This window comes from Sus scrofa, chromosome 16 (assembly GCF_054392235.1).
Source record: "Sus scrofa isolate SSC_HxYL_T2T_F1_AM1 chromosome 16, Sscrofa_HxYL_maternal_Yorkshire_Landrace_v2.0, whole genome shotgun sequence".
In the NCBI taxonomy this organism is placed as follows: Eukaryota; Metazoa; Chordata; class Mammalia; order Artiodactyla; family Suidae; genus Sus; species Sus scrofa.
This window is the reverse complement of record NC_139398.1, coordinates 54,578,919-55,629,639: the sequence shown is the minus strand read 5'-3', so window position 1 is coordinate 55,629,639 and position 1,050,721 is coordinate 54,578,919. Positions and strand designations below refer to the sequence as shown.

The 1,050,721-nt window shown below is 37.1% G+C and overlaps 5 protein-coding genes, 6 long non-coding RNA genes, 1 other non-coding gene and 1 pseudogene across 35 annotated transcripts; 6 read left to right on the top strand and 7 right to left on the bottom strand.

Annotated features, from left to right (window-relative positions):
- Nucleotides 1–19,700: 19,700 nt before the first annotated feature.
- On the top strand, nt 19,701–63,024 carry LOC146395584 (uncharacterized). 8 transcript variants are annotated; one of them, XR_014831463.1, is made up of 6 exons: nt 21,196–21,516; nt 30,495–30,670; nt 32,631–32,897; nt 33,462–33,603; nt 48,581–48,699; nt 49,478–54,844. It is a non-coding gene; the product is annotated as an uncharacterized LOC146395584 (long non-coding RNA). The 8 variants fall into 8 exon arrangements; XR_014831469.1 differs by lacking the exons at nt 33,462–33,603; nt 48,581–48,699 and adding an exon at nt 19,701–19,862 and having other exon boundaries at nt 20,928–21,516; nt 49,478–51,486; XR_014831465.1 differs by lacking the exon at nt 48,581–48,699 and having other exon boundaries at nt 49,478–51,486.
- A 16,630-nt stretch (nt 63,025–79,654) lies between these two features.
- Nucleotides 79,655–87,841, bottom strand: LOC106506514 (uncharacterized). 2 transcript variants are annotated; one of them, XR_014831462.1, is made up of 3 exons: nt 87,689–87,841; nt 86,390–86,483; nt 79,655–82,891 (listed from the first exon to the last, which is right to left on the bottom strand). It is a non-coding gene; the product is annotated as an uncharacterized LOC106506514 (long non-coding RNA). The 2 variants fall into 2 exon arrangements; XR_001301846.3 differs by lacking the exon at nt 79,655–82,891 and adding an exon at nt 85,594–85,883.
- A 12,068-nt stretch (nt 87,842–99,909) lies between these two features.
- Nucleotides 99,910–346,242, bottom strand: CWC27 (CWC27 spliceosome associated cyclophilin). Its single transcript, NM_001243923.1, is given in 14 exon segments — nt 99,910–100,332; nt 165,296–165,399; nt 171,111–171,220; nt 229,732–229,832; nt 306,090–306,247; nt 309,182–309,215; nt 310,168–310,247; nt 322,670–322,739; nt 324,135–324,238; nt 324,873–324,971; nt 326,373–326,516; nt 329,226–329,338; nt 336,821–336,917; nt 346,008–346,242. Coding segments are annotated over 14 exon segments (1,419 nt in total). The 5' UTR covers nt 346,050–346,242; the 3' UTR covers nt 99,910–100,169.
- LOC110257245 (uncharacterized) lies at nt 105,091–139,992 on the top strand. Its single transcript, XR_014831476.1, has 4 exons — nt 105,091–105,244; nt 130,269–130,355; nt 131,143–131,377; nt 137,822–139,992. It is a non-coding gene; the product is annotated as an uncharacterized LOC110257245 (long non-coding RNA).
- LOC146395582 (uncharacterized) lies at nt 182,729–206,599 on the top strand. Its single transcript, XR_014831479.1, has 5 exons — nt 182,729–182,763; nt 191,623–194,107; nt 196,172–196,291; nt 199,071–199,141; nt 206,356–206,599. It is a non-coding gene; the product is annotated as an uncharacterized LOC146395582 (long non-coding RNA).
- LOC146395583 (U6 spliceosomal RNA) lies at nt 201,033–201,141 on the bottom strand. The gene has a single exon (XR_014831662.1). It is a non-coding gene; the product is annotated as a U6 spliceosomal RNA (small nuclear RNA).
- Nucleotides 214,612–218,938, top strand: LOC146395581 (uncharacterized). Its single transcript, XR_014831485.1, has 2 exons — nt 214,612–214,914; nt 215,179–218,938. It is a non-coding gene; the product is annotated as an uncharacterized LOC146395581 (long non-coding RNA).
- Nucleotides 279,358–283,946, bottom strand: LOC146395580 (uncharacterized). Of its 2 annotated transcripts, none has more exons than XR_014831480.1 (2): nt 283,776–283,946; nt 279,358–283,443 (listed from the first exon to the last, which is right to left on the bottom strand). It is a non-coding gene; the product is annotated as an uncharacterized LOC146395580 (long non-coding RNA). The 2 variants fall into 2 exon arrangements; XR_014831481.1 differs by having other exon boundaries at nt 283,807–283,944.
- Nucleotides 346,243–346,519: 277 nt separating the features above from the next.
- SREK1IP1 (SREK1 interacting protein 1) lies at nt 346,520–815,577 on the top strand. Of its 7 annotated transcripts, XR_014831456.1 has the most exons (10): nt 346,520–346,685; nt 358,935–358,982; nt 373,633–373,776; nt 581,318–581,370; nt 608,043–608,129; nt 624,398–624,558; nt 679,979–680,145; nt 750,635–750,711; nt 772,913–773,091; nt 813,022–815,577. XR_014831456.1 is itself a non-coding variant. In XM_021076777.2 (5 exons), the coding sequence occupies exons 1-4, from the start codon at nt 346,673–346,675 to the stop codon at nt 581,344–581,346; spliced, it is 234 nt and encodes a 77-aa protein (XP_020932436.1). In that variant the 5' UTR covers nt 346,520–346,672; the 3' UTR covers nt 581,347–581,370; nt 624,398–627,485. The 7 variants fall into 7 exon arrangements, 4 of the variants coding, with proteins under 4 accessions (XP_020932436.1, XP_003359837.1, XP_084858542.1 ...); XR_014831455.1 differs by lacking the exons at nt 608,043–608,129; nt 813,022–815,577 and having other exon boundaries at nt 772,913–774,626; XR_014831454.1 differs by lacking the exons at nt 772,913–773,091; nt 813,022–815,577 and having other exon boundaries at nt 750,635–751,911.
- LOC106506513 (isocitrate dehydrogenase [NADP] cytoplasmic pseudogene) lies at nt 371,098–372,529 on the top strand (annotated as a pseudogene).
- SHISAL2B (shisa like 2B) lies at nt 394,086–419,102 on the bottom strand. 2 transcript variants are annotated; one of them, XM_003359794.5, is made up of 3 exons: nt 418,796–419,102; nt 414,420–414,577; nt 394,086–395,632 (listed from the first exon to the last, which is right to left on the bottom strand). In XM_003359794.5, exons 1-3 carry the CDS (start codon nt 418,984–418,986, stop codon nt 395,496–395,498), a joined length of 486 nt encoding a protein of 161 aa, XP_003359842.2. In that variant the 5' UTR covers nt 418,987–419,102; the 3' UTR covers nt 394,086–395,495. The 2 variants fall into 2 exon arrangements, with proteins under 2 accessions (XP_003359842.2, XP_084858541.1); XM_085002415.1 differs by lacking the exon at nt 418,796–419,102 and adding an exon at nt 417,120–417,220.
- Nucleotides 502,591–606,343, bottom strand: RGS7BP (regulator of G protein signaling 7 binding protein). Of its 3 annotated transcripts, XR_002339496.2 has the most exons (7): nt 605,573–606,343; nt 604,505–604,671; nt 537,766–537,896; nt 521,200–521,347; nt 519,178–519,248; nt 507,951–509,333; nt 502,591–502,992 (listed from the first exon to the last, which is right to left on the bottom strand). XR_002339496.2 is itself a non-coding variant. In NM_001243809.1 (6 exon segments), coding segments are annotated over 6 exon segments (774 nt in total). In that variant the 5' UTR covers nt 605,738–606,337; the 3' UTR covers nt 509,044–509,241.
- RNF180 (ring finger protein 180) lies at nt 734,561–1,000,391 on the bottom strand. Of its 6 annotated transcripts, XR_014831443.1 has the most exons (9): nt 1,000,164–1,000,391; nt 964,167–964,301; nt 963,239–963,353; nt 940,792–940,887; nt 938,103–939,059; nt 815,202–815,545; nt 796,824–797,049; nt 781,727–781,852; nt 734,561–735,568 (listed from the first exon to the last, which is right to left on the bottom strand). XR_014831443.1 is itself a non-coding variant. In XM_085002406.1 (8 exons), the coding sequence occupies exons 3-8, from the start codon at nt 963,239–963,241 to the stop codon at nt 735,369–735,371; spliced, it is 1,608 nt and encodes a 535-aa protein (XP_084858532.1). In that variant the 5' UTR covers nt 963,242–963,353; nt 964,167–964,301; nt 1,000,164–1,000,391; the 3' UTR covers nt 734,561–735,368. The 6 variants fall into 6 exon arrangements, 3 of the variants coding, with proteins under 3 accessions (XP_084858532.1, XP_013840264.1, XP_013840263.1); XR_014831441.1 differs by lacking the exon at nt 963,239–963,353; XR_014831442.1 differs by lacking the exon at nt 963,239–963,353 and having other exon boundaries at nt 999,907–1,000,269.
- Between the last annotated feature and the right edge of the window lie 50,330 nt (nt 1,000,392–1,050,721).

Here is a 1,050,721-nt window from a genome sequence, read left to right as displayed (position 1 = left end):
GAAAGCCTTGTCTAGGAGCTGAAGCCTGATATGTGGGAGCTATTCACTTAGAGCTTCCCATGCTGAGGCCTCCAGTGCCTGCTGAGTATATATCCACCATCTAAGAAATGCTTTATTTAGTTTCATCCAAGTTGAGAGCAGAGATTTATGTAAATAACTCTCAAAGTCTTCCTGCATTGCAAGGGAGCCTGAAGAAACCTGGCCAAATGATATCATAGTTCTGCTGAGAAAAGCTTGAATAATCTCCCATCATTTCGCCCCCAATTGCTTGTGAACAATTACTCATCTTTATTAACTGCCTGGCTGAATTATTCATGAAAGCAAAGGTATTCAGACCCACAGAACTGGCTTTCCTCTGCTGCATAAAGGAAATTGTAACAGCTCCTAGTGAGAATTGTTAGTGTAATTAAAATGAGCTTTTTTACTCTCCAGACAAGCTATGGAAAATGTGATAACCCACAGATAATTTTAAAACAACATTTTAACCTGGAGCTTCAGACCCTTTCAAGACATGTACCATCACTGAGACTGCATAAAAGGTAAATTACAGTTTTAAGAAAAACTAAAGAAAGTTTTCTAGGATAAAATGACAGACCATAACAATAATACAGACCTTCTGTCAATAATAATATAGATATTCTGTCAATCTAATAAAAGAATTTTTTAAAGGACCAAAAAAAAAAAAAAAAGATCACCAGCAACAAACAAGAGAGGCAGAATAATTTTTTACTGTCAGTATTGAAAAAAGGAAATTTTTATGCAGTCCACACGTAGACAAAGCTCCAACTTTGCACCTGCCTGTCAATAACTGATATTCAGAAAAGAAGGTGAGTCAACAAAATCCTAAAAATTCTCACTAATATTCTCAAACATGGGAAGAAGCAGTTCGAGGGACTGAGTAAGTGGCTCTGGGAAAAACAGAGATAAGTTATCAAGAGCACAAGTCTCTGCTTACCAGAACCTCAGAGATAAGAAAGGCTGCAATATATGAGAACCAATATGGGCATTCCTCAAAAAAAATTAAACATAGAACTATATGTTTTCTAGCAGATTCACATCTGGGTTATATACCCCAAAGAACTGAAAGCAGAAACTCAAGATGTTTATACACCCATGTTCAACCTAAGTGTCAATTAACAGAAAAACAAAATGTGATACATACATACAAAGGAATATTATCAACCTTAAAAAGGAAGGAAATTGTGACACCTGCTGCAACATGGGTGAGGCTTGAGGACATTATGCTCAGTGAAACAGGCCAGTCACAAGAAGACAAATACCATATGACTCTACTTGAATGAGGTACCTAGAAGGGTCAAATCCATACAGACAGAAAGTAGAAAGGTGGTTGTCAGGGAGGGAGAGTAAGAGTTTTAGTTGGAGAAAATGAAAAAGTTCTAGAGATGGGTGATGGTGATGGATGATGATGGATGATGGTGGTTGGCCCTTTCTTTTTGCTTTCTGCCATTAGATTGGCTTGTCCACTGGGCATTGCTTGGATGGTTTCTGATTTGGAGGGTCATTTGAGTACACTGGCAGCACACGCCCACACCAAGAACAAGAAGAAAATGTTGACATATTAGCACAAATGATCCTGTTTCCCTACCTTCTCTTCTCTCTATAACCCTTTCCCCTTCTTCCCCCTAGTAGGGAGGATGCTTCCTGAAAACAGTACCCTAGATAGAATGATCTTCCCTGCCGCATGCCTGGCTGCCCAATCTTGTGAGCCTGGTCCTAGCTGAGGGTGACTATTCTGAAATTCCTTTGTGAAATCTGTCTTTTTCCAAATTTATCTAGAGAAATGAAAACAGCCCATCCCAATGAGCGCATGGGAAAATCCTGCCACTCTTGCCAGAGCATCAGAAGGGAAAGGCCATTGCTTCAGACAGACAGGGGTGTCCAAACCTGGAGTGGAGAGAATGTGCTTCACCATAGCCCCATCCCTCAACTTTCCTCCTCAGCTCATATAATTATACCTCCATTGTTCTTTGCTGTCTTCTTTCTTCCAGTATTCAGACTTTTTCTCCTCTTACTTGAGATGTGCAAGTTGCTAAATCCAGAGCAGATCCTTTCTTTCCCAATCTGACTCTACAGGAATTCTTGCCTGTTCCCTCAGTGTCTGCCCAAAATAGGTACAGTTATGAGAGCGGCTGCCGCCCACAAAAGTGCAGGCTGCTGTCCCCTGGGCTGCAGAGCAGACAGAGGGAATGAGAGAGGGTTTTTGCTGAAAAGGCCTGTGGCAGAAGCCTGTATGCACACACTTGCCAGACAGAAAATAGCCCAAGAGGATGACCTCAACTTATTCTTGATTGCTGCTAATTTCTAGTTGCTGTACTGAACACAGAGTTAGAAACAGTCTGTGCTTGGAGGGTTTGCAGTCTAAGCTGCCAGTAGTGTGCCCTGTGCATGAGGCTGGTCAATAAATATCATTTGATGAGCCAGAGGTCCTTCAGGGGAAGTGGGGGCGGGGGTGGACAAACTGGCTCCCTGAAGAGTTCACGCACTCAGTCCAAGAGGAGGGAAATGGGATTCCGCCAGAAATCAAAGCCTGGCCTGGTTGTGAAGTAGTAACAAATGATAAATAATCATTCCTGTTTATGAGCAGGGAGCTTTTATGCCACAAGGCTCAGGTACTTCTGAACACAGCTCCTGCCACTGCGCAGTGGTCTCAGGAAGATTTGAGGAACAGCATCATCCCCATTTTTGAGAAGGAGAAGTTGAGTTATGGAGGTATGAATCAGCTTTTCTGTGGTCGTATGGTACAAATAGCCCCAGAGTTTGTTTCCTGCCTCCCAGCCAAGAGTGGCATTTTTCAGACCTCTTGCCTCCTTCTCAGGAGTCTTCTGATACAATGTCACCTGTCAAACATCCAAAACTTTCTACAGCACAACATGGTTTGGCTTTAAATTCAAGTTGGCAGCAGTTGGCTATGTGAAACGGAGAGCTTTCCTCAAAGGGGTAGCAATGAAAATGGCCCCAGGCGGTGTTCTCAGCTGGAGGAAAGCAGACAGACACCAGACACCTCTGTTCTCCTGATGTGTGGTCTGCACAGGTGACAAACAGGACAGACCTCATCCCCCCCCACCCCAGTGCCCAGATCATCATCTGACATGCTGGATTACAGCTGGCAGAGAACAGACTCCACACCTGGCTGGCCCAGCTCAGACCTCTCTGAAAATGAGCACGTGGCTCCAAACCCCTGTAAGTGCCTCCATTCAGTGAGTCTGGGACAGTTTGAAATATCTTGAACCAACTCAAAACAGGGAGAAAACTAAATAGCTTCCCCACAGGCATGGCTGCCAAGTCGATCATCAACACAGAGAAAATCAATACTCTGAATTATCCTGAAGAAAAGAAATGGAAACCAACTAGTTTAACCAAAGAGGCAAGATCCTTAGTTCTTTAAAAAAATTCATCAAACACCGAAAAGGATAAAGTACAAAGCCAAGGGTTGCCAGTCGATGGAGACTTGGCATGTTGAGAATGGTGGACCAGCTGTCCGAGATGACAGGATTGTTGTTGATGGGTACAGGCCTCCAGGGAGATGGGCTTTGGATGGTGTTGCCATGGCCCCATCACAGTTGTTTACATCTGTTCCTTGGAATACTAAAACAGCATTGTACTCCAAGCCCCATGCCTCAGAAACTAGCTGCTGCCCCCCTGGAAGCACAGAGAGCCATATCTTAAGAACAATCCTCCAGGCACAGGTTAACTAAAGGGCGCAAGAGGACACTGTGGCGGGAAAAAGCCACGAGATAAACGGTCAGAAGAGCTGTTTTCCACCTCTCCCTCTGTCACCTGTCTGACATTGCTGCTTCAGTTTCCTCCGGGTAAAGTGCTACTTGTACTCCCTACCTGATGTGCTGATATGAGGTTCAGTGATATCTTGTGAAAAATGCCAGGTCTCAAGCTTGTTGTCCCAGGGCTATTCCATTGCCTTGGCTTGTGGTGGATCTCAAGGTGGTGTTGTGCTGTCATCTCAGTCACAGGTAGGGGCTTGGCCTACTACTCCCCCCTCAAGTTTTGGAGTGTAAGTGTGTCTTTGGATGTTCCTGTGCATCATCACGCCTATTGGATGATGGCCAGCTAGGGGCTATCGTGATACCCCAGCCTACGCCCTGTTCCTGAGCATGTTTGCTAGAATCTAATATTTACTCCAAGCCAAGATCCTAATGATTCTGGCAAGACATATACTGTCTCCTAAACCTGCTGCCAAGAATCAGTCCTACAGAACATTATTTGACAAATCCTGAGAATCCGCATGTTTTCTCTATGTTAGAGGAGGGAACTGAGAAGCCAGATTAAAAATGAAGATGTAGCACTTAATGATATGAAAAACTCGAGATGATCACAGTGAATGCATGAAAACAAATAAGCACATGCAACTCATGAATTGAAATCAGATTGTGAAGGATTGGGTGTGTTTTGGGGTGCCTACTCAGCTCCTCTTCTCTGAAAAAGGCCTTCTCCTCCATCAGGTGAGATCCTTGCAACCGTATTTGTGGGATGTGCTCCTACTTGCTCAGCCACAGCTGATCTGGTGGGGCTTTGGTGTGGATGGGCTGATAGAATGTGGAGTTGGGATGTAGCCAGTCTTGGGACATGGGTAGAACTGCGGAACATATAAACTTGTCCTCTGTGGAGCAATCTTCTGCCAAGCGCATGGTGGTGCAGGAAAGAGGACTTCGATAGAGCAGAGAAGCAGCAGACACAGAGACAGCCTGAAGTGCTATCCCATACAGCCCAAGCAGAGTGGCTGCCTTAGTTCCTGACAGCCACCCAGGGCCTGAATCCAGTCCTTTGTGAAAGAAGCTCCTTCCCTGCTGTTCCATGAGACACTTCTCAATCCTTATACCACATCCTTCTTTTCTCATTTACACTAGATTGAGTTCTTTTCTGTTATTTGCAATTCTATAATATAATGTAATTATGCATTACAATCGTAAAGAACTTGATGATCAAGTGAAGATGTTTAGGCTTTATTCTATAAGCAGTAGAGACAGTGCTCGGCCAGGATTTTAGCAGCTCCTCAAACAACCACTTTGAAAAAAATGTGGAAATGTACCTGACACAACATTTTTTTTTTTTTTTGTCTTTTTGTCTTTTTTGTTGTTGTTGTTGTTGTTGCTATTTCTTGGGCCGCTCCTGCGGCATATGGAGGTTCCCAGGCTAGGGGTCTAATCCGAGCTGTAGCCACCGGCCTACGCCAGAGCCACAGCAACGCGGGATCCGAGCCGCGTCTGCAACCTACACCACAGCTCACAGCAACGCCGGATCGTTAACCCACTGAGCAAGGGCAGGGACCGAACCCGCAACCTCATGGTTCCTAGTCGGATTCGTTAACCACTGCACCACAACGGGAACTCCGTGACACAACATTTTCACATAACAGCCACTCAATTACTTTTCTTGAATTATAAAGTCATGCTCAGTCTTCTATACTGTATTTTAGTAAAGGAAAGGAAGACAATGAGAGAAAACTGCTGACAGGTCTTATTAATCATCATGATACTTGAATGATCTGTCACTTAGGAAATGATACCTCCATCTGCTCTAAGTAGTATATTTTCAGAATATGTCCATATATTCTGGCACCTCATGGTGCTTAGATGGTACAAGAAAGGCAATATTTATGGAGGCTTCTTTTATGTATGGTGATTACAAAGAGATGGATTAACAAAATACTTTCAACTAAAGATGTTTCCCCAATACATTTAATATTTGACAAATAATAAGGGAGAAACTTACTCAGTTCCTTTCCAGTGATGCGGGGCTTCTCATCCCCCTCCCATTGTTGTTGTGCTTAGGACCAAAGAGGAATAGACACGGACAAACTAGAGATTGAACACATAACTTACCACATGAGTGGGCTTTACATTAAAGAATGAGGTCTTGGACCAGAGAATACTTGGCATGGAGATGAATTCTTAGTCTTTACACCTGTCTTTGAATGTTGTAAAGATTTTCAAATTGCAGAGAAATTAGACTTGTCATAGGCTTTTCCAGAAGAGAAAACTACAGGGACGTATTTTTCATCCAAAAAAAGCAATATTGTCCCAATATTATGTAGTTGGTATGGTTTTAATACTTCTTCTTATAGCATCTACTATGTTTGGCCTCACAATGGGCCAGTCATGGATCCTGTTACTTGGCTTTACCCATTGTTTGGCACATGAATCAGGAATTTCCCTTTCCATTGGTGTCTTTGCTTATTCCGGCTACTACAATAAAATACCACAGACTGGGTGGCCTATAAACAACAGAGGTCTATTTCTCTGAGACTGGGAAGTCCAAGGTCGAGGTGCCCACATGTTCACATTCTAGTGAGCACACTCTTCTTGGCTCATTGCTAGTGCCTCTTGCTGTGTCACATGGTGGAAGGGGCAAAGGAACTCTGTGGAATCCCTTTCTTAAGAGCACTAATCCCATTCATGAGTCTCCACCCTCATAACCTGAGCGCTTCCCAAGGGCTTCACCTCCCAATACCATCATTGGGGTTAGGATTTCAACATAAGGATTTGGGGAGACACAAATATTCAGGCTCTAGCAACTGGGCTCATGTTACAAGCAACTGAGAGAGTCCTTCCTGGGAACTGTAAGAGCTGCCTGATAAGATGCAGGCTGTCCCTCAGCAGACACTTCCTGTGAGGAGGCTTGCCTCCAGGAGGGCTAGAATCTGCTTAAAGGGATGTTAGGGGAAGTTAACAGTAAAATTCCTTCACAAATGATTCACTGGCAAGCAGAAAATAATTCATGGCACATGTCACGTAAAAAATAAAGATAGAAAATGCTATAAATAAATTATTATACTCAATTAAAATTTACATTTATTATGCAACTCATCTTCATGAATATCTACCTCTCTTGCTTGCCTATAGGTTCCTTGAGATCAGGGTTTATGTCTTTTGGGAGTTTGGGAGGTTTTGGTTTGGGGTTATTTCTGTATCCTAGGATCTGGAACAAACATTTTTTAAATAATTGAATATAGGTGGCTCTTTGTTTTTGGTTCGTTTGTTTTTCAGCCATGCCCACAGCATGAGGAAATTCCTTGGCCAGGGATCGAACCTGTGCCACAGCAGTGACAATGCCAGATCCTTAAACCACTAGGCTACCAGGGAACTCCAATCTTTGTTTTCAATAGTTTTCAGCTTTTAAAGGAAAAGATTTACTTGAATTCAGGGATTAACTTAAACTGGCAAGTGTACTATCTTAGCTTGGGCTACTATAACAAAATACCGTAGACTGGGTGGCTTAAGTAACAGATGTTTGTTTTTCATAGTTCTGAAGGCTGGGAAGTCCAAGATCAAAGTACTGGCAGATTCAGTTCCTGCTGAGCCCCCTCTTCTTGGCTTGTAATGTCCACCTTCTCACTGTGTGCTCACCTGGCAGAAAGACACCTTTGGTGTCTCTTACAATGACGCTAATCCCATCGTGGGGGCCCCCACCTCGTGATTTCATATAAACCTAATTACCTCTCAAAGTCCCCACCACCAAATACCACTACACTGAGGCTTGAATATATATATTTTGGGATGTCCATAACACACACTTATTAGGAAAAGAAATGCTCCCCAATTTCATCCAGGGTCCAGACTTCCTCTTGGAGTAAGAAAAGAATGCTCGTTAAGGCTGGGCACTGGGCTGAGTTCTGATTCCCACTTTCTCAAGGGCAGCCCATTATATGGGGGTATACGAACAGGCTCTTTCATATCCCAGGATGGGACTGGCTCTCGTGGCAGGTTGTCCTGCTACTGCGAGATTTTATATTAGCATCAGATTTCTTAACTTAGCCCTAGACTTGACAAGACATGGATGCTTCCCTCCAGATATCAGTTATGATGAAATTAGCCCCATCAAACTCCAAACAGAGAGCACCACAACTCTGCAGGCTGTACCTCTGTAGGCTGATCAGGGGCAGCAGAAACTGTTAGAATGTTTAAGCCAGATTTCTTGTGGCTTTAGCCATTGTTGTTCCACTCTAACCCAGCTGCCTATCCGCACGGCCTCTCAGATCACCAAAAGACAAAGGCCTCAGATCTCCCTCCCATACACAGGTGTCAGTCACCACTCAGTGGCATCCATTGGACACTGGAATCACTGAACAAATGGAAGCACTGGGGGGATCTGGAGGGTTGCAACCTTTTTAAAAAATACTTCAGGCCTTTACAGGTGGGGGGTGACCAGACAGAACTGTGATCTCTGTTCCTGGAGAGAGAGAAAACTTAAAAGTCATTTAATTATGACATTTGGGCTTAATATTAACAAGCTCAAAAGTTTCCCAACAGCCTTCCACAAAGTTTCTCAGCCTCCAAATGACTTCAGCTCAGCTGCTCCGAGACATTTCACTCTACGTCTGGGGCATCAGTTTGATTTACAGAGCACTTCAAAATATTTATATATTTTTTAGGGTTTCCATCACAGCCTCAGCCAGTAACCTGCTGTGTTTGAAAATGTCTGGGCAGTAATTGTCATTGTTTGCAACAGCTATTTTGGATTCCAGCGAGTGCTGTGGCATTTTGTAGAATCTAGGAATGCAATTACCAAAATTGTATACATAATCCAAGTGACCTCCTGGCTTCAGAAGCTCAACCCCTAGGAAAAAAAAGATAACAACAGCAAAACGTTTGTTTAATTTTTCTTCTGTAGTTGGTCAGGGGTAGGTGGATTATGTTATGGCCAATTTGGCAGAAAGATGATTAGTGTAACAATTCCTTATAAGTACAAAACAATGTTGAATTAAACATACAAGAAAGAATATGATTGAGATGATGGGCTCTTCTGACCCACTTTCTTACCTAACGTGTCTGTGGAGGAAACTCGATACTGTGGGGACATCTGGGTTCTGTAATGACTCATCTTTTTTGATACAAGAAATTTTTTTTAACCAATTAAAAATGGGCACTCTAACGTCATTTAAAAGCAAGTTGCTAACAATCAAGACGTTTATGTAAAACAACAACAATAACAACAACAACAAAAAAAACACTTACTCAATAAGAAAGAGACCATTTTGGAGTCAGTAAATGAATTTACATGTTGCCCCGAGTGTCATTAGGGGGAATTTAGGTTTCTTGGAGCTTATCAGTTTCTGAGAGGCTCAGGTTACTCCCAAATTATTTTCTTCTCTCCTGTTGTTTTTCTGCTTTCTGATACTATCTGGAAACTGCACTGTGAAAACCCTCACTTAGTGTGAAACAGAGCTGCTAGACCTAAGTAAGGAATTGATAAACACAATCTCTTGATTTCTGAGCAGATCAGTGATTTGCTGGAAATAGAGAATTGCCAAGAACAGTCTCAAAACTTCCAGGCTTCCCTCAAGAAAAAACCAGTAATTTGTCATAGAAACACCCGGGATGGAGTTCCCGTCGTGGCGCAGTGGTTAACGAATCCGACTAGGAACCATGAGGCTGCGGGTTCAATCCCTGGCCTTGCCCAGTGGGCTAAGGATCCGGCATTGCCGTGAGCTGTGGTGTAGGTTGCAGACGCGGCTCAGAGCCCGTGTTGCTGTGGCTCTGGTGTAGGCCGGTGGCTACAGCTCGGATTAGACCCCTAGCCTGGGAACCGCCATATGCCGAGGGAGCAGCCCTAGAAAAGGCAAAAAGACAAAAAGAAACACCCAGGATCGTTTTGCTAATACATTTCAGGCTTACGCAACAGCTCCTCATTCCTGTCTGTCTATAGTTGTCTACCAGTACCTGCAGATTTGGACCCGGTGCATTTCAAGCCACAGACAGAGCTTTCCCTCGGATCTAGTGCTAGGTGAGTGACCTTGCTCTGCGTGCTACCCAGGGCCTTTGCTTGATAGTGGTCTTCGCTTTCCATCCTATTCACAAGGCATTAGGAAACTAAAATGATAGTGGCCTGAAGCGGGTCCTCTGAAACCCCATGAGGGCCTGGATCTCTCTGAAGTGACTCAAGACCTAAAAATGGGACCCAGCTGATCTTGGGCCCTCTCAGGATTTGGGGTTCATTTTTATTTATTCCACTTCTTTACTAACCCCTTCACTTCATCTGCTGTTTCCTCACTCCTGCATGGAATTATGCTAAGTATAGACAACACGGTTTAGCCCTCACACCCTCCAAAAGGATGCGTTCCTTCGGAAGTGCTGCTCTAAACCCCCAGTGGTCCATGAGAGCAGCAACCAGCGCACCAGGAGCACACACAGGAAAGCACTGCCAGCGAATCTCAGATGGGAAAAGCTTTGTCCAGACAGGCTAATCACTCCCAGAGAGCTGGGTGCTGTAGGACTGTGTGCAGACAGCTGTCGGCCATGGTTACAGAGGAGGCAGTGGGCCCAGAGAGGCCAGGGAGGGGGTCCTGAGCCCGGATTCGGGAGGCACTCAGATCAGAGTAATAATAATTATATCTAAAGTGTCTGCCACCTAAAGAGGTGACCTCATGCTCAGTCTCTTGATAAATCATCCAGAAAGCTCCAGCGGGAAGCTGTCCTCTAGGAGGATCTCCAGTTTTTTCTTTTCAGATTATGCACATGACCAGATAAAATATCTCAGTGGCTACCGTTTACATAAATTATAGGGCTCTGAAATGCCAATTTTGTATCCAAACAGGCAAATCTTTCGGCCAAAGGAGCTTTTATAATGTAAGCTTTACTAGGTACTTCCTCCCGCTTTCATGCATACTCAGTTACCCCGGTTTGTCTTTTATTACTGTAAGCATGGCTTTTGATTAAAGGAAATGAAAGCATTGACATTTTTGTTCATTCATTCATTCATTTTAAAAGGAGGCTGATGCTTTTGTGATGTAAAGATGTTCCCTGGGAAGCAATGACAGCTCTGCTGGAAGAGCGGATTTAACAACAAATACATTATTCTCACAGAATTTTTCCTGGTGCCAGGAAAGCATAGTGCTGTGAGCTTCTTGGGGGAATGTTGCCTTGTCCATGTGAATTCAAGGCAGTAGAAAGGGCTCCAGGCCCTCTGGTGTTCACTGGGGCTATCAGCTAAAATGCCCACAGCAAGAGCCAGCAAATTAACCCTTTAGCGTGTCTTTAACTCTGTTAAAGTCTAGACAGCAGGGGAGTGGGGAGGCTACAAATTTATCATCGCTCATGTGTGCCTGAATCTGAATGAACTGTTTGAGAGTAGATTTTGACAGAAGGGGACCACAGAACGTTAGAGTGTAATGCATCTCTAGAGAAGATCAAACTCAAGATCCCAGGCCTACACTCTACATTCTAAGTGTCTCTGGATGGTGTCAAACTATGGGACAGATTTGTGAGTGAGTGGTTCTTTGGAAATCTATCACCAAGTGCTAATATTGTTATTTGGAGCAAAATATAAGATGTTCTCTCTTCCACCTACAGGCCTTCAAATATTTGAGGATACCCAAGGTGTTTCCACTCAGTCTTCTATTCTCTGGGTTTCTATTCCTACAGCCCCAGTACATACATGTCCTTCTACTAGTATAACGTCCTGATTGACCGATAGTGGAGCTTTTGACAATTGAACTTCCGCCTCGTGCAGAGGGCTGTTTGTGCTCTCCCTACCACGAAATATGCTATAAGTGAATCAGCTCTAAACCCAACCTTACCATCTGTGCTCCCAGACTACATCTGATGCCAACTTCTCTAAGGAGCAGGTTGAGACAGAACTTAACATACAGCTTGCTTATTAGGGGGTACCCTTGCCATAGACCTGAATATGACCCCCAAATGCAAATCAACTGTTATAAGGCTTGATCAAGAGATAGTAATGTGTTTGAACTCTGGAGGGAGAACTGGCTGTGGTAAACTTACTAACAGATGATGACTTTTTGTCTTGACATAGCATTTTCTTGAAGAAATGTCTAGGAAATTTTGACTTCATATGAATTTCATATTAGGCCTAGGAAACTAAGCCTCAAGTGAGCTATGCTCCACTGCTTTGTATAGTTTTTCTAGACTCTTAAGGTCACTTGTCCTCAATTCTTCTCTCTAGTTTCCCACCATTCCTGAGGGTGGAAAGCAAATGTGAGGGCACTGACTGAGGAACTGAGGGGAAACTTGCCTACATCACAGTTTTGTCCATATTTGGAGATGAATAAGCCACAGAATATCTCCCTTCTCACCGTACATTCACTGATACACTCATTCATTCAACAAATATTCACGACTGACTGCTCTATTCCACGCACCAGGAATCAGACATAAAAAACCATGGGCCTGCTCTTGTTACTCCCTCATAGGACAGACAGAAATAGAACAAAGTGATGTATTTAGTGACAAAATAAAACATGTGGAATAACAGAGGTACAGAAAGTAACATGGCATAATGGACCTGAGCACAGGCCTTGAGGCCATGAGACCTGGGTTTGAATCCTGACATTGAAAACGTATTAAGCATGAAGACTTGGGCAAGTCACTTAACCTCTCCTTACCTCAAGTTCCAAATTTATGTTCGTTTGTTTGTTTGATTTTTAGGGCCACACCCATGGCATATGGAGGTTCCCAGGCTAGGGGTCAAATCAGAGCTACAGCTGCCAGCCTACACCATAACCACAACAATGCAGGATCTGAGCCGTGTCTGTGACCTACACCACAGCTAATGGCAACACCAGATCCTTAGCCCACTAGCAAGGCCAGGGATTGAACCTGCAATCTCATGGTTCCTAGTCAGATTCATTTCTGCTGCACCACAATGGGAATTCCTCAAGTTCCAAATTTTTTATTGGACATAATTGTTTTTTAATTGGACAGAATAATGGCTAGTAGCAGAGAAACTAGTATTTGTATGATCTATATGATATATTACTATCATTATCATTAACATAGATTGGCCACCATGGGAAGACAAAGCAAGACTACTCTTAAGACTACTCTCTTAAGAAAGTTATGGCAAGCTTTCCAGATCTCAGCTGTCTTAAGCTGGCCAAGTTGACACGGGAGAAAGCACAGTTTAAGCAAAGGGAATTACATATGCAAGGGTATAGAGTCATGAAAGATAATGACAAGTATCAGGAACAACATTGAAATAATCAAGGTGATGCTGTCCAGAAGGGGCAGGAAATGAAGTGGGAAATGTCAACTTTGGTCAGATCATAAAAGAAAAGAATCCTACCTTGGGCATGACATATAAGAAATTTAAGAACAGCATCACAATTGGCTTTGTGTTTTTATAAAGATATCTCTGGCTGTGATGGTGAGAATAGGTTGAAGTGAATGAGCAGTTAATCAATGAGACTAGTTAGAAGGCTACCACCTCTACCAGGCAGGGTTGGCAAAGACAGCAGAAAGGATAATAAATAAGCTTTGTTGATTGAAAGGATATTGGAGAAGAGAGAAGGAGGAGTAAGGAGGTGCCTCCCAGGCTTTTGGATTGTTCTCCTAGGAGGATATGGACCATGGGAAGTGGACCAGATTGGGATGTAGTTGGAAATACGCATCTGGAACCCAAGGGAGAGATTCTAGAAATTACACATGGAAGCCATCAATGACTAGTGGCAGCTGGTGTAATTAATTCATCATGTTCACCACTGTAACAGGTTCTGGAGATGCTATGACATGGACTTGCTCTCAGGGGCTTATAGACTAGTGGGAAAGATGAGACATTTAATAAATAATGTTTGTAAGAAGTATGATGGGCAGTGTTATGATCAAGAAAATACAGGAGTTCCCATAGTGGTGCAGCAGAAATGAATCCAACTAGGAACCATGAGGTTGCAGATTTGATCCCTGGCCTTGCTCAGTGGGTTAAGGATCTGGCATTGCCGTGAGCTGTGGTGTAGGTTGCAGACGTGGCTCGGATCGTGTGTTGCTGTGGCTCTGGTGTAGGCTGGCAGCTGTAGCTCCGATTAGACCCCTAGCCTGGGAATCTCCATTTTCCATGCGTGCAGCCCTAAAAAGCAAAAAATAAATAAATAAAAAACAAAAAAAAAAAAAAAGAAAAAAGAAAACACAGAATACCTAACCCAGTTCAGGGTTCAGTCTCTCTGACAGAGTGATTTGTTTTTTTTGTTTTTTTTGTTTTTCTTTTTAGGGCTGCACTCGCAGCATATGGAGGTTCCCAGGCTAGGGGTCAAATCGAAGCTACAGTTGCTGACCTATGCCACAGGCACAGCAACGCACGATCTGAGCCATGTCTGCAACCTACACCACAGCTCACAGCAACGCCAGATCCTTAACCTACTGAGCAAGGCCAGGGATCAAACCTGCAACCTCTTGGTTCCTAGTTGGATTCTTTACCTCTGCACCATGACAGGAACTCCTGACAGAGTGATATTTTACACTTTGATTTTAAGTATGAGTCAAAATTAGTCGAAGAAGGACAATTCAGGCAGAGTGAATACTATGTACAAGGCCGAGAAGTGGGAGAGAGAGAGAGCATTGCTAGTTGGGGTGCACTGCCCGTGCAGAGATGGGACAAGAAGTGAGCAGGGCCTGGTAAGCCCTGGAAAGGAATTTGGACTTTTAATCAGGAGTATCTTGATAAGCCCCGAGTTCTAGAAAAGTCATGGTGGCTGCCAGTGAAGAAAGACATAGAAGGGAGTGAGACCATTTGCAGAAGTCATTTACAAGTCTTTCAGTGGCCTGGATGAGACTGACAGTGGTACACACAGAATGAGCAGAGGACAGACTGATGTGCTAATCAGAACTCTCAAGGAGACAGAGACAACCTCTAAGAAAATCTGCTAAAGGTAGGGAAACTTTTTGCTTCCTGTAACCAAGTCACAGAAAGGCAAGGGAGCTGCCAGCCTTGCCACAGCTGGGTGGGGGAATAGAATCCGGCAATCTTTGCCTATTTTTGTTCTTATCTCTGAGAGTTAGCTGTTCACTCTTTCAGGCCTGGGTACATGACCTGTTGGTGGCTCTGAAATCATGTCTTGACAGCTTCTGATGAAAGAAGGCGTCCTGCTCTCTCTGATTCAGAATAGATTCAGAAGGTAGGATTACAGAAAAAGCTGTAATTGGCCAGGCTTGGATCATGTGCTCATGCTTATGGCTGGACTCGTCTCTGGATACAGGAGAGAGAGACTTTGTGTAAGGGCCATGCTCTTGTCAGTGGTCAAGGAGGTAAGTAATGTCACCAATAAGCAGAGGGGAGATTCAGGCAGTCCTTGGCAGATACAAGGGCACTGCAAAATTAACTGAACTTAGGAGTTCCTGTCGTGGCTCAGTGGTTAACAAATCTGACTAGGAACCATGAGGTTGCGGGTTCGATCCCTGACATTGCTCAGTGGGTCAAGGATCTGGCGTTGCCATGAGCTGTGGTGTGTAGGCTGCAGACGTGGCTCAGATCCCACATTGCTGTAGCTGTAGCTCTGATTTGACCCCGGCCTGGGAACCTCCATATGCTGCAGCAGCCCTAGAAAAGACAAAAACAAAAAAACAAAAAAAAAGAAAGAAAAAAATTAACTGAACTTAGTGATTGATTGAGACTGAGTGATTGATTAATTGTGGAGGAGGGGCAGGAATGAACCAAGGACCACACTTTGATTTCTCACTGGGTAATAAGAAGGAGGCCGGCACCATTCACTTAGGAAATGAAGTAGAAGCAAGTCTGAAGGCGAAAATGATGAGTCTAGATTTGTGCCTGGGGAGAACTGAAGAGCACATGGACCCTCCAACTGGAGATGCCCAGAAAGAAACCTGGTACTCAGGAGGAACAGCTGAGCTGAACAAAGCTATGCAAATCATCATTGTTGAGGGGTCCTGGAAGCCCCAGTCCTGGAAGTGATCTCCCAGGGAGAATGCAGAGTGAGAAAATGAGTAATTGAAGAGGAATTCTGGGGAGTGCCCGCATCTAAAGGAGACACAAATACAACTAAGGAGCAGGAGGGAGGAGAAAACTAGGAGGGGACTCCAGGGTTATGTGAGTTCTGGTTCATGACAGTTGGAAGAGGCGGCAAAGTAGAAGAGAGAAGCATACTCCCCAGTCTCTTAGAAGCTCACAATGTCTCTAACGAGATAGGAATATATCAGCTGACAAAGCTGGGAGTGTGTCATAGCCGCCAAAATAATTTCTAGAAGGAAGGGCAAGAGAAGGAACCCTGTGATCCATGGGGGTAGCCAGAGGAAGCAGGATTTAGGTAGACCCTAAACATGGAGTAAAATATGAATAGCTGGGCAGTGGTGGAAGAATTCTACATTGGAGGATTTCATAAAGGAGGCATCACATCAGGAATATTCAGGAGACATGCTTACATAATGAGAAATGTTGAGGATTGATGAGAGTTCATTTTAAGAGGGCGAGTTCAGGCTGGGAGGAGAGGGCCTTAAATGCCAAGCTAAGAATCTGATAATCAATTCTGGTTACTAGGAAGCCTTCAAACATTTTGAATATGCCCTAAAAGAAAGAGTCTTGTGTTATTATTTTTTTCCTTTCAGAGCATCTTTGTCAGACCAGTCCTTGTTATGTAAACTTATTTCTCTCCTATCATGCTGTCTCCCCCTTTGTTGATCTTGTTGTAAAGAACATCAGGTGTGACTCCGACACTTCTTGAGTGTCAAAGTTGATCTGGGGCTGTTCGGAAGCTTTCTCCAACAGGTAGTTAAGTTTTCTTTTCTTCCATCCTATTACTTCCAGTTACATCCCTCAGGGACCATGTGAAACAATTCCATGTTCTCCTCGTGTTTATGTTCTGGGGATGCTTATAGAGTTTCCACATTCCCTCTGCTTTGAGCTTAGCCAAGGTATACATGTTTAATTCTTTTAATCTCTCCCCCCAAGTCACTCCCTCTGGCCTCTTAATCATCCTAATTGCTCTTCTCTGAATGGCGGCCAACTCAGTGTGTGCATCTTCCTTGTGAGGCCATGAGGAACATAGTATTCCACGTGTGGTCTCACTAGACCCATATATTACCTCGCAGTTTTATCATCTGATGGCTGGACGTGTGGGGCTGCACTGTGCCTGCTCTGCCCCCTCCGCACAGTGCACCCTGGCCGTGGTAAATCCCTTATCTCAACAGGTTATCTTTCCATTTCCAGGTGGCCTGTTTCGGAGCTTGGAATTTGTGTTCACCACATGTTCTCCCCCAAGCTCCCATCCCTGGAGTTTTCTTCCTGGGGAAGGTGGCTGGAAACCAGGCCTAGTATCTGTGGAAAATTGCAGCTAAGCTTGTATAAGTAAACCTTGGAAGAGGGAGGCTGAGGCCTGCCCTCAGCTCTCTGGCCCGCTGAACTGTGAGCCTTCAAGAAGGTGCAACTTGGAGGCTGCTCTTCTGTTTCCAATTATCCTCTTTATCTCTGCTCTGGCCCCTCTCCTTACCTAAGTGTTTTCATAGCTCTCAGCCATTACTGTTTAGCTTTGGGAGGATAAACGTGAAACCAAACAAATTATAAATATCCCGTTTCAAGATGTGTTATCACTCTGTGGATAGAAATCCCCAGAAGCCTGAGTCTTCTGAAAGCTCAAGCCTTTTTTTTAAGCCTTGGGAAAAAAAAAAAAAAAAAAAAATCCTCTGCCACGCTAAGGATGTGGTGGCAGAGGTTAAACTGCCTTTGAGAAAGTCAAATGTTTGGATTTCAGTGAAGGTTGACATGGAAACCCACCTGAGGCTTCCTTGGGAGTCTCGGGAGGAAATAAAACCCGAGATGGACATTCTTGCTGCAAGAGGAAGACCAGCTCCATGGAGCCGGGGACCAAAAGCCAAAAAGGGCACACGTGGTGTGTGCGGGACCCCTGGGGTTGGGGGCGGGGGGTGGGGGGAAGAGTCCACCGTCCTGGAACTTTGCAGGGCTGCAACTAGGAAGTTGAGTTGTTTTTTTAATTCAAAGCCCTTTCTGCAAGCAGCTTAATAATCAGATGCGTGGATCGGTGGAGGGCAGCCACCAAGGGCACTTTTCTCCCCTTAAGGCCCCAGTCCCGCTGCCCTGCTCGCCCTGCCTCACCGCCTGACTGGTGGCTGCAAATCCTAATGAAGCTTCACTCACACCTCATGGTTAATTGCTTCAGCCACATCTACACTTTACACAAGTGAAAATCACACAGAAAAAAAGCTTTCTGGTTATTTGGCTTTGGGGGATACTAGGGTGAGGGGAAGAGATAACCGAGGGGGAAAGGGGGGAGAAAGCAAGCAAGAGCCAGGACCTGTAGGGAGGGGAGGGGGCGCGCGTCCACGGGCTTCCACCCTTCTGATTCCTTGCTCATGGCCAGCAGGTGGACCAGACTTGGGGGGCGGGGCGGGGGCTAGCCCTCGCCCTGCAGGCCGCCTCAGACTCTCCACATCTGCTCTGGGTACTTGAGGATGCCCTAGAGAAAGAAATCTTGAGATCCTTTCTCTTTGGAATTTTGAGGGCTTCAGTCTTTCACAACCCACGTTTCCTCCGAGTCCTGGTTGTCCATTCAACAGAGGGTTGTGATGGCGCTCATTCAACCTGAGCATCAGATAAACAGGGACTACTTTTCAGCATGTGTGTCCCCTACCGTATTTTTTGTTTGTTTTGCTAAATCTGGCAACCCTAACTCAGTATGTATTTATGATTCTTCTAGTTCAATTCCTGTCCAGACAGCACCGCTTTAAAGCCGGAAAGGGACATGCTCTCACCATGCCAGCCGCCAGACACAATTTCCTGTCTTCCCCTTTGTCCCTTCTAAAATTGGTGCAGGTTCATCTTTAGGCTAAACCCACAGGTGTTTTCTGGGGCAGTTGGGAGAAAGAGTTGAGGGGGGAGTGGAGTGCTAAGGGGCAGTAATTTAGGTCACCTGAGTCAGCACTTGGAATTTCCAGTGTGAGATAACATTACTAGTAAGTGCTGTTTTCTCATTTATTGGAAGCATTTACAAGATGTGCTGTGAACATAAGAGTTAAATAGTAATCGCCTTTTGTAAGCGGCAACTCTTAACTGGGGTTTACATTTGGGATTAATAGTAAACTCCCCAGGCCTTACTGAGCGAAGAATGTAGTTGCCCAAATAAACAGTATTTTCGATCAGGAGGCAGGACCAGTCCTCAGAGCACGCAGCCCCTTCCTAGCAAAGAGCATTTCCCAACTCTGAAGTAATTTGTAATGTGCTAGGAAAACATTTTCAAAAAATGGATATCTTAGATACCATAAAAGGGAAAATGGTTCTCTCTTTCGAAGTAATAAATACCACTTGTAGCAGAATTCCTTCAGTTTGTATTTCTGAATTATTTCCTGATAGTGCTAGGCTTACAGTGCCTGCGTGGTGCCTACTGCCTACTAAGGAAGAGTCTAATGGAACAATATGGGTCTGGGGTTTATTGCCCTCTAAATGTCACACATTCTTCTTGGGACATAAAACTAAGAACTCCCCCCACCATACACACTCGTTGGATGACTGTCGACTTCATGGGGCTGGCTGTTCCGACATGGAGTGGAAGGCTCCTGAGACGGTGGAATTCTGTTACAAGGTCTCCAAGCAGCTACTATTCCTTCAGCCTTCCCAACCAAAGAATGAATTGTCAACATTCCCCGAGGAACACAGGTTTCCAGCTTACTGCCTTCCTCTCCTTCCCATCCTGCCCCAGACATCACACGCTAGATTTCAGAGATACTGCATTTTGACTAGAAACACGAATGTGCCGAGAAGCACAGAAAATATGTTGTTGTTCTACTGGGAGGTCTCAAACGGCTCCAGGAGGACTCTCTTAAAAAATCACCAGCTCTCAGTCAACTCCAAAAATGCTGCTCACTCTGCCCCCTGGTGCATGTGTGTGCGGCTCCTTCAATAAGAAATTCAGTCCTCCCCACTTCCAGGTGATGCTGTGAGCAAATTTGCAGGCTCCTGCCTCCCACGGGCCCAGTGAAAGTTTCTCACTCTGTGTGTCCTGTGCTCGAGGTGTGGGGAAACCAAAGACTTGGATTCCTTTCCAATTCATTCCTTCAACAAATATTTGTTGATTTCCTACTGTGCCCACATCACTCTTCACCAAGCTGTCAAGGGAGGCAGGCTTGTGGATGAATGTAGGGTTCTGAGTCATCGTGGGGAGTGGTGAGGGCTTGGGGGTGGCAAGGAGAGAGGGTGGGTGTGTGGGAGGTTAGCCACAGTAGAGCTGTTCTGTGCCTAGTGTCTAGCCCTGTACCTGGCACCAAGCAGATGCTTGGAAAATAATTATTGAATCTATTTGAGAATGAAATATTCTGGATGATTTTTTTTTTTGTTATCCTTTAACCCCTCTTTTCTTTTGATTAAAAATCTCTTGTTAGTACCACCTTCATGATGTTGTGTACTCAACAGTGCAGGTTTTTCTTTTCTTCTTGGATGGTTAGAAACCTGGTAACATGTCAGACACGTTCTGATCTTGAATTGTGTCTACCTGGTAGTGAGTGAATCTTCAGCCAGAGGTGTTGTAGGGGATGGGGTGGGGGTGCCCTGACCCAGGGACAGGTCTGCCTTTTCTGAAGGAACCCCTCATGTGAATTTCTTTGTGGAGCTTCAGCATGTGATGTTGGGGATGAGGATAGGAAGGAGAGGAACATAGCTAGAAAGTTGGTACCACTTGGGGGCCCTGCTAAGTAATGTGGTGTGTTACCCATGGCAACAGGCAGGTGTTTTAGATTTGCCCGAGTAAAGTGGAAGGGCCTCTCATTGTCTTTAGCTCCTAAGAACATTATGGGAGACCCCTATCAATTTCACCTGACTGGCTGCTCAGACCCTGCATGAAATTTTGAGAAAAAGTTTACCTAAGAGTTGACATGAGAAACCATGCTACTGGTTTTTCAACTAAATAATATTTTCAAGCAATTGGCCACTTACATCTATAATGTGAGAACATTCCACAGTGCTCAGTGTGGTGGGAGAGCTTGTAGTGTGGTTGAGCGTTCACGGCTAACACACGCAAAACCACCACATGCCACTTAAACGAAGAATGGAGAAGGCGGAGCAGGGGTCTTCGGAGTCAGAGAAAGTTGGAAGCTGAGGAGGGACTTGAGCTGAGAGCATCAGCAGCAAAGCCCATTCACAATTCCTGGGAAATGAAAATACAAACTGGGTAATAAAGTCTAAATTTTTTTTCCCTATATGCTTAGTCTAGTTTCACTTGCTCATCAGAGGCCCGAGGGCAGAGGCTTCACACCTGACCCTTCAGACCAGAGTTCCAGACGCAAAACAGCTGCTGTGGCTCCTGGGCTCCTGTGCTTCTGCGCATGACACTCAATGCAAGATGGCGGCGGCGGGCCGGACAGAGATGCTGCGTCCCACTCTGGGCTGGAGCCCCAGCAGCGCGCCTGCGCATGACTCTGGCGAACCCCCTCCCCTCCCCACCGATCCTATAAAGCAGCCCTGCCCACGGCTTGTGAGCAGCATGTGTTCTAGAGCTGAGCTCCTGCCTCTTCATTCTCTGGTCAAAAAAGAAAGCTTCCCTTGGCTGGACTTGGTCTACCTTGCTCAAAGGACCCCCGGCAGGAGGACCCTGTGACAGGGTCAGTTATGATAGGATGCTTGTAATGGGCTAGGCACCCTGCTAAAAGGACTGTGTGTAGACAGTTTCCATGATCCTCACCGCAGCTCCGTGGTTGTTGTAAGGTTGGTGCTCCCATTTTCCACGTGAGAAAACTGAGAGTTAAGTGACCTGCCCCATGTCACTCAGCAAGTGGAAGCGAAACTTTTGTACAGAAGGTAAGAAGGGTGAATGAAACCTGCGGTGTAGTGGGAAAAACACCGTTTCCTCCTCCTCTTCTCTCTTTACAGTGCCCACCTTTATAAGAATGCCTACCTTTCAGGATTGTTAGGCGGGATAAATGGGAGTGCTTGTGAATGTCCTGAGCTGCCTGGTGCTCAGCGGGAGGTCAGACCGCATTAGGGAAAGGGCTGCGAGGACAGACGTGGCGTAGAGGGAACTGGGACATGACTGATGGCTGCAGTGGGAAATAAACTTGGAAGGGAAAGGGATCCGGTTCACAGAGGACCTTAACAACCTGCAAGAGAGGGTGGGGATTGATGGAGCCCTAGGTGCTTTCACAGAAATGATTGTTCTCTTATTTTGAAAATCCTACACACTCATGACTATTTGGGGGGAAAACTCCAGGAAAGTATAAAGATGAAAATAAAATAATTCCACCACTTAGAGATAAGCACTTCGAATCTTTTGTATTACTTAATTTTGATCCTAACTTAATGAAAGGTGTTATAAAATAGGCCATTAAGGTGTTAACTTTGAGTTTCTATGCGTAATATGTATAGAAATACTTAGTGTCCTTTATGATTATACTCTATAAGAAGCCCTGTTTTTTTCACTGTTTGTTGTGAACATTTTCCTCATCACTAGATAATATTTTTTAAAGTTTTTTTAAGGTTACAGAATATTAATAAACTAGAACTGTAACATACTTGACTATTTCTCTATTATTGGCTATTTAGATTGTTTCCAGTTTTTCACTCTGAGAAATAGTACTGTGATGAATATCCTTATACATAAAAACTTTCATTGCACTAAAAATTATTTCTTTAGGCTGAATTCCTAGAAATAGAGACACTAGGTCAAAGAGTATAGTGTTTTTAAGGCTCTTGATTCGTAGTGCCAAACGGCTTTCAAGAAAGGTTGAATTCATTTATACTCCCATCAGCAGTGCATTAGAGTTTCCATTTTTTTATGGAACATTTGCCAACAATGAGAGCATTTTTTTTTAACTTTGTCAATTTCAAAGAAAAAATAGTGTCTTGTTTAAATTTGTATTTCTTGGATTATAGGTGAGATACAAACAATTTTTCTGGAGTTCCCATCTTGGCTCAACAGTTAATGAACCCAACTAGTATCCATGAGGACTCGGGTTCAGTCTCTGGTCTCGCTCGGTGGGTTAAGGATCTGGTGTTACCATGAGCTGGGGTGTGGGTCACAGATGCAGCTCAGATCCTGCGTTGCTGTGGCATAGGGCAGCAGCTGTAGCTCTAGTTTGACCCCTAGCCTGAGAACCTCCATGTGCCGCGCAGGTGCAGCCCTAAAGAGGACCAAAAAAGAAACCAACAATTTTTCCATAGTTTACTGGCCATTTGTATTTCTTCTTTTGTAAATTTTCTTTTTGTTTTCTTAACAATTAGTCTAAAACAACACTTTCCCATAGAGACCTAATGTGAACCCAGTATGTAATTTAAAATTCTCTAGTAGCCACATGAAACAATAGAAAGAAACACGTAAAATAAATTTTAATGAAAAGGTATTTTAATAATAAAGTCTTTTTTTGTTGTTTTTGGGCGGCACCCGCAGCATATGGAGTTTCCCAGGTCAGGGGTCGTATTGGAGCTGTAGCTGTTGGCCTATGCCACAGCAACCCCAGATCCGAGCCATGTCTGTGACACATGGCCACAGCTCACGGCAACGCAGGATCCTTAACCCACTGAGCGAGGCCTGGGATCAAACCTCTGTCCTCATGGATGCTAGTCAGATTTGTTTCCACTGAGCCACGGCGGGAACTCCCAATAATAAAGTCTTAATAAAAAATTTATTTAGCCAAATGTATCCCAAATATTATCATTTTAACATCGGCACTCATCATATTTCAGGTATTCTTGTGGCTGGTGGCTACCATATTAGTGCAGATTTAGAGCATTTTCATCATCACAAGAAGGTCAGTTAGCTAGAACTAGCATAGAATGTTTCTTTGATATTTATTTCTAAGAGACCTTTCTGTATCCGGAATATTGCCTTTTGTCTGTCATACTTGTAACTTTTTCTAGTATGTCATTTGCCTTTTAATTTTGTTTATTCTTTTGATTTACATATTTTAAAATTAGATAGCCAAACCTATCATTTCTTTCTTCTGCTGTTTCTTCCGTTGTTTCTAGACTTACCCATTCCCAAATCAGTTTTCACCCATATCCCCAACCACAATTTCGTTCAATATAGTTTCATTTTAATGTAATCATTTAATTTTAGAATTTGTTGCATTTATTTTTAAAGGCTTTTCATCAAAAAGATCTCTCTGGTTGTATTTCTGTTGATTTCTCCCTGTAATTTTTAATTGTTTCGGCTTATGCATTTTGATGCTGTGTTATTTAGTGCATAACAGATCATGATTGTTGATACTTGTAAAGCAATATGATCCTCCTTGTCCTTTCTAATGTCTTTGCTTTAACTCTACTTTGTTGAAAATTAGCACTGTGCCTCCTGGTTTGGGTGTATGCATTTGCTTAAGAAATCATTGCCCAGTCTTCAATTTTTAACCTTTAAATTTTAATTTACACATAGTTTTGTGATCATTTTTACGACTGTCATTTAATCTTAGCTGTTAAATGGATCCTGGTTCTTATTACTGGTCCTTTTATATAGTGATTTCTCTAATTTTTGAGTTGTTATTTTTATCAGTCAACCATCTGAAGTATGCCTTCAAATATCTTCTAGTGCCTATTTTGTAGTAAGTGCTCGATAATATTTTCTGCAAAAAAGGAATATATGAACAAATGAAAGTTGTTAGGCTTTTGCATGTCATAGAATGTCTTTTTGTTATTGTCATTCATCGATGACAATCTATTTAAAATGAGATTTTTGCCTCTAAATTCTATAAACATTGCAGAATTATCATTTAGTAGAACAGCAGGAGGGAAATGGAGACCAGCATGAATATTTGTTTTGTGATAAATCTGCTTTTCACCCCTGAAGGATGGTCTTATGTCTCTATCCCTCCTTTCTAAGAGACTTTTAATTTTTGAACTTTATATATATCTTTTTTATATTTAAATATTTTGCCATAATATGTCTATGTTTTGGTTTCCTTTCATTGAGTTTTGCCTGGAACATCATGAGACCCTTTTATTGGAAAATTTAAGTCTTTTTTAATTTCAGGAAAGTTTTGTTCTGATATATATTTGTTTAGTATAGTTTTTCTGGGTCCATTTTTCAGGAACATGACTAATTTTGAGATGAGATCCCAAGTTTTATCCCTCCTATCTGTCATTAATTTTTGACTGTCCATTTTATGTGTGCTTTAAAAACAATTCCTATGATTATCCTGATAGTTTTCATATGTCCATTTCAGCAAGGTGCTCTTTCTCTTATTCTTCAGTAATCTTTCTCTTTATTTTTGAAAATTTTTATTGACTAATAATGTACATGAAAGTACATAAATTATAAACAGACCACTCCATAATTTTTTTCAAAATGAACACCCCTGTTTAAGCACAACCCAAATCAAGAAAGGTTAACAGTATGTGTATCAGAGAAGCACTTCTCATATCACTTTCTAGTTACTAGCCCCAAAGGTAACCACTGTCCTGACTAATGTCACCATTTATTAGTTTTGTCTGGTTTTAAACTTTATATAAACAGATCCCAGTGATTCTTTTATTTCACCTTTTTAGTTATCCTGTAACAAGAAGAAATAGACTCAGATCTAGTGTTGGCCAAAATGGTGATTCCCTTGTCCCTTTGACTATAGTCTTGAGTAGATGGATTCTCCTTTGCATAATCACAGCACCAGGGAAGTCAGCAAAATATCCTTTCTGGTCCAGTTTCCTAGAAGGTGGAATTGTTACACTCTTCTCCCCCAACTCTCCAATTCCTTGATACTCTGATCCTATGGGCATGAAAAATATAAGTTCCAGCACACACTATGTCTTAACTAGGATTTGGTTCTGTATATACAATAGAGAAAAAAAAAATTACTGCTGCTTATAAGAGCTAGAAATGTACTTCCCTCTCAGATAGGAGTCCAAAGACATGCAGTCCAAGGCAGGTATGAGAGTACTGTTCCACCAAGTCCTTGACGATCCAGGGTCTTTCCAGATTTCTGCTTCTCCCTACCTAAGGTTTGGTACTCATTCTCAGGGCCCAAGGCAACCATTAGAATGCTGGGCAGTAGGATGAAAAAGGGATGAAGCAAAGGTGGGGCAAAGAGGAAGCACCAGCTGTGTCTTAGATTCACGCATCTTTGTCTTAAATGCCACTGGTTAGAACTTCACTCATGGGAATACTTAGGTGAAAGGGAAGCTGGGATATAAAGTCTTCATTCTTGGAAGCCATCATCTTAGCTATACATTCTTATCAGAGAAGAGGGAAGAATATATATGGAGGGATTACTAGAAGTTTCTGCCACACTGAGAGCAGAATTCTCTCTGCCTCCTGCTCCATAGTACATTGCATCATGGGAGGCATGGTCTCCACACCCATTTTCCTGTCTTTCTACCCTATTGTCTGGAAGTGACAGTCCTAAAAGGATGATGGGGGGGGTGGCGTACAGTTATGAGGACACTCATGAGGACATGAGGGGAATTGTCATGTACTGCTCCAAAAAGCAGTACCCACACAGTGCAGTGACAGGGGCCTGATTTTCTAAAGTACATACCAGAATGTCGGGCATGACGTGGGAAAGAAACGGTGTCTTTGACTTCTTTTAGGCTTTAGATTGTTCAATTTTAAGTGGCAAAAATATGGCACCTTCTGTAGAATTTCTCAATTCAATTCCAAAGCTTTTGTAATAAATATCCTCATATATTTTAAAAATGAAGTGACTGTCAGGCTTGGCTTTAGTTTTTCTCTGTTCATAGATATACAAGCATCAGGAACACTTAATCAAACACTCTGTTTTCCTCTGTGTTGATAATTATACTTTGACCAGAAGTTGAGATCAGGAGAGCCATGTGTTAGAAGGATGCCTGATAATACGGAAGATATTTTGGAAGAGTTTGAGCTTGGAGGCGTGTACAGAGGCTCAGAGGCAACTGCAACAATCTTAGGCTGAGGCAGTGAGACTCTTGGTGGGATCAGCACACTAGGAATGGAGTGGAAAGTGTGTGTCCACAGATAATTCCTCTTCAAGGAAACACTGAGTCTTTGTAAAAGTTATACATAGCTGATGAAAAGAGTTGACCTAAATGTGTTTTTTTTTTTTTTTTTTTTTTTTTGGTTTGGTGAACAGAAATTCTGTGTGGTATTGCCTCGGCAAAAAAGGGAGGATTCAAAGTCTGATTTATAGGGAAATGTTATTTTGGGGTATGCTAGATTGGAGGGGCAAGCGGTCTGTTTGTGGAAGAAACTGAAGCTTCGCTTATTTGACGTTCATATACTCTGCCTTCTGGCTTGTCCTCTGTCAGGCTCTAGAAAGCTAACCAAACATAGCTCTTTCTCTCAATCTCCTCGACAGGTAGGCTGTAAGCTCGTGACCTAGATCCTACCATTAATTGCACCTTGAGAGATTTAATTGCAGAACTGAGCAATTAAATTCCACGTGCTTGTGGAAGAAGAACTATTTGAGTAATTATGTTCTGAGAGTAAAGGAGTGGTAGGAGGTTGGCTACTCAAAGAGAAGAATAAACACGCTGGTCTCATGAGTGGAGCTTGTGTAAAGGAGCTACTTTGAAAAGCGTAAAAGGATTGATTAGATGCAGTTGTGGGCCTTGTTGAAGCTAAAGGGCATGAAACTGTAAGGGCTCTATCAGTTCAGTTTTATATCTTTTTCCTTTGGCAGCCAAACCAGTGCCTTGCAGAGTAACATGATCTGTATTTGACTTTGTGACCTTCAGGAAGTTGCTTATAGTCTCTGAAATTCAGCTTCCTCATCTGTAAGATGTTCATCTTACATATATAGCGGAGTTTTGGCCAGGACTGAAGCACCCTCCAAAGTGAATCTTCAAGAGCAATTCCTGGCCCCTATGAATCAAACAATGGGCTAGGCAATTAAGATACAGAGATGACCATGACAAGGTTCCTGCCCTTAAGAGCTCACGTTCTGTTGGGGCAAACAGACACGCAAACAATAATTACAGTACAAATCAAGCTGGTGATAAAGGTGCATTTCTGCTTAAGTAAGGCTGGGGAATTGCAGGGGAAATCACGGAGGGATTCTCAGAGGAGCAGACATTTGCTCTGGATCAGAAGGGTGAGTATCAATGTAAGATAGACAAAGCAGGTCGAATCATTCCTTGCTGCTAGAACAGCATCAACAATGGCATAGAGGTGTGAAAACTCTTGGCCAGCTTGGGGGCAGGACTGGGGGTATGTCTAGGTGCATGGGGCATGGGGGTAACCGTGAGAGACCCTTCTGTTGCCTCTATTAGCTGACTCCTTCCTTACCAGGATCTTAGCAATTCCTCTACCTTGGCTGCTGCCCTTCGCCTCAAACCTATAATGGCAAGGTTTCTCAGATCTGAACTAGTTTTCCTTGTTTGGCTGTTTTTCAGTCTACTGTCCTGTGTCTCTCCTTCCTTTCCTTTCATTCTTAGCCTCGTTTCCTTCCCTTTTTAACTCACTACTCAGTCCCCTGTGCTCTGGGTTCTCTGTCCATTCCTGTCCTGAAGTCTTCTTACAGGTCACCAATGGCCCCTTGGTGGCCAGAATCTGTTGCCCCCTTTTCTAGTCCCTTCATATTTACCTCTGTGATATTTGGCCTTTTGCTACCTCTTCCTGAGTTTTCTATCTCACTATTTTCTCAGATCCCATTGAAGCTTATGTCACTTTTATCAGTTCTCTTCTGGTGCCCAACTTGAAAGCTTGATGTTTCATAGCCTTTTCTGAGCTCTTTCTTACAGGCAACATCTCTCTCTGAACAGACTCATGGTTACTGAGCAGCAGTGGGGGAGGGATGGATTGGGAGTTTGGGACTAGCAGATGCAAACTGTTATGTATGGAAGGGATAAACAGCAAGGTCCTATTGTATTGCACAGGGAACTATATTCAATATCCTGTGATAAGTTATAATAGAAAAGAATGTGAAAAACATATATATGTAAACATATACATAGCTGAATCACTGTGGTATACAGAAGAATTTAATACAACATCGTAAATCAACCGTACTTCAATAAAATGTAAAGATTGTCTTTGGGTAGTATCATTCACACCTGAGGTTTCAGTTTCCCCTCCTAATTGTTCTAGTGATTTCCGATCCTTTATCTGTGGCTTCTGCCTCTTCCCTGGGGGTCCAACTCACATTTCCTATCTCCTAGCAAGGATTCCACTTCTCTGTCCCTCATGCACCTTCAACTGAATAGATCCCAAATCAAACTTATTATCCTTTCCAACAATCCTTTTTCCTGTTTCCATTCCCATTTCACAGTCCAAACTTGAAACCTGAGAGTGATCCTTACTCCCTTCTTTTTTTAAATTTCCTCCATGTCTGATCTGTTAACAAACCTTTTTTTCTACTTCTTACGTATTTCATGAGATTATTCTTCCTCTGTCCCTCCCTGTCACTGTCAAAGATCGTAATCATTGTTCAACTTGACCAGCTTTCTAAATGATGTCCTTACTTTTCCTTTCACCCCAGAGTTCATCCTTGAATATCTTTTAGAATGGTCATTCCAAGATACATTCATTCCCACAGTAAATGATTTAAATCATGCCACAGTCTTAAAGCCATCATTACCAAAAACAGTAGTTCCCAATCCTTTTTTGCATAGAGCCTTTTTTCCTTTTCTTTCTTTCTTTTTTTTTTTTGGTAGCATGGAGCCTTTTTCATGTCAAAAAACATAGTGGGTGTGCCCATGATAGCTGTACTCTTATTACCTGGTAATTGAGAGGTTATATAAACTAAAAGCTACTTCAAATTCAGCAACAGTTTACAATTTATTTTTGTATTAATAAAGCATTGACATACATTTGATTGATAGTAATATCTATCCAGAAACATAGATGTATTCAATCAGTAGACAATGAGTGGTAGTTTTTTGGCTCCTTGAAATAACTACTTACCACCAGTCAAGAACCACTACTTAAAGATAACATCCAAATTAATTAATGAGCTATATAACCTACTTTAACCTCTTGAAACTAAAGTTTCCATTCTTATCTCCAGTCACTTGCTGTCCTTCTTAGCTCACTTTAGCCACCTGAGTGCTCCTGATCCTTCTGCTCCTCACTCATCACTTTTCTCAGGAATGTCCTTTCTTTCTTTTCTTTGCCTCACCTTGTCCCACAAGATTTTTTGCCCTTTCACGCAACTGATAACATTTCATGCATCATCTCTAGTGAAGTACTTATTATGCTGTACTGGGTTGGTTTTTAACCTTTGTCTCCTTCATCAGATTTCTGGGCTCCTACTAGTAGAGTTTGGGCTCCTAGGAGAGTGCCTGGTACATAGTAGGTGCTCACGTGGTGGAAGTGGATTCAGAGTGACTATTAGAATATCTTGTACAACCTCAGAAATACCAGTTTCCTGGCAGAAGAAGACAAACAAAATAGCCCTGCCCTGAGTGCCCAGGTCTTTCCTTGTAATTACCACTCTATACAGGAACAAATAATAATCAATCTTACCCTTAGCCATAAAAATGTAGAAATTAAGCTAGGAAGAACCACAGCTGTCATTCAATATGACTCCTTCATATTGCAGATCAAGAAACAGCACTGAGCCTTTCCTTTTCCAGATTCAGCAACAGTTTTCAACTTTCTCCATATTCAGGTTCTTGATTTTTTTTTTTTTTCTTGTTTTGGCTCTTGACTTGTCTACATTCCTCCTAGTTTGTTGGAGTAGTAAGTTGCTCATTTACAAAAGTTGTAAAATTTGTTTTCGTCTGTAACATGAATGCTTGCAACTCATAGATGATTTATATTTTTGCATGATTTAGACATGTTAGCCTTCTTCTTGGCCAAGTCTTTTACCAGGAAGTATCTAAGAAGGAACAAAACTGGCAGATTCAAATTTCTAACTTCATTTACTTCTCTTGCCCAGGCTCTGGTAGATGTGTGAATGGACAGCAAAATGCCAAAGGCAAGTGGCCAGAGGAAGAGCAGCAACCTGGACATTTAGCCTCTGGAAAAATGAAAAGTCACTGGAGTCTCCTTTCATTTTTGAGAGCAGAAGCTGCCTGGCTTCTAAACTTCTGAGTGCCGAGCCTCAAATGCCAGGTATCAAGTAGGAGATGAGTGCTTATGTGGCAGCATGGATGAATTTGGGTGGGGGGATGATTCGTAGGAGCTGTGGAGTAAGTAGATTGGGGAAAATATAGGGGAACATCTGTCTTTGGCAAAACGCTAAGCCACTGAGGTATCTTCAGGGCACTGCATTCAACATGGAAAAAATTAAATTCTGTTGCATCCAAATGACTGCCTGGTCACTTTGAGAACAGCAAAGTGGTAGTTATTCTTGAAGAAGTGTGTGGAAGAAAAATTAGCAAAAGGAGGTTATAACCTAGGACTTCTGAGAAGCCTCCCTAAGATCTAAGGGAGATTGTTGCTTCTCCACAGAGGAAAAGCTGGGCATTGCTCTGAATTTCAATGAAGTGTTACTGCTAGCCATTAAAAATGAAAATTTTCCTACATCCAGTAGCCTGTAGGTGTGTAAGTGTCCTTACCAATCTGTGTTCCATCTTTTGGCAAATTAATAGGACATGAACTTATCTGTTTAAACTTTATACAAAATTCCTAACTCCAAGGGGTAAAAATTGTCAGGCTCCCAAATTCAAATCTAGAGAAGTTAGAATCCTTATTGTTTACAAAGCTTGCCCATCAGATGGAGCTGGTGTTAATTAACTCTGGCGTCCCTACATTCACTTTGCATATTCAGTGGTTGCTATGAAAATCTGGGTCTGAATAACAAATGCACAGCCGGCACCATTAAGCAGAGTGCTGCCATCACATATTTTTCCTCGGGTTGCTTCTGTTACCAATCAAACTTGCAGACGTGAGACTAGAGCGTTTCTGACAGTGAGTCCCACAATAAGATGCTGTTCATTTATTTTGGCAGTGGGTCATCCAATTCTAAGAAGGCAGCTGTGCGTGGCATAGCCCAGCATTATAACTCAAAATCTGTCCTTAACACTTGCAGGACATGGGGTTATGGCATTTTAGAGGGAGACCGAACAGATAGAAGGCTGCATTAAGAAACAGCAGTTAAAATGCCATCTCTGCCTTGTAAAATCCCTTATGCACAGTACAATGTTTTCAGTTATTAAACGAGCATAATTTAAAGGGCAATTTACTTTTCATCATTTGTACTATTGTATTCCTACCATATTGGCCAGTTTTTTTTTTTCTTTGTAGACAATTTTCAACTTGAGCTGTTTAATAGTAGCTCACAAGTATATTTGTCTCAAGCCAAGAGGCTTGCATTGTTATTTTAGGAATTATAGTGGGCATTTTTCAAGTTGTATTAAGTTCTTCAAATGCCCTATTAAAAAAATATTCTCGACATAAAGCAAGCCAACAAGACAATAACTGCGAAATGAGCCTTTATTTTTTTTACCGATACTTTTTTGGACAACAAAATTGTGAGCTCACTTTGAGGGAATTCTGAGCACATGGGGAAACACCCATGTATGTAGCCCAGGATCATGCTGACCTACCGTGATGCACACGGCTTGGGGCTCACATGACCAGAAAACCCACAGACGCTCTAATGATAGACACATCTTTTTCCTTTTGGCGTTGGCAGGATGCTCACTATAAACTGACAGCAGTTTAACTGGGTTGCTAAGCAGGGCTGGGGGTGAGAAGGAAAGGAGGAGATAACAAAGGGGTCCCAAGCAGTTTTTCTCTTTTCCCCAGCACGAAAAGTACACAATGTGTGTGTGTTTCCTCTGTAAATTATGAGGCAAATATCTAACTATGAATACTCAAATCAAGTTTTTTTGGGTCAATGCTTCTAGAATAAAATACTATGAGCATCCAGGGCCATGGACATACATGAGATACTACTGCTTTGCACGTATGCTAGAGTCTACCGACTTCGGTTCACTCCGTTGTGTAAATCTGCATTGTTTGATGTTGGAATAGAGATTTGGGTTTGGAACTGAGATCTATTCGTATACTTTTTTGTAATTCTTCCTTCTCTGATGATTTCCTTTTATTCTACTTTGCTTTAAACCAGACAGTCCTAAAATAATCTGTACCTTGAACAGACTGGCATTGTCAGGGAATACGTGCTGCTGTTCCATGGAAACCATCTCCATGAGTCAGAAAGAAAACGCCAATCCTGTTGTCCTGATACTGTGATGTACGTTGCTAATGTAACACCTGATATGCGTAAACTGGGCAAGAGTTGCTTCCCAAGAGCTGCTGTGCAGAATGCAGGGAGAGATGGAGCCATTTGGAAGTAGAACCCGTGTTTAGGGAAGGCAGTCACACCATCTCAGAGGTAGGCCTTCCCATCTGCCTCTTGGTGGGGCTCCTCTCTCCTGAATAGTGTGCACGGCTTTAGGGCAGTGAGTGGAAGACACTCATGGTGGTCCTGAGACCCTGATGTTCATCAGGGGGGCGGGCCACACAAGCCTTGCTCCTGAATTCTTAGCGCTCAAACAAATCAGCTACCTGCAAGAATCCAATTAATCAGACTCTGTGGTAGGAAGAGGTGAGAATAGAAAACTCAGATGTCTTCAAAGTATTAAGCAAAACAAATTGCCTATCTGTTTCTGTCTGTGGCATCAGGGGTCTGCTTTAAGCCAGGGGTTGGCAAGCTGTGACCTTCAGCCTACTTTTGTACAGTCCAAATCTAAAAATGATTGTTTATATTTTTAAAGCATTGTTAAAAAAAAAAAAAAAAAGCCACTGAAAGCAAAGGAGATAGAGACTGCATGTGGCCCATGAAACCTAAAATATTTACTGTCTGGCCTTCTACAGAAAAAATATCTAAGTTAGCAGGCTGAGATGATGAAAAAGTTCTCATTTCTCATTGCCACATCATTTCTCTTTGCCTCTCAAGTCCATCTGTCCCCTCTCCCCAGGAGAGGACTTTAGCTTTGACTCAAGGGACCAGATGAGACCCATGCGTAGCTGGGATTTCCTGCACCTCCTCCAGGAAGGCCTTACCATAGTCCAATGCTGCCTTACCTTGTGTTCAGTAGGTGAGTGGATGCAGAACCAAGGGCTTACAAAAAGTGAGATTGAACACAAATTAGAACAATCCCCTCTAACTCCCCAGACATGACAGGGTGTCCAGAGCAGTCCAACCTCTCAGAGAGCACACATGTTTATCAGATCTGCTGAGCCATTTGATACTTGGGTGTTTTTCTTCCAATACCTTTCTTTAAGAGCTGGCTTACCTCCAAGGTTTGGGGAAGATAAGATTCTGAATTAATTCCTAAAGTTTCTGGTTAGATAGAGACTGCCCTTCAATCCAGGTTCTTCCTCTTTGTTCTTTGATCTGAATCCCAGGAGAGTCTTGAGTGTTTCTCCTGCTGCTGCTTTGTCTGAATTTTGCCAGTCAGCTCTGTAGGTTGGTTTCCAGGGGTTGGTGTAGAGGGGAAGTGCCCCCTTTGTCTTGCTCTCTTTTTGGACCAGACTTTCTGTCCTTGAAGGAACACAACCCCCAAGGCTAATGTGCTCCCCCTGAGGTAGGTATTTCCCCACATAAGTGGACTGAGCAACAAGCCTAGGATTTAAACAAGCTCCAGGGTTGGCATCTGTCATCATTTTCTTGTGACTCTCATTTCCTCCACCCTTAGTCATCCTTACTCAGGCTCTCATTATCTCCCACTGAGACCAAGGTAGTGGCCTCTTAACTGGTGACTTGGCTCCAAAGCCAACTCAGGCTACTCTACATCTTGCTTCTCGGGAGCTGAAAACCTGACCATGTCACCAAAGGCCGGAAGCTTTCTTTTGGTTCCCCATCGCCTATAGAATAAAAGTTCAACTCTGTTGCAGCATTTTGAGATCTCCCTACTTTTTTAGTAGCTCTTCCTACTTCCTTACTTTTCCTTATTCTTCAACCATGGTTACTGAGAAGCATGTTGTTCCTTAAGCAGATTGTGTCACACACCCATGCCTGAAATTCCTGGTTTGCTTCACTAATAACTAATCATTTTCAAGTTGACAGGTCAAGGGTTGTATTAAGGATTGAATTGTGTCCCTCCCCTAAAAAGATGAAGTCCTAACCCTGTGTCCCTGTGAATGTGACCTTACTTGGAAATACAGTTTTTGTAGATGATCAAGTTAAGATGGGGTCACTAGAGTGGGCCTTAACCCGAAACAACTGGTGTCCTTATAAAAAGGGTACATTTGGAGGTATATAGACTTGTAGAGAGGAAAGACAACATGAAGACCCAGGGAGAACATCACATACAAGCCTAGGAATGACTGAGGCTGCCAGAAGCAAGGAGAGAGGCATGGAACTGATTCTCCTTCACAGCCCTCAGAAGCAACCAAGGCTTCTGACACTTTGATCTTGGATTTCTAGCCTCCAGAACTGTGAGAAAGTAAATCCTTTCTTTTTTTTTAATTGAAGTGTAGTTGATTTATAATATATATCATGTTTCAGGAGTAAAACACAGTGGTTTAGTTATACAGATATATTCTTTTTCAAATTCTTTTCCATTATAAGTTATTATAAAATATTGAGTATAGTTTTCTATCCTGCAGAGTAGGTCTTTGTTGGTTATCTATTTTATATATATCCCAAACTCCTAATTTGCATTTCCTCCCACCAGTGTTTTCCCTTTGGTAATCATAAGTTTGTTTTCTATGTCTATGAATCTTTTTCCGTTTTGGACATAAGTTCATTTGCATCTTTTTTTTTAAGATTTCACATATAAGTGATATCATATGATGTTTGTCTTTCTCTGACTTACTTCACTTAGTGTGATAATCCCTAGGTCTATGCATGTTGCTGCAAATGATATTTCATTCTTTTATGGCTGAGTAATATTCCATTTCATTCCTTTATGGCTGAGTAATATACCATATCTTCTTTATTCATTCATCTGTTGATGGACATTTAGGTCGCTCCCATGTCTTGGGTATTGTAAATAGTGCTTTGAATATTGGGGTGCATCTATCTTTTCAAATTAGAGTTTTTGTCTTTCCAGATCTATACCTAGGAGTGATATTGCTGGATCATGTGGTAGGTCTATTTTTACTTTTTTTAGGTGCTTCCATACCGTTCTCCACAGTGGTTGTACCAATTTACATTCCCACCAACAGTGAAGGAGGGTTCTTTTTTTCCATACCCTCTACAGCATTTAATGACATTTTATTGATAACTGTTCTGACTGGTATAAAGTGGGTAACTCGTAGTTTTGATTTGCATTTCTCTGATAATTAGTGATGTTTATAAAGCATTTTTCATGTATTTTTTTGCCATCTGCATGTTTTCTTTGGAGAAATGTCTACTTAGGTCTCCTGCCCATTTTTTGATTGGGTTTTATGTTTTTTGGATATTGAGCTGCATGAAGTGTTTGTGTATTTTGGAAATTAATCTCTTGTTGGTTGCATCATTTGCAAATATTTTCTCCCACTCTGTAGGTTGTCTTTTCATTTCATTTATGGTTTCCTTCTCTGTGCAAAAGCTTTTAAGTCTAATTGGGCCCCATTTGTTTATGTTTGCTTTTATTTCCATTACTCTAGAAGATGGATGCTAATATAGTGCTACAATTTATGTCAAAGAGTGTTCCACCTTTGTTTTTCTCTAGTTCTTTTAAAGTGATCTTACATTTAGGTCTTTAATGCACTTTGAGTTTATTTTTATATATGGTGTTAAAGAATATTCTAATTTTATCCTTTTACATGTAGTTGCCCAGTTTTCCTAGCACTACTTTTTGAAGAGACTGTCTTTTCTCCATTGTATATTTGCCTCCTTTGTCATAGGTTAGCTGTCCTTGGGTGTGTGGGTTTATTTCTGGACTTTCTATCCTGTTTGATAGATCTGTATTTCTGTTTTTGTGCAGATCTGTATTTCTGGTTTTTTGTGTGGTATAATGCTGTTTTGATGATAGTAGCATTGTAATATAGCCCAAAGTCAGGGAGCCTGATTTTTCCAGCTCCATTTTGATACTTGGGGTCTTTTGTGTTTCCATACAAATTAAAATTTTTTTTTGTTCTAGTTCTGGTCAAAAATGCCATTAGTAGTTTGATAGAGATTGTATGGAATCTGTAGATTGCCTTGGGTAGTATAAACATTTTGACAATATTGATTCTTCCCATCCAAGAACACAGTATATCTTTACATCTGTCCACTTTCACCACTTTTATTCAACATAGTTTTGGAAGTCCTAGCTATAGCAATCAGAGAAGAGAAAGAAATAAAAAGTCCAAATTGGAAAAGAAGTAAAACTACTATACTGTATATAGAAAATCCTAAAGATACTACCAGAAAACTACTGGAGCTCATCACTGAATTTGGTAAAGTTACAGGATACAAAATTAGTACACAGACTGGAGTTCCTGTTGTGGCCCAGCAGGTTAAGAATCTGACATAGGCTCCATGAGGATGTGTGTTTGATCCCTGGCCTCACTCAGTGGGTTAATGATCCAGTGTTGCCACAAGCTGTGGTGTAGTTCCCAGATGTGGCTGGGATCAGGCGTGGCTATGGTGTAGGCTGGCAGCTGCTGCTCTGATTCACCCCTAGCCCAGGAACTTTCATATGCTGCAGGTGCAGCCCTAAATAGAAAAAATGAAAAAAAAATAGTACACAGAAATGTGTTGCACTTCTATACACTTGACAATGAAAGATCAGAAAGGGTAATTAAGAAAACAGTCCCATTTACCACTGCATCAAAAAGAATAAAATACCTAGGAATAAACCTACCCAAGGAGGCAAAAGACCTGTACTCCCAAAACTATAAGATGCTGATGAAAGAAATGGAAGAAAACACAAAGAGAGAAAATAGATTTTTGTTGTTTAAGCCACCCAATTTATATAATTTTGTTATGGCAGTCTTTCTTAGCAAACTGGTATTGGTTATTTTTAGTGTATACCTTTTTGGATCCACATGAAGTCAAAATGACTGGGTATATCCCACAATCCCAGCAGCCTAACACAGTGAGGTAGTACTTTTTAAGTTACAGTGTGTGTATGAATCACCTGTAACCTTGTTAAAATGCAGATTTGGATTCATTAGGCCTAGAATGGTACCGGAGATGCTGAATTTCTAACAAGCTCCCAGGTGATGCTGATGTTGCTGGTCCACAGGCCACAGTTTGCGTGCCAAGACTTAAGGGCACTTGTTTATATGACTGTCCATGATACTGTAACGTGCCTGAAGGAAAGAACTTTGTCTTTGAATACCCATTGCTTGATGCAGCACTGGGAATATGACAGGTGCATAATAAATTTTGATTAAATAGTTCATGAATGAATGAATGCATCTGATTTATTAGGCTCATGCCTTGGTATCAAAGGGTTCATGGCCATTCCCAAAATCTTTTGGGCATATAATAATTGCTCTGCCAGATATCTCTTAGCTTTCCTACCCTTTAATATTTTTACTCATTCAAAACTCTTCTTGGAGAGGAAAAGAAGCTCGAATTACACACTTGAGGAAAAACCTCCTGGAATGCCACTTTGACGGTAGGGAGGCCTATCACTAATCTTTCACCTGTATTGGAATAACTCTAACACCAGTCGGCAAAATCCTCCATCCTACCTCCACATCTACCCTTTGGTTAACTTCCCAGAATCTGGTCACTTAGAGCCCGAGAATAGGCAAGAAATGTACAGAATTAATCTCATTCATGGTAGAAGTCCGGCACTGTACACTTAAAGCAGCTCTCTGGGGTAGATACTCTTATCCCTATTTATAGATAGAAAGTTGAGGCTTGAATAAGTAGCTTGTCCAAAGCTATCAAACTGCTGCATGACAAAACCAGGGGTCAAACAGATTTAACTTAAAAGTTTGTGTTTTTCATTGTACTGTGATAAAAAGATCTCATGGTCTAACTGGCCACATATTATAGTATCTATGCTGCCTTCTTTCCTGCCAATGGAAAGTTAGAAGCAGCAGGTGCTACTCTGTAGCTCAGAGGGAATTTCTCACTGTTTTCTAGAGTATTCCAATTCTAGTAGTTACAGAGACGCCTCATTTTTTTGGCATCTTCAAGAAACATGATGTTTCTTCCTTTAAATAATTCCTTCCTTTAAATTAAGAAAATTATTTTAACAATTTTTGGATAGAATAATTCTGATGTATAGTACACTTGTTTAGTCTTCTTAAATAAGATATGTCTTTTCTTAATGCTTCAGGGCCATTGCTTTTTTTTTTTTTTTTTTTGTCTTTTTGCCTTTTCTAGGGTTGCACTTGCGGCACGTGGAGGTTCCCAGGCTAGGGGTCTAATTGGAGCTGTAGCCGCCGGCCACAGCCACAGCAACACGGGATCCGAGCCACGTCTGCAACCTACACCACAGCTCACGGCAACGCCTGATTCTTAACCTGCTGAGCAAGGCCAGGGATCAAACGCGCACCCTCATGGTTCTTAGTCGGATTTGTTAACCACTGAGCCATGATGGGAACTCCAAGGGCCATTGTTAAGGAGTGTCAGTCCAAGCACTATGCTGACATTCATTCATATTGTCAAGTGTTACTTTAATGAACTGTTTGCCCCCACATTAAATGGTCTTAGACTTGATATTTTGAGACAATATTTCTGCTTTTATGTTTATTTCCTATTCCTTCCTCATTCTAAAGACTTGTTTTTTGTTTGTTTGTTTTTTGTTTTTAGAGCCACACCCCTGACACATGGAGGTTCCCAGGCTAGGAGTCAGATCAGAGCTACAGCTGTTGGCCTAAGCCACAGCCACAGTAACGCAGGATCCAAGCCATGCCTGCAACCCACACCACAGCTCATGACAATGCCAGATTCTTAATCCACTGAGCAAGGCCAGGTGTTGAATCCACATCCTCCTGGACCCTACTTGGGTTCATTAACCACTGAGCCACAAAGGGAACTCCCAAGATTTGCAGTTAATTCTTTTTGCTGCTGTCAATGAATCTGCTTCAAACATTGTCTTGTTTCTAATTCACTTATTTCTCAAGGATAAATAAAACTGATATGCAGGCTTGTTAGATATATGTGCAAAGTAGAAGAGAGTAGGACATGAAATGAACATGTAAAAGTTTTCATTTTGAAGTAACATGTGATTTGGAGCCTTTAAACAGTTGTTTTTGATTCACTTGAGGTTTCCGTTCATTTCTTGGTTCTGAGTTTTATTTTCAAGTTAAGGTCACCTGAAAAATAATATCTATTAATATGCAGTAGTACTCTACAATATAGCGGCTTTAGATTCCATGTTGCCTATAGAACAGCTAATTACAGTAAAAACTCACTAATCTGGAACAAAACTAATGGGAAGACATCCTAAGCTGAATTATTAAAATCTGATTTAAAGGAGTTCCCATCGTGGCGCAGTGGAAACAAATCCGACTAGGAACCATGAGGTTGTGGGTTAGATCTCTGGCCTCGCTCAGTGGGTTAAGGATCTCGCATTGCCATGAGCTGTGCAAGCTATAGATGGGGCTCGGATCTGGTGTTGCTGTGGCTGTAGCATAGGCCAGCAGCTGTAGCTCTGATTAGACCCCTAGCCTGGGAAACTCCATGTGCTGTGGGTTCGGCCCTAAAAAAATTAATAAAAAAATCTGGGAGTTCCCGTCGTGGTGCAGTGGTTACCAAATCTGACTAGGAACCATGAGGTTGTGGGTTCGATCCTTGGCCTTACTCAGTGGGTTGGGGTTCTGGCGTTGCCGTGAGCTGTGGTGTGGGTTGCAGACACGGCTCAGGTCCCGTGTTGCTGTGGCTCTGGCATAGGCCGGCGGCTACAGCTCTGATTAAACCCCTAGCCTGGGAACCTCCACATGCTGTGGGAAGTGGCCCTAGAAAAGGCAAAAAAAAAAAAAAAAAACAACCAAAAACAAAAAACAAAACCTGATTTAAAGTAATTTTCAAAAGTTATGTAGGTCTCTTGCTTTCACAAAGAGTGACTCATAATAGCTACTAAGACAAGTTTCCCACGACTTCTTGCTGGATACTTTCTATTGAATAGACAACAATATTCATTTGGCTTTAAGCATTAACTCCAAACACTTTATTGTCCTAAGTAATTTAAACTTAATGCCATTATCTTTTATGGTATTGATCCCCAGTAAAATCATTTCCAAAGAGTAAAAAGATAAACTCTAGTCTCAGGTTAAATTATTATAAATTCCCAATGAAGATGATCTAATTTTACTATAGATATGTTTTGGGAAGCAGTTTTAAAGGTGAAAGTTAATTTTATTTATAGGTATTTGTCAAATTATACATTCCAGCTTTTCATTTAGAAAAATGAGAACAAAGGAAGAACAAGCAAAGATGAAGAGGGGAAATTGGCCAAAATTAAGTGTGATATGTACATAAGGCTGGTTAGGGGCCAGAGGAGAGACCCGGCTCTGGTTGACTGAAACGTTTGTGTGAGAATAAAAGAAGGCACAGCCACTGGAGGCAGCCTATTCCTTGTTACAGACAAATGACCCTTGGGTTCTTTTAAAATAAAAACAGCATTTGAAAAGTCAGTGTGGTTTATTTAAGAAGAAATCAGTACCAGCAAATTAAGTTCCTTTTAAAAATATGGACAAACCATAAGGGCTATTTTCTAGACTGGGTTTTTTATTCCAAATAGCTTTTGAATAAAGAAGTTCATGACAAAATAAAAGTACATTCAGCTCAGATAACGTAACAAGTTTGAGTTCTAACAGGATTTCCTGGTTTAACGGAAGCTTTATGTAACAAAATAATTGTAGTCTAGCACAAACAAAGAAACCATGCTTTAAAATGTCTCTTTTCTTGCCTTTTATTCTTTTGAAATGACAACAGTTTTTTCTTGTTTCAAAAAGTTTTAGAATTAATGAGATAAGCTAATATGTTGGAGTTTAGAACTAAATACCAGGCAAACATGCAGTTTAAGGAAATTTACAGCTCACTAGCCAGAGACACATTTGATGGGCAAAAAAACCTTCATAAAATAATTATGAATATATATAGTTAACTTTGTTGGTCATTTATGGAAAAATTAAGGGCCATTTTGCTGGCAGCAATAGTACTCTCCAAAGAAAGAAAGAAAGAAAGAAAAAATAATATAGAAGGACATTTTCATAAGATGTATGTTCACACAATCTAAATAGATTCTTAAAGAAATGCAGCCACCTATATGCAAATTAAATAGTCCCCTAAACTTTTTCAACCCCTGATTTAACAACCTTATTTTTTAAACTTATTTTGAGTTAATGGCAAAGCTATTTCCACCTAGTGCTTCAAAGAGCAGGGAAGTCTCTGTCAGTAATTACCTCTAAACTTTCTTTGTCAAAGGCTTTAGGTTTCTATTGGTCCCCCAGATATGGCCTTCTTTCTCCATTCCAAAAGGATCTAGACTGCTTCCTAACTGTGAGAGGGAAATCTGCATTCTCCTAGGGAAAGTGTTTGTTGTACTTGCTGATACTTAAAACTCTTGAATCTTTCCTTTTACAAGTTGAAAATTTCTAAATCGATCAGAAACCAAAGGGGGGGAGGGAGGAAAGAGGAAGATCCAGATGTCAGCAAGATTAGCCCCAGTTTATGGAAACTCCATGATGGTCTCTTTCTAACTAGAAAAGATTTCTTAAGAAAAGTCACTCATTTAAAAAAAACAAACAAACCTTCCTCTTCTCTCTGTATCATTGAAGCTCAAGTTTACATGCAAAATAATTTGCATTGAATTGCCAAGCCCCTCGTTGTTTTCAAAACTGGTTCTCAGAAAATCTTAGATCTTTTTCAGAACATTTAAAAATCAATTTTAACAGGGAGTTGCCGTCGTGGTGCGGTGGAAACAAATCTGACTAGTTGTCCATGAGGATGCAGGTTTGATCCCTGGCCTTGCTCAGTGGGTCAGCAATCCAGTGTTGCCGTGAGCTGTGATGTAGATTGCAGACGTGGCTCAGATCCCCTGTTGCTGTGGCTCTGGCATAGGCTGCCAGTTGCAGCTCCGATTTGATCCCTAGCCTGGGAATTTCCATATGCCACCAGATGCAGCCCTAAAAAAAACAAATAAATAAAAATAGATTTAAACAGAAGTTTTAATAATTAAAAAAAAGCCAGTATAGAGGAAAGTAGTATTATCACAGAGTCTATTTTGCAAATGGGCAATGAGGACAGTTTGTTAGCAACAAGAATTACTAGCAGTTCTACGATCCAGCTACAAGCATGCTCCTGTCCAGTTACTCAGTCACTCACACAATTGCTTTCCCTGTGTTCCATATCACTGATTATCCATATCCAGGATAAATTAACGGACGTGGTTCGTTGACATTATACGTTTTGGTTACCTACTTTTCCAGCCGTTAAAAAAAAAATCCATATATGTGCTCAACTTGTGTTTTATTATGAAAAATGAACTTTAAATGCTTTTTGGCCAAGAGAAAGTATGTTTGGCTTCAGTAACATGCCAGATATTTCTTTTTTATTAAGTTTGTAAGACCTTGGTAGACTTGTACTTCTTGGACTCCACAGTCTTTTGTATGTATGTGTGTTTGTGCACGCGCGCGCGCGCGTGTGTGTGTGTGTGTATTGTTTTTAGGTAAATGCTGAGACATTTAAGTAAATGTTTTTAAGTAAATCTGATTCTTTATGTTAAACAATCTCAATTTCCCTCTTAAAATTGTGGTTATGGGTGAGAAACTCATGGTTTCTGTTTCAGTGATCAACTTTCCAGTTACTTAGCTTGCGCCTCCATTTGAAAACCCTAGTGTCTTCCCTCAAGAGAGACTGCTCCAACAAATTCTTTTTTTTTTTTTTTTTTTTTTTTTTTGTCTTATTGCCTTTTTTCTAGAGCCGCTCCTGCGGCATATGGAGGTTCCCAGGCTAGGGGTCTAATCGGAGCTGTAGCTGCCGGCAGCAACGCGGGATCCGAGCTGCATCTGTGACCTATACCACAGCTCACGGCAACGCCGGATCCCTAACCCACTGAGCAAGGCCAGGGATCGAACCCGCAACCTCATTGTTCCTAGTCAGATTCGTTAACCATTGCGCCACGATGGGAACTCCTGCTCCAACAAATTCTTTTTTTTTTTTTAACCTTTTTGCTATTTCTTTGGGCCTCACCCGTGGCATATGGAGGTTCCCAGGCTAGGGGTCGAATCGGAGCTGAAGCCACTGGCCTACGCCAGAGCCACAGCAATGCCGGATCCGAGCCACGTCTGCAACCTACACCATAGCTCACGGCAACGCCAGATCCTTAACCCACTGAGCAAGGGCAGGGCTCGAACCCGCAACCTCATGGTTCCTAGTCGGATTCGTTAACCACTGTGCCATGACGGGAACTCCCCAACAAATTCTAATGTCCTCATTGACCTTCCTCCATCCATGAGTTGAGAGACGATTCACATAGGGCCGGGGAAGACAGCCTCTTTTCCTTCCACCCTTAAGTATTTAAGCCATGTCCACTATACATGTGGATTTTGTCTTTCTGAGAGAATCCTGTTCATTTGAATTGGGTGTTCTGTTAGCTTTCGGTGGTGAGGGAAAAATATTTCAACAATTCCCTACCCTTCTGCTGGAAAATATGTCTCACCTTGGTCTGTTATCTTCTTTTTGTGTAGAGTGAGGTAAAGAAATGATTTATCCTCTCAACTTCATGCTCTGCATTGTCTCGCTAACTTCCCTTCCAGGCTCTCCATGGGATTTGAGAATTTATATTTCCTTGCTTTTGTTTGCTGATTGTATAAAGGATTTTTATCTTCTTGTTTCAAGTTAAGTCTCACAAGCTAGGATTTCCTTTCTTTAGTAACACTTTGTCCCTTATGCTTTTGTTCTTGAGTTTGTTCACACTCCATTTCACTCTTATTTTGTTTCTTTTTTTATGTATACTTTAAGAAGCCATTGCTTTTCATCTCTGTTGTCTTTGTCTTTTTCTTTATTTCCCTGGAATGGCAAACTATTGCCTCTCTCTCTCCTGTCTTTCTTTCACTATTATTTAAAATGACCTAAAAGGTGAAGTCCAGTGTCCACCCCATGGGCTCCTATATTTTTGTTTCTGAAAGCACCACCAATCAGAATTTACACCCACCCTGAATAGCTATTCTCAAATTAGAATCACCTATTATCATCCACCTAGTGTCATTTGTCCTTGGGGTGTAAGTTTAGCTCTACACAGGTGAAACAGAATATGCACCAGAGGGCACAAAAGAACAAAGACCATCATTCTCTAGGCTCCCACCTACCTAATCACCAGCAGTCAAGGACTCAGCACAACAAACACGTTAGGTCTAGGACTTCAGTGTTTCACACCAGGGGGTAGGTGTAAGATATATATTAATTTCTGTAAGAACAAAAAATGGATGAATTTCATATGATTTTATTAAATGTTTTTGTCTTTTAGGGCTCACCAGCGGCATATGGAGGTTCCCACGCTAGGGGTCAAGTCAGAGCTGTAGCCACTGGCCTATGCCAGAGCCACAGCAATGCGGGATCTGAGCCTCATCTTCGACCTACACCACAGCTCACAGCAACTCCAGGTCCTTAACCCACAGAATGAGGCCAGGGATCAAACCCGTGTCCTCATGGATGCTAGCTGGGTTCGCTAACCACTGAGCCACTCTGGGAACTCCCCTCATATGAATTTCATAGACGACAAAAGAAATAACATTGCAAGTTAAATTTAATTTGTAGAAGACAATTACAACAGAAGCTATATTTGTAAAATATTTTCCAAGGTGCAATTGATGGCTCACATTTTTAAAAGATGACATTCCATATAATAAAATGCCAAGTCAAAGAAACTGAAATGTGCCTCAGAATTTGCTATAGCCAAATTTGGTTTTTGTTTAGTTAATTCAATTTTCTTTTGTAAATTCTTAATACTTAAAAAAAAAAAACTTATAAGTTTGATTTAGGCATTTTTTTGCTGTTGTTGTTGTTTTTCTGCTTTTTAGGGCCATACCTGTGGCATGTGGCAGTTCCTAGGCCTGGGGATCGAATCAGAACTATAGCTGCCAGCCTATACCACAGCCATAGCAACCTGGAATCCAAGCTGTGTCTGTGACCTACACCACAGCTCACGGCAACGCCAGATTCTTAATCCACTGAGCAAGGCCAGGGAATGAACCTGCATCCTCATGGGTACTAGTTGGGTTCACTCCTGCTGAGCCACAAAGGGAACTCCAATTTGATTCAAGTTTTTCATAAAGGATAAAGTAAAAGACCTAATAAATTGTATGGTTTTAGGCAGCAATGAAAAAACCTGGCTCTAAAAATTTCATGTTAGCAAAAGCAGCAAAAAGGACTCCCATCATCAGCATTTTTGAATATTCATTAACTCTACTGTCTTAGAGAATCAACAGCAGCAGCAAAACATCATTACCCTCAGATGTTTAGGACATCATCTTATGAGAAGTCTCCTGCGATATAGTAAGGAGAAAAGTTCAGAACTGGCCAACTGAAAAGCAAGAGTTAAATAGTACAGCAAAGGTTTCCCTGACTTCCTCTGTCCCCTGTTTCAGAATCAATAGGTTTCATGATTCTGTTGGGGTGTTTTCTATGTATGCGCTATTGAGGCCTTTTGTCACAGTCTAAATATACCTATAACAGATGTGCAAGGGGATTTTTAGGGCAGTGAAACTAAAGACTCTGCATGAAACTATAATGGTGGATACATGTCATTTATGATACATTTGTCCAAACCCATAGGATGTGCTCCACCAAGAGAGAACCCTGATGTAAACTGCGGTCTTTCGGTGATCACCATGTGTCAGTGTAGGTTCAGTTGTCACAAACGTACCACTCTGGTGGGGGGAGCTGATCATAAGGGAGAGGGGACGGGCGTCACGCGGGAAATCTTTGTACCTTCTTCTCAATTTTGCTGTGGACCTAAACTGCTCTAAAAAAGAAGTCAGTTTTTAAAAATGTACACAGTAAAGACCTCTCCTTCTCTCCTGCCCCCTCTCTCCAGGCAATTTCAGTTCAGTTTTCCAAATGCTTTGGAGTAACTGAGAAAGCACATAAATAGCCTCCAGACATGTCCTATATCTAATATGACCATAGAATTTATCAACTCCATAAGGCATTTTGGGGAGTGAAGGGACCACTATTAATAATTGTGTAGGGACAACAGGCACTTGAGACTATTTCAGCCAAACAGGGTGTGTGATTACTCTACCTAATATTCCACTGTTTATTAGCATTTTTAGACTGTGAAAGTAATATAGCAACATAATGGAAAGTTTGCAAACTAGGGGGAAAAACATAATCTTATCATCCTAAAACAACCACTCAGTTGATAATTTTGGATTTGCAACCAAAATTTTTGATTTTCCGTATATATACATTTTTTACAGTTGCAGTCCTGATGTGATTTTGTATCCTGTGTTTTTCTCTTAATGTTATATCATAAATGGTTTTTCGTGTTGCTAGTTTTCAAATCATTTTAACATCCATTTCAGTGTTCAGGGGAGATGTACCTCCCGTTTATTTAGTCATTTAAGTGTTTTTAAGTCATTAAGACTTTTTTTTTTTAAGATGCATATTCAGTAAGACCCTTACTACTCAGAGTGTGGCCTGCAGGCCAGTAGCACAGATTATCACCTGAGAGGTTGCTATAATTGCAGAGTTGAAAGCCCCACCCAGACCTCCTGAATCCTCCCTTAAATGGATACATATCAGAGTCTGAGAAACACTGAGTTTCCCAAACTACTTATAAATAATGCTACTGTGAACATCTTCATGCACGCGTATTTCTCCTGCTTGTGGGTAGTTTAGTTGTATCTGATTCTCAGAAGTGAGATTATGAGTTGAAAGGATTTACAGATTGTTATGCTTGCAGAATCGCCAGAGGGTGCTTTTTAAGAGCCAGAGGGGCCGGTGTAATTGAGCGCTATAACCTGAAGAGCTATAACCTGAGGGTCCCCTTAGTGCCCTCTGTTTGCTGGGGGATTATGATCCACCCGTTGGGGCCCTCTGGTGTTAAAACTTCTACAAATGTAAAGAACAAGCCTCATATTTCCACCTGGAGGCAGGGTCAGAGAGAAAAATAACTTTCTGTTCCATCTTCCTGCCCCATAGGCTCAGAGAGTTTTTTGCAGTGCCCATCAGATTGCAAGGCTGACAAGTCCTAAATATTCCAGATACAGGCCAGAAACCTCCTTAAATTTCATGTCCAGGGAATTCATTCCTGACTTTCTCTGAGTCATGAAGAAAAAGAAATGCTTCTTTCGGGGGCCTTTAGATTCACCTTCCAAGCCACAGTAATTCTAGATTTGCTCTGGCAGCTATAACCCAAAGGATCACTGTGCTGCCTCCTTGGTGGCTCCCCAAGTCTCTCTTCCTCCCTAGGAACTGAAGATATTTTCTTTTACAGATCATCTCAGCCCTTCAGGGGTCTGTAATTCCAGTGCCTATGCCATTCTCATTGGGTTTCAACATACTGTCCAGACTTTGCTCACCACTGCTTGCATATCTGACCTGCGTTTGTACTCCAGCGTTTCTGATTTTTTAGCTAGCCTCTAGGTTGCTGTTTTTCTTGGGCCAATGTCACATTCTAAGGTTTATGATATACTTTCCTGATAGTGATATTGTCCAGATCCTCAGTTTGTTTCTTAGTGTTCTTAAGCTTGCCCGTCAAAACTGCCACACATCAGGCCTATTTATCTGTGTGAATGTCTGGGGTAGAGTCTGGTAACTTCATCCTGCTGATTCACCTTCCTTTAAGGATGATCTCCAGAGAACATCTGGATTTGTCTTAGGATAACCGGGACATCAGCATCCATCCTGGCAGCCTTGACTGGATCCCTAACTTGCCTTTACCATTTCTTCTGAAGATATGCTCCCTAGTTAAGTTGCTTGCCCTTTTCCATCAATGACAGAGCTTAACATTATCCCCGAAGGAAATGGAAGCATGCTTTCTGCAACCTACTCTCCTTTATGGGATTCCGCCTACAAGTCCCACTTTATGTAATCGTCTTTGGTTTTCAAGCGTGGTAGTACAACGAGCATCATTTGGAACTGTTTGTTTAAAAGAGTGTATGTGTGAGAGAGACAGAGAGAAGGGAAGGAGGGAGAAATATTGAGAATGTAATGGACCTTTACCTGTAGTTCATTTTGCTCCGAAATAGGCGAAGCGGAGTAACTCATCCCCAAGATGACCCCCATCCATTCCTTCCTGTTTTCACAAACCGTTCTCCCATTGAGAATCTGGGCGGATCCGTGACTGCTGTGACCACTAGATTATAGAGTAAGTGAGGCCAGGTCATATGAAGACTGATAGTTTCTGCCTGGCTCTCTTGAAATGCTCACTCCTGGGGGAATCTAGCCATGCTATGAGAAATCTGACTATCCCAAGGTAGCCACATGGAAAAGCCACATGGACAGAGATAGGACCCAGAGGCCCACAGTTATTTCAGCCCAAATTCCAGGCATGTGAATGGAGAAACCTTTAGAAGACTTCAGCCTCTGTCTCTATCCCACTGAAATTACATAAGAGAACCACCCAGCTGAGTCCTTAAAGCCTCAAAATCATGAAAGATGTAGTAAATATCTGTCACCCACTGTTTTTGGGGTGATTTGTTAGGCAGCAATAGATAAGTAACTATTATACCAAGTACCTATTTTTTGTAACGATTTTTTTTTTTTTTTTTTTGGTAGGAAAAACTCTCAGATCCAAGGTAGTGAAACAACTGCCTCTGTAACGATGCCATAGGGCTTGAAGTTCTGCCTTAGTTTGTCTTTAAAAGCTGAATTACCCTGGAAGGGGTCAAGTGTTATGGTTCCTTTAATTTGTAATTCAGCATGGCTCAGATGGGCTCCTCTCCAGTGGTAGGTGATGAAGAACGTCAGGTCATTGTTGATGGACTAACTGGCTGTGTTCTAGGACTTTATTCTCGGAGAGTCCGACATTAGGAATATTAAGGACAGTCTGAAAATAGGCAAGAGTCACAGAAAATTAGAGGAAGAAGGGGCCGTATATATTACAAATCACCTAGTCCAGTCATCTATTTTTTTTTTTTTTTAAGATTAGGTAAACAGAGGTGCACAAGGGTAAAGTGTCTGGTCCAAATCACAGAACCAGTTGGTTTTGATGTCAAGACAAGAATTCACATCTCCTGGCCCAGGATCAGCTCCTTTCACCATATTGCTCTGCCTCTTGGATGCGGAAGAAACACTGAGGAAATTAGTATGCTCTGTGGCTTTATCTTTTTTCCGTTTATTGTGTACATCCTGTGTGCTCTTGATCTGCACGATGGGGCTACTCCCAACCTTATGTGATTATTATGAGAGTTAAAGATACAGCTTTATGGAAATTATCTGGCGCTTACCATGTACTCAATAAACGGTAAGTACCGTCTTCAAGAGCCTCCTAAGACAAATTCTCTGGATAACCATCTCAAGGGCCTTTCAATTGAAAGAATTTCCGCCACAAACAATACCCTAGGTATGAGAAATTCGTCACTGTAGAAGGGAATTTAGTATCCACCCAAGTTCCAACCCAGACGAGAAGACATTTAAACGACCTGTGAGAAAAGAAAGGAGCAGGACGTGGATAATTAGCACGAGCATGGAATAACTCACCATCCTGCAAAGGGAAACAGAGGGGGCTGAGTCAGCTCTGGACCAAAGAATGAGAGGGGAGCAGGCCTGGATGTCTGGAGTTATTTCTGTCAACTTTTTATAAAAATAAGTACCTCTAGCTGTCTGTCTGTCTGCTGAGGAGACGATCCATCACCCGGTCTGTGAAAGTAGCTTTTCTGGGCCCATCTCGCCAGACTTCTGTTGTGGTTACTTGTCTCACTGTGGTTATCCCCACGTCTGCTCTCTGTCTCCCTTGTATCATATGTGCTGCGCGTGTGTAAAACTCTTTATGTGGAGTCTGGGAATGGTTTTTAATACATGCAGAGCAATAAGCCAGAACCTCTACCTTTAATACCTGCTTCTGCCATTTCTCATCAGCGGGGCTGTGAGCACATGTGAGGAGCAGCCGCCCATGACGGATCGGGGCCTCACTGTGCAAGGAGAAGCAGATGGGGAGAGAAGGGAGCTATTGTACTGAACACCTGTCTGGCATTTGAGACCAGAAAAAAAGAGGGGTTATAGCAGCCATAGGAAGAGTGGGCAGAGCCCAGTTGTGGACAGAGTATCTACGGGTGCCGCAGGTTAACCATCACAGCCATCTCATGTGATAAGTCAGCAAAATGATTCTCACTCGTTTTTCGCTTCCCTCATGGCAAGGTGAAGTTGTTTCAGAGCTGTTGGCACATGCCTTTGGAGTTAGACTGATGGGTTCAAATTCCAGGTCTGCTGCTGGTTGGCTTTATGGTTTGTGGTAAGCTATTTAATTTCTTTGAGCTACAATTTCCTCACCCCGCCCCCCCCGCCAAATAGGGATGATAATTATGCCTGCTTTATAGGCAGGTTGTAAAGAAGATTACATGGAAATAGTGTAAGAAAAGTGCCTATCACTGCCCTGGAATATTGCAGATGTTCTATGAATTATAGCCATTATTATGTTGATAATGGTTTTCAAAATAAGAATGAAGAAATGCTGTACAGTGAATACAATTAGCTTATTCATTTGGGCTAAATCTTCAACCTAACACTTAAAATATCACTCACCCTCCCAGGACCTGTTAAAGGAGGATCATTTTGTTTGACCTATTCATAGATTTGGTGACTCTTGATCTTAAGTCTAGCTGGGCTTCCTTTTCTCTGCGACATCAAGATGTCTAGCTCCAGCAGATGTGAGGGGCCACAGAGTTTTAATCTGGGGTTAAGATTGCTCTGAATCTGTTTATAAGTTTCAGGGATTTTTTTTGGTTTGTTTTATTTGATGGGAATTTGTTGGAGCTCCTCCTCAAAAGGGCACATCATAAACATTGGCTACTATTTATGCTTTTAAAGTGTTAATATTCTGTATAAAGAGTGAAAAAGGAACTTCTAGTCCTATGTGTTTTGCTAACAGTTTTGTGATACATAAAACAGAGACTTGTGTTTATAGACTCAACTAATAATTAAAAATAGAAAAACAGCCATTTATTGAGTGTCTGCTGCATATACAGTCCTCCTCTGAGGATTGTCACATTCCCATTTTACAGAGGCGAAACCTGAGGCTCTGAGAGGTTTAGTCCTTGCCGAAATCTCTGCTGGCAATTGGTGGAGTTGGGGTTTTTTTTGCAGATCTGATTCCAAAGCCTTTGCTCTAGAAAGAGCCCCACAGTTTTCTTAGGCTATTGAGATTCTATGAACCATCCTTGCTGTCATCTCTGGAGTGGCTCTGCTGCTTCCGCTCTGGGTCCAGACGATAGAAACTCTCCGCATATGTCAGTTATTTTAAGATGCTGAGTGTGAACCGTTTAATCAAGTGTTTCAGGGGACGGCTGTGTCTGGAAACAGTTATCCAGATGTTATAAACCACGCTGGCCAGTGGTTCCCAGACTGCTGTCCAGGTGATGAGCACAGGACTGCTCCATATGTGGAAGATATCCTGGAGGGGCTGAAAGCCGAAAGTTTGTTAGCTATTGGGCTGCATTCCTCCTTGGAAGTGTTGTCAGGGACTTGTGTCCTCAAGACCAAGGGGTGTCCTGATGACTCAGAAAAGTCTCTGTTTTCCTCATGATCCCTAGCACTGCGGATTCCGTGCTAGCACCTGCTCCCGACAGCTTGAATTTGGGACTTTGTTTATGGGTTGCTTTCTTTTTTCCCAACCGTGTACCGAGGAAGCTCTGAGTCCCTGAGCTGCCTCGGAGAGAAAAACTGTGGAATTACAGAGTTACTGCTCCTGGGAGACAGAGGCATGGAGCAGATCCTCTGCTATGAGGTCCAGATTTTTAAAGAACTCAAATCACCATCCACATGTGGGAGGGCTCCCTGTGGTTCGCACAGCTCTATTAGACAAAAATGACACAGGTAACTGAGTTCTCATCAAAGTTTATGGTGTATTCAATATCACACAGCCTTTTGATTTTAATCCCATTGTTCATGGCTGCTATTGTCAGCTGAAGTCAGCCTTCTCATACTTCTCATAAGGAAGCAATACAGGGTCAGGCAAAAAGGGTGGAAAGCATAGATGCCAAAGTTAAACTGTCTTCATTTAAATCTCTTGCTTCCTACCAGTGTGACCCGGGATGAGTTGACTTTAATCTCACAAAGCTTGTTTCCCTCCCTGAAAAATGGTAACATGACAATAATGTCAAATTTCATAGGGCCGTTATGAGGATCTGAGGAGATGATTCATGTAAAGCACTTCACACAATGTCAGTACTCAGTGAACCTCATTATGGTGGTGGTGGCTGCTAATGACCATTTATTCTAAGAAAACTCAATGTCTTCCTCTTAGCTGAAAGGTCAGTGGCAGGTGTTGGGGTCACTTGTGTTTAAAATCAGTTGGCAATGATTTGGGCTCCCAAGAAGGGAAAGGCTGATGGGAGAGGCTGAGATCCAGCTGATGCTATTCACATTCACCTAGCAGACTCGGTTTATAATCTTGTCCAGCCAGCTTGATTCAAAAGCAGTCTCTCCACAGGAATTTCACACATGTAAATGAGAATTTTGATTTTAACCTCCAGTTTCATCTGCACAGCCCTGCCCTTTGAGAGCCAAAGTCCCCAAGGTGGGCCACATTCATTGCACAATTGCTCTAGTCTGATCCAGCCTGGGGACCTGCAGAGGCAAGTTTTCTATCTTCCAGTCCTGGAGGGTGCTCTCAGCATTGCTGATGAGCGAGTGAGTCTTGTGGTTATTTCTGAGCAGGAGGAGCCAGGCAACACTTAGGCTAGGAAACAAAAATGAACCCTCATTAGCCTCCCTCATTTAGTAATATGTGCAAGCAAAAATGTCAAAACTTAACCTTTAAGGATGAGAACCATTGGTTTATAAAGCCAGTAGGACCCTTTCAAGGTTGACCTATTTACCAACTTTTCTTGATAGTTTGAACATTTCAAATGAGGATTATATGCCTGTAATTATTCACTTACTTTCTGAAAACCTCTACTTATTTTTAATTTTTTTTAGAAGAGTAATAGTTGAGCTCTTGGAAATATTTAAGTATAACTTTGCTTTGCTTTCTCTGATGCATCTGGATTAATTTAGCCCAGGCAAAGATCCATTAGCATCAAGCAAAACAAAACTGCTCCTTCAAACCATATTTTTGGTTAAAAGTTTCCACCTTAAAGCAAATGATGTTTATATAGTTCCATACAGAGGAGACTCATTCATACTTTTACTTCTTGGATGATCCCTTTGTATTTACTTCTCTCCTCCTCTCCCTCAGATGTAGACCTGTCCCAATAGTCTGTCCTTGGTCCTTATCCCATCTTAGGATGCTCCTGAGCACAGGGATCTTAGTCACCCCTATTGCTTTACCTGCTCCCTCTATTCAGGTGCCATCCAAATAGTGACATTAAGGAAAAAAAAATAGAATGATCCCTGCTTCAAAAGCATCAGACCCATAAGATATTCAAATAGAAAAGTCCAGCAGATGCATGCAGAGACATTCTTGAGTAAAGCTTTATTCAACTTTCTTTTGCCTATAACCATGCCTTGAAAAACTCCTGTTGGAATAAATCATAGCCATATCTGTTTGCCAGAGAGGCTGATGAAGCAGGTCTATTTTTCTAACTTCTTTTTTCCCCTAGTCTGTGGGGTCTCCCATTTCATGCTTCTGTTTATCCAAGTTTTATTTACAGTATCCTAATAAATCTCTGTGCTTTAGGATCATGTGGACATGAAGACAGCTTCAAGGGTTACCCATGAGTGTTGTAATGTTACAAACCATATGGCAATGCTTTACTGTTGAGGACACAGGGATCTCACTGTGTGAGACTAAAGTCAGGTTTCTTTTTCTTGATGTAAGGAAAGCGATTCAGCCAGAGGACTAGCTGGAGTCTTACGCAGGCCCTGTCCAAACCACCACTGGCCTAGGAACAGTGAGAAATGCCCATGCTATTCCTTCTTCACTTGGATGATGACAGGTGGGAAACAAATTACTTCCATAATAAAAGTGTAGGTAGAAATTCTTATTGTCCAAATGTCCCCAAGTCTCACCTGCCTGCAGAAATAAAGTGAAGTCACATCAGTGTCACTTCCGCAGCCTCCTTCTAAAACTCCACTCACATCATTTTCGGGAGTCTCCAGACCTGTCCTGCATGGGTTAATATTTTGATACGAGTCCATCTGGACGTACATTTGGTATATATTGTTTTGTCACCTCCTTTTTCACTTAGTGTACTATGAACTTTCTCCTATGGGTAGGTGTTTTTCTATGACATGATTCTTTACGTAATATTCCATCCTATGGCCATTTTGTTTAACCAGTCCTTTATTGTTGTATGTTTATACCAATAATAAAATCTGTGGTAATTGTGTTTCCACAGACATCTTTGCACACATTTTTAATTATTGTCCTGAAATTATTGCTGGGCATGGAATTGTTTGGCCAAGACTTGCTCATCATAGAGAGTTAAATTCTATTATTATTAATAAATCGTGACATCAAGTACTACTAAACACTGGACTAATGGGAGGTAATTCCTCTGGAGAGAGCTCTTGAAAACTAAAATCAACACTTACAGTCTCTAAAAAATGCATTTTAAGAAACAAGAACTATTCCAAGTCGATAATAAAAAGGAATAATTTTGAATTTTTGAAACCACTGATACTTTTGTTTCTTAAAATTGAAATTATTTTTATGTAAGAGTAGTAAACATCTATTTAAAAGACAATGTTTAAATTATTATTTTATTATATTTATCATCAGTAAATAATGCAAATCTGGACAGATATTTTCACTTTATGTGAGAGCTCAGCATCCTAAAGTTTGTTAATCCTCTACTAGAGAGATTTTAAAGTTCCAGGGATCTCTAAGGGTTAAATGAAATATATGAATTGTATCCCTAACTGGATTTTAAAAGAAAGGAGTTGTCACCAATATATTTTGACCAAATATATCTTTTTAAAGACACCACCAAGAATGAAGCTTGGAAGCAGAGGCTGCCCAGACACCCCTGGCAGCTCCATCATTCTGTACTTTAATAACTCACTGGCAACAGGATGAAGTAGTTTATGTTCCAGACTTTGCCTCCTGGTATCTAGATTTTTATAGGTGTTTTGACTGAGGTGTAGGGGAGGCATTTTTTTGGCCGCTGATTTCTATTCCAGATTGTGGGATGTGAATAATTTGGTAAATTAACATCAATGGGTTAGACTGTTCTTTGTTACCAAATGCCCCTGGGCTGCCTGTTCCACTGGATGGTCACATTAATTTGCAACCACAGGAGGATGGCTGCTGGGCACACATACCCAAGTTAAATTTCCTTTTGCAGGTTTTCCCCCTATTTTGGATATTCAGGTAGCCACTGAAGTCTGAGGCAGCTTTCTCTTGTGCATTCATAATTCTGGCTAAACCTGGGGCTTCCAAAACTAATACCAGAGAGGAAAGATCCAAACCTTAGTACTTTTGTGGCTTCTCCCCCTCCCCACCCCCAGGGCCAGCTTTCGGCCATGATTGCAATGATCAGTCTGTACTCCTAGTTATATACTAAATGCATAAACTATGTGTGCTACAAATGATGTTTTTCTAGCCTGTCCGTATAGCCAATTAAACCAGAGTTGGCAGTTTTCCATCTCTTAGGAGAAGCATTTGGCATAAATAATATTGTCATTTGGGAAGGCTAGACATGGTTTGAAGAAGTGACCTTGTATAAATATTGTCTGAGGTATAACAGGCTAAATTATATGACAAGGAGCTAGTATAGTCTGGGCTTTAGGCCCTCCTGGTAATGAAGTAGCTTCTTGTAGTAATGGAATCGTTTGAATTGAAAACGTAATCAAATACATCAGAGACTCTTAAAAACACAGGAACCAGGCTATTTGTGAACCCCCAGAGTCCAGAGAATGGCAAGAAGGTACTGGAATTTCTTTGTCATTCAAATGGCTTTGTCCTTCTAAGAGAAAAGATGTCCTAGAAAGTGCTTTTTGTCCTTGCCATGAAGCTTCCCTCAGTGTTGAGTCTCCCGAATATGCCAGATGCTTATTGATCCTCTGCCCACATTTGGGGTGAGCTGTGGGCCCTGAGCACAGTGTTGCCTGCTGTTCGTGGGTGACCTGGGGTATCAGCACAGCACAGTCCCTCAAGACAGTTACTGTCCATTCCCTTCACAACATCTCACTTTAGGATTTTGTTCCTCTTTCCTGGCTTGTGTTACTCTAATGGCCTTCTAATTATGTGGAACTTCCCTTGACTTTCTCTTCCTTCTGTTAATTGATTTGCCAGATCTGTCTTTCAAAGGCATGATTTTATTTTCATCAATCCGTAAATTTATCCATTCATTCAACAAATATTTATTGAGTGCCAACAGTTTACCAAGCACTTTGCTTTCTGCTATCCTAAGATTTATGGTCTAATGAAGGAGAGAGATCTTTGACAAAGAATTCCGCTACTGGATATACAATTATAAATTAGTGTGAGCATCCTGTAGGAAAGAAGGAGGATTCTTTGATAGTACATATTAAACAAAACTTTGGGAGTTCCCACTGAGGCTCAGCAGGTTAAGGACCCGACATTGTCTCTGTGAGGTTGCGGGTTTGGCCTCAATCAGGGGGTAAAGGATCTGGTGTTGCCACAAGCTGTGGTGCAGTTCGCAGATTCAGCTAAGATCCATGGCTGTGGTGTAGGCTGGCAGCTGCAGCTCTAACTGGACCCCTAGCTTGGGAACTTCCATGTGCCTCAGGTGCAACCATAAAAAAGGAAAAAAACACACAACTCCCCCCCCCCCCCAAAAAAAATCTCATCCGAACTGAGGAGTCAAGAGGCCTCTCTGAGGAAGTTATGATTAGGTTGCAGGATGAGCGTGTATAGGCAAAGGAGGGGGGTCAGGATGCAGGTTGGGGTGCACAGTGTTTTCCAAACAGAGGGGCAGACCAGGACAGGGGGAAGCATGATGCCATGGGAGAGATGGGCCGAAGGTCACTGTGCCCAGACTATGGAGAGCAGGGACCACACAAGGAAGCATACGTAAGCTCTGTTAAGAGTTGTGGTCTCTCTCTACCAGCAGTGCGAAGCCATTAAAGAGCCTTTGAACAGGCTGTGATTTAGTCAGCTTTGGGTGGTAGTGGGGAGAATTCGTTGGCAGTGGCCAAAAAACTCAGGAGGGAGACATAGCAAATGTGGGTGGATGAGAGACAGATTTGAGCATTGTTTATGTTGGGAAAAAATGCCCCCAGGGTTTGGTGGTGGATTGGGCATGAGGGGAAGGGAGTCATCAAGGATGATTCTGAGGCTGCAATTTGTGTACCTGGATTGGTTGAGCTGCCATTTACTGAGTAAGGGAATCACTGAAAGAGAGGACGGAAATCATAATGAAGGTGGCCTCGAATTGGGAGAAGGCCTGATGACTTTCAAGGAACGGCAGCTGGGAGAGCAGTGGGGATGACATCAGAGAGGTGTGACTGGGGAGGGTAGCACACGCAGGCCACCAGAAAGGGACTTTACCGTGCAATTGAGGGGTAGGGGAAACTGGTACAGGGTTTTGAGCAGAGGAATTACATGTTCTGACTTACCATTTTGAGAGATTACTGTGGCTTCTGTATAGAGACAAGATTCTAAGACAAGACCAATATCAAGGAGATGGGTTGGGTGCCCGTCACAGTAATCCAATTGGAAGGTGGTGGTGGTGACTTACTTCAGGGCAGTAGCTGAGAAGGTGGTGAGAAGTGGTTAGAACCTGGACAGATTTTTAATACCAAGCCAGCAGCACTTTCTGATGGGTTGGATGTAGTGAGCAAGAAAGAAAGGAATGAAAGAATACCACCAAGATTTGTGGTTTGAGCTATTAAAAAGATGGATTGCCATTCACTAAGATGTAAAAGACTACTGGAGATTTAAGGAGTTTAGTTTTAAATATTAGGTTTGAGATCCTTATTAGATAACCAACTTGAAAGTTGGACGTACGGGTTCCAGTTTAAAAGAGAGATCCAAAATAAACACATAAATTTTGTTATGTTTGGGGTATATAGGTGATATTCAAACCAGTGAGAAAGGATAAGTTCACCAAAAGAATTAGGATAGAGAAGAGGAACAGTTATGTTTAGAAATTAAGCATAAGGAGGATAATTGTAGTCAGTAATCAAGATTGACATCAGCAGTAATAAGACATATCGACATCATACACCCCTGGATATGATGCATCGAGTGTGACATCACTTTTGTGGCATTTTTGTCAAAAAGTACATAATCTCAGTCTACCCATGAGAAAACACTAGACAAATCCCAAACTGAGAGACATTCTACAAAGTAACTGACCGATACTCTTCAAAAGTAAAAGACAATGCATGACTGACAAATTGTCACAGATTAAACTAAAAAGTCACATCAACAAAACATAATGTGGGATCTCAGATTGGATCCTGGAACAGAAAAGGATGTTAGTGGCAAACTCATTGAAATTCAAATATAGGCTGTAGTTTAGTTAGGAGTATGGTACCATTGTGATTTTCCTAGTTTTGATCATTGGACTATGGTTATATAAGGTGTTAATATTAAGGGAAGCTGGTATAACGCAATGGAAGAACTCTTGTTTTATTTTTACAACGTGTCCATAAGTCTAAAATTATTCCAAAAGAAAAAAATGAAAGAAAATTAAGTTTAAAGCCTTTAGGCACATATTTCACCACCACCCCCGCCCCCATCCCCCACGGATGTGGCTGCCTTCACATCCAGCAATAGAGATACCAGGGAAATAGGCAGGGCCATCCTACAGGGTCTTCAGACTATGTTAAAGACTTTGAACTTTCCTCTAAGAGCCAGTGAAGGATTAGGCAGGGAATGCAGAGGAAGATGGGAAACTAGACATGTTTGTTTTAGGCAAAAAGAGACAAGAAAACAGAATAAATACTGGGTTAGGCCCACATTCAGGCAAACACCCAGTTACTCTCAATTATTCATCCTGTTCTCCAAACAGAATTGACCATGAGTTAGTTCATGACTCACAAGGGTGTTAGCACATTGTAACGTCTGGCTGGGAAGATTGCTTAAATCCCGAAGGATTATCCTTGAGGAGCCTTGCAGCGTCCTGTTTTCTCCTGGCACTCCTGCAGTTCAAGGCACAACTGTGGAGGGGATTTTTAGCTCGTAGGCCTGAGAGGTGAACTGTGTGTGCATTACAGCTGAGCCTCCCTGTCCGGAATGATTCCAGAACAAAGACTGTAGTTGGATTGAGATATCATCCACTGCAGTGAGTGAGGAAATGACCCTCTAGGAATGAGGAGACAGCTCCTTCTGTGCCCTTCTCAGCTGGCTCTGCTGGGGGGAGGGGGTTGTGGCAAAGTGGGGTGGGGTGGGGAGTATTAAAGCTTTTATCACATCACATTTCCCAAGGGGGTTGTAGAGCAGTTGGAGATGGTGACTGGGAAGTGCTAATTATAAAATTATGTATTCAGTATTAGCCTAGGAAAAATAGTAAAAAATGTCTCATAGAGAAGACAGAAGGGTTTCCTGAATCTGGAGAGTCTGTGCCTTTGCCCAAAGAAAGGGTGAACCGAGGAAAAAAGTGTGCCTTTAACCTCCCTGCTGTCTTATGGGGAGCAGAGAAACAGGAGAGTCTCAGGAGTTTTGTGGGGTATTGCCACTACCTTCCCCAACACCAGCCTGCTGTCATTGCTGGGCTGGCAAGAAACTGCAGGTCAGCCTCAATGGCTGGCTGTGCTCTAGAAACTCTGAAATCATGCAGCCCAATACCCTGAGGCTTGAATCCTACAAAATGTGATTATTAACAGTTACTGTTGATTTCTGAATACTTGCTACATGCTAGGCTCTTTATATAACCGTGGTTAATCCTTTCAACCACCCTTCAAAGTAGTCACTCTCATCTTCATTTTACAGGGAATATTCCTGGTGAGGACTGGAGGCTTAGCTTGTCTGAGGTCACACAATGGCGTGTGGCTGAACCAGGATTTGAATCTAGGTCTGGCTTCCCAGTTTGGAATGAGCCCGCAGTGCCAGGAGTGAGGACTCCTCCGGGAAGTGACATGACTTGCCCTGACTGTCACCCCCCCCCGTGGCCCAACTTTATAGACACACCAATGTACACAATTTCAGGAAATCTCACTAGGGATGTGAACTCAGCAGCTCATGACTCATGGGGCTGAATTCAGGGGAGGCTGCCTTATGTTGCTGCTGCAGCCAGTTTACAGTAACTGAGGTCTGTGAAGAGGTAGAAGGAGGGGTGCGAGGAGCCACGACTGGCACACCTGAGCTCCTGATGCTGGAAGAGCTTGAGGACGCTCTGTCAGTGTTGGCCAGCGGCTACATTTCTGGCTTAAATTTGGGGTGGCTTTACCAAGCCTCAAAAGTGGAAAGAACATATCATATTGAGAGTCTGACAGTGAGTGAGGTCCAGGGCCTAGCTGGCTCTTCGCCACAACTTGACATGTGAAGAGGAGCAGAGAGGCTTTCTCCTTACCGTCAGTCTGTCATCTGCTCTGAGCGTCCCACAGAGGAAAGGTCGCCGGACCTCAACCCCACACCCTAGAGGTCACCCCTTTGATGCAGAATTAGAGAGGTGACCCAGCCCACAAAAGACACTGTGTAACGACCTCCCACATCAGTAACTGGATCTGCTATGAACTATTTCTGTAACTGCAAGCAATGGGGCAAGAGCATGTTGCGTGTTGGGTACATTTTATGAAATCAGCATTTCCCAGAAAACATAAAGTTTTCTTACGTTTTTCTCAAAGGAAGTTCATCTCTCATGGTAGGTGTTGAGAAGAGGGAGTTGAGAAGGACTCCACTGCACTGGTTAGTAGGCCAGAGCCCTGACTTGTCCTTGTTTTATCTCCTACTGTTGCCCTCTTCAGCCTTCCTCCCATTATTTTGTTATCTTGTTGCTCTGCTTTTGAGCATTTTCTCCCTCTCCGGAATAGCCCCTGCCGTATTCCTCTTCCTGCTCCCCGTCGTCTGAGTAGCTCCTACTTGTCCTTCACAGCTTGGCTCAGTATCTTCCCAGGATGTCTCCCTGCCTGCCTAAGTTTAGGTGGGAGCCATCCTGGTGCGTCTTGTGGGTTTTTCTAGCAAAACACTCACCACTTTGTTTTGTTAGCTCCTCCAAAGCAGGAACTGAATCATTGTTCCCGCCTCTTCATGTCCTAGTCTTCAGGGATTCCCAAGAATAAGAAAGTAAGGATGTCCCGCTGTAGACCAGACAGGAATGTCCCACTGGCTCCTCTGCTGGGTTCCTTGGTGCTTCAACCTCCATCAACTGTCTTTGACTCCTCCTTCCCCTACTCCTTTTATTCAGTCACCTACAAAGTCCTGTCCATTCAAGTAACAGTAAGATTAAGCCCTTCATATACATTAGGTGTCCCCAACAGTACTATACAATGTGGTCATTAAGCCTCACAACGACTTTATATAAGAAGGATGCTATCATACTATTGCTTTCCAGATGAGGAAACTGAGGCAAAAGAGATTAATTTGCCTTAAGTTACACAGATAAAAAGTTTTGGAACCAGGATTAGAACCCAGGCAGTCTAGCTTCAAAGCCTGAAATCCTAAATCTGTCTCAGTCCTAGCGGGCCATGATGTCCTTTCCCCCTGGGTTCCTTTCCCTATAATACAGCCAGGGAAGTTGCTCTAAAAGAACTCACTTTAACCCCACCCCACCCCCCTACTCCAGAGCTTCCTATTTTCCTCCAAAGTCCAAACTTCTTAAGCACCAGACAAGACCTTTTCCTTAGCTGCCCCTGCCCACCTTCCAAACTCTTCTCTTGCTTCTCCTCACTTCATCTCCTGAGTCCAGGACTTTTTGTGTGTGTAACACTGTGGCCTCTTCCTCTCTTTTGCCTGGCTAACCCTTGCTTGCTCTCAGGTCTCAGCTTAGATGCCACTTCTTCCAGGAAGCACTCTGTGACCCCCTGTCTCATTAGTGCTGCCACAGCATTACACTCCTTACCCCTTTGCAGCAACTATCCTACCTTGAGAAAGTCTGGTTCATGCCTACGTCTCCTCTACCAGCCCTTAGTTCCATAAATGCAAATACTGGGTCTTGTTTTTCGTGAGTCCCCTAGGAATTGCGCAGTATTCAAAAACATTTGTCACGTGAAGGAGTGTAGTGATGACTTCTAAATCAAAGTTCCGACCTTGGCTGATTCTAGGAAGGTCCCTGTCCCTGCTTCTTCGTACCTTATATAACATAAAAAATTGCCAGATTCATGAGCAGAGTTGGTATTAGGGGGCTGATGACAGGGAAGAGAGGACCACAAAGGGAAGCAGCCACTCTCCCCATGACTCACTGTTAACTTCTACTTCTCAGAGGGTACAGAAGCCTTCCTGGGACTTTTGGCTTGAGAAACTCTGGCTTTGAATGAAATTCCCTGCACCTGTCCAGCCAGAGAGCTGTGTGAGAGGTCAGGCTACCTTTGGCTCCTTCTAGGTGTCAGCACTACTTACTTACTGGCTTTTGTACATACATACAGCTTTATTAAACCTCATTTCATGCATTTGGAAAAAAACACCTGGGTTTTAGTTTCTGTCAGTATAACAGAGTAGATACATTGAAGGACACTTCCAACCAAAGCAACTAAAATATAAGAAGGAAAAAAATGTCTTTTTTCTTAAAGCGTACTGTTAAAGTGTCTTGAAAGCACAGCATCTATGACTTTCAAAAGGAAAGTAGTAGGAGTTCCTGTCGTGGCTCAGTGGTAATGAACTCAACTAGTAACCATGAGGATGTGGGTTCTATCCCTGGGCTTCCTCAGTAGGTTAAGGATCCCGTGTTGCCTTGAGCTGTAGTATAGGTTGCAGCCACAGGGTTTGGCATTGCTGTGGCTGTGGTATAGGTTGGCAGCTGCAGCTCCGATTTGACTCCTAGCCTGGGAACTTCCATATGCAGTGGGTGTGGCCCTAAAAAGACAAAAAAAGAAAAAGGAAAAAAAAGGGAAGTAACAGTAGGAATCATCCTGAGGAAAAGCAGGGTGATTTTTACCCTGAGGTTTTCTGCCTGGGCCAGGGAACTTCTACTTTGCTGGATGTACAGGAATCAAGATGTAGGAGATAAAGCCTAGAACTTGGTCAGCATGGAGGTTGAATAAGACACCCTGGCACTAGCTGCCACACAGAAAAGAGAGAGCAAGAAGTCTGGCCTGGACTGACCTGGTCACTGGCTGGAGGGACTGACAGCTCTTCCCCCAAAGATTATATAACCACAACTGAGCCTTCAGCAAGGCTGATTTCATGTACCTTCGAGGTCAAAAACAACGTTGGGTAAGAATTCAACTTCGGATAGTACCAGATTAATGCCCTCAGGAGACTGGCAGAAGCAATTTGAATCTTCTGAAGAGGAACTCACCTTCAATCCAAGCCTTAAAGGATTTTTTCAGATAAAGTTACAAGAAAAATGAGCAACTCACAATAAAATAAAGCCCCCCAAACACACTAGGAAAACGACACTATGAATGAGGGGGAAAAAAAAAAGCAGAAACAAGACATCAATTATGAAAAAAAATTCTTAAAAAGATGACATTATAAACAACTTTATATCAATAAGAAAATTTAGAGGAAATGAATTGAATCCTAGAAAAACATAACAGGAAAACTGATTAAAAAGTAAAGAATCTCGTGGGGGAAAAAACTGTAATAGCAATGTATACATGTAAGGATAACCTGACCCCCTTGCTGTACAGTGGGAAAATAAAAAAAAAAAGTAAAGAATCTGAATAGTTCTACAATAGTTTTAAAAAATAGTAATTTAAAATCTGTCCACATATAAAAACAAAGCAAAAGAGCCTCCAGGCTCATATGACTCAAAAAGTATTCGATCAAATTATACATCTATTCATGATTTTAAAGAAAATGCAGACATGAAAAGGAGATTTACCTAATCTGGTGTCTATACAAATTTCTACGGAAAATATTATAATTTGTAAGGAAATATTGAAAATATTCTATTTAAGATCCAAAAAAAGGAGTCGCATTAGATATTCAGTATTTTACAAGAATAGTCTGTCACATTCAGTATATCATCCATGATCAGTTAAAAAAATTAAAAATAATAATAATTTATGGAAATGCCAAAATATGTGTAGGAAGAAATCTGAGAAGAAAATGTAAAAGTGCTTTGTGGAGAAAATTGTAGAACTTTACTGAAGAATATTAAAGACCTAAATAAATGGAGCCATCCAGCAGATTTTTCAAAAGGAAGTTTCAATAGTGTTCTAATTGATCAATACAGACATGCAATAGAGTTATAGTCAATATTCTCTCAGGGATTTTCCTGGAACTTGACGAATTGATACTAGAATTTTTATGGAAGAACAGAGGGCCTACCATAGCCAGTGTTCTCTGAAAGAAGAAATGCTGAGGAACATGGCCTACCAGATAGCTAGCTCTACCTGACAGAGCTACAGGAATTAAATCAATGGAATATTTGGAGTTCCCGTCATGGCTCAGCGGAAACTAATCTGACTAGTATCCATGACGATGCAGGTTTGATTCCTGGCCTTGCTCAGTGGGTTAAAGATCCATTGTTGCTATTAGCTGTGGTGTAGGTGGCAGACATGGCTTGGATCCTGCATTGCTGTGGCTGTGGTGTAGGCTGGCAGCTACAGCTCTGATTTGACCCCTAGCCTGGGAACCTCCATATGCTAGGGGTGTGCCCCCCCCAAAAAAAAGTCAACAGGATATGTGTGCAGGGACAGATAAACAGACCAGGGGAACAGAATGGAGGGCTCCAAACAAACAGGTACATATGGAAACTTGAAATAAGGCAAAGGAAACATTGTGAAGAGTGTGAAAGGAAACAAATGGTGTTGGGACAATTGGTTACCCACATGGAAGGACCTGAGTCGATCCCAGCCTACACCCTACACAAACGTCAGGTGCAAATGGAATAAAGACTTAAATAGGAAAGGTAAAGGCATAAAACTTTGAGAAGGCAAATTAGGAGAACATCTTCATGATATTTGCAGAGTAAAGAAGGATTTCTCTAAGTGAGATACGAAAACATAAACCGTAGAGAAAAACTGGAAAATTCAATTCTGTTAAATATCTGTCAAAAGACATCATATAGAGAGTAAAAAGAGGTCATAAAAATGGAGACGTTTCAACATATGCACTCAGTAATCAAAAAGAACCAGTATCCAGAGTATATTAAAAATTCCTATGTATTAGTAAGAAGACATGGTCCGATAGAAAAAAATGGACGAAATAGGCATTTCATGAGAGAAACTCCACCTCATTAGTGCTCATCCATTTTAGCAATCATGGAAATGTATATTAAAATTACAATGTAATATACTAAATATAAATATATACATAAATTATAAATATATATACACACACATACACATGTATTTTTTTTTTATTTTTAGGGCTGCACCCATGGCCTACGGAAGTTCCCAGGCTAGGGGTTGAATTGGAGCTACAGCTGCAGGTCTACACCACAGCCACAGCAATGTCAGATCCGAGCTGTGTCTGTGATCTACACCACAGCTCACGGCAATGCTGGATCCTTAACCCAATGAATGAGGCCAGGGATCCAGCCTACATCCTCATGGAGCCTAGACAGGTTCATTAACTGGTGAGCCATGAAGGCAACTCTGTAAATATAGATATATTTAAATATATGTATAGAAGTATATATTTATGTTAAATATATAATATATATATTTGTATAAATACATAACAAATATATTAAAATTCTTACTGGATGGACAAAAATTTTAATTCTGATAAATCCCTATGGCAAGTCTGTAGAGTAGTGAGACCCTCTAATCCACTGTTAGTAGAATGTGACTTGGTATAAACATTCTGAAAACACTTTGGCATTACCTAGTAAAGTTTAAATGTGCATATCCTGAACCCATCTGTTCTACTTCTGAGTATGTAACCTAGAGAAACTCCGCCTATGTGCAGTAAAAGACACGTAGAAGAATGTCCTAGCACAGGTTGCACACAATAGCTCTGGTCGGCAATACGCCAAATGTCCATAAATAGCAGAATAAATAGATTGTAGTTTATTTATACAACGGAAAATTACGCAGCAGAGAAAGCTACTATGACGTGTATCAACATGGATGAATCTCAAAAAACATAATTATGGGCTTTCCCTGGTGGCCTACTGGTTAAGGACTCAGCATTGTTACTGCTGTGGTTCTGTTTAAAAAACAAAAACAAAACCAAAAAATCCAAAATATAATGATAATGACAAATGGAAAAACATAAAGAAGAACATAACAAAATAACCTACTAAGATTACAAACAAACTGATTTATAAAGAACACAATTTGGCAGAGCTAAGTATTATACTCTAAGTGATGCATAGATAGTTGGCGAATTATAAAGGAAAAGAGGGCTGTGATTAATGCAAAATTGAGATGGTGTTTCTCTTGCAGGGAGAGAAGGCAGTTTAACTGGAGAGAGGTGTACAGAAGCCTTTGAGATACTAGTAATGCGTATCTTATCCTGGGCAGTTGTTACACATTTCATTATTATTTTTAAAATTCTACAAATGTATTCCTTTTCATATATGATACATACTGCATTAAATGGAGACTCTGTTTTGTGGTTTTATGGCAAAGATCAAACGACATAAGACATAAAGTGCTATGCATCTGAGAAGTACTCAATATAGTATGTTTGTAAATTAAAAAATAGAATAATTCTTCGCTGCGGCCTGACAAGGGCGGAACAAGAAGGCACAGAAGAGTGGGTTGTGGACAGCAGGACAGAGTCTCATGGGCCCCAAGTAAGGGTGCAGAGACTCGAACATTGGCTGGAGCTCATCCAGTCTTTGAGGAATCTGCCAAGCAAAGCAGGCAGACACATTCCAGAGGATGGCATGTTTACAACCTCTTGGCCCAACACCACTGCTATAAAAGCAGCCAGCCCAAATCCCTTTCTTCTTATCTACAAATGAGCCCCAGGACATTATACTCTTCCTGGGAGAAAATACAGTTTTCTAGAAGATGACCTGCATTCTCTATGGCTCCTCTCCACCCACCAGCCCTGCAGAGATTTCGCAGAGAATGATGGGACCACCAGACAATACTTATCCACCTCACCCTTGCCCATGGGCGGAGGGTCTCAAACACACTGGCTGGGGACCCTCAAGGTCTTTTAGCAAACCTTCACTGAGCATCTGAGAACTACAAGGCACTTTGCTTGATGCATGGGTGTTATGGGTTGCCTTGTATCCCTTAGAATATGGCTTAACCCCAGTAGCTGTGAATGTGACCTTATTTGAAAATAGGGTCTTTGCATGTAATCATGTTAAGATGAGGTCATTAGGGAGGGCCCTAGTCCAAAGAGACTGGCTCCTTATAAAAGGGATCTTTGGACACGGAGACCAGGCATACGGGGAGAATGCCATGTGAAGATCAGTGTTTTCTGCCATAAACCAAAAAACTACCAGAAGCTAGGAGGCCTGGCACAGATCCTCCCTTAGTCTCTGCGGAAGAAGCGTGGCTCTGCCCACACCTTGAGCTCAGACTTCTCTAGCCTCCAGAACAGTGAGACAATGAAGTTCTGTTGTTTAAGACAGCCAATGTGTGGTACAGTATTTTGGCAACTCTGAGAAACAAATACGAAAGGGCAGATACAGAAATGAAAAAGCACGACATTGTAAATCAACTATAATTGAAAAAAATGAAAAAGAGCATATCCTGCCCTCACGGAGTTTCCAAGGGCATGGAAAGAGACAGCTGTATTTCAAGCAGAATGAAATAAGTAAGTAAGCAAGGAAACCATCCTAGCCATGAGAGTACTTCCAAATGGAGAATGTAGTACAGAGCTTCACACTTCCATTTGTTTATTCTTTCTTTCATTTAGTCTCAGGGGGCTGTTGAGTATATTGATCACAAGTATAGGCTCAGGAATCAAATAAATCCAAGTTCAAATTTCAGCTCAGCTGCTTTTTAGTCAGGAGATACTGGAAAAGTTTGGTATCTTCACTAAGTCTCATTTCCCCCATCTGTAAAACGAGGATAACCACACCTACCTTGTGGAGTTTTTATCTGTATTAAATAGCATGATATGGAGTTCCAGTGGTGGTGCCGCAGAAATGAGTCTGACAAGGAACTGTGAGGTTGCGGGTTCGATCCTTGGCCTCGCTCAGTGGGTTAAGGATCCTGCGTTGCCGTGAACTGTGGTATAGGTCACAGATGCGGCTCAGATCCCATGTTGCTGTGGCTGTGGTGTAGGCCGGCAGCAACAACTCCGATTCGACCCCTAGCCTGGGAACCTCCATATGCTGCAGGTGTGGCTCTAAAAAGACAAATAAATAGCATAATATACAGGAATACACATATATCTGGTATATAAAAATATCTTGATTTGGGACCTGGTCTGACACACAGGACATGTTCCATAGCTGCAGCTGACTAACTGCAGCAGGAGCAGCAGCATTACTATTCATCCAACAAAGGTTTGCCATGTCTACTATGGGTCAGATCGTATGTTCAGGATACAAAAACAAGGTAGTGATTCCTGCCTTCAAAGAGTTCACAGTCAAGCCCCTTCCTGTCACAGAGACAGACATGGAAGCAAGCAATCACGAAATAGAAGAATAAGCACTGATAGATGTAGGTGTCAAAGGAGTGTCTGCCAAATTGGGAGTGTCTCATCCTGCATGAGGGATCCAAGTAGAAGCAGAGAAAGGTGATTCCTGAGATGAGTTGTGGAGAACAAGTAAGAGTTTCTTGGGGAGAAGGCCATTCCAAGTAACAGGAAGGAGTGTGTACAAAGAAATGGAAGCAGGAAAGAACAGGGTTTGGAGAAAGGCAAGTAGTTTGGTGCAGCTGAAGCACAGGATCCTGAGCGAGGAGGGGGTATTGGAAAGATGGGCAAGGACTGCATGGCAGAAAGCTCTATCTGCCAATCCGAGTATGGACTTCATCTCCAGGCAATGAGAACTTTGGAAGGACTTTGGGTTTTTTAATAGCAGATGGGAAGTAAGGGTAAGCTTTGCTTGTACCATTGGTATAGAGGTGAGAAAAGAGGCAGGCGAAACCAGTTAGGAGGTGATCCCATTAGTCAAGACCACAAAGTATGAAGACTAGTGCTGAGTCAGTGGTGGCGGGTGGGCTGAGGCAATAGGAGACAGTGTTGACTGACATCTGGGCTGCCTTGTGGTTACCCTGAATTTCTTAAACACTCATCCTATGCTTGGGGAATTTCCCAAGAAGCTAGAAACTCACTTTCCCAGCCTTCCTATCGGATGAGGCACAGGCATGTGATCTGGGCTCTGCCCATGAGGACCTGGTTTTAGAAAAGAGGTATGTGAAGGAAGGAGATAGCACGCGGGATCCATTCTGGAAAGGAGAGTAGGGGGGACACTGAGTTTTGAGAGACAGTGTTCTTAGCAGTCGTTTTTTGCCCTGGACTTGGTTGTGATCTGTGGGGCCTGTGCCTGCAGTGGCAGTGGTGGGATTTCCATTGGACAGCCTGGCAGGGTGACTGGGGCATTGTTCCCATCTGCAAATCCTCCAGGTTGGGCCCTCGGGCCCTCCTGAAGGTTTTGTGTGCTATCTAATAGTTTAATAAATGTTTTTTCTTAAGCTAGCTAGAGTGGCTTTTGTTGTTTGTAAGCAAGAACACAATCTGATAGAAATGACAGGATTTTGTGACAGATCAGTAGCGAGAGACAGGGTGAAATCTGGAATGATGCCCAGAGCTCTGTGTTAGTGACTTGGGAATGACAGGGGATGGGTGGCTCAAGGAAGGAAATGGGAAAGAATAGTGAGCTCAGTTTCCGAGATGCTAAGTTTGTTTCCTTTGGGATGTGTGGGTCGTAGACAGGGAGATATATGAATATGAATATCAGCAGAGAAGTCTAAAAACAGATCTTGGACTTTTTAGAATACATTCATTTACTAAATTAAGTTCATTCATTAAAGGAAATTCAATAAATCATTTGAACACTTACAAGTTGCCAGGCACTGGGAAAACAACTGTGAATAAGATTTCTGCTTTCATCAAATTTATAATCTAATCAGATAAATCAGAAATAAGTAAACAAGTAAATATAAACTACGATTTGGGGAGTGATAAGCACTGCAAAGAAAATGGAGCAGAATAAAGAGATGAAGAGTGACGTTTGGAGGTGAGGAACATCTGTTTCAGAAAGGGTGTCCACAGAGTCATCTCTGAGGAGGTGGCGTTTGGAAGGAATTAAGGAGTGGAGCCTACAAAGGTTTGGGGACAAGGAAAAGCCGTGTGAGCAAAGGAAACAGCAAGTGCAAGGAGAAGATAAGCTTAGGGTGTTTAAGGGACAGCAGGAAGGCCAATGGGAGCAAAAGGAAGGTGGTAGAAGATGCGCTTGGAGACGTGGTCAGGGGCTAATCATGTCGAGTCTACATTGTTGACCTTGATGAGGAATTTGTATTTTATTCTAAGTTTGATGAGAAGCCATTAAAGGGTTCTGAGCAGGGAGAGAAATGATGTGATTTATGCTTTTAAAGATCACTGCTGCCATAAGGAGTTAGAGTCTTTGGAGGAGCAAGAGTAAAGGAAGATAGACCAGATGGAAGGCTAGTCCAGGAATCCAAGCAGGAGATAACAGACTACAGAGGTAATGAGGATGGCAGGGTGGTGAGAAATGGTTGGAGGCTGGGTATCTTTAGAAGGTACCACAAATAGGACTCACCAATGGAATTGTTGTGGATGTTAGGGACAGAGAAATCAAATTTATGCTTTTGGTGTAAGGAATTAGGTGACCAGTAGTATAATTTAACAATATGGATGAGAGCAGGTGGTGCAAATCAAGTATTTCATTCTGGATTTAGGTTGAAGATGTCTATTAGATAGACAAAAATGAAAAGTTTGGGGCAAGACTGATCAATTTGGAAGCTGTCATGTCAGAGAGAGTTTAGCCTTCTTCCTCCCCTCCCCTCCCCCATAAATCCCTCCCCAAATCCCCTCTACAGCCTTAGGGAAGCCTCCTGTCATGGGTGAGTTATGGAAGGAATCTTCATCTTTCCTCTCTGGCACAAGTCTTTTCCCAGGAGGTCTGTGCTGAGCATACCACAAGTAAAAGAGAGAAAATAGGAAAAGCAGAAAATCAAGGTAAGAAATTTTATAGAAAGGTACATTGCATTGCATTATAAACTTAAAATTGTTAATTTGAGTAAGTACATAGCACATGTGTGCTACACATTTTAGAATTTAAGCTTTCATCAAATAGCAATTTTTGTTTTGCTGCTTGGGAAGCGGTTCAGAGAAGTAGTGTAGTGGAGATCACTGGCCTTGGAATCTCGCTCCTTGGTCCAACTTGGAAATGCATTGTCTTGGTCTACTTAGTAAAACTTTCAGTATCTTCATCTGTTAACATGGGCATTGTAATAGAACTGCAGTTTTGGGACTGTTACAGAGGTTAAATGACTGCATATGTAAAGCCCTTAGAATGGCATTCATGTTAAATGCACTCCATAACCACTAGCTGTTGGTACTAAGTATTCTGCAGGAATGTAGTCATACTATGAACCCCACAGAGGAAATGCTCAAGCAGAGGCTAAAATACTTCTATTAAAATGTTGGGGAATACAGTATTGAGAGGTGGGGGGATAAGGGTGTCTGGATCTAACCTCTCATCTTGGGTGATTTTTCATTCTATGAAATAATTCCCATGTTTTCTGGGAGCACAGTGTGATAACCGGAGGACAGAGAATGAGGCTGGTGAGCAGGGAACTTCTCAGGCTCTTTTCATTGCCACTTCCTTTCTTGAGATGCTCACTCTTATCTCAGGCGCCAGATGATTGGGTCTGCTTCCTGCTTATTTGGGTTCCTGCCTCTCCATACCTCCTATCTGGTGAAGTCCCTTTGCCACAAAATCCCCTTCCCTATCAGCCTGAAAAATAACTCATCCTGATTCCTGGTTCTTCAGGTGAGAGTCTTTGCTAGCCAGCTAACCATAATGATGAATCTTTCATTCTTCCCACTAGGCAGTATTTGTACTTTAGCAAAGGCTACTCTGACGGGGTTGCCGAGGCAGTAGTGATGGGCACATGAAGCGAGGGAGAGGACTGCAGAGCCCACACTGGAGAGCATAGCGGGATTTGGACAGGTCCCTGTAGCACATCCTGCGGGAGCCCTCAGGAGAGTTATTATAGAAAGGATTAAGTTTATCTAAACTGTAAGCTCTGAAAAATAAGATGAATTTTGCACACCAACTGAGTGTCACCATGCTTGTATGTAGCATTGGACTCTAATTTCTCTGGAGAGGGTGGATAAGATATTTAAAATTTTTTAAAAATTTTATTAGAGTATAGTTGACTTACAATGTTGTGTTAGTTTCAGGTGTACAGCAAAGTGAATCAGTTATACATATACATATATCCATTCTTTTTTGTTTCTTTGTTTTTGTTTTTTAGGACTGCACCCTCAGAATATGGAGGTTCCTAGGCTAGGGGTCTAATTGGAGCTACAGCTGCCAGCCTACGCCACAGCCACAGCAATGCCAGATCTGAGCGGTGTCTGCGACCTACAGCACAGCTCACGGCAACGCCGGATCCTGAGCCCACTGAGTGAGGCCAGGGATCAAACCTGTTACCTCATGGTTCCTAGTCGGATTCGTTTCCACTGTGCCACGATGGGAACTCCCATATATCCATTCTTTTTTAGATTCTTTTCCCATGATAAGATCGTCAAGGCTAGAAGCAAGGACAATAAAACTCCTTTGCAGCAATGTTTGAATGTTTTGCCGCTATTCTGAGGTAGGCGCCATATCCCTGTACTTGCCTCTGAAAATCCAGGTCATTGTATGTGGTTTGCGTAAAAAAGACCACAATGGGCCTAACCATTACAGTGTCTTCTCTGGGTGATCCCTTCCGTAGGCAACTGGACAAGACATGGCTCGCCTCTGCCTCTCCCTTCCTGAGAGTGTGAGGAGGGTGGTCCCTGTCCAAGAATATCACGGGGGATCTCACAAGGGGAAATGTCAACACTTGCACTGGGTCTTTGTATAACTAAGTAAGCAGCCAATAAAAAGCTCACATCCTCTGTCTAAAGGGACATGGCAGCCAAATGTAATGTATAGTTCCTGACTAGATCCTGAATCAGGGAAAAAAGAATTGTCAAAATATGTTTTACAACAATTGAAGAAAGTTGAGTATGGATTGTATATTAATTAGCTCCCTGCTATTTAGAGTGTGGGCAGCTGACCACTTATGGCAGCAGAACCTGGAAGCTTCTCAGAAATGCAGTTTCAACCCCCAGCCCAATGGTTTATAAGCACATTACAGATTGAGAAGCACTGCATTAGACGATGTTATTGTATCAACGTTCCGTTTCTTTGTTGCGATAATGGTATGGCAGGGGAATGCCTGTATGTGCGCATGCTGGGCTTTCCAAGTGGAAGAATTCAGAGGCATTTCTGCAACCTAGACCAAAGGTGAAGCCTGCAAGTTCTAGGGAACTGGACCCTCAAGTCTCTTGAAGCACTGTGGATTGTCCTGCTGGAGTCTAAAATTAGAGTCTTCTAGACAGGATGGGCCAGGCATGGACATGGGGACTGCAGGGAGAAGAGAAAAAATGATGGAGTTAAAGCAGCCTGCATGGGCAGAAGCTCCAGAGTCCCAAATGTGCCTGGGGATCTATCACCACTCTATGACCACAAGTCAACAAGGTTAGGAGTTTGGGTGTGTCCCTTAACTTGGTGAAGATTTTTTTTCCCTTTGTTGGATGACACAGCTTAAAATTCCTTCCTTTGTATGTTGTAATTCCCTTTGGTTTTCCCCAACCCCTTTCTGAGGTCTGACAACACCCCTTCAACATTGTGCACTAGTGACAGGGGAGAAGAGACCTGCCCTGTGTACACAGCCCTCAGTGGAGGCCTTTGCAGAGGCAGCAGTATCCCTCTGGGGGGTGGAGGTCCCAGGTTCTAGGCTGCATTTTCCAGAAGGAGAGTGGAGCTGCTGCCATCTCCTGAGTCTTCATTAAGTGTCTCTGTCTCCTTGGCCGGTCTGAGTCTTGTATTCGGGATTACTAGCTCTGAGACCTTTTCTCTACTTGCCAAATCACTTAAGGGAAGTGGTAAGGATGAACCTTCCCCAAGCGCCTAGCTGTAGAGGATTTGATTTATGCTGGGCATTTATTTCAAATAAAGACACACTGAAAAGATTGGAGAAATTACCTCTTCCCACTCTTTTCCAAATTCTGTTCAGGTTTGGAATTTATTTGAATAATTTTCACTTGGAAACTTGAAAAGGTGGAAGAAGCCAGCCTCCTCCTGCTAACAGGAGACAAAGATAAGCATCTTTCCACAAAGGTACAAGATTATGTTACCCTTCTGGAATCCTGGTAGCCAGTTCAAGTTGTTTTTGAAGCACAATGCTACCCATGAGGCCTAAACTAAAAGAACCAGACATTCCAGATTGACTCAAATAATTCCATTTTTTAAATGTAATGTTCTGGCACTCCTGTGATTTCCATATTTGTTCCAGTTTTCATCACACCCCGTGATACTGAATGGCAGGATCGAGAACAAAATGCTTCTTTAAATGACTCAGCTGCTTTTCTACCTTGTGGTTCAGGTGTAGGACACAGTTTGTCAGGAATTAGAAGAAAACAAAATTTCCACTTGAGAATTTAATTCTCTTTCAACAAGTATAAAGAAGGGAAAATTTGTTTTGTGGTTTTGTGGGGAGAGGAAATCTTATTTAAAAAAAAAAAACAAATAGAAACTATGAATCTTTGATGAATTTTTCATTTCTGCATGATTGATATTTATTAAGAGACAAACTGAAACCCATTTTGTTCTTCACTTTATCTTATAAGTAGAGGTGGAAATAAGTGGTAACTATTGCGCCATATGACTGAAATATATAGTAATTTGGCTTTGCAGGCAATTCACAATGTCTCTAAAATCCCAAGATAGGAAGGTTAAGTCCGTTTCATTTTCTTTGGAACTGTATGGACGCATTCACAGCTCAGAGCTGGGCTGTCCATCCTATGGTCTGTGCAGCATAGCCATGTTATTTTTGACTCCACAGAACAAGAGTTTACAACCAAACTGGAAAACAGCTCTCCTGTGCTCTGTCTAGTCAAGTCTGTGTAGGCCAGGCTTTATCAGTTTTTGGTACTCTGTGTGATAATTAGCGCTTGCCAAACATGCTTATCTGAATTATTCCATAAAACAACGTGATAAATGGACTTATCAAGACCATTAGGTCTTGAAGAACTTAAATTAGTCCCAGATGACTCTCTTTTCAGTTAAAAAATAAATTTAAATAAAATGTGAATGTAAACATATTTTCAACTCAAAGAGTTCTAGTTCAACCACTGAAGCACATTTTGGCACTAAGCACTGTATCTATTTTTGACATTTATGGCTTTTGTGCTTTTTGGAAACTAACAAGATCTCAGGTGCCTGTATCTATTTCTTTATATTTATGACTCCTTTGTATTTGCTGGAAATGAACAAGTTCTCAATTTTTTATCTGTAAAATAATACCAGCTGCTTCATAAGGATCTTGGGATGATTAAATAAGAAAGTAGACAGAAAGTGATTATCATAGTACAAGGTACATTGTTTAATAAATGTTATAATTAAATTCCTTTAGCTCATGGTAAATGTGCAAAGACTTTGGAGGTGATTTAAATATACAGGTTTCTCTCACTGACTGAAAGTAGAGCTTTCCTAAGAAACATTTCATAGCTAAAATGGTGAAAAGTGAAGAAGCAATGCCCTGAGGAAACATCTTGCAAAGGATACACAAAATAAAATAAAGCACAGAGGTTCACAGACACAGCTCATAGCAGCAGCAGCTAAGATGCTGAGGGTAGCTCCCAGGGAAGGAGCTGTGCGGTGCCACTCTCACTGCCTGGAGTGGGTGCTGCCTCTATATATATGATCACTGCAAACGAACACTGAACAGGATTTTGGCTTTTCACTTTTTTTCATAAAAGCAAAAAATCCTCTTCAGACTTCATTTGGTTAGTGAACACAGGTACTAATTAGGCCTCCTGTAAACGTCAAGTGATGTAAACTTTTGTAAAGCAAACTTTCAAAAAGCGCGGGATACCTATATTAATTGTCATCTTCTTTCAACTTAATATAGTTATCTTTCATTGTAAAGTAATGGATTTTGACAGCAATTCAGAGCTAATTTATTTTTTATTTTTTTATTTATTTTTTTATTTTTTCCTGCTGTACAGCATGGGGATCAAGTTATTCTTACATGTATACATTTTTTCCCCACCCTTTGTTCTGTTGCAATATGAGTATCTAAACATAGTTCTCAATGCTACTCAGCAGGATCTCCTTGTAAATCTATTCTAAGTTGTATCTGATAACCTCAAGCTCCCGATCCCTCCCACTCCCTCCCTCTCCCATCAGGCAGCCACAAGTCTATTCTCCAAGTCGATGATTTTCTTTTCGTGGAGATGTTCTTTTGTGCTGGATATTAGATTCCAGTTATAAGTGATATCATACGGTATTTGTCTTTGTCTTTCTGACTCATTTCACTCAGTATGAGAATCTCTAGTTCCATCCATGTTGCTGCAAATGGCATTATGTCATTCTTTTTTATGGCTGAGTAGTATTCCATTGTATATATATACCACCTCTTCTGAATCCAATCAACTGTTGATGGACATTTGGGTTGTTTCCATGTCCTGGCTATTGTGAATAGGGCTGCAATGAACATGTGGGTACATGTGTCTCTTTTAAGTAGAGTTTTGTCCAGATAGATGCCCAAGAGTGGGATTGCGGGGTCATATGGAAGTTCTATGTATAGATTTCTAAGGTATCTCCAAACTGTTCTCCATAGTGGCTGTACCAGTTGACATTCCCACCAACAGTGCAGGAGGGTTCCCTTTTCTCCACACCCCCTCCAGCACTTGTTATTTGTGGATTTATTAATGATGGCCATTCTGACTGGTGTGAGGTGGTATCTCATGGTAGTTTGATTTGCATTTCTCTTATAATCAGCGATGTTGAGCATTTTTTCATGTGTTTGCTGGCCATCTGTATATCTTCCTTGGAGAACAGTCTATTCAGGTTTTTTTGCCCATTTTTCCATTGGTTGATTGGCTTTTTTGCTGTTGAGTTGTATAAGTTGCTTATATATTCTAGAGATTAACCCCTTGTCCGTTGCATCATTTGACACTATTTTCTCCCGTTCTGTAAGTTGTCTTTTTGTTTTCTTTTGGGTTTCCTTTGCTGTGCAAAAGCTTTTCAGTTTGATGAGGTCCCATGGGTTTATTTTTGCTCTAATTTCTATTGCTTTGGGAGACTGACCTGAGACAATGTTCATGATGTTGATGTCAGAGAGTGTTTTGCCTATGTTCTCTTCTAGGCGTTTGATGGTATATTTAAGTCTTTCAGCCATTTGGAGTTTATTTTTGTGCATGGTGTGAGGGTGTGTTCTAGTCTCATTGCTTTGCATGCAGCTGTCCAGGTTTCCCAGCAATGCTTGCTGAATAGACTTTCTTTTTCCCATTTTATGTTCTTGCCTCCCTTGTCAAAGATTAATTGACCATAGATGTCAGCAGAGCTAATTTCTTAATGCATTATTGAAGTTTTTAAGTTTAAGGCTCTTCCTGATCTGTTTTTAAGGCCCTCTCCTTTTCTGGTCCCATTCCATACTGCTTCTTTCTTGCCCCAATTCACCGGTCTGCCCGAACCATATACTGGCCAGTTACACATTCCACAGCTTCTTTTCCAGCTTTCCTGAGATATAACTGACATATAACATTGTGCAGGTTTAAGGTGCATAATGTGTTGATTTGATACATGCATATATTGCATAATGTTCCCCACCATAGCATCGGGTGGATGTGACACCTCTGTCATGGCACATAATTACCTCTTCTTTTTTTGTGGTGATAACATTTAAGATGTACTCTCAGGAACTTTCAAGGATGTAATACGGTGTTATTAATCATGACTACCATGCTGTACATTAAATCCTTGGAACTTACTCATTTTATAACTAGAAGTCTGTACACTTTGACCAACATCTCTCCCCCCCCCCCTTTTTTTTGTCTTTTTTGCCTTTTCTTGGGCCGCTCCTGCAGCATATGGAGGTTCCCAGGCTAGGGGTTGAATCGGAGCTGTATCTGCCAGTCTACGCCAGAGACATAGCAACTTGGGATCAGAGCCACGTCTGCGACCTACGCCACAGCTCACGGCAACACTGGATCCCCAACCCACTGAGCAAGGCCAGGGATCAAATCCATAACCTCATGGTTCCTAGTCGGATTCGCTAACCACTGCACCATGACGGGAACTCCCAACATCTCCCTATTTTTTATTATCTCCAACCCACTGGTAACCACCATTATTTTCTATTTCTTTAACTTTGTTTTAGATTTCACATATAATTGGTAATCATACAGTGTTTGTCTTTATCTGGCTTCCTCTGACTTAATTTCATTTAGCATGATGCATTCAAGATCATTGCCAAAGAGGCAGGCTGTCCTTCCCTCTCGTGGCTCAATCTTTTATGTATTATATATATATAATTTATAAATACATATCTTCTTATCCATTCATCTGTTGATAAGCCCTTAGGTTGTTTCCATATCTTGGCTATTGACTCCACAGTTTCTTGTATCATTTTTTCACCCGTCCAGAAAACTTCTTCCCCAGTTCCCTTTATTATTGTCCCATTCTTCCTTTAAGATTCACAGTCCTTTCCTCTACAATGTTATGTGATTCCCTTAGTCCAAAAGTAATCTCTTCCTTATAGTCATTCTCATGAGCTTGCATACTTTTCAAATCTTTAAATTTGGACTTCCCGTGCAGCTCACTGCATAACTACTCGGCGTTGCTTCTACAGTGGCTGTGACTCAACCCCTAGCCTGGGAACTTCCATATGCTGCAGGTGCGGCCACTTGTTAATAATAACAAACAAACAAAAAAAAAACTTTAAATTTAGAATATAATCAGATCTGCAGACAAGCTGCAGGGATTGTATAGAGAATTCCCACATACCCTCAGCTAGTGCCCCCTAATGTTCACATCCTACATTACTACGGTACATTTGGCACAGCTAAGAATTTAGCATTGGTATACTGAGCACTTCAACTTATATTGTAGCTGCCTCCTAACTGTAAACTCCTTGAAGCCAGGCCCTGTGGCCACTTAACTTATTTCTGACATATGCACAAAGTCGATGTTTACCATTGAGCACTGAATTGCTCTAAAACTAAAACAATATATATCAAATGAAAGAATAAGTACCTTAATTGCCTGCCTCAACACATCCCCTCAGTTTTAAGCCAACCTTTTATTGAACATACATGCATAAAAATGTGATCATAAATTACAGAGCTCAATGAATTTTTGCAAGTAAACACACATGTAATTATCACCCAGATCTTCAAATAGAACATTTCCTGCATCTTTCCTTTCCCCAGGAATCACCCAATGTACCCCTTCTGGTAACTACTGCCTTCCATTTTGATGTCTTGTATTGGCCTCAGTTTTATTTTAATAATGGGTTCACAATATCCCAGTGTATATCCCACTTTCACGTTGTTATCATATCCATGCATAATGGTTTGAATCTCTCTATTAAAAAATCCACTGCTTGATTAAAGGAAGTACAGTGAAGTAGATTTTTCCAACAGTTAAACAATGTCCATTGTCTTTGTAGTTTATACAGTCTCTGCACCCAGGTCCAGCTTCTGGTTGGGTGTACCCACTCTGGGCTGAAGGGCAATTCCAGTCTGACAACATCAGTCAGGCCAGTGTAGGAAGCAGGACATAAACCATTTTGGTTTCTGTTCCCTTAGAAACACATGGAACAAAATAGAGTTTGCCAAATGGAAATATACAAAACCACTGGGGAAATAAATGTTATTTTTAAGCTTCTAAGAGGCTATCGCAAATAACTGGGAGGAGAGTGGAAAGAATTCAAAAAGCAGGTGACCTGTCACAGGCAGAACACAGCAGGGTCAGCAAGTGCCTAGAGAATGCTGTGACTTGGAGAAAGAGATGCCGAGAGCCAGACCGAGACTGAACGCACTGGACAGGACGAGTACTAGCTGTGAAGGATTGGGCTTTTCCCCAGTCTTGTGAGAGAAAGATAGCCAAATGAAAACCATCCTCCAGAAATGGGGGAGCTTCCAGAATCCCTGAGTACTAAAAAAGGAGTAGAGTTGGAGATCTGAGGGCTGGTGGGTTTGTTGCTGGCAGGCATCCAGGACTGGAGCATTGCCCTCAGAAGGCTAGATCTCCTCTCCTCTTAGAGCAAATATCACCCTGTGCAGACACCATGGTGGCCTGTCTTTTGGGTGGAAACCATAGAGACCATGCAAGAGCATTAGAAGGAGGGTATGGCTGCATAATTAGTAGAGAGTGCTGCTCTAAAACGTGGACAGGGAGAGGGGCAGGCACCCCTTCTGGCTTCAGAGGGGAAAGAAAGCTGCCATGGCCTGTCTCTGTCCTCTTGAAGTTGTATCACTGCTTCATGCCTAGTTCTCAGATGGGCCAAGAATCAGTTACTTTGCAAAGTGTACGCCAGTTACACAAATTGCCTGCTCTGTGGTGTGTATTTGAATCAAGACAGAGTGTTGCCAGTGGGTCAATCTATCTTTCCTCACAGAGATAGCATTGAGAAAACTGGCTCCGAAGGAGACAGCGTTTGTGCCACACTTTCTCTCATAACGAGAAAACCTCCCAGACCAAGCAAAGAGGAAGATGCCAAGAGCTGGCTGTTGCTGCTTTTCCCTTGGGTTACAGACAGTTAGGACTCCAAGCATGGCAGGGACCTACAGTGTTTTGTTATTCACACAGCTAATAGGGTGGCATGCCCTTTCTAAACCAGACTAACAAACCAAATGAGAGTGCATAAGATCATCTGTTTAAAAAAAAAAAAAAAAAAAAAAAAAAAAAGGCGCCAGGAGACTGAATGTATTCTCTAACCACCAGTCTTTTTCCCTCTGTCCTCTTCTCCTACTATAATTTTCAGTCAAGGTGACTTACAGGAGATAGAAGTAGGCTTATGCAGGAGCTCAGAGAGAAGTTCTGGATGGCTCATGGGCTCTGCATATCCTTGCTATCTGGAATCTTAAAAAACATGACACCAGTCTCTCATAAAGTGGGACAGAGACTTCCCAGAGGGACTGATCAGAGCAAGGCAGAACATGCAATTGTGTCACTCTTCCTTCACTTAGGCCTAGTTCTTCTGTTATTTCTCTGATTTTTTTTTTTTTCAGTAAGAGAAAGACACAGAATTTCCCCAAATAGTAAGTTGGAACTTGTGATCAACAGAATTAAAATTAAGAATGTTTGACAACAATGTTCTGAAAATGATCAGCCACTTATCTTCAGGAGAGTTTTTCCCTTAGATGCCAGATCACTCCCTTCGTCTTGGCCTCTCTTTCTCAGTAAGGCAGTATGGGAGGCACATTCTCTGAGGGTAAGGTGCATCCTTTTCTGCCACCAGCTTCCACTGCAAGGCCTGTGATCTCCACTTCACAGCCACCACAACTCACTTTGCAGTCAGCTCCAAGCCTGGTTCTCCACCATCAGCAATATGGAAAAGGCAGAATTTTTCAAGTTTCCATCCCCCTTTAACTTATACTGGGCGAAGTTCTTAGTTTGCCTTTGCGGGCTCCACCAAATAGTATCCCAAGCCAACATGGCAATGGGTGCAGGGATGATGTACCTTCCACCTATATACCAGTGGAAACTGGAAACATTCTAGGTGTCCGTCAATAGAAATAATATTCAAGTATCTGATGGTACATCCACTAAGAGTCTTTCGGAACTTTACAGAAATGGTTGCTGAAAACTCATTTCTGCTACAATATTAAGTTAAAAAGGTAGTATACAAAATTATTTTCGACATGACTGCCACTGAGCAATGCTTGAAAATCTGTCGCAAATAAAGAGAAGAAAAGACTAGAAAGAAATGCATCAAAATTAACATTAACAGAGACTAAGCCTTCAGGGTGTGGCTCTGGTTGATTAATTTTCTCTTTATAATTTTCTGCCTTTTGAAATGAGGATATCGGGGAGTTCCTGTTGTGGCTCAGAGGTAATGAACCCAACTCCTGTCCATGAGGACGAGGGTTTGATACTCGGCCTTGTTCAGTGGGTTAAGGATGGGGCCTTGCTGTGAGCTGTGGTGTAGGTCACAGACGCGGTTTGGGTCCCACGTTGGTGTGGCTGTGGTTTAGGCCAGCAGCTGCAGCTCTCATTTGACCCCTAGCCTGGGAACTTCCACAGGCAGCAGGTGTGGCCACTGAAAAAAAAAAAAAAAAAAAAAAAAAAAAAAGTCCTACTTTTATAATTATGAAAAAAGGGAAAGAAAATCTTGAACTTTCGCATTTAACCAGTGAGCCAAAGCAATAAACAGCAGGGGCTCGGTGGCGGGGCACCGGGTGCTCTGGAGCCTGCGGGACGGGGTCCGGGACAGCTTCCAGGACATAGGAGCCTGCCCTGGCAGGAGCTTTCCAAGAGAAGTCTGTTTTATCTCTGAGCAGCGATGACGTCACCCTAGGAAAACCAGAAAATGCCAATTAATCACGAAGTCAGGACTAATCCCCGAAAAGAACTTGGGTTGCGGTGAGAAGAGAGGGTGCCCCAGACCCACGGTGACGTCAGTCACCTACGTGGGGCCCACGGTCTGGGCAGTCCAGTCTCCCCGCCCTCCGTTAGCCAACCTCCCGCGGGGTGCACTGCACAGGGGCGCATGCGCAGCAGTCACAGCGCCCCCCCCCCCCCCGCTGGCTGGCCACCTGCTTGCTGCCGCCTGGCTGCTCGCACCAGCCCGGGTTCACTCTGTACTGCGACCATTCTTGACTATCACCACGGTGGTGAGACAATTATTTGGCTGAGAGCTTGTCGTAGTATCAGAGCCCAAAAGGGTGAATTAGATCCTGGACTGTAATTGGAAGACACTTGGACAGAGAAGCTGTTCTTATTTGTAAAGTATACGGTTTTATTGCCGTCTGTTTTAATGAGATCTGTATTATAGTTACACATTCATGATTTTATTTTTTTTAAATTATTTTAACGATTTCAAACCATTGTTAGCACGCTTTGTCAGCCCATTGCTGGAGGACGGCAGGGCTCTGGGAGCCAGGGCCAGGGTGTAGGCTGACGTTCTCCACAGACCCTTGCATGCAGCTACAGCAGGAAAAACAGAAATGGGCGCCTAGCAGCATTGTGAAACAGGATTGCTGATCCCTGGAGAGGCCCTCTGAGGGATAATGAACCTTGGATCAGTTTTCCTTGGAGAAGGTCCTCACGTGGGTCTTGCTAAAAGCTGTCTGTGCCCTGGAGGTGAAAAAGTGATCCAAGGACTCTGGGGGTCGGGGGTAGGGGTGGGGTCTGAGATGTCAGTAACCTGACACTGAAACATGTTGCCCTTATGAATGGCTTTGTAAAATCTTCTAAAAAGAATTCTGGATAAGGTGACACACTCTTTTTAGGCTGGTTTAGCAAAGGACCTGAAGCATTTTAAGTGGGAAACTACTGAGCTCTGCTAAGAAGGAGATGCTGGGAAGAGTGCCCAGGAGCAGAAGGATTGAGGAATGTCTCCACCTTGCCTTCACAGAATTTCCTCTTACAGAAGATTCTTACAGTAACTTGGCCTTGTGGTCAATCTTGAAGGAGCTCCTGCTGGAGTCCCTGCAGCTCAGTGCCCCAGCTCCCCCATCCTTTGCTTGTTAACTATTTTGTCAGGCAAATATTAAACAGGGAACCACAGAGGCCTGTGTTCCTGTGGGCTGGATGTAGGCAAGTAGTCAGAACCTGGAGATGAATGGAGATAGAGCTAGAATTGGGGTCCAGGTGAGCAGTACTCATTCCCTTCCAAAATACCCACAAACACAAGTTGCCCTGCTGAGTTGTTTTCATCACAGCAAGACTTGCCACAATCAATTTTCCTTCTTTTCTTTTTTTTTTCCTTTCTCTTAGAAAACAAAGGTCTCACTAGGGTTGCTTTATGAACCTCAGTAGAGTCAGTGCTGCATCACTTTAGATTGCCTTGGCAGGGAGAAGGGTGTTTATCTGCTTTTGATCACTGCTGGAGTCTCAGGCCTTTAAATCTTTTGAACTTAGATCCACTGTTCCACATTAGCTGCTACTGATTCTACAGCCCTGGTGCTCTCGATTATATTTTTTTGGCTCAAATATGATGCCTTTTCTGTCTTTGGGCCCAAAGGGCTGGAGATGTGGAGGAGGGTTCCCAAGTTATAATCAGCAGCTTGAGTTCTTTGACCTGTTTGGAGCTCATGGTAACCAGAGTCAGCAACCAACAGGGTTTAGAAGCAACAGCAGCAGGTTTATGTAGCTCGGGAAAGATAGGGATGTTTGGCGGCTGCTAAAATCGGAGTTTCTCAACCTGGGGTTATCGTCAGAGTCACCAAGAAAGTTAAAATTAGAGATTTCCAGGGTTGGGAATGGGGCAGACATCTGTGTTTTTCAAAGCTCTTGGGTAATTCTGACATCAGACAAAGCAGGGCCTGCTGGTTTATGGCCTGGGCTACTGTGAATCAGAGGCAGCACTTAGCTTAGGCAACACTGTGTGTCTGAGGGTGGAGTTGGTGATCAGAAATGATGAGCTTCTCAGATACATTTGGTCCAGCTTCCCAAAATTAAAGCCTTACTCTTGGGGATGACCTTAAAACTTGGGGCTCAGGAGTCCCCATTGTGGTTCAGCGGGTTATGAACCTGACATAGTGATTCTGAGGATGCCTGTTTGGTCGCTGGCATTGCTCAGTGGTCTCTGCGGACAGGTTGCAGTCGTGGCTTGGATCTGGCGTTGTTGTGGGCATAGCTGTGGGCTGGCAGCTGCAGCTCCAATTCACCTCCTAGCCCATGAACTTCCATATGCTGCAGGTAAGGCTGTAAAAAGTGAAAACAAAACCCAAAAAAATCTTGGGACTCAAAGCTGAAGGGATCTGGGAAGAGGAAAGAAATACGTTCTTCTTGAGTGACTAGGAGGCAGAGGTTTGGAGGTCCTTAAGCCCAGGGGCTCAGGTCTAAGAACCACCAGTGGAGGGGGTATAGTACAGGAGAATCCAAGGTGGTTGCATAGCTCTGCAGAGCATCTACCCTCCTGGTTCCCAGATGGGCCAGCATGGAGAGGCCGTAAGTAAAAGCTTACGAGGAACTTTGTTAGACAGGGGTTCCAAACTAGTTATGCTTTGACTAAGGGTGGTAATGTTTGTAATAATCATTACTAAAACAAATGCGATTGTGGTTAGCATTTATTGAGCATCATGTGAAACCCTTTACAAGTATTAGCCAATTTAATCCCTCACGACAATCTTCTGAAGTAAACTACAGATGAGGAAACCAAAGCTCAGAGAATTTAGATGAATCATTTAATGATTCCCAGCTAGTCGGTGGCAGAGACTGAACTTGAACTTAAGCCTCTTGGATTCCTACGTATGAGCTCTTTTGATGTCAGATTTCCCATTTCAGAGGCCTCTTTAATCCTACACAGGAGCTTAAGACAAGTTGAAGAGCTGAGGTACTGCTGGTGAGAGAAGTTTAGAGAATGGATGAGAGTCGATGCTGAAAGGTATAAAGAGCAATTATTTTGAAAACGCATATATTACATATTTGGGATTGTTGTTTTAATGCCATTATTCATACTCTGAGATTTCCCTAGGTCCATGACATTCAAATCCACTTGAGTATTAGGTAGGGGCATAATAAACCAAATCAGTGAAACTGGAGAATGATTTTGTGGAACTATCTGTACCTTTCCAGAATCATTTAAAATGAAGCTGGTATAATTTTGCTAATTTAACCCTCACATTTTAGCAGTGTCTCTGAAGTGCTCACTAACTTTGTTTAAGAAGGAAGTTGGCAATGACTTGGAAACAGTGTTGTCCTTGTAACATGGGCTTGAGAGTCCAGTGAGGGAAGAGTAAAGGAAATGACAAAGCACCCTTTGGAGGACGATGACAGAAATCCACGTATGAAAATAATCACACCTTGGGGATCTTGGAGGGTCTGCAAACACCACTGATTACTCACCAGTTGTAAGGTCTCCCAGCATTAATCCATCTTGGCAGTGGGAAGGACATTACCAAATCACTACGTTGCCTGCTGGCTTCTTCCAAACTCCTGGCTGGAAAAGAAAACAAGTGAATATTCACTCTGGAAGATGGAATTGTTTCCTGTATGGAGTCTACCACATGGAAGTCCTTCAGGCAAGTAAACCAGGATTTGAAGTTTTATTTTTCTGTTGACCATGTTCCAACAAATTCTGAAGCATCTAAGTCCTATCTTGGAAGCAGTTTCCTTAGGTTTAACCAGACTCAAGCCAGGCCAGTGATCACCAAAGTTATTTTTTAGCCTTATATTTTAAACACTATGAAAATCTCAAACTTTGCCCCATCATGTTGGATGACAGGGGGGAAGAAAAAAACCTTGGTTCTTGAAGATGCTCTACCATTTTTAGGTCAGCACTTGATGGGATTGTCAGGAAAAAAAAAAAAAAAAAAAGCCCCTTACTAACTAATAAACTTCGGGAAATATTGAGTGTCTTGGATATTTAAAGAAATGAAAGAGAGAGGTGGGGTAAAGTATACACATTTTCACATTATACCTACAGAGAGGGTTTGCCCAGGAGCCAGAGGCAGATTATGGACCATATCAGAATGTCATCCAGAGAAATGATCTTCCCCTAGCTCAGTAGGTCATGAAGACCTCATTCTTAAACCTGGGACTATCCCTAGCCTGCAAAGAGACACTTCTGCCACTCTTACAGTTCATAGGCCTGGGAAAGTGTCTGTTTCACATCTTGCTGGGAGCAGGAGGCCACTGAATTGTAGGCCTTGTGAAGAGCCATCTTTCTCAAAGTGATGCAGATGGCTGGGGGCCAGAGGCAGGGGGCTCTGGTCCTGGAAAGTGATGTTCAGACGTCTCTTTAGTTATAGTAGACTCTGATCTATTTCCTGAACAAGCCATGGGCCTCTGCACTTCCGATGGAACATCATATGGCACAAGTCACAGTTTACTGTCTTGTAACTAAATCTACTAGCCTGTGCCCCAAGTTTTACAGAAAGACAAGTCTTTGACTGGAGGATTTGCTGTGGGAAACAGTGAGGTGGCTCAGTCATACAGAACAGACAATACTTTTAGCCTACACATGTTAAAGGCCTTGGCTCCAAAGCCCATTTTATCTCAGGGAGTGTTGACCAGATTCCTCAGAGCAAGAGTCTAAGAACAGAGTCCACAGAAAAGATCAACAGAACTGCTGGTAGGAAAGGGAGAAAGAGAGTCAGGATTAAGAGTGGGAAGAGATAATTCCAAGAAGGTAGTGTTACTGACCTTGTCCAGCTGGGCCCGGGCATGTGTTCTCTAGCCAGATGTCTCCCAGGCTGATAGAATGAGGCTGAGTTCAGTTCAGAAGCAAGGGAAGCTTTCTTCTTGGATCATAAGCTAGTGAAGTGGGAGGTAGTGTTCTCCAGCACACTCTCTCCCGTAACACACTGTGGGCGGGGCTGCTTTATAGGGCTCTCATCAGAGGGGGCTGAGTTCCTGTGAAGTGAGTGTTGCTGTTTAGGGTACACATCTCTGGCCATGGCTGGCCGCTGCCACCATCTTCAGTTGAGGCGTTGAGAGTTTCCACGTGGCCTGCCAAGTTGGGGTGTTGGCCCAGTGGTTTTGCACTGGGAACTCTAATCTTATGTGTTAGGTGCAAGGCCTCTGCACATGACCCACTATAGGCAAGTGAAACGAGACTAAATACTGAAGAAGAAGTTAGATCTTATAACCTGGAGTCCATCCTATTTTTTTCTGGGGACCCCAGTGGGCTTTGCTGGGAGCAGTAGATTTAAGTTTGGTAGGAAGAATATCATGAGTGATCTTTGAGAGATCACTTTTAGGACTCTAAGGAGCGTTCGGGCTGGGCTTACAAATGGAGATGGCTGACAGTGAAGGGGGAGAGAGGAAGGGCTGTTCTACACGGTTGTATTGCTGAGCATTGAACAAGGGCACCATATCTTAGAGGACATGCTCATCATAAGCAACTTAGGTTTGATTTTTGCTATGGTGATTTTTCCTGCAGATGTGGTGTGTCTTATTGGAAGAAAATTAGTGTTATCACAATTTTCTGATATGTGCAAGTTAAATGTCTTGGGGAATGGGTGCCTTTTTCAAATTCACACAAATGCATTGAATGGGCTAGCAATGACCCTGAAGAAAAAAGTGCATTCCATGTCATAGAAGATATTAAAGCAGTAGAATCCATGAAATATTCTAAAGAGAATCTGTTTATTTCTTACCCTTATCAATACTGTGGTTAAAATGGAGGAATACATGTTCATTGCAGCACTATTCACAACAGCCAAGACATGGAAACAACCTAAATGTCCAATGACAGATGACTGGCTTAAGAAGATGTGGTACATATACACAGTGGAATACTACTAAGCCATAAAAAGAACAAAATAATGCCAATTGCAGCAACATGGATGGAACCAGAGACTCTCATACTAAGTGAAGTAAGTCAGAAGAAGAATGACAAATACCATATAATATCACTTATATCTGGAACTTAATATATGGCAGACATGAACCTATCTACATAAAAGAAACAAACTCATGGACTTGGGGAACAGATTTGTGGTTGCCAAGGGGGGGGGGAGGGAGTGGGATAGACTGGGAATTTGGGTTTAGTATATGCAACCTGTTGCATTTGGAGTGGATAAGCAGTAAGATTCTGTTGTATAGCTCAAGGAACGATATCTGACCACTTGTGATGGAACATGATGTGGATAATGTAAAAAAAAAAAAACAACCAACCAAGAATGTATAAATATATGTATAACTGGGTTACTTTGCTTTATAGCAGAGAATGACAGAGCATTGTAAATCAACTGTAATTAAAAAAAGATGGTGGCATTGAAGTCTAGTATTTTTATGTGTGGGGGGTACTCACTGGAAATCAATCCTTCTCTCTTTTTTAACATAGAAGGACTTTATATGTTTTTAAAATTTCTAAGCGTTTTCTTTTGCAATCCTATTTTGCCTTAAACCCCTCCCCCACTAGGGAATGAGGCCATTTCCTGTGGTTGCTAGATAAGATTTGAAAGAGGCAGGAGAATGGATAAATGGGAAAAAATTACTTCTCAAGTCAAAACCACTTGGCTTGCATGTGAAACCCTTGATTGTTTCAAAGGCATCATTCAAAGCACAATAAAAGTAAATCTGACTTTTAATTGACACCTTAGGTAATAAAGGGTCTCTAATAAAATTCTTCCAATTTATTCTATATTATATCATTGGAAAAAGATTTAGGAGAATGAGTCGAGTTTAAGGCAAATGAAGCCCTAGTATTCCACCCCCCCCGCCCCAATCCACTATTCTTTTTTGTAGTGGAGTTAGTATTGCCAAAAAAGGGGTACCTGATTATATGTAGAGAACAAACTCTAATCTTGATGTTATGATGGGGGACATTTCACTGATTAACTTTTTGAAAAACTAGTTTGCTATCTACTAACTTTGAAGTATTTCTTACAAAAAGATGTCTGTGGGAAGGTTATAGTCAAACCCACTTGGATAAATCACCCATTGTTTCGGTGAACCCAACTATTTTTTTTTTCTATCTGATAAATAACTCACTTAGCCTTGAAGCACTACAAAGACTTACTGAGATCATTAATTACGTTTTTCCTTCATGTAAACATTGTGTTCGAGAAGAGCCATAGTGGGCAGTGCAGTGAATTGAAAACAGGTGAGCTCTTCTTGTCTTCTGGGCTTCTAGGTTGACTGCATAGGTGTACTTGACTTTATGCCGCTTCTATGAAAAATTCTACATATCACAGAACACAGTGAATTTAGGAGCTTATTACATAAAGGAATAATTAAGGGATGTGTAAGAAATTTTTAGGTCTTTATTTATTTATTTATTTATTTTTACCATTTTATGTTTGCATGTCGAGTAAGTTCTTTTCATTCTCCAGCTTTCTGCTTTAGGCATGCTTTTAGCATGTAAGTCTGATTTACAGAAAACAGGCATCAGAATTCATTGGGGGAGCTTGTTAAAAATCAAACAAAATACCCCAACAGATTCTTGGGCTTCCTCCCCAGATCAACGGACTTGTCATTTCTGAGGCCTGGGAAACTGATTTTAGCAAGTTTCCTGACCCTTCCACCTCCTCCAGGGTGATTTGGAAACACATTAATACATTTATGGTCTCACATTCTGTGTTGTTTCTCTGGTAGAGGGAGGAGGAAGGGAGAGAGAGAGAGAAATAGAAAAATAGATTCTCAGTTTTCTTCCAAACCATGAACAAAGAGTAACTTCTTTTGAATGTTCTTTCCTTGTTGAAATGAATAAGGCATCAGTTGAAGAAACCTGGGTGTGTTTGTAAAGGGCACACTGCTGGTTGTGTGGGCTGATAAGCCTGGGGCTGAAAATATTTGAAACTGCAAATTTGCAAAACCATGAACTGCATGCATATTTAGAATATTTTTTTTTAATAAGCGGGAGCACGCTATCATATAACTATCATAGTCTGAATCCTAGTAAATTGGAATTTGTGACTATTTATAAATGTAACCTTGATTCTTGTCAAATAAGATGTTTGGAATTTTTTAAAAAATCTGCAAAATATTCAAACCAAGAGTCAAACATTCCAAGGTTTCATAAATTAAGGATTTTCAAAAAATATAAATTCTTGAATTCAGCCATTAATTTTGCCTGTTAACAGGCTTTTATAATGCTAATCTAGGTAATAGAGGTACTATATAATTTCTCTTAATCTCATGTAATTTATTCATACTTGTATACATCTTAGTTTATATTACATGCTGTATAAAAGCAAATGTCATTAAAATAATTGTCTTAGATTTTTTTCACTGAAGTTGTGTCTCCCTGACAACCTGAATCTAACATTCTCAACCCTCTGATGGAACTGGATCTCAACAGAAATAAGTTTTGGTGGCTCCAGAGTGAATAGGAACCTTACATGAGAGTTGATTTGTGGTCTCTGAGTTCCCTCCACCTGTGGGCCTGGCTGTGGGCTCTGGGCTCTGGATGGAGGTTGAGGGGAGAGGTCTCTCGGGGATTCCGTCTTGGTTTACTACTGTGGTGTGGCTGACGGCAGCTGCTTTCCCAAGCTTGGAGGCTTCCAGCCTTGGGGTGAAGTGCAGTTTCACTCCCTCGTATAACCCATCATGACTTCCTGTTCTTTTTCTGTAATGTTTTTCAGATCCACTCCTTCCTGTTGCTTCCCCAAGCCTGATTCTGGTCCAGGCTCTAATTACCTCACACACACCTGCACTCTCCTAACATCCTCTTTCCTGTCTACAAGTCTTCCTCTCACCAATTTTTTTTCTTCACATAGTTGTTAGAATCCTCTTCCTTAAGTATCATTTCCATCACACTCCTCCTCCAGCAGCTCCCAGTTGCATCAAATCCAAGCTACAGGTCCTGTGCTCCAAAGCCCCCTCTCATTGCCTGGACCATATCTCCTTTACAGCTGGACTCCACTCCAGCCAAGCAAATGTCCTGACACTATGTCTATACACTGCTACAACATCTGGTTAATTCAGTCAACTCTGTCAAATCTTCAGTTAATCATCTGGATGTTTTGTCTACAAGACGCCAAACATCTGGATTGACTGAAGAAATCCACTATGTTGATGGAGGTGTTTTTTAGCTGAATTGACCAGATGTTTTGGCATTAGGTGAGACACATCACTGTCTCCTACATTTGTCTTAATGGCTTGTCTGCATAACGTTCCCTCCACCTGGAACATGACCTGTCTCCTCAATGCCATGTTCTCGCTTCCTTCCAAATTATGGTCAGAATTCCCTCCACTAAAAGCAGTTCTAGATTAATGTCACAAAACCACAATCTTGGGACATTCTAGCACTCAGTTTATATATATATATATATATATATATATATATATATATATATATATATATTTTTTTTTTTTTTACAACTGAAATCAGTGTTTTTGTTTTGGGGTATTATCTTCCTCCTCTACCTACTGGATTATAATCTCTGTAAGTACATATGTGGTTTTGTAAAACAATATGGTTTGTATAGTGAGAAGCATGTTTGTCTGGTGATCAGCCGAAACTCTGGATTCAGTCTTCTTTTAAATTCCAGCTGCTCTGCTTCCTGTGTGACCTGGACAAATTATTTAACTTTGCTAAGCCTCAAGCCTTCTCCTCATTTGTAAAGTGGAGATAATAATAGAGCCTACCTCATAGAGATGTTTATAAGGATTAAGAGAGTTAATACGGATAAAGGGCTTAGAAGAGTGTCTGACATAAAGTAAGTGTCCATTAAATGTTAGTTGTATCATTATAGGCTTTGTAAAAGCTTGGCGTTCTTGTTTATTCTTTCTTTCAACCGTGACAGCTAGGTAGGTAAGGGGGCTGTTACTCTTCTGATGTGAGAGAGGAGAAGACAGTTGTTAAGCGGTTATACCATTTTCCTGTTAAATTGGTTGCAGGTCTGAAGCCTTATAGCCATAGTACATATTGGCCCTTGGTTCTTTCTTAGGAGTTAGAATATTGCTTTCTATAAAAAGCAGATCCTCAAGGAAGCCATAGGTATAAGTATGTTTTCCTATAGACCAGAGATTTCCTCAAAATGGTCTTTGGATCCATGCTTACCTGTGACAAAGTGTCTTAAGTTAGAATGAGAAAAAGATACTGTGTAGTAGAAAGTTAAATTTGTTCACATTAGAGTTGTTTCTGAACTGAGGTTATATCCTTCCTTCATTTTTAGTGTAACAGTGTCCTAACTTTATGAAATGATGGTAATATTAAGTGATAAAATATGGAGTAACCCTATATTGGATCCTTTCTTGGGGGGGGAGGGACATGGTGCTTTATGAATTCATTCAGCAAATATTTACTAAGTGTCTACTCTTTGCTAGGCTACTAGTCACAGGATCAATAGTAAACAAAACTGACAAAAATCCTTGTCCTCATGGAGGATTTTTGATGGTGGGAGAAGGATGGTAAACTATAAATGAGTAATTAACATTTCTAAGGCTCGGTTTCCTTATCTGTAAAAGGATACCAAGAGTCTATACCTACTTCATAGGGTTGTTTGTAAGAGTTAAATAAATTCATAAGGCGAGGTGCTTAGTTTACAGTGCCATTGAGTGTAACTAGGGTGGGGATGGTTTGCACTTTTAAAGTAGAGTGGTTTATGTAGGGCTTATTGAGAAATTGCCTTTTGAACAGACTTGAAGAAGCTGCAGGAGTTGGATGTTTGATCATGTGGGGAATGAATGTTCCAGGTCAAGGAACCGGCCAGTGCGGAGCACCTGAGATGGACTGCACCTAGCTCCTTTGATGGTGTGGCAGGTGCAGAGAGCAATGGGGCATGTAGTAGGGAGAAGGTCAGAGATAGCGAGGAGGGTGTGGTGATTATCCAGAGCCTTCTAGGCCATTGTAGGGATGTGGGCTTTTGTTGTGAATGAAATAGGGAGCCATTGAAGGGTTTTTTTTGTTGTTGTTCTTGTTTGTTTTTTGTTTTTGCTTTTTAGGCTGTACCCGCAGCACATGAAATTTTCCAGGCTAGGGGTCAAATTGGAGGTACAGCTGTGCCGGCATATGCCAGCCACACCAGATCAGAGCTGCGTCTGTGACCTACACCACAGCTCAGGGCAACACTGGATCCTTGACCCACTGAGCGAGGCCAGGGATCAAACCTGCATCATCATGGGTACTAGTCGGGTTCATTACTGCTGAGCCACAACAGGAACTTCCTGAAGGTTTTTTTTTTTTTAAATTTTTTAAAATTAAAGCGTAGATGATTTAGTGTTCCTTCAGTTTCTGCTGTACAGCAAAGTGACCCAGCCACCCATACACACACACGTTCTTTTTTTTTTTTTTTTTTTTTTTAATTTTTCGTCATGTTCTAACCGAGAAGACTGGACACAGGTCCCTGTGCTGTAGCAGGACCCATCACCCATCTGTTCTAAATGTAACAGTCTTCATCTACCTACTCCAAACTCCTCATCCATCCCTCTCTCCCCATCCCTCCTGGCAAACACAAGTCTGTCCTCCATGACCATGATCTGTTCATTGGAGAGTTTTGAGCAGAGAAGTATAAAATGTGATGTATGTTTTAAAAGGTTTCACTTGGCTGCTATGTTGTTAATAAATTTGGGGTTGCACAGGTGAAAGCAGGGGGTCTAGTTATTGTGATTTTATAGCAGCCCACGTGGAAGTTGATGGTCCCTTTGACTACCAGGGTGGTAGTAGTGGAAAGTGGTAAATAATGGTGAAATTCTGGGTATTTTTTGAAGGTGGAGCCAACAGATTATCATAACACACTGAATATGGGGTGTGAGATAAAGACGGGAATCCAAACTATTTGGCTTAAGCAACTGGAAAGATGGCATTGTCAGTGGTGAAGATTGCAAAATCTGTAGATGAAGCAGGTCTGTTGGAGGCAGGGCTAGGAAGTGTAAATGATTTCAATTTCGGACATGTCAGGTTTGATGGGACATGAAATCCCCATGATGGACATTAGTAAGCTTCACTCTGAAATGGACCTGGGTCCTGGGTTTCACATAATAGCAATGTGTAACTTTTCTAAATTAATTAAAAAAATCACTTTTTGAATTTTTTGGCTGCTTGGAGATAGTAGCCATTCTTTTTTTTTTTTTTTTTTGTGGCTTTTTAGGGCTGCACCTGTGGCATATGGAAGTTCCCAGACTATGGGTTGAATTGAAGACTATGGGTTGAGTTGTAGGCTGGCAGCCTACAACACAGCCACCAGCAGCTTGGCATCTAAGCTGCATCTGTGATCTACACCACAGCTCATGGCAATGCCAGATCCTTAACCCACTGAGCAAGACCAGGGATCAAACCCACATCCTTATGGATTCTAGTCGGGTTTGTTACTGCTGAGCCACAACAGGAGGTCACAGTACCCATTCATAATTAGTCTTTTCATTTATACCAATAATAGAGTTAAACTTGAGAACAGAGATAAAGTGATTACATTTCTCTTACCCTAAATAAAATATTTCCTCAAAATACTTAAAGAACAATTTATGCACATCACACAAAAACATAACTCACAAATTTTAAGTTTATTCATAACTGTTGAGAACTAGCCATAGAATATATGCTAGGCATTTATTTTCTATGCATGATGCCCTTTATTTCAAACCTGTGGTCATTAAAGCATTTGAATAATAAAACTTCAACTAATTAGAAAATAAATGGGAAAGTCACTTGAGTTTTCTGCTCTCAAAATTATTCTGGTTATTAAAAAGTGCTGGGAGTATAGCAGTCATTATAATTTTTGATTAAAATTTTTTAATTTTTGGCATCATGAGAATGAGAAAACACCAGTTTTCTTAAAGACTAACACCTTCTGTTTGACTGTGTTGTGAATAAAGCCTCCTGAAGATGATTTTGCTGATCAAGTAACATGAATTAATAGCATGATCTAACCTTAAAGGAATAATCCCCAGCAGATGTGGAAGAGAGAGACTGGATTCCTGTCTGCATTTCATTTAGAAGCCAGTCTTCCCTCCAGGTAGGATTCTCCATCCCTAATTCAAAATACCTTCCAAAAAATTAAATGATGAATTTGTACATTTTCACTTATAAGGAATAATTCAAAGAAATACAATTATATTTCTTTCCTTTCTTCCCCTTCTGTCTCTCCTCCCCCCGCCCCCCCGCCATGAGATTTGGACTAAATTGAGGCAAGAACATGAGCAGAGGGAAAAATAAGTGTGAGCCAAGTGACTTTGGAAAACGTCATTAACAGAGAATCTAAAGATACAAACTAGTCATAAAAAGCATGGGGTATATAGATGTTGCTACAACCTAGAAGTTCACCAAAATGTGAAGTTATCACCTAAAATAGAAATACTATTGAAGATTGTGATCTTGGAAAAAGTTTAAACACATTTGTGAGTTCTTTAGTACCAGTATAAGAGTTACTATGTAAACTTTTAGCTAGCAATGAAACAGAATGGGAAAAATAACCAGTTGTATCCTGGAGCTAACTTTGGTGGCTTAAAATCAGCCATGGTGAGAGTATTTACGCTACAGAAATTGGCAAATGCTGCAAATCAGGGCTTTTCTTGCTTTCCTTTTTTTTCTTTTTTAAGGGAGCCAGTTTAGTAGTGCACCACTGAAAATAACTCTACACAGGGATTAGCAGAGCCCGTAGCACCTGTGACAAAGATGTTCACATGTGGTCTGTCAAAGAAGATTTTGGGGAATAAATGAGTATTCTTTCTATAAGCAGGGGACTTCTAATATCTATCTTACTAAGATGTGGTGTTTTATCATTTCTCTAGGAATTAAAATTTCATCAAATGCTTATTAGAAAGGATATCTCTAAAATATGACTCCTTTTTCATTTTTCATTAAAAGCTGAAAGAAGAAAGATAAAATATACGTGGGAGAGGAAAACCTCCTGGTTTTAAGTAAGCAGAAGTGCTATCATCTGATAAATTGCATAGAGTTATTGGAAAAAGATTCAAAGCCATAGAGAAACCAGACTTTCTTTCTTTCCCTCTTTCCTTTCTTTTCTTTTCTTTCTTTCTTTCTTTCTTTTTTTTTGTGAATGGCTGTTAAAGAATGTAACCCCTCTTAACTTCTCTACACCCCATACATACAAATTGCTTATACTGATACAACCCTCAATGGTAACTCACTTCACACATCCATTTTCTTTCTTGTTATCGCCAAGATTAAACAGCTTGTTGGGGCAATATTCTGCATTTATCTAACCTTTTCCATTCAGGCCACAGTGATACAACAGAAAAGGTTTATGTACCTCACACGTCAGATCCTATCAAGAGACTTGGTAGTGACAGTGTGATAAGGACACCATAGCTTATTGAACTTGTTCTAAAAACAACAGCAGCAAACCACTCATCTCCTCACACTTTTTTAATGACCTTGTTCTATGGTGTCCCCATTTTTAGATGCAGCAGCTGTACGACTGCATGGCCTCAGAGCATACAGAGAGCTGAGGGCATGTGATAACGTGTGTTTTGATATTATACCATTAAAAATTCTAGTGAGATCTGCATTTCTTCAATTATCTATTGAGAAAGGAGAGGTCTAGGGTTAGTTTTAACTTTCACCTTTCTGACAGCTTCAACCAAAGTGAAAAAATGGCTTGTCGGAAAATGAGAAAGTGACATTTTCAGAAGATGTTTTCTCTTTGCTCTCCAGAATGCCCAGCATTGCCAGAGACCATGAACTAGAAGTCTAACAGACTTCACTGTTTCAGGATAAGATTGCCAAGGCAAACACATAGAGAAAAATAACCCCCCAAATACAAAATCAGAATGAACTTTATGAAAGTGAATTTTCTTACGTGTTTCCTCTCTTTTTGTCTTTGCCCTGATTTTTTTTTTTGTAATTCACATGGCCAAACACATTCCTCTAACATTTTCAAAGACTTTACTACAAGCACATTTAATACCATATGTAACAGATACTTTAACTATGTTTTTTAAAAAATTGTTATTGCTCCTATTCAGTTAAATTTAAAATGGGTTTTATTATCATGGTGAAATTCCGATAAGATTCTCATCTCTGTAGAATTTCAGATCTTTCTGCTCGTTGTAATTAAAGAAGGATAAACAGTCAGCCAACCTGTTTTAATTTTGTCATTCAGTTATTTTCTTAAACCTACCAATATTATTTTTCTGCTTGTGTCCTGGAAGCCTGCGGTTCCCTCTTTTCTTGGCATAATACCATGCTGGTTAGGGTGGTCACATTCTTGGAGGAATGGTAGAGAAACCTATGGGGTACTTCAATTCAGACAGACCCAGTGGTAATACTTTTCATAAATAACCAACTAAGACTTTGTGAGTTTTGCTTTGTGATGATCTGTAATGTGATGATATCACATTGGTCAGGGAAAGACAGGGCATATTTCCAAACACTGGCTTATCTTTTGGTGGCTGTGCATCTATTTCCCAGAAGAGCTTTATCATTTCTCTCTTCCTTTTTGAAACTTTCTCCTACTTATGAACAAAAAAGAGAAGGGGGGGGGTCCTTCTGTCTTCTCACCTGGGGTTCTAGGTATGACCATAAAGAATAAATTATGAAATAATCAGGCATACCAAAATGTACATAGAATAATATACATGAGGATTGACTACCCAACATCTATCTTAAGAAATAAAACATTGCAAACATAAGTGGAACCCTATGTATTCCTTCTGCTTCCTCAGATGTAACCACTATTTTTATATGTTTTTTTGTCTTTTTTTTTTTAGGGCCACAGCTGTGGCATATGGAAATGCCAAGGCTAGGGGTTGAATTAGAACTGTAGCTGCTGGCCTACACCACAGCCACAGCAGCACCAGATCTGAGCCACATATGTGACCTACACCACAGCTCATGGCAACACAGATCCTTAACCCACTGAGTGAGGCCAGGAATCGAACCCACGTCCTCATGGATACTAGTCGGGTTCATTACCTCAGAGCCACGATGGGAACTCCTATATGTTTTTATACCTGGAAACAATGCATGTGTATATCCTTAGGCAATATATAATGCTGAGTGGCATGTTTTAAATTTTATATAGGAGGTATCCTTTTCTTCACATAATTTTTAAGATAAACAAATACACATAGCTCTGGTTGTTTATCTTCACCACTTACAAAGTGTTCCATAGCATGGATATACAATAACTTACTTATCCACTCTTTGGTTGCTGCTTCAATGTATATTTAGTATAGGTCTCCTTGAGCAACATATGAGAATTTTCTTAGGGAGCAGACGTAGGATTAGACATACTGGATCATTGTATACGAACATCATTAACTTCACTAGCTATTGCCAGTCTCCAAAGACCTAATCGCCAGGAATCTCTTTATCAAGCCCTCTGTGATCAAAGTTTCACATTCAGTAGTCTGGATGGAGGGCAATGGTGCTGAGTGGGATGGCAAGAATTTATATTTCTAGCATGTCCCTAAGTGATGCTGCTGCCACTGTAGTGTAGTATTGGAGAGCAAGTGCTATAAAGAAAGCCTATTGGATTCCATCCCAGAAGAGCTGATGAGACGTTATCTGAAAAATCATGGCTGGTGAGGTTTTACTAGGTAACTGAAAGTTAAGCTGTGGTATAATTTTGGCATTTAGATTATATAAAAAAAAAACCTGATTAAGTAGCACAGACAATATATAGTAAATAACCAGCATGACTGATTCTCATAAAAGGCTAAATTCTTAATGAGTTCCATTGCTGGGAGGGGACCTTTGCATGTGCTCGGCTGATGTTACTTAGCGTGTCAGTGTGTGGACTGCATCAGTTAAACCCAGGCATTGGCATCGATGCAGGTGTGAATGTTCCGTAAGATTTAAGGCTATTGAGTCTTACTGATGTAGCTACTTTTAAATATTTATATGCAAAACAAAACATCAATCTTTAATTTACAATTGTATTTCAAAGTTAGCACTGTGGTAATAGAATGCCAAGGAGATTTCACTAAAATACTCTTTCTGTAAGAACTTCTTATAAAGAATCTTGAAAATGAAGCCTTCAAATATTTTAGGATAAAAAGTAAAAGCAAACTGAAAGTAAAGTGATTTTATTTCAGATTTAGCAATATAAAAGGTTAATTAGAAAAAAAAAAACACGTACCAGTGACCAAAAGCATTTGTGTATGTCATTCCATAATTTACATAACAAGATAATTGTTTTTCAAAACCAGACAACAGGTTCAAGAAGAGTTCTTTTCACACCCTTAAGTGATGCTTTTGGGAAAAATGGCTGTTATAAGGCCATTTATTGCAGGCACATTTCCAGCTAGTTCTGATTATCATTACTCCATTTTATCTTCTTTCTTTTTTCTCTCTCATCAGCTTTTTGCTTTCTTCCCTTCTTCTTTTATTCACTGGATTCCGAGGATCATAGATTTCAAATGTGTCTGAGTCTTGCATGCTTGCGTCTTTCACTTTTCTGCTTTTATCCTCAAACTGAAGTACATGCGACATCCTAAAGGAGGAGAGAGATGGTTCACTGTCTTTGGCATGAGAACTGAAAGTAGAAATTTTGTACTACATGATCCTTGGAATAATGAACCAAAAGGGTACAAAACACCAAGATGGGCTTATTGTTTACTGGTGCTTATACTGCATGGAAACCACTTAAATCTGAAAAACATGTCTGGAGTTTGTTTTGTTGGTTTGTATTTCTAGTAGTGAGTCCCTTTGTCTCAGACTTCACTTGAGGTTCCTTCCCTGATGGGAGGTTAAAAAAGTTCCACCCAGTTCAACTAAACTCAGAACACTCCGCCAGCTTCCTTTATAGAGCATACTTGCTTAGCCAGGGTGCGGAGCAAATCTGACAATAAACCAGCCCCATCTGATTTTTTTTGTTTTCAGTAGCTTTCGAGTGTAGAGAATGTGATCAGAAAATTCCTGTTCAAATGGTGCTATGTCTCCCTTTTCTGAGGAGTTGTTGCATTTAAAAACCTTTTTGTATTAAAAACAAACTAAACTTTTGGCCCAGCTCCGTGAACTGATTTCCTCCTCTTACTGTTGATTACAACAATTCGAACCACCCTGCTTTCCTACTTTATCAAATGCTTACTGGTCTTAAGGTATCAACATGTGCTTGAATCCTAAGTGGTCATAAGCTGGCTATGCTTAGCAGCAGGGAAATACGTAAGTGATTAGCTCTGCCCCTGTTAGGAAGTGTTGGGAATAAACAGAGAAGTCCAAAAACCAGACTCTAGGGCAGCTGAATGGATTTGGGAAGAGAAAAGTTCAGTTTTAATATATAAACAAACCTACTAAGTCTTTTCCCACTAGTTGTTTAAGCAATTTTTAAAATAGGCGTACCCGGCACTTTTCTTTATCGTGGCAGATAGGGCTAAATTGCCTAAAGGATTAACACTCCCTACATGCCAGTTGTAACTTTCAGAAACCCAAATATTACAGTGATTTCTTTTCGCTGTATAAAGCGGAGATTGAGCAATAGGTACCAGCAGAGACCCCCCATCCTTTCTTCCTGCACTGCCACACATGCTGAGTGATGTTTACTGAAGTTAAAAATTCCCATGGATATACTTAGACCTTGAAGAATCCTAAAAAGATTTTGGGAGGGAAATGTTCCAATATTAGTGGTACCATAGTTGTGAGGGGCTCAGTAGAGTTGATTGTTCACCAGGGTTGATAAATTACCACAATTCCCACCCCCTTCCATCCCAGAAAAGCTTATTGAATGCAGTGAGTACTAGTGGTATAATTATGTGGGTGACCTAGAGTCTACTTAATTTGCTAATTGAGCTAAAGCACATTTGCATTCCTATACTTTATTATTAATAATATTTATATCAGATTTCATAATATGCAGCATAACACATGGGAATTGCTGACTTTTTATACTTCCATGGCTTTAACCTAGGAGACAACCTTATTTAGAAAAGGCATCCTAGGATTCTTGCTTACTTGGAGTCCTCAGAGTTTGATTTTCTTGTGCTTGTCTACACTGTTTAAGTATTATCCTCAGAGAATAAAACAATCCCAAACTCCCAGCAAAAAGCTAATTATTCTCCAGCCATGGCAGCAAGTTAACCACTAAAACCAGACTGAATCAGTCAAACAGGATTTAATCAATTAATGATAACTCTCTTAGGCCAAAATGATCAGTGATAACTCACTTCAGTAAATACACCTCTGAAAGCCAACTAATCAGTGACAGCCTCATGCTTTTGAAAGTTGGCCAATCAGTGGCAGACTCACTCCACTGCACATACTTCTGAAAGACTGCCAATCACCAACTGGCTCTCCTGAATAATGGTGCTTCTGAAGCTGTTGCCAATCCCTAAACAATCCCTGATCCCCCAACTCCACATAAGATTTGCAACCTGCTTTGCTCAGAGACTGTGTCTAAAAGCAAGCTCGTCTTACTTAAGTAACAAATCAAGGTTTTTGTTTTTTGTTTTTAAGATATTGAGAGGTGGTCTTTTCTTTGATACGCCTCACAATCTGTGCAGTAGAATGCACTCTTCAGAAATTTTAAGTGTATTACCATGGATGAGGACTAAGTTTAAAAGCGTGGCAAGACTGTCCTGTTAAAAGTACACAGGTCATGGGGAGGCCAGACCCCTACACTGTATTTCGGCAGGTGCTCTGTAGCTTTCCAAATTTCTTGTGCTGATGCCTAAGCCCAAAGCAGAAAATAGCTGGGGTCATATGCTCTATAAAACAGTTTTATCCAATATTCCTATATTGACATAAAAACTATTTTAGTTAACTTATTAATAACTTTCTATATTCACCTTTTTTTTTTTTTTTTTGTCTTTTTGCCATTTCTTGGGCCGCTCCCGCGGCATATGGAGGTTCCCAGGCTAGGGGTTGAATCGAAGCTGTAGCCGCCGGCCTAAACCAGAGCCACAACAACTCAGGATCTGAGCCGAGTATGCAACCCACACCACAGCTCACGGCAACACCAGATCCTTAACCCACTGAGCAAGGCCAGGGATCGAACCTGCAACCTCAAGGTTCCTAGTCGGATTCGTTAACCACTGAGCCACGACAACGACGGGAACTACCACATTCTTCTATTTTAAAAATTATCTCTTTCTCTGCCCCAAAATACAGATAGGTTTTTTTTTCTAGTATCCATTTCTAATAGGGACTGTCCATGTTTCAAAAATGACTTTACCAGAATTTGTCAAATAATAAAAGGCGTCTTCTTCCTTTCTATGCCATGAGAGAACTTTGCAACTATTGAATTTAGTTGGTTCTGGTATAAGAGATGAAATCGATACATGTGAACAACAGCACAAAGTCCACAAAAAGAAATAGATTTTCCTACAAATCTGAAAAAACACAAAGCTGTAAATTAAAGTAGCTGTCTTTTTCAACCATTTGTTTCATATACCACTGCACTAAATAAGCCAACATTTTGATTAATAACAAGCCTAAACCCAGAGGAAAGAAGGGGCTATCAGCTTACAAAGTACTTCAGCTTTAATATCATAATACTTAGCATGGCTGGTTACTCAGTAATAACATTTAATCTTTAATCGAAATAAAAACATAATCAAAATGCTTCACCCATTTATCTTTCAACATGCTTTGGTCACTTCATTTAAAAAAGCAAAACAAAACAGTTATTATGATTTTCAGCATAATAAACTCCTGACCTGTGTGCCTCTGTAAATCACAGACTGCATGAATTGAAAGCATGCCTACATTTTATAGTCTCCTGTGAGAAAACACATGCAGAGTTATAATACAGACTTAATTCAAGTACTTATAATACAGACTTAATTCAAGGTCTGATGGTTTACAACCTTGTATGTACCAGTAACCCAGTGCTATCCATTCTATAGCTGGTCATAGCATAAATCCAGCAAGGGGAGTACAATTTTTTTTTTTTTTTGTCTTTTTGCCTTTTCTAGGGCCAATCCCGCGGCATGTGGAGGTTCCCAGGCTAGGGGTCAAATTGGAGCTGTAGCCACCGGCTAGACCAGAGCCACAGCAACTCGGGATCCAAGCAACCTACACCACAGCTCACAGCAACACCGGATCATTAACCCACTGAGCAAGGGCAGGGATGGAACCTGCAACCTCAGGGTTCCTAATCGGATTCGTTAACCACTGAGCAATGACGGGAACTCCCAAGAGAAGTAAATTTTTTGGAATTACACACTGATAGTTTACATATGAAAAACATCAGTTTCAATTGAAGGCAAAGAGGAGTTCCCTTCGTGGCGCAGTGGTTAACGAATCCGACTAGGAACCTTGAGGTTGCGGGTTCGATCCCTGGCCTTGCTCAGTGGGTTAAGGATCCATTGTTGCCGTGAGCTGTGGTGTAGGTTGCAGATGTGGCTCGGATCCTGAGTTGCTGTGGCTGTGGCGTAAGCTGGTGGTTACAACTCCGATTCAACCCCTAGCCTGGGAACCTCCATATGCCGCGGGAGTGGCCCAAGAAATAGCAAAAAGACAAAAAAAAAAAAAAAAAAAAAATTGAAGGCAAAGATAAAAATTTAATTTTGATTAGTAAAAATTTTACCTAAGATGAGATTCTCAAATAACACTGACTTTAGTGTTCATAGAAATAATGGCGGTTTAACATTTTCATAGAGGGTGTGTTTGACAGGTGTATGGTGGTTCTCTCCCTCTCCATACATCCCCTACTCAATCAGTCACTACTTCACTTGTATCCTCCTCAGATGACTGATCTTCCCTCTTTTTTTTTTCCTTCCCTTTTTTGGGCTGCACCTGTGGCATATGCAGGTTGCCAGACTAGAGCTCGAATTGAAGCTGTAGCTGCTGGCCTACACTACAGCCACAGCCACAGCTACAGCCACAGCAACAAGGGATCTGAGCCGTGACTGCAATCTACACCACAATTCACGGCAATGTCAGATCCTTAACCCACTGAGTGAGGCCAGGGATCGAACCTGTGTCCTCATGGATGCTGGTCAGGTTCATTTCCGCTGAGGCACAACGGGAACTCTTTCCCTCTTAATCACAGACTTAAATCAGTTACTGCTTAAATGTTTCCCCCTGCTCCAGCTGGTAGACCAGAAAGGCTCCAACATGCTAGGTTATGTTATTGAAGGGAAATATCTGACCCCCCCACCTGCCTGACAATTGTTAACCTGTGGGACTGTGAGGAACTTGATCCTCTTCTGGTTTCCCTGGTAACTGATGAACCAACCTGAAGTCAATTCCCTCTACAAATGGTAATCTCCTCCCCTCTGGTAGCTAAGATTGCTGCCTAGTCCTGCCTGACATTTGGTATTCGTGGGTCATAGCTCCAGGACCTTTTGCTCCTGACTTTAAGATTCCCTATCCAATAAATCTTGGATGTCTCTGTGGCCGTCTCCAGGCTCTTTCTTTGGTCTCATGGCTGAACAACTACAGAGCAGGGTGTAGCCCCCAAACAGGTAAGTTTTTTCTTTTTTATATGAGATTGTGGAGTTATACACAAAAGTAAACAAGTGATTCTTCTAAAAGGACCTGGACCTAGACTACTTTGACATCCATTTAAAAAACTTCTTATATAATTATGAAATAGATCAAGATATGACAGGAGTTAATATTAATTGGGAAAGCAAGAGCGGTACTCATTCTCAGAATTATAGTAAGTCGTGCAGTATAGATTTCTAATAACTCATTTCTGACTGAGTGCATTTAAATTAGTTATGCTTATGTAATGCAAACAGCTATCTTTTCCACTACTAATTCTATAAACCACTCTTCCCCATTTCCAAGTCTCCCTAAGGGAGGAACTTGCCACACTACCCTTAGATTGTTGTAGGCGTCTTTATTGTTTCTCCTTTTTCTGTCAAAGCTTCTAAAAAAATCTTTCTTACACATTTCCTTTATGGCATTGCTTTGACCAGGAACCATTGGCTACTGAAATACCTCAGCCTGAGCCTTAAAACCTCACCATTTTGTCATTGCCTGTTGACTTAATTGTGAACAGGCCAGTTATTTGAGACAGTTTGAGTCTTGTTCCCAACTCAGAGTTCTCAGTGCTGAGATGGTGACTGGTGCTGGTAATCAAAGCCTAGACCCTCTGTATTAGTCAGGTTCTCTGGCTGGTACTAGCTGGCTTCCTAAACCAACACTTAACCTCCTTTTGTGGGCAAGAACTATTTTTTATTTTTTATTTCTACGATAAACTTCTAAAATGTGTTAACAGACTCTGCAGAAAGTCTGGAGCTCAGCACAGGTCCACCTTTTCATGACCTGTCATTGCTAAGCACACACTGATGACTCCCTTTCCACTGCTCTCAGATCAGTGATGGCTAGTTTTTATTCCCTATAGAGTATGGTGGGAGCATGCCTTATGTTCTTTCCTGTTTCCTATGGTACCTAGTGTAGAACTAGACAGGATTTCTTTTAAAGCAGTGTTTCTCATAGTCTAATCCCAGAGCCCTGCAACAAATACAGGCTGCATATTAGAATCACCCAGGTAGTCTTTAAAACTATCAATGCCAGGACTCTATCTATAGAAGTACTGATTTAATTGTCCCAGGATGGGGTGCCAGCATCATTAAGTAAAAGTTTTTACTGGTGATTTAAAAATACAAAGTTAAGACCACAGCACTAAAGATAAAGAACTTTTACACTTTCAGATTGATTGGTTTCATCAGCCATTTGTTCTTGCCTCTTCAGAGATGAACAGCTGGTTCCTATTGACAAACCATTCACATACTTAAAGAACTTAAGTGGCTTCTGAGCCTATTTTAACTGAATAATCTCAAGTGTATTATCCATTTCTTAAATATAGTTTGAGGATAAGGCAAGGAGCTAGAATCAGTTATTCATTCAACAAACATCGAAGCCTTTTTTTTTTAATGTGCGAGATCCAATGTCAGACACCAGGGAAAGGAAGCCAAATATGATTCAGGTCTTGCTCTCCTAAAGTGCAGTTTTTTAGGGAGTTGAACACACAGACTGGCACCAGAACAAATGAACATTTTGGAACTGCCTGCGAAGTCTGAGGCAGCAATAAGAAGAGCATCCTCTGACAGAATGTTCTACAAAGAGCTCTCATGTCTGGTATTATCTTCACAATAACATCTGGGGTAGGCAAGAAAGATGTTTTATAACCCCCATTTCACAGGCAACCTGAGAGCCATGGCCAAGAAACTTGTAGCTGGCAAGCAGCTGATCAGGTACTTGATTGAATGTCTGCAGAGATAACAAACTTTCATCTTGTGAAGATGTATTTAACTTTAGGAGTAAATCAAAAGTTAACTTAGCACTAAGTCTAGTGAATAGGATAAAAAATCAGACTGGGTAGTGCTTTTTTTGGAATACAAAATATTGAAAATGCAACTATAAAGAGAAAATGCAACTATTATTTGTGTGGCTCCCAGGCTGGTCTTCAAAGCAATTACAAAAGTTTCAAAAATGTCTTGAGCCATGTGGGAGTCGCTTTGGGAAAAGGCACCTCTCTATTAGGTGAACACTTGATAAGAAAAAAAAAGCAATTAATTTTCATTGTAAATCTGTATCCCTCTACTGCCTTTAATCATTACTCTGTGGAATTAGTCCCAGTTTCTCCTTATACTTCCCAATATGAGGATGCTACCTAGGGACACTTCATTCAGCTGGAGGTCCCAGAGGGCAGAGCCAAGTGCCCACAGCCTGCCCCTGTAAGGGTGGATGTCTGGCAGTCTCTTCTCAGGCTTCAGATTACTAAAGGAGTGCTTTGTGATTGATGATGATATTCAGGTCTTTTCTGTTACATATATTTTTCAAAAATGCAGATTGAGCCATGAAGACTGTTCTGTTTTGAATCCTTCAGTGGTTCCCCATTATCTAAATAGTGAAATCTAAATTTCTTATGTAGCCTCTATGATTTGGCTTTTGTTCCTCTTTCTAAGCTCCTATGTCATTTTTTATATCTTAGGTTCTAGACATCCTGAATTGCTTGCAATTTCCTGTATAGAACCTTTCTCTCTTGCCTCTGTGCTGCCTCTTTATGTTGATACACTTCTCTCCCCTCTATTAGCTGAGGCATCTCCTCTGGGAACCCGTCTCAGATTCCTTTCCTGGCCTGCTCTGCTCTTTTTTCAGCAGGGATAAAGTCTTCTCCAGCCCATCTCTTTAGTCTCCCTCATTAGACCTCAGATGGCCCTATTTTATTGCTCTTTGTACCAGCACTGGTCACCAAGGCTTGGCAAATGCTGAGCAAACAAAATTTCTGGGTAGCTAGTAACCTCTAAAAACCTGGTTTTGTTCACCTTTGTCTTTGAATATTAATATATAATTGCAAAATACTTGGCAATTAGAGTTGACCCTTGAACACCCAAGTTGGAAATGCGTAGGCCCACTTTATACGTGGATTTTTTACAAGAGGAGGTCCTACACCACCATATGTTGGTTGGTTGTGCAGGTGTGGAACCACAGATAGGGAGGAGCCAGATATGTGGAGGGCTGACTATAGTTATAAGTGTATTTTTGACTGCATGCAGGGTGGTCTTCCTAAACCTCCTCAGTGTTCAAGTGTCAAGTGGATGTTTGTAAACCCCTTCAGTTCTCCAGGTAACTCTTCTTTCAAATTGCACAGTACCAGAGAAAAGGCTAATATTTGAAGACCTAAAGCAAAGTATTTCCACCACCACTAAATTTGTGCTATGAAATTCCAACACATCTTTCTCAACTGGCCATTTAAACTGCCTAATGATTCCCAGCCTTTGAGGTATAAAGTAGGGAAAATTGTGCATATATTGTCCTCAGCCTTCCTCTACTTGAGCTGAAATGCCTTGCCTTTCTTTGTGAAATTTTGTCATCTACATAATTTGTCTTCTGTATACTGTGTTGACAGTTTCTCATTTCTCTGTTCTGTTAGAATTCTTAGGAAATTCAACTCAATAAATTCTGCTTATTAAATTTGTCATTCTTAAGGGACTATGGATCAGCAACTTAAATTATCTGGTTTAAGGTTTTTTTTTTCTTTTTTTTTAATGTGTGTGTGAAGGAGGGGGAGGCCTTGAAAGGAGATTTGTATTTGAAAAGCAAAACCAGGCTTTTTTTGTTTTTAAAGAAAAATTTCAGCAAGACAAAACAATTTTTGAGTTTAACCCACATTTGATCCTTTGAAAGAACCACACCCTGCTCTGTATCAGAGATGGACTGCAGCATACTTGTGTCCGTGTCACTTCTCTGGAATGCCCTACCACCTCCTTCTCACTGGTTTATGTCCCCTGAGCTTTCAAAGCCCAGTTTAACTCCCATTTCCTCCTAAAAATCTGACTGCCCTAGGCCTCAGGACCTACTTTTGCTTTTGAATTTCTCTTACACTTTATGGAAGCATTTGAGGACCCAAATCAGAAGACCTGGGTTTCAGTTAAAATTTCAGTCAGTAAATGTTTCTGTAGGAAAGTCACATTGCTTTTCAGGCCTCTATTTCCACATTGGTGAAGAGGGAATGGTAATATACACTCAATTTACCTCACAGACATTACGCCTACAAAAGTGGTCCAAACAATTATCATTTTAACTTACTTTGTATTTTGTGTGTATGGGTGTTTAATAGAAACTGTGCTTGTATATATTTACATTTTTATACTTCATAGCTATTTTCAAAGTGTTTTTTTTTTATTTTTTTCCCACTGTACAGCAAGGGGATCAAGTTATCCTTACATGTATACATTTTTCCCCCCACCCTTGGTTCTGTTGCAATATGAGTATCTAGACATAGTTCTCAATGCTACTCAGCAGGATCTCCTTGCAAATCTATTCTAAGTTGTGTCTGATAAGCCCAAGCTCCCGATTCTTCCCACTCCCTCCCTCTCCCATCAGGCAGCCACAAGTCTATTTTCCAAGTCCATGATTTTCTTTTCTGTGGAGATGTTCATTTGTGCTGGATATTAGATTCCAGTTATAAGTGATATCATATGGTATTTGTCTTTGTCTTTCTGACTCATTTCACTCAGTATGAGAGTCTCTAGTTCCATCCATGTTGCTGCAAATGGCATTATGTCATTCTTTTTTTGTGGCTGAGTAGTATTCCATTGTGTATATATACCACATTTTCTGAATCCAATCATCTGTTGATGGACATTTGGGTTGTTTCCATGTCCTGGCTATTGTGAAGAGTGTTGCAATGAACATGCAGGTGCATGTGTCTCTTTTAAGTAGAGTTTTGTCTGGATAGATGCCCAAGAGTGGGATTGCGGGGTCATTCAATGTGTTTTTATGTACATTATTGTACTCATATAACTTACTTGGTCCTATTTAACTTGATTAGTTTATATGTATATTTATAATATGTCCCATCTATACTAGACCATAAGGGATTCAAAGGGCAGAAACTATTCATACATTGAAAGAATTATAGAAAATTTATTTTTAAAACTTTCATAGCATGATTAACAGAAATTCACTGTTTTTGTATGTTTTTTCCTTTGTGTAAAGTGAAGCAATCCTGAGAGGCTAAAAGGAAAGTTACTTGTAACTCCATAGCTTATCAATAACTACTGTAAAACATATAGACACACTGCTTACTGTACATTTTTCTATGCATGTCTCAATGTGTACATATAGGTACATATATTTGGGTCATAATACATAGCTTTTATAATTTGCTTTTCATATCCAACTATACCATAAGCATCTTTTAAATAATTATACTTTTGCATTATTGTATTTATCATCTAATATTGGTCCTATAGATAATTTATAATCAGCTCCAAATTACAGGACTCTGAGTCTTGCTCATATTTCCACCTTTATTATCATTACTGCAAATAATATCTATGTGAGAAGTAACTTGGATTTTCTTATTCATAGTAAATCTTTTTGGGGGGCTGGTTCAGCATTCTTTCTTTTCCTTTCAGAAATGACCCTTCCCCACTGTCAGTCCATGGGGTCAGGACCTCCTTGTTCTTGTCTGAGGAAAGGAATCCATGAGGCCTGTGCAGACTAAGGAGCGATTAGATCAGGGCATGGGCATTTGAATCTAGCAAGGTCAAACTGAACTGGCTCAGGACTTTTTCTGGAACTGCTGGGTTGGCCATAAGCCCAGAGCTTCTGGAGGCCATTTCTGCCACCCCTCACGTGGAAAGCCTGCCTGCAGAATGAGCCCTCCTGAGAGGAAAATGGAACCAGGAGACATGTTCTTGACATGGGTTGAACACTCAGACCCAGCCATGCCCCAGCTCCAGTTCTTAAGCTCCCCATGCAGATAAATTTTGCATTTTAGTTGACATTGTCATTTGTAATAATGAACCTTTACTAATGCTTAAGTTAAATTCCTGAGTAGATTTGTACATTTTTAAGGCACTTGATATAAATGATCTAAGTTCCCTTCAGAAAGGACATACCAATTTACACTCACCAGCAGAGTGCCTTATTTTGCTTTGATTAATAGACTGTTGTTCTCATCCTCACCCCTCTGATGTTTTTTGTTATTTGTATTTCTTTTGTGGTATGTATGTTTGTGTCCTTTGACCATTTAAAAAAGAGCATACTCATCTTCTCCTTACGGATTTCCGAGTATTAACTATTAAGAACATAAATCTGTGTTTATTATATAAATGCAAATAGACTTTCTAGTTTGTCATTTTTTAATTTTAAGCTTCACCTATCTCCTTTCTTTTCCCCTCTATCTAGTCCTTCCTTTTGTTTACTTCTTCCCTTCTATATAGAACTTTACATTTTTTTAATATAGTCCCAGTGAGCAGTGTCTTCCTTTAAAGTCTCTCAAGTCATACTTAAGAAGTCTTTCCTCAAATTAAGACTATGCAAATAGCCTTACCTATATTTTCTTCTAGCACTTTTATAGTTCTTTTTTTCCCTCGTTAATCTTTTATTAATTTATAAATTTCTTTTAGAACCTGGGTCAGATAAAATTGTATTTTCCTCAAATAGATACTTGTCCCAATTTCATTTCTTGAATAACTTACCCTATACAGAATCCCATTGTTTTAATTATCATAACTTTGGAATCTTACCAGGAAAGATCATTATCCTCTTACTCTTGGAAAAAAAAAATCCTTCCTATTTTTTAGAATTTTATTTTTAGAAGAGGTTTAGATTTATAGAAACACTGACCAGATAGTATAGTTCCCTTATATACCTAAGCCAATTTCCCTATTACTGTGGTGCATCTCTTAAACTTAACTGATACTGACATTTTAGTAAGTCAATTCCATAGTTCATTTAGGTTTCCTTAGTGTTATGGACTAAAACTGTATTCCCCCCAAATTCATATGCTGAAATACACTGTGACTGTATTTGGAGTCAGGTCCTTAAAGGAGGTAATTAAGATTAAATGAAGTCACAACAGTGGAGGCTTAATCCAAGAGAACTGATGTCCTTAAAAGAAGAGGAAGAAGTGTTCATTCCTCTGCAATTTTTTGGAGTAATTTCAGAAGGATAGGTGTTAACTCATCTCTAAACATCTGGTAGAATTTGCCTGTGATACCATTTAGTCCCAAACTTCTTGTTGTTGGGAGTTTTGAAATTACTGGTTCAATTTCAGTACTGGTAACTGGTCTGTTCATATTTTCTGTTTCTTCTTGGTTCAGGCTTGGGCGACTAGTTTGTCCATTCTATTAGTGTATAGTTGCTCCTAACAGTTTCTTACAGTCCTTTGTATATCTAGGTATCGGTTGTAATGTCTCCTTTTTCACTTCTGATTTTATTGATTGAGTTCTCCCCCTTTCAGTGACTCTGACTAAAGGTTTATTAATTTTGTTCCTTTTCACAGAAACAGCTTTTGGTTTCACGGACTTTCTCTCTCTCTCTCTCTTTTTTTTTTTAGTTTCTATTTCATTTCTGCTCTGATCTTTTAATGCTTCCAAACTCATTCTCTGAGGCCATTGCAATGCTCAACACCAGACAAAAAACACCACAACAAAAGAAAAACTGTAGGGCAGTATTACTGATGAGGATTTTTCAACAAAATATGAGCAAATCAAATGCAACAATACATTAAAATGATCATACACCATGACCAAGTTGGATTTATCCCATGGACGCAAGGACTTTTTAAGTCAATCAGTAAATCAATCAGTATGATATACCACATTAACAAACTGAAGAATAAAACCCATAGGATCATCTCAAGAGATGTAGAAAAAGCTTATGACAAAATTCAACATCTATGTATGATAAAAACTCTCCAGAAACTAGGCACGGAGGGAACTATCTCAACATAATAAAGGCCATATATGCCAAGCCTACAGCCAACATTATACACTCCACAGTGAAAAGCAGAAAGCATTTCCTCTAAGATAAGGAAAAAGATAAGGATACTCATTCTTGCCATTTTTATTCAACATAGTATTGGAAGTTCTAGCCACAGAAATTAAAGAAGAAAAATAAAAGGAATACAAATTGGAAAGGAAGTAGTAAAACAGTCACTGTTTGCAGGTGACATGATAGTATACATGGAAAATGCTAAGATGCTACCAGAAAACTACTAGAGCTCATCGGTGAATTCAGTAAAGCTGCAAGATATGAAATTAATGTAGAGAAATCTGTTGAATTTTTATACACTAACAATGAACTAGCAGGAAGATAAAACAATTCCATTTGCCATGGCATTAAATGAATAAAATATCTAGGAATAAACCTACCTAAGGAGGCAAAAGACCTATACGCTGAAAACTATAAGATGCTGATGAAAGAAATCGAAGATAGCCAAAGAGATAGAAAGATAGACTGTGTTCTTGGATTGGAAGACTCAGTATTGTTAAAATGATCATAGTACAGAAGGCAACCTGCAGGTTCAATTCAATCCTTATAAAATTACTAATGGCATTTTTCACAGAAGTAGAATAAAAAATTTAAAATTTGTATGGAAATACAAAATACCTCGAATAGCTAAAGCAAACTGGAGAAAGAAGAGTGGAGCTGGAGAAATCAGGCTCCCTGACTTTGGACTATACTACAAACGACAGTCTCTTCAGTAAGTGGTATTGGGAAAACTGGACAGCTATGTGTAAAAGAATGAAATTAGAAAATTCTCTTAACACCATATACAAAATAAGCTCAAAATGGATTAAAGACCTAAATGTAAGAATGGATACTATAAAACTCCTTGAGAAAAAAACCTAGGCAGGATACTCTTTGACATAAATTGCAGCAGTATCTTTTTGGATCAGTCTCCTGGAGTAATGGAAATAAAAACAAAAATAAATAAGTGAGACCTAATTAAACTTAAACTTGACTTAAAGGCTTTTGCATAGTCAAAAAAACAATAAAACAAAAAGACAACCTACTGAATGGGAGAAAATATTTGCAAACAACTGGAAGGGAACTAATTTCCAAAAGATACAAACAGCTTATACAGCTCAATAACAAAAAACAACCCAATCAAAACATGGGCAGAAGATCTAATTAGATATTTCTCCAAAGAGGATATAGAGATGGCCAATAGGCATATGAAAAGATGTTCAACATTGCTAATTACTAGAGAAATGCAAAGAAAAACTATAATGAGGTGTCACCTTACACCAGTCAGAATGGACATCATTAAAAAGTCTATAAATAGGAGTTCCTGTTATGGCATAATGGAATTGGCAGTATCTCTGAAGAGCCAGGATGCAGGTTCAATCCACGGCTGGCATGGTGGGTTAAAGGATCCAGTGTTGGCGGTGGAGGTCTGATATGATCCCTGCCCTGGGTACTCCATATGCAGCAGAGCAGCCAAGAAAGAAAAAAAAGAAAAGTCTACAAATAATAAATACTGGAGAGGGTATGGAGAAAAGGGAACCCTCCTACACTGTTGGTGGGAATGTAAATTGATGCAGTCACAATGGAGAAGAGTATGGAGGGCCCTTAAGAAACTAAAGAGTTACAGTATGATGCAACAATCCATCCTGGACATATATCTGGAAAAGACAAAAACTCTAATTTGAAAAGGTGCATGCATACCAAATTCATAGCAGCACGATTTATACTAGCCAAGACATGGAAGCAACCTAAATGTCTAGTGACTGATGAAGAAGAAGTGACTGATGTGCACACACACACACACACACACACAAAGGAATACTACTCAGTCATAAAAAGAATGAAACGTCACTTGCATCAACATGGATGGACCTAGAGATCAACATACTAAGTAAACCAGAGACAGATAAATTTCATATAATACTATTTACATGTAGAATCTAAAAAAATTGATACAAAACTTTTTTACAAAACAGAAATAGATTCATAGACATAGAAAACAAGCTTATGGCTACCAAAGGGGAAAGAGGGGGCAGAATTTAGGGGTTTGGGATTAACATATACACATTACTATGTATAAAATAAATAACAAGGACCTAGTGATTAGCACAAGGAATGATATTCATTACTGTGTAATAAGAATTGGAAAAGAATCTGAAAAAAGTATATATATAACTGAATCACTTTGCTGTATACCCCAAACTAACAAAAGGTTGTAAATAAATCACACATCAAAAAAAACATGACTCACCCCCCCCCCCCAAAAAAAGAGCAAGAAGGCAGCTGTTTGTAAGCCCTGAAGAGAGATCTCAACAGCAATCACACCTGCTGGCAAGTAAATCTATAAGACTATATATTGTTTTTTTTTGTTTGTTTGTTTGTTTTGTCTTTTTGCCATTTCTTGGGCCGCTCCCGTGGCATATGGAGGTTCCCAGGCTAGGGGTCGAATCGGAGCTGCAGCCACCGGCCTATGCCAGAGCCACAGCAATGCGGGATCCGAGCCGCATCTGTGACCCACACCACAGCTCATGGCAACGCCGGATCGTTAACCCACTGAGCAAGGGCAGGGACCGAACCCGCAACCTCATGGTTCCTAGTCGGATTCGTCGACCACTGCGCCACGACGGGAACTCCAAGACTATATATTGTTTAAGCCACTCGGTCTGTGGCATTTTGTTATGGCAGCCCTAGGAGACCAATACACTTAGCTTTTATCTTTTTACAATGTTCTATCAATTTCTGCTATACAGCAAAGTAACCCAGTTATTTATTATATGAAATATAATAAATTTTATATTTTAAAAGAATAAATAAATATATTTTTTCACATTATCCTCCGTCATCTTTCATCACAAGTGATTAGATACAGTTCCCTGTGCTATATACAGTGGAATTTCATTGCTTACCCACTCCATATGTAACAGTTTGCACCTACTAATCCCAAACTCCCAGTCCATCTCTTTTCCTCCCTTTTCCTCTTGGCAACCACGAGTCTGTTCTCCATGCCCATGAGTTTGTTTCTTTTCTGTAGATATATATTTGTGCCATATATTAAATGCCAGATATAAGTGGTATGATACTTGTCTTTCTCTTTCTGATTTACTTATGATTTTACTTAGTATGAGAGTCTCTAGTTCTATCCATGTTGCTGCAAATGACATTTTAATTCTTTTTCATGGCTGAGAAGTATTCCATTGTGTATACGTACCACATCTTCTTAATTCAGTCATTGTTGATGGACATTTGTTTCCATGTCTTGGCTATTGGGAACAGTGCTGCAGTGAACATAGGGGTGCATGTATCTTTTTCAACGAAAGTTTTGTCAGGATATATGCCCACGAGTGGGATTTCTGGATCATGTGGTAGTTTTATATTTAGTTTTCTGAGGAACCTCCATACTGTTTTCCATAGTGGTTGTACCAATTTACATCCCGTCCAACAGTGTTGGAGGGTTCTCTTTTCTTCACACCCTCTAAAGAATTTGTTATCTGTAGACTTACTAATGATGACCATTTGACTGGTGTGAAGTGGGACGTCAACATAGTTTTGATTTGCATTTCTCTAATAATTAATGATGTTGAGCATTTTTTCATGTTCCTCTTGGCTATGTGTAGGTCTTTAGAGAAATGTCTATTCAGATCTTCTGCCTGTTTTTCAACTGAGTTTTTTTTTTTTTTTTTTTTTTTTCCTATCGTATGAGTTGTTTGTTTATTTTGGAGATTAAGCCCTTGTTGGTTCCATGGATTGAAACTATTTTCTCCCATTCTGTAGGTTGTCTTTTTGTGATCTTTTATGGTTTCCTTTGCTGTGTAAAAGCTTTTAAGTTTGATTAGGTCCCATTGGTTTGTTTGTTTGTTTGTTTGTTTATTTTGTCTTTCTGCCATTTCTAGGGCCGCTCCTGCGGCATATGGAGGTTCCCAGGCTGGGGGTCCAATTGGAGCTGTAGCCACCGGCCTATGCCAGAGCCACAGCAATGCGGGATCTGAGCCGCGTCTGTGACCTACACCACAGCTCACAGCAACACTGGATCCTTAAGCAAGGGCAAGGATCGAACCCACAACTTCATGGTTCCTGGTCGGATTTGTTAACCACTGAGCCACGACGGGAACTCCCCATTGGTTTATTTTTTATTTTTATTTATATTGTGTTAGGAGACTGACCTAACAAGACATTTGTAAGGTTGATGTCAGAGAATGTTTTGCCTTGATGTCAGAGAATGTTTTGCCTCTGTTCTCTTCTAGGAGTTTTATCGTGTTTCATATTTAAGTCCTTAAGCAATTTGAGTTTATTTTTGTGCATGGTGTGAAGGTGTGTTTTAGTTTCATTGATTTACATGCAGCTGTCCAGTTTTCCCAACACCACTTGCTGAAGAGACTGTATTTTTCCCATTTTATATTCTTGCCTTCTTTGTCGAAGGTTAATTGACCATAGGTGGTCTGGGTTTTTTCTGTTTTTTTCTGTGTTATCTGTCTGTTGCATTGGTATGTATGTCAACTTTTGTATTAGTACCACATAGTCTTGTTTACTGTAGCCCTGTAATATTGCTTGACGTCTGGGAGAGTGATGCCTCCTGTTTGGTTTTTGTTCCTCAGGATTGCTTAGGCAGTTCTGGGTCTTTATGGTTCCATATAATTTTCTTTTTGAATTCCACTTGGTCATAGTGTATGATCTTTTTTATATGTTGTTGGACTTGGTTGGCTAAAATTTTGTTAAGAATTTTTACATCTATATTCATCAAAGCTATTGGCCTATAATTTTCTATTTTGGTAGTATCTTTGGTTTTGTTATTAGGGTGATGGTGGCTTCATAGAATATCTTTGGGATTACTCCTTCTTCAGTCTTTCTGAAAAGTTTTAGAAGATGGGTATAAGTTCTTCCTTGTATGTTTGGTAGAATTTGCCTGTGAAGCCATCTGGTCCTGGACTTTTGTTTGTAGGTAGTGTTTTCATGACATATTTTTACACATTCAATTTCATTTCTTATCTATCCTTGATTAAGTTTTGGCATGCTGTGTGTCTCTAGAAAGTTGTCCATTTCTTCTAGTTTGTCAAATTTGTTGGCATATAATTGTTCATGGTATTTGCTTATTATTTTTTTCATTTCTGCAGTATCTGTTGAGATTTCTCCTTTTTCATTTCTTATTTTGTTGATTTGAGTTCTTTCTCTCCTCTTCTTGGTGAGTCTGGCCAGAGGTTTGTCAATTTTGTCTACCTGTTCAAAGAACCGGCTCTTGGTTTTATTGATTTTTTTCTATGTTTTTGTGAATCTCTATTTTATTGATTTCCTCTCTGATCTTTATGATTTCCTTCCTTCTGCTGAATTTAGGTTTTGTTTGTTTGTTTTTCTAATTCATTTAGGTGGTGGGTTAAGTTGTCAATTTGAGATTTTTCTTGTTTTTTGGGGGAGGCCTGTATCACTATGAACTTCCCTCTAAAAACTGCTTTTGTGGCATCCCATAGATTTTGAATGGTTGTGTTTTCATTACCATTTGTCTTAAGTTATTTTTTAATTGTACTTTTGATTTCCTCACTGACCCATTGGTTTCTTAGTAGCATGTTGTTTAGCCTCCATGTAGTCAGTTTTATCTCATTTCCTTTCCTGTGGTTGATTTCTAGTTTCATGCCATTGTGGTCAGAGAAGATACCTGAAACAATTTCTATACTTTTGAACTTGTTGAGGTTAGTTTTGTACCCCAGTATGTGGTCAATCCTTGAGAATATTCCACCTGCACTTGCAAATAATGCATATTCTGATTTTTTTTTGGGGGGGGTGTAATGTCCTAAAAATGTCAATTAAGTCTAACTTTCTATTGTGTCATTTAGGATCTCTGTTGCCTTACTGAATTTCTGCCTAGAGGATCTGATCATTGCTAAGAGTGGACTGTTAAAGTGTCTTAGTATTATTGTATTCCCATCAATACAATAATACTAAGTATTTTATGTCTGTTAGTATTTGTTGTATGTATTTGGGTACTCCTATATTAGGGGCATATATATCGACGAGTGTAATACCCTCTTCTTGTATGGATCCCTTTATCATTAAATAGTGTCCTTTCTTTATGGCCTTCATTTTAAAGTCTATTTTGTCTGATATGATTATTGCAACTCCTGCTTTCCTGTCTTTTCTATTTGCATTTGGATGGAAATATCTTTTTCCATCTCTTCACTTTCAATTAATATGCATCCTTTGGCCTAAGGTGAGTGCCTGATAGAGAGCATATTGTAGGCTCTTGCTTTTTTATCCAGTCTGCCACTCTCTGTCTTTTGGTTGGAGCATTCAGTCCCTTGAGATTTAAGGCAGTTATTGCTAAACATGTATTTATTGCCATTTTAAACCTTGTTTTCCAGTTGATTCTATGTTTTTTTTTTTTTTTTTTTTTGTTCCTCTCATTTTTTGGTTGGTTGACTTCCTTTTATTTTTATGCTTGTGTCCTCTTCTTTTTAGTTTTTATGAATGTATTGTTTGGTTTTTATTTGTGGTTGCCCTGTTTTTCAAGTATTTTAACCCCTTTCCATATTTGCTTGTTTTGTAGCCTGATAGTCACATAGGCACAAACACATTCTAAAACAAAAAAAAAAAAAAAACAAGAGTCTAGATTTTCTTACTTTCCTTCCCCACATTTTATGATTTTGATGTCTTTTAAAGAAAAATTTCATGTTTATCCTTTTGTTGTTCCTTGTGTTTACTGTCACTTTTACAATAGGTTTTAGTGGCTTAAGTGATTGCTTTCCAATTGTGATTTCCTCCATCCTATTTCTTCTTTTTTAAAATTTTTTTATTTAGAGGAGGCTTTTCAGTATTTCTGTTAGAATGGGTTTGGTATTGCTGTACTCTTTCAGTTTTTGTTTGTTGGAGATATTCTTTATTTATCCTTCTAGTTTAAATGATATTCCTGCTGGGTAGAGTATTCTAAGGCTGCAAATTTTTTTTTTTTTTAAGCCAGCATACAGATTTAATCATGAACATGCTTCAAATAAAATAAAATTAAAAAGAAAAAAATAAAAAAGAGTCATCAAAACCATAAAATGTGGGCAAGGCATGTTAGGAAATAAATAACCCTTTTTGTTTGTTTGTTTGTATGTTTCTCGTCTTAATTTCAATATAGTAATGAAGTGTTTGAAATTACAGGACCATCAGGCTAAAACACACAATTATGGGAAGGGGTTAGCATACTTAAAAAACAGGGCAACCACAAGCCAAAAGCAAATATTGCATTTGCAAAAAATGAAAAAAAATACACTCAAGCAGATAATAACTGCAGACCATCGAACCAAAAAAAAAAAAAAAAAAAAAAAAGAGAAAGGAAGAATGGAGAAACATACATAAAATCAACTGGAACACGAGGTTCAGAATGGCAATAAATAATCATCTATCAATTATCACCTTAAATGTCAATGGACTGAATGCCCCAATCAAAAGACATAGAGTGGCTGAGTGGATAAAAAGGCAAAAACCTTCAATATGCTAAGGCTGCAAATTTTTTCCTTTTAGAACTCTGAATCTTGTCACTCTCTCTGGCCTGTAATGTTTCTGTAGAGAAATCAGCTGATAGCTTTATGGGGGCTTCCCTTATAATTCTTTTTTTTTTTTTTTTTTGCTTCCTTTAGAATCCTCTCTTTAACTTTTGCCGTTTTTATTATAATATGCCTTGGTGTGGGCCTGTTTGGGGCCCTCTGTGCTTCCTATATCTTGATATCTACTTCTTTTAGATTTGGAAAGTTTTCAGCCAGAATTTCTTCAAATATATTTTCAGTCCCCTTTTATTTTTCTTATTCTGGAGTCCTATTATGGTTAGATTGGCCTGCTTTATATTATCCCATAGATATCTTATATTGCGTTCATGTTTTATCATTTCATTTTCTGTCTGCTATCCTGATTAGGTGATTCCCATTATTCTCTCTTCCAAGTCAGTAATTCATTCCTCTGCATTACTCATTCTGCTCTTTAGGACCTTTACCTCAGTCTGAGTCTCTGCAAATGAATTTTCTATTTTTTCTTGGCTCCTCCTTATATTTTTTATTTCCTAGGGTAATCTGCATTACTGTTCATATCTGTTCTTAATTTCTTCATATTCACCCTTAATTCCTTCAGTATTTTCACTATCTCCTTTTTTAACTCGGTTACTGATAGACTGCAGAGGTCTGTATCATGTTCGCTCCTTCAGGTGAATTCTCTTGTCTTTTAACTGGTAATGGTTCCAAAGCGTCTTCATTTTGCTTATATTTTTCTTACTCTGTGAGCTTAGGGAAAATAACTACTATAGTCTTGGAAGGCTATTTATATCTGAAAGTGCCCCTGGGTATTTTGTGAGGGCTTACTATTTATTTTTGGCATGAGGGCTGCTTTTGATTTCAATGCCTGCTGTCTCCTTCCTCAGTGTGTGCAGGCTGTTATTCCCTTGATAGGGTGCTGTGCATGCTTCCAGAGAGACGGAAGCAGTGGGCAGGGCTAGTAGCCAGTGTCTGGTTGCTGGGCCCTGGGAAGTGGCAGTGACCCTCAGGTAGCTGTAGGCAGCACCCAGAGCATTCTGCAGTGGCAGTGGCAGGGTGTGTGCATTCTTAGGGGGAGTGAGAGCAGCAAAGGGTGATGCTTGGTCGCAGTGCCCTCCTCTACCAACCTTTGAGGTGACTGGGTCTGCACATGCTGCCTGTTCACAGACGCAAAGTGGTGGTGGGCCATGGCCACCTCTGGAGTCTGAGGTGACTAGTGGTTTGCCCTATCACCTATAGAGCATACAAGAGGTGCCCCATCACATTTAGCTTGTGCAAGATGCACCTCACCTCCTGTGGTCCTGCTCTCTGAGTCCATGCATACTCAGAGAAAGACATTGCCCTGGTGGTCTGCTCCTCCTCCTCTTGATGTCCCCAACAATGGCATCCTGCTCCTCCTGGGGGCCCTGCCTCCTCCTGGGTATCCTGCGCTGTGGCACTCCACTCCCTAACCCTTGGTGCACCACTCCCCAACCCCTTGGGCTGTCTGCACACTGCCAACCCTAGTCCTCTTTCTGGAACTGAACTCCCTCTCCAGATCCCAAGTCTCAGCACCCAGCCCCCTTCCAAGCATCTCAGGCTGTGGTGTTCCAGGACGTGATACTGATGGTCTATGAGGCTCTCTCTCTGCTTTGCCCACCTCATTATAGCTGCTGTGCTTTTCTCGGAGGCTTTGAAGTCGCTATGTCTTGGCTCATCAGTTAGGTGGCTTCCCAGGGCGTGGGTTCCTTTCCTCTTTCACAGCTCCCTCTCAGGAGCGCTAGCTCTGCCCTGATTCCTTTTCTCTCTCTTTTTTTCCCTTTTGTTCCGTTCAGTTATGTGCAGGGTTTGTTGCACTTTTTGGACATTTAAGATCTTCTGCCAGCATTCAGCAGATTTATGTATGAATCATTCTACATGTAGACGGTTTTTCTGATGTGTCTGTGGGAGACAGTGAGTGCCACATCTTAGTCCTCTGCCATAATGATCCCACCTCCTAAACAACTAATCCCACCTTATAAAGAACTCCACATTACATTTAGTTATCATGTCTCCTTAAGCTGTTCTTGGCTGTGTCAATTTCTGAGAATTTCTTTGCTTTTGATCACTTTGAGAATTTTGAGACGTACCTGGAGGGGAATTTTGTACGATGCCCCATTATTGGAATTTGTCTGATGTTCTTCTCATAATAAGACTGGGCTTTTGGGTCATTAGGATAAAGATCATTTTCATTACATTATATCAGGAGTATATACTATCAACATGATTTATGTTGATGTTGGCTTTGATAACCCTGCTGAGGTAATATTTGTCAAGTTTCTCTAAAGTTACTCTCTCCTCTACCCCCCTGCTTTCTATGTTGAATTTTTTTTTTTTTTTTGGTCTTTTTTAGGGCTGTACCTGTGGCACTTGGAAGTTCCCAGGCTAGGGGACGAATCAGACCTGTAGCTTCCTGCCTACACCACAGCCACAACAATGCCATATCCAAGCGGCATCTGTGATGTACACCACAGTTTATTGCAATGCCAGATCCTTAACTCACTGAGCAAAGCCAGGGATTGAACCCACATCTCATGGATACTAGTCAGGCTCATTAACTACTGAGCCATGACAGGAACTCCTACATTTAATTCTTTGGAAGGAAGTCACTGTGTGCCATCCACACTGAGGAGGGAGGAGTTATGCTTCTCTACTATTTTTATCTAAAAATTTCTTGGCTATATTTGCTTATATGGTATTTTTCTCCTTCTACTGGTATTTTTATTTGGATTATATTATATTTGTAAAATGTTGAGATAATTTTGTTTTTGTTAAAAGCTAAGCATTCTATAAACAAAGTATACCCATCTATTTATCCCTATAATATGGTGCACTTAAACTGTTTTCCAAGTGATTATTTCAGAGCAACTATTTAGTTTTGTGGATTATTTTATGTCTGGCCACAATGCTGATTGCTTAGATCTTCTGGTAGACAACTTGGGATTTTCTAGACCTGCAAGTAACTTGGTTTCATTATTCTATTTTACAAATAAGCAACTAAAGAAAAGCTATTGAAGTTATTTACTAAGCTGAGCTTGATTCTGAGTTCATGCCTAGAAATTTAGAAGTCTAAATATATCTAATACTTTTACAAGTACTTTTGCTTCTAGTGAAAAATAAAGACCCAAGCAATTTCTGGAGAATTTGGTAACTATGTTTCAAACATTTGGCACTTAATATAATTCTACAAAAGTACAACTAATGTAAAAACTATAAGCTTTTAGATTCATATCAAATGAATTAAACTAGCTATAAGGAGAATAATGAGATTATCAACCATAAATATCACAAATAGGAGTTAGGTTGCTTTGTGGTTAAGGACTAGGTATTGTCACTGGTGGTGGGGCTTGGGTTACTGTTGTGGCTTGAGTTTGTTTCCTGACCCAGGAACTTCAGCATGCTGTAGGCACAGCCAAAACAACAAAAAAAACCTATTTTTTCTTTGATTCGCAGCACACTTTAAAATATAGAAGGATGGAGTTCCCATCGTGGTGCAGTGGTTAGTGAATCTGACTAGGAACCATGAGGTTGCGGGTTCGATCCCTGGCCTTGCTCAGTGGGTTAAGGATCTGGCGTTGTGGTGAGCTGTGGTGTAGGTTGCAGGTGCGGCTCAGATCCCGCGTTGCTGTGGCTCTGGCGTAGGCTGGCAGCTATGGCTCCAATTTGACCCCTAGCCTGGGAACCTCCATATGCCGCAGGAGCGCCCCAAGAAATGGCAAAAAGACCAAAAAAAATATATATATAGAAGGAAATTTTGCTTAAAAACTGATACTTCCTTCTGACTTCTAGAGTACATTTAGAAACAGTAACTGGATGATTTCATTTATGTATTTTAACTGTGAAAACAATATTTCAGTTAAAACCTTAAGAATTTTTCATTTTTAGGACTTATGTCTATCACTGATGACCAATAAATTAGGGTTCTTGTCTCAAAATGTTTAAAGTTTCTATAGGAATTAAAAAGTTAAAGGGTTAATGTACCAGCACATATGAAAAAAGTGTGAATCTTTTTTCAACATGAAGTAGATAGGAGCCATCACAATAATTTATATGAACAGACAAACAAAACATGAATAAATCTAGAGATCAAAGTATGTATGTTTTTAAAGTCCAGGAAAACAAGGTTGCTGGCATTCTTCTTGTCCCTCAGAGCACGGTAGCACAGGGCAGAGATGTCTGAGAAACAGAAGAGCAAGAAATCAAGGAGGAAAAGATGAGAGATCAGAATAGGATGCTGAAACAGTGACTTAAAAGGAAGCATAGAAAAATGCAGACATAAATGGCCAAAACTCAGAAGAGAGATTTACAAATTGACATAGGAAGAAGTAGGAGCAAGATAAAAATATTGGAATACATAAAATATAGGAAAATAAAGCACTAGGTAAATCAAACAAAGATGAAAATAGAGACTGGCCTCTGGTAAAAGAAAACAAAGATGAAAACCAGTATATTTTCTTTTACTGTTCATTGTTCAGATGGGAAAAACCTCCTCTGCTCTGAACTTGGAAGGAATGTTAATATGGCTCCTTGAGTTTGGGATTGTGAAAAGCCAACTTAAAAAATATATTGTGTCTCCTGTAGTTAAAAAGAAAAAATTCCAAATATTATAGCCTGTCTTGAATAAATATTCCATATTATTGAAGCAAATGTGAAAGATGTAATTCTTAAAATATCTTGAGCAACAGGGGAATGTGGTTTTCTCAGCTTTCTTGCCTATCTAACCTGCTTCACACTCAGCAGGACACAGGTGGAAAGATTTAAGAGGCTTTCCAGAATAAATCTGTAATATGCATTCTCACCTGCCCCGAGATTTAGCCAACTGCTCAGCCAGTAACATTTAATCTATGGCCAATGAACTTATAAAACAACACAGAGAAGATGAAGTTCCCAATCAAAAAGGCCTGGTAAACAGCTGGGGTACATGGCTATCTGCCCATTTCAAAACATGAACAAAGCAAATGTCCCTAATGTGACAGAAATTTATTTCAGGGCAAACAGTATGAAACAGAGTCAATACAGAAGAGTTTTCTTCATCCAGAAGAAGAAGGCCGAAAAAGAGGTGACTTCAGGGATTGTACAGAGGGCTTAGAAATAAAATCATCATCTTTCCAGACTTAGCAACTCTGACAAGGACATATTTATAAAGAACCATGTTGGTCTTTTGCAGCATTATTATTGTCCTGTATAAAATGAACACTAAGTAGCGAACTTGGGCTATAATCATATTCTTTCTTCCTTCATTTTATTACTGCCTTAGAACTAGGCTAAGAGGGAGAAATGGAAGGAAAACATTAACATTGCATTGAGCTTATAATTCTATGCTCTCCCAAGTGATGATATTCTTCTGCTTTATATTTAAGTTATATTTACTATTGGTAATCTCTCCTCCACCTCACTTTTTTTTTAGTATTGGCCTCAAGGAAGAAAACCTACAATTTATTATTGAGGCATTACTTTTTCTCCCTAAAAATACCAGATTTCAATTTCATTTTATCTCTGAATATTAAGAATTATGGGAGTTCCCGTCATGGCACAGTGGAAACGAATCTGACTAGGAACCATGAGGTTGTGGGTTCAATACCTGGCCTCGCTCAGTGGGTTAAGGATCTGGCATTGCCATGAGCTATGGTGTAGGTTGCAGATGCGGCTCGGATCCTGTGTTCCTGTGGTTGTGGCGTAGGCCGGCAACTGTAGTTCCGATTTGACCCCTAGCCTGGAAACCTCCATATGCTGTCAGTGCAGCCATAAAAGGGGGAAAGAAAAAAAGAATTATGATAGAAACTTTTTACCCATGGTAACTTATGGGTTAATCAGGAAAAGGTCATAAAAATTGTCAGACATTATAGAAATGGTATAAATGACTACTGTCATCTTGATCCAACAGTAGTCAAATATAGGAAAATTCTTAAAAATATCAATGACAACACTGAAAATGACAATAAAACATTTCCTGGAGCACTGTTTGTTTCAGACATCCTGCTAAATCCTTTAAAAACAGTTTTTCATTTTATCCACAAATAAGCCTATGAGGAAAGTACTATTATTATGTCCAACTTACACTTCAACAAGAGGGTAAGAAAGATTACTTAATTTGCCCAAGATCACACAGCTAGGAAACTCACAAGTTGACATTCAAATTCAGGTTTGACTCCATATTCCATACTCAACCACTCTGTTTATATTCCTATGAAAAATTACAGGTAAACGTGGGCAGCATTTCTTATTCAAGTTATACAAGTTTCAAATAACTTTCTGAATTATAATTCTTCAAATAATACAGGGATTATAATACTGGGGCTGTGAACTTAACATCTTCCATGATTTAAAGGTGGCCAGACAACTTTTCATCAAGAATTAATATTTGGCTTTGTTACTACAGTTTTGTTACTACAAACAAAAGCACTGCTTTATTAGAAAATACAAAAAAAAAATACACTGTGGTAATACAAAATCACAACAAGAGATAATGTTTTTGAAAACAAACAGAATCAAACTATTGAGCCAAGCATGACTTGGCTGTTTATGAAATCCACCACTTCCTAGCTATGAGATCTTGACCAAAGTTACATAAACTTTCTCTGCCTCAGATTCTTCCCATATAATCTAGGCATAAGCATATCTAGCGTGGAGTTGCCATTGTGGCTCAGCAGATGGAGGACCCAACGTAGTCTCCATGAGGATATGGGTTTGATCCCTGGCCTTGCTTAGTGGGTTAAGTATCTGGTGTTGCCGCAAAATGTGGCATAGGTCGCAGATGTGGCTTGGATCTGGTATTGCCATGGCTGTAGCACAGGCCTCAGCTGCGGCTCTGATATGACCTCTAGCCTGGGAACTTCCATATGATGCAGGAGAGGCCATAAAAAGAAAAAAAAAAAAAGAATACCTAGCTTATAGGTTTAAAAAAAGTTGGTATTTTGAAAATGTTCAGTAAAAGTTACCTTCTCACTTTGACTTGGTTCTACTCAGTAAAACAGGTTAAGCCCAGTGTTTTATTTATCATGGTCAACTGAACTATCTGCACACAAAGAATAGTACATTATTATTAAATGTAAATTGATTATCTCCATTAGTGCCAGGAAGAGCAAGATTAATAATCCAAAACGGAAGGTGGTAGAAAGATTGTTAATGAATGTCTCTGGAAGAGGGTTTTGTGACTTGCATTTATACATGCCCATCCTAAATGTCCTGGGAATTCACATCATGTAAAATAAAAGTGAGATGTTGTCTACTCTATGACTTGATCCTTTGTATTGTGTTCAGTAGCAGGGAGATGGAAAAATCCTGATCAAACTTCTCATAAAAACTTTTATATACCTATACCAGAAAATGGCAATCAAATATCCTAGATTTTGTTCTTTTTTATTCCTCATGCTACTTATTTTTCCACATGCAATCTTTTCCATTACTTTGAAGGTAGGGGTTTGTCTAGGATTGATTACTTCCTTCCTGGCACTAGGGCCACAATTCAGGTAGCAGCCACCTGGTAAATAATGAGGGCTCTTTATTGATTCCATGGTCAATTGTCTAAGCTTTTTCCAGGTGTGGTTAACTAAAAGAAAATAAGAATAGCAAATTATCCAGTTGTTTAATTTTTTAAAGTAAAAATACAAATGTTGAACAATAAATGTCCAATTTGCTTACCAGATACTAAATGTTATATTGCTACAGTAATTTGATAGTGAGGTATTGACACAGGAATAGACAGAAAAATCCATGTAAAATAATGAAACTGACCTCCCCAAATATGCATAAGACCTTATTCCATTGTAAAGACATGTTTAATATGGGGGAAACACAGGACTATTCAATTGTGGTGATTAGCAATTTAGAGGAAAAAAGTTATTAAGTATAATAAATCAATTCCAGCTGGATTAAAGATGTAAATTAAAAATAAAAAACATAAAATACTAGAGTAAACTATAACAAGTATTTATATAATCCTGAGATTATGAAGACCTAAAGAATGACTGTCACTGGGCAGAAAACATGAAGAAAAAGATGGGCAGATGTGGCAATGCAAATTTAAAACTGTGTTAAAATTAAAGCAAAATGAAAACCTCAATAAGTAAATTGCAAGGCAATGGCAAAATTGGTAAAATATTAAAAAAAAATGTCCGTAATATTTAAGAACTTTGGTAAATCAACAAGAAATATATAGTCAGATTATATAATTATCATCACTAAAACAATGTGATATAACATATTTATGGAATAATGGCCAGTTAATATATTTAAAGTCTGTTTTACCAGGATACAAAGAAATACTAAACAATGCAAAGTAGAAACTGGCAAAGGATACTGTATCTTTTTTCAGGGATATGTTAAAACACATAAATACTCACTTAAGAGTAAGGAGATTCCAGCAAACTCATTCATTGCTGGAACAGGTATACCGGATACAACTTTCTCAAATGCAGTCTAGCAAAAGTACAATCAATGGCATAACTGAGCTGACAGAAAATAAAAGAGTTGGGGGAGTGGCATAAGTGAAAGAGCTGAAAAGTGGCATAAGTGAACTTTCTAGTGTGATGTAAATAGTCTGTATTTTGATTTGGTGGGATTTACATGGGTGTATAAAATTATCAAAACTTACGAAAGTGAACAGGTAAGAACTGTGCTTTTCTTTTTTGTCTTTTTAGGGCCACACCCGTGGCATATGGAGGTTCCCAGGCTAGGGGTCGAATTGGAACTGTAGCTACCAGCCTACACGACAGCCACAGCCATGCTGGATCTGAGCCGCATCTGCAACATACACCACGGCTCATGGCAATGGTGGAACCTTAACCTACTGAGCGAGGCCCGGGATCAAACCTGCAACCTTATGGTTCCTAGTTGGATTTGTTTCCACTGTGCCATGACAGGAACTCTGGATTTTCTTATTTGTAAATTATACCTGAATTAAAATTTAAAAAATTTTAATACATGGCTCAGCAGTTTAAATCCTTTACCCTAAGGAAATAACAGTGGATTTGCAAAATATTTAACTACTGCATTATTCATTGATGAAAGGCTTATAATGAAAAACTGGATGAATTTTTCCACTGTAGATGAAAACATCAATGATAATTATCTGTGGGATATGAGATTAAAGTGATTTTTTTCTTTCCCTTTTCAGTGTTTTAAATACTGAATATGGGTCACTTATGATGGAGCATGATAATGTGAGAAAAAAGAATGTATACATGTATGTGTAACTGGGTCACCATGCTTTACAGTAGAAAACTGACAGAACACTGTAAACCAGCTATAATGGAAAAAATAAAAATCATTACATAAAAAAATGATGAATATGTATTATAAACCCAAATTAGGCTATTTGAAAAAATCAGTATAGCAGAATTAATTTTATCTAATAACTTTATGAAAGAAAATGTTTTAAAAAATTTAAAAACAATTTTTTACATTGTTTAAAACTGTCTTTGGAGACATACAAACAAAACTATGTACAATTTATGTGTCTTCTTTCTTTAAATTTTGCCTGGAATATTACTGTTTGGGTTTTTCTGTCTTGTTTCAAGCATCATTTAACTTTAGATATGGTTAAAGTATCAAAATGCTTGTTGAGAATTTCTTGATTGCTTGTGTATGATGGCAGCTTTCATTCTTTCATTTTGTACTGGCTTGGTTGGTGTCTGTTACTACCCTTGTAAAAGGACTTTTTAACTACATTGAGCTACTCCCAAGAACCTTTGCTTGCTTCTTAAACTTACTTTTCAATAGAAATGAACTACTTATGCCTACACAGTTTTGTCTGTTCCAGAATGCTGTCAACTGAAAAAATAAATGAACAAAAAAGATTTTGGAGAGAGTCTGCAATCTATGAGGATATATTCCCAGCAAAGAAAAGGTAATCTTCTCCACTCTCTTGCTCTTTCTCTATGAATGCTAAATTTATATCAGCTGACCTCTGCCAGCCTCAGCATTTTATAATCTGGATTTAGCTAAAGAACTTGCTTTACTATACTTAGTGACTTTTCTCAACAGATTTAAAAACAGAATCAATGAGTGCTACTAGGAAATTTAATGAAAATATCTTCATTCTTTCTAAGTCACAGATAACATAACTGAAGTAAATTAACATATGCCTCTTTTATTATTTTTTCTTTGAAGTTATTATAACGAGAGGACTGTATAACTAACAAATTGCCAATTTAGTTTTTTTTTTTTTTTTTGTCTTTTTGCCTTTTCTAGCACCAATCTCGTGGCATATGGAGGTTCCCAGGTTAGGGGCCGAATTGAAGCTATAGCCGCCGGCCTACGCCAGAACCACAGCAACGCGGGATCCGAGTCGTGTCTGCAACACACACCACAGCTCACGGCAGCGCTGGATCCTTAACCCACTGAGCAAGGGCAGGGATCGAACCCGAAACCTTATGGTTCCTAGTTGGATTCGTTAACCACTGCGCCACGATGGGAACTGCACAAATTGCCAATTTAGTTTATTTAGTTTGTGCTGCTTGAGTAGTTGGTCAGTCTTTCCCAGTACTACCCCAGTACAATGCACCCTCCTCTGCTCTCACCTAGTATTTCCTGAGCATTTCCTAAGAGTCAGACACTGTCTTCATGACTTTACATGAATTATCTTGTTTAATACTAATAATAATTATGTAGATACTGTTATTTCCATTTTACAGGTGAAGAAATTGAAGCTTGCAAGAAAGGGTGCTTGCTCAGGCCATTCAGCAGTCATTGTCAGATGAGGGATTTGAACCAGGCATCATGTTTTAATAGCCCACTGTATAATTCAGAGATAATTCAAGATATGCAATTACAGAGAACCCCTATGATGGTACATTTCTTTAAAGGAATGTGGAAAGTAAAGATGAGAAGGGATGATATAAATAAGCTGAAACTAGCTTCAGAAAACAGGTATGATTATTATTTTTTCAATGAATTTTATATTTATAGCTGTACAACCATCATCACAACCTAATTTTACAACATTTCCATCTGAAACGCCTAGCCTATCCCTGCCCCCCAAACTGTCTCCTTTGGTAACCATAGTTTTTCAAAGTCTGTGAATCAGTTTCTGTTGTGCAAATAAATTCATTGTATCCTTTTTAGATTCCACACATAAGTGATAGCATATGACATTTGGGTCCACTGTCTTAACCTCACTTAGTGTGATAATTTCTAGGTCCATTAATGTTGCTGCATGTGCCATTATTTCACTTCTTCTTATGGCTGAGTAATATTCCATTGAATATGTGTACCACATCTTCTTTATCCACTCCTCTGTTGATGGACATTGAGGTTGTTTCCATGTCTTAGCTATTGCAAATAGTGCTGCAATGAACATTGGAGTGCATGTGTCTTTTCGAGTCATGGTTTTGTCTGGATAGAAGCCCAAGAGTGGGATTGCTGGATCAAGTGGTAACTCTATTTTTAGTTTTCTGCAGAATCTTCATACTATTTTCAACAGTGGTCACAACCAATTTACATTCCCACCAATAGTGTAAGAGGGTTTCCTTTTCTCCACACCCTCTACAGCATTTATTGTTTGTAGATTTTTTGATGATGGCCATTCTGGCAGGTATAAGGTGGTACCTCCTAGTGGTTTTGATTTGCATTTCTCTAATTAGTGATGTTGAACATCTTCCCATGTATGTTTTGGCCAACTGTATGTCTTCTTTGGAGAATTATCTGTTTAGATCTTCTGCCTATTTTTTGATGGGGTTGGTTGTTTTTTTGATATTGAGCTGCAGGAGGTGTTTATATATTTTGGAAATTAATCCCTTGTTATTGCTTGATTTACAAATATTCTCTCCTATTCTGTGGGTTGTCTTTTCGTTTTGCTTAGGGTTTCCTTTGCTGTGAAGAAACTTTTAAGTTTAATTAAGTCCCATTTGTTTATTTTTGTTTTTATTATCATTACTCCAGGAGGTGGATCTGAGAAGATACTGCTGTGGTTTTTATCAGAGAGTGTTCAGCCTATGTTTTTCTCTAAGAGATTTATAGTATCTGTCTTATACTTAGATCTTTAATCCATTTTGAGTTTATTTTTGTGTGTGGTGTTAGGGAGTGTTCTAATTTCATTCTTTTACATGTAGCTTGTCCAGTTTTCCCAGCAGCACTTATTGAAGGGACTGTCTTTTCTCCATTGTATATTCTTGCCTCCTTTGTCAAATATTAATTAACTAGGTGTGTGGGTTTAAGTCTCAGCTTTCTATCCTGTTCTGCTAATCTATGTTTCTGTTTTTGTTCCAGTACATACTGTTTTTGATGACTATAGCTTTGTAGCACAGTGTGAAGTCAGAGAGCCTGATTCCTCCAGCTCCATTTTTCTTTCTTAGGATTGTTCTGGAGATTCTGGGTCTTCCATGCTTCCAAACAAATTTTAAAATATTTTGTTCTAGTTCTGTGAAAAATGCCATTGGTAATTTGATAGGGATTGCACTGAATCTGTAGATTGCCTTGGGTAGTATTGTCACTTTGGCAATTTATTTTTCCATTTGTTTGTGTCATCTTTGATTTCTTTCATCAGTGTCTTATAGTTTTCACAGTACAGGTCTTTTGTCTCTTTAGGTTTATTCCTAGGTATTTTACTCTTTTTAATGTGATGGTAAATGGGATTGTTTCCCTAATTTCTCTTTCTAAGCTTTCGTTGTTAGTATATAGAAATACAGTCAATTTCTGTGTATTAATTTTGTATCCTGCAACTTTATCAAATTCATTGATGAACCCTAACAATTTTCAGGTAGTGTATTTAGGATTTCTAGATATAGTATCATGCCATCTGCAAACAGTGATAGTTTTACTTCTTCCTTTCCAATCTGGATTTCTTTTATTTTTCTTCTCTGATTGCCTTGACTAGGACTTTCAAAATTATATTGAATAGTAGTGGCGAGACTGGACATTCTTGTCTTGTTCATGATCTTTGTGGGAATTCTTTCAGCTTTTCACCATTGAGAATGATGTTAGCTGTGGGTTTGTCATATATGGCCTTTATTATGTTGAGATAGGTTCCCTCTATGCCCACTTTCTGGAGGGGTTTTATCAGAAATGGGTGCTGGATTTTGTCAAAAGCTTTTTCTGCATCTATTGAGAGGACCATATGGTTTTTATATTTCGGTTTGTTAATGTGGTGTATCACACTGATTGATTTACGGATATTGAAAAATCCTCACATCCCTGGGATATATCCCACTTGATCATGGTGTAAAATCCTTTTAATGTATTGCTAGATTCATTTTGCTAGTATTTTATTGAAGATTTTTTGCATCTCTATTTATCAGTGATATTGGCCTGTAATTTTCTTTTTTGTGGTGTCATTATCTGGTTTTGGTGTCAGGGTGATAGCCTCATAGAATGAGTTTGGGAGTGTTCCTTCCTCTGCAGTTTTTTTGGAATAGTTTCTGAAGGATAGGTTACCTCTTGTCTAAATTTTTGATAGAATTTGCTTGTGAAGCCATCTGGTCCTGGACTTTTGTTTGTTGTAAGTTTTTTAATCACAGTTTCAATTTTAGTATTTGTGATTGGTCTGTTCATCTTTTCTATTTTGTCTTGGTTTGGAAGATTGTGCTTTTCTAAGAATTTGTCCATTTCTTCTAAGTTGTCTGTTTTATTGGCATATACTTGCTTGTGGCAGTCTCTTATGATCCTTTGTATTTCTGTGGTGTTAGTTGTAATTTCTCCTTTTTTATTTCTGATTTTATTGATTTCTCCTTTCTTGATGAATCTGGCTAAGGATTTATCAATTTTGTTGACCTTTTTAAAGAACTAGGTTTTAGTTTCATTGACCTTTTCTATGGTTTTCTTTGTTTCTATTTCATTGATTTCTGCTTTGATCTTTATGCTTTCCTTCTGCTAACTGTTCTTTCTCTAGTTGCTTTAGGTGTAAATTTAGGTTGTTCATTAGATATTTTTCTTGTTTCCTGAGGTAGGTTTGTACTGCTATGAACTTCCTTCTTAGAACTGCTTTTGCTGCATTCCATAGGTTTTTGATTGTTGTGTCTTGTCATGTGCTTCCAGGTATTTTTAAATTTCCTTTTTGATTTCTTAAGTGATCCATTGATTGTTTAGTAGCATGTTGTTTAGTCTCCATGTATTGATGTTTTTTGTAGTTTTTTTTCTCTTGTTGATTTCCAGTCATATGGTGTTGTGGTCAGAAAAGACGTTTGATAGGATTTCAGGTTTCACAAATGTACTGAGGCTTGATTTGTGGCCCAGAATGTGACCTATCCTAAAGAATGTTCTGTGTGCATGTGAGAAGAATGTATATTCTGATGCTTTGCTATGGAATGTTCTGTAAATATCTATTAACTCCATCTGGTCTAATGCATCATTTATGCACTGTGTTTCCTTGTTGATTTTCTGTCTGGATGATGTGTCCACTGCCGTAAATTGGGTGTTAAAGTCCCCACCCCCACTATTGCGTTATTGTCAATTTCTCATTCTAAGGTTGTTATCAGTTGCCTTATATATTGAGGTGATCCTATGTTGGGTACATATATATTTATAATTGTTATATTGTCTTCTTGGATTGATCCTTTGATCATTATGTAACGTCTTTGTCTCTTATAATGTTCTTTATTTTAAGGTCTGTTTTGTCTGATATGAGTATTGCTACTCCAGCTTTCTTCTGATTTCCATTTGCATGGAAAATTTTCTTCCATCCTCTCACTTTTAATTTGTATGTTTTCCTAGAACTGAAGTGGGTCCCTTGAAGACAGCATATATATGGGTCTTGTTTTTGTATATATTCAGCTAGTCTGTGTACTTTGGTTGGGGCATTTAGTCCATTTACATGTAAGGTAATTATTGATATGTATGTTTTAATAGCCATTTTACTGTTTTGGAATTACTTTTTTTGGTCTTTTTTCTTCGCTTCCCTAGTTCTCTTCTCTTGTGGTTTGATGACTGTCTTCAGTATTGTTTGGATTGCTTTTTCTTATTTGTGCATGTACCTATTATAGATTTTTGATTTGCAGTTAAAAAATTTTGATATAGGAATACACACACACACACACACACACACACACACACACTCAAGATTGTTTTAAGCTATTGTCTCTTAATTGCAAGTGCATCTCCAGTATCCTGCATTTGGACTCTCCTCTCTGCATATTTTCTGCTTTTGGTAGCATATTTGTGTGTGGATGATTTCCTGTATTTATGATATGTATGCCTTTACTGGCGAACCTTGTTGTTTGCTATATTTTTATTTCTAGTGTGGCCTTTTCTCTTCCACCTAGAGAAGTTTCTTTAGTATTTGTTGTAAAGCTGGTTTGGTGGTGCTGAATTCTCTTAGTTTTTGCTTGGCTGTAAAGCTTCTGATTTATCCTTCAAATCTGAATGAGAGCCTTGCTGGGTAGAATAATCTTGGCTGGAGGTTTTTTCTTTTTTATCTTTTTTTTTTTTTTTTGCCATTTCTTGGGCTGCTTCCCATGGCATATGGAGGTTCCCAGGCTAGGGGTCAAATCGGAGCTGTAGCTGCTGGCCTACGCCAGAGCCACAGCAACACAGGATCTGAACTGCGTCTGCAACCTACACCACAGCTCACAGCAATGCCGGATCGTTAACCCACTGAGCAAGGCCAGGGATCAAACCCGGAACCTCATGGTTCCTAGTCGGATTCGTTAACCACTGAGCCACGACGGGAACTCCTTGAGTTTTTTTCCTTTCATCACTTTAAGTGTATTGTGCCACTCCCTTCTGGCCTACAGAGCTTCTGCTCAAAAACTGGCCCATTACCTTTTCGGGGTTCCCTTGTATGTTATTTCTTTTCCCTAGCTGCTTTAAATTATATATATTTTTTGGTCTTTGGTCAGTGTGATTAATGTGTCTCAGGCTGTTCCTTCCTGGGTTTATTTTATAGGCTACTCATTGTGCTTCTTGGATTTGAGTGAATGATTCTTTTCCCATGTTAGGAAAGTTTTTGGCTATTTTCTTGTCAAATATTTCCTGTGGCCCTTTCTCTCTTCTCCTTCTGGCATCCCTATAATATGGATGGTTCGTTTAACATTGTCCCAGAGTTTTCTTAGACTTTTCATTCCTTTTTCTCTTTTTCGTTGTGTCAGTGATATCCACCAGCCTGCCTTCCACCTTGCTTATTTGTTCTTCTGCCTCCTTCATTCTGCTCTTGGTTCCTTTTAGTTAATTTTTTATTTCGGTTACTGTATTTTGCACCTCAGCTTGCTTAATCTTTAAATCTTCTATTTATTTGCTCATTTTTTTTTTAATTTATCAGTCTTTGCCTCCAGTTTTTTTCCAAGATCTTGAGTCATTTTTACTATCATAAGTCTAAAATCTTTTTTTGTGGAGGATGGTAATCTCCAGATCTCTTAGCTGTTTTTCTGTTTTTTTTTTTTCTTATTCCCTCATCTGAGTCAGAATTCTCTGCCTTTTCACTTTGTATAGACTTTCGGTGTAGTCTCCTTTCTGCAGACAGTAGGCTTGTATCCTCTCTTGCTTCTGATGTCTGCCCCACTGGTGGCTGAAGTTGGTATGGGAGCTTGCTGCAGACTCCTTGATGGGAGGGACTGGTGCCTGCCCACTGGTAGGTGGAGCTGATTCTTATCCCTCTGATGGGTGGGGCTTTGTCTCTGGGTGTAATTAGAGGCATCTGTGTGCCTGGAGGGTCTTTAGGCAGCCTGTTTGCTGATGGGTGGGGCTGTGTTCCCACCTGGTTTATTGTTTGGCCTGGGACTTCTCAGCCCTGATGGGTGAGGCCAGATTTTTCCAAAGTGGCGACCTCAAGAGAAGTTCACACTGATGATTATTCCCAAGACATTTGCTTCCAATGCCCTTTTGTGACAACCAGACACAGTCACCCCCGTTTTCCCAGGAGATCCTCCAAGAACCACAGGCATGTATGGCCCAGATTCCTATGGAGTCTCTGCTTTGCCCTGGGACCCAGTGCACATGAAAGCCTGTGTGCGCCTTTTAAGAGGAGTCTCTGGTTACCCCAGTCCTGTGGAGCTCTCCTACCACTTGACATGGCCTCTTCTTTGTCTTCTGGAGTAGAATATTTTTTTTGATAATTTCCGGTCTATTCTATTGAAGGTTGTTTAGCAGTTAATTCTAATTTTGTTGCTTTTATGACAGAAGGTGAATTCTAGTCCAGCTACCCTGCATCTTAATCCCATCCCCAATATTATTATTTAGAATTAAAAGTTTCAGAAAGTCAAGTTGAATTTTTTTTCTCATCCTACTGTTTTTTATTTCATGTTGAAAGCACTGTTGGTAGAAGCTTCCAAAAGGTTCTGGAAGCAGCACAGGCTATCATGTGTGACCAACAGCTTCACTGTTTATTACTGTGTGACCTTTGTCAAGTAATCTAGTTAATCTGAACCTCAGTTTCCTCATTTCTAGAGTGAAAATAATACCAATTATCTGATGGAGTTAGTTATAAGAAATAAATCCACCACAGCTGGTCCCTAACCTATGAGGCTCCTGGAGGGTTGAGCAAGAGAAGATAGTATAACAGCAGATAGCAGGGTGCCTGAAATATAGCACATGTAAATACTTCCTTCAAGAATGAACTGGTGAGATCCATAATTACCTTAATCTCATACCACCAATGGAAGGACAAAAGTAAAAAAGCATAAAGAAAGAGGTATATTTACTTCAAAATCAAGTATAAGTGACTTCATCAATTATTTTGTATAATATTACTAATTAATCTGAATAATTGGCTAAAAATATACTTAACAAGAGGTTTTAAAAGAAATGATGAGATTTCACATTAAAATAACTCTGAAGACATGCCAAAACAGAAAGCCTGTGAAAATATAAACACTCCAAAAGCAAAACAAACAAACAAACAAAAAACTAAGCACAGACTTTACACCATTCACAAAATTTAACTCAAAATTCATCATATATCTAATGTAAAATGCAAAAGATTTCCTGGGAGACAACACAGGAGAAACCCTGCATGGTCTTGGACAGGGTGATGACCTTTTAGATACAACATCAAAGGTGTGACCTAAGGAAAAAAAAAAAAAGCTGGACTTCATTAAAATGAAAAAACTTCTGCTCTTTGAAAAAGAACATCAAGAGAATGAGAGGACAAACCAGAGACAAGGAGAAAAGTATCTGCCTAAGATATATCTGCTAGAGCACTATTATTTGAAGTATACAAAGAACTCTCAGAACTCAACAGTAAGAAAATGGACAGTCTAATTAAAATGTTGGCAAAAAAACCTTAGTAGACAGCTCACCAGAGTAGATATACAGATAACAAATAGTATGTGAAAAGATGATCAACACCACAGATCATTAGGGGATCTAAAATTAAAGCTACAGTACCACACCACACTTAACAGGCCAAAATTCAAAATAGAATACCAAATGCTGGTCAGGATGTAAAACATCCGAAAGTCTCTCATTCATTGCTGGTAGGAATACAAAATGACACAGCCACTCTAAAAGACAGTTTGGCAGTTTCTTCTAAAACTAAACATACTCTTACCATAAGACACAGCAATCATGCTTCTTGGTATTTATCCAAAAACTTAATGTCCATACAAAACCTACAGATAGGTGTTTATAGTAGCTTTATTCATAATGGCCAAAACTTGGAAGAAACCAGTTTGTCCTTCAGTGGGTGAAGAGATAAACTGTGCTACATTTAGATGATGCAATATTATTTAGCACTAAAAAGAAATGAGTTATAGAGCTATGAAAAAACATGGAAGAACTTTAAATACGTACTGCTAAATGAAAGAAGACAATCTGAAGAAAACCATATACTGTATGAGTCTGAATATGACATTCCAGAAAAGGTAAATTTACGGACACAGTAAAAACACCCCAGGGCTAGTGGGAGAGGGAGGATGAATAGGCAGAGCATGGAGGAGAATTTTTAGGGTGGTGATAACTATTCTGTAGGGTAATGAAATGGTGAATCCATGTCATTATACATTTGTCCAAACCCTTAGAATATATAACACCAAAAATGAACCCTAATGTAAACTGTGGACTCTGAGTGATTATGGTGCGTGAATGAAGGTTCCTCAGCTGTAACAAATGTACAAGTCTGGTGTGGGACTTCATAATTTGGGATGGCTATGTGTGTATGAACAGGGGGAATACAGGAATTCTCTGCACTTTCTACCCAATTTTGCTGTAAATCTCAAACTGCTCTAAAAAAATAAAGCCTATTAAAAATTTTTCTGAAAAAGAACTCTCAAGGTTCAGATGGTTTCACTGGCAAGTTCTACAAAATATTTAAAACTAATAAATAATATCAATTCTAGATAATTTTTTTTCCAGAAATCAGATGTGGAAACAATCCCAACTCATTTTATGAGGCCAGCATTATTCTGATGCCCCTAAAAGACAAAATATAGCATATGAGAAGGAAACTATACATTAGCATCCTTCATGAACATAGACATACTCGATGAAATATGAGCAAGTTTAATCTAGCAGAAAAGAAAGATAACATGTCCAAATAGGTTTATTATGTGAATGCAAAGCTAGTTCAAGATTTGAAAATCAATGAGTGTAATATACCCTATTATCAAAGAAGAAGAAAATCACATCATATCAACTAGTGCGGAAAAGTATTTGACGAAATTTAACATCATTCATGTTAAAACCTCTCAGAGAATTAGAAGTTGAAGGGCACTTCCTCAGATGATTAAGAGCATCTATTAACATTGTACTTAACTGAATACTTTTCCTGAAGACTGGGAACAAGGGAAGAACTCCTTCTCTGACAATTCCTAGTCACTACACTGGAAGTCCTACCCAGTATAACGGGGCAAAAAAGAAATGAAAGGCCTACAGTTTGGGAAGGAAGAAATAAAATGGCCTATATTAACAACTAGATTATCTATGTAGAAAATACAAGGAGTTTACAAAGAAAACAAAACAACCTCTCCTGGTGACCCAAAACCCCAGGCCCTAAACCTCTGAGAATTGATAACTGTGTTTAGCAAATTTGCAGGATATGAGGTAAATATTTCAACATGCAAATAAAATCATCTTTTTCTGGTGAACAATGGAAAAACAAAACAAAACAAAAAAACCCTACAAACCCCCCCAAAAAACCTAACAAAAAAAATTCCCAAAATCCAAACAAGCAAAAAGAAACCCCACATTTATAATAGCTCCATGAAAGACTCAGATATAAATCCAACAAAACATGTACAGGAAACACATGCTGAAAAATACAAAATGCTGATGAAACACAATCAAAGGAGACCTAAATAAATGGGTAGACATATGTCCTCATGATTTGGAAAACTCAACATAGTAAAAGATTTTAAGACTTCACAGAGTCATCAATAAACTTATGAAGTTCAAATAAAAATCAAACCAAAAATTTTTTGTTGATACATACAAAATACTTCTAAAATTTATATAGAACAGCAGGGAGGATCAAGATGGCAGAGGAGGAGGATGGGGAGTTCATCTTTTTCCCACAAATACATCAGGAATACATCTATAAATGGAGCAGTCCTCACAGGACACCTGCTGAACACTGGCAGAAGAACACAAACACCTCGAATTACAAGAGGGATCTCCATGTAACTGGATGGGATGAAAGGGAAAAATAAAGAGAGGAGGAAACAGTTGGGATCTGCACCCCAGGAAGTTATCTGAAAAAGAGGAAAGATTGCCACCTTGGGAAGATTCCCCTCACTGGTGTGGAGACCAACTGGGACAGGAAAAGAGCTTTAGAGGCTTGGAGGAAAGCACAACAGCTGGTCTGTGGCAGGCAGGGCAGAATGAGACATAACCAGGTGGTCCATGCAACTGCCCTGTGTGTCCCAGCCTAGAATGTGCATCTGTTGATACAGGCAGTGGCTGAGTGCTGGAGTGTGGGGCTTGGAAAACAGACCTGGTGCTATGTTGTCTGTGCAAGACAACCTGGAGGGCTGGCAGGGCAGAGCATCACAACCAGGGATGTTTGGGGAGAAGACCCAGGCCATCATGGAGACTAAGTGCCACTGTTAAGCAGCATGCAGAAGGTGAAGCTGCCATCACAGCCTCTTTCCCCACACAGTACCCTGCCTCTGGAGGCTCTGGAGAGGCTCCTCTCTGAGATGGATAATGTCCCTCTATTGCAGACCTGATCCCCTCCCACTGGGAAAGGCCCATGGGCACCTAGATGTGGCCCTAATCACAGCCTTACCTGCCTCCACATGCACCCTGATTGCTGTCCCACCACTCTCCCGCCTGAATAGGCTCCTTGCACCTGCTGCCTCAGGAGTTGTTGCTGGTGAGTGGCCCACAATTAAAGGTGGGGCTGAAACCACAGCTGAGCTTTTCAGATGTACAAACTGTGGATTTACACATCCACTGCCAGCCTTATATAAACTCAGTGCTGGTGGAACATCCAGATGGACAATGAGGGCTCTCATGGCTGAAAGGGGTCTGGATTAAGGACCTGTGTACTTTGTGGGTGTCTATATGCAGGAGTTGGACCAGGCTAGAGTCTGAGCTGCCTTCAAAGCTCACACAGTGGGCCCAGGTGCACAAATACTTCAGTCCTGGGTCCTGACCTCAGGGGATCTGTGCTGGAGGACTGGTGAAAACCTGAGAGAAACCAGGGCCAATTACTGACATACCCATGTTTAAGATGGGGCCTAGAGTGGTGCCAAAAAGTATAATTTGTAAGCCCACACAATGGGTGAAAGATGACACAACAGAGCAGAATCCTAGGTGAACAGCTCTATCAGAGGAATACTCAGTAGCTCCTGACCCACTGAGGGTGCTGTGTCCCCACCTACCTCACATCACAGATTATAAACACAGCTGAGAAACAGATCTGGGGACTTCTACCCCAGCAAATGGCAGCAGACTCTGACAACCACAGAGCAAATAGGAGGCCCTGCTCAGGCTCAGTACAGGCTCTGGTCACTACAACACAAGTCACACCTCAAATAAGGGGATAATGGCCAGAATATACTGAGGAAAGAGGTGGCAGGCATCCAAACTAAAAACAGTCCTCATACCAAAAAAATATTAAACCCAGACATGCTGAAAGTCATACTGAGCTCACAGACACCTCTAAACACAATCCTTGACACAGCCATACCCACCAGATGGACAAGACACAGCTCCACCCACCAGGAGGCAGACATCAGAAGCAAGAAAAACTAAAATCCTGCAGCCTGAGGAAAGTGGATCAAACATATAGAAAGTTAGACAAATGAGATAGAGAAATATTTCAGACAAAGGGACAAGATAAAAACCCACAAAAACAACTAAATAAAGAGATAGGCAATGTACCTAAAAAAGAATTCAGGATAATTACAGTAAGGATGATATAAGATATAAAGATGATACAAGATACAAGTGATGAAAGGGAAAAAAAACCCTTATACCTAAGAATACTTTACCCAGCAAGGCTCTCACTCAGATTCAGTGGAGAAATCAAAACCTTTACAGAGAAGCAAAAGCTAAAAAAATTCAGCACCAACAAATCCAGTTTTAAAACAACTACTAAAGGAACTTCTTTAGGTTTAAAAGAAAAGGCCACAACTAGAAAAAAACATTTTTTTGAATGGGAAATTTCACCCGTAAAGGCAAACATAAAATAAAAGTAGGAAGTTGTCCATAAACAAATCTGATATCAAAATCAGCAATCATAAAAAGAGGACTAATGCAGAATATTGGAAATGCACTTGAAATTAAGAGACCAGCAACTTAAAGCAAATTTGTATGTATATAGAATACTATATCGAAACCTGTGAAACCACAAACCAAAAAACAATAGACAAACACATTAGGAGTTCCCGTCGTGGCGCAGTGGTTAACGAATCCGACTAGGAACCATGAGGTTGTGGGTTCGGTCCCTGCCCTTGCTCAGTGGGTTAAGGATCCAGCGTTGCCGTGAGCTGTGCTGTAGGTTGCAGATGCGGCTCGGATCCCGCGTTGCTGTGGCTCTGGCGTAGGCTGGTGGCTACAGCTCCGATTCGACCCCTAGCCTGGGAACCTCCATATGCCGCGGGAGCGGCCCAAGAAATAACAACAACAACAACAAAAGACAAAAAAAAAAAAAAAAAAAAAAATTAAAAAGAAAAATCAATCCAAATACAACACTAAAGATAGTCATCAAATCACAAGACTACAAAAGAGGAAGGGAAGAAAACAGTCCAAGAATAATAAATCTAAAACAATTATGAAAATGGCAATAAGTACATACATATCAATAACAACCTTGAATATAAATGGATTAAGTGTTCCAACCAAAAGACACAGACTGGATGAATGGATACAAGGACAAGACTCATATATATGCTGTGTAGAAGACACTACTTCAGATCTAGGGACAGATAGAGTAACAGTAAGTGAATGGAAAAAGATATTCCATGAAAATGGAAATCAAACGAAAGCTGGAGTAGCAATATTTATATCAGAAAAAATAGACTTTAAAATAAAGAATGTTACAAGAAACAAAGGATACTCCCCAACATAGGAGCATCATAATATATAAGGCAACTTCTAACAGGCATAAAAGGAGAAACTGAGAGTAATTTGGGGTACTTTAATACCCCACTCACATCAATAGATAATCCAAAAAGAAAGTCAGTAAAGAAACACAGGCCTTAAATGACACTTTAGACCAGATAAACCTAATTTATATTTATAGAACATTCCAACTGAAAGCAGAAAAATACATATTCTTCTCAAGTGCCCATGGAATGTTCTCCAGGACAGATCACATCACATCCTGGGCCACAAATGAAGCCTCAGTAAATTTAAGGAAATTGAAATCATAGCAAGCATTTTATTTTTTTCTGATCACACTATGAGATTAGAACTCAACCACAAGGAAAACAACAACAACAGATGGAAGCTCAGGAATATGCTACTAAACAACCAATGGATTACTGAAGAAGTCAAAGGGGAAATAAAAAAAAGCCTAGAAACCAATGGCAATGAATATATGACAATCCAAAACCTATGGGAGCACATCAAAAAAGTAGATTTAACACAAAAGTTTACAGCAATAAAATATCACCTCAGGAAATAAGAAAAATCCCAAATAAAAAATATAACCTTACACCTACATCAAAAAGAGAAAGAAGAACAAACAAAACTCAAAGTTAGTAAAAGGAAAGAAATCATAAAGATCAGAGGAGAAATAAATGAGATAGAGACAAAATAACAGAAAAAGATCAATGGAATTAAAACTGGTTCTTTGAGAAGGTAAACAAAATAGACAAATCTTTAGCCAGATTCATCAAGACAAAAAAGGTAGAGGGCTCCAATCAATAAAATTAGAAATGAAAAAGGAGAAATTACAACTGACACCACAGAAATACAAAGGATCATGAGACTACTACATGGTGTTCCTGTTGTGTCTCAGTGGGTTAAGAACCCAGTGTAATCTCTGTGAGGATGTGGTTTGATCCCTGGCCTTGCTCAATGTGTTAAGGATCCTGTACTGCAACAAGCTATGACATAGTTAATAGATGCAGTTCAGATCCAGTGTTGCTGTAGCTGTAGTGTAGGACTGCAGCTGTGGCTCCAATTTGACACCTAGCCAGGAACTTCCATATGCGAAGGTGCATCCATAAAAATAAAATAAGAGAGACTTACTATAAGCAACTGCAAACAAAATGGACAACCTAAAAATTGCCAATAAAATGGACAACCTAGAAGAAATGGACAAATTCTTAGAAAGGTAAAACTTTCAAAGCCTGAACCAGGTAGAAAAGATGAACAGACCTACCACAATTAATGAAAGTGAAACTGTGATTTAAAAACCTGCAAAAAACAAAAGTCCAGGACCTGATGGCTTCACAGGTGAATTCTGTCATTTAGAGAAGAGGTAACACCTATCTTTCTGAAGTGCTTCCATAAAAATTACAGAGGAAGGAACACTTCCAGATTCATTCTATAAGCCACCATCACCCTGATACCAAAGCTAAAGACACCAAAAAAAAAAAAAAAAAAAAAAAAATTACAAAAAAACCCAACAACCAAAACCAGGAGTTCCTGTTGTGGTTTAGCAGTAATGAACCCAACTAGTATCCATGAGGAGGTAGGTTTGATCCCTGGTCTTGCTCAGTGGATTAAGGATCTGGCGTTGCCATGAACTATGATGTAGGTTTGCAGACACGGCTTGGATCCCACATTGCTGTGGCTGTGGCATAGGCTGGCAGCTGTAGCTCTGATTTGACCCCTAGCTTGGGAACTTCCATGTGCCACAAGTGTGGCCCCAAAAAGCAAAACAAAAACAACCCCCCAAAAAACCAGGCCAATAAGATACAGAAATTCTCAACAAAATAGCAAACCAAATGTAGCAATACATTAACAGGATCATACACAATGATAAAGTGGGATTTATTCAAATGCAATGATTCTTCAATATCCACAAATCAATCAGTGTGATATACAATAACAAATTGAAGAAAAAAACCATATAGTCATCTGCAAAATGCATATTTTGACAAAATTCAATACCTACATATGATAAAAACCCACCAGAAACTGGGCATAGAGGGAACTGACCTCAACATAATAAAGCCCGTGTATGACAAACCCACAATTAATGTTATTCTCAATGATGAAAAGCTGAAAGTATTTCTGCTAAGATCAGGAACAAGACAAGAATGTCCACTTGTAGTCAACATAGTTTTGGAAGTCTTAACTACAGTAATCAGAGAAGAAAAATAAAATAAAATGAATCCAAATTGGAAAAGAAGTAAAACTGTTACTGTTTGCAGATTACATGGTGCTATACATAGAACATCCTAAAGATGCTATCAGAAACTAGAGCTCCTCAATGAATTTGGGAAAGTTTCAGGATACAAAATTAGTACACAGAAATAGCTTGCATTCCTATACATTAACAAGAAAAGATCAGGAAGAGAAATTATGGAAACAACCCAATTACCATTGCATCAAAGGGAATAAAATACCTATATGTAAACCAACCTCAAGGGGCAAAAGACCTGTATTCTGAAAATTTTAAGACACTGATGAAAGAAATTGAGGGTGACACAGATAGACTGATATACCATGCTCTTGAATTAGAGGATTCAATATTGTCAAAATGAGTATACTATCCAAGTCAATCTACAAATTAAGTGCAATCCCTATTAAATTATGAATGGCGTTTTTCACAGAACTAGAACAAACAATTTTAAAATTTGTAGGGAAACACAAAAGTCCTCAAATAGCTTAAGCAATTTTGAGAAAGGAAAATGGAGCTGGAGGAAGAAGGCACCCTGACTTCAGACTATACTACAAAGCTACAATTATCAAAACTGTGGTACTGGCATAAAAACAGAAATATAGATCAGTAGAACAGGCTAGAAATCCCAGTAATAAACACATGTATATATAGTCAATTACTCTATGACAAAGGAGACAATATACAGTGGAGAAAATACATTCTCTTCAATAAGTGTTTTTGGGAAAACTGGACAGCTACACATACAAGAATGAAATTAGAACATTTCTTACACCATAGACAAAAATAAACTCAAAATGGATTAAAGACCTAAATGGAAAGCCAGAGCATATAAAACTCTTAGAGGAAAGCACAGGCAGGGTAGTCTTTGACATAAATAGGTACAATATCTTTTTTGATCCATGTTCTGGAGTAATGGAAATAATAACAAAAATAAATGAGACCTAATTAAACTCAAAAGCTTTTGCAAAGCAAACCATAAAAACAAAAAACATGAAAAGACAACTGACAGAAGGGGAGAAAAATTTTTGCAAATGAAGTGACTAAAAAGGGTAATCTCCAAACATACAAACATCTCATAAAGCTTTATATATATATTAAGATAAAAAGCCAGTTGAAAAATGGTCAGATCTAAAAAGACATTTCTCCAAAGAAGACCGACAGATGGTCAAAAAAACACATGAAAAGATGCTGATCAGTAAATATTAGAAAAATGAATTTTGTTTTTAAGGGCTGCATGTGTGGCATATGGAAGTTCCCAGGCTAGGGGTCGAAATGGAGTTGCAGCTGCCAGCCTACACTAAACCCACACGGCCTGCACACTGGATCCAAGCCACATCTGTGACCTACACTAGAGCTCATGGCAATGCTGGATACTTAATCTACTGATCAAGGCCAGGGATAGAACCCACATCCTCATGGATACTAATTGGGTTCCTTACCTCTGAGCCACAATGGGAACTCTGAGAAATGCAAATCAAAACTACAATGAGGTATTACTTTACACCAGTCAGAATGGCCATCATCAAAAAGTCTACCAACAATAAATGCTGGAGGCGGTGTGGAAAAAAGGGAACCCTCCTGCTTTGTTGGTGGAAGTGTAAATTGGTACAACCACCAAGGAAAGCGGTATGGAGGTTCCTTAAAAACTAAATATAGAACTCCCATATGAGCAATCCCACTTTTGGACGTATATCTGGAAAAGACAAAACTCTAATTTGAAAAGATACATGCACCCCAATGTTCATGGCACCACTATTTACAATAGCTAAGACATGGAAGCAACCTAAATGTCCATCAAGAAAGCAAAGGATAAATAAGATATTGAATATATATGCAGGGAATGTTAGCCATAAAAAAGAACAAAATAATGCCATTTGCAGCAACACTGATGTACCTAGAGATTACCAGATTAAGTGAAGTAAGTCAGTCAGAAAATGAAAAATATCATATGAGATCACTAATATGTGGAATCTGATAAAAATGACACAAAAGAACTTATTAACAAAACAGAAACAAACTCAAAGATTTTGAAACTAAACTTATGGTTAACAAAGGGGAAATGCTGGGGGGCAGGATAAATTAGGATGTTGAGATTAACATTTACACACTACTACATATGAAATAAGTAAGAAGACCCTACTGTATTGCACAGGAAAATCTACTCAGCATTGTGTAATAACCCATATGTGAAAAGAATCTGACAAAGAATGGATATATGTATATGTATACCTGACTCACTTTTCTGTACACATCAAACTAATACAACACTTTAAAAAATACGATATTTAAAAAAAACATTAAAAATTTCTATGAAAAGGCACAAGAACTAGAATAGCCAGAACAATTTTGAAAAAAGAAGAATAAAGTTGGAAGAAATATACTATCAGATTTGAAAACTTGCTATAAAACTATAGTGATCAAAATAGTGTGGTATAGGTTGGTTCCCACAGTGGCTCATGGTTAATGAACCCGACTAGTATTCATGAGGATGCAGGTTCAATCCCTGGCCTTGCTCAGTGGGTTAAGGATCCAGCATTGCCATGAGCTGTACTGTAGGTCACAGATGTGGCTTGGATCTCATGTTGCTGTGGCTGTGGTGTAGGCCAGCAGCTACAGCTCTAATTTGACCCCTAGTGTGGGAAACTTCACATGCTGCAGGTGCAGCCCTAAAAAGACAAAAGACAAAAAAAAAAAAAAAAAAAAAAAAAAAAAAAAAAAAGATACTGTGGTATAGATTAATGGAACAGAAAGAATAGACCAGGTAAAAGCCAACACAAATATAGTCAACTGAGCTTCGACAAATTTGCAAAGGCAGTTGAATGGAGAAAGGATAGTCCTTTACCAAATGGCACTGGAACAACTGGCCAGCCAACCTGAACTTCATATCTTATATAAAAATTTACTCAAAATAGATGAGATCTAAATGTAAAACTACAAGGCATTTAAAAGAAAACGTAGGAGAAAAATCTGTGTGACCTTAGGTTAGGGAAAGAGTTTTTAGACCTGACACCAAAAGCATGATCTTTAAAATGGAGCTGCAGCTGCAGGCCTGTGTCACAGCCACTGCAACACTGGATCTGAGCCACATTTGAGATCTACACTGTAGCTTGAGGCAATGCTGTATCTATAATCCACTGAGCTAGGCCAAGGATTGAACCCAAATCCTCATGGACACTATGTCAGGTTCTTAACTCACTGAGCCACAATGGGAACTCCAACATAATAAAAATTTAAAAGGCACCAGAGCATGGGAAAAATATTTATAAATCATATATCCAATAAAAGACTTGGATCTAGATTATATAGAGAACTCTCAAAACTCAACAGTGAGAAAAACATAACCTAGTTTAAAAATCAGGGGAAAACAGACATTTTCTCAAAAAGGAAATATGGAAGGCGAACACAGGATAGATTAGAAATTATTTCTTGAAGTTCTTTTTGTGGTGTAGCAGAAATGAATCTGACTAGAAAATATGAAGATACATATTCAATCCCTGGCCTCACTCAGTGGGTTAAGGATCTGGTGTTTCTGTGAGCTGTGGTAGGTCACAGATATGGCTTGGAGCCCATGTTGCTGTGGCATAGGCCAGCAGCTATAGCTCTAATCTGACCCCTAGTCTGGAAACTTCCATATGCCGCGGGTGCGGACCTAAAAGAAAAAAAAAATATTTTTGATCAGTAATTGTAATGAGTGAAACAACTGAGAAATACTTAAAGGAAAAGTTAATTATATTTTTTCCCCCATGGCCTTCTGTGCCTGCTATCCACAACCCCCATCTCCAACATCCCAATGGTAATACTATGGTGTGTATGCAAACACTCTTCCTCTGTAGAGATCTTGCTACACCTAAAATCAATAAATATTTTTTGAAGCCCTATTATACGCCAGGCACTAGATGAAGCAATACAGGGACCAAAAAGTGGACAGATTATTTAACTGTGATTTTGTTCCCTTATCTGTAAAATGAGTTTATTAATACCGACCCCACTAAGTTATTGTGCTGATCAATGTAGTTAAGGCATATAAAGTAGTTAGAACCAATAAAACAATATTATTATAACAATCTATTTGGAGAGAGAAGGCATAAATATTTGTCATGCAAGAATTTAGGAACTATAAATATGGCACAGTATCTAAACAAGATCTAACTTTTAAAAACAGGCAGAATACTCTCTGTGAGGGGATTATAGAAATGAACTATAAAAGAAGCTGGGATTTTGCTAAGTGAAAAGCAGGGCTGAAGAAAGGGGGACTAAAGGCAAAGAAAACAGTATGGGCAAATACTTATGGGTGGGAAGATATGAAGGGTGGTTAATAGACAATGCATAGACAGGAAAGGCGTCTTAGAGGAGGTGAGATCAAAGCTAAGACCCAAAGATAAATTAAGCTTTGACTAGGTAAATCAAGGAGAAGGAGAAAGAGGAAAGGACAGTCAGGCATTCCAGGTAAAGAAGACAGCATGTCCAAAGGCCCAGAAAAGAAGAAGATATATAGGTGGTTCAACATGACCTCAACATGACAAATGAAGGTAAAGAAAGAGGAAGCTCGATTTTGTAGGGCTTTGTAAACCAGGCTATAAGGATTAGATTTTATCCTGAAGGGAAGAAGAACAAGGGAAGTAGTAAGACCTAATTTGTGAGTTAGAAAAGTCAACTGCAGCCAAAGAAATCTTGAGAAAAAAGAACAAGGCTAGAAGTAACGATATCCTAACTTTATATTACAAAGCTACAGTAATCAAAATGGTATGGTACCAGCACAAAAACAGACATATAGATCAATGGAACAGAAGAGAGTCCAGAAATAAATAAATCTACAATAAAGTATACTAAGGATAGTATAAATCTACAATAAAGTATACTAAGGATAGTCTCTTAGTCACTTCCATAAATGGTGCTGTGAAAACTAGACAGCTATATGTAAATGAATGAAACTAGAACATATTCTCCACCATATTCAAAAAATAAACTAAAAAATGGGAGTTCCCATTGTGGAACAATGGTAATGAATCTGACTAGTATCCATGAGAATGTAGGTTCGATCCCTGGCCTCGCTCAGTGGGTTAAGGATCTGGTGTTGCTGTGAGCTGTGGAATAGTTTGCAGATGTGGCTTGGCTCCTGAGTTGCTGTGGCTGTGGCTGTGGCATAGGCAGGCAGCTATGGGAACTTCCATATGCTGCAAAAACAAAACAAAACTAAAACCTAAAAAATGCATTAAAGATCTAAATTTAAGAGCAGAAACCATAAAAATCCTACAAGAAAACACAGAACACTCTTTGACATAAATCATAGCGATATTATTATGGATCTGTTTCCCAAGGTGAAGGAAACAGAGGCAAAAATAAACAAATGGGACTTAATAAAATTTAAATGCTTTTTCACAGCAAAGGAAACCACTGGCAAAACAAAAAGACAACCTCCTGAATGTCAGAAAATATTTGCAAATGATATGACTGATAAGGGGTTAGTATCCAAAATATACAAACAGCCCATATAATTCAATAGCAAACACCAAACCTGACTTAAAAAATGGGAAGAAGACTTGAATAGACATTTTTTCAAAGAGAATATACAGATGGCCAAAAAACATGTGAAAAGATGCTTAATATCACTAATCATCAGAGTAATGCAACTCAAAGCCATAATGAGCTATCACCTCACACTTTCCAGAATGGCTATCATCAAAAAGACCACAAATACCAAATGCTGTCAAGGATGTGGAGAAAAGGGAACCCTAGCACATTGCTGGTGGGATGTATATTGGCACAACCACTTTGGAAAACAGTATGGAGGTTCCTCAAAAAACTAGTAACAGAATACCATATAATCCAGCAATTCCACTCCTGAGTATGTATCTGAGGAAAATGAAAACAATACTTCAAAAAGATAAATGTACCTTCACCGTTCTTAGCAGCATTATTTACAATAGCCAAGACATGAGAACAACCTAAGTGCCAACAACAATGGATAAGGATGTAGTATATATAGTGAAATACTATTCAGCCATAAAAGAATGAAATCTTGGCATTTGCAACAACATAGGTATACTTCGAGGGTATTATGCTAAGTGAAATAAGTCATATGGAGAAAGACAAATACTATATGTTATCACTTATATGTGGTATCTAAACAATAAAACAAATGAACAAATACAGCAAAACAGAAACAGATCACACAGAAAACAAACTAGTGGTTACCAGTAGGGAGAGGGAAGGGGGTAGCAGTAAGATAGGGGTAGTAGAATAGGAGGTACTATGTATAAAGTGCACAAGACACAAGGATACACTGTACAGCACAGAGAATATAGCTAATATTTTATAATAAGTTTAGAGTGTAATCTATAAAAATGCTGAATCATTATGTTGTATACCTGAAGCTAATATAAATTGACCAGAATTAAAAAAAAAATTAACTTAGCTGCACAGTTGCAAATGGACTTGAAAGGAGTATGACTGGAAGAAAGGAGATCAGTTAAGAAGCTGTTGCAGTAACCCAGGCAAGAAATAAGTGTTAGCAGTGTAGGTGGAAAGGAATGGATTGGGCAAAAATATAAGGCATAACGATGGTATTAGGTGATGGAAAAATGAGAGAGGACTTCAAGATGACATCTAGGTTTTTGGACTGAGTAACAAGTGAACTGTGGTGCATTTTAAAGAACAGAGAATGCAGGAAGTTTAGGGTTAAGTTCATATACGTGTATACTGTGTATTGTGTTTAGAATATATAAAATGCCTAAATGACATCTAAATAGAGATGCTTAGTAGGAAGCTGTATAGACAAACCTCATTTCATTGTGTTTTGCCGTGCTTCGTGGACATTTCATTTTTTACAAATTGAAGGTGTGTAGCAACCCTCTGTCAAGCAAGCCTATTGACACCATTTTTCCAACCGCATTATTTTAAAATTAAGGTTTAATGCTATCACACACTTAATAGACTACATAATGGTATAAACATAACTTATATATACATTGGAAAACCCTCAAATTTGTGATTCACTTTATTGGGATATTTGCTTTATTGTACTGGTCTGGAACCAAATCCACAATATCTCTGAGGTATGCCTGAACGTGGCTGTATGGTTTAGCAACAAAATCTGTGTTGGAGGTCCAGATTTGGCAGGAAGATGCTTCAGTGTATAGATAACTATATAGATAACTAAAAGTGGATAAGATTACTCAGTGATGGTAGACTGGGTGAGTTCACCAAAGGAAGAAGTGTGAGGTTTGAGAAAAGGAATTGAACTCAACATTTAAAGGGAAGGGAGAAGATGAGTACTCAGTACAGATCTGGGAAGATGTGGTTAGACAGATGGGGGGAAAAATCAGCTCAAGTTTGTGTCACTGAAGCCAAAGGAAGAGAATATTCTAAGGAGGAAGAGGTGATGTATCAATACGATCTCTAAACTGAACTGTGACTCGGGCCTGAGGATCATCCTCTGGATTTACTTTAGTTTTTTTCAGGGCCGTACCCATGACAATGGAGGTTCCCAGGCTAGGGGTCCAATTGGAGCTACAGCTGCCAGCCTACACCACAGCTACAGAAATGCTAGATCTGAGCCTCCAGTCCAACTCTTGGCTTCCACTGCTATGTGCCTGTGGTGAGACCCTGCAGCCATGTTAGTGCACAGTGACAGCCAAGACCCCTGCAACTACAATGTGCTGCAGGTGTGCCCAGGTCCATGCAACTGACCACTCTCTGTGTGTCTGCTACTGGCCCTAGCACTAAGTAGGCACCTGCAGCTCCACCCCACCCCCACCACAGCTGAATGTGAGCAAACCATTGGCCTCGAATACCAGTGCTGTCAGCCACAGTCCCTAGCTGCTGGACCCGGATGTGCTGCTGAGAATCTGAACAGACCTTGCAGCCACTGTGGATGTCCTACAATGCTCATCAAGGGCCAAACAATTGTCAGTGTTTTTGATCCCAGTGTCCTACACTGACAAGATATCACACCCTCTCCCTTCTGGACCTGGAGCCATCACACACTGTTGCAGCTGGTGAGCTGCACCACCAGACCTGGTGTCACAGTATATGTCAGCATGACCCCATGCACAAATAAAAACAGTTCCTTATTGAAGTCAGTCAATAAAGTGTAGAAGAGGTAACTGATTCTTCAAATGTACAGACAGTTACACAAACCTATAGGGACTACAAAGAATCAGGGAAACATGACACTACCAAAGGAACACAGTCAATGTCCAGTAACTGATTCCAGAGAAAAATTGAGGTAGGAACTGCCTGATAAAGAATCAAAATAATTTGTTCTAAGGATGTTTATATAGCCACAAGAGATATCTGATAAATAATTTAACTAAGTCAGAAAAATAATATAAGACCAAAATGAGAAATTGAACAAATATCAAACAGAAGTTTCAGAGCTAAGGAATATACTAAGTTGAATTATTCAACAGAAAGATTCAATAACAGAGTGAACACCAAGAGGAAAAATTCAGTATGCTCAAAGAAAGAGCATTTATCCAGTCAGAGGAACAAAAGAAAAAAGATTGAAAAGGAATAAAGAAAGCTTATTGGACTTATAGTACACCATTAAAGAAAAGTACAATCTATGCATCATTGGAGGCCCAAAAGGGGAGAGAAGGAGAAAGGGGCAGAAAACTTACTTAAAGAAATAATGGCTTTGAACTTTCTAAAGCTGGGGGGAGATCTGGACATCCAAGTTCATGAAGCTAATAGGTCACCCCATAATTTCAATCCAAAGCAATCTTCTCTAAGAATATTGTAATAAAACTATCTAAAATCAAAGACAAAGAATTTTAAAAGCAGTAAGAGGAAAAAAATTTCTTGTTTATACAAGGGAACCCCTATAAAGCTATCAGTGGATTTGTCAGCAGATATCTTACAGGCCAGGGAACAGTGAGATGATACATTCAAAGTACTGAAAGAAAGAAATGCCAACCAAAACTACTTTACCCAATAAGATTGCCCTTCAGAAGTGAGGGTGAGATAAAAACTTGCCCAAAAAAACAAAATGGAAGGAGTTTATCACCTCAAAACCTGCCTTACCAAAAAATGCTGAAAGGAATTCTTCAGGGGAAACAAAAAAATGCAAATTAGTAACACCAAAACATATAAAAATACACAACACATTGGTAAAGTGAGTATATAGTTAGATTCAGAATACTCTAGTACTGTAATATGGTCATGTGTTAGTGACTTAACTTTCTACAAGTTAAAGGACATTAGTACTAAAAACAGCTATAGCTAAAATAATTTGTTACTGGATATACATTATAAAATGATGTAAGTTGTAACATCAAAAACATAAAATGAACTCAGTAATGAAAAACAAAAAACCCAATCAAAGAGTCGGCAGAAGACCTAAATAGACATTTCTCTAAAGAAGACATACAGATGTCCAACAAGCACAGGAAAAAATGCTCAACATCAGTAATTATTAGAGAAATGCAAATAGAAACTACAACGAGGTACAACCTCACACTGGTCAGAATGGCCATCATGAATAGGTCTACAAATAAAAAATGATGGAGAGGGTGTGGAGAAAAGGGAGCCCTCCTGCACTGTTTGTGGGAATGTAAATTGGTGCAGCCACTATAGAGAACAGTATGGAGACGGCCCTCAAAAAAACCTAGAAATAGAGTTACCATATGATCCTACAATCCCACTCCTGGCATATATCCAGAGAAAACTCCAATTCAAAAAGATTCGTGCACCCCCAGTGTTCTTTGCAGCAGACATGGAAACAACCTAAATGTCCACTGACAGGTGAATGGATAAACTATAGTGGAGTTCCTGTTGTGGCTCAGCAGAAACAAATCTGACTAGTATCCATGAGGATGCAGATTCAATCCCTGGCCTTGCTCAGTGGGTTAAGGATCTGGCATTGCCATGAGCTGTGGTGTAGGGTGCAAATGTGGCTTGAATCTGGCATTACCATGGCTGTGGTGTAGGCCAACAGCTACAGCTCTGATTGGACCCCTAGCCTGGGAACCTCCATATGCCACAAGTGCACCCATAAAAAGACAAAAAAAAAAAAAAAAAAGAAATGTGGTAGACATACACAATGGAAAACTACTCAGCCAAAAAAGAATAAAAAAATCCCATTTGCAGCAACATGGATGGATCTAGAGATTATCATAGTAAGTGGAGTAAGTCAGACTGAGAAAGACAAATACCGTATGATATCACTTATATGTAGAATCTAAAATATGACACAAATGAACTTATCTACAAAAAAAAGAAACACGAACAGATTCAAACACAGAGAATAGACTTGTGGCTGCCAAAGAGGGGTGGGGGAAGGATTGATTGGGAGTCTGAGATTACCTATTATATCAAGAATGGATAAACAACAAAGTCCTACTGTATAGCACAGGGAACTACATTCAGTAGTTTAACCTGTGATAAACCATAATGGAAAAGAATATGAAAAAGAATATAACTAAATCACTTTTGCTGTACATTTATAACTGAATAACTTTTGCTGTACAGTAGAAATTAATACAAAATTGTAAATCAACTACATATATATATATATATATTTTTTTTTTTTTCTTCTGTCTTTTTGCCTTTTCTAGGGCTGCATTCATGGCATATATGGAGGTTCCCAGGATACGGGTCTAATTGGAGCTCTTGCTGCCGGCCTACACCACAGCCATGGCAATGCCAGATCTGAGCCACATTTTCAACCTACACCACAGCTCATGGCAATGCCGGATCCTTAACCCACTGAGCGAGGCCAGGGATTGAACCCACAACCTCATGGTTCCTCGTCAGATTTGTTAACTGCTGAGCCATGACAGGAATTCCCTCAACTATATTTTAAAAAATAAATTAAAAACAAAATGTGGGGAATAATTTTGTGTGTGATCAAAGTCGAACTGTTACCAGCTTATAACAGACTGTTAGATCTATATGATATCTCAAGTAAAACTCAAGGTAACCACACAACAGAAACCTATAGTAGATATTCACAAGATAAAGAGAAGGGAATGAAAGTATACCATATTGAAAAATCATCATTTCACACAGGAAGACAGCATGAAAGGAAGAAGAAACAAAATACAAAATAGTCAGAAAACAATAAGATTAAACATAGTAAATTCTTATCAATAATTACTTTAAACATAAATGGATTAAATGCTCTAATCAAAAGGTACAGAATGGCTGGATGGAAAAAAAAAAAACAAAAAAACTCTAACTGTATGTTGCATTCATAAGACTCACTTTAGTCTTAAGGACACACACAAGCTCTAAGTGAAGGGATGAAAAACAATACTCATTCCATATCAGTGCAAATGAAAAGAAAACAGGGTTAGCTATAATTATATCAGACAAAATAGACTTTAAGTAAAAAATGCTAACAAGAGGCTTTAAGTAAAAAATGATAAAAAGAGCTATTTTATAATGACAAAGGGATCAATTCATCAAGAGGATTTAACAAATGTAAATATATATGTACCCAACATGAGAGCACCTGAAGATATTAAGCAGATAGTAACAGATCTGAAGGGAGAAACAGAAGATAAGACAATAGTAGGGGAACTTCCATACCCTACATTTAATAATGGATAGATCATCTAGGCAGAAAAACAATAAGGAAACACTAGGCTTAAACTATACTTTAGACCAAGAGGACTTAACAGACATGTATAGAACATTACATCCAATAGCAGCAAAATACAAAATCTTCTCCAATGTACATGGAACATTCTCCAGGATAGATCATATATTAGGTCACAAAACAAGTATTAGCAAGTTTAGAAACAGTAAAATCATGCCAAATGTCTTTCCAACCACAATGGTATATAATGAAAAATCAATGATGGGAGGAGGTTAACTGGGAAATTCACAAATAGTGGAAATTAAACTACACACTCCTGAACAACCAATGTGTCAAAGATGAAATCAAAAGGGAAAATAAAAACATATCTTGAAACTAATAAAAGTGGAAACACAACATACCAAAACATGGTATGTAGGAAAAGTATGATCCATCAATCTTACTTCTGTGTATATACATAAAGGAAGCAAAATCACTATCTTATAGATTTTCACTGCCACATTCAATGTAGCATTATTCACTATAGCCAAGACATGAAAACAACCTAAGTGTACACTAAGTAAATGGAGAAGAAAAGTGATATATATATATATGTGTGTGTGTGTATATACATATATATGTGTGTGTGTATGCATATATATGTGTATGTGTGTATATATATATGTATACACACACACACACACACACATATATGTATTATGCAGGCATAGAAAAGAAGGCATAGAAAGCCTCCCATTTATGAAAACATGAATGGACCTTGAAAGCACTATGCTAAGTAAAATAAGCCAGACAGATAAAGACAAGTATTTTTATGATCTCACTTATATGTGGAATCTAAAAATTCTGAACTCATGGAAACAGAGAGTAGACTGTTGGTTGTCAGGGGCTGGGGGGTAGGGAAAATGAGGAGATATTAGTCAAAGGGTATACATTTTCAGTTATGATATGAATAAATTTTGGGGTATATGGCAACAAAATGGTAATCATGTAAGGTGAAGGATGTGTTAACTAACATTACGGTGGTAAACACTTCACAATATATATGTGTATCAAATCATTGTGTTATACTCTCTAAACTTACACAGTGTTATACATTAATATCTCAATTTAACTGAGCTGGAGAAAACAAAACCAAGTAGGAATAATAAAATCAAATGGCATACCACAGACCATTTCAAAGCAGCTAGGGGCCAATGAAGAGTTGCTGTGGGAGTGGGAAGAACTGTGTTGTAGCAGGTCAATGGTGCTGGGCACATTTAATTCAGAAAGCACTACTTTGGTACCGCTGGAGAATAAGGATCATAAACAGGATCTGGAATAAAGCTTCCCAAGACCTATAGATTGGGTTATAACCTCTGATAAATAAGGACCATCATGACACACAGATGACTACAGATGCTTAAACCAGCAGTTCTCAAAGTGTTGGGGAATCACTGTGTATGCGATTTTCAAAATTATTTCTGTATGAATTCTAAGACATTATTTGCCCTCATTATTCTCATCCTCTCACGAATGCAGTGAAAACTTTCAGAACACACATGAAGTACAAGATCAAAGTAGACTGAATGCAGAAGCAGATATGAGAATCCAGCTGCTCCTGTTATGCTAGACATTAGAGCTATGAAAAGAGTAAATCAAAACCACTCTTCTCACTAAATTTTCTGCCTTGAAAATATAATTATTCTTGATAAAAATACGTTATTTACGTTAACATGTAATAGGTTCTTTATTGTTATTTTGAAGTGATTTAGAATTTCTTAAATTAATTTCTTTTTTTTTTTTCTTTTTAGGTCTACACCCAAGGCACATGGAAGTTCCCAGGCTAGGGGTTGAATTGGAGTTATAACTGCTGGCCTACACCACAGCCACAGCAATGACAGGTCCTTAACCCAGTGAGTGGGACCAGGGATTGAACCTGTGTCCTCATGGATACTAGTCAGTTCATTGCCACTGAGCCACAATGGGAACTCCAAGATTTCTTAGTTTAAATTTCTAATAAAGTAACTATTGATAAATATATTTGACATAAACAAAAGCTCTTTGGGGTCCTCAACAATTTTTAAGAGTATAAATGGGTCCACACACCAACAGTGTGAGGCCTGCTGTCCTAGCTCTTATAAAGGATAGAGAAGACTTCTCTCACTTGGCCAACCTGGGCTTTCATTAGTTTCACAGCCTTCTTCCTTATAGCCATATTTGTGTTTGTCTACCATGTTACCTATGCCTGGCAATGTCCTGATTGAATGAAGTGGGACCTATAATTAAAATATTCATTTGTTTATATAGCGCCTTTCACTCAATACATGACCAAATCATATACAATATGTATTACATTTGTTATTACAGCATTACATATAAAAGCTGTTCAAAACTTTGCCAATATAAGCAATGAAGTGAAGTTGTGTCCCTTAATGGTATCTTATAATGAGGTCTAAATGGGCCTAACAGCTTGTAATCTTTTTTTTTTTTTACATCTGCATTATTAAATTTTCACTGTCTTGGATACTCAAGACAATTGGTACTTGTTGCTTCTATGCTATGCTAACTTCAGAGGAATGCTGAAAACATCTTTATGCTAAATCTTAGTTCTCAAAACTGCAGTCTTTAGCAGAAACAAACTATCTGGCTGATAGACAAAACTGATTTATACTGCAAGCCAAGGTTCAGTAATAAAACTGAAAAAAAAAATCTAGATCCTACAGCTCTAACCTGTAGGATTATCTTAGAAGGAGACTTTTTCAGAACCAAGAACGAGAATACTTAAGAGCTGACAATTTTAAGAAGAGAGGTTATGTTGAAATTTGTACCAGTTATATTAAAAACAGAAGCAAACCAGACTGTGTTTGTATTTTTAAAAAGTTTACAAGGGCAAAGCATTTCTTCTAAAATGTTACTCTCTTTCTCTAAGCACTGCAAAGTACCTTAATTAATTCTTACGATTCTAACGCCCCTAAAAGCAAGTCATAAAAATGATATTTACTTGGGAATATAAATTGGAATGACATTTTGGGAGGACCATTTGAAAATATTTAGCAGAGCCTAACATGCATAGCCACTGACTAAGCAGTTCCAGTTTTAGAAATTTATCCTGAGAAAATTGGCAATGACAGAGATATAAGGATGTTCATTACAGTGCCGTGTATAAAAATAAAAACTGGAAAGAGCCTAAATATCCAACAACATGGGGCTGATCAAGTAAGCTGTGATTCAGCGTATAATGAAAGAGTACCTGGCAATAATATGAAAAAGAAATTATGTCATAAAATGATGTGTGGCAAGGAAAAATATTCACTATATATTGCTGAGGGAAAAAAAGCAAGTTATAAAAGTATAGTATTATAGGATCTCGTTTTTGCTTAAAACATGTATATGCATAAAAACACGTATATGCATAACTTTTATGCATATAAAAGGATATATATATATAAAATATAAATTAATACTATTATTGAGTTTGGGATCATAGGTGATTTTATTTACTTCTTTTGAATGGTCTATATTGTTTTTTCTATAGTGAATATCTTCTTAAATATTTAAAAATTATTATATAATAAAAAATTATTATAATATTTACTTGAGGTAACCATGCAATTGTTAGTGTTTTTCTATTCTTATATAACTGAATAATGTATGTCCTATGGGAAACTGGTGGACAGGACAAAGAGAGGAAGAGAATTAGGGAAAAAGGCAGAACAGACATTTATGTTGTTTATTATTTTACCATGTATGTTTGTTATGATGTTTTATTTATTTGTTTATTTACTTATTTATTTATTTTTTGTCTTTTTGCTATTTCTTTGGGCCACTCCCGCGGCATATGGAGGTTCCCAGGCTAGGGCTCGAATCGGAGCTGTAGCCACTGGCCTATGCCAGAGCCACAGCAACGCGGGATCCAAGCCGCGTCTGCAACCTACACCACAGCTCACGGCAACGCCGGATCGTTAACCCACTGAGCAAGGGCAGGGACCGAACCCGCAACCTCATGGTTCCTAGTTGGATTCGTTAACCACTGCACCACGACGGGAACTCTTGTTATGATGTTTTAAGTTAATCTTATTTAATAATCTGGAGAGAATTTTTAATGAAACATAGTAGTAAATAGTTAATATACATAAGACTGCTCTCATAGATTTAATTTTTTTCCTCCTCTTGGAATGCCAATTTTGTTTTGTAAGGAGCAGGTGGCTTTCTTTTTTATAAGCCTCTCTACTGCCTTGTCAGATACAGCTCTCTCAAACTTTTTGGGGGATCTAACTGCCTTGTCAGATACAGCTCTCCCGAACTTTTTTTGGGATCTAACCAAAGCTTTATCTAACCAAACTCCAAATGGCATATGGACTTCATCCACATGGTCATATGAATCCTTTGGCTGATGACCTCTGTTATGTATCTGATCGGTTTTATAAAGTCCATGTTGAAGGTTTCCATAGAGATAGGAGAGTGTGTGATGCTGTGGAATGAAGGAATGTAGCAGCAAAAAGGCTACTTTAACTGCTACACTAGAATCTGGTGCCCGTCACTATCACTACAAAATATTGTCAGTGAATAGCCTATCAAAGGAAGAATGCTAATAATTTTGACTGAAAAATTTCTATCATGCAATTCAGCTTAGATCTACTAATAACACTTCTTTAAATGCCTTGTTGGACAGTGAAATCTGGGAATAATTATCAAACACCATATACAGTGTTTATGATAGAATCATATTTCTTTTCTTTCTCTCCTCCTCCCACTTTTTTTTTTTTTTTTTGCATTAAAAAGTAGAATGCTGCTGAATGGTACCCAAATGTCTGTTGTATACCATGCCAATACAGCAGCTCGGCCAAAAATGCGAATAGAATAGTTTGCCAAGTGAAAGAAAACATAACAAATTGGTAATGGTTTCTATCTTGACAGAAAATGAAAATGATCCCTCAATGTGTGGTCACTCATGCGGACACATAAAAATGTCTTAGAAGCAATCATTTTACCTCAGATAACAGACCCTGACAGTGTAGTACAGTACTGGCTGACTTTCGCTTCTTAGAAAAGCAGCAAGCGTGACCTACAAAATAGTCTGGGAACCATGTAATTTATGCATAACACACATGCACATGCCATGCACTCATAATATTTGCTATAAATCATTTTGAATACAAGACTTCTTTTCCAAGTGGGATATACTTTATGAGAGATAATCTAAATCACTAGAGACTTGATAAAGCTAAACTAGTTTATTTATGAATACAAATGATGTTCTTGCTTATCAGGTTACAAAATTTCAGAGGTCTACACTGCAACAAAAAGGCTGTATATAAAGGTCCCATGTACTCCAAGTGAATATTCAAGGTGTTTTAATTAATGTTAGATTAGACAAATACAAAAAATGTGCAGGTACACGGTCTAGAGTTCTGACTTTCTGGTTAGGAGACTGCAACCGAAAGCAGAAGGAACCCCTTGACGACCTGGTAATGGCTCTTTCACCTTATTTCCCCTTCCCTTGTTTTCCCCAGATGGGGAAACTAGACAAGATCACTGACCAGTGACTTTTTTCCCCTGCTGAGAAGTTTCCCATTTGTTTAACTTTCTAATGAGGACATTAGAACATTGATTGTATCATGAAATCACATCAAAAACAGAATGACACTTTTAAAAACACTAATTGATATCCACTGCTAATGAGGAATTCAAAATGAGAGAATACTGAACCAAGGGGCTAGGAAGAACCTTGGGAAGTTAAATGGTCTTGCCAAGTTAAGAGTAAACTTGAATCCTGTGGGTTATGAGTTTCAAATGAAACTTCTGGGTTTAAATTTGTTGGTGACTTTCCTGTTCAATAAAAAAGGACTTAAATGGCTTATAAAAAGGTTAAAAAAACTTATTGGGCATCAAACTGCTCTTACAAAACACCATCTTGATGAGTTAAGTGTAAATGAATCAGAAACACATGGATCATATTTCCTTAAAAAATGCATATGGATTCAAAAATAAGGGAAGAGGACTTGGCAAAACATTTTTGTGTGTGTGTGTGGTGGCTGAACTCAAAACATTTGAAAGATATTTTGAGACATTCAAGGAATCCAAAATAAAACTGAACCTGTCCAGTCATATAAAAACAGAAAGTTCTTCTGTGCAGTGTGCATTTATCTCTATGGGCCATTCAACACTCACTGAGCCTTCACCTTTGGCAAAAAGCTATGGGAGGAGCCAGCTTCTGCCTGAAGCAACTTCAAGTATAAACACAGATACACATAAGCAACAGAAATCTATTAAAAGAGACCTAGGGTTTTTACAAAATCATAACCCAGATCATACAGAAATTATATATGGAGAAATACACAAGTACTTTCGAGGTCTTACGTAGGTAGGATTCATCCCATTCAAATCATCATCCCCCAGCCCCTTTGATTAAAATTATATATAGTTTCAATGTCTTATTTGCTTAAATGTTTGCTTAATAAGTGTTTTTATGTCTTTTTTAATGTGTGTTCCAGCCCTCTTTCCTCCACCCTCTAGATTTGTGAGTGTTCAACAAATCTTGCTGACTGGTTTCCTGGAGGATGGGAGTGTTAAACAGAGTTTTGAAATAGGGGCGAGATGCTGTTTGGCAGAGAGAAGTGAGGCTATGATTCTGGGTTGGGGTAATGGCACATGTGACAGTTCAGAGGCTCCAGAGGGTGAGTCATGTGTGGGGGGTGACCCACTGGCTTGCTTGCAGCAATGTGCCTGAGCCAGGGTGTAGTGGGAGGTGGAGGCAGTTAGGTGTGGGGAGGCCTAATATACTACATGTGAAGTCAATTGGAGGACAGAGGAGTGTGATAAGACAAAAGCACATTCTTAGTTTTTTTTTTTTTTTTTTCTTTTTCTTCCCTTTTTGCCAGTATAGGATAAAGTGCTAAGCACAGGACACATACAAGTCATTAATCCCTTTATTTCTTATCAGCGTCTTAAAAAGTTGAAAAATATCCAAAGATAAAAATAAGTTGACTATGTATGTATTGCTGTAGGTTAACTATGTAGGATCCTGTAGGTCATAAATCTAAAGAGGAACCTAGTATAATTATGAAACAGATTAGTGAGTTCTAAAATGTTTGTGGGAAAGTACAAATAATGATTTAGAATCTTTCTCTTTTTTTTGGCTGCCCCGTGGCATATGGAGTTCCCCAGGCCAGGGATCAGATCAGAGCTGTAGTTGTGACCTAAGCTGTGTCGACGCTGGATCCTTAACCAGCTGTGCTGTGCTTGGGATCAAACCTTCGTCCAGCACTCTCAAGATGCTGACAATCTTGTGGTGCCACAGTGGGAACTCCTGATTCAGAATCTTTTAAGGCTGTTTTCTAGCTATTTAAAGAGAGCTTTATCTTTTCTACAGTAATAGAAATATTAGAAAGTCATTTAGGGTGGGGATAGTGTCATATGTTTCCTGTGTATTTTCCACTGGGTAGCACAATAGTGGAAATACACCAAGCTCTCAATAAATGCTTACTCAACTGAAATGAAGTGAAAGGGAGCTGAGGCCCTATAATGATGAGTGTATAGCTGAAGGTAAATTCTAAAGAAAAAAAAAAAAAAGGAAGAGGATATAGTAGAAATGTCCTAATAGTATCTCCACTCTGAACCCATTTGCTTGTGGTTAATATCAAGAAATCAAAGGCCTTACCATCCTTCATCATCTTCTACTTCAGTTTCAGAAATGTCATTTTCAGGAGTTTCAGCAATTGCTTGAGTGAGTTTAGATTTAAACTGGTTCAGCAATGCAAGGGTCTGAAATAACAAATGGATTACTAAGTTTTCTGATAAGGACAAATATAATTTCAGAAGAGACACTTACATTTGGTAGAAAAGAAAATACCCTACCAGGATGTAAAACACTTAAATTTTTAATTTTAAATGAAAGTAACAAAACCACCTTCAAACTGCAGCAGTGATTGACAGTCACAAACCTTGACACTGCCCTGTTTGCATTTGCACTGACATTTTCCCTCAGGAATATGTAACTATTTTCTGATTTGGGGAACATAAATTTGTTTATATAGAGGATGTTTAAACTTTAAAATGCATGCTTACTAAGAGCTAAGTTTTTAGAGTCCAGAAGATAGGGAAGTACTTCACTAAGATATGGGAAATCAAAAACAAAACGCCAACAACAAATAGTATTTTTCATTAACAAATTTCAAAAAAGGCAAAATGTCATTGCTGGGGAAGTTGAAATTAATGAACACATTAATTCTTGAAAGATGGGTAAATGGGAGTGATATCTTTGGGAAGCTGTTTATATATACCAGGAACTTTAAAATGATCATTTCCGAGAGTTCCCTTCATGGTTCAGTGGAAATGAATATGACTAGCATCCATGAGGACACAGGTTTACAGGTTCGATCCCTGGCCTTGCTCAGTGGGTTAAGGATCTGGCATTGCTGTAAGCTGTGGTGTAAGTTGCAGATGTGACTTGAATCCCACTTTGCTGTGGCTGTGGTGTAGGCTGGTAGCTACAGCTCCGAATGGACCTCTAGCCTGGGAATCTCCATATGTTGTAGGTGCGGCCCTAAAAAGACAAAAAAAAAAAAAAAAAAAAAAAAAAATCATTTCCTTTGATTGTATAATTCCAATCCTGGAAATACATGTAGAAAAACAGTCTGAAATGCTGAAAATGACTGATGCAAAAGATGTTCACTGCAGTAATATTCATACAAGTGAAAAATAGAAATATGTTAAATGTCCAGGAACTAGATAAATTTGGTAAAAAGCAATGAATATGCTATTACATTACTATTAAAAATTATATACAGAAGTATTATATTCTATTGTTAAGTAAAAGAAGTAGGATATAAATATCATATTGAGTATTTTTTTTTTTTTTTTAAAGAGACCATTCCTCTGATTTTTTGTTTGTTTGCATACCCTTTGTGGGTAAGAGGAAATAAGTGCCTCAAATTTTAATCACAGTGTTTCCTGGCTATATAACAGTTTGCTCCAGAATTTGAGCAGAAAATCAGAAATTAGAATTTTGTTTTTTATTTTCCATAGTTTTAAAAAGTTTGTAACTGTGAAATGGGATAAAGGACTACCAGTCTAAAAAATCAGTTTCTAATTAAGGTACTGGTACACTGAATTCAGTACTAAAATATAGTTGATCCTTAAACAACATAAAGGTTAGGGGCACCAATCCTCTGAGCAGTTGAAAATCCACCTGTAACTTTATAGCCACCCCTCCCTTCTGCATCTGTGGTTATGCAACCAACCATGGTTAGTCTACAACTACAGTACCCATTTATTGAAAGAAATTTGTCTATAAGTGGACACAAAATTCAAAGCTGTGTTGTTTAAGGGCCAACTGTACTTATATTTTGTAAGGAAAAAGATGTGTGACAGTTCAATATATGAATAACAGATACAATAAAGAGTCATACTAACTTGGAGGATCCAGAGTGTATTTAGGAGATATCATTCAGACCACAGTTCATGAAAAAGCTAAGTAGGTTTTAGTGGTCTAGAACCCAAGCTCAATAAAGACAGGTGGTGCCAAAATAACTACAAGAAACAAAGGCGTTATTGCTAAAAAAAAGATAGTGAAAAGTGCTTTATGGAAGTTCCCATTGTGGCTCAGTGGTAATGAGCTCAACATGAGGATGTGGGTTCAATCCCTGGCCTTGCTCAGTTAAGGATCTGGTGTTGCCTTGTGCTGTGGTGTAGGCTGCAGTTGCATGGGCTTGGATCTTGTGTTGCTGCGGCTGTGCTACAGGCCAGAAACTGTAGCTCCAATTCGATCCCTAGCCTGGAAATTTCCATATCCCTCAGGGTATGGCCCTAAAAAGCCAAAAAAAAAAAAAAAAGTGCCTTATATGATTCTGCAAAATTTAATGTCCACACAGGCAAGAGTTAAAGATATACAGATTACTATAGTTGCTGAATGAGATAAGTTTTAAGGAAAAGCTATTAATCCCTATAGAATATCATCATATGCATTCTGAAGGCTGCTAGTGTGTTAAGGGTTTAGCTGTTTTATGTTTCTAGAGTAATAATTATAGGACTCAGCTCTTCAAACAATGTTAAAGATGAAAAAACATCCTTTGTATTAAAACCTCATTCATTAAAAACTCTTTTGCTTACAAACTTTATTGTATTTGCTTTATAATAAGAGATTATGGTAGAAATATTAGAAAATAAAGAAAAGCAAAACAAAAATAACTATTATCCTAAGAATAACCACTGTGGACATTTGGTATATATTCTTCAAGGCTTCTTATGTGTTTCTGTGTGTGTATATGCGTATGTATGTATCTATATATCTCATAAATACCCATCTTCACACCTGTCTATCTATCTACCACTTAAAAGCAAACCCCATTAATTTTTTTTTTCTTTTTTGGCCACTCCCATGGCATGTGGAAGTTCCCTGGCCAGGGATGGAATCTAAGCTAGAGCTGTGACCTGTGCCACAGCTCCAGCAATACTGGATCCTTAAGCCACTGTGCCAGGCTAGGGTTGAACCTGTGCCTCTGCCAAGACACGTCGGACCACTAACCCACTGCGCCATAGTGGGAACTCCCTTGTCAATTCTTGATGGTAGACTTTCACATATTGGAAATGTCTTTTTTCAGGGCATAATGAAAAATGAAAACAAAGGAAATTTCTTGGTGGAATGAAATTTTACAATTTGCTAGAAAATTATGCTAGATCTAGATCTTATTTTTGGGAGTTGAAAGTGGTGAGACAGTGTGTTTTTTAGAGGCAATTAATGCGCTACTGGCATTTGCTCAAAGAAGGAGGACTGAGACTATGATGAAGAAAACATCCTCTTGGCTTTTCTTAACATCTCCTATATTCAAGATTGGACTCTCTCTAGCCACATTCTAAAGGCAAGAGAGGACACTAGGCAGAGAAGCAAAGACCACAAAAATAATGGGGCACAATATAGGTAGAAGAAGATGGGGTTGGCATGGAAGCAGTTCTATGTGGCATTCCTGGAGAATTAGTCTTCTAGCTTTTTGCTGAAGGGATGAAGGGCCAACCACCAACAGCAACCACCAACAGAGTGAGCCTTCTCAGCATGAAGAAGCGGTTTTTGAAGGGGCCTGCCTTGGCAGACTTTGTGCATGCCTAGCTACACATAAAAGTCTCTCCAGTGGTCTCCATGTCTCCTGTCCTGCCCTGGGTCCAGTCTACCCTCCATACTATAGCCAGGTTGGAGGGATCTTCCCAAACTGCAAGTGAGATCATATCATCTCTTTCTTTTGATGATTTTCCACTGCTTTTAGGGTAAAGCTAAACTTCTTAATATGGCTCAAAAATATCTTGTGTGAACTGGCTCCTGTTTACCTCTCTAGCCTCATCTTTTTCTTTTAGTTTAAGTTCCAGTCATACTTAGTATCTTTTAGTTCTTTGCAAAGAGGTCAGAGACTTCTAATATATTGTTCCTTTTGTCTAGTCATGTATCTCCTATTCAACCCTCAAAGCTCAGCTGAGAAGTCATTTCCTCAGGGAGGCCTTCCCAGATTCTTATGCCATGTTAGGTCCTACTGTTTGTACATTTACATACTTTCCTAAGCCTAACCCGTCATAATGCTCACTCCCTTTTATTGGTGTTACTTGTTTAACTGCCTCTTTTTCCTGTTGGCTCAGAGAGGAGAGGGATGTTTCTACCTTGTTTACCACCAAATACAGTGATTAGGATATGGGAGGTTCTTTATGATTATTTGCTAGGAGGGAAGAAAGAGGAATGCAGGAATAAGGGTGATTCTTAACATCTTTGGTAGTATATTCACTACCACAGCTGCTATTCAGAGGACTTTGTAACTCCATGAAAAAAAGTTAAAATGCCATTTTTCTTAATTTCATTTGATATGCCAATTTCTTTGGAAAATTATGCATAAGTTAATTCTCTGTAATTACAATTTCCTATACTGAATTCTTGTTTAATTTTCCCTATGATTATTTTCACACTAAGCACTGATGCATGATCTTCTTTACCAGTGATTAGGTGTCATTTATAATATAGTTTCTGATTAGATTAACAGGCTTGGGCTTTTTAATTCACTTTTATTTTGCCTGTTTATGTATATGCCTAAAAAAGCATGTTCTCATATATATACATAGCAGCACCAAATATAAGTAATCTTGGATTGCCCCCTGGCATTTCAGTACAAAAGGCTGCTCAAGAGATTCATTTTATCAAATGCTAAGTGTTACATGGCACGTACGGTTGACTCTCAAATTGTTGAGCTAGCTTCCTACCTTTTTTTATTCTTTTTTGTTTGTTTGTTTGTTTGTCTTTTTAGGGCCACCTCTGTGGCAGATAGAAGTTCCCAGGCCAGGGGTCAAATAAGAGCTGCAGCTGCCAGCCTATACCACAGCCACAGCAATGCAGGATCCAAGCCATGTCTGCGACCTACACCACAGCTCCCAGCAATGCCAGATCCTTAACCCACTGAGTGATGCCAGGAATCAAACCCACGTCCTCATGGATACTAGCTGGGTTTGTTAACTGCTGAGCCACGGGGAGGACTCCCTCTTTTTTTTTTTTTTTTTTTTTGTCTTTTTGCTATTTCTTTGGGCCGCTCCCGCAGCATATGGAGGTTCCCAGGCTAGGGGTCTAATCGGAGCTGTAGCCACCAGCCTATGCCAGAGCCACAGCAACGTGGCATCCGAGCCGCGTCTGAAACCTACACCACAGCTCATGGCAACGCCGGATCGTTAACCCACTGAGCAAGGGCAGGGACCGAACCCGCAACCTCATGGTTCCTAGTCGGATTCGTTAACCACTGCGCCACGACGGGAACTCCTCTTTTTTATTCTTGATTTCTGACAATCTTCTTATATTACTACTTAAAGATTCAGAAATTAGTTTCAGTAAGCAGAGTTTTACAGTACTATTTATGGTAGAAGTCAACTAGCAGGCCAAGTGCCTTTTTTTTTTTTTTACAGGCAGTGTACAATTTCAAGTGCAGCTGGCTGGGCAGCATGTGAGATGCTGATCCAGAAGAGATCCCTTCATCATTATAATCACCACCTCTCCATCTCATAATATTCACTGAGTTAAAAGTTCTACCTAAGGAGTTCCTTTGTGGCACAGTGGGTTAAGGATCTGGCATTGTCATGGCTGTGGCTTTGGTCATTGCTGTGGTGTGAGTTTGATCCCTGGCCCAGGAATTTCTGCATGCCAAGGGCGTGGCCAAAAAAACTATCTAAATATCTGATAATATGTGGCTTTACCAGGTTCCTGTATTTGATAAGGGAGTACCAGGTTGAAACCTGAAAGTTTTAGGCTTTATGCCTATGATGTCTGGAAAGAACTCTATCATCTGGATCTTTGCATGAATGGCCAGCGTTCTTTTACCTCACCCTATATAAATACCTTTTTCATTTTTAAAAGGTAATGTTTCCCCTCATGTATAATCAAATGTGGCTTCATTAGCAACACGTGAAGATAATTAAAAGGCAATGCATTGCATATGGATTTTGGTTTATGAAATTACCTGGTCTTCCCGGGAAGTTCCCTTCTTTGCCTGCTGCTTCCTCAAAGCTTCATACTTTTGCTTTTCTCTTCTGTATTCGGCAATAGCACCATCTGGGGCAGCCATTTCCTCTGAAGAATAATAGTGTGTTCTTAGGATAAACAGTAACAGAACTCTGTGGATTCATACTAACATCTATGAGTGTCTATCACTGAAGAGGAGGTCAGAAACTGGGATTGGTTTTCCTCCATTAAAAAAATAAAAAAACACACAAACCAGTAAATCCCACAAGCTCCACATGATTTCCTAGATTAGAAAGTGACTGATGGTATAAAAAATGCTGAATAGGATGTGGAGAAAAGGGAACCCTCTTACCTGTTGATGGGAATGTGAACTGGTATAACAACCATGGAAAACGATATGGAGTGTCCTGAGAAAACTAAAATATAGAACTACCATATGATTCAGCAATTCCACTCTTGGGCATCAATCTGGACAAAACTATAATTCAAAAAGATATATACACCCCTATCTTCATGGTAGCACACTAGCCAAGGCATGGAAGCAACTTGAAATATCCACTGACAGATGAATATATTAAGAAGATGTGGTACATGTATACAATGGAATACTACTCAACCATAAAAAAGAATGAAATAATGCCATTTGCAGCAACACGGGTGCAACTAGAGATTCTCATACTAAGTGAAGTCAGTCAGAAAGAGAAAGACAAATACCCTATGATATCATTTAAATGTGGAATCTAAAATATGACACAAATAAACCCATCTACAAAACAGAAACAGACTCACAGACAGAGTAGACTCGTGGTTGCCAAGAGGGAGAGGGGAGAGAGTGGGATGGACTGGGAGTTTGGGATTATAGATGTAAACTATTACATTTAGAATGGATAAGCAATGAGGTTCTACCATACAGCACAGGGAACTATATCCAGCATCTTGAGAGAGACCATGATAGAAGATAATATAAGAAAGTGACTGAAGTTAAGTTATCAACCAATTTTATAAACATCTTTATTATATACTGTACTGTCGTAATTGTTCTCACTTGTACTTATTTTACCATAAAATCACATATCTCACTTTTAAAATAAATAATATATACCTAAAAATTAGCAATACCATTTTACATTATTCCCTTGCCTTATAATCTTTCAATATTGGTTTATTTTCCAATTATGTGTGATTTTTACTTCCCAATTAAATAATAACAAAACCTTCAATTTAATGGCATCATAAAATATAAATATATCTAACAAAAAATCAGTTTGAACAGGTACCCAGAAGCAGACTTTTTACCAAGTGAGAAATTAGAAAAAAAATCTATGGATTTGATCCTGCAATAATTCCACACAAAGATTATTTAATATCTGGGTTCACAGAATACAGTTTTCCCTCAAAAAAATAAAGTACTAACATTTTACGATACCTTACATTTATACATATTAATGAAAATTTGTGACTTAAAGAACAACCTATCTCTTCTTATCTTTCACTGGCAAATCAAGATAAGCCAGTTGTAATCAATAATACCAGTGATCTTTCTACTCAAGCCTTGCTTTGTTGTTTGCCTCTTTATTACCTAGTTTTAGGAACATAATTAATGTATTATCACACAGCCATTTTGTTCAACAGATTTGGTTAAAAATAAGTGTGAACTAAGAACAAGTAGTCTTTTTATGGTTACCTAATATCACAATCTTGATGTTGGTTAAAAGGTACAAAGTTTCAGTTATGTGGGATATATAAGTTCTGGAGCTCTCATGTACAACATGATGACTATAGTTAATACTGTATTATATACTTAAATCTGCTGAAAAAGTTAATCAGCACACACATATAAATTATAACTATGTAGGTGATGGATACTTAGCTAGATTGTGAGATTGTGCTTATCATTTCAAAATGGTTTCTCTAGTTCTTGATCTTCTGAGATTTTTAATTGTATGATTTTAGGAGTCTTTCTTCTCCTCCTATTTTTATTTCTACAAAATGAACAGGTAAGCACCTTGAGAACAACTGTGAGGTCAGCTGGTCTTTAAGTATATACATCTGTGATACCAGCATTAAGTTTGCTAAGGTTCCATCTGGACTTCATGGAAACTGTAACCCAAACACTTAACTTCTACATAGTACACACAGCCAAATGCAATGACATCTGCTGCACCAACCTAACTGTGTGAAAAATATGGTCAACTCTTCTATTTCCTCACTGGGTATATCATATCAGTATAAAGTACATCTTTTTATAATGTGATCAAACTATAAATGTTCACAACACATTTTTCATGTTTTTATTTCTCAACAGTATAAGTAATTTCCTTAGCTTTGTATTTCAGTTTATTAATTCTCTGTTTTGTTGTATCTAATCAGTTTTTAAGATAGAAACTGAGTCATTGATTTTAATAATTATATTTAAAAATTCTAGATATTCTATTTGGTTCTTTTTCAAATTCACTTGCTTTTTTTGATAGCCTTAGTTTTTTATGATGATATTTATATGTTTAAAACCTCTTTATTTAAAACATTTGTTATGTTTTATCTTTCAGATTATTCTTGAAGATCCTTCTGTTATGTTTTCTGACTCTCTCCCTATAGTGGTCATTTCTCTATGTATTTTCTAATTTTTGATTGTGAGTATACCTACAGCTAGAGCTGTAGCTCCATCATGGTCCGTAGGAATCCTTGGCACCCAGGGTTGTGTAAAGGTTCCTACAGAGAGCTTTTGCATTTGTTTATACCAGAAAATTAATGTGCTCTATTAGTGCACAGCCATTTTTTTCCCAAGTTAATTTATTGGCTTAGAATTCCTGTACCATATAGGTAGTGTGCATTAAGACTTTATAGCCATGCCTGGTAGAGGTTTAGAGTTTTGATTTTTTATAAGCTTTTTTTTCCCTTCCACATATAGTTCAGAAACATGACCATCTTCTTTGTGGCCTTCTTGACCAGGTTGACAGTTTTTCTAGTTTCTACCTCTCATGTCCAAGACTATATCTTTGTCCCAGTGTGAGATTAAAACCCCAGCTTCTAGCTATTAGAGTCTACATCTGGTTCCAGTATCCCCCTGGGCAACTATAGTGTGAGCTTGCCCACTTAATGCTCTGGTTATGCCTCCCCTTTATTTCTGGTATATAGGAATTTTCTTTTCTTTCTTTCTTACCTTCTCTTTCTCTCTCTTTCTCTCTCTCTCTCACCTTACCTCTGTCTCTTTCAAGCTTAGCTAAGTATTTAAATTGGGCTGGATCATATTTTATCCAGCATTTCCATATATTTGGAGAAGAAGGAAGTTCTGTCTTAACTCAGTCCATGTTGCCAGGACAGGAAGTAACACATTCATTTCTCATGTGCTTGAATCCCTCTTGAACAAACCAAAACTGAATAAGTGACTGAATGATTTTAGTGACATAAAACTAACTAATAAAATATAAAAGGAGTTTGAAAAAAATCAGTTTCTTTGTACAATGTGCTCTACTACTTTTCTTAAAAATCTCAATATATGCTGGATAATTCATAAATAATGATGCAGTATGATAACTATTTGTCAGTAACTGAAATTTCTATAAAATATATGCAAAATAAATGGGATTGAAAGTGGGCTAAAAAAGCCAGGATATTTACTAAATACTGCATGTTAGGCACCATGCTAAGGTTCTTTGACTACACATGAAGAAAGTATCTATAAACCTATTTTACATTTAAGGAAACTGGAGAGGACCACAATTAGAATATACTAAAGTTCAAACATGAATTCAACTCTCTATGAAACTAAAATCCCACACTGCACACTACTGTCTTCAAATAAAACTTCAGTTGAGAAAATAAAATTTAGTTAAGTGTTCATCTTATGCCTGGCACTTGAAGAAGTGCTATGAACACTATCAAAAACATATATGATACAGGCTTTTCATTCTAGAAAATAATTTAAAGGATAAAATGGACATGTAGAAACAGGAATTCAAGCTACTGATTATAAGCATTACGTTGCTGATTCTTGGGTAGAATACTAGTCACCTAGAAGGTTTAAAGCTTACCTATGTTATGGCACTAGAATAAAAAAAATTAAAATAACAGTGATCTCTGAGATAAAATTAGGTAATATGAAAGAGTTTGAGGATGAGAATGTCTAACCATCACTTTTCTACTAGAGCACCATAACTTCGCTAGTATCCACATGTGGATTAGTTGCAGAACCTGGGCTAAAACTTGTGTTCTGACCCTTAGTTTAGGTGATGTTCTGTAGTAAGACTAAAGGTTAAATACTACACGTTTCCCCCTGTGTGTTGTAAAAGATGCCTCTAACCCTTCCCTAAGAGCTAGTCAGAAACATAATCCTTGCTCCACTTGATTCTCTTCATTACAAACCTTTTTGTTCTGAGCATAAAGGGGAGATGACTACACATTTACTGGTGACTTTAGCTAATGAACCAATAGTATTCGTCTACAAATCTCATTTTATAGATAAAAGGGCTTATACCCTCTACTTTCTCAGTACTGGAGCTCAAGTAGCTAAAAACCTCCAAGTAGCTGCACAGGAGTTCCTGTTGAGGCTCAGCAGTAATGAACACGACTAGGATCCATGAGGATGTGGTTCAATCTCTAGCCTCGCTGAGTAGTTTAAGGATCCAGCATTGCCTTGAGCTGTAGTGTAGGTCATAGACGCAGCTCGGATCCTGCGTTACTGTGGCTGTGGTGTAGGCTGGCAGATGTGGCTCGGATTCAACCCCTAGTCTGAGAACCTCCATATGCTGCATGTGCAGCCCTAAAAAGACCAAAAAAACAAAAAAACAAAAATTCAAGTAGCCACATATTCATTCCTTTTTAAAAAAGTTAAGTGATTATTATGTATCAGAAACTGAGTATAAAAGATTTTAAATAGCTTTAGATCCACTATTAAGGAAATTTTTGAAAAATTCCCATAATAAATACAAACATATAAATAAAGGTGATATGTTAATGATAATATTAACATTTGAAAACAAAAGGGGTTGGCTTTAATGGACATAGAAAAATATCAAAGCTATTGGCATCTAGTTATATTTCATCATACTTTCTGGAAGCTACAAAGCATGTTTTTATCAAATTTTTTTTTTTTTTGTCTATTTTGCTATTTCTTTGGGCTGCTCCCCTGGCATATTGAGGTTCCCAGGCTAGGGGTCGAATCAGAGCTGTAGCCACTGGCCTACACCAGAGCCACAGCAACGAGGGATCTGAGCCGCGTCTGCAACCTACACCACAGCTCACAGCAACGCCGGATCGTTAACCCACTGAGCAAGGGCAGGGACCGAACCCGCAACCTCATGGTTCCTAGTCGGATTCGTTAACCACTGCGCCACGACGGGAACTCCTATCAAATTTTATATATAACAGATCTTAAATTAATCCCAGGAAAAGTACCAGACTTGAAAATATGTAACATAATAGCTAACATTTCGAGTATTCACCATGTGCCAGATACTAGTACCTTGAGTTGCATATTTAATTCTCATAATCGACAACCTTGAGAAAGGCATATTATTAACCCCATTTTGCTGATAAGGAAACCAGGGCAGTAAGAGGTTAAATAACTTATCTCAGGGATTACGAACATGGGAATAAAAAAATACAGTGTAGCTCTGAAATACAAGCTCTTAAGCAGCTTGGTTATTTCTTCTTCATGTCTGAAACACAAGAAAACTTAGAAGGAATTATTCCAATTTGACATGAAAAGGAATCAGGATACCATACTGTATGTGTCCTGATGAAATAAAGTCCTACCAAAAAAGTCTTGAATTCCTTCCAGATCATAATAAATGGGAAGTGCAGCATACCAAACAGCAGGTTAATGAAGATAATTTCCACCTAGAAAGAATCCTTTATGGGAGTTCCCGTCATGGCTCAGGGGTCAAGAATCTGACTAGCATCCATGAGGATGTAGATTCTATCCCTTGCCTTACTCAGTGGGTTAAGGATCCTGTGTTGCTGTGGCTTGGTGAGGGCAGCAGCTGCAGCTCTGATTCAACCCCTAGCCAAGGAACCCCCATATGCTGTGGATGTGGCCCTAAAAAAGCAAAAAAAAAAAAAAAAAAAAAAAAAAACAAAAAAGTTAAAAAAATAAAACCTCTTTAAAAAAAGGAATCTTTTATGGATTTTCCTCATTCTCCTTAATTAATCATATATTTCCCTCATTTGAATTTTTAAACACTTTGTAGCACCTAAACACACTAGATCATAACTGCCTCTTTGTATTGCCCCCCTTGTCTACAAACTCACATGGCAGGAACAGTGCCCTATTTGTGAGCACTTGTGTATAGTATGTACTCAATAAATACTAGCTGAATGGACAAATGAACAGACTGAACACTTTTAGATCTTAAATTACCACAGTGTCCATGGTTGTCTTATTGATCTTGCTGGATGGTAAGGCTCCTAGCATACAAATTCTTTTTTAATAGATAGCTGCCTAATTTAGTTGAGTTGTCTTTTTTTTTTTTTCTGTCTTTTAGGGCAGCACCCGCAGCAATATGGATGTTCCCAGGCTAGGGGTTTAATTGGAGCTATAGCTGCCAGTCTATGCCACAGCCACAGCCACAGCAATGCCAGATCTGAGCTGCATCTGCGACTTACACTACACCTCACAGCAACGCCGTATCCTTAAACCACTGAGCGAGGCCAGGGATAGAATGAACCCGCAACCTCATGGTTCCTAGTCGGATTCATTTCTGCTGCGCCACAATGGGAACTCCTAATTAAGTTGAGTTGTAAGGCACCAATTTATTTCTGACACATTAAATAGAAGCAAAGAAATCTTTCCACAGAAAAGAAAATCATGGACTTGGAGAATAGACTGTGGTTGCCAAGTGGGAGGGGGAGGGAGTGGGAGGGACTGGAACTTTGGGGTAAATGGATGCAGAATGTTGCCTTTGGGATGGATTGACGACGGAATCCTGCTGTGTAGCATTGGGAACTCTGTCTAGTCACTTATGATGGAACATGTAATGTCACAAAAAGGAATGTATACATATAAGTGTAACTAGGTCACCACGCTGTACAATAGAAAAAAAATATACACATAAATAAAAGATAAAAAATAAAAAATTAAAAAAAAATCAAACAAGGAGCTCTTTAAAAAAAAAAAATGAAGAGGAGCAGAAGTTAACTTGAAGACAGTACCCCGATTAAGGCCCTAGAACCCTGAGTTTTCTGGTTAGAATCCCTATAAAAGCTGCAGCTATTCACTTAGGCTCCCTGAGGAGCTACTGGGGAAAACTATATATCCTCTACCCTAGTCAAAAAATCTGTTTTGATTTGTTTTATCAAGAAAATCCACTGTAGGAGTTCCCGTCATGGCTCAGCAGTTAACGAACCCAACTAACATCCATGAGGATGCGAGTTCAGATCCCTGGTCTCAATCAGTGGGTCAAGGATCTGGTGTTGCCATGAACTGTGGTGTAGGTCACAGACTCGGCTCGGATCTGGCGTTGCTGTGGCTCTGGGGTAGGCCAGCAGTTACAGCTCCAATTAGACTCCTAGACTGGGAACCTCCAAATGCCCAGGGTATGGCCCTAAAAAGACAAAAAGACAAAAAAGAAAAAAGAAAAAATCCACTATAGAAATGATAACAGTGGGATTATTTTGTGACATTAAAATGAAAGCCTACATGTAATATATTCACAATTATAATCCATAATATCTACTGAGTGACCAGAGGTTGAATCTGTACTAATTTTGTTTTAAAGATAACTGAAAATGCCTAGTTGATATCTTTAAAAAGCAAATAAGAAGAAAATTGGTTTCTCTACTCAATGAAACTGCTAAAATAAAGACATTCACAATAAAGAGATTATTTAATAAACATATCCATATGCACATTTATGAAGATTAGGCAGAAATTTAGGCAAAGACTGGGCTAAAAGTTTAATTGTTTTCTGTACCATGAGTTAAAGTAAGAAATCTATCATTAATTAATTTCATTTGACCAGTTTTTACTTTTAGCATATTTTAAATTCTACAAATCAAACAATGCTGGCTCCATCTGGTGGTCAAAATAAGACTATAGTGTCATGAAAATTAGGCAAAAGTGGTTAAATAATTTAGGGACTACATGAAATAGGTTTAAACACTGAACACTGAACACAGAAGTATGCTTCAACACTGACTATTAAGTGGAATTATCTACACTTACACAGATTTTTTTTTTTTCTTTCTCTGTTCATCCTAGCCTAAGCTCTTCAGGTTATTTTGAGGCTAAAAGTATTTCTCAAAATAAAGCAATAAAGAATATTTTCTTTTGTGGGTGTTTTTTATTAGCTGATTTGAGGTATGTAAAGGTAATAATACAGTTGAGTTTATCCACATTTTCAGACTGAATTACATTTTAGAATATAAACCAAAAAAATGCTGATTTTCAGTTGTATTTTCCATCAAATACTTCAAAAAGGGCTGGTTAGTGGATATATGAATTCTCATCTAGGGGGTCCTGTATATTCATATTCTGCTGGCTGCTTAATCTTAATTTTTAAATTTAGTACAAAAGTAATATGTCCAGACTCACAAGACAAAATATTATTACTAAGAAGTTCTTAGACAGTAATAACTTGCTTGTAGTACAGTTCAAAAACACTGAGGTTCAGAGAGGTTAAATGATTATGCTAAACTGGGGATATCAGAAACCAGATTTTCTGACAATCCAATGTTGTTTGTTCTCTATATATACTGCTATGGGTACTTTCTCTTTGTAGCACATAATCATTGCAGATATATTTCATTACAACCTAATAATCACTTTGAAATTATTTACAGTTGTCCCTCTGTATATGTGGGAAATTGGTTCTAGGCCCACCAATGCCTACACTAAAATCCAAGGATGCTGAAGTCCCTTATATATAATGATACAGTGTGTGTGTGTGTGTGTGTGTGTGTGTGTATGTACACACATACATACATTTATATATATACTCCCTGCACACCTTCCAGTATACTTTAAGTCATCTCTAGATGACTTATAATATCTAATACAATGTAAATGCTATGTAAATAGTTGCTGGTGTGCAGCAAATTCAAGTTTTGCTTTTTGGAACTTTCTGGAATTTTTTTTTCTTAATGCTTTCCACCCAAGTTTTGCTGAATCTGTGGATGGGGAACCTGTGGATATGGAGGGCTGATCGAACATTTTGAGTACAGTGTGACCATCTGTAAAATGGCATAACTGCCCAATATAGATTTAATTCTCTAATTAGAAGTTTTCTGAATTTCTACTTTTGTTAGTTTCTCTTATGTTATTAGTAATTTTAAAAAAACCTTGTTTTTAAAGTCCCACTTCTTTCCAAATACAAAATTTTATCTTTTTTGCTTTGTTGAGTTTATAATTCAAATAGCAGTAGTGTTGGTTATGACTTATAGTCATAACAGCACATAAATTAATTACTACAAAGTATATATTATACTAAATTAAAATAAATTTAAGTGATCTAATAAATGAAGAGATAAGAGAACTTAGATCAGTAAAGACAATTTCTGAATACTCAACATTAAATTGATTTAAATTAGGCTTGTCTTTTACTAATGAAGTTTTTAATTATATAGGCTCAATCTGATAGGCTTTGTATCAGTGTTCTTCCATTCTTATTAATAATGATCACAAGAAACAATTACAAAATGTAAATAGTTACTGAGAATTACTGAGGGACATGAATGGCTTTTCTTCCGGGGGCTCTAGCTTCCCACCTGGGGCTGTAGTCTGCTGCTCTTGTTCACTTTTACCTCATTTCCCTCACACGGACCTCAGGACCAGCACAAGGTTGATTGATTTTTGCCCCCAGGCCCGTCAACAGAGCACACTTTGTACTTCTCCAGATGGTGTGACCCACAATTCTTGTAGTTTTGTGGCCATTTTGACAATGTCCTATGTTGCCCTGTCATTCTGGATGTGGAAACTACAAATTATATACTACACATTGCAGCAGTAAGAAAAAAGCTCCAAATTCTTCTAGACAAAAAGATTTCATGAAGTCAACCAGGAAGGATACTAAAGAAAGAATGGCTGTCTAAAGTCGCCGAAGGCTATGATTACCTTAGCAAATTCAACACTGCAGAATATCGTGCTTGCTAACAGTACTTAAAGGACGGTGCTATTGTTTTGTAGTAAACTCATGAGATACTTTTCTTCAGGTAATCCTGAGAGTTTATAAACTGGTTCAGAGTCATCCTTAATACCTGCATATGTGGTATGGCAGAATATTCTTCATATCCTCTATGTCATTGAGGTAACGGAACCAATAAAGTGGCTTCTAAAATAAAAGTATGATCACTACTACCAGCACCATTACCATTTTTTAGGACCTAGCAAGTCTGAGATACAATACTATGAATTTCATGCCTGCTTTCTCACTCAGCTTAACATTGTTAACAACAGAAGGGGTATTATCATCTCTATTTTATGCACAAGGAATCAGAGGTTCAGAGAAGTTAAGTATCTTGCCCAAGGTTATATGGCTAATGATAGAGCAAGGATTTGAAATCAGGGCTGTCAGATTTCAAAGCCCATGGTTTTTCTATTTTATTATACTGTGAACAGTTATGGGGAAGGGGGAGGCACTAGTATGGATGCAGGTGAAGGAAATAAAGATAGTTCTGATGTTGAGGAGCTTATAGGCTGGAAAAGGGATAAGACATACTCTTCAACAGTGTGGAGGCACAAATGACACGAGAGGTCCTGATAAAGTACTGATGAAATTTATGCATGGAGGGAGAGGGAAAGTTGAGTGAAGAAGTGGCAGTATAACTGGGCCTTGAAGGAGACATCAGATTTAGTTATAGCAAGTAGAAGATACAACATGACTAAAGCATGAAAGGAACATAGTGCAGGATACACAAGAGGAAGAGGAAAAATGTTTTGTGAAAATGAAGGATGGGTAAATAAGATGGAGAATCAGGAACATAAGATAAAAATCTGATCATGAAAGTCCTTGAGTGTCAGATTAAGGAATTTGAACTTCACTGGAAGGAGGCAAGGAGGAGCCACTTTTATACCTTGTAGGTCATAACTGTTTGTAAACCTTTAATAAAATGAAATGAGGTGTGTTGAACCACCTTAGATCATTCATTCTTAGAACTCATTTCTAATAATGTTTTAAACTTTTTTTTTTATGGTACTAGTTTGGTGTTAGCTGATAAAATTTCAGTACCAAGTTTCCTGATAGCCGTACTTCTCTTAATGATAACGATGCATTTCTCAAGTTCAGTGAAGAAAAGAGCAAAGGCAAGTGAGAAAAAGAGAGAGAGAGAAAGAGAAACTGATTCCCAAAATCTGTTGGGATTTTTTCCCCCTAATTATTTTAGGAAGAAACCTGGAAAAATATCCTGGTAAAATAAATTTCCTACATCTATCAGAATATTCTAATTTAAATGTGAAAACAAATGCCATTATTTGAAAGGACCATACTCAGTGTTTCTGGCTCTGCTTACTGTCTCAGCATTTTTTTTTTTATTTTTAAACCTGCCTAGACTGTTGCACGAATTCTGGTTCAGATTTCACCTCTTCTTTCCCAATCCCTATCTTTAATGGTATCTCTAACAAACTACATTTTGAGCTTAAGTGAGGGTAGAAAAAGGGTCATTGCTTCACGTGAAGTTGACTGTGTCCAAATGCACTTTTTGGAACTTGGGGTTAGAGGGTGAGTTGGATGGGGATCACCTTGCTCAATATTTTAGTGTTAATGCTGTGAATTGTAGGCCAGTCCTCAGGCTGCTGATGATAGTTTCAAGCTAACAGGTCATACTGCTTGTGGCTTATTTCATTTTATTTTGAAAGGAAACAATGCTCTGCAGTTTTATAGTGGAAAGAATATTGGACAAAAGATCTGACTCTTCAACTCTGCTGTTTAAATTAGGGTGAGTACTAAATATCTTTAATACTTTGTTTTCTTCATTTGCAAAATGGACATGATAAAACTTGTTTAATCTACTTCTTAGGACTGTCAGAGAATTAAATGTAATGAGGCATGTGTCAGGACTTTGTAGACTGTTCATGTTATACAACTACAGGGTATCATTATTTGGCAGAGAATACAGGGCACCATATTTTATGTCTATAAGCTGCTTTATAGTTATGGCTCTTTTCAAACAAGATTTAATCATTTGAAGAAGGAAGAAGGAGACATAGTATTTTTCATTTTCTTAACATATTTGAATAAAAAGTATTTCCATATATTAAACCATATTTTCAAAGTACCAATTAAACTTACATTTGGAAGAAAGGTGGAAAATCCTTGCGTAAAAGTAGACTATCAAAACAAATTATATTTTTCTAAATATGAATGTTCAATGCAGCATTCTTATTATGAGGCTTACCTATAATTCTGAATTTGCTTAAGAATAAGCAGTATCTGCAAGCATACTGATAGGATGGAAAATGCTGTGCTACTCCTATATTATACCTGTAGCTAATATTTACACTAATAGTGCTTTCCATGTGCCAGTCAGTATTCTAAGTGCTTTATGCTTAATAACTCATTTAAATATATTAGGGAATAGCTGCCACTAGAAAGACCAGGGTATTCCACTTGGAAACTATCCTTTTGGAAAAAGCTGAAAACTAAAAAAGTGTAAGATGCCGAATGTTAGTAAGCTCCAACTAAGAAGGGCACCAAAGTTGGACCCAGGAACGTGAGTTCCCTGAGGGCAGAGACTTTTCTACTTTATTTGCCTTTTTACGTCTAGAGACCAGAATAGTGCTGTATGTTTCAGGCATTGGATAAATACTATTATAATGAATACAATTTTTAAAAAAGGGAAAGGGTTATTTCAGAGAAAAGTGGATTCTTAAAGTAACCGAAAGAGTGGGAAATGACAGTGTGTCGAAGCAGAGTAGACTGAAAAACTGGTCTTCTTTCTCCCAAACTGGGAAGAGCTGTAATCATAAGGTGCTCTTGTAGGTATAATGTCTCTGAACATTTCTTAGTGCTACCTACAGCCAAAAATGATCAGGAAACAAGAGAAATATAATACTCATCAAAGTGGTTTATAAACTAAAGTTAAGAGTCTCTGAACTCTACAGTACAAAAACACATTTGCTGGACAAAATAATTTTAAAAGTGCCTAAGTTTTCAAATGGCATTAATTAATCCTTTAATGAAGAAAGATTATTGTGGTTTGTTTGTCCAATTAACTTCATAAACTAAAATCGTTACCAAAGCAATCTTACACTTTTTTTCTTGGTGAAGTGGAAAATTTCTCGCCCTCTTATTTTGGATTAGAACATAATTACAGACACATTCTCACTGATTAATTTTTAAAAAATCTTTGGCTTAGTCACAAAAGAAAGCCAACACATTGAATGGACTGGGTTCAATATTTTGAGATAGCAACTTTTACATTCTATTTCCAGCTTTGTCACTGGAATAAAGGCTTGAGTCAACCTTACAATGCTTTGTCTCTCTTTTCTTAGATGGTAAACTTAGTATTAATTACTATTGCCTTAAGACTATCTAATGTAGTAAATTAATTACCTGTGATATGCTGTTAAAATACCCAGAATAATAAGAACATGAATAATAGGGAAAAAAGCCAGCCAACCTTAAGAAATATTTCTGAGAAACCAGTGGACTGGATTCTATCCCAACAGTCTGCCCGGAGTCTTCACAAGATACCACAGACTAGTGAGTCTTGGCTGTAGTAGAATAAATATAACTATTTTTCTCTTCAACCATAGCCAAATTGGTAAGAACAAACATAATTATTCTTCTGTATTTGCTTCATATGCAACTCAGCACAATATGGAATAAAGTGTAAGGGAACTCTCCAAGGGTTTTGCAGAAGTGAAAGTACAAAGGACTTATTTTTGATGTTATTTTTCTATAGCAGACTCAGCCCATCTCCTTAAGTCACAGAAAATATTGCAATTAGGATGTAAGAAATAAACCAGGAGAGTAGCAAATAGGAAATTAATGCTGCTAATTCTTGGTTGGGATTATTCGAAAGGAGCCCAACATATAGCATTGTTTCTAGAAAGTATCATAATATAGTGTCTGATAAACACTGCCAAAATAGTACAATTGATCCTTGAACAATGTGGGGATTAGAGGTGCCAACTCCTCAGCAGTTAAAAATCTGAGTATAACTTCACAGCCAGTCCTCTGTATCTGTGGTTCCATGTGCAGAGATTCAACTATTCATAGGTTGGGTAGTAGTGTAGTATGCATTTACTGACAAGAATCCACGTGTAAGTGTGCAGTTCAAACTCTTGTTGTTCAAGGGTCAATCGTAATAATAAAACTATTTAAATTGTTTCTTAAGTGTTCATACATTACATAGATGGGGAGAGGGAGAGAATAAAGATATTCTCTCATTAAACCTTAAATTATTATAGTGAAGGAGAGGGTACAAATGACTTCATGAAAATTCCTTCCCACTCTGCATTCCAGGAGTACAGCTTACAAAACAAGAAAAGGTGTCATACATAGAGAACAAACATGTCGTTGCCAGAGGGGAGGGATTTGGGTAAAGGATGCAGTGGACGGTTGGGCTTGTCAGATGTAAGCGATACTACATGAAGGGGATAAACAACAAGATCCTACTGTACAGCACAGAGAACTACATTCATTGTCCTATGATAGACCATAATGGAAAAGAATAGTTTAAAAAGGGGGTGTGTGTGTGTGTGTATGAATCACTTTGCTGTATAGCAGAAATTAACACAACATTGTAAATTAACCATATTTCAATTGAAAAAAAAAGAAAAGACATCATATTTTCTCTTATTTCTATGCATTTGCATGCACTGTATCTTCTGCCTGGAACACCTTTATTCAGCTAACTTGCCCGAACCAGTAGCCTCGAAAATTTTTAAAAGTGAGAGGTTTCTAGAATACAAATGGAATTATGAAAAAAAAGTAAGGATATTTTGTTGTATCTTTTAAACTATTATTTTGGGTTGTAGGTTATATATAGTACACAATATATTCACTTAGCAGTACCTACATATGAATCATAAACACATTTTGAAAATACATATATTAGAAGTGTTCACAGTTTTATAACCAAAATGTCCAGCAGTTGACAAATTAGGTAAACAAAATGTGGCCTAGCTATAAAATGGAATATAATTTAACCATAAAGAGGAATGAATTACTGATACATCCTAAAACATACGAACCTTGAAAACATGATGATAAGTGAAAGAAGACAGTACAGAAAGCCACATATTATATGTGTCCATTCATGTGAAATATCTAGAACAAAGAAATCTACAGAGGCAAAAATCAATTAGTGGTTGCCTAGGGCTGGGGAGGGGAGGCTGAGGCTCTAGCAGGAGAAAGTGAAGGGTACAAGGTTTCTTTTTTGGATGATGAAAATGTTCTAAAACTGTGGTGATGTTTGAAGAGATCTACCAATATACCAAAGCCATTGAACTGCACATTTAACTGGGTGAATTGTACAGCATACTAACTATATCTCAACAGAACTGTTGAAAATATAATAAACAAAAAACTTTATGCTACAGGTGTAATAAAACATTTTATTGCAGACTACTGGTCTCGATAGCTGATGATCCTATTCTTAGATATCTAGGACAAAATGCTGCCTACTGGATTTAATTGCCTTTCCTCCGCTCCCTAAAACCCTGAGAATGCTTACCGTGCTGCTCTGATAACCCCTTGTTTGTCTCTTTCACCTGCTAAACTACAAATCTTATATCCTCACTACACATCACAGATTGAAATAATTTTCAGGTGGCCTAAGGAATTAAAAGTGAAAATAAAGTAATAGAATAACTATAGGAAGATATGGATGAATATTTAAACCATTTTGACCAGATACCTGGTGGGGGGGGTGGTTCAAAAAAATACTGACACTGGGTCTTACTTCCTGAGCTGTGGAATTTCTAGGTGATTCTAATATGCAGAAAAGTTTGAGAACTATTGGTCTAGTGATGAAGGAGAGATCAGGAAAAGCATCTTAGGGAAATCATCTTAAATAACTTGAATATGGAGGTACAATCCATTACATATAGAAGTCTTGGGTGGGAAAAATGTTGTTATGCTGAAAAATGTAGCCTTCCTGGAGTATAAGATCCAAAATGAGAGATGAGACTAGTGTGGCAGCAAAGTACAATCCATGTAGGGCGTGGTATGGAATGCAAAAGATTTTATCCTGTAGGAAATGAGACCCCTTTAAAGAATTTTATGAAGGGAATTGACACATGATCAAGTTTGTGTTTAAGAAAAGCCACACACAGAATGTATTGGCAGGATCTGAGATTAGCAACGGAGATCTGTTGGCAGCCTGTTAGCAGGTTGTTAAAATAGCCCAACAAAAAAACTTGTGGCTAAAATGGTCATGGTACAACATAAGGTGCAGACTAGAAACCTGTAGTAAAAGAGGTGGCATTTGCAAGAGAAATGTACAAAGGACAGATTTATTTTGAGGATATTGCAGTATTTTGAGATCTAATTCTGTTCATTCAGAAAAATATGCAAATACTAATCCCTAATTGACACATGATAAATGATGTTTTTCTCTATAAATACCTCTAGTTAACTAAACGATGAAACAGTTTCCAAAATAATTATCCCCAAGGTCTTGGATTTCACATTCATTTTAGGAAATCTTAAACCTTTTATTTGCTAAGTAAAATAAAAAATTTCCCTGAGGTTGTAATTTCTACATTTCCTAAGTTTCTTAAGAGAAAAATCAAATCTCAGAAAGAAACAAAAAAATACCCATTAAATAAAATAAAAGCTCTTTTGTAAGGTACCATAATCTCTAAAGTGAGACTTCAAAGGTCTTCCCAAATGGTAGGTCCTTGATCACATTGAAGTTAGCGGGTTTTCAAAGTGACATTGTGTTCTGATCTTTTTTCATCAAAATGAACAAGCTATTCATGATTTCTCCCTTATGTAGTTTATTTCTTCTGTTTCTTCAAGGTTCTACAAATTATGGAACTACTGAACTCAATGCTGCAGAAATAGGCACATTACAAGAATGTGCCTCTCCTGTATCCCAGACTCTGAGATCTGGAAGGTGGCCTTTTGTCACTGGAGGAAGGACAGGAGTGCTGCAAGAGATCACCCCTCCCAAGAGATAGGTGCATAGGTCCTACCCAAGTCAACAGGAGAACAAGAGAAACCGTCCAGCAATCCAGGCCTCATAGTAATTATGAGGGAACATCACTCTACTTTTGGGGAATTTGAAGACTGTAGTACTTAGAATATACCTAGAGCAGTAATAACACCCAGGTCACCCAAAGCAGGCAGGCAGGAACCAGGAGATATACAGTAGATGGGGCAAATAGAAATTAAACAAGATGGTAGATTTAAATCCAACCATTCAATAACTACACTAAGTGTAAACAGATTCAATACACTAACAAAATTCAAGGGTTGTCAGGCTGGATCTAAAAGGACTGAACTAGGAGCTCCCTGGTGGCTCAGCGGGTTAAGGATCCAGCATCGTCACTGCTGTGACATAGGTTTGATCTCTGGCCTGGGAACTTCCTCAGGCCATGGGTATGGCAAAATAATTAATTTATAAAATGACCCAAATATATATTGTTTACAAGTAACACATAAAAACACAAATAAGTTAAATGAAAAATAATAACACTCTTTTTTAAAAAAAATTATAGTTTTTAAAAAATTATAGTTTACAATCTTGTGCCAATTTCTGCTGTACAGCAAAGTGGCCCAGGCATACATATATATACATTCTTTTTCTCATGTTATCTTCCATCATGTTCTATCCCAAGAGATTAGATATAGTTCCCTGCTATGAAGTAGGGCCTCATTGCTTATCCTTTCTAAATGTAATGTCTGCATCTACTAACCCAAATTTCCAGTCTATCCCACTTCTGCTCCCTCTCCCCTTGGCATCCACAAGTCTGTTCTCTATGTCTGTGAGTTTGTTTCTGTCTCATGGTTAGGTTCATTTGTGCCCTGTTTTAGCGTCTACATATAAGTGATATCATATGGTGTTTGTCTTTCTTTTTCTGACCTAACTTCACTTGGTATGAGCACCTCTAGTTCCATCCATGTTGCTGCAAATGGCATTAATTAGTTCCTTTTTATGGATGGGTAGGATTCCATTATATACATGTACCACATCTTCTTAATCCATTCATCTGTTGATGGATATTTAGGTTGTTTCCATGTCTTGGCTATTGTGAATAGTGCTCAATGAACACAGGGTGTATGTTTCTTCTATATATATATATATATATATATATATATAACGATTTTTATTTTTTCTTTTCATTATAGCTAGTTTACAGTGTTCTGTCAATTTTCTACTGTACAGCACGGTGACCCAGTTACACTAACAAGTATACATTCATTTTTCTCACATTATCATGCTCCATCATAAGTGACTAGACATAATTCCTAGTGCTGTATGCCCAGGAGTGGGATTGCTGGATCAATAATACATTCTTTAAACACTAAACATAAGAAAATCAGATTGACTCGCGATGCAGAAAGTTGCCCACCTGGTAACACCTTGCTACAGGAATCAACAAGCCTTTCCCTTGTGACATACTTAATTCCCTGAATAAAACAACTAAGCCTTAAAAAAAAAAAAAATGCGTCCTCTTCTCCAGACCCATTTCCTCATTTCACCTCCCTAAAAACGGAAGCTTTTTTTTTTTTTTGCTCCCGTTGAGCAAGGCTGGGGATCGAACCCATATGCTCGTGGATACTACTTGGGTTAGTAACCCACTGAGCCACAAAAGGAACTCCAGGAAGCTTTTTTGACTATAGTCTTTCTCACTATTCTGAATGTCTTTAAATCTATAGTTTATATGCATACCAAATTTAGCACTTGAAATCTCTATTAATTATGAATACTGTTTAATTGTGACTATTAGCACTACTTTCTATTAATTATAAAATACCTTTTTCTCATGAATTAATTAATCTTGTTCTATCCAGAAGAGGCTAGCAATTTTAGAACCATGGGGAAGCATTCTGTAGGGTTTTTTTTGTTGTTTTTTTGGTTTTTTTTTCCCTGGCTTAGCATAGTACTATTAGGCATTTATTCTAATCCAGTGATTTTGAACTCTCTGGGCCATGACTCAGGATAGGAAATAAACTTTTCATCTGAACTCTACACATATATGTTTGTTTTATACAACTAATATATCAAACTGTATATACAAGCTTGAACCATATGAAATTATTGATATTCTATTATTTTGTTTACCTATAAAAATGACAATTTCATATTGCACCTAAATATAATGAAAAAATTCAAATTTTAGAAAACGATATTTACACTTAACACATGTGATGTGACATACTCTGATGTCTTGCCATTCCATTAAATTTAAAATGTTGATTAAGATACACTATTGATTTCATGATCGACCAGTGAATTACTAGCTATGGTTTGAAAACCGCTGTTCTGGCCTCACCTAGTGGGTTAAAGATCTGGTGTGCCATGAGCTGTGGTGTAGGTCGAAGGTGCAGCTCAGATCCTGCATTGCTGTGGCTGTGATGTAGGCTGGCAGCTGTAGCTCTGGTTTGACCCCTAGCCTGGGAACTTCCATATGCTGTACGTGCAGCCCTAAAAAGCAAAAAAACAAAAACAAAACAAAAGAAAAAAGAAAAGAAAACCCCTGTTCTAACCTCTAACCTACTGTTTAGGCCTGCCTCTATCTTAAGACTTAAATTAACAGGATAAAAAGATTTTGAGAGACTCCCAGGTGGCCCAGGGCAGCAGGGTAAAGAGGAAGCAAGTCATAAAGGTAGTGCAACTGCCTGGAAACTCTCTGCATCCCTGAGCACTTAGCAGAGGTGGCAAGGACCATACTAACTGGAGAGAATTCAGAGATTGGAGGTTTTGATTAAATCCTTTCTTATCTGACACAACTAAACTGATTATATAACTAGAATGGGATTCAGCATGGTTGACTGGTACCATTCAGAACCAGGGTTATTCCTTGGGTCACAGTGATATGTTTTATAAGGCTCTCTCCAAAGTCCTTTCCTGAATCCAAAAAAATCTTTACATATAACACCAGATTTCTTCCACAAAGAAGGGTAGTAGCCCATAGGGAATCGTTCTGTCTGACACTTCTTTTCCTGCTTTCTAGAAGATCATCATTTTGTTGGATGAAATGAAACTTTCAAAGCTGCATATTGCTTTCTAAAAGTGAAGTTTATACAGTCCTGTTAATAACTAGTGAAACAGCTGACAAGAGAGTGCAGAAATACTGCTTATATTCTGATTAGGCTTTTAGCTTATTAAAAATGACGTTTATATAAAGATTTGTACACATGCTCAATTATTAACCATTTTGCCAACAAAAGCCAGAAAACATGAGTTCTTATCCAAATGACTCAACTACTATCAGACAGATGCTGATACATGGACAGGCAAGTGTCACTCTCAGCACCAAGGTACAGCTAAATTAGACTAGTCTTCAAGCAAAAGCACAGGCTAATGTGGAAGCAGTGAGAATGCTGGAATGCTATCAACCAGCTCTTTGGTGCATCAGTGTGTATAGTACCACCCCTTCTCATCCTTTATGTTACCAACAGCTTTATCTGATGGAACAGTGTTGACTGAACTTGAACTGGTGCCAGCTCTACTGATGAGGAACAAGGTAAAACAGTTTCTGGCTGGAGGGAATGTTTCCTTTTTTGGAAGTAGCAGTAAGATGATATATAAAAACATGGTTGGAATGGATATGGTTGCGGATATAAAAAAATTTTTAGTTTTTAGAAAACAAAGGATTGAAGAAAGTCAAATAAATGGCCAGTATGTTACAAGAAGGCACTCACAACACTGAGATGAAAATATCTAAAGGAAATAAAACTGGCCACATATATAGCAATTGAACAGAGTTCTTGCTGATGTAAGATTATGCTTGGTCCTTTTACATCAGCAGATAAAGCATGAGAAGAATAGTAAAGATAAGAACGCTAAGTCCCAGTCAACTGAGAGGCCTCTCTACTCATCAGGCCAGTCAAAAACCACAGCCCTATGATGCCAGTATAAAAATCTGATAGAAGGAGTTCCGTTGTGGCTCAGCAGGTTAAGAACCAGACATTGTCTCTGTGAGGATGTGGGTTTAATCCCTGGCCTTACTCAGTGGGTTAAAGATCCGGTGTTGCCATGGCTGTTGTGTAGGCAGCAGCTGCAGTTCCAATTTGATCCCTGGGCTGGAAACTCCCATATGTTGCAGATGTGTTCATAAAAGAAAAAAAAAAAATCAGATGTAAGAGAAACTGTTTGTCTAACTGCAGGAAAGAAGTAAAACTGGAAACAGGTAACTTTTACAACTATAAGAGCTAGTAAGAGCAAATGAAAACAGTGGTTTCATTAATAAGCATCTTAAGCTCAGCATAGGTGTATTCATTCTCAAGTCCCAGACCAAGAGAACTCATTTGCTCTCTCTGCTCCATTCTGCAATCTCACATTATGACATAAGGGCAGTCACTGTCTCTTCTTCACTGAATAATAAACCTGAATGTCCATCACTCTATTCTTCACAAGTTTTGTTAGCCTGACATCTGTTTAACCATAATGCAACGATGAATAATGTCCCTGTTGTCCACCAAAAGGAGCTACAAAATTCAGAAAAGCATTTTGAAATCTCAAAGATGGAATAAATCACACTCATGATAGTTTTATTGTTAGATATGATATGTATTTGTTTCCTTGTATGCATTATATAATGTGTACACACTTATGATATATATGTATGTATACACAGCTAGTATGCTAGTAGCTCAGCATATCTGAATACTTTAATTCCTTCTAGGTGAAAGAGTTAATAAATATCTTTTTCTTTACTGCCTAACAAAAAGGGGGTGACAGTTATGCCTGTTTACCTTACTTGACTGATTACAAAATAACAATTTTATTTAGTATTTGTAATATTTTGACTGTGTTTCTGGCTTAAATAGTTACTGGGACAGATGGTTTTTGGTAGAGAAGAAAAGGGGATGTTGTGGGAAAAAAATGGAGGAATTTGATGGCAAAGGATATTCTGGTACACACTGGCAGTAAATACTAATGTCTGAGTTATTACAAAAGTGGTTTAATCCAAAATACAGAAAAGAATAGACTCATATTAAATATTCAGTGTTTTTGTTTTTCTCCATTTTGAGACAACAGGCAAAGAAAAAGGCAGGTTCATAGTCACTTCTCTGGAGGTAAAGGTCCCCTTGGCTCACACGAAGGATTACACAGTATTTCCCCAATACTGTGCTAGATGTTAACTGTAACTACTGGGGAGAGAGGACTGTGTGGTGGTCAGGCAATTTAAGTCCTACCAGTGTGTTGGCACTCTTGGGAAAAATAAATTAACCTATCTGAGCCATAATTTCCCTGTTCAAAATACCACCTGTCCTACCTTCCTTATGGGTTCTTTTCAGAGAGAAATGAGGGGGAGGAGAAAAGGAAAAAGGCATTAAGTGACTCACAAGTATGGCCTGGTGTTCAACACAGGTGATTGCCAAACTAGTAATTCTACTTTCTTTTTAGTTAACAAAAGTCAGATTTGGTTTGGGCAACAGAATGCTTGGTATTAGAGGACAAATTGTAACATTTTAAGCCACTTAGTTAATCTCTCATTTCACTCATTTATTTTCCAAATATCTTTTCCTGAATACCTGCTACATGCCAAACATTATTCTAAGTGTTAGGGAAATAATAAGAAAACAGACAAAAATTCTAGCGGGGAAGACAGGAATCAATAAATAAGTAAAATGTATAGTTTATCAGAAGGTGATAATACAGAGAAGAATGAAGTAGGGAAGGGCAATTAGGGAGTGCCAAGCAGGGTGGTTAAGGAGTGCCTCAATGATAGTAAGACCTAATAGGTCAGGGAAACGAGTCATGTGGCTATCTAGAGGGACTGTAGTCCAGACAGGGTATAAGCCTGTACAATGGCCTGGATACAGGGAGCATGCCAAACATGTACTCAGATCAGCTTTGAAGAAATCCGTTGGTAAATTAAAAAAAAAAAAAAGAGTAACAAGATTTGACTTAAAAGGCCATTCTGGCTACTACATTGAGGTAAGACTTTCAGAGGCCATTGGTAGAAACAGATCAGTGAGGAGACATGTACAGTAATATATGTAAGAGATGACAGTGGTTCCCACCAGGATGGTAACAGTGGGAATGGTCAGATTGTAGATCCTGGATTTGCTGTTCAACTGGATGGGAGGGATGAAAGAACTGGAGAAGTCATGGGTGACTCTAAAATTAACTGAGATGGGGAGGATTTCAAGAGGTGCGGGTTTGGGAGAAAAGATCAGTAGTTCAATCTGGGACATGTCAAGTTTCAAATGCCTACTAAACACTTTGCAAATTATTAGCGCATAGATGATATTTAAATCCATGAAACTAAAAGACACCACAAAAAAGTGTAGTATAAAAGAGAAGAAACTGAAACCTAAGTAAAGACAACTGAAAGAGGAGGGTGGAATTAACAGTGCAAAATGCTGGTGACAGATCACTAAGGAAGACGGCTAAGCAGTTGCCTTGTGAGGGTGAAGTTCTAATGAGTAAATTTAAAAGGAAATGGGAGGAGAGAAATTAGAAATGGCAAGCATGTACATTCTTTCATGGAGGTTTTCTGGAAAGAGGGACAGAGCTGAAGAGCAGTAACTAGAGGGGAATGGGGGGATAAGAGTTTTTATTGTTTTTGTTTTTAAATGGAAAAAATTTTCATGCTGATGGTAAATGATCCAATAAAGAGGATGCAGGTGAGAAAGAGAACTGTTGAAGTGGTATCAGCAAGTAGGTAAGAGGCAGCAGGACCTAGCACAAAGGTGAAGGAGCTGGCCTAGGAGTATGAAGAGCTCATTTATAGTTGCTGGAGGACAGGAAAGCAAATGGCACAGATGCATGTGCCTGTGGTGGTTGTGGTGATCATTTTCTTCTGGTTGCTTATAGTTAAGAAATCCTACTCCTCTTTGCCAGTGATATGTCCAGCAGCCTCAGTTTTGGCCAATGACATGCAAAGGGAGGTCTGGTAAGGGATTCTGGAAAAGATTTTCTTTCCCATAAAGAGAAAGGTTGAAGATGAGAAAGGCCTTTTGCACCTACCTTTACTTCCTGCCATGGATGCTATTTTATGATGACACAATGCTTAGAGCTGGTATGGACATCTTATTGACTATGATGGAAAATCAACAATGTATGTGCCAGTAACTTTGCAGATGTGGATAGAAGGTAAAGTCCATTAGGGCAGAGGTCCTTTTTTTGGGTCCCTTTCCCCCAGCTTTATTGAGGTGTAACTGACAAATAAAGTTGTAAGATATTTAAAGTGTACATTGTGATGATTTGATATACCTATCCATTGTGAAAGGATTCTTCATTTTGTTACCTGGTATATCCAAAGAATATCTAGCACATGGTACACTCTTGGGAAGTATTTGTTGGATGAATGAACTATGATCAAGATGGGCCATGTTTTTCAGAAACTCACAGCATCGTGATATACACCAGCAAATAAAGTAATAATTACACTCCCATGTTCTAAGTGGTAACAGGGGTAAGCACCGGATGTTAAGAAGCTGAGGCAGATTTAGCTAGCCTTGCCTCTGAAATGCAATGAGCTTCTTTGCAGATTGTGAAAATAATCTTGCCACTGTTTGAATATTAATTATAAAATGTTCAGTCTGATATCAATATTTTGATAACTTCTTCACTTTCTTTATAAAAATAAACTGAAATATATCTTATATATTCCTTACATTTTTCCTTAGTAAGACACAACTATGGCCATGATCTAGGGTAACATTTGTTTTACTCATTAACTTCATTTTTTCCTCCGTCTCGATCTTTTTTTGACCTAGGAGTACAATCATACTGATGAAACATTTTACCACAGCTATCACCTGTTTTATTGAAAAGCATACAGGATGCCCTGTTTAAACATTTAAAGAGTTTCAATGTCTGCTTTTTTCTTTAGAAGAGTTATAGTTCTCTGTTCCATGCCAGCATGCTTTTTCCTCCTTTCATTTTAGCAGATAAACCATTATCTTTTTCTTCTAGAATCATTTTTGTATACCTGAGTACTATGAGTTGCTTTACTATACAACAGAAGATAAAGCATTTACAGTTTTATTATAGGAGCACACAGGCAGCATTATATGCACAGGAATAAAATTAAAGCTGATGTATCCGAAGCTTGGAACAAAACCATATTTATGCTGCTGAAGGCAAGAGAAATTATTTAGTCTACAGTAACAAGTAAGTAGCAGCAAAACAAATATTTGGTTGACTGTGGAAAGTCAATGTTTTCATTACTTGTTACAATCATAAAAGCTAAAAACAGGCTGACCAAGCACATTCTGAGAGCAAATAACACAGGCATTCATCAATATTTTGCTGTATAAAAAACTATAATTTCTAATTTATGTATTTATATGTAGTGAAGGTATAACTGACTCTGCCTTAAATATATATTATTATGCATATACATATATATTTGAATACACTGTCCATTTATTTTAAAAAATCTATTGCTAATTTCTTTTTTGCTAGTAGAAGATACAACACTTTCTGCCCTTAAAAGTGCTTTATTTTAGTACAGTATACTCAGCATACTATCAAACTTGTTAAAAAAGTATTTATCTACACATGTAAATAACTGTTATGATAGTCTGCAATATGGTCATGTTTGCTGAATGCTTGCTATGCTAAGAGGCCTGTAATCGGTAATTTATATATATTTATTTAGTATGTTCCATCAAATTTATTTATTTATACTCAGATCTTATACATAAGGAAAGTGAAGCTTAGAAATGACTTGCCCATACCCCAGATCAGAGTAACAAAGCCCACATCTATCTGAGAATTCTGTAAAATCATACTCCTGAAAGTATAGAAGAGGGGCTAAAATGTCTCATAAATCTAATATTTGGCATTTAGCAGTGTGATTCCCAATGCTACCTTAAAAAATGAAGCATAAACATACATTATTTCCATATTTATATACATATTTGTGCAGAGGGAAAAAAAGAATGGAAATATGTACTGCAGTGGCAATTTTAGGGTGAAAATAAAGATGTTTTCTGCTTTATGATAAAATTTTTCTTCAATATATATGTGTTAGTTTTTACACAATATATTTACCTGAATAAAGGAAATGGCAAAGGCATAAAGACTCTTGCTGTCAGAGAACAGTTACAAATATGGAAAGGGGAAGGCAAGAATGTATCCTGTTGTGCTAGATTGTAACCAGACTAGGGGTATTATCTCCCAGCTCTACCAGCTGAGAGAGCCTAGAAGCAACAGAAGAAGCACACCCAGCATTCAGATCTTGATTTCTAAATGCTATTCTCCATTACAAAACCCCCCAGAGTTCCTTAGGAAAAAGAGTAATTTCAGGGTGCAGCAAAGAAAGAACAGTCATCCCTTGGTATCTGCAGGGGATTGGTTCCAGGACCCAGGACCCACCCCCCCACCCCACACAAAATACTCAAATCCCTCATATATAAGTGGCACAGCATTTGCATATAACCTCCATACATTCTTCACTTTAAATCTCTAGATTACTAGTAATACCTAATACATTGTAAATGCTATGTGAATACAATGTAAGTACTATGTAAACAGCTGCTGGAGCATGGCAAATTCAAGCTTTGCTCTTTAGGAATTTTTTTTTCCCCTGAATATTTCTGATCCACAGCTGGTTGAATCCATGGATACGGAGGACCAACTATAAAATATGAGTCTAAAGTATCTTGCTAAATTAGAAGATAAAGAAATGCTCAAGTAATAATGGTAAATATCAAAAGAACACAGGAGCCAGCTTGAAGGGATTCCTATTGGCTATAAATAAAAGTGAAATAAAAATATTGATTTTGAGCATCAAAATAAATAATGATAAAACAGATTATAGCACATGAAATTAATTCCCATGAGTTTATATTTATAGTCATAAATAAATGGGAAGGAAAAGAAAGCTCTTTTTAAATAATGGAATGTAAACTATAAATATAAAGGCAATGACAGAGTTAGAAAATCATCAGTAAATATTAAAATTAATGTGAATATTTGATAAGGAGTGAGATACTTACATAATCTTAAAAATATCTCCCTACAACTAAATCCACTGCATCATAACTTCAATTAGTTCATGAACTAGGGAGGGAAAAAAACAGGTCTAAAGGCCATTATTAGGACAAAAGATAGGATAGGAATTTTGACTATGAATTAGGTAACAATACTGTATAAATGTCAAATTTCCTGACATGGATAATTGTGCTGGTTATAAAAGAGAAAAGTCTTTGCTTTTAGGAAATATACACTTAGTACTTCGAGGAAAGATCTGATATCACTAAGGTACAATCAAATATTTCAAGAAAAAGATATTATACATACACACATTCATCCATTCATACATACAGCACATGTAACAAAATGTAAACCACTGGCAAACCAAAGTGAAAGATGTATAAGGTTCATTGTACAGTTCTTGTTACTTTTCTATAACTTTAAACTTCTCAAAAGAAGTAACCATATCTTAAGATTTGAATGCATAGTCTTTGGGATCTTTGGAAAATCAGTTTTTCTAGGCTTTAAAAAAGAGGTTAATTCTATTCAATATCTATCCAATGTACAGCTCATTTATAATACCCTGTGCCAGGTCTGATGATTGAGTAGAACAGTGGTTCTGATGTGGGACCCAGACTGGACCTGCAGTATCAGCCTCACCAGAAAACTTGATAGAAATGGAAATTCTTCAGCTCCACCCCAGGCTATCTATGTTCTACTGATAGAACATAGGGCAGCAATAGGGAATAACTTGATAAAACTATTTGAAGGCAGGATTATGGGGAACAGAGGGAGCTGATTTTATACTGAATCTAGTATACAATAAGATACTATGGAAGGTTTGTAAGCAGAGGTATAATAATTATATTAAGAAGATCATTCTAGAAGCAGTGTATAGAATGGATTACTTCTGGGAGATTCTAGGGGAAAAGACCACTTTAAGTTTTTTTTTTGTTTTTCTTTATAATAGTGCCAAGACAGACGTTAAGAACCTGAATTAGCCTGTGGGATTATAAGAGGACAGATGAGATTCCATGATGGGTGAGTACACAGAATGTATGCATAGGGCAGGGAATCTGGGTAAGAATGGGAAGAGGTGAGGGAGAGCAATCAAAAGAGATATTAAAGTTTACTGAGATTTCATGACTAGATGGTTGAAAGAAGAGCTTGGATCCAGATGAATTCAAGAAAACTTTCTATAGCTGGGCTTGTTAAAGGCCAAGGATCCCAAACTTATAATCCTATTAAAGCATGTTCTTCTAAACAATGTCAAGTAAAGTGGTGATTCCAGCCTTGTGATTCAATAAAGCAAGTTCTTCTAAACAGTGTCACGTAAGGAAGTTGTTGCAGATCTTAGAGATCTATAAACATTCCAAACAGCGTAATGGATGAGCTGCCTTTTAATTTTATAAATTAAGAACTTTAAAAAACATTTCTATTAGAATGAAATGGGTTAAGGATCCAGTGGGGATCAATCCCTGGCCTGGGAACTTTCATATGCTGTGGGTGTAGCCAAAAAAACTCCAAAAAACATTTAAAAAAGAAACAAAACCCTAAATCACTTCTATTAGCTATTGAGAGTATAAATTGGTAAAGCCACTTTTGATTTTTGTCAATATCTAGAGGAATTGAAGATGTTCATACTCCACAGAACATGGTTTGCATACTGTGTATTTGCTAAGAACATACATCAGTTGACTTACGACTCTGACACTTCCTACCTCTTGGATTTTGGACCTATAGTTCAATAGTGTCTACCTCTTGTTTTGAGGATTAAATAAATTAATACACATAAGGCATTTAGAAAAGTTTCTGGTACTGAGCTGTGAAACATGAGGATCCCATTAAGATCATCATGATGATGACAGTCCAGACCTAACAATTCCATTTCAAGACATAATCTAGAGAAACTCTTATTTATGTGCATAAGAAATGTACAAGGGATATTTTCTGCAAAATGTTTAAAATAGAAAATACATGGAAAGAACCTCAAAGTCCATGAACAGGTATAAGCATTCAGTGAATATATAATTTAAAATGAATGAAGATGGAGTACATTTAAAAACAGAGACAAGTATGGAAAGCATAATGTTAAGTGAAACAAGGTGCAACTGAATACCACCTGATAACCCTTATTTTAAGTGGCATACTAACAATATTATTATTTTTAATGACTACAAACAAATATATGTAGTAAAAGATTAAAAACATGCACAGGAAGGAAACATATATACTTCTGGTTAGTCAGTACTTTTGGGGAGGCAGAGAAGCCAAATTGGAGAGTATACAGAAGACTTAAACAATATCTAAAGTTTACCTTAAAAAAACTAAAACAAATATAAAAAATATTATGATTATTAGGATTAAAAAGAGGTTAAGTCCCTATACTTTCCTGTGTGTTTAAAGTATTTCATATGGTAAAAAAGGGAAAAAAAGCAAGAATGACAATCCATCAATTTGCATAAATTTTAAAAACTCACTACATTTTAATGAAATGTAGAAGAATTAGAAAAGTTGAAGAATATGAAAACATATTTTTATGCAAAATCACCAATTTTGAACATTTTGCCACAGGTTTTATTATTTTCTCCATGATCCTTTGGTCCTTCATACTTCAGTTTATAATTCCTAAGAACAAGGATAGTCTCTTAGGGAATCATAGGATGCGTATCAAATTCAGGAAATATAGTATTGATGCAGTACTTTAATATACCAAACATTCTGATTTTGTGAAGTGCCTCAATAACGTCTTTTTTAGCATTATTTCTTCCTTTGTTCCAAGAGCCAGTCCAAGATCACATACTGCATTTAGTTTTAATGTTTCTTTAATCTCCTCAGCCTTTCTTTGTATTTTATAACATAGACATTTTTTGAAGAATACAGGCCGGTTATGTGATTTTTATGTTTGTTTATTTTTTTATTATTATTATTTTTTAATATGGAATGTTTCATGAGTTTGCCTGTCATCCTTGCACAGGGGCCATGCTAATCTTGTCTTTCTGTCATTCCAATTTTAGTATATGCACTGCTGAAGTGAGCACCAGCTTGTTTAAAATAAACAAGTTTGGGTTTGCTGATGCTCCCTTAGTAGAGTTCAGGTTGTGCATCCCTGGTTGTGCACCATATGGGTGATTACATCCTTCTCAGGGTATTGTTAGGAGATATGTGGTGCCCCGAATTGCTGACATTAATTCTGATCAGGCAGTCAAGGAGTTACCTGCTTTCTTTACCCTAGAGAGAAATAATGTATGTATTTCATATTGTAACTAATAAGCAGTCAGTGGGGAGATACTTTAGGATCATACAAATACACTGCTCTTCATCAAATATTTACCCTGTATTTAGTATCCATTGATAATTTTTGGCCAAACCAATCTTTACCATCCAAATAGTAATTTTCCAGTTCTACCACTCCTTTCACATCTACTGATTGGCATCTTACTATAGGGAGGAGGCTTCCCTTCTTTTCTAAGTATTCATTTATTCATTAACAGCATCATGGAGCCACAGATTTTAATTTTTTTCCTAATGGTTTAAATTTCATTGCTGTCCTAAATTATTGCTTTTTGCATTTTTTATTGATGTAAAATTCACATAACATGAAATTCACCACCTTTAAATGTGTAAGTCAGTAGTTTTTAATACAATCACAGTATTGTATAACCATTACCACTATACAATCCCAGAACATTTCCATCACCCCAAAGAGAAACTGTAGCTGTTAGCAGCAACAATCTCAGCAGTAAGTCACCATTTTTGCTTTTCTGCAACCCCTGGCAGCCACTACTCTTTCTGTCTCTATGGATTTGCCTATTTTGGACATTCCAAGTAAATGGAATCACATACTATGTCACCTTTTGTGCCTGGCTTCTTTCATTTAGCATAATGTTTTCAAGGTCATCCATGTTATAGCATGAATCAGTACTTCGTTCCTTTTTATGGCTGAATTACATTTCATTATATGAGTATACCACATTTTATTAGGTTGTTTTATTCAGGTTGTTTCTACTTTTTTGGCTATTATGAATAATGCTCCTGTGAACAACTGTGTACAAGTTTTTGTTTCAACACTTGTTTTTAACTCTTATTGATATATACCTAGGAATGAGATTGTTGGTTCACCTAGTAGTTCAATGTTTAACTATTTGAGGAACTCAAACTTTTTTGAAAGTGGCTGCACCATTTTGCAATCTCATCAGCAATGTATGAGGGTTCCAATTTTTCCATACCCTTGCCAACACTTCTCTTTCTTCCTTTCTCCCGCCCTTCCATCTTCCCTCCCTCACTCCATTCCTTCATTTCTTCCTTCCTTTAAAAAAATATAGCCATTTTCGTGGATGTGAAGGAGTATTCACTGTGGTTTTGATTTTCATTTCCGTGATATCTAGTGATGTTGAGCATTTTTCACCTTATTGGCTGCTTATATATTTTCTTAGGATAAATGTCTTTTCAAATGTTTTGTCTATTTTAAAATTGGTTGTTTATCTTTGTGTTCTTGAATTATATGTCCTCAATTATTTGAAACTCAAATTATCCCAGATTTTACCTGGGAGTCAGGGAGGAGCCCTTCAAGATGCTTTTTATGACCTCTTGACAAGAGGTCTTGCAGAGCCAAGGTTCCAGTCTTGGCAATACTCCATTTCTCCAGAAAGCACAGGTTCCTTTCAGTGGGAAATAGTATTATAAGTATGTGTATATACATATATATATATATGCATCAACCCATAATTTCATATATGTATTTCATGAGATCATGAGTTCATGCAAATCCAATCCCTCCTGAAAAGTTTTTCCTTGTCTTCCCTCATTCCATATTTTTATCTTCTTTCTTCTATAATAAGACTTTTGGCTCCCTACAACATCAACATATGTATTCATTTATGAAGTTTCATTCACAAACATAGTTTTATAATTAGTGTGTCTAGAGCACAGCAAAAACAAAACCTACCAAGAAGAGTTCAAGACTTGTTTGCTGTTCTCATTCCCCCCCCCCAGCTCAAAGATAATATAATCATAATGCTATTCTCAAAGTTTGAATTAATTTTTTCTCTTTCTTTTACCCCTCCATCAGTGTAATGTTATTCTTTTGATATATAGTTGGGTTTATTTGTTTCTGTTTATACTTAGTTTTAGGTTTTTTTTTTTTTTCCTTCCCATGCTTGTTGATTTAATTTAATTTTTAAAATACATAGAACATGAGTACATTTCCCAAAGTCAAAACCACACCAAAAGAGAAACTCAAAATGGTGTTACTGCCTCCTCATCTTTCCTACCCATTTTTACTCTCCCACTCCTTACTAATAGCCAACTACAATGTTTTCTAGTTTTTCCTTCCTGTGTGTCTTTTTGCAAAAGTAAAGGTGTGTGTGTTTATTTCTTCATTTTTCCTCATGTAAAAGGCTGTGTGTGTGTGAATGTGTGTGTGTATGGCATACATAGTATATATTTCTTTGCATTTAGTTTTTTTGTTTTTTAGGTTTTTTTTTTTGTTTTTTAAGTGTTTTTTTTTTTGTTGTTGTTTGTTTTTTGTTTTTTTAGGGCTGCACCCACAGCATATGGAGGTTCCCTGGCTAGGGGTCGAATCGGAACTGTAGCTGTTGGCTTATGCCACAGCCACAGCAACACGGGATTCAAGCCACATTTGTGACCTATACCACAGCTTATCATAATGCTGGATCCTTAACCCATTGAGCAAGGTCAGGGATCTAACCCATGTCCTCATGGATACTAGTCGGGTTCATTAACCACTGAGCCATGACAGGAACACCTATTTTGTTTTGTTTTGTTTTTTAACTTACTTTCAAAGAATAAAAAAATTTAAGCTCCTGAAAAGGTATTGTCTAGGATATCTCTGGAAAGGAAGTAGTAAATTATGAGTTTTTCCCTGCTTTTATTTGAAGAGGTCCCCTAATAATCCTTTTTCTGGTACTACCTTGCACCATGAAGATTGCTAAATGAAAAACAAAACAACTTCCTGACAATTGAAAAAATTTATATTGGCATTACCTAATACTATAATGTATATCTGAACTTTTAAATGTTTATTTTTGCTATGCAAGAGTAAAACATGTATTTCAGAGAAGCAACTGGGATTCCTGTGTTTTAAGCCTGAAGAGACAATGATGATAAGAAAAATTTCCTTGAGAACATGAGAACAAAGAAAAGGCAGGGAGTATGGGTGACTGTTGATTTTGAAAAGGACAATTTTTTGCAGTCATTGTGGAAAACAGTATGGAGCTTCCTTAAAAAACTAAACAACAGAGGTATTATATGATCCAGCAATCCCACTCCTGGGCATATATCTGGAAAAGACAAAAACTCTAATTCAAAAAGATACATGCACCCCAATGTTCAAAGCAGCACTATTTACAATAGCCAAGACATGGAACCAACCTACATGTCCATCAGCATATGAATGAATAAAGACGATGTGGTGTACACACATACACACACACACACACAGGAATATTACTTAGCCATAAAAAAGAATGAAATAATGCCATTTGCAATAACACAGATGGACCTTAGAATATCATACTAAGTGAAAAAAGTCAGACAAAGATAAATATTATATGGGAATTAGATAGATATTATATGTGGAATCTAAAAAATAATACAAATGAATCAGACAAAACAGAAACAGACTTTCAGACACAGAAAACAAACGTATGATTACCAAAGAGGAAGGGGAGGTTGGGAGGGATAAATTAGGAGTATGGGATTAGTAGATGCAAACTACTATACATAAAATATAAGGAACAAGTATTTACAGTATAGCAAAGGGAACTATATTCAATATCTTATAACAAACTATAATGGAAAATAATCTGAAAAAATATATAGCTGAATCACATTGCTATATACGTGAAACTAACACAATATTATAAATCAACTACACTTCAATAAAAATAAAAGGACAATTTTAGTACACTTGTGAAGTTAAGAACCTAGATCTCAAGAAATAATGAGAAGTTGTAAAAAGGAGAGGCAGGGATTTAAGATTGCTCTTTTCAGAAGTAGGTCAAATGTGCAAGGTAAAATTTAGAAGGGAGCACATGGAAGAAACGAAGCTAAGATATTATCTTTAAGGTCAGAGGAGAAATGAACAGATGTGAGACAAAGGGGAAAAAGTTTGTGGATATGAAGAAACTTCTGCAAAAGAACAAGCAGAAGAAGAGAAAGCTCCTGGACTGTGGGAAGCGGTAGAGGGATAGTTAGCCTTGAAAAGGATTAGGGTCACCTTGTCCTGAGACAATAGGCAGACTGGAGAAATATGTGGGGAAACAAAAATCCTGTGGTGGAAAGGGGTCAAGCTGAGGAGGCTCATAATAGATGGTCTTTTGAAGAGAGTAAAGATGAGGTAATCTGTGAAAAGTTGGGGCAGGGAGGTGGGGCTAACACTGGCGATGTGAGCACTGTGGAAAATGTTTGGCAGAGAGAGGCCATGTGGAGAACCCAGAACAGAATGAACAATATAAACATGACAATCTCTGTACTGGAATTTATTCAGCTTTGAGTTTAATAATGTAAAGTACACTTACCTACATTAAAGCTGGTGATGTCAATAACAAGTAAACTCTTTCAATTTCTCCCTATTTTAGTGGAACACTTACCAGATCCTAAACGATGTGACTATTCTGAAACTGCTTCCATCTTTTTATTATGTAGCTAATAATAAACTTTTCAGCTATCCCATAAAATCACAAACAATATATCAACTCAACTAAGAGTTGAATTTTTAAAATATAGCACTTGCTACATCTGAATTAGAAATATGCATATTTGAGATTATACGCACACATTATATTTGTATGTTATTTTAAGCTAGTAATAATATTAACTATTTAAAGAATCTGATTCACCATTATAAAAACAGAATAAACTGATTTAAAAGTTTGATGTTGAATAAACATTGTTATTACATAGTAAAATACCATTCTTTGAGAAGAGTTTTGAGGAATGCCTCTTGATTTTTAGAGAAAAAAAAATGATAGTGAATCTCAGCTCAGAAAGATAGTAAAACATAAGAAAGTTAAAGACGCTACAGGGGCATTCTCTGGGATAACTCTGGAAAGGAAGCAGCATCATATGTTCTCCTCTTTTCTTTATTTGAAGCATGCTGTCTAATAATTTCCTTTCCAACACTATTCTTACAACACAGAGATTTTAAAAACAAACAAACAAACTTTTTGGCAACTTAATATTACCAGAATTGTCATTACCTAACACTATATTTTGTATTCACCTCTTTACAGCATATCCCAACCCACACCACGCCCAACTGGAATCCAAGTCCCATGAGAATCGATACTTTATCATTTTGTTCTGCTTTATTCTCAGTGCCTTAAATGCTGAGAATACAGTAGATATTCAATAAATATGGATTAATAAACAGAAAAAACACCACTTTTATTCAAGATAGTTCTGGAAGTTCTAGCCACAGCAACCAGAGAAGAAAAGAAGTAAAAGAAATCCAAAATGGAAAAGAAAGAAATAAAACTGTCACTGTTTGCAGATGACATGGTACTATACATAGAAAATCCTAAAGATGCCACCAGAAAACTACTACAGCTCAATGAATTTGGTAAAGTCTCAGGATACAAAATGAATACACAAAAATCTGTTGTATTTCTATACACTAACGAAAGATCAGAAAGAGAAATTAAGGAAATGATCCCATTTACCATCACAGGAAAAGAGTAAAATATCTAGGAATAAATCTACCTAAGGTGGCAAAAGACTTCTACTCTGCAAACTAAGATACTGATGAAAGAAATTGAAGCTGGCAAAAATGACAAAAACAAATGAAAAGATATACTGTGTTTTCGGGTTGGAAGATTAAATATTGTCAAAGTTACTACATTAACCAAGGCAATCTACAGATTTATTGCAATCTTAATCAAATTACCAATGGCATTTTTCACAGAACTAGAGAAAAAAAATTAAAAAAAATTTGCATGGAAACACAAAGACCCTGAATAGCCAAAGAAACCTTGAAAAAGAAAAATGGAGCTGGAGGAATCAGGTTCTCTATTTCAGAGTATACAACAAAGCTATGGTCATCAAAACAATATGGTACTGGCATAAAATGAGACATATAGATCAATGGAACTGGACAAAAAAATCCAGAAATAAACCCATGCATGTATAGTCAATTAATCTACAACAAAGGAGACAAGAACATATAACAGAGAAAAGATATTCTCTTCAATAAGGGGTGCTGGGGAAAATGGACAGCTACATGTAAAAAAATGAAATTAGAACATTCCCTAATACCATACACAAAAATAAACTCAAAATTGATTAAAGACTTAAATGGAAGACCAGATACTATGAAACTCTTAGAGGAGAACATAGACAGAATACTTACTGACATAAATTGCAGCAAATCTTTTATGATCATATTCTAGAGTAACGGAAATAAAAACAAAAATAAATGAATAGGACCTAATTAAATGTAAACATTTGCACAGCAAAGGAAACCATAAATGAAACAAAAAGACAACCTACAGAATGGGAGAAAATATTTTCAAATAATGCAACCCATAAGGCACTAATTTCCAAAATATACAAGCAAGTCATATAGGTCAATATAAAAAAACATCAAAAAAAGAGCAGAAGATCTAAATAGACCTATCTCCAAATAAGACATAAGACAGCCAAAAGGCACATGAAAAGATGCTCAACATCATCAATTATTAGAGAAATGCCAGTCAAAACCATAATAAGGTCGAATGGATGTGTGCATATGGAATGGATGTATGTATATGGGTGACTAAGTCACACTGGTGTACAGCAGAAATTATTACAACATTGTAAGTCAACTATACTTCAATAAAACTTTAAAAATGAAAAAAAAAACACCTGAGATATCACCTCACATTGGTCAGAATGGCCATCATTTAAAATATCTCCAAATAGTAAATGATGCAGAGGGTATAGAGATAAAGTAACCCTCCTACCCTACTGTGGGAATGTAAATTGATACAACCAGTATGGAAAATAGTATGGAGGTTCCTGAGAAAACTAAAAATTGAACTGCCATATGATCCTGCAATCCCACTCCTGGGCATCTATCCAGAGAAAACCATAATTTGAAAAGATACATGCAATCCATTGGGCACGGAAGTACTATTTACAATAGCCAAGACATGGAAGCAACCTAAAAGTCCAATGACAGATGAATGGTAAAGAAGAAGTAGTACATGTATACAATGGGATATTTATTAATCATAAAAAAGGATGAGATAATGTTATTTACAGCAATATAGATGGACTTAGACATTCTCATACTAAGTGAAGCCAGGCAGAGAAAGACAAATATCATATGATGCGCCTTATATGTGGAATACAAAAAACAATAATACAAATGAATTTATATACAAAACAGAAGTAGACCCAATAGACAACAGAAAATAAACACATGGTTGCCAAAGGGGGAAGAGGTGGTAGGGATAAATTAGGAATTTGGGATTAATAAATACACACTACTATTCATAAAATAAATAACCAACAAGTATCTATTATACAGAAAAGGAAACTATACTGAATATTTTGTAACAGCCTATAAGGGAAAAGAATCTGAAAAAAAAAAGATGTATGTATGTATAACTGAATTATTTTGCTGTACACTTGAAACTAACACAACATTGTAAATGAGCCACATTCTAATTTAAAATATCAAATATAGAATCCTAATGTACATAAAGGAGAAAGCAAACCTAGGGCAAAAAGGTTTATATGGTATAAATAATATCAGCACCGTGGAAAATAAGGAATTAACTATATATTTGGTTTACTAGATCATTGCTAAATATCTAAGATATACTAAAGTAAGATTAAAATTTTCTCTTGAGCAAACTAAATGATTTAAAGTTCCACAAATTATGTATATTTAGTTGAAATTATGTTTAATTCAATGAAGGAAATATTTATTGTAAGCCTTCAGAATATATGCTACAGATTGATATCATAGGATTATAACAAGGCAGAATATGGTAAATATCACAAGAAATTCACTGAGAGGAGTTCCTGCTGTGGTGCAGTGGGTTAAGAATCTGACTGCAGCAGCTCAGGTTTCTGCAGAGGTGTGGATGGATCCCTGGCCCAGCACAGTAGGTTAAAGGCTACAGCACTGCTGCAGGTTACAGCTGTGGCTTGGATTCAGTCCCTGGCCTTTGAAATTCCATATGCCACAGGTGTGGCCATTTAAAAAAAAAATCACTGAGACATCCAGGGAAATGTATTTTGAAATGTGTCTAAGGTGTGGAGCTAGAAATGAAGATTGGTGAATCATCTGACAAAGGCCCCAGCAACCACATATTTTGTGAGATTTTGAAGAGTCTAGGAGAGTTTGGGAAAGGTTCATAGGATGTGGAGTGTTTAAGATGGGACATGCAGAACACAAATTCTACAGACTAAGACAACAGAAGAATTATGCAATAGAATTGCATAAGCAATATCACACAGGCAAGAAAGGGTAGGGTGTAATCAAGGATCCATAAGGCTACCTAGAAGAGAATATGGAATCTGTCTGGGGAAGAAAAGACTTCAAATCTGTTTTACAGCAGATCTGGAGAACTCTGCATACAGTTTTCTAGAGAACAGGATGGGCATAGATCAGGGTTTTTGCTTACCTTATCTAATTTAATCCTCTGGACAGTCATGTGAGGTTGGCATCACCATTGTGGGTGGATACAAAACTAACTGCAGCCCTGAGTCACCCCTGTGATTCTAGGAGTGCTGACTCTATCTGGCTTGAGAAATGGTATGTGACTTAGGACTGGTCAATTAGGCTTTAATTCTACAGCTACGGTATTCACTTCAGGATGGGCACATGACAGTATCAGCAGCAATGAGATGGTATGAGATTTTTGTTGAGATCTCTGGGAAAAAGGCAAGCATCCTTTGTCTACTGGATTAGAATCTGGGAAGATGTAAGGAGTTGGTACAACTACTTAAACCCATGAGTGATAAAGCCTGAATGGCTCAAATAAGGGTGTACACACGGGGACTCAGCTGGAGATGTGAAAGCAGAATTAAAAGATGGAGACATGGAGAAAATCAAGGTCTACCTAACATCACTTAAGCCTCTGGTATAGCTGTGCCTGAAATCAGTACTACCTACAGCTCCAGCAGGAGCTTTTTAGAGTAAGTCTGATTAACTATTTGAAACAATTAAGATTCCCAACTGAAAGAATGTCATTCCCATTTTAAAAGTGAAGAAACCGAAGGATAAAGTAACTTGTCCAAGATCACATAGGCCTTAAGTAATAGATTTATAGCTCTAACTCAAATTTGACAGCTCCAGGCCCATGTTGCTAACTACAGATTTTTTTAGTTTGTGTGTTTTCATATGTATGTGTATATGTGTATCTAAGAAAGGGAGGCAGGGAGGAAAAGAAAAATCAGGGCTTACCTTTAGTTTATTTGGGTATACTAAAAAACTACTACTCATTGAACACACTATGCTAAGCACTCAACCTAAAATTTCTGTAGCTGCCAGTCCTTATCCATATCCACTTCTAATCGAATCTTTTCTTGTTCACAACCGCTGCTCCATTAGCCTCAGAAGCTGGAGTCAGGGGTGGCATGTGAGCCATGTATGCTCATGATGGACTATGACTGCTATAGCTAGTCAAAATATAAGATAGGCCAATCAGAATCCTCTCTTGAAAATATGGTGAGATGGAGCCGGTTGGTAGTAGGCAAAAGGATGTGCATATTTGGAGTTGAAGTGGTCATTATGAAACTGCGTGCAACACAAAATTCTAAAGGAGAGTAAGAAGAGAGGATTGTATATAGAAAGCAGCGTATAGGGCAGATGTAGAAGGAAAAGCAGGGTTACAAAGAGGAAAGGACATTACATATCTTTGAAAGGAGAACAGCTTTAGTATCTGGTTACATTCTATATCGCTATTCTCTCACTTCTGTCATTGGGTATTCATGAGATTCAACTGTATGCTTATAAAAATCTCCCTTTTACTTAAGCTAGCCTGAATGATTCTTGAACAATAAAGCCAACCAAGTATAGACTAGAACAATATATCCTAGTGAATCAACTCATGTGGTAAGTTATTTTCAAGGTAAAGAAACTGAGGTTCAGAGTATTTAAGTAAATTTCCTAAGGAAAACAACTAACATGAGATGAAGCTAGGGTTAAACCTCATGTCTATATGTCTTAACTCCACAACTGTAGGACTAACTGGAATAAGGAAACATCAGAGACAAGGAAACCAATTAGGAATTAATGATGATATTTTAGAAAGAGGTAGTGAAAGACACACCTAAGAGCAATGGATGAGGTAACAGAACTGCAAAGACAGGTAAAAATGTACAGGGTTACCTATGGGGTATGGATGAAGGGTGAGTAAAGAAATGACAATACTAAGCCAAAGATGATACTAAGATTTTTTAAACTTGCCTGATTGGAAGTACAGTGGTGCCATTAATAATAGTAGTAGAGAAGTTAGGTCTGGGGCTTGTTTTTATCAGGAAGAAAATACACTTAATTTTGGTTACTATTAGTTTTAAGCAAATGTGTTTAAAAAAGGAGGTTGAAATGTGGGTCTGAAGTTCAGATAGAAAAAGGGATTAGGGAATTATTTTAAATAAGTGAATTCACTGAGGTCTTTGTAAAACTCAGTGAATCACTATACATACAGAAAAAATATTCAGTATTGCACAAGTACAGAGCTTTAAATTAAGAGATAAACACCATACTTAATCCTAAAAAGAGAATACTTTAGATTTCTAATTTTACTCCAGCTGGCATTCATGGTGACAAATTTAATATACTCACATAACAAAATGAAGCAACAAAATCAAAATTTAGCTATTTGGTTCTATATTGTCAGCAGGATACAACACACATGGCTTCAAACAAAATGTTTTTATATCTTTAAAGAATATGATAATGTTTTAAGTAGTATAGCAAAAATATAGGGATATAACATGATAAAAATGACTTGTTTTTATGCCCTGAACTTCTCCATGGAACTTAAAATCCTTTAACAGACATTATCTCATTGTTTTAAGAACTGTTGTGAAACAATCTGACATTTATATAACACCACTGATTCTCAATAATCCCAAAGGGCTTTGCACACCCTGGAAGAACGACTTTGCTCATGTTCAATATGCAACCACTAAGGGAACGAGGTGGGGTGGGTGGGAAGAAAAGTGGACAGGACTGTGGGAGATATTCTGTGGAACACAGCAGTAACATTATGCAACCATTTAAGAAAGGAAGTGAAAGACATTATTACACTGAAACCAAGAAGAAACAAGTAGAAAAGATCCAAGGTAAGATTGCATTACACTTATTAAAAGTGAGAAAAATATTAAAACCATCTGGTCTCATTTTCATTTTTTATTTCTTCTTAGGATAATATATAGATACCTCAAGATAAAAACAATGGGTATCAACTGCTAAACTGGGAACTGTTTTCTATAGTGCTTTTTGTGTGGGTAGTGATCTGTTTTCCAACTGTCGGCCAGGATGCTAAATTACTATTGATTAAATATATTTTTTAGGGGGGCTATCTTTATTTAAAGACTTCTCTCCTCCTTTCTTCCCCTTTTGGACTGAGACTAGGATGCTTGAAAAACCAACACAGAGCTGGGGAAAAAAAAAAAGTTTTTTGTTTTTGTTTTGAATTCATCATGTGTTTTAGGCTTCTCTAGAAAAACAGAACCAATAGGATCATAGGTAGAAAGTGATTTATCACAAGGAATTGGCTCAAAATACTATAGAAGTTAAGATGTCCCAAACGTGCAGTTTGCAAACTAGAGATCCACTCTGAGTATGGAGTTCTAAGAACCAAGAGAGCTGGTTTGGATGGTTTTTTTTCCCATTCCAAAGCCACAAGTTTGAAACCCAGGAAGAGCTATTGTTTCTCTTTGATTCTGAAGGCAGGAAAAGACTGGTGACCCAGCTCAAGGCAGTTAGGCAGGAGGAGTTTGAGCTCCTTCTTACTTTCAGGAAAATCAGCCTTTTTGTTCTATTTATGTCTTTTACTGATGGGTGAGAGCCTTCTACATTAGGGAGGGCATTCTGCTTTACTTGCCTAACAAATGGACTGCTAATCTCATCCAAAACTTACTCAGAATAACGTCTGACCAAATATCTGGGCACTGTGCGGCCCTGTTAAGTTGATATATAAAATTAAACATCACATCAGGTTAAGGGACTTTATCCTTCCCATGATAAAACTAACAGAATTCGATTTTCTGAAGCCTTTGAGGTCAGTATAATAATGCATATAAAGAAGACACTGTCAGATACCATACTTGGAATAAGGCAATGTGCCAACTAATGCCAAAAGGCTGTATTACCTCAGTGTCATCCCCTCTAGTCACATACATGAAGTGGACCACAGAAGATGGGTGGTGACTTGGTTCAGCACAAGGGTAGAAGTAGAGGGAACTCAGGGGAAGAGCTGAATACCACAATACACTGCAAAACTAATCTTCCAGCACCAAGTTACATGCTTAGGAGGGAACAGAGCCAATTTTCTGGAGGAATGAGAGCATACGCTTTGATTATCCCTTTAGCTAATTCATGGTAAAGAAAGGGCAGAACATTCCTAGGAACTCCTTGCAGACACCACTTGAGGTCCTGAACCTTAAGATCAATTTCCACCACAGAGCAAATCTTCTGTACCATTACTGCCACTATCACTACTGCCACCAGAGTGACCGCCAGAGATACTATAGTGTTTACGTATTTAAGCCTTACAATAAACAAATAAACATTCTCATTTCATAGATGAGGAAACTGTTAGGCTAGGAGAGGCCAAGTGTTGTAGGTGTGCTTTTCGTTTGCCTACTGTATTTCTTTCATTCTTTTTAACTTTTTAAAAAATTATAGTTGATTTACAGTGTCGTGTCAATTTCTGCTGTGCATTTTCCATCATGGTCTATCCAAGAGAGTAGATATAGTTCCCTGTGCTATACAATAGAACCTCACTGCTTATCCATCCTAAATGTAATAGTTTGCATCTACCAACCCCAAACTCCCAGTCCATCCCACTCCCTCCTCCCTTCCCCTTGGCAACCACAAGTCTGGTCTCTATGTCCGAGAGTCTGTTTCTGTTTTGTAGATAGGTTCATTTGTGCCATATTTTAGATTCCACATATAAGTGATATCATATGGTACTTTTCTTTCTCTATATGACTTACTTCATTTAGTATGAGAATCTCTAGTGTATTTCTGATCCCTTCCTCTAATAACAGATTTTGCCCCCAATGAAAGAGTGCCGCATGACCAATCAATCAGGGTCTGACATCTGTGAGGTGGGTGCTCAGGAAAGTCAGAAAGAAGATAGGGTGAACTATCTGATGATCCTGGTAAGAGTCCAAGATGTCCTGTATCCAAGGCCTTGGTCTTCCTGCCCTTTCTGAAGTTTGGCTATTCAGTTCTTTGTTCTATGTTTTGTACTATCTCAGTATCCTATTCTGTGGCTTAAATTGTGAATGAGACCAAGACCTTAAGAATTACTCAGATATGTGGAGTTCCCACCATGGCTTAGCAGTTAATGAACCCAACTAGCATTCATGAGGATGTGGGTTTGATCCCTGGCCTTGCACAGCGGGTTAAGGATCCGGCATTGCTGTGAGCTGTGGTGTAGGTAGCAGACGCGGCTTGGATCCTTCATTGCTGTGGCTCTGGCATAGGCTGGTGGCTAAAACTCTGATTCAACCCCTAGCCTGGGAACCTCCATATGCCGCAGGTGTGACCATAAGAAGCCAAAAAAAAAAAAAAAAAAAAAAAAGAAAGAAATACTCAGATATGTAATTTATCAAAGAGCAGAGTGGAAGAGCTAAGACTCAAACCTAGATTTTTCTGACTTCAAAGGCTCTGTTTTAACCATGACACCTCATTGGTTTTTTAAAATTTAGATCCTATAAATGTTATCTGTCACCAAAAGAAATAACAGCATTCTCCTGATTGTATATCTTGGTTTCTTCAGTAAATTTTTTGCAAACAGTTAAGCTAACATGGAAAATCTTGTAAAATTACCCAAAAAATATAATTTCATTGTTGAAAGGGAAAACCTTTAGTGGGCATATTTGAGTTGGGTTATTTGAATTCTATATAAAAGGGAGAGCCAAAGGTATAAGATGATGGTACTTGAGCTGCACTCTTTTTCAGTCAGTGAGAAGAAATGAGAACTAAAACTTTGAAAACCTTCCAGAGAAATGGGGGCAGGGGGCAGGGGATGGGAGAGTTTAAAAGAGCACAGATTTTCTGATGCAGGTTAATACACTAGAAAAACCCAAACATTCAGATTTTCCTAGTTCCACAACTGTGTGGCAAAATTAGCCCCTCTGAGTTTCAGTCCCCTTTTCTATAAAATGGGGATAGTAATATCCATCTATATAGGGTTGCTATGTGACAACTAAATGCAAGTGAATATTATATATACAAAGCTTCTAATAAAGAGCTGGCACATGTTAAACATCTATAAAATGGTAGTTGCTATTATTGCTGTAGTTGTCATTCAACTGTGTCAGGTGAAGATGGTTAGGAGGATGACAGGAGAAGGGTGCTGAGAAGATTCTGGGAAAAACATATAGTTGGAAACCAAAAGGAAAAAAGTATCTAATGGATAGGAATTTTTAATTTGTTGTTAGGATCTCGTGTGTGTGCATGTGTGTATAACCTTGTATTTACTGTAACATATCTTGTATTTATTGTAACACATACAGAAGAGTGTCTGGAAGTAAGGTGCTACCCTAACAAAATCCTAAAATTAAATTTATGTAAATGGGTTTGGACCCTTATAGTGGGCAGAAGCTGTTGAGGAATTTGTTAACAAAAACTTCAAAAATCCTAAAGAACCTGTTTGTAGAAGCACAGTAGCCTCTGAGGAGACTGCTGTGAAGGCTTAAAGCAAAGTGAATGTACGAGAATGTTCACAGAAATATTACTCATGACAACCAAGGAGTGGGAAAAACTCAAAGGTCCTTCAACTGATTAGTAGATAAATAAAATGCTGGTATATCTATACAATGGAACATTACATGTCAGTAAAAAGGAATGAAGTACTGATATATGATACAAAATGGATACCCTGAAAATACACTAAGTAAAAGAAGCCAGTCACCCCCCCCCACAAAAAAAAACCTAAGGCAAAATTTTCTTATATCCAGTATCTAAAACTCCATCTAAAATAAAAAAAGTTAGTTAATTAAGCTTCATTGAAATTTAAGTTTTGTTTTTTCAAAGAAATTGCCAAGAGAATGAAAAACTAAGTCACTATCTGAGAGAAAATATTGGCAAACCATATATTTGATAAAGGACTTGTATCCAGCTTATTCAAAGAACTCAAGGACCAATAACATAAAGAACACAATAAAAATGGGCAAATTATTTAAATAGACCTCACTGAAAATATCTATTGATGACAAAGAAAAGATGCTTCACATCGTTATCAATTAGAGGAATACAAATTAAACCACAAGGTAACATTACAAACCACTAGAATGACCAAAATTAAAAGTGATGATACCAGTGCTAATGAGGATGGAAAGTAACAGACTGTCTCATACACTGCTTGCAGGAATGTGAAATGGAGCGACTGGTTTGGGAAATAGTTTGGCAGTCTTTAAAAAGTTAAAGACACAAAGCATACACCTATCACATGATCTAGTCATTTTACTTATAGATATTTACCAAAGAAAGATAAAAGCATACGGCTATATAAAAACTTGTATATCTAAATCATAGATTACTATTTAGTGTAAAAGGAATAAATTACTGATATACACAATAACATGGATAAGTCTCAAAATGCTGATGCTGAGTGCAAGAAGCCACACCAAAAATGGTACAGGCAGTGCATGACTCTATTTAAATAAAATTCTTGAAAACAGAAATTATTTTATAGTGATAGGAAAAACTTTAGTGGTTGCCTGGGATTTGGTGAGGGGATTGTCAAGGGGCATGAAAACATGTTAGGCCTTGAAGAATGTGTTCACCGTCTTCTTGATTGTGGTGTAGGTTCCACAGGTGTATATGTATGTCAAAACATAAAATTGTTCACTTTAAATTATTTCTCAATAAAGCTGTTAATTTTTTTTCCTGTGTTCAAATTGCTGTTTGGGATTCTTTCTGTGACTGGGTCCTTTCTGATTCCCACACAATTAAAAGTAGCCCTCCAGCCACTATATCACATTGTCTTGTTTTATATTTTTTCTTAGCTCTTATTATCTGCAGTTACTTTATTTGTTCATCTGTGCTCTTCATTTTAACATGGATTCATGCTCAAAAAAAATTATCTTGGGTTTCCTTCATTCTTATTTTTCTCTTTCCCCTTATCTTATAAATTCTATAATTATCCATTTAAACAGAAGTCAATTTCATGCATTCCTTCAGCAAATTTATTGAATGCCTATTACTTCATCAGTCATTCTGTCAAGTACCAAAGATAAGGAGATAAATCAGCTATGACTCCTGCCTGGCAGGACACCCTTCCAACTATGGCTCTACTTACTACCTTTCATGTTACAGTGAAATCTTACTTACCTCTCAAAATCTGGCTCAGATACTTGGTCATGTTTTTCCTGACCAAATAGTCTCTTCGGTTCTTCCTAGGCCTTGGTTTATATTATGTAACAGAATACGTTAATTTTTTCCATGAATTAATTCTCTCCTTTTACTTTTTCATGATGGAATCAACACTTATCTTCCTACTCCTGACACTAATTTCTAGCCAGGCATTTGGCCACCCAACTGTAGTATAGCCTTTCTTAGAGGGAGGTATGGCCATATGATTTCAGGACAATATGATATGAGTAAAATTGCTGAGTGCAATTTTTGGGTCACCTTTAAGGTGAAGCCATTTGTCTGATAGTTAATCTTTCCCCTCCCTCTCGCTGGAATACAGCATTGAAGGTGGGCAATGTGGACAATAAAAATCCCTAATAAATGTGGACTATTGCCTTTGGAATGGATTAGCAATGAGATCCTGCTGTGTAGTACTGGAAACTATATCTAGTTACTTAGGATGGAGCATGATAATGTGAGAAAAAAGAATGTATACATGTATGTGTAACTGGGTCACCATGCTGTACAGTAGAAAATTGACAGAACACTGTAAACCAGCCATAATGGAAAAAAAATAAAAATCATTATATATATAAAAAAATACCCTAGGAAATGGCACAAAAGCAAAATGAAAGAAACTTGGGTCCTTCAGTAATCTACTAGCTCTGAAGTATTTATATCTAGATGGTTTGCATGAGAGAATGATCTCATTTTATCTAAACATTGCATTTTTGAGTTTCTGTCTGTCTGCTTCTCTCTCTTGCTCTTTTCTTTTGGCAGCAGCCGCACATATGTACATTTCCAGGTCCAGGAATTGAACCCGGGCCACGACAGTGACCCAAGCCACTGCAGTGACAACGCCAGTTCCTTAACCTGCTGTGCCATGAGAGAACTCCTCTCTGTTCTTTTTTTTAACTTCAAGATCTTTTAATCCTTTATTTTTAAAACACTGCAATAAACTTTTTCATAATTAAATGCATTTTGGTGCACACATAGGAGTTTTCTTTCTTTCTTTCTTTTTTTACATTCTTTTAAAATATTATTTTCCATCAGGTTTATCCCAGGAGATTGCAGACTCACAGACAAAAAGAACAGACTTGTTGCAGAGGGGGAGGAGGAGGGAGTGGGATGGACTGGGAGTTTGAGGTTAGTAAATGCAAATTATTACATTTAGAATAGATAAACAATAAGGTCCTACTGCATAGCACAAAAAGCTATATCCAATCTTCTGCTTTTATTAATAGCAATTGCTTTTCTAGCTAATAAAACCAGCACTGTTAAAAGAAACTTCCCCTATGGACTCTTTGCGCATAGCAAGTAGATCTTATTTTCCCTGGATTGAAAGGACATCCAATAAAGATCAAGTGACAAATGTCTAATACAACAAAATCAAATCAATTTTCTGCTTATCCACTACATGTAAGGGTCTAAGAAGTTTTACTATGGTAATTTATTATTGTAATCCCATTTTAAAAACATTTTTCTATTTTACTGATGCTTGCTCTTTATTATTTCCTTGCTTCTACTTCAGTGGGTTAATTTTGCCTGCTTTTTTTTTTCTTTAAAGCTTCTTTAAATGGGAAATGTTTATAGTAATTTCCTAAAATATAAGTATTCAAAGCTATAATTGGACTCTTAGTCTGCTATGTTGCTAGACATTGACATTTTCTACATTACAATTTTTGCCATTCATTCCAAAATTACATGCTTAGTCTTTGAAAAGACACAACAAGTATAATAATAATGTGCTCTTTAAAAGGCTCTAGGTTTGTTGAGAAAGTTTTAGAAACAATTATTCTCACTCTAACCAAAGTGGATTTTAATAAATATCCATTAGAATTTTATAGACTGTTCCTACTCAAGGTTGGATCAAATTGAAGAATAAGAGTTGTAGAAAGAGCACTAGGATAGAAGCCAGGGGACCTCAGTTCTAATCCTTTGTTGTGTGATTCTAAGGAAGCCCCTTCATTGCCTGGCCTTTGGTTTCCTATATATAATGGAGGGGTTGGGCTGGATGCTACTTTCAGGACCAAAATTCTGTGATGTTGCACAGAACTATGTAGAGTACTTTCAAGACAGAAGTTTCTGATGCTCAAGACACTGCTTAAGGCTAGCCTACTTTCACATTTTAAACATACTGCCAGATAATGTTTTAAATAAGCTCACAGTCCAGTGCAGTCATTAAAAAAAAAAAATCAATATAAACTCCTTTTGTACTTCAAAACAGATTCTTAATGATTCTTAATATTTTGACATCTTCTTAGTTCTGAGAACTTCATCATTCTCTTTATATTTTCTAGCATTTCAAAATTTTAAACAGAGATTAATATAATTTATGGATTATATTTTTTGTATGAAAAATTACTAATACTGAAAACCTGCATCTATACCATCTGCCAGGAGTTTATGTGAAGAATTCTGAAAATACAACCCTTTAAAACTGTCAGCATATTGCATTAATCATTAAAAAAAATCAGCCTAATACCACACAGATTAAATTGTCCAAAGAAAGTTTTAATGCAACATATTCACAGGTTTACACTATAAAGTTGTGAAAAGAGTATCTTTTTCAAATTTGATTAAGTGCTGCAAGATGTTGAAGAAACTCAGCACTCAAATGAATTATATGTTTGATGTCATTTTTGGCAAAGCCTCAGAAAATGTCACATCTTACTTAAAACATCTTACTTAAAATAAGGTCCTGACAGAAGTCTGGAATAGTTAACAACGCCATTCCCAAATGGGACTGCTGGTTATAATCAAACTTTTAATGACGATATGAGTTCCCCCCTTGAGACAATTTAAATACCAAAACAAAATAAAAAACAACATGTGCATGTACACATGAACAGCCCTCATCTCTATTATTTTTTAAAGTGGACAAACCTGTAATTATTTCAATTCAGGCTCCAAATATACATCTGATTATGTTTCCTTGCATATTAGTGGCCATTTGAGAAATGACAAGATGGCAGGTTACCAGGCAATGTCAGGCAGTATTTTCTTATTTTGTTTTAATTTATGAAAGGTATAAATAATTCCCATCAGTAATGATGGAGTCCCTGAGTGTCAGTGCCCTCACATCTTCTAAAGCCTAGGGATGAAAAGGGTGGAAATTTTTCACTTCTCATCTATATTTATTCAGTCTTTACATCCATCATCTTCTAAATCTTATTCTGTCTGATCTGAGAGAATTAAGAACTATCCCTAAAAGCAAGGTGTCCATTTAAGAGTTATTGGTCAATTTCACTTGGTAAGTTTGAAAAAAAGCATATTACAGAAAAGATTATAATAAAATAATTATGGGAAAACAATACACATGTGTGTTTCTGGCATGAAGATTAAAATGTCTAGACAAATAAATATCACAAAGTTAACCGTGGCTATCTTTGGAAGCAGTATTATGGGGTGATCTTTCTTTTTTAGCTTTTAGGTTTTTCTAGACTTCCGATATTTTTGCAAAGGACATATATTCCTTTTATAATTGGAAGAACTAATTCATTTTTTTTTTTAAAAAAAGAGATAGTTATGGCCAAAGGTTAATATTTACCTGTATCAATTACCAAGCCTATTTTTAATGGGTTAGGAATGGCATTGATATTAATAAAAGGAAGATAATCTGCAGTTACTAAAAATATAGCTTAGGGATCTTATCAAATTTCCCACATTGAAATTGCATCAATCACTAGGCAGAAACAATGATTATGAAAAAACGATATTAAGAACTATATTAAGGAGTTCCCGTCATGGCTCAGTGGTTAACAAACCCGACTAGTATCCGTGAGGACATGGGTTTGATCCGTGGCCTCACTCAGTGGGTTAAGGATCCGGTGTTGCCATGAGCTGTGGTGTAGGTTGCAGAGTGGCTCAGATCCTGCATTGCTGTGGCTGTGGCATAGGCCAGCAGCTATGGCTCTGATTTGATCCTTAGCCTGTCAGCCTCCATATGCTGCAGGAGTGGTCCTAAAAAGACAAAAAACAAAACAAAACAAAAGAACTATAGTAAGACAGTGAAGGGTAGCAAAAAGATACCCTATGTAACACATTTGTTCTTAAAAGTAGCAGTAGATGAGTCCTAAGTAACCACTAAGAGGTCTGCAAGATGCTACAGAATTCAAGACACATAAAAGTACAACTAAAACTAATACAACATTGTAAGTCAACTATACTCCAATAAAAAAAAATTTTTTTAAGTATATGGATTGGATAGTTTATTATTTTTTTGCACATAAAAATTAAAAATGCCCTGTATCCGGAGAAAATCATAATTTGAAAAGATACATGCATCCCAATATGCATAGAAGCACTATTTGCAATAGTCAAGACATGGAAGCAACCTAAATGTCCACTGATGGATGAATGGATAAAGAAAATGTGGTATATATACACAACGGAATATTACTCAGCCATAAAAAAGAGTGAAGTAATGCCACTTGCAGCAATATGGAGGGACCTAGGGATTATGATACTAAGTAACCCAGACAAAGAAAGATAAATATCATATGATATTACTTATATGTGAAATCTAAAAAAAAATTATACAAAGGTGCATTTTTTTATCTTTTTAGGGCTGTACCTGCAGTGTATAGAAGATCTCAGGCTAGGGGTTGAATCACAGCTATAGCTGAGGACTAAGTCATAGCTATGGTAACACCAGATCTGAGCTGCCTCTGCGACCTAAGCCACAGTTTGTGGCAATGCCAGATCCTTAACCCACTGAGTGAGACCAGGGTTCAAACCCAAATCCTCATAGAGACAGCATGGGTGTTTAACCCACTGAGTCACAATGGCAACTCCCAAGTGAACTTTTATATAAAACAGAAATAGACTCGCAGAACAGAAAACGAATTTATGGTTACCAAAGGGGAAAGGGGGGGAAGGGATACATTAGGAGTTTAGGATTAACATATACATACTACTATATATAAAACAGATAATGAACAAGGACCTATTGTATAGCATAGGGAACTATACTCAATATTTTGTAATAACCTGTAAGGGAAAAGAATCTGAAAAAAAATATATGTACGTATAATTGAACCACTTTGCTGTACACCTGAAACAAATTGTAAATGAATTATACTTCATCTATATATACTATATACACTATATACTATACTCCCGTTGTGGCTCAGTGGGTTAAGAACCTGACATAGTCTCTGTGTGAGGATGCAGGTGTGATCCCTGGCCTTGATTAGTGGGTTAAAGTTCTAACATTGCTGCAAGCTGTGTTGTAGGTTGCTGATGTGGCTTGGATATGGTGTTGCTGTGGCTCTGCTGTAGGCCTGCAGCTGCAATTCCAATTAGATCCCTGGCTTGGGAACTTCCATATGCCACAGGTGCAGGCCATAAAGGGAAAAAAAAGTTAAATATGTCCATAATGTATGGTTCTCAAAGTAACACTGAATAAGATTTGCTCATGATGACTAATGAAAAGTTTGATGGACTGTCCAAAAAGAACAGAGTACTTTATGGACTCTCAAATGAAAGATGATCATTTCTTAATTTACCAAGAGATTAAATTCTTAGTGTAATTATGAGAGTATGTACATCTTCACATTTGCTATATGCTTTTAAAAATCTTTATTGGCATTCCTGTTGTGGATGAGTGGGTTAAGAACCAGACTAGTATCCATGAGGATGCGGGTTTGATCCACGGGCTCGCTTAGTGGGTTAAGGATCCAGCATTGCCCTGAGCTGCTACATAGGTCATAATCCTGTGGCATAAGCCAGAAGCCACAGCTCTGACTCAGTCCCTAGCCCTGGAACATCCATATGCCATGGGTGCAGCTCCAAAAAGCAATGTCCTGGCTAAGAAGGAAGTTTTCTTTTTCCAGGACTTCCAGGAAATAAGGTGTTCCACACAATTAAATAATTCAGAGGAGAGACTTTTATCTTTAATTGATTAAAATAATTAAAAACAAGTTTTTTCACAAATGAGGTTAGAATCATTGCCCATTCTCTGCCTTATTAAATGATAATAAATAAAATCTAAACTTTTCTTAATCAATCAAGGTCATTACAATGAGCATCGGTAATTTTAATACTGACATGCTTTCAGAATATAATGAAGTATCATTTACAGCAAAAGGATCCATAATATCCACTACCACATTCTTGTATTTCCTTCTCTAATGTCAAGCGGTCAGGTATCACCTCTTACTGATACCTGAATGGATGTTGCTAGCCATGCCTTTCTCTCACACTTTAAAACATTTTTTAATTTTATGTTTTCGTCCAATAAAATAGTCCCTTCCCGGAATTTTCTTTTGCTTGTTTATTTATTTCTTTTCTAATTCTTGAGATAGACTTTATATACTATCAATTTGCCCTTTTAAAGAGTACTGTCTCACACTTTTATTATTTTTTAATCTTTTTTGAACTTAAAACCAGGTAATCAATTTGTTAGTACTATCCCCAGAGTAAGAATAGAGTATTATTGATGGCTGAACTGAGAGACTTTTATGAGTCAAAGACAAATATATTTTCACTTTTTCACATATATAACATTAAAAGTTAGCAATACACTCACAGTAGACTATGTGAAAAATAGATCTGATACTTCTAGTAAATAATACTCCAAGAAAATAATCATGATTGAAGCATCCCAAAGAGAGTTAACTGCTTAGGAAAAAAAGGCTGAGTTTGCTCAAAGAGAGGAATTCATACTACATGGCACTGGGCACAACATAGAGCTAACATTCCAGAAGGGTTTCTGTTTCTTATAAAAACCAAGATTAAGCTAGTTTAACATTATATGTTAGATAGATTTAAAGTAGTCAAAAATATATACTTTCACAACCTATCAAGCCTGAGGGGCCCTAGTCTGACTTAATTCAGCATTAAAAAAAATAGTTTGAAGAAACCTGAAGTGGCCCTGTGCAATCTGAGAGGTACTAAGCACCCTGGGGATATGTTTCATGAAGAGGCTTTAAAATTCTTTCTTGATTTACAAGCTCAGATTGCTCTTCCTCCTATAACTTCTGGCACTAGTCATAGAGCAGGTATTGTGTGCTTAAACTTTGAAAAGAGGATCTGACACCTTATCTCCCTAAAGCTGATTAGAGAATATGTCCAAACCTGTATCTCGATGTGACTGTGTTGAGTTTGGTACTGGTCTTGAGATGATGAAACTTAAAGAAATCTGGAAAGGACTTAAGAGACATAATTTAATGAAAAAGGTTATATAATTTATTAAAGAACCTGACAGAGCCAACACAGGAAATCAACTCTATCTCCAATTAACAATCAATCTTATTTGAAATTTATTACCCCTACAAAAATCCTACGCACAGGCCTGGATGATTTACAGAGGGACTAAAGAGACTCCCAGGCTGTAAATAGGATTGTCCTGTAGTACATCTCTTTTGACAGTGCTGGGATCTAAAGTAAAATACAACATTCCTTGTTTACCTAAACTGGGGTGTTAGAGCCTACTGCAGATTCTGTATTCAACTAAGAAATGTAACTGTTTTGAACTTTAGAGCCAAATTTCATGCTGCTCTAAAAATTCTCATTCTATGACTATAATGGCTTTTTTTTTAAAGTTTTTCTTTCATTTACTAAAGCCTCCTTTTATACGTTATCTGAGGCCTTTAAAAAGTAAATAGGTGGCAAAACAATGGCAAAAATTATGAGGTTATGTAATGCTTTTCTTGACATACAGAGGCATAATTATATATATTATTTGACAATATCTTTGTGATGTAAGGAATAGCTGACCTTGAGCTTTATTGGGACGATTGAAAAGAAAAATGGATGGTCCCACATACCTTTTTACTATATAGAGAAATTTTTTTCTACATTGGTGTTAAAAAGATTAATACACTGACTCAAGTAATAGTGTATGGTTTCATACTAGAGCAGAGATGTGAAGAGGTTTGGGGTTTTAACATTCTTTTTTGGGGGACAGCTTTGTTGAGGCATAACTGGCATACAAAAGAGTACAGGTTGATGGGTTTGGGCACGTGCATATACTCACAGCACTATCACTACAATCAGGTAATAGCAAATGGCAATGTAGTTAGGATTGCTCAATTGTATGGGACACAAAGTATTGATGTAAAGCAACAATCTTTCTTGCCAATGGCTTTTAACTATTTTATTTTCTAATGGAACTGAAAGAATTAATAAAAGTAAATGCAATAAAACATTACAAAAGTAAAACAGCAGGTCATACTTATTTTTGAATTTATAGACAGAGAAATAGATGGGTCCTGATTTTAAAGTAATTTGCCTCAGGTGACAGAACAGATTGAGAAGCAGAACTATACAGTTAGAATATAAATTCCTAATTATCTATACAAATGTGGCTAAAGATCTAGCCCAGGAAATTGAGTAAAGATTATAACATTAAAAGAGTATTATTCCTTGATCAAAGGTGATTTCCTAAGACAATAAAAGAAGAAATTATATCTGCCTAAATAGAAGATCTCCATTCATACAAGGACAAATGAGGAAAATTAATACAATAGAATACAGAGATTTCTTGTTCTTATGGATTTCTTCTTACGTGCTTTTAATCTAAGGATAATACATTAATTCTAAAATAGAGTGGCAATAGTTAGTTAGCATTAGACATGCCAGATCAATTCATAAAATCAGGAAATAATACTACTGGAAGGTTTACTTAAGAATGTATGCAGGTTCACAAACACACACCTTTCAAGGAATAATATGATTATTTAAAAAACTGTGAAAACACATTAAAGTTTTTTTTAATATTTTAATTGATGTCACTGGTAGTAACTGAAACTGAGTCTTAATACTTTCCTGTTTATTTTGTAAGAAAATATAATTTTTAAAGCATTCTATAACCATTAGTATTTTATATAATGAGTGTCTAGTATTACTGTCAAAATTACTATTAAAAATAGTAAATTCTTCTTAGAGAAGAATTCCAAGTAACAAAAGTAGCAGTAATCAGGAAAACAGTCACTAATAGAATGTCACAATAAATAACTGTATAGGCAACATCCATCAATGGATGTTAAAATTATTGGGAGGAAGCTTGAAAAGAAACAGGATATTTGTAGAGTCTCAAAGTACCTCCCCACCAACACTTATAAACTCAAAGGGAAAAAGAGTAACTTCACAGTGTAGCAACTCAGCAGAAACCACTCTAACCAAGTGATCATGGTAATACCATCAGTAAAAAGACAGTAGACATATTGTTACCTCTGTTATAATGTACTGGGAAGAACATAAGACCTAAGTGTCAATCTATAAAAAAGGCACAATCTCAAACTAATCATGAGAAAAACAGGAGATGAGCTCAAATTGAGACATTGTACAAAATATCTAACCAGGACTCTTCAAAGTTGCAAGGTCACGAAAAACACGAAAAGACTGAGGGACTGTCACAAATGAGAGGAGGCTAAGGAGACATGATCACTACATACAGTATGGAATTCTGAATGGGATCATAAAAAAGACAAAGGACGTTAGTGGGAAAACCAGTGAAAGTCTAGTAAGGTTTGTAGTTAGTTAATAGTACTGTTTAACATTTATTGGTTTGTTTTTTTTTTAATCATTGTACTATGGTTGAACAAGATCTTGAGATAAAAGGTATATGGAAACTCTCAATTTTTGCAGCTTCTCTGTAAGTCTAAAGTTATTTCAAAATAAAACAATAAAAAGAAGTAAAATGACCCATTCTGAGATTGGAAGAAAAATGATAGCAACCAAATGATCCAATTTTTTTGAAGCTAATTTTAAACGTCTCTCAGATTTAGGGAAAATACAAGTGTTTCTAAATGATGTTAAGGAATAAATTCAGAAAAGTAATTACTAATATAACTCTCTAATTCTGGCATAGAAAGATTTTTCACCTGTCTAACTTTCACATAAATGACTGAAATAAGCTCCAAAAGAATTTCTCTTTCATGTTAAGAAATCATTCTTGTGAGACTCAAACCTTTCTTTACCTAATTGTATTAATTATTTCAAAGGCAAATAAATTAACAGTATTGGTTACATCTAATATAGACCTTAACCATACAGCTCTATTTCAGTAATTATATCCTTGCAATTCTCTCACTGCCACTAGATGATGAACTATGAAGGCAAGAATCCTTCACCTAGTGCCAACCTCACACCCCTAGTCCACTATGACTCTTGAGACATGGAGTGGTGGCAGGGAGGGGGGGGAGGAGAATCATAATTATTAGCTCAAAAAGGAATAAAATTTTTAAATAAAAGATCTTTATAATTCAAAGGAACTGCTTTCATATATTTAAAATGCTCTTTAAACCTAAGAAATAACCCCCTGGTAAAACTATATATAAACTTTAAATTAATAATGCTCACTGTACTCTTTCAAATCTCAATATTATGAATATAGCTTGTTTCTGAGTTATAATTTAGCTATATGATATAGTCACATAAAGTTTATCTTTTCTTTTCTTTTTTTTTTTTTTTTTTTTGGACACACTCATGGCATGCAGAAGTTCATGGGCCAGTGGGCCAGGGATCGAAGACATACCACAGCAGCAACAATGCTAGTCCTTAACTACTAGGCTACCAGGGAGCTCCAAAGACTTTTTTTTTGGCAATTTATCCTTTCTTTAAAATTCAGTTCATAATTACATCATTCTGGTAAGTTAAATTTTTAATAATAATAATTAGTTGCACTCAAAGATATTTTGATGACTTCAAGTTCTTTACCAAGTACCTGCCTTTACTATAATAGTCACTATGGACATGATAGAAATAATCTAAGAACTATGAGCTTTAGATAGTTATTTTAAGTAGTTACTTGTGCTACTTAAAATAAGTAATGCCTATGGCCAAATGCTGTACACTGTTCTGTATTAAAATAAGTATTCCTTTTTTTCCCCCCTTTTTAGGGCCATACCTGTAGCATATGTAAGTTCCCAGTCTAGGTGTCAAATTGGAGCTGCAGCTGCCGGCCTTCACCACAGGTACAGCAACACAGGATCTGAGCCATATCTGTGACCTACACCTCAGCTTGTGGCAACGCCGGATCCTTAGTCCACTGAGCGAGGCCAGAGATCAAACCTACATCCTTATGGATGGTAGTCTGGTTCTTAACCTAAGCTACAATGGGAACTCCTAGAATATGTATTCTTTAAGGTTGGATGTTACATCTTATGCTTTGATATATCTCCAGTGACTGTCACAGAATCTACTAGATAAAAATTTTTCATGTTTTCCCAAAGCATGAGAATACACAAGATACATGCACAAAGCAAATTTGTTAAGCCAAATTTAGTATACATTATTAAAGGTAACAATCAAATTTCTGATTACATTCACTGAATCTAAAATGTATTTTATTACTGTGAAAAGAAGAGATTTGAGGGTTCCAACTGCTATTTTGGGAACTGAATATTACATGTTTTACAGCTGAAATAGTTTTAAAATAAAGATCTTCAATGGAATTGCTTTTTTGAAAATATTCTAGCTATATAAAAAGCACAGGGTAATAAAGAACATATTTAACCTGTATAAAAAGCAGGGTATATTATTTTGATCAGCTTTTGATCAGTTTTATCAATATTTTAGATTTTCTGTACCTAAACATAAGAGCAATATCAAAAAACCTCCCCAAAACAAGACTTCGTATTTAATGCTGTTCAAACCAGTGTATGAATAATGTTTACACAAGTCTCAAAAAAAGGGCCTAAACACTTCTCTTAAATGTTTTATAGGGTATGTCATATGAAAAATGAAATTCTAATCTTGTGCACTTCTAGATATGTGCTATGGCAACATTTAAGTTTTGTCTGATATTCAGTACTCTGTTAAGGAACACAAGTTATGATCATGTTTGATTGAATTTTCTTCTCAGACAAAAGTCCTGAGAGGAGTTCCCTGGTGGATTAGTGGTTAAGGACTCAGTGTTGTTACTGCTGTAGCTTGGTTTGATCCCCAGCCCAGGAATTCCTCATGCCATGAGCACAGCCAAAAAAAGAAAAAAGTCCTAACAGAAACTTTATTTTATTAGCTAACTGTCCAAAGAAAGTATTAAACAACAAAAACAACAACAAAATCAACTCAGGATGGAGAGAGGGAATAAGTACCAAGGGAAAAATATAAGCTTGATAAATGCCCTTACCTTCATTTTTTTCTGCTTGTTTTGCTGCATTTTCTAGTTTTTTTTGTTTTGCTGCCAAGAGTTCCCGCTTTAATTGTCTTGCTTCTTTTCTGAGCTCTTCACTATAAAACAAAAATAATTATATAAGTATATAATAGAGATAATGTTGCATAGCAAAAACAACTAAATCTGATTGTCAGGTACACTAAATCTCTAAGGGGAAAAAAGTGATTACTGTAATTCATTTTGTTTTTGTGTATATGTGTTTGTGGCGGAGAAACATACTTAAGGGTATTTTCAAAGTTGTGATTTTCATAATAGCAATATAATATGTATTACTATGAAACACAGCTCCTTTCAAGTATATCAAACAGAAGTAGATGAGTGATAAATGAATGATTGTTCTCCCTCTTGTTTACTTGCAAATTTAACATTCTAGTTTCAGTTTAATAATTTATGGAGATCTCAAATCAAAATGAACTTTTAAAAATATGAATACTGTGCATTAAACCCGGGCATACAGAAAATTATTTGGTTTTGAAACTTATTGAATTCCTGAGCTGGCACCAATAACTCCCATTTGTTAAGCAATTATTACATGCTAGGAGCAGTACTAAAATTTTTTTAAACTCAGTTTTTAATTCATTTAATACCACAATTTGTCAATTAATCTTCTGTGAAATCTATCAGGCTGAGGTATTTTGATAATTAATACAATCATATATTAAAGGCACATGGAGACATAATATTAGCTTCATTACAAGTCACCAGTTAAGTGACTAGTTTCTACAAGCCACTTTCAGGACAGGAGATTCAAATTCATACCTTGGAAAAAATTATTAACTGCTTCTGCCATGAACCCTAAGGGTCACTTGTGAATTGTTAAAACTATGCATTTTATATCTGTGAATGTCAGGCATCCATTCTATTTTCAAAAAGCTAGAGTGGATCACAGAGAACACCATAGTCGAAGGAGGTATCACATTTTGGAATGTTCTAAAGACCACCCAAATAAGGTTAGCAAAATCTTAAATCTAAATAGTAGCATATTGCTCTAGTCTTTAGTGCTTCCTCCTAAACACCAAATCTCATTCTTTTTTACCTCTGCCCTATGTTAGGTTAAAAAAAAAATTCTTTTTACCTTTGTTCCACAGCAAGCACACATAGCCATATCTGCTTGGCCTCCAAGGTCCTAAATTCTTACACTTCCCTCTCCAATCAAAATCTACTATTTTTAGGTTTCTCAGTCTTTGATTCCTGCTGAACCTGTGCTCACTCTTTTATTGATGAAAGCCAACTCCTTAATGGAAGTTCATGGTCCACTAGCCCTATTCTAACCCCAGCTAGCTCTCAAACCATTCTGCATGCTACGGTCAGCCATTTCAATGACATCCTCACCAGAACACTTAATTTTCTTGACTCGTTTGTCTTGATGGATACACCGTAATCACCTAGAAGTACTTGTTAAAACATGTTTGGGGAGATGCATCTGCAGAAAATGATTTATTTAGATGTGGGATGTTGCCTGGGAATTTGCTCCTGTGACAAGTTATTCAGGTGATCCTAACGTGCACTCAAGTTTGAGACCCAATGCATTAGGACTTTAGTATAGGAATTATCTTCTCTTTCTTACAACTTCAAGCACTCTTACTTCACTGATCCTTTTTTATTCAGCCAACAGCATGCTCAAATTTCGCTGTACTCTGCTCCAATCAAGTGATGCTTATCTTTACAAGAGGACTCCTTGCATGAAAGAATAGTTCATATACAGAGTCTAATTAATCAACCTCTAATTCTTAATCTCTTGCAATCTATCCTTCTTATACTCTACTTAAACTGCTTCTATATCAATCAAATTCAATAGCCTTTTCTCAGTCCTCCTCTTCCTCTTTGGCTTCTCTATCATTCAATGATATGAACTACATCCTTCTGAAATTCTATGCTAATCAGACTATGTACCACTTCAGAGGCTTACTCTTTCTCTTCTCATCCTATAATTGTTGGCTTTTTTTCTTCCATTTCTAACCCTGCATGTTGGTGTTTTTATCTAATCTTATAAGCTATTACTTTTATAATAGGTTATTTCCAAATCTAGATGTTTTGCCCTACATTTCTAACTATCTATTACAAATCTCCATGTACATTAGTGCTGCCTAACAGAAATATAAGGTAAAACATATGTGCAATTTTAGGTTCCCTAGCAGCCACATTAAAAAAAAATTTAAAAATAAAATTTATTTTTAAAAAATCATAAAAAGAAACAGGTTAAGTTAATTTTAAAAACATATTTTATTTAACTCAATAACTCAAAATATCTAAAACATTTTGATATACAACCAATATAAGAATATTAATGCAATATTTTACATTATTTTCTTCTGCTAACTCTTCTAAATGCAATGTGTATTTTACACTTACAGCACATCTCAATTCAAATGAGCCACATTTCAAGGGCTTACATCCAGATGGACAGTGCAGACTAGATGTCACAGGAATTACAAACTCTCTACGTCCAAACTTGAAGTCATCTTCTCCCTGGCCAAATCTGCTTCTTCTTGTGAAGTCCCTATTTAATCATGGAACCATTTTCCAAACATTAAACTTCCCCTGGGACTGTTCACCCTCCCTTTCACTGAATCACTGTTGAAGTATGTCATTTTCCAAGCTCTCTCACATGTAACTGCTCCTCTTGATTCTCACCATCAATGCCTAGTTTAGGCTCTAATGATATTTTTCTCCGATAAAGGTAATTACTTCCTATTTCTTAAAGTTATATGAAAACAGGGAATGGCAACCACATCTTTGTTTCATCCACTAAATATCCTTATCTTTTTAAAATATTAATTTAAAATATTTTTACTCTGGTAAATAAATAATTCAGGCAATTCATATAATATTTTCTGAAGACCAAGGTCTTTGAGGGGAATATGATTTTGAAAGTTGAAGAAGAAATGCTTCATGCTATCTGAACTAGCTATTAGCATAAGCTGAAGTATGCAAAGAATGAGAAGCAATGGAAGTATATACTATTGTAGAGTCAGCAGAGCACAGTTATTAAAAAGATTAACTTTGGATTCAGAAAGTCCTGATTTAAAAGCCAACCCTGGAGTTCCCACTGTGGCTCAGTAGATAAAGAACCTGACACAGTGTCTGTGAGGAGGCGGGTTTGTTCCCTGGCCTTGCTCAGTGGGTTAAGGATCTGGCATTGCCACAAACTGCAGCATAGGCTGCAGATGTGGCTTGGATCCCATGTTGCTGCATAGGCCAGCAGCTGCAGTTCCAATTCTACCCCTAGTCTGAAATCTTCCATACGCCGCAGGTGTGGCCATATAAAGGGGAAAAAAATGTAAAAAAAGAAAAAAAAAAAAAAGGCACTTCTATCACTTATTGTCTGAGTGGCCTAAAAACAGTTATTTAGCTTCTTTGAGACACAGTTTCCTCAGCTATAAAATCTGGGAAGAATTATGTGAAATACTGGGCACTCAATCCCTGTTCAACAAATGATGGCTACTATTACTTAGATCATATGTTCAAAATGATATAGAGTTAAGATCTGTTTGTCAAGTGGGTATACTTCCTTATTATACTATTTATTATAAATGAACAATACCTCTATTACATATGGATATCAACCCTGTTTGTAATTTTTAAAAAGGGCAATGAATAATACCAGCTGCTAAAAATTTATCCTTAAAAAGTCAATGATGTAGATACACTATCAAAACAGGTGTAATAATTTATAAATCGAACAACGATGAGTAAAAACTCAAAAAAGACAAAGTGACATAGAGAGGTTTAGGCCTATACAGATTACTGAAGTATGTTTCATTATATTTAAGTTTTCAAGTAATTAAAATTTTTACAATGCTGTCAAAACCTTTCAGGCTATTCAAACAACATTTGTTAGTACTTGTGGAATCAATAACTCTTGGAATGAAGTGCAAGCTTATAAACTAGTCTTTAGACCACAGTCTAGTTTTAGAGTTTCCAATCTTATATTCTCTGGAATATAAACTTATCCATTGGTATTAGAATATATTTGAATCTGTTAAAATGAAGAGGAAAATTTATAAGCCTGGAGTACATGTCATCTTATACCTTTTACAGATCAAGCATATAAACTATGGGCTTGCTTGAGTCCAGACAGCATCTTTTTGGCTCCCTCAGAGTCCAGTTTCTACTTGTATGGCAAAAGAAACAGCTTCTATAAGCTACTACTAACTCTAAGCTAATTAATTTCTTTCCTAATAGGTATGTTTCTAATTTGGATTCATTTGACTTTTAACATGGTTTGTATGACATTACCATTTCCATTAGATAATTCTGATTGCATATATTTTTTTATCTGATAAATCTGTAATATACTCTGCTCCAATGGGAAAAAAAAAAAAAAGAATTCCTTAAAAAAATTATCCTAATAAAATATCAGGAGCCTAGAAATTATGGTAGCGTTTACAAACTTAGTAGTAACAAAGAAATTACTAATTCATTCAGCGATTCTGAAGCATCTAATATGTGTACCCTCATTCTCAAGTGACGACACAGAAATCAAGATGAAAAAGGAAAGAAAGGAAGCTAACTTTGCTAGATTCTTTAAATCAGTTACCTTCCTACCACATAAGCTTCTCAATAACCTGTGATATAAGCATTTTACATGTAGGAAGGTTGAGGTTTAGAGATTAAACACTAAGCTTGAAGACACACAACCTACCAGAAAGTGATAGAACTAGAAATTGAAAATAAGATTGAATTCTGTCTATGCTCTTTCCATTGACGTATACTGGTACCTTGAGAAAGTCTCCAAGGAGTCTAAATCCCAAGGAGAGATATAATCATGTACATAAATAATAACAGTACATAACAAAAGCAGTAACTGCCATGACAGAGAAATAACTGAAGCATTTTGAAATTCAGAGATGGACAGAGTACTGTATGCTAAATAAGGGATGGCTTCATATAGGAGTATTTGAACTGGCTCTGAAAGATGAGCAGGAGTTGGCTAAGAGGAGGTACAATGACAAAGCATACAAGTAGGGTGTCTAAACCAAGATAGGGAGATAGGAAAACATAAGGTACGTGTTAAAACTTTAAGCCATAGCATAGATGATTTGGGGGTGGGATGGGGGCTATAGCAAAAGATAGAGCTAGGAAAAGAACTGGGGGCAAAGTCTCAGCGCTAGGCATTTGTGAGTAGCTCAGGTGAGAATATTTGCATATTTTCCTTCCATTTCTCACACCTTTGAGCTTCCTTTTTTTTTTTTTTTTTAATACAACCAATTTCTCAACAGCTTTTATTGGCTTCTTTGTATCCACTATCCACCTATTTTGAGACCTTATCAATAAACCATACATTCCTTAAATTGCTGTCTTAGAAATAATAACTTATGACCTGCTAATCACAAACTTTGAGGGCTCCCTTTTAGATCATAACTTAGACTTTCAGAAGAACCTAACTTTGTTGACCATCTCACCAATGATCTTTTGCAATCTTAGACCTAGTGCCATGGCTGATCTCTTTTACATTTTTGGTATTCCTTCTCTGTTTCCACTAGCTTTTACTCTTCCATCTCCTGCTCCTCAAATTTAGTCTCAACTCTCTTTTTTTCTCTCTTTAGAAATTTCACCCACGTTCGGGACTTCAATTCCATCTGCCTTAATGCAATTAATGTATAAAAGCAAGACTGTTAGCCAATGCTTGTTACACATTTCCACTTTCAAGCTTAAATTCACACTTTCAGCTGCTAGATGAATAGCTCAGGTGAGAATATTTGCATATGAATACTTCCATTAAAATCCCACAAATGCACTGAATTTACCATTTTAAAAGTCAGGGCTTGGTTTTTGGCTCCCTGAAAAACATACTACTACCATATTTCTATCTTTCATTTTGTTGTGGTTGTGCCCATGGCATGTGGAAATCTCCAGGCCAGGGATCAAACCCAAGCCACAGTAGTGACAACACTGGATCCTTAACCTGCTGAGCCACCAGGGAACTCTGACCTTCCCTTTTATTGATAAAGCCACTAGAATGATGATTGTCAGGTCCATCCTCTAGTATTACTATTACTTTTTACAGCTGTTTAGTAATCACAACCTTTCTCTTTGTGAAGTCTCTTCCTTTCTGTGGTTAGTGACAGATATTTGGGCTTTTGTAACTTCACTATGACCACAGTTTCCTACTTGGTCTACGTGCCTCTGGGTTGACCTTCCTTCTATTCATTTTGTACACTTAGGCCAAATTCTACAATTCTACCCTCTGATCTATGTAAATCCCTAAGTCCTATTGTGTACTAATTTCTTTCCCAAGCAGTAAGTCCCTCTCAAGAGCTATCTTCAAACTACTTTTTCAATTTTATCTTTCACATGTCAGCCAAAACATAGTAGTCATAATTACCTTGGCAAACTTTGAGCTTCAGCACATACGCCCCTTTGTTCATGCCGTTTCCATTACCTAACATGGTCTATCTTATTTCTGCCGACTAAAGTCTTTCTACCTCATTTTCCATGGCTCCATGGAGAAAGTGACACTTGAGTACAGACTTGGGGCAAGGTTATCAAGTTCAATGAACCTCAGTTTTCTCATCTATAAACTGTGACTATATTTAGCATATATGTTATAACCAGGCCAATGTAAAGATTAAGGATCAACATGAGTAAGAGCACTACTAGGCGCTTAGAAGGCAACTTTTTATCAATGACAAAATATACTACACTACAACCAACTCATGATGATTAAATTACATAAACAATGTAAAGAATTAAAACTTTAAATAAAAATCAATGATTTTAAGTACAAATTGATGATAAAATGATACTAATTACTATATCATTAAAGATATCTACTCTAACATCATTGATTTTTTTTTTTTTTTTTTGGTCTTTTTTTAGGGCTACACCCATAGCCTGTGGAGGTTCCCAGGCTACGGGCTGAATCAGAGCTGTAGCCGCTGGGCTATGCTATAGCAACATGGGATCCAAGCTGCGTCTGTGACCTTCGCCACAGCTCACAGCAATGCTGGATCCTCAACCCACTAAGCTAGGCCAGGGATCAAACCTGTGTCCTCATGGATGCTAGTCAGATTTGTTTCCACTGAGCCACGATGGGAACTCTGTTGTTGGTTTTTTTTTTATTTAAAAAAAAAAAAGTCCATAAGATTAAACAAAACCTTTGCATAAAAAAAAAGATAGATGTGTTTATCAGAAGACCTAGACCCAACATCATTATATTGCCATAAGAAAGCAATTAATCCTCTTTCTTTGCCTCAGTTTTATCTTTACCTAAGAATAATCTAAGGAAGGTATAAATTAATATTTCTGAAATGCAAAATCACAACTACAAATGTAAAAAGCGATTATACTCTGCAGGTCATTCTATTCCAACTCCTTTAGATTTAGGAATGCAGAATATAGTCTTCATCTTGGACACAAAGAAGTTGAAGTATAGAGATAGTAAGCTCTTTTCTTTTCAATATCGCCTAAGTCACTAACAATACTGTTAACATAATTAAAGACATTCTAATTCTTCATGCAGTTATTCACTTATTAGACTTAATACTCACTGAATAAAAAGTACATTTAGATTTGAATACCTTATCTTTAAGCTAAACATTTTTTTATTCTTTTTATTTTTATTTTATTTATTTATTTATTTTTGTCTTTTTGGTATTTCTTGGGCCGCTCTCACGGCATATGGAGGTTCCCAGGCTAGGGGTCGAATTGGAGCTGTAGCTGCTGGCCTACGCCAGAGCCACAGCAACGTGGGATCCGGGATCCGAGCCATGTCTGCAGCCTACACCACAGCTCACGGCAACGCCGGATCCCCAACCCACTGAGCAAGGGCAGGGACCGAACCCACAACCTCATGGTTCCTAGTCGGATTTGTTAACCACTGCGCCACGACAGGAACTCCTAAACATTTTTTTATATGACAGAAGACACTATGAGTAAGTAACTACACAGGAAAGTTTTTATAACTACAGTATGTTTACATTTTTATCAGACTGTTTATGTTATTTTAAAAGAGTAGTTTAAAAATCTTGCAATTTAAAAAATCATACAGCTTTACAACTTGAGATTGAGGATTTAAAATGGTGATGACAAGTATCTTGAATAATTTTCAGTCAGTTTTAATTTTTTCCCAGATGCTTTTATCATTTTCTCTAATTTCCAGGAGAGTGCCTTAGGAAAATTTTGAATTATATCTGTTCTTTTTTCTTACGGCATGAGAAATATTAACATAAGGGTGGTAAACTGACCTCGTCTAATATTCGCCTTCACAAAAAAAGGTAAAGCTATCAAGACCTGAGGGCTGACATGCTTTTGAGGAGAACTTTAAACTACAAAAATGAAATATACTATGCATACTTATCTTACATAAGACAATAAATGAATTTTCTTAGAGACTTCTTTAAGCAAGCTGATGGCTAAACACATGTCCATTACAGATCATTGCTTCTTAGACCATGGATGGAGTACTTGTGGTTAACTTAAGTCTGCTTTTTTCCCCAACATCTGATAAGAATTTAACACATGGAAATGATTGCAAGCCAAACAGTATAGCCTTCATGGTTTTTAGCACACTGCCTTAATCACAAAGATACTGAATGTTTGGAATGAAACAACAGCTTGGCTATTGATGAAATCATAAAATAGCCACAGTAAAAGTCCATCGTAAGTATTAAAACTACAAATGTATGGCATGATTTTTAATATGGAACAGCAGGAACAGAGACACAGGTTAAATATATATCAAAAAGTATAATATGCTGAGTATATACATTAATTTTGAAAATATGTACAGCAAATAAAAAACCAAATTAAATCATGGAACCCTTGATTTGTGTGTTCAAAGCTCTATATTATCTATTACTAGCAATATGGTCTTAGACAACTAAGTTAACCAATCTAAGTCTGTTTTCTCATCTTGAAATGAAAATAAAAGTAAGATTGTAAGAAAGAAAGAAATGTCCATTGACAGATGAATGGATTAAGATGTGGTATATATACATAATGGAATACTACTCAACCATAAAAATAACAAAATAATGCCATTTGCAGCAACATGGATGGAACTAGAGACTCTCATTCTAAGTGAAGTAAGTCAGAAAGAGAGACAAATACCATATATCACTTATATCTGGAATCTAATATAGGGCACAAATGAACCTTCCCACAGAAAAGAAATTCATGGACTTGGAGAACAGATATGTGGTTGCCAAGGGTGAGGAGGGAGTGGGATGGACTGGGAGTTTGGGGTTAACAGATGCAAACTATTGCCTTTGGAATGGAGAAGCAATGAGATCCTGCTGTATAGCACTGGGAACTGTATCTAGTCACTTATGATGGAGCATGATAATGTGAGAAAAAGAATGTATATATGTATGTGTGACTGGGTCATCTTGCTGTACTACTATAAATTGACAGAACACTGTAAACCAGCTATGATGGAAAAGATAAAAATCATTAAAAAAATAAATATGATTCCAGGAAAATTACTTAGTATACTTCACCATGGTGCTTGGTCCAGAATGTGTGCTCAATATTAGTTTGCTTCTTTTATCATTATCAGTATTGTTCTCCTCTCCAGAACCAACACTACTTCTATTTTTACTATTTATAGAATCAATTACTGACCAAATGAGACCTCAGGCTAACTAGAGATTAAAAAGGCAAATCCTCCTATTTTTCTCATGGATGCATATGTTTCAAAAGCTTACTGCTAAGTTTTTGTGTTTGATTTACTGCTTGGATTAAATATCACATGCTATGACAATGAGAAATATAGCACTGAGGTAAAAAACCCTAAAAATTACAAAATTTCCATATCCTAATTCTGGTCACTAAACACTTGGGCTGAATTGCTTTGTTTCACTTAATATAATCTATAATCTTGAGAGGGTAAGGAATAAACAAGTCAAAAAAGCAGTGTGTGTGTATACATACATACTTATAAATTCTATGAGGGAGGCTAAGATATTTTAGTCTAGGTGAACCTGGACGCATCTATCAGAAGATAAAATTTAATTTGAGAGATAATGTTCTACATGGCCTTTGCAATCTTATACCAATATGCAGGAATAGAAAGACTATCTCTCTATCCATAAGTACACTGCAATTTGAAAAGAAGGAAGAATTTAAAAGCATCTGCATCTCGCCTTTAGACTTACTATCTTACTCCTTTCATATAAAAGGTCATGTTTGTTTTTAAATAATGGAAGATAACATGAGAAAAAGAATGTGTGTGTGTGTGTGTAAGTGTGTGTATAACTGGGTCACTGCTGTATAGCAGAAATTGGCACAACACTGTAAATCAACTATAATTTAAAAAAACAATAAAGTCAGCAGAATGATGAGGGAAAATTTTTAGATATTTGATATAGACTGTCATTAATCTTTACAAGACCTTCTTCAAATTTTAGAAAATTTTATTTTTTTCCCAAAACAGACTGATCAAGATTAAATCCCACACAAAATCATAAATATCTATGATAACCACAGGTGATATTGCTATTCTGTCTAAACACCAAGTAAAAAGCTCTGAATCAAAACATGTTATTTCACAGCAAGAACTTGGCTTAGCTGATATTTCACAGAAGTGGAATAAATCTGTTGTGGCAGAAATTCGGTCTTTAGCCACATGTCTATTCTACAGTCCAACTTTGTAAATGATTATTAACTCAATATGAAAAACAAATGAGATTTCCAATTCCAGTAAGGCAGCATACCAGGTAACCTGAAAACTCTCTTAAAACACCTAGAAGTGCAGAATAAAATACATTAAAAAAAACCCCAAAACTTTAAATGCATAACTTAACAAGAAGAAGACTGAAAGCCAGAGCAAGAAACACTGGTACTATTATTGGGATACTCTGAGTTATAGGTCTCAGTAACCTAGGAAGGTGGGTTTTAACATGGGATTTTAATCATGAAGATGGATGTGTAATTGCCACACATTAAGATAAAGATTCTCCATTAGTTGGAAGGGTGGGAATAAACACATCAACTATACAATACAGGAAGATCATAAAGAAGCTTGTCTATCTCAGGTCCATGCAGGTGGGTGAGTAGGCTCTCAAGCTTATGAATATTCTCAGGGTATCTAAAGGAGTATTTTCAATTAAAATCACTGGTGATCTATACTACTCTGATGTAGCTGTTTGAAACAAGGGGAAATCCTCTCCGAAGAAAAGAATCTTTAATTTAGATTTCACAGGACTCCGAGGGAAAAAAAAGAGTTCTAAAAAAATGAGCTCCCAATAAAAAGAGTTCATAATATACAAGGAAACAGTCATTATTTGTGAGAAGCAGAGGAACAACAAATGATAGAACCCGACCCTCGAAACTTCAGATACTGCAAAAATAAAACAAGTATGTTTGTCACATGGAGAGAATGAATGGAAAAAGAATAAAAAAATTTTAGAAGTGATAAATAGAATAGCTACACTTAAAATTAATGAAAAGTTGAATAGCTGAAAAAGTGTAAGAGCAAATTAGGAGATATATCTGAAAACACACATAACATAGGATGTAAAACACACAGAGAAAAACATCAATCATGAGAGGCTGAAAGAAATGGAAAATAGAGTGAGAAGGCTGACCACATATTTAAGTGGAATTGGAGACAGAAAAAATACATAGAATGAGACTGAGACCATAATATCTGAGAATTTTCTAAAATTAATGAAGAACATCAGTCTTCAAATTCAGGAAACTCAGTGAATTCAAGCAGGCTAAATAAAAGGAAAAAGGCAAATGGAGACATATCATAATCAAAATGCAGAGTTACATAGACAAGGTGATCTTAAAACAACCAGCACAAATTAATAAGTATAAATCATTTCAAATTATTTTTACCTTTTTCTTTGACAGAGAAAATAGATTAACATTGTGAGAATAAAGTAGTCATGGACTTCTGCAACATGAGACATAAATATCTTTCATTACAGCCATTCGAGCAGAGAACAAATGATGCCTGGAGGCTTAGGCAAAAATGATTATGGGTTAGTCCTAACTGGTAGAACTATTCCAAGAAAGCTAAATAACAGGTCAAAGTTAAGTTTGATATACACTTCTACTAAGATACTGTAGACTTAACATTGTGGCATATGAGGCTGCATTGAGTATAAAGTAGAATACAAACCAATTACAGGTAGAGGGTATATGAATGGACCCAGGAGGTAGGAGGAGTAATAGCAGCAGCAAGGGAGAAAAAGACTGTGAAGCACTTAGATGATAGCACAATCTGAGTCAGCATTGTGATGTGGCTGACAAAAAATACATATGATCATACTTATCATTAGAAGTACAGTAATTCCAATATGCGTATGTTACACTTTTGTAATTGTTTCATAGTCCTTGGATATTTTCTTCTGTTTTGTCCCATCTTTGTTTTCTTTGCTTTCAGTTTTGGGAATTCTACTGATATATTCTCTAGCTTAGAGATTCTTTCCTCTGAGTCTAATCCATTAATAAGGCCATAAAAGGCATTCTTCATTACTCTTACAGTGTTTTAGATCTGTAGATTTTCTTCTTGGTTTTTTCTTAAGATTTATCATCTCTCTGCTTACAGTGCCTATCTCTTTCAGGCTGTCTACTCTATCCGTTAGAGCCCTCAGCATAGCTATCACCATTGTTTCAAAATCACAGTTGTATAATTCAAACATCCCTGCCATGTCTGATTCTGATGTTTGCTTTACCTCTCCAAATTGTATTTCTGCCTTTTGGTATGCCTTGTAAGTTTTTCTTGGTACCCAGATATCACATACCAGGTAAAAGAAACTGCTATAGGAGTTCCTCTTCGTGGCTCAGTGTTAATGACCCTGACTAGGATCCTCACTTCAGATCCCGCATTGCTGTGGCTGTGGTGTAGGCCGGCAGCTATAGCTCTGATTCGACCCCTAGCCTGGGAACTTCCATATGCCGCAAGTGCAGCTAAAAAGCGAAAAAGAAAGAAAAGAAAGAAACTGCTATAGGACTTAGGTAATGTGGTAGTGAGGTATGGAAAGGGGATGTGTCCTATGGTCCTATGATTAGGTCTTAAGTCTTTTAGTGATAGTATGCCTCTGGACTGTGAACTTCACAAGTGTCTCTCAGGTTTTTCTCTCCTCCTTTAGGTGGGGCAGGATGGTTAGAATGGGCTGGAGTTGGGTGTCCATTTCTCCTACACAAAGGATTAGAGCCAGCTGAAGTTGGCTATTTCCCTTCTCCCAGGTCCATTAAGCTCTGGTAACACCCCAACGGGGCTTGAAGGAAAATAAGGACAGAGTGCTCTGGCTTAGGTCAAAATGGTTCCTTTTCCCCTCCTCCTGGAAGAAGTAGGAGGGGATTTTTTTCTGTGATATTTACTATGAGAAGCTAGTTAAGCTCTTAGAGATAAATCTCACAATACTGTGGGACCCTCCCCCATGACTGGGTGCTCCTGGCATTTTTAACTCTCAGATTTATCCACATTGAGCCTCCAGCAATTTGTTAGTTACAGCTTAGGTTTCCTCTCCCAGCACTGGTTCCCATGCAATTCCTGCCTGTGCTCAGATAAAACTGTGCTCCCTATATTCACCTGCATGTCTCTTCAATCTGGGGGGGGGGGGAACAGCAGTTTGCCCTGTGTCCTCACTTCTCTCAGTGATCCAAGAAGAGGAGAAAAGCAAGGTTAAATGGATAATTTTATTAGAAGAGAATATTATCATGTTTCTATGTCTCAAGAGATTTCCTAGAGAAGTTCCTCCATTTTATGAAAAAATGCTATGAAAATATTAAGAGAATGGAGTCATTTTTTAAAAACTACATGATTTAATTTTAGTTTGTATTGATTAACTTCCTGCCCTAAAGGTTGAGGCAATGAGTATAAACATTTGTTTCCACTTTTTCCTTCCTCTCTTTTCCAATTTGAGTTGTTACTGTTTTTAAATTGTCAATGTTCATTGCACTTGTGCATAAAATTTTCACAGTTACGGTTTTAGTTTCTATTTAAATGGATTCACTGTTCATCATCGTCTTTTACCCCAGTACCTCCCTCTGGTCCTGAGCTCAAGAGATGTTTGGAATAAGGTTCACTTACTGTTAATGATAGCTATTTTGGATATTTTAGGTGAATTGGTTAGATTTCATACACTCCGATATACTACCTTAATTTTTTATGAGCAGGCATAAATTGTACAAAAAACTAAACTCAGAAAAAAATTAATGAGCTCCATTTATCACAGTATCTAATACCGTGAGTATGCTGTGTAGTATAAATGAATATAGGCATAAAACAAGGGAGAAATGGTATCAGAATATTAATCCTGGAAACAATCAGCATGGGAGGTGGGAAAGAGGAGAAATTTTATGAGAAGAAAGACATCTCAAATGTAGCACATAGGATTAAAAATCACCAAGAAAATAACATCAGATAAAATAATGTCTACCTAAAAATGACAAAGTCATTTTTGTGAAATGACACAGTAACAGATGAGCATTATGCACATTATTTATTAAAGATTTTTTTTCCCCACAGTATTCTTGCCTTGCTCAGTTTGCTTTCCTGACATCTAAATGATTGTAATATTATGTAAAAGAATGAAAATGTGAACAAATGATTTTTAAGACAGTACATGGTATGGATTATATAAGGAAAAGAAATTGAGGCAGACATTTTTCCGGCATTCTGCTAGATTTTTATCAGTATGATTAGAATTATACAAACTGGCTTCTAGAGAATCATAAGATTTTATACAGTGTTTCACAAATGGAGTTGCATGGAGGTGTTCCTCTCATATCACTGAAACTTCACATTTTAGGTTTGGGGACTGTTGGACCTGCCTTTCTTATCTGATGCATGCAGAGATGTTGAGGTCCCGCCTTCACCCTCAAGTTGATTCCACATGGCTCCTGAACCATTTGTGATGAAAACAAAAAGTATACTCTGAGCGTCTACTCTACTCAGGAATGAATCACTGTTTTAGGTCATAATCAAGTATACCTAAGTGCAGCCTTTCTGACAATAACTACAGGATGATGATGATGATGGTGATAATATTAATGTACCCTATTTTTCTAATTCTAATTTCAGACTCTCTTTATTGGTTGAGAGGGAGTTCCCAAGTCTTCCAGGATGTACTTTGTGTTTTTTTCAAGACAGAAGAACCATTAGATAAATGGTATTTTTGCTTAACTGACTTTAAAAGCTGCCCTTTCTTACTGCCTTGTATAACAGGAAGCTTATACTCTTCTGATAGAGATGTCTTCCCGACTCAAGCTCACCATATCCTTTTGACCTTGGGGCTGCGCTATGCTTGACTTCAAATTAATCTCCAAATTAGAGCCAGGATAATTTTTTAAAGCTCAAATTTCATCTCACTGCTTTCGTGCTCCATAGTACCCTTTAATTCTCAAAAGTCCATACTCATTAACCATATTACCAGGTTCTTCATAGTTTCAGCCCTGTTTTATTCTCCAGCTCTAGCTCTGGTGCCGCATTCCACATATTCTAAAATCCTATGATTTCTTAGAATGAATCATGGTCTTTGACATCTATTCCTCATGGCCTAAAATACTCCTCCCTTCTTCTTCCCTTCTCTACATAACTCACATGTATGTACCCTCAGATCTCAGCTTTCATGCCTCTTTCCCTACAAAGACTTCTGAACTCCTGATACTGGTACACAGGCTCCTTGTATATATCCTGACTGTCACACTTACCATATCATATTTCAGTGGGCTGCTACTTCTGTGTAAACTCCGTCAGTCCGATAAAACTGAGTAATTTCACTCTTGCAACCCTAATAACTAACACAAAATCTGACACATAGGCAGTGCTAAGTAAATATGTCAAATTTTTTACCTAAACTGCTGGTAGGGCTAATTTATCTTCTAGATTGCCTAGTGTGGCAATTTTTCTTCATTCTGGTAGGTTAAAAAAAAACGAACATTTAACACTAAAAAAAATAATTTTTATTTCTCTTAAGCACTGACCGCATGTGTCAATATTAAGTGTGTGTTTCCTTGAACTCAGCAATTCTAGGCATTCATCCTAAGGATCCCAAAGTGTTTAAGTGCAAAAAAAAAAAAAGAAAGAAAAAAATGTGCTGACTCTTCATTACAGCATTGTTAACAATGGGAAATGTCTATTTAATTAGCCTACATAATATTTTACATAATAAAGACAAAGTATCATTCAATTTACATAAAACCATGTATGTATATGTATGCATGCCAACATACAAAAACAAAAATAGAGGAAAGATTTGAAGGTAAGTTTACCAAAATGAAAACAATAATTAGCTCGTAGAGTCTAATACAATGTGACCTTATGATTTTATAAACTCTCAATTCTGGTTATAAAGATAAACCTATTTCTGTTTAATAAAGGAAAGTTTCCTTTCAGGGGGAATATTTCAAATAATTTCCCCTGACTATCCCTGGTAAGTATTATGATTTTATGTTCCTTTCATGCCCTTCTCTAAAATTAAAAAAATAAAAAATTACAACTAAGAAGTTAAATTTAATCACTTGAAACTTCTCTGAAGTCCATGACACTTAATGAATCATTTTTACCAATTTAAGAATCCAGTTTTTAAAACTTTTTGATTTCTGTAATGGTCTCACTACATAATCTCAAATATTTTATAGCTTATTATTAGAGTATATTAGTTAAGAAAAGAGAGAGTGTTGCCTATTTGAATGCTTACACAATGTTTAGGTCTTCCAATTTGCAAGACAAAGAAATTATATCATGAGGCACACAATGGCAGTATTAAGACTTTAAGACTTCTTAAAATTTCCATAGTAATTTCATCATCCATCAATATGGATAAATAAAGTATGAACTCAATAAATTATAAGCCCAAATCACTCAAAAACTTTTATTTTTTAATTTATGGCCACACTCATGGCATATGGAAGTTCCTGGTCTGGGGACTGAATCTGAGCTGCAGCTGTGATCTAGACTGCAGCTGTGACAACTCCAAATCCTTTAACCCACTGTGTTGGGCCTGGATTGAACTGCTTGCTTCCATAGCAACTTGAGCCACTGCAGCTGGATTCTTAAACTATAGCAGAAACTCCTTTATTTTTTTCATTTTATTTTATTTGTGTTTTGGCCATGCCACAGCATGTGAGGGTTCCCAAGCCAGGGATCAAATCTGAGCCACAGCAGTGACAATGTCAAGGCCATTAGGGAACTCCAATAACTTTTTGCTCAAATTTGATCTCATCTTTCAAAACTAAACATTTTGGGACTTACACTGAGATATGCTTATATTTGTGTCCACAGCCACTGTGCCACAAAGAGGGTGTTTTGGAGAATGCACACAAATTTGTACCTTTTTTTTTTTTTTTTTTGGTCCTGCCTATGTCATGCAGAAGTTCGCGGGACAGGGATTGAACCCATGCCACAGCAGTGACCCAAGCCACAGCAGGGACCTTGCTGGATCCTTAACCTGATGAGCCACCAGGGAATGCTACCTTAATATTTTTTAAAAGCTTCTTTCCTATCCTAAGAGCCATGGGGACAGAGGATTGGGAAAAAGCAAGGAGACAAGACAGTAAGGGAAGAAGAAAGATGTTATAATTTTTTCAACAGTAAATAGTACAGCTCCAAATTTAGGAAAAGAAAAAAAATTAGCTTCCTTTCCTCTCTAGCTACATAACATACAGTGTGAAAATATTATGGATATGACAGGAATTGAGCCACAGCTGGGGCTATCAATTTGTGCTTCTTGAGTTTCATAAAAGCTCTCACCTGTTGTGTGCTCTAAATTAATTTGCAGATGCTCTACTTCTAGAACATTGGCTGGTATTTAGCTGAAATCAAGTTGCATCCTCAGAGCATTAGTGACTGAATGCAAAAGCTGACTCATCCCTAGGCTACTGCTGCAGAAAAGGCCACTCTTACTTTTCCGTTAAGTCTATGTAGACCTAACCTCTCTGTGGGTTTCCTACTCTGTTACCACCTGGAAAACAAATAGGACCAAAATTTTTGCTTGAACTGTGCTAGACCAATCTTCAAGAAAATAAGCAAGAAGTGAGCCAGGAAAAGCACTTTGGAAACTACTTGCACCTAATAAAAGCATATTTTTAATTTAACTAATGCGAAATTCAAACTAGCTCAGGCCAAGTGGAAAAGATGCTTTATTTATACTTATGTCAGTTCTTAATTTAGGCTTAATTCTTGATTAATGAATAAAAGCTAGCATTTTATAGAATAATGTTCATATTGGCCTTCACGTATCCCTATTACTTTTCATTAAATCAATATGTGATATGTGGCAAGATTCAATATTTGTCCTTAATTTTGTCAATAAACTAAAATTTTCTCTTATGGAATAAATTCATTACAAATTATAATCAATAAAGTAATAAGATCTGAATCTCACACAGTTAACTATTATCTTTGCATCTACTCCAAAAATGTTCCTGTGCTAATAAATACATCTATATATACTATCTCATTTAGGCCTACATCAGACTATAAAGGAACTTTGTTTTTACAGGAGAAGATTGGACAGATGGAATGGTATATGCAAAGATAATGAGGCAAAAAACAGCAAAGCAAATGAGGTATCACTTTGGTTTACCTGGAAGATAGCACATAATAATTATAAGTATAAATATACACACATTTCACCTTCAGTACCAAAAGAGTCTGATTGGACAGATAAGCTTAAAGATAACAGTGGGGGTAGATTGAAAATGTTTTCAATGGAATATAGTTTAAACAGAGGTTGTATAAACTTTTTCACACATCAGAATCACCTAAGGGCCTGTTAAAACAGACTGCTAGTTTCTATTCCCAGCGTTTCTGCTGTTGTAGGTTTGAGGTGGGGCATGAGATTTCCATTTATAACAAGTGTTTTGGGGAAGATGCCGCTGCTGGTCTGGGTCCACATTTAGAGAACCCATGGTTCAGAGAAATGTCACATATGCAAACCTTAAATTTTACTAATATTTACGTAACTTTGAAAATAAACCTAGGCCAGCTGCTGAAGAGAATTAGTTACTTTACATTTGATCAAACTTCAATATTTATAGTCAGAAACACTAAAAACTTGAGAGGCAACTGGGAGATGGTGGAGAAGTATGTGCATGTAATTTTGCTCTCAAATAAGATCCTCAGTAAACAAACTCAGGTATTTTCTAGGGGCCAGAGGAACACAGGTATCCCTCTGCATGCTTAATGCTCTTTCATTGTTGCAGTTAACAGAATACAGAGTTTTCAGAATGACTTTTCTAAAATGTTGCTTAAAAGAGGGTAGTATGTTTGGGTGGGGAGAGCAGTCTTCTAGAGTCTTGGTAATTTCTTGATGAATTTTCAACACTGCCATTAGCTTTGTGGATGTTACTGCCCTCTGGTTTTATGATGTACATTCAGAACTGGCACATAGTACTACCACTAGTTTGAAAGGATACAGATCTGGTGTGTGACATAGCAGTGGATATTTAAAACTAATGCAAAGAACAGAACAAAGAATAACAAATGGGTACTGGAGGTATCTCTCAAAGTACTTTCCTCCTCCTCTCCCTTTGAAGAACTTCCCTAGCTCCAGAGGAGAAGAGGGTAGGGTTAGAGATAAGGCCTAATGTTCTGCATTAAAAATAACCTCCAACTCTCATTATGATATAGGAGTCTTGAGGTGGGATCACTATCATTCAGTGGACTATGATTCACACTTCACATGTCAAGTACACTTAAAAAGTGCTGGAATATTATGGCTGAGATTACTTCCTCATATCCCACTGATCTGCAGGGTAATTCCTTGTAATTCACTCTCGAGGTCTTTCCTAATGCCTAACAACGCTTTCTTACCAGGACCCTGACTTAGTCTTTAAATTTAGATTCTGCAATCTTACCACATAGTTCAGATTCTAACTCTGTTCTCCCAGCTGTTAGGAATAAGTTAATAATAAAGCCCTGACTGCTTTATTAGGAGATTTCATCTCTTCTTAATATCCACATGAAAAGTATGCTAAAATAGAAACTTATTCCTGTTGAAGTACAAATTCATACTGATTATCTTTTATATCAGGAGACTTTTTAAAATATTTATTTATAACAATAGCAATTATACCAAAAACAAGTTTCACGTATATTCCCATTTGTAAATTTTATATGTTAAGTTTACAAACTTCACAATCAGAAAGATATAAATTCAAATCCTGACTCAAAAACTCATAAGTTGTGTGACACTGGGAAATTTTACATAAAATCCCTGAGGCTGTTTACTCGTATGTAAAAAGGAGCAATCCCACAGTATTGCTGGGAATTTTCAACAAATGTTTATTCTCTTTCTTCCATTCTTCAGACTAACCCAAATTGTACCCCCCCTGGTTTTTTTTTGCTGGAAGCTACTAAATTCTAATCATAGTGTGGACTCTAAACTATAGAACACTTCACCCAACAGGACCATAGAGAATATTCAGTACAGACCATATGTTAGGCCATAATACAGGCCTCAGTGTAGTTAAATTAAAAGAGGTGAAATCATACCAAAGATGCTCTCTGAATACATGGAATGAAATTAAAAGTCAGTAACAGAGAAATTTGGGGAATTCACAAAAACAAGAAAAATAAACAACACATCTCTAAGCAACCAATGGATCAAAGAAGTCCCAGGGCAATTAAAGTACTTTGAGATTAGTGGAAATGAAAACAATACATACCCAAACTTTGGGATGCAGATAAAACAATAAGGAATAATAGGAGTTCCTGTCATGCCTCAGGAGTTGACGAATCCAACTAGCAACCATGAGGACATGGCTTCGATCCCTGGCCTCACTCCGTGGGTTAAGGATCTGGTGTTGCTGTGAGATGTGGTGTAGGTTGCAGACTCAGCTTGAATCCCACATTGCTGTGGTTCTGGCATAGGCTGGCAGCTACAGCTCCAATTCGACCCCTAGCCTGGGAATCTCCATATGCCACGGGCGCATTCCTAAAAAGGCAAAAGAAAAAAAGAATAATATAGAACTGGAAAAAGAAAAGTACACTAAAACTAATCAAGCAGAAAGAAGGAAATGATAAAGACTATAGTATAAATTGATAAAACAGAGAAACAAAAATAAAGAAAATCATCGAAGCCAAATTATGGTTCTTGAGAAGATAAACAAAACTGGCAAACCATTAGCTACACTGACCAAGGCAAAGAATAGAAAAGAATTAAACTATTAAAATCAGAAGTAAAAAAGGGAATATCACTACTGACCTTATGAATTAAAAAGGGAATGCTATGAACAACTATATATCAACATATCAGATTTAGATGAAATACACAAATTCCTAGAAAGACAAAAAGTACTGAAACCGCAATAAGAGGAAATAGAATATCTGAATAAACCTATAGCAAGTAAAGAGACTGAATTAGTAGTGGAAAAATTTCCCACAAAGAAAAACCCAGGACTAGATGGTTTCATTGGTGAATTCTTATAAATATTTGAGGAAGAATTAATACCAATTCTTTACAAATATTACCTCAAAACAGAAGAGGCAGGAACACTTTCTAACTCATTCTGTGAATCCAGTATTATTACCTTGATACCAACACCAAAGATATTGGAAGAAAAATGCACACCAAAATCTTTTGTGGATGCAGATTTTAAAATCCTCAGCAAAATACTAGCAAACAACCTAATGACAGATTAAAAAAAAAATTTTAACCATCAAGTGAGATGTATCCTAGGAATGCAAGATTAGTTTAACATCTAAAAACCAATTACTGTAACATGACATATCAATAAAATAAAGAGCAAAACCTATTTTTTTATCTTAAAAAATGCAGAAAAAGCATTTAAAAAATACAAACCATTTCATGATAAAAAAAAAAAAAAACAATTAACAGAGTTCCTGTCGTGGCAAAGCGGAAACGAATCCGACTAGGAATCATGAGGTTTTGGAGTCGATCCCTGGCCTTGCTCAGTGGGTTAAGGATCTGGCATTGCTGTGAGCTGTGGTGTAGGTCGCAGATGCGGCTCAGATCTGGCATTTCTGTGGCTCTAGCATAGGCTGGCAGCTGTAGCTCCAATTAGACCCCTAGCCTGGAAACCTCCGTATGTCACAGGTGTGGCGTAAAAGGACAAAAGACAGGAAAAAAAAAAAAAAAAAAAAAAAAAAAACAGCTAACAAATCAGAACTAGAAGAGAACTTCAACTGGATAATGCCTACATAAAACCTGCAGCTAACATCATACTTAAAAGGTGAAAGACAATGCCTTCCCCTAAGATCAGGAATAAGACTGCAATTAATATCTGATCTCACCACTTCTACTTAATATTGTATTGGAGACTTAGCTACTGCAATTAAGAAAGAAAAGATATGAGTTCCCGTCATGGCCCAGTGGTTAACGAATCCAACTAAAAACCATGAGGTTGTGGGTTCCATCCCTGGCCTCCCTCAGTGGGTTGAGGATTCGCGTTGCCGTGAGACGTGAGCTGTGGTGTAGGTTGCAGACGAAGCTCAGATTCCCATTGCTGTGGCTCTGGCATAGGCCGGCGGCTGCAGCTCTGATTGAATGACCCCTAGCCTGGGAACCTCCATATGCTATAGGTGTAGCCCTCAAAAAGACAAAAAGATGAAAGAAAGAAAGAAAGAAACTCAAACCATTGCTAGGAAATTTGGTAATGAAAGAAATAAGGATTTACCTGCTTTTTCAATAGCAGCAATATCTTTATGTAATCAAAAGCCTCAGCTAATGAGTGAAACCTCTTCTTTACAAAAGAATGCAAGCTAATAAATACAGAAGGAATGATAGAAAAAGAAAATCATTATTTTGCAACTTTGACTTAAGTATCTGATTCAGAAAAACAATCATCAATAGATGTGAAAATCTTTACATAAATGTTTTATGGACACTAGATATTCACGGGCCCCCAAAGCATCACCTCATAATATATGTGCTAGGAAAAACCTAACTTTACAATAGAGTAGACTGGCTGTAAATTCCCAAACTTATTTTATCAATCTTGAGTAAGCAAGAGATAACCAGATATCATATGCCCCCTGATATGATACTACAGGCAATTCACAGCATCACTTTTACCAGGAGTATTTAATATGAATTATAGCTTTAATTTTCAATTAGCAGAAAATGCAACGGACAGAGGAACAAGTTAAATGATACCACATGGGGAAAAAAATGTGGCAAATCTAGAAGGTGAATTTATAAGACAAGTGGCCTAGTCTCTTCAACAAGTGAATGGTATGAGAAAAAATAAAGTGTGGGAGAGACTAAAAGTAAAATTCAGCACATGAACCTTGATTGATTCCTGATGTGTACAGAGTAGCTACAAAGATATCTGGGGGACTACTGGGAAAATCTGAATATGGACTGGGCATTAGATGATTTTTAGGAAATTATTAACTTTATTAGATACAAGAATAGTGGTTTGCTTATTTTTTTGTATTTTTATTTTTTGTCTTTTTAGGGCCATACCCATGGCACATGGAGGTTCCCAGGCTAGGGGTTGAATTAGAGCTGTAGCTGCTGGCCTACACAACAGCCACAGCAATGTGGGATCTGAGCCATGTCTGCGACCTACACCACAGCTCGTGGCAATGCCAGATCCTTAACCCACTGCGCAAAGCCAGGGATTGAACCTGTGTCTTCATGGATGCCAGTCAAATTTGTTTCCGCTGAGCCACGACAGGAAGTCCGTGTTATGCTTATATAAGCCCTTTTTAAAAAGGATTCATGTTGAAATTTTTAGTGGTAAAACATCATAGACTTCTGTACTTTATTGCTTTGCTAACGTTTCTCAGTGCAAACAGGCAAACTATTAGTAATTGTTAAATTCAAGTTACAGGTACAAAGGTTTGTGCGTGGGTGGGGGAGAGGGGTACTAGTACTTCTTACTTTCTGGTGTGCCTAAAATTTTTATAATGAAAAGTTTTAAGAAGATTATTTGAGCTGGCCATAGTGGCATGGAGTTCAGTAACATAGTGGTGAACTATGGGATTATCATGGTACCTGTGGTGGCAAATACAGAATGGTAATGTTACCAGAAGGAGTGGTCTACTTGGAGGCACCTTGGCTGTCCCATGCATCCTACCTCAGCCTGGCTCTCTAGCCTTCCCATCAGTTTGCTGACACCTTTCTAACATGTTCATTTACGGCTTAAATTAATCAAAAGGGTTTCGGTTATATGTCTCTAAGAACTTAAAATAATACACCAAATCTACTTGATGCTTTACACTCTGTACTCTGCACATAAAACATTCCCCTAAGGTGGATTTTTAAACCTTCATACCAAGATGCACAGGATATTATAAGATATTATATCATAATATTGGAAGACACTGTATTAAAATCATCATGATACTTAGTCTTCAAACAGCATGACACTGAACATCCTTCTAGAAAGTAATGAGAATGATAATTTGGTTACCTAAATTCTTATAGAGATGTAAATATGGTATGGAGGTGTAACAGAAGGCAGCACAATGGCAGCCAGGACATGGTATCATCTCTGCTGGTAAATTATGCAAATAGAAGGACCTCTGTTCAAGGATATCTTTTTAAACAGTCATCTATTCAAGTCCCTCTATTTTTTTAACTTATTCATATATTAAAGGTTAATATAGCAAAGTAAAATAATTCATATAAACAATAACAGAAAAAGCACAAGCAAAAAATGTCCTTGATTTTAAAATCAATAAGTACCAAGTGCCTGATATGAACTCAGAAGTGTGCTACGCTTTTAGTAAACTGCTACACTGGTGACTCCTCGTAAACTAAGACTCCTGGTATTCATATCCTTATGTAGTCCCTTCCCACACTGACTCTAGGCTTGACCATGAGACTTAGGCCAATAAAATACTAGAAAATGTTATACAAGAGGCTTGATAATTACTAGAACTTAGGGTTTCTATTCTGGGAGATGCCCTCTTAGACAGCCCCATGTTTTAAGATAACCCAAGCTAGCATGTGGAAAGGTCATACATGGAGGAGAGCTGAAGAACTGGTCTGAGAGACAGAATCAAGGCGCCAGGCATAAGGCTCCAGTTGAGCCATCCCATGGGCTGTCCCAGGCAGTCCCTTGTCAATTAAGCAATGCCAACTAACGCCCCAGATATAGTAGAACAGAATGAATCATCCCCTTTGTACTCTGTCCAAATTCCTAACTCATAGAATTACAGTTTCATGTTTTAGACACTAAGTTTTGAGGTGGTTTTGCATAGCAATAGATAACTGAAACAGGACTACACTATGGGGCAGAGCCACATCCATGTTGACAACATACCAAGAGTACTCCTAAGTTAGCAACTAATGATGTCTTTTGAAGAAATTCACCATTATTAATCATTCCAAATGGTGCCCCAAATGAGTTGGATCAAAGTATTTACAGTTAAGAGGAAATACAAATGTTTATATTGCAACAGTTTAAAACATGTTGTTATATATGTAAAATACCCAGCCAAAAGTTTGAAGCCAGGAAGATTGATGCTATTAATATTAACAACATTAAAAACCAAAAGATCCCAGTGAGATGCTTGTGTTAAACAGATGCGTAATAAAACAGAAAAAAAAATAATCAAAGATAAAATTTGAAAATCTAACCTGAATACCTGGAGTCCAGACTAGCATTTCAGCCTTACTGATGACACCCATCACATGATGGTGGTGGGCTTCAAAGTCACTTGCAGGGCAGTTCATGGGTGATGTAGGCACTAATAATATTTTAATTCATTTAAAGATCAACAAATGAAGTGAGAATACCTGGGCTGGAAGATTGCTCTGGCACTTTTTTAGCTTTGATCATGGCTCCTCAATTCAAAAATGGGTCTAATCTTAGTGACTACCTTCTAGGGTTGTTAAGAGAGTTTAATGGATTAACATAGAAGAGTGTATATATAAGGTATGCCCAATGAACATTCATTATTATTGTTACATTTTAACTTTTCCAACAATAAAATGTTGACACTGCAATTTAAAAAGTTAAAATTAAATGAACCATCACGTTTTAAACTTTCACATTCTCTGGGAAAGGTCTCACTAAGAATAAGAAAATCAATATAAAGGACTCATTATAGTCCCTGAGACATAATCAGTACTTACATAATAATAAAATCCCAATAGGAAAGGATCTTAAGAAATCATCTAATTCTGCTTCTAGAATGTTGCCTTTTATTGCCCCAAAACATAGTAGAAGGTTTCTTAGATAAATGTTTACATGAATGGTCTGTTTTCTTTTTAACAATAGGCTCAAAACACTCTAACAACTTTACCACTCCTGACAGGTCTACTTCCTATCACTTTAGTGATGTTTGCCATTCTACTCTGAATTCTAATCAAATCTTGTTCTTTTTTTAAATTTCTTCTTTTCTTTTGGGTATAATTAGACACAGCGTAATGAACTGTATCTTAAGTGTATATAGTTCAGTAAGTTTTGAAATATGTTTATAACTGTGTAACCTAAACTCCTAGAATGCTTCCATCATCTCAGCAGGTTGCCCCGTACCCCTCTGCATATAATCTCTGCCATCCCTGCCCATAACCACTGTTCTGTTTTCTATCATCATATTATTAGATGTGCATGTTCTAACAATTCGTACAAATTAAATGACACAGTAGGTTCTTTTTGGTGTCAGGCTTCTTTCACTTAGCGCAAAGTGTTTTTTGAGATTCATGAAATTACTGTAGTCTGTATTAGTAGTTTGCTTCTCTTTTATTGCTCACTAGTATTCCACCATATGAATATTCAGTTTGTTTACCCTCTATCCTGTTGATGTAAATTTGCGTTGCTTCTAGTTTTTGGCTATTATGAATATAGTCATTATGAATGCATATGTAAGAAGTCTTTTGTGGATAAATGCTTTCATTTCTCTTTGATAAACACCTGGGCATGACAGGACACAGGGTATATGTATGGTGAACTTTATTAAAAAAAAAGCTGTTCCAGTACTTGTCATATTTTACACTCCCACCAGTGACTGGTGTTTAACAATTCCGGTTCACTGTATCTTGCTAAAATTAGGTTTGCTCAAGTTTTTTTTTTTTTTTTTAATTTTACTCTATTAAGTGTTATAGCGGTTTAATTTTACTTCCTTGGGAATGATGTCGAACATTTTTTCATCTGCTTAATGGCCATTCAATTGCCTTCCTGCAAAATGACTGTTCAAGGTCCTTCCTCTTTTTAAAAACTCACTTCTCTAAACTTATGACCACCTAGTCATTTTTTTTAATGATGTGTTTTGATATGTAGAATTTTTTTTTTTTTTTTTTGTCTTTTTGCTATTTCTTGGGCCGCTCCTGCAGCATATGGAGGTTCCCAGGCTAGGGGTCTAATCGGAGCTGTAGCCACCGGCCTATACCAGTGCCGCAGCAACGTGGGATCCGAGCCGCGTCTGCAACCTACACCGCAGTTCATGGCAACGCCGGATCATTAACCCACTGAGCAAGGGCAGGGACCGAACCCGCAACCTCATGGTTCCTAGTCGGATTCGTTAACCACTACGCCAAGACGGGTACTCCTGATATGCAGAAATTTTAAATTTGGGGAAGTCCTTTTAAAGTGCAGTTTATACTGAAATGATGTAAAGTACCATCACAATTCTAATAATAATTTATTAAATCCAGAAGAAAAGATGAGTTTTTAATAGGAGACCTAGATCTGTCACTGATCTCTGATCCATGATTTCTTCCACTACTTTGATACATCTGACCTAAGCAGCTTTCAATTTCCATTTTTCCAAAGTCTTTTTTTCTTTCTAACTTATTAAGGCTATTTTGAATGATTCCCTGACTTCTAGTATTTTATCAGTGCTACCTCATGTATGCAAATATATTTAATATTACCTTGTCTCCTTTTTTGAAAGTCTACAAATGTGTATTCACATGGAATGGGCACTTGACACACCCGCCAGGTTGCCAAAAGTTGCCAATAGGTCCTCTCTGGGTGTGATCCTGAAATTACCTAATAATAGGTCCCTGTCAAGGGTTCCACTTTTATAGGCTCGGTATTGTTGGATTTCTTAAAGCCAGTAGCCATCAGGTGAAATTTTTTTTTTTTTTTTCTTTTTTCAGGGCTGTACTCATGGCATATGTAAACTCCCAGGCTAGGGGTCAAATTGGAGCTGCAACTGCTGGCCTAGCCACAGCCACAGCAACGTGAGATCTGAGCCACGTCTGTGACTTTCACCACAGCTCACAGCAACTCCCGATCCTCAACCCACTAGGTAAGGCAAGGGATTGAACCTGCATCCTTATAGATACTAGGCAGGTTCGTTACCACTGAACCATGACAGGAACTTCCATCACGTGAAATGTTCACAGAGCATATTCTGTTCACACATAGGTATTTATCTTTTTTTTGGACAGTGGTATAATACCAGTCAATGAGTAAATGTAGGGTAAAAAGAAGTATAGTCTTTATTAGGTAGTGATGAATGAAATGAATACTGAAACTGAAAATGGTAATAAATTGTCCTGCCTAGACTTTATTCTTTACAGAGTTCCCTTCGTGGCTTAGAGTTTAACAAACCCAACTAGGATCCATGAGGATGCAGGTTAGATCCCTAGCCTCGATCAGCGGGTTAAGGAGCTGGTGTTGCCATGAGCTGTGGTGTAGGCTGCAGATGCAGCTTAGATCCCATGTTGCTGTGGCTGTGGTGTAGGCCAGCAGCTATAGCTCCGACTCAATCCCTAGCCTGGAACCTCCATATGCCAAAGGTGTGACCTTAAAAAGCAAAAAAAAATAAATAAAATTAAAAAATAAAGAATAAAACAATATATCACCCAGCTATTAACTTAAACTTAAATCAAGTAAGAGCTTACTCTATCTCTAATCTGGTAACTTCTCAGAGAACAGGCTGAAAAATGCATTATTAAATGACACTTTTTGCTACTAAAATATTACTATTCTGGTTTTTTTGGCTGTGCCTGAAACATACAAAATCTCCTAGGCCAGGGATGAAACCTGTACCACAAGAGTGACCTGAATACAGCAGTGACAATGAGAGATCCTTTACCCACTGAGCCACCAGGGAACTCCAAAAACTACTCTCTTTATAGGCTTCTATACATTTATAGATTTTTTTTTGCAGTTTTTTTCTTGTTGTTGATTTCCAGTTGTATAGCGTTGTGGTTGGAAAAGATGCTTGATATGATTTCAATTTTCTTAAAGTTACCAAGGCTTGATTTGTAGCCCAGGATGTGATCAACCTTAGAGAATGTTCCATGTGCACTTGAGAAGAACGTGTATTCTGTTGCTTTTGGATGGAATGTCCTATAAATATCTATTAAGTCCATCTGGTCCAATGCTTCATTCAGGGCCTGTGTTTCCTTATTGATTTTCTGTCTGGATGATATGTCCATTGCTGTAAGTGGGGTGTTAAAGTCCCCCACTATTACTGTGTTATTGTTGATTTGTCCTTTTAAGGTTGTTAGCAGTTGCCTTATATATTGTGGTGATCCTATGTTGGGTATGCAGATATTTAAAATTGTTTTATCTTCTTCTTGGATTGACCCTTTGATCATTATGTAGTGACCTCTGTGTCTCTTAAAATATACTTCATTTTACGGTCTATTTTGTCTGATATGGGTATTGCTACTCCAGCTTTATTTTGATTCCCATTTGCATGGAATATTTTCTTCCACCCTCTCACTTTCAATTTGTATGTGTCCCTAGAAGTGAAGTAGGTCTCTTGAAGACAGCATATATATGGATCTTGTTTTTGTATCCATTCAGCCAGTCTGTGTCTTTTGGTTGGGGCGTTTAGTCCATTAACATTTAAGGTAATTATTGTTATGTATGTTCTTATTGCCATTTTATTAATTGCTTTGGATTTGTTTTTGTTGCTCTTTTTTCTTCCCTTCTTCTCTTGTTCTCTCCTCTTGTGGTTTGATGACTATCTTTAGTGTTGTATTTGAGTTGATTTTTCTTGTTTGTGTATTAATTGTAAATTTTTGGTTTGCATTTACTCTGAAGTTTTGATATAAGAGTCTATATATATATGAGATTGTATTAAGTTGTTGGTCTCCTAATTGCAAGTGCATCTCCATTGTCCTGCATTTGAACCTTCCTTTTCTCACGATTTCTGACATAATTGTGCATGGATGATTTTGTATCTTTACTGTATATACACCTTTACTGGTGAGCTTTGTCATTTGTGATATTTTTGTTTCCTGTTGCAGCCTTTTCTTTTCTGCCTAGAGAAGTTCCTTTAGTATTTGTTGTAAAGCTGGTTTAGTGTTGCTGAATTCTCTTAGCTTTTGCATATCTGTAAAGCTTTTGATTTCTCCTTCAGATCTGAATGAGAGCCTTGCTGGGTAAAGTAATCTTGGTTGGAAGTTCTTTCCTTTCATCATGTAAAGTATATCATGACACTCCCTTCTAGACTGCAGAGTTTCTGTTGAAAAACCTGCTGATGACCTTATTGGGGTTCCCTTGTATGTTACTTGTTTTTTTTCCCTAGCTGCTTTCAGTATTTTTTGTCTTTAATTTTGGTCAGTTTGATTAATATGTGTCTCAGGGTGTTCCTCCTTGGGTTTATCTTATATGGTACTTGTTGTGCTTCCTGGATTTGAGTGAGTGGTTCCTTTCCCATGTTAAAGAAGTTTAGGGCTATTATCTCTTAGAATACTTTTTCTGTCCCTTTCTCTCTTCTCCTTCTGGCACCCCTATAATACGAATGTTGGTGCGTTTAACATTGTCCCAGAGTTCTCTGAGACTCTCTTCATTTGTTTTCAATCTTTTTTCTCTTTTCTGTTCAGCATCCGTAATTTCTACTAATCTATCCTCCACCTCACTTATTCATTCTTCTGCCTCCTGTATTCTGCTGTTGTCTGCTTCTGATGAATTTTTTATTTAGTTATTGTATTTTGCATCTCTTCTTGCTTAAGTTTTATTTCTTGTATTTCTTTTCTCAGTGTTTCCTGTAGGTTACCCGTCTTTGCCTCCAGTTTATTTCCAATGTATTGCATCATCTTTGGCATCAATAGTCTAAAGTCTTTTTCCTGCAGGCTGAGAATCTCCTGATCACTTAGCTGTTTTTCTGGATTTTTTTTGTTCTCCCTCATATGAGTTATAGTTCTCTGTCTTTTTATTTTTATAGGTTTTTGGCGTGGTGACCTTTTTGCAGACAATAGAATTGTAGCCTCTCTTACTTCTGGTGTCTGCCCCCCTTGTGGCTGAAGTCTGTATGGGGGCTTGCTGTAGGCTTCCTGATGGGAGGGGCTGATGCCTGCCCATTGGTAGGTGGAGCTGATTCTAATCCCTCTGGTGAGTGGGGCTTTGTCTCTGCATGAAATTAGAAGTGGCTGTGTGCCTGGGGGCTGTTCAGGCAGGCTGTTTACTGATGGTGGGGCTGTGATCCCACCTGGATTATTGTTTGGCTTGGGGCTTCTCAGCACTGATGGGTGGGGCCACATTTTCCCAAAATGGCCACCTCCAGAGAAAGGCACACTGAGGAATATTCCCAAGAGCTTTGCTTACAATGTTCTTCCCCCACAACAAGCCACATTCTCCCCCTGTTTTCCCAGGAGGTCCTCCAAGAACTGCAGTCAGGTTTGACCCAGATTCCCATGGAGACGTTGCTTTGCCCTGGGACCCAGTGCACATGAAAGTCTGTGTACACCTTTTAAGAATGGGGTCTCCGTTTCCCCCAGTCCCGTGGAGATCCTGTGCACAAGCCCCACTGGCCTTCAATGCCAGATGCTCCAGGGGTTCTTTCTCCCTATGCCAGATCCCCAGGCATGGGGACTTGACGTGGGGCTCAGAACTCTCACTTCTGTAGATGAGTCTCTGTGATACGTTACTTTCCAGTCTGTGGGGCTTCCCACCCGGGAGGAATGGGGTTGCTTACATCACGTAATCACCCTTCCTACGTCTTGATGTGGCCTCCTCTTTGTCTTCTGGAGTAGGATATCTTTTTGAAAGTTTCCAGTCATTTGGTTGAAGATTGCTCAGCATTTGATTGCAGTTTTTGTTGTTTTTAGGAGAGAATCTGAGCTCCAGTTCTTCTATTCTGCCATCTTAATCCCATTTCCCTATACATTTATAAATTTTTTTTAAATCAACCTACTTATATCTTCAACCTGGACTAGCTACATTAGCTAGCAGCATCTGGTCCATCACAGAGTGTTATTCTATGAAGATCATTTACATGATAATAAATAATAAAACAATGCAGATTTAATTTTCAGAATTATAAATAATGAAGTTTATTATACAGAAAGACTATAGAAAGAGAAGAATTAGTCAATTTCTGTTGCCTTCAAATATTCCTTCAGATGCTTATCTTTAACTCAGGCAATGTCTACCCCTTAAAACTACACCTGACTTAATATGATCTTTTCTTTTAATGAACATGATACCTTTGACTGATCTAATTTTCTAACTCTTCTTGGAATTAATTTTTTAACTAGAGCAATAAGGGAATTTCACAAATTTCATACTCCAAATGTTTTGTTTGGTTTCAAAAAAAGACAAGCTATTAAAAAGCCAAATTATTAAAAATTCAGATTAAAGTGTAGGAAATAGATACATATGGGTATATATGTATGTATTTACATATATATGTGTGTTTACACACACATATATATATATACTAAATTTCTTTACAATAAGTAAGAAAGTGACATAACTGCTCTCAAAATACAAATATAGGAAATAGATTTGAGGAAAAAATTTCAAAGTTAACTATGTAATTTTACAGTAAAGATTTCATAATATTTCTTCTATTTAGGAAAACTATCTTTATTTGCTTTTAAAAATATACTCTACAAAAGCTTTAATTAAAGCATATACATATATTAACATTAAAGAGCTAAAACAGAACAAACCAATTGTGTCTATTAGGTACTGATATTAAGTGGTATGTGCAAGTAATGTAATCAGCCCATCAAAGGACTCCTTTTTGCCTTTTTAAGAGAATGTGAGCTGTTTAAAAATTATTAATGTTGGAGATTGCAGTCTTCTAAAAAAAACTACAAAATCTGCATCCAAAAAGAAGAATCTGTAAGCTTTGGACAACAGGAGATGATGATGTTAACAATAATTCCCCCCGAGCCAAGCTTCCTCCTGATAGCTGAATGCATGCCTGCCCTGCTTATTTTATGTATTTCTTACAAACAGCCATTTTCTTTCTTTGCTTATCATTTGGAGGCCTAAAACAGACTGTATTAAGTCAGCAAAGAATTTTCTTCTAGAAAAGTAAGGGTGGGGGAAAATGTCTGAATAAAAAAGGTTAATCCCATATGTTCAATCTGATATTTATTTGTACTTCCATACCCTCATTTGTTTTGTCCTATTAAATAAAAAGGAGAGCCTGAAAAAGCTTTTTGAAGAATCTTTTTGTATTAACCAAATATCCTTTGTGGAGTGGTTATGGTGGAACACTACTTAAGTAGGTACATTATTACCACATTATGCCTAACTGCTCACTGCATAGGCTTGCATCAGTCATTACTCAATAAAGATTTATCCCTGTGAGGTTAAGATGTTCTACTTGTTTGAGCCTCAAAGACTTGGTTTTGATTCATAAACAGAGTATAAATACACCTTACACATTTCTTATTTGCTCTCAAAGAAACAATAAATTAACTGAAACCTCCTCATTTTAACATAGAACAGAGCCATGCTCTATGTCAACACTATCTATACAAGGTGAAAAAGCTACAAAGCACCTGTTTATTATGCCCACATGTTCAGAGAAAGATAAATATTTTCTAGTTGCAAACACACAAGTCTCTGAGACTGCTGATTTTACTCATTGCTAAAATAAAAATACTACTTAAAATATTCTTCTAAAATAATTACTTAGGAGTGAATAAAAACTTTCTGCTCTTTTACTTTCTTATTTATTGTCCAATCTTATTTTTTTTCAAATATGACAATAATAAATTTCTTTTTCAAAAGGCCAACAACATCTAATTTTACACCATTAATATTGAGGTTACCAAGCATTTATTCAAGCTAGCAAAAGTTTAAACATGACCACACTAACTATAAACTTGGCTCAGAGTGCCAGTGATCTCATATCAGCTTGTAGGTACTCCAGGGGAGGAAAGGAGAAGAGAAAAACTAAACAGCACAACTCTAAATGTAGTAAACTAGATTCTTTTCTTGATGAGACTTTTTTAAAGTAAACCAAAAAAAAAAAAAAAAAGAAAAGAAAAGAAAAACCTTAATTCCTAGCTATAGTGAATAGTTTTCTTGTAGAGGAATCAGTATGTTTGCCTTTCACAAGTGTTATTTAAAAATTGCTAGAATAGAGGAGAGAAGCAGTCTACTAAAGCCATGGATAGTTTATGACCTTAAGCCAGAATATTGATGGCTATTTACAAGAATAACACATAAAAGTCAACATCAGTGCTGAAAACTGGAATATTAATAGAGCTACAGCTAGCTCTAAGAAGAGATATTTCTAAGATGTATCTTCTTTTTTAATCTCAAAGCTCAGAATATTGACTCTATTAATAATCTTTATCTAAGATGAACTCTATAAAAATGACCACTTTTTGAAAATATAAAATTTTAGTACTTCTTAAGCATGAATTTTATAAAGCAGTTGTTAATGTATATGGTATTAAACAAGGAACTGAAGTCAAAACTAGGTCAGTACTCCTCCCACCCATCAGAATGCCTACTATAAAAAAATCCAAACCAACAGAAAATAGCAAGTGTTAGCAAGGATGTAAAGAAATCAGAACTTTGTGGACTGTTAGTGGGAATGCAAAATGGTTCAGCACTGTGGAAAACAGTAGACAATTCTTCAAAAAATTACAAGTAGAATTACCTTATGACCCATCAATCCTACTTGTGGGTATATTCCCAAAGAACTGAAAGCAGCATCTCAAAGAGCTATTTACACATTCATGTGTATACCAGCATTAGTCACAAAACAGCAACCCACGTGTTCATTCACGGACGAATGGATAAACAAAATGTGGTACATAAATACAATGTCATATTATTCAGTCTTTAGAAGAAGGAAACCCAGTACATATTATAATGTGGATGAACCTTGAGGAAATTATGCTAAATGAAACAGCCAGTCACAGAAAGACAACTGCCGTATGACATTACCTATATGAGGTATCTAGAGTAGTCAGATTCATAGAAACAGAAAGGAGAACCATGGTTGCCAGGAGCTTAGGAGGAAGGGAAAGTGGGAGCTGTTTAATGGGTATAGATTTTCAGTTTTGTAAGATGAAAAAGTTCTGAGACTGGTTATACAACATGAATATACTTAACAGTACTGAATTGTACACTTAAAATGGTTAGGATAATGGGTTAAAGTTTATGTTCTCTGTGAGCTACCACATTTAAAAAAATTAAAAAGTGAATTCCAAAGGAAGGGAGGCAGAAATTATGACAATACTTTGCATATATTAGTGCTCAGTAAATAGTAAGTCAACTAATTTCTTGATGATATGTTTAAATAAAGTCCAGAAGGTTTGTACTGCTCCTTCAGAGGAAAGCAGGGTTCATCGTTCAAGTCAAAAGGAACCTTAAAATTCATTCCTTATTCCCACAAATAAAAAGTCCTCACCTTCCCTATTCCACACTCACCCAACCCCAGCACCTCTGTCAAAGGGCCGTTCACTCCTTTTTGAATAACTGTACCACGTTATGATATGGCAGCCCCATTCTATTTTGGGCCTAGTCTACCTGTTAAAAAGTTATTTGTTGTTGAACCCAAAGCTGCCTCCCAATAACATTCATTCATTAATTCTGGTTCTATCCTTAGTAGAGAGGACAGAAATAACCTGGTTCTTTTGAACACTTTTTAATATAAAGGGGTTAGGGGCACAATGCCACAATATCATAGTTTCTAGTTCCTTTGCCAGCAAGTCCATGAGCCCAATGCCTCAAATGATGGGTAACAGAACCCAAAACTTCTAAGTCATTTTCTATCAAAAGAGAGTTCAAAATGTTCTGATTAGAAATTCAAAGGAATGCTAATTCGGAGTTCCCCTCATGGCACAGCAGAAACGAATTCGACTAGGAACCACGACATTGTGGGTTCGATTCCTGGCCTTGTTCAGTGGGTTAAGGATCCGGTGTTGCCATGAGCTATGGTGTAGGTCACAGACGTGGCTTGGAACTGGCATTGCTGTGGCTGTGGTATAGGTCAGCGGCAACAGCTCCGATTCAACCCCCAGCCTGGGAAACTCCATATGCCATGAGTGCAGCCTTAAAAAAAAAAAAAAAAAAAAAAGACAAAGGAATACTAACTCATTTGAAATCATTTATAATTTTAGGTTTTCTTTCTATTTGACAAGGCAAGCCTTTAATTAGTCACCAAAAGGGTTTTTCTTCTTGAATCACCAGCAGCTAGTCTCTGAAACTACATTTGGCTCTTTTGTCCTTCCTCCAAGTAGCTCCCAGATGCCTATAAATGCTGTCAGCAAAGAACTTTAGACTGCAGATTGTGACAATAGCATAGCATCTTATTAGTAGACATTTCTTTCATTTTCATTTGTGTTGGAAATTTTAGCACTTCAGCACTTACACAACCTAATGTGATTAAGACGTTTCTAGTCACTGAGATCCCTGTGTCCGTTTGTGCACATATAAACATGAACTAATAGTAAGCATTAGTTAGTAGCCCATCCAAATTCCTGAATCACTCTAACCAATTATTTATGTTTTCCTCTCTACGGCAATCTCCAATATCTCAATACTAGTCAAAAGTTTATTTCAGGATTTAAAAAAAGTAATTTGGGTATCAATATCATGTTCTCTAAATTATTCTAATAGGCTATGCTCTCTAAACTACATTGATAGGCTATGCCAAGCACTGAAATAACTGTTTATAAACTTATTTGAAAACTGTAGCTTCATGTACATAATTGAAATTTTTATTAGCTTCCCATAAGGTTGGAATTCACCTAAAAAGAGAAACAAAAATAATAATGATAAATTAAATATGACTAATTTTTCAACAGAGTATTGAGTAAATGAGCATCTAACTACCTTGCATTAAGTGTTCAATAAATCTTTCAATAAATAAAACCAAAAGAAGAGTTTTTAATTTAACTTTTTTAGCATTTAAATTGTCATATAATTAAGTTTGAAATATCTCAAAATTTTTCTAATAAATATTATTTAAAAGAAGAAAAATCTATACAGATACTTGAATGGCTAAAACTATATTTCCATTTTGATTTTTCAGTGATATAAAAAAATTCTATAAATGTTCAGAAAGAGACAAGCAAGAAATTTCCGTTTTGAAGCATCTGTGACCTCCTAAATCAAAATCTATCAGTTCCTTTCCTTTTCAACCTAGAAAACAAGGTTAGAATTCCTTCTACCATATGCAGATATACCCAAATATTTACATAGTACTGAATTTTATTGAGATGGAGGGTAAAAAGACGACTGATTTCTGGATATTGCCAATTCTCCTGAAATATGTCATTAATGGAGTCTGAGACTAAACTTGCAAATGAAATGCAATAGTACTTTTAACAAAAAAAAGTGTAAATATGATTTAATTAGAATTGAGATACTAAAAAAGAATATTCTTTTATGTATGTAGCAAAACTTTGATTCTATTCTCTCTTGCATGGAAAGCTATCTTTAACTTTCCCATTGTGAATTTGGAAGTCCATAAAAGGCTTTCTGATTTTCTCAATAATATGTATTAGTGGTTGTTTCAGAATCACAAAATAAATGAAAATAGCTGAAATATTAAAATTTTAACAAGGCTTAGAGTTCTTGTGGAACAAGTAAAGCTAATGTTTAGAAATAATATTTATTCTCTTCCTTTTTACCAACAACCAATGGGCGAGGGTTTTCCAAGAAAGAACGTCTCATAAAAACATAGATTCATCAAAGAATCCCTATACAAGGCCTTGAAGAACTAAACTTCATAACATTAATATTATTAATGGAGATTGTTCTCATGTAAATGTTCCCTTTAAGAGGAATCATTACAAAGGATTCGATGACTGAGATCCAGAGTTTGTTGGCAAAGGCATTTTGAGGAAGAATTGGGATTTGAGAAACTATACTAGAGCTCATCATCTGCTATGCTAAGAAGTGACAGATTTAATTCTGTTGGCTGTTGGGAGTCATTAAAGAAACATGGGCAAGAAGGGTTAACAGGAATAGAACTATGTTTTGGGAAAGTCACTCCATCAACATGGTAATGGCCAGACTGTGGAATGAAAGCAGGAAAGCCAGCTATATTACCTTGTAAGCCAGGGGCCAACAGTATTTCTGTAGAGGACCAGATAGTAAATATTTTAGGCTTTATAGGCTACATGGTCTTGATCACACTACTCAGCACTGCCCTTCTGGTGTAAAAGCAACCACAGACAAAATGTAAACAAATGAGTGTGGCTGAGTTCTATTAAAACTTCTGCCAACTCAAGAATGTTACTAGCCAGCCGCTCTACAAGGATTGAGTCACTAGCCACTGTAGGCGCTGACCTTCAACACACCCTGAAAGGAGTTCAGGGTGGAGATCAGGAATGAAGCATTCCTGGGAAAACCAGCAGAAGAGGCCTTCGGATAGACAGATATTCTTAGGAAAAAATTTTATGAACTCAATTTCTCATATCTTCCCATACTTGGAAAAGGACTAAAAGTTCCTGTGGGACATCTAATGGAGACAGCTTTAAAGTGAGGGGATGTAAGAGTAGAAACAATAAAGTGTAGCCTGCTTTTCCACCTTTCCACCTATCCATCACCACATCCTGTCAGCTGTTCCTTACAGAACTCTCAGGTTCCTTTGCTACTCCCCATTCCCAGTGCTTTGGTTAGCCCATTATGATCTGGGCTATTGGAATGGTGTCAGACTTGGCTTACAGGCATAAAGCCTTGGGCCCTGTAATACACTGTCTACATTATGGCCAAAGGAACCACTCTCAAACATAAATATGATACGGCACTCCCTGGAATAAAACTCTTTAACAGCTTCCCAATAGTGCATAAGCTCTTTTAGGATCTGACTCCCATCTACTTGTTGACAAATACTAACAAGCAATCATAGCAGTTCTCTTCACCTTTACCTTTATATAGTACACATTGTTACATTCTGCTAGAAAACCTACTCTATAAAAGGACTGGTTGAAATTACGCCAAAAATATGAATGGCTCTATGTAGACAGCAAAAATTTGCTTTTGTTTACTAAAGTGTCTTTTTTTAGAGACATGTGGAAATTTCCAGGCTAGGGGTCAAATTGGAGCTGCAGCTGCCGGCCTACACCAGAGCCACAGTAGTGCAAGATCCGAAATGCATCTGTGACCTATACCACACAGCTCATGGTAATGCCAGATCCTTAACCCACTGAGCAAGGCCAGGGATCGAACCTGCATTCTCATGGATACTCGTCGGGTTTTTAACCCGCTGAACCACAATGGCAACTCCCTACTTTTTTTTTTAAATGAAAAGGGAGAGAAAGTTGAAACACACATACAAGAATAACAATAAATTCCCTTTTCTTCCAACTCCTTCTGCTCAGTCCTTGGGAATGCCTCATCTTCCACACTTAGTATCCCTTGAGGACACTCCCCTCTCTGTCTGCTGCTGCTGGTCCTCCTGAACACCCTGTGGAGCTCAGTCCTCTGCTTAGCATACTCAGCTACTTGCTCCCACCACACCGACTCCCTGACTTAGACTTCGAAATTGGGCTCAGGAGGGGGCAAACTTGAAGGGCAATGTCCTCGGCAGGAGCTCATTTGACGTTTCCTTCCAAAGAGAGTCCTTCAAGATTAGGTCTGAGAAAGCTTATGATTTGCAGTCTTCTGGCCACAGATGGCTCTGCTCAGGCGGTTACCATGACCCTCAGAGGAAGTGTGAGGAACCCCCTTTGATTCTGTCCTCTGTAGGCACTCAGTCAGCTGCCATGTCTAGTTGCGATTTCTCTTTTCACAATCAACTTTTCCCCATCTTCTCCTTTTTATGTGCTTTGCAGGTAATTTAATCTTTCCCTTGGATATTTGTTCCAGATTCCTAACTGATCTTCTTGTCCTTTGTCTTCCACCACTGTAATCCACTTTAGGTCGTGCTCAGAAACCTTAAACAGACCTCCAAAGGAAACTGAAACAGTCTGTTTCAAGATCTCCACACTCAACCTCCATCACTTCTTTCCCCAGTACTTGCCTAAGGAGACAGTTGTGCTGTTTCAATTCCTTCACCAGTCCTCATGTTTTCCTGTTTCCAGGTACTTTCTCAAATCCCCTCCAGAAAGGAATGACCTCCTCCTATCTGTCTCCATCCTACTTAGTTTTTTAAAGCCCAGCTAAATGCTACCTACTGTTAAGCTTTCCTTGTTCACAAAGTCAACTTGAATTCTTTGAACACTGCCTATAATGTTGTTAACTCCTCAAATTCTGTCCCCTTCCCTAGGATACTTCCTTTTACTAAAGCTATTTTACCCTCATCTTCTTCATTCTTAGACTCTTCACAAAGGCCACAATAATTGAATGCATAGGAGATGAATACTGAATGAATGTTTCTTTGCAACCAATGTTTTAAGGACTAAATCTTTGTCTTCGCATCTCTAACCTCTGTACATCCAATTAAGCACACAACAAAAGAACTTAATTGATATAAGTACTTCACTTATTTGGTCATTCAATAAATGTTTCTTGAACACCTAGCATGTCAGGCACAGAGTTTAGAAGTTCACAAAGAAGACTGAATTAAAATTACGAAAAAGGTCTCTGACGTAAGAAGATCTGCCCCTTAAGCAGACTGCTGAAAATCCCTGTAATTTCCTGAAAGATGAGAGTAATACAAGTGTCTTATACAGAGCTCCATTTCCTGGGTGACAGGAGTATCTTTTGTCCTAATGAGGCAACTCTTGGAGGGATAACTGGGTTTCTTCAGGATGGAGGCGGGCACTAGAAAGACCAAACCATGATTAGAAGCTTGGAACTTTTAGGCCCATCCCCCATCCATTAGGGAGCTGAGAGGGACTGGAGATTTGAATTAATAATCAATCATGCTAATGTAATAAAGCCTCCATGAAAATATCGAAACTATGGGGCTGGAGAACTTCTGGGTTGGTAAAAGCACCCTTGTATAGGAAGGGTGATGAGCTCTAAACTCTATGGGGACAGAAGCTTCTGTGCTTGGGACCCTTCCAGATCTCCGGTTACGTACCTCTTTATCCAGAAATTCACTTGTATCCTTTATAAACACCTTTATAATAAACCAGTGAGCAAAAGTGTTTCCCTGTGTGCTGCAAACTACTGAACCTGAGAACAGGGTTGTGTAAGCCACAGATTTGTAGCCAAGGTGGAGAGAGGTCTGAGAATCTACTACTTTTGAGTAGTGTCTGAAGTAGGGGAGCAGTCTTGTGGGACTAGTGTAAAAAGGTTGTAGTATAAGAAAACATATGATTGGGCAGGGGATGAAAGCTGGGGAATAAGCATGTATGGAACCTGTGGGGTGTGTACTAACTCTATATGGTAAATATCAGAGCCTAATTAAATGGTAGGACACCTAGTTAGTGTTGGTGGAGAATTGCTTGGTGTGGAAAACCCACACATTTGGTGTAAGACGTCTTATGTGTAGAAAAAAGTTTTTTCTTTTATAGTATAATCTTAAATTGTTTTGTTTGTTTTGCTTATTTTTTAGGACCACATTTGTGGGATATGAAGGTTTCCAGGCTAGGGGTCAAATTGGAGCTGCAACTGACAGCCTATACCATAGCCACAGCAACAAAGGATCCGAACTGCATCTGTGACCAGCCTGTGACAATGCTGGAACATTAAGCACTGAAGGCAGTCTGAGATCGAACCTGCATCCTCATGGATACTAGTCAGGTTCTTAACCTGCTGAGCCACAACAAGAACTCCCTTTACATTTTTTTGAAGATTATTTTTCTATCGAAGAAGAGATAGACCAGGCAGTTATTCAGTTCCTCTTAAATGAAGTTTCCATAATATGATTCATTATTTGTCATAAATACCCTAAGCGCATATGGCCACATTCAAATCTGAGTATAAAAACCATGCTAAACCCAATCAAATGATTGTATAATTAGGTCAATTTAGATTACTGTACTTCTATGCCCTTTCTTTGATGTAAAAAATCAAGGGCTTACTAGGTTATTCAAAGACTAAAAGGTATAAATTTCAGCTTTAATACTTATGGGGAAATGGGCTTTCCAGGACACCTGTAAGTTAAGAGGCAGAGGACACCTGTATATTAACTCTGCTTTTTCCTGTGAGATGAGAAAAGGCCCTTGGTAATGCTGAGTTTGCTTCAAGAACCAGGAGTCTGGTAATTATAAACATTCCCTTAAAAGGAAGCCCACAGATTGTTAGCTCAAGTTCTTCTGGAATAGTGATGAAAATGGAATAGCTCCCAGATTGTTAGTTCTTTTGGAATACTGAATCTAAAAGGGTAATGACATAGCAAGAAATGAACTTTCCTAATTCAGGGACCCTATCTTGCATGCATATTGTTATTAGCAACTGCTAATCCCTATTATGGGCTAAGAGAAACTATGCTGAGATATGTGGCATCTGCTTCTACCCTGACTTTACTTTTGATAAAATACGGATCTTTGGTTAATCAAATTGAGACCTAAGCTAAAAAGCACACATGTGTGCATGTATGTATATATGTATATATGTTAGCCCCATATCAATCAGGGAAAAATGAAAATAGCAAAGATAATCTAACTGCTTTGATAGAATAAGTAATATTAAGTACTCAGGAATAAATCAATTATGTGACCAATACTAATCATGGAGAATGTGCATTTGATTAATTGAAGAGAGTCACTCTTAAGTAGGGAGTAGTCCTGCTCAGGAAACAAAATGTAAAATTACAATTCATTAATCTAGAGAAAAAATGTAATGTTAGTAAGATGCTTTTAAAGAGATACTTAAACTTTTAAGAAATTAAACCTCAAAAGACAGAAAATGTTAAAAATGTCCTCCGATGGAAATACTACTCAAAGTTTTCACCTTCAAAAATACTTTCAAATGAAAGGAGTTTCTAGAACCAGCAACAACTACTTCAGATTTTAAAACAAGCTTAGCAAAATTACACATTAAAGTAAGTTGTAAAGCTGTAAAACTAAATAATAAAGATCCCCGTGAACTGCTTTTGGTTTTCTTGTTTGCTTATGTTTGTGTTTAATGTCCAATATGGAAAAAAGAGTGGCAAAATGGATTTTGTTAAGCCTGGACTTCTTCCTTGTTGGCCTAAGGACAAGCCATTTTGCTATAAAGTAAAAGATAAGACTAATGCTAGACATTAAACACGACTTCACTGAAATCTTTTCTGGTTTCCTTATGAAAAAGAGACTGATTAAAATCTCCTGAGTTTTGAAACCAAATTTGGCACTTTAGTAACCAAAGTAAGCAATGGAGTCACATTAAAAACTTATCAGTGTACAAAGTTCTTTTAAAAGTTAACTAAAATAAAGTATGCTATTGAAGATTTTAACATCTTTAAATCCAAGTTCCAGCAACCAAAGATGTAATTACATATGATAAAGATTATAAGAGTGACATTTTACTCCAAAGGCATTAGAGTTTCTTTCTGAAATAAAGTGAGCCTCTGACATACCCACCATGATGCAAAAAAATAAATAAATAAATAAATAAAAGAAATAAAAAATTGTAAATCTTAAAAGCTCAACCTCATTCCAGAAGTAGAGGGAGGACAAATTTTTTGAGGGTTTCTCATCTGTACCTGGAAAAGTCTTGAGCTTGAATGACTTAAGAACCGCAATTACATACACCCACAAATGGCCCACTGCAGACATGAGTATTTGTTTGTAACATTTGGTGGGTATGAAGTAGCAAGCACAAAAGCCATCCTTTTGAAACTTTTCCTGCTGTACGGAAAATCTTAGTTTCTCATTTATGTAAACCAGTCCTGTAACTCAGATAAATACAACTCTTTTAGAATAGGAACATTACAGCAGCCTTGCTTTTCCTTGGCTAAACTTAGAGCACTCAATGATGGGCACATTTTCTGGGATCCACCTTCTGCAAACAAACTTAAAAGCACTGAAAAGCGACCAAGGCTTTACATCACAAAATAACAGGTTTAGGAACGAAGACTGGAGAAACATTACAAACAGTACCGTTACCCTTTTGGGTGATTTAAACAGTAGGATTTATTGTCTTTTTCTAGTCTAAATTTTAAATCATAGATTTTGTCAAAGGTTAGTATTAACTCACATTAAATTAGGCTTGATGTGAATGAGTGAACTAACCACATACTAAAAGTAAGAAAATGATTTGTCTTGTTTTTTTTTTTTTTAAAGGTCACATGTCTGGGACCACGGCAAACAATATTATTATTAAAGGGAAAACTCCATGTAGTTCCAAGAATAGCAAAAACATCTTCACAAAGGAAACTCTTGATTAGCAATTGAATGAAAGTAAAAACATAACAGTTTAAGTGAAATCTAAAAATAAAACACATCACATAATGCACTGCAAAACCACTGCAAACAATCAGTGCTGTTTGTGCCTGACTGCTTGAGAGTCACCTCTTTTCTCTGTACTGTCCATTGTTTTCAAGCACCACCAAGGAACATTAGATTATTTCAAGTGTAGGACTTACATTTTGAAAGAAGCTGGTACCTCAGCAATATTCAAACGTAATTGTAAGCCATTTGCTGAAGGTTCATTAGATTCCATTATTATAAATTAATAAAAATAATGTATTCAGAGTTGAATTCTTTAAATGTGATAATTAAATATTTGAAGAGACTATTCAAATATTTGCTAAACTGGATGTAGGATATAAATTATAAACTAATTTACCTCTTCATTAAATAGTTTCTTCTTGAGTTAAGCAATTTATCATTTATTTTATCATTAAAATTAAGCTAGCGAGTTTTAAATCTTTGGGTTTGATTGACCACATTTCATCAACTCCAAAAATTAAGATAGGCTCACAAAGAAACACATGATATAGAAGTAACATATATCAGGACAAAACTCAAGTCTTTTTGTTTTTGGCCACATCTGTAGCATGTGGGAGTTCCCAAGTCAGGGACTGAACTTGCACAAGAGCAGCGACCCAAGCCCCTGCAGTGACAACGCCAGGTCCTTACTAGCTGTGCCATAAAAGAACCCAAGTTTTTTTTTTTTTTTCCCCTTAGGCAAGAATACAGTGGTCTTTCTTATTAAAAAAAAAAAAAAAAAAAAAAAGGTAACACGGATATACAGTATAGCAGTATAGCACAGGGAATTATAGCCATCCTATAAAAAAAAGTCACCAGAGAAGTCTGATTAATTTTGCTAGAGGCCATAATTCCATAGAAGTTTAAAGGAAAAAATAAATTATTGAAAAACACTGGATCTTCCATGCAATGAAAAAAACACTGATATAAAATTTAGGTTATACCAAAAATTTAACCATCAATTTGTGGCAATATATTCCTTCTAAAAGAAATGAATCCATATTACCTAAATTTAGCAAGATAACATCATAGAGAAATATACAGCTATTTCCACTGCTAATTTACATAATGGAAAATGGAAAAGTTTGCTGTTTCCAAATCCTGAGCCAAAGTATATAATTACCTTTGCCAAACATTCAGCAATCTACAAAGTCTGAATGCATAAGATATCCATAGCCAGGATTACATCTATTTTATGGACATGCATGTAATGGGAAGGAGGAACAGAGTTAGCCTACAATCCTCTAAAAATGTGACTTAGACTTTTATTCTACATAGAAAATTATCATTCATATATTTAGTAACTTTTCGAAAGGTAAATTTTCCAATTACAATATTGGAAGATGTCTGCTATTTAAAAACACAATGTCTTGGGGGAGTTCCCGTCGTGGCTCAGTGGTTAACAAATCCGAATAGGAACTATGAGGTTTCAGGTTCGATCCCTGGCCTTGCTCAGTGGGTTAAAGATTCGGCGTTGCCGTGAGCTGTGGTGTAGGTTGCAGATGCGGCTCGGATATGGCGTTGCTGTGGCTGTGGTGTAGGCAAGCGGCTACAGCTCCGATTGGACCCCTAGCCTGGGAACCTCCATATGCCTCAGGAGCGGCCCAAGAAATGGCAAAAAAGACAAAAAAAAAAATAAATAAATAAAAATAAAAACACAATGTCAATATGTACTGACGAAGTTGAGTGGAAATTTCCTATTGTTAGAAAAGTTTCTTCATTCTACCATTTACATGCCTGAAAAAGCTTTTTATTTATCAAAATAAATAAAAATACTTATAAATCTAAAAACCATAAGAAAATACACATTTATTATAATGTTCTTCATTTCTATTTTGTGAATTCAGATCTTAAGAGAACGTCTCTGTACTGTTAAGAAGGGGACATATGTAGACTCCAGAAACCTTCAGTTGTTTTGGCAGTGGGAGCCAGGGTAACTCCCAGAATTGCAAACTCTTTTCCTGTTCACAACTGAATCCAAGGACAATCTTTAGAAACAAGTCTTGCCTCACCAAATATGAAGCCTGCTTTTGGAGATGGCTCAGGGGAAAGGATTAAGAGCTTAGGTGTACACAAGTTTGAAGAAACAGCATAGTATAAGCGTATGAATGGGAAACTTTTGGATCCTAGGTATAGAATACATATGTGTCCTTGGAGTTTACAAAGAAACTTTAGTTTAAATCAAAACAAATAGCAGAAAATAAACAAAAGGACATACATCAGTAAGAATAAAGTTAGGATACAAATGCTTGGAAATCGCTCCACTTTCCTTTTGAATGTGTCACTGCACTGAGCATTACCTTTGGCCAGACCTAGAAGAGTGATTATCATCTATTCTAACTTAGAGTGAAAGGGATTTCATAGAACTGCAAAAATCAAATTATAAACATGAGGTTAAAACAAAATACAAAATTATTCCAGATCTTTTGTAGGGTCCTAGAAAATTACATCAAAGTCCCCTTGGTTAAAAATAAAGTTCCTTTTTTGTTTATGCTATACAGAAGAACACTGAGATAGTATGAGGAGACGTAATAGAGCTTTACAGAAGAGTTCATTTAAAGTTCAAATCAGAAAAGAACAGAGTTTTGTTTCTCGTTAAAAAGATGACAGAAAAAAAAATTATACTTATTGCCCCTTTATGCAAACAGATGTAATTCTTAAATGCTGAAATCTTTTAAAGAAATTAATTTGATTTTACTTTCTTTAGAATTTGAATATAAATGATACAACATGATTTCCTTTTAAAAAGGCGAGGGGCAAATTTTGAAGTTGCTTCCAAAAATATTCAGTTGATTTATCCCCATCTCAGGTTTAGTGATACTATACAAATGCAGGTAATTGTTATTTACTACTCTAACAAAATAATTTCAGTTGATGTGACTGATCAATAGCATAAAGACTCCTGCAGGCCTCAAAAATATGGCTAAGCTATTACATTCAATCAGAAGTTCTGGCAAATATGTTTGAAAAAAGCAATAAATAGCTTGTGTATGTGGATAAATGATGAATTTAACTTTCACAGAGACTGATTTTGACTACATTCAGATACAACATTCTCCTCTCACACTGGCAAAGATGATAACTAGCCTCTTAGTACAAAGCTCGAGGTGAGGGTCACAGAAAAGAGAGATTCAAAACTTTGAGTATGTCACAGCTAACAACTTTCAAACAAATCCAGGTTGAAAAGAATATACAAACTGAAAGCAGGAGCCTACTGAAAGCAATACAAATGGTTGTTCAACTTTGAGACTAGCCAAGTTGTGCTATCATTTAATGCTAAGACCAAAACAATTCACCGACCCCTTTAATACAACTGAAAATACATCTTAAGGCCATTTCAACTATAGAAAGAATCAACTCAAAGGTACAGACCGATCAACTGATAAATAAGAGAATCTAGTTACAGCATACAGATGAAAGCACTTATTCCTCCATCACTGCTACCAAAACAATTCAAAGTATACTCTTCAAATTGAAGTAAACAAGAAAAACAGATGTCTCTGAGGGTCTTCAAAACTAAAATGTAACATCTATTGTGTTAGGTTTAAGTATAAGCTGATGCAAAAGCAGTGAGATAAACCTGGAGATTTCAAATATTCAGAATTAATGAAATATCGACATAAATCTGTTCAATACAAATAATAATTTGCAAACACAGAGGCTTACTCTATGCCAGGTAGTACTCTAAGAACTTTGTATATATTAACTCATACCCTCCCACAAATCCTATGACATAGAACTATTATAAACTCACTTTACAAATAAAGCTGAGGTAATTACTTGTTCCAGATCTCTAGATCTCAACATAGCTTAGCAGAACCAGGTTCATTTGGTTCTAGAAGTCTGTGATCTATGCTTTTAAGTCACTCCATAAGCAGTTCTCAAAGTATGGTTCATAGACCCTAGAAAACCCTAAAACCATTTTAATAGAGTTCATAGCCTCAAAACTATTTTTGTAATAACATTAAGATGTGATTTTCCCTTTTCAATGTTTTGACATCTGCACTGATGGTACAAAAGCAACTGTAAGTAAAATTGCTAGAACCATAGCATGAATCAAGGCAGTGGAAGCACACTATGCTAGAAGTCACTGTATATGTCACTGCCAGGTACTCATAGTAAGAGAAAAAAAATTTAAACCAATTTCACTTAAGAAAAACGTCCCTGATTATTAGAGAAATGCAAATCAAAACTACCACGAGATACCACCTCACACCAGTCAGAATGGCCATCATTAATAAGTCCACAAATAACAAATGCTGGAGAGTATGTGGAGAAAAGGGAACCCTACTGCACTGTTGGTGGGAATGTAAGCTGGTACAGCCACTATGGAGAACAGTTTGGAAATACCTTAGAAATCTACACACAGAACTACCATATGACCCACCAATCCCACTCTTGGGCATATATCCGGACCAAACTTTCCTTAAAAAAGACACATGTACCCACATGTTCATTGCAGCTCTTTTCGCAATAGCCAAGACATGGAAACAACCCAAATGTCCATCAACAGACAACTGGATTAGGAAGATGTGGTATATATACACAATGGACTACTACCCATAAAAAAGAATGAAATAATGCCATTTGCAGCAACATGGATGGAACTAGAGAAGTAAGTCGGAAAGAGAAAGACCAATACCATATGATATCACTTATATCTGGAATCTAATATAAGGCACAAGGGAACCTTTTCACAGAAAAGAAAATCATGAACTTGGAGAATAGACTTGTGGTTGCCAAGGGGGAGGGGGATGGAGTGGTGTGGTTGGGGAGCTTGGGGTTAATAGATACAAACTATTGCCTTTGGAATGGATTAGCAATGAGATCCTGCTGAGTAGCACTGGGAACTATGTCTGGTCACTTATGATGGAGCATGATAATGTGTGAAAATAGAATGTGTACATGTGTAACTGGGTCACCATGCTTTACAGTAGAAAAAAAATTGTATTGGGGAAATAACTATTAAAAAATAATAAAAAATAAAATAAAGAATATCCTTGATGAAATGGTAAAAATCATTAGCTTTATGAAACTTCAACTCTTGAGCAAAGTATTTTATGTGATGAAACTGAAGTATGCATAAAGCATATAAGCACTATTACTGCATACAGAAATATAGCTAGTTTGAGAAAAAGAGGCAATCATTTGAATTGTGAGATAAAACAATCAGGTTCATTTATTTATTTTTTAATGATACGCCATTTTTACTTGAAAGAACAACTGACACACTGGTTATTCTGATCTGGGGACAGAGTGATCCTCTCACTTAAGAAAAAAAGATTCAAAATGATAAACTTATTTACAATGGTAAAATCTTTTTTTTTTTGTTTTGTCTTTTTAGGGCTGCACCCATGGCATATGAAAGTTCCCAGGCTAGGAGTTGAATTGGAGGTACAGCTGCCAGCCTACACCACAGCCATAGCAATGTGGGATTAGAGCTGCATCTGTGAGCCTGAGTGGGCCAGGGATCAAACCCCACATCCTCATGCATACTAGCTGGGTTCATTACCACTGAGCTACAATGGGAACTCTGACAATGATAAAATCTTAGTTTTCGAGGAAAAAATAATTGAATTTTAGAAAATTTAGAACCATACTGCCACCCCACTGGGGGATTCTGGAGATCAGCAATGATATTAAATGAATAGTTTTTTAAAAAATGTATGGTAAAAATGTATCAAAATTTGGTAAATCCTCATAACTCAACAGATTAATACTTCCCAAATGGCCAATGGATAACACTACAAAAATCATGCCTGGGTAAAAGATCTAGTCATAATGTAAAATATGCCAATGGACTTTAATATATAACACTATGAAGAGTTTATTGGTTTCACATTGCATTTAACCTACAAGAAATTAGTACTTGTTGAGTTTTGGTAGACCATCAAAGAAGAATAAGCATAATTATCCGAAAAGGCTACTAAATACTCATCTCTCTCTTCAAAGTACATATCTATGTAAGGCCATATTTTCCTCCTGTAATTTAACCAAAACAACACAGTACATGCAACAGTCTAAATGAAGCAGATACAGGAATCTAGCTGCTTTCTGTTGAGCCAGTCATTAAACAGATTTGCAAAAATGTAAAACAATCCCACTTAAAAAAAAAAAAATCTTTTCAGGGCGGTACCCATGGCATATAGAAGTTCCCAGGCTAGGGGTTGAATGGAGCTATAGCCAACAGCCTACACCACAGCCACAGCAATACAAGATCCTGTAACCCACTGAGCAAGGCCAGGGGGCGAACCTACGTCCTCATGGATATGAGTCGGGTTCTCTACCGCTGAGCCACAATGGAAACTCCACAACCCCTCTTTTATAACTAAATGTTTATTTTGGGAAATGGTTATTTTGTCTAACATGTGTTATTTATGGTAAAATACAATGAAGTATATTGCTATTGTTTTAAGTTTATATTAACAAATATTTTTTAAATCTCTTCATATTAGTTTCTAGTAAGATAAATATTGATAAATACAAGCCTTGGAAACAAAAGCTCTTTGGGGTCCTCTGATTTTTAAAAGTATAAAGGTTTTTGAGATCCAAAAGTTGCAAACTGCTGCACAAAGCTATACTGTCACTCTTCTATACACGTGAGTGTATGTATCCATATTCATGTTGGGGGATGGAGGGGAGAATATATAGTCCCTGGCTGCTTCTATATTCACTACTCTGCTTCTGAAACTTTGCTTTGCTTCTGAATAGGATTCCCTACTTCCCTACTGGGAAGGGAATGTACTGACCACAAACAGGAAAATTATTTTGGCAATTATAATTCTATAACACAAGAAATAGTTATTCAGCATTTAAAAAATAGTATTCTAAGCATAAAATAATAATAGTAAACTGGAATTATTATTTGCATAATTACAGATTCAATATTCACTCATTCTTTAAAAAAGGTTGAATATTTACTATATACCAAATGGCAATGGCCACTGGTAGAAGCTGTAACTAGTTCTCTCGATGGCTACCTGGCCTGTTGTTTGCATGTACACTTTTAATTAAATAGTGAGTGGATGAAAAATAATATGAAATTGATTGCTTCTTCCAGAATTAAACATGTTGCTGTGGTTTGTAAGCTTTCAGAGGGAAGTGCATAAAAAATGTCAGATTTATATTCAGACTCTTAGACTGAGACTACTTAGATTGACATTAACAAAATGACCTTGATCAAGTCACTTAACCTCTAAAAGTTTTATCTGTGATATGAGGAAACAGAGAGACAGTTGATATGGATCTTCCAGCTTTAAACTTCCATAATTCTACTTAGGGGCTATGAACATTTGGCATAGAAAGATTAAGTGAGACAGGAGATTAACATGCTACTTTAGTGGGAAAACAAAAGTAGTATAAATGATTCATACTATTTAAAAAAAGTGCTTATTCTTGTTTTCTTAAATTAAGAAACTAAATAGTAAAATGAACAGTATTTGGAAAAAGTCACTTAAAGATTCTGAAAATACATTAGAGAATATCATTATAATACTGAAAGTAGAAAAAGAAAATATTATAACTGATATAATTTTAATAATTATGACTTAGTGAATGCCTACCAAATTATCATTAAACAAATAGGTATTTTAATTCCTACTTTAAAAATGAAGAAAGTAAAGAAAATAATTCATCCAAAAACACCAAGTTAAATAATGGTACAACTGGTATTCCAACCTGGATATGTTTGACCACAAAACAATACTCTTTCTACTACAGTAACATGATGCCTTTTGATTCTTATAAGTGAGTCTCTTTTTATAGTCAAGTTTTAATTACTAATGGTAATGGGAAAAGGAACAACATGGAAAAATCAATCCTACACAAGTATGGTATAATAGTTTATGACATGGAATAAACGTCAGTAAAATGAGTTCTGGGGCTGCGTGAGATTCTGGATCAGATGGCTTCTTAGTCCCTTTCCAAGGGGACTTTGTCCCTTTTCAAATTTAAGCAAATTCTCAATTCATTGATGCTTAAACAGGTTATCTAATCCATTTTACCACCCATTACATAAACTGATAATTTATGTTATACAAATTGCAGATTAATCACAAATAGTAAGCATATAATTTAAAGGAATAAAACTGGGAATCTTCTAAGGAAAAGATCCAAAGACTTGCTTTTTAAAAAACTTTCTATTTTCTTTCACTGAGTTTGTTAAAAGAAAAATACTGAAAACTCAAAAGGCCATTTTAACCCTGGCTATACTGCTTTCTTAAAGATGGGAAAACTTGCTCCAAAGAAGAGTCTATTCATTTGATTTTCCATTTCCATGTACTTTTTCTGTTCTTAGGGTGAGATAACAAAACTGCCACACACACAAAAAATATTCTGAAGAAAATTAAGTAGGACAAGTCCAAGAAAATTTACCAACTAAAAATTTATTTTTGTATAATCAAGAGGAAATTGAGAAAGATTTCTAAGTATTATACTAGATAAAACTGAAAGCCATGACATGAAACTAAGAGTTGTCTTATATTATGACCTACTGCAAATAAGTAACAAGAAACAAGGCTAAAAAAATTAATTTATTAACTGAAATAATGAAGTACAAAGCTAGAGCTTACTACTCAGTTTTTTAGCTTTTTTTAGAAATAGGATCTTTTCAATTAAGAAAATTTCTTATCAATTAAGAAAATTTATAAGCTACCAGGTATAATTTAAACATCAAAATGCAAGTCTAAGGTGCCATCAAAAATACTGGGGTCATTTATAGAATATTCCAAACAACCAAAGGAGGATACATATATTTTTCAACCACACATGGAACGTGCACCAAGATAAGCCATATCCTGAGCCAAAAAACAAGTCTCAATAAATGTAAAATAACTGAAGTCTTACGGAATATGTCCTCTGACCAAAATGAAATTAATTTAGACACCAGTAACAGAAAAATATGTGGGAAATTTCCAAGTATTTAGAAAACAAACAACACACTTCTAAACGAACCATGATTCAAAAAATAAATAAATAAATAAAAAGCCACAAGGGAAATTAGGAATTATTTTGAACTAAATAAAATTGAAAGCACAATTATATCAGTCCAGGTTTAACCAGAGAAACAGAACCGCAGAATTTCTTCTTCAGGGAAGCCTCAACTCTGCTCCTTAGCCTTTCAATTGACTGAAATAGACCCAGATTATTGTGGATAATATGCTTTACTTTAGGTCACTGGTTACAGACTTTAATCGTATGTATAGAATACCTTCACAGCATTACCAATATTGGTGGTTTTTTTTTTTTTTTTTAGAAAGGAAGGAAGATTGATTTTTTTTTTTTTTTTTTTTGTCTTTTTGCTATTTCTTGGGCCGCTCCCGCGGCATATGGATGTTCCCAGGCTAGGGGTCGAATCGGAGCTGTAGCCACCGGCCTACGCCAGAGCCACAGCAACGCGGGATCCGAGACGCATCTGCGACCTACACCACAGCTCACGGCAACGCCGGATCCTTAACCCACTGAGCAAGGGCAGGGACCGAACCCGCAACCTCATGGTTCCCAGTCGGATTCGTTAACCACTGCGCCACGACGGGAACTCCCAATATTGGTGTTTGATTAAACAACCAGGGTCTACAGTCTAGCCAAGTTGATAGTTGATGAAACTATTAGCAGCATGTTAAAACTGGAGATGCAGGGAGTTCCCATTGTGGCTCAGGTTATCAACCCAACTAGTATCTATGATGATGCAGGTTCAATCTCTGGCCTTGCTCAGTGGGTTAAGGACCTGGCATTGCCATGAGCTGTGGTGTAGGTCACAGACACAGTGTGGTTGCACTGGTGATTCAGATCCCACATTGGTGTGGCTATGGCACAGGCCGGCAACTGCAGAACTGCAGCTCCAATTCTACCCCCTAGCCCTGGGAACTTCCACAGGCCGCAGGCGTAGCCCTAAAAAGCAGGGGAAAAAAAAAAAAAAAAAAAAAAAAAAAAAAAAAGAAGATGCAAAGGAAGCAGTGCTTAAAGGGAAATTCAAAACTTTAGGTGCTTACACTAGAAAAAAATTTTCAAAATAATCAACTATCTAAGCTTCCAGAATAAGAAGCTAAAAAAACAAAACAGCAAAGAACAGACAAGAAGCAAAAGGAGAAGAGGAAAAGAATGAGTAGATTAAACAGACAGTAAGTAGAAAGAAAGACGCTGGAGGACTACTTGATTTCAAGACTACTATATACTACAGATCATGTAAATAGATATCTCAAAGACTTTAATGACATATGAGATGAGCCCATTGGAAAATTCTCAGCTCCAACTTCTTCTTGCTTACCATGTTCCAGATAGAACTTTCACAGAAGTTGAAAGCAGAAGAAAGTGCAGTTCCTTGGTTTTCAAAAGAACACCCAAGGTCAAACAGCTGGGAAAAAGTTATGCCAAGGACTAGCACCTTGATTTCCAAAACCCCTTCCCAGAGCTCTTCTCATTGCAACAAAGTGCCTGCAAGTTTTTGTACATGTCATTAAAAACCTGCCAAACTAAGGCCATTGTGCTATAGTAAACATTGGGAAAACATACCACCGTCTCTATCTGCTCATTTTCTTCTAGTTCTTAAATTTATCCACAGGCTGGCACAGAAAACATCATTGTGAATTAGAAAAGGGCACTCCCTCTGGGGAACCTCCTAGGAAATAAACCTTTTCTCAGCTGAATGATTAGAAAAAGGAGCCCTGGGAGTTCCTGTCCTGGCACAGTGGTTAACGAATCCGACTAGGAACCATGAGGTTGCAGGTTCGATCCCTGCCTTTGTTCAGTGGGTTAATGATCTGGCGTTGCCGTGAGCTGTGGTGTAGGTCACAGACGCGGCTCGGATCCATTGCTGTGGCTCTGACGTAGGCTGGCAGCTGCAGCTCTGACTAGACCTCTAGCCTGGGAACCTCCCATATGCTGTGGGAGGGGCCCAAGAAATGGCAAAAAGACCAAAAAACAAAACAAAACAAAACAAAAAACAAAACAAAACAAAACAAAAAGAAAAAGGAGCCCATTTCCTGGGGCTATTGCAGCTCTTACCAGTGCACAAAGCTTGGAGTGGAGCTCTAGCTAGATTCTGGCCTGTGCTAACACTTCATGGCTAAGTCCTCTTTTTCAGGTAACAATGGGCACAGTTGTCTTCAGGAGCCCTGCTTATCAAACATTTGCTATCTTGTCAACTGCAGAAAATCAATTAATGTCATTCCATAAAAATACTCCCTTCATAAATGAGACAAATGTATATAAAAACAAACTTTAAAAAACACAGCTTAAAACTATTAAGCTGTACCTTAAAACTGTTGACATACCAAGGTTCTAATATTGTACATATTCAAGGAGAATCTCCATGTTAAGAGTAGACAGAAAAATTTTATTACCAATACTTCATTTCAAAAAGTGACATTTTATGTTTGTCTTGTTTAGTAAGATTTGAAGTGTTTCTATAAGTATATCAAAAATCTCATAGAAGGAAAAAATAAAGCAGCATGTTTTCCTAAGCAATAAATGTCATCATTGACTTTTCAGCAAGGACATTTATCTTTCCAAAACAACAACAACAACAAAACCAGTTTCATACAATAGCTAAAGTTAGAATTTTATCTTTTAAATTTGTTTCCTTAAGTGAACATGTCCATAATCACATTTGTAGACATATGCTATTTTTATTTTATGAAGTTGTCATTAAGTTTTTATTCTAAGCAGGATGTTCTCAAGAATAATACTTACATTTTTTATACACATTCAAAATGAAACACATGAAATAAAAATAGTAATTAATAATTTCAGTAAAATGCATTATCTTAGAAGATTTCTTTTACTAGCACAATTACTCCTACATCTATTTACTCCAGTTTAGGTTCTCGGTATTGGCAGTATAAACCTTCTTTAAAACACACCTTCAGGAAAACTAATTAACCTCATCTGATTTAACAATATTTTACTTGGGATTTCCTATGTATTTAGAGTACTTTGTCTATGCCATTTGGTACTTTTAAATGTATTACTAGCTTAAGTAATTTCATGTGCTCATGGTTTTCAGAGCATGATTTAGGCAATAATTACATCTGATGCAGACAGAATACATTCTCTGTAGCCAAGAGAGGGAGGTGGGAGGTGGGAGAATCAGGATGTTTATGAAGAACAGAAGGGACTAATTTTCTTTCTAGGTAGGCTTGGCTTGTCTCTCCACAGTGTCCTTGCAGAGTGGGCTCATCTCTTCTACTTTATTAGTTTCTCTCCCCTTACATGCTTAACAATTAATGTTCATTATCTGACAAATTAATTTTTCATTTTATTTAAAAATATGCTGTGGTTAGGAGTACCAGAAGGTGAGCTCTCCTATGGTTGTTAAAGGGAGGGATCCTGCTGTGTAGCATTGGAAACTATATCTAGTCACTTATGATGGAGCATGATAGTGATGGAGCATGACAATGTGAGGAAAAAAATCTATACATGTATGTGTAACTGGGTCACTCTGCTGTACACTAGAAAATTGACAGAACACTGTAAACCAGCTATAATGAAAAAAAAAAAAAGAAAAAACACTATAAAATAAAAAAAAAATAAAAATAAAGAGAGGGTTGAATTACGTGGTAGCAAAGGCACTTTAAACTCTATAGGCCATCAGTGGCATCAGGTCTTAAAAGTAGTTCCATGTACCTTATTTCATCTGACCTGCCCACAATCCTATTGAGATAGGAAGGGCAAGTATTAATCACATCTTACAGATGAGAACAATTCAGAAATGTTGACTTGTTCAGATCTTATTTATTTATTTTTGCTTTTTAGGGCCGCACCTGCAACATATGGAAGTTCCCAGGCTAGAGGTCGAATAGGAGCTACAGCTGCCAGCCGGACAGCCTGTGCCACAGCCACAGCAATGCTGGATCCAAGCTGAGTCTGCAAACTATACCACAGTAATGCTGGATCCTTAACTCACTGAACAAGGCCAAGGATGGAACCTACATCCTCATGGATGCTAGTCGGGTTCGCTTCCACTGCACCACAAGGGGAAACTCCAGATCTCATTTAGAGTAAATGATGCTAGGATCACAGTCTTAGTCTTTATGGATTGCAGCTGTCATGACATTTGAGAACATTCACTACACAAATACAATGTTTAGCATAGCGCTTGAAATAAAATTTGTTTTCACCTTGCCATTAGGCAGATTCATTCCTCTCCTTTAAACTAACACCTCATTTAGCATAGGGACTTGGTATTCATTTTCAAGTTAAAAAAGTAAAATAAACAGAACTACCTGCTATAGTAATCTCACCAAACCCTCCTACTTGCAATGCTCCTTTCCAAAAATACAGAAATCCAGTATTCACCCGACTGTGAATCTTTCAAATTGATTTACTCTAGTTAAAAAAAGAAGTTGATCTATGTTTATCTGAACACCTGAATTAATACATAAATCAAGAAAAATGAGTTATATTTGCACTTTACTATTCTGAAAGCTATCTCATGATCTGGTCCCAATCTATCTTTCCAGCTTTATTTCCAACTATATCCTTTCTTCCAGTCACAACAGATTGTTCGTCAAATACACTCTGTACTTTTCTCAGTTTCCTCTGCTGGAAATTCCCCTTCCCACCCATTTCCTCTTATTCAAACTCTACTTCTTCTTCAAGGACTGGTCTTAATGCTATCTACTGTGCATACATGCAGACTTCCTGATATCTAAGGTCAAAATTAATCTCTCCCTCCTCCATGAAGCTACTGTAGTTTCTCTGAACCTCTGTTTTGCATAGAGTTCATTGTGGTCTATAGTTCAAGGCAATATATCTGGCTCAGCTGAGAGCTTTTTTGTGCCAAAAGAGGATCTTTCCTTATCTTTATATCTATGTGCATATCGTAGATGTTTGAAAAGTGTTTACTGAGTGCAAATAACATAGCAAACAGAACAACGTCTAATTCAGGTTTTCATCATATCTTATCTAGACTTGGACTAATAAAGCAGCCTCCTGGTAGGTTTCTGCAACCTCAAATTTTGGCTCTTTCCTGTTTATTTTTCATACTACTACTACAGTGATCTCTCTGTAACAAAAACCTGGTCATGTCACTTTCCAGTTTTACTTTATATTGTTCCCCACCATCTCAAGGAGAGTCCAGTTTCTAAGTATACCTAGCCCATCTTGATCTGGTCTCAGTCTACGTGTCTAATACTTGGTACCATTAACTCAGACAGATAGACATCCATGTTTTCACCCAAGTTCCCACAGTTTTCACAATATCAAACTCCTACCCACCCACTTGCATATACTCAGTCCACCATTCTAACAGCTCATCCTTTATGCCTCATCTCAGGGGAGGTATAATAGGGCAGTTGAGTCAAACATATCTGTATTTAAATCCTAAGTTGTCCATTACTTGGACCGTGATCCTGAATAAGTTAAACTTTGCAAATACAGCTGAGAGAATATTAGAAAGCTCTCTGGCTTCACCATTCTTTCCCTACACTCTGCAATACACTCTGCTCCAATGCTTAGGTGAGCAATTTCAACACTGCGTAAAATACAAACCTAGGAGCCAGAATCTAAGCCCTAGGTTCCTTGTCAGTTGAAGTAACTAATTAAAATTCCAGATTTAAAGGCAAATAAGCTGTAATCTTTGTTTTCTTCTAGCTCCTTATACACTTTACACTAAAATGTGAAATAACAATACACAGAAAATTAAAATTTTTTTTTTTGCTTATAATAGTGATCCATCTCAGCAAGAATGCACATATAGTATATTTTCAAATATTGTTTTCCTCATATATCTTTGTCTTTTGTTCATTTCTTTAATTGTTTTTCTTATTGTTGACTTGTTTTTGCTTTTTAGGGCCACACCTGCAGCATATCGAAGTTCCCAGGCTAGGGGTCCAATCGGAGCTATAGGTGCTGGCCTACGCCACAGCTGTAGCAACCCCAGATCTGAGGTGCATCTGCGACCTATACCACAGCTCATGGCAACATCGGATCCTTAACCACTGAGTGAGGCCAGGGATCTAAACTCATGAATCCTAGTCGGGTTTGTTAACCACTGAGCCATCTATTTTTTTTTTTTTTCTCTTTAAGATCTAATAGGTATGTAATTCTCTGGATTTGGTAAACAGCACATTTGAATACCCCTTCTAGCTCAAAGTATCATAACTCTATATATGGATTTCTTTCTGTCCTAAGAATCAGAAATGGAAATCAAATAACAACAAAAAAAGTTATGGTGAGCAGAAGCTGACTGATGTGAAGCAGACAACATTAAAGCATGCAATAATGTACTAAGGCTAAGCAACTGTTCTGCCTGGAAACTGAGAGTTTTTCAATCTTAAATAGTACAGAAGAGGTAAATCCCTTTGGCATAATATATTTCCATTATCAGGTTTATATCTTTGTAGGGGTTTAAATTGTGTGAACTTTGTTTTAACCTGGTTTAGGTGCCAGGTGTTCATCTATACTAAACTTCAATAGTTATAATGTTTTATTAAAACATATTCCAAAGATACATATAATCTGAACTTATATTCTTAAAATGTTACTTCAAAGACTTTTTAAAAGAACAATGCCAAATTAATTTTCTCATATGCAAATATATCTTACACGCTTTTTTGGTGTGGAATAAACAGTATTTTATCAGTGTTTTATGAAAAGCACCTTGAGTTAGTAGGAGCTTTTATATAGTAAAAGAAATTATCTTATATGGTAAAAGGCTATTACCTTAACTCCATGAATTAATTCTGGTAATTCATACATTTCTCCATATTATGACCCTCACTCCAAAGAGCCAAAGCAGTGATGCTGCAATTGAACCATCTTTAGGTTGTAGCCCTGCTCTAGAGGCCAGGGTCCTATACTTAATTTTTGTTGAAGGCTGTGTGTAGGTACTATAACAGGTGTTATGCCCCTTGCTTTCTTGTGGAAATGGTTGCTATTCACTGACACAGTTGAGAAACAAGGCTAGTTTGACTGGGAGATGGGACCCTCACACTGTCTCCTTAGAGTTAGCATGACCATTGACTTCTGCAAACATCTGAGCCTCACATTGAAAAAGACAGAAAATGTACATTTGAATTTGCTTTTTTAACCTTTTTACCTTTATTCACCTATGCTTTCAACATACAGGAAAATGGTAACGTATTTTCATCACTAACTAATTTACTACAAAAACTCTGAGCAAATACCTTTAAATATCTACTAAAATGTGAACAAGGCCAGGATAACATTGCAAATTTTGTTTCAAAATTCATTCCATACTATACAGCATAGGCTAAAACAATAAAAGGTACAAATCATAATTTTTAAAACTTTACTAGGATACCGATAAATCCTACCTGAAAGTATAAAGATGAGCATAAAGCCAAAAAATTTAAGAATGGGGTGGAGTTCCCGTCGTGGCACAGTGGTTAACGAATCCGACTAGGAACCATGAGGTTGCGGGTTCGGTCCCTGCCCTTGCTCAGTGGGTTAACGATCCGGTGTTGCTGTGACCTGTGGTGTAGGTTGCAGATGCGGCTCGGATCCCGCGTTGCTGTGGCTCTGGCGTAGGCCTGTGGCTACAGCTCCGATTGGACCCCTAGCCTGGGAACCTCCATACACTGCGGGAGTGGCCCAAGAAATAGCAAAAAGACAAAAAAAAAAAAAAAAAAAAAAATTAAGACTGGGGAATAACTTTGCAATGTTATCCTGGCCTTCAATTTTGGGGCTAATCTCCAGCATCATCAGGATTAGATAGTCTCACCTTCTACTACACTAAATATGCTTTCACAGGTCAGCTATATATCATATATATGTGTGTGTGTGTGTGTGTGTATATATATATATATATGACTAGGCACGTACATACAAACTGCACCTAAAGCTGAATCTTACCAAATAGGGAGGATATAAAATACAAGAACTGTAACACTCAAGTCTTTGTCTGAGGGCTACATGATATCTTTCTGAAGTCTTTGAAGCCAAGCCAAGGGTTTTTCTTTTTAACTCCCTTACACAAAGCCTCTCTTTAAGATATTTCAAGTTACTGTCAATATTGTGAACAAATAAGCATATCCAGAAATTTTCTATTAATTTGTAATGATTAATAAAACTTAAAAAAGTTAATGCTTATCTACAAGGAAAAAGAAACTGGCAGGAAGTCACTATATAACTTTCAAAGTTAAGAAAACATTCTTTTTCTTAGAATCAAGAAAATCAAATATACAGGAAAGAACAAATCTAACTTCCTATCTGTTGAGTACATATATACCTTTGATCTAATGAATTTTTAGAAAAAATTGAAAATACAAATTAAAAAGAAATGATTCAGTACTTAAGCTCACATGCCAATTAATAACTGCTTTTCACCATAAGAAAAGTACTTTTCAGTAGGAACAGAATACATCCATTATCATATAATAAATTTGACACTGTTTAAACATGATAATTCTTTAAAGAAGCAGCTAACTCAACACTATAGATTTTTATATGGAAAGCTGACTAAGCTGATATCACAAAAGTAGCAACTGGAAATATGAGAAAAATGTATTGAGGATCTTTAACAAAAAAAAAAGTCAAGTGAGTGGAGATAATAAATATAAGGTGAATATTCATTTCCCTGCCCACATTCCCACCTTAAAGAATCTACACTACTCACAGCCCTGGAAAAAATGGACTTACTGTATTTACTGGCTTACCAAAAAATAAATCAAGTATAAAATTACATTACACAATCTAGTAATCCACTGAAGCCGTACTTCAAAGTAACAACGGAAAACCTATTTAAAGTTTAACACTCACCTAGCTGCATTTAAATAGTACACATACTGAAATCAATACAAATGTACACTTACATGGAATGAACTGATAAACGTGGTATAGTAATATCTAAATAACAAAGACTAAGGAGGGAGGGGAGATCAAATATTACTAACGTATCAAAATTGGCAAAAAGGTAAAAAAGAACTGTAATGAATTATATGAGATTTCTCTTCAAAGTAGGCCATTATTAAATAGTTTATATTGTGTCTACTTTTAAAAAGACAAGCTTAAATAAAGGCGTAGATTCAATAACTAACAAAAAAAAACAAAATCCACTCATTTAGAAGATTAATGTTGATGAAACACTACAGAAATCATTCTTGAGAAGTTGGAAAACTTGTAGAAAAACTGATTTTAACCAGAAGGAACCCTCTAACTCTGTCTCCCTGGAACATTGACCATTGTCTTCCACAAACATCTGAGTCTGAAATGGAGATATAATCTAGTTCAAATTGCTTTTTAAAGTTATTTACCTTTATTTAACTATGCTCCCAACATATAGGAAAAGGTTAAGTAATGTGCATTTTCATCACTAATTAACTGGCTATAAAAACTATGAGCAAGTCACATGCTAGACCTACTGAACTAGATTTTTTTTTTTTTTTTTTTTTGAGGGGAATAGGTCCTACACATATGTTTTGTTAAGAGTCAAACAAATTTTAAAAATGTGTCCCCAGGTCATTCAGATATGTACCCTTGGTAGGGAGGGAGGAAGTTACTTTATTCAGTGTGGTAGCCTCTTTGATAAGATGATTCTTGAACAAGGAATTGAATGAAGAGAAGGAATGATTACTAAGAATATCTCAGAGAAGAAAGTTTCAAGCTGAGGTAACCCCAAGTGAGAGGCCTGAAAGACAAATGAGCTTCATGTGGAAGAGCAAGAAGGACAAAATGCCTGGTGGGATGTGAGCAACAGGAGTGAAGTGGATAACAGCTTGGCCAAATGTGTAAGAAAGTGAGGACCAGAGCAAAGAGTGGAGGGGTTGTCTTTGTTAGAAGAATATGGACTCTGATGCAGATGACTAGATTTGGTGGTGGGAAAATACGGAAGTTCTCTCGTTACTTCTGTTTCTGTAACAACATAAGAAAACAGCCGAAAGTGAGAAGGGGGATGGAGATGTTGGATGTCATTAATTAAAAGGCTTCTCTTCCAGGAAAAATAAGAAAACTAACTCTGAAAGCTATTTGAAGTAATGAAGCAGCTATTCATTTTCTCTCTGCCCACATTCTCATCTTAGAGCGCTATCCTACTCACAGGATAAAACAGGAAAAACAGCCTTACACTGTCAGTTAGGTTTAGGTTCCACCACACTTAACAGAAATTCACATAATGTGGCTTAAAGAACTTTAAGGTTATGTTATCTCACTTAGAAGAAGTCTGAGATAGGCAGTCCAAGTTGGAATTACGATTCTATGAAGTCTTCCAAGGACCCAGGCTCCTTCAACCAATCACTTCTGCCATCTATAGCTCCAACCTGTGTGTCAGGCTGTAGCAGGAGGAAGGGATGAAGGAGGGCAAGCCTCTTCCTTCTTCCCTTCATAAAAAGACTGCCTGAAAGTCTGACACCATTCTGTCACATTTCATCAGCCAGAACTTGGTAACAAGGCCATACTTAGCTACAAAGGAGACTGATGAATGTCTTCTAAGTAGGCAGTCATGAATCCAGATAAAAATTTGGGTTCTCATTACCAAGTAAGAAGGGAAGAATAGGTGATAGAGGGACTAGTCATTTCGGTCATACCAACGTATCTCATGGCTTTAAAACTCTGCTTCCACTATCATTATCCTCTCCAATTAAGACAACTAAATGGACAACTAACCCAAGCCAAGCCAATAACACTCTCTCTCCCAAGAATTTGGGACACAGAAATCAAGTCAATTTACTTCTGAAGAGCTAAAATATAAGAGGAAGTAGACTAGAGCCTCACACACACAAAAATATAAGATTACAGAAGATAAGGGAGCAGAAAGTAGAGTCTGCAGAGGGAGAGAGAAACTTCAAGTTTCTTACAACTTCCTGTCCTAAAAGGCTTGTGTGCAATTCTTTTATCTGGATTCTGTACAAGTCCTCTATTCCTTTACACAGAAATTCCTTTCCTTGAGCCTATGTGACTTAATTTATGATTTAATGTAATGTGCACGGTGGTATATGTTTCGGCATCTTCTATGAGACTTGTGGAAGATACTCATTGTGTTCTTCTCCACATCTGATGTAAAGACTGATAAGAATTTCCTTTAGAATTTCATACTTTTTCAGAAGTCTGAGATAATTAGGAATTGATACCTCTCTTTTTAAAATTCAGATAATGGCAATTATATAATCTTGTAATGTCTCTTTTTATCTTGCCTGCCAGAAAGATGATGATTAAATTTATCACACAGTCACAAGTATTTATAGCAATTCCTGGCTAAAGCACAGAGACTGTAGTAGATTGCATTACAGTTTCTAAGCATTCAGTGAAAGGTTTATACTTCATCAAACGGACATCAGGCTTGCTCATATCACTTGCTCTGGCCAATGAAATGGTGAAGTGATACATGCCACTTCTAAGCAGAAGCTTTAAGAGCTAGTGTGTGATTCATCACCATTTTTTTCCCTTTGTCATGACTCTCAGAAAGAGGCTGTCCCTTCATCCTCATCCCCTGAATGAAGGTGATATGAAGCAGATGCACAGATCCCATCAGGATGGAGCCAGGACAAGAAAACCAACACTAGTTTTAAGCCACTGAGACTGAGGGACTGTTTGTTACTACAATGTAGCCTAAACTAAATGATTTATAAAGGAAGCAATTAAATAAGAAAAAGTTCCAGATGTATGTTTATGTGTTAGGACACTGAGGTATAAAAGAAAGGACTAATAGGACAAAAATGTGTGAGCAAACTACTGGGAACATCTAGGGTTCCTATCTCAATGCTTATCACCACCACTCAGCCAGTTATCTAAGCCGGAAACAAAGTCGTCTGGAATACATCTTTTTACTTCAGGTCTCCTACATCCAATCTATTACTTCCTTAGTATCTCTCAAATCCATCCCCACAGATAATATCTTAGTTAACTAGATCTGTATTACCTCTCCCTTGGACTAATGTAATAATCCACTAATTTGTCTTTCTGCTTCAGTCTCCTCCCTCTAATCCCTTCCCTACATTTATAGAGAGTAATACATAATCCTAAAATGATGTTACGCCTTAAAAGCTAGAAATGTTGCACTTGAGACTCACACTTTACCTGGACACTATGAGTTGGCCCTGGCCAACTCCTCTTTAGGTTCTGCAGAGGTGTCAGTCCATTGCAGCTTCAGGTATAGGCTTTGCCACTTTTTGGCCACAAGTCACTTAATCTTTTCAAGCCTCCCCCCCCTTTTTTTTTTAATTTGTAAAACGAAAAACTGTACCTTGTAGCTTTGTTGTGGGGGTTAAATTAGAGAAAAAATTGACTCAGCAAAGTGCCTGGTCACACTGTAGAACAATAAACAATTGTCGATAATGAGAACCATTCTTCGGCTAGATCATCTATGAACACTTCACAGCCTTTTTTTGTTTATACAAATGTCTCCCTTTACTAGAAAGTAGTAGAACTTGAGAAGAGGCTAAGCCTTACTAATTTGAGCATCCTGGGACCTAGCACAGTGCCTGGTATAATTAACGTGCAAAAGCTAAGTGATATCTGAAAGGTAGTAAAGTCTCTGAATAGTTAAAGAAGGCAACAGAAAAAAAAGGCTAGAGTCAGACAAAATAAAATCACTAATGACTATAAATCTCCCTCAGGCCTTGTAACTTCATGTGCTTTTAACTCTGTGCTAAACAAGAGCTAGGCATCTTATGTGGCTCTTTTTTTCTGTTGCTTGCCCAAACTATACCTGCCAATTTAGTTTACAGGTGGATTCACACCGTACAGACAAAGAGGTAGGAAAACAATGAGTATTTCAAAACACTTCAATATAAGTCTATCTGTTCCAGGGTAGAGAACGTTTCCTCAAATACTGAAAAACTTAATGCTTTTCCACGCATAATCTCTATACTACATTTCAAATGTATAATTCCATTCCCTATAAACAACTGATACTGCAAGATCAATTGAATGTACCTCTCAAGGGTAATACGAATCCAAATCCAATTTGCAAAGAGATGCAAACACCACTTCTCCTTTTTGACAGCAGAATCTCCCACACATGTGCATTTCACTGCTTCCTGACTGCCATACAAAATCTGATTGTAAAAACAGTAGGGTTGTATTTCTGAAATATATAACTGGGAAATCCAAGGATGTTTCTGTTTTATTTTGAAGGTGATTCCTTGGATATGGATTAAAGTTCTCAATGAACTGGGCATTTTTTAAGTGGTATTTTATTTCACACAGCCCAAGATATTTGTCCAGAACATCCAAAAATTATTGTTATAAAGATCCAAAAAGAAGAAATAGGGAAGCATGCCAGAAATGCCAAATAATGGTATGGTTTATATTCTAACTGTTACTATTCTAAAATTTTAAACATTACTGGTAAGGGCAATACGACAAACTTTCTAGTCTACATTTGGAAATTATGCAACCTTAAATTTAAAGGATTTGACAATGCTAAAAAATGTGATTTCTTTTAAATAGTGTATTCCAAAAATGGTTTATCTTACTAGCATTAGGATGAAAATTATGACATTGCTGTATTTGACTATTCTTGACCTACAAAATTGGCAATTTTATGCATAGCCCTTTTTTAACCTGGTATTTTAATCTTTTCCTGAAATATACATTGCCTATTTAACATCTATAATATTTTGTATGCACTTCTACTACAGCACTTGCCATACTAAATTGCAATTAACTGTTTGTAATGCTTACTCTTGAGCTATACTGTGAACATTTATGGACAGAAACCATTTCTCCTTTGTCTTCATGTTCCTGGAGCCTGGCACTGTCTGGCACATACTAGTTCTTGTACAGTGACTAACAACAAGAGTAACAAATATTTGAGAATAGAATGACTGGTTAGGAAAGAACTTTTTCTTTAAAAGCCAAGCTCTAGTAAAAGTTAGCATGCAAACTGTATTAAAATCAGGTGTTGCAAAGCTTGATATCTGCTGTGACACCCAAATATTTCCTGAAAATACAGTATTTAGACGACCACTACTCCATACCAAAGAAAGAATACTTGCAAATTTTCAGAGATCATCTACTCAGTGTATAGATCTTACATGTCTTTCTCATCTTTTTTTTTTTTTTTAAACTGTTTCAGCATACCACCTGGGGGCAAAAGAAGGTATAAGGAATCAGAATTGTTCTAACTGGTTAATTTCATGCCTTGCTTGTAAAAGTTCTGAGGAAATCAAGAGATGATGTTGAGATCCTAGAAGGGGTTATTGGAATGCCTGTGGATTTTAATCTTTGTTACTGTATTATCCTTTAAAATGTATACTATCATTTTAAAATGTGTACTTGCTTTGAAATTTAAATACTGCACTATCTGTTTGAATGTGCTAAAGCAAGACATATCTATGTACTTAAGACAGCTATGTATTTCCTAGAGTCTGATGATAAAGTAATACAAAGCATATTGAGACTCAAAAAAATTCCCTAAGCCTAAGAGAAAGCTTATTAATATTTTTGAGAAGGTTATAAATATTGGGGGGAAAGTATTCAAAATTCTGTAAGAAATACTGGTCATATATTTCAAATCCAACAAAAGGAGACTTGAAAGACTAAAACTAGCAACAGCTCATTTGGATGTTTGCCCTGGCCTAAGGGGGTATTTCTGAGCAATTTCTGAGCAATTATACCTTGCTTTATAATTTAAAGTTCAATCTAACTGATTAGATTTCAAACTCAACTTCAACATTTATACTGAAATTTCTGCTACTGTCATATAAGATACTTCGTATTCAGTGAAACTAATGCAGCTCCTGAGTAAAACATAAATTCTACTTAACCAAAAAAAAAAGAGAACTGTTCTATGAAAAAGAAATAGTGCCACAGTCAACTAAATACAACACATATACAGAACACTGCTGATCAAACCAAAACTTGTACAAACACCAAAACGAATGCCACTCTAGTTAACTTTGCAAGATTACTATCAAAATGTTAATGATTGGGGGGTCTATATCAAGATTTCTTTATGTTTCAATTTGATGAAAATAATTTAGCAGTGGGAGTAATCCAATAAAATTAGAGATGACAGAAATGACACTATAAATTTCCATAATGATTGTAATCATCACAACAAACCACTGATTCTTGACTATCCAGTCAGCTTGTTACATCTGATTTTACTGTTTAGCTGTTCTTATAAAACAATAACACAGATGCTAAAACCAAGTAGGGCAGACCACTCAATTTGGTTTATATGATTAACTTGCAGCAAATGAGCTCCACCTACAGGCAGAAAAAGATTCTTTACAGTAAGTTATAAAATAGGCATTTCCAAAAGACAGACTGAAACTACTGCCAAACTTTGAGTTAACCTTGAGTGCCCATTAGAGTAGCCTGTGCTTTTTAAAACTTCTGGTACCATAGCAAAAATTCTTACCGACTTGATCAAGGGTGGGCTTCTTCTCAGGTGATTCAAATAAATGCAAACAACTGAGAGACTGACTTGAATCTTTACACATCTTAAAAAACTTTAGGAATGTGCAAATATCATATTTTCTTCTAAAATTATTTCATTCCCATGATACTGACCTTTTTATCTTTTTCAGAGATTAAACTAAGTTGACATAAGATTTTTATCCATGTTACATTGCAAAAAAGACCTGAAGTAACACTGTAATTTTTTAAAATCCACTTTTATATCATTCTATGCCTCAGAAATAATCAAGAGATTGAGTGTTTGGTGGGGCTTAGGATGTTCTTCACCCTAGCTGCACATTAGAATATCTGGGAAGATTTTACCCAGTATTATTGCCCTAAGTTAATGTTATGTTCTCTCTCTTTAGCTTTTTAGGGCTGTACCTGCAGCATATGAATGTTCCCAGGTTAGGGGTCTGTCTAATCGGAGTTACGGCTGCCAGCCTACGCCACAGTCACAGCAACGCCAGATCCGAGCCGTGTCTGCGACCTACACCACAGCTCATGGCAACGCCAGATCCTTAACTCACTGAGCGAGGCCAGGGATTGAACCTGCAACCTCATGGTTCCTGGTCAGATTCATTTCTGCTGCACCATGATGGGAACTCCAATGTTATGTTCTTAGAGGTTATAAAGATAGTTACTATTAGAGGATGAGGGGAGAAGTAACCAGAACAGGGCAAGAGAGAGACTACTGGGTAATGGCAATTTTCTGTTTCTGTTTCTTAATCTGGGTGATGGGTATATGGAAGTATTTGGTTTGTAAAAATTCAGCAAGTTGCATACCTGGGATATGTGCACTACAAAATATAGTTTATACATATATATTCTGTATATATGCTATACTTCAAATAAAAGTTTAAAAAGTAAAAAAAGGATGTGCCCAGGCTTCACTGCAAACCAAGTGATTCAGAATCTTTGGGAGTGGAGCCTGGGCATCAGTTTTGTTTTGTTTTGTTTTTTAAACATTCCTTCACTGAATCTAATGTGAAGTCAGAAGTGAAAACCATTCCTCTAATGAATCGCAAATGTATTCATTCATTTATTCATCTGCTCACTACACAAACTTCAATGACCAATTACCATATGTTTACCATATGAGACTCAGAGGCCATAAAGATGAGTAAGGCAGTCTCTGAAGCAGCTTATTCCAGGCAAAGGATAGTAAGCAAGCCAGTAAATCTCATGTGATAAATACAAGCAAGTTACTTACAAGATCTAGAGGAGACAGTGATTTGTCAAAGAAGGACTCACTGATTTTTTTATGTTCATTCATTAATATAAATATTTAGGTATCTATGATGTTTGACCACAGATAAATGGACACAACCTTTGCCTTCAAGAAAACTACAGTCTAAGGGTACACAAAGAAAGGGAAAAAAAAAAAAAAGTATAACCTGATGTCATACAAACTATCACAGAAGTGTGAGAAAGGTGCGATAGGAATACCCTGGGGAGTCAGAGAAGATACTACCAAGCTGCTGACACTGGAGCTAAGATAATATAAATTTGAACCAGTCCAGTAGAACCGGTGGTAAAATTTAGCATTCTGGAGAAGTGCTTCCCAAACTTTAAGGTACAAACTACCCAAGATCCTATTAAAATGCAGATTCTGGTTTAGGAAGTGGGAGGTAGGGCCTGAGACTCAGCATTTCTAAAAAGATCACAAGTGATGCTAATGGTATTTGTCCACAGGTAGCAGGTTTTTTGCTTTTTTTTTTTTTAGGGCCGCACCTGTGGCACACGGAGGTTCCCAGGCTAGGGGTCTAAGCGGAGCTATAGCTGCCAGCCTACACCACAGCCACAGCAATGCCAGATCTGAGCTGCATGTGCAACCTACACCACAGCACACAGCAACACTGGATCCTGAACGAGGCCAGGGATTGAACCTGCAACCTCATCATTCCTAAGTCAGACTTGTTTCTGCTGCACCTTGACGGGAACACCAAGTAGGAGGTTCTTTTTTTTTTTTTTTTTTTTTTTTATTATTTTCCCACTGTACAGCAAGGGGGTCAGGTCATCCTTAGATGTATACACTGCAGTTACAGTTTTTCCCCCACCCTTTCTTCTGTTGCGACATGAGTATCTAGACATAGTTCTCAAGGAGGTTCTTAAGGAAGATGGTTTTCAAGAGGGAAAAGAGAAGGAGAAGACAAGATGGTGGAGTAGAAGGACTTGAGCTCACCTCCTCTCATGAAAACACCAAAATCACAACCACTTGCTGAACAACCATGGATAAAAAAGCCTGGAACCTACCAAAAAAGATATTCTAGGAGTTCCCATTGCGCAGTGGTTAACGAATCTGACTAGGAACCATGAGGTTGCAGGTTTGATCCCTGGCCTTGTTCAGTGGGTTAAGGATCTGGTGTTGCCATGAGCTGTGGTGTAGGTCACAGATGCGGCTCAGATCCCGTGTTGCTGTGGCTCTGGCATAGGCCAGCAGCAAAAAAGCTCCTATTGGACCCCTAGCCTGGGAACCTCCATATGCCAAGGGAGCGGCCCTAGAAATGGCAAAAAGACAAAAAAAAAAAAAAAAAAATTTACATTCAAAGACAAAAAGAAGCCACAAAGAGATGGTAAGAGGGGCATTTTTGACATAATCAGACACCATACCCACCAGGTATGCAAAACCATAAACTGGAAAATAATTATATCAAAGAAGTTCTCACGTAGGAGTGAGAGTTCCAAACCTCATGTCAGGTTCCCTAGCCCGGCAGTCTGGCGTTGGGAGGGAGAGCCCCTGAAGCACTTGGCATTTAAGGCCTATGAAGCTTGAGTGCAGGAGTTCCACAAGACTATGGGAAATAGAGACTCCACTCTTGGAGGGTGCACACAAGGTTTCATGTGCACTGGGACCCAGGGCAAAGAAGTGACTCCATAGAAGCCTGGGCCAGACCTACCTGCAGGTCTTGGAGAAGGTCTCCTGGGGAGGTGACAGTTGGCTGTGACTCACTGTCAGAGCAAGGACACTGGTCACAGAGGCCCCAGGGAATATTCTTGACATGAGCTCTTCCAGAGGTCATCATTTTGGCACTAAGACCTTGTTCCACCTAATAGCCTGCCGGCTCTAGTGCTGGGACACTTCAGGCTAAATAACCAACAGGGTGAGAATACAACCCCACTCATCAATAGACAGGCTGCCTAAAGTCATACTGAGTCCACAGCCACCTCTAAACATACCCCTGGACCTGGCCCTTCTCATCAGAGGAATAAGACTCAGCTTCACCCACCAGTGGGCAGATGCCAGGCCCTCTCACCAGAAAGCCTGTGCAAGGTCCTGGATCAACCTCACCCAAGAGGGGGCAGACATTAAAAGCATGACTAACTACAATCCTGCAGTCTGAGGAAGAGGCCACAAACACAGAAAGCTGGACAAATTGGGATGGCAGAGAAATATGTGCCAGATGAAGAAACAAGATAAAAGCCCAGAAGAACAACTAAGTGATTAGAGAAAGGCAATCTGAAAAAGAACTCAGAGTAACGATAATAAAGATGACCCAAGATCTTGGACAAAGAATGGAGGCAAAGACTGAGAAGACACAAGAAATATTTAACAAAGAGCTAGAAGATTTGAAGAATAAACAGAGATGAACAATACAACAACTGAAACGAAAAACACGCTAGAAGGAATCAATAGTGAATACATGAGTCAGAAGAATGAATAACGGAGCTGGAAGACAGATTGGTGGAAACCACTGCTGTGGAAGTAAATAAAGAAAAATGAATGAAAAGAAATGAGTTCAGTCCAAGAGATCTCTAGGGCAATATTAAACACACCAACAGTTACATTATAGAGGTCCCAGAAAGAGAAGAGAGAGAAAGGTCCTGAGAAAAAATTGAAGAAATTATAGCCAAAAACTTCCCTAACATGGAAAAGGAAAAAACTCAAGTCTAGGAAGTATAGAGAGTTCCATTTAGGATAAATCCAAGGAAAAACAAGCTGAGACACACAATTTGGCAAAAATTAAAGATAAAAAGGAAATATTAAAAGCAAAACACGGGAAAAGCAACATATAACATACAAGGGGATCCTCATAATGCTATCAGCTGATTTTTCAGCAGCAACTCTGGAGGCCAGAAAGGAGGGGCATGATATATTTAAAGTGATGAAAGGGGAAAAATCTACAACCAAGAATACTCTACCCAGCAAGACTCTTGTTTAGATTTGATGGGGAAATTAAAAGCTTTTCAGGCAAGCAAAAGCTAAGAAAATTCAGCACCACCAAATCAGCTTTACAACAAATGCTAAGGGAAATTTCCTAACTAGAAAAGAAAAGCCCCAGAACGAGAAACAAGAAAATTATGAATGGGGGAGCTCGCCAGTAAAGGCAAGCATATAGTAAAACTAGGAAATCATCCACACAGAAATATAATATCAAAACAAGCAATTGTGAGAGGATGAGAGTACAAATACAGGGTACTGGAAATGCATTTGAAATTAAGAGAGCAGTAACTTAAAAGAATCTTAAAAAGAAAGACTGCTATATCAAAACCTCATAGTAAGTGCAAACCAAAACTCTGCAAATAGATACACATACACAAAAGAAAAAAAGCAATCCAAACACAACACTAAAGATAGTCATCAAATCATGAGAAGAGGGAAAAGACAAAAATGCCAAAATTTCACAGCAAAGACACCAAGAAACATAAAAACTGGAAAGTAGGCATTAGATTTGTCAAGTAGTTTCAGGGAATTGACGAGAGAAAAGCTAAAAGATGTGTATTTAGAAATAAATCGGAACTAAGGTGGTAGGGACAGGAGATAAAATGAAGTGGTTTTATTTGTTTTTATTTATAAATGCCAGGAGAGGCTTAAATCTATCCATAAGCTGAAGAAAAGGAATAAGTGAAGAGAGTACACTAGGTGTCCCTGTCATGGCTCAGCAGTAATGAACTCAGCTAGTATCTATGAGGACGCGGGGTTCAACCCCTGGCCTCACTAAGTGAATTAAGGATCCATCACTGCTGTGAGCTGTGGTGTAGGTTACAGATGCGGTTCAGATCTGACATTGCTGTAGCTGTGGTATAGGCCAGCAGCTGCAGCTCCGATTAGACCCCTAGCCTGGGAACTTCCATATGCAAAAGGGAGGAAAAGAGAGTATACTAAAGACAAAGGAAAGAGGGTGAAATCCTGAATGGGTAGAGAGATTCCTCCCTTTAAAGCAGAAGAGAAAGAGAGAAGAACTGGTCTGAAAGGGTAAAGGGAAAAGAGAAAAGAATTACTTTGTGCGTGTGCACGTGCGTGTGCATGTGTGTGTGTGTGTGTGTGTGTGTGTGTGTGTAGGTTGGCGGGGAGGGGCTGTGCCTACAGAAGTTCTGCAGATGTGCAGATATTCTTGGGCCAGGATTGAACCCATGCCACAGCAGGGGTCCAAGCTACAGCAGCGACAATACTGGATCCTCAACCCGCTAGGCTACCAGGAAACTCCCCAAAGAGAAAACAATTAGAATTGAAGAAGTTACTTCTATTTCATAGAACAGGAAACCCTTCAGGAAATCCTCAAGAAATAAGAATAAGTACAATGAAAGAAAAGAAAGGAGAGACGGTAAGAAGAGACTGCATTTCTTCCACTTGAACACCTAAGTACTTTTCAACAGAATAATTAGGGAAATAGTCTATGTAAATTTGTTAAAAATTATATTGTTAAATAACATTCCCCAACTTAAATATTCAACAAACACACTCGCAGGTTTAACATTCAAAGTGATAAATAGCTTTAACAGATTCCAGATGTTTCTTTACCAAGAGAAGCAAAACAACAATTTTTCAGTAAAATCATACTTTGAATGGCTCTTTGCCTAAAAGGCTGGTAGGCTAGTTTAGTTCCTGATCCTACTGCTTACATCAGAAAAATCATGAAGGATAATAGAATACTTCAAGCACAGCCAGATAAAAAGTTTGTAAATACCAACGGCACTGATTTTTGAATAGATAATGATTTCACATTGGCGTCCTATCTGGCTGGCAGCTACACCCGTTATAATTCAACTTATTTTGAGCAGTGATTTTTCTTTAAATATAATTTCCTTATTTTTTTAGCACATTACAATTTTTTAAGACTCTCAGAGGTTTTCTGTTTTCTTTTTTTAACATACAATTAACTTGAGATTTAAACTATAGTAAAGCTGATATAACTGACCAAAAGCACTAATGATTTTGGAAATACTTTCCCACGCAAAATTAGTGGTCATGAGACAATCATGGAAATTTCCAGATGAGAGAGAAAAACTGTATATTTTTCCTTTGAAATTCTGTACTTTCTCCCCTATCATGACTTTCATATTTTTCTTTTATTTCTCTTTGTAGGTAGGAGAGAGTGGATATGGGAGGGAAAGAGGAGGTGGCAAATATTGCAAATTTGGGGAAAGTGGGAAACAGTAATAAACAGATGTTTGGTGTTTTCGCCATTTACATAGGTAAAATTTGCCATCTAAGTTTTATTTAGCTCTTATAGAAAATTTAGCTTTACTAAATTTTAGTTATATTAATCATAGGCTACATAAGTATTTGGAATCATACTAAGGCCAACAAAACAGAGTGGGGTATGGGGCTCAAAAAGCACTTAAACATGACAAATATTTGATTCATCTACGGAAAATTCAAAATGTATTTTTTGTCCCATTAAAAATCTAATATTTTAAAAATTGCTTTTAAAAATCAGAAAATACATGTCTTGAATGAGAGAGAGAAAAAAGTATCCTTGATTATGTTCATGATTTGATTAAAAGAGCTAATGAGAAGCCCGTCAACTCCACGTATGTACAAGCATATACATGAGCACTAAAATCTTCAAGCAATAATGGTGCAAAGTTAATCTACTATGTTCAATTACTCAACAGTGATTAACTGAGCATCAGGTGAATGTTGCCAGAAAAAAGATATTTAAGGTAACTTCTAAGTGTCATTTCTGAATGTAAAAGGTTATACTAGGAGTGGAAATTTCTAGGAATTACTCTTATGGTTATATAAAGAAAAAAATTGAGGAAGCTAAGCAATGACAACATGGAAATAAATGATTTTTAAGTTTTTCTGTATGAGGATGAGCAACATAACAGAAAAAAAGAAAGTCGTTTATATGTGGTTATATCTATCTTATCCCCAAATGTAGGCCATTCAAAAGAAAGCAAATACCACTATTGTTTAAAGCAATATTATTTAAAATGTATACCCTAAAGTTCTAATAATAGAATGACAAAGGAGAGTTTTTCAATTAAGCTGAATTTCAGGAGAGTAAAATGTTGAGTAATAAACTTCAACAGCTCTTTATGATCAGACATTTGCTGCAATTTCTTTTATGACACCACTGAGATTAGCAGGTGTAGACAGTATAAATCAGACTTCAACAGATATATAAGAGCATTTTCAGGCCCACACATTTCTTAACTAGTTCTGACAAATTTTACTCACCTAAATCTGATGTCTCTTTTTTCTTCTATACGATTACTTTACAATTCTTGTTGGTTTTAAACAAATAAAACCTTCCACATCTAGCTAATATATTGCTTACCCAAAATATAAAAAAATTTAGAGGCTTTTAAAGAAGACATCAGAGAGAAATAAAGTAAAATTTGACTCATACAGCCTTGGCTGCAAATAAAACTGGTTTATTTTCTTTTAGGCCTCTGAGTGGGTTAATGTAGCACAACTGGTATATATAGCAAACACTATGAAAACAGTATGTTAGAAAGTAAGTTGAACAGAGGACTCAATCGTGATTTAAAATGAAACATAAAAAGACATAAGTTTTGAAACTGAGTACACAACACTTCACTCACCTGCGGCTAACTGATTTCTTTTCCACTTCACCCTCTTCGGAGGTCTTAACATTTGCACTTGTGTCCTTCTTTAACTTTTTTGCAATTCTTTCTCTCATCAGGCTCTTCTCATCACCATCAACGTGTCCATCATACTCTGCACTTTCATATTCTCCATCCTATAAAAATCAAAATGGAGTATTTGCCAGGCATTCCACTTTCTCCTTTCACTTCCAGAGAGCCATCTCAGACTCTCCTCATGGCATTCTAGGCAGGTTTTTTGGTTTGGTCTGTTCTGACCTAATAAGGGTTTGAAGAATCTGCTACAGGTGGGACTACCAGTTGAGGTTTGCTCTAGGCCAGCTACGTTAAGTACACCATAGCCCATACGGGTTGTTGCTCAATCCACACCCAGCCCCAGTGCACAGCAGATTGTGCCCCCTCTGGATCACCCAGGATATTGTGTCCATCTACAACCCTATTCCTTCCCAGTAGGAAACATGGTTTCTAGAAGCTGATGGCCAGCCTACTGACCTCACACAAGGATTAATGCAAGTAAAAGAAGTGGAGGTAAAGAAGCTCATATTTCTTCCTGTAATCTAAGCCATAGCAATCACTCCTCTTCTCAAAACCCTCCAATGGGTCTCCAACTCACCTAAGACCCTACACAACCTGTACCTCCCTGACATAATCTCCCACAACTCAAGGCCAGCAACACTAGCCAACTTTGTAGGTGCTGATCTCTCTAACCTGAAATGCTCTTATTTGAAGTATCTGCATTGCTAGCTTTCATCTCCTTCAGGCCTCTCCTCAAATGTTAGCCTCTCAGTGATTACTTCTCTTGACCAACGTAATACAATGGCAGAACCATCCACCCACCTCCAGTACTCTCTATTCCCCTTCTCTGTCCCCCCACTGAAACATTCATCACTCATCTGACGCAATACATATTTCAATTATTTATTTGATTACTGTCTCTCTCCCATAATTAAAGGAAGCACTCCATGTGAGCTAGAATTTTGGACTATTTTGCTTACTGCTGTATCTTCAAATTTCCAGAATAGCACCCAGCATTAACAGGGAGAGGAGTAGAGGCAGAAATGAAGAAAGAGGGAGGGAAAAGAATAGAGAAGAAGGAAGAAACCACCTGAGAATCTTTGTCTTGTGATTCGCCAACTAAGTGAGTCTTGATGAGGCAGGATTCTTAACTCGAGGTTTGTGGCCCCTAGTGCAGTGGTCCTTGAAGTCTAGTCCTCAGGCTATAAGGCAGGGATTGTTAAAAAATGTAAAATCCTAGCCCTTATATCAGTCTTATTGAACCAATTCTCTAGGGATAGAAATTTTGAGTGTTTTCAGTGAGACATGTAAGAAATTCTTTAGCCTTGAAACTTTATAACCACTGACTAGGTCTTCCATTCTTGGTCCTCAGGAGATCTAAAAAAAAATAAATTCCCTACAAATTCATAAAATTTTGTTTGCAAATGTAGTATATTTCCTGAGAAGAAGGTCCACAGTATTAGACATTGCAAAGGGTCCTGGGAGACAAAAGAGATTAAAGAGCATACACTATCCTTAGATGACCTCATCCCTGCCAAGACCATAAGAACATAATGATAATTTTACATTAGGCCTTGATCCTATCTACCAGACCCATGATGTTACACAGATGTCTCCAAGTTTTCTGAATCTTAAGATGCACAAAATCAAGCACACTACTTTTCTTTTTCTCCCCACCTTTCTCTTGTACCCATCTAACAAACTGCCCAAATCAGAAATCTTGTCATTGTCCTAGACCCCTCTTTCCCCTTTGCCTCACAGTATGGAATCAGTCACCTCTTAGACTTCTTTCAAGTCTCTCTCTCTCCCATCTCACAGCTGTGGTCTTCTATCAAGCTCTCCTCCTGCTATAGCTTCCTGATAGGTCTCCTTGACTCTAGCATATCTCTTCTAATTCATCCTCTGATATTGCCAACAATGATCTTCCTCAAATGCAAAGTTGATGACAGCACTTTTTTTTTTTTTTTTAAACTAATACTCTTCAACTGTTCTTCATTCCTTTTAGGATGAAATTCAAACTGCTCACCTTAGCCTATGAAGCTCTGTAAAATGTGGCTTCTCCTTACCTTTGCAACCTTGCTCAGCTCTCCCTCCTGTCACTACACTCCTCAGACTGGTCTGCGTTCAGCTTATGGAACATAACAAACTCTCTCCAACTTCAGCGCCTTTTGTTCATGTCGTTCCTTCCACCTTTAACTCTCTACCTCCCTGCTCTCTACAAACTTAAATTTTAGCTTTTACTTCCTAAACAGGGTATAATCTCTCCTTGTTCCCATGTGTTAGCATACACTATTCTCTGAGCTAGAGGAATCCCACCTTTCACTAGTTTCTTTTTTGATCTAGTCAACCTCTAATTCTCCTATAAGGCGCAACACAGCATCATTTCTTCGAGGAAGGTTTTCTTGACCAGGTTAAACATCATCCTTTCTATACATAATCACAGAGAACCCTCTCTTTCGACAGTGGTAATAGATGATGTTGTGTTCTTGCATGGACAGTTATATAATTCCTTCTGAATTATACAATGCGCAGATCAATGGGTTTTTTACATAAAGTGGCAAATGAAGGACTTGAAAAAGTTGATCTCATACATAAAAGACACTGCCTTCTGTTTTATCACCTTTAATAGCCAGTACAACTAGTGAAGAAAAGTCATTATAGTCTTGAAAGAGAATCTTCTGATATGTGTGTGTAAAGAAGGAAACTGTTATAAATTACTGATCAAGCATTTCCCATATATCATGTAGAATGCCCATGCATCAATAAACTTTTAACATAAGATAATAAAATCAATGACCTAAATTTTTGTATACAAAAAATGTTATGTGAGAGGGGAAAAAACAGGCTGGAAATTCACACATAAGATTCCAATTTTGTAGGGAAAATTCCAATATCAAAATAAATAATTTATTTTTGAATCTTTCATTATTTTCAAATTTTACATATGTAATTATTGGAGGTAATATATATAACCTTTTAAGGAAAAAATTTAATCTTTTGTAAAGATTTTGAATTTTCCATAAATTGTTCAATTATATATTCAAATTAATACTCACATCATCTGAATCTCCTGCTGCATCCCCTTTCTCACTACAAAAAAATAAGGAAAACAAGCCAATATTAGATTCAAAATGAAACAAAATTATTCAAATACCCAAAAAATTTAGAATATTTTGTTGGGATTAATAGTTCAAAAACAATTCAACACAGGAATTTCAGAATGGCATTGTGGAACAAATGGAAACATCATTGTAAAGGAAGTTGTTTTTATAAATAGAAAAAAAGGTACGTCCCACAGCACTTACATGAATTCATTAGAATTTTTTTTAAAAAAAAGCAAACATTCAATAGTGCTATTTTTATGAACAAAGGGCTGCAGAAAAAAATTTCTTCAACTGGCTTGATGTATTCTGGCTGAAGAAAACAAATCCTTCAAGTACAAGGATATTAAGATTCTTAATATAGAATTTTTGAAAATGAGCTGAACTCAGTACAATAGTATTTTAGCCCCCCCCAGACATTGGCCCAGTACAACATGTGCAGTTATATTTAATGTAAGACATCTCCCTTTCTCAAATAGAAGCAATAAAAATAGTAAAACAATTTTCTGATAATTCCTGAAATACATAAGTAATAATATTCAGTGAATTGGCCCAAAATGTGGCAACTTCTTCACAAAACCCTTCAAATCTGATTTGCATACTCAAAACTCTGAGACAAAAATGACTGAGAAAAAAGTTAGCAAAGCAACTTTGAATTAGACATTAAACTGTTAAAGTAGACAGTTTCCTGGTATTCAAACTATCCCAAGATTTAAGTTTAACAATTTTAAATTTAGTTCAACAGAAGGAGACAGAAAGAAAAGTGAAAGGGATAAGTGGTTCTCTCCATTATGTTAGAAGCTCTACTATCTAAATACTTCAGTTTTTTGGTTGGGTTGACAAAATTTGATTTAAGACAACCTCTGTTTACTCACAGAGGAAGCAAGAAAATTATCTGAGCCAGAAAGTATGGCAAAGGATCACACTAGCACCATACTAACCTTTCAACAGCTGGAACAGAGCTGAGATGTGGATCATCCTTAAGCAAGTCATGACTACTTTTGCTTTTTCCCTTCATGCTCTAGAAAGGAATGTATAATCATGAGTGGGGAAAAAAACAGTCTTTCTAAGGACAAATGAACAAATTTACATAAAATCTAGTATTCATATAATGCGGTTAGCAAAAGACACATGTTCGTGAAAATTTGAGTATAAACAAAAGCTTTGTAAATAACAATCTTATTCTCCTATTGACTAAAATATTATTTAAAAAACAGCTTTTCTTTCAAAAAATGACATATCTCTTTTTTTGGTTTGCCAGGCCCATCGCATGCAGAAATTCCTGGGCCAAGGATTGAATCCATGTCACAGTCAGAAACCCAATCCACAGCAGCGACAACACTGGATCCTTAACCACTAGGCCACCAGAGAACTCCAAAAGTGATATATCCTCAAAAATAAGATATATTGATTACTATTTCCAAACACTAAAACATCATGATTTACTATTATTTTTTAAAAACATTAAAACTTAGAAGACAAATCACAAGAGTAATTTGAAAGAAACACATACTATGTTATCCTTCAAATATACTGTCTATACTGCACAGAATCATTTTAAAAATGTACCCAAAATGTACCCAAACAAAAGATGAGAACATCTACAAGGTACTATTTAACATATATAGAAGACCTTTTCATGTATTACACCATTCAGCAATGACCAAATATTAAATGCTCTAATCTCAAAGTTCATATTCTCAATAAATTTACATTTGAGGAGGAAAACAAGATATAGGAAGATATAAGAAGTAGAAATATTTAAAAAAAACTATGACTGCTGTTATTCTAATTTATTAAAGATATACTTATGTTAGGCACTGTGCTACAATATAGTAGTCCTACATCTCAATTCCTCCCCTCTGAAAGTAAAAGCATCTAAGGTGGGTATTAGCCCCCATTTTATAGATGGAAAATAAAGACTTAGAGATTATGTAATTTACTAAAAGTCCCAAAGCTGGTGGTAAAGGATGCAGAATTTAAGTTCGGTCTGTCTCACAATGATATAATAAACCCATTTTTCTTTTCCCAGAAGCCCCTATGGACCCAGGACAACTGGCCTGGTTTCAGAACTGCAGACTATCCTACAGACCTACTCACCACCAGGTGCAAAAACTTCAAATATGTACCTTGTATCTTGAGGTGGGAAGCTGCTTGTCATCCTCACCCCTTGACTAATCATTTAAGAATGAACAGGGAGTTCCCACAATGGCTCAGCGGAAACAAATCTGACCAGCATCCATGAGGATGTGGGTTTGATCCCTGGCCTTGCTCAGTGGGTTAAGGATCCAGCATTGCTGTGAGCTGTGATGTAGATATTGCAGATGTGACTCGGATCTGGCGTTGCCGTGGTTGTGGTGTAGGCTGGCAGCTACAGCTCCAACATGAACCCAAGTCTGGGAACCTCCATATGCCACAAGTGTGGCCCTAAGAAGACCAAAAAAAGAAAAGTAGGAAGTTAGAGTTGACAAGAAGAAAGGATAATTCCTATTTATTTTGAAGGAAAAATTTACTTTGAAAAATTCATTACAAGATGTGTTAAATAAAATTTTAAAATATCAGATACAATGAGTGAAAATACCTCTTTCCCTCTACCCCCATTCTTTACTATTTAACAATTTTGAGAACAGGCTTCTAAATTTGATAGGCTTTACTGTGAGGCAGATGTATACTTTCTGAAATTTATTTCCATGATGAAAATAATAGATTTTAAAATTTATGTATTAACGTGGGGGTTCTCCCCATTTTAAAGACGTGATCAGTTTAAACATGTTTATAGTTTAGTTTTACAAGGCAAAATAAAAACTTTTCCCAAACAGTTAATCTAAAGATGTATTTATCTATAATTTTAAAAAGTCATAGAATCTGAGAGTTCCTGCTGTGGCACAGTGGGTTGAGAATCCCAGTGTAACAGCTCAGGTCACTGTAGAGGTGTGGGTTCAATCCCTGGCCCAGCACAGTGGATCAAAGGATCCAGTGTTGCTGTACCTGCAGCATATGCTGTATCTGTGGCTTGGAAACAGTCTTTGGCCCGGGAATTCCTTATGCCATGGCTGTAGCCATTAAAAAAAAAAAAAAAAAAAAGTCACAGAATCTGAATTATGCAATTAATACATATTTCTATTTCCATTACCTTACATAAACCCAGGAATGATTTTTTAAAAAAAGGCAAAAACCAACAAATTACTTGATAATATGCTTATCCAACAAGGAAAACTGAAAACAAAAACGAAAAACAGCTCAAAAACCAGAAAATGGTATAGTAGAAAGAACACAGGAAAAGAAGAAAGATGACAGTTGGACCAAAAGAGTTTCAGAATCTAATATTCAATAATTCTATGAGTTTTAGTCCAAAACTTGTAGCATTTGGGAAAAGCAGCCTTGCTTACTTCACACAAGAGAATTAAATGAGATACTTGTGCAAAAGTGTACTAGTGAATACAAAAGACCTCAAGTAGAACAAAAATTGAACATCTTTCATTTATGCTTTCCTTCCCTAAAATTACTTCCTCCTGTGTGTCTAGCCATCAATGTTATTTTCATTTACTCTAAAAAGTATTTCCTTATTAATTCTCCCCATGCAGCTCCCTCATAGAGTCACAATCACAGACATAACAGCCAGAGTTGGCCTCAGACCTTCTAGTCTGGCCTCTTAGGTAACATTAGAAAATGAGAGTTATATTAATAAAGAGCAAAAGTAAGATTAGAATTCAGGTCTCTAGGTTCTTGGTCCATTAATAAGCTATACTATTTCATTTACTTATAAATGTTACTTTATAACTGTTAGCTTAATTATTAAAAAATGGCTTCTTGTTTATGTCCCAAAACTTAAGTCAGCTTAAAGGGAAAAGAGGAAATGTAAAATGACTTAACAAAAGGAAGAAAGTGATAATCTGAGTAATTATTACCCTTTCAAACTTTAACTTTTAGAATTAAATTAGCATAGAAGTATATAACCAAATACAATTTTTTAGATGTCTCTTCCCACTATAGTAGACTTTGAATCTTGCAGACAGAGAAAACAAATTGTGGAAGAGCTGAAGAAATTTGGAGACAGCCTCAAAATGGGTAAAAATGAATTCAGATATTTCTCTTTCATGCCTATGCTTTCTGAATGATCTGTTTTAAGGTTCTTATTTATATCATCTGGTAACAATAATTTCAGAGGAACAAACACTTAATATACTTTAAAATGATTTTTGAAGAAATTACCTAAAAGCAGCTGTCTGATTAAAGGATTTAGGGGCTGAACAAAATACTAAACATATTTAGTGTATACAATGTAGGACACTCCATAGTTCGTTAAAAACTGTAAGCAAATCTGACAATGAACAACAAAGAGGATATGGAAAATTTATGTCATTATCTGGCACCTCATACCCAAGAATACAGAGGCAATGAAATGGTGGGAATTAAATAGAATACAAATAGAAGCAAGTAAGCAAGAGACATAGTGATACAGAGGAACTGGTCAAGAAGCTGGAAGGTCTGGGTCTCAACCTCTAACTAGATCTGTGTGATTGTTAATTTTATGCCATGGTACCCAGTTATTTGGTCGAACACCAATCTAGATGTTGCTATGAAACTATTTTTTAGATATGATTACACTTAAATTAGTAGACTTAAACTTAAATCAGAAGCCAGTTTGGCTTCAGTACAGCAACACAAAAATTATGCCTGACTTTCCAGGCTGTAGATTTTGGACTAAAGGTTGTAACATTAACTCCTCCTTGAGTCTGCAGCTTGCTGGCCTACTCTACAGATTTTAGACTTGCCAGCCCTCACAAACACATAAACCAAATTGTAAAACTCAATCTATCAATCTCAGTCTCTATTTCTCTGATGAATTCTGTGACCTTTAGTGTAGAACCAGAAAACTTAATATTTGGGGAGAAAAATAGATTTTACCGGCCACTTCATCTAGTTTCCCACACAATGTAGGAACTAGTCAACCAGTGTCACCACACTTGAAAGAAACTTAATAAACTCACAGACAATGAAAATCACCTTTTTAAATGGCTTCTATTATTGGACAATTCTCTAACTAGAGAAAAAAAAAATCTATGTGTAATTTTTAACCATCCAACCAATCCTACCTCTACCTTCTAGAATTAAAAATGAACTACAAATAATTCCTGTTATTAGGTACACACCATAGAGTTTAGATACAAATAGATTTGATAGACAGGGTAGCAGCCCCTACAGCCCATACAGATATCCATGTCCTAATCCTCAAAACCTGTGAGTATGTTACTTTTCCTGGCAAAAGGGACTTTGTAGATAAATTAGGAATTCTGAGATGAGGTCACCCTGGATTACTGAAATGGGTCCAATGTAACCAAAAGAGTCCTTACAAGAAAGAGGGAGGCAGGAGAGTCAGGTACAGAATGAGGAAGAAAAGAAGAAACCCAACCTGCTACTGCTGGCTTTGAAGATGGAGGGAGGAACCATAAGCAGTTTCTAAAAACTGGAAAAGTTGAGTTCCTGTTGTGGCTCAGCGATTAACGAACCTGACTAGCATCCATGAGGATGCAGGTTCAATCCCTGGCCTCGATCTGTGGGTTAAGGATTCGGCATTGCTATGAGCTGTGGAGTGGGTCGCAGATGCAGCTCAGATCCCACATTGCTGTGCCTGTGGCACAGGGCAGCGCTACAGCTCCAATTTGACCCCTAGCCTGGGAACCTCCATATGCCATGGGTGCAATCCTAAAAACACAAAAAGACAAAATAAAATAGAATAGAATAGAACAAAATAAAATAAAAACTGGAAAAGGTAAGGGAACAGATTCTTTCCAGAGCGTCTAGAAGGCCCCTTCAAGCCACTAAATTTATGGCAATTTGCTATAGAAGAAATATGAAACTAATACAAATATATTAATATTTTTAAAAAATTAGTTAAACATAAAAACTAATATAATTTAATGGGGCAAAAACATTTTATAAAATATACTGTTTAACACTTCCTTTGGACAAATAACCTTTGGACAAATGGCCTAGCAGCACTCTCCATACCACGCCCAACCACCTCTCAAATTCTGAGGAAACTTTAATTTCATAAGATAAATGAGAACACAAACATTCTTATTTTATTCTCAAAAGTGATGTATTTGTCTACTGATATATCTTATTCCGGGTAAGATAAAAAGCTTTTTTATAATTTTGGATTAGAGTTTAAAATCTTAACATACCTTGTAGAAAGAGAAATATCGTGTATCAGTGTGAATGTAGCATAATTTAATTACTATTTTCAAATTTAGCTATTGAGATAGGTTTATACTGGATCTACCATTTAACTTGCCTCTCAAGAAAACTACTTGTCTGATTGTAAGCTTTTACTTGAAAAATACTTTCTGACATATATATTTAATTTACGCACAGAGATTCAGGAGTAAACTTTAAACCAATAGAGACCTTTGACTGAAACCATTATTTAAGAAAGCAAAATGAAGGTAAGGATCTTCCAGACAAAAACCTTTCAAGTATTTGAAGCTTAGGTTCACATTTTCACTTAGTTTTTACCTCTCTAATGTTCCTGGCATCATCCCCATCTTTCTCACATCCCTCCCTTTCTCTGGATACATTTAGTTTGTCAGTATCCTTCTTAAATGAGTTCAGACTGAACAAAATGCTGCAAATGTGATCCCTCCCAAATGCAAAGAATGTTAAATTCCTTACTTCAGAGATTTTACTCTTAATAATTCAACTGAGGCTTATGGGCTATTAAGTCTTATACCTATTCAGCTGATTTCATTAAAGTACAATACATGTACCCTATTACATTTCAGTTTACTAGTTCAAAATAATCAGGTACAGGCTGACAACAAAGCTGACAACAAAGCACTCTTTGGGCAGAAGTACTCAATCAGCTATAAATCCATCTGACTGCACTATCTCTCAGATCACATTTCCTCATGTTGTCCACAAATGTATCATGAAAGACTCTGACAATGTACTTTCCCAAATTCAAGATACGTTATTACGGCATCCTCCTATCATGCAATCCTATCAAAAAGGAAATGAAGTCAGTCTGGCAAGTCACTTAACCAGAGTCTCAGTTTCCTCATCTATAAAGAAAGGAAGTTGGACTAGATCCCTTTGAGCTATAAAATTCTATTTTTCTAAAAGAGATTTTATCAGGTAGTAGAAAGATACTGAAATAAATAATGAAGGAAAGCTAACCCATGAGAGAGAGGCACCTTGTCATGAATAACGAGCAGGGTAAAGCAGTATCCATAATCCCACACTGATAATCCATAAACCAGAGGGGACCCTATCTTATTTCTCCCTCCTCATAAAGGAAAGCCTCAATTTAGACTTTACCAATTTATTAACTTGTGATGTGAGGTTCTGGAATAAAGCTTAAAACTGTGGAGTCACTGAAAAAAGAAACTTGATAAGCAAATGAATAATGAAACAATTATTTTCAAGCCCTCTAGAAATATTTAATTTCATGCACCCACTGAAACTGCAAATTGTTTAGTCATTGTAAAAGACACTGACTTGACTTTGGCTCTAGTTATTTACATTTAAAAACAGCAAAATTAAATTTTAAACTAAATTTTCCAATATTCAGGCTGGGCTTCTCTTTTCTTATCAAAGTTTCATTTTACCCAAATGGTAAAATGTATTTGAAGGGTGCTCATAGTCTGAAGAACAGCACAAAAGCAAAATAAAGAAACTACACTTCCATTTCTGTTCTCTCTAGAATCTATCTCATTTCCTCCAAAGAAATTTCCTTTTCTTTAAACTAATAAATTTCAACATATTTTTTGTTGTTGCTCTCTTTCCTCCAGCAAAACTTACCCATGACTCCATTACAGAAACACACAAAAAGCTAATTTTTTTTTTTCTTTTGGTCTTTTTAGGGCTGCACCCGAGGCATATGGAGGTTCCCAGGCTAGGAGTCAAACAGGAGCTGTAGCCGCTGGCCTACACCACAGCCACAGCAATACCAGATCCAAGCCGCATCTATGACCTATACCACACCTCATGGCCATGCCATATCCTTAACCCACTGAGCGAGGCCAGGGATCAATCCTGTGTCCTCACAGATGCTAGTTACATTTGCTTCCACTCAACCATGAGGGGAACTCCCTCCAAACAGCTAAATTCCTGAGGCCAAAGATTTTGCATGATGTTTTAAGACCCACTCACAAATGGAGAATAGGTTGTTGGTGGGTCGGGATATCCCAGTGTAGACCCATGCTCTCCAAGCTGCTCAAGCACCTATTCAGGACCCGGTGGGAGTGCTCAGGAAGGGCACTGAGCCAGCTGTGCTGAGCTTACAGCTTCCTACCTCAGAAAGCTCAGCTGCGGGTGAAGTTTTTCACCAGCTGTCTAGATTACTTGTGCATGAGAGCAGCAGCTTCAGCAATGATGATCATGATCATATTAAGGACTGATATTCTTTAGCTCTCTGAGAATAAAATACAACTTATAACATAGAAAATATTATTTCAAGATATGTGACTTTAAAAATGATTTTTCAAGATTGCACGAGGGATCAAAGTAAGGACAATCTGTATCCTTATTTCGCAACTCTTAATAGTACATATTATTTCCATGTGTAACTGTAGAGTTAAACAGAGGCTCAGAGAGACTAAGTTATCCAAAGTCACAGACTTTCTGTAGGAAGTGAAGTACCAATATGAGTTTGTATAATCCCAAATCCATGCTATTTCTGCTTAACACACTGCCACTCAAAGATGACACAAAATTTACCATCAAGAAGTGCACAGCTTAGGACCCTTCAAAATTAGTAAGGCAGAAAGAAAAGGGTATAATGTTTGAATAGTATACAGTGAGAACACAGTAATAAATCAAAAAGAATGTTGTGTAATAAATCAAAAAGAATGTTTTTAAAAGAGAAATATAAGTATCACAAGAAAGGAAAAAGTTATATCACGGGAAAAAAATTAAGAAAAACTAGAAAAAGGAGTTCCCACCATGGCTCAGAGATTAACGAAGTCGACTAATATCCATGAGGACGTGGGTTCAATCCCTGGCCTTGCTCAGTGGGTTAAGGATCTGGCATTGCCATGAGCTATGGTGTAGGTCATACACACAGCTCTAATCTGGTATTGCTGTGGTGTAGGCTGGCAGCTGCAGCTCTGATTCAACACCTAGCCTGGAAAGTTCCATATGCCACAGTGCAGCACCACCCCCCCACGGAAAAAAGAAAAAAAAAACTAGAAAAGAATATTTTTGTTGAAAATAAATATGATTTTGACATTCAGAAGTGAAATAAGACTCTTTAGGCAGGTAAAAGAACATGCACAAAGACACACAAAAAGGAAAATATAAAGCACATATGGAGAACAACAAACAGTTCTGCTAACACAGTGTTCCCTACATTTCCCAGAGAAGATTTCCAGTGAATTCATTAAAAGTACAGATTTCCAGGTTTATCCCTTGGAGATTCGGATTCAGTTAGTCTGAGATGCGGTTTAGGAATGTAATTTTTATAAAAAGTACTACATGTGATTTTTTTTTTTATTAGTATCAAAGTTTAAGAAGCACTAGATTAAAGGACAGAGTTGGTAAAGGGCAGTCATGAAAGCAGAAGCTTGAAATAATAGGTCAAGGAACTTGGCCTTATTTCTGTAGTCAACAGAGAGCAACTATAACATCTTAATCAGGCTTCAGGAAGGCTATTCTGATAGTAACGAGTGGAAACGAAAAAAGAGAAGGGAGATGGGAGACCAGTCTGTAGACTAGGGCAGCAGCCCAGGCTAGAGATAATGAAGGCTAGAAAAAGCATAGTAGCAAAATAAATTAAAAGGAAAACATAGATTTAAGATATATTATGGATGAAAAATTGGTAGAACAGTACAACTGGCTGTGCAAAGGGAAAAATAAGAAAAAAGAACCAATTCTTTGGGGGATACTGATAGTGGTGAAATTAGAAAGAGAAGTCACAGAACAGGGAGAAGTTTGGAAAAAAGATAATGAATTAAGCCTTGGCTTGGGTAACTAGTGAGATACTCAAATACAGAGAAATCCAGTAGCTGGAGAAGAGTAAATCAGCCTCGAGATATAGACTTGAGAGTCAGAAACAAACATTTGATAATTTTATCACACAACACCCTCAATTAAAAAGTCAGGCAAGAGAAATGTGATGACACAATACTAGGGTTATACTGCATATCTGATAACAGACTGTGGATTGCAATTACCTTGGCAAAGAGGAAAGAATTTACTTGGTCTTTACTACTGTTTCAAGTGTTTCACAGGTTTAAAAGCAAACATAAAGAGCAAGCTAGAACTATCTATGGTGGTATCTTTTACAGTTCAACCATGTAGGAAACACAGATTGCTTTTGGAATATCAAGTTCATCATACTGAGAAGCTAAACATATCATTTTTTTCTTCTTTCGTTTTTGCATTTGTGTAAAAGTAAGTAGCAAGAGGAAGATATGTTTTAAACATTTAAGACATGCTATTGTTCTGTTACCATCAGCAAAATTTAAACTAATTTCCTAATAGAGTCAATATCAAAGTAATTGTGAAAAAAACTTATTTTAGGCCATAAATGTAATTCAATAAAAAGACTGACAGAAAAAGTCCTTTTGCCTATCCTTGCTCTCAAAGGTGCTCAACCTAGTACTATCCAGGACCCTACGGAGTTAGGGAAGGGCAGTGGGCCAAGTGCATTGAGCTGCCCCAAACCAAAAAGCTGTGCTATCAATGAAGTTTCTTGCCAGCCTTTTAGATGGCATAGGCTTGAAGGAGGCAGCTTCTGTATTATTCAAAAACCACAAGAGACAGTTTAATAGCTAGGGGAACCTAAGGACAAAATTCTGATTCTATGACCTTCTAATTACATGGTCTCCAACAAGCAACTTAACATCTCGCTAATGATTTCATCATTTATAAAATAGGAATAATAACATCCATATCACAAGGTTGTTTTAAAGATTACATAAAATAAATACCTAGCACATGTAGCAGATAAGAAAATAAATCATTAGAATGTAGTATAATAAGTGTTTAGGTGGCCAAATATAAACTATCACAGAAAGAAGTTAAGCTTTAGCCTGGGTGGAAGCTAGGTAGTGGAAGGAGGCAGAGGCAGTAAGGAGTTAATAATGGAGCTAAATCTTAAAAGGAAAAACAGATGCAACTAGAGATTATCATACTAAGTGAAGTCAGTCAGAAAGAGAAGGACAAATACCAAATGACATCACTTAAATGTGGAATCTAAAATAGGGCACAAATTAACCTAACTACTAAACAGAAACAGACTCACAGACATAGAGAACAGACTTGTTGCCAAGGGGGAGGGAGGAGGAAGTGGGATGGACTGGGAGTTTGGGGTTAGTAGATGAAAACTATTACATTTAGAATGGCTAAATAACAAGGTCCTACTGTATGGCACAGGGAACTATATCCAATCTCCTAGGAGAGACCGAGGTGGAAAATAATATAGAAAAGAAAGAATGCATATATATGCATCACTGATTCACTTTGCTGTATAGCAGAAATTGGCACAACACTGTAAGTCAATTATATTTTAATTTAAAAAATTTAAAAATTTAAAAGGAAAAACAAAAATTAACCAAATAAAAGAGAGAGTACATTCTGAGCAAAAGAAAAAAACAGGGGTGAGGGGACTCTGGATAAGGTATGGATATGCAAGGAAACTTCATAATCTCAGAAAAAATCATTGAAGGGGACTCCTGGCAATTCTCAGATCTAACATTTGTGATTTTTTTTTTTTTCTTTTCTTTTTAGGGTTGCACCCATGGCATAAGGAAGTTCTCAGGCTAGGGGCTGAATTGGAGCTACAGCTGCAGCTGCAGCTGCAGCTGCCAGCCTATGCCACAGCCACAGCAATGTGGGATCCAGAGCTATGTCTGTGACCTACACCACAGCTCAGGCATTGAGTGAGGCCAGGGATCAAACCCGCATCTTCATGGATACTAGTCAAGTTGGTTACTGCTGGGCCATAGATAAGAACTCCATTTTTTTCCATTTACAAATATACTCACAGGATCACAACATATAGTGGATCTTTCATTTTGATTAGGAACAAATTTTTAATCATGAATAATGTTAAGACTAGAACATGGACATCTAAAAATGATGATTTCTGAGATATCAGGGGACAGTGATTGGTGATGTCAATAAAGAATAGGAAAAGGAGGTTTCATGTAAAGATGAATTTAATTTTGACATGTAAAATAGAGACCTCAGAATGAAGGATGAGAGCCCAGAAGAAGTATTTGGCTTTGTCTCTTAGAGTTGGGAATTTCAGTATGCAGCAATGAATCCATGGTATCAGTAATTGAATCCATGGTATCAAATAGACCAATCAAAGATACTGAAGAAAGAAAAAAAAATTATGACCCAAATATTTTATATACATGCCCATTTTAATTCAGTTTTAATGCAGGGGATATAAGTAGAGTGCTTACTATATGCCCAATATTAGCCTACCAAGACAAGGCTCAATGATGAAGGAAACACATGGATAAAAAAGTAAAGACAAGGGTAAAAAGAATGTGCTCTAAACTCAATACCAGTGCTAGTGTAAGAAATAGGGAACTGTGTAAAGCAAGTGATGCAGTACTAGGTTTCAGAGTTTTAATTACATACAATAAAGACTTTGAGTCTTATTCTTTGGATCTCAGTGTTCATTAATTTTCAAGAAAAGAAGACATACCAAAATTGGGGGTGGGGGTAAATACCCTTTTAAGATGGTTTTCTTGGGGCATATTTATCAGAGTCACTGCTCTAAACAATGGTAGGGCACTGTAGGTGCTTCAGTAATGTACATTGGGATGAAAGTGAGGACACTGAGGAAATTTTCCTCACTGTGAGGACACTGAGGAAAAATACTTAAAGGCCTATGGGAAGCATTGGTGGGGTAAAGGCCAGGAGGCAATGTATAATCCCAAGCCATGGATTGGGATGAGACATTGTAGGTTCTACTCTCAGTTCTACTTACTGACTAGCAATGAGACTTTGAGCAAATTATAACCTACTAATACCTTAATTTACCTAAAATGGAGATAATAATAGAAATCTTAAAGGGCTGTGATGAGAATTAATGAAATGAATAAATATATATAAATGATAGTAAAATGAATATAAGAGCTCTGGTCTGTTATTGTTTATTACAGTAATGATAATACCCAAATCATCTAGCAAACCAATTAAACCAATAGCAATTAAAATCTGAATCATAAATATGAAGTCATTCTTTAATTCTGGTTCTGATTTTAAAAATTCAAATTAAAAAAAAAACTATCTCAAATCATATTAAAAGTTGCAAGTATTACTGACCACAAATTACTTTATGAATCATTTCAATGAACACTTAGTGAATGTGTACCATGGAACATATGCTGTGCTATGTATAGCAGGAAATACAAAAATGAGTGAGATACAGATCCTCAACTCTTTCATAATTCAGAACACAGGGCAAATTAAGAGTTTTACCTGACTAACTCGATTTACTTCCTCCTCTTCTTCCTCGGCTTCCTCTCCAAATGAAAGTAAACTAAAATTTCTAATCAAAAATAAATAAATAAATAAATAAGGAAAAAAAGAATAGGAAGACAAAGTTAAATAAAATTTATAAATATCCCATTTTCAAAGCAATAGAAGAGAATTTATGAGAAGAAACACTCTATCAATAGACAATATGACTTAGTATTTATGGGAAATATACTAAAGATCTATGTTTTCAGCATAATATTAAGTGTTTGGCCCCAGACCACAGATGTTCCATATATTAGACTAAACTAATAACCAAAAATTCATCCTGAGTACCATCATTAAATATACTAAGTCAGGCATGATAGAAATAATTAAATCTTTTTATATTTATCAAAACTGGTTAGCAAAATGAGGATTTCTAAAAAATAAATACATAGCTTGAAAGCACTACAAATGGGAAACAGTTTATTTAGTGTCTGCCAAAACACATCTTAATGTTTTAAAATTATTGTTACAATTGTTAAATAAAAAAAGCAATAAACTTAGCTAAAAAATAGCCCATGGGAAGAGAAAATTAAGTTTGTCTTTTTTGCTTCTTCAAACTAAAAACATCACAACAAAGCTAAATAACAAGTTACTAAAACTCTCCTCTCAAATATTGGAAAAATAAAAGATTTTGCAACACAAGAGGAATTTTTATTTCAAAACTGAGATGTAATCAATGACTACCACATCATCCCTAATGTATCTGCAATGAATTAAAAACAAAAACAGAAACATCCAACTTTTGGGCTTCTTATCAAAATAGATCACAGTGATGAAATATTATATCTGAATACAGTGACAGTGACTTTTCAAATACATAGCTGTATGAGAAGTTATTTTGCCACAAGATAATCAACTGCTTATTAAAGGGTCTGATTCATATTTGACAGTTTAAAATAGCAACTTAACTAAATCTTTCCTTGATATCCCACAATGTTAATTTTTGTTTTGTTTTATTTGTCTTTTTGGGGCCACACCACAGCATATGGAGGTTCCCAGGCTAGGGGTCCAATCAGAGCTGTAGCTGCTGGCCCAGGCCACAGCTACAGCAATACAGGATCCCAGACACGTCTGTGACCTACACCACAGCTCACAGCAATGCTGGATCCTTAACCCACTGAGCAAGGCCAGGGATCGAACCCACATCCTCATGGATACTAGTCAGGTTCGCTAACCACTGAGCCAGGACGGGAACTCCAAGTTGGCTTAAGTTTTAAAATTTATATTTTGTATCCGAATATAAGAAAGGTACATTTAAAAAAAAAAACCACACACATACATACACAATGTAGATAGTATTCTCCAGTACAAGCTGGCCTCCCCTCTCAGAAGTAAATAATTGTTACAAAAGGAAATAAAGTAAACTAAATAAATCAGTGTTGCTTTTCAAGCTGAGGAAAAATCTTTCTACTCTGATTACTTTGTGCCTTTGGGTTTCAATTTCTTTACTTCTTCTTCTGGTTTCTCTTTTCTTGGCTTTTTTATTTCTCTTGGAATGATGTCATCAAAAGGATTAAACAAAACCTATGGAAAGAAATATTTTAAAAAACATTACTCAATTTTTAAAAATTTCACAAAACATTAAAGCCAATATTTAACTATGTTGCCATTAGTAGTGCCTATAATTTTTCCTCACGTAACCATTACAAGTATAGTGATATACATACTACATAAAGTGCTTCCACTTACTTGGCTCATTGGACTGTCTTGGTAATCCAATGAGCTATTAAGTAAATATGTTTTAGCCCTATTTACAAAAGGGAAAAAAATTCAAGAAAACATAATCCATAGTAAGAGAGACAAACTCAGGTATTCTGACTCCAAATCAAACACTCTAAAGGTACTTGCTTCCTCAATGGAGGATCACTCTTAAATTACCTACAAAATCACTTTATTGCGCTAAATAAGCCTAATTCATCCAGCTTTCCATTGTGAGTTGAGTTTTTCATTCATTGAATTATCAGCTAGTTTCATCGTTGTATTCAAAACCTTCAATTAAAAAAAATTCTTAATCAAGAATTATACCTAAATTACAGAGGTAAAATCTGAGTTGTGATATTAATTTATTATAAGGCTTTAATCTGATAATTTAAGAATATAATCAACTTCTCTTAAGTGATAATCTAGGTGATGTGTCTCATAACAGTCATGCTCCTACCTCACAACTTTTAATTTTGTGTGGATTACGTGGTCTTTCTTCATCATCAATGTCTACTTCTGTTAGTCGTAGCATGTTATACACTGTATCCCCTGTAACCTATCAAGTAAAAAAAAAAGATTTAATTGCAAATTGTTAAATTCATTCTTTGAAATTAGGGAGGACCTTTGAAAATACTTTTTAACTAATTGAAATCATATTGTTATATGAGAATATATGCATTAAACTATAAATAAAACAACATTATCTTAAGGGGAAAAGGGCATTGATGAATTTTAATCCCTCAATAAGATTTTTGGGCAATTTCCAACATTTACTTAATGTTAGCTTTTATTAAAAATATAATGCCAAATAACCTTCTTGCGAATGACTACTTTTTGTTCAAACATTATATAAACAAATTTAGACTCTAAAATAGGGTAGAAGCAAGTAACAATAACAATGTGGTAAATGCTTTGCAGAAATTATATCTCATTTAACCCTCATGAACATTCTAAAAGTAGGTACTATCATTATCTTCCTTCTCCAGCTAAGAAACTTGAGGTTCAAAGAAGTTATAGAGTTGACAGTGACGGCCTTTCTGACTTCTAACCACCATGCTATACTTTGTCTCTAATGTGTGAATTATGTAACATCAGCTGTAAACAATGGTGCAGAATGCAATCTAATCTCATTTTATTATATATTTATTTTTTTAAATAAAAGGAAAATCTGTGAACATCAGACAACCTGTGTTGGAGTCACTTACACGTGCTAGTATATATTTCTTTATTCATGTTGTTAAGTATTATGCAACAGGATTGTATTAAATGTTTGTGGCATGACTCCTTTCATTTAACATTTCTCAAAAGTTCTAAAATAATATCAGTTTTTCCAGTTGTGCTAAGTTTGTTTTTTTCCCTTTTCCATCATAAAATCCAGCTGCCTAGGACAAAGTGAAACCATTTTTATTGAACCAGTAGAGGGAGCCAATACACTAATGATGTCTGCATGCCTGCGACTTAAACATGTGGGAATATATTTATGAAGAAGGAGGAAAATAAAATCTTCAGAATCCCTCTTAAAGAAAGCTATTGAAAATTCTATGGAAATGACATTCTCTGATATGATGTTAAATGTGAAAAGGACTAAATAGGGTACTATTCAAAGTAATATTCCAGGTAAAAACTTTTAAAGTTAACATAACCTCCACTGGGAATCCATCATTAACAAAATAAAACTTTAACTACTAAATGTTATTACCTAGGTGTGTTTCTAAAAATGTAAAAATAGTATCAGATGAGTGACATAGGAGCTCATAATACCATTAATATGATTTTAGAAAAAAAGAAAAATTCAAAGTTAAAACGAATGACTTACTTAAAACACACAACAGAAATACATAGCATTCCATCATTTTTAGAAATAATAAATAAATATCTCAGGGAATATATTTATGAAGGCAACTTTAGATAAGTTGATCATATATATCATAGAAGCCTGAGATAACTGGACACAAACCTTTCCAAAGATGGTATGCTTATTGTTAAGTTCATCTGCTCGACCCAATGTAAAGAAAAACTGGCTGCCGTTATCATGAGGACCAGCATTTGCCATGGCAACCAGTCCTCTCCGATTAAAACGCAACCGTGAGTGGAATTCATCCTGAAGCATTTAAAAAAAAAAAAAAAGAACAAAAAAAGATTTAGTGAATGATCTTGGTTATAAGACCCTTCATATTCAGCTAACAAGCAAAGTCCCATACAACTTTTAATCACAAATGTTTAAGTTAACTGATTTTCATATATAACAAAATCTAATATCTACAGTTCCTTCAGTTCTATCAAACTTGACTTCACTAGCTTGTAAATATCTTCTAAATATACTCAGCCACAAATTTAGCCTATTTTGAAGAAAGCTTCCTCTTTACTGAAAGGGAATGGATTACTAAGACTCACTCCCCTATTCTGCCATCCCTCAAAGTCATCTAAGCTTTCAGAACCTTCTATTTCTCTCCAGAATAACTAGTTTTGAGTCACTGCAGAGTCTTCAACTATTCCCTTCCTAACCTTGATCTAAATGTCATGAAACAATTGTTTTCTTACTTTTCTCACTCAAGGAATCCAGCATGGTTGTGTTATGCATTTTACTGTGTTTGAAAATTCTAAGTTGAATCTTTGAATTGGCACAGGTTTCCATTTGTCAGTTTACAAAACAGCAGAAGCAAGTCATTCTAAGGTGGTTTTCTTGCTATAATGCTACATATTAGTCTCTTAGTTAATAACATTTCTATCAAGATCTCATACTAGACTCATGTCTAATACAGCCATGTTATGTAATCAATGTTTTTCAGAAGAGAAGTTCTTTTCCTTCATAAATTCTTCTCAAGAGATCTGAATTCAAAGGGTCTTAACTCTTGTACATTCTATTAAAAAGGAACTTATTGGGGAGTTCCCGTTGTGGCTAAGCAGTAACGAATCCAATTAGTATTCATGAGGATGTGGGTTCAACCCCTGGCCCTGCTCGGTGGGATCCGGAGATGCCTTGAGCTGTGGTGTAGACCAGAGACACAGCTCAGATTCCGCATTGCTATGGCTTAGGCTAGCAGCTGCAGCTCCAATTCAACCCCCAGCCTGGGAACTTCCATATGTCATGGCGTGGCCCTCAAAAGACCAAAAAAAATAAACTTATTGAAAAATTTACAAAGATAACTTTATTACCTAATCATAACAAGCAAAAAAATATCAATTTAGAAAGGAACTGTCACAAAGAGCTATTCTGTCACACCAAACAACAAAATAAAAGAATGTTTCCTACTGTATGGAGGCTCTATAATGAGAAATCTCAATTTTGTAAAATACAGAATACTCTAACAGTAACATTTAGGACTTTTTTTAAAAAAGCATTTCCTATATTTTTCATGCCACTATCATATGAAAATTAAAGCAAACAGTTCAAGTAGTTTTCAAGAGTCATAAAGCAACCCAGTATAAAATTAAAGGAAACTCCAGATGCTCTATCCCATTAGTATCAATGTGAAGTTTTCAAAATTTCACATATTTTATGAGGTACTGATGTTTATTCATTCAGATAATACCACTACCATCAGATTAAAAAATAACCTAGCTTTAGCTTTTACTTGAACTCACTCTTAATCTTAATATCTTAACTATGACATTAATTCTTTTTCTTTCTAGATCTATGTTGGCAGTTAACAAAGCACTGGCCTATTCTTGATTATCTCTCACACTCTTTTCTAATATTTTCTATGTTGTTTCTTCCTTCTGTTTTCCTTGTGATCTCTTGCTATGAAAGAAATGTTGTGCTACAAAGATGTACCATGTACAATTTAGAATGAATTCAGCTATGGTCTAAATTGTGTCCCCCACAAAATTCCTATGTTGAAGCTCTAACTCCCAATATGACTGAACTGGCGATAGAGCCTGTAAGTAGATGAAAAAGGTTAAGTGACTTCCTAAGGGTGAAGTCCTAATCCATTAGGGCTGCTGCCCTTATAGGAAGAGGAAGAGTCAGCAGAAATCTCTCCCTTCACCGTTTGAGACACAGCAAGGCAGCCATTTGCAAGCCAAGAAGAGAATCTTCACAGGAACTGAATGCCAGCACCTTGATCTTGGACCTCCCAAGCCTCCAGAACTGTGAGAAATAAATTCCTATTGGTTAAGCCACCCAGTCAGAGGTACTCTGTTATAGCATTTCAAGCAGATAATATGGTGTTAAATAAAATGTTTTAAAATAGTATGGCATGGCAGTTCCCATCATGGTACAGTGGAAATGAATCCAACTAGTATCCATGAGGATGAGGGTTCAATCCCTGACCTCGCTCAGTAGGTTAAGGATCCAGTGTTGCTGTGAGCTGTGGTGTAGGTTGCAGGTGCAGCTTGGATCTGGAATTGCTATGGCAATAGCGTAGGCCTGCGGCCACAGCTCCAATGTGACCTCTAGCCTGGGAACCTCCATATGCTGCAGGTGTGGCCTTAAGAACCAAAAAAATAAAAATAAAAAAAGGATGGCATGTGCAATGTTCTAAAAAATATATATATACAGAGCTACAGAGATCAGATACAGTCAAATATCAGGAAATATGTTATATGGTCTTTTGTCTGACATATTTTATTCGCTACCACCTTTAACTCCACCTGAATTTAATCTAGGGTAAAAGGTTGTGATAAGAAAACTTAGAAAGAATGCTTGATGGGGTAAGTCCCCCTCTTATACTATATAATCTTAAATATGTGATAAAATTGATTTTGTGCACGAACATGAAATGCATTTTCTTCTTGTGTGGCATAATCATTTTCAATTAAGCAACCCAGGCTGACTTAAAAATAAATAATAATAAAAATTCACTCTCACCTTGAATGGAGCCCCATAAATAGACTCTCCACCAGTCCCTGTGCCAGTAGGATCTCCCCCTTGGACTATAAAACCAGGTACAACTCTATGAAATATGGTATTGTCATAATATGCTGGAAAAAAATTAAAAGAATTAATCAATGTCTGAAACTAGGTGTAACTGAAGTTATCAGAGTTAATATAACTAGTCACAAGATTTTTCCCCCAGAATGTTAAATAGGCTTCTAAACCAAAATTTTTTTCTTCCCTTATTATAAAATATCTCCTTGCAACTCAACAACAACAACAAAATAAACATGAACCCAATTGAAAAATGGGCAAAAGACCTAAATAGACATTTCTTCAAAGAAAACATATAGATGGCCAACAGGCATATGAAAAAGTGCTCAACATCACTAATTATTAGAGAAATGCAAATCAAAACTACAATAGGTACCAACTCACACCAGTAAGAATGGCCATCATTAACAAGTCTACAAATAACAAATGCTGGAGAGGGTGTAGAGAAAAAAAAGTGTACCCTCCTTCACTGCAGATGGGAATGTAAATTGGTACAACTACTATGAAAAACAGTATGGAGGTACTTCAGAAAAGGAAATATAGAACTACCATATGATCCAGTAATCTCACTGCTGGGCATATATCCAGAGAAAACTTTCATTGAAAAAGATACATGCACCCCTATGTTCACTGCAGCACTATTCACAATATCTAAGACATGGAAACAACCTAAATGTTCACTGACAGATGAATAGATTAAGAAGACGTGGTATATATACACATTGGAATACTACTCAGCCATAAAAAAACAACAAAATATGCCATTTGCAGCAACATGGATAGAACTAGAGATTCTCACACTATGTGAAGGAAGCCAGAAAGAAAAAGACAATACCATATGATATCACTTTTTTTGTGGAATCTAAAATATGGAACAGATGATCCTATTAAAAAAAAAATAGAAACAGATCATAGCCAAGGAGAGCAGACTTGAGGTTTCCAGTGGGGGCAAAGAGGAGGGAGTGGGATGGATGGGCATTTTGGGGGTTTTCTGAATGCAAACTGTTACATTTGGAATGGATAGGTGGTGGGGCTCTATGGCACAGCCAGGGAAATGTGCATGAATGAGTCACTTCGCTATACAACAGAACTTGAAGAAACACTGTAAATCATCCACAGTTTAATAATAATAATTTAAAAAAGAAAAAATATCAACTCAAACAGGGCAATATCTGTAGAACCAAGGTAGTTGTTGTCTTGTACCTACTTCCAGGAGTCTCTCAAACCCTGGATTTAAATTTCCAAAATTACAGAGTTTGGTATAGATCTATGGTTCTCAACTGGGGGGTGGAGGGGAGCAGCAACTTTGCTCCCTAGGAGACACGCGTCAATATCTGGAAATACTCAGTTGTCATATATGGGAGATGTTACTGGCGTCTAGTAGGTAGAGGGATACTAGAAAACATCCTACACAGTATAGGAAGGATCCTCAACAAAGAATTATTGGCCCAAAGTGTCAGCAGTGCTGGAGACTGAGAAACTCTTAATAGAGGTAAATCAGTTGTTTCCTAATGGTTCCTCTTCTCCCTATAAAAAATTAATTTATAGGAGTTCCTGTCATGGCTCAGTGGTTAACGAATCCAACTAGGAACCATGAGGTTGCGGGTTCGGTCCCTGCCCTTGCTCAGTGGGTTAACGGTACGGCGTTGCCGTGAGCTGTGGTGTAGGTTGCAGATGCGGCTCGGATCCCGCGTTGCTGTGGCTCTGGTGTAGGCCGGTGGCTACAGCTCCGATTCAACCCCTAGCCTGGGAACCTCCATATGCCATGGGAGCAGCCCAAGAAATGGCAAAAAGACAAACAAACAAACAAAAAAATCCCCAAAAACAATTAATTTATACAAACAACAAGCCCAAAATATACCAAAATTACTACTTATAGGTCTAGCACAATCAATGCACGCTTCTCAAGAAATTTTCAACAAATAAAACAAATAATTAATACAATATACAACTGAGTACAATGAGAGTCTCAGTAAATTTGTTAATTGAATAAAACTATTCTACATTGTTTGGAAGCCATAAACAAACAAGAGAAATCATATATGATTTCCTAATTGGTTGAGATGGAGTCAGTTACTGAGTATAGTCATAATTCAATCACACACTGAAGACTACAAAGCAGAGAGATGGAAAGGGCATAGTTCCCTGAAGACTGTACTGAGCTGCTGAACTGCCTGATAGCAGATTTCTTATCAAAGAGGATGATAAATGATTTTATTATTTAAATAATTTTGAATTGAGTCTTCTGTTATTTGAAAGTGAATACAACCTAACTCACTCAATACTTACCCAGTGCCTACTGTGGGTCAGGAAATGTACTGACACAATTACTGATATAATTCGTAAAATACCAATTACATGGATACCTGGTGACACTTTATGAATCAAAACGTGACTGTGGTTTATCATAATTCCCCAAAGGACTTCAATATTGTGACTTTTAGGCACACTCATAATTATTTACATTTGCAAGCTATAACTGGAAATTAAATTAACATTAACTCTGAGCCAGTACAGAGGATGGACTGGAAAAAGTAGAAAGGAAGATTAACTGATATTTTTTTCGATCCCTTCTACCAGTGAAGAGCTGTTTGGCAATATTCACAAGAACTCCCCAGTACAGTCAAGTTCTTCTTGGTTACAGATAGAAACTGTAAAAACCAAGAAGTGTAAAAGTATCTCTCCCATATCCCTAAGTAACCATTTACTCAGATTAACACTGTATATAGCAATCAGGAGTTCTGAGTCCTGCCTTTTGTTAGCTGCACAAGCTTAAATTCAATTTTCATTTCTTTTCTTTGCTTTAAATTGACAATTGACATATAACATTATACTAGTTTCAGTTGTACAACATAATGATTCAATATTTGTATATACAGTGAAATGATCACAGACAATAAATCTAGTTAACATCCATCGCCATACACAGTTAACAAAATTTTTTTCTTGTGATAACTCTTAAGATCTACTCTTAGCAACTTCCAAATATGCAATACAGTATTATTAACTATAGTCACCATGCTGTATGTGTAATTTCCTCATTATAAAACTAATAATAAAAATTAACTCAGTGTTGTTCTGAAGATTAAATAAGATAATGCAGAGGCAACCTATAAATTTTCAAGTTCAACACAAATGTAAGGAAAAACTTTAATATTTTCACTTAAATTCCACAAATTCATGTTCAAATTTGAATATAAAACACACTGCAGATTTTACCAAAAAAAAAAAAAATAATCCTTTAGGCCTGTAATATGTAGTCAATCAACAGTTTTTGAGCACATGATCAGATTTATTTTTTCAAAGGATCATTTAAACTCCACTACAAAGAACTGATGGGAAGAAACAAGACTGGATAGAGAAAGAGCATCTGCTGTGCCAAGAGACAAAACATGACTATGGCTTATCTTGAGATGCAGAGATTCAAGACTTCTCTAGGAAGCATGATCTGTAAGAGTTAGAGGTCCATTAGATGTGGGAGAAGGTGGATATGAAAAGGGTCTTTCGAACTTGGGCTTTCAAGTTTTTAAATTTCCCACCTTATTTCTTTTTCCTATTTTCTATTAAGTCCTTCAATGATGTTGGTGTTTTGTTTCTTTTTTTTTTTTCCTAATGATATTCTTATTGGATGAGTGAAATATTATAATATTACATATAAAATTTTCTATAATTTCTCTACACATGATTTTGTATTCTATCAGCTGGAATTTCAAATTTCCACATAATTTCTATATCTACTATTTTTACTTCCTTTTACTTTATTAATAATCACTGTTGAACTATGCATTTATAGTTACCTTCTAGCTTACTTAGTGCTATTAAAGATTTTTCTGCTTGTAATAATGTGTGACTTCCTTCTTAAATGTTTTAGTATCATTCCCCTAAGTATTTTGAAGAGACTTTATTATTTCATTATGAGTGTTCATAATATGCTCCTGTGTTTTCTCCACTAGTGAAAAAATAAATTTGCATGTATCTCAATATGAAATAAAGTTTCTATTTGGCTGCTATACTTTTGCTATTTGTCATTAAAGTTTTATTTCTGGCTGTACAATGTTTGGCTGTTACAATATATTTTGACTGAATATATTTCTGCCCAACTACATATGGGAATTTATATTTGCATTTTAAAATCATTTATATGTTTCCTCTGGAATTCTGTGTTCTGTGTTTAATTTTGTAAATATTATTTTATTATATTATTAATAACTTTTTATTTAAAACTCCTTTGTGAGCTATTTTAGTATCAAGTTTTTTTAAACAAATATTTCAGCTTCATAAAGATAACTTCCTTTAATTTCTTACTATACACTTATTTTTGTCACTTCTAGAGACTTATTAAACTCTTGTTAAAGGAGAAAGAGGATAAATACAAGTGATGAAGCATGGACCTTGAGGAGACAGGGCTGAAGTAAAAATAAAGAGTTAATAGTCACATACAGTATAAAAAATTTGATTCTCTTATCTATTTCTCTTTTTGCTCCCAGTTTTCTTATGCAGACCTGAATTTTACTCCTTCCTCATACTTCAGAGGAACTAATAAAATTATCAAAGACAAGCTTCCCTTTCCTTCTCTTCTTTTTAACCTTTTTAAAAAAAATTTCACTCATTTCAACAGTCTTTAAAAATCTTCACCTAACTATCCTGCAAAGACCAGATATCCAAGATCAAGTTTATGTAACTGATCTTTTATTTTCCTAAACACTAAAAACTCCCCCGAGACACAGAAAGACAAATATTATTTGTTCTCAATTATATGTAGAATCTAAAAAAGTTGCACTCATAGAACCAGAGAGTAGAATGGCAGTTGCCAGAGGCTGAGGTAGGATGGGGTGGGGGAAATGGGCAAATGTTGTTCAAAAAGAGACAAATCTTAAAAGAAATAAATTCTGGAGATCCAAGGTACAGCATGGTGATTGAAGTTAATAATACAATATCATACACTAGAAATGTGTACATCTCATGTTTTCACCACATACACACAAAAAAAGGTAATTCTGTAAGATGATGGATGTGTTATTTACATCAGTGTGGTAATCATTTCTCAATGTATATGTATATTAAATCATCACATGGTATACCTTTAAAAAAATCATGCTGTAAAACCTAAATACATACAATTTTTGTCAATCGTACCTAAGTAAAGCTGAAATTAAAAAAAAAAAAGATTAAGAACTTCCCTTTAACTGTGAACACCATTTTATTGAGAGCCATGGCTGAGGCTGTGTTCCACTTGCTCATTTTTAATATTTGCTTTTTAATTGGGAAAACATGTCTTCTTTTAATATTGATGTAAATGTTACAAGATCTAGAAATAGCATGACTTCTTTAAATGATATAATCAGAGTATTAAAATGAGGCTCTCGGAATTAAATTTTTACTCAGGAGGATCTTTATTTAAATTAGTCTTCCCAGGCTTCTTGATAGCCTTTGCAAATTTAATAACTCTATTTCTCACCTTTCAATTAAGAGAATTGCTCTGGTTATTTTTTTCTTATTCTTTTCCTGTTCTTTTTTTTTTTTCTCTTTGTATTTGCATAAATAGGGAAATAATTTTTTGATGTTGTAATTAAGTTTCATCATCACCTAACTTAAGAACCTTAGTTCTTCTTTCATCATTATAGTATATCCAGATGTTTTCTGTTTCTTCCATTCACCTGGTCATGGATTATAATTTACCATTTATTCTGTCTAATGTTTTTGTACTTTCACTCCTCTGTAAAATTTGAGCTTTTGATTCTTCAAAACTTCTTTCCAGAAACAAGTCTGTCTTTTTGGGTCGACTGTGTTTCTCAGCTCTGTTGACAGTTATTCGAGGCTTCTCTGACTGAATGACCTGTCTGACTCAATTTCCTTCCTGCCTGCCATACCAATTATTAATAATGGTCTTTACAGATGTCTTCTTTTCTCTTTTTCTTTTGTGTCAATTCAATTTTTTTTGTTTGTTTGGGGAGATGTTTTTGTTTTAATTTTGTTGTTGTTTTTGTAATTAATTTTAATCTGGGTAGTTTTATTCCTTAAATCTTTCCCTGGTAATTATCTATTTGTCTAATTATCTATTTGGAGAACTCTCATTGTACCCTACCACTGGTCATTTTGTACTCTCACATCTGGCTTTTGACTCAAAATGCTGTTTTCTGATACTCTGATTAACCTTCTCTATCTCTAAAACTCAGGTATAATATAGAAGACAATGACTGGCCACCTTTGGAGATATCTGAAACTATATTCTGAAAGTCAACAAGTTATAAATACTTGGAATACTTAGCTCTATAAAGGAATATTCTGAAGGGGAAAACACTCAGGAGGATGTAATTCTGTAAAGTTTGTTAGAAAAAAAAATAGTCACTTCATTATTCAAATCTAAGTATTACTAGTGACCTTGATAATACCATCACTTTTCCATCCACTGCTGGATGGAAAACTTTGTAGAGAAAGCAGAATTTTGAATAGATATTAATTGAGTGGGTTGACTTGAACAGTGAAGAAGGGAAGAGAAAGTACTCCAAAAAGGCAAGTGAGGTATGAGAAGATTCAGGATATGAAGGAGGTCTAAGTGAAAATGGGAAGGAACTTCTCAGGAAATGAAGATAATAGTCTATTGAAACCATGAGAATATTTAGTACAATGAAAAATAAAGTTGGAAAGCTAGGAAGACAAGCTGCCTGAGGATTCAACTACCATATGAATATATGTAAGGGTAAAAAGATGAACGATAAGAGAAAGGAAGACCAGGTAAAAGGCAATTACAATCATGTAGGTGTCAAATAAGGCAGTCTGGGAAATAAACTGGCAAATGTGGTTTTATACTGGTTTAGTTTCAGCTGACAGTGGAAGATTTGAGTAGAAAAATCCACTAGGCAATCAGATATGTAAATTAGAGCTCAGAAGAGAAGAGATGGCTGGAATTCTAAATCAGTCACTTGGTTAGAAGTAGAGACAATAGAGAACTAGAGGCAACCTTAGGGAATACCTATATTTTGAGGATGAAAGAAAGAAGTGAAAATAGCAAAGAAAACCAAAAAGATCAAATTATTATTTGGTGAGATAAAGTTCTCTGTTAAAGACATACAGATTCATCTCCTCTCTCCATTTCCTGACAAATAGTTCAAGACCATTTCACTCACATCAACTCCTTTCACTTATTACAATTTAGCACCAGTCTTTCATGTTGTGGAAAAATATACTGCAGTTTATTTTTAAATTAACAAAATTTCTCCTCTAGAATAAAATTCAAGAATTATAGGGGTTCCCGTCGTGGCGCAGTGGTTAACGAATCTGACTAGGAACCATGAGGTTGCGGGTTCGGTCCCTGCCCTTGCTCAGTGGGTTAACGATCTGGCGTTGCCGTGAGCTGTGGTGTAGGTTGCAGACGTGGCTCGGATCCGGTGTTGCTGTGGCTCTGGCGTAGGCCGGTGGCTGCAGCTCCGATTAGACCCCTAGCCTGGGAACCTTCATATGCCACTCAAGCAGCCCAAGAAATAGCAAAGGGACAAAAAAAAAAAAAAAAAAAAAAAAAAAAGAATTATGATTACCTTCCAAACAAAGCTGAATGAAATTTCTGCAAGCTTTAGGAGCTTCTTTTGACCACAACTCTATGTCAATATCTCCAGCTGTAGTTTTCAATAAAACCTGTAGGAGCATATAAAATCATTAGGTTAAATTATCATTTTGCTTAATCATTAGTTGATCGGCTGCTCAACTTAGAGTATTCACTATTGAATTTTCAATTTTAAAATAAAAATTAGAAACTTTGCTTGGTTTTGGTTGTTATACTTTAAAAAGTTCAAATATTCAGTGCAAGTCATTGTACATTTATATTTTTCAAATACCATATTCAGAAATAGTTCAGGCTTTAAGAAAAAATAGGATATATGTTTGTTTAATATTTTTATGTATTTTTATTAACTGTTTTTTATCTCTTAATTGTGCAAGTGACATATGCTTTTAACAGAAAAAGTCATTCATTTAAAAATCAATAATATAAACTTATTCTAATTTTAAAAGCTTCACACAGTATTTCTTCCAACAAAATCATGTAGCAAGTTAAGAAATTAAAGAATGGGGATCCCATGAAATTGTAGCACTATAAGACAATTTTACAATTACCCTTTAACATGTAAACACTCACTTTTTCTTTCAAAAATCACACCATTCCTAATTTACAAAGGAACATTCTTAATCTAATTCTGGTGTCCTAATATTACCACCTTCCATAAATAGATCCTTTGATAGCCTCCTTTCTACAATTCATGAAGGCAATTACTCTTCGGTGCAACAAGCCATCTTGCAACAACCAAAATCCCTACTAATACAGCTTATAACTGTCTTATTAATAACCACAAATAATCAGAAAGAACATAAGGCTCTAAATTTGAACACTGTGGCACAGCTGGAATCCAACTTCTCTAGTATGACTTCCCCTACACACACCTCCACAGTGTCCCAAAGTGGATCAGAGTCAATCTGTGATCAATCGTCAATGATTTATAACCATCACAATGGCTTTTGACACAACTGCCTTTCAGTTTCTGTTTCAGAAGCCCAAATTACACTGACATAATTTATATAACATTGATGAATTTACTGTAGCTTTTTTACCTTTCACTGACTACCTAGTTCTCTTATAATTATACTTCAATGACTATGGGGGTGAAGGAAGTGAAAATAATCTATATTGTGGTAGCTTTTATAAAGGTATCCCTAACCCTTAAAGAAATATACAAGAACTAGAAATGCAAATGTACATGATTTTATCAATCCATTACACTTCCTCTACAAAATTAAAGGAACATTTGTTGAGTGTCGTTAGATGCTGTGCCAGACATTTTATATATTGTATCTTATTTAATCCTCACCTACAAGGTAGATATCATTATGTCAGTTTTACTTATGAAGAAACAGAGACTCAGATGAAGTAACTTTCTCCATGGTCTCAGAGCAAACAATGTAACCCAAAGACTATCTGTTCAAAGCCTATCTGCTGCAAAGCCTACACTTTTTCTATCCCACATACTGCCTCCATGAAGTGCCCATAAATCCCATACTATACTGGAAAAATAGTCCATCAAGTTTTAGGGTTCCACCACATGTTGCAAAAGAAATTCCCAAGTTACCCTGGTCACAACTGATTTCAATAGAGAACAGTGCCTAAGTCTAAAGCAATCATACATTGATTCGACATAAGCAAGGCCTTCTAACTTGGACTGGCATGAAACAATGCCCAAAAGAGATACTCCATGTTGGGTGGTGTCAAACAAATCCAACTGGATTTTTATTCTACTGGGAATTACACATTTGGAAGGTAAACTGAGAAGCTGAGTACCTCCTTCTGCCTCAGCTTATATCTAGAACAACACTGTGTAACTCTTTCCAATTTTCCATGAGGCATAACATACATCCAATCTTACAAGTATAGTATACCTAAAAAACATCCTGTCCTACCTCATTATCCCCATGTATACTCAAAATTAAGTGCTATTATTCAAGAGAAACTAGACGTGTCTTCTGCTTGCAACTCTAAAGCAGTGATCTCCAAGCTTTCCAATAAGTATGCCTCCCACTTAGCAAAGAAGAAAAGGAGGTGGGAAGAGACATATGGACACACACCCAGAATACGTATACTTACATACATGTAATACCACGTTATCTTTTTTTTTTTTTTTTTTTTTTGTCTTTTTTGCTATTTCTTGGGCCGCTCCTGCGGCATATGGAGATTCCCAGGCTAGGGGGCGAATCGGAGCCTTAGCCTCCGGCCTACGCCAGAGCCACAGCAACACCGGATCCGAGCCACGTCTGCAACCTACACCACAGCTCGCAGTGACGCCGGATTGTTAACCCACTGAGCAAGGGCAGGGACCGAACCCACAACCTCATGGTTCCTAGTTGGATTCGTTAACCACTGCGCCACGACGGGAACTCCATACGTTATCTTAATATTATAAAAGAGTCACATAAAATAAACATTTTAAAAGATTACTTAAAAACAATATTTTCAAGCAATTCTTAATTTTCTTTACTAGTGGTACAAAGAAACTTTTAAAATAACAGTTCTCAGTTCTATTGAATTGTAATTCACATATCAGAGTACTCACCCTTTTAAATTGGTTTTTAGTATAATCCAGAGTTTTAGCATAATGCAACCACCACCATTTCTAATTCCAAAACATTTCATTACCCCAAAGAAATCCTGTGCTCATTAACACTCATTAACAGTCACTCCATATTTCCTCCTACTCCTATCCTTTGGCAATCTGCTTTCTGTCTCTTTGGAATTTCCTACTGAACATTTCATATTCAGGCATACCTCAGAGATATTGCAGATTTGATTCCAGACCAGTACAATGAAGTGAATATTGCAATAAAGTGAGTTACATGAAGTTTTTGGTTTCTCAGGGCATACAGAAGTTATGCTTATTCTATATTGCAGTCTATTAAGTATGCAATGGTATTATGTCTAAAAAAAACAAATATGCATACCTTAATTTTAAAATACTAAAGTAATAAAATAATAATACTTTATTACTAAAAACTGTCAACCCACACATAAGCCTTTAGCAAGTCATAATCTTTTTGTGGGAGAGGGTTTGAAATGTTGCAAGAATTACCAAAATACGATACAGAGACACACACAAAGTGAACAAATGCTATTAGAAAAATGATGCCAAGAGATTTGCTTTCGTATGTATAGCTGAATTACTTTGCTGTACACCTGAAACTAAAATAACATTGTAAATCAACTATGCTTCAATTTAAAAAAGAAGAAGAATTGAACAACCAATGGATCATTGAAGAAACCAAAGGAGAAATAAAAAAAAATACCTAGACACAGAAATACTACATATCAAAAATTATGAAATGAAAAGAGAAGGTCAGGGTAATACAGGCCTACCTCAAGAAACAAGAAAATCTAAATCTAACTGCACCTAAAGGAACCAGAAAAGACAAATGAAGCTCAAAGTTAGCAGAAGGCATGAAATAGTAAAGATCAGAATGGAAATAAATGAAATAGAGACTAAAAAAACAAAAGAAAAGATCACTGAAACTAAGAGTTAGTTCTTTGAGAAGATAAACAAAACTGGCAAGCCTTTAATCAGACTCATGAAGAAAAAAGAGGGAGCTCAAATAAATAAATTCAGAAATGAAAGAGAAGTTACAATTGATATAACACAAATATAAAGGAGCATAAGAGACACTTTGAACAATTATTTGCCAACATATTGGACAACCTAAAAGAAACGGATAAATTTCTAGAAACATACAATCTTCCAAGACTGAATCATAACAAAATAGAAAATAGGAATAGACCAATTACTATTAAGGAGACTGAATCAGTAATCAAAACCTCCCAGCAAACAAAAGTACAGAACCAGATGGCTTCACTGGTGAATTCTACCAAACATGCAAGAAAGACTTAATAACTATTCTCCTCAACCTCTTCCAAAAAATTAAAGAGGAGAGAACATTTCCAAATTCATCTTACAGAGCCAGTATTACCCAGATATCACAACCACGGCCACCACAAAAAAAGAAAATTATAGGCCAATTGCCCTGATAAACACATATGCAAAAATTCCCAACAAAATATTAGCAAACCAAATGCAATGGTACATTAAAAGAATTACACATGATGATCGAGTTGGATTTATCCCAAGGATGCAAAGGTGGGTCAATATCTGCAAATCAACTAATTAACAAAGTGAAAGACAAAAATCATATGGTCATCTCAATGGATGTAGATAAAGCTTTTAACAAAATTCAACATCCATTTATAGTAAGAAGTCTCAACAAAGTGGGTACAGAAGGAATGTACCTCAACATGATCAAAGCCCTATATGACAAAAACCACAGCTAATATCATACTTAATGGTAAAAAACTGAAAGCTTCTCCAAGATCAGGAAGACAAGGATGCCCACCCTCCCTACTTTCATTCAACACAGTACCACAAGTCCTAGCCACAGCAATTAGGCAAGACAAATAATGCAAGGCATCCAAATTGGAAAGGAACAAATAAAACTGTCACTATTTGCAGCTGACATGAAACTATACAGAACTCTAAGGATTCCAGAAAGAAAAAAAAAAAAAAACTGTTAGAAGTAATTAATGAATTCAGTTAAACTGCAGGACACAAAATTAATGTACTAAAGTCTGTTGTGTTTCTATACACTAATAATGAACTAACAGAAGGAGAAATTAAGAAAAGAATCCCATTTATACCTGCACCTGAAAAACAAAAAAAAAACTAGCAATAAATTTAACCAAGAAGGTAAAAGATCTGTACACTCAAAACTATAAGACATAGAATAAGAAACCAAAGAAGACAAAATAAGTGGAAAGATATTTTGTGCTCATGGATTGGAAGAATTAATATTGTTAAAATGTCTGAACTACCAAAAACTATCGATAGATTCAATGCAATCCCTATCAAAATTACAATGGCATTTTTCACGGAATTAGAACAAATAATTCTAAAATTTGTATGGAACCACAAAAGGCTTCAAATGGCCAAGCAATCTTGGGGGTGGGAGAGGAGGGAATTATGCTTCCTGACTTAAAACTATAATACAAAGATATAGTAATCAAACAGTATGTATTGGCATAATAATAGATCAATGGAACAGAATAGAGAGCCCAGAAATAAACACACACACACATACACACACACACACACACACACAATCAATTAACTTACAACAAAGAAGGCAAGAATACACAATGGGAACAGGACAGTTTCTTCCATGAAAAAACTATGCTGGGAAAACTGGACAGCTGCATGTAAAAGAGTGAAACTGGAGCACTATCTTACACCATACATTTAAAAAAAAATAACTCAAATGGATTAAAGACTTTAAGACCTGAAACCATAACAATTCTAGAAGAAAACATAGGCAATAATCTCCCTGACATTGAATGTAGCAATTTCTTTAAAATATGATTCCAAAGGCAAGGGTAACAAAAGGACAAATAAACAAATGGGACTATATCAAACTAAAAAGCTTTTGCATAGCAAAGGAAACCATCAAAAAAATGAAAAGGCAACCTGCTGCATGGGAGAAGATATTTGCAAATTATGTATCTGATAAAGGGCTAATATTCAAAATATATAAAGAACTTAACTCAGTAACATAACAACAATCTGATTAAAAAATGGGCATAAGGATCTGAATAGACATTTTTCTAAAGACATACAGATGAGAAACAGGTACATGAAAAGATGGTCAGTATCACCAATCATCAGGTAAATGCAAATCAAATCCATGTTGAGGTATAACCCCACACCCACCAGAATGTCTATTATTAAAAAGACAAAAAAATAAATGTTGGCAAGTATGTGGAAATAAGAGACCCCTTGTGTACTGTTCCTAGGAATATAAATTAGTGCAGTCACTGTGGAAAACAGTGTGGAGGTCCTCAAAAAATTAAAATTGAACTACCATATTATCCAGCAATTCCACTTCTTGGTATTTATCCAAAGATACGAAAACAATAATTAGAAAAGATATGCACACCACTATGCTCCCTGCAACACTACTTACAAGAGCCAACACATGGAAACAACCTAAGCGTCCAATGATGAATGAATATAAAGAAGGTGTGGTGTACCACACACACTAGATTACTACTACGTTATAAAAAAGAAAGGACTATTGCCATGGATGGAGCTTGAGGGTGAGGGGATTATGCTAAATAAAATGTCAGAGAAAGATAAATAACACATGATTCCACTTATATGTGGACTCTAAAAAACAAAACAAACAAAACCCAGACTCTTAACAGTCTTAGATACAGAGAAGAGACAGATGATTGTCAAAAGTGAGACAAGGTGGCAGTAAGTTGGGGATAGAATGGGTGAAGGGAATCAAGAGGTACAAGCATCCAAGTATAAAATAAATAAGCTATGGGGATGAAATGCACAGCAATGGGAATACAGTCAATAATATTGTATAACTTTATATGCTGACAGATGGTAACTAGACTTATTTTGGTGACCATTTTGAAATGTATTCAAATGTCAAATCACTATGGTGTATACATGAAACTAATGTAAAATGTCACATATACTTCAATAAAAAATAAAAATAAAAAACAGGGATACTAATAGTCTTATGGGTTTGTTGTCAGGGCAAAATGAGTTATTATACATAGATGGCTTACAACAGTACCTGACAAATAAGAAATGTTCAAAATATGGTAGCTCTTGTAATTATTATTCTTATACAATTTTTTGGCCACAGGAAACTTACACCTAGCAAAAAAGAATGCATATATGGTTGGGTCACTTTGCCTACCAGGGTTTCTTAATACTTTCACTGAATTAAAAAAAAAGAAGGCACATGGCTCCTCCTTTGGCCATACATTCCTACTGCACATAACTACTTTGTCAGGCATCAGTGCCTCCTTTTCTTAAAGTTTACAAATAAGATAATACTTGGATAATAAAATGTTCTTAAGAATAAATATATAGGTTCAATATACAATTTAGTTTAAATCATCATAATATATGGAAATTACATCTTCAGTTGATAACTGGACTTCCCTTGTGGCTCACTTCATCTTCAGTTGATAAGGAAATTTCTCTCACGTGGTCATTTCAGTGCCTCCTCTTCAAAGGCAAAACACAGCATATTTATAGACTATTGACAGGGGTCAACCATAGGTATAATGTCAATTACTTTCTAAAATGACACTAGAGAAATTTTGTCTCATTTATTCAGAATATCTGTGAATCCATTCAGTACCTAATGTGGCATTAGACAGTATAGGCACTAAACAAACATTTCTGCTCTAAAGTCTTTCCAGGCCAAAATTCTCAACAAGCTCTGTATGTTACAAAACTTTGAAGTTTCCATATCTTCAGTCTTATGTCAGAAAAAGTCCCAAACTGGTTTTGAAGGAAAACTTGAGCCACACTTGATATTCTCCCTCAGCCCAATTCGATCAATGTATATTTAGCAAAACTGACTCTATGATAATAAGAACAACGCTGGTTTTTCTTTCTACTGCATACCTAAAACCTAGCATAGAGCCTGGCTTGTGCTATGTGCTCAATAAATATTTGTCGAATTAAAGATTGCCTGTTTAGGCATCTATCTTTGCTAAAACTTCTCATCTTATCTTTATGACCATGTTGAATCTTTCCCCAGAGTAAAACTAAGTCTGCCCTTATACAGTAGCAGTATAACCTCAAGCCCACTGATGCTAATATTTCTCATAAGTTAAGAGATACAGTATTATTTCATCCATCCATCCATTCAATACATATTTGAACTCCTCATAACATGCATGTGTCAAGCACCATTCTAGATTCCTGTCTCTGCCTTCATAATGCCTGTGTTCTATGGGGGGAATAGTAGTGGGGGAGGATACAACAATAAATAAGTACTGTAGAAAAAACTAAAGAGGATAAGGGCCAGGGCATGCTGAGGTGCAGGACATGAATGAGATTTTGCTATATTAATAGAGAGTTGATAGGAAAGGCCCTCTGCTAAAATGACATTTGAATAGGCTAAAGAGTATACTAGAGAAAAGAATGGCAAGTGTGAAGGCCCTAAAAGGATGGGCAATATACTCAATATTTACCAGTGTTTAGCAAGTGAGTGTGATACAACTCCCAAAAAACACTTGGAAATATGAAGAGATAGATACTCTGGGTTTTCACAATGATGTAGGGTAGAGGTGAGGGGTGGGGAAGAAGTTCAAACAACAGAATTGAAAGAATTGCTGTGCCCAAATTACTAAGATTTTTGCTGGAGGTATCAATTACAGCATTTTTGGTTTTGTCTTCAAATTGCCTTCATTATATTACTAAATGTAAATCAACAAAACTGCATAAATAATTTGTGATACATGCTACAGAACTGTATCTGATGCAAATTTACTTCATCTTAATACACTTACACACTTTCATTTTCACTATTTTTTCCATTATGCTGGTTCATCATATTTTGTGTCTGATAGAGACTAGGTCTCACTTCAAGAATTCAGGTGATACTTATTCCATTATTGACCCTGCTCATACTGCATATAAACACTGGATGGGAAATGACATTCTTGACCATCAAAATCAATCAGAAAATCATTCTTATATGGGAACATTTCCCATTAATAATCTGCTCACGTTTTAAGACCAGCTCCAAAAATACTTCTGCCATGAAGCTTTTCCCTAGTTTCCAGTTGCTAACTTCTCAGTACTACCATAGCAATAGGCTAGCTCCTCTCGCCATAGCCTTCCTATCAAACATATCATAAGGTTTTTCTTAACCAGCCTGCCTCTCAAACTAAACCATAAACCCCTCTTGGGCAACAACTAGCGCTTATCCATCCATTTTGGTATCCCCAGTACCTAGTACAGTGCCTGGTGCCTAGCAGACATTCAAAAAAAGGATTGTTGAACTAACAGAGAAAAAATCATCAACGAGATAACCAAAAAAAAAAAAAAAAGTCAACTTTTAAAACACGCTTGGCTTTTTACCTACGACCCTAGAAAACGCCTGCAGAGCTAAGTTAAAGCACAAATTAGGGCCAGAAGTTTAATAAAGAAATCGCCACCTGAAGACTTTTTCAATTATGTGCTGAGAAGTGCCAGTGTATGGTTCTCGATGCAATCCTATTCAGAGACAGAGGAAAGGACAAGGCTTCTTGTAATCTCTTCTAACCCTAGACCCCAGAATTGCCAGTGAAAGATAATTCTGGAGAGACCAGGTACCCTAGAGGAAGCTCACCTTCCCGTTCGTGGGAGGCTCCTGGATGTAAATGTTGCTCATGTTGGTCAGTGCTCAGGACGCTGTTCCTAATTGGGGATAAAAGCGAACGGTGAGTCACTAAAGCAGTCCACGTATCGGTACACGCTTCCTTAAATCTGGAGGTCGCGAAAAGCTCCAGTCTGTCAGTATCCCGCAAGGCAGCGGCACAGGTCCTATCTTTTTCTAAAGACAGCCGCTCCCGGACGCCGCCATGTTGCTCCCGGACCCGAGCACCGCTAATCCTGAGAAGGGGGCTTCCGATGGCCTCTAGGGAATCAATAAAATATTATTAAGCCTCCGTGGATTAATTTAACTTGTATTAAAATTTAAAAAATAAAAATTTGTAAGTCTTTGGGTTGTTTACTTTACTACACGCGTGTGTAGATCTCATTAACTACCCCTAAACTGGCAGTAATGGTTTGGACCGTGTGTGGTCTACAATACAATTCCTCCGGAAACTGCATCAGTAGCTTCTTGGTTCCTATATCGCCGCAGGCTTTTAGGGCCTTACCCGACTGTCATCTGGCTACCGCGACGCGAGTAGAAGGAAGCGGCGGCCGTCATTGTACGTTGTCCCCGCAGCCAGCGGTAAGCGAGCGCGCTCTCGAAAGCCTAGGGGTCCTGCAACCCCAATTCCCCGCGCCATGGCAGTTCCAGGTAAAGACCAAACGTAGAGCCCCTGGGTCTGGGCGAGGGAGGGAGCTGGTAGGGTAGGTAGATTGGGGGGCGCTGGCATAAGTAGTAGCGCCTTAGGGCGGAGGCGTTAAAATTAACATTGTCGTTTGGCTTACTTGGAGAAGTTTACAGTCCAAAAATAAACTCTAAAGGAAAGAAAGAAAGAAAGGAATTGTTTCCCCGCCCCAGCCTAGCACTGGATGGACTACGGGGAACTGTATACAGGGCGGAGCGGGGGAAGGGGTGCGCGGGGAGGCGGGTGGAGACGGACTAGTAACTGTAGGCCTAGGAAGCTGTTAGCCGAGAAAAACTGACTTTAACTTTAATAAGGCTTGAAAATAAAATTTGAGGAGGCAACACTTGGCGGATCCAAGTAGGCATTGTTTGTTGTGAAAGTCGCTGGGCCGAAATGGGTCTCTGCGGTTCTACTTCTTTCTTCCTGTTTTTTGTAGTTGCGTTGTGGCCCTGGACCCGATGCTTTGCCTTTCCGGGTCTCAGTTTTTGTATCAGTAAAAGGAGATTTGTTGATAAATGTATATGGGTCCTTACAGTTCTCAGATTCCATGACCAGGGGGTGTCAACCGAAAAACAATGAACCCTGTGAAATAAGTGCTTCAGAGTTTTCCCGTTCACAACTACTAGCTTACTTGGAAGTTCTGGTAGCGGAGGGCATCTCTTTAAACCTACTTTGCCAAGGTGGGTTCTGCAGAGCACTGGTTGCAGGAGATACTTTGAAAAATAAACGCTATCCCCACCCCCACCCCCACCCACCCACCGCTCATACAACTTGGAGATTCATGATGCACTGTAGTATAGCAAAGACATTGAGAATTGCTATGGTTCAGAAACTCTAACTTTGTTGTAACCTGCCCTTCCCAGTATTATTGGACCATGTTTATTCTGTGGAGGCCTGTGCTGAACTGTATTTTACTGTATGGGGAAGTTGTGAAGTTCTACCAACTTAAGTTTTGGTTGGGGGGGCGGGGGGTTGCAGTATTTTAGGAGAGGAAAGGTACATACATTCATACACATAATAACTTTTATTAAAGCTGTATTGTGTGGTAGGATACTAGGCACCAGGAACACAGCTGCCCTTCACACAGAGCTTACAGTCGAGCAGTGAGAAGAAAGTACTAGAAAGTTAGACAAACGCATTGCAGTGAAAACACAAAGCCCTGAGGAGCATGTAATAAGGGCACCTAACAGGAGACTGGAGGGACCAGAAGAACTTTGCCAAGGATGAGGCATTTAGGATGAGACCTGAAGAATTGTGGGAGGGGAACTTGTACCCAGAGGGACTGAATATGTAAAGGAAGAAGAAATGTGTGAGAAGAGGAAATGAAATGAAAGATGTGCCCTGTGGATGGAACTCAGAATACAAATGGGAGAGAATTGAGAAATTAACTAGAGAGATAACAACAGTAGCCAATATTTACCAAGCATTTACTGTGTGTCAGATTTGTCAAACACTGTGTCAAGCCTTGTATTTGATCTCATGAAACATTCACGCCCACACTGTTAGGTAGACAATACTTCTTCCATTCCACTGGCAGGATACTGAAGGACATAGAAATCAAGTAACTTGATTGAGATAGCTAGTAAGGGCAGGTCAGTCTGGCTCCTCTAGACCTTGTGTGCTTATCCATTTTGCCATGTTCTTGTTTAATTTACAAGGCAATTCTTAAGGATGTTTTAAGCCCTAACAAGGAGCTTGGATGTTTTCCTAAGGACCATGGAAAGCTATTTAAGAATTTTTAAACACACATTTTGGAAAGAGCATTCTGGCTGCACACTAGATTGGATGAGAGCTAGTTTGGAGGCAGAGTCACCAGTTAGCAATAACTCTGGTAAGTTATGATGATTGATGCCTCAGGAATGGTCTCAGTAGAAAAGGAGAAAAGCAAATAGATTAGAGATGTGTTTCTGGTGATAGAATCACTGGGAATCAGTGATTGATTCACCATAGGTGGTAAGATTTGAAATGGACCTGGGTTTCACTGTTAGGTGGTTGGGTGGGTCCATTCACTAATATAAGCAACACCTGAGAAGGAACAGTTTTTAAGGGGATGATGAATTTAGTTGGGGATTATGTCACCATGTAGACTTGGAATGGCAATGTCTAATAGTAAGAGATAGGAATGGAGATATCCAGTAGGCAGTAGAGAGATACAATGTGTAGCTTAGGAAGAAAGCCAGAGCTGAAGACATTAATTTGTTGTCATCCACATATGTGATAGGAGGTAAGGTCATGGAAATGAAAGCCTTTGCTCAGGTGGAATGCATAGAGTGTGAAGGGAAGGTCTGTGATTGGAGCCTGGAGAATATCAACATGTAATGGGCCAGCAGATAAAGTCCAGCCTGCACAATAGATTTTACCTAGGTATCATGATGGGCCAAGTTAGCCCCAGTGATCCCACAGCTCCATCCAAAGGTGTCCTGCTGTTGCTGTTGCTTTCATCATTAGACCAAGTGTTTTGAGCACCCACATAGTATAGGCACGCTGGGGGACACAATGCCACAGCCTTGGATCCTCATAAAACTTAAGTCTAGTAATGAAAATGGAATGTGCTTCTTAAGAAAGAGGACAAAAGTGGAGTTCCCATTGTGGCTCAGCAGTAAATAACCTGACTAGTACATGGGTTCGATAACTTGCCTTGCTCAGTAGGTTAAGAATCTGGTGTTGCCATGAGTGAGCTGCAGTTGCTGCTCAGATCCCGAGTTGCGGGGGCTGTGGTTTAAGCCACTAGCCACAGTTCCGATTTGACCCCTAGCCTGGCTACCATAAGTCCTAAAAAGACAAGAAAAAAAAAAAAAAGGACAAAAGTGATTTTTTTTGGTCTCTGTTGAAATTCTCAAGTTTAGAACAGCATTATAGCTATGTTAACCTTCTTTCAACTCAAAATAATGGTTCAAAGTGTAATAATACTAAATTGTGCCATTAAGCTAGATGGTAGGACATAGCTAAACTGTTTAAACCCGGCAAAGATCGAAATAATAGGCATGACAGCACTGTAAAAGTACAATGCAAGTGCCATTAGAAAATACAGAAAATGTTAAGGTAATTTCTTGGAGGATCAATCCAGACAGTGTAACATAGAAAAATAGGGCTCCATCAGAAACCTTTTGATATAATTATCAGGAAGGACAAGAAGGCTCTTTTATTTTTAGGTATAATACTCATATATATCCAATATGGCATTTTTGGGGTGGTCTTGTAGTGATTATTATAAGGAATGACTATAAAATATCAAGGTTGCATTCCAAAAATTATAATCTGTCTCATCTACTTTATATTCACCTATTTCAGCTGTTTTTCCACAGCAATGTGTGTAATCTTACACCATTATATAGTTAGCACGATGAAATGTGTACTCTTACTTAGAGAAATCATGCACTCATAGTTGTTATTACAGAAATGACACTTAAACACACTGAAATTCAAGGAGGATTACTTTTTTTAAAAACTGTTTTTCCCATTCACAGTTGTTGAAATTAGTTCTGATATTCATGTTAATGATTAACCATTCCCCATGAAAAGTTACCTGGCACAAGTGGCAATGTTAATGATGCAGTTGGCAGGAAAATGCTTTTCTCTCTCTCCCTCGCTCACCTTCAGTGAAACCTATACAGCCAAGATAGTGAATTTCCTATAGCCAAGTTACCGTTACATTTGACATATCAAAGTGAGTCAAATTCTTAGTGCTTACTATAGCATCTTAGTAATAGAAGGATTCTAAATTATACTCCATCCAATTTCTTTTCACTCCTAAGCTATGCTGTATACTCTTTCTTTTCCCTCTAGTTCTGTGCTGTACATTGCTGCTGAAATAATTTTCCTAAATTGTATATATCCAATCCTGTTATTCTTGGGAGGCAGTAACTTAATTCTTGACCCATGTCTGTGAGTTTTTTATTCCTTTTCAAGTAACTTAACTTTTCAGAGCCTCGGTTTCTTTGTCTCTATAGTAAAGGAGTTGATGACTAAGCTTTCCTTCAGGCCTCAACTATTGTAAAGCCAAAGCTCCCCATCTCTGCATGAATGGAGTGCCTGCTCCTGAATGCTGCCTAGTCACTCTTGCTGCTCTTTTCTTCCACCACTGCTGTCCTGCCTTCTACGTCTTCTGACCTGGCCAACTTTCCCAGAACCTCTCTTGTGCTTTTCTACCCACGTGCTTTTGTTGTCGCTGTCCCTGCTCTGCTGTCCATATCTACCTGTGGGAAGCTTTCCTGATCTCTCACCTCAAAGTTATGCCTGCCACTTCCTCCTGCTTCCTAATAGAGCTATATGTCTTTAAAGTGGCACAGTCTAGCATCCATTACAGCTGTGAGTGCGTTAGCCAAGATAACCTAGTATATTCTAAGTTTCCTCTGGTGTAGGAACTTCATTCATGTTTATGATTTCTCTCACATCTGTTTTAGAGTTATACCCATAATAGGGAAATAATGTTTAAAGGATTGATGATGAGAATTGATTGCTGCTGAGCAGAATCTAAACTTTGTGTTTAGAAAGTAAACAGACTAAGCTGGATAGCTGTCTTGCTTCTGCCTCACTAAATAGTAGATTAAATGTTTCCATCTTTCTTCCTTAAAATAGTAATAAGTATAGCCTTTTTCCTTTTCCTTTTTTTTTTTTTTTTTTTTTTTCCTTTTAGGGCTGCACACATGGCATATGGAGGTTCTCAGGCTAGGGGTCAAATTGAAGCTACAGCTGCCAGCCTACACCACAGCTCATGGCAATGCTGGATCCTTAACCCACTGAGCAAGGCCAGGGATGGAACCCCCAACCTCATGGTTCCTAGTCGGACTCATTTCCACTGCGCCATGACAGGAGCTCCATAGCCTTTTTTCTTTACATACTATTTGTATTTTATGAGGCAAGTGGATGAAACCATTTATACATAAATATTAGCTCTTTCATATCATTAAAGTAAATAATTCTTTGATTTATTTTTAATCTTCCTTTTTATGAAGACATTTCACCTATATTAGCTCTTTCATATCATTAAACAATTCTTTGATTTATTTTTAATCTCCCTTTTTATGAAGACATTTATAACTGAAGGTGAAGACAACTGCTCTTTTAAAATGTTTACATCAGGGAACTTATTTAACCTATTTTTTTAATGCAGAGAATTTTAAATGTCTGTTGTTCTTCCAGTTTTGCCTTTAGTATAATATTTGGGGATCCCAAAGAAAGGGTTATATCTATGAATTCTTAATATAAAGCAGTAAAAAATTTAAATATTTGCTATTTTACTTTGCATTCAGCTTTAGTAGAGTACATACATATTATATAGCACCTCTATGGTGTAAAATCTGGCCACAATTTGAATTGTTTTGTCAGTTTCTGCTGTATTACCCAGATATATATATATATCTTTTTCTTATATTATCGTCCATCATGGTGGATCACAAGTGATTGGATATAGTTCCCTGTGCTATGCAGAAGGACCTCATTGCTTATCCACTCCAAATGCAATAGTTTGCATTTCCTAACCCCAAACTCCCAATCCATCCCCCTCCCTCTCTCTCCCCCTCGACCACAAGTCTGCTCTCCATGTCTGCAAGTCTGTTTCTTCTATAGGTAGGTTCACCAGTGCCATATTTTAGATTCCACATATAAGTGACATCACATGGTATCCCTTTTCTCTTTCTGACTTCACTTAGTATGAGAATCTCTAGTTCCATCCACGTTGCTTCAAATGGCATTATTTTGTTCTTTTTTATGGCTGAGTAGTAGTCCATTTTGTATACGTACCCCATTTTCTTAATCTATTCATCTGTCAATGGACATTTAGGTTGTTTCCATATCTTGGCTATTGTGAATAGTGCTGCAGTGAATATAGAGGTGCACGTATCTTTTTGATTGAAAGTTTTGTGTGAATGGATGCCCAGGAGTGGGATTGCTAGATCACATAGTAATTATATATTTAGTTTTCTGAGGAACTCTATCCTGTTTTCCATAGTAGATGTACCAATTTACATTCCCACCAACAGTGTAGGAGCGTTCTCTTTTCTCCACACCCTCTCCAGCATTTATTTGTAGTCTTATTAATGATGGCCATTCTGACTGGTGTGAGGTGGTACCTCATTATAGTTTTGATTTGCATTTCTTTTAATTAGTGATGTTGGGTGTTTTTTCATGCGCCTGTTGGCCATACAGATGTCTTCTTTGGAGAAATGTCTGTTTAGGTCTTCTGCTAATTATTCAGGTGGGCTCTTTGTGGTTTTTTGTTTTTTTTTTTTTTTTTTACTTTTGAGTTGTATGAATTTTAAAAGCAGGAGAAATTGATGCTATCTCTAAGGGTCACCAAATAATGATAACTTAAGTTAAAATGGAGTAATCAAACATAAAACTTAAAAGTTGTACAAAACAGAAAAGCAATCTAATTTGGGTATAATCAAATTAAAAGTGAAAAGAATGGACAGAGGTGATTACAATTGATAATTACTGAATACAAAGAAAACTTATTTACTTAAGCCCTTTACTTTTAAATTTAAATGATTACAGAAAATATTTTTTTAAAAAAAGAAAATATTTTAATATAAAGAAAACTTTTACAGGCTTCCCTAAAATCTGAAAATATACTGCACAAGAGAAATATAATATTAAATTCCAAATATCACAGTTAAAGTTCCCAGTGGCAAAATTATTGATTTTGGAAACAGGTAATGTAAAATTTCAAGAGAATAAATTTAGGTCATTAGGACGGCTTGCCATACCTTTGGAGGCCACTGAACAACCTGAGGCAACTGTCGGGAACTTTGCATCCCTTTGTGTCACATTTTGTCATTCCTTTTATTTTTGTCCCTGTTTTTCCATCTTTTCTAAACTTTCTTTTTTCCATCTTTGCCCTACTCTTTCTTTTTTAAAAATTTATGCCAACTGCTAAGACATAAATCATATTCATATATGTTAAAATGCACAATGACAAATATACAGCTTGAAGAACTATATACAGATTTTGACTATTTCCATCACTCCAGAAATTTCCCTTTTGCCTATGTCATTTCCCACAATTTCTCACTTCACAGCAATCATTATTTTGATTTCTTTTGTCCTTCTGTTACTTTTCTTCTAGTACCTACATGCCTCAGGTGAACCAGTGACACTGCAAACACTACCTAGTTTCATAGCTGGCAATTGGGAGCTATAGACGTCACTGATTCCCAATTGCTGAAGTATTTTTCTGAAGTTTATAACTTCAAAGCAACAAATATTTGTTGAGGACCACCTAGCCACCCTGCACTGTGCTAAGCACCAAATTTATACAAAATGCTGCCTGGTCCCAAATATAAAGAAACTGACATTCTCTACTCCTTTAAGTTGCTGGGAGGGGAATGACCCCTATCATTCAAGTTCAAGAGAATTCTAGATTCAGAGTAAGTCTTTGTTAACATTTAACAAATACAAGAAATAAAGACTTTTGTAATTTGTTCTGAAAACCATCAATTAATAGAATTTTTTGGAAAATTTGCAGTGTAGCTTCTCTAAGGAACTTACAGTGCAGAGTTCCTGTCATGGCGCAATGGAAACAAATCCGACTAGGAACCATGAGGTTGTGGATTTGATTCCTGGCCTCGCTCAGTGGGTTAAGTAAGGATCTGGCATTGCCATGAGCTGTGGTGTAGGTCGCAGACGCAGATTGGATCTGGCATTGCAGTAGCTGTGGCGTAGGCCTGCAGCTGAAGCTTCGATTTGACCCCTAGCCTGGGAACCTCCATATGCCATGGGTGTGGCCCTAAAAGGCAAAAAAAAAAAATTACGGTGCAATCTTTGCCTTTTGTCAAAGAATAATTTCATGATAGCAGCTCTTCTTAGTGTTGGAGCTTGGTTTGTTTGAGGGAGGCTTTTGGTTTAGTTTTTGAGAAGGTAATCCATGCACACATTTCAAATTTTAGAGAGAGCAAAAGTTCTAAAGTGAAAGAGGTGTCTCTCTCCCTCCTGCCCTGGACCCAGGACTCCTTTCTTATGGTATCCAGTGGATATCTTGCAGAGATTTTTTTATGTATCTCTATATATTAATATAATCTAATATAATCTGTATTGTGTGTGTGTGTATATGTATTTTTCCTTTCATACAAATGGCAATGTACTGTAAGCACTGTTCCACATTTTGTTTTTTTTCTTTATATTTTAGAGATCATTGCATATCCTTAAGTAAAGATCATCTTTATTCTTTGATGCCATAATTGATGGCTGAATTATTTCATCTCTTTTACTATTATAAATAATGCTGACATGAATAACTTTACACATAGGACAGTATGCATTTGTGCAGGTAAATTGAGAGGATTAATTCCCAGATGTGGAAGTGCTGTATCAAAGTAGTATGTCCCTTAGTAGTTCTGATAGATTTTAATCAGCTTTCCATGGGGATGATATTAATTTATACTCCTTCCACCAATATATGGGAGTAAGTCCTCCCCCACACCCTCTTTAACCTTTTCAACTTTTGCTATTCTGATAAGTGAAAATGGAATCTCTGTATAGATTTTAATGTACATTCAATTTATTATGAATGAGACTGAGCATCTTTCTGTGTGTTCAGAGTTGTTTCTATTTTTCTGTGTTCTTTCTGTTCAGTTCCTTTGCCCTCCCCTCCCTGTTGGTTTATGGTCTTTTCTTAATGATTTGGTAGGTTTTATTTATTTTTATTTTCATTTCTTACTTTTGTCTTTTTAGGGCCTCACCTGCGCTGTATGGCGGTTCCCAGGCTAGAGGTCGAATCAGAGCTGTAGCTGCTGGCTTACGCCACAGCCATAGAATGCCAGATCTGCGCCATGTCTATGACCTATACCACAGTTCACAGCAATGTCAGGTCCTTAACCCACTGAGCGAAGCCAGGGATCAAACTTGCATCCTCATGGATACTAGTCAGATTTGTTTCCACTGAGCCACGATGGGAACTCCTGCTTTGGTAGATTTTATAGACCGGGAATCATTGCCCAAATATCCTTCTCCCCAAGTTTTCATATGTCTTTGGAGTTTGCTTTTTGTGGGCTTTGCCATTCAAATTTTTTTATGTGGTGAAATTTACCAGTTTTTATTTGAAGGCTTTTGGATTATAGATCATGATTATCTAATGGCCTTTGAATTGACAGTAGAATGAACATTTCAAAGGAAGCATGGTCTATTACTCTAGCAAACTATAAAGAGGAGTGGAACAAAATACAGCATGGGAACCTAAGGTGGGGAAATGGATAGTTTGTTGGAATAAGGACCTCCCAATATAGTCTTGCTATTCAGTTTGCCAAGGATCTCAAGTACCATTGTATCGGCAGAGTTCTTGTTCCAGACAACAGAAACTGACTAGTTACTTTAAGCATGTAGGGAAAGATAACCAGAGAGCTCACAGAATCTAAGAAAAGACTAGATGATAAAGGCTCAGAAAATAGACAAGGGCAAGGGAACCCATAGCCAAGATCTGGCACAGGCCCAGACCTGGTTGGGGCTGCAGCTGCCAGTGGCTCCACTACCCCTAGAAACTGGGTCCTAACAGCAGAATGAACTGACTCCATTTCATTGTGTCTCTTGTCCAGATTTATTGTGTCTGTTGCATCAGATCCAGAAATCCAGGTAGAAGCATTTAGTTGGCCAGTCACAAAAACTATAAACAAATGAAGCTTGAAATCCTAACTTAACCAAAAACTGATGAGGAAGTAGCTGACATGAAATTATTTAGAGTTCTGGTTATATTTCCCTTCCATGTGAAAATTACAACCTTGTTAAAGATGAACTGCTCTGAAAAACTTTCATATTTTGCTCATTCTAAAAATATGAGATACTTGAATGATGAGTTTTACCAATGTCCTTAGTCAAAAATGGCCTAATTTCTAATATATGCTGAGATGAGATCGTTTTGAATCTGTCCCTTAAAACATTTTTAGTTTGTTGTAGGAGTGGTAATGGTGCATTTAGCAGTTTTGTTCGGTGTTACTCAGTGTCTGTGGTTTCTATGGGAACAAACCTAACATTGACCAGGATTCTCTGAGTTTTTTTTTTTTTTTCCCAACATGCAGTTATTTCATAATGAAAGAGCCTGATTTTATTATGAATCCAGTTTTATTCCACAGTTGTGGTACAGTGCAACATGTGTGTTTCTACACCCTGCAATAAAACCCACAGGTTTATGAAAAAAATGAGGTTGGGGGACAACATTCAAAAACTTCATCAGTGATACATTAAAAAAAAAATCATAGGGACCTATTTGCACATGTTAGTTCATTAAAAGATACATAAATACTAGAATAAATGAGGCACTTCAACCTTTGAAAAATCTGAAGTTTGCTGTGGAAGTGGAGTTCAAAAGAATTGCAGCTTGTGAGTTATTCTGAAGTAATGTAGGAAGGTGATGATACAAAATCAGGTGGGAAGTTGTAACACCAGGTGTAGATGGGTACTGCTCACAGCACTCTGGTGAACTGAGGTCGCTAGGAAGTTTTGAGATATGTCTGTGTGTTTTGAGGCTTTGGGCAAATGGATGCAGTTTTCTGTATTCACCTTGTATGTTTCATGGACACACGGCTCAAATTGTTTCCTCTCATATATTATGTTTATGTTTTTAAAACAAACAGTGTAGCAGAATTGACTGTATTTTTACTAGAACAACTGGATAATATATTTTAGGGGAAATGACTAATATTCGACTCTATAAAATTAAAGAAATGGTTTGAAATTATCTTTCTTTTCACATTAGCTGTATTTGGAGTTCTCTTCATGGTGCAGCACAAACGAATCCAACTAGGAACCATGAGGTTGCAGGCTTGATCCCTGGCCTTGCTCAGTGGGTTAAGGATCCGGCGTTGCTATGAACTGTGGTGTAGGTTGCAGATGCAGCTTGCATCTGGCCTTGCTGTGGCTCTGGCGTAGGCTGGCAGCTACACCTCTGATTTGACCCCTAGCCTGGGAATCTCCATATGCCACTGGTGAGGCCCTAAAAGAACAAAAGACAAAAAATAAAAATAAATAAATAAATAAAATTAGCTGTATTTGCACTAAATGTACTGTATCATTAAACTAAGATATCTTAATTTGAAAGGTTTAGGAGTTAGATGCCCTTCATTAAGGAAATAGAGTAACACTGTACTGGCCCCTGAGTGGTCAATGGAAGCCCTTGTTGGAGGTTAAAGTCAGTTTCAGATATATACCTGTATCTATTTATCTATCTATACACACACATATACATAAATATACATATATACATGTGTATATATAAAGACACATATTTTCAATGGAATATTATTCAGTTATAAAAAGAATACTATTCTGGTGTATGCCACAATATGGATAAACCTTGAAAACATTATGCTAGGTTAAATAAGCCAGGCACAAAAAAAAAAACACTGTATGATTCCACTTGTATGAGGTACCCAGAATAGGCAAATGCAAAGAGATAGAAAGCAGAATAGAGATTACCAGGGCTAGAGGGAAAGGGAAACAGACAATTATTGTTTAATGGGTACAGTAACTGGGAGGTTTTGAAAATTGTGTGATATTGTATAACATTGTGACTATACTTAATGCCACTGAACTGGTTAAAATGGTAAACATTTATGTTATGTGTATCTTATCACAAAAAGTCAGCTTTAATTTATTTCATCTGTTATTTGTATCTTCAATATTACCTGCATGTACCATTAATTATATAGAGATACTATAAATACTTCTAAACATTGATCAGACTGAATGTGTGATTGGTTTATTTTCTCTTGTCAAAATGTAAGTGCCGAACTGAGATGTTTCTTTTTTTAATACCCAGCAATTAAAGTATTTTTTCTGGAATTTCACTATTTCCTTTTTAAACAAAATAGAATTTTTTTTTCCTCTAAGAGAAAGCAGAAAAACATTTGTTAACCTGAATGTTTACATATATATCTAGTCAATTATTTTGCATTTGTCAGACAGCCTAAGTAGTCTGGAATTTCTTCTGCAGTACTATGGGATTCCTGGATTGTTGATGCTTTTGACTATGTTACTGAATTCTTTTGAATTAGAGAAAAAAAAATGTGTTCTTTAAGTATTTGTCAAGGAAATAATTTGAGTAAATTGGCTTTTCCAATGATTTATAACAATTATAATAATTGAGTACTCTTCCTAAGTTAGGTCAGGGATGATTATATTTTTAAGAAGTAAATTCTACTAGAAGTGGTTTTCTTAGCTTCTCCATGTGATGAAGCATTTTTAACTTGTTTATATATCTCCTAAAATGTTACCCAATTGTATTTCAGGTTGCAACAAGGACAATGTTCGAGCAGGCTGTAAAAAATGTGGCTACCGTAAGTAAATTAAATAATAGCATTTGTGCAGTGAATCTTTACCTTTTGGGGCAATATAATTTAACATCCTGATTTTAGGGCCCTGAGTGTAGTTCTTTAGCCCTGAATAGCTCAGGTTTGTAAATAATTCAGAAATCCCTCTGTCAGCACTAAATACTCATTTTTCTCTTCTACTATAGACGTGGTCACAGGTGGCTACATTGCTGGTGACTAGCAGAGATATTGTGGAGTACAAGTAAAGTAGATTCAGAAGTCTGGAGAAGGTATATTCCCCGAAAAAATACATAGAGGAATTCGCCTATGGTGCAGTGGGTTAAAGATCCCACATTGTCACTGCAGCAGCTTGGGTCATTGCTGTGGTGCAGATTTGCTCCCTGGTCCAGGAACTTCCACCTGCCATGGGCACGCCAAAAAAAGAAGTACATAGATACTTGTTCTATTATTCCTTACCCTTGTAGGTACCAGATGAAGAGGGGAAAACAATGAAAACTATATATGAAAGGCTTCCTATTTGTGAGTTAAGTCTTGGTAAGGGTGAAATTGGCCCCAGAATTTCTTCTCACTGGCAAAAACATGATTTAAACAATCTCCACTATGATGAATGGAATGGAAAAGTAAACTTCAACATACGTGATAATGGGAGTTCCCTGGTGGCCTGGCAGTTAAGGATTCAGCATTGTCACTGCTGTGGCTCAGGTTACTGCTATGATCCCTGGCCTGGGAACTTCAGTATGCCTCATGCATAGCCAAAGAAAAAGAAATATGCAATTATGTAGTCTAAATTAGTACTTACGTAAGCAAATATGATTTCTCTAGGTAAATGTAAATTCCTAAAGCCTTGAAAACAGCTCTAATTGTAGCATTATGGTTCTTTCTAAGTTGTTCAGAGAACATGCAAATGAGCCTGCATTGTTACAACTCCAATTCATAGCAGTTATTTTGTAACAAAATAAATATAATTTGAAAAAAAAGTTTTCCATACAAGAACACATAATAAAAGAGAACTTGCAACATAAATCTCTATCAGAAGGGATAAAAATAAATGCATGCTGGGAAACCAGGTCATGTGCCTCCAAGCAAAAGCTGAAACCTGGCTCTATTGAAGCTTGCTCAGCTAGTAAAAGTGGATATATAAGTATACGTATCTTTCATATAAGTAAAAACTCCTGAAGAATGAGCTTGCATGCAAGCTCTGAGTATAATGAAATACTTTCTCTTTTTAAAATTTGCTTATATTTCTACTTGGTTTAAATTCTTTCAATCCTTGCTAATTTCATTGATTTACCCAAGATTAGGAGTACATACATAAGGAGCAAAACTACAAAGATAAGCAAAGAAGACATACATAAGTGAGGCTAGTGGTTCTCTGGGGGAGAGGCACACACAAGATTAGTTAAGGTTCTGGTTGCAGTCTGTATCTTAACCTGAGATGTGAATATGCAGATAGTTAGTAATTCTCTTTCAACTGTAAATATCCATTTTATATACACCTCTAGTGTGTATGATGCACTTAATAATAGATTGTTTGAATTTTTAACATTTAAAAAAGACAAAGTATTATATATATAAATGCTATACTCATTTCAAAATCTAGAATGGATTTCCCAGTCTGTCTACTAATATCAGTTCAGCTACTTAGACTTATTTTAACTTAAGACTTGCAGTAAAGCTGGAGTTCCCACTGTGGCACAGCTGGTTAAGAAATCAGTTGCAGTGGCTCGGGTCACTGCAGAGGCACAGGTTCGATTCCTGGCCCAGTGCAGTGGGTTAAAGGATCCTGCATTGCCACAACTTTGACAAAGTTCACAGCTGCAGCTTGGATTCAATCCCTGCCCCAGGAACTTCCATATGCTGTGGCCGTGGCCATAGAAAAAAAAAAAAAAGACGTAGTAAATCAATTAAAATTACTTTTTTAGAAATAGAGTATTTGTTGATCTAGTTTCTTCACTGCTATTTTATTTTAGATAATAATGGAAGCATCTGTAGTAATTTACTTTTTTTAGAGAAGCCAAGTAAGCAAACAGTTCTGACAGTATTGTCTTTCCAAGTATAGGGTCTTCTGCTATATTATTCAGATCGCTTTTTAAAATTAAAAATAGTTGATTTACAGTGGTGTGCCAATTTCTGCTATACAGCATAGTGACCCATTCGTACATATATATATGTATATATATTATTTTTCTCAGACTATCTTCTATCATGTTCTATCCCAAGAGAGTGGATATTGTTTTCTATGCTATACAGCAGGACTTGATTGCTTATCCAGTCTAAGTGTAATAGTTTGCAAACTATTAACATTATTCAGGGAGTTCCCATTGTGGCTCAGTGGATTAAGTTTCTGTGAGGATGTGAGTTCAGTCCCTGGCCTCACTCAGTGGGTTAAGGATCTGGCATTGCCGTAAGCTGTGGTGTAGGTTGCAGACATGGCTCGGATCTCATGTTGCTGTGGCTGTGGCACAGGCCAGCAGCTACAGCTCTGATCGACCCCTAGCCTGGGAACTTCCATATGCTGCAGATGCAGCCCTAAAACATAAAATTTTCAGGTCTTTTGATTTGATGATTAAGTTATAAATAATTTCTAACTTGTCTCCTGTGGAAAAAGTAATACTGCATTCTGCATGAAATTTACATCTTACTGTTGGTAGAGATGAAAGTCTTATTAATGTACATGTCTTTCTAATAGAAACTACATTTTAAGATTAACTGTTATTCAGAAGCCATAATCTTTGTATTGCCTGTAAAGGTAAGAGAAAGGTCAACAAAACCCTTTGAAATGTTTTTAATCCCTAAAAATTTGAGTATTTGTCAGTTTTAAAAGAGTATTGTCTCTTATTGTGAAAAGAATGGTTTAGATTGTACAATTTTTAAAATTTTAATACTTGATTGAAGAATATTTCATTGTTAGTATGTTTCAGTAGCTGTCATATAGTTTTTTTAAAGTTTCAAGCTAAACATAAATGTGTTGCTAGATAACATGGATCTTACTTTTTCATGGCAGAATTTCCTCAGCAAAATTAGAAAAATGGTTGTTTCTGTAATGAGTTTTTATTTGAAGTTTATTTGGAGTTGGCAACTTCTGAATACTTTAAAGCTACAAGGACACTAAGCCTTTGTCCATGCAATAAATGTCTCAGGTAGTTATGATAGTTCTCAGAAAACATGCTTAAAAGAGCTTCAGTATAGTAGACTCAGTAGCTGAACATTCACTTACAACAGCAGGAAATAGAACATATTTTATTTAACTTAAAAATGCTCATCTATTGATACACAGTCACGACCTTTTCTTTGCCTGTGGGTCTACTAATTGGTGTTATAGTCGTCTTCTGAGTGGATATTGTATCTGAAATCTTTTTTTCCTTTTTTATTTATTTATTTTTTTTGCCACACCCGCAGCAAGTGGAAGTTGCCTGGGCAGGATCTATAACCTGCTGTGCCACAGGGGAGCTTCCTATATTTTCTACTTTTCATAGTTTATTTCTTCAAAGATGAAAAAGAAGTTAAGATACTTGTAAAGAAATCTGAGTGCAGAATCCTTCTAACATTAGTTCTCAACTAGAGGTGATACTGCTTCCCTGGAAATTTGTGAAGATTTTGTTTGTTTGTTTGAATTTTCCCTTGCGAGCTGTCATACTGGAAAAGAGAAGTATAATATTTAATATGTAGGACCTCAGGATTATAAACATCCTTCAGTGTGTAGGGCAGTCCTAGACAATGAAGAATTATCTAACCCAGAATGCCAACAGCACCCCCTGTGAGGAAAAAGGTGCCTTTTCTCATTGTTTTAGGTTTTTTTCCCATATCTTTTCCAGCTTTCTTACCAATTTCTAATTTGAAAACTGCCTTCTAAGAGCAGTTCATCTAAATCAAGTCTTTCCAGAAGTACAGCTTTGTTTCATGGAAATGACTACTTCCCCCCCCCCCCACATTTATATTTTTTGGCCTACATGATACCATGTAAACAACTTTTGAAGCAATAAATAACACTCTTGGTGGAGTAAAATATCAACAGATAGAGTAAAATAGTCATGAGCTTAAGAAAAAGTGAGCAGGAAGGTACAGTGGAAAAGCAGAATTGGGCACATCATAGAAGCTGAAGAAGTAAATGTTTTCATGATTGAGGAAAAATTGACAGGTATCACAGATAAGATTTATAACAAATGGATTGAAAATGTTCATTGGGTTTTCTAGATAGAGTGATTTGCTTACCTTAGCAAGATAAGATTAAGTAGAATTATAGGTCATGAAACTGTGTAGATTCAGTATGCCTCATTGAATAGTGAGGGATAAAAAGGTGGAGAAGGCCTATGTTGTCTCTATTTTTCAGAAATTTTACGTGAGAAAAGCAGTGTACTGTCTTAGTCCATCTGGTGTGCTATAACAAAAGAATACAATCTGCAACAGAAATTTCTTGCTCACAGCTTTAGAAGCTGGAAGTCTGAGATAGGGTGCCAGCATGGTCAGACGAAAGCCCTTTTCCAGGTCACAGACTTATTGTATCCTCAGTTGGAGTAAGGGGCTAGGGATCTCTTTGGAGTCTCTTTTAGAAGACACTAATCCTATTCATGAGAGTACCACCCTTAGGACATGATCACCTTCCAAAGGCCCCACCTATTACTACCATCACCTTTGCAGATTAGAATTTCAACACACAAACTTTGGTAGACACAGACTTTCAGACCATAGCAGGAACATACTGAATAATTCCTAGAAGGGAATATGGGATAATGGAGTATTTTATATTTAAGATATAAGATGATTATATAGACTGAGGGGATATTAGAGATCTTGTAGATAGTGGAAACAGAGGTTATGAGAGTTTCTCATAAGAGGTATGACAAGGATACCTCTTAAGTTTGGAAGAAAATAGATGAGAAAAGGTATGGTTGTTTTCATGTGAGGAGACAGAGTAGGAGATGCTGCCTGGTAATCTTAATTTTCTTTGTAAATTAGGAGACAGGATTATCTGTTTGTGGGAGAGGCATTGAGTGGGCATTGAATGGTCCAAGAATGACTTAAGTCAGGCATTAGTTTGGAAAAGTCATTAAGGAAAGTAGGAGAGGAAGTTGACCAAGGACAAATAAAAAAGGAAATAGTTAACTTGTGTCTGTGCTCACATCCATGAAGGAGCGGTTATATTGATGCATTGCTTGGCTGCTCAAGGGTAGGGACAACCCACAAAAGGGTAGCTTTGACCCAGATTAGTTGTTTTGCAGAGAAGTACAGTAGAGGAATAAGAATATAAAAGAGTCAGTGAGGCTTATAAAAGAGTGTTCAGATGATCAAGAATGAGAGGTTTGATAGACTAAGAGAAAAATGAAAATATTAAGTGACTGAAAATCTTAGGTTAAGAGTCAGATCTATGCATGATTAAAAGGGAATAAGAAAGCTATAAAGATAAAAGTATAGTCAAAATATAATATTGGTGTTTAAAATTTCAGGCATGGAACAGTTCCAGGTGATGATGAGGAGCATGGTGTGGCTATGGCATCTAAAGGGTTAAGGAGGAGTTCCCATCATGGCGCAGTGGTAATGAATCCGACTAGGAACCATGAGGTTGCAGGTTCCATCCCTGGCCTTGCTCAGTGGGTCAAGGATCCGGCATTGCCATGAGCTGTGGTGCAGGTCGAAGACATGGCTTAGATCTGGCATTGCTGTGGCTGTGGCTGTGGCCGGCAGCTACAGCTCCGATTAGACCCCTAGCCTGGGAACCTCCACATGCTTCGGGAGCAGCCCTGGAAAAGACAAAAAAAAAAAAAGTAAAGGGTCAAGGAACTGAAAAATCCATCCCCACACACGGACTGTCCACCCAGGTTTATGGAAGGGCTTAAAGTAAAGAGCTAGTGTGAGCAGATTTCAACAATTTCAGTGGCTCGAGGCTATTACACAGCAGCAGAGGTCTGCATGAGAGAGTAGGGGACTATTTGGAACAGTGTTGAGAAGCCTGGAGGATACGGATAATACTGAGGTGAGCTGTAGAGAAGTGTCTTCAGCAAAGAACCAACTACTGCTTTAAAAAAAAAAAGGAGTTCCCGTCGTGGCGCAGTGGTTAACAAATCCGACTAGGAACCATGAGGTTTCGGGTTCGGTCCCTGCCCTTGCTCAGTGGGTTAAGGATCCGGTGCGCCGTGAGCTGTGGTGTAGGTTGCAGATGCGGCTCGGATCCCGCGTTGCTGTGGCTCTGGCGTAGGCCGGAGACTACAGCTCCGATTGGACCCCTAGCCTGGGAATCTCCATATGCCCAGGGAGCGGCCCAAGAAATGGCAAAAAGACAAAAAAAAAAAAAAAAAAAGTGGTGGAGCACTCTGAACTGGTAGCACAGTTTGTCCACCAGGGATTGCATGTTTAGAAGTAATCATAAAAAGATTGGGAGAAAGAGGAGGGATAATTGGTTAGGGCAGAGGAACAGAAAGAGCAATATGAAGGAGTTTCCATCATGGCACAGCAGAAATAAATCTGACCAAGAACCATGAAATTGCAGGTTCAATCCTTGGCCTCACTTGGTGGGTTAAGGATCCAGCATTGCTGTGGCTGTGGTGTAGGCCAGCAGCTGTAGCTCCGATTAGACTCCTAGCCTGGGAACCTCCATAAGCCACGGGCGGGCGAGGCCCTCAAAAGACAAAAAAAAAAAAAAAAAAAAAAGAGCAATATGAGGATGAGACTTCAGGGAGAAGATATAGAAACCAAAATGATAGGGAAGTGAAGTTTGAGGGAATTAACTAGATTAAGAATTCAGATGTTTATAATGCAGTTTTTATGTTCTCAAAACCAAAGATTTTATGTAGAGTCAAAGCCTGTTAAAATTAGCAATTGTTAGCCTGGTCTGTACACTGTAGGCCAAGAAAGAAATGTAATGACACCCTAATTACAAAACAAGTTCTTTGTATGTATTGACAGAATTTTAACTGCACAATCTAAATGGAACTGTAGGTTTTATTTTTACTTGACACTTAGAGTTGCCATCTTAGCCACTCCTTGAATGAGGACAAGGGAGAAGAAGACTTTGCTTTTACTGGTATGATAAATGGTAAGAACCTGGTACTGTGTATTGAATATCTAGGTGCTAGGGTCTTCACTAAGCAGTTGAAAGATATAATTCATTGCACTTAACATTCCTAAAATCTCCCTGTGAAGTAGGTTTCATAGTCTCCATTTTTATGAACCTTGAGACCATTGGTCTGGCACCTGATTGCCAAGGTATAAACCGTAACTGGCAGCTGTGTGACTGAGACAAGTTACTTAACTACTCTGTGCTTGAGTATTTAGTTTCATAGAGTTATGAAAGTTAAATTAGTACAAATTTTAGATCCTGTGGTTTGCCATAGTAATTTCTCAAAATTGTTTTTAGTGATTATTGTTATTGTTACAAATCAGAACACAGGCTGAAGAGGATTACTCTGTTATTAAGTGGGAAAACTGAAAATTGAAATGTGGTTATTTGTAAGACTTTACACTAGGCCATAGTCCTTTTTTCCCCCATTTTAAAAAATTATGGTTAAATAACATATAATTTGCTATATCAGGAGTTCTGATCAAAATGGCAAGCTGAAACAACATAGAAAGCCCTCCTTTCTGTTCTAAACACATAGAGATACTGGAGGAAAATGGAATAACAATAATAATAAAAATAATCCAGCTTAAAACAAGTAAAGGGAGAGAGTTGCCATTGTGGCTCAGGGGGTTGAGAACCCAACATAGTGTTCATGAGGATATGGGTTCCATCCCTGACCTCACTCAGTGGGTTAAGGATCTGGTGTTGCTGCAAACTGCAGCTCCGATTCAGCCCCTATCCTGGGAGCTTCCATATAATGTACCAGGGCCCTACAAAAAAAAGAAAAAAATGAGAATTAAAGGGAATTACCCAGGTATTGGAAAGGAAAAGGAGTTCAAAGCCAGAACAGGCAATGATAGTTTAAAACAGTGAGGTCCATAGGCCTACTGGGTAGAATTTTATGGGAAACAGAATGAAGCTTTAGACCCTATGGTATGGTGGCATGTCTACAATAGAGGCTCTTGGTTAAAGCCAGATTCCGCAAAAAAAAAAAAAAAAAAAAAAAGCTGTGAAGCAGAGATTAGAAAAATTCCATCTCTGTCTAAGGAAAGTGATTAGAAAATTTACTGTGCGTTTAAGTTCCTGTACAATGATAACTAGAAGAAAAAGAATACTCGAATACTCCAGAATTGGCAGCCAGCCCAAGCTTATACCACATTTGAGGCAGGAACTATTTTTCGAAGACAAGAAATTAACATGGCTCAGCAGTAATGAATCCAACTAGTATCCATGAGGCTGCGGGTTTGATCCCTGGACTCGCTCAGTAGGTTAAGGATCCAGCATTGACCTGAGCTTTGGTATAAGTTGCAGACATGGGTTTAGCTTGAACCCCACATTCCTATGGCTGTAGCCTAAGATGGCAGCTACAGCTCTGATTCAACCCCTAGCCTGGGAAATTCCATTTGCTGTGCAGGTAGCCATAAGTAGACACCTCCCCTCCAAAAAAAGAAAAAGAAAAAGAAAGAAATTAACATGAAAAATTGGGCTGGTATCAAATTAAACTTTAAAAAGTTAGTTTAGCTACATGTCATCATTAGTGAAACTATGTAAAAGGTAAAAATAACATGGAAAATTAAAAAAAAAGGCATGGGAAAAAAGAGCAGATAGGTATTCGGTTGGATATTGTTGATATTCAGCTGTTTGACTCACAAAAATGACAACTTCATATAATTTAATAATAACCAAAAGAGCACTAGTGGAATAATCATAATATCAGATTTTTGAGGCAAGAGCAGTCCTAGGGATAAAAAGATTAAAAAACCATCAACAAGAAGATAAAAGAATGATTTTTGACTGTGCTTATTAATCTCAAAAAATGTATAACAGAAACTGTACTCAGGAGAAATTGACAAATCTCTAGTGATAAAGGTACTTAAAATTATGCTATCAGAAATTATTAGACAAAAAAGTAAGATGGAGATTTGAACAAAAAAAAAGACATAGAACCCTCTTCAACAAATAGTGATACATATTCTTTTAAAATACATACCAGGAGTTCCCATCATGGTACAGTGGTTAACGAATCCGACTAGGAACCAGGAAGTTTCGGTTTCCGTCCCTGCCCAGTGGGTTAACAATCCGGCATTGCTGTGAGCTGTGGTGTAGTTTGCAGACACGGCTCCGATCCCGTGTTGCTGTGGCTCTGGCATAGGCCGGTGGCTACAGGTCCAATTCGACCCCTAGACTGGGAACCTCCATATGCCAAGGGAGCAGCCCAAGAAATAGCAAAAAGACAAAAAAAAAAAAAAAAATACCTACCAACATTTTGCATTGATTTACTACACGGTGGGTGATAAAAGAAATGTCAGCAAATACTAAATAACTGATTTCACACAGACTTAATTCTCTGACAACAGTGTAATAAATTTAGAAAACAACAAAAGTATAGTCTGAAAACTCCTTATGTTTGGAAACTAAAAAGAACACTTCTGAATGATTGATTTGGAAAGAAGTTGCAACAAAGATAACTTGTTTCCAGCAGTATGGTAGAATGTCACTCTCTGTAAACAAATATGTAATATGTATTAGATATGATAAAGAATTAAGAATACTCTGAAATCAATTTTAGGAATATTTTCTCAGGTCAGTCTCCCAAAGCAACAGAAATAAAACCAAAAATAAACCAGTGAGACCTAATCAAACTGACAAGATTTTGCATAGCAAAGGAAATCAAAAAGAGAACAAAAAGACAACTTACAGAATGGGAGAAAATAGTTTCAAATGATGCAGCTGACAAGGGCTTAATCTCTAGACTATATAAGCAACTTATACAACTCAACAGCAAAAACGCCAACAACCCAATGGAAAAATGGGCAAAAGACCTGAATAGACATTTCTCCAAGGAAGATGTAGAGATTTGCAACAAACACATGAAAAAATGCTCAACATCACTGATTATTAGAGAAATGCTAATCAAAACTGCCATGAGATACCACCTCCCACCAGTCAGAATGGCCATCATTTATAAGTCCACAAATAACAAGTGCTGGAGGGGCTGTGGAGAAAAGGGAACCCTCCTGCACTGTTGGTGGGAATGTCAACTGGTACAGCCACTATGGAGAACCGTTTGGAGATACCTTAGATATCTATACATAGAACTTCCATATGACCCAGGAACCCCACTCTTGGACATATATACGGACCAAACTTTCCTTAAAAAAGACACATGCACCCGCATGTTCATTGTAGCTCTATTCACAATAGCCAAGACATGGAAACAACCCAAATGTCCACGGCAGACAATTGGATTCGGAAGATGTGGTATATACACACAATGGACTACTACTCGGCCATAAAAAAGAACGAAATAATGCCATTTGCAGCAACATGGATGGAACTAGAGACTCTCAGACTTAGTGGAGTAAGTCAGAAAGAGAAAGACAAATACCATATGATATCACTTATATCTAGAATCTAATATACAGCACAAATGAACCTTTCCACAGAAAAGAAAATCATGAACTTGGAGAATAGACTTGTGGTTGCCTGGGGTGGGGGGAGCTAGTGGGAGGGGTCAGGAGTTTGGGGTTAACAGATGCAAACTATTGCTTTTGGAATGGGTTAGCAATGAGATCCTGCTATGTGGCACTGAGAACTATGTCTAGATACTTACATCATGACATGACAATGAGAGGAAAAATTATGTATACATGTATGTGTAACTTGGTCCCCATGCTATACCGTGGAAAAAATAAAATTTAATGACATGTTTTAATTAAAAAAAATACTTGGATGACAATAGCCAAAGGAAAGCAGAAATTGTTAAGTCTTAAGGGTGTTTGCTGAACCCAGGGTTCTTCAACTTCTATTTTCATGGATTGTTAGGGTGCATAAAATAAAGGCAAGGTGCAGATCCCTGCTCAAAATTGGTACTCTAATAGGAGATGCTCGTTTATAAATCTAGAACTTCCAAAGGACTTCATCCTCAAGGAGGAGAGAACTAGAAATAAATTCTAGCACATTAGTGAGTCTTTAGTGGTTTGGGAATTGAATTATTCATTACTATTGGTATTGGATTTTTTTCTAATATCAAATGTAATAATGCTGCATGTAATTTTTGTTTAATTTTTGTGGGCAAGTGTGTATTTGTATATGAATGTGTATGTGAGTTTTACTTGGTTATGTTGTTATTTTTTACCATCAGTCAGTCCTAGTCAAAAAATTTTGAAAGCTATTGCCTTAGAGAAGCCATGGTGGCATGTGTACTCAGAGACATGCATAGGTGCTCATTTCAGCATTACTCATAATAACAAAATACTAGGAGCAACCTAAGATCCTATCAGTAGTAGAAAGGATAAATATATTTTTATATAATGGAATATTATTCATCAGATGAAATTGGATAATTACATAATATATATATATATCACAAAACATAATATTGAATGACAGAAACAAGTTGTAGAAACACAGGTAAGTATAATTGAGTTTATGTTAAAAAAAAAAATAATGATACAGTATGATGTTTGGGAAAGATAGACACCAGCTTCAGTTATCAACTTCTGAAGACAGAAAGAATGGAATGGAATTAGATCAGGGTTCCATAGGATAGTGCAAGCTCTCCAACTTTGTGTGTGTGTTTGCGTATTGGTGCACACATGGAAGCCTTTCCCTTTAGAAAAAATGTAAGTGAATATGACAAAGTGTTAACATGTGGGTTATAGGCACTTAGGTATTATTTTCTGTACTTTTCTGGTGTTTTTAGTATTTGATCTTTTTAAAATTTCATCATGCATGAGTAGATAACTGTTGTTTTCTTATAGGGAGAATCTGTAGGGGTGAATGATGTCAGAATTTAAATTTTAGGTGTTCTTTCAGAGAACACATTAAATTGTTATTACGGCCCCTTTAATTAGATAAAAGCTATGTAATTACATGAGTATAGTAGTCAAGCTGATAAGGAAAAAGGTATGGGAGTGGAATGAAATAGAAAATCCTGAATTGGATGCCGGCTCTTTGTTTCTGCTGTGGCTGTGCAAGAAGCCGAAACAGCTGGAGTACAGCTGGGATTGCCTGAGTGTGCGCTTGTGGGGTTGAGTCTGTGAGTGGCTGTGGCTGTCCCGGGTCATCGCCAGGGTACATTCCCCTGCAGGAGGTAAACTGCCCTCAGCTGAGTCTGCAAGATTGAGAAGAGTTGGAGTGATAAGAAGTTGTAAAGGTCTATCAAAGTTAAAATGTCTCAAGAAATCCAAGGTGGTTCTGTGGTAGAGATGCAAAAAGATGAAATGACTCGAATTATTTGGGAATTGATTAAAGAGAAACTCATTTTTCCCTACATGGAATTGGACCTGCAAGCTATGACTTAAGCATAGAGAATCGTGATGCCACCAATGACCAGGTCACCAAAGATGCTGCAGAAGCTGTAAAGAAATACAGTGCTGGTGTCAAGTGTGCCACCATCACCCCCAATGAGAAGAGAGTGGAGGAGTTCAAGTTGAAACAAATGTGGAAATTACAAAATGGCACCATCTGAAATATCCTGGGTGGCACTGTCTTTTGGGAAGCTATTATCTGCAAAAATATTCCTTGGCTTGTGAGTGGCTGGGTAAAACCCATCATCATAGGTTGTCATGCTTACAGGGATCAATACAGAGCAACACATTTTGTTGCTCCTGGGCCTGGAAAAGTAGAGATATCCTACACACCAAGCAATGGATCCCCCAAAATGACATATGTGGTACATGACTTCACAGACTGTTGTGGTATTGTTATGTGGATGTACAATCAAGATAAGTCAGTCGAAGATTTTGCATACAGTTCTTTCCAGATGGATCTGTCCAAGAGTTGGCCCCTGTATCTGAGCACTAAAAATACTATCCTGAAGAAATATGATGGACATTTTAAAGACATCTTTCAGGAGATATATGACAAGCAGTAGAAGTCTCAGTTTGAAGCTCAGAAGATCTGATATGGGCACCGGCTCATTGATTACATGGTGGCCCAAGCTACAAAATCAGAGGGAAGCTTCATCTGGACCTGTAAAAACTATGATGGCAAAGTGCAGTCGGACTCCATGGCCCAAGGTTATGGCTCTCTTGGCATGATGACCAGTGTGCTGGTTTGTCCAGATGGCAGGACAGTAGAAGCTGAGGCTGCCCACGAGACTGTAACACGTCACTACCATATGTACCAGAAAGGACAGGAGATGTCCACCAATGCCATTGCTTCCAGTTTTGCCTGGACCAGAGGGCTAGCCCACAGAGCTAATTCTGATAACAATAAAGAGCTCAGCATCTTTGCAAAGGCTTTGAAAGAAGTCTGTATTGAGACTGTTGAGGCTGGCTTCATGACCAAGGACTTGGCTGCTTGTGTTAAAGGTTTACCCAACGTGCAACATTCTGACTACTTGGATACATTTGAGTTCATGGACAAACTCAGAGAAAACTTGAAAATAAAACTAGCACAGGCCAAACTCTGAGGTCATTCCTCGGCTTAGGAGGATAAGTGTGTTTTTTTGGTAACTTAGGAGGATAAGTTTGTTTTTTAGGCCACTTGGTTTACATTTTTCTTTAAAACACTCAAGGGTAAAGGCAAAATGAATTTTGTAATTTGTTAGAAGCCAGAGTTTATCTTTCCTATAAGTTTACAGCCTTTTTCTTACCCATACGCATATGCCACCTTTGTGAATGTGACAGGGGACTTTTTCAAATTTTATTTTCTACCGGTAGCCTAGGAATTGCTTTTAGTGTCCATGTGTACTCAGCTCACTGTCACTTTTTCCTCATCTCCTGATATAAATGACCAAAATGAAGAGCGCTTGAGAAGGGTAAGCTGTAGCCATGGTATTACTGTATAAAATTGTGTAAAGTAGAAATTCATTCCCTTCCCCACTTTCCATGGCCTGTGGCACTGGGTGGTTTTGACGTCACAGATGTTTCATTACGTGAGGTAGAGCTGTCCGTTAAACTTGCATAAGATTTGGAATGCAGGGCCTGGCTGTAACTAAAACATGTGAAGACACAGTCCTTTTTGTAAAGAGCTCTAGCTTAACGTTTCAAAAATACCAAATATTTTTGAGCAAACTGGAGAATCCAGAATAAATACTACCCTGGGGTTTGTCCCCTGTTTAGCTCCTCTTCCCAGCGTCCTGTGGACAAAGTATTATGCTAGCCTGAACAGCGTATTTCATCCAAGTGCAATAATACAAGCTGCACCTTTTTCCCACTTCTGCTGGCCTCTTTTATTTCCTTTATATATATATGTGATTTTTCAGAAGTTGATTGTAAACACTATTCTAGTCCTGTTCTTTATCTAGATGATCAATTTTAATTAAAATTAAGCACTAAAATAAATAAATAAAAATTTAAAAATAATAAAATAAAATCCTGAATTGAGAGTATTTTCTTTAGTGTATTGAAAGGGAAAATACCATAATTCAATATACTGAAATCCATAAGAAGTAGCTCTCCTCCAAAAAAATGCTTATTGAATTAACCTATTATAAAGAAAAGAAAAAAAGAAAAAAGCCACTTACTGAATAAAAGTTAAAACTAAACATTTATTATTAAAATTGTAACTTGTTGCTTACTATGATGTGACACAACAGAAAATATGTACCAGTAATTTTGTCATTCACCTTTTTTGTTTGTTTGTTTTATATAGCTGGTCACCTGACTTTTGAATGCCGCAATTTTCTCCGAGTAGACCCAAAAAGGGACATAGTTTTGGATGTTAGCAGCACAAGCAGTGAAGAGAGTGATGAAGAGAATGAAGAACTGAATAAATTGCAGGCATTACAAGAAAAAAGTAAGCAATACTTTTCCCCCTCTATCCTTTAAAAATGTTTCTAAATGGTTTTCTGTATCATATCATGTCTGTCGTTCTACTGGATTTTCATTAAGATAACTTTTGCATCTTAAATAAGAAGTACTGCATAGGTATGAGAATAGGCTTTGAACATTGTAAATAATTTGCCCAAAGTCAAACAGTTGGTCAGTGGTGAAACCAATAGGTAAGTCTCTTTCTGATTCCATAACCCAGGTTCTATTTTGATTTGTTTTTCCATCTCAGTAGAGTGTGTCACATGGTACAAAGAGTCTGATTTAAGATTTGGTTCCCAGCCATATTTGACTACTTTTTAGCATGTAACTTTTACCAAGTCACTTAACCATGCTGAACCTCAATTTCCTTGTGGGATAATACAAAGATCAGGTGGTTACATCATACTCATTCAAATCAGAGATCTTAGTAGTGTCAAGCTTTACTAGTCCAGTTGTTCCTTCAGCAACAGGGATTTGAACTGCATGGGTCCACTTTTCTGCAGATTTTTTTCAATAATAGAAACTATAGTACTATACAAGCTGCAGTTGGTTGAATATGCAGATGCAGAACCATGGATATGGAGGACCACATATATGGAGGGCCAGCTGTAAGTTACACTTGGATTTTGGACTGCACAGAGGGGCAGCATCCCTAACCCCTATGTTGTTCAGGGGTCAGCTGTAATTTCAAGTATACATGTAATTATAAGGAAGGGAAAAGTAATAAGAGTTCTGGGACTACCAATACCACCCCCAGGTGTCCCCTCTGGCAAAGGTTTACATAAAAGCTTTCTTTCTACATTACTTGCACAAAAGAAAGTCATTTTCATCTTGCAAGTCTCAATTTTATATCCAAACAGTTATATTTGTCAAGGAGCCATGCTTCATAAATCCCTAGATTCCAGGATTATTTACCATAAACAATTTTAAACAAACCAGGTATTTACCATAAACAATTTTAAACAAACCAATAATTTATGTTATTTAACCACCACACCTCTCCCCCCAAAAAAGGATTCTCTGGCTAGCAAACACTATTAATTTGTTTCCAAGAAGTCCGTTGTTAGCATGTTTATAAAGATATTTGACCAAGTTACCCTCTTTCTTTCCTGGGGTATCTTCCTTTCCTCTCAAAAAGAACAGATTTTAGACAAACCATTTGTTTTCCATCTTGTATATAAAATTACCTACCTTTGCAGTGTGGTTTATAGGGATAAAATGTGATGCTGTCTGTGAAAATATTTTGTAAACTACAAAATGCCATATGTAGATGTCACAAAGAAGCAAAATGCAATGTATGAGATACAGGTTTAGGCATGAGGTAAGAGAGATACAAAAAGGTTAAACTTTTTTTTTTTTTTGATCATTAGAGAACAACAAACACTTAAAAAAATTTTAAGCTTTCCATATTATGTCCAGTGAAAGTAAGTGAAAAAATCAAATGCTAGAGTACTAGGACAAGACGAGAAGGCAGAAGAGGAATAGAGCCTCAAAGAAAGCAAACGAGTAGCAGTATATATGAGTTGTGTATATAAGTATATACAACTTCCAGGTAAAGACAGCTGTTTGAATATACACATTTACTTTTGCTCCCTCCTTAAACAACATTAAAATGATAGTAGAAGTTTTTTTTAAGACAAACCCATGAGAACAAAGAAAATGAGAGTAATAAAGTTTTACTGAAAAGCATATGTGCTAGTGATAATGGACTGCACCCTTGAGGGAGCCCAATCCTTTAGCATTGTGAAAAGCTGAGGATAACCCACTTATACACTTTGAAACCCCCAAAAGTCTTGATAATGAGTATCCTCAGAAGTGAGAATGTTTGTAAGACTAAAAGCAGAGGGATTGGTTAAAAGTCTGAAACAGATGCTTTGTTCCCACTCCCTACTCTGTGAAGCCCTGTCGCTCAGCAGACTGCCACTGTTCTGTTTTCTAGACAGGCTAAAGTAAAGGGTCTTTAAACACGGACACACCAAACACAAATCAAAGTAGCAAAGTTAGAAGATTAGCTACAGGACGATGAGAACCTTCTAGCCATCCTCATCGGTTTGGTTCCCAGACATCGCCCAGGCAGAAAGAAATAAGGATACTGACATTAGGTATTCTTCAAAGACAAGTCCTCACCAAATTGCTGGTGAAGTCTAGATTTCCAAGTTTTGCTTGCTACAAGTTTCCAGTCAGCTTTTAGACAGTGAAGGAGCACTAAATTTCAGAGGAAAGATTCTCACATGTAATACCAAAACTAAAAACAAAACAAAACAAAACAAATCAACTTGAAAAATACAGTCTTCCAGGGAAAAGAAAGCAACAGAAATAGTTAATATTTAGTTTTATAGAAAGACAAGATACAGGATGCATGAAACATGAATAATATACTATAAAAAGAACAAAAACAGTAAAAGAGATTTTGGAAACTAAAAGAGAAGCAGATATTGAAAAACTTGATAGGGCAAAGATAAAGCTAGAGAAAACTAAGAGCAAAATAAGGGAAAAAAGATAAGACAATTGAGGGGTCATTCTAGGAAGTACTACATTCAAATGAGTCCCAAAAAAGAGGAAACAAAAAAAGTTTCAAGAATTGAAGAATTAGTTTCCAGATGAAAAGGTTTGCCAAGTACCAGGCACAGTGTTAAAAACAGACCCACACAAAGGCACACATTATGAAACTTCATAATAGGAAACAAGAAGATATAAACCCAGCCTTCCAGAGTTGAGGATAAAACAGGTCATGGGTGAAAGATCAAGAATCAGAATAGTTTTATACCTCTAGCAGTAGATGAGAATAGTGCTTTAAAATTTTTGAAGGAAAATTATATCCAAATTAGAATGGTATACCCAACTAAATTATCAACCAAGTGTGAAAGTAGTATAAAGACATTGTCAGTCATTCAAAAAGTCTCACAAAACACTTACCTCTCACTTAGCCTTTCTTAGAAAACCTATGGAGTGAGTAAGCTCTACCAAAGTAAGGGAGTAGACTGAAAAAAAGGAAGACAAGGAACACAAGAAATCAGAAAGATAAGAAGGGAAATTTGTAGGATCCCAGAAGAACAGCTACACCAGGCATAGAGAACAACCAGGTCACACAGAAGCACAACAAAAGATTCTAGGAGAGAAAGCCTAAGATCCTTAATTCCACAAAGACGCTTTCCTCACCATCCATCTATACTGCCCTATTTTTTGGGTTTTTTGTTTTGTTTTGTTTTGTTTTGTTTTTAAATAAGTGCATAAAACTTTAGAATGAGAAAGAATCTTTAAGACAAATAGTCCTGCTCTCCTACCTTGGAGATGACTCAGTCTCCTGGTTCCTGCCCTTTCTTTCCTCACCACAGCTGTGTTGAAGGATAAAGTACACTTCCATCTTGAATAGTGGTTCATTCCAGAGGTGATTTTCAATCAGAAGACCTGGGACAAATCCACTTTTAGAGAAAGGTGAGGGAGTTAACATAACCTCCAGGATAGGGAGTAGTTGTAAATCTCCCTTATTAGCATCAACTTTCCTGTAAGGTCACACTGAGAATGACTGCTGATGAATTTTTTTTTTTTTTTCCTTAAAAAGATACACTTGACCATAGTCACTTAAAGGCTCAGAATTTGTTTCAAAGTCTCATGACTCCCACTCAGGACAGTGCTCATTCCAGTATGTCGTACAGATTCCAGTAATAAAGTATTATAGAAGGAATCCGTATTTATATCATGGTCACCTAATGGAAGCCCAGTGACCCCTACCCAAATAAATTGTAGATTGATTCCTAAGAGGGGAAGGGGAGACTAGAGGTTGTGGTTGTTACTTCCATTGATACTTCTGTTATTGCTCAGAATCTCTGAAAGAGTGAGGATGAAATACCGGTTGGGTGTGAGTTCTTATCCTACATCCTTTAGGTAGTTCTGGGGACTCCTTCCATGGTTTTATACTGTGCTCTTGTAATATTTTATAGAGAGCTCTTGCAGCAACATTCTTGAATATGGTGGGTTTTTTTTTTTTTTAATGATAGAATAAAAATAGTGAGCCAGGAGAAAGCAAGTAATTTTTAGTGTACTTTTATAATTAGTTGTTCTGCTATTATGAAATTGAGACATGAAAGGGAAGAGGGTGAAATGTATAAGCTCTGTTTTCTATTTTGTCTCTGTGTATATTTGCTTCTATTATATTGCATATTTTAAATGATTTAATATTGTTCATTGAAAACAAGTCTAAATGACAAATATATCATTTTTTAATGTAAATCACTACATCATAATCAATTATTGACACAAATTAGAAAATGTAAGAGCAGACCTTGACATGGTGGAACAAGCACTGTTGTCTTATTTTACTGAGACCTTAGAAAATTATAACACCGGTACTATGAACTGAAAAAGATCAAACAATGCAAACAAGAATAATAAGCTCTCACTGACTCACTGTATGTGCATGTATATGTAGAACATACTTAGTGTCTAGTGGTACTATGATTTTAAGATTATTAATGTTTTATACTGTGCTTTGAACTTCCTGAAGACTTGCTTTTGGGATTGTAACTGGTAGTAGCAAATATTTCAGGAATAGTTTATGTTAGAGTATGCATATAGTCAAGCTAAAACAATCTTACTGTTTACAAAAGACCAAAGAAATTCAAGAGTATTGAATTTTTCTCATTCAGTTTATCTAGTGTTATTTAATATTAATCAGTAATTTGCCTATAACTAGAAGATAGCCCTTTCCTCATATCTCATCTCTTAATATTTAATAATATTCTTTTAGCTCAGTGCAGAAATGTTCTATTTTGACAAGTTTGAGGGATTTTTGTTTTGTTTAGGAGAGATTATGTTAAATTCATCCTTGATTTTCTGTAAAAATGGTTTACACTGAAAACTGTATAGGAGAAAATGCCCCATTCATGTATTTGCATATTGCTGTAAATCTTTCTCCATCCCTTTGGTAGCTGCTAGAACCAGACTGACTTATAAAATCAGTGCTTAAATGAATCCACAGGGTAATTGGAGGAAAGACTGTATTTGGCTCAAAATATACTTTTTAAAGGTAGCTACAAAAGATATTTGCCGAGTGAAGACGCAAGAGGAAGTAGTAAATTTAGATTAATGGCTCTAGGTTTGGAACCACCTAGTCAGGTATTTAAAAGTGGGAGTAGCTATAACCTGGTGACAGATATGCAAACAAAGATCTAGTAACTGAGCATGCTAGTACTGCAAGGATGAGTCTTCCATACCGTCCTAAAGCTGTCTCTAAACACTGAATCATAACCTCTGATTCCTGTTTGTTAACAAGGGACCACCATTCTTGTTGATCATTACAAAATTTAAGTGCTAAAGTACATAAGGACTTTCTTGCCTTCTATTTCAACACCCTGTTTCAGAAGGAGCCTCAATAAATAGAAGTGGCATAATTTTAATAGTGGGTAGTTTAGAAACACTGAACCATTGAAAGAATCTTTTGCCTCTGTGCTTGAGCCACTGTGGGAACTCCTGTGCTTGAATTCTTATATCTTCTAGTTATCACTACTTCTAGTTCCTAAGGGTAAATGACTAGGAAAAAAATCCTGAATTCTAGAACTAATTTCTCTATATAATCTAGTCAGTGGATTTATTATCTATCATTCCTAAATGGAAGAGAAAATTATTCCCAGAGCTGGTTTTATATGCTTAGTTTCTCATAACTTTTTTTTTTTACATATTTATGTAGTTGATCTGGATTTATTGTCTTTTTAAAAGACAGCTTTTCAAGCAAAAGTTTAAGTGACTATTTTAGGGAGTTCCTGCTCTGGAGCAGTTGGTTAATGATCTGGCTTGCCTTTGCAGAGGCACCAGTTCGATCCCTGGTCTAAGAGCTGTGGCATAAGTCACAGCTCTGGATCAGATTTGATCCCTGGTCTGGGAACTTCCATATGCCCCAGGTGTGGGCAAAAAAATAGTGACTATTTTAAGATCAATCAAGTAGATTTCAAAACTAAAAACTATGAGGGATAAAGAGGGTTTTGTTTGTCATATGCTAAAAGCATCAGTCAGATGGACATAAGAATGCTAAGTTTGTATGCATCTAATAACAAAATTTAAAATATATGAAGCAAAATGTTAGAACTACCAGAGAAAATACTTGTGAATAAAAAAATCTACATATTTAGTCAGAGATTTCAACACAAGTCAATAATTGATGGGAGAAGTATAAATAATACCTGAATAACACTGTTCACTAACTTGACCTATTTAACGTTTATAGAACACTTCACCCACAATAGCAGAATATGTATTTTTTCAAGCACACACAGAATATCTCCCAATACAGACATTATTCCATCCAATAAAACAAGGCTTAATAAATTTTATAGGATTTAAGTCAGGCAAAATATTTTCACTAGCCACAATGAAATTAAATTAGAATTGATAACAGCTTCCTGGAAAATTCCCAAATAATTGTAATCTAAAAAACTTCTAAATAGTCCATTGGGTCAAAGAGAAAAAAAGCCAAAGGAGATTAGAAAGTGTCTTTGGGAGTTCCCATCGTGGCACAGTGGAAACGAATCTGACTAGGAACCACGTGGTTGCGGGTTCGATCCCTGGCCTTGCTCAGTGGGTTAAGGATCCTGCATTGCAATGAGCTGTGGTGTAGGTTGCAGATGGCGGCTCGGATCCTGCATTGCTGTGACTGTGGTATAGGCCGGCAGCTTCAGCTCCAATTAGACCCCTAGCCTGGGAACTGCCATATGCTGTGTGCGGCCCCAAAAAGACAAAAGACGGAAAAAAAAAAAAAAAAAGAAAGAAAGAAAGAAAAAGAAATTGTCTTTGAACTGTATGAAAATAAAAACATTGCATAACACTTATGAGATGTCTCCTTAAAGCTGTACTTAGAGTCAAATTTACAGCACTCCATGCTTATACTGGAAGAAAAGAAATGCCTAAAATGTATAACTTCAGCATCTACCTTAACACACTGTAAAAAGAAAAGCAAATGAAACCAGAAGTAGAAGAAAGGAAAATGTAAAGATCAGAAATGAAGTCAGTGAAGTGGAAAATAGAAAAACAATAGAGAAAAATCAATGAAACCAAAAGCTGGTTCATTTAACATTTAATAATGTTCAACATTATTTTATTAGTGTTGAACATTATTAAAATAATGTTAAACATTATTTTATTAACTCTTTACATATTCTAGATACCAATCCTATGTTAGATGCCCAGTTGGCAAATATTTTCTCCCAAAATATAGCTTGTCTTTTCATCCTCTTAATAGGTTTTTCACAGAGCAGTAGTTTTTACTTTTGACAGTCTAATTTATTTTTTTCCTTTTATAGATTGTACTTTGGTTTCAAATGTAACTAACTGTTTGCCTATATCTTGGTCTCTTTTACATCTTTCTAAAGTTTTAATAGTTTTATATTAAGTCCATTTTGAGTTGATTTTTACATAAGATGTGAAACTTGGAGCACTTACTATTTTGCTTAAGGTGACCAATTGTTTCAGCACTGACTGTTGAAAGGCTGCTTTTCCTCCATTGGACTGTTTTTGTGCCTTTGCCAAAAGTCAGTCGATCCTGTTCATGTGGGTTTGTTTCTGGGTTGTCTGTATTGATCTTTGTCTATTCCTCCACCAATACCACACAGTCTTGATTAATGTAACTATATAATAAGTCTTGAAGTTGTATGGACTGATTTTTTTCCCCACTTTATTCTTCTTTTATGAAATTGTTTCAACTATTCTAGTTTCCTTAACTTTCCATATTAACTTTAGGATAATGTTTATATCTACAAAGAATCTTGCTGGGATTTTGATAGGAATTTCATTAAACATGTTTATCAGAGTTCCCTCGTAGCTCAGTGGATTAAGGATCTAGCATTGTCACTGCTGTGGCTCGGGTCACTGTTGTGGTACAGGTTTGATCCCTAGAACTTCCACATGCCACAGATATAGTCAAAAAAAAAAAAAATGTTTATCAGTTTGGGGAGAATTGATTTCTTGACTGCATTGAATATACCAATCCACAAATGCAGTATGTCTCTCCATTTACTTTGATCTTTGATTTCTTACCTCAGCCTTGTGAGGTTTTCAGAATGTAAAATCTATACATGTTTTATTATATTTGTACCTATAAATATTTCTTTTTAATTATAAATAGTTTTATTTTTAAATTTTATTACCTGCAAGTTTATTACTAGTATATAGAAATATAGTTGATTCATGTATGTTTGCCCTTTATCCTTGCTGAACTCACTTATTAGTTCTAGTTTTTGGTAGATTCCTTGGAATTTTCTATGTAAACCATCATGTCATCTGCAAATAGGAACAGTTTTATTTCTTCTCTTTTGATCTGTTAGCCTTTTATTTCCCATCCTCGTTTTATTGCTATGGCTAGAACTTACAGCACTGTGTTGAAAAAGAGCAGGGAGAGATGACATTCACCCCTGGATTCCAACTATAGGGGCCAAAAACATTCAGGCCTTAATGGTTAGTTGTAAATTATTTTGTAGCTGTTTTTAATCAAGGTAAGGAAGTTTCCCTTTATTCTATTTTTTAGGAGTTTTTATTATGAATGAGTGTCAAATGTTGCCAAATGCATTTTCTGCATCAATTGATATCATCCTATGATTTTTCTTCTTTAGTCTGTTAATGCAATGAATTACATTAATTAATTTTGGAATATTCAACCAGCCTTGCACCTTTTGAATAAGCCACACTTGATCATGGTATATAATTTTTTAAACAAATATTAAATGCTGAATTCTCTTTGCTAGAATTTTAATGATTATTTGCATCTATGTTCATGAGAAGTTCATCTGTAGTTTTCTTTTTTTTTTCCCTTTTTTTATTTCTTTATATATATATTTTTTCTATTGCACAGCATGGTGACCCAATTACACATACATGTATACATTCTTTTTTTTCACATTATGTGTTCCATCATAATTGACTAGACAGAGTTCCTGGTGCTACACAGCAGGATCCCATTGCTAATCCATCCCGAAGGCAAAATTCTGCATCTGTTTACCCCAAGCTCCCAGTCCCTTCCCATCCCTCCCTTTCCCCCCTTGGCAACCACCAGTCTATTCTCCAAGTCCATGATTTTCTTTTCTGTGGAAAGGTTCATTTGTGCCATATGTTAGATTCCAGATATAAGTGGTATCATACAGTATTTGTCTTTCTCTTTCTGACTTACTTCACTCAGGATGAGATTCTCTAGTTCCATCCATGTTGTTGTAAATGGCATTATTTTGTTCTTTTTATGGCCGAGTAGTATTCCATTGCGTATATATACCACATCTTCCTAATCCAATCATCTGTCAGTGAACATTTGGGTTGATTCCATGTCTTGGCTATTGTGAATAGTGCTGCAATGAACATGTGGGTACATGTGTCTTTTAAAGTAGAGTTTTGTATGGATATATGCCCAAGAGTAGGATTGCTGGGTCATATGGTAGTTCTACGTATAATTTTCTAAGGCCCCTCCATACTGTTCATCATTTCCTTCTTGATTTCCTCATTGACCCACTGGTTTTTTATTTATTTATTTATTTTTTGTCTTTTGTCTGTTGTTGTTGTTGTTGTTGCTATTTCTTGGGCCGCTCCCGCGGCATATGGAGGTTCCCTGGCTAGGGGTTGAATCGGAGCTGTAGCCACCGGCCTACGCCAGAGCCACAGCAACGCCAGATCTGAGCCGCGTCTGCAACCTACACCACAGCTCACGGCAACGCCGGATTGTTAACCCACTGAGCAAGGACAGGGACCGAACCCGCAACCTCATGGTTCCTAGTCGGATTCGTTAACCACTGCGCCACGACGGGAACTCCGACCCACTGGTTTTTTAGTAGCATGTTGTTTAGTCTCCATGTAGTTTTCTTATTTTGTACTATTTAGTTTGATTTTGGCATCAGGGTAACACTAGCTTCATAGAATATCGAGAAGAATTTCTCATCTACTTGGTGGATAAGATTATGTAAAATTGATGTTAATTTTTTAAATGTTTGGTAGAATTTTTCAGTGTGATTATCTGGGCCCAGAGATACCCTTTCAGGAGCTTTTTAAAATTACAAAGTCAGTTTCCTTTGTAGTTGTGTGGTTATTGAAATTCACATCATGTTAGAAGACTTGTAGCAGTTTGTGTTTTTCAAGATCTATTTATAGATCTAAGGGATCTATATTGTCTGAGTTGTCAAATTTATGTTTGTAGAGTTGTTCATAGTATTCACTTAATCTTTCCGTGTCTGCATGGTCTGTAGTGATATCCCCTGTTTCATTGCTGATATTCATTTGTGTCTTCTTTTTTTCCAGTCATTTTAGAGATTTGTCAGTTTTATTGATCCAGTTCTTCAATTCATTTTTTTTTTCTGTTTTCAGTTTCATTAATTCTTTTTTTTTCTTTTTTTAAGATTTTTATTTTTTCTATTATAGTTGATTTACAATGTTCTGTCAGTATCTATTTTATAGCAAAGTGACCCATTTATACACACGCATATATATACACATTCTTTTCCTTGCATTATCATCCATTATGTTCCATCACAAAGTGACCAGACATAATTCCCTGTGCAATACAGCAGGATCTCATTGTATGTTCTTACTGTCTTCCTTCTACTTGATTTGGGTTTATTTAAATCCTCAACTCCCTACGCTCAGGTTCTCGAGATGGAAATTATATTATTAATTTAAGAGTTTTCCTCTTTTCTGTGTAAACATTTGATGCTATAAATTTCCCTTTCACCTCTGCTTTAGCTTTGTTGCACAAAATTTGAAATGTTGTATTTTATTTTTATTCAGCTTAGTGTATTTTTTTTAATTTTCTTTGGGACTTCCTCTTTGCCCAGTGGATTATTTAAAAGTGTATTGTTTTGTTTGGCATGTTATCTTTCTATTATTGATTGCTCATTTGATTCCATTGTGGACAGAAACATAGTGTGTATGATTTCAGTTCTTTTAAGTTTGTCAAAGTATGCCTTATGGCCCATGATAATTCTATCTCGGATGATGTTATCTAAGCACTTGGGGGAAAAAAATGTATTCTACTCTTGTTAGGTGGAGTATTTTTTAAATGTTGTTTAGATTCTGTTGGTTTATGGTGTTGTTGTGTATGACTATTGCAATTTATTGTATTTTTAGTTCTAAAATTTTTGTTTTTCTCTGGATTTTTTATTTCTTTTGGGCTTTCTGTTTTTTCATTTGTTTCACATATGTTCATAAGTGGTCATTGAAAGCATTTTTATGATGGCTGCTTTAAAATATTTGTCAGATAATTCTAATATTTCTTTCTTGTGGTATTGTTACCTATTGCTAAGTTTTTCATTCAATTAGAGATCCTCTTGGTTCTTAATGATTTCAATTGAAATTTGGACATATCTAAAACTCTGGCTTTTCTTTAAACCTTTTGTTTTAATTTGATTTTCTCTGGTATCCCTCCAGAAGGGAAATTGAGGATGTCACCTTGTTACTGCCAGATGAAAATAGAAGTACACTGTCACCGCTCAACCTCTTCCAATACCCAAGATGAACATGGCTTCTTGTTACTGCTGGGTGAGGGTAGGAATTTCACTTCCCCATGTGGTATATCCTGACACCATGGTGTGGGTAGTATTCTTATCACTGGGTGATGGTGAAAGCACTGACTTTCATTAGCTCTCTCTGACAATACTTAAGCATGGAGGAGGAGAAGTGCCTTATTACTGCTAGGTGGGGGTGAAAGTCCAGGCCTCCCTGTTTGGTCTCCACTGCCACTGTTAATGGAGTTCTCATTACTAGCCAGTGGGGATGAACATTTGATTCACTACTTAGACTTTTCAGGCTGGAGAACTGGGACATCTTATCACAGCCTCGCAAGGGGGAAATCCGTGTTCTTCACTCAGCCTTTGGTGATGTGGATGGGGGTAGTGCTACATTTTTTTTCTGGGGTGTTTACCTGGAGAATGGCAGTTGTTATCTAAAAGGTTCCTGTCACTAAGCTGTCCCTTTCTTGGTCCTTTGGCTAGAGAAAGCAGGCTTTTATTGGGGTATTTTTGTCTGCACCTATTGACACTGCCAGTTTGCCAGTTTCTTCAGCTCTAAGTCTGGGCTATATAAAGCAAAAAGAAATTCCAGGGAACTCAGTACTGTGCATTTTCTGGATTTCAGGATCCCTCGCTAGTGTCTGTCTTTCCACCTTTCAGAATCTTCTTGTTTGCTTTTGTAATGTTTGGGGGTTTTAATTATACTTAATGGAAGAATGAGGAAAAGTACATCTATTTTATCTTCCTAGAAGCAAAAGTTCATTTGATTTTTGACAAAGGTCTAAAGGCAGTTCTATGTATAAAACATTATGTATGTATATTTGTATGTATGTATGTATTTTGTTTTTTAAGGCTGCATCTGTGGCATATGGAGGTTCTCAGGCTGGGGGTCAAATTGAAGCTGCAGCTGCTGGCTACACCACAGCCACAGCAGCGCAGGATCCAAGCCATGTCTGCTATCTACACCACAGCTCATGGCAATGCTGGATTGTTAACCCACTGAGCAGAGCCAGGGATCACACCCACATTCTTATGGATACTGGTCAGGTTCATTACTGCTGAGCCACAATGGGAACTCCCAGAAACAATAATCTTTTCAGCAAATGCTGTTAGAATAATTTAATATTCAAAAAAGTATTCAATGAAAGAAGTTGGAAAATACTATGTATGCCACAATCCATTTTTCAAATGAGAAAAAACTTGGGACTTAGCACGTAACAATGTTTGTATAAGTGAATTTTTGTATGTATTTGGTTGTGTGGGAAAAGCCTAGAAGAATAGATGCCAAATTGTGTGTAGTATGTGTTTGCTTCTTCCAAGATACGAGGGACATAAATATTATAGCTGTTGTTATTGTTCCATGATCCTAGGATTTCATGATCCTAATTTTTTCTGAAAAATAAAAAAGTAAAAATTATACATGACTGTATTGTTTTGTTTCTTAAGGCCTGAAATAGTACCTCCTTAACTGTTGACATTGATTTGCTTTAGGAATTAGAAGTGGAATACTTGAATTTTTTACCTGATGTACTTTTAGATTTGAAATTTTTTAACAGTATATAATACTTCTGTAAAGTCTTCAATACATAAAAATTATCAAGAAAGTGGACCTTGTTACAAAAAACAATGCAATATCCTAACCAGTGAAATTCACCAATCAGCAACCAAAATCATAGTAGTATATAAACTCATGGTGACATGATTCTTTCCCCTCAACGCACAGGAATAAGTGAAGAAGAGGAGAAGAAAAAAGCAAAAAGCAAAGAGAAAATCAAGTTGAAAAAAAAAAGAAAAAGGTATTTATTTAACATTTCTTTAAAAAGTAGGTCTGTGAATCTAGAATGGATTATAAAATTCTATTTTTCATGTTATGGTCCAGTTAATTTAATATTAAATCTTAATAAGAGTTAGATGTTCAGTTGTTTCAGTAAAATAATAAAATCCTTCATGTCAATATTCAAAATAAAGTCAGCACTCAGCCACCTTAAGTTTTCTTTCTTGGAGCAAATCAAGGTATAAATAAATAACAGCCCTACCCACTTATTTTACGTATTCTCTTTGTATTCTAGATTTTTTAAGTTTTGGAACATCAGTTAAGTTTTTAATTAGAAGCATGTCTAAATTCTTCACGTGTATATTTTTTCCTCATATTTATGAAGTTGGAGCTTAAGTATTTGTATTCTCAAAGTATCATTGCCATGGCAAAGAAATTAATTTACTAATAGGACTTATGTATTCATTTGTCAGTCTAAAAATTCCTTCAGGTCTTTCAGAATTCTCATCAGCCACATAAGAATGTTTTACTCTCAACTCTTTTTTAACAACTGGTTAAATAAATTAATCAAAAGACTTAAAAGGCAACTTCTTCCATGATTAATATATAGGTTTTCATTTATACTAGAATAAACATGTTCATATAGACACTTTTTAAGGCATTTAGCAGATGCTATAATCTAGCTTGGACCTTAGTTCTCTAACAGAATAGGTTCTGCAAATCAGGTGATGTCACTTCGTAGTTTTTATAGTGCATGTAATATATACTTTCTAATACTTCAACTGCTTTATAAATTGTAAACGTTAGCTTATTTTCAGGTGTTGGGAGTTAAATAATAATGTTTAATGTAAAAATTAATACAGGAAGGTAGAGCTCAATGTATTGTGTAGTCTGACTAATGTATTATTGAATCATTTGCACTAGCACAGCATGGGGATAGCTTACATGGAAAGTGAGATTTTTCTATTTTCTTCCAAATTCTAATATCTTGGTATTATAGTAACATCTTAATTACTCAAGCCTCTCTACCTTGGGGCACACAGACCTCTGACAGGGCTCTAAATTAAAAGCACACTTAGCAAAGATAATGCCACATAATAAGGTTGCTGTTCCAAAGTGTAACATTCTATCTTAAAAAGAGAATCCAGGTCCAAAAAAGCCAATCAAAAAAGTGCAGGCAGAGAAGCAGCTCTGGTCAGAATGTGTGGTCAAGCAGGTCTTTAGAAGAGGAAAGCAGGCAAGAGTTGAGAACAACAGAGTTGAAGAGAGTGCAGGAGAATACATGAGAAAATAAGCTCAGGAGTAGGCCAAAGTCTACTTAAGTAAACAAGTAGAAAGAAATAAAATGTTACAGAAGCAGGAGAAACTCTGAGTCCCTAACCAAAGGCAGTCACTCTTCAGACATAACCTTATCTTCTCAAGTGTTTACTTTTTCTTCTCCTGTATATCCCTGTCAGGTTTTCTTAGTTTGGATTTTAACTTCTAATGTTTAGATCACTGAACTATCTCTTGGGATGCCTTTTTTTTTTTTTTTAAATTAACTCAGTTTCTGTTTTGTCACATATACTTGGGGTTTGGGTATTGGTAGTATGTTGTACATCTTAAGAGAGAGATGGCTTTTTTGGTTCATCTTTTTCTTACTTCTTTTTCATTAGAGAGAATTCTACATTTTTCCCCTAATTTGACATTAAAGTAACTTTAGAAAAATGAAGTGTAATGATAAATCATTCTCATGCATTTGTATGGAGTATACATTTAAAAGCATCCTTTCTATAACTACTGAAAATTATTTTGGAAAGCAAGCGTTCATCTGTATCATTCTGCATTTAGAAGAATCAAATACTTTAATGTGAAAAATTCAAAAAATTAACAGGAGTGCTTTTTTGGCTAATTTTCAGCTTTCATCCATTTATAGAGAGGTATAATTATAGCCTTTTTTATATAATTGTATTCTTTGTAGCTCTTTTAAGAGAATATGCTAACAAGTTATTATATACATAAGTGAGTTGTGTATATAATGAGGCTTGGTAAATGCTACTTTCTTTGCCTTATAAGAAGGATTTTGAGGGATACAAAGAATCCTCCAGGAAAATCATAGGAAAATTATTTCCTCCTTACTGAATTTAAAACTTATAACTAGAATTGAGCAGAATAGAGATATTTATTTTGTTAGTTCCACTGGCTAAGTGGCAGAAATTCTGAATACAGTATTTTAAGAGAATGCAAATATATAAAACATATATTTTGAGTTTCTTTATATTTACACCCCAATTTGTTCCAAGAAGGACTTAAGGCAGTTCAAATCCCATTTAAATCTACCCATCAGCCATAAATACAGTTATCAATCAGTGTGTATTATTGCCCATAGGTCTTATTCATCCAGTTCCACTGAAGAGGATACTTCAAGACAAAAGAAACAAAAATATCAGAAGAAAGAAAAGAAAAAAGAGAAAAAGAATAAGTCAAAAAAGGGGAAGCATCACAAAAAGGACAAAAAGAAGAGAAAAAAGGAAAAGCATTCCTCAACTTCTAATAGTTCTGAAATCTCCAAAAAGTAACTGAGACTTTGCCCTAAGCCATTACATTTTAAAATTTGGTTTTGAAAATTAACTTTCTTTGACATTTGCTATATAATTATGCTTTGCAATAAATCACAGCCTTTTGCATATAGACATGTTTTTCACATATGGTACCATTTTTGTCTGGCAATATTTTAATGTGCTATGATTATAAAATTTTGAATCAGTCTTATTACTTGATAGCCATGGCCCAAGTATGAATATTTGTGCAGAAAAACTCATCATTTTTGATATTATGTTTCTGTGTGTATGGCAAGTATTATTACTTCATAAGTTGACTGTAAATGGCTTAACTGCAGTCAACACAGATAATTTATCTAGCAGTTAATTAGTATTAATTAAGTGTCCACCTTCCAGCGATAAAGTGAGGTAGGGGATGATGCTTTGCACTTGACACTGAAAATTTTAATAGTTTTATATCCTATGATAATGTATAAAGATAGTGAAATTCTTCACTGTTTTTAAATCTAGACTTTTTTGTTTTGTTTTGTTTGAATGTCATAGGAGATGAAGCTGCTTTATTGATCTCAACCAAAACTTAAGTGAATGGTGTCAGTAAGAAGATGATAATTAAAATATTTGTAACAAAACTTCACTGTTTTCTGAAATGCAGAGTTTCTAGTACCTGCCTCTTTCATTTTTGAAACAAAATACTTATTCCTTGTTTCAAAAGACAAGTCTAGTTCAGCCTGTTTGTAAGTCTCATAGAGATGATGCTGTGTTGGGCAGGATTTTTAGAATAGACTCCTGGGTTGTTTCACAAATATGCCATATTGGCATGTCTTAAAGAGATACCTCAAACACATGAACTTTTTATTTAGAAGAATAACAGCTAAGTCTTCATTAGGACTGATTTTTATTGTATTCAGTATGTAAATTTTATGAAGCTTGTTTCTGTGAGTAATGTGGACAATTTTTATAAATGTGAACATATATATATTTATTTGTCTGAAATAATTTGTAGTTTTAAAGCAGGTTTCCACTGAACTTAATGGTTTCATAAATGACTAGTTTGGGGTGTTTCTCTCTTTTACTTCAGTCATACACCTCAGGAGAGTAACCAAAATTTAGGATTAAGAATTTTACTCTGTACTTTTTAAAATTTAAGAGCCAGGGAGTTATATCATGAAAGCCTTTATATAATAATGAAAATTTTATATGAGTATCATTTTCAAACCCATATTAGTAGATATAAATGTTTCTACATTTTTTAATTTCACCATGAGCAATGTTACTTCGCTTATTACTTGGGTATCCTTTTTGTCCAATAAGTTAAATACTTATTAGTGTAGCAGCATCAAAAGTCAACTAGTTATCATGGCACAGCACCAAAGATTGCAAGTATCTCACAGTGGTGCAGTTACACATTTTCGCATTGGTGGCCTGTACACATGGCTGCACGTGAATTCATTATGATGAAATCAGTATGAGTACACATAACCTCACAGGCTGGAAAGATGTACTGATTCTTCCTTCACCCCTCCCTTGCATGACCTCAGTGAGACTGAGAGAGCCTCATGACTCCCCTTAACATGTGCTTACCAAGCTCAGATTCTAGGGAGGCTGTATCCACATCTCTGTCTTGGCATCATAGCCACAGAAGATCTCACTTCCAGCTTTTCTATAACCTAATTTAGTCCTATGCCTCCTTAAAAAGAAATCCTCTTGTTTATATAACTTAGTTTGTTATTTGGAGGGAAACAGAGTGTTATTGGGTTTTTAAGTGTTTGTTTTTCCCTTGCTGTAGTTTATGTATTTTAGAAAACTATATTTTGTGAAAAAACAATATTTTGGTTATTAGGATTAAAAAAATGTTAAAAAAAACTTTTAAAAATGGTTAGAAAATGCTGCGTGCAAAAATGTTCTCATCCTATTGAGACATGGCTAAAAATAATACTTATAGTGACAATTAATCCAGTTATTTTTAACTTTTATTTCTTTTAATTGTAGAGATTAAAAGAGTTGGCTCATCAGATTTGTTTTCTGAATGGGGACACAATCAGTGGCTTTGGAGAATTATATAAAATTCAGCCCTTATTAACTAACATAGTATGGAAATTAAGATTTCAATGCTTAGTAATTTTTTCTCCCAGAAAAAAACCTTGGAATTATTAAGTAAACTTCCCATAGCATGAGAGTTTTTGAAAGATCTAATCTGAATAAAATCATTTATTTTTACTAAAGTAACTTTCTTCAAAAGTGATCTCATTATTAATATTGGGGTTGAATGAAAATCTCACCAACATATTGTAGGAGAAAATCAGTGACATTTACTCTCAGGCAGTATGTAGCAGAAGGAAAACTGAACTTAATAGTAAAAATCCAAAAGTTCTAGTTGTTCTAACTACCTGTGTGACCTTCAACAAAGCCATTTACCTTCTCTGGGCCTTGGTGTCTTTCATTTACAAAATGCTGTACCAAAATATTTCTGAGATCCCTTCTAGCCCTTAATGTATATGATTATCATTATTATAGTAAAATTCAGGTAATATTATTTTATAAATTATATTCACTTAGAAATATAAATTATTATATTCATTTAGATATTATTACAGAGAAGCAGGTAGCATTCTGTAAGGGTAAATGTTGAATTTACTAAAATAACCTTTAAACACAGGTCACTTCTTTAAAAGTAGATAATTGATATTGGTTCACATCCTGAGCACCCAATGTATGTCATTTTCACTAGATGCAGACAGAATTTATGTTTAGATCTGTATCTGTAACCGGTTACCTGAACACTTTGAAGTTATTGCTTTGAGGCTGATGGATCTACTTCCTACACAGTTCCCTGTTTCTTTTCTCTATATCATCTGTTGGCTAAAATCTCTCAGAGGGATCCCAGTTCTTCTTATCCACAGATGTTTACGTCTTTGGTTCTTCGAGGCCAAAACATGAATAAGTAAAACAAATGTGTGTGTGTGTGTTTACAACTCACTCTATCTAAAATTATATAGCCTTAGGTTACCTTCAATTAAAATAGATTGAAGAGTTAACTAGTAATACTCTTGTTAAATGCCATTGAGTCCTTTCTTCAATAAGTATTTTAGTGCCTAGCATGGCAAAAACTGTGTTAAGAACTACGGATATGGAAATAAATAAGACACATTTGCTTCCCTAAAAGGAATTCACAATTTGGTTGGTAGGAGAAACAGCAGACTCATCCTTATGTATCACATGCCATAACTGGGTTTATAGAAACACAGAGAGGTACCTAACATAGTCTGGAGAAGTTAGAAGAGGTACCTAGAAAAAGTAATGCCTGAAATGCATTTCAATTGAGGCTATCAGTGGGAGTTAAGACATTTCCTTACAGAATGAGTACTGTGAACAAAGCTCACAATAGAAATGGCCTGGGAGCATGTGTCAAGAAGTATTAGTCATTTGTAAGGCAGGAAGTGGTAAGAATTGAGAACGCTATTCTAGGATCTCAGGTACAAAAGGCAGAAGGAGGTTTTATGTTCCATGTTTGGGAGCTTGGACTTTGTATGTAAGCAAGAGACACTATTAGAGATTTTTAGGGAAAGAAAAAATAACTTTTATTGAGGTTTGGTTTCATCCATTTCATAATTCAATTTTGCAGTTTCTAAAGGATGAAACTGCTGTCATTAGGAGGCCACATAATTTGAATCTTTGATCTTCTATTTTCTGGTCTCATTCTAGAGCCACTTTTCTAAGATCCGATTATTTCTATAAATTACAGTAATTTACATATTCTAAAAAGCTACTGTATTCTTTATCAGACCCACCCCATAATTACATGCATATGTACATAATTTTAAATGTGTTTTGCTTTTAATTTTAATTTTAGGGTTTTTTTTTTTTTTTTTTTTTTTTTGCTAACAAAATATATTCTGTCCCTGTGTTAGTATTTTTGGTCCAAATAAATCATTTAAAATACTATTTTCAGTGTACAGAGTGTATTGTAATTTGATAAGACTTCTTTTAATTTTTTTTGTCTCAATATTTTGAATATTATAAAGCACTACTTCTTCAGAGTTGCAGTGACACTTACCGTTTGGTCCCTGTCACTCACCCTCAGGTAACCTGGCTTGGCAGAAAGTGCTCCAGGGACCCCAGCTGACACTAGTGCTGAGATTCCATTCAGGACAATGGTTTTTTTCCTATGTCAGTTTGATGATAATTTCACTTGCAAAGCCCAAAGTCTTCAGACCTCATTTGTTGCCTCCAAACATTTTCAGGATGCCAGAGAATTCGATTGCCTCTCCTAGAGCCTAGCCCCTGGTGCACCCAGCCTTGCCCAGCCCCAGTTGGCCTGTCCCACAGGTTGGGAAGTGTCTCGGGGGCCAGGAGCATTTTGCTGGCCCTGAGTATCTTAAATTTCCTGCTTCTTATCATGACATCCGCTCTTGCCCTTGAGCAACAAAAGTAGACAGTACCAGTGCCTTAACTTTCTCAATCTAGATTTTCAGCTAAGGCAACATCCAATTAGTAATACAGTTATTAGTATCTGTGAATCAAGACAGCAAATTTTCTAGGATTTATTTTTTTAAAAATCAAAGCTGGATAAAAGATCAAGAAGTACCCACAAATGCTTCATGTGCTTTCACAAAAATAAATTACAATTCTTTGCTTTTATGACAACATAAAATGTCATTTTTGTAATAGAAATGTTTTAACTTTCAGACTTCGCAACACTGTAAGTAATTTTAATATTGACACATTCGCAAAACTGTGCTCTTTTTGAAAGTGAAATCCAACACAGGCGGTAGGGTCTTGCGGTAATGATCTGAAACTGTGCTGTCAATTTAGCCACATGTGGTTATTGAAATTTAGATTAAATGAAAATGTTTTTCTTTAGTTGCACTAGCCACATTTCAAGTGTCCAGTAGCCACATGTGTCTTCGTTGCTCCTTTGCCAGACAGCAAAAACTGTTCTTAGGCATTTCTCTGCCCACCCCACCCCTCCCAAAGACCAGAGAAGCTATATTTGGCCATTTTGAAAGGCTAGTCTTCCAACTACAGAAACTGTACAACATGGTAGATGTAGCAGAGTCAGCTTAAAATTAATCTTTTTTTCCTATTGAATTCCATTATAAAACTAGGTCTGTGTTCTCATAATAGAAATCACATTTATGAATTAAAATCTTTTAAAATAATTATAATTTGCAGAAACTGCAGTTTTATATCTAGATGTCTAAGTGGTATTACTGCAGTAGCTTTTTGTGGGACCAGAGATTATGTTTGTTTTATAACTTTCATTTTAGAAATTCCTTAGGAACTTTATCATTGAAGGATTTTTGTAATGGTTATCCATTGGTATGCAGAAAAATAGTTATCATGCAGATTTTACATGATGATATGTTTTGTTATTGAATGTTAGCTTTCATAAAGGCAATAGTACATTGCGTGCTCAGCAAATCCTCTAAAAGAGGCGTGGGTTGATTTCTAAGACGCTATTAAGAACATGCCACTTCTAATTTATAAGGCCACTCCCCTGAGATTTACCTATCCAGTACCATCTCATAAAAATAACTGTTCTAAGTATGAGAAACTTGTAAAATGCTGGTAATGTGACATAAACTTTTCATTGTTCCTCATTGACATAGGTATGCATATCTGTGTTATTGATAAATTCTATAACTTCTCCTGAAGTATTAGTATAATTTTATGTAATGCACAAACACTAATTAGTAAGTAAAAGTAAGCTTATACACATGGAAATCTATCAGAAACTTATACAAGATGGAAATCTATCAGAAACCTTAGTGGGTGTTTAATAAATTATATGACCAAAACTGCACAACTATGTCTTGCTTTGTACGTGGTGAGTTTCTGAAAACTATTATTGCAAACTGTATTGAAATGCACTCTTTATTTTTATTGCTCCATCTCTCCAGTGAGCTTTTACAACACAGGATTTTTAACAGTAAGCGATGTTGATCTGTTTCGTATCTGTTGTTTTTTCTTGAATTATATCATCAGCTTCATAGAATGTTTCATTTGTTGAATTTGATGCTGCGTTTGAAATGGGGGCTTTGGTTTTTCTATTTGAGATACCTGCAAATACATAAAACAAAATGAAATAATTATTTGAAATTATGAAATCAAATTTTACTTTACAATTTGTTCTTAAAAAATAAATGTTGCAGAAATATTGGAAATATGATGTCCTGAAAATACTGTGGATGAGTGAGCACTGAATTATTTCAAAGTGTTGTTGAGCATTTCCTCCTGAAAGTCAAAAGAGAAATATTCAGTAACAGAAATAAGGATTTTGTTTCCATGCTTAACTTTCTCCACATTTCCATGGAGGAAATTACAATTTGATCGGAAGGTAACAATTTCTGGGTTGTTTAATAAAAGTGTGACTGTCCTTATGCACAAAGTGAACAAAACTAAAGTCAATCAGAATAATATAAAACAATATTAAGGGCTTTGCCTTTATAATCAATTTAGAGATAACTTTTAAAAAGAGCATGTTTTTCTTAATCACATTCACTCATTCTATGTAAATGGGTCCAAAGTGCATAAGGGTAGAGGAACATAGATCCTTGCTCATTTGAAGTTAGACTAACAAGCTCATAGCAAAGAAACAGATTATTAATCAATGGTGTTAGAAATTTGTGTGAAAATAATATATATTTCACCAATATATACAAACTTAAACATTTAGATAACATATAAATATGTAAAAGCAGTGCAAGAAATCACAGATGTTACTAATAACCTGCTGTTGTTAAATCCACAGTCTAGTTCACAATCCACATCTCACTTTACCCATCAGCAGCATTTTCTTTCCTTGGCTTCTCAGATGCCACCCTTCCTTGACTCACTTCTGTGGTTGCCATTGTTCCTACTCCATCCCTCTTGTTGGTCCATTTTCCTCTATGAGGCATCTTAGGCTTAAGAGTGGCTGAGAACCTAGCCATTGGTTCCTGTCCCTTGCTCACTCTCTAGTTAGCCTCATTGGTCCCATAATTTTTAATACTATCTCTATGTTCATGACTCCCAGGAATTTATCTCTAACCTATACCTCTCCTGATTTCCAACCTCAGTTTCCTAGTTGCCATCTCCATTTGGATATCTAGTGGACATTTCCAACTTAGTCTAAACATATTTGGATCATTCCTGGTGGGGCAGGGGGTAGACAAAAAGCCTACTCCACTTATAGTCTTCCTCTTTTCAAATCCTGGCAACTATCTGTTGAGTTAGAGCAAAAACCTCACTCAGCCTTGGTTCCTCTTCTTTCAGCCTCACAACTAATTCACCTGCCATCCTGCTGACTACACTTTTAGAAGACATGCAGAATCAGATCACCTTCATTTTTACTACTATTCTATTTCAGCACCACACTCAGAGTGATCCTTCAAAACACACGAGTTCTGTTCAGAGCCCTCCACGTCACTCAAGTCTTTATAATGGCGTACATGTTCTTATATACACACACACGTTAGTCTCCCTGTCTTCATCTTTTTCTACTTCATCCTCTCAATTTACTCCATCCTCTTTGTTCAAGTATTTCAGGTGTGTGTGTGCCAGAGGGCCTTTACACTGGCTATTTTCCTGCCCATTGGTGAGTGGAGCTGGGTCTTGCCTCTCTGGTGAGCACGGTCATGTTAAAGGACATGTCCAGAGGTGGCTGTATGGCTGTAGGTTCAGGAAGACTTTACGCAGCTGTCTACTGATGCGGGAGGGGGGTGTGTGTTCCTGCCCTACTGGTTATTTGACCTGAGGTGTCCCAGCACTGGAGCCTACAGGCTCCTGGGCAGGACCAGGTCTTGGTGCTAAGTATCCAGGTGAGATGTCTGCCTCCATCAAGAGTTTAAGTCAATGAAAACTCTCTGATAATTCTGCCACCAGTTTTTCTGGCCCCAGGGAGGTACACAACCACTCCTATCTCTGCAGGAGACCTCCAAGACCAGCAAGTAGGTCTGGCCCAGGCTCCTATGAAGTCCCTGGGTCCCAGTGCACATGAAACCCTGTATGCGCCCTCCAACAGTGGAGTCCTTTTCCTTCAGTCCTGTGGAGCTCCTGCACTCAAGCCCCCCGGGGCCTTCAAAGCCAGATTCTCTGAGGACTCTTTCCTGATTCCAGACCCCCAGGCTGGGGAGCCCGATGAGGCTCAGAACTCATTCCTGTGGGAAAACTTTTGTGACGTAATTATTCTCCAGTTTGTCTGTCACCCACCTTGGGGGTATGGAATATGCTTACATCACAAGCGTGCCCCTATTACCATCTCATTGTGATTTCTTCTTTGCCTTTGGATGCAGAATAGTTTTTACAGTAGGTTCCAGTCTCTTTTATTGATGGTTTTCCAAGAGTTAGTTGTGATTTTGGTATTCTTGTGAGAGGAGGTGAGTTCAAGGTGCTTCAGCTCTGCCATCTTGTCTCCAACCCCAAAAGTCACTTTCTCCATGGGCTCTAAATACTGTATTTAAAATTGCAATCTACGTTCCCCCCCCCAACCTTATTCCCCTTCTCTTTGCTCTACATTTTTCCCATAGCATTTGTTTTCTAATAAACTATGTAATTTACCTTATTAAGTTTATCATTTATTGTCTACCTCCTCTCACTAAAATACAAGCGCCACATGCCAGAGATCTTTTACTATTTTATTCATCGATGATACAGAAAAATTACCTTGCGCATAACTAGTGTTCAAAAAATTTGTTGTGGTAAATAATAGGATTGAAAGTGTGACTTAGTAAAAACTTTGAAATTCTAGATTGCAAAAGCCAACTGGGAAGAAATGGTTAGAACAACTGATTCATTTCTAACATATGATGAAGTCTTACATATTAATATGTAAGACATTAACACCTCTTTGTTGGTAAAGAGATGAAGAAAAGATATGCTGAATCTCCAACCTCACCAGTCAAAAAGAAATGAAAATTCAAAAGATAATAGAACATTTTTCATGTCTTAGTTAGGAACAGATAAAAAGTAATCTTTCTTGGCCAAGGGTAATTTAAGTAACTTATTTTACTAACACAGAAATTTAGAAGAAAATTAATAAAGCCATATATTGCAGCATTCTAGCCCTACATTTTAAATTCAAGATACTTTTAATATTAGCTCAGAGAATACCATACGTTTCAGTCCTATGGCCAAGATCTAGGAGCTATAATGAGAGATCACCCTTCAAAACTTAAACAATATTTCCCTTTCAGTATTGTTCTATGAAATCAACCCATAGTAGATTGGCTGATTAGCTCTAGAAAGCAGGGTTTAGTGAGATGGCATGATGGAAATGTAAATCAATACATTTATTTTTAAGCCTGGAGTGTTCCTACCTTGTGATTTTTTAACATGAAATTCTCAAGGAACCCATCAGACTTAGGATCTAAAATTTATATTAAAAGGTATTCACTGATTATTTTCAGTACCAAAAAATGTTAAGTACCTAAAATTTAAAATAATAGGGGAATTATCATGCATTAAGTATCATGCAGCCATTCAATTTGAAAAGAATGACTTCCAAAAAATGTTTAATTACATTGAAAGTTCTCAGAATATGTTAAGTGAGGAAAGATGCAAAACTATCAGCAGTAAAATAATAATATTTATATAGCACTTCCTCACAGCACTTACCATCAGCTTCTCTCTGCTTAAAATCCTTTAGGATCAAATCTGAATTTCTTGGTTAGGCTGAGGATCAGCCCTGCTTCCCTCTCCCAGCTCAGCTCACCCCTTTCCCTTCCTTGTTCTTGGCATTTCAGACAGAGAAATACCAACTAACAGGCTCCTTAAACTTGCTCTGCTCTCTTGTGCTTTCTCTGCCACAAGCTTTGCATACTCCAATTTGGCTGGTATCCCTAACTCTGTAATTTTCTTCGCTTGAATAACTTACTTATCCTTGAGGTTTTTGCAAAATCTGTTTCAAACCTAAGGGGAAGAGGGACTCACTGGCCAAGAGGTTCTGCTATTGGAGGTAGCTTTCTTTACTTTCTGCCATCGAGTCTATCTTTATGTGATGTTTTTACTTTTTTTCTTTAGATCAGTCTAAGCCTCACTTTTAATGTGTCCATACAGCCTGTATTTGCCCATTTATAAGTAATTATATAGACTGCTGTCAATGAGGACATCCCCCACTGTGGGCTGTTTTCATAGATCAACACTCAAAGGGAAACATTCTAAGTTTTGAAGGATAATATCTCACTATAGCTCCCAGATCTTACCCATAGTACTGAAACAGGTGTGGTTTTAGACTCTGGGCTAATATTAAAACAATCATAAGTTTAAAATGTAGGGCAGAGAGTGGTACAAAATCTGGCTTTATGTCATTACTCCTCTGAAATCTTTTGGTCTTTTAAAATAATGTTCTAGTTCTAAACATCCAATCATAATGTTTTGACCATATAATTTGATTTTTAAAAGTTGATTTGTTGTAGGCACCACATTTTGTAGCCTGGCAAGTAGCCCTTTGCCAAATCAGCAAGTGAAACTGTTTGAAATAAATGTAGTAGGGAAAGCTGGCAGGAAAAATTGATGACCTGATAAACTCTTGACTTTTACTTCCAAAGTAGACTTTAAAAGATAGATGAGATTCAAATTAACTACTAAATACTTAAGCAATGGAATATATACATGGGGACCCTTGAAACTATTTTTCTTATATAACATTTAAAAACCAAAATGTTTGTAGGTTTATTTTTATTGGTTTAGCATTATTTATACTCTTTAGTAACACAGCAGGTAAAGGTAAAAGATCAAGTATTTAAGATGTAAATTAGTCTCATGTTATGTGGGCAGAATTTGTATCTTATATAAGCATTTATTTTCTTTTTGAATTGAAGTATCATTGATTTATATTACATTAATTTTAGGCATACAACATGTTGATTCAATATTTTTATAGATTATACTGCATTTAAAGTTATTATAAAATATTGGCTATATTCACTGTGCTGTAAATATATCCTTGTAGCTTAATTATTTTATACATAATAGTTTGTGCTTCCTATTTCCCTTACCCTATCTTGCCCCTCCAGCATTTCTTTAAACATCTAAAATTTTAACATTTTATTCAAATTTCTGGAAGTCTGTAGACTGTAATGTTGGTTAATTCAAGTCCTTTATTTTTCCTCAGCTTTTTATATCTCAAATTCATGACCTTCTAGTGAGATTTTCAAGGTGGTTTTTCTGTCTTTTCACATACAGGGTGTTTTGGTCTTTTCTTTAAAATGGGAATTAAACTGAGGAAGTTATTTCCTAACTTAGTCTGGGGTTTTCGCTTAAGCTGTCACCATCCTGACAGCTCTAGTTGCCATTCTGTATTTTCCTAGCAACAACTGCAGGAGTTTATATAACCTATCTATCTACTGCCCTCTGAGATTTAAAGGCTTGCAAAATACATTCTAGTATTACAGATTTTCTTTCAAGTAGAACTTGTAAAAACCCCTATTTCCCAGCCCTGATTCTTATTTCCTTGGCTACTGGATCCTTCTAACCAGCATAGGTACAGAGATCATTTCTTAGATTGGCTTCTTAAGGCAAGGCAGTTACCCTAACCAAAATGATTTGCTACAGAAATGAGAAAAGTTTTGATGTAAAGACCATACTGCCATTATTTTAAGCGGAAGCTTTTTTTAAAGCAGGTCAACACCATGGTGTTTATTCTCTTCCTGCAGCTTATAAAAGCCCAAAGGTACTTTCAATGTATATCCCTCCGGTAAGTTAGAATAATGGGGCATATTATGGAAAAGACAACTGCCATAAGTAGGACTGTGCTGTAGTAATATCAGAGTCCAGCTAACTCCATCCCTCTGGAATGATTTTAAAAGAGAAAACAGGAAAAGTCTCAGCAACCTCAGCTTTTCCTACTTTTCCTCTAATAAATAGAAACTAATTTCTTAACCAACAATGTAGAGATAAAAACAGGTGCCTCTTCTATGACAAGGCTATAACATGGATCCAGTTTTGTTTTATTATTATTATTATTATTATTTTCTTTTTAGGGCCACGCCCATGGCACGTGCAAGTTCCCAGGCTAGGGGTCCAATTGGAACTGATACCAATGGGGGATCCAAGCCGCGCCTGTGACCTACATCACAGCTCATGGCAATGCTGGATCCTTAACCCACTGAGCTAGGCCATGGATTGAACCTACAACCTCATGGTTTCCAGTTGGATTCGTTTCCTCTGCACCACGACAGGAACTCCTATATTCATTTTTAAGTAAGAAATCTGTAATACCACTGAGTTTTCAAGGTATTTGTTACGCATAAAAGGTTTTCTTATTTGATTTCTCCTTTTCTTTACAGAGTGTATACTGCAAAAATCCAACATCACTGTGCTTTTTAGGTTGTTCACATTAGTTGCTCTTGCTGCTGCTCATGTCCCACTTTTATTCTTTTTTTTTTTTTTTCAGTCTGGTCATTTTATGTAAATCTCAACCTTCCTTTAATCCTATATTTCTCAGACTGGCATTTAAATGAAAGCTTTGACCTTTGCTAAAATTTAAATCCAATTTGTCAAACAAATCAAAATCGTCATTTAAGTTAGAATTCATCAAAAAAAATCTTTCCACCCATCCTCATTACAAACTAAGCCAATATATTTTTTTTTCTGATAATAGTTAAGTTTTGCATTCATTTTCAGAACCATTCCTCAGAGATCCCCTTATTCTATAACTCTTCTATGAATTCTGCTCTTGCCTACTATTTCAAAATACCAAAAGGAGGCTGGGCTCTCTGCAGGTCTTCATCTCCTTACTCTCTGGCAGAACCGTAATTAAGCTTTTCTGCCACTATCTGCCTGTGTCTCCCTGGCTTCTGTGTTAGCAACCTGCAGTCCTTTGGCAACTTCAATGACTAATCAGTGGGCTTGATTTATTATCTAATAGAAATCTACACATCCCACTCATCCTGCATTTCCTTCTAATGGAAACAAGCAGTTTTAAATTTGCACCCTAAAAGTGTTTTTTTTTTTAATTTACGAGGGGACATTTTCCTTTCAAGTTTCATATGATGCACAAAACTGGATCTGAGGTAAATGGTGAAGTGAGCAAAACTTGCTTAGTGACCCACTGATCTGTTGATCTCTCAATGTGCTGCCTTCCTTCCCCTTGATGTCACAAAGGTATCTCGTGTAAACACAGTTAAAAATTCATTGTGAAAGTTAGAATCTTAGACTTGCCCTTTTGCTTTCTCCATCCATCAGTGAATGAAGACAGTTCTATCTGGAAATGTTTTTCTACCCTATTTTTTCCACAATTGGACTTCTTTTTTTCTTTTCTGCATTATTAAATTCTCTCAACCATGGAAGACTAACATAGCTCACAAAATAATTTAGCTGATGTTTTAAATTCTTTAAATGAATTTTCACAACAAGAGACTGGCTTCTATATGGCTTATTGGTTCCAACATCAGCCAGCATTGCCTAACCCTGCTCCCTGAGGAGGACTTAACAAATGTGAAAAGTAGCAGTAGCTCTGCTGAACAATGTGGCATTCTACAGCCTGGGAACAAAAGTTTTAGAAAATTCCAGACTCATTATTTTCAGTAGAGAGGTCCCTTTAGGAGACACAAGTGGCCTTTTCTGCTATTGAGTTCAAATTGCCGCATTTTCTACTAAGATCTCAGTGAGCTCTTAAAGCCTCTCTGAAACAAAGAATGGCATTTAAAAATAATTTGGTAGGGTAATTAATATGTGTTTTGAGCAGAATTCAGTTGAAGCAGTGTTAAGGCTATTAGTAAAAATGGCCGCTAAGTTTATCTATACCTTTGGTACAAAACCCATCTAAAGTACTATGTGAGTTTTGAATTTTTGACAATGTGATTCAAAAGTTTATCTGAAATACTGAACATTAGTCAAGAAACTTTGAAAAAGAAGCATAATGGGAAGGAAGAGAAAGTCTTGCCTAATCAGATACTAAACTATATAGCTACAGAGGAGTTCCTGTCGAGGCTTAGTGGTTAAAGAACCTGACTAGTATCCATGAGGACTTGGGTTCAAGCCCTGGCCTCGCTCAGTGGGTTAAGGGTCCAACATTGCCATGAGCTGTGGTATAGGTGGCAGATGGGCTGGGATCCCGAGTTGCTGTGGCATAGGGTGGCAGCTATAGCTCCTATTCAACCCCTGCCCTGGGAACCTCCATATGCCTCAGGTACAGCCCTAAAAACACAAAACAAAACAAAAAATAATAAATAAATTATATAGCTACAATGATTTTTAAAGTATACTATTTGCTTAAGAATATTCTTTTGTTTCTATAAGTGACAGAATATGTGGTATATATATACAATGGAATACTACTCAGTCACATAAAGAAGAAGAAAATAATGCCATTTGAAGCAACATGGATGCAACTAGAGATTCTCATACTAAGTCAAGTCAGAAAGAGAAAGACAAACACCATATATCACTTTTATGTGTCTAAAATATGGCACAAATGAACCTACCTTACAAAACAGAAACAGACTCAGACATAGAGAACAGACTTGTGGTTGCCAAACGGGAGAGGAGAGAGAGTGGACTGGTAGTTAGGGCTTAGTAGGTGCAAACTATTACATTTAGAATGGATCAACAATGAAGTCCTACTGTAAAGCACAGAGAACTACATCAAGTTTCTGGGGATAGACAATGATGAAAGATAATACAATAAAGGGAACATGGCATTTGACAAAGTCCAACATCCATTCATGATAAAAACTTACCAAAGTGGGTAGAGAGGGAACATACCTTAACATAATCAAAGCCATTTATGACAAGCCCTCAGAAACATAATACCCATTAGAGAAAAGCTGAAAGCCTTCCTGCTAAAATCTGGAACAAGAAAAGAATGCCCGCTCTCACCACTTTTATTCAACATAGAATTGGAAGTCCTAGACACAGCGATCAGACAAACAAAAGAAATAAAAGGTATACAAATTGGAAGAGAAGAGGTAACATTGTCACTCTATGCTGATGACATGATACTATACATAGAAAACCCTAAGGACTCAACCCAAAAATACTTGAACTGATCAGCAAATTCAGCAGAGTAGCAGGATATAAGATTAACATTCAGAAGTCAGTCACATTTTTGTATACTAACAATGAAATATTAGAAAAGGAATAAAAAATATAATACCTTATAAAATTGAACCCCCCCAAAATCAAATCCCTGGGAATAAACCTGACAAAGGAGGTCAAATAAAAATATGCTGAGAACTATAAAACATTAATCAAGGAAATTAAAGAGGATTCAAAGAAATGGAAAGATATTCCATACTCCTGGGTCAGAAAATTAGTATCATAAAAATGGTCATTAGCAATGAGATCCTGCTGTGTAGCACTGGGAACTATGTCTGGTCACTTATGATGGAGCATGATAGTGTGAGAAAAAAGAGTGTATACATGTATGTGTAACTGGGTCACCATGCTGTACAGTAGAAAATTGACAGAACACTGTAAACCAGCTATTATGGAAAAAAATAAAAATCATTATATAAAAACAAACAAACAAACAAAAAGGGTCATACTACCCAAAGCAGTCTACAGAATTCAATGCAATCCCTATCAAATTACCCAGGACATTTTTCACAAAACTAGAACAAACAATCCAAAAATTTATATGGAGCCACAAAAGATCCAGAATTGCCAAAAGCAATCCTGAGGAACAAAAACCAAGCAGGAGGCATCACTCTCTTAGACTTCAGGCAATATTACAAAGCTGAAGTAATCAAGACAGTGTGGTCCTGGTACAAATACTGACATACAGACCAATGGAACAGAAGAGAGAACCCAGAAATAAACCCAGACACCTATGGTTGGTCAATTAATCTTTGACAAAGGAGACAAGAATGTAAAATGGGAAAAAGAAAGTCGTTTCGTCAAGTGGTGCTGGGAAAACTGGACAGATGCATGTAAATCAATGAAACTGGAACACACCCTCATACCATGCATAAAAAGAAACTCAAAATGGCTTAAAGGCTTAAATGTGAGACACGACACCATCAAACTCCTAGAAGAGAACATAGGCACAATATTCTCTGACATCAACCTTACAAATGTTTTCTCAGGTCAGTCTTCCAAGGCAACAAAAATAAAAGCAAAAATAAGCCAATGGGACCTAATCAAACTGACAAGCTTTTGGACTGCAGATGAAACCATAAAAAAAAACCAAAAAGCCAACTTACAGAATGGCAGAAAATAGTTTCAAACAATGCAACTGACAAGGGTTTAATCTCTAAAATATACAAACAACTTATACAACTCAACAGCAAAAAATCCAACCACCCAGTTGAAAAAAAGGCAAAAGACCTGAACAGACACTTCTCCAAAGAAGATATGCAGATGGCCAACAAGCACATTAAAAAAATGTTCAACATCCCTGATTATTAGATAAATGTAAATCAAAACTGCAATGAGGTCCACCTCACACCAGTCAGAATGGCCATCTTTAATAAGTCCACAAATAACAAATTCTGGAGAGAGTGTGGAAAAAAGGGAACCCTCCTGCACTGCTGGTGGGGATGTAAACTGGTACAACCATTATGGAAAACAGTATAGAGGTACCTTAAAAAACTATACATAGAGCTACCATATGACCCAGCAATCCCACTCTTGGGCATATATCCAGACAAAACTTTCCTTGAAAAAAACACATGCACCCATATGTTCATTGCAACACTATTCACAATAGCCAAGACATGGAAACAACCTAAATGTCCTCAACAGATGAATGGATTAAGATGTGGTATGTACATATAGCACAAATGAATCTTTCCACAGAAAAGAAACTCATGGACTTGGAGAATAGACTTGTGATTGCCAGGTAGGGGTGGGGAGGGAATGGGATGGATTGGGAACTTGGGGTTAATAGATGCAAACTATTGCTTTTGGAATGGATAAACAATGAGATCCTGCTCTATAGCACTGGGAACTATATCTAGTCACTTATGATGGAGCATGATAATGTGAGAAAAAAGAATGTATACTTGTGTGTGTAACTGCGTCACCATGTTGTACAGTGGAAAATTGACAGAACACTGTAAACCAGAGTATGATAAAAAAATAAAAGTCATTATATATAAAAAAAAAGATACGGTATATATACACAATGGAATACTACTCAGCCATAAAAAAGAACAAAATGATGCCACTTGCAGCAACAGGGATGGAACTAGAGACTCTTGTACTAAGTGAAGTAAGTCAGAAAGAGAAAGACAAATAGCCATATGATATCATTTATATCTGGAATCTAATATATGGCACAAACAAACCTTTCCACAGAAAAGAAACTCATGGACTTGGAGAACAGACTTGTGGTTGCCTGGGGTGGGGGGAGGGATTGGGATGGACTGGGAATTTGGGGTTAATAGATGCAGACTATTGCTTTTGGAATGGATAAGCAATGAGTTCCTGCTCTATAGCACTGGGAACTATATCTAGTCACTTGTAATGGAGCATGATAATGTGAGAAAAAAAGAATGTATATATGTATGTGTGACTCGGTCACCTTGCTATACAGTAGAAAACGGACAGGACACTGTAAACCAGCTATACTATAAAAAATAAAAATCATTAAAAAAGAAAAAGGGAATATAGATTTATGTAATATGTATAACTGAATCACTTTGTTGTACACCTAAAACTAACACAATATTGCAAGTCAACTATACTCAAATAAAATTAAAACAAAATAAACGGGCAGATAAATTTAACACAACGGAATTCCTGATGTGGCTCAGCAGAAACGAAACTGACTAGTATCCATGAGGATGAGGGTTCAATCTCTGATCCTCACTCAGTGGGTTAAGGATCTGGCATTGCCATGAGCAGTGGCGTAGGTCAGAGATATGGCTTAGATCTGGTGTTGCTGTAGCTGTGGTGTGTAGGTTGGCAGCTGCTGCTCCAACTGGAACCCCAGCCTGGGAATTTCCATATCCCACAGGTGCAGCTGTAAAGAAGCAAACAAAACAAAACAAAACAAAATGGAAAGTCTACAAAAAGATCCCAGTATATGTAAGAAATTAGTTTATGACAAAGGAGACATTTTAAATTAGCAAGAGGAAAAGGATAGATTGTCCAATAACTATTTGGACAGTTGGGTCATTATTTGTAAAATAAAAATAAAGGCAGATCCCTTTCTCATACTTTACACAAAAATTTAAATTCTAGGATTTTTAAACATGTAAATGTAAAGAACAAATGAACGAATATATTAGAAGAAAATATAGGTGAATATCTTTATATCTTAGAATAAGGTGAGAACTTTCTAAGTATAAAAGTAAAGAGAAATCACCAAAGGAGAAACTCTATCAGTTGAAAAACTGTCACATATAAAATTAAAAGGAAATTATGAAAAACATTTGGAATATATGTGAAGAAGTCTTTACTGTATGCAAAGTTCTTCTAAAACAATGAAAAATGAACACTCCCATAGAAAAATGTTACAAGACATGAGGAACAATGTGCCACAAAAGAAATAATGGCAAACATTAAAATGTCCTCTCTCAGTCCTAATTAGATAAATTAAAAATGAAAGACTATATTATTAGCTTCAATGAATTTAGTAAAATATATATCTTTTGAAATAAAAATACCCATGAAATAGTACTTTTCTGGAGGACAGTTAGCAACTTATTTCCAAAGCCTTTTGTATCTTTGGTCAGCAATTCCACTCCTAGGAAAATATTTAGATGTTCAATGCACATATATAATAGAGAAAAACGGAAGCTAGCTCAAAGTCAATAATTTATATAAAATATGATATACCTAGACTTTGGTTTTTAAACACCATTCCCAACTAAAATGAATCAGACTTCTTGGAGAAATGGCAGATTTCAAGGCTGAGATAGGACAAGCACAGGATGCGCCAGAACATTTTGTGACAGAATGCCAAAAAAAAAAAAAGCTCAAAAAATGATGGACATATTTCAAAAGGATACAGTACCCAATTTAAAGGGTCTCCCACAGGCTAAAACTGAAATAATTTAAGGATTAGAATAAAAAAATGATAGTAATAGAGTATTTTAGAATAAAGTATCCAAATCCACATTGATATTAATATATTAATAGGTAAATGGGGAAAAGAGAAAGCTGTCCCTTGTAGTAGGAAAACAACTAATAAACACAGAAGGAATGATGAGTTTAGAAAATCACCATTTTACAACTATATAATTCTGAAATTATTTTGACATTCCAATGAAAGCATTCAATCAAAAGTTTGAGGAGGAGCAGGATATTTTCATACCTCCCAACAAATTACTCAGTAATGGTAAAGGAAAAATAGTGACTTTACCATGAATTAACCTAGCAAATACAATCTTAATTAAAGAATCCAAGTTAACATCACCATTGCTGGGACAGACCAATATGTCTACGCCTCCTGATATGATGCCCTGAGAATAAAACTTGGTATTCCCATAAAAATGTATAATCTCTCCAATAATGAGAAAACATCAAAAAAACTTAAATTAGGGGACACTGTCTAAAATAACCGGCTTTGATTTTTCAAAACTGTCAGGATCATGAAAGACAAAGGAAGGCTGAGGATTAAAGAATACCAAAGAAATATGACAACTAATTACAAGATGTAGCTCTGGACTAGCTCCCAGATAAGAAAAAATAGCTATTAAAAATATTGGCAAAATTTCAGAGTTCCTGTTGTGGTGCAATGGAAACATATCCCACTGGTATCCATAAGGATGCAGGTTCAATCCCTCACCACACTCAGTGGGTTAAGGATCTGCCGTTGCCATCTGCTGTGTTGCCAGGAGCTGTGTTGTAGGTTGCAGACAGCTCATATCTCAAGTTGCTGTGGCTGTGGCGTAGGCCATTCGGCCACAGCTCCAACTGGGCCCCTAGCCTGGGAACCTCCGTATGCCAAGAGTGTAGGCCTAAAGAAAAAAAAAATGACAAAAATATTGGCAAAATTTCAGAGTTTCTATTGTGGTACAGTGGAAATCAATCCACCTGGTATCTATGAGGACACAGGTTTGATCCCTGACCTTGTTCAGTGGGTTAAGGATCCGGTGTTACAGTGAGCTGTGGTGTAGGTCACAGACATGACACCGATCTGGCGTTGCTGTGACTGTGGCATAGGACGGCAACTGTAGCTCCAATTAGACCCCTATCCTGGGAGCTTCCATATGCCACGGGTGTGGCCCTAAAAAGAAAATAAAAAATTTTAAAAAAGGCAAAATTTCAATATGAGCTTCAGATTAGATAATATTACTGTATCGGTGATGATATATTTCCTGACTTTGATAAATGTACTGTAATTGTGTAAGGAAAAAAATCCTTGTTCTTAGGAAACATACTGAAATATTTATGGTTAAAAGGCATGATATCTGCAAATTATTTTCAAATGATTTAGAAAAATATACATCAAAAGAAAGTCAATGATGAAGAAAATAAGGCAAAATGTTAACAATTAGTAAACCTGGGAAAAGGTATACAACCTTCTCTTCACTTTTCTTGCAACTTAACTAAGTCAAAATAAAAGAATAAAAATTCATAACCCTCCATCAAGGTAATAAAATGGAATCCTTAAAAGTGGTGTTTATTTACTGGCAAACAATAACATCAATATTGTTCAGTGAAAAAAATAGCATGTTATAGTGTCTTTTTTTCCCGTTTTGTTATATACATGTTTCTACAGATATAAAAAAAATCCATAAAGGATATTCATCATGGTATTAACATCTTTATTTCTCTGCGATAGGATCATGGATGAAGTTATTTATTTTTCAACATTTTCTAATTTTCCTAAAATGAAAGTGAATTAAAAGAAAGGTTCTCTTTTCATGGGTGTGAAGGTGTCTTCTAAGAAGAAACACAGCCCCTTCTGAGCTGATCCAAGTCCCATTCAGGTCGCAGGCAGAACAAACAATTGTATATATGATCATCAAATTTGCTTGCTTTCTCTGTAGACCATATTTAATTTATGTTTTCCTCCTAGACAACTGTGCCTTACTGCTGATTTGCTTATCCTTTCTTACTTCTGTTGCCTGCCTTTGCAAAAGAGGCCACAAAATAATAGACAATTGGAGCTGTTATTCCTATACAACAGTGGCTGTTTTATTTGTGTTAAGCAGCTCTACTCTCTGCTTTTCTCATTTTCATCAAAAAGTCTGCTTCTAGGAACACTTTTCTTGATTCTCCCCACCTCTCCACCACCCTGGGGTATCATTGGATACTCAAAACCACAGGATGAATATACCTTATCTTCCTGGAGCATCAGTTGTACTCAGAAATGGAAAGGAGATGTTGTTATTATTAGAGTAAAACCAGTTATTATATTAGCTATCAAATTAAAAATTCTCATAACTTGGATTTTTGTCATGCCTCAATAGTAATGAACCTGACTAGTATCCATGAGAATGCAGGTTCAATTCCTGGCCTTGTTCAGTGGGTTAAGGATCCGGCCTTGAGGTGAGCTGTGGTGTAGGTCACAGACATGGCTCCAATCTGGCAGTGCTATGGCTCTGACATAGGCCAGCAGCTACGGCTTTGATTTGACCCCTAGCCTGGGAACTTCCATATGCCTTGGGTGTCTCCCTAAAATCACCACCACCACCAACAAATTCTCATCATTTAAAAAATGTAATGGGCAATTTCAAATAATTTAAGCTCATGAGGCAGATCTTTCCACTCTAATCCTTGCAATTATGGAGGTACAAATTCCTTTCTTATCTCCCTTTAAGGATTCTCTAATGGAAAAGTCTGAGAGGCAGGAATCTAAGATGTTCATCCTTTTAATCCCCCCCCCATCAACTCTTAAGTTTCCCACATCTTGTGAAATGAGCCCACATTCCAGGAATGTCTACTCAGAAAGATGCCCTCCACACAGCCATCTTCTGCTCAGCACTGTCTGTCCTGAGTGTAAGTTACAAACCATGGTATTCTTTTAAACATAGGCATTTAATACATGCATAACTCAAAACACAAAATTTATTTATTTATTTATTTGTCTTTTGTAGGGCCGCATTCACGGCATGCAAAGGTTTGCAGGCTAGGGGTCTAATCGGAGCTGTAGCTTCTGGCCTACACCACAGCCACAGCAACGAGGGATCTGAGCTGCATCTGCAATCTATGCCACAGCTCACGGCAACGCTGGATCCTTAACCCAATGAGCCAGCCCAGGGATCGAACCCAAAACCTCATGATTCCTATTCGGATTCATTAACCACTGAGCCATGACAGGAACCCCAAAACACAAAACTTAAAAAGGAAGAAAATTATTACCAGGCACGATTTAAAAGCCAATCAATTGCTAAAGCAATAGGACTTCTCTGTACAAAGTGAGCCCTAGAAGTAAGCCTGATTACGCTCTACAGCTGCTTCCAGGGGCCTGCTGTTTTCATGATCAATTCAAAATGCATAAAGCCTTAAACTATATACATTAAAATAATGAACCCCAATGGAATAAAGATACACATAACAAAAATCTTGGCAAAATAGTCTAAGACGATTTTAGACTTTGACTATTGTTCAAAGACAAAATTCAGACAATTAAATTTGAAGGTCTAGTTGGCTTTACCCAATGATTCATGAACCGGACAGCATAGTGCTAAATAAAAACTATTTTTCCTGAGTTTTCTCCAAAATTCTATGTCAAGTTGGCTCTGAGAGCCCAGCAATAAGTTTAGTTGGTTTGTTGACTCAAATCTTGTAGTCTTGGAGTTCCCATCGTGGGGCAGTGGTTAACGAATCTGACTAGGAACCATGAGGTTGTGGGTTCGATCCCTGGCCTTGCTCAGTGGGTTGGGGATCCGGCATTGCCGTGAGCTGTGGTATAGGTTGCAGACGTGGCTCGGATCCCACGTTGCTGTGGCTCTGGCGTAGGCTGGCAGCTATAGCTCCGATTGGACCCCTAGCCTGGGAACCTCCATATGCCGCGGGAGCAGCCCAAGAAATGGCAAAAAGAAAAAAAAAAAATCTTGTAGTCTTATGGCTGTTTAACCAAGGAGATCCATTAATGCACTTCCTATGCAATTAGATGAAGCATCTTTCTTGCAATGAAATATCTCGACTCTGCCCTTCTGAAAAGCATTATAGACCTTACTTTCTAGCTGCAGTAGAGAAATTTTGAACAATAAATAAGTAAAATATATAATAAATTAGTGGTAAGTACTTAGAGAAATAAAGCAGGAGGGGGATATGAAATGTTGAAGTTAAAAACGTAGATTGAATGACCAGGGAAGAACTCCCTAGGAAGGTCCCTGGAAGGTTTAGGCAGTTCCCATTGTGGCTCAGTGGGACCTAATGTTATCTCTGTGAGAATGAGGGTTTGATTCCTGGCCTTGCTCTGAGAGTTAAGGATCTGCTGTTGCCGTAAGCTGCAGCATAAGTTACAGGTGTGGCTCGGATCTGGTGTTGACATGGCTGTGGCATAGGCCAGCAGTTGCAGCTCTGATTCAACTCCTAGCCCAGGAACTTCCATATGCTGTAGGTGTGGCCATAAATAGGAAAAAAAAAAAAAAAAAGATTTGAAGGAAGTGAAAATAAGGGCAAAGCATTCCAGACAATGATGAGGGCAGGTGCAAAGGCCCTGAGGCAAGAATTTCAAGGAAGAGCAAAGAGACTAAGGCGGTTGGGCAGAAGATTCAAGAAATAAAGGTAGAAATGGCAGACCCCTCCAGGTACAGTTAGGACTGCCATATATATTGAAAGAGATGGGAAGCAATTAGGGTTGGCTTGACTTAGCTTTTAACAGGCTCACTCTGGAGTTTGGAGTTTGAGGTGTTAACAAGCTCCCTACGAGATTCTTACACCTAGTAAAATTTAAGAAATGATAATTTAAATTATCTACGCAATTGAGACAAAAACTGAGTTTACTATTTGGTTATTTGATAATCACTAATTCACTCTGTCATTTTGCTTGTGGAGAAGGAGAGTCTAAGCCATTGCCCTAAATTTAGCTAATAACCTGTCAATTTGGCCATGCAATCTCCAAACAGTGCTTCGAAAGAGAACTCCAGAGGGATCTTGGCCTCTTGCTTTGTGACACAGGGCACCCTCTGAGAGAGAGCTCTGCAGAGAAGAAAACTAGAGCTAAAGAAATGATGCAGTGCTGGTGTATTTGAGAAGGTCACAGAGCATGGACTCTATAAATATCGGTTTCTGGATTCAGCTAAAATAGAGCATATGGGAAGGGAATTTTATAAATTTTTAAAAAATGAAGTCTTTCATTTTCTTTAAAAATGGAAGTTAGTGAGCATCTGTGTCTTATTCTAAATATACATATTACGTATATATTCTAAATTTTTATTAGAATATAGTCAAAATATATATCAAAATAAAGTTCACTATCACTACTTTTTAGGTACACTAATAGAAATTTATATTCACCTAAAATTTTAACAATCCTTTCTGATTTCTTCACGATATGATTAGCACGTGTAGCACTTTATAATTAAGGTAACAATGAGACTCAGTTCCGAAAACCATACATAAACATTTCTAATACTTTATAGTTGCACCACACACACACACACACACACACACACACCACATACACATACTGACCACTGACTAACCAATTGAGAGCAATGCATCACTGAGAATTAATTAGACAAGCTGACTTCCCTGGCTCCATCAAAGACAAAATTTAAAAAATTCCAAGAGGATACAACCTTTATAACCGAGAGACACTAAATTAAAGTGGATTTATTGGATCGATGTGTTATTTTTCATGAGAACATTTACGTCCTGCTGCTCTTTTTTCTTGGGCACAATTTCTCTAAGGTATTTCATCATTAAGGCCTAGTTTAACATGAATTTTTATAAAGACACATAATAAACTGAATTTTTAAAAAGTGTTCCCTGTTAACAGTATGATCTGTCACCCAGGCACAGGTTATTACTTGAATAGAGTACATGCAATCGGTTACAAATAATGGATACTGATTACCTTCTTGAGTAGAAACAGCCTCCAGGTGCTGAAGTTTAAGGCCAGTGTCTAACCTTTGAGGCTTTGTATACAGAAATAGGTAGCAAAGGACACAGACGCTGATGACAAATGCAAGTAAAACAAGGGCAGCAATTCCCAGTCCAATCAGGGCACCAATGCTGAGGAAAACAAAAAATGCTGTGACTGCCACACAAACTGATTTGCATATCAACTAAAGAAAAGGTTTAAATATTATTAATTCTTGCTTCAGTCTTTCATAACCAAATTATATTATTGAGAATATTAACATTATAGTTAATTTAAAATATTGTGCCAATTTCTGCTATACAACAATTTCCATAATGGAAATATATATACACATCCCCTTTCTTATATTATCTTTCATCATGGTATATCCCAAGATATTGGATATAGTTTCTCAAATTACATTTTATTATAAACAGTATATGACTGAAATCTATAGCTCACCTTTTTTAACCATCAAATTCTTTTTTATTTTCTCTATACATTTACATGTTAATTACAGTATAGAATACCATGTAAATTCATATTAAGAGATCACATCATTCTCTAGGGATGATTCAAAAACATCTTAATCAAATAATCCTCTATTATTGATATATTTGAGGGGGAAAGATTGGGTTCACTCATAAAAGATGAATAAAAGGATATCTACTTCTGCAAAAGTAGTGAAATGAATGTTTACCAGAAATTTAAAACTTATTTTGGAGACATGTATGGGAGTTTTCATGTATTAATATACAAAACCACAGCTTTTACAAAAAAGGAGAAAAAAGTTAAAGGAAAGAAATGTTTAGGAAATTTACATAATTTCCTGTTCAATCTGAATTTTTCCTTTCTAAAAGAGCACAACAACAATGGCTTCTAACATTGCTGGCTTCTTCATTAAGGAAGAAACCCTTGTCCTTTTTTCTAAAACTGCAGTATATGTCTGATATTATTTGATTGGCACTAAATTTGTAGTAATTCCTTCTAATACTATTATCTACATGGCTAATCATTTGAGAAATAGCACAGTTTCCACAAACTTGTGAACTTTATATTTTAAATAGGAAAAGGAGCTTGGAAAAAAAGAAAATCTTGAAAGACTAACATGCAAACATATGTACTTTACTTTCATGAGCCATAGGTATGTGTGTGTAAATACATCAAATCTAATACAAAATTAGAATTAGATGTTAAGCTGCTCCAAGAGCAAATACTTCTGTTGACTTTTCCATAGTGATGTGCACACTTATTAGACGTGTTTAGTAGAGTACTTAGCTTTTAATGTTTCATAAATGGAAGTAAATCATAATTGACTGGTGATTAAGCCATTGGTAGTAATTGAAAAGCAATCATCATTGACAAGTAGCAGTCATTGAAATGACTATTGAGCAGTAATGATCTTTTTCTTCATTATCTTCCTGGCTTGCTTTTCAGCTTCTGCTATTTCCCAGAGATGACGGCCCTAACAAATTTGGCATGTACTGAAAGAGAGGGAAGGGAGAAAGTGACCCGGGTTGCTAGGTGTGTCACTGCTTTGGGAGGTGGTATAGAACTCCACCTCCAAAAGTGAGGGGCTTAGCTCATCCCACTTATCCTGGATTTTAGATAGAAAGCCCCTTTGTGATTTAAAGATGGCCTCCTGAGCCACAGACATGGAGTCAGACTTCACAAGTCTCTTGTGCTTGCTTCATTACTGTCAGCCCAGTTCCCCTAGCCCGCACACCAGGGAAGACTGGGTGATTTTCTGGCTAGAGCTGGTATATAGTTACATATTTCAATTGGGGTTTGCCCTCACTTGGCACCTTTTTTCCAAAGGGTAGACTTCCTGGCTCTGGCAGTATCTTTTTCATGCTTGTTAGCACCAGAGCTGACTTTTGTAGATCCTATATTAGGACTCTACACAAACACATGGGAACATAATCCTCTTAATTAATATTATCTGCTTCACAAGGCAGCTAGGAGTCCAGACATCTGAAAAGATTCATGACATGGGAACCTGGTTATTAAAAGCATCTTCAAAGTGAAAAATTAATTTAGTCAACTTAAAAGTGAAATCGTCAACTTAATTAAATGCAACGTACTTATTATGGGCTGTAAAGGTACACAATTTAAAAACCAGACCACATGAACTGAAGGAAAAACAAAGCATGCCACTTCTTTCTATTATAAAAGGAGGTTCTTTGTAATCTTGACAAATTTAATGTCAGAGTTCCATTTTATAGAAACGCTACTTTATGCCTGTGATACTCTAGATAAAGATGGAGCTCTGAGAATCTTCTAAAATATCCACTTCAGCAAATACTTAGTGAACTCATATTAGCCCTGTGCAACACAACATTTTTTCCCTAAGTCCTGAAGAAGGTTATCAAAGGAAACCCTTAGAGGTTAGGGGTTTATAAGAGAAAAGATGGGAGTGGGCCAAACACAGAAAAGGGAGAATTATGCTTTCCTCACTGCACTTTTGAGCAGTTTTCTTTTCAATCCCTGACAAAGGGTCTGAACCTGGAGTCACATTAAAGAATTCTCATATTTAGCAACTTCAGTTACCTGGAGATACCACACCTGTGCCTTTCTGTGGCAGCTGCAGAATTGCAGAACAAATGCTAGTGACTTCTGGGACATTTTTCACAGACCATTTTAAATTAGGAGAGAGAGTGAAGAATATGAGGGAGATGAAGGTCTAAACTTTACCTCCCCATTGTGTTCTCAGAGCTCAAAAACTAAGAAGCACCGACCGATGCCATCAGCTGTCATAATTTTCATATTTCCCAGAAACTGAGCTGCATTATCTGTGATGAATGAACACAGGAATGAATGAACACAAAGGAATGAACAGCTTGCCCCCTACAAGCTATTCATTCCTTTGTGCCCTCATAAACCATAGGAAAGTTTTGTTGCCTCTGCTGCTTGTCACTTTGGAACTATTCAGGGATCTGAGAATCCCAGGCACTTTTCCAGGTGAGTGACTTAAGAGTTACCAGTTTCTTTCAGAGGCGCTGCTGCCATTATTAACACCTCCAAAGCCTCTGAGCTGGCTTCCTATGTTATTGTCCAAAAGGCCAAAGAATATGCCAGTGCAACGCAGATTGCTTCCCTAAATACTAAGGATATGCTGTCATTTTCTGAGATGCTGTGTGTTCTGGCACAATACAATTTTGTTAGTTGAATTTGCTGGTAAGTAGACACTCCTTCTGAGATTTTTTGGAAGCTTGCAATGCCTAAAAAATGACTTTACTGCTCTAAGAAATAACATTTAAAGTCATTTGCCGTAAACTTGGCATATGTGCCAAATTCTGGACCATGCTAGGAAATTGGGAAAAATAATAATCTTCCTCTTACCAGGCCCAGCCCCTTCCCCACCCCAGGCATAAGGTAATTCATTGGTTTGTAAGGAACAGTTTCAGATGGGATGGCAGTTCTTGCCTCTAACCGCAGCACCCCGTTCATTCTCCAGGCAAAATGAAAGAATCAAGTCCTAAATTCGCAAGCTTTTGAAGTGGAGGCAGGGGAGAAGCACTTCATAATGAAAATAACTGTGTAAATGCCAATTGAAATAAGTAAAATGCCCATAATAAGGAAAAAAAAAAAAAAGGCAAGAAAGACACCACTTTAGAAAGTGTCTTCACTTTCCAGCAATGGCCAAAGAGCTCAGGTGTTGTCCTGGAAAGGTTTTATAGAGTGTAATCATAGCAATTAAAATTCTTCCTTTCTCGGGGTCAATGTGGGATCAGCTGAAACAGGTAAATTGAAAAACTCAGTCGCCTGTGCGAGCCAACTCCCACCCACCCCACACATACCTTCTTTTGATATTTTAAAGCATACAGCCAATTCCTTCTCACCTACGAAGAGACTTAAAATACTCTGGTCCTTGGCTAATGCCTTAAAATGAGTCTCAAAGAATCCCTTTCCATTTAAACGTACCAAATGCCCCAACAAATTAAAAGGAGAATTTAGCCTCCTCAAATTATCTTTCTCTTCCCTCAGAGCCGCGGGACTGGCACTGGTCCCCGGGAGAGAGTAAAGGACAGTCCACTCCCACCGGGTGGCCCTGGGTGCGCCCAGGGCGCAGAGCCCGCGCAGAGCCCGCGCGCGCGCCTTGCCCGGGATCCCCCTGCGGATTCACACCTCTGGGGCCACCGCCCGACCCTCACCGGACCCTGGCGGCACCAAGCGGACCCCAGACCTGCTCCTGGAGCGGTTTCTCAGCAGGTCCCTCACCCTCCCTCGGAGGCTCCTCTCCTCCTTGAGGGACACGATCTGAGCGGGTCGCGGGTACGTGGGCGACCTCCCTCCTTCCCGACTGGCAAGACTCGCCGCCCCCCCCGCCCCCCCCAGGCCCCGGGCCTCCAGTCCCCTGCCCTGCCCACCTGAGGCTCAACATGTAGCTGTGCTTGTAGGGGAAGTAGCTGCCCGGCTCGCTGCAGCAGTACTTGAGGTCCGCGAAGCCACAGCAGTAGAGGAGGGAGGCCCCCTCGCCTCGCCGGGGGCACTGAAAGGGCTCCACGAAGCTGTGGTTGAGGCTGTAGTAGCCGGAGCACACCCGGCTGGCCTCGCTCATCGCGAGCGGCCACTGCAGCGGCGCGCGAGGCCCCGATCTGCCCCGACTGCACGGGTCCCGCCCGCGCCCGCGCCGCCAGACCTCTCAGCCCAGACTAGCCTCTTGGCGATCCAGGGGCTGACTGCCTGGGCGCTCAGCCTTCGCGCGCCTCTCCTGCCCACTTCCCTCCCCCTGTCCACATGGTGTCTAGTCGCTTTCCTCGCGCTTCTCCCTCCCGCTACTGAGTGGTCCTTTTTTTCTGCCGATCTTTGGCCCTGTACCTCTCTCGCTTTCCCTCCATCTGCTTCTCCACGTCTTCTTGACTCCCCTCCACTTTTTCTCAATTCATGGAGCTGTTGCCACTCCATGCCAGAAAGAGATTCCACCTGAAGGAAAACTGGAGGTGTAGGACATGTTTGCCATGTGGACAGATACAGCCGAAGTTGTAATTGTTCTCCTGGGGACAGGACAGGTGGGTTTCAGGTAAATAGAGCATATCTTGGGGGGATGGTGGGTACAGTTAGGGGGATGGTGGGTACAGTTAGGGGGTTTACCCACAAAGAGCCATCTACCCAGAGAGCAGAGTCAGGGCAGAACAAAAGGCGCTGTACTACCAGCGTTGAGAACTACCCCCAAAGATAAAAACAAACATTTCTCCAAAAACTAGGCATGCATTCTGTACTCAGTGAAACAGCCTAAAAAAGGAAGGAAAGGCATGAGATTCAGGTAAAGAAACAGAGCACTTTCTGCAGAGGCAGGCAGAAAGAGGAGTAGGTGAAGGAAGTAGGGAGAGAACTTCATCCTTTTTAAAGTACTGCAGAAATTTCTTTTATTCCTTTTATGTTTGGTATTCTCATTTTAGAAATTCATTTACTCACCAAGTTTTATTTTTTTTTCAAAAATAACAATAGTAATGGATGTTTATTGTAATAAGTCAAACATTACTTTGGTGTGTAAAGAAGAAAGTATTAATAGCCTTAAGATGAGAGAGGAGGCAACTATAACATACACAGAATTTCGGATATAAAGCATTGTTCCTTCCTCTTCATTTTCTGCTTATTTTCCTCTGCTGAGTGTTGATTGAATGCCAAAATCATGACTTTTACCCTGTTGGGTGCTGGTTATTTTTCTATTCCTGTGAATATTCTTGAGCTTTGTTCTGGGATGAGCTTAGGTTACTTGGAAACAAGTTGGATTCTTTCAGCTTTAATTTTAAGCTTTGTTAGGCAGGGTCAGAGCAGACTGAATGACTAAATTGATGATTTTTTTTTCTCAATGCTCTACTGGCTACTTTGTGAATTACAAGGCTTATTACACTGACTGGTGGAAACAAATGCTTCCCAGGCCTTGTGAAGGCCCCAAGAAATATTCCCTCTAATCCTTTTACATGGCTCTTTTTCTGGCTTCCAGTAGTTTCCTTCCAGGCATCTACTGATCAGTACTTGGCTAAAGGCTAAGGAGATCGTCCCGTACTCTAGATCTTGAGCTAAATCCTGCCACCTCCAACACCTCTCCAGTTCTATTTTCTCTAGTACTCTGTCCTGCTACCTCCCTGGACTTCCAGCTCTGTCTTCTCAACTCAGGAAGCACACTGATCTCTACCTAGGTTCCCCCACCCCCTGCTGCAGCCTAGAAACTCTCTCCAGGTAGCAAGCTGGAGGAGGCATAAGGCTCACCTCATCTGTTTCCCCTCTCTCAAAGATCACTGTCCTGCACTACCTGATATTCATGTTCAGAAACCATTGCTTCTATATTTTGTGTGTTGAATCTTTTTCAGGCAGGAGGGTAAATCTAGTCCCTCTTAAACCATTTTAGCTGGACTTGGCCAGGGGATTAGACCTGATCCAAGCCAGCCAGTTGGGTTCTCACTCTTGGAACTGGGATTCTGCTATGTGGACAGGAAACCACAAGAAGGTAGTGTATAGGAAAGAGGAAAATGAAGCAAGAGGAGCAGAGAAGGGTGGAAAGAGTTTTATCAGTGAGTAGGTTCTTGTCTCATTGCAGAAAGAATTCAGAGATGAGACATGGAGGTCAAGCAGGCAAAGTGGGAATTTTTCGAGCAATAGTATGTGCTCAAGGGAAGAGTAGGCAGACTCAGGGTAGTAGCTGCCCTGAGCTTCTTGGCAAGCTGGCTATATGGGGTGTGGAAATGAATGTGCAGAATATTCATTGAGGTGGGAGGCATTTTGGGTCTTTTTCCCTGGTTTTCATCCCAGCTCCATCTGCCCAGGGAGAGGAGGGATTCTTGTCCTTATTTAGTCTTGATCAGAAATGTCATGATGTTGGTGCCTGATGGGTACTTCTTATCTGCAAGACTAATTTATTATAATGATAGCATAATAAGCAAAAGGTTACATTCAGGTGCTGGAAATTCTCACGTTTTCCCACCTTTCTTTGTCTGCCTTTGAGATCCTTGTCACCCCCAAATGTGTGGCTTCCTGTCAGTCTGGAGGTGCCTGCTTTTCTTTGCCCAAGGACCCCCCACTGTTCACAGATGCATGGCTTCCTGCCACATGGCCTGTGGCCCCTTTGCTCATATCTAGCTACCTGCCTGCTCTAACAACAGTGCTGATGGCTTCGTAATTCTTGTTCAAGTCCTTTCCTGAGACCATGGCATTCATGCCATTGGGTTTGTAGATTCCCTAGTGTAAAATTCCATTTTCTTGCTAAAGTGCACTTAAGTTGGAATCTACTACCTGCATCCAAAAAGTTCTAACTCAAACAGCACATCTGCAGGCAAAGGTGAGGAGGAGGGCAGTTGAAAGGGAGAAACTGAAGCACTTTAACCCATGCAACAAGTTCCCTTGGAAAGTGGAGCAAAAGGCAGCACAAGTGGATTTTTCTTCTTGTGCCAGAGAAAAAGACATTTTGAGATGATGAACAGCAGAGGATTTCTGGACAGTGATGTTGTTTCAATAAAACATACAAAAGTCTTGGAGCATGACTTTTGGCGACAACAAAGTGGAATTTGTGTGCTTGAAGAGAAGGGAAAAAATTGCCAGTAAACACAGGGAAATATCCTGGGTGACAGTGGAACAAAGGTTTGGGTACATCATTGAGAGCCCAGTTAATGGTTAGAAATCATAGCTTGCTGGTGGAGCCAACTTGTTGGTTCATGTAATTTTCTTTTTTTTCATTTATTTTTTATATAGATTTTATGTTTTCCATTATAGTTGACTTACTCCATTATAGTTGCATTATAGTTCCATTATAGTTGACTTAGTGCTCTGTCAAAGTCTACTGTACAGCAAAGTGACCCAGTTTTATACATATAAATATTCTTTTTCTCATATTATTCTCCATCATGTTCCAAGACAAGTAACTAGATGGAACTAGAGTTCCCGGTGCTATATAGCAGGATCTCATTGTTTATCCACTCCAAAGGCAATAGTTTGCATCTATTCACCTGAGCTCCCAGTACATCCCACTCCCTCCCCCTCCCCCTCCCCCTCCCCCTCCCCCTTGGCAACCACAAGTCTGTACTCCAAATCCATGATTTTCTTTTCTGTGGAAAGTTTCATTTGTGCCATATATTAGATTCCAGATACAAGTGATACCATGGTATTTGTCTTTCTTTTTCTGACTTACTTCACTTAGTATGAGTCTCCAGTTCCATCCATGGAGCCACAAATGGCATTATTTTGTTCCTTTTTGTGGCTGAGTAGTATTCCATTGCGTATATATACCACATTGTCTTTTTTTTTTTTTTCTTTCTACGGTCGCACCTGTGGCATATGGAGTTTCCCAGGTTAGGGGTCTAATCAGAGCTATAGCTGCTGGACTATGCTGCAGCCACAGTAGTGCAGGATCCAAGCCACGTCTGTGACCTACACCACAGCTCACAGCAATGCTGGATCCTTAAACCGCTGAGCGAGGTCAGGGATCGAACCGGAAACCTCATGGTTCCTAGTCAGATTCATTAACCACTGAGCCACGGGGGAACTCCTATACCAAGTCTTCTTAATCCATTCATCTGTCCATAGACATTTACATTGTTTTCATGTCTTGGCTACTCTGAATAGTGCTGCAATGAACATATGGGTACATGTATCTTTTTCAATGAAAGTTTTATCTGGATATATGTCCAAGAGTGGAATTTCTGGGTCATATGGTAGCTCTATATTTAGTTTTCTGAGATAACTTCATACTGTTTTTCATAGTGCTTGTTCCAATTTACATTCCTTCCAACAGTATAGGAGGGTACCCTTTTCTCTACACCATCTCCAGCATTTGTTATTTGTGGACTTATTAACAATGGTCATTCTGACTGGTGTGAGGTGGACCTCACTGCAGTTTTGATTTGCATTTCTCTAACAATTAGTAGTGTTGAGCATTTTCTTATGTGCTTGTTGGCCATCAGTATGTCTTCTTTGAAGAAATGTCTATTCGGGTCTTTTGCCCATTTTTAAATTGGGTTGTTGGCTTTTTTGCTGCCGAGTTGTATAAGTTGTTTGTATATTTTAGAGATTAAACCCTTGTCAGTTGCATTGTTTGAAACTATTTTCTCCCATTCCGTAGGTTGTCCTTTTTTTTTTTTTTTTTTTTTTTTATGGTTTCTTTTGCTGTACAAAAGCTTGTCAGGTGATTATGTCCCATTGGTTTATTTTTGCTTTTATTTCTGTTGTTTTGGGAGACTGACCTAGAAAACATTTGTACAGTTGATATCAGAGAATGTTTTACCTATGTTCTCTTCTAGGAGTTTGATAGTGTCTTGTCTCACATTTAAGTCTTTAAGCCATTTTGAGTTTCTTTTTGTGCATGGTATGAGGGTGTGTTCCAGTTTCATTGATTTACATGCATCTGTCCAGTTTTCCTAGCACCACCTGACGAAAAGACTTTCTTTTTCCCATTTCATATTCTTGCCTCCTTTGTCAAAGATTAATTAACCAACCATAGGTGTCTGGGTTATTTCTGGGTTCTCTCTTCTGTTCCATTGGTCTGTATGTCAGTATTTGTAGCAGGACCACACTGTCTTGATTACTTCAGCTTTGTAATATTGCCTGGAGTCTAGGAGAGTGATGCCTCCTGCTTGGTTTTTGTTCCTCAGGATTGCTTTTGGCAATTCTGGATCTTTTGTGGCTCCATATAAATTTTTGGATTGTTTGTTCTAGTTTTGTGAAAAATGTCCTGGGTAATTTGATAGGGATTGCATTGAATCTGTAGACTGCTTTGGGTAGTATGACCATTTTTACAATATTAATTCTTCCACCTCAGGAGCATGGAATATATTTCTGTTTCTTTGAACCCTCTTTAATTTCCTTAATTAATGTTTTATAGTTCTCAGCATGTAAGTCTTCCACCTCCTTGGTCAGGTTTATTCCTAGGCATTTAATATTTAGGTTGTGATTTTAAAAGGTATTGTATTTTTGTATTCCTTTTCTAATATTTCATTGTTAGTATATAGAAATGTGACTGATTTCTGTTTCCTGTTGCTGTCTTTTCTTTTCTGCCTAGGGAAGTTCCTTTATTATTTGTTGTAAGGCTGGTTTAGTGTTGCTGAATTCTCTCAGCTTTTGCTTATCTGTGAAGGTTTTGATTTCTCCTTTACCCAGCCTTGCTGGGTAAAGTAATCTTGGTTGGAGGTTTTTTCCTTTCATCACGTTAAGTATATCATGCCACTCCCTTCTGGCCTGCAGAGTTTCTGCTGAAAAATCTGCTGATGACCTTATTGGGGTTCCCTTGTATGTTACTTGTTTTTTTTCCCTAGCTGCTTTCAAGATTTTCTCTTTGTCTTTAATTTTGGTCAGCTTGATTAATATGTATCTCTGTGTATTCCTCCTTGGGTTTATTTTATATGGTACTCATTGTGCTTCCTGGATTTGAGTGAGTGGTTCCTTTCCCATGTTAGGGAAGTTTTTGGCTATTATCTCTTAGAATATTTTTTCTGTCCCCTTCTCTCTATCTTCTCCTTCTGACACCCCTATAGTACGGATGCTGGTGCATTTAACATTGTCCCAGAGTTCTCTGAGACTCTCTTCATTTGTTTTCAATCTTTTTTTCTCTTTACTCTTCGGCATCCGTAATTTCTACTAATACATCCTTCACCTCACTTATTCATTCTTCTGCCTCCTGTATTCTGCTGTTAGCTGCTTCTGGTGAAATTTTTGTTATTGTATTCTGCATCTCTTCTTGTTTAAGTTTTATATCTTGTATGTCTTTGCTCCTTGTTTCCTGTAAGTTATCCATTTTTGCCTCCAGTTTATGTCCAATGTCTTGCATCATCTTCAGCATCAACAATCTAAAGTCTTTTTTCCTGGATGCTGAGAATCTCCTCATTGCTTAGCTGATATTCTGGGGCTTTTCCTTTCTCCTTCATCTGAGTTATAGTTCTCTGTCTTTTCCATTTTATAGGTTTTTGGTGTGGTGACCTTTTTTACAGACAATAGAGTTGTAGCCTCTTCTTACTTCTGGTGGCTGCCCCCCTTGTGGCTGAAGTTGGTATGGGGGCTTGCTGTAGGCTTCCTGATTGGAAGGGCTGATGTCTGCCCACTGGTAGGTGGAACTGATTCTAATCCCTCTGGTGGGTGGGGCTTAGTCTCTGGATGGAATTAGCAGCGGCTGTGTGCCTGAGGGGTCGTTGGGCAGCCTGTTTACTGAGGGGCAGAGCTGTGATTCCACCTGGATTATAGTTTGCCCTGGGGCTTCTCAGCAGCTGACTGATGGCTGGGGCCAGGTTTTCCCAAAATGGCCACCTCCAGAGAAAGGCAGCTGCTGAATATTCCCAAGAGCTTTGCTTCCAATGTCCTTCCCTCACGACAAGCCATATTCGCTCCTGTTTTCCCAGGAGGTCCTCAAAAAATGCAGTCAGGTTTGACCCAGATTCCTATGGAGACTTTGCTTTGCACTGGGACCCAGTGCATGTGAAAGTCTGTGTGTACCTTTTAAGAATGGGGTCTCTGTTTCCCCCAGTCCTGTGAAGTTCCTGTGCACAAGTCCCACTGGCCTTCAATGCCAGATGCTCCAGGGGTTCTTTCTCCCAGTGCCAGATCCCCACACATGGGATTTTGATGTGGAGCTCAGAACTCTCATTTCTGTAGGTGAGTCTCTGTGAACCAATTAGTTTCCAGTCTGTGGGGCTTCCCACCTGGGAGGTATTTGGTTGTTTATATCATGTAATCGCCACTCCCACCTCTTGATGTGGCCTCCTCTTTGTCTTCTAGAGTAGGATATCTTTTTGAAGGTTTCTGGTCCATTTGGTTGAAGATTGCTCAGGCTTTAGTTATGAATTTTGTTCATTTCAGGAGAGAAGTTGAGCTCCAGTCCTTCTATTCCGCCATCTTAATCCCATCCGTAACGTGACTGGTTTCTGAATGTTATTCTTATATCCCGCTACTTTGCTGAATTTGTTGATCAGTTCAAGTAGATTTTGGGTTGAGTCCTTAGGGTTTTCTATGTATAATATCGTGTCATCTGCACACAATGATAATTTTATGTCTCCTCTTCCAATCTGGATAACTTTTATTTCTTTTGTTTGTCTGATTGCTGTGGCTAGGACTTCCAATACTATAATGAATAAAAATGGTGAGAGTGGGCATCCTTGTCTTGCTCCAGATTTTAGTGGAAAGGCTTTCAGCTTTTCTCCATTGAGTATTATATTTTCTGTGGGATTGTCATAAATGGCTTTGATTATGTTTAAGGAGTGTTCCTTCTGTACCCACTTTGGTAAGAGTTTTTATCACCAATGTATGTTGGACTTTGGCAACTGCTTTTTATGCATCTATTGAGATGATCCTGTGGTTTTTGACTTTTCTTTTGTTAATACTGTATACGACATTGATTGATTTGCTTATGTTGCTTCTGAAGCTGGGATGAATCCCACCTGGTCGTGGTGTATGATCTTTTTGATATGTTGTTGGATTTGGTTGGCTAAAATTTTGTTGCAAATTTTTGCGTCTAAATTCATCAAAGATATTGGTCGATAGTTTTCTTTTTTGGTGGTATCTTTGTCTGGTTTTGGAATTACGGTGATGGTGGCATCATAGAATGTCTTTGGGAGTGTCCCTTCTTCTTCAACCTTTTGGGAAAGTTTAAGAAGGATGGGTGTAATTTCTTCTTTGTATTTTTGGCAGACTTCACCTGAGAAGCCATCTGGTCCTGGACTTTTATTTGTAGGGAGTGTTTTATTATATATTCAATTTCATTTCTAGTAATCAGTCTGTTCAGTTGATCTATTTCTCTTTGATTTAGTTTTGGCTGGCTGTATGTGTCTAGAAAGTCGTCCATTTCTTCTAGATTTTCAAATTTGTTGGCATATAGTTGTTCACAGTATTCTCTCTTTTTTTTATTTAGGGAGTATTTTTTGAGATTTCTCCTTTTTCTTCTTTTATTTTGTTTATTTGGGTCCTTTCTCTACTCTTCTTGATGAGTTTGGCCAGAGGTTTGTCAATTTTGTTTACCTTTTCAAAGAACCAGCTCTTGGTTTTATTGAGTTTTTTCTATTGCTTTTTTGAATTCTATTTTATTGATTTCTTCTTTGATCTCCTTCCTTCTGCTGACTTGAGGTTTTCTGTTGTTGTTGTTCTTCTTTTTCTAGTTAATTTAGGTGCTGGGTTAGGTTGTCGATATGATATTTTTCTTCTTTTTTGAGGAAGGCCTGTTTAGCTCTGAACTTTCCTCTAAGCACTGCTTTTTCAGTATCCCATAAATTTAGAATGGCTTTGTTTTCATTATCATTTGTCTTGAGGTGTTTTTTAATTTCCTTTTTATTTCCTCATTGACTCATTGTTTTTTTAGTAGTATGTTGTTTAGTCTCCATGTAGTCAGTTTTTTCTCATTTCTTTTCCTGTGGTTGATTTCTAGTTTCATGCCATTGTGGTCAGAGAATATACTTGAAATAATTTCTATACTCTTAATTTTTTTGAGGTTAGCTTTGTGTCGCAGTATATGGTCAGTCCTTGAGAATGTTTTGTGTGCACTTGAAAATAATGTAAATTCTGATTTTTTGGGATGTAATGTCCTGAAAATATCAAGTAAGTCTAATTTTTCTATTGTGTTATTTAGGATCTCTTTTGCCTTACTGATTTTCTCTCTAGAGGATTTGTCCATTTATGTGAGTGGGGTGTTAAAGTCTCCTAGTATTGTTGTATTCACATGAATTTCTCTCTCTCTCTTTTTTTTTTTTTTTTTTTTTTGGTCTTTTTTTATCTTTTTATGGCTGCACCCATGGCACATGGAGGTTCCCAGGCTAGGGGTCAAATTAGAGCAGTAGCTGCTGGTCTACACTACAGCTACAGCCACTGCAGTGCAGGATCTGAGCCATGTCTTTGACCCACACCACAACCCATGGCAACACTGGATCCTTAACCCACTAAGCGAGGCCAGGGATTGAACCCACAACCTCATGGTTCCTAGTTGGACCTGTTTCTGCTGCACAATGGGAACTCCTGAATTTCTCCTTTTAAGTCTCTTAGTATTTGTTGTATGTATCTGAGTGCTCCTATATAAGGGGCATATATATTGACAATTGTAATATCCTTGATTGATCCTTTTATCATTATATAGTGTCCTTCTTTGTCTTTCTTTATGGGCTTCATGTTAAAGTCTATTTTGTCTGATATGAGTATTGAAACTCTTGCTTTCCTCTCTTGTCCATTGGTACAAAATATCTTTTCCCATCCCCTCACTTTCAATTTATATGTGCCCTTTGCCCTAAGGTGAGTCTCTTGTAGATAGCAATTTAAGGTTTTTGTTTTTTTATCCAATCTGCCACTCTATGACTTTTGATTAGAGGATTCAGTCCATTAACATTTAAGGTAATTATTGATAAATATGTATTTATTTCCATTTTAAACCTTGCTTTCCAGTTGATTCTATGCTTCTCATTTGTTCCTTTCTTTTTTTGGTTGGGTGATTCCTTTTATTTTATGCTTGTGTCCTTTTCTTTTTAGTTTTTGTGAATGCATTGTTTGGTTTCGATTTGTGGTTACCCTGTTTTTCAAGTATGGTAACCCCTTCCAGTATCTGTTCACTTTAGCCTGACAGTCATATAGGCTCAAACACATTAAAAAAAAAAGAGTCTAGATTTTCTTACTTTACTTCCCCACATTTTATGATTTTGAAGTCCTTTCTTGACGTCTTCATGTTTGTCCTTTTGTTGTTCCTTGTGTTTATTGTCACTTTTACAATTTTTTTTTTCTTTTTAGATATGTATACTGCAACTTTTTCCCTTTTAGAACTTCAAATATATCTTGCCACTCTCTCTGGCCTGTAGTGTGTCTGTAGAGAAATCAACTGATAGCCTTATGGGGTTTCCCTTATAATTAATGTTTTGTGTTTCTCTTGCTGCCTTTAGAATCCTCTTTATCTTTAACTTTTGCTATTTTTATTATAATATACCTTGGTGTGGGCCTGTTAGGGTTCACCTTGTTTGGGGCTGTCTCTGCTTCCTGTATGTTTATATCTGTTTCCTTTAGATTTGGAAAGTTTTCAGCCATAATTTATTCAAATATATTTTCAATCCCCTTTTCTTTTTCTTCTCCTTCTGTAATGTCTAATATGTGTAGATTGGCCCACTGTAAATTATCCCATAGATCTCTTATATTGCTTTCATGTTTTTTCATTTGCTTTTCTGTCTGTTGTCCTTACTGGGTGATTTCCATTATTCTATCTTCCATATCACTAATTCGTTCCTCTGCATTATTCATTCTGCTCTTTAGTGCCTTTAGCTCAGTTTGTATCTCTGCAAATGAATTTTCTATTTTTTCTTGGCTCCTCCTTATATTTTCTCTTTCCTAAGGTTCTGCATTACTGTTCATATCTGTTCTTAATTCCATCATATTCACCCTTAATTCCTCCAGTATTTTCACTGTCTCCTTTTCGAACTCAGTGTCTATTAGATTGCACAGGTCTGTTTCATTTTTTGCTGTTTCAGGTGAATTCTCCTGTTCTTTCAATTGGGAATTGTTCCCGAGCTTCTTCATTTCACTTGTATTTTGTGGGAAGTTACTGTTTATTTTTGGTTTGGAAGTTTGGATATTTGCTGTCTCTTTCTTCAGTGTTTTCTGGCTCTTGTCCCCTTGATAGAGTGCTGCATGTGTTTCTGGGAAGAAGGGGCAGTGGGTAGTGCTAGTAGTCAATGCCTGGTTGCTGGGCTCTTGACAGTAGCAAGGACCTGCAGGAAGGTGGGGCAGTCAGCTCGTTGTTGCAGGGCCCTGGGAAGTGGTAATGGGCCTCAGACAGATTAGGTGGTGCTGGAGCATTTGGCAGTGGCAGTGGCAGGGTATGTGAGTTCCCAGGGGAGTGAGAGCAACAATGGGTGGTGCTTTGCCATCATGACCTCCTCTGTGGTGCCCTCTGAGGTGATTGTGGCTACAAATGGTGCCTGTTCATGGACCCCTAGTGGTGGCAGGCTATGCCCAACTCTGGAGTGAGAACTAACTGTGCTGGTTTTCCCTTTCCATCTGTAGACCAGGTAAGAAACACCTTGTCCACTTAGGCCATGCAGGAGGTGCTGTACAGGCTGTTCCTTGTTGCAGGGTCTTGGGAAGTGACAGTGATTGGGCATGTGTGGGTGCTGCCCAGAGTGTTTTGCAATGGCAGCAGCAGGGTAGGTGTGTTCCCAGGGAAAGCAACAACAGGTGGTACTTGGTTGCAGTGCCCTCTTTTCTGCTGACCTCTGAGGTGACTGGAGCCATAGGTGGAGCCTGTTCACAGACCCCTAGTGGTGGTGGGCCACACCCCTGTCTAGTTTCTGAGATGACTACTGTGGTTTGTTCCCAGTCACTTGTAGATCATGCAGGATGCATCATGTCATGCTTAGCTCTCTGTTCCCCTTAACCCACATAAGAGGTGCTCAGCCATCTATAGCCCATACAAGGGGTGCTAGGTCTCCTGCAGCCTGCACAAGTGGTGCCTCACCATTCATAGCCTGCACTAGAGGTGACCTTCCCTCTGAGAGCCTGCACATGTGCAGGGAAAGAGATTTCTATGGTGAACCACCCCCTTCTCTTGCCCTCCCTGACAATAGCACCTTGCTTCTCCTGTGGGTCCAGACCACCTCCTGGGTTTCCTCAGCTATGGCATGCCACTCCTTAGCCTGTGACACACCACTCCCTAGCCTCTCAGACTGTCTTCATACAGCCAGCCCTAGTCCTCGCCATAGAGCTGACCTCCAGAGCCTGAGTCTCAGCACCCGGCCAGCCCACTCCAGCCCCACATCTCAGGCTCTGGTGCCTGGGGTGGTGGTACAGATGATCTGTGAGGCTCTCACTTTGCTTTGCCATCCCCAGTCCAGCTGCTGCACTTTTCTCAGTGACATTGAGGTCCCTCTGTCTTGGCTGATCTTCACAGGGTGTGGGTTCCTTTCCTCTTTAACAGCTCCCTCTCAGGAGTGCTAATCCTGTCCTGATTCCTTCTCTCTCACTCTCTCTCTCTTTTTTTCTACCCAGTTATGCGGAGGGTTTCTTGCTTTTTTTGGAGGTTTAAGTTCTTTCTTCCAGTGTTCAGTAGATGTTCTGCTTGAATTGTTCTACATATAGATGTGTGTGGGTTTTTTTATGCGTTTGTGGGAGAAGGTGAGTGTGATGTCTTATTCCTCTGCCATCTTGGTTCATGCAATTTTCAATAGTCCAGGAACAGGACCAGAGAAATGATTCTCTGGGGCTGTCCTCTGGCCCATTAGAGCTTCTGCAATCACAGCAGAACCTTAGCACTTTCTCTACCCTCCCCCAAAAGTACCAGATATACACAAAGACACACACGAAAGGCATGCCCACTGTTGCTAGTCTCTACCAAGATTAGAGTGCATTGAGGCCTCTGAAGTCAAGCAAAGGAGAACCTTAACATGGAACATTCAACGGCTGTGTCAAGACTGTAGCTCTCAGTAATACCAGTTCAAAAGGTGCATATCGCTTGCTTGCCTTGAGCTTCTGGTTAGTCCCAAGGGAACTAGTCCCCAGCTCTCTGCCTCCAGGAAGAAGGAGTGCTGGCAGGGAGTGGGGATGGGACTGACCCAACACCAGATGATAGCCATACATTACATCTTTTATTTACTTGTATCTCACTCATTCTCAACTAAGGTGGTACTCTCCTTTAGGGAGTCTTTGGGAAATATTCTGGAAATAAGGAGACATTTTCAGTTGTCCTAATGACTGCAAACCTTACTGGCCCTGAGGGCTGTGGGCCAGTGACACTAGATATCTGACAACCTGCAACATGTACAGAAAGGTGAAGAACTGGCTGCGACTTTCAAATGTTCCCCAGGACATTCATGGAGATGAAAATCCTATTTGTAATTATCTGTGCCTAGCACCTGTTCCCTTGTTACAAATAAATACCATGTATTTCTTGAATTTTCCAGGAATGAAACTACCATTTAAATTGAAGGAAGATTGTTGTTTGTTTTGTTTGGCACTTTACCAAGTGTATTTCACTCTTTCAGAAAATCATGTACCAACGGTAATATAGCTCCAAATTTTGTATTTGGCTTGCCAGTACCATGTACTGTGTCAGCTGGTGTTTGCATTGTCACACGTACAGCCATCACATACCAGGTATTATTGTAAACTTTATGCCTTTTGGTATATTTGTGCTCGAGCATTTACTAGTGCAAATCCATATTTTATTGTAAATTACATTTCATTTATTCCTTCTTTACATTACAATAACAGCATTATATGTCATTAGAGTATTAGTTTACTAGGACCATCCAAACTAAGCACCACAGACTGGAAATTTTAAACAACAGAGAAATAATTTTCTCACAGTTGTGGAGGCCAAACGTCCAAGGGCAAAATGTCCACAGGGTTGAGGGCTGTGAGGGAAGAATCTGTTCCTGTGTTTTCACATTGTCTTCCCTCTTTATGTTGCTCCCTGAAGGAGCTACAGGGTTGAAGCAGTAGCCAAACCTAGAAATCGCAATCTGATGTAGAGAGGAGTCAGATTTCATCCTAAAGCTGGTGAACATTCTGGCCCGTGAATAAGCTAAAAAGTCTCCTGACTGATGGGCCAATGGATATGACTGGATTTACTTCCTTCTTCTTTGGGCTGAGCATCAACATGTCAAGATGTTTGAAGAGTTTGTGTCCCTCACATTAAGAAAATGGCTGTTCCAGTCAGGGTTGGGATACCCAACCGGTCACCATGAAGACAAATAGCATTTCATCAGGAGGTGGTGACCGACACCAACAAATTACACAAATGTTCCATCGAGGGCATGTCACACCACAGAACATATGGGACTCGAGCTGAGAGAACTCTTTCCTGGTGTTTAGGACCCTCCACCTTCCATTGGTCCCTGGGATGGGGCAGAAATGAGGCAAAGTTACTGTATCATAACACAGCCCAGTGACTGGTTTCTGACCCTCACCCTGGAACTTTCAGTGTGTAAAGAGAAGGAAAACTGTCTCTTCCTCATGTGAGGCAGTTTAATTTGAGTTTCATTTGCCAACATGTTCGTTTCTAATGTTTGGTGCTTTCTCTTACTACAGTAACCTAAACTGAATAATTATTAACCTTCTTAATAGTCAGTGTTTAAACTGCCCTTCCCTCTCTGAGAAAAAGAAAAAGGCTTTCATTCACTGTGCATTTACTATGACTCAGGAATTGTCGCAAAGAGAAACTCATCCTTTCCTTCTAATCCAGTGTTAAAGTGGAACTTGTGATGTGTGTTCTTAGGATCTTGTGTAAGACGGGCAAGGCACTGTTTAGACTGAAGCTATTAAGTAGGGTAAGAATGGGAGGTTCAGGGGCAAGGAGGTCCAGAGAGTGGCAGAAGTGGGGCAGCCTCATCATCTACAACTTTAGCTTTGGGTCATGGAACCAGTATATATGTCCCAAGAATGAAGTTGATAGTCTACCAAGGCTCTGTTTGATACCTGTGGCTGGACCAGGTATCAGTACTAGTCTTAACCAGTATTTACTCAAAGATACTGTTGCTCTTATCTCTGCTAGAGTATGTAAGTTTGAGAATCAAGGACTGGAGATAGGCTCTGCTGGTCTGAAAGTTTAGGTCCCTTGGGGAGGGTTGCTCCTATTGGGAGAAATTACCAGGTTTTCTGAACACTGGGACCTGAGACCAGTTCTTGGCCATCTCAGATCTTTCATGCCTCCTGGGGAATATTCTTTCCTTGTTTTCCTCCTGGAGTTAAGTGTGCATGTTCTTAACTTTGGTTGTGATTTCAGGTGCTGCTATCCATATTCAGATGTCTATGGGAATCTCACAAGTCATTGTACCAGTACTGGCTATGGCCACAGAAATGATACCAACAGCTGTGTGAAGGTGGCATGGGCATCCTCAGTGGAAGCAGAGGGCCATTGTGGCAGCATAAGCTGACTTACATGGGCTCCAAGGCTTTCAGGGGCTGTAAAGTTCTTTCAGTTGATAAAGTCTAAGAGAGCTTATTTGTTTGCAAAAAGTAGCTGCCCCTCTGAACACACTTGCAAATAAATGTAGGTAATTTGGATGATTGAAAGTGACCAGAAGTACTGAAGTAGTGGGTGGAGCTGAAGCAAAGAAATGCTGTTAATTACTATTTCTACAACATCATTTTACTCCTAGCCCAGTTCAACGTGGGGAAACAGGCTGAGTCATTTTCAAGTTTGGAGAACTTTTAGTGACTACCAGGTTGGAGAGGGAAAAGATAACACTTTTAACATAGCTATGGAAGATTTTTCTGGTGGGAGAATTCTCTAGAAACTTTATCTAGAATCAGAAAATTTATGATGGATGTATTTTATAAAATTTTGAAAACTTAATCACCTCCTCTCATATTTTACCAGAAAAAAATCTAAGCATTCTTAGAAGAAAGCATATGTTTAAGCATGTAATATGTCACTCAGTTATATTATGGCAATATTATGCTATATTATAACCAATATGAATTTACATCATGCAGGCAAAAAAATCATTTTTTAAAATCAAATGAAATCGGATGCAAACACTGGTTTAGTTGGCAGGAAATTTAATCTCAGTTATATTTCAGGAAGGCATTCCCTCCTCACCTGGTGGTGCAAATGTCCTGGAGAGAGGATGTAATTCCAAACAATTTGTGGGCACCAAGAGTGGGCTGATAGGAACAGTCTGCTCCAAGTACGGCAATAAGGGGTTACATATTTCTAGGTAATTTAGAATAATAGTGCTGATTAAAAGTTTTCTTTGCCTTTTTATTATCACCATGTAGTAGCAGTTTTTTTGTTTATTTGGTTTTTTTTTTTTTTTTTTTTTTTGTCTTTTTGCCATTTCTTGGACCGCTCCCGTGGCATATGGAGGTTCCCAGGCTAGGGGTCGAATCGGAGCTGTAGCCTCCGGCCTACGCCAGAGCCACAGCAATGCGGGATCCGAGCCGCGTCTGCAACCTACACCACAGCTCACGACAGCACGCGATCGTTAACCCACTGAGCAAGGGCAGGGATCGAACCCGAAACCTCATGGTTCATAGTCGGATTCGTTAACCACTGCGCCATGATGGGAACTCCTGTAGTAGCAGTTTTAACCATCCAGTGATAGATACTCCTTCATGATAAGGAAATCTTCGTGTGCATTAATTCCAAAAATAATTGCTGTGAATGTTGTTGTATTTTAATAATATATACAGCTGCAAATTAGTGCTTTTGTACTTACTCTTAATAAATATTTCACTCTACACGGATTTCAGTTAGAAGAACTTTTAGTTACTCAGTTCTTTTCTGCTCCCTCTGCCCACTTCTGCTGTGGATCCATCAGTCATACATGTCTGCTTAGTGATAAATCCCAAAACATTAGTAGTCACTCCAGTGAATCCCTGTGATGCTGTGTATTCCTGCATTTAAACAGTAGGTTCAAGTCAAAAGAAGCAAAGATAATGCACTGATTATGCTGATGAAGAAACAGTACTTCAGATACCCCAATTCTTCCATTCTCTATGACAACTGGGAATTTTTGCGTTAAATTTTAAAACAGTGAATCAGAGGGCAAACTGTGATACATAATATTTTGCTAGTGCCTTTTATTCCTACATGAAATATTCTGACTTTGCATAATAACCCTCAAATGAAATTTTATAGTTTAAGTTATTGACTGTTTTAAAACCAAGGAATGAGACAGGAAAACCATTATTATTATGTGATTAATTCTTTAAAAATTTGGCTTATGGAGGTCAAGATATCACAGAAGTGATCAGCTCCTGGTGTCAAGTGTGCTAGTTATGCTCCTCCTCTGGCGTTCCATCCATTAGATGCCACTGCTCTTGGCAGTACAGTCTGTTGAAGGGTGATAGTTCTGCTCAGCACATTCGTGGAGATGGTTTCTGTGGCTCCCAGGCATTCATGTTCTGCCTATGAACCAAATAGCCAATTTTCTGCCTTGCTGTAGGCCACATGAGAGCCATGGGTAAATGCTGTCCCCTCCTTATTCCAGTGTTGGGGCAGGCCATTCCCCTTCCTCTTATTCCCAGATACTGCACCCTTCCTGAGTAATTCTGCTTTTTGCTTAGGTTTTTGAAAACAAAATTCTCATAGCACAGTCCAGGGGCAGAGAAAGCTCAACTGTCTTTTTTTTTTTTTTTTGCTTGGGTATCATTGAAAGGAGATGGTTCAGATGGGAACAGAAATTGGAGTCACGTATCTCATTGTTTTGTCCTGAGCCTGTAGAAATATGAAACACAGTAAATTTTTCTCTTGGGTTATCTTGCCACATTAGTCAAGAGTACCGTTAGAATAGTATTTAAGCAGCAATTCTTGTGAGTTCTATCAATTTAGAGAAGTAAAAACAATCGCATTTGTAGTACTCTTAAATCACACAAGCCAGGAAATATATTCCACTTGAGTTGCTGAGTTTGTTAATTACAATTTGGCTTCATTTCTGTGGGCTGTGGCAGTGTTCATCCCTAATTATATCATTGTCCTATGTTCTTGTCAGTATAACACTTTATTGTGTGTAATCTGGGTGATGGTGTTCCTTTGAAGATGACAAAAAAAAAAAGAAAATCACATTTTTGTAAGCCAGAATTCATCGATGAAACCACAGGGTATTAACTGAGCATCCAGTTGTGTGTAATGTTATTCAAGGTGCTTACATCACCCTATGGATTGCCGGCGATGTGTCTCAGGATGCTGTCGTCTCCAACACAGCCCTCTGTTTTCCTTCAGAACCCAGTGGCTAGTCACATTGATGGTTACTTTTTTTTTCATGCGCATGTAGAAAACAAGTTACCAAGCCTCAGAAGTTATCCCTGGAGATTCTCTTAGGTCTGCTGAGCTCAGCAAGAGAAGAAAAACCTTCTTTAAGGGTAGGACTGGGAGCCCTGGGTGGATACCCAACACAGGCCAGATGCATCCTTAGTCTCTGACTCCAGGTGGTGCCAAATTAATCATCACAACCAATTATTCTCTGTACTGACTCTAGCACCGATTCCCCAACCACTGCTGCTTTTCTTTGCAGCCTCTGTATCGTTGCCTGCTTAGCACAGAATGATTTTTCTTGAGACATTAGTTCCCTTCCTCTGCCTTTCCTTTTCCCCCTCATTGAATGAACGAATGAACAACAAATTAAGTTTGCTCTTCTGCCAGCCGGTTTTCTCTGTTCCGTGGCCTTGTGGAAGAACATGCCTGCAGAGTGTGCTTAAATTTTAGTATTTTGTTTTTGGGTATACAGAGGGCACCTCAGTCCTACTGAGCTTAAAATCAGATGCCTCAGAAGGTGAAAGGGCCATCTTTTGTCTATATATCTATCTGCGTTGTTTAGGTAGAATCTTTGAATTAGCTTGGTGGCCCCATGCTATAAAGACATGGCTGTGGATAAGGGTGAGGGGTAGGGAATAATTTCTCCAGAGGAAGTTCTGGACAGAAATCCCCACAGTTTTTACCACTCCTACATCCTTCTTGTACATAACATTGGTTCTTGTCTCAGGTTCAATACAGCAAGTCCCCCTTGCCCAGCCTAGGGCCCATTAGTTTGCCTCCCTCTACTCTATCAGTAGTCACAGATAGTGACTTTTCTAGCTCCCCTTCTCCACTAGCTGGGTTCCACCTCTTCAGCTTCTGTAGCAATAACTGAGGTTAATTTGCTTTTAACTCTTCAGTTTCTAGTGCAGCTGTCCTAAGCTCTTTGTATTCCAACAGTGCCCTTTTTTTGGGGGGGGGTCACATATGCAGAATTTCCAGGGCCAGGGATTGAACCTGTGCCACAGCAATGACCCAAAACACTGCAGTGACAACAATGAATACTTAACCCATCAAGCCACCAGGGAACTCCTCAACAGTGCCTTTTTGTTTCTGCCTTCTCTTGTTAGATACAAGTGAATTTTCCTTTTCACAAATGCTGGAGCTCAGGGGCTTGATCCTGGAACTGCTGGTTAGAATTTAAATTCCATTTCTTCACGGAAATAGTTTTTGTCAGAGTTGAAGTAATGCTTAAGTAGGACATATCTGGGGCATTTTGTTTCAAATAGACTTTTTATAGGCTGACATAAGAGTCCAAATACAATTTATAACATCAACTCTGAAATGATGGTTCCTGTAGACTTGATTATCATCTTAGAAGTAGATTTTTCTGGGGAACAAAACCCATTTGTAAATTAGAAACCCTCTGATAATTCATATACAGTTTTGGCTTTATGCTCTAGCCTATACCACTATGGGCTGTCATGTTCAGAACAAAGGTTAAAAAAAAAAGACATCAAAACAAGGCATAAATAGGCAAAGTCCTAGTTGTTCAACCAAGTACAAGCTCACTTGCAAGTATAAGAAAGCACATGCTCAGTACAAGCTTAGAGTAGGAGAATCAACAAGATGAATTTCATACCTCAGGATTTGTCAAAGAGGCATAGACACTGGCATTTGGAGTGTATATAGAAAGGACTGCAGTTGGAAGGAGGAGTGAGGGCTGTGGTATTAGACCTTTCTAGTCAGTCATGGCAAAAATTGGGGTGGGAAATGGTCACTGTCAGCCACAGACCACAGAGAATATAGGAAGCCCCCAACAGCTGGGGCACTCACGGGTGATGAATCCAGGGCAGGAATAATAGCTTGGAAGGTAGGGTTGTCATTATCAAGGCATCTGTCCCAGGCTGGGGTTATGAATGGGGGATCCTAAGCAAAATCTCAAGAATGAAGCAGGCTCTCTAATGGTGAGAAGCTTGGTCCTTGGAAATAAAATCAAGAGGGAAGAGGAGAATGTATTGGGGAGAAGAGATGTTTATTGAGTCACAAGAGCCCCATTATCAGAATGAGACATTGGACAGGGAATGGTGATGACCTGCAAACTAGGGCCCCAGGGAGAAGCCCAGATGCTAGTGCTGAATCTCCACATTTTGGGCCCACCATTCACCTGTGCGTTAAACTAGTCTCCTGAGGACAAGAAATGACTGGCAGGTCTTCTTTATTCCTAGGACCCTGCCAAGATCCAAGTACATAGCATCCTGCTTTCCCTTCTGTTGCCTAGCAACAGCCACCTCCTTGATTACTGGAGTTGTCATAGTTTTTCTGTATCCATATACTCTGAAACTAAGTACACAAAGCCTACAAGGAAGAAGGCAAAGTCCTAGTTGTTCAACCAAGTACAAGCTCACTTACAAGTATAAGAAAGCACATGCTCAGTACAAGCTCAGAGAAGGAGAATCAACAAGACGAATTTCATGCTGAATCCAAAAATGGAGCAGGAGGCAGAGGGAGAGGGGAAGAAGGACATTCTAAGGACTTTGTAAATCCTAGAATTATCAGAAACAGAGGGAGAGAGAAAAAATAAAATTCAGATAACCTTATTTTAAATAATAGATGATATATTTTAAACATACATTAAAAATATTTCTTCATCAATCATTCATTCTAGTACAGAAATTATTTAATTATTTCAAACACAAAGAAAAGCATGCAGTTTGCCATTCAAAAAGCCTAAAACTTTCCAGATTAAAATAAGTCATAGATGTTTCTCAATAATTCTAGTCATTAAATGCCAACATTTAAAACTTTTGGGAGGAGTTTTTGTTGTGGCTTATCACTAACGAATCCTACTCGCATCCATGAGGCTGCGTGTTCAATCCCTGGCATCACTCAGTGGATTAAGGATCTGGCATTACCATGAGCTGTGGTGTAGGCTGGCAGCTACAGCTTCAATTCGAACCCTAGACTGGGAACTTACAAACACTGCAGGTGCATCCCTAAAAAGTAAAATAATAATAACGATAATAATAATAATAGTAATAATAAAACTGCTGAGAAATCCAGTTTTCTGTAAAGTAGAACAAAAATGAAATGAGCTGTCAACCATATGACATAATGCATCAGACAGTTTTAGAAAGTCAAGATGGAAAACACTCTACTTTCAGTGTCAAGCCTGGGTCTAGAGTCACTGGGCTTAAGAGAAGAGCAGCAAGTTTAAAGAGTTAGTGTGTCTTTGCATTAAAGCCCTTAAACTATAATCATCTGTCAAAGCCTATTGGAAAACACACTTGCATTTTTTCTTCTTTTAAATCAGGGATGTTGAATCTTCTTTTATTATTAGGTATCACTGACACTCCCTCCCAAATCAACATTCTCATGTAGGGAAAAAATGTACATAGTTCTTTGGGTCTATGTAGCTTTTAAAAGTATAATTATTTTGTTTACACAAAGGAACTTGTACCACTTCAATCACCACTTATATATACAATGAGCTATATCTAAAAAGAGAAATCTTTCTGGCATGGTTAGTGCAGATAAAAGTTGAAGCAGGGAAGAAGGGACAGAGGAGGAAAGTGGGAGAGGGAAGGAGGGCAAAAAAGGTGGAAAGGGGTGAGTACCTCGAAACGAGAGGCTCAGCAGGAACCTGGCTTTCACGTCTACCAGGCAATCAGGGCCTCAGATACATGTCCGAGAAAATTATTGTTATTACCATCCCTTGAAGTTTTTATTTCCATCTTGCAGTAGAAATTATTGCCTGGTTCCATTTTTAAACTTCAAAGTGTATTTTCTCAAGGAATTATTACGATTTTTTTCCTCCCTGGGGGATCATCTAAGGATGTGGTTGGTTTACTTAAAAATATTAGAAGGGTGGTCCAGTTCACATAGCTATCAGCACACAAGTTCTTGCTCTCTTTCTTTGAGAACTGTAATTCAGAAAACAAACCAAGCCTGATGTGACCCCTAGTCTGGGAACTTCCATATGCAGCTGGCACAGCCATAAAAAGAAAAAAAAAAAAAAGTACAGAAAACAAACCAAGTAATGCCAATAAGATACTCTGTTTTTTTCTTTTAATTTTTATTCTTTATCAAAGTAATACCTATGGAGAGTTCAAAAATCAAATAGTACTAAAAGACTTCTAAATGGAAAATGGTAGTCCTTTATCTGATTCTTTTCTATTTGCTCCAAACTCTTATCCTAATACAATCCCACTTCCTGGAGACAGTCACTTACAATTGTGTAAGCTGTTAATTTTGGTACTGTTTGATACCTTTCTCCATATTTTAAAATAGCATATTGGTTATTTATCTGTTCATGCACTTTAGACTTTATTATTTATTTACTTTATGGTGGAGATGATTTAGCAGTTTTAAAATACATCTCTCACCTCCTCCTTCCCCCTCAATATAGTTGTCTCACTTTGTTTAGTCTACCTTTACATTGTAACAATAATATTATATATAATTATGTAATAATAAATAATAATTATTATGTTTATTCACTAATGAGGCAAACTGTCTAATATGATTATGCTTCCTGTCTTATACAATATTTTGGTCTCCTTGAAGTTCTTTTGTCCCTTATTGTACTGATCTCTTCCATTTTTCTACAAGTGGCAGATGTGTGTGTGTGTGTGTGTGTGTGTGTGTGTCTTTCATCCTAGAACAATCTTTGTTTTTAGCCACATCCATGGCACGTGGAAGAGCCCTGGGCCAAGGATCGAAACAATGCTACATCAGTGAGTCACAGCAGTGACAATACCAGACCCTAACCTGCTGAGCCATGAGGCAACTCCAGAACACTCTTTAAATGTCTAATGATCTTCGGCTCTGTTCATATTGAAATGTGAAGTTACTAAAAATCTGAATTGAAGCTCTGTGGGTTGGTGGGCTTGACAGATTTATATTGGGAAACCACTAAATGTCATTTGTAGAAGTTTCCCCCAACCCAGGGCATTCAGTTTTTCCAGAAAAATATCTGCGAATTTCTGCAGACCCTGGGTAACAGCTTCCTCAGCTTTTCTTCCAATCATCCTTGCCCTTTCCAATGAAATGATCATGTTCATGGGGAATGCTATGCAAAGAATTCATCAGGAATGAAAAATACACCTCAAAGCCATGAAATTATACACTTTAAATGGGTTAATTGTATGACACATGAATTATAGTTCAATAAAGATGTAAAAAAACATAAATAATTCTGATATCAAAAAATGGTGGAAAACAACTGAGCACTTCTTTTCTAATGAAGCAAATTGGGAAGATCTACATATGTGAATAGAATAATTTTAATTTTCCTATTGGAGATGAAAAATAAAACAGTAAAAAGGCCACAGAAAACAATCAACTTGGGAGCAATAAATAAAATAATGTAGAGGTGGGGAAAATAAAATGCAAATTGAAGAACTTACTTTATAATTTGAACTTTATAATTCACTGTAAAAGGTAAGAAAATCTAAGAAAAGGTATGGCCAGATACAACAATGAAAATAATTTTCTGAAAAATTTCCATTCTCTATAGATGTTATTCTCATAGGAATAATTCTGAAAGAAATTGAGGATCAAAACAACAGCAGCAAAAGCATTCCCCCAAAGTAAAGGCAAGTTCTATAATGAATGGTACTTGTGGCAGACACATGCACACTGGAAATAACAGACATTGCCACATTTAAATTCCTGATTCAATAAACTGTGATTTCAAGTAACTATAGACAATACATTAGAATAAGGAACCAAGCATATAAAAATGTAGTAAGAAATTAAATCTTGATTGCAGCATAATGAAAATTTCAAGCTGAGAAACGTAGTTTGATATAAGTCCATCTCTGATAAATATATGATTAAGATAAAGTTTGGAAAAGCCTTCTATCTCATCCTACACATAAATCCAGAAAATCAATAACAAAGTCTTTTCTTCATCCTCAAAAGCATTAATTAGGAGAACAGAAAGATCAGGAAAGATAAATAGCAAAAGGACACTAAAATTAGAGGATTATACATTTCAAAGGACAAAACCACAGGAATTCACATGTGAAATGATAACCTCCATGCTTATATTATACATTAAGGACTTATTTACTATTGAAGACTAATTGTAGGTAATAATAGAATGGAATTGTAATAGAATGATATAAATAATAAAATAATAGAAATGGCTAATCTTACAATTTTAAGAATAGGCAGATGGAAACCTGTGACTTTCTTCTCTCTTTTAAGAGATAATATATTTGTTTCCTCCCACAATACCTTAAGCATACACTTTTAAGGTAGGCAAATCAGATTCTCCAACCAGAGTACTCACTGCTCTTTTAGTTTGGGGGAAATGATGGAGAATTTTGCCAGTTTCTTGTAGCTGCTGTTACAAATTACAACAAGTTGGATAACTTACATAAAAATGTATTCTCTCATGGTATGCTAGAAGTCTTAACTCAAGGTGTTAGCACCTTGAATATAAGAACAAGAGATGTTCTTATCACTTAAGAATTTATAAGAATTTTAGGGAGCTTGGTGCCAGAAACTGGGGGCAGAGACCAGAATATACATTTTCTATTATTCTATGTATACCAAAATAAGTTTTAAGTCCAAGGGATCTAGAGGAAGACACCCCTCTTCATGGGTAGTCAATCTTTTCTTTCCTTTCTTTTTAAAAAATAGTTACACCCACAGCATATGGAAGTTCCAGACCAGGAATTCTGAGCTGCAGCAGCAGCAACACTGAATCCTTTAACTCAGTGCACCAGGCCTGGGATTGAATCTGTACCTCTGCAGCAACCCAAGCCTCTGTAGTCCGGTTCTTAAACCACTGCACCATAGTGGGAAATCCTGGTCAATCTTTTTCTATTGGGACCCTAACTGGTTGGATGAGATGTCCCCCATCACATTACAAAGAGTTATCTGTTTTATTCAAAGTCTGCTGATTTAAATGTTAATCTCATTAAAAAAAAACAGTTTCATGGAACATCTAGAATAAGATTTGGCCAAACATTCCAGCCCTATGGCCTAGCCAAGTTGACACTTAAAGTGAACCATCTCAGTGATCTTTCCCTCGGAGCTTCCCACTGGGCTGAGACTGTCAGACCTGCATTGCAGTCTGAGAGTCTCTCCAGCAATTCTGATTCCTTACCCCTTCTCTCATAGGTGCCAGATCAGAGTCATGGTCCAAAAACATTTTTCTGCCATTCCTGCTTCCTTCTCTTATATCTTTCCATGGTGTCGGCCTGTCCCTCCCCCAACAATTTACTCTGCTTCTGTGTGCTTTCTGGAGAGCCTACACTAACACACCACAAGGGGGCAACTTGGAAATAAATGTTTGCAGTCCCCCTTTTTAACTCCTTCCTCCCTTTATTGGCTCCTGCCTGTGAGAGAAAGTTGATGACCTGATTGATCAGCTCTGACATTTACTGGGGCCATTTTTTATTGCTGGTTAAAATCACTTTATGTCCACGATTGGTACTAAGGGTGACACATCTTTGTGTTCTATTTTCTGGATCCAGGCCACTGGCAGTTAAGAGAGTTGAGGCCTTTTCCCCTGTGAGAGGAGATGTTGGGGTTGGGATGAAGCCTGGCTGTTCTTTCTGCTCTGTCTTGTCTCACCAGGAGCCTGGCACAGGTCAGGGAGCCTGGGGAACGTGGCAGGGAGTGCCTTGAAGTGACTTTTCTTCTCACCGTTGTGGCAATATCCTGACTTTGGTTTTGTGAAGAGAAGAAGGATAAAGTAGCCGTGATGGAGGAGGAAGAGGGAGAGAGAGCCCCTCACTTAGGCCGTGTGCATTGTTTCAGTTCTACCAGAATGATCTGGGGGAGCTCAAAGGGCTTACCCAGGCATATTTTTTTTTCTTATTTAATTATTGATATAATAAGGATACTCTCTCAAAGAGAATATTTGGTGGAAGATTTCCAACTCCTAACAATATTGAGGAAGTTACTAGATCATTCTTTTAACATCCTTACCCTGTGCAGTACACTCAGCACAGCAGACACAAAGTTGAATAAGATAGAGAATGTGTCCTTAAGAAGCCCTCAGTCTTGAAAAGAGAGAGCCATGTCAGCAAACACTAGCAAAGCTCTAATAGAGACATGTACACAGTGGGGGTTGGCGGTCAAGTTTTCTAGCTCTCAGACAGGTCAGTGGCAGTTAGATGAGTGAGTGTCCAACAGAAGATGGAGTTTAAAAAGGCAGGAAGTCTTCAAGGTAAATGGGAAAAGAATTTCAGGCAAAAGGAACTCTGTTTTCCTGACAATATTGGGATGTGTATGAAATGGAAAATAACTTTGTATGAGAGACCAGGTTATAAAGTACCTCCCAAACCACCTAAGATGGCAACTTTCTTCTTTCCTTCCTCCCTCCTGCCTTTTCTCCTCCCTTTCCCTCCTTCCCTCTCTTTCCCTCCCTCCCTCCCTCTCTTTCTCTTTCTTTCAATTAAGGATCTATTGTTGCACATTTTACTTAAACACTTTATTAGGAATTTTCTCCCTCTTCCATTGCTTTTGCTGGTCTTTTGATTACTGACAACATTAGCCTTTTTTTTTTTTTTTTTTTTTTTTTTTTTTAAGAAAATTGACTTATAGAAATGACTTCCACCCAAGGCAATTCCAACAAGGACTTGTCAGTAAGTAAGAAATGAGAGTAGGATGAACCAAGGGGAGAGTTAGAGGAGGAGGTTAATTAAATATACTTCATGGTGTATGCATGGACCTTAGAACAGAAAATGAACACACTAAGACCTTAGGTACATAGTAAAATGTGAAGTGTTTCTTAGAAAAAAGTCTCCTATTAATAGTTCAACGTTTATAGTCTATATGACTAAGGGAACCTGAGGAGTATGTTTCTAGGAACATTTGATTTTTATCTGGCATGGCACATCAGTTTATACTGCCAGTCCCTGAACATCAGCTCCTACACTCATTTTTTAATTTATCAAACAGACTGCAGTCACAACCTGCAGCTCAAGATAAAAAGGGGAGAAATAAAGGAATAAGAAAGGGAACACCAAGAGGGATTTGTCTTCTCGTTCTTCAAACAACAGAACCTGCAATAACACAAAGATCCATAGGAAATCTGGTCTTTGGCCCAATGGGCCATTGCCTTCTTTTTATGTTTCTCCTTTACATTGAGCCTGATCCATTTTTAGGGCCTATGCTTGAACTGTGTGGTTAAAGTTGTAGAAGTTTCTAATGACTTCATATTGACTGCAACAACATCCATAGTGTCTCTCAAGCTGTCTGTTTCCATATATTCGGAAGCATCTACCCTTGGAAACAATTTTCTCTGAAACTGTGCATGCCCTTTTCCTATTTTAAATAAGTCAACTGTACTGAAATGTTTTGCTTGTACAAAAAAGCCAAATTTCACGTTGCTAGCAGTCTGGGCAATTGGTAGTGTATAGATTTGGCCTTGAAACGATGTTTTTCAAGGCAGAGATGCCCTGTGACTTCTAAAAGCAAAGTGCCCCTGACAATTTCTGATGAAGTGTTGGATAGACAAGTGATATCTGTAATCCTAAAATGAATTCAACTGAACAGTAATATCTACAAGTTGACAAACTGAAAAATGACTCCCAAAGATTTTGAGCCCTGTGTACCAAATTTCAGGAGAATTTAATGAATTTTACATAAATAGAAATAAAATTTAAACAAAAGTTCACATGATACATTCTTCATGCCGATGCAGCATCATAATCACCTTTTCTTTAATAATCATCATTCCCTTATCCCTTATGAAGTAGCTATTGTTATGTCATTACATTATTACAAAACAAAATTTACTCTGGGTATGTCCAATTAGGGGGTAAAATAATGTCATTCTTAGTAATTGACTTAGGTGTGTTGCCTTAGATGCTTGGTTTTCTTTTTTTCCGTAGATCCAAGTATCACTTTTTAATAATAACATTTATCTTAGTAAGTCTTACAATTATCAACAAGGCTAGCTAATTTAATTATTCATATTTTCATATGGCATATTGGTTATTTGTGGCTGCCTAACAAATTATCTCCAAACTCATCAGCTTAAGATGACACTTATTATCTCACAGTGGGTCATCACCTGGATGCAGCTTGGTCGTGTGACTCTGCCCTGGCATTTTGAAAAGCTTCCTTCAAAGTCTTGGTCAGGGCTACAGTCATCTCAAGATTCTCCTAGGCTTCTAAGCTACAACAGCCTCTCACAACATGGCAACTCGCTCTCCCCAGAATGAGAGTTGCAAGAGAAAGTATGATTCTTTTGGTAACCTAATCTCAGAATTGATATCCCTTCACTTTACCATCTTTTATCTATTAGAAAGGAATCTGTGAAATAATAGAACAAACGCATATTGAGTCTCTGTCCTTGGAATCTGTCCTGACACAGAGCTCCCACACCCCTTGGATTTCCCTGGGTGATAGGAATGACTTTTGTTCCAATGAGGTGATCTTTGGTGGGCTAACTATATAACCAGGAAGGAGGCTGGTCACCAGACAGGCAGAAGTTGTGAACTTTCAACCCCATTCCCCCATCTACTGTGGGGGAGAAGGAGGTGGAGATTGAGTTAATTATCAATCATGCCTATGTAATGAAGCCTCCAGGAAAATTCCCAAACTACGGGGTTTGGACAGCTTCTGGGCTGACAAAAACACCTGTGTCCTGGGAGGACAGTGCATTCTAAACCCCACGGGGACAGAACATCCTGGGCTGGGACCTTTCTAGATCTCATGCTAGCTATGTGTGTTTCATTTGGCAGTTCATTTATTTGTTACATTCTTTGTAACAAACCGGTAAATGTGTTTCCTGGGGTTCCATGAACCATTCTAGAAAATTATGGAACCCAAGGAGAGGTTGTGGGAACCTCAGTTTAGAGCTGATTGTTCAGAGTGCAGGTGACAACCTGGGACTAGCAATCAGTCTAAAGAGGGGACAGTTAAGATACTGAGCTTTTTTTTTTTTTTTTTTTAATTTACCCAACACATTATTTTTTTTCCCCACTGTACAGCATGGTGGTTAGTACTTGGATGGGAGACTGAGCTCTTGTGGATCTGTGCTAACTCCAGACAGTGTTAGAATTTAATTGAATTATAGGACACCCAGCTGATGTTGCAGAGAATTGCTTAATATGTGGAAAACCCACACATCTGGTTTCAGAAGTATTGTAAGTATGTGAGTAAAGGAAAACACGAGTATTTTTCCTAGGCAGAGTCATCAAGTCTCTACTCAAGGAGAGAGAATTACACAGGTATACATTTCTGGAGGTGAGGATCAGTGGGGGACAGTTTACAAATTGCTTTCTACATGTGGTAGAGTCAGTCAGCTTTACTACTCATGTTTTCAAATGGTGAGGTAAGGTGGCACCATAACAGGATTGTGGTAATAATGTTTTTAATTTGGGTTTTATATTCCATGGTAAACAGTTCTGCCAGAGCCTTTGTCCTGAGGAGATGGGGTGCTACCTTTCAGAGAAATGGAATGACAGCTCAAACTATTTTTCACAATTTGTCCTCTCCTCCATATGCTTGTCATGCTTCACTGTGGGAGAAATATCTGTTGCCACCTCCCTAGCTTTAGGCTTGGCCATGTGACTTGCTCAAACCAATGTGACATGTTGGGAAAGGGACAATGTGCCAGTTTTGAGTAAAAGTTTAAGAGCTATTGTGTGTTCCCACTCACCCTCTTATACTCCCTCCTGCCAGAAGGAAAACCACAGTATGAGAGGCATGGGGACATAGACCTCAACTAGAGCCAGGCTTAAGCCAGCTGAGCCAGTCAACCTACAGACCTAAAAATGAAACAAACAAACAAACAAACAAAAAACCCAAAAAAAACCCTCCACTTTGCCGTGGTAAGCCTTGAGAGTTTGGGGGTGTATTACTGCTGCAGCAAAAGTTGACTAATACAAGTGAGGACAGCATAGGTAGAGCAAACGTCCCAGAGTGTCTCCTTCTGTCAGTATGATTCTGTTTCCAGATCCCACTGAGATTGACTGAAGCCCTGTCCCCACTGGTGATTGTATTGGAAGATGCTATATTTTGAAAGCATTTAGTCCCCAAGACTGGCTGTATGATTTTGGAAAAATTCCTAGGACTCTCAGTAAAGTTTTGAGTGCACTAATATATATATATCATATATTATATATTTCTATATATATGCATAAATCAATGATTTCAAGCTGTTGTGTTTAAAACTTGGCAAATGTTCAGTTTTCTAAAATTTCAGATATCATATTTCATCTCTGTCCAAAACTTTTCAAATTTACTCTGTAATTGAGATAATTGCTGCTGAATCCAAATGGTGAAAGAGGCAACTTCTAAATTGAAATAATAAGCGTGCTATTATTAACTCAGCAGGATAGCCATTTAGATAGTTATGTGATTGTGCTGTATCCCTGAACACTGAGGAAAAAACATGAAAGGGCTTTGGTAAACAACATGTTGTCTCTGAATGTCTCCGGGAACACTGATGCAAATCAAACAATTATATGCCTTAAAGTTTACTGAAAAGGAAATTTTGACCGGTGTGGAATCCACTCCTTATAGAAGTTAATTTCTTCAAAATTTTATTTCATTTATTTTTTTTTAACCCTTTGCTTGTATAGTCAAAGCAAAGCCAAGAGGTGCAGAATTATTTAAGACTACCAGGATCAGATAATATCTCGAATATAACATTTGGGTTATTCAGGTATATATTCGTATGTGTGTAAACCTTCATATCCAAAGTGATTGTTAGCACTTCCAAAATTCATTTATTGATAGCTCAGCCTTTTCTTCTGTGGTCTAACAGTCTAATTATTGTATAATATGTGATTTAGGGGCAAAAAAAATACAATATGCAAAGTTACATAGAAAAAACATTACTCTAATGGTAAATTAAAACCTGTGGTGGAATTCCCATTATGGGTCAGTGGAAACAAATCTGACTAGTATCCATGAGGACTCAGGTTCCCGCCCTGGCCTCTCTCAGTGGGTTAAGGATCCAGCGTTGCTGTGAGCTGTGGTGTAGGTCGCAGAAAAATGGCTCGGATCTGTCATTGCTGTGTCTGTGGTGTAGGCCGACACCTGTAGCTCCAATTAGACTCCTAGCCTGGGAACCTCCCTGTGCCTCAAGGGCAGCCCTAAAAAGACAAAACAAAACAAACGACAAACCGCAAACCAACCTGTGGTTACCTTGTCAACGAGGCAGTGGAAAAGAGATTGTTTTTCAAACAATTTTTTACATTGGGATAATTTATGAATCACCCTTCCCCCATTGACTCCAGTTATTTCTCTGTAAACTTAAAAATTTTAATACAAAGAGAATGATTTGGATCAAATACAATTAATGTGATCTTCCATTCCTTTCCCTACCCCTCCCTGTCCTTTCCATCACCTTTCTGTCTCATTGCTGTCATTTTATTACAGCCTAGTGTATGGACCACAGCATGGATTCTTAGCCAGCCTTCCTATTCCAGGCTTGTTTCCTTTCAGTTCACCTAATCCCCTAGTGAGGTGCCCACCCCCCTCACTCCCAGAACGTGAAAATGAAGGAAGCTTTGTCCAGTAGGAAATGTCACATGAATGCTGTGTGAATAAGAGCAGAGACAGACACTGTGAGTTAAAAGGATTGCTCCAAGGTCTGCAGGAACCTCTTCTCTGAACTGTTTAGAATGGATCAATGTATGCAGAGAGTGTCTGCTACAAAACTGTGTCAAACTGACCAAGGCTGGTTATCTCTGGAGGCTTCAAAAGGGAGGTTCTGGAGGCCATTGAAGAATTGCCCCTTCGAGGCTTATCGTTAGACCAATCCAAAATGATAGTTCTAGGGAGCTCTTAGAAACTGTCACACCAGTGCCTGGGTTTTGTGGCAGAGATTCTGATTCAGTTCACCTGGGGTGGTGCACCAGCCTTGATATTTTTAAAACAGATTTATTGAGATATCTTTGACATATTATATATGTATTTAAGATGTAAAACTTAATGTTTTGTTATATGTATACATACTGCAAAAGATCACAATTGAGCTCATTAACGTATCCACCACTTGCACAGTTACCATTGTGTGTGGTATGTGAGTGTGTCAGTGTGTGCGTGTGTGTGATATCCTTGGTATATTTTAAGTGCTCTCCAGGAGACTCTAAACTGGGGTTGAGAACCTCTGATAAACACTAAATTTCAATTGTAAGACAGGTTTGTGTCTGCCGTTAGCCCCAAACCAGTTAACAATCCAACCTGGTTCCACGTTTACTGAACAAGCCCCTGATTGCCTAGAGTTCAGCTATAGGAAGTGTTCCCACTCATCAGGAAAACTAAACTTCAAGTACTATGATGGTTCTCTTGCAATTTCTAAATAAGCATCTTGTCATTGTTTCCATTCCATTCAAAGAAACAATATGCTATGTTTATTAACAAGAGAATTTCCAGCCCCTGTGACAGTTATATTTCTTATAGTAAATAAATGAATTGGAATCCCTGTGCTCATTCTGGTCTCCTATGAATTTATCATGATTTTGTCTTTCACCTTTTCGTGCAATTAAAGTCCCTGCTTAGAGCCTGCAAAGTAGAAGGTAAGATTTAGCAGTGTTTTCCTAGAGGCGCTGATATACTACTTTTACTTGCCTCTTGTGCCTATATCCTGCAGCTAAATTTAACCTCCTCAAAGTGCAGTTTTGGTTGTGTTACACTCATTAAAATTCTTCTGGGGCTTTCCTATTGCCTTCTGGTCCCAATCTACCTTTCTTTTCCCAGTTCTTTCCAACCCTCACTTTAGGCAAACTGAATCTTTTCCTGTCTCTTAATTTTAAGCTCAAACTTGTCCCTTCATCTCACACACTGTCACTTTCACTCTTATCAATCCTTACTGTCTTACCTGGTTAATTAACTTTTAATGGTTAATTTATTTTTAAATGTGATCTTAACCTTACTGCCTTCTCCCACCACCCTAACCATAAATGAAATATTTCTTCTAGACATGCCTTGATACCACCCCAACTTGTTTTCTTAGTCTAGAACTCTCTTTTGGCCCTTTCCACTAGCTAGCTAGTTCCCACCCATATTTTATTTAGGTTTGAACTTAAATCTTTTCCTTTAGGGAGGTTGTTTTCTGACTCCAAAGCCTCAGGGAGATGCCCAGTGTTTGTTCTCATAAAGCTCTTTACTTTGTTGCAACAACCATCACATTGCAATTTCTTGCTCTGAGCCTATGATCTCTGCTAGTAGGTGAGTACCATGAACATAAGGACAAGACTACATTATTCACTGCTGAATATCAATCTTCTAGCACAGAGCCTGGCACATAGTAGATGCTAAATATGTATTTGTCAAGTGGATGTTGAATGAATTCAATTTCAATTTAATAAATTTTATTAAGCACCTATGACATGCCAGACAATGTTCTAGGTGCTTGAGGTACATCAGTGAGTAAAGAAGGCAAAGATTCCCTTCCCTCATGGGGCCCAGAGTCTAGCAGACAAAAGACATGTAAGTAAGTAAATTTACTTATTTTACTAAATTACAGTATTTTAGTAAGTGCTAAGTGCTAGGAAAATATGAAAAGGTAAAGTAAAATGAAATTGAAAAGGTAAAATAATAAGGAAAAAGTAAAGTGTGAAGAAAATGGGGATGCACAATTTGCAGTATTAAATAAGGTGGTCAGAGTAGGTCCCATTGCAATGGTGGCATTTGAGAACAGTTTTGAAGGAGCTGATGGAGTTTAGTCATACTATACATCTAGGAGGAAGAGTGTTCCAGGCAAAAGGATGGTCATCGCAAAGGTCCTGAGAATTCCTGACGTGCTGGGTCAATCACAGGAGTCAGTGTGTCTAGAAAAGAGTGAGCAAGGGAGAGAATCGTGGGAGAGGCGCTAATGTCATCTGGGGCCCTTTTGGACTTTGGCTTTTATGCTGAGTGAAAAGGGGAACCCCCTGAAAAGTTCTAATCATGACCTGGCTTATGTTTCAAAATAATTGGTCCAGCAGCTAGGTTAATAATAGATTACAGAGGAGGAGGGCAAAGGTATAAGTAGAGAGACTAATTAAAAGGTAAGAGAACCAGGTTGCTTGGACCAAAGTGGTAGCAGTGGAGATCATAAAAAATGATGACATTTTGGATTTTTTTAAAAGGAAGAGCCAGTAGGATTTCCTGACAAATTATATATGGGATGTGAGAAAAAGAGAGGAAAAACAGATGACTTCAAAGTTTTTAGCCTGAGCAAATGGAAGGATAGAGTATCCAGAAGCTAAGAAGGGGAAAGTTTGGGTTAAGTAAGTTGTTTTGGGGTTTTTTGGAGGAGGAGATGTGGGTATCAGGACTTCAGTTTCAGTACATAAACATGCTGAACATAAGACATTTATGAAGTCAAATGGAGGGTGTCATAAATCCAGTTAAATATATAAATCTAAAGTTCAGAAAAGAGCTCTAGGATAGAGATACATATTTGGGAGTCATCAGCAAGAAGGTGGTATTTAGAGTTATAGTTTATTTGAGATCATCAAGATGTTAAGTGTAGGTGGAGAAAAGAGTTGACCAACAACCAAGTTCTAGGACACTGCAATCATAAAGAAATCTAAGTGAAGACGGTGAACCATCATAGACTACAGATACCAGAGAAAGAAGATAAAATCCAAGAGAGTGTGTTTTCTTAGAAACCAAGGGAAGACAGTATTTTCAGGGAGAATGATGAATTGTGACAAATGCTGCTAAGTCAGATAAGGACTTAGAACTGGCCATTCCATTTAGCAGTTGGTCATTGGTGACATTTATGAAAGCAGTTTTGGAAGAGTGGTGTGGGAAAGAGCCTTTTAAAAGTGAACTTAAGAGAAAATGGGAAGAGAGGAATTTGAGGATGAATGAATGCATGACCTTTATCTCATTCTACCTTTTGTCATCATCATGTCTTTATCTTGTTTCTTGGAGATTATGAACTTGAAGATAGGAAGAAGCTGTGTCTCTGACAACTTCATGGCTGTTATGGAACCTGGACAGTGCCAGGGCACAGCCACACCCAATAAATGTTTGTTGATTGACTGATTGACTGAATGAACATCAAGGATGAAATTAAGATTCTCCTTATCCTTTTGGTGTTCCCTCATTCCTTTTATAATTCTTCCTTACCTCCTGCCACATCCAGACTGATGCCCAGTGTCTTCCTTCCACTTTCTAACTGCCCTAGTTTTTCTCATCTTCCCTTCACCCCTTACTTGTTTGACAGTTTACCCACCTTGAATCTTTTTCCTCAGGAAGGCCATGAGGGTAGGAACAGAATAGCTAATTTAGTAAGAGAACTCCAATTTGGGAATCTACCATTTCATGGGACTTCTAATGGTAAGATCCATACAAAAAATATATTCTAATGCTGGGTAGTAAAGGCAAGTAGAAACCAGATCTCAATACAACAGAAAGAACTTGAAATATGAAAGTGTGGGGGTTTTCTTCATTAATCTGAATTACACAATCCAACAAGATATTAATAAGCTGTTTCTAATAGAATGAGAAAACGGGCCAAAGTAAATCAAAGTACAACAGAGTTGTTCTTAATTGGTTTCTTTTTATTTTATTAGTTGTAAAATAGTATTAAATATTTTCAAATGGGGCATGGACATACCTGTCTAATGGTTTAATGTACTTTCTTCAAATCATCAGTGGAATGTATTGATTTTAGGCTGTCATATAATCTGTAGTTAATTTTGGAGTATAGAATTTGAGTTGCTGAATTTCGCTCATTCATTTATTTAAAGGAAACTCATATGTGTAATACATTGTGGTATTAACAACAACAACAAAACAATGAAATACATTTAAAGCACAGGCAGATAATATCACTTTAAGAATTAGCAACTACTGTTGCCCGTGAAGGTGAATAGGCTAGAACTAATCAGAAATTTCCTCTTGTTCCTTTGCTAACCTTTCCTTTGCAATTATGAAAAACCATTCAACTGTGTCCTCAAACATTTATGCAAATATATTTTGAATAATTGAATCCTCAGTAGATAGACTTTATATGCTATTGCAAATGAAAACATTAAGGCACAAAGAAGGAAACTGACAGTCCAAGTTATTTGACAACCAATGTGCAAAAGAGCTCAAGCAACCGAATTATCCAGGCATGGAGTCTGAAAGCAGTTTGATAAACACCTTCCACCAGGTTGAAGTTAAGAACTGTGTAAATTCAATAAGGCAAATTATTTCCACAGGGAGAAAGTACACAGGAAGTGTACTGAGAACATTTCTGTCATCTGGGTATCTTATTTTTCCAGACAATTAGCAAAAAGTGGACCAAATAATTTTTCCTTGATTTACAAAGACTGACTGGAAGCCAAGATCAGCACCTGAGTTGAAAGATAGGTCTCAGTAAGGTGAAAGGAGCTGAGTGTAATCTGAAAATGACATGGTCATCAAAGGACATAAGTGTATATGTTATAAATTCACGAATATTTGAATTAAAGGAAAACAGGAAAAAATGAAGAAGTAAATCATAGGTGCTGAATTTATTCAGGAAATAAAAGGATTATCAGCTCAGCAAAGTTGATAGTTACCGTTCAGCTTATCCTCAAAGCTCCATGTGGTCCAAGCTAGGCGGCACCAGCTGTTGCAATTCAAACTTGCTCTTGTATTATTCAGGCAGTTTTTCATTAAATATAGAGTTAAAATGAGTCTTTTCCATTTCCCTTTGCAGACCTTCCCCCAACAATTGAGCTATGAGAACAACAGAATAAAACCAAACAGTATCTCAACGAGAACATTTTACGAGTTTCCTCTCTGTCATTACTCTCTTTTGGCCGAGAAATCTTTTTTTGACAACAGGGTATTTATCTTCTCTGCAATGCCTAGACTCATGGTCTTATGCCATCCACTGTGGTAATAATTTAGCTGGATAAAAGGTTTAAAGTCCATTTGGAAAGTCAATTTGTTATTTTGCATTTTCAACTGTTTTTCCTCATCCCCCAAATCCATTTTAGGTGGATTAAAAGACTAACTAACAAAATGCTAAAGTTTAAAAATTAGAATAAAATATAATTTTACAACTGAAAAGACTGTAGAGACATATTTTTAAAATTATAAGTTTAGAGGAGTTCCCATCGTGGCTCAGTGGTTAACGAATCCAACTAGGAACCATGACGTTGCGGGTTTGATCCCTGGCCTTGCTCAGTGGGTTAAAGATCCGGCATTGCTGTGAGCTGTGGTGTAGGTTGCAGACACGGCTCGGATCCCGCGTTGCTGTGGCTCGGGTGTAGGCCGGTGGCTACAGCTCCAGTTGGATCTCTAGCCTGGGAACCTCCATGTGCTGTGGGACCTGCCCAAGAAATGGCAAAAAAAAAAAAAAAAGACAAAAAAAATTATAAGCTTAGGAAAAATAGATAAAATAATAAAGAAAATATTGATCAATTTGCATGTATGCATGTAGTAATATTTGCACACAAAAAATCAAAAAAGAATTACAAAATATTTTCATAAAGAGCTCTTGAAGGAAATGCCCATCTCTGTGGTTTCATAAAAATTTCCATTATTTCTGTTATCATATTATAAAGACCTTTTATAATATACTTTAAAAAATTCCTGTGTCAGTCAAAATAAATGGATAAAGGATAACCAATCATAAAACCCCAAATAAATCATAGAAGACTAAATAAATGAAAAAAGAACCTCAAGCCTTAAAAAAGTGAATTAACAAATGCCATGAATAGCCAAATCCTCATGAGAAGAAATCCATGAACTTAATGAACAGTTGGAAAAAATTTCAACTTCATTTGTTGGACAAAGAAATGCAAATCAATCAACAAAATGTATTTTCCCATATTGAATTAGAAAAATATATATTTATTATACATATTGCTGGTGGGGATACAAAATAGTGGGCACTGTGGTACATTCTAGTGGCTGTACAAGTTGCTTCCATATTTTTGTAGTATATATTAGGTCCAAATGTTGGATCCACTAGAGATTAAGAGCTATAAAAATGTTTGTTTCTTATTTCCACCAAGATGGAAGATCAGCTTGGGTCACAGGCTTCTACCTCAAAAGCAAGTCTTGGAGTAATTGTCGAAGTTAGAGGGAGATATGGACCCCAGCAATCAATACCACTAACAATAATAATCAGTGAAGAATCCACTGAGGATCCTTGTCTCAATCAATTATTATAATGAGAGTTGCAAAATGTTGATTCCCTTTATCTATCATTTCATCTACATCTATTAGCTGCATTCTTTTATAAAGAAGAGCTTTCTTTAAGTGCAACTATGGACTTTTAGGTGTTATAATCAATTGTCATCATTCTTTTTTTTTTTTTCTTTACATAAAATTTTATTGTCAGGTTTTACATTCAAGTCTTTGATCTATTTTAAGTTAATTTTTGTGTATAGTGTAAGATAGTGATCCAGTTTTCCCAATAGCATCTATTGAAGAGACTATCCTTTCCCTATTGTGTAATCTTGGTCTCGCTGTCATAAATTAATTAGTCATATATGTGTGGACTTATTTCTTTTTTTTAATTAATTTATTTTTTTCCCACTGTACAGCAAGGGGATCAAGCCATCCTTACATGTGTACATTTTTCCCCCCACCCTTTGTTCTGTTGCAATATGAGTATCTAAACATAATTCTCAATGCTACTCAGCAGGATCTCCTTGCAAATCTATTCTAAATTGTGTCTGATAAGCCCAAGCTCCCGATCCCTCCCACTCCCTCCCTCTCCCATCAGGCAGCCACAAGTCTATTTTCCAAGTCCATGATTTTCTTTTCTGTGGAGATGTTCATTTGTGCTGGATATTAGATTCCAGTTATAAGTGATATCATATGGTATTTGTCTTTGTCTTTCTGACTCATTTCACACAGTCTGAGAGTCTCTAGTTCCATCCATGTTGCTGCAAATGGCATTATGTCATTCTTTTTTGTGGCTGAGTAGTATTCCATTGTGTATATATACCACCTCTTCCGAATCCAATCATCTGTCGACGGACATTTGGGTTGTTTCCATGTCCTGGCTATTGTGAATAGTGCTGCAATGAACATGTGGGTGCATGTGTCTCTTTTAAGTAGAGTTTTGTCCAGATAGATGCCCAAGAGTGGGATTGTGGGGTCATATGGAAGTTCTATGTATAGATTTCTAAGGTATCTCCAAACGGTTCTCCATAGTGGCTGTACCAGTTGACATTCTCACCAACAGTGCAGGAGGGTTCCCTTTCCCCACACCCCCTCCAGCACTTGTTATTTGTGGACTTAATAATGATGGCCATTCTGAATGGTGTGAGGTGGTATCTCATGGTAGTTTTGATGTGCATTTCTCTTATAATCAGCGATGTTGAGCATTTTTTCATGTGTTTGCTGGCCATTTGTATATCTTCCTTGGAGAACAGTCTATTCAGGTCTTTTGCCCATTTTTCCATTGGTTGATTGGCTTTTTTGCTGTTGAGTTGTATAAGTTGCTTATATATTCTAGAGATTAAGCCCTTGTCCGTTGCATCATTTGAAACTATTTTCTCCCATTCTGTAAGTTGTCTTTTTGTTTTCTTTTGGGTTTCCTTTGCTGTACAAAAGCTTTTCAGTTTGATGAGGTCCCATGGGTTTATTTTTGCTCTTATTTCTATTGCTTTGAGAGACTGACCTGAGAAAATATTCATGAGGTTGATGTCAGAGAGTGTTTTGCCTATGTTCTCTTCTAGGAGTTTGATGGTGTCCTGTCGTATATTTAAGTCTTTCAGCCATTTTGAGTTTATTTTTGTGCATGGTGTGAGGGTGTGTTCTAGTTTCATTGCTTTGCATGCAGCTGTCCAGGTTTCCCAGCCATGCTTGCTGAATAGACTTTCTTTTTCCCATTTTATGTTCTTGCCTCCCTTGTCAAAGATGAATTGACCATAGGTGTCAGGGTTTACTTCCAGGTTCTCTATTCTGTTCCATTGGTCTGTCTGTCTGTTTTGATACCAGCACCACACTGTTTTGATGACTGTGGCTTTGTAGTATTTCTTGAAGTCTGGGAGAGTTATGCCTCCTGCTTTGTTTTTGTTCCTCAGGATTGCTTTGGCAATTCTGGGTCTTTTGTTGTTCCATATAAATGTTTGGATTGTTTGTTCTAGTTCTGTGAATAATGTCATGGGTAATTTGATAGGGATTGCATTGACTCTGTAGATTGCTTTGGGTAGTATGGCCATTTTTACAATATTGATTTTTCCAATCCATGAACATCTTTCCATTTCTTTACATCTTCTTTGATTTCTTTGATGAAAGTTTTATAGTTCTCGGCATATAGGTCCTTTACCTCCTTGGTCAGGTGTATTCTGAGGTATTTGATTTTGTGAGGTGCAATTTTAAAAGGTATTGTATTTTTTGTATTCCCTTTCTAATATTTCATTGTTAGTATACAGAAATGCGACTGACTTCTGAATGTTAATCTTATATCCTGCTACTTTGCTGAATTTGTTAATCGGTTCAAGTAGTTTTGGGGTTTAGTCCTTAGGGTTTTCTAGGTATAGTATCATGTCATCTGCATACAGTGACAGTTTGATCTCTTTTCTTCCTATATGGATGCCTTTTATTTCTTTTGCTTGTCTAATTGCTGTGGCTAGGACTTCCAAAACTATGTTGAAGAGCAGTGGTGAGAGTGGGCATCCCTGTCTTGTTCAAGATTTGAATGAGAAGGCTTTCAGTTTTTCCCCATTGAGTATTATATTTGCTGTGGGTTTATCATAAATGGCTTTTTATTTTTATTTCAGCTATTGTATTTTGCATCTCTTCTTGTTCAAGTTTTATATCTTGTATGTCTTTGGTCAGTGTTACCTGTAAGTTATCCATCTTTGCCTCCAGCTTATTTCCAATGTCTTGCATCTTCTTCAGCATCAACAGTCTAAAGTCTTTTCCTGGAGGCTGAGAATCTCCTCATAGCTTAGCTGTTTTTCTGGGTTTTTTCTTTCTCCCTCATCTGAGTTATAGTTCTCTGTCTTTTCATTTTTATAGGTTTTTGGTGTGGTGACTTTTTACAGATAATAGATTTGTAGCCTCTCTTACTTTACCCCCCTGTGGCTAAAGTCAGTATGGGGGCTTGGTGTAGGCTTCCTGATGGGAGGGGCTGATGCCTGCCCCCTGGTAGGTGGAGCCGATTCTAATCCCTCATGGGGGTGGGGCTTAGTCTCTGGATGGGATTAGAGGCAGCTGTGTGCCTGAGGGGTCTTTAGGTAGCCTGTTTACTGAGGGGTGGGGCTGTGATCCCACCTGGGTTGTTGTTTGCCCTGGGGCTTCTCAGCGGCTGGCTGGGCTGGCTGACGTGTGGGGCCAGATTTTCCCAAAATGGCTACCTCCAGAGTAAGACACTGCTGCTGAATATTCCCGAGAGCTTTGCTTTCAATGTCCTTCCCTCGCAACAAGCCACATTCACCCCTGTTTTCCCAGGATGTCCTCCAAGAACTGCGGTCGGGCTTGACCCAGATTCCCTTGGAGACTTTGCTTTGCCCTGGGACTCAGTGCACATGAAAGTATGTGTGTACCTTTTAAGAATGAGGTCTCCATTTCCCCCAGTCCCATGGCGCTCTTGTGCACAAGCCCCACTGGCTTTCAATGCCAGATGCTCCAGGGCTCTTTCTCCCTGTGCCAGATCCCCGCATGTGAGGGTTTGATGTGGGGGTCAGAACTCTCATTTCTGTAGGTGAGTCTCTGTGAACCAGTTACTTTCCAGTCTGTGGAACTTCCCACCCAGGAGGTATGGGGTTGTTTATATCACGAAATCGCCCCTCCTACCTCTTGATGTGTCCTCCTCTTTTTCTTCTGGAGTAGGGTATCTTTTTTAAGGTTTCTGGTCCATTTTGGTGAAGTGTGCTCAGTCTTTAGTTGTGAATTTTGTTGTTTTTAGGAGAGAAGTTGAGCTCCAGTCCTTCTATTCCGCCATCTTAATCCCGTCTCCCTATCATAAATGGCTTTGATTATGTTCAGGAATGTTCCCTCTATACCCACCTTGGTGAGGGTCTTGATCATGAATGGATGTTGGATTTTGTCGAATGCTTTTTCTGCATCTATTGAGATGATCATATGATTTTTGACTTTTCTTTTGTTAATGTGGTATATGACGTTGATTAATTTGCATATTTTGAACCATCCTTGTGAACCTGGGATGAGCCCTACCTGGTCATGGTGTATGATTTTTTTGATATGTTGTTGGATTCGGTTGGCTAAGATTTTGTTGAGAATTTTTGCATCTATATTCATCAATGATATTGGCTGATAGTTTTCTTTTTTGGTGGTATCTCTGTCTGGTTTTGGAATGAGGGTGATGGTGGCATCATAGAATGTCTTTGGGAGTATTCCTTCTTCTTCAACCTTTTGAAAGAGTTTAAGGAGGATGGGCACCAATTCCTCTTTATATGTTTGATAGAATTCGCCTGTGAAGCCATCTGGTCCTGGACTTTTATTTGTAGGGAGTGTTTTTATGACCTCTTCAATTTCATTTCTAGTGATGGGTCTGTTCAGTTGGTCTGTTTCTTCTTGATTCAATTTTGGCAGGCTGTAAGATTCTAGAAAATTGTCCATTTCTTCCAGATTGTCAGACTTGTTGCCATATAGTTATTCATAGTATTCTCATATGGTTTTTTGTATTTCTGCAGTATCCATTGTGATTTCTCCTTTTTCATTTATAATTTTGGTTATTTGGGTTCTTTCTCTCCTCTTTTTAGTGAGTCTGGCCAGGGGTTTGTCAATTTTCTTTACCTTTTCAAAGAACCAGCTCTTGGTTTTATTAATTTTCTCTATTGTTTTCTGAGTCTCTATTTTATTGATTTCTTCTTTGATCTTTATAATTTCCTTCCTTCTGCTGACTTTAGGTCTTTTTTGTTCTTCTTTTTCTAATTCATTTAGGTGGAGGGTTAAGTTGTCAATTTGGGATCTTTCTTCTTTTTTGAGAAAGGCCTGGATTGCTATAAATTTCCCTCTGAGCACTGCTTTCGCAGCATCCCATAGATTTTGAGAAATTGTGTCTTCATTATCATTTGTTTCAAGGTATTTTTTAATTTCCTTCTTGATTTCCTCATTGACCCATTGGTTTTTTAGTAGCATGTTGTTTAGTCTCCATGTAGTAGGTTTTTTCTCATTTCTTTTCCCATGGTTGACTTCTAATTTCATGGCGTTGTGGTCAGAGAAGATACTTGAGACAATTTCTATGCTCCTAAATTTATTGAGGTTAGCTTTGTGTCCCAATATGTGCTCGATTCTTGAGAATGTTTGATGTGCATTTGAGAAGAATGTGTATTCTGATTTTTTTGGATGTAGTGTCCTGAAGATATCAATTAAGTCTAACTTTTCTATAGTTTCCTTTAGGATCTCTGTTGCTTTATTGGTTTTCTGTCTATAGGATCTGTCCATTGATGTGAGTGGGGTATTAAAGTCTCCTACTATGATTGTATTCCCATTGATTTCTCCCTTTAAGTCTGTTAATATTTGCTGTATGTATCTGGGTGTTCCTGTATTTGGGGCATATATGTTGACAATAGTAACATCCTCTCCTTGGATGGATGCCTTAATCATTAAATAGTGTCCTTCTTTATCTTTCTTTATGTCTTTTGTTTTAAAGTCTATTTTGTCTGATATGAGTATTGCAACTCCTGCTTTCCTGTCATGTCTATTGGCGTGAAATATTTTTTCCCACCTCTTCACTTTCAATCTATATGTATCCTTTGTCCTGAGGTGAGTTTCTTGTAGGCAGCATATTGTTGTCATTATTCTTTTTAATGCTCAAATTATTTCAAATTTGACCAGTGAAGATTCCCGTAAGTCAGGGCCTATGTCCCTTTGACAATGATTCCATTAATTTTTGAGAACACCTTTGGTTATTGAGTCAGGATGTCCCAGGTTCACCATGAACTTTTCCTCTCCCTGAGCGGAAATCATCAATTTTCCAAGATGTGCTATTCCTTTTAGTTGGTGATTGTATTTAGAAACACATCTGGGCGTAGCTAAGTCTTTAATAATGAGATTTCATGCATTGCTATCAGTTTTTTGCAAGGGGCATTTTGGAGTAATCATGTCCTTCTGAAAGCTTCTTCAATCACACCGTGTTTTGCACTACATATGACATTGTTCCTCAAAGGCATGAGAGAGCCTGTGGGCCAGACACCTTGCTGGAGCTTCAGGGCACTGGATGAGGCTGAGAAGCAGTGAGAAGAGTAGAATCTACCACCTTAATTTCAACCTCAGTGCCCTAAACAAAAAATGACTTTAGGAAAAAATTATAGGGTACCCTTGCACCCTGTGACTTTTCTACCTCATCTGGGTCACTGAATGGACACATTCCAAAGCTGAATCTTCCAGATGTCTTCTTTGTTTCCTGATTTACTCCATCTACAGAATTCACTCTGTTATAAGGTGAATTACAGAACACGCTTATTTGTTTAAGGGACTTATTAGTCTCCAAGCCTTAGACTATGCCAGAATAAATTTTTCCCTGGCCTTACCAGGAGAATGTAGAATACCCAGTTACTGAATGTGAATGTGTGTTGTTTGTGCAAATTCTATGTACCAAAAATATCAATGTATCTATCATATGCAATTTAATTTTCCACCTTAAGCTTTCTTGCTCCAGCCATGCTGATTGGACAGTAGGTAAGAAGACTCCTCTGATGCTTTCCAGAATTGACTGGTCTAGAGATATTCACCTCGCCTGATCAGATTCCTTCTCTTAAAGACTTGAAGCAAGAGACCTAGAGCAGGTTTTGGTCATCAGTAGTCTAATGTGGAGTTGGGCCAGTAGCTGTGTATAGGGAGAGGAAGTAAAGAAAGATGAGCTAGAGCCCATGACAAATGGACTAGTCTAGAGAAAGAATCAGGAATGAAGGAGACCACACCATTTTTATGAAATATAGAGCTTCTGACATTTCAGCTCTCTGTGTCATTCCTTGTCTGTGTAGTTTGTGAAGTTTCTGTATCTTGACAATTAACTTTTCTCTTTAGTAGAATTAATCCAATTGTTCTTTGCAATTGACAGTCTTGGCTCTAATAATACAATATAATTGTGCACATCTTTTTTCTGTTGTATGGAACCATTGTGTTTTGGGTTATTTTTTTTGCAGTTACCAAATGAATAGGACATTACCAAATACTTGGGGAGGAAAAAACTGCTGCAAAAATATTAAATAAACATAACTTCGGCTTCTTTTGTAAGAACTATCAAATTTTTGTGGATCTATGCCTCAATAGCTGAGATTTATATCAATCAATCTACAAGCAACCCAACAAATCAGAAACCAGTAATGTCCTGACCCCACGTAAGCCTCACACATATGTCTAGTTATATAACTGATCAGAATTTGGTGGCCCAACTGTGGTAGCATCTATTGTGGAACCAAGCAAACTTCATAGGTAAAGAACAGTAAATGTTTATGGTAACTCATAATAAAATAAAATTATGATAAAGATATGGCGGGAGTAGAAATTTTGAATTCAGGTAGGGAAGGAAGAAAATGGAAAAGTGATTGGCGGAATGCAGTTTGGTGTATATTTGATCTTCTCCTGGATCTGGCTAGCTCCAGAGCTGCGTTGGTCAATTCCACACCTGGGTGCTAGGATTATAAATTCTATGTACAATGTTGGATGGAGTAATAGATGCTATTGTTACCCCACTCCCCCAGCCTCTTAATCATGGTGCACCCATCCCCCAGCTGCATTACCTGTTTGTTGGTAACAGCTTACAGGTGCACCATTCCCCTGAGAACTGCCTTCTGCCAACAAAAATCACTTCACCTGGAAATGCTTAAGAGGTTATACCTGCCACTCAAGGGTGGCCCACAGTCAATGTCTGATATGCAGGTATAACTGTAGACACTTTATATCCAGTTAAGATAGCTCTGTGGTGTTCTTGCTCCAGAGTTCCCTGTGGTATCAGCATAGGCCTAAATTTTGACCAAACCCACATCTTTGCCTGGGTTTTCCCTGTCCCCCCAGCCCTCTTTCCTCATTCCTCTACAGTGGACTCTGAGGGCATTCTCTCAAAGAAATAATTGAATAGTAATCTCTATCTCAATTCTATTTCTAGGGAATATAAGACATTATCTAACCTGAGCAAGCAAAAATACTCTTCCACTTTGCCACTCTCTATAGATTTGCTAGCACATCAATGAGGGAATAACTATCTGGGCTAATCCTTTCATACTTGATTACAGTTTTCCTCTGTGAGGATATTCCTTTCTATCTCATCATGTATATTTACCATTATCACCTGGCACCAGAGTTGTCTTCAGAGTTATTTTCATGTCTTTATTTAGGAAAATGACTTAATGAGCATGTCAAGGGCATATATTTAAAGAGGAAGGAGAAGCAAAAAGATAGACAAATTGATCTGCATAATAATGAAAAAAGATTTTATACCAGGGTGAATCTAGGAGGATAGAAGCTTCAGGGAGAAGGAGAGAAGAGACTTAGCAGCAAGATAGGAGAAGGAAGAAAATTCCCAGCAGGGGAGTAGCCAAAAGACATTTAAGACGAAGGATATCTGATTTTCAATAAGTTGTATTGTTATGAAGTAAACTCTCCATAACCCTAGATCTTCAGCATAAATTTAATTTGCCAGTACAACCTTGTGGTTTGGTGATGTGGGAAATGAAAAGTAAATATGCCCATCCTAGAATCACCCATTTGCTGACATCTGCAGTGGGTAGAAACTTCCTTTCAAGGGGGCAACAGGCCATGGTAGCACTTAGCAGTAAAGTGGATGATGGCTCATGGGGATACTAACAGAGGCAGAGAAGGCTGTGGCATGACTCAGGGCATGTAGGAGACAAACCCTCCTTTCCCCTAAATAAACTGGAAGCTTAGAAGCAGGGAGAGGAGGCCTGGAATCTGGACTTCACACACACACACACACACACACACACACACACACACACACACACACACACACACACCCCAATGTGTACCTACCTACTATTGTGAACTCGCAGTCTTTAATGAAATTCTGACAAAGATAAACACAAAGCATTTAAATTTGTAACATGGTTACATAACCTTTATTTGTCTTTCTTTCTCTTTCTGTTTTTTTTTTTCTTTTTGTTCCAAAATAGACAACATCAGAGCCTATTAGTGCTGTCCTTGGGAAGATTAAGTGCTTTTAGAAAGTGTACCCTGTAATAAACAAAAGACAAGCACAATCAGGTAACTAAAAATGGTTTCCTAAGAGGAAATTTATGTACTTTTTCTCTCCTCCTCCTCACAGTCCTACTGATGTCCGGTCTCAATACCTACCTTCCTGCCCTCTCCCCATTCAGATAATTTCTTCCTCCTTTGAGCACTCTTTAACTTACAGTTTGAAGAATTCTGAAGTTAATAATAAATTCTGCTATGATTCATAGTATCACAACAAGTCAGGACTCATCTTGGGAAATATGAATTAAGACAGAGGCATTTAACTGGTAGAATTTCAAGAGTTCTGTTGGCCACATGGAAGTCCTCACATCAAGAAAGTCAATCCATGTGCCTGACCAAGCTGAATTCATAAAAAGAGTTTCATAATGACTAGAGAAGCTCCCAAAAGACAACAGTTAATACTTGTATAACATGTACCTTGTGTAAATTCTTTTCTCGTGTTAATTCATTTAATTTTTTTTATGATCCTATAAGGACTGCTCTTATCCTCATTTTACAGATAACTGAAGAATGGAGATGCTAAATAGCTTATCTAAGGTAATAGGACCAAGATTGAACCCAAGCAGCTTGTCCTTACCTGATAAGCTATACTACCCAATGTATAATTTTTTAAAATCCTGGTCTATAACTTCCAATCTTCTCCCAACAAAAACATAACCATTCATATGACAAAGCTGAGGAGGGTAAACAAAAGGAAACAGGATCAGGAAAACATATATTCTTTCTGTCCTAGGAAATCTCTAACTCTATAAATCCTAGAGCTCTTGGTAGTTTCTGATTTTTAACAAAAAAATTATGCATTCATAAATACTAAAGGATATAGCCTTTTGCTATATCTCTTGTGGCTCCACAGAGACCTTCAAAGATCTTAAATGTATATGAGATATGTACTGAAATAAATTACAGGTCCAAAAACATGTTTATTAAAGTAATTATTCTGACCTAGTAGGACAAAGGGTAAGGCATATATACAGCCATTCAGTCACTCTTCTTTGAAGAGCTCTTTTAGCAGCAAATGGAAAAAAGAGAAAATTTTAAAGTTTCCCTTAGTCTACCAATTATTCTATTTTAGCATTTTACATCCATCTGTGATGAATAAAATTGATGCATGTTGAATATTTGATTGCTGTAGGTCTTCTATTTTTTCCTCACGGTATTGAACAACTAAAGGGCAAGATTCAGTTTCAGTATCTCCCACATTGCCTTGCCCAGTGTCTTGTATCCTAAGGAGTTACTGAAATTGGATAGATTAAGTATGTTAGGGACATGTTGAATCTGTGGAGGTTAGAGCGGGAAATAGGAGAATAATCAAAAAGAAGAACCAAAATAGAAATAGAAGTTTAAAGGAAGGATTACTTATAAGGGTGTGGATTAAGGGAAGATAGTGAAGCATACAGGGCTTGGAAGAGCAGGAAGCTGTCACCCACCTTGGGTTTTAAGGAACAAGGAAAGGGAAAAGCTGCTGGAATCTGGCAAAGTCTGAAGCTATAGGAAAAAGGCCTGCTTAGCAAGAGCTGTGAACTTGGGTTGGGGACATAGCTGCTGCCCAAATATGTGCTAGCAGAGAGAGAAAGGAAAAAAGAAAGCGCAAACACCTGGACCTTTTACTCTTCTCATCATCAGATCTTCTGGAAGGGCTTCCCATTGGCTGAGCCAACCGGAAGCCAACAAACAGAGTGGCTACAGTTGGACTGTAATTCTGAAGGGCACATGGAGAATATGCAGTAGACATATATATCAAGGTTCATGCATTTTTTTCAACACCTGTCAATTACTTAGTGTGTGAAAAATTGTGGACTCAGTAACTTGAGAGAAATAAATATGAAAGTAAAAACAATTCCTATGAAAAGTGATTATTTACATTTGGAATATGATTTATAATAGATTGTAGCAAGAATGCTTTTACTTTTTTATTTTAATGATTTTTTTCCCATTATAGCTGGTTTATGGTGTTCTGGGAAGGGGGAGAGAGTGAGATGAACTGGGAATTTGGGATTAGTAGGTGCAAACTGTTGCCTTTGGAATGGATAAACAATAAGATCCTGCTCTATATCACTGGGAACTGTATTTAGCCACTTAAGCTTTTACTTTTTAAAGGGTTCCTGGCAGTATATGCACATGATTAAAATGGGCTTGTGATGGAAAGTGACAACTTACTTGTATTCCTCATCGCTCCTTCTCAGAGGAAAAATTTGTTTAATTCCATGGTAATCTATATATCTCTAAAAATATGCTCATACTGGAATTTTGACTAGTCAGCTATAGGCAATATTAACTTACTTCAGGAAAATAGTTTCGGAGAAAAGATTTCCATTTATTAACAGTCGCAAACATGATCTCTATAGCTGGCTCTCAACTCAGTCACTCAGGGTGAAGGTCACCAGATGAGAAGCTCCATCTAGGTCTGCAAAACCTCCAATCAGCTCCTCAGCATCATTGTTAACATTTAATTTTAATTTTTTCAAAGCGATACATAGTTTTAAAAATCAATTACTATTACGAAGCTTACAATGAAAACAAATATCCCTGTTCCCTCTCCTATTCCACCTCTATTTTCCTCTGCACAGAGGTACTATTTTCAAATCTTTTAGCCATTTCTTCTGGTATTTATCACTCTATTTCTAAATATTTAATGGCAACATTTTGATTTACATATACATCAAAAATAATCATAGTATATAGGTAGAAGCATGCTTACAAAATCTTTAAACTTTTTTTTTTAGGCTTTATTGCATTTGCTTTTCAACTCCAATTTTTCCACACCTCTGGATGAGGAGGCTCCCAAATGAAAATTTAATACCTTAAAGATTAACCAACTGCAATAGGACATAAAGAATGCATCTTAATGCCCACAAGTATTTAATAGATATATTCTTGAGATGTGTGTAAACTAACAAATTGATATTCAGTTCATTTAAGGAAATTTTAAGAAACTTACTACAGTCTTCCTTTGGTATCTGAGAGAGATTTGTTCCAGATCACCCACACGTACCCAAATCCATGGATGCTAAATTCCCTTATATAAAATGGCACAGTGCCATTGGCCCTCCATATCTGTAGGCTCTACACATGCAGATTTGTGGTGTAGATTGAATTTAAAAATAGACCTGTGTATGAACTCTTTGTCAAAAATTATTTTGTTTTCAGATCCCAGTTTAATAGTATACATGCTTAATTCATTCTACCCCAAATAATATTCACTCTAAAAATTCCTTCATATTCAATTTGTAGCTTATTGTGATATGAAGATAATTTCTTTGTTTTCTTGTATTGCATTTTTAAGTTTTTTCCCTCTTAAGTGAATTAATCTCTGCTTCTATTATCTCACTTGGATCCTAAATGTATTTTACCCCCAAAATATCCAAATACTAGATCTCTATTCTTTGTTCAACAAATTTGTAGGAATAATATGTTCCAACATTGTTTTTCAAAGAACAAATTCAGTTCCATTTCTGAATACCCTCTTTCCCCATCATTACAAAGATCTTTTTGAAAGCATTCTTTCTACTAAATGATTTGCTGTGGTGTCTATTTTGAGCATATGAGCAAGCACAATTATTTCTAAATCAGAGCACAGTGTTTAAGTTACAGTAGAAAATTCCATTCGGTTCCATAAGACTTTATTAGAGTATTTGCTGATGTCCTCATCACAGAATGAGGTGCTGAAATATCAACACAATACCTCAGTTCAAGAAATGTATGGTGTTCATAGTGACAAAAATAAGTAAAATATGAAACAAATGTAGTTTGAATGCCAAGATGGGTGATTCAGGAAAACATTCACAAAATGGAGAGATTAGTGTGGGCTGAGATGGTTGATATGAGGTTTCATGCAGTTGTTGAGATCTGAATGCCTTGAAAAGGGAGGAACTGAGCAGGAGGTAGGCATGGCGGGACAGCAGAGAATGAGACAGTTTATGGCAGAAGTGACGTAGGGCATCTGGGAGACTTTGATGGCACCTACTTGCTTGCATTGCATTGGAGCAGAGAGAGCAAGAATCAAAATGACCAGGCAGGGAGAGCTTGCCTTCCACATTGTAGAGTATAACATTGGATGATTTTAGTTGTAAGGATGTCTTACTACAGGTGCTCCTGGGGAAATAAAAGTCTCAGCTTATGCAAAGGAGACCTTGGAAAAAAATATTACTTACCATGGACCAACCTAGTTTAGCAGTGAGAGAGAATTCTGTGTGGAGTCGAATTACACAGTGGTTCAAAGTAGGAAAGATTATGGCAAAGTGAGCACAAGGCATGCAAATCCCAGCAGAGAGCTGAAAAATCTGTGAATTTTCATGGCATCAGTGCAGGTTGCTTCCTGGTTATTTTTATCATTCAACCTCCCCATCATCCTCCCCATCCCATTTCCCTTCTTTTCTCTTTTGTGTTCTAATCATGCCTAGAATTGTTCTGGAAATGCTTAGGATGGTATTGGGAGAGCAATTCACACCATATTTGTGACTAGACATGCATGGTTCATTAGATATCATGTTTATGCCAAAATAGTGAAGCTGCAGGTGCTGATATGAAAGCAATATAAATGTATCTTAAAGTGTTTTGAATGAATGCAAAATTTAAGGTAAGATAACACAGAGTCAAGATAAGCATCACAGGAATGGGGATTCTTTGTGTTTTCTTACCAGTTAGTTGAAACTGATCAATTCACTGAACAGCAGTTTATCAAAATAACCAATGTGCTGAGCACCAGTTTTCCAAACTGTGATTTATGGACTGTAATTAGCTGATTGAATAACCCGTCAAAAGACCTATTTGCTGAATTAGAAATACACTAAAAACTTCATTCTATTAACTGTTACAGTAGAATGGCATATTTATTCATTCTGTCCACAAGAGTGCAAAGAAAATGTGGCTATTTTATTTTTCAAGAAAAATCCTATTTTCCTTATGAGTAGCCTCCCCTCTTCCCACCCCCTATTTTTACCCTATTGAATAGTGTAGACCATGGGAACACAAATTAAAGATTTATCATTATATTCTGATTTCAACTATCTCCTTTTAGTTTATACCTTTTCAGTAGATGTTTATTCTTTTACAGTTCTTCACCTTCCGTCTCATTCCTGACAAAGATGGCTTCTGGAGTCATGGCCTTATATGTTCTTGTGGCAATAGGGAGAGGAGAGGGCTCTGATCCGTGAGTGGATCCTTGTCCTTATGTGGAAAGAATTTTCCTTTTCCATCTTGTCTCTGGCCCCTCTGCTGGATCCCATTTATTGCTGACATTTCAGGAAAATCCATGGTCTGGTTCCTCTTGAAGTAGTCTAGTCTTTTGCCTCAGCCCCATATCAGCTATTGTTGATGCTGCCTGACTCACTGGAGATCTGACTGTGGACTCTCGTTTGGTTCTTGACCTGGGTCATTATCCTGTGGGCATGCTTTCAGTAGGATGACCCAGAGAAGCTACAAGCCAGGAATATCAGCTTCTTTTTGTTCCCCTGCAAGCCACATGGAGGCTGCTAGAACTTTTCATGCCACCAAGAGCTGAGAAAGTTTAGACAGCCCCCAATACTATGTAATCCCAGACCTTCCAATTTTACTCTAAAGCAGCTGCCTTTAGTTACGAAGGAGGCTGTGCACATAGTTCTTCCCCTGTATTGTGCATGTAAGTGTTGTTTGGTACCTCGCTGAAGTCTGTGGCTTTCTTCCTGATCTATCTTCTCTGTGAGATCAGACCAGAAATCAGACAGCACAAATCTCAAGTCTTGCATTTCCAATTTCTGTTCTCTTCCCTTCTCCATTATCTCTTGAAGGCTGAAAGACCCCAGATCATCACTGTTTCCTGGCTTGTTGGAACTTCCATCATTCCCTTCCTCCTGAGAGGGGTTTTTTCTCCTTCTCCCTTCTTTAGGGTGATTACGACAGAGTGGCTTCCTGTCTGACAGCTTAATTTACTGGGAAGAAGAGAGAAGAAAATACGTTTTCAGCTGATATGTTAAAAATTAACATATAATAAATATTTATAGGACATTCCATCCAAAAGCAACAGAATACACATTCTTCTCAAGCACATGGAACATTCTCTAAGATTGATCACATCCTGGGCTACAAATTAAACTTTGGTAACTTTAAGAAAACTGAAATCATATAAAGCATCTTTTCCAACAACAATGCTATATGATTGGAAATCAACAACAAGAAAAAAACTGCAAAAAGCACAAACATGTAGAGACTCAACAACATGCTACTAAACAACCAATGGATCACTGAAGAAATCAAAGAAATTAAAAAATACCTAGAAGCAAATGACAACAAAGATACAACACTCCAAAACCTATGGGATGCAGCAAAAGCCATTCTAAGGGGAAAGTTTAGAGCAATACAAGCCCACCTCAGGAAACAAGAAAAAGCTCAAATAAACAAGCTAACTTTATATCTAAAGCAGCTCGAGTGAGAAGAACAGACAAGACCTAAAGTTAGTAGAAGGAAAGAAATCATAAAGATCAGAGCAGAAATCAATGATATAGAAATGAAGAAAACCACAGAAAAGATCAGTGAAACAAAAAGCTTGTTCTTTGAAAAGATCTGCAAAATTGATGAACTTTCAGCCAGACATATAAAGAAAAAAAGAGAGAGGACTCAAATCAATAAAATTAGAAATGAAAAAGGAGAAGTAACAATGGACATCACAGAAATACAAAGGATCATAAGAGACTGCTATATGCAACTCTATGCCAATAAAATGGAAAACCTAGAAGAAATGGACAGATTCTTAGAAAAGTACAATCTTCCTCCAAGACTAAACCAAGATGAAATAGAAAAGATGAACAGACCAATCACAAGTACTGAAATTGAAACTGAGATTAAAGAACTACCAACACACAAAAGTCCAGGACCAGATGGCTTCACAGTCGAATTCTATCAAATATTTAGAGAAGAGCTATCACCTCTCCGTATGAAACTATTCCAAAAAATTGCAGAGGAAAGGACACTCCCAAACTGATTCCATGAGGCCACCATCACCTTGGTACCAAAACCAGACAAAGATACCACAAAAAAAGAAAATTACAGGTCAATTTCACTGATGAACATCAATGCAAAATTCCTCAACAAAATGCTAGCAAACTGAATCTAACAGTACATCAAAAGGATTGTACATCATGATCAAGTGGGATTTATCCCAGGGATGTAAGTGTTCTTCAATATCAACAAATCCATCAGTGTGATGCACCACATTAACAAACTGAAGAATAAAAACTATATGATCCTCTCAATAGAAGCACAAAAAGCCTTTGACAAAATCCAACACCCATTTCTGATAAAAACCCTCCAGAAAGTGGGCATAGAGAGAAGCTACCTCAACATAATAAAGGCCATATATGACAAACCTATAGTTAACATCATTCTCAATGGTGAAAAGCTGAAAAAAATCCTGCTGAGATCAGGAATAAGACAAGGATGTCTGCTCTCGCCACTACTATTCAACACACATTTGGAAGTCCTAGCCATAGCAATAAGAGAAGCAAAAGAAATAAAAGGAATCCCAATTGGAAAGGAAGAAGTAAAACTATCATTATTTGCAGATGACATGATACTATACCTAGAGAATCCTAAAGCCTCTGCCGGAAAACTGTTAGAGCTCATCCATGAATTTGGCAAAGTCACAGGATACAAAAAAAAAATACGCAGAAATTGATGGCATTTCTATATACTAACAATGAAAGATCAGAAAGAGAAATTAGGGAAGCAATCCCATTTACCACTGCATCCAAAAGAATAAAATACCTAGGAGTAAACCTACCTAAAGGGACAAAAGACCTGTACTCTGAAAACTATAAGACACCTGATGAAAGAAATTAAAGATGACACAAACAGATGGAAAGACATACCATGCTCTTGGGTTGGAAGAGTCAATATTACCAAAATGACTATACTACCCAAGGCAATCTACAGATTCACTGCAATCACTATCAAATTACCAATGGCATTTTTCACAGAATTAGAACAAAATATTTTAAAGTTTGTTTGGAAGCACAAAAGACCCAGAATATCCAAAGACATCCTGAAAAAGAAAAATGGAGCTGGAGGAATCAGGTTCCCTGACCTCAGACTATACTACAAAGCTACAGTCATCAAAACCATATGGTACTGGCACAGAGATAGAAATATAGATCAGGATAGAAAGTCCAGAATTAAACTCATGCACCTACAGCCAACTAATCTATGACAAAGGAGGCAAGAATATACAATGGAGAAAAGACAGCCTGTTCAATAAATGGTGCTGGGAAAACTGGACAGCCACATGCAAAAGAATGAAATTAGAATATTCCCTAACACCATACACAAAAATAAACTCCAAATGGATTAAAGACCTAGATATAAGACCAGACACTATAAAACTCTTGGAGGAAAACAAAGGCCATACACTCTCTGACATAAATGACAGCAACATCTTCTCAGATCTACCTCTTAGAGGAATGATGGTAAAAACAAAAATAAACAAATGGGATATAATCAAACTTCAAAGTTTCTGCACAGCAAAGGAAACCCTAAACAAAATGAAAAGTCAACCCACAGAATGGGAGAAAATCTTTGCAAATGAACACCTAAGGGATTAATCTCTAAAATTTATAAACACCTTCTGCAGCTCAATACCAGAAAAACAAATAACCCCATGGAAAAATGGGTAGAAGATATGAACAGACAGTTCTCCAAAGAAGACATACAGATGGCCAAAAAACACACAAAAAGATGTTCAACATCACTCAATATTAGAGAAATGCAAATCAAAACCACTATGAGGTACCACCTTACACCAGCCAGAATGACCGTCATCAAAAAGTCTACAGACAATAAGCGCTGCAGAGGGTGTGGAGAAAAGGGAACCCTGTTACACTGTTGGTGGGATTGTAAATTGGTGCAACCACTGTGGAAAACACTATGGTGATTCCTCAGAAAACTAGAATAGATCTAGGAATCCCACTCCTGGGCATCTATCCAGAGAAAACCATGACTCAAAAAGATGCATGCACTCGGATGTTCACTGAAGCACTATTTTCAATAGCCAAGACATGGAAACAACCTAAATGTCCATCGGCAGAGGAGTGGATCAAGAAGATATGGTACATATACACAGTGGAATATTACTCAGCCATTAAAAGGAGCAAAATACCAGCATTTTTAGCAACATGGATGGACCTGGAAATTATCATGCTAAGTGAGGTCAGCCATACACTGAGACACCAACATCAAATGCTTTCACTGACATGTGGAATCTGAAAAAAGGACAGACTGTACTTCTTTGCAGAACAGATGCTGACTCACAAACATTGAAAAACTTAACGGTTTCCAAAGGAGACAGTTTGGGGGGTTGTGGGATGTGCTGGGGTTGTGGGATGGAAATCCTATAAAATTGGATTCTGATGATCATTGTACAACTATAAATGTAATAAATTCATTGAGTAACAAAAAACAAGTAAAAAAAATTCATCTTTATTACATTTCCTCTCTAATCTTCTTCCTCACCACAGTTACATGTATAGGGCTGACTGCTTTTTGTGGAGAGAAAATAGGAATTACTACTAGACTTCAGGAGGATATATGAGGGATGATTGGCCAAAATGGGGTCAAGTCAGGAGAGGGGAACATGTGGCCCCAGTCAGGCTGAGGAGAAACCCATACAAATTCATCACCTATAGACTTCATGGACCCATGGCACCAATGTGATGGGCGGGAAGGAGCACATTGCTGAGAAAGTCAGCATGGATCCCCACAAGGAAATACATCCAAATGCCATCTTGATGATGAGACTGGGGAGGGACATTTGTGAAACAGCATTTCTCTAAATGGGCTGTTAATACCAAAAAGAAATTGTTGGGGCTGAATTGATTACAGTATCTCAGGTTGGGTGAAGATTAGAAAAATAAAAAATCTACATTGGAAGTTCTCATTGCGGCTCAGTGGTAATGAGCACGACTTTAATCCATGAGGATTCGAGTTCAATTCCTGGCCTCATTCGGTGGGTTAAGAACACAGCATTGCTGTGAGCTGTGGTATAGGTCACAGATACATCTTAGATCTTGCATTGCTGTGGCTGTGGTATAGGCTGCCAGCTGAGCTCTGATTCGACCCCTAGCCTGGGAACTTCCATATGCTACAGCTGAGGCCCTAAAAAGCAAAAATAAATTAAAATAAAAATCCCTACATTTCCTTTTTTTTTTTTTTTTTGGTCTTTTTGCCATTTCTTGGGCTGCTCCCGGCATATGGAGGTTCCCAGGCTAGGGGTCGAATCGGAGCTGTAGCCACTGGCCTACGCCAGAGCCACAGCAACACAGGATCCGAGCCACCTCTGCAACCTACACCACAGCTCACGGCAGTGCTGGATCATTAACCCACTGAGCAAGGGCAGGGATCAAACCCGCAACCTCATGGTTCCCAGTCGGATTCGTTAACCACTGAGCCAGGACGGGAACTCCTACATTTACTTTTTAAATTTTATAGTGATTTTTTATTTTAGTTTGAGTAAATTTGTGGAGCTAGTTTAAACATAGCAATTCACTTTTCACAGAAGCTACTCAATGTTCCATCTGCTTTTTGGAATAACATTTTCTTGGATATTTTTAATATCGGTTATTATACAGATCACAAATTTGAAGATTTTTATTTTTTATTTTTTTTAATGATAGGGTCTGTTTTTTTGTTCAAAATATTTGCCATCCAGTTTCCTGGCTTTCCAAATCCACTTAATTTACTTTGCTTTCTGGAGTAGGACGGAATGAGGCGGAGGTGCAGGGGTGTACAGGGGCATTGTGTCCAGGACTGTTTCCCCACATTTATGTGTGTCCTATGTGAGCATGTTCACACACACACACACACACACACACACACACACACACACCCCTTTCTACTTCAACTCCCGATAGATTTGACTTTGCTTTTATTTTCTCAGGAGTGTGTTAATCTTCACATATCCAAGATCATTTTTTTTTTTTTTTGTCTTTTGTCTTTTTTTTTTGTTGTTGTTGTTGTTGCTATTTCTTGGGCCGCTCCCGCGGCATATGGAGGTTCCCAGGCTAGGGGTGGAATCGGAGCTGTAGCCACCGGCCTAGGCCAGAGCCACAGCAACGTGGGATCCGAGTCGCGTCTGCGACCTATACCACAGCTCACGGCAACGCCAGATCGTTAACCCACTGAGCAAGGCCAGGGACCGAACCCGAACCTCATGGTTCCTAGTCGGATTCGTTAACCACTGCGCCACGACGGGAACTCCCAAGATCATTTAAGGTGTAGTGAAAGACTGACCATTTGTGTGTCGTACATGCAACGTTGCTGAAGAGGTGAAATATTTGAAAGGGGAAAAATCCTTCCAGTGTGTTGAAGTAGAGGAAGGTCTTTTTCTTCCACGCGCAGTACTTTTCAGCTCCTGCACTTTACTGCCCCCTTTCACAAAGCAGCCTCTGAATAGAGTATTAAAACTTCAAGGATGTTTGAATCAAGCTGAGACTAGAAGCAACCAGAGTGGAAAATGATGCCAAAATGGGCTGAGCATCTGGAATCAACAAGAGTGACTCCAAAGATTATGTCTTATCTAGGAAACAGCAGAAAGGAAAATTTTCCAAACAAAATGCAACACTGAATTACAATTTCACAAATCCTTATGAATAGTATTAAGTGCGAGCCAGGGTTCTGGGCACCACTTCGCAGAGCTTAACAGACCTGTTGGACTGTTAATGTAACCAACAGACAAAGTGATTCAGGACATTCATCACCAACAGTCCCTGGTTTGCTTGGTATTGAGGGCGAACCTCAATGGATGAGGGACTTTCAGTCCTAAAACTGATGAAGTCCTAGGCAAGCCAGGATGAATTGGTCACTCTACTCATCAAGACAACCATAGCTCCAAATTCTATGATTTTAACCCCAAATTTCTGCTGGATGATAATTAACCTGTGACATTTAAAGTAGATTACAAACCTGTAGATGTTTATTTTTGTTAAGCAGAGGTGTGCAGGAAAGACTTCTGGCCTTTGTAAAAGGGGTTCTGCTGCTTTACTAGCTGAGTGACCTTAAATTAGCCATAAATAATCTCTGTACCTCATGACATATAAAATGAAAATAATCATCATACAGGTTTGTTGTGAGGATTCAGAGAAATAATGCATATGATGGTGTTTTCATATTTTAAAGTACTATGCAGCTGTGTGATGTGCTATTATTCATTTGGAGATCGGTACCTGTAGCAATAGTAGAATAATAGAAAACAAAAATTCTGTTTTTCCTAGTCTCTCATGATAAAATTTTTCCTTGACATCCTTTACAATTTAGCAGAGTTAAAAATATTTGAAGGTTCAGGGGAGCACAAAGTATTATTATACTGCCATCTTTGGGACATATTTTGAACTACTACTCTTGTGTAGTTCAAGTAAATTGTTTTTCAAAAAGCAATGTAGTGTTTTAACCACATCAGAAACAGTGATTATGGTCACTGGTGTAGAGCCCAAAGGCTTCTTAGCTATTAGGGCAATGATAAAGAAATGAGTCAACAATGATTATTTTTATATTATTATTTTAATTACTCAAATGAATTTATCACATCTGTAGTTGTATAATGATCATAACAATCCAATTTCACAGGATTTCCACCCCATAACCCAAGCACATCCCCCCACCCTCCAAACTCTCTCCTCCAGAGACCATATGTTTTTCAGTGTTTGTGAGTCAGCATCTGTTCTGCAAAGAAGTACAGTCTGTCCTTTTTTCAGATTCCACATGTCAGTGAAAGCATTTGATGTTGGTGTCTCATTGTATGGCTGACCTCACTTAGCATGATAATTTCCAGGTCCATCCATGTTGCTAAAAATGCTGGTATTTTGCTCCTTTTAATGGCTGAGTAATATTCCATTGTGTATAAACACATATAAACAAAGATTATTAACACCTGTCACAGAGCTAGGACTATGGATGGGGCTCCTGGAATGATTGGCTGATAAAGCTGAAAGGGCCATTAGAAGTGAGTCTTGGCAGATGGTTTCTGTTTGCTGCTCCCAAACCCAACTTGGGAATTTAGTGGCTCTGGGACTCTGCAAGGTGTCCAGGAAAAGCAGATAGGAAATCTCTGGCACAAAGGAGCGATGACATTGACGTCTGATTCTACATGTATGTATCATCTTTGCTTCTATGTGAATGAATGAATGAATGAAAAATTTTAAAATGCTCATGCCCAAATTCCACTCTCAGAGATTCTGGATTAATTAATCTGGTGTGGGACATCTTTTTTATTTTTAAAAAAATTCTCAAGGGGTTCTAACATACAAATGAGTTTAGAATCAAAAATTTAGCATGTCTGCGCTCCAATAAGGGAGCTGCTCCTCTGCTTCTAGAGTGGCGCTTATTCTTTCTTACATCTTCAAAACCTTGTTCTTTTACTTACTTCCCCATTTTCCCACATGATCAATTTTTTTCTCTCTGCTAGAAAAATCCCGTCAGCATATAGACATGTTTTAAGATCTTCTGTCTAAATGACAACTCCTCCTTGATTTCACCCTCCAGCTGCTCCCCTTATAACAAAACTCCTTCAAGTAGTTGTTTGTACTGGTGCTCTCCTTTTCATAACCTTCAATTTTCTCATTAACCTACTTTTGTTTCTATCATTCAGTGCTGAAATCATCAACATCCTACACGTTGGCAAGTACGATGATTTAATTTTCAGCTTTTGTCTTATTTCACTTTTCAGCCATATTTAGCACAACTGATTTTTCTCAAACACCCTTTCCCTAGGTGATGGGGTTCTCAGTCTCAGGTGGGTCCTTGAACACCCATCGCTCTCCTTTTCCTTCTTCCTCGCTGGCATTTTTTTCTCGGATGTCTTTGCTAGTTCCTCTTTTCCCCAAGCTTTAAACCCCAGCCAATCCTCCTGGTTCAGTCCCTGTCTCTGATCTTCTCCAGACACAGTTTCCCAGGTATCATCAAACAGTCCCCTATGTGGGCGGTTCACACATATGTGTCTTGAACTCTCATCTCTTTCCGAAAAGCCAGGCTTATACTCAGTTGCCGCCTCAACATCTCAATGTGGGTATCAAATAAACACACAGATTCTTAATTCTCGTAGTCATCCCCAGTGTGTAAAAACCTAGTCTTCTATGTCTTAATACATGGCATTGAGGAACTGAGATCAGAAATTTTAGCAGCAGCTTCTTCCTTTTTCCCTCATGCCATTTCCAACTCATAAGCAAACTCAGATACTTTCTGAGTATTGTCACTTCTCTTCATCTCCCAGGATCACCAACCTCATCCATGCCATCATGTTCTCTTCCCTCAGATGTTCTAATGATCTCATAACTTGTCTCAGCTGCCACTCTTGCTTTATAGTCTATTTTCACACTTTGAATCTTTAAAATGTAAATCAGATCTCATGTTACTCCTAAATGCAACCATTCCCCATCCCCACCCACAAGGGATGCCCATAGCATTTGGAATCACATCCCTAACACAACCTACAAAGCCTCCCATTTCCTACCGTTCCCACTATTTTCCCTTTCATTCACTTTGCTGGAACCACATGGGTTTATATCTATCCCTCGAAAGGTCAATCTTGCTTTTGCCTAAGAGTCATTACTCTTGTTTGTCCCTTTGCCTGGAAAGTTTTTCCTAAATATCTTTGTATGTCTGGCTTTTGTCACATTGTCCTGAAATCTGCCACAATGTTATCTCCTGGAGAAAGGCTTCCTTAGTCACCCATCTGAGAAGAGTGGGAGAAGATTTATTTGTGTAGTTCACTGCTGAATTCCCTAAGGCCAGGCACAAAAGTGGCTCTCAGTAAATGTTTATTGAAAAAATGAAAGTCTTGAGCTGCTTTTCACATGAAAGCCTCAGCATGTCGGTATCAACTATAGGATATAAGATACAAGGTGACTGTATCTGTAGGAAACAGATGGTTGATTTGAGGAGAGCTTAAAAAAAGGACTTATAAAGTGTGGACAGTGTAGGGGGAAACCACAAGATATAGTGTGGCCTCTCAGGGCTACTAACAGTGAGATGGTGTCACCACCCCTGTGGAGCAGGACCTGGAGAGAGAGAGTGAGCTGCACAAGGAGAGCCATCTGTTCAGTCAGGGATGTAGGCAGCCCACTGTGCCCCTGAGGGAACAGAGTCAGGGTGACATTCACCCTGTCTTCATTCTCCTTTCCCCTCCTTCCCCACTCCTGCTGAAGCTCCCCTTTGATAGAACACATTTGGAAGCCAAAGGCCAAGGGAGCCCAATGATGAAATTCACGTGAGTCATCCTCCTGGGACACAGGGTGGGTTGGAGAAGAGTGGAGAGAGATGTGGAGAGGCAGAGGAGAATACTCAACACTCAGAACACTGTAAACCAGCTATAATGGAAAAAAATCATTATTAAAAAAAAAAGCAAAAACCACCACTCATGCTAAGGGTTACAAGCTAGCATTTCCCCCCGTTAAGCAGGTTGATTCTAATTATTTGAATGCATGCTTACTGTTAAGGACACATTCTTCTCAGGGCTGCCCCTTGAACCATGAGCTGCTTGAAAGCAGGCACTGCTCAGTCAGGGATGGTACACACAAATATGTGGGGACATTATCAAAATACTCTTTAGAATGACCATGCTTTCCCCAACTGCCTGGTGAAGTTGTATCAGTGGCCTGCTACATTTGTATAGAATATTACAATTTGCCAATAGTTTAGGAGATCAGCAGGACAGATTTTATTGTTTTGAAATGACTGATAAAGAAATTATAGACAGAGCTCAACGGCTTGTTGGTGCTACATAGCAGGTGGAGCTGGGACTGAAACCCAGAACTTGTGAATTTTAGTCCAGTGCTCTCAGCTGTAATGTGCTGCTCCCCATAGGGGGTCATTTTTTGTGGATTATGGCAAGTTAACTTCAAGATTCTATTTTGTAAAATAATTTAGGGAGTGGTTCCATACCAAACCATTTCTACTTTGTAGATGGTACAAGGAAATGAAGAAAAGGCCCCCAAGAAATTGGAAATGAAGTTGCCTAAGAATTAAACTATGACATTGCTCATAATAAATTATAGCACAGAGAGCAATGTCATCTTAAAGAGGTAGAAATGTTTCCAAGTCAGCCAGACTCAATTTGGACCCAATTAAAGGTATTACTATTTATGAAGGAGAAGTTATCAGTCAGAGGTGAGGTTGGTCATACTTCATCCTTCTATAATTAAGAAAATGAGAGTCACAGAAGCCAAAAAGTTGAGCTCAGCCCTGCCTGTCCCGAGGAAAGGATGTCTCAGCCTGAACCTAGTTCTGGTGGCAGAAATACTCCTTTTTCTGGAGACGGGTGGATCAGGCTGTTTAAACCTGATGTTTTCAAGTATTCAAGTTACAACTAACATTCCTTATTCTGACTTTATGCTCATAGCTCAACTATTTGATTATAATTTTTTTCCCATGAAGTATGACTTCAGGGAGAGAACAACCTAACCAGAAAACCTAGGTTATCTATTAACATCTGCAATTCCATTTCTCATTACAAGTAAAGAAATTGGTATTCTAGTTTATGTATCAATTCTTTTAAACTAAATGTGATTCTTACTGTGTTAAAGGGATTCTTCTTTTTTTTTTTTTTTTTAAATTTTATTTTTTTATTTTCCCACTGTACAGCAAGGGGGTCAGGTTATCCTTACATGTATACATTACAATTACAGTTTTTCCCCCACCATTTCTTCTGTTGCAACATGAGTATCTAGACATAGTTCTCAATGCTATTCAGCGGGATCTCCTTGTAAATCTATTCTAGGTTGTGACTGATAAGCCCAAGCTCCCGATCCCTCCCACTCCCTCCCCTCCCATCAGGCAACCACAAGTCTCTTCTCCAAGTCCATGATTTTCTTTTCTGAGGAGATGTTCATTTGTGCTGGATATTAGATTCCAGTTATAAGTGATATCATATGGTATTTGCCTTTGTCTTTCTGGCTCATTTCACTCAGTATGAGATTCTCTAGTTCCATCCATGTTGCTGCAAATGGCATGATGTCATCCTTTTTTATGGCTGAGTAGTATTCCATCGTGTATATATACCACATCTTCCGAATCCAATCCTCTGTCGATGGACATTTGGATTGTTTCCATGTCCTGGCTATTGTGAATAGTGCTGCAATGAACATGCGGGTGCATGTGTCTCTTTTAAGTAGAGCTTTGTCCGGATAGATGCCCAGGAGTGGGATTGCAGGGTCATATGGAAGGTCTATGTATAGATTTCTAAGGTATCTCCAAACTGTTCTCCATAGTGGCTGTACCAGTTGACATTCCCACCAACAGTGCAGGAGGGTTCCCTTTTCTCCACAGGCCCTCCAGCACTTGTTATTTGTGGATTTATTAATGATAGCCATTCTGACTGGTGTGAGGTGGTATCTCATGGTAGTTTTGATTTGCATTTCTCTTATAATCAGCGATGTGGAGCATTTTTTCATGTGTTTGTTGGCCATCTGTATATCTTCCTTGGAGAAATGTCTATTCAGGTCTTTTGCCCATTTTTCCATTGATTGATTGTTTTTTTTGCTGTTGAGTTGTATAAGTTGCTTATATATTCTAGAGATTAAGCCCTTGTCCGTTGCATCATTTGAAACTATTTTCTCCCATTCTGTAAGTTGTCTTTTTGTTTTCTTTTGGGTTTCCTTTGCTGTGCAAAAGCTTTTCAGTTTGATGAGGTCCCATGGGTTTATTTTTGCTCTAATTTCTATTGCTTTGGGAGACTGACCTGAGAAAATATTCATGATGTTGATGTCAGAGAGTGTTTTGCCTATGTTTTCTTCTAGGAGTTTGATGGTGTCCTGTCGTATATTTAAGTCTTTCAGCCATTTGGAGTTTATTTTTGTGCATGGTGTGAGGGTGTGTTCTAGTTTCATTGCTTTGCATGCAGCTGTCCAGGTTTCCCAGCAATGCTTGCTGAATAGACTTTCTTTTTCCCATTTTATGTTCTTGCCTCCCTTGTCAAAGATTAATTGACCATAGGTGTCAGGGTTAATTTCGAGATTCTCTATTCTGTTCCATTGGTCTGTCTGTCTGTTTTGATACCAGTACCACACTGTTTTGATGACTGTGGCTTTGTAGTATTTCTTGAAGTCTGGGAGAGTTATGCCTCCTGCTTGGTTTTTGTTTCTCAGGATTGCTTTGGCGATTCTGGGTCTTTTGTGGTTCCATATAAATGTTTGGATTGTTTGTTCTAGTTCTGTGAACAATGTCATGGGTAATTTGATAGGGATTGCATTGAATCTGTAGATTGCTTTGGGTAGGATGGCCATTTTCACAATATTGATTTTTCCAATCCAGGAACATGGAATATCTTTCCATTTCTTTACATCTTCTTTGGTTTCTTTGATTAAGGTTTTATAGTTCTCAGCATATAGGTCCTTTACCTCTTTGGTCAGGTGTATTCCGAGGTATTTGATTTTGTGTGGTACAATTTTAAAAGGTATCGTATTTTTGTATTCCTTTTCTAATGTTTCATTGCTGGTATACAGAAATGCAACTGACTTCTGAATGTTAATCTTATATCCTGCCACTTTGCTGAATTTATTAATCAGTTCAAGGAGTTTTGGGGTTGAGTCCTTAGGGTTTTCTAGGTATAGAATCATGTCATCTGCATACAGTGACAGTTTGATCTCTTCTCTTCCTATATGGATGCCTTTGATTTCTTTTGTTTGTCTAATTGCTGTGGCTAAGACTTCCAAAACGATGTTGAAGAGCAGTGGTGAGAGTGGGCATCCCTGTCTTGTTCCAGATTTGAGTGAGAAGGCTTTCAGTTTTTCCCCATTGAGGATTATATTTGCTGTGGGTTTATCATAAATGGCTTTGATTATATTCAGGAATGTTCCCTCTATACCCACTTTGGCGAGGGTCTTGATCATGAATGGATGTTGAACTTTGTCAAATGCTTTTTCTGCATCTATTGAGAGGATCATATGATTTTTGACTTTTTTTTTGTTAATGTGGTGTATGATGTTGATTGATTTGCGTATGTTGAACCATCCTTGTGAACCTGGGATGAACCCAACCTGGTCATGGTGTATAATTTTTTTGATATGTTGTTGGATTCGGTTGGCTAAGATTTTGTTGAGAATTTTTGCATCTATATTCATCAATGATATTGGGCGATAGTTTTCTTTTTTGTTGGTATCTCTGTCTGGTTTTGGAATGAGGGTGATGGCCTCATAGAATGTCTTTGGGAGTATTCCTTCTTCTTCAACCTTTTGAAAGAGTTTAAGGAGGATGGGCACCAATTCCTCTTTATATGTTTGATAGAATTCACCTGTGAAGCCATCTGGTCCTGGACTTTTATTTGTAGGGAGTGATTTTATGACCTCTTCAATTTCATTTCTAGTGATCGGTCTGTTCAGTTGGTCTGTTTCTGCTTGATTCAGTTTTGGCAGGCTGTAAGATTCTAGAAAATTGTCCATTTCTTCCAGATTGTCAAACTTATTGCCATATAGTTGTTCATAGAGGGATTCTTCTGACACTGCTGACGGTCTGGTTTCGAAGTTATAAGCCTGAGAACTGAACCTCAGACTGAGGTAATACAGCAAAGAAATGAGTGACATTTTAGCAGGTTTTCTAAAGTTGTGACTATTGGGTAAATAAAGAGTAAAAAAAAATCCACTCTTATTTGGGTGGATATTCTAAATTTTGACATGCCATACAGAGTTACATAGCCACCACAGTTAAGATGTAGAAAATTTCATCTACTCCCAAAATCCTCTTCAAGTTCTTTCAAAAATCGGTTGTCTCCCTTTTCCTTCAGCCCTTAGCAACCGCTGATGTCTTTTTTGTCTTAGAGTTTTGCCTTCTCCACAATGTCATATAAATAGAACCATCGGGTAGCTGTTTATCTAGCTTCTTTCACTTAGCATAATGCTTTTGAGATTTATCCATATTGTTGCATGTTCCAGTCATTTTTATTTTTCATTTTTTGATATATATTTGACATATAACATCATATTAATACTAGGTATACAGTGGGCATTTATTTCCAGTTTTTGGCTATAATAGAAGAGAGCCATTATAAGTGTTAACATACAAGTTTTTGAGTGGACATATTTTTCACTTTTCTACAGTAAATGCTTCAGAACGCGGTTAATGGTAAGTATATGGTTTAACCTGATAAGAAAGTGCCATACTGTTCTTTAAAGTGGAGGGGCTGTTTTGCATTTCCATCAGCAATGCATAGAGTTCCAGGTGCTCCATATGTGATAATAAATTCTACTCCGTTGCCCCCATCTAATAGGTGTAGTATGATCTCATTATGGTTTTACATTTTCTCAATGACAGGTGATGTTGAACATTCCTTTTTGTATGTTTATTAGCCATCTGTATACTTTTTGGATGAAATGTTTCAGCAGTATTTTGCTATTTTAAAAAATTGGGTTTTTCAAGTTGAATTTCAAGAGTGCTTTATGTTCTGAATATCAACCTTTTATCGATGTGTATTTTACAAATACTTTCTCCAAGTCTGTGGCTTGATTTTTATTTTTTTCATTTTTTAACAGTGATTTTAATTTTTTCCATTATAGCTGGTTTACAGTGTTATGTCAATTTTCTGCTGTGCAGCAAGGTGACCCAGTCACACATACATGTACACATTATTTTTTCTCTCATTATCATGCTCCATCAAAAGTGACTAGGTATTGTTCCCAGTGTTATGTAGCAGGATCTCATTGGGTATATATATAACACTGGAATTGATCCATTCCAAAGGCACAAGGTGGGGGAGGGGGAGAGAGTGGGATGGACTGGGAATTTATTTTTTTTAACAGTCTTCCAAAGGGCAGAAGTTTTTAATTATGATGAATTTCAATATATCAATGTTTCTTCCAACATTTGTGCTCTGTGTCACATCTAAGAAATCTTTGCCTAACCCAAGTCACAAATATTTCCTTCTATATTTTTTTCTATAAGTTTTTATAGTTTTAGATTTTACATTTGGGTTTTAAATTTTAAGTTAATTTTGAGTATAATGTAAGGTATTTGTCATTCATTGCATTTGGGTGCAGCATCAGTTTTTGAAAGGACTTTATATTCTCCATTGAATTGGCTTTGCTTCTTTGCTGGAAATCAGGTGACTCATGATTGTGTGTGTGTGTGTGTGTGTGTGTGTGTGTGTGTGTGTGTGTGTGTGTGTGTGTGTGTGTATCTGGACTCTTCTATTCCATTTATATGTGTGTCTGTTACTTTGCCAATACTACTCATCTTTATTACTTCTGCCGGCTAATAAGTCTTTAATTATTTTGTGTGGTTCTCCAATTTTGTTTATTTTTTAATTGTATAGTTGATTTACAATATTGTGCCAATTTCTGCTGTATAGCAAAGTGACCGAGTCATACATATATATATATTCCCTTTCTTACATTATCTTCCGTCATGGTCTATCCCAAGAGATTGACTCTAGTTCCCTATGCTGTATAGTAGGACCTCAGTTGCTTATTTATTCTAAATGTATAAGTTTGCATCTACTAACCCCAACTCCCCAGTCTTTCCATTCTCTCCCCCCCTTAGCAACCACAAATCTGTACTGCAAGTCTGTGAGTCTGTTTCTGCTCTGTAGGTAGGTTGATTTGTACCACATTTTAGATTTCACATACAAGTGATATCTTATGGCATTTGTGTTTCTCTTTCTGACTTACTTCGCTTAGTATAATAATCTCTAGTTGCATCCAGGTTGCTGCAAATGGCATTATTTCATTCCTCTTTATGGCTGAGTAGTATTCCATTGTGTATATATACCACATCTCCTTAATCCATTCATCTGTTGATGGATACTTAGGCTGTTTCCATTTCTTGGCTGTAATTAATAGTGCTACCGTAAACATATGGATGCATGTATCTTTTTGATTGTAGTTTTGTCCAGATATATGCCTAGGAGTAGGATTGCTGGGTCATATGGTTGTTCTATATTTAGTTTTCTGAGGAACCTCCATAATGTTTTTCATAGTGATTGTACCAATTTACATTCTGACCAGCAGTGTAGGAGGGTTCCCTTCTCTCTATACCCTCTCCAGCATTTATTTGCAGCCCTACTGATGATAACCATTCTAACCAATGTGAGGTGGTACCTCATAGTAGTTTTGATCTGGATTTCTCTAATGCTTAATAATGTTGAGCATTTTTTCATGTGCCTGATGGCTATCTGCATGTCTTCTTTGGAGAAATTTCTATTTAGATCTTCTGCCCAATTTCAGTTGGATTGTTTTTTTGTTTGTTTGTTTGTTTTTGAGTTGTATGAGTTGTTTGTATATTTTGGAGATTAAGCCCTTGTCAGTTGCATCATTTGCAACTATTTTATCCCATTCTGTAGGTTGTCTTTTTTAAAAATGATTTCCTTTGCTGTCCAAAAGATTGTAAGTTTGATTAGGTCCCATTAGTCTGTTTTTGATTCAGTTTTGGTGAACTGTATGCTTCCAGAAAGTTGTCTATTTCTTCTAGGTTGAAAATTTGTTGGCGTATAACACAGTATTATCTTATGCTTTTTTTTTTTTTTTTTGTATTTCCACAGTATCAGTTGAGATTTCTCCTTTTTCATTTCTTACTTTATTTATTGGGTTCTCTATCCTTTATTTTTGGTGAATCTGGCCAGAAGTTTGTCAATTTTGTTTACCCTTTCAAAGAATTAATTCTTGGTTTTATTGATTATTTTTCTATTGTTTTTTAAATCTCTATTTAATTGATTTCCTCTCTGATCTTTATGATTTCCTTTCTTCTGCTGACTTTAGGTTTTGTTTTTTCCTCTTTTTAAAATTCTTTTTGGTATTAGGTTAACTTGTTGATTTGAGATTTTTCTTTTTTGAAGAAGGCCTGTATTGCTGTTATGGGCCTAAGAGCTCTCTAAGAGCTCCTTTTGTGACACACCCTGTAGATTTTGAATGGTTGTGTTTTAATTGTAATTTGTTTTAAGTTTTTTTGTTTGTTTGTTTTGTTTTTTAAGGGCTGAACCTTTTGCATATGGAAGTTCTCAGGCTAGGGACTGAATCAGAGCTGCAGCTGCTGGCCTATGCCACAGCCACAGCAACTCCAGGTCCAAGCTGCATCTGTAACGTACACCATAGCTCACAGCAGTTCCATATCCTTAACCCATGGAACAAGGCCAGGGATTGAACCCACAACCTCATGGGTACTAGTCAGGTTCATTACCGTGGAGCCACACTGGGAACTCCTCAGGGTATTTTTTAATTTTATTTTTGATTTCCTCACTTCTCGTTAGTTTTTTAGTACAATGTTGTTTAGTCTCCATGTCAGTTTTTTTTTTCTCATTTCTTTTCCTGTGGTTGATTTCTAGTTTCATGCCATCGCAGTCAGACAAGATGCTTGAAATAATTTCTATACTCTTAAATTTGTTGAGGTTAGTTTTGTGCCTCAGTATGTGGTCAATCCTTGAGAATGTTCCATGAGTACTTGAAAAGAATGTATATTCTGCTTTTTCTTAAACGTAATGACCTGAAAATATCAAGTAAGTCTAACTTTTCTATTGTGTAATTTAGGATCTCTGTTGCCTCATTGATTTTCTGTCTAGAGGATCTCTCCATTGATGTGAGTGGGGTGTTAAAGTCTCTTACTATGATTGTATTCCCATAAATTTCTCCTTTTAAGTCTGTTAGTATTTGTTGTATGTATTTGGGTGCTCCAATATTAGGAGGAATATATATTGATGAGTGCAATATCCTCTTCTTGAATTGAACCTTTTATCATTAAATAGTGTCCTTTTTTAAATCTTTCTTTATGGGCTTGTTTAAAAGTCTATTTTATCCTATGTAAGTATTGCCATTCCCACTTTCCTACCATTTCCATTCCCATGAAACATCTTTTTCCATCCTCTCACTTTCAACTTATATGTGTCCTTTGCCCTAAAGTGAGACTCTTGTAAGCAGCATGTTGTAGGCTCTTTTTCTCTTTTAATGCAGTCTGCCACTCTATGTCTTTTGATTGGAGCATTCAGTCCATTGACATTTAAGGTAATTATTGATAAATATGTATTTATTGCTTTTTTTTTTCTTTTTCAGGGCTACACCTGCAGCATATGGAAGCTAGGGGTCAAATCAGAGCTTAAGCTGCTGGTCTATGCCACAGTCATGGGATCTTAGGATCTGAGCCACGTCTGCAACCTACACCACAGCTCATGGAAATGATGGATCCTCAACCCACTGAGTGAGGCCAGGGACCAAATCCTCATCCTTATGGATACTAGTCAGGTTCATAACCCACTGAGTCACAATGGGAACTCCCTTTATTGCCATTTTAAACCTGTTTTCCTGTTGATTCTGTGTTTCTCATTTGTTCTTCTCTTTTTCTTGTTTTGGTTGGATGATTTCCTTTTATTTTATGCTTGCGTCCTCTTCTTTTTGGTTTCTGTGAATGTATTGCTTGGTTTTGATTTGCAGATGCCCTGTTTTTCAATTAAACTCTTCCTATATCTGCTTGCTTTAGACAGGTAGTCTTACTGGCTCAAAAATATTCTAAAAAAAAGGGTTATATTTTCTTACTCTTCTTCCCCACATTTTATGATTTTCATGTTCTTTTTTACATCTTCATGTTGATCCTTTTGTTGTTCTTTGTGTTTAACATCACTTTCACAAACAGGATTTTTTTCTTTTTGATCTGTATAGTGGCTTATTTAAGTGATTACTTTCCAATTGTGATTTCCTCCATTCTCTCTTTTCTTATTTGTTTCCTATTAAGTGAAGACCTTTCAATATTTCTTTTAGAATGGGTTTAGTATTGCCATATTCATTTAGTGTTCATTTGTCTGAGAAAGTCTTTATTTCTCCTTCTATTTTAAATGATATTCTTGCTGGGTAGAGTATTCCAAGTTGCAAATTTTTCCCTTTTAGAAAAGAACTTTGAATATATCTTGCCACTCTCTTTTTCCCTATAGTGTTTCTATAGAGAAATCAGCTGATACACTCAGGCAGTTACTTTATAATTAACACTTTGTTTTTCTCTTGCTGCCTTTAGAATCCTCTTTAACTTTTGCCAATTTTTATTATAATATGTCTTGGTGTAGGTCTGTTTGGGTTCAACTTGTTTGGTGCTTCCTGTATCTTGATATTTGTTTCCTTTAGATCTGGAAATTTCTCAGCCATAATTTCTTCAAATATCTTTTCAATCCTCTTTTCTTTTTCTTCTCCTTCTGGAATCCCTACTATGCATATATTGGCACACTTTATATTATCCCATAGATCTCTTATATTGCTTTCATTTATGTCTTTTCAATTTGGCTTTCTTTCTGCTCTCCTAATTGGGTAATTTCCATTATTCTCTCTTCCAAGTTACTCATTTGTTCCTCTGCATTATTCATTCTGCTATTCAATGCTTTTAACTCAGCTTTCATCTCTGCAAATGGATTTTCTAATTTTTCTCGGCTCTTCCTTATAGTTACTACTTCCTTTTAAAAGTAATCTGCATTTCTGTTGATATCTGTTTGTAATTCCTTCTGTATTTTCATTATCTCCTTTTTGAACTTGGTGTCTGTTAGACTGCAGAGATCTGTTTCATTGTTTGCTCCTTCAGGGGAATTCTCCTGTTCTGTTAACTGGGAATGGTTTCTGTGCATCTTAATTTTGCTTAAAATTTTCTTACTCTGTGAGTTTAGGGAAAACAATTATCTATAGTTGTTTTGGAGGGCTATTTTTATGCAGGAGCATCTCTGGTTAGCTGTTTTTGGTTTGGACGCTTGCTCTTTCCTCAGTGAGTGCAAGCTATCATCCTCTTGATGGGGGTGTGACGGTGTAGTGCATGCGTGTGTTTCCAGGGAGGTGGGGGCAATGGGTGGTGACCGCAGGGAGCACCTGGTCACTGTGCCCTTGGCAATGACAGTGACCCAGAAGGTGGTGGGCGTGGCAGCTGGCCCTGGTTTCAGGGCCCTTGGCAGTGGTATTGACTTTCAGGGAGGTGCAGGTGGCATTCAAAGTCCTTAATAGCAGCAGCAAGGCAGGGCCTGTGTGTTCCCAAGAAGGTGAGGGCAATGGAGGCACCTGGTTGGAGGTCTCTCTGTGGCAGCTACCCTTGAGGAGACTGGTCATGGGACACTTAGTGGTGGCATACCATGCTCACCTCTGAAGTCTGAGATGGCTGTGGTGGTTTTTACTCACCCTGTAGCCTGTTCAAGAGGTGCCTCACTGCCTGAGAACCTGCATGCTCAGAGAAAGAAGTTCCTCTGGCAGTTCCAACCCTCCACAACCCCCACACTCCCGAACAATGGCACTTTGCTTCTCTTGCAGGCCCAGCCCTTCTTCTGGGTTCACTTGACTGTGGTGTACCACTCTCTAGACCCTCAGGCTGCTTCCACACAGCCAGCCTTGGTCCTGTCCCTAGAACTGACCTCCATAGCCCTAGAATCTCAGTACCTGCTAAGGTACTCCCAGTAGTGGTACCAATGGTCTGTGCAACTGTCTGCCTTGCCCTCCTCAGACCAGCAACTGTGCTTTTCTATGAGGATTTGAGGCTCTTGCTCCATCAGTTACATGCCTCCCAGGGTGCAGATTCCTTTCCTCTTTTACAGCTGCCTCTCAGGAGTGCTGGTTCTGTCCTGATTCCCTTTTCTCTCTTTTTTTCTCCCTTTGTTCTACCCAGTTGTGTGCCCTTTTTGGAAGTCTGAGGTCTTCTGCCAGTATTCAGTAGATGTTCTGTATGAATTGTTCTACATGTAGATTTTTTTTTGATGTGTTTGTAGTAGAAGGTGAGCACCACATCCTACACCTCTGCCATCTTCCTCCCACTTCTAGTTTTCCAATTTTGTTTTTCTTTTCCAAAACTATTTTGGTAATTCTAGCTCCTATGCTGTTCCATATAAATTAGAATCAAGTTGTCAATTTATATAAAAACTTCTGGGATTTTGATTTGAATTGCATTTAATCTATAAATCAGTTTGGGAAGAGTTATCTTTTAATGATATTAAATCTTCCAATCGTAAACATGGCATATTTCTCCATTTATGTAGATCATCTTTGACTTCTTTAATCAGTTTTTGAAGTTTTCAATATATAGACATTACACATATTTTGTAATGTTTAACATATTTCTGTTTTCATGTTATTTTAAATGATACTTTTCAAAATTTTAATTTTTTTTTTTTTTTTTTTTTTTTGTCTTTTTGCTATTTTTTTGGGCCACTTCCGTGGCATATGGAGGTTCCCAGGCTAGGGGTCGAATCGGAGCTGTAGCCACCGGCCTACACCAGAGCCACAGCAACGCGGGATCCGAGCCACGTCTGCAACCTACACCACAGCTCACGGCAACGCCGGATCCTTAACCCACTGAGCAGGGGCAGGGATCGAACCCGCAACCTCATGGTTCCTAGTCGGATTCGTTAACCGCTGCGCCGCGACGGGAACTCCAAAATTTTAATTTTTAATTGTTCATTGCTAGTATATAAAAATTTACCTGGGTTAAAAAATATTTACCTTGTATCCTGTGACCTTGCTCAACTCACTTATTAGATCTAATACATTTTTATAGATTCTTTTGAATTTTCTATATAGACAACCATGTTATTTGCAAATAGAGAAGTTTTATTTCTTCCTTTTCAATCTGTATGCTTTTAGTTTTCTTCTTTGTTTCACTGACTGGAATCATCGATACATTTGAAAGAAATAAGACCTTTATTGAGATATAATTCACATGCCATAAAATTTAACCATTTAAAATAGAGGGAGAGGGGGAGGAAGTGGGATGGATTGGGAGCTTGGGCTTAATAGATTCAGACTATTGCCTTTGGAATGGACTAGCAATGAGATCCTGCTGTGTAGCACTGGGAGCTATGTTTAGTCACTTATGATGGAGCACGATAATGTGAGAAAAAAGAATGTATACATGTATGTGTAACTGGGTCACCATGCTGTACAGCAGAAAATTGACAGAACACTGTAAACCAGCTATCATGGAAAAGAATAAAAATCATTATATATAAAAATAGAATAAAAGCAAGAAAACATTTCAGGCAAAAATAAATAAATAAATAAAACTTTGAAAGTAAAAAAAAAATCAAATTTAGTGGGTTTTAGTGTATTCAAAGTTTTGCAGTCATCATCATCACAATCAATGAGGAACATTTTTGTCACTCTCAGAAGAAACCCAATAGCCATCAGTACTCACTCCCCATTTCTTTTCCAATTTGTCAGCTCTAGGCAACATCAGTCTATGTCTTTATAGATTTACCTATTCTGGACATTTCACATAAATGAAATCATGCAATATGTGGTATTCTGTGACTAAGGTCTTTCACTTACATAAATGAAATCATGCAATATGTGGTATTCTGTGACTAAGGTCTTTCACTTAGCATAATGTTTTCAAAGTTTATGTAAATTGTAGTATGTATCTATACTTGAAATTGTTTTACTGCCAAATAATGTTTCATCGTATGGCTATACATATACTTTATTCATCCATTCATCAACTGATTGATATTTTTAAAAATATACTTAGGCTATTATGAATAATGCCACTATGAATGCTGGTTTATTGATTTTTGTATGGACTTAGGTTTTCATTTCTGTTGGGTATATAACTAGGATTTAAGTTTCTGGGCCATTGGTAACACCATGTTTAACCTTCTGAGCAAGAGTCACACTGTTTTATAAAACAGCTGTACCATTTTACATTCCTACTAGCAATGTATTAGTGTTCCAGCTTCTCACATCCTAGCCAACATTTGCTATTTATTGTCTTATACCTTCAGTACAATTTTTGCAAGAGTAAGCATTCTTACCTCTTTTTTCTTCTCAAGGAGAAAGCATTCAGTCTCTTACCATTAAGAATAATGTTAGCTGTAGGTTTTTTTTTTTTTTTAAGATGCTCCTTATTCTTTTATGGGAATTTCTCTTAATTCCTAGTTTGCTGAGAGATTTTTTAAAAATCATGAGTGAATGGTGAATTTTATCACATCACCCCCTCCACGTTGAGGTTAGCAAATGGTTTTTCCTCCCTTTTTAAAGTTTTATTGAAGTATAGTTGATTTAGAAGATTGTGATAATTTCTACTGTACAAAAAATGATTAATTAATACATATACACTCATCCATTGTCTTTCAGATTCTTTTCCCACATAGGTTATCACAAAACATTTGGTTCTCTGTCCTATACAGCAGGTCCCTGATGGCCAATCATTGCATATACCTCAGTGTGAATATAGCAATTCCAAACCCCTAGTCCATCCCTCTCGACCCCATCTGTCTCCTTTGGTAACAATAAGCTTTTCAAAGTCTATGATTCTGTTTCTGTTCTGCAAATGAGTTCATTTGTGCCCTTTTTAGATTCCATGTGTCAGTGATATCATATGATATTTGTGTTTCATTTTCTAACTTCACTTAGTATGATAATTTATAGATCCATTCATGTTGATATAAATGGCATTATTTCATTCTTTTTTGTGGCTGAGTAATATTCTCTTGTATATATGTACCACATCTTCTTTATCCATTCCTCTGCCAATGGACATTTAGGTTACTTCCATGTCTTGGCTATTGTAAATAGTGCTGCGATGAACATTGGGTTGCATGTATCTTTTCAAATTATGATTTTCTCTGGATAGATGCCCAGGAATGGGATTACTGGATCATATGGTAATTCTATTTTTAGTTTTTTGAGGTACCGCCATACTGTTTTCCATAGTGGTTGTACCAATTTACATTTTCACCAGCAATCTAAGGGTGTTCTCTTTTCTCCACACCCTTTCCAGCATATATTGTACCACTTTACACCAGCTGGAATGGCCATCATCAATAAGTCTACAAATAATATCATATGGTTTTTCTTCTTTTGTTTCTGGATATGGGGAATAACATTGATTTATTCTTGAAAATTCAATCAGTCATGCATTCCTGGGATAATATCCCCTTGGTCTGGCTGTATTTTCTTTTTTATAGCTTATCTTTGATTTGTTAGTGTGTCATTAAATTTCTTTTTGAATTTTATTTTATCCATCGATTTGAATTTTCATTAGCTCCTTTTAACTCCCTAATTTTTCCTTTTTCCTCTCCAATTTTTCCTTTTTCAGGATATCCTCTATTTGTTTGATGGGGATATAATATCCTTTCAAATTTCTTTGAATGTAATTAGGACTATTTCTATTTTCTCCAGTGTCACTGTTTCTAATTTATTCCTTTGTTTTATGGCAGCCTTTATCTTTTAAGTTGTAAACTATTCTCAGTGTCTGAGGAACCTTGTCTGTCTATTTATGGCTAACAATGTGTAGTTAAACCTGGTGCTGAGTGGCAGTTTTTGACTGATGGCTTCATTCCAGGGTAAATGTATCCAGGTTCTAACTATAAGATTTTGTTGCATAAGAGTTTTTGAACAATTCACTTCTATCTCCCTTTATCGTTGTGCCAGTTTTTAGTAGAACTGCTCACTGCCATAATAATACTCTGTTATATATTCATGAAGCAAAACAACTGTGTGTTTATTAAGCACGGTCTTCCAATTTGATATTTTTAAGCCTCTTACCTTTTATTTAAAGGTGACTCTAGCTCTTTAACAAGTCATACAATATTCCCAGCTCAGTGACAGACTCATCATAACAATATGTAGCAAAAATAAAATTTCATGGGAGTTCCTGTTGTGGCTTAGTGGTAACAAATCCAGCTAGTATCCATGAGGGTGAAGATTTGATCCCTAGCCTCACTCAGTGGGTTAAGGATCCAGCATTGCCATGAGTTATGGTGTGGGTCACAGACACAGCTCAGATCTGGTGTTGCTATGGCTGTGTCATAGGCTTGCGGCTGCAGCTCTGATTCGACCCCTTGTCTGGGAACCTCATATGTTGCAGGTGCAGCCCTAAAAAGCAAAAAACAAACAAACAAAAACACATGGATCAAAATTTGGAGAGGTATGAAGTTTCATCAGCATTTTAGAAACTCATGGATGTGCAGAAATATCCCTTAAATCTGTGAGAAAATAAAACACAGAAGTGATTTCTGAATTAGGAGAGGCAAAGGGAAGGAGCTATAAGTACAGTGGGTAATGGGAGGAGGTGAAAGGGACAGCTTGGATCAGGTGCCACAATTGGGGTTCTGAACAATTGGGTCAACATGAACATTGGCCCCACTCTATCCCTAACTTGGGAGGAAGGTGCCTCTCTTTATCCATATGGAGAATAAATTTTGATAACAATAAGAGATAAATGGAACCCTCAGAGATAAACAATGCACTTTGCTAGGAGATGGATTTTTTAGGAGAGTAGAGAAAATTAAAAAAAAATGGAATTAGATTGGAACAAATCCTTTATGAGAAAACCATTCTGCATGGTTTAGTTAGTTATTTTTTCTCTCTTCTCTGTCAGATATTTAGTGCAGTGGATGGGTTTGTGATGGCTTTTCCACAGGCACAGCATTCCACTTTACAGATGAAGTGACTTGAACTCAGCGACCCAGAATGAGAAGTAAGTAAACTTCTGCAGTCATGCAAGAGCTAGAATAAAAACCATATGCTGTGAAGCCAAACTCAGAGCACTTTCCACCAAGTAGGTTTCCTACATTTAGTGGTATAATGGAGATTTCATCCTGTGGAGTTTTATAGAAATTTTTTTCTTGTAAAAGTTTCTCTTGCCGAGTCAAAAGTTAACAGCTGAGGCACAAACACTGTAATCTTGTAACTTAATAATGCTATTTCGACATCTATATTAATTTATTGCCTTGCATTATTTTATCCTAACATATATTGATGAAGACAGAGCTTAAAGAACTTAGAAGAATACATAATTAAGTTTCTCGGGCAGTCTCAACCTTACTGTCGAAATTGGTAGTTGCCAATTAGAGAGTACAATTCTCTTAGGAAAACCCAGGGTAGGGAATGAATATTTTGTTAATTGAAAAGATAGCCATTTGTTGAACACACTAGATGACCACACAGTAATATTAACAAACTACTCATTCAAAACAATTATTCAGGGATGGCTATGTGCCAGTCACTCTTCTAGGCAGTGATGAAAATCAGACAACTAAACCCTGCCAGAGTTCCCATCGTGGCACAGTGGAAACGAATCTGACTAGGAACCATGAGGATACGGGTTCGATCCCTGGCCTTTCTCACTGGGTTAAGGATGCAGCGTTGCTGTGAGCTGTAGCGTTGCTGTGAGCTGTGGCATTTCTGTGAGCTGTGATGTAGATTGCAGATGCGGTTCGGATCCCGAGTTGCTGTGGCTGTTGTGTAGGCCAGCAGCTACAGCTCTGATTAGACCCCTAGCCTGGGAACCTCCATATGCCACAGGTATAAACAAACAAAAACAAACAAACAAACAAAACCCCCAAAACCCTATCTTCATGGAGCTTACATTCTAATCAAGGGAGAGATGAGTAAAAAATAAGAAAATGTCAGATGCTGATAAACTCTCTGGAGAAAAATAAATCAATAAAGGAAGCTGGGGAGTGCTATATTTAAATAGGATGATTGTGTAAAGATCCCAGTGAAAGGGGACTATAGAAGATGCTATTGGTACCTTGCTCAGATCTTCTTCCCTGGGCCATGAAACTTCTTTCCCTGGCTGCTGACAGTTCACAGAGAACTGCCCTTGGGTAACGAGCCAATTTTCTCCAGAGGTTACTCTATGCAGTCCCTTGCCAGGTGGCCCATACCAGTGAGGATGAATACTAGGATAAGAAGCTGGACTCCTTGAATCAGGAGGCACCATTAGGCAATGCAGTTCAAGCTTTTGATCTTCATTCTCCCACCCCTGAGAGCTTAGGTTTTACCTGAGACAACATCATTATCCAACTCTTTCCTCTTTCCCATCCAGCTTCCTTACCTCTTTCCTGGTCTTTTCTGAAAGAGCATCCCTTCAAATGCTTTAGGAGTCCAGTTGTCTGGGGGATGCCGGAATGTTCTACCCTCCCAAAAAATCACATGCTCACAAGTCCTTATCTTAGGATCTACTTCTATGCAACCTACCTTAAGACACTGGGTACTAGAAATGGTCCTGGGAAGCTGACTCTAAGGATGGGGTTATTCACCAAACAGATGGCAGTGACGTTCCTAGCCCTGATGGTGGGTGGAGCACTGTGCCCTGTGATGCTATAGCAGTTCAATTGCTAAAACCTTCAAGTCTTGTGAATTTGGACAGGATTTAGGTAGGAGGGGTTCCACTGACTCATGTGGTACCGCTGGTGTGGGAGAAATAGATATTAGGAGGGCCATGGAAAAAATACAAGAAGTTTGGAGAGTATAATAGGGATTCTAGAGATGCTGTAGGTCCCCAATAAAGGTTACTACCTTTTTCTTTCAAAAAAAAATTATCCTTAAGTGTCCCTAGCAGAGGTTTTTCTTAGGGCAGGTAGAGAGGAAACCCCTAAAAGCCCAGGATGTGTTTCATAAACTATTAAGTACACAGGCAGTATTGTAAATTATGCCATGTTTTTATGGGCTTTCATATCACAATGAGAACATAGACAATAGAACCTGTTACTATATAATATTATCACTTAGCAGCAGTGAACCTGGGATATATCCCAATTCAATGTCCTCAGATGACCTTTTAGAACCACCCTTCTCTACAGGTTGAGGGTGAAGGGATGCACTGAGGGTATGGGATGGAAATGCTGTAAAATTTTGTTGTGATGATTGTTGTATACCTATAAATATAATAATTCAATAAGTAATTAAAAAAAGGACCACCCTCCTTTGTCTTTCATAAACCTCCCTTGTCTATGTCACTCTATGTCCTCATGTTACAATATTTACTTTCATCATTAAGCGTACCTGGGGCTTAGCATAAATCCTTGTCCATAGATGGTTTTTTTGAAACCAGGTTTCTTTGTCCCTTCCCTAGAAGGTCTTACCATGTCTCACAACAGCATAGTCTATTCCTATTGATCTGAGGGTTAGTTCTAGGGAACATCACATTTGCTCACTAAGTTTACACCATCATGTTACCTGGACTTTGTGAACCTAAAGTAATGAGTATTCTGAATGCCTTGGTAAGACACATGAACTCCAGAGGGTAGGAGGTAAATCTTACAAAGATGTCCAGTGGTCTGGGGCATCCTGAGACGTTCCACCCCAAGTGAAAACAAGTTATTGTCCCTTGCACCTCTTACCATTAAGAAACAAATGTGAGGGTTGGTTGGCTTCTTCAGGCTTTGGTGGCAGCATATTTCACATTTGGCAATAGACCTCTGACCCACGTATTGGGTAATGCTAAGAATTCTAGTTTTGAGTGGATTCCAGAGCAGGAAGGTGCTCTGCAGTGGGTTTAGGCTTCAGCATAAGCAGTCCTATCACTTGGGCTATATCATCTGGCAGAACCCATGATGTCACAGGTATCTGGATATAAAAGGGTGGTATGAAGACTGACACACTCCAAGAAGACTGTACGGCATGGATGCTTAGATTCTAGAGCACCATTGCTATCTGCAGCAGAGAATGATAACACTATTCAAAATGCAGTTCCTGGAAGAGATGGAGGCTCTGAATGCATTGGTTTTTTAGTGGACAGAGTAATGGTCCCCCAAATATGTTCATATCTTAATCCCTGGAATGTATACATGTTACTTTACCTGGAAAAGGGAATTTGAAGATCTAATTATGTTAAGGATCTTGAGATGAGAAAATTATCCTGGGTTATCTGGGCGAGCCTAATCTAACAAGGCTTCCACATAAGAGGGACCCAGAAGACTAAGAAATAGAAAATAAGGAAAGGAAAGAGATTCTCCCCCAGAGCCTCCAGAAGGAAGTAGACCTACCAACCCCTTGATTTTAGACCAGTGAAACTGATTTCATACTTCCAGAATTGTAAGTGATAAATTTGTGTTGATTTAAGCCACTAAGTTTGTGGTAATTTATTACAGCAGTGGCAATAAAAAACTAATACAGGCTTTTTTCACCAAGACGAATTTATTCACAGCCACTGTTGAATGTCCAGCCTGTTGGCAACAGAAGCTGACATTATGCCCTTGATATAATAGCATTCCTTACTACACCAGCCTGACTGGGGCTAACCTGATTTCTGGATGTGGGTTTGCCATTACCATCTGCAGGACCGCAGCTAGCACCAGTGTCTAGGGACTCAGAGAGTATCTGCTCTACCCAAATGGGATTCTGGTATGACATTGCCTCAGACCAAAGGCCCCATTTAATAGCAAAGCAGGTGCATCAGTGAGACACCCAGGATCCACTGTTCCTATATACGCTCCACCAAACAGAAGTTGCCACCCTACTGAAGTGACAGCATGGCCTCTTAAAGCAAAGGACACCCTTCAGCATTGGGTGTACCATACTTGGAAGCTCAATGGTCACTATTTGGTTCTGAGTCACAATTACATAGAATATAGGGGTCCAAAAATCTAAGGGTGAAAGTAGGTGTGGTTCCAGTGATCTACTGAGGAATTGGTGCTTCCTATCTGGGGTCTAAAATCTGTGTGTCTAGAAGTCCTGGGTTACAGAGCAGATGAAATAAGAATCCCACTAAACTCTAAGCTACCACTGCTACCAGGTCACTTCAAGTTCCTCATGCCAGAAAAACTCTTAGACGAATTACAGTTACTACACTGACAGAGATTATTGGCCCTAATTGATCGTCATGAGGAAGGAGGTTGACTGTGACATAATGAGGGCACAGAGGAATACGTTTGTCACTAAGGGGAATGGGTCACCTCTTGGTAAGCTCTTTTTTTCAAGTTTAACTGTAAATGAGCAAGTACAGTAACTACCGAAGGGCCTGGTGACTGGGGTCTCAGGCAACTAGGAGCGAGGATCTGGGTCATTATGCCAGGCAACTCTGAAATGCTGGACCAGGGTGAAGGGGCTCTAGAATGGGGGGTAGAGAAGAGAGATGAGATGGGATTAGCTACAGATAATCTTGAGACCAATAGTCTAACTGGGGGCTGTGCTTTGTCCACAATCCTTTTTGAGTGTGTGAATTGTGATAACAGAATCCAGAGGAAGCTATACCTGGATGGAGTAGGTCAGTATGAGAAGGGAGTGGACCTCAGCAGGGCTGGAGGGGAGTGGATCTGAGCAGGGCTGGAGGTTTAGTAGGTGTTCTGGTGCCTGCCCATGTGCATTTAACTGAACCTCAGCATCTACCTCTCAGCTATTGTTGGATGTTGGCTGCTAATGGCAGAATGTACCTGGATTTGTTTATTCAGCGCTGTCATGGTTTTATTCTTTCACCTGGTTGGATATAGCTATACTGGAGTTCATTTCTTTTTTATTGCTCTATAGTATTTGATTGTATCAATATAATACAATTTAGTTTTCAGTTATTTTGCTGAATTGTTTATGGGTTTTGGCTGTTACAGATAATGCCTCTATGGATATTTTTTACCCATCTTTGAATATAGACACATGTGTTTCTCTTGAGTCTCTACCTAGGGGTCAAAGTATTGGATCATAGAATATGATAGCAGATAACATTCAACAGTTTTCCATCCTGTTTTCTGTCTGTTAGGAACTATTTCACAACTCTGTGAGTATGAAGATACTCTCTTACGTTATCTTCTGGAAGCTTTATTGTTTTACCTTTTACATTTTGATCAATAATCAAGTTGGAGTGAGGCAAGGGTGGAGTTTAATTTTTTTTCAAATGGAAATCAACCGATCATTTGATTTACAAGCACTGTTTATTTCAAAGATTTCCCTTTGTCTGTTGTTCTGCAACATAGTATCATGCAGTGTTTGATTGGTTTGATTATTCTCATAAAAGAGCTTTGATCTAAACAAGTAATTGCACAGTCATTTGACTGAACCTTTTGTGATATAGATAAATTATTTCCATTTTAACCTCAGGAAACTTAGGCTGACAAAAGTTAATTCAGTGAGTAAATTCTGTATAAAGATTCATGCTATTAATGTCTTAAGTGAGACAGAACTTATTAATTAGTTAAACAGACACAAATATGAGGTAGGTGACCTCTCCTAAGGCGCTTCTGTCATCCTCATGTGGTGTCCATTTCTGAGTCCAAGACTGTGGTTTCAGCTTCCACCCTCATGTTCTCCTTGCAGCCTAGTGGGAAGGGAGGAAGAACACAGAAATGCATGCCTCTTATTTTAGGGATGTTACTTGGAAATCACACAATTTCATTCATATCCTATTGGCTAAAGTTCAGCTATATTGCCACATCCACAAAGGAGCCTGGGAAATGAAGTATTTATTTCCGGTGGCCAGTGTCTCGCTGAAATTTGGGACTTCTGATACTAAAGGAGAAAAGGAGAGAATGGATATCAGATATCAGATTACTAGCCACAGTGTATACTTTGTTGCAGCCCATCTGAGATTCAGAAAAAGTCTGTGTGTTAACTCCAGGCTCTGTTACATGTCCTTTACAACTAGCTAGACTCAATATTTTTCCCTTTGAAAAACTTCTTGGGATGCATTCCTGCCAGAATTTAATTCCCACATGTCTCTCCAGACATGTGTACCATCGCCTCTTATTAGAAAATAACATTATTTAACTCAATATATTTTTTGGTCATAATTAGGAAAACAGCAAAATTTTGAGACTTCGCTATTGCTAGTGAGAAAGTATCCAAAAACTGTTTTAATCCTTCTTCCACTGAGTTCACTTTTCACTTAATTCTTTCTTCTCTCCCTTCCACCCTTCCTCCGTTCCTTCCTTCTTTCCTTCCTATTTCCCTCTTTCTTTCTTCCCCACCCACTTTGTCTGTCTCTTCTGTCTTCAAAAGTTAAGGTGCCCTGGTGTTTCCTCTCCGTCTTTCCACTGCCCACATTTTGATGACAAGGAATATGTCAAGGGAGTTGGGCGAGGGCATGTGTAGGACCAGGGCACTCTTTCACTTTTTCCTTCTTTTTTTTAAAACTTTTATTATTAGTTTTTATTACACAAGTAATACATATTCATTGTAGAAAAATTAGAAAACACAGAAAAGCAAAAAGAAAAAATAATCACCCATAATCCCACTACCCATAAATAACTACTATTAACATTTTAGTGTATGTCCTTCTAGCTTTCTTATGCATATATATACATACATAGATAGATTCATATATATTTTTCTTTTTTTACAAATATTGTGTCATACTATACATACTGTTTTATAATGTGTTTTCATTGAATATATATTGTGAACATTATTATTTATTCCCTGAAAAAATTATACAGATACTACATGCTCATTGTGGAAAAATCAGAAAGTACAGATATGCAAAATAATATAATTGCTCCAAATCTCACCTCCTATAGAAAAATGCTGTTAACATTTTAGCAAATATCTTTTCAGACCCTTTAATGCGTACATGTATACGTATATTTTCAAAGTGAGATGATACAATACATATTCTTCTATAACTGTTTTCATTTAACAACATAGTTCATTTCAATAAATATATATAGGGTGTTTAGTCTTAATTGGTGAATGTTATTCCATTGAAAGGATATGCCACACTTAACTAGCCTTATACTGTGGGCTTATTTACATTTTTTCCCATTCTTACAAATAAGCATCCTTCCTTGCATAATTTTTTGAATAATGAATGAGTGTATCTTACTTCATTTTTTTCTGACCTTTTAGGCCTTTTCTGACCTTTCTGACCTTTTTTAGAGGAGAATTTCCCTATAGTGGAATTACTTGGTATAGGCGAAAAATATACTGTCAAAATATTTTCCATAAAGGTGGAGTCAATTTACATACTTGTTGGCTCTTTGAGAAGATGTTCACTTCCATACTTCCTTGCTGTTTCTGGAAACATTAATTATTTATACCCTTGACTTTCTGATACATGGAAAAAGAGTCCATCATAATAACTTGCATTTTTGATTACTAGTATATTCAGATATTTTTGTATTTATTATTAGCACACTATTTAAATTTATGGTACATTGCCAGTTTATGTGTGCTTGGCTCAATTTTCTACTGGAAAGTTTGATTCTTTTTGAGTTGTAAAATATCATTTGTTCATGCAATCATTATTCATTCATTCAATAAGTGTGTCTGGAGTATTTGCTTTTGTGTTGAGCACTATGCTGAGGATATAACAGTAAGCAAAATTGACATAGTGGCTTCCTTCTAGAACTTCCAGTTTAGTGAAGAGAGACAATTAAACAAGCAATAATGAAAAAAGTGTAAAAAGGAAAAGGAAAGAATGAAATGGGAACACCTGGCTGGGAAGGGGGTTATAGATCATGGAAACTTCACAAAGGTGGTGGAATTTAAGCTCTTGATATATAGTAGAGATCTGTACTCTTTGTTGCATATATTTAAAATTTTGCTTTCTCTTAATCTTTTTTATTACTTTTTACTGTGCGGGAGTTTTGCATTTTTAATTGGTCAAATCCACCCATCTTTTCCTTTGGGGTTTCTTCCTTTACTGTCATGTTTAGCTGTACTTCCCTCCACCCCATTAAAATTACATAAATATTCATCAGTACTAACAGTTTATTTATGTGCTTTAACATTTAAATACTCACTTCACCTAGAGTTTATTTTTTATGACAGTTATGAGGTATAGAGCTAATATTTCCCCCAACGGATGGCTAACCATTTATCCAACTATAACTTAATAATCCAACCTTTTCTCACACATTTGAAATGCCATCTTTTTAATGTATTCAATTCTTCTTGGGTTTATTTTGGAACCTTATATTTAATTTTAATGGTTTATTCTGGACCATTTCTCATCCTATCTATAGTTACTTGAAAGCTGAACATGTTGCATTTGATAATGTTCTAGAATGCAAAGGAATGGTAGACATTGCTAAGGCATGTATGTTGGGGGATAGTGAGAAATTGGTCTAGATGGATATCCTTAATCCTTTCAATCTGGGGACTTCCAGAATCCGAAATTCCATATGACATCACTGTTAACTGGCCTAATTTGTGAGCTATCTAAAGTCAATCAGATGCTTTAGGCTCTGTGTATTTGTTTTCCCCTCTAACGCTAAAGCTTAGCTTTCGGTAGGTGGCAGTATTGCCAAAGAGTAAGTATCCAAACTGATAGGAGCACCGAGGAACAAAAGGATCTGGCAGGATTTTAGAATTTCCCAAGAACTTTCATTAGAAGAAACATCAGGGCTATGGCACTTATAAAATCTTCTTTGTACCCTTGAACAATGGCAAAATCCGAACTATGCAATGAATCTCTTCCTAGATGCATGCATGTCTGTTACGGGACAGATCTTTTAAAGTGGCCCTTTGGCCTTGTGGGCATTTCTTCACATACTTTATCCAACATTGCCTTTAAGCCCAGCCAATGACTGATTTAAAACCTGGACATGTGGTTTTAAATAATGTGATTATGGTGGCATTCAGGTGATTTTTATTTTCTTTACACTTGGTGGCATTTTTCAAATTTTCCACAAAGAACATGTATTGTCTCTATAATCTGAAAAAAAAAAAAAAAAAAAAAAAAAAACCAAAAAAGATCAACCACTGGATTTTAAAAATATGGTGCTAAAATGGGTGATTATGTGCTAGAAAAACTTGACATCCTTTTTTTGTTTGTTTCAAGCATATGAGTACATGCAACAAAATGAGTTCATTGGGCTCTCCTTATCCCTAGAGATCAGCGTAATGTTATTGCTAATCTGAAAGCAAATTATCAGCAGGAAGCTGAGATAGTCCAACTCTATCTCACGGAACTACACCTGAGAAAGTCCTTTGGTAGGCGAGAGGGGAATGGGGTTAGCTCCTAACAAGGTTCATTAGTGTATTTAATAGGAGATGGTGAATTACCTATTGCAACTCTGAGCCAGGGTAGGTTACTAGCACTTTGAACACTAAATTTGATTTTAGGACCAGCCAGAGTAAGAGAAGATCTGTAAATCTTGGAGTGTGTCCACGGGAACTACAAAATTGATCAAAGGCTGGGAAACAGGCACTATGAATAAAAGATAAGGTGGCAGAATTTATTTACCTTAGATATGGAAAGCCTAGCTAGGGAATTGGACAAATCCCCATCTCCATGAATAGCTACTATAGCCCTCCCCAGACATGGAGGTGAGACCTGAATTTATTAACAGTCTTCAGTTGTACAAAGACAATTGCACGGAAGGTGTTACTTTCACACTGAGACTAAGGCAAGAGTGAGCACAAATTAACCAAGCAGAAGGGATTTGGGTCAGGCATTTAGCAGAATATGCTGGACACCAAGGCTGAGTTTATCTGTTAATAACATTGCATGGATTAATAGGAACTAGATTGATGCTAAGGGTTCAATATAGTGGAAGGGTGGGAGAGGGCATAGATGGGAGCTGAGAGCATGCCAAATTGAGCTACTTCATAATTTCTAAAACAATGGACTTGAAGTGGATTAAACTTCAGGGGATGAAAATGAACTGCACTCAGCGTTTTTACTTATGAAAATCAGGGTTTGCAGACCATGTAAATTTGGGAGTGGTTACCTGCTTTGCAAGGAAGCAGTCACCCTAGGAGTCTTTAATTAGAATCTTCCCACAACTCTTTTTATAAGTATATGATTTAAAAAATTGTGATTTTTCTTAGATAACTTTCAAGGATAAGGATATATCTTAATACGAAGGTAGTCATACATTTACCCAGGCATCAATAATTAATTGGAACACACCTCTGGACTCCAAGAATAAGGCCAACAACCAGCTGGTATGATCCAAATAGAGACCTGCATAGCCTTTTGAGTTGTCTTCCAAGTCTTTAATCCTTCATTTTCAATAAAAAAAAGTATAAGTAGAAAAACAATTCCAAGGATAACTTCTACAACATCAGATATTAGGTTGAACTATATGAAATTGCCATCTTTAAGGTTTAAACAGTCAAATATCAGCAATTTTATGTAATTCAGCCCAATACAATAATTATTCCAATAGTTTGTCTGTATCTTTATTCCTCTTCCCTAAAGCTGAAAGCTTGAATATATTTAGTTTTTAGGTCAAGATATTGGTGGACATACAAATGCCTGTGCTCATAAGTACTGAGAAATTACAGGGTTGGGATTAAAGATGCGTCTTGGATAAACCACGTATAACTCACCCTTTTCTTGTGCAGGACACTGGTGCCTGTGGTCTGACTTTAGGAATTTTCAGACTATGGAAAACAAGAAAACAAGTCCAAAGGCCTGATCTTTCAACCCATGGGAAATTCTGTCTGGGAAATGGGCCAAAGGAAGAACAAGGGAAGATATAACAAGATCTGTACCATGTTACCAGTTTAGTGGAGGAAGATCACAACAAAGCTGTGAGCAGAAAAACAAAGCTTGTGGCTTCCTCCTTTCTAAAAGAGAGTATTGCTTAATGTGTCCTGCTTTTAAGATTCTAAGCATAAGACAAGACACCAAGTACACACTGGAAAAGTCCTATCTGCATAGTCATCTAAAATGAGACAAGCTTAGCTTAACTAAAAGGATTTTTATTAACAATGTAAAATGTTAAGTATTTTTACGATCTGAGCTAATTCCAGCATGCCCTATAAGATTTAACACTATGCTGATGTGCAGACATCATGCTTCAGATTTCAATTAGAACAAAATATGATAATATTCAATTTTACATTTGAGGGTAATTGCATATGGTTACTATACCATTTCCTAACTGGATTACTTCATTCTCCAAGAAGTGAAAAAGACACCATTGGATCAAAAGGAAATTAGATGCCCATATGCATTGTATGAAGGTTTTAAGATTACTGTGTATTTACAAAACTTAAATACTTTTCATATATGTTTTTTGTTGCATTATAAATTAAGATATTTTATGTTGCAGCTCTTAGATTCTGACAGAATGGAAGACTAAATGTAAATGAGTACAGAGAAAGCAATAGGTGAGGTGATATACGTTTGATTATAATATTATTTCTAATATTGATTGGATTTTCAATAGTTTTGCAGTTTTAAATAGATTCTATGTTTAAAGACTCTCATATATGATAAACTGTTAACATGAGATCAGCAAGAGCTATAGATAGACTATTATACATGAAATAATTTTTCTCTGTATAATACACTTAAAAAAACCTTTAAATAATTTAAAAATCATAATTCTTGCATCTGTCATGGTGTGGTTTGGCATAGACATGCACAATGTCAGCTTTAAAAATCCTTTTAAAAACAGCCTGCTTTTTGAATCTGTTTTTTTTTTTTTTTTCCTTGACAGCAGCTGCTTTCAAATGTAAAATCGTTTAAAAGGGCAGCAGGAGGTGGATAAAAGTAATAAGGAAGCATAGAAAACATGGTCAAAAACGAATAACTGTGGTTCAGCTGTCTGGAGGTCCTCAGGTTCTGTGATATTTTCAGGTCTTCCCAGTGTGGGTTTCCAAGAGCAATTGTCTAGCTTGAGACGAGACAGCACAGCCCAAAGAACCTTCTCTTCCGTCTTCTAACCAGGGGGTAGGGGGTTAGATTTAGAAGGCTGCTGTCATCTGCAATGGAACAGAAAGTACACAGGAGTAAGGTACAGAGAAAATAACTTTTTTTTTTTTTTAAATGAATTGGCCTTAAATATCTACCATCCTTTGAATCAAAGTTTCTCAATCTTAGCACCATGTTAGACCAGATAATTCTTCATTGTTGGTGGCTGTTCTGAGCATTGTGGGATGTTTAGCAGCATCCCTGGCCTCTACTCACTAGATGCCAGCAGCATTCCCCTACCAGCTGGTACAACTGGAAATATCCCCAGGCATGACCAAATATTTCTGGGGTGGAGATGGGGGTGAAGCAAGTAGCCCACAGTTGAGAACCACTGCTTAGAATTAAATTTAAACTGCGTAGAGGCAGTCTTTCAGTTGGGAGATGTATGGCTTCTAAGGAAGAGCCCATACTTTAGGGTAAAGTTGGTTCCTTTTCTAAACTTGATTCTATTATTTACTAGCTCTGTGACTTTGAACATGTCACTTAAGCTTCATTTTCTCAATGAGTTTAAAATAGGGTAAATAGGGTTTAATAACACCTTAGGTGAGGATTAAATTAAATGATCTATGAAAAACATTTAACTTGTGTGGGGTCCTTGGAGCCTACCACAGAGGAAGCACTCAATAAGTACAGCCATTATTAACAATTTTCCTTACATAGGACCTTGTCTTACCTCCATTCACCTACTTTATGTCTCAGGAAGAAGTTTCAACTATTCCTCGTTGACTCTTTCCCTAGGACTTTGTATACATATCTGTACACAAGGGCATTCAGAGAAGATCATCAGTTGTTGAATTAAGTTTTGGTTTGAAATTTTTAGTCTGATGACAGGTAAAGAAAGAAATAAACCAATAAACCAAATCTGATTTAATGAGCTGGGTTTTTAGGAAATGGTGCAGTTCAACAGGGAGGGTGGGTAGAAATAGCTTGTTGGAGCAGAACTGGCCAGTGTGGGTCTCAGAGGCTGGAGAAGGATCACAAGGAAAGGACCTGGAAATTGCCAACCAGGGCAGCCTTAGGACATGGTCAGAATGGAACTGCTGGCAACAAACTGGCTGGTTGGCTCTGGCAACTCTTCTATACCAAAGCTTTGCCAAGACTAGTTGCACTACCATCCTTGAACAGAGCTAAGATGTTTCCTCCTTTCCCTATCCTAATCTTGAAGACATAGGATCTTTATTGTGCCCTACCTCAATAAAACTGGCTTGTATATGAGGGTTGGTTGTCCTGCTTGCTGAGCCTAGACACTCAGGAAACTGTCAGGGACAAAAATGAGTCCTAGCTTTCTGGTCCTCTTATAAAAATTGTCATTCAAGTGCTTTGGGCTTTCATTCCCGTCCCCCAAGGCTCTCATGTGTCATACTTATTTGTACATTAGCATTGCCTACAGAGTTGACAGTGTTCCTTGGAATGCCACACTGTGCTAGAGATGGATGAAACTGGAGGGGCAAGTCCAAGCCAGGGAGGGAAACATGTGCCCCAGCTGGGTACATCAGATTAATCAAACACAGCCTACTCTCACTGTCGCCACAGATTAAAATCCTCTCAAGACTCATACTCTGCTAACATGGAGAAAAACAGGACTCTCTTTGTCCTTTTCACAGTGACAAATAATTCACTATAATCTGGATGTCAACATTTTAAGACTAAAAATAGGACATCTCTCTCTTTTTTTAAACAGTTAAACTTGCCCCAAATAGTTAAGATGCTGAAGGCAATGTCAAACCCTATACATAAGCCTGACTTCTCAGAAGAATCTCTCAGAGATGAATCATGATGCATTTGGAGCAGAAAGAAATGGTAACCACACTTTCTCATCATTTTAAGACTCTTACTTCTTTAACCACCAAATACTCAGTGAATTTAACCTAATTGGATATGGTAAAGATACAGCAGACCCTGAAGTGTAAAGAATTTTATCTTTTGGTGTCTCTTTGAATACTGACTACACTTCCTGAAACTCAAGTTCACCTGGAATTCAGTGCTTCCTTGGAATAGAATTACCCCAACTATGAAGATATAGATAAGAATGAAATATCTTGTTTCTATTTCTTTGAGACTTGAAGATCTATTTCCTGAATTCCCTATATATACTCCCTTAGCATTTAAGAGATTTAGGAGTAACCTCGCTGGTATTTGTATATTATAAAATGCAATTCTGATGTATATAGTTCCCACTAGATGAGGAGATGTCTACATACATTGGTATGTTGTATTTACAAGGAAAGTGTGTATGTGTGTGCTATGGTATGGGTGTGCCATGCTGGTATATTCGCTCCCATTCTCTCTTTTTTTATGATATCACTTATTTGGAATCTAAAGTATGGCCCAAATAAACCTATCTACAAAATAGAAACAGACTCATGGATAGAGTAAACAGACTTGTGGTTGCCAAGGGGGAGGGGGAGGGAGTGGGATGGACTGGGAATTGGGGGTTGGTATTTGCAAACTATTACATTTGGAATGGATGAGAAATGAGGTCAGGGAGCACATAAGAATGAGCACAGGGAACTATATTCAATCTCTTGGAATAGAACATGATGGAAGATAATATGAGAAAATATATATGTATGACTGGGTCATTATGCTGTACAGCAGAAATTGGGACAACACTGCAAATCAACTATACTCTAATAATAATGAAAAAAAACCCACAGGTATTATAGACTGGTATTATGAGATTTGTATCAAGACTGACCCTTGTATCTGTGGTATTCATTACAGTGAACCAAAAAGTCTTTGTGCTATTGAAATTCTCCTCATTCAGCCTTCTTTATATATATATGACATTCACTTGTGAGTGCTATGCACACACACACACACATACACACACACACACAGCATTCACAAGTGAATAGGAAGTGTTAGAATTGATGAGAAAGTGTTCAGATGTTAAAGCAAAGGATAGGCTACCTATTATAGATGACCGCTGGTCTGGGGCATCTTTGTTGAGCATTTGTGACACCTTTGCCCAGCCCAGAGATTGTCTGATCATCACCTAGAGCTGAGGTGACACAAAAGCTCAAAAATTCTTGGCAGAAATTCAGAGCAGCTTTCTACACCATAGGAAGCTGACACCTGCAGTAAATGCTGAAATTCACCAAGCAGTAAGTATGCCTGGAATGGTTTGAAGTGAATTCAACTCCAAGGAAAGATATCATTCCACACTGACTAAAATCCTGTCTCTGAAGTGAGGGGCTGTCAACAGAATGTGAGCAAAATTGAAAGTCTGCCCATTCATTCAGGACCTAGCCACCTGAACATGTTGGGAAATCTTTGATGTTTACGCAAATGTTTGAAACATTTATGGTATCTTTTCTCCAAAGTGAATACCCTCAGATAACTACAACCAAGGGCAGTTTTAAATGAGAAAATGAAAGGTGAGAAAGGGAAGAAGAGGAAGTGAAGGAGAAAGCAAAAGAAAAGGAGAATAGGATATCCAGCCATCAGTAAGTTCAAACTCTAGTCATTCAATGTTTAAATCTCAGAGGCCACTAAAGCCAGAGATGTTGGGGTCCCCTAATGTCCAGTAATATCATTTGTCTATGGCTCAAATTTCTTTAGCTAATGAAAGATTTCTTACATAGATAATATGTTAAGAAACAGAAAGACATGAAAATGACAAGTTTTCAAATAATAAAATGAGTGAGTTTAAAGCTATGTTCTCAATGTCAAGAGAAGTGTTTACGATAGAACTACAGTTGCAAATTTCTATTCTGGAAAAAAAAAAAGCAGAGCTCGAGCTAATTCCAGGGTTCCCAGACATTAGCTGCATCAGCTTCATCTGAGGGTTTGTTAAAACACAGGTTGGTGGTCCAGCTCCAGAGTTTCTGAATCAGTAGGTCTGGGGTGGGGCCAGACAGTCTGCATTTCCGAGACCTGCTGATACTTCTGATCCTGAGACTGCACTTTGAAAATCATCAAATTAATCCAAGGCCTATGAAGAGCAAAGCTGTATATCAAGTGCTGTGGGTGATACCAGATGGGACCTAAAAGAAAGATGATCCTTGGCCTCAAAGATCTTTGTTGGAGTAAGTAGGAGGCTTCGTTAGAAATGCTGTTAGATAAAAGTACAACACTATGAGAATTCCCAGATGGGGACATTACTCCCATCTGAGGGAGAAGAAAGAAGACATTGGTAGAAGATTCCTGGGGCCTCAGTGTTTATGCCACAATGAATGGGGAGAACTCAGACATTTGGTCAAGTAGGGGGGAGGAAGCGTTCTAGATGGAGAAAGCATTGTGAACAAAGACATTCAGGTAAAAAATTTGGGTCCAAGTAAAGAGTCCAATCTGGTTGGAGTGAAGAGCATATGAAGGAAGAGACAGTACAAAACAGAACTCCTTGGAATTCCGTAAATGTGGCCATCCTTCTCTTGCCTCCTGCCTTTACACATCATCTCCTTTTCCAGAAAAGTCTTTTCTGTCTGTTCCATGCTTCTGCCTTCTGTCACGCTTCCATTCATTCTATAAACAATTGCCATAGGCCTTGGTACATTATCTGCTTCCAATCCACTATTCTATAAGCAACTTTTTATGAAAGTCTTAATAAATTTACCCTTGCTGCCCAGCTCTTCATCTCCCACTCACTCCTCAACCCTCCTTAATTAGGTTTCTATGCCCCACATTCCAAGAAAGCCACTTTTGCCAACATTAGCAGTGGCTCCGTTGTTGCTAAATCCTATGGATACTTTCAGTTTTTTTTTTTTTTTTTTTGGCTGCACACATGGCATGTGGAAGTTCCTGGACCAGGGGTGCAACCCACGCCACAGATGTGATCAGAGATACATCACTGACAGCGCTGGATCCTTAACCTGCTGAGCCACCAGGGAACCCCAGACACTTTTCAGTTCTTATCTAGTTTATCCTGCATTATTAGCCATTGCTTCCTTGCAACTTTATTATTTCATTGAGCTGATTTTCTTCTTCGTCCCCTTTGTAAGTTGCTTTTCTTTCACTTCACACCTTATGTTGGTATTTCAAGGCTCTTCTCCAGGTATTTGCCTTGGGTGGTCGCAACCATTTTTAGGGCTACAGTGACCACTATGCTGATGATGTTTACATCTGTATCTCCTGTCCTTCTAGCTGTCATGTCTCGCCTCAGCATAAGACTTGTCCATCCTCTAGAACCATTAAGTAAGCACTGCTCTTAGAGTCCTCCCACATCCAGAACTTCACCTGTCCTGCCCTCTACCTCTCCTCTTACTGCTCTGTTCTAACTTAGTGATTGACACCATCATTCATTCTGCTTTCTAAGTTTGGGTTTCATCCTTGATTCTGCCTCTGTCTTTCCATGGTTCAGCTAACTGGTCATATCCTCTTCCCTAAGCCCCTGGCTGTAGGTCAGATCATAAGCATTTCTCACCTGGTTTATTGTACTTGCCTAACTGCATCCTTCCAATGGCCTCAGGGTAAAGCCCAAACCTGTTAACATGAATTACAGGGGCCTTAATGATATACCACCCTGTCTCTCTAGTCTCTCTCTTAAGCCTGATTTCTCACCACTTTCCCAACTAAAGAAGTGCTTGTAGCTCATCTCAGTTCCCCACTCTGTCATCTCCCCATACGCCTTCACACATTCAGAATTTTCTGCCCAGACTATCTTCTTTCCATCTTTTTCTTAGGCTAATTTTGATTCCTCCTAAAAAAATCCCAGCTCAGGCACTTTCCGAAAAGCAACTCTTAATTACTCTTGTCCCCCCTCTCCCCACTTACAACTAAAATCTGGTGAGGTGAGAATTCAGTATGCCCTTGTGGCAACTTGCGTCTAGCTGTTATGGCACTGCTATATTTCAAGTGCTTTTTTCCCCCCTTTCCCATTGTGTGTGTGCTGGCTGTTTCCAAAATTCACATGCCATACCCTGAAGGCTCCATCACAATCTCTGAGAGGGGAGGCATGTGTCTTTTGAAAAAGCTTCCCAGATGATCCTCATCCCATTCTGTCCTGTTGAGATGGGGAGCCTGTGGGGGAGAGACATCCCCAGCACCTGACATGGAATGTGGCACATCATAGGTGACCATCACATGTTTGATGATGATAGGACAATGGATGCTGAGGTGAGAAGTCTGCTCTTCCTTCAGTAGACAATGCATAGACCCTTAACATTTCTCAGTAGAGGCTCAATGGATTAAGAGACTGATGTGTGACTGGCGATGAGTGGATTAGACTGGAGAAAGAGAGAAGGATTGCCAGTATCACATTGAATCCCTGGCAAAATGTTATAGAGATTGCAAAGGATATGGGGAAGCCAGTAAAACAGCCCAGAGTGACATTCAGACAAGCTTGAAGCACAGAAAGTCTTTATACGAGTCCCTGGGGAAGGACCTAAATAAAAGTTTATATCCAGGTTTTCATGTGGGATAACTGCCCAGTGTCCTTCAGCCAGATGTCACAAAACTATCCTGTCATGGCCAGGCTGGTTCCAGTTTTGGAATCCAGACTGGAGAAGATCAGGGGTGTGAGAATAGGGGAACTGGTCCTAGACCCAAGTTAGTCTGGAGTAGGGCTGTCCACAGGAGGGGACCTATTCCAGAACAGCCGTAATTCCTGACTGATCCATTTCTAACGCATGGTATCACCAACAAATTCTAGGCAAGAGTAAATGTATTGACACTCTGCAACGCATTCATTAAGTCAGAATTCTGGAAAAGGTGAAACTGTCTTTCAGGCTTAATTTATTTTTGCAATGTTTTGTTTGATTACAGCCTACATTTAGAAGATGCTTGTCCTTTACTTTCCAATCTCCTTTTAGCCTTTGTCAGGAACCTTGCGGGCTCTCCACAGGTGTTTCCATTTGTAATCCATTTGACACAGCAAGACTATCGTAATTAATGAAGCTCCCCACAGCACCGCCAGTGACCCAGAATGTAGGACAGGAGAGGCACTGAAGCAGAGGAAAGGATGGCAGGCTGAGAGCCAGGAGACCTGGATGTTGCTTGGAGGCTGCCGTGGAGCTGCGACAGAACAAGGCAGGCTCACTTTTCTTCTGTGCCCCTCTTTGTCTCCAGTCTTAAACTGGAAGCATGGGAAGGAAAAGGTCCTTGTCTCAAAAAAAGGCAAAACCACTAACCATTACAGTACCTGCTCTTGGCCACCTTCCTTTATGTGTCACTGAAAATCAATTTAAAGCATATTGTTGCTGAGTCAAGTTTTGATGGTGGTGTGAAGTGGGGAAGATAGGATGAAATCTTTAAATGCTAAAATTAACATGGAAGAGTTTCTAAGTTGAGGGAGAGGATGGGTCCTGGAGAACAGGGAAATCTGAGCAGTTCCAGTGTGAGTTCCCCCCACTGCACATGTCTGGCAGGATTTCCACTTTGTCAAGGTTTGAGTAGGAAAAAGGGGGATAAGGAGCAGTACCTTTTCCCTATTCCCTTCTGCTTCAGACATACATGTAAATGGAATAAAAAAAGAAAGAAACAGCCAGAAGGAAAACAGATGGCTTTCTATAATTCTTTCTATAATGAAAAATCATTAAGGTCTTACAGCAAAGAACTGGAATACGTTTTCTCACATTTCACCCCACACTATTTTTTGCATCAATTAGACCTGTATAATAAATTAATTTTCTGAAAAGAATTCCAGGAAGGTCATGGGGGAGCCCCTATGCTCTATCTTGGTATATGCAGCCAAAGAGAGGAATCTGGCTGATATGTTCATTAAAATGGTGCCATATGCCCCAGGCTAGTTTTAACCAAGCTTATTTCAAGGAGCAAACATGCATGCTGTGGTCAGAAGGCTCTTAGCACTGCAACATATTGTAGTAAAACACTACTTTCTTAAAACCCTGCAAGGCCTCTCAAACACTACCCACGGCTCAAGCCAGTAAGTTTGGTCCGTAGGCCTTTCAGGGAGTGCTTGCAATTATCTGATGCACCCTAGCACCTGCTTCTTGGTTTCTGACACCCGCCTCCATCACTTGCTGCTCAGGTCACACTGCACTGGGCCTCTTCTGTGTGGTGTTCGCACCTCCACCTCTCTACCTTCTGCCATGCCGCTCCCTAAGCCAAGAGGCACTCAGCTCTGCTGCCAAATCCTCTCCCTCCTCACTCCTTGCTCAGGGCCAAGCAGAACCTGGCCGCCGCCCCCCTCTCCCCCAGGCTTTGCTCAGTGGAACCAGGAGGGGTTTCTTTCTTACCTCTAAAACCCCTTTCCCCACCCTCTAAGCACCATTCTCTGAAGCAGATGCTTCACTTAAGGCTGCTCTGGCTATGTGTGCTCAATAAAAGTGATTATTATCAGTCCTTTATACCTACCTGCAGGCCCTGGGGCTGCAAAGTTGGGTGCAGTTTTAACAAACATTTATTGTTTTTGCTAGTGTTATTCTACTATGAGCCAAGCATTTTTCTAGGTACTAAAGACACAATAGTTAACAAAAGCATACAGAGGCCCTTCCCTCACAGAATTTACATTCTAGTGAATATCCCCTTTCCCTTTCTGTTAGGGTATAAACTTCCATAGGATAGTTCTGGAGACAGATGGCCTGGGGTCACATCCCAGCCTTTGTACTTACCTTCTTTCTATTTACAATTTGTGTGACCTTGTCTCAGTTTCCTGTAAATGGGGAAACATGAATTTCCTTCAAAGGTGTTATTAGAATTAAATAAGTTAACACAGTTAATACATCTAGGGTATTTAGGATAGTGGGTGTGATATTGTAATTTGTAATAAGAAATGTATATATAAAGTCTTTGATTGGACCTCATTTCTGGCACAGAGCTACTAAAACTCTTGAATCTTTCTTAGAGCACAATAAAGGTATCTTTTGTTATGTTAATGATGTGACTTTTGGGAAACACCTGAGGATGGGGCTGGTTGATCAGAGAACCAGCCACGTGATTGGAGGGTTGGTACTTTCAATCCTGCCCCCTGACCCCCAGGGAAGGGAGAGGGGCTGGAGGTTAAATCAGTTGCTAAAGGCCAATGATTCAGTCATGCCTATGTAACGAAGCTGCCACAAACCCCCAAAAGGATAGGGTCTGGAGAGCTTCTGAGTTGGTGAATGCACGGAGAGTGGGAGAGCAGTGCTCCTGAAGAGGTAAGAATCTCCACACCCTTTCCCCATACCCTGCCCTCTGCATCTCTTCCATCTGGTTGTTTCTGAGTTATGTCCTATACACCAGTGATCTGGTAAGTAAAATGTTTCTTTGAGTTCCATGAGCTGCTTCAACCACTTAATTGAATACTAGGAGTGGTTTGTTGGACCCTCCGATCTATAGCCAGATAGTCAGAAGGACAGCTGACAACCCAGACTTGTGATTGATGTCTGAAGTGGGGGGGCAGGGGGCAGGCAGTCTTACATGTCTGAACACTTAATTGTGGAATCTGATGAGATCTTGAATTAGTGTCTGAATCCAGTTAAATTGAAGGACACCCTACTGGTGACTGAGAATTTGGTGTGGTGGAAAAACCTCCACACGTTGGAATTAGAGGCAGAGTCACAGTGGCACACTGTTAGTTTTCAATGTATCTTAACTATTACCAGTATTTGTTTTAGATAACTGAACATCTAGCTGGCAGGGATCTTCCTTCAGAAGTGTTCTTAAGTCTCTTCCACTAGCTAGTAAACTTCTTAAAGGCAAGAGCCAAGTCTTCAGTCCTTTTGTGTTTGCCACACGTGGTATTGTGCTTTGCGCAGCATGCAACTGATGGGGACAGTGGAGGAGGTGTCTGTTTTCTCAGTGTCCCTCAGAACAAAACTGCATTCACCTGATAAACTATTGTCATTTTGATATCTTCTCAAGGAAAGACACATGTATGCTCAATGCCTTCTATTGCTTTAACTCCTCAAGAAACAAGACCCAAGGTTATCATGTTAAAAACATCCTCTGCCTCAGAGAGATGACAAGACTCACCTTGATTTTTCAATGGTAAAGGCATAGTTTCCCTGAGTTTGCTTAAAAGGTTTTTCATTTCTCTCATATCTCTGTAAAATTGATAAAGAAAAAAATAATCAGCTGTAAATTTTTGAAATGTAATGTCAAACTGTTCTATGAGACAACTGAAGGACAAGAGTCTGTGCCTAATTGTACCAGCTCAAGCTTCCAGTAGGCAAATACTGAATTTATTTTGCTCTTACAAGAAAAAAAAATCTGAGTTGGGTTGGCTCTGGAAGGGAATAAGAACTACTCTGACAAACATTTCCACAAGGCTTTCTGCTGCAGGAGCCCTCATCTCTACCTTCAATTGGACCTGGCTGAGGTCAGAGAAGAGTCTCTGATAATGAGGACAGAACTTCAGATTTCCAAGGGGAGGTGAAGGGCACACAGCTAGAGCAATGGGGATATCTTGGGCGAAGCTGAGGCTGGGTGGCAGCTTCTCAGGGCCCTCTGTGTGTCGGTTCACTCCCTGCCCTTGCACATTCCTACGATTGGAATGCAGAGAGAGCAACACAGGTGTTCAGCATCCCCAAGGGTCAACACTTATTAAATTGACTAGGAATGTTTTTAAAAAGCCCTCTTAGTAATTTTAATGTGCAGCTTGGTTTGAGGCCCCCAGATCTCTTAGGAAGGAATGACAGGGAGAAGCAGGAAGCTGTCCGCCCTCCCAGACCTGGGCTACCAGCCTCCTTCTCCCACTTGCTCCCATTTCCTTTGACCAGAATCTGAACTGAAATACCACCAACACTGAGGGTTATACTCTCCTGTTATTATTATCAGCACAGCTTGCTTTCTGGCAAGCTTAAAAGGCTGGGATAGAGTTTCTCTGCAAGGTTTCTGAAAAGGAAAATGGCTTTGCTGATGGATTACGCCCTGGCCATGACACTCTGGAAGATGTTTCTTCCTGGGAATAGAGCAAAGCATTTTCTACTTTATAAATGAAGATAAATCACTCCCTCATCATTTGTCTATAGTTCTATCGAACTGTGCCAAACAGCTTTATTATTTGAATTGTTGTATTTCCAAGCTTATACAAAATCCAAGTTTTATTAATAGCACATAATTACCACATGCTTCAATTTTCTATAAACACAGAAATTTGGTAATTAGCTTTAGAATTATATTATGATCTGAAAGTAGAATCACAATGGCTATAAATGCCACTGTGTGTTACATTTCTAAAAATAAAAAAATAAAATGTTCATTATCTTGTCAATGACTCAACCCTCTACACACAGCGCCCTTGGTGGAACTGCCCAGTATTCATTCAGCTGCTTTGTGTCAGCTCTGGGGACATTAGTAGCAAAGGACGAGATACCATCGTGAAGCCAGTAAACAAGAGGCTTGTCCCTCTGCCTCACAGAATGGAATTTTTAGCATCTAGATGCATTTATTATTATATTATTACTACTGCTCCCTTTCCCAAATGAAATAGAATCGCTGTAGAATCTCTTCTTCCCAAGAAAATCGCTCTAGCAATGAGCTGCTATGCTTGTTAAGAAAAATGCATTAATTCACTTAGTGGCTATCAGCTACATCCTGGGAGAGTAAGAGAAGGCAGCTCTTAGGAAAGCTGTGAACTGAACACTCAGCCACCGACTCCAGCTAGACAGTTCATTCCAAACACCTGAAATCTGAGCGTCTACTGGTGCCATCTTTGCAAGACTTTGAGTTCTTCTCCCTTAAATACATGGAAATTTTGGAATGCAGCCCGGTGGGTGAGCTGTGAAGGGTATATAGATCCAGCTTTCTCTCTTCCCAAGGAAGCACACTGATTTCATCTTCAAGGGGATGCAGAGGAGGGTAAGCAGAGGCCTGAGAGTCCACGTCTCCTGGAGGTTCTGCTTTCATTCTGCTGCTGGATTTGGACCCCTTACTGTCTCTTGTCTCAGTTTACCAAGAGCTCTGATTCTGAATCTAAAGATCTCGACTCTCTATAGCCTCCAAGTATTAACTGGAGGAGGACTGGCAATCTATTTAGGGTAACTTCCCACTTACCTTTCAGTGTTCTCAATGTCTGTGGAAACCTGCCAGGAATGTTGCTGAGTATCTATGGGGGATGATGAGGAGTCCTCTAGAGCAGGTGTTTCAGTGCTTTCCTCAATTTTGCAATCCAAATTCTTGGTTCCCCCACCAGGCTCTTTTCCTAAGGGGGTTGGTATTGGTAAAGAGAAGGGGATAAGAAATCATAAATGCAAGTTATGTGCCCAAGATATCGTTGCAAAGGTTGGCTATGCCTTGAGTCAAATGCTCCATTAACCCTAAAAACTTTCTGAATAAAAAATAACGTGTGTGTGTGTGTGTGTGTGTGTGTGTGTGTGTAGCATGTTTTCACAACAGTATGGGAAAGGTATCCTGAGTTCAATGCAACCTGAAGATCAAGATAAAAGGGCCCTGCCTTTGATGGAGTTTCAGTGCTCTGTAACCCATTCTTTGCGAGTTAGATCAGACTGACTTGGGAATGGGGATTCAGCCTGTGATATTGTGCTGCTTTTTGGTCCTCAGAAGCAGAAGCTAGTAAAAGGGTCAGGAGCAGGAGATGCTCAGCAGCAGAATGGGAGCTAGTACTGTTCTCTCTGATTCTGACACATCCCTCTGGGCCTGTGGGGAGCAATAGAGATTATGACCCTGCCTTCCATTTCCTTGGCTCTCCAATGTCCTTCAGTGTATCCTTCTATGAAGAAATAATGTGACCTCAAGATCCAACCTTACTCTGCTCGGACTACAAAGTGCCATCTACTAAAGCGTCATGTACTGGGTAGACAGCCATAGCCATTCACTACCAATGCACTAAGACCTGTATTTACCGCAACTGATCTCAACAAAATACATCAATACTTTCTGGACACAAATCTCCAAATTGGTTAGGTTGTAAATTCATACAAAATTAAATGGGAGTTATAGTCCATGGTCCAAGTATCCTCTGTTAATGTTGTTCAGTCTGCCTTGAACATCTGTGTATCTGTTAGGGGACATCTTGCTATCATGGGGATGGCTAAGAACTGGATTTTCAACCTGGCTTTGTCAGTTGTTCATTCACTCACTCATTCACTCACTGAATTACAAATATTTCCTGAGTGTCAGTTAAATTTCAGGTATTGGGCTTGATGCTAGAGAGACAGAAGTGAAAGACATAGCCTTTGTCTCATGGAACTTAAACTGCTGGAGATAGACAATTTAAAAAAATTATACAAACAATTACAAAGCTGTTACATGACATCATGTGTCTGGTAAAAACCTTACCTATATTGTTTCTTTTACTTTTTCATCCAGTTTTATTTATACTATGCAGCTACAGCTCTAGACTAGTTGTTAAATTGTTACCGTCCATATTATTGAATATTCATGAGGTACCAGTTACACCTGGTTACCTCTTAGCTCAGTTTTCCTCATTATGATATGACTGTTTTTGCATTTTTTAAAAAACAAAAAACAAAAACACTTAGGAAGAGGAAACTGTTTTTGCATTTTTTAAAAAACAAAACAAAACAAAAAAACACTTAGGAAGAGGAAGGCTCTTCACGGTAAAGTCTAATGGAAGACTTGGGTTCCCTTGGGTTCTTGGTCTGAAGAGGACTAGCCAAAAAAAAAAAAAAAAATTAATCCCTGTAATTTCTCATCCATGTGGTAGCAACACAAGGAGAAAGAGACAAGCTATTAGCTGGTAATTAACTGTATATCATTGATCAGTCTATAGTAGAAGTGGGCCTCTGAACACTCAGGCAAAGCACAAACACATGTTTACTGAAAAACTTTTGATCCTTTTGGGTGTACTTTATGCACATTGACCCTGGGTGATGGAATTGCTTTTCCAATTTTATGGTGCTGCTGCTGGGTGGAAATTAATTAAGCAACATAATTTAGCATACTACCATTTCCCAGATGGAGAGCACTGACCTCGTAAAAGCATTTGCATCGCATCTCCCGGTTGAATGCACAAACGCTGTCCATTTGGCACCCACCTCTGAGGAGTTCAGCCTTAGGATGCAAGTCTGGACAAGGGCTGCTAAGACTTGAAACAGGGACAAAAGTGGGAGTGTGTGTGTTTGTGTGTGTGTGTGTGTGGGGGGGTGTCCCAAAAAAACAGCTCTCTGCTTTTCAAAGCTCTAGAGGAGAGGGCCATCTGAGAGGGACATGACTCCTCTTCCACTCCTGTGGGGTTGAAACACCATGGAGAATGAACTATGTTTGGGACAGCAAATGGGAGATGAAGGAGATTCACACAAAGGAATTCTCTGCTTTATGGGCTCTGCTTGGTGTGGGGCCATAGTTGCCCCTGTCCTGTGGTCAGGACTGTAAAGCCCAAACTTTCATTCCGTGAGAACAGGGAAGGACACAAGGTAACGTGATGTTCTTTCTTGGGGTCCTGTCTCTACATCTCTCATATACACACCTTCTGCATGCAAAGGCATAGTCAGAGAGGCAGAGTCCAATCCATAGCCAATCTGTTTACATTTCTGCCTGTTCTAATTTGACTCCTTACATAAGACAAATGAATTCTATAACTTTTTAGAAGTAACATAACTATGCAAGTATTCCTGAAACATGCCTATGAACTTGCAATGCTAAGTACACCCTCTTTTCTCTCATGATTAGAGACTACATCTAACTCCAATAATGAGGATGAACAAGAATGAAGATCTCAGGTGTTGGACTTGCAGTTTAGTGCTCCCGGTCAGCTCACAAAATCTCTGGAGAATTTTGAACATATTATATCCTCTCTGGCTGAAACATCTTCGAACATGGGAGAGATCCATAGGAATTGCAGGGGATTTCAATTCCAGAGTATACATGGGGAGACAGCAATCACTCTCATTTACTGATAGCACTGATTATGCTGGGCATTCCCTCCCACTATAGTCCCTGTTTACTGCCTGCCTAGAACTCATCACTCTTAGAAATTATCTTATATATTTGCTAACTAGTTTATTACTTGCCCACCCCAACTCTACTCTCTGCCCCCATCTCCATACTGGATAGTCTGTAAGGCTAGGAAATTTTATCTGTTTTCTTCAATTCTTTAAGTCCAGTACCAATGACCAAGCCTTATATACTGCGGAATTTCAGTAGATATATAGCATTAAAAAAGTAATTATACTATATATTTATAATAAAACTTTCTTTGCTATGTTGTTATGGTTAGAGATATTTTCAGGTTTGTACATTTTGATTTATTTTATGCTTTTTGATGATGGGTAGTAGTCCATATTAAGGAACTGACATTGTATTTCTTTCCTTTCTCCACTATATGCCATTACTATATGGGACAGATCCTTTCAAGTGGAAAACCAGGGCAAAGCACACATATTCACATTTTATACTTTAATATATATTGCCTCATTGGTCTCCAAAGAGGCTATTCTAATGTGACATTTCACTTCCACCAACCATAAATGAGAGAATCTATTTCCCTACACCTTTGCCAGACTTTATATTATCAACATTTAATATCTGTTGATTTGATGAGGGAAAACAATCTCTTATTGAAGTTTTAGTTTTCATTTCCTTTATTACAAATGCAAGTAAGTTAATTTTCATGTGTTAATTGACTACTTGTATTTCTTCTCTACACTTTCTATTCATATAATTTGTTCCTTCTTCTTTTCCTTTTTTCTTTTTAGGACACACCAGTGGCATATGGAAGTTCTTAGGCTAAGGGTCAGATTGGAGCTGTAGATGCTAGCCTATGCCACAGCCATGGCAACATGGGATCCAAGCTGCATCTGTGACCTATACCACAGCTCACAGCAATGCCAGATCCCTGACCCACATCCTCATGGATACTAGTTGGATTCATTTCCACTGTGTCATAACAGGAACTCCCTCACTGCCCATTTAAACAACAAGGCTATCTAATTGATTTTTAAGGGTTCTTTCTGTACAATGGATACTGATCATTCCTACTGCAATTGAAACTATAAATTACTGTCATCTGAGATTTGGAACTTTACTGAAAGATGAATCATTGAGTACTTTCTCAGTACTATATAGGTTTAATGGTTTATCAAAAGATTTTGCTCTTCTTGAGTTAATTTTGGTAATTCATTTGTCCTAGAAAATCATTCACTAAATATATTTTTAATAGGATAAAGGTGACTATGGTTTTCTATTGTAACTGTTTCATATCTTTAATGCTGTGTATTTATGGCTCAGATTTCTTTGTACACTACTGTTTCTTGGATTCCAAATCTTCCTATTTTTGGATTCATTTCATTTTGCTTGGACACGTTCTTGACTAATTATTTCAGAGGAGATATGTAAATACAAAATTTCTTCGTCTTTATAGTACTCAAAATTCTTTCTAGTATTTTTCTTCTCCCCCTCTGTATCCACATTTAAGTTCTAATTGACTGGATGTAGAAATCGATGTTCAAACCAAGTTTCTCTCAGAACTTAGATAATAATGTTCCTTTTCTTCTGCCTGTGTCCAAGGATGTTATGTATGTAGCCTACTTATGGCCCTCTGAAATTTTTTTTTATCTTTAAACATTTGAGTTATGAAATTATTCCTAAATATATCTAGATATGGGTACATTATATGTTACTACTTTTGGGGGGGCATTTGCTTGGCATTTGCAATCTATTTTCTCCAGTTTTTTATTTTCAAAGTTTTTGAACCTGTAGCAAACTTGTGAGAATAATACCATGAACATCCAAACATTCTAGTTTCACTGATCGTTAATATTTAGCCATATTTTTCTTTTATCTCTCTCAGTCTTTCTCTCTGTCTAAATTATGTGTGTGTGTATATACATATACACACGTTTCATATATAGATTATATATAACTTATATAAAAATGTATAATATATAAAATTTTGATGAACTTCTTAAGAGTAAGTTATGACATTAATTACACTTTATCCTGAATTCTTCAGTATATATCTCCTAAAGAACAAGAATGTTTTCTCAAATAACTTTAAAACAATTATATGAAAAAACTTAACTTTGTTTTGTTCTTTTTTATGGCTGAGTAGTATTCCATTGTGTATATATACTACATCTTCTTAATCCAGTCATCTGTTGATGGACGTTTAGGTTGTTTCCATGTCTTGGCTATTATGAATAGTGCTGCAGTGAACACGTGTGTGCATATGTCTTTTTCAAGGAAAGTTTTGTCTGGATATGTGCCCAAGAGTGAGATTGCTGGGTCATATGGTAGTTCTACATATAGTTTTCTAAAGTACCTCACTTATATCTAGAATCTAATATGTGGCACAAATGAACCCTTCCACAGAAAAGAAAATCATGGACATGGAGAACAGACTTGTGGTTGCTGAGGGGGAGGGGAAGGGAATGGTATGGATTGGAAATTTGGGATTAATAGATGCAAACTATTGCCTTTGGAAATGGATAAGCAAGAGATTTTGCTGTATAGCACTGGGAACTATATCTAGTCACTTATGATGGAGCATGATAATGTGAGAAAAAAGAATGCATACATGTATGTGTGACCGGGTCACCATGCTGTGCAGTAGAAAATTAACACAGCACTACAAACCAGCTATAATGGAAAAAATAAAAATCATTATAAAATAAAAAAAAGTTAATTAGAAAAACCTTAACTTTGATTCAAGTCAATTTGATACAATACTATTATTTAACAAACATATCTATATTCAAATTTCCCCAATTATTCCAATAATGTCCTTTATAACTTTTTTTATGTTGAAGAATCTAATTAAGGGTTATGCAGCATTTGTCATATTTCTATTCTCTTTTAATTCTCTTGAAATATCTTTGTCTTTTATCATCTTTCATTTCATTGATATTTTTGAATAAAGAGTCCAGGCAAACTGTTTTCAAGAATGTCTTTTAATCTGGATTTGTCAGATTGTTTCCACGTATCTAGGTTCAGTTTTGGCAAGAATATTATAGGAGTGATATTGTGTCCGTATTAGTGCATTTCATCAGAAAGCACATGAATGTTTGTCCCATTCATTATTAATGATGTTACTTAAATATTGATTGCTTGGCTACGGTGGTTTCTGCCAGCTTTGACTATTGTAGATGTACCCTTTACCCTTTGTAATTATTAAGTAATCTGTGGAGTGCTTTATTGAGATGTTATAGCCTTTTCATTTTAAATATTTATTTCTTGATATAGGTTTGGGAAAAGTTTTTTTATTTTTCTTAATGGTCAATTTCTGTCTTGCCTCTCTGTTTTGGAATCCCTATTTCATGTTAACTACCCCCGATTCTCCATATTCACTGTGGGGGCTGAACTCTGGGAGAAGACCTTAACTTGATCTTTCAGGTCCCTATTTTACGTTCTCAGTGTTTCCATTATAATAATTGTTAAGGACTGTGAAGCGTCTGAGATTTTACTCTACCTGTGAAGTAGCCTGTCACAGTTTCATGGTTACTGGATAGAAAGACATAGGACTCCTGGGTTAGAGACAAAGGTGATTTAGTACTCACAAAATGAGTATCAGCATTTGTGTTAGTTTCTTGAGTTTTCATTTCCACAGGGTAATACAAACAGGGCCAGAGCATACCTCCCCCACCTCACCCCCACCTCCACACAGGAGACAGGAAAGGAACCCTGAGTTTAAGGATCTTAAGTCTTTTATAATGCATGTCTGCCTTTTGCTTCAGAGGGGAACATTTGCATTATTCTGAATCATACGCATGCCTTGCTCTGGAGAGAGACACTGTCTCTATTTTTCAAGACATTTACTAAATAAACAGCCTTAAAAAGCTAGTGTAAAACTAAGGACAGTGAGTGCCTCAGTTTGCAAGATGAACAGAAATGCATGAGACTGAAGAATCATCTCCTAATATTAACCCATCTATTAAAATTTTATTTGATGGATTACACTTTTGTTTCCAGCAAATCTGTGTGTTTCCTTTCTGCTGCAATTACTGTTTTATAGGTATGACAGACTAAAAATAAATCTCCCTGAAACTATTGATTACAGTTATACAGTTATATTTTAAATTCTTCATCTGTTTCTACTTTTAAGTTTGTTATCAAGCATTAGTTGTTTGGTGTTGCCGCTTGGTATCTCCCTTTCAGAGTGTTAGTTTCTCTTAAAAATCTGATTCTTCCTGGATGTCTGTTCAGCTTTGTCTTTTGAGTGTCTCTCTTTGCCTGTCACTCTAATGAGTATCCTCCTTCTGGTGACTAAAGAAGGGGCAAGATGTGTGGTGGGACAGTGTGTCTAAAGCTTGTCTTCTGGGTGCTTCTCATCTCCATTTATACATTTACCTGGGCACACGGTCTATTTTTTGGGTCCTGTGTTGGCTTTGTGTTTCCTGCTTACAATTCTTACTCAGCGAGATGTGTGGAATCTGGGAAAAACACTGGAGTCACGTGCACACTTTCTCATTGTTCTGTAGCTGTCCTTACAGAGGATTTGAGTTCTTTGAACCTCTGTTCCGCTATGCTGCCTGGTCCTAACACTGACACCAGGTGTCTTCCTAGGGCAAGCAATGTTGGCCTCTCTTACTCAGCATGGACCATCCCAGGTTTTCCTGAATGCAATTTCAAACATCCACTTCCCAGACAACAGTTCCAGAAATTCTTGGTGTGATTTGCGTTTGCTGACTTCTAGTTTGAAGTTCTCTGGAATTGATTTTATTTTTGGAGTAATTATCTCCCACATGATTTTCTTCTGTTTGTTCTTGAGTTTCTTATTAGCTATGGCTTCCTTTCTCCATTTATATCCACCAATCCAACCCCAATTGCTTTCTAGCTTTGAGAAATCCCCCAGTTTCTGGTTTGTTGAAATTATCCTTCCTTGTTTTTCAGGGTCAGGGAGACCGTTTTGCATCTGCCATCCTCTATGTTCTTTTCCTCTTACAATTAGTGGGGCCAGTGTAACAGATCTGGAAAATGAATTCTGAGTAAGAGTGTTGTCTGCCTCCTCTAGAGTGGCTTCTAAAAATCCTCTTATAGGAACCCCCATGCTTTCTTTTCTCCCCTGACCATTGGGTGGATGTGGGGAATGGAAAGATTAAAACAGTTCACCCCCCCCAGCTTTGGCACTTGACTATGGCCTGGGTGACTAATGAACTCTTACTGTTCTAATCCATTGAGAATTGGTGTTGTTTCATGCAGCTTTACCCTACCCTGACAAATATAAGAACTAATACAGATTTATTCTTTTCATTATATCTTTTGCTGCTATTTCAATGAATTTTTAGTAGGAGGGGAAATCTATGGATGAGTTTAGTCCAACATCTCTGGACAAGCTTCTTTTTCTCCAATTAAATTCCCTCTCTTTTAATAACAGATGCAGAATGAAAGCAATTCCTTTGCTTATTCAACAAGTATTAATTTACTCTTTTCCAGGCACTGTGCTAAATGCTGAATATATACAGTGGTGAACACATCCAATGTGTATCTACCTTCAGTGTAACAAATGCTGTAATCAGTGTCATGACATGCCTGGGGCACATGGGGTGGGCACAAGCCCAACCTTGGAGAGCCAGGAAAAGCTTTCTGCAGGAAGTCCCACATAAGTTATAAGCCAGAGAAAGCTTAGGGGTAGAACAGGTAAAAGTCATGGTTGTGGGGCTGGGTAGGGTGGGCAAATGTTTTAGGCATAGGGACCAACTGGAAAGAACTTCCAAATTGAGATTACTTGAATGTGGCTGGCAGGGTGTGGGAACAGATGAAGTGGAGTGGCTGGTGAGAGTGAGGCTGGATAGGCTAGCACAGCCAGTTCCTAGATGTTCTTCAGAGCCACATTAAAAAAGTCAGCAGAAGGACACCCCACAAACCTGGAAGGGGCTGATTTGAGTTTTGCATCCCTGCCTTCTCCCCACTTTGACTGGTCATCCTTAGAATGGAGCACCTGTTTCTAACATCAGGTGGGCTCTCTGCCCTGCTCTCAGGAAAGAGGTCAAGCTGCTTCCAGATGGTAGCTTCAAGTCAAAATTTTACTTTGCCCAAGAGTGACTATGCACTGAAAATCATTTCTTATTATGAAATGAAAAACTCTGTCCCCTGAAAAATCAATTTCAGGCCTCAGTGAACAAATATTTTCTTGGGGGAGGGGAATAGAGGCAGGGGAGAAGGAGAGCCTTTAGAACACCTTGAAATTACGCTAAGGTTAAGCTGGCTTCATCACTGTTGAGAACCAGGACATCAAAAAGTTGGCCCCTTTCCTCAGGGCCTCACAAAGCTTTTTGCCTTCAGCTCCTTCGGGATTTCCATGTATTTTTAGCTTGTTTATGGATAACATAATAGGCACATTGGAGGAAAAGCTAAGGGAAACTACCCATGAAGCACATACCAGTTTGGACAGCTGGTTATTCTTATGTTCGTGAGAAATGGTCTGTTGTTTAGGAGGAATGAAAACACATCTGATTGTGGGCAGCCTCCAGGGTCCCACAGAACTCCGTCCACCTCACAAGTCCGAGGCACTGGCCCCAGAAGATTGGGCTGGGGTCATTTACTTAGAGCGGGGGCCCTTTATCACTCTCCACTCTGAAGACCTCTTTCCTCTTTCTGATCTCATTTCTCCCATCCCCTTTCTTCTCCATTTCTCTTAGTTTTTCTTCCTTTCCCTTCCCTGCTGACTCCTTCTTGCTTCCCTGCCTATTTTCAGCCTATAGTGATGATGGGAAGCATAGCCATAGACAGTGTCTCTTTGGGGGCCCTGTGTTTGGCTGCCAGCATCCAGTGGAATCAATTGTATCCCTTTGCATAAATTTCCCTAGGAATTAAAACAAAACAAACTAATCTTCTCTGAGCTAATATTATATCACTGCACTATCACTTCCTTGATGGCAGGGGCAAACTTCCAATGTTCTTTGTACTCCTGACACATTATCTGCTATGATACTATATACAGGGAAGGCTCTTGGGATAGTTTTCATACAGACTGTGAATGACTAAATGAACACAGCTTACATGAGATGCGCCGAAGCTTTTCCATGTAGTTACTCTCACGCTCATGCATTTTCATAACTGGTAGGAGCTTTATAACTCCAGGTACTGTGAAAAGAACTAGGGGAATGTAAGCTATGCATTAAGCAATTCACCTTTACTCTTGTGTTTCAAAAGAGCATGTACTTTAAATGGAAATAAGTTGTATTAATTCAGTTATCTGTTTACCTACATTAAAGAATGGTTTTAAGGGCTTTTTTACACTATGGTAAGAAGACATCCATAGTGCTATAAAACACATCATAGAAAATAACGCTTATACCATAAACAGAGCTCCATTTTTGGAGAAATAAACAGTTCCCATCTCAGATGAGATACAGACCTATCTCCCATGCCCCCACTGCCCTACATCCTTCTCTGTGCTCCTTGTGCCATCACAGTCCTATCATTGTCCCCAGAGTGGCAGTCATCTTGGTGGTTCCACTTGCTGTATGGAGAAACACAGGTCCCCCTTGCTGCACAGAAGAGCAGTCAATGGAAAAACATTTGGAAGGGTCCCTATAAGGCTTTCACTGCTCCACTTTTAGCCCCTAAGGTAGAGGAGAACAATATAAAGGAGGTATTTATTTACCTGTAGTTAATTAATTTCAACTTTCCCAGAATAGGAGGTATCATGACAAAATCATTCTCCCTTTGGATCACATGAATGCTTTATTTTATTTTACTAAATATAATTATTTCCTAGTCAAATTTAAACTTCTTCACCCAAAGCAAACTATTTTGTAAATCATTAAGCGATCTATGGAGTTAATTTTCCCTCCCATCTTGAAAGTAATTCTCTGAACTTTTGGGGAAGAAAATTTTGGTAAGAAATACACAATGAATTTTAGACTTTAAACATGGTATTTTGAAATATGTGCACCAATCATTAGAGGAAGTCAAATCTGTGGGTAGAATTTAGCCCATTGTGCTAGTGTCTTTCATGTCTCCACCTGAGATGATCTCTTGCCTTTCTCCAATGTACCTCTGTTGGAAATGGTCTGGTGTAGTGGGACGATCACATGCTTTGCAATGGGATTAATGAGCTGGATGACCTTGGACAAGTTACCTCTTGGAGCCTCAGGTTTTTCATGTGTAAAACGGGAAAAATAACACGTGTGGATAAAATGAGATGATATGTCTAAAGGAAGTAAGAAAAAGTACTTAATAAGTGGAAGCCATTGCTATTATCCTCGCCCTCAGCTGACATCTACTTTGACAAAAGGTGATGAACATGGTGTCCTGCTCCCTGTTTGGTATGTGAGACATGGAAACAGATGTGTTGGAAGTTGGTTATGTTTATGTTCTTCAAATAGTAGAAGTTTGTTCTGGTCTTGGGTCCTGTGCATTAGATGCCAGTGTTTATGAAGCTGTTTCCTTCTTGTCAGCCAAATCTTAGATTGATTAAGTTCTGTCTCCCCAGAGGGCTTTGGCCATTCCTTCTAAAGTAGCCACCTATTGATGGTCACTTCCTATTACATTACCTATTCTCTTTTAGTTACTGACATTGTACTTATCAGTGTGCGGGATTTTTAGAACTTTTTCCCCTCTATTTCTCTACATTAGACTATATACCCACCTAGGACAGGGACCTCTTTCAGCCCTGATTGTTGCAATGTTCCAGTACCTAAAACAGTGCCTAACATATGATATTTGCTCAATAAATATTTGTTCAAAGAACAAATGTATGTGTCCACTCATAATTTGAATCACAGTCTATTTTAAGATTTATTCTGCTTTATTTCTTCTAACCTTCTGTTCTATTTTAGTATCAAATGCTTCATCACATTGGAAAGTAAGGTCTTTACTTGTGGCTTTATTCTATTTCTGTCTTTATATTGCTTGTTTCTTTTATTGGTGTGGATCACTTCCTTTACATTTTTGAAGAGGAGGCTCAATACACTGGTATCTTTACTGTTCATATTCCATTCTTCATCCTGAGTTTATCTTGTTTTTGCTGGATGGATGGTGGTTCATTAATTTCTTATTAGAGCATCTTGAGCTCTCAACTCCCACTAGATTTTGAATTAAAAATTTTTAACTTTTAACATTTCTCTCTTTTCTTTTTTGTGATTACATTTACTCTACATTTTTTTTTCTCTCTGTATATATCCTGGTGACACATTGCAGGGGAAGAACCCATATTATCTTAGATCTTAGGGGGAGGAAGGGACGATGGTATATCTCAAAGGGCCTGAGACAATTTGGCTGTAAGTGATGGCAGAGGAGTGGGCCAGAGTCAGAGAAAGCCCTTGACAGAGCAATGAGAGATGAGAATCAAGAGGGAGAGGGCAAGTCCATAGGTGAAAGGGCCTGCACTGGAGCACTCTATCATCTCTGCTTCTTTTAGAGTGAGGATGTTGTCAAAACTGATTGACTGGGGGAGAATGTGAAAGAGGAAAGCCATGGTCAAAATGGCAAGATCATCGAATTCCCTTAGAAACCTGGATCCACTTTCTGCCAATGGCGTGAACAAAACCTGAAGCCTCATTTCATATGGTGTCAGGAAACAGGTATTAATGGTCACTGTGATACAAAGATTCAGTTGTGAGAGAAGATTTCCTACCTAACTGACTGTGAAGAAGTGAGAGCAACTATTTTTCACTATAAACATAGAAATTAGACTTTGTCAAATAATGGTCCAAACTACAACTTAAAAGTGTTAGGATATGATGCTATAAAATGCCTACAATTATTCCCATCTGTCATCTTGAAATATAGCTTTTCAGAACCACACTCTGCATGGTATAATCCAATAGCCTTTATTCAATGTGGATTTTTACCTCATATTACTGTAATTTACCTTAATTTTGTTGGCCATGGAATAAAACCATCATCTTAGCACTGTTTGTCTTCATTTTTTGGCAACAGTGTGGCCTTATAAAGTATAAAAGATTTCCAAGTAGATTGTACCCATCAGACTTATGAGACAGCAAAAATTCAGAAGCATGGTGCATGGAAAAAGCATGAAGATCCACTGACGATATTGTTAAGGACCAGGAAACTTATAATTTTCTTAATTGGGAGAGAAGGACAATCTTCATTATTAAATTCAAGCTCACTGCAGGAGCTTTAAAATGATTTAAGGCTTATTTTTCCCAGAAACAAACCATACTCCTTGGCCCTGCAGTAACCTTGTGTGCCCTTTATTTTCTCCAAAGAGTAAACTAACGACTACTCAATACAATAATTAGAATAAATGAGATATACAATACTTTCTGGACTTCTTGTGGCAGTCAGGAAGGTGATTAGAAGTAAAAATAAATTAAAGGTACAGATAACTGTGAAACAATCTGACTTTAGTATCTAATCACAATAAAAAATTGACCACAGACTCTCATGTAGAGCCAAAATAATGACTCAATTACAATTCCCTTTTTTGTCCTTGATGGAAGAGAAAGAGTAAATAAGAGAGAAATGACTAACCGGTAACATTCACATGGAGGGGAGAAGAAATTAGCTAACCTAAAAGCTACCAGTTTTTACCACTGTATTAAAAGAAGTGTACCACGAAGAGATTCTACGTGTTAAGAGATTTTGAGTATTACGGATCAGAATGGGAATCACCATTCCCCTAAGACTCTGAGAACTACCCTCATTCTTCTGAACCTGCGTGTAGGGGGTGGGTGGGAGAGATGATTCCAGACCTGCCATGGACACTAAAATCCATGGATGCTCAAGTCCCATAGCTGGTCCTCTGTAGCCACAGTTCTGTATCCCTGGATTCAAACAACCATAGATGATAAGCATAGTACACAATCCACAATTGATTGAATCCAAGAGGGCCAACTGATTTCTTGAAAGGACTTAGTGAGAGCATCTAGAGAGGGCCCCTCCTAGCCCAAGGCTATGCTAGAGATACCACCATCTGGATTAAGAGTATATTACCTGGCATCTTAAGTGTTGGTAGACAGACTTCATTCTAGTGGTGAAAAAGAAGAAAAACCTACAACAATGTTGAAAGCATATACTTATGTGAGTAGAGAACAGCCAGGTAAGGGTTTGGAAGTTTCCATTTTTCTACGTATGATGGTGTGATTTCCTTTTGTTTCAAAGTTGGTGCGACAGTTATCTATCTTCACGGTGTTTCAGAATCACCTGGAGTGGCCCCAGATTCTGACTCAGTGTGTCCTGGACAGGATCCATGAATTTTCACATTTATACAGTATCCTGGATAATTTTGAAATGCATTTTCTAAGGATTTATACTTTAAGTAGTAATCATTTTAGAAAAATAACAGATATCCAAGCAGGACTTAATCCTACAAAGGGAAGAAATCAAAGATGCTGTCAGGTATTTCTTTTCAGAGTCACACATAGAAGATTAGGTGCTAGAGAAGGAAGCAGGGCTTATTGTTTTTAAAAGAAGGGGCAGGGAAGGACAAGATCAGAGACTGACAATGAAAACAGGAGGCAGTTCAGACCACATGAGCTGATAAATTAAGAGCTGATGTGTTTTTTATTTGTGTGGTCAAGACCAAATATGATAGGGAAGATATCTGCAAGAGGGAACCCCTTTTACTTTTAAACAGAGAGCTAGCAGGGAAGTTTTTCTTTCAAAAGCCATTTGTGAAAAGACGAAAAAGAGGGGAGGGTGGCAGGAGACCGGGGGAAAGCCAAGGAGTTAGAGTGAGAATGGGAGTGGAGGTTCCTGGGTGTTAAGAACAGTCATCGAGGGAGATTTCAGGGGCATGGAATATGACAACTGTGGCCAGTGCAGACCTGGGAGAAATCCACTCTTACCCAATCTATTCAACCACAGACTCAAAGACATGGTTGCCAAGAGGGAGGAGGAGACATGGGATGGATGGGGAGTTTGCGGTTGGTAGACACAAACTATTACATTTAGAATGGATAAGTAATGAAGTCCTACTGTGTAGCATAAGGAACTCTATCAAATCAATTGTGACAGAACATGATGGAAGATAATATAAGAAAAATAATTTATATGTATATGTGATTTTTTCTGTACAGCAAATTGACAGAACATTGTAAATCAACTATACTTTAATAAAAAATCCTTCTCAACCACAGTTAAAAACCAAAAATACTACTCTGTGTGTGTGAACATGTGTGAATGCATGTGTGTGTGTATGAGAACAGGACAAAGACGTTGGGCCAGTGATAAATGTTTGGAGGTCATCAGTGCATTTGAGCATTCAATTTTCTGATCAGGTCTCCAGAGGGTCAAAGGAACAATCTCTCCAAACATGAAGTAAAGTTAGAAACCTGTGAAAGTTCAGCCTTTAGAAGGAAAAAGAAGTACTACTCCTATATCAAGGAAATAGTCTCTCCAAGGAAATAGGGTAATCTTATTTTTACTTCTGCCTTCTGTATGTGTGTACACAAGATTTTGATTTTTACAGGTTTTTTATCATGTCATTTAGTTCCTTCCAAATTGCATGTTTATTTGATTTCAAATCTCTATATTAATTGCTCCTTCACCTGAAAGGTCCTTCTTTTTCCTTCCTTACCTGAACCCTACCTTCACAGCCTAGCTCAAGTTCAACCCTTTCTATCAAATTTTCCCCCAGCATTATAGGGTTTCTGACCTTTTCTATCTGTGAATTTAGTTTATAGCCAGGGATTACCTTCTGTGTATTCCCTTATTTCTTGATCTCAAAATGTTTGCATTCAGGAGGTTCCTCCCAAATTGTTGTTTGATGACAGTAAAGAAAATGTAGATTGACTCATCCAGTGACAGAAACTTGTGGCTTCCTCCCTAGCATCCATTCCATTCCACTCTCTCTTGTCATATAATAGCTACTGGCTGGATGAGTTTGACTCCTCTTCTAGCCCCAGGAATGGGCCTTGATTGCACAAAGCAATCAGTAAGATTCCATCCTTCTCATGATGCTGATTGGTTCAAGCATCAGACAGATGGTCTGACCTGGTCCAATCAGAATAAAGAACAGGACACTTACTAGTCTAGACTGGGAGAAATTCTCTCTCTGTATGCATGTGTGATGGCTAAAACTGCTGGAATCAGTTTGCTAATGTGGGGGAAAACTGCTTGAGGGTAAAGTCAACACCTAAGAAGGCACAGCATCACTCAACATGGGAGTCAGAGGTTTGATCCAATCAGGCTGAAGCCACTGCCACCTCTGGAGGTTTCAGTCCTTCTAGCCAAGGTAGTCCCTTTATAGTTTAAGTCAGGTAATGAGATTTTCCTATTACTAATATGCTTCCTATTGTTTGTTGATTTCCCTCTATTTTCAAAACTTTGGGACACAACATGCACTTTGTTATCTTGCAAGTGAATATATTTAGGGAAATGGCAGCAATCTTGAGTAGCATTTACTACTATAGTAAGATCATTATATATTTTTGATGTCCATGCTGATTCTAACCAAAGTCAACTTCACAATTGGAAAATAAATTTCTCAGTGCTGGGAATTCCCATTGTGGTGCAGCAGGAGTGAATCCAAGTAGTATCCATGAGGATGACGGTTCGATCCCTGGCCTCGTTCACAGGGTCAGGGATCTGGCATTGCTGTAAGCTGTGGTGTAGTTCACAGATGCAGCTTGGATCTGGCATGGCTGTGGCTATGGCCAGTAGCTGTAGTTCCGATTCTACCCCTAGCCTGGGAACTTCCATATGCAGCAGGTATGGCCCTAAAAAGCAAAAACCAAAACAAATCAAAAAACAATTTCTCAGTGCTTATAGCACTATATTAAATGTAGATACCTTTTCGATGAAATTGAAGAGACCCCAGCAGACATATGGATTTTAGCATCTCTGTTGTGTACATTTCTAAGCAGCATTGCAGCTGAATGTAGAGCCGACAGATTTCTGGGTGGATCTCACCATCTTCCGGGCTGCAACAGAATGAAAGAGAAAAGCTGTGAACATTGTCAAGATTTCACTCATCAGCCATTTGTCTCAGCTGTGAGAGGGTAAAATGCTCACTAAACATTCCTTACGGCCTGGGTCTAAAATATAAGACTTCCTGCTTTCAAACCAATGACAAATGTCACAGTTCTTACATAAGTGTCTTTCTGACTAACAGCTCTTAATGTTTTCTCCCTTCAGCAGCAGATTTCTGCTGGGAGCTTAAAATCATAAATGTTTTAAGTAATTGAAAATATCAGACATTTTCAATTTAACTGTTGGACAAACTTCCAAAATATATTTAAACCTTAAGACTATCTTAGCCTGCAAGAAGAGATTAAAAACTCTCATTTTTAGAGAAACTAACGAAGAGCTATTCAATTACCAGTTAAAATATAGCTCTTTAATATTAAAGCCCTAGTATAACCATCATAAGTGGTTAGAGAGCCAAGGTACAAATTATTTTTATCAAGGTCTTTTGTCTCATTCTAAAGGACATTTATTTATTGCTTGCTATGTTTAATTTATGAAAGGCTAAGTGTTTTTAATAAAAAAATGAAAAATTTATGAAAAAAGTAATAAAATTCTGGTAATTCTGCTTAACAATCTAAGCTGAAATAAATACTGAATTTATACTTTAAAATTTATCTTAAAGTCCTTGAGCCTTTCTCTATTAATTATGATAAAACATATAAATGTGAATGTGTTAAAACAGAGTGATCGGTTTTATTTTTTAAGAGGAGAGAGATTAGTTGATAGAAATCTTTATATTGTAGGCAGCTAAAATAGCATGTGTTGAATAAAGCAAACTAAACAAAAGGGATATGATTTAGAGATTAGAATGTAAGAAGTCTAAAAGTGAACTCTGTGTTATCTTTACTTCAATCTCCATTCATTTAAAATGCACTGAAGTCTGAGTAAACGATGCAGCATTTGGATTTGCTTCCTTTGTCAAGTGGATAGTGGCAAATGTCAGGGGCAATTATCAGACAAAAACATGATGGCTTCATTTTTATTTAAACTCTGGAATCACACTAAAAAGAATTTCTATTTACACAGCACTTTACAATAATAATCAGTTTTCAAGTATAGACATTATATACATGAATGAAAAAGTAAATATGTATAGAATGGCCATCTTTGGATGGTAGAATTATAGGTACCTGCTCCTTGTTTCTATTTCTCTGTATTGAACATATTTTGTTATAATAAATTTGTATCAGCTTCAAAATGAAAAAAAATTAAAATTCCTACCTAAATTATAGCATATCCACACAATAAAATGTGATGTCATGGCTATAAACAAAACAAAACACCAAAATGATAATAAGTTCTCATTTTTAATATTTATTTAGTACTGGGCCAGAGATTATCTCACTATGTGGTTTATATAACATGGGAAAATGCAAAATTCTAAGCCTGAATGTGAGTGATGCATGCAACGTTATTCTATGCCTTTCCTGTGTTAGAACAAAGTACATCAAAAGAGGATATGTGCAAAACTTGGCTTTATCTAAAAAATGAAAGATTATATTACTTCCTCATTTGTGTCTCCTGGGTCCAGCCCTAGGCTAACACTGGAAGAAAGTGTATCTTTGGTGAAAGTCCCAGATTTTCTTTCAGAGCTTCTTCCCACAGGTGCTTTCCACCCTCAAGCTGTCCTCCTGCTACCTGGATTTCTCCCCCATCCTGGACAATGCACATGCAGTGTCTCATTATTTCACATCATCTTCAGCCTTTCAAAATGTCTCTACTTGTATCCCCTCCCCTCCCCTCAGGGCCCTGCTAGACTCTGAAGGAAGAATGTGCATCAATGGTTCATGAAAGAAAAACTCATCCTGGTATATTATCTGTTAATACATTGGTTTTGGTAGAAAAATCTAAAGATAATGTCTTATCCCAAAGACAGACTAGAGGGAAAACATTTTAAGGCAGGCAGATTTTTTATGTGCTGCTTCATCATCTCAATCATAGCTGCTTATTTTCACCTACACATAACACTGGCCCTGGTGGCCCATACGCAGATTAAAAAAAAAAAAACAACAAAACCCAAATAAACCTATAATGAGTCTATGGCATGTAATGTACGTTTGATGAATAAAACAATTAGCTAGTACAGTATCGTTCCAAGCCATGGAATATTCTTATTTTTAGAAGTACAAAATCTATTCCTAGTGGTTAATTTCCAAAAATATGCAAACTTCATATATAGATGACATTTTATGCATTTAAACAAATGATTGCTGTATTAATATAACTTAAAAACCAATATTTTATTTTACAGTTGGATAGTGAGACACAAAGCAGTGTATTAAGTGCTTCTGAAAAAAAGCAAGTCAGAACAGAGATTAAGATACCAAGTCATATCATTTCCTTGGATACCAGCTTCCTAATACCTCTGTAACCAATGGAGATCCTCAAAACTGTGGAATCATTTTGCCCTTCCTAAATGTTATTGGAAGAAACCGAATAGATACTGCTAGAAATAAAAGCAGCCTAAAAATAACTGATGCTAAAGTTGCATTATTAATCTTCTGGTTAAATATTCATATATATGCTTATGGATTATCCTTTAATATCTTGGAAAATTGAAATATAGAGAAAGAAAGGAACTAGTGAAAGAGCAATTTATTTATTTCTCCTACTTTAGAATTCTATGCTGTTATTGCTACTGATTACTAAAAGTTCATTAAAAGAAAAAATGTCAAATGGGTTATAACATGACTAATGTCATGAGCAGTAGACTGAAATACATTTTTGAGAAGCATTAAGAACATCTAGGCTATTTTTATAACAAGTGAGCAAGAGTTAGAGCCTGGATAATGGAGGAAAAGTCAGGAAAACGGTAATGTAGAAGCTTGAAACTTGCTGGCGATAAATGATAAGGCTGAGGGAAGATTTCACATTAAAACAAAATTAGATGTAGAGATTTCCTTCAGGAACTTAACTTTGAGGTAACTTTATCACGTTACTGATGCTTAGTCTAAAATGACTAATTCTCATTAATCAAGTTTATGTCTGTGAGAGTCAGTCACCCCTGAGGTGATGTTCATTTAATTCAGTGAAAGAAATCTTACAGGTTAGTGACTAGGTGTGATAATTTATTTATTTTTCTCTTGAGCCTAAGTCAAGAGCTAACCTGATTGTTTTGAATAATTTGAATGCTTAAATGTTAATAGAATTCAAACACCATAAAATTTAACTTCAAGAATATTTCAGTGATTTTAGAGCTCAAGTTGAATCCAAAAGCATTGAAAATAACCACCAAAATATAAATCTTTCAATCAACTCCTTAAGGAAGAGAATCAAGATTTAAACATATTAACATTAGGACTTAAGGGACCTGGAGTGGTGTAGGAACAAGGGGATATGAACACAGATATTGCCTAAGTCACCCCTTGGTAATGGAAATGCTCTCTATTGTGGATATTCCTATTTTGCAATTCAAAAGTAATATGATGAACACCCACCAGAATGGCTAAAATTAAAAAGACTGACAATGCCAAATGTTGATGATATGTGGAACAACAGAAGCTCTCACACATTGTTGGTAGGAGTTAACATGCTACAACTTTGAAAAAAGTTCTGGAAGTTTCTTATAAAACTAAACATATACCTCCCTATGACCTGAAAATTGCAATTTCTAGGTATTTACCCAAGAAAAATGAAAATCTATTCACAAAAAGATCTTTTGAAGAGCATTCATATCAGTTTTATTTAGAATAACTAAAAACTAGAAATAGTTTGTGTGTTTGTCAAGCTTTTAAAGTGGATAAACTAGAGCATTGTTCATTGACTATACTTAAGCCAGAAAAAAAAAAAAAAAACCTAGAATATTCCTACAACAGAAAAAATACTCAGTAATTAAAAGGAATAAACCCTGTAAACCCTGATACACAAAATGACATGGATGAATCTCAAACATATAATCTTGAGTGAGAAAACTCTTATACAAAAGAGCAGCTACTATATTGACTCCATTTATGTGAAGTTCTAGAACGGATAAAACTAATCCCTAGCCCTAGTGATTAGAACATTGTTGGGGAGGAGTACTGACTGGGAAGAGGCATGAGGAGAAGGAACTTTCTAGGGGGAGGGTAATATTCCATATGTAGATAGAAATTTGAGTTACATGGGTGTATGCGTTTGGCAAAACTTACTGAATGGTGTCCTTGAGATGTGTCCATTTGATTATATGCAAATTTCACTTGAAAAAAAGAACCATGATAGGCAAATATTGAACTCCACTTAATGGTAAGCCTGCCAAACTGTTTAGGCATAAAGTTTACTAATGTTTACAACTTCAGAGAAATAATACGATGGCTGGTTGGTTAGAGGGATGAATGTACAGGTGGATACATGGTAAAGCAAGCGTAACTTAACCGTAGAATCTAGGTGATGAGTATTTATATACTTGATGTGGGGATTTACAGTTCCCCAAATAATTACATGGCATAAATTGAACAAAACACCTGGGAAGCTTTACAACTAGTAAGGTCAAGTTCAAGAGTTAGCGCACTGGGGATTTTGGTTATGAAACGCCTTGGCTGTGCATCTGTCCGCTATTTTGCCAAGGTTGCCAGATTTTGGTGTTCTGTACAGCTGCTAATAGCTTCTTAAAAATCAGCGAAATGCTTGTTATTTTGAAAGTCTGCCCCTAATGCAATGGTTTATATATTTAGAGGAAGGCAGCAAGACATAATAAAAGGAAAATGTGTTCAGGAGTCAGAAAACTTAGCTCTAAATATAGACTTTGCTGCTTAGAATTGAAACCACTTTAACCTTGCCAAGACTCAGTTTCCTCAGCTATAAAACAGACATAACAACTACTCATGATTGAAGTATCTCAAGGTTGTTGCAAGGATCAAATGAGATCATGAATGGGAAAAGAAATAAAAACTAGGAAGTATTGTTAGAAGTTGGCTGAAATTCATCCAAGCACATCAAAGTGTTTTCTTAGATTTGTGCATAGTCTTGAGTATTAAAGATTCTCTGCTGCTCTGTAATATTGGCTTACAGCTCCCAGATATGGAGGTGAAGGAGACTTTGGTGAAATAAGTATGTCATTAGGCTGAGAAAGAAAGGTGTGACTTATTAACAACCACTCTGCATTTCACAGAATTTAGTGATGACAGATAAACATTTGGGGTTTGTCAGTTAGCAGAGATGGAAACCAGAACTCCTATTACAGCAGATATATTCAAGTCTTCTTCTCAGAATCAGCTCTGTTTTTGGCTATTAAGCCAAATGGCAAGGAAAGACTTAGGAAGCCAAATGTGATGATACTCTTTGCTTTCTTTTTCAGAGCAAACAGCCATGGAGAAAGGGATTAACTGACTTATCTAAGGATGCTCATCTCCAGGCTATCTCCTCACATACCCACAGTGATTTTTCTCTCAGCTATATCCTACTTACAAGGATATAGTCTAATTCTGTGCTGAATTCAGGGATGGCTTCAGAGCCCAGCCTTCATATGGTTTCATGAAGGAGACTTCTCAAAGCAGCTCTGTGAATTTACATAGTCAATGGATAGTCAGAGGGCAAAGAGGGCACTTGTGTGTGTGTGTGTGAGATCCAGTTACTAGGTTAGGTTTCAAATTCTTCAAGGTCATTACAAGGTCTATCCAAGTTCATAAACACAGACTAGAACTCAATGACCATACTCTTTTATATCCCCAAATCAGCCCCACAATAGAAAGAGGAGCCCAGTTAACCAGAAGAACAGAAACAAGAAAATTTTCAAGGCATCTAAGTATATAATAGTTGACTCTCCCTATTGTCTCCATTTTTTTTCATGATCTTCCTTTAGTGCATTTTTATGAAACTTGTGTTTTAGGTGGCAACCTCCTATACTTTCTTAATAGAGAGTCATAGCAAGTTTGTTTCTTCCAAGAGCCTTTGAAGAAGTAATTGCAGTAATTCTCTCACTTCACAGCATGTCATTTTGTAGGAACATATGGCTCAGTGACTTCCCTGCCACTGAACACAAGTCTGGATCAAACTCTGCCCTGGAGCTATTTGGGTTCAGTCAGAAATGAAACTTGACTTTCAATAGCAAAGTGAAACCTGTGGTGCACGGAATTATCTTTTGGTGGCTACTTGGGGTACTTATGCAAAGCCAGGGGCCTCGGGGACAAGCACCTTTTAGATGTAGGGCCATATTCTGGTCTTCCTCTCCCTGTTGCTTTTGCTTTGCCCTCTGGCAGCACTTTTAACATTTCCCCATGACCTGGTTGAGAGGTTGATAAATGATGGGTAGCTTTACCAAGCATTTGATTCATTTTTTCCATTTAAAGAGTAAAAACTATATTTAAACATATTTAAACACATTAAAAAAATCAGTAGCTATCAGTCTCCAACATTATGATACTTACAATGAAATAAACTAAAAATGCTACTCTTAAATTGTATATTATCATTTATTTATCTTAAATGTTACTGTTTAAGGCATTACTGGGGAGAGCTGGGAATAGGTGGTGACTTTCATAGTGATGTTGAAAGGCGTTTCTGGCCATTGCCCAGGGCATTTAAGGTGGAAGGAGTTAATGACCTGCAGGTCATAACTGCTTTTTCTTGATACTTGAAACGCATGATCATTGATCAGGAAACTAACATTTACAAGGCACAATTCCTTCAATTTCCAAAATAAAACATCTTCATTCTGTTGTGACTTATCTTACCCTTCTATCTTTTTGGCTTGAGTCTTTTGGCCTTTTCATCTGTCTCTCTGATTCTCTCAATGTAAAAATATTTATGGCCAATAAGTTGGGAGTTCTAATGGGGTCTGCAAACAGTTCTGGAGGTCCTAACTTACCAGGTCCTGTGATTCTTATAACTTGCTGAGAGAGGCCTGTGGCTGATGGAGTCTGAGTTAGATTCTTGGATCTATGCTTAGAGGCTCTCAGCACTGCAGGTTCCGTGGCTACAGCACAGCCCTATGCCACTGACTATAGCTAGGATCGGTTTATTTTTAAATATATATGTATATACATAATTGTATGTTTTTTTTTAAATGAAAGAAGTATCTGTACGTTTCCACATTTTCATTGGAATATATTTTATTGCATAAAAAATCAAGATTTTCAACCTCTAATGCTTACTATTTTCACCTGATAGCAAAGATCTTCAAAGATCAGATATCATTCAATTATCTGTGTTACACTGTATCATTCAATAATCATGTGTTACACTGGAAAGAATTCAGCTTGTGAATTTTCATTATATTCAAACTCGGGCTCATTAGTTGCAGCAAGCAGTTAAATCCTACTTTTATCCATTGGCATTTTAGGTCTCAACGTATTAAACTCTTGGTTTACCTAAGTGGTGTTTGGCCCCTCATTCTTAATTATGTCATTAAGTTAGGTGACATTCTTTCTCTTTAGCTAGAGCTATAGGCTTCACCAGTATTGCCAGAACAATGACACAACTTTAAAACAACCTGAGATAACTGGGCTGACCAAATTTAACTCATTCAATGAATCCAAAACAGAATTTTGATTAAACAAAAAAGAAATTTCCTCATCTAACTGGAACAACACAAAATGTTGATTGATAATTTTTTTTTTGTATTTTTAGGGCCGCACCTGTGTCCTATGGAGGTTCCCAGGCTAAGGGTCTAATCAGAGCTATAGCTACCAGCCTACACCACAGCCATGGCAATGCCAGATCCTTAACCCACTGAGCGAGGCCAGGGATCGAATGCACAACCTCACGGTTCCTAGTCAGATTCCTGATTAATACTTTAATATCTAAGGATGCCACAACAGGAACTCCTGATTAATACTTTAATATCTAAGGATGACATTTCAGTGTAGTTATTTATGCTAATGTGTGCAGTTAACTAATTGTCAAGTCCATTGTGGTTGTGGCTTCCTCTTACAGGTGAGAGACTGTTTATCTAGCGTGATGGTCTGAGGGGCAACGAAAGGTCATGAGAGTCCAAAATATGGCCCCCACAGGCCTGAAATTCTTTTCTGTTTTTCCTTTTTTTTAGCGTTACAAAAAAATTACACCAGGGAGGCTCTTTGGGGAGGGTTTAGGAATAGGGTAGAAAGTTGGCATCTGTTTATCATATAAATAACGGTGGCAAATACATATAGTTCCTCCTATGCACCAGAACTTCAGTGCTGCCAGTTTAGTTCTCTGGCTTATTTTCCAATTTACATGAAGGATTTTGAGAAGAATTAGAACTTTCTTTTAGCATTTTGCAGACTACTTTCCCAACTTCAGACTCCCACCCAATGCTAGAGGTTCTTTAAATACGATCCCTAATAGGATTCTGTGGTGTTATTCTGTCATTCTATTGGCATGCGATGATAATTTTTGCATAGCTCTCAAAAGATGACACTTCATGCCAATATGGAAATGTGCATTTCTATGACAGATGTAACAGTTATTTTCTACAAAAAGGCAAAAGCTTTAGGCAAACAGAAGAGACCAGTATCTATACACAGGGAAAATATCATATTCCACCATGAGTTATTTCATTGGACTATAAATTTCTTGAGGCTGGAAAGTTTATCTTATTTATAACTTTCAGCACTTGACAGATTGTCTGGCACATAGTAGGTTCTCAATTAAACAGCTCCCCAAAGCAGCTTTAAAAAGTAGTACCTAGGAGTTCGCATCGTGGCTCAGTGGTAACGAAGCAACTAGAACTCATGAAGATGTGGGTTTGATTCCTGGCCTTGATCAGTGGGTTAAGGGTCCAGTGTTGCTGTGAGATGTGGTGTAGGTTGCAGACATGGCTTGGATCCTGCGTTGTTGTGGCTGTGGCATAGGCCAGTGGCTACAGCTCCAATTTGACCCCTAGCCTGGGAATTTCCACATGCCACAGGTATGGCCCTAAAAAAGAAAAAAAAAAAAAAAAAAAAAAAAAAAAAAAAAGTACCTAGTTGATATTAAGAAGCCCATCTCACAACTAGAGATGGTTTTTGAAGAACGACCTTTCTTAATCATGGACTTGGAGAATAGACTTATGTTTGCCAAGGAGGAAGGGCAAGGAGTGGGATGGATTGGGAGCTTGGGGTTAATACATGCAAACTGTTGCTTTTGGAATGGATTAGCAATGAGATCCTGCTGTATAGCACTGAGAACTATGTCTAGTCACTTATGATGGAGCATGATAATGGGAGAAATAAGAATGTGTACATGTATGTGTCACTGGGTCACCATGCCATGCAATAGAAAAAAAATTGTATTGGGGAAATTACTAAAAAAATTTAAAAAAAGCATTTCCTTTCTTACAGCCTTCTTTTTTTTTTTTTTAATTTAAACTCTTTTATAAAAGTAATACATATTGGAGTTCCCGTCGTGGCGCAGTGGTTAACGAATCCGACTAGGAACCATGAGGTTGTGGGTTCAGTCCCTGCCCTTGCTCAGTGGGTTAACAATCTGGTGTTGCTGTGAGCTGTGGTGTAGGTTGCAGATGCGGCTTGGATCCCGAGTTGCTGTGGCTCTGGCATAGGCCGGAGGCTACAGCTCCGACTGGACCCCTAGCCTGGGAACCTCCATATGCTGCAGGAGAGGCCCAAGAAATAGCAAAAAGACAAAAAAAAAAAAAAGTAATACATATTAATAGACATTTTATGTAGGTAAGTAAAAAAAGGAAAAAACTTATCCTAATACCAGGAGTATCAAATTTTTAAAAAAAATTTTTATGACTGCATGTGCAGCATATGGAAGTTCCTGGGCCAGGGATTGAATCTGTGACCTATGCCACAGCTGGGGCAGCGGCAGATCCTTTAGCCCACTGCACCCAGCTGGGGTTCGAACCCACACCTCTGCAGTGACCCGAGCCACTGCAATCTGATTCTTAACTCACTGTGCCACAGCGGGAACTCCCAGAAGTATCCATTATTAACATTTTGGTTTATTTCCTTCCAGATTACTATTCCCCAAATCAGAAGGTTTTGCCCATTACTTCTGTTTCCCCAGCACCTAGCAGAGTACCTGCTTGCTGAGGGCTCTCAGTACATGTTTGTTGAAATGAATCAACCCAAATGCTCAAGGCTGACCATGTATAGAATCCATATGCTATGTATAGCTTCCTCCAAGGGGCAAGGCTGGTAACTTCAGAGTGGTCAAGTCAGTGGAGGAAAGCAATGGTAATGTGAGTACAGGACGAGAGGCCACTTTACTGCAGTAGCTCTCATTTTCTCACAGAAGGAAGAAGTAGCAACACAAAGGCCACCTTCCAGCCTCCATGTGAAGCATACCCGGTCCTGTGTCAAACAGTTCTGGGTTTAGATCTTTATTTCATTACTTATAACTTTGTGACCTTGGGCAAACTTCTGAACCTCTCAGTGTCTCAAAAACCGAATTGGGATAGTAATACCTAATCCACAGCATTATTGAAAAGATTTAAGGGAAATTATATAATGGGAGTTACATGGATGTAACAAGTACAAATGAATGGGGGAAGTATTCCAGGAAGGCAGTTCTGCATATGATGCCTAGGCATCTTTGCAACGTTGTTACAGGCTTTTTTCCTACTTAATTATTAATTCAAATAATCTTTATTGATTTCCTGCTATTCGCAAAGAGTGGACCCAGAAAAATAAAAGGAAAGTGTTGCTTTTTCTGGAGTCCTTTGTGACAAATCCATGGGAACTCCCATTATTCTCCTATAATGTTTTTATTTTATGATAACATATTTTAAAGTCTCATCTAAGACCCATTAATTTTTCTGAGCAGTGACAGAAAACACGCACACTTTTATTCCTTCCTTGATGTGGTATCATTTTACTGCCATCAAATTTTCAACTAAATGCCTCAGTCATGGGGATCTACATCTAATTTTTTTTCTTAATGATGATGTGTAATGTACCATTAGGTGAGACAGAATGAAAGGTCTCTCCACCTCGGCCAGTACTTAGCTCAAGAAGAGAAATAGGTCTTCCAGGCAGACAGACATATGGGCAGGAGGAGATGGTGATTAGCGAGCTGCAGGTCAGTCTCTCCAATAGAAGCATTACTTTTGATTTTCAAAATAATATAAATTATGTAAGATCATTAGCCTTTAGCCAGGGGAACAAAACAGGGTCATGAGCTTCACTGTCACAGGACTTGAGGGTACAAACTTGCTTTATTATTTCTTGGCATTTGATTTAGCATTACCAAAGTGCAATAAAATGGAACATTTAATGGGAGTTTACTAGGTGCCAGATACCATGCTAAGCACTTATATCTTATTTAATTCTCCCGATGAGTCTATGAAGTTGTTATCATCCTTAAGTTACCGATGAAAGGAAATGAAGCTTAAGGTTAAGGAACTTGCTCAAGGTCACACAAATATTAAACATGGTAATAAAACTCAAATCTATATTTATGCTTTTAACTGCTCGTAATATTACTGGAACTGAGTACTCAGGAACTGAACTGTGTTTATATGTATGTCACTCATCTCATCTCTTAAAAGAGTTTTTAAATGTTAGACAAGTAGTTTCATACTTTGTACATCATGCATCCCTATCAATATAAAATTAATCATACATTCCTACTGTACATGTATTTGTTGACAAATCATATATAGATAATGATGTTAACATATTTGGCATATTAGAATGTAGAAACAGAAATTAGAAAAAGAGACTATAAAATATAAAGTTATAACATTTTCATGCAGATCATCTTACACACACTTTGAAGCTCACAGGCTTAGACTGGAGGTTCTCAAACTTTAATGTGCATTAGAATCATCTGAAGGGCTTATTAAACCACAGAATGCTGGGCTCCATCCCTAGAGTCTGGGCTGGGGCCTGGTCATTTGATTCCTAATAAGTTCCCAGCTAATGCACAAAACACACTTTGAGAAGCAATGGGTTAGCCTAAAACAGCCATAACCCTTCAGGAAGGTATACAACATCCAGAGGAAAGAAGCAATAATGATGGTGGCTGGTGGGAAGGCTGATATTTAAAGCAGATAGCCCTATGGGGGTACCCCCAAATCATAACACACAGTCACAGAGCTGATTCCATTAAGCCAAAGTGTAGCTTCAGTAGTAAACATCCTAGTACATTTTAGGTACATGGAGAGAAAAATATCTTCAGATAACATTCAGGATACATATTAAGGAAATCTTAGTAAAGTCTATCCAAACCCACACCTTAGCTCAAACTTCAGCAGATGGAAGGCCCTGGGAAGCTCCAGGACTGCGGTGATTCTGCATTCCACATGGCAGGACCCCTGAGAAGCCAAGCATTGCTTGGCAGCTTTTTTCCTAGTGGCCTCCTGGAGGGTGTGCATTCAAATTGTAAATCCTATTTGGTTTGGGCTCAAGGTTTTCCTAGGCAAGGTTTTATCCTAATTTAAAAAATGTCTTTGTTTAAACTTTTTTTTTTTTTTTCATTTTGGCTTCCTTTCATTTCTTGTCCTTCAACTCTCCTCTCAACACTCTTAATATGAAATGGCACCATATTGCAAATCAAAGGAAAAGCAGCACTGACTTGACAAATTAGTATATGAGTTAATGAAGAACCCCAAATAGTGAGACGACTGGAAAGTGACACTGTTCTGGGCAAGGGCAAGGATGATAACCTCTGCCTCCTGCCCTGAACAAATCACTTGCAGGTGTCTCATCCAAGTGGGGAAGGCAGAGAATGCCCAAAAGTCTGTTCTGGCTCACACTACTGATGTTCCAGAGAGCCACAACAGAAACCCAGAATGCCTACAGCTGAGGAAAACTGCTTGAAGGATGTGAGACTGCAGCACGGACTGGGGCCTGCAGTCTCGGTGCAAAGTAGAAAGACAGCTCCTGATTGTCTCTGTGAAACGTAAAAATCCTGGTTGTGTTCCCTGGACCTGCTGCAGAGAGCCCTGGGACCAGGGTGGGGAACATCCTCCAGTACAACAGGGAAACTGGAAAAGTTTGATCCAGGCAGGAAATGAAAGAATAATAGAAGCCTGGCTGACAATAAGACAGAGGGAGAGGACCCATGGGAACCAGTCTGCTTGGGTGCATGTGGGGACTTCACTGCATTTCACTGGTGGAAGATTACACATGCTGGCTTTAAAAGCTGCAGGGAAACATAGAAAACAGCCCCTCTTCCCCAGGGATTTGGGTGGACAGGAATTAATTTCTATTTAATTTTCACACTACCATGTCTATCCTGTTTTTGTTTTTTATAAACAGCACAGCTCCACTTTGTAAAGAATGTCATTCCTTTTCCAAGTTGATTACTTTGACTAGTATGTGCTTAAGTTACATTTCCAAATATGAGTATGTGAAGTTTCTGAGTGATATACACAAATTCATTTCCATCTACTATGAATTATGAAGGGCAATTTCCACTGCAATTTAAACTGTCATCTAATTAAAGATACAAATCTTAAAATGTTGATCTTCTTTCATTATTCTTTGTTTTTACACACACACACACACACACACACACACAAGCACACACAGAATTTTTTAGGTCAAGCGTGTAATGTTCTACCAGAAAGGAGCAACAACAAAAATAATAGCAAGGATAAAGGAAAATTTAATCACTCAGTCTACATGGAGCTGAGAAGACTTGGAAAACAAAGAGAAGTTGGAGGGCAGTTTTCCCAAGCATCAAGCAATATTATATTTGTTTGCTCTTTGAAAGTGAGAAAATAGTATTAAGACAACATTAATATCATTTTTAGATGAAAAGAAAATTACCCCCAAATCCAACATTTAAATGTACTAAGTTAACCCCAGTGACAAATTTTCCAAACTTACACTATCTGGGTATTTGCTTTTTACTTAGTTCAAATAATTGTAGACTCATTTTGTGTTCCTTTCTTTTCTTCAACTTAATCACACAGTTATAAATATTTTCCCATTTAATATCAGCACAGTAATGGGGAAAAAAACAGCAAACTCACAGAAAAATATGAAACGATAATAAATCCTTAAAAAACACTCGACCTCATTAATAATCAGGAAAATGCAAAGTTAAATCAATGAGAGATATTATTTCATACTCATTAGATTAGAAGAATAAAAGCCTGAGAACCCCAAGTGTTTAAGAGGAGCTGGAGCAATGTACCAATGGCAGAGTCAGTTAATGCAATCATTGGGGCACAGTTTGAAGTATCAAATACAAGGGAAGTTCAGCCTCAAGGGAATATTCAACAGCTCATCAGTTCTACTCCTATGAAGTTTCTGTTGTGGTTCAGTGGTAACGAATCTGACTAGGATCCACAAGGATACAGGGTTGATCTTTGGCCCTGCTCAGTGGGTTGAGGATCTGGCATTGCCGTGAGCTCTGCTGTAGGTCGCAGAAGCGGCTTGGATCCCGAGTTGCTGTGGTGGTGGCTGTGGATGGCAGCTGTAGCCCCAATTCTACCCCTAGCCTGGGAACTTCCATATGCTGTAGGTGCAGCCCTAAAAAGGAAAACAAAAATTCTACTCCTATGTCTGTCCTCTAAGAGCAGCATTGTTCAGTAGAACTTACTGTGATGATGGAGAGTTTTCTGCACTCAGCATTATTGCAGCCATTAGCTTCAGGTGGTTATTGAAATAGGTGGTTACGGAAATAGGCTAATGTGATTGAGGAAATGAATTTTTAATTTTAATAATGTAAATCTAAATTTCTATGCCTCCAGCAATATATAAGCATACCAATTTCACCACAGAATTATCAAAACTGGATTTATTCATTTTTTGACATTTTGCTGATTAACAGTGTGTACAATTCTATGTGTTTTTTTGCCTTTTAGCAGAGTTGAATATTTTCTTTCACGTTTGCTTATCCCAGTTGTGTGTTCATGCCCTTCCTTTGTCCATTTTTGGCTGAAGTCTTTGCTTTAAATGCCATCCAACATATTTCTTTTTTCCTGGCACTAATTCCTACCAATTTTATATGCTATTTTTTTCTTAATTTGTATCTTCAAGAATTTCAGTACAACTTTTCCACTGTATTTTTAAATAAACGTTAAACTATTTCTGCATTTTTATTTACACTTTCTTGTTTGAGGGCTGAAACAAATTTTGTGAAGATTAACAGGTTTGATTATATAAAAATTAAATTAGTATTAAAACAAAAGAAAGATGCAAACATTCATTGCATTGAGTAAAAGAAATTGTATAAAATATGGAGCTCATTCAATTCATAAGGAAACAATCCACTGAAAGATGTAGCAAGGTTTTTGCTCATTTACTGAGACTTATCTGCTACATATTTATTTCATTGGCATCTAGCCTTGATTTTTGTTGTGGAGAAACTTTTCAACGTAATTGTACTTCCTCTGAGGTAATGTCTTTTCTCCCTGTTTGTTAAGGTCTTCCTTTTCCCCTGGTATCTTGTGCTATCATTCCATTCCATTTCCTCTCTTATTAGAAGTATGTTGGACCATCTCATTCCAGCCTTTATATCTTTCTACCCCCTCTTATATTTTCTGTACTTGGCTGTGTTCTCGGCATTTTCCTCAGATCCATCTTCTAGTTAATTCTTTTCAGCTGTGTATATCTTGCCATTGGTTTTCATTTTAATGACCAAATTTTTCATTTCTGGAATGAGTTCTTTGCATATGTTTGGTCTTTTTACATACCCTCTTTTGTCCTGTGTTTTTAATTCTTCTCTTGTGCCTTCAATAATTTAAGACAGGCTTACATTAAGTCGTTATCAGGTAATGCTATTAACTAAAGTTCTCAGAGGGTTAAAATCCTACTGTTTATTTTGCACGTTCATACTCACCTTTGCTGGGTTCTTTGTGCTTTACAATTTAAGCTTGTAATCTCATTTTCAGCAGGACTTTATCTGTAGATTCCTAAGAAGTATCGCTTTGGGACTACAATAGCAATGTAAAGCGTGCTTATAATTTCTTAAGAGGCCAAGTCAAGCAAACATCCTCGTTATGTTCTTATGCTGGTGGTACATTTTCCCTGGACTACCTTTTCACTAAACATGTAGCCCTTTGAGTGTTTGGGTTTGTATCAGAATCCCAACGGGAAACACATGGATGGTTTGAGAAGCATTTATTTACATACTTTTTTTGGGGGGGGAGGGTTTGTACGTGCAGCACATGGAAATTCCCAGGCTAGGGGTTGAAACGGAGCTGCAGCTGCTGGCCTATGCCACATCAATGGCAGATCTGAGCTGTGTCTACAACCTACACCACAGCTCATGGCAACACCGGATACTTAACCCATTGAGTGAGGCCAAGGATTGAACCTGCATCCTCATGGATACTAGTTGGGTTCATTTTACCACTGTGCCACAATGGGAACTCTCTATTTACACAGGGATTGACAAAGTGTAAATGGGAACCTTGGAAAAATTAAGGCTGGCCACTTGGCCCTGTCACCACTCTGAGGTACTCAGTAAGGAGAGGAGAGGGAGGTTCCTGGGACCTAAAAGAAGAAATTTTGTAGTGCAACCTCCTTGGATAGTACAGGGAAGCCATAAGATCAGTCTATGCTGCCTACTACCCCACAATTGATTCTTTCTTCATTTTTGACTCTGGAGGTTTCTCTTACTTTCTTGTGAGCTCAGTTATACATTGGAAAGGGTATTTGTCATGTTTTATACTTCTTATCTGTTTTGTAAGTTTTAGGGTTGTCTAATCCAGTATATTGCCAGAAATAGAAGACACAAGCTATCTCACTCAATCATGTACAGACCTTCTGTCATTATGAACATTTTAAAGATGAAGAAATGAAGGCTGGGTTGCTTCCTCAGAAGTCACAGAACTATTAAGCCTGGGACCAGAACACTGCCTGCCAAATCCAGGCTCTTTCTGCTACACTAAACACTGGATGCGGACATGCTGTGTGGCTGCTATTTTGAAAGGAAGGAAGGAAGGAAGGGAGAAAGGGAAGAAAGAAAGGAGAGAGGGAGGGAGTGAAGGGAGGAAGAAAAGCCAGCCTACGGATTCATGTAATTCTAAGTTGTCTGGAAGATTAACTGTGAAGCTCAAAAAAAGAAGATAAATAGGCCAAAAAATAAGAACACCAGAGATTCATTAAATGTAAGAACTAGCACTAAAGTGTTATAGTTGCAGGTCTGAATTTGACATTGATTCTTCCATGGAAGCCATCATTAAAGGAAGAAAAAAGGTAAATTCTGATCATTTGTTTTCCTTTGGACTTGAAAAAAGTACCATTATTTCAGATTAACTGAACATCTATAACTGTACCATGACCATGTTACTTCAAAACAGAGTCAAAAGCCTCCAAATAGATTCAACGGTCAACAGACACCTCAGAAAGCAAGCAAGCAACATTTAAAAGTTCAGAAAAGCTTTCAATTTAAATTCAGACCCAGGTGTAAGAAGTTGATGTAGAGTACAGAGAAGAAATTCTGATTCCTGATTAAGTTGAATCAGGTTAAGTAACTGCTTCACATATAGAAGAATTAAAAATAAAGATGTGTTAGGCATATTGGGTCAGTTACATTTTAAAACTTTTGTTTTGCAAAAGCAAAGAAAAATTCTTTGTTGAGGAATTAGTACAAAAACAAACAAAAATGGTGAGAGGAGTGGATAAAAAAAAGAAAAAGGAAAAAAGTCCTGGAATGCAATACTATATATTCTCCTTGAAAGGCCCAAATCAAAAAAATGTCAGAAGTAGCTAATATAGGTTTAAAAAAAGAATGAATTTTGGATAAGTATGTAAAAAACATTGCTTAGGAAAAAATAATCAGAATTGATAGAAGAAAAAGGAGTTAAAAATAGGAAAAAAGAGAATTTGCCTAATATGTATATTTTAAACTATAATTTGGGCAACTGTTACTTAGGGGGCAGACTTTTTACATTAGTCCACGTTATTATCTTTTTTGTGATCATCAAAAGCATATTTTACAGAGTGTGAAGGTAGTTCGTTCAAAGATATACCTTAAAACAAAAAAAGAATTCTGTAGATAAGAAATGAAGAGATGCTTTGATTTTCCAAAAATATTTGACAAAGGTCAAATATCTAGATTCTGATGAGGAAAGGTCAGGTTTGTCAGGTATCAGACATGAAGATGGTGAGCTAATTGGACGCTGTTTGGGGTATGCTGCTAAACGGCATGAGGATATCAGGTTAACAAAAACATTTGAAAAATTATTTATGAACCAGATGATACTTAATTGGAAGAATTGAAAAATTTGTCTTCAAATTTAAAAAGTTTAAGTTAAACAATTGTTTTATTGAAATCTAGTTGGTTTACAATATTAGTTTAGGGTACAGCAAAGTGATTGTTACACACACACACACACACACACACACGTATATACTCTTTTTTATATTGTCTTCTATTATAGGTTATTACAAGATATGGAATATAGATTCCTGTGCTATATAGTAGGTCTTTTTCATCTATAGTAGTGTGTATATTTTAATTAAATAGTGAAAGATTTTGGATTAACTATAAAGAATAGTATGCTAATATGAAATGGACTAATTAACTCAGTATTAACAACTGCCACATAATGAAAGAATAGAAAGATGTCATATTTCAAAAAATGCGGCAAAAGCATACTCATTATGCTGATTTTTAAAAGGTCAGAAGCTGCATGGAAAAATCCCTGTGGTCTTGTTACCCAAGTGCTGATCTGAAATGCTTTTTCTGAATACTTGATGTCTAAAAATGAATTGAAGCACACCCTATAGTTCTGATACAGGCTGACTCCCATAAACATCATTAGGACAAAGTATGCTTCTGTAGAGAGTAATCTTTGTATATTTTAAAACTATGTTGGCAGAAGGGAGCACATTCCAGAGCAAGGGTGACAAATAAAGGGAAAGATACAGAGACTAGTTGATAATGACTGGGATTTCAATGAAATAAAATATCAGTTTAATGGACATTTGGTTTGAGAAATTGCTGATGTGATTTTATTCTGGTTTAATTGCTTTAGAAAGTACTATTTTTCTAGGTTTAGACTGTTTCACCATTATCTTTAAAAATGTGTTTCTTTTACAAAATGAGGAATGTTCTATTTATGGTCTGAATATTTATGCTCCCTCAAAATTCGTATGTTGAAGATTTAACTCACAAGGTAATGATATCTGGAGATAAGGTCTTTGAAAGATAGTTAGAGAAGGTCATGAGAGTAGGGCCCTGACCTGTGAGATTGGTGCCCTTAGAAGAAGGGTCACCAGAGAGCTTCTGTCTGTCTGTCTCTGCCGTATAAAGACAGAGTGAGAAGGGAGCCACATGCAAGCCAGGAAAACGGTTCTCAAAAGAACCTAACCATGCTGCCACTCTGATCGTGGACTTCCAGCCTCCAGAACTATGAAAAATAGATTTCTGTTTTTTCAGCAGTCTATTTATGGCACTTGCTATGTGGCAGCCTGAGGAGACTAAGACATCCTATTAAAAAGGCAGGGCTATGGAAGCACCTGTCATGGCTCAGTGGTTAATGAACCCGACTAGTGTCCATGAGTTCGAGGGTTCAATCCCTGGACTCACCTAGTGGGTTAGGGATCCAGTGTTGCCTTGAGCTGTGGCATAGTTCGCAGGCATGGCTCAGATCCCAAACTGCTGTGGCTGTGGCGTAGGCCAGCGGCTACAGCTCCAATTCAACCCCTAGCCTGGGAACCTCCATATGCCGTGGGTGCAGCTCTAAAAAGAAAAAAAAAAAAAAAGCTATATACTTTAAAAATGTCAGTATATAAAAGACCCCCAAAACAACTGTAGAAATATCCTAGATTAATGGAAGCTAAATAAACATGGCAATTAAATGCAGTATCTGACCTACAGTATCTGACCTAGAGTGAAGCCTACACTGGAAAGGGAGAAATGCTATAAAAGACAGTATTAAGTCGACTGACAAAAATGGAATAAGGGTGGTAGATTAGAAGATTATTGTTTCACTGTACATTTATGAAGCTGGTAACTATACTATAGTTATGTAAGGGAATAGCCCTACTCTTAGAAACTATACACTGAAATATTTAGGCATAAAGGGCCACGATGTATGCAACTTACCCTCTAGTGGTTCAGAAAATAATCTTAGATGTGATCTGTACATATATAAGGCTAAAGCAAATAGAGTAAAATATTTCCTTGAATAAAATATTTACAATAAGTATGCAGGTATTGTTTGCACTATTTTTATTTCTGCGACATCTTGTAAGCCCAAAATTACTTCTATGCAAAAAAATTAGTAAAAATTATTTCATCTTGAAATTCATGCAAAACAGAAATATTTAGGGTCTTTTCAAGGTGGTGTTCAGTGAATGCAATAGTCACAGTGGTTTCATGAGTCAGTTCCTGAAAATAACAAACCAGTCGCAATTGGCTTTGTTAGCAAGATGTTCTTCATATACAACTGCTTAAAAAACAACTCCTGAGACTCCATGGAAAAGTCAGGAACCCTGGTCCCGGCCTCACCATCACTCCCCTCTGGCAGAAAAGGAGGGGAGGAAAGAAGGCAGTTCAGCACTATTACCTCCTCTGTGTTTAATTATAAAAGTATGAGATCAGACTCATTTTAAATGACTTCATGGAGTTTTGGGTGAGAATATACTTCACACTTACGATACAGAGTTAGATCAGACAGAAATATAGCAGGGGCTGCAATCAAGTAGGTTTTGAACACCTTTCTATGTGGCAAAAGGAAGTAGAACACACTTTGCCCAAAAGACTGTTGGCAAAGCTACCCAACAGATCAGTCTTTTAAGGGTAACATTTTTTTTTCCTTAATAAGGAATTAATATATGCTCACCCTAGAATCTTTGGAAGATAACCTTAAAATAAGGAAGACAAAAAAAATCACCCATAATTCCATACAGCAATTTATTATGTTTTTCACATATTTTCCTAAGTGAACATATACTATATAAAATTGACAAGTTTAGAGTGAATGAGATTATAACCAGTATTCGGTAAACTGGTTTAAGAATAATGCAACATTGTGAATACTTTTCTGTGTTAATTTTACCCACAGAATTCCCTTTTTTTAAGGAAAATATCCACATATCTTTGAAAAATGAATGATCATTTCCTTGGGCTAAGTAATTACAATTAGAATTTCTTTTTTTCTTTTCCGTTTTTTTAGGGCTGCACCCACGGCATATGGTGGTTCCCAGGCTAGGGGTTGAATTGGAGCCACAGCTACAGGCCTACAACATAGCGACGGCTACGCTGGATCCTTAACCCATTATGCAAGGCTGGGAATCAAACACGCAACCTCTTGTTTACTCGTCAGATTCATTTCCACAGCTGAAAAAGGTGGGATTTTTTTTTTTTGTACAGCTTTTATTAAGGTATAATTGACCAAAACTATATATATAAGGTATGCAAGGTGCTGTTTTGACATAGATATCAGTTGTGAGATGGTTGCCACAGTTAAGCTAATCCACCATCTCACATAATTACCATTTGTGTGCACGTGTAGTGGGAGCATTTAAGATCTACTCTTAGCAAATTTCAAGGTCACAAATACAGTACTGTTAACTACAGTCATAATGCTGTACATTGGCTCTTTAGAACTTAATCTATATAACTTACACTTTGTACCCTTTGGCCAACATCTTCCCATTTCCCTTACTCCATAGCCCCTGGCAACTACCATTCTACTCTCTTTTAAGTTTGACTTTTTTCAACTTTTTTAGATTCCACAAATAAGTGAGATCTTGCAGTATTTGTCTTTCTGTCTGGCTTATTTTACTTTATAATGTCCTCTAGGTTCATCAATGTTATTGTAAATGGCAGAATTTCCTTCTTTTATGTTAAATAATATTCCATTATATAGATGTTTTATATACATAATATATATTTAGCATATGTGATAAATAAATGTCATATGTCTCATTTTCTTTATCTGTTTATCCATCCAGGATAATTAGGTTATTTCCATGTCTTGGCTATTATGAATAATGCTACAACGAACATGGGAGGCAGAGATCTCATTGAGATACTGATCTCATTTCATATATATATGAAATGTGTGTATATACATACAAACACACATATTCAGAAGTGAGATTGCTGGATCACATGGAAATTCTAAATTACTTTTTTGAGGAACAGCCATACTATTTTCCATAACTGCTGTACCTATTTCCATTCTCTTCAGTAGTGTACAAGGGTTCCCTTTTTCCACATTTTCATCAATATTCACTACCTTTTGTCTTTTGATAATAGCTATACTATCAGATGTGAGGTGATAACTCACCGTGGTTCTGATTTGCATTTCTTTAATGCAAATAATGTTGAGACATTTCTCAAAAGAAGACATACAAGTGGTCATCAGGTACTATATGAAATGTAGGAGTATTTTTAATGCTTTAAATAAATGTTGCTAAATAGACATCCATCAAGCTTAAACTAATTTATGTCCTCTACCAGCCATTTCCGATAATATATAGATTTCATATTTTTTTTTCAATCTTTGTGATCTTTTTTCATTTTTTGATTACCAAGAAGCTAGAAATTGTCTCATAAGTTTTCCAATAATTGTATTTCTTATTTTATGATTTGGGATTTCATCTCCTTTGCTTATTTTAATTTTATTTGTGAGTTATTTATCATTTTAACTAATTTTAAAAGTCTTAAAGGCAAGTTATTAACTTATTTCTGAAACATTTGTTGAACATATTTTTCTTAGTATGTTTGTCCTTCAATTGCTAAATAAATAGCCACAAAAGTTAATTGGTAAATACACTAATTATAAAATTAATACAGAATATATTCTTAATACTATTTAATATGTTTTCAAATTTTCTCAATATCTTTTAAAAAAAACTTTAAACCAGAAGTCAATCAAGGCTCACACAAGGTTAAGTCTCTTTCATCTCTTTTAAATCTAAAATAGTCCCTTGCCTTTTTCTTCCCATAAAGAGGTCAGGTCAGTTGTCCAATAAAACATTTTACATTCTGAGGTTGTCTATGTGGCATTACTTTACTTACATATAGAAATTTAAAAATTTTTATATAGTTAAATGTGTCAAACATTTTAGTTATGGTCTTGGCTTTGGTGTCATTTTTAGAAAGACCTTTCCCATTTCAGTTATATAAATGTGTATTCTATTATTTTCTAGCACTTTTATCACTTTAGGTTTTACACTTAAATCTGTAACTTATCTTTTTTGGTAAAATTGTGAACATATTTCTTAATAGATTTATCATGACACTTGTGAGAATTAAATTTTTAGGTTATGATGTAGATAACCAATTTTGTGTGCAATATTACCATGAATAAACATCTATTTAATGAAACAGAAATCTGTACAGATAATGCTATTTGAATGTCATGTATGGATTTTCTTTGTCAGGTTTCAGATACTGCATCAAACAGAAATTGTATCAAAGGCAGGGAAAGATTTTGAGTCAAACTACAAAATAAGCAGTATTCAGTTTTATGTTCATAGTTTACTCTATTTCATTATCACCCCCCAAAAGACTCGCTAGTATTCTTCAAAATAGTGGAATCTATAATTCTGATCAGAGTGAGTGATAATTTCAAATATAATTCAGTTAAATGAAAATGAGAAGAGGAAACAGATCCATTATCTCCAAACTCACTCTTACACAGAGAATGTAAATTGGAATAGATGTATCAGGTAGAATTTCTTACTAGTACATTGAATGGTAATATCTCCAACATCTTCATAATTAGGACTGAGATTCTTTCTGACAGGATTTTCCTGAACATTATGTTATAATTTAGCTAACTTCAAAGGAGAATTGAATTACCTCTTTCTTATGAAACATCCTGACTTATGTTTACATTTTTAATATTAGATTTGGATTACTAAAGGGCAGTAGCCAATGATGGGAAATACTTAAGGAAAAACGCTTTGGAAATTTTTATAAGTACAAGCTGAGAAGATGTGGTTTACAATTGCAAAAAACCTGACTTTCAAAATGTCTGCTCCCCAGGAAGTTAAAATTAAAAAGACAGGTAAGACCAAGCTTTGGCGAGAGGAATTTCTATACATTGATCTGGGGAGTGTAATTTTTTTAAAATTCAAAACAGCTTTTTTATTGCTTGGACCAATCATTTTTTCATTATTCTTTGTTATTTTATTTATTTATTTATGTATTTTGGGGGGGAGTGTAATTGTTACTATCCCTTTCAAAAAACCATGACTTTATTTACTTAAATTAAATATACACCTTTTCTATGATCTAGCATTTTACTCCTAAGTATTTCCCCAAGAAAATGGAAAATGTATCTCTGCCAAAACATCATATACAAGAATGTTCATAGCAGCTTTATTCATAATAGCCCCAAACTGGAAACAAAGTCATTTAGCAAGAAAATAGATCAATTGTAGTATATTCATACAATGAAATACTACACAAAAATTTAAAAAATTACTGCTATGTGCATCTCACAGATGTGTTGTATGATTTCATTTACATGAACTTTAAGAACTAGTAAAATTTATCTATGGTGATAGAAATCAGAACAGTGGTTATTTACCTCTTGGGGGTGAGGATCAGTGAGAAGAGGCATGAAGGAACCTTCTGGGCCACTGGGAATGTTCATCTTCATCTAGGTGGTGGTTCACAAGTGTATTCACAGGTAGATATTAAGTAAACAGTACTCTTAAGATTAGTGCATTAATTCACTGTTCTGCCTCATATGAGGAGAAAAATTCTGTTGCGGATGGTTTTAACTGTATGAAAGTTAGAATCGACATATTCAAGTTTCTTCCAGTTTTAAAGAAGTCCTTAATCCTGTGTCTCCTCCCAGTACCTGCCTAGCTGTCCTTCCCTTTACAATCAAAGTTCTTTCAAAGATGTCTATGTTCATTTTCTTTATTTCTAATCTCCCAACCACGTGCTTCAAACACTGTCTTCTTCTCTCCCCTGGAACTCTTTCTAAAGTCCATATTATTCTTGCTATCAAATCCAATGAATAGTTTTTAGTGATTTTATGACTTCTCCGGAGCATTCCACACTCTTGACTTCTTCCTCCTCCTTGAAATTCTCTTTCTTGTTTCTGTAATGCTGTCTTACTTGGTTTTACTCCTCCTCTCAGAGATTGCTTCTTAGCCTCCTGTGCTGGCTCTCTTATCTGTCTGTTCTTAATTCTGATGTTCCTCAAGGTTCTGGCCTGGCACGCTTTATCTCAACTCATAGAACATACTCCCTGACCCATCTTATCCATTCTCATTACTTCCATTAATCCTTGTAACGTTTACCTTCAGCCCAGACCACTTTACTGAAGTCCATGTACATTTATCCAATAGCCTCCCAGGTGTTTCCATTTTGATCTCATGAACAGGCACCGCGAGTTCAATGTTATTACCCCACTCCCAGATCTTTTCCTCTTGTATTCCCTACTCCCATTCAATCATAGGACCAAGCAAGGCTTTGATGGGTAATCCTTCATGTAGTCCCTCCTTCTTTCTTCAGATGCAATTAACCATAACCAATTGGATTCTACCTTCTGAATTATGCTCAATTCCCTCTGCTTCTTTCTATTTTAATGGGGTACAGATTGGCATCACCACATAAATTGCACCAGCATCCTCCTAAGTTTTGACCCTTCCAACTCATTCTCCACAGTTTAGCCAAAATAAACTTTGTACAGGTATTCTGTGAGAATTGTTCCACATGTAGAACTCTTTTGACATGTTTGTGGGAGGAGGTGAGCTCCATGTCCTCATATTCTGCCATCTTGATCTGTCCCCCCACTTCAGACTAAACTTTCTAGAATGCAAATTTGATCACATTATTCCTTTGCTTAAGACTCTTCAATGTCTTCCCATTGTCCTTAGGATAAAACCCAAGTGCTTAATATGATTTACAACATGGGTCTTGATTACCTCTCCAGCCTAATTTCTCTCTGTTGCTTGTTGATTATTGCACTACAGCCTTGTATTAAAACTACCTTCAGGAGTTCCCACTGTGGCTCAAACCCAACCAGTATCCATGATGATCCAGGTTGGATCCCTGGCCTCGCTCAGTGGGTTAAGTATCTGATGTTGCCGTGAACTGTGGTGTAGGTCACTGATGTGGCTTGGATCTTGCGTTGCTGTGACTGTGGTGTAGGCTGGCAGCTGTAGTTTGGATTTGACCCCTATCCTGGGAACTTCATATACTGCATGTGTGGCCATGAAAAGAAAATAACAACAAAAAAATCTACCTTCAGTTCTAAAATGTAGCATTATTTCTGGCATCTCAGGACCTTTGCACATACTCTTCCTCTGGTTGTCATACTTTTCTCAATTCCGTTATCCTTTCCAACTCCTATAGATTTCTTAAAGTCTCATATTAGACATAAACACCAATTTCTTTGGGAAATGCTCCCTAAAATCCCTAACCTGCATTAAGTGCCATCCCTGTGAGATACTAGTACACTGCATACTTGTCCCTTGAATGGCATATATTATACTAAATGATCTCCATCTTCTACTGCACTGTGAGCTTGATGAAGGCAGTGACTGTGATTTAATCACTTTTGTAACCCAGTGCCTAATATAGTGCCTGACACATTGACTTAGGTATTTGTTAAATGAAGAATAAGCCAACTACTTAAAAAGTACTATATACTAAACATCATTGGTATATTTACATGCATAATAGTGCTACTAACAGGAAGTAGTAAATCTGAGGTGTTTAAAGCATCATCTTTTTGGCATTTCTGGAGAGGGAATCCTAATCAAAAATTAAAAAAAAAATACTTAATGTCTATCTGTAGTGCAGAGATACCAAAGACTTTATTTTGGCCATAGAAACTAAAACTTGAGACTTATAGTTAGTGATAAAAGATCCTGGCTTCAAGGCCTCAGCCCTTCCTCTCTCTGTTCTTTATAGGAAGGACAGAGTGGATGCCCTTTGCTGTGCCCTGTACACCCTCCACATTTTTCTGAGCACAGATCCCCCAGGAACAACTCTTGCAACCTCTGCTCCACTCACACAGCCCCTACCGATCTCTCATTTTCTTTCGTGACACTGCTTCCCTAGACATGGTAATTGATAGAAGTGGATCCCTGACTTAGGATGTTTTATCATAGTACCCAATTTTTGCCCCCAACTGATTAGCCTAGAAATGGGAGCAAATCTTCTTCTCTGGGATTTTTTTTTTTTTTAAACTTTCTCTCCAGGTGGAGGGAGCTGGTCTTGAGTGAGAAGATGAACTGTCACAGAGATGACACACAGAGGCTCCTCATGGTATTGAAGTTATGGGTTCAGTTATTCTACGAGTTGCTCCTAAAAGGACAGGGACCTCTCTATACTTCCTCCATCTGATTTCCACACTTTCATAGAACTCTTGTGCCAGTTCATTCTTTTTTGACCTAAACTAGTTCAGGGTTGGTTTCTGTCCTTCATAGCTCAAAGAATTCTGTCTAATTTATAGTAAAATATAAATTTCTGTCTTCCCTGATACTACCACAAAAAAAGCTTCCCAAACATCTCACAATGTAAGTAATCAATACCCATACTCTATATTAAATGGTTTAGTTTTACCAGCAGATGTATTTCCTACTGTGAACCTCATGCTGTCCACAGACTAACTCCTCCTCCATTTTACTCGTTCAGAGAATGACTCTTCATGAAAAATTCTTGTCATTACCCTATTTATTGCTATAAAATGATGAATATTTTCAATGTGTTTTTCTGATGCATGTGAAGTCTCCTCAATTGTCTAATACTTTTATACAAATGCTTCTTATGCAAAGTGAATAGAATGGACAGGCCTTTGCTTAGAGTTCTAAAGATTTTTGAGAATTGGCCACACTCAAGTAGACTTTCTATGTTTAAGACATGCTCAGAGTTCCCATCATGGCTCAGTGGTTAATGAATCGACTAGGAACCATGAGGTTGTGGGTTCTATCTCTGGCCTTGCTCAGTGGGTTAAGGATCCTGCATTGCTGTGAGCTGTGGCGTAGGTTGCAGACGCGGCTTGGATCCCGCATTGCTGTGGCTGTGGCGTAGGCTGGAGGCTACAGCTCTGATTAGACCCCTAACCTGGGAACCTCCATATGCTGCAGGAGCAGCCCTAGAAAAGGCAAAAAGACAAAAAAAAAAAAAAAAAAAGACATGCTCAACTGGAAGAGTTCTATTTTCCTGCGTACATTATATGTATTCTAGGCATTTTCCATTTAACTACTATGAAATTTCAGTGTAGTATCACTTATAAAATGGGGTTAGGCATCCTGTCATGGTTTGAAAGACCGGAAGTATGGCATTATTGAGAATACTTCCGCATGGAAGGAAATGTCTGGAATGAAGTAAAGGAGTTGTCCACCAACACAGACATCAGAGCTGCATGGCGCCAAAAAGAGATGATGCATGTACAAATGACAAGCGTATGCTTAGTAACTTCGCATTTATTTATTCATTCATTTTTGTGATGAAAACATGGTGCCATAAAACCCTGATGAATTCTAGTCTCAGAATTCAGATTATTTAATTCATGGTGCTGGAAGGGACATGTAAGTGGGACACAAAAGAAATCATGTATATTTCCTTTAATTGGTAAATCAAGTGATGCCCACATGGGAAATAAAGTGTTAACAGCAAAGCAGAGAGGCCCTCTTTACTAGGGGAAAATGACCTCAACCAGAGCTACTTATAAACACGCTGATGGTATTTATCAGTGGAAAGATACCCAAGAGTCCCTATCTAAAATATGAATGCTTTTTGGCAACATAGACCTGGTCTGTCTAGACGGTGTATTATAAATAAACTGGCAGTTTATAGCTTGATGGGGCGTGGCTGGCTGCAGACTGGGAGGTAGTCATGTAAGCATTTTCTGTCTAACTAAAGGAGAATAAAACTGGGAACCCCAAAATCAAAATGATGGGTTTTCTGTGTGAGAACAACATGTTCACATAAACTGTTTGGAACTCGGTTATTAATCTGAAACCCAAACATTTCCTAATGCAGGAAAAAGAGACGGTGTGGGGGAAGCTGTGTCTGATGGACTCGGGTTTCTCCAGAAAGGAACAGGAATCATCTGCGATGGGTTCTTGTTAGTATCCTTTGTGTCCTTTGTAAATTTGGTGTTGGGTAAGAGGAATGATACTCCTGAGTCTACTTTTTGACTCTTTGTCTAACATACCATGTAGAGATAAGAGATAAGCTGATGAATGTGGCATGTCAGAACAGAGAAAGAGTATAAATTACTTATAAAAATAGTGCTGACAGCTGGTTTGTATTTAGCCATAAATGGATTCCTACCCTGATTTATATACTAGAACAAAAAACAAAAAGGAAAAAAATCATAAATGATAGAATGAAAGAGAAAAATGTATGAAAATATTTCCAATTTTGACTTAGGGAGGCTCTAAGCTTAAAAAAAATCAAAAGATGAACTAGCAGGGAACAGATGGATAGACAAAGAATAAATTGAGGAAATATATTTGTACCACATTTGACAAAGGTGGATTTAGTATGTTAAGAGTTAAAATCACTGAATGAAATTAATACCATCATAGGAAAAGGGCAACGGTGCTGAAGAAGAAATGACAAAATGCAAAATATAGTGTCAATGAACATAAGTACAGCTACATTATTTATCAGGAAAACTCAAAATAAATGAAAAAAATGAGATGCTATTTTCTACTACATTGACTACGCTTATGAAGAATGGATACAAAAGAAATAGCCTATTTTGATGACCTGGACCCTAGAACAGAGTTGCTCTCAGAGGCCCTGCAGGAGGAAGATGAATGTGGCAGCCATGGAGGAGGGAACGTACTGTGAGGAGTGCAGTGAGCTCATGGCCTCTGGCCTCTGCATCTTTGGGGTCTACCCAGGTGTATACGCCAATGTCACATTCTGCAGAGCTCTCAGGCAGTGACTGAGCATGTTGGGCCAGTAGAACTGGGCCACTCCTGCCCAATGCAGGGCACCCCTCAAGGGTTATCTTTGCTCAGGGGCTCCTTGTCGTCCTGGCTGAGACCTTTCAGTGCTGCACTGCATTTTGAGGCTCTGCTTAGTTTGAGGTTCTGCTTACCCATGCTTTCTTTCCACCTGTGCTTCATTCACAGGTGTCAGTCCTGTTAAAGCTTTCCCCTTGTATTTCTGCTCTCATTCCCCTTAATCCTTCACAAATGTTTCCCCCAATAAATAGCTTGCATTTCTAACCTTTTTTTTTTTTGTTTTTCCTTTTTTGGGCTGCCCTGTGGCATATGGAAGAAGTTCCCAACTTGGAGTTGAATTGGAGCTGCGGCTGCTGGCCTACACCACAGCTCATGGCAACTCCAGATCCTTAATTCACTGAGTGAGGCCAGGTTTCAAACCCATGTCCTCATGGATACTAGTCAGGTTCATTACAGCTGAGCCATGAGGGGAACTTCCCTAACTCTATTTTAGTGTCTGCTTCCCAGATTACCCAAACTGAAGAAGATCAATTAGTACAATCTTTCTGGAAGTCATTATAATAATATTCTTTGATCCACATTTCACTTCTGGAAATCGACACTAGGGAAATTAGCAGATATATTTATAAAATTTTAAGCAGGATTATTTGACAGTATTATTTACAATTGAAAAAGATGAAAATAAACTAATCATAAAAGATTAGATACATTATTATATCCTATAAGATAGTATATATGGTCTCAATTCCATTTTTTTTTAATTTTTAAATTTTCTTTTAAGGGCCACATCCATGGCATGTGAAAGTTCCCAGGCTAGGGATCAAATGGGAACTGCTGCTGCCACAGCCACAGCAATGCCAGATCCGAGCTGCATCTATGACCTAGACAGCAGCTCAGGGCGCCATGGATCCTTAACCCACTGCCAAGTCTAGGGGTTGAACCACATCCTCATGGATACTAGTTGGTTTCATTACCACTAAGCCATAATGGGAACTCCTACATGGTCTCATTTGTAAAGATATGCAATGTTACTTATGTTATTAATGAAAAGTTATGTATGGTATATACAATCTTGTTAAAGTGTGTATATATGTAGACATAAGAACGAAATATGTATTAAAAAAAGTAATTTTAGGGAGTTCCCGTCGTGGCGCAGTGGTTAACGAATCCGACTAGGAACCATGAGGTTGCGGGTTCGATCCCTGCCCTTGCTCAGTGGGTTAAGGATCCGGTGTTGCCGTGAGCTGTGGTGTGGGTTGCAGACGCGGCTTGGATCCTGTGTTGCTGTGGTTCTGGCATAGGCCGGCAGCTACAGCTCTGATTAGACTCCTAGCCTGGGAACCTCCATATGCTGTGGAAGCGGCCCAAAGAAATAGCAAAAAAAAAAAAAAAAAAGACCAAAAAAATGTAATTTTAATTTCTCCTTTGTGCTTTTTCCTATAATTTCTAAATTCTGCAATGAACAAATTATCTTATGGTAAAAATACATGTTATGTACTTATACCTACATAGGCATTTAAAAAACAGGTAGAAAAAATCAAAATATTATTAGTGATTATTCTTTGAGTGATAATATGAATAATTTTATTTCTCATTTACTCTCCTGAATTTTTCAAATTTTCTAAAATTCAAAATAATCTTCATTAAAATTAGATTTTACTGATTTTTTAAAACAGTGCAAGGCAATTTATAATATGCTTAAGGGAGTTCCTGTTGTGGCTCAGCAGGTTACAAACCTGACTAATATCCACAAGGATGCAGGTTTGATCCCTGGCTCCACTCAGTGGGTTAAGGATTTGGTGTTGCCATGAACTTTTGTGTGGGTTGCCGATGCAGCTTGGATCCTGTGATGCTATGGCTGAGGCGTAGGCTGGCAGCTGCATCTCTGATTCGACCCATAGCCTGGGAACTTCCATATGCTGCAGGTGTGGCCCCAAAACATAGAAAAAAAACAACAACAACTGTGCTTGAACAATTGGGCATCTGTATTCAAAAATATAAACTCAGTCTATTCATCATACTTTATAAAAAAAATTAGCTCAAAATGGGTCATGGACCCAAATATAAAACATAAAACAAAAAAAAAAAATTTTAGAAGAAAACATATGAGAAAGTCATTGTTGTCTTGGTTAGAGAAAGAGGTCTTAGGACACTAAAAGCATGATCCATGAAAGAAAAATTGATAAGTTGGAGTTCACCAAAAATTTTAAAAAATTGTTCAGTGAAAGACATTGTTAAGAAACTGAAAATACAAACTTCAAACTGGGAAAAATTTTGCAAATTACATATCTGACAAAGGATTTGTATTCAGGAAATACAAAGAACTCTCAAATCTCACCAGTTAGAAAACAAACAACCCACCCTCAAAAATAAGCAAAACACTTAACCAGACACTTCAGTGAAGAAGATAGGTGGATGGCAAGTAAGCACATAAAAAGATATTCAACATCACTGGTCATTAGGGAAATTCAAATTGAAAACTCAAGATACCTCTATACACTTTTAGAATGGCTTAAAAAAAAAAAAAAAGAAAAAAGCTAACAATGCTAAGTGCTGGCAAGAATGCAGAGAAACAATTCTTATATATGCTGTTGGAATCCAAAATGGTACATCACTTGAGAAAAGAGTGTGTCAGTTTCTCATAAAGTTAAATTCACGATACATAATTGTTAAATAACCCAGACAGTCCATTCCTGGTTAATTACCCCAAATAAATGAAAATTATGTTCATGCAGAAACCTGTCTATGTGAATGCTAGTAATAATTTTATTCATCATTATTCAAACTGGAAATAACTCATACATCCTTCATTTGGTGGATGGATAAACAAATGGTGGCACATCTGTATGATGAAACGCCACTGAGCAATAAAAAGGAATGAACATTTAATGATACGGACAAACCTCAAGCAGAACCTCAAGTGAGTGAAGGAAGCGAAAGAAGCCAGAGTTAGAAGGCTATGTGTTAGGTAATTCCGTCTTGACAAAGGCAAAATTAGAGGGACAAAGAACAGATCAACATGGAAACAACTAAATGTCCATCGACAGAGGAGTGGATCAAGAAGATGTGGTACATATACACAATGGAGTATTACTCAGCCATTAAAAGGAACGAAATACTGGCATCTTTAGCAACATGGATAGACCTAGAAATTATCATGCTAAGTGAAGTCAGTCAGACAATGAAACACCAACATCAAATACTATCATTGACATGTGGAATCTGAAAAAGGGACATGGTGAACTTCTTGCAGAATAGATACTGACTCACAGACTTTGAAAAACTTACGGTTTCCAAAGGAGACAGGTTGGGGGGTGGAGGGATGCACCGGGGTGTGGGATAGAAATACTATAAAACTGGGTTGTGATGATCAATGTACAACTATAAGTGTAATAAATTCATTGAGTAATAATGATAATAAAAAAAAACATTTTCCAGGGCCTCGTGATTCCCCAAAGGACTGACTACGAAGGGCAGCATGAAAGAATGTTTTGGAGTGATGGAACTCTCCTGTATTTTGATGTTGGTGCTTATACAAGTCTATGCATTTGTAAAAACTCATAGAAATTTACTAAAAGCAAAATTTACTCTGTTAGCTAAATACATTTTTATTTATTTATTTATTTATTTTTAAATACATTTTTACAAGATAAAGTAGGGTCACTACAATGGAAAAGTTTGGGAAATTTTGATTGTTGAAGCTGACAAAATTATTTTTTATCACAGCTTTGCCATAATGTTAATTAAAATTAGTTATATATATATACATATATAACTATATATGTGTGTGTGTGTATGTGTATATATATATATATATATATATATATAGTGTAGGTGAAGGGGATAAAATAATGCATGCTTACTGGGTTTATCAACTTTTAACATTTATAGATCCACAAAAAAACATGTTAAAGCAGAGGGAAAGAGGAGCTTTATAATTAATTGGTTGAGACAGTTGTGTCCAAGCCTGTGATTTCTCTCTTCTTCCTTTCCTCTTTCCCACTCTTCCCATGTGCCTGCCTTCAGGCATTTAACCCTGAGTAAAGTTTTCATGTGGCTCTTCATGTGCTAGGCTTTGAATAATATATCAGAAAAGCTTAGATAGCAGTTTGACAGACCAGGCAGAGATATTCTTCAAATGATCATATCTTTTATGGATTCTTGATATAAGTCAAGAGTCTAATATATTTCTGGGAAGGAATTTCCATCATAATCTAGAGCAAAATTGTCTGTGATGTAGCTTTCTGGGAATCTGACTAGACCCAGGGATAGACCTGAGAAAAACTCATGGCTAACATATTTGTAAGATAACTCTCTTAAATATAAATGATTTATCCAAGCTTTTGGTGAGAAGTGCAGCTTAGAGACTCCAAAATGAACATTCCTAGCAAGTATAGTAGAAACTCTCTTACCCAGTGTCACTGAGACTGGTAATAGGGTGGTTAGTAAGTCAGCTCTAACTATCTTTTTTAATTTTCTATTTTTTAAATAATTTTTATTTTTTCCATTTAGTTGGTTTACAGTATTCTGTCAATTTCTACTGTACAGCAAAGTGACCCAGTCACACATACATATACTTTTTTTTCTCACATGATCCTCTATCATCCTTCATATAGTTCCCTGTGCTATACAGCAGAATCTCATTGCTTATCCACTCCAAATGCAATAGTTTGCATCTATTTATCCCAGACTCCCAGTCCATCCCACTCCCTCCCCCTCCCCCTTGGCAACCACAAGTCTGTTCTCCAAGACCATGAGTTTCTTTTCTGTGGAAAGGTTCATTTGTGCTATATATTAGATTCCAGAAATAAGTGATATCATGTGGTATTTGTCTTTCTCTTTCTGACTTACTTCACTTAGAATGAGAGTCTCGGGTTTTATCCATGTTGCTGCAAATGGCATTACTTTGTTCTTTTTTATGGCTGAGTAGTATTCCACGTGTATATATACATACCACTTCTTCTTAATCTATTTATCTGTCAATGGACATTTAGGTTGTTTCCATGTCTTGGCTATTGTGAATAGTGCTGAAATGAACATACAGGTGCATGCATCTTGTTCAAGGAAAGTTTTGTGTGGATGTATGCCCAAGACTTGAATTTCTGGATCATACAGTAGTTTTATATTTCGTTTTCTGAGGTAGCTCCATACTGTTTTGCACAGTGGTTGTACCAGTTTACATTTCCACCAACAGCGTAGGAGAGTCCCCTTTTCTCCACACCCTCTCCAGCATTTGTTATTCGTGGACTTGTTAACAAAAGCCATCCAGATATCATGAAAAAACTCTATCTTAAACTGTTATTTTAATCTGAGACATAATTTTACAGTCATCTACCAGTTTTCCGATGAAGGGCTAAAGTCTTCTCTTTGAATGTGGATCCATTGACATGGGTTCTCTGTCTGACAAAAACAAAACAAAATAAAAAACCAAAAAAACCCCACACCTCATTAAACATTTCTAGTTTCCAGTTTCAATTTCTTTAAAGTACAGAAAGAACTTAAAGACACTTGTGATGCACACCAACTACAGGATTCCCCTAAAATTTTATGATTGTTTATGCCCTTTTACAATTCTCTTGTCCACACCTAACTGGATAATATTTTTATCTTATCGGCTCACTTTTAGGGTCACTTTCTAAAGTATTCAGCTACTCATTTTTTATACTAACAGCTCTCTTTCTGCCCTTCCTGTCTCATGAGATTACCAGTCAAAATTACAGTATAAATATGAACATGTTTGGACACCAATATAAACTGACTCTTGATAGGCATAAAACTCTACTGATGGGGGTGGTGCAGAAGTCCATGGTACATATTAGAAGATGCTTGCTAACGTGCAAGGAGGTTTTACAGAGGAAATGAAGCCCTTCCCTTAGTCTAGTGACTCAAGTAAGTGAAGGTCAGTGAACAGCATACCTATAACAGCTAAAATGTAGATATTTTGTGATTGTGATAGATAACATGTATGCTTTATTTACATTTTGTTTTGACTAGTATAGTATGTGATATATATTCCCTGCCTTGATGAGAAATCAACCCCTCTTTGAACAAAGATAAGTTGCAGGAATATGTGCAAATAGAATCAATATATTCCTCCTGCTCCTCCATTTATTTTCGGATTTTTTTTTTTCGCTTTTGTTTAGGGCTGCACCCATGGCATACAGAAGTTCCCAGGCTAGGAGTCGAATTGAAGCTATAGCTGCCAACCTAGACCACAGCCACAGTACTCAGGATCCAAGCCGCATCTGCAACCTATACCACAGTTCATGGCAGCACCAGATCCCCCTCATTGAGCGAGGCCAGGGATTGAACTCACATCCTCATGGATACTAATCAGACTCATTTTTGCTGTGCCACAATAAGAACTCCTATGTTTGGATTTTTAAAATTGTGAATCTACATGGCAGTGAATACTGGAAGGAATATAATAACTCTGGTTAACACAATTTCTTTTTCTCCACACTCTCCCCAACCAGGGTATCTGATGCTCACAAGGTCCCTCTCAGAATTATCTTATTTTTCTACCTCCTCACCATGATCATCACTTCTTGCTTCCAATTGAGCTTTGCCTGAAATCAGAAATATCTTGCTTTTACTGCTGTGACTGCAAGCTTCTAATTTCAAATGCAGCCCTGCTCCAAGATTATGAGTGACTTTTTTGGCTGCTCCTTGATATTTAATGAGGACATTACCTACCCAAAAAGACTTCTGGACTCCAGTTCTAAAAGCCTTGCTACATAGGGCAAGACTAGTTTGACTCTGAGAGTTACAAATGATCCTTTTCCACGAAATTAGAACCTTCATAGTAATTTTTTTCAATCATGACTATACCCCAAAGGCTTGTCTATATGGACACCCCAGACAACTAAGCCTCTGAGTCCTTTTTATGATATCCATCTTGATTCCCAAGATTCTTTTCCAAAAGATTAGATTTTTTTTGGCCTTTTTAAAAACTGATATTATGCTCTTCCACTGACAGTAACTTGCCAAGCACATTCACTTGTAGCCACCACCTAAAAAATTTTGGCAGGACAATTTAATTCCATAAAGGAAGATGTGTATTTTCCTATCTGCTAGAGAAGGAGGGTGAAAAATCTAGTTGAACTAAAAGTTTTATATGGAAATGAGTGAGAATTTGAGGAAGTCTTACTTTATGCTATTTGATATCTAAGCTATGTTAAACAGCCTTTTCATCATTTAATAATCAATTCTTATTCATAGTTCTTTGAGCTGACCATATGTCTTGCTCTTTTATTGTGATGGTTAGCTAGAGAGGTGATCCTGGTAGGAAGCATCTTTCCAGAAGTTATTCATGTTTGGGGTGAGAGAAGAACCAACTCTGCCCCAAGCATTAATTCAAGTGTCTTGCAGCCATTATGCTAACCAGGGAATGCGCTGAATATATGACATTCAAACCGGGGTTAGGCATTTGATGCATTCACTTGCCCTGACAACAGAAATAATGTACATAGTCATGTGCTTCTTCAGCAGTCTAAACCAGGGTGGAGATGAGTACATGCTTACGAGGCAGGAAAAAACTTCTTGGTACCTGTATCAGTACCACTGTTTCCACTTCCTCACCTCTCATTGTCTCTTCCATCATCTGGTCTGGACTTTTGTCCCCACTGCTCTGCTGGCTGCTCTCATCAAGGTCACCAAGAATCTCTCTGTGACAAAATCCACTAGTCCCTCTGTCCTTCTATTACCTGACATTTCAGCAGCATTTGGCATCACTATCATACACCCCATCTTGAGACATGTTTTCTCTTGATTTCTAGGGCCTTACAACCCTAAATTCCTGGCTCCTCCTCAATCCTCCTGTCTCCCCTTTCTTCCTAAACTTGTCAGGCCTTAGCTCTCTTCTGTTGTCCATCTACATTATCTCCTTAAAGGAAATCATCCAGTCCCAAAGTTTTAAATACCACCTCCATGCCATGACTTCCAAATTTAAATTTATAGCCCCGACCTTTCCTCTGAGCTCCAGACTTGTCCTAATGGGCATTAGCTTCTAATGGATATTAATGGTGCCTAAAGGAATCTCAAAATTATTATGTTCAAACAGAGCTTTTTATTTTTGCTCTCTCATCCCCTGAAGTGCATCTCTCCTAGACCTCCCTGTTTCATGTCATGGCACTACCATCCGGTCAGCTGCTCGGGCCAAACACCAAGGACCCATTCTTGATCCTTCCCTTTTCCCTCTCCCCCCTCCCCCACCTCACCCCCTCCAACCTTCAGTCCATCTGGAAGTCCTTCTGGCCTCAGCTCTAAAATAATACCTCTAAAATAAGCCACTCCTCTCTCCACTCTCCAGTCTGTCAGGTTCTGGAACTTGCCAAGTTTGTTTCTGCCTCAGGGTCTCAGCACTTGCTCCTCTGTCTGCCCAGAATGCTCTGCCCCAGATCTTTGCAGGGCTGGTTCCTTTTACCATTCAGGTCTCGTCTCAAATGTCACCCTCTCAGAGCGGACTTCCTTGGCCATTCAAACCAGCTGCCTTTCCCTTGCTCTGGAATCGACACACTTGTCACTTTATCTTTTTATTTTATAGTCTTTATACACATACCACTTTCGTAATTATCTTGTTTTCTTATTTATTACAAGTCTCCTCTAGCAGATATAAATTACATGAGGCTATACCATATCTGCTTTATTTCCTGAGGTATCCTCAGTGCCTGGTACATAGTAGGTGCTTAATGAATCTTTGTTGTAATAGTAACTATAGCTCAGAAATAGGCATGAGAAAAAAAGACTGGAGTAACCTCCAATATTTTCTTGAGACAGTTTTACTTCAATATGCCTAATTATAAAGATCCATAAAGCTTTGAATGGGTGTGAAATTGTTCTTAGAATGCAGGTATCTGGAAAGTATATAAGTTTATGAAAGAAAAAATATCAGGTGATGATCTCTGTATTTCTTCACCCTGCTACTCTTAAGGGCAGTAGTTCTCAACTTTCATTGCCCATTGAAATCACCCAGCTGGCTTGAGTCTCACTCCTAGAGATGCTGATGTAACTGATGTGGATTGCAGTCAGTAGTTATTAAAAGCTTTCCAGGTGATTCTAATATGCAACCAAAGTTAAAGAATTCTTATTTTATGGGATAATTTTGGACCTCACGAAATACAGCTTCAAAGTCCAGGAAATCTGGAAAGTAGAGACATTTGTCTTAGAACTGAGATTGCAGGTTTCTACGTTTTTTTATTCATGAATACAAACAGGGTAAGAAAGGCCTACTTTATCCTGGCTGAGTTTTAGTATCACCAACCACACCAGCCTCTCTAAAGCTGGGAAGGCAACAGGCTGATGACATTTCAGAAGCAATAAGAAGAATTGAATATGAGTGGGAGATGATGTTCCACTCAAGAGGTGAGAAACAAAGGGGCTATGTGTGTGGTCCAGTGGAGAAACCAGTATGATTATCTCTCTGACCACATCAACAGATGGAAGAGTTCCTCGGGGGTGACATCCAGGCGATGCTTGGGCAGGAGGAGAGAGAAGCTGGTAACAGCAGCTTTGTGTTAGATGTGTCTTGGGAAATTAAGGCACAAGAGCTGTAGTTCCAGTTTCAACAAGTATGTGTCTAGGATGAAACTGTGAGGAAAAAATCAGAGACACAAGAGCCAAGAGCAGTATTGGAGGGAGGAAGTCTGGTAACATCAGTGAGTCAGGCTTCACATAGGCTGACTCAGCAGCACGAGGAGGAGGACAAGCCCCCTGCTACCCAAAGGTACTAGCACAGAATGGCCTGGCAAGGGAGAGTGTGGGTCACAGGGAGGAGGTCAGATGAGGACAAAAGGTAAGAGTAGTCCCCCAGGGACTGAAGAATAGAGAAACGTCACTTCATTATTTATAGAGGTATTTGAGCAGCTGATGCTTTTACTTTCTCTGTGAAGTAGGAGACTAGATCATCATTCTTTTTACTCATTGTGTTTAAATGGAAATGGCCTTCAAAATACTTAGAAAAGTAAACATAGATGCTCTAACATTCAACTTCCTGAAACAAAAGGTTGTTATTCTGACACTTGAAAAAGTATTTACACAACTTCTCATAAGAGTAAATGCTTTTTATAAAGCCCATTCTGCTGCTCTCTGCTTTACAGATTAAGCCTCATTGTTCTAGGGAGCTCCTTCTGTTTTGGTTCATGGAAACAGACATTGAGCTGATACAACCCAGGTGCATCTTCAGGAAAAAAGGATATTACAACAAATTTTGGTGGTGCTTGTATTGTTCAGAAAAAGATTTAAACAATGATAACATTAAGTAAATGTACAGCTCTCCCCATTTATGGCTTCAGCTCCATTTTTATCATCTAAATTTAAGTGTAAACTTGTCTTTGGTGAGGTTCCCATTTTTTAATTTTTCTGAAAATCAGTAAGCATGTCAAAAAGTTTATGAAACAAAACCTTTCAAGACCTAAGACTCTTGCTAAAAATAATACCTACTAGTAAGGAATTTTTATTCATTAGTTGTGTGAATATGCACGTAGCAAAATGGGGGAAGAAACCTAGCAGGTAGGAAACTAGAGGGTAGAGCAGGAGGAGAATTTCCAAGATGATGCACATTTTTAACACTGTCTAAACATATTAACCTCTTTACTACTCCAATGTTATCACTACAGGGGTTTTCTAAATACCTATATCCACTACATGGATTGAAAAATGAGATTATCTCTAATTCTTGCACTGCAAAATACCTAAGACCAGGGGACTCAAATTCATATATGCAAAGATTGGTTCGTCACACACATGAACAAACAAAGTATTTTTTTCCAGGATCTATAAATTTTTAACTCTGAAATCCTAAAACTGAGTACTGGAAGCCTCAGTACCTAACACGCAGAAAAGTTTGTGATGAATATAGGTGGAATGGATGAACGAGCAAGGAGGGTATTTCCAGACTCTCGCTTAGAGCGGTTGTGACCCTGTTGTGTGGGATGACTCTTCATGCACTGGAGCTGGATTAGAAAGCTAAGGAGGCTGTAACCTCATAGGACCTCTGAGCTTGGGAGACGGCAAATAACAAAGCCCCTGGGTGCCAAGTTTTGTTTCCTTCTTATTGTGCAAGTTGATGTCTCTGATGACTTTGAGTCATGAACCACAGATTTTTTAAAATTAAAATAATGAATAAAGATCATTTTCTTTTTGTAATAGCTTGTAATATTCCTAAGAAACCACTCTTAGGAGGTTTTTTCCTGACACTGCAGGAAAACAGAAAAATAGAGCTTTTTAAACCATTGTTGTTCTTCAGGAGACATTTGTCCTCTTTGGCTATCCAATATTCAGCTCTTCTTCCTTTTGGGAGGTTCCCTGTTATCACTGGTACTGAAGGGTCACAATGTCTTGCTTCACATTATGAAAGCTGAAAGGAGGTCAGCCATTCTCCTCTTCTCCCCTGCTGCCAGGGTGCTGCACATGGCCAGCTGGGCAATCCCACCAGGGCTCTGAAGTTATATGTGTGACGCAAGAGGAAGGGATGGTTGGGACTCATTTGGGGACAACAGTGCCCATCAGTAGTATCAGCTAGGGCAACATCCAGGCTAATCCAATTCTGCTATGTAGCCTGTGCAGTCTCCTTGATTCATGTCCATTTTCCAAGCCCTACCTTATACTTCTGCATTTGATTATATGATCTCCACACAACCTCCCAAAACATCCTCCTCTTTGCTTAAGATGTCTAGAGCAAGCTGCTCTTGCTTGCCAAAAAAAAAAAACCCCAAACACCCTAATTGATATATCTCCTCAATTAATGATCAATAACAGAGCAGTTCCTGGTATTTATAAAAAAAAAAATGAAGGGGAAAGCAAGAAAGGTATAAATTACCAAATAAATCTGAACCAGATTCAGACGTTATTTGTGTTCTTCTGGTGGTGGCAAAGGGGGAGGTCTAGTGGCCTTTGAATCAAGAGGTCATGAGTTCAAGTACTAGCCTTACCATTTATTCACTATGTGATCTTGGGCAAGAATCTCTGTGATCCTCCATTTCCTCACCTAGAGCACAGGGATAAAAATATCACACAGGTAATGTTCTAAGGACAATATGGGACTATTCTTATCATGAAAGCACTTTAAAATCTTAAAGATATTTTTGTCACTCCCGGCCAACTAAGTCTCTTCTACATAATCTCATTCTGTCCATAATCCACATCTGTTGTATATTTCCTAGTTTCTTCTTTGGATATAGCCTGGGAGGCAGAATACCTGTGACTTCAAATTCTTGTTTAATAAAGAACCTTATATTACTACTTCCATTGTAAGCCATAAAACTTAAACTATGTTGAAAATATGATTAGATGACTTTCTTCTTTCTTAGTTCAAAAGCTAAGTTCAGATTTGACCCAACTTATTTCACTCCCCTACAGATACACAGGGCAGAGCTCAGACCACAGATCATTCATCCACTGATCTCCAGATCTTTCAAAGCTACTATTCAAACTTTGGCTTCTATCTAAATTCCTGGTAGAAACATGTTTCCCAGTTTATTGATGTCATTTGCTATAGAATTAAAGTCCTGCCCGCAGACAACCTTCAGTGGACATAAAAGGAAGTTTTCTGGTCAGGCGATGTAGACTCGGGTAAAGGAAAATGGTGAAACTGAGGCAGAAATTCAGAGAAAGGGAGGTGGCATGATGCTGGCCCAGCAAGTGTTACAGTCTGAAACCTGGTCATGGGTCTTGGCTGGTGTAAATTATTTCTGGGCAGTTGTCCTCTTCCAGCAGAGGGCAGGAGAGACAGGGGAGAAAAGAGGGTCCTTTGTGGGGGCTGCTCTCCACTGTCACAGCCTGGGAATATCCCCTTGAGGAAAAAGGAAGGGAGATGCCGTGGGGCCATGTTTTCTCGGTGGGTGGATACTTTGTCTGTGCCAGTGGTTCCCACACTTGTGGACACATCTGAATTACGTGAGGATGTTTTATAAATTCTGGAGCCCAGGCCATGCCCCCTCACCATAAATCAGAATCTCTGAGGGTGCTACCCAAGTCCTAATATTTTTTTAAGCTTCCTAAGAGATTCTGGTGGGCATCATGTGTGGGAACCACTAGCCTACACTGTTCTCAGATTCGTAAAGCTTAAGAATTGCAACCATCAAAGTCAAAGTATTTTTCCCCCTTCCTCTACCTAGTCCTAGTTTTCTTGAACCTTGAGTCTGACAACAAAAGCCAGCATACATTCATTATATTATATGCATATATCGTGTTGCTTTTGAAAACAGTTTTAAAGACCCAATCACTCGGATAATAGAAAATAACTTGCCTTAAACTCAAAGTCATTTTCTAGTGTAACTGCCTTTATCAGTGGCTCATCATTTCTCTAAGGCATTTTTTTCTGAAATGAAATATTCTATTCTTGGTGTCAAACCACAGAGGGATCATTCCTGAGCATTGAAATAATATTCTTTTTTTAGTACTGAAATGGCAGAAAAAAATACGTTTTTCTAATCAAAATATAATCTTCTAAATTATTTTTATCATTTCCCTCCCCAGTTGTTAAAGCTATAAACTTGTACAAGTCTCTTTTTTTCTGGATTACAGCGATAGTCTAATCAATACCACAAGGTGTTTTTGGGCTAAAGAATGCTGGAAAAAGGTGCCATAATAATAATAATAGTTGGCCCTTACGATGTGTTCGTGTGTGTTGATATTTTGTTTCGTGTTTTACCTACGTTATGTCATTTAATTCTCACAGCAGTCCTGTGAGGTTGGGGCTATTATTATTACTCTTGCTTTTTCAGGGTTGGATTCTGGGGCTTGCAGGGGATGAGGACACTGTGAAGTCACACACTTGGTAAGTAGCTAAATTATTCCCTTCACAAAGGCATGCATGAATGAATAGGAATATAGTGAGCATCTGTGTGCAGAAAAGTGTGCTAGGTCTTTGCACTGATGTCTCTCATTTCATCTTCATAACCACCAACGTAGGCAAAAAATATGACAGGATGCTCTAGGGAAGAAAAACAGATCAAAAGCCTTCTCTCTTGGCTTTCTGTCCTCTTGAATTTCTTGCTCCTGTTTCCTCCCTAATTATTCTCTCCAATGAAATGGGGGCAGTCCCGCCAGGACCCAGAACAAATACTGCAGGAGAAGTGCTTTCACCCATTCTTTTTCGCTCTACATCTGTAGTTCCAAATCGGGAAAATGAACGGATCTAAAGCAAGCACAGTTTTGAAGGTAACCTAGAGGTCAAGCAAAGCATCAGGTTTTTGCATATAGCTGCCCAGTAGTTAGAAAAGCTAGAATGCCATGTAGACAAATAAAATTATGTTTGGGATTTTTTTTACAATTGTGTTCAAGACTGATATTCAAGGTTTGACGTGTGCAAGTCAATTTTCCTCAAAATTTAATACAGAATATTTAGAAAACACAGGTATGTAAAAAAAATGAAAATCATTTATCCAGAAGAGAAGAGCTGTAAAGATCTTGATGCATATCTTTACAGTTATATCTAGCTATATAATTTTTTTAAAAAAAGTCATATTGTAACATTTTTATAATCTGTGTTTTCCACTTACCATTACTTTCAGTGTTTACCCAGTATTCCTAGTGTCTAGGTGTATTGTTATTTACTTAGTTAATCCACTATTGGATATTTAGATCATTCCTCATTCATGACCATGGCAAGTGATTCTCTGATGTACATACACACATTTTTGCAGCTTACAGGAAACTTAGAAATGATATGAAAATTACAGCCCAGAGGAGTCAGGGGATTGATCAAAATCACTCATTTGAAAGCTTGGCTGAAATTTTAAACTGATTACCAGTCTGGGCCTCATTCATCTACACCAGAGGTTCTCAACCCTGCCGAGATTTACAAATATTATGTCCAGGTTTCACCTCCAGAGATTATGATGTAATTGATCCAGGTTGTGAAATGCAGGTATCTGTATTACTAAAAACTCCTCCAGGAAGTCTAATGTGTAGCAGAGTTACAACTGTTGCTCAATGCTGTGGGGCTTCTGGAATGGAGAGCACAGAGAGGTGTCCTGGGATCCTTTCAGCATTCCCTGGGGGAACTGGAAACGTCATACCATTAATTATTCTTTCTTGAGATAATAGCACTTGAGTTTGTTACTCTGGTGACAATTTTCCTCCTATACTTGGTCTTGCAAGTTGAAAGGTGAGTGCATAGTCTTGTAGCTGCGAAGGTTTTAGAGAACTTTAAATGTTTGCTTTAGAGCTGCTATAGGGGAAGAGCTGGAGGGCAAATGAGGAGCTGCAGCTTGAGGGGAATCTGAGTGTCTCTGCCCTTTCACCACATGTACTCACAGCTGCCAAGCCCTTTAGCATTAGCCCTGAGATCTCAGAGGGAATCTCTGATTCCTTCACCTCCTTGGCTGTAGCCAGCTTCCCCAGGCATCTCTAGGAACCCTGAGGTTGCATTTTTGTAAAATACTGGTAGGTGTCTAAACAGTCCCACTAGTTGGTCACTGGCACAACAAGCCGGCCTGAGCCTTTGCTGCCCCAGGTCCCAACTGTCTCACAAAACTGCCAATTGAACTAGAACTGACCATCACAGCCATTGCCTCTTCCTGGCTGCGGTGGAGTTGGAAAATGATGGTACCCTGAGGCTGGGGAAAGTGAAGCTGTCCCATCACTCCTCCAGATTAGAGACTGAAGGTAAGAAAAAGACTGTTTGCAGAGTTCCTGTTGTGGTGCAGTGGAAACAAATCTGACTAGGAACCATGAGGTTGCGGGTTTGATCCCTGGCTTCACTCAGTGGGTTAAGGATCCGATATTGCCGTGAGCTGTGGTGTAGGTTGCAGATGCAGCTCAGATCTGATGTTCCTGTGGCTGTGTTGTAGGCCAGCAGCTGTAGGTCCAATTGGACCCCTAGCCTGGGAATCTCCACATGCCACTAGTGTGGCCCTAAAAAACCAAAAAAAAAAAAAAAGGAAAAAGACTATTTGCTATGTCTTCTATATTTTGGAGAAGCATCTGGAAGCAAAGTGAGTTGCAAAACTCTAGAATCCACAGGTTCCATCCTAGGGCCTGGGGTAGAAAGAGTTTTAGGGCCATGCTTCACCTAGAATACCACTCTCTTAGAAATTATGGCAAAGAAGGAAATTATTCCTTCTTCCTTATGGTGGATTTGTTCCTGGGGACTCTCTGCTGTTCTGTCTATGACCTGGATTCCTCAGATCTGTCTAACACACCTGAATACCAACTGAAGGTAAATGAGGGCATACAAATGCAAGAGATGCATGTCTACTTGCAACTGAGAGAAGGATCTGCATGATTTCAGCTCTCATTATTCAGAAATTCCTTAAAGACAAATAACAGGATGCTGGGGAATAGTACCTGTGGGGATGGTGAACAGGATCATGGACCAAGAGGCAGGAAACCCGGCTTGTTATCCCACCTCTGTGGCTTGTGGGCTGTGTGGCTAAAAGCAAGTCGCTTCACCTCTCAGAGCTTCAGTTTCCTCAGACATAAAATAGGGATAATAATTCCAGCACAGGGTCGTATAAAAAGGTTAAATGACTTAATATCTGTGGAAGCACTTCACATCCTGAAAAGTAGCAGCTATCCATAATGACAGTGAGTTTTATTTATTCAGTAAATGGGGAGTGCACCTCTTATTGGCCTCTACAGCTCTAAGAAATATTAGATGGCATCCACTTTAGCTCTAAAGATGTGGGCCCAAAGAACCCCTGCAATGGTGGGGAGAAGGAAGGGGCTTTATAAGAGCCATAGTAGTTGTTCTTCCAACAGTTTGAGGGAGGGAGGGAGGGGCAGGGGGAAGGGCAAGAAAAGAAAGGCTGATTCACTGGGCTACATAAAATCTTGGGTCTGGAAGGGACACATTGAGTAAAAGGAAATGTTTGATGTAGGTTCTACACTTGCAAGCAGAGAAAACTGATCACAGAATGAATGCTCTTTGCTGGGAATTCTGAAATAGCTATCTGAAAGTGGCCTTGACTCTTTGGGGCAAATTGACATTTGTCAATAATTTGTATAAAGCATCCTCTTTCAGTTAAATTCTACCAGCTCCTAAATCATATAAATAATAAGAAATCAGGTTAAGAGAGTATTTTCCCCGCCTTGGGATCTCATTTAGATAAAATAAAATAGGTATGTCCTATATTTAGCTCTCAGGTGGAACTCGGTCTCTGTAATATATCTGACAGGCTATTTGTCTTGATCTTGAGCATAAGATCAATGGCTCCTGTTTAATATCAAAGAGTAATGTGAGAGCCATATGACAATTTTAATAATTGTCTTAGCAGAAGAGAGGATTTTTCAAGCAATTTGACTTCAGGACACATGTAAAAATATCATAATTTCTTTCCTTAGTTTCACTTCCAGGACTGTTTAACATATTCCTAAGGCTAATTAAATATGTTTGGCCTTTATTAACCAACAATTTAAGGCCAAATATATTTCTCTGTTTTTTTTCTATATTTGGTAGGGTTTCTTAATATTTGTTTAATGAGGTAACAGGTATTGACAAGTTTTAATACTCTATAATGGGCCATTCTGAAAGCAACAAGAAATTAAGGTGATACAGTTACTAACACAAACACAAATGGCAAGACATCCTGGCATCTGTCTAATTGTTCATATCCAACCATCTGCAAATATTCTGAGCAGACAAGCAAGTGGTAACAAACAGAGATTGTCACTAATGTTTGAGAGCCACTTTTAGTTGGCAGATTTTTCTATCGGTTAACTCTTGAAAATCATATTTCACACAGAAACATGAATTCATGGATTCTCTTAAGAAAAAAAAAGCCACAAATATGGCACATATGGTCCACCTTCCTGCCTGGGAGTCAGTCATCAATGGAGCCTAGGTGGCAGCCTGCTTCAGATCCATAGGCATGTGCTTCTCCAGTCCACTGCTGCCCTACCTGGCCAGCTTCACTTTTTCACTTCATCTGGCCCCTGAAGGATCTGAGTTTGGAAATCTTGAATTGTACGCTGCTTTGCCTCCAACCACTAGCCCTGTGACTGTATGTTCCCCTTTCTTTTCCTGTCAGCTTCATTCCTTTATCTCTTGGCAACACTAACTCCTTAATCAGCATAGTTCCCAAATAACTAATTACGTCCTCCTTCCCTATTTTCTTTCTTCTTTTCCAGCTGAATCATTCTCTTTTCCTGCCTCTTTCCTCCTCCCATTCCACAGAATTTCTTTCTCAGAAGTTGGAGAATGCCTTTATAATGATGCGTGAAGCAAGACTTTCCCCAAATGAACTGTGATGACATGTCTTTTGGAAAGATGACACCTAGAGAGATATTTGAACTCGCTTCACATTTTCACATCAGAGCAGCAATGGTACCTGCACAATTACCTAACACTAAAATTTAGTGAATAATTTAAAGCTGCTCTGAATCCGAACAGACTTGGTAGCTTAAAACATATTTCATCCACAGAAAACAAAAGATAGAATCTATGAATATAAAAACCGTTGATAAGGCTTGTTTTGTGGAGGGAACATTTGCTGAGTGAGTTTGCATTATGGTGTATGCTGTGGCCTAAAATGATCTGAGCAGTTTCCTCATTATTCAATGATGGTACAGTACTCAAACAGATGCAGCCATTTGAGCTCCAACTTCAGATGGTAGGAAAACGTGATTTTCAGAAAAAAAAAAAAGTTCATGGAAGTCCCCCAGTTTGGGAGATACATCCATCTCCTTCAAATTCTGTTATTCTCCATAGCAAAAAATAAAAAATGGTTAGAGTTAGTGTAGGGTGAGGGTGAGGGATGATCAAGGCCTGATTCCTGACCACATGCTGACAGACAAGAGCCACCTCAGTTCTGCCCTCTCATTGAGCACAGAGAGAAGACTTCTCCAATGTCCATAGGTGGCCTCCCCACAGCTACTCTCTGAGAATTATGAATTCTAGGGCTTTCCACCATCTGTTCTGGTCAAGGGAACTGACCCAGTGTAATGATTAATTTTACATGTCAACTTGACGGGACCACAGGATGTCCAGATATGTGGTTAAACACTGTTTCTAGGTGTGCTTGCGAGATTATTTCTGGAAGAGCTTATCGTTTGAATTGATGGACTGAGTAAAGCAGGTGGCTCTCCCCATTGTGGGCAGCCACCATCAATCCTTTGAGGGCCCGAATAGAGCAAAACAAAAGGGTGAAAGAAGGTTAAATTCTCTCTCTCTGCCTGAATGTTGAGCTAGGACATCAGTTTCCTCTTGCCCTTGGACTGAGACTCACACCCTTCATTCGTTCCTCTGGTTCTTGGGTCTTTGGACTCTGAGTGAATTATACCACTGGTTTTCCTGGGTCTCCACCACACAGATGGCAAATCGTGGGACAGCTCAGCCTCCATAATTAAGTGAGCCAGTTTCTTATTTTCTGTCTCTCTCACCCCCATACACACACTCACACACACCCTGTTGTTTCTGTTTCTTTGGAGAACCCTAATATACCCAGTTTGGGAGAGATTTCCACTCCCTTCTCAGCAGGGTGTTTCTCTTCCTCAGTGAGGGCAGCTGTACTTATCCCAACTTGACATCCCCAAATCACAGCCACAGAAAGACTCTGACCATTTCCATCTGCTTCCTCCAGCTCATTGGGGAATGAAAACTCTGCTGTGGCCTCAGAGGAAAGGTCTTTCTACATCAGCCGCTGTTTTTGAGCAGGACCCAGATGGGAATGATCACAAAATCAAAACAAATAAATTTTTATAAAAGTTAATAAAGTGCTAGTAAGAACAAGAACAAGGGTCTTAAGGTGATTTATCCTTGGCTCATTTTCCCAATGTATTTCTTTTTTTTAACCACATTGCTTCTTGTTATAGAAAAACAGGAGGACAGAAAGGAATGGAATTTTTTTTTCAAATAATATCCCTTTGAACAGAAATGATGACACAAGACCCCCCATGTTTGAAGTTTATAATTCAAGAAACATGAATTATACATGAGTATACATCAGAGATAATTTTAGGAGTTAATTTCTATTTTCTACCTAAATTTTTACTACGTCAAAAATATTTCAGTGCAGGTGAGGGAGAATGGTTTTGGTTTATCTTTAATTCTAGGACAAACAGGAATTTTCAGAGTAGAATATTTCATAGTGGAATCATAGGACTATGATATTGAAGATACAGAAGTCAGAAATTATCTGTTTATTGATAGCGAAGATCTGGGAGAGAAAAAACCACCAGCTTCACATAATTCCTCAGTTCAGAGAGTGAATGACAGGAATGGAAATAAGAATTCCAAGCCAAACAGGAATGTTCTAAAATTAGATCCACTAAGGAATAAAAGAACCTAAAACTCAAGGCCTGAAGCACTAACAAACTATCATTCTGGCCCCAAAATGGAAATCCCATGAAGGGGGCAATATAGATAATTAGTACATATTATGATTTTAAACTCCACTTGAGGGGAAAGCAGGTGCTCCTGTGGGTTTACTGACAAATGATTGGGATATTTTTAAGAAGCAGTGTTTTTGAGATTGGCCTGGTAACCTCTTCCTATTCTTGTTACCGATGAGTCCTTCTCACTTTTTCATGTAGCCCCAACGTTACTTTCTTGAGTGTTCCCACCACCCAGTGGAAAGCTGTCTCTCCTTGGGGCCCCTCCAGCATGTGGCACCACTCCTCACCCTCACCTCCGTTTCTCTTCTCATCCCTGTGCTCATTGATATCTCGGAGTTGGGCTGGATGACCGGTGTCACTGCGATAATGGAGTGTCCTGCTTCTCCTGAAGTGACCTCTGCTGGGAAGAAGCAGGTGGGTTCTTGAAATGCAGAATTCAGCCTACTAGGTCTGTATCCACCATTTCTAGGATTTATGTAGACAAACAATAAAGAAGGTTTCTAGTGGTGGAGCAATTTGAAATAGTAGACATAGTATAGAGGGAGGAAGTCTGAAAAATTTGGGGGCTCAGAGAGAAGTGCTGAGGCCTCAAGAATGCAGAACTGAGATCCATTCACATTTCACTGGCAGCTTCAGCAAGGCCATAATTTTGTTATTTTTTCCCTGCCTGCTTGTTTTCCTCTCCATACTAGCTGAGGAAACCTTAAAAACCCTCAAATCAGCTGTGTGCCAGCTGAGAAGTCCTTGTGCTGTAGTGTGTCCAGGAAGGAGAGAAGCTCTGAGTGGAAATAATAGTTCATGACAGTGGAAGGGAAGAAAAGCAGGTCGGCCAATCCTGAGGCCACTCCAAGACAGAAAGGGGCTGTATGGGACAACAAGACAGCCAGGAGTAGTGTTAGGAAGAATGACTCTGGTACCAGAGGGACCAGTGTACAAATCCCAGCCTCACGCAATATCTTGACCTAATTCTTCAACCTTCTGAACTAAATGTACTACAAAATGGAAATTAAAAAACAAACAAACAAAAAAACTTAGCATTATGGGTGCTCTGGAAAGCTTCCAGATGAGGCATGTTTCATCTAGAATTAAGAATCAGCTCTTGAGTCTTATTGGCTTTGGATGGGACCACTATCTTGGAACCATAAGGAATAAGTCACAAGGACCACAAGAATCACTAGGACCACCATCCTGATATGTTCGAACTTGTGAAATAACCTCAGCTCCCATCTACTGACATAGTAGGCTTTATGATGAGGCCACTGTAGGCTAGTCTCTGTTACTTGTAGGTAAATGCATTTCTTAACCAACATTTCTTACCTTAAAGCATTATCTCACTGAGTTCTAAGTCAGTATTATTTTGGATGAACTTATTTAATCATAAAGCAGTACTTGCAAAGAGTACAGCACACAGCTGGTTCTCAGCACCTTGAAAATCCTATTTCCACTTCCCCTTGGTTTAAGAAGCACACATAGAATCCCTTAGAGTTTACTTGTGGCAGGAAGCCCAAGGTTACACAAATAAAAAAGAAAGGACATTGCTCCTTGCTAGCAAAGCTCAGTCCCACTGGCATCCTGCACTTTATGACTTTGTCTGTCCTGGCTCTGCCCACCCAAGCAAAGCTGATGGCTGCCTTCTTTGTGCCTCTTCTTATCATCTCCATATTTCTATTGTAGCAGTGATCGCAGTGTTTTGCAATGACTTGTTTACAGGTCTGTCTCTACCCAGATGCTAGGTGATAAGCTCCTCACAGGACAGGGGCTGTGTTTTATGTATCTTTATACTTACAGAGTCTATCACAGTGGCTGGCCCATAGCAGGTGTTCAATGTTTAATGACTAAATGGATGAACCAATAAATCAAGCAGGAAACAGTCAGGAAGGAGAGGTAGGTGCAGAGGGATCTCCTCCCACTTCTTTTTCCCCACTGCAGTACTCCTTTCCTCACTTCTTCACATCCAAGCTCCCTACCCTTCCTCTCTTCCTATTCATGCTCAACTTCCTATCCTACGCCTCAGGAAGCATAACTCTGGCTTACAGATTGGGTAATTTGTCCTCATTAGACAGCTAGTATGGAGAGAGATATATGTAAATCAGATCATGAACCTTGTAGCTGAGAAGACAGATGACAAGGTCCTGGCCAACAAGATATTCATCGAAGTTGCTGTGTGACTCTTCTGAGAAAGTTCTTTTAAAAGGGACATACTTAATTGTCTTATGTCTTTGCTTTTTGTTCTCTGTCCTTCCTGCTCAATGGGAACATGGACAGAATTTCCAGAGCTGAAAAAGCAATCCTGGGACCTTGAGGAAAAGGCCTGGTTATAGAAATCTCAGGCATAATATCTTTATTTTTTTATTTTTATTTTTATTTATTTATTTTTTTTGTCTTTTGTCTTTTTGTCTTTTTTTGTTGTTGTTGTTGTTGTTGCTGCTATTTCTTGGGCCGCTCCTGCGGCATATGGAGGTTCCCAGGCTAGGGGTTGAATCGGAGCTGTAGCCACCGGCCTACGCCAGAGGCACAGCAATGCAGGATCCGAGCCGCGTCTGCAACCTACACCACAGCTCAGGGCAACGCCGGATCGTTAACCCACTGAGCAAGGGCAGGGACCGAACCCGCAACCTCATGGTTCCTAGTCGGATTCGTTAACCACTGCGCCACGACGGGAACTCCTATTTTTATTTTTTGTCTTTTTTTGCTATTTCTTGGGCCGCTCCTACGGCATATGGAGGTTCCCAGGCTAGGGGTCCAATTGGAGCTGTAGCCACCGGCCTACACCAGAGCCACAGCAACGCGGGATCCGAGCCGCGTCTGCAACCTACACCACAGCTCACGGCAACGCCGGATCGTTAACCCACTGAGCAAGGGCAGGGACCGAACCCGCAACCTCATGGTTCCTAGTCAGATTCGTTAACCACTGCGCCACGACGGGAACTCCCGCATAATATCTTTAAATCATGAACCAAAACATGCTATCCTCTATTGCTGAGTTTACAATTATGTGAGAATATAAACCTTTATGTGAGTCATTGAAATATGGCCCATCCGTTACTTGCAGATGAAGACGATTCCAAGCTAATAATCTAATCTTCTTTCTTGTCCTGACACATGCCAAGGTCAGTTCATTTTAGGAACTTTACACTTGCTATTCCTTCTGCCTGAAATGTACTTCTCTCAGATCATCACATGACTGTCCCTTCTCAAAGTCAGATATCAAGTCAGAATGTCACCTTCTCACATGTCACCATACTGCATCCATCATTCTTTAATAACATCATCCTATTTTCTTCACTGCATTTATCACTATCTGAAATACTCTCTCCTCTGCTTGTTTCTTTTTGTCTTTGTTCATGCAGGCTGCTGGAACAAAGTACCACAGACTGGGTAGCTTATAAGCAACAAAAATTTATTTCTCTTGGAGGTCCAGAAGGCCATGATCAAGGCATGAGCATGGTCATGTTTGGTGAGAGCCTTCTTCCTGGTTCACAGCCTGAGCCCTCTAGCTGTATTTTCACATAGTGAAGGAGTGAGGGGTATTTCTGGAGCCTTTGTTATTAGTGCACTAATGCCATTCATAAGGGCTCCACCCTCATGACTTCTGTACCTTCCAAAGGCCCCACCTACCAATGCCATCACAGGATATTAGGATTTCAACACATAAATTTTGGAGGGACACAAACCTTCAGCCCATAGCACCTCTTGATCATCTCCACCATAAATGCAGGAACCTTCTCTATTTTTTTTTTCAGAACTGCTATGACTCCAGCACCTAGAAAAGCACGTGGCATATGGTGGGTGTTCTATGAATAGGTTTTTGAGAAAGGGAGATGACTTTCAGAATTGGAAATGAATATACTTCCCCACAGAATATACTGTCATATGTGTTAAATAGGTTTATAATATAGGAAATTATGGATTAAATACCATCTATGACCTGATTGCTATATATAACATTGTTTATATGAGAAAATGAGTTTCCAGTTCAATTTCTCTTAATGAACTCATTATAATCTTGCTCATAGATCATCATGAAGCTTATCCCCATATGCAGAAAACTCTGCCTCCCCACCTTTTGTTCCTAATATAGCTCATCAGATTTTTAACTCCTTGATGGCATTTTTTTTCTTTGATTGAAAAGACAGTTTAATTTCCTTTTTAAAGAGTCCCACTCAATCTCTGGTAGATTTTTCAAAATTGATTTCTTGAGTGCCATTACTTTTCCTCCTTGCAGGCCCTATCCTGTTTCACATCCTGCCTTGAGAAAATTATACTCAAGCCTTTTAAAAGGCACCTTGCCTAACTTCCCGTTCTCCCAAGGAGGTTCCTGAACCTCCAATCTTTTCCATGGTTCCCTTTAAATGCAGCAAAATCTTCTTAACCCCTTGGAGATTCTTCTGTCTGCTCTGGATTTCAGGAAGAGGAGCATGGCAGACAATGAAACTGCAAGTAAGACCCTGGCATGCTGGAGAGTAAATTATTTCTTTTAATAGCTAGAATATGCTTTTCTATGTAGAAACCATAGACTGGATTAACAGAATTGGGGCATCCTGTTCCACACACTTAAGCAATAAAAAGCAGACCAGTTTGAGTAAGTAAAGCATTTACAAGTAAAATGGTAAAAGTTAAGTCCAGGAATATAGGTTGGGGACAGAAATCTTGAGTTGTTTCCTATTATCTATGCTCGCTCTCCCTTTTCCTTAGTGATAAAGTCCTCTTGTATTTTAGGTGGCAGTGATAAAAGAATACATTTCCCAGTCTCCCTTGCAGTTAGGTGTGATCGTGTGATGCAGTTATGGAAGCAGTTTTGCTTGAGTCTGCTTAAAAAGAGTGGACCCAGCTGGGAAGTGTGGACTTTTCCCCCTTATCCTTTCTTCCAGTCTGGAATTTGGACTCATGTCTGGGGCTTCTATAGTAATCATGCATCCTAAAGAAAGGTTGAGGATAGAAGCTATAAACAAAGAATGGGTGACAAAAACACTGATTTCATGGAGCCAGCACGCCAGTTCTAAATACCCCATTCTAGGGCTTCTTTTTTCTGTGAGAGAATGAACCATGGTGACTTTAAGCAACTGTTACTTTGAATTTTTTTGTTAGAGGAAGCCAAATGTAATCCATTTTGATATAAATGCTCACATGGGGAGCTTTAAAAAATATTCCAGTGCCTAGGCTGTGTCCCAGATCATTTAAATCAAAAACTCCAGGGATGGAATTCAACCATCAACAATTTTTTAAAGCTTCCCAGGTGACTACACTGTGCAGCCCAGGTTGAGAATCACTGCTTTAGGCTGACAGGCCTTATATTTAGCATGTTCAAGAATCTCCTGGGGGACTGGGTGGTGCTTGTTAAAAAACTGAATTTCCAGGCCTCATTCTCTGTGATTTTGGTTCTTTCAGTCCAAGGGCACCCCAGGTGATTCTGAGACAGGCAACTCAGGGATCACATTTGAAGAAACACTGCTTAAGGCAATGGGGCATCTTTGGAAGTTTTAAAGCAAAGAAGTGACAAGATCAGAGAAGAGCTTTAGGAGGATTAGTCTGGATCTTGTGACTAAATTGAAAAGAAGTAGTGAGTGATTGATTCTGAGGAGACCAACTGGGAAGCACTACAATTGTTGATGACCTGAGAGGACATGACTCTCAACTAAGTGGGTGGCCATGGACATGGGGGGTGGGGGGAGATAGACAAAAGGTACTAAAAAGATAAAACACTACAGGACCTACTAACTGACAGAATAAGACTGAGGGGGACTTTAAGACATGTTTAGTGACCGAAGAATACACCAGAGGATTGATGACTTCTGGGTTAGTATGTATTTCCCCCTTTTTGCTCAAACTCAGTTAAATTGCTATAGATTATTAGTTTACTTAGTATCTATACCTGCAAATGTTAAGTTGATTTTGGTTAACCTGATTGTATCGAGTGTTTTTCCATGAGATTGGAAACGTTATTTGACAAAACAACTCTTCTATTTAAAGACTTAGACATGTGATCCTAACAAGAGTCTATTTCACAAATTTTAGTATTTGTTTATGAATACCATAAATACGTGTATATGAACAAGTGATATACCTATGTGTCTATATATATATAGACAAGCAATTAAATGTTTTTCATGAGGTTTTTATTTTTTGTAAAGTCATGTCTTCTAGAGCAGAGGAAATGAATGAACTGACAGGGGAGGTTAGTTCATACTGCTCTGGAGCTATGCCTTATGCTGATTTTTTTTTTTTTTTTTATTTTCCCACTGTACAGCAAGGGGGTCAGGTTATCCTTACATGTATACATTACAATTACATTTTTTCCCCCACCCTTTGTTCTGTTGCAACTTGAGTATCTAGACATAGTTCTCAATGCTATTCAGCAGGATCTCCTTGTAAATCTATTCTAAATTGTGTCTGATAAGCCCAAGCTCCCGATCCCTCCCACTCCCTCCCCCTCCCATCAGGCAGCCACAAGTCTCTTCTCCAAGTCCATGATTTTCTTTTCTGAGGATATGTTGATTTTTTTTGGATAAACACATCTAAACTTTCAAGGGGTAAAAGTTTAAAGAATGACTTTTAAAAAATGATGTCAATGGTCATTTAACTATTTACTATATAGCCACCAAGCAGATGTTATGGTGCTATTTTATCAAACAACCTCAAACATAATTACATTCTGAGTAATTCTCAAATACGAAACACACACAAATTTGTTGTAATAATAAACAAACGCCTCAGAAATTGATCTTAGGTGTGCTCTTCAAGTCGGTTCATTTAAAAACCAACATGCTGGCTTTATAGTTACAAACCAGGAAAAAATAACAGTGAAACATAGTAGAAATATCATAAAATGCAAGTTAACATATTTGCTCATTTTTACTGAAGTTTGTGTCAAGACAGTTTCTTTTTTCTTCTTTTATTGAGGTATGCTTGATTTTTAATTGACGTATATGCCACAGTGTCTTTTAAGAACAGTTTGGAGATACCTTAGAAATCTATACATAGAACTTCCATATGACCCCGCAATCCCACTCTTGGGCATCTATCCAGACAAAGCTCTACTTAAAAGAGACACATGCACCCACATGTTCATTGCAGCACTATTCACAATAGCCAGGACATGGAAACAACCCAAATGTCCATCAACAGATGACTGGATTCGGAAGAGGTGGTTTATATACACAATGGAATACTACTCAGCCATAAAAAAGAATGACATAATGCCATTTGCAGCAACATGGATGGAACTAGAGAATCTCATACTGAGTGAAATGAGCCAGAAAGACAAAGGCAAATACCATATGATATCACTTATAACTGGAATCTAATATCCAGCACAAATGAACATCTCCTCAGAAAAGAAAATCATGGACTTGGAGAAGAGACTTGTGGTTGCCTGATGGGAGGGGGAGGGAGTGGGAGGGATCGGGAGCATGGGCTTATCAGACACAACCTAGAATAGATTTACAAGGAGATCCTGCTGAATAGCATTGAGAACTATGTCTAGATACTCAAGTTGCAACAGAACAAAGGGTGGGGGAAAAAACTGTAATTGCAATGTATACATGTAAGGATAACCTGACCCCCTTGCTGTACAGTGGGAAAAAAAAAAAAAAAGAACAGATTTTAAAATACCAAGTAAACTTAATGAACAAACAAGATGCACATTTCCTTACAAGCTTGCTGTTTCATGCAAACATGAATGAAACCCAGCCTTGGTCTCTTTTACGTCACAGTATAAATAATAAAGTGATGATGAATTGTCCTAAACTTCATTTCAGATTTAATTTTCTCTCTAATTGAAACATCTATTAGAAGGCTCTAACAAGGTGAAAGTCATTAGATCTTTTGAAACCATAAAAAGGCTAAACTTCAAAGGGCAATGGGAGAGCATGTGTCTATATTCCTTATCAGTTTTGTTGCTAAGAATAGCACTCTTTTTTAACTTGGTGTGAGTCAGTCCTTTCTTTGTCACTTGCCCCAGAGTATGCTTATGGCCCTGAAGCTGCAGTGTTAGCACCACCGAGGGACCACACCCTGTTCAGTTTTAGCCAGCAGACCAGAGAGAGTGAATTCTCTCTGTGCCAACTCTCAGGTGCCTCTACCACTTCTGATAGTCTCTTCTGCAGTTAGATTTTGCTCCACCTTCAGACACCAGTAACTAACTTGGTTAGAGCAAAGCACTTATCCTCTTAGAGATTCTTGTGAAACACATCCATTTCATACAACAAACATTCTATTCTGTGTTCACAAACCCCACCCTTAATATTCGTTACAGTCTTGCCAATGATAAAACACAGAACACTGGGGAATCTTTGTGCAAAACTGTTGAGAGAGTATGTGGATAGCCTGGGGCAAAACTCCAGCCCCACTGGGCAAAAGAACTCAAGTGTGCATTCTGTTTCAGATGGGTGAAGGGGATTTGCTAAGGGTTGAATTATCTTCTCTCCATCTCCTCAATTCGTTACATGAAGTCCTAAAACTCAGTACTACAGATTGTAACCGTATTTGGAATACAGGTTGGTGAGGTGTAATTATTTAAGTTAGCATGAGGTAAAGTAGAGTTGGCCCCTAATTCAATATGGCTGGTGTCCGTATAAAAAGGGAAAATTTGGACACACACACACACACACAAATACATGGAGAAGAACATGTGAAGATGGATGTAGAGATGCTTCAACAAGCCAAGAAACGCCAAAGATTGTCAGAAAACTCCCAGAAGCTAGAGATAGGAACAGATTCTTCCCTCCAGCCCTCAGAAAGAAACAACCCTGCCTTACCTTGATCTTGGACTTCTAGCCTTCAGAATTGTGAAACAAGTACTTCCTGATGTTTAAGCTACTTAGTTTATGGACTTTGTTACTGTTGCCCTAGAAAACTAACACAAAATTGTACTCCCATCATTATCTCTGACAAGTAGCAGATTCTTTTCGTGCAGATATAACTCACCTTCACTATTTGCCCAGTGAGTTAAAAATGCTAAAACTCAAACGACCTGTAATGCGAAGAGAACTTAAAAGATACCATGGGTGACTGGACATGTCTGGGCTTCTTTTACTACACCTAAGGCCTCTTCCATCATGTAGATTAAAGAAAGCTGAGTGATTTTGATTTTTCTGGATTTCTCCAAAGAAAATATACAAATGGCCAACAAGCACATGAAAAATTGCTCAACATCACTGATTATTACAGAAATGCAAATCAAAACTACCATGAGGTACCACCTCACACCGGTCAGAATGGCCATTGCTAAAAAGTCCACAATTTACAAATGCTATTGAGGGTGTGGAGAAAAAGGAACCCTCCTTCACTGTTGGTGGGAATGTAAATTGGTACAACCACTATGGAAAACAGTATGGAGGTACCTGAGAAAACTATACATAGAACTACCACATGACCCAGAAATCCCACTCTTGGGCATATATCTGGCCAAAACTTTCCTTGAAAAAGACATGTGTACCCTTATGTCCATTGCAGCACTATTCACAATAGCCAAGACATGGAATCAACCCAAATGTCCATGGACAGATGATTGGATTAAGAAGATGTGGTGTGTGTGTATACACACACAGACACACACACACACACACACTGACACACACACACACACAGACACACACAGACACACACACACACACTGGAATACTACTCAGCCATAAAAAAGAACAAAATAATGCCATTCTCAGGAACATGGATGGAACTAGACACTCTCATACTAAGTGTAGTAAGTCAGAAAGAGAAAGAAAAATGTCATATGACATCACTTATATCTGGAATCTAACGGCACAAATGAATCTTTCCACAGAAAATAAATTCATGGACTTAGCGAACAGACTTGTGGTTGCCAAGGGGGAGGGGGAGGGAGTGGGATGGACTGGGATTCTGGGTTAAATAGATGCAAACTATTGCCTTTGGAATGGATAAGCAAAGAGACCCTGCTGTATAGCACTGGGAACTCTAGTCACTTACAATGGAGCATGATTATGTGAGAAAAAAGAATGTATACATGTATGTATGACTGGGTCACCTTGCTGTACAGTAGAAAATTGACAGAACACTCTAAACCAGCTATGATGGAAAAAAAATATTATTTAAAAAAAATAAAGCTGAGTGAGCTGCCTCCACGGTTACCCAGCACTTTTCTTGTTTGCTACCACCCCATGTAATTGCTGATATCTCAGCCCAGCTGCTGAAAGGAAGCATCACTGACTAAGTCACAGTCCTCCCTCTCCAGTCTCCTAGAATCCCAGCAAACAGCGCAAGGAATGGACAAGAAGGGGGAGTGAAAAAAAAATACAGCAAAAAAGTCAAGTAAGAATCAAACAAAACTAAAATAGACCAGAAAAAAAAAATACAAGGAGAGATACAAGGAGAAAGGAGAATAACACAGGCACAGCTGGCCAGGAAAATAACTGCTGAAAGGAAAGACCTAAAAGCTATGGGTATAGATCCCCAGGATAATCACTGTATTGTTCCAGGAAGCCATTAGGAAATTAAAATTCTGCTTGTGATCATAGTATGTTTACATCTTCACAAATTATTTCTGGAATTCAATCATCAAACTTCCTGCTTGGTGCTTATTTTTTTATGGCCAGTTCTATAAACAAAATCTCTGTGATTCCATATGAGTTAACATGGAACACTAGAAGTTCCCATTGTGGCTCAGTAGTAGTGAACCTGGCTAGTATCCATGAGAATGTGGGTTCTATAATTGGCCTTGCTCAGTGGGTTAAGGATCCGGTGTTGCTGTGAGCTATGGTGTAGGGCACACATGTGGCTTGGATCTGGCACTGCTGTGGCTGTGGCGTAGGATGGCAACTGTAGCTCTGATTCGATCCCTAGCTTGGGAACTTCCATATGCCACGGGTACGGTTCGAAAAAAAGAGTAAAAAATAAACCCTTAAAAAAAAAAAAAAAAAACTCTAGAATGATGATGCCAAAGGACTCAGAAATCATTTAATTCAATTATTAAGGTGTACAGAGAATTTAACAGTATTGTCCAATATCACACAGCCTATACCAGAGCTAGGCCAAAAGATTTTGTAAATATTATGATTTATGAAGAATTGAGGTGGATTTATGCCAAAAAAATATTTTTAAACTTAACTGCTTTTGAATCCTCCCATCTCCATAGTGTTTTTAAGATATTAAAGAAGAAGCCTTTAGATAGCCATCTGGGAAATTTCAACCTAGAAAATTCCCAGAACATAATATAAGAAACTAAGATAAGCAAAAATTTATTCTAGCTAAAATATTTATTTGAAAACTATTTCAAATATATTTTTACATAAATGTATCTTGACCACCTAAATTTTAAATATCTTATTAATAACTACAATAACACTAATCTGAAGTTAATAATAGCATTTGCTGTGTATTGCTAGGCAGGCTTCTAAGTGCTTGATGTATGTTACCTTACTCAGTCCTCAGAATACTGTATGCTTTGGTCTCATTATTTATTTACCCAATTTTTCTGATTAAGACATTGAGGCAGAAAGACAGTATCTTTGCTCAAGGTCACACTATTGATGAGGGGTAGGACCAAGATTTGAACTCGGACAGTCTAACTCCAGAACCTGTCTAGTGAGCCCTGATATCAGACCATTCACCACCTTAGGAAGCAATATGCATATCAGTGCACATTTATCCCTAATAAGTGGTAAGGGTGTGATTTTATCCAGGTCTAATATGATTTAGTCAATGCTCTTTCCTAACACAGCTATACGGCCTCTCACATTAGCATACCTTTTTTTCTTTTTTCAGCTTTTAGAACATTAAGTGGCTGTTCTTGAGTCTGAGATATACAGGGTTGAAGCTTAACTTCAAATACAACAGATTAAATTTTGAGGGTCATAACCAAAGGATGTGATTCCACAGTTGACACAGAAAGTTGTGACTCTTGTTGGTAATCTTTAAAATATCATTTAAAAACCTGCTGCAGGAGTGACGGTAGGAAAACGTCCCACAATTTGTCAACAGAAATGCCAAAAATTGATTCTTTATGCTTAGTTTGGTTGATAAAATATGTCTTTAACAAGCCATCATTACCAGCCCTGCTGTCACTCTAATTAGCAGCTGCTAACAGAAGGGAGCCGTGTGAAGTTCCAGTGCAACACAGGCACCATTGAAGCAACATAGGAAGAGGATGCTTAAGCACCAGCCCACCAGCCCTGGCATAAACTGCCAGGATTTGCTGGAGGACATTGGCTCCTTCGTCACTCCTAGCTTGTGTGCTGTACTCGTTTCTCTTCATTCCCAGGAGACTGTCTGGTTGAGGGAACAGGCACTAGACCAGGAAGCTTGAGGACTGAGTGTCAGTCTTAGAGCAGCCTTGGACTGGCAGAGGGCCCCCGACAGGGTGGGCATCACCCATCTGCCTCCCTAGATCCTCTCAACTACCCCAGAGTGAGGGCAACAACTAATTTACAGGTGAGGGAATTGAGATTCAGAGAGTGAGGTAATTCCATCAAGGTTACCAAAGATGGTATTCAGCCCAGGTGTGCCTGACTGTAAAATCGTCACGTATACTCGACCAACTTGCCTTTAAAGTCACTTTAAATCCTCCACATCTCAGATTCTTCAAATATTAAAACAAGAATATTTTGCTAAATCAGTATTCTCTGTGTCATGGAGCCCTAGGAATTCTTCAAAAGGAGCCTCAGAAGTCATTTTTGGAAGGAAGTCCAAGGAGGCAGGGCCCAGACAGCTGCCTACCCCTGATGTATGTGTCCATGTGTGTGTGTGTGTGTCTCTCTCTCTCAAACACACACACACACACACTCACACACTCACACACACACTGAGCAGTGCCCTCTCAGCTTTAACACCTATGGTCAGCATGATAAAGGTATGACTGTGGTAAATCAAATCAGTCAGAGGAGATTTTGAATTCACCTGGCTGGCTCTACCCAGAAATCATCCAGTGCCTTTGAAAGAAAAGGTGGGACCCTTCACAATTGGAAAAGCATTTGTGAAGCATCTGTGATGATGGCCTTCTTACCAAAGGCCTGGTAGTGAGAAAAAGAGTCTGTGTTTTCTTCTCTTTGTGGTCACTGTTCTTTGAGGGTTTCAGCTAGTCAGGGATGAAAGTGATGTGGCATTTGTGGTTTAATTCTAACTCTGTGTTTGTCTCATCCTCTCTATTTATTTTGCCTCATCTTCTTTTTACTCTGTATACCTCCAACCCTCCTGGCCCCAAAGCCAGGTGATGACAGGAAATGAGTGGTATGTACCCATAAGAAATGAGTGACTTCATTTACCCCTTCAAGTCCTGCCTTCCCTTCCCCCAGCCTGTATTCCTACACATCAGTGCCTTGGTGCTTAGTTGGCCACTTGCAGAGAAGCATCTTGATGAACACATGGAGAGCCAAGGTTTGCTTTTTCCTATCCCTGTAGCTCATATCCCTTTCACTAGAAGCTACATATGTGGAAAAGAATAAAGCCAAAAAAAGGCAAATATTAATCATGGTGACAGTGATCATACCTTACTTAAAACACTTATTAAGGGATCCTTTACATACCATAAAATTCACTCACTTAAAGTTTGCAATTCACTGATTTTTAGTAAAGATACAATTATACAACTGTCACCACAATTCAATTTTGTAACACCTTCATCAACCCCAAAAAGATACCTCAAGTTCATTTGCAGTCACTCCTTGTCCCCACCCCTAGCCATGGGCAGCCACTAATCTACTTCCTGTTTTTTATAGATTTGCTTTCTCTGAATATTTCATATATATGGAATCATATACTATGTGATCCTTGTGACTGGCTTCTTTTATTTTGCATACTCTTTTTTGGAGGTTCATTTCTGTTAGCATGTCTCAGTACTTCGTTCCTTTCCACCTATTTTTTCGATTTGATTTTAGGGCTGCACTCATGCCATATGGAAGTTCCCAGGCTAGGGGTTGAATTGGAGCTGTAGCTGCCGGCCTACACCACAGCCACAGCAACTCGGGATGCAAGGTACATCTGCAACTTACACCACAGCTCACAGCAGGGCCAGATCCTTAACTCACTGAGTAAGGCCAGGGTTCAAACCCATGTCCTCATGGATACTAGTCAGGTTCGTTACTTCTGAGCCATGATGGGAACTCCCCTTTCTGCCTTTTTGAATGGCAGCATTACATAGAGGAAAGATCATGGATTTCAGAAGTATGCAAACACGGGGCCAAATTAGAGTTGTACCACTTCCCAGTTGTGTGACTTTGGCAATTTCCCTAACCTCTCTAAGACCCAGGTGTAGACTGAGGTTAATAATCCCTCCCTCAGTGGATTATTCTAGCAATTAAATGGATTATGCCAGCAAACAAGGGTCACTAAAGAGATCTAGTCTTTCTGGCAACATTCCCCAGTAATCTTTGCTTTTCTCACCCCTGCATCAAATCGTAAAGTGAATCCTACAGCCTCCCTACCAGCCTTCACATAAAGCTTGAAATGGGAGCCCATGTAACTAGCAACACCATGAACAGAAATCCTCCAAGGGGAATCACATCATTCATTAATGGAGCCCAGATGGTGAGGAGCCAAAGGGATTTCCTTCAATCATATTGCTGTCATTTTTAGAAAGAAGGTTAAACTGAATTTCATTGTTATTTTAAGGAGGGAAATGTTTTGAATTCTACCTATTACATTCTATAGAGTTGGTCTTAACTTTGCAAGATTCTAAGAAGAACTTATTTTTCCACTAATTCTTATAAAATTGTCTCCAATAACATCACCCCTCGAAAAACATATACACAAGTAGTGAAGGGCTACGACTCCCTGAGGTAAATAAAAAACAAATTCATCTCAGAGCCTCAGAACTCAAATTTTATCCAATAGTTTCCTTCCTAAACCTTCAGAAGAATCTGGATTTCATGTGTAGAGAAAAATAGACTAAACTGAACTCCTTGTTCATTTCTCCGGTCCATCTTCTCTGATTAGAACATGTCATTGATCTTAAAGAAATCCTGGAATATAATCCCACCATGTAGTCTTAGACACAAAGTTTACAAAGATGTGATTCCCCAGCCCTGAGCATAAAATTCTCTGCTCTAAACCTGTTTCCTTCTGAATCATTATTTCTCTACAGTTTTTAATCCACCATGATTCCTCTTTATGTTTCTAATTGTTTTTCTCCCTTCTCTCAGATTTCTCACAGCTGCATTTCTTCCCCAAGTTTCTTTTTTTTTCTTTTTTTGTCTTTTTGCCATTTCTTGGGCAGCTCCCCCGGCATATGGAGTTTCCCAGGCTAGGGGTCTAATCCGAGCTGTAGTTGCCAGCCTACACCACAGCTCACGGCAACACCAGATCGTTAACCCACTGAGCAAGGGCAGGGATCGAACCCGCAACCTCATGGTTCCTAGTCGGATTCGTTAACCACTGCACCACGACGGGAACTCCCCCAAATTTCTTAAACACAATTCCCTTCTACCTCCTAGACTCACTCCCAGATTCACTTCCTATTAAGTCCAGTATAACAGTTAAAGCCAAAAACGGTAATATTTTTCAATAGATCTACTAAATAAAATAGGTTAGCAACATGTTTATCTCTCACTGCAAGGAGATTAGCACGCCGTATCATTTATCATAAGATGTTTGTTGTCCAATGTAAACTAATTATTGAGAGGCAAGATATGGCTTTCTTTCTAATATTTATGTACCAACAATTGTCACTGTACATTTAATGATATTAAAGATAACAAAGTGTGGTTCCTTCAAATAAGTAAATTAGATCTAATTCCTGTAAGTGATCAATCTGCAACATTATCAGGTGAGTCTAACTAGAACTTCTACTGTGATAAGACCATACTCAAAAAGACAATAGATAAAAGCTATGTCCAGACTGAAGCAAACACTTAATATATTTGCACAAAGATTCCTATGTTTCCTAGTTCTTCGTACTTATCTAGAAAACTATTAACGAAAATCCAAGACTAACTTTTCTCCCAATATTGAGAGATCAGGAAGGAGTGAATGGGCTCTCAGGAGAGAAGTTTTCACTCACTCTCTTATCACCTAAAATAGGTATGAGAATCTATAAATGTGATAAAAATAAATAAAAATAATTGGGGTGGGCACAAACAGGTTCAATTTAATTATACGTGTGAATTTCCCCAATCTTTAAAAAGCTTATGTTATAACTTCCGTTTCATACACTACAGTGAAGAGAGTAATTTATATCCAAGACTTTATTTTAGGGATTTTATTTTAAATGGTATCACAGGAATTTATGTCATGGTATAAATAGTTTAGTATATCTGGGATTTAGCAAAGATGTTTTCCCTGTTGTCTAGGCCTTCTAGGCAATAGATGTTTAGCAGCAGATGACAAAATAATCTTGAGGCATGAAGATTTAACTTCACTCTGATGCCCAAATATTCCACAAAAACATCTTAAGCCCCCAATTCCAGTATATGACAAGCATATTGAAAGTTAATTTTAAAAATCACTTAATGACCCAAATCTTCACCATATGTACAAAAATCGCACAACCATGGATTCTACTTTGCCCTATAGATTGTTGATAGCTCTCTAGAGAATCCTGATATCAGGTGACTGGTTAAAATACCACATTTGCAGAGATGACCTCTGTGGCCTTGGTCACCATAAATATCTGTCAGCATCCAAGCATCATGTATATGAATTGGCAAGCAATGCAAAGAGTCTCCTACCCTGAGATGGCAGCAAGTTTCTGGTGTGCCTGGCGGGCCATTTCACAGCCTTTGGTTCTCGTCTTGTGCATTTCTGCCCGAAGTGAGGGGCAGCTGACTGAGACGTCCCCAATAGAAATGACCAGTTCTCGGTACAGGGCCACTTGCGTGTTAAACTCTTGGACAAGCTGGAAAAGAAGCGAGTTTCTTTCATCACTTATCTTCAGAAACTTTCCTATTTTGTTGTACCTGAACAAAGGCTTTCACTGACCCCTGAGGCACCTTCCCACATCCCCTGCTGAGGAACCTACAGATTGTTAAAAATTGAGGCACAAACATGGTAAGTTCTCTCTGTCCAAGGCAAATGTTTATTTTTCATCTATAAGTCTGGTCATGGAAGCTCTATTTCCAGACCCACTTGCCTTCAGCCTTTCAGAATCAGTTTTTGAAGAGTGAGAGCATATTTGGAGAGCTACCATGACACTCCCAGCTCACTAGAGAGTGATGCTGGGAACTCTCACATAGAATACTGTCCATTAACTGCAGCTAGGATGTGGATTTGAAGTTGTCTGGAGATAAAGGCCAAAGGTGGGATGTGTTAGGCAAACCATTCTCCTCTAGCAGAGCCAATGAACTGCAACAGCTCTGGAGCCTGAAGGAAAGACCCGTCCACAGCCTCTGCCCTGGAACCTTCCTCCCCTCTGCAGCGCCCTGAGCGCTCTGTTTGGGTTTGTTTGGTACTGTCTCCCCACAAAGCAGCACCCTCAGCTACCCAAGCCCTCATTCCCTGATGAGCCAGCCAGTTTCCCCTGTATTTCTCATCTGCCATTCTCTAAGGGGGTAGAGGCATGACCTCCAACCGCTGACCCCAAGACCCTTGCCGCCGCACTTCTTTGCGGGGCCATTAGGACCCGGGTGTTACCCGGAATCTGGGGGAACTGCAGATTTAAAAATAGTGCATGTGCACGTGATCGGCATGGAGGAGCTGAGGGTGGCGGAGTGGCTGGCACTCAAGCAAACAATTAACATACACGGTTCCCCCACCTCGCCAAAAAACAAACAAAAAAAAAGAGGCGCATTTTCACCTACCATCTTGCAATCGTCCAGGGCTCGTTGGGTTTTGTGGGCGCTCTCAGAGCCGCTGCCCCTGCGCTCCCAATCCCCGCTCTGTAGCGGGGGCTTGCTGATCTGGAAGATCGAGGAGCGGGTGGACCGGCTGGGGCGCTTTTTGCGCCCATTCGGTGCAGAACTCATGCATACACATCCACCAAGCCGAAGCCGCTGGTGCAGTGCGCCCCGGCGCGGGCGGCCCGGTTGTTGCCCTGCGCGCCGCCGCCAAGCAGCCGGAGCTGGACCGTAGGCACAGCGCTCACAGGGTTGGGGCTGGTTGCGCGGGTGGGTAACCTTCAGCTTGAAGGAGAGCCGGGGAAGCGCTGGCTGTGCCGTGCAGCATCGCTTCTACTAGCAGCGAGGAAAGGGCTCGGTGAAGTTCTGCTCAGCAGCACTGCCGGCCCTGTCCCGGGAGTTGGGCGCTGGCGCGGGCTCCCACTGCCTTCCCCTCGGCATGGATCGCAAGGCTGGGCGAGAAGGAACGCGCCGCCCGGCGGTTCCGAGTTTCCATTCAGATGGGGGAGCAGCTTTCAAAGCCTGAGCTGCCAGGTGGGGGGCGGGGGGAGCGGGGGAGAGTGTCGCTCTAGCTTCAGTGTCTTCCTGCAGTGGCGCTCCGTTCGTCGATCCCCTCCCTCCCCCTTCGCCAGGCCTGGAAGGTCTGGCAGTCCCCGAAGTAGGCAATTGGTCTAATCCGCTCTCTTGATCCCTCGTCTCCACGGGGCTTGTCTGTTTGAGGATCCCAAATGAATCCGTGGCGGGACTGGCAGACGCAGGGAATCGGTCCCGCTGACGTTGTTCGCGGCCCCGCACATTGATAGGACGGGATTACTAATGTGATCCATCCATACAACCCCCTCCCCCCGCCACAGTTTATGCACTTAGCCAATCAAATCCCCGGGAACATCAATTGCAATATTACTTCATCTGCTCTATTATTAGAAGCGAAAAGTGTCATCAGAGTGGAGCACATTGCCACATGCTGGGACCTAAACATGAATTTCAGATCAACCAGTGTGGGTTTGAGGCCCTCACCATTGGAGACATTCTGGGGCTGCGATTAGCAAAGCCCAATGAGGAGGGGAGTGAGGTTTTTGCTTCAGAAGGAACATCTCTTGCTAACAGTTTGTACAAATATCTTTCTTTCCCTGAGTTTTGTTGTTACTGTTGTGTTATGCTTTTGTCTTTGTTCAGGGAAGGGAAAACAACAGATAACAGAAGGCAGGAGGCCTTAAGTCAAATTGGTCCTCCTTCCATCCCATCTTCATTAGAAAAGCCCAACGTCTTCCATTTCAGAGTCTGGAGACCAGCTCTGAGAGTTTGCCAATAGGGGTTTGAACAAGTAAGGACCAACAGGCCTCCTTGGACACTCAAAATGACTCTGTTCTCCTTCATGAAAGGTCTGTGACCCAGAGGCCCATGCAGGTGGCCTGGGAAGGTGGGAATCGTGACTGCATGAAAGGGGGTCCCAGAGTGAGTTCCTGGGCCGTTAAGTTCACCCTTACCACTGACATCCTAAGACTCTTCTGGGAGGAAGAGAGGTAGAGCGGGCATCAATGGCAATGCTCTGAGAATGCTTGCTCCCATGAATGGTTTGTTTGGAGGGGACCGATCAAGAAGCCTACCACAGGGGAACTAATTTTGTGTTGAGAAGCCTGATAAAGAACAAAAGGGGGGTTTCTGTCAATCTCTTAAGGGATTATGGCGAATACACAGGAAGGGAAAGCCAGAAATAGCCAAGAAGGCTAACACCATAAGGAGATGTTTCTAGAATTTGTTTTACAAAGACAGGTATATATAACAGGGTAGTATAATAAGGAAGATATTTGTCTTTGTCTTCAGATCCTGGCACAGATCTCCTAAAACTCTTGTAATTTCCTAAGTAATAAGGGTAATGGGAGCCTCTTATCATCAGAAAGACCAAGCCTTGATTAGATGTTTGAAACTTTCATCCCCCCATCTCCCCCCCAACTTCCCCAGAGGGGAGAGGGGCTGGAGATTGATTTGATCATGAATAGCCAATAGTTTAATCAATTATGCCTACATAATGAAAACTCCATTAAAAAATTCGTAAACAATGGGGTTCAGGGAGTTTCTGGGTTGGTGAAGATCTGGGGTTGCTGGGAGGGTGTGTGCTCAGAGAGGCGAAATGACAGCTCTGTGCCCCCGCCCCCAACCCTCCCACGATACCCCATGAATCCCTTCCTGAGCTGTATATAATAAACTGGTAAGTAAAGCACTTGCCTAAGTTCTGAGTCGTTCTATCAAATTATCATATCTGGGGGTGAGTGGAGGGTTGTGTGAAGCTTTGAATTAATAGTCGAGTTGAACAGAAGTGTAGATAACCTAGGGATTCGATACTTGTGACTGGTCTCTGTAGTGAGGGCAGATTTGTGGGAATGAACCCTTAAACCTGTGGAGTCTGATGCTAACTCCAGGTATTGAATTGTAGGACACCCAGGTGGTGTTGGAGAGTTGGAGAAACAGTGTTGAGAAAGAGATCATGTATTTGGACTGGGGAGGAAAGAAACCTAACAGGGTAAGTCAGAGTGAATAATCAGCTGTATTTGCATAGTACTTCACAAAAGATTGAAAGCCAGTTTTTCCTAAGAAGTCGGGGGTGGGAGGGTGGGGGGGTGGACTGAGACATCAGCCCTCACCCCAGACCTTCATGTGCTACTATTCTCCAGGTGTTAGATGGTCCAAACACCAGAGGAAGGGCTTTACTGTTGGCTGAGTCTCCATAAATATAGGAAGATAAAAGAGATTAACTCTTAGCCAACTCTCTGACTCTTCCTCTTTCCCTCTGTTTCAGTTTTCTACTTCATGTGTGTAGGGAGGAGAGGTTAAGAAACACATCAGGTATTTTGGTGAAAATTCCTGGGAGTTGGTAAGTAGTTGGGATGCTGAAGGAAAACTTTGAGAAAGGCTGGATAATACTCCTTTGTAAATTAAGTCCTGTGATATAGACCCTTTTTGTCACCACTAACTACCTCTCTCTCCACTACCAAACTTAAAGTCTGCTATAATGCAAGATTGGTGGTGCTCTGGAGAATAAAGGGAAAGGGACACCTGTGTGTGGATTTAGGACAGAGAGAACAGGACACTGGAGGTCAGTCTTCTGGAAATCTTGCACCACCACTCTGCTAGTTCATGCCCTTTTCCTGTAGGGAAATAACTGCCACCAGATTTGAGCATCTCCAAGCTCCTCAGTAGTGGGTTTCTACTCCAGCTACAACCATCTGGTTTCTACTCCCCCTTTCTTCTGCATAGAGAAAATTTCAACAAGTGAAAAAAATTTTTTAAAAGGCAACAAAATTGCACTGCCCTGTTGCTATGCCATATTTCTTGCAGGAGGTGTGGGGAGAGAATAAATGACTCAAACTCAATGGCACATCCGAAGGACTACAGATTTGGAAACCTGCTTGGGGGAAGAAAGCAGAACTTGTCATTTGTAGGTGCCCCTTGGCCTTCCCTGATACACAGCCCAAGCCATTTTCCTGAGAAGGAAGAAAAATAGCATCTATCCCTGTGCTGTCTCTCCCAGGGACAAATTCTGTAATCAGAATAGCAGCAGGCAGGCTTAGATCCCTCACCTTCCCCCACATTCAAAACTGCATGAATTTATATTCCTGGGGCTGTCTGACTGCCAAATAGAAGGGTAAAGTGCAGTCAGGAAATCCCAACAACAAGGGTACATTTTCTGGTTATCCAGACCCAATTTTGGCACAATCCTGATAATGGGTCCTCTGTAGGTACATAGTTTTGACCCCACTCACATCCCAGATTCATTCCATTCTAAGATATGCCTCGTGTTTAATGTTCTCTCTATGATAATTTTAGAGAATGTGTTTGGATTTTGAATTTTTTTTAAATGAGTAATAGAGTGAATATGAACAACTGGTAAGTTTCTTCAAATTGGTGCTTTCAGGAACCACAGTGGGTCCCAGGGATGCATATCACAAATCGGGCTGGGCAAAAATGAAAAAGAACCTTCTCTGTGTGAGTCTGTGATGAAGGCATAGAAAAATACATTAAGAGGCTGAAACCTGAGAAGTTGGATAGATCTGAAAGGAACTATCAAGTGATCTTCTACTAGTGTCAAAAGATTAAGTTAATGTGAAGAATTTAGCTAATAAACTATTCAATAAATAGTTTATTCCCATAAAACCAGCAGCAAGTCCAATGTATTAGAATATTTATTTATTAATTTCACAAATACTTTGACTTTTTTTTTTGCAGTTCTATATTTTGTTGTTCCTACAGCTTATAAAATTGGGACACTCTTCTTTAAGAAAAAGAATCCAAAAATTAAATATAGAACTAGATATATGGTTTTGGAAGGAGTCTATGCAATGAAGTTCCTTGAAGTTAGGTTTCATTACCTTCATGATAAAGTGCTACATTTGGTGTTTATTATATGCACAGTGGGCATCTGGTGTTTTGCCTCCTCTGATTTTATTCTCTTTATTTCTGATGACAGCACCTTAAATTTCCTTTGAGAAACCAGTCTTCTCTCACTTTTTGTAATATGACTCATGGGCAGGCATATGACTTAGACCTGACCAATAAAAGTACTACATTCTAGTGGTCACACTGGTTGAATTAATAACAGATATGAAATCTAAGCTGAAGTAATGAATTTTAAAACTGTTATGTTGAAACCTGAAATTGCCATCACTCAACCATTTTTGACTTACATAAATGACAATTTTATATATTTCAACATAATATTGAGTTTTTTCCCATCGGGTTCCTAGGGTGATAAGATAAGATGAAAGCCTGGAGTTTCTGGTGGCTTTCTTTGTCACTCATGGTCAACAGACTGAGAGCCAACCCAGAGAAAAATCAGAATGCACAAATGGAGAAAGATTTTTTTTGGGGGGGGAGATAATTGAAATATTACATTAATTTCAGGTGTACTGTGTACTGATTCCATATTTGTATATCCTAGGAAATGATCATTAGAATAAGTCTACAGGGTTTACTTCCTGATAAACCCATTGTAAGCTGAAAAATATTATGTGAAAATTCATGTAATACACCTAACCTACTGAACATCATTGCTTAGCCTAGCCTACCTTAAACATGCTCAGAACAGTTACATTAGACTATAGTTGGGCAAAGTCTTCTAACACAAAGCCTGTTTTATACTAAGGTGTTGACTATCTCATGCTATTTATCAAATACTGTACTGAAAGTAAAAAACAGAATGGTTGTGTGGTTCAGGATGGTTGTAAGTATATTGGCTGTTTACTTTTGTGGTGGCCTAGCTGTCTTCGAGCTCCTGATGCTCAGCGTCACAAGCCACTATCACCTTGCCACGTGGCTAGACTGGGAAAAGGTAAAATGTAGAAGTATGGTTTCTACTGAGTCCTTATCACTTTTGCACCATCTTAAAGTCGAAAAATTACATGTCAAACTATCGTAAGTGGGGGACAATCTGTGGTTAACATCCATCGATGTGCATCATTACAGATTTTTTTTTCTTGAGATTAGAAATTTAAAGATTTATTTTCTTAACGACTTTCAAATATTCAATAAGGTATTATTAACTATAGTCAGCATGCTGTACATTATATCCACTTGACTTAGTTATTTATAACTGGAAGTTTGTAGTTTTGACTTGTTTCACCCATTTCTCCCACCTTGCCACATCCTACTTCTGGCAACAACCCATCTATTCTCTATATCTATGAGCTTCATCTTTTACTCCTCTCTTCCTTCCTCCCTCCCTTTTATTTTCATTCTTTTGCATATTGCTGTCCAGTTTTCTTAACAACATTTAATGAAGAGAGAATTTACAGGTCCCTCTGTGTATTCTTGGCTGCTACACTATAAATTAATTGACTATGTATGTGTTTGTTCTATTTATGTTCTCTATTCTGTTCCATTGATGTATGTATCTGTTTTTATGCCAATACCACACTGCTTTGATTATTGTAGCTTTGTAATGTGGTTTGAAATCAGGGAGCATGATGCCTCCAGCTTAGTTTCTTTCTTAAAATTGCTTTGGCTCTTCAAGGTCTTTTAAGGTTTCATATAAATTTTTGGATTATTTGTTCTATTTCAGTGAAAAATGCCATAGAAATATTGACAGGGATTGAATTGCATTGTATGGTGTGGACATTTTAACAATATTAGTTCTTCCAGTACATGAGCATAAAACATCCTTCCATCTGTTTATATCATCAATTTCCTTCATCAAGATTTTATAGTTTTCAGGTTATAGGTCTTTTACTTCCCTTGGTTAAATTTATTTCTAGTATTTTATTTTATTTCTTGATGCAATTGTGGAAATATTGATTTTTTTTTCCTTTTCTAGGGCTGCTCCCATAGCATATGGAGGTTCCCAGGCTAGGGGTCTAATCAGAGCTACAGCTGCTGGCCTATACCACAGCCACAGCAATGCAGGATCCGAGCTGCATCTGTGACCTACACCACAGCTCAGGGCAACGCCGGATCTTTAACCTACTGAGCAAGGCCAGGAAATGAACCTGCAACCTCATGGTTCCTAGTCAGATTCGTTAACCTCTGAGCCACAATGGGAACTCCAGGAAATATTGATTCTTAATGACATTCAAGCATGTAGATCCAGTTTTGCTTTAAGTCAAAGTATATACAGTTTCAGTTAGCTAAACTGTATTCCTTTTAAATTAAGCCAGTTTAATTTGAGTTACTACTATTTGCAACCGAGTCCTGATTAATAAAATATATAAAGAATAATTGTGCACAAGTATAAAATAAATCAATTCATCATCTAGTACTGATACTCAGTATTCACTATGAAAAAGCACTGAATCAAAGACTAGAAAGAAGAGAGTACAATAAAATTAAAGGTATGACTCTTGGAGTTCCTTGTGGTGCAGTAGGTTAAGGATTCAGCTTTGTCACTGCAGAGGCTTAAGTTGCTGCTGTGGCTTGAGTTTGAACCCTGGCCTGGGAACTTCCACATGCTGTGGGCATGGCTAAAAAAAAATATGATTCCTTCTAAGGTACTTCCACTACAATTGAACACACACACGAAACCATGATGATTTTCTGATGTATATGAATAATTCTAAGATTTAGAGATGGGATCAATTTCTGTAGGCTGAAGTTATTGGAAAATGTTACATGACAGAGATGCAACCTGAGGTAGTTATAGGTAGAATTGGATGGATGAAGGAGTGGGGAGAGCTCTTCCAGAGCTGGCTGATGGCAGAGGCAAAGGTGCAAGATTGGAGTCCATGAAGAACCTGACCTGAATTGAAGAGAAGTTAGAGAGGCTAGTGGTATGGGTAAGGTCACAGAAGCAAGATAAATGACTTGGTTCCTTCGGCTTAGGAAAAGAAGGATGACAGGGAGTGAGAAGCAGAGAAAACTTAACAGTTTTCTTTGGATGACAATAATATACATGATTTGAGACCACACTGGGGAGCAGAAACATCAAAGGACTAACCTAATGTCTACTACTGACTTCCTATACTTTTGAAGGAGTGAACTTGGGAACTGAACTCTGGTGTTGTGAGGAAGAAATATTGTAAATTCTAGAAAGAGTGGGAGGCAATGTTAGTTAAGCATGGAATGGTTCACATTACTTAGAACTTTTAGAGCAAAACAAGGGAGTTTGACCCTGATGTTGGTTGCGAAAGACCTTGGGCAAAAGAGGACCACTGCCATTTCTTTATTATGTGAATTACTAAGAGGCAAGTGATGCTTTAAGAAAATTAATTTGGCAATGATAGGTAGGATGCATTGGAATAAAGAGATAGTGAAGCTATTTATTAGACTATTATCATAATCCAAGTGCATGAAGAACCTGAGTGTGCCAGAAAGCATCAAGATGAAATTTAAGACTGCTTTAAGGTAAAAGTATTACTTCATAAGAAGAATGACTAGAAAATAATGTGAACTGCCCAGAATAAAAAGTAACAATTATTTCAGTATCCCATGGAAATAATAAAAACCCACTGGCAATTGTCCCTGAAATTTGCATCTAACTTTGACACTATGAAGATGTTCCTACCTTGTATGTACACGGGACATGTACCCATTGGTTAAACTCCAGACTGTTCACAGATTCTACTGGGACCTTTTGACCATTGACTAGACCTCTTTCTAGCCAACCATGGCTCTGCTCATCTAATCTGCATCTTATCAAACCCAGACACTAGTCAGCCACTGCTTTGCTTGCTGTCTTTCCTTTTGTTGGCCCCAACCAACCCTGCCTGCAATGGCCACTTATTCCAACACAACTTGGTTCTTTTAAGGACACTTCTGGGCCGGCCAAGTATGCTGAAACATGCACTGGAGGAACATTGTGGTGGACATGCTGTGTCTGCAGAACCAGTTCCTTAATTGTCTTTTGACCCAGCTCATTTCTGGCCATTCCATTTCCTATTGCTTCGTTCTCTGTTTCTTCTTTTTTCTCTCATTCTCTCTTTCCCTCTCTCCTTGTCTCTCTAATAATCACACAACTAATACAAACCTAACTTTTCCTTATTCTAAAAAACTGCATTATAGATAAGCACAAAATCCTCTTTGTTCACCATCCCAGCCTCAGTGTCTTTTGCACCCCCAGAAATAGTCCTTCTTATCATTTTACCAAACAGATCTTCTGTTACACAATTATATACTTACATGTCCCTGAAAAAAAATGAAGTGTTTTAGAATGCTTTGTATGGGTATATGTTTTTTATAAAAACTGTATATGTCATTCTGCAACATGCCTTTCTTTATCTATTCAACATTATGTCTTTGTAGAGGCTTCTGTATTACTTCACATCTATTTCAATCTTGTACTTCTGCATAGTACTCTGAATAATAGATACATCACAGTTTACTAAAGCATTCCCTAATTGGGACATTTATATCATTTCTAATGTTTAAATATCAACAATGCTATGGTTAAATTTTTAATCATGCCTTCTTCTTCACATGCATATATAATTGTATATGAAGAAGTGAAATTGCTGGGACATAGAGTATATGCATTTATACTCTCATTTATACACTTATATTTATAAGGGACACTCTGAAATTTCCTTCCAGAGTAGCTATATCAAATTATATGCATGTTGGCTCTTCATGAAAATCCTGTTCTACCACATACTGGCCAGTTTGATATCATTAAACCTTTAAATTTGTGCAAATTTGACTCTATCTTTATTCTGTACTCTTTCCTCTCAGCCTTCCAGTTTCTCTTCCCACGATTTCACTGATTTAGTCCCTCTTAGCAAAAAAATCTGATACTCTATAGACTGCTCATAATCCCTTCCACACACTGGCATACTACTCTCCCACCCATCATGGTCCCCAGACTCCTCTCACATAAGTAGCCCTGAGGAGTTCAGCCTATCTCTGAGAGTGGCCATCCAAATTGCTTACCATTAGGAAAAATAGGTAGGACTGGGATGAGAGAAAAGAATAAAAGATGAATTCATATTTTCTAGTCTGAGAAATTATTGGAGTTTCCCTAATAGACTCAGGCAATTGAAGATATTAAGGCTGGAGATAAAAAAAAATTTAGAAATTAGAAGCAAAACATGGTCAGGGAAGCCTTGAGAATGGATGTGTTTCCAGGAAGGAGTCAGTGTAGAAAGAGAAAAAGTTAGAGGGGAGATTACGTCCAAGACACATTAGCAGATAAGAGGTGGGATACAGGAAAGAGTCAGCAGAGGCATGGAGAAGGGATTGCCAGAAAAAGGAAAAAAACACTAATGTGGTATCCTAGAGCCAAGGGCAAAGTCACTTTCAAGGAGTGAGGTATCTGTTGTCCCAGAAGTATCAAGTTGGAAAGGGACTTAAAAAAAATACCTTTTGGCAAGAAGAAGTCATTGTGGAAATTTGTTTAAAGCTAATGAATGGAAGGAGCAAAACCCAAATTCTAAGTGAGCAATGAGGATAAGAAGTGAAAGAAGCAGGCAAGGACCATAAGGACAGAGACAGAACCATTGCTATGGAATGACAAGTTCTGCTAAGGGTGCATTTACTTTTTAAAGGACATGTTTGAAAAAAAAAGGGGAGGACCCAGTGGATAAGCAAAGACAGAAGTTGCTTTAATAAAAAGACATAGTTATAGAAAAAGGCATCAAAAGGAGAGAAGAAAGAATGTGGTCCATCATGTAAATGAACGGAAATCTACTGACTTTTTTTTTTTGCTAATGAGAAGAGTTTGGATAATCTTTCTAAGAGTCCCTAAAAGGAGCTCCTGTGTTACTGATCTCACTTTAATACTGAAAATAAAATCCATGTTTAAAAGTATCTAGGTCCTTTGAATATGTTAGTAAAACAATCTATTGGATAAATAAAGGGCTACACATTACATCATTGGCTGGCTTTGAGGACTCAGGCATTTGAACACTTGAGTTTCCAATCTTATTACTGAAATTCTGATGCATCAGAGGGGGGTAAGTGATATTCAGAGTCTCCTGCTGAGGAGGCCAGCTCAGAACCTGCCTTGTATTTTTTCTTCAAGGTGGCTCTGGAAGAAGATTTGACAATTCCTCCCAATTACCTGTACTAGCAACCATCAAACTTTGCAGTCAGGACATTCTTCTTTATATATATTCTAAATTTCTCCCTGGTGCAGTTTAATTCCATTTCCTTAGTGAATATAGGAAATACATAGCATTTGGTGCCAGACTTGGAGTAAGATGGATGAGTGAAAATAAAAACTGACTTTTCAAAATGATGGTGTAGCTGTGTTTTAAACTCTGACAGAAATGGGGACAGAATTAGGTTGTGAGAGTGTCTCTTAAAGCATAGAAGATCTAGAGTTTTTTCCTCCCTGAGGGAACTGGGGAATAAGAGGGTGTTTCCAGGGGAACCTGATATGGAGGTTTCAACATCACACTAGGATGGATTCCAGCCCCTTCTGTCTGGCTCCTTCCGCCCTCTCTCCATTTCTGTGGAAGTTGGAAGGACATAGTTGATGTCTCTGTTCTGAGTGTCTGGCAGAAGGAGAGTGTGTCTGACTTCCAGTTTGGCAACAAATGCAGCTGCAGTACTTCTGGCTTTTTTAAAACTGCCAGTATAGAGTCCATCACCAGCTCTACTGAGTTGCTGCATGACCATGGGTAAAATAGGGCCTCTATCCTCTTTGCAGTAACCTGTACATCCTTAAAGAGTCAAGCCAAGTCACTTGTCAGCTCTTTTCCTTCTAGGCAAAAATAATTTAGTTCTTGCCTCCTTCCCTCAAAGATGTACACTGACACTTTAAAAATTTCAAAAGAATTTTAACTAACTTCTATAATAAGGTCTCTAATAATAACCTGATTAAAGTCAAAGCTACTTTCTTATACCTTCGTATTATATGTAGCTAATACATTGAGTCTCTAACGACTACTTTAAAATTAAATGACTGCTTTAATAATCTATGTTGACTTTGTGATCCAAATGACAGATAGGAATCATTCTCACCCTATGTGACAATATTAGAAAGAGAAAATATGTAATAATAGACTTCTAGACAGGGCCTAAAAAGAGACATAAAAGTTGTTACCCAGAAATTTCAAAAGGAAAGGTCTTTGTTTTATTACTTGACTATATTTTCATGCATTAAAAGGAGCTAATGACACCCTCTTTTTGTAAATCACATCTTTCTTGTTAAGCTATAGTTATAATTGCAATGAAAATTACTAAAAAGTTCTTAGATAAATAGACTGGGAAGGACTCCACATATGGAGGAAATGTCTGAATCTGTCACAGTTAATTATGTAGTGAGGAGTAAGAAACTAATGTTGAATGATTGATCAATGATCCTTCATTACAAGACTAAGACAACAGAGCATTTCAGTTTTATATAATAAACTCAGAGCATCATCAACGAAGCCTTATAAAATGGCAGGTGTTTTTTTAGGGTACCAGGCTATGCAGTAGGGATTCTAATAAATCAGATGACACAGTTTCCACTCTCAGAGCCATCCAAACAGATACCAGTCTAAGATATCAAGTGCGAAATGTCAAAACTCATGGCTGACTGTGCAGGAGTCTGGGAAGGTGGTACTGTGGGCTGACAGAGAAGGGGCAGAAGAGAGTCTGGACACGACTGGAGACAGGAGAACTGATCCTTGGTGGGGAACTAACTCTTTTACATCTTGTCCAAAGGGATAGGACAAAGTTGGCAATGAATTGTATTAGCACAAGTATTCATGGAGGTCTAACTAAGTGGAGATTTTGAGGGGGTTCACAAACATGACTGATGTTCCTATTACCTGCTAGCTGCTGGGGATGAAAAGACAAATAAGGCAAATTCCTGTTAAAAAGAAACTTACAATTATGGCAATAGAGGTGATAAGTAATATACAGGGTGGCAGAACCATCTATGTAAAAGAAGTCTGTTCGTGAATCTCCCAGCAGGCAGGGAACATGAAAGCAGGCTGATAAGAGCTCAAAAAACGGGAGGTCAGAGAGAAGCAAGCTGAAGTACAGAGCTGGAATCCATTTTCCAGAAGGACCTGAGGAGCTGAAGAAAAATTTGAAGCAGAAGTTTAGTGATATGGATGATCCCAAAACTCTTGGAAACAGAGAAAGTCTGTAATACATTGACCGCATTTGTATACAACCTCATCCACCCTGGGTATCTTGGTCTTTGCTGAGATGGATTTGAGATCTGGAGATTTCTGATGCATGGCTTGCCTTAGAGAGGAATGTCTTGGGAGCTTAGAGTAGAGCTGAGCTGGATTGTGGCACACACAGTGACTTATTTGACTACAGCTGGGGAAGGGGGGAGCTCATATTTTATTACTAAAAGAATCTTGGGAAATATTGCCCATGAGGGAGGGAGCCAGCATATTGCAGAAGTTGTAAAGGAAGATTTCAGGGAGAAATGAAATTTAAGGTGGGTCTTAAAGAAAATGGGCGGGGCTTAGATGAGAATACATTACAAAGCACTCAAGGCAGGGGACTCAGTAGGATCAAAAGCACAAGAGGGGGTGGTTTCCAAATGCACATAGTATGTATGAGGAATGATAAGCACATCAGTTTGACTGGATCAGAAGGTTCGTATAAGCAAATAATAATCAAGTAGATTGGAAAAGTGGGTTGGAGCCAGATTATAATAGAAGTTGAAATGCCAGGCTAATTATTTTGGACTGTATCCTATAAACAATAGGGAAAATTAATTTTTTTTCTTTTAGAGTGAAGTCTAGTGAAGGTTAATCTGGTATCAATGTAGGGAATGGATAAAATAGAGGTTAGAAGGAGAAAGACTATTGCTATTAAGATACTGAAGCCTGGCATTCAGAAGTAGTGGTGGGTAGGAAAGGAGTTGTGAAATATGTTACAAAAGAAGACCTAATAGGGAGTTCCCGTCATGGCGCAGTGGTTAACGAATCCGACTAGGAACCATGAGGTTGCGGGTTCAGTCCCTGGCCTTGCTCAGTGGGTTAACGATCCGGCGTTGCCGTGAGCTGTGGTGTAGGTTGCAGACGTGGCTCGGATCTTGCGTTGCTGTGGCTCTGGTGTAGGCCGGTGGCTACAGCTCCGATTCGACCCCTAGCCTGGGAACCTCCATATGCTGCGGGAGTGGCCCAAAGAAATAGCAAAAAGACAAAAAAAAAAAAAAAAAGACCTAATAGGAGGTATTAAGAGTGTCTCCAGAGTTCTATATTTGAGAGACTGAATAATGATTGGGCCATGGCCTGAAATATCAGAATCCAGAGGAGAAGCTGCTTTGGTGGGGGAAATAATTAGCTTCAATTTAGATGTGTTAAATTGGGGTGATAAAACTTCTTAGGAAAGAAGTCCTAAAGGGGCTAGGTCTGAAATTCAGTAAAGAAATTAGGGTTCAAGATGTATGTTTGAAAATCCTCCTGGAGGAAACGAAAGTCTAAGCTATATTAAGAATAAATAATTGTTCAGGAGACTATGTGGAACAGTAATTCTTCATTTAGGCCATGCATCATAATACTCCCTGGTGCAGTGGAGCTGTTGTTTCCTTCTGCCCCTTTTGGGGTGACAGAAGACCTCTTTCCATTTTAGGAGTTGCCTCTCTTTCTCTGCCTATGATTCTGGTGGTTGGTGTGGTGAAGCTACAATTATGGGGTCTCACTCTTCCATTATAAGGGAGGGCCCGCCACCCAGTATGGATGATCAGCGCATCCGTCTCCTAGATGTAGTGACTTTGGTCCAAAGTTAGGGACATGACTCAGTGCAGTGTCCTTTTAGCATTTAGCCTGTAGACTAAAGTAAAGATGGCGTAAGTCTTTTCTTGGTAATCACTGAGTGGATGATGGGAACCAGAAGCTTCCTAAATTCCTCTTTCCCATCACATAAAGAAAGCCTGCCTGACAGTGAAGCCACCTCAGAGGGAAGCAGAGACAGGGTCTTAGTAACATCATTTGACTCCCTAGAACCAGATGTTCTTGATGTAGTCCTACCGCACGTCTGCTAACCTGGCCATTTCATTTGTAGATCCACGCTGAGGGAGTGGGAAAGGAGCCCTGACAAAAGCTGCCTAACATTAATCGGTTAAGTCACCTTGTTCATTTGGCCATTTTGATCTTTGTAATGATGGAATAGTTCTGTATCTTGATTGTAGTCATAGTTACACAAAACTACTCACGTGATAAAATGACAGGTCTGTACACACTCATTGTACCAATGTCAGTTCTTGGTTTGATATTGTGCTGTGGTTATTTAAGATGTGAATGAACTAGGGGAGACTGAGTGACAGTAATCTTTTCAACTTCCTGCCAATCCATAATTATTCCAACATAAAAATCTTAAAAAATGCTGTTTATAAGAGACACATTTAAATATAAGGTGCCAGAATTCCCATTGTGGCTCAGTGGGTTAAGAACCTGACATAGTGTCTGTGAGGATGCAAGTTCGATCCCTGGCCTGGCTCAGTGGGTTAAGGATCTGGCATTGCCACAAGCTGAGACATAGGTTGCAGATGTGGCTGGGGTCTGGCATGACTATGGCTGTGGTATAGGACGGCTGCTATAGCTCCAATTCGACACTTAGTCTGGGATCTTCCATATGCTGCAGGTGTGGCCATAAAAAGAAAAAAATAATAATACATATAAAGACAGAGAAGTGTGAAAAGTGTGAAAAGTTAGAGATGTGAAATATATTCCATGCAAATAATAATAAAGTTAATAGATTTGTTGGGAGTTCTCATTGTAGCGCAATGGAAACAAATCCGACTAGTATCCATAAGGATGCAGGTTCGATCCCTGGCCTTGCTCAGTGGGTTAAGGATCCAGTGTTATCCTGAATTGTGGTGTAGGTCACAGACATGGCTCGGATCCCATGTTGCTGTGGCTGTGTCATAAGCCAGCAGCTGTAGCTCTGATTTTACCCCTGGCCTGGGAAGTTCCATATGCCTTGGGAGTGGCCCTAAAAAGCAAAGAACAACAACAACAAAAAAGTTAATAAATTTGTTAATATCAGAAAAAATAATCAGAAAAAATAGACTTTAAAATAAGAGACATTACTGTAAGAATTTTAGAGTCACTCCATGGTGGCAATACTATAATTTCTTAAGAAACTCTCTGATGAAATAGTATCAAAATATATAAAGCAAAACTTGGCTTAATCAAAAGAAGAAATAGACAAATCCACAATCATAATGGGAGATTTTATCATACTTTTCCCAGTAATTAATAGATCAAACTGATAAAAATTTCAGTACTATTATAGATCCTTAGGACAATAAATTGACATGTGCCCAGGATTCTACAACTACAGAATATATACATTTAGGAAAATCAACTGCATCCTGGATCATAAAGCAAGTTTCACCAATTTTCAAAGACAAAGCGTTTAAACTTTATTCTTTGACCACAAGGCAGTTGGGTTTGAAATCACAAACAGTAGATAGCTAGAAAAGTCCAAATGTTTTGTAAATTGACAAAAACATATTTCTAATAGCTAATGTGTCAAACAATTCATAATAGAAATTTAAACTAATATTTACATTGGGTGATAGCATTATATTTCAAAACTGGTTTGATGCATCTAATGTTTATCTAGAGGGTGATTTAGGGCCTTAATTGTTTATATAAGAACAGAAGAAGTGCTAAACTAATGAGCTATATATTCAAGTTAAGGTTAGAAGAAGAATAGCAGAGGAAAAAAACTCCAAGAAAATACTAGGAAGAAAAGAATAAAGATGAGAATAGTAATTAATGAAATGGTAAACTGACAATAGAAAGTATCAACAAGACAAAAGCTGGTTTTTTGAAAGATTAATGTATTTTTCAAACCTCTAGCAAGCTTGAACAAAAGAGAAGGCATAAATAAACAACAGCAGTGATTTCAAAAAGAGGTTATTACCACAGATGTTTCAGACATAAAGAAGACAGTAAGAGGCTATTAGGAACAACTTTATGCCAACACACTCCAAAATTAGATGACAGAAAAATTCTTAGAAAAACTTATGTTAAGAAATTAAGATAAAATCCTCTTCACGAAGGAAAAAAAATACAAACCCAGGTTGCTTTATGGACAAGTTTTATCAAACATTTAAGGAGAAAATAATCCCAATCTTAAACAAATCATTCTGGAATATAGGTAAAGAGGGAATGTTCTTTTTCTTTCTTTCTTTTTTTTTTTTTTTTTTGTCTTTTTGCCATTTTCTTGGGCCGCTCTCGAGGCATGTGGAGGTTCCCAGGCTAGGAGTCGAATCGGAGCTGTAGCCACTGGCCTACGCAAGAGCCACAGCAATGTGGGATCCGAGCCGCGTCTGCAACCTACACCACAGCTCACGGCAACGCCGGATCATTAACCCACTGAGCAAGGCCAGGGACCGAACCCGCAACCTCATGGTTCCTAGTCGGATTCGTTAACCACTGTGCCACGACGGGAACTCCGGAATGTTCTTAATAATTCACAAAGGACCATAATTTTGACAAGGATTGTATAAGAAAGAAATTATAGGTCAATCTCATTAATATATACGAAAAACCCTCAACAAAACAGAAGCTATCAAAATCTATGCATGGAAATGTTAGTACATCATTAGCAAGTTGGGTTTATTCCTTCTATGAAATGTTGATTTCATATAAGAAAATAAATAAATGTAATTTTTCATATTATTAGCTTAAAAGAGAAAAATCATATAATGATTTTAATAGACAAAACTCTGATGAAATGTGACAGTTATTCAACATAAACAGTAGACAAGCAATCTGAGAAATAGAAGAAAAATTATCGAAACTCTGGAAATATTCTTTTGGAGATTAGCAAAGCTATAAGGTGCCTGCCATCACCACTTGAATTCAACACTGAATTAGAGACCCGACCTACCATGCTAATAATTTTAGAAGAAATAAAAGGAATAAGAGTTGGAAAGAAATTGTTCTCTCTATGAAGAAAACCTAAAACAATCTACAAATAAACTGTTTTAATTAAAAGAAGCAGAACATGCTTATAGTTAAAAAACTAGATGACATAAAATTTTGAAAAAAATCTATAATCTTAACACTGAGAAAAGGTCAGATATAACATTTTGGTATACTTTCCTATGACTTTTTCCTCTGTGTACTTTTATTTTTTATTTATTTGTTAATTTTTTTGTGTGTGGGTACTGTGTACTTTTAAAAATTTTAATTTTTTTACGTACTTAACTTTGTTGCATACATATGCAGGTTTGTAGCCTTGCATTTATTTTAGCCTTGCATTTTCCTTGTTTTTAATTAATTTTCTTTTTACAGCTGCACCTGCAGCATATGGAACTTCCCTGGCTAGGGATTGAATTGGAGCTATAGCAGCCGTCCTACACGACAGCCACAGTCATGCCAGATCCCAGCCACATCTGCAACCTATGTCTCAGCTTTTGGCAATGCCAGATCCTTAACCCACTGAGCCAGGCCAGAGATCGAACCTGCATCCTCACAGACACTATGTCAGGTTCTTAACCCACTGAGTCACAATGGGAACTCCTTTGTTTTTAAAAATCATCTAAAAAAATTAGTTTGTTGACGTAATTCTCTCTTATACAGATAAATACTTATTAATTTTCCAAATGTTCAGGGAGTTTCCAAATGTTTCTGTGGTAAAGAACTTGGTTGTCATGTCACAATATGTCTTTATGATTCATTCTTCAAATTGGGCCTACCTTTGAGACCATAATGTCCTAAGGACATTGGTCCATTATGGTTTTCTAAGACCATAACTGTCCTAAAGACCATAATAAATATTACTAAATTGTACACCAAACTGTGCAGTTAATTAAACTGCAGCCATCAGGTAATATGTTTTTAACTTACGAAATCCCAAAATAATTCCATATTATCATTTCTATTAAATTTGAGTATTATTTATCTTTGCTATTTTGATGATATGAAAAATTTTAAATACCTTTTAGAGCAGATTTAGATTCAGAGCAAAATTGAGAGAAATGTGCAGAGATTTCCCACATACTCTCTGTGCCCACACATGCATAGCCTCCCCCATTATTAATATCCTCCACCAGAAGGTTGCATTTGTTACACTGATGAACATAGACAATAGGAATTTACATCCTATTTTATTTGGTATTTTCTTGGTTACTAGTGAGGTTGAGTATCTTTCATGTTTTTGACCCATTTATACTTTTCTGTGTACTTTCTATCTCCTTTCTCCATTTATCTATGTAGTTCAAGGGTCTTTATAATTTTAAAAAATTGGCTAAGTTCATATTATTGTAAGAACATTATCATTTCTCTACATTTGTTGTAAGTTGTTTTCCTGTTTGATTTTTGTTTTCTTTTTTAAGTGATTTTTATTTTTTTCCATTGTAGTTGGTTTACAGTGTTCTGTCAATTTGTATTGCACAGAAAAGTGACCCAGTCGCACATATATATAATTTCTTTTTCTCGTGTGTGTTCATTGCAGGACTATTCACAATAACCAAGACATGGAAACAACCCAAAAGTCCATCAACAGATGAATGGATTAAGAAGATGGAATACTACTCAGCCAATTAAAAGTATAAAATAATGCCCTTTGCAGCAATATGGATGGAACTATAGAATCTCATTCTCATCCTGAGTGAAGTAAGTCAGAAAGAGAAAGACAAATACCATACGATATCACTTATATCTGGAATCTAATATATGACAGAAGTGAACCATCCCACAGAAAAGAAACTCATGACTTGAAGTTTGTGATTTTTTGACTTGTGATTTTTGCTTTCTACTCACAAATTCACAAATAATAGTTTTTATTTTCTTTCATAAGATGTACAACAAAAATTTGATGATTATTTTATTTTAACCTGCATTTCTCTGTTTTTAATGAAAATTACTATTTTGTTTCAGAGGAATTAAGAAATGTTAGAATATTATGTATACATATCAAAATAACACAACAAAGGAGATAGATAGTTTTATTTATACTTTTTAAAGTTTTTCTTTTTTTTTTTTCCCTTTGGGATAGAATTGTTAGGATTTACTCTCTCTCTCTCTCTCTCTTTTTTTTTGGCCACATCCATGGCATGCTGAAGTTCCCGAGCCAGGGATCAAACACCTGCCACAGCCGTAACGTGAGCCACAGCAGTGACAATGCTGGATCCTTAACGCACTGAGCCACCTGGGATTGGTAGAAATATGTTTAAGAGCCAGGAAAAGCCCCAGTGGTTCAGGAGTCCCAAATAATAATCTAGGTGATGAGAAAGTTATTCATTCATTCATTTATTTTAAAAGGTATCTGAAAGTGCCCACCATATGTGTAGGCTTGTGCATATAGTCGACGCTCTGAAGAGTGATGAAATGGACATGGATACAACTCTAGATGCACCCATTTAACCTTTTCAAGATCATGACAATGAAAGAAAGAGAGAGAGGGCAAAGGGATTAAGCTCTGACCAATGCTTAATTCTCCACAGTGTTAGGAAAAAGAGGCAGTCTGAAAAAGGCAGAGAAAAAGAAAAAGTGAAGGCTGGCCAAGCCAGCACAGCTCTTTTTAATATTCTAGTCACATGGTAATATGAGAGGTGACAGAAGTGTCCATATCTCTGTTAAACCTTTTAACCAGGTATAGTGATCACCACCAACTGGAAGTGGCCAATTAAAAGTCCCTATGACTGGTCCTGGTCAGTGGTAATAGTCATTTTTCTGTGGGTGGCATGAATGTATGTTTGTGTGTGCATGTGTGTATCTTAGTGAGAAGACTGGAGAAAAACATTGTTTCATCTTTCTAGAAGCTAACATTCCTCTGATTTATTAATTTTTTTTATGTTAACTAATTGGCTTAAAATTTGTCAACTGATATCAAACGTATGATTTTATTTTCTTCAGAGAGAAAGAGATCAAAGGAATATCAGCAAATTCCTCTCCATAACATTGTATGGTTGCTTCCTCAGTTTTTGCCACTGTTCCTACTTATTCTCCTCTGAAACCTGTAAAATGATCAAAACTGGATTTCCCTTGTGGTGGAGAAGGTTAATCATCTGGCATGGTCCCTGAAGTGGCTCGGGTCTTTGATGTGGTATGGGTTTAATCCCTGGTCTGGGACTTCCACATGCTATAGGTGTGGCCAAAATAAAAAATAAAATGAAGTAATCAAAACTAAAACAATAACTAATCAATTTGAGGCTTCCTTAAACACAAGACTACAAATTTACCTCCAATTCTAGTTCCTATCTCAATTTACAGTCAGTAACAATGTCCAATTGAACTCAAAGAACAAGCATACCAGCAGATACAATGTAGTACAAATAATGTAAAATTAGCAGTATAAATTTCCTGATATTTAAAATTTAAAAATATGAGTTCTCTTATTATCAGATTCCTGTGGGGAAACTTAACCCCTCCCCAGCCTAGTAAATTGCCCCTCTGGCTCTTGTTCTGCTATTGAAATTTTAGTAGTTTCTTTCACATTCCCTAATCCAATCTCAAATCTCTCATTTATATACACAGATTGAAAAATCTCATTGCATTCCAGGCAAAAAAAGTGAAAAGGGACCTATGCTCATACAAATGCTTGCAATATATTTCAAATATTAGGATAATAATATTACAAGCACAAAGGTGGAGTTAATGGGGTTAATTATAAATTGACTTAATTACAAAACGCCAAAAATCAGGCTGATATCTGATTTCTTTTGCAATTTTAAATACCAGAGGGAAATGGGTAAGGACCATGATAATTATGAGAAAAGACTGTATTTTTCAAACTTTATACTCAGCTTTTTATTTATGAGGGTAAAAGAAAGACATTTTCTTATATGTAATGACATGTTGTTCTTGATAAAATTATTGACAGATGAAACAAGTAAGAGCTCAAGAGTGGGAAAGTAAAAAAAAAAAAACAAAGCTAAATATAATTGCAGTTGATCTGGTTATATAACTAATCTTGAAAGAGGCAATATGTGGTGTAAATATAACATAATAGTAATAGCCGAGACTTCAAGCCTCAGACTTTGTTAATTAAAGCTGAGAACCATGTATGTAAAAAGAATGGGAGTGAGCATGAAAACAGCCCAAACAAGCTGGATGTAAGCAATTGTGATACATTTTGTTATGAACTTACGTTGAAAAGGAAGTTTTATTGTAAATATACTAATAACTCAGTAATAATCTAGATGCCAAATCTCAGCTATTGTTACACAAAACTGAGAACCAGGGGAGAGGAGAATGCTGTAACAACAATGGCTTACCAAAAGAGAGGAGTTGTATTTAATCAATGACGTAAGAATTGCTATTGTATGGTAATAATAAAAAGCAGACCAGGAGCTCCCACTGTGGCTCAGTGGTAATGAACCCAACTAGTATTCATGAGGATGAGGATTCAGTCCCAGTCCTCAATCAGTGGATTAAGGATCCAGCATTGCCATGAGCTGTGGTGTAGGCCTCAGACATGGCTTGGATGTGGCATTGCTGTGGCTGTGGCATAGGCCAGTAGCTGACCCTCTGATTCGACCCCTAGCCTGGAAACTTCCATATGCCACAGGTGCAGCACTGAAAAAAGAGAAAAAAATAAAGCATACCAACTTTAAGTTGATTTTATTTTTGTTTTTGAATTCCATTGAGGAGGAAGAAAACTTTCTACTACCCTTCTAAGATCTTCTGATTGGTCAGAAGTAATGAGACAGAACTAATTCTCAATTAACAGGAGAAAAATCAAATTTAATTTCATATATACAGGAACCCCTCCCCCACCCCCCACATATGAGAAGTTCAGAGATAGAAAGGTAAAATGAGGTATGTATGCCATTCTGAGCTAAGGAATGGGACAGGGCCCTGGGGCTCTCAAAGATAGGAGGCTAATTCACAGGAAGATAAAAAAAAAGAGCAGATACTGGGCAATTAGATGTTTACCCTGTCACACAGATGGGGCCACTTAGATGAAATTTATTTCTGGTAATAACTCTTTTTCTGGAGAAAATTCCCAACTCAAATTCCTCTAGGTAGTTAAGGGAGGGGCAGTAGTTTGTCTTAAATCCACAGGGTGTCAACTGCCTTTAGCTCAAAATAATCTTCACTTTCAAAATGGCACATTTTGGAGATGCCTGTTTTGAACCCCTGCAACTCTCTAAAGCATTTAAATTTCCTACACCTATTCACGCTGCTCCCACTGACTAGCATGTCCTGTGCCATTAGTCTTAAATAGGGAGAATTTTTATTTATTTATTTATTTATTTATTTGTTTGTTCAGCATATGGAGGTTCCCAGGCTGGGGGTCTAATCAGAGCTGTAGCTGCCGGCCTATGCCACAGTCACAGCAACACAGTATCAGAGCTGCATCTGTGACCTACACCACAGCCAGAGCAACTCAGGATCCAAGCTGAGTCTGTGACCTACACCACAGCTTATGGCAATGCTGGATCCTTAACCCACTGAGGGAGGCCAGGGATCAAACCTGCAACGTCATGGTTCCTAGTCGGATTTGTTAACCACTGCTCCACAAGGGGAACTGCAGGAGAATTTAAATTTATTGCTTAATATCAACGTTAACAGAAAGTAATATGTTAAAAAATGCCATTTGCAGTAATATGGATGCAACTGGAGATTCTCATACTAAGAGAAGTAAGTCAGAAAGAGAAAGACAAATACCATATGATATCACTTATATGCGGAATCTAAAATACAGCACAAATGAGCCTATCTACAAAACAAAAATAGAGACAATAGAGAGTAGACTTGTGATTGCCCGGGGGTGGAGGATGGACTGGAATTTGGGGGTTAGTAGATGCAAACTATTATATTTAGAATGGATAGGCAATGAGCTTATATGCTATAGCACAGGGGACTGTATTTAATCTCTTGAGATAGAACATGATGGAAAATAATATGAGAAAAAGAAGGTATATATGTATATATGACTTGATCACTTTTCTGTATAGCAGAAATTGGCACAACATTGTAAATTAATTATACTTTAATAAAAGAAATTATCTTAAAAATTCCTTTAAAGCTGACCACTAATAAAATTTAAAAGAAATCCCAAAACATTGGAAAATTTGAAGTACAGAGGAAGAGGGGAAACTTGTAGTAAATGGCTGTGGAGGCACATTGCTCTGTGAATCACACAGCAGATAATAGTTATAATAACTGGATAAAATATTTTAAAATGAAATGAATTAAAGGTACAGGAAAGCATCCGAAATAGAAGCTGGAATAAAGTTTTTTTCTTGAAAAACTTCAACTAGAAAGGGTGAGAATTGCGAAGTTATGACTTGGCCTGAAGAAAGTTTCGTCCTACATTCATTTATGAAGTAGCTTCCAGGGGATACAACAAAACATACAGAGACTTGAAAAATAGAGCGTCACAGGGGAAAAGCTATGAATTGCTATTTTTTTTTTCCTTTCTTAAACCAAGAGCATTTCCAATTGTGTGCAGTTTGGGCAGGATAAAGCTGCAAATTTAGGGCTTTGAAGTGTTAGAGAACAAAGCCTGAGGATTATCTTGAAATGGGGGGAGTGAGAACCACCAGAAACAAGATAACTTTAGGATGAGCCCTCAAATGTGAGTATAATATGTCTCCATCCTTGGATGACTGTGAAATCACAAAGGCAAGGGTGTGTGCCAGGCTAACATAGGAGTAACCACTAACCTCAAGATTAGAACCGATAGATCAGCAGCTTCATCACTCAGAGAAGACTAAAGTTTTCAGTTTGAAATTAGACAGCTGAATGACCCAAAAGAACAAAAAGACAACAACCTGCAGGTGAATACAACAGAATTCTGTGTCACTCTATCATATTATTATATCGTGTCTAGTTTCCAACCAAATATTACTAGATTGTCAAAGAAACAGGAAAGTGAAACCCATACTCAGAAAATTGGGAGTCATTAGAAATTGACTCTAAATATTGACTTAAAGGGCCAAGACTTCAAAACAACTACTATAAGTACAGTCATAGAATTAAATGAAAATACGTTCAATGAGCTAAAAATAAATGTTCTTCTTGGTCAAAATTTTTTTGCTGTTTCAGTGCTTTTCCTGTTTCATTGTAAGCTTTAGAATTAGTTTGTCAATTTCTACAAAAGAGGCTGCAGGGATTTTGAGAGGATTTACACTGAAACTATAGGTCAATTTGATATCTTAACAATATTGAATCTTCAAATCTCTAAACACAGAATGTCCTTTTATATTCATAGTTTGTTCTCTGTGTACCCCAGTTGTGCCTCCATGAATTCAAACACTGTGGTTTGAAAATATTTGAAAAAAAAATTTTCAGAAATTTCTGAAAATCAAAACTTTGCTGTGTGGGGGCAACTGTTTCCACAACCTTTACACTGTGTTTACAACTATTTACATATCATTACATTGCATTAGCTATTATAAATAATCTAGAGATGATATAAAAATATGAGAGGAAATGTGTAGATTATAAGCAAATACTACACCATTTTATATGAGGGATTTGAGCACCCCAATTTTGGTAACTGCAAACCAATCCCCTGCAAATCCTGGGAGACCACTGCATTCAGATCTTCTCTAATTTTTCTCAACAGTGTTTTGTAATTCTTAGTGTTCAAGTCTCCCACTGCTTTTGTTAAATTTATTCCTAAGAATTTTGTTCTTTTTGATGCTACTAAGAATGGAATCACATCCTTAATTTCATTTTCAGATTGAATATTGGTAGAACATAAGATTATTTTTGTAAATTGATCTTGTATCCTATGATTTTGCTGAATTCTCTTATTAGTTCAAATATATATATTTTTTTCTATGTGTATTCCTTGGAAATTTCTACAAACAGGATCATATCATATGTGGAAAAAAAAGAGTTTTACTTCTTTTCTTACAATCTGGATGTCTTTCATGTCTTTTTCTTGCTTAATTGTACTGACTAAAATATCCAGTTTAATTCTGGATAGAAATGGTGAGAGTGAATATCCTTGCCTTTTTCCTAATCAAAGAGAGAAAGCATTCAGACCCTTACTCCGAAGTACAATATTAACTATAAGCTTTACAAAAATTCCTTTTATGAAGTTGATGAAGTTCATTTCTATTTCTCATTTATTGAGACTGGGCCTGGATTTTGCTAAACAATTTTTCAGTATTTATTGGGGTGATCATGTGGGTTTTGTCATTTATTTGCATAATCTACCTATTACATTGATTATTTTTTTTCCCTTGCACTCTTTCCTTGCTTTTTTCTCCTTTTGTTTTCCTTAGAGTGTTTTCTAGGAACTTCAATAATCTGCTAATCAGTGGTGGTGATGAGGGTCAGCTTTATTTGTGATCTTAGAGGAAACGCATTCAAAGTTGGTTTACTAGGCAAATTTTTGCTGTTGGTTAACCAAGAAGAGAAAGCTACCTTTATTCCTTAGATTTTTATGAACTTTTAATAATAAATATTACTTAACTCTATCACATGCTTTTGCATCATTTGCCATAATTATTTCAGTTTTATATTTCAATATATTAACAGAGTGAATTGCATAGATTTTGCTGATGCTAAAGTATTTGCCAATGCTTACATTCTTGGGATAAAATCTCAATGATGTAATTTTGAAATGTATTATTGGATTTATTTTTAAAAATAATTTTATACTCACATTCATAAGTAATATGAGCAGTATACAATTTTTTCTTTTTCTATTATTACCTGGTTTTGGAATCATGATTACACTAACTTCATGTAATAAGCTGAGCAGTTTTGTATAACCCTTCCATTAAACATTCTTGGCCCGCAGTTTTTGGAAGATTTCTTTGTCCATCATTTCAATTTATTTAATGTTCACTTACTTGTTCATGTTTTATTTTTATTTTATCAAATTTGTCACTTTGTATTCTTCTAGATGTACCCATTTAATTCAGGTTCAATTGAGCAAATGATCAGCTGGCCATATTCCAAGAGGTTGCAGTACAGGGGGAGGTACTTTATTGATTAACGAGGATTCCATCATTCATCATAACTGCTGTAAATTATAATTCAATATAAGCATTAGTTTCTTTCTTACTCTATCTTGGTAAGGAATGTCAGAACCCACACCACAATAGAAGATAGCATCAGTGTTGTAAGAGTAAATATGATAAAAAACTACAGCTGAAGAAACAGGGGGTAAGTCAGAAATTGTTAAGTGCCTAGATTCTAAGTAACTGAGAAGGAAGGAAAGGCACATTAGGATTATGGTAGAGGCAGAAAAGGGCCTCCAGGATTGTGGCAAAGGCTGGAAAGAATGGGACCAGGAGAGGCAAAGGCATGGGATAGTGACCTTGAGGCCAAGGGCTATGTTTATTCTGCTGATTTTATCCCCAGCCCCACTCAGATGCCTGGAATAAGAATGTTTAATTATGCTGTTAATGGGTATTTTGAAGGGAGGGAGGGAGGAGAGAGAGAAAGGCGAGAAAGAGAGTGCTTTTCCATTAACCATTTGTGTGATCTTGAATAAAGACTTATACTTCATTTGCCTATTGCTTTTTATCCTCATCAGGATCAAAAGAGGTAATTTATGCAAAGCATCTATCCCTGTGCCTATTTTGTGCAAGTATTTACTAATTGCCAGTTCAAAACATGTTCCCCTTTCTGTATTATAAAATTGCTAGGAGTCAGCGAGGCATCTATTAACTACTAATAGTCAGGAAACTATTTTTTTGAGCACATCTTTTCTTCCTCCTTTACAAAGACAGTTACAAAGTAGTAACCCCAGAATGATCAAGAAAGGCTTCCTGTCTCGAGAAGAAAAGCTGATTCTTTAAATTCTGTGGCTTGTGTATGGAAACATCCATTTGTTGTGGTACTGGCCATTTTGGAGGATGCTAGTACCAGTTTGTAGGAGCAGGATCATCTGCTCAACTGTTTTCAGGGAGGACAGTCTAATCTTGGACTCTGTGGGTTGTGTACTTGCAACTGTATGTTGAGGATCCAGCAGGACCTTACATACGCCTTCCATTGTCTTTAAAGTTGGTAGATGCAAACTATTATATTTAGGATGGATAAGCAATGAGATCCTACCTACTATGTAGCACAGGGAACTATATCTAGTCACTTGTGAAGGAACATGATGGAGGATAATGTGAGAAAAAATATATAAAGTGGGTTGCTTTGCTGTATAGTAGAAATTGGCCTAACATCATAAATCAACTATAATTAAAAAAATTTTAAAAAGAACTACAGTGCATTCACATCAGAATGTAAGCTACTCAGCAATGATTTTTGTTTCAGTGCTCACTTTTTTTCCTAGTACCCAAAGTAGTACATGAATGCAAGTGATACTGAGCAAATACTTTCTATTGAGTCTCAGCCATTGCTTTTTTTTAAAACATAAACTTTATTTTGAAATTTATTTCCCTAGACTTTCCTTGTTTTTGATGACCTTTACGGTTTTCAGGAGTACTCATTAGGTATTTTGTAGAATGTCCTTTGGGTTTGTCTTATGTTTTTCTCATGATTGGACTGGGGTTATTTTCATCACTCTTCATGAGAGTATATTATCATCATGATTTATCATAGTTGATAATTTCCTTTGTTAACTTTCTTTATTGCAGAGTCCTCCACCCCCACCTCCCAATCTATTTAGTACTGTAGTTTTTTAGAACTGCTATAACAAAGTCCCACAAATTTGGGGGCTTAAAATTATAGATAGGTGTTCTTTCACAGTTCTGGAGATGAGAAATCTGAAATCAAGGTATTGGCAGGATTGGTTCCTTCTGGGGGCTCTGAGGAAGAGTCTGCTCCATGCCACTTTTCTAGCTTTTAGGGTTTTCTGGTGTCCCTGGTGTTCTTTGGTTTACTCATGTATCATGCCAATCTCTGGCCCTGTCTTCACATGGCATTGCAACCTTTGTATCTGTGCTCAGATTTCACTTGCATTTGAAGGACAATGATCAGTGAATTAGGGTCTACTCTAATGACATCATCTTAATTTTATTACACGTACGAAGACCTTATTATAACCATGGGTTAAATCCACTTCACCTGCTTTCACTAATCAAGGTTATTTTAAGAGCTCCACGCTCTCCAAGGTGCAGGTAGCCTCAATAACATGATGATTTCCCTAGTTAATTTTCTAGGAATGTGGAGTCAGCTGTGTCTAGTAAAGCTGAGCTGGCTGAGACTGGATAGGACCATTGACCTTTCAACTAGGCTTATGGGAGTGTCCCGCTTCATGACCTCTTTTAACCATAGAGGGATGAAATCTCCGCCCTCAGAAAGTGCCCGAGGCTTGTAGCTTAGTTACACTTGCATTGGACAATTACTGCACCTTTTCCCAATCACCTTTAGCCACGCCCCGCACACCTCAGACCACCCTGCTGCTTTCTTCATTATCCTATAAATACCGAGAGCCCCTTCCATTCCGGAGGCAGATTTGTGATTTGTTTTCCTGTTAGTTTGGCTGCTAGCTACCTTACTGTGAACCTGTCTCTCTCTCTCTCTCTCTTTTTTTTTTTTTTAACTTGCTGTGTATCCGGTAAAATGAACCTGGTTTGACAAAGTTATTTCCAGGTAAGATCAGCCTCACAGATTTGAGAGAAATGAGGTAGTATGATATGTGGCTGTCCATGTGAAAAATCCTTTAGGCAGAGGAACTATAAGAGCAAAGTTCTCAGGTGGGAATTCCATGAACATTTGGAGATCACAGTGGTTGGAGCAGAGTGACCAGTGGGAAGGCTGGTAGAAAATAAGATCAGAGTGGTGGCAGGGATCAGATTATAGGAAGCTGTGTACTGCATAGTTATTTGATGTTCGCATGTATTATGAAATGATCACCATAATAGATCTACTAACGCTGTGCCCTCATACAAACTTTATACAGGTTTATTGACTGTATTACTTATGCTGTATATTATAGCCCCATGACTTACTTATTACGTAACTAGACATTTCACATCTTAATCTCCTTCATCTGTTTCACCCTTTCTTGCACTGGGCAACCACCTGTTTGTTCTGTTTTCATTTTGGCTGGTTTTTATGATTTCATGTAAGGGGTTATATGGTATTTGTCTTTCTGTGATTTATTTCACTTAACGTAATACTTTCTATATCCATCCATGTTGTCGAAAAAGGCAAGATTTCATTCTTTTTTAATGGCTGAGTAATATGCATATATGTAGATATATGCAACATATCAGCACATCTTCTTTACCCATTTGTCTGTTGATAAACATTGCCATGGGAAGTATTTCCATATCTTGGCAGTAGTAAATATGCTGCAGTGAACCTTAGAGTGCATATATCTTTTTGAATTAATGTTTTATTTTCTTCAGGTAAATACTCAGAATTTCTGGATTATATGGCAGTTCAGTTTTTAATTTTTTGAGGAAACTCCATGCTGTATTTCATAGTGGCTATACCAATTTACAAATTCACCAAAAGTGCATGATGGTTCCCTTTATTTCACAGATTCACCAGTATTTGCTATTTGTTATCTTTTCAATGATAGCCAGTCTGACAGGTGTGAGGCAATACCTCATTGTGGTCTTGATTTGCATTTCCCTGATGATTAGTGATGTTGAACACATTTTCCTGTGTCTGTCGACCATCTGTGTGAGTTCTTTTAAAAATATCTATTCAAGTCCTCTACTCATTTTTAATCAGGCTGTTTTTTGATGTTAAGTTTTAGGAGTTCTTTGTATATTTTGGATATTAACCCCGTATCACACAATTTGCAAATACCTTCCATTCAGTAGGATGCTTTTCATTTTGTTGATAATTTCCTTCATTGTGCAAAAGCTTTTTTTTTTTTGTTTGCTGTGGTCCATTTGTTTATTTTTTTGTTTGCTTGAAAAGACAAATCCAAAAAACACTGCTAAAACTGATGACAAAGGATCCTACTGCCTATGTTGTCTTCCAGGAATTTGATGGTTTTAGGACTTTGATCTATATATTTAATATATTTTTATTTTTTGTGTGTCTGGTGTGATAAAGTGGTCAAATTTGATTTATCACATGTAGTTGTCTACTTTCCCCAACATCATTTATTGAAGAGGCTGTCTTTTCCCTGTAACATAGCCTTGCCTTCTTTGTCATAGATTACTTGCCCATGCTAGGTGGGTTCTGAGCTCACTCTTCTGTTCCATGAACTTGTGCATATTTGTGCCAATACCATACTGTTTTGATGATTGTAGCCTTGTAGTACAGCCTGAAATCAGGGAGCATGATACCTCGAATTTTGATCTTTTCTCTCAGGAAAGAAGCTATTCAGGGTCTTTTGTGTTTCCATGCAAATTTTAGAAGGATTTGTTCCAGTTTAGTGGAAAGCATTATGAATATTTTGATAGGAATTGCTTTGAATCTGTAGATTACTCTGGGTAGAATAGCCATTTGAACAGTATTACTTCTTCAAACCCATGAGTCAGTCTACCTTTGCATTTGTTTGTGATGTCTTTGATTTATTGCATCAATGTCTATAACTTTTCCAAATACAGGTCTTTTACTTTCTTGGCTATATTTATTTCTAGATATTACATTCTCTTTGATGAAATTATAAATGAGATTATTTTCTTAATTTCTCTAATAGTTAATTGTTAGTGCATAGAAATGCAAGAGATTTCTGTATAGTAATCATACATAACTTTGGTGGGTTCTAATACTTTTGCAATGGAGACTTTGGGTTTTAAATAAAAATCCCTGCTAAATATGTCACATTCTGATGTGAATGCACTGTCGTTCTTTTTTTAAAAAATTTAAGTGTAGTGATTTATGATGTTATGCCAATTTCTACAATGGAGAAATATACTTTTGCAATGGGGACTTTGGGGTTTTCTAAATAAAATACTATGTCATGTGTGAATAATGCAGTTTTATCTCTTTCTAATTTGGATAACTTTTTGCTTATTTTTCTTACCTGTGGCTAGGATTTCCAATTCCAATACCACTAAAAAGAAGTGGCAATAGTGGGAGTCATTGTCTTGTTTCTAAATTTACTAGAAAAGGCTTTCAGCTTTCACCTTTGAGTATGATGTTGGCTGTAGGTTTGTCATAAATGACCTTATTATGTTGAGGTATGCTCCCTCTATACCCACTTTGTGAAAAGTTTTTATCGTAAATGGATGTTGAATTTTGCCAAAAGTTTTCTCTGCATCAGAGATGATCATATTATTTGTATTCTTCATTTGTTAATGTGGTGTATCACACTGATAGATTTGCAGATATGAAACCATATTTACACTCCTGGGATAAATCACAATTAATCATTGTGTATGAACTTTTAATGTAGTGTTGAATTTAGTTTGCTAATATTCTGTTAGGGTGATGCTGGCCTTATAAAATGAATTGAGAAATATTTTTTCCTCTTCAATTTTTTGGAATAGTTTGAGAAGGATAGGCAGTAACTCTTTAAATATTCCATAGAACTGACTTCTGAAGCCAGTCCTAAACTTGGGATTCTTGGTAATATTTTTTTTTATTACTGATTGAATCTTATTGATAGTAATCCCTCTGGTCCTATTTTCCATTTGTTCTTGATTCAGTCATGGGAGCTTTTACATATCTAGGAATTTGTCTATTCTAGGTTGTCAATTTTATTGGCAAATAATTATTCACAGTCACCTCTTTTGATCCTTTTTATTTCTGTAGTGTCAGATGTAACACTTTGATTTTTGATTCTCTTTATTTGGGCCCTCTTTCTTTTTTTTTCTTTGAGTCTGGATAAAATTTTATCACTTTTTTTTTTTTTTTTTTTTTTGGTTTTCAAAGAACCAACTCTTAATTTCATTTGATCTTTTCTATTTGTTTCTCTAAGTCTCTATATTCTCTCTTTCCATGATGAACTGTATTATTTATTTCTCTCTACTAAGTAGGTTTTGTTTGTTCTTTGTATCTTGCTCTGCTATGTATAAGGTTAAATTATTCATTTGAGATTTTTCTCTTTTTTTTGTATATAATGATTTTTATTTTTTCCATTTTAGCTGGTTTACAGTGTTCTGTCAATTTACTACTATATAGCAAGGTGATCCAGTCAGACGTACATGCACGCATTCTTTTTCTCACATTATCATACACCATCATAAGTGACCTGATAGAGTTCCTAGTTCTTTACAACAGGATCCCATTGCTTATCTTTTCCAAAGACAATAGTTTGCATCTATTAACCCAAAATACCCAGTCCATCCCACTCCCTATTCCTCCCCTTTGGCAACCACAAGTCTGTTTTCCATGTCCATGATTTTCTTTTCCGTGGAAAGGCTCATTTGTGCCATGTATTAGATTCCATATATGTGATATCACATGGTATTTGTCTTTCTCTTTCTGACTTACTTCACTCAGGATGAGAGGCTCTAGTTCTTTTTTATGGCTGAGTAGTATTCCATTGTGTATATATACACCACATCTTCCTGATCCAATCACCTATCAGTGGACATTTGGGTTGTTTTCATGTCTTATCTGTTGTGAATAGTGCTACAATGGACATATGGGTGCATGTGTCCTTTTCAAGGAAAGTTTTGTCTGGATAGATGCCCAAAGGGTGGGATTTCTGGGTCATATGGTAGTTCTATATATAGTTTTCTAAGTTACCTCCATACTGATTTCCATAGTGGTTGTACCAATTTACATTCCCACCAACAGTGCAGGAGTGTTCCCCTTTCTCCACACCCGCTCCAGCATTTATTATTTGTGGACTTATTAATGATGGCCATTTTGACTGGCGTGAGGTGTTACCTCATGGTAGTTTTGATTAGCATTTCTCCAATAATCAGTGATGTTGAACATTTTTTCATGTGCTCGTTGGCCATCTGTATATATTCTTTGGAGAAATGTCTATTCAGGTCTTTTGCCCATTTTTCCATTGGATTGTTGGCTTTTTTGCTGTTGAATTGTGTAAGTTGTTTGTGTATTTTAGAGATTAAGCCCTTGTCAGTTGCATAATTGCAACTATTTTCTCCCATTCCATAGGTTGTCTTTTTGATTTTTTTTTTTAATGGTTTCCTTTGCTGAACAAAAGCGTGTCAGTTTGATTAGATCCCATTGGTTTATTTTTGCTTTTATTTCTGTTTCTTTGGGAGACTGACCTGAGGAAATATTTGTAAGGTTGATAGCAGAGCATGTTTTGCCTATGTTCTCTTCTAGGAGTTTGATTGTGTCTTGTCTTACATTTAAATATTTAAACCATTTTGAGTTTAGTTTTGTGCATGGTGTGAGGGTGTGTTCTAATTTCATTGCTTTGCATGCAGCTGTCCAGTTTTACCAGCACATTTGTTGAAAAGACTGTCTTTTTCCCATTTTATGCTCTTGCCGCCTTTGTTGAAGATTAATTGACTTTAGGTGTCTGGGTTTATTTCTGGGTTCTCTATTCTGTTCCATTGGTCTGTATGTATGGTTAGGTACCAGTACCACACTGTCTTGATTCCTGTGGCTTTGTAATATTTCCGGAAGTCTGAGAGAGTGATGCCTCCTGCTTGGTTTTTGTTCCTCAGGATGGCTTTGGCAATTCTGTGTCTTTTGTGGTTCCATATGAATTTTTGGATTGTTTGTTCTAGTTTTGTGAAAAATGTCATGGCTAATTTGATAAGGATTACATTGAATCTGTAGAGTGCTTTGCATAGTATGGATATTTTTACAATATTAATTTTTCCAACCCAGGAGCATAGAATATCTTTCTGTTTCTTTAGCTTATCTTTATATTTCTTTATTTTCTTAGAATCCTCTTTAATTTCCTTGATTAATGTTTTATAGTCTCAGCATATAAGTCTTTCACATCCTTGGTCAGGTTTATTCCCAGGGATTTGATTTTTTTGGGGGGTGCAATTTAAAAAGGTATTGTATTTTTGTATTCCTTTTCTAATATTTCATTGTTAGTATCCAGAAATGTGACCAAATTTCTGAATGTTGATCTTATATCCTGCTACTTTGCTGAATTTGTTGATCAGTTCAAGCAGTTTTTGGGTTGATTCCTTAGAGTTTTCTATGTATAGTATCATGTCATCTATATGTAGTGACAATTTTACCTCCACTCTTCGAATTTGGATACCTTTTGTTTATTTCGTTTGTCTGACTACTGTGGCTAGGATTTCCAATACTATGTTGAATAACATGGTGAGAGTGGGCATCCTTGTCTTGTTCCAGATTTTAGTGGGAAGGTTGTCAGCCTTTTTTACATTGAGTATTATATTTGCTGTGGATTTGTTGTAAGTGACTTTTATTATGTTAAGGTATGTTCCCTCTATACCCATTTTGGTAAGAGTTTTTATCAAGAATGGATGTTGGACTTTGTCAAATGCTTTTTCTACACCTATTGAGATGATCACATGGTTTTTGACTTTTCTTTAGTTAATGTGGTGTATAACATTGATTGATATGTGTATGTTGAACCATCCTTGTGAACCTGGGATGAATCCCACTGGTCGTGGTGTATGATCTTTTTTATATGTTGTTGGATTTGGTTGGCTAAGATTTTTTTGAGAATTTTTGCATCTATATTCATCAAAGATATGACCTATAGTTTTCTTTTTTCGTATCTTCGTCTGGTTTTGGTATTAGGGTGATGGTGGCATCATGCAATGTCTTTGGGAGTATTTCTTCCTATTCAACCTTTTGGATAAATTGCAGAAGGATGGGTATAAGTTACTCTTTGTGTGTTTGATAGAATTCAACTGTGAAGCCATCTGGTCCTGGGCTTTTATTTGTAGGGAGTATTTTTATGAAATATTCAATTTCATCTCTAGTGATTGTTCTGTTCAGTTGGACTGTTTTTCCTTGATTCAAGGTTTGGCAGGCTGTAAGTCTCTAGAAAGTCATCCATTTCTTTTAGGTTGTCAAATTTGTTGGCATACAATTGTTAATAATATTCTCTTATGGTTTTTTGTATTCCTGCAGTATCCATTGTGAGTTCCCCTTTTTCATTTCTCATTTTGTTTATTTGGTATTTTATCTCTCCTACTCTTTCTGAATCTGGCCAGAGGTTGGTCAATTTTGTTTGCCTTTTCAAAGAACCAGTTCTTCGTTTTATTGATTTTTTTTTTCTATTCTTTTTGAATCTCTATATTATTGATTTCCTCTCAGATCTTCACGATTTCCTTCCTTCTGCTGACTTCAGGTTTTGCTTGTTCTTTTTTTAATTCATTTAGTTGGTGAGTTAAGTTGTCAATTTTGAGATTTTCCTCATGTTTGAGGAAGGCCTGTATTGCTATGAATTTCCCTCTGATCACTGCTTTTGTGGCATCCCATAGATTTTGAGTGGTTGTGTTTTCATTATAATTTGTCTCGAGGTATTTTTTAATTTCCTTCTTGATTTTGTCATTGACACATTGGTTTTTTAGTAGCATGTTGTGTAGGCTCCATGTAGTTAGTTTTTTTTCTCATTTCTTTTCTTGTGGTTGATATCTAGTTTGATGCCATTGTGGTCAGAGAAGATGCTTGAAATAATTTCTATACTCTTAAATTTGTTGAGTTAGTTTTGTGCCCCAGTATGTGGTAAATCCTTGAGAATGTTCCATGTGCACTTGAGAAGAATATATATTGTGATGTTTTTGGATGTAATGTCCTGAAAATGTTGATTAAGTCTAACTTTTCTATTGTGTCATTTAGGATCTCTGTTGCCTTATTGATTTTCTGTCTAGAGCATCTGTCCATTGATGTAAATGGGGTGTTAAAGTCTCATACTATTATTGTATTCCCATCAATTTTTCCTTTTTTTTTTTTTTTTTTTTTTTTTTTTTTTTTTTTTTTTTTTTTTGTCTTTTTGTCTTTTGTTGTTGTTGTTGTTGCTATTTCTTGGGCCGCTCCCACGGCATATGGAGGTTCCCAGACTAGGGGTCCAATCGGAGCTGTAGCCACCGGCCTACATCAGAGCCACAGCAACGCGGGATCCGAATTTTTCCTTTCTTATATGTTAGTATTTGTTGTATGTATCTGGGTGCTCCTATATTAGGGGCATATATATTGACAATTGTAATATCCTCTTCTTGAATGGATTAATCATTAAATATTGTTCTTCTTTGTCTTTATGGCCTTCATTTTAAAGCCTATTTTGTCTGATAGGAGTATTGCAACTCCTGCCCTTCTGTCTTATACATTGGCATGAAATATCTTTTCCCATCCTGTCATTTTAATCTATATATGTCCTTTGCCCTAAGGTGAGTCTCTTGTAGACAGCAGATTTTAGGTGTTTACTTTTTTATTCTAATCTGCCACTCTGTGTCTTTTGATTGGAGCATTCAGTCTGTTGACATTTAAGGTAATGATTGATAGATATGTATTTATTGCCATTTTAAACCTTGTTTTCCAGTGGATTCTGTGTTTCTCCTCTCTTCATTTCTATTTTTGGTTGGATGATTTCCATTTATTTTATGCTTGATTACTTTTCTTTTTAGTTTTCTTTTCTTTTCTTCTTTTTTTTTTTTTTGTCTTTTGTCTTTTTGCCATTTCTTGGGCTGCTGCCGCAGCATATGGAGGTTCCCAGGCCAGGGGTCAAATCGGAGCTGTAGCCTCCAGCCTATGCCAGAGCCACAGCAATGTGGAATCTGAGCCGCGTCTGTGACCTACACCACAGCTCAAGGCAACGCCGGATCCCTAACTCACTGAGCAAGGCCAGGGATTAAACCCAGATCCTCATGGTTCCTAGTCGGATTTGTTAACCACTGAGCCATGATGGGAACTCCTACTTTTCTTTTTAGTTTTTGTGAATGTAATATTTGGTTTTGACTTGTGGTTGCCCTATTTTTTAAGTATGTGAACCCCTTCCTATATCTGCCTGGTTTAGCCTGATAGTCATATAGGCTCAAACACATTATTAAAAAAAAAAAAAAAGAATCTATATTTCCTTACTTTCCTTCCCCACATTCTATGATTTTGAAGTCCTTTTTTAACATCTTTATGTCTGTCCTTTTGCTGTTTCTTGTGTTGATCATTGCTTTTTTACAGTAATTTTTTTTTCTTTGCTCTTTTAGATCTATATGCTGGCTTATTTAAGTGATTGCTTTCCAGTTGTAGTTTCCTCTTTCCTGTTTCTTCTTTTTTTATTTACAGAAGCCCTTTCAGTATTTCTGAATGGGTTTTGTATTGCTATACTCCTTTAGCTTTTGTTTGTTGGAGAAAAATCTTAATTTCCTCTTATATTTTAATTGATATTCTTTCTGGATAGAGTATTTTAGGTTGGAAATTTTTTCCTTTCAGAACTTTAAATATATGTTTCCACTCACTCCTGGCCTGTAATTTTTCTATAGATGAATCAGCTGATAGCCTTATGGGGTTTCCCTTATAGTTAACACTTTGTTTTTCTCTTGCTTCCTTTAGAATCTTCTCTTTAACTTTTGCCGTTTTTATTATAATATGTCTTGGTGTGGTCCTGTTTGGGTTCAACTTGATTTCAGCCCTCTTTGCTTCCTGTATCTTGATACCAGTTTCCTTTAGATTTGGAAAGTTTTCAGACATAAGTTCCTCAAATATATTTTCAATCTCCTTTCTTCTTCTTCTTCTGGAATTCCTATCATGCATAGACTGGCCCACTTGATATTATCCCATAGATCACTTATATTGCTTTCATGTTTTTTCATTTGGTCTTCTGTCTGGTGTCCTGATTGGGTGATTTCTCTTATTTTATCTTCCAATTCACTAATTCATTCCTCTGCATTATTCATTTTTCTCTTTAGTGCCTTTAGCTCAGTTTGCATCTCTGAAAATCAATTTTCTATTTTTCTGTGTCCTCCTTATATTTTCTAGCTCCTTTCTAAAGCAGTCTGCATTACTGTTCATATCTGCTCTGAATTCCTTTATATTCACCCTTAATTCCTTCAGTATTTTCACTGTCTCCCTTTTGAACTCAATGTCTTTCAGACTGCAGAGGTCTGTTTCATTGTTGTCGGCTTCATGTGCATTCTGATTCTTAAACTGGAAATGGTCTCTGAGCTTATTCATCTTGCTTATGTTTCTCTTTATCTGTGAGTTTAGGGAAGGCAAACTGTAGCCTTGGAGGGCTACTTCTGTGTAAGAGTACCCCCTTGTACTTTGTGGGGTGTTACTATTTATTTTTGGTGTGGGAGTTTGGATATTTTCTGTCTCTTTCTTTGGTGTGAGCAGACTGTTATCCCCAGGGTGCTGAGTGTGTTTCCAGGGAGAAGGAGGCAATGAGTAGGGCTAGTAGTCAGTGCCTGGTTGTTGGCTCTTAACAGCAGCAAGGACCTTCACGAAGGTGGCACAGGCCACTCCTTGTTGCAGGGCCCTTGTATGTGGTGATGAGCCTTAGGGCAATTTATGAGGTGTCCAGAGCATTTGGCAGTGGCAGCAGCAGGGTGCGTGAGTTCCCAGGGGAGTGTTCAGTTGTAATGCCCTCCTCTGAGGTCCCTTTATGGCTGATCTCCCTGTCAGTCAGGTGGCTTCCCATTATGTGGGTTCCTTTTCTCTTTCACAGCTCCCTCTCCGGAATGCTGGTTCCATCCTGATTCCTCTTCTCTCTCTCTCTTTTTTTCTTTTGTTCTACACAGTTATGTCAAGAGTTTCTCTCCCTTTTTGAAGTTTTAACTTCTGCCAGCATTCAATAGATGTTCTGTGTGAGTCCTTTTACATCTAGGTGTGTTTTTGATGTGTTTGTGGGAAAATGTGAGCCCAATGTCTTATTCCTTCACCATCTTGATTCTCCGCCCCCCCCCCCCGAGATTTTTCTTGTTTTGTTTTGTTTTTGAGGTAGGCTCGTATTGCTGTAAACAAACTTCCCATATAGAACTTCCCTTCTGCCACATCCCTCAAATTTTTTTGGACTGTCCTTTTTCCATTTTCACTTGTCTCTGGGTGTTGTTTATTTCCTTTTTGATTTCTTCAGTGACTCACTGGTTGTTTAGTAGCACATCGTTTGCCATCCACATGTGCGTCCTTTTGCAGTCAGTCTTTTTTTCCTTTGTAGTTGATTTCTAGTTTCATAGCATTGTGTTTGGAAAAGATGCTTGATGTGATTTCAGGCTTCCTAAATCTTGGAGAATGTTCCATGTGAACTTGAAAAGAAAGGGTATTCTGTGGCTTTTGGATGGAATGTTCTACATATATCAAGTCCACTTTGTACAATGTGTGATTTAAGGCCAGTGTTTCCTTATTGATTTTCTGTCTAGATGATCTATTGATGTAGTTAAGGTTATAAAGTTCCCTGCTGTTACACTAATGGCAATTTCTTTCCTTGTGTTTGGTAACATTTGCTTTATGTATTTAGGTGCTCCTATATTGACTGTATATATATATAAATTTACAGTGATATCTTCTTGTTGAATTTATACTTGTGTTGTTATATAATGTTCTTCTTTGTATCTTGTTAGTCTTTGATTTAAAGTATATTGTTTGATTTGAGTATTGCTACCCCAGTTTATTTTCATTTTTATTTGCATGGAATAACTTTCCCCTGCCCTCACTTTTAGTCTCTGTATGTCTTAAGTATGAAGTGAGTCTCTTATATTATAGGCAGCATATATGTGTGTTGTTTTTAATCCACCCAGCCACTCTATGACTTTGGGGGGATTTAGTCCATGAACAGTTAAAGTGATTACTAGTACATACATATTTAGTTTTTTTTTTTCATTGTTTTCTGATGGCTTTTGTAGTCCTCACCCCCCCACTTTTTCTTTTGTGATATGAATATTTTTACTGGTGTGTTTGGATTTCTTTTCATTTTTGTGTTTAGTATATATATTTTTTTGATTTTTGGTTTCTATGAAGTTCATATGTAACTGCATAAATGATTATTTTAAGTTGATGGTTGATGCCAATTCTAATAATCCTGCATTTTTACTCTATTCCCTGCTATGTTTGTTTTTAATCCTTTAAATACTTAGTGTGGATATAGATGATTTCAATACTTTTTTTTATTATTTTATAACTTTTTGTTACTTTTTCTTTTAATTATTTTTACTAGATCTCTTTGCTACCTATTGAATGTTTGCCCTTACCAGTGATATTTTTCCGTTGATAATTTTCATATTTATACTTGTGGGGTTTTTTCCATTTTGAGACGTCTCTTTAATATTACTGTTAAAGCTTGTTTTGTGATGCTGAAATCTTTTAGCTTTTACTTTGTAAAACTTTATCTTTTCTTCAAATCTGAATGATAATCTTGCCTGGTAGAGTATTCTTAGTTGTAGGTGTTTTCCTTTCCTCACTTTAAATATGTTTTTTCACTCTTTTTTTTTTTTTTTTTGCCATTTCTTGGGCTTCTCCCGCAGCGTATGGAGGTTCCCAGCTGTAGCTGCCAGCCTACCCCAGAGCCACAGCAACGCGGGACCCGAGCCACGTCTTCGACCTACACCACAGCTCACAGCAATGCTGGATCTGTTAACCCACTGAGCAAGGCCTGGGATTGAACATGCAGCCTCATGGTTCCTAGTCGGATTCGTTAACCACTGCACCACGACGGGAACTCCTGTTTTGTCATTCTTTTCTGGCCTGCAAACTTTTTGCTGAAAAGTCACCTGAGACTCTTATGGGAGTTCTGTTTTAAATAACTAATAGAATTTACCTTGCTGCTTTTAAAATTCTGTATGTAGCTTTAAATTTATGCTTTTTGCAGTGTTCCTGTTGTGGCTCAGTGATAACAAACTTGACTAGTATCCATGAGGATGCAGGTTCAATCCTTGGCCCCACTCAGTGGGTTAAGATTCTGGCATTGCCATGAGCTGGGGTGTAGGTTGCAAACGTGGCTTGGATCCTATGTTGGTGTTGTTTTGGCATATGCCAGCAGCTACAGCTCCAGTTTGACCTGGAGAACTTCTGTACGTTGCAGGTGCGGCCCTAAAAAGTCACAAACAAAAAAAAATGCTCTTTTAATTATAATGTCTTGGACTGTCTGTTTGGGTTAATCTTGTTTAGGACTCTGGTTTTTCCTTGTCTTTTTCCCACACAGGGGATATTTTCATCACTGCTTCATCAATAAATTTCTCTATCCCTTTTTCTCTTTCTTCTGAGACCCCTATATGTGAATATTAATGTGCTTGATACTGTCTCAGAGGTCTCTTAAACTATCCTCATACAACAATTTTTTCATTTTTTCCCCATTCAGCCTGAATAATTTCAACTATTCTGTCTTCCTTTTTTCTGATTTATTCTTCTGTATTGTCTAATCTACTGTTGATTCCATCTAGTATGTTTTTTGTTTCAGTTACTGTAGTCCTCAGCTCTCTTAGGTTCTTCTTTATAGTTTCTAACTTTCTGTTCATATTCTCACTTGTTTATCTCTTTTTCACCTGAACTGACTGAGCATCTTTATGATCACTGCCTTGAATTCTTCAAGTGGATTGCCTAGCTCTACTTTGTTTAGTCCTTTTTCTGTGGTTTTGTAATTTTCCATTGTTGGAAAGATGTTCCTCTGCCTTTTCATTTTGCCTGGTTCTCTGTGTTTATTTCTTTTCTTTTCTTTTTATGGTTGTACCTGTGGTATATGGAATTTCCTTGCTGAAGGGTCAAATTGGAGCTGCACCTGTAGGATTGTGCCACAGCTATAGCAACACTGGATCTAAGCTGCATTTGTGACGTACACCACAGCTTGCAGGAATGCAGGATCCTTAACCAACTGAGTGAGGCCAAGGATCAATCCTGCATCCTCATGGAGACTATGTCAGTTTCTTAACCTTCTGAGCCACAATACGAACTCCCTCTGTGTTTATTTAATTTCACATGGTCCTCTGTGTTTATTTCTATGCATTAGGTAGGTCAGTTAAATTTCTACTTTGAGAAGTGGATTTATATAAGAGAAATCCTATGGTGCATACTCAGTTCTGTTCAATAGAGCCATATGCTCTAGAAGTGCCTGCTATGTGGGCTGTGTGGGTCTTTCTTTTGTAGTAGAGCCAAGTACTTTGAATACACTGATAGGAAATGCTAGCCTTTACCCAGCTGGCTGCCCATGCCTGCCTTTTGTGGTCACTGCTGGTCTATTGGTGGTCAGGGCCATGTCCTGGGTTGACTGGCTTTGTGGTTTGGAGGGTCCTGGGACTGATGCTGAACTCCTGGTGGGTGAGTAAGCCCCCAACACTAATATACTAAAGAAAGGACACCCAAATGGTGGCTTCCAAGCACCAGTGTTCTTAGGGTGGAAGGAGCTTCCCTAAATGGTTGCTGTCTGCACCTGTGTCCTCACTGGGAGTTCCAGCTGCCTCCTGCCTCTCCAGGAGTTCACCAAGATCAGCAACAGGGTCTGACCTGGGATATTTTCAAGTTACTATCTGTGCACTGGGGCTCAGAGAATGTAATATTTTGTGTTTTCCCTTCAAGAATGGAGTCTCTCTTTCCTGTAGCCCTCTGAATCTTCCATACGCAAGCCCCACTGTCTTTCAAAAGCAGATGTTCTGGGGGCTTGTCTTTCCAGTGGAGGACCTCTAGGCTAGGGAGCCTTATGTGGGCTCAGATCTCTTGTTTTTGGGGAAAACCCTTGTTACTGTGATTATCTTCCTCTTTATGTATCACCTCCCTGGGGGTATGGGTCTTAACTATACTATGTCTCTGACTCTTCTATCTTATTTGTTTACTTCTTTATAGTTTTGATTGTGGAAAATTCTTTTACTAGTCTTCATGTTGTTCTCAGAGGTATTTGCTCTGCAAGTAGATGTAATTTTGATGTGCCTATGGGAGGAAGTGAGCTCAGGGTCTTTGTATTCCACCGTCTTGGCCACCAGTCTGACTATGATTTTTAAAAGGATCACTCTAACTGCTATGTTGAGAATAGATCTTAGAAAGTGGAAAAGTTGCTGAGGATATAATTATGAACAAAAGTAGACATTCCAATGATCTGAGCCCTTGAGGAAGATAAAGCATTGCATTAGTTACACAAAAGACAAACAAAGATCTCATAAATAAAAGTAAAATTATTATGTGATAAATGCAGTGAGAATACCTAACAGGGGACCTCTGTATTTATCAGGAGAGGTTTCTTTGACTTGTGTTCTGGGAAACATTTGAGCTAAGAGTTGAAAGATGAGTAGCAGCTAGTTGAAGGATAAGTAGGAGCTGGGCAAAAGGTGCTCCATTTAGAGTATGTTCCTGTTTACTTTTGAGGTTTCAGATGTCGCTTGGATTATAAATCTAAATTGGTGATCCTTAAAGCATAGTTCTTGGATCATGAGAGGGTTCTATGATATCCTTTTGGAGATCTTAAAATCCATAACTATATTTATTAGTAGCATTAATAGATGTTATTTGCTTTGTTCACCCTAATTTTCCCAAGTTTGAAAAATTCATTGATAAAAATTTCAGATATCATATTGCAACTGGTTAGAAACCATTTCTGGTTAAGTTTTTGTGTCATATCAAAAGAAAATATCTACAATTTTGTGAAAAGTTTATTGAAATACTTTTCCAGTTATCTGTCTGTGTGAGACCAGATTTTCACATACTTCAGACCAACTGATCTATTTTAATACATTAAATGCAGTAAGCAGATAGTAGACTCCAGCTGTCCCTGTTAAGCTAAGCGTTAGAGATTGGCATAAATCTACTCTCCTGGCTGATTTTTTAATATTTGGAACTATTTCTTTATAAAAATACATGCAATGGGTTTAATGTTATTTAAGTGAGTTTGTGTCTGCGTGTATACAATTTCTGTTTTGATATTTGAGTTTGTGTGCATACAGACACACACACACATGTATATATACAATTTCTGTTTTGATTTCAAATGTGATAAGTATAGATATAACCTGCAAAAACAAAAGCTTCCTGGGGTCCTCAATAATTTTTTGAATGTAAAGGGATCTTGACACTAAAAAGTTTGAGACCTTCTGATCTAGATTATACATTATTGACAGCAATGGCAAGGTCTGTTTCTATTTATTTTTGTATCTTTGTAATTTTATCTTTATATCTTTGTAAATTCTTTTGGAATTACTTTCTATATTATACTCCTTTATTTATAACCTAGCCCTATCCTCTTTTTCAGTCATGTATTTTGATCTTCCTATTAAACCATTCCACTTTGATGCCTCTTAGAATTGTACGTCTTATGTGTAATAACAGACTCATCACCTTCTCCTCTGAGCAACTCATCCTCATAACTTTTCTCCCTCACTTAATATATTAGCTTTATTTCAAATAATTTTTGTGGCTTTCCCAAGAATAAAATGGTAGTTTGAATAGTGGTTCTCAAATTTTCATACATCAAAATCACCTGGAGCATTGGTTGAAACAAATTTCTGGGCTGCCTCCCATAGTTTCTACTTCTGTAAGTCTGGAATGGGACCTGAGAATTTGCATTTCTTTTAAGTTGCCAGGTGATGCTGATGCTGCTGCTCTGAGAACACACTGTTGATATTTATCATTTTAGCTGGAATACTCACAAGTTTTTGTATATGCCTTGGATTTGTTACTCTTTAGCTGGCTTATATAATTAGACTCTGTGTTTATCTAATTTGTTTCTACTCAAGACTCAGTCTTAATCTTTTGGCTTTTACTTTTTTCTTTTCTTTTTCTCCTTTCCTTGTCTTTTCCTTCCCTTCCCTTTCCTTTCATGGCTGCACCCACAGAAGGTGGAAGTCCCTGGGCCAGGAATTTAATCCAAGCTGCAGCTGCAAACTAAGCTATAGCTGCAGCAATGCTAGCTCTTAACCCACTGTGCTGGACAAGGAATCAAACTTGTGCCTCTACAGCAATCCGATCCACTGCAGAGACAATGCTGGATCCTTAACCCACTACACCACAGTGGGTACTCCTATATATACACATATACATACACACACACACTTACATATATATATATATATTTACTGCTTATAGAGTACACATGTATTTTCAATTGCTTTTTCCTTTTTTAAAACAGTGAGGTATTAAATACACTTAAGTACACAAATCTTAAGTGTGGTGCTTAGTGATTTTTTCTCTCATAAAATCACCTAAATAAAAATACAAAATGTTTCAAAAATACTCAACATGCCCTTCATACTTTTTTTTTCTTAGCACTGTAGATCATATAATATGTACTCTCTTCTGTTTTGTCTCTTTTATTCAACATTGTTGGAGATTCATCCATATTGCTGCATGTATCAGTATTTTTTTCTGAATTATATGCTATTGTGTGACAAAACCATAATTTATATAGTCTACTGTTGAAGGACATTTAAATTGTTTTCATTATTTGCTATGATAAAATTATTATGATCAACATTCTTGTAAAAAATTTTTTCAGTGGCCAGAACTACTCAGTTCTTTGGGATGTATGCCCAGCAGTGGGACTTTTGTGTCACATATAGGCATATTTATAGCTGTAATAGATATTGACAAATGTTTTCCCAAAATAGTTTTACTAGCTATGTTTCTACCAGTAATACATGAGAGTTTTGTTTCACATTCTTGCCATTTGATGTTTAATTTTACCATTGTGTGTTTAATTTGCATTTCTCATTGAGCAATGATACTGAACATTTTTTTCATGTTACTGACCAGTTGCATTTGTTCTTTTGTTAAGAGTTTTGTTTTTATTTTGTTTTACTTTTTACTCATTGTAGGAGTAGTTATTAATACTTTGGGATATAATTCCATCCTTGAACATAGGCTTTGCAGATATATTATCTAGTCAGTGGCTTGCCCTTTCACTCTTTTATTGTTGTACTTTGAGGAAAAATTCTTAATTTAAATGAAAGCCAGTTTATCGATACATAGCTTTTTATATGATTAGTGATTTTTCTGATCTGCTTAAATTTTTGCTGCAAGGTTTTGAAGATATTCTCCTCTGGCCTTTTCCAGAAGATTTATTGCTTTTGTTTGTACATTAGATCTGTGATCTAATCTTGAATTAACTTTTGCATGCGGTTGAGGTAGGTGTCATCTTTTTCTCCCCATATCATTTGTATTTATAGTTGGTATTTATTTATTTTTGTTTAGTTAGCCCAGTATCTTTATTTAAAAGGCTTTTTCCACACGAAATGGTAATAATGCTTTGGTTATAAACCAAGTGACTGAGGCAATCAGTACTCTCTTAATTACCATAGCTTTATAATAAGTATTTATGCTTAGTAGAATAAGTTCTTCAGTTTTCTTGTTCTTCAATATACCCTTGGCTGTTCTAGGACCATATTCCCACATAAAATTTTATATAGAAATTTTATTGACAGTTTATACCTTGAAGTGTGGCTACTCCCAATCCCTTTTATTCCTAGTTTGCTGATAATTTTTTTTAACCTGAATGAGTATTGGAATTTATTACTTTTTTTTTCTGCACCTTTTTAGAGAGATGTAGGAAATCCTAGGTTTTATCAATTGCTTTGTTAATATGGTAAAATTATATTTAATCTTTAAGGTTAAGCCATTCTTTAATTCCTACAGTAAACTATACTTGGTTATGATATCATATTTTTTATGTTCAATTTGAATCCAGTTGATAACTTAGTCTAAGAGTTTTGTGAACTATGTTCATAAGGAATATTGGCCTCTGACTTTGTTTTTTAAAATATTTTCAGGTGTTGATATGAAGATAATGCTGACCTTATGAAATGATTTAGAAAATGTTACTCCTCTTCTCTGGAAGTGTTTGTGTCAGAGTCATAGTGGTTTCTCTATAAATATTTGGAAGAACTTTCTAGTGAAAATCTGGGACTAGGCATTTTAGTGTTGAAAAATTTTAAATTATCATTTCAATTTCTTCATAGGTACAAGGATATTCAGGTGTTATATCTTTTTTTTAAAGTTAAACATACTTTTTTCATCATTTTATTGAAATCTTTCCATAACTATATATTACATTACATGGCAGCAAAATTAAACTGAGACTTCATTACCATAGTGCAGAACTTTTAATCTCCATATTAAAATAATCACAATAATTGTCCATTTGATAAATATGGTGGGATAAAATCTCTAATGACTAGTATAATAATGCAATAAGAAAAGTTTCTAGGGACAGAACAGATATAAACTGAACTTAGAAGTTTATGTCTCTGACCTAAGAAGCAGGGAGTATAATATAAATGATTACTAAGATGCATGTATGCTCTACTTTGTCCACCTAATATTAAGAAGAAAGAATGAGATAAGGCTTACCCAGGAATATTTTAACTTTTGTAAAGCAATATTGTATCATGTAAAGAAGGAAAAATAAAGGAAAAAAAGTCAACTATCACACCACCATCACATATTACTTCATGATAGTACAATAGCACATAAATTACTTCAGTGTGTTGACTTCATGCCTGGTCAATTTTAGGCAGAAATGCAGTCATCATTTGCAAATAACAAACTTTTTTTAAATCAGTTACCATAGCCAGTTTTTCTGCTGCTATGTAGTTTTCATACTTGAAATATTTTTATTTTATTTTTAAATTACTCAATGAATTTTACTACATTTATAGTTGTACAATGATCATCACAACCCAATTTTATGGCATTTACATTCCAAACCCCAGTGCAACTTCCACTTCCACAACCTGTCTCATTTGGAAACCATAAGTTTTTCAAGGTCTGTGAGTCAGTATCTGTTTGGCAAAGAAGTTCATTGTGTCCTTTTTTTAGACTCCACATGTAAGTGATAGTATATTATGATGTCTCACTGTCTGACTAACTTCAATTAGCATGTTAATTTCTAGATCCATGTTGCTGGAAATGCCATTATTTCTTTCCTTTTAAAGGCTGAGTAATATTCCATTCTGTATATGTAGCACATCTTCTTTGTCCACTTTTCCGTCGATGAACATTTAGGTTGTTTCCATGTCTTGGCTATTGCAAATAGTGCTTCAATGAACACTGGAGTTCATGTATCCTTTTGAGTCATGGTTTTTTCTGGATAGATGCCCAGGAGTGGGATTGCTGGCGCAAATGGTAGTTCTATATTTAGTTTTCTGAGGAATCTCCATACTGTTTTCCACAGTAATTGCACCAATTTACTTTCCCACCAACAGCGTAACAGGATTCCCTTTTCTTGACACCCTCTCCAGCATTTATTGTTTATAGACTTTTTGATGATGGCCATTCTGGCCGGTGTAAGTAGTACCTCATAGTGGTTTTGATTTGCATTTCTCTAATAATGAGTGATGTTGAGCATATTTTCATGTGTTTTTTTGGCCATGTGTATGTCTTCTTGGAGAATTGCCTGTTTAGATCTTCTGCCCATGTTTTGATGGGGTCGTTTTTTTTTTTTTTTTTTTTTTTTTTTTTTTTTTTGGTATTGAGCTGCAGAAGATGTTTATAAATTTTGAGATTAATCCCTTGTCAGTCGATTCATTTGCAAAGATTTTCTCCCACTCTGTGGGTTGTCTTTTCATTTTGTTTAGGGTTTCCTTTGCTGTGCAGAAACTTTGAAGTTTAATTGTCACATTTGTTTATTTTTGTTTTTACTGTCATTACTCTAAGGAGTGGATCTGAGAAGATGTTGCTGTTGTTTATGTCAGAGAGTGTTTGGCCTGTTTTCCTCTAAGAGTTTTTATAGAGTCAGGTCTTATATCTAGGTCTTTAATCCATTTTGAGTTTATTTTTGTATATGGTGTTAGGAAGTGTTCTAATTTCTTTATTTTACATGCAGCTGTCCAGTTTTCCCAGCACCGCTTATTGAACAAGCTGTCCTTTCTCCATTGTATATCCTTGCCTCCTTTGTCATAGATTAGTTGGCTGGAGGTGCGTGGGTTTAATTCTGGGCTTTCTATCCTGTTCCACTGATCTATATTTCTGTCTTTGTGCCAGTACCATGCAGTTTTGATGAATGTTGCTTTGTAGTATAGCCTGAAGTCAGGGTGTCTGATTCCTCCAGCTCCATTTTTCTTTCTTATGATGGCTTTGGCTATTCTGAGTCTTTTGTGCTTCCAAACAAATTTTATTTTATTTCATTTTATTTTTGGTTTTGTCACTTTTTTGGGGGGGGCTGCACTGACCGCATATGGAGTTTCCCAGACTAGGGGTCGAATTGGAGCTGTATCCGCTGGCCTACACCACAGCCACAGTAGTGTGGGATCCATGCCACATCTGCAACCTACACCAAAGCTAACAGCAACACTGGATCCTTAGCCCACTGAATGAGGCTAGGGATCAATCCTGTGTCTTCATGGGTGCTAGTTGGGTTCGTTAACCACTGAGCCATGATGGGGACTCCTGAACAAATTTTAAAATATTTTTTTTAAGTTCTCTGAAAAATGTCCTTGGTAATTTGATAGGGATTGCATTGAATCTGTAGATTGCCTTGAGTAGTATAGCCATTTTGATAGTATTAACTCTTCCAGTCCAAGGTCATGGTATGTCTTTCCATCTCTTTGTGTCATCTTTGATTTCTTTCATCAGTGTCTTACAGTTTTCAGAGTACAGGTCTTTTGTCTCTTTAGGTATTACTCCTAGGTATTTTATTCTTTTGGATGAGATGATAAATGGAATTGCTTCCCTAATTTCTCTTTCTGATCTTTCATTGTTAGTATATAGAAGTGCCATCGATTTCTGTGTATTCCTTTTGTATCCTGCAACTTTGCCAAATTCATGGATGAGCTCTAACAGTTCTCTGGTAGAATCTTTAGGATTCTCTAGGTATAGTATCATGTCATCTGCAACTAGCGATAGTATTACTTCTTCCTTTCCAATCTGGATTCCTTTTATCTCTTTTACTTCTCTGATTGCTGTGGCTAGGACTTCCAAACTATGTTGAATATTAGTGGTGAGAGTAGACATCCTTGTCTTGTTTCTGATCTCAGTGGGATTTCTTTCAGCTTTTCACCATTGAGAAAGGTGTTAACTGTGGGTTTGTCATACATGGCCTTTATTATGTTGAGGTAGGTTCCCTCTATGCCCACTTTCTTAAGGGTTTTTTAAATCAAAAATGGGTGTTGGATTTTGTCAAGGGCTTTTTCTATATCTATTGAGAGAATCATGTGGTTTTTATTCTTCAGTTTGTTAATGTAGTGTATCACACTGATTGATTTGTGCATACTGAAGAACCCTTGCATCCCTGGGATAAATCCCACTTGATCATGATGTACAATCCTTTTAATGTATTGTTGGATTCAGTTTGCTAGTATTTTGTTGAGGATTTTTGCATCTATGTTCATCAGTGAAATTGGCCTGTGATTTTCTTTTTTTGTCATATATTTGTCTGGTTTTGGTATGTGGGTGATGGTGGCCTCATAGAATGAGTTTGAGGGTGTTCCTTCTGCAATTTTTTTGGATAGTTTCAGAAGGATAGGTGTTAGTTCTCTACATGTTTGATAGAATTCACCTGTGAAGCCATCTGGTCCTGTTTGTTGGAAGTTTTTTAATCACAGTTTCAATTTCAGTAGTTGTGATTGGTCTGTTCATCTTTTCTATTTCATCTTGGTTTAGTCTTGGAAGATTGTACTTTTCTAAGAGTTTGTCCATTTCTTCTAGGTTTTCTGTTTTATTGGCATGTAGTTGCATATAGTAGTTTCTTATGACCCTTTGTATTTCTGTGGTGTCTGTTGTTATTTCTCCTTTTTCATTTCTAATTTTACTGATTTGAGTCTTCTCTCTTTTTTTCTTGATAAGTCTGGCTCAGGGTTTATAAGTTTTGTGGATCTTTTCAAAGAAAGAACCAGCTTTTCATTTCATTGATCTTTTCTGTTGTTTTCTTCGGTAGTATTTCATTGATTTCTGCTCTGATCTTTATGATTTCTTTCCTTTGATTATCTATAGGTCTTGTCTGTTCTTCTCTCTCTAGCTGCTTTAGATGTAAAGTTAGGTTGTTTATTTGAGCTTTTTCTTGTTTCCTGAAGTAGGCTTGTATTGCTATAAACTTCCCTCTGATAACTGATATTGCTGCATCCCATAGGTTTGGGCTTGTTGTGTCTTTGCTGTCATTTGCTTCTAGGTATTTTTAAATTTCACTTTGATTTCTTCAGTGATCTGTTGGTTGTTTAGTAGTATGTCCTTTAGTCTCCATGTGTTTTTTTTGTTTTGTTTTTGTTTTTTTCCTTTTGATTTCCAGCCATATAGCATTGTGGTCCAAAAAGAGGCTTGATATGATTTCAATTTTCTTAAATTTTCTGAGGCTTGATTTGTGGCCCTGAATGTGATCAATGCTAGAGAATGTTCTGTGTGGACTTGAGAAGAATGTGTATTCTGCTGCTTTTGGAAGGAATATTCTATAGATATCTCTTAAGTCCATCTGGTCTAGTGTGTCACTTAGGGCCTGTGTTTCCTCGTCAATTTTCTTACTGGGTGATCTGCCCATTGCTGTAAGTGGGGTGTTAATGTCCCCCACTATTATTGTGTTATTGCCAAGTTCTCCTTTTTTTTTTTTTTTTTTTTTTTTTTTTGTCTTTTTGCCATTTTTCTTGGGCCGCTCCCACGGCACATGGAGGTTCCCAGGCTAGGGGTTGAATCGGAGCTGTAGCCACCGGCCTATGACAGAGCCACAGCAACACAGGATCCGAGCCGCGTCTGCAACCTACACCACAGCTCACAGCAATGCCGGATCGTTAACCCACTGAGCAAGGGCAGGGACCGAACCTGCAACCTCATGGTTCCTAGTCGGATTCATTAACCACTGTGCCACGACAGGAACTCCCCAAGTTCTCCTTTTAAGGTTGTTAGCAGTTGCATTATATATTGGAGTGATCCTATGTTGGGTGTATATATATTTACAGTTGTTATATCCTTTGATCATTATATAATATCCTTTGTCTGTTAAAATATCTTTTATTTAAAGCCTACTTTGTCTGACATGAGTATTGCTACTCTTTCATTCTTTTGATTCCCATTTGTATGGAATATTTTCTTCCATCCTCTCACTTTCAATTTTTGTGTGTCCCTAGAAGTGAAGTGGGTCTCTTAAAGATAGCTTACATATGGGTATTTTTTTTTTTTTATCCATCAGCCAGTCTATGTCTTTTGGTTGAGGCATTTAGTCCCTTTAAATTTAAGGTTATTATTGATATGTATGTTCTTACTGCCATTTTATTAACTGTTTTGGATTTGTTTTTGTTGGTATTTTTTCTTCCATTCTTCTGTTGTTCTCTTTTCTTGTCTGATGACTATCTTTAGTGTTGTATTTCTATTTCTTTTTCTTATGTGTGTATCTCTTGTAGATTTTTGGTTTGCAATTACCCTGAAGTTTTGATAGAGATATCTACCTGTATACAAGATTGTTTTAAGTTGTTGGTCTCTTAATTAAAAGTGCATCTCCAATGTACTGCATTTATACCCTTCTCTGCTCAAAATTTTTGGTTTTGATAGCATATTTGTATGTGGATGATTTGCTTCCTTTACTGTATGTATGCCTTTACTGTTTAGCCTTGTCATTTGCAATATTTTCGTTTCTAGTTGTGGCCTTTTCTTTTCCACCTAGAGAAGTTCTTTTAGTATTTTTTGTAAAGCTGGTTTTGTGGCGTTGAATTCTCTTAGATTTTGCTTCTCTGTAAAGCTTCTGATTTCTCCCTTCAATCTGAATGAGAACCTTGCTGGGTAGAGTAATCTTGGTTGGAGGTTTTTTCTGTTCATCACTTTACATATATCTTACCACTTCCTTCTGGCCTTCAGAGTTTCTCCTGAAGAATCTGCCCATATCCTTATCTGTGTTCCCTTTTATGTTACTTGTTTCTTTTCCCTAGATGCTTTCAATATTTTCTCTGTGTCTTTAATTTTGGTCAGTTTGATTAATACATGTCTTGGACTTTTCCTCCTTGGATTTATATTATATGGTAATCATTGTGCTTCTTAGATTTGAGTGAGTGGTTCCTTTCCCATATTAGGGAAGTTTTCAGCCATTTTCTCTTTAAGAATTTTCTCTGGCTCTTTCTCTCTCTTTTATCCTTATAGCACCCCTATAATATGGATGTTGGTGCATTTAATGCTGTCCCAGAATTCTTTTAGCCTATCTTCATTTCTTTTTGATTTTTTCTCTTTTCTGTTCCACATCAGTGATTTCCACCAGTCTGTCTTCCACCTCCCTTAGTTGTTCTTCTGCCTCCTGTGTTATGCTGTTGTTTGCTTCTAATGAATTTTTTATTTCAGTTATTGTATTTTGCATCTTTGCTTGCTTGATCCTTAAATCTTGTATTTCGTTGCTCAATGTTTCTTGTAATTTAACAATCTTTGCCATCAGATTTTTTTTAACAAGATCTTGAATCATTTTCACTATCATCAGTCTAAAGTCTTCTTCATGGAGGTTGATACTCTCCAGGTCACTTAGCTGTTTTTCTTGTTTTTTTTTTCTTTCTCTCTTACCTGAGTCATAATTCTCTGACTTTTCATTTTTGTATAGATTTTTGGTGTTCTTCTATTTGCAGACAGTAGAGTTGTAGCCTGTCTCGTTTGTGATATATGCCCACTTTGTAGCTGAAGTTGGTGTGGGGGCTTGCTGTAGGCTTCTTGATGGCAGGGACTGGTGCCTAGCCACTCTACAGTAGTGTAAAATTTTTATACTTGCTTTATTCTCCCGCCTATAGATACTTGGTTAAATAATTTATATCCCCTCAAGTACAAATATATTCTGTCATTTGGTAAAGTGTTCTGCATGTCAGTTTTTTCATATTGGTTAATCATGTTTTTCAAATATTTTATATCTCATGAATTTGTTTTTGTTTGTTTTACCAGACCTTAGAGAAATCTTTACAAAGGTTTTAAAAATGTAGATATAATTAACATATAACTTTATATCAGTTTCAGGTATACCATATATTGATTTGATATTTGTATATATTGCAAAATAATCACCATTATAAATCTGACTAACATCCATCATCATACATCATTAGCACATTTTTTTCTTGTGATTAAAAACAAGTAAGTCTCTTGGCACCCAAACATGCAATATACTATTAATAAATATAATTCCCATTCCATACACTATATCCTATGACCTATTTATTTTTTATCTGGGAGTATGTACTTTTTAACCCCCTTTATCCATCTAGTTCATTCCTATCTCACACCATTGGTAGCCAACAATTTGTTCTGTGTATCCACAAATTCATTTTTGTTTTGTTCTTAGAATCCATACATAAATGATCACATGGTGTTTGTCTCTCTCTGACTTATTTCACTTAGCATAATGTTCCCAAGTTTCATGTATCTTGTGGAAGATAGGAAGATTTCCCTTCTTTTTTATGAGTGAATTTATATCTCTATCTATCTCACATCAAAATTTGTTTATCCATTCATTCATTAATGAAATACTAGGTTGCTTCCATTTTTTGCTATAGCAAATAATGCTGAAGTGAATGGGGGTGTATGTATCTTTCCTAATTAGTATTTTTGTTTTCTTGGGATAAATATTCAGATGTGGTATTTCTGGATCATATCGCAATTCTGTTTTGCATTTGAGGAATTTTCATGCTGTTTTCCATAGTGGCTTCACCAGTTTACTTTTCCATGATCAGTGTCCAAGGATTCTTTTTTCTCCATGTCCTTGCCGTGTGATCATTTGTCCTTTTGATGATAGCCATTCTAATAGATGAGAGGTGATTGTGGTGTTGATTTATATTTCGCTGATTAGTGATATTAATCATTGGTCTCCATGTACCTGTTGGTTATCTGTATGTCTTTTTTGGAAAATATGTCTACTCAAATCCTCTGCGTGTTTAAAAAAAAAAAAACTGGATTATTTGCTCCTTTTCTTTTGAGTTGGATGGGCTCTTTGTATATTTTGGATATTAACCCCTTACCAGATAAACAACTTGCAAATATTTTCTCCCATTGTTGTGATTACCTTTTCATTTTTTTTGATGGTTTCCTTTGCTGTGCAGAATAATTAAAATTTAATGGTATCTCACTTATTTTAGCTTTTGTTTCCTTTGATATTTGTGTCAAATAAAAAAAATCATTGCTGAGACCTATATCAAGAGCTTGTTGCTTATTTTTTTCTCTAAGAGTTTTATCATTTTCAGGTCTTTTGTTCAAATTTCTGATGACTTTTGAGTTAATATTTGAATATGGTGTAAGATAGTGGTCCAATTTCATTCTTTCACACTTGCAATACAGTTATACCAGCACCATTTATTGGAAACAGTGCCCTTTCTCCATTTTATAATCTTGGCTGCTTTGGTGTAATTTATTGATCACATATACTCATGAATTCATTGCTAGATGCTTTATTCTGTTTAATCAATCTCTGTGTCTGTTACTATGCCAGCACCATACTTGGGATTACCATAGCTTTGTAATGTAGTTTGAAATCAGGGAGTGTCATGTCTCCAGCTTTGGATTTCTGTCTCAAGATTTCTTTGGCTATTTGGAGTCTTCTGGTTTAATGAAAATTTTTAGATTTTCTTCGTTGTTGTATTTTTGTGAAAATGCCATTTGAATTTTGAGAGGGATTGCATTGAATCTGTAGATTACTTTGGGTAGAATGGATATTATAACAATATTAATTATTCCCATTCACAAGCATGGAAAATCTTTTCATTTATTTGTGTCTTCAATTTCTTTTATCAGTATTTTATTTAAAAAAATTTTTTAATTGTCATTTCCCCAATTTTTATTCTACTGTAGAGCATGGTGACCCAGTTACACATACATGTACACATTCTTTCTTCTCCCATTATCATGCTCCATCATAAGTGACTAGACATAGCTCCCAGTGCTACACCAGCAGCATCTCATTGCTAATCCATTCCTAAAGCAATAGTCTGCATCCATTAACCCCAAGCTCCCAATCCACCCCACTCCCTCCCCCACCCCCTTGGCAACCACAAGTCTATTCTCCAAGTCCGTGAGTTTCTTTTCTGTGGAAAGATTCATTTGTGCCATAACTTAGATTCCAGATATAAGTGATATCCTAGGGTATTTGTCTTCCTCTTTCTGACTTAACTCAATATGAGAGTCTCTAGTTCCAGCCATGTTGCTGCAAATGCCATTATTTCATTCTTTTTATGGCTCAGTAGTATTCCATGGTGTATATACTCCACATCTTCCTAATCCAATCATCTGTCAATGGCCATTTGGTTTGTTTCCATGTCTTGGCAGCTGTTGTGAATAGTGTTGCAATGAACACGCAGGTTCATGTGTCTTTTTCTAGGAATGTTTTGTCCAGATATGTGCCCAAGAATGAGATTTCTGGGTCATATGGTAGTTCTCTGTATAGATTTCTAAGGTACCTCCATATTTTCTCCATAGTGGTTTTACCAGCTCATATTCCCACCAACAGTGCAGGAGGGTTCCCTTCTCTCCACACCCTTTTCAGCATTTGTTATTTGTGGACCTATTAATGATGGCCATTCTGACTGGTGTGAGGTGGTATCTCGTGGTAGTTTTGATTAGTATTTATTTCTCTAATAATCAGTGATGTTGAACATTTTTTCATGTGCTTGTTGGCCATCTGTACAGAACTATAAAACATTAATCAAGGAAATTTAAAAAGATGTAAAGAAATGGAAAGATATTCCATGCTCCTGGGTTGGAAAAATTAATATTGTAAAAATGGCCATACTACCGAAAGCAATCTACGGATTCAATGCAATCCCTATCAAATTACCAAGGACATTTTTCATAGACCTAGAACAAACAATCCAAAAATTTATATGGAACAAAAGACCCAGAATCGTCAAAGCAATCCTGAGAAACAAAAACCAAGCAGGAGGCATCACTCTCCCAGACTTCAGGCAATATTACAAAGCCACAGTTATCAAGACAGTGTGGTACTGGTAACAAAACAGACAGACAGACCAATGGAACAGAATAGAGATCCCAGAAATAAACCCAGACACCTATGGTCAAGTAATCTTTGACAAAGGGAAGCCAGAACATAAAATGGGAAAAAGACAGTCTTTTCAGCATGTATTGCTGGGAAACCTGGACAGTGGCATGCAAATCAATAAAACTAGAATACAACCTCACACCATGCACAAAAATAAACTCAAAATGGCTGAAAGACTTAAATATAAGAAAAGATACCATAAGACTCCTAGAAGAGAACACAGGCAAAACATTCTCTGACATCAACCTTACAAATATTTTTTCAGGTCAGTCTCCCAAAGCAACAGAAATAAAAGCAAAAATAAACCAATGGGACCTAATCAAACTGACAAGCTTTTGCACAGCAAAGGAAACCAAAAAGAAAACAAAAAGACAACTTACAGAAGGGGAGAAAATAGTTTCAAATGATGCAATTGACAAGGGTTTAGTCTCTAGAATACACAAGCAATTTATACAACTCAACAGCAAACAAGCCAACAACCCAATGGAAAAATGGGCAGAAGACCTGAATAGACATTTTTTTCCCTTGTTTTTCATTGAAAATCTGACACTCTACCCCTCTCTGGTGGCCACTAACCATTCTCTACTCCCCTATAACAAACATAACAGGGAGTAAGTGGTGTGGGGAGAAGAGAAACAGGCATTCCCCAATACTACTTTCAGACTGGAGAAAAGTCTTTCTTCATTTTTAAGTTTCACACCATTGATATCCACTTCTCTCTGTATCACTGGGTTCTGTTAAATGCAGTAATAGCCTTAGCTTTGGGGACCAGTATGTACACTTAAATAATCTGTGCAGGTGATTCTGATTTGCTACCTTCCAGTGAAAACCACCATTTACCACCCTCCTCCCAATCTGTTTACCCAGCTTACATCTTTCCTTTTACTCCTATTTTTGCCATTATCTTGGTGACTTTAGCACCCATGTAGAAGTTCTGTTGACTCCTCAGATTCAATGACCTCTGCTAGTCCCCTTCACCAACTCACCTGTTGTGACCATATTTGAAATCACCTAGAATACATCCACTTCTCAAGTTCATCTTCTTTTTTTTCCTTGCTTTTAATCTATTACAATGATAAACTGAAATAATAGAGGTCAAAATAGTAATATTTCCATAAAAAGCTCCTCAATGGAGTCCATTAAATTGCTATTTCTGTTTTTTTAAATTTTTTAGATTTTAATTTTTTATTAAAGTACAGTTGATTTATAGTGTTGTGCCAATTTCTGCTGTACAGCATAGTGATGCAGTCATACATATACATATACTTCATTTTTCTCTTTTTCTCATATTATCTTTCATCTTGTTCTATCCCAAGACACTGTATATAATTCCCTGTGCTATACAGTAGGACCCCATTGCATATCCATTCTAAGCATAATAGTTTGCTTCTACTTACCCCAAACTCCTAGTATAACCCACTCCCTCCTATTCCCCCTTGGCAACCACAAGTCTGTTCTCTATATCTGTGAGTCTGTTTCTGTTTTGTGGATAGGTTCATTTGTGCCATATAATAGGTCCCACATATAAATGATATTATATATAGTATTTGTCTTTCTCTTTCTTACTTCACTTAGTATGATAGTCTCTATTTGCATTAATGTTGTTGTAAATGCCATTATTTTGTTCTTTTTTATGGATGATTAGGATTCCACTGTACATATATACCAAGACTCTTCAATTAAGTGGTCCTAGGAAAACTGGACAACATGGAAAAGAATGAAATTAGAACATTCACTAACACCGTACACAAAAATAAACTCAAACTGGATTAAGACCTAAATATAAGGCAAGATTCTATAAAACTCATAGAGAAAAACACAGAATGCTCATTGTCATAAATCACGGCAACATCTTGTTGATCCACCTCCTAGAATAATGACAATAAAAACAAAAGTAAGCCAAACGAACCTAATTAAACTCAGAAGGTTTTTCACAGCAAAGGAAACTATAAAAAAAAAAAAAAAAAACACCCACAAGATGTGAGAAAATCTTTGCAAACAGTGCAACCCACAAGGGCCTAATTTTCAAAATATACAAACAACTCATACAACTTGACAAGAAAAAAAAATAGTAAAATGAGCAGAAGACCTAAATAGACATTTTTTCTAGAGAAGACTTATGGATAGCTAATAGGCACATGAAAAGATGCTCAGCATCACTAATTCTCAGAGAAATGCAAATCAAAATTATAATGAGGTACCACCTCACACCTGTCAGAATTGCCATCATTAACAAGTCTACACACAAAAAATGCTGGAGATGGTGTGGAAAAAAAGGGAACCCTCTTTCAGTATTGGTGGGAATGTAAATTGGTACAATCACTATGGAAAACAGTGTGAAGGTTCCTCAGAAAACTAAATATAGAACTATCATATGAACCAGCAATCCCACTCCTGGGCATATATCTGGATAAAACTATAATTCAAAAAGATACATGGACCTGTATGTCCATAGCAACACTATTCTCCATAGCAACACTATTCACAATAGCCAAGACATGGAAACAACCTCAATGTCCATCTACAGATAAATGGATTAAAATATGGTAGCTACATATAATAGAGTATTACTAAATCATCTTTAATCCTAATTTCTCATCCTGTGACCAAAACTTCCATTTGTTTCAGCTTTAGATTCCCTACTACTTCTGTGTGAGCTTTTAGATGTGGAGAACACTTCCTGTTTTTCACATTTCTCACAATTCACCAGTTCACTCCTTAGCTTCACTTCCATCCCATCTACTAGAGCCCGTCTGTTCAAAGACTTTTTTGTCAGTATCCTGAAATTTACCATACTCTTGGCCTACTTGTGTTTCTCTCTACGAAGTTTATCCCCAAACCACTACTCTTGAGCCAACCTAAACATGACACCACTGCTCCTAAAACTCAAGGTCCCTCATGTTATGACTTGCCCCAGTAGCCATTCTCAATGTTCTTAAGACCCACAATCAGCTCCCCAGCCTTATTCCTCACCAGCCTCCATTGGACTTTGCTCTGTAATTTAAATACTCCTCTCCCTAGAATTTTTCCATCTTTCTATCTGCATGAATGTAGAAATTCCAGTAGTTTCCCCTAGCCTTTCTTAATGCAATATACTCCCCAGATCATTGCTATTCAAAGAACAGACCATGGACCAAAGCTGGTCCATGAGCTGTTACTGGTTGTTGAGGCGGTAAGAAATACCTCCCAATTGTTAAATAGTCACATCAACTAAAATCTCCACTTGGTTCAACTGACATTATCTCTCTAGGCATTTATGTCTCTAAATCCTCTTTTCATTTGATGTCTTAAAATTCCTTTCAGAATTATGTTGTTTCATCTTCACAATGCTCACAAAGGGCCATCAGCTTCATTTCTTCCAAAGCAGTAACCCCATCACTACTCCACACTAGATTTGCTATCTCTCCTTCATGCTTGCCTATTATCGAAGGTGTATCTCTATTTCATCACTTACATTATTTATTATAATTATATATTTAGATCAAATTACTTGTTCTCCCACCTCCTTGAAGTGACTTTCTTACTTATTTTTGTAGGTCAGGTTTTAGTATAGTATCTGGCTATTGATAAATGTTTTACAAATAAGTGAATTTACTATTTTCTCTAAATCCCATGATCTCTTGTGTTTTGCATTATAAGAGTATCTTCCTTGTAGAAAAAAACATAAATTAAGTAAAACCCCCAGTTTTACATCCACTTCTTACATTTATCATACTTCTTCCTTGAGTACCTATTATCCATCAGTCTACAGTTATTTCCTTCAATCATGGTTTTTTTCCCATTTCCTTCTGTTATCTGAGATGTGGCTCCATCAATTAATACTTCCTTATTGCTCTTTTTAGCATCTCCCTGCCCTGACCTTGGTATATCAACATATTTAGTGCACACTAACCCCCAAATTAACTACCCACACACCCATTCTCTTGTCCCAGATGCCACTCTTTCTCTTTCTCTTTACAAAAAAAAAAGTGTTTTTGTAAAGGCATCCACCTTCAAATATATACAGTGCTTTCTAGAATCAAATCTTACAATTAAAATTAAATTGCTTTAGAAAATATCACTAACTCCTCCCTTATCACTCCACATCAAATTTTCACCAAATCAAGTCTAGTATTTGTCTTAAAGTATCTTTCAACACCATAAAATTCTCTCTGTTCTATCTAATCTGACTCAGGTCCCCATCTGAGGTAGACTTAACAGCCAGAAGTATGACTAAAAGTATTACTATGGATTAAGTATGTATTTTTTCATTCTTTTACTCAAGTATATTTTTAATGATTAAAGTACATGTTGATTCAACACAAAGATAAAAATCCTACATTTTCACATACACTGCCTCCAGAAGAATAAAGAAAAACTGACAGAGACAAAAGGGAAAACAGACCACTCTGTGGTCATAGTTGTCAAACTAAAAAGACCTCTTTCAGGATGGAAGACCTGTACTTACACTGAGAATTATAAAATACTGATTATTTCTCTAATAATCAGGGATGTTGAGCATTTTTTCATGTGCTTGTTGGCCCTCTGTATATAGTCTTTGGAGACATATCTATTCAGGACTTTTGCACATTTTTCAATTGGGTTGTTGGTTTTTTGCTGTTGAGTTGTATAAGTTGTTTGTATATTTTAAAGATTAAGCCCTTTTCAGTTGCATCATTTGAAACTATTTTCTCCCATTCTGTAAGTTGTCTTTTTGTTTTCTTTTTGGTTTCCTTTGCTGCGCAAAAGCTTGTCAGTTTGATTAGGGCAAATCAAAACTACCATGAGATACCACCTCACACCAGTCAGAATGGCCATCATTAATAGGTCCACAAATAACAAATGCTGAAAAGGGTGTGGAGAGAAGGGAACCCTCCTGCACTGTTGGTGGGAATATGAGCTGGTAAAACCACTATGGAGAAAATATGGAGGTACCTTAGAAATCTATACAGAGAACTACCATATGACCCAGAAATCTCATTCTTGGGCACATATCTGGACAAAACATTCCTAGAAAAAGACACATGAACCTGCGTGTTCATTGCAACACTATTCACAACAGCTGCCAAGACATGGAAACAAACCAAATGGCCATTGACAGATGATTGGATTAGGAAGATGTGGAGTATATACACCATGGAATACTACTGAGCCATAAAAAGAATGAAATAATGGCATTTGCAGCAACATGGCTGGAACTAGAGACTCTCATATTGAGTTAAGTCAGAAAGAGGAAGACAAATACCCTAGGATATCACTTATATCTGGAATCTAAGTTATGGCACAAATGAATCTTTCCACAGAAAAGAAACTCACGGACTTGGAGAATAGACTTGTGGTTGCCAAGGGGGTGGGGGAGGGAGTGGGGTGGATTGGGAGCTTGGGGTTAATGGATGCAGACTATTGCTTTAGGAATGGATTAGCAATGAGATGCTGCTGGTGTAGCACTGGGAGCTATGTCTAGTCACTTATGATGGAACATGATAATGGGAGAAGAAAGAATGTGTACATGTATGTGTAACTGGGTCACCATGCTGTAAGTAGAAAAAAAATTGTATTGGGGAAATAATTAGAAAAAAGAAATAAGTTTTTTAAAAAAAGAAAAGCAAGGGGAGGCAATAAGGTAAAGGAAGTGTTCAATAATGAGTTAGAGGAGATTTGCAAACAATTAGAACACTAGATTATGTGTTTGCAGAGGCATTATTTTACAACAAACTTGATGTAATTTGTTTAAAGATGTAGCAATACATCAAACAAATAATCTTAAACCTTGTACCCAGAGGACAGCATTTATATTTAAGGAGTTGTATTTTGTAGGATAATTTGAGTTTTCCTACATGCCTTAGAGTATTTTAAGGGATTTCAAATTGTAATATGAGGACATGTTATGTGGAAACGTTTCATATTTAAGTGGAGAATATAATTGACTTAAGATACTGTCTTTTAGCTTATCTTTTCAGAATGCAAATAGGCTAGAAGGTGAAGTATGCTGCTGCTTATCAGAATTGATCTTATTTATGACATTTCTGTATGTTCTCATACTTGGAATTTTACTCTAAATGTAAGAAAATATCTTCATGCTGTTATCTGAAATATCTTCTTTGCTTTTGATAAAGGCATAAAATTACAACAAACTTCTTAATTTTTTTCATTTGCAACATCTGAATAAGTTCAGTGTCTTGAATGCACTTTTGATTGTTAGTGGTGACTGCTTATATCTTTCAGTTTTAAGTACAATACTGAAAGGAAAGCATATGATTTTATTTTAAATGAATTGGGAGTATATTTTGCGGTTTAGAGTATTTATGAGTTATTTCTTTTACTCTTACTTAAAATTTATAAAGTAATGTATTTAATACTTTAGATTATTTAGTATGAAAAGAGTTGACTTATCACCTTATAGGTAGGCTGAGACAGAGCATACGGGAGCTGATGAACATAATTGTTCAATAAATCTGAAAACTTGCAGTCACACCTAGGTTTGATTTTATGTGGCAAGATTTTATTTGTGCCTATACAAAAGTGAGCAGTATTACCAGAGTAGTTAAGGTCACAGGCTTTGGCATTAGTTTGACCTGGATTTCTAGTTAAATGATCCTGAAAAAAAAAAAAGTTACTAATTTATCAATGCCTCAGTTTTATTTTATTTAAAATAAGGAAAATAATGGTACTCCTTCACTGGGTATTGGTATGAATTAAACAAGATAATAGATACACAGTGAAAGGTAAAATTGTAAGTGCTCGGCATCATTTTAGCTGTTTTTATTGGTGAACAGATAACAGGTAAGAAAAAAATATTTGAACTTGATGAAATGTGTGGGATTTTGATGAGAAGATACTGATATGGGCATTATTTACCTATATTGAAGAGATTATTAGGGAATTTATATAGAAAGGGACATTAATTGGGATTAATTTATTTATTTTTGTCATTTCTAGGGCCACTCCCATGGCACATGGAGATTCCCAAGTTAGGGGTCTAATCGGACCTGTAGTCTGTAGCTGCCGGCCTATGCCACAGCCACAGCAATGCCAGATCCGAGCTGCATCTGCAACCTACACCACAGCTCACGGCAATGCTGGATCCTTAACCTACTGAGGAAGGCCAGGGACCAAACCTGCAACCTCATGGTTCCTAGTTGGATTTGTTAACCACTGCGCCACGACGGGAACTAATTGGGATTAATTTCTATCCACCTGTCCCATTTTACAGATATATAATGTTTAATAGTGGTTAGAGCTGAGTGGCACAGGAAGTTTTTTGTTTGTTTGGTTTTGGTTTTTTGGGTTTTTTTTTTTTTTTTTGAGCCTTTCTAAATTTTATACAGTGAACAAATGGGTTCATTGATTTCTGTTGTGTAATGATTGGTTGCTACTGGTTTGTCATATTGCATCTTCACTTAAAAAAACCCACAATGGTTTTCCCCAGGTATTAAATAATATTTTTATTATGGCAAATATATGTGAGATAAAAATTCATTTTACCCACTTTTAAGTTTCAGTGGCATTAAGTCCTTTACATTGGAGTGCATGAAATATTCTTTTACATCATTGCTTTTTTTTTTTTTCCCCTCATCATTTTACTTTATTTTCTCCCTTCTTTTCTTTTTTTTTTTTTTTTTTTATTTTCCCACTGTACAGCAAGGGGGTCAGGTTATCCTTACATGTATACATTACAATTACAGTTTTTCCCCCACCCTTTCTTCTGTTGCAACATGAGTATCTAGACATAGTTCTCAATGCTATTCAGCAGGATCTCCTTGTAAATCTATTCTAAATTGTGTCTGATAAGCCCAAGCTCCCGATCCCTTCCACTCCCTCCCCCTCCCATCAGGCAGCCACAAGTCTCTTCTCCAAGTCCATGATTTTCTTTTCTGAGGAGATGTTCAGTACAGCATTGCTTTTATTGTTTACATGGTATTCTAGTCAGTAGATGATATTTTATTTACTTTATTAAATATTTAAATGGTTTCTGATTTTATTTGTTATTACAGTAAAACTGGCCATTGGAGAGGCTGATCTGGAGAAACAAAAGAATGTTAAATATTTTTATATTTAGGGACATCTATTGTAAGAGCAGGTGGTTGGTAAGGTCAAATAATTGCAGAGGAAGTGATTTGGGGTCATCCTGTCATTTATTCCATCCTTCCCATCTCCAAGTGGACTTTTCGCCTTTGGGTGACAAAAGATAATGAATGAAGAAAGAGTGGCAGAAATTAGTCCCTAGGTTTTAATTGCCCTTTTCCACTTTTATCTCTTTGCTATTTGTTTTGTCTGCCACACATGAAGGGATATTTCTGAACTCATTATCATGTGGATTTAGAAGTTAGTATCTAGCAATGTTCCACATTTAAATTTAGTATATATATGGTTACTAATTTTAGTCCAAACTCCAAACTTGACCATATGTGCTAACTTTGTTCTACTTACTTATGTTGTAAAAGAAGGGAACTGCGAGTGTTGGAGACTCGGTGTACTAGCAGCATCGTCTGAGCTCTGCAGTGTTGACTCCCCCAACCCATTTTTTTAGGGCCACACCCACAGCATATGGAGGTTCCCAGGTGAGGGGGCCAATCTGAGCTGTAGCCTCTGGCCTATGCCAGAGCCACAGTAACATGGGATCCGAGCCACGTCTGCGATCTACACCACAGCTCACAGCAAGGCTGGATCCTTAACTCACTGAGTAGGCCAGGGATGGAATCCGCATCCTCACAGATACTAGTCGGGTTCATTAACCACTGAGCCATGATAGGAACTCCTTGACTCCCCTTACTGAGGAGCATGTTGATTTACTGTAAGTGATGTTGACATTCTGTTTATACTATAAATCTGTATTTGATTTTCCATTTTTAATGGGGTTTTTTGGGGGGGGTTGGGTTAGTAAAGAAAGAACAAAGAGTTAATCCCTGTTGGTTATATTCAGTTTATCAATTATGTTAACTATTAGTTTTTTGTTTTGACATTTTAAATTATTTTTGATGCAATTTAGTAAGTATAGAAAAGTACCAAGAAACAGAAAACACTCAAAATTCTATCATTTTATGGTAATATTTTGTGATATTTCCTTGTAGTTTATGTGCATTTTTCATGTAGTTGAGATTGTAATGTAATTGTATGATTTAACATACTACTTTTTCCTAAATGTTGGATCAAGAATTTCCCCATCCATATCAGTTTCATCCTGGGAGAAAATGGATAACACACCCACATAGGTAATTTGAGGAAAGATTAATAAAAAGACTATTTAAAAAGATGTGGGAAGAGGGAAGGAAAATATAAAGAAGGGATAATACAGTATTGAGCACTTAAAATATGACTAGTCCAAATTCAGGTGTGCTGTTAATGTTAATATACATACTAGATTTCTAAGACTTACTATGAAAATAGAATGTAAAATATTTTTATTAATCATTTTTATATGATTATGTATTGAAATGATAATTTTGATTTGTCACATTAAATGATATAAATTACTCATATTTGTTTCTTTTAATAATGTGACTATATGGAAAAATTTAAATTATGTATATGTTGATTATATTATATATCTATTAGAAATACTAGTGCAGAGTGAGGATAATACTAGTATGGAGTCAAGTATAAAGAGGCATTTCTAAGCCTGAAAAGGCCACAGAGGATTCTGCATAAAAATTAGCTGATAGAAACCATAACCTTCAATTGAAGGCTCCAACCAAACTGCAAAGATCCAGAAAGAAGAAGAATTAGGGGAATAACTACTCTGACCCTATTCTCTTCCCCTACCTCTTCCTCTCAAATTTCTGTCTGACTCTCCCGTTGGTTTAAACCAGCAGGAAGCCAGCTGATGCAATCCATAGAGGCTGGCCTACCTGAGCCCATAGCAGGATAGAAAAAGAAAGTGAATCTGGAGGAATCTATTGAAGATATCCAGCATACCACGTCATTAAAATACTGTGCAAATACAGTTTTCAAGGACTGTATATTCCACTTTGTGTATTATATTGTACTATGAAAATGTTGAGACAAGTTATAATGTAAACTGCTTATGGAAGTTATTTAGGGTAGATAGTTTAATCTTTCAATACATTTTAAATAAAACTGTGGTTTCAGTTTGAACAGCAATTGAGCAGTTCACTGATAGAGTTTTCTAAAGTGGACTCCAGAATTTGAAAATTGATAGTATTTTGACATTGCCTATTTTATCCCCATATCCAAAAGAACATTTTCTTTAAGAGTAATTTTTTTTCCTATCTATAAACTAATGGGGGGTTGGCACACAGCCTTGATTTTGTTGGATTGTGTTTATTTAATTTGTTTCTATTTATTGCTTTAATTCTGATATATTAATTAATAGCTTATATTCTTAAATTGATGAAATTTCTTTTATTCATTAAAAGAACATGTAAAACTCATGTTGGTATAGTTTTGATAAATAGACTAGTTATAATACCTTCTAGGACATTTTCTTTCACTTAACAAGAATTGAATGCTTGGTACAGTGTGAATTCCATTATGACTTCTGGCCTCATGAAGAATACGCTAGCACAATCAAAAGCCTTTCAGTTTGTTCTCAAGTGGTTTGAACATGATTGTATATATTGTATGCTTTGTATTTTTATCATAGACATTAAAATATAAACATCTGTTCAGTTCTAAAATTTAACACAAATTCAAAATTAGTGAAACAACATTACATTTGTGGTAAATATTTCAGAATTAAAAGTTTTACTGGATGTTTATTCTGATTATTGTTATGTGTAGAGAGACAAAACTCAACTGTAGTTGCTTTTAGGTTTAGAAAGGACTATCTAGATCTGAAAATGTTCCGAGACAAAATGATAATCCATGTTCTCTGAAACAAACTGTTCCCTTGAAAATCGTGATTCATGTTTTCATAAGTAAATAGTAATTAGGAGTAGTGTGTCCATTAGTTATTTATGACTAATTATATTAATAATAATTTTTATATAGGTAATATACTAACATATCCAATAACCAAAAAATATTAATTTTAGACTAAAAAGACTTTCTATGCTTAGCTCCTTCTGCTCAGTTTTGACTCCCCTCAGGTAAACTTTATTCTTAGTTTCTTAGACTTCTTTACAGAGTTTCTTTATGTATAAACCAAAAAGAATATAAATGCTTATCTTTCCCCATTTTTCACAAAGGGAATATATTATACACAATGTTTCCATTTCCTCTTCTTTTCTCACCATCAACATTTTTAATATTCCTGACTTTTGTTACTTCCTTTTATTTTTTAATTCTTGAGAGAATATTTTGTCACAGTTTTAATCTCTGCTGTGTTCTTCTGACTCTTGTTCTTTGGTAAATTTTGCTGCTTTCCTTTTTCCTTTCAGCACTGTTGTGCCAGGTAGGATTCAATGCAAATCGATGATGGGAGATTGTATATGGGGTTGTTCCTGTGGGTGTGGGTTCCCAGGGAACTGAATTTCTCATTCTCTCTTTGGGGAAGTAAAAACTTTTACCTTAGCAAGTATCAGTGGGTGAAATGACATAGTGTGCTATATCTGCTTTTGGGTCAGGTTATCCCAAAGAGATGGTTATTTTGTCTCTGTCTTTTTTAGTGCAGCTGGATATTGTTCTGGTTTTTAATTAAAGTGGCTAGACACTAAGGGATGAGCTGCCCAGGAATGTTAGAAGTTACTAAGCATTTAGGACCCTGGCTGACCAGGCAACAGTAAACTCCTCATCTTTTAAAAACTATGGCTAACTTAATTGATGAGCTCTAGTAGTTTTCCAGTAGCATCTTTTGGATCTTCTATGTATATATCATGTCTTCTCAAACAGTGACAATTTTACTTGTTCTCTTCAGCTTGGATTTCTGTTATTTCTTGTTACTGCTGTGGCTAAGACTTCCAAAACTATATTGAGTAAAAATACTGAGAGTAGGCATCTTTGTCTTGTTCTTGATCTCAGACAGAATGCTTTCAGCTTTTCACCATTGAGTATGATGTTAGCCATTGCGTTTGTCCTATATGGCCTTGATTACATTGAAGTATACTCTCTTTATGACCACTTTCTGGAGAGTTTTTTTTTTTTTTTTTTTTTTGTCTTTTTGCCATTTTCTTGGGCCGCTCTCGCGGCATATGGAGGTTCCCAGGCTAGGGGTCAAATCGGAGCTGTAGCCACCAGCCTACGCCAGAGCCACAGCAACGCGGGATCCGAGCCGCGTCTGCAACCTACACCACAGCTCACGGCAACGCCGGATCGTTAACCCACTGAGCAAGGGCAGGGACCGAACCCGCAACATCATGGTTCCTAGTCGGGTTCGTTAACCACTGCGCCACGACGGGAACTCCTGGAGAGTTTTTTTAATCATAAAATTCCGCATCCATTTATCAAAACTTTTACTGCATCTATTGAAATGATCATATTGTTTTTATTCTCTAAATTGTTAATGTGGTGTATTACAGTGATTGACTTTGTGAATATTGAAAAATCCTTGCATCCCTGGGATAAATCTCACTTGATCATGGTGTATGACCCTTTTAATGTATTGTTGGATTTGGTTTGCTAATATTTTGGTAAGGATTTTTGCATCCATGTTCATCAGTGATATTGACCTGGATACAAAATTAATATACAGAAATATATTGCATTTTTATACACTAACAACAAACTATCAGAAAGAAATTAAGAAAAGAAATTAAGAAAACAATCTCATTTACCATCACATTAAAAATAATAAAATTGCTAGAAATAATCCTAAGGAGGTAACCATGAGACCCTGAAAGAAATTGAAGACCATACAAACAGAAAAATATACTATGTTCTTGGATTGGAAGAATCAATATTGTTAAAATGACCATAACACTCAAGGCAGTCTCCAGATTCAATGCAATCCCAATTAAATTACCAATGGTATTTTTTATAGAACTGGAACAAAAATTTTAAAATTTGAATGGAAACACAGAAGGCCCCAAGTAGGCAAGACAAACTTGAGAAGGAATAACAAAGCTGGAGAAATCAGTCCTCCTGATTTAAGACTATAAAACAGAGCTATAGTAATCAAAACAGTATGGCACTGGCACAACCTTCCCCCCCCCCCCAAAACACAGATCTTTGGAACTGGATAGAAAACCCAGAAATGAATCCACACACCTATGGTAAATTAATTTACCACAAAGTAGGCAAGAATATATAATGGAGGAAAGACAGTTTGTTCAATAAGTGGTGCTGGGAAAACTGACAGCTACATGTAAAAGAATGAAGTTAGAACATTAACACCATACATTAAAAATAAACTCAAAATGGATTAAAGACCTAAATGTAAGATCAGATACCAAAATCTAGAGCAAAACATAGAACACCTTTTGACATAAGTTGTAGCAATATTTTTGGATCCATCTTTTAGAATAACGGAAACAAAAGCAAAAATAATTCAACTGGGCCCAATTAAACTTAAAAGCTTTTGCACAGCAAAGGAATCCATAAAAAAAAAAAATGAAGATAGCCTATAGAATGGGAGAAAATATTTGTAAATAATGTGGCCAATAAGAGACTAATCTCCAAAATATGCAAACAGCTCATATACTGTGCTATTTATCTCTCTCTATATATATGTATGCGTATATATACATATATATATATATATATAAACAAATAACAAGCCAACCAAAAAATGGGCAGAAGATTTAAATAGATATTTCTCCAAAGAAAACATCCAGATGGCCAACAGGCACACAAAAAGATGCTCAGCATTGCTAATTATTAGAGAAACGACAATCAAAGCTACAGTAAAGTTCTACCACACCCCAGTCAGAATGGCCATCATCAAAAAATCTACAAATAATGCTAGAGATGGTGTGGAAAAGAGGAACCCTCATACATTGTTAGTGGGAGTCTAAATTCATGTAACCACTGTGGGGAACAGAATGGAAGTTCCTTGAAAAACTAAAAATGGAACTACTGTATGACATTCCTGGGCATATTTCTGGAAAAGACAAAAATAGACAAAAATATATCACATAGATGTATAATCTAAAAAAGTGATATAAATGAGTTTATTTACAAAATAGAAATACAGAGCTACAAGTCACACTTAACTTTCGAACATAGCATTTATATCTGAATTCAAATTTGTAATAGTTAACTTCATTATCTAAAGTCAACTATAGTCTTTAGCTACTTTTAGAAGAAAGTCTAAAAGGTTTAATTGGAGCTGCAGCTGCTGGCCTACACCATCAGCACAGCAAGATGGGATCCAAACCACTTCTGTGACCTACATTTCAGCTCACGGCAATGCCTGATCCTTAACCCACTGAGTGAGGCCAGGGATTGAACACACATCCTCATGTATACTAAGTGGGTTCTTAACCCACTCAGCCATGACAGGAACTCCCTAAAACTTATTTTATAATTTTAATTATTTCCTTATGGTATATTTTCTTGGAGGGAATCTGAGTATCAAAGGGTATAATAATTTCTATCGTTCTTTTTTTTTTGGTGGTGCACCTATGGATATACCCGAACCAGGGTGGAGATCAAACCTGTGCCTCTGAAGGTACTAGAACTGTTGCAGTTGGGTTCTTAACCCACTGTACCAAAGTGGGAACTCCTTTCTTTTGTTCTTGATATGGAGTGCTTTCCAAAAAGGTTGGCCACAGCCCATCACCAGTAGCACCATATTTATGTGAGAATTCTAGTTCACATTTTTATCTTAGAGCAGGAACAGTAAAAAGTGAATCCAGTCAGCACAGAGATCAAATGTGAGGCAGGGGACATCTGCTCAGGGTTGGGCTGAAAATTGCTGCTCTCGGGTAGGACCTGGCCCATAGATCTTCTGTGTTTTGATTGCACACACACATATGCATATATACATTTCACCAAGATAAAAATTTAGCATATTAAAGTGTTCATTAGTTTTTAGTATATTAATAAGGTTATACCACAACCATCATCACAATCAGTTTAGAGGATTTCCACCATCCCCCAAAAGAAACTCTGAACACATCAGCAGCCACTCCACATTCCCCTCTCCCCTCAGCCCCTGGAAACCACTAGCCTACTTTCTCTTTTCTATGACAAAATCAGATTTACCAGTGGGGAGAGGAATGGGAGGAAGGGCACAGTAAGGGTAGGGGATTAAGCAATACAAACTATGATGTATAAAATAAGTAACAAGGTATATTGTACTGCACAGGATATTAAAGCCATTATCTTGTAATAGCTTCTGTAAAAGTATTGATTCACCATGCTATCCACTTGAAACTAATACATATTTTAAAGCAACTATATTTCCATTTAAAAATGTATTATTGTTGAAAATTGAGTAGTTCTTTATTACTTCATTACCACTAAGGCTCCCACCAAGTAATTTCCTCAAGAAATTCTGCAGAGTAGACGAAGACGTGTGAGAAGTATTTGTGATAAAAGTTTTCAACTGATTTAAAAATTATAGAATTGCCTTATTATTAAAAGGCAAATATAATTCATAATGATCTATGATATTTTTTAACAGGGTACTTATGGATTGATATCATTTGCCAATGCATTTTCAGAAGGAATAAAACTAATTTATACCTCAATTTCCCCTGGAGGGTTGGTCTTGTAGATCAGGCTGAATAATTTTTAAAATGCATATAAAAGTAAATGATTGTAATATGAAGTATTTTGATATACTTTTAGTACTCTGATACTTGGAGAAGAGTGTCAATAATCTGATTTTGAGCTGCAGATAAAAAAATAGGAGAAAATTAATAAAGAAATGTTGATTTTCAGATGGCTTATTTTTTCTCTTAGTGTGTTAGAAGTTCTCTGCTCATTTAATACAGAATTAGATGGCAGTGAAATTACTGTAAGTCTGAGTGCAACCTTGGAAACTTAGTTAACTAATGCAATGTTGGAAGCTACTCATGCTGATATAGCACTACTCAATTCAGGTGATTTCATTATTTATTTAAAAAAACAAAATTTGCCTTAAAATAACTATAATTAGATTTTGAAACATAGTTGTAGTAGATTGTTTTCAGTAAATGCAAAGTCCTATTTAGAAAACCTTTCCATTCACCTAATGGATCAGATTTTTATTTTCTGTTCAGAAATAGCATTCTGAATTAGTTCAGTTTATTTGAAAATTAAAAACATCAAGTTTTTAAAAATTTGACTCTGTGGCATTCCTGTCGTGGCTCAGTGGTTAACGAATCCGACTAGGAACAATGAGGTTGTGGGTTCGATCCCTGGCCTTGCTCAGTGGGTTAAGGATCTGGCGTTGCCCTGAGCTGTGGTGTAGGTCGCAGACATGGCTTGGATCCCACATTGTGGCTCTGGCGTAGGTCGGTGGCTATAGCTCTGATTCAACCCCTACCCTGGGAACTTCCATATCCTGCAGTAGCAGCTCCAAAAATGGCAAAAAGACAAAAAAAAAAAAAATTGACTTTGTATTCGGTGAGATTTTAAATGAAGGTGTGTCTTCATCATTTGTATATTTTAAACTTGGTGTGCATTCAGGCCTTGATTATATGAGAAGCAGTGGATTGAAAATTTTCACGAAAGTTCTTGTTCTTATCCCACGTTTCCCTTCTTACTTGTGCAGTGAGAGAAAGCAGTCAGTATTATGGGGCAAATGGAGTACCTGACACATAACCTAACCATTTTTTATTATGGATTTTAAATACTAAGAGTCTACATAGGGAAAAGAGATTAACCATTCTTTAAAGCCAGCCTTGATTGATATGCCATTATTCAGAACTTTTGACACTGGGACTGTATAGTCACAGTTACTACATGGCTCTTAATTATTTCGAAAGTTTAAAATATGGCAACATTTAATATACTAACAAAAGACCTCCTATAATGACATTTTCACTGAAAATACAAGTACTCTTAACCTTCTACATGATTAATTTAGTTGAGTTTGTAGAAACGTGTCCTGGGAGTGTGATTTGTTAAACTTTAGAGTGGTCTCCAGAGGAAGTCTTTGGAGTGGGTCCCCTTGGAGAGCTTGAAAACTGGATGCTCTTTGCCTTGGGGTGCCTTCCACATGATTCTGTCAGGAGGCAGGGGGGAACTAGTGACTGCAATTGCAATATTTGTAAAGAGAAAGTGGTGGTAATATGAAAGTAAATCTGGAGTTCCCGCCGTGGCGCAGCAGAAACAAATCCACCTAGGAACCATGAGGTTGCAGGTTTGATCCCTGGCCTCGCTCAGTGGGTTAAGGATCCGGTATTCCCATGAGCTGTGGTGTAGGTCACAGAGGTGGCTCAGATCTGGTGCTGCTGTGGCTGTGGCGTAGGCTGGTGGCTGCAGCTCCAATTCGACCCCTAGCCTGGGAACCTCCATATGCTGTGGGTGCGATCCTAAAAAGACAGAAAAGACAAAATAAAATAAATAAAATAAAATAAAAAGTAAATCTTCCAAAAATGGAAATGCTAAATATAACTACTTTATTAAGATGGAAGTAAATGCGAGGAAAGGACTAGAAACGTGGGTGAAGGAATGAAAAAAAACATGAAAGATGGAATTTTTGGTCATGGGGTGCCTAGTTCTGAAGGTTCAAACATAATATTGAGTCACAAATGTGGCATTTTATGGAAAACGTTAAATCAATATGTATATTGTTTCTTCCCCTTTAAATTGCCATAGGCATTCTCTGATTTGGTGAAATACATAAAGGTGGAAGAATTCACTTGCCATCATCTTCTGGCTATCTTTCCTGGAGTCGACCTGATTTAAGCTGTCAGAGTAACAGAGTAACAACTGCTTGAAGCACTTGAAGATGGAATTTACAAACACCCAGTTCTACGTGGGAGGTAGGTACATGTAAATGTTTTCTTTTATATATGTTTCTCATAAGCATTCAATACTTTTTTGTGTTTGTAATAAAACTGAAAGGAAACTCTGAATTAGGCTTTGACACTTTAACATTTAAATATGTAAATCTTTAAAATGTGTATGAAGATGGTATCTAGAAGTATCCAATTATTTTTTAAATTAAGAATCTGAGATTGGCAAAGTATTGTTCTATAAAATTACACTTTCTATTAAAAATTAGGGTTATTTTTAGTTGTACACGTGTATATTTGAGTGGCTTCTTAATTTCAGTATCTAAGTACCTAAAATTCTTTTCTTCCTCTTTTTTTTTTTTTCATCTTTTTGTCATTTTTTGGGCCGCTCCCGCGGCATATGGAGGTTCCCAGGCTAGGGGTCTAATCGGAGTTGTAGCTGCCAGCCTATGCCAGAGCCACAGCAACGCAGGACCCGAGCCGCGTCTTCGACCTACACCACAGCTCACAGCAATGCTAGATCCTTAACCGACTGAGCAAGGCCAAGGATCGAACCCCCAACCTCATGGTTCCTAGTGGGATTCATTAACTGCTGAGCCACGATGGGAACTCCTTCCTTTTTTCATTAAAAAACAAACAAACAAACAAACAAAAACCCCCCAAAAAACCTACTTTTTTTTGTCTGGGTTTATACTAAATCTCAGTGTAGAATTCTTTGATAAATGAGAATGAAATAATGGGTTTAAGAGATTGGGGTGTTTTTCTTCATTCCTCTAACCCTTAAACCAAAATATTTGACAAGGCAGTAGCTTCATATTGTAATCTCTAGTATAATCATACTGTACATAACATAGGATGTTGTAGTGTCAGTAGTTCATAACCTGAAAAAAGAGTGAGACCAACCATCTTGAGAGAAAGCTTATAGAAAAATCTTCTGCATTTGTAAAGTATAACATCAATCAAATTTCGTTTTAAAAGTTTTGTCAAGCTAGTATTCACATATTATGCAATTCATTCAGTTAAAGTGTACAATTCAGGGGTTTTTAGTATGTTCAAAGTTGTATAACTATTGCTACAATTAATTTTAGAACTTTTTTACCCCCCTCAAAAGAGAAACCCGACAATGATTATGTCACTCTTCATTTTCTTCTCAACCTCCCAGCCTTAGGCAACCATTAATCTACTTTTTCTTGCTATGGATTTTCCTGTTCTATACATTTATATAAATATAATCATACAATATGTGGCCTTTTCCTGGCTTCTTTGACTTAGTATGTTTTCAAGTTTAAGCCACATGTAGTATATATCAGTACACCATTTCTATTTATTACTGAATAATAATTTTATGGATATAATATCTTTTCTTATTCATTTAAAAGTTAATGGACATTTGGGTTTTTCTCCTTTTGGACTATTATAAATAATGCTGCTTTTATTCATGTATAAGTATTTGTGTGGAGATACATTTTCTCTTGGGTCATACTTAGGAGTGTAACTGCTGGGTCAATGGTAATTTTACCTGAAACTTTTGAGAAACTGCTAGACTGTTTTCCCAAGGGGCTCTATAATTTTATATTCCTACCTGCAGTATATGAGGGTTTCAGTTTCTCTGCTTTCTTGTAGCACTTAAGTCTTTCTGATGATATCCATCCTAGTGGATGTGAATCAGTATCTCACTGTCATTTTGATTTGCATTTCCTTGATGGCTATTCATGTTGAGCATCTTTTCATGTACTTATTGGCCATTTGCATATCTCCTTTGGGGGAATGTCTATTTTTTTTTTTGTCTTTTTGCCTTATCTAGGGCCGCTCCTGCAGCATATGGAGGTTCCCAGGCTAGGGGTCTAATCCGAGCTGTAGCCACCAGTCTTCACCAGAGCCACAGCAACTCGGGTTCTGAGCCGTGTCTGCAACCTACACCACAGCTCACAGCAATGCCGGATTGTTAACCCACTGAGCAAAGCCAGGGATCGAACCAGCAACCTCATGGTTCCTAGTTGGATTCGTTAATCACTGTGCCACAACGGGAACTCCAGGAATGTCTACTTGTATCCTTGGCCCTTTTAAAAATTGGGCTTTTTATTATTGAGTTACAGGAATTCTTTTAACTTTCAGATACGAGTCTCATGTCATATACATCATTTGCAAATATTTTCTCACATTTTTTACTCTCTATGATATTCTTTGAAGCACAAAAGTTTTTTAAGAAGTCCAATTTTTCTGTCTTGTTGTTTGTGCTTTTTTTTTTTTTTTTTCCTTTTTAGGGTCATACCTGCAGCATATGGAAGTTCCAAGGCTAGGGGTTGAATCATTGGAGCTGCAGCTGCCTGCATATTACCATAGTCACAACAATGCCAGATCTGAGCCAAGCCTGCAGCTATACTGCAGCTGGATATTTAACTGACTGAGCAAGGCCAGGATCGAACCCGCATCCTCATGGATGCTAGATGGATTCATTAACACTAAGCCACAAAGGGAATTCCATTGCTTGTTCTTTTATTGTCAGATCTAAGTACTTCAAAATCACAAAGAATTATGCCTATGCTTCTTCCAAAAGTTTAAAAAGCAGTTTGAGGTGTCTTGTCATGGCTCAGCGGAAATGAATCTGACTAGCCTCCATGAGGATGCAGGTTCTATCTCTGGCCTTGCTCAGTGGGTTAAGGATCTGACATTGCCGTGAGCTATGGTGTAGGTCACAAACTAGCTCAGGTCTGGCCTTGCTGTGTGGTGTAGGCCAGTGGCTACAGCTCTGATTCAAGCCCTAGCCTGGAAGCATCCATATGCCATGGGTGAGGCCCTAAAAAAAAAAAAAAAAAAAAAAAAAAAAAAAAAAAAAAAAAAGACAAAAAAAGTAGTTTTCTTAACGTTGTACCTTTAATTAACTTTGAGTTAAGTTTTGCACATGTTGTAATGATTGTAAGGAAGGAGTTCAACCTTAGTCTTTTTTGTGTAGATGTCCAGTTGTTCCAGAAACATTTGTTCAAAAGACTGCTTTCCAATAATTAAAATGTCTTGATACCCTTGTCTAAAATCAATTAACCATACATGTAGTGGTTTATTTCTTAACTCTCACTTTTGTTGCATTGCTCTGTATGTCTATACCCTGCCTAGATTACCATAGCTTTGTAGTAAGTTTTAAAATCAGGAAATTAGAGTCTTCCAACTTTGTTCTTTTCTATTAAGTTTTTTGGCTATTCTGGGTCCCTTGTATTTCGATATGAATTTTAAAATCAGTTTGTCAGTTTCTTAAAAAAAAAAAAGGCTGTGGCAGCTGGAATTTTGAGATGAATTGTATTGAGTCTATAGATAATTTGGGGAGTATTGATATTTTAATATTAAGTCTTTTAATCCATCAACGTAGGATGTCTTACCATTTAGTTCTTCACACAATGTTCTGCGGTTTCAGATTATAAATCTTGGACTTCTTTTGTTAAATTTATTCCTAAATATTTTATTCTTTGGATGCTGTTGCAAATGAGTTGTTTTCTTGATCTCCTTTTGTAATCTTCATTGATAGTGTATAGAAGTACAATTAGTTTTTTGTATATTGAGTAAATTATGTTTTAACATCAAACCAGACTACTCCTATGGCGAATATGCTGAAAGAGAAACTCATAGTAGTATAATTGGCTTTCTATGTGTACAGTTTATAGTGAAAGGATGGGAGGCATGGCAGGAGCAGGATGAGTGTTTGGTGTCAAAACTAAAAATATTTTAAAAATTATTTTATAGTTTTTCAGACTTTGCCTTGGCTGACTGGGTTTTAACCAAATACTAAGATGCTGGTTTGGTAGGGTTAAGTTGATGTTAGGAAGTAGGCAGCACTAAAAAAGAGGTGACAAACATGTAGAAATTTCTTCTAGTTCCTTTTTTCAGTATGACTAATGGGTGTTCTTGGAGAAAAACTAATCTGAAATAGTTGAAAGGTGCTGTTATTTCCTGGAGGTGAGCTCATTTACACAGGAAATCCATCTGTCAGCATTAACTGGGCTGGAAAGGGGAGACTGAAACAAATACCAGTATCCACCCAGCTTGTGGCATATGGCGGTATTTTATCAGCTTTCTCAGTGAATAGTTATTGGACTAACATTTGCATGTGCCTGTAATCAAGAGTAATCAAGAAGTTGTTACCTACATAAATTCTTATATTATTCAGTGTTAATTACTCTTATATTTTCAGGGAAATCTTTAGTCATTCAGATCTCAAGAATGTCATTAGAAAAAGTCAGATTTTCCCCAGCTAACTCTTTAATACCAGAATTTAAATTTATCATTTTGGATGAAAACTTGCTAAAATGTACTAGGTACTTTTCTCTTTTCACTTGTATCACTAAAGTTAACCTTTTTTTTTTTTTTTTTCCTTTTTTATGGTCACACTCGTGACATATGGAAGTTGCCAGGGCTGGGGTCAAATCAGAGCTGCAGCTGCAGGCCTACGCCACAGCTTGTGACAATGTTGGATTCTTAATCCACAGAGTGAGACCAGGGATCAAACCCACATCCTTATGGACACTACATTGTATTTGTAACCCGCTGAGCCACAATGCTAACTCCCTAAATCTGACCCTTTTTAATGACTCAAGGTCATCCTTTTTTACCTTAAAAAATGTCCTAAAGATATTATGTGCAAATGCAATATCAGTGATGTAAACCCTCACAGGAAGAATTCATTTGAGTTCAAAAAGCATGAACTTTGTTTTCCTGAAAATGTTCCAATTAACATTTTTTAAAATTAATGCCTTTATTGATGCATAATTTATAAAACATACAATTCACCCATTTAAGGTGTAATTGAATGTTTTTTTTAGTATTCTAGGGCTGTGTGACTATTACCATAATCTATTTTAGAACATTTTCATCATCTGAAGAAGAAACCCTGTACCCATTAGCTGTGACTCCCTGTACTCTTCCCCCTTCCACCTCTGATCCTGGGTAACCGTCAATCAAGTTTCTTTCTGAATAGATTGGTATATATTTGTATATTCTGGAAATTACCTATAGGAGGAATCATGTAATAATGTGGCATTTATGATTGGCTTCAACAATCGAAAATGACTCAGCAAATATTTTCAAGATTCATCCTTGTTGTGGCATACATTGGTATACAGTTCATTTTATTGGATGATGAATAGTCCTCTGTGTGGGGTGTGTGTGTCTGTGTGTGTGTGTCTGTACATTTATCCTTCATTTGATGGATATTTGATTATTTATACTTTCGGTCATTTTCAATAATGTAAATCATTCATGTACAAGATTTGTGTGCGCCTATGTTGTAATTTGTCTTGGATATGTATTTTTCTTGTGAGTAAATACTCTTTTTTTTTGTTATTTACTGTTTTCTCACAAAAGTGGAATGAGGCACATACAGTCATAAGACATCATAGGCACTGTAGCATGTCAGCTTTTCTGTAAAATTAGTAGGTCAAAGGCTAAAGCTTTTCATAAATGGCTTTTCCTCCAGAATTCTATCTTTTTTTTGTTTTAACTGCCGTGGGTTTTTCGACTTGTCAACACCATTTCAGAACATCATCTAAATATTATAATAAGATTGAAAGTCCTGGATGTACCTGCGTGATGAGTCAGTTGTCATCAAGTATCTTCGTAACACCATTTTCCATAGATTGAATTAGTGTGGTGACATGGGGGAGTAGAAAAACGGTAAAAATGTTCCTAGTCACTAATAATACTTTGGAGGAAACTCTAGAATTGCGCTTTAAATTAATAGCTTTGATATACTTTGGTAAGTCTATGAGTCTGAAAAAATTATTTAGTGATTATAAAAAAAATAAGATCAATGATAATATCACTTATAATATTGAGTGCTTGTTGTTTACTGGGCACTGTAATTGGAATTGAAAAATTAACAGGGCATGGTTTATGGCATATATATGTGGAATATAGACTCTATATATCCAGTAGTATGCATGTGTGTATATAGTATTTATAGTGTATAGTAGTATGTGTATATATATATATGTAAATATGGTAGTGTGTGTATATATATACATATATTTGAGTAATAAAGTGATTATTAAAAATGGAATAGCAAGAGTACATAGTACACAACATTGTAAATCAATTATAATTATACTTCAATTAAAAAAAACAAATTAAAACAAGTATGTAGCCGTGTGAGAAAGTGGTATGAGTTTGAAAAGCCAAGACAGAGCAAACTTGGGAGTATGTTCCTTAAATGTTGGAGAATTTTGCTGTGGGTTAAGGGGAACTGTAATTCAATTTTATGTCATTATCTGATTTATATTTTAGAAAAATAACTGGTGGCAGTGACAGGATAGAGAATCACTTGTTGAGGTGCCATCGGGAATGGCTGCCAGAGATGTGTCTAAGGTATAATCGGCACTAGTTATTTGATTAGACTGGTATGAAGAGGGCTGGTCAGAAATTTGCTTAGTTTTTGATGCAGAAGTATTGTCAGATATCTTTAAATTACTTTGAAACAAGAAATACAGATAATTGGGGGCCAATTAAGTCAGTCTCCTAGTTATATATTCAGTTGTTCAGCAAAATTAGTTAACAGTCTTGAACTTATTTTACACTCCTGTCTATTACTCTTCATTGCATTTCCTGGATCTGATACTCTGCTGTTTCTTTGCCCATCTACTTATTTTCTCAAAAAATCATTTCCTCACTTCTAATTTTATTTATAAGTAGACTGAAAATTATTATCTGGTGACTGAATTTGCACATACCCAGACAAGTCTGTGTCATGTCAATTATAAGAGTTGAAGACAAACGTCTTTATATCTTGGTCAGGTTGCCTATAATTGAGACAAACACTGGAAGAAGAAAAGGGTGAAGAGAACAAAACCCAGACAGTTTTGTATCTCTTGAATTCTATATAGCGAAATGTTCTAACCTTTAAGGATTTTAATTTTATAGGACTCTAGACTGGCCCAAGGGAAATAAATCAACCTGTTTTAAAGTTGTAGGAGCTTGATTTAGTGGCACTTGCCAGATTAGAAGTTATAAAACATCAAGAAAATAGATATATTTTTCCATCAGAGTTATAAAGCTGTTGAGGGTATAGTCCATGTTGAATCGTTCTTACTACCTAAGTTAGGTTGCAACACTCTGCCTCAAACTCACAAGGATTTTCTCACCTCATTCAGAGTAAAAGTAGACCTTTACATACAAAGCCCTGTGTGCTCTGTTCACTGTTAGTTTTCTCATTTCATCTTCTCCTTATATCCTCCTGATTCTTTTCCTCTCTTCACACTGGCCTCTTTGTCAGTTTTATTCCTTGAAAAAGGAATTTCTTTTGCCTTCAGGCATTTGCACTTGCTATATTTCCTCTTGGAATGCTCTTCTCCAGATATGCACATGGCTTGTTTTCTTGCTTTTTTCAAGTGTTTACTCAAAAATTACCTTTTCATTGGAGCCTTATCTGGTCACCATCCACAAAAGGCAACTGTAACATTTCATACTCTCTTCCTTCTCCTTCACATTTATTTCTATCCAATGTAAAAATTTATGTATTTATTTTATTGTCTGTCACTAACAAGGAAACACTGTGAGGGCAAAGATTTTTATCTCCTTTATATTCTCAGTTCTTAGACTCATGCCTCGTATGCATTAGGTACTCTAAAATATTTGTTGCAGGAAAGAATGAAAGAAGGAAGGAGGAAGGGAGGGAAGGAGAAGAAAGGTATAAGTTCTTCCATAATGCCAATAAATTTACTGATCAGATTTTCATCAGCTCTACTTTTAATGGTCTCAGGCATTTAAAATGTCAAAGCCAAAAAACCTAGAAAGTAACACATGACCCAAATAAACTGCATTTGCTTATACATTTTTTCCCTTATTTTTCAACTATATGTAGACGAGAGGTAAGGCCCTATTTGAGGCTGAATTTGTTCCCCCTGTTCATTTGTTAAAAATCCTAATATGAGTTTATTTAGAAATAAGGTTGTTGCTGAGATACTGGAGTAGGGTGGGCTAATCATCCAGTGTGACTGCTGTCCTTATAAAAAGGGGAAATCAGAACACATGCATGAGAAGAACATTATGTGAGGATGATGGCAGAGAACTACATGCCCAGGAATATCATGGCAGTGTTTCCTAGAAAACCACCAGAAGCTAAGAGAGAAGATTGTAATGGATTCTTTCTTCATCACTGCCCTCAGAAGGAATCAGCACTCATGACAACCTTGGACTTCAGGCCTCCAAATGTGAGACAGTAAACTACAGACATGCCTTGGCGATATTGTGGGTTCAGTTCAAGACCAATGTAATAAACAAGTACCACAATTAAGAGCGTCACATACAATTTTTGTCTTCCCATTGCATATAAAATTTATATTTACATTAACTGTAGTCTATTAAGTAGATGATAGCATTGTCTTAAAAAAAAAAGATGTGCATACCTTAATTGAAAGATGCTGTATTGCTAAAAAAATGCTAACCGTCATCTGAGTCTTCAATGAATTGTAATAGTGACATCAAAGACCACCAATTATGATATAACAATGATAAAACAGTTTGAAATAGTGTGAGAACTACCAAAATGTAACACAGAAACACAAAGTGAGCAAATGCTAGAAAAAATGTTGCCAAAAGAATTTCACGGTTACCAGAAACCTTCAGTTGGTAAAAAATGCAATAAAGTAAAGCACAATAAAATGAGGTATGCCTGTAGAATGGCTTAAGCCACTCAGTTTGTGGTACTTTGTTTTATCAGCCTGAGCAAACCAATATAGGCACTCTTAGGTTCCCTCATTTATAACAATTTATAAAGAACAATAAATTATGAATTTGAACTTAAACATGCATTTCATATGGTTTTTTTTTTTAAAGTTTCTATTTTGAAAATGTTTAGAAAATGCAGGAAACGTATTAAAGGCTAAAGTCAGAATCTCTCTATATGTTAACATCTCAAATGAAAAATGGTCATTTTTTTCAGATTTATATTTTTAAACATTTCATTTACAAGTAATTATAGATTCACAAGAAATTGCTAAGATATTACAGAGAAGTCCTTTATACCCTTTCCTCAGTTTTCCGCAAGGTACAGTGTATAGATGTACTATAATTAGCATCTTAAATAATTATAGTACAAGATGAAAGCCAGAAAATTGATATTGGTACAGTGTATGTGTTAATTTTCTATTCTTTCATTGCATCAATAAATTGGTGTGACCTCTACCACATTCGTGATACAGAACTGGTCCATTACCACAGAGGTCTTCCCTATGTCAACTACCTTTTCTAGTCACAACCCTCTCTTTCCCCGTCACCATATCTAAACCCTTGCAACTATTGCTCTGTTTTCCATCTCTATAATGTTTTCATTTTGAAGATATTCTAAAAATGGAATCCTAAGTAATGAATTTTTGTTCAAATTGGTCTTTTTTCACTCACCACAATGCCTTTCAGATTTATTCAAGTTATTACATGTGTCAGTAGTTTGTTTCTTTTCATTACTGAGTAGCATGCCATCATATTGTATACCACATTCTGTTTAATCATTCACCAGTGGAGGGTATTTTGGTTATTTCTAGCTTTGGGCTAAATAAATGTGCTATATTTATGTGAATGTAGATTTTCAGTCCTCTGCCATAAATTCTGAAGAATTCAACTGCTGGAGCCAATGGAAAATGTATGTTTACTCTCTTAATAAACTTCCAAACTATTTTCTAGTGGCTGTACAATTCTCACCAAAAAGGTATGAGAGATTCCAGTTTCTCTGAATGCTCATCCACATTTGGTAGTACTACTATTTTTCATTTTATTTGTTCTAATAAATATGTAGTACTACTGTGGTTTTGATTTAATTTCTCTAGTAAACAGTGACATTGAAAATCTTTTAAAGTGCTTATCTACTAACTATATATATCTTCTTTTCCATTTTCTTTATCCATTCATTCATTGTTAGATACATAGGTTATTTCTGTACCTTGGCTATTATGAATAATGCTGCAGTGAGCATGAGAGTACAGATAACTTCAAGATAAAGCTTTCATTTCCTTTGCATATAAAAACCCATGTAACCCATCAAATGGGCCCAAGGTTTTGGCTGCAGGGGTCTTGGGGTACTGGGACTAGTGCCTATATATTATGGGTGGCTAGGTTCTGCACTCTCTGGTGGATAGGGAAGTGTACTAGGGCAACTGTGTGCTCTGCTCAGGTCTTAAGGTAGCTTGTCTGGGAATAGGTACAGTTCTGTTCTGCCTTCCCTCTCCTTCCCCCTCCAGGCTAGTTACTTGGCCTTAGAGGTCTCCATATTGGTGCCAAAAGGCTGGTGGATGAGGCATGGTCCTGGTGCTAATAAGCTAGAAAGAGGATTCCAAAATGATGCTTGCAAGCACCAGTGTCTACATGGTAGAATGAGCTCCCCCAAATGGGTGCCATCAGTATTTATGTCCATAGAGTAATTTCAAATTACTTTTTGTCTCTCCAAGGTCAGTGGGTGGTTCTAAACTCAGAGTACTTTCAGATCGCTTCTTTTTCCCTGAGTCATGGAGCATGTGAGATTTTGTGTGTACCCTTTAAGAGTAGAACTCTATTTTCTCCAGCCATCTGCATCTCCTGAAAATAAGCTCCATTGGTCTTCAAAGCCTGGGGACTCATCTTCCCAGTGCATGCCCCAGGCTAGAGAGCCCAATGTGGGGCTCAGATCTGTTGTTCCTTTTACAATTGGAGTGCTTCTTCACTTGTAATTATCCACTCATTTGTGTTCACCCACCAGTGTGTGTGGGTCTTATATACTATGATTCTAACCCTCCTACCCATGTCACTATGGTTTTTGATTTCTATGTTTCATTGTAGATTATTTTGCTAGGTTCTGGTCTTTCTCATCAATAGTTGCTTTGTAAACAATTATAATTTTGATCTGCTTATGAGATGAGGTAAACTTGGGGTTTTCCTGCTCTACCAGCTTGGCCAAGCTCCCACTTTCATTTCTGATTTTAGCAATTTTTTTTCTTCTTCCTCAGTCCATCTAGTTTAAAGTTTGTTCACTTATTCATAGAACCAACTTTTGAAATCATTGATTTCTCTCTTGTTACTCTATTCTCTATCTTGTTTATATCTTCTCTACTCCTTCTGTTAGTTTGGGTTTTGTATGTTTTTCTCTGCTTCTTCTACTTCTCAATCTTGGTTGTTGTTTTAAGATCATTCTTGTTTTTTGATGTTAAGTGTCTATAGCTATGAATTTTCCCTTAACACTGTTTTCACTATGTACCAGTGTTTTGGTATGTTGCATTTTCATTTTCATTCATCTTAAATTCATTCTAGTTTCACTTTGTGATTTCTTTGATTCATTGATCATTTAAAAGTGTGTTATTTTACTTTCCACAAATTTTTGGATTTTCTAGATTTATTTCTGGTATTGTTTCTTTAAGTTCATTCTTTTGTGGTTGGTGAAGACTGTATGATATCTAACTTTTTAAATCCATTGAGACTTAATTTGTGAATTAACAGTCTCTCCTGGAAAATTTCCCATGATCGCTTGAAAAAAACACATCTGCTGCTCCTGTTGAGTAGGGTTCTCTTTATGTCTATTAGATTGAGTTGATACATTGTGTTGTCTTTTATTTATTTTTTTAAGTTTATATGATTTTTGTTTTTTCCATTATAGTTGATTTACAGTTTTCTGTCAATTTCTGCTTAACAGCAAAGTGACCTAGCCATATATATACATTATATATATTATATTATATACATATATTATGTATGTTCTTTTTCTCACATTATCCTCCATGATGTTCCATCAGGTCTTTTATTTCTTTGATTAACTTCGTTCTGGTTGTTCTACACATTATTGAATATGGGGTATTGAAGTGCCCAACAACTTTGAAGAACTATTGCTTCCTTCTATTCTGTCAGCTCTTATTTCATTTATTTGCTTATCTATTATTGGGTGCATAATTGCTATATTTTTTGATGTATTGAATATCTTATTAATATATATTTAGCTAATATATATTAATATGTTATGTCTTACCTGTCTTTTGTGAACTCTTTTGACCAAGACTATTTTGACTTACAGTCATGTAGTCACCCTTGCTCACTTTTGGTTACTGTTTGCATGGAATATCTTTTTCTGCCTTTTCACATTCAACCTATTTGTATCTCCGAATCTAAGATGAGTCTCTTGTAGACGTCATATAGTTGGATCATATATTTTTATCCATTCTGCCAATATGTATTTTTGACAAATTTAATCCATTGCATTTAAAGTCATTATTGATCAGGAGGGACTTCTGTCATCATTCTGCTATTTGTTTTCTACATGCCTAATAGCTCTTTTGTCTATTTCATGCATTACTGTTTTCTTTAGTGGTTAGCTGTTTTTTGGTGGGAAATGTTTAAATTCCTTTCTAATTTTCTCTTTTGTACATTCTATAGCTATTTTCTTTTGGTTACCATGGGGATTACATTTAACATTCTAAATTTATAACACTCTAATTTGAATTTACACCAGTTTAACTTCAATAAAATATAAAACTCTGCTCTTTTACTGGCAGATAACACAAAATTACATCTTTATGCAATGTCTACCCCAAACATAAACTAATAATTATTTTAAATTCTTAGTCTTTTAAATTATGTAGACGTGTGGAATTACAAACTAAATTTATAATATTACTAGCTTTTAGACTAATATTTTAAAAAATTTATATTAGTGCCTTAAAACATGTATTTAAAAAATGGAGTTACAAACCATTGTTATAGTAATACTGGCATTCATAATTGCTTGTATATTTACTAAGATGTTTATTACTTCATACAGCCTTGAGTTACCATTTAGTGGTCATTCATTTCATGGTGGAGGACTGTCTTGAGCATTTCTTGTAGGGCAGGTAAGGTCTAGTGGTAAAGAATTCTCTCAACTCTTACTTATCTAGGAATGTCTTAATTTCTCCTTCAGTCTTGAAGGAAAAAAAATCTTTTAAGAAATTCCACTTTTGCAATCTCTGGCTCTTCATTTGTATTTTCAATATTTTTATATAATGTAGTTACTTATACGTTTGGGCTATGTCTAAAATTTTAGTACTTTAGTATTTATTTTATGTTTGCTCTATTTTTTTTTCTTTTTTAGGGCCACACCTGCAGGATATGGTAGCTCCCAGGCTAGGGGTTGAATTGGAGCTGCAGTTGCCAGCCTATGCCATAGCAACACTGGATCAGAGCTGCTTCCGCAACCTACACTGCAGCTGGTGGCAACGTGGGTCCTTAACCCACTGAGTGAGGAGCAGGGATCAAACCTGCATCCTCATGGACACTAGTCAGGTTCGTAACCCATTGAGCCACAGTAGGAATTCCCTGTTCTATTTGTTTTTTTATTCCTTTGTTTTTCTTTTCCTGTCTTGGGTTAGTGGTATATTTTCTAGTGTTTTGTTTTGTTTTACATGGAGTGTTTTTTTTTTTTTTTTGTATTTCATAATATTGTTTTAATAGTTGCCCTACAGCTTACTATATACATATGTACCTCTTCACAGCCTATTTAGGATCAGTATTTTGCCACTCAAAGAGAAATACAGGAACTTTACCAGTATGTATTACTATGTACTTTCTTTTTTTGTTGTTATTGTCTTATATAGTATGTCCAGTTAAATTGTAAATCCCATCACACATTGTTATTTTTCTGCTTTCACCTGTTAAACATATCTTAAACAACCAAGAGGAAAAGAATAGTTTTTCTATTTACCCAGGTATTTTTCACTTATAGTATTTTTTCTTTCAGTTTTGATATTCCAAATTTATTTTCTGTTAAATTTATTTCCCTTTTGTCTGAAGGAATTCCTTCAACATTTCTTTGAAAATATTTATTATGATATGCCTGGGCATAAGTTCTTTGGATTTTTCCTTTTGGGGCTTTGCTAAGGTTTCGAATCTGTATGTTAATGTATTTCATGAAATTTGTGAAGTTTTCAGTCGCTATATCTTTAAATACTTTTTTTGTACCACACTCATTTTCCTTTCTTTCCTGAACATATTTAACATAAATGCTAGCTATTTTGTTATAATTGAATAACTCCCTGAGAATTTTGTTCATTTAAAACGTTCTTTTTCTCTTTGTTTTTCAGATTGAATAAATTTCCATTGATATATATTCTAGTTCACTGATTCTTTTTTGCTGTTATCTTTGTTCCATTATTGAGATTATCCATGTAGTTTAAAATCTTATTTTGTTTTCAGTTCAAAAACATTTAATTTGTTTCTTTTTATATTGTCTGTTTTGATGATGAGATTTTCTATTTTTCATTGGTTTCAAGAGTAGTTTTTACTGTTTGCTGGAGTATTTTTATAATAGATACTTTAGCTTTAGAATGTTTGAGAATTCCAGTATCTTTGTCATCTCAGCATTGACATCCTTTACCTTTTCCCACGCTGTGATACTTTGCTGGCTATTTGTACAATAAATAATTTTAGGTTGTATTCTGGATATTATAAGATGATGGTATCATTTAAATTCTATGGGTAATGTTAATAGTTTTTGTTTTTGTTTTTAGCAGGCTGTCAACCTGGTTAGCTACTCATTCCAACTCACCTTTGTAGACTGTTGTTCCAATGTCAATTACATTTTTTCAGTCTTCATAACTCTATTTCTTTTTTATATGTGTGCCATCCAGTCATCAATCTTGGACCTGAGCTGTGGTCTAAGGTTCGTTGTTTTTTTTTTTTTTTAATTTTGAAGTATAGTTAATGTACAATATTATGTAAGGTTACAGTTGTACAATAGAGTGATTCAAAAATTTTAAAGGTTGTATTTCATTTATAGTTATTTAATAGAATATTGGTTATACTCACTATGTTGTACAACGTGCCCTTATAACTTATTTTCTATGTAATAGCATGTACCTCTTAATCCCCTATCCTAATAAAGGACCACTTTCCTTCTCCTCACTGGTAATCACCAGCCTGTTCTCTATATTTTAAAGTCTGTTTCTTTTTTGTTGTATTTGCTAATTTGTTGTATTTCTCAGATTCCACATGTAAGTGATATCCTAAAGTATTTGTTTTTCTCTGTCTGACTTATTTCACTCAGTATAATACCCTCCAAGTCCATCCATATTTTTGCAAATTGTAAAATTTAATTATTTTTATTGCTGAGGAGTATTCCATTGTGTATGTGTGTATGTATACACCACATCTTCTTTAATAATTCATCTCTTGATAGATACTTAAGTTGCTTCCATTCTTGGCAATTGTAAATAATGCTGTTAGAAACACTGTGCTGCATATATCTTTTCAGGTTAGTATTTTTTATATTTTTTGGATATATATACTAAGGAGTTGTATTGCTGGGTCATATGGTAGTTTTATTTTTAATTTTTTGAGGAATATTCATTTTATTTTCCACAGTGGCTATACCAGTTTACATTCCCACCAAGAGTATAAGATAGTTCCCTTTTCTCCACATTTTACCTAATATTTATTTGTATTCTTTTTGATTGTAGCCATTATGGCAGGTGTGAGGTGATATCTCCTTGTGATTTTGATTTGCATTTCCCTGATGATTAAAAATGTTGAGCATATTTTAATGTGCCTGCTGGCCATCTACATGTCCTCTTTGGAAAAAATGTCTATTTAGGTCTTCTGCCCATTTTTAAATTGGTTTTTGTTGTTTTTATTGTTGAGTTGTATGAGCTATTTTTATATTTTGGAGATTAAGCCCTTGTCAGTTATGTAATTTGCATTTTTCCCCATTTAGTATGTTGTCTTCTTATTTTGTCAATGGTTTCCTTGCTCTGCAAAAGTTTATAAGTTTAATTAAGTCCCATTTGTTTATTTTTGCTTTTATTTCCTTTGTTTTAGGAGATAGATCAAAAAAATATTGTTACAATTTATGTCAAAGAGTGTTCTGCCAATATTTTCCTCTAGGAGTTTTATGGTTTCTGGTCTTACATTTAATTTAATCCATTTTGAGTTTGTTTGTATATTATTGTATAAAATGTTTGAAATTCATTCTTTCACATGTAGCTGTCCAGTTTTCCCAGCACCACTTATTGACAAGACCATCTTTTCCATATTGTATATTCTTGACCCCTTCTCTTTGTTGTAGATTAATTGACCATACATATGTGGGTTTATTTATGGGCTCTCTATCTTGTTCCATTGATCTGAGAGTCTGTTTTTGTACCATTGCCATACTGTATTAATTACAGTAGCTTTGTTATATAGTCAGAAGCCAGGGAGACTGATGCCTTCAGCTCTGCTCTTTCTCGATATTGTTTTATCTATTCATGGTCTTTATTGTTCCCATGAAAACTTTAAATTTATTTGTTTTAGTTCTGTGAAAAATGCCATTATAATTTGTTAGAGATTGCACTGAATCTGTGTATTGTCTTGTGCTGTGTGGTCATAGTAACAGTATTGACTCCACCAGTCCAAGAACAAGGTATATCTTTTCATCTATTTGTGCAATCTTCAATTTCTTTCATCAGTATCTTATACTTTTTGGAGTACAAGTCTTTTACCTCCTTAGATAAGTTTATTCCTAGGTATTTTATTCTTTTTGATGTGGTGGTAATTGGGGCTCTTTCCTTAATATGTTTCTGATATTATGTCATCTGCAAACAGTTTTACTTCTTCCTTTCCAATTTGGATATGTTCTATTTCCTTTTCCCATCTGATTGCTATGCCTAGGACTCCAAATACTATGTTGAATAAAAGTGGTAATAATGGACATCCTTGTCCTGTTCCTAATCTTAGAGGAAATGCTTTCTGTTTTTCACCTTTGAGAATGGTGATAGCTGTGGGTTTGTCATATATAGCCTTTATTACACTGAAGTATATTCCCTTTATGACCATTTTCTGGACAGTTTTTAATCATAAATGAAATTTGAGTTTGAATTTTGTGAAAAGCTTTTTCTGCATCTGTTGAGATGATCATATGGTTGTTATTCTTCAGTTTGTTAATATGGTGTATCACATTGATTAATTTGTAGATACTGAAAAATCTTTGTATCCCTGAGATTAATCTCACTTGACACTGGTATGCGATCCTTTTAATATATTGGATTCAGTTTGTTAATACACTGTTGAGCATTTTTGTACCTATTTTTATCAGTGATAGTGGCCTGTAAATTTGTGTGTGTATGTTCTTTGTAGTTTTGATATCATAGTAATGTTGGATTCATAGAATGAGTTCAGATGCAGGTCAGGGGTGAGACTAGAATTTCATAAACAGTTTTATTGGTTTGCTTTCCTGAACCTTCATGGTCCAGAATCTCTCTCAAAATTTCTAGTTTCTTGGTGTTCCTCTTTTAAAAGTTACCTACCCAAAAAACTAGGGCTTTAGTTGCCATACATTGCTGTGTCCTGAAAGTTCCTCTGCATCTCTGGCCAAGAGGCAGTGGATAGGAGGACCAAGGGAGGAAATAAAGCAGTCAATACATGCTCTATGTTCTTTTAACCACAGCTCTTATAAACAAAGGAGAAGTCTCCTCTCTTTCGGTTTTCATTTTTGCATGTTCCCATTACCTCTGCCTATTGCCACCACTACAGGATAACATGGGGCTGGGTGTGGGAGAACACAGCAGTCTTTCTGAACATTAGTAGTTCCCTTTCCACCCCACAAGAAAAAGCTTAGAGGGCTTCTCCTGGAGCTCTTTCTATTTTTCACCCTTGTGTCTATTTTCAGCATAGTGAGTTTAGGCTGATAGTTACTTGAGGGAAAAAAATAGTAAACTCAGTACCAGTGTGTCAGCATTGCAAATGCTTTTTTTCCCCAGAATCCACCTGTTAGGATTTCAGAGATTTCCAATATCTATTCCATCCAATATTTCCAAGTTTTATTGCTATGTTCAGTGGGATAGACTGAGTCAAATGTGTTTATATTTAAACTAGAACTGGAACATTCTCCCTTAGGCTGCAGAAATGAACTACTTGGTATGCCATTGGTACATTAAAGATAGTGACTGCATCAGCCTAAGTTATTTTGTTATGTTTTTTTTTTTTCCTTTTCGTGCCTTTCCTTCCTTTTTTTCTTCTTTCTTTCCTTTCCTTCCTTTCTTCCTTAATTGAGTTACTGGTTGCTTTTGGTCTCTCCTTACATAAACTGGAAGAAGGAATATAGAAAGGAATGCATGCTTTGTTTGTTTCTTCCAACTTATTGCGGAACTCCTCTTTTTATTTTATAGCTTACATCTTTCCATTTTTTGAGCCTGCTCCTTACCGTTTGTCTTCACTGCTGATTGGCATGTTATCACTGCCAGCAGATTTGCTCATGCTAAATCCTATTTGCTTCTCACTTAATTTTTCCTTTTTTATCTTCTAATAATCCTTTTCTAATACTTCTCTGCTTTTATGTAAATTACTACATGCATACCAGTTTTTATTTTCTATTAATGTACTATTTACAATGAAAATAAAACCTTATTTTTTCTCATTGTTGTGGTTTGTTTCTCTTTGATCAGACGTGTATGCGGGGGTGGTGTGGCAGAAAATGGGTACTGTTTTTATGATCTGGAGACATCTTGGAAGCCTGAGGCTTATATGATTTTATTTTTTTGAAGATTAAAACAAGCAGTGCTATTTTATCTTTCTTAGTGTTGGCTAACTATATGAATAACTTTTTAAATAATCTTAAAGCTGGGTTTTTCACTGCATCAGAGCTTTGAAGAAGAATTTTATTAGTCAGGAGGCCTCTATATAATTTTGGTTCTATTACCAGTTACATAAAATTGATCATTAACTTTACTACTTATTCATTCTATTTTATTTATGGATGAATTAATGATTGACCAGTACCAGCTGCAAATCTGGGTACCAAACAGGCCAGTACCTTTTACCCTTAAACTGCAGTGGGAATGGACAGGTGCAGTAGGAAGGAAAATAGAAAGCAAGCAATGGAACCAAATTGAATCCTCTAAGAAGTTCATGCAAGACTGAGGTTATGAATTAGAAGGTGGACTCTGCAAGAGAATAAAACTCATTCTGCTTTTTCTTTCCCCATCTCTTCAGTTTTACCTCAAAATAGCAAAATGCTTACAGGAATACAGGAAATATCTATAATTGGAAGTGATTATTGGAGAAAAATGAAAGCTTGAGCTTTAACTTTAGAGATAAGAACGGGCTGTGATTTGGTTCCACTCATCTGTGCTTTTATAGCTCCATGGGCTCATGCTTGTCTTAATTCTGATCACTCTTGAGTATTTCCTCCTTATTTAGTGGTTCCAAAACTAGATGAAAATATTCTTGATTTTTTTTCCTCACCCATGGCATATGGAAGTTCTCAGGCCAGGGATTGTATCTGAGTGCAGCTGAGAGCTACACCACAGCTTCAGCAGTACACCAGGCCAGGGATCAAACCCATGCTACCACAGAGACAACACTAGATCCTTAACTTGCTGCACCAGAGTGGAAACTGCAGATGCATATATTTGATGGCAGAATTTTAATTTTTTTCACTGGATATTTCTAGTACAAACACGGTTCCTAACACATGGAAGGTATTTGGTGATTATTTTATTAATCATGTGTTAGAGGGTTATTCAGAAAAGTAGTAAGCAAAAGCAATAAATTCATTTTAAGTAAGGAAAACTCAACAGAAAAGTTTTATGTACTCTAATTGTGAGAGATTGAATAAAATAGAAAATGTGTGTTAAGAATAAAATTGAAAAGCTGTGCTTTACCTATACTTACTATATTTGATTGAAATTTAGTTTTATTTAACATTTAATTTAGTGCTCTTGTTAGCAACCAGTTTTTTCTTCGGCCCAAGGTGTCTTAATATGTATGATATATCTTAAAACTCGAGCATCTTATACCTTGGTTCCCTTACATTAAGCTTCTTATACTTTTGTTTCGGTACTCTGGAGATTTCTGCCTGTCTCTTTTAAGGTGTTCCCCTGGAAACCTCCAAAGTGAAATACAAGTTTGCTATATAGCATGTATTTTAAGTCAGATCATCCCAAATTATAGTTTCTATATCTGGTAAAGAATATTTCTAGGCATTTGTTCATGTTCATATAATAGCCAGCCAGAATCCAGGAGTTATTTACATTGAGTAGGGATTGTATTGCTAGCTAAGCTAGCTAAAATTTTGAAAAGAAACAAAATTGACAGTTTATACACACACACACTGCCCCCCCCCCAAAACATATACATATAAACAGTCTACACTACCACTGTATTCTTTTAGAAACTGAGCGTGGAAACAAATAATAGAAGTCTTAGAGTATTTTGAAGTTGTAGGAGAAATAGAAATTCTAAAGTTCTCTTTGAGTAGAGGAAATTAAGGATATATACAATTTCTTAAAAACATAAGTCATTTGGCAAGTTCTTAAGAGCTGTGTAAAGCCCTCAACCTGTACACATAGCTGGCTTGGAAAAGTCATGTGTAAGTTTTCCTTTATTTTCAGTTCTCATAAGCATCAAGCATCAGAAGATTTTAAGTGAACTAAAACCCAAGTGATCATTTTCTACTTAATGGGGAATGAGTGGCAGCTAAGGCAGTCAGGGCAGTTAACTAAGAGATAGAGAAACAATTTTTGATGGATTGTTCATTTTTAAACAGATACTACCATCATTATATTTTAATGAGAAGTGGGCAGATAGAAACAAATGCACATCGAGAAAATAAAGAGTTATTTATTTAATTCTTACATGTCCTCACTGCAAAAAGCTTTGTCTCCTGAAAAAAGGATGTCAAGAAAGTTTATCTAATTATCTATCCATCTGTCTATCCATCTGGTCTATGTATGTGGTTTGTTTACCTAGGCATGGTCTAGAAGGGGAGGAAACAAAAGATAAGGAATAAAGTCTCTCTAAGTAGATAGGTAAAAACATATGGAATATCCAACATCAAGGATGTTGCTTAAGATAGTAACCAAGAAGAATTTTTATTTTTGGTTTTAGGTATAATAAAATGAAAAGAAAAACAGAGAAGTCAGGAAGTTAAGAGGGTGAGATTTATTTTTTCTTTAGTTCTCTCACATGCAGGTGTGAGATGTGCTGGTACTGGAGATGTTACATACTGGGGACAGCTGAGTTCTACAGCACATTTGTCAACTTCACATTACTAAATATAATTGAAACATTGATATAAATCACCTATTCAGAACGCAGCCCTTGGGAGTTGGGAAGAGCTAAAACCAGAAATATTTTTTGAAACAAGGATAGATGTGAGCAGAAATCTTTCATTTGGGGCTCTTATTGAAAATACTTGAGAACCCAGGACACCAGCCTTGTTTATGTAAGGAGGGACCGTTAGAGTACTTTGGCTTTACGACGGCCCTGGAGATAGATTGGAAGGGAAGAGATGAGAATCTGAATGTACACGAACATAGTCCCTTCTGAAGTAGTCTTTTTTGGGGGCACTGCCAGAGTTGTTAAAGAAAATATTATACCTTCATTTTATTCTTCCATTACTTGTCTTCCTTATTTTTCTTACCTCCCCTTGGAATTTGTGGAACAGGAAGCTCTAAGTATTCCATCTGGCTTAAGCAGGGCTTACTGTCTGTGCTTATTGTGGGCAGACCAGGAATATACTTTGTGGCCTTCACTTGAGTGAAAGGGGAAGCTGTGTATTTTCCAGGGTTTGGGTTTTTATTGTTGTTGACCAAGTAGCTCACTCTCATTGTACTAATCTGCTTTTTAAAAATACTGGTAACAATAATAGCTACATTTTATTGAACTTTTATGCCAAGGTTTTACAAAGCACTTTTGCATACATTATATACTTTATTTCAGTTGGCCCTTAAAATAATCATTTAGTGTAAGTGATATTATCTTCATTCCACAGTTGAGAAAACTGAAAGTTGGGAAAACTTATGGAACTTGTCTAAGACCACACCATTAATAAGTGGAAGTGGGGATTTCTACTCAAGCCTGTCTTCAGAGCCAGGGTTGTTAAGATTGTTCTACACTGTTCAACAGGAAAAGGTGGGAGCCTCTGCAAACATTTTCATACACGTATTTTTTGGGCAGTTCCCACAGCATGTGTCAGTTTCCAGGGCAGGGATCAAACCCACACCATAGCAACAACCAAAGCTGCTGCAGTGACAGTGCCAGATCCTTAACCTACTACGCCGAAAGAGAACTCCGACATTTTCATATTTATTGATTGGAGGATTCATGAATATTCAGGATCTGTCTTTTGAATGTTAAAGACTTGTCGCAGTAAGAATTGTTTATTTCTGAAAAATATCCAACCCCAAATCCTCGTTTCCTTAAACAGTATGATGTATATTCTAACTCTCATCTCTAGTTTTTTGAGATACTCTTGGAATTTCTGCCTTTCTAATTATATATTCTATGCCTACAATCCTCTCATAGTGAAGTCTTTCCTTTCTTAAAGCATTTTTGATATCCAATTTATTTCTCTAAATTATTTTTTGAAAAAAAGAGCCATTTCTCCTATCTTACAATATTCTAAAAATGCAATTTAATTGTATACCTGTTTGTGCAGTGACTTTTTATTAACAGTTTTGTGAAGATCAAATGTTTTAATTTTTAAATTTTTTTTTTACCCTTTTTCCATCTTTTGGGTAGTTTTGTCTATATGTTGTTTTGGATAACTGTAAAATTTTTCACATAAAACCATAAAATTTTGTGTGTCACTTTTTTGTGATATATAATAATTTTAGGTCTTGTGATAGTAATCTATTTAAACAAATGATTAAAGCAATCATGAATATCTGTTAGCCTCAGCTTCCTCATTTGTAAAGGAAAGAAAGCAGAATTACAGGGCTTTTAGAATATTCATATTGCTTTTTCTACTGCCATTGGTAAATGCGTGCTTGCTAAATATTTTTATTGATCTTGATGTTAATCATAAAAAGCTAGATAATATACTCAATATTTTAGACTAAGTATATTCTTCAGGAAGTTAGGTTTATTCTCAAATGAAGCATGTGTATGTATGTTTGTGTAGCACACACTATTATCACGTATGGTTTATGGTTAGTAGTAATAAATGCTTATATGCCTTTTGAAGAAATCTGTCAGCTTCACATGTGCAACACAAGGGCAAGAACACTGAATGGGAGGGGAAGAGAGGGGAGGGGCGAGGACAGAAGGCACACTCTTGGCTTCTAGTGTCCTCCAGCCCTGCCTTTAGACCCCTTCCTTGGTGCTTCGTGCTCTGAGGCCATGTCCTCCTTTCTAGAGACAATGAGGTGGGCATGCCTTAGGCTCTAAACAATAGATTTTTAAAACTTTTTTGTTTTGTGTTTTTTCCCCACACAGAGTTTGCCTGGTAATTCAATGAAGGGAAGCATTTCCATGTTTTTCCTTTAACATAATAAAATTTGCTTATTTAAATTTTAATACTTTATTTTACCTATTATTAATGTATATTTCAGGAAACTACCCAAGAATATATTTTTATCTATTTATTTATTATTGGCCACAACTATGGAATGGTGAAGTTCCCAGGCCAAGGATCAGACCCATGTCATAGCAGTAACCCAGGCTGATGCAGAGACAACACTGGATCATTAAACTGCAGCAGATAAAGGGACTCCAAGGAATATAAACATATATATCATATATTTTTTAAATTTTATAATGATTTTTATTTTTTCTATTATAGCTGGTTTAAACTGTTCTGTCGATTTTCTACTGTACAGCAAGGTGAGCCAGTCACACATACATGTATATATTCTTTTCTCTCACATTATCATGCTCCATCACAAGTGACCAGACATAGTTCCCAGTGCTATGCAGCAGAATCTCTTTGCCTATCCATTCCAAAGGTAATAGTTTGCATCTATTAATCCCAAATTCCCAGTCCATCCCACTCCCTCCCTTTCCCCCTTGGGAATCACAAGTCTGTTCTCCAAGTCCCATGAATTTCTTTTCTGTGGAAATGTTCATTTGTGCCATATATTAGATTCCAGATATAAGTGATATCCTATGGTATTTGTCTTTTCTTTTTATGACTTACTTCACTTAGTATGAGAGCCTCTAGTTCCATCCATGTTGCTGCAAATGGCATTATTTTGTTCTTTTTATGGCTGAGTAGTATTCCATTGTGTACATATACCACATCTTAATTCATTCATCTTTCCATGGACATTTAGGTTGTTCCCCTGTCTTGGCTATTGTGAATAGTGCTGTAATGGACATGCAGGTACATGTGTTTTTTCAAGAAAAGTTTTGTCTGGATATATGTCCAAGAGTGAGATTGCTTGGTCATATGGTAGTTCTATGTATGGTTTTCTAAGGTACCTCCATACTGTTTTCCTTAGTGGTTGTACCAATTTACATTCCCACCAACAGTGAAGGAGGGTTCACTTTGTTCCACACCCTCTCCAGCATTTGTTATTTGTGGGCTAATTAATGATGGCCATTTTGACTGGCATGAGGCAGTACCTCACAGTAGTTTTGATTTTGATTGTTCAGGGATGTTGAGCATTTTTTCATGTGCTTGTCGGTCATCTGTATATCTTCCTTGGAGAAATGTCTATTCAGGTCTTTTGCCCATAAGGGTCATTGGCTTTTTTGCTATTGAGTTGTTAGTATATTTTAGAGATTAAGTCCTTGTCAGTTGTATCCTTTGAAACTATTTCCTCCTATTCTATAAGTTGTCCTTTTTTTTTGTTTGTTTGTTTCCTTTACTGTACAAAAGCTTGTCAGTTTGATTAGGTCCCACTGGTTTACTTTTGTTTTTATTTCTTTTGCCTTGTGAGACTGACCTGAGAAAACATTTGTAAGGATGATATCAGAGAATGTTTTGCCTATGTTCTCTTCAAGGAGTTTGATGGTGTCTTGTCTTATATTTAAGTCTTTAAGACATTTTGAGTTTATTTTTGTCCATGGTATGAGAGTATGTTCCAGTTTCATTGATTTACGTGCAGCTGTCCAGTTTTCCCAGCGCCACTTGCTAAAAAGACGGTATTTTCCCATTTTATATTCTTGCCTCCTTTGTTGAAGATTAATTGACTGTAGGTGTCTGGGTTTATTTCTGGGTTCTCTATTCTGTTCCATTGGTCTGTATGTCTGTTTTGGTATCAGTACCACTCTGTCTTGATGACTGTGGCTTTGTAATATTTCCTGAAGTCTAGGAGAGTTATGCCTCCTGCGTGGTTTTTGTTTCTCAGGATTGCTTTGGCAATTCTGGGTCTTTTGTGGTTCCATATAAATTTTTGGATGGTTTGTTCTAGGTCTATGAAAAATGTCCTTGGTAATTTGATAGGGATTGCATTGAATCTGTAGATTGCTTTGCATAGTATGCACATTTTTACAATATTACTTTTTCCAACCCAAGAGCATGGAATATCATTCTATTTCTTTGCATCCTCTTTAATTTCCTTGATTAATGTTTTATAGTTCTCAGCATATAAGCCTTTCACATCCATGGCCAGATATATTCCCAGGTATTTTATTTTTTGAGGTGCAATTTTAAAAGGTATTTTTATATACCTTTTCTAATATTTCATTGTTAGTATACAGAAATGAGACTGGTTTATGAATGTTGATCTTATATCCTGCTACTTTGCTGAATTTGTTGATCAGTTCAAGTAGTTTTTGGGTTGAGTCCTTAGGGTTTTCTATGTATAGTATCATGTCATCAGCATAGAGTGACAATTTTACCTCTTCTCTTCCAATTTGGATAGCTTTTATTTCTTTTGTTTGTCTAATTGCTGTGGCTAGGACTTCCAATACTATGTTGAATAACCGTGGAGAGAGTGGTCATCCTCATCTTGTTCCAGATCTTAGTGGGAAGGTTGTCAGCTTTTCTCCAATGAGTATTATATTTGCTGTGGATCTGTCATAAATGGCTTTGATTATGTTAAGGTAAGTTCCCTCTCTACACACTTTGGTAAGAATTTTTATCATGAATGGATGTTGGACTTTGTCAAATGCTTTTTCTGCATCTGTTGAGATGATCATGTGGTTTTTGACTTTTCTTTTGTTAATGTGGTATGTGGTGATTGATTTGCATATGTTGAACCATCCTTGTGAACTTGGGATGAATCCTACTTGGTCATGGTTTATGATCTATTTTAAATGTTGTTGGATTCAGTTGGCTAACATTTTGTTGAGAATTTTTGCATCTATATTCATCAAAGATATTGGCCTATAGTTTTCTTTTTTGGTGGTATCTTTGTCTGGTTTTGTTATTAGGGTGATGGTGGCTTCATGGAATGTCTTTCAGAGTGTTCCTTATTCTTCAACCTTTTGGATAAGTTGGAGGAGGATGGATTTAATTTCCCTTTGTATGTTTGGTGGAATTCACCCTTGAAGTCATCTTGTCCTGGACTTTTGTCTGTAGGGAGTGTTTTATGAAATATTTATTTTCCTTTCTAGTGATTGGTCTGTTCAGTTGATCTATTTCTTCTGTATTCAGTTTTGTCAGTCAGGCTGTAAGTCTCTAGAAAGTTGTCCATTTCTTCTAGGTTGTCAAATTTGTTGGCATACAATTGTTCATAGTGGTCTCTTATGGTTTTTTGTATTTCTGCAGTATCCTTTGTGATTCCTCCTTTTTCATTTCTCATTTTGTTTATTTGGGTTTTTTCTCTCCTCTTCCTGGTGACTCTGACCAGAGGTTTGTCAATTTTCTTTACCTTTTCAAGGAACCAGCTCTTTGTTTTATTGGTTTTTTTCTATTGTTTTTTGAAACTTTCTCTTATTGATTTCCTCTCTGATCTTTATGATTCCCTTCCTTCTGTGAATTTAGGTTTTGTTTGTTCTTCTTTTTCTAATTCATTTAGGCCATGGGTTAAGTTGTTGATTTGAGATTTTTCTTTCTTTCTTTCCTTCTTTTTTTTTTTTTTTTTTTTTGAGGAAGGCATGTATTGCTATGAATTTCCCTCTGAGCACTGCTTTTGCATCATCCCGAAGATTTTGAGTGGTTGAATCTTCATTATCTTTTGTCTAGAGGTATTTTTAGATTTCCTTCTTGATTTCCTCAATGACCCATTGGTTTTTTAGTAGCATGCTGTTTAGTCTCCATGTAGTTAGTTTTTTCTCATTTCTTTTCTTCTTCTTCTTCTTTTTTTTTTTTTTTTTTTTTTGTCTTTTGAGGGCCGCACCCATGGCACATGGAGGTTCCCAGGCTATGGGTCTAATCAGAGCTGTTGCTGGCAGCCTACATCAGAGGCACAGCAATACCAGATCTGAGCCACATCTGCAACCTACACCACAGCTCAGAGCAACCCCAGATCCTCAACATACTGAGCAAGGCCAAGGATGGAACCTGCAACTTCATGGTTTCTAGTTGGATTTGTTTCTGCTGTGCCACAGTGGGAACTCCTCATTTCTTTTTCTGTGGTTGATTTCCTGTTTCATGCCATTGTGGTCAGAGAAGATACTTGAAATAATTTCTATACTCTTAAATTTGTTGGGGTTGGTTTTGTACCCCAGTATGTGGTCAATCCTTGAGAATATTCCATGTGCACTAGAGAAGAATGTATATTCTGTTGTTTTGGGATGTAATATCCTGAAAATGTCAATTAAGTCTAACTTTTCTATTGTGTCATTTAGGAACTCTGTTGCTTATTGATTTTCTGTCTAGAGAATATGTCCATTTATGTGAATGGGGTATTAAAGTCTCCTACTATTATTGTATTCCCATCAATTTCTCCTTTTTTATATGTTAGTATTTGTTGTATGTATCTGGGTGCTCCTATATTCAGGGCCAATATACTGATGATTGTAATATCCCCTTCTTGAATGGAAGCTTTCTTCATTAGTGTCCTTCTTTGTCTTTATTTATGGCCTTCATTTTAAAGTCTATTTTGTCTGATATGAGTATTGCAACTCCTGCTTTCTCTCTTGTCCATTGGCATGAAATATCTTTTTCCATCCCCTCACTTTTAATCTATATGTGTCCTTTGCCCTAAGGTAAGCCTCTTGTAGACAGCAGATTGTAGGTGTTTTCTTTTTTAATTCTAATCTCCCACTCTGTCTTTTGATTGGAGCATTCAGTCCATTGACATTTAAGGTAATGATTGATAGATATGTATTTATTGCCATTTTAAACCTTGTTTCCCAGTGGATTCTGTGTTTCTCCTCTCTTCATTTCTTTTTTTGGTTGGATGAGTTCCATTTCTTTTATGCTCAAGTACTTTTCTTTTTAGTTTTTGTGAATGTAATATTTGGTTTTGTTTTGTGGTTGCCCTGTTTTTTAAGTATGTGAACCCCTTCCTGTATCTGCTTGCTTTAGCCTGACAGTCATATGGGCTCAAACACATTATTAAATAAAAATCTATATTTCCTTACTTTCCTTCCCTACATTCTATGATTTTGAAGTCTTTTTTTTTAACATCTTCATGTTTGTGCTTTTGCTCTTCTTGTGTTTATTGTCACATTTATGGTCAGTTTTTGCTTTTTATTTTCCCTTTTAGATCTGTATGGTGGCTTATTTAAGTGATTGCTTTCCAACTGTGATTTTCTCCATCCTATTTCTTCTTCTTTTTAATTTAGAGAAGCCCTTTTCATATTTCTTTTAGAATGGGTTTAGAATTGCTATATTCTTTTAGCATTTGTTTGTTGGAGAAATTCTTTATTTCCTCTTCTATTTTAAATGATGTTCTTGCTGGATAGAGTATTCTAGGTTGCAAATTTTTCCCTTTTAGAGCTTTGAATATAGCTTACCACTCCTGTCTGGTTTGTAATGTTTCTGTAGAGAAATCAGCTGATAGCTTTGTGGGGGTTCCCTTATAATGAACACTTTTTCTCTTGCTGCCTTTAGAACCCTCTGTTGATCTTTAACTTTTGCCATTTTTATTATAATGTCCTGATGTGGTCCTATTTGGGTTCAAATTGTTTGGGGCCCTCTGTGCTTCCTGTATCTTGATATCAGTTTCCTTTAGATTAGGAAAGTTTTCAGCCATAATTTCTTCAAATATATGTTCATCTCCTTTTCTTTTCCTCCTTCTTCTGGAATTCCTATTATGCATATATTGGCCTACTTTATATTATCCCATGCATCTCTTATACTGCTTTCATGCTTTTTCATTTGGTGGTTTGTCTGCTGTCCTGATTGGGTGATTTCCATTATTCTATCTTCCAAATCACTAATTCATTCCTCTGCATTATTCATTTTACTCTTTAGTGACTTTAGCTCAGTTTGCATCTCTGAAAATCAATTTTCTAATTTTTCTATGTTCTTCCTTGTATTTTATAGTTCCTTTCTAAAGAAATCTGCATTACTATTCATATCCACTCTGAATTCCTTCAGTGTTTTCACTATCTCCTTTTCGAACTCAATGTTTGTCAAACTGCAGAGGTATGTTTCATTTTTGCCTGCTTTAGGTGAATTCTCCTGTCCCTTTAACTGGAAATGGTCTCTATGCTTCTTCATCTTGCGTGTGTTCTTTTTTTTTCTGTGAGTTTGGGGAAGCCAAACTACAGTCTTGGAGGGCTACCTCTATGCAAGAGCTCCTCTTTGTATTTTGTGGGGAGTTACTATTTATTTTTGGTGTATGAGTTTGAATATTTGCTGTCTCTTTCTTTGGTGGGAGCAGGCTGTTATCCCCAGGGTGCTGAGTGTGTTTCCAGGGAGAAAGAGGCAATGGGTAGGGCTAGTAGTCAGTACCTGATTGCTGGGCTTTTAACAGAAGCAAGGACCTGCAGGAAGGTGGCGCAGGCTACTCCTTGTTGCAGGACCCTGGGAAGTGGTAATGAGGCTTAGGGTGATTTACAAGGTGTCCAGAGCATTTGGCAGTGGCAGCAGCAGGGTGTGTGAGTTCCCAGGGGAGTGTTCAATTGCAATGCCCTCCTCTGAGGTGATTAGAACTGCAAGTGGAGCCCATTCAGGGACCCCTAGTGGTAACAGGTCACACTCACCTCTGGAGTCAGGGATAACTGTGGTGTTATGCTCCTGTGTGGGCTAAGACAGGGGGCTTCTTGCATGGCCCCTGCCACCTGTAGACCATGCAAGAAGCACTCTGTCTCACCTAGCCCACATAGGAGGTGCTATATAGGTTGCTCCTAGTTGCAGGATCCTGGGCAGTGACAGAGATCAAGCATGTGGGCTCTGCCCCAAGTGTTCAGCAGTGGCAGAAGCAGGGCCAGTGTGCTCCCAGGGGTGCAAGAGCAAGAACAGGTGGTGTTCTGTCACAGTGCCTGCTGTGGTGCCCTTGAGGTGATTGGAGCCACAAGCGGTGCCTGTTCAGGGACCCCCAGTGGTGGTGGGCTATGCCCACCTCTGGAGTGAGAGATAACTGCAATGGCTTGCCCCTGCCACCTGTAGACCACCTCATCCTGCTTAGCTCCCACAGGTGTTGCACCAACTGCTCCTAGTTGTAGGTTCTTGGGAAGGGACAGTGATCAAGCATCTGGGCACTGCCCAGAGTGTTTGGCAGTGGCAACAGCAGGGCAGCTATGTTCCCAGGGGAGCGAGAGCAACTACAGGTGTTGTTCTATCACAATGTCCTCCTCTGAGGTGGTTGGGGCTGGAAATGGTTCTTCTTTAGGGATCCCCAGTGGTAGTGGGCCGTGCTCACCTCTGCCATAGGAGTCTCAGAGCTAACTTCAGTGGTCTGCCTCCGTCACCTGCAGACCATGCAAGCAGCACCCCATCTCGCTTAGCTCCCACAGGAGGTGCTGCACCAGCTGCTTCTAGTTGTAGGGTCTTGGGAAGGGACAGTGATCAAGCATCTGGGCACTACCCAGAGAATTTGGCATTTGCAGCTGCAGGGCGGGTATGTTCCCAGGGGGTGAGAGCAATATCGTGTGGTGCTTGGTTTCAGTGCCCTCTTTTTTTTTTTTTTTTGTCAACCCCTGAGGTGACTAGGGCCACAGGTAGAGCCCACTCACAGGCCCCCAGTGGTGACAGGTTATGCCTCCCTCTGGCCTCTGAGATGATCACCATGGTCAGTCCCTGCCACTTGTAGATCATGCAAGAGGCACCACATTGCTCTTGGCCCCTGGCTCTCCTTAGCCCGCACAAGAGGTGCCAGCCACCTGTAACCTGCACAAGAAGCACCTGGTCTTCCGTAGCCCAAGCAAGTGGCTTCTCACCACCCAGAGCCTGCACCAGAGGCTTGGAGATTCCTATGGCAGTGTGCCCCTCCTCCTCTCACCAGTCCCAAAAATGGCACCTTGCTTCTTCTATGAGCCCAGACCTTCTCCTGGGTTCCCTCTGCCATGGTGTTCCACTCCCCAGCCCATAGCACACTGCTACCCTATGGCACAGCTCTCCTTACCCCCTAAGGTTGTCCCTACACAGCCAACCCTAGTCCTCTCCCAAGGAGTGCCCTTTGGAGCCTAATTCTCAGTGCCTAGCCCCTGCCCGAGCATCTCAGGCTGTGGTGTCCATGCCAGTGGTGCAGATGATCTCTGCGGCTCTTTGCCCTCCTCATTCCAGCTGCTGTGCTTTTGTCAGAGACTTTGAGGTCCCTCCATCTCAGCTGATCTCCAGGTTGGTTAGGTGGCTTCCCAGGTGTGGGTTCTTTTTCTCCTTCACAACTTCCTTTCAGGAATGCTAGTCCTATCCTAATTCCTTTTCTCTCTCTTTTTCTTTTGTTCTACCCAGTTATGTCAAGAGTTTCTTGCCTTTTTTGGATGTTTAAATTCTTCTGCCAGCATTCAATAGATGTTCTGTGTGAGCTGTTTTACATGTAGATATGTTTTTTTTGATGTGTTTGTGGGAGAAGTTGAGTGCCGCTTCTTAGTCCTCTGCCATCTTGATTCGCCTCCTATATATTTTTTTAGGGCTGCAACTGAAGCATATTGAAATTCCCAGGCTTGGTGTTGAATTGGAGCCACAGCTGCTGGCCTAAGCCACAGCCACAGTAATGCCAGATCCAAGCCACATCTGTGACCTACACCACAACTCATGGCAATGTGGGATCCCCAACCCAGTGAGCAAGGCCAGGGGAAAACCTGCATACTCATGGATACTAGTCAGCTTCGTAACCCACTGAACCACGATGGGAACACCCCAAGAATATATTTTTAAATTTTAGATTTCCTCAAGTTGCTGGAGTAGAATTTGGTTTCATCCAGATGTACAACCAGGACATCAAGTCAGAAAAGATACTGTAAACATTCAAGGACAATACTTACAGACAAAAAAAATTTGTCTTCTTTCTGTTAAGGAGTAAATTGCAAATGTGAGATTAATTTCTCTTGAAATGTTTTAAATAAAGTTATTGTCTTATGTTAATACATATATTCATGTACCTGCCCACACTCACACATATGATTTTCTTTTGATGGTTTCAGACCCTTTGGTAGTTTAAATAAAAATTCTCCAATGTATATTTATAATTCACAAATTAGATATGTTTTATTATATGCAGGTATAATTTCATTGTTAATATATTTCATACTATCAGATTTTAAAATATAGAGCATCCGACATTTATGTTTATGAATACTGCTCTCTAAATGATTGGCAGACATCGCCAGAGATGGCTAAACAACTCCAAAAAAAAAAATGCCATGCTTACTGCTGAACTTTAAATTTAGCGATAAACAGTTCTAACACATTTAATTTTTGATACATTTGTTAAGGGCATATTTAGTTACACACAATAAAACTTGGATCACTAAATCTACAAAGACTATTCAGTTTAGTTCTGTGAGTTCTTGAATAAGTCTAGAGAAATGTCAGGATGATGACAGGAAGCTTGTTAAAAGTACAGATTTCAGAGTTCCAATCCTGAAAGCTATTTACTAGGTGTCGGATAAGGTTCAGCAATGTCCACTCTAAACAGACCACCCAACAATTCTTCTGTATAGCCACACTTGAGCATTACTGGTAGCCCACTGCTAAAGCTGCTAAGTCACAGAGCCAAGAGCAACAGGATCAGGGATATCAAGGATAGATCCAGGAAGAGGAATAGGAATTTTAGCTGTATTAGTTTACACAAATGGAAAAGTGTATCTTTTTGTATGAAATTTCATTTTAGTGCCTACTATAAATTATATTTTTTATTTTTTATATTTCTGGATTAGAAAATTGAAATATGTTTTGATATTTCAGGGGAAGGATGGTTATATTATGCTTAAAAGTTGTCCTCAAGTGTTCGACACAGAAAAGTTATGAGTGCTTTCTATAGTAGTTTTGAAGTGCTTTGAATTGATAAAAATTATACAGGGAAGGAAACAGTGCCTTTCAGGCTATCAAATGAGTTTGGTTACTACTACAACCAAATCACCATCACTAACAGATAAAATAGTATTTCTGTTTTGTTAGAAGTTGTGTTTTAAAATAATGTTTTGGGTAAATTCTAGACATTGGATACATTTCTTATGCTTGGGGAAATTAAATCAAAGAGGAGCAGAATAATAAAGAGTGAGTTCTATTTGCCAAGGCATAAGGCTAAGCTCGAGAGAAATATAAATAGTTACAAGAAAGGCAGATGCAAAAATTCAAAGAGAAAATGCAAGGTAAGTTCTAAGGATATATATATTTTTCAAATTCTTCTCCTTTACAATCTTACTTCAACTAACTTTTCAGGATTACTTTTCCCTCTTATGTCTGTTCTATGTGAACCATTCTAATTAGTTAAATTGGCTTAATAAGTATCCTGTAAAACATCTCATCTTTTCCTACTTAATAAGGACTGTACCTTGGCATATAGAGGTCATGGTATTTTAATTTGGTTCAAAAGTTTTATCCATTTAAAAAAGCCACCTAGCAATAATTCTAAAGAAGATTGGACTAAATTTGGGGCTACCATGTATTTTAGCCAGTTTTACTGTACTTACAGCCAATAGAATCAGGTAAACCATCTGTAGTTATTGCAGTACCTGTCAGAGAAGGACAAATTTGCCATATTTCTCGGGACAAGAGGAAATATTTGTACCAACTTAGAACTGCAAGAAAACAAGGCTTAAGAACATTTCCCTCCACTAGTGATAATGCTTGTGAAAACTCTGATTCTGATTGAAATACTATGTAGGTAACGTGTTTTATTAGAGTCGACATGAATCTGATGAATTAACATATAATTTTAGCATTGTTAAGGATAGTAATATAATTTTGGTTATTTTATATTGTTCTAGAGTTTTAATTCTAGGGATAATGTTCTAAAAGTTCTTTCCATTTTATTCTTATCAGTCATGTATCCCTTGACTAGTGTGTTATGCAGAAGACAGTATGTTTATGAACATGTTGTTTGTGATGTCAGTATATATATTACATAGTGTTTCCTTTTCTTTCCATTCTTGCGTTAAAACAGATTTATTTTCACTCTCTGCTATGACTGGATTCAGATAAGGAAAAAATATAATACTAATCATTACTGTTTATTCTGGCAAATTTGATGATGTGGTTATAAGGTATAGCAGTGGGATGTTAAATATCTTTTTTTCCCCTTTTTACAGCCACATGTGAGGCATATGGAAATTCCTATGCTTGGGGTCATGTTGGAGCTGTAACTGAGGCCTATGCCACAGCCATGGCAACACCAGATCTGAGGCACATCTGCGACCTGTGCCGCAGCTTGTGGCAATACAGGATCCTTAACCCATTGAGTGAGGTGAGGTATCAAACCCAAGTCCTCATGGAGACTATGTTGGGTTCTTAAACCACTAAGCCACAATGGGAACTCATGAATATTACATTTTCATAAGTCCTGAGTTTTTCATGTTAATTAAATTGACCATGTAGACACTGTATGCAGTTTATATACCTGTTACCATTTTAATAATTTTTTTCTAACCAGAAAAAAAACAGATTACAGAATTTATTAATAAACTATGACAAATTTTTTAAAGAGTTCAAAACAGATTAGGCCACATTTACAATGGGTTTATAACTGGTTAGTTGAGAAAATAATCATCTTCTTCAACACACCTCAGCTTTCAAAGTTTTTTAGTTTATAATTTTGAAAAATAAAATACCTTCTGCCTTTACTCAGTCACAAGCTGAACGTATAATAACTAGGGCAAAGAGACATTTTTTCTAGGGAGATAATGTGTGCCTTTCTGTAATTTGTAGAAGGAAAAAAGACACATCCAATTAATATTTAGGTTAGAAGTATTGAATAGTGGGGGTTCCTGTCACGCGCAGCAGAAACAAATCCACCTAGGAACCATGAGGTTGTGGGTTCAATCCCTGGCCTCACTCAGGGGGTTAAGGATCTGGCGTTGCCATGAGCTGTGGTGTATGTTGCAGATGCAGCTCGGACCTGGCATTGCTGTGTTTCTGGCGTAGGCTGGCAGCTACAACTCCGATTAGACTCCTAGCCTGGGGAAGTGCAGCCCTAAAAGAAAGGATTAAAAAAAAATAGTGAATAGCAATAATGGTGAACTATGTATAATAACGTAGTTAAAATAAGTGAAGGTTTATCTAGTAGAAAGAAGAACTGGGCGGTGTAATTTTTTGTTAATTTCCCTCTACTTTTAATTGTTAGTCATAAGAAGTGGATGTAATGATATACATATATACTGATTATCTCTGAGTCCACAATAGGAAGCAGACAGGAGTAGAAAATGTTGCTTGCAATGGCTGTACCTTTCATTGGAATAATGGGACACCAGGTAGATTTCTGAACATTGTTTTTAAATTGGAAAGAGTATATAGATTCCTGTGTAATAGGAAATTTATTCTGAAATCTCAGGACATGTGATTGGCATTTAAGTAAAGTTTATACGTGGTCACAATTTGAATTGAGCATCATTTTTAGACTAAATGAATATTTACTAAGCATGTGTTCTTTTTGTTAGTTGACTCATGAATGAATGAGGACGTCTTATAGCCATGTGTTACTGTTGCATTTTAGAGTGTGAAGATGTACCATTCTGTATGAAAGTTTTATAATTAGAGGGAAACATAATTCAGGAGGTTAAAACCAAATGGAGCTATTTTACAGAGAGAAGTGGAAACATCAGAAAGGATAAAGACAAAAGATGTATGTAATGAAAAATGGAATATTACTTGGGTATAACTTACTGTATAATAACTTAATGCTAAACAAACACCTTTTATGTTAAAATAACTTTACTTGGGGAAGATGGCAAGTGTAAAATGGCTTTTCAAATTGCATCAATAGGAATTTCACAAAGTTATTTGCCTCAAAAGGTGGCAGGTTATGATGCTTTAAAATGTATGTTATAGCATTATAACTTTTAATAAATTATTTATAATGCAGATACATAGTATCAAAGATGAGATTTAAACATATTTGAAAACATTTTAAGTGAGCTTCTCATGGCATTTATATATTGACATGCTTATAAATCTTCATTCTTTAAAGCAGAATGGCCTTTAGTTGAGGCCTCTTAGAGAGTTTTCTCCTAAATATCTTGAATTGATGAAGTTTATGGTAATTTCTATTTTTTACAGCTGTGCAATTTACCACTCTACTTACTTGAAGTTTTCTTTTTCACTTTCCCCCCCCAGCAACCTACTTACTCAGCACTTTCTGTAAGCCCTCAATTCAGCATCCACTTCATTTTATTTGGCTGACATATGATGTCCACTGGGGACAGGCTTCCTATTGGGAGCAGGGATATGCTGATAAAAGCATTTATTTTTGGTTGTTATATTTTAATTAGATTGTCAGCTTTGTATTAAAGAGAGGAAGAGAGATCTGTATTAATGGACTCATTCAGATGTGTTAAAAAAGATTTAATGACCCAAAAGTTGCAAGTAGGTAGAAATAGGGAGTAAAATATAATATAGATCATTAGTTTTCAAACTTTACCACATAATAGACATAACCCAGGGAACTCTTAAGAATCCCTATTCCTATACCAATTAAATCAATATGTAGGGTAGGAACTAGGCATAAGTATTTTTTAAGAATTCCTCAAGTAGGGAGTTCCCATTGTGGCTCAGTGGTTAATAAATCTGACTAGGAACCATGAGATTGTGGGTTTGATCCCTGGCCTTGCTCAGTGTGTTAAGGATCCGGCATTGCCATGAGCTCTGGTGTAGGTTGCAGACGTGGCTCGGATCCTCATTGCTGTGGCTGTGGCTGTGGCTATGGCTGTGGCTGGCAGCTATAGCTCTGATTAGACCCCTAGCCTGGGAACCCCCATATGCCACGGGAGCGGCTCTAGAAAAGGCAAAAAGACCAAAAAAAAAAAGGAAAGAATTCCTCAAGTGATTCTACCATGCAGTCAAATTCGAATACCAGTGACATATATCTGGGGTCAGATTTTTTTTTAAATATGTGACAAATACTTTTTTTTTAATATTGTAGCACCCGTGGCATATGGAGGTTCCCAGGCTAGTGGCCGCATTGGACCTGCAGCTGCTGGCCTATGCCACAGCCACAGTAACACTGGATTCCAGCTGCATCTACACCCTATACCACAGCTTGCGGCAATACCAAGTCCTTAACCCACTGTATGAGCCCAGGGATTAAGCCTGCATCTTCACACTGTGTTGCATTCTTAATTTGCTGAGCCATAATGAGAACTCTGTGATAGATACTCTTGTGGCCTATCCTAGACTTTAGATTTGCCAGCCTCTGCTATCACATGAACCAGTTACTTTTAATGAATATTTTAATAGATTTATGGTTCTGTTTCTCCAGAGAAGTCTTGTGTAATATAGGAAGATAGCCACCTTTTACCTGCAGAACCTGGAATGCCTCCTGCTCTCCATGTGGTAGTTGCCTGCAAAGCACTCCTGACACTCCTCAGGACCTACTATCCAACATTCCTTTTTGTTTCCAGATCTAACTCTAGACAAGTTGCAGCAGCTCCTGAGATGCTAGTTGTAACTCAGTGAGTCACATAAAGAAGTGTGATACACACCAAAAACTGAATTATTTTCATTTTATATAGAAAGAAACCTAGAGGGTGTGTATGAGAATGGATATGAATTGATAAATGCTCACTAACCAGAGACTCTGGATTCAATGTTTTATTTGAAGCTGTTAGGAAAGTCTCTAATCTCTGGTTAGTGAGCCTGTATCAATAAACTCAGTATGGTTCCACATGATAATCCTTCCCCCTTGATCACATGCCCTTGATATCCATTACTCAGTTCATGATGGGTAAATCAGATATCGTATAACCTAGTAGGTCATGGCCAAATATTCAGTCTCCACTAGGTCTCATAGCAGGCAAGCTGTTTCTCAAAAGGAGAATAGTTATCCACAGAGAATGGTGTGGCTCTGCCAGAAAATCAGAAGGGTCTGTGATGTGATTTACTTATTGAAGCTTGCCAAAATCTTCAAACAGCAACCCCATCTACCTCTGACTATTCAAGGAGCAATGGGTGACTGGATCATACAGCCCAAATGAATGGCAGCAGGAATATGTTGAAGGGCAATCTCTTGTTCTGGTCCCACTCAGTACAAGCAGATTATTTTTTTCTAATTTACAATTATAGTTGATTTACAATGTTATGTCAATTTCTGCTGTACAGCAAAGTGACCCAGTTACATTCTTTTTCTCACATTATCCTCCATCATGTTCCATCACAAGCAATTAGATAGAGTTCCCTGTAATATACAGCAGAATCTCATGGCGTATCCACTACAGATGCAATAGTTTGCATCTATTAACCCCAAACTCCCAGTCCATCCTACTCCCTCCCCTAACTGCTTGGCAACCACAAGTCATTCTTCTATGTCCATGAGTTCTTTTCTTTTTGGAGATAGGTTCATGTGTGCTATATGTTAGATTCCAGATATAAGTGATATCACATGGTATTTGTTATTCTTTTTCTGACTTACTTCACTTAGTATAAGTATCTCAAGTTCCGTCCATGTTGCTGCAAATGGCATTACTTTTCTTTTTTTATGGCCATGATCTGTTTCTATTTCTTTCTTTTTTTAAATAGAATCATCTGTTCCATATTTTATTTTTTATTAAAAAATTTTATTTTTATTATAACTGGTTTACATTGTTCTGTCAATTTATAGTAGTACAGCAGATGACCCAGTCACACATACATATACATATACATTCTTTTTTCTCACATTATCATGCTCCATCTTAAGTGTCTAGATATAGTTCCCAGTGCTATACAGCAGCATTTCATTGCTTATCCATTCCAAAGGCAATAGTTTGCATCTATTAACCCCAGATTCCCAGTTCATCCCAGTCCTTCCCCCTCTCCCTTGGCAACCACAAGTCTGTTCTCCATGTCCATGATTTTCTTTTCTATGGAAAGGTTCATTTGTGCCATATATTAGATTCCATATATAAGTGATGTCATATGGTATCTGGTTTACTTCATATAGTATGAGAATCTCTAGTTCCATCCATGTTGCTGCAAATGGCATTACTTTGTATTTTTTATGGCTGAGTAGTATTCCACTATGTATATGTACCACATCTTCTTAATCCATTCATCTGTCCATAGACATTTAGGTTGTTTCTTTATCTTGACTATTGTGAATATGCTGCAATGAACATAGGGGTGCATGTATTTTTTCTTTTGTCTTTTTTTTTTGTTGTTGTTGTTCTTATTGTTGCTATTTCTTGGGCCGCTCCCGCGGCATATGGAGGTTCCCAGGCTAGGGGTTGAATCGGAGCTGTAGCCACCGGCCTACGCCAGAGCCACAGCAACGCGGGATCGGAGCCGCGTCTGCAACCTACACCACAGCTCACGGCAACGCCGGATCGTTAACCCACTGAGCAAGGGCAGGGATCGAACCCGCAACCTCATGGTTCCTAGTCGGATTCGTTAACCACTGCGCCACGACGGGAACTCCGCATGTATTTTTTCAATGAAAATTTTGTCTGGATATATGCCCAGCAGTGGGATTGCTGGGTCATATGGTAGTTCATTATTCAGTTTGCTGAGGTACCTCCTTCCTACTTTCCATAGCAGTTGTACAAATTTACATTCCCACCAACAGTGATGGAGGGTTCCTTTCTCCATACTCTATCCAGCATTTGTTATTTGTAGATATACTAATGACTACCAATCTCATGGTATGAAGTAGTACCTTATTGCAGTTTTGATTTGTATTTCGCTAATAATTAGTGATGTTGAACATTGTTTCATGTTGCCTCTTGGCCATCTGTGTGTCTTCTTTGGAGAAATGTCTATTCAGGTCTTCTGCCATTTTTCAGTTGAGTTATTTGTTTTTTTGCTACTGAGTTTTTGTTTTTTTGTTTTTGTTTTTTTTTTTTGTCTTTTTGCCATTTTTTGGGCCGCTCCCGTGGCATATGGAGGTTCCCAGACTAGGGGTCGAATTGGAGCTGTAGCCACTGGCCTACACCAGAGCCACAATTTACTTTCACAAGGACTGAACCCGCAATCTCATGGTTCCTAGTCGGATTCGTTAACCACTGCGCCACAACAGGAACTCCATGGGTTCTTATAAATTTTTGGATTGTTTGTTCTAGTTTTGTTAAAAATGTCATGGGTAATTTGATAGGGATCACGTTGAATCGGTAGATTGCTTTGGATAGGATGGCCATTTTTATGATATTAATTCTTCCAATGCAGGAGCATGGAATATCTTTCCATTTCTTTGAATCCTGTTTAATTTCCTTGATTATTGGTTTTTTTTTTTTTTTTTGTCTTTTTTAGGGCTGCACCAATGGCATATGGAGGTTCCCAGGCTAGAGGTTGAATCGGAGCTGCAACTGCTGGCCTATGCCACAGCCACAGCAACGCCAGAGCCGAGCTGCATCTGCAACCTACACCATGGTTCATGGCAATGCTGGATCCTTAATCCACTGAGTAAGGCCAGGGTTCGAGCCCACAACCTCATGGTTCCTAGTCAGATTCATTTCTGCTGTGCCACAATGGGAACTTCCCTTAATTAATGTCTTATAGTTCTCAGAACATAAACTTTCACCTCCTTGGTCAGGTTTATTCTTAGCTTTAGTTTAATTTTTTGGGGTGCTCTATTGAAAAGTATTGTATTTTTATATTCCTTTTCTAATACTTCATTGTTAGTATACAGAAATGCAACCAATTTCTGAATGTTAATCTAGTATTCTGCTACTTTGTTGAATTCATTGATCAGTTTGAGTAGTTTTCATGTGGAGATGTTAGGGTTTTCTATATATAATATCATGTCATCTGAAGAGAGTGACAGTTTTACCCTTTCCATTCCAATTTGGATACATTTTACTTCTTTTGTTTGTCTGACTGCTGTGGCTAGGACTTCCAATACTATGTTGAATAAAAGTGGTGAGAGTGGGTACCCTTGTCTTGTTCCAGAATTTAGTGAGAAGGCTTTCAGGTTTTCTGCATTGAGTATTATATTAGCTGTGGTTTTTGTCATAAATGGCTTTAATTATGTGGAAGTATGTTCCTTTTATACCCACTTTGGTAAGAGTTTTTATCATAAATGGATGTTGGACTTTGTCAAATGCTTTTTCTGCATCTATTGAGATGATTATGTGGTTTTTGGCTTTTCTTTTGTTAATGTGGTATATGACATTGATTGATTTGCATATGGATGGAATTTGGGATTAATCTTACTGGTGTGGTGAAAAATCTTTTTTTATGTGTTGTTGGATTCAGTTGGCTAACATTTTGTTGAGAATTTACCATCCCTATTCATCATAGATATTGGCCTATAATTTTCTCTTTTGGTAGTATCTTTGTCTGGTTTTGGTTTTAAGGTGATGGTAGCTTCACAGAATGTCTTTGGGATTATTCCTTCTACATCATTTTGGAAAAGTTTAGGAAGGATACATATAAGTTCTTCTTTGTATGTTTGGTAGAATTCACCTGTGAAGCCATGTGGTCCTAGACTTTTGTTTGTCGGGAGTGTTTTTATTACATATTCAATTTCACTTTTAATGATAGGTCTGTTCAATTGATCTATTTCTTCTTGATTCAGTTTTGTGGGCTGTATGTCTCTAGAAAGTTGTCCATTTCTTCTAGGTTGTCAAATTTGTCATATAATTGTTAATAGAATTCTGTTATTTTTATTTCTGCAGTATCCATTGAGATTTCTACTTTTCATTCTTTTTAAAAAATTTTTCATCATTTTTATTATCATTGATTTACAATGTTCTGTCAATTTGTGATGTATAGTAAACTTACCCAATTATACATATATATATATATATATATATACACATATATAAAATCTTCTTCTCATATTATCCTCCATCATGTTTTTTTTTTTTAATAATTTTTTTATTTTCCCACTGTACAGCAAGGGGGTCAGGTTATCTTTACATGTATACATTACAATTACATTTTTTCCCCCACCCTTTCTTCTGTTGCAACATGAGTATCTAGACAAAGTTCTCAATGCTATTCAGCAGGATCTCCTTGTAAATCTATTCTAAGTTGTGTCTGATAAGCCCAAGCTCCCGATCCCTCCCACTCCCTCCCCCTCCCATCAGGCAGCCACAAGTCTCTTCTCCAAGTCCATGATTTTCTTTTCTGAGGAGATGTTCATTTGTGCTGGATATTAGATTCCAGTTATAAGTGATATCATATGGTATTTGTCTTTGTCTTTCTGGCTCATTTCACTCAGTATAAGATTCTCTAGTTCCCTCCATGTTGCTGCAAATGGCATTATGTCATTCTTTTTTTGTGGCTGAGTAATATTCCATTGTGTATATATACCACCTCTTCCGAATCCAATCCTCTGTCGATGGACATTTAGGTTGTTTCCATGTCCTGGCTATGCTGAATAGGGCTGCAATGAACATGCGGGTGCACGTGTCTCTTAAGTAGAGTTTTCTCCGGATAGATGCCCAAGAGTGGGATTGCGGGGTCATATGGAAGTTCTATGTATAGATTTCTAAGGTATCTCCAAACTGTTCTCCATAGTGGCTGTACCAGTTTACATTCCCACCAACAGGGCAGGAGGGTTCCCTTTTCTCCACACCCCCTCCAGCACTTGTTATTTGTGGATTTATTAGTGATGGCCATTCTGACTGGTGTGAGGTGATATCTCATGGTAGTTTTGATTTGCATTTCTCTTATAATCAGTGATGTTGAATATTTTTTCATGTGTTTGTTGGCCATCTGTATATCTTCTTTGGAGAAATGTCTCTTCAGGGCTTTTGCCCATTTTTCCACTGATTGATTGGTTTTTTTGCTGTTGGGTTATATAAGTTGTTTATATATTCTAGAGATTAAGCCCTTGTCAGTTGCATCATTTGAAACTATTTTCTCCCATTCTGTAAGTTGTCTTTTTGTTTTCTTTTGGGTTTCCTTTGCTGTGCAAAAGCTTGTCAGTTTGATTGGGTCCCATGGGTTTATTTTTGCTCTTATTTCTATTGCTTTGGGAGACTGACCTGAGAAGATATTCATGAGGTTGATGTCAGAGAGTGTTTTGCCTATGTTTTCTTCTAGGAGTTTGATGGTGTCCTGTCGTATATTTAAGTCTTTCAGCCATTCTGAGTTTATTTTTGTGCATGGTGTGAGGGTGTGTTCTAGTTTCATTGCTTTGCATGCAGCTGTCCAGGTTTCCCAGCAATGCTTGCTGAATAGACTTTCTTTTTCCCATTTGATGTTCTTGCCTCCCTTGTCAAAGATTACTTGACCATAGGTGTCAGGGTTTATTTCTGGATTCTCTATTCTGTTCCATTGGTCTGTCTGTCTGTTTTGATACCAGCACCACACTGTTTTGATGACTGTGGCTTTGTAGTATTTCTTGAAGTCTGGGAGAGTTATGCCTCCTGCTTGGTTTTTGTTTCTCAGGATTGCTATGGCGATTCTGGGTCTTTTGTTGTTCCATATAAATGTTTGGATTGTTTGTTCTAGTTCTGTGAAAAATGTCGTGGGTAATTTGATAGGGATTGCATTGAATCTGTAGATTGCTTTGGGTAGTATGGCCGTTGTTACAATATTGATTTCTCAGTCCATGAACATGGAATATCTTTCCATTTCTTTACCTCGTCTCTAATTTATTTGATTAAAGTTTTATAGTTCTCAACATATAAGTCCTTTACCTCCTTGGTTAGGTGTATTCTGAGGTATTTGATTTTGTGAGGTGCAATTTTAAAAGGTATTGTATTTTTGTATTCCTTTTCTAGTATTTCATTGCTGGTATACAGAAATGTGACTGACTTCTGAATGTTAATCTTAGGGTTAGGGTTAGCCTGCTACTTTGCTGAATTTGTTAATCGGTTCAAGTAGTTTTTGGGTTGAGTCCTTAGGGTTTTCTAGGTATAGTATCATGTCTTCTGCAAACAGTGACAGTTTTTATCTCTTCTCTTCCTATACGGATGCCTTTTATTTCTTTTGCTTGTCTAATTGCTGTGGCTAGGACTTCCAAAACTATGTTGAAGAGCAGTGGTGAGAGTGGGCATCCCTGTCTTGTTCCAGATTTGAGTGAGAAGGCTTTCAGTTTTTCCCCATTGAGGATTATATTTGCTGTGGGTTTATCATAAATGGCTTTGATTATATTCAGGAATGTTCCCTCTATACCTACTTTGGCGAGGGTCTTGATCATGAATGGATGCTGGACTTTGTCGAATGCTTTTTCTGCGTCTATTGAGATGATCATATGATTTTTGACTTTTTTTTTTTAATGTGGTGTATGATGCTGATTGATTTGCGTATGTTGAACCATCCTTGTGAACCTGGGATGAACCTAACCTGGTCATGGTGTATAATTTTTTTGGTATGTTGTTGGATTTGGTTGGCTAAGATTTTTTTGAGAATTTTTGCATCTATATTCATCAATGATATTGGCCGATAGTTTTCTTTTTTGTTGGTATCTCTGTCTGGTTTTGGAATGAGGGTGATGGCATCATAGAATGTCTTTGGGAGTATTCCTTCTTCTTCAACCTTTTGAAAGAGTTTAAGGAGGATGGGCACCAATTCCTCTTTATATGTTTGATAGAATTCACCTGTGAAACCATCTGGTCCTGGACTTTTATTTGTAGGGAGTGTTTTTATGACCTCTTCAATTTCATTTCTAGTGATGGGTCTGTTCAGTTGGTCTGTTTCTTCTTGATTCAGTTTTGGCAGGCTGTAAGATTCTAGAAAATTGTCCATTTCTTCCAGATTGTCAAACTTGTTGCCGTATAGTTGTTCATAGTGGTCTCTTATGGTTTTTTTGTATTTCTGCTGTATCCGTTGTGATTTCTCCTTTTTCATTTATAATTTTGGTTATTTGGGTTCTTTCTCTCCTCTTTTTAGTGAGTCTGGCCAGTGGCTTGTCAATTTTGTTCACCTTTTCAAAGAACCAGCTCTTGGTTTTATTAATTTTCTCTATTGTTTTTTGAGTCTCTATTTTATTGATTTCTTCTTTGATCTTTATAATTTCCTTTCTTCTGCTGACTTTAGGACTTTTTTGTTCTTCTTTTTCTAAATCATTTAGGTGGAGGGTTAAGTTGTCAATTTGGGATCTTTCTTCTTTTTTGAGAAAGGCCTGTATTGCTATAAATTTCCCTCTGAGCACTGCTTTTGCAGCGTCCCATACATTTTGAGAAATTGTGTCTTCATTATCATTTGTTTCAAGGTATTTTTTAATTTCCTTCTTGATTTCCTCATTGACCCATTGGTTTTTTAGTAGCATGTTGTTTAGTCTCCATGTAGTAGGTTTTTTCTCTGTGCTTTTCCCATGGTTGATTTCTAATTTCATGGCATTGTGGTCAGAGAAGATACTTGAGATAATTTCTATGCTCCTAAATTTGTTGAGATTAGCTTTGTGTCCCAATATGTGGTCAATTCTTGAGAATGTTTGATGTGCATTTGAGAAGAATGTGTATTCTGATTTTTTTGGATGTAGTGTCCTGCAGATATCAATTAAGTCTAACTTTTCTATTGTTTCCTTTAGGATCTCTGTTGCTTTATTGGTTTTCTGTCTAGAGGATCTGTCCATTGATGTGAGGGGGGTATTAAGGTCTCCTACTATGATTGTATTCTCATCAATATCTCCCTTTATGTCTGTTAATATTTGATGTATGTATCTGGGTGCTCCTATATTTGGGGCATTTATGTTGACAATAGTAACATCCTCTCCTTGGATGGATCCCTTAATCATTAAGTAGTGTCCTTCTTTGTCTTTCTTTATGTCTTTTGTTTTAAAGTCTATTTTGTCTGATATTAGCGTTGCGACTCCTGCTTTTCTGTCATGTCTATTGGCGTGAAGTCTGCTGGATAGACTATTCTAGGTTGCATATTTTTTCCTTTTAGCACTTTAAATATCTCTTGCCATTCCCTCCTGGCCTGTAGTGTTTCTGTAGAGAAATCAGCTGATAATCTTATGTGGGTTCCCTTGTAGGTAACATTCTGTTTTTCTCTTGTTGCCTTTAGGATCCTCTCTTTATCACTATCTTTTGTCATTTTTATTATGATGTGTCTTGTTGTGGGTCTATTTGGGTTCAGTTTGTTTGGGGCCCTCTGTGCTTCTTGTATCTTGAACCCAGTATCCTTTAGATTTGGGAAGTTTCCATCGATAATTTCTTCAAATATATTTTCCATTCCTTTATCTTTTTCTACTCCTTCTGGAATTCCTAGTATGCGTAGATTGGCCTGCTTTATATTATCCCATAGGTCTCTTATATTGCTTTCCAGTTTTTTGATTTGGTTTTCTGTCTGCTGACTGGATTGGGTGATTTCCATTATTCTATCTTCCATATCACTGATTCGTTCTTCTGCATTATTCATTCTGGTTTTTACTGCCCTTAGTTCAGTTTGCATCTCTGCAAATGAATGTTCTAGTTTTTCTTGGCTCCTCCTTATATTTTCTAGTTCCTCTCTGAGGGTATCTGCATTACTGTTCATATCTTCTCTTAATTCCTTCAGTATTTTCACTATTTCTCTTTTGAACTCCAGGTCTGTCAGACTGCCGAGATCTGTTTCATTGTTGACTGTTTTAGGTGAGTTCTCCTGTTGGTTTGACTGGGGGTGGTTTCTCAGCTTCTTCATCTTGCTTTTTGTTTTCTTTCTCCTGAGGGAGTTGTACTCTCCGTGACCGGGCAGTGTTTGCCTTGTCACTGCCGTGGAATATTTCCTGAGGGCTGGCGTTGTTGGTCAATCTTTTTTGAGGCAGTGTGGCTTTTCTGGAGTGTTGATGGGGCTAACAGGGTCTCTTTGAAGCAAAGGAGGACTTCCTGAGGGCAGACAGGACTGGGAGGTCCACACCACGATGGTAGCAGATTTCATTTGGTCATGCAGAGCTTGCTCTGGTGTTTTTAGGCTGTGGGGTTCTTGCAGGGGATTGGCGGTGTTGGGCAGCTGTTTCTCAGGAGTGCAGCACCCCCTGGGGCTGGAGCAGCTATCTGGGTCACTGAGAACCTAAGAGGCTCTTCCCTAGGGCAGCCCAACTCAGAAGGACGGCCTGAGAATGTAGGCAGATCTTTTCACAGTGTGGCCAAGCTTGTTGCAGCTTTTCTGGGCTGCAGGGGCTCCTCCAGGGGGCTGGTGGTGCTGAGCAGCTATTCCGCAGGAGTGGGGCACCCCCTGAGGGCTTTTGTGGCTAGCAGGGCTGCTGAAAATCCAAGAGGCTCCTCCCCAGGGCAGCCCGACTCAGAAAGACCGTCTGAGATCTTTTTCTGACTCGGCCAGGCTTGTTGCAGCTTTTCTGGGCTGCAGGAGGTCCTGCCTGGAGCTGGCAGTCCTATGCAGCTGATCCACTAGGTCTTGGCACCCCCTGGGGGCTTGGGCGGGTAGCAGGTCCACTGAAAACCCAAGAGGCTCCTCCCTGGGGCAGCCTGACTCAGAAAAACCATCCGAGAATTAGGCAGATCTATTCACGGCCTGGCTAGGCTTGTTTTAGCTTTTCTGGGCTGCAGGCCTTTTCTCGGGTGCTGGTGGTGTTTGGTGCTGCTCTGCGGAAGTGTAGCCCCTCCAAAGGGCAAGCAGGCCTGTGCAGGGACAGCCCCTGTGGTGGTAGGCTTCAGGCAATTGTTGAGGCCAGCCCTCCTGGATGGCAGGCAGCCCCAGGTCCGGCGAGAGCGTAGGGGGTGGTGGGGGTGGGGGGAGGGGATGCACTGGGAAGCACAGCTTTCTGCTAGCTAGCGGGCCTGTAAGCTTGCTCTGGCATGGGGGTATTCTATGGGGACCCACCCCTTCTTCTCTCCCCTCCCCAGCACGGGTGCAGACCAGGCTCTTCTCCCAGGTTCCTTCTGATGTGGCTTTCCACTTCCCCGCCCCTAGAGTATTGCTCCCTTCCTCTGCGACAGCTTTGTTTTCTAGTCTCCCAGGCAGTCTCTGCCCCATCAAACTTGACAGACTGGTTTCTAGACCTCCCAAGCAGTCTCTGCTCCGCCCCGCCCCCCCAGCCCGTTCTCAGGGACTATCCTCTGGAGCCGAGGTCTCATTGCCCAGCCCCCACCCAGGCGTCTCAATTTTTGGTGACTGTGCCATAGTTCAGATGGTCCGTTCGGTTCTTGATCGGCTTTTTAGTACTCCAACTTACTGCTACACTCTTCTCTGCATCTGGAGATTCCTCCGGTTCGTTTGATCTTTCCCCCAAGTAGGTGACTTTCCAGGGTGCGGGATCTCTTTCTCCTCCTCAGTTCCCTTTCGGGAATGCCCGTCCTGCTCGGATTCACCTTCTCTCACTCTCCTCTTTTCTCCTGTTCTGCCCAGTAATGTCACGAACTTCTTGCCGTTATTGGAGTTTAGGTTCCTCTGCCAGTGATTGGTTGCTGTTCTGTGCAAGTAATTTATTCTGTAGATGTGCTTTTTTTGTTGTGTTTGTGGGAGAGGACGAGCGTGTCCCCCTACTCCTCCGCCATCTTGTTCTCCCCCTCCATCATGTTCTATCACAATTGATTAGCTATAGTTCCCTGTGTTATATAGTAGCATCTCATTGCTTATCCATTCAAAATGCTATAATTTGCATCTACTAACCACAAACTCCCTTTTTATTTCTCATTTTGTTTGAGTTCTTTCTCTCTTCTTGGTGAGTCTGGCCAGAGGTTTATCAATTTTGTTTAGTCATTCAAACAATCAGCTCTTGGTTTTACTGATTTTTTTCTATTGTTTTTAGAATCTATTTTATTTCCTCTCTGATTTTTATGTTTTCCTAACTTCTGCTGAATTTAGGTTTTGTCTGTTCTTTTTCTAATTCTAAGTTGTTGATTTGGGATTTTTCTTCTTTTTTGTGGAAGGCCTGTATTGCTGTGAACTTCCCACTAAGAACTGCTTTTGAAGCATCCCATGGATTTGGAATGGTTGTGTTTTAATTATCTCCAGCTAATTTTTAATTTCCCTTTGATTTCCTTGTTGATCCATTGGTTTTTTAGTAGCATGTTGTTTGGTATCCATGCAGTGTTTTTCCTTTTCCTTTGGTTGATTTCTAGTTTCATGCCACTGTGGTTAGAGAAGATACTGAAATAATTTCTGTACTCTTATATTAGGTGAGTTTAGTTTTGTGCCCCAGTATGTGGTCAATCCTTGAGAATGTTCAATGTGTACTTGAAAAGAATGTATATTCTGATGTTTTGGGATGTAATGTCCTGAAAATATCAAGGAAGTCTAACTTTTCTATTGTGTCCTTTAGGATCTCTGTTGCCTTATTGATTTTCTTTCTAGAGGATCTGTCCATTGATGTGAATGGGGTGTTAAAGTCTCCTATTAATGTATTCCCATCCATTTCTCCATTTATGTCTGTTAGTATTTGTTGTCAGGTATCTGGGTGCTCCTATATTAGGGGCATACACATTGATGAGTGTAATATCCTCTTCTTGAATGGATCCTTTTATCATTAAATGGTGTCCTTCTTTGTCTTTATTTATGGCCTTCATTTTAAAGTCTATTTTGTCTGATATGAATATTGCAGCTCTTATTTTCCATTCACATGAACTATCTTTTTCCATCCCCTCACTTTCAATTTATATGTGTCCTTTGCCCTAAGGTGAGTCTCTTATAGGCAGCATAATGTAGGCTCTTTTTTTAAAAAATGCAGTTGGCCACTCTATGTCTTTTGAAGGACCATTCAGTCCATTGACATTTAAGGTAATTATTGATAAATATGTATTCATTGCCATTTTCAGCCTTGTTTTCCAGTTGATTCTATGTTTCTCCTTTGTTCCTTTTTCTCTTTGATTGGATGAGCTCCTTCTATTTTATGCTTGTGTCTTTTTAATTTTTTTGAATGTATTTGGTTTTGATTTGTGGTTGCCTTATTTTTCAAGTATGTTAACCCCTTCCTATATCTACATGCTTTAGCCTGATAGTCATATAGGCTCAAACACATGCTAAAAAATAAAAGTCTAGATTTTCTTACTTTTCTTCCCCACATTTTGTGATTTTGATGTTCTTTTTTTAACATATTCTTGTTTAACTTTTGCTTTTCCTTGTGTTTAGCATTACTTTTACAATAGGTTTTCTGTTTTTTACTTTTAGATCTATATACTGGCTTAAGTGATTCTTTTCAAGTATTATTTCCTCCAGCCTATTTCTTCTCACTTCTATTTTATTTAGAGGAGCCCTTTCATTATTTTCTTTAGAATGGATTTAGTATTGCTGTACTCTTTTAGTTTTTCTTTGTTGGAGAGAATCTTTATTTCTCCTTCTATTTTAAATGATATTTTTGCTGGGTAGAGTATTCTAGGCTGCAAAGTTTTCCCTTTTAGAACTTTGAATATATCTTGCCACTCTCATCTGGCCTGTAGTGTTTCTGTAGAGAAATCAGTTGATAGACTTAGGGGGTTGCCTTTTAATTAACTCTTTATTTTTCTTTTGCTGCATGTAGAAACTTTCTTTTAACTCTGTCCATTTTTATTATAATATGTATTGGTGTGGGCCTGTTTAGGGCCCTCTGTTCTTCCTGATCTTAATATGTTTCCTTTAGATTTGGAAAGTTTTCAGCCATAATTTCTTCAAATACATTTTTAATCTCCTTTCCTTTTTCTTCTCCTTCTGGAATTCCTATTATGCATAGATTGGCCTGCTTTATATTATCCCATATATCTCTTATACTGCTTTCATGCTTTTTCATTTGGTTTTCTGTCTGCTGTCCTGATTGGGTGATTTCCATTATTCTATATTCCAAATCACTAATTCCTTCATCTGCATTATTCATTCTGCTCTTCAATGCCTTTAACTCAGCTTGCATCTCTGCAAATGAATTTTCTAATTTTTCTTGATTCCTCACAGTTTTATTTCCTTTCTAAAGCAGTCTGCATTACTGTTCATATCCACTCAATTCCTTCATATTAGCTTTTAATTCCTTCAGTATTTTCACTATATCCCTTTTGAACTCAGTGTCTGTTAGACTGTATAGAGGTCTGTTTTATTGTTTGTTCCTTTAGTGGAATTCTATATTCTTTAACTGGGAATGGTTCCTGAACTACTTCATTCTGCTTATGTTTTTCTTGTGCTGTGATTTTAGGGAAAGCAACTACTGTAGTCTTGGAGGGCTATTCATTCATAGTGTGCTCCTTGGTATTTTGTATGGGCTTACTATTTATTTTTGGCATGAGGGCTGCTTTAGATTTGGATGTTTGCTGTCTATTTCCTCAGCATGTACAGGCTGTTATCCCCACGATAGGGTGCTACATGTGCTTCCAGAGAGATGGAGGCAATGGGCAGGGCTAGTAGGCAGTGCCTGGTTTCTGGGTCCCTGACAGTGGTAAGGACCCGTGGGAAAGTAGCGTAGGGACTCCTAGTCGCAGGGCCCTGGGAAGCGGCAGTAGCCCTCAGGTAGGTGTAGGCAGCTTCTGGAGCGTTTGGCAACTGCAGCACCAGAGCATGTGTATTCCCAGGGGAGTGAGAGCAACAATGGGCGGTGCTTGGTTTTAGTGCCCTCTGATGCTGACCTCTGAGTTTACTGGGTCCACAGGTTGTGCCTCTTCACAGACCTCTATTGTTGGCAGGCCACATCCACTTCTGGAGTCTGAGATGACTGTGGTGGCTTGCCCCTGTTGCCTGTTACTATACACAAGGTGTCCCATCATGCTTAGCTTAAACAAGAGGTGCCCGTTGCCCATGAAAGAGGTGACTTGCTGCCTGTAGCCCTGCCCTCTGTGTGTCTGTGCATATATAGAAAAAAATATTCCCATGGTCGTCTGCCCCCAGTCCTCTTGCCCAGTCCAACAATGGTGCCTTGCTTCTCCCATGGGCTCAGATCTACTGGGTTCCCTCAGCTGTGGAGCTCCACTCCCTAGTTCTTGGTACACCTCTCCCTAGGCCCCTCAGGCTGCCTCCACATAGCCAACCCTAGTATTTTCCCTGGATCTGACCTCTGGAGCCCAAATCTCAGTAGCTAGCCCCTGTCCAAGCATCTCAGGCTGTGGTATCTTGGGAGGTGGTACTAATGGTCTGTGTGGCTTTCTCACTGCTTTGCCCTCCTCAGTCCAGTTGCTGTGCTTTTCTCTGAGCCTTGAGGTATGTCCATCTCGGATGATCTCCCTGTCAGTTAGGTGGATTCCCAGGGTGTGGGTTCATTTCTTTTATCATAGCTCCCTTTCAGGAGTGCTAGTCCTTTCCTGATTCCTTTTCTCTTTTTTTACCCATTTTTTTTCTACCCAGTTATGTGGAGGGTTTATTGACCTTTTTGGAGGCTTAAGGTCTTCTGCCAGTGTTCAATAGATGTTCTGTGTGAATCATTCTACATGTAGATGATTTATTTTGATGTGTTTGTGGAGAAGTTGAGGGCCATATATTATTCCTCCACCACCTTGATCCTGCCTCCTAGTCAGGTTTTTAACCCTCTGAGCCATAATAGGAATTCCAATGAAAAGTTCCTCACAGCTCTATCAGGACAATCCAGGAAGATTTTTGAGTCATTTGGTAAATGGGTCAGAGGAGGACACTCAAATAAGGCATATGTTATCTCCAGAATTTAAAGAGAAACCATGAATGTCTTTCCTTTTTCAGTGATAGGAAGGTCAGATGCAATACCTTATCCTTCTCCTTGGAAGGGATAACTTGATATGGTACAGATCAATGGACTCCTAGAAATTTCGCTGAGAAAAGATGCCTCTAAATTTTTGTTACTGTTAGAAAAGTAAATTATCAGTTACTCTTTTTAGGTTTTCTGGAAAGATTATAGCTTCAAGAACTAGGTTTTTCCAGATTTGACTACTGGCTCTATCACTCAATAGCTGTGTGACTTTAGAATTTCTCTCCAGACTATGCTTTTGTTTTATTTTTTATTTTTTTTTCTCCTTTTAGGGCTGTACCTGCAGCATATGGAAGTTCCCAGGCTAAGGGTGGAATTGGAGCTGTAGCTGTGGCTTATACAACAACCACAGCAATGTGGGATCCAAGGTGTTTCTACCACCTACACTGCAGCTTGTAGCAATCCTGGATTCTTAACCCACTAGAGAGGCCAGGGATCAAACCTGCATCCTCATGGATACTAGCTGGGTTCTTTACCTGAGGAGCCATACCAAGAACTTCTGTGCTTTCTTTTTTAAAGGGTATTATATTTATTTAAGGGTTTTATATATGTTTGTGTTTAGTTTATAGATGCAGATCTATATAAATCGATATGTATTACTACCCCAATATATGGCATCACCTATGTTTCTTGGAGAAATCTGCATCTAAAATAATATTTATTTTACTTAATGTATAATTGTCATATTTTAAGTAATTTAGGAATGAATGCATATTTACTAGAGCTTGTAAGCGAGGGAAATAGCTGCATTTTATTTTAAAGTTCTTAAAAATATTTCTCCCCATATGTGGTCTGTTAATATTTCCTGACACATATTTTAAGAAGGCAGTATTTTCCTTTATACCATGTTATCTTTACTTTGAGCAATAAATCTGTGGTTAGAAATAATCATTGTATTTCTGTAATTTAATACTGAGCTTTGACAACAGTGCTATTTCATCAATAGTGATATGTCACTAAACTGCAAGCATGATTTATTTAATTATATATGAACTAAAATTAATCTCTGCGTTTCTAAATTTTATTTAGTCTTCGCCTTTCTGGACTGGATGATATCTAATGTACACTATTTTCTTTCACAGATAGAATTTTAAACACATTAAGAGCAGAATCAGAATAGAAATCTCTATCATTTGTCCATATTTGCCAGAACATCACATACTGTCAGTTAAATGTTTATATTCAAAGATAGTCCATATTAATTAGAACAAATTTGGACTTTTCATAGACTGAATTGTTAAAGCCTGTTCAATCCCAATCTTTTTTGGATGGTGGTAGTATTTTTTATGCCATGAGAGGTTCACTTATGTAAAAATATGCCTAACGCGTTATCAGTTACATGACATCATAGGGTAGGAAAGTTGAATTCGTGGTAAATAATAAAACTTTTTGTTTTAGGTTACACAAAGACCACCTGAGGGAATGAAAGACGCTTACTTCCCTGTGCATTAGTTTTCTCAATGTTAAATGTGGAATATTCAGCCAATTTTTTTTTTTTAACTGGGATAATGCATATCTCTTTTTTTTTTTTAAATTTGAGGGGTAACTAATTCCAAGGATTACTGTAATAATAAAAATAAATATCACATCTTCCTTCTATAAATCCATAACCCTATTTCCAACAATTCTTTTTTTTTTTTGCCATTTCTTGGGCCGCTCCCACAGCATATGGAGGTTCCCAGGCTAGGGGTCTAATCGGAGCTGTAGCTGCGGCCTATACCAGAGCCACAGCAACGCAGGATCCAAGCCGCGTCTGCAACCTACACCACATCTCATGGCAATGCTGGATTGTTAACCCACTGAGCAAGGGCAGAGACCGAACCTGCAACCTCATGGTTCCTAGTCGGATTCGTTAACCACTGTGCCACAACGGGAACTCCTCCAACAATTCTTTATTCTGGATGTTAAATTAGTTAATAACAATGAAAAAATTTTAAAGCCATTCTTTATTGCACATTTACAATATATTTGACAACCTCCAAGTTAAAAGAATCACTAAATTAGTTACATTTTGGACATGCATTGCTCTTTTAGGCTACTGAAAGTCAGTAAATTTTTTATTTCTTTTGGTGAATGATCCTGCAATTCGAAAAGTTTTATATTTTTCTAAGTGTCTTGTGGTGGGAATTAGTCTTAGTTTTGTTTTGTTCTTTTTTGCATTTACTATTTTATTCTTGCGATAGTTTAAACTGCTGCACTAATGCTGTTATTAGATCTGTAAAAAGAAAAAAAAAAAGGACATCCACTTTCTTGGTCATAGAATAATTGGAAACAAAAGCTGAATATACCCTGCTAGATTAGATCCCAGAGAATATAGTTTATCTTTAATGTATACAATTTGCCTGAGAATAAATGGTAATTGATTTAATATTTGATCATTAAAGACATTATCTACTTAGATTATCATTTCATTTTTAAGTAGAGGGAAAACTTCAGTCTTTACAAAGATAACTGTAAAAGTGACATTTTAAGTTTGAACCACAAACACTAAACTAAGAACTATGAAATTAATAGTGCCTTGTTGCTAATTGCTAAATAGATTAGCTCTCAAATAAAGTTGAGTTTGTTACATGAAAAACATTCATAAATAAGTTCATTATCCTCAGATTTTCTATAAACACCAACAATTTATATAATGCAACAATATAAAAACTGCAAAGCACATTTTAAAAATGTTTAAGTAATTGTTTTCTACATCCCTTATGATTGTTCAATGGTAGTAAGGTATGAAAATTCCTAAAATGGAAAGAAAAAGTAGCAAAGAAAGCAGAAAACAATGAATCCAATAACCCAGTTCACTGAATAAATATAGATGATCACCATATCCATGTCAAACCACCATCCACGGCTATCATCCTCAAAGTGCAGATAATCCATCCTGTGGGCACCATGTGGAAACTGCCGCCTTGTAACTGGAGCTGCATGTCTGTGGAAACCTAGAAGACAGATGAACATACTATATAAAGCTTGTAAAATTCGGCTAGGTGCTCAGAAAGGTACTTACATATGAAGAGTTACCATGGTCAGAGCATAGCTTGAATTCACTAAGTGGTATACTGTATTCCTGACATTTTTTTTTTTTTAATGATGAGTAACTATGAAGTCTTTTTCAGTTAAGGGTTTTAAGAGGGACATTAAAATTAGCAATGAACTTGGAATCCGGAATCAGGAGACTATCCTTTTCAAAAATTGAAGTATAGTTGATTTACAATATTATTTTTAGGTATAAAACATAGTGATGCAGGATTTTTGTGGACTACACTCCATTTAAAGTTACTATAGGAGTTCCTTCTACGGCACAATGGGATCAGCGGTGTCTGCAGTGCCACAATCCATTCAGGTGTGATTACTGGCCCAGCACAGAGGGTTAAAGGATCTGGTGTGGCTGCAGTGTAAGATCACAACTGTGGCTCAGATCTGATTCCTGGCCTGGGAATTCCATATGCCATGGGGTGGATAGAAATGAAAAAAAAAACAAAAACAAAAACAAAAGCTACTGTAAAATATTGGCTATATTCCCTGTGCTATATAATATATACTTATAGCTTAGTTTATAAATAATAGTTTGTATCTCTTAATTGCCTGCCTCTACTTGTCCCCTTTTCCCTTGGTTTTCCCACTGGTAGCCACAAGTTTGTTTTTTATATATGTGAGTTTCTATTATATTTATTCATTTTATTTTTTAGATTCCACATATAAGTGATAACATACAGTATTTGTATGACTTCACTAAGCATAGTATCTTCCAGGACCATCCATGTTTTCTAAGTTGCAAAATTTCACTCTTTTTTATGGCCGAGTAATAGTCCAGTGTGTATTTGTGTGTTTGTATGTGTGTACTGCATCTTCTTTATCCATTCATCTCTTGAACACTTGTGTTGCTTTCATATCTTAGCTATCATAAATAAAACTTCTATGAACATTAGGGTGCATGTATTTTTTTGTGGTAGTTTTTTTTCTCTTTTATTTTTTTGCTTTTTAGAACTGCACCTGTGGCATGCAGAAGTTCCCAGGCTGGGAGTCAAACTGGAGCTACACCACAGCCACAGCAACACCATATCTCAGCCATGTCTGCGACCTATACTGCAGCTCACGGCAACACTGGATCCTTAATCCACTGTGTATGCCCGGGGATTGAACCTGTGTCCTCATTGATACTAGTTGGGTTTGTTACCAGTGAGCCACAATGACAACTCCCAATAGTTCTAGTTTTAGTTTTTTGAGGAATGTTCACACTGTTTTCCATAGTGGCTGCACCAATTTGCATTCCTACCAAATTCCCTTTTCTCCAAATCCTCAACATTTGTTATTTGTGATCTTTTTGACTATAGCCATTCTAACAGGTATGAGGTGATATATCATCGTGGTTTTAATTTGCATTTCTTTGATGATTAGCAGTGTTAAGTATCTTACCACATGCTTGTTGCCCATCTGTATGTCTTCTTTGGAAAAATGTCTATTTGGGTCTTCTGCCCATTTTAAAAATGGGTTTTTTTTTTTTGATATTGAGTTGTATGAGCTGTTTATAAATTTTAGATATGAACTATTTATCAGGCATATTATTTGCAAATATTTTAGGAAACTAATCCTGTTTTGCTACTTAATTGGGGTAAATTATTTGACAACTTTTTGGTCTCAGATTTCTCATCTATATTATCTGATCACGTTAAAAAACTGAGAGGTTCAGGGAGTTCCCATTGTGGCTCAGTGGTAAGGAACCCAACTAGTATCCATGAAGATATGGGTTTGATCCCTGGGCTCGCTCATTGGGTTAAAGATCCAGCGTTGCCACAAGCTATGATGTAGGTTGCAGATGTGGCTCAGATCCCACATTGCTGTGGCTGTGGCACAGGCCAGCAGCTGTAGCTCCGATTTGACCCCTAGGCTGGGAACTTCCATATGCCTTCGGTGCAGCCCTAAAAAGCAAAAACAAAGAAAAAACGTGACATTAAAATGTAGATTATTTTCCTATGAGAGCATTTTCTAAATTTAAACTTAGTTGATATTTTTGCAACTACTCTCACAATTACTGTTTGTTACTTCTAACAACTAACTTAACTTTCTATATTATACCTTGAGAGTTTCATTGAGTTAACTTGTGGAAAATTCTATAAGAAAATGTCTATCATTATGTTTTGGAATTGAATAAACTGGAAAAAGTGATATTCTTTTGAAAAAATTATGGTTTAATTTTTATAAGCTTCAAAGCATGGAACTATTTAAGGAGAGTACATAAAGGTAAATCTTGAAAGTAAGCAATAGTCCATCTATGACTAAATGAATAGGAGATTTCTGAGAAATATTACATCTCATTGTGAAATGTTATTTTTATTTTGTGATATTTACATGCTAATTATTTACAACTTGAGTATAAACTTGCCCAATGGCAACCTGTTTTTGTCACCTGGCCAATACTGAATTTTAATTTTAGAGAGCTTTGAAATTACATTATTAAAGATGAATAACCTGGTTATTAACTTTTGTTTTGTACTTATCTACTGCTTATTTATGTATTTCTTTGCTTATTAGTGTTAATAAGTGGTGACAATACAATAAACTGAGCAGAAAAGACATAATTCTGAAGTTTGCTACTAACTTTGGTAATAAAGGTTCTGTAAGGCTCAAGCCTGAAGCAGATTCTGGTTCATCCATTTTACTAATTCATTATTTAAGAATAATGAAATTAATGTTAAATATTATGCTCTAGATCAGACTGCTTATTTTGATGAAAAGGTTGCAATCACCTGAGTATTACTATGGTTATTTAGTCAATTTTCTTTGAACAAGATCAATACTAAATTGTTGTTTATGTATATTTTATTTTCTATTTCAAAATAGAAACTGTGTGTATTTATAGTATAATGATTTGAAATATACAGTGAAATGATTACTACAGTAAATACATTACATATGCATCTCCTCACATAATTATCTTTTTTGATGTTGTGAGCATACGTCCTTTCTACTTTCTTAGCAAGTGTCCAGTATCTTTTATCAGATGCATAGTTTGCATATATTTTCTTTAAATCCATAGGTCACCTTTTCATCTTGTTGATCTGTTTCCTTTGCTTTGCAGAAGCATTTTAGTGATAGTAGTCCCGCATCTTTATTTTTGTTTTTGTTGCCTGAGTTTTTGTGGTCATACCCATAAAATGATTGCCAAGGCTGATGTCAAGAGGCTTACATGTATTCTTGCACAGCTTTACAGTTTCAGAGCTTACATTTAACTTTTTTTTTATAGTAAATCTTTTTGTTGTTTGATAAGGTATTTTTTTTTTTTTACTTGCAAAGCATGAGGTATTGATTCCATTTTTTATTTTTTACTTTTTTAAGTGTTTTATAATTGGCTTCTTTTTAAAAAATTATAGTTGATTTATGATGTTGTGCCAATTTCTGCTGTACAGCAAAGTTGACTCAGTAATACATTTGTAATATACATTCTTTTTAAAATTTATTTTCCATCATGGTTTATCCCATGAGATTGGATATAGTTCCCTGGGCTATACAGTTTCTCCTTTGGAAACCATAAGTTTTTCAAAGTCTGTGAGTCACTATCTGTTCTGCAAAGACATTCATTGTGTCTGTTTTTCAGATTCCACTTGGGAGTGACAGCATTTGATGTTGGTGTCTCATTGTCTGACTGACTTCACTTAGCATGATAATTTCTATGTCCATCCATGTTGCTAAAAGTGCCACTATTTCATTCCTTTTAATGGCTGAGTAATACTCCATTGTGTATATGTACCACATCTTCTTGATCCACTCCTCTGTCGATGGATATTTAGGTTGTTTCCATGTCTTGGCTGTTGAAAATAGTCCTGCAATGAACACTGGAGTTCATGTATCTTTTTGAGTCATGGTTTTCTCTGGATAGATGCCCAGGAATGGGATTGCTGGATCAAATGGTAGTTCTATGTTTAGTTTTTTGAGGAATCTCCATACTGTTTTCCACAGTGGTTGCACCAATTTTCAATCCCACCAACAGTGTCATAGGGTTCCTTTTTCTCACCCTCTCTAGCACTTTAGTTTGTAGACTTTTTGATGATGGCCATTCTGTCTGCTGTAAGGTAGTATTTCATAGCGGTTTTGATTTGCATTTCTCTAATAATGAGTGATGTTGAACATCTTTTCATGTGTTTTTTGGCCATCTGTATGTCTTCTTTGGAGAATTGTCTGTTTAGATCTTCTGACCATGTTTTGACGGGGTTGTTTATTTCTTTGGTATTGAACTGCAGAAGGTGTTCATAAATTTTGGAGATTAATCCCTTGTCAGTTGATTCACTTGCAAAGATTTTCTCCCATTCTGTGGGTTGTCTTTTCATTTTGTTTAGGGTTTCCTTGCTGCGCAGAAACTTTTAAGTTTTATTAGGTCCCATTTGTTTATTTTTGTTTTTACTGTCATTCCTCTAAGAGGTGGTCTGAGAAGATGTTGCTGTCATTTATGCCGGAGAGTGTTTGGCCTGTGTTTTCCTCTAAGAGTTTTATAGAGTCAGGTCTTATATCTAGGTCTTTAATTCATTTTGAGTTTATTTTCATGTATGGTGTTAAGGAGTGTTCTAATTTCATTCTTTTACATGTGGCTGTCCAGTTCTCCTAGCACCATTTATTGAACAGGTTGTCTTTTCTGCATTGTATATTCTTGCCTCCTTTGTCATAGATTAGTTGGCTGTAGATGTGTGGGTTTAATTCTGGGCTTTCTATTCTGTTCCACTGATCTATATTTCTTTGTGGCAGTACCATACGGTTTTGATGATTGTTGCTTTGTGGTATAGTCTGAAGTCAGGGAGCCTGATTCCTTTAGTTCCATTTTTCTTTTTCAAGATGTCTTTGGCTATTCTGGGTCTTTTTTGCTTCCAGACAAACTTTAAAATATTTTGAGTTCTGTGAAAAATGTCCTTGGTAATTTGATGAGAGATTGCATTGAATCTGTAGCTTGCCTTGGGTAGTATAGTCATTTTGATAATATTGACTTTTGCAATCCAAAGCATGGTATGTCTTTCCATCTGTGTCATCTTTGATTTCTTTCATCAGTGTCTTATAGTTTTCAGAGTACAGGTCTTTTGTCTCTTTAGGTAGGTTTACTCCTTGGTAGTTTATTCTTTTGGATGCGATGGTAAAATGGACTGCTTCCCTAATTTCTCTTTCTGATCTTTCATTGTTAGTGTAGAGAAATGCCATCAATTTCTGTGTATTAATTTGGTATCCTGCGACTTTGCCAAATTGATGTTATTTTTCCATATTCCCACAGACTGACTTGTATCCAACCTCTAGGTATTCTATTTTGGCAAGTATATATATATATATATATATATATATATATATATATATATATATATAAGGGATTTCAATCCTGACAGCTTTTTTAGACTATCTACTATTCTATAAACTGTATTGCAAAAGGAAACAGCCTTTCTGTTTGTGTAGGAGAGAAGGGAAATGGGAAGAGTTTTTCTCACAGTCAAAAATTATCCTAATACATAAGAACACATATTCCCAAAATAGTTCATACATATTTTCAAAAACTTATTTACAAATAGAGGCTAGAAAACAGGTAACATTGTTACTAGAAATTATTGCCTTTCTGTCCAAAAGGATTATTTAGAAGGCTTAGAATCTTCAGATTTAAAAGCTTTAGTTCTTTGGGTCAAAGAATAATGGTTTTAAAGGCATAGTCTTAGAAAACAGTAGAGTTGAGAGTAGACAAAAGATGAATTATGAGTATGGAGATCATACATGCTGGTTTCCCCAGGAGACTCTCAGTTACTCTCGATGTTCTGGTATAATTACTAATAGTGCCCCTAATGGTAATTTCCTTTATTGAGGGAAAGAGGGAAGAAGAAGCAAGTGTAGGAAGACACTGAACTACAAAATTTCCACCTTTGAACAATGTTTATGTTCAGAAGAGGCCAATGCTTATGCAGTATGTTTTTATGGTAAGGTAGATAATTATCATTATTTGCTTAATGCATTTCTTTAAAAATTTTAAGTGGGGAAGTGATATGTATTTGTAATAATTTTGGAATTTCCAAAGCTGTAATAAGTTGAATGAGATGATTATAAATCAAACTCAAAATCAAACTATAAGAAATCACCTCACAGACACTTGCTTGTTAATTAAGTATTAGATCAATTATGACATTGGAAAAATTGCCAGAATACTGATCATAGAGCATAATTGCAGATTCCATTGTAAAATGATGATAATGAAAGTGACTAATTCACTGGGCTAATATAAGGATTAGATGGATTAATACATATAAAGCATATTCCTGCCCATAGTAAAGTTCCAATAAATGTTAGATTCTTATATTTTTATTACTCTTGCTACTGCTACTCTTAATGTGAGGAAGATGTTTTTCTTGCTAGTGCTTGTCCTTCATATTATGTCTATTTTTTCTGAGTAAATCAATATGCTCACCATTGTTCAAACAAATGGTGAGAAACTGTTTTCTTCAAATACAAGTTGATTTCTCTAACTTTAATAAACTGTCAGCATATCAGGTACTGAAACTATGGAATTTAAGACATACATGGATATATATGTTATCTGTTAGAGGCTGAGGATTGAAAGATATCTTAAGACATGGTTCCTGTATTAAGAAACACATAGTCTAGAACTGTGTTTCTCAATATCTTTTTTTTTTCTTTATGACCCATGTAAGAAGAAAAAAAAAAAGTTAAATTTCTCTTAAGGTAAATATTCCAATCAGTAAATCAAATTAATATAAACCCAGTTGCTTCTTAATGAGAGGAATTAAAAATAAGGAATAAAATTTTGCCAGGAAGCACTTAGCTATGGAAGGACACAAACCACTGTCATATCTAGATTTTTTTGTGCTTCAAATACCAACTTCTACTCCATTTAAAAAGCACAGACTGAGAGACAGTACTCTTAAAACCATTATACTAGTCAAAGTATGTATTTTAATATATACAACCATGTAATTCCAAACAAAGAATTTGAATTATGAGTGAGAAGCTTCTGTACCAGGAATTCACTTTTGCACAGACTTAAGCACAACTTACTACTGGTGATAACCTGATAGTACTTGGTTTGTTATTAAGACATGGTTTAAAGAATAGCCAATATTATTAATACATTTTAACTATGTTGTTCTAAAGAAAAGGATACAATAAAGACACATACTTTTTTTTTTGCCATAAACTATAGTGGAAAAAAAAAGCATAGTGCTGTGAAAATCATACTTTCCACAGAATCAGAAAATGTGGATTCTTTTGACAATATTAAAAATACTCATTATTTCGTCAAGTCAAAAGAGCTCCTCTGTGTCTATTTGGTTCATATGGTTTTATTCTTTGATCTGTTAAAAATGATGCATTCAAATAGATTTTTAAAATATTGGGTAATTTAAAAAATCTGTTAAAATGATGAATTAAAGTGATAGATTTTCCAATGTGCCATTATTCCTTCATACCCAGGATAAATTCCATGTGTTCAAGATGTTGGTTTTTTACACATATATTCAGCTTTCTATATATTTTATGTGGCATTTTTATGCCTGTTTGTAAGGAAGATTGGTCTATAATTTTCCATTTTATGCAATTTTTGCCTTGTTTGTATATCATTATTTTATTGGCTTCATAAAACATTTTGGCAGTTAGCTGGCAATTCTCTATGGATCGTTGTATGTCTGCATATCTTGCAAGAAAGAGGCACTGATTGCCTTTGTTCTGACACTGGCAATCTTGTGCTCTCTTTTTACACTTTGAAATGATTTGCGTAAAATTAAAATCCTTGATAGTTTGATAAATATAACCAGTAAAACCATTTGAGCCTGTAGTCTTTTCAGGTATGGATGATGATTTCTAAACACTAATGAATTTCTTTAATAGTTGTTGCTATATTCATATATTCCAGTTATTCTTGAGTCTTTTTGGTAATTTTCATATAGCATTATACATTCCACTTAAGTTTTTATTTATTTATTTTTGTCTTTTTGACTTTTCTAGGGCTGCTCCCAAGGGATATGGAGGTTTCCAGGCTAGGGGTCTAACTGGAGCTGTAGCTGCCAGCCTACGCCGGAGCCACAGCAACATGGGATCCGAGCTGCATCTACAACCTACACTACAGCTCATGGCAATGCCAGATCCTTAACCCACTGAGTGAGGCCAGGGATTGAACCCACAACCTCATGGTTCCTAGTTGGATTCGTTAACCACTGAGCCATGATGGGAACTCCCTATTTAAGTTTTTAAATGAATTAGACTAAATTTTTAATAGTTGTGGTACATTTAGGGTTTTTCACAAATATTCTGGTTTTCTGAATATTTGGTTTATTTGTACTTCCTTGCCCCTTAGTTAGGCAAGGCCAGGAGATTTGACCATGAAAATAACTGTCCAAATAAAATACTTCTGGATAGACCATTTAACAGTTTGAGATGCTACAACAGTCTCGTTTCCTCCTCCACAATCAGAAATGTACCAGATAGAGGGTGTTCTGTCACCCTGGGTCCTAAAGCTTAGGATGATGCTGAGCAGAGCACCTAGAAGTTAAGGAAAAAACTGACTGAAAATAAATGAAGTGACTTTTAAAACTATTAAAGAAAAAGGATGATAATCACAAAAGTTGAATCTGACATGTTTTCCCATATTTAAAAAAAAAAAAAACTAAAAGAAAAATCTTGCGAGTTCCTGCTGTGGCTCAGTGGTAAGGAACCAGACTAGTATCCGTGAGGATCCCTGGCCTCACTTAGCGGGTTAAGGATCTGGCTTTGCCGTGAGCTGTCGTATAGTCCGCAGATGCAGCTGGATCCTGCATTGCTTTGTCTGTGGTGTAGGCCAGCAGCTACAGCTCTGAATTGACCCCAGCCTTGGAACTTTCCTATGCTGCAGGTGTGGCCCTGAAAAGCCAAAAAAAAAAAAAAAAAACCTTAGAGAAATTCATTGTGTGAAATCAAAGCATGAATAACAACTGTTAACTGTGAAGAAAACTTCCAAGTAAGAATCTCATACAGACACTTCTGCCTCTATACATTGTGTTTTGTAAAAACAATCTTACTTCAGAAGGATTTCTCTCACATTATAGAAAACAAGGCTATGACTGACCCCCACACACACCCAGAATAGGGTTCAAATTTATATTCACCAACAAAGACCATAAAGTAGGCTCTATAGTTTGAATATTCTTTCAGAGACAAAAAGACTTTCAAAATCTCATTCATTTTTGTAATTTTAGCAACTTGCACAGTGCTTATAGTGGGTAATAAATGCGTCTATTGAATGGATGGATGAATGTGTATAAGGATAAACTGAGAATAGAATGAATAATGAGCATATTTTTGAGAATGTCCCAAATCAAATTTCTTAACTATAATTTCAGCATGTATTAAATATTATTATAATATTAATGAAATAGATTTTGCAGTTCTTATGAAAATAATTATTTAGAGGTTAATTCAGAGAGCTCTGAAATCTGTATGAAAAAAGAGATAAGTCCTATCCTTCTCATGTGTGCTGGGACAGACAAAAGGTTAAAGTATGGTGTTTTATTGCTCTGCATTTTTCATATTACATAAGAATTTTGCTGTGCCAAATTCTGATTGATATAAGTTAAGCCTTAGCAGAGGCGGAGTGATATTTTTAGTCACAAGTAGGTATAGAGTTACCCTGTTAATAGACATAAAAACTTAATGCAAAATGGATTTTAAATGAATCTGTATATCTTTGGGATCCCAGAGTCAAATCTATTTTTTAATCCTACAAAATTAACTTTTTATATTAAAATATGTTGCAAATTGAAACATCTGTAACAATAAATTACATAATTACATAATTTTTAAATGCTTTGTTTCTGTAACCAGGTAAGAAATGCGTTATGTCTAATTTTTTTTTTTTTTTTGCTTTTTTAGGGCCACACCCGTGGCACATGGAGGTTCCCAGGCTAGGGGTCTATTTGGAGTTACAGCTGCTGGCCTACACCACAGCCATGGCAATGCAGGATCGAAGCTGCATCTGCGACCTCCACCACACTCATGGCAACACCGAATCCTTAACCCAATGAGCAAGGCCAGGGATCAAACACACAAACTCATGGCTCCTAGTCAGAATCATTTCCACTGTGCCATGACGGGAACTCTTGCCATGTCTTTTTTTTTTTTTTTTTTTAGTAATTTTTATTGTGGTAAAATACAAATAACATGACATTTGGCATTTTTAGTATACAATTCAGTGGCATTACTTACATTAACAAAGTTATGCAATTATAGGCACTATTTATTCCATTTTTTTCCACTATCACAAAGAGATTACCTACTCTGTAGTCATTAAGCAACAATTCCCAAATTCCTCACTCTCCTCTGCTCCTGGCAATCTATATTTCTAAATTGCCTTTATGAATTTGCCTATCCTAGACTTCTCACAGAAATGGGATCATACAATATTTATCCTTTCGTGTCTGGCTTATTTCACTTAAAGTTTTCAAGCTTCACTGCTACTGCAAAATGTATCAAAACCTCATTCATATTTATGGCTGAATAATATTCCATTGTATGTATTTACCACATTTTGTTGATCCATTAATTTGTTATCAGATACTTGGGTGGTTGCCATCTGTTGGCTATAGTGACTAATGCTTCAGGAAACACTGGTATACAAAGTATCTGTTTGAGTCCCTATTTCAGTATACCCAAGAGTAGAACTGATGTTTCATACTGTAATTCTATGCCTAGCATTCTGAGGGAACTCCAATCTTTCTTTTTTCTTTTACAGTGAGATATATCACTTTGCATCCCTACTAGCAAGGTGCAAGGGTTTCATTTACTCCACATCCTTGACAACACTTCCAAATACTTATTTTCTGTTCTTTTTTTAAAATTTTATAGCCATTATGGGAGGGGTGAATCTCATTGTGGTTTTGGTATGCATTAATCCCCCAATGACTAGTGGTGTTGCATGTCTTTTCATATGCTTATTGGCTATTTGTGTATCTTATTTGAAGAAATGCTTATTAAAGTCCATTGCCCATTTATTAATTGGTTTGTCTTCTTGAGTTCTTTATCTATTCTGAGTTTTAAGACACTATGAGATATATAATTTGCAAATATTTTCTCCCATTATGTAGGCTGTCTTTCTTCCATCTTGATGTCTTTCTGAGGCATAAAATTTTAAATTTTAATTAAGTTCAATTTATTTATTTGGTTATGCTTTTTGTGTCATATCTAAGAATCTACTGTTCATGAAGATTTGTGCCTATATTTTCTCTGAGAGTTCTACAGTTTTAGCTCTTATATTTATGCCTTTGATCCATTTTGAGTTAGGGGGTCCCATTTTATTATCCTTTTGCATGTGGAAATCCAGTCATATTAGCATTATTTGTTGAAGAGACTATTCTTTCCCCAATGAATGGACATTGTACACTTTCCAAAAATCAAGTAGCCAGGGACATCTGGGTTTATTTCCAGACTTTCTAGTCTATATCTTTTTGCCAGTACCATAATGTTTTGATTTCTGTAATAAGTTTTGAAATAGAAAGTGTGAGTCCTACAACATTATGCCTGTTTTTCAAGCATTTTTTGGTTACTCAGGGCCTCTTGATATTAAGGATCAGCTTTTCCTCCACAAGAAGGGCTATTGCAATTTTGATTTGCATTGAATCTACAGAGAGCTGTAGGTAGTATTGATATCTTAACAATATTAGGTCTTCTAATCTATGAACACAGGATATCTCTCCATTTATTTATGTTTCTAATTTATTTCAGCTATGTTTTATAGTTAAGAGTGTAAAAATCTTTCATATCCTTGGTTAAATTTTTTCCTAGTTATTATTCTTTTAGCTATTACTGTAAATAAAATTGCTTTCTTAATATCCTTTTCAGATTGTTCTCTGTTGGTGAACACAACTGATTTTTGTGTGTTTATCTTGTAACCTGAAACATTGCTGAATATTTTGTTGGCTCTAGTAGCTTTAATGTTAGATTCTTTGGAATTTCCTACATGCAATTTCACTTATACCTTTCCAATTTGGATGCCTTTTATTTCATGTCCTTATCTAACTGTTCTGGTTAGAATTTCTAGTACAGTGTTGAAAAGCAGTGGTGAAAACAGGCATTCTTGTCTTGTTCTTAATCTTTCATATTGAGCTTGATGTTACCTGTGAGTTTTGTTGTTGTTGCTGCTGTTTTTTTAAGTAAATACCCTTGTTATGTTGAGGAAATTCCTTTCTATTCCTGGTATTCTGAATTTTTTTTTAAAGGTGCTTGATTTTTCTCAAAAGTCTTTAGGCATTTTATTAATATGATTTATTACACTGATTTTCTTATGTTGACTCTCTCATGGATTCCTGGAGTAAATTCCATTTGGTTTTATTGTACAATCACTTTTCTGGTAATGGGATTTTGCATGTATATTTATAGGAGTCATTAGTCTGTAATTTTCTTTTTTTTGTGATGTCTTCATCTGGCTTTCATATTGGGATAATGCATGCCTCATAGGGTGAGATGGGAAGTGTTCCCTTCTCTTCAGTTTTTTCCAGGAGTTTAAAAAAGATTGGTGATAGTTGTTTAAATTTTGGTAGAATTTATTAGTGCTATCAGTTTGGTCTGTGACTTTTCTTTGGAAATTTTGATTCCTGATTTGAGTTATTTGTTATAAGTCTGTCAAGATTTTCTATTTATTCTTAAGCCTATCTTCCTTTCTGATGCCTGAATATAATTCCATTGTATATATATACAACATCGTTTTTTTATCCATTCACTGATTTATGGAATTTACATTTTCATCTCTTGGTTACTGTGAATAATGCTGCAATAAACACGGGTGTACATGCATATCTTTGAAATCATGTTTTCATTTCCTTTGGGTATATGCCTAGAAGTGGAATTGCTGGATCATATGGTAGATTTATAAGGTTTGTGGAACATTCATATCATTTTCCATAGTGGTTGAAACAATTTACATTCCTACCAAAAGTGTATAAAATTTCCTTTTTTTACTATATCCTCATCAGCATCTGTTGTCTCCTGTCTTCTTGATGACAGTTATTCTAACAGGTGTGAAGTGATATCTCATAGTTTTTATTTGCATTTCCATAATGATTAGTGATATTAAACATCTTTTCCTGTGCCTGTTGGCTATTTTGATGTCCTCTTTGGAGAAGGGTCTACTTAGTTCTGCACATTTTTAATTAAATTATTTATCTTTTTGTTATTAAGTTGTTTAAGCTCCTTATATAGATTGGATATTAACTTCTTGTAAAATGGCTTGCAAGGAGTTCCTGTTGTGGTGCAATGGTTAACAAATCTGACTAGAAACCATGAGGTGGCGGGTTCGATCCCTGGCCTTACTCAGTGGGTTAAGGATCCAGCGTTGCCGTGAGCTGTGGTGTAGGTTGCAGTCGCGGCTTGGATCCCGCGTTGCTGTGGCTCTGGCATAGGACAGCGGCTACAGCTCTGATTGGACCCCTAGCCTGGGAATCTGCATATGCCATGGGAGCAGCGCTAGAAATGGCAAAAAGACAAAAAGAAAAAAAAAGGCTTGCAAATTTTTCTCCCATTCTGTTGGTTGTCTTTAAGTTCTTTAATTGTTCTTTTGCTATGCAGAGGCTTTGAAGTTGAATGTAATCTCATTGGTTCATGTTTGCTTTTGCTATTTGTGCTTTTGGCATCATATCAAAAAATCATTACCTAAACTATTGTTGCAGAACTTCTTTATGTTTTCTTGTAGTTTTTATGGTATTGGATCTAATGTTTAAGTCTTTGATTCATTTTGAGTTAATTTTTTTGAGGGGTATGAGACAGTGGTCTAATTTCATTATTCTGCATGTGCTTCTTCAGTTTCCCTAGAACCATTTGCTGAATAAACTATCCATTTCCTATTGGGTGTTCTTGGCTCTTGTGTTGAATATTAGTTAACTGTATATGCTAGGATTTGATTTCTGGTCTATTTCATACCATTGGTCTATGTGTCTATTTTTTTGTGCCAGTACCATACTTAAAAAATCACTATGGCTTTACAGTATAGTTTGAAACTCAGAAGCATGATACCTCTGGCTTTTTTCTTTTTCCTCAGGATTGCTTTGGTTACTCAGAGTGCTTTGTGGTTCCACACAAATTTTGGGATTATTTTTTCTATTTCTGTTAAGAATGCCTTTGGTATTTTGGTGGGTAATGCATTGATTCTATAAATGGCTTTGGGTAGCCATATGGATATTTTAACATCCTCACTCACAGCCAACCTTACAAGAACACTGTATCAAGTTCTTAAACCACTGGGCCACAATAGTTAAATTTGTCCAAAGTATTTTTGTTTGTTTTTGATATTGCTGTGAATGGGGTTTATTTCTTTTTCAGATGTTTCATCATTAGTGTAAAGGAATGCAGCTGATTTCTGTATGTTGATTTTCTATCAGCTACTTTACTGAAATAATTGCTTTATTTCAACATGTTTTGATTGAGGCCTCAGGATTTTCATGTATATGAGAAATCATATGTCATGTCATCAGCAAGTAACAATAATTTGACTTCTTTCTTTCCACTTTGGATATCTTTTGTCTTGTCTAACTGATCTAGCTAGGACTTTTAGTACTACACTAAGTAGGAGTAATGAGAGTGGGCATCCTTGTCTTCTTCCTGATCTTAGAGGAAAAGTTTTCAGTTTTCTCCACTGAATATAGTATTAGCTATTGGATTATAATAAATGATCCTTATTATGTTATGGTTCATTCCCTCTATACCTAATTTGTTGATTTAAAAATCATGAATGAATATTAAATTTCATCAAATGTCTTTTCTGCATCTATTGAGATGATTGTGTAATTTTTATCTTTCATTTTATTGATGTGATATGTTACAATTATTAACTGTATGTGTTCAGCTGTTTTGTATCCCAGAGATAAATCCCAAGATCATGCTGTATAATCTCTTCAATGTGTTGTTGAATTTGGTTTGCTATTATTTTGTTGAGAATTTTTGAATGCATATTTATATTTACTGGTGATTATATAATATTCTTTTCACATGGTATCCTTATCTAATTTTTTCTCCAGGGTAACACTGGCCTTGTAAAATAAATCTGGAGTTGCTCCCTCCTCCTTTATATTTTGGAAGAGTTTGAAGAGGACTGGTATGAATTCTTCTTTAAATGTTTTGCAAAATTTATTAGTGAAGCTGTCTGGTCTCAGGGTTTTGAGTGTTGGGAGGTTTTAGATTAATGATTCAATCTCTTCATTCACTATTAGTTCACATTTTGTATTTCTCCCTGATTCAGTCACAGAAAGTCATGTGTTTATAGATATGTATCAATTATTCTAGGTTTTGTAATTTGTTGGCATATATATTTTTTTAGTAATCTCTTATGATCTTATGTATTTCTGCAAAATAAACTGTAATATCTCCTCTTTCACTTTGAGTTTTTTCTCTTTTTTTTCTTGGTAAGTCTAGCTAAAATTTGATCAATTTGGTTTATCTTTTCAAAGAACTAGCTCTTATTTTTTTCATCTTTTATTTTTCACTGATCCCTATTTTATTTATTTCTGCTTTGACCTTTATTTAATTCCTTCTTTTGCTAACTTTGGGCATAATTTTTTCTTCTTTTTCTAATTCCTTCAGATATAAAGTTATATTCTTTATTTTAAATCTTTCTAATTTCTTAATATATGCATTTACAGCTAAAAATTTTCCTCCCAGACTCCTTTTGCTGTATCCCATAAGATATATTTTTTCATTTTCATTTTGAAATGGTTTTTTTATTTCTTTTTTACCTATTGACTGTTCAGAATGTTTTATTCAGTTTCTACATACTTACAGATCTTTTTTGATTTCTAGTTTCTAAAAACTATTGTGCTTAGAAAAGGTAATTGGTATGATTTCAGTCTTCTTAAATTTGCTAAGATTTGTTTTGTTTCCTATCATGACTTATCCAAGAGACTCTTTTGTGTGCACTCAAGAAAAATGTGTATTTTGCTCCATTTGGTTGGAATTATATATATAATATGAATATCCTAGAAATATATGTATGTATATATGTGTATATATATATATATGAATAACCTAGAAAAAATGAATTCCTAGAAACATATAATCTCCCAAGACTAAATGAGAATGAAACACAAAATATGAATAGACCAAATACAAGTCCTGAAATTGAATCATTTAAAAACTCTCAACAAACTGAAGTCCAGAATCAGAAAGATTCACAGGTGAAGTCTACCAAACACTAAAAAGTTATTAATACCTATCTTTCTCAAACTCTTTCAACCTCATTTTACTAGACCAGCATTAGCCTGATACGAAAGTTAGACAAAAACACTACAAGAAAAGAAAATTATGGGTCAATATCCCTGACGAATATGCTTGCAAAAATCCTCAACAAAATGTTAGCAAACTAATGTCAGCAATACATTAAAAGGATCAGAGAACATGATCAATTAGGATTTATCCAACCTAATGCAAGGATGGTTCAGTATGCTCAAATTAGTCATTGTGATATACAACATGAACATATTGAAGAATAGAAAGCATATGATCATCTCAATAGATGTAGAAAAGCTTTGACAAATTCAATATCTATTTATTGAAAAAATTCTCAAAAAAGTGGGTATATAGTGAACATTACTCAACATAATAAAAGCCACAATGAGATATCTCACACTCACTCATCAGAACAGCTATTATCAAAAAAGATATTGACAAGTGTTGGCAAGGATATGGAGTGAAGGAAACTCTCCTGCACTGTTTGTATAAATGTAAATTGTTATAATCACTATGTAAATAAGGATGGATGTTCCTCAAAAATTAAAAATGAAACTCTCATGTGATCCAGTAATTCCAGTTCTGAGTTTTTCTCTAAACAAAACTCAAAAACACAATTCAAAAAGATGTATGCATCCCCATGTTATGTGCAGCATAATTCACAATAGCCAATATTTGGAAACAACTTATGTGTTCATTGAGAGATGAATGGATAAAAAAAATGTGATATACACACACACACATATATATATACATATGCACAATATATGTGTATATATACATGTGTATATATACATACACACATATACACACAATGAAGTATTACTCAGCCATTATAGTGGAGTCTCACCATTTGTGATAAGCTAGATGAACCTGGAATGTATTATGAGTGGAATATGTAAGACAGAGAAAATCAAATACCATATGATTTTACTTCTACATGGGATCTAAATACAAACAACAAATGAACACATATAGCAAAATAGTAAAAGAGCCATTGATACAGAGAACAAACAAATGCTTGCCAGAAGGGAGAGTGGTGGTGGTGGGGGGATGAGATAAGGTGAGGACAATGAAGAGGTACAAAATTCCAGTTATGAAATGAATGTGATGAAAATCAAATGTACAGCATGAGGAAAATTGTCCATAATAATGTAATATCTTCGCATGGTAACTAGATTTATCTTTGTGATCATTTTGTAATATATAGAAATATCTAATTACTACGTCGTGTACTAGGAAATAATATAGTGTTGTAGGTTAATTATATGTCAAAAAAACCCCAAATGTAACAACCCACAGAAAAAAAGATCAGAGTTGCAATTACCAGAGGTAATGGGTGAGGCGAAGGGAAATAGGATGAAGGTAGTCAAAAAGTAAAAACTTCTAGTTATGAAATAAGTACTAGGGATGTAATGTAAAACATTTTATATAATTAACACTGCTCTATGTTATATGAAAATTGTTAAGAGAGTAAATCCTAAGAGTTATCATCAAAGGAAAATTTTTTTTCTCTTATTTTCTAAGTATATATAATGATGGAGGTTCACTTAATTTATTGCAGTAATCATTTCATGATGTAAGTCAAATCATTATGCTGCCTCCCTTAAATTTATACAATGCTTTATGTCAATTATACCTCAATAAAATGGAAGGAAAGAAGTTAATAAACATAAACATTATTTAAAAGACAATGAAATAACATAATTATGTTGTAAGATTACACACACAAACACAGAGCAATAGAACAGAAGAAAGAACCTAGGAATAAAACTATGCATAGTCAAGCAATTTTTGATAAAGGAGCCAAGAATATACCATGGGGAAAGGATGGTCTCTTCAATAATGGTACTACGAAAAATGGATTACCTCATGCAAAAGCATGAAACTGAACCACTATCTTTCACCATACACAAAAAAATAAACTCAAAATGTAGTCAAAACTTGACTGTAAGACCAAAAACTATAAAACTCTTGAAGAAAACCTGGGGGTGGGGGTCAGCTCCTTGACACTGGTATTGGTAATGATTTTTCATATTTGACACCAAAAGCAATGGAAACAAAAGCAAAAAGAAAAAAGTGGAATGATATCAAATAAAAAGCTGCTTCTTATCAAATAAAACCATCATAATAATGAAAATGGAATCTATGAGTTGGGATAAAATATTTGCAAATTACATATCTGATATAAAGGTAATATCCAAAGTAGAATAGAAACTCATACAACTCAAGAACAAAACCACAAATAACCAAACTAAAAAACATGGAAATGGGCTGAAAAGATTCTTTTCCAAAGAAGACATTCAAATGACAATAGGTACATAAAAAGGTGCTTAATATCCCTAATTATCAGGGAAATGCAAATCAAAATCACAATGAGATAGCAACTCACACCTGCTAGCATGATTATTATCAAGAATATAAGAGGTAAATACTGGAGAAGATGTGGAGAAAAGTGAACATGTACAATGTTCGTGGGAATGTAAACTGGTACAGCCACTATGGAAAACCATATGGAGGTTCCTCAATAAATTAACAATACACCTACCACAGATCCAGTAATCCTAATTCTGTGTACCTATCCAAAGGAAACAAAATCATTATCTGGAAGAGATACATGCCAAGGTATGGAAATTACCTAAATGTCCATTGATTGGTAAATGGATTTTTTTATTATATATTTTTTTCCCACTGTACAGCATGGGGACCCAGTTACACATACATGTAGACATAATTTTTTCTTTCACTGTCATGCTGCGCTGTAAGTATCTAGACATAGTTCTTAGTGCTACACAGCAGGATCTCATTGTTAGTCCATTCCAAAAGCAATAGTTTGCATCTGTTAACCTCAAACTCCCAATCCCACTCCCTCCCCCTCTCCCTGGGCAACCACAAGTCTATTCTCCAAGTCCATTAATTTTTTTGTGTGCTATATATTAGATACCAGATATGAGTGATATCATATGGTATTTGTCTTTCTCTTTCTGACTTACTTCACTTAGTATGAGAGTCTCTAGTTCCACCCATGTTGCTGCAAATGGCATTATTTCATTCTTTTTCATGGTAAATGGATTTTTAAAAAAGGTGACATATATATGTATTCCATATATGTATATATACATGGAATATCATTCAGCCTTACAAAAGAAGAAAATCCTATCCTTATATTTTGGATAAACCTGGAGAGAATTATGGTAAGTGAAATAAGCCAGACAGAGACAGAACTACTGCATGCTATCAGTTACACATGGAATCCAAAAACAAAAACAAAAACAGAGGCCCAACCCAACCCACCCAAACCAGATAAACCTCACAGAGTAGAAAAATGGTTGCTTGGGGGTGGAGGAGTAGGAGAAATAAGGAGTGGTTGGTAAAAGGGTATATACTCTTACAGTTATAAGATGCATAAAGTCTGAGGACCTAATGTCATTATAGTTGATAACACTGTATTGTATAATTGAAATTTGATAAGGGAGTAGAAGTTAAAACTTCTCACCAAAATAAAAGACTTTCCTTAAAAAAGACACATGCACCCACATGTTCATTGAAGCTCTATTCACAATAGCCAAGACACGGAAACAATGCAAATGTCCACTGACAGACAATTGGATTAGGAAGATGTGGTGTATATACACAATGGAATACTACTGAGCCATGAAAAAGAATGACATAATGCCATTTGCAGCAACAGGGGTGGAACTAGAGACTCTCATACTGAGTGAAATAAGTCAGAAAGAGAAAGACAAATACCCTATGATGTCACTTATAACTGGAATCTAATATACAGCACAAATGAACCTTTCCACAGAAAAGAAAATCATGGACTTGGAGAATAGACTTGTGACTGCCCGGTGGGAGAGGGAGAGAGTGGGAGGGATTGGGAGCTTGGGGTTAATGGATGCAAACTATTGCTCTTGGAATGGATTTACAATGAGATCCTGCTGTGCAGCATTGAGAACTATGTCTAGATACTTACATCGCAACACAACAATGGGAGGAAAAATTATGTATACGTGTATGTGTAACTTGGTCCCCATGCTGTACAGTGCAAAAATAAAATTAAAAAAAAACATGTCAAGTGATGGTTGTGTTAATTCTCTGTGAAGGGATCCTTCCACAATGTATATCAAACTATCATGCTGTATAGGCTCTTAAAATTTTGGGGTTTTGGTCAACAAACTGCCAATAAAGCTGGAAAAAAAGAGAGAAGAATAAGCAATTTTCATTAATGTTTGAATCTGTATGTAACTTCCACGGGGTGATGTTAAGAGATATTTGGAAATGTAGGGTGGGTTATTTGTTACAATAAATGTTCAGCAATTTGGGGTTTAGTATCATACAATGAAGACTGACCTTGTGTCCTGAATAAAAGACCAATAGGGGTCCTTTTGAGAAACATAGTAGAGGTCCCTTATGTGAAACAAAATAAGGAATTAAGAAAATGACCTATTGGTGGTTAAATTTATAACTAAGGCTTGTTAACCCTACCTTGACAGAGTTCAAGACTCAGAGAGGCCATCACTTAAGTAACAATATCTATATCACATAAAACATTATTCCTAACATTTCTCAGTCTACATATAGAAATTACAGGAATGATTTGGTGAATAATTTATGCTATGAGTTATATCACCTGCTTATCAGTTTTATAAATATTTATATTCACTTAAGTAAATGAAAAGAAATATATTTTCTAATCTTTGATTTATGTACATATAAATACCATGTTTCTGGCTGTTAAATATTTTGAAGATCAACCTGATAGGAAATGTTCTTCAGAAAAGTCAGACTCCATTAATTTAATGACAACTCAATTTAAGAAAAAAGCATTTTATCTGCTTGAGATTATTTCCTTTTTTGAGAATTATAAAAAGCATTATTGCTTTAGATTCATCTTATTTTTTCAAAGCTCTGCTAGTATTCGTGAGAAATTAGCACCCACTTGACAGGAAGTCATATTATCAAGTCGGCTTGAAAGTCTCATATCTGGCCATCAGTTGTTTGTACAAACTCTACTGAAAATGTAACTTTATTCTTCTTTGTTCTGTGTGAAATTTTAGGACATACCTCATACTTAAAATAACTTGAAAGCATAATAAATATTTCAGAGTGAACTCAAAGTCACTTAAATTGTCTCTTTAAATTCTCTGTGAATACTTTGAGAAATTATCCTAATGGACTTCAATTTTCTTAGACCAGAAAAAAGTAAAAAAAGAAAAAGCAGTTCCTGTGCCATATATTATTTTCTCTCTTGCTATTTTAAGAAAAAGGATATTTAAATGCAGTATTGAAGAAAAATTAACAGAATAGGAACTTTCTCCAGACACATTACATTTTCAGACCCTACGGGAAAATATATCATTTATATATAATCTTGCATTATATCCAATAATTTCAGTCCATCAGAAATGCAGTAAAGCATATATTTTAAGTGATAATAGAAAACAGAACATCTTTTGTATTACCAAAATAACAGAACTGTTCACAAAAGAGCAGTATTTAAAATTTCTCAATTTCTTCAGTTTCCCTAGAAAAGTGTGTATATAGAGTAGAATTTTGCTAATAAAAATAATTTCATTTTCAACACAGGAAATTTTATTTTAAATATCTTGAATTGTTTGGGTTAATTAGTACAAGCCTGATACTAGTCAAGGTAAAGATCTGCTCAGTTGTTTTTACATCTTTTACAGTTTTTATATCTGTTCAGTTGTTTGCAAGTCTTCAGTAGCAAATTATAAATCTAGAAATATTAAAGTGTTTTAATATTATCTTATTAATTTTAATGAACTAATATTATAATAGTTGTTAAAAATTTATGGGTATATGTCTAATATTCATCTTCTTTAAGCCATAATAAATAAGTTCTTCTATTTCATGTGCACTGTAAAAACAAAAGATGCCACAACAGTTATGGTATGGTGAATCATGGCAGTAGTTTCCTCAGCTGGCAAAAAAGGCCTGGAACTTTCTAGTGTATCTTCAGGTCATTAACATACTCCTTAATAACCCCAAAGGGAAGAATCTGGGATTGTCCCTCCCCTCTTCTCCATGTATTTACCATTTTTTGCAACTTCTTTTCCTCTCTTGAGACGACCTTGATAACATGTTCAACCCATTTTCCTCTTTTAATAGATGTTTTTAATGTAATTTTTTTACAGATAAAAAAAATGGGTAAACAGATTTAGTGCCTTGGATACAATATGAAGTAATAAACACTTTGTTGTCTCCCAAATCCCATGGCCTTTTTCCCAGAGAGGTGCTGTTCTCAGCATATTGACTAAACTCTAGTTTGGGCAATTACTTGCAGATTTCTTAAGTTTGAACTATAGTTTCATTAAATTTATATTTCCTATCCAAAAGAAGTGGACGATTGCAGCGTACTATTAAACTCTCAATGTATTATGTTAGCGTTAACTTCATTTCAGTGTAAGACGAATGTGAATCATCTCCTTTATTTATAACATTGTATTCTGTCTGATTAATTCATTCTTCATAATAGTTTGGGTATGTTACTGCCTGGAAGTCAGAGAATAAAGAAAAGGACCTTTCATGGCACCTTTCCATTGTGAATCCACATTCTGTACTGCTGTATAGTCACAAGTCTTAGCAGCTTCTCAAGTCCTGTATCTCAGCCTTAGTTCTCTGGCTGCACATTGGGCTCTCCCGGGGAGCTTTAAATGCTACTGATATTTAAGACTCATCTCCAGATAGCCTGATTTAATTTGTCTGGGACATGACCAGGACATTGGGACTCATTCAAGGCCATAGTGTGAAATAACAGAGACGGTAATACTCAGAACTGTTTTGCTTCAAAAAACAAAACCAAACCTTACTTCTCCCTGATGCAAAATAATTTTTTTCATCTGTTAAAGTTAGTTGAGGATGTTGGAATTTTCCAAGATGAAATGAAAAGTTCAGGTTCATAATAATGGTCTTATTTTGTAGAAATAAAATATATTAATTTTAGGGCACCCAATTCCTGAAATTCTGTATTAAACTTATGAATGTTGATGATTATATTTCTCATGGAAATTCTTTCTCTATTAGTATCATCCAACTAAATTCTTGACTGATTGATTGAAATGAGAATGAGTAGTTTACATTTTACTTACTCTAAGGAATAAGTGATACAAACAATAACTTCGCTAGAAGCTAGTTATTTTATGTTATTCTGAAAAATACATTAACTGCTCAAGTGTAATCATACTCTATAAAAAAGGGAAAACACCAAATTTCCTTCCATAACTTTAGGAATTTTTTGAGTCTAAAATAAATTAATAAGATTTAAAATTGTAGTTTTAAAGTTATGCCTTATGAACAATGGAGGGCATTAGGTCAGTAATATGAGTAATATAGGATGTTTAGCCAATTTTTATTTTATATGCACAAAAGCAAATTGTTTATAGCTTGTTCCTTTTTGCATCTGTTATGACAGCTGTTATGAGTGTTCTTGGTTGGAATTACCTAGAATTTAGTGAAAAATTATAGTTTTCAAATCATTTGTATCTGGATATTGAGAAAACTTCATTAAGACATTTCTGATACTTATAGATTGAATCTCTTCAATCTATCTATAATTAATAAATTTTAAGTTCATCTTATTTAATGAGCACTTGTTAATTTTTCTCTTGTACAAACATTGGCACTTTCTGATAAAGTTATTCATGGAGGCACACACATGCAAGAGGCATGAAATACTCTTGTTGGTAGCTATACTTCCCAAAGGAGAGACTGTCCTTAGGGCCAAGCAGCCAATAAGCATAAGCCAGGTTTAGCAAGAAAAAAGATATGATGCAGAGTGACCACATATACTTATTTATGCTATGCACTGCAGAACTCTAGAGAGTACCTTTCACAAAGATGACTATATGGAAAGGTGCTTCTTGGAGCTGTACAGTGTGGCATCCTTGATTTCAGAGCTCTTACTGCTTTCCTAGCTTGAAAGGGTCTAGGAGGTAAAAGAGTTTAGGAGGTAAACTCAGATGGATAATCCCTAAGGGGCTATAAATTGAGGATGAGCAAGCTATATCATGCAAATTATATTATCTATATTCTGGCAAATGGATCACTAGCTAAATGAGAAACAGAACAAAATTCATTAATATAATCAATCTAGAAAATCCAAGACTTAGATAGTAAACTGCCTTTAAAGAATTAGGGGCTTCTTGTTCCCTTCTCTAGTCTTCATCTTGGGATCCATGTACAGAATAAGCAGAACTAAGCCTACGGAGTGAACTCACAATCCACTTACTCAAACAGTCCAGCTGCATGGAAGAAGTATAACTCAGAGAAGTAGGGCAGATTTATATCATTCAACCTATAAAAGGTAGCCAGTGAACTGGCTAAAAAAGACCCTGTTTGGGTTCTGAGAGAGGAAATACAAGAGCACCCACTGTGCTTGAGTACTGGAATTATAAGTGGGATGAAAACAGGGCATGTCATTCTAAGGCAATGACTTTAAACACAGTGACCCAAGCCACTAATAACATATGGCTCACTGATTGTCAAGCCCCAGTGTCCGTTTCATTCTTTTTTATAGTTTCCATTTCTGTTGGCATTGTCCACCCTTTCACCTACTTTGCCCATTCTTTTCTCTATCTAATTAACATTTTATGCTAATAGTTAAAATCCTAGTCAGCTAACTCCAACATCTAGATCATTTAGGGATCTATTTTCTGCTTCCATTCTTGTGTGAAAGCTAATGAACAGAAACTCCATTTAAAAAGGAGTTGGAAGAGCAGAATGGGGAGCTTTTATGCCCTACCACTACAAGTCAGTTATGTATCTAAGAGAAAGAGATGTACCTTTGCATCTACAACAGGAAGAAGGTTCCTACTTTACTACCCAGTTGGAGGAAGGAAGAATGTTTCTTCACTCAGCCAAAGAGAGACTGTCACAATTCAGTCAATGAAAAGCCACTACACTTTGAACTCCCAGTTTCCTCCAATGGGCTCTTTGTAACAGCCCCTTCTAACTCCTCCTTCCCCTATATAAAGGAGTATTTCTCTCCCTCATTTTCTGGACTTGCCTGTAGTTTCCCATAGAGTGCATGTCCTGAATTGCAAATCTTTGTTCTTCCTGAAGAAACCCATTCTGCTGGTAAAATAATGTGCTGTTTCTTTTATTTTAGGTCAATATTTGATTACTGGTCACATTTTCTAAACCTTTCCTTTCTTAAATTATGTCTCATAATTTTTTTTTATTGCGTGAATGATCCATGAAGATTAAAATAGATATTATTTCCCTCCAAAGAGGGTTGGCCATTTTGTCAGGATAAATGAGACAAAAGGCTCATTATCTCAAGTCAGTAACGAATAAACTGGGTTGAGGTTGAACTCAGGTTGAAGCTTTCATTAGACTGAATCAACATTTGATTTCAAGTGGCTTAAGGGCGTGACAAATGCTGTCTTTGTTGCAGGCTCCTTTAATGGGACTTAATCTCCTAAACTCTTTGGAGTTCACTATGGGACATCAGATTTATACTCTGTTTTCAGGTCTTGACCTCTCCACAGTCCTCTAGGTTTTTTTTTTTTTTTTGTCCTCTAGGTTTTTTGTTTAAGAGTTTGGCAAGTCTCTATTTCCTCTAATCTGAAAGTTTTGCTTTTCAGAGGCTGTGAAATAAATTCTTTCGTCTTCCATACTATACAGGTTTAAAACATGGAAAATGTCTTAAGGAGGATTCTTAATATATATTTGTTGTAGGCCTCTCTACATTATGTTTTGATTACTCAACTCTATGTTACTGCTGAAGATTTAATTTTGCTTGTTTGGGCAAACTACTTAGTCGTTTGTACTGCCAGAGCTCTCAGCAGATGTTTCTTGGGAAAAAGTGGCCATATGTTTGGACTCCTCTTCCAACGTGACATATTAGTCCATTTGGTTGTCAAAACCTCAGCTGATTTCTCTTTCTCCTAGTTGAGTCCTATGCCTAAAGCAAGACAGATCTTTAGATAATTCCCAGACATACAAAATACTCCCAGAGAGACAAATATCTGGCAATATTAGCTTTCCCCATGCTGGAATTTTAGTTCATCTAATTTTAGTTCTTTAATTCCATAGCTCTTTTATTATAAGTGTGATTTTTTGTAATTTATCATTTTACTCCCAAGTACTGCCATTAAGAGTGATGGCTTTCCATCACTTAATACAGCTTAACATATCTTATTATATCTTCTGTATCGCAGAAAAAGAAATCTCTACTGCTGTTAATATCAGAAATATTAAGCTCGACCCATGTTTACCCTGCACTTCTCAAGAGTTCTGTGGCTTTTTTCTCATTTTTGTGCTCAGAATCAGGTCTCATGTATACTTCTAATCTGGATCCCTTATTTCTAGCATTGTTGTTGATGATCAAATGAGACTGCTGAGATAGGAGACAATATGGCAGAATAAAAGGAAATGAGCTTACCTTCTCCCACAAGTACAGCAAAACCATAACTCCTGAAAAATCAATGACAAAAAAATACTGGCGCTTAACACAAAAGATGTTTTACCTCCAAAGACAAAGAGTCCACAACAAGATGCTAGGATGGATGTTTTTGTGATATAATCATCCCATACCAGCTGGGTAGGTGACTCACAAACTGGAAAAAAATTGTATTACAGAGGTTCTCCCACAGGAGAGAGAGTTCTGAGTTCTACATCAGGTTCCCCAGCCTAGGGGTCTGGCATTGTCTACCTCCATCAAAGAGGGAGGAGGAGTGCCCAGAGCATTTGGCATTGAAGGCCAGTGGAGTTTGATTGCAGAAGCTCCACAGGATGGGGGTAAAGAGAGATCCTACTGTTGGAGGTTGTGCACTGAAGGTCTCATGCACATCAGGACTCAGGGCAAAAGCAATATCTTCATAGAAGCCTGGGCTAGACTACCTGCTGGTCTTAGAGGCCTCCTGGGGATGTAGGGGTGGTTGTGGCTCTCTCTGCAGTCAGAAACACTGGTGGTGAAAATATTGGGGAGTGCTCATTGACTTGGAACTCTTGATGGAGGTATACAATTGCTTGGGTAATTAGCACCAAGACCTGGTCCCACCCAAGAGCCTACAGGCTGCAGTTCTGGGATGCCTCAGACCAACCAACCAACAGGGTAGAAATAGAGCCTAACACATCAGCAGACAGGATGCCTGAAGTCATTCTAAGTCCAGAGTCATCTCTAAACACACCCACTGACATGGCAATGACCACTAGAAGGAAAAGACCCAGATCCACCTACCATGTGGCAGACACCAGAAGCAAGAGGAACTACAATCCTACAGCATGCAGAACAGAGACCACAAATACAGAAAGTTAGACAAAATGAGATGACAGAGAAATACATTCCTGACAAAGAAACAAGATAAAACCTCTGAAGAACAACTAAGTGAAGTGGAGATAGGCAATTTACCTGAAAAATAATTCAGAGTAGTAACAGTAAAAATGAACCAAGATCTTGGAAAAAGAAGGCAGCACAGACCAAGAAGATAAAAGAAAAGTTTAACAAAGAGCTAGAAGATTTAAAGAACAAAAAAACCCCAGATGAACAATACAATAAATGAAGCAAAAACACACTACAAGGAATCAATATCAGAATAAATGAAGTGGAAGAATGAATAAGTGATCTGGAAGACAGATTGGTGGAAATCACTGCTATGGAAAAGAATGAAAAAATAATGAAAAGATACAAAGATAGCATTAAACATACCAACATTTGCATTATAGGGGTCCTGGAAGGAGAAGAGAGAGATGGCCTGAGAAAATTTTGAAGAGGTAATAGCTGAAAACTTCTCTAACATGGAAAAGGAAACAGCCACTTAAGTCCAGGAAATGCAGAGTCCTGTACAGGATACACCCAAGAAAGAACATGCAGAGACATATATTAATCAAATTGACAAAAATTAATGACAAAGAGAAAATATTAAAAGCAACAAGGGAAAAGCAAATAATACACAGAGGAATCCCCATAATGTTATCAGCTGATTTTTCAGCAGAAATTCTGAAGGCCAAAAAGCAGTGGCATGATATATTTAAAGTGTTGAAAGGGAAAAACCTACAACAAAGAATATTCTACTCAGCAGGTGCTCATTCAGAATCAACAGAAAAATCAAAATATTTACAGAGAAGCAAAAGCTAAGAGAATTCAGCACCACTAAATAATCTTTACAATGAATACTAAAGGAACTTCTCTAGATTGGACGAGAAGCAAGAAAATTATGAATGGGAAGGCTCACTAGTGAAAGCAAACATACAGTAAATGTAGGAAATCATACACACACAATATATCAAAACCAGAAATCATGAGAAGTGGAGAGTACCAATGCAGGATATTGGAAATACATTTGAAAAAAGAGGCCAGCAACTTAAAACAATCTTGTGTGTAGGTAGATTGCTGTATCAAAATATGACAACTATAAACCAGAAATCTACTACTACTACACACATGCTCATAAAAGAAAAGGCAATCCAAACACACCATTAAAGGTAGTCATCAAATCATAATAGCAGGGAATAAAAGAGGAAGGGAATAAAAAATACCTAGAAAAACAAAAGCAATACAGTTAAAACATGGCAATAAGAACATACATATTGATAATTACTGTGAATGTAAATGGATTATATGCTCCATCCAAAAGACTCAGATTGGCTGAATGGATACGAAAACAAGACCTATATATATTCTGCTGTTCCAAGAAGGAAGTTAACAGCAATACAATCTGACCTCAGGACACAAAATTCTCAAACAGCCTAACCTTATATCTAAAGAAACTAGTAGAAAGAAAGAAATCATAAACAGCAGAGCAGAAATAGATGAAATAGAGATGAAGAAAATAATAGAAAAGATCAAGGGAAGTAAAATCTTATTATTTGAAAAGATAAAATTGATAAACCTTTAGCCAGACTCATTAAGAAAAAAGGGAGAGAGTTCAGATCAATAAAATTGGAAATGAAAAATAAGTTACAACTGACATCACAGAAATGCAAAGGATCAGAAGAGTCTACCATAGGAAATATGCTAATAAAATGTACAGCCTAGAAGAAACAGACACATTCTTAGAAAGGTACAATCTTCCACAACCAAACCAGGAAGAAACAGACAATATTGAGCAGACCAATCACAAGTACTGAAATTGGATCACTGATTAAAAACTCTTAACAAAAGACCATGACCAAATGGCCTCACAGGTGAATTCTATCAAACACTTAGAGAAGTGTTAATACCTATCCTTCTGAAACTCTTCCCCAAAATTGCAGAGGAAGAAACATTCTCTAACTCTTTCCATGAGGCCACCAGCACCCTACCTGATTTCAAAACCAGACAAAGATACCACAAAAAAGAAAATTACAGGCAAATATCACTGATGAACACAGAATCAAAAATCCTCAGCAAAATATTAGTAGACTGAATCCAACAACACATTAAAAGGATCATACACCACAATCAAGTGGAATTTATCACAGGGTCGCAAGGAATTTTCAATATCCACGTATCAGTCAGTGTGATATACCACATAAGGAAACTGAAGTATAAAATACATGTGATTATCTCCATAGATGCAAAAAAAGTTTTGATAAGATTCAACACCCATGTATGATAAAAACTCTCTAGAAAGTGGGCATAGAAGGAACCCTCCTCCACATGATAAAGGCCATATATGACAAAAACACAGCTGACATAATTCTCAATGGTGAAAATCTAAAAGCATTTTCTCTAAGATCAGGAATAAGAAAAGGATGTCCACTCTTGCCACTTTTATTTCACATAGCTTTCAAAGCCCTAGCCATGGCAATGGAGTAGAAAATGAAAAAAATGATTCCAAATTGGAAAAGAAGTAAAACCATCACTGTCTAGAGATGACATGATACTATACATAGAAAATCCTAAAGATACTACCAGAAAACTAATAGAGCTTATCAGTAAATTCAGTAAAGATGCAGGGCACAGAATTAATACACAGAATGCTCTTGCATTTCTATACACTAAGAGTGAAAAATCAGAAAGAGAAATTAAGGAAACAATCCCATTTACCATTGCAAAAAAAAGACTAAAATACCTAGGAATGAACCTACCTATGGAGGCAAAAGATACGTCTGAAAACTATAAGACACTGTTAAAAGAAATCAGAGATGACATAAAGAGATGGAAAGATATACCATGTTTGTAGATTGGAAGAATCAGTATTGTCAAAATGACTATACTACCAAAGGCAATCTACAGATTCAATGCAATCCCTATTAAAGTACCAATGGCATTCTTCAGAGAACTAGAAACAAAATTAAATTTGTCTGGAAACACAAAAGACTTTGAATAGCCAAAGCAATCTTGAGAAGAAATAGTGGAGCTAGAGGAATCAGGCTCCCTCATGTCAGACTATACTACAAAGTTACAATCATCAAAACAGTATAGTACCGGCATAAAAACAGAAATATAGATCCATGGAACAGGATTAAAAAGCCTCGAAATAAACCTACACACCTATAGTCAACTAATCTATGACAAAGGAGGCAAGAATATATGGAAAAAAGACAATCTCTTCAATAAGTGGTGCTTGGAAAGCTGAACAGCTACATATAAAAGAATGGAATTAGAACATTCTCTAACACCATACAGAAAAATAAACTCATACCATATCAATGGCTTAAATGTAAGATGATATTATAAAATCCCTAGAGTTAAACATAGGTAAATACTCTTTGACAAAAATCACAGCAATATCTTTATGGATCTACCTTCCACAGTTTTAAGATAAAAAAATAAGCAAATGGGATAAAATTAAATTTAAAAGCTTTTCCACAGCAATGGAAATTTTAAAGAAAATGAAAAGACAACTTACAGAATGAGATATTTGGAAATGAAGCTACTGACAAGTGGTTCATCTCCAAAATACACAAACATCTCATACATCTTTTTATAAAAAGACCCAAATAATCCAATTAAAAATGATCAGAAGATCTAAATAGACATTTCTCCAAAGAAGACAGACAGATGGCTGAAAAGCACATGAAAAGATGCTCAACATCACTAATTATTAGAGAAATGAAATTGAAAATGAAGTATCATCTCACCAGTCAGAACAGCCATCAACAAAAAGTTTACAAACAATAAATGCTAGAGAGGGTGTGGAAAAAAAGTAAAGTCTCCTACACCCTTTGTGGGAATATAAATTGGTGCAGCCACTATGGAATATATTATGGAGGTTCCTCAAAAATCTAAAAATAGAGCAACCATATGATCCAGTAGTCCCATTCCTGGGCATATATCCAGAGAAACAATGATTAGAAAACTGACACACACCCCAATGTTCACAGCAGCCCTATTTACAATAGCCAAAACATGGAAGCAGCATAAATGTCCACCGACAGAAGTGGATGAAGATGATGATGTACAAGGAGTTCCCATTGTGCCTCAGTGAGTTAAGAAACTTGCACAGCATCCGTGAGTATGCAAGTTTGATCCTTGGTCTCAGTGTGTTAGGGATCCCATGTTGCTGCAAAGGTCTCAGCTACAGCTAGGATCTGCTGTGTTTCTGTGTCTGTGGGGTAGGCCAGCAGCTGTAGCTCTGACTCACCCGTTAGCCTGGGAACTTCCATATGCTGCATGTGCAGTCATAAAAAGAAAAAATAAATAAGTGAAGGAAGGAAGGAGGGAGGGAGAAAGAAAAAGAAAATGAGGTACATATATACAATGGCATAGTACTCAGCCTTAAAAAAGAACTAAGTACTGCCATTTGCACAACATGGATGAACCTAGAGATTATCATACTAAGTGAAATAAGACAGAGAAAGGCATATATATGAGAACACTAATACGTGGAATCTAAAAAGATTGATGTAAATGATCTTATTTACAAAACATAAATGGACTCGCAGAGTCTGAAAACAAACTTATAGTTTCCACAAGGGAAAGGTCAGGGGTATGGATAAATAAGGAGTTTGGGATTAACATACGTACTCTGCTAAATATAAAATAATCAACAGGGACCTACTGCATAGTACAGGTAACTCTACTCAATGTTCTGTAATAACCTATATGAGAAAAGGATCTAAAACTGAAAAATGTATAACTAAATTACTTTGCCATACACTTGAAACTACACACCTCTGTAAATCAACTATACTCCAGTATGAGAAAAAAAAATTAAAAATAGAGACTTCTAGACTAAGAGAGGATAGCCCTGCACCTCAAATATGGAACAAATCCACAGCATAATGGTGAGCTGCTCTAATTTTTCACAGCGTGTTCTGATTGTGTGGGATAAAAATGTAATTAACAGAAAGAATAACCTACAGCCATTGCACACATGCAGAATCATCCTCAGAGTACTGTTACATGCCTTGCACACCTCTATATGCTAGGGGTGAGTATCCACAGGGCTCATCATGTGACCACAAGGTCTCTCAGAGTTGGACTAAGTTTTCCATTACCTCTATTAAGTCCCATCTCTTCAATCTTCAGTTTTTGTTCCAAGACTGTACCTCAATTTTTGAGTACAATTCATAGTGAATACACATACTGCCCACTGCCCTAACAATGTCACACAGTGGTCAGACATTTGAACACTGGACCAGTTTTGAAGTTTTTTAAAAAATTAAATAGCACACTTTATTAGATATTGACAGTCCAGTATGAATTTGGCTGTGTTGAGTTCTTTCACTTCCTTACTGGTTTTTCTTTTTGTCTTTTTGTCTTTTCAGGGCCACACAGCGGCTTATGGAGGTTCCCAGGATAGGGGTCTAGTTGGAGCTACAGCTGCTGGCCTACACCAGAGCCACAGCAATGCCAGATCCAAGTCGCGTCTGCGACCTACACCACAGCTCACGTCAATGCCGGATCTTTAACCCACTGAGTGCGGCCAGGGATCGAACCTGAAACAAAACCTAGTTGGATTCATTTCCACTGCACCATGATGGGAACTCCCTTTCTAGTCTTTCTTAATCAAAAGTTCAAAAAAATTCAGTGCCGAGTCCAAAAGTCACCTTGTTACATGTTTGAGCATTTTAACTCTGTGTCATCTATTCTGCAGGGTACATAGGGTTGTCATTAATAATGGAAAGCACAATATTAAAACTGTAAGCTCAGTGCCAAGGTCGGGTGCAGCAACCTTCTCCCACAAGAATTTGCTTTCAGTACTATTTTCAGTGGTCCTATGGTTAATAGATGGCTTTTAAATGTACATGCATATGTATGCACTTGTTATACATGAAAGTATTTGTAAATGAAGGTGGCATTTCTTTTTTTTTTAACCAACATCCTACTTCATATGGAATCAATTAAGCAACTTCTATATATGTGAAACAGTGAAGGAGGTAGAATTTGTTTGTGTGAAAGTGTGCATGTGTGTGTGTGTATGTGTGGAGAGCGAGAAAGAAAGGGGGGTGGGGAGGTATGGTTAAAACTCCTGGTAATTTAAAAAAATATTAGTTATAAAATAGTGATATTTGAACAAAATATAAAATCTGTATTATAATTCACTTGGATTGTAGACAATATAGAAGAAAAAAAGGCATTTTAATTTTCGGCACACTGCCCAATCGAACTATTCAGCCTTAGAGACCATGAATTCCATGACCCAACAATGCAATGCTCTAGGTCATGTGAAAAAGGATGGATAAATGTGAGCTAGCACTTTTTAATCTCTTATCGGGTGTTGGCCTCCTTGGTGAATCTGTCATTCTTAGTTCTTTCCTCTGAAATATCTACCATCTCCAGGAATTGCATCCTCAGTTTATTTTAGCAGTATCCAATTGACATGGTTTCCAGTCCCATTAGTATCTCTGAAACAGGCAACCAGGACCTAGAAACCAATGTCCATGAAGACAGTTTAATGAATGTGGATATATTCTGTACGGAATAAAAGACTTGCAGAGAACATCAAATGTGTCTTTGTATAGTCACATGGGGGAAGATTAAAACAGATTTGAATCAATAACAGGAAACTGTTGAAAAAGCAGATTTCATGTACACAGAAATTTATCTGAAAATGTTGTTAAAATGGAAAATTTACTTCTTCAGGTAGTAAGCTCCCAGGCATTGTGTTTGATAAGGAGAATCCCGATGTCCATCTCTGAGCATGATTGTTGAGGCTGTTCTTGTGTCCACTGGAGATGTTACATTACTTATCTTCTCTGACTCTTTAGAATCTATGATTTTACATTTTAGCAGAATTGCATGTAATTACTGGTTTTTAAGGTAGCATCTGATATTGTAGGGCTTATTCTTGGTTTAGTTTCTGAAATACATTTTAAATTCATTAGTAAACACTACAGCAAAAACAGGGCCCAATTCTGCCATTAGAAAATAAATAGAAAGAAAAAGACATTTTAGAATTTGTAGGCCCTTTCAAGAAAAATCACACTGTGAAAAAAATCATTGTAGTTTCAGAAGAAATGCAAAGGTTAATGAACTTTCTTCTAAAAGACAGAGCCATGTCTATAGCATGTTTTAAAATCTTTCTGATTTACCTCCAAACTTTCTCAGAAGCCAGGTTTCTGGGTTATATTCAAACTCTTGCTGTTTGATCAGCCCAGTTTTTGTTCTCTATTAGAGACAAACATTCTTTTCCATGTGGATATTCCTTCATTTATACTGAGCATGTTTAAACCTGCAGAACCAATCTAACACCTTCGGAAAAACTAATGACCAAATAAAACAATTCCCCAGGCTTTTACAAGAAATAAATGGATTTGTCATAAATAGATCTCAGACACCTGCATTTTATCTGCATGTTCCTGTTACCGCCAGAAAAAATTAGAACATGGGATTTTAAATCATGACTTTTTCTTTCATTACTTTGACTTGAGTACATTTAGAAAAAAAATTCAACAATGTGGAAATATTTTGGCAAAAATACCTTAGTGAAACCTCTTAGCTGGTTAACTTTACATGTATGTGTTCATTTATATTTATATTTATATATGTAAACTTACATAAATATATGTACTTAGGTAAAATCTGTTTCTTAGAAACATGGAATGCCTGAAACTCATGTCAATTAGATACTGATAAACTGAGGATAAAATGCCTAGAATTAGATACGTCAGGGGAAAAAACTAAGACTGACAGAGTCAGCAGTGCAACTGGTACCTAAGCTATATAGTGGTAGCTTACATTTATCTAGAGTATTTCTATTCCTTTTCATATTATTTATTTTATGTATGAATACATAAAATATGTATTTGTAAGTCTGCTTACTTATCAACATTTAAAAGGTACTACCTGATAGGGCAAAAGAGATGGGTCTAGTGAACTAGCTTTATGGTTGAATGAATTTAAAATGTTTATATGAATTTTATTGATTAGGAAATATAACACCATGTTAAGATGTTCTATTTTGTTTTTGTGACAAGAACACAAATTGTCTGGAGCCAAAGGCATCTATGGGAATATCTATTCTTTCCCATACAATCCCCCCACCCCCCATTTCCACCTTACTTTCTTCTACCAACTTCTGAAAATTAAGCTGAAAAGGAACTATTCTGAGAGAAACAATTAACATAGCATGGATGGCATGATACGTTCAGAAGAGTGGTATAACTATGGATATTACAGATCCTAATTTTGAAATCTGATATTAATTCTGTACAATTTCATTGTTTTTAATCAAGATGATGCAATCAATATAAAATTATGTATGATTTATTCTTATGAAAAATAAGCAGAAATACAGGGTAACGAAAAACTACAAGAGGGAGTTCCCATCGTGGCGCAGCAGAAACAAATCTGACCAGGAACCATGAGGTTGAGGGTTCGATCCCTGGCCTCGCTCAGTGGGTTAAGGATCTGGCGTTGCCATGAGCTGTGGTGTAGATCACAGATGTAGCTCAGATCCTGCATTGCTGTGGCTGTGGCGTAGGCCAGCAGCTGTAGCTCTGATTCAACCCTAGCCTGGGAACCTCCATATGCTGCAGGTGCCCCTAAAAAGCAAAAAAAACAAAAAGAAAAAAAAAAAACCAACAAACTGCATGTAATATATAAGATTACCTGGAGGGAAATTTATGACATTTAGTAATAATATTTTAAAAATTAAAAGGATAAAAATTAATGCCCTAGAAAGCCACCTTAATATGATATGTATAAAGGACTAAATAAATTCAAAGGGAATAGCAGTAAAGATTTAATAAAGAATAGAAATTAATAAAATTTAAAGATACAACAGAGTCAGTTTCAGAAATTCAATATTTAAAAATAATGCAATTTAGAAGTATATAGCAAGTTCAGGAAGAAAAACCAAAGCGTGAGTAAATAATATTAAGAATACAGAGTACAGAACTATAGATATAGGAGATATTAGAAAATATAAACTATTTGTCAACAAATTTTAAAATTGAAAAAATTAATTCCTAGCAAAAAAGATAAATTATATTAACGGATTCAGAAAGAAACTCAGAAAAAAAAAGGCCTCTTTAAAAAGGAAACATAGCGGCAATCTTACTCATAAATAAAGATATGAAAAAAAAGGTGCTCCTGCCGTGATGCAACAGCATTGGCAGTGTCCTGGGAGTGCTGGGAAGAAGGTTAGATCTCCAGCTGGCCCAGTGGGTTAAGGGCCCAGTGGGTTAAGGGCATTGCCGCAGCTGCGGTTTAGGTCGCCAATGCAGGAGGATCTGATCCCTGGCCTGGGAGATCCTTGTGCTGCAGGGCAGCCAAAAATGAAAACAAACAAAAACAGAGTGGCTCAGCAGGTTCAGCACCTGAGTTCCTAGTCAGTACCCATGAGGATGTGGGTTCCATCAGTGGGTTAAGTATCCCACGTTGCTGTGAGCTGTGGTTTAGGTTGCAGATGTGGCTGGTATCCAGTGTTGCTATCACTGTGGGTAGGCTGGTAGCTGCAATTCAGATTTGACCCCTAGCCTGGGAACTTCCATATGCTGCAGATGCAGCCCTAAAAAGAAAAAAGAGAGAAGAAAAAAAACAAAACAAAAAAGAATTGTCCCCCATAAACCTCAAACAAAATATGGGAATTCCCTGATTTTCAGAAGTTCACTTCATGCTACTCTGCTTTTAAAGAAGGCCTAAACTAGTACTTTAACTGAAAGAAACTGAAAAAGATTTCAGCTTTTAAGAAGAAAGGGGAAAATCGAAAATAGGATTTTTGTTTGTTTTTCAGGGAGCCATCACAGGGGCAGCGGGCACCCTGGACAGAGCAGTGAGAATGGCACCACCAAGCTCCTTTCCCCAGGAACTATACTCACCACCTGAGCATCAGCTGCAATAGCTTGAACTGTGTGTGCATCTGTGCTTTATCTTGATTTATTTTCTGCATACATTAGCAAGATATGCCCTAAGGTAATTGCTTTGTTGCTTTACATCATTTTGGCTTACAAAAGGTTTCACAGAAATGCTTTACTTTCAGGTTGTGGAGGAAACCTGAATTAGCAAACCAAGTTTAGCAGTGCACAAAAATGATCAAGTTGAGTTTTCCCAGTAATACTGTTTGACATTAGAAAATCTGCTACAATCTATTCATGTAATTCAGTGTATTAACAGATTGAAAAAGTAAATCCATTATAGTAATTTCAAAAATGCTGAAAAATAACCCCCAAATTAAAAATACATTCAAGAAAAAGATTAATAGAAAACTGCAATCAGATGGGAAATTTCTTAAAACCTGAAAAGAGGCATCCACCAAAAATACAGCATAAGAGTTCTACTCAATGGCAAACATTAAAATACTCCTTTTAGTATCAGAGATGCTGCTATCACTTTTCCTGATCAAATTAACAGAAGTCCTCACTATGCTAAATACTAAACATATGTATTGGTTTGAAAGCTAAAACTGTCTTTATTTACAGATAAGACAGATATGATTGTCCTCATAAATAATGAGACTGAAGGTAATTTAGTAAGGTTGCTGAATCTGGGATCATTATCCCAGAAGTACATTTCTATACGTAATTTATCTATTCAGAAAAGTGGGTTATTATTTGAAGAAAGAGACATTAACCCTCTTTAACATAGAAGAGGTGGGTTCTGGATGAAGACCTAAATGAGGAAGATTTTTAAAAATATTAACTTCATTGTTTTACTTAGGAATCTTTGTGACCTGGGAACAGGGAGGAATTTCTTAAAACTTTAAAACATAAAACATAATGACAATGTAAAATTAAGGTGCATTTAATTACACCTAAGTTAAGAATTTCTTTCAGTGAAGAACACCATGGACAAACTTAATATGCAGATAATAAAACAGGATAAGAGATTTGTAATGTCTAAAGCAAATAAAGGATTAATATCTAAAATATACAAGAAATTACAGAAGCTTGATAAAGGCTGTAATCTTAGAAAAATGAAGAAAGCAGTTACAAAAGAGGAATTCAAAAGCCTGATGAGCATCTGAAGGGATCTTAAACTACTAGAGAGCAGACAAAGGCAAATTAAAACAATAATGAGGGTTCCTAATTCCCATTCTTTGTCAACACTTGTTATTTTCCGTAGTTCCAATTTCCCCCAACCTTCATGCACTGTTGGTGGGTATCTATAAAGGTCATTTGAAGGGACTGTTGACATTATTTAATTAAGTATATTCATATTTTATGACCCAGACATTGTGCTCCTCAGTCTATACACCAAATAAATATTCACGAGGTCCACATTAGGATATTCATTGGTGTTACATGTAATAGCAGGGAGTTGGAAGTATTCTGTATTCTACTCAGTGAATTGCTGAATAAAATGTGGTAGGTATACATCTTGGGAGAACATTAATTAGAAGCCACAAATTAGAAGTACACAGAGCTACCAGGATGGATCTAAAAGCCTAATGCTAGATGAAAAGAAACAGAGTTGTAATATATAATGACATCATTACCATAAATTAAAAATACATGCACAGAAAACAATAAATATTATTTAAGAATAACATAAAAAAGATACACATTAAGAGTTTTCTTCTTGGCTCAGCGGTTAACAAATTCGACTAGTATCCATGAGGATGTGTGTTCGATCCCTGACCCTGCTCAGTGGATTAAGGATCTTGCCTTGCCGTGAGCTGTGGTGTAGGCTGCAGACATGGCTTGGATCCCCCACTGCTGTGGCTGTGGTGTAGGCCAGCAGCTATAGCTCCAATTTGACCCCTAGCCTGGGAACTCTGGGAACTTACATATGCTGCTGGTGTGGTGCTAAAAAGCACAAAAGAAAAACAAAACAAATAAACAAACAAAAAAACCACCAAAACCCAAAAACCAACCAAACAAAACCCTTTAATATAATGGAAAGTAAGACAAGATAAAAGGGAACTAATGAGCATGTCGATTAGTGATGGTATGCCATCAATTAAGAAGTAAGCGGGACTGGCTAAAGTCTGCACTCAAAGTTCACAAGAGGAGAAAAAAGGACGGCAATACAGCAAACGCATGTGGGTAAATCTGCTCAAAGATGCATAAAATATTTGTAAAGAAAATCATCAAACTTCACTTTAAGGCTTTAAAAATTAGAAGATCTAAATAAGAGAAAAACAAGTTAGTGGATAGGAAAAGTTATTATTATTATTATTATTTATTTTATTTTATTTTATTTTTTTTTGTCTTTTGTCTTTTTGTTGTTGTTGTTGTTGCTATTTCTTGGGCCGCTCCCGCGGCATATGGAGGTTCCCAGGCTAGGGGTTGAATCGGAGCTGGAGCCACCGGCCTACGCCAGAGCCACAGCAACGCGGGATCCGAGCCGCGTCTGCAACCTACACCACAGCTCACGGCAACGCCGGACCGTTAACCTACTGAGCAAGGGCAGGGACTGAACCCGCAACCTCATGGTTCCTAGTCGGATTCGTTAACCACTGTGCCACGACGGGAACTCCTTTTTTTTTTATTTATTTATTTATTTATTTATTTATTTTTTTGTCTTTTTGCCTTTTCTAGAGCCATACCCGTGGCATATGGAGGTTCCCAGGCTAGGGGTCTAATCAGAGCTGTAGCCACCAGCCTACGCCAGAGCCACAGCAACTTGGGATCCGAGCCGTGTCTGCGACCTACACCACAGTTCACGGCAACGCCAGATCCCCAACCCACTGAGCAAGGCCAGGGATCGAACCTGCAACCTCATGGTTCCTAGTTGGATTCGTTAACCACTGAGCCACGACGGGAACTCCCTGGAAAAGTTATTATTAAGGTGTCAATTCTCCCCACATTGACACATGTATTTAACAGAACTTCCTTTAATCAAACAGTTTTTCATAGAACTTGACAAGATGATTCTAAAATTCAAAGAGAAGAAAAAAAATGTCAAGACACTCGTGCAGCAAACCAAATTTGAAGGGAGATATCAAGACTTGTTACAAGGATTTAGTAGTTGAGACAGTATGGTATTGGCATAGGATTAGACATACAGACCAAAGAAACCAAGACCTCAGAAACAGACTCACAGAAATTGAAATTTAAAATAGGACAGAAAAGAAACTCATGGACTTGTAGAATAGACTTGTGGTCGCCTGGGGGGAGGTGGAAGGAGTGGGATGGATTGGGAGCTTGGGGTTAATGGATGCAAACTATTGCTTTTGGAATGGATTAGCAATGAGATCCTGTTGTGTAGCACTGAGAACTATGTCTAGTTACTTATGATGGAGCATGATAATGGGAGAAAAAAGAATGTATACATGTATATGTAACTGGGTCACCATGCTGTACAGTAGAAAAAAAATGTATTGGGGAGATAACAATAAAAATTAAAAAAACAAAAAAAAAACAAAATTGATAAAATATTTTAAAAATTAAAGCATAAAGGTAGTAGATGAAAAAAATAATAAAAATAAAATTGAGAACTTTGTCTAGATACTCATGTTGCAACAGAAGAAAGGGTGGGGGAAAAATATAATTGTAATGTATACATGTAAGGATAACCTGACCCCCTTGCTGTACAGTGGGAAAATAAAAAAAAAAGAAAAAAAAGAAAAAAAAAGAATAATAAAATGAAGCACAATAAAATAAAGTATGCTTGTACTACAAAAAAAAAAAAAAAAAAATAGGACAGGAGTTTCTGTTGTGGCGCAGGTGAAACGAATCCAACTAGGAACCATGAGGTTGTGGGTTTGAACCCTGGCCTCTCTCGGTGGGTTAAGGATCTGACATTACCGTGAGCTATGGTATAGGTCACGGATGTAGCTCGGTTTTGGTGTTGCTGTGGCTCTGGCACAGGCTGGTGGCAACAGCTCCTATTCGACCCCTAGCCTGGGAAGCTCTATATGCTGCATATGTGGCGCTAAAAAAAAGGAAAAAAGACAAATAAAATAAAATAAAATAAAATAGGACAGATTAAAACTGTGGATCAGTGGGGAAATAATGAATTATTTTCAGGAAATGGTGGTCAGAAAAAATTAAGTAGGCAAAACAAATCTCAAAGTAATTGGATCCTAATCCTATAACATCCCCCACCCCCCCCCCCCAAAAAAAATCCCAGAAAATATCAACAACACAAATCAATCCCAAGACCTTTAAACTATGTGAAAAATACACAGGAAAATATTTTTATGACATTAGGGATAGAGAAGAATTTCTTAAATAGATGATACACATCAGAAAGATAAGGAAAATGAAGAACTACAATTCATTAAAAGATATAATAAAGTGAAAAGACAAACCAAAACTGATAGAAGATAGCTGCCATTCACATATTTAACAGAGGAGTCAGCAAAGATATTTTAAAACTTTCAAAAATCAACAAGAAAAATGCAATCAATAGGAAAATGGACAAAATTTGTGAAGGAATTTCATAGAAGAAACTCAATGACCAATACACTTATTTTCGATTCCTGTTAGTAGTTATAAAAATTGAAATTAAATCCCCAATGAGATATCATTTTATGCCTAACAGACTGGCAAAACCTAAAGGAATGAAAACACCAAATGTGGTAAACAAAGCTGGTAATAAATCAGTGATCATTTAGAAAAACGGTTCGGTTTACATAATCAAATTAAACATGTATTTTTATTATGTCCCAGCAATTTTCTACTGGCATTTATTCTAGAGTAACTCTTATGCTCCAGGAGACATGAAAATAAAATTTATGGCAGTGTTTACAATAACAAAAACTGGATTACTCAATTGTTCATCAACAGGAGAATAGATAAATTGTGCTATATTCACATAATGGACTATAGTATAGCAGTAAAAATAAATGTCGCTACACTCACTGAATTGGACAAAATCAAGAAATATAATGCTTGGACATTGACAAAGCAAACACAGCTTACACACACTGTTACCCTTGCAAAAGTTCAAAGACAAGCAAAATTAAGCAATGTTAAGTATACATATGTATACTTGTATAAAGAGATGATAAATACAAAACTCAGGGGAAGCAGAAAGCAAAGAAGTACAGAAGGTGCTTTAGTAATACTGATAACTGAATCTGGCTTGTGATTAAAATACTGTGTGGTGTTGAGGCCTGACCACAGGCAATTATGGAGGCTTTACCTAGTAGGCCTCATGGGAGAAAGCTGCCCTCCTCACACCACACTTGGTATACAGACAGTGCATTAGTCTCTGAAGGAACTGCAACCAAGGTCTCATGCTCCTGGCCTATGAAGCTCTTTCACATATTTACATTTCTAGTCTTAGCACCTGCAGTCCTGGGTCCTTTATCTGAGGCCTTGGACAGAGGGCTTCTTCTGGACCTCTTTTGAGACCTCTTTAGAAGGGTAAAAGGAGAAAACCTTTTTTTTTAATTATTTCCCCCAACACACCTTTTTTTTTTTTTTCCCACTGTACAGCATGGGGACCCAGTTACACATACATGTACACATAATTTTTTCTTCCATTGTAAGTATCTAGACATAGTTCTCAGTGCTACACAACAGGATCTCATTGCTAATCCATTCCAAAAGCAATAGTTTGCATCCATTAACCCCAAGTTCCCAATCCCTCCCACTTCTTCCCCCACACCCTGGGCAACCACAAATCTATTCTCCAAGTCCATGATTTTCTTTTCTGTGGAAAGGTTCATTTGTGCCGTATGTTAGATACCAGATGAGTGATATCATAGGGTATTTCTCTTTTTCTGACTTATTTCACTCAGTATGAGAGTCTCTAGTTCCACCCCTGTTGCTGCAAATGGCATTATTTTGTTCTTTTTTTATGGCTGAGTATTAGTCCATTGTGTATATATACCACATCTTCTGAATCCAATCACCTTTCAATGGACATTTGGGTTGTTTCCATGTCTTGGCTATTATGAACAGAGCTTCAATAAACATGTGGATGCGTGTGTCTTTTTTAAGGAAAGTTTTGTCTGGATATATGCCCAAGAGTGGGATTGCTGGGTCATATGGTAGTTCTATGTATAGATTTCTAAGGTACCTCCATACTGTTCCCCACAGTGGCTGTACCAGCTTACATTCCCACCAGCAGTGCAGGAGGGTTCCCTTTTCTCCACACCCGCTCCAGCACTTGTTATTTGTGGACTTAACCTTAAAGACACTTTTCCTCACTCTGAGTTAGTATCCCACACTTTTCTATTCCTTGTCTTCCCTTGTGCTACCCACCCCCAAAAGACACACAACAACCAAAAACCCCAATACATACACAAACACACACAGCCCTACCCCAAGGGCTTATAGAATTGCCAAGGCCTTTTGTTCAGGGTTCCCCTCAACAATAAGATGACCCCCAAGTCTGTGCTGATCTACCTGACCCTGGACAAGTGCATTATTTCATGTGGGAAAATAGAACACAAGATGAGGGAGGGAGCTGGCATTTCTTCCATTTTTAGACTCTTGCTTATACCACTGAAGCAAGTGTTTAAGTGCTTAACTCTTTCAGTTTTGGCTGAGCCTAAGAGCCCAGATCTTGCTTAGCTAAGCTGGGATCCTGAACGTAATATATTTCTTAAGTTGTATAATAAGCTACTCTGCACCCCCTCCACAAAAACTTATAAAAAGTTAGGTTCCGTGAAACTTCTATGGGGAGGACAAATAAGATGAAATCACAAAAAAGCAAACAATTTATAGCTTTAGTACCCTAGAAAACAAAAAGAAAAAGGAAATTGTGGGGTTTTCAGAAAGGTGTTTGATTCTTTTTAAAATTTGTGTGTAGGGTAGAAGGTAGGATACAAAGGAATCTTTTAAAGCACATAATCCATACAGCCAATTTTTTTCTTTGGTATGAAATCCTTTATGTAAGATTGATTTTCTTATATTTAATTTCATATTATGTTTTGGGCTAAATGTGATATATTTTAAAATGTATTTATACTACATCTATGGACAATGGGTTTCTATAGTTATTTATCAATTTATAAAGCAGTATGTGCTTATAAAACATCCTTAAACTGAGTTCAATTGTGGCTCAGTGGTAACGAACCTGACTAGTATCCATGAGGATAAGGGTTCAATCCCTGGCCTTGCTCAGTGGGTTAAAGATCTAGTATTGCTGTGAGCTGTGGTTTAGGTTGCAGATGTAGCTCAGATCTAGTGTTGCTGTGGCTGTGGCCTAGGCAGGCAGCCGTAGCTCCGATTCGACCCCTAGCCTGGGAACTGGGAACTTCCATATGCCGCAGGAGCAGCCCTAAGAAAATGCAAAAAAAAAAAAAAAAAAAAAAAAAAGTCCTTAAACTACTTTCTTCATTCAAACTACTGTATATACTTTCTTCATTCAAACTACTGTATAAAAGTTATATTTGTCTTTAAACTACTTTATTCAAACCTTGATGAATTTGTAAATCCATTTATCTTTTGCCTCAACCATACAGGCTGTTTCTATCTCCTTTTGTACTACATCACTGCTGTACTGATCATATCAGTTTTCTTATGTAGAAATCCCTCTTGTTCCCTAAAGATCAGAGTTCCCCACATCTAAGCCTTTCCAATCAGATTCCTATAACATCATAAGGGTTAATACTAAACAGTCCATGTTCTAACAGACCAGGGTTTTATAAACAATGAAATTACATTTTATGTTTATACTGTATGATCACCATTACACATAAATTCTCAAAAGTAAAATGATATTAGAGATTGCCTTGCCTTTAATTGAATGATTCTTTATATTTACACAGTATAATTAGTTATATCTTAGAATTTGCTTTCATATTAACTCAATTGATCCTTACAAATTTATTAATTAGGTAGGACAGGTATAATTACTACCATCTTAGAGATCAGAAACAGAAACAAAAGATGAAATCTCTATGTCATCCCTGAGGTCATACATTTAGTTATATGTGAACTAAGAAACTGGTATTCCTTGTCCAATGCACATGTCTGCAACACTTTACACTAAAGCTCTGACACTGTCTACTTCTCCTAAACTTGGGGGATAACTATAAAATGTTAATATGAAATAAACTTAAATTATGATAAGATGTTCAGAATCTGTATAAGAAATACCAATGCTTTTGTCAAATATAGCTTTTGTCAAATCTGTTACTTTTGAGATCAAGTTCATTATCTACATATTAAACATTATTGACAGCAAGGCAAAGTAAATTTAATCATGAGTTTCAGATTTTGCTCTTACTGTATGGTCTCCATTTTCTTCATAGGCATACCTATAGGCTTTTAGTAAGAAGATAATTAGCAAAATCCTTACTTAAAATGGACTAGTGAAGAAATACGTTTCTACTGACATTTATTTATTTATTTTGTCTTTTGTCTTTTTAAGGCCTCACTAATGGCATGTGGAGGTTCCCAGGCTAGGGGTCGAATGAGAGCTACAGGTGCTGACCTACCACAAAGCCACAGCAACCTGGGATCTGAGCCATGTCTGAGACCTACACCACAGCTCATGGCAATGCCGGATCCTTAACCCACTGAGTGAGGACAAGGATCGAATCCACGTCCTCAAGGATACTAGTCAGTTCATTAACCACTGAGCCACTATGGGAGCTCCATCTATTGACAGTTCTAAGGAAGAAAGAAAATGGCTTTAAAACAGACCCTGGATAAAGTTATCAGATCTTTCCTTTTCTTTCTTTTTTTTGCATTAGCTTCCTTACCTCCAAAAAGATGGAATGCTTTTCTGCAGCTTGGAAGGGGCCACTTTGCAGAGCTGGATTTCTGAAAGCTTTGTTTTCTTTTCAAATATTCTTTAGTAAAGAATGTTTTTGTAGCATTGTTCAGTTCTAGAATAAAGCAAAAGAAAACAGTATTTTTAAATGTTAATTTGAGTAAAATGGCAAGAACCTGAAAAATGATTGTTGTAGTATTTTGGTAATAAATTCAGATCTCATTAAGACAGTAAAGACAAAAGTAGAGTCAGGTTTTTGTTTTTTTTTGTTTTGGGTTGTTTTGTTTTTTGGCCACACCTGCAGCATGTGGAAGTTCTGGGGCCAGGGACTGAACCTGAGCCACAGCAGTGACCTGAGCCACAGCAGTGACAATGCCAGATCCTTAACCCACTGAGCCACCAGGGAACTCTCTACAGTTAACTTTCTTAAACCTAGCAAAACTAACTCCTCCAAATTTGATGCAACTTTGATAGGCCTACACATAGAATATAACCTACTGAGCAGTTCCTATGTCAGATACTGTGCCAGATAAGGAGGATACAGTGATAAATGAGATGTAGTCCCTGGCTTTAAGAAGACTGAAGTCTAAATGACTGAAGTAAACAGGCAGACCACAAAAGAGGGGGGCATGTGTTATGGGTGTAGCAATAGAATAGCTAGAGTGTAATTAGGGCTGAGGAGTGATATAAAAATGAAAAACTCAGCATTTTTAAATTCATACTTGGTTTACTTCATTGTACATGTGATAGGTTGACATTTAGAGTCTAAAATTGCTGATATGAGGAAGTTTAAAAAAAAGGTTAAAAATAAATTCTTAACCTTTCAGAAACTTGTAAGATAAAAGGAAAAATATTCATTTGAGGTAAACATACAACAATCAAAGAACACACGTGATGATATGTACTTAGAATAACAGAAAATCTCTAAATATGAGCCAGAGAAAGAAAGGCAAGATCTGAGTTAAACTGTTCCATGAGGAAGTTCTTCTCAGGGAGGCCAGTGTAGAGCTGGTTACTAACTGAGAAGTAAACCAGTCTTTCCTTCAGTAGTTCCTTCTTACTCTCATCCTACAATTATTCCTGTCCTAACTTCTTAGTTTTCATCGTTCAGACTCTGAGCTTTTAGCATCTCTAAAATGATGAACTATCAGGTATAGTTTCAACCAGCTACATCAAATTTTCTCTATTTTTCCTAATTACTCCCTCAGGTTGATTTTTACCTAAGTAATTCACAGGGAAGACAGATTTTCAAAGTTTAAATTTAACACCAAAAGAAACAGGGTAAAAAATAGACTGCTCCATGTAAGGGAGGTTATGTATTAACCCTGAAACTCCCTTCAACTCTTCTCCATACTACACCCAAGAGCCAGTAATTCAAGCATACAAGATAGAGAAAAAGTATTTTCATAGTTTGTGTACTCATTGTGCATATGGGAGGTTATTATGGCTAAATTTTTTATCCTTTACATGCTTAAATAGTTAAATCATTTCAAGTTGGATATCCTCACAGTGTTTTACACAGCAATGCACAGCTGCTTCATCAAAGTCTGCTTTGCCCACTGCTTGTGAACAGCCCCTTAGTACAAGACAGTCATGGCACTGCTACCCGGTTAAAAGGACTCATCTGTATCATTCATACTGATGAAGGGAATGGATGAAGTTAGCAAACACCTTACAACACATTAACTTACAGTAACAACTGGTCCTCTGGTAGGACTTAACCTTTTTCTTTTTTTGAGAAATTAAAAATCCTATGATATGACTGGTATTGTTAATAATTAATTCTTAGACAAACTGACTCACAACTACCTAAATGCCCTTAAAAGTAAGACCAGGTGTGGTGGGTAAATGAAAATTTCATGACGAGATAATGTAAATGAAGTGAACTCAAGAATTCTTATTCCTTTCCTTTCTCTTCCTCCTTTCCCTCCACCTCCTCCTCCTTCTGGAGAGCTTGTAGTCATGTTCTAAAATGTTGATGCAATAACTAGAGGATGCCATTGCACTACCCTCTTTCTTTCTTTCTTTTTTTTTTTTTTCTTTTCTTCTTTTTTAAGGCCAAACTGAAGCATATGGAAGTTCCTAGGCTAGGGGTCGAATTGGAGCTGCAGCCGCCAACCTAGGCCATAGCCACTGCAACACGGGATCTGAGCCACACCCGCGACCCACACCACAGCTCATGCCAGATCCTTTAATCCACTGAGTAAGGCCAGGGCTTGAATCTGCATCCTCATGGACCCTACCTGGGTTTGTTACTACTGAGCCACGATGAGAAATCCACTGCACGGCTCTCTCTTAAAATGAAAACTTACTTGGAAGTGTAACTGAATTCAGTATACCACATCAAAAAGACATCCAATAACTGCAGTTTTGATGGCTGGCCACAAATCAAACTTGTCTTAGATGATAGAGGAGAGAAGTAAAATTAATAATGATGTCTGTGCTATTTATCTTTTCTAGCTTCAAGGAACTTATTACATAATGAACTTTCAACCTGTATAAAAAACATATTTGATTAATAAACCAAAGCAGGAAAGGGTTTGTAAATACATTAATAATCCTAAGAAATTATTTATTAAAATGTGCAAAATGAGATGGGAGTTGTACCTACAGCATTTTGCTGAACATAAGCACATGTATCTACAACATAATCTTATGAGAAGCTGGAAGATTTTATTTACATATTTGATTTGAAACGCCTTTGGAGAAGAGAGGATCCAGAAGCCCTCATTTGCTGGGCCAAATAAGAACTGGGTTCTAATGCTTTGTAACTCTGGCACCTTCTATAAAATGGTGAACTTCTCTTTGTACTCACTTCCTGTTCTTTCTGTAGATATTTATTTCGCAACTGCTATGTACCTGGCACTTTGTCGGTCTAGCTAAGAATACAGAAATGAAGTAAATGTAATTCCTGTCTGCAGGGCATTGTACTAAATCAATGATTCCAAAATTCCCATCTGGAGTCTGGTTATGCATTAAAATCGATGAAGGTTCTTATTAAAAAGACAAATTCTAGGACTCTGCCTAGACATACTGAAGCAGCTGGCTGCACTGTAAGCCAGGGGTCTGTGGTTTCTATAAGCTCCTTGGGTGATTTTGATGCACAAACCTGATAACCACTGGATGAAATGACCTTAAATCCTTTCCTGTTCTAAAATTATTTGAATTAATTTAAATAGTTTAAACCTTATCTCGATCTGCTATGAACTATACAAACCTTACTCAAGGATATTGTTCTTTCTACAGATCTCTGCTGCCTTGGAATTCCTTATTCATGCAGTGGGTTAAGGATCAGGTGTTGTCACTGGTGTGGCTCAGGTCACAGCTGTGACACAAGTTTGATTCCTGGCCCTAGAACTTCTGCATGCTGTGAGGTACAGAAAAGAAAAAAAATAAAAAAATAAAAATAAATAAATAAATAAATAAAATAAAAAAAAAAGGCTTCCCAGATTCAAGATTAACCATGATTTATCAAAAACAAACAAAAAACTATTGCTTTATTCTGGTGGCATCTGAACTTGGAAATGCATGATTTGGCAACAACAAAAAATATTCAGCACCCCACTTCTCAGAATTATTTGAAAGGAGTACTAAAAAAAATCTAAAAGCAGACTGAGATGTAGGGCTCAGAGTAAAAAGTGCTCAAATCTACCTTTTATCCCCTCTTTTGCCTACCTTATTTATTAAGCAGTAGAGGCTTTGTATTACTATATATTGTAATTTTAGTCATATTTTATATTATTCAGTATGATGGAAAAAGACAAAACTCTGAATATCCTAAAGAGATTCTAGTCTATTTAAATGTTACATTTAGTTAAATATGGTGGGATTACCTGTGGAAACCAAAGTATCTTTTTGTGATACTATCATAAAAATAGTAAATTATTGTTAGAATAAAGGAATTCTAGTCTTTTGGATTTGGCTGAGTACAGGAGTCAATTACCAACTACATAAAATATAATTCACATTATTTCAGGGTGTTTTACTATGTGTATCACTGTAGTGCAAACAATAAGGACAACCAAATATACAGGATAATTTTCAACTACAGGCAGTGCCAATAAGGTGTCACAAATCTGATTTTTGCTTTATGCTTAAATATGGGTAATTTTATATTTGGCCAACTAATTATAATTATGAAAATATTTGTTAATAATAGTTTCAAGCATCCTGCTAAGTACAAGAGTTAAAACTGTGAAAATGGTATAGTACCTATATTAAATCTTAATAAAAAGATAATCATAAGTTATGAGTGTTATGATGGGGTTAATTCAGACCCTAGGGTCTTATGAATGAGGGCAATATGATAAAAGTATTATTATAAATATAAGGCATCGTCATTTAGGTGGACCCAGTGATATTATCTTCTAATTTAAAAGGCTAGAATATGTGTCCAGCCATCTCATAAGGCCTTACTTACCCAGTTAAAATTACTTATTATTACAAAAGTTTTTTTCCTTCACAATGCCATTCTGAGTTCTGTGTTGTTTGATACATACTATTTCATTTTTTTCAAAGATACAAGTTGCAAAAATTGATTTGACAAAAAGGAAATTTGTAGCATGCTATAATAAAAGTAAAAAAAGATCATTTCTCTAAGAATTTGTAATTATATAGATAGGATGGGCTCTGATTTTCATTGGATATTCAACTTTCCTTCATTTCAACAAGCACTGTGCATACTTGTTCATAGGAATTATTTGGTGTCAGGAAATTAATACACAGTGAAGGACATTTGAAAGGAATAGACAGTATTGGGAATTAGAGTTCCAGTGAGTAGGCATTTGTATGAAAAGGGAGATTTCTAACAAAACAATCTTTACCAGCTGATGCTAAAACCTCATTTTTCAACATAGCTTTTAGTTTAGTAACCTCGTGTGAGAGATCTTTAGGACTTTAATGGAAAAAAGTAAAAATAGTTTTATAAATTAATCTCATCTATTACCCTTCAATATGTTTATTTCACTATTTTTAAGGGTATATAATCTAAGATAGTTTTCTTTGCAGTGTTGAACATCAGCAGGAGTAAGATTGAGTTAGGATGCTCTGTCAATGGGATCTGAAATCCGTCCTTCACACAGGAACAGAGAGTGCTAATATATTGATATTTGAGCTTACTTTACTATGTATCAATGAAAATCTACAAACTGTCTTAAAATTATCTTCAGAGCTTCAAGGGCAATGCTTGCTTTGCACTTCTGCAAGAGGGACAAGAAGGTCTCACCTGCAAGGGACCCTAACTGTCCTAGTAAAACTCATTTTGTAACCATGTGAGCAGTCAGTAATGCTTATCTATAAGGGGAACTACACCAGCTAGAGAAAACTTGAATCTGCTATTCAAGCTTGTACTCAACAGAATATGACTAGTTTGACTCAAAGAAAGAACCAGTAATATAAGTCTTAAAACCAATCTTCGGACCTGGAAGATTCTCATTCTGGGGTGGCTGCAAGGTCTCTTGCTAACTGCATGTCCTATGTGATTTGGGGTCAAGAGGAACTCTGCATGTTGGGAAAGAGATGCCAATCAGGAACATCTCATTCAATACTGATGAGTATTTCTCTAAGTATCCTCTGAAGATAAGTTTTAACCTGATTTTCATACCCTTTCCTTGTGAACTATTCAAAGTTAAACCCTAGTTTAGAAAGTCCCATTTTCCAACCAAATATGTAGCCTGGTAACAAGGGCATGCATATACAACAGGCACCAAACTAATTAAAAAAAATTCTGTATTTGACACTTTGTCAAAGTGGAGTTATGAATTTTATAATATATGAGTCATTATAGGATATAATTTATGCTTAATTGATAATATTTATGAGTTCCTATTTTATCAGCTAGATAAGCTATAGCTAAAAATTTATCAATTCTAATGTAAAAATTCCATTTAATATTTGACATTGCAAAATTTTATACCCATAATTTTTGTAAGAGAATAAGAAAAGAGTTGTTGCAATCATTTTTAACCCTTTGGCCCAGGAGAAATCTGCTAGTAATATAGGACCTTCCCAGGATAGAACATTTATCCAAGCTTTCACTTCAGGTAAGTTATGTTTACTCTATGTATATTGATGTTGTTTCTTGACTTTGGAGAGTGAAGAATCATTTTGGTAACTGTTTAATAATCCAAGAAGAAATAGTTTACCCTCTGTTGGAGGGATAATAAGGCCAAAAGGAGATCTATTAAATTAAGCCCAATTCAACTGTAACATTTACTGAGCTCTTACTATGACTAATATGAAATGCTAAGTACTTTGTGCTGTTATGATATATACTGTTACCATTTTGTATTTAAAGTTAAGCTTCAAGATTTTGAAAAAGGCTTTTGAAAGCCTATGGACAGGAATATACCAGTGGATCCTCAAAAGGTTATCACAGTACCCAGCTGTGGTTTCTGCAAATCCATGATTTTGTCTTCTGTGTAAAAAGACATAGGACTCCATTCTCCCTGTCCACCATCACATTTAATACTGCAACATGGTTTACTTATTTATTTTAAAAAACTGTCAAAGTAACATGCGCCCATGGTTTTAAAAAATCCAGTAATATAAAAAGACTTAAAAAACCAAAGCAACAAATATCTTTTCCACTCCCTCCTATCTCCAGATCTACTCCTAATCCCCAAGAGCTGTTTTAGATATTCCAATTTTCAGGTGTTTTTTTTTTTTTTTTTTTGTGGAGATTAACCTCCAAAAGTGCAAGGCAGTGTTTTTCAAGACTTGATTTACAAAACACTAGCCATACTGTTAAGTGATTTTGGGTGAAACTGAATGAAAAATTTAAAATTTTTCATAGTTACCTATTTGTTTTAATGTATATTAGAAGAAATGTATAAACTAGAACATCAAATACATAAATTCAGAGATGCATTGTTAAGGATGAGGCTGAAATAAACAGGATATTGTGAGGCCGTCAGTCAATGAATGGGAGAGGTCTCACCTGCCTAGAGGTCTTTCTCCTAGGCTTTACCCATTCTGGGGTCTTCTTCATCTCCACAGACAGAAGAACTCTAGTTAATGTGGGACATATCAGAACTTTTCCCAATCTTATAAGCAGATTTAAAGTCTGCCATACACAAAACGTATTCCACTGTTTCCCTAAGTGACTTCACCATTTTATACTTCAACCAGCAATATATGATTCCCAATTTCACCACATCCTTGCTAACATTTGTTATTGTTTAATTACAGCCATCCTTGTGAGCATGAAGTGATATCTCATAGTTTTGATTTGCAACTAATGAGGAATGATGTTGAGCATTTTTTCATGAGCTTATTGGCCATTTTTATAGCTTCTTTGGAGAACTGCACTTAAACTCTTTGCTCATATAATTATTGGGTTGTCTTAATTCTTGAGTTGGAGGAGTTACTTATATGTTCTAGATACTAGACCCTTAACATATATACGGCCTACAAATATTTTCTTTTATTCTATGGTTATCGTCTCACTTTATTGATAATATAATTTTAAGCACAAAAATTTTCAATTCTGACGAAGTTTATCTATTTTTTCTTTGGTTGTTGATCTTCAAGTGTCCTAAGAAACCACTGCCTGATCCAATTTCAAAAAATATTTACATCTATGTTTTAAGAGTTTTATATTTTTATTTCTTACATTTGTGTCTTTGTTACATTTTAAGTTAATGTGTGTATGTGCGTGTGTGTGTGTTCATAGTGTGAGGTAAGGCTCCAAATTCAATCTTTCGCATATGAATATCCAAATGTGATAGGCTCTTGATCTTCTTACTGAGTATAGTGGTAGATTTTAGTAGATTTTAAAAAAATGATTTTCTACTGCTGTATATCTTTAGGACAATTTCCATAGATTTTAAATTAAAAAAATAATTTTCAGGAGTTAAGTGGTTGTTTTGCTGGGGTGAGGATACATTGAGCTTCTTGCACTACCACCGTAGAAACCCTCTTTAGTATTTCTTGATTTACTGACTTTAAATATTAATGACTTCCTTTCTAAGAGGATTTGGGTCTTTTATACTATCTTCTTCTCTTCTCATCTAATTTTTGTGAATCATATTTTTAGTTTCTTCATTGACTACCTTTATTATTAGTATGCTTTTGTCATTAGGGTCCCCTTGGTTGAAAAATAATAGAAAATTTATTCAAACTGCCTTAGTTAATTAGTAAATTTAACATTTCATGTAATAGGAAACTCAAGGGCAGAGTGTCAACTGGCTGACACAGTCATTAAGCAATTTTATCAAGACCCCATGTTCATTTCTTTCCTTAGTTCTACTATCCTAAATAAAGGGTTCATACTAAGCTGGCTTCCTACTTGCTCATAAGATGGTTTCCAGCAATTATCCTTACTACGCACTTTCTTCTTTAGGGTCAATGAGGAAGAAACTGGCTTTTCCATCTCATTATTCCTTACTCTTACAAGTAAAAACAGATTTTCTTCTCATCTCTTTGGTTAAAACAGGATCACATGTCCATTTCTGAACCAATCACTGTCAAAAGAGATTACCAAAAAGCTGAAAATGGAGTCAGCTACCCAGGAGCTCCCAACGTCTATGTTGGAAAAGTTAATACTTGATAAAACGAAGGGTTATGTTAGGAAGGAAGAAGAATGTAGTGGATACTAATTAGTGACCAGACGTATCTACAACAATTTTTTTTTGGCTTTTCTATTAACTTTCAACAGTTATCTTGACCTCTATTAAAAAAGATACTAATGCCTTCTCCCCTTTCTTCTATATATCCTCTCCCACTTCAAATTCTCAACACCTAATGGGTCAAGTACTTTATCAAGATCACATCTAACAGTGTTAAGTAATTTAAGCAAAATCACATTAAACAGTGAATGTTGTAATTCAGGTTTAAAATCATTATTTTGTTAAGGTACACTCTATGGAACACATCCGAAAGGAATGTAATCATAACTCTATCTATTGACTTACTCTAATAAAAGTATGTTATAGCTAACCCCTTATTCACTGGTCAAATATCTTGAGATCCTTTAGGAAATGACAGCTTTCTCACTTTAACCTTTGACAATAACTGTTTACAGGTTTGTATACAATTGGAATGGTAACATTACGTACTTCATATGTTACTTCACCCACTTAATAAATAACACTCAGGGTATTAACAGAATAGTATATGATTGAAAACTGACTTTTTGAAAATATCAACAGAAGGTTAACAGAATAGTGTAAGATTGAAAACTGACTTTTTGAAAATATCAACAAAAGTAGCTGAAACCAGAGAGGAAAGAAATGTCATTTATAACGGCAACAACAAAAATATATAGGCATAAAGCTAATAAGAACTGTCCTATACCACTAGGAAGGAAATTACTGAAATGCATTGAAAGGCAATATACCATAATAACAATCACTCAACATTATAACAATATCAATTAAAAGGTGAATTATCTCCCAAATAACTTATAAAATTAATTCACTTATGAGTTATTAAAACAGAAAAGCTAGAATAATTGTAAGACTGAGGCAATGGTATAGAGCAAGATAGAATAAGAATAGAAAGGAAGAACTGCCAAGAAGCACATATATATTTTAATAATTATTATTACTTAAAAAAGGCAATTCAATCTGCACAGAAAACTGGATTGTTCAACAAATGTTATTGGGATAAATGGTTAAGGATATGGAATAAAGGTACTCTATTCTTAACCAAACCACACACCAGAATTAATGAACTGAAGTTAAGAGTGGGGAAATGAGGACAAAATTAAAAGCAAAAATAAATACAGATAAAGGGACTACTTATATTATTTTGTAGTGAATAAGGCCTTATAATACTTAACTTTGAAATTAGAAATGAGAAAGGCAAAGGCTGCTACATGAGACTACATAAAATACAGAAATTCTGTACACTCATAAAATATAATAAACATAATACAAATACAGATGACAAAATAGGAAAGTAATCTGCCACATAGGACAAAAGCTGACACTAATTTTTAAAACTCCTCTTGCAATAAACAAGAAAAAAATCAGACCAAAAGGAAAGTCAGGGAAAGGCATTGAAAGGGATTTAAAAAGGAAAAAAGGATAGTCCAGAGTGTTGAGGAAATAAGCCCTTGTCTTGTATACTGCTGCTTGCAGTAATTTTGAAGCATCATTTTGTAATATATACATAGAAAACACATACAATCTTTACTAATTCTACTTTTGGAAATCCATTACAATGAAATTCTCAGATATGTATATAAATAAATATTTATCCGTATATACTGTAAAATAAATGAATGATAAATAAACAAATAGTAGGAGTTCCCGTCGTGGCGCAGTGGTTAACGAATCTGACCAGGAACCATGAGGTTGCTGGTCAGATTCGTTAACCACTGCCCTTGCTCAGTGGGTTAACGATCCGGCGTTGCGGTGAGCTGTGGTGTAGGTTGCAATTGCAGCTCAGATCTTGCATTGCTGTGGCTCTGGCGTAGGCCGGTGGCTACAGCTCCGATTCGACCCCTAGCCTGGGAACCTCCATATGCCACTGGAGCAGCCCAAGAAATGGCAAAAAGACAAAAAAAAAAAAAAAAAATAATAATAATAAAATAAAATAAAATAAACAAATAGTAGATAGCTTAAGTAGGCCATGGTATAATCACAAGAATTTAAAGTAAAGCACAAGCAGATCAAATGTCTTATGTACAATAAGATCTCTTTTTTTGTAAAAAAAAATTATATGTATACAAAATATTCTGGAAGAATACTCACTACATGTGGTCCTTAGATGGTAGGACTATATATGATTTTTAGCTTATAATTTTAATTGCATGTTGATTTTTCTATAATGAAACTGCATTACTTACATAATTTTAAAAGTTATTTTTACAGGATAAACCAGACCATATTTTTTTGGCTACGAGCCATGTTGCTTATACTCTGATATACCCTGAACTTTTATTAAATAATATCATGAGATAAAATGTTGGAAAACCTGATATTGCATTTGCTCTGAGGATGTTTTTGAGGACATTGCCTACTCCATCTCTCAATATGCCTAGAAAGCACATAAATATTTTATTTTAAAGTGCTTAAAAAAAACCCTTTGCCAACCCTTAGGAATTGGTATGTTTTGTTTCAAGGATCATGAGAATCATTTAACTGAAGGCTTACTTTATTTTTCCTTAGGCAGCCAGAATATTAAAACCAAATACTTGTTAATTGTAGTTACTAGGTAGGGCCATATGGCTTATGCATCCACCCATCCATCTTCACTTGGTCTTTATATTCCATTTCAGTTAATAAATTCTTTTGTTTTGCTATTTCACTGAATATCAATTTTAAAACACCTGGATCCTTTTGAAGCAGGTAAAAATAATTAAGTAGTATATTCCATTATTACCACATTCTAAAGTATACAACCAAATATAATCTCAATTAGAATAAATATTCTCCATATGATTTACATAGAAACACCAATTTGGGGGAAAGAAAAAGAAAATATAGCATTGTTTTGATAGGTGAACCAATAAAAACTTGAGTAATAATTGTTTTAAGACCGTAAGAAAAGCAATCTTAAAATCCCTATTAACATTAAATTGGATCATGGAAAAAGGGATATGAGTCTAAATCACTATGTACATCTCTTAGATGCTTCCCATCAAAACAGGCTTTTAGTAAATGCTTTCTTGCATAGATAGTCAGAGATAAAACTGAGTTTCATGGTGCACCTTTCATTCACTCCAAAGAAAATAGCAAAGGATCTGAACTTTTTTTTTTTGCACTTCAATTTAAGCCCGAGAAGAGGAACTTCCAGTAAGCTACTGTCCTCCCATAGAATTGATTCCTATCCCTCTCTCCACCTCTTACTTGCTCTTTTCCAAGAAAGGAAGAGTGATCTGTTTGGTGAGATGGATGACACACTGGTGTTCCTGACCACATTTCTCTATTGGATACAATCACTGTGCTTGCTCTGTTCTTTTGTCTCCATGTATAAGCTCAATGAAGTGATTTTATGGTCTGGTTTGCAAGCACTAAGCAGATTGGAGAGGCAAGACTTTACTTTTTTTTTTTTTTTTTTCCATTTTTTGATTACAGAGCCTGTAGTGCAGCTGATTGCATTAAGATATGCAAAGATTATTTTCATACACCAATTCTTCCTTGCAAATGTGTCCTTGGATTTTATTTCCAGGAAGAAAAATGTGCCATGTGTTTTCTTCAGTTTCACTATTAATAAAGTACATACTTTGATCCTCATTTGGCTCCTCTATGGTTGAGGTGAGAATGTGGATATAGAAATTTCGTTCCCTAAGGTTTAGTACACAGTAGTGCACTCAATAAATATCAGCTAGAACAAACAATCCAAAAATTTATGTGGAACCACAGAAGACTCAGAATTGCCAAGGCAATTCTGAGGAACAAAAACCAAGCAGGAGGCATAACTCTCCCAGACTTCAAAAAATATTACAAAGCCACAGTCAGTGTGGTACTGGTACCAAAACAGACATACAGACCAATGGAACAGAACAAAGAACCCAGAAATAAACCCAGATACCTACAGTCAATTAATCTTTGACAAACGAGGCAAGAACGTGAGATGGGAAAAAGACAGTCTTTTCAGCAACTTTCACTGGGAAACCTGGACAGCTGCATGCAAATCAATGAAACTAGAACACACCCTCACACCATACACCAAAAGAAACTCAAAATGGCTGAAAGACTTAAATATACGACAGGACACCATAAAACTCCTGGAAGAGAACATAGGCAAAACATTCTCTGACATCAAACTTACAATTATTTTCTCAGGTCAGTCTTCCAAAGCAACAGAAATAAAAGCAAAATAAACCAATGGGACCTAATCAAACTGACAAGCTTCTGTGCAGCAAAGGAAACCCAAAAGAAAGCAAAAAGACAGCTTACAGAATGGGAGAAAAGAGTTTCAAACCATGCAGTAGACAAGGGCTTAATCTCTAAAATATACAATTTATACAACTCAACAACAAAAAAAACAATGACCCAATTGAAAAATGAGCAAAAGACCTGAATCGACATTTTTCAAAGGAAGACATACAGATGGCCAACAAGCACATGAAAAAATATTCAACATCACTGATTATTACAGAAATGCAAATCAAAACTACCACAAGATACCACTTCACACCAGTCAATGGCCATCATTAATAAGGTCACAAATAACAAATGCTGGAGGGGGTGTGGAAAAACGGGAACCCTCCTGCACTGTTGCTGGGAATGTAAGCTGGTACAGCCACTATGGAGAACAGTATGGAGGTACCTTAGAAAACTATGCATAGAACTACCATATGACCCTGCAATCCCACTCTTGGGCATATATTCGGACAAAACTTTCCTTAAAAAGGACACATGCACCCACATGTTCATTGAAGCTCTATTCACAATAGCCAAGACATGGAAATAACCCAAATGTCCATTGACAGATGACTGGATTAGGAAGATGTGGTATATATACACAATGAAATACTACTCAGCCATAAAAAAGAATGACATAATGCCATTTGCAGTGACATTGATGGAACTAGAAACTCTCATACTGAGTAAAGTAAGTCAGAAAGAGAAAGACAATAATCATATGATATCACTTATATCTGGAATCTAATGTATGGCACAAATGAACCTTTCAACAGAAAAGAAAATCATGGGCTTGGAGAATAGACTTGTGGTTGCCAAGGGGGAAGGAATGGGGTGGATTGGGAGCTTGGGGTTAATAGATGCAAACTATTGACTTTGGAATGGATTAGCAATGAGATCCTGCTGTGTAGCACTGGGAACTATGTCTGGTCACTTATGATGGAGCATGATAATAGGAGAAAATAGAATGTGTACAAGTATGTGTAACAGGGTCAATATGCTATACAGTAGAAAATAATTGTATAGGGGAGATAACAATTAAAAAAATAAGTAAAATAAAATTTAACATAAATAAATAAATAAATAAATATCAGCTCTGCTTACTTCTCTCAACCTTCCCTTTCTTCTAAGCAGGTTTCTATATTTCACATTAATTAGTTTTTCCTCTCTCCATTAGTGTATTTTAAATTACTGTGTTATATTCCATCTGTACATGATATATAGGTAAACAAATCTTTATTCCAATTTTACTTTGTTCTAGGGAAAGAAGAAAGACCTTAAGAACAGTAAGAAGATTGAAAAAATTTGGAGTTTGGGGCAAAGGCACAATAGTTACTCTCAAATATTTACAGTTTTATTCTCTGAGACTCTAGAGTGAACAACAAGGGCCAAAGAATGAAGAGTAGTGAAGGGCAGCTATGAGGAACAAATAATCAGCAGGGCTGCTTCAGATTTTAGTGGAATGTCCTTGACACTGAAGATGTCCAAGTTAAAGCTGAACAACTAGTTAGGATGTTTTAGAAAAGATTTCAGCATAGAGTAGAGAAGTAGAGATAAGGAACTATTTTCATCTATAATTCTGTGATTTTTTTTTTCTTTTTTCTTTTGTCTTTTTAGGGCTGCACCTATGGCATATGGAGGTTCCCAGGTTAGAGGTCCAGTTGGAGCTGAAGCTGCTTGTCTATGCCACAGCCACAGCTGGGCTGGATCTGAGCTCACAGCGTTGCTGGATCCTTAACCCACTGACCAAGGCCAGGGATGGAACCCATGTCCTCGTGGATGCTAGTCAGGTTTGCTAACCACTGAGCCATGATGGGAACTCCTATAATTATGTGATTTTAACAAAATTCTAATGAGTTGGGCAAGGACTGCTCTATAAACTAGAGAGTAAAAAACTATGCTGTATGTGATTTTTTTTTTTTCTTTTTATGGCCATACCATGGCACGTGGAAGTTCCCAGGCTAGGGGTCAAATCAGAGCTGCAGCTGCCAGCCTACGCCACAGCCACAGCAATGAGAGATCTGAGCTGTGTCTGTGACCTACACCACAGCTCATGGCAATGCCAGATCCTTAACCCACTGAGTGAATCTAGGGACTAAACCCACAACCTCATGGATACTAGTTGGATTCGTTTCTGCTGCGCCACAATGGGTACTCCCTGTATATGATATTTAATAACTTTCTCATAATAATTCATAAATTACCCTTACAATTGGAAAAAAGAGGTAGTAAAAATAATAGTCAATCATGTTAATGAAAGACAACAGCTACCTGTCTGGAAAAAGACTCTGGAAATAATCGTCCGACACAATGGGCAGGGAGTGCTTGCAGGATTGTCTTTGGCAAGAGTCCGTAAGCAGGGCTCACAGAAGATGTGGTGGCAAGGGTAACACATGTAGGGGTTGAAATAAATATCCAGGCATACTGCACAGATGTAGCTTTCCTTTTCTTCTGCATATTCATTGTCATCATCTGTACTCATGTCATTATCCAAAGTCTGCAAAACATAAGCAAAAACAATTTTTTCTTAGTTCAGTATGAGACTGGTTGCCTTGAGAGCCTGACTTTATATATTTTGTTAACATCAATGAAAGTATTTATGAGAAGCAGGTAATATCTCTTTCTGTGACATAATCAAAGTGAAAGAAATGCTATCTTGCAAAGTGAGAAGAAACTAGAAATGTGTGAAAAACTCAGAAGTTTTAATTATTTTTTTTTACTATTTTTACGTAATGCTAAATGATAAAATATAGTATCTAAAAACATTAAGTATACCTATATCTCTAATTAACCAACCCTAGTTAAGAAAGTGTGAGGTCCCAGGATTACAGATTCCCCATCTATCCCCCTCCCATCACAGCAAATAAGCTGACTCTTGCAAGGTTTTACAGCCTTGTATGGACATGCACTCATGAAGAGAGGTGAGGGAAAGAGGATGTCATTCTTCACTTTACACCACGCATAGGACTTTCTTATATATTTTGCACCTTTCTGGACCTCAAAGCCAAAAATAGGTCAATGCCTAAGGTATGTTAGGAAGTAGATAAGGCAACAAAACTTGTAATTCTGGGATCGGTCTTAATAGCTGGGAAATATGATGAGACTTTCCTCCATTCCCAGTGGACTACTTAAGAAAGAAGCTATTAAAAGGTACTTAGGAAGGAGGCACTTAGGTGAGCAGCACAAAGTCTGATAGCAGAATTCCTGTTACTTAACACCAAATTTTCTCATCAGTGAGGATACTGTGAGAATTAAATGAAGTAATCCTCAAACCATTTTGCATTGTGCCTGGTACATAGTAAATGATCAGTAATCATTTCCTTTTTTTTTTTTTTTTTTCCCATTTTTTTTAGGGCAGCACCTGTGGCATGTGGAAAGTTCCCATGTTGGAGGTTGGATCAGAGCTACAGCTGCCAGCCTACACCAGAGCCATGGCCATGCCAGAGCTGAGCTGCATCTGTGACCTACACCAGAGGTCACAGCAACACGAGATCCTTAACCCACTAAGCGAGTCCAGGGATGGAACCTGCATCCTCATGAATACTAGTCGAGTTTGTTTCCGCTGAGCCACAACAGAAGCTACATAATCAGTAAATATTAACCAGAGCCATCCTTCCCTGTTTTCTTCTTCACAGTCCCTAAGTTTTGGCTAGAGCTTTGGAAAACTTCCTCAAACCAGGCCTGACCTCAGTCCACTGAGGCATGATGGGAGTATACATGGTATAGACGCTTTTCTCACTTTGGTAGTTGTGAAAAATCAAGAACAGTGATTAATATTTGGTGGCCTTGGGTTTAAGAAATATTTTTACGTTACATGAAGGGTAAAAGTTATGTAAATGAGGCAAACAGAGCCTTGAGAATACAGAAAAACCTTCCTATTGTTTAAACTATTATCTGATTTATCTAGATGGCTTTGCTTCCCCTCTGCCAGACTTCTTCTGTCACTTTCTGTTAATGTTTATTTTTATGAAGGACGTATTTGAGTCTTTATCCTATTTTTTATTGTGTTATCTGATTTTTCTTATAAACTTGTAAGCATTTTTACTTAACCTGGTTATCTGTTGTTATTGGTTAGATGTGCTGCAAATATTTTTTTCCTTCTCTCTGGTTTGTCTTTTCACTCTTTTCATCAAGTCTTTTGATGAAATGAAGTTCTTAATTTTAAAGAAAATTTTCCTTTATGGTTAACACTTTTTGCATCTTATTTAAGAATTCTTACCCTTTCCCAAGGTGCATTTAATGTTTCATCATTCTATAACCTACCTGAAATTGAGTTTTCACGTACGGTGCACATTAGGTATAATCTTCATTTTAATTTGAAGTAGTTATTAATTGGTATAGCCCAGTTATTGCAAAGACCCTGTTTTCTTCCACTGTTCTAAAATGCCATGTTGTTATTAAGAGGCCAGATATGCATGGGTTGGCTTCTATTTTATTCCATTACTTTCCTGTCTATTCTAATGCGATAATCACAATCTCTTACTATAGCCTTATAATAAAGGAAGTCCTTTCATCTTAATGTCCTTTCAGCAAAACAAAAATACTTTCCCGACTTACCTTCATCAATCTTTCAGCAGTATTTCCTAAGGAGACTAAGATCTTTTAGTAGACTAAAGAGACTAAGATCTCTTTCTTTCTTGTCACTTACTTAATGTTGCCTTCTTACATTTGGAATAAGATCAGACTCCTTACAATGGTCTATAGGACTCTGCATGATCCAGTTCGAGTTCATTATTATCCTTTATCTTGAGCTACTTTCCAATTCGCTGGTCTTCTAGCTCAACAAACACATCAAACACTTTCTTGTCTTAAGGCCTTATACAAAATGCTTTCCTCCTCCTAAAAAGACCTTACTTTATGTGGTTGATTACAAAATAGACAAAATTCTTCCTACAACTGTATGTGCACTCATACCCACTTCATCAGGATGAAGAGATTATATTTCCATTCTATGTATTTAGACTCTGCCATGTGACTTTCTTTGGCTAACAGATCATTAGCGAACATGATGCAAAAGGAGGCTTTAAAAAAGCTTATGCATTGAAATCCTCTCTTGCTGATCTTGGAAACTCTGAGTCTACTACCATGTGAAGAAACCTTGGCTGGCCTGCTGAAGAGTATGTGACATATGGTCCAGTTGCTCTGTTGTGACTTCTGACAAAAAGCCAACCACGAGACATATGTGGGTAGAGTCAATGACTATCACCTAACTTGCAATTGTACAAGGGAACCCAGATCACACCATGTGGACCAGAGATAACCATCACAACTGAGAGCAGCCCCAGCTACCAAAATTGTAAAAACCACAGAAAATTGTGTGTTGTTATTTTAAACAATTAAATTTTATTGCAATTTGTTCATAACAAAATTAGTTGATAAATCCTTGGCTACACATGAATAACTTTACCTAATTTTAAAAATCTGAGTTTAGGGAGTTCCCATTGTGGTGCAGCAGAAACAAATCCAACTAGGAACCATGAGGTTGCAGGTTTGATCACTGGCCTTGCTCAGTGGGTTAAGGATCCGGCGTTGCTGTGACCTGTGGTATAGGTTGCAGACGTGGCTCAGATCCCACGTTGCTGTGGCTGTGGTTGTGGTTGGCAGCTACAGCTCCGATTAGACCCTAGCCTGGAAACCTCCATATGCCACAGGTGCAGCCCTAAAAAAACCAAAGAAAAAAAAATAACAACTTCCACAAAAGATTTCACTGCTGTTCTATCTGAAGTTGTTCTCTGTCACAGCTACTTGTTTCCTCATAAGTTTTATTTGCTTATTTTTTATTTATCTGAATAGAATCTAAGATTAATAAAGGAGAATGAAAAAATATATATACACACTTCCCCCACCCCACCCCCAAAGAATTAATAGTAGGGCCTGCTTTTGGGAGCTCACATTCTCAAAATGCTCATAGGTTCAAATTGTTAAATATTGTACTTATTTGTATCTTTCAGTGGCTATCTCTGATGTGTTCTTAGATATTCTTGTAGGCTTTTTGGATATTTCTAGCTAGATTTAACAAGCATTGTGTGAAACATCATATAACAAACACAATGTTTAACACAGATAGGAAATGACATAACTTTCCCTTATCAACAGAAAGTTTGCAGCTATAATTTAAACAATAAGAAAGAAAAATCTGCTGAAAAAGCAACAGTATACACAAGTTTGCTCATTATTGATATATTTCTGTTCTCTCCTGAACTTTAAAGAAACATGAAAAAGTGCATAGTTAGTACTGATTTGGGCACTCCAGATAATAAAAACATCTTTGGACCTAGATGCTTGCTTATTTAATTTCATTTCATAGTGACAGCTTATTCTGTTTGTATTACACTCTCAGTACTGTGCCTTCAGATTTGAACTAATTAACCTCAAAGAAATCCATGGTATAAAAATCATAATTTGAAGAACCTCTTAGATCAATCAAATTGTGAACCAAATATTTGTGTGGAATTTTATTTCTACAAAGTAGTTTATCCATACATGTATACCAAAAGTGATTAGACTTCATTAAAATACACATCAAATAAACTTCTTGCTATTTAAAAATATAACATTCTAGAAATAAACTTGAAAGTGGAAATTTGAAAAACAGAAAATGAGGTTAGAACTATTCATCAATTATTTGAGCTACATGACTCAATCCACAAAATAGATATAACACATCCAAAGACCTCTAGAATCACTGTGTTTTAAGAGCCTAAAAGGGTTAAGAGGTTCCAACATGCAGATAACTGCATGCATCTAGTAGTTAAAAACTTTTCTGCAAGAAGACAAAAAGCTACCTCAAGGACAGAATTTCACTGGGCTTTTCTCCAAAGTGGAGAGATATATGGTTGTATAATAATAAGCTTACTGTTGGAAAGATGGTTATATTAAAAAATAATTACTTACTATATTAAAAAATACTTACTAATAGATCAATTTCAACCTGGAAGGAAGTTTTTAATAGGTATGCCTATGAACTCATCTCTATTTCCTCAGTTATTATTTCAATTATCATAGATGGAGACCCCAAAATACTTATCAAAAAATGGGTGGGGACAGGAACAATGACTGGCCAACTAAGAATACGCAAAATCCTTTCTCGAGCAAGATATGCAACTGACAAATAATATAAAAACGTAAGCTAGGTTAAACCTGGATAGCAGAGTAAAGATTAAAAAAAAAACATAGTAAATTTCTGACTGAAATCGAGATTAAATTTAACAGGGATAAATATAAACCAGATTGCACACACAGAAGATGAATGAAACTTTGAAAGCAACTCACATAAAGAAGAGATAGAGATCTTAACTGACTAGAAGCTCAACATATGATGTGGTTACTTAAAAGGCAAACAGAACTTGAACTGCAGTGTAGTGTGGGTTTATATGCCTACCTTTGTATATGATGACACCATATTTGTAGCTACTTTGAGGGACAGAGATAAACTAGAGTTATGCACAGAAACACACTGAAGGTCAGGGTGGCATGAGTTCTGAAACTACTTCATATTAAGTACTGTTACTGAGGGCATGAGTTCTGAAACTACTTCATATTAAGTACTGTTACTGAAGGTATTCACTCAGAAAAATACTAAGAGAAGATAATATATTCAAGTATTTGTGTGAAAGAGGTCATAATTTTCCTCTGTATAGTTCTTATGGTTATATCTAAAAATGAATGAATGTTATGACAAGATAGACTAAAATGGATTATAAAAGAAATACCTATTCATCAACCAAAAGTGATAGGAACACAAGCATGTTCATGTTCACTCTTAAATAGAACATTTGCTAGAGAGCTAATCTCTAGGTCCATCCATGCTGCTGTAAATGTCACTATTTTGTTCTTTTTTATGGCTGAGTAATATTCCATTGTGTACATACACCACATCTTCTTTATCCATTCCTGTCAATGGACATTTAGGTTGCTTAATGTCTTGGCTATTGAATGTTTGGTTCTGGGTTTTTTTTCTGCCCATCCATGTGGCATGCAGAAGTTTCTAGGCCAGTGAGTGAACCTGTGCCACAGTGACAACACCAGATCCTTAACCCACTGAGCTACCAGGGAACTTCTTGGCTATTGTAAATAGTGCTGCTATGACACTGAGGTACATGCATCTTTTCACATTATGGTTTTCTCTGGATATATGCTCAGGAGTGGGACTGCTGGAATATATGGTATTTACATTTTTAATTTTTTGAGGAGCCACCATATTGTTCTTCACAGTAGTTGTACCAATTTACATTCCTACCAACAGTGTAGGAGGGTTCCATTTTCTCCACACCCACCAAAATTTATTATTTTTAGATTTTTTGATGATGGCCATTCCGACTGGTGTGAGGTGATAACACCATTTTAGTTTCAATCTACATTTCTGTAATAACTAGCAATGTAGAGCATCATTTCATGTGCCTATTGGCCACCTGCATGTCTTCTTTGGATAAATGTCTATTTAGGTCTTCTGGTCATTTTTTGGTTTGGGTTTTTTTTTTGTTATTGAGTTGTATGAAATGTTTGTATATTTTGGAAATTAAGTTCTTGCTGGTAGCAACATTTCACATATCTTCTCACAGTGTGTAGGCTACTTTCTACCTATCTGGCCTGATTTTCTTCATATTCTTCAACCAAAACAATAGATGGCAACAGTTTGCATGGAGAAGCAGATACAAGAATACAACTGTCTTCTACTAAGCCAAATGTTAAAGATTTGCAAAAATAAAAATGTAAAACCATTTTTCTCAAAATTTTTGTTTTATAATAATTTTTCATAAAGTATATTTTATCATGTAATGGTTTATGTTTACATGAATTAAACAAATATTTTAATTTTTTTCTGTTTTAATTTCTATTATAGAAAATATTTATAATACATTTAAAAAAAGATTTAGATGTTGGGACCAAGAGAGAATTGGAAAAAAAGTAAAACTCAATATAATCCACTAAATCCCACCTTTAATGTCTTTATGCAACCATCAGAGCAAAAAGAAAACCTAATAACAGATACAAGTAAACTCCAGAATCACAGAAATACCTCCTTCTAAAATAAGTCATGCTAATGCTGAAATGCTTTCTAACTGTAAAATTATTTACCTCATACAGCTGCCATTGTTCAATACGATAATTTTATACTTTGAGTTTCCTGGAAAAGTTACATGTAAATAAATAAAGCATTATTACCATAAAAAATTTTTACTGAAATATAGTTGATTTATGATGTTGTATAGTAAAGTGATTCAGTTATACATATAGTATAGTATAGTGTACAGTAAAGTGTAAAGTGATTCAGTTATACATATAAATATGTATATATACATATATTTTCTACATTCTTTTCCATTATAGGCTATTACAAGATATTGAGTATAGATCCCTGTGCTATACAGTAGGTCCTTGTTGGTTATCTATTTTATATATAGTAGTATGTATATATAAATCCCAAACTCCTAATTTATTCCTCTCCTTCATTCCCTTTGGTAGTCATAAATTTGTTTTCTATGTTTGTGAATCTATTTGTTTTGTATATAAATTCATATGCACCTGTTATTTAGATTCTACATATAAGCAATATCACATGATTTTGTTTAATTTACTTCACATAGTATGATAATCTCTAGGTCCATACATGCTGCTGCAAATGTCACTATTTAATTCTTTTTTATGGCTGAGTAATATTCAATTGTGTATATATACCACAACATCTTTATTCATTCATCTGTCAATGGACAATTAGGTTGCTTCCGTGTCTACACTATTGTAAACAGGGTTGCTATCAACATTGGGGTGCATGTATCTTTTCAAATTATGGTTTTCTCTGGATATATGCCTAGAAACAGAATTGCTGGATCATATGGTAACTCTAGTTCAGTTTTGTAAGGAACCTCCATCAGAAGTTTTGATTTGCATTTCTCCAATAATTCTCACTATTGAGCATCTTTTCAAGTGCTTACTGGCCATCTGGATGCCTTCTTTGGAGAAGTGTCTATTTATGATTGGGATGTTTGCTTTTTTGACATTTAATAGTGAGCTGTTTGTATATTTTGGAGATTAATCAATTTGCATTAGCATTGTTTACAAAAAATTTCTCCTCTTCTGTAGGTTTTTGTGTTTTGTTTATGCAATTTATTTCAAAGAGTGTTCTGTGCATGTTTTCCTGAGTTTACTAATATCTGATCTTCTTAATCCAGTCATCTATCAATGGACATTTGGGTTGTGTCCATACCTTGGCTATTGTGACTAGAACTAGAGATCCTCATACTGTGTGAAGTAAGGCAGAAAGAGAAAGACAAATACCATAAGATATCATTATATCTGGAATCTAATATATGGCACAAATGAACCTTTCCACAGAATAGAAAATCATGGACTTGGAGAACAGACTTGTGGTTGCCTACGCAGAGGGGGAGGCAGTGGGACAGATTGGGAGCTTGGGGTTAATAGATGCAAACTATTGCTTTTGGAATGGATTAGCAATGAGATCCTGCTGTGTAGCACTGAGAACTATGTCTAGTCACTTATGATGGAGCATGATAATGGGAGAAAAAAGAATGTATACATGTATGCGTAGCTGGGTTACCATGTTGTACAGTAGAAAAAAAACTGTATTGGGGAAATAAGAAGAAGAAATAATAATATCTGGTCCTACATTTAGGCCTTTAATCCATTTTGAGTTTATTTTTGTGTATAGTGTTAGAAAACGTTTTTCTTTCATTCTTTTTCATGTAGTGGTCCAGTTTTCCCAGAACCACTTGCTGGAGAGATGCTTTCCTCTACCATATATTCTTACCTCCTTTGTCATAGATTAGTTGACCATAGGTGCATGGGTTTATTTTGGGGCTTTGTATCCTGTTCTATTGATCTGTATTTCTGTTTTTGATTACTATAGCTTTGCAGTATAGGATGAAGTAAGGGAGCCTGATTTTTCCACCTCTGTTTTACTTTCTCAAGATTACTTTGGCTATCTAGGGTCTTTTGTGTTTCCATACAAATTAAAACTTTTTTTTTGTTACAGCTCTGTGAAGAATGCCATTGGTAATTTGATATGGATTGCAATGAATCTGTAAATTGCCTTGGGTAGTATATAGTGATTTTGAGAATATTGGGTTTTTTTTTCTAATCTAAGAATACGGTATATCCTTCCATATGTGTCATCTTTGATTTCTTTCAAAAGCCTCTTATAGTTTTCAGAGTACAGGTCTTTTGCTTCCTTAGGTAGGTTTATTCCTAAGCTTTTTATTTGTGTTGTGCTGATAAATGGGATTGTTTCTTTAATTTCTCTCTCTGATCTTTCATTGTTACTTTATAGAAATCCAAGAGATTTCTGTGTATTAATTTTGTACCCTGCAGCTTTACTGAATTTATTGAGGAGCTCTACTAGTTTTATGTAGCATCTTTAGGATTTTCTATGTATAGTATCATGTCATCTTCAAACAGGGAAAGTTTTACTATTTTTCCAATTCAGATTCTTTTTATTTCTTCTTTGCCATGGCTAGGATTTCCAAAACTTACTGAATAAAAGTGGCAACAGTGGACATCCTTGTCTTGTTCTTGATCTTAGAGGAAATGCTTTGAGTTTTTCACCATTGAGAAAGACATTAGCTGTGCGTTTGTCATATACAGCCTTTATTATGATGAGTTAGGTTCCATCTATGCCCAGTTTTTGAAGAGTTTTTAATCATAAATGGATGTTGAATTTATTGAAAGCTTTTTCTGTATCTACTTAGATGAATGCAGTGTATCACAGTAATTGCTTTGTGAATATTGAAAAATCCTTGGATCTCTGGGATAAACTCCACCTGATCTTGGTATACGATCCTTTTAATGCATTGTTGGATTCAGTTTGTTAGTATTTTTTTTTGAGGATTTTTGTGTCTATGCTCATTAGTAATATTTCCCTTTAATTTTCTTCTTTTGTGATGTCCTTTTTTGGTTTTGGAATCAGGGATAGGATGGCCTCACAGAATGAGTTTTGCAGTGTTCCTTTGCAAATTTTTGGAATAGTTTCAGAAGGATGGATGTTAACTCCTCTCTAAATGATTGAATTTCACCTGTGAAGCCATCTGGTCCTGGACCTTTTCTGTTGGGAGTTTTTTAATCACTAACCAATATCAGTACTTGAAATTGGTCTTTTTACAGCTTTTCTTTCATCCTGGTTCATCTGGAAGATTGAAACTTTCTAGAATGTGTCCATTTTTTTCTGGACTGTCCATTTCACTGTCATATAGCTGCTTGTAGTAGTCTCTTCTGATCCTTGCTATTTCTTGGTGTCAGTTGTAACTTCTTTTTCATTTCTGAATTTATTGGGCACTCTTCCTTTTTTTTCCTGATGAGTCTGGTTAAAGATTTATCAAATTTGTTTATCTCTTCAAAGAACCAGCTTTTAGTTTTGTTGATCTTTTCTACTTTTATTTGGTCTCTATTTCATTGATTTCTTTTCTAATCTTTATGACTTCTTTCCATCTAATAACTTTAGGTTTTGTTTGTTCTTTCTTCAGTTGCTTTAGGTGTATCATTAGCTTATTTGAGGTTTTCCTTGTTTCCTGAAGTAAGCTTGTATTGCTATAAACTTCCCTCATTGAAGTGCTTTTGCTGCATCCCATAGGTTTTGGGTCATTGTATTTTTATTTTCACTTAAATCCAGGTATTTTTTTAATTTCCTCTTTGACTTCTTTAGTGATCCATAGGTTGATTACTAGCACACTGTTTAGCCTACCATGTCTGTTTTTCTAGTTTATTTTCTTATAGTTTTTTTTCCTAGTCTTAAAGTACTACAGTTGTAAATGTTGCTTGATACATTTCAATTTTCTTAAATTTACTGAGGCCTACACTGTGGCCCAGTAGGTGATCTATCCTGGAGAATGTCCCATGTGAATTTGAAAAGAATGTGTTTCTGGTACTTTTGGATGGAATGCTAAGTCTACTGGGTATCATGTATTATTTAGGACCTGTATTTTCCTTATCAGTTTTCTGTCAGGATGATCTATTCATGTAAATGGGGTGTTAAAGTCCCCCATTATTGTGTTATTGTCAGTTTTCCCTTTTCTATTTGTTAACATTTGCATTTTCTATTGAGGTACTGCCTATGTTGGGGGCATATTCATTTTCAATTGTTATATATTCTTGGATTGATTCCTTGATCATTACGTAGTGTCCTGCTTTGTCTCTTTTAACAGTCTTTACTTTGAAATCTATTTTGTCTGATTTTAGTATTCCTACTCCAACTTTCTTTTGATTTCCTTATGCATGGAATACCTTTTTCCACCCCCATTATCTTCAGTCTCTATGTGTCTCTAGATCTGAAGTGATTTTCTTGTAGACAGCAAACATATAGGTCTTGCTTTTGTATCAGTTCAGCCAGTCTATGTGTTTTGGTTGGAGCATTTAGTCCATTTACCATTTAAGGTAGTTAGTGATATATGTTCTTATTGCCCTTTTGTTAATTGTTATGGATTTGTTTTAAAGGTCTTTTTCTTCACTTTCTCTTGTTTCCTTGTGATTTGGTGACAATCTTTAGTGTTGTGTTTGGATTCCGTTTTCTTATATGTGCAATACATATATTGTAGATTTTTGGCTTGTAGTTACCATGATGTTTTAATATAGCAGTCTCTCTCTCTATATATATATATACATGTATGCATATGTATATATACGTATATATACATGTATGTGTATATATATATATATACATATATATATATATATGAAAAGGCATACATTTTCCCATAGAAAGCAGTACATTTTAAAGTCACGAATATACTCAAAAGAGAGCCAAAATAGCACAAATATATTCTTTCAAATTTGTAAGGGAAAAATAAGAATTTTCATTCTAATTAATTGGTTTTAGTCTCTAAGCAAGACAATTTGCAGGAATTTGTAAAACTTGGCCTGAGGCTTTGCAGTCATTTATTTTAATGTAGATCATTTTTAGCTCTTTCAAGGTGAAAAGTATTCCTTAATTTTTCTCTTTATATAGCTTGTTTAACTATTTAATAAATAAAAGGATTATTATTTTAGTTTAATATTTACATTTATTAGGAGAGCAGATAATCTGTGTAGAGTTGCATTCTCCAGAGCTTTACTTGGGGGGGATGGTGTCTCTTTTTTTTGGTCTTTTTTTAGGCCCACAGCCACAGCATATAGAAGTTCCCAGGCTAGGGGTCGAATTGTAGCCACAATTGCCAGCCTACACCACAGCCATATCAACATGGGATCCAAGCCACGTCTATGACCTACACCACAGCTCATGGAAACACCAGATCCTTAACCCACTGAGCAAGGCTAGGGATTGAACCTGTGTCTTCATGTATACTAGTCAGGTTTGCTACTGCTGAGCCCAGAGCTTTTAATGGGCATTTAATTCTAAATGTAATACTGTGTATCTACTAACCCCAAATTCCAAGTCCCTCCCACTCCCCTCCCCCCGAATGGCAACCACAAGTCTACTACCCATGTCCATGACTCTGTTTTTGTATATAGATATATTTAAGTGATATCATATGATATTTGTATTTCTCTTTTGGACTTATTTTACTTTGTATGAGACTCTCTAGTTGCATCCATGTTGTGGCAAATGATATTATTTCATTCATTTGTATGGCCGAGTAGTATTCTGCTGTATACATGTAACACACCTTCTTAATCCACTCATCTATAGATGGACATTTAGGTTGTTTCCATGACTTGGCTATTGTGAACAGTGCTATGAACATAGAGTTGCATGTATCTTTCCGAATTATAGTTTTGTCTGGTGATTTTCCCAGGAGTGGAATTGCTGGATCATATGGTAGTTCTATATTTCATTTTCTGAAGAACCTCCATATTGTTTTCCACTTATCTTTTCCCCATTTTATATCCTTGCCTTCTTTTTGAGGACTAATTAACTGTAGGTATCTGGGTGTATTTCTGGCCTGCCTATTCTATAAAGCCATCATCACCCTAACAGAAATCAGAAAGAGATATCACCAAAAAAGAAAACTGTAGGCCAATATCTTTGATAATTTTAGATGCAAAAATTTTCAACAACATTTTAGCAAACCGAATCCAACAAAACATAAAAAAGATCATACACCATGACCAAGTAGGCTTCATCCAAAGTTTACAGAGAGGGTTCAACATACAAACATTAATCAATGTAGTACACCACATTAACAAAAGAAGAGTCTAAAAGTACATGATCATCTTAATAGATGCAGAAAATGCATTCAACAAAATTCAACATCCATTCATGAAAAAAACTCTTACTATAGTGAGTATAGAGGGAACTAATTTCAACAAAATAAAAAAGCCATTATGACAAACCTAGAGCCAATAAAGTACTCAATGGAGATAAGCTGAAAGCCTCCCTGCTAAAATCTGGAACAAAATAAGGATGCTTAATCAGGCAAAAAATAATTAATTAATTAATTAATAAGAGGTATCCAAACTGGAAGGAAAGAAATAAAACTGTCACTATATGCAGATAACATGATAGTATAAACAGAAACCCTAGGTATTCCACATGAAAACTACTCAAACTGATCAATGAGTTCTGCAAAGTAGCAGAATACAATATTAACATTCAGAAATTGGTTGCATTTCTGTATAGTAACAATTAAATATTTGAAAAGGAATTTAAAAACCATAAAGCAATATAACCTCCCCAAAATACCTAGGAATAATCCTGACCAAGGAGGTGAAAGATTTATAAACTGAGAGCTATAAAACATTACTCAATGAAATTAAAGCAGATTCAAATAAATGGAAAGATATCACATGCTCTTGGATTAGAAAGATTAATATTGTTAAATGGCCATACTACCCAAAGAAATTTACAGATTTAATTTGATCCTTATCAAAGTACCCATGACATTTTTCATAGAACTGAAACAAATAATCAAAAATTTTATATGGAACTGTAAAAGGCCCAGAATTGCAAGCAACCCTAGGGCAGGGGGCGGGGCGGCGGTGGAAGCAAGATGCATAACTCTCCCAGACTTCAGACAATATTACAAAGCCACAGCAATCAAGACAGTATGATACTGGTATAAAAGCAGATCAATGGAACAGAATAGAGAACCCAGAAATAAACCCAGACACCTACAGTCATTTAATCTTGAACAGCTGAGTTCATTTTTATAAAAGATGTAAATCTGTGTCTACATTTTTTTGGCTATCCAGTTGTTTTGGCACCATTTGTTGAAAGAGCTGTCTCTGATCCACTGTACTGCTTTTGCTCCTTTGTCAAAGATCAGTTGACTACATTTATGTGGCTCCATTTCTGGGATCTCTGTTGTGTTCCACTGATCTATTTATCTATTCTTTCACCACTAGAATGTCTTGATTACTAAAGTTATATAGTTGTACAATAAGTCTTGAAGGCATGTAGTATCAGTCTCCAACTTTGTTTTCCTCCAATACTGAGCTGGCTACTCTGTGTCTTTTGCCTTTCCACATAAAAGTTAGAACCAGTTATCAACACCTACAAATAATTTGCTTGGATTTTCGTCAGAATTTCATTGAATCTGTACATCAATCTGGGAAGAAGTGACATCTTGAAAATATTGAAGATTTTTGAAAAATTGAAAACATTCCTACCATGACAATGGAATATCTCTCCATTTATTTGGTTTTTTTTTTCAAGTTAACTGTGTGAACTTTTATGTATTTTATGATTTTATTTTTCGTTTATCATTTATTTAGAGCATTTTGTCAATTTCTACTGTACAGCAAAGTGACCCAGTCATATATAGATATATACTTTTTCTCACATTAGCCTCCATCATGTTCCGTACAAGTGGTCAGATATGTTCCCTGTGGTATAGAGCAGGATCTCATTGCTTATCCACTCCAAATGCCACAGTTTGCATCTATTAACCCCCATATCACAGTCTATCTCACTCCCTCCCTCTTCCCCTTGGCAACCACAAGTCTGTTCTCCAAGTCCATGAGTTTCTTTCCTGTGGAAAGGTTCATTTGTGCCACATATTAGATTCCAGATATAAGTGATACCATATGGCATTTATCGTTCTCTTTCTGATTTCACTTAGTATGAGTCTCTAGTTCCATCCCTGTTGCTGCAAATGGCATTATTTTGTTCTTTTTTATGGCTGAGTAGATTTCCACTGTGTATATACACCACATCTTCTTAATCCATTCATCTGTTGATAGACATTTAGGTTGTTTCCATGTTTTGGCTATTGTGAATAGTGCTGCATATTTATTTAGTTTTTTGATTTCATAATCGAGTCACTGTTTTCTTCACATAGATCTTATACACATTTAATTAGATTTCTACCTATTTCATTTTCAGGGATGCAAATGTAAACAGTAATGCATTTTTAATTACAAAATCCTTTTGTTCACTCCTGCAGGAAGCAAATGAACCTTGTACATTAATAATGTATTCTGGGAGTTCCCGTCGTGGCGCAGTGGTTAACGAATCCGACTAGGAACCATGAGGTTGCGGGTTCGGTCCCTGCCCTTGCTCAGTGGGTTAACGATCCGGCGTTGCCGTGAGCTGTGGTGTAGGTTGCAGACGCGGCTCGGATCCCGCGTTGCTATGGCTCTGGCGTAGGCCGGTGGCTACAGCTCCGATTCGACCCCTAGCCTGGGAACCTCCATATGCCGTGGGAGCGGCCCAAGAAATAGCAACAACAACAACAACAGCAACAACAACAACAACAACAACAACAAATAATGTATTCTGAAACCTTGCTATATCACTTATTAGTTCCAGGAGTTTTTCAGTTGATGCTTTTAGATTTTCTCCACATAGGATCACGTCATTATGAACATAAAGTTTTGCTTCTTCCTTATCAACTGGTGTACATCCTTCATGTTCTTAATGCATTAGCTTTGACTTCCAGTATGATGTTGAAAAATAGTGGTGAGAGGACATATCCTTCCCTTGTTTGTGATCTTAGCAGAAAAGATTAATTTCTCACCATTAATTACGATGTTACCTGTAGAGTTTTTTTTAGATATTCTTTATCAAGTAGAGGGAATTTGCTGAGATGTTTTTTTCAATGAATGAGTTAAGAAATATTTCCTCTACTTCTATCTTCTAGAAGGGATTATGTAGAATTGTTATAATTTCTTCCTTAAATGTGTGGTAAAATTCACCAGTGACTCCACATGGATCTTGTGGTTTCTGTTTCAGAACATAACTGAGTAATTTTTTATTCAATTTTTCAAATAAGTGTATTTCTATTCAGACTATTTCTTCTGATGTGAGTTTTAGCAGATTGTGACTTTCAAAGGGTCAGTCCTTTTCATCCAAATTTTCTTACTTGTTGGCATAGAGTTGTTCATAGTATTCCTTTATTATCCTCTTAAAGTCCACAAGATCTGTACTGATGTCCCCTCTTTTCTTTTTTTTTTTATAGTTGATTTACAATTTTTCTTCAATTTCTGTTGTACAGAAAAGTGACTCAGTCATACACAGTTCCCTGTATTCCAAAACATTTCTGACATTACTAATGTGTTGTTCTCTCTCTTTTTTTTTTAGCCTGGCTAGAGGCTTATCAATTTAATTGATATTTTCAAAGAACCAGGTATTTGTCTTGTTTGTTTTCTCTATTGATTTCCTTTTTTCAATTTTACTGATTTCTGTTCTAATTTTTATTTCTTTTCTTTTCTAAGTTTTTATTTAATTTGCTCTTGTTTTCTAATTTTAAAGTGGAAGCCTATATGACTGATTTTTGAGATTTTCTTCTTTCTTTATATGTGCATTTAATATTATAAATGTCCCTGTAAGCATTCTTTGGCTACGTTCAACAAATTTTAAGTTGTATTTTCACTTTCATCTAATTTAAATATTTTAAAATTTCTCTTGAGATTTCTTTTTTCATGTATATGTTATTTGAAGTATGTTGTTTAATCTCCAAGTATTTTTGGATTTTCCAGCTATCTTTCTGTTACTGATATCTATTTTAATTCAGCTATGGTCTAAGGGAAGTCACTGTATGATTCTCCTTGTAGTCCTACTGGTTTTTGCTGCATGAGTTTTGCTGCTCTGTTGTTAGGCACATACAATTAAGGATCATTTTGTCCTTCTGAAGGACTGACTTCTTTATGATTATGCATGCTCCTTTTTATCTCTGATAACTTTTATTTTCTCCAAAGACGACAAGTATGGTGCCCATGTTTTTGATCAGTGTTAGCACAGTTTATCTTTCTCCACCTGTTTACTTTTTTTTAATTTAATTTTTTAAAATTTATTTATTTTTCCACTATACACATAGGGGCCAAGTTACACATACATGTATACATTTTTTTGCACCCTTTGTTTTGTTGCAATATAAGTATCTAGACATAGTTCTCAATGCTATTCAGCAGGATCTCCTTGTAAATCTATTCTAAATTGTGTCTGATAAGCCCAAGCTCCCGATCCCTCCCACTCCCTCCCATCAGGCAGCCACAAGTCTCTTCTCCAAGTCCATGATTTTCTTTTCTGTGGAAATGTTCATTTGTGCCTTATATTGGATTCTATATATAAGTGATATCATATGGTATTTGTCTTTGTCTTTCTGACTCATTTCACTCAGTATGAGAGTCTCTAGTTCCATCCATGTTGCTGCAAATGGCATTATGTCATTCTTTTTTATGTCTGAGTAGTAGTCCATTGTGTATATATGCCACATTTTCCTGATCCAATCATCTGTCAATGGACATTTGGGTTGTTTCCATGTCTTGGCTATTGTGAATAGTGCTGCAGTGAACATGTGGGTGCATGTGTCTTTTTTAAGGAAACTCTTGTCCGGATATACACCCAGGAGTGGGATTGTGGGATCATATGGAAGTTCTATGTATGGATTTCTAAGGTATCTCCAAACTGTTCTCCATAGTGGCTGTACCAGTTTACATTCCCACCAGCAGTGCAGGAGGGTTCCCTTTTCTCCACACCCGCTCCAGCACTTGTTATTTGTGGACATATTAATGAGGGTCATTCTGATTGGTGTAAGGTGGTATCTTATGGTAGTTTTGATTTGCTTTTCTCTTATAATCAGTGATGCTGAGCATTTTTTCATGTGTTTGTTGCACCTGTTTACTTTTAATCATTTGTGTCTTTACATTTGAAGTGGATTTCTTGTAGACAGCATATATTTGGGTTTTATTGTTTGATCCACTCTAACAATCCCTGACTTTTACTTGGTATATTTAGATGATTTATATTTAAATTAATTCATATAATTGTATTCATATCTACCACATATATTACTGTTTTCTATTTGTTGTTCTTGTTCTTTGTTTCTATTTTTGCCACTTACACTTTTTCTTTGCCTTTTGTGGTTTTAAGTAAGCATTTTATGATTCCATTTTCTCTCCTTTCTCAGTACTCACTCATACCTTTAAAAACTTTTTAGTGCTTGCCCTACAGTTTGCAATATATAATTATGGTTAGTTCACAACCACTTTGAAATTAGACTATATAATTTCATGCATAGTGCAAGTGTAATAATAAAATATTTCTAATTCCTCCCTTCTACCCATCCTTTGTATCATTACTCTTATCATTTTACTTATATATAAGTACATATACATGTATACTTGAACAATATATTCAAATACGTATATATTTTTGATTCAAAAGTGTACATGTTTTGCTATATATATTACATTATTATTTTAAACAAACTGTTATTTGTATATAAATTAAGAATAACAAAAGTGACTTTTTATCCTTACCTTCACTTGTTCCTTTTCCAATGCTCTTCCTTTCTTTTGCAGATCTGAGTTTTTGACCTATATTATTTCCCTCTGAACTATTTATCTTAAAACTTCTAGCAAAGCAGGTGTACTGGTAACCAATTTCCTCAGGGTTTTTTTTCTGATAATATTTTATTTCTTCTTCACTTTTGAAGGATAATGTTTTTGGGGTATAGAATTCTAGGTTGGTGTTTATTTCTTGTCAACATTTTAAATGTTTCACTCCACTTTCCTCTTGCTTGCGAGTTTCTGAGGAGAAGTCAGATGTAATTTTTATCTTTTGTCCTCTAGACTTAAGATGGTTATTCCTCTGGTATCTTCCCCTATCCCAGGTGCCAAAAAAAAAAAAAAAAAAGAGAGAGATTTTTCTCAGATATTCACTGTGAGAACTTGGAAGACCTCCTGGAAGTAAAATTCACAGAAGCCTGGGGATTCCTTTATTACTGGGTTCCCTGGAGTTTTTAACTCCCAGACTTTCCATATTGAACCTCCAGCAATTCATCGATCACAGTTCAGGTTTTGCTATCTCACGCTATTCCCACATAGGCTTCTGCTTGTTGGTTTCTGCTCCAGTAAGTTGTGATTCTCTGTATCTGCTTTTTTTTTTTTTTTTTTCCAATTTGGGGGCAGTGATTTGCTCTGTAATCTCACTTATTTGTTGACTCTGAGAAGTGCTGTTACATAGTTACATGCCATGCTGAACAGATAACATATTGGGAAGAAAATTTAGTTCAATTAAGTATCAAATAAGATTTGAATTTATTAAATACTGTCTTCCACAGTATTTAATTTGAATTTGAATTTGACACCATGAAATTATGTTCAGGCGTCCAACATGAATTGCTTTTCTGTTGGAGTTTGAAGACCAATCAGCTACAGGGCCATAAAAATGGAAGATATGAGCAAGGATCCTATGAATTAATTGTAGTCTCTGTATTTACCATTGCTCATCACAGACACCCACCTAAGAAAATAAAGCTGGATTTCATTAAGTGTCAACTATAACTAAATCTCAGGTCATCAAAGGTTTCTGAATTCTATAGGCTCGCTATTTTATTTCTAATCTTTATCCCTTTAATTGTTAAGTGACATTCACATCAAAAGCTGGATAGGGAAATCAACAAAAACAATACAGAAGACATTCAGTTTGAGAACTCTAATAAAAGATTTGGTGAGGAACAAATTCAACTACTTTTTAACACAAAGGTTTGAGTGGTTGCTGGATTACTAAAATCTAGCAATGACTAATGTCTATTACTAAAATAGATGAAACTAAATTTCAATTTTGCCCATAAAAATCACACAGAGAGGTATATTGCAAATAAGTCACTGCAGTGCAAACCACTTCAATATGTCTAATAAAATATTATAACTTTCAAGATATCCTTGAGTATTAATAGTTAATAAGAACAAAAACACCAGAACCCTAGGACCTTATTTTAATCGTCATTTTATCTAGTGAACAGATACAACACGTGGTTCCTATCAAAGTATTATAAAGAAATCAAGCATTTATATTGTGAAGGAAAATATAATCTTATGAATTATTTTCCCATCTTGATAGGAATAAATGTGAAAGGAAATAATACTGTTTTGGCTCCTTTACATAGAAAAAGGTAAATCTAAATCAATTCTCAAGAGTTTATGGGATCAAAAACAATTTTCATTATGCAGTCTGCATAAGCAAGTCTTCTCCTGGATTCCAGAGATAACTTCTTGCTAATTAAATGTAAATATAGAATTATGCTAATATAGTGAATGGAAAAAACATTTTCTTATTTTGAAAGCTGTATATGCTGGTTGAGCTAGAGTCCATGACATTGATGGTACATAAGCGCTTTTTTGTTTGCAGAGGTACTTTAACAGTTTTTTTGATTATGTGGAGATAAACATCAGGATTAGGCTAGAAAGAGGATTTCAGAATGGGAGAAGATAAGAGAGTAAGAGGGCTAAACTGCTCTTCATTATAAAACAACAGAAATTTCAGAGTGGAAATGGAACTAGAGAATCTCATCCTGAGTGAAATGAGCCAGAAAGACAAAGACAAATACCATATGATATCACTTATAACTGGAATCTAATATCCAGCACAAATGAACATCTCCTCAGAAAAGAAAATCATGGACTTGGAGAAGAGACTTGTGGCTGCCTGATGGGAGGGGGAGGGAGTGGGAGGGATCGGGAGCTTGGGCTTATCAAACACAACTTAGAATAGATTTACAAGGAGATCCTGCTGAATAGCATTGAGAACTATGTCTAGATACTCATGTTGCAACAGAAGAAAGGGTGGGGGAAAAAATGTAATTGTAATGTATACATGTAAGGATAACCTGACCCCCTTGCTGTACAGTGGGAAAATAAAAAAATAAATAAATAAATAAAACAACAGAAATTTCAGAGTGGAAATCGGTCTGATTTGTCCCATGTTATATGGAAAAGGTACAATGCTTGCAAAGGGTACAGAAGAAGTGATAGGAAGCATGTAAGTATTTGCTATCCTTTGACTCACTGGTATGCTTTTTAGAAAGATTTGGGGATATTTTGGATCACTTTACCCACTTATTGGTAAACTATTTTACTACTTTTTTAGGAAAATGGGAAATACATGTTTTCTTCCTACATATAGCCCATAGGAACTTCCTGCTTTTCTTTTATCCCCATTAGTTGAAACTTTTCAAAGCATCTTTAGTACTATGCTTGCTAGAGACTCTGCATCTCTTCTTTCATTCAAAAATAAACACTTTAAATTTCTGTTGCTTTTTAAAATAACTTCAACAGTGTTTTTAATCTTATTTAAAATGAGAACTGAACTTTCCAACATTCCTGATTTTCTCTACAGAACCTGCCTTCTCACTGTGATGTTATCATAATTTTCTTTCAAATACTGTTTTTAGATTCTTGAACTGATAAACACGCTACTAGTTTATGAATAAATACAATAACCTCACAGAAAGCATGATGATTCTTATTCAGCTGGCCTCAAGAAATATATCTGAGTATTCGGCTTAGCTCTTTTCAAATCCAATATCTACATGTTACTTTATTAAAAACTATGGAAATACAGTGTGGCTACTTCTCCATATTCAATTAGATTATATTTCTGTGTATACAATTATCTACTTTCAATCCATATAAGAAGATAATATTTCTCTACCCCATCAATATCAAGCTTAGCCATATGACTCGTTTTGGCCAAAGGAATACAAATGGAAGTAATGGAAACCTTGTATAAACTGATTTTTAAAGTCACTTTATGGGTCTGCCATGGACTTTTATTTGGTCGTAATAATGTCTTAAACCAGAGAATGGCTGCCCATCATTCTAGTGCTTAGGACTACAAATCACTAAAATAAGAGCAACAGCCAACATGTAACATGGGAAGGAAATGAATCTCTGTTGCTTGTAAGCTACTGAGATTTAGGGGTAGTTTGTCATTTCACTAACCTAGTGACTAATACCAAAATTGTTATCATGAGTAGAGATTTCTATAACACAGGTGGCAGGATTTAGTGAGATAATTGTTAGGGTCTGGAAAATGGCAACTCATGTTATATAGTGGTGATACACTTGGTAAAACTGCCACATGTGATAAACTGGAAGGCATATGTTGTGCAAAACAAGGTTGGTAAAATGGTAATGCCTTGGTTGCTACTGGATGCATTTAAAATGGTATAGTAAGAAATAGATGAATTCAGAAAGAACTGATCTGGTTTCGCACATCAATGGAGCAACAAGGAGGGGGTCTAGAAATTGATATAATTGTTTCTTATACTCATCCAGTGAAAGATAAAGTTAACAAATGCTCTAAGAAACAAAGGCTGACCTGAGTCAAAACCAAACCAAGTACATAACTGTCAGGTCTCTACAGACCTGGTATGTCTCAGTACATTAAAAGTGTCACCCAATAATGCTTTCTAGATTAAATATGACCTTCATAAATCATTGCACAAAGTAGATCAAAGAAAAGAAGCTATGTGTCTTTTCCCGTGAAAATCTGCTAAGACTAAGTGGCTAGTAATTAAGTATAAAGAGAGTTGGGTATATCTTGAACATAACTCTTGGTGTGACTGTTGACGTATGTAGATAACTGAATACAATGGATAAAATGCCTGTAGACTGTGATCCTGCCAAGATTGCACCTAGCATGGACTAAGAAAGACTAGGGCTTTTTGAGACTTAAAATAATGTTTGGTTCCCAAAATTCTATGGCAATGAAGCAGGCTGACAAAGTTGTGCCAGCTCTGGAAAAAAAAAATTCTTAAACATCTTCTGAAATGGCCAAACAAGATACTGGGACAGGATGGGCCATCTAAGTGTCAGAGTCAAAAGCCATAAAAGACAATGAACTAGGGAGCTAATGCTAGAGAGCAGAATCAGAATTAAAAAAAAAAAAAATCCTACCCCAGCGTAGGAATCCTTTGTAGCACATGTCCACCATGATTTCAAAATTGCAACTGACCAGTGACTCTTCTGTACTTCTCATTTTTCCTTTTCTGAACTGGAGTTACTGTAATTTTATCCTATCTCCACTCCAGCACTGTACACTGGGTATGTATGGGGCAGATAACTTGTCACTTTAGTTTATAGCTCACTGGATCAAGAAGGGGAAGAATTTCAGATCTGATATAAAACTATCATTAAGTCTTTTATTTGAATCTGAGGTGGGACTTATGGGTATCCATTATGCAGTGGGTATTTTGCATGTGTAACAGAGGAAAACAAATATCTCTAATAAAGAAGGTCACAAATATAGTAGACTGTATTTGCGTAAGTTGTATTATTGTTCTGAACTAATATCACTCTCTGCAAAAAGAAAAAAATCATGTTTTGCTGTTCAAATAAATTCAGGGTTGGCCATCTGACATGTTTTGGCCAAGATATAAGTAGAAGTAATGTGTTCCACACCTGAGCAGAAGCTTTATGAGTCAGCCCTTGGTTTTTCCATGGTTCTTTTTTCCTCTGCCATGAAAACTGTATTTCCCAGGATAATCTGATCAAAACCAGTAAAAGGATCAAGAAAAAGATAATTTGAAAATTATAATATACTTTTCTTCTAATATGTTGTACATGGTATATAGCAAATATTTGACTAGAATTTGTTTAAAAGCAAGAGCAGTTCTAATTTCCAACTGAGTTGGTTATTTTAAAAGCTATCATACCCACTGCTGAACATGAAGCTGTATGTTGGGCAGTAAACTAAAGGAATAAATAGAAAGTCCTTTAACAGGAACATTTCTTAAATGTATTTTTCAGATCTGTTTTTTCTTTAGCAAATATAGAATAAAAAATAAAATGCTAAGCAGAAACTGTCTTCAATTTCATAAAATTTAAAAATCATCACTTTAGTTTTTTGGTTAACTTCCAGAACTAAATATAAAATCATTAAGAGTAAGATAAAAGATTTAATAATCTAAACTCAAACCTGAAATTGTGATTTTTTTGCAGGTCAAGTTCATTGAGTGGGAATGGCTAGGAGAAACAGTACACTCTGGAATTATCTTGTTTTTTTTCCATTCACCACATAACCTTTACCTTCTTACAATGCACATAGAACACTGAGAGAAGGGTTATTTCATAAGAAACACATGAACAAACAGAAAGACTACCTGGAATTTACTTTTGGAACCCTCAAGATTTGGCAGTGTCTCTGAGAATGAAGCAGTAGCTCCTGGGCATCTATTAAAATTACTGGTAATCCCTGAAAACACTGAGAAATGACGTGTATGGCACATATAAGTTGGTAAATGTTATTAATTTACCATATTGTTTTTATATTTTAATTTTTTATGTGTAAAATTTACCATAAATAAGAGTAAAAATAATTTAATAGTTTTTACTATAATTGTGTTTATATTCCTTTATTCTTGAGTTCAAAGCTTTTGCTTATATATTTAAAAATGTTTTTTGGGCCACATGTATTTAATAGTGTCTTACTTTTTTATTAACCACAGCCTTTATCAAAATCATCAAAGAAAAGTCAGGTTTTATTTATTGACTCCCTATACTTGATAGATTTACTATTATAATTTAAAATTGTACTCTAATTAGTTGTTACTGCCTACAAAAGGCTGATCCTTTCTGTAACTACAGAGAAATGAAAGAATTTTTAAAAATGGTTTAAAGAATTTTAAAATATCCTGCATAAAATCTTTGACCAAAAAACAAGAGTAGTGAAAAGGAATTACAGTAGGGAAAAGAGTTAATAATGTAAAGAGAGAAACCTTGCTAGAGAATAAAGTGGCTCTTACATAGTACACCTGAAGCCTTAAAGCATCTCTTCCCTGGTATACCAGGCTGGGGAGGGTAGGAATTAATGGGATAATCCAGCATTTGTGCCACAATCACTAATAGTGAAATGCTCAAAATCTGGCCCCTAAAGGTTTAATCCACAGATATCTGAACAATGCATTTCCTTAGATCAGTGGTTCCTCAAAGATGACTGTTCATAACAATTTGCTTTGGTGCTTAAGAGAAATAATACCTAAGTTCCAAAGCAGACCTACTAAATCAAAACCTTCTGTGCAAAACTTAGAAATTTATACTTTTTTTTTTAAAAAAAGATGATACTAATATACACTTCTGTTTAAGAGTCATCAGCCTCAGAGGCAAGGTTTAGGTAGTTAAATTATTTAAAATAATAACAGAATGCCAAACAGTAAATAAGAACATTTGGAACTTTAAAATCAAAAGTTTGTTTTAAAGCATTTTTTTGCGATTAAATAATGAGTTAGAAAGACAACTAGGTGAATGCTTAATTTGTTTGTCTTTGTATGTAATAACTACTGAGATAATAGAAAAATGACAGTTTGGATAAATCATGACCCTGAGTTACCAGGAAAATTTAATGTATGCTAGTGCATATAATGGCATTACATATATTTGATTTTTGGAATGATACTCCTCAACAAAAATCTTCAGTTTAAAGGGGTGAAGCTTAGTTATGAAGATATTCTATATAATTAAAACTTTTGACATGGCTTAAATGCATATTTTATTACCATAAACTGACACATTTTTCACAGCTTTTAAATTTTCTTCTCATTTCAAGTAATCAAGTTTATAAGCTTCCTCCCAAAGACCCTTAGAAAGAATAAGAAGCTCAACTCTGAAGGCAAGTCTATTTTTCTCTGCTATGAGCCAAAACTGGATTCTTTTTTTCTTTTCCTGTGTTAATTTTTTTTACTACACTCAAATGGTTTTAAGAAACTCTCCTAAGAAATAAAAACTCCAGCCAAATTTGGAGGGATTTAGAATATTGAAAATAAAACTGAACACAGTCAAATATAAAATAGTCTACAGAGAGAACAGACTGGACACACGAACCTTGGCATTTTCTGTAATGCACTGAAACATATAAGAAGCAAAAATAACAAGGACTTTTGTGAGAAATCTATCAGAATACTTCTCCACAAATTAAAAAAAAAGCAATGGAAAAGCCAAATCATCTCAACCAATGTACAAAATAATAGAAGAATAATATATATGTGCCTGGATCATCTGATGAGAGTTAAAAGCCCAATAATTTACACATATTATTTTAAATTATTTCAGCTTGAACTATATTTCTAAATAGTTATTGACTGAAATATGCTTCTAATGTATTTCCTTTCTATACATATTACTATCTTCATAACATCTTGCTGCATTTTGCCGTTGTGTATAAAGATAGTTTATCTCTGTACAAGTTTACAGGATGTAACTGTAAGATAAAGTCACCTTTTTCCTACTGAAAAGCCAACCAGGTGGTATGTGAGAATTCCATAAATAGTAGAAAACATTTTCCCATATATAATCTAACCTCCATTTCAAGAGAAGTACATAAAATGCAACCTCTTGTGGCCATTCAGGCAGTATAGATCTCTAACTATGCATTTCCCCAAACACCTGGGACAGGAGAGCACTGGTTGAAAACACATTGAAACGTTAATATTACACATGCAGAAGTGTTTAACTTAATTAATTCTTAAACTATTTCCTTGCTTTTTTTCACCTCCTTGGATCCTTCTGAAATTTTCATGAAGGACATAGCTCTTCCCCCAGGAAAGTGACATACTTTCTATGTGTGCTATTTTGCATAAAATTTCAGAGGATTCACAGACACCTTAAAAAGCCTGAACACTGGCTGGACTAAAAAGTCTTAAACCAATAAAATTTGCAACATTCAACTACCTAAAGCTACTAATGTTAAATTAAGTATCTTTAAGAATATATCCATGGTAGCCAAACTCAACCATACCATATTTTGAACTAAGTATTTCCCCCACACCCCACTACTTTTTATTAAGGAACAAAACGTCAGGGTAAATGACATGGGATGGATATCAGGAGGCTAATCCTGATTTATCAATAGCTCTACTTGAGAAATTGTACTTTGTGTGAAATTTAAGTTCTTTCCATATCTTCTCTGTAAGATGATTACTGTCTGTTTTCAAGTGACTGCCAATGTAGTTTGATATAGCCTGTGGTCACATTAAGAAAAAAGGCCTTTGAATCTAAACATATTACAAATACACCAATTTCATGTTTCTGAAAATACTCATATTTCTGCCTTACCAGAATAAAGCAATGGAAGCAAGGTAACCAAAGTGACTAGATATGGCTAATCATAGCTCTCGCATCATTTCTACATAATTTCTTCCCACTAAGCAGGAATCACTAATACTGTGTTTAACTATTACATTCCTATTACTTAGGAGAATGGTGGTACATAGTTGAGGCTCAATAAAAATGACTAAACTTAGAGAATATTAAGATTGGTAAAGGAGAAAAAAACATGTGTCATATGGGCAGGACCCAGGGAAGCATTTTAGGATGCAGAGCCTCAGGCAAAATTTTACATGCCACTATTTTATTATGGTGCAGGGGAGAGAAAACAAGAGCCAGAGGGAAAATGGGAGAGCATATACAAGGAGATGAACTTTGAGTAGTAGGTCTTTAATTGGTATCAAGTACAGTCTTCAGAAAGGGTCTGTGAACTAGTTTGTCCCAAGTGCATGTAGTCTGTTGATGGATAAAGGGAGAATGATTTACCTGTGGTGCATATCTCTTATGGGTCCAACATTTTTCCCAGGCAGCATTAACACATCCTTACTTTCAGGTTACACTCATATGAGAACCAAGTGGGTCTCACTGCATCTCAAGATTCAGTGGCATAGCTGCTGGGCAAAACTAAAGATGGATTGTTCTATGAGGTGGTAGCTGGGCCAGAACAAGTGAGACTAAGAGGCAAGTGAGGCTAAGAGGATTTCTGGAGGCACAAATAAACATACTTTAGTATATGTATAAATGGAATATTACACAGCAATGGAAAAGCAAATTACTCATATATAGCCTTTATTATGTTAAGGTATATTCCATCTATGTCTACTTTTTTTTTTATCATGAATGGATGCTGAATTTTATCAAAAGCTTTTTCTGCATCTACTGAGATGATAATATGATTTTTATTCTTCAATTTTTTAATGTACTGTATCACACTGATTGGTTAGCAGATATTTAAAAATCTTTTCATCCCTGGGATAAATCACACTTGACCATTGCGTATGATACTTTTAATGTATTGTTGGATTCAGTTTGCTGGTATTTTGCTGAAGATTTCTGCATCTATGTTCATCAGTAATATTGACTGGTTTTGGTATTAGCATGATGGTAGCCTCACAAAATGAGTTCTAAAATGGTCCCTCCTCTGCGATTTTTTGGAATAGTTTTAAAAGGATAGATACTAATTCTTCTTCTTGTACATATGATAAAATTCACCAGTGAAGCCATCTGGTCCTGGACTTTTGTTTGTTGAAAGTTTTTAAATTACTGATTCAATTGGTCTGTTCATATTTATCACTTCTTCCTGGTTCAGTCTTCAGAGATTATACCTTTCTAAGAATTTGTCCATTTCTTCTGGGTTGTTCATTTTATTGCTGTATAGTTCCTCATAGCAGTCTCATGATTCTTTCTATTTTTGTGGTGTCAGTTGTAACATTTTCTTTTCTGAATTTTGTTGATTTGGGCCCTGCGCAACATTACTAATTATTAGATAAATGAAAATCAAAACTACAATGAACTACCACCTCATGCTAGTCAGAATGGCCATCATGATAAGGCTATAAATAATAAATACTGGACAGTGTGTGGAGAAAAGGGAACCCTCTTATATTGTTGGTGGGAATATAAATTCATATAGCCATTATGGAGAATATTACGAAGGTTCCTTTAAAAATAAAAATAGATTTACCGTATGACCCAGTAATCTCACTTCTGAGCATATATCCAGAAAAGATGAAAACTAATTTGAAAAGATCTGTGTGCCCCAGTGTTTGTAGTAGCGCTATTTACAATAGTTAAGCCATGGAAGCAATCTAAGTGTCCTTTAACAGATGAATGGATAAAAAAGATACTGTGGGTATAAATAAATAAAGAAATACAATAGAATATTATTCATCTGTAATAAAGAACAAAATAATGTCATTTGCAGCAATACAGATTGACCTACAGATTATTATCCTAAATGAAGTAAGTCAGAGAAAGACAAATACCATATGCTATCATTTATATGTGGAATCTAAAAGAAAAAAAGATACAAATGAACTTATTTATAAAACAGAAATAGACTCACAGACATAGAAAACAAATTCATGGTTACAAAGGCAGAAGGGGTGGAGAAATAAATTAAGAATTTGAGATTAACAGATACATACTACTGTATATAAGACAGATAAACAACAAGGACCCACTATATAGCACAGAGAACTATATTTAATATCTTGCAATAACTTTATGGAAAAAATCTGAAAATAATATATATAACTGAATCACCTACAATATTATAAATCAACTATAATTCAAATAAAAATTCTAAAAATAAATTAAACATCATAGATGAATCTCAAAAACATAATGCTTAATGAAAGAAGCCTTACATAAAAGAATATATAACATGTAATTCTCTTTCTGCAAAACTGTAGAAGAAGTGAGATTAAGCTATACTTAAAAACAATCAGGGGAGTTCCCACTGTGGCACAGCGGAAACAAATCCAATAAGGAACCATGAGGTTGCAGGGTCGAACCCTGGCCTCGCTCAGTGGGCTGCATTGCCGTGAGCTGTGGTGTAGGTCACAGATGCAGCTCGGATCTAATGTTTCTGTGGGTGTAGTGTAGGTGGGCAGCTGTAGCTCCGATTAGACCCCTAGCCTGCAAACATCCACATACCGCAGGTGCAGCCCTAAAAAAGCAAAAAAAAACAACAACCAAAAAACCAATCAGAATAGTCATTGTCTCTGGGGGAATGGGACAGAAATTGGGGCTGGGAAGGGGAATAATGAATGAACATTTAAGATTTATGCATTTCATTGTTTGTAAAAGAAAAAATATAAACAAAAATGTGGCATATTATTGTGACTGACTCTGATTCAACAGCAATGGGAGGATTTCCTTTGTGGCACAATGCGTTAAGAATCTTGCATTGTCACTGCTGTGGAATGGGTTTGATCTCTGACCCGTGAACTTCCACATGCCCTGGGCATGCCCCCCCAAAAAACAAAAAAACCAAAACCACAGGAATGGACTATAATAGCACAATTTTTACAAAAATAATATAGGTAGAACAATGCTATATATTTTCTATGGCTATATGGTTCTATGTATATATTCATACATATGGATTTATCATATATGTACATATATAATAAAACATATACAGTACATATAATACTCTTCTAATGCTGAATTTTTCTGTCGGCAGTGTAAAAAGCTCTAAAATTATTGTTTAAAATGTCTTTAGCATTTTTAAAAATTTTAAATAATGCACTAATTTTTAAGTGGAAAAAACGTACCAATGCACTATTTATATTAATCATTTAAAAACAGAAAAAAATAAAATACACACTTGCTATAGAAAATTTTAAAATTATTTTAAGGTGTACATAGACTCAAATTCAATTAATATGTTGCAGTATGTATCCCAAACTATTATTACTTCTTTGTCTGAAACACTGAATTAAAATATGTCACTAGATAAAAACAAATCGAAAAACCCCAAAATCATTGGCATGTGTTTAGAAGAAAGGCCTGCAATCTTTGGAACTCTTTCTACTTAAAAGCTGCAGGTGATTTTGAAGTATGTAGGTGCATATAGCATGCATACATAGCAATAATATTATTTCAAAAATATATTTGTTATAAAATGAATGATTATGCAAAATAGCCAAATGTTTTTTAAAAAGGATGCATCGATTATTTTTAAGCAGCTATAGTACACTTTAACTGTCTAATATATTCTTTTTTTGTTAAATGTACACTATATTTAATTAGATTTAAGTGTTAGGGATAATGCTGCTTTTTGGCCAAAGATGTTTAAGTACTTTCTTTGAAGTGAAATTGAAAAATAAAGTACAGAAAATGTGGAAAACAATGATAAATAGATGACCAATAAATCACCTATGACCCCACTTCCCAAATCAAAACACTACTAATATTTTACCTACCTTCTTTTGTATTTTTAAAAATTTTAAATAGAAGATATCATTATACAGTAGTTAAAATTGTAATTCTACAATCTCATTTACTACAGTATATTAAGAATTTCCCCATAATAATAAATCTCAAGAATACACAATATATTTAATGGCTGTATAATCCTATAATTCTAAATTTACTATGGTTTGCTTAAATAAGCACCAATTGTTAGCTCAAGAAGTCTTCTTTTCCTTTTTTAAGTATTCCACATAACTTTGTGCTTGCTATTTTCTCTGCTTCAAATGCTCTCACTTATTGCTGTGAATGGTTGGCTCTTATCATTTAGGTCTCAGCTCAAATACTACCTCAGAGTCCTCCCCAGAACACCTTGTCTAAATGAAAGCAGCACCTTCTCATCCCTCCCCTCAACCAGAAACACACCAGATGTAACTCTTTATCACTCGGGGTTAGAAAACGAATGGGCAAATCACTTAATCTTTGTAGACTTCATTTTTTTCTGTATTTAAATAAATAATTCTTTTTTTACTAATATACTCTCCTTATAATTATGGCCTTTATAATATCACACATAATATTTGAAAATGTTTTGTAATCTAAAATTACTATATCAGTATAGGATGTTATGATATTTAATGGTAGGTGAAACACACGCGCATGCGCATGTACGCACACACAGTTTTTGTCCAGCATTGCTGAGGACAAGAACATCTCTAACCCAAGTATGTTTTTCTTTATTTACTTTACCTACTCTGAGAAAATTCCTGCTCTAGCTATCACAAAACAGTTTGAGACCCCACCATTAAAAGGATAGTATGAGTAGAGCAAAGACGACAGACCAGAAACTTAGTAGAGGCTTTATCTTCATGGAAAGTATGTACCAACAAAAACACTTTCGTATTACAATTTAAAAAGCATATTTCATGCACCCAATAGTTTGGCTGGTAATTAGCTTTTAAGGTAAATATCATAACTCAATGTTATAATTTAAATGTAATAATATAAAATTCAATTTGCATATGATTTCTAGAAAGTACTATAAAACTATACTTCCTGATTTGCTTACTGGTAAGGTTTCACAATTGCAGTGGGTAATAAAAATGATTAACTCAAAATAATGCTCTCATGAGGAATAAGGGAAGAGCAGGATCTATGTTTTAATAAGTTGTAAAATGAATTTATGTCCTTTCTTGACATTTCAAACCCATCTGAATGTCGATAAACATTTGTAAGCATAGATAAATATAAGCATAATGCTTATTCATGAGGAAAAACAAATCCCGAGAAGTTTTAATTGGCTGTCAAAGCCTAAAATAATATCATTATACAACTATAATTTTCTATTGTCAATCTTACACTTTATTTTCTCCATCTTGTTATAGTTATTAATGTTCCATATTCAGCATTTCCCTTCATAGTGGAGAATTTGTTCTCTCTGATTACAAATTTGTTTCCCTGAGAGGAAGTGTATCCATGACAAATGTGATACTTTCACTTTTTTTTTTCAGAATAGCTGGTAACTTTTATTTTGATTCCACTGGCAACATTTCTCCATTGTTCTGGTTACTAGGATGTCAGAAAATGTTTTCCTAAATGTATACTTGCTAAATTATACTATATTATTAAATATCATATATTTGAGGCAGAATGTCATCTTAGAAATTTTTCTAGATTAGAAAATTTTCTCATAAACTTTCCACTAACAACTGTGACCCGACTGTCACCAACTGCCTTCCTTTGTGAAATGTAGAATAAGAACTAGGTGAAATTTAAGTAACATTTGAGTTCTGATAGTTTAAGATTTAATTGTCTATTAGTGTCTTTGGTTCTTATTTATAAAAATTACATTTATAAAGCCAGCTCAACATTTTAAAGAGATATGGTTATTTAAGAGCATTTTCACATATATTTAAAATTTTTCACATTTTAAAATGTGAGTGATTATTTTTTGGGCATTTCCCATCTTGCTTTCTGCTTGTGCACTTGTGATGTTTGTAATCAGACTCCTTCTTATCTTGAATTAGCAATCATTCTATTTTACGTAGATATAAAAGCATTTCTGTAATTAGTACACACAGAATGATCCACTTACAAACCCCATTATTTCCATCTCCAATTATACAAGCGAAAACAGTATCTCATTTTAGTAGAATGCAGTAGTGCAAAGATTGTATATAAATTACTGCAATGTAAAGAAAATCTTATAATTATTTTTAATCAGATGTTCTTTTCAATAAATAAGGGACACATATCTGACTTTGTGGAAACTAGATTATTATTATGCTATGGAAATTCCTATAATTTAGGATTATAATAAGTCCCTTGTATCTCAACTTTTCAAATATCTGATTTCTAAAGAAAAAAGACATTAAATAAAAGTGGCTTTATATAAATCATTATCATGATGATAATAGTGTTACTTGCAAAACACTGAACTTATTTAGAGCTCTGAATAAAAGTGGACTAGATCACTATCCACCTGTTTCATAAGCTCTCTCTTTTTATGCTGTTCAAATAGAATTATTTGAAAAATAAAACTTTTGAAACAAAGATAGTCAATATTATACATGAAAAAACAATGTTTAAATTTTATTTTTTCGCCTGAGGGCTGGCTGGGAGGAGGGCTATAATCCTTCATTCAACTCCAGATAGCAAGTGATACAGAATCTTAATTGCTGAACATACCCAAAAGAGGGTGGCTAGTTATCCAAGTCACAGTACCCAGGGTTGCAATGCCTTTAAACGAAGCTGGTATCAATATTCAAAGGGCTAGATAGGAAAAAATAGGGCAGCAAAGGTTCCATGACAGTGATGAGAGTCATGGCATTTCACAGATTCTCTATGTTTGATGTTAAGCCTCTAGACATGGTTGGGTCAAGGTGAAAGGGTCCATCACCCAGAAGAAAGGGATGGAAGATGGCTACAAAGCTATTATGGCATGAATTATGTAAATCAGAGCTCCAATCCAAGCAGAAACATGAGTGGAAATCAGTGAGTGAAAGTCACTGGGTGAAGTGACACGAGTGGAAGTCCACAGGTGGCCAGCTCAATAGAAGGCACAAGCTATGCTTGGTAGCAAGAGAGTCTTTGACCCATCCTCTGTCACCTCATAAGTTAACAAGCTTAGGTAGGATTGGTTCAGATGCAATGTGAGGCTGAGCTCGGCAAAGCTTGGGCAAGCAATGATCTATATTACCATGTTTATACCAAACAGGAATCCAAAGAAAAAAGTCTGAATACATGTATCTTTGATTATGATTTGTTTTTTCTCAACATTTTAACATTTCTAAAACTGGTATCTAATTTTAACCAGATATATATCTTTTGAAAATCTTCCCACCTCTCCCCAAAGGCTTCACTGATGAAATTGGCAGTCAAATTGGTGTCTTAAAAATTCAGGCAATATGGCAAATTTGTCTCTAAGTCAAAAAAATAAATAGCTATGATACACCAATAAGATTTATTTAGTACCTACCATGAGCTAGGCATAGTGCAAAGTGCCTTTATATATAAGATCAAAGTTAATTTTCATAATAACAATTACTTTCTGTTACAGCCTGAATGTTTGTGTCATCCAAAATTCATATGCTGAAACCCTAACCCTAAATATGATGGTATCTGGAGGTGGGGATCTTTGGGAGACAGTTAATTTTAGATGATGTCATCAAGATGGGACCCTCATGATGAATTAATGCTCTTATAGAAGGAGGAAGACTGAGAGATCTCTTTTTCTCTTTCTATGAGCATGTACCAAAAAATGCCATGTTAAGCACACAGCAAGCAGGCAGCTGTCTTCAAGCGAGGGACTCTACCCTCCAGAAATGTGATAAATAAATGTCTGTTGTTTAAGCCACCCAATCTCTGTATGGTATTCTGATACAGGAGTCCAAGACAACTAAGACAATCCTCACTATACAAGTTATGAAATTGAGGCTCAGAGTGACTGGGTAAGGTTACAGTCATGATAACATATTTAAACAACATCTCCACTTGACATCAAAGCCCAAACTTTTAACTGCTTTTCCATACTACATTTGTGAAATTTAATACTGTAATTTCAATCACCAAGTTCTTTCTCTATCAGGTTTTTCTACATTTTTAATATAATAACATTCATTATCCTGGTCCAAGGCACAACCATTTTTGCCTAGCTTGCTGCAAAAACAGCCTCCTAACAGGTCTCTCTGCTTCTACCTGGCATGTACATTCCCTCTTCTTTCCTTCCATATTTCCCACACGCAGAAATTGGGGGATAATTTTAAAATGTCACATCATATCACAAGACTGCTCAAATCTACAAGGCTCACAAAACAACTTGGAGTCAAATTATGGTCTTTGCAATGGCCACCCTTACCTCCTTGACCTTATTTCCTACCACTAGGTACTTCTCAGTATGATCCAGCTACAGTGACCTCTTTGTTAGTCTGTAGTTCCATATTCTTACTTATGACTTTTATGTTTCTCTCCATCTCTCATGCTTTTTGGAATGGTTTCTCAACTCCTTTAAGTCTCTGATCAATTCTCATGTTCTCTTTTAGATCTACCTGAACTAACCCTATTTACCACTACAACCTGCTTCCCACCTTCTGATACTCCTACCTAGCTCTATTTTTTCCATAATATTTCAATTTATAATAATAGACATAATTTTACTTACTAATTATGTTTATTGTTTGACCCTTGGCTAGAATATAAGATGCATAAAGCAAGAACCTCTTCATTTTACTTACTGCTGTAACCTCAGGTGCCAAGAACAGTGTCTTACATGTAGTAGGAGCCGTATAAATGTCAGTTGAATGAATAAACTGTAGAAGATAGAATCACTTGTCACAAGAAGACAGACTACATTTTAGGTGAGATATTGGGAAGAGAAGTACACAGGCAACACTTCATTAATTCACCAAGAGAATGCAAGAGAGTACAGAAACGTAAAACAGTCTCAAATATGTTCAGAGTCTCAAATATTTATTGTGGAAAGTTAAGAAATATAGAAAAATACAAAGTAAAGATAAAACCCACTCATTATCCATAATAATCACTACTACTATGCTATGTATTAACATACCTTTAAATTAAAAAAATAGAATTAATACACCAAGCTAAAAATCATCTGCATTACAAAGAAAATCATCAACAAAATAAAAAAGCAAAAAAAGCAACTTTCCAAATGGTAGAAAGTATTTGCAAATCATATATCTGATAAGGGGATAAGAATTCCTAAAGAATTCACACAACTCAATAGAGAAAACCCCAAAGAATCCAATAAAGAAATGGAAAGAGGATCTGAAATGACCTTTTCGCAAAGACATGCGGATGGACAGTAGGTACATGAAAAGATGCTCAGCATCATTAATCATTAGGGAAATGTAAATCACTATGAGATTCCACGTCATACATGTCAGAATGGCTATTATTAAAAAGACAACAGCGACGAGATTAAGATGGTGGAATAGAAGGACTGGAGTTCAACTTCTCTCCTAAAAACAACATAATGACAACCAAATGCTGAGCAATCTTCAGCCAAATGGACTGGAAACTTTGAAAAAGATATCCTACTCCGGAAGACAAAGAGGAGGCCACATCAAGAGGTAGGAGGGGCGATTATGCAATATAAGCAACCCCATACCTCCAGGGTGGGAAGCCACACAGACTGGAAAGTAACTGTTTCACAGAGACTCACATACAGGAGTGAAAGTTCTGAGCCCCACATCAAGTCCCCACACCTGGGGATCTGGCATTGGGAGAAAGAGCCCCTGGAGCATCTGGCATTGAAGGCCAGTAGGACTTGGGAACAGGAGCTCCATGGGACTAGGGGAAATGGAGACCCTATACTTAAAAGGCACATATAGATTTCACATGCACTGGGTCCAAGGGCAAAGCAGTGACTCCATAGGAATTTGAGTCAGACCTGACTGCAGTTCTTGGAGAATCTCCTGGAAAAACTGGGGGTGACTGCGGCTCGTTATGGTGGGAGGACATTGGAGGCAAAGGTCTTGGGAGTATTTGTTGGCATGTGTTCCTCTAGAGGTGGCCATTTTGAGAAAATTTGGCTCCACCCATCAGTGCTGAGAAGCCGCAGGGCAAACAACAATCCAGGTGGGATCACAGCCCTGCCCATCAGTAAAAAGGCTGCCTAAAGGCCCCCCATGCACACAGCCGCCTCTAATCTCACCCAGAGAGAAAGCCCCACTCACCAGAGGCATAAGAATCAGCTCCACTTACCAGGGGCAGGCATCAGTCCCTCCCAATAGGAAGCCTACAGCAAATCCTGCTACCAACTTCAGCCACAAGGGGGGAAGACACCAGAAGTAAGAGAAGCTACAACTCTATTATCTGTTAAGAGGTCACCACACCAAAAACCTATTAACATAAAAAGACAAAGAACTGTAACTCAGATGAGGGAGAAAGAAAAAAACCCCAGAAAACAGCTAAGTGATCAGGAGATCCTCAGCCTCTAGGAAAAAGACTTTAGATTGTTGATGCTGAAAATGATGCAAAACATTGGAAATAAACTGGAGGCAAAGATGGACCAATTACAGGAAACACTGAACAAAGAAATACAAGGAATAAAACTTAAGCAAGAAGAGATGCAAAATACAATAACTGAAATAAATTCATTAGAAGAAGCCAACAGCAGAATACAGAGGGCAGAAGAATGAATAAGTGAGGTGGAGGATAGATTAGTAGAAATTACAGATGCAGAACAGAAAAGAGAAAAAAGATTGAAAAGAAATGAAGAGAGTCTCAGACAACTCTGCGGACAATGTTAAATGCACCAACATCTATATAATAGGGGTGCCAGAGGGAGAAGAGAGAGAGAAAGGGACAGAAAAAATAGTCAAAGAGATAACAGCCGAATACTTCCCTAACATGGGAAAGGAACCACTCATTCAAATCCAGGAAGCACAACAAGTACCATATAAAATAAACCCAAGGAGGAACACCCTGAGACACATATGAATCAAACTGACCAAAATTAAAGAAAAAGAGAAAATCTTGAAAGCAGCTAGGGGGAAAAAAAATAACATACAAGGGAACCCCAATAAGGTTATCGGCAGATTTTTCAGCAGAAACTCTGCAGGCCAGAAGGGAGTGGCATGATATACTTAATGTGATGAAAGGAAAAAACTTCCAACCAAGATTACTTTACCCTGCAAGACTCTTATTCACATCTGAAGGAAAAATCAAAAGCTAAGAGAATTCAGCAACACTAAACAAGCTGTACAACAAATAAGGAACTTCTCTGGGCAGAAAAGAAAAGGCCACAACCAGAAACAAAAATATCAAAAATAACAAGGCTCACTAGTAAAGGTATATATATATACAGTAAAGATACGAAATCATCCATGAACAATTATACTACCAAAATCAGAAATCATGAGAAGAGGAGGGTACAAATGCAGGACAATGGAGGTACACTAGCAATTAAGAAACTAATAACTTAAAAAAATCTCATATATATATATATATATACTCTGTATCAAAACTTCAGAATAACTGCAAACCAAAAATCTACAATTGCTACAAAAACAAATAAGAAAAATCTACTCAAATACAACACTAAAGATAGTCATCAAACCATAAGAGGAGCGAATAAGAGAAGAAGGGGAGAAAAAAGAGCAACAAAAACAAATCGAAAGCAATTAATAAAATGGCAACAATAACATAAATATCAATAATTACTTTAAATGTTAATGGACTAATCACCCCAACCAAAAGACAAAGACTGGCTGAATGGATACAAAAAGAAGACCCATATATATGCTGTCTTCAAGAGACCCACTTTACTTCTAGGGACACATACAAATGGAAAGTAAGAGGATGGAAGAAAACATGCCATGGAAACAGGAATCAAAAGAACACTGGACAGCAATACTCATATCAGACAAAATAGACCTTAAATTGAAGAATATTTTAAGAGACAAGGAAGGTCACTACATAGTGATCAAAGGATCAATCAAAGAAAAAGATAAAACAATTTTAAATATCTACACACCCAACATAGGTTCACCACAACCTATAAGGCAACTGATAACAACCTTAAAAGGACAAATTGACACTAACACAATAATAGTGGGGGACTTTAACACTCCACTTACTGCAATGGACAGAAAATCCAGACAGAAAATCAATAAGGAAACACAGGCCCTAAATGAAATATTAGACCAGATGGACTTACTAAATATTTATAGGACATTCCATCCAAAAGCAACAGAATAGACATTCTTCTCAAGTGCACATGGAACATTCTCTAAGACTGTTCACATCCTGGGATACAAAGCAAACGTCAGTAACTTTAAGAAAACTGAAATCATATCAAGCATCTTTTCTGACTACAACACTATATGACTTGAAATTAACAACAAGAAAAAATCTACAAAAAACACAAACACATGGAGACTCAACAACATGCTACTAAACAACCAATGGATCACTGAAGAAATCAAAGAGGAAACTAAAAAATACCTAGAAGCAAATGACAACAAAGATGTGACACTCCAAAACCTATGGGATGCAGCAAAAGCCGTTCTAAGAGGAAAGTTTATAGCAATACAAGCCCACCAAGGAAACAAGAAATAGCTCAAATAAACAAACTAACTTTACATCTAAGGCAGCTAGAGAGAGAACAGACAAGACCTAAAGTTAGTAGAAGGAAAGAAACCATGAAGATCAGAGAAGAAATCAATGAAATAGAAACGAAGAAAACCATAGAAAAGATCAATGAAACTACAAGCTGGTTCTTTGAAAAGATCAGCAAAATTGATAAACCCTGATCCAGACTTATCAAGAAAAAAAGAGAGAGGACTCAAATCAATAAAATTAGAAATGAAAAAGGAGAAGTAACAACGGACATCACAGAAATACAAAGGGTCATAAGAAACTACTATATAAACTATATGCCAGTGAAATGGAAAACCTAGAAGAAATGGAGATTCTTAGAAAAGGACAATCTTCCAAGACTCAACCAAGATGAAATAGAGATGATGAACAGACCAATCACAATTACTGAAATTGAAACTGTGATTGAAAAACTTTCAACAAACAGAATTCCAGAAACAGATGGCTTCACAGGCAAATTCTATCAAACATTTAGAGAAGAGCTAACACCTATTTTTCTGAAATTATTCAGAAAAATTTCAGAGAAAGGGACACTCCCAAACTCATTCTATGAGGCCACCATCACCCTCATACCAAAACCAGACAAAGGTACCACACACACAAAAAAGAAAATTAGAGGCCAATTTCACTGATGAACATCGATGCAAAAATCCTCAACAAAATACTAGCAAGCTGCATCCAACAATACATTAAAAGGATCGTACATCAAGATCAAGTGGGGTTTATCCCAGGGATGCAAGGGTTCTTCAATATCTGCAAATCCATCAGTGTGATACACCACATTAACAAACTGAAGAATAAAAACCATACAATCCTCTCAATAGACTCAGAAAAAGCCTTTGACAAAATCTAACACCCATTTCTGATAAAAACCCTTCAGAAAGTGGGCACAGAGGGAGCCTGCCTCAACATGATAAAGGCCATATATGACAAACCCACAGCTAACATCATTCTCAATGGTGAAAAGCTGAAAGAATTCCCACTGAGATTAGGAATAAGACAAGGATGTCCACTCTCACCACTACTATTCAACATAGTTTTGGAAGTCCTAGCCACAGCAATCAGAGAAGTAAAAGAAATAAAAGGAATCCAAATTGGAAAGGAAGAAGTAAAACAATCACTATTTGTAAAACTATCACTCTTTGAAGATGACATGATACTATACCTAGAGAATCCTAAAGACAATACCAGAAAACTGTTAGAGCTCATCCATGAATTTGGCAAAGTCGCAGCATACAAAATTAATGCACAGAAATTGATGGCATTTCTATACACTAACAATGAAAGATCAGAAAGAGAAATTAGGGAAGCAATCCCATTTACCATCGCAACCAAAAGAATAAAATACCTAGAAGTAAACCTACCTAAAGAGACAAAAGACCTATACTTGGAAAACTATAAGACACTGATGAAAGAAATCAAAGGTGACACAAAGAGATAGAAAGACATACCATGTTCTTGGACTAGAAGAGTCAATATTATCAAAATGGCTATACTACCCAAGGCAATCTACAGATTCAATGCAATCTCTATCAAATTACCAAGGACATTTTTCACAGAACTTGAAAGAAATACTTTAGAATTTGTTTGGAAGCACAAAAGACTCAGAATAGCCAAAGCCATCCTGAAAAAGAAAAATGGAGCAGGAGGAATCAGGCTCCCCGACTTAAGACTATACCACAAAGCAACAGTCATCAAAACCATATGGTACTGGCACAAAGACAGAAATATAGATCAGTGGAACAGGATAGAAATCCAGAATTAAACCTACATACCTACAGTCAACTAATCTATGAGAAAGAAGGTAAGAATATGCAATGCAGAAGAGAGAGCCTGTTCAATAAGTGGTGCTGGGAAAACTGGATAGCCACATGCAAAAGATGAAATTAGAACTCTCTGTAACCCCATACACAAAAATAAACTCAAAATGGATCAAAGGCCTAGATATAAGACCAGGTACTATAAAACTCTTAGAAGAAAACATAGGCCAAACACTCTTGGACATAAATGACAGCAACATCTTCTCAGATCCACCTCTGAGAGGAATCACAGTAAAAACAAAAATAAACGAATGGGACCTAATTAAACTTAAAAGTTTCTCCACAGCAAAGGCAACCCTAAACAAAATGAAAAGACAACCTACAGAATGGGAGAAAATCTTTGCAAATGAATCGACTGACAAGTGATTAACCTCCAAAAATTATAAACACCTCCTACCACTCAATACCAAAAAAACAAACAACCCCATCAAAAAATGGGCAGAAGATCTAAACAGAGAGTTCTCCAAAGAAGACATACATATGGCCAAAAACACATGAAAAGATGTTCAACATCATTTATTATTAGAGAAATGGAAATCAAAACCACTATGAGGTACCACTTTACACCAGCCAGAATGGCCATCATCAAAAAGTCTAGAAACAGTAAGTGCTGGAGAAAGTGTGGAGTAAAAGAAGACCTATTACACTGTTGTATGGAACGTAAATTGGTGCAACCACTGTAGAAAACAGTATGGAGATTCCTCAGAAAATGAAAAATAGAACTACCATTTGGCCCAGCAATCCCACTCCTGGGCATCTATCCAGAGAAAATCATGACTCCAAAAGACACATTGGAGTTCCTGTCATGACTCAGTGGTTAACAAATCTGACTAGGAACCATGAAGCTGTGGGTTCGATCCCTGGCCTTGCTCAGTGGGTTAAGGATCCGGCATTGCCATGAGTTCTGTTGTACATCACAGACGTGACTTGGATTTGACCTCTTGCCTGGCAACATCCATATGCCATGGGAAGCAGCCCTGAAAAGGCAAAAAGACACAAAAAAAGGAAAGACACATGTACTCCAATGTTCACTGCAGCATTATTTGCAATAGCCAAGACATGGAAAAAACCTAAAAGTCCAACGACAGAGGAGTGGATCAAGAAGATGTGGTACATATACACAATGGAGTATTTATTACTTAGCCTTTAAAAGGAATGAAATATCTTCATTTTTAGCAATACGGATGGACCTAGAAATTATCCTGCTAAATGAAGTCAGACAATGAGACACCAACAACAAATGCTACCAGTGACATGTGGAATCTATAAAAAGGACACAATGAACTTCTTTGCAGAAAAGATACTGACTCACAGACTCTGAAAAGCTTAAAGGAGAGAGGTTGGAAGGTGGTGGGATGCTGGGGGTTTGGGATGGAAATCTTATTAAATTTGGTTGTGATGATCATTGTATAATTATAAATGTAATAAATTCATTGAGTAATATAAAAAATAATTAAAAAAATCAAAAGAGAGGTACTATTTTTAAGTCCAACTTTAAATATATAGTAAATACTAATATGTTATTGTCAGTTGTTAAAAATGAGTTTAAGATAGTTATACATTTATCAAAAATATTAAGTAAATTATTTAAAAAAATCATTCATAATCTCATCTGCCCATCTAACTATTATAGGTATTATACTGCAAAATAAATCTATCCTAATGAATAAAACCTTCCATAAGAAAAAAAAAAGACAACAAATAACCAGTGTTGGTAAGGACATCGATTAAAGGAAACCGTTGTGCACTGTTGGTGGGAAATGTAAACTTGTACAGCCATTATAGAAAAAAGTATGGAGGCTTCCCCTAAATTTAGATACAGAACTATAATTCCATACCCAGCAATTCCACCTCTAGGTGCTTATCCTAAAAAAATGAAAACGCTAATTCAAAGAGATATGTACCCCATGTTCTCTGTAGCATTATTTTCAATAACCAAGGATAGCAACAACATAAGTGTCCACTGATGGATAACTAGATCAAGAAATGTCACATATACATACACAGACACATGCACATATAAAAACAAACACAATGGAATACTATTCAGCTACAAAAAAATGGAATTGTGCCCTTTGTGACATGTAATGAACTTTGAGAGCATTATGATGATGAAATCAGTCAGACATTGAAAAACATCATATAATCCCACTTATATGTTAAATTTAAACAACAACAAGAAATCATACTCATAGATACAAAGAACATATTGGGAGCTGCCAGAGGTGAAATGGGTGGGTGGGAGAAATGAGTGAAGGGAGTCAAAAGGTATAAACTTCCAGTTATAAAATAATTAATCCATGGATATAATTTACACCATGACAACTATGGTTAATAATGTCATACTATATGTTGGAAAGTTGCTAAGAAAGTTGATCTTAAAAGTCTCTATCATAAGAAAAAAAGGTTTTTGTAACTATATATGGTAACATGTTAAACTGATTTATTGTGGTTATCATTTTATAACGTATATATACATATAGAATCATTATGTCATACACCTGAAACTATGTCAATTAGACATCAATTTTAAAAAACGATTATCCTCTCTCTCTCTCAATGTGTTCTTCTTTAAAGGTGATACACCTGTACACATCTCTTCCATTAAAAACAACAGAAAACACTCCTCTTGGTTGTGTTTCCATCTAGCTACAATCATTGATCCCTTTCCCTTTGGAGTCAAGTTCATGGAAAGAAAGGAACATAATTTCTGTCTATTCCTTCCCCAAACCCACTTAAAACTGCTCCAGCAAAAGTCAACTATGACTGAAATGCCGCACCAAATAGAATATTTTTAGTTCTTCTGTACTTGAAAATTCTGCAGGATTTAACATTGTTGGCCAATTGCTTCTCTTAAAATTGTCCCTTTAGGGAGTTCCTGTGTGGCACAGCGGAAACGAATCCGACTAGGAAACATGAGGTTGCTGGTTCGATCCCTGGCCTCGCTCAGTCGGTCAAGGACATGGCATTGCTGTGAGTGGTGGTGTATGTCGCAGATGCAGCTCGGATCCTGAGTTGCTGTGGCTCTGGTGTAGGCTGGTGGCCACAGCTCCAACTGGACCCCTAGCCTGGGAACCTCTGTATGCCATGGGTGCAGCCTTTTAAAAAAAAAATATTGTCCCTTTAAAAAATGCCACTTACATGGAGTTTCCTTTTAATTTCTAACCCTGTGTCAATTCTGTCTTTTATTCCTTTGGCCATCCATAAAAGGTTGGTATTGTGTAGTGACCAGCCTTGGACCCTTTCTTTTCTAATAGTACCTGTTCTCCTACAGAAATCTCATCTTTAATTTCTGCAGTTTTATTCATTACCTGTTACGTTGATGACTGAATAATCTCTATCTTTAGCCCAAATCACTCTCCTGAACCCCGAATCCATTAATCTATGGATATTCATTAATCTAGCTGATTTTTATCTTTCTGTGGATTTCCCACGCAGACATGGGAAAACATGTTCAAAATTAAATTCTTCTTGATTCAGTTTTGGCAGGCTGTAAGATTCTAGAAAATTGTCCATTTCTTCCAGATTGTCAAATTTGTTGGCATATAGTTGTTCATAGTATTCTCTTATGGTTTTTTGTATTTCTGCAGTGTCCATTGTGATTTCTCCTTTTTCATTTATAATTTTGGTTATTTGGGTTCTTTCTCTCCTCTTTTTAGTGAGTCTGGTCAGGGGCTTGTCAATTTTGTTTACCTTTTCAAAGAACCAGCTCTTAGTTTTATTAATTTTCTCTATTGTTTTTTTGAATCTCTATTTTATTGATTTCTTCTTTGATCTTTATAATTTCCTTCCTTCTGCTGACTTTAGGACTTTTTTGTTCTTCTTTTTCTAATTCGTTTAGGTGGAGGGTTAAGTTGTCAATTTGGGATCTTTCTTCTTTTTTGAGAAAGGCCTGTATTGCTACAAATTTCCCTCTGAGCACTGCTTTCGCAGCATCCCATAGATTTTGAAAGGCTGTGTCTTCATTATCATTTGTTTCAAGGTATTTTTTAATTTCGTTTTTGATTTTCTCATTGACCCATTGGTTTTTTAGTAGCATGTTGTTTAGTCTCCATGTAGTTGGTTTTTTTTCGTTTCTTTTCTCATAGTTGATTTCTAATTTCATGGTGTTGTGGTTAGAGAAGATACTTGAGACAATTTCTATGCTCCTAAATTTGTTCAGGTTAGCTTTGTGTCCCAATATGTGGTCGATTCTTGAGACTGTTCCATGTGCATTTGAGAAGAATGTGTATTCTGATTTTTTTGGATGTAGTGTCCTGAAGATATCAATTAAGTCTAACTTTTCTATAGTTTCCTTTAGGATCTCTGTTGCTTTATTGGTTTTCTGTCTAGAGGATCTGTCCATTGGTGTGAGGGGGGTATTAAGGTCTCCTACTATGATTGCATACCCATCAACTTCTCCCATTATGTCTGTTAGTATTTGTTGTATGTATCTGGGTGCTCCTGTATTTGGGGCATATATGTTGATGATAGTAACATCCTCTCCTTGGATGGATCCCTTAATCATTAAATAGTGCCCTTCTTTGTCTTTCTTTATGTCTTTTGTTTTAAAGTCTATTTTGTCTGATATGAGTTTTGCGACTCCTGCTTTCCTGTCATGTCTATTGGTGTGAAATATTTTTTCCCACCCTTCATTTTCAATCTGTATGTATCCTTTGTCCTGAGGTGAGTTTCTTGCAGGCAGCATATTGACGGTTTTTGCATTTTTATCCATTCAGCCACTCTGTGTCTTTTGATTGGAGCATTCAGTCCATTGACATAACTGATAGATGATTATTTATTGCCATTTGAACCTCATGTTCCATTTGAGTCTATTGTCAAGAAGAAACAGACCAACTGAACAGACCGATCATTAGAAATGAAATTGAAGAGGTCATAAAAACACTCCCTACAAATAAAAGTCCAGGACCAGATGGCTACACAGGCATATTCTATCAAATATATAGAGAGGAACTGGTGCCCATCCTCCTTAAACTCTTTCAAAAGTTTGAAGAAGGAATACTCCCAAAGACATTCTTTGATGCCACCATCACCCTAATTCCAAAACCAGACAAAGATAACATCAAAAAAGAAAACTATTGGCCAATATCTTTGATGAATATAGATGCAAAAATTCTCAAAAAAATCTTAGCCAACCAAATCCAACAACATACCAAAAAAATCATACACCATGACCAGGTAGGGTTCATCCCAGGTTCACAAGGACGGTTCAACATATGGAAATCAATCGACGTCATACACCACATTAACAAAAGAAAAGTCAAAAATCATATGATCATCTCAATAGATGCAGAAAAAGCATTCGACAAAGTCCAGCATCCATTCATGATCAAGACCCTCGCCAAAGTGGGTATCAAGGGAACATTCCTGAACATAATCAAAACCATTTATGATAAACCCACAGCAAATATAATCCTCAATGGGGAAAAACTGAAAGCCTTCTCACTCAAATCTGGAACAAGACAGGGATGCCCACTCTCACCACTGCTCTTCAACATAGTTTTGGAAGTCCTAGCCACAGCAATTAGACAAGCAAAAGAAATAAAAGGCATCCATATAGGAAGAGAAGAGATAAAAACTGTCACTGTTTGCAGACGACATGATACTATACATAGAAAACCCTAAGGACTCAACCCAAAAACTACTTGAACCGATTAACAAATTCAGCAAAGTAGCAGGCTAACCCTAACCCTAAGATTAACATTCAGAAGTCAGTCGCTTTTCTGTATACCAGCAATGAAATACTAGAAAAGGAATACAAAAATACAATGCCTTTTAAAATTGCACCTCACAAAATCAAATACCTCGGAATACACCTGACCAAGGAGGTAAAGGACTTATATGCCGAGAACTATAAAACTTTAATCAAATAAATTAGAGACGATGTAAAGAAATGGAAAGATATTCCATGTTCATGGACTGGAGAAATCAATATTGTAACAACGGCCATACTACCCAAAGCAATCTACAGATTCAATGCAATCCCTATCAAATTACCCACGACATTTTTCACAGAACTAGAACAAACAATCCAAACATTTATATGGAACAACAAAAGACCCAGAATCGCCAAAGCAATCCTGAGAAACAAAAACCAAGCAGGAGGCATCACTCTCCCAGACTTCAAGAAATACTACAAAGCCACAGTCATCAAAACAGTGTGGTGCTGGTATCAAAACAGACAGACAGACCAATGGAACAGAATAGAGAACCTGGAAGTAAACCCTGACACCTATGGTCAAGTAATCTTTGACAAGGGAGGCAAGAACATAAAATGGGAAAAAGAAAGTCTATTCAGCAAGCATTGCTGGGAAACCTGGACAGCTGCATGCAAAGCAATGAAACTAGAACACACCCTCACACCATGCACAAAAATAAACTCCAAATGGCTGAAAGACTTAAATATACGACAGGACACCATCAAACTCCTGGAAGAGAACATAGGCAAAACACTCTCTGACATCAACCTCATGAATATCTTCTCAGGTCAATCTCCCAAAGCAATAGAAATAAGAGCAAAAATAAACCCATGGGACCCAATCAAACTGACAAGCTTTTGCACAGCAAAGGAAACCCAAAAGAAAACAAAAAGACAACTTACAGAATGGGAGAAAATAGTTTCAAATGATGCAGTGGACAAGGGCTTAATCTCTAGACTATACAAGCAACTTATACAACTCAACAGCAAAAAAGCCAATCAACCAATGGAAAAATGGGCAAAAGCCCTGAAGAGACATTTCTCCAAGGAAGATATACAGATGGCCAGCAAACACATGAAAAAATACTCAACATCGCTGATTATAAGAGAAATGCAAATCAAAACTACCATGAGGTACCACCTCACACCAGTCAGAATGGCCCTCATTACTAAGTCCACAAATAACAAGTGCTGCAGGGATTGTGGAGAAAAGGGAACCCTCCTGCACTGTTGCTGGGAATGTAAGCTGGTACAGCCACTATGGAGAACCGTTTGGAGATACCTTAGAAATCTATACATAGAACTTCCGTATGACTGCGCAATCCCACTCTTGGGCATATATCTGGACAAAACTCTACTTAAAAGAGACACATGCACCCGCATGTTCATTGCAACACTATTCACAAGATCTGAAACCCACTGTACCTCAAGGGAACCCACTCTTCCTTTCTTATACGACCACCAATCCTATTAGATTAGAACCCCACTCTTATACTTCATTTAAACTTAATTATCTCCTAAAAATCTTATCTTCAAATATAGTTACACTGGGAATTAAGGCTTCATGGAAAAGAAATTTGAGGGGGATACAAATCAGTTGCTAGCAAGGATACACAAGGCATTAGGGATGTTGCAGTGAATAGTACATAAAGTAAGTAGGCCCTATAAACTAATTATAAAAAAGAAAAAATATGAAGAGGAGAAGTTTTAAGAATGTTCACCATTGCATCAAAAAAGAATAAAATACCTAGGAATAAACCTACCTAAAGAGACAAAGGACCTATACTCTGAAAAGTATAAGACACTGATGAAAGAAATCAAATATATCACAAATATATAGAAAAATATATCATGTTTTTAGACTGGAAGAATGAATATTATCAAAATAACTATACTACCAATGGCAATATAAGATTCAATGCAATCCCTATCAAATTACCAAGGACATTCTTCACAGAACTAGAACAGAATATTTTTAAATTTGTCACTTACGACAGAGCATGATAATAGGAGAAAAAAAATGTATACATCTATGTGTAACTGGGTCACCATGCTGCATAGTAGAAAAAAAATTGTATTGGAGAAATAACAATAAAAAAATTTAAAAAAAGAAAAACGGAAATCGAGGAAATTAGGCTCCCTGATTTCAGAAAATATTACAAAGTACAGTCATCAAAATAATACGGTACTGACACAAAAACAGAATTAAATATCAATGGAACAGGACAGAAAGCCAAGAAATAAACCCAAGCACCTATGGTCAACTAATCTATGACAGAGAAGGCAAGAACATACAGTGGAAGAAAGACAGTCTCTTCAATAAATGATGCTGGAAAAACAGAAAAGCTATATGTAAAAGAATGAAATTAGAATTCTTTCTAACACCACACATAAAAATATGCTCAAAATGGATTAAAGACCTAAATAGAAGGCCAGATACTATAAAATTCCTAGAGGAAAACATAGGCAGAACACTCTCTGACCTAAATCACAACATCTTGTTTGATACACTCCTAGAATAATGACAATAAAAACAAAAATAAACCCATGGGACCTAAATAAACTCAAAAGCTTTTGCACAGCAAAGGAAACCATTAACAAAGAAAAGACAACCCAGAGAATGGGAGAAAATCTTTGCAAATGATGCAGCAGACAAAGGCCTAATCTCCAAAATATATAAACAACACACACTGCAATGACAACAAAACAAACCCAAATGAAAAACGGGCAGAAGACCCAAATAGACATTTCTCGGAAGAAGATATATGGATGGCCAACAGGCACATGAAAAGTGTTCAACATCACTAATCATTAGAGAAATGCAAATCAAAACTACAATGAGGTACCACCTCACACTGGTCAGAATGGCCATCATTAGTAAGTCTACAAATAACAAATGCTGGAGAGTGTGTGGAGGAAAAGGGAACCCATCTACATTGTTGGTGGGAACGTAAACTGGTACAACCACTATGGAACACAGTATGGAAGTACTTCGGAAAACTAAATAAAGAACTACCATATGATCTAGCAATCCCACTCCTGGGCATGTATCCTGACAAAACATCCATTCAAAAAGATACATGCATCCCTATGTTCACCACAGCACTATTTACAACAACCAAGACATGGAAACAACCTAAATGTCCGTCAACAGAGGAATGGATTAAGAAATGTGCTGCATATACACAACAGAATACTACTCAGTCATAAAAAGGAACAATATAAGTCATTTGTGGCAACATGGATGAAACTAGAGATTCTCATACTAAATGAAGTAAGTCAGAAAGAGAAAGACATACATCATATGATATCACTTATATGTGGAATATAAAATATGGCACAGATGATCCCATCTACAAAACAGAAACATATCAGGGACATTGAGAATAGACTGTGGTTGCCGGGGAGGAAGGAGTGGGATGCATGGCAAGTTTGTGATTGGTGGATACAAACTATAACATTTGGAATGGATGGGCAATGGGCTCCTACTGTGTAGCCCAGGTAACTTTGTGTGATTGGATCACTCTGCTATATAAGAGAAATTGAAGAAACACTGTCAATCAACCATACTTAAAAGAAAAAAGAATGTAATTGCTAAGTAGCAGAAAGATTCAATAACTAAGGCATAGCGTACCAAGGGCCTGAACCAAAGTGGCTGTGTTGAGAATATAAGGCACTTTGAAACTATCAGCAGAAGCTAATTCTTATTTGAGTAGAGGAGGATACATTGGTTTCATAATATATAATTTAGATTTTTTTTTTCTTCAAAAGTCTTAAAAATCTCTTAATTCACATTTTCATTTTGGTTTGCATTGTCATATTTCTTTTGAAGATTTTTAAAAGAAGTCAAAGTCCTTAGTTCCTGACTTCCAGACAGGTGAGACATTCCATTGGGCCTCAACAAAAAGAACACAGCTCTATATCAAAAGCCATTTTAAAGCCTCCATTGACAATCCTTATACCTGTTAATCAGTTCCAGATCCACTAAATCCAGTTACTCCTAAACCACAGCATGTAACACATTAGTGAGGAAAGCAATGTGTTTTTTTCAGTGTTTTCTCTGCTTTACCTAAGGCTCTTGGGCCTCTTGCCTTAGTCCATTCTCTTTTATTTTCTTTGTTTCTTTGTAGCAGGAAAACACACATATTAATTAAGGTTTTTTTGTTACAGATTTTGTTTATCCATAACCCTTCTTCTCTATTCAAGCAGGAATTGATAATGTTTTACTGCCTCAAAGAATGGAGCACAGCAGTATGTAAATAAAAAGGGAATTAAAATGTATTTGGTATTTATTTTGCAAAAGCCTAGGATTCTGAGTATAAATGATAGATTAGAAGACCTTTTTTATTACACCTCCTATCCCTATCCCTTTATACTCAGTACATACTAGATAAAGTTTCTATGGGACTTGAGTAAGGTTCTAGGGGATCTCTGGAAAGATACTCTCCAACATGTTCATTTTAGAACTAGGGGGAGAAGGATGGACAGGATAGAAGATTCTGACAGGTTTGGGGTTTAGATAGCAGGAACTTAATTACCTTTAATTAACTTTCCATCTCTAGAATATAATCTAAGAAGGCAGCAAAGTCTCACAATTCCTTCATGCTTAGCACAGTAAGGGAACAGCAAGGATGGCACTGCCTGGGACGAAGCCAGAGTAAAGATGTTTTAGTAAATACAAGAAAGAAAACAAATGCCTTCTTTCCCAGTATTTCTAAGTATAAGCTAAGCAGATAACATTCAGGTCAAATTTCACCCCACCTTCAACATGCTGACACTTGGAAGGGCCTAGAAACACAGAACACAGAGCTAGAGGTAGAAAGAGTAAAAAGGCTTGTATTGATTAAGATTTAGTTTCTAGCTTCCAATAGAAAGAGGGCTCAAAATAGAAATTAAATTTTCATTCATTCAACAAATACCAATTGTGTACTCATATGTACAAATAACTTTTAATTAAAAATAAGTTATATTCTTGAATATCTGAGTTTGTGGATTATGATTTATTCTTAGAACATACTCTTCCTTTTCCCATTTTCATTATATCATTTAATCTCTTCATATTAATCTGAAGTATACCTACTTTTCTCTAAGTTTTATCTCCTGCATTTTTCTCATGCCTCTCACAAAGTCCATGCTATGTCATGGGAAAAGTTCAGATATTAAAGTTATCAGAAAATGGCAGTGATTAAGAAATAGCATACAGAAATTACTTTAAAAATATGGACATGTATGTTACAGAATTTTTCCTTTCTGACTCTTAAAAAATGTAAGTTTTTATAAATGTCATTGCTGTGTAATAAGAATCTGTATTTCTAGTCTCAGAATATGATTTCAAATTTGCATAAATACATATTCCAAATTTGACAGTTTTGAACTTCTAACATATGCTAGCTTCCATATCAGTCATCAAAAATGTATTTTAAGAAACAACTGGAAAATATTTTTATATCACCAGAAAAGATTTTTGGTCAATATGGGGTAGCAAGCTAATGCACTGTCTCCCTCAAGTGCTAATTAAACAAAAACTTTAGATAAAATGTTTAGAAACCTAATATACATGTTCAGCATATAGCTTGGTAGTCAAAGTATAGCAGTGAGCTAGAAAGGTTGTTTGGTTTAAGGAATATGGTACAGAAGCCAGCTACTCTAGACAAGGAGTCAGCAGGATACCAGGACTTCAAACCTGCACTATTTGCAGCTATGAGGTCTGAATTAGCACTTCCCAAGAAGCTTGGGAACCCTGAGCAGAGCAAATAAAGTTAAAATAAGTCCTATACTAGTGAAAGCCATAAGACCACAGCCAAGTCAAACACAAAACTGGTCCAAAAGGGTTCTTCCACAATTCAGAGCATCTGCTGTTCATACAGAAGGACTCCCACCAAAGATAAGTTCACAGTCAAACATTACAAAGTATGTCAGAAAACAAACTATCAATGAAAAAGTATAAGTAGATGAATGGATGGGAAGAATTCACTTTTAAAAAGTATATATAACTGAGAAGTATATAAAACTAAAATAATTGTATAAAAAGAAATTTTAAAAAAGGAATAAAGTTATTGTGACAAGAACAGGATATAATAAAACATAATGATGTAATAACTCTGTATAGTTTTGAATCACTATGGTGTATACCTGAAACTAAATATTGTAAATGAACTACAACTGAATTACATATAAATATAACTGAATCATACACACACACACACATCTATATATATATGTCTTCACACGGAGATTTTAAGTATGAAAAGAGTAAGGTTAAAGAAAATAGAATTATCAAATTGGAAAAAAGTTGCTCAAGTAACATACAGAACAATTATTCTGTAACTTTTTTTTTTTAGAAAGGCAAGATAGACTTTCTTCCAAAAATAAACTCATAGATAAAGAGGTCATATTTGTGGTTCCCAGAGGCAACTGGGAAGAGGGGGTGATGAAAGTAATTAAAAGGTACAAACGTCCAGTTACAAGATAAATAAGTACTAGGGACATAATGTACAACATGATAAATATAATTAATACTTCAGTATGTTATATATGAAAGTTGAGGCAATAAACTCGAAGCGTTTACAGCACAAGGAAAAATGTTTTTTTTTCAATGTTTTTTTTCTATTTCTTTAATTTTATATTTATATGAGATAATAAATGTTCACTAAACTTATTGTGGTAATCATTCCATGATATATGTAAGTCAAATCATTTTGGTATACACCTTAGGCCTATATAGTGCTTTATGTCATTATATCTCAATAAAACTGGGAAAAAAGTGAACAAAATGAAAAAAAAAAAAAAAAAAAAAAGAAAAGATAGAAACTTCCTGGAATCCTTCCAAGCACAGAATAGGGTTATAGAGAATTTCAGAAAATCATTTAATTCAGCACTAAAATCAAGGCTTCTTTAAAAAACTTTTTCAAATAATACTCTACACAGTTCTGTAATAATTAAACTCTATTACACTCTTCCAGATTGGCAGCTCCCAACTCTAGTGTCAAATTTGTGGGAATGATTCTGTTTTATTCTTGGCTAACTTATTAAATCACTGATGGGCTCTCAGATGTGAGTATTCTAAAATCCTTGCCATTTGCCATTCCTTTCAAATTCTTCCTGGGTCTACTTCTCTTTCTTTAATGGCTTCTCAAATTAAACACATACACACACAAAACAAAAAAACACTGAATTCTCTTAGTCTTGCATTTTGTTCCAGCTACTACCTTTCCTCTCTCTCCTTCCTGTCACAGCTAAACTTCTCAAAGAACTGTCTCTATGTGTTTTCTAAATTGTTTCAATTATGCAAATATTCTTCAACTCATTTTCAGTTGTTATTACATATTTTTCATCTTTCATGATCTCTTGGCTACATTTGACACTAATGATCATTCTCTTCTTAAATTTAAATACCTTGAAATACCTGTCATGTATCTTGATTTTTATAGTACAAAATTCATTTTTCTTACTTCCCCGCTCACTCCTAAATTACACCATCCTATTCCCTCCCATATAAAATTAGTTACTTGATCGGTAAGGATCAAGTAACTCTAATTACTTAGTCAAGTCAAAAGTGCATTCTCATTTTTTCTTCTCAATCTATACAATTTCTCTAAGCATTGGACCTACAGTTTTTGGTAGACCACTTTCAGATTTATAACTCTAGCCCTAGGCTCTCCTGTGAGCTCCACAACTATTTTTATCTGTATGTTTGATATTTTTGTCGTCATGTTTTAAAGGCACTTCAATTCAATATGCCTCCGACTGAACCACAATCTCCTCTCCATAACCAAGTCACTCCTAATATTCCTTAATCTACCAAATCCAACCAGCTCTAAAAGCAAGTAGTCTAGGTGTTACTCTTAATACTTTTTTTTTTTTAGGAGCAAGAATTTTTATTTTTATTTTATTTTTTAAATTTATTTTTTCACACTATACAGCAAGGGGATCAAGTTATCCTTATATGTATACATTTTTTTCCCCACCCTTTCTTCTGTTGCCATATGAGGATTTAGACATAGTTCTCAATGCTACTCAGCAGGATCTCCCTGTAAATCTATTCTAAGTTGTGTCTGATAAGCCCAAGCTCCTGATCCCTCCCACTCCCTCCCTCTCCCATCAGGCAGCCACAAGTCTATTTTCCAAGTCCATGATTTTCTTTTCTGTGGAGATGTTCATTTGTGCTGGATATTAGATTCCAGTTATAAGTGATATCATATGGTATTTGTCTTTGTCTTTCTGACTCATTTCATTCAGTATGAGAGTCTCTAGATCCATCCATGTTGCTGTAAATGGCATTATGTCATTCGTTTTTACGGCTGAGTAGTATTCCATTGTGTATATATACAACATCTGAATCCAATCAACGGTTGATGGACATTTGGGTTGTTTCCGTGTCTTGGCTATTGTGAATAGTGCTGCAATGAACATGTGGGTGCATGTGTCTCTCTTTTTTTTTTTTTTTTTTGTCTTTTTGCTATTTCTTTGGGCCGCTCCCGCGGCATAGGCAGGTTCCCAGGCTAGGGGTCGAATTGGAGCTGTAGCCATTGGCCTACGCCAGAGCCACAGCAACATGGGATCCGAGCCGCATCTGCAAACTACACCACAGCTCACGGCAACGCCGGATCATTAACCCACTGAGCAAGGGCAGGGACTGAACCCACAACCTCATGGTTCCTAGTCAGATTCGCTAACCACGGTGCAATGACGGGAACTCCAATGTGTCTCTTTTAAGTAGAGTTTTGTCCAGATATATGCCCAAGAGTGGGATTGCGCAGTCATACGGAAGTTCTATGTATAGATTTCTAAGGTATCTCCAAACGGTTCTCCATAGTGGCTGTACCAGCTTACATTCCCAGCAACAGTGCAGGAGGGTTCCCTTTTCTCCACAATCCCTGCAGCACTTGTTATTTGTGGACTTAGTAATGAGGGCCATTCTGACTGGTGTGAGGTGGTACCTCATGGTAGTTTTGATTTGCATTTCTCTTATAATCAGCGATGTTGAGTATTTTTTCATGTGTTTGCTGGCCATCTGTATATCTTCCTTGGAGAAATGTCTCTTCAGGGCTTTTGCCCATTTTTCCATTGGTTGATTGGCTTTTTTGCTGTTGAGTTGTATAAGTTGCTTGTATAGTCTAGAGATTAAGCCCTTGTCCACTGCATCATTTGAAACTATTTTCTCCCATTCTGTAAGTTGTCTTTTTGTTTTCTTTTGGGTTTCCTTTGCTGTGCAAAAGCTTGTCAGTTTGATTGGGTCCCATGGGTTTATTTTTGCTCTTATTTCTATTGCTTTGGGAGATTGACCTGAGAAGATATTCATGAGGTTGATGTCAGAGAGTGTTTTGCCTATGTTCTCTTCCAGGAGTTTGATGGTGTCCTGTCGTATATTTAAGTCTTTCAGCCATTTGGAGTTTATTTTTGTGCATGGTGTGAGGGTGTGTTCTAGTTTCATTGCTTTGCATGCAGCTGTCCAGGTTTCCCAGCAATGCTTGCTGAATAGACTTTCTTTTTCCCATTTTATGTTCTTGCCTCCCTTGTCAAAGATTACTTGACCATAGGTGTCAGGGTTTACTTCCAGGTTCTCTATTCTGTTCCATTGGTCTGTCTGTCTGTTTTGATACCAGCACCACACTGTTTTGATGACTGTGGCTTTGTAGTATTTCTTGAAGTCTGGGAGAGTGATGCCTCCTGCTTGGTTTTTGTTTCTCAGGATTGCTTTGGCGATTCTGGGTCTTTTGTTGTTCCATATAAATGTTTGGATTGTTTGTTCTAGTTCTGTGAAAAATGTCGTGGGTAATTTGATAGGGATTGCATTGAATCTGTAGATTGCTTTGGGTAGTATGGCCGTTGTTACAATATTGATTTCTCCAGTCCATGAACATGGAATATCTTTCCATTTCTTTACATCGTCTCTAATTTATTTGATTAAAGTTTTATAGTTCTCGGCATATAAGTCCTTTACCTCCTTGGTCAGGTGTATTCCGAGGTATTTGATTTTGTGAGGTGCAATTTTAAAAGGCATTGTATTTTTGTATTCCTTTTCTAGTATTTCATTGCTGGTATACAGAAAAGCGACTGACTTCTGAATGTTAATCTTAGGGTTAGGGTTAGCCTGCTACTTTGCTGAATTTGTTAATCGGTTCAAGTAGTTTTTGGGTTGAGTCCTTAGGGTTTTCTATGTATAGTATCATGTCGTCTGCAAACAGTGACAGTTTTTATCTCTTCTCTTCCTATATGGATGCCTTTTATTTCTTTTGCTTGTCTAATTGCTGTGGCTAGGACTTCCAAAACTATGTTGAAGAGCAGTGGTGAGAGTGGGCATCCCTGTCTTGTTCCAGATTTGAGTGAGAAGGCTTTCAGTTTTTCCCCATTGAGGATTATATTTGCTGTGGGTTTATCATAAATGGTTTTGATTATGTTCAGGAATGTTCCCTTGATACCCACTTTGGCGAGGGTCTTGATCATGAATGGATGCTGGACTTTGTCGAATGCTTTTTCTGCATCTATTGAGATGATCATATGATTTTCGACTTTTCTTTTGTTAATGTGGTGTATGACGTTGATTGATTTGCCAATATTTTTTCTAAACGTATCAATAAATCCTGTTTCTCCTAGCTCTTGTCATTTCTCTTGAATCTATTTGTGCTGTTCTGTCTTTAGAAGTTACCATTCTCTCTTCACCTGGACTACACCTCAATAAACTACTAACTGGTCATTACATCTTTGTTTTTTCTTTTTTGCATCTAACAATTTCTGCATATTTTGCCAAAAAACAATTTTTTCAAACTGCCATTCTTATCATGCACTCCATGGTTTAAAAACTCCATGGTTTAAAAACATCTAATGCCTTCCTAATGCTCTCAGGCTAAAGAGCGAACATGTATACCATGGTCCCTCCCACCCCATTTCAACCCCATCTACGTTCTTGTCCTCTCTGCTCTAGCCTGTCATTTTTTTCACTTCCTTAAATGTACCACCTTCCTTAAGGATACAAATCTTAGCACATGGCAGTCTGTTTATCTAGAAAGTTGGGCCCTCAGACCTCTTTACCTAGTTTACTCATTTATTAGAACTTGGCTAAAAAGACACTGTTTGAGGAAAGCCTTTTCTGACTCCTTAATCTAAAGTAGGTCCCTCACTTGATATGATCACATAGCAACATATACTTCTCCTTCAAGGGCATTTATCAGTTTGAAATTTACATATTTGTTATGAGAGCCTAATTAATGTGTCCCACTCCTGCTAGACTTTAAGCTCTGTGCCTACCACACTGCCTGCTACATAGTAGTCATTCAATTAGTATCTGATGAATGCACGTTATAGTTTGTTTATAAATTACCTATGTTTTAAAATACATTAGCTTCTCAATTCCTTATTTCTAATCTATTTCATTTTATTCTCCCTATACTCTAAATCTATTTGCATTCTGATTTTTTTTAATTATTGGAGGTGTTTCTGCAAATGTGGGTGATATCCCCCTTTATTTGTGTCACACCGAGGAAAAAAGAAAAAGGACACCTGAGGAATAATGCTCTAATTGGCTCTAGATTGCCAACTAATAGCTTATTATTAAAAAAAAAAAAAAAAACAAGAAATCAGGAGTTCCTGTCATGGCGCAGTGGAAACTAATCTGACTAGGAACCATGAGTTTACAGGCTCGATCCCTGGCCTTGCTCAGTGGGTTAAGGATCCTGCATTGCCGTGAGATGTGGTGTAGGTCGCAGATGCGGCTTGGATCCCATGTTGCTGTGGCTGTTGTTTAGGCTGGCAGCTGTAGCTCTGATTAGACCCCTAGTCTGGGATCCTCCATATGCCCGTGGCCCTAAAAAAAAAAAAAAAAAAAAAAAGACAAAAAATCCAAAAAAAACAAAAAAAGAAAAACAAAGTTCTAACAAGAATAGAAATAATCATGAGACACATTATGCCTCTTCAGGCTAGGCAGCAACATGTGACTGAGGGAAGTCACATTTTATTCATTCTGTTGCATCCACTGTGCAGTGTCCTAGTTTTAACCTTCCCTCTGGGAATAAGCAAGCTTTTTTGATAAGTAACTATAACAGGCAGAAAGTAGAACAATCCCGTTCTCTAAAATAGTGCTTCAAGTTTAGAGGATATTATGTTCCTAATACTGATGGTTACATAAAAAAAGAAAATATTAGGCACATGCTTTATTCCAGTTTCATGGACATCAATAAAAATTCAGCTTATATACATAATATTTACTTCAGCCTTTCAAGCATGATGCTGTGTATAATATTCTAAGTTAAAATTTAAAATGTTGCCCCATCTATGGAAATTATAATATTAGAGACTAAATGTTTGTGTCTTCCCAAAGTTCATATGTTGAAATCCTAACATGCAAAGTGATGGTATTTGGAGGTGGCCCTTGGAAGATTCTTAAGCTGTGAGAGTGAAGACTTCATAAACAGGATCACTGTTTCTTTAAAAGAGACCCCAGACAGCCCCCTTGTCTCTTTCAACACATGAGGACATAACAAAAAGACAGCCTATGATGAATTAGGAAAGCAGGTTGTCAGTAGACATAGAAGCTGCCAATTTCTCGATCTTGGACTTTTAAGCCTCCAGAACTATGAGAAATAAATGCTTGATTAATCCACCTCTTTATGGTTATAGCAGCCTAAGCAGACCAAGAAACTGTGTCTTCCATTTAAGTGCTGAATATTATATAGAGTATATTATTGTTCTGATTAAAAAGGTAATTAAGTGCAAAAAACCACAATGTAAATAAAACTCCAAATCAGACTTTATCTTCATAACTAAGATAAGCATTGTTACTATTCTGTTATTTGAACTTTGTTTTTTGTGTGTGTGGGTGTGTGTGTGCATGATTTTTTTACAATGATAAAATCATGGTGTATATTTTCCCATTGCAGACATTCTGTAAACCTGTATTCCCTTCTATCTTTCATAAAGCATGAAAATATTCTAGAGCAGTGGTTCTTAACTGGGATTATTTTGCCCAAAGGGGACATTGGGCAGTGTGTGGAAACATTTTCATTGTTATGACTAGATGACTGGGGATATAGGACTGCCACTAGTGCCTGTGCATCTAGTGTGTAGAGGATAGGGATGCTGTTAAACATCCTATAATGCACAGGCTGCCCCCTAACAAAATTACACAGTCTAAAATGTCAATAATGACAAGGTTGAGAAACTGCATTTTGGTGCAGAACACATTTTAAATGCTGCAATCAATGGAAGATTAAATAAAACTGTATATTGCATTGTCATTAATTTCTGAAGATATAGTACTAAATCTCTACTATACTTTTTTTTCTGTGGGGATGCATAAAATCCTTTTTAGTATTCCTAAAATTCTTTTTGATGTAGTCTCTTTGGGTAGCTTTTGAACAGCCAAGAAAACCTTGGCATCCATCCCTAAACATTCAGTTGTAAAAATATAATTCTTAACTCAGCATTACATAATTCTCATAACACTTTAAATCTATTTTTCCTAGAATTTATTAAAATCTAATTTTACATTGATTTATGTGCTTCTTCCACTAATTGTAACTACCACAGAGGCAAGGACCATTTCTGTCTTTTCTCATCGTTGCGTTCCCTAGCTCAAGGCCTTTCACAGTTAGCACTTAAATGTTTGTTAAATAAAAAAAAATAATAGTAGAAACCAAAGCAATGAATGAATTATTTTTTATATTTTGTCACAAAAACCAAAGAAAATACAAATATAAATAAAGTTAGAGTATGCATATTAATTGAATTGAATAGACAAAAGTAACATACATTATGTCGGATATTCAACATGAAAAGGAGCGTTCAGCATAGTTAAGATAGCAGCAACTACCAACCACACGTAGACATATACATTACTTTGCAATTTCTTTTGCAAGAATCACTTAACACATACTGTGATTCACACCTAGTAGCAGTTTTTTGTTTAATTTCTACATCACTAATTCATCTATTTAGTCTTTATTTCAGAATAATATACAGGTGGTAGAAGAAGATCAACCCTGTTAAATATCTGATTCCTTGAAATCAAGCATTATATTGCTTAACAATGTTTTGTCTCTTTTAACTCTAGTTGGGATCAAAGACCATGAATTTTACATTTAAAGAAGTCAACTGAAATTACCTATAAGATATTGCTGATACCTCAGTGGTACAAGATGAAAAAATATGTCAATTATTTTGTGGTCATAACTTAAGCTCTTCCTTATTTTCATCAAAATGTGTAAACTTACCTTCAGATAAATTTTTAGTGTGAGTGAATTTCTAAATGAATCCTTTCCTCAATATCTCAAAATCTAACTGGAAGAAGCAAAGGAGACAAATAGCTAAAAATCTGATTACAGTTACTACAGAAATAAATTTCTTAAATCCTTAAAAATTTGTTTCACAAGGACATTAGCTGAATTCCCAATTTTGCCACTTAATGTGTTTTATGAACTTAAATTATTTAACCTCTCTGTGTCTCAGTTTACTCATCTGTGCAATGCGACTAACATCACTTACCTCATAGACTTGTTTTAAGAATTAAATAAGATCATACACATAAAGTACCCAATAAATAAAGACCCTGATTCAAGAGTACATTATATAAATAACCATTAAGGCCACGGCATATTCTGCAAATAGAGTTCAGAATCTGACTTCAGATACCTAGGAAAGAAAGGTAAGAAGAGTTTGCTCTAAGTTGATTAATTGTTAGATGGGTGTACAGGGAAATAAATAGTATATTTGCTTAAGCTTCCTACTCCTCCCCCACCTATTACCATCAAATTGAAGGGAGAAGGGTACAGACTAACACTGTTTTGGTAGTGTAAACCTGGCACTACTGAAGCCCACCTTTTAATTTCTGCTCAGTTGGGCAAGGATGGTTATCAGCAACAATTCTCCCCTCTAAAATGTGATGAACACGGACAAGACAAATGCTGTGTGTACCCATTTATTCCAAAGGCATCTTTTTTATGTTTTTCTGTGAAATACACTAGTTCCTTAAACAAAAAAAAAAAAAAAAAGAAAAAAAAAAAGATTCAGGTTTTGTGTGTGTGTGTGTGTGTGTGTGTGTGTGTGTGTGGTTGTATTGGGAAGGAGCGTGCCATTATGATGGCCATGGTTTTTCTGGCCCATGGATTTCAGCCAGGCAGTGAATACCTACAATAACTGAAAACTGATGGGTACCTCTAAGTTCCAAACAAAAGCTTTAAAAGTAGGTCATTACTTCACATATATACCAAAACCATTTGTGTTCCATTGGAAAATCAGCTTTATTTCAAAAATAAACTTTGAAGTTAGAAAGTAAAGTCAGAGGTGGACAATTGTGGCACTAATCACAATTTCCAAAGGCACATGTGGTTTACTCTGATGTCCCAGAATTTAGCTGAACAATAGCTTATTAGAAGAGCAATTTATCTCAGATGAACACTTCAGGGCCTTCAGTGAAGTTTTTCTGAAAGCCAGTTTTACCTCTGCTAAGAAAGGAACAAACAAATAACTTTCAGGCTTTTACCTGAGCATGAAGGAATACTAAAGAAAGATAGCAGTGTGCTATGAGGCACAAGGAAATATAGAAGAGGTACCTCAAATATGCCACAAGTGGGCTGCTGCTGGCAATGACAATTCAGCACAAGGGAAATTTTAGGGAAAACAAAATTATTACTCATTTCCTCTTAAAAATTATGACAGAGAGATGTGATAATTTTCAATGGGGAGAATATATAAATGAAGACAGAGTAAAAATAGTAGAGGCATGTCCAAAGAGAAACTAGAGTAGGATATAGTTAACAATGTGTCACTGAATTAGTTGTCTGAAATTATCACTTAAAAGAAGTGAAAGATGCCGACTACTAAAGAAAGAGAATGAGCACATAAGAGATAAGGATGCAATAAGCAAGCCTATGGGAATTAGCAATTTGGAGGTAGGTATGCAACAAATATTAGCAGAAGTAATAACAAATAATGTGGGTTGGGAAGCGAATGTCAGCAAAGGATGTACAGATAGGTTTTTGTTACCTCAATACATTTTCTCTCTACCTAAGACATCCGGAAATTTAAAACAGAAAAGGAAAATAAAAATGAGAAAAACAAGAGGACTGTCATGTACACTAAAAAAAAGTAGCAAAGATTTGAAAAAAAAATATTTCATTCCTAACTTATTATGTGGCTATAATAGCATAAACTCTAAAGACTAGTACTATAGTTATATTTCAACTGATAAATAACAAACATACAGATGCTTAATCCACTGTATAATAAAAACTCAAAATAAGGTAGGGAATTGTTTAAAATAATGCAAGCTGAAAGTAAAGGCATGACTTGAACTCTAGCTTCACCACCTTGTGAACTAACGTAAATCAACATGGGACGTGAATAAGGAAGATAAATGTATGATTAATACTATTTGTAACCAACGATTCTTAAGCTGTGATCCACGGATAAAATTAGTTGTGGGGGAGGGCTATGAACTAGGATGGGAAAATGAATTACATACCATTTTTTCTAATCTCTATTTGAAATTGATCATTTCCTTCAATGATGAATATAAAAAACAAACCTCAGCAATATTAGCAGTACCTATGACTTTTTGACCAATAGAAATTAAAGATTTTCATATGACATTACAGATATCCCAAAATATATCATTTACACTCATCACTTGATGACTTTACAATAGTAATTAGACCCAGTGCTAGACCCTGTTACATAAAGCCTTAAAAAAGAAGCATATATATCAACATACCACAAATTTTTATTATTTTCATAACATTTTCAATATAATTACTTTCTTGTCCATGCATTTTCTTTTATGCATTTAAAATATTATTTTAAAGTCTGCTAAAGATGTCTATGGCAAAATAAAGGTTAAGAACTTTTGGTCTAAATATAAAATAAATGCAATTTGTTTACTGTAGTTCACAATCTGTTAATAGAACCCTAAGGTCCAGATATGTTTCCTAAATTAGAAGTTTTAAAATTTCAGATAAGTAGCAAAGCTGGATATAATGTAATGCCTCAGTAAAGTTTGGGGTGGTGTTCTGGAATCAAACATAAATTATTTTCTTCAGTAAAACATGAAAATATATAATAAATGGAACAAATGAAAGCAATACATAGGTCCCCTTTACATCAATTCAGGTTTTACTGTCAAATACATTTAAATCAGGTGAAGTTTCGTGGTCAAAAGAATTATGAAAGCAAAACAAAAAAGGTGGTCTTTAGGGGTTTGTGAATATGACGTATATCTGTCATTTTCTGTCATTTATCTGTTATTTTCCTTATTTATATCTACTTTTCCCTCATAATTTTGAATCAATAACTTTTTTTATTATGCATCATTCAAATTTTGTTAGTAGAAAGATTTTCTTAAAAGTTTGGTTATAGCAGTTAGACTTGTAGCAGGAAGTGATCCTAAGTCTTTTCTTACAATTTAGGAAAATCAGGTGATGACACTTTGATAATAGGCAATCATTCCCAGTGTTCTGAGTGATCCCTTTTACTGAGGATTCTGATGTTTCTGGCAGCTAGTTGCATATAATATTCTTTTCTCATTCTCAGTTTAGCTATTAATAGAGCCTCTCTGGCAATCATCATAAAATCCTCCAACACATTTTTTTTTTTTTTTTCTGTGTGGTCCTGACACACATGAAGATATTCCACTGACTTACGACCAATTTGAGGGAAAACACAATTGTCAAAGAAAACCGATACAGGAACGAAAAAACAAGAAGAAAGGGAAGACATATTTTATAACTCATCAAACTGTTAAAAAGGTAAATAAAATTAGAAAAGCACAAAATACCTGCTCTGTTGGGAAATCAGACTAGTATACAAGACTGACATAAACCAAACAATGGCAAGCACTGGGTAAAAGGCCTATAGAATTATCCCACAAAAAATGAACAAATTACATTTGAAAGAAACAATACAGATCAATCTACTCAGTAGTGCAAAGTTAAATCAAAACAAGTAATCCCAGAAGAGTAAGCTCTTTATATGAATTTCAAAACTAAATAAAACTAAATATTATATTGATCACGCATATGTATGTGCATGTGTGTGATATGAAACTAAAGCAAAGAAAGAAATATTTAACCGAGGATATTCTGGTTCCTAGGAGAAGTGGGTTTATGAGGATTCATCAAATCAGGAATAAAAACAACAAAAAACACAAATAAATAAAATTAAATAAGTAAATGTGCATAAATCAATAATGATGTTTTGTCATGAACTATGGATTATGAAAAATCCAATTTTGGGAATCTGAGCAAATAAGAAATGTTTTACATTTTAAAAAAGTTAGTAAGTCTCCATGAAGCCATTTTGTCAATTGATTTTCACTTCATAGTTGCTAACCAAAGTATGAATAAATTAATAAGTATCGGTAGTTAAAAGACTCGTTACCTGGACAACCTTCAAGTACATTTTATCTAGTGCTGTCTTAGAACAAAGCTTGAAGAGCCAAATGTGCACATCTCTTTTCAATTCTTCATTCAGTGATTTCATACTGGTTGCCTGAAATCAGTCATGGTGATTTATACCATGTATTTATATTACGGAAATTGGCCGGTACTACAAGTCAGGGCTTTTTATTACCCCTGGAGAAATATTTATCAGCAAAGCACTGATTTTATTGAAGTACAACTTACAAAGAAGAAATTCATAAATGGACAATGAATTCTAACAACTGAAAACATCTGTGTAACCACAATCCTGCTGAAGAAAGAGAACCTTGTTTACATCCTGAAGGTTCCTCTCATGCTCCCTCTCAGTGAACTCTTTCTCAGACAGGTGGCTTATTCAGAATCACAGAGATAGTAAGTTTCAGAGCCAGGGTTTATCTGTAATGCTCTTACACAGTGTCATTTTGACTGCTATCATATTTATTTCCCAGTTTTATATCTTGTTGGGATTCCTAGCACAGGTTATTTGAATTAGCCGCTTCTACAGCAGCACTTATCTTACAGTGGGAGTTCTTGGCTGGGAACAGACATCACTGTCAGTAAGTACATCACCAACTTTCCTTTGGGGAACCTGGAGAATGTTAGAGGGAAAATAAAAACTACTTGCTTCTCACAAAAAAAAACGCTGGAGGGCCCACTTTAAGGGATTTACTGCTCAAAATAAATCACTCAAGGCTAAAATGAATTTTCTACAAGTATGAAATAAATAAAAATCCTCATCTACTCATGGAAAGGTCTCTTAATGAGTGCATGTTTCTGATTCATCAATGCCACTGTATTTCTGAAAATCAATGCTACCCAGACACTTCCCTTTTTAAGAAGTTTGAGACGATTAACCAAGACTTTCTTCATGATTAAACAAAGTGTTACTAATAGACTATATATTTAAAATTCACATTCATTAGTTGTTTGAACTGTGTGCTATGGTAGTAGGAATTAGTCATAAATATCAATAAACCCCTTAGCAAGGTGTGGGTATTAATCATATTGTTCAATTTTTAAATGTGAAAAAAAGCAATGTATAAGTAGGTTGGCATATTTCAAGCATCCAGCACAATGCCCAGAACATAGGTGACATTAAATAAATGACGACCTTGTCATGTTCCTGATTCTCCCAGACTGCTTTTACTTTTTTCTTTGTAAAACAAAGGGAAGGAGGTAATTTTAAAGATTGGGTAATTGAACAGCCTTATATTTAGCTTTGAAATACATAAAGCTTTTCAACTTATCATTTATCTCATTAAAATAACAGTGTGCTTCCCTTTAGTAAGTTACCATTGTGAGTATAGGAAGATCACAGGAGAAACATTACCTGAGATGCAAAAACTGCTAAAGGTAATCTAAATACAGAAAGGCTTTTGTTATAGAAAAATAAAATGGTGATTCTAAAGTAGTTCTTCAGAACAGGGAACAATTGGCCATGAGGTCAATAACAAAACAGTTTTTTTTTTTTTTTTTTTTTTTCTGGTCAATAATATGCTCAAATTATGTGAACTAAGTAGTGTAATTCAGTTGTCAAGCTGCAAATACACCAAGATAAAAAGAACCAAGCTTCTAGGCTTCAAATTTTGGTTTAATCATTACCAGCTGAGTAACCTAGAGTTACTCAAAAGGACTTAACTTCTTTGTGCTTGTGTTTTCTCATCTAACAAAAGAAGAGAAATAAAGGTATCCTCCTCATAGGATTGATAAGAGGTTAAATTAGCTAATATTCAAATAGTGTTTATAATAATGCCCAAAAGTCAGTAATAGCTATATGTATTGTCATTTTTATTACTTCTTTAGCATATTACCCTATTACTAATTATAGATACTGCCTTAAATTTGTTCAAGAATATAAATACATATTAATTATGATAAGGTTTGATTAAAATGACCTTTATTTATTATTCACTATAGGTACACAGTCAATCTTTTCTACAAGTATGAAAAGTTTGTTTACTACATAATTATTAATAAATACATATTTTGCTAATTTATACCTCACTACATTACATTACTTTTTTTTTTTTTTTGTCTTTTTGCCTTTTCTTGAGCTGCTCCTGTGGCATATGGAGGTTCCCAGGTTAGGGGTCTAATCAGAGCTGTAGCCACCGGCCTACGCCAGAGCCACAGCAACGTGGGATCCAAGCCGCATCTGCGACCCACACCACAGCTCATGGCAACACCAGATCCTTAACCCACTGAGCAAGGCCGGGGATCGAACCCTCGACCTCATGGTTCCTAGTCAGATTCGTTAACCACTGCGCCACGACGGGAACTCCTACATTACATGATCTTAAAATATTTCTAAAAGTACTGTTTATAGTATAAAATAGCAAGAACCTATTAACTATAATGCATGACTTGAGAAGACTTCTTTTCCATACACTGCTATGGGTTAGGTCTATATAGAACTTTCCTAGCCGAAAAGGTAGTTGACAGACTGAATGATATACATGGACAATGTCCAGACCATACATAAAATAGAACTCTGACCAAAAATCTGCAGCAATCAGCTCAGGAAACCAACCCATTATCTACAGTAATCAGTCTAGAAGTCAGACTTATTTCTAGCAAGGAGTCAAGAAATAACCCCTGAAACAATCATCCCTAAATGCCTAGGGCTTGATTAATAATGGACAGCTTTTCTAAGTTTTGCCCTCATTTCTAACTTAGGATCAACCGAAGAAAGTCAAAAGTATACCCTTAACAAATCACAAAGGGTGCACTGCTTCTAGTTAGTCAACCTACAGCCTCCCCTTGGCAACAGCCTCCAGTCAGGGTACACCTGAAACCTTCCCACTTTTCCACTGTAAAGGTTTTCCATTTATCTGCCTGGCTTTGGAGTCTGCCAAAAGTGACTGTGAGTGGCTGACTCTCTTGCTATATATAGCACATGTGGAATAAAGAGACACAACATATTCTCATTTGGGTCATCTTCATTTATTTTCACATGGTATTCACCTATAAGAGTCCTCCCCAAAATTGTTATTTAAAGTATATGTTTATAGTATTTAATCACAAAATGGCATTCTCAGAAAGAAACAAAACCAAGGAAAGGGAAAACAATGAGTTTGTTGTGTCTGAGTCATTTTTTCATATAAAAAAGAAAAAATCTTCAATATTATAGAAAATATAACATTCTGAGAAGCAATCAACAAAAGAATTTGTATTAGAGGTATGTAAAAGGACACAATCGACAAATAAAGTCAGTTCTATCCACTTCTGCTGTTGTGGGTAGAAGCCTGATATGTTAAGTGATTAGTAAAACGATTTCTGAGCTTAAAACAGAACCACTAGAAAGCTAAATTTTCTATCCAAATCTTCTATTTCTGCAAGTACTGAAATAAATATGTATGACATCAATGAAATATATCTTCTTTATGTTCTTTATTATTTGGGGCTTTGGAATACTTGCTTGCATTCGGTATGCATTCAGAATGAATATGACTGCTGGATTAAATCTGACCCATAATAAAGAAGATAGGAGACTGAACCAATAGTATGGATGATTTGATAATGAAGGAGGGAAAAAACATACAAAAATATAAACAAAAGCACTTTCTATATGGAAGGCACTGTGCTAAGAATATCACATATAATTTTCCTTTTAAGACAGACACTACTATTCCCATTTTATATATTAGGAAATTCAGTTCTAAGACAAAATATTCAAAAAACCTAACTTGTCATCCAGCTACATAGTTGTGGAATCAGGGTTCAGTCCTAAACTGATCTGTTCCAAAGCCTTTGCTCTGTACTAACATGTTCAAATACCTCCCTAGAAGTAGTTATCATCAGAGGGAAACAGGCAAGTCATTTAATAAATAAATAATCAGTACTGAGAGGAATTATGGCTTGTTATTCTAAATGAAGAGATAATTTTACAAATGAGGAAACTGAAGTGAGGAAAGTGACGTAACAGAACCCAGTGTTTGTTATCAATTACTTCTTATTTAATATGAAGGAATTCATTTACAAAGAAAGGGTATTCTTTTATAAATAACTCTTTGAAATCAGTTATAATAATACACTGGGAAACAATGAACACTCAATAATATGGGAATGATTAAAAAAATTATGGAATAACCACACAATATTTTGTAGCCACTAAAAATGACGATGTAGGTCATAGACTTGAAAAAAACTACCATGAGATTAAGTGGTAGGAAAAGCAGTTTATAAGGCTATGCAGAAATATACCTTGTTGGCAAATTTCTATATATAGAAAGTCTACATGAATAAACTTATGCATTACATAATATGTGTATACAGAAACAATACTATATTCTTACACATATACAATTGTTTGTGTTTACACAAATGTATGTGTGTAGAGTCTACAAAAGGTAAGGATATATCTCAAAACATTAAGAGGAATTGTTTCTTTGGTGCTAGAAATAGGATTATTAGAGATTTTGACTCTTTTCATAGTGTTTGAATTTTTATAGTGGGTATATAATATCTTTATAATAAAAACAAAACAGAAAAGCTAATTTGATTAAAAAATAAAATTACCTGTGTTATACAAAAACTGTATGCCTTACCTCAAGATACATTTTTTTTTTAGTGCTGATGAATTTTATTTTAATTAAAGTATACTTGATTTAGAATATTGTAGATAATTTTTGCTGTACAGTATAGTGACCCTGTCATACATATATATACATTATTTTTCTCCTACTTTTCTTCCATCATATTATATTCCAAGATCTTGGATATAGTTCCCTGTGCTTACAGCAGGACCTAATTGCTTATCCATTGTAATATCCATCCCACTCCCTCCCCTACTCCCCTTGACAACTGCAAGTCTGTTCTTTATGTCTGTAAACTTTAAAATATATAACTATACAAATAAAAAATAAACATAAACATATAGCTGTTGAATATATCTCCCTTGTATCCCACAAACATGTTAGTCTCAACATGTTTACCCATTCTTTACCTCACACCATTCCCAATCATGCTACTTAACCCATATTGGTTCAAAGGACTAGCATCAATTCATTGACCAAAAACCAGTGGTTCTTCCTCTCCCTCTTTCATCATCACATCTAATTAGCTCCCAAGTGCTGTTAGGACTTAGTCTCTCTCAAATTTGTTGATCTACAATGTTATTTTAACATCTCTTCTCAGAATTTCTAAAATAAAAACTAATATCTCTGGCTTCCCTCTAAATCTTTTCTACCTTCTTCTCCTGTTCACCCTCTATACTTCAGCTAGACTAACTTCAAAAACACAACCTTAGCAGGTTACTCTAATCTTATTTTAAATTTCCTAGCAAGGCATAAAATTAGTTTTTAGTTCTGGCCTTCACATACTTTCCAATCTTGACTCCTAAATCGAGATGTCTCCAGAGTCATCCTACCTATGCTACCATTTTCTTGCGGTTAGTCTCTGAATAGGCCATGTTCTCTCTCCTTTCACTCTTCTAACATCCTAGTCAATCCCTGACTGAATGCCCCCCAGACTCCATGTGAGGATTCTCCAGAGGAAATACCTTCTGACCCTTCACCTTTCCCATGTAGAGCTGGCTGCTCCTCCAATATCCTGTACAGGCTGCTCCTCCAATATCCTGTACAGACTTCTTTATGGCACCTTCCACAATTACAATGCCATTACTGCCTTTCATTCATGTTAATTATTAGACTGTGAGCTCATAGAGGGCAAATACTATGTCTTTCTCTTTGTTTCCCCCACCCTGAGCAGAGTTCTCACACATAGAATGTGCTCAGTAAATGCTAAATAAAGTATACCAATAATTTGAAAGCGTTACTCATTGTCAACATTTTTTACTTTTAGATGAATGGTTTAAGGGTTTCTTTTTTAAAATAAGGATCCAAAATTCACTTAATAGCTGATTAATTTTTGATAAATGTTTGAAAATACATAGTTCAAGACAATGTGAAATTTCCTTAGAAATATGAAAACATGATTTATTCGAGAAAAAAATAAAGAGGGTGACTTCTGAGAGTGGGTTCTCCTTCCCTGAAGCTCAGGGAATCAGATATCATTTCAGATGGATCAGCTGTATTTACTAAATGACCTTCAAAGATCCCTTAAGAATCTGTGAATCCAGGATAGGACATAATATTAACAGCTGGAGAAAAACAGGGGAATTAAATTTTTCTTCACTATTACTCTGTATATCTTCTCAGGCATTTTGTTTTATGCAATGTGCTTAAAGCTTGCCATGCTCTTATAATTATCTAAGTCCATTATGCTATATAATATCCAAACAAAAAGATTATGCGAAAAGAATAATATTAAGAGACTGTCCTGTATTTTTACTATGGCTTACTTTATGACCGAATCATTACAAAAGCCAGTTTTATCTGATGACCCCATTTATAAATTTATTTTCCTTCAGCTCAAATGCTCATAAATGCTTTGTGTAACATAACACGGTACAAAAAGCATGTTGTAAAATGTCAAAGGTTTTCTGATGTCCCCAAGGCATAAAATACTTTATTGCTATTTAAATAAAAGAAGAAATAAAGTAAACAATTCCTGTTAAAGAGCCGTGCATTACCAGAAGTAAGGTGCCAATACGTTTCTGTCAGTCTCTAAGGAGAAAGAATCATTAGATGAAATGCCACTTTCATGATTTCCATCTTCATCTCATCATCAGGCCCTATTTATTACCATCCTCACACTGCTTCTTAAATAGCAACTTCCTAGAAAATAGCTAACAGTGACCTTTGAAGAGTTTTAACTCTCCAAAGGTTTTAGATGCTAAGATGTTAGCTCTTTCTAAGCTTTTAAGTGACTACTATTCATAATCTCTATTTTCAACCTTTTATTCTATATTTTAAACTTTTTATTCTATAACTGAATAGAATTTTAAAGTATCCTTCATTTATTAAAGGTGAAGTGGTGAACTCTGGGCCTAGTTTAAAGGCTCTGAATACTCAAATATTCATTTTTACCTTGTAAGATAACATTGGTTTAAGTATTAAGAATATGTGAAGGTTCAGGAAGAAAGGATCCACTCCTAGTGGTAGAGGCAAATTTCACACAAAAATAATTTTAACTTTAATAATAATACTTTGTATTTGTCAAATGCTAATTGTAAGCAAAGTCCTGTCCTGAAATTAAAATATATTGTCTTATTTCATCCTACAATAACTTAGGAAGTAGGCACTATTACCTGCAATTTACAGACAGGGACACAGATGCCCAAACACACTGAGGTAGTAATAGCTAGTAACTGGAAGGAAGAGCCAGGATTCAAGTTCTCCGCTGGCAGTATGCTAAGCTTCTCAACCTCTTAGATTCCTAACCATGTGATATCTTATTTAAAAACATAATGGGTGACAGTGGTCAAAGGTACAAATTCTCAACTGTAAATAAGTCCTGGAATGTAATGTACAGTACGGTGATTGAAGATAATATTAATGTATTGTATATCTGAAAGCTACTAAGAGAACAGATCTTAAAAGTTCTCATTACAAGGAAAAAAATCTGTAACTATGTATGATGATGGATGTTAACTAGACATTGTGGTGATCATTCACAATATACAAAAATGTGAAATCATTACGTTGTACACTTGAAACTAATATAATGTTATCTGTCAATTATAGCCCAATTAAAAATTAAACACCCTATAATAACTGCTTATGTCTTTGCTCTCGGATTTATAAACTCTTTGAGGGTAGAGATCCAGTCTTAATTATCTTTGTATTTCCAGGTCTGAGTTCAGAGCATGGCACATTTAGGCACTCAGTGTTCATTCATTCACATTCACTCATTCATTCATTCATCCAGAAGCTATTTATTTATTTTTCTACTTGTCTGCACCCGCAGCATATGAAGTTCCTGGGCCAGGCATCAAAACCACACCACTGCAGAGACAATGCCAGAACCTTAACATGCTGCACTACAGTGGGAACTCCCCAGCAGGTATTTACTGAACTCCTAATATATGTTGACCCTGGGACAGTTCCTGGAGATATGACTGTGAGCAATTTTAGACTTAGTCACTTCTCTCATGTACCATACAGCCTAGTGGGGAAGAAGATATTAATTAAGTAATCCCTACTGATGAAGGATTAATCATATATTGAGATAAACGCTCTGAAAGAAAGCAATAAGTTCACTGAGGTAAATGACAAAGGAAACCTGATCTAATTTTGTGGGTTCAGGAAGACTTCCAAGGAAAAAGATCCTTTAGCTGACATATGAAGGATAAACAGGATTAAAAAGGCAAAGTGGGCAGAGGTCTCAAAGCCCACAAGGAGGTTAAAGAGAGCTGGGGGAGAGTGCAGTAATATGAGGTTAAAAAAGCAGACAGGCATTGGCCAGGCTAAGTTTCTTGGGCCAGGTCAGAATGCAGATATTTATTCTAAGAGCAAAAAATCTATGGAAGGTTTCTAAGCAAGCTGACATCTATGTTATGTAAAGCTCCTTCTCACTACAGTGCACAGAAAAGATTGACGGATCAGGAGGGTTCTTGAGGTGATCATTCTATGCTCAGTAATGCACTGGGAAATGTATAAAAAAAATTTAGAAATGAAATAAAGATGATGATTAGCTTTTTAAATAACCAATAGACTTTTGCCTAATGCTTTTAAAATAATTTGACTTATAAGTAGAGAATACACAATTTTTGCTTTTCAGCCATGTACCTACAACTTACTTGTTCAACTATTATTTATTAATAAGCAAGGCACTATAATATGCCAGGCATAGTTCTGATACTAGGGTTGTTCCATGTTTAGTTTGCTAAGGTACCTCCATACTGTTCTCCATAGTGGTTGTACCAGCTTACATTCCCAGCAACAGTGCAGGAGGGTTCCCTTTTCTCCACACCCCTTCCAGCATTTGTTAGTTGTGAACTTATTAATGATGTCCATTCTGACTGCTGTGAGGTGGTATCTCATGGTAGTTTTGATTTGCATTTCTCTAATAATCAGGGATGTTGAGCATTGTTTCAGTGCTTGTTGGCCATCTGTATATCTTCCTTGGAGAAATGTCTATTCAGGTCTTTTGGCCATTTTTCCATTGGGTTGTTGGCTTTTTTGCTGTTGAGTTGTATAAGTTGTTTGCATATTTTAGAGATTAAGCCCATGTCTACTGCATGGTTTGAAAATATTTTCTCCCATTCTGTAAGTTGTCTTTTTGTTTTCTTTTCGGTTTCCTTTGCTGTGAAAAAGTTTGTCAGTTTGATACTCTGTCTAGTAATTTATGATGGAACATGTAATGCGAGAAAAAAGAATGTATACATGTAAGTGTAATTGGGTCACCATGCTGTACAGTATAAAACAATATATATATAAATAAATGATAAAAATGAATAAATAAATAAATACTAGGGTTATAGGAATGGTAAAGACAAAACATTCTCACGGAGCTTGCCCTCTTTTAGAAGTGAGGAAAAATGTACAAGTAAACAAGTGGAAAAAAAATAATTGCAAATAAAGATAATTGCTCTGAATAAAATACAACAGAAATTGGGTAGAGCTATAAGTGGTCAGAAAAAGGCCTCTTTTTGATGATAGCATTGGATCAAAAACAAGAACTGCCAGCAACGCAGAGAATCCAAATAGCAGAGGCCAAGAAGGCAAGACTACATTTGAATACAAGTAGGAAACTGCAAAAAGCTACCGTAATCAAAACGAAGTGAGCAAGGAGGGCAATGGTAGGGAAATGGTCAAGAACACAGGCTGTTCTTGAGGGGGCAGACCCTAGCCTACTCCCCCTACCCCTGCTATGGGGGGACTAGACTAGCAGCAAGAAGATAAATTCAGCATGGTGCAGTGGTCCAGGCAAGTGAAAGTGGTGATTTGATTACTGGTGGAAGATGAAGAAAAACAAAGGGATTCAGGACACATGTTCCAGACATAACCAACTATATTTGGTTGACAGAAAATATCTTCTTCCATTAGATGATAGCAGTTTGCTATTTCAAGGAAACCTAAAGCAAAAACCTTTTACAAAAGAAATAATTTATCTTTACATCAGCAATAATATAAATTCATAATTTAACACATCAGATTTGTTTAAAAGCAGAATATGTCTGTACTATTTTAAATCAGGGTTTTTCCTAATTTTATAGGCGAATACTGAAGTTACAATGGAGGAACTTTACTTACTAAGGCCACTTCCAGGATAAAGATTTGAGAGAAAAGTGAAAGCCACTCCAGTACTAACTATATCTTTTACTCTAATCTCTTACAGAGCTTCCATTTTCCCTGCCCATGAAGCTCCTAGGACTCCACTGAATTTAGCAGGGTATGGAATAAATAAAATACACCAGAGTCCCCATTGATTTTTACAGAATGAAAAATCGCAAACTGAATAATATTTTGCTAACGAACTGTTAAACCAGAGGGGATCAAGTTTTAATCTTTTTATTTCTTCAAAATGAGTCACCTGTGAAAACTTCAAGTTTTTTTTACTTATTTTTGTCTTTGAAGAAAAAAGAATGTTAGTATTCCACTAATTTATAGAGAACACATTTTCAGTTGTGATGGTTAAATGATGAGAGGGTCATAAATGATGTCAAAAACTCAAAGAAATTCAAAGTTCAATCGACAAATTTCTCATAAACTATTTTACAGGAGACATAAACTATACTGACATCCTTAAACTCTTGCCATTAAGAAAGAACAACTTGTAGAATGAAAGTCTATAGCCTCATAAATGTTTATGGTCTAGCAAGTGTGAATTTCAAAGTCACGGAACTTCGGATTTGTAAAAATATAATGGTTTCTCAGCAAGTAAATCTAACTAATATATTTAGTGCTCATTTTCTCTGTGTGAACTAGAACAACAATATTTAGGGCAAATTACTGGCTTCAGATTCAAAGCCTAATTTCTTTGTGGTAAACAGGATTTCCATTTAGTAACTTATCCTTCCTTTCTCCCATCCTTGATCCCTGGGAGGACCTGGGGAGGCAGAGAGCTTACCCAAATTAGGCATCTGAGGTGGGAGAGAGAAGAGTATATGGCCCATGAGTGTCCTCTGCAAATATAGACTCTGGGTGGGGGAGGGGGGTCTCGCTCCGTTAGTATAAGAAAGGTTTTTATACGCTCTCCAAGTGCAAGAAAAATAAGCTTCTGTATCAATCATTGCATCCTCTTCAATCAATTGCTTATGGCATAAAGTTCATGTTTAACTCCTTCAGGACTTTATCTATGGATTCTCTCAAAACTTTTCTTACATCAAAAATCCCAGTTCATAGAAACCCAGGTCATTTGCTTTTAAGACTATGTTTTTTTTTTCCCCAGATAAATAAAAACATCATCATCATCATCAACAAGAACAACAAAACAAACTGGCAAGCAAACAAACCCAAAACCCCAAAGCTCTACCTCACTGATGTCTTTTTTTCTGACCTGTGTTTGCCCTCTACTTGTGAACAATGCACATGTAGACAGTAGGTAGCTGAATGGTGGAAGAAAAACAAGAAGGGGTCTACATAAGGGGAACATCATTTAAAGCTCATAAGACCACCCACTGCAATGAGACTTCTGAACTTCAGTTATATAATTGATAACTGCAGGTCTAGGAATGTTAAACTAATTTTTACATCCTTAACTTATAATGTAGTATAACATTAAAAGTTAAGAACAGCTAATTCAGTAGGTTTCTTGGGTTGCTAAAAATACTTAGAATGTGACCACTTCTCATTCCTTAAAATTCAAAGGCATAAATTAAAATAATAGTTGCTGCAATATAAAAATAATTCACTGTTTGCCAGGTGCTGAGCTTATCCTCAGATTTTTGTATGAGTTAAGAAAGCTTTCAAATACAATAAAAATAACTAATTATACATATTTTAAACAAATAGGGGCTTAATTTCTCATGCATTAAAAAACTGTGAAATTGCAGGCTGCAAGTTTAAAGCAAAAAGAAGGGGAAGGGTCTGGACCAGCCACATCTGTCCCTTTGCACACAATTAAAAACTCTTCTGGAAGGTCCTGGGAGATTTCTGCCTATTTTTCATTGACCTGAATTATGCCCCCTAGCCAGTTAGCTACAAAGGAGATCGGAAAAGTCTGTCTGTACGGTTTGTTTGTTCTATTTTTGAGGGAGGAGGGTCCTCCATAGTAGAGGCAGGCAAGGGATGACAAGTCTGAGTATTAAATTAGTGAACTAATAAAGTTTAAATTAGTGAACTAATAAAGTATTAAATTAGTGAACTAATAAAATTTGCCATGATTGCATTTGCTATACCTCCAAAATTATGTATTTGAAGCTATAAATACAACTGGAAGAGGCCCAAACAGAAATCTAATTTCTATATACTTAATAAAATGTTTGTCATTCATCCATTCTTACTGAATTCCTATGTGCATGGCCTTAAACACAACCTAAAAAGACCTTTTCCTTGTAGAGCTTATACTCCAGTGGGGAGGTAAGAATAAAATAAATATATATTGGGGGTCAATGAGCACCATGAAGAAAAATAACTATAAGAAAATGGAGAATATATGTGTGGGGATAGGCAGGTCACTTGAGGTAGTCAAATGAGATCTCTCTAAGAAAGAGCTATTTGAGAAGAGATGTGAACGAAGTGTGAGACTCATGTGGATTTCCCAGGACAGACCCTCCTGGGTAGCTAGAATAAGTGCTTAGTGTGTGCAAGAGACAATGAGAAGACCAGCATGGCTACAGCAAAGAGAATCAGGAGACAAGTGTTCAGTGATGCCATCAGAGAGAAGGCAGTATAGCAGGGTAGGATTTCATAGTAAATCCCACCTTCAGTGAGTAATCACTGGTTAAATGTAGTCCTGTCACCAAGCTTCCCATAGGAAGGTAAAACCAATGACTGTGTATCAGGTACTCTGACACATATTAGCATGTTTAACTCTAAAATCCACTTTACAAATGGGGGATTTGAGGCTCATCCTGGTTAAGGTTCTCATAGTCTCTGTTATAAACACAATAGGTCCTCATCATTTTGGCATACGGCTCACTGGTCCTTGGCATTTAGTTGTGCTAGCACACTGGATTAAGCAAAACTGAACAGATTTATTTCATAGAGGATTCATCCAGAACTTCTGTTATACTGATCTGTATTTTGAGTGTCAGGAAGACACAATTTACAGAGTGTGTAATTACTATACTATGGAAACATGTTATCATTTTTGTGGAAAGCTAACTGTGAAAGGCTGCCATATATTACAGTCCTATGTGATGGTTATTATGCTGATGGTTAATGTGGAAGTATTACTTGCTATGTGAATCTATTTGGTTCTAGAGCTTAGATAGTGGGTATTAAGAACACACAAAGAAAATGTCTATCTCCAAAAATGTGTTGAAATCTATTTAGTTCCTGACTTTAAAGAGTGAGAGATAAATATATATTTTGATGGATGAGCAGCACTTTAGCAATTCCATCTAGGATTTGAAAGGTAACATCCCAAAATATATTTTGTTATATTCAGCAAAGAACTGTAATATCAAGTAGAACTTCCATCATGTTTGTCATTTCAAATGCACAGTTGTTCTCCTTGAAACAATGAATTTGCAAACTAAGCATCCTCAGATGAATATAATGCCTGTTTTTAAGATGATAGTTACTTATTTATATCCAGGCAGATACATTATAAAATATTCAACAGCACCAGCGTATCTTTAAGAGAAAGATAACAGCTCTGTGACAGAGGGCATCATGTTTCATAAAATCTCTGATTTTAAAATGTTTCTATCCGCCAAATGAAGCCAAATTAATTATTCAGCTTGCTCTAAAGTGCCACAATCAATACAACAGTTTCTAACTCAACCAAAGAACAATACTTTAAAAGACAAATTACCTTATAAAATAGATTCCTCTTTTGTTTTGAACCAGACACATAAAAAATAGCAAGCTTTTCCAAAAAAAGGGCAGTACTTACTAGCAGGCAGGAAAATGCAATATATAGCAAAACCAATTACTACCACCAGAAAAATGAGCTGTCTATAAATGACAAATGGTAGCTGGGAAAAAATAACCTGAAGCAATGATTCTCAAACATTAAAAAACACATGATTTACCTGGGGAACTTAATAAAACGCAGATTCTGTTTCAGTAGGTAGAATGGGGCCTAGGATAGTATATTTCTAACTACTTCTCAGGTGGTGAAGATCGTACTTGTCCAGGGACCTGACTTTGACTAACTAGCCCTAAAATATACTGTTTATAAAGTCCTTACAGGTGGGATGTTGTTGGGCTACCTATACTACCTGAGTCATAATAATATTCAAATCCTTTTTTAAAAAATATTGCTACGTTTAACTGGTAGGAAAAGCAATAGTAAATTCTCCTAAAATAAAATCAAACCAAAAAAAAGGCCAAGAAAGCCATCAATCACCATTATAAAGTTTATTCTCAAAATTATAAAAACTCAACTGATATTTGAGATGGGGGGGGGAGACTAAGTTGAATATTAAGTACTTTAAAGTCTTGGACTGTGGAGATGCTAATCTCTCTGGCTGAAAACTGGAGCAGTCCACCTAAAAGACCTGTCAATCTTTTGGGAGATAAATACAGTGTAGCAACTAGGCAGGAAGAAGGATGTGAAGTTAACACAGAAATTTATCCTGAGGAAATGAAATACTGGAGATATATGTACACAATAGGTACATTCGCCAACAAGTGTGTGTTTATTATCAAAGGGACCAAAGAAGGGGACTAGTTAAATAGATTATGGTATGTCCATAAAATATACCAACTTATTTACTTCATCCATAAAGTGAAATATTAGGTGGCCAATAAAATGTTAATATACATCTATATAGCTAATGACATGGGAAAATGTTTACAGAATGCTATTAGTTAACAAACAAACAAAGCAAGGGGTTCCCCTGTGGCTAAGTGCGTTAAGGATCTGGTATTTTCACTGCTGTGGTTCTGGTTACAGCTGTGGCGCAGGTTTGATCTCTGGCCTGGGAACTTCTTCATAAATAAATAATATGAAATATATTCAAAAATAAATAAGAAATACAAGCTAGAATGCAGCATGTGCAAAATTATTCCACCTAAATATATGAAAACACAGAAAGAATAGATTATGAGTAATTTGGGAGTCTTTTTTCCTTTTCTGAACGCTCTATTTTGCCACAAAGATTACTTTAACAAAAGAAAATGAATAATTACATTTTTTTTTTCTGAGCACAAATATATAGGTTCTAGAGCAACGCCCCCCAAAGTCGGATTTTAAGTAAGCTACTTAACCTCTTTATATGTAAATCAGTTTCCTCACCTAAAGAGAGGGCAAAATAATAGCACAGACTTCATAGAGAAGTTACAAGAATTAAATGTACTAATAAATATAAAGTGCTTAAAATACAACCTAGCAGATAATAAATGCTAAGTAAGAAATGGCTGTTTCTTTCTTTTTTAAATGATTAAACTGGTCTCTTACTGATGCGAAGATATTATCAATATATGCAAATAAATCAATATCATACACCACATTAACAAAAGAAAAGTAAAAAACCACATGGTCATCTCAAGAGATGCAGAAAAAGCATTTGACAAAGTTCAACATCCATTCATGATCAAAACTCTTACCAAAGTCAGTATAGAGGGAATATACATAATAAAAGCCATTTATGACAAACCCATAGCAAATATAATATTCAGTGGAGAAAAGCTGAAAGCCTTCCCACTAAAATCTGGAGCAAGACAAGAATGCCCACTCTCACCAATATTATTCAAAATAGTGTTGGAGGTCCTACCCACAGCAATCAGACAAACAAAAGAAATAAAAGGCATCCAAATAGGAAGAGAAGAGGTAAAACTGTCACTGTATGCAGATGACATGATACTATATACAGAAAAACCTAAGGACTCCACACAAAAACTACTTGAACTGATCAATGAATTCAGCAAAGTAGCAGGGTACAAGATTAACATTCAGAAACTGGTTACATTTCTGTATACTAACAATGAAATATTAGAAAAGGAATACAAAACTGCAATACCTTTTAAAATCACACCCAAAAAAATTAAATACCTAGAAATAAACCTGACCAAGGAGGTGAAAGGCTTCTGAGCTGAAAACTATAAAACATCAATCAAGGAAATGAAAGATTCAAAGAAATGGAAAGATGTTCCATGGTCCTGGGTTGGAAGAATATCCTAAAAATGGTCATACTACCCAAAGCAATCTATGATTAAATGCAATCCCTATCAAATTACCCATGACATTTTTCACAGAACTAGAACAAACAATCCAAAAATTTATATGGAACCACAAAAGACCCAGTATTTCTAAAGCCTGAGGAACAAAAACCAAGCAAGAAGCATGATTCTCGCAGACTGCTGGCAATCTTACAAAGCTAAAGCGATCAAGACAGTGTGGTACTGGTACCAAAAGAGACATATAGACCAATGGAATATAAGAGAGAACCCAGAAATAAGCCTAGACACCTATGGTTAATCTTCAACAAAGGAGGCAAGAATATAAAGTGGGAAAAAGACAGTCTTTTCACTAAGTGGTGCTGGGAAAACTGGACAGCATCATGTAAATCAGTGAAACTGGAATGTACCCTCACACCATGAAGAAAAATAAACTCAAAATAGCTTAAACACTTAAACATAAAACAAGGCACCATTAAATTCCTAGAAGAGAACATAGGCAAAACATTCTCTGACATCAACCTTATGAATATTTTCTTAGGTCAGTCTCCCAAGACAGCAAAACAAAAGCAAAAATAAACCAATGGGACCTCATCAAACTTACAAGCTTTTGCACAGCAAGGGAAACCATGTAAAACAAAAAGACAACCTATGCTATGGGAGAAAATAGTTTCAAATGATGCAACTGACAGGGGCTTAATCTCTAAAGTTTACAAGCAACTTATACAACTCGATAGCAAAAAAGACCCAACAACCCAACTGAAAAATGTCCATAAGACTTAACAGACTTTTCTCCAAATAATATATACAGATGGCCAACAGGCACATGAAAAAATGCTCAACATCACTAATTCTTAGAGAAATGCAAATTGAAACCACTATGAGGTACCACCTGACACTATTAATAAGGCTACAAATAACAAATGCTAGAGAGGGTGTGGAGAAATGTGAACCCTCCTACACTGTTGGTGGGAATGTAAATTGGCACAACCACTATGGAAAACTGCATGTAGTTACCTCAGAAAACTAAATATAGAACTGCCATCTGACCCAGCAGTCCTACTTCTGGGCATACATCTGGACAAAACTTCCCTTGAAAAAGATACATGGATGCATATGTTCATTACAGCACTATTCACAATAGCCAAGACATGTAAACAATCTAAATGTCTATGGACAGATGAATGAATTAAGAAGATGTGGTATAGTCACACACTGGAATACTACTCAGCCATGAAAAAGAATGAAATCATGACATTTGCAGCAACATGCATAGAACTAGAGACTCTAATTCTAAGTGAGGTAAGACAGAAAGAGAAAGACAAGTACCATATGATATTACTTATATTTACAATCTAATACGTGGCATAAATGAAACTTTCCATAGAAAAGAAACTCATGGACTTGTAGAACATATTTATTGTTGCCAGGGGGAGGGGGAGGGAGTGGGATGGACTGGGAGTCTGGGGTTCATAGATGCAAACTATTGCATCTGGAGTAGATAAGCAATGAGATCCTGCTGTACAGCACTGGGAATTATATCTAGTCACCTGTGATGGAACATGATGGACAATAATGTGAGAAACAGAAAATATATATGTATGACCGGGTCCCTTTGCTGTACAGTACAAATTGACAGAACACTGTAAATGAAGTATAAAGGAAAAAATAAAAAATCGTAAAGAAAGAAAATACTTGGAGGAGTTCTCTTTTGGCTTAGCCAGTTAAGAATCTGGCAGTGTAACTGCAAGGGCTAGGGCTGCTGTTGTAGTTCAGGTCTGATCCCTGCCTCAGGAACTTTCATATCCTGTGGGTGCTGCCCAAAAAAAAAAAAAAGAAAACTTGGAAAGGTATCAGGTATATAATAAAACAATAAATTTAGCCATTATTAAAGTTTTGGCTAATAAAACAAGGTAATACCTCAGTTCTCCTGAAATCCAGCTGGATCCAATTCCAGAAGCTATTTATTTATTGACAAGATCCAGCATTCATGAGAGTATGTATTTTCTTGTGTGATATATGCTATGTATATGGCCATTCATAATGAAAATAATGGGTGTACCCATTAGGAAAAATACAGAATTATTATTTTTTACAACAACTCCGCTGAGATATAATTCATATAGCATACAATTTAGGGTTTTAGTAATTCACAGAATTGTGCAATCGTAATTAGATTTTACAACATTTTCATCACACTCCAAAAATCCCATGTTCAAAAATCACTAGCCTTTTCCCCCAAAACACCACATTACCAGCAGTAGGCAACCACAAATCCACTTTTTATCCCTAGAAACCTGCCTATTCTGGACATTTCATATAAAGTGAATCATATAATTTGTGGTATTTTGCAACTGGCTTTTTTCACATAGCATGTTTTCAAGGTTCATCCACAATGTAGCATCTATTGGTATTTCATTGCTATTTATTGCCAACTAATATTCCATTTTACGGATGTACATATTAGTAAACCATGAATTAATTAATGAAAAATAAATAAAATTTGAATACAGATCTAGAGATAGAATAGGAATTGCACATTCTTTTAAAGATTTTGAGTATAAGATGCATAGGAGGGTTTACAGGAAGTCAAGATTTTAAAAGAAAAATAAAGATTTAATATTTAAAGAAAATTCTCTGTCGATATATTTCCTACATCTGGATATTTATTGGAGACCACTGAACAGCTGAACTCTGCAGAAGGTAAATATCTGCTGACACGGAGTTCTAAAGTACAGGGTCTCCTTCAAAGACAAAATAAGGGAGTTATGCATAAACTATGCTATTCTATAAGCGGGTGCACTATGCCCTAGAGGTATGCGCCAGTGCTAATAGTTTCCTTTGTTATCCACTAAGAGGTAGCTTTGTCATTGCCTATGCCTGCTCCTGCTCACTAATCCACATAGGGCACCTTCTTTAATAAAAGTCATTTGGGCTAAAGTCCAGGGCCTTTGTTCTGCAGAACAGAGTGCCTCCTGGACCCCCACTTTCTAAATGTAAAAGTCCTGTGTGTTTTGTTATGCAGCACCGTCCCTCCTCCAGGATTCCCCATTTCCCTGCAGCAGCTCTGGACGGGGCAGATATTAAGGACATACAGTTCCCCTAAGAGAATATAAATTAAGTTGAATTTCTCTATTCAGATAGCTCATTCAGGATATATGAAGCAACTATAAAAACATATCTACAGATCAAGCTGTTAGATTTCCTTAGTGGTGACACATGTAATATCTGTACTGTTTCCTATCCTTTAAAAGTTATAATACAGTTTACTCTTCTCAAAAGTAGCATATTTTAATGCATTTCAAGTATTTTTTCCCTTTACTAGATCTACTTACAGGGGCTAGGGAAAAATATGAATGAAAAATAGTCACTTTCTTCAAGGAGCTGTAGTGAAAACTGCTACCAAGTAATAAATGACTTTTTCCTACAGTGGCTCAGTTCAGGAGTTTATATATGGAATGGGAGAAATTGCCAGGTGACACTCTAGTTTGCTTTTATAAAATCAAAACAAACTTTGAGGTACACTCTATAATGACAGAAATTAAGTTGACTTTCTATGTTTCAAATCCAAAACACAATATAGAGCAAAAGTATGTTAACATATTTTTAATTTGAATAGTAGAAAATAACTCCCTTAAATCATTTGATTTTTTTTCATACAGAGGAAAAGGAGGCATATTATCTGAACAGTCCCTCTCTGGGTTAGACTCCTACAGATTTACTATCATACAGTTTAAGAAAGGAATTTAGGGCAGACTTCTTATTAATGCTTTCTTTCAGACAATAAAAAGCAAATATGCAGTTTACAAGCAAAAAGCCTTAGGGAAAAAATACTGAAAACTACTTTGCATTAAGGTTAAATATTGGTTTTCTATCATTATTATATTTATTATATTGATTACCTGTTTCTATTATAACTAACTTGTATTAAATCTTCACAAGCCACCATATCTGGTACTATTATTAGCCTCATTTTAGAAAAGAAATTAAAGCACAGAGATTTTAAACATACTTAAATTTAACTTAGATGGTAGGCAGGATTAAACCCATAATCTGGGTCCAGAGCCAATGGTTAACACCATTACTTTATTCTGACTCCTAAAAATTAGAACCGGAGGTCACTCCTTAAAATATGAAAAACATAAATGGAAGCCTGAATGGATTAACATACTTAGAGGGTAACAAGTATATGGAACCATAAGAAGCCAAAAACGTAGACTTATAACATTTGGGTAAATGAATAGATAGTTGGTGAAAAAGTGAATTGTTAGGGAAACTAGAATGTATTAAACAAAATATGGTGTCATCTGTTGAGAATGAAGTAGAGAGAATCACCAAGTCCTGGAGCCAAACACCGAGTCTTATGAACAAGCAGCTCTATTCACTGTAGTTTCCCTCATGTCTTACCAATACCTTAAGAGCTCATCTGACCCAAAGGCAGATCCATTTAAGTGATTTGGTATCTATAAAAACTCAGAGGAAAGTCTGGCACAGAAGTTCTCAGTAGATGTTAATAGTTATCATCTCCATTATTGACATTTAAACATACTACTAATATTGTGGTGTATAAAGCACCATACACCCATTGCACAAGGACTGTTTTTGTTTATTCGGGGATTCTTCCATACACTTTTAGTGCTATTTTCATACAAATCAACCGAAGGAGATCTGTGAAGTTCTCCCTTTAGATCTAGTGAATTAGATCCATGTGTTTCCAAAGTCTACTACATCACTGGGGATGATAAAACTCAGAATCAATCTGTCTAGATGTAAAGGCTGGAATGGCAATTTATGCTGTCTGGTGTTACTTGGAGATGGTAAGTGGAAGAACAGAAACAAAAGAGAACTGATAATATCAGTTTCTTTCAACCTCAATTCCCAGTACTATACACCCCTCTCAACTGTCAAGAGTTTACTAATTTTTTTTTTTTTTTTTGTCTTTTTGCTATTTCTTGGGCTGCTCTCGCGGCATATGGAGGTTCCCAGGCTAGGGGTCTAGTTGGAGCTGTAGCCGCTGGCCTATGCCAGAGCCACAGCAACACAGGATTCAAGCCGCGTCTGCAACCTACACCACAGCTCACGGCAATGCCAGATCCTCAATCCACTGAACAAGGCCAGGGACCGAACCCGCAACCTCAAGGTTCCCAGTCAGATTCCTTAACCGAGCCATGACGGGAACTCCACTAAATTTCTATTTTTACCTTTCTTTCAACAGTAGCAGTAACTACTGAAGGCCTCTAACGCACAAGGCATGTGTCCTTTAATAACCTCAACAGCACTGTGAGGCAGTCAGCCTGGGCTTTCCTTGGGAAAAGACACAGACCTTGAAATTGGAGAGATTTCATTTGGAACCACAGTTTTGCCATACAGCAATACTAGGACAATGCGCAAGTTTTTAACCTCTTTGTGTTTCAACTGTTTCATATATAAGTGATGAATAAGTGCAGAATACTATAAAATTATAAATATCATTTATAGAAGAGGCACTTTATAAATAAGCCTAAGCCACACATATTTTTATACTTTCAGGAATTCTGATTTCTGTAATGCCATTTAATGACTTTTGATCATTTAACTTTACCTTCTAATTTTATCTCATAATGGCACTGCTTTACCAAGTGCGAAGACCTAAAATGTTTTAATAATCCATAGTATATAAAGATACATCACGCAGTTAGATAGCATATTACAATCTTTCCACAAGGCAATTTAGCAGTAAGTATCAACAGTCTTAAAATTCTGCATATCCTTTGATGAATCATTTTACTTCTAGAATTTTTTCTAAGGAAATAATCCTGGATACATACAATAATTTTAAGTTTAAGGATGTCATTTAAAGATACTCAACAATTGCCCAACAATATATTTTAATATTTTGACAATTCATTTTAATTCTATTTGGCTACTTAAAATATCACAGAAGCATATATACTAACATGGAAAGAGATCACAATATAATTACAGAGAGAAAAGCAGTTTTAAAACAATATACACAATTTGACTTCCTTTTGTAAAAAGGAGTAACAAAATGTACGAAATATGGAATGATAGGAAATTTTGTTAATAGCAGTTATTGTCAGTGGGATCACAATTGATTTATATCTATTTCTGTCTCTGTCCTTTCTGCTTTTTTTTTTTTTTTTTTTTTTTTTTTTTGGCCGTCCCACCCTGCAGCATATGGTGTTCAGGTGCCAGGATCAGATCTGAGCTGCAGTCACAACCTATACCACAGCTGAGGCACTGCGGGATCCTTAACCCACTGCTGTGCCAGGCAGGGGATTGAACCTATATCCCAGCGCTCTCGAGCTGGGATTCCATTATACCACAGCAGGAACTCCCTTTCTGTAATTTTTACAATTACGCTTTCATTTTTATGTATTATAATAAAGACTAAACAGTCAATTGTTTGTCTAAATAAACCTAGCTACAGAGAAATACATAAATGAATTGATAGATATATACATACACGTATACATATATGTGTATGTGTACATATATGGAAGGAGAGATAGAAAAAGAGTCCAAGAGAGAAAAGGTTTGAGTAGACTGTTAAGGCAGCACTAGTAGGAGATATAAACATAAAACGCTATAAGAAAAGGAAGACAAGAAGGGGAAGCGTCATTAAGGAGAAAAGTAGGGATAGTAAATCAACACAGAACATGTGGTGAGGTAAGCACTATATAACTAACCATTTTTGATGCCTTATGTTGCCTGTTGTGGTTTATTGTCTCCTAGATATGCCTGCCTATATTCCCTTTAAGCGGAAAATAAGGCGCATCTTTCTTACATGAGGAATGTTTTAGTTTTCATATCCAAAAAATAAGGATATATATATATATAGACTATATTCAGAGAATAAATCAAGACACTGAAAAATATCTTAAAAAATGAGATTGTCCAATCAAATGTTATCATTATTATTTGTTTTAAATTAATCTGAATTAATTATTGTACTGGGACAGTACCTCCAGCCTGGGTGACTGTTAAAGCCCATGGACTTGTTCTTAATTGGTGCCTAGAACATTAACAAGCGACTGTAACCTTGAATTCTCTGCCACTCTCTGCCTGCAATGTTGTTTCTCCACTGGTTAACCCAGTTCAGTGTATCATCACTTCTTCAGGGACTACATCTGGGATTCCTAAACTACATGGCTGTTCAGGGCCCCCATACCACCCTTTTAATAACACTTTTAACTTTATACAATATTTACCTGTTTGATATCTTTGCTAACATACTGTGTGCTCCATTGAGGGTGGGGCACATGCCTGTTTTGCTCTCTATTGTATTCTTGGTGTTTAGCAAACAACCTGATATAACGAAGTTATTCAAAGGCTCCCTGGATGAATGGATGAAAGCTATATGCCTTGATGACACTTTGGTTCCTTGCAAATATGGCATGAGTCTATGGGCTTGCATTTAACACTCATTATCAGGACAGATCTTCAAAATTTATTTTTCCACTTTAAAGAAAGCTACTGAGAACATGGTTTACCACTACAAATATCCTCTTTATAATGATGAGCTTAAGGGAGATGACTTCTCAGTAGCCAAAAATACGGGTTTCCTAAGCAACTGGTTTTTACTTCATAGGTACTGTGAATTGTATATCTAAGTCATTTCCCTCTTTGTAATGTCTGTTTAAATTTTGTGTACCTTGGAGTTCCCGTCGTGGCGCAGTGGTTAACGAATCCGACTAGGAACCATGAGGTTGTGGGTTCGGTCCCTGCCCTTGCTCAGTGGGTTAAGGGTCCGGCGTTGCCGTGAGCTGTGGTGTCGGTCGCAGATGCGGCTCGGATCCCTTGTTGCTGTGGGTCTGGCGTAGGCCGGTGGCTACAGCTGCGATTCGACCCCTAGCCTGGGAACCTCCATATGCCGCAGGAGAGGCCCAAGAAATAGCAAAAAGACAAATAAATAAATAAATAAATAAATAAATAAATTTTGTGTACCAAGTTTTTCATAGCTTCACCTTACTTTAGCTATTCTGGCTTATCCTTCCACAGATTTCCTTACTTAGAAATATAATCTTATATGTATTTTTGTATTCCTCAAATCTTTCTAGGAATATATCAGAAGATATAAACACATTATTAATAATATCAGACAGGCAAAATTATATTAATCTATGGCTAAGACAATTTTGGTAATATGGTGCTTAAATAGACTGCTAAGGATGATAAGTTTTCAGGTCCTAGCATATTCAATTAGTATACTTTTGGATAATTCAAGTTTGAAATAGTGTCTTTAGGAGTTCCTGTCATGGCTCAGCAGAAATGAATCTGACTAGCATCCATGAGGACACAGGCTTGATCCCTGGCCTCACTCAGTGGGTTAAGGATCCAGTATTGCCATGAGCTGTGGTGTAGGTCCCAGATGTGGCTTAGATATGGCATTGCTGTGGCTGTGGTGCAGGCCAGCACTACAGTTCCGATTCACTCCCTAGCCTGGGAACCTCCGTGTGCCGTGGGTGCAGCCATAAAAAGACACAAAGAAAGACACAAAGAAAGAGAGAAGGAAGGAGAAAAGAAATGAAAAGAAAAAAGAAACAGTGTCTTCAGTAGGACCTTTCTTAAATTTAAATTCTACCTTGCTTTAGTTCCTCTACCATTTCTCTTATGCTTTTCTCCATCCTTATAGCTATTGCCTTATTTAAAGCCCTCAGCAGATTATTTGCTATTTTCTTTCTGTTCTTCTGGTTTTCAGACAACTTGTCTGACTCTACAATGTGCCCTCCTAAAATATAAACCTGTTGCCAGTGCCTCTGGTCTCCTCAGATGTGCCTATAAATCTGTCATTAGATTCTGCTTCTCCATCAGCTTCTACTATTTTGTCTACACATAGTAAACAATGTGAGGTCCAAAGAAAGACAGTCTAATTCATATCTCCATATTTATTTTCAAATTACTCTCATGCCTGGAGTGCTCTTTATCACCCTGCCTAGCAGTAAAAGCCTTTCATCTTCTTAGATAACATCTACTCATCTTACCAGACTTAGCTCAAGCATCATGTCACATACAAAAAATTTTGTTTTCCTCAGGTAAGAAATGATTACTCCCTCCCCAAATGCACTTCATAAGATGTTCATTATTACACTTTATTTCCATTTTTTTCCCCTTCAGTAGCCTAAGTTCTCCAAAAAAGGGGTCATGCTTAATTCATTCCTACATCTTTAGCACCTAGTATAGGGCCTGGCACATGGCAGGAGCTTGCTCAACAAATCTTCATTGAATTGAACTGAATTCTGCATTTGAACTTATTTTTCTCTGCTATGAATATACTAGAAGTTTTGTGAAATTCTGAAGAAACAGCAACAACAGCAGCAGGCAAATAAAATGGCTTTTAATACTCACAAACTGACTGGCTCATTTTGAACAGAAGCATGAGATGTGGGATCCAAGATGAAGAAGCAGAGTCACAATCCATCAACGCCTTCAAAGCAGTGTTTTTCAAACTGCAAGTTGAGACTCATGAGTGAGCCAAGAAATCAATTTAGATCAATTTAGTCAGGAAATATTATCTTTTGGGTCAAAGAACTTAGAGAGCTCTGAAAAAAATTCTGACAGTATCTATGTATCCTCAATGCATAAATAAACTTATTCCTTTTATTTTTGTCATTCTCATATATGCAGAATGTAAGAAATACCTTCATGCCCCAAGTCAGAGAAATATGAAATACTGATTCATAACTATAATAAAAAAAAATCAATTGAATCAACAGGCTGGGCCTTACAGTCTAATTTTGACTGAGGCCATGAACTGTTGCCCTCCCAGTGCCATCTGGCCAGCTTCCCTGATGTGTCCCTTAGACATATGAGATGCTGCCTTGTTCTCCTCAATCTTCTAGGGAAAAGCAGTCATAGAGCTGAAACCTGAGACCCTCATGTGGGTCTCTGGTTCCTTCCCTGACCCTAACCTGACTGACCCCTATGTCATCAGGCTTTTGCTTCCCATGCTTCACCCCACTCCCTGAACTATTTTCTCCTCTTTTTTTTGAGCATTTTTCTTACTGACCATCTGCCTGTTTGGCCTACTCTTGGCCTTCAGCCTACTCTCCCCTGTCGAAGAGACTATCCTAGATAGCCTGGAACTTCATGTGGATTCTGCTAGGTCTTGGTTTGGGCTACAGTGGTATGATTCCCAGTATGCCAAGTTACTCACTGTCTGCTTTACTTTAGGCATGCTCTAACCTGATTTTATTAAATTCCACAAGTGTGAAGGATAAAGACATTTATTAACCTCAGTCCCCTAAGAACTATGAAAAGATCTGCAACTGTTTCAAATATTAAAATTAATTTAGCTGCAGCATAGAATAAAGCTCTACTTTAAAAACTACAATTATCTTGATCTTCTTTATAAAACTGAGTGGTTGATAGTAGTTTGAGTTTCATGCTTATCTCAGTACTTGGAAATCAATTCAAGGAAAATCTCCTATTTTCATAAAAATATATTTACATAGATATGCATATACATAAACACCTTTGTGTAAATATTAACTGCCCCTTAATAGTGTTTCAAAGCTTTCATTTTTGAAAAATTAATTTTAATGAAAATTTCATCTTTCCAATAATCTTAATTTTATATATACTGAATATTTTTATTTTAATGGTTTGAAGCACTGATTGTCAGTTTAACAATAATATAGCAAAATTTGCATAACTTGAGAGGTGGGATCAAGATGGCAGACTAGGGAAGACTGAGTTCACTTTCCCACATGAACACATTAAAAATACAACTAAAAATAGATTAACTCTCCCTGAGAACAACTTGAAAACTAGCAGAGCAGCTGTTCTACAACCAAGGACATAAAAAAAGAGCCACTGTGAGTCTGGTAGGAGAGAAGAAGTGATGTAGTCTAGCGGCCCAGAAAAGGAGGGGGATACCACAGACATGGGGAATCTTCCCTAAGGAGTTAGGAGTTTGAACCCCACACTGGGTATCCCAGCCTTTGTGTCTGACACTGGTAAGAGGAGCCTATTTGGCTGGCTTCAAAACCAGTGGAGCTTACCAGAGGGCTGAAGGAAACTGAGATTCCATTCTCAAAAAGCATTTGCACAGACTTGTCTGCTCCCAGTCCCAGCAAAAAGGCAGCAGACTGAAAACAGCCTAGTTCTCTGGCTGGCCTGCCAGCACCTCCCTAGTGTACCCTCTCCAGCCTGTACCAGGTTTTCGCTCCAGTTCCTCCTGCTCTGGGCCTATTCTCAAGCAAGATGGTGTTTGCCACTGAGCAAGGGAGAAGCCACAGTTAGCTCTGGACTCAGGCTCCAGCCTTTCAGGCCTGGCCCCATCCCTTAGCTAAAGTGGCAACTTCAACTCTGCTGGGGAGAAACTATGATGTGCTCTGAACCATGGCGCCAGTACTCTCGGCACTGCCCATGGATAAGGCAGTGTCTGCCATCAAGCCAGGGAGAAGCCATGACCTTCTTTGCAATGTGGCTCTAAGATCCGTAGGCCCTGGTCCCATTCCCAGCTAAGGTTGTGACCACCATCTTGCTGGGGACAGAAGCTAGTGCCAGGAATAGGCTCCGGCTCTTTTGGCCCAGGTTTCAACCTCCTCTAAGGCAAACATCACAATGCCAGGTGAGAAGCCACTGCTGGTGCTAGGCTTCAGCTCCAGCCCCTCCATCTCTGAACCTGTCAGGTGGTAACTTCGATTATGCCACGGAGAAGCCCCACATCACATGAGGCTAATGCTCTTGCCCCTTTGGCCCCATCCCTCACCCAAGTCAAGGCAAAAGCTTCCAAGTACTGCCAGCAGACCCCAGGCAAAGAAGTAGCCTATGCTCACTTCCCCACTAAAGCCAATGGGCACATGCACACCTCATGGGGATGCTTATGCACAAGGATACACCTTCAAGATTGGGATAAATAACTGTTTTGCCTATTTCATAATGGCAAATGTATAAATTAAAGCATAATAAGAAGATAAGGACATGATACAAATGAAAGGACAAGAGAAAACCCCAGGGGAAAAAACCCTGATGAAATGAATACAAATCATTTACCTGATGAATAATTCAGATAAATGGCCATAAAAAGGCTCATTATCTCAGGAAAAGAACTGAAAAACATAGTGAGAACTTCAACAAAGAACTAGAAAATATAAAAAAGAACCAGAGTGAAGAATACAATAACTGAAATTTAAAAAAAATACACTAGAAGCAATTAATGGGTGATGAAGAATGTACAAGTGACCTAAAAGAAGGAATACTGGAAATCACCCAATCACAACACCAAAAAGAATATTAAAAAATAGAAGTTTAAGGGAATCTGTAAGACAACATCAAACATACTAATATTTGCATTAAAGGAGTTCCAGAAAACTTCCCTAATCTAAAAAGGAAAGAACACATATCTAGACCCAAGGGGAAGAGAGAATCTCAAACAAGAATAATCCAAAGAGACCCACACCAGGATCTATTAAAATGGCAAAAGTTAAAGACAAAGAGAGAATTTTAAAGGTAGCAAGAGAAAATAAAAGTCACATACAAATGAACCCCCATTAAGTGATCAATTTATTTTTTTAGCAGAAACTCTGCAGGCCAGGAGGAAGGGCTATGTTATATTTAGAATAATAAAAGTAAAAAAAAAAAATCATCAGGGAAACTACCCACCAAGGTCACCACTCAGAATTGAAGGAGAGATAAAGAGACCTCTAGACAAGCAAAAACTAAAAGTCTGTCACCATTAAACTGGCCTCATAAAAAGGTTAAAGCATCTTCTTTAAAAGGAAAAGATAATGGGCTATATGAAGGAAAAAGTCTGGCAAAGGTAAAAAGTAAATATACAATAAAGGCAGTGGATCAACCACTTAAATAAGCCAGTATGGAAGTTAAAATCAGTTTTAACTGTAATAAACAGCAAAGGGTACTCATAAAGATACAAAATACGACACTAAACAATGAAATGTAGGAGGAAGATAAAAAAGTAGAGCTCTTAGGATGTGTTTAAACTTAACTATTAGTTTAAAATGAGATATATAAGGATCCAGCATTGCCATGAGCTGTGGTGTAGGTGGCAGACATGGCTCAGATCTGGCATTGCTGTGGCTCTGGCGGCGGCTGGTGGCAACAGCTCCAATTAGACCCCTATCCTGGGAACCTCCATAAGCTGTGGGAGTGGTCCTAAAAGGACAAAAGACAAAATAGTAATAATGATAAAAAATGAGATATAAATATTTTGTTTGATATACATGAACCTCATGATAACCACAAATCAAAAACCTATAGTGGATACACACAAAAAAAACAAAGGAAAATGAACTGAAACATAACACCAAAGAAAATCATCAAACCACAACAGAAGAGACTAAAAAAAAAATGATTATAGAACTACAAAAATAATCAGAAAACAACTAAAAAAATATAAGAACATATCTATCAATTGACTATAATAAAAAAATTAACAACCCCCCCCAAAAAAACAAATAAATTTAATTCTTCTCCTGGCTCTGCAGGATTCCAAGTCCAATAATTAACTTCTGTTTCTCTGCCTAAGCTGGAGTTTAATAGATAAGAAGAGAACCTTAATGTTTAATCAGCTCATGTACAGTACTGGAACAAGAAAGGATATTGTATAGAAGAAGAAACTGAGGACCTGAGAGATAAAAACAGCTGTTTGAGGTCGTATAGTTTTTTTGTGCAGAATGAAAATGGATTTCTGGGTCTCTTGATTCCTGCTCAATTCTTCTCAAAATGACCCTGTTTCTCTGGAACCCAGAACCTGGGTAGGCCATGCATACACTGGATCTGCTACATGCCCCTGGCACGTTGGGAACCTTTCTGGGTCTTTGTTTTCTCTAATGCACAAATGCTTACCTTTCCTCATAAGAAGGCTGAAGCCCAAATATGATCACAAACATGAACTTGTGATTCATGGATTTGGCAGGCACTGATTTCCCTACATAAAATCACCCCCTTCTTCTTATTAACCTCACTTCAACTCAGCCACGATCTGCCTCAGGGGCAGGGAGTAAATCACGATTAAATCACAACAACAAAAAAATCACTTTAAATGTCAATAGACTAAATGTCCCCAAACAAAACACATAGGGTAGCTGACTGGATTAAAACAAAACAAATAAAAACACTCATCTGCTTCTTATAAAAAACACATTTCAGAGCTAAAATCACACAGAGAGTGTGAAGGAATAGAGAAAGATAACACACAAATGCAAACAAAAAGAAAGCTAGGTATTAATATTCATATTAAACAAAACAGACTTTAAAACTAAGTTTACAACAAAAGACAAAGAAAAGCATTATATATTTATTAAGGCGTCAATCCAAGAAGAAAATAGAACATTCAAAAACATTTATGCAAATAAAATAGGAGCACCTTAAATATGTAAAGACATACTTAAGACATACTTAATATCTAATGAACATTCAACCCCCCAAACAGCAGAATATAGTATTCTTTTCAAGTGAACCTGGAACTTTCTTCAAGATAAATCACATGCTGGGGCACAAAAAAGCCTCAATATTTTAAAATATTGAAATCAGTAAGCATTTTTTTCTGATCACAATGGTATGCAGTTAGGATCAATTACAGAAAGAAAAACAGGAAGAACACAAAAAATGTGGAGACCAAAGAACCTGCTACTGAAAAACTAATAGGTTAACAAAGAATCATGAAATAAAAGAAGTGAAATAAAGACTTCATTCTTAAAGGCACACACAGAAATTTCACTCACACTGGAACAAAAGGCAAAAGAAGTAATTTGATAGGAGCCTGGGCCAGACCTACCTACTGGTCTTAGAGGGTCTCTTGGAGAGGCAGGGGTGCAGCTGTGGCTCACCTTGGGGATAAAAACACTGGTGGAAAACATATGAGAGAAGATTCATCTGGGTGACCTCTCCTGGAGGTTGACATCTGGGCCTCAAGACCTAGCTCCATCCACCAATTTGTAGGTTCCAGTGCTGGGACACCTAAGGCCAAACAACAAACTGCATAGGGATACAGCCCAACCCATCAGAAGAAGGCTGCCAAAAGAGTTCCTGGGCCCACAGGTGCCTCCAGACATGCCCCTAGACACAGTCTTGCCCACAAGAGGGCCAAGACCTAGCTTAACAAACCCCTGGGCAAACAGTGGATCCCCATTCCAGGAAGCCTGAACAAGCTTCAAGAGCAGCCTCACCCATTAGGTGGAAGACTACAGTCATGTAGACTGCACACTGAGTCCACAAACACAGGCCAGATACTACCCTGGGACTAGCTGGCTCCTAGTCCTTGGGTGACAAGAGGGGAGTATACTGCTGGGATGAAAAGGATGTCTCCCACAGAAAGCTACTTCTCTAAGGCTGAGAAATGTAATTAAGCTAATACATGCATAAAAATACAAATAGCTATTTGGACAAAGTGTGGTGACAGAAGAATATGTTTCAGATGAAGAAATAAGATCCCTGAAGAACTAAGTTATAAGGAGATAGGCAATCTACCTGCAAAAACTCAGAGTAATGATTATAAAGCTGATCAATGAATTCAGGAAGAGAAGAGATGCACAAAATGAGAAATTAGAAGGTTTTGTTTGTTTGCTTTTTCTCTTTTGGCCATCCCAAGGCAAACGGAGTTCACAAGCCAGGATCAAATCAAAGCCATAGTCATAACCCACGCCACAGTTGCAGCAATGCCAGATCCTTAACCCACAATGCTATGCTGTGGATTTAACCTGCATCCTAGTGCTCCAAAGACACTGCCAATCTCATTGTGCCACAGTAGGAACTCTAAAAACTAGAAATTTTGTTCAAAAAAATTATAAAGTGTAAAGAACAACTATTGCGTTGTTTGTTTTTTGTTGTTGAGTTGTATAAGTTGTTTGTGTATTTCAGAGATTAAGCCCTTGTCAGCTGCATCATTTGAAACTATTTTCTCCCATTATGTAAGTTGACTTTTTTTTTTTTTTTTTTTTTTTAGGGTTTCCTTTACTGTGCAAAAACTTGTAAGTTTGATTAGGTCCCATTGGCTTATTTCTGTTGCCTTGGGAAACTGACCTAAGAAAACATTTGTATGGCTGATGTCAGAGAATGTTTTGCCTATGTTCTCTTCTAGGAGTTTGATGGTGTCTTGTCTTACATTTAAGTCTTTAAGCCATTTTGAGTTTATTTTTTGACAGAACATTGTAAATCAACTATAAAAGAAAAAATAAAAATCTTAAAAATAAAGAAAATATAAAGAACAACTAAAAAGAAGAATACAATAACTGATATTAAAAATGCACTAGAAGGAATCACTAAATGAGGCAGAAAAAGATGGATCTGTGACTTGGAAGACAATATAGTGGAAATCACTGTCACTGAACAGAAAAAAGAAAAAAAGGGTGAAAAGTGAGGACAGTTTCAGAGACCTCTGGGACAACATTAGCCACACTAATATTCACATTATAGAGGTCCTAGAAGGAAAAGTATGAGAGAAAGGCCTGAGAAAATATTTGAAGAGATAACAGCTGAAAAATTCCCTAACCTGGAAAAGGAAACAGTTACCAAGTTCAGGAAGTGAAGAGTCCTAGACAGGATTAACCCTCAGAGGAATATACCAAGACACACTAATAAAAGTGACAAAAATTAAAGATAAAGAGAGAACATTAAAAGAAACAAGAAAAAGGCAACAAACAACATACAAGGGAATTCTCACAAAGCTATGAGCTGATTTTTCAGCAGAAACTCTTAAGGCCAGAAAGGAGTAGCATGTTATACTTGAAGTGATGAAAGAGTAAAACCTACAACCAAGAATACCCTCCAAGCAAGGTTCTCATTCAGATTCAACAGAGAAATCAAAAGCCATAAACAAGCCAAAGCTAAAAGAATTCAGCATCATGTAACCAGCTTTACAACAAATGCTATAGAAACTTCTCTACATGGAAAAGAAAAGGCCACACTAGAAATAAGGAAATAACAGAAAGGAAAAGCTCACTGATAAGGGCAAACATACAATAAAGTCAGGAAATCATCCATGCACAAAGTAGTAGGGAGGTTAAAAGTCAAAAGTAGTAAAATTATCTTGCAGCCACAATAAGCAGTTAAGGGATACACAAAACAATTAGATGTAAAATATAAATCAAAAACAGCAGTTTTGAGGGGAGGATAGTTCAAATGCACTGTATTTAAAATGCATTTTAGGAGTTCCTGTTGCAGCTCAGCAGTAATGAACCTGACTAATACCCACGAGGACACCAGTTCAATCCTTGAGCTGTGGTGTAAGTCACAGTCATGGCTCAGATCTGGCATTGCTGAGGCTATGGTGTAGGCCAGCAGCTGCAGCTCTGATTCAACACCTAGCCTGAGAACTTCCATATGGCTCAGGTGTGGCCCTAAAAAGACCAAAAAAAAAGTATTTTAAATTAAGTGATCAGAAACTAAAAATAAGCATATGTTTGTATAGACTTTCTATACACAAACCTCATGGTAACCTCAAAACAAAAATCTCTAATAGACATATACACACACACAAAAAAGAATCCAAATATAACACTAAACATAGTCATTGGATCAGAAAAGATGAGAATAAAAGAAGGGGAAAATTATTATAGGTTATCACTAAATTTGGTAAAGTTGCTGGAAACAAAATAGAAATCTACTGCATTTCTACACAATAACAATGAAAAATCAGAATTTGTAATTAAGGAAACACTCCAATTTACCACTGCATACGAAAGAGTAAAATACCTAGGAGTAAACATATCTAAGGAGGAAAAAGACTTATACTCTAAAAACTGGAAGATTCTGATGAAAGAAACTGGAGATGATACAAACAGATGCAGATATACCACATCCTTGGAGTAGAAGAATCAATAATCTTTTTTCTTTTTTTTTTGTCTTTTTGCTTTTTCCAGGGCTGCTCCCACAGCATATGGAGGTTCCCAGGCTAGGGGTCGAATCAGAGCGCTAGCCACCAGCCTATGCCAGAACCACAGCAATGCAGGATCTGAGCCACATCTGCAACCTACACCACAGCTCACAGCAACGCTGGATCCTTTAACCCACTGAGCAAGGCCAGGGATCGAACCTGCAACCTCATGGTTCCTAGTTGGATTCACCAACCACTGCGCCATGATGGGAACTCCAAAGAATCAATATTCTTAATATGACTATACTACCCAAGGCAACCTACAGAGTCAATGCAATCCCTATTAAAATACCAAAGGCGATTTTTACAGAACTAGAACAAAACTTTTTTACAATTTGTATGAAAACATAAAACACCCTGAATATCCAAAACAACATTGAGAAAGAACAAAGCTATAGGAATCATGGTCCCTGACTTCAGACTATACTATAAAGCTACACACATCAAACAATATGGTACTGGTACAAAAACAGACATACAGATCAATGGCACAGGATAGATAGCCAAGAAACACACCCATGCACTTATGGTCAATTAATCAACAACAAAGGAAGTAAGAATATTCAATGTAGAAAAGACAGACTCTTCAATAAGTGGCACTGGGACAAGTGGACAGCCACATGTAAAGGAATGAAATTAACACTGCACACAAAAATAAACTCAAAATGGATTAAAAACCAAAAATATGGCCAAATAGTATCAAACTTCTATAAGAAAACGTAGGCAGAACACCTGGACCTAAGTCAAAGCAATATTTTTTTGGATCTGTCTCTTAGAGAAATGGAAATAAAAAAATAAATAAACAAAGTCCCCTTGGTGGTACAGTAGGTTAAGGATCTGGCTTTATCACTGATGTGGCTTGGGTGGCTGCTATGGCATGGGTTTGACTCCTGGCCTATAAACTTCAGCATAATGTGGGTATGGCAAAAAACAAAAAAACAAAAATAAACAAGTGGGACCTAATTCAACATTAAAGCTTTTGCATAGCAAAAGAAATGATAAACAATAGACAACTTACTGAACGTGAAAAAATATTTTTAAGTGATGCTATTGACGTGGGATTAATTTTTAAAATACACAAACAGCTCATACAACTTAATAGCAAAAAAACCAAACAACTCAATCAAAAATGGGCAGAAGATCTAAACAGACATGTCTCCTAAGAAGACAAACAGGAGTTCTAACTGGGGCTCAGCAAGTTAAGAGCTCAACTAGTATCCACGAGGATGCGAGTTTGATCCCTGGTTTCACTCAGTGGGCTAAGGATCCAGCACTGTTGTGCCATGACCTGTTGTGTAGTTCAGAGATGCAGTTGCATCTTAAGGTACTGAACTGGCAGCCACAGTACCAATTCAACCCCAAGCCTGGGAACTTTCATATACTGCAGTTGCAGCCTTAAAGTAAACAAACAAATAAGACAAACATGGCCAAGAGGCATGTGAAAAGGTGCTCAATATATCAATATCTATAACATCTATAATAGAGAAATGCAAATCAAAACTACAATGTGGTACCACCTTTTGATAATGGTCAGAAGGGCCTTCATCAAAAAGTCTACCAAAAATAAATGTTGGAGAGCATATGGAGAAAAGAGAACCCTCCTAACTGTTGGTAGGAATGTAAATTGGTTCAGCAATCCCACACCTAGGAATATATTTGGAAAAGATGAACATTCTCATTAAAAAAGATACATGCACCCCGATGTTCACAGCAGCACTATTTATAACACCTGTGACATGGAAGCAACTCAAATGTTCTTCAACAGGTGAATGGATAAAGATGATTTGGTACATATACACAATATCAGCCATGAAAAATAAGGAAATAACATAATTTGCGGCAACATGGATAGACCTAGAGATGATCATACTGACTGAAGTGAGTCAGAGACAAATAAATGATATCACTATATGTGGAATCTTAAAAAAGGATACACACTGACAAGCTTTTGCACAGTAAAGGAAACCAAAAAGAAAACAAAAAGACAACTTACAGAATGGGAGAAAATAGTTTCAAATGATGCGACTGACAAGGGCTCAGTCTAAGCAACTGATACAACTCAACTGCAAAAGAGCCAACAACCCAATTGAAAAATGGGTAAAGGACCTGAATAGACATTTATTTCTCCAAGAAAGATATACAGATGGCCAACAAACACATGAAAAAATACTCAACTTCCTTGATTGTTAGAGAAATGCAAATCAAAACTACCACGAGATATCACCTCATTCCAGTCAGAATGGCCATCATTAATAAGTCCACAACTAACAAATGCTGGAAGGGGTGTGGAGAAAAGGGAACCCTCCTGCACTGCTGGTGGGAAAGTAAGCTGGTACAACCACCGTGGAGAACATTATGGAGGTACCTTAGAAATCTACACATAGAACTACCATATGACCCAGGAACCACACTCTTGGGCATATATCTGGACAAAACTTTCCTTAAAAAAGACACATGCACTTGCATGTTCATTGCAGCTCTATTTGCAATAGCCAAAACATGGAAACAACCCAAATGTGCATCAACAGATGATTGGATTCAGAAGATGTGGTATACATACACAATGGAATACTACACAGCCATAAAAAGAACAAAATAATGCCATCTGCAGCAATATGGATAGAACTAGAGACTCTCATACTGAATGAAGTCAGTCAGAAAGAGACAGACAAATACCATATGATATCACTTATATCTGAAATCTAATATAAGGCACAAATGAAACTTACCACAGAAAAGAAAATCATGGATATGGAGAACAGACTTGTGGTTGCCAAGGAGGAGGGGGAGGGAGTGGTGTGGTTGGGGAGCTTGGGGTTAACAGATACAAACTATTGCCTTTGGAATGGATTAGCAATGACATCCTGCTGAGTAGCACTGGGAACCATGTCTTGTCACTTATGATGGAGCATGATAATGTGTGAAAATAGAATGTGTACAAGTATGTGTAACTGGGTCACCATGCTGTACAGTAGAAAAAAAATTGTATGGGGGAAATAACTATAAAAAATAATAATAATAAAAAGGATACAAATGAACTTATTTACACAACAGAAACAGACTATAGAGAGAACACAAACTTATGGCTACCAAAGGAAATAGTAATGGGAGGGGTATAAGTTAGGAGTTTGGACTAACATATACCTACTAGCATATATAAAACAGATAAACAACAAGGACCTACTATTATAGCATAGGGAATGATATTCACTATCCAGCAATACATATAGTGGAGAAGAATCTGAAAAAGAATAGATATATGTACAACTCAATCACTGTGCTATACACCTGGAACAAATCATCAATTAACTATAATTTAACAATTAAGAAAAGGACTACCTAGAAGGAAAAAAAGAAAATTCTCAGCAGAATATGGCAGAAATAATATACTAACAAAAAAGAAAAGCTAATGCTATATTATAATGATTTTTGTTACCATTTTCATTTCTTTAACAGAGATAGGAGTAAAAGGTACCGGGGCCCTGATGAGAGGAAAATCCACAATGCCCAATGTACCAAAGTGGTCAAGACTTGCATAACATTTCAATCATTCAAGATGGAATGGGAAAATATCAGCACAACACTGCTGTTGAGTGGAAGTAAGGAAAATTCTGAATTGGTAAAAATTATATGCAGAAGAAGAACCCAATGCAAAATTATCATAGGTCCTTCAAAGAACTCTCTACATTTTTGACAAAGAGGTCCTGTTAATATTACATAAAGAAACTCAGGGAGTTCCGGTCGTGGCTCAGTGGTTAATGAATCCAACTAGGAACCATGAGGTTGTAGATTCGATCCCTGGCCTTGCTCAGTGGGTTAAGGATCTGGCATTGCTGTGAGTTGTGGTGTAGTTCATAAACGCAGCTCAGATCCTGTATTGCTGTGGCTCTGGCATAGGCTGGCAGCTACAGCTCTGATTAGACCCCTAGCCTGGGAACCTCCATATGTTGCGGGTATGGCCCTAGAAAAGGCAAAAAGACAAAAAAAATAAAATAAAAAAATAAAGAAAAGAAACTCATTAAAGAAGCAAGTACAGTGGACTCTTGATCAACATGGCCTTGATACGTGGATTGTTACACATGGATTGTTTTTAGTAAGTATGTTCTACAGTACCACACCATCCACAGTTGGCTGAATCCACTAATGCCAAGTCTCAGATGTTGATGGCCAACTGTATCTTAAATATAGAATTTTTAACAGTGCAAGGATTGGTGCCCCTAATCTCTGTCATTTCAGGGTCAACTGTAAAAAGAATTCAAATCAGACAATGATCTCCAAATACAACTTTACTGCATGGAACTGAAATTCCAGAGGAATAAAAAATGACCAGATGCAGAGAACTGTTTCTTTTTTTCTTTTGTTTTCTTTTTTGGGTGTGCCCACGATATGTACAAGCTTCCAGGCCAGGGACTGAATCCTTGCCACAGCAGTGACAATGCTAAATCCTTAACTGTTAGGCCACCAGAGAACTCCAGAGGACTATTTCTCATGCATGATTTTGATGCTCCAGGTCAGAAAAGATTTCTTACTTACACAATTTATCACAATATTTGATATTTAGGTGCCAGTACCACTTATTCTGTGATGGCACCTTCAAGAAGTATTAGGTTTTACTATACCAGTGATTCATTTGCTAACAATGAAAAGGTGAAAAGATATTTACAGATCTATATATCTACTTATCTATCTATGTGACAAAATACTTCCATTTGCATGGAAAAGAAATCTCATCAATCATTCATTGTGCGTGATGGAATGTGACTTTGCAAATATGAGTTAATTTGACTACTTCTATCCAATTACAAATAAAAGAATGCTTGTTCGACTTTTCACAATCACTGTGGCCAAAAAAAAAAAAAAAAAAAATTATTTGGGTCTAACTACATGATCACTTGACAATGGAAAGTAATACCTGTAAGTGTGTATCCATATTGTTTGGTATTCTATTTGTACCTTTGCAAAATATAAATGAAAGTTTTGCAGACATTATGGATAAGACAGAAAAAGATTCAGATGACCTAGTGGATTATTTTGAGAAAGCGTTAAGTACATGGAAGTTGTGGAAGAGGCAGAAGAAGACCAGATGCTCCAAGATTTCCTCCAGAAACTTGAAATGTTTATACATGTGTATAAGTTCAAACAGAAATCACAGGATGAAATAAAGGCTGGCATAGCAAATTTCAAAAGCTGATGGTAGAGCATCATCCTTCAATTTGGAGATTTATTGAAGTGTTAAAAGACAAATAGCAAAGCAATAAACAAATTATCACCTAAGTTCTTGGTGGTCACACTCAAATATGGCTGCCAATTTCACAATGATCCTGACACAATCAAATTTAATTTTAACAGATTTTAATGAATATAAACCCAGTGATCAAGTTGCTATATACTTGACAGTAGTTGCTCATCAACTTAAGAGCAACCCTGCCAAATTTCATGACAAGGAAGAACAAGAGTAAATGTGAAATCCAAAGTTTATCATGAATCACAGTAAAATAACAAATACAATTTTAATGAAGTATGATCATGGCCAGATATCTCTTTTTTTTTTTTTTTTGATAGGCAAGAAATAGATTTGCTAAGATAGGACGCTTGTGAGAGATGCAAGTGGGCAAGCAAGGATGCTCTGCCTGGCCAGTTGTCTCAATGGACATTTGGAAAAAGATCAAATATCAAGGACCTTTTGATGTAGACCTAATGTCTCAATGGTTATTTTAAATAGGACCAAATGTCCTGCTAGGATCTAGGTATGATCCTTCATAAATGAAAGCTCATAGGTTTTTAAATTAGAGACTATGGTGACCATATATGTTTTAGATATAATTCGAGAAAAAGACAATAAGTACTTGAACTAGAGCTTTGAACAGTGGGGGTAGAAGAAATAGTTTGAAGGTATAAGGGATAAACTTTAATAGCCAATTATATAAGAGTGTGATAACAAGTAAGATGTGGGTAATGAAGAAACAGAGTCACTGAAAGATTCCTGTATTTCTAACTGACAAATGGTTATATACTACTACAAATTTAGATAGAAAATTTGGGAAAAGGAGTTAAAAATGTCAACACTAGAGATGGCTAACTTAGAAAATTTTAGACTTGTAGATGTACTCAGTATCACTATGAAAAGAGCCATTTTTCACAAAATGAGTGTGTCAATGTCTAGAAGCGTGGCTACCTTTGGCAAATGTATGTATTAAACTTAAAGGGGAAAATGTGTTGCTTATTTCTTACTATAGAAGCAATTCAGGTTTATTTTACATATTTGGAAGAAAAAATAAATCTTTGTAAATCTTTATAAAATTTTGATGTTTTCTTCTAATTTTTTATAGCTATGATCAAATTATCTGTAAACATACATGTGTAGCCTGTTGTATTTTTATTTTAACATTATAACATAGCATTTTAATATCTTAAATAGTCTTAAAAGTCATACAAAATAAGAAAAGGTAACTGCCATCTAGAAAATCCAGTAATATAAGACCATGAGTTAGAAAGCCACTGACCATGCTATTAATCTTTAATTAAAAGGAAAAAAAATTCTTTACTAATTGAATAACAAATGAGGAGAAAGAGACATGTCAGTAGGATTTATCCATCTAAGTCTTAATTTTTGTGGATGAGGCACTGAACATGTAGAAGAAACATGTAGAAGGCTTAGGTGAGCTAGCTAACTTTTACAAGCCTAAACAGCTGAACTGTCAGGGGTGCCAGATTCAAATCTTAATCTGTTGGGACTTCTGATTCTCTTTCCAGTATGCTATTCTGCCTCCCCTCAATTACAGGCCATGCAGAGTAACAAGTTTTCTAAAATGGTCCAGAGCACTCATTTGGAATGCAAGGCAATTATTTAGGGCAGTGAACCTCAGTGGTGGTAAAGAACCAGGAAGACTGGTAAACTAGAAAATTCCTACTGGCCTTTTCAGTTTTAACTTTCTGTGACTACACTCTCCAGCAGGGTTGCTGAACTCTTTTGTTTCAGCTCACAATACAGTCAATTTTCTTTCACAGATTTTTGGCACTTATTACTCAGCACACATTGGTCTAAAGTCTTTTCTCAGAGGCTTGAAGACTATTCCCATATCAATCATTAGTGGAGAGTGTGTTCAAGAATCCCTAGGCAGAGTTCCCATGGCTGCTCAGTGGCAACGAAGCCACCTAGTATCCATGAAGATGCAGGTTTGATCCCTGGCCTTGCTCAGTGGGTTAGGGATCAGGTGTTGTAATGAAGTGTTGTGTAGATCCCAGATGTAGTTTGGATCCCGTGTTGCTGTGGCTATGATGTAGGCCGGCAGCTGCAGCTCTGATTTGACCCCTAGCCTGGTAACTTCTATATGCTGCAGGTGTGGCCCAAATAGACAAAAAAAAAAAAAAAAAAAGGCAAAACTTGGCCCACTGCATCACTTACAACTGTAATTCTTCTCAGCAGCAATTATTATTAATTTCTCATTATGTTAATTTTTAATGTTTTTCATTCCTGATATCTTTTAAAAATTATTTGCATTGGCAATTTTATTTCTTACATTTAGTACTTTATTTTACCTTAAATATGGGGCATAATTTGAAAATAAGTAATGCAACAGACTGATCTTTGTCAATCACCTAATTTCTGATGCCCAATAGGCACCCCCCCCACTTTTAAAAATTCAGATAGTGAGCAGTATACAGAGAACACTCTCTAGTATAACAGTTCAAAACTTGGCTGCACATTATTAGAATAACACAGAGAGCTTTTTAAAAAATACTAATGACTAGGCCCACTCCAGATAAATTAAACAGGACTCTCTGTTGGGGGTGGGGGGTGGCAGAAGAGAAGTATTATTTTAAAATCTCCCCAACAAAATCTATTTATGCCAAAGGGCAGTATAGTCATCAGAAAGGAAAATACCTTGGAAGAAACTAGCTTTGCATGGACTTCTCCAGAGGAAAACCAAAAACAACTGAGGATTAACCCATAACATTCTGAAGTTCAAAAAGCTTGTAATATATTATTTGCAAAGATGGGTGTAATAACTCCTCTCAGTATGTTTGCATGTTCCTTCTCAATGTGAAAATGTTGCTGCTCTCATCAGAAGGAAGAATCCATTTCTCCACCCATGAATTTGGTCTAGCCTCACCATCAGCTCTGAGCAACAGTATGTAGTAAAAGTAGTATCTTGTGACTTCCAAGCCTAGACTTCGAGAAGTCTTCAGCTTCCACTCTAGCTGTCTTGGACAGCAAAGCTACCATGTGAAGATCCATAATGTTAAAAGCTGAACCAGAGAAGAGAACACACTGAGACCATCATCAACCTCCTGACATGTAAGTGAGGCCACTTCAGATATTCCAAGCTCAGCTGAGTCCCAGGTGTTTTAAGCAAAACCAACAGAACTGGTCAGCTGATACTAGCCCAAAGTGCTAATCAACAGAATTGGAACAAATAAAATAGATTTTTTTTTAAGCCAGGAAGTTCTGAGGCAGAATTAAAGCAAGAGACAACTAATAATGATTTGATAGGTCTTAATGATTTGATAGGTATTAAAAACAACACATTCTCTACCACTTTACCTAAATAATATTTATATACTAGAAATACTTGTTAATGTATTTTTAAGAGAGAAGAAAAAAGGCATACATACAATTTAGCAAACATAGTCCTTCTTTTTTCTTATAATTATTCAGTAACATATATTTAGGTTAGAACTCAAAATGCAGGATCAAAATGTAAGAAAAAAGATATTTAATACCATATAATAAGCTATCATAAAAATAATTTTATATAATTTCATACCCATTCTTCATTTAAAAATGTGTGGATTTCTCACTTCCTAGGTGAAAAAGCTCTTAAGTCTCGAAGATTTTAGTAGCCATTCTAATATAAAGTATACACTTTTTTGGATGAATCCATGAAATTACTCAAAATTATATGAAGTTTTCCATTTACATTGCTTTATCACAAAAATTTACTAAATGAATCTTACATTAATCTGTTCCTTTAATAACTACATATTGAGGGTCTAAACACAAAGCATTATGTTAATGTTATCCAAGGATGACTCAAAGATATCTTTTTAAATCATTTTTGACTGACTTTTAGGAACATATGACAGAATAGAGGAAGTATGACAAATGGGGATGTTATAGCCAAATTAATAATTTATACCTAAATAAGTATAGAAGACTTCAAGAAAAAAAATTTTCTTTTAATTGTGCCTTAAGAAATGATCACCATTTCAAAAGGATGCTGTAAGTTTAGGAAAACAATTCAGGGAAGTAAAAAATCAGAAAATCAGGATAGGTGAAAAATGTTCAAGAGCACAGTAAGAAGACTAACTGGTCTGGAACATAAAGCATATGTATAGAAACTACGTGATACAACAGACACTAGATCAGCAAAGGCATGAAATGGCAACCTAACTATTAATTATTCAGCAAGCAATTATAGTCAAAGAGGTTTAGGAAGGTAACAGTAAAAGGAACAAATGGAGCTGTAGACACATTAATATACACTGAAAAGTAAGGAAGGATAGCTGAGATGTTACCGCAAAGTCCAAATGAGAAGAATGTTATCTACTACTGTAATAAACAATCCTGCGGGTAGCAAGAGAAAGAAGATTTAAGTAGGTACATGGGTAGAAGCAAAGGAAAATCATAAGGATATGTTAGGTCTTTCCATAGGTACTAGCATGATGCTGTGCTTAGTCGTACCAGTTGTCAAAAAAATAACTATCTGTAAGTAAGAGGTTAAGCCCAGGTGGCTTTTTTTCCCCTCCTTACTGCTCAAGATCAAGATGACTTATTCAGCTCATCACCAAGAACTGCCCAAAGGCTATATAGTTCTCAGATACGCCCTCTGCTCCTTAGGAGTTCTCACAATTGGTCACGAAAATCTTCTTGGAGTACTGCAATTCTGTCGAATTTTCCCAAGGACCTACTGGTGATACTCCAGGAGAGACCACCTGTGCCCTGGAGTTTTGGTTGCGGTCTTAGCTTTCATGGCACACTATCTATGACGAATATCCAAAATATATGAGTCTTTAAAAATACTGATGGTCCATCAAGATTATTTCTGCATACCACTACAGACTTCTATTGCCTCACTTGACAATCTTTGCTAGATTACCCACACGGCTTTATAGCTGCTAAAATCTAAACTGGAAATATATTCTGGACAGTCATGTTTGCCAAAGTTTTAAATTTTTTTAGATTTCTTGACTGTTTGATGCCTCACAACTTACAATGCAAAAAAGCAATTACAGCTACCAATGACAGGGTGTTTATTATGTAAAATGCATGTGTTAACATTTGGAAAACATTTAATCTTACAACACCAGGTAAGGAATATATTTTATTTAAATTTTTTATTAGAGTTGATTTACAGTTTTCTGTCAATTTCTGTTGTACAGCAGGGACCTGGATTTATTAATTTATTCATTTTTTATTACTCAATGAATTTATTACATTTATAGTTGTACAATGATCATCACAATCCAATTTTATAGGAGTTCCATCCCACAACCCCAGCACATTCCCTACAGCCCCCAAAATGTCTCCTTTGGAAACCCTAAGTTTTTCAAAGTCTGTGAGTCAGTGTCTGTTCTGCCAAGAAGTTCATTGTGTCCTTTTTTCAGATTCCACATGTCAGTGAAAGCATATATATATACCCTTTTCCTCACATTATCCTCCATCATGTTCCACCACAAGTGATTAAACATAACTGAATAACCTATGCCTCAAGATTTCATTGTTTATCCACCTCAAACGCAAATGTTTGCATCTACTAAACCTAAACTCCCAGTCCACCCCACTCCCTCTACCTCGCCCTTGGCAACCACAAGTCTGTTCTCCTTGTCCAGGAGTTTGTTTGTACCATGTAGATTCTATATATAAGCGATATTATATGGTATTTGTCTTTTTCTGATTTACTTCACTTAGTATGAGAGTCTCTAGTTTCATCTATGTTGCTGTAAATGGCATTATTTTGTTCTTTTTTATGGCTGAGAAGTATTCCACTGTATTTATGTACCACACCTCCTTGACCCATTCATCTGTCAATGGACATTTAGGTTGTTTCCATGTCTTGGCTATGATGAGTAGTGCTGCAGTGAACATAGGGGTGCATTTATCTATTTGAATGATGTTTTGTCCAGATATATGCCCAGGAGTAGGACTGCTGAGTCCTGGACTTTTGTTTGTAGGGAGTGTTTTTATTATATATTTAATTTCCTTTCTAGTGATTGGTTTGTCAAATTCACCTACTTCTTCTTGATTCAATTTTGGAGGGCTATTTGTCTCTAGAAAGTTGTCCATTTCTTTTAGATGGTCAAATTTGTTGGCATATACTTTTCTTAGTATTCTTTTGTTTTTTATGCAGTATCCATTGAGATTTTTCATTTCTTATTTTATCTGAGTTCTTTCTCTCCTCTTCTTGGTGAGCCTGGCCTGAGGTTGTCAATTTTGTTTACCCTTCCAAAGAACCAGCTCTTAGTTTTATTGATTTTTCCTATTGTTTTTCAAATCTCTATGTTATTGATTTCCTTTCTGATCTTTATGGTTTCCTTCCTTCTGCTGACTTTAGGTTTTGTTTTCCCTTCTTTTACTAATTATTTTAGGTGGTGGTTTAAGTTGTTCATTGGAGGTTTTTTTTTATTTTTTTGAGGAAGGCCTGCATGGTTATGAACTTCCTTCTAAGCACTGCATTTGTGACATACCACAGATTTTGAGTGGTTGTTTCTTCATTATAATTTCTCTCAAAGTATTTTTAAATTTCCCTTTTGATTTCCCTGTAGACCCATTGGTTTTTTTTTTTTTTTTTTTTTTTTTTTTTTTTTTGTCTTTTGTCTTTTTTGTTGTTGTTTTGTTGTTGTTGTTGTTGCTATTTCTTGGGCCGCTCCCGCGGCATATGGAGGTTCCCAGGCTAGGGGTTGAATCGGAGCTGTAGCCACCGGCCTACGCCAGAGCCACAGCAACTCAGGATCCGAGCCGTGTCTGCAACCTACACCACAGTTCACGGCAACGCCAGATCGTTAACCACTGAGCAAGGGCAGGGACCGAACCCGCAACCTCATGGTTCCTAGTCGGATTCGTTAACCACTGCGCCACGACGGGAACTCCCCATTGGTTTTTTAGTAGCATGTTGTTTCGTTTCCATGTAGTCGGTTTTTTCTAATTTATTTTCCTGTGGTTGATTTTTAGTTTCATGACACTGTGATCAGAGAAGATACTTGAAATAATTTCTGTACTCTTAAATATGCTGAGGTTAATTTTGTGCATAAATATGTGGTCAATCCTTGAGAATGTTCCATGTGCCTTGAAAGAATGTATATTCTGGTTTTCTTGGATGTAAGGTCTTGAAAATATCAAATAAGTCTAACTTTTCTATTGTGTCATTTAGGGTCTCTCCTCCCTTACTGATTTTATGTCTAGGGGATTTGTCCATTGATGTGAGTGGAGTGTTAAAGTCTATTATTATTGTATTTCCATTGATTTCTCCCTTTATATCTGTTAGTATTTATTGTATGTATTTGGGTACTCCTGTATTAGGGGCATATATATTGCTGAGTGCAATATCCTTTTCTTGAACTGATCCTTTTATCATTAAATAGTGTTCTTTTTTGGTTTTCTTTATGGACTTCATTTGATTTTTTTAATAATTATTTTTTTCCATTATAGCTGGCTTACAGTTTTCTCTCAATCTTCTACTGTACAGCATGGTAACCCAGTTACACACACATGTATACATTTTAAAATCTATTTTGTCTAATATGAGTATTGCGATTCTTGTTTTCCTGTCTTTTCCATATGCATGAAATATCTTTTTCCATCCCCTCACTTTCAACTTACCTGTGTCTTTTGCCCTAAGGTGAGTCTCTTGTAGGCAGCATATTGTAGGCTCTTACTTTTTTTAATGTAGTCTGTCACTCTATGTGTTTTGTCAATGGAGCATTCAGTATATTGACATTTAAATTATTGATAAATATGTATTTATTGCCATTTTAAACCCTGTTTTCAATCTGATTCTATGTTTATCCTGTTTTTTTTTTTTTTTGGTTCAGATGATTTGCTTTTATTTTATGCTTGTGTCTTCTTTTTAGTTTTTTTGAATATATTGTTTGGTTTTGATTTGTGGTTGCCCTGTTTTCCAAGTATGTTAACCCCTTCCTGTATCTATTTTCTCTAGCCTTATAGTCATATAAGCTCAAACTCATTCTAAGAAAAAAATAGTCTAGATTTTCTTACTATCCTTCCCCACACTTTAAGATTCTGATGTTTATGTTTTTGCTTCATGTTTATGCTTTTGCTGTTCCTTGTGCTTATGGCACTTTTACAATAGGTTTTTATTTCCTTTTTAGATGTGTAGACTGGCTTATTTAAGTGATTAGTTTCCAACTGTGATTTCCTAGATCCTATTTCTTCTTACTTTTTTTTTTTTTTTTATTTAGAGGAGACCTTTCAATATTTCTCTTAGAAGGAGCTTAGTATTGCTGTACTCTTTTAGTTGGTGTTTGTTGGAGAAATTCTTTATTTCTCCTATTTGAAATGATATTCTTGCCAAGTAGAATATTCTAGGCTGCAGATTTTTCCCTTTTAGAACTTTGAACATATCTTGCCTCGCTCTTCTGGCCAGTAGTGTTCCTTTAGAGAAATCAGTTGGTAGCCTTATGGGGGCTCTCTTATAGTTAATGTTTTGTTTTTCTCTTGCTGCCTTTAGAATCCTCTCTTTAACTTTTGCCACTTTTATTATAATATGTCTTGTTGTGAACCTGTTTGGGTTCAACTTGTTTGTGGCCCCTTGTGCTTCCTGTATCTTAATATCTGTTTCCTTTAGATTTAGGAGTTTTCAGGCATACTTTCTTCAAACATATTTTCAATTCCCTTTTCTTTTTCTTCTCTTTCTGGAATCCCTACTATATGTAGATTGGCCCTCTTTATTCTATTCCATACATCTCTCATATTGCTTTCATGGTTTTTCATTTGGTTTTCTGTTTGGTGTCCTGATTGGGTGATTTCCATTATTCTATCTTCCAGGTCACTAATTCATTCCTCTGCATTATTCATTCTGCTCTTTAATTTACATCTCAGTAGACTAAATTTTTCTTCACTCCTCCTTATATTTTGTAGTTCCTTTCTTTTTTTTTTTTCCCATGAAATGTATTTTTAATGGAATTGTATCCTTACTTTTAAATAAAACTAAAACAAACTTCAACAAATATTATATGATATCATTCATATGTGGAATCTAAAAAATATACAAATGAACTTATTTATAAAACAGAAATAGATTCACAGACATAGAAAACAAATTTATGATTACAAAAGGGGGAAGGGGTGAGGAATAAATTAAGAATTTGAAATTAACACACATACCCTAGTATATACAAAACAGATAAGCAACAAGGACCTACTGCACAGCACAGGGAACTACAGCCAATATTTGGTAAGAAGATACAAGGGAAACAACGTGTGTGACTGAATCACTTTGCTGCACACCCGAGACCTCAGTCAATCATACTTCAGTAACAACCGAAACCATTTTTTTTTTTTTTTTTTTTTTTTTTTTGTCTTTTTAGGGCAGCACCAGCAGCATATGGAGGTTCCTAGGCTAGGGGTCGAATTGGAGCTGTAGCTGCTGGCCTGCACCACAGCAACGTGGGATCCGAGCCTTGTCTGTGACCTACACCACAGATCATGGCAACGTCAGATCCTGAACCCATCGAGGGAGGCCAGGGATTGAACCCGAGTCCTCATGGATGCTAATCGGGTGAGTCAATCCCTGAGCCATGACCGGAGCTCCCTTTTTTCTTTAAAGTTTCGGGATAAACCTTTTGGAGAGAGGACTGTCTCCCTTCTCATCTTGGATGCCAGTCAGATTCACTTCTGCTGAGCAGAGATGGGAACTCCCTGAAACAAACTTTAGTATCTTACTTTTAATCATCAGTATAAACATTTCTTCAGCTTCTTAAACTTATTAGCCTCTTAATTTCAATATCTATAGGTATCTACATATCTATGTAGTTCCTTTCTAAAGTAATCCACATTACTCTTCATTTCTGCTCTTAATTCCTTCATATGTGCTCTTAATTTCTTCATATTTTCACTGTCTTTTTGAACTTGATGTCTGTTAGACTGCAGAGGTCAAGTTCCTTGTTTCCTCCTTCATGGGAATTCTGTTCTTTAACTGGAAATGGTTCCTGAGCTTCTTCTCTTTTTGATTATGTTTTTCTTATTCTGTGAGTTTAGGAAAAACAACTACTGTAGTCTTGGAGGGCTATTTATATGCAAGAGTGCCCCTGCATATTTTGGGGGGGCTATTTTTTTTTTTTTTTTGGCATGAGGGCTGCTTTTGGTTTTTATGCTTATGTCTCTTTCCTCATAGCGTGCAGGCTGTTATCCCCTTGATAGTGTATTATGTGTGCTTCCAGGGAGATGGAGGCAATGGGCAGGGCTAACAGCCAGGGCCTGGTTGCTTGGCCCTTGAAAGTGGACCCTCAGGGAAGTGGCACAGGCTACTCCTAGTTGTACAGCCCTGGGTAGTGGCAGTGACCCTCAGATGGGTGCAGGCAGCACCCAGAGCACTTTGCAATGTCAGCAGCAGGGCATGTGTGCTCCCAGGGGAGTGAGAGCAACAATGGTTGGTGTTCCGTTGCAGTGCTCTGCTCTGTGATGACCTCTGAGGTGACTGGGACTGCAGGTGGGGCCTATTCATGGACCCTTAAGTGACAGTGGGCTATACTCACCTCTGGAGTCTGAGATACGAAGGCAGTGGTTTTCCCCACCACCTGTAGACCATGCAAGAGGCAACCCCATTGTGCTTAGCCTATGCATGAGGCACCCTGCTGTCCTTGGCCCATGCAAGAGGCACCCAATCACCTGTAGCCTTCACAAGAGGTACCCCATCACTCGTAGCCCATGAAAGAGGCACCTCGCCACCCATATCCTGCACCAGAGGGAACACACAGAGAGTCTGTGTGTGTGCAAAGATATTCCTATGGAGGTACACCCCTCCTCTTTTTGCACTCCCCAACAACTGCACCTTGCATCTCCCGTGGGTCCATACCTTCGTCCAGTTTCTCTCAGCTGTGGCTCTCTCTCTCCAGCCTGTGGTGCACTCCTCCCTAACACCTCATTTTGTCTCCACACAGATAAAGCTAGTTCTCTCCCAAGAACTGATATTCAGAGCCTGAGTCTCAGCACCAGCCCATACCTGAGCATCTCAGGCTGTGGTGTCCAGGGGTGGTGGTACTGATGGTTCATGGGGCTCTCTCTCTCCTTTGCCCTACTCAGTCCAGCTGCTGTGCTTTTTTCCAAGGCTTTGAGGTCCCTGAAACTCATCTGATGAGATGAGATTAGGTGTCAGTTAAGTGGCTTCCCAGGGTTGGGGTTCCCTTCCTCTTTCACAGCTCCCTCTTACGAGTGCCAGTCCCATACTGACTCCTTTTTTCTCTCTCTTTTTTGTCCCTTTTGTCCCAGTTATGTGGAGGGTTTCTTGTCTTTTTTGGAGGCTTAAGATCTTCTGCCAGCAATCAGTAGATGTTCTTTGTGAATCATTCCACATGATTTATTTTTTTGATATGTTTTTGGGAGAAGGTGAGAGCCACGTCTAACTCCTCTGCCATCTTGATCCCACTGTTAGGAATATATTTTAAACTTCATTTCTTTTGGATGATGAAACCAAGGCCCATAAAGGGCAAGTGATTCACCTAAATGATTATTTAGGCAGTAACATTCAGTCTACCCAGAAGTTCATGGTTTTAAACAACTTACTGCACTATTTTCTATCATATACATGGGCTTCACAGCATAAGAGAATCATGAGATAAAACGAAATGTAGTGGATGAGCAGCACTCCTTATGCCTCAAGGAGTGGATTTGAATCACATCCCTAGCATTTACTAGCTGCGTGATTGTGGACAAGGTAAGCAGTCTTCATTTATGGAATAGAAATAATAAGGTAACTACCTCATAAAGGTGCCATGAAGATTAAGTAACTAACACTATATACCCAAAGTGATTGGAGCAGGATTTGGCACAAGCCCAAAATGCATACTGTTTTATTGCTGCTGCTGTTTATTATTATCATCATTCTTTGACAGCAAAGTAAGACTACTACCTTTGAGGTCAATTCTTTAAACATGACAAAACACTTACTAGTTCTTTATTTTCATCAATATTGATCTTATGGCTTTTCAAAGATGCAGTCTTATAACATCAAAGAAAGAATGATCTCCTAATCTTTAATTCCAGCTGACTTTGAAGAAGCATCTGAGAGTTATGAAGTCAGGCTGTATAGAGGAATTAATTAGGATGTTTTAAAAAATTTCTATGGCCTCTCCCATACTTATGACACTAGAATCTCTAGGGTAACTGTAAAAAAATCTTCCCTGGTGATTCTGATGTAGGTGGTCCACAGATGAGCATTTGAGAATCACAGAACTTCATCATTCTTTAAGGCATAAAGAAAAGCAATCCAATGAAAAATCTCTGTCTCTTCTCTAAACGTGTTCCTGAAATAAAGTTCTATCAAAAGGCTAGAAATAAAAATTTCTATGCTTTAAGACTTTTGTAAAGGGGAAGCCATTATATTCTCAATAATTACTACTGCCTAAGGGAAATGAAACTTTTGGCACTCAATATGACAACAATCATTTACTAAGTGCCAGTTAAGCAATGTGTACAAAGATTTTTGACTTCTCAAGTATGTAGCCCTGACCTTCAATAAAATCTAAATGTTACTTAAAAAGCAAAATGTCTTAAAACAGAGACTAGTCACATCAAAATAAAGAGATGTGTTCCTATAACTTCAAGTGTACTGAAATGAATACTACTCTGGCTCACACATAACTATATTGGCTGCAAAGGCTTTATGCTCTCTTGAATGAGCTGGGTAATTGTTTTCTTTCCTTTCCTCTTTAGGTTTAACCTCAATAGTAAACACATTAGTTAATCTAAGCTGGTTTAGATGATGAAACTGCATGAAAGGAATTGCACAGAATGTTCCAGAGCCTGGTGGAATAGCAGAATTCAGCAATTCACTTCTGAGGAAGTGGAAACTCTCTAACACATCACAACATACACCAAACTATTACTAATTAGTTTAAAGGCTAACTCAAATGTGCAGCTTCAATAGTAAGCATAAAGATTAGGGACCTAGATAACTAATGAACTCACTGAAAGAGAACGCTTCCTTATCAAACTCAGTAAGTCTGTGGTATCTATTTATCATTTAATTTGCATCATCTGAGAAAAAATTAAGAGTGTCTTCCTGTTATAGAATACTTACTTGATTCAATATAATATAAAAATAACATTAGGAAAACTGGTCCTTTAGGGTACATAGCTCATTATTATGCACAAAACACTACTAATATGGGCACTTTAAATGAAAGCTGTCATTTTTATCATTAATACACTTGTGGTCTATGACTTTTATTTCTATGGAATGAAATGAACCCTGATAGTCTCAAGTTCTTGGTATAGCCTTGTGCTACTTGGAAGTTATTTATGAACTAAGAAGACGTGTTTTATTGTCTAATGTTCTTTTACTCTGAGTCCTAGCTCTAGGCAACATTGTAAGATAGGTAAATATTATCTGTAGTATCACACTTTTTACCCAAGCAGCCCTTTGCCCTCAAGCTGTTTTCTCTGTCTTGAGCCACTAAATCTTTTCAAACAATGCCTTCTGCCTCTTACCTTTCCTGATCCAGCTCTCCCACTCAAAATTAATTGCCCTTAACTGTACTTAGGGAAGACATCAATGGACTAATCTAATCATTTCTGCCAAATTATGCTAATGACAGATACAGAATTAATGAATTATGCCTTCTATAACATATATTTATTTTCAGAAGCTCAAGAAAAACTATAGAAGTAATATAGAAATTTCAGGGAAAGTTATGGAAAACTTCATTTTCCCTAAGCTTTCAAAACAAATAAGTAGTTACCTCTTCTCTCTTAAGGCTAGCCTGACTCATTGAATCCAGTAAAACCATCTGTGGTAGGCAAAACAATCTCTTCTTCCCCAAAGATTGCCCACATCTTAATCCCTGAAACCTATGATACTTGTTAAAATAAATGGCAAGGGGAAGACTACTGATGGAATTGAGGTCATTAATCAGCTGACTTAAAAATAAGATTATCCCAGATTATGTGAGTTGAGCGCAATGGAAATATAGGAGCTGTTAAATGGGGAGAAGGGAGACAGAAGAGACAGAACAAGAGATATGACATAATAATAAAGACTTGACTAGCCTTTTCTGGCTTTGAAGATGGATGCTGGCCATGAGCCAGGACAAGCAGACAGACTCTGGAAGCTAGAGAAGGAGAAAATGAATTATCCCCTAGGGCGTCCAGAAAGGAATGCAGCCCTGACAATACCTTCATTTTAGGCCAGTAAGATACATTTCAGATTTCTGATATCTAGATGTAGAATATATTTGTGTTTATTAAGCAACCCAATACATGGTAATTTGTAATATACCACCAAAGTACATAGAGGGAGCTAGCACCTTGATTTCCTTAAAATACCTACTTGGAATTTTTTCCTACAGGATATGCTGCTGCTTTATAGCAGTTGCTTATTTGTATTTGCTACTAATTTAGAAAATAAAAATAGATAATCAATGATTGTGGCTTCAGGTAAAAGAAAAAAAAGGTTCAACAAATAGAAATAATTTAACATGCATACACTGTAAAAATATCTATAAATGTTCAACTGGACAAAAAAGTGAAATCAGTAAAAATCAGTAAAAATAAGGATAGTGTGGCCTTGTTCCAAAACATTTTTATTCAAGAATGTGAGAAGGAGATGGGATTAAGATGGCAGAGTAGGACAGGAGCCCACATTCTCTCATAAAAGCAAGAAAATTACAACCAACTACTGAATAACCTTCAACCAAATAGACTGCAAATTATCAAAAAAGATATCCTATTCCAGAAAACAAAGAGGAGGCCACAACAAGATGGTAGGGGGGGGCGATCATGTGATATAAGCAACCCCATACCAGCCAGGTGGGCAACCCAAGACTGGAAAGAAACTGTGTCACAGAGCCTCACCTATGGGAGTGAGTGTTCTGAGCCCCATATTGGGTCCCCACACCTGGGGATCTGGGATTGGGAGAAGGAGCCCCCGGGCATGTGGCACTGAAGGCTAATGGGTCTTGCGTGCAGGAGCATCACAGGACTAGGGGAAATGGAAACCGCATTCTTGAAAGGTGCACACAGGCTTTCATGTGCACTGAGTGCACAGGACAAAGCAGAGACTCCATAGGAATCTGGATCAGACCTGACTTCAGTTCTTGGAGCATCTCCTGGGAAAACAAGGGGTAACTGGCTCAGCATGGAGGAAGGACATTAGAGGCAAAGGCCTCTGGAATAATCATCAGCATGTGTTCCCCTAGAGGTGGCCATTTTGGGAAAATCTGTCCCCACCCATCAGCACTGAGAAGCCCCTGGCCAAACAATAATCCAGGTGTGATCATGGCCCCAACCCATGAGCAAACAGGCTGCCTAAAGACCCCACAGACACACAGCTGCAGCTAATCTCACCCAGAAATAAAACCCCACCCAACAGAGAGATAAGAATCAGCTCCATCTACCAATGGGCAGGCACCAGACCCTCCCAATAGAAAGCCTGTAGCAAGCCCCCTGTACCTACTTCAGCCACAAGGGTGGGGGCGGACATCAGAAACAGAGAGGTTACAACCCTATTTTCTGCAAGAAAGGAGAACAGAACAAAAATCTATACAAAATGAAAAGGCAGAGAATTATGACTCAGATAAGGGAGCAAGAAAAAAGCCCATAAAAACAGCTAAGCATTCTAGAGATTATCAACCCCTATGAAAAAGACTTGAGACTGATGATAGTGAAGATGATTCAAGATGTTGAAAATAAACTGGAGGCAAAGGCTGATAAATTACAAGAAACACTGAGCAAAGAAGTGTAAGATTTAAGAATTAGGGAGTTCCTGTCATGGCTCAGTGGTTAATGAATCCGACTAGTAACCATGAGGTTGTGGGTTCAATCCCTGTCCTTGCTCAGTGGGTTAAGGATTTGGCATTGCCATAAGCTGTGGTGTAAGTCACAGACACAGTTTGGATCTGGCATTGCTGTGGCTCTGGCATAGCATGGTGGCTACAGCTCCAATTAGACCCCTAGCCTGAGAATCTCCATATGCTGCAGGTGCAGCACTAGAAAAGGCAAAAAGACCTAAAAAAAAAAAAAAAAAAAAAAAGATTTAAGGATAAAATAACAAAAAATTCGTTAGAAGCAACCAACAGCAGAATATAGGAGGCAGAAAAATGAATAAGTGAGGTGGAAGACAGACTGGTAGAAATCACTCAGGTGGAACAGAAAATAGAAAAATAGACCCTAAAATGAAAGATATTATAAGAGACAAAGAAGGACATTATATAATGATCAAAGGATCAATGCAAGAAGGAGCTATAACAATTGTTAAGTATATATGCACCCAAACTGAGTATATAGAGCAACTGCTAAAAACTTCAAAAGGAAAAATTAACAGTAACATAATAATAGCATGCGACTTTATTACCCCACTTACAGCAATGGGCAGATCATCCAGTAAGAAAACAAGGAAATGCTGTCCCTAAATGATGCATTAGACCAGATGGACTTAAGAGATATCTATAGAACATTCCATCCAAAAGCAGCAGAATACGCATTCTTCTCAAATGCACATGGAACATTCTCTAGGATTGATCACATTCAGGGCCACTACTCAAGCTTCAGTAGATTTAAGAAAACTGAAAACATACCAAGCATCTTTTCAGACCACAACACTGTATGGCTGGATATCAACAAGAAGAAAACCGGAAAAAAACAAAAACACAGGGAGAGTAAACAACATGCTACTAAAAAAACCAATGGATCACTGAAGAAATCAAAGAGGAAATTAAAAAATACCTAGAAGCAAATCACAACAAAGATATGACATTCCAAAACTTATGGGATGCAACAAAAGTGGTTCTAAGATAGAAATTTATGGCTATACAAGCCCACCTCTGGAAACAAAAAAAAACCCACAAATAAAAACCTAACTTTACATCTACAGCAACTAGAGAGAATAACAGACAAGACCTAAAGTTAGAGAAGCAAAGAAACCATAAGGGTCGGAGCAGAAATCAATGAAATAGAAATGAAGAAAACCACAGAAAAGATCGTTAAAATCAAATTCTGGTTCTCTCAAAAGATCAACAAGATTGATAAACCTTCAGCCAGACCTATCAAGAAAAAAAGAGAGGACTAAAATCAGTAAAATTAGAAGTGAAAAAGAAGAAATTAAAAATGAAATACAAAGGATCAAAAAAGAGGACCAACTACCACATGCAACTATATGCCAATAAAATGGATGACCTTGAAGAAATGAAAAAACTCATAGAAAAGTACACTCTTCCAAGACTAAGCAAAGAAAAAATAGAAAAAAACAGAAAGAACCAATCACAAGTAATGAAATTAAAACTGATTAAAAAGCTTCCAAGAAACAAAAATCCAGGACCAGATGGCTTCACAGGCGAATTCTATCAAAAATTTAGAGAAGAGCTAACACCTGTACTTTTGAACTATTCCAAAAACTTGCAGAGGAAGGAACACTCTTAAACTCATTCTATGAGGCCACCATCACCCTAATACCAAAACCAGACAAAGATCTCACAAAAAAGAGAAAAATCACAGGTCAATTCCACTGATGAACATAGATGCAAAAATCCTCAACAAAATACTAGCAAACCGAACCCAACAATACATGAAAAGGATGGTACATCATGATCAAGTGGGATTTATTCCAAGGATGCAAGGATTCTTCAATATCTGCAAATCCATCAGTGTGATACACCACATTAACAAATTGAAGAATAAAAGCCATATGATCCTCTCAATAGATGCAGAAAAAACCTTTGACAAAATCCAACACCCATTTCTGATTAAAAAAAAAACCATCCAGAAAGTGGGCAAAGGGAAGTTACCTCAACAAAATAAAGGCCATATATGCCAAACCTACAGCTAATATCATTCTCAATGGTGAAAAGATGAAAGAATTACTGCTCAGATTAGGAACAATACTAGGATGTCTGCCATTGCCACTACTATTCAACATAGTTTTGGAAGTAGCCACAGCAATCAGTGAAGAAAAATAAAAGGAATCCAAATTGGAAAGGAAGAAGTAAAACTATCACTGTTTACAGAAGACATGATGATATACCTAGAAAATCCTAAATATGCTACCAGAAAACTGGTACAGCTCATCAATGAATTTGGCAAAGTCACAGGATACAGTATAATACACGGAAATTGACTGCACTTCTATATACTAACAACGAAAGATTAGAAAGAGAAATTAGGGAAACAATCCCATTTACCATTGCATCAAAAAGAATGAAATACGAATAAATCTACCTAAAGCGACAAAAGACATGTACCTTGAAAACTGTAAGATGCTGATGAAAGAAATCAAAGATGACACAAATAGATGGAAAGACAAACCATGCTCTTGGATTGGAAGAACCAATGTTAAGAAAATGATTATACTACCCAAGGCAATCTACAGATTCAATGCAATCCCTGTCAAATTACCAAGGACATTTCTTACAGAACTAGAACAAAAGATTTTAAAGTTTGTTTGAAAGCACAAAAGACCCAGAACAGCCAAAGACATCCTGAAAAAGAAAAATGGAGCTGGAGGAATCAGGTTCCCTGATTTCAGATTATACTACAAAGATACAGGCATGAAAACCATATGGTACTAGCACACAGAGAGAAATATAGATCAGAGAAACGGGATAGTAAGCCCAGAATTAAACCCATGCACCTTCAGTTAACTCATCTATGACAAGGAGGCAAGAATATACAATGGAGAAAAGACATCCCCTTCAGTAAGTGGTGCTGGGAAAACTGGACAGCTACATGTAAAAGAACGAAATTAGAACACTTCCTAATACCATACACAAACATAAACTCAAAATGGATTAAAGACCTAAATATAACACCAGATACTATAAAACTCTTAGAGGAAAACATAGGCGAAACACTCTCCAACATAAACCACAGCAAATCTTCTCAGATCCACCTGCTAGAGCAATGAAATAAAAACAAAAATAAACAAATGGGACTTAATTAAACTTAAAAGTTTCTGTATAGCAAAGAAAACTCTAAACAAAATGAAAAGACAACCCACAGAATGGGAGAAAATCTATGCAAATGAAGCAACTGACAAGGGATTAATCTCCAAAATTTATAAAACACCTTCTGCAGCTCAATAGCAAAAAAACAAACAACCCCATCAAAAAATGGGCAGAAGATATAAAGAGTCAATTCTTAAGGACATATAGATGGCCAAGAAACACATAAAAAGATGTTCAACTTCACTAATTTAATATTAGAGAAATGCAAATCAAAACTACTATGAGGTACAAACTTACACTGGCCAGAATGGCCATCATCAAAAAGTCCACAATCAATAAATGCTGGAGAGGGTATGAAGAAGAGGGGAACCCTATTACAATGTTGGTAGGAATGTGAAATGGTGCCCTCACTGTGGAAAACAGTATGGAGATTCCTCAGAAAACTAAAAGTAGAATTACCATTTGATCCAGCCATCTCATTCCTAGGCATCTACATAGAGAAAACCATGACTTGAAAAGATACATGTACTCCGATGTTCATTTCAGCACTATTGCCAATAGCCAAGACATGGAAACAATCTGAATATCCCTCAACAGAGGAATGTATAAAGAAGAATTGTTAAATACACACAATGTAATATTACTCAGCCATATAAAGGAAAGAAATAATGGCATTTGCAGCAACATGGATGGACCTAGAAATTATCATGCTAAGTCAGTCAGACAGTGAGACACGTCATGTGCTATCACTTACATGTGGAATCTAAAAAAAAGGACATAATGAACTTCTTTGCAGAATAGACACTGACTCACAGACTTTGAAAAACTTATGGTTTCCAAATGAGACAGTTTGGGTGGTGGGGGCATAGGCTGGGGGTTTAGGATGGAAATGCTATAAAATTGGGTTGTGATAATCATTGTACAACTATAAATGTAATAAAATTCATTGAGAAAAAAATTAAGGCATGACAGTACTATATCTAGTCACTTTGGATGGAGCACGATAATGTGATAAAAAAGAATCTATACATGTATGTGTAACTGGGTCACCATGTTGTACAGCAGAAGACTGACAGAGCACTGTAAACCAGCTATAACAAAAATAAAAATTAAAAAAAAAATCAAATACTGAATAATCTTAAAAAGAATGAGGTAGCACTGATGTGGAAATAAGTTTGTGATATTTTGCTAACATTACTAAAAGGAATTTTGCAGAAACAAAAAAGAATGGGAGAAGAATAGCTTATCAAATTCAAGTTAACAAAACTATATTAAACATCAAAGGTGTGAATGGCTCACTGCAATTTACTGGCTTACATCACTTTACTCCCCTCTGCTAGGACCCTATTCCTTACATACTGTAGCACAACACTTGCCATTGATTTCATCCTGCATTTAGCAGTCATGCCTATTTCACATGCCATCTGAAACTTAAAGCCAGAGTAGATATATTATCTACAGCTCCTTCAAAATAATTTATCCTAAGCATTATCCCAGACTATTTTATTCCCTCTAACAAAGAAAATACCCTTGAAAAGTAGTTTAGTAAAATCACTGACAGATTCCCAGCTAATGACAAGAAAAAGCCTTATATGATTTTTAAACTCTTTCCCACAAAGCACATATTCTTACTTTTTTAATCTGTCAAGAGACTAAAAATATAACATTCCATATTTTACTGCAGTGTATGAAGTTCTTTGATGGAAAGAAGTAATTTTGATCATTTTGCTGCAAGAGGAAATTTGGTGCCCTCTGGTGTTGGAAAACAAGATGATCCCTGCCACCATCACAAAATAGCACTCCAAGAAGGATAATAAAAGCACAGAATTTTAGAGCTGAATAGCATATCCCAGCGCAGCACAGATACATAATTATTTTTTAGTGGAAATTTTTCTCATGGATTATTAAATGTACAATTTTATTCTAACAGAGAATGAGAAAAGCATTATTAAAAAAATGAACTTCTTAGGTAAAACAATACTTGCCTATGTTATCTGTTAGAGCCGTAGCTTTAAATGAACAACTGCGAATACTCTAAGACTTTGCAGTAAAAATAGTGAATAAGAAGCATATCATTAGGGAAATATGATTTATAGTTGAGTTTTCAATTTCTTATAAAATATTAACGACATACAAAATAGAATAAAACAAAAGATAACACCTGTAATAACACCACCCAGCTTAAGAAGTAAAACAACTAAGAGAGTTGGAATCTCTTACCATCCTCAAGATCATATTTCCCTTCCCCGTCTCGGGTACTGCTCAATTGATCTGTAAGTATATTTTTCAGTTTTCTACACATTCTCTAACACTGCTTCTAAAATTAAAAACTAATTGTAAGTACTACTTTGCAAAAAAAAAAAAAAAAAAAAAACAAAAACAAAAGCCCAAGTGAGAGTAATCACAATTAATCATCCAGAGCCAGGGAAAGTATTCCAGCTACCTTCTCCATTTGTGGGCACGTGGAAGATGATACTGTGAAGTTTTCATCTGTGAGAAGAGTAGGTGAGACTTACATCTCAGCATCAGGTAAGTTTTAAGGAGTATTGAACAGGACAAGAAGGCACTGCCAGCAAGTGACTATGATTTTTATTATTTATTTATTTATTTATATTTATTTTTTAAAATTATTTCCCCAATACAATTTTTTTTCTACTGTACAGCATGGTGACCCAGTTACATAAACATGTACACATTCTATTTTCTGACATTATCATGCTTCATCATAAGTGACTAGACGTAGTTCCCAGTGCTATACAGTAGGATCTCATTGCTAATCCATTCCAAAGGCAATACTTTGCATCCATTAACCTCAAGCTCTCGATCCACTCCATTCCCTCCCCCTCTCCCTTAGCAACCACAAGTCTGTTCTCCAAGTCCATGATTTTCTTTTCAGTGGAAAGGTTCATTTGTGCAGTATATTAGATTCTAGATATAAGCGATATCATAAGGTATTTGTCTTTTGCTTTCTGACTTCCCAGAGATTCTCATACCGAGTGAAGTAAGACTATGATTTTTATAATGTGCAAGGGCAGTAATGAAGTGATAAGGGAAAACAAAAGGTGGGCATACCTTGAATGAATGCACCAGTGAATACCTTGGGTGATGTGTAAATGAAGTCAAAGATGGAGGTTCACGGTGTAAATCAGGCAGTCTTCCCAGTGCATACAAGGCCCAAAGAAGTGAGGCAAAAGCCAGTTCCACTTGTCAAACACAGCTAGACTAAGCTCAGTCTATGTGATAAGCTCCAATTTTCTGTCAGCATTACTCTGAGTCTAGCACAGTGATGATAATGTTTTCCCCCTTCCTTACACAAAGTTAGCCTCATGTAAAATTTGGGAAAGGATGGAATGCATCTTTGCTGTTCTCCTATCTTCCAACTACCTTTCCCCCCGAGGGCCTGAAGAGGCCAGTGCCTTCATGCTCCTCTCTAGCTGTCCAAAGCCTGCCCCTTCAGTGCTTACCCATGATCCACAACCCAATAGCACTTGGAAATCAGGTAATGCAAATAAAATCACCTTGTGCTGTACCTAACAAACAGAAAAGCTCAACCAATGTTACCTGCTGCTATCATCACTCTTATCACCACTTCTCCAAATAATTCCTTCTCAACCCCTTGCTCTAAGTCAAAATTCTAACTCTTTTAATACCTGATTAAGAAGAGACATCTGAATATATTAAATGTTATTTGGACATTTTTATAACTGTCTTTTACCACATATAAAGAGCTGTGAGATGTTAGAGTAAGATTAAAATACCTTTCTTCTCAAGTACAGTTCTTCAACTCAGCCTAATTATAGCCAGCTGCCCTTCCCTCTGGAACATCTATCAGAAACTTCTCTAGAATTTGAAGTTCCTGTTGTGACACAGTGGAAATTAATCCAACTAGGAAGCATGAGGTTGCAGGTTCGATCCCTGGCCTTGCTCAGTGGGTTAAGGATCCGGCATTGCCATGATCTGTTGTGTAGGTCACAGATGTGGCTCAGATGTGGCGTTGCTATACCTGTGGCACAGGCCAGCAGCTGTAGCTCCAATTTGACCCTTAGCCTAAGAACCTCCATATGCCACAGGTGCAGCCCTAAAATTCAGAAAAAAAAAAAAAAAGACTGCATCAACTCATTTCTAAACCATTTCTAATTCGCTTTTGTTGATATATCTTCTTTCCAATAGTTCTCAACCCTGGTTACAGTAGAATTACTTGAAAATATATGTGTGTGTGTATACATATAAACCCTTGTAGTTTGTATCCTTACAACAAAATAAAACATAGTTTTGAGTATAATTATAGGCCAAGTCCTAGGAGTCCTCTTAGCAAATCATCACACATGTGAGTTGAGCTTGGAGACCCACAACACAACTCTTAAGACCAGTCTAATAATGAGAAAAACATCAAACAACCTTAATTATGGGGCATTATACAACATACTTAGCCAGGTAACCTCAAAGTTGTCAATATCATCAAAAACAGGAGAAGTCTGAGAAACTGTAAAAGCCAAGTAGAGCCTAATAACAGATGACAACTAAATATAATGTAATTTGATACCCTGAATGGTTTCTACGAACAGAACAAAGAAAAAAATAGGTAAAAACTAAGGAAATTAATCCTTAGTTTTTACCTATTTTTTTCTTTTTTATGTAAGATTAAAGTATGCAATTTAATTAAAAATAAGTTATCAATATTGATTCATTAATTGAGACAAATGTAACATACTAATATAAAATATTAATGATAGGGAAAACTGACTGTAAAACATCAGGAACTCTATGTACTAGCTTCACAAGTTTTCTATAAATCTAAAACTACTCTAATATTTTTAAAAACTGTCTTATTTAAAATAAAAATCCAAATCATCTATTGTGCACAGAGGACTGTGCTGAAGTGTTAGAAAATTTAGATCCTGATAGGAGATCTAAACAGCAGGGGAGAAAGATATGGAGCTCACCTCCCCCACCGCCCTGCTCCATGAACACATCAAACATATATCTACATATGGAGCAATTCTTACACAAAACAAACTGGAAACTGGTAGAAAAACTCTTGTACAACCAAAGCCATACATAAGATACACAGAGAATGCAGTAGGAATGGAAAAGAAGTGAACAGGTCAGGTCCTGCACCCCTGGGAGGGAACACAACAGAAGAGTGGGATTATATGGAATCAGAGATCCTTCCTGGGAGGTGAGTGGATGGAATCCATAATGGGCACTCTAGCCTCGAGGTCTGATCACAGGGGGACAAGTCCCTTCAGCTGGCTTTAAAACTAGTGGGACTAACAGGAGGGCTGAAGAAACCTACATTCCATTGGGGAAGAGCAGGCACATGCTTGCTTACTCTGGAAATAAGGTGGAGGAAATAGTTTGAAACTACCCAGGACTCTGGCAGCACATGCCCCAAACTAAACTGAGTGCCTGTTCCCGCCCTGCTTGTTCCATGGCATAGCTACACTCTAGGCTAATGGCTGCAGAAACCAAGGAGTGTGTGCATCTGTGAGGGTCAGAGACAGCCTGGACCCAACATAGCTTCTGAACAGGACAAAGGCAACCATCACTGGCAACTGCGGAGGCAGCACTTAGAGAGTGGTATGGAACTCTAGTCCTGGCACCACAACAGCTCACACCCTGACCTATCATGAGGGCCTATCCCATACCCCTTGCTCCATGATGCACCTTAACACTAGGGCAAAGGCTGCAACAACATAAAGGAGTGTGCAATTTTAAGTAATGGAGAAACCTCAAGTTGGAATGGCAGCTGAACCAGGGAAGGGTGGCCACTGCTAGCATTTATGGAGGCAGTGTACTGGGAGCACTATGAAAAACTGACTGAGGATGGGAATGACATAATCCATGCCCCAACCCATGCTGAGTGCCCACTCCAGCCCCTTTTACTATAGTGGTGCTACCCTTTAAGGTGAGGGTCCCAGAGCACAGAAAGAAGAGAACACACACTTAGAGGGAACAGACACAGTTCAGACCTGAACCTCAGGGCTTCTGCACACACCCAGCTCTGGCTCTAGCCCATATATCTCCAGTTCTATCTCCTGCCGAGGTGATAGCTGCCAGCACACCCTGGAAAAAGATGTGAACTTCATTCATGTCAGATTCAGCTCTCCCTCCAAAGCCACTGGGCACGCACAGACTGGAATAAGTAACTGTTCCACCAAATTTCATAGAGACAGAGAGTTAAACAAAAGGAGAACACAGAGGAATTTGCTTCAAATAAAAGAACAAGAGAAAAACCCTGGGAAAAAATAATGAAACAGAAATAAATAATTTAACAGATAAAGAGTTAAAAGCATTAGTAATAAGAATGATGACTGAATTAGGGGAAAAAAAGCATGAACATAGTGAGAATTTTAAACAAGGAACCAGAAAATATACAGAAGAAGCAGTCAGAACTGAAGAATGTAATAAATGAAATGAAAACCATACTAGAAGGAACAAACAGTAGACTAGGTGAAACAGAAGAACAAATAAATGATATGGAATATAGAATGATGGAATTCACCAAACTAGAACAGTAAAGAAAAACAAAAACTGAGAAACAGTTTAAGGGACTTTTGCAACAACATCAAACATACCAACATTTCCATTATACAGGTCCCAGAAGAAGAAGAGCGAAAAGGGAGTGAAAAAAGTGTTTGATAAACTTACAGCTGAAAACTTTGCAAACTTGAAGAAGGAAACAGATATAAAGGTACAAGAAGCACAGAGGCTCCCAAAGAATATGAACCTAAGCAGAACAATACAAAGATAAAATCATAATTAAAATAATGAAATGTAAAATTGTAGAGAAAAATATAGGATCACTTTAAATGTCAATGGACTATGGAGTTCCTACTGTGGTGCAACAGGATAGGGTGGTACCTCTAGAGTACTAGGTTGCAGATTCAATCACCAGCCTAGAACAGTGGGTTAAAGAACTGGCAATTGTGGCTCAGATCTGATCCCTGGTCTGGGAATTCCATGTGCTACAGGGCATACACACACAAAAAAAAATATATCAATGGACTAATGCTCCAATCAAAAGACATAGTGGGGCTAACTAGATAAAAATGACAAGGGCTATCTATTACCAACTACAAGAGACTAACTTCAAACTCAAAGACACATATAGTCTGAAAGTAAGGAAATTGAAAAAATATTTCGTGTAAATAAAAACAAGAAGCTGGGGTAGAAATATTCATATCAGACAAAGTAGATATCAAAACAAAGTCTTTAACAACAAAAAAAAGGCTTTATATAATGATAAAGGGATTGATACAGGAAGAGGATATAAAGCTCATTAATACATACATACTTAATATAGGAGCATCTAAATATGTAAAGAAAATATTAACAGACCTAAAGAGAGAAAATGACAATAATACAATTAAAGTAGGAGACCATAACACCCCACTTACTTAACTGGAGAGATAATTCAGACAGTAAATCAATATGGAAAAAGTAGTCCTAAAAGATACATTAGACCAGTTTGACTTAACAGCTATCTAAAGGACATTCCAACCAAAACCAGCAAAATACATAGGTGATATGAAATAATCTCCAAGATATATCATATACTTGTCCACAAACAAGTCTCAACAAATTTAAGAGGACAGAAATTATACCAAGTATTTTTTCTGATCACACAGTATAGAACAAAAAATTAACTTCAGGAAGAAAAAAGACAAAGTATGGAAACACATACTTTGTCTAAACACAAACGCCTAAACAATATGCTACTAAAAAAAAAGGTTAATGAAAAATCAAAGAGCAAATGAGAAAATACCTTGAGACAAAAAAAAACAAAAAAACAAACAAACAAAAAAAAACAAAAAACAAAAAACAAACCCCACAATTTTCCAAAATCCATGGCACACAGCAGAAGCAGTTCTAAAAGGGAAGGCTATAGAGATACAGACATACTTCAAAAAATAAGAAAAATCTCAAATACACAACTAACCTACCATCTAAAGTAATTGGAAAAAAAGTACAAAAAATAGTAAAAAAAAAAAAAAAGGAAATAATAATGATGAACAAAGAAATAGATGAAATGGAGGCAAAAAAACAGAAAAATCAATGAAACCAAGAGCTGGGTTTTTTGAAACATAAGCAAAATTGATAAGCCTTTAGTTAGGCTCATCAGGAAAAAATAAACCCAAATAAATATAGACCCAAATAAACAAAAATAGACCCAAATAAAACAAGAAACAAAATAGTCAAATAACATCCAATACGACAGAGACACAAAAAATCATAAGAGAATACTACAAGCAATTACATGGTGACAGCCTCAACAAACTAGAAGAAATGGACAAGTGTCTAAAAACACATAAACTTCAAATAATGAATCAGGAAGAAATAGGCAACCTGAAGAGAACAATCCCTAGCAGTGAAACTGAATTTATAACAATAATTAAAAAAACTCCCAGCAAGCAAAAGTCTACAACCAGACAGCTCCATAGGGGAATTATATTAAAATATACAAGTATGATATAGGAATAAAGTTAATCAATGAGGTAAAAGTCCTGTAGTCTGAAAAACATGCAACACTGAAAAAAAACTGAAGATAAAACAAATAAATGGAAAAATCTCATGTTAATGGATTGGAAGAAATAATATTATTAAAATGACCATACTACCTAAAGCAATCTACAGATCTAATGCAATTCCCACCAAAATACCCATGGCAATTTTCACAGAGCTAGAACAAGTAATCCTAAAATTCATATGGAACCAAAAAAGATCCCAAATTTCCAGAGAATCTTGGGAAAAAAAGATTTACAATGCTGATTTCAGATAATGCTAAAAGGCTAAAAATAATCAAAACAGCATGGTTCTGGCACAAAAACAGACGCATATATCAGTGGAACAGAATAAAGAGCCCAGAAATAAACCCAGGCACCTGTGGTAAATCTACAACAAAGGATGCAAGAATATGCAATGAAAAAGATAGTCTCTTTGGTGAGTAGTGCTGGACAAACTTAACTGACCCTCTCTAAAAGAATGAAATTAGAACATTTTCTCACATCATATACAAAATTCAACTCAAAATGGATTAAAGACTAAATATATATCCTGAAACAGTGAAACTCCTTGAAGAGAACATAGGCAGAACACTCTGACATAAAGCAAAAATAAACAAATGGAACTTAATTAAACTTAAAAGCTTTTGCGCAGCAAAAGAAATCACCAAAGAGCCAAAAAAAAAAAAAATATCTACAGAAGAGAAAATAACTGAAAATGATATTACCTATAACAGTTAAATATCTAAAATATATAAGTAGGTCATACAACTCAAAACAAACAATCAGATGAAAAAAATGGGCATAAGACCTGAATAGATACTTTTTCAAAGAAAACAGATGTTCAACAGGCAAATGAAAAGATGTTCAATATTGTTAATCATCAGATAAATGCAAATAGAAACCACAATGAGGTGTCACCTCAATCCTGTCAAAATGGTTATTATCAAAAAAACCATGAATAACACATGTTGGTAAGGATATGGATTAAAGGGGATCCTTGGTGCACTGCTGCTAGCAATATAAATTGGTGCAGGCACCATGGACAAATGGATGTTTATCAAAAAACTAAAAATAAAACTGCCATGGGGGAGTTCCCATCATGGCTCAGAGTAACAAATCTAATTGGTATCCATGAAGATGCGGGTTCAATCCCTGGCCTTGCTCAGCGGGTTAAGGATCTGGCACTTCTGTGGGCTGTGGTATAGGTCACAATGTGGCTTGGATTTGACATTGCTGTGGCTGTGGTGTAGTCCAGCAGCTACAGCTCCCTTTAGATCCCTAGCCTGAGAACCTCCACATGCTGCAGGTGCACTCCTAAAAAGAAAAAAAAAAAGAAAAACCCACCTTATCTTAGGATCCAGCAAGTCTACTCCTGGGTACATATCCAAAGAAAATAGAAACACTAATTCAAAAAGATACAGGCATCCCAATGCTCATAGCTGCACTATTTACAACAGCTAAGATATGGAAGCAACCTGTGTCCATCAAGAGGTGAACAGATAAAAAGAATTCTGATACACACAAACACACACACAATAGAGTATTACTCAGCCATTAAAAAGGAATAAAATTCTGCCACTTGCAACAACATGAATGCACCTAGAAAGTATTATCCTTAGTGAAATAATTCAGAGAAAGATAAACATTGCACTTTTTCACTTATTTGTGGAATCTAAACAAATAAATATATGAATATATGAATATAAAAGAACACAAACAAACTCACAAATATTGAGAATAATCTAGTGGTTACTAGAGGAGAAATGAAAGAGGGAGGGGCAAATTAGAGGTAGGGGATTAAGAAGTATAAACTATTGTGCATGAGATAAATAAACTTCAAGGGTATATTGCACAGAATGGAGAAATACAGCCATCTTTTTATAATGACTTTAAATGTAACATAATGTATAAAATATAGAATCACTATGTTGTACTTCTAGACTAGTATAATATTGTCAATCAATATAATTCAATTTAAAAATGATAAAAGGAAATTTAGATCTATATAATTAAAGGTATTATCAATTGTATATAATTTTGCTCTACACTTACCTCACTATTTTATTCTATTTGAAAAGCAACTGAAATGACAGGAAAATACACTTAAAATATTTTGTTGTGTTTATATCAGGTGGCTACATATTTATATCTTATTCTATGAGATAGTGACTTCCTGGAAGGTTGAAAGAAATTAGAATTATCAACCATTCAAGCAAGGCCTAATTATCTTACATTAATAAAGAGAATGACAAACTGAAACTGAAATAGTAATTTTACTAGAGTGAGATATAAACATTGATCTGTTTTGATATAAGACTAAAGCTCATGTTCTTTCATTCTATAGTCTTTTTCTTAAAAAAACATTTCATGACTATGTTTCTGTGTGTAATAAAAACAGTAAAATCTGTGTCATTTAATTAAAATCATTGTACTTTCATTACTGAAGAATTTTATTTCAATAAACCATTGGTTTTCTGCTTGAAAATGAGAACAAAAGGGGAATATGTTAAACATGTGCTTACTATTATAATGCAAAAGCACAAAAATTTTTCTTTCAAAAAGATAACAAATATATAACATGGTTTGTGTGTCTTTTAAACATAATGGATCAAGTGATAAAAGATTAAGTGGACCCCTTCAAAGTCTGAAAAATCCAAAGTGATCCCCTATGTGCAAACCCATGAAAATAAAATTTAATGCCTTATGGAAAATGTATATATTCTCTAAGTAAGCTGAAATAAAAAAAAAAAAAAAACCTATTTGTTTACTTTTTTTTTTGGCTGAGCCTGCAGCATGTGGAAGTTACCAGGCCAGGGATGGAACCCATGCTATAGCTGAGGCCTACACAACAGCTGCAGCAATGCCAGATCCTTAAACCACTGTTCCACAAGGGAACTTATTAAACAAGTAGGTATTTAACCTGATTTATTTGTCTCTATTCTCCCCAGTGCCTAAATCACAGCCTTGTAAAAAAGTGGTCTTAATTCATTTAGTTCAATCAGAACAATGTAATGTAATAACTGTCGATGGTTCAGTGCTTTATTACAATTACTTGGTCAATTATTTTATATTTTTATGCAAAACATTCCACAGAAACATAAGGCAAACTTTTCACAATAGCTTCCTGTGGGCTTTAAAGAGACATTTTCTTTTATTCATATTAATTAAATAAGTCCACGGTTAGGAAATGGAAACACAGTAGAACCGAATGTTTAAAAAGACTTACTTAAAAACATCATACAGCTATACTAGTGACAGCTTTACTTTCTCTCATTCCAGAAGAAGAAATAATTTTTCTCAGGATAAATTTTTTAATTTCCTCAAAATGCTGTTATTTCAGCCATTTCATGATTATATTAGCTGCTTAAACAAACCAGGTGGGCCAAAGAAAATCTCAAAGAAAATTAGAAAATAGTTTGAACCGAGTTAAAAATGCAACATAAACATCATGGGATGGAGCTAATGCAGAAACTAAAGGGAACTAATGTAGCAATAAATGCTTAGTGATATAAAGTAAGAATTTCTTATCAATAACTTAAGTTTCTCCCATGAAAATATTTTATGAGTAAAGGAAAATAGAGGCAAAGCAAACAGAAGGAAGCAAATAATAAAATAGCAGAAATTAATGAGTTTGAAAACAGAAAGTGATAGAGAAAATAACTGAAACCAAAAGTTGGTTCTTTGAAAAAGTCAATAAAATTGATAAACATCTAGCAAAACTAAAAGAGAGAAAGAGATGACATAAAGTTGCCACCATCAGTATTGAAAAGGGAATATCATTACAGACCCAACAAATGATAATAAGGGAATACCATGAACATGCTACACATATATTTTCAAAATTTAGATAATTCATTGAAAATAACTACCAAAATTATTATAAAAATATGGAATATAGAACCTGAATTTTTCCTATAAATATTAAAGAAACTGAATTCACAGTTAAATTCAACCCCTGCTCCCTACTGAAAAAAAAAAAATCTTGAGGTCCAGATAGTTTCATTACCAAATATTTAAGAAAAAGTAATATTAATTCTTCATAATATTCTCCAAAAAACAGAAGAAGTAAGAACAATTCTTAACTTATTTTATAAGGTTTAGCATTACCATATCAAAATCAGAAAGACTGTAAACAAAAGTAGAATAAACTTCAGGATAGTATACTTAATGTACAGAGGCAAAAAAAAAAAAAAGTCATAAAACTCAAAAATTGGCTAAGAGTATCCACCAGTATATAGAAAGAAAAATACAACATAACAAAGTGTTTACTGTGGGAATAAAAGACCAGCTCAATATTTGATAATCACTCAATAGTCACATTAAAAACATGTATCAATTGATAGAAAAAGGATCTGACAAAATTCAACATCTATTCATAATAAAACTTTCAGCAAACTGGAATAGAAAAGAACTTCCTCAACTTGATAAAGAGCATCTACAAAAAACCTGCACCCAATATCATACTTAATGGTGAGAGACAATGATTTCCTCTTAATATCAGGAAAAAAAGACAAGGATGTTTGCTCTCAACACTTCTACTCAGCATTGCATTTGTTGTTCTAGCTTGTTCAATATCACACACATAAAAAAAAAATCAGACTGGAAATGAAGAAGTAAAGCTCTCTTCATTTGCAGACTACATGATCACCTAAGTAGAAAATCCAATGAAATCTTTAAAAAACCCTGATATTCCTTTTTTGTTTGCTTTTTAGGGCCATACCTTTGGCACATGGAAGTCCCTAGGCTAGGGGTCATACTGGAGCTACACTGCCTGCCTACACCACAGCTACAGCAATGTGGGATCCAAGCCGTCTACAATCTACACCACAGCTCATGGCACTGCTGGATCCCTGACCCACCGAGTGAGGCCAGGGATTGAACCCATATCTTCATGGATACTAGTCAGATTTGTGTCCGCAGCACCACAATGGGAACTTCCCAACCCCTACTATTCCTAATTGGTGAGATCTGAAAAGTTGCAAGATGTGAGATTAACATGCAAAAAAACATATTAATGAACAACTGGAAAGTAAAATTTAATGAAGTAATGCCACTTATCAACAGCACAAAAATGTGAATACTCAGGAAAAAAAGATGTCAAAGATCTACTATTGATATCACAAGACACAAAGTCAAAACAAAATCAATTGTTTCTATAAACTAGTGATACACAATTGTAAATAAAAACAATTCTTAAAATTAACAACACAAAAGGAAATAAGTAGGTATAAATTTAACAAAACATGCAAAGGTTCTGAGTGATGAAAACTGCGAAATACTGATGAAAGAAATCAGAGACCTAAATAAAAGGAAATACATATCATGTTCATGGACTGCAAAAATCAACATATTAAAGATCTCAGTTCTCTTCAAATTGATCTATTTTTTGTAAAGGTAAACAGGTCGATTCTAAATTTTACATAGAAAGGCAAAGGCACTAGAATTACTAAAACAAATGAAAAAGAAAATAAAGTTGAAGGAACTACAATATCCTATTTTAATAACTTACTATTAAAGCTACCATAAACAAGAAAAAGGGCTATTGGCAAAGGGAGAGGCAGAAAAATAAACTGAACAGAACATAGAGTGCAAAAATAGACCCACATATTTACAGCCAGTTGAATTTTGACAAAGCTGCAGAAGCATTTCAATGGAGAAAGGACAGTGTTTCCAACAAATGGTGCTGGAACAATCAAGCATCTCTATGAAAAACAAGGGACCTCGAACTAAATCTCTGACCTTATTAAAAAAATGAATCAGATTCTCAATATAAAACTTAAAACACTATAACTTTTAAAACAAACAATAGAGGAAAATCTTCATAATCTAAGGATAGGCAAAGAGTTCTTAGATAAAACACCCAAAGCACGATCCATTAAAAAAAATTCAAGACACTGAACTTCAACAAAATTAAATGTTTCCTCCACAGGAGAAAAAAAATGTATTTTAAGAGAATGGAAGGACAAATTACAGACTGGGAGAACAACTTTTACAAACCACATATTCAACAAAGGACTTATATCTAAAGTGTATAAAGAATTTTCAAAATTTAACACAAAGAACACAATCCAATTAAGAAAATGAATAAAATATTTGAAAAGATACACTAAACAATATATACAAATGGCAAAATAAGCACTTAAAAATATTCAACATCAATAGGGAAATGCAAATTAAAATCACAAAGTGATACCACTACATATCTACTAATGACAAAATTTTTAAAAATGAGACCAGCAGATGTTTGCGAGGATGCACGGCAAAAAACAAACAAACAAAACTCTTATACATTGCTGTTTGGAATGCAAAAAATAGCTCTTCAGAAAAACAATGTGACAGCTACTTACAAAACTAAATATACCCTTAACATATGACCCAGCAATCCTACTTCTGAACGTTTACTCTAAAGATGAGAAAGCTTATGTTCACACAAAAACCTATACATGAATATTTATAAATAGCTCTATATGTAATTGCCAAAACCTGGAATAACTTACCTGTCCTCAACAGGTAAATGGATAAACTGTGGTTCATTCATACAATGGAAGATTATTAAACAGTTAATACAACAAACTACAGATATATGGAACAACTTGGATGAATCTCATTAGTAATTATGTTAGGTAAAAGAAGCCAGTTTCAATAGGCTATACACTATATGATTCTAATTTTGTAACATCACATTATTATTTTATAAAATCAGCAATAAGAGGACAGATCCGTGGTTTTCAGGAATTAAGGATGAGATAAAGGTGTGATTGAAAAGGTAAAATCCAATCTATCAGAATGTGAAATAAAGAATGGAGATAAGGATAAATGGATAAAATCCAAATTTTTGCCTTTTTTTTTTTTTTTGGCTGACTCATTGCTAAATAATAAAGACCTTAGACCAAAAAAATAAAAATAAAAAGGTAAAATCATGGCACAATTAGAAAGGTACAAGAGAATTCTGGGGGTGATGGAACTCTTCTGAATCCCCATTTTGTGATGATTGTTATATCAGTTTATACACATATTTAAAACAGAGCTGTATGCCAAGAATAAATTTTATTGCATGATGAGTTAAAAAAATATAAAAACCAAAACTGAGAAGACTATGCTGAATGAAAAATGTTTTCTCACCATGTTCTTTCCTCAAAGTAGGTGTTCAATTAACATCTGCTTTACAAAAACACTGTAAACTGGCTGCAGTTTCTGCTTTAACATCAATCTCATTCACATCCATAAGCTTTAAAGATGTAAGTAATTTTTGCAGTATTGTCAACATTTTTCTAGCATGGTATCTGCCATAGAAAGATGTCTGGTTTACACAAAAAAAATTATGAAAAATGTCAAGTGAAAGTCAGAGATCTAAATATTCCAATCAATTATTTTTAACTTTAAAAAGATTATCATTAATAATGGCTAACTTTTTCTTTCTATCTTTTACGCTTATTCTTCTCATTAGAAAAGGGCCAGGATCATTTTGAAGCCATTACGTAAAGGCATGATACCCAAGACAGATATTTGATAAATATGACATAATCCACTAATCTTTATTAAATAAGACATGAGTTGAAGAGCTAAGCCATTGAGCTTTAGTAGATACTATCAACTTGAGTAGAGCTCTATCAACCCTTTCTAGGATTTATCCTTTTCTTTGAATTAGAAAGATGACTATTGAACATGCTTCTTCCTTCTGACTCAAATGACAGTGTGTACTCATTGCTAATTCATGTCATTTCTATGCTGCTACAAGCTTTTAGATTTTCTTTGCTAAGGTGACACTGAGCATTTGTTTGCCTGCAGTTCCCATGCAACCAATCAAATCTATTAGAACCCCATCATATCATTTCTTTACTGACTTGTCACAGGTCTAAGACTCATTCACTTCGATCAATTAGCTAAGCAGACTGGTTAAATCACAAGTATGTAAATGAATAAAAGTAAATTCATTTTTAAAAAAAACCTTGATTTTGTGTGGAAAAGAGTGTTCCTATGCTAAAAAAATGATTTAAAATATAGATTTACCTAGCCTAAGAATTAAGCACATTTTGGAAATTGTAAAGATGTTACTTGCACATGTTTACAGTACAGAGCAAGTATAATTTGCATACATCGCAGAAATTTCTATTTGTTAGAGCCTTCCACATTGTTTTGAGTATATTCTTTCTGAACATTCACTTGACATAGATCATCTCCAATTTACTTAGGTTTAAGTCAAATTTTCAATAACATTTTTGAACTTATAGCTTCAATAAATGAAACTATAAAGTATATTGTAATGGTGCTAAAACGTATTCCTTTTTACATGCTATAATATATGTTTTGACGTCACATTACACTACTGCTTACAAATAAACCAAGTTGAAATCTTTTGTCAGAAGCTAGTCAAAAATATAATAAACATTACTTTTACTATCTAACCAAAAGATGAAAAATATATAACTTGATTAAAGCACATTTTATTCAGTCTATGACTAGAATCATAAACAATAATGAGTCTGCTTATCTAAGAATGAACTATTATGTAAAGTTGCAGCTTTCCATATTTTAGCTCTAAGGACATTGTTAATAGTCAACATACTAATGAATAAGGACTGCTATCTATTATACACAAGTAAATAACAAAGGTGATTCGCAAAAAAAAAAAAAAAAAAGTTTATATAGAAATAAGCCAGTCCTCAAACTTCCAAATTTTCATGAGCACCTTATCCACTGGCTTTAATTGGTTTCTTCAGTGCATGACATTTACTGTCAGTCCCTTCATTCACCCCACCCTTGAACACATCACTACAGGTTCAGGAGTTCTAACCACAAAGAAGCAACCTTTCCTATAAAATTATAGTAAGGATCAATTATCCTTTAAATAATTTTCACAATTTAGCACAGTTAACCATATCCATATCATGTGGGCACGTAATTAAACAAGGCTCCTTGACAATATCTATTTAAACTAAATGTAGTGAAAGTGAATGAATCTGTCACTACATTGGATTTACTTAGGGAAACTATTTTGTTTCAACTTAACCTGAAAAAAAAGTCACTGCAAAACAGTCCTAACATGAACACATTTAAAATGTGTTATGACAATCTAGTCTCAGTATCATGAGATGATGTCCTTACAAAATATTAGCAAAATTGGGGAAACCTTCACAAGAGGGCATGTGTAAGCACAGAAATATGGTTATACATGTCTATTATAATAGAGCTATATGACTGTTAAGCTCACTTAGGGAGAAATAATTTCAAAAATCATTCAAACCAAGTTTTGATAATGCAGGTATTCAAAGTCAGCTCCTCTCCCCAAAGCCCAACATTTACAATACCGAATTTTAGTAAACTCTTTAAAATATTACCTGCTTCTGCAGCCATCTTTCATGCCTTCGTTGTTTCCGTCTGAGATTCTTCAGCTTGCTCCTTTCTCTCTTACTGAGCCTCTGATTAATGGCACCCAGTGAAAAACTGCCCGAGTGCAGGAAGTCCAGAGGTGAGAGGTGCTCTTCCTGGTCCGAGGCTTCCAGCATGCTTCTGCCAGCTGAGGGCAGGTCCACCAGAAAAGTCAGGCTGTTAGAACCAGCATGGTCAGTGTAGACTGTGGAAGCTTCTAGACCACACTGAAATTCTCCTCTTTGTGTCTGGGTCTCACTGGGAGCCACTGAAAATCTTTGAAGCAGCATATTAGGATCAAAACTGGATGAAATCTGAAAGGAACAGTTATTTTTACTAGATTCTAAAGGCAAGCCTGAAAGGTCAATAGGCTGCGTTTCATTTAGCCTGGGATAGGCGGTACTCTTACGATGTATTTCATATAAAGTGGGTAATAAAGTCAGTCTCTCACTGATGTTCAGATCCAAACTATGGGATTTTCTATGAAAAGCTCTCGTAGTGCATCTGCCACTCACAAGCTGTGGAACAAAAAGACGATATTTTGGATCTGATGCATTGAAGAGCAGTTTTTCTTTCTTCATCTCAAAATATGTTGACCGTGCCTCCAGGCAGAGTGCTTCTGTTAATCTTCCAGGACCATTATTATTTTGGGCCATGTTTAAAAGCCTGTGATTTCTGTTTTTGGAGGTGCCACCTGTCAGCAGAGTTTCCTTGTCACAACCTGATTGAACTCTAGGATGTGACAAATATTTCAGCGATGGTCTCATTAGTCGGTCTGCCCGTGTTGGCTGATAATCAGTCCGGCTCTTGGAGAGATGTACAGCTGCAAGCTGGCCACAGGAACATTTTGGAGTGCTGACAAAATTAAAGCCCCCTAAACGGGCCCCACAGAAAGGGCAATTCAGTTTTCCAACTGTCCACTGGGCCTACAGGTAATAAAAGAAAATAAAAACAATGCTTTCATTGTAAAGTAACCAAAGAGGGGGTTTTTTCCTTTCTTTTTTTTTTTTTTTAAATTATAAAGCCAACCACATGAAAGTTTTCTATGACACAGAAAAGGCCAGCTTTCTATTTTCTATTAGTAGATAGAGCAGTAAATGGAAACAAGCCTTCCAATAAAGAGAGATAAGAAGCTCCAAAGGTCTAGAATGATAACACACTGCACATCACGCCCATCTAAACAATACTCCTAAAAATTCTAAAAGGGTCTCTTAAACAATATGCCGAACATGGATACAGTGTGAACTAATGAAAAGAAAAATACACTATGGAACCAGGAAGCAAATCGGTCTACAGAGCTTAATTTGCAAGTAAAATCTCACAGAAAAGTGTCTGTTTTGATACACTTCTTGCATACCAAGCACTGTGGGAGGGAACTTAACCCAACCAACAGAATAAAGCTCTTTCTGCTTTTTTACATACAACCAAAATATACCAGTTATATAAATCAGTTCATTTTCTATATTCAGATTACAAATTAATAATGAAAGAGTTTAAAACTATCTTTTCAAAAGAGACAATGGAACTTCTGCACTGTCCTAATACAGTTTGTAAAGTTCAGGACACTTGTAAGCAGCACATTGGCATTTTCCCAGGAAATCATTACAATGTGAGAATGGATGCAAGAGATATATAGCTAATGTTATTTTTTAACAAAAAAGTAAGCTAGTCAGTGGATAAAGCCAACTATATTTTGCCAAAAATTGTATTACTTATGCTTTTATAAAACTGAGATGCTTTGAACTTTGAGAAATAATGATGCCATACTGAACAAGACAAGTTCCTACTCTTATAATATTTCATTAAGGAACCTTAAAAGAGTGGTACTTTGATTCTGACTGTGCCAATAAGAGTCATTAATTTTCTGGTTTATTTTCCATGTGTGCACATACATGAATGATACACATAGGATATTTAATTCACTCAATAGGTATTATGCTGGGTGCTGGGGATACAGTACCTAATAAATATAAAAGAAAAACATCTGACTTCCTGTATTCTAGCAGAGGGGTCAGGTGATTTACAAGGTCTAATTAAGTCATTTGTGTGTGAGTGTATATATATATATATATATATATATGGATGGATGGATATGTTTATGGGTATATATAATAATTCATATATGTCATATATACTTAAGCATATTTAGAAGCTTATGTATCACAGTGTGTGTATTAAACACAGAAAGGTATATAAAGTAACTAAGGGAAAAAGCACGTGTTAAGAGTGGTAATAATGGGGAGGGGGCAGTTGGTAGACTGGCCAGGCAATGCCTCAATGAGAAAAAAGACCTAAGGAACTGAGAGAACAGGTGAGTGGCTGTGGGGGGAGAATTCACAGATGGGAAAATACCAACTGCAATGAAGAAGACAGTACGCATAATCAAGATTACATATCCTTTCACATTCTTGAAACAGTGCATCCAAGAAAAACAGAAAAAGAATGTGTTTATGTGTATACACACACACACACCTGGGTCACTTTGCTGTACAGCAGAAATTGACAGAACATGGTAAATCAAATGTAATTACAATTTTTAAAAAATAAATAAAAATAAAAAATAAAAAAATAAAAATAAAGAAAAACACCTGCAAAATGAGGACAAAAACATTCTGAAGGTAGCATATTCTTAATTTTACTCAAAAACTAGGAACTCACTTTTTGGATTAGGCAGGTAATCCATTCTGGAAGGGCTTCTATATTCATATGCCACACATGACAAATGTTTTGATCATCAGCTGAATCATTTCTATCCTGTTATATCAAAATGCATGATATAAGTCATTATTAGCTCATAATTTATTTCACAAAATTCATATTTGAGTAAAACACAAAAACATAAATTCAGTTTTAGGTAGGAAGGAAATACATACTGCTCAACTGCTCTCCTCTCTTTACTCCCATCACCAAAGACAAACCCAAAAAGAAAAGCTTTTTTTTTTTTTCAGGGACTAGCCATGTTTAAGCCATGTTTTTTAAGCCCCCAAAAAAACTTTCCATTTCATTGGGCTCATAAAATTAAATTTAAAATTGATCAGTAAGTTACCAAATGGACAAATGTGATACTCCATTATTTTCTGTGTGTTTAAGGAAAAACAGTAGTACTATTCATGACAACTTTCCCCAGCCTTCAATTTCTGATGCTATCTGGATTCTGATGACAGAATAAAGGAGTTGCTATGTTCTCTATCAAGATGTGCAGGAAGCTAGAAATTTCCTGACTAGAGTTTGGCTGCAGAAGAGCAACAAAATTTCAAAAAGAGACACTTTCAGGCTTCTGAAGTAGAATTGTAGAAATAAATGTGATACATAGTTGAGACACTATGAATTTCCAACATAACAGAAAAATTCAGGGTACGCTAGGGTGAAGACATGTGGTTCTTTACTACCTCTGTGACCTAAGGACAGCTGCTGAACCTCTCTGGGTCTCAGCTTCTTTCCTGTAAAACACTGCTAAATAACTGCCCAGGTTCCTTCTGGGTCTACAGAATGGCATTCCATAAGATGACAGAAAGGACTAATTGAAAAGAGGGGAGGGAGAAGGCTCCTATCCACATACCCTTTCCCAGGATCAGATTTTAAATCGAAGTAGCTCTGCAAGTTGCCAAAGCATAGTTCTCTTTTTTATTTCCAAAGCAGATGAACTCCTAGTTACTCTAATCAGGCTAACAAAATAACAAATAATAAGGAAATTACTAAGCATGACTTAGAAGTTTGTATTCACAGTGATACAAAAGAAACAGGACTGAATCTCTTTAAGAAAGTTTCACTGAATAATCTACATTAGATTATGACTTGGAGCCAGGATCACCCAGACTTTTTAGATTTAATTGCTCAAGATGGTTCCTCTGGACCTTACATCACTTTGCTCTTTCATCAGGTAATCTGAAGACACTGAACAGCTGCCCAGTGTAGACCAAAAGATTCAGTGTAATTTATTTGCATATTTGAAAGATCTACAAAGAAGTCACCTTAATCTAATTTAATCTAATTTCTATCAGACATCCAAAAATAAAAAAAAACAAACAAACAGGGAGTTCCTGTCATGGCTGAGCGGTTGAAGAACCCAACTAGCATCCATGAGGATGCTGGTTCGATCCCTGGACTCGCTCAGTGGGTTAAGGATCTGGCATTGCCGTGAGCTGTGGTGTAGGTCGCAGATGTGGCTCAGATCCTGCACTGCTGTGGCTGTGGTGTAGGGCCAGAAGCTACAGCTCTGATTTGACCCCTAGCCTGGGAACCTCCCTATGCCGTGGGTGCTGCCCTAAAAGATAAAACAAAAAAATATTAAAATGTAAGTAAAAAGGGGGAAAGACTTGAGCTATTATTATAGGCTAGTTCAAATTTCATTATTTTGTATAGCAGCATTTTATATGCCAAGAATAATAATTACTGCTAAACCAAATCCAAGACTATAATGCAGAAAGAAAACTTTTGTTAAAAGGCTTAAAATTTTTCCAATTCTATGTTTTAAAAATCTACAACATAGGTTAAAAATATTTCACTGGCAAACAGAAAGTCTGTTAGGAAGGGTTTATAGAGAAACTTTACAGTTTTATTTATGTACCTAAGCTCCAATCATGGTTAGCATATGGAACATTTCATGTCAATAGGGCAATACTGAGGGCCAGGCAAGTACATGGCAATATGAAGAGAATATTATTTAAGAGAAGAAAAGTTAAGAAAAGAAGAAGAGATGCTAGGAACACACTTTAGTTCAAACTTCTTACTGTTACGTAATAAATGCCTACTCACAGAGTGTTAGGCAAAACTACAAATGTTTATCTATTCCAGATTCTGATAAAATGATATAGGTAAAACTCATGCAGAGAGGGATGGAATTATTAGTTTCAAGATGGCAAAGTGGGGACATATTCTAGTCTGTACTCACTATCAAACCACAAAAGCTGTAAAATATTTTTTTTTAAAGGAATCAATACCTGATCTAGGAAATATGGACAGAGGTATTTCAACAGACCAAAAATAGTAAGAAACCTCTTAATGAGGTAAACAACTATATACTGTATCCACTACATTAACGGATGAGAACAACACAAAGAACAGTCCATGCCAAAATTGTGGGAAATATAAGCAAAAAATGGGCCGTAGGAAACTATTAAGGATGGATTTAAGGTCTGGCTATCTCCAGGTAAAAGCAGTACTTGGGGCAGAAAGAAATAAGTCAACCCTCTGGAAATGTGGCTGGAAAGGTCTGGGAGAAAGTGGAAAGCATCTGCATTAAGTCTGAAAGATAAGCCATTGAGGACCCATCTCTATTCTTGCTGAAAATATTACCATATGAAAATATTACATTATTTCATATATTAACAATATCAAAATATAAAGAATATAAAGTAGATATGTTTTAATAAGATTATCTGTAATACACACTGTTTTTTAAAAGCAAGTGAAAGAGAACTAAATATACTCTAAATTATGTTATCAAAATTGTATACAATGTAAAAATGGCAATATTTTAACTTTTCTATAGAAAACATTTGTATATAAATAGATAGTAAATATACCTAAAAGGCTGTGCACCAAGGTAATCTCACTGCTCAGATTGGAAGAAAGAAAGAAACCCGAGATTAGGAAAATTACTGAAAGGAAACTAACTTTTCCATAATTATTTTGATGGGAGGATGTAAAAATTACATTTATATAATTAAAAATGTATTTAAAATGATGTAAATTATATTGAGTACTTCTGATTCTGGAAATATTGGAACAGGTAATAGTAGACATGCATCACATTATAACTAAAAAAACTAGGCAAAATATATTCTTTTAAGACATTTAGACAAAAGAAATGGTGGGACTGTGATCCCTCAGAGAAGGAAAATAAATGAGGTGAGCCTAAAAATAACTCTGGATTTCTGTCTGGGAGAACTTACAGAACCTTGATGCAGGGAAGAGGAACCAATTAGTGCACAGCAGCCTTGCTGATTTAAGGTCGAGAACAGAGTCTGCAGAGGCTGAACAGCTAGAATTTATAGGACATTCTACTGGCAAGGAAAGTCCTACAAGCAGAAAAAAGTTCCAGAAATATGTATAGTGATTCCTTTAAATTTTTGGTTGAATACAAAATGGACACGTGTAGGGTGAGATACCAGAGAACCAGATAAAGAAAATTTACCAAGGAAAAAACATCTCCTAGTGAGCTATAAACATAACTATTCACACAGGGCTCAAAGCAAGGCTGAGAAGATGTTTTAAGTCCCAAGCAGCCAAAGCAGAAAGATCTCAATGAACATATGGGCTATTTAGGAAAGATTCTAAAAGCCCAAGAGTAAAGGCTACTAAAAAGTAACACTCACAAAGCTTAAAAATAAGCCTCCAAAGAATGAAGTTCAATCACAAGTACCTTATATGCCCTGCTAAAACACTTCGAGGAAAACAATAATATCCATAAACTCAATAATATTAAATATAAATGTTCAACCTACAAGAAAAATTACTAGATATGTACAAAGAAAAAACATGTGGCCCATAATCAGGAGAAAAACTGATCAACAGAAATATACCTACCCAGCAAAGTGGAGATGATGGAATACACAGAAATTAAACCAGCTATTACAAATATTTTCAAGTATTAAAGAAAATATCAGTGAACATGAACATACAGAAACAAAAATGATAAAAAAAGCAAAGAAAAAAATGCAAAAAAAAAAAAAGCAAAAATTTCAGGGACCTGTGGGACACACCAAACAGTCTAACACAAGAATGGATGGGTGATGGGGTTCTGCTGTACTGTACAAGGAACTGTGTCCAGTCTCTTGGGCTAGAACATGATGGAAAACGGAAAAAAAAAAAAAAAAGGATGTGTGTGTATGGGTGGCTGGGTCTCTTTGCTGTACAGCAGAAATTGAAGGAATATTGTAAACAAACTATATTTTAATTTAAATTTAAAAAAAAACACACAGAAGAGACCACTATGGTGACTTTTCAGGGTAGAAATAAACTCCATCTCAGTTGGAGTTAAAAAAAAAAAAATGGAGGAGAGACAGGACAATAGGATAAATCACAGACAAATTTTCCAAAGGCCCATAGACCGAAGAAGCTTAGGGATTCTCAAATAGTGTGAACACACAGGACAGCATAGCTCTTAATAAAACTGCTGAAATTCAGCAACAAAAGAAAGCATCAAGAGAAAACAGGCATCAAACAAGAGAAAGAAGATAACAATGATTTTGGGATCCCACTCAGGGAAGGAATAGGAGTTCAGAATTAACTTTCTGGCACAATTAGGAAACTGGACAAAATGAAACGAATAACTATTTTTAGACAGTGGGACAATAAGCAGTGAAACACTAACTTCTGATACAAATAAAACAAATTGAGCCTACAGTCATCTAGACTTTCTTCCTGAAGGCAAGCAACAGAGTGAAGTACACATGAAGAAGGAACTCCAAAAGAGTATAGTTAACTTTCTGAGTTGAGAAAACAGGAATCAGACTTTATGGAGGTTAAGGCAAACTAAAATTTGCAGTACCCAAAAGAAGGAGGAAAAAAAAAAGTTTCAGAAATTTGTATATACGTCCCCTTAGGTTTTTGGCCAAATTCCAACATAGTCAGGCTTAAGAGTAAAAGCCCAAGTTAAGAATACCTACAGGAGAAAGAAAAATTATAGAAGCTATAAGTCAAATTATTCAAGAGCTCACACAGGGCCAGGAATCATTATATTCAAACCAGCCTTATGGAAAAGGATTCATTAAATAATGAAGCATTCCTTAAGGACCCAAAGGGTCATTCCATAAAAGTGGTATTAAATTAGTCTCAGAATAAGGACTACTCTAAATCTGCCCTAAAGAACCTAAAAATAAGCTTCTAAGTTATCAAAATTATCTACAAATAACTATTAGACAAAACAAAATATAAAAGCCTTTAAAGGAATCAACCAAAGTATATCACTCCACAACATGAAATTCAGTATTTGGTATCCAATCAAAAATCCAACATGGTATATTTCTCTCCCTGGGGGAGAGGAAGAGTAGCTGCTGCAGAAAATGTATAAAACACTATCCAGATACTTTCACCTGTCCCTCTAACAAAACAAAAGCCTAAAATTACTGGGGGAAAGACGACAGACCTTGTGATCCTTAGGGCATTGATGGACAACAACAAAAAATCATCTACCCCTAAGAGAGTGACAGGAATACAATGCTGTACCCAGAACTATAACTGAAAGGGAAAGGAGCACTGCAATGGCCAAACCCCTAACATCCAGGGATGCAATGCTTGCTAAAGCTGAAGCGGTCGGGAAAGAAAGATGGTTGTAAAGTAGGGAAGAGTAAGAAAAATACGATACCGATGAGGATGAACTGAAACCCATGCTAGTTTCACTGTCTTTGATTGTGATAGTGTGGGAACATATCAGAGAAACTAGAAACCTTCATCACAGAACTAAATACACATCTATCTGTCTTAGGGTGCAGAGACTGAACTAGGATCCAGGGGAAGGTAAAGAAGTTATAGGCTTGTTGAAGTTGCTGTCCCATTTCAAAATAATAAGCTGGCATAATAAAATTATGGGGATAGAGAAGAGTAACTGTCAAGTTTGGGATAGGGAAGAAAGAACTAATTATAAAGGACCGGCATCAGAGAATTTAGGGAATAATTAACCATTCTGTATCGTGAATGTGTAATCAACCCTATTTATTTGCTGAAACCCAGGGAATTACACACCAAAGAGTAATTTTACTGTATATAAAATGTTTCAAATGAAGGTGAGATAGACTTTCTCATAGGAACAAATCCTGAAAGAATTTATTACCAGTAAATTTGAACTATAAGACATGTCAAAGGAAGTTCTTTAGGCACAGGAAAAATTTCATCAAATGCAACTTGAACCAACACAACTAAGTAAAGGTGATCCTTAAATGTAAATATGTTGGTAAACATAAAGTTTATTTTTTTTTGCTTTTAATGTGCTTTAAAATATGCTGTGGGGTTGTAAGTACAAAAATAATACATATGAAAACAAACATACAAAAAGTAAATAAGAAATGAAAGCATACTAAAATTCTCAACGCTATACATGATGTGACATAATTTAAAGGAAGACTGATAAATTAAGGATGCATACTATAAACCAAAGATCAACCACCAAGGTGAAAAAAATATCTTAAAATATGAACAGAGAAGTTCCCACTGTGGCACAGCAGGTTAAGGATCCGGCATTGTCTCTGCAGTGGCTCAGGTCATTGCGGAGGCACAGTTAAATCCCTGGCCCAGATAAGTGAGTTAAGGATTTGACATTGCCACAGTTACAGCACAGGTAGCAGCTGTGACTTGAATGAGATCCTTGGACTGGAAACTTCCATATACTGTGGGTGTGCTCACGCCCCCAAAAAAGTCAACAGAAGACACAAAAGGAATCCTGCATATAAATTCATCAAAAAACACAAGAAAGAAGAAAAACAGAACATGAGATAACTAGGGAATAAATAAAATATTACATTTAATCTCAAACATATTAACTCACTTTAAATGTAAATGGTCTAAAGGCTCCAGTTACAAATCAGAGAATATTAGATAGATGAAAAAGACCAAACTATATATCAAATACAAGAAATTCCCTTTAACATAAAGGCACATATAGGTATGAAATTTAAAGGATAAAACAATTTTATCATGCAAACACAAATCAAAGGAAAGCTAGAGTTGATGTTATTATCATCAGACAAAACAGATTTCATGACAAGGAATACTATCATGAATAAAACATGAACTTTTGATAATTAAAAAGGAGTCAGTTCATCAGGAAGATATAATTATAAACATGTATGCATCTAACCTCAGAACTTCGAAATATTTCAAGCAAAAGCTAATAGAACTTAAAGAGGCAATGGACAAACTCAATTACAGCTGGAAATTTCAGCATTTGACTTATAAAGTTGTAGAACAAGTAGACAGAAACTCAGTAAGAGTACAAAACATTTAGACAACACCATTGGTCAACTGACGTTTGTGAAATACTATACCCAACAACAACAGAATAGGTATTTGTTTAAAATGCACATGGAATACACTTCAAGAATGACTATTTGTTGGCCCACTATACAGATTTTAAAGAAATGAAGTAATATCAATATGTTCTCTACTACAATGGAATAAAATCAGAAAACAATAGTAGAAAGATATAGGAAAAATTCTTAAGTACTTAGAAATTAAAAAAGAAACATATTTCTAAAGATCTTAAGTGTCAAATAAGAAATCACAACAGAAATTAGAAAATACCTCAAACTGAATGAAAAGGAAAACCCTCATATCAAAACTTGTAGGATAGGAATTCCCATTGTGGAGCAGTGGAAATGAATCTGACTAGTATCTATGAGGATGTGGGTTCAATCCTGGGCTTCATTTAGTGGGTCGGGGATCTGGATTTGCCATTAGCTTTGCTATAGGTCACAGATGTGGCTCAGATCCTGCATTGCTATGGCTTTGGCATAGAATGGTAGCTACAGCTCTGATTTGACCCTTAGCCTGGGAACTTCAACAAGCCATTGATGTGACCCTCAAAAGCAAAAACAAAGCAAAACAAAAAAAATCTTTATAGAATACAAATAAAGCACTGGCCATCGGAAACTTTAGAGTGTATTTCATATTTGATAATGAAAAGTCTAAGATCAATTATCCAAGCTTACAACTTAGAAAACTACACAAAAAGAAAGTTTAAGATTAAAGTAAACAGGAAGTTCCCTCTGTGGCTCAGCCATAATGAACCCGACTAGCATCCATGAGGACATGGGTTCAATCCCTGCCCTCACTCAGGGGGTTAAAGATCCAGCATTGCCATGAGCTGTGATGTAGGTCGCAGACATGGCTTGGATCCTACATTAGTGTGGCTGTAGCAGGCCAGCAGCTACAGCTCCAATTCAACCCTAGCTAGCTGAGAACATCCGAGTGTGTGGGTGTAGCCCTAAAAAGACAAAAAAAAAAAAAAAAAAAAAGATTAAAGTACACAGAAAATAATACATACCAGAATAAAGAAAATAAAAACTAGACAAATAATGGAGTGAAATAGAAAGATATCAGAGAAAGATAAAACATGTCCAATGTTAGAGGAAAGAAGAAACATCATTATGAAATCAATGACACTTAAAACATAATAATGTAATGGAGTGAAAATTATCATGAAAAGAGTTAGCAAATTAGATGATATGAAATTCTTAAAAAATACAAATTATCTAAATGAATCAGTAAGAAATGGTCCTAAATCAAGTAAAGTTCAATTTGAAATTAAATCCTATTGCCCACCAAAAATAAAAAATTAAAATTAAAAATTAAAAAAACAAAAAACATTCCAGGCCCAGATGGTTCTTCTGGTAGACTGTATTAAACAGTTAAGGAAGAAACATACAAATCCTATACAAATTCTTTCAGAAAACTGAGTAAGATGGAATGCTTCCCAACTCACTTTATGAAGCCAACATTGTCACATACAAAAAATTTAAAGACATTATAATAAAAGACAACCACAGAGGTAGAGATCAAAATCATGGGGTAGAAAGACCCAGAGATTACTTCCCCCCATGAAAACATCAAAACTACAACTACAAAAAGAGAAACTCTTGCTGAGAATGACCTGAAGACCAGAAGAACAGCTCTCCTACAACCAAGGTTATGAAATAAAGAACCATACAGAGCTTGGTAGAAGGAAAAGAGAAGCATTTCCAGTTGCAACCCAGCCCCATAATGTGTGATCAAGAAGAGAAAGGGGATATCCCAGGCTGAGAGATCCTCCATAAGGAATAAGGGCTCAAGTGCTATATTAGATACCCAAGCCCTGGGGTCTGGCACCAAGATGAGACCTCTTGGATGGTTAGAAAATTGGTGGGGCTCAACAGAGGGCTATAAAAAATCAGGACTCTGTTCTTGAAGAGCATGCACACAGACTTGCTTGCTCTGTCTAAGAACAAAGAAAGCATTATGAAAAATGCTTGGTGCTCTCGCCAGCCTGTCAGGATTATCCCAGCAGGCCCTACCAACCCACATCGAGCACTTGCTCCAGGCCCTTCTGCTCCAGCACTGCCAGCTCAGAATGGATTCCCCAGCCCCTCAAGCCCTGACCTACCCTCAACCAGAAACCGCCATCACAACTGTGCCCCTGCAAAAGACAGAAGCTGAAAACAGGACAACTAAAACCAGCTCCAAAATGCATCATAAAATACATCATAAAAAAGCAAAATACGTATTAAGTACAATGGAATGTTTTCTAGGATTGACCACATATGGAAGCACAAACAAGCTTCAACAAATTTAAAAGTGTAGAAATTATTTCAAGCATCTTTTCTGACCATAATGGCAAGCAATTAGAAATCAACCACAGAAATATAAAGAAGAAAAAACAATTACACAGAGCTTAAATGACATGCTATTTAAAAAGCAATAGGTTAATGAGGAATTCAAAGAAGAAATTTAAAAATACCTTGAGGCAAGTAACAGTGAAAACACAACCATACAAAATCTATGGGATGCAGCCAAGGTACTTCTTAAGGGGAAGATCAGAGCAATACAGGTCTTCTTTTAGAAACAAGAAAAATCCCAAAGAAATAACATAACCCATAACCCAAAAGAATCAGAAGAAGAACAACAGCAGCAACAAAAAAAAACCCCTAAAGTCAGTAGAAGGATGGAGATAATAAAAATCACATAAGAAATCAATAAAATGGAAATTTTTTTAAAATGGAAAAAAAATCAATAAAAATAAGAGCTAGGTTTTCTGAAAGGGTAATAAACGAAACTGACAAACCTCTGGTCAGGCTCACCAAGAAGAAAATAGAGATGACCCAAATAAACAGAATAAGAAATGAAAGAGGAGAAATCATAACTGATACTTCAGAAATACAAAAAGAAAAGAGAGGCAGAGAGAGAATACTATGAGCAATTATATGCCAAAAAATTTAACAACCTAGAAGAAATAGACAACTTTCTAGACACATATAGGCCACCAAAACTGATTAATGAAGAAACTGATAATTTGAACAGACTGATCATTGAAGTGAAATAGAATCTATCGAAGGAAAGAGAAAGAAAGAAAGAAGAAGAAAGAAAAGGGAAAAAATAAACAGGGGAGATTCTGTTGTGGCTCAGCAGATTAAGGACCCAAAGATCATCTCTGTGAGAATGCAGGCAGGTTCAATCCCTGGCATCACTCAATGGGTTAAGGATTTGGCACTGCTGCAAGCTGTGGTGTAGGTTGCAGATGCAGCTCAGATCCAGTGTTGCCATGGCTGTGGCACAGGCTGCAGCTACAGCTCTGATTCAAGCCCTATCCTGGAAAATTCCATATGCCATAGGTGCAGTCACAAAAAGGAAAAACAAAAACAAAAACCACTTTCTACAAACAAAAGTCTAGGGCCAGATGGCTTCTTGGGAAAATTCTACCAAATGTACAAATAAAAACTTGTATCACTCCTTCTCAAAATCCTCCAAAAGACTGAAGTAGAATTAACACTCCTAAAGACATTCTATGAAGCCACCATTACCTGTACACCAAAACTAAACAAAGACATTGCCAAAAAAAGAAAATCATAGGCCCATAACTCTCATAAATATAGATGTAAAATTTCTCAACAAAATATTACAAACCTAATCCAACAATAAATAAGAAAGATGATACACCAAGATGGATTAATCCCAGGGTCACAAGGATGGTTCAACATATGCAAATCAATCAATTTGATACACCACATTAACAAAAGAAAAGATATAAATCATATCATCATCTCAAAAGATGCCCAAAAAAGCATTTGATAAAATTCAACATCCATTCATGATAAAAGCTCTTACAAAGTGAGTAAAGAGAGAACATACTTAAACATAATAAAAGCTATTAATGACATACCCACAGCCAATATAATACTCAGTGGTTAAAAAGCTGAAAGCCTTCCCACTAAAATCTAGAAGACAAGGATGCCTAGTCTCACCACTTCTCTTCACTAAAAATTGGAGGTCCTAGCCACAGCAATCAGATAAGAAATAGAAATAAAATGTATTCAAATTGGTAGGGAAGTGGTAAAGTTGTCATCATATGCAGATGACATGATACTATATAGAAAACTCTCAAGATACTATATAGAAAACTCTCAAGACTCTACACAAAAACTACTAGAACTGATAAATTCAGCAAGGTAGCTGGATACAAGATTAACACACAGAAATCAGCTACATGTCTTTACATTAACAATGAAATATCGGAAAGTAAATGTAAATAAACTCCCTTTTAAAATCAAATCAAAAATAATTAAGAATAAATCTCACCAAGGAAGTTAAAGACATATGCTGAAAACTACAAAACTGAAGATGAGTCAAAAAAATGGAAAGATACCCAATGCTCTTGGATTGGAAGAATTAACATTGTTAAAATGACCATACTACCCAAAGCACAGTACAGACTGAATGTAATCACTATAAACTACCCATGACATTTTTCACAGAACTAGAACAAACAATCCTAAAACTTCTATAAAATCATAAAAGATCCAAATTACCAAAGCAATCCTTAGGAAAAAGAATGAAGCAGGAGACATAACACTCTGAGATTTCAGACAATACTACAAAGCTACAGTAATCCAAACAGTAGAAAAACAGACATATGGATTGACAGAACGGAATAGAGTGCCCAGAAATAAACCCATACAACTATGGACAATCTTTGATGAAGCAGGCAAGGATATACAATAGAGAAAGACAGTCTCTTAAGCAAGTGATGTTGGGCAAGTTGGACATCCATATATACATAAATCAATGCAGTTAAAACACATCCTTACAACATACACAAATATAAACTCCAAATGGCTTAAAGACTTAAATATAAGACATGACACCATAAAAGTCCTAGACAAGAACATAGGTGAAACATTCTCTGATGTTAACTGTACCAATATTTTCTTAAGACAGTCTCCCAAAGCAACATAAATAAAAGCAAAACAAAACAAAACAAATCAATACAAATAGGATGTAATCAAACTTAAAAGTTTTTGCACAGCAAAGGAAACCATAAACAAAACGAAAAGACAACCTGTGGAAGAGGAGAAAATAGCTGCAAATGGTGTGACCAACAAGAGCTTAACTTCTAAAATATATAAACAGCTAATGCAATTCAATAATAAAAAACCAAACAACCCAATTGGAAAATTGGCAGAAGACCTAAATAGATATTTCTCCAAAGAAGACACACAGATGGCCAAGAGGCATATGAAAAGATGCTCATCATTGTTAGTTATTAGAGAAATGCAAATGAGGTACCACCTCACATTAGTCAGAATGGTCATCTGATCATTAATAAGTCTACAAATAACAAATGTTGAAGTGGGTATAGAAAAAAAAAAGAACCCTCGAGACATTGTTAGTGGGAATTAAACCGGTGTAGCCCCTGATTTTTAAAATATTTTCTTCAAATTACTGAAAACTACCAAAAACGTGCATTGATAGCAGTGGCTCATTTTTACTTCTGTATTCTTAGAGAAAATTCATTTAAAAATATGAACTTTTAACAACTGGCTATGCATTAGCCAAGGGCCATCACAACAAATTTAATTGGACCATATAAACCTATTTTTTTAAGGAAACTTGGGAAAATGAGAGGAAGTGACTCAGTAAAAATAAGCCTTGTAAACTTTACCTAAATACCATGCCTAAATTTAATTTTTGAAAAACAGACTTAATCTTACAAACATCAATACTTGTACACATTAACTCCTTCAACTAGGAGCTGACAGGCAGATTAGTATAAGTAATGAATTTTTTAAAATGCTCTCAAAGGGAATACAAACTGGAATTGACAAATATGGTCATCTTTACTTCATTATTAGATTCAAATTTTTTTGACTTTTCAAGGTTCTTTTTCTCTATGAGCTAAATAAATAATTATTTCTACATTGGTACAAAGAATAAAATATTATGTTAAAGTAAGCAACCAACCTATCAATATTTATTGGGTCATCACTAGACACAGTGTTGATCATATAAAGGAAGTAAAGAAACATTTATATGCCAGGGACTGTGCTTTACCTTACATGTATTATGTCATTTTACTATATTTCATTGTGCATATTTTGTTATTTCATTTTATCATATAAAGTGAACATGATACTTAATCACATAAAACTGATTATGATACTAAGAAACCACTGAATATTATAAATTCTAGAGAAGTTTTTAGGGTCACACCCACAGCATATGGTGATTCCCAGGCTAGAGCTATAGCTGCCAGTCTACACAACAGCCACAGCAATGCCAGATCTGAGCTGTGCCTGCAACCTATGCTACAGCTCGGGGCAACGCTGGATCCTTAACCCACTGAGCAAGGCCAGGGATCGAACCCACAACCTCATGGTTCCTAGTCAGATTCATTTCCACTGAGCCACAATGGGAACTTCAATTCTAGGGCAGTTTTATGAACAATTCTATGAGAATAAATATTGGAATTACAGTTTTTGGTATGTGAAGAAGGCTTTACAATGTACCTGTTCTTATTTTTACTGGGTAACAGGCATTTGTACTCTGCTTACTATGCCCAGGCATTATTTTAAAGGTTGTATTATTTTAAAAATAAGGAAATTGAAACAAGAGAAAAATAAGTAACTTTTATGTAACATGTCCAAGGTCATACAGTCCATGCAGTCTGGCTTCAGAACTCAAGTCACTAAGTTTCCACTGTTACTTCCTATAATGAATAAATACTATCTTTTATAGGGCAATCACTTTTCTTATATCTTTAGCCTAAGTATGTTTTAAGGCACAATATTACTATTCTTCCCAAGGGCTTACAAAAAAAGCAAAGTACAACCAACAAAAGCAAAGCAAAACGAACAAAAACTGGAAGCACAAGTTACTTTTAAGTTAACCAAAAATAACATATCAACTCATACAGAAGAAAGGTAGCATTAGAAAAAAATTCCAGTTGATTCTCATGTGAGACTCTCAAACCAATCTCCTTGTTTTGAGAACTACTAACATAAAGCAAGTACATGTTTTTCTCTAAATATTTAAAAGTTAAAGCATACTTTCATGAAAACAAAAAAGATGAAAATCAGTTACAGCAATTTATACCAGTGGGAGGAGTATAAAAGGCTAGGTTAAGAGTGTATAGTGTTGGCATTCCCGTTGTAGCACAGTGGAAATGAATCCAACTAGGAACCATGAGGTTGTGGGTTTGATACCTGGCCTCACTCAGTGGGTTTAGGATCTGGCGTTGCCGTGAGCTATGGTGTAGGTAGCAGACACGGCTTGGATCTGGCGTTGCTGTAGCTCTGGTGTAGGCGGGCAACAACAGCTCGGATTAGACCCCTAGCCTGGGAACCTCCATATGCCGTGCATGAGGCCCTAAAAAAAAGATTGTATAGTGTTGCTTCCTTTTCTGAAAATTAAAAGTGGCAAAGAAAATCAGTATAAACACGGAAGCTTCAATTATAAGTGAGACTGCCAACCACTTTAACTGTAATTATACATACTATTTTAGAAACACAGACACATGCATATATACATGCATGAATAACATCTATATTACTTCCAATATAATTTTACAGGTAAAATAAGACATAAAGTTATTAGGTTTATAGTATACAATCACTTAATTTTTAACAATCACACAAATATATGTGATGAAACAAGTTTTAATGGAATTATTTTAAGATGAAAGATTAAACTGGAAGAAACCTCATTTGAGGAAATTAAAGCCTTTGAAGCAGTGGCACAGGAGGTTATCTCCTTGAGGAAAAAATAAACTGAAAGTTACAATGATTGCATTATGAGGATTTTTAAAACTTTATTATACAGATTTTTTTATGTCTCAAGTTTGTTATCTGGGCAAAGGAGGAAGGGAAGGACATGAAAGCTATAGCCAATTTTACCTGACGCTGTCAGAAAACATTGACAAAATATTCTGCAAATGAAATAATTCGTTCAAGCAGCAGAGGGAGCTAATGCATTGTTATTTTGTTTTTTCTTTAAGGGTAGGGAATGTTTTCAGTTGATGTGTACAATGAGAACTTAATTTTAAAATTACAAATTGTATGCATTACCTTTATCATTTAATGATTGTTAAGAGTTTTAACTAAGAACAGGTTAAATGTAAAACGTTGACATAAATGATTTAATATCATATATAATATTTTCCTTTAGCCAACAAATTAAAAATGAGCCAAATATATTATTTAACTACAGCAGTTATAAACACTGCAGGGAAATAAATCGAGTATTAAAAATGTTATTTAGATTAACATTATTAATTAAATGTTTAAAATGGTATAAACGTAAAGGAATCAGACTCTATTGAATGGCCTGATATTTCTATTTGTACTAGGAGAAGGTACTTCAAGGGTGAAAACGTTTTTTACTCAAAGGTCAGAATGAATGAACAAAAAATTGAAAGCCTCACTTAAAGCTGTATCCTGTATCCATTCTTTCTACCTTTCTAATCTTACTCCTTCACAATTACCAAAATGATTTTTTAAAAATTCAGTGATCAGAAGTTCTAGTCATGGCACAGTGGAAAAGAATCCGACTAGGAACCATGAGGTTGTGGGTTCAATCCCTGGCCTCGCTCAGTGGCTTGTCATGAGCTGTGTGTAGGTCACAGACAGCTCGGATCTGATGTTGCTGTGGCTTTGGCATAGGCCAGTGGCTGTGGCTCCAATTGGACCCCTAGCCTAGGAACCTCCATATTCCCTCTGGGTTTGGCCCTAAAAAGAAAAAAAAGAAAAAAAAAAAATCAGTGATCATGTCATTCTTTTTCACTGACTTCCTAGCTCTTAGAATAAACATAACAGTCCTTAATTTGTCTTACAAGACAAAATAAATTATCTAATTAATACACATCTTTCTAGCCTCAAATCCTGCCAAACTTCCTCTCTACCTCTGCACTCCATCATAGAAATCTTATAATTCCATGAATAAATCACATTCTCTCCACTAGAGGGACCTTAATACACTGGTCCCAAAGCTTGGGATGCTCTCCCTCTTGGACTGCCTTAGGTACTCATCCACCATCTCTTTATACAAGTCCCTTCCTCAGAAAGCCTTCCCCTTACAACAACAATCCTCTGTCTATATCCTACCCTAATGGCTCCCTACATGTTTCCTCTTTTCCACTTACACAGTTAATAATTTAGTATTTATTTATGATTAAGCAGTATCCTGAAAGCTTCACAAAGACAGATCATTTCTGTTCCACTCTTCATCGAATTTCCAGGGCCTATTACAGGAAGTATCATGTCTTACTTGGTTTGAGCTTCCATAAGAACAACAGACTGTGTGGCTTAGACAACAGACATTTATCCTTACAACCCTGGAGCTAGAAGCCTAAGATCAAACTACCAGCATGTTCAGGTACTGATGAGAGCTCTCCTATTAGTTTGCAGATAGCTTCCTTCTTGCTATGTCCACACGTGGTGGAGAGAGAAAGAGATCTCTCTCCCTCTTCTTCTTATAAGGCACAGGCTTACTAGATTAGGGCCCCACTCTATGACCTCACTTAACCTTGATTACCTCCAAAGGATCTATCTCTAGATATAGTCCTTTTGGCAGTTAGGACTTTAACATGTGAATTGGGGGTATACACAATTCAGTCCATAGCTGGTAAGACAAAGTATGTAATAAATACATACTAACACAAAGAAAGGAAAACAAAAACATTTAAAAAGTAATAGCCACCTATAGCCAACTAATCCATGACAAAGGAGGAAAGAATATACAGTGGAGGAAAGACAATCTCTTCAATAAGTGGTGCTGGGAAAACTGGATAGCTACATGCAAAAAAAAAAAAAAAAAAAATGAAATGAGAACATTCTCTAATATCATACACAAAAATAAACTCAAAATGGATTACAGACCTAAAGGTAAGGCGATATACTATAAAACACCTAGAGGAAAAAATAGGAAGAATTCTCTTTGACATGAATTGCAGCAATATCTTGTTTGACCCACCTCCTGGAATAATGACAATAAAAGCAAAAATAAACCAATGGGATCTAATGAAACTCAAAAGCTTTTGCACAGCAAAGGAAACCATAAAAAAAAAAAAAGACAACCCACAGAATGGGAGAAAATCTTTGCAAACAATGCAATAGACAAGAGCTTAATCTCCAAAATATACAAACAACTTACACAACTCAACAACAACAAAAAACAAACAACCCAATCAAAAAATGGGTAGAAATCCTAAGTAGACATTTCTCTAAAGACATACAGATGATCAACAGGCACATTAAAGGATGCTCAATATCGCTAATTACTAGAGAAATGAAAATGAAAACTACAGTGAAGTACTACCCCACACTGGTCAGAATGGCCATCATTAACAAGTCTACAAATAAAAAATGTTGCAGTGGGTGTGGAGAAAAGGAAACCCACTTGAGCTGTTGGTGAGAATGTAAACTGGTACAACCACTATGGAAAACGGTATGGAGGGGCCTCATAAAACCAAATATAGAACTACTATATGGCCCAGCAATCCCACTCCTGAGCATATACCCAGGCAAAAATATAATTCAAAAAGATAATGCACCCCTATATTCACTGAAGCGCCATCCACAATAGCCAAGACATGGAAACAACCTAAATGTCCACTGACAGACGAATGGATTAAGAAGATGTGGTACATATATACAATAGAATACTGCTCAACCATAAAAAAGAACGAATTGATGCCATTTGCAACAACAGGGATGCAAGTAGAGATTCTCATACTAGGTGAAGTAAATCAGAAAGAGAAAGACAAACACTATATGATATCACCTATATGTGGAAACTAAAATGTGGCATAAATGAATCTATCCACAAAACAGAAAGAAACTCACAGACATAGAGAATGGACTTGTGGATGCCCACGGGTGGCAGAGTGGGATGGACTGGGAGTTTGAGGTGAGCAGATGTAAACTACCGTATTTAGAAAGGATAAGCAGGAGTTCCCACCATGGCGCAGTGGCAATGAATCCGACTAGGAACCATGAGATTGCGGGTTTGATCCCTGGCCTCGCTCAGTGGGTTAAGGATCCGGCGTTGCTGTGAGCTGTGGTATAAGTCACAGACACATCTCAGATCTGGCGTTGCTGTGGCTCTGGCATAGGCCAGCCGCAACAGCTCTGATTAGACCCCTAGCCTGGGAACCTCCATATGCCGTGGATGCAGCCCTAAAAAAACAAAAAGACAAAAAAAAGGAAAGAAAAGATAAGCAATGAGACCCTACTGAATAGCACAGGGAATTATATCCAATCCATTGGGATAGAACATGATGGAGGATAATATGAAAAAAGAACATATTTATGTAAATGACTGGATCACTTGCTGAACAACAGAAATTGGCACAACATTGTAAATCAACTATAATCCAATAAAAATAAATGTAATAAGCAACAAAAATATGATTGATTTCATTATAGCCCTTGAAAGGATACCACTACAATAATAAAGCCAGAGAGAAAATGAGCAAAATATCTAACCAAAAAAGGTGGAGGAGGAGGTGTACAATCCAATAATCAATTCAACAGTCTTCAGTCATATTCTGGCCACCACTGTATTGGCAACAGTATCATAATGATAAAATAACTCCCAGTTCCATGATGGAAAGTCATAACCCAATAATTACGATGCTTTATAGTATGTGTTGGACCATTCTTCAGTTAACATTTTTCTTAACTCACTGGAATCTGGTATCTGCCGCTATAACTCTCGCAACTATAAGGAACACTGACCAATGATCTCCCTTTTGCTAAAACCAATGTATGCTTTTAATCTCATTCAGAGTCTCTACATATGGCCATACAGTTTGTACGCCATTTCTGTACAAGTATGGGGGTACCTTTCACAGACTAGCATCCTCTACAAGTATGCAGTGTACAACCTGCACATTAAAGGCAGAATCTTACTTTTTATCTCTCCCCACAACATCCAATACTAGTAACCAATCCCTTTTTCTGAAAGATGTTCACCACTTGACTTCCACAGCACAACACTGTATCCTGATTTTCAATCCTATCTTCCTCAGCACTCCTTTTTTCTTTGTGGTTTTTTTTTTTTTTTTTTTCCGTTCCTTAAATGTTCCTAGGCCCTCTTCTTTCTCACTCCATTCACACTCTGCATGGTGACCTCATCTACTTTTTACTCACCACTTACATGCTGATGATTCCCTAATCCACACTTTTATTTCAAATCTCTGTTCTAAACCCCATACAACCAGCAGCCTTCAAGAAATTTCTATTTAAATGTCTTTTAGGCCACATAAACTTGACATGTTCAAAACTGTATCAAAACTGACTAAAAACTAAAATTTTGGATACCATTCCTGCCCAAAACCCCTACTCCACCAGACCTCAGAGATCACAGATGGAAATCAATTCTGCTATTTTAGGTTTTTATGTCCCCCCCCCTTTTTAGGGCTGCATTTGTGGCATATGGAAGGCTAGGGGTCAAATTGGAGAATCAGAGCTACAACTGCTGGCCCATGTCACAGGCATAGCAACGCAGGATCTGAGCTATGTCTGTGACCTACACCACAGCTCATGGTAATGCCAGATCCTTAACCCACTGGGCAAGGCCAGGGATCCAACCCGCATCCTCAAGGATACTAGTCAGGTTCGTTACAACTGTGACACAAGAATTCCTATTTGTAGGGTTTTCAATGTTTATTTTGACTTGAGTTCTGGCTCTTGGCAACATTTCACGTATTCCTGGTCTGAAAGTAGAGTAGGAGTCCCCTTTTGCCCCTGTGGACATTACAGACTGTCTCAAGAATTCCATTCTAAATTTCCAGTCACGTTGCCTTACTTACTACATGCCAGTGACTAGAACACTAAAGCTCAAATGTCCCAGATTCCCTTACAGCTCAAATTCCACATGACCTAGCTTCCAGCAAGCTGATAAACTGTTCAATATTAGGAAAGCAGAAGCGATGAATGTGTTTGTGCTCTTTCTTCTAGCAAGCTTGGTTTTGAATGTACTTGTTTAATCTGCTGCAAAAGCTAGTGATTCCGGTGCCCAGTTCCTAGTTTTGTGGGGGCTGAGAGGAAGAGTGTGTCTTCCATTTCCTGGCATTGGATAGAGCTAAAGAAACATGTTCTGGAGCCAACATCTATGGATGCTAGTTTCTCCGTTTCCTGATCCTCTATCTTCTTCTGAAGACCATTTCATATAGACATGGGGTGTGAAAGATAGGAGACAAAGTCCAGGGTTTGCTCAGGGCTGAAAGACTTTTATTTTTTTTAACTTTTTTATTTTATTTTTTTAAAAGTGTTCCATGGTTTGTTTTCCTGACATATCTCAGTCTTTGAAAAATAATCATGTTAAACAATTTTTTCTCAAAACATTTAAATTTAAGCAGCCTACATTCCCACCAACAGTGCAGGAGGGTTCCCTTTTCTCCACACCTCCTCCAGCATGTGTTATTTGTGGACTTACTAATGATGGGCATTCTGACTGGTGTGAGGTGGTATCTCGTGGTAGTTTAGATTAGCATGTCTCTAATAATCAAGGATGTTGAGCCTTTTTTCATGTGCTTGTTGGCCATCTGTATATCTTCCTTGGAGAAATGTCTATTCAGATCTATTGCCCAATTTTCCATTGGGTGGTTGGCTTTTTTTTGCTGTAGAGTTGTATTAGTTGCTTGCATATTCTAGAGATTAAGCCCTTGTCAGTTGCATCATTTGAAATTATTTTCTCCCATTCTGTAAATTGTCTTTTTGTTTTCATTTTTTTATATCTTAATTAATTAATTAATTAATTTTTATAATTTTTTTATTTTCCCACTGTACAGCAAGGGGGTCAGGTTATCCTTACATGTATACATTACAATTACATTTTTTCCCCCAACCTTTCCTCTGTTGCAACATGAGTATCTAGACAAAGTTCTCAATGCTATTCAGCAGGATCTCCTTGTAAATCTATTCTAAGTTGTGTCTGATAAGCCCAAGCTGCTGATCCCACCCACTCCCTCCCCCTCCCATCAGGTAGCCACAAGTCTCTTCTCCAAGTCCATGATCTTCTTTTCTGAGGAGATGTTCATTTGTGCTGGATATTAGATTCCAGTTATAAGTGATATCATATGGTATTTGTCTTTGTCTTTCTGGCTCATGTCACTCAGTAAATGCAAATCAAAACTACCATGAGATACCACCTCACACCAGTCAGAATGGCCCTCACTAATAAGTCCACAAATAGCAAGTGCTGCAGGGATTATAGAGAAAAGGGAACCCTCCTGCACTGTTGGTGGGAATGTAAACTGGTACAGCCACTATGGAGAACAGTTTGGAGATACCTTAGAAATCTATACATAGAACTTCCATATGACCCCGCAATCCCACTCTTGGGCATCTATCCAGACAAAGCTCTACTTAAAAGAGACACATGCACCCACATGTTCATTGCAGCACTATTCACAATAGCCAGGACATGGAAACAACCCAAATGTCCATCGACAGATGATTGGATTCGGAAGATGTGGTATATATACACAATGGAATACTACTCAGCCATAAAAAAGAATGACATAATGCCATTTGCAGCAACATGGATGGAACTAGAGAATCTCATACTGAGTGAAATGAAAGACTCTTTTAAAGGGTATCTCCTGTATAAAGACGGGTTACAATATCTGTATAAAGGTGAATGAGAAACAAACCTGTTGCTCAGAAGGACAAAGAAAGAAACTCGTCTATTTCAACTCTTGTATGCAGTAGAAGGAAAGGAAAAAATTTTCCCTCAGGGTACTGAAGAATTTCTTAAAAAGTACAAAATAATTGATAAATTATGGTACATTCAAAAATGGCATACATACTGTTTAGGAAAAAAAGGAGCAAACTACATATAAACAAAAAAATGAGCCTCTAAAACATTATGCTGAGAAAAATAAGTCAGGTACAAAAGAGCATATGATTCCATCTGAATGAAGGTCAAGAACAGGCAAAATTAGTCTATGGTGACAAATATCAATATAGTGTCTGTCCTGTTAGAGGGAGAGTATTGTCTGGAAAAGGGCAAGACAAATTTCTGGGGTGATGAAAAAAAGTATATCTTGATTTGTTGTGTAGCAGGGCTAAAAAAATTTGTCAAGTAGTATGCTTTTTATTTTTTACTCTATGTAAATTACAGCTAATAAAATACTTACCATATTTTTTTCCCAATGAAAATGTTGTCTTCAGTGTAAAAAAGTATCTGATATATAGTAAGTATGCAACCAAAGTAATTCACTAGTGTCAGTTCAAGGTGGCTAATCTGTTAGACTGGATAGGAAAGAATCATGATCAAATGTGTCTGAGGCAAAAAATAAAACAAACAGCCTCTCAAAGAAGAGGAAGCAAACAAGAACAAGTAATTATACCCATTCTTTCTGCAGAACTAAGAATTCCCTGCAAAGTCCATGGATTACTACCTGGTTTGGACCTCTCTGATACTGCCTCTTGAATACTGTTCTTAGGGAAGTTGAAGGGTTTTTTTTGTTGTTCTTGTTTTTTTTTTAAAAAAAATAGTTATTTTTATTTTATTTTATCAGGACAACAATTAAATGCTTTTAAATATTACTCAGGTTTTCTTATTTAAAATTATACATCTCCTCCCAGGCCCATATTGAATACTACATATATGTGTGTGTGTGTGTATATATGTATAGTATATATGTACAGTACATGGTGTATGTGTGTGTATATACATATTCGGGTTAACATATATATAACACACATTTTTACATAATTTAAAATAGGTTTTCTATTTTTAGTAGGCTCTCAAATTTAAATGTGTGATAATGACTAAGGTTCACTCATGTGGAGGTTAAAAAAATGGACTATATCTTCAACTTACACCGGTGACACTACACTTAAAACTTCAAGGTCATGTTAACGTTAGCAGCCAAAGGTAAAATTAATTGCATCTGTGGTAGGGGCGATGCATTCTGAATACCACTTTGAAATGTTTTCAGTGGACCAGGTAAAATAAGGTAAAAGCTAAGTCAGGTGTTAGGGGATAAGTGTGAATGTGCAGGTGTGCCCCCAGCATTCCTATAAAAGGAAATTGAAAATTATAGAGTTAGCACTACTCACCTTAATCACTTGATCCTCAAGATATTCCATGAAACAATCAGAACTTGCTATACATTTTCTACATTTCCAACAACGAAGAATACTTATTTCTTCTTGATTATGATTTTTAGTTATCAATTCTTTACTTCTCTTCATCTGTGGAAAATTAACACATTTTTAGAATATTAAACTGTGCAGGTTAAACTTGATTTTCTAAACCCTTTAAACAGCATTAGCTACATGTAGACCAGGAGGAAGAAAATTATGATTTCCTCAAGTACCTAAGAGTCTTAGGCTAGGAGCACTCTATACACTATATTCAGGATTAATTACAATAATGATGCATTACATTAATGACAACCAGCTTATTTTACTTTTGTGTAACATTTTATATCTATTTCTTTCCATCTGTTCTCACTAAAAGTGGTAAAACACAACTACTAAAGAGTTAATTAAGTTATTGCAGTAACTGTAAAAGTCACAACAAAGAACTATAAATATTCTTGTAAATAGGATGTTTTGAATAGCCACAGCATTAAAATTTAAATATAATAGGATTTACTGAGTTGTAGTTAATTCTGTGAAAGTTGGAAGTAATTATTTCAAATTGATGACAAATATCTTTTATCCTAAATACAATAATTTCTCTTGTATATTGTACTCAGTAGAATAGTTAACTATAGTACATCTTGCAGTACTTGTAGTCAAACAAAAAGAGATAATAACTCTACTAATTTTTTAGCCTATTTTTATACTTCAGATATTATGTCAATACTGTGATTTAGACCAACATAGGAAAACCTTTTCATACTAATAAGGATTCCAAAATAGGTGCAGTGTATTTAATAACTTGCCTGGTAAATACTCATAATGAAAGCAAATGTTAATTTATAAGCTATTCACAAGGGCCTGCCTAGCTCCCTGGTCACATTTCTTCAATTGTTAGTTCTTTTATTTTTCATTTATTCAACAGACATTTACTGAGAGCTAACCATATGCCACACAACAAGTCAAACTCTGGGGGATGAGTAAAACTTAATTTTCTGTCACAGAGGTGCTAACTATGCTATAGATCAATAGTTTTCTACCCTAGCTCATTAGAATCACTTGGGGAGTTTTAAAAAATCATAATACCTAGGAGTTCCCGTCGTGGCTCAGGGGTTAACAAATCCGACTAGGAACCACGACGTTGGAGGTTCAATCCCTGGCATTGCTCAGTGGGTTAAAGATCCGGCATTGCAGTGAGCTGTGGTGTAGGTTGCAGACATGGCTCAGATCCCAGTTGCTGTGGCTCTGGCATAGGCTTGGCAGCTACAGCTCTGATTAGACCCCTAGCCTGGGAACCTCCATATGCCACAGGTGCAGCCCTAGAAAAGGCAAAAGGACAAAAATGTTGTGGGAGAGGGTTAGAAATGGGTAATTCTTATTAAAAGAAATTCCCCAGGTGATTCCATAGTGTGGTCAGGGTGAGGTCAGGCTGTGTTAACACACAATTAACTAAAATGTAACAGCTGAAAAGACTATAAGCAAGGAAACATAGATGGATCTTAGCCAAATTTAAAGGAAGCATTTAAGGCACTCTGCCTGGAAGGGCACAGCATGCCCCTCTTGCAAGCCATTCTAACTCCATTCTAACCTTCAGGTGCTAGGCAGCAGTTCTAGCTCCACTAATATCTTCAGAACCCATCTTAGCCCAGCTGATGACTATTTAAACTTGAAAGATCATCAATAATATCTTAACTTGCAAATGTCCTGAGCTCCACCCCTGCTTTCTTCATTGTTGAGACCCTATCCTTTACTTAGCTTCATTAGCACTCCTTTCACCTCTCAAGAATCTCCTCAGCATCTTCTATCCTCATCTCCCTTTTAACTACCAATGGTTCTCAAGCAGGAATGGGTATTGCAAGGAGGGATAATATCAAAAACAATCATGAGAAATTCCATATCTGCATATGTTCTTTCCCTGAGATTTATACACATCTCCCCAATTCTTCCCTCCCTCAAGGTTGTTCCACGCCCTCTTAGACTGAAAGCACGTAGTTAGAAAAAGCTCTACTGATGACTCAAGTTTTCACTGAAAATCTCTGAGAATTACACTCTGTGTGACAACTCTTTGATGGCAATGATTTTTAAATTTATACATCTAAAAACCCACAGAATGGGATAAACTATTTGTAAATGAAGCAAATGACAAGGGGTTAATCTCCAAAACAAATAACACCCCTGAAGCTCAATACAAAAAAAACCCACAACCCCATCAAAAAAAGGGCAGAAGATCTAAACAGACAATTCACTGAAGACATACATACAGCCGAAAAACACATGAAAAGATTTTCAACATCACTAATTATTAGAGAAATGCAAATAAAAACTACTATGAGGTACCACCTTACACCAGCCAGAATGGCCATCATCAAAAAGTCTACAAACAACAAATGCTGTAGAGTGTGTGGAGAAAAAGGAACCCCTTTACACTGTTGGTGGGAATATAAACTGGTGCAACCACTATGGAAAACAGTATAAAGAGTCCTCAATAAACTAAAAATAGGATTACCACATGATTCAGCAATCCCACTCTATTAGGCATCTATCCAGAGAAAACAATGACTCAAAAAGATACATGTACTCCAATGTTCTTTGCAGTGCTGTAGACAATGCCAAAAATGGAAGCAATCTAAATGTCTATTGACAGAGAAGTGGATAAAGAATATATGGTATATATACACAATGGAATATTAGCCATACAAAGGAATAAAATAATGGCATTTGCAGCAACATGGACGGACCTATAAAATACCATGCTAACTGAAGTTAGACAGTAAGACACAATCATATGCTATCACTTATACGTGGAATCTAAAAAAGGATACAATGAATTTATTTACAGAATAGAAATTGACACATACTTTCAAAAATGTGTGGTTACCAAAGGACACAGGTTGGAGTGGAGGAAGGGATGGGCTGGGGGTTTGGGATAGAAATGTTGTAAAATTAGCTTGTGATGATGGCTGTATAACAATAAAATTCATTGAGGGAGTTCCCTCTGTGGCTCAGTGGTTAGTGAACCCAACTAGTATCCATGAGGTCGCAGGTTCGATATGTGGCCTTGTTCAGTGGGTTAAGGATCTGGCGTTGGCATGAGCTATGGTGTAGGTCACAGACATGGCTCTTATCTGGCATTGCTGTGGCTGTGGTATAGGCCAGTGGCTACAGCTCCGATTCAACCCCTAGTCTAGGAACCTCCATATGCTGCAGGTGCGGCCCTAAAAAGACAAAAATAAAATAAAATAAAATAAAATAAAATAAAATAAAATAAATAAAATAAAATAAAATAAAATAAAATAAAATTCACTGAATTTTAAAAAGACAAAATAAAATCATACATCTAGTTTAATCTTATTCCAAAACTCTAGACTAATATTTTCATCTTCTGAATGTCAGATGTTATCTCTGCATCAGTCTTTTTTTAGGGCCTTTGTACTGGCTGTTCACTCTATCTACCCTGTATATTAGCCACTTGTTAAGTGAATTATCCAGCACTCAAAATGTGCCTAATTTGAACTGAGATGCACAGTGGGTGTAAAATATGCACTGAGTTTTGAATATTCTGTAAGACAGAATGAATGTCAAACATCTTAATAGTGTTTATATTTATTTCACATTGAAATTAAAATTTTAATATATTGAGTTAAAAATAAATTTATTGTAAAAATTAATTCCACGTATTTCTTTTTACTTTTTGAATGTACCACTAGAATTTTTTTTAACTGCACATCTGATGTATTACATTCCTATTGGAAGCACTTGTCTAGATCTCCTCACCCCAGGTCTTTGCCTAATTCACTCCCTTCTCATCATTTAGATTTCAGCTCAAACTCATGTCCTCATAGGTATGGTATAAAAAGCATTTGGGGAGTTTATTTAAATGTAGGACACAGGGCCACAGTCCCAGGGATTCTAATTCCATGTTTCTAGGGTAGGACTCTGCATATTTAACAGGCAGGCTAGGTGATTCCGTTACAGGTGATCTGAAGATCACACTTTGAGAGAGAGAATACAGTGTAAGCTCCATTTGCCACAAAATGGATAGACCTCAATAATATTAAACTTAGTGGAAAAAGACAGAGAACGACAAATAAATACTCTATGCTATCACTTATATGTGATATCTAATAAATAAAACAAATTTGTACAACAAAACAGAAACAGACTCATAGATATATAGATCAAACTAGTGGGTACCCGTGAGGAGAGGGAAGAAGAGAAGGGCAAGATACGAGCAGGACATTAAGACACAGAATCTTCTATGTATAAAACAGATAAGCAACAAGGATATATTGTACAGCATAGAGAAATACAGCCATTATTTGGTACTAACTTTAAATAGAGTATATAATCTGTAAAAAATACTGAGTCACTATGTTGTACACCCAAAGCTAATATAATATTGTTTAATAAACTATACTTCAATTAAAAAAAATACAGTCTAAGCTTAAGATGTCAAAAAACAAAAAGGTCCCTTTAGGTAGCACAAGGGATCCTTGTGATGGAACTGTTCTGTATCTGATTGTGGTATTGTTCACTCAACTCTACACATGTGATAAAATTCCATACAAGTAAATACACACACACGAGGGCATGTAACTGGAAAAATCTGCATAAAGTAGATAGTTTGAAGGGTATATAGGACATCTCTGTGAATCTAAAATTCAAAATTCACAGCTGAATCTATGACTATTTCAAACTAAAAAGTCAAAAAGTTTGACTACATATATTAAATACAAAACTTTAAAAAGTCATAATTTTTTTACCAATTAACTGTCCTGACATACCTGCATAATCCCCTCTATCTTTTACCCCTACTTTTGGCTGCATAATTTTTAACTGTCGCTTGATATGACAACAATTTTACAGTATTTTTTACTAAAAGAGTTAAAAGATCATTTAGTCTTTCTTCTGTAAAAAACAAAAAGGCTCTTTACCCCTTTAAAACTTGACTCCAAACTAGCTCTCAATTCTTGGCATCCTCTCCATGAATACTTCACACCAGTACTATGCAGATCTTTGTGGAGGTCCCTAAAGACAACTTTTTTTTCTGCTTTTCCACTTTCAAGTTTGCTATTCTCTCTCACTGTAATGTGATTTCCTTTTCCTCCAACTTTAAAAAATACTTTTAATCCTTTAGGGCTGAGCTCAAATTTTTCTTTTACAGATGTTTCCCATAAAACTACAATTTCTCCCTCTTCTGTGCTCCCATGGAACTTTGCACGTACTTCCCAAGTAGCACAAGTCGGGTTGTATGACACTTATATGTGGATGTGTATCATTGATTTAATGATAGGATCCTAAAAAGCACCATACTCTATTCAAACCTGTATTTTTATAACCAAATATCATATCTGGCACTAAAAATAAAATCAACAAGTGTTCACTGAAATTGACAAGATGTGACAGAGTGCTCAGCATACAAAAATTCCTTTTCAAATACCAAGTATCATGAAAGTCTGCTCAACTAGTGAGGCAAACCAACTAGAATCCTTTAGCAAGGGATATGAGCAACCCAAGTGAAGAGATAAAACTGTGTTCCTACACATTTGAACTTGAAAGAAGAATAGCAGTTACCCAACAGTGGTATAATGATAGGACAGCTTGAGGTGGTTTCTCCCAAAGAATTTATGCTGAAAGAAGAGGTCAAAAATAGTAATGAAGCTATTAACAAAATTGTAGTCTTTGAACTGATTTGAATACAGCCTAGTTCTTGGCTCCTAACAACTGGAGTTAGTCAAATCCATCCCTAACTTCAGCTCACTATACACTAGTATGGATTCTAGAAAAGAGGGAGCTGTATAAGTAAACAACTAAAAATTCTGTTTTTTTGTTGGTGCATCAACAATTCTGAGCAGCACACACCACATGGCTTTAACACCTAAGGAACTCAAGGTAGCAACTAGAGAACTATTGATGCAAACAGAGAGAAACAGAGACAAAGCGATCATGAGAAAGAGTAAATGAAATTTCTACTGAACACATATGGATGTCTCACAATGGTCAGAAATACTTAGAAGGACTCCACAGAGATTGCTGGGTTCTGAGTCAACAGATGCAAATTACAAACTATAAAATCCTGATATTACCGTTCATATGACTACAGTTCACATGACTATAAGGTCTAAGAAATTCAGGTATAATAGTCTTTTGCTTTTCCTCCAAATACTGTTCCTTATCTCTTACTCCGTTCTCATCAGGTCAGATCCATGCAATTTTCTAAAATGGTGTTCTCTCCTTAAGTCCTAATCCTTCCCACCTATGTCAGTCTTTGTGATGGTAACCTTCTTGTCTCTTGCCTAACCTTGTTTTTTTAGACCAAGCTAGCTGTTATACTGCTTGCTCATGGATTTCCTCTTGCTATACTTCACTATCTAGCCTGATATTCCTGTCATTTTCCCAGTATTTCCTCAATCCACTGGGCATTTAGAAAATTTTTGGCTAAGATGCACATCTCCCAAATACTGACATATTTCATTACAGAATGACAAAAAAATCACATTTGTTAACATTGTCACCAACCTCAGCAAAAAAATTATTTAATTATTGGGCAATAGTAGCCAGGCTCATAGCAGTGGTACAAGTTTGTCAAAGTGCTAAGTGTTCTTTAAAACTAAAACTTTATCACGTGAAACAAATACTGCCAAATATTCATGTCTAAATACCACAGTTTGTCAATCATTCCTGTAAAAATGGTGTGCTAAGGTGGACAGTTCAGATCGCAACTAAAACAACTGAACAAGGGCTTTTCTTCTAGACAACCTACTGTCAGCCTTCAGTGTACTACAGAAGTGCTTTATGCATTCTTCCCATTCTTTTTCACACTGAATATTAAAATACAGGTATTAAAGAGCAAAGATTTAATAAAATCAATAATATGTACTGCTTCAGTAAACAGGTCTTTGTTTTTGTTTGTTTACTGCATGTGTATGGCACTAAAGAATAAAATGACTACTAGTACCAATTGTCACCACTGCTTTGATTCATTTTGGTAAGGGACCAAAAGTTTTACTCACTATTCCTTTTCCAGATTAATGAAAATGTTAACAGAGTAAAAAAGGCAAATGACATCTTAGGATACCAAGAACATACTGTAACTTGACCCTCTGAAAGATCTTAGAGACATCAGGAGGTGTAGACCACATTTTGAGAACTGCTACTTCAAGCAAAGCATCTGTCTCAAAAATGCTGCCTATAAATTCTTACCTTCCATCAATATCCTTTAAATTTAAGAAGGATAGAGAAGTCTCTATGGAGAAACAAATTTATAAGGGATAGATTGGGAATTGGGGGTTAATAGATGCAAACTACTGCCTTTGGAATGGATAAGTAATGAGATTCTCCTGTATAGCACTGGGAACTATGTCTGGTCACTTACGATAGAGTACGATAATGTAAGAAAAAAGAATGTATACATGTATGTATAACTGAGTCACCTTGCTGTACAGCAGAAAATTGACAGAACACTGTAAACCAGCTATAATGGAAAAAATAAAAATCATTACCAAAAAACCAAACAAATATGGGAGGCTGAACTGAGAAAACATTTGTAAGGTTGATGTCCAGAGAGTGTTTTGCCTATATTCTCTTCCAGGAGTTTGATGGTGTCTGGTCTTATATTGAGGTCTTTCAGTCATTTTGAGTTTATCTTTGTGCATGGTGTGAGGGCCTGTTCTAGCTTCACTGATTTGCATGTAGCTGTCCAGGTTTCCCAGCAATTCTTGCTGAATATACTGTCTTTTTCCCATTTTATGTTCTGGCCTCCTTTGTCAAAGATTAATTGACCATAGGTGTTTGGGTTTATTTCTCAGTTTTCTATTCTGTTCCATTGGTATGTATGTCTGTTTTGACACCAGTACCACACTGTCTTGATGACTTTGGCTTTGTAATATTGCCTGAAGTCTGAGAGAGTTATGCCTCCTGCTTGGTTTTTGTTCCTCAGAATTGCTTTGGCAATTCTGGGTCTTTTGTGGTTCCACATAAATTTTTGGGTTGTTTGTTCTAGTTCTGTGAACAATGTCATGGCTAATTTGATAGGGATTGCACTGAATCTGTAGATTGCTTTGGGTAGTATGGCCATTTTTACAATATTAATTTTCCAACCCAGGAGCATGGAATATCATTCCATTTCTTTACATCTTCTTTAGTTTCCTTGATTAATGTTTTAGAGTTCTCAGCATATAGGTCTTTCACCTCTTTGGTCAGGTGTATGCCCAGGTATTTGATTTTTGGGGATGCGATTTTAAAAGGTATTGTATTTTTGTATTCTTTTTCTAAAATTTCATTGGTAGTATCCAGAAATGCGACTGAGTTCTGAATTGTAATCTTATATCCTGCTACTTTGCTGAATTTGTTGATCACTTCAAGTAGTTTTGAGGTTGAGTCCTTAGGGTTTTCTATATATAGTATCATGCCATCTGCATACAGTGACAGTTTTACCTCTTCTCCTCCTATTTGGATGCCTTTTATTTTTTTTGTTTGTCTGACTGCTGTGGCTAGGACTTCCAATACAGTGGTGAGAGTGGCATCCCTGTCTTGTTCCAGATTTTAGTGGGCAGACTTTCAGCTTTTCTCCATTGAGTATTGTATTTGCTGTGGGTTTGTCATAAAAGGCTTTGAATGAAACTGACAAGCTTTTGCACAGCAGAGGAAAACAAAAAGAAACTTAAAGAATGGGAGAAAATAATTTCAAATGATGCAACTGACAAGGGCTTAATCTCTAAAATATACAACTTATATAACTCAACAGCAAAAAAGCCAACAACCCAATTGAAAAATGGGCAAAGGACCTGAATAGACATTTCTCCAAAGAAGATACACAGATGGCCAACAAGCACATGAAGAAATGGTCAAGATCCCTGATTATTAGAGAGACACAAATCAAAACTACCATGAGATACCACCTCACACCAGTCAGAATGGCCATCATTCATACGTCCACAAATAACAAGTGCTGCAGGGGGTGTGGAGAAAAGAGAACCCTCCTGCACTGTTGGTGGGAATGTAAACTGGTACAACCACTATGGAAAACAGTATGGAGGTACCATATAAAACTATACATAGAACTACCATATGACATAGCAACCCAACTCTTGGGCATATATCCAGACAAGACTCTACTTAAAAAAGACACATGCACCTGCATTTTCATTGCAGCTCTATTCACAATAGCCAAGACATGGAAATAACCCAAATGTCCATCAACAGATGACTGGCTTAGGAAGATGTGGTATATATACACAATGGACTACTAATCCGCCATAAAAAAGAAATAAATAATGCTATTTGCAGCAACATGAATGGAACTAGAGACTCTCATACTCAGTGAAGTCAGAAAGAGAAAGACAAATACCATATGATATCACTTACATCTAGTATCTAATATACAGCACAAAGGGACCTTTCAACAGAAAAGAAAATCATGGACTTGGAAAATAGACTTGTGGTTGCCTGGGGGGAGGGGGAGGGAGTGGGATGGATTGAGAGCTTGGGGTTAATGGATGCAAACTATTGCTTTTGGAATGGATTAGCAATGAGATCTTTCTGTGAAGCACTGAGAACTATGTCTAGTTACTTATGATAGAGCATTATAATGGGAGAAAAAAGAATGTATACATCTATGTGTAACTGGGTCACCATGCTGTACAGTAGAAAAAAAAATCATATTGGGGAACTAACAATAAAAATATGATGGTGGAAAAAAAATTTGGTTGATATTTTCTATAAGGCCAACTACTGGAAATCTAACCTTCATAAAGAAGTTTCATTGCTTCATCTACCTTTTGCTATTTATCACTTTTTATGGTAAAATATCAGCATTTGGCATAGGTCAAATTCTACATTCCTAAGTAACCAAGGTTTGCTCACCTTTGGATTCATGTGTTTCCACTTGAGAGGAAGTGGACAAAACTATGAATTATTAAAATTTATCAAAAATTAGAAAATACGATAAAACAAAAATAAACTTTAAAAATTGAAATAGACCTAAAGCATCTTCTCCAAAACTCTTAAAAATAGGGAGTAGGAGGTCCAGCCAAAAATTATCTTATTGGAGAATTTTACAAATTCTTTAAGAAATGTTTAATATGCATAACTTATATTTAATTATGGGGGCCATAAAACTTAAAATGAAGATAAGTTCTGCAAATACAACATAACCTTGAAGTATTAATGAGACAAGGAGATACAAAAACAGAGAGTAGAGTTATATACCACTCTATTTATGAACACAGATTAAAATCATAAATAAAAAGATTAGTCCATAGACTCCATCAGTGATTAAAAAGAGTAATACATTTTAGTTATATAAAATTATTTTTAGAAATTCAAGAATTATTCAAAAATAAAAAAGTATTCAATATATTCAACAAACTATGATTCAGGAGTTCCCATTGTGGCTCAGCTGACTATGAACCCAACTAGTATCCATAAGGATATGCATAGGAGGCTCAGATCCCGCGTTGCTGTGCCTGTGGCGTATGCAGCTGCAGCTCTGCTTCGACCCCAGCCTGAGAATTTCCATATGCTGCAGGTACAGCCCTAAAAAAGCAAAACAAACACACAAAAACTATAAGTTTAAAAGAAAAAGCACATGAGCACCTTAAATGATGCAAAATAAAACTTTTGGTAAAGTTCAACATTTATTCATGATTAAAAGACAGGACTACTCAGTATCCTAGAAACAGAAATTTCATTAACCTGATAAATATAGGGTTTACTGAAAACCTTAGCAATTTTAATACCTGATGGTAAAACTTTAAAAGCATTCTATGAAAATGAAGAAGACAAGGAGCTAAGGATGATCACTATTTTTCATATTATTCAATTCTATACCAGAACACAATAGAATAAAAGTATAAGGACTAGAAAGATTTAATAAGCGAAAAAGAAGCTCCTGTTATAATACATAACACCATTTTTCTTTTAGGGCCTGCAGATGTTTTCATCTTCTTAGAACAATATAAATCACATAGGTTAGCAAGTTTGTCTCCTGAGAGTGATGAGAAAACATGCATGGATAAAAAACACTTAACATAGTCATATGCACACATCTTTTGCATGTGGCATTTCTTTGTTCCTTTACCACACTGCTCATTCTGTTGATTTTCACTTGAAGTACAGCACTTTCATTTACTTGGCAGATAAAACTTTTATATATTGTCATATTATTTGGTTTAAAATTATTATAAGTGTTTGGTTTAAAATGTTCAAATTCAACTTGTAGACCTACAGTCAATACTTTCAATATTACTAATAAGCAATTACTAATGATCCACCCCCCAAATATGAACATTTATCACTAGTTTACATGGTAAGAATGAAATCATAGAAAATATTTTCCCACATTGTCATCTCCATTTAAAGGATATGTCATGCTCCTCAAACAAACTTGTGGGGATACAATACTAAATTAAAAGAATAAGCCAATATAGTACTCAGCTTCTATGGTGCTAGCAATGTACTAATTTCTAATGAACTATTAGTTTCTTAGTCTGGGTACTCATTATATAGATGTGCTCATCTTGTGAAAATTCATCAAGCTATACACTTTTAACCTGTTTATTTCTCTAGATGCATCTTATGTGATCAATATAACCCCATGCTGGCCACTGTCTGAGAGCAGTATATAAAGAATTCTCAATATGGAGCAGTGTCTACAGTAACAGTTTTTACCATCTGGTTCTGGTTACACCATCAGTGTTTTATAAAAGATACAAGTCAAAGAATTCAATAGAAGAAATCAGACATCTATTTTCCTACTTCTGCCTATAGGGAGATTACTTATCCATCGCCATGGAAAAATCTGAGAATAGAGAAGATGTAGGAACATGTCCCCGTTGCTCTCGCATTATAAGTGACATATGTCAAAGGCCAGTTTATATATGGATAAATGATCCCAGCCCCTTTCAAGCTAAGAAATGGTTAGATGCTAAAGAAAACTTTTGGAATCCAAATCCTACATAATAAGAAATGGGTCAAGATACAAAAATCCAATGTAAAGACCTCTCACTTAGGGAAAGCAGTTTTTTATTTTTGTACTTCATGCGTAGAATTTTGATTGTGAACTATTCCAGCTTTTCTATCATAATAGTAAAGGAAGACAATTTTAAGTTAGTGTTTTACAGCACTAACTAATATTTGGACAGAAAGAGGGAACATACATAGAACATAAGAGAATTTTAGAGCAGTGAAAATATATTTTATAATATAGTGGTGGGTACATGACATAATATATTTGTTAAAACCTACAGAACTATACACAGAGTGAACCCTAATGTAAATCATGGACTTTAGTTTAAAATAATACACTTGTTACAATTCATGATTGAATATTGATGTATCACATTAACACAAGAGGTTAATAATAGGAGAAAATGTAGACAGGAAGAGGGAGTATATGGGAGCTTTATACTTTCTGCTCAATATTTCTGTAAAGTCAATACTTCTCTAAAAATAAACTGTGTTAATTAAAAAGTAGTTATTTTGATATATAATAGCATTTTCTATCCAAAATAATGTGTTCATTAACAAAAAAGGAAAAGAATACTTTTGTCTTGGTTATTTAAAATTCTAAATAGTTTTTCCTTTGAAATCTGACATCAGCATTGGCTTTCTAAATGTAAAAATATCTTCTACCCTGTCAGTATGACATCTGTATTAGTTTATTTGGGCTGCCATAAAAGAATACCAAATACCGGGTAGCTTAAACAACAGGAACTTGTTTTATCACAGTTCTGAAGGCTAGAAATCCGAGATCAGGATGACAGAAATTTTGAGTTCCAGTGAGGGCTCTCTTCTTAGCTTGAGACTGCCACCTTCTTGCTGTGTCCTCACAAGCCCTTCCTCTGTGCATGTGCACTTCTGGTGTCTCTTACTCTTCTTAAAAGGACAACAGTCCTACTAGATTAGGGCCTGACCCATATGAACTCATTTAACCTTAATTACCTCCTCAAAGCCCCTAATAACATCATATTGAGGGTAAGGGCTTCAATATAAAGATTTTGGGGGGAGACAATTCAGACTATAACATTGCTCCCTCTGGCCCCCTAAATTTATGTCCTTCTAACACACAAAATACATTCATTCTATCCAAACAGTCTCTAAAGTCTTAATCCACCCCAGAATCTACTCAAAGTCCAAAGGACCATCTAAATCAAGTATGAGAAGAGAGGTATGATTCATCCTAAGGCAAAATTCCTCTATAGGTATAAATCTGTAAACCCGTAAAAACATAAAAATTATGTACTTTCAAAATAAAATGGTCAGACACATAGTACATACATTCCTGTTATAAAAGGGAGAAACCAGGGGAAAAAAAGAAAGTAGTGACAGGTCCCAAACAAGTACAAAACCTACCAAGGCAAATTACATTAGATGTTAAGGCTCAACAATAATTCTCTTTGGTTCAATGTTTTGCCTACTGGGGCCCACTAAGGTGGTGGCTTTGTCTTCCCACTGGCACAGGTAGCCTCACACCCTTGGCCATAGGAGGCAGCCTTGCCTCTGAGGCCAGGGGCAGGGATAGCATGGCCTGCAGAAACTGAGGAGGTGATCCTACTTTGAAATTCAGGAGGAGAAATTTTATCCTCAGAGCCTATGTGCCCTGATATGGAAGCAGTGGCAGTCCTGCCGATCCTGAATTACCTTCAGGATTATTTTTTTCTTTTCTTAAAGAATAAAGCATATTTACAGCCAGTTCAGTTCCTAACAGTACCTAGAACCCAAGCCAGTCATCTCAATTTTGACATTATTAAAAGGCCCATGTTTTATTGTATGAATTCCCTTTTATAAAAGTCATGGAATAAAAGTCCTGTCATAAAAAAGAAAAATATTGAGTTCATAATTTCTAAAAAGGTAAAAATCATGCCAGTGAACAAGAAAGAGAAATCAAAAGGTGAAATGGCCAAAGTATTTGAAGTCCCCTTATAAATTATCTGTATATTTCTTTAAAATTTAAATAGGATAAAGACAAAAAGCCAAGGGAGGTAAAACCGGCAAAAGTACTGAAGGAGTCATGCATACCAAATTAAAAAATAAATCACTAAACAGAATGGGCCAGTTTACACCATCTCAGGGGAAATAATTTTTCTAAATTTCAGTCTTTTTTTAAGAACAAGCTAATGAAAATGCACTATGGATATGGGCTGCTGTCAATCTCAACTATCAACTCCATGTTACTTCACTTCAATGTTGAAGCATCTATATCTCTTATGTCTGGTGAAGACTAGCTTGAAAGTAGGAGGTCTGTGGATAACTATGCTAATGGCAGCACATTTAATGCTGATGAGACGGGATTCCTCTTTAATGTACAACTGAACTAGACATGCTCTCTCATAAAGGAATGGTACTATGGAGAAAAAATAAATAAGGTAGACTGTCAGTACTACTCTGTTGCAATGATAATAAAAAATCAGAACTATTTGAGGAAATTTGAGTATTTCTTTTATATTCATATGTCTTTCTTGTATAGATAAGGTTAGGGAAAAACGTACTGATGTTTGGCAGGATTTTGGAGGAAATAACTACTAAAACCAGAAAGAAAATCCCTTGCAAAATAGGAATATTCTATTGCTGATTGAGAAATGTTGCCCATGCCTCCTGGGTGCTTAAAAGCACCATGTTGTACTTGTAGCCATTAGAATGCGGCATAATTAGTCACCTAAAGGTTGTATACTGAAAGTGCTTGATAGATTATGTCTCCATGAAATAAGAAGCAGTATTTTCTTTGTAGTATAAAGAAACAGTGTGTTCTTAAGTGTAAAAGAAAACTCATTGTTATGTAAGACACAGTAACTCCAAAAGTAATCCACAGCTGTTTTGCAAAAGTGGGGTTTGGAGCCAGTGATTATTCATAAAAACAGAACATCACATGTAATAACTCTGCTGGGAATAAGCTCCATAGATATTATTTTGTAAAACTGATACCATGTCAGTTTCCCCTGCTATGCTGAATCTTTTTTATCTGAATATGCTGTAAACACAGAAGAACTGGTATAAAACATGCTCAACTCTAAGCAGGTCACAGAAGAGAAGCATTAATAACTCTGAGTTAATGGTTCGTGAAAAAAACCGCAAAAATATAAATGACTGGGTTTTCAAAGCAGCAGTCACTGCATTTATCAACTACATAAGAACAAATAAGGACCACAAAATTAATCTTACATTAGGCAAATTAAAAGTTTTACAGGTATTACTACATTTCTGTGGAATTTATAGGCCTTATGTGGTTCAATAAATATTTTTTATATAATGATTTTTTTCCATTATATTTTTGAACATATTTTATTTAGTGAAAGCTGGCTTGTAATTCAGGATCCCTCTCATATGAGCTTTAAACATTTGTGAAGGGTATCAAAATAAAACAAATAAATGGCAGATCAGATGATTTTCTAAACTGTCAATTCTATAATTCTAGACTTGGTAGCTTCGGTGACTAAAATCAATTTCAGGCTCCAATTTATCAACTCTACAACTGTATCTATCAGAATTGCAGAAAGACATCTCAATTTTCTTCAGTAAAAGATTTGAACATGATAAAGGTCAACTTCAACAACTTCAACTGTTTATATGATTTTTCATATATTTTGATATTCACATCCAGCAACATTTTTCTTGGAGCCAACTTTTGTGGATAAAAAAATGATTCATAGCTTCCTCCTGTGAACTATGTCTAGTCACTTGAGATGGAGCATGATAATGTGAGAAAAAAGAATCTATACATGTAAGTGTAACTGGGTCACCATGTTGTACAGTAGAAAACTGACAGAACACTGTAAACCAGCTATAATGGAAAAAAATTAAAATCATTATATTAAAAAATAATGAAAAATGATTCAATAGTTCAAACTACCTTATCATTATCTAGACAGCTCTCACCGGCCTCCCTTTATTTCTCTTCTACCTCCCCTAGGTTTGCTGCACTCTTAGATATAACACAATGCATATTCCACCTGAAGGAGCAAAAGTAATATAAATTTGATGCTGTAGTAGCTGCCAGGTTCTTCTATACTCTCAAACAGCTGCTTTTTTTTTTTTTTTGAGACAATTATTTGCTTTTTTATTAGTACCTATATTATTTTTTTATTTTTATTGTTGATTTACATTGTTTTGTAAATTTTTACTATAGAGCAAAGTGACCCAGTCATACATCTATGCACACTTTTTCTCATCTTTAATCATGTTCCATCACAAGTGATTATAGACATAGTTCCCTGTGCTATACAGCGGGACCTCAACAAACAGCTTCTTAAACTACACACTACAATTAAAGCTGAATATCACATCTTTTTTCTTTTAAATTTCTCTTTTCTTTTTCTCACAAACATACCCCAGACACTCAGTCTTGAGTGATCACTGCAGTCTTTGAATTCAAGGGACACATTTTAGAATTATTTGAAAAAATCATTGAAGAAATGTAGATTTTTTTTTTTAACTTTGATGAATTTTGCCCTTTTTTAACCACTACCACTCTGGAAAAAGAAGGAATGCATTCTAAAGATGGATGAAAGTAATAGTATGTAGGACCCATACATTCACTTATTTTTCACACACTACTTTCCTAGTGAGAAAATATAAGAAAAGGTAGAAATTACAAAAAGAATTAATAGAGTTGTGAGGAAAGCTGAAATACACTTTCAAAATGGTGTCTATTTGTTCCCATACATAAAGCCTAGGAATCACCATAAGTCAACAAATTTTTGTTCCAAGAAATAGGTTTAGTCATTTTTTGAGATTTCTGAGTGAACTAGGATACATTTAAATGCATGTTAAATAAAAGTGTCAACAATATTTCTGATTGAACTGAGAAGAGAAAGTAGCAAGAAGAAAATAAAACCAGGTTTTTTTTTTTAAATTAATTTTAAGTTGAGTTTTGAGGCTATAAACATTCATCCATTCAATGAATATTTGCTGAGCATCTACTATTTTACCAGGGAACACAAATAGTAATAATAATAATAATAAAGTATAAACTGTGAAAGCACATGAGATGGTAAGGGGTTCTAAGCCAGGTGGGTGAAAGAGAGTAGGCAAAGTTGTCAAGGTTCTCAGAGAAAAACGTCTAACTAAAGGACTGATCCTGAGGTGAAGTGGAGCCTTGTTTCCCCAAGTGCTTCTCATGCTGATTTCTTAGAAGAGAAAATAAGGCCTAAAACATATTTACCTTAAGTGAAATATTCTAATATGATATGATGCATAGTCTTAACTGAAAAGTTAATAATAAGTAGTTGTCTAACTTGCCAAGCTTTTATTAGATGGCTATATTCTGTCTGATGGGTTAAGGTTCAATCATCCATATAGGATTCAGATGAGAAATAAGTAACAAAAATAAGTATACTGATCTGGTCTCAAAACTCTCTTTTTCTTTGGGCAAAAGGAGTAGTTAGCAGAGAGCTTTTTGTTGGATTCAGAGGCAGCTATACTAGGTTACTGCAAAAGATTGCTAGATAATGGAGACAAAAAAGCAGTAGATATCTCTGAGCAGATAAAGCACTGACCTGGAAGCTAACAGACTTGGGCTTGTTTATTTATCCCATGATCTTTCCCATAAAAAAGTTTAAAGCTTTTGACACTTTCACTGTTTGCTTCTGTCTTTCCTCATCAGTCTTTACCTTTGAATAGCTCATCTGCTACCTAAGCCTCTAACACTCATGTCTCTCTGAACCACCAGATAACCACCAGATATTATACTAGTATTTGCTTACATTTGTTTCTTCCTCTAAGTTCTAAGCTCTCAGAGAATGGGCACAAGCAGTATCTCAAATCTTCATAGTCCTTTGCGATACCATGCAATGCTTTTTTTTTTTTTTTTTTTTTTTTTTTTGTCTTTTTGTCATTTCTTGGGCCGCTCCTGCGGCATATGGAGGTTCCCAGGCTAGGGGTCCAATCAGAGCTGTAGCCAACAGCCTATGCCAGAGCCACAGCAACGTGGGATCCAAGCCACACCTGCAACCTGTACCACAGCTCACGGCAACGCCAGATCCTTTAACCCACTGAGCAAGGCCAGGGACCGAACCCGCAACCTCATGGTTCTTAGTCGGGTTCGTTAACCACTGCGCCACGACGGGAACTCTTGCTTTTTACATGACTGTATATATTGCTGATTTGAATTAGAAGTAACTGATTTTCTCACTTTGGGCACTGTAAGGAAATTCTAACAGATCATATAACCACATTCTTCACTTAAATTCACCTATGAGCCAAATCTTTAACTACATTATACTGCACTACATAGGGGAAAAGCCCAATTCAGAGACTAAAATATAGTTAGTCTCATATGATTCTGGTTGAATCAATAACACCTAATACAAAAGGTGCTTTCCCAAATATTCTGTCCCCACCCCACTAAAGTCTTACTCATAATTACTTAAAGTTAGAAAAGAAAAATGGGAGAAAGCACTTTTTAAAAGCCAGTTAATATATGTTAATTTTTTTTCTTTTCCATTATGGTTTATTACTAGATACTGAATATAGTTCCCTGTACTATACTGTAAGATCTTGTTGTTTATCTGTTTTATATAAAGTAGCACATTTTAAATGGCTTGCTATATTTAGTTTTAAATAAGATTGAGTATAAAGCAGAAGTATGGTTATGAGACTACCAATTTAAATTTTCTACCAGATAAACTCCATTATAACGAAAAAAAATGTTGCTACCATAATCAGCCAAAAGATTAGGCTCAGATTGGGGGTGATATAAATTGGGGACAGATGCAGGTGGAACAGAAGGGGCAGATCAGGAGTTCGGTTTTGGATACATTAATTCTGAGATATCCATTCAATATTCACATAGAACTGTTAAGTATAAACTGGATTCAAGAAACTGAGTTCTGAAGAGTGTTTGAGCAAAAACTTTAGATGTGGGTGGTTTCTCTAAACTACGAAAATGGATGAGGAGTTCCCACTGTGGTACAACAGGATCGGCAGCATCTCTGCAGTATTGGGAAGCAGGTTCGATCCCATACCCAGTTCAGTGGGTTAAAGATCCAGTGCTGCTGCAGCTGCAGCGTAGGTCACAAACTGAAGCTCAGATATGATCCTTGGCCAGGGAACTCCATCAGCCAGGAGGCAGCCAAAAAAAAAAAAGAAAATAAAATAAACAGATGAGATCTATAAGGTTCTAAGTATGGCTGGAGAAGAGAACAAAAAATCCTGAGCCCTGGCCTCACTTAAATTTTAGGGGGACCTAAATTTCCTCTCAGTTATGTGTATTAACTCTCATTCATTTCCTCTTGAGTTTGTAATCTTGGAATATGAACTCAACTTTACCATGGGACTTCTTGGGGACCTTGTTTGAGGACCTGTCCTTCCAGCAAGAAGAGTTTCACATTGCATACGTCAGGTGCTTGAGGAACATCACCAGCACAGGGATAGCTTTTAGCTAATTTTCTCAGTTTGAGTTCCTTCACTCACCTTGTTAGTATAAATTCAAGTACTAAAATCTGGAGTTAAGGGTTCTCAGGTGATTTGGAGGATGTCAGAATCTGAAAGTGAATAAATAAAGGAAAAGAATCCACAGACTATTTCGGGGTAACCAAACACCTGGTCAGGAAAAATTCTTTAGTTTAGAGGTATCATGCTAATAAATGCAGGATGATTAATATAACCACCATTTAAACCTGTAATGGTTGGGGGCGGGGTGGGAATCAACAGATACTAAAAACATCAGGAAAAAAAAAGGACAATTGAACATTTTATAATTTATGTATATGGCTGTTACCACCTGAATTCAAAGATCAAACTTAACATCACTAAAAACAAGACAACTACACGGATTTGCTAGGGCCACCAATACAAAACAGCACCAACTTGGTGGCCTTAACAATAGAAATTAATTTTTTTCACAGTTCTGGAGACTAGAAGTCTAAGATCAAAGAGCCATCAGAGCCAGTTTCTTCCGAAGCCTCCACTCCTTGGGTTTTAGATGGCAGCCTTCTCATGTGTCCTCACATGACCTTTCTTCTGCAAGCACATATCCTGGCATCTCTAAGCCCATATTGCCTATATGTGTAAGGACACCTCCACCCAAAGAACCTCATTCCAACTTAATCACCTCTTTAAAGGCCCTATCTCCAAATACAGTCACAATGTGAGGCACATACCAGGAATTAGCTTTTCAATAATCAAAACTGGGGGGACACAATTCTGGTCCTAACAACAACCAAATATCTTGTGCCTACACATGCAATGCAACTGGAAGTACTCAGCACCATCTCTAAAACATACTTAAAAAAAAATAATAACCTGAATTGAGTCAACGTCTAAATCTAAGAACCAGTTTATTTACTATATGAATAGAGGAAAATATTAAATGACTCCATGAAGATACAACTAGCCAAATACAGACTGTGAGAAATTCTATGCCTTTTTTCAACAAATAAATTAATTTTAAAAGGAGAAGTTTATGACTTTAAGACATCCATCAAGTAAAATACATAGACCTGGTCTGAATTTTGATTCAAACAAATCAATCCTAGAAAATATATTTTTGAGACAGATGGAGAAAATTAGACATGAACTAGGTACTGGATGAAAGAACTGTTAATTTTGTTGGGCATAATATATAAAACTTATTATTTTTAAAGGTCTTTAGGCTAGAGATAAATATTGAGATTTTGAGTATTAATAAGAAAATTATATAATGTAAAAACAAATTATATAATGTGGAGAAAAGAAACAAGAATGGAATAATTATAACTACTGAGGCTGGCTGATGGATACATGATTCATTATATCATTCCTCTTATTTTTTTGTATGTTTAAAGCTTTTCATAATAAATTTTTTTAAAAAAACTGAATTAACAGAATTTTCAGAGGAGACTTTTCTCCACCTTCCACTTACTCAAAGACTAAGCCAATATAGACTTCTTTATAATCTGTATGTCAGTGGATCATATTTCTTTTAATCTAGTGTTCTACTGAAAATGCCACCTTTCTGAAGTGTTGACTTATTTGGAGGTCTCAGTTCCCAACTCCCTGCCTCATGGGCACCCAAGGTCTTGATTTCATGTATGAGTGTTAAAACTCAAGCCTCTATATTAGTGAACCTAGTAATCTCACCCTAACACCAAGAGTAGCTTTTATGTCATGTGTCTACTTGCCAGGCTCTCCTGGGCTTTCTTTTGCTTTATTACAAGCTCATCTATGCATTTATGTAGTATACAATCAAATATTTCTAGAGAAGTTCTAGTATGTGTAGCATAGATTTTTAGGTATTATAACCAGAAACCTCCTCTCTGTTAACCAATGCATGAAAAACTTCTAATTTCAGTTACTGGCAATGTCACTCGGTTATAAGCTTGATCCTTAGGATTTATTCTTAAAACTTCAGAATCCTAAAGGGAAGGGGCAAAGGAAGGAGAGAGAACTAAAGTGGACTGAAAACAAAAGATACCTTGGCAGCTGTTTCAAAAGGAAAAATGGGATGGAATCTAACAAACCAAGGAAGAAATATGAGAAAAGGAACGTATTTCATTCCCATATACTCTACAAACATAAGCAAATGTGTGCCCTCAAAAACTGTGGGCCAGAAATTATGGTTCTAGTGACCAAGGCTTTACTTCTTGAAAATCTGAAACATTTCATCCTCCACAGCAAGCCAGAATCTCTGTTGAAAAGACGTAACAAATCGTTACTCTCTCGCTGTCTTCAGGGGCTTCCTAGTGCTCTTCTGACCAGGTTGCTGTCAGTGCTCAGCCCCAGTCTGCCCTACAGTGCAATAGTCCAGACCTTTTCAGATCCTCCACTCCACTGGCTCATTCATCCAGCTATCCCTGGATCCCTGGAAACCTTGCCTCTAGCCTCTAAGGAATAGAGCCATATCCTCCAAGTCTCAGTTTAAATACTTCTTCCCCCAGCAGAAAAGGGAGTGGGTCTTCCTTAACCTACTATTTTCCCCCAATGACCTTTCCAGTTCTTCTTTAGAACACTCATCATGCTTTAATTACTTGTTCCTTGTCTGTTTTCCTTGCTGAGTTGCACACTCCTTGACAGTTTAATCCATCATAGTGTTAGCAGTGTTAGCCACCTGTCAGTTAAATGAATGAGTGAATAAGTAAGCAAGCATAGGTAAGACCAACAACAACAACAAAAAAAATGGGGCATACTTCCCTTACTCTGCTTAAAGTCAGGACACAGTTTACTGGCATCACCAGGGTAAATGTAGCAATTATCACCAAAGGAAGCTGGTCTCAGATTCATAAAGCTGTCAAAGAGACCGACTTTTTTAGAGACTCCATTTTAGAATACGATCCAAGTTTCATGGCATCTTTATGTGGTTGATGACTATGTACCACTGGATGTATTGAGATTATTTACAATCCTCTTTATGAAGCTATCTATCAGAAAATAATACTCTTCTCTTTTTAATTAGCAATGGGACAGACTGGCATACTCTGCATTTTTCAAACTAAAATCTCTACATATGAAACATGAATTCAAGGAGCTATAATTATTCTAAATACTAGTTATTATTTTTGAATACAGTACTTATTAAATGGCATTAGCTCCTTTAATCATCAGAACATTCCTATGAAGTAGGGATTGTTAACTCCACTTTATAAAGGAGGAAACTGAGGCCTAGAGAAGTAAAGTAACTTCCCAAACTAGTCCCATCATTTTATGAGGAAGATGTTCTTATTTTTGAAAGTCTTGAGATGACTAAGGACAAAAGCAGTGAGGTGGACTGAAGTCCTTGCAGAGAGTTCCAAGTCAGGAAGGGGGAAAGTCTCTATGTTAAGTGGCTTACTATAACAGAGAAGGCAAGGAACATCATTGCCCTCCTCTCTCTGCTGGCATCTTAGCTGACTACAGTAAAAAAAGCTGAAGATAAGGCATGGAAGTAGTAACTAGTTCTGGCTGCAGGATCTACATTGTCTTGATCAGCTTTGGGGTAACATCAGAAATATTCTTCCTTAGCCATTCTAAAAATAAGTCAGGGCCAAATAAGTTAACAGGTCCACAAAATTGCACACTCTTATCTTACCATATGGATTTTGGTGCATTTTACTTTTAGCATTTGCTTTGCCTTCACTTACTACTCCCTTTTATGAAATTATGCAATTATGAAAATCGTCACATCATGATGTACTGAATTTGCCATCATTTATTCTCCTGTTCTTATAAGTTTACCACCGTCTGGCAGCAAATGCTTCTGCACAGCTGATCTAAATAGCTCTTCAGCATGGATCTCCCTGGAATTCAGTGATGCTTAGATGGTATACTAAGATGAAGATTTGGTTTATAATGCTGAAATAGTTATACTACATTAGTTGTTTCTTCTGTCTTCCCATTCAGTGAGGTCCTTAGAGCTCCTGAAGTTTGCAAGGTTTAGCTTGCCTTCTTAAAATGCTTCCAGACATCTTAGGTGCTTATCTAACCTATACTCTGAACAGCTATTCATGTGACTCAGTAAATCCAATATTCATAGTTTCACAACAAAACGTTTAATGGTGATTACTAAGTTCCCCTAATAAAAGTGATTTAATTAGTAAAATGTATTTCTTTAAAGTTCAATTTTTTTTGAGAGTAATATTATTTAATAGAGTACCTACTGCACTTCACCCTTCATACAAAATCTTTTAAGGAATACCAAAATATCAACCTGATAAAAGCAATGAGGGGGTTAAATATTTCACATTTGCACAACCCCTTAAGCACAAATTGTGCACTATGTATATAAAACACCATATTCAGGAGACTAAAATATATCAAGCCTATGAAATTTTTCTTACAATTCCTTTCAATAATAAACCTTCCTTTGCTCTACAGTTATTTCAGAGGTTCCATTTTAAACTCCTTTATTTTTCACTCTGTATATTTTTTTTTCTGTTTCCTCTTTTTATTCATAATGATATTTATTTTTTCCATTATAGCTGGTTAACAGTGTTCTGTCGATTTTCTACTGTACAGCAAAGTGACCCAGTTACACATACATGTATACATTCTATTTTCTCACATTAGCATGCTCCATCGTAAGTGATTAGACATAATTCCCAGCGCTATACAACAGGATCTCATTGCTAATCCATTCCAAAGGCAATAGTTTGCATCTATTAACCCCAAGTTCCCAATCCATCCCTCTCCCTCCCCCGTAGCAACCACAAGTCTATTCTGCATGTCCACCATTTTCTTTTCTGTGGAAAGGTTCATTTGTGCCATATATTAGATTACAGACATAAGTGATATCATATGGTATTTGTCTTTCTCTTTCTGACTTACCTCACTTAGTATGAGAGTCTCTAGTTCCATGCATATTGCTACAAATGGCATTATATTATTCTTTTTTATGACCGAGTAGTATTCCATTGTGTATATATACCACATTTTCCTAATCCAATCATATGTCAATGGACATTCAAATTGTTTCTATGTCTTGGCTATTGTGAATAGAGCTGCAGTGAACATGCAGGTGCATGTGTCTTTTTCAAGGAAAGTTTTGTCCGGATATATGCCCAAGAGTGGGATTGTGGGGTCATATGGTAGTTCTATGCATAGTTTTCTAAGGTACCTCCATACTGTTCTCCATAGTGGTTGTACCAGCTTACATTCCCAGCAACAGTGCAGGAGAGTTCCCTTTTCTCCACACCCCCTCCAGCATTTGCTATCTATGGATTTATTAATGATGGCCATTCTGACTGGTGTGAAGTGGTACCTCATGGTAGTTTTGATTTGCATTTCTCTAATAATCAGTGATGTTTAGCATTTTTTCACAATGCTTGAAGGCCATCTGTATATCTTTCTTGGAGAAATGTATATTCAGGTCCTTTGCCCATTTTTCAATTGGGTTGTTGGCTTTTTTGCTGTTGAGTTGTGTAAGTTGCTTGTATATTTTAGAGATTAAGCCCTTGTCTACTGCATGGTTTGAAAATATTTTCTCCCATTCTGTAAGTTGTCTTTTTGTGTTTTTTTATGGTGTCCTTTGCTGTGCAAAGACTTGTCAGTTTGATTAGGTCCCACTGGTTTATTTCTGATTTTATTTCTATTGCTTTGGGAGAATGACCTGAGAAAATATTCATAAGGTTGATATCAGAGAATTTTTTGCCTATGTTCTCTTCTAGGAGTTTAATGGTGTCTTGTCTTACATTTGTCTTTAAGCCATTTTTCATCATCTCAATAGACGCAGAAAAAGCATTTGACAAAGTCCAACATCCATTCATGATAAAAACTCTTACCAAAGTGGGTATAGACGAAACATACCTTAACATTATTAAAGCCATCTATGACAAACCCACAGCAAATATAATACTCAATGGAGAAAAGCTGAAAGCCTGCCCACTAAAATCTGGATCAAGACAGGGATGCCCACTCTCACTACTGTTATTCAACATAGCATTGGAAGTCCTAACCACAGCAGTCAGACAAACAAAAGAAATGAAAGGCATCCAAATAGGAAGAGAAGAGGTAAAACTGTCACTGTATGCAGATGACATGATACTGTACATAGAAAACCTTAAGGACACAAACCAAAAACTATTTGAACTGATCAACAAATTCAGCAAAGTAGCAGGATATAAGATTACAATTCAGAACTCAGTCGCATTTCTGGATACTACCAATGAAATTTTAGAAAAAGAATACAAAAATACAATACCTTTTAAAAATGCACCCCAAAAAATCAAATACCTTGGAATAAACCCGAACAAAGAGGTGAAAGACCTATATGCTGAGAACTCTAAAACATTAATCAAGGAAACTAAAGAAGATGTAAAGAAATGGATTGATATTCCATGCTCCTGGGTTGGAAAATTAATATTGTAAAAATGGCCATACTGCCCAAAGCAATCTACAGATTCAGTGCAATCCCTATCAAATTAGCCATGACATTGTTCAAGAACAAACAACCCAAAAATTTATGTGGAACCACAAAAGACGCAGAATTGCCAAAGCAATTCTGAGGAACAAAAACCAAGCAGGAGGCATAACTCTCCCAGGCTTCAGGCAATATTACAAAGCCAAAGTCATCAAGACAGTGTGGTACTGGTACCAAAACAGACATACAGACCAATGGAACAGAATAGAAAACCAAGAAATAAACCCAAACACCTATGGTCAATTAATCTTTGACAAAGGAGGCAAGAATATAAAATGGGGAAAAGACAGTCCTTTTAGCAAGTGGTGTTGGGAAAACTGGACAGCTGCATGTAAATCAATAAAACTGGAACACACCCTCACACCATGCACAAAAATAATCTCTCTGTTATTTCAATCATGGAGGATCTGCCCAGACTTGGTGTTAAGCAGACAAGGTGAGGAATTTATTCATGGTTACTTTTCTGCCCACCTGCCCAAATCTTTTTTTTTTTCTTTACTGTATTATATTCTTTATTTATTTTACATTACTAAATGAATTTATTACATTTATAGTTGTACAATGATCATCACAACCCAATTTTATAACATTTCCATCCCCAACCCTCTCATTCCCCCACCCCCCAACCTCTCTCCTTTGGAAACTGTAAGTTTTTCAAAGTCTGTGAGGCAGTATCTGTTCTGCAAAGAAGTACACTGTCCTTTTTTCAGATTTCACATTAAGTGACAGCATTTGATGTTCATGTCTCATTGTCTGACTGACTTCACTTAGCATGATAATTTCTAGGTTGGCAAAGTCACAGGATACAACATGAATACACAGAAATCGATGGCATTTCTATATATTAACAATGAAAGATCAGAAAGAGAAATTAGGGAAACAATCACATTTACCATCGTATCCAAAAGAATAAAATACCTAGGAGTAAACCTACCTAAAGAGACAAAAGACCTGTACTCTGAAAACTATTTGACACTGATGAAAGAAATCAAAGATGTCACAAATAGATGGAAAGACACACCATGCTCTTGGATTGGAAGAGTTAATATTACCACCTGCCCAGATCTATGGTGGCAGAGCTTGCTGATAAACACAGCACTCAGTCTCATTTCCCAATCTCTACCAGGCCTTCACCATCTGGCTCTCTGTTCTCTACTCTGTTCTTCAGAGGGGATAACTTGCAATACACTTTATTGTCTATTTCTCTGGGAGAGGAAATGACATGACCTGTGAAAACAAGGGTACCTGCAACTGCTGCTATGCATCATCACCAGCGTTTTGTCTCAGATCTCCAGATGCTTGCAGCACCCACCACAAATCCCCTACATTCTGCCTAGTGGCTTCTTGGAATTTGCTGGAAACAGAAAGTAAACTGCTTGAATTTATCAGGCAGTGTGTATCAAGAGGCAAGGATGGGATGGGTATGTAGATGCTGATGTAGAGAAATTCCCCTCAACTGAATACAAACTGCTTCTTTTTTTTTTTTTTTTTTTTTGTCTTTTTGCTATTTCTTGGGCCGCTCCCGCGGCATATGGAGGTTCCCAGGCTAGGGGTCCAATCGGAGCTGTAGTCTCCGGCCTACGCCAGAGCCACAGCAACGCGAGATCCGAGCCGCATCTGCAACCTACACCACAGCTCACGGCAACGCCGGATCGTTAACCCACTGAGCAAGGGCAGGGATTGAACCCGCAACCTCATGGTTCCTAGTCGGATTCGTTAACCACTGCGCCACGACGGGAACTCCCAAACTGCTTCTTAATTAAGGTTACTTCCCTCCAAGCTTTGGTATTTCAGGAGTTTTTGCTTTTTAGTTTTGTGGTAAGTTTCATTTTATTCTACATTTTAATAGGGGCTTAAAGAAAAATGAGTAAAAGCTACACTGTAAACTGCTATTTAGACGCTATTTTTGAACTCAAACTTTTTTATACAAATTGTTAAGGATTAATAATTTTATGCTTATTCCAGGGAGTTCCTGTCATGGATCAGCAGTTAACAAACCCGGCTAGGACCCATGAGGTGCAGGTTTGATATCTGGCCTTGCTCAGTGGTTTAAGGATCCTGCATTTCCGTGAGCTGTGGTGCAGGTCACTGATGTCGCTCGGACCCTGCACTGCTGTGGCTGTGGAGTAGGCCGGCAGCTGCAGCTTCGATTCGACCCCTAGCCTGGGAATCTCCACGTGCCCTGTGTGCAGCCCTAAAAATAAAATAATAATAATAATAATTTTATGCATATTCCAGTGATAAACTGTATGGCGTGTTTATTTCTTCATTTATTTATTTATATTCTGCCTAATCAAGAAGGAATTTATGAAAGGTAGAAAGCTGCAAACCTTAGAAAGACCAAGGTTGTGACTACATGCTAAGTCATAAAACAGTTTCAATACACAGCAAAATATTGAAAAAATTAAATTATTGATATCTTTTAAAACTTCAGTGTAAGAAAATACAAAATTAAGAAAAAACCCACAGACAGGAAGAAGTTTATAAATAAATGGTTAATATCCACAATGAATTCTACGGTAAAAATTTTTAAAATAATAAATCTCAAACAGGAAAAATAAAGAATATAAAAGCACAATTCCCAGAATAGGAAACCCAAATGGTCAATCTTATGAAAAGTGCTCAACTTCACCAGAAATCTGGAAAATTAAAACAAGGTAACATTTCACACCCATCATGAAAAATTTTTAAGTCTGACAATACCAAGTGTAAAAACGGTATGAAGCAACAGTAAGAATCTCATAAACCACTATGGGGAAGTATAACTAGGCAAAACCATTTTGGAAAGCAATTTGGCAAGATCTGGTAAAACAGAACATGTATCTATGGATATGCAATTCTACTTCTAGGTTTGTATGTACATCAGATAGGAAAATTAATTTAGCCGCATTTTGCAGTAGCAGCAAAAAATTAGAAATAATTCAAGTTTCACCAATAGAAGATTTGACAAATAAATTTTTGCTCATTGATTTACTGTAATATTGTATAGCAGTAAAAGTTAGTAAACTAAACCTAAGCATATGTAGAAAAAATTCCAAAGTACGTCAAAGAATAAATAAAGGCTGAAGATATATACACAGTAAAGAATGAAACAAACAGCATAGTTATAACGTTATATTTTGTTTACTGATACATGCATATGTAGCAAACATATAAAAACATGAATGGAATGATAGACACCAGGTTTAGGATAATGGTAACCTCTAGGAAGGGATCTAAGGGACTTAAAATTTTATCTGAAATGTATTTTTTCTTAAAAAAATCAGAAAAATAGTAAAATGTTAATATTTTATAAGGCTACATGGTGGGAACATGAGTGTTCATTATGTTATTCTTTACACCATATATTTACAATGTTTGATATATATTTTAAAATGTTAAACTTATTTGTCTTAATAATAAGGAACCACATATTTTGTATATCATACTTCTCAATGAGAAAAATATAGATATTTTGCTTTGAAGAGTAAAAAATTAGCATTAGCTTTCCAATTGAGCCTTAATTACTAGAGTGATATATATATATGTGTGTGTATGTGTGTATGTATATGCGTGTGTATGTATATATCCATATATACATACACATATACACATACCAGTGTAGGGGGAGGAACTAAGACCAAAATGATTGTCTGGACTAGTGGTTCTCACATTTGTGCATCTGAAGTATCTGAAAGCTTTTTAAAAGAACAGATGTTCTAGATATATCTTAAACCTGCTTGAATCAGAATGTGTGCAACAAGAACCACATATACCAAAACTGAACACCACTGCTCTATAAAAATGGTCCAATGAGAAATATGAGCAACCCTTGAATGATTCAGACAAACTGTGTGGTAGAAATGGTGAGAGGACAGTTTTCCCAACAGCCATGCAGACAGCTCTATGTCTCCCACTTGTGCACTGCACAAGCAAAAAAAAAAAAAAAAAAAAAAAAAATGAAATCAATGAAAAGACATGGTTAACACCACCATACCAGCTAAGACCACAAAAAGGGATAGTGGTTCTTATGAAATGCATCAACCATAAAAACATGTTCTTGGATGTTAGCAACTGAATTGGACTAGAAGAAATAGGTATGCCTTTTTAAAAATAAAGACAGCACAAAAAGGCTTACATAACTGTAATCAAAACACTCTCCAAGTGATATGATTATAGCAATGGGTATTCTTGTTCCTCCCTTGCCCTCCACTCCAGATGTACTTTCTATCTTCTCTACTTTGCTCTAATTTGCAGGACGCTGACTTTCGGCCTGCAACAATAGGGCCCCCCAACCTTCTGGCTTCCAGTTCGATCTGTCAATGGGAAGCACCACCAACAAATGAGAGTGAAGCTGAGGTATTTATTTCCCCATCCCTCCCAATCACAGAAAGGCCCAGAGATCTAGCTAGGTAGCTTTCCCCACATTGCTACCCCTTTTTGTTTTCAGTCATGATCCCATTCTCCCATTCCTTCAGGCCTAAGGATGGTAATGGGTCCCACTACTGTTAGTCCTGGGATGCGTCACCATCCATTATTGGTTTAACCCGGGCACACTTTTAAGATTACACTCTTCTCAATTACCCCATTTGAGCCTACTATCTATTTTCTACCAGAACACTAGATGATAAAATAATGATGCATGAAGATATTTTACTCCAGTCTCTGAGTAAAATTTCTTTTGTAGCTCTAACCTTACAAGCTGAATATATCCACCTAGTACCCAGAGTTATAGGTGCTGCATGTGATTTAGGAAAATACATTCTGAAAATTTATCTTTGCCTTTTAGGGGAAAAATATCTAGGCTGAAAACAAGTTCGAGGTCAAAATAAAAGAAATAATCAAAAACAGAGGGTAATTAACCCCCAAATCCCAGTCCATCCCACCCACTCCCTCTCCTCTCCCTCTTGGCAACCACAGGTCTGTTCTCCATGTCTGAGTCTATTTCTGTTTTGTAAATAGGTCTGTTTGTGCTATATTTTAGATATAAGAAGTGATATCATATGGTATGTGTCTTTCTCTTTAGTTCAGGGTTAGTAGATGTAAACTATTACATTTAGAATAGATAAGCAATGAGGTCCTACGGTATAGCACAGGGGCCTTTATCCAACCTCTTGGAATAGACCATGATGGAATATAACATAAGAAATGTGTATATATATAAGGCTGGGTCACTTTGCTATACAGCAGAAATTGGAACAATATAAGTCAACTATACTTTACTAATAAATATATATATTAAAAACAAAAGGTAATTAACAAATAGAATGATATGGTAAACTAAATATAAGAACTAGGGAGTCAGGGAAGGCTTTCTGAGGAAAAAAAAAAAAAAAAAAAGGTTGGTATTCCAGCTGTGTCTTAAAGGACAGAGAGAATTTAGATGGTGTTAGCAAGTAGAGTAGAGAGAAACTGGCATCTTGAGCAAGGAAAACAATACAAGCCAAAACACTAAGTTGGGAAAGGGTATGGTTGTTAGGTAAGCAAAAACCATAGTGTCAAACTAGAGCAGAGCAAGCTTTACTTACGACTCTACGGCCTTAGCTGGGTCTAGGTCAGACAGGTAAAGCTGTACAAATATTAATGACCATTTATATATTGCAGGAGACCAATGGTCTGGAAAGAAATAAACCCAAAAATTCAAGCAAAATATGGGTAGAAAATATACCTTAGAATATTTAATTTATATCTCTATTAAATAAACTTTAAGAAGACAGTCCCCCACGTACTCATTATAGCATGAGCCCACATATCTATACTACTCATTCCATGCATAAATTGGTGTTTATTCTTCAATTCTGGCCCCTAGAATAAATTTTTTTCAACAGGTTTCTAAATAAGCCAGGTGATCTTCAATCAGAATAAGGCTCATGCTTTTCTCACCAATTACATAAGGACATTTTGAAGGTGCTTTTAAAACCTGTGATAATGATCTACTGCTTGTTTCTAAGATTTTCCACCTGTCAAACCATCAGACCATCAGAGAACTAATCAGGTAGAGAGATTACACAACTGGAAGGCATCTGTTATTAGCAGAATAATCTCTAATATTTCTGTTTGCTACAGATAAATTTAGCAAGACGAAAAATATGATGGCTCCAATTCTCTCAGCTAAAAGACTCACCATTGTGTGATTTCCTCAAATATTTTTTAAATTAAGGAAAGTGATAAAATATTTCACTGATTATGTGATTAAAGTTTATAGTACCAATTATATTTTGGGGTTAATATACTTTGTATATACATTATTGTATAGTGGCCAAAAGAAGATATTTTAATGTGGGCCTTTTTATGTTACCATTTCACTGGGGACTGCCTACTTAGTGGGGCTAATTTAATGCAGGGAATTTTGACAAGATCTTAAAAATGAACTATTAACCTTTCAAATTGATTAAAAAAATTCATGTTATACATGAAACAGATATCCTCAGCCCATCCCTGTGCCTTCTTCCACTCTGAACCAACTTCCTTCTGCCTAGAGGTAGCAATCAAAGATGAAGTAAAGTCAGAGATCAGGGTAAGGGGCAGTGGCAAGACAGGATGAGGTGGGCATGGACCATTATCTGACAGACAAACCCTGTATATGGCTAGAAGATAATGTTTACCACTGCACTTGCTCATCTTAGAAAGGGTCATGCTAGAGGAAAGCTTCTGCCTGTCAGCTGATAATTTACTTGTCACTTCAATAATTTACATCTCAAAATACGTGATTTTTCTCAAAGTTACCATTTACTCTCAGTTAAAAAGAGAGATCTGGCTGCTTAGTAATAGGACTTTTTTCCATTTGAATATCAAAAGGACAGTATCCTTTTTTATATGCTCCTCATTACGTATTTATTATGCAGTAGAATGGAGTATATTTGCAGCCACAATATTAGCCCTGTTCTCAAGCTACTGACTGCACAGAAAATTCCCTACTTCTGTTCACTCAGAAAATGATTTCACATGTTTAGCACAAAATTCCTGCTTGATGACTTTAGGGAATAGGCTAATATCTCCTTAGCTGCTGGTATAGTTATAATAGACTTCTGACACTTATAATATATGAGATTTCTTATGTATAATACAGTAATAAAATTTTAAAACCCAGAAATGAAGAAAATGAATGTATCCAGTAATTTCTATGATCAAGAAAATCTGTCCCACACAAAATTTGCTAATGATGTTTTTGAAAATAGCAATTGCATATTTTGATGAGGCCATTTTGACCTAGCTGCATTACATTGAAAACATACAATGTGGAACCAAATTTTATGATTCTAGATTATTATAAAAATTTACACTTACATTTATGTGAAGTTCAAAATTTTATATGAAATTCAGCCCCAACTTCATGCTGTTCCAGTATTATATGTTATTTACTTATCATATTTTACTTGAAATATTTTTGATAGGTTACAATACAAATTACTAGTTTAATAATATGCAAATGTACACATACATATGCATAAATGTATACAGGCCTACAAGTAAGCAGTACCCATTCCAGAGTGGTCACTCTGAGAAGGTTACAAATTTGCTCTAATCATGCTGTCATTTTTTAAACCTATTTTTTTTTTTTTTTTTTGTCTTTTTTACAGCTGCACCTGTGGCATATGGTCATAAGGAAGTTTCCAGGCTAGGGGTTGAATCAGAACTATAACTGCTGGCCTATGCCACAGCCACAGCAACACCAGATCTAAGCTGCATCTGTGACTTACACCACAGCTCACAACAACACCCACTGAGCGAGGCCAGGGATGGAACCCCCATCCTCACTGATTACTAGTCAGGTTTTTTACTACTGAGCCATGACAGAAACTCCTAAACCTATTTTTAAAACACCCCATTGAAATTGTTTTTATAGCCTTCATGATAATAATTTAAATATCTTCAATAGCTGTAAAATCTTGAAGTTAGAGCTGAGTTGCACAATCATACAGAAATTATTCTGCCAAGTTTAATAAAGAGTTTTTGTAACCGAGTTACAGAGTTTTTGATTATTAAAATATAAACAAAAAGCAAGTGTTTATAAAAGTGAATGCAAAATTATGTTTTTGTGTTGCTTGTAAATTGACCAAACTTTTCAAAAGATTCAACATGACTGTGAAATAGCAGGAGCACTTTTGGAAAAGTACTTAGCCTCCAGAAGTGACTACTTGGAACAATTCCTCTATAAATATAAATGGCAACATGTTGTGGGGAAGGGGCAGTGTTTCATTTTCCTCTGAAGTCACAAAGTTGCTTTCTCCCAAGGAGTTAAAATACTAACCAGACATTACTTCATTAATTCTCCAAAAATCCCTTACCAGAGAAAGGACAGATTATCTTTCTTTTTTTTTTCCCCCAGAGGGCTGAATGCAGATGGTGTAAGGAAAAAAGAACTGTGTTTATTCTCTGAGTCAGTAATTAAGTCTAGGCATACTGTGCCTTTAAATGTGTGCTGTGTGGTCAGTAAAATTTAACTGAATTTTTTAGCTTTATTCTGCTTGATTAAAAAGACATTATGTAAGGTAGATATATCATAAAATATTACAGAGAGCTATTAAAATGTTTATTAATTCATTGCATACTTGCCTGGAAGAATACTTACTTGATGTATGGGACTTCCTTATTAAAGAAGCTGGTGTCTATCCTCAGATACACTCATAAAAGCCTAGTTAAGTCTATTTCACCAAGGAAAAAAAACCAGGTTTTCTAAAGACTCTTTCTTGAATTTTATAAGGAAAAAATATCTTCACATTAAAAAACCAAATACATGAATGAAAGAAAGAAAGAAAAATGGGGCAATGAAAGATCTACTGGTTAAGAAAAAGCAAACCCCAGGGAAACTGGTAAATGGTAGCTCTAGAGAGAAAGCACAACAAAATAATATGCATATAATTACAAGTTCATTTTCAGTGAAATTATTAAAATTATTATTCTTCTAAATTTTTTATTCTTCTATATGAAAAAAAGTAACCTTGCTGCTCAGGCATACCATACCACCATTCCATTTATCCATTAAACACACATTTAGGGTCGCTGCTATGCTAATCACTGAGTATAACAGGGGTTCCAGTGGCACCATATTTATATAGGAGATTACAGATTACAAATGAAAGACCAAAAAAAAAATATTCTTAACTATGATTACTGTGATCCTATTCAATAAATGGAGTGATTCTAGTCTTTTAAGTATCACTTTTACGGGTACTGCTCTAGGAGTATGAAAGGCGCAACTCTATTTTTTAAGAAACCTTTTAGTAGTTAATGAGTAAATTAAAATATGAGTAATAGATAGGCACTCTGAGGGCTACATTTTGAGGTTAAGTGACTGACTGGACTGAGGACAACTCTCCATCAGGCGAGTTCTAATCATAGCTCCCACAAGGGCTGTTTAGTTTTGATATCGTCACTTTTCCTCCTGGGTGCCTTAGCAGTCCGGTCTATAATATGGGTAATTTATTAGTAACCTGCCCACACAACACTCCTTTGAAGTTGACTAATGAATACTCTCCCGGGTGCACTTAAAACTATTAGATGCTTCAGAAATATTGAGTACTATCTCGAAAAGAACCCGGTGATACATACCTGTTAGCGCTAATTAGGGCACTAATAACAACGCCGCCCCCACCCCCAGCCCCCAAAGACCCTCTCCTCCCACCCCCGCCTCAATGAGTTTCAGAGCTTAACCATGACCTCTGCCTGACAGCAAGTCTGTACACTCCGGACCCTAGGCTACAACAAAAGCAGCTCAAACAGCGATACCAAAATGGACCAGACAAAAGAAAAGTGGATCTGGGCGGAGGGAACGGGCCGTAGAAGAGGGTGTGTGAGGACTCTCTTCACAAGCTCTGAGATGGAACCAAACGCAGCGCCTCAACTCCCACCTGGGGGCGGCCAACACCGGCCAGCGGCGCCCCCCAAATTCCGCACTCCCGCATCAGCCCCCGGCGCCGCCCGGCTCACCTTTCCACACCACGTGTAATTCCACCCTCTCTCCGGTCGCGCCCCGAGGCCAAAGCCGCCGTCCCGAGAGAACCTCAGGTGCGAAAGTTAAACCACCGCTGCATCACCTGAGGCCGGGGCGGGAGACGCCCGGGCCAACCCAGCCCTCAGCGCATTCTCTCCTGCGCGAGCTTGGGCCGAGCTGCCTCGGCCGAGCGGGGCCGAGACCAGACGCGCAGGCAGCCGCCCCCGGCTGGGCTCCGAGCCGCGGCCCTCACCTGCGTCGGCGTACCGGAGCCGCCCTCTCCGCGCCCGATCCCGGCGCGCCCGGCCGCCCGCTGCCCGGCTCCGAGGACTTGCGGCGGCGGCTCCAGCGGTGGCGATGCTGGTTAGACGAGACGGGAAGCGACAGGAGCCAAACCCCGCGGAAAGCGCTCGAGCTGAGCCCGCAGCCGGGAGTTGGCGGCCTGGGTCTCAGCTCTCCGCCGCCTCTAGCTCTACGCACCCAGCCTCTGCCAGTTCCCGCCGAGTCGTGCGTGGGCGGCGCCCCGCCCTCACCCCGCGCAGCCCCCGCCTTCGCCTTTGCAGGCCCGGCGTGACCGTGGGAAAGTTGTGCTCTCTGGTCTTCGGTTTACTAAAGCAGCAGAAGTTGCTGATGCCTCCTTCTCCCCTGGCCTCCCCCAGACCCTCCTGGGCCACTACCAGCTCGAATCAACTGGTGCCCATGCCTAGACTCTTCCTGAGGCAGCACCGCTGAGTTTAGTTTTCCCTTTTGACGTCACTGTTCTCCTTGCTTACCTTCTTACGCCTAAGGCTCCATTCATGTGCAACTGGGATTAACCACGAAAGTGTCCTTGACTCCACTCTTGACAAATTAAAGCTGATAGGTGAGTTGATGACCGGAGGAAAATCAAAAGTGTTTATTCAGGGAGCTTGGTGGCCACCGAGAGTAAATGTGGACTTGTCAACACGTCTTAAACTCTGGACTCAGAGTAATGGAAATAGATGATCAAAAGACTATAAATAAGGTTTAGAATATTAAAAAAAGGAAGCTTTTTTAGTCGGCTAGAGGGAGGAGGAAGAAGCTGAGGGTGAGGGGGACCTCAAAAGTTGCACGGCTGTCTCTGCTAGGTATAAAAGTTTCCATTCAGTTTAAGTGGCCTTTTTAGAGCCTTGTTCCAAGACTAAGGTGATGAGCAATGATTTCCCACATGAAAATCTGATAAAAATGAATAATAATAACAAAATCACACAGACATCACCTTATGAATATTAGTACAAAATCCCAAAACAAAAATCAAGCAAACCAAAGCCAGTAATGTAGAAAAGCATTTTACAACATGGCCAAGAGGATTTATCTAAGGAATACAAGGTTGGTTTAACATTTTTTAAAAAATGTAATACTTTCTCTTAATAAAATAATGGATTAAAGCCACAGGATCATCTCAATAGATGAAGAAAAAGCACTTGACAATTCTAGCACTTTTTCATGATTAAAAACATCCAACATACTAGGAATAGAAGAGAATGCTCTCAACCTGATAAAGGACATCTATTTAAAAAACAGACAGGAGTTCCTGTTGTGTCTCAGTGGGTTAAGAATCTGACATAGTGTCTGTGAGGATGTGGGTTCTATCCCTGGCCTTACTCAGTGTGTTAAGGATCTGACCTTGTCACAAGTTGCATCACAGTTTGCAGATACAGCTTCGGATCTGGTGTTGTGGTGGCTGTGTCACAGGCTTGCAGCTGCAATTCTGATTTGACCTCAAGCCTGAGAACATCCATATGCTGCAGATGCAGCCCTAAAAAGAAAAGAAAAAAAAATCTAATATCACACTTCATGGTAAAAGAATGAATACTTTCACCTAAGATCAGGAATAAGACGAAGGATGTCTGCTCTTGCTACTAGTCTTATGCACTACACTGCAGGTACTAACCAGGGCAATTAGGCAAGGAAAGAACAAATATATAATAGAGAAGGGAGCAAATAGAAGAAAGAGAATTATTGAAGAAAACCAGGACAACACTTCTCAGCACTGAAGGACAATAGTATACAAGCTCTCAGCTCAATGGATAAAAATCATCTATGTCGAAGTGCATTGCTATGAAATTGCAAAGCATGTGGGTCTAGGAGAAGATCTTAATAGTTCTTCTGGGTGGAAAAAAACAGATCATTTATGAAGATTCAGAAATCAGGATAGGAATTCCCGTCGTGGCTCAGTGGTTAACGAATCCAACTAGGAACCATGAGGTTGCCAGTTCAATCCCTGGCCTTGCTCAGTGGGTTAAGGATCCAGTGTTGCCATGAGCTGTGGTGTAGGTTGCAGATGCGGCTCGGATCTCACATTGCTGTGGCTCTGGTGTGGGCCAGTGGCTACAGCTCCGATTCGACCCCTAGCCTGGGAATCTCCATATGCTGCTGGAGCGGCCCAAGAAATGGCAAAAAGACAAAAAAAAAAAAAAAAAAAAAAAAAAAAAAAAGAAAGAAAGAAATCAGGATAGCATTGGACTTTGACAAAAGCATAAATAAAAGATAAATTTTAAAGGAAAATTATTTCCAGTCTAGAAATTAATGGGTTAAAAGAAAGACATTTTCAGATATGCAACCTTTTAAATATTCTTTTCATACATCTTTTCTCAGAAAGCAATGAGAGGATGTGTTCCACCACTACAAAAGGGTGGGGCAGTGGGTCTGATACAAGAGACAGGGAAGATTACACCCAAGACAGCTATAGTAGACACCAAAAGATGTCCACATCCTAATTCCTGGAACTGGTGAATATACTGCATTCCACAGTAGAAGGAACTTTGCTGATATAATTAGAGTTATTAACACAAATAGGCAGGTAATCTTGGATTATCCATGTAGGCCCAATTTAATCTAAAAGTCTTTGCTTTCCATGAGAGTGGGTAGAACAACAAATAGTGTCAGGTGTGGCAAAGAAGCTAAAGAAGACAAGAAAAGACCACTGGGTTTACTGACTCATGAAGCAACGTGGAATAGTAGCTCAGGTGTGGAGGTTTTGGAACCACAGGGCCCTGGCTTGAATCCCAGCTCCACCACTTATCAGCCTTAGGACAAGTTTATCTTGCTGTGCCTCAGTTTCTTCATGTATAAATAGGAAATAATAATACAATAACTCAGAGTTATGAGGTTTTGATGATTTTATCCACATAAAGTGCTTAAAATGATATCTGGCACAGAGTAAGCACTCAACAAATATCATCCATTACTATTAGCATTATTGACAACCCTTAAGAAAGAAAATTCTATAGAGTAACACACTAGTTAGGACTTGTTTCAGTGAGGTGACAGATCCAACTTGTTGGCCCAAGGCAAATACTCATTATTTCGTAGGAATTAATCTTTTATAGTTAAATGCACCTTTGGATTGAATAGCTCAAATTAGGGCCATCAGCAACATATCTCGACCCCTTGCCTCTGTTTTTATCTCTGCATTGGCTTTAGTTTTAGGTAAGATCACTTTAGGTCATAACATGATCATACACCAGGAGCTCTAGGCTTAAATTTAAACAGTTTAGCACCCCCATGGAAAAGAATACTTCTTTCTCAATAGTTGCAGCATAGTTCTGGAACTGAGTCTCAGCATTTAGATCTGAACTGCATGTCCATTCCCATCAATTACAGTGACTAGAATTTAGGCCAGTAGAGTATTATTTGCTTACTCATGAAACTATGTGAGTGTGTTTCAAGTAGCTGTAGAGGGCAATCAGCCTCTGCTCAGACCCCATACAGTGAAAATGAGAGAAGCGTAGTCCAAAGGAATACTGGTTGCTGTTATCAGAACATAGAATTGGATATTTGGTCAAGCAAAAATAAAAGATATACATTATAAATGGTGAGTGTATATGTATAGTATGATCATACACGGGAGAAGATTACTGAACATCAGAGAAAACCCAGCTGAGGCTTGAATGATTGTAGAAATTCTGCCTAGATTTGGTGGCTTTCTTCAAAATGTTCATCATCTCAGGAAGGGAAACAGAGACTGTATAATGATGTAATTTACATAAGGTTCAGGTTTGGGAAAGTGAACATGGCCAGGGGAGAAGGGCCAAAGCAATAAAGGTGTCATAAAAGAACTGTAGAAATGGCAGTCTGTGGGGCCAGACTGGGTAGAGATGCAATAAGGCCAGAAAGGTATTGGCAAAGTACTCTGTGTGTATCTGAATGTTCCTTCAGTAGAAAAATTATGAGCCTAGTGCCAAAATTATTGAGAAAAGCAATACTTCTGGTGATTTGCAAGTAACAGGAATGGAGATGGAAAAACACCTCAGAAAAAGGTAATAGTTTAGTTTTACTTTGAATTCTCTCTCTTTAGCATGTGAAAGGCTAAGTGGACATATTTCCAGTTGAACTGAGTTCAAATGAAATCCAAAAAAGCTCAGTAAATCTGATTTTGTATTTGCAGCTAATACATGCTAATTTATGTTTTATTACTATTGGAATGGAATGTGATTCCATTCAAAACACTTTAGTGACAGTAAATCAGGAGTTTCTTAATCAATATTATATTCATTATTGTAATAAAATTATAAGTACATAAAACATAGGTATGCATTAATTAAAATGTCATAATATATAATGAATAAATTAATACTCATATTAATAAAATTACGATAGACTACTGTTGTGGTCATTTTCCAATCCTTAAAATACCTAAGATGAAAAACCTTTTAAGAAAAACAATGATATTGTCAAAGATTTGAGATTCATGACTTTTCAACTCTATGATCTTGAGCAAGTTTTAACTGACTACAGATTTCCTCAACTATAAAAATGGTATATCTCAAATAGTATGTCAGAGTTGTTGTGGTCATCAGAGGAGATTATCAAAAGAGAACAATATGTGACATTTCTTATAAACAATAAAATTATTCAAATATATCATTGTAAAATTAGGAGCTATTTTAAAATTTAGAGAGCTACTACAATAACTGTTAGGTAGAGTTCACATTAATTTCTAACCTAATTAGAAGGATACATATTTAACACTTTTCATTGAGAAATTCCTTCCAGATTATTGAAGTAATTTTCCAATCAGTTTGAGTCTGATGCTCCTCACCTTAGAGTTGTCTTTTCTAAGTTAACAATTTGAAAAAAAATCTAACATTGAGAATATCACAAGTTTCAAAGAGATTACATACAGATTCCATCTTCAAATCTTATAATGGGACCTGTTCCAAATATTGGTTGTTTGGTTTAAGAATTTAAATGAAATTGGTTTGTGAAGCAATTGTTATTCATCACTGAGTAAAGAGAAAGATGAGAGAAAAAAATGTGATTTATATGTGCTGTCTTCCCAAAGTAATCCAAGCAAATATAACCTCCTAAATATTGTGACATTTCTCATTCTAGCTCATTCTCTGGCAAGAGCAAGGTCTCAATCTATCAGACAGCCTATTGCTTTCCCTGCAAAAAGGTCAAACCTGCAATGTGCTTTAATATTTAAGTTTATAGCCTTGAGCACTGGGGACATTAAATCCACAAATTTACCAAATAGCGTCATTCATACTGGAACATATTATTTCTTCTATCATTCTAATTTAATAACCAGAGTGGCTGTCAATTCTTCCTTTACTGAAGGAATCACAGATTTTCAGTTTGATAGTTTCATTTGTGAATTTTACTGTTAGGTATGCAGTAAGTAAAGAAACTCATGTAAATAATCCTTAAAAAGAAATATATTATGGCTTGAGACTTACTCTGACAGAGTCATAGTGCAAATTTATAGGCACACTGCATCCATAATATTATTTTGATTACATATAAAAAACAGCTTTATCCTTTTAATATATATAACAGAACAGAATGAATATCACTCTGATGAAGGAACCAAGGCTGTCTCTCATTAACTAGGTGCACTAATTCTGGTCAGACTACTTAACCTCAGTTTCATTATCTATAAAATAACAATCATCGAATTTTAGGACAGAAAGGCAACCTAAAAACCAGCGATGCATGGAAGTTTAGTCCTGTCTTATGCAGTCTTGAGGCAGAACTCATTTCGAACTTTGGCCTCAGTCTTTGGAGAGACAAAAAGCCAAATACTGACAAGTGTGTCATTTCTGATAATATAGAGACATAGTTTATTAATTTTGAAAAACAATTATACCACTATTTTTTATGTTACTAGATCCAAGATTTAAGGGAAAAATTATCTTGAGTGATTTTGTGAAGCGAAGAGTACATGAAAAGAAGAAAAAAAAATCAAGAAAGTTAAGGGCAAGTAAATTAAATCTACCTCTGGAAGTGTTTTGCTCAGTCAGGGCAGGAGACATCAATGTTTTAGTTTTATCGCTGAAACTGCATCCCTCACCAGTAACAGAATCTTTGGGTTCAGAGTTAATGGGGAATAAATTAGGAAAGTTAGGAGGGGATACCCTTGGTTGGTTACTATTAACAGGAAGAAAAGATTAATAATATAACTGCAGTATCCTGTATTGGCAGAACCAGCCAAAACATATCTTGCATCTCCACCAACCTCAAGTGAAGGGATTTAGTATTACAAATGTGCAGTGACCACATGAGCAATCTAGTAGCTGTGGTGCTAAGCGATGATTAATGATCATATTATAATGCTAGACTCTTTAAACAGCTACTATAATGTAATACCAAAATTAAAGTAATATTTTAAAATAAAATTTCAGATTTATTTTGATACCCTAGAAATTCATTCTGTGATGGTAGTATTTCATGTTAACCTTGACTTTAGTCAAATACTAATATAAGCATTGTTATTCAATCAGAGTATATTTTTGGTGCACTTACATGGGAAATTTAGTCCAACTTTCCATCTAATTCAGCAATTGCTTCCACAGTATCCTAGAAGATAGCCATTCAGTTACATTAGGACTCTTCCAATAATGAGCAATTTTCTTCTGAACAAGGAAAACTTTTTCTTGTCTTGTTAGTAGACAGCTATAATTAATCAATATTTTCTACTATATTGACTTAAAATCTTCTTGATTAATATCATTTTATCCAGTGCCTTTCATTCTGTCTTCTGATACAGCATATTAATAGAATAAGTCTATATTTATGGGGTTAACCTTCAAAAGTCAGCCTTCTACGATTTGAAATCAATTCTTTGCCACATCTTTTCTAGGCTGTGTGATCAAACCTTTCGGTCAAATATGGCACATGCATACTATACCCTTCACCATCCTCGTTTTCTCCTCTAATATTTGACGTCCCCCTTAGAAATGTAGGAAACTTAAAAATGAGAACCTAGTACTTAGCACTTACATTCACTCAAGACATTTTTATTTAGCATCTATCACATGGCCTATATCTAATGGGAGAATATAGCAGTGAACAAAACAGATATTTTGCCCTGCAGAGCTTTTATTCTTATTAGAAAAACAACAGATAAATAAGTAAACTATACAGTATATTAGAAGTAAAATGTGCTGTGGAAAAATAACCCCAAAAAGGTGACTGTGCCCATTATCTTCTGTTCTCCTCTCTCGATCTACCATCTTCTTTTATCCCACCTATTTTCCACCTCAGGACACTGACCCATAGAGTCGATCAACCATCTGCCATCTGGCTACCCCTGGATCCTACTAAGATATTGGAAAGAGGGAGGAGAGATATTTATTCCTTGGCTGTCACTGAGTGAGGAATTGTAAATTGACTGTATCCCTCTATTGGAAGTTTGATTCCTCTTAAGGATGTTGGCTCTGTAAGATTCTCTCTCCTTCTCTTTCCAGTGTCCACTCCTTTTTTGTTCCTTTAGGCCTAGGGGTAGTGAGGGAGCTCTAGGTTATTGCCCTATCCTGTGTGGTTTCTTTACGTCCACCCTTTTGAAAACAATCCCTTTGTTCATAAGCCTTCTTTGACCTTATCCTAGTTCAAGTATGCTGTTTCCTATTGGGCCTCTGACTGATGCAGTGATATTGAGCAAAGACAGGAAAGAGATAAGGGTAAACCATGTGTAAGGTTAAGGACATGAATATTCCCGGAGCAGCAGGGACAAAGCTGTATTGCTTCAGACATAGTGTGGTAGTGAAGAGCACAAAGAAGCTTTCATCTCCCTTGACCATTAGTGTGGTCAAAGATTTCTCGTGACATAAGTTCAAAACCAATTCTTCCGACTCAGTAAGATTTTGAAGCAAATGCAGGAATTTTACACCTATCTCTATTAACTTTTACCTTTTTACCATTAAACTTACTTGATAAGTACTTACTTTGGGCCAAATATCATGCTACTCACTGGGAATCTAATGGTAAATAAAACAAGAATGCACTCTCCCCTTCTGGAAGTTTCAGCCTAATATAGGAGACAATCAAATAATCTCACAAATAAAAGTAAAGTTAAAGTGATAAGTGCTGCACAAGTGAGGTATAAGGTAATATGAGCAGATATACTAGAAGGATTAGACTTAGTCTGGGAGGTCAGAGCAGCTTCTCTGAGAAAGTGATGATTGAGATGAATGTGAAGAAAAAATAGTGGGCAATTTAGTGAAGTGAGATTAATAGCATCCTAGAGGAAGGAAAGAGTCTCTGAAAAGCTCTGCCAATTGTCAGTTCAGAAAGAAGCCCTTGGAATGGGCATACAGCCAGGGAGTAAGAGTGCCATGTAGAAAGAGAATAGCAAGATAAAAGGCATTATATCATGCAGGGCTTCCCTGGATATGGTAAATATTTTGTCCTTTGTCCCCAAGGAAGAGAGGATCCATTGAAAAGCTCAAGCAATTGAGTGAATTGGTCAGATTTGTGTTTTGAAAATATCAGTCAGGCCACAGTGCGGAGAATGAATTGGAGAAGTTAAGAATAGACCCAATTAGGAAGCCACTTAGGAAGCCACTGAGAAATATTGGGATTATGTATAGAATTAGAGTAACTTTAATATTTGAGAGATTTCTTGAGGTGAAATTGGAAAACAAGGGGAATTTGGTGTCTATGAGGACTGCACTATAATTCTTCTTTGCTTTATTGGCTGGATGGATGTAGTACTCAAATTAAATAGAGAACACTGGAAGAGAAACATGCTTTAGGGAAGAAGATCAAGAATTTCATCTTGGGAGTTCCCGTTGTGGCGCAGTGGTTAACGAATCCGACTAGGAACCATTAGGTTTCGGGTTTGGTCCCTGCCCTTGCTCAGTGGGTTAACGATCCGGCGTTGCTGTGAGCTGTGGTGTAGGTTGCAGACGCAGCTCGGATCCTGCGTTGCTGTGGCTCTGGCATAGGCTGGCGGCTACAGCTCCGATTAAACCCCTAGCCTGGGAACCTCCATATGCCGTGGGAGCGGCCCAAGAAATGGCAAAAAGACAAAAAAAAAAAAAAAAAAAAAAAAAAGAATTTCATCTTGGATATTTAAAACCTAAGATCTACATAAGATTTCCAAAAAGAAAGGTCAACTAGGCAGATGGAAATGTGAGTCTGGAGCTCTAAAGAAAGGTCTCTGTATAACTGGCAATCTGTATAGCTGATAACTATCATATTCGTTTTGTTTAATAATACAAAATTTACCAAGATTTCAAAAAAAATTTTTTTTGTTTGTCTGTCCCCAGCATATGGAGTTTCCAGGCCAGGGGTCAGATCCAAGCAGCAATACTAGATCCTTTAACCCACTGTGCTAGGCCGAGAATCAAACCTGTGTCTACAGATCCTACGGCAGGAACTCTAAAAATCTTGATTCTATTATTTGGAGTGTTAGCAACTGTTTTTACTTCTGAGTTCTCTGAACTTTAGTAATATGTTTCCCACATATTTAACTAAATCAGTGACCATTAAACTGCACAGTGCTAAATCCTAATTAAGTGCTAGGTTTAGAAGCCTTGAATTAAAAATGGATGCTGACTGTGATCTGACAAAGCTCCTTCCAAGCTGTGACTGTTCTCTGAGGTATTAAACATATATTTTACATTTTTTGACCACACTTAGTATGTCTCTCTTTTTTTCTTCTTGATATAGGTGTCTTTCCTATTTCTGCTGTGTAATTTTAGTGTGGTAGACCTAGAAGATAAAAGTGAGTAGCTAAAAAAGATAAAAATTAAGAAATAAATTTTTAAGGTATCAAATGCTTTATGTATTTATTTATTTATTTATTTTTGCCTTTTGTCTCTTAGGACCTCACCAGTGGCATATGGAGGTTCCCAGGTTAGGGGTCGAATTGGAGCTGTAGCCACCAGCCTACGCCACAAGCCACATCAATGTGTGATCTCAGCCGCGTCTGCCACCTACACCACAATTCACGGCAACAACGGAAACTTAACCCACTGAGCGAGGCCAGGGATCAAACCTACGTCCTCATGGATGCTAGCCTGGTTTGCTAGCTGCTGAGCCATGACAGGAACTCCTTAGTATCAAATGCTTTAAATGTTTACTTACAAAATGAATAAAGGAAGAGTGTTGTGCATCAATGGCATGTGCTTATTGCTCTTTGGCAAACCTAGGAAATTCCTGTTATTGATTTATATAGTATGTCTACTCTGGTACCTCGCATGAAGGTAATAGGAATAGCCAGCTGCAGTATCCCTATGTATACAAAATATGGCTCCATCTCCTCCACTGTGCTATCCAATATTCCAAATCTCAAGCCCTCATACTCAGAGCTGGATTCTAAGTTATCTTATGCATCTTCATATAACCTGCAGGTAAGCTGTCCCTCTTCTCAAGCAGTTCTTTTCTCCATTTCCACCAGAAATTCATCCATGCCAAGCACACTACTGACTTCATAGTTTTGTGGATCCTAGAAGGATCACATTGCACCTCACCATCACTTTTAAAATCTAACTTGGCTGTCTCTTCCCAAGTCTTTGTTCCTGGCTATGCAATCACTGGATTCTTCTATCTGCCCTCCCCACCTCACAGGTTTCAGCTCAGCCCCCCTGACTTCTGTCCTACTAGCCCTTTTTTTCTTTAGGTATTTCAGTCTCTCCTCTCTCTCTTTTTTCCTTCTGCAGAGCAACTTAGTGTTTTCCTAGTTTCTACCTTTAAAATTTCATACCCTGTGGAATTCACCAACAAAGGACTCTTAGATACTAGAGCGTGCTTTCTTAGAGCAGTGGAAAATTATAAAATTATAATAAATTTATAATGAAATATATAATGAATATTTTAACTGTAGGATACTTACAACATTTTCTCATTCCTTCTACATAGAAGGAAAATCAGACTATTTTCTCAGTGTATCAGTGCCACTCCAGGGAATAGAATAGTATTGGGATGGATATAAAAGAGATTATTCCCTGAAACACTCAAAGATCAGGCTGGAGGGGAAAACAAGAAAGCTGAGAAAATAAGAGGGTTGGAGAGGATGAATTAGTGGAGAGGTTGTAGGGAAGATAGGAATTTTCTGCCCTAAACATGCTTTCATAATAACCTAGCTGCTATTTGAAAAGAGTTGATGAAGGGTAATCCAGTACATAACAAAGGCTATTAGCTTGCGGAAATAGTGTGACAAATATGTGCATTAGTTTTCTTCCATACTCTAGGATAATTTGTTAATAAATGAAATAATTAATGGGTAATCCATATTCCAGAGGTGTTTAGCTAGTATTTGAAAGACTAACCAGAATGAATAGCTTTATCATTGATCTACACCAAAAGATTTGATAATTAGTATACAGATGTTAGAAATGATTCTCCATTCATGTTGTAAACTGTGTTCAAAGTATACGGACTGGCAGAAAGAGCTTCACAGTTATCTCTATATTTGCAAGGATAGGAAATAATATTCTAGCAATTCCAAGAAGCTGTGCTGTTGAGAACATTTTGATCCTATGCCTAAAGACTCCACTGGGTCACATGTCTGGACATTTTTGGAAATGTGTGTCATGTGATTTTAGCAGAAGGTTGGCAGAATGCTACAATGATAATATTGTTGCATCTGTCTGGAGTGAGTCTTTCTTGGAAAGTGTTTGAAAGAACAACGGTCACAGACGTCATTGTATTTATGGAACAGGTTAACTATCTTCCACGTAACTTTTTTAGTATTGTGGTAAAATACACATAACATAAAATTTACCACATAAACCATTTTTAAAAGTACAGTTCAGTGGTATTAAATATATTCATAATGTGCTACCACCATCACTTATCTCCAGAACTCTTTTCATCTTATAAAACTGAAACTCTGTACATGCTAAATAATAACTCTATTACCCCTTCCCCTCAGGCCACCTACAATCACCATTCTACTTTCTGTCATTATGATTTTGTCTACTCTAAGTACCTCATTTAGGAAGATCCCACTGTGGCTCAGTGGTAATGAGCCTGACTAGTATCCATGAGCATGGGGGTTCAATCTTTGGCCTCACTCAGTGGGTTAAGGATCTGGCATTGCTGTGAGCTGTGGTATAGGTCACAGACATGGCTCAAATTTGGCATTGTTGTGGCTGTGGCATAGGCCAGCAGCTATAGCTTCTATTCAGCCCCTCATCAGGGAACTTCCATATGCTACAGGTGCGGCCCTAAAGAAAATTCAAAAAAAAATTTAAAAATAAAAATAAAAAATAAATACCTCTTTTAAATGAAATCACACAGTATTTGTATTTTTGTAGGCAGCTTAAATTTCACTTAGCATAATGTCCTCAAGTTTCATCTATCTTCATTATGTGTCAGAAATTCCTTCCTTTTCAAGGTTGCATTATATTCCATTGTCTTTTTTTGTTTCTCTTTTTTACGTAATTGTTTTCTAATATTTTCAACTGTGGCAAATTTCCATCTGAGACTTGCTTTCATTGTCACATTCTATCTGGTAGTAAGACTTTGGTGGAGAGGATCTATGGTCCTTACCTGTCTCTTTGAACCAGGTTATCATTATTTACCAAAAGTACCTCATATTTAAGAATGATAAAATTGGCTTAGGGTAATTCTCAACATTTAGTTTATAATATTTATTATCAATATCTTTCAGTGCTTATTTATTAAATCTCAGGATTATAAAAAAATTCTCAGAAAAATACAGCTATATTTAGTGAACAGTAGTTTTATATTCAAGTGGTCAAATTTTCAGCAATAAACATCCTTATTAAATTGTTTTATTATTAGTTTTATTCATTTACTTTAGGGCTTTTTCACAAATAAGTAAATTCTAAATAATTCTTTAGAGCTTGAGCTTTAATTTCTAAATGGAGTCAAAGTTTAGCTTCAGTCCTTTAGAAAGCTGACTGGCAAAGATTTTTTGGCTTCACATTAATATTTTTGCAGGTGTTCTCACAGCTTAAGGCAGAGGGTACAAAGGAGAAAATCGTTTATAAATGCTGTATGTGTTCCTAGGATAGTAACCTTTCATTTCTACATTTTTATTGAAATTTAGAAAAGCCCAAGGAGGAGTCAAGAAGAAAGAAATGGGTTAAAAGAAATCAGATAGGAGTTCCCATCATGGCTCAGTGGTTAACGAAGCTGACTAGGAACCATGAGGTTGAGGGTTCGATTCCTGGCCTTGCTCAGTGGGTTAAGGATCTGGCATTGCCGTTAGCTGTGGTATAGGTTGCAGATGTGGCTCGGATCTCATGTTGCTGTGGCTCTGGTGTAGGCTGGTGGCTACAGCTCCGATTCGACCCCTAGCCTGGGAACCTCTATATGCCACAGGAGCGGCCCAAGAAATGGCAAAAAGACAAAAATAAATAAATAAATAAATAAAAAATAAAAAGTTAAAAAAAAGAAATCAGAAAATTTTGTTGAAAGGACACTGCAATCCCACTCTTGGGCATATATCTGGACAAAACTTTCCTTAAAAAAGACACATGTACCCACATGTTCATTGCAGCACTATTCACAATAGCCAAGAGATGGAATCAACCCAAAGTCCACTGATAGATGATTGGATTAGGAAGATGTGGTCTACATACATGATGGAATACTACTCAGCCATAAAAAAGAACAAAATAATGCCATTTGCAGCAATATGGATGGAACTAGAGACTCTCATCCTGAGTGAAGTAAGTCAGAAAGAGAAAGATGAATACCATATGATATCATTTATATCTGGAATATAATATATGGCACAAAGGAATCTTTCCACAAAGGGGAAAATCATGGACTTAGAGGATAGACTTGTGGTTGCCAAGAAGGAAGGGGAGGGAGTGGCAAGGACTGGGAGCTTGGGGTAAATAGATGCAGAATGTTGCCTCCAGGATGGATTGGCAGTGGGATCCTGCTGTGTAGCACTGGGAATTCTGTCTAGTCACTTATGATGGAACATGTAATATGAGAAAAAAGAATGTATACATGTAAGTGTAACTGGATCACCATGCTGTACAGTAGAAAAAAATATATATATAAATAAATGATTTAAAAAAAGTTAAAAAAAAAAGAGAGAAAACTTTGCCCAAAGGAATAGAACATGATAGGAATTGGAGACAAATGATCAAATCATACTGACAAAATAAATTAGTGCCTAGTGCAAAGTCTTGATTTTGAGTCTAGGTATAATAAAATCATAATTTTAAAATGTAACAAATGATTTCAGTTGTTTTCTAATATTAGCAAACATAATGTTTTTCTCTGATGGAAGATAAAATAACGCATATTTATTAAGTAGTACCATAATGGTTTTAACCAGCACTATCTTATTTCTCAATTCCTTACTCTTCAGTTCAATACTAAGTTTATTATGCCTGCAAGGTCATCATAATGGGATAGTGGTATGAATGTTTTAAAGGTAAAATGGGCACATTTATAGGATATACCTTTTCTTAGGTAGAAATGGATATGGGGGGAAAAAGAGATAACACAGAGCCCCATCAGATGTGAAAATAGCTTCCCACAGTAACATAGTATTTCATGGACATTTTAACCATGGATGATGCCACTATTGAGCATTCTTTCAGTATGAAAACTTATATTCTGTGCCTGTCTGCCTACCAGGTAGAGGTAGCTGGTAGAAAACAACTCAAATACATCCCTAAGTACTTGCTGCAAAGCTAGGTAATGTACATCCCAAGGTCATCTATAATGCACTAAAGAAAACAGAGTCACTACCATGTTACACACTTGTGCATCCTCAATGGCAAAACTGAAGAAACTAAATAAAGGCTGAGGGTTGAATCAACCTTCAATGGTCAATGATTTACTAAATCAGGCCTATGTAATAAGACATTCATACAAACCCAAAAATGTTGGAGAGCTTCCACGTTATTGAACAAAACTTATTCCATGTGCCACCATGACAGGCCCTAAACTTATGAAGACAGAAGCCCCTTTGTTTGGAATACTGCCCAGTTTATCTCTTCATCTGGCTACTGAAATGTATTCATTAATATCCTTTGTAATAAACCAGTAATCTAGTTAATAAACCGGTTTCCTGAGTCCGTGAGCAATTTTAGGAAATTAATTATACCCAAGGAGGGTTCATGGGAACTTTCAATCTCTAGCCTGTTTATAAGATAATAATTTTGACTTGCTGTTGGCATCTGAAGTGGAGGGTAGTGGGTCTGAACCCTTAACCTGTGGAATCTGATGCTATCTCTGGGTAGATAGTGCCAATATTGAGTTGAATTGTAAGGTGACCAGCTAATGTCTGATAATTGCTTGGTGGTGTGAGAGATCACTCTCTTCCCACATCAGAATAGGGTACAAGAATCTTTACCAGGTAAGCTTACAGTGTGAAAACTCACCCTTCCACACCCTTGAAACAAAAGGACTTTTCACTATGTGTGCTGAGGTATAAAAGGCTATAGAAAATAAAAAGAGTTGAGTATTTATGCATAACATGCATGCAAATGTATCATGTAATTATGTATGGATACCATTTTTGGTAGGAAAAGTTTATTATTTCAAATTCTGGAACTAGAAACATTTTTCCTGAGTCTCAAACCACCATTCTAAAACCACTGCCACCCTAAATCTATATTACCTATTAAACACAGATAAGCATTTTACTTAGAGGTGAGTATCCATCTTAAAATGTTAGGCTCCCAAAGGGCTCAAATTGTCAGTGAAATCAGCCATTCTTTGAAAATAAATTTTGTCTCTGTTTTCCCCTAGTGATTTTGAGTAGTAAGTTGACATCTAAAAGCCATTTTTAAAGGACTAGTCAATAGCCTTTCTTTATGAAAAAATATTGTAACAGAATAAAACCTATTTAAAGCACTTTTAAAAACCAAAGCCTCCTTGTCTTATGGCAATAACTACATTACAGAGAACATTACTAACAAGAAGACAGGGAATTTAAAATTTACAGACTTTCTTAAAAATACTTTGAGTTTGCAAACTTAACTTCATACTTTAGATATTCTTAAGAAGAAGAAAGTAGGGGTTCCCGTTGTGGCTCAGTGGTTACAAACACAACTATTATCCATGAGAAGTGGGTTAAGGATCTGATATTGCCATGAGCTATAATGTAGGTTGCAGAAGTGGCTTGGATCTGGATCCGGCGTTGCTATGGCTGTGGTATAGGCTGGCAACAATAGCTCATATTTGATCCCTAGCCTGTGAACTTCCATATGCTGTGAGTGCAGCCCTAAAATACAAAACAACAACAACAATAACAACAGGAGGAGATAGTAAAAACATTAGCTTTTGGTAAGAAGAAGGCACTTCTGAGCCCTGATTATATTTCCTTTCCTCTAATCCCAGTAGCACACACCTCAATCCCTTTTTAATTAGAAATTTATGATTGTCTTAAAGTTGCAAGCAGCAATATTTAAATGCCAAAAAAATATTTTGAGGATCATGTGTGTGCTTTAACATATCTCTGAATATATGTGATGAGAAATGTTTCAGAAACCTTGTTGGTTCAATTCTTCAAGTATGTACATCTCATTACAAAATTTTTTCATCAGAAAGTTTTGATGTTTAAAACTTTGGTTGTCTGGCCATTTCATTCTGCTCTAACTTATAGCATAAATTTGAGGCAAGTCATATTAATTCTTTGAGGCTTAATAATCTCAAGCTCCTTTTAATATATACAAATATCTGTACATATATGTATTTTTCTGTGAGAAGAATTCAGAACTTGCCAATGGATTCTGAGAGGAGTATGTGATACAAAAGTAAAAGGAATAAATCACTGAGTTAGCTAATTTTTAAGGCCTTACAATAAATGGTAATAGTGTCTGCCCATATTCCCTTTATTAGTCAGTTCACTTGTCTCTCAGCTGTTGTTAGTGTCTACAGAGAGCTCACAGATATCATTTTCTCTAAAAGAAACCCTTCAGGGAAATGGTAGCCACCCTGCCTGGGAGAGTATGCACACTCACACACCCTGCCCCAAACCCCCAACCCAGGACAGTGTAGGCCTCAACCAATGACTAACTGGCATGTGGTACTCAAACCAGCTCCTTACCTCAAGTTGGGATCAGTTTGGGGGTGCAATTTGATCTCCAGAACTTCCCTGTGAGATCAAATTGAAGTAAACTGTAGCTGAAAACACATTTTTTTTTTTTTTTTTTGTCTTTTTTCCTCTTCTAGGGCCACTCCCGCGGCATATGTAAATTCCCAGGCTAGGAGTCTAATCCGAGCTGTTGCTGCTGGCCTACTCCCCAGCCACAGCAATGCCAGATCCAAGCCTCGTCTGCAACCTCAAGGCAATTCCAGAGCCTTAACCCACTGAGTAAGGCCAGAAATTGAACCCACAACCTCATGGTTCCTGGTTGGACTCATTAACCACTGAGCCATGACAGGAACTCCTGAAAACACATTTTTGAGTAGCTTCTCTTCCCTTCCCTCTAGAGCCTTATCCTGTTCCCTCTTCCTCAGGGCACTCACCCAAAAATCACTTGACCAGGAATTTCTGCCTCAGGCTCTGTTTTGAGGGACATGGAATAAGATAGACATCTTTGAGTTCTGACCATTTTATGAGTCTAGGAGGTGGTTTTAGGAAGCAGACTTTAGGGATGGGTTCCTGTAATTAGCTCATTTGCTCTGGATTATTATGGAGGTGGATAACAATGATGATGTCACCAACAGTAAGTGGAATTAGATAGTCCTTGGCATGCTGCAATTAAATAGTTGCTGAACTGCAATGGGATATAGGTGAAAAGGGATCTACTACCTTCTGTAATGTCTAGTGAGATTGAGCAATGAGGGGAATAACCACAAGGACTGAGGTTAAGTGGCTCTTGCTATGTGCCATCAATTTGTTTAAGAGAGAGGACAAGGCTCATATCTATTTATCAGCAATACACAGCAAAGGTTGAAAATCAAAGGGCCTACTTGGCAAAATTTAAAGAGACCCTTATTCTCTGCATCCAGAGGACATAAACTGAAGGCAGGGCTTAGGACCTAATTGTAAAACTAGCAGAATTTCAGAGAAAATTGAATACTAGTAAGTGTTTTAAATTAAAATCAGTGTACTTATGGAGTGTCATCAGAAAACTAAATATAGAACTACCATATGATCCAGCAATCCCCACTAATGAGTATATATCTGGACAAAAATATAATTCAAAAAGATAATCTACCCCTCTATTCACTGAAGCACTATTCACAATAGGCAAGACATGGAAACAACCTAAATATCCATCAACAGAGGAATAGATTAAGATGTGGTACATATATATACAATGGATTGCTACTCAGCCATAAAAATGAATGCAAAATAACTAATTTGCAGCAACATGGATGCAACTACAGATTTTCATACTAAGTGAAACAAGTCAGAAAGAGAAAGACAAATGCCATATGATATCAGAACTATCTGGAACCTAAAATATGGCACAAATGAACCTATCTACAAAACAGAAACAAGTTCATAGTCATGGAGAACGGACTTACGGTTACCAGTGGGGAGGGCGGAAAGAGTGGGATAGACGGGGAGTTTGGGTTTGGTGGATGCAAACTATTACACTTAGAATGGGTAAGAAATGAGGTCCTCCTGTACAGCCCAGGGAACTATATCTAATCTCTTGGGGTAGAATATGATGGAAGATAGTATGAGAAAAAGGAAATATATATATATATATATGACTGGGTCACTATTCTATACAGCAGAAATTGGTACAACACTATAAATCAACTATACTTTAAAAAATAATAAAAAGTAAAATTAAAAAAAAATAAAAATAAAATCAGTACCCTGATAAGAGTGTGACCTTGAGACATGGGAGGGGGACATCTGGGTAAATGCACACGAGACCCTTTGAGAACTTTGAACTCTAGCATGCTCTTAAATGCCCTGTACCTGAAGAATTGGCCTACTCCCCTTGTTGGAAGATTAAAGCCCACTTGCTTAAAGACTATGGAGTAGTTTCAAATGAAGAGGATGCCTTACAGAACAATCCCCACCATCTTTAGGACCTTCCCTGTCTCTTATAGTGGCCACCAGAAAAATAAAATCTCAATATATCCTCACTGGGAAAAGGTAAGGTAAGTAGAAGAGAGGAGTTGCATGTCCAAACTGTTCCCTTTACCAGTGGAAACCAGGAAAGAATCCCCAAGAATGAATTCTGAGGATCCCGAATCAGGGGAGGAATCTAATTCTGGATAAGGGACGGTTTGGCAGTATGGGAGCACTCTCCTGTAATACAGGACTTAAACCCTTGGCAATAGGGCTGAGAGATTATCCTAATACCTTTCTGGAATTTACCCTTGGAATTTGGAAAGGATGATGGTCTTCTAAGTGAGGCAGAGATGACAGAGCTGCTGTGGCAAACTGTGGAGGAAGGGACCAAAAGGTTTACTGAATTAGGAATATGTGCTTGCTCTAATATTTAAAAAAAATGGAAAAATCAGTAACTGACTATGTCCTTTGAGAGGACCCACACCAGAAGCAGGACCAGAAAGCAGTTTGTGGTTCACATGGGAGAGACAACAGTTTACATACAAGGTCTTATATCAGAGCTATGTTAACTCTCCTGCTATCTGTCATAATATAGATTATATCATCCTTAACTATCTGATCATCCCAATTAATTTCACATTAGTCCAATATATTCATATGTTAATTGGACCTGGTACCTATGAGGCAAGTAGACAATATGGTAAAACACATGGGCTCCTGCAGGTGGGGAGTGTAAAAGTGTAAAAAAAAATGTAAAAGATTCAGGGCCTCCCATATCCATGAATTTTTAGAGATCTCTCACCTTGATTCAGGATAAATAAAAAAAAAATGGTTTTTTGAAGGCGCAGCTGAGGTACTAGCTTGGGAATGATACCATGTCAGGATGCAGTATCCTCAGAAGGCAGTTTATATATTCAGTCAATGTTGTCACCAATAAGTAGAATGCATGGGTCCAGAAACCAAAGTGTTAAAGTGGAGGTCACAACAAGTGACTCAGTTAGGGAATTGACTTTGGACTCAGGGGTTTTAGTAGTCCTAGTTCATAGGGGACACAGTGGGAGTCCAATCAAGCTAAATGTATGGCTCTGTCACACTGGGATCCCCAGGACAGTTGACAAGCAAGTAAGGAAAGAGCTCATTACACTGGTAAAGTAATAGATACCAACCATCATGAGGATGAAGGGATGCTACTACATAATGAGAATAGGATGGGATATATTTTGTGCATATGTGATTTACTGGAGGGTCTTTTTTTTTTTGGCCACACCTGCAGAATTTTGGGCCAGGGATTGAACCCATACTATAGCAGTGACCCAAGCTGCTGCAGTGACAATGCTGAATCCTTAACCTACTGAGCCACCAAAGAACTCCCTACTTGGGCTTCACTTGATGCACTTGTGCCCGGCTGTAATTGTGAATGAACAATAAGGCAATCATGGCCTGACAACTGAATGGAAAACAGGAGTCCAGCCCCTCAGGGATGAGGGTATAGGCCAACTTTCTAGGCAAGCCACATGGAGCAGAATGGGATTCTAGAATGGTGGTGAAAGATGGAAGGTGGTATGGGTTTTAGCCTCAAGACCAAATAATAGCTGGGATTATATTTCACTCAAGAATCTGATTTTTGTAAGTTTCTTTTAGAAATTGTGTCCAGTCAGAATCCTGGAAAAGCTATGCTTGGAAGGAGTAAACTTAATATGAACAGTAAGTACATTGAATTGCACAGTGGGTTGACTATAGGCAATGCTGTCAGTGGTCAATCTAATTCCCTGTAAAGGCTGATACACCCTCTACCCAACTGCTATGAGTTAGCTGATAACAACTTATAACGATCCACTTACATAGAAAATTTCAGCTAAAAGGGAGCCAACTCCGCATAGAGGCCATTTGAACCTCAATGTCGACGAATCACTGATAAGCCTGGAAGTACCAAAAGGGCCACTCTTGCCTTAAGATGGGAACAACACTGTAGTGTAACTTGGGCCACAGACAATCCCTGTAGGATTGGGGTAAAGTTAGTTTTTAGTGAGAATATATCCTTCTTAGTGTTTTTTTCCCCCTGCCTAATTCAGCTTCCTTCATTCATCTTTTTCTGAGGTCACTTCTAGAAAAATCACTTGAATAGAAATTTCTGTTTCAGGTTCCATTTCTATCTTAATGAACTGTTGATAGTCTTGGTCTACTTCTGGCATTCTATGATATGAATCTATGATTAAAATATATGGAATAAAGGTAGAGTTATATTAGTTTATGAAGATCTAAAGGGCAGGGAAGACCAGGGGAAATGGGAGTAGCAAACTCCCTAGACCAGAGCTGTTTGGCAGATAGCTTGATCAGGGTTATGTACAGAAGCCATTTAGGGGAAAGGCAAGCATGTAATAAGAAGCTGAAAAAAAATTTTTAATTAAATACTATTAGTTGAGCAGCTTCTATATGCCAGATACACAGAAGAAGAGTAGGTGGGCGATGATTGGTGGTTGCATTCTAGATCACTTCATCTCAAGATTTAATGGTCAATAGTCTGAATCTATTAACCTCAAGCACCCCATCCATCCCACTCCCTCCCCCTTCCCCTTGGCAACCACAAGTCTATTCTGCAAATCCATGATTTTCTTTTCTGTGGAAAGTTACATTTGTGCTGTATATTTAGATTCCAGATATAAGTGATATCATATTGTATTTGTCTTTCTCTTTCTGACTTACTTCACTTAGTATGAGAGTCTCTAGTTCCATCCATGTTGCTGCAAATAGCATTTTTTATTTCTTTTTTATGGCTGAGTAGTATTCCATTGTGTATATATACACCACATCTTCCTAATCCAATCATTTGTCAATGGAAATTTGGGTTGTTTCCATGTCTTGACTATTGTGAATTGTGCTGCAGTGAATATGCAGGTGAATGTGTCATTTTCAAGGAAAGTTTTTTCCAGATATATGCAGACTATTGCCTTTGGAATGGATTAGCAATGAGATCCTGCTGTGTAGCACTGGGAAATACGTCTGGTCACTTATGGCCATCACAACCAAATTTGGTTGTGATGATCATGTGAGAAAAAAATGTATACATGTTTGTGTAACTGGGCCACCATTATGTACAGTAGAAAATTGACAGAATGCTATAAACCATCTATAATGGAAAAAAATAAAAATCATTATATTAAAAAAACAGTAAAACAAAACAGAACAAAACAAAAAGATTTAACCGTCAAAAATTTGTTTAGGGATGCTTTTTTTACTTTTGTTTTTTAAATTTTTTCCACTTATTTTATTATTATATTACTCAAACACATACAAATACAAAATCTATACTCCATGTGTTTATCTCATAACAATAAAATTTTTAAGCATAAAAATAGAAATCTTTCATCAAAAAGTCTACAAACAATAAATGCTGGAGAGGGTGTGGAGAAAAAGGAACACTATTGCACTGTTGGTGGGAATGTAAACTGGTGCAACCACTGTGGAAAATAGTATGAAGATTCCTCAGAAAACTAAAAATAGAACTACCATTTGATCCAGCATTCCCACTACTGGGCATCTATCCAGAGAAAACCATGACTCGCAAAGACACATGTACTCCAATGTTCATGGCAGCACTATATACAATAGCCAAGACATGGAAACAACCTAAATGTCCATCGACAGAGGAGTGGTCAAGAAGATGTGGTACATATATACAATGGAATATTACTCAGCCATTAAAAGGAAAGAAATAATGGCATTTGCAGCAATATGGATGGACCTATAAATTATCATGCTAAGTGAAGTCGGTCAGACAATGAGACACCAACATCAAATGCTATCACTTACATACGGAATCTTAAAGAAGGACACAATGAACTTCTTTGCAGAATAGATACTGACTCACAGACTTTGAAAAACTTAAGGTTTCTAAATGAGACAGGTTGTAGGGTGGGGGGAATGCTTGAGGATTTGGGATGGGATGTTATAAAATTTGGTTGTGATGATCATTGTACAACTATAAATGTAATAAAATTCATTGAGTAATTAAAAGATAAAATAAAAATAGAAATAGAGCAATAATATTCAAGTTAAGGTAAATTTAATGTGGTGGGTAGTGTTATTCTACTGGAACTAAATTGGTAATTTCAAATTTAATAAGACTAATATGCATTCACATTTTTTGGTTTACTCATTATAGACTTGAGTCCATTTACTACAAATGTGATAGACCATCATTTGAGTCATTTTAAAAATGCAATTTAAAATTGTATTCATTTTAAACTAAAAACCCATTCTTTTCATGAGCCAATAACAAAGAATATAACTTCAACAATTAAATTCACTAATACTCCAAGTATTTTTTAAAATGTAGATTCTGATTCTATATTTCCAGGAAGTTCCCAGATGGCTCCCTGACAGTTGATGTGCAAGCTAGAGTGAACAAGAGAAATATAAAGAGAAATGTGTGATTTAAATTTTTTCTAGCAGCCACATTAAAGAAAAAAATGAGTAAATTTTACAATCTTGTTCAAGTGACCTGGTATATCCAAAGCACTATTTTTCAACATATAATCAATATAAAAATTATAAATTAGATAGTTTATTTTTATTATGTCTTCAAAATTTAGTGTATATTTTATATTTGTAGAACATCTTAATTCAGATGCTAAATTTTCATCAGAAATATACATATATACTTGTATTTCATAATTTCTACAGTTGAAAGTAAATTCATCCACTCAGATTATTCTAAAGATACTTAAAATTTCCCAATAAATAAATCAAGAATGAGCTACAATGTAAATTAATTAAAATTGAATGTTTTAAAAAATCATTTTCTCAGTTACACTACTCACATTTCAAACGCTCAAGAACCTCATGCGGCCAATGACTATCTTATTAATCAAAGTAGCTTTAAATCATGTAAAAAAGATAAGGATAATGATGACTGAAACATGAAGAAAAAGGAACTGGGGAAGTGGGCTTGAAGAGACTAAACACTGAGGGTTGAAGAAGCATACTTAAACAAAGAAGAAATCTAAGGAATTACAGTTTCTTAAGGAGTAAATGAGAAACTCTGAGTGAATAATTGGAGAAGCCCTTGCCTGTGACTACTGAGAATCATTTTAACTTGTTTTGACAATTCAAAGGCACTGATACCTGGTACTCTGTTGCAGCAACCTAGGACTAAGCACTTGCCAACTTGGATTTTGCTTAACCAAGTTTGAATGTGTGTGTGTGGGGGGGGTCATTTTTAAAAGTTTCATTGAAGTATAGTTGATTTACAATGTTGTAATACTTTCTGCTGTACAACAAAGTGATTCAGTTATACATGTACACACCTCCATTCTTTTTCAGATTCTTTTCCCATATAAATTATCACAGATTATTGGGGTTCCCTGTGCTATACAGCAGGTCCCCATTGGCCAATCATTCCATATGCCTCAGTGTGTATATGACAATCCCAGACCCCCAGGCCATCCCTCCCCAACCCTGGTCACCTTTGCTAACCGTAAGTTTTCAAAGTTTGTAAGTCTGTTTTTGTTCTGCAAGTTAAGTTCATTTGTACCCTTTTATTAGATTCCACATATAAGCGATATCATGTGTTGTTTGTCTTTGACTAAGTTCACTTATTATGAGAGTCTCTAGGTCCATCCATGTTGGTACAAATGGCATTATTTCATTCTTTTTAAGGCTGAGTAATATTCCATTGTATATATGTACCGCATCTTCTTTATCCATTCATCAGTGGATGGACATTTAGGTTGTTTCCTTTGTGGTAAGAGCCCTCTCAGAACAAAGGGAAGGCAATGTGGCACAACCAGCATCTGTGCGCACCTGCATAACCCTGTGGCAGCAAGACTGAATCAGTATCCATGTGCAATTTTGTAGCATAGACCATTCTAAGGGGGGACAAAGGGACCAAAGTGTAAAAGAAGAAATAACGGAGGGTACATAAGACAACGCCCCACTGCATTTGGGGCTCAGCCTTTGGATAGGAATCCACTGAGCCAGGGCTGGCACAAATAAATGCTGCTTCCTGGAAAAAAGCCTTGATTCCCTGTCTCTCTGTACGAGAATCCTGCAACACCATGTCTTGGCTATTGTAAATAGCGCTGCAGTGAACATCAGGGTGCGTGTATCTTTTCAAATTATGGTTTTATCCAGAGAGATGTATAACATTTCTGTGATTTTAAAAAAATGTGATCCTCAGGGAAGACATACCACGCCTGGAAATGATGCAATTCCTCCCCAGTCTTTTTAGAGATGGGTACATTTTAAGTCCTGACTCTGACTATAAAGACTAAAAGTTTTTATCAGTTGAGAGGGGTAACCTCCTTTTGCCACTAAAAACAGGTCTGCCAGACTTGGCTGGCATAATTTGGCTAATTCTCTGATAGGGCTCCCGAACAACCCATCTGTTCATTCTATGGGCCCCCAGTACAGATCTCATTTTCCTGGACAAATGTCTTCTCTCTGTCTTCTTGCCTTTCTCCCTGCTTCTTTGTAAGGATACAGTTCTAACCAGCATTCCTGTTCATCCATTTCAGCTCAGACACCTGAGGCCAGGTTGGTTTGTCTAATCTTCCACTGTTGTCTCCTCTGAATTGTTGATCCTGTGTGATGGCTATTTGCTGAGCTAGTGAAGTTTTGCTTCCACCTACTGGTGTTTGAATGCTCACTAAATATTTATTTAATCAATTCCTAAAATGAATTATGATTGCACATAATTGCCATATGCAGTGTGTAATAAAAGCTGCATTTTTTAAAAAAAGTTAAGTACTGTTTATTGAGCAGTTTCTGTGTGCTAGAGATATTAGGCACTAGAGATATAGCAGTGAGTGAAAAAGACATAAATCTGTGCCTTTGCGGAATAGCCATGGAGAGACAGATAAGAAATATAAAAACAAATAAAGTATGTGATAAATCATGAATTATACAAAAAACAAAGCTGAGAATGGAGAGAGAGAGAGTGAAGGGTGGCATTAAATTTCAGACAAGGCCAGGAAAGGTTTACCTAAAACCTGAAGGATATGAGGGATGTCACAAAGAGATTAATAAACACTGAGGCTAGAGGCTGCTTATATATTTGAGGAATATCAAGGAGGCCAATGTGGCTGAAGCATTGGAGCACAGTGACCATAAGGGAGATGTAGGACCCAGTTTAGAGAGCCAAGTGTGGCAGTGCAGGCAGGAGCAGATTACACAGGGCCTTGTAGGCAATTATATATATATATATATATATATATATATATATACACACACACGTATATATGAAGATATGTATATATGTGCATGTATATAATTGTATATATATACTGACAAATACATATATATATACAGTTGACTTTTGAACATAAGTTTGAACTGTACATGTCTACTTATACCTCAAATTTACTTTCTTTTTTTTTTTTTTTTTTTCTGTCTCCTTGCTATTTCTTTGGGCTGCTCCCGCAGCATATGGAGGTTCCCAGGCTAGGGGTCTAATCGGAGCTGTAGCCACCGGCCTACGCCAGAGCCACAGCAACGCTGGATCCGAGCTGTGTCTGCAACCTACACCACAGCTCACGGCAACGCCAGATTATCAACCCACTGAGCACTGAGCAAGGGCAGGGACCGAGCCGGCAACCTCATGGTTCCTAGTCGGATTCGTCAACCACTGCGCCACGACGGGAACTCCAAAATTTACTTTCTATTTCTTTTTTTCCCAGATCTTTCTAGTAGTCAATACAATACTGTACAATCTATGGTTGATCGAATCCACAGATGCAGAACTGTGTATGTGGAGGATCGATTCTAAGTTATACATGGATTTTCTTGACTGTAGGGAGAGTTGGTACCCTAGGTTGTTAAATGATTAACTATATACATATAAACATACATACATATGTATAAAACTTTGAAAGTATACATACACACAAACACACACACACATACTTATTTATGTATTTATAAAACTCTGAAATAGATTGGAGGCTAGTGGAAAGTTTTGAATAGAGGGACTATATGACATGACATTTTTAAATAGGTTACTCTGAGGATTAATGATGAATGGATAGTAGAGGTGGCAAGAGAAAAGGGGGGTGATTTGTTAGGAGCTCAGAGTAACATTGACTTGGACCAGCATGGCAAGAGGACGTAGTAAGATATGGTCAGGTTCTGGGTATATTTGAAAGTAGAGAATTTGCTGATGGTTTGAAGGAAGAGTATGAAAGAGAGGGCTCTAGGGTGACTGGATGGCTGAGCAAACAGATGGTTGAAGTTGGCATTTATTGAGATGGAAAAGTCTGAGGGAACAGAGTTTGGAGGGATATAGGTATAAAGGAGAACATAAGTTGTTATTTGGAAATGTTTAGTTTGAGATGCAGGCTGGGGGATATACCAAACTGAAGATCAAAGGAGAAGTCTGGGGTAGTGATAAAATCTTTGAAGATAGAGCCTATAGTTGGTATTTAGAGCCTTAAGACCAGATGAGATCAAATTAAGAATACTAATTCAAGGTGTCAGAAATTGTTGCTAAAACTGAATTATCACTTGGAATGTGAACATGCTTCTGACTTCAGTGGTGCAGCTTTGGGATTTAAAGCCTATTTTGCCATGGGATGTATGATGACTTTATTCTCTCATTACTTTCCTCTATTTTAACTATTGTGAACTGTTCATATAGCTCACTCCTTAATTTATCTGCTCTTCATGTGGCTTGGCTGTATTCTTTTATGAATTAATTCCACCTCTGAAATTTTTTCCTTAGTTCATCATAATTAAAATGTCTGCTGGCAGTAATAAGTTGTGAACACAAGTGCAAATACTGCCTATATTATGGAGTGCTGGCCATGCCTTCCACATTCCCACATCCTCTTGTTCAACTAGAAATTTCTATATAGCCTTTAAGACTCAGTTTATATGTCTTCCATCTCCTGGGAAACCCTTCTGGATGTCTCTGGGCAATGCCAAGTGCTCTTTTTCCTGTATTTTCATCATGCCTCTCTTTACCTCTCTTGCAGCCCTTGTCATATAACTAATCATTAGCTTTCATATCCTTTCTGTCCTGTGATTATAATGCCCTAGAGGGCAGGGATTATACGTTACTCATTTTTTTGTATGCTTGATGACAGTTACCATTATATAGTAAGTGTTCAGTAAATATTAAATGAGTAAATAATATAATTCATGCTAAACGAAATGATAATACTTTCATTTTGGTCACTTTTATGTTGAATAAATTAAAATTATAAAACTTTAAAAGCTGTTTAATATCTAGGCGACTTTAAATAAAAGAGGAAAAGAGTTCTGTATTCCTCTCTGAGCTACATAAGTAGTTGCCTGGATTTTTATTTCATTCAACATTAATTCAGTTGGCCAAAGTAGAATCCGTCTGAAGAACTGTCGGACCTCATTCCTCATCCCTGCTCCTTTGCAAATCTCACACCAAAGGCCCTTATGGAAGATTATTCACACTGAGGCTCTCTGGTTTCTTGCACCAGTTTGTAAAATGATCCATTTGGGAGATTAACTGTGTGGACAGTTCCCTAGTGCTGGCTAGATCTTTTCACCAAGAATTATTGCTGGAGTTTTCCTTGGCTTAACCCCATACTTGTTCCCAGACAGTTACTGGCCTAGAAATTTTGGACATTTATGTGTTTATTTTAATCCAGTTTAGATTTTATTATTATCTGTTTATTTTGCAAGTCTTTATGCAGCTGTTAAATAATTTCCCATTTAGGAAAGTGGCTTTAAAGCCTCTTTATCCTAGAAGTTTATATAGAAAACAGCAGCCATTCAAACTTGCACCCAGGCAAACAATCTTTCAACAAATATCTGCTGAATACTTATGTGCCAGGAATTATTTGGTGTGGTAGAGACATAGCTGTGGGTATAATAAAGTTCCTTGCTCTCATGGTGCTTACTTTCCAACAGATACTAACAAATAAACGTGTACCTCCTTACTTCCTAACATGTAATTATCAGATTGTTATCTGGACTCTCAATATTATGGCTTTTGGTAGGGTTGTGGAAGCACTGGCTGGCAAACAGAGGGTGGGAGGAAAAGTAGGTTGAGATGTTTATCCCCTTCTCTCATTCTATAACTAGCAGCATGGTTCTGGCAGCCCCGCATTACTCTGCAGCCACAGCTGCTATCATATGGCATATCTGTGGGTCTAGCTATTGCCATGCCTAGTAATACAGATCACAACTTTTCCCCTTCAGGCCTAAGGGTGGCAACAGCTTTGTGCTATAATAACCATATTTCACAAATCTCTAGAAATAGAATGTACTTTAAGTCTCTTCACTTAAACCCTTTTGGGTGTGCGTCTGTTTCCTACGAAGAGTGTGAATAATACAGAAGAGATGTTAAAGAACAATCACCCACAAGTGTTGATCCTCCTTCTATCCATTTCTGTTGGAGGAACAATATGGTCCTCCAATCCTATACATCAGAGGTACTTAAATATATTCTGTTGCTAATAACAAGATCTCTGAAAAATCTACTCTGGGTGCCTCAGAGCCCTTGGAAAAAAGAATCACACAGATCTGACCCATTTTTTTGAGATTGGTTTTACCTACAATTTGGTTTCATGAACACAAACAAACATTTCTTCAGGTGAAACTGTAAAAACTAAATAAGAAGATTTATTCTCCAAAAGATTGGAAATCTCTCATACTAGGTAGAGAAGTAATATTTAGGGGAATAGAGGCTTACTTATTTAAATTATATGAATATTACTATAATTCCTAATGGTAAAAATTTATTTGGTACATGATTTACAAAAATAAAGTGAGAGTATATCAAATTTATTGTCTTTTTTTTTTTGCTTTTTTCCTCTTTTTCTGTTTCTTATTGATTATTCTTAGGAATTTAGAAAAGGAAAGAATCCTTTTATTATCTGTTTATTTTGCAAGTCTTTATGCAGCTGTTAAATAATTTCCCATTTAGGAAAGTGGCTTTAAAGCCTCTTTATCCTAGAAGTTTATATAGAAAACAGCAGCCATTCAAACTTGTACCCAGGCAAACAATCAAACTCAATATAACTATAGGAAACAAGAAAATTCTTGTACGATTTTACAGTTTTCCATTTTTAACTATAACAAGGTAGATTACAGACATGATGGGAACAGCATAAACTTTTTTTTTTTTTTTTTTTTTTGGTTTTTAGGGCCACACCACAGCATATGAAATTTCCAAGGCTAGAGATGAAAGCAGAGCTGCAGCTGCTGGCCTATGCCACAACCACAACCACAGCAACGCAGGATCCAAGCCATGTCTGTGACCTACATCACAGCTCACATCAATGCCAGATCCTGGACCCACTGAGCGAGGCCAGGGATTGAGACTGTATCCTCATGGATACCTAGTTGGATTCATTCCACTAAGCCACGATGGGAATGGCTCAAATTTTTCTTTTCTCTCCAAGTATGTTAAACTCTGACTTATTTCTATGGCTGTTAGAAGATATCATGAGATATCATGTGCTCTGATATCTAAGAACTTAAAAGTAATCTAACACAATATTCAAAATAATAAAACATAAATTTGTATGACAAAATCTCCAACAAATGGATTTTCAGTTTTTGCCAGGATATTTTCAGTTTGAGAAATCTTATCATGCTACCTTACAGGGTAGTCTATTCCATTTTTGATACCTGAAGTATTAGAAAACCTTTCCTTATATTGACCTCAAATCAACCTCTCTGTAATGTTCTTTTATTGATGCTTACTGCTGACTTCTCACACTAGTGAAAATTACTCAAAGCTGGAGTTAAAAAAATCTGCTGGAAAGAATTTGATGTAACAGTGTCTGGTACTCCTGCAAGTCCAGGAATATTTCCCATTTCCACCCTTCAGACTTTGGAAAACCTCCAGATATAATAGACATTGAGTAGGATACACAGTAGGTTTTCCTTCCATGATAGGGAATCATGAGCCCTAAACTAAATAGTGCTTTTCTCAACATAATAAAATCCTAAAGTAAGACCTAATGGGAGGAAATTATTTCCAAGTAGTTTAACTGAATCTTGCAGGGGGTGGGGGGGAGAGCCTTCAAAAATATTTATAAAAGAACAAAAATATTCATAATTTAACAAGATAAAATTCATTTTTTGGCATCATGGCTAAGTTACCTGACATGTAGAGAAGCAAGTTCAATCCCTGGTGCCGCTCAGTGGGTTAAAGCTCCAGACCTGCTGTGGCTGTGGTGTAGGCCAGCAGCTGTAGCTCTGATTCAAACCCTAGCCTGGGAACTTCTATATGCTATAGGTGTGGCCCTAAAAAGACAAAATAAACAAACAAACAGAGAATCTTGAGCTATGGAACAACTTTAAGCAGCCTAATATACATGTAAAAAATACTTAAAGAAATAATGGCCAGGAGTTCCTGTCATGGCTTAGTGGAAGCGAATCTGACTAATATCCATGAGGACGCAGGTTGGATTCCTGGCCTCGCTCAGTGGGTTAAAGATCCAGCATTTCCATGAGCTGTGGTATATGTCACAGATGTGGCTTGGCTCCCAAGTGGCTGTGGCTGTGATATAGGCTGGTAGCTGTAGCCTGTAGCTCCTATTTGACCACTAGCCTGGGAACCTCCCTATGCTACCGGTGCATTCCCCCCAAATAACAATAACAATAATAATAATGATGGCCAAAATTTTGCTAAATTTAATGAAAACTATAAAACCATAGATACAAGAAGATCAATGAATCTCAACAACAAATATGAAGAAAGCCACAACAAGGTACATCATAATTAAAATGCTTAATGCCAATAGTCAAGGGAAAATTAAAAGCATCCAGAGTAGACAAAACCAACAGAAGAGATAAAATGGAATCATGAAAATAATTCAGCAATAGAAAAGAACGCAGAAAAACAGAGAAAAGAAAATAAAGAACAAATGAGACTAGGAAAGGAGAAATAGCAATATAATAAATGAAAACCTAACTATCAATAATAACATTAAATATAAGAGGTCTAAACACTCCTATCAAAACTGGAGATTGTCAATTTTAATCAGATATTGCCAGCTTATCGTCAAAGGTATGCTTACTGCAAGAAACACACTTCCATGTAAGAACACAAATATGTTTAAATGTAAGAGGATGGAAAAAGACGTACTGCACAAAAACTAGTTAAAAACAAGCTGACCTTTCTACGATACAGTATTTTCAGAAAAAGTATAGTTAAGGGCATGGAATATTACCAGATATAACAAAGATAATTTCAAAATGATTAAGAGGTCAGTTATTCAAGAGCATGTAACAATCCTAAATATTTACGCACCTGATAATACATTTTCAAAATAATGTGGCGAAACTGGTAGAAGTGTAATAACAAATACATAAAAACACCATGATAGTCATGCCTCTATCTCTACCCATAGTTGACAGAATAATTAGATAGATGGTAAGGATATAGAAGATTATAAACCAACTTGATCTAACTGACATTTATAGAACATCCACTCACAACAGGAAAATCAAATGCACAAAGAAAATTGATTACAATAAACTTTATTCTGATAAAATTGGAAAGGATTTAAGTCATACAAATTATGCTTTCTGTCTGAAATGAGATTAAATTATGTATATAAAAACCAAAAAAAAGTCTAGAAAATCCTATTTGGAAACTTAAGTAATACACTTCTAAATCACTCATGGGTCAAAAATAAATCAAAAGAATTAGAAAGTATTTTGAACTGAAGAAAAATGAAAACACATATGAAATCTTGTGGTATACTATTAAATCATTATTAGGAGAAATTTTATAGCAGTAAACATCTATATTAGAAAATGAAAATGTTCTAAAATCAGTAACTTCAGCTACCATCCTAAGAGAGAATAATTATGCCATTAGGATGGTTACTATTAAAAAAGAACAGATGGTAATGAGTCTTGGCAAGGATGTGGAAAAATTAGAACACTTGTGCACTATTGGTGGGATTGTAAAATGGTGCAATTACTATAGGAAAAAGTTTATGGAAAAAAATGGCAACATAAGATTTAGAATATAACAGACTTCACTGATAAAGCAGTGGCAGAGTTTGAGAAGACTGACTCCAATTTGAAAGAAGTTCTACTGCTGGTAAATGGTATCATACAGCATTTTATGTTAGAGGAAAATTATTTATGAAATGAAGGGTCAATCGATGCAGCAAACGTCACTGTTGCCTTATTTTAAGAATTTCCACAGACATCCCACCTTTGGCAATCACCATCTTGATCAGTTAGAAGCCATCAAGACTGAGGTAAGATGCTCCATCAGCCATAGATTACAACTCACTAAGGCCTCAGAAGATGGTTAGCACTTTTTTTTAGCATTAAAGTATTTTTAATTAAGAAATATACATTTTTTAGACATAATGTTATTGTCTATGGTTAAAAAATATATATGGAAATGCAAAGATACTAGAATAGACAAAACAACTTTGAAAAAGATGAACAAGTTTGAGGATTAATACTATATTATTTAAAGGGTTAGAATAAAATTACAGTAATCAAAACAGTATGATATCACCACAAAGAAAAATGAATCAGAACAGGGAGTCTAGCAAAGACACACACAAAATTGGAATACCAATTTTCAACAAAGATACAAAGGCCATTCAGTGAAGAAAGTATTACATTTTCAACAAATGTTACTAGAAGAATTAGGTAGCCATATGTTAAAAAAGAACTTCAATTCTCATTTTGAATCATATAAATGTATACCTTAAAATTATTAAACATTTAAAAGGCAAAATACTTTGTGACTTTGGGTTATGCAAAGATTTCTTACATATAACACCAAAAATATGATCAATACAATAATATATTAATACATGGAATTTCATCAATATTGAAAACTCCTGCTCTTAGGGAGTTCCCATTGTGGTTCACTGGTAATGAACCCAACTAGTATCCATGAGGACTCATGTTTGATCCTTGGCCTTACTCAGTGGGTCAAGGATTCAGTGTTGCCCATGAGCTGTGGTGTAGGTCTCAGATGTGGCTTGGATCCCATGTTGCTGTGGCTGTGGCTGGCAGCTGCAGCTCTGATTTGACTTCTAGCCTGGGAATTTCCATATACCACAAGTGTGGCCCTAAAAAGACATCAAACAAACAAACAAAAACAAAAACAAAAAACTCCTGCTCTTCAAAACATACTGTTAAGAGAATAAAAAGACGAGCCACAGACTTGGAGAAAGTATTTGTATGTCTTATATCTGGAAAAAAACAAAAACAAAAACAAAACTTGTATCCAGAATATAGAAAGAACTCTCAAAACTCAGTAATAAAAAAAAAAGTGTAACGAAAAAATGAAAAATAGTCTTGAACAGATGCTTTAGCAAAGAAGACAAATAAATGACTAATAAGCACGTGAAAAGATAGCCAACATTATTAAGTCACTAGAACAACCAGTAATTAGTCACATAATTACAAGCACAATGAAGTATCATTATATACCTATCAGAATGGCTAAAGTTGAAAAGACTGACCATACTGAGTGTTGATGAATATGTGGAGAAACTGGAACTCTTTGTATACTGCCAGTTAGAATGTAATATAATATAATCATTTTGGAAAACAATTTTACAGTTTCCTTAAAAGTTCAGCATATATGAAACATATGATCCAGGCACTCCCCTCATAGATCAAGAGATGCAAAAACGTAGATCAAGGACTTGAATCAAATGTTCTTAGAACCTTAATTTGCAATAGCCCAAAACTAAAAGCAATCTAACATCTATCAACAGATGTATGCATAAATAAATGATGATACATTTGTACTGGACCATTATTCTGCAGTAAAAAAGAATGAACTGCTGATACATGTTACAACATGAGTGAATCTCAAAATAATTTTGTTGTGTGAAAAAGCCAGAGATAGAGAGTAATAGCACATAATTGCACTTATATAAATTCTGGGATATTCTTACTATTTTTTATGAGAGAAAGCATATCAGTATTCGTCAGGAAATGATGGAGTGGGAGTGTTCTGGGAGATATAAGAGGGAAGAATCACAAAAAGACCTGAGGAATCATTTGAGGATATGGCATAGGTTCATTAACTAAATCACAGTGATGGTTCCACAGGTGTTTACATATGCCAAAACTTATCAAACTGTATACTTTATAGATGTGCAGTTTTTTGTATGTCAATTATGTCTCAATAAAGCTGTTATAAATATATGCATAAGTAAAGGTATAGTGCAGATCTATTTCCTAGACAATTTCTTCTAACTTTAGAGAAATAAGAGTTAAAGCAAGGTTCAGAATAAAGGTATGTTTTTTTTAAAATAAAATTCTCTCCATTCATTAACTTATCCACATTTATTGTTATTAATTTCCTTAGGCACTGTAAGACTCAACACATATGAGACTTTAAAGATATTTGGGGATAAGTGCAACTGTTTATTATTTTATCCTGACTTTATCATTTTTATAAACTGCTTTCAAAAGTTATATTTTACTTCCATACCAGTAGAGTGGTCTGTAACAAACTCCTGCAGTGTTTTGACTTGTGTTCATTTCTTCTTTTGTCTGGAGGAATGTATGGTTTCATTCATTAAGCTGATTGACTGGTCACCTGCTCATGGGGATAAAGGTCTGCATGGATTGCTTCAACAACTGTAGGTCCTACCAACGTGTGTAAGAAGGCATTTATTTTGCTTTTTGATCAAGCCCTCTTAAAACCATTGCTCTATTTCTTTCCACCCTACAGATCCACCAGATAGGTCCTTGATTATCTTAAGCCAGACGACCATGACCACCTCTATCAGTTAAAAGGACAAAACTCCAGCCATGATATTTACAAGCAGCCAGGACCACGGATGCATTATCTGTCTTGCAAGATGGAAAAGAAGAGAAGTGAGAGGGAGGGGAGAGAATTAGAGTGGCTGATGTTGACAAAGAATGAAAATAATGGTGCACATTCCAAATAGTATGATCAGTCTCTCCTCTGTTGGACAGCTGCTCTCTACAATGTATTTTCATTCTCAAAATTTCTGTTCTTACCTCTTATCTTCTGGCAGAAATGGCCAGAATAGGACACAAGCAAAATCAACTCCAGCAATTCACTTCTCAAGAAGCCCCTTCCTATTTGCAGGCTATAACTGAAGGCTTCTCTAATTCACAGACCCTAAACAAGTTCAGTTTTTCCCATTGATTCCCTACTTTCTTCTTGTTGAATATTTTTCTTTTTACTGAATACTTAAACCCATGTGATGAGCCAAAGAAACACAGAATTATGGAGTTGAAAGGACCTTAGATCATTTAGTAGAGTGGTCCAGTTTCCCAAACTTTTGTTTACATTATCTCCCACTCCCAGGCATTCTGATGTAATTGATATGGGTGTGATCTGGTAGTTGGAATTTTAGAAAAACTCTCCAGATGATTGTAATGTGCAGCAAAGTTTAGAAGCCACTGATTTCATGCTAATTTCTGCCTTTTCTTAGGACATAGAGATAGTGGGTGACCACATCAGGACTTGAAAAAATGTCAGTTGCAACTTGGGGTAGTGCACTTTCAATTGTTCCAATATTGTGTTCCTTCTTAACAAAATATCAACAAGTGACAGTAAGGGTAAAAATCAGAGCACTGCTTGAGATTTTACTAATATATAAAGTACACTAAATGTGTACTAAAGAAAGAAGATTAAAATTGGCCATTCAAAAAGAAAAAGTTTGGTAATTATCAACTATTTTAATATGATGGAGTATTAATGATATGATCTCATTGCTATTAATAAAATACCAATGAAATGAAAGCAAGACTTTAGCAAGCTAACATGCAATTCTTTGTATTGGGTCATTCAAAGGTAGACTGAACTGATTTTTATTTTTATAGGACAATCTATATGTTAATATTAATTACTTAAACTAGGAAAATTTATGTTCACAGAGGCACTTAGATAAATTTTTCTCCATTCTGTTGATCAATAAATAATTCTTTAGAAATCTGTGGATATTTAGCATAGTAATAGGGTGGTCACAAACTAATAACACAAAATCAATTTGAGGTAAAAGAACAGCAAATAAAGGTATTTTATAGCCTTTGGTCTCAGCACTACCTTTAATAAATGACTATCTGACCTTGAAGTTGAGCATGTCAAAGAAATGAATGTACAGTTGGCCTTCATTTTCCTTGGGTTCAGCACAGTCTGTCAACACCTCCTAAGGTAGTTATCAATTTTTCAGTGCTCCCCTCTCTGTTTTTCTTTGTTATTATTTTTATTGACAGCAGAAATATATCATGTAGTTTTGATTCAAAGATAAAACTGGCTGTAAATCGAGGCAGTAAAACTGAACATACGTTGCTACCTATAGTCTGTTTGTTTATTAAGGAATATACAATGTTTGCATATTAAGGAATATACAATGTTTTAAAGTATTCTGGAATTTATAGAATGACATTCATTTCTAATATTCCAGAAACACATTCTGTGTGCTAATATGGGGTTGGCAAAATATAATCTGCTTGTCTATGTGGAGACAAATGAAACCTAAATTTGGCTCATGGAGAGTCTTCTGGAAACTTGGATTCAGATAGCATTTTTTCTGCCAAAGCAGGACTTTCAGTGCTCCAGCCTTTGTGGTACATTTAGGGGTTATAAAGGTGCTCCCTAACCCCTGTGTCCCACTGCAGATCAGAGTAAGAGGCTTCCAAGGAGAGAGCCAAGGTTTGGCACCAGGTGTATTTCATTGGATGGCTTTCATAATGCAATTATTGGGCACATTGAGCATATTCCTTGGAAGAGCTATGCAGCACTGTTGCTGCCAGAACAGCACAGTTCTTTGCTGTTTCCCTCTGGAGTACCCTCTGGGAAAATTTCACTGAGCTGTGCAGCTGTGGATGGAACTGTAAGCTGTTCTGGGAGAGATGAGAGTCAGAACTGTTGACAGGAGCTGCTGTTCCTAGGATCAGCATCATGGAGCAGCCTCTGGGAGCTCTGCTGAGGGTTCATTCCAGGGTCTCCACAGGAAGCTCTGCTAGGGGTGAGGCCTCTTATTCTGTCAGTATAAGGGAAATAAGAATAATTGTTCTTGTCCAATGTCTGCTCTGATTGACGTGGCATCCTTGGTGTCATGTACACTGACACAGTAATTGGAATTTAGTAGTGGACATATTGTTTTGTCTGTTGGGGAAAATATTCTCCTTTTTTGACAAGTCCCCCACTACAACCAGAAAGCTGTCAACCAAGGTACTTCTCTTTTGGATACTTCAACTGCCATAATGGTGGGAAATGGCCTATATTGGGTCCTCTTGCTAAAGTGACTGGACAAAGGGATGGCACATGACCCAACCAGGGACAGTCTGGGTCTCTTCCTGTAAATTTAATTAGCACTGGAGGGGAAAATTCTTTTACCCATTAGTCTAGCAAGTAGCATATGGTTATGTTCCCATAGTGTGGAGAAAACCTTCCTATAGGAGAGGATAAAAAGTTGCAAAAAAAGAAGCCAGAGAGTAGAGAAAAGGAGAGATAATTGATATTACTTGGGACTCTGGTTCCACTCATCAATTTAATCTGAGTTTCTCTGTTCTGCAGTTCTTCCTTCATTTATGAGAGTTATCCTGATATATTTTCAATAAATTATTTTGATCTAGGTGTCTGTCACTTATAATCTACAATAATCTCTACAGAGAGTTTGAATTTTACCCTCAGCATCAGAGACCATTGAGAGGGTGGGATTTCAAAAAAGGCAGCTATTGGGTCCCAAAAGGAGAATGACAAGAGTAACTTGAGAGAAAGCATTTAAAAATAACAAAGAATTAATTCTTGTTAAATAAAGGAGTCAAAGACAGGCATGACAGACAGAAGATATTAATTAAATCTAGTTCACTGATGGAAAAGTAAATTCCTCCTGAAATTGCAAGTTATTAGTCTCAGATAGAATGCTCTGAGATATAATCCTGAGTCCTGGCTACTCATTCTTTGCCACTCCTCAACCTTACTCCCAGCTTGTAATTAATTATATATAATTTTAGGGCTGTGACAAAGTTAATATCATTTGTTTAGAATCTAGCTGAGATAGTTAATGTGAATAACAGATGTTTATGTAGGGGTATTAGTATGATAGAATATCAATACCCAACAGTGAAAACATTGAGTATTAATTCTCAATACTTAATAAGAAATAAAAATATAACAAAAAAATTATTTGGTGATCTTAAAGAACCAATTGAAAATGAGTGAAAATTAAACCAAAAAGTGACAATTGAAATTATGTAAAATCTTATTAAAATTTTGATGGTGCTTTTGGAAAGAAAGTGACCCATTCATAAATATTACATAGGCTTGGGACATTGTTTACTATTTGTGTGATGATTTAGAATTTGTCTCGTCATGGAAATCTTAGCTAATAAGATAGCATTTCTGGTAAAGAAGGATAGTTTGAGATGTTTGGTAAAAAGACAATAATTTGTGGATTATATTTTAAATAAAGACAATCATTTAGAAGGATGCCTCAAAAAATTGAGTTGTTATGGTTCAAAGTTCAGAAATGTTAGCAAATTATACATTTTTGTTTTGAGGCTATTTTATTGATGACCATCCTTTATAGTTATGTGCATTCGATGTGGTTGTCCAGCCTCTATTTGTTAGCTGTCAGTAGGATTCTTGTCTTAACTCTTACCCACTTCCTAGCAATCTCTTAGACTGTACTTCTCTCCTTATTTGTACCCAAAAGTTTAATTATGGAGTAAAAAGTAATTTAACAAAAACCTTAGCAAAATATAATTAAGAAGCTAAATTGTGAGATTATATAAGTTTAGAACTGAAGGGTCATTTTGTTAAATGACCTTATTTTACAGGTAAGGAAATGAGACGCAGGAAATTAATTAATTTGTGGTTCAAGGTTATGCTTGCTCCTAAGGAAAAAAAAAAAAAAAAAAAACAGTCCCAAACTATGAGTGATTCTTAGGTTAACCATCTTTTTTGGTATTTCTGTGTCAGGTTTTCTTTCTTATTCTTTTTAGAACTAAATATCTTTGAATTGTCCTCTGTTTAATTTATTGAGTGATATGGTTTAGTTCAGTGATTCTCAAAGGGTAGTCCCTGGACTAGCAGCATCAGTAGCACCTGGAAACTTAATAGAAGTAAAAATTCACAGGCTCAGCCTGGATATGGTGAATCAGAGACTCTGATGATGGCATCTGGCAATGTGTTTTAATAAGCCCTCAAGTTACTCTGATGTGTTAAGTTTATGGGAAGACATTTGGTCTGAATGTTAGGAAACTGAGATCCTGTAACTAAATGGTAACTATTGGCAACTCACTCAAAGCAAGTCTATTTTTTTCCCTTTCCTAAAACCCTCTAAATCTCTGCTCTAGGCTACTAAACACAGATTAAACCTTCTCGCCCTATGTAAGTTGATCCTCTCTACTTCCACAACTTTCCACTGCTCCCTCACCCAAACTTTCCACTGCTCCCTGCTCCAACAGAATCGAGCCCTCTCTTTCACTGACCCTGTTGTTCCTTTGCCAGGAGTGCTCTTTCTTCCTCCTTCACCTGACTGTGGTTCTTTATGAATCAGACTAGAGGTTCAAGACTTTTAGGAAGTCTTCTTTGGCTTCCTTCCTGGATAAATTATATGTAGCCTCTATTGTTTTCATAATACTCTATGCACACACATGGCATCACTAAGAGATGAAAATATGTAGGTATTAAATTGCGGAAGAATTTCTCAGGATGAAAGAGCTTCCCAGGATGATAGAATGGCTTGGACAAAGGCGCTGTGCTGGGAGTGAGTGTGGTACAAGCAAGGGGCTGAAAGAGGGCCTTTGTGGTTGGAGTGGAGAGAATGAGCAGAGAGATACAAAGTGAGGCTGGTGATGATATGGTAGTGACTAAATCATGCAGCTTTGTAGAGAACGATAGGAAGATTTACCTTTATCCTAAAGCCTAGGAGAAAAATGGTTATGTTTTGAGAAAACAATAAATGCAATAAGATTTGCGTTTTAAGAGGATCAAGTTGGCCACTGTTGGAGGCTAGCAAGAACAGATGTTAGGCGACCGCTTGGGTAACCATCGCAGCATTGCAAGGAAGAGATGATGGTAGCTAAGATTTCTCATGTTGTTGGTAGTGGAAATGGAGAGAGAAGGATGGATTCATGAGATTTTTAGGTTTTGGAGATGGATGGTTAGGAGGGGTGAGGAGAGCTGGGGTCAAGGAAGAGTCCAAGTCTTTCGATTTGCATGAGTAGTATGTTCAGTCACTTATTTGGGGAATACTGAAAGAAGACCAGGTTTTGGGAGAAAGGTTATGGAAATCAGGAATTTGAAGCAACATCAAGGTCAGTAGTCAAACTCAGAGGGAGGTCAGGGATGAACATAAAAATGTGGGGTCATCTGCTCAAAGGTAATCTTTATGAGACAGGTTTTATTAGATTAGCAGAGATGGAAACCAGATTCTAATGGGTTGAGTAATGAGTGGAAATTGAGGAAGTAGGATTGGAAAGTTTTGTTAAGCATTTCAAGAAGTGAAAACGTAGAAGAACAGAGAATGCTAGGGGAGTTGCTGAAATGGGGAGTTCAGACAAATTGTATTAGAGACTTGTTTGTACCTAAAAACTGATGAGAAATACTCTGTTGAGGGAGAGAGGATGAATATAAAGAGGAGAAGTCATAAGTGATTCTAAGTTTCTCTGGGGAGCAGAAAGTGATGGAATCCAAATTTTCAAGGAAGGAATTAACTTTAAGATAAGGTTGAGACAGCTCCTCTCTTGCTTCATTCCCCAAGGTTTGTAAGTTTTTCCCCAAGGAAAAATTGGGGAGGGGGGGTTCCCATCCAAAAGTTTATATTCTCTCAATAAAGTTAAAGGCTCAATCACTATGCTGACTCTGAAGGTCTTGCCTACAATCATTCTGTTTTTTAGCATGCAGGGATTGATTCAGGGCTTAGAAGTTGTACCCTGTGTTATTAAGAAATGCAGGATGATGCAGTGAGAAGAACATGGGGTTTGATATTGATTTGAGTTTGTTTCATCTCTTCCCTTAAGAACACCTGGACTGTGGTGAGCTTCAATTTATTTCACTCGATTGCATTCCTCATTAGCAAGTTGGAGAGGATACCTCTTATCTCACAGGGCTGTTGTAAAGAGCCATTGTAAAGGATGCAACTCTGCACAGATGTTATTTCAGTGCAGCAGTGCCCAGGATCATGGCATTTTAGAGCTTTGAGTTTTGTTTTGGATGTATAATCTAAGAACAACTCCCTGATAATGGGCACAAAGGAACTGCAGCCCAGAACGGCAGGGTTAGGATGGGAAATATCCCAAGCATTAGGCTCTTTGCACTATTTCATGTTGTTCAGTGTAGTCTTTGGAAAAACTGGTTTGTGTGGTTACTTTTGGTTATGTCTTGCTAACTTCTTTTAATTTCTTTTTAAAATTATATTTATTTTCAAAACAAGATATAAAGTGACTTCTAATAAACGTGATTGTTCTCTTTGATTCTGGTTAAGTATAGGTTTTAAGTCAGTATCTAGTAACTGATAATATTAGATATACTGCTTACATCTGCCATATTTAAACTCAAAAATAGGGGGAACATGCCAATATAAATACTCTGAGCAAATGAAACATGTGTCTCTGTCATTATGTATGCTCAAATTATGACCAGTTTATTATTGGTAATGAATGTCCTTGCATCTCTTTGAGGTGATCTGTTATAAAAGTATAGTTGATTTACAACACAGGATCCAAGCTGCATCTGCAACATATACCACAGCTCATGGCAATTCTAGATCCTTAACCCACTGAGTGAGGCCAGAGATTGAACCTGTGTCCTCATGGATACTAGTTGGGTTTCTTACCATTGAAATATTATGGAGACTCCACAGCTTTCTTTTTAAATCAGAATTACAGATTAAAAATATTTCTAGAAGTCTTGAGAGAGATGTACTTATGAAACAGATAGGGATTTGAGGTGAATAGTATTTTTGTTTAGGTAGGATATTAAAAAATAACTTTAAGTTTGAAAAATTCTTATTTTTACAGTGGTCCTAAGGTGATAGACATTAAATTTGGAGCTTCTGGTGGCCATTTAGCCAATGCAATTGTTGAACCTGTTGACAAATAAAGTTAACACAGAGAAATGAAGAACCTTGAGATGAAGAAAGAAGATTCCTGATAATAATGAGCTAGATCCATACTGAAGTTGCATGAGACAAGAGTTTTTAATATTGACTAGACTGAAATGGGTTTGTCAGTGGCAATCAAAATAGTCCTGACTAAAATAGTAAATAAAATGTATTCTTTTAAAAATCATTACATGGATACACTAGAGTTTCTCATATTAAATGAGGTAGTCAGAAAAAGAAAGACAAATACCATGTGATATCACTTATATGTGGAATCTAAACTATGGCACAGACAAACTTATCTACAGAACAGAAACAGATTCACAGACATGGAGAACAGACTTGTGGTTGCTAAGGGGGAGGTAGGAGGGAATGGGAAGAACTGGGTGTTTGGGGTTGGTAAATGCAAACTATTGCATTTAGAATGGATAAGCAATGGAGTCCTGCTGTACACCTGAGGGAACTATAAGCAGTCTCTTGGGATAGAACAAAATGGAAGACTGTATGAAAAATAGAATGTGTGTATATATATATATATATATATATATATATTTATATATATGTATGCCTGGGTCACTTTGCTGTACAGTGGAAATTGATACAATATTGAAAATAAAGTATAATAAAAAATTAAAAACATAAGGATATGAAGAGATTCTCAACATCTTTAGTCATTAAAGAAATGTAAAGAGAAACCACAAGGAGATACCACTTCACAACCACTATGATGGCTATAATAAAAAGGGTAGAAAATAACAAATGTTGGCACAGATGTAAAAATTTGGAACTTTCATGCATTGTTGGTAGAAATGTAAAGTGAGTCAGCTATTTTGGAAAATACTTGTTGGTTCCTCAAAATGTTAAACACAGAACTATCTTAGGACCCACCAATTCCATTCTTTGGTATATACCCAAGAGAATTTGGAACATACTTTTACACAAAAACTTGTACATGAATGTTCATGATAGCATTATCTATAACACTTCAAAGTGGAAACAACCCAAATGTCTACCAACTTGTTAACGGATGAATGTGGCATATCTATACAATGAAATATTATTCAACAGTAAAAGAAATGAAGTTAATGATTTAAAAAATCATTCTAACCCCACACTATAAAGAGGCTCAGCAATATATAAAGAGACTCAGCAATTATCTTTTGAATGAAAGTAGGAATTCAATGTGAAATACAAATGCATAGCTTGCTGTCAATGTAAGATACCTTCATTTGAATGGCTTGCTCAGAGCAGATTACATCCATTTTGCAAGATGAAGAAATTATGTCTGACAATTTGACTTTTATTCCCTCTTTGATCTTTGACTTTTATTCGTTTATTACTTGAAGAAATAATTTCTTCAGATAAGTAAGCCAAAGTAAGTACTTCTGTCTTGGGCCCTTCAAAGTTAAGGTCTTCTTTTTTTGTGTCTTTTTAGGCTGCACCTGTGGCATATGGAGGATCTCAGGCCAAGGGTTGAAGTGGAGCTGTAGCTGACAGCCTACACCACAGCCACAGCAATGTGGAATCCAAGCTGTGTCTGTGCCCTACACTACAACTCCATGGCAACTCCAGATCTTAAACGCACTGAGCAAGGCCAAGGATTGAACCTGCATCCTCATGGATGCTAGTCAGGTTCTAAACCTGCTGAGCCACAATGGGAACTCCCAAGGTTTTCATTCTTTAAACCATAAAATGAAATATAAACATCTTTGTCTCTCAATAAATGAGCTATTTGGAAATGATTTTTTTTTTAAGTGTAAAAGGAATATTAACCTAATGGTAAAAGAAACTTCAGGAAAGCACAAATTTTAAAACACTAATATATATACATGCCCAAATTACAGAAAAAATAAAATAATATTTGTTATTAATCAACTAAAAAAACTCTATAATAATTCTTTTTTTTCTATTTGCATATGATTCAATTGCCTTATCATATGATAACAATTTTGTGATATTATTTTCTACAGAGAAAATAGAAAGGTATCTACTTTTTGAGGTCATCCTCAATGGAACATTCCTTTATTAAACCAAACAAAGCACATGACTTTTGTTTGTTGGTTGGTTGGTTGATGTTGACCTTTTCCATACCCCTCCTCTTTTTTGGGCTAAATATGCTCGACTTTTAAACAACTGGGGAAAAGTTTCCATGTTTGATCCCTAAATACTCAGCTCAGGGAAATGCAGAAGTCTTTTCTCAGTAGCTAACAGAAATTCATTATTAATAAACTGGAAGTGGCAATACATTTATTCTATTTTCAAGAGTTGAAACAACTAAGTGGAGATGCTGAGATCAGTTTTTTTTTTTTTTTTTTTTTTTTTCCATTATATTATGTGGATTCAGCCTGCCTTCTTTACACTTTCAGGTTTTGGTTGTTTTACTGAGTAATCAGGTGGATAGCTTTCTCCTTATCATTTCATTTTCCCTTTTCAGTGATTGATTAATGTTCCAGAAAATTACAGAAGGCCCCAAAGGAGGAGCTAGTCTACTTATCATGACCCAAGTATACGTAAATGCCAGGAGTATCAGTTCCAGGGACAGCTGTGGAAACAGAGCCAGAGTGGGCTCAACATTACATTTTACGTAATTCAATAGTTTACTCTGTGGCTAAATCAAAGGACAATAGAAGAGACTGACCCTGCTGTGTTAATTCTTATTTTAAAACAGGTGGGGGCCTGCACAGAGAGGGGTATACCAACATTACATAAGTTCTGGTATTTTCACCTTCAATCCATCTGAAAGATAGGAGTTAAGAGGTGCTTTACAACTTAAATTGAACTAGTGACAAACAATGCCATATGGGTAGTAATATACTGACTATGCTGAAGCAATGAATTGAAGTTAGGCAAAAAATTGTTAACTTAAAATTCCTGGGAATTTCTGTTGTGGCCCAGTGGTAATGAACCTAATTAGTATCCATGAGGATGCAGATTTGATCCCCAGCCTCGCTCAGTGGGTTAAGGATCCGGCATTGCCATGAGCTGTGGTGTAGCTCACAGATGTAACTTGGATCCTGTGTGGCTGTCGCATAGGCTGGCAGCCTCAGCTCCAATTCAACCCCTGGCCTGAGAATTTCCATATGCCGCACATGCAGCTCCAAAAAGTAAAAAAACTTAAAAAATCAGAAAAATCTTATTTATGCTTGTTAACATTTACCTTAACTAAGCAAAGATAACCTTCTCTTTTCTTATAGATAAAAGAGAATGAGATGGCGCTTATTTCAAATTTGATTTAAGTTTGGTCCCTAAATTTTAGTAAAACAACTTCTTTGCATCTTAAAGCTGTGTGATCACCCAGTGCTAGGGACAGGTCAGAATTGTCAAGGCCCCAAGAGTAGAAGTAAAGTCTTTGCTAACAGTGAAGTCCCCGGGGAAGACAAGGAGAAAGAAGTGTTTAATGCTGCTTCCCGTGTTCTCTTACTTACTGGAAATGTTGGTAAACCAGTGAAAGTCACAGTGGCTGCTGGTTTGGAGATGTGTCATGGAAGCCCTCAGGATTTTCTGGGAGGATTTTACTTCTTGGTGGCTGCTTCTCTGAGTAACAGAGATTATTACTGAGATGAACTTTAAAGGCAAAGGTAAAGAAACCCAACCTCCCTTCCTTCTGTGACCTATAGGCGGCCATCTAATCCTGCTTCTATTTCTAGCTCCGTATTATATTATATTTTCTCTTAACTCAAACCACCAGTTAATTAGGCACATCTTTAATGGCCACTACCTTTGGGTGTTGTGTCAGATACTTTGTGGGTGATATATATATTGGCCACATGACATACAGTTCTTGCTTTCAAGAAGAGGTAAGTCTTTTCTCAAATGACAGTGAGAGATAAGCATCAGATATAAGGTATCAGTCAGAGGCTAAGCCAGTTCAGAGGAAGGGGAAATTGCATTCACTTACAGGACCAAGGTCTTGAAAAAAAGATAGAATTTTTCATGACAACCAGATATTAGATTGGATTTTTCTGTTCTCTCTGGCTTTCATTTAAATCCTCCTCTACCAAGTAGTAAATAGACACAAAATACCTAAAGGAGTGCTAAGTACTAACGAACTATGAGGCTTCACCTATGAATTACCAAGAGCTGAGACATTCACCTCTACCCCATCAACTGATGAGGGTTGCTGTGGAATTTCCTCTTTCATCACTGAGAGTAAGGAAAAGGGAGCTGCAATGGACTGAAGTGCCTTCCTCCAAAATTCATATATTGAAACTCTTATATGAAATTTCTGTATTTGGGGATAGGAGCTTTAAACAGGTAATAAAGTTTAGGTGAGATAATAAAAGTGGGACTTTCGATAGGGCTGGTGTCCTTATAAGAAAAAAAAAAAAGATATCAGGGATGTGTGGGGACAAAGAAAATACTATGTGGGGATTCAGTATGAAGACAGTTATCTGCAAGCTAAGGAGAGAGGCCTTAGGAGAAATCAAACCTGCCAGCACCTTAATTTTGGACGTTCAGCCTTTAGAACGACGACAAAATAAATTTCTGATGTTTAAGCCACTCAGTCTAAGGTATTTTGTTATGGAAGTTCTGGTAAACTAGTTCAGAGGGTATTCCACTCAAAAGTGGTCCTGGGAAAAAGTAAAGATTGGGAATGACTATAACAAGGTAAGACTGATATTTTATCCCCCAAGATTTGTTGGTGTACGTGATGTTAGAGGCAATGTGAAGTTGGCTGTGTTTTGATTGATATTTTAAGACCTATATTTGAATTGTCTTCACTAAAATGAAAATATACTTTTGATGTCGTTAGGGAGCATGGAAGGTATATCATGTATCTGGTTTGAAAGTCGTTAGTGGAAAATTATTTATTATTCAAATTGTCCACTAAACTGTTTATACATGCAAAACTATGACCCTCTATACCACAGATATCTTTTGTGTCACTAATCTCATTGAATATGCTTTCATACAGGTAGCAGTTCCATTTTATGGCATTGCTATTTTTTAAAATACTGCTTAGATTTTGATGCAGAATAGAGTCCCCAGCAATAAGATTAATGGATTAGGAGAGGAACATGGCATAGCAAATATTGTCTATATCTACATTTCACCTTTCTTCTCTAAGGGTAGAGAAGGGCAGGATTTTCTGAATTAAAAAAATTACTTTGTCTCCTCTTCCCCACTAGAGATTAGATTGAATCTAATAGCAACATAATTGCCAACATTAACTGATGAGTGTTTCAGGGCATTTTCCAGCAAATATCATCATGGCTGTTACATCTGTTTGTCTGTCTGTCTCTCACTCACAGAGGCATTCTCTCCAACTCTGTGTGTGTGTGTGTGTGTGTGTGTGTGTGTGTGTGTGTGTGTGAAAGAGAAAGAGAAAGAGAGAGACAGAAAGAGGGAGGGAGGAAGGAAGGGAGAGTTAGTTTAAATATTAGAATTCCCTGTATTTTATTTTATTTTAAATTTTTTTTGTCTTTTGTCTTTTTAGAGCCCCACCCATGGCATATGGAGTTTGCCAGGCTAGGGGTCTAATCAGAGCTACAGCTGCTGGCCTACACCACAGCCACAGCAACGCCAGATCCGAATCATGTCTGCAACCTATATCACAGCTCATGGTAACGCCAGATCTGATCCTTAACCCACTGGGCAAGGCCACAGATCTAACCCGCAACCTCATGGTTACTAGTTGGATTCATGTACACTGTGCCACGATGTGAAATCCTAGAATTCCCTGTATTTTAAAATCAACTTTTTTGACCAATGGAAGTATTTAATGGATTATACAAATGGCTCCTCAGAGTGAGTTAATTATGTATTTATTCTTAGCTCATATATTGCACAATTTCAGTCAGTGGTGATTGAACTTACAAGTCACAAACATGATAGCAACACAATTCCCAACATTAACTGACTTGGCTGTTTTAGTGCATTTATCAGGAGACATCATAACACCTGCTAATACTTTTGGCATATTTAGTTGGCATCTCACTTAACTAGTTCTTATGCTTTGGATGAGAATATGACCTATGAATTTTTCCTATAAGAGCTTCTCCTTTAGGGACTGTATAGTGAATAAAAAGCTTAGATTGTTTTAAGTATCAGGACAATCCTGGAATAGTGCAGAGGAAAAAAAATCAGAATTCAAGTGAAAAAGTAAGCAATAAATTTATGATATTTATATGAAGGAGATGATTAAAAGCCAGAGAATGGCCAAATACTAATTACTATGTGGTAGTATAAGCAGTTTGCTAGAGAAAGTCAATGTGATATAACAAAGTCATCCCTCATTGTTAGACAAAGTTAGCCTTGTCAGTATTGATTTTATCCTGACTTGAGCTTGACTTGAATACATTTACAAATACTTATTTTGCCTACATTTCTTTCACACTATTATATGTAATTAGTGATCATAACAACTGAACAGAAAGCAAATACACTTCATCATCAATCTTATAGAAAGAATTCACACTGCAACATAAACTACTACCTGTTTTTGACACTCTACAATGAATGGATACACTTTCGTGGTAATTATCAGCTATATATATCTACCCTGAAAATTTAGGGAGATAAGGACTTCCTTCTACTGCTGCTGTTTCCATACTAATTGTGATAGTCCAAAAAATGCAAATCTCTAGAAACTGAGAAGGTTATCTTTTTTGAGAAAACAGTTTTGGAAGGTGTATTTAACTAAAAATTTTGAGATAAAGAGATAATCCTATATTATCTGAATAGAGAGACAGACTTACAGAGAAGACACACACATAGATGAGGAGGCAATGTGAAAACAGAGGCAGAGCTTGGAGAGATGTGGCTAAGCAGAAGAAGCTGGAAGAGACAAGGAAGGATTTTCTCTGAAACCTTAGGGGAAGCATGTCCCTGTTGACAGATACCTTGATTTCAGACTTATAAGCTTCAGGACTATGGGAGAATACATTTCCGTTGTTTTCAGCCACCAGGTTCATGGTGATTTGTTATGGAAACCCTAGGGAACTTATATACCAGTCAATATATGTGCATGCACGCACACACACACACACATACACACACGTGTGCACACACACATTTTTTTCTCCAAGAACTGAGACCAATGAGTGGTATAGTATTAGGGGTTCTCGTCATAGACTGTCTGAGCTTTGGTTCATGAAAGAGAGTACACCATAAAATAATAAACAGGAAGCCCATTTTTACCACTGCCATTGTGTTTCTGGATGCAGAGCCCAAGGATCTGAATCCCTCAGAAAATTAGTCACCTGTCTCTCTACCCAAAGGTGCAGAACTGCCTGCCATTTTGTTCCACCCTCAGCCTTCACATACTTTTCTTCCCTACCAAGTCACTATTCTTATCAAGTGTATTTCCAACAGAAAATGACTAGCCAAGAATTGAGGAGGGCAAGTTGTTAAAAACTAGTGGTGGTGCATAGCCCTTGGGCAATGTAATACTAAGTAAAATACTTTAGGAGAGAGTTGAGGCAGGAGAGGATCAACTTGTGGTTGAATTTCAGAGTACCCTGGTCCAAAGCAATGAAGGCAGGCAGGCAGGCAGGCAATGATGCTGTTTCAGGAGAATAGAGGTGAACTAAGGAAAAGCCTGCAAGAGGGTAAGAGCTCATATGGGATGGGTGAACTTCATCCTGCTTTCTAGTTATAAATCTGAGAAGAGGCTTGAGACAT

Coding starts and splice junctions, on each gene's coding strand:
- RGS7BP (XM_021076540.2), bottom strand. CDS start 605,737: ATGAGTTCTGCACCGAATGGGCGCAAAAAGCGCCCCAGCCGGTCCACC. Junction 604,672..605,572: donor CCCTGGACGATTGCAAGATG/GTAGGTGAAAAT, acceptor CTTCTTTTCCAG/CTTGTCCAAGAGTTTAACAC. Junction 521,348..537,765: donor TCTTCAATTTCATCGAAAAG/GTATCTACATTT, acceptor CAACCCCCTTAG/GAAAAGAGCCTGGTGGGGGA.
- SREK1IP1 (XM_003359789.5), top strand. Junction 373,777..386,981: donor GCAGGCATTACAAGAAAAAA/GTAAGCAATACT, acceptor CTCAACGCACAG/GAATAAGTGAAGAAGAGGAG. Junction 387,055..389,400: donor TTGAAAAAAAAAAGAAAAAG/GTATTTATTTAA, acceptor TATTGCCCATAG/GTCTTATTCATCCAGTTCCA.
- RNF180 (XM_013984810.3), bottom strand. CDS start 964,301: ATGAAGAGAAGTAAAGAATTGATAACTAAAAATCATAATCAAGAAGAA. Junction 940,888..964,166: donor TTGAGGATCAAGTGATTAAG/GTGAGTAGTGCT, acceptor TTGATATAACAG/GATAGAAATGATTCAGCTGA. Junction 797,050..938,102: donor AAAGATGGCTGCAGAAGCAG/GTAATATTTTAA, acceptor TATGTTTTGCAG/ACTTTGGATAATGACATGAG.
- SHISAL2B (XM_003359794.5), bottom strand. CDS start 418,986: ATGAGCGAGGCCAGCCGGGTGTGCTCCGGCTACTACAGCCTCAACCAC. Junction 414,578..418,795: donor AGCTACATGTTGAGCCTCAG/GTGGGCAGGGCA, acceptor TGTTTTCCTCAG/CATTGGTGCCCTGATTGGAC. Junction 395,633..414,419: donor GGCTGTTTCTACTCAAGAAG/GTAATCAGTATC, acceptor ATGTATTTGCAG/GTATCTCAAATAGAAAAACC.